Source organism: Aquarana catesbeiana, linkage group LG05 (genome assembly GCF_042186555.1).
Source record: "Aquarana catesbeiana isolate 2022-GZ linkage group LG05, ASM4218655v1, whole genome shotgun sequence".
Classification (NCBI taxonomy): domain Eukaryota; kingdom Metazoa; phylum Chordata; class Amphibia; order Anura; family Ranidae; genus Aquarana; species Aquarana catesbeiana.
Window position 1 is genome coordinate 42,665,506 of NC_133328.1, and position 1,153,433 is coordinate 43,818,938.

At 42.2% G+C, this 1,153,433-nt stretch overlaps 1 protein-coding gene across 1 annotated transcript; it reads left to right on the top strand.

Moving 5' to 3' along the window:
- The first annotated feature begins 406,411 nt into the window (after positions 1–406,411).
- On the top strand, positions 406,412–946,477 carry ZNF804B (zinc finger protein 804B). Its single transcript, XM_073629664.1, has 4 exons — positions 406,412–407,810; positions 888,305–888,448; positions 928,299–928,429; positions 942,775–946,477. Exons 1-4 carry the CDS (start codon positions 407,700–407,702, stop codon positions 946,184–946,186), a joined length of 3,798 nt encoding a protein of 1,265 aa, XP_073485765.1. The 5' UTR covers positions 406,412–407,699; the 3' UTR covers positions 946,187–946,477.
- The last annotated feature ends 206,956 nt before the right edge of the window (positions 946,478–1,153,433 follow it).

A 1,153,433-nucleotide genomic window follows, 5' to 3' on the forward strand; every position in this document is an offset into this window, starting at 1 on the left:
AGCAGCATGGTCAGGCTAGTATTGGATGTAATAGCAGATTTAGATAAACTAACACATTGAAGCCAAACTCGGCTAACACTTTATAAGCAGTTTCAGCAAACAGTTTTTTTTCTTTTATGATAAAGGTTTTGCATAACTAAATAAAACTGACCATTGTAAGCACCCTTCTCATTGGTAAATGGTTTGTAACCACGTGTCCCGGATCCAGGGCCAGTGCTACCACTGGGCAAACTAGGCAGCCGCCTAGGGCACACTGCTGCCTAGGGGCGCCCGGCCACTGGTGTTCCTTCCTACTCTCTTCTCTCTGCAACAAACAACTAAGTCTCAGCATCAGCAGGCATTCGCACATAGCATCAGAGGCGCAGTGGCAGCGGAGGACTGTGTCTGTGTCCCGACTCCCAAATGAATGGAAGCAAGCAAACATTCATTGATGGGCACTAGTAGGCTACATTGATGGGCGCTGGTGAGGCTGCATTCGATGGGCACTTCATTAAAAAGGTAGGGTATACATGGACAGGGCAAAGGGGGTGGATTCAGGGGTGGAGCCAAGGGGGGATGCGGCAAAATGAGGTTTCGCCTAGGGTGTCAAAAATCCTTGCACCAGCCCTGCCCGGATCCCCCGGGACAGTCCCGCATTTTGCAGGTCTGTACCCGGTTCCAGGTACCTTCATTCCAGGACAATACAGTGTCCCGGAATGAAACTGACTTAGCAACCCCACCCTCCCGGGCCAAGCTGATGCCCCCAAAGAAGGTCGCCACATCACATAGAATGCATTAAGGTGAAAAACCTCAAGGGTTTACAACCCCTTTAAGAGTTCCCTCACTGGAACTAAGGGGCCAAGCCCAGCCCCTGAAAAACAATCCCCACACCATAATCCCCCCTCCACCAAATGATTTGGACCAGTGAACAAAGCAAGGTCCATATAGACATGGATGAACGAGTTTGGGGTGGAGGAACTTGACTGACCTGCACAGTCCTGACCTCAACCCGATAGAACACCTTTGGAATGAATTAGAGTGGAGACTGGCCAGGCCTTCTCGCCCAACATCAGTGCCTGACCTCACAAATGCGCTTCTGGAAGAATGGTCAAACATTCCCATAGACACACTCCTCAACCTTGTGGACAGCCTTCCCAGAAGAGTTGAAGCTGTTATAGCTGCAAAGGGTGGGCCAACTCAATATTGAACCCTACGGACTAAGACTGGGATGAAGTTCACCTGCGTCAAAAGACAGGCGTCTCAATACTTTTGGTAATATAGTGTATATAGGAGGGTGCTACATATGATTGTGACAGAGACATTAGAATGTAAGCTCCTGCATCAGGGACTACTCTGAGTGTTCTATGTCCTCAGTAAAGGGCCCCAGATTTGGTCATTGCTTTTTAAACAAAAAGTACTTGGTGCACAAAATACCCGGGTATAAAATCTAGGTGCCCGCTGCATGTGGCCTGCACAGACAGTCATACACAGAACAAGGCATCATGTACCTAGCTTAATACCGACGCATACCAAAGTCAGACAAGAAAGACAAACAAATATGTTCTCATGAATTTCATTATCCAGCCGAAGTCTTGCCGTAATCAGATGACTGATGCAGAAAGGGCAGTATGATTATTTAACCGAAGGCTCAATTATGATAATGAGACTTATCACTGCCTTCCTTTCATTTACCACGGGGAAAAGCTTATTATTACTCTCTGCATTTTATAAGAATGCCGATGAATCTTTATAAGAATGTGCAGTAAAAATTTACTAGCAAAACACTAGACATGATTCCTAAAACATTAAAAACATGGAGATTGACTTGCTATAGGGGGTATTTTATTACATAGCTCACTGGACTTGTATTAGCTTCGAACATACAATAATGTTTTTTTTTTATTTTACTACCTGTGGTTGAGTGTGTGAACACCTTCATCTTGAGCCTCGTGCCATATGGACAAGCTGTATGCTGCATCTGCCAATATAAAAAAAATAAAAATGAATAAATAAAATTGAATGTATATAATTTTTAGATGTAAAAAAAAAAAAAAAAAAAAAGAAAAAGAACACATTGATGTGAATATTCTTTTTGATGTGTGATTACTGTTTTCGAAACCACATTTCTGTTAGTAGAATTAAATGTTTGCTTTGTTTTGCTTTGTTTGTCTTGAAATTATATACTTTGCTAAAAATATAAAACAGGGAAGGCCAAACTGAGGTTGGTTTTGGTGGTGTGAGAGTGCAATGGGTTTAAAGAGAGTGTAATGCCGTCACGGCGGACTTTTCGACCGAATTTGCCTGCCGGAACGAATCCGTCGGACAATCCGACCGTGTGTGGGCTTCATCGGACGTCCAATGGACTTTTTCAGTCAAAAATCAGATGGATTTTAGATTTGAAACATGTTTCAAATCTTTCTGACGGATTCGAGTCCAGTTGAAAAATCAGTTCGTCTGTATGCTAGTCCGCCAGATGAAAACCGACACTAGGGCAGCTATTGGCTACTGGCTATCAACTTCCTTATTTTAGTCCGGTGTACGTCATCACGTACGAATCCGTCGCACTTTGGTGTGATCGTGTGTAGGCAAGTCCGTTCGTTCGAAAGTCTGTCGGAAGTCCGTCAAAAGTCCGTTGAAAGTCCGTCGGACCTTTGATGCCGAAAAGTCTGCCCGTGTGTACACGGCATAAGCCTGTGTTCACACTCGATGAGGCGCAAATTCAAAGCAAATTTGCTGCGGATTTGGCACTGCACCTAAATCACAACACATCCATGAAAAATGAACGCGGAGTGTATGTAAAGTTGATGACACCCTGCAATCGATTTGCAAAATGCAGGGCTGTTTACAAACTGTAAGGCGGTGGAGCGCCTTTGGCGCAAGCAGAACTTTTTTTTTTCTTTTTTCGGCAGAGCCCCCCCTGCCCCAAAACACCCCCATGTTGAGGACATGTGGCCTGGTATGGTTTGGGGTGGGGGGGGCATGCTTGTCCCCCGCTTTTTCTGGCCTGCCAGACTGCATGCCCGGAAAAGAGTCTGGTATGGATTTGGAAGGGGGGGGGGGGATGCCGTTTTTTAAAATTTTATTTTGGCATGGTATTGAACAAAAGAAAATTCGCCCTAATAGACATAACAGCAGTAAATACAGTATAAAAATGTATTCAAGTAGCGCTAATACATGCATTAAAGTGGTTGTGAACCCTTTTGTCTTACTTTTACCTACAGGTAAGCCTAAAATAAGGCTTACTTATAGGTAGTGGAAATATCTCCTAAACGTGCGCCGTTTAGGAGATATTTCACTTGTAGTGAGCATGCGCTGTGAAGAAACGGATCACCGTGACGTTTCTTCCCCCAGCGTGTACCGTGACTGGCGGCTCCCGCGCGCATGAGTGACGTCACGTGGCTCTGGCCAGGGAGTGACGTCACGTGGCCCCGGCCAGTCACAGAGCCGGAGTCCACGGCCCCAGAAGGAAGAGGGGTGAAGATGGACGCGGCCTGCACAGGGGACATCGTGGGCTTCGTTTGCAGGTAAGTGTCATATAATGGGCTAGCGATGCATACTAGCCCATTTTGCTTTTAATTTGCAGTCCTCATGCACACTGGACGTTAAAATAACGTTATAAAAACGTCAGTAGCTTTGCAGTGAGTTTTTCAACTTTTCTCAACATTTTTGTAATAGCGTTTTTTAGTGTTTATTGGCGTTTTTTAGCGTTTTTCCACATTAGCGTTTTTTAGCGGTTTTTTTTTTTTCTTTATTTTTAAAAATTTTTTCCAATATCAAAAACGTTAAAAAACGCTCGTGAGTGACATTTTTGAGCGTTTATCAGCGTTAGAGCGTTTTTACAGCTGAAAAACGTCTCTCAGAACCCACTAGTTTTGTTTTTTTTTTTACTGCTCAAAAACGTTACTGCCCAAAACTGCTGAGAACAGCCTATGTGTGCATGGACACATAGGATAACATGATGGGGAGTTTAATGACTGTAGAAAAAAAAAATGTCTACTGCCAAATACAGCAGCTGTAAAAACGTCCAGTGTGCATGAGGCCTTAATGTCGCCAACAGATGCCAATTCATAAGGGATACATGTAAATGAAATAATGGTACATATATATATATATATATATATATATATATATATATATATATATATATAATAGAAAGCATATAACATACAGGCATCTAGTGTACCCGACACGTTTCGCAAGACCCAGCTCGCTTTTCAGGGGTGGCTGCGTGTAAAATGTACCTAAGATAAAAAAATACAAATTGGATGTATAGCGTAATGTAAATTGTATAGGCACAAGAGGGGCCTTGATACAAGGAACTCCATACTCACCACTAGACAAGACCAAAACAGCGGATGTTCAGCTCCCAGAGGGCGGCAGCAGATGTCTCGCCAGGGAGCTGAGGAGGCGGCGCCAGACAAGACCCCACCAAGGGCCAAACGGAGGGCAACCATGGCTGCAAAATGTGTATCCCTAGGGGCCTCACTTTGTCCATCGAAGATATTGGCTGTAAACATGAGTATGTATGTCAGACAATCTAAAGTGATGGAGTAAAGTCGGTATATAGTAACATATGTGTGTCTATTTATGAATAAAAGGCCTGAGCCAAAGATGGTAAGGACATGGAGACTGTAGGGGGAAGTGGTAAAGAAATACCAAAACCTGGTGACAGTGAGAAAAAGGCAGAAGAACAAAAGAGAAAAGGAAAATAAAAAGAAAGAGAAAGAAGAAAATAGAAAATAAAATAAAGTGAAAGTGTATAATGAAACCTGTAGTGTCAAAGACAGGCTTGAAATGGGTGCTCAGGGTGATCCATGTGGAAACACGTGAGTATACCTGAGTAGAGTGAATATGTAGATGTATGAGTGGTAAGTCACAACAGAGGACTTCCACAGCTTTGTGTATCCTCAGTGAGAAAGACAGAGAAATCCACACCATGCTAGACCTCCGATATATACCCCCCGGGAAGGGCTTGAGAGGCTCCGCCCCAACGCCATATGTGGATGACTGACACGCGAGCGCAGGAGGCGCCCACCGTCAGCAGGAGGTGCGCGTGTGCGGACACTCCCCTAGATCATCCAGATGACACAATACATCCCGCCACACTGACGCCTCATCAGCGTACATCCACGAAGGAGAAAAATTACCTGTTTGCAAAATTGTATAACAAAATATAAAAAAATATACAATTTTTTTTTAAAATTCAGTCTTTTTCAATTTTTTTAACAAAAAATAAAAACCGCAGAGGTGATCAAATACCACCAAAAGAAAGCTCTATTTGTGGGAAAAAAATGATAAAAATGTCATTTGAGTACAGTGTTGTATGACCGCGCAATTGTCATTCAAAGTGCTACAGTGCTAAAAGCTGAAAATTGGTCTGGACAGGAGGGGGGTTTAAGTGCCCAGTAAGCAAGTGGTTAAGATTACAATTAGTTTGCTAAAGCAAATCATAACAAATCAAGTGTTCTCCCCTTATGGACTGTTTTGATCATTTTTATATATTTTTTCCAATTCTGGTGCTGCTGATCTCCTGCAGTCATTTTCAGTTACTTCCTGTCTACATGCACTCTCTCCAGTGTCGATGGAACAACATTACTTTGCACCGGCTCCCTGATAGTGTCAATGATGGACCATGCCCTTGTAATATGTGCCAGGCATTTGTTTAGAGATCCATAGTTACAAGCGATAACCTGTTTAACTTAGTGAGTAAAGAGGTATGTGGCGCTAGCTAAAAATAAATAAGTAAACAAAAATAAGTGTGATAAACACACTTAACACTTCCAGGACCGTTCTAATGGTGATGTGCTAAATTAATCAGGTGCTAATAATCTGTAATATAATAGAGCAATAATAAACACAAATAAACGATGAAAACCTCCAAAAATGTGCTAAAAACTGATGTGCTGAATAGTCAAGTGCAGCAAATCTTCAACATGATTTATAATATTAAACTTTCATAATAACAAGTATTTCTAATAAAGTGCAAAAAAAGCAATAAAGTGCAATAGTGTTCTAAAAGTACTGGTAGTGTAATGAAAGTCCAAAAAAGAGACAGATCTCCAAGTGACAGTTCATATAAAAAGACCAAAGTGCATGTGCAGTATGATCGAAAGAAATCCACTTCATCCAATAGATATCACCATCCGTGGTGCGCCACTCATTTCCCCCAGCCCCTCACCTCATATAAAGACCCCTACAGGTCAAGTCAGGCCTTCGTATGAATATATCTAGTACCCTCAGCGATTGATCGATCTCCGCAGATGATCACAGCAATACCGATACCAAGTGGACTTCAAGCTCATCCGATGTTGTAGGGTCATGCAATAAAGAGGGGGGGGGGGACTCCATAGTGTAGTATAATCAATCAATTTATTAAAACAAAAAGTAGTAACTTACAATCTTAAAATCCTGAGTACAGCTAAGTAGGATACTTCCAGTCTCGGCTGCGACCGGAAGTGACGACACCTGGCTCCTCCCTGATGCGTTGCGTCACTGATCACATGACTTCATCAAAGGGTGATTGCGCTTTATTGCTTTATTTGCACTTTATTAGAAATACTTGTTATTATGAACATTTAATATTATATATCATGTTGAAGATTTGTTGCATTTGACTATTCAGCACATCAGTTTTTAGCACATTTTTGGAAGTATTCATTGTTTATTTGGGTTTATTATTGCTCTATTATACTGAAGATTATTAGCACCTGATTAATTTAGCACATCACCATTAGAACAGTCCTGGAAGTGTAAAGTGCGTTTATCACACTTATTTTTGTTTCCTTATTTATTTTTAGTTAGCGCCTCATACCTCTTTACTCATTTATTTTTCTGCATAGGAACACTTTTTTATATGTTGGCAGCTTCTTTATCCTTATTTTGTGTATTTGAGTGAGCCTAGGTTTTGTGCATTAGTATTTTTCATACATATAACCCATTTAACTTAAAATGTATCTAAAGCCAAAACTTTAGTTTTGAATAGAGTAGGGAAGAGTTAAAACCCCTGTCCAATTTTATTGCTGTTTGTGTCCCTGCTGGGAGACTCATTCTCTCTATTCGTCCAAGGACTGAAAATGAAGGAAAATCCAAAATTATTGAGCGACAGAGGAAATCTTCCAATGGGGACACTCATCCCCATAACATTGTGTAAGATGATCATTTTCTGTCACTTCGTAGAGATTTTCAATCACTTCCTGTTGTGTCCCCAGGATAGAAAGGGAAGTGAAGTGTCCCCAAAGGGACACACATAGTAAAAAAAAGCCTGACAAGAGTTTTAACCACCCCTAACGCTATCCAAAATAATAATACAACATTTTTTTGGCTATAAATAAGCTTGAGCTATTCAAAGCAACAAATGCCTTTCTTTTCAGTGAACAGCATTTGAAGAGAACAGAAGTCATTAACCTTGAAAGAATCTCAGTAAGTTCAGTAAATGTGCAATTTCTAGAAATACACAATATGAAAATGTAGTCTCAGCTGCTACAATGGATGCTACAATCCTGTGAAATTATGACTCACAGATGAAGGAAGCTAAAAATAATACAAAAAAGAAGATAATACAAATAGAAAAAAATGGGGGTGCCAGCGCAAAATTAGAAAATATATCGAATACTGTCTTGAAAACAGAAATGGACAAAGTTATTGGATAGTGGCATGGATTCACTTTTCTGGGCATTGATGCAACCTAGCTACCCAAAGCAACTATTAGATAGAAAATATAATGGCTTTAACCTAAAGAACAACTCCATTTTTAAAACCCAACCACAGGCTATTTTTTTTGTTTGTTTTTGTTTTAAATGTCCCCCAGGCGCTGGTAAACAAAAAATTCATGGCTGCAATACTCCAATTTTTCCATATAGGTCAACATCTCCAGATGCTTGGTTAGAGAGTGGACGATCATGTTCCTCCTGGATGAATTCCCAGCCTCCCTGTGAAGTATCAGCTACACACAGCTTTTCAGGACACCTTCAGCAGCAGAGTTCCTCTCTGGTATACTATTCTATCTTGGGACCAGCTTCTCTCCATATAGTGGAGGAGATCTCATATGGAGAGCTGATTGTTTGGCTTGACTTGGGGGGAATACCTTCCTCATCTGTTAAGCGCAATTGACCACTCATAGCCTGAGGGTGAGCATGCTCTGGTAATCTGTAGAGGTTTTTTTTTTTTAATTTGGGTGTACAGTACTGGATGCAAATTTCCTGGTTGAAGTCAAACCTTCTTTTTATTATTGGGAATAATATCTGGAAAATGTCATTTTCCTTGTGAAATCTGATGACAACTTTTGCTAGATTCTTCTCCCGGAGATTGGAGTGTTTCCACTTATTTGGACTACAATATTTAACTTCCTATTGTTTAGATCAGTAGCCTCCAAACTGCGGCCCTTTGCTAGCTTTTCTCCGGCCCTCAGGGCACTATTACTCCCAATGATATGAAGTACTATTTCTCCCACTAACACCAACAGTGGGGCATAAGTTCTGCCACTGACATTAATGATGGGGCGTTATTCCGCCCAGGGCTTTTTTTCTCAGAGAATAGGTGCAGGAACTCTCTCTCCCCAGCCAACTTCCCGCACCCAACCACACCCAAACCCACCCCCAACCACGCACACTCCCAGTTCTCCTCCTTGCAAAATCCCCCCCCTGCTATCTTCTCTGCTAAGATCCCCCCACCTCTCCTGTCTGCTAAAATCTCCCCCAAGCTCTCTTCCCTCCACCCCCCTAGCTCTCCTCTCTGCACAAATTACCCCCCCCCACATCTCCTTTCTAATAACCCCGCCACCGGTCCACTCTGCTAAAATCCCCCCCACCTCTCCTCTCTGCTAAAATTCCCCCACACCTCTCTGCTGAAATCCCCCCCACCTCTCCTCTCTGCTAAAATCCCCCCTCTACCTCTCCTCTGTGCTAAAATCCCCTCCACCTCTCTGCTAAAATCCCCCCCACCACCACTCTGCTGAAATCCCCCCCAATCTTTCTACTATAAAAACCCCACCTCTCCTCTCTACTAAAATCCCCCCACCTCTCTTCTCTACTAAAAACCCCCCACTTCTCTGCTAAAATCCCCCCACCTCTCTGCTAAAATCCCCCCACCTCTCCGCTAAAATTGCCCCCCACCTCTCCGCTAAAATCCCTCCACTTCTCCTCTCTTCTAAAATCCCTCTCCCCACCTCTCCGCTAAAATCCCTCCACCTCTCCTCTCTACTAAAATCCCTCTCCCCACCTCTCCGCTAACCCCCCCCCCAACTCTCTGCTAAAATCCCCCCACCTCTCCTCTCTGATAAAATCCCCCCCCACACATCTCTGCTAAAATCCTCCACAGCTCTCCTCTCTCCTAAACCCCCCCCCCCACCCCAGCTCTCCTGTCTGCCCTGGTCTAGGTGGTTAGTGCCCATATGTTTTTCACAGCGGCGGCTGGTGCTCCATTGGTCCGGGGGGCGAGAGATGGACCATACCCACACCCCCCCACTGGTCGCCAGCTCACTCATCCTATGCTGCCCCCGGACCGACATGAGGAGACGGCGGCGGCTCCCCCCTCAGTCTCCTCTGTTTCCCGGCTCTGTCGGTTGGGCTTCCTATGGATTAAGTGACACTTTTGTAATCATGTTCAGTGCTTCTTCCACCCTAACATGGGTGCCAAATGGGAAATATGCCCATGGTAACACCCACCCTGATCTTTTTCCCCACAAAAGCCACAAAACTCTTACTTTCCTGTGTACCGGCTCACAAAACTGGAACTTCTTAATTTTGGCTTTTGACTACAAACTTTATATAATGAGATGTCTCGGATAATTTTACTAGCTAAATTAAGAAATATTTTCACAACTCCTGCAGTAATATATAAACCAAAGGGTGTTTCATGTATCTGATCATGGCCTTTTTTAAAGGCTTTTTATATAAACCAACTGTATCTTTTCAGTCTCTTTATACTTGCCTTGAACGTCCATCTATTTACACATACTTTACTTGTGTTATCAATTTACTAACATGGAAAGGTTTAATTAGTACAGAACATTCCCAGCAGGTTTACATTTTCCATGCATCTGATGCAGAGCGGTAAGACGTATCTCCGCTTCAAGAGTATTACTGGATTCTCGAGCACATTGGTCTGCTGCAATGTTCCATTTTCTAATTAAGATTAATGACTGATTTAGAACAACAGAACACAGGTCATTGATTATCTGTCTTTAATGTTGCAGGATTAAAAGATTTTCTCAGAAGAGTCTATTGTTTGAGGTCTCAGGCAATAAGAAAGTGGCTACAGTAAGAAGGGAAAAAATAATATCCATATTGCTCGGTGACTACTGTATTGCACATTGCATAACAAAAAATAAAACATAGCTAGGGAATCTAGGATGGAAAAGGACCTGGGGGTCCTAGTAGATGATAGGCTCAGCAATGGCATGGAATACCAAGCTACTGCTAACAAAGCAAACAGAATATTGGCATTAAAAAGGGGATCAACTCCAGAGATAAAACGATAATTCTCCCGCTCTACAAGACTCTGGTCTGGCCGCACCTGGAGTATGCTGTCCAGTTCTGGTCACCAGTCCTCAGGAAGGATGTACTGGAAATGGAGCGAGTACAAAGAAGGGCAACAAAGCTAATAAAGGGTCTGGAGAATATTAGTTATGAGGAAAGGTTGCGAGTACTGAACTTATTCTCTCTGGAGAAGAGACGCTTGAGAGGGGATATGATCTCAATTTATAAATACCGTACTGGTGACCCCACAATAGGAATAAAACTTTTTCGCGGAAGGGACTATAACAAGACGCGTGGACACTCATTAAAATTAGAAGAAAAGAGGTTTAACCTTAAACTACATAGAGGGTTCTTTACTGGAATGCCCCGTACACACGGTCGGATTTTCCGACGGAAAATGTGTGATAGGACCTTGTTGTCGGAAATTCCGATCGTATGTACACAAATCCGACGGACAAAGTGCCACGCATGCTCAGAATAAATAAAGAGATGAAAGCTATTGGCCACTGCCCCGTTTATAGTCCCGACGTATGTGTTTTACGTCACCGCGTTTAGAACGATCGGATTTTCCGACAACTTTGTGTGACCGTGTGTATGCAAGACAAGTTTGAGCCAACATCCGTCGGAAAAAATCCTAGGATTTTGTTGTCGGAATGTCCGAACAAAGTCCGACCGTGTGTACGGGGCATAAGAGTTGCAAGGATGTGGAATTCCCTTCCACAGGCGGTGGTTTCAGCGGGGGGCATAGATAGTTTCAAAAACTATTAGATAAACATCTGAACAACCAAAACCTACAGGGATATACAATGTAATACTGACATATAATCACACACATAGGTTGGACTTGATGGACTTGTGTCTTTTTTCAACCTCACCTACTATGTAAGTATCTAACTATTGATGTTTTGCAAGTGATTTGACTTTTTGGCTCCTGTGTGGGCACTTTTTTTTTAGTTATGTTATGTAGATTGAGTGTCAGGAAGAACAATGCAGACCTCATACTCCAGTCACACATAAAATCTATGCATTGAAACTGGATTCTTCTTCTTCTCATACAGTGTCTTGAAAAAGTATTCATACCCCTTGAAATGTCCACATTTTGTCAGGTTACAAACAAAAACGTAAATGTATTTTATGTGATAGACCAATACAATGTGGCACATACAGTAATTGTTAAGTGGAAGGAAAATAACTGGTTTTCAAATCTTTTTACAAATAAATATTTGAAAAGTGTGGTGTGCATTTGTATTCAGCCCCCTTTACGCTGATGCCCCTAACTAAAATATAGTGGAACCAATCACCTTCAGAAGTTACCTAATTAGTAAATAGATTCCACCTGTGTGTAATTTAATCTCAGTATAAATACAGCTGCTCTGTGAAGCCCTCAGAGGTTTGTTAGAGAACCTTAGTGAACAAACAGCATCATGAAGGCCAAGGAACACACCAGACAGATCAGAGATAATGTTGTGGAGAAGTTTAAAGCAGGGTTAGATTATAAAAAAAAAAAAAAATATCCCAAGCTTTGAACATCTCTCGGAACACTGTTCAATCCATCATCCGAAAATGGAAAGAGTATGGCACAACTGCAAACCTACCAAGACATGGCCGTCCACCTAAACTGACAGGCTGGGCAAGGAGAGCATTAATCAGAGATGCAGCCAAGAAGCCCATGGTAACTCTGGAGGAGCTGCAGAGATCCAAAACTCAGGAGGGAGAATCTGTCCACAAGACAACTATTAGTCGTACACTCCATAAATATGGTCTTTATGAAAAAGTGGCCTTTGATGACATAGAATCTGCAAAGAAGTTTCTTTTGACACCAGGATCTCAGCAATGCAAGTTTTCAAAAATGCTCCCACTAATGCAGAGGATTCCATCTCAGAATAAGGTGATGTCATGCCAGCACTTTTTAAATCTTTCTCCACCATGACCACTAATGCCACGTACAGACGATCCGAATTTCCGACAACAAATGTTTGATGTGAGCTTGTTATTGGAAATTCCGACTGTGTGTAGGCTCCATCGAACATTTTCTGTCGGAATTTCCGACAACAAAAATTTGAGAGCTGGATCTCAAATTTTCCGACAACAAAATCCGTGTGTACACAATTCCGACCGACAAAATTCCACGCATGCTCGAATCAAGCAGAAGAGCTGCACTGGCTATTTAACTTCCTTTTTCTAGTGCCGTTGTACGTGTTGTACGTCACCGCGTTCTTGGCGATCGGAATTTCCGACAACATTTGTGCAACCGTGTGTATGCAAGACAAGTTTGATACAACATCCGTCGGAAATAAATCCAGGATTTTGTTGTCGGAATGTCTGATCGTGTGTACGCGGCATTACACTACCTCTACAATAACCTCTATTACCACTGCTCCTCCATATTCCAACACTTCCCCAGTTAAGGATGACAACAGCATTAACTGTTAAGCCGCGTACACACGAGTGGAATGTCCGACAGAAAAAGTCCGATGGAAGCTTTTCATCGTCTATTCCGATCGTGTGTATGCCTCATCGGACTTTCTTTTTCAAAAATTCTGATGGACCTAGAAATGGAACATTTTCTAAATATATCCGATGGCACCAATTCCTTTCGGGAAAACCGCTCGTCTGTATGCTGTTTCGACGGACCAAAAATGACGCATGCTCTGAAGCAAGGACGAGACGGAAGCTATTGGCTACTGCCTATTAAACTTCCTTTTTCTAGTCCCGTCGTACGTGTTGTACGTCACCGCGTTCTGGACGGTCGGACTTTGTTTTGACCGTGTGTAGGCAAGAACGCTTGAATGGAATTCCGTCGGAGTTCCATCGGAGAAACCTTTGGAGTTTATTCCGACGGCAAAACCAGTCTTGTGTACAGGGCATTAGAACTTCAGACTTCCATCCAGCCAGAGATGGACAAACGCACAAGCGACCAAGTTGACCTGCTCAGACAAGTAGCTGTGGTTGCATATCAAGATCTCAGGGCAGACTATGTTAAGGGATAACAAAGGTCAAGAGATCCAACTCATCTAATGCTTTGAGTACCAGCTATAGGATTACTAATTGTTATGGAGTTCACGCAACACCCTATATCTGGACACTTGGTGGGGCATGTTAGGCTCCTCTGGGATGTGGCAGTAGATCCAGATTTTGCACTCCCCAGTTTTAGTAAATCACCCCCTTTTTGTTGAGGGATGTGTTTATTACTCAGCTCTGGTAGTACAGAGTGCTACAATGTGAGGGCAGGAAACCTCATTTTTACTATGAAAAAAAAGGCATGTCCTCGGAGGCCAAATTCATTCACAAATCATACCATTCAGGTATACATGGCTTTAAAGACACACCTGTAAAATAGTGTGTGACTTTAATTGGGATTAAAGTGTTAAGGTGCAGGGTTTTTTTTAGTTTTGAATAGATTGGGAGATTGAAGACAACCTATTTCCGCCTATGAAATGAGGTAGGATGCAGGATTACATACTGTAGGTCAGTAAAACAAAAATAGTGGAGATGTTGGGTAAGAAGGGGGTGGGGAGGGGGGATTGAAGCCCCAGGGATCTGGCACTTGTGCTGGCTGTATGTAGTTTAGTACTTGCAATCAATCAAATTTTCCTTTACTGAAGCAGATCAGGGAAAGATTACAGTCAGGTCCATAAATATTGGGACATCAACACAATTCTAATCTTTTTGGCTCAATACACCACCACAATGGATTTGAAATGAAACAAACAAGATGTGCTTTAACTGCAGACTTTCAGCTTTAATTTGAGGGTATTTACATCCAAATCAGGTGAACGGTGTAGGAATTACAACAGTTTGTATATGTGCCTCACACTTTTTAAGGGACCAAAAGTAATGGGACAAATTAACAATCATCCATCAAACTTTCACTTTTTAATACTTGGTTGCAAATCCTTTGCAGTCAATTACAGCCTGAAGTCTGGAACACATAGACATCACCAGACGCTGGGTTTCATCCCTGGTGATGCTCTGCCAGGCCTCTACTGCAACGGTCTTCAGTTCCTGCTTGTTCTTGGGGCATTTTCCCTTCAGTTTTGTATTCAGCAAGTGAAATGCATGCTCAATCGGATTCAGGTCAGGTGATTGACTTGGCCATTGCATAACATTCCACTTCTTCCCCTTAAAAAACTCTTTGGTTGCTTTCGCAGTATGCTTCGGGTCATTGTCCATCTGCACTGTGAAGCACCGTCCAATGAGTTCTGAAGCATTTTGCTGAATATGAGCAGATAATATTGCCCGAAACACTTCAGAATTCATCCTGCTGCTTTTGTCAGCAGTCATCAATAAATACAAGAGAACCAGTTCCATTGGCAGCCATACATGCCCATGCCCATGCCATGACGCTACCACCACCATGCTTCACTGATGAGGTGCTATGCTTTGGATCATGAGCAGTTCCTTTCCTTTTCCATACTTATCTCTTCCCATCACTCTGGTACAAGTTAATCTTGGTCTCATCTGTCCATAGGATGTTGCTCCAGAACTGTGAAGGCTTTTTTAGATGTTTGGCAAACTCTAATCTGGCCTTCCTGTTTCTGAGGCTCACCAATGGTTTACATCTTGTGGCGAACCCTCTGTATTCACTCTGGTGAAGTCTTCTCTTGATTGTTGACTTTGACACACATACACCTACCTCCTGGAGAGTGTTCTCGTTCTGGCCAACTGTTGTGAAGGGTGTTTTCTTCACCAGGGAAAGAATTCTTCGGTCATCCACCACAGTTGTTTTCCGTGGTCTTCCGGGTCTTTTGGTGTTGCTGAGCTCACCGATGCCTTCTTTCTTTTTAAGGATGTTCCAAACAGTTGATTTGGCCACACCTAATGTTTTTGCTATCTCTCTGATGGGTTTGTTTGTTTTTTCAGCCTAATGATGGCTTGCTTCACTGATAGTGACAGCTCTTTGGATCTCATATTGAGAGTTGACAGCAACAGGTTCCAAATGCAAATAGCACACTTGAAATGAACTCTGGACCTTTTATCTGCTCCTTGTAAATGGGATAATGAGGGAATAACACACACCTGGGCATGGAACAGCTGAGCAGTCAATTGTCCCATTACTTTTGGTCCATTAAAAAGTGGGAGGCACATATACAAACTGTTGTAATTCCTACACCGTTAACCTGATTTGGATGTAAATACCCTCAAATTAAAGCTGAAAGTCTGCAGTTAAAGCACATCTTGTTCATTTCATTTTAAATCCATTGTGGTGGTGTATAGAGCCAAAAAGATTAGAATTGGGTTGATGTCCCAATATTTATGGACCTGACTGTACATCTGTTTGGTAGTAACCTTAGTTTTTCTCTTTGTACATCCCTGGTGTTTTATTTATGCTGTAACCCAGTTCGATAAGAAGGGCAGTGAGATTTAACTTGCGGGACGTGTCCTAAAATGTAGAACAAAAAATTCTTAATTTTCTTCCACTGATTTTGTGCCTTTGATAATTATCACTTGTAGAAAGTGCAAATAGGATTATATTTGTGACAAACAAAGCTGCAGTTTGTTAATGAGATTTGTCAACTTAAACTGATTTACAATTTCTAAATTAAGCACAGGATGTAAATAGATGTATACAAAACCCTTAAAGAAATATAATGCTGTTCAAACAAAGGTGACCTAGAATAATACTGGAAACCAAAACTTTAATTTAGGAAGTACACTGCAAACACAATTTTTAGGCAAGTTGTATTTTTGAGGATTCATTTAATTATTGAATGACTACAGTAATTTCGGTGAATCCGAAATGTTAATAAACCCCAAACCTGAATATTTAAGAAAGTAAAACTAAGGTTTTGGCTTTCTTAGAAGAATATCGATGTTTGCACAATTATTGGGCAACTATTATGCCCTGTACACACGATCGGACTTTCCGACGGAAAACGTGCGATCGAAGATTGTTGTCGGAAATTCCGACCGTGTGTAGGCTCCATCGGACTTTTTCCATCGGAATTTCTGACACATAAAGTTTGAGAGCTGGATCTAAAATTTTCCGACAACATAATCCGTTTGCGTAAATTCTGATTGTGTGTAGACAATTCCAATGCACAAAGTGCCACGCATGTTCGGAATCAAGCAGAAGAGCAGCACTGGTTATTGAACTTCATTGTTCTGGGCTCGTCATACATGTTGTACGTCACCGCGTTCTTGACGTTCAGAATTTCTGACCAACTTTGTGCGACCGTGTGTATGCAAGACAAGTTTGAGCCAACATCCATAGGAAAAAATCCAATGGATTTTGTTGTCGGAATGTGCGATGGTGTGTACGAGGCATTAGTGTGCAGAATTATTATGCAACCAAATGAAAAATGAAAATGTTCCCACGCCACTTGTTTATTTTCATCTGTTAACCGCTTAAGGACCGCGCGCCCCACGTACATTTACTGCGGCAGGGCAGCGCTTAAAGAGGAGTTCCACCCAGGGGCTCCATTAAAAAAAAAAAAAAAATTAAAAGTCAGCAGCTACAAATACTGCAGCTGCTGACTTTTAATTGGACACTTACCTGTCCCAGGGTCCAGCGATGCGGGGGATCGAAGCCCCGCTCGCCCCCCCCTCCGCTCGTCGGCGCCGGCATTTCAACTGTGGGCGCCGGGCTGTGGCTTCACAGCCTGGCACCCACTGCGCATGCGTGAGCGGCGCCGCGCCGTGATTGGCCGCTCAATCACCTGGGACCTGTAATGGGTCCCAGATGATTGACAGGAGGGAGGAAGCAGAGCCGAGCCCTTCCTGTGCCTGGGGGGGAAGTGATGTCACCAGCCCAGGCAAAGGAAGAGGCAGACTACGAGGGACCACCTAGCAACAGGCATTTAGAGGTAAGTAAAAAAAAAAAATATTCAAATGTTTTTTTATTTTTTTTTTTTTACAATTTTTCAGGTATTTTTGTTTTTTTGGGTGGAACCCCACTTTAAGCGCAAAATCATTTACCTGTACGTGATTGTTGTCCTCGGCACTGGGATGCCGCGCGCCCCGCCGCATTTCCACACAGCGGGAGCCAATCAGTGGGTCTGGTGTTCGCGATGCCCGCCGTAGGAGAGACTGAACGGTGGTCTGCCTATGTAAACAAGGCAGGCCATCATTCCGTCCCAGAGGGAGAGAGATCTGTGATTTCTGCCAATCAGAACACAGATGTGTCTCTTCCTTCAGTAAGTCCATCCCCCTCACAGTAAGAAAGCACTCCCAGGGAACACACTTAACCCTTTGATTACCCCTGGTGTTAATCCCTTCCCTGCCAGTGTCATTTATACCGTGTCAGTGCATTTTTTTTTAGCACTGGTATTGGTGTCACTGGTCCCCAAAAAGTGTCACTTAGTGTCCGATTTGTCCGACGTAATGTCATAGTCCCGCTAAAAATCTCTGACTGCCACCAGTACATGTAAAAACAATTAAAAATATAAAAAGACCATAAATCAATCTCATAGTTTGTAGACGCAATACATTTTGCGCAAACCAATCAATGTACGCTTTTTGGGATTTTTTTTTTTTTTTTACCAAAAATATGTAGCAGAATACATATTGGCCTATATTGATGAAGAAATTCAATTTTTACATTTTTTTTTTATTGGATGTTTAATAGCAGAAAGTAAAAAATATATATATTTTTTTAGAATTGTCAGTATTGTTTTGTTTATAGGGCAAAAAATAAAAACTGCAAAAAGAAAGCTCTATTTGTGGGAAAAAAGGACATCAACTTTTGTCAGTTAAAGTAACGCAGTATTGGAAAAAAAGGCCTGGTCATTAAAGCGGTGTTACACCCAAAAGTGGAACTTCCGCTTAATTGCTTCCTCCCCCCTCCGGTGTCACATTTGGCACCTTTGGCACAGGAACCTGACACCCGGAAGTTCAGCCCCCTGCTCCTTCCTCCGCCGCCAGGCCAGTCAGGAAGCGCAGTGAAGCCAAAAGGTTTCTTTACCTGGAATGGCGGTGGCGGCTGCACCTGACAGTCGATCCGAAGTTTGACAGGGGTGCTGACATCGCGGGCTCCCTGGACAGGTGTCCATATAGTAAAAGTCAGCAGCTACAGTATTTGTAGTTGCTGACTTTAAATTTTTTTTTCCCCAAGGCGGAACTCCGCTTTAAGGGTGTAAAACCTTCCAGGGCTAAAGTGGTTAAAGTGAGAAAAATAAACAAACAACTCAAAATGTACAAATAAACATTTCAGACATATAAAAAATAAATAAAAATCATTAAAAAAATCAGTGACCACTAGAGCCACACTTCTTTTTAATAACAGTCATGAGCCTTCTATTCATGGAGTCTGTCAGTTTCTTGATCTGTTGACAATCAACTTTTTGTGCAGCATCAGCCACAGCCTCCCAGACACTGTTCAGAGAGGTGTACTGTTTTCCTTCAACGTAAATCTCCAGTTTAAGAAGGGCCCACAAGTTCTCAATAAGGTTTAGGTCAGATGAGGAAGGGGGCCATGTCAATATTCTTTCATCTTTACTGGCTAGCCACACAGTGGAGTACTTTGATGCATGTGATGAAGAATTGTCCTGCACAAATATCATGGTCTTCTTGAAAGATGCAGACTTTTTCCTGTACCACTGCTTGAAGAAAGTGTCTTCTAAAAACTGGCAGTAGGTTTGGGAGTTGATTTTGAGTCCATCTCCAACCCAAAAAGGTCCAACTAGCTCATCTTTAATAATACCAGCCAATATCAGTACCCCATCTTTGCCTTTCTAGCGTCTGAGTCGAAGTGGAGCTCTGTGTCTGTTACTGATCCAGCCACAGGCCCATCCATCTGGTCCGCCAAGAGTCCCTCTCATCTCATTAGTCTATAAAACCTTTGAAAAATCTGTCTTCAGATATTACTTATCCCAGTCTTGACGTTTCAGCATATGTGTCTTGTTCAAGTGCTAGTTGGGTTTCAGCCTTCCATACCTTGGTCATGTCTCTGAGCACTGAACACCTTGTACTTCTGAGCACTCCAGGTAGGTTGCAGTTCTGGAATATGACAGCACTGGAGGCTAATGGGTTTCTGGTAGCTTCACGTTTGATTCTTCTCAAATCTTTGGCAGTTAATTTTCATCTTTTTTTTCTCAACACGTTTCTTGCGACCCTGTTGACTATTTGCGTGATCACAGAGCCATCAAACGTTTTTAAATCTCTTTTTTGGTCCATTTTGCCTGAGGAAAAGAAGCTGCCTAATAATTATGCACACTGTGATATAGGGTGTCTCCTTAGGCCACATACTCCCTCATTACACAAATACACTTCACCTGATATGTTTAAATCCAATAAGCATTCAAGTTTATACAGCTTGGAGTTGGACAATATGCATAAAATGATGATTTGGTCAAAAATTTGGTCAAAATACTCACTTTCCTAATAATTGTGCACACAGTGTACAAGCCGTTGCTGTCTTTGGCTTGTAACAGTCAAAAAAGCTTAGTAGTAGTTAGTCACATTCAACTGGACCTGTTCTGTAATGTTGAAGACATTCAACCACTCATCCAAGTGGTTTCCTCAATTTGAATAAGGCAGGCCATAGACGGTGCAAATTTCTTTCCTGCAGGAAAGAAATTAGCACGCACGATTCCCCCATCAATACAGACAGTGCTGGCAGGGGAATCCCTCCTGCCAAGACAGAGGTTGATTTAGGCAAATACTCTGTGCACTACAAGTGCACTTGGAAGTGCAGCTGCTCTAGATCTGAGGGGAAGATCTGAAATGAGAGGAAGCTCAGCTGATTTCTATCATCCAATCATGTGCAAGCAAAAATGCTGTTTTTTATTTTTCGTGCATGTCCCCCTCAGATCTACAGCGACTCTACTTCCAAATGCACTTGTAGTGGTGGATTACAGTGTATTTGCCTTTAGTAAATCAACCCCATCGCATTCTCCCGGGGATGGCTGAGAGTGATTATTGTTAGGGGCTATAGAAGCTGCTAGCGTTAATCACAAGTAAATCCAGCCGGATGGTTATACCCAAGTTGATCGATCAATCAACTTGGTATGTTCAGCTTGCCCACACACGGTTTGAATCTCAGCCCATTCCTGCCGGCCTAAGTGTCTGGAACATACCCCAGCATTTATAGCCAACCAAGAAAGTCAGTCTCCTTGATCCAGTCACCATGGAATCATGGAATGTGTCGAGGCAGATACTGATTGTCCAAAAACAAGATGGGAAATGTGAAAGTCAAAGTCTGGAAACCTCCACATGAGGATCTCAAACCAATACTTTGTTCTATTGTCTAAAATGTATAAGGATTTCTTTATGTTCCTTTTTTGTACTGAAAACTTTACAAAAGAAATTTGGAAACCCGCCATGTACTAGTTATATAATCTTCTCAGGGCAGGGCAGGTGCACATTGAGGTACATGACTGACACTTCCCAGTTTGTTCTTGGACAATCAACATCTTTCTTTATACATTGTATAATAATTGAACTAAAGTGACTGAATTACCTGTGTTGCTAAAAATGCTGGGGTGTGTTGTGGACAATGATTGGAAATGAGGAAAAAGCATACAGAACAAGCAATGTAGAACAAGCCAAATTGAATGTGAGTAACTGCCAGTAGGCATATCATGACCTGGATAAATGAGATTCTGCAAAGACTTTTATGGACACTTGTGAAGGAATTGCACACAGCCAAACAATTGGGTTTAATGAGTAGCATGAAGATGGATCCATTCAAGACTTATGTCTTTAGGGACTATCCCTTGCATTTGGAATATAGACCAGAATGCAAGCATGACAATAGTTAAGCCTATTTACCAACAGGATGACCCTGACATATTGTGAGGATCGTATTCTGTTCATAAGATTGCATAAACGGGATACTCACTCTTGGTGAAGTTGTCCTTTAAAAAAATTTGTTGAGCTTGACTGTCTGACACTGCACAGCCTTTGCAGCAGTTTTGAATTACCAGTCCTTTCCACCCAGAATCGCCACCGGCAGTAATTCAGTATAACATTGCTTCAGAAGATATTTAAGAAAAAATCACAGAATGGGTAAGAGGGTGCTGAAAGAAGGGGTTGGAAAGAGCTTAAAATGGTAGCAAACATTTTTATTTTTACCTACAGGTAAGCTTTTAATAAAGCTTACCTGTATTTTAAATGAATATCTCCTAAATGTGCATCATTTAGGAGATATTCTAGTGAGCAGCAGCCGGTGACAGCAAACCCGCGCAGTTCCTTCAGAGCTCTGTGCCACGGCTGTGACTCCTGTACGCATGCGCATGAGTGAAGTCATTGCAGCTCGGCCACTCGAGCAGCTTCAGCCTGCAAACCAGAAGGAAGACTGAGTGAAGATGGAAGCCTCTGCAGCAGTGACAATGCGTCACTAGAGGGCTTTGCTTCAAAGTAAGTCTTTCATGACCCTTTCATGCCTAAGCCTGTTTCTGACAGTTGTTACTTACAAGTTAAAATCCATATTTTTTGCTAGAAAATTACTTAGAACCCCCAAACATTATACATATATTTTTAGCAGAGACCCTAGAGAATAAAATGGCGATCACACAGTATTTGCGCAGTGGCCTTTCGAACGCAATCTTTGGGGAAAAAATACACTTTCATGAATTAAAAAAAACCTAAACAGTAAAGTTAGCCCAATTCTTTTGTATAACGTGAAAGATGATGTTAGGCCGAGTAAATAGATACCTAACACGTCATGCGTTGCTTTAAAAAAAATGTAACGGTTACCAGGTTAGAGTTATCGAGGAGGTCTTTTATTAGAATTATTGCTCTCACTCTGATCGCGGCAATACCTCACATGTGTGATTTGAATGTGGTTTGCATATGTGAGTGTGACTTATGCATGCGTTTTCTTTGCTGCGTAAGCATGCGGGGACGAGAGCGCTTTACATTTTTTTTTTTTTTTTTACATTGTCCCTTTAAAAAAAAAAATTCTGATCACTTTTATTGCTGTCACAAGGGATGTAAACATCCCTTGTCACAGTAATAGATGGTGACTGGTACTCTTTATGGAGGGATCGGGGGTCTAAAAGACCCCAAATCCCTCCTTTGCACTTAAAAGTATTCAGATCGCCAAAAACAGTGATTATGAATACTGTCATTTTTTTTTTAAATTGCCGCCATTGGCAGCCAAGTAAACCGGAAGCGTCGTCCCGACGTAACGTGTTTTTACATAGGAGACTAAATCAAAGCCATTTCCGGCTTCGCTCCAGCCTCAGCCTAGCCGGCAGAAGTGGGATGGGAGGCCCGGGAAGAACGGCGGAAGGGGAGAACATCCCCTCCCGCTCCTTTAGGATAACAGCCGAGCGGCTTTTAGCGGCATCGGTTGTTATCACTAAAAAGCCGACCGCCAGCTTTAAAAAATGTTACTGGGTTGATGCCTGTAGCTGCAGGTATCACCCCAGTATAAGCCTTTTAAGCCGAGGTCACATATGTGTGTAAGGTTGGCGCTAACGGGATAATGTACTAGTATGCAATGAATAGTAGCACATTATGCCTTTACTTTGCAGGGAGAGGTTTTTTTTCGCCAACATTTATTGCAGTGAAAACCCTAAAACGTTTATTTTCAAAAATTATCGGGCTTTTTTTAGAAAAAAATTAAAAACCCAGTGGTGATTAAACACCACCAAAAGAAAAGAAAGAAAGAACCCGCGCTATGGAAATAAGGAATATGTAATAATATAATAGGGCTGATGCTAAAGTGAAACGTGAAAGACCCCAATGAATGGATCCTTCCCATCTTACTCAGTGATCAGGCACCCATAAGGATGTATGGCAATGAAGGAAAAAGAGTATATATAGTGTAATACTGCAAGGTTTATTCCTAAAATCCCCAAAAAATTACACTTATATCAAAAAAACTTTAAAACATGCAGAGAAACGCCGCCTTGCCGTGCAAACAATGGTCACTAGGTCACCTCAGCTTGACGCATTTTGCCCCTTCCACTGGGCGTCATCAGAAGCTCCGATGACTCTGAAGGATCCAGGATGTCCATATGTTTAATCATACCAGTGGAAGATAGGAGTTATCCCTATGTAGTGTCCATACAATCCAGTTACCATTGACAGGAGATGCTGATCTGGAGATACTAACAGTGGTATTCACAGCCTTTTTTTGGTGAGTGGGGACCCAGGAGGGGAGCACAAATAGTCACCTGAGAACCATCACTACAACTGTTTACAAATTCAGCACACCATATTGGATGTACTTTATATGATTGCACTTTATTTATATTTTATTTTTTTGCACTGTATATTTGCACTGAGCACTTTATATCATGTCGTTAAGCCATATCATGATATTGTATGTGTTGATATAGGTTTGCCTAATACTATACTGGTTTGAGCTATAGGAGCAGCGCTGAGTTTAACGTTTAATTTTTTGAACCACCAAAAGAAAGCTCTATTTGGGCGAAATAAATTATAAAAATTCATTTGGGTACAGTGTTGCATGACCGCGCAATGGCCATTCAAAGTGTGACAGTGCTGAAAGCTGAAAATTGGCCTGGGCAGGTAGGGGGTAAAATTGCCCAGTATTGAAGCGGTTAAGCAAATTGTTTTTCATGAATCAGTGTCTGAAAGGAAATAGGTATTCTGGACTACCACCCTTCTATAGGTACACCAACAGGGCCCTCAGATATCTGGAGACACCAAATGAAACTAGAAGCAGGTTGTGCAGTCGTAAAATGTCTGCCTTTTTTAGGTGCGTTTACAGCTTCTATATGGTTCGACATACCATGAGAAAGAGGGGAGGGGGGATTGGTTAGTAAATGATGTATTGGTATAAAATATATGGTTATACAAGTCAATGACCCCTAAAATACATTTATCATGAGGTTACAAGAGTCAACAGGCCATCTGGTTATGAGTCATAAGTCATGCATCCTGTCCCATGGCCTACAGAACAGAGAACAGGAAAATACAAATGAAATCATTATGATATATATAACGTACAGTGCTGTGCAAGCCTTTTCCTGTGCATTCTTTCGTAATTACAAATTTAAGCTAAAATGGAGTCACAATGGTTTGGGCATATTATTACAATCCTCTCTTTTGTCATGAGCGTGACAATCACAAACCCTGTTGCCCCCCAATATGCCCCCGACATTCACCTGGACTACTTTCCCACAAATTTACCACTATCCTAAGCATGTAAAATAGAGAACAACAAACACATAATCTTAGCTGCATAGCAACTGTCCATGAAATACAAACGGGGAAGGGGCGTGACAGTGCATAAAAGCCAGTGGAAGGGGCATGACAGCCTTTAAGCCAAATAAAAAATAGTCCCAAAGAAAAGCACAAAAAAAGGTCTCTATGGCTTCTGAATGTCCATCAAATTCATAAAAAGGAAGGAAAATAAAATGTCCACATTATAATTCTCATTCTCCTAAACTTTTCCCAAAACATTTGGTTCGATTCCGTGCTCATTCATATTTTACAGAAATTCTCCACCCAAAAAACCCTGCCTCTCTTTGTAAGGATAGAACTCGATATCCACAGACAGACTGGACTGGAACTGATGCATTGGACTAGACTTGGGTCTTCAGGCTGGCGTATCTGGATCTCTCTCTTGTGATGCTCACTTGAATTCGTAGACCTTGGGTTTGTGTTATTTGGCTCCCCCTCAAATTATCTTTTCCAGGAACGTTTTCCAGCAATAGTCCGCCTTTACTCATCTCAGCACCTCCCATGGCATTTGAACAACAAAGATGAACAACGAAGATTTCCATGTAAAATCCGTAGTCATCTCTTCATCCGGATAGGGTATAGGGTAGGGTATGAATGGGGTATAGGGTATGAATGGGGTGGGCATTTCTTCATTTGCATGGGGCTAGGGGTGAATGCTGGCTGGGGCAGATACTCCTCATCCAACATGAATAATCACAGAATCTACCAGATCAATTCAGACCTTAACCATTGGAGGTATTAAAAATAATATTCCTCATTAACTCAAACAAGTAAAGCATGCAGAAATAAAAATGTCTCTCAGCAAGAGTTTTCATTATATAGATTCAATATATTCAACTAAACATATTTTTTTCCCCAAATCGATTATTACAGCAGGATTTCAACAAAACTTAAACACCTTCTATCCCCGGGACCCAAGTGGACCCGAGAGTCTCCGAACAGAACATTTTACCCAAACACATATTCTAACTCAGAAGTCAGCCTCCCAACTTTGCAAATATATCTGATCATCAGCAACAAACAAAACATTGATGGATAAATGACATTACATCATTAACACTTCAAGATTGACACTCTGGGAATCAAAAGGTACATATATCCAGAATAGTCACTCTGACTGTTATTCAAACAAACTTTACCCTCAATATTTTAGTATCTCATGGACTCAATACATGCAGCAATTTATTTTGGTCCTGGTTACTTAATTTCAATAACTCTTCAAACATTTATAGTTTCACCCTTTTATACTTTAAGGGAAATATATATCATCAGGAACATGGGCTTAATAACTTCTACTCCCAAAACAAGAAAACACAATATGAGACAACTCTTATGCCCTGTACACACGGTCAGACTTTCTGACGTAAAATGTGCGATTGAAGGTTGTTGTCAGAAATTCCGACCGTGTGTAGGCTCCATCAGACAGTTTCCATCGGAATTTCCTTTGCACAAAATTTGAGATCTGGTTCTCAAATTTTCCACAACAAAATCCGTTTGCGCAAATTCCAATCGTGTGTAAACAATTCCGACGCACAAAGTGCTACGCATGCTCTGAATTAAGCAGAAGAGCAACACTGGCTATTGAACTTCATTTTTCTCGGCTCGTCGTACGTGTTGTACGTCACCGCGTTCTTGACGTTCGAAATTTCCGACCAACTTTGTGTGACCGTGTGTATGCAAGACAAGTTTGAGCCAACATTTGTTGGAAAAAATCCATGGATTTTGTTGTCGGAATGTCCGATCAATGTCCGATCGTGTGTACGCGGCATTTGTGTACATTTTAAACAAACACTTAAGATAATAATACCCTGTGCATTCACTAAACACAATACAACCACTTTCTCATTCCACATTCATTTGGCCATTCCATTCATTCTTCATTTAGAACTGTTTTCCATATTTTCCCCTCAAACACCTTTGAACACCTTTTTCCCTATTTTTAAAATCCTTATCTCACCTGAAGTATATATTTTCCCTAGTGCATAGGATTACACAACACAGTTACTTCTCTTTTTCTTTACTAACCACAATTCCTCTGGCGTAGTGCCTGGAATACATAGCTTCCTCATTGTTTCCATAGCATAGATATATACTTCTTAATTATAATATTCTTAAACTTGTATTTAACCAAAAAAAGATAAAATCAAACATTTTAAAATCCCCAATCATTGTTAATACAGCTCAAACACAATTAAAACCATTTGCACAAATATAGCACATTTGCTGATATTGAAAAAAAAAACACATTTTAACTTCAATAATGTAAGGATAGGCAATTACAATTAAAACAGTCCTTAAAGTCAGACTCTAACTGAAATAATCAAAATACCATATACATAAATTGAAATGCTACGCTTAAAAATTTGTATCTGATCAGATTCCTCAAAAAAAGAAAAACATTTGGTACCAGCGCATACATGTATTTTACCAGTGACATGTCACATTCCCCTTTTAATGTTCCCAATTAACTATGCATTGGGCATAGGCTTAATATGTGCCCAACACATTTCATGAATAGACTGACAATAGTTGTAAAATTTTAACGATAAACATATATTTTTAATCTATATAACTTTTCTGAATCAAATCCTTCTTTAACATTCACTCTCCACCTCAGCAAGTCTCTCGGACTTGCAGAATATGTAATGCAAAAGCGGTGGCGAAGGAATGGTTGTCGCTTTGATCCCCTTTTTTCACTTGAAGCAACATAGCAGTTCTATGCGAGTGGATATGTACCTCTGTGTATTGTGCTAAACAATACTTTGGATAGGAGGAATCACTCAAATAGTAACTTGTCCTTGACCAAATCCGCCATTCAATCCTCTTAAAGCACCACACACAGACGAGTACCCTATTCTGTCCCTCTCACCTGCCCACTTTAGCAACGCTCTCCGTCTTGGCAGGATCACAGGACATATATCAACTACCTAGCAATCCATTTGCATTCAGAAGAAAAATCAACTTATACTCTAAATTGGAATTCTAAGACAAGACAAAAATTCACATGCATATAAAATTAAGCATTTCTCTTAAAAGAATTCCCTAAACTAACAACAACTTTCCCTTACCTAATAACTAGTAATTCACCAGTAGTTCACGAGCTTCAAAAAATGCCACCAGTGATACCACTTGTGTGTGCCCTGCACACATACACACTCCAAAGCTCTGCTATACAATACTACTCTTTCATTTAATTGCTATGTTCTATTGCTATGTTCGGGTTAACGTCTTAACTCTCACCTTTCTGTTCCAACCTTTATTATTGAATTAACAGAACAAAGATGGCAATGTTATATGTGTTAAAACACTTGGTCTGTATTTGGCTAATCATTTAAAATAAGTAACAATATTATGCTGAATGGCAAGTTCCCCCCCTTTTCTATTACACATATCTCGAAATTTCTCAATATCTACTGCGTAGATTTGAGACAGGCTGCAAAAAAATTAACTTCCTCATATTAAACCAGCTATTATCTATTCAATCTAGAAAGTCCTTGACAATCTCATGTAATTCCTGACCTTCCTTTGGTTCATATATTCTTCATAATCAATAAATACATGAAAATGAATTTTCCCGCGGTGCTACAGCCTACATGGACACTTTGCCAGGATTGGTACGCTTCGCCATTAATGTTTTCCAATGTTCCTTTAAACCTCTAAAAGCTCCGTAATGGTACTTCCTGTTTTTAAAACGAAATTTTACTCCTGCGTATCTTGTCTCTGAACTGTATGGCAGACATATAGGTAGCATACTAATTCACCTTCAATAATGGATTTAACTGCAGACACAGTGTTCCTAAGCTTCTAGATGTGAGCTCTACCTGGCCCTAGGAGTGGTAAGTTCTATTAACTTTTCCACTGCAATCCCTCTCTTTTTTTCCTAATTTAATTTAACTTTCATTCATAAATAACTCCTCTCTTCCTCTTCACCTTCAAAACTTAACTTGCTTTACTCTCTACAATGTAGGATGTTTTCATTAAAAACACCTTTAAACTCACTTACTTTATCCTCATCACAGTAGGGTTCTCAGAACATTTCCCTTTCCTTACACAAACCGCCAGCACACCTAACACATTCTTTTGCAACCTTCGAAATATTATTCTTTTCTTTTTTACCTTCAAAGAGTCATCAAAACATGTATTTAACATGTACTTCAAGCAAATTACACATCTTTCAAGCAAAATTAAGCACTATAATTTCTATAAACAAATATTAGTAAAGGGGGAGACCTACCTCACACACTACTGTAGTGTTACTGTACTGACTGGTCATTTGATATTCATTCTCTTTATATACTATATGTCTATTTTGTTCTCTTAAGATATTTGTTGACACTCAGCAAAAATATATGTAGCGCCCTGCTCCTGAAGAGCAGACGCTATTCTTTTGAAATTTAAGTTAGTTGAAGCTACAGTTTGGCTCAGCTTATTATTACCTAAATTTAATGGTTTCTGTACCAGTTTAGTTGGACTGTGCAGATTTCCATCTGACCATGGGTGGTGCTGTCACCATTGGTGGATGTTGCAAATACAGTCTGGTTGGACATATTGAATACTCTTTGCTCAGAAACAATTCGGTAGGAGTGGTTCATCCACTTTTTGGGCAGGGAAATTTAAGGGACTGTGTGGAAGTGGTTGGCGCTTCTTGACCTCATGGCCCTCCTGGCCTGGGGAACTGCTGTTGCTTAAAGTTCTGCCTTGAGGTTGGCGGACCCAAGGCATAGCTACAAGAAGAAGGATCAGAGTTTTAGTGGACTACTGGTCCGTAGGATGGTTTCTTTGCTGTCTGGCCTGTGGGAAGAAGCAAGGGATTGCAGTGACCAGGGAAGGACTCTTCAGGAGAGGACCGAGCATAAGGCTGGTATCTTGAGAAGAGCCTGGGAACTCAGTCGGAAACGCATCTGAGATTAAGCACAGCAATCAGTTCATTTAAGATTGTAAGGTCTGTGGCAGAGACCGTGTTCGAGCATCACATCGGCTGCTAGGTCGGTGAAAGAGACCTATACGGTGGTTGTTGAATACAGCTGTGGAAGTGCTATTCGCCGGACATAGAAATGACCTCAAACCGCAATATCCAAGGTACCGGAATCCCTTTTCACCCTCTACCTTACTATTGCATATTTTGTTTCTTTAATAAAACTTGGAAAAAGGACTAAGTGTTGGAGCCAGTGTTTCAATTGAGCAATTGATAAGTACCCCTATGACGAACACTGTGAAGATTGTAACGGTAAGCCCAAAGAAAATTATTAGCAGCTCCTTCGGGGGTAAGTTTTGTGTCTGCTACGTATAAATATCTGTTCTAAATTTAAATCGCATAGCCAAAACCCCTTTTTCCCATATGCACCACAGCAACAACATTTCTTAATTTCTTTTTAACACCTTAAGCAATGACAAAACCCTTTTGAAATTTTCTGCATACCTTCTTTCATTCTTTAAAGAAAAATTAGCAGATTTATATAAACATACATACAAATGTACTTACCACAATTACAATATTTGGATATAAGCAAGGGAGATTTCTAATTTACTTTGTCCCTATTTCTGACTAAAATTCCTACCTACCTGATCGATCACCTTTATTCCCACGAGCCCCAAGCTTCCAATGGGCGTGTACACTTTTCCACAGTGTTCCCAGAATGCTTAAAGCCAACCTGACATAACATTATAGAAACCCCAAGTTGCTACCACAAAAAAAGAATGCACGTAATCTACCAATACCAATCAGCAATCACAAGTTATCAGTGTAGTAATACTAATTTGCACAAATTTCCTACACTGAGGCACTTATCCTATAAGGATAAAGGATTTGGTGGAGGGATATCTTTCCCTTGTCTTTGACCCATAATGCAAAATACTGTAGACCACATTGACTGTCCTACCTTACAGTCAGTGTATGCACACAACAAATTATCTTATTACTTTTATGCAACAGAAAGAGAAGCAAAGATTAAGCGGGCAATGTTGGTTACTTAAATACCCTTCCCAAAAGGATACTGAACTGAAGTTTCTAATATATGGAGTCTTAAAGATTCAGTTCTCCCACAGACCCTACAATGTTACACAACCGTGAGTGTGTCTATTAAGGCATGGTCCATCCTTCCCTTCTCTTTAAATTTAAAAGGCTATGACTTTATTAGAGCCAGGGTAAGGAAGAATTCGTCAAAATAGACAAAGGTCTACCCACCATGGATGATTGTCTAAACCGGACACGAGCCCCCATTTGAAAGGAAATAACTTCTTAATAACTTCTTCTGAAAGGAAATAACTTCTTTAATAACTTCTTACCTATACCCAATTTAAAATTGATGCTTTATTACAAGATGTTACTGTCCATGTTCTCTGGCAATTATACTATGTTTGTCTTGTTTCTCTTTTTTGATTAAACAGTTGAAACCTATCTACAGAATCCCTCCTGATGAAGCGGATATGGTCCGCGAAACTAGTCGAGGATTATTAATTCTGTGATCAATCGCTCCACTGTATAATCCCCTTTAGGGGCTATATGATTTTAGTTTGATATTTGTACTGTCATCATGTTATATCGTGTAACTGTTGATTAAGGTCTGCATCAGTAAAATCAACTGTACTAATTTTATATTATTGTTGATTATCTATTTTTATGTACTATTTTTCTACTATACTGCAATAGTCCAAATGCCCTCATGTTCTTTTGGTGGCCTGATTGGGGACCAGGCTCCCAACTTCTCTAAAGAAAATAGTAGGTATTCTGGACGACCACCCTTCTATAGGTACACCAACAGGGCCCTCAGATATCTGGAGACACCGAATGAAATGAGAAGCAGGTTGTGCATTTGTAAAATGTCTGTATTTATTAGGTGCGTTACAGCTTATATATGGTTCAACGAAAGAGGGGAGGGGGGAGTGGTTAGTAAATGATGTATTGGTATAAAATACATGGTTATACAAGTCAATGACCCCTAAAATACATTTACCATGAGGTTACAAGAATCAACAGGCCATCTGGTTATGAGTCATAAGTCATGCATCCTGTCCCATGGCCTGCATAACAGAGAACAGGAAAAGACAAACTAAACCATAATGAGATATATATATATATATATATATATATATATATATATATATATATATATATATATATATATATATAGCGTACAGTGCTGTGAAAGCATTTTTCTGTGCATTCTTTTGTAATTTTAAATTTAAGCTAAAATGGAGTCACAGTGGTTTGGGCATATTATTACAGTGTCAAAGTTTCTTACCTGGAGATTCTGCCAATAACAGTTCCTGTTCAGGCCGATAGCCAAGTAAAGGCAAGCACACAGGCTGATGCAGCACTTACCCCTAAAGGAGCCACTGATGTTTGAGTTCCCCTGTTTCTGGTTTTACTGACCCTCTAGGCCAGGCATGTCCAAAGTCCGGTCCACAGGCCAATTGCAGCCCGCGTTCCAATTTCAAACGGCCCCCACTGGTATTTTGGATATATATATATCTTTTGTGGCCCCCAACGAATCCCTGAGCATCACGGGGGGCCACAAAAGATATAAACCCGTATCTATCGATGACTCAGAGGGGTGGGAGAATCTCCTGTTTGCTCGGCGGCCTCTAATAGGAAGTCCCATCTCCTGGGCTGGCATTGGACGAGTGTTCTGTCTATCATAAGAGGCGGGACTTTTTATTAAAGAGGCCGTTGAGTAAACAGGAGATTCTCCCGTATGTAATCTGTCTGCGGTCGTCCCATCCCCTCCCTGTCCCCTCTGAGGCTGCAGATAGGCATGGATCAGGCTTCACTGATGGCAATGGTGAGCCTGCATTCATGGCACTGATGAGGCTTCATTCATGGCACTTGTGAGGCTGCATTCATGGCAACGGTAAGGCTGCATTCATGGCAATGATCAGGCTGCATTCATGGCAATGGTGAGGCTGCATTCATGGCAATCGTGAGGCTGCATTCATGGCACTTGTGAAGCTGCATTCATGCCACTTGTGAGGCTGCATTCATGGCAATGGTGAGGCTGCATTCATGGCACTAGTGAGGCTGAATTCACGGAACTTGTGAGGCTGCATTCTGGCAATGGTGAGGCTACATTCATGACACTTGTGAGGCTGCATTCATGGCAATGGTGAGGCTACATTCATGACACTTGTGAGGCTGCATTCATGGCAATGGTGAGGCAGCATTAATGGCAATGGTGGGGCTGCATTCATGGCACTAGTGAGGCTGCATTCATGACAATGGTGAGGCTGCATTCATGGCACTAGTGAGGTTGCATTCATGACAATGGTGAGGCTACATTCATGGCACTTGTGAGACTGCAGATGGCCACTGATTAGGCTGCACTGATGGGCACTGACCATTTTTTTTGCTTCACAGTTCTTTCTTTAAAATGTAAATTTTTTCCTGAAACTTCCCTTTTAAAGTGAATGTGCGTGTTTTACGCCTGTGCGTGTTAAAGGCCGATAAATACGGTATATCCAAATAACACTCCCAAGCTCATCCTTAGTCCTGAGCGACGCTCGGGGATTCGTTGGGGACCACAAAAGATATATATATATACAAATAACATGCCCAAACTCATCTCTTTACCACACACAGCCACAAAGGCAAGAGAATTTTTGTTGGTCCAGTGTATTGGTGCTCGGACGAACACACTTTGACCGAATTTTAATGGTTCAAAGAATGTCAGGCAAAATGGTCGGCCCTCACACATGTTCACTTCATCAAACCTGGCCCTCTTTGAAAAAAGTTTGGACACCCCTGCTCTAGGCAGTACCACACTCCCTGATACACTAAGGATGGGAGAAAGGCTTTTTATTTGGGCAACATGCCCTATGGAGCAAATTATAACAACAATAATAATAAACAACAGCAAACATTGATGAATAACAGCTGCACCAGTACCACAAATGAGGTATTATCATAACCACTTATAAAGGGTACCTCATACCTGGTTCAAAGAGGCAAAGTCTATACCTCCTAGGCCCTGACTTATGGGGGTACCCTAAATACAGGGGATATTCAGTACATACAGAGGCTTTAAGTCACAGTTCCTCTTTATCGCCCTCCCACTGGCCAAGGGTCAATAACTGCTAGTGGGCAGCATTAGAGCCCAAGATTACGTTGGAGCACTGAAGAAAAGAGTTTTTGTAATTCCAATGCGAAAAGAGAATACTCCTAAGAGTGACTCCCTGGGGGTCCAAAAAAGAGGTAGCAAGAGCATTACCATAGACTTGAATGGGGGACATTGAAAGGTTTTTAAAAAGGTCCTGACTCGTCAGGAGGCTTCAATTTTGAAGCGACGCGACGCTAACGCTAAGTGTGAACAGCACATAACCCCAGTATCCTCTTCTTCAGCGGGTGATCCGCTTTCAGATAAACGTGGTCTCTGTGGTGGATTCACTGCAAGATCACTTTTATCGGGGGAGGGAGAGGGCCCCCGCCTCGCTCTGGTCGTCTCCGCTGCTTACCGGAGCTGTCGGGTGAGGGGAAGATGGCCCCCCGCTCAGCTCCATAGAGTCAGAGTGCGAAAGCGGCGTCAAACGTCACTTCTGCCCAATGCTCTTAAAGGGGAATTTTTTTTCATTTTTTATTCCACTTTAGTGTAAATGTGGGATTTGAAGTCTTCTTGACCCCAGATCTCATATTTAACCACTTGCCGACCGGCTCACGCCAATATATGTCGGCAAAGTGGCACGGGTACACAAAAGGACGTACCCGTACGTCACTGCGTCATCGGCGGCTAGCGTGAGCCTGCTCGCCGCATGCCGTGGGAGTGTGCCCACGGGTCCCGTGGACTCGATGCCCTGCCGGTGGCCCACGATCGTGGCACGGAGAGGCAAAGCGGGGAGATGCCTATGTGAACAAGGCATTTGACAGGGATCTACTGCTCCCAGTGAGCCCATCCCCCTACAGTTAGAACATGCTGAGGGAACACACTTAACCCCTTGATCTCCCCCTGGTGTTTAACCTTTCCCCAGCCAGTGACATTTACACAGTAATCAGTGCATTTTTATAGCACTGATCGTTGTATAAATGCCAATGGTCCCAAAATAGTGTCAAAAGTGTCCGATCCGTCCGCTGCAGTGTTGCAGTCACGATAAAAATCGCAGATCGCCGCCATTAGTAATAATAAAAAAATAATTATAATACAAATGCCATAAATCTATCCCCTATTTTGTAGACACAATAACTTTTTCGCAAAGCAATCCATATACGCTTATTGCGATTTTTTTTTTACCAAAAATATGTAGAAGAATACATATCGGCCTAAACTGAGGAAGAAATTTGTTGTTTTATATTTTTGGGGGGATATTTATTATAGGAAACATTTTTAAAAATTGCTTTTTCATCAAAATTGTCACTCTTTTTTTTTTTTTTAGAGCGCAAAAAATTCAAAACCGCAGAGGTGATCAAATACCATCAAAAGAAAGCTCTATTTGTGGGAAAAAAAGGACGTCAATTTTATTTGGGTAAAACATCGCACGACAATTGTCAGTTAAAACGATGCAGTGCCGTATTGCAAAAAGGGCTTGGTCAGGAAGGGTGTAAATCCTTCCAGGGTTGAAGTGGTTAAGCGGTCCTGTCACGCTTTTTTTCTATTACAAGGGATGTTTACATTCCTTGTAATAGGAATAAAAGTGACCCAAAACATTTTTAAAAGGACAGTGTCAAAATAAAAAATAAAAAGTTATATAAATAAATAAGAAAAAATAAATAGAATTAAAGCGCCCGTCCCGACGAGCTCGCACGCAGAAGTGAACACATACATAAGTCGCACCCGCATATTAAAACGGTGTTCAAACCACACATGTGAGGTATCACCGTGATCGCTAGAGTGAGAGCAATAATTCTAGCCCTATACCTCCTCTGTAACTCAAAACTGGTAACCTGTAGAAATGTTTAAATTCGCCTATGGAGATTTTTAAGGGTAAAACTTTGTCGCCATACCACGAGCGGGCACAATTTTGAAGCGTGACATGTTGGGTATCAATTTACTGGGCGAAACATTATCTTTCACAATATGAAAAAAATTGGGCTAACTTTACTGTAGTCTTATGCCCCGTACACACGGTCGGACTTTGTTCGGACATTCCGACAACAAAATCCTAGGATTTTTTCCGATGGATGTTGGCTCAAACTTGTCTTGCATACACATGATCACACAAAGTTGTCGGAAAATCCGATCATTCTGAACGCGGTGACGTAAAACACGTACGTTGGGACTATAAACGGGGCAGTGGCCAATAGCTTTCATCTCTTTATTTATTCTGAGCATGCGTGGCACTTTGTCCGTCGGATTTGTGTACACACGATCGGAAATTCCGACAACGGATTTTGTTGTCGGAAAATTTTATAGCCTGCTCTCAAACTTTGTGTGTCGGACAATCCGATGAAAAATGTGTGATGGAGCCCACACACGGTCGGAATTTCCGACAACAAGGTCCTATCACACATTTTCCGTCGGAAAATCCGACCGTGTGTATGGGGCATTATTTTTTAATTAAAAAAAGTGTATTTTTTTCCCAAAAAAAGTGTGCTTGTAAGACCACTGCGCAAATACGGTGTGACAGAAAGTATTGCAACAACCACAATTTTATTCTCTAGGGTGTCTGAAAAAAAAAAAAAATATATATATATATATATATATATACATATATATATATATATATATATATATACATATATATATATATATATATATATATATATATATACATATATATATATATATATATATATATATATATATATATATATATATATATATATAATGTTTGGGGGTTCTAAGTAGTTTTCTAGAAAAAAAAATTATTTTAACTGGTAAACACAGAGTCTAAAAAAATAGACCCGGTCCCTAAATGGTTAAAGTGTTACTAAACCCAGGACCCTGCATTCACTATATCGGATCTCTCACAGTACACAGAATATGGAAATGCAATTATTTTAATACATATAAGCATCAGCAGTATATAGAAGTCTTGTGACTTCTATCAGTGTTGGATTAAAACTTGGAGGAGTTTTCATTCTCTCCTGATTGTCCTATGAGGCTGATGGACCCCTGCCCCTCTGTCTAAACATGAATATAATAGAAAACACCTGTGGAAATCCCCAGAGGTGGTGAGCGGTTGGTGCACTGGCTTGTAGTCTCCTCCTAGCACTCGAGGAAACATGTAGATAAAAGAAAGCCGGCAGCTCGATCTTTTGCAATAAACAAATGTATTAATCCAGGTATGGTACAGAATAAAACACGGCTTACGTGGTTCGGTATGTAGCCTTAGTCATAGTCATGCTATGGCTAAGGCTACACGTGGAAACGCGTAAGCCTGTTTTTTTCTGTACCACATCTGGATTAATAAATGTGTTCATTGCGGAAGATTGTGCTTTATCTATCACTCTGGACAATGCTGATCGGCCCTGTGCTGATCACATGCACTCTCCCAAGAAAAGAAAAAAACTCTTGTGCAATACCCATCAAACTGAGCATGTGCAGCTTTCACCCCAAGGCTCTGTTCTATCACCAGATAGATTGGGGACTGAAAGAAGGGGAGGATCAGAGAAGACGGGATCAATAAGATTTTTTACACAATGCAGAGGATTAACCTCGTAGGTTCCCCCGTGAGTATACCAAGCATGGTTTACTGCATATACAGACTGATTTTACTGTTGTGGGTTTAGTAGCACTTTAAGAAAATCATTATCTTCTTACACTTCAAAAGATAGGAAAAAAAAACAGCTCTGTAAAGATAGCTGAAGTCAAATTGTGTTGGATTCAACCAGTGTCTTTTATTGAAGAGTTAAGCTGCCTGTGGATGGTGTCAAGTCAGCAAGTGACCATACTGTCCAGGCAGCCTGGGTCTGAGGCCTGATTCACACCTATGCATTTTTAGTGCTTTTTGCATTTTGCAGATTTGCACTACAGTCCATTTAACATGGTTTCCTATGGAACAGGCTCTGTAGTGCAAATCTGCAAAATGCAAAAAGCACTAAAAATGCATAGGTGGGAATCAGGCCTAAGGAGGTATGTCAATGCATAAAGCAGTATTTGAAACAGAAAAAGATTAAAATTTGGCCTCTGTCACCGGATGCAGAAATTCTGTGAATCAGTGAAAAAAATCCAGCTGTTTAAAATGCCGTAAACGTTCCCTTTTTATCGCTTCTTGCTGTGACTGTTCTTAAATGGTAAGCGATACGCCAGTTTAATGCACTTCAGGTGTTGAATGCTTTGCTGCCTTTGACAATCAGTAAAAGGCAAGCCAAGTGCCCCCGACCTAATATCATATAAGTATGCTGGTTATCTTTGTCCTAAGTAAAATGTATTTGTTGATCCTTGAGGCAAGGCTTATAAATTTCCATATCGCATCTTCAAAAGTGACCGTCCGGCTTACAGTGCATCTGCTTAATATTAAAACACCAAAATGAGATGTGGGAATCTAATGCTGATTACAGCAAGAGGTGACTGTATATGTTATCTCAGGGGGACGGTATCATGCTGGAAAAAACAAAAAAAGAAAACACAACAACAAAAAAATAAAAAAGAATCATTAAAAAAAAAGGACATTTCTTTAGGGTCAGATCATAAAACTTTATTCTCTGCAATCATTATAATTTATTATTCTTTACCAGAACTGCCATTGTAGTCAGTCAGCAGCAGCTGTCAAATTTTAATTCTGCTTGGAAAATCCCTTTAAAAAGACGACATCTCGGTTCATTTATTATGAGCCTCACAATATAAATGATTTCATTATTCCAATAGACGTGAGCCTCCTACTGTATGGAGATCCGGGCTTTTAGTCAAACCCCCCCAGGTTAGCATGTTCCTGATGATTAAATCCCCCAACTAAACAGATGCTTTCCAAGGCAAGTACTATTAAGCATATTGCATTGAAGAGAAATGCCCGGAAACAGCGTCTTTCACTACGTTTTAAATATATCCCTCCTGTGTTCTGAAAATCTTTCACAGGTCTAATAGCCCTGTCAATACCGAGCATTTGTTCACAGCTGCAGCTCAATCTATACGCCAGGTAAGGTGAGGAAATGTCTGAGCATTGTGCTACAATAGGAGCCGGCAACGGGAAAAATCATACAAAGACTTTATATTTACCCTTTTCTTCAAATTTAACCCTTTCATGACTAAGCCTATTCTTGATATTTGGTGTTTACAAGTTAAAATCCGTATTTTTTTGCTAGAAAATTACTTAGAGCCCCCAAACATTATATATATATATATATTTTTAGCAGAGAATCTAGAGAATAAAATGGAGATTGTTGCAATATTTTATGTCATACTGTATTTGTGCAGCGGTGTTTTAAACGCAACTTTTTGGGAAAAGGGACACTTTCATGAATTAAAAAAAAAAACAAACAGTAAAGTTACCCCATTTTTTTTTGTATAATGTGATAGATGATGTTACGCAGAGTAAATAGATACCAAACATGTCATGCTTTATAATTGCACGCACTAGTGGAACGGCGACAAACTACGGTACGTAAAAATCTCCATAGGGGATGCTTTAAATTTTTTTTACGGTTACCAGGTTAGAGTTACAGAGAAAGACTAGTGCTAGAATTATTGCTCTCGCTCTGACGATCGCGGCGATACCTCACATGTGTGATTTGAAAACCGTTTACATATGCAGGCGCGTCTTCCATATGCGTTTTCTTTGCTGCGCGAGCTCGCGGGGATGGGGGCGCTTTTAAAAAAAAATGTTTTTCTTATTTATTGTATTTATTTTTATATTAATAAATTGTGTTTAAAAAAAAAATTTTGATCGCTTTTATTGCTGTCACAAGGAATGTAAACATCCCTTGTGACAGTAATAGGTGGTGACAGGTACTCTTTATGGAGGGATCGGAGGTCTAAAAGACTCTAAAAAACAGTACCGGGATGATGCCTGCAGCTGTGGGCATCATCCCGGTATAACCCCCAAAAGCCAAGTACGCACATCTGCATACGCTCGTTTGGAAAGGGTTAAAGAGAATACAAATAACTACAAAAGGTTTTTTAGGCAGCAAAGAGGCTGTACATATAAGATAAAATAGACAAAAAAAAAGTCTAATGCCGCGTACACACGATCGGAATTTCGGCCCGCAAAAGACCGATAAGAGTTTTTCGTCGGAAAATGCGACCGTGTGTATGCTCCATCGGTCTTTTGCTGGCAGAATTCCATCCAGCAAAAGATTGAGAGCATGCTCTCAATTTTTCGGTCGGGAAAAGTTCCTATCCGAAAATGCGATCGTCTGTGCCAATTCCGACACGCAAAATCCCTACGCATGCTCGGAAAGAATTCAACGCATGCTCGGAAGCATTGAACGTCATTTTCTCGGCTCGTCGTAGTGTTGTACGTCACCGCATTCTTGACGGTCATAATTTCAGCGAACTTTTGCGTGACCGTGTGTATGCAAGGCAAACTTGAGAGGAATCTCGTTGGAAAAGCCATCATATCTTTTTCCGACGATAAATCCGATCGTGTGTACGCGGCATTAAAGTATATCTATACTGAAAAACATAAATTGTAATATATCGCACCTTACCAGTCCTTAAGGTGGCTGCATTAATTTTCTATGGAACCCCACACTTTCCTATTCTCTATAACATAGAGAGGCATGGTTATGTAGTTCTCAGAGAACAATGTCATTAAAATGTTACTAAACCCACAACAGTAAAATCAGTCTGTATATGCAGTAAAGCATGCTTGTTATACTCACTGTGGAACCTAAGGGGTTAATCCTACACATTGTGTAAAAAGCTGTTTGATCCTGTATTCTCTGCCCCCCCCCCCCTCTTCTTCTAATGTCCCCAAGCCATCTCCTGTTAGAACAGAGGCTGGGGACAAGCTGAATTAATGGAATAAAATTATACCAGTACTAAAAATGTGTTCAAATATAAACAGCTGCTGAACAAAAAACAGGCAATAATAGTATTGGATGCCTGCCTGACCCTCTATCTGGACCATGCTGATTGGCCCTGTGCTGATCACATGCACTCTGCCAAGAAAGAAAAAAAAACTCTCTAGCAATACATATCAAACTGAGCATGTGTAGCTTGTCCCCTAGTACAAAGAATAGTGCAGCACTAAATAGCACAATTAATACATCTCCTCATCCAATAAATCAATACATAAAAATTATAGTTATTGGAAAGGAAAGATCATAAAAAGTTCATGAAAGTTCATATAGAAATCAGGATTCCAAAAAGTGACAATGTGCATCAATGATGACTGAAAATCATCGGCTAAAATAACTCTACACTGGTACTACACCCCTGCAACGATATCCAAATTTAACCCCCAAATCTCTGATGCTTGTTGGAGATAATGTGGCATCCGAGGAGACCTTCTACACACACTATGGAGCTGTCCTAATCTTCTAACATACTGGACAAAAGTATTTCATGTCCTATCGGACATAGCCCAATTTCACATCCCAATGAACCCTGCACTAGCACTTCTGTCCCTGGGGATGAACCAACTTCCTATCACTCTACAAAGCACATTTACTCATATATTATTAGCAGCCAGATCACCAGAAAGTGGAAAAACCTCACTCCTCCTACAATCACTGAAGTAATAGACCTCACTAACCTTCACTGCACATACGAGCGCATGATAGCGTCCTCGAATGGACGTCTCCACATCTCACTCGACCACTGGTCACCTTGGCTCTCATGGTACTCACATACCGAACTCTTTGCTCCACCTTGAGCATGTATTCACATTCCCGAATCCATGAACGTGGATACAGAATGATCCCATAGGGGTGTCCAGGGAGAGCTTGGTCTCTGATCTACTATCCATCCTCATTGCCATCCACAGGATGGAACCTGGACTCATACTCAAAAACCTGACCCTTTAATTTTGCATATTTACTCGATGCATTGTTACCTTGTGTTATTTGTTGCACAGTCTGAAGCGTCAACAGCTAAAATGAACTTATAAGTAAATGATTTTGCGCAGAACACTTTTATAAAATAGAATAAAACTTAATGTTTATTTAGCTAAAATGAACTGAAATATTAATAAAAAATAATGAAACAAAAAAAAAAAAGATTGAAAAACGGTGCCAGAAGTGTGACCTCCACCATAAGACACTCTTTGCTGCTCACCTCAATGGTAGGACCCCTGAGTCAGCAAAGGGTTAAAAAGGCTTTCCCTTACGAATAAAATCCTGGAGAGTAGCGATAAATCTCTAAAGCACATGGATCACCACATCAGCTCCTATACAGGGGATCGCAGCATCAGATCATCAGTGTTCCAATATCCCAATATATGCAAATAAAACAGGAAAAATCAAGTGCTCTCTGCTGGCATGTATTTAACCACTTGTCGCCCGCCATATAACAAAATGACGGCGGCAAAAGTGGTTGTGTTATCCTGACCGGACGTCATATGATGTCTTTCAGGATAACAAGCCGCTGCGCGCCCCCCGGGGGCACGCATCACGGCGATCGTTGTTGCGGTGTGTCGATCTAGGTAAAGAGTCTCTGACAGAGACTCTTTACCACGTGATCAGCTGTGTCCAATCACGGCTGATCACAGTGTAAACAGGAAGAGCCGTTGATCGGCTTTTCCTCACTCACGTCTGTCAGACGCGAGTAGAGGAGAGCCGATCGGCAGCTCCTCTGACAGTGGGGGGTCTGTGTTGATTGATTATCAGTGCAGCCCCCCCGAGGATGACCACACTGGACCACCAGGGACACCACCAGGGATGTCCACCACTAGTCACCACCAGGTATGCCACCCATGGCCACCAGGGATAACAATCACTGCCCACAATGGATGCCTGCCAATCACTGATGCCCATCAGTACCATACATTAGTGTACATCAGTTCCACCTATCAATGCCCATCCATGCCCATCCGTGCCACCTATCAGTGCCCATCTGTGTCACCTATCAGTGTCCATCAGTGCCACCTTTCAGTGCCCATCAGTGCCGCCTATGTGTACCCATCAGTGCTGCATATCAGTGCCACCTATCAGTGTCGCATATTAGTGCCCATCAGTGCCACCTCATCAGTGCCACCCCATCGGTGCCCATAAGTGCTGCCTTATCAGTGCCCGTCAGTGCAGCCCCATCAGTGAAGGAGAAAACTTATTTGTAACAGAAACATTTATTTGTTTAGCAGAAAATAAAAAAAACGCAGAGGTGATCAAATACCACCAAAAGAAATCTCTGTTTATGGGATCAAAATGATAAAAATGTAGTTTGGGTACAGTGATGGATGACCGCGCAATTGTCATTCAAAGTGCGACAGCGCTGAAAGCTGAAAATTGGTCTGGGCAGGAAAGTGTATAAGTGCCCAGTATTGAAAAAAAAGTCTGACACATGTGGTATCCCTGTACTCAGGAGAAGCAGCAGAATGTATTTTGGGGTGTAATTCCAACATATGCCCATGGCATGTTTGAGAATTTAGTGACAACAACGTTTGTGATTTTCGTGAAACTTGTGGCAAAATATAAAATATTCCATGGACTCGACATGCCTCTAAGCAAATAGCTTGGGGTGTTTACTTTCCAAAAAGGGGTCATTTGGGGGGGTTTGAACTGTCCTGGTATTTTATGCACAACATTTAGAAGCTTATGTCACACATCACCCACTCTTCTAACCACTTGAAGACAAAGCCCTTTCTGATGCCCCGTACACACGGTCGGACTTTGTTCGGACATTCCGACAACAAAATCCTAGGATTTTTTCCGACGGATGTTGGCTCAAACTTGTCTTGCATACACACAGTCACACAAAGTTGTCGGAAAATCCGATCGTTCTAAACGCGGTGACGTAAAACACGTACGTTGGGACTATAAACGGGGCAGTGGCCAATAGCTTTCATCTCTTTATTTATTCTGAGCATGCGTGGCACTTTGTCTGTCGGATTTGTGTGCACACGATCGGAATTTCCGACAACGGATTTTGTTGTCGGAAAATTTTATATCCTGCTCTCAAACTTTGTGTGTCGGAAAATCCGATGGAAAATGTGTGATGGAGCCTACACACGGTCGGAATTTCCGACAACAAGGTCCTATCACACATTTTCCGTTGGAAAATCCGACCGTGTGTACGGGGCATAACACTTTTTGTTTACATGAAAAAATATTTTTTTTTTTTTTTGCGAGAAAATTACTTTGAACCCCCAAACATTATATATTTTTTTTTAAAGCAAAGGCCCTACAGATTAAAATGGTGGGTATTTCAATTTTTTTTTCACACAGTATTTGGGCAGCGATTTTTCAAACACAATTTTTTGGGAAAAAAAACACTTCGTTTAATTTTGATGCACTAAAACACACTATATTGCCCAAATGTTTGATGAAATAAATTATGGTTATGTAATATACCTAGAGGCCAATTTGTTTGATTGAGGCATAACTGTACATCCGAAGCTGATCTTCTTATGCAGTCACAAGAATTGGCATCCAGGTTCCAACAAAAAGGATATGAAGAGAATACCCTCAGCCAAGATAATAGAGAGAATTAGAGTAATGAATAGAAGCTCATTGGTTTCTGATCGAGTTGAGGATAGGTTATCAGGACAGGATCATTTTAATTGTAGATTTATTTTGGATTATAATGTTCATTATAAAAAGTTTAAAAGAATAGTCAAGAAAAATTGGCCAATATTGAAACAGGATAGTTTTGGGTTCAATGTTGCCAGCTGTTCCATAGTTCATATATAAAAAGCTCCCCCCTCCCTGCAAGATTTGGTAGCGCCAGGAGTCATTGATCCACCTTTACAGGCTGAGAGTAGGTTGTTTTCCTTTCTTAAAGGGTTTTATGCCTGTGGTCGCTGCTCAGCCTGTTGACATTCTAGAGTCAATGTTAAAAAGCGGAACAAATTTGTATCTTCAGTTACCACCAACAATATAAAATCAATGATTTGATCACATGCTCCACGACAGGAATTGTTTACATGCTGGAGTGTAGCTTTGGCCTCCGGTATGTTGGCAGGACCTCCAGAGAGTTTCGGGTTAGACATGTGCGATTCGGTTCGTAACGAATAGATTTTCGTATGTATTTGTTAGTATTCGTACATTCGGATCAATTCGAACATCCAAATAGCTGAAAGAACCAAAATACAAAAATTACGAATAAGCAAAATAGCGAACACGCGAAAATACGTACAGACAGACTTACGAAAATACGAAACTCCGAAACAGTAAAAGAAAGAAAATGACGTCTATAACGAATAATTTACAATTCGTATTTACAGTTACTAAATTACGAGTAGTGTACCGAATAAACAAAAATTATTATCTAACAAAATTACGAATCAAAGAAAATGGAATTACGAATCACTTCGTATCAAAGAAAATATAACTGTTACAAAAATATGAACGAGTCCGAATATGAAAGCTAGCGTCTTATGAAATTACAAATCGTTAGACTAATGGAATTACGAATCATTTTGTATCAACGAAAATATATCTGTTAGGAAAATATGAACGAGTCCGAATATAAAAAGTCTCGTCTTACGAAATTACGAATCGTTACGAATCAACGGAAACGTAAAGAAACGAAACAAATTTTTTTGCTGTGCACATGTCTACTTCGGGTTAGATTGAGGGAGCATGTTAACTATATTAAAAAAGGTCTAAAAACCCCATAATGTCTCTAGACACGTCAGGCTGTTTCATAACCGTGACCCCAGGGAGTTGAATTTCTGGGGTATAGAGAAGGTAAAAGGACATTGGAGGGATGGGAATTTTGTTTGACAGTTAAGCTGCAGCCGCAGGGAATCCTATTGGATATATGTCACGGATAGTACTTACCGAGGCCGAGATGTCAAGAGCGGCTCGCCCTTGCGACCACGCACACCCTGTCCCCCGAAGGTGATACAGGAAACAGGTGGCACGTGGAGGCACGGGCCACCAGCAGGTGTGAGTTCCTTGAAGAACCTGAGGAGCTGTATGAGAGATAGCGGAGATTCCGGAACTGGCTGAGGGTCCAATGCAGGACAGAGGGATCAGGTGCAAGAACAAGTAAACAAGTCCGTGAAACATGCCAGAGGTCAAATCCAGGTAAGGCAAGTAAGCAAAGTCCGTTAGGCAGGCCGAGGGTCAAACACTGGTAGGCAGATCAAGCAAAATCCGTTAGGCAGGCCGAAGGTCAAACACTGGTAGGCAGATCAAGTCCGTTAAAGCAAGCCGGGGGTCAGATCGAGGAGAGCAGCAGCGTAGTCAGGAATAGTCCGAGTCAAGGCAGGTGATCAGATATGGCAAACTGGAAACAGGCCCAAACAGGAAGCTGACGACAAACCAGCAACCCGTCTGGGCGCCAGAGCCGTCTGAAATAGCCCAGCCACAGCGTGCGCATCGGCGTGCTACCGTGCGCACTAGCGAGCTACTGCACGCACACAGAAACTGTTGTGCACACGCGCCACACCATTGAGCCGCACACATGTGTGCGCCGAAGTGCGCATGCGCACAGGAGCATGGCAAGTAAGGGTAGAAAAAGTCCTTCTCTGACAATATGTGAGACCAAGGTGGGCATCCCTGCTGGCTTAAATGTCGATTTTGATTTAAATTGCTTTACTTCTGATCATTAAATTGTTGTATATGATTTTAATTAATTTTAATTGTTTTTGGTTAACATTTAACATTTATTAGAGATGGCCGTGGTTGACGTTTTAAAGTATTTTAATTATGTATTAAAATTATGAGTTATTCGGTACCATATTTGTTTTTTATTACATTTTTTTTGGAGTCTCGATTGACTTCCTGTGGCTGATATTCCCTGTAAGGGGGCAACATTTTTAATTATTTATCAGCTGAGCTGTTTCAGCTCACTAGTCTCCCTCCTGTGGTCAGGATGCAAATTACTTAGGAGTTAATGATGGGTGTAACTTTGCCCCTCTGTTAATTATTCTTTGCATTTTAAGACGGGTGTATGACGTGCTTCCCTATATGCTGATGAAGTCCTGCTCCTTGGGACGATACGCGTGCGAGAGGGATTGACGTCACCCGCGGTCGTCTCCTCATGCTGACTCCAAGTGGTTTTATGTGACAGAACACTTTTTTGTTAGCACTTAATGGAAGTGCCTTCTATGTAAGTGTGATTCTTCATTTTTATCATATTAAATACATGCCAGCAGAGAGCACTAGATATTTCTTGTTTTATTTGCATATATTGGGATATTTGGACACTGATGATCTGATGCTGTGTAACTGTGGGGGGGATGGGACAGGCTGGGGGAGGACACCGATCAGTGTTCCTATATACTAGGAACACACGATCTTCTGTCTCCTCGCCCCTGACAGAACGGAGATCTCTCTAAGTACATTGACAGACCTTTGTTCATTCTGTCTCTCTCTGGAGCGATCGCGACCGCCGGACACACGCATCAGCTCCGTCTGCGCGCCCCCTATTGTTTTTAAAGCGGCCAATGTACAGCAGCGGCTGGTCTTTAAGTAGTTAAACCATAAGTAAAAGAAAAACATTTGTTTTTTTTTTTTTTTGTTTTTTGGATAGAATAACCGCTGCCAAACTTTATTTATACCATATGTGTCCCACAGCGGAGATTTCCTTTAATTTCCTGTTCCATACCCAAAACAGGAAGTGAGAGGAAATCACTCCAAATTGAAAGAACCCCTGGTTTACACCAGAGTCACCATAAAAAAAAAAAAAAAACATTTTTCTGCTGAAAACCCAAACATTGTGATTTTCTTTCACAGATAATGGTAAACAGGACAACTAAAGGGTGAATTTGCCTAATGGGGGGCACAGACAGCAATAAAATCCTAACAGGTGTTCTAATCTCTCTCCACTCTATGCAACACTAAAAAAAAAAGTTTTGCCTTTAGTGATCAAATAAGAGCAATTAATTTTTAGGGTTTGCATTTTGACTTTTTTTTTTTTTTTTTTTTTTTTTAGCAGAAGTGTCCATATATGGAGGAAGCCATCCCAGATAGCAAGCAATTGAGCTGCAAGTTTGAAAATGATTTGCTAAGCTATTGCAAGACTTGCCAGGCTTCACAGATTTGTTGCACAATTGCAGCAAGTCCACATTGTATGACTCCAGATCAACTTTCTTTGCAAACATTCTGCAAGTCTACTGCAAGTTCTGGTTCTGTTATGTTGTGCTATAGTCTTCCCACCACAGGGGTCACTGTGGCTGAATTTTCATGCTGTAGACTTGCAGTGCTCTTGCTGTAGACTCACCACTGCAACTTTGCTCTTGCTAGAGACTTACCATGCAAATTTGCTACATATTAGAAAAGTGTCAACTAGAACTTGTGCTTCAAGTGCTCTGCAAGTGTAGAACTTTCCAGTGAAAATGTGCAGCAAGTTAATAAAATGTTTTTCACATCGGTTTTAGATGCTTCTGAGATAATTCAGAATTCATTGCGGATGCAGTTCACCTACAATTGGCTGGCTTTACGTCTTTTAGCATTCCCATAGACTTGTATGGGGAGTAAAGCAGTTTTTAAGCTAACAAAATCCTAGCAACACTGGTCCTAAGTCTCTAATGGTCCAGTGCCTGAAGCAGCAGGGTTGGTTGTGCCTGCACCAAGCCTTAACGTGTACAAATGTGGTAACTTTTCCCTTATTTTTGTTTTCTCCATCTGTGAACATTTGTGGCTGAGTTCATCAAGCCAACTGCAGGGAGAAGGGGGTGCAGCGGGCGTTGAGAGGAGTCATGTAAACATTTCTCCTTAATTACTTATTTTGGTGGCCTGTACAGTGGGTAAGTAGTCCTGTATATAAAGCAGTCCCTATGCTGCCTCCAATAGCTCATTTTAGACTTTACACACACATGAACTTTAAAGGCATCCCAGTCTTAGTCTGTAGTGTTCAATACTGAGTTGGCCCACCTTTTGCAGCTATAACAGTTTTAACGCTTCTGGGAAGGCTGTCCACAAGGTTTAGGAGTGTGTCTATGGGAATGTTTGACCATTCTTCCAGAAGCACATTTGTGAGGTCAGGCACTGAAGTTAGACGAGAAGGCCTGGTTCACAGTCTCTGCTCTAATTCATCCCAAAGGTGTCCTATTGGGTTGAGGTCAGGACTCTGTGTCTATTCTAGCCACTCAGGTCCCAGATTACACTCAGCTCACTTTTCTATGCTGTGCAGTATGTAGCATAATATCCCTGCCTCGTCTTCTTGAGCTATAGAATGCTGTGTAAAATGTGTGCTTTGAGAGACTGTAGAGTAGAGAGCGCTGCAGACAAACCGGCACAACTTAGGATTTGTTTCATCTCTCTTTATCACCTGAGCCTAGTCACTTCAGTGGTTATATGCAATGGTTTACATCCACTTTAACAGATGGAGCCTGCCTCCTGCTTGTTTGTTCACAATGTCATGGGATCACTATGATTGGGCACAATGGTGGTACAATGGTGGTTGGTTCCTTATCCCTGGATATGACAGATACAGCCCTATAACAGAACTAGCAAATGGCACAGGTGCCAACAGATAGTCTAGAATGGGAATGCAAATAAATGTATCCAGAGTATGCAGCAGCGAGCTGAGAAATGTTTATGTACAGGTGGTGCGTGGGAAGGGGTTACCAACTACTGCAACTATAAGCATGCTTTCTAAACCTTCCAGTAAACCATTGTCTCTCTCATGTATATGTGGCAAGCATGCCATGTTTGCATATTGGCTGTGCTGTGTGAGTGAAGTAAACAGACAGTTAGATGTTGCTACTGCATTAAAGTAATTGTAAACGATCACCTTGTAAAACAACCCATTCAGTTTAAATTAGAAATGAAAGGTAAAACATTTGAGTATAGATTTAAAAAAAAAACATTATAAATACCTTTTTCTCCTTTTTTTCCAGAAATGATCACATTCCATCTGTTCTCTCTGCATAAGAGCTGAGGATAGGAAACACAGCAGCACACTGAGCTTCCCAGTGAGCTTGTGCAGGGAAGGAATGTCAGGACAAGTCTGATCATTGGAGGAGCACAAGCTGAGTTCCTAGCATAACTAGAGAACTGACCATGGTGAGCTCTCCTGCCTAGTGTGGTCAGTTTTTAGTAGGACAGCAAGGGGACTGGCAGGAACACCAAGGATTTTTTTACATAAAGGAAGCAATACAAAGAGAAGTGGAGACTTTTTCATACAAGTACATGGTACAGCAGACACATATCAGGAATATGAAGTGTTGGGATAACAAACACTTTAATGTCCTCTCTCTCTTGCGCACAACGACTTTGCATTCTTATTTAGGTCTTATTTATTTAAGTCGTTTCCAGCCTTTATGTCTGTTGTGTGTAAACACCCCGCTGCTGGGAAAATCGAATTCATAGATTTCAATACATAATTTAATAAAATAATTTATTGATTCACCAGTTTGGCTTTACATTTGCTATTATGTTCTTTTTCCATCCACTGCATGTGAAAAAAAAGGGAAAATCAATTTTTAACGTCTTGTGAAATTATTAAAACATTCATCAAACCATACTTTATACTTGGATTGACTAATGGAAGTCGTAAGAGCATTAAAAATTAAATATTAATTTATTAAAATAAACATGTAAAATAAAAAAATAAAAATTAAAAAGGGGAATATTTAAATTGTGACACCACATAAAGCGAACTTTGTAATTATGAATAAGTAATGCCTTGTGATGTTGAATGAACACATTAGACCTTTACATGCCTTTCAGAGTTTTGTGGTTTGAGAAATAAGTACATTTAATGTACATGAAGTCACACATCACAAAGTTTGTTCTGCTTTCATGGGGCTTACATTTCCAAAAGTGTACAGATGTAATAACGACCAATCAGTCCTGAAAAATTATATTTCAACACTTAATCAGTAGAACTGTACTGGAAACCTCGTTAACAATGATACTAATAACATAACAGTTTTGATTAAAACAAGTGTGAATGATTTTCTTTAAAAAGTGTGAACATGTTCAACAGCTTTATATAGGAAGAAGGTAAACATGCAGATATTTTCAGAAATACTGTAAATGCAACTGAAAAGTAGAAAAGTATGTTTCCTTCTTCTTCTTTCCTCCCCCCTATTTTTCCTTCCTTCCTTCCTTCCTTCCTTCCTTCCTTCCTTCCTTCCTTCCTTCCTTCCTTCCTTCCTTCCTTCCTTCCTTCCTTCCTTCCTTCCTTCCTTCCTTCCTTCCTTCCTTCCTTCCTTCCTTCCTTCCTTCCTTCCTTCCTTCCCTCCTTCCCCCCTGTGCCAGGACAAGGTCCTTACAGTCCAGGGTTGTTTTGCTTGCGTCTATCTAGCAAGGTTACTCTGTGGTATAAGCAAGGAAGCTGAGACTTCTGCAGTGTGTAAATGTGCTTTTACTATACAAAGATGCTGTACATACAAAACTATTACAATCTTAGGAATACAATACAAGACTGAAAGATATCTATAACAAGCAAAATGCCTAGCAAATGAACAGCCTATGGTCTATACCAGTACAAATACACTTAAAAGGTACTTATCTTCTGTTACTGTATGTTCGTGTTCTCCATTGGCAACGATTCTCCTGGAGCATTAGGCATCTTTCTTCTATCATGAGTGGCTTCTGATCTTACCGCATGATGGTGTGTGTGTGTCACAGTCACCCCTTTTATGTGTCAGGCTGTTTACCATAGTTACCAAACAACAGAAAACATACCTGTTTACTGTAGCTGTAGAAACAATGGACTGTTGAAAACTGTCAATTGAATACAAAAATGGTATCTACGTACCCATGGTCTACTCAAGCCAACATCTGACAGTAATCTAACAGTCATTCTTTCAGTTTGAGAGCTGAAAGAGCCTCAAACTAGTAAATCTCTTACTTGTGTACTGTAGCTATAGAGACAATAGCCTGTTGAAAACTGTTAATTGAATACAACAATACAAAGTACCCATTGTCTACTCAAGCCAGAACCTGACAGTATCTCTATGACCAACCACCTCTCTCAGCGCAAACCTCTGCCCCCTTTATCCCCCAAATCTCCCTAGCACAAATACGCCCACACAAAAAAAAAGCACCCCCTCCTAGCACAAATCCTCCACCCCCTCAAATTTCCCCCCTGAGTGCACATTCTCTCTCCCCCCACTCCAAATCCCCCTCGTAGCAAAAATACCCCCCCATCCCCCCTCCTAGCACAAACACCCCCAATCATCCCCATTAGCACTAACCCCCCCCAAAAAAAAATCTCCTCCTAGCAGAAATGCTCTTCCCCCTCTACCATATTACCTGTTCTAGCACAAACCCCCCAAATCGACCCTACTAGGACAAGTCCTCTTCTCTCATCCCCCTCCCCCTGAATCGCCACTCCTAGCACACACCCCCTAATTTCCCCACCTAGAACAATTCTTACCACCTACTGCCCCCAAAACTCCTACTCTCAACACAAATCCCCCCTCAATCTCCTTGTGGTGCCTCCCCCCCACCTCACTTGATACCGCAGTGCCAAGCAGTGTTGCCAACATACCAGATTGAAATTTACTGACAAGACACCCAAAATTTACTGGCACAGCCACGTTTTTACTGGCAGTTTCAAAAGTTACAAAATTACAGTTTTAAGTGCAAATTCCAGTATTTAGGCTACAAATAAGTACAATATGCAATTAGCAATGTGATTTAGGGTAGATATTAAGGCAAAAAGCATATTTCTCATTTTATTTTAAATATAGTAAGTAGCTCAGGGACAGGACTCTGGAGGACAATACATTAGAATGGGTGATGCACACATGAAATTGACTCTCACTGTGATACTGACAGCAGTGTGCAGCAGCACAGATCACCGTCAGGACACGCCCCCTCCTGAGTCACAGTGACATTCTCTCTCCATGCCAGGTGGTCCCTTCAGTCCCCTCCAGTCCAAACAGCACTGACAGTCGCGCTCCTGGCTTGCCTTAATCCCATCCTGCAGACCTGCACACGAGGCTCCGGCCGCTCCGCTCGGCTCCCTTGCACCATGAAATCACACAACACGCTCGGACACGGCCTCCACCTGACCTGCCCCCCCGGCACTGCCCAAACACACTGTAGCAGGCACTTGGATAGTCTCAGTCGCAGACATCCCAACCTGCAAAAACTCATTTCAGGGAGGTGGCAAACTCATTTCAGGGAGGTGGCGCTTCACGCCATCGCCAACCCCGTCGACTGGGCACACATTAGGGCACGGGGCACACGGCAGGGCATGGAGCACACATCAGAGCACATTATGGGGCACACAGCAGGGCAAGGAGCACACAGAGAGGCATGGGGCACACAGCAGGCATGAGGCACACAGCAGGACACATCATGGGGCACACATCAGGACATGGGGTACACAGCAGGGAACAGGGCACACAGGGGAACTGGGCACACATCAGGACATGGAGCACACAGCAAGGCATGGGGCACACAGTAGTGCACACATCATGGGGCACACAACAGGGCACAGATCGGGGCATGGGGCACACAGCGGGGCATGAGGCATACAGGAGGGCACACAGCAGGATACATCATGGGGCACACAGCACGGCACACAGGGACACTGTGCACACATTAGGACATAGGGCACACATCAGGGCACATCATGGGGCACACAACAGGGCACACAGCGGGCATGCTCCTCCCCACCGGCCCCTCCTTCCCTCCCGTCCACTCCAGAAGCACCTGGGGTGGACAGGAGGGAAGGAGGGGCCGTCGGGGAGGAGCCGTCGAGGAGGAGCGTGCCATGAGAGGTCTCAGCGCAGTATGGGGCACCAGCATGGGGTGTGTCTCCAGATCTCCCGGCTCTATCCCGCCCCCTCCCCTGGCCACAGACAGAAGACAGAGCAGCTTGAGCGGCTGCGGCGGCCATACTCCATACGGCCGATCAGGTTGCTCTGTCTGTGGCTGAGTGACAGTCCCAGCTGGGAGATTGTCCGGCGCTTGCGGGTGTCCGGGAGCCCGCAGTCAAGTGCGGGAGACTCCCGCGACTCGGGGGACACTTGAGAAGTCTGTGGTCGGCTCCAGGCCCGAGCTGTGCATGCGCAGTTCCGAGTCAAGCGTCACAGCCATATTTTTTACTGGCAACCTTTTCCTCTTACTGGCATTTACTGGCAGTAGAAGAGTACCCATTTTTTACTGACTGCCAGTAAAAATACTGACGGTTGGCAACACTGGTGCCAAGGGCAGTCGCCTCTCAGGACCTGTGTCTTTGCTTGGGTCACCTGCTGGTGGCACTGTTGTTTTTAGAACCAAAGGGTGTAGTTCTGGTGGCCTCCAGCGGGTGTCTCCCAGCAGATGGACCATACAGGTAATTAGACTGCACCTGATGGGAATACTCAGGGTATATAAGGTCCAGTGCGTCAGTATTTTCCCTGCAAGCCATGTCCCTGCCAGGAGCCTGATCTGTTTCTGTTCCTTGTACCCTGATCCGGATACCTGTCCCCTGGTACCTGCTCCCTGCTACCACTATCTGGCTTCCTGCTCCTCTTGTCCCTAGTCTTTGCCTGTCTTTCTCATGTGTGTTCCCCCCACTTGTATTTAGATAGTTAGGTATAGTTCGTTAGGCTATTTACTTAGGGTTTTCATTGTTACATTTATTTTCCACTTGCTTGTTTATGATTTACTGGTGTTGGTATTGGATGTGTGTGATTTTTCTTAATAAACATATTGTTTACTTATTCATCAGGTCCTGATTCCTTAAGGTGCAGCCAACTGATCTGATCACCCTTGCTGGATGCCTGCATGTGGTATTCCCTCCTGCCCACCCTTGTCCCGGCCCTGTTTCCTTCCTTCCCTCCTTCCTTTCCTTTGTTTTCTCCCATTCTCTACCAAATCCTCATCTTCCTTTTATTCATGCCTCCTTTCTGCTACTTAACTTTTCTCATTCGCTAGTCCCCATTTCTGAGATTGCTTATCGATTTGGTATTTCATTTGGGTTCTTTCCCTGGTTTGCTGCCATCTGCATTAGTGTGTCCGTGGTCCACAACCTGGGAGCTGTGCAGCAGCAAAGCCTACTAAATATTGCAGGGCGTGTTGGTGAAAAGTAGGGGGCTTCCTAGACTCTGTGCCTCTGCTTTTGGGCCCCAATTCATCAAAAACTCCAATTACTGCTGGTTTAAAGAAACCATAGTTGATTTCTCTGACGGGTTGGAGAATTTGACAGGACACCGGCTCGCTCCTGTTCCTGGACGTAGTGACGCGGCGTGCACTCCCTGGCTGTCCTGGTAACAGGTGGTTGTTTACTAGCCGTAGCTGGACGGAGTGATGGCAGCCGGCGGAGAGGTGAGAAACCCTCCTGGGAAATTGGGAAGGGGGTTGCAGGGGAATTGTATGCAATGTGAGATTGTGTGATGCAGGGAATTAATATTGAAAGTTGGGGGGATGCCAAGGAATTATAATTGTGTAGGGGAGGGTAATTATAATTGAAGGAGGGTGACATGTTTTAATGCATCAGGTGACACCAACCTTAGTGACTCCACTGCCTTAGAATCTGCTTTCCATTATTAATAAAAATATTATAAACAATATTATTATTTTGGCAGACATTTCTTATAGTTGTGTCACACTGAACAAGGAACATTCCTTCTAAATGCCATAAAATATGCAAAGAAAAAATGTTCAATGATTCGTACATATCTGCTGAAATATGTATCTGACCAAAACAGTTTTCTTTGCAATCCATGCAATTAATTTTTAACACACACAGACTTTGCTAAAATGATAAATGTTCTTTAATCCAGCTTAATTGTTGCGTAACCAGCTGTTGCACATTACACTGGAGAGTCTTCATCATAATAGGAATGGGTATATTTTGCATAAAAAATATGCATTTAAGAAATGTATTTGTCAATTTGCATTGAATTAAGTAAGCACAATATGCACTGTAACTCATTAAAGTTTCTTACTAGTCAGGCTTACGGAATCCTTTTATGCAAATCTATCCTGTTTTATGTTCCAGTTCTGTCGCAGTGATATGTTCGGGTTTCATTTCAAACACAAATATTTTGTATTTTTTTTGCGATGTAAAATTTATCTGAAAACAATTTTTTTGATGTTATTTTATATAAAAAAAAAAATGTAAGTATAGTTTCACTTTTCAGAAGCTCAAGTAATTTGGCATACACTTATTTTCACTGTAATGTTTTAATGTTTTATTTGCTTGTTTTTTTTTTGTTTGTTTTTTTTTGCTTGCCTTATTTTGCCTTATTGGTATTTGGCTTCTGAAAGGAGGCAAGGCCAATCAAACTAGTTATAGTGCCAGCATGTTCCACTGGGCAAACAGCTGACGGCTGTTCAGATGCACGCGGAATTTCATGGAGGCAACGACCATACAACGAGGGATCTCCCTCCCTGGTCGAATACAGCTACTGGCCAATGTGGAGTGGCGCTCCTGGCTACAGTCTTCTAGGGGTAGAGTAACATTATAGGAGGACGATGGATTCCATACAGCTGGTGAGAGTATCTATATCCCACTCAGTATATATATAGATGCGTTCTTACTGATTACAGCACTCCCCCTGTTGACATCTGTATGAATACCCACTTGTTGCCTCTGCCTCTGCTTTTCTTATCTGGTGATTATGAACACTTATAGCCAAGCTGCTCATTTCATCTGCTGCATTGCCTGATTTTGATCTGATCTATATAACTGTATAAAAAAAGCACTATTTATCTATAAAAAAATGTTTTTTAGGGCTAAATCTTTCATCCAGTTCTAAATTGCTGCGTTTGTAAATTTTAAAAGCTAGTATGAAGGATTAGTAGTGGTAAAAAAAAAAAAAAAAGCACTTGGGGATTTAACTAATAATGCTAAGGGCGTGATCTTATGGCGACCAGAAGTGACATAGTGACGCCTTGCGTTCCGAAGAACTGAGTGAGGAAACCGGAAGTGGTGCGGGACGGCGTGGAACGCTCAGCACACTACTGAACCATCGTATGTCCCCTCAGTAAAGGGTTTGACAATAACGAAAGACAACTGGTTATAAGATCAACCGAGGAGCAAGGAGTGTGAAAATTGTTCTTTAAAGAGCGTTTTTTATCAGGAGTGTTCAAATTAAGATTTCAAAATGGGACTAGACTATGTGGAGTTTCCTTCTCATATTTTGGGTACCTGAGAATTTTGTTTGAGATTCCGATCGAGGACATTGTGTGGAGGTAGCCCTGGATATTGGTTAAGGCTCGATTATTACAGAGGTTTGGTGAGTTCAAACCCCAGACGGGTGTGTGATACACGAGTGATGCCGTGTACACACGAGTGGACTTTTCAGCATCAAAGGTCTGATGGTCTTTCCGACAGACTTTCGACGGACAACGACCGGACTTGCCCACACACGAACGGAATAAAGTCTGTTCAAAAGTCTGTTGGTTTGAACGTGATGTCGTACGAAGGGACTAGAATAAGGAAGTTGATAGCCAGTAGCCAATAGCTGCCCTTGCGTCCTTTTTTGTCCATCGGACTAGCATACAGACGAATAGATTTTTTGACCGGACTCGAGTCTGTCCGAAAGATTTGAAACATGTTCCAAATCTAAAGTCCGTCTGATTTTCGACAGAAAGTCTGCTGAAGGTCCGATGAAGCCCACACACGGTCGAATTGTCCGACGGATTCGTTCAGTCGGACCAGTCCGGTCGAAAAGTCCGGTCGTGTATACACGGCTTTAGATGAATCTGGTGGAAGGTTCACATTTTACAGATAACACTAAGATTTCCAGCTGGGTGTGTTTTGGCTTTTTGTTCTCATCACGATCTGCTACCCCTGTTATTCTCTCTAAGTACACTTATGTTGCTGGACATTTGGAAGCTAGTCAATTTTAATTTTTGACAAGATCGCTGCTTTGGATGAATATTTCAATACAGTTCAGTATTGAGAATTTATCTGACGTTAGGAAATGTTTTTGTATAATTCTCCTTTTAGGGGGCATGGCAGGAGGTGTGTCCTATGCCTACATACTTTTTCTAATAGGTGTCCCTTGTTCCTATTTTAAAAAGTTGGGAGGTATGCTCATATGGCTTATGTTTGATGAACTTTACTATTAGGAGCTTCTTTACAGGAACTTTGTGTTGACAAAGAACTTCCATGTCCATTCCCGATCTTCAACTAGTCAATTTATTCTAGTATTAGTGTATGTACTGTAAGTGGTGAATATGTTGTGTGTGTGGGATGTGTAGCCGTGGCTCCCCATGTTTTGAACCATTTGACAATGCTGTCTTATTTTTAAACGGTCTGTGTCAGCCACTTACCTATGCCCTCTTTTTTTGTTTATTTAATCTGCTGTGGAATTTTTTTGTACTAATAAAGCTAGTTTGTATTCACCATAGTGTTCTGTCTTGGCCCTCTTAAGAGAACTTTGTTCTATTAGTCTTTTTTGTATGCTATTAGGGCAACCAGAACTGCATCCTCCGAGGTTCGTTTGGATGAAGGACACATACTCACTCGCTATTACTCTTTATATTTACTAGTACTCAACTTTGGTTGATCCAGGCAAACCCTTGTTAAATTTTGTTCCACTGGGCAGGCCATGAGAAAAGGATCATCCGGCCCAGAGCAATGCTCTCTGTTGTGATTGGTTCATGAGGGAATGAGAAGCCGTGATTCTGGGCTGAGAGTGGATGTGATGAAATTCAGATGGCCTCATGCCTGTTGGCCAATATTCCAGATAGCACGCAATTGTTCTGCAAGATTGAAAATTACTTGCTAAGCTATTGCTAGACTTGCCAGGCTTCACAAGTTTGTTTCATAATTGCAGAAAGTTCGCCTTGCATGACTCCAGATCAACTTTCTTTGCAAACATTCTGCAAGTATGCTGCAAGTTCTGGTTCGGTTATTTTGTGCAATAGTCCTCCCACCATAGGGGTCACTGTGGCTGAATTTTCGTGCTGTAGACTTGCAGAGCTCTTGCTGTAGACTCACCACTGCAACTTTGCTCTTGCTAGAGACTTGCCATACAAATTTGCTCCAGATTGGGAAAGTGTCAACTAGAACTTATGCTTTATGCTTGGTGCACGCAGTTCACCTAGCTGTGTTAGAAAAGCGAATGAATATTCGCTTTCCTGACACTGAATCGCCAATCAGGTTCTCAGGTCTGTTACCCGTCACCTGATTGGCTGAAACTATAGGCGCTGTGATTGGACACCTATCAGGCTTCCAATCATAGGAGAGGATACGAGGAGAGGACAGGAGAAGACACCGAGGACATGGAGGAGCATGGAGGACACCACCTGCCACCGTCACCCGCTGGCCTATCGACACAGGGTAAGTGCCGGGCAGACGGCAGGGGGGCCAGTGGCAGCATTCGATTGGCACAGTGGCAGCATTTGATGGGCACAGTAGGAGCATTTGATGGGCACAGTGGGAGCATTTGATGGCACAGTGGCAGCCTTTGATGGGCACAGTGGCAGCATTTGATGGCACGGTGGGAGCATTTGATGGCACAGTGGGAGCGTTTGATGGCAAAGTGGCTGTGTTTGATGGCACAGTGGCTGCGTTTGATAGCACAGGCTGATGGGTTTTTGTTTCAGAATTTTTAAGTTTGTTTGCTCCCCCCCAAAATTTTTGAGCACCAGCTCCACTGGTAGGTAGATTAAAGAGGTACTGCAGTCTGCTCACATAATTTGTAATAAAAACATCTTTGCCATTATGAAGTTTCCCTCCAACTACTATATATATTTATACTGTGATTCTGTACTTGCCAAATATGCTGCAGAAATCTCCCTCCACGGAGTCTGGCTGCAGCCATTTTAACTGTGGGCAGTTGAAGCTGCTGCCTGTTCACTTCCTGGATTTACACAGACACACAGAGGCACACCTCCAGCTCTGCAGCCCTGTAGCTCTCATTGGCCCTCTTATGACTCATCCCCCCTCCCTTCCTGGCAAACTCCCACAAGAGTGAGAAAGAGAGAGCTGTGCATGATGTCACAAGCCTAGGCTAATGACCAGACAAGAAACAGGAAGTGGGCTGTATAAGGTATTTACTAGCAGAAAAAAAAAGTTTTACTATCCAAACGTAAAACAACAAGGGCAGAAGATTTAATAGATGGAAAGTTGAAAAAATGACTGAAGGTCCGCTTTAAGGCCCCATTTACACTGTTGCAGAGTGCAAACACATGCACTTTGACGCTCTATGTGCAGCACAGATGTCTGTACCATTTCTGGCAGAGTACCGCAACATATTTGTCACGGTTCCGTGTACATTGATCCAGCTCCAGGTTCCAGGGATGGGTCCTGGAAGGTAGATATGGTTCCCCAATATTTGGGATGTGGTTTCTTTAAGGGGGACATAAAATATATTTTTGGAATACTCAGGGGTTCTCACCCATCCAGGGTGAGGGGTTTCGGAGTGGTCCAGTTGCAGAGGAGAAAACTGATTTACAGTTCTCTCAGGATTGGCAAGTCCCCATTTGGGACCTGGAATTTGGAGACTCCAAGAGACTTTGGATGGGAAAGCAAAGCCCGGAGCAAAAAAAAAAAAAAAAATAGCTAGGGCAGACATAACCAGGTTAATAGGGGAGACAAGTGAAGGAAAGGTTAATAGGTAGAGGTTTGTAGCAAGATAATAGTCTCCTTATGCCCCGTACACACGGTCGGTTTTTCCGACGGAAAATGTGTGATAGGACCTTGTTGTCGGAAATCCTGACCGTGTGTAGGCTCACACATCACACATTTCATCCATCGGATTTTCCGACACACAAAGTTTGAGAGCAGGATATAAAATTTTCCGACAACAAAATCCGTTGTCGGAAATTCCGATCGTGTGTACACAAATCCGACGGACAAAGTGCCACGCATGCTCAGAATAAATAAAGAGATGAAAGCTATTGGCCACTGCCCCGTTTATAGTCCCGACGTACGTGTTTTACATCACCGCGTTTAGAACGATCGGATTTTCCGACAACTTTGTGTGACCGTGTGTATGCAAAACAAGTCTGAGCCAACATCCGTCGGAAAAAATCCTAGGATTTTGTTGTCGGAATGTCCGATCAATGTCCGACCGTGTGTACAGGGCATAAGTGTAGCCACGCAGATCTGCCCATTCCTATTGCTTTTTTCATGCTTCTCTCTTTTATTATCACCTGGTGTTTCTGCCTGTAGCACACTCCCTGTCTTATGCTGACGACAGGAAAAGTCCCCAAAAAAGTGTCAAAAGTGTCAGTTAGTGTCCAATTTGACCGCCACAATATTGCAGTCCCACCATAAGTCGCTGATCCCCGCCATTACTAGTAAAATAAATAAATAAATATAAATTACATAAATCTATCCCATAGTTTGTAGACCGTATAAATTTTGTGCAAACCAATCAATATATGCTTATTGGAATTTTTTTTTTTACCAAAAATATGTAGCAGAATACATATTGGCCTACCTTGATGAAGAAATTAGAATTTTTTTTTTTTTTATTGGACATGTTTTATAGCAGAAAGTAAAAAATATTTTTTTTAATTATTATTCTTTTTTTGTTGGTGATCAAATGCCACCAAAAGAAAGCTCTATCGGTGGGAAAAAAAGGACAACAATTTTATTTGGGTACAGTGTCGCACAACTGCGCAATTGTCAGTTAAACTAACGTAGTGCCATATCGCAAAAATGGCCTGGTCAGGAAGGGGGTAAAACCTTCCGGAGCTGAAGTGGATATGGAGGAGCAGTGTTGTCACCCTAGGGTGCTCGATCCTACTTAGGGCTTAATGGGGGGGATTATTTCTCTAGTTGCAAAAGTGACACGGGCAGGGCTAATACTACTGCTTGGATTTCAGTGCAGCAGAGACACTGCAGTGTCGGCGCTCTAAAGAAAGTTACAAGCTCACAGGATTTCTGGAAGGATCAACAGATATTTTATGCACTTATTGAACAGATACTGCATAACAGAAAACGTCCAATGGCATGTTTAACAGGCCAAAAGGGAGCAAATAAGTGAAGTTTATTATTAGGGTTTACATATCCTTTAAGCCTATTACAAAAACGTATTTTCTGTTAATTTTTAGGTGAATAGTCACATTGTAGAGAACGTACAGCTATTATCATTTAACACTATGCACAGAGCAGCTTATTTCTTGCTAGATTGAGCAAGGCATCTCCATTCCAAGCTGCTGAAGTAATTACGGCGGCTGTGCCCTAAGATACAATGCCGAGATTTGACAAGGTGTGAAAGGATCTTTATTTTTATACGAAACTATAAAACCTTTTTTTCGCCCAATATTCTCATTCTTTCTCCAGGTTTCAGTTTTATATGTGTTCCTTTCATTATATTTACATATAAATTGTTCAGCCAGTAAATAGCATTACCGGCTGCTCACACAGAGGTAACTGCCGCAGTAATTGCTGACATTAGCTGGAGACTGGAAATATTTATCAGGGTCCCACAACAAGTTAGATAAATATATATGAGTGAATGTAGCAATTTAAAGGGAAACTGTAGTCCATTTACAGTTTGTTATATACAGTATCTCACAAAAGTGAGTACACCCCTCACATTTTTGTAAATAATTTTATTCTATGTTTTCATGTGACAACACTGAAGAAATGACACTTTGCTACAATGTAAAGTAGTGAGTGTACAGCTTGTATAACAGTGTAAATTTGCTGTCCCCTCAAAATAACTCAACACACAGCCATTAATGTCTAAACCGCTGGCAACAAAAGTGAGTACACCCCTAAGTGAAAATGTCCAAATTGGGCCCAAAGTGTCAATATTTTGTGTGGCCACCATTATTTTCCAGCACTGCCTTAACCCTCTTGGTCATGGAGTTCACCAGAGCTTCACAGGTTGCCACTGGAGTCCTCTTCCACTCCTCCATGACGACATCACAGAGCTGGTGGATGTTAGAGACCTTGCACTCATCCACCTTCCATTTGAGGATGCCCCACAGATGCTCAATAGGGTTTAGGTCTGGAGACATGCTTGGCCAGTCCATCACCTTTACCCTCAGCTTCTTTAGCAAGGCAGTGGTCATCTTGGAGGTGTGTTTGGGGTTGTTATGTTGGAATACTGCCCTGCGGCCCAGTCTCCGAAGGGAGGGGATCATGCTCTGCTTCAGTATGTCACAGTACATGTTGGCATTCATGGTTCCCTCAATGAACTGTAGCTCATACAGCCCCAGACCATGACACTCCCACCACCATGCTTGACTGTATGCAAGACACACTTGTCTTTGTACTCCTCACCTGATTGCCGCCACACACGCTTAACACCATCTGAACCAAATACGTTTTTTTTGGTCCCATTAGACCACAGGACTTGGTTCCAGTAATCCATGTCCTTAGTCTGCTTGTCTTCAGCAAACTGTTTGTGGACTTTCTTGTGCATCATATTTAGAAGAGGCTTCCTTCTGGGATGACAGCCATGCAGATCAATTTGATGCAGTGTGCGGCGTATGGTCTGAGCACTGACAGGCTGACCCCCCACCCTTTCAACCTCTGCAGCAATGCTGGCAGCACTCATACATCTATTTCCCAAAGAAAACCTCTGGATATGACGCTGAATACATGCACTCAATTTTTTTGGTCGACCATGGCGAGGCCTGTTCTGAGTGGAACCTGTCCTGTTAAACCGTTGTATGGTCTTGGCCACCGTGCTATAGCTCAGTTTCAGGGTCTTGGCAATCTTCCTATAGCCTAGGCCATCTTTATGTAAAGCAACAATTCTTTTTTTCAGATCCTCAGAGAGTTCTTTGACATGAGGTGCCATGTTCAACTTCCAGTGACCAGTATGAGAGAGTGAGAGCGATAACACCAAATTTAACACACCTGCTCCCCATTCACACCTGAGACCTTGTAACTGAGTCACATGACACCGAGAGGGAAAATGGCTAATTGGACCCATTTTGGACATTTTCACTTAGGGGTGTACTCACTTTTGTTGCCAGCGGTTTAGACATTAATGGCTGTGTGTTGAGTTATTTTGAGGGGACAGCAAATTTACACTGTTATACAAGCTGTACACTCACTACTTTACATTGTAGCAAAGTGTCAATTCTTCAGTGTTGTCACATAAAAAAAAAGATAATAAAATATTTACAAAAATGTGAGGGGTGTACTCACTTTTGTGAGATACTGTATGTTGGCGGCGCCATGTAAAGCAGCTGCACTTCTATGAGTGCAGGGATACGCCTACGAAGTGATCCCCCAGTCCTGTGGCATCCGGCGCCACAGCGCATGCATTGTGCGATGACGTCAGACGCTGCGGGGCCAGCGCCATGCAAGGTAGACGCCGAGTAATGGCAAGATGGCTGGAAAACAAACTGCTTATGCGTTGAGCTGAGAATTGGATCTAACCGCTCTGTGCAATAGGCAGTACACGGAGTCCAAGAAATACTGCCCCATGATGCCCCATAGGAGCACCAAAGGGCCCGCAAGTGCTGGGGAGCGACACTATAGCACCAGCCACCATCTAGTGGTTAAAAATTAGAATGCAGGAGGACACAAGCAGGCATCATCTGGCAAAGACAAAAAAACATCAATAACTACATGTACATATTTTAGCATTTAGAATACATGATGAATACAATTAATAGGAAGATTAGGGGGGGAAGAGGGGAGAGATAGGGGAAAATGTAATAGACATGGTCATTGAATTGTATATAAAATGTCAGGTAGTCATATACGAAAACCTTGATACTCTCTGTCACGTACCTGGATTGTGAGCCTTATGTGTAGAGGAGAGCTTCTCTTGCCGCACCGGCTTGTGGGCCCCTGAGGTTGAGACAGCAGCCACATAAACACGGTAACGCAGGAGTGCCTAGGATCAGTCCAGTATCGATATGGCTGGATGCTCGTGGCTGGAGATGCAGCAGGCAGACCGATAGAGCTGGGTAGACCAGAACTGTGGCAGACTGGATTGCAGAGGAAACAGGGACTGGTGTCATTCGCAGAGCAGAACTGCAGCAGGCTGGAGGAATAGATGCAGATTCAGGCAGGCCGGGTCGGTAACGTTCTGGTGGATCAGGCAGAGCAGCAGGCAGAAGAGAAGTCCAAAAAACAAGCCGGAGTCAGGGTATCAAGCAGACAGGGTTAGTAAGAGCAAGCTGGGTCAAAGATCAGAGGTCAGCACAGATAACAGGTTTCAGGACACACAGAAGCTGCAGACCAAACAGCAAAGTCTTTGGTGCACTCACTTTAAATAGCCCCTTTGGCGCCAATGTTGGTGACGGGCACTTACGCCGACGCGCCGTTAATGTGCGCGTCTGCTGTGTGATTCCTGCTGCACGCCCATGCCTTCCCTGACACTCTCATAGGTAATAGGGTCAAATATTCAACATAGAGAAAAAAGATTTGACATGAAGATTTGACGAAGCAGTCACTGTGAGCGGACATTTATGGTCAAATGCTCCGCCCATAGGCTATAGAAGAATTCTAATGTTGGTTGACTAGTAATAATAATGAATAAATATAATTATTACTAGTGTCATACAACATTAGAATTCTACCATAGCTTGTAGGTGGAACATTCGACCGGAAATGTACGATTGCGGCTTCGTACAATTTAGCTGCTCCGCTGAATCTTCTTAGAACATTCGACAGACACCATAAGCCTTCAATGACAGATTGGACCTTAATTATTTGGGATTTTTTTTTTATTTTCGGACAAATACATTTTTTAACAAAACGAAATAAATAAAAATGAATTTCGGGAGTAACTAAATAAATGTATTTTTCGTACGAAAGCGAAATTCCGAAACGAAATATTTCAGTTTGTCTACTTGCCGGTGAGGTGGAGGGGCGAATGAACCCTTTCCGCAGGTTTTCCTCAACATAGTCCTTCAGAACTTCCAGCTCACGTTCAGACAGAGGAAAGATGTGTCCGAAGGGAATCTCTGCCCCGGAAGAAGTTCTATGGGTCAGTCGTATGGCCTGTGTGGAGGAAGGGTATCTGCGCCCCGTTTACAGAATACATCCAGGAATTCATGATAGCACTTGGAAACTACCTGGCACAGTTCGGCATGCGACTCCAAGCAAAGTAAAGAGGCAGGAAGCTGAGGCAGTGCTGGATAGCACTGTTTTTGACAAAAGGATGAAAGAAACTCTATTCTTCTGGATTCCCAGTCTATATGCGGGTTGTGAGCCTGCAACCAAGGGAGGTCCAAGATAACGGCTAAGAGAAGTGAAGAGGTGAAGAAATCGCATCCAAGCGAAGTAGCTCTTGGTGATTGGTGTTGGTGAGAGAAGTGGGGGAGTCTCAAGTCCTGATTTAATGCAGGATCCATCTGCCAGAAACACGGAGAGCCCTTGGTCCTTGGGTCGCAGTAGAATGTGATGCTGGGCTGCAAATGACTGATCAATAAAACAACTGCAGGCACCCAAATTAATAATCACAGCTACTGGCACAGTTCTTCCCGGAAGCTGGAACGATATAGGTACAACTACATGGGCTGAATTGGCAAATATGTTGGGTTGTTTAGTTGGAGGAGGAAGAGAACATTTATGGCGTTTACCTGGGCAGTTGCATATGTAGTGCCCGGACTCCCCACATTAGAGAAAGAAGTTGTTCATCCACCGATGTTGGCATTCCTTGGAGGTCAAATTCCTTGGAGGATCAAACCCAACTGCCTTGGTTTGGGTGCATCTGGAACAGCGTGAGCAGGTTTTCCAGACATGGAATCATCAAACTTTGGAAATGTCCATGTTGGTCCAAACTGCTGGGAAGATTTCTCAGACCTTCGTTCACGTAATCAGCGATCGATTTGTATCGAAAGCGTGATCAAAGTCTCTAGTGTACTGGTTATTCCTACCCGGGCCAGCTCATCCTTAAGTCTTTCTGAAAAACCCAAACGGAACCGGTGATGCAGGGCTGCGTCGTTCCAGTTGACATTAGCACTCCAGCGTCTAAAATCTGTGACGTAGTCTTCGACTGGTCTGCGACCTTGCTGCTGTGTGTGTAGGGCGGATTCAGCAGTGGCGGTTCGTTGCGGGTCATTGTACAGCTGAGACATGGCCGTAAAGAATAGTTGCAGAGTATTTAGCTGTATGTTCTTTTCCTCCAATAGGCGATGAGCCCAGAACTGAGGTTCTCCTCGAAGCAAAGAAATGGTAAATCCCACCTTTGTGGTTTCCAGAGAGAATGTCCTTGGCTGCAGATAAAAGTAGAGCTGACAGGCATTCCGGAAGGCTCTGAACTGGATTTGATCACCGAAGAACCTCTCGGGGGCTTGAACTCGAGGTTTGGGGGGGTTCCAACATTATTGGAGGGCAAGCAGAGACCCTAGTGGATGTAGCAGGCACGGGTATGGTGGAAGAAGCAGCAGAAGTAGCCAGTCCCTGAACTTGATCCTCTAGCCAAGTGTAGTCCTCCTGCAGGGATGTCATTGATTGCGAGAGAGAAGCGAGATGCTGGTAGATTTCCCCCAATGGAGAGGATCCTCCTGCAGGCTCACTCATGGCTGTTTGGTACTATCACGTACCTGGATCGTGAGCCTGATGTGTAGAGGAGAGCCTCTCTTGCTGCACCGTCTTGTGGGCCCCTGAGGTTGGGACATCAGCCACAGAAGCACGGTGACACAGGAGTGCCTAGGATCAGTCCAGTATTGATATGGCTGGATGCTCGTGGCTGGAGATGCAGCAGGCAGACTGGTAGAGCTGGGTAGACCAGAACTGTGGCAGACTGGATCACAGAGGAAATAGGAACTGGTGCGATTTGCAGAGCAGAACTGCAGCAGCCTGGAGGAGTACATGTAGAGTCAGGCAGGCCGGGTCGGTAAAGTTCTGGTGGATCAGGCAGAGCAGCAGGCAGAAGTGAAGTCCTAAAAACAAGCCGGAGTCAGGGTATCAAGCAGACAGGGTTAGTAAGAGCAAGCCGGGTCAAAGATCAGAGGTCAGCACAGATAACAGGTTTCAGGACACACAGAAGCTGTAGACCAAACAGCAAAGTCTTTGGTGCACTCACTTTAAATAGCCCCTTTGACGCCAATGTTGGTGACGGGCGCACGTGTGCATGCGCTCACGCCGACGTGCCGTTAATGTGCGCTTCTGCTGTGCGATTCCTGCTGCACAGCCATGCCTTCCTTGACACTTTCATAGGTAATAGGGTCGAATATACACTAAAAATAAAGTGAGGTATACATTTACATGTCTCTCTCATCGCCCCCTGGATAAAAGCCCTGAAGAAAGGGTTTGAGGTTGAAAGCCTCATTAAGGCCTGGTGGTACTGTGGCATTTAAGTCCAATATCCACAGAGCTTGTTGAGATCTCCTCCTTGCCAGCTGGGGTGTACACGGTCCAACACTAAAATAGCTCTTTGGAAAAACAACCGTGGTATACATGTGCCACTTATCTTCCCAAATGGAGCTCAGGATCACTACATTTCATAGCAAGAATGTGACGATAAATCCATTGCCATCATTTTTGTTTTCCACCCCTGAAGTCTAACAATTAGCAAAATGTTTGGGGATAAATCTCCATTGTTAGGTAATCGTATATTCTTGCGAGTGTCCATATGCTCACAATAAGTACATGAACCACATGGAAAAGTACCCAGAAGCTTACATGGGTCACTCCGTTCGTGACCCCGAAACTCACTCTGGATCAACCGATCTCCCACAGATGGAGCTCGTCTGTAGGTAACCAGAGGAGAAGGGGGAACAAGGGGGCCTATAGTGGGGTCAGACGTGAGTAAATTCCAATATTTGGCAAGAATATTTTCGACCTTTTTATGTTCAGTGGAGTATATCCTCCCTTTTGATCTTTTTCTTGGCAAATAATAGATCCTGTCTGGTTGTGTTGGCTACACGTTTGAAAGCTTTTTTGAGGCATTTGTGACTATAGCCCCTTCCCCATATTCGTTGCCTGAGCAGGTTAGCCTTGTGAATATAGGCTTCCTCACTCAAGCAATTCCATTTAGCTCTGAAATATTGGCTATATGGGATAGATGTGACTAGCGGACGGGGATGAAAACTAGATGAATGTAGGATTGTGTTACCTGCTGTTGACTTTCTAAATAGTTTACACGATAACATGTTATCATGATTTTTGTAAATCTCAACATCTAGGAAGGTTACACTGGTGGTACTGTATGACAGTAAATTTTAAATGATACGTGCTTTTATTCAGGGCCACAAGATATTCCTTAAGTAGTTCCACTGGACCATCCCACAGTACGAAGACGTCATCTATGTATCTGTACCACATGGCAATGTGTTCCGTGTACATAGAGAGGTCTTCATCCTTGAAAATCGACCGCTCCCATTCCCCCAGGGACAGGTTGGCATAGGCTGGTGCACAGCATGTCCCCATAGCCACACCCTGCACCTGAAGGAAATGGGAACTGCCGAAGGAAAAAATATTGTGTTTCAATATGTATTCCAGTGATAGTAGTATGAATTCATTAAAGAATCATTCATGGTGACTGGTTTGGGACAAAACCTTTGTGTATGCTGGCAAGTCCCTTATCATGCCCTATAGATCTGTAAGCTTCCACGTCTATGGTGGCTAGAACAGAGTCACCAGACACATGGGTCCCATCAATTATCTGTATAGTTAATGGTGTCAAGAACGTAGGTGGTAAGCTTAGGACGAAAAGTCTTGAGTGCTCATTCACTACCCTGTATTCATTTTCAGTTATTGCCCCATTCCCAGAGTTGATAGGTCTGCTGGGAGGACCAATAGACATGTATGCAGCTGGAAAGAAATGTAAGCGCAGGACATTCATGATGGGGTGGAAGTAACTGCCAGACTGGAATAGGTTAAGTCAGGTGCTGGTCAGATAGAAAGAACTGGCTCTTACCAGATTGGAGGAGTCATGGGGAGATGGGGAGGAGCCGGGTAGATAGTAGTGTGGGGGTGGAGCAGAGACACATCAGTTGGTTAAAATCATGGTGGAACGTCCCTCCCTCCCACCCTAGTGGAAGTGGTTTGGCTGTGGTGAAGAAGATGGTCGTTTGCGGTTGGGTCCTTGACAATGGGTATACAACATGAGGTATTTGATGAAACGGTGGGACCCATCTCAGGTGTGGAGTCATCCAGGTTGGTTTGGATCAGTCTAGACTACCGGGTAGTAAGGTGGTAGGGGTCTGTGGTCAGTTAGTGAGTCCTCGAGACGGTGTTTGGTGGCTGGGGACAGAACCGAACTTAGAGTTACCACAGATTCCAAAGTGGGGGAGATGGGGTTGTCAGGGACCGGCAACCAGTTATTTGGATTTGAGCTGGAGTATTTAATAATGTTTATGTTTTAATATGGTTTTGAGTTAATAAAGGCCGAACTGGCCATTTAAATCCAATACAGTGTCAGTGTCCTCGTTTAAGTAAAAGGGGGAGTAGCAGGTACAATTTTGAGTTGGGGTAGTAAGTTATCTGAACTACCATAATCGTGCATTTTTGTGAACTTTTTGATATTCTTGGAAAGGTAGTTCTAAAAAAATCCCACATTTGTTTTGAAATGGCATTATTGTAATAGGCACTATCTACCAGTAGGTAGAACTCCCTGTTGAAGGTATCAATCACTGTTCTATCTATCGGTCGGTACCAGTTAGTGTTGTTTAAAATTTGAATACACATATGCATGTATTTCTCATTGTTCATCAATACAATGTTACCTCCTTTACCCAAAGGTTTTATGATAATTGAGTAGTTGTTGGACAATGTTTGTAATTCCATTTTTTCATTAAGCGTGAGATTACTTGTCTTATTTAGGGAAATCTGTAATGCTTTAATTTCCTTACTGGTTAGTTTCAAAAACATAGAAATGCCATGATTTGAACTGGGGGCAGGGTACATGTGTGATTTTTTTCTTGAGTTGAGAATTGTATGTGAATGGGTGGTAGTTGTGGAGGGATCATCCACTTGATGTAATAGGGACTCAATGTCAATGATGTCATCTAGGTCTCTAGGCTTGCTTTCCTCTAACAAGGTTACTAAATTCTGTAGAGCCTGACGTTCACTGAAACTCCTAGGTTCATCTGGGCCATATGTGTTTTTATCATACATGCTTCTTAATAGAAGCTTGCATGTATATAAGCGCAGGTCCTGGATGATCCCAAATGTATCCAATTTGTGATCGGGACAGAAAGTGAGTCCTTTGGACAGTACACTAATTTCATCTGGTGTGAGGGGGTGAGATGACAAATTGATCACATTGAGTTGGGGTGCATGTAACTCGTGTTCTAATGCGTGATTGTTTGGTTAAGTGGGGGGACAGAATTCCCCTGTTTTTTTTTTATGAAAATTGTAGGGATTTTTTGTGTTGAGAAAAGTGAAGAAACATTAGATCCACCACCAGAGGCGTAACTACAACCTTCAGGGCCCCGGTTCAAGAAACCGTGAAGGGCCCCTCCTGATCTTTGGTCCTAGGGCCCTTTAATCCCATCGTAGGGCCCTTTATTACAGTCCCACAGCGCCCCCGTACTGCCATCCTGGGGGCCCCCTACAGTGGTAGAGCACCAGGGTCCAGTAACAAGTGCAACCTGTGTGACCCTGGTAGTTCTGCCACGGTGTTCCACCTGTATTTAGGTACTGCCAGGTTCTTCCCCATCTCATCCTCCCCAGCACTAATTCTCTTTCCCCCATGCCACCATAAGTACTTTCCCCAGTTCTGACACAAATCCTACTACCCAATTCCCCTCCCCTAAAAACACAGATCCTCTCCCTTCTAATACAAATCTATACTTCCCAACTGTCCTTGTTTTGGTAGGACCTTTCTGAGATACGAAGGGAATCCTGTGTGTCCGGACATGTCAGAATGCCCATAAGCATACACAGCTCTTGGTGCAGACTGGCACAATTTCAGCCCATTGAAATGAAAAAGCTAAAATCGCGCAGCATCTGAAAGGCATGTGAATTGCACAGGAGCGCACAGCATGTTCCTTTGTGATTCGTGGTGTGAACCGGCCATGAGTCCTGGAGCCCAGTGCCGAAAAAAGTTTAGGCACTTGGCTCCACTGACTTGCCTGATGGGAGCACTAGCGTGGGCACCTAGGGCAGGGGTGTAGATAAGGGAGGGGGTCAGGGGTGTTCAACCCCCCCCAGGGCCAAAATGAAATGCATGGTGTCCCTGCTTTGCAGCTGCACATGGCACCAGCGACAGACAGCACTGTAGTCAGTGGCACACAGAGTGTAATAATGTCGCTGCAGCAAGTGTAATAGATCATTAGGCATACCCGCACGCATGTTGTGGTACACCACCAAGCCAGTCTATCACCAGACAGCACAGTGGGAGCTGGCAGTGTGTGTAGTCCTGCCCACAGCACACCATGTTTTCCCGTTGGCTTGTAGTGCCACTCCCACCTTAGGCTTGGGAGAGGAGCTTTGCCTGGGCCCTGGTGCGCAGAGTGCTTGTAAAGTGCTGCATGGATGAACTGCTGCTGTCCTGTCCAGGTATGTCCCTCTTTCTCTTCTCTCTCAGAGAGTCCCAGAGAGTGTCCTCAGACTTACCACTGCTCAGATAGCTGTGCTGATGCTGGCATTCTGTTGTTCATACTAGGTACTCATGAGTCAGTGAGAGACTGTCTGTGATTCTGTGTGGCAACTGGAAAAGTATGTGATTGAGGCTGGCTGGGCTAAATTTTGCATTGCTTGTGTTACTGACAGTTGACTGTGACTAAGCCGAGTTTTCTATTGCTTGTGTTACTGACAGTCCAGCTTGGCACTGGCAAGCTTGTTGTGGTGCTCACCGGATTCAGCAGTTGACACCACAGCATGTCTGCCAATGCCAGAGCCAGGCTGGACTTTCTGCTGCCCTCAGTGGCATGCCTTGGCCCTGTTTTACCCCTGGATCATACATATGTGGTACAGGAAACGCTGTAATCCCTGTGCGTTTCCTGCACTGCATTGCAATCACACTGTGTTTTTGATCTGCTGCAGGTGTCAATTCAAAGATACAACTCCCCAAAAGAAGGTCACAAACGCAGTGTTTGTCTGAACCAGATCGCATGGTTGGTTTTCAAAAAAAGATGCCTGCACTAATTTGGTGCGATTCAGCTCATTCAAAATGGGCTCAAATCACACCACTTAGAATCGCATGTGAATTGCACAGGAATTCGGTGCAGTTCCTGTGCGATTTACATGCAAACTATAGTGTGAAACCAGGCTTACTGTGTTGATTGTGGTGTAATCAAGGCCTATTCATTTTGAATGGGCTCAAATCGCACCAAAGTCATGCATGCACCAATTTTGAAACTGCACTGCAACCGGTTTGCATGGTGCACTGACACCCACTGCAGATTGCAAGGGGGTATGCGATTTGAATGAGGTACATAAAACGTGCGTGGATTGTCCGTGAAGTCCTAATAAAATTGACATAGAGAGGAGGAAGTGAGAAGACGAAGTGAGTGTGCAACCGTAACTGAAGGTTACCTTTTGAAAGCAGATCCAAGAGTGCTACGCAGTGTACCTAAGCTGTGCAACCCGATAGCCTGCGATGTTATAAATGGGGACGCCCGGATGCGCCCACCAATGAAGCAACAGATTCCCATGTGACGTCCTTGTTGGGCGCCGCTCAGATGTTGCGGTTTTTTCATCTTGGCTGATGTCTGTGGCGGGGGGCGTTTTGGCGCCAAATTTGCTGGCGGATGCCTCCCGCATCCTATCATGCCAGCGTGACGTTGGTGGGGATCTGTTGCTTCATTGGTGGGCTCATCCGGGCGCCCCCATTTATAACATCGCAGGTGATCGGGTTGCACTGCTTAGGTAGACCGCGTAGCACTCTTGGATCTGCTTTCGCAAAGTAACCTTCAGTTATGGTTGCAAACTCAGTTCGTCTTCTCACTTCCTCCTCTCTATGTCAATTTTTTCAGGACTTCACGGATATTACCTTGCATGTTTTCCATGCACATACTTTTTACTTTACTTAATTATACCTCATTCACTATATCATATCTTCTCTTATCACTTCACGATCTGGGATTCCTTGTACCCCTATTGGATATTGTTTTCCTTACACCTTTCTCAGCAGTGCCACTCGATTTGCTACATATAACAATTTTTTATTTACTTTACAGATCCATTGTAGCCAATTTTTGGCACAATTTCTACTATATCTCAATGACTTTTATCTTTTTGGTGTTTCTGAAGATCCCAAAACCTCAGCTCCCGGGAGATGCACATATGGCGACCCTCTCACACCAGTACCGCTCAGGCGGAAACTCTAATGGGAAGTCTTTTGGGTCAGATCAATTATTCTTCTTCGTATATATATTTTTCAACAACATGTATTTCCATCTAGACCATTATAGACAATTTCCTTATTCCTATTTTATATATTTTCTGTAGATTATACAGCATCCGCTCCTGATGAGTCGGCATTAGCTATGAAACACGTCAAGCTCTACAGGATGCAGCCTCTATTATATACATGGCAATACCCTATTTCATGTCCATCTACTATGGTTACCCTATTATATCTACCTATTTTACATGTGGTTTTTACATGTTATAAAATACTGTCTAATTATGGTCCTGTTTTATGTGTATTTGTTTTTTTTGCTATTTTGATGTGTTTTGCATGTCCAGGATTTTATTCTTTATGTACCGTATTTGTGCCATGGGTCATCATTGCCCATGTGAATAAACGTGTAATTTATCTTCTACTTCTGTCTTATTACCTGCCTCATCTTAGGTCCCAAACCTTTTAGCTTCTATCCAGATTAGGGATGGAGGTGCATCTCCCCTTATGCACCTCATTTAAAGTCCCAGTATATTGGTTAATTACATCCCCCCTTCTTTGTGAACTGAGGAGGAGGGGGAAAGGCTTCAGTCCATGTGTTAGTGTGAGACAGGAGGGAGGAGAAAGAGGGGAGAGAGGCTGCCATACAAAGTGATTGCAGTGTGTGAGACCCAAGACTCCCCCCATAAGCTGTGAGCAAGTCACTGGAGCCAAGTGCCGGAAGTGAGTACTAGCTGTGCTAGAGCTCACCCTCCTTGCGGTCGATACATCAGGCGCCGGACCAGTAATCATTCCTGCTGCCTTGGGGCCCCCTTACAATGGCGGAATGCCAGGGCCCAGTCGCAAGTGCAATTGTTGCAACCCTGGTAGTTCCGCCACTGTCCACCACCCATAGATGCCACAGAGTGTGAACTTGATACATCACCTCATGCCTCGAAAGATACACCTCCTGTGTTACTAGAAGGAGTGAAAGTAGAATGCTCAGAGGAATGTTTATTGGAAGCATTAGTGGGTGGATTCTTGCCATGCTGAAGTCGCTTAGGTTGTCTGGTAGGTCTGTACTGTTTGGAAGAGGAACAGGAAAAATTAGAGGACACAGATGACATGTCTGATATATTTGATTGAACAGGTAAATCTTTTGGACCCCATTGAGCACCTCTGCCAATGGGTTTTGTATTCCATTTGTACTCCCTCCCCTCTTGAAAGGCCTGTTTATCTCTAAGAAATTAGTTTTCTTTCTTAAAGGTATTCCTTTGTTGAAAGATTCCAAATGTGATTTCATTTTTTTATTTAGTTCTAAAAATGAGGAGTGGGTTTTGAGTGGTGTTAATTGTACATACATTTGGTCAATGTTTTTGTCAATTTCAACCAAGCGTTTTTGATATTCCTCAATGAGGAGATTCATCATTCAGTTTGAGTAATGTTTTAAATTATTTTCCTTACCACAACATGAGGCAACGTATGTTGCTGCAATGCAATTCCATTTTTTTATCTGAAAGCACTCTAATGCCCCGTACACACGGTCGGACATTGATCGGACATTCCGACAACAAAATCCTAGGATTTTTTCCGACGGATGTTGGCTCAAACTTGTCTTGCATACACACGGTCACACAAAGTTGTCGGAAAATCCGATCGTTCTGAACGCGGTGACGTAAAACACGTACGTCGGGACTATAAACGGGGCAGTGGCCAATAGCTTTCATCTCTTTATTTATTCTGAGCATGCCTGGCACTTTGTCCATCGGATTTGTGTACACACGATCGGAATTTCCGACAACGGATTTTGTTGTCGGAAAATTTTATCTCCTGCTCTCCAACTTTGTGTGTCGGAAAATCCGATGGAAAATGTCCGATGGAGCCCACACACGGTCGGAATTTCCGACAACACGCTCCGATCGGACATTTTCCATTGGAAAATCCGACCGTGTGTACGGAGCATAACACACCTTGGCGATGGATGTAAACTGCAGTGCACTGCCAAAAATGGTGTGTTATGGTGCGTTGGCAGCCCATTCATTTTGAATAAACTGCCTTAACGCAATGCACAACAACACATGATATAATGAGCAGCAACACACATGTATTAATGCATCACTATGATGTGAATGGGCCTTAAAGTGTCATTAAACCAAAACCATAAAAAACATCAATAAATGGTTTATTACATGCTGTTCATACACACTCAGTCACTATAAGATTCGTTTTCTGTATCCTGCAAATAACCTGGTTGATCTTGCTGTTCTCTATCTCCCCCTTCTGTCCAAGTCCCCAGTTCAGCTAGGAATTTTGCAGAGCAGTGTTGGCAACTCTGCACATGTTCATTTTTCAGTGAGTTTCTATGTTGAGCATTTCCTCCCTATCTGAGCAGCCCATGTGACTACAGAGACACACATGTGGACATATACACAGTGGTAAATGGTAGCCCACTCCCTCCATCCTCCTCCACTCCCACTAACCAGCTAAACACAATGGGGGCGGAATAGTACATGTAGATTCATGGAGGTTTCGCCTTCCTCATATTCTAGGACACAGGCTGGAGGGGTGTTGTACAGCCTGTGACTGGCAGAAATCCACCCATCCACCCACATCATGTTATTGCCAAAAAACATATATATATATATATATATATATATATATATATATATATATATATATATATATATATTTGTATGACAATTTAAAACAGTTTATTGATATTGAATATTTATTTTTACTCTGTATGCCAAAGGTTTTTTTTTTTTGAACATGTGACCAGCAGCAGAGGACTAGAAGCTCCTTCTGCTTATGTTTCCCTGCAGACAGGCTGGGAAAGATCTGGGTCATGTGACAACTGTATATCGATTAGGAAAAAGGTACTTAGATGTTTGTTTGTTTTTTTTAATTAAAATACAATGCCATCATCCATATACAGAAGAAATAGAAGGGACAATGTAAATTAAACAGTGCATGTTTAGTATCACTTTAATTTAAATAGGGGCTGCCTTTTTATTCACAATCACAGCATGAAAATCTCATTCTAAATTTCTTTGGACCATCACTTAAATGAAAAGTGTGTTCCCAAATAGTTTATAGATGGCATAAAATCTTTATGGATTAGAGAGACTTACTTTATGCTCAAGTCCCAAAGAAGAGGTGAATCCACAAAACGCGTCACCTTTATTGGGCCCTAATCTGTATATCTAATTGTACAAGGTCTTCTGACCATTTTTTAAAAGGCATATTTAAATGATTATATGTTCTCTCTGATGAGACGTTATACTATATCTGCACAATGATATTGGGGTTATTTACAAAAGGCAAATCCACTTTGTACTACAAGTGCACTGCAAGTGCACTTGGAAGTGCAGTCGCTGTAAATTCGAGGGGGACATGCAAGGAAAGTACAAAACAGCATTTTAGCTTGCACATGATTGGATGATAAAATCAACAGAGCTTCCCCTCATTTCAGATCTACCCCTCAGATCTACAGCGACTGTACTTCCAAGTGCACTTGTAGTGCAAAGTGGATTTGCCTTTTGTAAATAACCCTCATTGTGTCATTGTGTTGTCCTCAGTTACTTTATAGGTTTGGGCAAGTAGTTTGCCCCAATCTAACTGGAGCTCAGAAAGTGAGGGCAGGTGCCTTATGCTCCAGAATATGGGAGTCTACAGGTTTTTTGAGGTGCCAGTTCATCCCATCGAGAGGGTTAAATCAGTTTACCTTAACGGATTGGGGAACATCTGCAAAATGTCAGTTTGGCTGAACCTATTTGCTGAACTCAACATGTGATGGTTGGTTAGGTAAATAAAAATCTCTGAATGAATTTTGCTATAATGTAGCAGGTAGAAGAAAAGAAAACTCCATTATGGTATGGGTTATATTTGCTACCTTTGTTTTTATTGATGCATTTTATGATTCATGAGGGAAACCTTAGGAGTATGATGTATATTTCAATGAAACATTGCAATAAGACCATAACAAGATTTCCAGCCTTCCTGTGTAAGAAGTGAAAACTCATTCGCCTACCTCTCTCATGTAAATCCAATATTGAAAATGCAATTTTGCTTTTTTTGTTCCCATCTGCATTCCTAAGAAAAAATACTATAAATTTGGAACTGAATCAGGACAGGGTTGACGTGATTTTATTTGTTTTGCCAATATATTGTATGAAATTAATTTGGACAACTAATCGGACTACATCTTATGGCCCTGTCCTAAGGATAGACTTTATTTAATTTGATTCATTCTAAGTAGCTTTGCAGAAAAAGGGAAATCGCTTTGTATTTTGGTCAAATTCTATCTGGTCCATGTGTTCCTACACTGTTAACTGATAGTGGCAGTTTAGAGGATGCATAGAAACCCGGAAGAGCTTGGATCATGTGATGTCTTATCAACTGCCAGCATCAACATGCCTAATTTAAAGTACACTTTGTAAAACAGTCTTTATTTTTAACATTTTAAAACTAAAAGTCCACAGGTTGATTGCTGTCGCTGTAACTTTAAACCTGAAAACCCCTTTCAGTGCACTAGGTGCAACTCCGGAGATAAAATTCACCTCCCAAGAGCTGGGTAGAAGCTGTGGATATTGCAGGAAGTTCTGGTGGCTCAAACAGTGTACTGGTCCGGCGTAACCACTTGCCACCCAGGCCAATTTTGACACTTACATAGTAGGTGAGGTTGAAAAAAGACACAAGTCCATCAAGTCCAACCTATGTCTGTGATTATGTGTCAGTATTTCATTACATATCCCTGTATGTTGCGGTCATTCAGGTGATTATCTAATAGTTTCTTGAAGCTATCAATGCCCTCCGCTGAGACCACCGCCTGTGGAAGGGAATTCCACATCCTTGCCGCTCTTACAGTAAAGAACCCTCTACGTAGTTTAAGGTTAAACCTCTTTTCTTCTAATTGTAATGAGTGGCCACGAGTCTTATTAAACTCTCTTCTGCGAAAAAGTTTTATCCCTATTGTGGGGTCACCAGTACAGTATTTGTAAATTGAAATCATATCCCCTCTCAAGCGTCTCTTCTCCAGAGAGAATAAGTTCAGAGCTCGCAACCTTTCCTCATAACTAAGATCCTCCAGACCCTTTATTAGCTTTGTTGCCCTTCTTTGTACTCGCTCCATTTCCAGTACGTCCCTCCTGAGGACTGGTGCCCAGAACTGGACAGCATACTCCAGGTGCGGCCGGACCAGAGTCTTGTAGAGCGGGAGAATTATCGTTTTATCTCTGGAGTTGATCCCCCTTTTAATGCATGCCAATATTCTGTTTGCTTTATTAGCAGCAGCTTGGCATTGCATGCCATTGCTGAGCCTATCATCTACTAGGACCCCCAGGTCCTTTTCCATCCTAGATTCCCCCAGAGGTTCTCCCCCCAGTGTATAGATTGCATTCATATTTTTGCCACTCAAATGCATTATTTTACATTTTTCTACATTGAACCTCATTTGCCATGTAGTCGCCCACCCCATTAATTTGTTCAGGTCTTTTTGCAAGATTTCCACATCCTGAGGAGAAGTTATTGCCCTGCTTAGCTTAGTATCGTCTGCAAATACAGAGATTGAACTGTTTATCCCATCCTCCAGATCGTTTATGAACAAATTAAATAGGATTGGTCCCAGCACAGAACCCTGGGGAACCCCACTACCCACCCCTGACCATTCTGAGTACTCCCCATTTATCACCACCCTCTGAACACGCCCTTGTAGCCAGTTTTCAATCCATGTACTCACCCTATGGTCCATGCCAACGCACCTTATTGTGTACAGTAAACGTTTATGGGGAACTGTGTCAAATGCTTTTGCAAAATCCAGATACACCACGTCTACGGGCCTTCCTTTATCTAGATGGCAACTCACCTCCTCATAGAAGGTTAATAGATTGGTTTGGCAAGAACGATTCTTCATGAATCCATGCTGATTACTGCTAATGATATCATTCTTATTACTAAAATCTTGTATATAGTCCCTTATCATCCCCTCCAAGAGTTTACATACTATTACTGTTAGGCTAACTGGTCTGTAATTCCCAGGGATGTTTTTTGGGCCCTTTTTAAATATTGGTGCTACATTGGCTTTTCTCCAATCAGCTGGTACCATTCCAGTCAATAGACTGTCTGTAAAAATTAGGAACAACGGTCTGGCAATCACCTGACAGAGTTCCCTAAGTACCCTCGGATGCAAGCCATCTGGTCCCGGTGATTTATTAATGTTAAGTTTCTCAAGTCTAATTTTAATTCCGTCCTCTGTTAACCATGTAGGTGCTTCCTGTATTGTGTCATGAGGATAAACACTGCAGTTTTGGTTACTGAAGCCCCCCGATTCACTTGTGAATACTGAGGAGAAGAATAAATTCAATACCTTTGCCATCTCCCCATCCTTTGTAACCAGATGTCCTTCCTCATTCTTTATGGGGCCAATATGGTCTGTCCTCCCTTTTTTACTGTTTACATACTTAAAGAATTTCTTGGGATTTTTTTTGCTCTCCTCCGCTATGTGTCTTTCATGTTCTATCTTAGCCGTCCTAATTGCACCCTTGCATTTCTTATTGCATTCTTTATAAAGTCTGAATGCTGAGGACGATCCCTCAACCTTGTATTTTTTGAAGGCCTTCTCCTTTGCTTTTATATGCATTTTTACATTGGAGTTAAGCCATCCAGGATTTTTGTTCGCTCTTTTAAATTTATTACCCAATGGGATACATTGGCTAATGCCCTTATTTAATATGCTCTTAAAGCAAACCCATCTCTCCTCCGTATTCTTTGTTCCTAATATTTTATCCCAATTTATGCCTTTTAGCAAGGTTTGTAGTTTAGGGAAGTTGGCTCTTTTGAAATTCAGTGTCTTTGTGTTCCCTTCATGTTTCCTATTTGTGTGATTTATACTGAAACTAATTGACCTGTGATCGCTGTTACCTAAATTGCCCTGTATTTCCACATCTGTGATCAGGTCTGTATTGTTGGTAATCAGTGGATCCAGTAATGTTTTATTTCTAGTTGGTGCGTCTACCATCTGACCCATAAAATTGTCCTGCAAGACATTAAGGAACTGGCGAGCCTTAAATGAATGCGTGGTTCCCTCCACCCAGTCTATGTCTGGATAATTAAAATCCCCCATTACGATAACACTTCCCATCCTTGCTGCTAATCCAATTTGTGATAGGAGATCCGTCTCCACTTCCTCCCTCAGGTTAGGGGGCCTATAGCATACTCCCAGTATTATTTTCCCCTTAGCTTCATCCCTTTGGAGCTCTACCCATAAGGATTCCACCTCCTCCCTAGCTCCCTCAGTGATGTCATCTCTCACATTCACTTGTACATTATTCTTGATATATAGGCATACCCCTCCCCCTTTTTTACCCTCTCTATCCTTGCGGTATAGGGTATACCCTTGAATGTTTGCCAGCCAATCATGAGAGCTGTTGAACCAGGTCTCTGAAATTCCCACAAAATCCAAATCCTCCTTGTACAACAGTATCTCTAGTTCACCCATCTTGTCCGCCATGCTCCTGGCATTGGTGAACATGCCACATAGTTTAGACCGGTCGCATATTGTCCTCGTATTGGGTGTTTCAAGATTGCAACTAGGACTTGCTACTATACTCACCTTGTGTTTTTGTGCTTTGGTTAACCTACCACTAATGCCCCCAATACTACCCTCTGGAATATCTTCCGCGCTGGCTATCACTGTCTCTGGACCCTCCCCCCCATCGCCTAGTTTAAAAACCCCTCTAACTTTTTGGCCATCTTCATTCCCAGCAGATCTGCACCCTCCTCATTTAGGTGCAGTCCGTCCCTTCTATAGTACCGGTTACCGACTGAGAAGTCAGCCCAGTCCTCCAGGAACCCAAACCCCTCCTTACTACACCAGCTCTTCAGCCACTTGTTTACTTCCCTAATCTCCCTCTGCCTTTCTGGTGTGGCTCGATGTATCGGTAGTATTCCTGAGAATACTACCTTGGAGGTCCTTTTCCTCAATTTAGCACCTAAGTCCCTAAAATCGTTCTTTAGGACACTCCATCTGCCTCTGACTTTGTCATTGGTGCCAACGTGCACCATGACAGCCGGATCTTCCCCAGCCCCTCCCAGTAATCTGTCCACAAGATCCGTGATGTGCCAAACCCGGATCTTGTGGACAGATTACTGGGAGGGGCAGGGGAAGACCCGGCTGTCATGGTGCACGTTGGCACCATGAAAATGACACTTCTCTCCTACATGTAAAAATCATAATTTTTTTGCTAGAAAATTGCTCAGAACCCTCAAACATTTTATATATATATATATATATATATATATATATATATATATATATATATATACTTATTTATTAGCAGAGTCTCTATGGAATAAAATGGCGGTCGTTACAATTTTGTATGTAATGCGGTACTTTCAAACATGATTTTTTAAAAAAAAAAGAAACACTTCATGAATTTAAAAAAAACCCTCAAAACACAATATTTACCTAATTTTTTTTTGTATAATGTGAAAGATGATGTTATGCTGAGAAAATAGATACCTAACATGTTACGCTTTAAGATTTTTCACACACGTGGAATGGCGCCAAACATTGGTACTTAAAAATCTCCATAGGCAACGCTTTAAAATTTTTTTACAGGTTACCAGTTTAGAGTTACAGAGCAGGTCTTGTGCTGAATCATTGCTCTCGCTCTAACATTTGCGGTGATACCTCACATGTGTGGTTTGAACACCGTTTACATATACCGGCACAACCTACATATGCATTCACTTCTGTGTGTGAGCACGAGGGGATGGGGCGCTTTACTTTTCTTCTTTTTCTTTCTTTTTTTTTTTTTTTTTTATTGTTTCTTTTTTATTTTTATTTTTTTTTTTACACTTTTCCTTAATTTTTTTTTGTCACTTGTATTCCTCTTACAAGGAATGTAAATATCCCTTGTAATAGGAATAGGACATGACAGGTCCTCTTTATGGAGAGAACTGGGGTCAATAAGTCCCCAGCTCTCTCTATGCTGGGAAGCCTGAGATAAAAAAAAAAAATTATCTCAGGCTTTCCAGCTGAAAAAACGGCAGTGTTTACATCTGCTATCGCCGGAAGTGACGTCATAATGTCACTTCTGGCCTCCAAGGGTCATAGAGCTGGCCAGAGACCATCTGGTCTCTGGCCAGCTCTATGGTAAACTGCCACCGCCGGTGGATTCATTCTCCATCTCCCTGATCGCACAGGCAAGCCCGGGGGAGCACTGGAGGGTGGCGATCGTCCCCTTCTTCCGCCTGGAAAAGCAATCAAGTGGCTAAAAAGACACTATGGTGGCTTTTTACATTGCAGGGGATCGCCCCCTGAAGAAAAAGATATCTGGATGATGCCTGTAGTTCACCACTTCAAGTCCCTGACATCATATGACGTAAACCCAAGGGAAGTGCTTAAAGGTTCTTATGCTGTACTTACTATAAGTAAACCTACAGAATCTGCAATTCTGGCCATTTGAGTATCCTGGGCTTTAAAGGGTTAACTTGCCTTTATAAAAAACTACGAAATTACGAATTTATTCAAAATAACAAGTTTCGATCATAACGAATGACCCGAAAAATGAAAAAATAAAATAAAAACCGAACAAATTTTTTGGCAGTGCACATGTCTAAAAATTACACACCATGGAGGACACATCTGCATGTGAGGAAGAGCCACACACCGCTGAAGTGATATACAGCAGTGAATTGATCGGCGCTGTGCAATCCAGAGGAAGGAAATGGTTTGTCACTTTAAAATTAAATAATAAGCCTCAATCCTGCCAGCTTGACTCAGGAGCGACGTGTGATGTAATGTGCTTGAGAGACAAAATGGTGTTAGCACCTGAAACACGTCTAACACGTCCAAGTGACACCAAACTGAAGTTATAATCAGGTGAGATTATTAAATCTTTAGGACTCTTCAGGACTGAATGTGTCATTCATGGACTGACACACAAGCTAGAGTTTGAAATTGTGGAAGCTGCCAAAAGACACTGTTATCCAGCTCAACCTGCGAACGCATAAGGCTGATGCATTTCTCCATCCCCGCAGAGCTCCACATGATGGACAATCAATTCAAAGGGCCCTTGACAAAATGACAGCTATTACAGGAATTTAGTGATGTTTTTACTGGGCCTGTAGAATCTGTTCCAGGGAAAGTTCATTTCGACCTTGAAGTAAGTGTTCCTCCAGTCCAGTGTGCACCATGCAATGTACCAGTGGCCTTAAAACAGGCAGTAAAGGCACAGCTTGACCAGTATGAGGCTGATGGACATTTAACACCAGTGATTGAACCAACTGATTGGATAAGTAGCATGGTGATTGTAAAGAAGCCTGTTAAGCTAAGAATATGCATAGATCCCAAATTCTTGAATCAGGCACTGAGGTGATCTCATTACATAATGCCGACTCTTGAGGATGTTTTGTACAAGCTGCCAAAGGCATGACTGTTGACGCTTGTTGATGCCCGGAATGCATTTTTACAGAGTAAGTTGGATACTGCAAGTAGCTACATGACAACTTTCTGGACTCCCTGGAGCAAGAAATGGTGGCTCAAACTGCCCTTTGGAGTATCAGTTGCATCAGAGGTTTATCAACATAAACAGCATGAACTATTGGCTGGACTCAGTGGTATTGAACCAATTGCTGATGACATACTTGTGGTAGGCTGTGGGGATGGAGGAGCAGAGCAAGATCATGATGGCAAACTGCTGGAATTGATGAATCGTTGTAGGCAGGTGAAAGACTTGGCATGAAAAATCTGCAATTCAAGGTCAAAGAGGTCTGCTTCCATGGACATATACTATCTTTGGAGGGTTTAAAGGTTGACCCAGAAAAAATCAGGGCTATACTGGATATGCCACAGTCATTTAATGTGAAATCCCTGCAGCGCTTTATAGGATTTGTTACCGATTTAGCAAAATTCTTATCGCATCTCTCAGAAGTTTGTAAGCCATTGAGAAGGCTTCTGGACAAGAATGCGGTTTGGCTTCCTAAGCATGATAATGCAGTGCAGGAAATAAAATGTTTGGTCACAGATACACCTGTCCTAAACTACTATGTTACAAAACCTGTAACTATTCAAAGTGCTGCAAACAAAAGTGGGTGTTGCCTATTGCAAACTGACCAGCCTATCGCATTTGCTTCAAGGGCACTGACCCCTACTGAGCAAAACTACGCACAAATCGAAAAAGAATGTCTGACTATCATGTTTGCCTGCCAGCACTTCCATCACTACCTCTATGGTTGTGACAAGATCACAGCAGAAAATGATCCATAAGCCTCGGATATCATCTATTTTCAAGAAACCACTTTTGTGAGCACCCAAAAGCCTGCAGAGCGTGTTGCTCACGTTACAAAACTATTGCCTAAATGTTGTCTATAAACCTGGACCTAAAATGTACATTAGTGACACTCTTCTCAGAGCTACAGCAGCAGATGGCACACCTAAATGTGCACAACACACAGTTTGCAATGTTCAACAGGACCTGGATGTCCTGTCACAGATCAATTATTCAGACTAAACGTCACAGACCAGCGTTTGCTTCAGATAAAACAGCACACAAAAATTGATGAGAATTTGCAAGCACTTAAATCTGTTCTGAATGGTTAGCCAGATTCAAAGGTGAAAGTGCCATTACTTGTGAAGGAATATTGGACTTTCAGAGATGAAATCGGCATTTGGGATGGCATACTTTACAAGGGGCCAAGGGGTCGTCATTCTTAAATCTCTAAGGTCGGAGAGGAAGAAATTTTGGACAGCCGCACACCGATAAAATTTTCTTATGCCTTTATTTATGAACCAGGATCACAAAGTATACACGACACCAAAGCAGAGTGGTACAGAAAGACAGCTGACGCATTTCACACTTATGCCAAGTGCTTACTCATAACTGACAAATATAAAAATACAAACCACATATATACTCTATGTTATCAAACATGTGACCATATAATTATATAGGAACTCAGAGCAGCTGAGAACCGGCCGCCTGAGATCTCCGCACATGTTACTGAATGGTAAATTGTGAAGTGAGGAAATTCTCATGATAATATGACATATAAGTGACAGAATAAATGAGTGAAGAAGAAAAGAGATTAAATAAAATAAAATAGATAAATCAAGACAATCTAATCAAGACTATACATAAATTAAATTAAATAGAATGAACAGTAACTGCAATAACTGTTATAGTGAGTGCAAAGGTTGATATAATAATACTTGTGATCATAAGTGGAGAGTGAAGTAAATACCCTAAAACCCAAAAAATCAGGAGAAGGGAAATAAAAAGGTTGCTAAACAATTGGAAAAAGAACATAAAGGACACAAACTATGATAAAAGTGAGAATAAGTGTGTACCATAAATAAATTGTCAATAGTGTAACATTTTTCTGTGTGAATGTGCAAATATGAACACAAAATTAAAATTACCGAAAATGGAGCAATGAATTTCCATAAATAAGATGTTCAGACCAAGACATTGTTCCACGTGAATATATGTAATACATGAACATTGGGATGAGAGACAAAGCAAGATAGTGTCAATTAATATATATAGAACTGTCAAAAGTGACGATAGTATTATGGTAATGGTATAATATAGTTGCCTAAAAAAATTAAATCATATAAAATAGTATTTATTAATACGTTAATATGTATTGTAAATACAAGACAAACAATGTCATGCAACAAGTGCTGAGATCTCAGTGTCCAGGACATCGTAGGCAATTATACCTAAATGGATGATTTTGGTGTATAATGCTAAGTACTCATCATTCACAACGTTCTAGTCTATCATCAAAAAGAGAAAACAGACCAATGTGTCAAATAATCCTTTATTCAATATAGGGCACTCATCACCCAATTGATACGCAAATGAACAGAAAAACAAAATGAAGTATACATTACAACCAATAAGAACATAAGAGCAAAATGTTCTTATTGGTTGAAATGTATATTTCATTTTGTTTTTCTGTTCATTTGCATATCAATTGGGTGATGAGTGCCCTATATTGAATATAGGATTATTTGAGAATACAGTACATAGTAAATTAAATTTATTAATGGAAAAACAAAAGACATCCAAACACCAGCAAACAGGAAACAAGCAAATAAGAAAATTTGCATGAATTACAGCCATATAACCAAAATACCTAACTAAGTAACAGGAAGCCTAATTGCAAACTAACTATATACGTGTAGCGCTACCCCCGGAGGAGCCCCTTAAGTATGTTTGGTTCAATACTTTGCCTCTCAACCCTAAGAACCAGCCCCAGCCCCTCTGGCACGCCTGGCAATAGTGTAGGTGCAAGGACCAATGAGAAACACACCCGTTATGATAAAACACAGAAACTGTCTTTACTGCAAAATTTCTGTGGAAAAGAGTAACAAACAGTAACCATATATATTCAAGTAATACAATTGGAGAGCAATAACTGAGATTAAGAGCAATATAGCTCAATACCACATTTAGTCTGCTTTCGGGGGATCCAAAACCTGAGAATAACCCCAAGAGCAGAGGCAAACACTTCAATAACAATAAATCACATTATGGCAATCTGTACCAGATTGGTAACCTTTACTCAGGTCGGCTCTATGAGTCCAGGCAGGAGGTGAGCAGAGGAATGACCCTCTTATGTCAGGCCTCTCTCTTCTGTCTGAATATGTGTGTGTGGGTCTGTATGGCACTAGTAGCTTCTTATCTTTGAAGAAAAGATAAGACTTTGTGTCTTCAGCTAGCCACTTTCGATGGTGCACTTAAACTCCTGAACAGCAGGGCCAAACAACACAACTGGCCTGCAAGTGAAGAAGACAGGATCTTGCTCAGCAAGGTGAAAAGACAATGGTGTCTGTATACAGTGCCCCTGGGAATGGATGACCTTGCCCTTTAGCCCTGTGGCACTACAAGTGTCAGCAAGATGACTAACAGCAATGATGTCTGTATACAGTGTCCAATTAACTTCTTCTGTGGTGCAGTGTCCCTGTTTCCTGCCAATGGGCAAAAGCCCCCTCACCCAATCCTGCGGTCAAGGCCCAAACGAACGTCCTGGAACAAGCAGGCTTTCCTGGCGACACGACTGGTCACCTCACACTGGAATTCTTCACCGTCAGTGCACCTGGACGTGCACCTGGGATCCCCCTCTGGCGGCGAAGGCCTAAATTATGCAGTGAAATCACATAGGAGTCAGTACCTCTCCCTTAGGTCTGATCTCTGCCTCGTGCTGTCGGAATTCTCCTCAGGAAATAAAAATGGAGTCTCTCCTTTCCTGCTGGTCTTAGTAGTTCCTGCCTGTATAAAAGGCTATAGAGACATTTTGTGAGGGAACTGCATGTCCCAGAATCCATTGCAGCTGCTTCCTGCAGCTCAGTACAGTCCTTCTGATTGGCTCCTCTCCTCCTGCCAATAAGAGCACAGGGGAGGAAGCAGAGTGTGGGCGGATACCCTGTGCGAGCGCCACTCGCATTACTGTGAGTGTCGATGAGGAGAAGGAGGGGGGAAATATCTCCCTGCAGGGCTGACATGTGCGCTCTCCCTGTCAGGAGAGCCTGTGTATTCATGGCGGTCACTTGGCAAAGCCGCCGGAATAGCGTCTCACCCACTACATACAATATGTACCAAAACACAGATAAACAGGGTAGACTGGCGATGGTAAAGGGGAACCAGGACTGGGATCAGGTACAAGGGGAGAAGAAATAAGGCAACAGTGTACAAGATGCAGGGCAAGAGCTAAATGGCATGGCACACAGTATCTAGCAGCAAGCTAAGCAAAATACTGGAGCAATACTGGAGCAAGGTGTATCCATACATTATACAATTTTATTCTTCAATTTTCTTTAGATTTACCTTCGACTATGTAGTGAAAGGGCCTGCCTGGTTGCATACAAATTTAAAGTGTTTAGGTTTGACTTCATTATATGGATTTGGTGAATCTAAAGGAACATTGTACAAGAAGATTGTAAAATGTATGGCCAGTCTAAGTACCCTCCCAGCAGCCAGCAACAGGGGCAGATTGGTATCTGCTGGTGAACACTGGAACTACAACCAGCAGGTGACCCAGTTCCTGACACTGGAACATGTGGAATTTGGCTTTGCAAATACATGTATCGTGTTCTTGTGGTAGTCCCTTCAAGAACCTTGAACCCAACATGAACTTATTGTTAAATGTTATTTAATTGTTATTTATGATCTGCTTTGTGGTTTTATAATAAAGGCTGCTATGGCCATTTAACTCTATTCAGGTGTGGTTTATTTTTTGTTGGAACCGAAAGATTATGGTTTTGGTTAGGAAGATTAAGCAATGGGGTTAGGCTGGTCCCATTTGAATTACTCTAGTCATGGTTACATGTACTCTTTATGAGCCTTGTAAGAAATCTATGCTGTAAATATAGGAAATAAATGATAAATAATTAACTTGTTTTCCCTATATGATCCATATTTTTTGGAAATGTATCTTGGTAAATAACTATGTCGCCTTTTGCAGGCAAAGAAGAGCTAAAATGCACACTGTATGATATGTGTTTTTGAGTGGGCATAAAATAACTGCAAATCTGCCTATAGTTACAGTGTAGTGCCAAGCCATTGATGTATGTTGTTCATTAGTTGTCACTGAGTGTACACACATGCCCATAGAGATGTTACTAATGGTGTCTTAACACAACGGCAATCTTAGACTTACCATTTTCTGGCCAATAAACAATCTCGTTAATGACATTGCTGCTATTATGTGGCTAGTCCATGGTTTATTCATGGTTATATTAGTGCAGATGCTCTGCTAGGGAACACAACGGAATTTCTACTGGGACACAATGTTTACTTTTGGAATTTTAAAGAGGGAAGAGATAAAATCGACCAGCCAGCAAAGTCAATAGAAAGTAAGGTGAAAAGTTAACTTTTTGGAGAAATTAATTTTGTGAACTCATGACGTTATAATGTATAACTGTTCTGAAAAATTCTAACTATTCATTATTTACATTTTACTGATACTAAAGAAGCCCCAACCAAAAGTACTTATTTCATTTTGAATGGAGCAAAAAAAGACTGTTTAAGTTTTTTTAATCATATTGTTTTATTATTTAGTTCTAATGCAGTTTATTGATTGCACTGCACAGTGCCCTGCTGGATAAGACCAGATTTGGATATTTGTACCTTAAAGTCATAAAATGTTTTTGCAATTTGCAGCTTTCATTAAAAAAAAAAATACGTGGCAATTCGGCATTAAAGGTGTATGTTGTATGTTCAGGGTCTTCCTGTTATAGGGTGACAGCTCTCTTTTTCTGTCTCCCAGTTACTTTCCTGCATGGTCATCCTTTCATACTTATGGGGGCTGCAAGTGGCCATTTTAGCAAACATTATGCAAGAACGGTCAGCTGTTGTCACCATTTAGAAACCCGCCTTAGAAATGCCATACAGCTATCACTAGAGTAGTGCAGACAAGAGTCTGCAAGAAATCAACTGTACTAAGAAGCAACGGAAGTAAAAAAAGGTGAAAACAAGCATTTTAATAAAATAAAAAAATGTTTATATGACACACATCACTTCAGCAAACTTAATGTCATTGAGTTAAGGTTTACATCTTCTTCAATGAAAAGCTCCTAAGACCTATGTCATTGGGCTTTACATTTGTGTATGGCATCAGTTTGACATCAGTTTAAGACACTTCAGAAATCTTTTCCAATTCATTGACAAGTACATTTGACAGGACCTGAAGTTTTTTTTTTAAATACCTTTTATTGCAAAAGTAAGCAAACTACAGAAGTATGAATTGCTGTGTAGATTACAGGTTACAAGTTACAGTGCTTACAATCTTGTAAAAGAAGAAAACAATAGAACAATAAAAAGAAAAAACAAAAATAAGCAACTTCAGTCTCAGTCTGTATATGGAAAAGGTACACAATGACTTAATATGTAAAGGTAATTATACAGAATATAGCTATCTGTTCGTTCAAAGCCTTTAAATAACATACTTTTATTATTCAGTGGTAACGGTGAGATCCGAGGAGCACCATACATCCCATACTTTTTTATATTTTTGTGGGCATCCTTTAGGTTCATAAAAAAACGTTCATATAAGGTAATATTTGTTTAACTGCATGGAACCACTGCAAGACAGAAGGGGGAGAAGGCTGCCTCCATTTAATTGCAATTTGTTTACGAGACAAAAACAGGGACTTACGTGGCAGCATTCTAGAGTGTCGAGGCCATTGTTCTTTACCCAAAAATCCTTAAAACGTTATCACACCATTGCAAGTTTCTATTATCTTTCACATGTGTGATATATGAGGAAAGTGGCTTGTGATCAGGAGGAAAGAGTGATCTATGTAGCAGCATTTAAGCCATAATTAACCACTACAAGAAAGAGGAACCATAGAAGGATCTTTCCAAGCTGATAATATTATTTATCACAAGTTTTTTTAAAAAGCCCTTATGGTGAGGGTATACATGGTGGGGGGTGTGTGCACACCGCATGAAGAAATCACCATCATGGTTTATTATGTTTGGACTGTTGGAATATTAAGGATTTCCTGTGCAATACACGGAGCACGTGCACTCTCTCTCTCTCTCTCTCTCTCTCTCTCTCTCTCTCTCTATCTCTATCTTTATATATATATATATATGTTTTGGACATTGCATGCAGATTTTATCATTTTTTGTTCTAATGTTTATATTTGCATTATGGATTTTTTACATGATTGAGGATTTGTGTGCATCACACAGAGCACGTGCACTTTAAATACATTATTTAAGTTTGCTTTGTTTCACATTATAGGTTTTATGCATAAGTTATTAGTTAATTTTTCATTTTTAAATTTTATTTAATTTTTAGCGCCGCTCATTTGGTATATCAAAAATCCCAAAAGGCACACCTCCAGCGTGAGCGCCACCAGCACAGAGAGAAGTTGAGATAGGAAAGCTGTAACTTGAGTCCAATAGGTTACAATTGACAGGCATATCGGATGGTTAAATTCTGCCCCGGAAGGTACTGAAGTTGACCTACTGTACAACCGACCCAAAGCTAACCTGCTTAAAGAGGGTTTTGCATTCTCATAGACTTGACAAGGGTCCTTAACCATTGGGGTATATTTGGTGTATATTTGGTGCTCCGCTAAAAGTCTCTATATTGCTAACCTAATTAGGTTGCTAAAGAATGCCGCAGTGATCATAGACGATTTACTTTTTTTTTCCATAAAATACTGTTTTCACCTTTATTCATCTTTTTTTTTTTTTAAGTCCCAACTTCATTCCGCCACTTCCTGTCCAAAGGCATTCACTTTATCATTGTCACCCCTAGAGGCGTATGTGATTGCATGGCAACGCAAGAGCACAGTAGGAACTCTATAATAGGAAGAATCCCAAGATATTCTTTTAATGAAATCTGTTTGTTAAAAATGACTGAAAACAAATTTTAAAATGACAGTAACATTTTAAAGCTTGTATGAGATGTTAGTGGTTTGGTTGGTTAGTGGTTGCCTTAACTATTTTACTACTGGGTGTCAGAAACGATAAAGGATGGGAAAAAGCCAGAACCCTCTGAAGCAAGGGCCCCATTACAGCTGCAATTGCTCTGACCGGTATCACTACACCACTGGCAGTTGTATTATAGGCTTGTTCACTTTTAATGTTCTGTAAAAGTTCAAGTCTTTATCGCAAGATCTTGCTCCCCCTACTCCAAATAAAACCCATGGTGAGAATTGACATTATTAACCCATCACCATAAGACATCAGCTTTAACCATATAGTCACTATATTGGCCCTGGTTTCCATTGCAACTCCTATTATTCAGCTGTCCTTTGTTGAGTCTGCATGCAAAGAAGGTGTCTTTAGCTAGATAAATGTATAAATTGCAGCACCTAAACAGCTATATCCTTCATCGGCTAGATTAGAAGGGAACAGCTACATTATAGGTTCATGGATTGATTTATGTATTCGTGTGATGGAGCAGAACTGTTTCCAGGTACTTGGCTAATGGGAGGAACTCTATAGATAGAAGTGTCTTCACACCACCAAGTTGAAATATGGAAGATAAATGTTCATATTTTTAAGGTCATTCCCATAGATGTGAGAGTTAAATCTTCAGGAAAACAAAGCATCACTAAAGCATTATGAACAGAATTATTCTACAGAATTGTATCACTTTCATAGCAGTGATGTTCTTATCTAACCACACCGTCCTAGCTCCTTGGTCTTGATGTTCCTACCAGTTCTCTAAATAATATTGCTCACCAACCTTTCCTGATTTTTCAGTCCAGTCCAGGTTTTAAAGGTTCATCTCTAAATATGGATGTCCTTAGAAATATACCTGATTTCCTGAACTAACCTTTAGGAGAGACGTGCCACACATCTTACTCTGGGCATGGAATTGGGCCTAGATATCAAATATACATAACTATACTACAATAGTTGCCTAAAAAATTATGGTTTAGGCCTATGGCATAAATTCCCTGAGACCCCTTGGTCTTAGAGAGTTCATGACATGACAACAGGAAGATGTGAATGTTTTATGGCTATAACTATATGGTCAAAGGTTATTCTGTGCCTTGTTTTCTGTTTATCTGTAGTGTAAGACCCCATATTAGGAAATCTGCTGTCAAATACTTTTCAATGTCTTATGCCCCGTACACACGGTCGGATTTTCCGATGGACATTGTCCGATCGGAGCGTGTTGTCGGAAATTCCGACCGTGTGTGGGCGCCATCGGACATTTTCCATCGGATTTTCCGACACACAAAGTTGGACAGCAGGAGATAAAATTTTCCGACAACAAAATCCGATCGCGTCAATTCCGACCGTGTGTGGCCTGTTCCGACGCACAAAGTGCCACGCATGCTCAGAAGAAATTCCGACATGGGACAGCTCGTTCTGGTAAACTTAGCGTTCGCAATGGATACAGCACTTTCGTCACGCTGCAATGTAAAAAATGGTTTAATACAGCGCACTCTCTTCTTCTTTATAATGTGACAAGAATTAAGTAGTTTTGCTGCTCATATTCACACACACTTCTCACAAAGTTTTATTTGTGTTTTTTTAGTGGGATTCCCTCAATATATTGTTATTAGTTGTCACATCTGACAGTTTTATATTTTTTATGTTTTTTTTTTTTTTGTTTTTAAGCCTTTTTTTTTCTTTAATGTTTGGATTTTTTCCAAGGCTGATCTTTGTTCAATGTTATTTTTATTTTTACTCCAGAATATTTTTGTGTGTGTTTTGTGTGGCAAGTTACCCCAACACCATTGATATCTTTTATTATTTAATCTCCATGAGATTTTTTGTTGTTGGTGTCCCTTGTTCATTTCACATTGTATATTAGAAATGTACCTGAATCCTCACAAACAAACCATCATTTTTGAAGTAAAACACATAGGAGAGTATAATTCAAAACAAAAATCCTTTATTAAGGGCTCAGAACCAAACAAAGAGGAAGGCAACACTGGATCAACAGGAGAAATTAGTGAAGCCTGGGACCCCCACGGCAGACATCAATTCTTAAACCTCAAAATTGGTGGCCTGAGGAGTCCATATGTAAGGGAGGGCAGTCTGGTCCGGGATTCACAGAGATCCGGATAGCAGCAGATGACATCAGTGTCCCCAGGCTGTGGTACCACAAGAGGCTGCATCTTTTGGCCGACCAGACTGGATCCAGGGTCCTCACTGTCTGGTCTTCCTTTCACACTTCCTTCCGGGCTGTGGCTGTGCAGTTGGAGATGTGGCAGGAGGAGGAGTAGGACCTGGAGGAGGAGTAGGACCTGCAGGAGGAGGAGGAGGACCATCGCGAAGGTGTGTTTGAGGTGTAATTTGGCCCCTCATACCTTTCGCCAGAGCCTCTGATATGAGGGCCTCACACATGGCTTTTTGGCCCTCCTCCATCCTCTGCATTTTATAGGCTATGAATGCAGCAATGTTCTCCTGCCTGGTGTGGGGTGCTCCCAGGACCTCTGTAGCCCTACAAAAAAATCTGATAGCAGCCTCCTCTAGGGTACTCCTCCTACTGCCACTTTCTGTTTCCAGGGGGGGTGGAGGGACCTGCAGATCAGCCTGCCGGCTCGGCCCGGCCACCTCCTGGCTGAGACTTCCCTGTGTATGAAAAAGGGACATGGTTTTAGTTTTTGCATCATCAATCACAATCATAAATTAGTACTCCCAACTAACATCTAGTTAACATCATTGATTGGACAAGCAGAAATATTTAGAGGAATGCTATACCTGGCTCAATCTGGGCTCCTCCACATGTTGCTGCCTGGAAGGCCCAGGTTGGGCGTCAGAAGCCTCAGCCGGGGGGGAAGGAAGCGTGGAAGGAAGACTGGAGAGTGATGACCTGGGTTCAGTCTGGCCTGCCAGAAAGTGCAGCCTGTCGTAGTACAACATCCTGGGGACATAGATGTCATCTGCTGCTCCGGATCTCTGTGAATCCAGGACTTTCTTGCGCTCCCTCAGATATGTGCTCCTCAGGCCACCAATGAAAATCTTTAAAAAAGTGATGTCTGCCGTGGGGATCACCTGCTTCACAATTTCACACAATTGCTCCAGTGCTGCCTTCCTCTTTGCTTGGTTCTTGTAATGGGGGTGTTTAATCTCCCACAGACAGGGCAGCTCCCTTAGCATCTCTATGAAGACTGAAATGAAGTCCTGATCTTTCAGTACCATATCCATGTTCACTGCAAGACACAACACAAGACAAAGCCTAATGTCACACCAAACTCTCCTAATCTTGTTACAATATAGGCCTCAATCTATAGAAGCAGTATAGGCCCAAGTTTGTCTCTTACCTTCGTTCTTACGATCACCGCGTTCAATGCTCCTTCCTCCGCTCACAGATCAAACGTAATACGCACGCGTGTTACACTTTATATACACTGCGCATGCGTGTAACTCCGCCCGCCCCTGACGTTCTTTCTAGTGTATTCCCCGCCCCTTTTCGTTCGGCGCAGTGGGGGAAGAGCATGATGGCGGACATACAGCAGGTGCGGGCTAATTGTAGCAACGAGGAGGAGGAGGAGGAGGAAAGGGCGGATCCAGGCACGTCCCGATCCAGAAGGAGACGTTTTAAGGCCACAAATATGTCGTTTGGGGAGATGTTGGAGATGGTCGACATCATGAGGAAGTCCGACTATGACGGAAAATATGGGCCTTACCCCAACCCCAATATCCGAAAGGCCAAAATCATGGCGAAAGTGGTCAGGAGTCTAGAGCGGAATTTCGGGGTACGAAGGTCTAAAGATCAGCTCAGGAAGCGGTGGTCGGACCTGAAGTTGAGAGAGCCAGAGCAGTACCGAAAGATCCGGAGAGTGCTGCAAAAAAGTAAGTAGTTGTGCTGTGTTCCTATTCTTTCTGTCTTTATTGCGTTCGTTCTGCTCCATATGCTTTGATTAGTTGTAACGTTTCCAAAGGTCAACTTTAATGTTCATGGGCACATTATTCGTTCGTATCAAACATTTTTCTTTTTCGGCCTCTAGAACACCATTGTTTAGGCCATATGCATTTTCACACATTTTTGGGGGCCTACTTGGATGCCAAATATTTATTTGTGTAGATGGGTTTGTTACTAGAATGAAATGCAAACTAGATTGTGTGTAAGGAGAGGACACTGAGCAGCTGTTTTCACATCTGGACACTGGAGCACTAGTGTGGGACACAAGAACACCATTTTTATTAGGGGGCCACACAGGTGCTCCAGTGTATACTATAGGGGGGTCTCCATCTGTGAAGCTTGTACCAAACAGGTAAAGTATTGCAGCTTGACAAAGGGCAATAAAAAATATACATCTTGGAACTCGGCTAAAATAGACAATTGTACCCCACTTCCAAGCAATGTTTCCTATTTCTATAGTTCTGCCATCAAATATCTGTGTGCTAAGTATACCATTTTTGTTTTACATAGGGGAGAAAAGACTCAGACACCCCTCATCCCAGGAGACCAGAGACCCCCCCTCTCTGGAAGAAGGGGAAATACTAACCCAAGAAGCTGAGCAGGAGGAAGAAGAAGACGTGGTGGAGATTGGCACCACAACAGGTGAGTGTCTGCGACCACAGACTCAGGTAAAAGAGATGGCTGGTGGCAGATTTTTGAGACTTTTTTTTTTGTTCTTTATCTCTTTTTAGGTGATCGTGATGTGAGGGATCCAGAACGCTTTACATCTGAAAGTGCCCAGATACTCATCGGGGAGATCATGGGGTGTAATCTCAACAAATCAACAAATCAGTGATGTTATTAAAAAAAATAATAACATCATTGATGTTTTGGGGCGAATTTAAACCCCACAAAATCACCTGTTTTATCGTACCAAACTTTTTTCAATGTTTAGAAAAGCCAAATTTGGAGGATGCACACAGTGTGCCAACATGTGCTATCTGCCATCACGGGAGATCAATGGACGCGTTTTGGGGGGCAACCCCTTCCTCAATTATAAAGTAGCGTTGAGGAAGGGCTTGCTCCCCCCAAACACGTCCCTTGATCCCCCATGATGGCAGATAGCACATGTGGACATTTGTAAATTGGTGTGCATCTTCCAAGTTTGGCTTTTCCAGGGGTGATTTCTCCCCATCTGAACGCTATATCAAACCCAGTTCCTAAATACTGATGTCTGATATAGCCTTCAGGTTTTACCTAATGTGAACTTTGTAAGTTCAAGTTTTTTGGCTTTCTTGTTGGTTTTACACAGGCCTGTTTTATCTGAAATGGATATTTCGATTTTTCATAATGCTACTGCAAACATTGTTATACAACAAACATGTTGGTTTGTTTTAAAAACCTTTGGTAAATGCGCATGTGATTGTGCAGGTATAAAAAAGTGCCTTACTCAAGAATGTGTGGATTATTGTCTCAACACTACAACACTTTTGGGGTGATGTAATTGTTGTTTTATGCACAAATGGGGGTTATTTCCTAAGGGCAAATCCTCTTTGCACTACAAGTGCAGGTTCAGTGCAGTTGCAAGTGCACTTGTAGTGAAATGTGTTTTTGCATTTAGGAAGTACCAGCCAACACTGTTTTTTATAAGGTTACCCAATCACGACATTTTCTGCACTCAACACATTTCTGTCAGGGTCAGCTAAAACAAACACAAGCAGTAAATGTCCACCAAGAATTTCTTTTGGTTGTTTTTTATTTGAAAAAGGTGTCACATATTGTCTGGCATATTGATAGCCCCCCTACCCGCAAAGAACTCCAGGTATCGTAACCGGACATCACGGGCATTCAGGGAGGGCAAGCCAGGACGGCCGCTTTCAAGTGCCGTCATTGTTGATGTATTTGGGATTCCGGCCTCAGGCCCAACTGAGCCAGCATAGTTGGCTGAATGTTTTCGTAGAAAATTATGGAGAACACAGCAGGCAAGTATTATATGGTTCAGTTTATACTCCGCCATATGGATGGGTGTCATAAATAATCGGAACCGGCTGGCCAGGATTCCAAATGTGTTCTCCACCACTCTTCGGGCTCTGGCCAGCCGGTAATTAAAAACCCTCTGTTCCGGGGTGAGGGTCCTCATCGGGAATGGCCGCATCAGGTGGTCCCCCAGCGCAAATGCTTCATCAGCAACGAACACAAATGGGAGACCTTCAACATTGTCCTCTGGAGGTGGCAAATCCAAGCTGCCATTCTGGAGACGCCTGTAGAACTCCGTCTGGGCGATCACTCCATCATCGGAACATCCGGCCATTCTTCCCCACGTCCACATACAAGAAGTCGTAATTAGCCGACACCACCGCCAACATCACTATACTATTAAACCCCTTGTAATTATAATAGTACGACCCCGAGTTGGATGGTGGGACGATGTGGACGTGTTTCCCATCAATTGCCCCTCCGCAGTTAGGAAAGTCCCACCGCTGGGCAAAGTGGGAGGCCACAGTCTGCCATTCCTGTGGCGTGGAAGGAAACTGTTGAGGAAAAAACAATAAACATTACTATTTTTTCACAGAAACCTGGCAAGCAGATTAGACACAAACATTATGGGTCAACCTCCAGATAGCATTTATTAAGGGGAATTTAACAACAACAAAGTATAAGGTACACCTATCATATCCCCCCCCCCCCTCTCATGGGCCATTTCTAACATTATAGGGGGGGGGAACTCTTGGACAGGTAACCCTCTTCACTTCATTGAGAGATGAATGCCTAAATACAGGGTATTACTTGGAACAGCCCCTCCTTAGTTACACTATTGGCAGCCCACTGGACAGGTGTCATAATACAAAGATATAAATACACACTGTACACATTTGAGCACATTTGGACATTCTGCTATTACCTATCAAGATCATAATAGGATACAAGAACTTTAAACAGTACCATTGGAAAGTATACAGGCAGGCCCTTGCACTACATGCTTTGGGGAATTCATCCATAAATCTGAGCACTAAAGAGATGGGTATAGTGTGTATGGGTTTGGCAAAGTCAGCAGATAGATGATTGAGGATAGAGAATTGGGATCAGCTGACTTAGCAGTTGGGGGAGGGAGGGTTACAAAAAATTTGGGGACACCACAAAAAAAAGCCTCTGGCCCTCTGCCTGAATTTAAATCAAAAATAACATTTCAAAACATTTTAGGGGGTGTTTGGGGTAAAGCACTACTATGGAGCTGATAAAATACATTGTTAAGTAACTACATGAGGTGAATATAGGGCAGGAGACACCATGCTGGGGAGGTTATTGAAGGGCAAATATGTATGAAGGACCTAAAATAATAATTACATAAAAATCCAGCATGCATGAGGACAAAGGGGACATTCACAGCATAATACAATCATGGTAATTAGGGAATGAGGAAAGAAATACAATATATTATCAAACATTCAATACAATAAAATGTGATATAAAAGGATAAAAATCTTACCTTCATATACTCCTTCTGTAGGACCTGGATGATGGCAGAACAGGTCTCTGGGATAATGATCCCCAGAGCCTGGGGGGAGATGCCTGTCGAGAACTTGAGGTCCTGCAGGCTTCTCCCTGTGGCCAAATACCGCAAGGTAGCGACCAACCTCTGCTCCGGAGTGATGGCTTGCCTCATGCAGGTATCCTGCCTGCTGATATAGGGGGTCAGCAAAGCCAACAAACGGTGAAATACGGGGTCCGTCATCCTGAGAAAGTTCCTGAAATCATCAGGATTATTCTCACGGATCTCACGGAGCAAAGGCATATGACAGAACTGGTCACGCTGAAGCAACCAATTCTTGGTCCATGAACTCCTCCCCACCCTGTTCATGGACTGGACTTGTGTCAAGGTCAGGACCCCAACACCAAGCCCCCGCACAGCACGAACTCTACGAGGAGTACGCATACGCAACATGGCTAGAAAATGGTCGGCTGCTCAGAACGAAGTAACAGAACGCACTGAAGAACAGCAAGGCCTGTGAAGAGCGACCTGAAAAACAGCAACGAGCGGACAAGATCGCACAGAAAACTCCAATACGAACTGACTGCACGCACTGAAGAGCAGATACAAACCCACAAGCACAAACTGAACGGCAGAAAACGATCTGAAAGCCACGAGTCTGAAAAAGCGCGAATCGTCTCTCACCAAACTTTTACTAACACGAGATTAGCAAAAGGAGCCCAAAGGGTGCCTCGCTTGGTTCTGAACTGGCCTTTTCTAGTCTCGTCGTACGTGCTTGACGTCACCGCGTTCTTGGCGATCGGAAATTCCGACAACTTTGTGCGACCGTGTGTAGGCAAAACAAGTTTGAGCCAACATCCGTCGGAAAAAATCCGAGGATTTTGTTGTCGGAATGTCCGAACAAAGTCCGACCGTGTGTACGGGGCATAAATCTTGTTAAACCATTTATGTGCTTGCTCCACCATATAATAACTGCCGCCTGAAGTCAAGGAGTTAGCACTCTTTCTAATAGATAAGAGTATTCCACACGTGTATTCCACACGTGTGTCAGAATCCTTCTCTGTTCCACCATCAGACAAGTGGTCTTTGACTAAATTCCACAACAAGAACTATTGATGACTATTTATCGTTATGCAAGGGTGTGTGTTTATGGGTGCATATTTGCTGCTCACAATGATGCTAAACCAGCTAAATCCCAGGTAAGGTGCAATGCCGAATGATCTTGAGCAACTCACTCGCGACCTGTGATCTGAATCTCTGCTCAACTACATTGTCGACCCAGTTTCCTCCTTGACCTGTCTATGATTTTTCCACTTCCACTTATGCTTTGCATCTACAGTATAGCTGTCACCAACTCAGGCTTGTTTCTCCAACTATGATTCTGTCCACTATTCCGCTGACCCTGGCCTGTTCCTTGGTCACATTTCCATTTTTGACCTGTTGACTTTTGCCCACCTGTTGTCCCATCGGCAATGCCCTTAGTTTTCCCACATCAGCACTCTCAAGTTTTAGACAGTCAGTTGGTGTCACTCCCGAGTTCCAACCGATCAGAAAATGAATTGAAGACACTTGTGACACTCGAACGTCCCGGCACTTTTTTTTTTTCATTATCCAAGATTGCCTGGACTTGAGCAGTAAGAGGGGCCATCCAGTATCCTTTTGGGCTTACAATATAGAAACATGATACTAACTGTGCCAGAAAAAAAAACATTCAATTTTAAAAAAGAACTTATTAGGGCAAAATATAAATCTTATCTTGCTAATAGTTAACCAAAGATCAGTGTTTCACTCGCTAGTGTTAGATATTAATCCTAGTCTAGAATAAACAGATTTGGGATTTCCTGTGTATATTGTAAGACAGTCAGAGTATAATGAATACTTCGCAATATGGGAACATTTGAAACGTGCATGTGAGTACTCCCTTTGGGGTCTTGTCAGGTCAGAATTCATACAACTGAGGTTCATCCAGTCAGCATTTCAGAGAGGTGGACAGCTGGAGGAAGATATTGTAACAGAATGTTCAATTCTGCCTCGCCTGTGGCTAACCAACTTTCCCTGAAACAGACCAATACATCTGGGAGATACACTAAAAGCTGAGGTATGACAAAATCCCTAAGCATGTATGCTGCATGTATATATGTTTTTAATTCTGTTTAACTTTCAATTTACATCAGTTAAATACATTCCAGTGACATCAAAACAAAAGGTGTGCAATGTAGTTTTTTCCCTTTAACCACTTGCCTACGGGACACTTTTACCCCCTTCCTGCCCAGGCCAAGTTTCAGCTTTCAGCACTGTCACAATTTGAATGACGATTGCGTGGTCATGCAGCACTGTACCCATATGAAATGTTATAATTTTTTTCACATATATCGAGCTTTCTTTTGGTGGTATTTAATCACTACTGGGTTTTTTATTTTTTATTATATAAATGAAAAGAGACCAAACATTTTGAAAAAAAAAATATTTTTCTTAGTTTCTGTTATACAATTTAGCAAACAGGTAATTTTCCTCCTTCACTGATGTCTGCTGATGAGACAGCACTGATGGGCACTAATAGGCATCACTGATGGGCACTGATAAGCGGCACTGATGAGATGGCACTGAGGGGCACTGATAAGCAGCACTGGTAGGCACTGATGGGCACTGATGAGGAGCCACTGGTGGGCACTTATGAGGAGGCACTGATGGGCACTGACAGGTGGCACTGATTGGCAGCACTGAAGGGCACTGATAGACAAGCACTGAAGGGCACTGATAGGTGGCATTGATGGGCAAAGATTGGCATCACTGATGGGCACTGATTGGTGGCACTGATTGGCACTGTTAGGGCTGCACTGATAATCAGGACTTGAATGATGAGTACCCTGATTATCAGTGTATATGTCCCCTTTCACACTTGTCAGTTACCCACTCTCTCCTCTCCTCACGCTGTGACAACGTATGAAAAGGAATGCTGATAACCAGCAAGTGTGTTTACATCGTGATCAGCTGTGATTGGACACAGCTGATCACCCTGATCTGTAATCCCCGCAATGGGTGCACAGGGGGCACGGTTCTGGGAGGATGTCAAAAGACACCCTCCCAGAACTGGACAAACGTGCTGTAGCTGTCATTCGGCTATAGCATGGTCAACAAGTGGTTAAAAAGCAGTCACAGCTTAAAGCCAGTCATAGATGGACCAAAATTTGACCAGTTTAGCAGGAACCGACTCTGGGCAGGCTGGTTGTACTGAAGTCGATACATATATTGACTTCAGTACAACTAGCCTAAAAGCTTTTTCTGCGCCCGATCGCTGCCGGGGGCTATATCAGCCAGCAGTGATCATTGTATTCTGCTGGTGGAGATGGCTCCTCATGCTCCCCACTGGCATAACACAATAGCACTGTGGGAGAGATTCCCCCATCAACACTGACTGCATTGATCAGGGAATCAAGCAATTTTCTTTCCTTCAACCCGTGTTTGAAGGAAAGAAATTTGCATAATGTATGACCTGCCTTACAGGGCTTTGGAGAATTTTAGATGTGGCAGTATTGGGCTAGCAGTGGGAGGAACTTAGAGAGGTGCTTGGAACTTTTAGACTTGTATGTTTAGTCAGATGAAGAAAAACTTCAAACAAGCTCAATAATTCTGGTGTGACGGCTCATACATAGCAAGACTTTCCTTAGTGAGCACCCAAAAGTAGCTCTGAGGAAGAGGGTTTGCTCCTTAAAACCTGGCAGCCTGATTGAACTTATCACTTGTCATTGTGGTGTGCTGATGAGGTCTTGTTCATTGGTCATGGAATTGATAAGAAACCCTGGTATGATTTGACATTTTAACACTTTTGGAAGTATTTTAATTTATTTTTATAAAACATTAGTGTCTTAGATACTGCACTAGGCTGGTAAGCTCTTTTCACTTTTTGCACAGTAGCTGAAACCATAGAAATATAGAAATAGAGCCAGACCAAAACCTGATGATTGAAAGCATACAAGGTCATTTTAATTGTCGGTAATAAAATCATATAAAAAAACAGCCACCCTCACCAACTGATGCTAGATGGGAGGAAGACTTGAATGCCTATAAATCCCTCCCCGATAGGCAGGTCATTTGGTCCTCTACTACTTTCTGTACAATTAACATTACTATACTGAAATCGGCTTATAAAATTATGACCAGGTGGTACATGATCCCTGCCAGATTAGCTCACATGATCATTGGACACACAGGGCTTTGCTTTTTGAGGATGTCAAACCACTGGAGATGTTCTGCATATTTGGTGTACCTGTCCAATGCTGGGCCGCTTCTGGTCTAGGGTCTTTTCGCTACTATGTACATTACTTGGTGTTCAGCTTACCAAAGACCCATGGCTGGTCTTCCTGCCTTATAAGCCTCCTAACATCACTAAATTCCTTGTAAAATCACAATTGCTAAAGCGTGGAATAGGAAATTTACAAGTTTCTGTGAAGTTGAATCCCGCCTTTATGGTTTATCCATTAATAAACAACTAGCTAGCATCCTCACTAATAGTCATTACAAATGTCTTAAAATTTGGAGCCCATGGCTCACCTATTGACACTCAACAATCCTCTTGGTGAGTTTGGCTGTTGCCTAAGGGGCTTTCCTGTTGGTCAGACACCCCCTGCATCATACCCCTCTCTCCTCTCCTTCTTGCCTCCTTTTTCACTTCTTCTCCAACCATCTTCCTTCCCCTTTTTGTTTCCTCTTTCTTTTCTTCCTTTCCTCCTCCTCTCAACACTTAATTCCTTAATCATGGATTGATGCCATGTTGGTTACAAATGTTAACTCATTGGTTTGACTTCACGGCCCATATTTTCTCTCCTGCTTACCATATAGATTATATGTAAACATTACTGTACTGAAGTTTGTATTTTACCTGATGTAACTATTACTTTGTTGATTCCATATTTGGTCAGTTTATGGGCATCTGTCTGTATACTCCATTTGTATCTCTTTTTTTTACAAAAATCAATAAACATTCTGAAATACGTTTCAAGGGGAACATCACCCTCCCTTCATCAAGGCTCAACGTAGGAAAAAATGACCAGCAGTTTTATCAACAAATAAAATTACCTTGGCCTTTTATTTGGTTTTGGTCTGGTAGAAGTGCATCTAACAGACATGTATATACTCCTGGAGGGTATACTCCCAAGGAGGTGGCTAGGGGAAAATACATTTTTTTGTTATCATTTAAAACCTGATATGTTTTGGTGGATAGCAGAATCTCCTTTTCTCAGGGATTAGACATGCAGAAAGTATGAGTAAAGTATAGCTGCCATTGCACATCTAAGCCCCGAATATGGGGGATTCCCCCAAAATGCACTGGCTTTCAGTTGATCATAAAAGACAATTATTAGAACCTAGCCACCTCAGTCATTCATCTTTTTTGCAATACTTTTCTTCTTCACCTAACCCCTGCGGCAGCATATTCACCATATCTAGTGTAGAGCCACCAGCAAACACTAAAAAAGTTTATATCTATATTTATACAACTGAAAAGTTTATATTTATACATATGCTTCATATAAAGTTTCCTGTTCACACACGTTTACATGTATAAATATATAATCTTTGGGTTCAGGTCGACCATGAGTTCAACTCGAACCCAAGCTTCTCACAGTTCGCTTTACCGGCAAACTAAATAGACATGTTTGGCCAGTCTGCTTCACAGCTAAACCCTAGACTGCTGCAACTGCAAGCCTTTTGACAAAGGGGCCATTTGCGAGTCCCATGAAAGGTGTTGGCTTCATCCTTTATCCTAATTCATATTGGAATAAATACTGTATATACCTGGACAATTCCTTCCTAGTGAGACGCTTTAATCTCAGATTCATTTAGCCACAAGTCAAGGAAACTATGGAATTCTTTGGTATGAAAAAGTTGCCAGTGGAGAATCCAAATACTCTGTCCAAATGCCACCTCAAATTCCAAAATCAATAAGATAACTCTAGAGTCCCACTCTTCTTGCCTTTCCGCAATGAATAGTGTAGCACTGCCCCCTAGGGGACTGCTTGGCATTACCTGCTAATCTGCACTGCTATGACCTGATGAACATTCCAACCCACCTGGCACTCTGGGTTCAGACATCTTGGTACCTCTGCAAAGTAATAAAACCAACAACTCTGTGTATTTAGATTCTGATAGTATTTACTTGAATTCACTGGAAAGGGTGGTACACAACAAGGAGGGAATAAATCTGCTGAGCTTTGGGCTGACAGTGCCAGCTCAGCAAAAGTATTCCTCCGAAAGTCAAAACAAGGTAGTAACAAATATACAGCACGTTATAAACACTTCCTTTAAGAGGTAGTACTTTCCCCCTATCGATGAATAAAACTAGAAAGGACTAGGCTGGCTCACTAAAGGAGGTAACCTGGCGGAACTACAGCGACTCTTTTAACGAGAGCTCAGGTCTAGGTGTGATGGGATAAGGACCCTTGAGTAACTCTAGCATTAATGTCCTCATTGCAGATCTGATGTTGTTCACCGGTACGTCGGAGCTCGTTATTTGTAATCCGATTGGGTGCTGTGAGATATACTAAGTTCCTTGTAGAGAGTAAAGTTAAAGCGTTTAAGCACTGTGTTTAGCTAAATTCAGGAAAGTGTTCATAGAGTGGATGTGTCTGATGTAAAATGTCCCAGTGATGCCATGACAAAATTGCGGAGAAAAGATGGGTGATTGGCCCTCTCACCAACAACCAGGCAGATATGATGTCTTCCAAACAGCTTCTGGTGTAGCGATGCTTTTACAGCAAATCCGCAGCTGGGATCTTCCCTTTTGCAGCTTGACACACTGACTGGCTAGTCACTGTATTGGTGCGGTAAGGAAGTCCGATGGCAACCCGTGGAGCTAGGCCTTTCTGGCACGTGTGGGCAGATGTTAGACCGCATGGTAGGCCACGACCTCCCTCTCCCTGCATGGAGAGGTTCGTCTCGTGTCAGGCCCAGGAGGAAGAGAGCGAAGGACGCGTCTCTGGTTTATTTTATAGCTCCTCCCAGCAATCCCTCTGATGGTAGTAAAGATCTCTGTGATATGTGGTTCAGATGCATGAACAGGCAGAACAATTATCAGTCTGATAAACTACCCATCCCATAGTTCCTTTGACTGGACTCACAAATATGATGTCATTCAATAGTACTGAGGGACATGCAATGCATAAAGAGTAGGGATGAGCCAGATGTTTGAGTCGAACGCAAGTTCGACTCGAACATCGGGTGTTCGCCGAACAGTGAACAATATGCGGTGTTCACGGCAAATTCGAAAGCTGCCGGAACACCGTTAAAGTCTATGGGACACTAACATGAAAAATCAAAAGTGCTAATTTTAAAGGCTTATATGCAAGTTATTGTCATAAAAAGTGTTTGGGGACCTGGGTCCTGCCCCAAGGGACATGTATCAATGCAAATTTTTCTTTTAAAAATTGACTTTTTTTCGGGAGCAGTGATTTTTTTAATTCTTAAAGTGAAACAATAAAAATGAAATATTACTTTAAATATTGTGCCTGGAGGGTGTCTATAGTATGCCCGTAAAGTTGGGCATTTTTCCCGTGTTTAGAACAGTACCACAACAAAATGAAATTTCTAAAGGAAAAATTGTCATTTAAAACTGATCGCGGCTGTAATGAATTGTCGGGTTTCAGCAATATAGATAAAACTCATTTAAAAAAAGAGCATGGGATCCCCCCCAGTCCCTTATGGAAATTAAGGGGAACCCTGCGCCAAATTTAAAAAAAAAATGTATAATACATTATATTATACATATACATACAAGTCATATTAATTTTGTGACAGGCCAATAACAAGTCAGTGGCCCACCCAGCAGTGTCAGGGGGTGGATCAAGGTCATCCTTTACTAAAGGTTCAATAAAGGAGGCAAGTGCTTGACTGGAACGCAATAGGTATAAGCATAGTTGCCAACAGTCCCGATTTTCCCGGGACAATCCCGATTTTGGGACCCTCGTCCCGACTGGAGAGTGTCCCGAATCGGGATTTTCCATAATGGTGGCCGGCGCCGCCGCTCTCTCTTCCTCTAGTGTTCAGTGGAGAGGGGAAGGGGGCTCGATCCGTGCAGCCAATGAAGCGCCTTCTTTAGCTGCACGGCCCCTCCCCTCTCCACTGAAGCGAGCAGAAGACACGGCGTCGTCACCGTGTCTTGCTGAAAGCTCCCAGCCCCGTACTGCGCAAGCGCTGCGCCTGCGCAGTACAGGGGGTCCTCCATTGCCGAGTGGAACTTTCTCGGCAGAACACCGGCCGCTCCTGCACTGAGCGGGGGCCGGGCTGCATTGAGGGGGGGCTGCACTAACAGGGGGGGCTGCACTAACTGAGGGGGGGCTGCACTAACTGAGGGGGGCTGCACTGAGGAGGGCTGCACTAACTGAGGGGGGGCTGCACTAACTGAGGGGGGGCTGCACTGAGGGGGGCTGCACTAACTGAGGGGGGCTGCACTAACTGAGGGGGGCTGCACTGAGGGGGGAGCTGCACTAACTGAGGGGGGGCTGCACTGAGGGGGGGTCTGCACGAATAGAGGGGGTCTGCACTAATAGAGGGGGGGCTGCACTGAGGGGGGCTGCACTAATAGAGGGGGGGGCTGCACTAATAGAGGGGGGCTGCACTGAGGGGGGCTGCACTAATAGAGGGGGGGCTGCAATAATAGAGGGGGGGCTGCACTGAGGGGGGGTCTGCACTGATGGAGGGGATCTGCACTGATGGAGGGGGTCTGCACTGAGGAGGTCTATACAGACTCTGGCGGGGGCACCTGATGCAAGGACAGACTCTGGCGGGGGCACCTGATGCAAGGACGGACTCTGCTGGTGGCACCTGATGCAAGGACAGACTCTGCCGGGGGCACCTGATGCAAGGACAGACTCTGGCGGGGGCACCTGATGCAAGGACAGACTCTGCCGGTGGCACCTGATGCAAGGACAGACTCTGCCGGGGGCACCTGATGCAAGGACAGACTCTGCCGGGGGCACCTGATGCAAGGACAGACTCTGCCGGGGGCTACTGATGCAAGGACAGACTCTGCTGGTGGCAGGCGACGTGGCTAGTGACACGCTCAGGGATCCCACTGATTCGGCATTATGGTGAGTTGAATGATTTAATTTTTATATTACAATGTAATAATAGAAATAATGCGCTTCAATCATCCTGACACCATAACAACCATGGTGCCGGGATGATTGAAGCGTTAACACCAGGCGTTTGGAGTATCTTTATCTGCTGATTGTTAAACTTTCTAGAATACACATATTTCTATTGTGTAGGATCTGGGGCTGCTGTCCCGTCATTTCCCTCTCCCCCTTTCCTTTTCCCCCTTTCCCTCTCCATCCCTCATTCATCTCAGACTCTAACCACACCCTCTTGAGCCACGCCCATTTAAGCCACGTCCACTTTCACGTAAGCCACGCCCAGTTTTCACATAAACCACGCCCACTTTTCACGTAAGCCACACCCATTTTTCGCTGCGACGCACTTCGCGCGCCGCACTTATGGATTTTACTAAGCCACGCCTACAAACAAATGCCCCGCCCCTAATTATTGTACGGCTCCGCCTACAGCCAAAAAAGTGTCACACATATTTTTTTTTCAATGTTGGCAACTATGTATAAGTTCATCAGAGATTTCTCCCAGGGTATCATACGTCAGTCTTTTTGGAGGGCATATCTCACGTCTTAACCTGGAGTAGATATTTTCCAACGACTCCGGATTCAGTTCAGGCTCTAATTCAGGTTCAAGTTCTAGTTCAGGTTCAGGTTCTAGTTCCGGCTCTGGTTCAGGATCAGGTTCTGGTTCAGGTTCCACTTCCCTTTCTGCTGTATTGATGGGGAAGGAGGGAAGTCTCTGTCACACTGTGTGCTTCATCGGGTTCCATCTTGACCTCCTCATTACTCCATGATAAGTGATGATTCAATGTCTTAATTTCCTGTAAAGGGTGACGTGTCCTCCTCCTATGGGATGTCCTTTGACTGTTTTCTTCTCCAGCTACCAGGGTGGTGGGAGTGTCTTCCAAAGGAGAAACCACAACCAATCAAGATTCAATTCTTCACCATCTTCCACTTCAGGGAGTGTGGAGGAACAAGTTCTCCCGGCCCTGGGCCTCAACATAGGTGGCTGATATGCCTCTGAGCAAGGAGTTGAGGGCATTCGAACAGCCTCTGATATATGCAGTAGATGGTTTCGATGCCAAGTCTTTAGAGGACCAGTTTTCCCTTTAGGCCGAACCCGATCCACAGGGATTCCAGGGAGCCGTTCACAAACAATGTAGGGTTGAGAGAACCATCGGTCAGCCAGCTTGTGTTTTACTGGCACCCCTAGATTCCGTAAACAGCCCCCGTTGCCCCGGTTGTAGATCCTGAACACGCACTCTGAGATCAAAGTCTCTGATGGCCTCCTTGGCTTTCTCATAAGCCATTTTTAAATTGTTCTGTCAAAATAACCCCTATAAGAAACTTGGGAGGTATGATCTATTGATGTTCCAAAAGCCAGATCTACAGGTAAGCGGGCTTCTCTCCCGAACATTAAAGTAGGGTTCCACCCAAATAAACAAAAATACTTGAAAAATCCTAAAAAAAACCCCAAAAAAACATTTGGATATTTTTTTTTTTAACTTACCTCTAAATGCCTGTTGCTAGGGGGTCCCTCGTAGTCTGCCCCTTCCAGTGCCTGGGCTGGTGACATCACTTCCCCCTTGGCACAGGAAGGGCTCCGCTCTGCTCCCTCGCCGCTGTCAATCATCTGGGACCCATTACAGGTCCCAGGTGACTGAGCGGCCAATCACGCGCATGCGCAGTGGGTGCCAGGCTGTGAAGCCACAGCCCGGCGCCCACAGTTGCAATGCTGGCGCCGCTGAACGGAGGGGGAGACGAGCGGGGCTTCGATCCCCCGCATCGCTGGACCCAGGGACAGGTAAGTCAGCAGCTGCAGTATTTGTAGCTGCTGACTTTTAATTTTTTTTTTTTTTACCCAACCCCCTGGGTGGAACTCCTCTTTAATCGGTAGGGAGAGTAGACATGAATGCATTTTCATCCGAATTTCAGGTATTTTCGTTATTGTTTTAACAAACGATAACGAAAGTGCAGAATCCGAAAAACGAAAGATCCGACATAAACAAATGCTTTAATTTCGTTTCCGTTGCTGCAACAGTTCGATATATAGATAGGAGATTCGAAATGATGATCACAATAACAATCTGTGTCCATCAAGTCTGTGGTCGAATGTGCCTAACCTTAACTCTATTAGTCCAAGATTATTCTACATAGAGAGAAAAAATTTGATGTAGAGAGAAAAGATTTGACGTAGAGAGAAAGATTCGACGTAGAGAGAAAAGATTCGACATAGGGGTGAAAAGATCACTGCTGGAATTGGGTGGGGGCAGTAAAAAAAAAATAATGATGATGATGAATGTTATTGGCTGATTGTAACCAAAGAGGAGGAACAGTAAAATAGCTAGAACTAAGTACACACGTACTTTGGCTTATGGTGTCTGTTGAAAGTTCTAAGAAGATTTGACGGAGCAGGTAAACTATACGGCGTCGTACAGTTTAGCTGCTCTGTCAAATCTTCTTTGAACATTCGATAGACACCATAAGCCTTCAATGACATATTCGACCTTAATTAATTTGGATTTTCGGACGAATGCAATTTTTAACGAAAAACGAAATAAATAATTTCGGGAGTAACTAAATAAATGTATTTTTCGGACGAAAACGAAATTCCGAAACAAAATATTTCAGTGTGCACGTGTCTAAGGGAGAGTACCCAGTGTTGTCATTTGCAGTACTATTGCAGGCATGAACTACTGCAGCGATATGGTCTCCCCAATGCTGTTTCTTCTGTAGTGGAAGGGTCCCCAACGTATTCAACAGAGTACGATTGAAGCGCTCAGGTTGTGGGTCCCATTGCGCAGGGTAAGGAGTAGTCCTTTACTTCTTTATGTTTAAGAGCTCACATAGTCTTTTGACCAGTTTGCTCTCAAAATTCCGGCCTTGAGGTAACCCGTAATGAACGAAAATGTTTCCACCAGAGTCTTTTCCACCGTACTAGCTTGCTGATCCCTAGTGGGGAAAGCCTGAGCATAACGGGTAAAATGATCTGTCACAACCTGGACATTATTCCTTCCACTCAGATCGGGTTCCAAGCATAGGAAATCAATGCACAACCAGCTCCATTGGCCCTTGACTCTGTAGGTGGCCCATTGGGGCTGCTCTGCCTGGTAGGGTTTTTCTCTGAATGCACTTGACACAAGAGTGGCAGTAACTTTCCACCTCCATCCTCATAGAAGGCCGGTAAAATCGGTCCCTAACCAGCTTGAAAGTTCTGTCTGGGCCTAAGAGTCCATGATCATTGTGGAGAGCGTTTAGCACAGTTAGGCAATGTTTTTCAGGTAGGAATAACTGGCTCACGCCATCTGCACCTTCAGAGGGGCCTCTTCTTTATATGATCCCCTCTTCTAATTTAATTTGCTCCCATTCTCTATGAATCACCTTGGCCCCCTCTATGGGGTTAGTCATCAATATCTGAGGGTCTCGTGCAGACAATGATTTCCTTACTAGACATCCTAATGGGTCTTCTTGTTGTTCCCATCTCAGATCTTCCTTAGCCAACCGAGGAAGTTCTTGGCTGCTTAATTGGGTCAGGCTGCAGTAGTATTTCAGTACTCCCGCAGTGGCGACTCCCACAGCTTCGGTCCCTATAACTCTTCTGTGTTTATACTCCACTCCCTGGCACACAGCCTGTACTCCTTCGGGAGGTAAGTGGACCCAACTTTTCCGGTCAACCGAGAGAACGAGGCCTTCTGGAAAGAGCGTCAGCATCTCTATTTCCCCTTGTGAGACAGCTCCCACAAGTACAGGACCCTTGTCTTGAGGTTTTTTTGAAGGCTGCTTCTCAGGCTGTTCCCTTTCCATCTTGAATAGGAACACCCTGGCGGTCACTCCTTCAGTCAGCCGCACCTCTTCCCCCTGAAAGCACACAGGCACCTTGTCTTGCCATTCTAACAGTGCCCTGACTTGATCCAACTCTTCTGTGGCTTCTGTTTCCACAAGGTAAGCCCGATGCCTTGGTTCTAAAGCTCTCAGCCACCTTCTGATCTCTTTCTCGGTGTGCTCATTCCCCGAGATCTCCAGAATGGTGCTTTTGTTGGTATGGGCCCCCTGACTTCTGCCCCAAGTAACTGAGGCCATTGAGGCGGCTTCCCATGCAGATTGTGGCTCCAGTCTAGGTTGTCTAAGGACAGCTACAGATTTGATCCTGGACGAGCCCCCAAATGTAGCACTGCCCCTTAGGGGACTGCTTGGAATTACCTGCTTATCTGCACTGCCATGACCTGATGAACATTCCAACCCACCTGGCATTCTGGTTTCAGAAATCTTGGTACAGCTGCAAAGTAACGACTCTGTGTATTTAGATTCTAAAAGTATTTACTTGAATTACCTGGAAAGGGTGGTACATAACAAGGAGGGAATAAATCTGCTGTTTATTTGGGCTGACAGCGCCAGCTCAGCTAAAGTATTCCTCTGAAAGTCAAAACAAGGTAATAACAAATATACAGCACATTATAAACACTTCCTTTAAGGGGTAGTACTTTCCCCCTATCGATGAATAAAACTAGAACGGATTAGGCTGGCTCACGTAAGGAGGTAACCTGGAAGAACTACAGCAACTCTAGTAACGAGAGCTCAGGCCTAGGTGTGATGGGATAAGGACCCTTGAGTAACTCTAGCATTAATGTCCTCTTTGCAGATCTGATGTTCTTCACCAGTACGTCGGAGCTCATTATTTGTAATCCAATTGGGTGCAGTGAGATGTACTAAGTTCCTTGTAGAGAGTAAAGTTAAAGCGTTTAAGCACTGTGTTCAGGTAAATTCGGGAAAGTGCTCATGGAGTGGATGTGTCTGATGTAAAGTGTCCCACTGATACCGTGACAAGAGTGCGGAGAAAAGATGGGCGATTGGTCCTCTCACCAACAACCAGGCAGATGTGATGTCTTCCGACCAGCTTCTGGTGTAGCGATCCTTTTACAGTGAATCTGCTGCTTGGATCTTCTCTTTTGCAGCTTGAAACACCGACTGGCTGGTCACTATATATATGTAAAGCGCTGCATACATTGTCAACACTCTATAAGTACCTGTAATAAATAAATAATAAATATTGGCAATAAATATTAGTTCAGTTTGGGCGGCCAAGGGGTGGTAAAACCATTGCTCATCCACCTGATTTTACAGCCCCTTGGCTGCCATCTGAAACCCCAGTGCTGAAAACGAATGATCCTCCCTAAAGGCACATTATTAAGATTTATTTATTATTAAGATTTGTCTCACCTCTTGTTAACTTTGTTCTGAAATCTTCTCCTTCTATGTAATAATAACGTCCTGTTTACCTTTACTTTCCCAAGCACTGCTAGTTTGTATAATAGGCCAAAAAAATCTTCTGTGTTGTGCCAATATGCCATTTAGAATTTTAAAAGCAGTAAAGAACCCATTTTGGAGATTTATAGTGGCTGACTCTGACATTTTCTCAGATATACACACTTTTAAGTGAGTTTTAGTTTAGATATCAAATGGATTTCAGGGAAAAAATAGTTCAGAGGCTACATTTCTCCTACAGGAGACATACACAAGCTGATCGTCAAACAGCATTTTAAAAATATGTCCTTTTAATGACAGAAGAAAAGGAGTTCTAAAATCGATAAATCTGCTTAATGTGAGTTTAAAGCCTATGTAAGAAAGTTTAAAAAGTGAACGTGCCTGTGGAGTTTCTTGTGATTTAAATTCAAATGTCTGGAGCACACAGAAAGCCCGTTGGCAAAAAAAAAGTAGGACAAGATGGAGGAGAGGCTTATGGGACTGATTACACGAAATGCGGGGTTAAGGTATGTGGCCAAGAAAGTGATATGGATGACAAGCTGGAACATGAAAATAAAAAGGTGACACCTTTTTTTAAGTGTAACTCCAGCCAAAATGTTTTTTTTTTTTTTAAAGCGGTAGTAAGCTCCGATACTTCATTTCTAAATTTCATATAATTCAATGTAAATAGTTATTGTGAATCGTTGCGCCGCCATGTTAAAGCATATATATTGCGTCTTACATGAATAAACATTGCTTTTCTGAAAGCTTCTGCGCAGTACTTATCGATCCAAGTCTCGTTTTCATTACGGGGCTACCATGACAACCACGTTCCACCAATCTAATCTGCTGCGCTCGCCGCCTTATCAACCCCTGTGATGTAGAGAGTCACATGGGGTTAAAGTTCTTGTGGGATGTCAGGGCTGACACCAGGCAAAGGGAAGGACATAGCCCTGGCATGTAAACACAATTTTTCCGGCACAAAGAGCTTGTCGGAAAAATGGGACTAAATGCGCATGCGCCAATGATGTCATTAATCAATACAGGACCGATTGCACAGAAAGAAAGGAGATAGGAAGCGATTAAAACAGAGTAACTTGTTGACTATTTTGGAATGAATAATATGCGGGAAACATAATGGGTAACTCCACTTTCGTGGGGAAAAATGATAAATAAAGAAAAATAATATAGCGTGTACAATTGCTATACAAGTCATATTGTAATTGAATGTTATTAAAAATTATCTTTCCTTTTCAATCTGCAGCCGCTGTATTTCCTATAAATGCAATGCAATATTGCTACATGGAGTTGTTCTGTACACAGAATGTGTACTGACCTCTCCCTAGAAACATCATTTCCTGCTTGTGTGACTGACTCACCAATTTTCCCAGAAGTCTGCCTAAGATACAAGTCAGATTTCACAAATGTCATTTTTGGTGAGATATTTCCAATAGGAACGCATCTAAAGGCATGCAGGCCCCGCAGCTTTCCTCATTAGTATCCTGTGTCAGGTCACCTGAAGCCAGGTGACAGATGCACCCCGTTGGCACCGCTAAGGTAGTGGACCCTACGGCTGACTGCTGCGGATGGAGCTCTGGCTGGTTCAGGAAAGCAGGTCCTCTGGAGCATCAACAAGGATCACACTGGGATCACACTGCAGCAGACCAGGACAACAAGGGATAGTCAGGAAATAAGCCAAAAGGTTGGGGAAACAAGCAGGCAGGGATAGTCAAAGAACATGCCAAAGGTCGGGATATGAAGCAGACAGAGATAGTCAAGTACAAGCCAAGGTCGGTAAACAGGATCAGATGTAGAGTACATGGGAAGAAGCACACAGGAAGCCAAATGCACAATATTGATCAGCGAGGCTGGCTTGCATTGCACAAGTTAATATAGTGTTCCCAGTTAGGTGCTGAGGGGAGCCATGCTTAAGGGAAGATTACTTAAGCAGACAGGTGAACAGGCGGCCAGTCTCTTAAGCTGAACACAGAGGTAAGCAGACAGACATGAACATTACTGCAGATCCATTACACCTCGCAGCCGACACAGCTGACTAATAATTATGAAACCACTCCTATTAGACCCACTTAGCACAGAGGCACAGACAAACACACATGGATTTCTTCAGAATAACAAAAGGTAGGAATCTGCAACAAAGGTTGTTAAATTCCTTGCAATGTACATAGATCAAACAGGGGGGAATGTATTTTCTCAACAAAAGTGGACTTACGCTTTAACTGAATGGGTTTACTACCGCTTTAAGTATGGAAGGATTAGAACCTGTCATATTTCTCTGCATCTTTCCCTGCACTTCCTGCCTGCAGAGACACAACAGGAAGTACATGAAAATCTCTCCAAAATGTGAGCAAATGCTACCTCTTATGGTTGTCATCGAAAAATGGCCTTTATAATAGATAGTTATATATTGACAACAGTTTACGCAGTGCTTTGTATAATATTAATTCACATCAGTCCCTTTCTTCAAGGGGCTTAAAATATGCATATTTAGTCAGGAGCTAATTGACCCACCAGCATGTCTTTGGAGTGTAGGAGGAAACCCACACAAGCACAAGGAGAACATGCTAACTCAATGCAGATAGTTTGTCTGGGATTCAAAGTGATGACCCTGGTGCTGCAAAACAGATGTACCAACCATTAAGCCACTATGCTGTCCTCATGAAAGCTTTCCCTTCTATTCCAAGCTTGTGAAAGCCATTTCTCTTTGAGCCCTCACTATTTCCCAGAATTGATGTATCCTGCAATGGTAACCCTCTACTACCCATTGCCCTTCCCACCTTAAAGTCAGAGAAGATTTCCAAACTTAAAGTCATAAAAGATAATTGAACACTGGTCAATTTCTAGGCATTCAGCCACATAATCTTTGTAGAAGGGGAGGGTCGGAGCTCAGACTGGCCAATGCTGAGAAATCTCACTATTTGTTCCTCCAAGGGATATGAGGACTCCTTAAAGCTCAATTCCACCGTTCATTACATGTTTCGTGTTACACTCAAATTTGAAAATCCTTTAGGAATTTGACCCATGTATGACTGGCTTTAGCTCTGCTCACTGTATCCAGTGCATCTGATTAATTAGGTCAGTTCAGAGTTCTTAGCTGCTCTCAGTCTGATAGCTCCCTCTACTTTCCAGAGAGCTGTGAGAATTCTCTGGAACATAGGTGTGGAGCTATGCAGATGGCAGTATGAATATTTACACAGTCCTGACCAATCTCAGGGAACAGGGCCCCGAAGGCTGTATATACACTGCCTTGAAAAAGTATTCATACCCTTTGAAATTTTCCACATTTTGTCATGTTATAACCAAAAACGTAAATGTATTTTATGTGATAGACCAACACAAAGTGGCACATAATTGTGAAGTGGAAAGAAAATGATAAATGGTTTTCAAATTTTTTTACAAATAATTGTCTGAAAAGTGTGGCGTGCATTTGTAATCAGCCCCCCTGAGTCAATACTTTGTAGCAGTATTGCTGCAATTACAGCTGCAAGTCTTTTTGGGGATGTCTCTACCAGCTTTGAACATCTAGAGAGTGACATTTTTGCCCATTCTTCTTTGCAAAATAGCTCAAGCTCTGTCAGATTGGATGGTCAGCTTCTGTGAACAGCAATTTTCAAGTCTTGCCACAGATTCTCAATTGGATTTAGGTCTGGACTTTCACTGGACCATTCTAACACATGAATATGCTTTGATCTAAACCAGTGATGGCGAACCTTGGCACCCCAGATGTTTTGAAACTACATTTCCCATGATGCTCTACTATACTACAGAGTGTATGAGCATCATGGGAAATGTAGTTCCAAAACATCTGGGGTGCCAAGGTTCGCCATCACTGATCTAAACCATTCCATTGTAGCTCTAGCTGTATGTTTAGGGTCGTTGTTCTGCTGGAAGGTAAACATCCGCTCTAGTCTTAAGTCTTTTGCAGAAGCTAATGTTTTTTTTCTAAGATTGCCTTGTATTTGGCTCCATCCATCTTCCCATCAACTCTGACCAGCTTCCCTGTCCCTGCTGAAGAAAAGCATCCCCATAACATAATGCTGCCACCACCATGTTTCACGGTGGGGATGGTGTGTTCAGGGTGATGTGCAGTGTTAGTTTTCTGCCACACATGGCAATTTGCTTTTAGGCCAAAAAGTAAAATTTTTGTCTAATCTGGCCAGAGCACCTTCTTCCACATGTTTGCTGTGATCCCCACATGGCTTCTCGCAAACTGCAAGCAAGACCTCTTACGGCTTTCTTTCAACAATGGCTTTCTTCTTGCCACTCTTCCATAATGGGCAGATTTGTGGAGTGCACGACTAATAATTGTCCTGTGGACAGATTCTCCCACCTGAGCTGTGGATCTCTGCAGCTCTTACAGAGTTACCATGGACCTCTTGGCTCCTTCTCTAAATAATACTCTCCTTGCCCAGCCTGTCAGTTAGGTGGACAGTCATGTCTCGGTAGGTTTGTAGTTGTTCCATACTCTTTCCATTTTCAGATGACGGATTGAACAGTGTTCCGTGAGAAGTTCAAACCTTGGGAATTTTTTTTAGAACCTAACCCTGCTTTAAACTTCTCCACAACTTTATCCCTGACCTGTCTGGTGTGTTCTTTGGCCTTCATGATGCTGTTTGTTCGCCAAGGTTCTCTAACAAACCTCTGAGGGCTTCACAGACTGGCCGTATTTATACTGAGATTAAATTACACACAGGTGGACTCTATTTACTAATTAGGTGACGTCTGAAGGCAATTGGTTCCACTAGATTTTAGTTAGGGGTATCAGAGTAAAGGGGGCTGAATACAAATGCACACCACACTTTTCAGATATTTATTTGTAAAAAAAATGAAAACCATTTATCATTTTCCTTCCACTTCACAATTATTTGCTACTTTGTGTTGGTCTATCACATAAAATCCCAATAAAATACATTTACATTTTTGGTTGTAGCATGACAAAATGTGGAACATTTGAAGGGGTACAAATACTTTTTCAAGGCACTGTATTCTCTGGGACACTCAGCTCTGGGTTTTTTCCCTGCAGAGGATCAGTCCAGCCTGGAGGGCTGCTACCCTCCAGGGCAGTGCTCCCATGTGCTTGCTGTTCTTGAGGCCTCAGGTGGGTGACCTGAGGGCCTGGATGTTGAAGCTACAGAAAGCTGACTGAGGGGCTGCCTGCTAAAGATCTCGTCTGGTATCACTGGAGAAAGGTGTTGCTTGGAAGGAGGCAACCCACTTTCAGTGGACATTTTTGTGAGTACAGACAGCTGAGAGATCTTAGAGACTTTTGGGCTGCTGCCACACCTCTTGTGCTAGAGAGTCAGCTGTGTTTTCATCTAAAAGGGGATATCGGCTGGTGTTCCGAAGAGCTTAGTTTATCTAATTCTTTGTGAAGGCACTTTGCTTTTATTTTTTCATTTGAATTATCAGAGACTCGGGTCGGCGGTCTGTGTACGGATGGGGGAGCCATCTTATTCTATTCGCTGTGTGTGACGGAGCGAGTTCCGGGTCCCGGATGACAACAAGTGTCTGCTGTTCTAGATCCCTGGCTGGGGTTGCAGCCATCCGTTCCATAGGTCTCCTATAATCTAGAGACCAACTCTATTTGGTAAGAGGCAGTTGTTTTAAACGGTGGAGGTCTGCCCATGCACCTGTGTCACTTCAGCAAGTCTGTCTCTGCACTTCTCCTAGCACTGGGGGATATCTACTTGCCTGTTTTCCACAATATGCAAGAACTTCAATAATTACTGTTTTTCTGGACTTGGATTTTTTATGGACTTTTTTAGTTTGGTTATAATTTTTATTGCTTTATTTTTTGCTTTTCACAGGGTATATGCTCAGTATTTTCACAATATTTCTTTTTTATTGTTGCACGTGGTAATAGTGTTCTGGAAATTAATTTTTGTCGTTCACATTCAACTATGTTAATTTATTTCACTATTTATTTTTCACATAGAAAATAGTCCTTTTTGTATATCATTTATTCTATATCATTTATTCCATCTCATCGTGGAGTTTATATACATTGGGTATTGTTTCAATTATATTTTTTATTCATATTTACCTTTTATCACTTTAGGCACTAGATTGTTGCTATTCTCAAATAATCTTTTTTAGCGCGATTTTTTTTAATTACTTTGCTTTTATTGCTCTAAAGAAAGAAGCTTGTTCGCTTTAACTGTTTCTACTACTGTACAAAGGAGCTCAATTTATCTAGTTCTTTGTGAAGGGACTCTGCTCTTGGTGCTCTCAGGAAAAAAGCCTGCTTAGGCTCTGCATTTAACTGTTTCTACTCCAACCAAGTCCACAGTTTGCTATATCCAAGGACTTCTGCTTCAGCTTTACGGAAAGAAGCTCGCTGTCCTCACCCTGTACATAGTTTCTGTTTTTGTAGTATCCTACTCAATTCAATTCACTCATCCCTATCCAAGTTCTCCAAAAACAACACCCCTAGACTGGTTATTGAGGAAAAGCGTGGCAGAGATTGTGTGCCTGGCTGAGTGGAATCCACTTAGGAAGAATCTGGCCAAATTTCCAGCGGCTCCTATGGGAGTAAGCACTTCACCTGAATTTCTGCCCCCTGCGTCATCCATTTACAGATCCATTTACAAGGATCTGTTAATGCAACCCCAGCAGAGGGACTCATATTTTTCAGTGGAGCACAAATGCGGTGATATCAGTACACTCGTAGGCCATTGAATAGTTCCTCCAGCTCCATAATTGAAGGTCTGTACCTAGGTTCAGACCTGGGGCTGGAGGAATAGTCTCCAGGAGCTTTGGTATTGTACCCTCATAAGGAAACCCACTCTCATAAATGCCATGCAGTCATCACTGAAGTGCATATGGACAGGAAGAGGCTACATAAAATCAGCAGCACTGAGATGAAACAAAGGATGATGAAATGAGAAAACAAGTATTTTTTTAAATGAGTTTGTATCTTCTTTATTTTAGGTGGTGTGTTCTTTAAATTCTCTGCTAATTAAATGAATGCAATTCACAGGTGTAATCAGTACAATTGTCAATCCTGCAAAAAAAAAAAAAGAATAAATGAAAAACAGCTTCTGGAAAGGAGAGGAATCCTGGTCACGCTGTCATCAGTCCTCTGCTGAACACTCGTCACTCACTCGTGTCAGGCTGTCACATTTATTATGCTTTTATCACTTTGAGTGACACTAGAAATTAAACTTCACTGTGATTGGGATGTGAGGTCTGGTAAAAAAAAAAAATACGCTTAGCTTGTTGAATAAATGAATACATTACTCAGCCTGATCGTTCTAACAGGTTGTAATTATATTTTGCATTAAAAAAAAAAAAAAATCTTTACTGACATGCAAAGCAGTTGATGTGTTGAAGCCACAGTTCTATATTGTACTACAATTTTTGGCTGGTTTTTAAGTGACAAACTGGCTACAAAATAGACAAATGTGTTCTGTGAGGGCAGAAGGGTTACAGGTCAGCTCCATCTAAAACTGATATTACCGTTTAGGTTGCATGACTGTGTTTGATTTATCAAAGCAGACCTTGCACCTACAGTGCCTTGAAAAAGTATTCATACCCCTTGACATTTTACACATTTTGTCATATTACAACCAAAAACCTAAACATATTTTTTTTAGGATTTTAGGTGGTAGACCAATACAGAGTGGCACATAATTGTGAAGTGGAAGGAAAATGATAAATGGTTTTCAAAATTTTTTACAAATAAATACCGTATTTATCGGCGTATAACACGCACCTTAATTTCAGGAAAAAACTTCCATTTTAAATAAAGAATTTTGAAGCAAAATAAGGATCAGTGTCCAACAATGCAGCCTTATTAGTGCCCATCTGCAGCCTCACCATTGCCCATCAATGAAGCCTGATCAGTGCCCATCGTCATCCTCACAATCATAGGCATGCACACAGGGTGTGCCAGGTGTGCCTGGGCACACCCTAATCGCCTTGTGTGGTACATATTCCCCCCTGTTTAGACCACTGATATTTCATCTCCCAAAAAAAGTTACAAAATAAAATAATTTATTTAAAAATAAAATAAAACCAATGACACTGTCCACTGCCCTACTGACACCATCAGTACATATACACATGCATATGTATTTGAGCTTTGGGGTGCACACACTAATGCAAGAGGCTGCGCACACCTATGCTCACAATTGTCCATCATTGCAGTCTGATCAGTGCCCATCTGCAGCCTTGCCCATCCTTGCAGCCTGATCAGTGTCCATCTGCAGCCTTGCCCATCATTGCAGCCTGATCACTGCCCATCTGCAGCCTTGCCCATCGTTGCAGCCTAATCAGTGCCCATCTGCAGCCTTCCCCATCATTGTAGCCTAATCAGTACCCATCTACAGCCTTGCTATTGCCGTGCTGGAGCTCCTGTGTACTCGGCTCGGCTCGCAGTCAAGCCCAGTCCCGTCCCTTGGCCCGTCTCCTATCATGGACATAACACCGGGCCAATGCTGGGATGTCAATGCTAGGAGCTGTCCAGGAGGTGGGACTGAGCACGACTGCGAGCCAAGCTGAGTACACAGGAGATCCTGCTCTGTCTATTTCGGCGGCGCTCGTTCCCTCCTTCCCCTCCGAGGCAGCCCTATATTGGTGTATATTATGTACACACAATTTGCCCCCTATTTTAAGGGGGGAAAAGTGCGTGTTATAAGCTGATAAGCATGATATGCGAAAAGTGTGGTGTGCATTTGTATTCAGCCCCCTTTGTAGAACCTCCTTTTGCTGCAATTACCGCTGCAAATCTTTTTGGGGATGTCTCTACCAGCTTTGCGCATCTAGAGAGTGACATTTTTGCCCATTCTTCTTTGGAAAAATCTCTGTCAGACTGAATGGAGAGTGTCTGTGAATTTTCAAGTCTTGCCACAGATTCTCAATTGGATTTAGGTCTGGACTTTGACTGGGCCATTCTAACACATGAATATGCTTTGATCTAAATTATTCCATTGTAGCTCCTATCTGTATGTTTAGGGTCATTGTTCTGCTGGAAGGTGAACCTCCACCCCAGTCTCAAGTCTTTAGTAGACTCTTACAGGTTTTATTCTACAATTGCCCTGTATTTGGTGGCTCCATCCATCTTCCCATCAACTCTGACCAGCTTCCCTGTCCCTGCTGAAGAAAAGCATCCCCACAACATAATGTTGCCACCACCATGTTTCACAGTGGGGATGGTGTGTTCAGGGTGTGTAGTGTTTGTTTTCCACCACACATAGCGTTTTGCTTTTAGGCCAAAAAGTTACATTTTGGTCTAATCTGACCAGAGTACCTTCTTCCACATGCTTGCTGTCCCCCCCGCATGACTTCTTGCAAACTGCAAACGGAACTTCTTATGGCTTTCTTTCAACAATGGCTTTCTTCTTGCCACTTTTCCATAAAGGCCAGATTTGTGGAATGCACGACTACTAGTTGTGCTGTGGACAGATTCTCCCACCTGAGCTGTGGATCTCTGCAGCTCCTCCAGAGTTACCAGAGTTACCAGAGTTACCAGTTTGCCCGACCTGTCAGTTTTGGTCTTGGTAGGTTGGCAGTTGTGCCATACTCTTTCCATTTTCAGATGACAAGTTGAGCAGTGCTCCGTGAGATGTGAGATTTTTTTATAACCTAACCCTGCTTTAATCCTCTCCACAACTTTATGTCTGACCTGTCCGGTGTGTTCCTTGGCCTTCATAATGCTGTTTGTTCACTAAGGATCTCTAACAAACCTCTGAGGGCTTCACAGAACAGCTGTATTTATACTGAGGTTAAATTACACATAAGTGGACTCTATTTACTAATTAGGTGACTTTTGAAGGCAATTGGTTCCACTAGATTTTAGTTATGGGTATCAGAGTAAAGGGGGCTGAATACAAATGCACTTTTCACATCTTTATTTGTAAAAAATGTTGAAAAACATTTATCATTTTCCTTCCACTTCACAATTATGTGCCACTTTGTGTTGGTCTATCACATAAAATCTCAATGAAATACATTTACGTTTTTGGTTGTAACATGACAAAATGTGGAAAATTTCAAGGGGTATGAATATTTTTTTAAGGCACTGTATACAAAAAGTCCACTTATAAATTACTGGCCAACCTTACCCCTTCCCCATGTGATGTTGCTTAAAGTTGTAGATATAAAAAACAGTGAAGGTAGTTTAGAATTTATACTATGCTTACACCTGGTGGAGAGGATGATCTCTGACTCTCTGCGCACTGAAGACTGAATCAGCAGTCTTTGATCGCTCATCGCTCCAGCTAAAACTGGAGAGTGCAAAATCTAGTACATCTCTGCATAGAAACCAATAAGCGTCCAGGTTTTTTAGTCAAAACTTTATTGAAAGCTGATTGTCTACCATGCATGGATGCACCAGATTTTGCACTCTTCAGTTTTAGTAAATCAACTCCAATACCTCATTTACTTCTGTAGCCATAAGCATTGTGGAGAAATCCATTTTCAAAATCAACAACAGAGGCACAGAGATCTTTGCTTTTTTCTGAGAGCAGATCTTGGCAGCTAGCTGGCTATCTAGTGTAAACATACATCAGGTGGTTTTAAGCTGTTAGAAGCTGACTTCAGGGTTATTGTTGCAATCTTTGACATTCTGATCCTCCAATTTACCAAGCAAGCCCCATTTGGCCCCATGAGGCTCGGTAAGGCTTTATGTCATTTGAAAGAGATTATTTTATTAAATAATTCAATTATTGTTTTCATTGTGTTATATTTGGGAGATTGTCTTTCATTTTTTTTCCCTTGCAGGAAGTGAGATGACCTGTCTTTAAAATGAATGGAATCCCTCCCTAGGCAGGTGTCACCAGAACAGTTGTTCCCCATTCCCCTCATCTCTTGTTCTAGTGATAGCTGTAAAATGTAGGATTTCTCATGACTTTCTGTCCGTGGAGGACAAATAAAGATGGTGGGTGAATCTTTCCAAAAAGCGGCTTTTGCTTTCCTTTTACCAGTTCATAAGTTACTCTTTCTCACCCTGACACCAGTAGGCAGGGCTGCCATCAGGGGGGTACAGCCTATACACATGTAAGGAGCCTGGGCGTTCCGAGGGACCCGGCTCTAGGATGGGGTGGTACAAATGCCCATTCGCCTGTGTGCACCATCCCTGAGCCTGGACCATGTCAGCAGACAGCAGCTTGAAATCCCCGGCAGGAGACAAACTTCCCTATTGTTCCTCCCTAATCTCTGGACAGGCGACCCCTGCAGGATAATGGCAAAGCTCCAGATGGGAAACTGCAGGCAACAGGAGTGTGTGGGCTCTGCAATGTTAGGGGAGGGAGCCGGTACTGGTCACTCCGGGACGCCTGCTGCATGCTCAGCCCAGCAAAACGCTCTCGACCTCCCCTCAGCTCCTGTCAGCAGAGTGCAGAGCTGGGGTCCCGTGGGAGGATAACGAGCATGTGGGGGAGAAGCAGCTGGCTAAGTAGAGGATGTCGCTGAGAGAAGGATGCCTTGCTTCCCGATCATTCTGGTCAGTGCTGGCACCCAGGGCAGGCTGAACTTCTTCACCTATGGCATCCTGCTGGCTACTTTCAGCAGGATATGTGCTGGGCAGAGATTCTCCAGTGCTGACCCACAAGCAGGGAGTGATTGTTGCCTTCGAATGTCCAAATTATGTCCATATTATACATTATATTTAATATACTTTATAGACTGGAACTGAGGGGAAATCTCAGTATATTGTTGGCTATGCCCCCACTGAGATTTCCCCTCACTTCCTGTCTTGGTGTCATCAAGGGTGGGGGAGGAGGAGGTCATTGGATTGGGGGGGGTGTGACTGGAGGAGGAGGACATGGGATGGAGGAGGAGGAGGACATGGGATGGGACTGGAGGAGGAGGACATGGGATGGGACTGGAGGAGGAGGACATGGGATGGAGGAGTAGGAGAACATTGGATAGGACTGGAGGATGACATGGGGTGGAGGAGGACATGGAAAGAGACTGGAGGAGGAGGGCATGGGATGGGACTGAAGGAGGAGGACATAGGATGGAGGAGGTGGAGGACATGGGATGGAGGAGGGGGAGGACATGGGATGGAGGAGGAGGAGAACATGGGATGGGACTGGAGGAGGACATGGGATGGAGGAGATGTAGGACATGGGATGGGACTGGAGGAGAAGGACATGGGATGGGACTGGATAAGGTGGAAGACATGGGATGGAGGAGGAGGAGAACATGGGATGGGACTGGAGGAGGAGGAGGGCATGGGATTGGACTGGAGGAGGAGGACATGGGATCTAAGAGAACATGGGATGGGACTGGAAGAGGAGGACATGGGACGGAGGAGGAGGACATGGGATGGAGGAGGAGGATATGGGATGGGACTGGATGAGGAGGAGGACATGGGATGGAGGAGGAGGACATGGGATGGGGGGATGGGACAGGAGAAGGAGGAAGACATGGAATGGGGGATGGGACTAGAGGAGGAAGAGGACATGAGAATGAGGAGAAGAAGCACGTGGGATGGGGGGGAATGGGACATGAGGAATAGAAGACCATGGGATGGAGGAGGAGGAGGACATGGGATGGAGGAGGAGGAGGACGACAACATGGGATGGGGGGATGGGACTGAAGAAGGAGGAGGATATAGGATGAGATCTGGTGGGACGGCAAGTGGGTGGGCCCTGGGGAATGTTGGTGGTCAGGCCCAGGGGGGGCCCAGGCCTAAAACTGTGTAAGGGGCCCCAAAATTTCTGATGGCTGCCCTGCCAGTAGGGCACCATTCCTTGCACTGACACCCATGGTGGGCTTTTCTCCTCTTATCAATGGCAGTAATAGGGCACTATTCCTTTCGCTGATGCCAACATTGGTGCATTATTTCTTCCACTTACATCAATGATGGGGCATTATTCCTTCCACTGACACCAACAATGGAGTGTGACAGGATCATCCACAACAAAAGATTACAGCGCACACATACAAAAATGACATTTAACTCCTTCAAGGCTATTTAAAACACCTGAACATATTCAGAAAATATGGGGATTTAGTTACACCATATGGCCGTATAGTGCTAAGCCCACTACTACGTCAAAGTACCCCATTATCAGTGGGTCCTACGCTATCCATATAATGGAAGATCCTGCTTCTCTGAACCATGGGAGAAATAAACTCCTCTATATGGGAGAACTAAATTACTCCTCCTATAACACAGGTGTACACTAATAAGATGCAATGATTGGGGGGGGGGGGGTGCTCCAGCCCAAAGGGATTTGGTCAGAATCCATACAATAGACAAAGATTTGGGGGGCACACCCTAAAAAATGCACTAAAGATGGTGCATGGTCTTATGGCTGCACCATCTTTAATGCCTTTTTAGGGTGTGCCCCCCAAATCTTTGATTGTCTATTGTATGGATTCTGACCAAATCCCTTTGGGCTGGAGCACCCCCCCCCATCACTGCCTCTTAATAGTGTTTACCTGTGTTATAGGAGGAGTCCTTTGGTTCTCCCATATAGAGGAGTGTATTTCTCCCATGGTTCAGAGAAGCAGGATCTTCCATTTTATGGATATTGTAGGACCCACTGATAATGGGGAACTTTGGTGTAGTAGTAGGCTTAGCACTATATGGCCATATGGTGTAACTAAATGCCCATATTTTCTGAATATGTTCAGGTGTTTTAAATAGCCTTGCAGGAGTTAAATGTCATTTTTGTATGTGTGCATTACATCTTCATAGATCTCTTGAGGAATATTGTTGATAAATATTTCTATCCCAAGTGAAAGAGCCTCTCGGACCAAATCTGCAGGAGGGCCGCCATATTCCCTCTGACCATTAACCTGTATAGGATTAATATTAAACCTTTCCATCCACTCCAGAAGGAAAGCTTTATTGGCCTTATTCAGAGAAGTAATCCAAGCCTTGCTCAGCATTCATCACATTGTTGTCCATCATTAGAGAACCATCTGCTCTCTCCATGGGCCATAAACAGTGGGTAGGAGGCATGCCCCTAGTTCCCTCCAAAAGCCTCTGTCCCAGTTGGGTCTGTGACATGGAGCACTATTCTTTCCTCTGACACCAATAATGGGGCATAATTCCTTCCGCTGACGTCAACAATGGGGCATTTTTCCTTCTACTGACTCCAAACAGTGGGGCATTATTCCTTCCATTGATGACAATGATGGAGCATTATTCCTTCCCCTGACACCAACAATAGAGCATTATTCCTTATACTTATACTATAACTATAATCAATTGAGCACTATTCCTGCCAGAGATACCAACAAAGGGGCACTATTAATGCCACTAAAGCCAGCAAAGGTTCAGTATTTCTTCTACTGACACCCATGATGGGGCACTATTCCTCCCACTGACGTCAAAAATGGTTCACCATTCCGGCCAAGGATACCAATGATGGGGCATAATTCTCTTCACTGACACCAACGCTAGAGCATTATTACTCCTCTCACTAAGAAAAGGCATTAGGATTTTTTTTAATATCTCATTGCTCATTAACTCAGGGGCATTGTTTTTTTTTTTTGTTTTTTTTTTTATCTTGGGCATTGTTTACTTCCACTGATCAGGGACACTATGGCATTACCACTGGCAACAATCCAGCCCCTGTAAGGTCTAAAGGACAGTGAACTGGCCTATTGTTTAGAAATGTGACTACCGCAGTTCTAGTTCTACGTACTTTTCCAGTTCACTGACTTTATAAATGCTGAAGAAAGAGGACCAGCAATAAAGTCAGGCAACTAGCATTCAGAAGGGAGTCATCAATGACAACCAACCCACATATTTCTCTTATAAGAAGATTCCCTTATGATTTTTTTCAATTTAAATCTTAATATATATAGCTGATTTGTCTTCAGTCCTTCTACACAAAGTCATAACCTCAATATTCCTGGTACATGACAGAAAGAATATGACTCAGAGTTGCCCCCCATCACGTATTTTAAAGAACACAGCCATTGATGTATTATAATTAAAAGCCTTTCCGTTGTGTCATGTAAGCTTCTACTTCACAAGGATTAGAAAACAAATTATGCAACATCTTTTTTTTCTTCCTTAATATGTTTTGTGCTTCATCAAACTTCTTTGTCTCTGCGTATTACAGCTAATCTTGCATTCACAAATAGCTACAAGAAGGTGAAGTAGACCAAGTAATTATTCATTGGCTACTGTATAATTATAAATACATGTTGTGCTTCGTGTTATTGTTATAATAAAACACATTAAATTTGCCTTTTTCTCTCAGCTGCTGTTATTTTGTGAACTAATTCTCAGTGTTCCAGAATACAGGTATTGTTGTGTTCTGTTAAACCTTTTACCTGGTTAATCGTTGCCATATCTGGACCATGGCTCCCGAGGTATGGTGGCACCTCCAGAGGAAGGGATGGGCCAGCATTTCACGCTAGTCTATGGCTAAAATGGGGAACCGGAAAGAACACTGAGCGCCAGTAACTTTTGCTTTTTAAAGATGTATTGTAAAACAGTCAAGAAGGTAAGGCTTTGGGGTCCCAGATACCATACAGATCACTTATGGACTCTCCAGATCCATGTCCACCTTCACAGTGCCAGGACGTTTAAGCTGATCCAGTGACACTGTAGGCAGTACCTTAGCTAGTTCACAGAATTTATCTCCTTTTCTCAGGCTCAGTGCATCCTCCTCCGAGCAGCACACCAGGCCCTTGCAACAACCAGGGTTTTTTCATGATTCTCCTACTTGGCACAGATTCCTCCATCTACAGGCAGGACAGCTCCGGGACTATTTTAGGCCTAGGTCCATATTCAGCACGTGTTAAACTTCTAACAGGCTAATATCTCAGTAGCAGAGCTCAATCCAGCAGAACTTCACTAGGCCCCAGCCCAGGAGAAGAGAGAGATCATCAGGCCTGTCCCAAATATTTTTATCCTCCCCCAGCATGCACCACTAACCATGAACCTCCTACTAGGCTGGCTGAAAAAAATATAAATATTCATAGCTCGGTCTTGTTATGAAATCTCATACTATTGCCAGTGGCACCAGAGACACCCACTGGCAGCAATGAGAAATCACATCCCAACTGAGCATAGGGAAGGACCAAGCGAAAAACTATACAATCAGTCTTGGCTGACTATCACCTAGGCGAAAACAAAATTTAGGCAATAGCCCCTGTTTAAGACTGAGACAAATGGAGACAGAGTGCTACACAAATATTTTGTGTGTAATGTTTTATCTAGTTTGGGTCATATTTATCAAACCTGTGCATTTTTGGATCAATTTAAGTGGACCTCTCAGTAACTTTCCAAGTTTGCATGAACAAACTCCAGATATGCAATATATGGAAACTGTATAGCTTTTTTCTTAAATCTACTTTCCTTTTTTACATTCATTACTCTGTTCTGGTGACCAAGGTTTAAAGTGGAGGAGAATACGAAATTTTAAAACTGTCACCAGATCCAATAAAGGATTTTTTTAAGCCAGCTCTCTAAAATGAATACCCCCCAACTTTGGGGAGATTTCCCTTTCATTTCCTGTTGTGCAGGTACTTGGCATGGTGTACTGTAGTGTGGGTCCTTGCAATAGTGTAGTGTGGGTCATTAGTGTAGTGCAGCGTAGGTTCTTGGCATAGTGTAGTATTGTGTAGGTCCTTGGCATAGTGTAGTTTAGTTTGGGGCCTTCATGTAGTGTAGTGTAGGTCCTTGGCACAGTGTGATGTGAGTTCTTGACATAGTTTTTGCAGTGTAGTGTAGATTCTTGATGTAGTGTAGTGTAGGCCCTTGGCATAGTGTGGTATAGTGTAGATCCTTGGCATATTGTAGTGTAGTGTGGGCCCTTAATGTTTTGTAGTTGGGCCCTTGGTTTAGTGTAGCACAATGTAGGTCCTTATCATAGAGTAGTATAGTGTAGGTCTTTGGCATGGTGTAATATTGTGTAGGTCCTTTTTATTGTGTAGTATAGTGTAGGTCCTTGGCATAGTGTTGTGTAGTTTGGATCCTTGGCAAAGTGTAGTGTAGATTTTTGTTGTAGTGTAGTGTGGGTCTAGCCATAGTGTATTGTAGGTTGGTACCATACTGTAGTGTAGGTGCTTGGCATATTGTAGTGTACAGTATGTCCGTATTGTAGTATTGAGTAGGTTCTTAGCATGGTGTAAATGTAGGTCCTGTCTTGAATGCCAAAAAATGGGGAAACACGTGTTAGAGTCAGAAAGCTGCACACCCCAGAAAAATTGGAAAATGGGATGCTTCCCCCAAGGGTTTTTTTAGCGGTGTAATACATTAACCACTTCAGCCCCGGAAGGATTTACCCCCTTCCTGACCAGAGCACTTTTTACAATTTGGCACTGCGTCGCTTTAACTGCTAATTGCGCGGTCATGCAATGCTGTACCCAAACGAAATTTGCGTCCTTTTCTTCCCACAAATAGAGCTTTATTTTGATGGTATTTGATCACCTCTGCCGCTTTTATTTTTTGCGCTATAAACGGAAAAAGACCGAAAATTTTGAAAAAAAATGATATTTTCTACTTTTTGTTATAAAAAAAATCCATTAAAATCAATTTTAGTCATACATTTAGGCCAAAATGTATTCGGCCACATGTCTTTGGTAAAAAAAATGTCAATAAGCGTATATTTATTGGTTTGCGCAAAAGTTATAGCGCCTACAAACTAGGGTACATTTTCTGGAATTTACACAGCTTTTAGTTTATGACTGTCTATGTCATTTCATGAGGTGCTAAAATGGCAGGGCAGTACAAAACCCCCCCAAATGACCCCATTTTGGAAAGTAGACACCCCAAGGAAATTGCTGAGAGGCATGTTGAACCCATTGAATATTTTTTTTTTTTGTCCCAAGTGATTGAATAATGACAAAAAAAAAAAAAAATTACAAAAAGTTGTCACTAAATGATATATTGCTCACACAGGCCATGGGCATATGTGGAATTGCACCCCAAAATACATTCAGCTGCTTCTCCTGAGTACGGGGATACCAAATGTGTGGGACTTTTTGGGAGCCCAGCCGCGTACGGGGCCCCGAAAACCAAGCACCGCCTTCAGGATTTCAAAGGGCATACATTTTTGATTTTACTCCTCACTACCTATCACAGTTTTGAAGGCCATAAAATGCCAGGATGGCACAAACCCCCCCCAAATGACCCCATTTTGGAAAGTAGACACCCCAAGCTATTTGCTGAGAGGCATGTTAAGTCCATGGAATATTTTATATTTGGACACAAGTTGCGGGAAAGTGACAATTTTTTTTTTTTTTTCACAAAGTTGTCACTAAATGATATATTGCTCAAACATGCCATGGGCATATGTGGAATTACACCCCAAAATACATTCTGCTGCTTCTCCTGAGTACGGGGATACCACATGTGTGGGACTTTTTGGGAGCCTAGTCGCGTACGGGGCCCCGAAAACCAAGCACCGCCTTCAGGATTTCAAAGGGCATACATTTTTGATTTTACTCCCCACTACCTATCACAGTTTTGAAGGCCATAAAATGCCAAGATGGCACAAACCCCCCCCAAATGACCCCATTTTGGAAAGTAGACACCCCAAGCTATTTGCTGAGAGGCATGTTGAGTCCATGGAATATTTTATATTTGGACACAAGTTGCAGGAAAGTGACAATTTTTTTTTTTTTTTTTTTTGCACAAAGTTGTCACTAAATGATATACTGCTCAAACATGCCATGGGCATATGTGGAATTACACCCCAAAATACATTCTGCTGCTTCTCCTGAGTACGGGGATACCACATGTGTGGGACTTTTTGGGAGCCTAGCCGCGTACGGGGCCCCAAAAACCAAGCACCGCCTTCAGGATTTCTAAGGGCATAAATTTTTGATTTTACTCCTCACTACCTATCACAGTTTTGAAGGCCATAAAATGCCAAGATGGCACAAACCCCCCCCAAATGACCCCATTTTGGAAAGTAGACACCCCAAGCTATTTGCTGAGAGGCATGTTGAGTCCATGGAATATTTAATTTTTGACACAAGTTGCGGAAAAGTGACAATTTTTTTTTTTTTTTGCACAAAGTTGTCACTAAATGATATATTGCTCACACAGGCTATGGGCTTATGTGGAATTGCACCCCAAAATAAATTCTGCTGATTCTCCTGAGTATGGGGATACCACATGTGTGGGACTTTTTGGGAGCCTAGCCGCGTACGGGGCCCCGAAAACCCAGCACCGCCTTCAGGATTTCTAAGGGCGTAAAGTTGTGATTTCACTCCTCACTACCTATCACATTTTTGAAGGCCATAAAATGCCCAGATGGCACAAAACCCCCCCAAATGACCCCATTTTGGAAAGAAGACACCCCAAGCTATTTGCTGAGAGGCATGATGAGTACATGGAATATTTTATATTTTGACACAAGTTGCGGGAAAGTGACAATTTTTTTTTTTTTTTTTTGCACAAAGTTGTCACTAAATGATATATTGCTCAAACATGCCATGGGCATATGTGGAATTACACCCCAAAATACATTCTGCTGCTTCTCCTGAGTACGGGGATACCACATGAGTGGCACTTTTTGGGAGCCTAGCTTCATACGGGGCCCCGAAATCCAATCACCGCCTTCAGGATTTCTAAGAGCGTTAATTTTTGATTTCACTCCTTACTACCCATCACAGTTTTGAAGGCCATAAAATGCCAAGATAGCACAAAACCGCCCCAAAATGACCCCATTTTGGAAAGTAGACACCCCAAGCTATTTGCTGAGAGGCATGGTGAGTATTTTGCAGCTCTCATTTGTTTTTGAAAATGAAGAAAGACAAGAAAAACGTATTTTTTTTTTTTTCTTTTTTCAATTTTCAAAAGTTTGTGACAAAAAGTGAGGTCTGCAAAATACTCACTATACCTCTCAGCAAATAGCTTTGGGTGTCTATTTTCCAAAATGGGGTCATTTGGGGGGGGTTTGTGCCATCTGGGCATTACATGGCCTCCGAAACTGTGATAGGCAGTGAAGAGTGAAATCAAAAATTTACACCCTTAGAAAGCCTGAAGGCGGTGCTTGGTTTTCGGGGTCCCCTATGCGGATAGGCTCCCAAAAAGTCTCACACATGTGGTATCCCCGTACTCAGGAGAGGCAACAGAATGTATTTTGGGGTGTAATTTCACATATTCCCATGGCATGTTTGAGCAATATATCATTTAGTGACAACTTTGTGCAAAAAAAAAAAAAAAAAAAATAATAATTTGTCTTTTTCCCGCAACTTGTGTCACAATATAAAATATTCCATGGACTCGACATGCCTCTCAGCAAATAGCTTGGGGTGTCTACTTTCCAAAATGGGGTCATTTGGGGGGGTTTTGAACTGTCCTGGCATTTTATGCACAACATTTAGAAGCTTATGTCACACATCACCCACTCTTCTAACCACTGGAAGACAAAGCCCTTTCTGACACTTTTTGTTTACATGAAAAAATTATTTTTTTTTGCAAGAAAATTACTTTGAACCCCCAAACATTATATATTTTTTTAAAGCAAATGCCCTACAGATTAAAATGGTGGGTGTTTCATTTTTTTTTTTCACACAGTATTTCCGCAGCGATTTTTCAAACGCATTTTTTGGGGAAAAAACACACTTTTTTAAATTTTAATGCACTAAAACACACTATATTGCCCAAATGTTTGATGAAATAAAAAAGATGATCTTAGGCCGAGTACATGGATACCAAACATGACATGTTTTAAAATTGCGCACAAACGTGCAGTGGCGACAAACTAAATACATTTTTAAAAGCCTTTAAAAGCCTTTACAGGTTACCACTTTAGATTTACAGAGGAGGTCTACTGCTAAAATTACTGCCCTCGATCTGACCTTCGCGGTGATACCTCACATGCATGGTGCAATTGCTGTTTACATTTGACGCCAGACCAACGCTTGCGTTCGCCTTTGCGCGAGAGCAGGGGGGGACAGGGGTGCTTTTTTTTTTTTTTTTTTTTTTTTAATTAATTTTTTGATTTTTTATCTTATTTTTAAACTGTTCCTTTCATTTTTATTTTTTTTAAATCATTTTTATTGTTATCTCAGGGAATGTAAATATCCCCTATGATAGCAATAGGTAGTGACAGGTACTCTTTTTTGAAAAAATTGGGGTCTATTAGACCCTAGATCTCTCCTCTGCCCTCAAAGCATCTGACCACACCAAGATCGGTGTGATAAAATGCTTTCCCAATTTCCCAATGGCGCTGTTTACATCTGGCGAAATCTAAGTCATGAAATGCTCGTAGCTTCCGGATTCTTAGGCCATAGAGATGTTTGGAGCCATTCTGGTCTCTGATCAGCTCTATGGTCAGCTGGCCGAATCACTGGCTGCATTCTCAGGTTCCCTGTTGGGACAGGAGAGCCAGAGAAAAACATGGAAGACGGTGGGGGGGGGGGGCATTTCCTCCCACTGCTTGTAAAAGCAGTCTAGAGGCTAATTAGCCGCTAGGATTGCTTTTACATGAAAGCCGACCGCTGGCTGAAAAGAATGATACCAAGATGATACCTAAACCTGCAGGCATCATTCTGGTATAACCAAAGTCCAGCAACATACCAGTACGTTGCTGGTCCTTGTTGGGCATATATTGTAAACTTTTTTTTCATGCAGCCTGTGGGCTGAACGAAAAAAAGATATTAATCGGTGGGTATGCCCACCATTAGAATACCTCCCTTCATCCACCCACTTCTAATGATGGGCATACATGCACCATTTATATATGCCGAAGCATGAGGGCATCCTCCCGCAAAAGGCAGGAGCAAATTGCTCCTCCACCCACTGCCCCCACGCTTCGGCATATATGCTGAAGTATGTAACTGTGGTGGTGAAATCACCTCCGACAGCGCTGGAGTCACGGCTTTATGTATCGTGGGAGCAAACGCTGTTGCTGTCAAGATAAATAAATCCGCGCTGCAACTGAATGGCGTACCTGCTAAGCAAATGATGGTTAACAAAAAACAAAGTAACATTACAGTATAACAGTAATACTTACCATACCTGCAAAGCAAATACAAAAAAAAAACCATAGTAAAAAATAAAACATTTAACGCAACCTGTGCCTACCTAAAATATATATATGCCGAAGCATGGGGGCATCCTCCCGCAAAAGGCAGGAGCAAATCGCTCCTCCACCCACTTCTGCCCCCACGCTTCGGCATATATGCTGAAGTATGTAACTGTGGTGGTGAAATCACCTCCGACAGCGCTGGAGTCACGGCTTTATGTATCGTGGGAGCAAACGCTGTTGCTGTCAAGATAAATAAATCCGCGCTGCAACTGAATGGCGTACCTGCTAAGCAAATGATGGTTAACAAAAAACAAAGTAACATTAGAGTATAACAGTAATACTTACCATACCTGCAAAGCAAATACAAAAAAAAACCATAGTAAAAAATAAAACATTTAACGCAACCTGTGCCTACCTAAAATATATATATGCCGAAGCATGGGGGCATCCTCCCGCAAAAGGCAGGAGCAAATCGCTCCTCCACCCACTTCTGCCCCCACACTTCGGCATATATGCTGAAGTATGTAACTGTGGTGGTGAAATCACCTCCGACAGCGCTGGAGTCACGGCTTTATGTATCGTGGGAGCAAACGCTGTTGCTGTCAAGATAAATAAATCCGCGCTGCAGCTGAATGGCGTACCTGAAAACACAAAGGTGGTTAACAATAAAAAAAACAAAGTATAAAAAAATTACATACCTGAAAAGCAAACATGATAAAACATAACAATAAAACAATGCAGAATAGAATACAGTAAAAAAGAGCAGAACAATAGAGAGAAAATAGAGAGAGAGAGAACAATAAAACGACAACTATTTTTGGTTTTTTTATTTTATATTTTTTTTGTGTATTTTTTTTTTTTTTACTTTTTTTTTTTTTATAACTGTAACTTTTAAAACTGTAACGGTTCCAGGTTTGGGTCTCTCAAAATGCGATGGCATCTTGGGAGACCCTGTGGAAGTGTGTCCTAGTCTGTGCAGTGCTGTACCCTACGCTAATACTCAACTAGTGTATGGTAGCGTTCAAAACATTCACCAATGCAAAGACCAGGATTGCCAGGACAGGAGGGACAATAATACCGGGTGTCACGCCTAAATCCGCGCTTTCTGCAGACACGACATTTTCTTTGGGGGGCTCGTTGGGTAGGGGTACTCTCGTGGACATAAGGAAAATGCCTCTCATGCAGCCGGCCTACTGCATTTGGATTGGGAAGGTGAGGTGGAGCACCGTCTGGAAACAGAAGGGCTCTGACGATCTCTTCCTGGAATTTAAGGAAGGATCCAGTCTGTCCTGAAGCTCTGTATAGCACATGAGCGTTCAGCAAAGCCAATTGAAATAAATAAACAGACACTTTTTTGTACCAGCGTCTGGCCTTACGGGCAATTAGGTACGGCGCCAACAACTGGTCGTTGAGGTCCACCCCTCCCATATTAAGGTTGTATTCGTGGACACAGAGGGGTTTCTCCACAACACCAGTCGCCGTAGTAATTTGGGTCGTCGTGTCTGCATGAAGGGAGGTGAGAACGAAAACATTCTTCTTATCCCTCCACTTCATAGCGAGCAAATTATTATACTTCAAGCAGGCTCTCTCCCCCAGCCTAAGACGGGACTCTACAAGCCGCTGGGGAAAGCCCCGGCGATTAGGTCGCACGGTGCCACATGCTCCAATCTGCTGATCAAACAAGTGACTAAAAAGTGGCACGCTCGTATAATAATTGTCCACGTACAAGTGGTACCCCTTTCCGAATAAGGGTGACACCAAGTCCCACACTATCTTGCCAGCGCTTCCTATGTAGTCAGGGCAGTTGATCGGCTCTACGTGACTATCTTTGCCCTCGTAAACCATAAATCTACATGTATAGCCTGTGGCCCTGTCACAGAGCTTATACATCTTGACCCCGTATCTGGCACGCTTGCTGGGAAGGTACTGTTTGAAGGACAAGCGGCCAGAAAACTTAATCAGGGACTCATCAACGCAGACAACTTGATGGGGGGTAAACAAGTCTGCAAAACGTTGGTTGAAGTGGTTTACGAGGGGCCGAATTTTGTAGAGCCGATCGTATGCAGGGTCTCCACGAGGACGACAGAGTTCATTGTCGTTGAAGTGCATGAACCGCAAAATCTGCTCGTATCGTGCCCTGGTCATGGAGGCAGAGAACACGGCATATGGTGAATTGGGTCAGTGGACCAATATGACCGCAACTCACTCTTTTTGGTTATGCCCATGTTGAGGGAAAGGCCCAGAAAGATCTTAAATTCGGAGACCGTAATTGGTCTCCAATCTCTGGCAAGGGAGGACTGGGGATTAGCGGCGATGTGTTGACCAGTGTACAAATTGCTTTGGTCCACAATAGATCTATAGAGATCTTCGGTGAAAAACAGTGAATAAAAATCCAGTGGCATAAAGTCAACTGTTTCCACCTGAATTCCGGGTTGGCCAGTGAAAGGGGGAAGTACGGGTGCTGCAGAAGTGGTGGGTACCCAATTCGGATTGGCGAATGCAGCAGGAAGGGCACTATGGGCACGACGGGCCTGTCTTTGTCTTATTGGTGGCAGCGGGACACTAGTTGTGCTTGCCACCTCGCCAGCTTGAACTGCACTTATGGGACTCGCCACGTCACCACGTGATACTGCAGTGCTGGATGTACGACCAGGGTGTACTAGGCCGCTGGTGCTTGCCAGTTCACCAGAAGGAGTAGCGGCACTAGTACCTCTCTGCTCCCTACGAGAGCCCTGCGGTTCTTGCACTTCAAGGACAGAAGAAGAAGATCGGGGTCTGGTACGCCTGACCCTAGCAGGGACCACAACTCCGTCGTCAGAGCTATCTGTCATGAAGCCGCTGTCCTCTACAGGTTCGTATTCTGAGCCTGAACTTGACAGATGAGTGACTTCCTCTTCACTATCTGTCATACTCAGAAACGTGTAGGCCTCTTCACTAGTGTACCTTCGATTTGCCATTTTGGCCTCTAAATTTAGGGGTACACTAGTGAGACTCACAGGCAAAAAAGCTCCTGACTGTCAGCGACTGATTCAAACCGCTACCAAAAAACTGTTAGCGATCGCAGGGATCAGGCCTGACTCTGCGAACGCTACAGTTATGTGTGCTTAGTGTTTTGTGACAGTTATCGATCGATACTGCACTTGGGTGGGCTGGGCTGGGCTGGGCCGAGGAGCAAAACGCAGGTGCTAGCAGGTATCTGGGCTGATCCCGCTAACACTGCGTTTTTTTGGGGGACCCTAAACTGCTGGGGAGTATAGATCTGATCGGATCAGATATCGATCCGTTCAGATACTATAGCACTAAGGGAGGTGTATGCTGCGTGCGTGGGTTTTAGCGGTACTGGCGCTAACCTGACGCTGCCTGGGGCGACGCAGACCTTATCTGACCCTAAAAACTTAACTTCTATCACCGCCGGGCAATTAGGGGGTTAAACCTTTATAGGGTAATAAACGGCGGGTGCCCTAAAACTGTAATAAACTACAATAAACTACAAAAAACAAACCAACTAACCAGCGTCACCTGTAACAATTATATGGTGATCGCTGGTGAAAGGGTTAACTAGGGGGCAATCAAGGGGTTAAAACCTTTAGAAGGTAGTATATGGGGGTCCCTGTCGCTATAAAACACTGACAGCGAACCTATATACTTACCTCCCTAACTAGCGTCACCTGTGTCACTAATACAGCGATCAGAAAAACGATCGCTTAGTGACACTGGCGACAGGGGGTGATCACGGGGTTAAAACTTTATTAGGGGGGTTAGGGGGGTACCCTGGACCTAAAGGGGGGTACCCTAGACCTAAAGGGGGCTAACCTAACTGCCCTAACACTTGTAACTGACACAAACTGACACCAATGCAATAAATCAGAAAAAAAAAAAACCTGCTATTGGTGTCAGAGTGACAGGGGGTACAGGGGGGTGATCAGGGGGTGATCGGGGGGTGACAGGGGGGTGACAAGTGTGCCTGCGTGTTCTACTGTATGTGTAGTGTTGGTGCACTTACTTGGATGTCTTCTCTCCTCGGCGCCGGACGAAAAGACCGACTCGAGGAGAGATTACATCACTTCCTCTGCTTCTGTTTACATTCACAGAAGCCGAGGAAGCTTGTCATTGGCCAGGAGCGATCGCGAGGGGGGGGCCACGAATGAGTGGCCTCCCCCTCACCTTTGATCGACCCTGACCTCGATCCGACCGCCGCTGGCACCGGGGGGGGTCCGATCGGACCCCCCACCCGCGGGCAGGCAAGGACGTACCTGTAGGTCCTTTTGCCTGCCCGTGCCGCTCTGTTGACGTATATAGTCGTGCGGCGGTCGGCAACTGGTTAATCAAAAAAGATGGAAATATAGTAAAATCTTTTATTGTACAAAGAATGAGATACAGACTACTAATGGATTTTAAAAATATGAGCTCTGGTTACAGGCGTGTCTGGGAAATATTCCATCAATGCTAGAGAATGATAAACAGTAAAGTACATTGTATACATTATAAAATTGACATCCACATGAATACTCTGACTCGTTTCGACCTATGCTGGGGGATTTTCTTCAGGGGGATTTATATTTTGGTGAGAAATATCAGAAAGGTTCATGATTCTGACACTCTATAAAATCTATGTATATATAATAATGGTATATGTACTGCTCAAAAGGTGGAATTTAAAAACTGTGCCTCATAACCAGAGATTTAAAATTAAATGCAATGACCCAGGGATCTCCATATGCCATTCCCCACTCCTCCAGGCAAAAACCAACTCCAAAGGGCTTACAAGGAGCCACACACTTGGACCTTCAGAGAGGGTAGGGATGGATAGCACCTGTGATGTATTTCAATGAGTAAATCAGTAAAGATTATATGGAGTAATAATATGGTTTGTCAGCACTATGCTGGCACCAGATCAGCTAGTCCCCACCCGTATACATTAGTTTGTTTAAATATTAACCTCAACATATGTTAAGAAAAATAACCTGTATTATAATATATTATTATTGCTATATCTTAGAATCTTTTTATTAATATACCACACAATGAAATGTGTGATAGGTGAAGTTGGTAATGATATGTGATCAAATAACATATTGGGAAGTAAGGAGTAAATCATAAAACAATACATATTAAAATAGATGTGACTTTATGGTATGGTGCATATTTTGTGAGTGAAATATCAATCATGAAAAAATATATACTGTATATTAAATAACCTGTGTTATAGGTTCATATGTAAGTGTGTTGGGAATGTGTGTGTGAAATGAACAATGTGACAAAACAGTGTAAAAACTGAAAAAACTAAAGGGTGAAAATAAATAAGGTGATACATTCAAAAGAAATACAAATACCTGGACAAATGTAGTGAATTAATTGTGACCGGTGGTTGTAATCTTGGTGCCTTACTGGCATGAGTGTGCAGCCCAAATAGTGATACACAAAAAGTTTCTATATTGGATGTAAAGAGTAATGAACAGTAGTAAAGAAAAATACTGAGATGTTAAAAAGTATAGCCTGAATATATAATATGCATTGATGCACTGTTCGCTGCTGGAGAGGCTGGTCTGGAATATTCAATATGGTACTTACGTTTAACTCCAATCTCTTCTATGTGTGTATGTGGGGAGCTCTCCTGGGATCACATCGAGATCCACAGGGGGTTGGGTACTTAAATAGTATCTAAGCCAGTTACTCACAGGTGTCATCCAATCACCCCTCCCTCCCTGTCCTCGCCGACAATGATGCGGCCACTGTGTTTCATGTCTCCCCACCATGCCGGGAAGCCTAATGGCAGCCGGAACTCACCTGGGGGGGGGGCGAGCCAGGGACCATGCAAATTCATTCACTTATAGAGTATTCTAGTTCTTCATTAAAGTTGTAATAGATATCCTAATAAATTTGTTAAACCAAAATTTGTCTGTTTGGATTAATGTATTCAGACAAATCCTTTCGGAAGGGGAGCATACAAGATGGATCCGTTAAGGCCTGTCTTGAATGTCTACCTTGGGGTGGTGGCAGACTTACAGTCTGCTGTCAAAAATGTATGGTACCTATAACAGTAATAAAGTAAACTCCAACTACACTTACAGTCTCTCTGACAACTGTCACCTTGTATAATGACTGCCCATTTTACCCAATACCCTGAGTATCAATGTTAGTTCCACTTCTGACACATTTTGTCCACTATTTGCATTTTAAGGGTAGACTTTTCTCATAGCTGAAGTCCCCTAAGCACTATTATAATTTAGTTGCCATCCTCTGCAACTTTTTCAATTTGATGCAGTGTGTGGCATATGGTCTGGGCACTGACAGGCTGACCCCCCCCACCCCTTCAACCTCTGCAGCAATGCTGGCAGCACTCATACGTCTATTTCCCAAAGTCAACCTCTGGATACAATGCTAAGCACGTGCACTCTACCTGTTTGGTTGATCATGGTGAGGCCTGTTCTGAGTGGAACCTGTCCTGTTAAACTGCTTTATGGTCTTGGCCACCATGCTGCAGCTCAGTTTCAGGGTCTTGGCAATCTTCTTATAGCCTAGGCCATCTTTATGTAGAGCAACAATTCTTTTTTCAGATCCTAAGAGAGTTATTTGCCATGAGGTGCCATGTTGAACTTCCAGTGACCAGTATGAGAGAGTGAGAGCGATAACACCAAATTTAACACACCTGCTCCCCATAACACTAATGAGTCACATGACACCGGGGAGGGAAAATGGCTGATTTGGCCCAATTTGGACATTTTCACTTAGGGGTGTACTCACTTTTGTTGCCAGCAGTTTGAACATACATGGCTGTGTGTTGAGTTATTTTGAGGGGACAGCAAATTTACACTGTTATACAAGCTGTACACTCACTACTTTACATTGTAGCAAAGTGTAATTTTTTCAGTGTTGTCACATGAAAAGATATAATAAAATAGTTACAAAAATATATATATATGAGTGACATTATGAAAGATGAGGTGATTGATGGACGTTATGTTTCACCTTGCGTTCATTTGCAGGTGTTCATTTGCAGGGAACTAAGGTGGAATCCGATTCGGGTTTTACCAGCCACCTTAGCGAGTTGGTTCCAAACCAGATATTACGGTCCACTTTGTGTCTACCAGTAGGTGGTATAACCAAATGTTTACAAGTTAAAAACAGTTTTTTTTGCTAGAAAATTACTTAGAACCCCCAAACATTATACATTTTTTTCTAACACCCTAGAGAATAAAATGGCGGTCATTGCAATACTTTCTGTTACATCGTATTTGCGCAGCGGTCTTACAAGTGCACTTTTTTGGGAAGAAATACACTTTTTTGAACTAAAAAATAAGACAACGGTAAAGTTAGCCCATTTTTTTTTTTTTAATTTTGTGAAGGATAATGTTACGCCGAGTAAATTGATACCCAACATGTCACGCTTCAAAATTGCACCCGCTCGTGGAATGGCGACAAACTTTTACCCTTAAAAATCTCCATAGGCGACGTTTAAAAAATTCTACAGGTTGCATGCTTTGAATTACAGAGGAGATCTAAGATTAGAATTATTGCTCTTGCTCTACCGATTGCAGTGATACCTCACATGTGTGGTTTGAAAACCTTTTTCGTATGCGGGCGCTACTCACGTATGCGTTCACTTCTGCGCGCAAGTTTGGCGGGACGTGTGCGCGTTTAATTTTTTTTTCCTTATTTTTTTTTCCTTTTATTTTTACACTGCTCTTTTAAAAAAAATTGTGTCACTTTTATTCCTATTACAAGAAATGTAAACACCCCTTATAGAAAAAAAGCATGACAGGACCTCTTAAATATGAAATCTGGGGTCAAAAAGACCCCAGATCTCATATTTACACTAAAATGCAATTAAAAAAAAATAACAAAAATGTTGTCATTTGAAGAAAAGAAAAAAAAAATGGCCCTTTAAGAGCTATGGGCGAAAGTGACGTTTTAACGTTGCCTCCGCCCTGCAATGGTATGGAGTTGGGTTGGGGCCATCTTCCCCTCACTCGTCTCCATACTCAGGAAGGAGAAGGATCCGATCGCCTCTGCCACTACCAACGACACCGGTAAGCGGCAGAGGGCACTGGAGAGTGGCGGAGGGGCCCCTCTCCCGCTGCCGATAAAAGTGATCTCGCGGTGAATCTGCCGCTGAGACCACTATTTTCGGAAACCGGACTGCCCGCTGAAGAAGCTAGCTGCTGCCATAACAAAGATATCCCTCTTCAAACTCAAAAGCCCTTCACCTGTGAGTCAGGAGATCCTGATATGTTTAGTTAGTGCCTGGATGGCAAGGATTTATTTTCTGTTTTGTTTGTTTGAGTTTTCATGCAACCTTTAAAATAAAACTGGCTACAAATCAGCTTTTAAGAAAGACCTGCTGGACTAACTTTTTCCCAGGGAAGGTGATCCCCATTTCACATATGGTGAAGAATGCGGGCATCTTCCTGAACAATTGGAAAGATGGAGGATGTGTTAAGAGCCATGCTGCTGGCCACTGCAACCCAGCAGGAAACCAATTGCCAGCAGCAGGAAGCCAATCACCAGTTCGAAGAGGCCACTGCAGTGCAGCAGGAGCCGAATTGCCAGGCCACTGCAATCCAACAGAAAATCATCCACCAAGTCACTGGCAACATGCATAAGTCAAAGTATATTGTGAGTCATGCCCAGAGTGTCAGTATTCTGCACCATCACCCCATTTTCGTAATCCGTTGGTACTGTTACCAATAATTGAAGTACCTTTTGAAAGAATTGGCATGGATCTGGTGGGTCCAGTACTGAAATCTACCCAGGGCCATCAGCATATACTGGTAATACTGGAGTATGCCACACGGTATCCTGAAGAGATTCCCTTGCGTAAAACCTCAGCTAAGGCTGGTACCAAAGAGCTTGTCCAGGTATTTAGTATTCCATATTCCAAATGAAGTATTAATGGATCAAGGCACACCATTTATGTCCAGGGTCATAAAAGAATTGTGTAAGTTGTTCAAAATCTCCATCTCCGTACCTCTGCCTACCACCCCCAAACTGATGGTCTTGTGGAGAGATTTAACAAAATGCTGAAAACAAAAAGGTGGTGGACAAAGATAGGAGAAATTGGGATTTTTTGCTGCCGTACCACATGTTTGCTATACGAGAGGTACATCGGGCATCTACGAGTTATTCCCATTTTGAACTACTGTTTGGTAGACATCCAAGGGGATTGCTAGATGTCACAAAAGAATCGTGGGAGGGAGAGACCATGCCTTATAAAAGTGTCATTAGACATATCTCACTGATGCAAGATAGAATCGCAGCTGTTATCCAATTTGTACGGGAACATATGGAGCATGCCCAGGAGGCCCAGAGAAGGGCTTATAATCGGGGTGCCAAGACCTGGACCTTCAACCCTGGGGATAGAGTGCTGGTACTAGTCCCCACAATTGAGAGTAAATTCCTAGCAAAGTGGCAAGGTCCTTTTGAAACTATATAAAGAGTAGTAGTATAAAGTTTACCAGCCCGGGAAAAGGAAATCAGAGCAAATATATCATGTTAATCTCTTGAAACCTTGGAAGGACAGGGAAACTTTACTGGAAGTGCCAACCCCCAAAAAGAACATGGCCTTCGTGACACCTGAGGTACCCATAACTGGAACGTTGTCATTGGCCCAACAGAAGGACGTTAAAGAGTTTGTGAGTATTTCTCTCACCTGCCCGGGCTGACCACAGTTATACAGCAAAACATAATTATGGAACCAGGTGTCCACTTAAATGTAAAGCCCTATAGAATACCTGTGGCTAGATGGGAAGCAGTTGCAAATGAAATAAAGAACATGTTAGAGTTGGGTGTGATAGAGGAGTCCCGCAGTGACTGGTCAAGTCCCATAGTGTTGGTCCCAAAGCCAGATGGAACTATAAGGTTTTGTAATAATTGACACTGTCCATTGACACAGACAGGCCCCGATCCAGTGTCACTGGATTTGATTGACAGCAGCGGGGCTATCATTCTGTGCAATGATGAGAGAGACAGTGGCTGGAGCCGCTGGGCTTATGCTCATCGCTGGATTGTATCGAGCTCAGGTAAGTAAAGGGGGGGAGTCTGGGGGGAGCTGCAGCAAAGAAGGTTTTTCTTCTTAATACATAGAATGCATTAAGGTGAAAAACCTCCACTGCACACCTGCAAAAGAACTGTGTGTTTTTGTGCACTGCAGGATTACACGCAATTTTGCACACATTCTTGCAATGCACAAATGTCTACTTAGGGCAGGGATAATGAATTCAAATTGAAGGAGGTCCGGTCACTAAAATTTCCTTCCAGCTGAGGTCCAAATTGTTCTATTAAAACATAAAAGTAGGCTAATCACATTCATATATCAAGTAAAATAAAATAAAACCACCTTACATATGGTGTCCCCATTAAAGTACCCCCTTAGATCAGTTGCCCACATCAGAGTACCCCCTTACATCTGAGGTCCCCATCAGAGTGCCTTCTTACATTTGGTGTCCTCATCAGAGTGCCCCCTTACATCAGGTGTCTCCATCAGAGTGCCTCCTTACACCTGGTGTCCCCATCAGAGTGCCCCCTTACATATGGTGTCCACCTCAGAGTGCCACCTTACGTCAGGTGTCTCCATCAGAGCGCCCCCTTACATCTGGTGTCCACATGAGAGTGCCTCCTTACATCAGGTGTCTCCATCAGAGTGCCCCGTTACATCTGGTGTCCTCATCAGAGTGCCTCCTTACATCAGGTGTCTCCATCAGAGTGCTTTCTTACACCTGGTGTCCCCATCAGCGTGCCCCCTTACATATGGTGTCCACATCAGAGTGCCACCTTACATCAGGTGTCTCCATCAGAGTGCCCCCTTACATCTGGTGTCCACATGAGAGTGCCTCTTTACATCAGGTGTCTCCATCGGAGTGCCTCCTTACACCTGGTGTCCCCACCAGGGTGCGCCCTTATATCTGGTGTCCCCAGTATAGTGCCTCCCTACATCTGGTGTTCTCATCAGAGTTCCTCTTTACATCTGGTGTTCCCAGTAGAGTGACTTCTTACATCAGGTGTCCCCATTAGAGTGCCCCCATTAGAGTGCCCTCTTACATCAGGTGTCCTAATCAGAGTGCCCCCTTACATCAGAGTTGTCCTCCCCCCTTCCCTCTTGCACTCACAGATCACACGCTCCTCCTTCCGCTCTCCAGGCATGTGATAAGTCACATGACAAGGGGAGAGAGGAAGAAGGACAGTCTGTCTTCATTCCTTGGCAGTGCCGCGCTGAGACTGAGCTGAGCTCTCAATCTCAGTGCCAGCTCTCTTTATTGCCCCCTGCAGGCTGGAAGAAGGAGAACACATAATCCTCTCTCCAGCTATCTTACTGGGCCACAGTCTGGTCTGAATAATGTGTTCGGTTTTAACTGAAAACCGGACACATGATTTAAAACCCGGACTGCCGGGGGGAATCCCGGACAGGTGGCAACCCTAATAAGAAAACAAAGACAGTGTCCTTCTTCCCTCCGATCTCCTTTATAAATATAATGCTAAGTGCAATAACTACCTATCTATCTATCTATCTATCTATCTATCTATCTATCTATCTATCTATCTATCTATCTATCTATCTATCTATCTATCTATCTATCTATCTATTGCCGTAATGTATTTATTAGCCGTAAAAATGTTCCAGTCTTGTAAAACCCTGGTGCATAAGCAGCTGAACAGCTATGTAGATCTAAAGCCACCTGATTTCCTCTTCCCAGCTCTGCGCTGTGTTTATGTGGTTTCAGCTCCGGTGCCAGAATAACTTTGTTGATGTTCTGATGCAAGTCAAATCAGAGACAACTTTGATGATCAAAGTGTAAAGTTTTTCAATGTTGTCTGAAATAACATCACCTTAGTTTTATCAGAGTTTATGAACTCAAAATGCATTGCATGCATGCTATATTATTTAGTTCCCTCCAAGCAAAAAAGGCTAAATCCAGCCCTGATCTACTTATTACCACCTAGAACTGTCCAACTAATTACATATATTATGGTAAAAGCATTGTTTTTATAAAATGTACCCCATTTAGAAGACTTGGAACAAAATCAAATTACTTGTTGGAAGTTATTTAGAAGGTTTGGTTGCTGCATGCATTTAATGATTGAGTTAAAGTGTACCTGTGTCCACGTAATCCACCACATAATAAATGTATGTTGGAATAGAGGAGTAGGACCCCATTCACGCTATGACGGCCAACGTCAGGTCATTATAAAGAAATACAAATGTGTTTTCATACCGCGCTAAAATACATAAAGTAACAAGTGAGTAAATAATGAAAAAAGTTTAATAAACCACCACCAAAGCTTGAATTAAAACCCACACAAAGTGCTGATAAATCCTCTTAGAGTATCAAAAAATGATGATAAAGTTGTGAAGTACTAATTCCTCCAGTGCATTTCCTTCCACCAACCACTAGGTAGATGTCCTACTCACCTGACGGGGTTGACACCTATTACAGGTAGTCAAAAATGGCAATTCATATTGGTATCCAGAGACCGGCATCTCAGAAATTTTCATAAGTCATCGAATGAGAATGGCATATTTATTGGAAAGACAAGAAAAGAAGCTCCTCATAGTGCAATACCATCAATAAAAATTATTAAGAAAACACAGGTTGCACTTACATAGATAGGAGATAAAATCTTGTGTTAGCTTATGGCATGGATGCCGTTTGCGCTCCACCTGCATTCCAAAGGGTGGCGGAAGTGACGTGGCATGTATCACCGGACCCTCTGCGTTTCGTCAGCAACGTCTGACATCATCAGGGGTCATGTGATAGAACCCGTCCCTTCCTCCTATTTATACATCGCCACAGATAAGGATATCCAATCTGCTGCAATCCTCACAGCTAGCTGGAATTAAAGGCTGAGACTCAATCAATATCCAATAAGGATATCATATTCCAGCGGATCTGTTCATTATTGTTGGATTATTACATTTAAAAAACATATAAAACATTTTTCTCTAAAATATATGTGTTATACTCTGTAAATGGCAACTCAGAGGAAAACTTCCCCAGTAGAGGTTTAGTGAATTGCCATTAACTCATCAGATACATCCTATGGATAAACCACAAACTACATTGGATGTTGATGAAAAAAGGGGAAGAAATCCCCCCAGTGGAAGCTAAAGGAAATTACCTTAAGATACAGATCAATAAACCATCAGGTGCCATCTTGTGGACAAACCACAGACCGCATACCGATGTAAGAAAAAAGCAAACTGATAAAAATATAGCCAAACCGACAATAATATAAAGGATAAGAGAGGATTGGAACACCATCACAATTAGAGTTCAGTAATTAGCAATGAAACAATTGAGATCAATGTCAATATTCATACCTAAATTCCTAACAATCCTTTTGGTGTAAATGAATGCATTAAAATGGTCCAGACCTTTATCCGGAGCATATTTCAAACCATGCTCTAGAATTCTTAATTCATTATTTGTGAATACCTCATCACACAAATTAAAAATACCTTGTCCTAAAGATCTCTCTTTCTTTTGGTTCTTTAGCCCTCCCCTGTATCCTCTGGGGCATCTCTGGGTGGGTCATTCTGTTGCCAGTTTGGGGTTTCCCACTGGTGCCATTTGGGAGGTCCTAATGGTACCATGGGTCTTGTGGGCCACCTCCCTGCTGGGCTCAAGGCAGGTTCCAGTATTAACCCCCTCTGCCACCCCTCGGGCCTGAGTGTCCCTAATTGGTTTTCAGCCGTCCTCCTGGGAGGACCCGGAGGGTCCCCGTGACCTCTCCAGGGAAAACCCCTGGGTTGATGATTACCCCTATAGGTGGCATTGTTATACTGAAGGGGCTCAAATCAGTTATGGGTGGTTACTCCATAGATGGAGTCATCCTGATGATAATTATTCATTGGTGTTCCAGGATGGGATCTATTCTGGACAAAGGTTGCACCTCCCCTACCTGCCTTTTGCTTACATTGGTATGCAGTCTGTGGTTTGTCCACAAGATGGCACCTGATGGTTTATTGATCTTTATCTTAAGGCAATTTCCTTTAACTTCCACTGGGGGAGTTTCTTCCACTTTTTTTCATCAGCATCCAATGTAGTTTGTGGTTTATCCATAGGATGTATCTGATGATTTAATGGCAATTCACTAAACCTCCACTGGGGAAGTTTTCCTCTGAGTTGCCATTTACAGAATATAACACATGTATTTTAGAAAAAAAATTTTTATATATTTTTTAAATGTATTAATCCAACAATAATAATGCACAGATCTGCTAGAACAAGATATCCTTATTGGATATTGATTGACTCTCAGCCTTTAATTCCAGCTGGCTGTGAGGAATGCAGCAGATTGGATATCCTTATCTGTGGCGATTTATAAATAGGAGGAAGTGATGGGTTCTATCACATGACCCCTGATGACGTCAGACGTTGCTGACGAGACGAGTCTGGTCCACTGATACGTACCTCTTCCGCCACCATTTGGAACGCGGGTAGCACACAAACGGCGTCCCTGCCATACGCTAACACGCAATTTTATCTCCTTTATCTATGTAAGGGCAACCTGTATTTTCTTAATAAATTGTATTGATGGTACTGCACTATGAGGAGCTTCTGTTCTTGTCTTTCTGTTAAATATGCCATTTCCATTCGATGACTTGTGAAAATTATTGAGCTGCCGGTCTCTGGATATCCATATACATTGCCGTTTTTGACTACCTGTAATAGGTGTCAACCCCCTCCGGGGTGCGCAGGTTATAAGGGATTTTTAGGTTCTTTTTTATCACATTTTTTCTTCCCTTTCTTTTGGGAAGCACAACCTGCAGCAATAAACATATTTAAATTTATGAATAGTAGAACCTTCAATGCTGAGGAGGTTTTCACGTCTGCGCACAATTCTACACATAAAGATTCTACACATAATTTCAAACTTCTTAAAACCACTCTAGAGAAGAAAATACGCACAGGGTGGGATATAGCTACACTTGAGCAATATGAGAAAAATAAAATGACCCCTAGATGTTTGCACTGGGATCTTGGTCCCAATGATGGACTGGTAGATCTAGAAAACGAATGGTAAGTTTTTTTTTTTAACTTTAGTGAACAAAAGCGTTTAGATTTAATTATTGCAAGAAGGAAGTTCAAACTATTTAAACTAAAGGAAAAAATCACGGAATTAAAAGATTATCTTAGTCCCTTTAAGGATTCCCCTGAGTATAAAGAAAAATCCACACAAATCCTAAAATGTATAGAAAAAACTGCCAAGGATATGAAAACTAAGAAAATAGAGAAATATCAGATAGACCTACAAGACTATAGAGACAATATAGTGTATAAATGGCAAGAAGAGGCTAAGGAGGCAGCTGTCCTTTCAGCTGCATCATCACCAGCTCAGAATGAGGGAGTGGATGTTGACTTATCAACTTCTGCTCCCACTCCTGTCAATGCTAGAGGTTCCACTGGCCCATCGGCCACTCCCAGGGGTTGCTCAGGGCCTGCTTATGGAGGTAGGGGGAGTGCAACCTCAGTCCAGAATAGATCCCATCCTGGAACACCAAGAAATAATTATCATCAGGATGACTCACCCATAACCGATTTCAGCCCCTTCAGTATAACAATGCCACCTATAGGGGTAATCATCAACCCAGGGGTTTTCCCTGCAGAGGTCACGGGGACCCCCCAGGTCCTCCCAGGAGGGGGGGCTTGAACCCCAATCAGGAACCCTCAGGCCCGAGGGGTGGGAGAGGGGGTTAACACTGGAACCCGCCTTGGGCCCAGCAGGGAGGTGGCCCACAGGCCCCATGGTACCATCAGGACCCTCTGGAATGGCACCAGTGGGAAACAGGATGAGGATGCAGGGGAGGGCAAAAGAACCAAAAGAAAGAGAGATCATTAGGACAAGGTATTTTTAGTTTGAGTGATGAGGTGTTCACAAATAATAAATTAGGAGCTCTAGAACTTGGTTTGAAATATGCTCCGGATAAAGGTCTGGACCGTTTTCATGCGTTCATTGACACCGAGAGGTTTGTTAAGCATTTGAATATAAAAAAACACTTTTCTGAGAAGCCTATAGTGAATACTACTACCATGGAGCCCAATGAGTTTACTAACAGTGGTTTGAGGAACCACTCTACTTTTAACCCTAATGCCGAGTACACACGATCGCACATTCCAACAACAAAATCCATGTTTTTTTTCCGAGGGATGTTGGCTCAAACTTGTCTTGCATACACACGGTCACACAAATCTTGTCGGAAATTCCAAACGTCAACAATGCAGTGACGCACAACACGTACGACGAGCCGAGAAAAATTAAGTTCAATAGCATACGTGGAACTTTGTGCATCGGAATTGTGTACACATGATTGAAATTTACGACAACTGATTTTTTTGTCGGAAAATTTGAGATCCAGATCTCAAATTTTGTTTGTTGGAAATTCCGACAGAAAATATCCGATGGAGACTACACACGGTCGGAATTTCCGACAAGCTCCCATCGAACATTTCCCGTCGGAAAGTCCGACCGTGTGTACGTGGCATAAGAAGTCCTCAAATCACTTTCTAGAGGTATTCAAGTCCATGGTAGAACAGGACATAGAGACCTTGGAGAAAAAGAAAAATATAGTCATACTCATGGTTGACAAGGGGGGGGGGGGGGATTGTGGTTCTAAAAAAAGAAGACTACAATCTAGAACTAAATAGGCTAGTAGGGGATGAACAAACCTATAAGAAATTAAATGGTAACCCCATTGAAAAAATTAAGGACAAGTTAACTAAACACGTCAAGAAAGCTAAGCATAGGGAAATATTGACCAAAAAGGAAGCAAGGTACCTTGTTACTGAGGCCCCTAGACTGCCCATTATTTATCAGAAGATTTTAGATGATTTTTTGCAACCCATTGTCCAAAAGAGTCCCTCTTATTTTAAGGATAGCAAACACTTGATGAACCTGTTACAAAACACCCTCATTGGTGATAACACAATTCTCGTGATCGTTGACGTTGAGTCACTATATACCAGCTTAAAACACCAGGATGTGTTTTCTACTACTAAAAAAGCACTGGATACCCATACCACCTTAAAAACAGCACAAAATAAGTTTTTGGTTGAGATCTTAGATTTAGCCATGTCTAATAATTACTTTTGGCACAAGGGTGCTTATTATAATCAGATCAAAGGGGTGGCTATGGGTGCAAAGTATGCACCCAGTGTAGCAAACCTCCTTCTTAGTCAGTGGGAAGAGACTGCTATTTACCATCACCCAGAGATCACCTTATATAAATACTTCATTGATGACATTGTCATCTTTTGGGATGGCAGCCAAGAAAAACTCTCCAATTTTTTGGAGAGCTTGAACATCAATCCCTATGATGCACCTGTGAGCCGCACCAAATCAATTTTTTGGATTTGGTTCTGGTAAAAGGGGAGGGTAGTATCATTACGAAAACTTTCTTCAAAGAGACTGATCGTAATGGGTACATCCCCACAGCCATTTGTCATCGCCCGCAATGGTTGGGAGCTATCCCAAAAGGACAACTAATGCGCATTCGGCGCAATTGTGCCAACATAGAGGACTATTATCAACAGTCAGAATTGGTGGTGAATAGGTTCAGGGAAAAGGGATATCATGATAACACCTTACTCCCGATCCAGGCACTGGTTGGGAACATGGGCAGACAGACCCTGTTGATCGATAAACCTCAGATGTCTAATAAATTTAAGATCAATGTAGCTTTCTTGACGGATTTGTGGGCTCCAAATACGTGGGGCAAACCACGAGGAAATTAGAAGCAATGAACACTTAAACAATATAAAAAACGGTTTCCCAAAACACAGTCTGTCAAATCATTTCAGGCTTTACCACAATCTCACAATCTCCAAGATCATTCTTGGATCTCCAAGAATGAAACCCAATGGATTTATAAATTAAATACTCTCACTCCTTTAGGTATGAATATTGACATTGATCTCAATGGTTTCATTGCTAATTAGTGAATTCTAATTGTGATGGTGTTCCAATCCTCTCTTATCCTTAATATTATTGTCGGTTTGCCTATATTTTTATCGGTTTGCCTTTTTCTTACATCGGTATGAGGTCTGTGGTTTGTCCACAAGATGGCACCTGATGGTTTATTGATTATTATCTTAGGGTAATTTCCTTTAACTTAAACTAGGGGAAGTATTTACAATACAATTCCTATTTTTAAGGAATGCTTAGCCAAATTAAAAAGATAGCACTCTTTAAAAGATGCCCAGATATTGTCTTTAAATAATGGTTACAGAATGCCTTTGTCCGACTCTGCACATGATGGTACTCTCATGAGCATTCAAAAATAATAATTACAGGTCCATTCATTCATGTCTAAACACTGTATTAGCCTTTCCAATGAAATAGTATTGAAATGTGATCAGAATGTCTCTTTATTCTTTGCCTTTAGCTTCATTGCTTCTCCCCTGATAGAAGCCCAATTTGTTTTTATTACTGACATTGGGCTCAATTGACATTGCCCCCTCTTCAGTGAGCATGCCTGGGATATGTCAGCTAGAAAGCTTACACCCAGTTCCCCATTCCACCCCATGTCTTTTCATTGGTTGCTAGGATGCAGGTGGCCATACTGCAAAGCAATGTCGGCTAATAGGACACAGGAGGCTAAGCCACATAGTGTCACTGATTGCTAGAATGCAGGCTCCTGTGCCAGTGTCATTGGTTGTTATAATGCAAGCAGCCAGGCCACCTGCACCATGAAAGCACATGATGCTGTGTCTGGCTGCCTGTATCCTAGCAACCAATGACGATGTGCCTGGCCATCTTTCCCCTAGCAACCAATGACACTGTGTGTCCCGGACATCTCTGTCCTAGCAACCACTGACGCTGTACAGCCTGGCCAACTGCATACTAGCACCCAACAAAAGGACTGAATGGGTAGCGCAGGGGAACTGATGCACATCCTCCCCCTACATACTTAGTGATATAACTTGTCTCATGGAAGAGTTCCTAAGATGAGCGCTGTCAATCACAGCTGATTAAACATTTGTTTCCTTGTTAGATGCATATTTGCACAAAGGTAGGGAAATCGCTATCAGCCACGTTATGTTAGCAACAACGCATCCTTAAAAAATAGGGCAAAGTGCAACATGCTCTCTGTCTTCTGAGGGATGAACAACTGCAATACTTGGTGAGACTTCTTCTTTACTGCTGGAATGCCTGTTTCGTCTTTTGGGTCACAAAAAGTCCACTTAAATTGAACTTCAAAAATTTTTTTTTTTTTAATTGGAGACAAGAATGAACTTCCTGAAGAATAAAACTTTGCAACTTTTCTAGTTCAAAGCGGCACGGCATTATTTGCTGTGCTTTAATACAGCTTAGTCAATCTCAGCTTTTGTAGCTCATAAGCCAGTGTGTTGGTTTTATTTTCTTTCTTCCTTAAACTTGTTCTGTTTAGAAAGATAAAATTCCAGTTAAAGCAATCATTGTAAGCTCGGCATTGTCTTGCTAAAGTCTCAGAACACTGCAGCGTAGGCACAACCAGCCTGATTGCAGCATTTGTGAATTAAAGATAACTTTAATCTTCTGCATTGCAGATTTATGAAATATTACTGTTAATGTATGTTTCGGGCTGAAGAACAAATCGAGTTTGTGGAAACAAAGGCGGTGGAAAAAAACCTATAGATTACCGCGGCCCTCAGCGTGAAGTAAATTGGGTCTAATGCCATCGAGTTGGCAAGGGAGGTTGAAACGTTTAAGTAAAATGTGCTTTATTTTGCTACATTAGAGTATAATATGTTCTTCTCCGACAAAGCGCCTTAAAAGATTCTGCACTTTGTGTGGCCTATATTTTATATATCAAAGCGAATTACTTGTCATGGGCTTTTTGCTAAATGATTACTTAAATGATACGTCAGCTGAAAAGTAAAGGTTAACCTGTTTCAGGGTCAGTGTTCTTTGTCACATCCAAAGACAAGGGTGCTAACCTGTCAGGTATTTCATGTCTGTGCAAATAAAGAACATTTTCGAGGAAGTATTATAGTTTTGTACATAGTACTTACTATGCTCAGGACAATAAAAATGGAAAAAAACATATTTTTCTTTGTTTTCTTAGTTAAAGGGTATGTTCACCTTTTCATGAAAAACTCCAAATATCCTGGCCATCCTTCTGGACCCCACTGTGCATAGGTTCACCGGTGATGGGGTAGCGGTTTGTACACCATACACCGTAATACACAGCCCCAGAGTGAGTATCCATCATAATGCTCATAATGGCAAGCGCTCATTGGTTAGCACAGCCATGTGTCTATGCTGACCAATGAAAAGCGCATCCAAGGCTTCTTCTTCTGGTAAGGTGTCCGAGAAAGAAGTGCTTCTTATCGGTCAGCACGGTCATGTGGACACTCTGACCAGTGAGCTCTTGCCATTACAAGCATTTTGATGGATGCCCTTTAGGGGCTGTGTATTGTGGTGTACAGTGTATGGACCTCCACAGTGGCTGTACAGGGCATCACTGGGATGGGGGGATCTGACGGGGTGGCCTGAATATTTGGAGTTAGCTCAACTTTTTGCGCAAACCAATCAATGTACACTTATTGTGATTTTTTTTTTACCAAACTGAGGAAAAAAATAGTTTTTTTTATATATTTTTGGGTGATATTTATTATAGCAAAAAGTAAAAAATAATGTGTTTTTTTTCAAAATTGTCGCTCTTTTTTTGTTTATAGCGCAAAAAATAAAAAACGCAGAGGTGATCAAATACCACCAAAAGAAAGCTCTATTTGTGGGAAAAAAAGGACTTCAATTCTGTTTGGGTGCAATGTCGCCTGTCAGTTAAAGCGACGCAGTGCCGAATCGCAAAAAGTGCTCTGGTCAGGAAAAAGGTAAAATCTTCCGGGGCTGAAGCGGTTAAAGAAGAAGAGAATTGTGCGCTGCATTTGGAGATTTCATAATTTTCCACGTCACGAATGTTAATTCTCCATTACAAACACAAGTTTACAAGACCGACCGCTTCCACTTCTGCTTCCGAGTATGTGTGTTTGTACTTTGGACTTTTGTCCGTTGGACTTGTGTACACACGATCGGAAAGTCCGACAACAAACGTTTGTAGGCGGAAAATTTGAGAACATGCTAGCCAACATTTGTTGGCGGAAAGTCTGACAACAAATGTCCGATGGAGCATACACACGGTCGGATTGTCCGCCAATAACCTGACATGACACATTTCCCGTCGGAAAGTCCGATTGTTTGTACGCGGCATAAGATTTGAGATCTCCCCATATTTTCTGTCTTGGTGACAATGGTCACCAAGACAAATAGAGACTGTTCATCTAGCTAGTGATGACGCAGTAGCAATTTAAAAAAATGACATGGGTTCTAACCCTTTCTTATCCTAACCAAAACTAGAAAAAAAAGATTTTGCTATACAAACACTTTATTAGGAATTATTCAATTTATTTGATTCTAATTTTCAGACAGTAGGTGTCACTCTTAACCCTTCACGTGTTTTCCACTTTCTTTTTACCTCCTGTTGTAAAAAGTCTGTAGGATATCAATAGCTCAAGCTCAATTTTTACACATACAATTATATAAGTCAAATCAGTGAAAAAAAGCAGATATAATACATTAGTTTAAAAAAAAATAACAAAAAAGAAACTTAAAAAAAAAAAAAATTTACCTAAAACCATTACAGTTCTCCTTAGTGTTTAATGAGTGCGAGGCATCCTGGGTGACACACGCTCTAACTAGGTCAATTACCCTGTAGGAAGTATTGTAATTTGTAACAGCATTACTTTCCACTGAGTAATTAATTTAATCACAGCTTATTAAAGCTAAATAATGAAATCCTATTGGATGATTCAAGCTGAACTCCTGGCAGATATAAAAGTAAAAAATTAATGCAGCTCTGTTTTTTAATAAATCATTAAATATAATTTTTATGTAACCAGTGTAAGTACTGTACATGAATTTGACCTGGTATCAGCCTCTTGCAATCCTCTGTACAGCAGAGCTCAAATCAAGATGGGAAGGACAGGATTGAGAGCAAATCAGGTTTGTAGCAATCAAAAGTGCTGGTAAGGAAAATGCTAAAAAGAGGGGTAGTGAGCAGAAGGATAACCTCATTAGTCTACTGCTGTTCTTATACTGTCTAGGCTGGGGCTGGAGAGAAGACATCTTGATATTTCTTAAAGAGATTAAACAAATCCTCCTATATAAGTCATACCTGTTTATTTGCAGCCCTCTCTCCTCTACATCTGTTCAAAGTGTACAGTTTACTCAGAATTTCCGATCATCAGAAGGCAGTGGGCAGAGATCTGATATCTCACACTGCTCTCCAGATAGCAAAGATAACTTGCCACAAGTTCGTGGCAGTGCTGTCTTGTTAATTTACTGCACATTTTCATTGGCAGTTGTACACTTGCAGAGCACTTGAAGCACAAGTTCTGGTTGACACTTTTCCAGTTTGTAGCAAATTTGTGTGGCACGTCTCCAGCAAGAGCAAAGTTGCGGTGGTGAGTCTACAGCAAGAGCTCTACAAGTCTGCAGCACGAAAATTCAGTCGTAGTGACCCCTGTGGTGGGAGGACTATTGCACAACATAACTGAACCAGAACTTGAAGCAGACTTGCAGAATGTTTGCAAAGAAAGCTCTGAAGTCATGCAATGTGGACTTGCTGCAATTGTGAAACAAACTTGTGAAGCCTGGCAAGTCTAGCAATAGTTTAGCAAGTCATTTTCAAATTTGCAGCACAATTGCTTGCCAGCTGGGTCAGAATACCAGCATAAAGAGCAGAGCTGAGTGTAATCTGAGACCTGAGTGGAGGAAAAGAACACACACCTCTACACAGCACATAGGAAAACGAGAACAGCTGAGGCTGTCAATCACATGCTGTGTGCTGGCGCTCCTCTCCCCTCCCCTGGGATTTAGTGGCGTCGGCACCTGACTCAGAATTGACTGAGGCAAGTACACGCTACAGAAGAATATGCGTTGTTCAATTTTGATTTCAGAGGTTTACAACTACTTTACCTGTAAGTGGTTTTATTGACCTGGTTATGCTGTTTAAATCTCAGGACTGTATGGACAGAAATGCACATACTTTGGCAGATAAAACAGGCTTCTTATATGTATTTTATCTGTGTATTTAGTTGCGTTCCAGAATTTCAGTTTTGACTTTCTTACCATAGGTGATTGCTCTTTTAATGGAAGGTTAATTCTCAGGCAACATACTAAACCAGAAAATAATCATTTACCAGTTCACACAACTAGCACATTGAGTAGTATGGGGATTAGAAGATACTTGAGGATAAGGACTATTTGCACATTTGATCAGGTTGCGATCTGGTTTCAGTGAACCAATGGGCTCATTTCTTATCTGCACATACTGAGACAGATGTATGAAAATATTTGGTCGTATAACGTCAGGCAGCCCCCTCCAACATGCATACGTAGACAGTATAATGGGACATGCCATACAGTACTGTAGACATCACAGTCCCTGCACTGCTTCATGGATTTTCAGAAAGTTCTGAATAGAAGAAGTTTTATAAAATTAACTTTAAATTTCCTTGTGAATAATCTCTCATTATTTAAATTGCCTAAATGAATAGTTTTTAACCCTTTTGACAGACGTACCCAATAAAGGGTCAGCAATGAGCTCATTTATCTTCTATGTACTTATTCTATTACTTCAGTGTCAATGTATTCTTTTTTTTTTTATATTTCTAAATCTACAAAAATAGGCAATTAAAGTTGTGTTATTATCTATTTTTTTAAGGTAGAACTCTAGTCCAATTTTTAACAATATTTTTTAATATAAATGCCAATGTAAGTTTTAATGAGGAACTTTGGTTACAGGCTATTTGACTATCATCTCTATGTATACTTGCGTGTTATGAATTTAGATTGCCTCTTGTTCTCCGGAAGAAGCAAACAGTGAAATGCATTGAGACTGTTTGGCCATCATACATAAAACTTTTCTACATAAAATTAATTATAAATGAGGAAAAGCATTCTTCCTATTCAAGGAGTGTTTGATTGCAGCAATTTTTTTATCTCACCTATTTTCGGCTGAGCGCACCTTTTTGTATTGTTTAAAAGCATTTTTATGTACATGTTTTTTGGGGGGAAAGGGGTAGAAAGACGACTACTAATGCCGTGTACACACGATCGGACTTTTCGACAGCAAAGGTCCGACGGAACGAATCTGCCGGACAATTCGATCGTGTGTGGGCTTCATCCGACCTTTTCTGTCGAAAAATCAGACGGACTTTAGAAATGGATTATGTTTCAAATCTTTCCGACAGACTCGAGTCCTATCGAAAAATCCGTTCGTCTGTATGCTTTTCCGACGGACCAAAAACTACGCAAGGGCAGCTATTGGCTACTGGCTATGAACTTCCTTATTCGAATCCGGTCGTACGTCATCACATTCGAATCAGTCCGACTTTGGTGTGATCATGTGTAGGCAAGTACGTTTCGTTGGAACTCCGTCAGAACTCCGTCGAAAAGTCCTTCGGAGTTCAGTCCGTCAAAAAGTCCACTCGTGTGTACAGAGCATAAATTCTTAATTTTAATATCTTGCATATGTGTGATTTAATAAAGATTCCGACATATTTTATGTAATAATATGCGTGGCATGTGTTTTTGGCACCTAAAAAAACCCTCATCCGGTTAAAGGATGTTTTATAGTATGTGATTTATAAAGGCATGTGGTGCCCAATGACCATCACCTGTACCAATAAATATTTTTAATAGAGTGATAAAATGATAAAATGTTTGTCAGTTTTCTACTGCTGCTTCTTCCGCCATCAGTACCTGGTAAGAAGCTTCCTATGTGGTTAATATGACAGGTTATATGGGAAATTTTTTAGTGCCCATATCCAGGAGTGCAAAATATTCTGTATATCCCACCCTGAAGAATGGTTTTAACCACAACTTTTTTTTGTTTTTTAATAGGCCATCATCTTTGAAATCAATAAAAGCAGCTTGCCTTCTAAGCGACCCATACATGATTGTAGATCCTGTTTTCCTGTACAGTATTGACCTTCCATAACCAGCAGAACTGCAACCATAACAAATGGACGTGTATTTCTAAAATGTTTATTACATGGTTTCCATCTGTCAGCACCTGTCATTTATGGTCATTTACATTTTACATTGTATACAAGCACCGCACAGCTTGTATTGATTGTTTTTTTTTTCTTTATTAATGAATTAAACAATACAAGAAAATTAAATAATACAATTTATTAAAATGAAAAATAAAAAAGCAGATCTGGCTGTAATATGTACCTCCTCTCCAGCGCTGGCTCTCTAATTCAGCACTGCTTCTCATCCAACTTCTTGTCCAGGCAGGCCCGATGATTATGTCATTATTACGTAGCACCCCTATTCACAACATTCATGATTTGCTGACTGCAGGAGAAAGACGAGAAGGAAGAAGACCTCTGACATCATCTGGTGAAAAGTCTGTATATTGATCTTTTGTTAAAAAGCAGGGTTGACTGGGTACCTTGAAGGATTAATGGGTCTACTAAACAGGGGCAATCCAGCAGTGTTAGGCTTTAAATTCAAGGGTTGTGAATTTCAGGGATTTCTGGCTTTAAGCATGGAGAATATCCATTTTTTTGTTTGCCTTCATTAGCGCTCTTCCCGAAGGGGCTGCTGATTTCTCAGGTTCCCTGTCCCCCATGCCCACAACTCTACACAGAAGTACCACACTCCCCAAGTGTGCAAACAAACAAGTAGAACAACCAACAATAATACAACTCAACAGTATCTAAGCCACTGGCCAGTGAGTCAAAGTACTGTACAGTTTGCCAGCACTGGGGCTCTTGGTCTTCCGTTGGAGAGGTCAGCCTCTCACACGAGGGTATTTATAATCTGACAGGAAGAAAAATAAAGTAAAGGGTGAAAATTGACTCTCCACAGGCAGCAACTTTAAACATCAAAAACAGCTGCAGGGTCAAACAAATGGCTAAAGGCCTTCTCACCACTCCCAATTATCCAGATGCATCTTCTAGGGGCCTGGCGAGGGGTCACACTCAGGGCTTTCCCCCTCATGCCGATTTTGAATGAAACTGCAGCCTTCTCCCTGGAGTCCATAGCCGTAGCACCGCACAGTATCTTTAGTGGCACAGTTTGGCAGGCACAATGAAGCAAACAGGGCCTCTGATGACAGCAAAGCCACTTTACTCAGATCTCATGGCAGCCTTTCTGCACACAGGTCCTGGCAGCCAGCACTCCCAGACAATAATGGCAGCTCCTCAGTCCTTACACCAGTCAACACACAGCAGAATGGGGCAACAAATGTCTAAGTACTCACTGTTTACCCTCTCTGGGTCCTGTAGCAACACAAGCGTAAACAGGTTGGATAGCTGGTCTCCCTGTAGCAGTTCAGTCCACATAGGCAGGCATGTAGCCTGGAGCCCTATGTCTGGGTTCAGCTACCTCTCCTTCAGTAGCAGCCAGATAGAGATCCTTTCCTGCTTCTTGCCTCCATATACAGCACACTCCACAGCCTGTGCCAGCACCCTCTGTCTCCCCATGTGTTACTTTTCTCCACACAAGGGCTATCAGTTTTTGTTCCCATCCATCTTGCTCGTCCTCCTTTCCTTAAGCACCCTGGGTATTGTGGTTCATCCTTTCTTGCTACCCCTTTCCACTGGACTGTGTTACAGTGTTGGAACCACAACTATCATCAGCCCCAGTTCCTCCCAGCAAGCTTTTGTCATTCCCAGGAGGCACATCATTCCAATCCTCTACCTCGGTGTCCCCCCCGGGCAGTGGACTTAATCGGGCTGCCCACAGTCCTATAGTGATAGTGTTCTATTCCTCTTTCAGCAACCACTCCTGTCCCCCTGTCAGCTGTAGTGAAGGAGGGAAGGGAAAAAGGATAACAGAGACAATATAACCTGACATCTCAGTTCCGACAGGTGCTCCCCAGCTTCCTGCCAGCATTGTGGACCCGGCTACAAGTATACATTTTTTCTTGGTGAAATGGAGTTGAGAAATATCCTGGTCTGTGTTTTTCATTGTGAGAACTTTGCTGGCATTTGGAACTGGTAAGGGGTACTAAAAGAATCCTTTCACAACTTACTAAAGGAGGAGTTGACCTCATAAAACATACAGGATGCAGCCTCTTAGCGCCCTCTGTATATACTCCAGGGTACCTGAAGTGTATAAGAATTAAAGATGAATCCCAGGTATACATTTTTAAAACATAGCTACATTGGTCCAGCTTGGACCAATGTAACTACCTTATACATCATACCCGTCCAATGCCCCTGGAAACTGTAAATCCATGAAATAGACACTTCTACACCAGTGATTTCAACTTGCTTCAGGGTCATTTATTGAGCAGCTGCCTGCGGCATCGTGAACACAGGAGGTAGGCCACTTGGCATGGGCGCCATTCAGAGAATGCTTTACATTTTCTGAATGAACACAAAGCTTTCCCTGATTGGATGAGGTAGAGAGGGGACATCACGTTCTCCACCTTGTCCAATCGCAAAATGCTTTGCAATAATTGAGAACATGCAAAGTATTCTCTGAATAGCACAGTGACAAACAGCTGATCTTCTGTGTTTAGAGAGCAGCAGGGCAGCTACTTGGCACAGAACCCGAAAGCAAGTGGAGATCACTGGAGTAGCAGTGCCATTAACACTATATTACCAAAAGTATTGGGATGCATGTCTTTACATGCACAATAGCTTTATTGGCATCCCAGTCTTAGTCCGTAGGGTTCAATATTGAGTTGGCCCACCTTTTGCAGCTATAACAGCTTCGACTCTTCTGGGAAGGCTGTCCACAAGGTTTAGGAGAGTGTCTATGGGAATATTTGACCATTCTTCCAGAAGCGCATTTGTGAGGTCAGGCACTGATGTTGGAAGAGAAGGCCTGGCTTGCAGTCTCCACTCTAAATCATCCCAAAGGTGTTCAATGTGGTTGAGGTCAGGGCTCTGCAGGCCAGTCAGGTTCCTCCACCCCAAACTCACTCATCTATGTCTTTATAGGCCTTGCGTTGTGCACTGGTCCAAATCATTTGGTGGAGGGGGGATTATGGTGTGGGGTTGTTTTTCAGGGGTTGGGCTTGACCCCTTAGTTCCAGTGAAGGAAACTCTTAAGGTGTCAGCATACCAAGACATTTTGGGAAATTTTATGCTCCCAACTTTGTGGGAATAGTTTGGGGATGGTCCCATTCCTGTTCCAATATGACTGAGCACCAGTGCACGAAAGAAGGTCCATAAAGACATGGATGAGCGAGTTTGGGGTGGAGGAAGTTGACTGGCCTACACAGGGTCCTGACCTCAACGAGATAGAATACCTTTGGGATGAATTAGGATGGAGACTACGAGCCAGGCCTTCTCGTCCAACATCAGTGCCTGACCTCACAAATGCGCCACTGGAAGAATGGTCAAACATTCCCATAGACACACTCCTAAACCTTGTGGACAGCCTTCCCAGAAGAGTTGAAGCTGTTATAGCTGCAAAGGGTGGGCCAACTCAATATTGAACCCTATGGACTAAGACTGGGATGCCATTAATGTTCATGTGCGTGTAAAGGCAGACGTCTTAATACTTTTGGCTGTATGTCTATTGTGACACATCAAGGTTTCTTCGCTCAATGCCAAAACATATATTAAAATGCATATAATTTGCCACAGTTGAAATGCCTAATCACCTGTGTTTGCCAACTAGGGATGAGCCGAACACCCCCCGGTTCGGTTCGCACCAGAACCCGCGAACGGACCGAAAGTTCGCACGAACGTTAGAACCCCATTGACGTCTATGGGACTCGAACGTTCGAAATCAAAAGTGCTCATTTTAAAGGCTAATTTGCATGGTATTGTCCTAAAAAGGGTTTGGTGACCCGGGTCCTACCCCAGGGGACATGTATCAATGCAAAAAAAACTTTTAAAAACGGCCGTTTTTTCGGGAGCAGTGATTTTAATGATGCTTAAAGTAAAAAAAAAAAAGTGAAATATTCCTTTAAATATCGTACCTGGGGGGTGTCTATAGTATGCCTGTAAAGTGACGCGTGTTTCCCATGTTTAGAACAGTCCCTGCACCAAATGTCATTTTTAAAGGAAAAAATCTCATTTAAAACTGCTTGCGGGTTTAATGTCATGTCGGGTCATGGCAATATGGATGAAAATCAGTGAGACAAACGGCATGGGTACCCCCCAGTCCATTACCAGGCCCTTTGGGTCTTGTATGGATATTAAGGGGAACCCCGCACCCAAATTAAAATAAGGAAAGGTGTGGGGCCACCAGGCCCTATATACTCTGAACAGCAGTATACAGGCGGTGCAAACAAGACAGGGACTGTAGGTTTGTTGTTAAGTAGAATCTGTTTGTAATTTTGAACATTTTTAACGTGTTTAGCTCCAGCCAAAAAATCTTTTCTAAGCTTTTTGGAAAACATAGGGAAGGGTTATCACCCCTGTGACATTTGTTTTGCTGTCTTTCCTCCTCTTCAGAAGATTTCACCTCACTTTTTTGTCCCAATGAAAAATGTTTTTTGAAAATTTGGGTTTTTTTGTGGAACAAGGATTGGAAAGCATCAGTGGAAAGGAGAACTTGTTTTCCCATATTAACTCTTACAGGAGAGAATTTCCCTTCCTAGGGGTAGATTTCATCTCACTTCCTGTTGTCTCCTTCCGTTTGCAAGTAGGAGTCGTTTGTAAGTTAGATGTTTGAAAGTAGGGTCCTGCCCTATATACTCAGCAGAAATTTGGGCCTTAGGTGTTGCTGTGGCCACAACACTGTAAGCCCTCACAGGGCCCTGCTGTGAAATATTAGATCAAGAATTGTAATTACATGCCCCTGTTGAACAGGAGCTGAAAAATTAGGCCTTAGGCACTGGTGCTGGTGCCACAACACTGCAACCCCTCACAGACACTCTAGTTGGAACGCAGGAACGAGCCCTGCTGCAAAGTATTGCTTCAAAAATTGTAATTACACGCCCCTGTTAGACAGGGGCAGAAAAATTGGGCCTTAGGCACTGGTTCTGGTGCCACAACACTGCAACCCCTCACAGACACTCTAGTTGGAACGCAGGAACGAGCCCTGCTGCAAAGTATTGCATCAAAAATTGTAATTACACGCCCCTGTTAGACAGGGGCAGAAAAATTGGGCCTTAGGCACTGGTGCTGGTGCCACAACACTGCAACCCCTCACAGACACTCTAGTTGGAACGCAGGAACGAGCCCTGCTGCAAAGTATTGCATCAAAAATTGTAATTACACGCCCCTGTTAGACAGGGGCAGAAAAATTGGGCCTTAGGCACTGGTTCTGGTGCCACAACACTGCAACCCCTCACAGACACTCTAGTTGGAATGCAGGAACGAGCCCTGCTGCAAAGTATTACATCAAAAATTGTAATTACACGCCCCTGTTAAACAGGGGCTGAAAAATTGTGCCTTAGGCACTGGTGGTGGCGCCCAGAACCAAAAATGTTCTTACAAGCTATCAGCGTGATGATTGAGGAGGAAGAGGATAATTACTCAGGGATAGTCACTCAGCATCAGCATAGGCAGTCTTTGAAGGGATCTGAGATTTCAAAAAAAATTATTCGGTTACATCAGCATCAGGTGCTTGGTAGCTGGTGGTGATCCAAGACTCATTCATTTTTATGAAGGTCAGCCGATCGACCGAGTCGGTGGACAGACGCACCCTGTGATCGGTTACCACGCCTCCAGCAGCACTGAATGTGCGTTCCGAAAGAACGCTGGATGCAGGACAGGCCAGTAGCTCAATTGCATACTGTGCAAGCTCTGGCCAGTGATCCATCCTCAAGACCCAGTAACCCAGAGGATTTTCGGTGGGAAAGGTGTCCAAGTCTGATCTTGCCCCTAGGTATTCCTGCACCATGTAAAACAGACACTGGCGATGGTTGCTGGAACCGATCATACCTTGGGGCTGCGGACCAAAAAATTGTCTGAACGCATCGGTCAGACGGCCACCTTCTCCACCGCTCCTTCTTTGACTGACCGAAGCCTCAGCAACACGTTGTCCAGAAACAGGAGTTTGTAACCTCCCAGTCTCTGGGAACGTGTTGCACAGACCTTTCTGCAAGGCCTCCCGAAGATGTTTCATCCTCTGCTCCCTCTGCGATGGCAAGATAAGGTCCGCAACCTTACCCTTGTAACGTGGATCAAGGAGGGTTGCCAGCCAGTATTGGTCCTTCTCCTTCAACCACGAATACGAGGATCCTTACGCAGGCTTTGCAGGATCAGGGAGGCCATGCAGCGTAGGTTTGCTGAGGCATTCAGTCCGGAGTCCTCTGGGTCACTAAGAACGACATGGTCTGCAGCCACCTCCTCCCAGCCACGTACAAGTCCATGTGTTTCTTGGGACTGATCCCTTAAAGACTGCTGCTGATGCTGAGTGCCAGGCTCCACCTCCATACTGACACAATGTTCCTCCTCCTCCTCCTCCTCTTCCTCCTCGTCCTCTTCCTGTGTGATCGGCGGGCACGCAGGAACACTGTCTGGATAAAGGGGGCCTTGAGAGCTAAGGAAGTCCTCCTCTTCCTGCCTCTGTTCTGCCTCAAGTGCCCTGTCCATTATTCCACGCAGCGTGTGCTCCAACAGGTGGACAAGGGGGACAGTGTCACTGATGCATGCACTGTCACTGCTCACCATCCTCGTGGCCTCCTCGAATGGTGACAGGACAGTGCATGCATCCCTGATCATGGCCCACTGGCGTGGGGAAAAAAAACTCCCCTGACCCTGTCCTGGTGCCATAGTCGCACAGGTACTCATTGATGGCCCTCTGCTGCGTGTGCAGCCGCTGCAGCATGGCCAACGTTGAGTTCCACCTGGTGGGCATGTCACAGATTAGGCGGTTCTTGGGCAGGTTAAACTCCTTTTGGAGGTCCGTCAGCCGAGCACTGGCATTATATGACCGGCGGAAATGCACACAGACTTTCCTGGCCTGCCTCAGGACATCCTGTAAGCCCGGGTACCTGCCCAAGAACCGCTGCACCACCAAGTTAAGGACGTGAGCCAAACAGGGCACATGGGTCATTTGTCCCTGTCGGAGGGCAGAGAGGAGGTTGGTGCCATTGTCGCAAACCACCATTCCTGCCTTAAGTTGGCGTGGCGTCAACCACCTCTGAACCTGCCCCTGCAGAGCTGACAGAACCTCTGCCCCAGTGTGGCTCCTGTCCCCCAAGCACACCAGCTCAAGCACCGCATGACATCTTTTGGCCTGCGTACTTGCGTAGCCCCTTGAACGCCTACGGAGCACCGCTGGTTCCGAGGAAGAGGCCATGGAGGAAGAAGAAGAGGAGGGGGTGGAGGAGAGAGGTGTGTCACAATCAGCATTTTGGAGGCGTGGTGGCGGAACAACCTCCAACACTACTGCACCTTGTCCTGCATCCTTCCCAGCTGCCAGCAGAGTCACCCAATGCGCCGTGAAACTTAGGTAACGTCCCTGTCCATGCCTGCTGGACCATGAGTCAGCGGTAATATGCACCTTACCGCTGACCGCCCTGTCCAGCGAGGCATGGACATTGCCTTCCACATGCCGGTAGAGAGCCGGAATCGCCTTCCGTGAGAAAAAGTGGCGTTTGGGTACCTGCCACTGAGGAACCGCACATTCCACAAACTCACGGAAGGGGGCAGAGTCTACCAACTGAAAAGGCAGCAGTTGAAGTGCTAGCAATTTTGCCAAGCTAGCATTCAACCGCTGGGCATGTGGATGGCTGGGAGCAAACTTCTTTCGGCGGTGCAGCAGCTGGGGCAGGGAAATTTGCCTGGTACAATCTGACGTCGGTGTACCAAAAGCAGATTGCCCACAAGTACTTGGCTGTGACACACCTAATTCTACACCTTCATTCCTCTCACTGCAGGTCTCAGAGAGGACTGAAGGTCTAGTGGGGTTGGAAATCTCAGCTGATGAGGAGCAAGGAGAGATCCTCTTTGTTCTTTGGTGTGGGTCTTTTAGATACGCTTGCCAACGAACTGCATGGCAGGTCAACATATGTCTGGTCAAGCATGTGGTACCCAAGCGGGAGATGTTTTGGCCACGCGAGATACGCTTGAGACATATGTTGCAAATAGCAGCGGTGCGATCTGATGCACTCGTCTCAAAAAAGGCCCACACCAAAGAACTTTTTGAATAACGCGCAGAGACTGCAGCGCCCTGCACATGTGGAGCTTTGGGGTGTGATGCAGTCAATGTGCTGCCCTTAGGCTGGCCCCTGGAGGGCATCCTGCCTCGTTGGTGATGTGCCGCCGCCTCCTCCTCCTCCTCCTCCTCTCTCCTATCAGGCACCCACGTTGAGTCAGTGACCTCATCATCCCCTCCCTCCTCATCACTGGAGCAAACCTGGCAGTATGCTGCAGCAGGGGGAGCATGACTGCCAGATTGCTGTCCTTCTTGGGCACCCCCTCTGTCCGTGCTCATGTTACTGCCTTCATCGAGCTCAGTATCGTCATCAGAGCCTTCCAAACGCTGGGCATCCTCCTGGAGCATGTACCCAACACTGTGGTCAAACAGTTCGAGGGAATCCTCATGAGGACATGGTGGAGCTAGGGAAGGAGTCACTGATGACATTGAGCTGAGGGAAGAGGCCGCTGCTTTGCCAGACAAAGCACCCTGGGCATGGGTGAGAGAGGATGAGGAGGATGAGGACGGCTTGGTCATCCACTCGACCAAGTCTTCCGCATGTTGTGGCTCAACACGGCCAGCTGCCGAAAAAAAGGCCAAGCATGTCCCATGGCCACGTGCTGATGAGGATGCACCGTCTCCACGACCAGCACTAGACACAGAGCCTGCTTGCCCTCTCTTATTGGCTTGTGACTGTCTGCCTCTCCTTCTTGGCCTTCCAGACATACTAATGGCCTGTAGCTGCACTAAGCTGGGATAGAACACCTGTAATTTTCTTCAGGTAGCTTTATATACTGTAACCAGACAAGCCTGCCTGTCAGTAGGAAGATAACAGGAACGGATCTAGCTGAACACTGTGAGCAGGACGCACTGTACTAAATGTAAATAGTCTAGCTGCCTGACCGTGGTACTAATAGGATCAAATAGAACACCTGTAATTTTCTTCAGGTAGCTTTATATACTGTAACCAGACAAGCCTGCCTGTCAGTAGGAAGATAACAGGAACGGATCTAGCTGTACACTGTGAGCAGGACGCACTGTACTAAATGTAAATAGTCTAGCTGCCTGACCGTGGTACTAATAGGATCAAATAGAACACCTGTAATTTTCTTCAGGTAGCTTTATATACTGTAACCAGACAAGCCTGCCTGTCAGTAGGAAGATAACAGGAACGGATCTAGCTGAACACTGTGAGCAGGACGCACTGCACTAAATGTAAATAGTCTAGAAGATAACAGGAACGGATCTAGCTGAACACTGTAAGCAGGACGCACTGCACTAAATGTAAATAGCAGGAACGGCTCTAGCTGAACACTGTGAGCAGGACGCACTGCACTAAATGTAAATAGCAGGAACGGATCTAGCTGAACACTGTGAGCAGGACGCACTGCACTAAATGTAAATAACAGGAACGGATCTAGCTGAACACTGTGAGCAGGACGCACTGCACTAAATGTAAATAGTCTAGAAGATAACAGGAACGGATCTAGCTGAACACTGTGAGCAGGACGCACTGCACTAAATGTAAATAGCAGGAACGGCTCTAGCTGAACACTGTGAGCAGGACGCACTGCACTAAATGTAAATAGCAGGAACGGATCTAGCTGAACACTGTGAGCAGGACGCACTGCACTAAATGTAAATAGCAGGAACGGATCTAGCTGAACACTGTGAGCAGGACGCACTGCACTAAATGTAAATAGTCTAGAAGATAACAGGAACGGATCTAGCTGAACACTGTGAGCAGGACGCACTGCACTAAATGTAAATAGCAGGAACGGCTCTAGCTGAACACTGTGAGCATGACGCACTGCACTAAATGTAAATAGCAGGAACGGATCTAGCTGAACACTGTGAGCAGGACGCACTGCACTAAATGTAAATAACAGGAACGGATCTAGCTGAACACTGTGAGCAGGACGCACTGCACTAAATGTAAATAACAGGAACGGATCTAGCTGAACACTGTGAGCAGGACGCACTGCACTAAATGTAAATAACAGGAACGGATCTAGCTGAACACTGTGAGCAGGACGCACTGCACTAAATGTAAATAGTCTAGAAGATAACAGGAACGGATCTAGCTGAACACTGTGAGCGGGACGCACTGCACTAAATGTAAATAGCAGGAACGGATCTAGCTGAACACTGTGAGCAGGACGCACTGCACTAAATGTAAATAGCAGGAACGGATCTAGCTGAACACTGTGAGCAGGACGCACTGCACTAAATGTAAATAGTCTAGAAGATAACAGGAACGAATCTAGCTGAACACTGTGAGCAGGACGCACTGCACTAAATGTAAATAGCAGGAACGGCTCTAGCTGAACACTGTGAGCAGGACACACTGCACTAAATGTAAATAGCAGGAACGGATCTAGCTGAACACTGTGAGCAGGACGCACTGCACTAAATGTAAATAACAGGAACGGATCTAGCTGAACACTGTGAGCAGGACGCACTGCACTAAATGTAAATAGTCTAGAAGATAACAGGAACGGATCTAGCTGAACACTGTGAGCAGGACGCACTGCACTAAATGTAAATAGCAGGAACGGATCTAGCTGAACACTGTGTGCAGGACGCACTGCACTAAATGTAAATAACAGGAACGGATCTAGCTGAACACTGTGAGCAGGACGCACTGCACTAAATGTAAATAGTCTAGAAGATAACAGGAACGGATCTAGCTGAACACTGTGAGCAGGACGCACTGCACTAAATGTAAATAACAGGAACGGATCTAGCTGAACACTGTGAGCAGGACGCACTGCACTAAATGTAAATAACAGGAACGGATCTAGCTGAACACTGTGAGCAGGACGCACTGCACTAAATGTAAATAACAGGAACGGATCTAGCTGAACACTGTGAGCAGGACGCACTGCACTAAATGTAAATAGTCTAGAAGATAACAGGAACGGATCTAGCTGAACACTGTGAGCAGGACGCACTGCACTAAATGTAAATAGCAGGAACGGATCTAGCTGAACACTGTGAGCAGGACGCACTGCACTAAATATAAATAGCAGGAACGGATCTAGCTGAACACTGTGAGCAGGACGCACTGCACTAAATGTAAATAGCAGGAACGGATCTAGCTGAACACTGTGAGCAGGACGCACTGCACTAAATGTAAATAGCAGGAACGGATCTAGCTGAACACTGTGAGCAGGACGCACTGCACTAAATGTAAATAGCAGGAACGGATCTAGCTGAACACTGTGAGCAGGACGCACTGCACTAAATGTAAATAGCAGGAACGGATCTAGCTGAACACTGTGAGCAGGATGCACTGCACTAAATGTAAATAGCAGGAATGGATCTAGCTGAACACTGTGAGCAGGACGCACTGCACTAAATGTAAATAGCAGGAACGGATCTAGCTGAACACTGTGAGCAGGACGCACTGCACTAAATGTAAATAGCAGGAACGGATCTAGCTGAACACTGTAAGCAGGATGCACTGCACTAAATGTAAATAGCAGGAACGGATCTAGCTGAACACTGTGAGCAGGACGCACTGCACTAAATGTAAATTGCAGGAACGGATCTAGCTGAACACTGTGAGCAGGACGCACTGCACTAAATGTAAATAGTCTAGAAGATAACAGGAACGGATCTAGCTGAACACTGTGAGCAGGACGCACTGCACTAAATGTAAATAGCAGGAACGGATCTAGCTGAACACTGTGAGCAGGACGCACTGCATTAAATGTAAATATGTAAAAAAAGGAGACCCAAATTGGGTAAAAGCTGCGCTTAGATTAATAAAAAGAAAAAAGCTGCCAGCACCCTGAAAAAATCCTGTATCTGACTTCCAAAAGTATAATAAACAATAAAGTGCAGCGCTAATATGATATGTGAGAAAATACAATTGAGTTCCGCCAAGTGACATATAAAACAATTAATGACAAAACATATTGCAAATACAAATAAGAAGCAAAACTGAAATCACAAGTGTATGTGAGAAAAATCCAAAAGTTCTTAATAAGTCCACAAATATATAAATAAAGAACACCCATCCAAGAGAGGTTGTGACGAAAGGTGCCTAGATATGATCCACCAAAACGTGTATGAGTAGAGTCTGCTTACCAGACGGCGACGACTGCTATTATGGCAGTCTCGCCCAGCATAGGGATTATGGTCTCCCAAAACCCAAGGTACAATGCAGGATCAGTAGTTCTAATACTCCTTTTAGGAGTGCAAAACTGCAGTTTCAAATTCACTGTAATTTTGTGGGAATGTTGAAGGTTCCTCAGAGCGTGTGACACAGTACCTAAACTATGCCAAACCCCGCTTGGGAGCCACTCCTAGGCTCTAACGATATGCAGGTGATGAAATCCAACTTGCTCAATCAGCAGCATTCAAGATCATGGATAAATGATCTTGAATGCTGCTGATTGAGCAAGTTGGATTTCATCACCTGCATATCGTTAGAGCCTAGGAGTGGCTCCCAAGCGGGGTTTGGCATAGTTTAGGTACTGTGTCACACGCTCTGAGGAACCTTCAACATTCCCACAAAATTACAGTGAATTTGAAACTGCAGTTTTGCACTCCTAAAAGGAGTATTAGAACTACTGATCCTGCATTGTACCTTGGGTTTTGGGAGACCATAATCCCTATGCTGGGCGAGACTGCCATAATAGCAGTCGTCGCCGTCTGGTAAGCAGACTCTACTCATACACGTTTTGGTGGATCATATCTAGGCACCTTTCGTCACAACCTCTCTTGGATGGGTGTTCTTTATTTATATATTTGTGGACTTATTAAGAACTTTTGGATTTTTCTCACATACACTTGTGATTTCAGTTTTGCTTCTTATTTGTATTTGCAATATGTTTTGTCATTAATTGTTTTATATGTCACTTGGCGGAACTCAATTGTATTTTCTCACATATCATATTAGCGCTGCACTTTATTGTTTATTATTAAATGTAAATAGTCTAGATAGAAGATAACAGGAACGGATCTAGCTAAACTGAATACAGTGTATATATATATATGCAACACCTGGGATGCATATATATACACAATACACTGTAAGTGCAGCTAACTGACTGACTGTTCTGCCTAATCTATCTAACTCAAATCAAATGACACTGTCTCTCTCTCTCTCTATCTCTCAGCACACCGGAACACACACTACACAGGGCCGCCGTGCAGGCGGCCTTATATAGTGTGGGGTGTGTACTAAATCCCCTGAGCCATAATTGGCCAAAGCCACCCTGGCTTTGGCCAATTACAGCTCTCTCTACTGACGGCGCTGTGATTGGCCAAGCATGCGGGTCATAGTGCATGCTTGGCCAATCATCAGCCAGCAATGCACTGCGATGCCGCAGTGAATTATGGGCCGTGACGCGCCACACGAATTTGGCGCGAATGGCCCATATCGTTCGCAATTCGACGAACGATCGAACAGCCGATGTTCGAGTCGAACATGGGTTCGACTCGAACACGAAGCTCATCCCTACTCAGTATCACATGTAGCTGATATAGTATTTCTTAGCTCAATGGTGGCGTCAAAACCATGCGTTTGCGCCACACCAGATATTGTTTTCAGGGCTTTCCTGTCCACTTTTATTTAGAGGAACATCAAAATTCACACAGGTATGCATTTCCGCGCAGGGGGTTCTCACCATTACTGCAAAACATAACATTTAGCCTTCTGGCTCTCTTGTGACAGCTTTACTGCTCCTACTACATCTTCAGATTATCTCCTGAAAGTTAGTACCTTTGGTCCACTTGACCATGAAACATGTCCTAGTGTTTATGCACAGATGCTGCACCTCAGCTCTGCGTCTTCCTTACAGGTTCCTAGCTGTTTCTCTCAGGCTTTGTCCATCATGGACTTTCCCTACAGCTTCCATGCTGCTCCCGTCCCACATGGAATTCTTCTTAGGCTTGGGCCTTCCTCTGTCCCAACCTGGACACCATTAACCACTTGCCCGCCGGGCACATAAACCCCCTTCCTGCCCAGGCCAATTTTCAGCTTTCAGCGCTGTCGCATTTTGAATGACAATTGCACGATCATACAACACTATACCCAAATGAAATTTTTATCATTTTTTTTACACAAATAGAGCTTTATTTTGGTGGTATTCAATCACTACTGGGGTTTCTATTTTTTGCTAAATAAACAAAAAAACCCGGAAAAAGAAAAAAAAAACAGTTTTCATAGTTTGTTACAAAATTTTGAAACAGGTAATTTTTCTCATCCATTGATGTGCGCTTATGAGGCTGCACTGATGGGCACCGATAGGCTGCACTGATGGGCTGCACTGATAGGCACTGATAAGGCGGCACTGATGGGGACTGATAGGTGGCACTGATGGGCACTGATAAGGCGGCACTGATGGGCACTGATAGGTGGCACTGATGGGCACTGATAGCTGGCACTGATAGGCACTGATAAGGTGGCACTGATGGGCACTGATGGGCACTGATAGGTAGCACTGATGGGCACTGATAGACACTGATGAAGTGGCACTGGTGGGCACTGATCTGGAGGCACCAATGAGCCTGCACTGATAGGTGGCACTGATGGGCACTGATAGGTGGCATTGATGGGCACCTTTAAGAGGAGGATGATCTTAAACGGAAGTGCCTATATATCCGTTAAAAACTAAGATCTATATAGACTCTTAGTCTGATACAACTTAGATCTATTCATTTACTAATGAATTCCATAAGTACTTAAAAAGTAAAAAGTTTATTTCAACAATCCCTCATTTGTCGATCTATATAACTTTATAACCTTAAAAAAATAAGAAAAATTATTGGGAATTCCTCAGGTATGTTCTCACTGATGTTGTTGTTTGATGTTTGGATCGCAGGCGCTGCCAGTCCACGTGCCCCCTATCAACTGAGGGGGGGTTAATCCCAAGTGTAGACCATCGTAAGTCGCACAGGTGCTGCTCATGCCTTCCCCCTCTATGTGTTTGGGGGTTTACGGTTACTGATCGGGGGGTTCTGATGGTTGGACCTGATGGTGGAGGCTTCTCATAGAATTGCAAATCCAGAGGACACAGCTATACGTATATTTTTGGTAATTATGTCTAAAAATCCTTATCATGTACAATTGTATCTTCTTGTCACAACTATACGTAACCATATTGTTAGTGTTGTTTCATATATACAAAATTCTCCCACAGCGCATGCATTTCCTCTGAAGAAGACCCGATGGGGTCGAAACGCGTCAGGCCCATCCAAGCGCTTCTGTAACATATTATTTATGTATAGCCTGTTGTACACTTCTGTGCCCATTTCATAGTTCCATGTATACAGTTCATGTTTTTACTCTAATGTGCCATGAATAAATAAAGCTATTTTTATATCTACAACATTTATTGTTGTTTGCTGCCGCCAAAGCCCCGGTACCTTCACACACACTGACCTCCCTCAGGAGGACGGGGCTCTGAACTCTATCTCTGGCTCTACCATGAAGCCAGCACACACCTGAGCAATTAGTGTGCCAGCTTCTGACAAAACCTGGTGAAAACCACCATTTTACATAATTGCCTGGGGTCACCCTGCTACAATATAAATTATATGGCTACATTGGTCCAAGGTGGACTAATATAACTACATATAAAATAAACATACCTGGAATTCTTCATTAACATACCCCCATTTGAGAACCTCTGGCTTAAATAAGACTATAATACGCAACAATGAACAACGAAAAATGATAGCTGCAATGTGCATCTCCTGTTTTCTAATTATTTATTTTGAAATCATTGGCGGCCCTCCAGATTTTTCAAGCCATTTTTTAAAAGGCAGTGTTTTGACAACATGCCAAAATATTTTATGTAATTCTCTTGTTAAACCATCTGGTCCAGGAGCTCTGATCAATGTAAAGCATCTCGCTAAAATAAATGAAATTTCAGCAAACAGATTTCTGCACTTAATCTGGGTATACTTGTCAACGTGTATGAATATTTGTGCAGTGAAATTTTGAAAGGCCAGCATCTCCAAACACAACAAGGAAAATTGTCTGCAAATGTGACTCGCTCTGCTTTATAATATAACTGTAAAAAAGAGCAATGCCGTACTAAAAGAGAGTACTGACAGATATCACTTCCACGTAAATCTGAAAATCCTTGAGTTTTTTCAGATAATGGATGTGCGGAACGTTATCATGTGCATCGAGTACATTTGGCACAGCTATTTCTCAGCAATGTATTTCTCACTCATTTCTTAAAATATTCTACGCAGACAGCAGAATTTTTGTTGTATAATCAGATTGATTCCTAAAAACTAAGGCAGGTTTCACACTGAGGCGGTTTTCAAGCGTTTTATAAATAGCCTCTAAATAACACCTGAAAACCGCCTCCCATTAATTTCAGTGCGTCTTTTTGCACTGAGGCGGCGTGCTTGCGGGACGTTCTGAAAAGTCCTGCAAGCAGCATCTTTGGGGCGGTTTGGGAGCGTTGTATACAGCCCTGCCCATTGAAATGAATGGGCAGCGCTTCCAAAGCGCTGTTGCGGAAGCACCGCAACATGGGCGCTTTTAAACCCCTTCTTCGGCCACTAGTGGGGGTTAAAAGCTCCCCACTAGCGGGCGAAATGTGTCGCTAAAAAGCCGCAAAAACGAGCATCACTTTAGCGCTAAGGCCGGGCGCTGCAGTGTGAAAGCAGCCTGAAGAAAAGAAACCAAGCAAGAACTGAGGGTAGAGACAGCAAACAGCAATCAATTTTACCTTTCTTTAAAACAAATCTATCAATTTGTCCAAAAGAGAACCCCCTGGACCTTCCATCATTTTTTCATCTTCCATCTATTAAATCTTCTGCTCTTGTTGTTTTAACTTTGGATAGTAAAACATTTTTTTTTTTCTGCCAGTAAATACCTTATACAGCCCACTTCCTGTTTCTTGTCTGGTCATTAGCCTAGAATTATAACATCATGCACAGCTCTCACTCTCGTGAGAGTTTGCCAGTAAAAGTAGGGGGATGAGTCATAAGAGGGCCAATGAGAGCTGCAGGGCTGCAGAGCTGGAGGTGTGCCTCTGTGTGTCTGTGTAAATCCAGGAAGTGAACAGGCAGCAGCTTCAGCTGCCCACAGTTAAAATGGCTGCAGCCAGACTCAGTGGAGGGAGATTTCTGCAGCATATTTGGCAAGTATAGAATCACAGTATATATAAAATAATATGCAAAGTGGTTGGAGGGAAGCTTCAGAATGGCAAAGATGTTTTTATTACAAATTATGTGAGCAGACTGCAGTTCCTCTTTAAAGTGGAAAAAAATCCTAACGCTAATAAGCCCCCCCTCTTCCTACCTAGCCTGCATAACCTGTATAAAATTGTCCTGTATATTTACTTATGTTTATTCCATCCCAGTCACATGATCCAACAGCTCCAGCTCCCTTGTGTCAGAGCAGTGACATCACTAGGGTTGGTGTCTTCTGGTGTGGTTAAACATGGTGCCCCCCCCCAATAATTTCTGCTATTTAACACTGCATATAATGGCAATAGTAGTGCCGTTAAAGTGATTGTAAAGGTTCGTTATTTAAAAAAAAATAACAAACATGTTATACTTACCTCCTCTGTGCAAGGGTTTTGCACAGAGCGGCCCCGATCCTCCTCTTCTGGGGTCTCCTAGTGGCGGTCTTCCTATTCATGAAGTGCCCCTATGGAAACCCACTTTTCATGAGGGCACCCTGTTCGAGCACACTTCCGAGTCCTGCTGCTGCGTCCATTGACACAGACAGCAGGACTCAGCCCCGCCCTCGTTTCACATGTCATTAGATTTGATTGACAGTAGCGGGAGCCAATGGCTCCCGCTGCTATCAATCTATCCAATGAGGACCCGAAACAGCAGCTGGAGCTGCTGGGCTCGTGCTCGTCGCTGGATAGATCGGGTTCAGGTAAGAAAAGGGGGGTTCTGGGGGGCAGCTGCAGCACAGAAGGTTTTTCACCTTAATGCATATAATGCATTAAAGTGGATGTAAACCCGATTCATGAAATTTGAGCTGGGGCACATATATCTGTAGTGTTTACTTATCTCTCTCCAAAGCACTAAGTCCTGTGGCTTTCTCCTGTTCTGTTCTTCTGTTATCAGTATGATAACTTCTGACAAGTTCTCCATCACAGGAGATAAAAACAGCCTGAAAATTGTGTCGGGGAGGTTGCTATAAATAAATTATCAGACAGCTAAACTATTCACAAAACAGCTCTGTGAGTCTCTGCCTATGAGGAGAGGGGGTGTGTGCCTTTCCTCCAATCAGTTGTCTTGGCTGTGTGCCCAGACTTCACACTCAGTGCTGAACAGGAAGAGAACATCTGTAACAGCATGAGAACAGTCTAAACAGTATATAAAGCTGAAGACAGCAGATATACATATAAAATTTATGTAGGGAGATTTGTTTCATCATCTGAGGCTGTTCACTTCACTGGGTATATGTGAGGGTTTACATCGACTTTAAGGTGAAAAACCATGAGACTTTACAACTCCTTTAACAGCTGTCAAACAACTAGCGCATTTGAATAACAATATCATATGAGAATAATAGAACTCAAATTTTTAACTTTTAAAGAACTATGTTTATTTTAATGTTAACCACTTCAGCTCCGGGAAGGTTTTACTCCCTTAATGACAAGGCCATTTTTTTGCGATAGGGCACTGCAATATTTTAACTGACAATTACACAGTCGTGTGACGCTGTACCCAAATAAAATTGATGTCCTTTTTTCCCCACAAATAGAGTTTTCTTTTGGTGGTATTTGATCACCTCTGTGATTTTTATTTTTTTGTGCTAGAAACATAAAACGATCAACAATTTTGAAAAAAAAGCCCCATTATTTCTTACTTTGTGACATAAAACATATCCAATAAAACAAATGGATAAAAATGTCTTCCTCAGTTTAGGCCAATATGTATTCTGCTACATGTGTTTGGTAAAAAAAAATCCCAATCAGCATACTGTATATTTATTGTTTTGTGCAAACGTTATAGTGTCTACAAACTATGGGATTGTTTTACAGAATTTTTATTTATCTATTTTTTTTACTAGTAGTGGCGGCGATCAGCGACTTATAGCAGGACTGCGAAATGCGACGGACACATCGAACACCAAGTGACACTTTTGACACTTTTTTGGGGACTAGTGACACCAATACAGTGATCAGTGCTAAAAAATATGCACTGTCACTGTACTAATGACACTGGCAGGGAAGGAGTTAACATCAGGGGGGATCAAAGGGTTAAATTTGTCCCTAGGGGGTGCTTTCTAACTGTGTGGGGGATGGTTGCACTGTGGAAAGACAAAGATCCGTGTTCCTGCTTAACAGAAACACAGGATCTCTATCTTCCCTACTAGCAGAAAGGCGATCTGCCTTGTTTACATAGGCAGACCACCGTTCTGCATCTCTCGGGAACAATCGCCGGGTGCCGGCAGACATCGGGTCCATCGGGCCCGCTGATTGGCTCCCGTACGTACCTGTATGTGTCCAGGGCGGTCGGCAAGTGGTTAAACATTACTAAAATAATAAATAATTAAATAACAGAAAAATAAACAGTAGAGGAGTGACTCATCTCCTTCGTATTCTGTTCAGATGGTTCTGTAGCTGTACAGACTTTTAGTTAGTGACAGAGGGTGTGAAAGTAAACAGCTCCTGCTGTCCTATAATGTTCAGTGAACCCAGTGTCATGATTGTGCCCTGTGTTATGATATTGTTCTTTGTAACACAAAGATTTAATATAAATACTAACCCTGTCATAGACAAACATTTTTTGCAACTCTGCACCAGAACTGGTGCCAAAATCATCCATTCTCTTCAGCATAATCAAGTATGGCTCAGTTTTTGGCATGAAAACCCGCCGATTCATTCACTGGAGAAAAAAATGGCCCATATTATAGAAACAGTAATTAAAGAGCACTCACAATGGCAGCGATTGAGCTAAAAAATGGGCAATCATGCAAATATGCAGATGTATGTGTAGTGTAGTTTGTTCAGTCCGTTACTCTGCCTCTCAACCCCAGTAACAGTCTTAGCCCCCTCAGGCACACCTGGCAATAGTGTAAGTGCAATAACCAATGAGAACACACACATGTTATGATAAAACACAGAAATTGTCTTTACTGCAATATTTCCGTGGAAAAGTAACAAACCGTAACAATATATTTGTTCAAGGAATGGAATGGGGAGTAATAACTGAGGTTATGAGCAATATAGCTCAATGCTATATTCAGGCTGCTTTCAGGGGATTCAAAACCTAAGAATAACTCCAAAAGCAGAGTTACACTTACATGGCAAATCAATCACAACATGGCACTCTATATCAGATTGGTTACCTTTACTCAGGTTGGCTCTATGAGTCCAGGCAGGAGGAGAGCAGAGGAATGACCCTCTTTGTGTCAGGCCTCTCTCTTCTGTCCCCTGACACCACAGGCCCAACTTTAAACACTTTATTCAAATCAACATGTAATAGCTTAACTTCCTAGATAAACAGTCCCATACACCCAATGCATACACAGACCCCTGAATGTGTGTGTTTGAGGGTCCATATGTGGCACTAGTAGCTTCAGTCCTTTTGAAGAACAGATAAAACTTTGTGTCTTTTGTGTCTTCAGCTCACTTTCGTTGGTGCACTTAAACTCCTGAATAGCAGGGCCAACCAAGACAACTTGCCTGGCTTATCAAGTGAAGAAGGCAGGATCTTTCTCAGCAAGCTGAAAGGACAATGATGTCTGTTTACAGTGTCCCTGGAAATGGATGGCCTTATCCTTTAGCACTGTGGCACTACAAGTGTCAGCAAGATGACTACCAGCAATGATGTCTGTATACAGTGTCCATTCAACTTCTTCTGTGGTACAGTGCTCCTGTTTCCTGCAAATGGGCAAAAGCTCCCTCACCCAACCCTGCAGTCAAGGCCCAAACAAACATCCTGGAACAGCAGGCTCTCCTGGCGACCCAACTGGTCACCTCACACTGGAACACTTCACCGTGAGTGCAGGTGCGCCTGGACATGCACCTAGGATCCCCCTCTCTCAGGATGGATGTGCAGACTGGCGGCAGAGGCCTAAATTGTATACTGGGAGACAGCATCTTTCCCTCAGGTCTGATCTCTTCCTCTGCCTCGTGCTGTCTGAATTCTCCTCAAGAAATCAAAATTAAGTCAATTCCCTTCATGCTTTGCTCCCTGATGGTAATCACTCTGCTGACAGGATGTGATGACACAGAGTCTTAGCTGGCACTATAGCAGTGGATCTCAACCTGGGGGTCGAATAATGATTTGCCAGGGGTCACCGAATCCTGGGTTGTTCCTGAAGCCCGCACCGCTCTCCCAGCCATTTCGTGGCCACCCAGCAGGGCTATCCCTGGAGCCTGTGGCCGCCCAGATGTGCTGTTTCTGGACTCTGTGGCCATCCATTCAGCCTCTTCGCAGCTGGCCATTCAGTCCAGGGCATGACTGGAGGACAGAGACTGGAAGTCAGCTGACTGGTGAGGAATGTGCAGTGGGAGGTGCTGAATGAGACCCTATCTCCTGATTTCCACATAGGTGTCACTGCTACGAGACACCACAAAGTCGGAGACACAGTGAATAACACTACCTGTGATTATAGTTGCCATTAAAAGTCCCCACTACAGTTATCAGATCAGCAGATGACCTTGATCAAGAGCACCTAAGTTGGCTGATCAGAACTCCCCCCCAGCACTGCCACTGATCCCACCCCCCACCAGCACTGCCGCTCATCCCAACTCCCCGCCAAAAGTGCCACTCATCCCATTCCCCCCACCGAGTAAGAGAAGGAATAAAAATAGAGAATACTTGGAAGGGAGAGGAAAAGAGGGGGAGGAACAAAGAAAAAGGGAGAAAAAGAATATAAGAAAGAACAAGAAAGACGGCTAGAAACAGGGAATGGAGGGGGGGGGGGGGACAAGAAATTAGGTTAGAGAGAGATAAAAGGGAAAGAAAGAAGAATAAGGAGAGAGTAGTATATCCTAAAATGTACCATAAGGGGTTTTAATACTGTATGAGTGGAAGGGACTCAGGGGGAGCTAAATGTCCTTGTATTAGGGGTGCAAATTACTTCTCTTGCCTTGGGTTCTGACAACCCACGCTACGAAAACTTTACTGTTAGGGGTCCCCACAACTTGGGAAATTTTATCAAGGGGTCACGGCACTAGTAAGGTTGAGAACCACTGCACTAGAGGGAAACAGTGTCATTGCAACAATGTTGCAGAATGTCTTTTGATACTGCAGGTAAGATAGCCAGCTCCCTGCTACATATGCAGATACAAAATTCTGGTTTATTTATTCCAAGTCAACAACTCAAAGTATTGATAGCAGACAGGTCACTAGCATTGACAAGTCTATGTTTGCCAAATTTCTAATTATTGGCACAGAATATCTTTCCAAAAAAAGGTCACTACCCCCACGTATAACTGGTCTTCACAGTAAGGAGCACTGGAAGGTCAAACACATGTAAAATAAAACCAAAGAATTTCCAAGCTCAACTTACCAACCAGCCTGCGACCAACCAAATTAACCTGCCTAACAGTATGCTTTAAAAACAGGGGTTTAGTTGCACACATTTGCAAATACATTCATAAGCTGCAGGCCACGGCAAGGCACCCTGTATCCTGCAGACCCTAACTCTAACTTTAAAGAGTCTCCACAGTGGGAGCACATGTATTCTAATGGATAGATGAAGGGCAGATGACTGGAGGGAGCCCAACCCTCCTTAAAGGCGCAGGAGCACACTGAACACCCAGCACATTGCACAATGGCAGCAGAGGTGTCAGTGCGTTGCCTGACCAATATGTCAACAATACAAAAAAAGGTCACTGCCCCCACTTATAACTGGTCTTCACAGCAAAGAGCACTGGAAGGTCAAACGCATGTAAAATAAAACCAAAGAATTTCCAAGCTCAACTTACCAACCAGTCTTAGAGTTAGGGTCTGCAGGATACAGGGTGCCTTGCCATGGCCTGCAGCTTATGCATGTATTTGCAAATGTGTGCAACTAAACCCCTGTTTTTAACGCATACCGTTAGGCAGGTTAATTCGGTTGGTCGCAGGCTGGTTGGTAAGTTGAGCTTGGAAATTCTTTGGTTTTATTTTACATGTGTTTGACCTTCCAGTGCTCCTTACTGTGAAGACCAGTTATAGGTGGGGGCAGTGACCTTTTTTTGGAAAGATATTCTGTGCCAATAATTAGAAATTTGGCAAACATAGACTTGTCAATGCTAGTGACCTGTCTGCTATCAATACTTTGAGTTGTTGACTTGGAATAAATAGAACCAGAATTTTGTATCTGCATATGTAGCAGGGAACTGGCTATCTTACCTGCAGTATCAAAAGACATTCTGCAACATTGTTGCAATGACACTGTTTCCCTCTAGTGCAGTGGTTCTCAACCTTACTAGTGCCGTGACCCCTTGATAAAATTTCCCAAGTTGTGGGGACCCCTAACAGTAAAGTTTTTGTAGCGTGGGTTGTCAGAACCCAAGGCAAGAGAAGTAATTTGCACCCCTAATACAAGGACATTTAGTTCCCCCTGAGTCCCTTCCACTCATACAGTATTAAAACCCCTTATGGTACATTTTAGGATGTACTACTCTCTCCTTATTCTTCTTTCTTTCCCTTTTATGTCTCTCTAACCTAATTTCTTGTCCCCCCCCCCCCTCCAATCCCTGTTTCTAGCCGTCTTTCTTGTTCTTTCTTATATTCTTTTTCTCCCTTTTTCTTTGTTCCTCCCCCTCTTTTCCTCTCCCTTCCAAGTATTCTCTATTTTTATTCCTTCTCTTACTCGGTGGGGGGAATGGGATCCAACTGTGGAGACTCTTTAAAGTTAGAGTTAGGGTCTGCAGGATACAGGGTGCCTTGCCATGGCCTGCAGCTTATGCATGTATTTGCAAATGTGTGCAACTAAACCCGTTTTTAACACATATTGTTAGGCAGGTTAATTCGGTTGGTCGCAGGCTGGTTGGTAACTTGAGCTTGGAAATTCTTTGGTTTTATTTTACAGAATATCTTTCTTCAACATAATATAGTAGAAGAAACATCCACTTCCTTGCAACTCTCACCAGATCGGGGAAGCCTCAGAAATGAAACAAAGAGATTACTGACATAGTATAAGATCCTCAAAAAACTTACTTAGTTAAAATAAGTAAATTGTACTCACAAAAGTGATAAAAAGACACACTTTTCTTACTTGCATGAGGAATATTTAATTGACCAATGGATGCACTCATCTGTCCATTAGTGCTTTATTTGCAAACCAACCTCTAATATACTGAAGAACACATTTCTAGGCAGCACCTCTCCATTTAAAAGCCAACACAGAGTTGGTGCAGATGAAGAGATGCAGTCTCAAAAGGGAACTGGCCAATTTTAAAGCAAGAAACTGACACTCCCCTAAGCCAATTCTGGTTAGGAAGTGTGTATGTGAAGGCCTCAGTCAATACAACACCTCAGACCACGCCCTCCGACGTGTTTTGCCCTGCTCACAGGGGTCCAATCATCACCTCTATGATTAAGCCCCGGTGGGTGGCAGTTTCTTGCTTTAATTCTCACTGGATGAGTTACTATTCACGCCAGCACTCCCAATAATCCTGAGTACCAACTATGGCTTTATAGCTCAGCTTGGAGTGACACCACTAAGCACAAACTGGCTAATTTTAAAGTTTCATGTCAAGCATTTTTCAAATTGCTGCTCCCCGCCAAACGGTATTTACATTTTTTTTGCCATAGTCTGGGGAACTTCCTGCTAACTGAACCCTGGTACATTCAGCTCATCTCAAGTGACAACTGTAGACCATACTTGCATAATGTATGGCTACAGAGCTTGTTGTAATTTTGCATATAACAGGTTAACCACTCTGGAGCTTAATTGGGAGTTGTCCCCCTAAAACAGGGTTCTCCAAACTTTTCAAACAAAGGACCAGTCTACTGTCTTTAAGATTTAGGGGGGCCGGATTGTGGCCAGCCAGGTAGAAAATGTTTGGGCCCAGCATTAGTGAGAATAAATATGGCCTCAGGTTTGGTGGTCAGTAGGAGGAGTAGTGCCCCATCATTTGAATTAGTAGGAGGAATAGTATCCCATCATTGGTATCAGTGGAAAAATGTTTCTGGTGTCATTGGGAGGAATAGTGCCCCAAGGGCAAGATAAAGGCTAGCAAAGGGCCACATCTGGCCCTCGGGCCACAGTTTTAGGACCCCTGCCCTAGAACAAGAACTTTTATGGCAGGTTATCCTTTAAAGCCCAACTCAGGGCAACTATAAAATTATCCCTTGCAGTGGGGCTGCACCCACACTGCAAAGGTAAATTGCTTGTTCTGCCCTAGGGACAATAAAATGTACTTACTCAGTCCTACAGTCTAGATCCATTTCTGCAACCACCCTAACCCTATGCTCTAGCATTCTAGGACCCTGACGTCATCAAGACCAAGCAGCACCCATAGTTTTGCATTCGACCTGATGACTCCAAGAAACAGTCCACCGCTGGAGCATAAGGAGTGCCATCTGTCTGGGCATCAGCTTGGAGCAGTGGAGGATCAGGTAAGTAAACTGCTTCTCCTCTCCCCTAAACAAAACAAGCAATTAACCCTTGCAGTGTAAGCACAGCCTCACTGCAGGGGGTCATTTTTTAGTTGCCTGGAGTGGAGCGTTAATGAACTCTGCAAATGTAAAAAGAGGGAAAACAACTTTTGAAATAACGTCAGCATGGTAAATCTTATATGAGATTGTAGTGGGTTTAAATCTACTCAAAGATAGGTGTCCTTTAAATTTAATTATTTGCCATTAGAAACATTGCTCTTTCTTCTCTCCAGTTTTTTTTTTTTTTTTTTTTTTTTATAGATAACCACAACTTACAAATGTTATGCCATTTTCCCTCTACATTTCAAGAAGTACTGACATGCGAACAGAATTATTTTAAAAGTTTTCCAAATGACACAGTTATTAATCTACATCTGTACATCACAGCTTCTGGTACAAAAAAAAAAAAAAAAAAGAAACATGACTTTGTTTATAAAATATGATCCTCAAAGTGAAATGCTCTTTTATTTTCCCAGCATACCAATCAGGGGACCGCCATGATTTATGCACATTTAAATGTCAGATTTGCATTGCTGCTTTTTAGGCTCCTTCTGTAACATACATTGCTCTCCTCTTCTCTTCTGACTAATGCTCTATGATAAAGTCATTTTCATTGACTAATGCTACATTAAGATTAATACCTTAGCCGACAAACAACTTTCAACCAGGTCTATGGAGTTAAATGCAAATGAGAAAAAGTGATACAAGCGTTTGCCGTTATTTGATATATATCACTTGACTAATCTGTTCCCTGCTCTGTCTCATGTAAAATATGAATTATGCAAACTTGTTACAAGCATTCTTGAATTCAAATTGCTTTGCTTGCTGTTTTTGTTTTTTTTTTTCAAATTTTTTCACCATTTTTATGTAATGGAAGATAGGCAATCTTCTGGATCTATATTGGGAAATAAATTCAGAACAAATATTCAAAACAAGGTTTAATAAAAACATGCTTTTTCAGTGCCATTCAAATTTGTTTAATATTATGGTGTTTTGAAAAGAAAAGGATTTTTAAACAAAAGATCTGAGTATCAGCAAATATCATGAGAAAAAAGCTGGTGCAAGATAACTAGTCCATCTAAATTAGCGTTATTCCACAATAAGCATATACTAGGGACAGTCCCTTTGACACATTTCAGCCTGTAGAGGGACATAGCCATAATGGAATATAGCAAAAATGCCTGTAGCACACGCCCTAAAGGGCTGCTGATGAATTTGGTCCTATTTCCCCCTTTAGGGCACACACAGCCAGGAACACATCATTTTCTTCATTCCTCCACTGGCCCAGGAAACAGTCTAGGGGTTCTTTTTTAGGGTTTTTCTTGTAACAGGAATTTGGATAGATATAGGGAGCATGGGAAACCCTGATGAACTGTAACTGAAAAATGTAAGGACTCCTCAATGTCTGGCTGCACTTCACACACTGCTAGCTGCACTCCTGGCTACACTGAACACAATGAATGTCCCACAGGATTCCCAACGCTGCTGGTGACTTGTACTCCCTCGGGAGTTTAAAACCTACACACTGCCACTTCTCTTTATCATTGAGGGTCATTTATTCACTTAGCCACAGGATTCCCAGTTGCCTCCTGCCAATATCCACCAGGCTCTTCCAAGTAAGGGGGATATAGACTCAAACCACCTCAGGACAGTTGGACTCCTTCCCACCAACTTTATCCTGGCTTTCTCCAGGGAGCTTACTCCTGATGCAGCTTGGACCCTGGGCTATTGATCTTTGAATAAGCCCCCTAGCTGAGGCTAGCTGGGACCTTGGTGTCTTCATAAAGGCTTCTCTAGCACTCCTGCCCCAGGGGCTAAGTTCCTTGCACAGGGGTCCTCTCCTGCAGGACTTGACTTGCTGCTTAGGCCCCAACTATTTAGGAGCTCTTCCTCCACCTTCTGGGCACCCCACCCCAGGGATTGGTTGGAGTCCTACATGCAGGCTGTCTGTTCTGTTCTCCCTCCCACTATACGTCTAGCATCCTGCAGAACAGTGTTTCTCAACCTTCTTTCAGTTAAGGCACCCTTTAAAATTATGAACATCTCGAGGCACCCCATTCCAAAATGTAAAAAATGATTGTAATAGTTTTACATAATGCAGCAACATCCACACGTAGACATCCAACATTAGAGGTGATTTATTCGTCCAAAGCAAATACACTTTTGCACTTTTGGTACTATCTAGTATTTCAATGTTTCTCTCAATTTCTCTCCATCAGTCAGCTAATGTGACCCCAGTGCTGAGGGAGAGGATCACTGAAGGGTAAAACAAGGATGCTGTGGAGGCAACAGACATCCTCCTTATTACCTGATGATGTCATTGGTTGTTAGGATGCCAGAGTCCAGAAAATCGTAATGGTGCACAATGAAAACCAGTGGCTTTGTGTAACTAAAAGGCAGGCTTCATCCACCTGCTGGCTTGTATACAATTTTTGATCAGTTTGTAGGCATTTTCCTAAGGTACCCCTGAAGAAGCCTCAAGGCACCCCAGAGTGCTTGGGTATCCTGGTTGAAAAGGGCTGCTCTGGAAGACAGGGGAAAATAAAGAACCACTGCTAAGAGGTCCAGATACAACTTTATCCCAATAAAAGTCAGGAGGACCATCCAAAGAGTTACCAAAGTGTTTTGGGGGTCCTCAATGACACCTTCATCGAGGCTAGAAAAAAAAACAAAAAGACATCTCTATATCAACACATTATCAATACAATATCCCTTCCTCGTGGTCACAGTTAAAACCAAACACCCATTAGTAGTTGATTTTGGCTATTTGGTTTGAAGTGTGACCCTGAGGAGGGGATATTGTATTGATATTGTATATATTTATATGGAGATGTCCATGTGACTTTTACTGGAATGAAGTTGTATCTGGACCTCTTAGCAGATTTGTAGCCCTTCAATTTCCATTTTTGTTACTTTGCGCTACAAGCCAAGGACACAGCGGAGGTTCTCTGGGTTGTAGAAGCTGCCTGCCTGGGAACCAGATTGTTTGCATTAATATTTTAAAATAGAAATAACAATATTGCAATTACCAGTGCTATTTTTCCACATTCGATAGCTACAACTGAGGCCTTTTTGTATGGTGAAGTGGGAATAAAATTAGCTTCAGGGGACTAGCTCCTGTGTACCAAATTTTTGTCTCCACATGTACCAGTATATTCCTAAAGCCCTGAAAGTACTCAATGTCATGAACAGGAGTCCATACCCATTGAGGGACGAACATTTCAGGTAATATGATTGATTGTACCCAAATTGGAGTGGTAACACAGGAGTCATGGAAGCGTACAGAGGTGCACAGGAGGCTCAGGGGCATGCTGGAGGGTCTAGGCAGTCCAGGTTATAGCTGTTGCAAGCCTGAAGCTACGTGGCGACACAAGAGTCATTGAGGTACGCAGGTACATGCTGGAGGCACAGGGGCACACAGAGCTCATTATGGGGCATAAGGAGGCGTTGGCACACTGAGACACATGAGACACTGAGACACTTGATCAACACTGAGGCAAGAGCTACAGGAACACGAGGGGCAGAGGTACTCGCGAGCTCAGGCAGGTGGAAAAGTCCAGAGGGTGGTTTGAAGGACACAGGAGGATGGGGGAGATGGGCACTCACGATGCAGAGAAGAGACAGGAGGCTCAGTTAGGCAAAGCGATGCTCAGACACTAATCCATATTTTGCCTTATAAAAGCTGGTGCCAATCAGGAAGTCTGTATCCTGAATGGCCATGGTTCTGACTCTCAGAGGAAAACCAAGAAGTGTCAGCAGCTGTGTTCTGGTACAGACAGGGTACCTGTCCCTACTCTGTCAACTCATGAAATTGCAGCAAAACCCAGGATCCAGGGCCTTAAATAGGCTCTACCTGACTCAAGATGGCAGCATGCAATAGGATAGCTTCCCCAGTGACCCAGGAAACTATACAGGAACCTTGCTCCTCCTGGCGACCTCTCCAGCAACAGTGCCGCTATGGAAAAGTTCCACCTGCCGTGGAGAAAATAGACTGTACTTGCCTACAAGCCTGTTTATAACCTAAGTAGTTAAGGGTGCATATATACCTGAGACTACACACGAGTGGACATGATTAACTACAAGAACCGGCAACCTCCCATTGCCCATTCCTTTCAACAGGGCTGCTTACTCCCAGCTAATCATGGGAACCCCCACTTGGGTTCTCACAGCTGATCGCACTCAGGATGCATTCACAAATGAGAAAGCACCCTAAAGCATTTTGTTGAGGTTTTTTTTTTCCTGGCTAGCTTAAAAGTGTTAGGGAACGTTTGTATTATTTTGTATTTTTCCGCTTCCTATATGCACTTTCCCTTTTTTTTATAGATTCAAACAGATCAGAGTGGCTGCCATTGTTCCTTTTATATATTATTTATTTATTTCTAGAAATAAGATAAATATTTCTACCTATTTTACCTTATTTTTTATTTTTTTTGCTAGAAATATTACATCTTTTCTATTTGCGGCCTTGTCATATACCAGATAAGACCAGAACTGTGTGGACTGCAACAGAGTGAACCAGACATAAATGGGTGAAAGTAAGTTTATTAAGGTAAATGCATATACATGTGAACACACCACCAATACAAACAGAGTGAACAAACCAAACAACCAAACAGTGATAATAAACCAGCCAGCATATGTAGCAAAAGGGAGTACCAGAATCGTAGTCAAGCCAGGCCAGGGTCATAAATAGGAGATCAGCAGATGGGGGGGCCAGGAGTAAACAGACAGGGAACAAGATGGAAGGGATCAGGCTGCAGGGCAAAGATCCAGGGATACAGGAACAGATATAACAGGTACAGGATACGGAATACAGCTATCAGGATAACAGGTAAACAGGCTGCAGGTCAGGGCACAAGGACAATACCAGGGCAAGATGAGTGTGCACTTGCCGGGTATTTATACTGCGGCTGCTAATTAAGGTCAGGTGACACCTGTCTGCAGAGGGGAATACCTGCTCCATACTGCCAGGATTCCTCTGCTGGTGGACGCCAGTACTACGGCCCAAAGGTGACAGAATACCAGCAGGAAAAAGCTCTTCTGACAATTCCAAACTGACAGGTGACACCTGCTGGTGGACCTCAGTACTGCACGCCAAATGATCAATATTACCAGCAGAGGGGACCTTTCCTGACTGTACCCCCCCTCGAAGGAGCGACCTCCAGACGCTCCAACTAGCCGTTGCTGGGGAAAGTCCATTGTGTCCAGCCGGACAGCGGGCACCTCAAGCTGGGCAGCGGACAGGAACACACCAATCTGGGCAGCGGACAGGAACACACCAATCTGGGCAGTGGACAGGAACATACAAATCTGGGCAGCGGACAGGAACACACCAGGCTGGGCAGTGGACAGGAACACACCAGGCTGAGCAGTGGACAGGAACACATCAGGCTGAGCAGCAGACAGGAACACATCAGGCTGGGCAGCGGACAGGAACACATCAGGCTGGGCAGTGGACAGGGGCACTTCAAGCTGGGCAGCGGACAGGGGCGCTTCAAGCTGGGCAGCGGACAGAGACACTTCAAGTTGGGCAGCAGGCACGGGCACTTCAAGCTGGGCAGCAGGCACTTCAAGCTGGGCAGCAGGCACTTCAAGCTGGGCAGCGGACAGGGGCACTTCAAGCTGGGCAGCGGACAGGGGCACTTCAAGCTGGGCAGCAGACAGGGGCACTTCAAGCTGGGCAGCGGACAGGGGCACTTCAAGCTGGGCAGCAGGCATGGGCAATTCAAGCTGGGCAGCAGGTATTTCAAGCTGGGCAGCAGGCACGAACACTTTAAGCTGGGCAGTAGGCACTTCAAGCTGGGCAGCAGGCACAGGCACTTCAAGCTAGGCAGCAGGCATGGGCACTTCAAGCTGGGCAGTAGGCACATCAAGCTGGGCAGCAGGGACATCAAGCTGGGCAGCAGGCATGGGCACTTCAAGCTGGGCAGCAGCCACGGGCACTTTACACTGGGCAGCGGGCACATCAAGCAGGGCAGCAGGCATGGGTACATCAAGCAGGACAGCAGGCACATCAAGCGGGACAGCAGGCACATGCACTTCAAGCTGGGCAGTGAGCACTTCAAGCTGGGCAGCGGGCAGAGGCACAGGCACATCAAGCTGGGCAGCGGGCATGGGCACAGGCTGGGCAGCAAGCTCCCGGTCATCAGGCTGGCAGCAAGCTCTGGGTCATCAGGCTGGACAGCAAGCTCCGGGTCATCAGGCTGGGCAGCAGACAGTGGCACATCAGGCTGGAGAGCGGGCTCATCAGGCTGGAGAGCGGGCTCATCAGGCTGGAGAGCAGGCACATCAAGCTGGAGAGCGGGCTCATCAGGCTGGAGAGCGGGCACATCAGGCTGGAAGGCAGGCACATCAGGCTGGAGAGCGGGCACATCAGGCTGGAAGGTGGGCACATCAGGCTGGAAAGCGGGCACATCAGGCTGGAAGGTGGGCACATCAGGCTGGAAGGCAGGCACATCAGGCTGGAAAGCGGGCACATCAGACTGGAAAGCGGGCTCATCAGGCTGGAAAGAGGGCACATCAGGCTGGAGAGTGGGCACATCAGACTGGAAAGCGGGCACATCAGGCTGGAAGGTGGGCACATCAGGCTGGAAGGCGGGCCCATCAGGCTGGAAAGCGGGCTCATCTGACTGGAAAGCGGGCTCATCAGGCTAGAGAGCAGGCACATCAGGCTGGAGAGTGGGCTCATCAAGCTGGAAAGTAGGCACTGGCTCCTCTGGCTGGAACACTGGCCCTCCAGCTGGAACACTGACCCCTCAGGCTGGAACCCTGGCCCCTCCGGCTGGAACACTGGCCCCTCAGGCTGGAACCCTGGCCCCTCCGGCTGGAACACTGGCCCCTCCGGCTGGAACACTGGCCCCTCAGGCTGGAACACTGGCCCCTCAGGCTGGAAAGCGGACATCAGGACATCGGACTGGATAACAGGCACTGGGACGTCAGACTGGATAGCAAGCACTGGGACGTTAGACTGGGTATCAAGCACTGGGATGTCAGACTGGGTAGCAAGCACTGGGACGTCAGACTGGGTAGCAAGCACTGGGACGTCAGACTGGGTAGCAAGCACTGGGACGTCAGACTGGGTAGCAAGCACTGGGACGTCAGACTGGGTAGCAAGCATTGGAACGTCAGACTGGGTTGCAAGCACTGGGACGTCAGACTGGATAGCAAGCACTGGGACGTCAGACTAGATTGGAATAGCTGGTGTGGAAGCAGGTTGGGTTACTGGCAGGATCGTCTTGGTTGGAAAAAACTTTCATTTTTTCTTTGACTTAGCCACTGAAGCTCTGTAGGTGAGGGGTGCAGCAGACTGGAAAGGAGGATTGGGATATGGCAGAGAAGAGGTAACAGTAGCTGGGGAAAGTTCCTGTGGGTTTGTAGGCAGCTGGGAAGAGGCAGGTGGGTTGAATGCAGGATAGGTACAGGGAGCAGAGACCGGATATGAGTATTTGGTTGGGAGCAACGTATACTGAGCTGCAACTGAGGTTGACATGAGTGATGGGGAAACATACATTTGGATAGGCTGGTGTTTGGTGGCAGAGGTAGTTTGTTTGGCTGGAGCTGATTGCACCATGTCAGACCATGTTGAAAGTATAGGTTGTACAAACTGTGCTTTTAAATCTCCCTGTCTAACAAAAGACTGAGCAGACACAATGCACTCAGCAATCACCTGTGGGGAACAGGCTGAGTAGTGCTCACAAAAATCAGCAGGATCATCTTCAAAAAGACACACTAGGGATACAACCTGATTCATATCAAAAGGAGGAGTGAAATTACCACGGCCCTCTGGAATACAGGGCAGGGCCAGCTCAGTACAGATCTTGATCAAAACCTGCACCTCCCCAAACAATATATAACCCTGATCGACCAGGGAGTGAGCCAAACGTATAGTGGCAAACAACTGGTCACTAGACCATCCTTTCAAAGCATGGCAGCAATAATCACCACTTTCAGATGCCAACAGAGAAAAATAAATAACCTTATCGGCATTCATGTTTGCAACCAAACTGAATCAAAATGGTTCCCCTGTGCAGCCACTTCCAGTCAGGGATGGCCCTGGTATTCTGTTATATACCAGATAAGACCAGAACTGTGTGGACTGCAACAGAATGAAACAGACATAAATGGGTGAAAGTAAGTTTATTAAGGTAAATGCATATACACGTGAACACACCACCAATACAAACAGAGTGAACAAAGCAAACAACCAAACAGTGATAACAAACCAGCCAGCATATGTAGCAAAAGGGAGTACCAGAATCTTAGTCAAGCCAGGCCAGGGTCATAAACAGGAGATCAGTAGATGGGGGGGCCAGGAGTAAACAGACAGGGAACAAGATGGAAGGGATCAGGCTGCAGGGCAAAGATCCAGGGATACAGGAACAGATATAACAGGTACAGGATACGGAATACAGGCATCAGGCTAACAGGTAAACAGGTAAACAGGTAAACAGGCTGCAGGTCAGGGCACAAGGACAATACCAGGACAAGATGAGTGTGCACTTGCCGGGTATTTATACTGCAGCTGCTAATTAAGGTCAGGTAACACCTGTCTGCAGAGGGGAATACCTGCTCCGTACTGCCAGGATTCCTCTGCTGGTGGATGCCAGTACTGCGGCCCAAAGGTGACAGAATACCAGCAGGAAAAACAGTTCCAAACTGCCAGGAGACACCTGCTGGTGGACCTCAGTACTGCACGCCAAATGATTGATATTACCAGTGGAGGGGACCTTTCCTGACAGGCCTGCAGGTTTCTGGAGGTAATGTTAACAGCTGCTGTTTTTAAACAGATTTGAATAGCAGAGAGATCACATTACACATACTGTGAAATGACTCTGAAAGCTTAGCATGGTTTGAAAACAAAGTATCATAAATTCAAACTGTATTTAAGGTTTTGTTTGTCAAGCATATATTTTATATTAATAAATAACAATTATATCAAACTAATTTTTAGCTTGCAGACGCTCGAAAAAAATTATGTTAATTTACTAAAGAGGCCTGGGACACCTGACTTGCATACTTGCTTGCACCTCCTGTCAATCTTTACATTGGTTAATGCAATGGTCTCCAACTGTTTAGCACCGGGGAAGAAAACTTTGCCAAGGACCAGGGGTGGGTGAGGGGTGGGGGACGGAGGTTGGTGATCTTCATGATGGCGGGGCCGTGGTCACGCGTAATTTGTTGGAGCAATGGCTGGTGTTAGCTCTTCAGTCATCATGACACCATGGTTGATATGGTGTCAGGATAGTTGAAGTGCATTTCTATTACTACATTGTAATATAAAATGAAATAGTTCAACTTACCATAATGCAGAATCATTGGGAGCCCTGAGTGTGTCACTTGCTACAGTCACCTTCCACCAAATGCAGCTTGTCACTTGCCACCATTGCCTGCTACCAGATGCAGCTTCTCACTTGCCACTGTTGCCTGCCACCAGATACAGCTTGTCCCTTACCATCGTCGTCTGCTACCAGATGCATTTTGTCACTTGCCACCATCGCCTGACACCAGATACAGCTTGTTCCTTGCCATTGTCGTCTGCTACCAGATGCATCTTGTTACTTGCTACCATTGCCTGCCACCAAATGTAGCGTGTCACTTGCCATCATCACCTGCCACCAGATGCAGTGTGTCACTTGCTACCATTGCCTGCCTCCAAGATGCCTTCATGACTGCTGAGGTGCAATTGACCAAGGTACAAATCAAATGTAACATAAATGGATAGAACCTTCACCCTTACCCCCTCACCCCATTTAAATAAACACACTTACAACCATTAGGTTGGAAAGGGCAAGGCAACAGCTTTATTTAAACGCCTAACTCATAACATGTGAACACTTTAAACCAGTGCCAGTCACAGTTGTACTGTGAGCACGCAATTCCAAAAGGGGGGGCCTTTCCTTACCATAAGTGCTGGACAGACAGCCTACTTCCAACTTCCATCAAAGGCATAGCCCATTACAGCAACTTTTATGCTGGTAAGGTCAAGAAACTGCCACCCGCCCGTCAGTGGATAACTGGCGGGTGCCCCACCACAGCCAGCGCCTGCTCAACACCACATTGAAGGGCAAGGTTAAAGATATCTTTAAGGTGAACACCATCCGTTCTCAGCAGATCATCATTAGCACCCTTCAAATCCTTGTGCCTGATTACAAACCCCCTGATCTGCCGAACAAACTTGGCAACCTGGGCGTGAACTTTGCAACGGAAGCGTTCCAGGCGGGGGCCAGGTATTTCCTGGGCCCATAGCAAGCAAGGCACAATTTCAGACTATATGAGAACCAAGTTGGTATAGACTGCATAACAATGAGCGATGTCTCGCTTGATAGCGGAGATTAAGTCCACGGAACGTGTATACCCACGTCATTCCCTCCAGTGTGAAGAATCAAGATGATGGGGCCAGAAACATGAGCATGAAGACGCAAACACTCCAGAAGGACCTGAGGCCAGCGTAACCCATGGATTCCAAGCCAACGGATCCTGGCGAGATCATAGGTGAAACCCAAATTCTTCCTGTAGCTCCGAACTTCTGACCGACGAGCGGTCCAGTAAATGAAGAAATCTCCAACAATCCAGATTAGAGCCAGGTAACAATCTGAAGATTAAAACAACAGGTGTGGGCGGACATACAAAGAAAAACGAGATGATTCCCACCTACCCAGATGCTGGAGTTCTGTATCAGAGAAACCCATACCAGAAGCAGCGGTAGCAGCACAGATGCGAAAAGAGTGGGTCGCAAAATCACGCGAATGGAGGCCCAGTTTCTCAAGACAACAACGGAAAACCTGCAAAAATTGGAACCTGCTCAAGGAGGAGGAATCAGCATGGACAAAGAAGGTGGGGGATAGGGGGCGTGCGGACAAGAAGGGGGAGGCCAGTGAAACTGGGCAAAAGGGGCCCCCACAAGGATACAGAACAACCCTTTTTCCCTTGCCAAAGCTATCATTTTATGATGTATGTAACACAACCGACACGCAGTGCTCCGAGAAGGTCACATCCTCCGACAGGATGCCGCCCACCGAGGACGTGGATTTGGAAACCAATTCACTGATGCGAAAAGCACCAAAGAATGCCCAAGAGAAGGACAATTGAAAAAGTAGAGTCTCGAACATAGAGGAGCATGTGGACAGCAACAGGGAAAGGATACCGGAAACGATATGGGAAACCAAGCACCGGGAGAATGTGTAGCAGGTCTCCAACCCCACAGGACCCATCGGACAGGAAATGCTTTTGTGAAGTCTTCCCACTCAAGGAGCTGAAACCAAAAGGACAATGCAGACATAGACAATGAAACCATGAAACCTTTTCTGCAGTAAATAAACAAGGTAAGAAAAGAAAGCCATACGTCTGTCATGTTGAGACGAGATTAAAAACTCATCGCCCGACACTTGGACCCATTCGTTCCACACTCGACAGTATGACGCCAACGTACGTGGGGACATCGACGCCTGGAGGAGGTCTAGCAAACATTGGAAAAGAGATTCTACAAGTAGGCTGGACAGGGGAGGCCCTCCATGGAAGCCAGTGGAGAAAGGGAGCAAAAGCAATCGAAAAAGCAAGAAAAAAAAAAAGCAAAAAAAGCAAGCTGTAAACGAGAGAGAGCATCAGCGATATCGTTAGCAGTCCCAGGAACATGCCTAGCTCTAAAACATATGTTAAACTGCAGGCATTTTAGTACCAAAAAATGCAGTAACGATACGACCGGAGACTGATTGCTGATTGTGGAGTGATGGGAAGAGGTGCTGGAAGGACTGACACTGGAGCACAATGACTAGGACAAGCTGGAGATAACCTTCCTGGATTAGCCTGCTCTGCAATATATGGATACCAAGATTGAAGCAAAAGAAATCTGTGACTGGCTGCGAGCAGCTGGATTTCCTCAATATGCACAATTATACGAAGGTCCTTCCTGTTGATTATCCTTGTCTACTGGACGGAGCCTTTCCTGCCTTTCTCCTCTCCTTGGTGAGGTTGGACCAGGACGCCTCCATTGATCGGATATCTCAATTTATACAAGCTGTCTTGTAGCTTGCCTCTGGTAAGCGTGCATTGCTTTTGGTGGTGGATTTGTCACTTGGTGCCATTTGATGAGCTTCATTGCAAACAACGTTGGATACCATTTGGGTTCTTTGGGACTTTTTACACACGTCATTATTTTTTATTTTTCAATTTTTTTTTGTTACTCACCATTGACTATTCATGATTATTTACTTTCTACATCACTGTCAGTTATTTGCCTTTCTGATATATGGGATTTTATTTATATATGTCTCAATGCATATTATTTCAATTTTTGTTTAGCGCAATTCAGTTTTATTTTTTGGTTTCTATGTTTGTGTATGCCTCACAAATAGGGACTGCAACTTTTTATTTCACTTTGTTTTGGGTCTGTGAAGCGCGGTAATTTTTTTTTTTTTTGTATTCAGACTCAATGTCTACCTTAGCCAGCAAAGCCGACTGACCAGCAGTCCTGATCAAGTAAAGCGCCTTGTCAAAAGAGGCGTATCGGACCCTGGATTCCTCCTTATCAATGCCATCATTAACCGAGGAGCCAGAAGGATAGGACAGATGGTGGATAAGGCAGAATTTTCCCTCAGCCTTTTTCGGGACCACACCAAGGGGGGACACCCTTAAGTTGTGGAAAGGGGGAAGATCAAACGGGCCAGCCATACACCCCAAATCCAGCTCCTTCTGAAGCTTCTCGGCCAGGACAGACTCAAATTGAAAAGAGGATTTTAGATTAGATGCCATGGTAGGCACGCCGGAAGGAATGAGGGGTATCCAAAAACCATGGTCCAAACCGCCCCTCAAGAGCAAGGCCTCCCTATGAAGGGGGTACCGGTCTAGCCAGGGAAGCATCCCTAAGACATTCACTGGCGTTCTCCAGTTTAGAAAAGTCAGGCTTGGCTCCCGGCCTAGAAAGTGGTTGTTTTCCCTTCTGGAAATACCGGCTGGCGGGGTGAGCACCCACGCAAAGTAAGCATTTTTGCTTAAAACGGCAAGCGGTGTACCACTTGCAGTGGCTCTCTTTGAACAGCCAGCATAGACCTTTTTTGGGGGCATCCGACGCTCCGGAGAGCCCTGGCTGGGGACTGAAAGGACGAAAGCCTGTGGGGGCACATGGGCAATAACCACAAGATACTGTCTTGGCAATCAAAACAAAACTCCTTACGTGATGCCATGTTTTGGCGAAACTGGGTGTCGTAGTGAAACCAACACTGACCCCCGTAAACCTTATAGGCACCCCAAATAAGATCCAAGTAGCATAAGAGAGATGTGGCCAACTCCGGGAACCGCTCATAAAGCACTCCAGCGTAAGCACAGAACCCTTGCAGCCAGTTCCCGAACGACTGAGGAAGCTGTTTTGATTCCTTGCCCTGCGCTGCAACATCAACCCGACGAGATTTATCGATCGTCTCCTTGTCGGGAGGGACCAGCTCGAGAAAATCGATAAATTTGCGGCACCAGATCTTGTCCTTGACCTCCTCCGACAGGTGTGTGCCAGTTGGCGAAACCGCCCACAAAGCGCCACCCGCAAAAAAGACCGAACTAACCACTGGACCCGATACCCCCATGCGGGACAGGACCAATTTTATGACCGTAACTATGCATTCATCTGGCGCGCCCGATACGGCAGCGTCACTGGACCTACCCCAAATTAAATCACAGTCATACTCACTGATGTGCGGAGGCGGATCTGAAGAAGGGCGACCAGAAGCAGATCCAGGCTGAATGTTCGGTGCAGGATTGTCCCTGGGAGGGGCTGGCAGAGGCCCGCGACGTCCATCTCCGAGAGGAATGGTGGCGCCTGGCGAAGCAGGAGGGTGATGACGAAAGGAGAGGTCCAGGGGCGAAAGTCCGACCACTGACCCCAATGAACTTGGGTGGCCGATGGCAGCAGCCGAGCAGCAACAAGAGCAACCATAGCTTTCAGACAGAGAACCCATGGCAGATGCAGTTGACATCCTGGGAATAGAGTGGGAATCTCCCACCCTGCCGGGCGCAGGGAGACGAGGCCGTGCAGCAGACTGAGGCTGGGCTGTGGTGGCAGGCAGCCTGACTGAATCTCCCACCCAGCCAGGCGCAGGGAGTTGTGGATGTGCGGAAGTCAACAGCAAGGGGCGGGCGGCCGGTGCACATTGACCATCTCCCACCCAGCCAGGCGCAGGGAGATGCAGATAGGCAGGAGTCAGCTGGAAGGGGTGGGCGGCAGGTGTGGAGTGGCCATCTCCCACCCAGCCGGGCGCAAGGAAACCCAGGCAATCAGGAGACAGAGGCAAGGGGTGTGCAACATGTGAGGCTTTGTGAAAATTTGTACATTTGAATATTTGTAAATTTGAAAATTCGAAAATCCGAAAAAAAGAAAGAATATCCAAAAATGTTAAATAATAAGAAAGTAGTAGAAGAAATAGAATTTCCTTTCAAATTTGGCTGTTAGTGAACGAATACGAATTTATCCAAAGTTACCAATTATCCCAAATAACGAATGCCGCATCTAAACAAATGTAACGGAACAAAATTAATAAGAAATAATAATAATAATAATAAAACATTTTTATTATTATTGTTGTTATTTATTATTATTAATTTGTTACGTTCCATTCGTTTAGATACGGCATTCGTTATTTCGGATCATTCGTAACGTTGGATAAATTCGTATTCATTATGTTCAATAACAGACAAATTTTAAAGGAAATTCCAATACCTATAATTTAATAGTTCGGAATAGTGAGCAGAAACTAAAGGCTGTTAGGCCTAAAGAAAAATGGGGAGGGGGGGGATCTTCCCCAGGGACTTTTAAGGTGCTATTTAATAGACAGTATATTCAAAAAAATTTTTATACAATTATATAGAATAAAATTAATATTTATTAATATTGAATCACATTAAAATATTCATGTCATACTTCAGGAGTAAGACATGTAGATAAGAACACTAAGACATAAACAGTGTCACCCAAAGGAATTTCTCGGTTATATCACAATTGAACCGTGCAACAAAAAGCAACTATTCAAAAGATGCCAAAACAATCTGCCGTTCTCGACATGTTTCGCTCTGAATGTGAGCTTCTTCAGGAGTTTAAAGGCAATGATTGTGACGGACTCAGGCTGTAGCACATTAATCTGGCATAGACTATTTCAATGGATCGATAATACTGCTGCTAGTTTCAAACCGGAAAGTTCTCATATATGAGAGGTATCAAGTGCCATACTGTGACCACAGGGGAATACAAAGTCTACAAAGCGGCCCTGATACATAAAAGTATATCGGCAAATGATGTCATATAGATGGAAATAGGCATCATAAATGAATAAAATAGGTGAAAGAATTCCACTGATAACTGCAGGGATAAGCGATCGCCAGCAGAAATATTTTTTCACAGGTAGTGGTCCGGCATACAAGCTGAGGAGAGCATCCCGCTGCCTCTGTAGGCTCCGTCACCGGTGCGATCCTACAGAGGCAGCGGGATGCTCTCCTCAGCTTGTATGCCGGACCACTACCTGTGAAAAAATATTTCTGCTGGCGATCGCTTATCCCTGCAGTTATCAGTGGAATTCTTTCACCTATTTTATTCATTTATGATGCCTATTTCCATCTATATGACATCATTTGCCGATATACTTTTATGTATCAGGGCCGCTTTGTAGACTTTGTATTCCCCTGTGGTCACAGTATGGCACTTGATACCTCTCATATATGAGAACTTTCCGGTTTGAAACTAGCAGCAGTATTATCGATCCATTGAAATAGTCTATGCCAGATTAATGTGCTACAGCCTGAGTCCGTCACAATCATTGCCTTTAAACTCCTGAAGAAGCTCACATTCAGAGCGAAACATGTCGAGAACGGCAGATTGTTTTGGCATCTTTTGAATAGTTGCTTTTTGTTGCACGGTTCAATTGTGATATAACCGAGAAATTCCTTTGGGTGACACTGTTTATGTCTTAGTGTTCTTATCTACATGTCTTACTCCTGAAGTATGACATGAATATTTTAATGTGATTCAATATTAATAAATATTAATTTTATTCTATATAATTGTATAAAAATTTTTTTGAATATACTGTCTATTAAATAGCACCTTAAAAGTCCCTGGGGAAGATCCCCCCCCTCCCTATTTTTCTTTAGGCCTAACAGCCTTTAGTTTCTGCTCACCATTTAAATATGGGATGTGGTGCTTACAGTTGACTATCTCTGTCCTCCATCATATTTTACTAATAGTTCGGAATAGTTACATTTTTATTAGTTAGTTATTATTTCAGGTTTTAAAATTTTGGGGTTTTCGGATTTTTGAATTTCGAATTTCCGAATTTTGAAATTTTGGAATTTATGAATTTTCGAATATTCTAATTTACGAATATTCGGAGAAATGTGTTAAACTGCGAGCCAGGCCTTCTTGTCGAACGTCAGTGCCTGACCTCACAAATTCGCTTCTGGAAGAATGGTCAAACATTTCCATAGACACACTCCTAAACTTTGTGGACAGTCTTCCCAGAAGAGATGAAGCTGTTATAGCTGCAAAGGGTGGGCCAACTCAATATTGAACCCTACGGATGAAAACTGGGATGCCATTAAAGTTCATGTGTGTGTAAAGGCAGGCGTCCCAATACTTTTGGTAATGTAGTGTATGTTTCCTCCCAGAAACGCTAGACCCAAATTTATTATTCTACAGAAAAAAGTCCAGAAATGTAAAAATAAAAAAACTCCGGACAGCTTGTTTATATGCCCATCACTATAACATGACAGATCTGCCCAGTGGGCTAGGATGAGCTTATTTTTACCAATGCTATCTTTACTAATTATAGTAGAACGGTTGTGCGTGACAAGGTCGGGGCAGGTTGTCAGCACTCTATGGAGAGCTATGTAACATATAAACAAACATCTTCCTATTATTTGTCAGGCTACCACCACATAAACTTTATACTGAGTGTCAAGTTTGGATGTGAGATGAACATTGCCACTGGCTACAGATAAAATATTTTTACAAATATTTTTTCACAGGCAGCCATAAAACTGGACCTGAATTTAAAACGCAAACATTTGCTATGTTATAGAGGAAATCTAGAAATGTTAGCTGTGTCTAAGCAGTATACTAAATGAAAGGAAATCTATGGTCACAGCATACACTTTCATCTTATATTATTAGTATTATAACAACAATACAAAAAATAGTTATAGTTGACAATACAATAAAAAAAAAAGAAGAAAATACCCTTAATGTGAGTTCTGCCTGTCTGCTGACTGTCTGTTTCCACAATTTTCTGGATTACCGGCATACTTTATATTCAGCATCCCCTCTGCTCTAAAGGCCTCATGCACATTGAAGCTAATAAACTCATGTTTTTGTGAGTTTGGGCATTTTTTTTTAACAGCCCTTAAAGTGGAGTTCCACCCTGAAATTTTTTTTTGCATATTCACAGTCCTTTACTAGTACTAAGAACCATTTGGGGGGGAACATTTTTTTTTTTTTACTTACCAGAAACACCCTGTTGCTATGTAGTGGCTCCTAATCTGCCACTTCCCGCTCCGCGGTGCTCCTCGTCACTTCCGCCCTTGCCTGTGCTCCTGGGAAATGTGAGTCATCATTTCCCAGGAGTCAGTGGGCAGTACTGTTAGCTAAAACCGGTTTATTTCTCTACAGGAAATGACGCGATTTAAGACGGATCACATCTATGTTGCCATAACAACAGGGCGGGACCTTCCTCCGTCGCCACCCATTGTTATGGCAACTTTCTAAACAATTGGCGTTATGGCTGGCGGAGCATCGCGCATGCGCGAGATGCAAAGGTGCATCGCAAATCCAGGAAGAGGTTTGGGCTTCACATGCCCACAATCATCATGGCAACGGCCAGAAGAGGATTTTTTAAACAGTAAGTATATTTTTAAAAAATAGAATTCGTATCAACTAGCAAACATACATAAAGTATATTTGTGTTATTAATGCATTATGATGGGATGCGTGAGGGGATGTGGCTGGAACTCCACTTTAAACTCCCCCTTATGTTATCCTATGGACACATGGACGTTTTTTGAAGTTTATGGGTTTATTGCCTTCAAGAGCAGTTCTTCTGACCCCAAAAAACAGTCATAGATGCTCTTTTATCAGCATTTAGCATTTTTTATATTGCATTTTATTTTGTTTAAAAAACGCTGTTAAAAGCACGTTTTTAAAGCAGTGTTTCCTGACAGCAATCTGATATCCAGAAAGACCTTTTTGAACATCCTGTGTGCATGGAGCCTAACTTTCAATGTTTAAGGACTACATATTCCATGGTACCTTGCTGCCTGCAAGCAGAGATTCCTGTACTGACTAAGCCTTCTGAAACTACTCTTCTCAGCACCTCTGTAGTTCAGAAGGCAGGCTCTGTGAAATGTGTGAAACAGCAGTGCCTACTCACAGAACATAGTGATTACCTAGGAATTTAAGAAACTAAATATGTGGGGATCTACACAAAGTAAGTTTACAAACTTCAAGATTGTTCAGATTCATAGGGGTAGGCTAGAACTAATTTTACAAAATGTGAAAATAAGTTTAGGATTTTAAATTTTGACCAGAGATACACTTAAAGGTTTGTGTTGGGTTTGCTATCACTTGCTATTATTTTATGCAACAGATTTGAAGATATTATAGGAAAACCACATGTGACAAACCTGAAGACAGAAGCAGCTTAATTTACAACATACATACATTCCATATTAAAGAAGAAGTAAAGTCCCATGCATAGTTTAAACCTACAGTATAGGTAAGCCTATAATAATATAGAATTTCCAGTTATGCCCCTGTGATTTCCAGTTATGTCTCTGTAATTTCCAGTTATGCCCCTGTGATTTCCAGTTATGCCCCTGTAATTTCCAGTTATGTCCCTGTGATTTCCAGTTATGCCCCTGTGATTTCCAGTTATGCCCCTGTGATTTTCAGTTATGCCCCTGTGATTCCCAGTAATGCCCCTGTGATTTCCAGTTATGTTCCTGTGATTTCCAGTTATGTCCCTGTGATTTCCAGTTATGTCCCTGAGATTTACAGTTACGCCCCTGTGATTTTCAGTTACGTCCCTGTGATTTCGAGTTATGTCCCTGTGATTTCCAGTTATGTCCCTGTGATTTCCAGTTATGCCCCTGTGATTTCCAGTTATGTCCCTGTGATTTCCAGTTATGGCCCTGAGATTTTAAGTTATGCCCCTGTGATTTCCAGCTATGCCCCTGTGAGTTCCAACTATGCCCCTGTGATTTCCAGTTATGCCCCTGTGATTTCCAGTTACGCCCCTGTGATTTCCAGTTGTGTCTCTGTGATTTCCAGTTATGCCCCTGTGATTTCCAGTTGAGCCCCTGTGATTTCCAGTTGTGTCTCTGTGATTTGCAGTTATGCCCCTGTGATTTCCAGTTATGTCCCTGTGATTTCCAGTTCAGCCCCTGTGATTTCCAGTTGTGTCTCTGTGATTTGCAGTAATGCCCCTGTGATTTCCAGTTATGCCCCTGTGATTTCCAGTTATGTCCCTGTGATTTCCAGTTATGCCCCTGTGATTTCCAGTTATGTCCCTGTGATTTCCAGTTATGGCCCTGAGATTTCAAGTTATGCCCCTGTGATTTCCAGCTATGCCCCTGTGAGTTCCAACTATGCCCCTGTGATTTCCAGTTATGCCCCTGTGATTTCCAGTTACGCCCCTGTGATTTCCAGTTGTGTCTCTGTGATTTCCAGTTATGCCCCTGTGATTTCCAGTTGAGCCCCTGTGATTTCCAGTTGTGTCTCTGTGATTTGCAGTTATGCCCCTGTGATTTCCAGTTATGTCCCTGTGATTTCCAGTTCAGCCCCTGTGATTTCCAGTTGTGTCTCTGTGATTTGCAGTAATGCCCCTGTGATTTCCAGTTATGCCCCTGTGATTTCCAGTTATGTCCCTGTGATTTCCAGTTATGCCCCTGTGATTTCCAGTTATGCCCCTGTGATTTCCAGTTGTGTCTCTGTGATTTCCAGTTGAGCCCCTGCGATTTTCAGTTATGCCCCTGTGATTCCCAGTAATGCCCCTGCGATTTCCAGTTATGTCCCTTTGATTTCCAGTTATGTCCCTGTGATTTCCAGTTGTGTCTCTGTGATTTCCAGTTATGCCCCTGTGATTTCCAGTTATGCCCCTGTGATTTCCAGTTGAGCCCCTGTGATTTCCAGTTGTGTCTCTGTGATTTCCAGTTATGCCCCTGTGATTTCCAGTTGTGTCTCTGTGATTTCCAGTTATGCCCCTGTGATTTCCAGTTATGCCCCTGTGATTTCCAGTTGTGTCTCTGTGATTTCCAGTTATGCCCCTGTGATTTCCAGTTATGCCCCTGTGATTTCCAGTTGTGTCTCTGTGATTTCCAGTTATGCCCCTGTGATTTCCAGTTGAGCCCCTGTGATTTCCAGTTATGTCCCTGTGATTTCCAGTTGAGCCCCTGTGATTTCCAGTTATGTCCCTGTGATTTCCAGTTATGTCCCTGTGATTTCCAGTTATGCCCCTGTGATTTCCAGTTATGCCCCTGTGATTTCCAGTTATGTCCCTGTGATTTCCAGTTATGCCCCTGTGATTTCCAGTTACGTCCCTGTGATTTCCAGTTATGTCCCTGTGATTTCCAGTTATGCCCCTGTGATTTCCAGTTATACCCCTGTGATTTCCAGTTGTGTCTCTGTGATTTACAGTTATGTCCCTGTGATTTCCAGTTGAGCCCCTGTCATTTCCAGTTATGCCCCTGTAATTTCCAGTTGTGTCTCTGTGATTTCCAGTTATGCCCCTGTGATTTCCAGTTATGTCCCTGTGATTTCCAGTTATGTCCCTGTGATTTCCAGTTATGCCCCTGTGATTTCCAGTTATGTCCCTGTGATTTCCAGTTATGCCCCTGTGATTTCCAGTTATGTCCCTGTGATTTCCAGTTATGTCCCTGTGATTTCCAGTTATGTCCCTGTGATTTCCAGTTGAGCCCCTGTCATTTGCAGTTATGCCCCTGTAATTTCCAGTTGTGTCTCTGTGATTTCCAGTTATGCCCCTGTGATTTCCAGTTATGTCCCTGTGATTTCCAGTTATGCCCCTGTGATTTCCAGTTATGCCCCTGTGATTTCCAGTTATGTCCCTGTGATTTCCAGTTATGCCCCTGTGATTTCCAGTTATGCCCCTGTGATTTCCAGTTATGTCCCTGTGATTTCCAGTTATGTCCCTGTGATTTCCAGTTATGCCCCTGTGATTTCCAGTTATGTCCCTGTGATTTCCAGTTATGTCCCTGTGATTTCCAGTTATGCCCCTGTGATTTCCAGTTATGTCCCTGTGATTTCCAGTTATGCCCCTGTGATTTCCAGTTATGTCCCTGTGATTTCCAGTTATGTCCCTGTGATTTCCAGTTATGCCCCTGTGATTTCCAGTTATGCCCCTGTGATTTCCAGTTATGTCCCTGTGATTTCCAGTTATGTCCCTGTGATTTCCAGTTATGCCCCTGTGATTTCCAGTTATGTCCCTGTGATTTCCAGTTATGTCCCTGTGATTTCCAGTTATGCCCCTGTGATTTCCAGTTATGTCCCTGTGATTTCCAGTTATGCCCCTGTGATTTCCAGTTATGTCCCTGTGATTTCCAGTTGTGTCTCTGTGATTTCCAGTTATGTCCCTGTGATTTCCAGTTGAGCCCCTGTCATTTCCAGTTATGCCCCTGTAATTTCCAGTTGTGTCTCTGTGATTTCCAGTTATGCCCCTGTGATTTCCAGTTATGTCCCTGTGATTTCCAGTTATGTCCCTGTGATTTCCAGTTATGCCCCTGTCATTTCCAGTTATGTCCCTGTGATTTCCAGTTATGCCCCTGTGATTTCCAGTTATGTCCCTGTGATTTCCAGTTATGTCCCTGTGATTTCCAGTTATGCCCCTGTGATTTCCAGTTATGTCCTTGTGATTTCCAGTTGAGCCCCTGTGATTTCCAGTTATGTCCCTGTGATTTCCAGTTGAGCCCCTGTCATTTCCAGTTATGTCCCTGTGATTTCCAGTTGTGTCTCTGTGATTTCCAGTTATGCCCCTATGATTTCAGTTATGTCCCTGTGATTTCCAGTTATGCCCCTGTGATTTCCAGTTATGCCCCTGTGATTTCCAGTTATGTCCCTGTGATTTCCAGTTATGCCCCTGTGATTTCCAGTTATGTCCCTGTGATTTCCAGTTATGTCCCTGTGATTTCCAGTTATGCCCCTGTGATTTCCAGTTATGTCCCTGTGATTTCCAGTTATGTCCCTGTGATTTCCAGTTATGTCCCTGTGATTTCCAGTTATGCCCCTGCAATTTCCAGTTATGCCCCTGAGATTTCCAGTTATGCCCCTGTGATTTCCAGTTAAGTCCCTGTGATTTCCAGTTATGTCCCTGTGATTTCCAGTTATTCTCCTATGATTTCCAGTTATGTCCCTGCGATTTCCAGTTATGCCCCTGCGATTTCCAGTTATGCCCCTGCGATTTCCAGTTATGCCCCTGAGATTTCCAGTTATGTCCCTGTGATTTCCAGTTATGCCCCTATGATTTCAGTTATGTCCCTGTGATTTCCAGTTATACCCCTATGATTTCAGTTATGTCCCTGTGATTTCCAGTTATGCCCCTATGATTTCCAGTTATGTCCCTGTGATTTCCAGTTATGCCTCTATGATTTCCAGTTATGTCCCTGTGATTTCCAGTTATGCCCCTATGATTTCCAGTTATGTCCCTGTGATTTCCAGTTATGCCTCTATGATTTCCAGTTATGCCCCTGTGATTTCCAGTTATGCCCCTGTGATTTCCAATTATGCCCCTGTGATTTCCAGTTATGTCCCTGTGATTTCCAGTTATGCCCCTGTGATTTCCAGTTATGCCCCTGCAACGAGTAACAATTTAATTCATTTGATAAGTGTACTGAGAAATCCCCAACAAGTACCTATTGATTTTGCTAACATCTCAGTAGAGAACTAGCATTAGCATGAAATGATACATATTTGTAACTTCTCCCCTTATTTTTAATAATCGCGTCTTGTTTCGGCCTGTCATGCTTGTATCTCATGCCAGTGCATTAAATGTGGAATTTGCGGAAAGGTCAGCGAGTCTCCAGAGTTGTGATTACTTTTTCTTGTTGACATTTATTGATTTCATTACATTCATGCTCATATTTCAAGGATTTTTTTTATTTTCATTTTGTTACCATTTCATAGATGACAGAAAAAAAAAAAAAAAATGTCACCGTTTTCTGTGTTAGATGGGGATGTAATTAAAATTTGTGCCATGGTTCGCGTTTCATCACAGCGCCCTGTCAGAGACATTGGCATGTGTTCGCTACATATGCATCAAAGGAAGTGCGATTAGAGAAATGACTATTAGCAAGTTGGGATGGTCGGTAAGGTGTTCTTTTTAGTGTCTCTAGGACATCAGGCAGAAATGTCAAGGAGGCAGGACTGGATTGGTAACTTAGCAGTTAAAGTGATTGTAAAAGCAGAAGGTTTTTTTTTGTCCTCATGAATTCTATGCATGAAGATAAAAAACCTTCTGTGTGGATCACCCCTCCCCCCCAGCCCCCCTAATACTCACCTGAGCCCCATCTCTATCCAGCGATATGCGGCCATCTAGGACTCTCCCTCCTGATTGGCTGAGACACAGCAGCGGCGTCATTGGCTCCCGCTGCTGTCAATCAAGATCAGTTAGCCGATCAGGAGTGGGGGGGGGCCGAATCGCGACTCCATGTCTGAATGGACACAGAGCTGCAGCTCAGCTCGGGCGCCCCCAAAGCAAGCTGCTTGCTGTGGGGGGGCACTCGACAGGAGGGAGGGGCCAGGAGCTCAGAAGAGGGACCCGAGAAGAGGAGGATCGGGGCTGCTCTGTGCAAAACCAACTGCACAGAGGAGGTAAGTATAACATGTTAGTTATTTTTAAAGGAAAAAAAAAACAAAACTTTACAATCACTTTAAGACATTTACTTGCCCTATATTAAAAGAGAAGTATGGGTCTTGCTCTTTTTTTAATCATACTTACCTAGCTGGATACAGCATCTGTCCCCCATCGGCTCTAAAATTGAGAACCAAGTGATCAAACACCGCTAACCACTCAGTTCTCAGAGCTCCGTGAGCAGAGAGTCGGTGACTGTAAGTCACCGGCTCTCTGTTTTGCCCCCCCCCCCCCCCACGTGCACTCACTAGAGTGCTGGGCTGTGGAGGGGGTGGGAGCGGCCGGCTTAGACTCTCTGTGGTTTGCTGAGAGGCTGAGCTGGGTGTCGGTCCGGGCATGTGGGTGGAGCCCGACTCCATTGTCGCGATCTTGCCCAAGCCTGGACCAGTTCTGTGACGTCAACAGAAAACTGGTCACAGGAGTGCAGAACGCAGGAATGCACTATATTACCAAAAGTATTGGGACACCTGCCTTTACATGCACAGGAACTTTATAAGCATCCCAGTCTTAGTCCGTAGGGTTCAATATTGAGTTGGCCCACCCTTTGCAGCTATAACAGCTTCAACTCTTCTGGGAAGACTGTCCACAAGGTTTAGAAGTATGTATATGAAAATGTTTGACCATTCTTCCAGAAGCCCATTTTTTAGGTCAGGTACTGATGTTGGATGAGAAGGCCTGGCTCGCAGTCTCCGTTCTTATCCATCCCAAAAGGTGTTTTATTGGACTAAGGTCAGGGAGGCCAGTCAAGTTCCTCCACCCCAAACTCACTCATCCATGTCTTTATGGACCTTGCTTTGTGCACTGGTGTGCAATCATGTTGGAACAGGAAGGGGCCATCCACAAACTGTTCCCACAAAGTTGGGAGCATGAAATTGTCCAAAATGTTTTGGTATGCTGACGTCTTAAGAGATTTGGACCAGTGCACAAGGCAAGGTGCATAAAGACATGGATGAGCGAGTTTGGGTGGAGGAATTTGACTGGCCTGCACAGAGTCCTGACCTCAACACAATCAAACACATTTAGGATGAATTAGAGGCCTTCTCGTCCACATCAGTGCCTGACCTCACAAATGTGCTTCTGGAAGAATGGTCAAACATTCCCATAGACACACTCCTAAACCTTGTGGACAACCTTCCCAGAAGAGTTGAAACTGTTATAGCTGCAAAGGGTGGGCCAACTAAATATTGAACCCTATGGACTAAGAGTGCCATTAAAGTTAATGTGCGTGTAAAGGCAGGCGTCCCAATACTTTTGGCAATATAGTGTACTTCTGCTAAGATAAAGTCCAGGAAAACAACAAAATATTCAGATAAAAAACATACGGTATATGGGAGCTCTATTAACTGTCAAAGGATCTGTATTTTCATACATTCATTACTGAGATTTACACAGCTCTGCCGCACAGCGCAAGCCTGCCCTGTCTGGCAGGGAGAAGACCTGATTCTGCTCTGCTGAAGTTAAGTAACACTTACAGATCTTGTCCCACCCCCAGTCTGTGACTGAGCAGCGATAGTAGAAGCAGCAGGCTAATGAGCCTATCTCTATGTCACTCTGCTCTCTCCTCCTATCGGAAAGTTCCCTGCTAGCACATATGCACTGCAGCATAGCTGTTTGGCTCCTTGTACAGCGTCTCCCAGTCTTAGCTCGGCTGCACAGGGGATTTTGCAAAAGGATACCGAGTTAAATTCAGGTACTTACACTTGTTGAAAATAAATAATACACCTAAAGTAGTATTACATCCTCAGTGTTCTTTTAGCTTAAATTGTTACTAAACCTACAATAGTGAAATCAGTCTGTATATGCAGTAAAGCATGCTTGTTACACTCACTGTGGACCCTAAGGGGTTATTTCTCTGTATTGTGTAAAAAGGCTGTTTGATCCTGTCTTCTCTGATCCTCCCCTTCTTCCACTGTCCCCAGTCCATCTACTGATAGCATAGAGCCTAGGGCATACCTCCCAACTTTTTTAGATGGGAACTTGGGACACCAGTTAGCAAAAGTATGTAGGTATAGGACACACCCCCTGCCACGCCCCTTAAAAGAGAATTATTCAAAAAAAATAGTTAAACCCACAAGTGTTCTTTTTTTTACTACTACTATTGCATTATATGGGCTTGCAAAATTTACAAATGCAGCAATTTAGAAAATTGATGAAAGGTTTTGCACTGGGGAACACTTTTTGAAAGATAAAAAGTGCATTTTATATACAACTATATAGGTTAGAACATAATGAGGGACAAATGAGGAGGGATGAGGGACAGAGGGACATTGCTCCAAATCACGGATAGTCCCTTTTGATATAATGGACAGTTGGGAGCTATGGCCTAGGGGGCAAGCTGCACATGCTCAGTTTGGTGTGTATTGCTAGAGAGTTTTTTTTTCTTTGGAGGGTGCATGTGATCAGCACAGGGCCAATCAGCACTGTCCAGCTGTCCACTGTCCACAGCACTGTCTACTGTCTTCAGCCTTTTAGGCCGGTCAGAGGAGAATGAAAAATTCTCCTACAAGCGTTAACCAGACACTGATAGAAGTCACAAGACTTCTAAATACTGCTGATGAGAAAAGGTATTTATTATTTTATATTTACTAAAATAATTTCCATGTTCTGTGTACTTTGGGAGACCGGATATAGTGAATGCAAGGTCTTGGGTTTAGTAACACTTTAACATACAGTATTTAACACAATAAAATAAACATTCCCTAGTAAACCATTTGTTAAAATTCTTACTCCAGTACTTGCAGGTTAAAACTTCCAATGCTGCTGACTACCGCTTAGTGCTGCTTCCCTGAGCTTCTGGTTTTCACAGGAAAGATTTAACAGCAGACAGTGCAGTCTCAAACCAATCTGTTAGCTTTGACCAGTGTTGCCAACCCCCCCGAAATGAAATTTACTGGCAGAACGCCAAAATTTACAAATGGCACCAATTTTTTACTGCCAAAACATCATGAAATTTACTGACGTCGTCACATTCTTTACTGGCACTGCAAAAAGTACCTGAAATGACTGTTTTTAGTGCTAAACAGTGTAAATATCAATATTTGAACTATAAACACATAGCTAGTGCTATTAGCAATGTGTTTAAGTTAAACAAAAGTCAAAAACCATATTTCTCCATTGACATGAAGTTCAGGTTAATATAACCCAGCCAGCACAGAGTTCCCCCTTACATCAGAGTCTGCAGGACCCCCCCTTACAGTGCAAGGGAACTCTTATGTAAAGGGGAACGTTGCAGATCATGACATAAGGGGGAACTGTGATGTGGGGGGCTCTGGTGAATAGAGACCACTTTCCGCAGAGTGAATACACTACGGTAAGGGGGGTTACTAATATAGGGTGTTCACTCCCCTCCTTACATCAGTGACTCCCCTCAGACTGGCCTGGTGGTGCTGTCACTGACCTCCTCTCAGTAGCACCCTGCAGGGCTCAGTCAGATGGCTCCAGCTTGGACATACTACCTGAGGTTGGCAGAGGCTACAGTCATATTACAGGAGGTTGGCAGAGGCTGCAGACATACTACAGGAGGTTGGCAGAGGTTGCGGTCATACTACAGGAGGTTGGCAGAGGCTGAGGAAATACTACAGGAGGTTAAGAGAGGCTGCGGTCATACTACAGGAGGTTGGCAGAGGCTGTAAACACACTACAGGAGGTTGGCAGAGGCTGCGGACATACTACATGAGGTTGGCAGAGGCTGCGGACATAATACAGGAGGTTGGCAGAGGCTGCGGTCATACTACAGGAGGTTGGCAGAGGCTGCGGACATACTACAGGAGGTTGGCAGAGGCTGCGGACATACTACAGGAGGTGGGCAGAGGCTGCGGACATAATACAGGAGGTTGGCAGAGGCTGCGGTCATACTACAGGAGGTTGGCAGAGGCTGCGGTCATACTCTAGGAGGTTGGCAGAGGCTGCGGTCATACTACAGGAGGTTGGCAGAGGCTGCGGACATACTACAGGAGGTTGGCAGAGGCTGCGGACATACTACAGGAGGTTGGCAGAGGCTGCGGTCATACTACAGGAGGTTGGCAGAGGCTGCGGACATACTACAGGAGGTTGGCAGAGGCTGCGGACATACTACATGAGGTTGGCAGAGGCTGCGGACATACTACAGGAGGTTGGTGAAGGCTGCGGACATACTACATGAGGTTGTCAGAGGCTGCGGACATACTACAGGAGGTGGGCAGAGGCTGTGGACATGATAGTAGCCTCCTTCTCTGTCCACTATCATATTACTTCTCCAGTGTGCTGTGTCCTCCTCCTGTGCCCCTAAATTTGTTTGATTTACAAATAAAAATACATAAAATGTCCATATGCAACTCTAGAAACAAATAAATGGCAGTCTATCAATGATGATAAAAGGAAGAGATGAGACTCAAGTCCTGCACCAGCTTGAGTGTGAGATTACAGCACACAACACCACAGTGTCAAATTCAATCTACTTACCAGAAAAAAAGTAAAGCAGGCATATGATGAGGATTAAGCAGCACCAACATCAATCACCAAGTGGGTGGCCTCACACCGTGACAAAACCAATGGAAAGTCTTGCATCAATCACTTTTCACTAGATAGGACTCCAATTAGATCCAGGTGGATACGGGTTCAGAGTGTCATTAAACTGTTCCTTTTCAACAGGTGCTGCCTGAGCTGCCACTGGGGAGGATCAAAGGTGGATCCATCGGCTCTGGGATGGGAAGGCCCAGTATGGATGGAACGGCTCTGGCAGTATCACCCCTGCACCTCCTCCGGCCACTGTGGTCTCGATCGTCTATTCAAATATGGCGCCATTATGTTACTGTGCATGCGCCGCCCGGCCGAGCGCGTACAAGCTTTCCCGAGCCCGGCCGGCTTAGGAACAGCACATGCACAGCTGCATGGTTGGCTCGCAGCCATCTTTTTTACGGGCACCTTTGCCCGTAACGGACTTTAACGGGCAGCCCAAAAAAGTTGTTAAATTTACGGGCTGCCCGTAAATCTACGGGCGGTTGGCAACACTGGCTTTGAGAAGGGAGGGGGGAAGAGGAGGATGCTTTGCTATCTTAGGCTATGGGGCTGTGTTTCTATTGATGCACACAGTGTAGGGAAACACAACTCCAGTTTCTGCATGTAAGGGTAACTGCTGCAGGAGACACGAGCCATCCTGAAACAGGAAACTTAGAGCAGTAGTCTTGGCACCAGCTTAAACTGTAACATAGGCAAGGAGTAAAAGATAAAGAAGCTGCATATTCAGTAAATGTTAAATCAGCTGCTCAAAATGCTTACAAATTTCAGGTTTTAATATCACTTTAACCACTTCAGCCCCGGAAGGATTTAGCCAGCTCCTGACTGCGTCGCTTTAACTGACAATTGCGCGGACGTGCGACGTTATACCCAAACAAAATTGATGTCCTTTTTTTTCCCACAAAGTTTTATTTTGGTGGTATTTGATCACCTCTGCGTTTTTTATTTTTTGTGCTATAAACAAAAAAAGAGCGACAATATTGAAAAAAAAATATATTTTTACTTTTTGCTATAATAAATATCAAATAACCAAGAAAAAAAATGTCTTCATCAGTTTAGGCCAATATGTATTCTTCTACATGTTTTAGGTAAAAAAAAATTGCAATAAGTGTATATTTATTGGTTTGAGCAAAAGTTATAGTGTCAACAAAATAAGGGATATATTTATGGCATTTTTATTATTACTTTTTTTTTACTAGGCGGTCATCAGCAATTTTTAGTGGGACTGTGACATTGCAGTGGACAGATCGAACACTTTTGACACTTTTTTGGGACTATTGACATTTATACAGTGATCAGAGCTAAAAATAGCCACTGATTACTGTATAAATGTCACTGGCAGGGAAGGGCTAAACACTAGGGGGGCAATCAAGGGGTTAAGTGTGTCCTAGGGAGGTGTTTCTAACTGTGGGGGGAGGGGACTGACTGGGAGTACAGAGAGAGATTGCTGTTTCTGATCACTAGGAACAGCAGATCTCTCTACTTTCCTGACAGAATGGGGATCTGTCTGTTTACATTGACAGATCTCCGTTCTGGCTCCCTGAGGAGGAGGAGCGATCACGGGTCGCCGGCCATGTAGAAAGAAATGTGAACTGAGCGAGGGTGGGGGGGGGGTACTTTTTTGAGAATAGTTAGACTTTTTTCCACTTTAACCACTTCAATAGCAGACACTTTTACTCCCTTCTTGCCCAGGCCAATTGTGCGGTCATACAACACTGTACCCAAACTAAATTTTTAGCATTTTGTTCACACAAATAGAGCTTTATTTTGGTGGTATTTAATCACTGCTGTTTTTTTTATTTTATGATAAATAAATGAAAAAAAGCCTCAACATTTTGAAAAAAAACCCCACGTTTTTCTTTGTTTCTGTTACAAAATCTTGCAAATAAATAATCTTTCTTCACGAATTTAGGCCAAAATGTATTCTGCTACATTTCTTTGGTGAAAATAACCCAAATCAGTGTATATTTTATTATCTATAAGTCTGTAGGAGACTTATAGAAAACAGTACAGATATCCCCCAAATGACCCCTTTTTGAAAAGTAGTCAGTCTAAGGTAGTAAGAGGTATGGCAAGTTTTTTGAAGTTGTCATCTTTTGTCATTCAGTTTTTGGAAACTAAAGAATTTACTTTTTTTTTTAACATACTGTCACTAGTGCAGTACAACGTCATCATATAGCTGGTGTGGCGGTGATCAGGGACAATGACTAGCCGCTTCAATACCGGGCCAATTCTGACACTTTGCTCCTACATGTAAAAATCATAATTTTTTTGCTAGAAAATTACATAGAACCCCCAAACATTATATATGTGTTTTTAGCAAAGACCCTAGAGAATACAATGGCGGTTGTTGCAACTTTTTATCTCACTCAGTATTTGCGCAGGAATTTTTCGAACACGTTTTTTTTGGGAAAAAAACTGTTTTGTGTTTAAAAAAAAAACAAAACAGTAAAGTTAGCCCAATGTTTTTGCATTTTGTGAAAGATGAAGTTACGCCGAGTAAATAGATACCTAACATGTCACGCTTCAAAATTGCACACGCTCGTGGAATGGCGCCAATGTTCGGTATTTAAAAATTCCCATAGGCGACGCTTGAAATTTTTTTACTGGTTACATGTTTTGAGTTACAGAGGAGGTCTAGGGCCAAAATTATTGCTCACGCTCCAACGTTCGCGGCGATACCTCACATGTATGGTTTGAACACCGTTTTCATATGTGGGCGGGACTTACGTATGCGTTCGCTTCTGCGTGCGAGCACACGGGGACAGCGGCGCTTTAAAAAAAAAATTTTTATTGTTAATTATATATTTTTTTTTTATTTTGACACTTTTTTGAAAAAAAAAAAAATTGATCACTTTTTTTCCTATTACAAGGAATGTAAACATCCCTTGTAATAGCAATATGACATGACAGGTCCTCTTAATAGTGAGATATGGGGTCAATAAGACCCCATATCTCACCACTAGGCTGGGAAGCCTGAAATAAAAAAAATAAATAAAACGATTGCTGCTTCCAAGCCGAAGCGGCGCCGTTTTTTTGAATGGAGAGGCTGGGCGTGACGTCATAAAATCGCGCCCGGCCTCCGACGATCATAGAGACTCCGGGGACCATCTGGTCCGCCGGAAATCTCTATGATCTACATCCGGCGCCGGCGGATCCACTCTCCGCCTCACCGATCGTAACGGTGAGTCGGAGCAGGCACCGGAGGGCGGCGGGAGGGGGGGGACGTCCCCTCTCGCCTCCCATAGGAACGATCAAGCGGCGGAACGGCCGCTATGATCGTTCCTATGGTGTAGAGATTCGCCGGCTGAAACCGGCAATATCTGAATGATATCTGTAACTACAGGCATCATTCAGATATACCTGCTCAAAGCCAAGGACGTCATATGACGTCCTTGGTATTGAAGTGGCTAGTGACAGTACGAAAAAAAAAAAAAAATTATATTTTTTAAACTATTTTTTATTTATTTATTTTAAGGACACACTTTCACCAGAGCAATATAATGTTATCATAGTAGCATTGTACTACTCTGGGGAAGTGATCAGAATATATATATTTTTTATGATTGCATATAGCAGTGCATTACATTGCTATATGCAAGCATTTTACTGAATTAAATTGATTAATTCAGTTTGTTTTGTTGTGGTTAGCTGTGATTGGTCATAGCTCATCACATGGTACAGATGGGCTGTGATTTTCCCAGTCCGTACCATGTCATCAGACTAACTAATCACAGCTAGCAACACAATTGTACACAATGGATGGCTTGAAAGGAAGCCACCCATTGTTTACAACTGTCATGTGACCTGCTGTGATTGGTTACAGTGGTCACATGGTGCCGGTACAGTCATCGGCTGTGTTAGGTAGACGCAGTCGGTAATAGATCGCGCCACTGCGTGGCCACGCGTGGGGGGCATGACCTGGGAGGACATCATAGAGAGGTCCCTGCCAGCGTCATTATGCCATAGGCCAGGACAGAACCAGTTAAAAATGACAGAGCTGCATAAATGCGTGTCTTTTGCATCTGCCTGGGGTTCTCCTTTAAAGCTGACAGTCAAGCAGATATAAAAAAAAAAAAAAAAAACTGCAGTCAGGTGGTTTTATCTGTAAATCACTGAGAGCAAGAGCCCCACTCTACAGCATGCTGACAGTGGACTGGCTTTTTTATTCAGACTGTAACTACTTTTTTTTAAAGGAAACAAACTAAGGCACTGCACACCTTTTTTTCCACTTTGATAGGTCAATATCAAATGGCGGTGGGAAGCCCTGGTATAATAAGTGAAACTTGCTTTTTAGTGCAAGGTCTGCGTTAAATATGGTGCTGAAATAGGTCCCATGAAATTTCAATTGCGTGCCAATGTTGCGGTTTTCTGTCAAACTGGTGCAATGCCAGCTGAGACATTCCACTTTTCCACTTTTGCAAACATTCTGCAAAGACAAATTACTCAAGGACTACCCCTGTCTTAACTGATTTACCATCTACTGAAAAAGTAATTATGGAGCTTTTGGGCCACCGGTTTAATGGAACTTGTCCACGCTTAAGCTGCGCCCAGTGTGGCGGTGTCATTAAATCAGACATTTTTTTCTATCCTCATTCAGGATGGAGCGTTTTATTTCCAGGTTTTCACACTTGTCAGTATCCATTTGTTATTTATGGGCTCAAATGACATTTTCACTAAATAGATTGGCGAGACCACTAAGATATGAAGGATGAGCTCTCACAAGGAACATTAGGGATAATAGCATGATCTTCCACTATCCAAAAAATATTCAGTATAATGAAACATTACTTACTTTATAACCAGGATCTAAAGAGCTCTATAGAGAGTTGTATTTATCATACAGGCAAAGTAGCCACGTGTCTAGGGAACACTAAGGAGGGAAGAAAAGCAACATATAAAATGTACAATTTTTTTTGTCAATGTATCTATGAAAATTTTTAATATCTCTTTTAAAACAAACATAGTATTTTTTTTCCTCATGGCTGAACTGCAACATAAAAATAATAATTCCAGCCAATCAGGAAAGGAGGGATAATGTGACTGTATCTGGGCAGACTTGAAAAGGTAAAGTTTATTTTTACACAGAGTTTCACAGCTGCCGTCCAAGCATTCTTAGACCTCATGCACAGGGGCAGAAAAAAAAATGCTGCCTCTACAGACGTCTGGTATTTTTTTACACCTCTAAAAGCAGCTCTAGGTTATCTAATGTGCATATTCGAATTGGGGGAGATTTACTAACACTGGTGCACACAAAATCTGGTGCAGCTGTGCATAATAACCAATCAGCTTCTAACTTCAGCTTGTTCAATTAAGCTTTGACAATAATCCCTTGATCACATCAGCACGATTTGACCTGTCATTTGACAGGTCAAATGGCAGGTCAAATCGGAGCCTATTGCCGGCAATAGGAGAGTCCCGATCGGTGTGATGCCGACTTTGCCGAGTTCCTGCACTACTTTTGGTGACTTCGGGGGTGATTTTTAATAGACATCTGTGTCTTTCAAGTCGCCCCCGAGGTTGGACTGAAATGCAGCTTTGAAATCGTGCGAGTTCAGATGAACTCGCACGATTTCAAAGCCATGTTTAGTGTGAGCAAGGGCTAAAAACTAGAAGCTGATTGGTTACTATGGACAGCTGCACCAGATTTTGTGTGCACTAGTTTTAGTAAATTGTGTAATTTACAGGTGTACTTTAGAGCAAAAAAAGCCTCAAACTTATGTCCAGAGAGAAGAGTTTTTTTGCATAACTTACACTTGTATGTACATAAATGTGTCTAGATGTGCCTAAACACACACATGCACACGTAAATTTATTCCAGTGACTAGAATGAATTAATATTCTAGCAAATAGAATATGAGCCCTTTTCTCCCTTCACATACATATATTCACTTGTTCTATCTCCTTCTCTGCCCTGCTTTTCCCTTCTTTCTTTTATTTCCATTTTTGTGTATTCAATTAACTTCCTCTATGTTCTTTTCTGTCCCTTCCTTCCCCTTCTGTTCAGTTCCCTTTCTTTCTCTCCTTTCCTGACCCCTTTCTCTCTTTTTCAATACTTGTCTTTTTTTTTTCTTTTCTTGCCCCTTACTTCCGCTTCCGTTCACTTCTGTTTAGTTCCCTTCTCTTTTCTACTTTCTTGCCTTTTTCTCACATCTGTTCTGTTCACTCACCTTCCCTTTTCTCCTTTCCTGTCTCTTCCCTCCATTTGCTACCTTCTCTTTTGTTCACTTCTCTTCTTTCCTGTCCCATATGTTCTTTTCTCCGTTCCCCTCTTTTCACTTCTCTCTTTTTATTACTGCCCCTTCTTTCCCTTTTTTCCTTTCCATCTGTTCACTTTTCTTCCTTTAAAGGGGTTGTAAACCGTCCTGTTTTTTCACCTTAATGCATCTTATGCATTAAGGTGAAAAAACACCTGGCAGTCACCGGCCCCCCAGCCCACCCATTTTACTTACCTGAGCCTCTTCATCTCTTCGGCGGGGACGTGCTCTCCCTCTCTCCACGGGGTCCCGGCTCCTGATTGGATAGATTGATAGCAGCGCAGCCATTGGCTCAAGCTGCTGTCAATCAAATCCAATGGCATGGGCGCCGGGGGCAGGGCCGATTCCGGCATTCATGTCTGTGGACGCAAATGCTGGACTCTGGAGCGCGCCCACAAGGTAACCCCCTCGGGGAATCGCTTCTCCTAGGGGGTTATCTGATGCGGGGAGGAGCTGCGAGAGCCGCTGGGGGACCCCAGAAGAGGAGGATCGGGGTCACTCTGTGCAAAACGAGCTGCATAGTGGAGGTAAGTATGACATGTTTGTTATTTAAAAAAAAAAAAAAAAACGATCCTTTACAATCACTTTAACTTGCTTCCTGTCCCTTTTCTAACATTTTATCTGCTCTTATGTCAAATTAATTTCCATTCTCTCTTTTCCTGCCCCTTTCCTTCCTTTACATCTGTTTACTTCCTTTCCCTTTTCTCCTTTTTTTCTCATTACCCCTTTTTCCCTTTCCATCTCATCACCTGTCCTCTCTCTTCATCTGTCTTTTTTCTTTTCTGTCCCTTTCTATATATTTAGTTCACTTCCACTTTCTTCTTTTCTTTCATTTCCCTTATTTCACGTCCCTTCATTTCTCTCTTCCTTTCTCCCATTCTTCAGTTCATTTTATTTCTTTTCCTGGCCCCTCCTTCCTTCTTCCCCTTCACTTCTTTTCACTTCCCTTATCTTATCTTTCTTGTCTCTTTCCTCGTTCTTCTCCCATGTCTTTCATTCCCTTTTCTTTCTTCTGTCCCTTCCCTCCCTTTGCTCCCTTCCCCTCTTTTCACCTCTCTCTCTCTATTATTGCCTCTTCTTCCCCTTCCAGCTATTCACTTTTTTCCTTTACCTTGTTTCCTGTCCCTTTTCTAATATTTTCTCTATTTTTATGTCTAATTATTTTTCCTTCTCTTTTCCTGTCCTTTCCCTTCCCTTCCTTTTGTTCACTATTCTTCACTTTTCTTCTTTATTGCTCCTTTCCTTCCTTCTCTTTTGTTCATTTTCCTCCTCTTTTCTTCTGTACTGGCACTTCCTTTCCTTCTCCTCTGTTTGCTTCCCTTCCCCTTTCTTCTTTACTGCCCCTTCCCTTTCTTCCCCTTTTTTCTTTACTGCCCCTTTCCTTCCTTTTCCTTTGCTAACTTCCCATTTCTTCTTTATTGCCCCTTCCCTATCTTCTCCTCTGTTCACTTCCCCTTTCTTTTCTTCTTTACTGCCCTTTCCCTTCCTTCCCCGCTGTTCACTTCCCTTTTCTTCTTTACTGCCCCTTCCCTTCCTTCCCCTCTGTTCACTTCCCTTATTTTTTCTTGTTTACTGCTCATTCCCTTCCTTCCTCTCTCTTCACTTCCCCTTTATTTTCTTCTTTACTGCTCGTTCCGTTCCTTCCCCTCTCTTCAATTCCCTTTTCTTTTCTTCTTTACTGCCCCTTTCCTTCCTTCTCCTCTGTTCACTTCCCTTTTCTTCTTTATTGCCCCTTCCCTGTCTTCTCTGTTCACTCCCTTTTTCTTTTTTCTTTACTGCCCCTTCCCTTCCTTCCCCTCTCTTCACTTCCCCTTTCTTTTCTTCTTTACTGCCCCTTTCCTTCTTTCCCCTCTCTTCACTCCCCCATTCCTCTCTTTATTGCTGCCCCTTCCCTTCCTTCCCCTCTCTTCAATTCCCTTTTCATCTCTTCTTTACTGCCCCTTCCGTTCTTTCCTCTCTCGTCACTTCCCTTTTCTTTTCTTCTTTACTGCCCCTTCCCCTCCTTCCCATCTCTTTACTCCCCTTTTCTTTTTTTTTTACTGCCCCTTCCCTTCCTTCCCCTCTCTTCACTTCCCCTTTCATTTTCTTCTTTACTGCCCCCTCCCCTCCTTCTCTTCTGTCCACTTCCCTTCTCTTTTCTTCTTTACTGTCCCTTCCCTTCCTTCTCTTCTGTTTACTTCCCTTTTCTACCTTTTTGCCCCTTCTCTATCTGCTCCTCTGCTCACTCCCCTTCCCTTTTCTTTTTTACTGTCCCTTCCCTTCTTTTCTGCCTCTTCACTCCACTTTTCGTTTCTTCTTTACTGTCCCTTCTTTTCTTTCCCCTCTCTTCACTCCCTCTTTCATCACTTTTTTACTGCCCCTTCCCTTCCTTCCCTGCTTTTCACTTCCCTTCCCTTTTCTTCTTTACTGCCCCTTCCCTTCCTTCCCCTCTGTTCACTTCCTTTATCTTTTCTTCTTTACTGCTCGTTCCCTTCCTTCCCCTCTCTTCACTTCCCCTTTATTTTCTTCTTTACTGCCCGTTCCCTTCCTTCCCCTCTTTTCACTTCCCTTTTCTTTTCTTCTTTACTGCTCCTTTCCTTCCTTCTCCTCTGTTCACTTCCCTTTTCTTCTTTATTGCCCCTTCCCTGTCTTCTCCTCTGTTCACTCCCCTTTTCTTTTTTTCTTTACTGCCCCTTCCCTTCCTTCCCCTCACTTCACTTCCCTTTTCTTTTCTTCTTTACTGCCCCTTTCCCTTCTTTCCCCTCTCTTCACTCCCCCATGCCTCTCTTTATTACCGCCCCTTCCCTTCCTTTTCCTCTCTTCAATTCCCTTTTGATCTCTTCTTTACTGCCCCTTCCGTTCTTTCCCCTCTCGTCACTTCCCTTTTATTTTCTTCTTTACTATCCCCTCCCCTCCTTCTATTCTGTCCACTTCCCTTCTCTTTTCTTCTTTACTGTCCCTTCCCTTCCTTCTCTTCTGTTTACTTCCCTTTTCTACTTTTTTACCCCTTCTCTATCTGCTCCTCTGCTCACTCCCCTTCCCTTTTCTTTTTTACTGTCCCTTCCCTTCTTTTCTGCCTCTTCACTCCACTTTTCGTTTCTTCTTTACTGTCCCTTCCCTTCTTTCCCCTCATTTCACTCCCCCTTTCATCACTTTTTTACTGCCCCTTACCTTCCATCCCCTCTCTTCAATTCCCTTTTCTTCTCTTCTTTAATTCCCCTTCCCTTCTTTCCCCTCTCTTCTCTCCCCTTTTCTTTTCTTCTTTACTGCCCCTTCCCTTCCTTCCCCTCTCTTCACTTCCCATTCCATTTTCTTCTTTACTACCCATTCCCTTCATTCTTTTCTGTCCACTTCCCTTCTCTTTTCTTCTTTACTGTCCCATCTCTTCCTCCTCTTCTCTTCACTTCCCTTTTCTCCTTTACTGCCCCTTCCCTATATGCTCCTCTGCTCCTCTGTTCGCTCCTCTTCCCTTTTCTTCTTTAGTACTCTTCCCTTTCTACTGTTCTGTTCACTTCCCTTTTCTCCTTTTCTTCCCCTTACCTCCCATCCCTTTTGTTCACTTCCCTTTCCTTTTTTTTTTATCTCCTTCTTTTCTCTCCTTTCTGCATCCTCCCCCTCCCTTCTCACCCTTCCTCTACCTTACTGGTTTTCTATTTCAGCGTATTTCTGAATTTAAATTAACACTGGGAATTAATTCAGAATGATTTTATGAAATAGATAATGAGAGTGAAATTACACTTTCCCAAATATTATTTTTTTCCATCTGCTTATCTGTGTAAAATCTATGAATTTAAAATCTATTTATTTGTCTATATTTAGCACATTATCCGCAGCTAGCAATAAATCCATGAAGGAAATAGCAAGTACTCTAATTACCCACCAGACATAGTTCTTCCGAAGCCCAAATTAAATTATATATACTGTGTTATTAAACTTAATCTGCTTAAAATGTTAAAGGACCAACTCCTACATGATAGCGTGAAGGAAAAGGCTTATTAAAAAATGCGCACAAATTCACACACTACTTACACAAGACCTTGAACTAAAAATAAATTCAAAGAGTTCCAAAGCAGAGTCTGTTTACCAGATTAGCAATTCCTACTGCAAGCATGAAAGATGAAATTACAATTGTTTTGACTCTGAAGGACACCCAATCTGCGGTGGCCATTTAAGGAAAAACGGAATGGAGAAAATCAATGGCTTATTTTGTATATTCATATGGAGGCACAGAATGTGACCAGTAACTTTAATGTTGATGGGAATAGCTTTGTGCTACAAACTGTTCTCCTTGTGTCTTTATGACCTACAACATTTTCTTCTTTTGCTCTTGTACTATTCAAACCATTAGTAAGGGAAACAAATAACTATTCCAATCTAGAATCAGCATGGATTGCACAGATTAATCTATTTAAAGATAAATCTGTTTTAAAGCAGGCTTTCCTTCGTCCTTCTTCTTTGAAATGGGCACCATTAATCAAATGTAGGGATGAACTGAACACCCCCCCGGTTCCTTGCACGGCAGAACATGCAAACAGACCAAAAGTTTGCGTGAACATTCAAACACCGTTAAAGTCGGGTCCCAGCAATATGGATGAAAATTATTTAGAAAAACGGCATGGGTACCCCCCCAGCCCATTACCAGGCCCTTTGGGTCTTGTATAGATATTAGGGGAACCCTGCACCCAAAAAAAAAAAGAAAAGGCGCCCCCAGGCCCTATACACTCTGAACAGCAGTATACAGGCGGTCCAAACAAGACAGGGACTGTAGGTTTGGTCTTACGTTGAATCTGGTTGTATGTAGTAGTAGTATTTGGAACAGGTACATTTTGTAAGTGTAGCTCCAGCTTTTTGGATAACATAGGCAAGGGTTATCACCCGTGTAACATTTGTTTTGCTGTCTGTGCCCCTGTTCAGAATATTTCACCTCACTTTCTGTCCCAATGACAATTGAATTTTGAAAATTTGGGGTTATTAGGGAAACAAGGATTGGTGATAAAGCATCAGTGTAGTTACCTTTTTCCCATATTAACTCTTACAGGAGAGAATTTCCCTTCCTAGGGGTAGATTTCCTCTCACTTCCTGTTGTCTCCCTCCGTTTGTAAGTAGGAGTCGTTTGTAAGTCGGATGTTTGAAAGTAGGGGACCGCCTGTATATACTATACAGCCTGCCCTATATACTCTGCAGAAAATTGGGCCTTAGGTGTTGGTGGTACCAGAACACTGTAAGCCCTCACAGTTATGCCCCGTACACACAGTCGGACTTTGTTCGGACATTCCGACAACAAAATCCTAGGATTTTTTCCGACGGATGTTGGCTCAAACTTGTCTTGCATACACACGGTCACACAAAGTTGTCGGAAAATCCGATCGTTCTAAACGCGGTGACGTAAAACACGTACGTCGGGACTATAAACGGGGCAGTGGCCAATAGCTTTCATGTCTTAATTTATTCTGAGCATGCGTGGCACTTTGTTCGTCGGATTTGTGTACACACGATCGGAATTTCCGACAACGGATTTTGTTGTCGGAAAATTTTATAGCCTGCTCTTAAACTTTGTGTGTCGGAAAATCCGATGGAAAATGTGTGATGGAGCCTACACACGGTCGGAATTTCCAACAACAAGATCCTATCACACATTTTCCTTCCGAAAATCCGATCGTGTGTACGGGCATTACTCTTGGTGGGTGCTATAACGGGCCCTGCTGTCAAATATCATATCAATAATTATAATTACATGCCTCTGTTGAACAGGGGCAGAAAAATTGGGCCTTTGGTGGTGGTGGTGGTGGTGGTGCCACAACACTGTAAGCCCTCACAGTTACTCTTGGTGGGCACTGGCCCTGTGAAATATTAGATCAAGAATTGTAATTACACGCCCTTGTTGAACAGGGGCAGAAAAATTGGGTCTTAGGCAGTGGTGGTGGTGCCACAACACTGTAACCCCTCACAGATTCTGTTGTTGAGCGCAGAAATTAACCCTGCTGTGAAATATTAGAGCAAATATTGTAATTACATGCCCCTGATAAACAGGGGCAGAAAAATTGGGCCTTAGGCGGCGGTGGTGGTGGTGGCACAACACTGTAAAACCTCACAGATACTCTAGTTGAGCGCAGGAACGAGCCCTGCTGTGAAATATTACAGCAAACATTGTAATTACATGCTCCTGTTAAACAGGGGCAGAAAAATTGGACCTTAGGCACTGGTGGTGGTGCCATAACACTGCAACCCCTCACAGATTCTGTTGTTGAGTGCAGGAACGAGCCTTGCTGTGAAATATTACAGCAAAAATTGTAGTTACATGCCCCTGTTAAACACGGGCAGAAAAATTGGGCCTTATGCACTGGTAGTGGTGCCACAACACTGCAAACCCTCACAGATACTCTAGTTGAGCGCGCAGGAATGAGTCCAGCTGTGAAATATTACAGCAAAAATTGTAATGACATGCCCTTGATAAACAGGGGCAGAAAAATTGGGCCTTAGGCACTGGTGGTGGTGCCACAACACTGCAATCCCTCACAAATACTCTAGTTGAGCGCAGGAAAGAGCCCTGCTGTGAAATATTACAGCAAAAATTGTAATTACATGCCCCTATTAAACAGGGGCAGAAAAATTGGTCTTTATGCACTGGTAGTGGTGCCACAACACTGCAACCCCTCACAGATACTCTAGTTGAGCTCAGGAACTAGCCCAGCTGTGAAATATTACAGCAAAAATTGTAATTACATGCCCCTGTTAAACAGGGGCAGAAAAATTAGGCCTTAGGCACTGGTGGTGCTGCCCTGAAACAAAAATGTTCTTAGAAGCTATCAACATGAATATTGAGGAGGAATAGGATAGTCACTCAGTATAACAGGATAGTCACTCAGCATAGGCAGTCTTCAAGGGATCTCACATTCATAGAAAAATTATTCGGTTACATCAGCATCAGGTGCTTGGTAGCTGGTGATCCAAGACTGATTCATTTTTATGAAGGTAAGCCGATCAACTGAGTGGACAGGTGCACTCTGTGATTGGTTACAAAGCCTTCAGCAGCACTGAATGTGTGTTCAGAAAGAACGCTGGATGCAGGACAGGCCAGTAGCTCAATTGCATATTGTGCAAGCTCTGGCCAGTGATCCATCCTCAAGACCCAGTAACCCAGTGGATTTACGGTTGGAAAGGTCTCCAAGTCTCATCTTTCCCCTAGGTATTCCTGCACCATGTAAATCAGACGCTGCTGATGGTTGCTGGAACCGATCAGTCCTTGGGGCTGCGGACTAAAGAATTGTCTGAACGCATCGGTCAGACGGCCACCTTCTCCACCACTCCTTCTGTGACTGACCAAAGCCTCAGAAACACATTGTCCAGGAAGACCAGGAAATTGCAACCTCCCAGGCTCTGGAAACGCATTGCACAAACCTTTCTGTAAGGCCTCCCGAAAATGTTTCATCCGCTGCTCCCTCTGCAAAGGCTGGATAAATTCCGCAACCTTACCCTAGTAATGTGGATCAAGAAGGGTTGCCAGCCAGTAATGATCCCTCTCCTTGATACCACGAATCCGAGGGTCCTTTCGCAGGCTTTGCAGGATCAGGGAGCCCATGCAGTGAAGGTTTGCTGAGGCATTTGATCCGGAGTCCTCTGGGTCACTAAGGATGACGTGATCCACAGCCACCTCCTCCCAGCCACGTACAAGTCCATGGGTTTCTGGGGACTGAAAACGATCCCTTGAAGACTGATGCTGAGTGCCAGGCTCCACCTCCATGCTGACACAATCCTCATCCTCCTCTTCCTGTGTGATCGGCGGGCCCGCAGGAATACTGTCTGGATAAAGGGGGCCTTGAGAGGTAAGAAGGTCCTCCTCTTCCTCCCTCTGTTCTGCCCCAAGTGCCCTGTCCATTATTCCATGAAGCATGTGCTCCGACAGGAAGACAAGAGGGACTGTATCACTGATGCATGCACTGTTGCTGCTCACCATCCTTGTGGCCTCCTCAAATGGTGACAGGACAGTGCATGCATCCTTGATCAATAGCCACTGGCGTGGCAAAAAAAAGCCAAGCTCCCCTGACCCTGTCCTGGTGCCATACTCACACAGGTACTCATTGATGGCCCTCTGCTGTGTGTGCAGCCACTGCAGCATTGCCAATGTTGAGTTCCACCTGGTGGGCATGTCACAAATGAGGCGGTTCTTGTGCAGGTTGCATTCCTTTTGAAGAACAGCCAGCCGAGCACTGGCATTATATGACCTGCGGAAATGCCCAATGACTTTCCTGGCCTGCCTCAGGAGATCCTGTAAGCCCGGGTACCTGCACAAGAACCGCTGCACCACCAAATTAAGGAAGTGAGCCAAACAGGGAACATGGGTCAAGTGTCCCTGTCGGAGGGCGGAGAGGAGGTTGGTGCCATTGTTGCAAACCACCATTCCTGGCTGAAGCTGGCATGACGTCAACCACCTCTGAGTCTGCCCCTGCAGAGCTGACAGAATCTCTGCCCCAGTGTGGATCCTATCCCCTAAGCAGACCAACTTAAGCACCGCATGGTATCTTTTTGCTTGAGTGCTTGCGTAGCCCCTTGAACGCCTACGGAGCACCGCTGGTTCTGAGGAGAAATCTGCAGAGGAAGAGGCTATAGAGGAAGAAGAAGAGTAGGGGGTGGAGGAGAGAGGCGTGGCAGAATAACCACTACTAGCATTTTGGAGGCGGGGTGGCGGAACGAGCTCCAATAATAATGCACCCTGTCCTGCATCCTTCCCAGCTGCCAGCAGAGTTACCCAGTGCGCCGTGAAAGAAAGGTAACGTCCATGCCTGCTGGACCATGAATCAGCGGTAATATGCATCTAACCGCTGACCGCCCTGTCCAACGAGGCCAAGATATTGCCTTCCACATGCCGGTAGAGAGCCAGAATGGCCTTCCGTGAAAAGAAATGGCGTTTGGGAACCTGCCACTGAGGTACCACACATTTCACAAATTCACGAAATGGGGCAGAGTCTACCAGCTGAAAAGGCAGCAGTTGGAGTGCTAGCAATTTAGCCAAGCTAGCATTCAGCCGCTGAGCATGTGGATGACTGGGATCGAATTTCTTTCGACGGTTTAGCAACTTGGGTAGGGAAATTTGCCTGCTACAATCGGATGTTGGTGTAGAGATAGCAGATTGCCCGCAAGTACTTGGCACACCTAATTCTACACCTTCATTCCTCTTAGTGCAGGTTTCTGAGAGGACTGAAGGTATAGTGGGGTTGGAGATCCCAGCTGATGAGGAGCAAGGAGAGGTCCGCCTTGTTCTTTGGTGTGGGTCTTTTAAATACTGTTGCCAACGGACTGCATGGGAGGTCGACATATGTCTGGTCAAGCATGTGGTGCCTAAGCGGCTGATGTTTTGGCCACACTTGATACGCTTCAGACATATGTTGCAAACAGCAATGGTGTGATCTGCTGCAAACGTATCAAAAAAGGCCCACACCAAAGAACTTTTCAAAATACGCGGGGAATCAGCAGCGCCCTGCACAAGCGGAGCTCTGCGGTGTGATGCAGTCAGGTGGCTGCCCTTAAGCTGGACCCTGGAGGGCATCCTGCCTCGTTGGAGATGTGCCTCCTCCTCCTCCTCCTTCTGCTCCTCTCTTCTATCAGGCACCCACGTAGAGTCAGTGACCTCATCATCCCCTCCCTCCTCATCACTGGAGCAAACCTGGCAGTATGTTGCAGCTGGGGGAGCATGACTGTCAGTTTCTTGTCCTTCTTGGGCACCCCCTCTCTCTGGACTCACATTACTGCCTTCCTCTACCTGGGTACCATCATCGGAGACTTCAAAACGCTGCGCATCCTCCTGCAGCATGTACATGACACTGTGGTCGAACAGTTCGGGGGACTCCTCCGTGCATGATGGTGGGGCTAGGGAAGGAGTGACTGATGACATTGAGCTGATGGAATAGGCCACTTTGGCAGCTGCATTGGCAGGCAAACTACTCTGAGCCTGGGTGACAGAGGATGAGAACGGCTTAGTTATTCACTCTACCAACTCTTCTGCATGTTGTGGTTCAACACGGCCAGCTGCCGAAAAAAAGGTCAATCATGCCCCACGGCCACGTGCTGAGGATGCACCGTGTCCATGACCAGCACTGTTGGCTGTAGACACAGAGCCTGCATGCCCCCTTTTAGTGGCCTGTGAGCGTCTGCCTCTCCTTGGTGGCCTTCAAGACATGCTGTAAAATTTTATTAGCAAAACACCGCCTGTAGTTTACTAGAATAAGTACACCAGTAATGGCCTGCAGTCAGATATAGGCTTGGCTAGACTAGAATGCAGTGGATATATATATGTAGGAGACTGTATATATATTTAATGCACTGCAGATCACTGAATCACCTGCCTGCCTGCCTGAAAGTGTATTTGAAAATGTACACCAGGAATGGCCTGCAGTCAGATATAGGCTTGGCTAGACTGGAATGCAGTGGATATATATATGTAGGAGACTGTAAATATATTTAATGCACTGCAGATCACTGAATCACCTGCCTGCCTGAAAGTGTATTTGGAAACGTACACCAGGAATGGCCTGCAGTCAGATATAGGCTTGGCTAGACTGGAATGCAGTGGATATATATATGTAGGAGACTGTATATATATTCTATGCACTGCAGCTCACTGAATCACCTGCCTGCCTGACAGTATATTAGAAAAAGTACACCAGGAACAGCCTGCAGTCAGATCTAGCTACACTGGATACAGTGGATATATATATATATATATATATATGTATATATATATATATATATATATATATATATATATATATATATATATACGACACTGACTGTATATATATTATATATATATATATTAAATGCGCTTCAGCTAGCTGAATCACCTACCTGCCTGAAGTATATTAGAAACAGTACACCAGGAACGGACTGCAGTCAGATCTACCTAAACTGGATACAGTATATATATATATATATATATATATATATATATATATATATATATACACGAGACTGACTGTATATATATATATATATATATATATATATATATATATATATATATATAAAATACACTGCAGCTCCCTGGATCACCTGCCTGCCTGACAGTATATTAGAAAAAGTACACCAGGAACAGCCTGCAGTCAGATCTAGCTACACTGGGTACAGTGGATATATATATATATATATATATATATATATATATATATATATATATATATACACGAGTATATATATATATATATATATATATATATATATATATATATATATACACGAGAATGACTATATATATATATATATCTAGGATTGATCTAAGTCAGTGCCAAGGTTAGGGTTTTGGCCAAGGTCGGGGTCAAAGATGCACAACAGGACAAATGGCCCCTGCCCCACAAGTGGGCCAACTGCTGATAAAGCATAAACATCTATCTCTAAGAAACATCTCAAATAAAATGTGTCTCACCACCATATAGTCTACACTTATTCTGTATAAGCCTGGGGTTAGGTGGTATCCTACCTGTACCTTTAAATCTCTCCAACTGAGGGATAAGGTTTGTTTTCTTGTCTCTGGGACAGAAAGTGACAGGAAATCTCCCCAATGTGAACACAGAAAGCAAACAATTTATTACTAACGTTGTAACCCTTTTCCTACTCTAGCTAAGCATAATAAATGTTTTACTATGCATACACTTTAATCGATGGCTAACATGATAATATGTACAGTATGTATCTGGCATACTTAGTGGGGTTGATTTACTAAAGGCAAATAGACTGTGCACTCTGCAAGGGCATTTGTTCCAGAGAATAGTAAATGAAGCCCTTCACTTTGCAAAGAATACCCAATCACATGCAAGGGAAATAAAAAACAGCATTTTTGCTTGCACATGATTGGATGATGGAAGTCTCCAGAGCTTTCCCTCATTTATTAAGCTCTGGAGCAACTGCACTTGAAAAGTGCACAATCTATTTGCCTTTTGTAAATCAACCCCATTGAGTCATTTTGATTGATTTTTTTTTTTTTATTATTATAAGACAAATGTATTCCAAAAGCTTGTTGGCACCCTGTAAACAATGGATAAAGCCAGATAATCCCGTTTTTGCTAGAAGAGAGAAGTGGGGTATGTCCTTCCTTTTAGTCATCCAGATGTCTGTGCAACTTAATCTCCTTTTGTGTATTTTACAGAACAAGCATAATAAATGAGATAAAGGGAATCAAGAGAAATCTGTTGATCTTGCCTGGAGCAAATTAAAATATGAAATATTCAGATTTAATATTACCTAACTAAAAAGAAAAAAAGAATTGCAAAAAGCATAATGATAAATGAATATATTATAAATTCCCAAGGTAAATTTAAAACCCTGTGTAGAAAGTCTGTTTTTTTCTAAACTGTCATTTACCTTGCAGTCCAGTGTTTACGATGTCACCTTATACCCGTCGGGCAGATCAAAATTTGATTGGAAGCTTCCCATATTTCTGGAACAAAAGATAAGATTTCGCAGAGCTTAAAACAGTCATTTTATCTTTTAACTGCCTGCAATTAGCAGGAAATAGATGTGCTAATTTTTATGAATTATTTGCATTTTCTGAATTCATTTGTGTGAATTATAGGGATTGAGGATGCTGTTGGGAAGATGAGGAGCCATACATTTGCCTAAATGCAATTGTCTAGTCAACAGAAACAGTCCTCACAAAATGTTCTTATAATATTGTGGGAGACAAAAAGAACAAATATAGCTGGAGATACTCAGTGACAACCGTGATGAAGAAATGTTATATTAAGGAAGATACACTGAAAGAGATGAGGGTATGTTTAAAAAATAAGTTGCTTCTTAAGCTGGCCATAGACCATACAATCTTCTTAAATTTTCTTTAGATTTACCTTCCACTATGTCGTGCAAGGACGTGCCCGATTGCATACAAATTAAAATGAACAATGTCCTTAACAACTGATGACTCATTTAGCTGTCAGTGCGGTTCACCTTTGATAGCTTAAGTATATATGAAGTCCTGCAAATTGGAGCTGTCAAAAAAAAAGCAGCCGAGCAAAATTGCTCAGTCACTGAAACAGAAAGATAAAAAGAAACATTGTTTATTTTTGTATCTTTCTGTTTATTCATCTACAGATCAAAGGCATGAACTTTTATTTTTTACTAGTAATGTCGGTGATCAGCGACCTATAGCGGGACTGCGATATAGCAGCGGGCAATTTGGACACTAACTAACACTTTTGACAGTTTTTAAGGACCAGTGACACTAATACAGTGATCAGTGCTAAAAAATATGCACTGTCACTGTACTAATGTCACTGGCTGGGAAGGGGTTAACATCAGGGGCGATCAAAGGGTTAACTGTGTGCCTCACTGGTGATTTTGTGTACTGTGGGGGAGGTGCTTTTACTAAGAAAAGGCATAGATCCGTGACCCTGACCCTACTGTTTAAATTCTTTAAGTATATAAACAGTAAAAAAGGGAGGAAACACCATATTGGCCCCATAAAGAATGAGGAAGGAGATCTGGTTACAAAGGATGGGGAGATGGCAAAGGTATTGAATTTATTCTTCTCCTCAGTCTTCACGAGGGAATCGCGGGGCTTCAGTAACCAAAACTGCAGTGTTTATCCTCGTGACACATCACAGGAAGCACCTCCATGGTTAACAGAGGACAGAATTAAAAATAGACTTGGGAAACTTAACATTAATAAATCACCGGGATCAGGTGGCTTGCACCCGAGGGTACTTAGGGAACTCAGTCAAGTAATTGCCAGACCATTATTCCTAATTTTTGCTGACAGTCTACTGACTGGAATAGTACCAGCAGATTGGAAAAAAGCCAATGTAGCACCAATATTTAAAAAGGGCCCAAAATACATCCCTGGGAATTACAGACCAGTTAGCCTAACATCAATAGTATGCAAGCTATTGGAGGGGATGATAAGGGACTATATACAAGATTTTAATAATGAGAACGGTATCATTAGCAGTAATCAGCATGGATTCATGAAGAATCCTTCTTGCCAAACCAATCTATTAACCTTCTATGAGGAGGTGAGTTGCCATCTAGATAAAAGAAAGCTTGTAGATGTGGCGTATCTGGATTTTGCAAAAGCATTTGACACAGTTCCCCATAAACGTTTACTGTACAAAATAAGGTCCATTGGCATGGACCATAGGGTGAGGACATGGATTGAAAACTGGCTACAAAGGCGAGTTCAGATTCCTCTGGGGGAATCTAGGATGGAAAAGGACCTGGGGGTCCTAGTAGATGATAGGCTCAGCAATGGCATGCAATGCCAAGCTACTGCTAACAAAGCAAACAGAATATTGGCATGCATTAAAAAAGGGATTAACTCCAGGGATAAAATGATCATTCTCCCGCTCTACAAGACACTGGTCCGGTGGCACCTGGAGTATGCTGTCCAGTTTTCGGGCACCAGTCCTCAGGAAAGATGTACTGGAAATGGAACGAGTACAAAGAAGGGCAACAAAGCTAATAAGGGGTCTGGAGGATATTAGTTATGAAGAAAGGATGCGAGCACTGAACTTATTCTGTCTGGAGAAGAGATGCTTGAGAGGGGATATGATTTCAATTTACAAATACCATACTGGTGACCCCACAATAGGGATAAAACTTTTTCGCAGAAGGGAGTTTAACAAGACTCGTGGCCACTCATTAAAATTAGAAGAAAAGAAGTTTAACCTTAAACTATGTAGAGGGTTCTTTACTGTAAGAGCGGCAAGGATGTGGGATTCCCTTCCACAGGTGGTGGTCTCAGTGGGGAGCATCGATATTTTCAAAAAACTATTAGATAAGCAACTGTATAACCGCAACATACAGGGATATACAATGTAATACTGACACATAATCATACACATCGGTTGGACTTGATGGACTTGTGTCTTTTTTCAGCCTCGCCTACTGTAACTATTTTAAAAAATAATCATAATTAAAACAATTTTTTGTTTGCTTTGTACGTTAATATTTTTACACCTTTAACATATATTTACACGTTTGACATTGAAAAAAAAATGTATTTAATTTGTAAATAACTTTTCAGTGCTTTGTATCATTGCTGACAGCTGAAGTTTAAACAAAACAGTTGCGGTAGGTATCGATAATTGGTATCGGCGAGTACTAAAAAAAAGTATTGGTATGGTATCGGTGCATCCCTATAAAAAACCCTACAAAGGATGGTCCAATTGGCTCCAGTGGCTAAAAAACAGATTGTTTGTTTGTGTGTGTCGGAAGAGGGGGAGGGACCTGGCTAGAAAGAGGCCTTAGATCAGGGGGGCACAACCTTTTGAAGAGCGAGGGCCACTTAAGTGACTTAGGCTCGGTTTCCACTATTGCGGCCTCAAAGTCGCGCGATTTACAGTGAGACTTTGCAATGCGATTTTTCATGATTTGTTCTCCCATGGGAGAACGAGTTGCACCGAAGTTGGAACAAAGTCGTACAAAAACCTTTTTTGAAGTCGCTGCGACTTGAGTCGCACTAATTAGAACGGGGATCATTGAAATACATGTATTTTGACTTTTCACATGTGTCAAGTCGCACAACAACTCGCAGTAGTGGAAACAGAGGCTGAGTAACTGGTTGCCGGCAACAGTGAGCGGAACGGGCGGATAACAGGTCCGTGTCCACTTTGCATATGCAGAGCGGACATGCTCACAGCCCACTATACTCTATGGGCCCTCCAATCCGATCCACCCAGATGGAAGGGGATGGATCCCCTTCTGTTTTTTTTTAGTGCATCGGATTGGTAGGTCGGGTGTAAACAGACACAAGTCTATTTACATCTGCCGCTCCATAGAGGTGAATGGAGGGTCTGATTGGGTTGGACCGATTGTGTGAAAGGGGCCTAATGCTCTGTGATTTACCCACACCCAGTGGTGTATTTTGGTTTTGTGCTGCCCCAGGCAAGACTAAAATCGGGCGCCCCCCATCAAAATTTGTCCCACCCCTGCCACTGCATACTATTCTTATCTTAGGGTCTGATGGGGAAGCTGCAGCCTTTCACAATGAACAACTGCGGCTTCCTCATCAGGCCCTAAAATATGATTCGTCCAAGTGCCATATACAGAATTACTGCCCATGATCCGACGTTTGCATGTGTGGGACGATCGCTGTTTGTGTGTGTGCGGGACCGACACATGCGTTCGCCTTTGCGCTCGAGCATGGGAGAATAGGGGCATTTACATTTTTTATTTTTAATTATTCTTTTTTTTTTTTTTGACACTATTGCTTTATTTTAATGATGTAAACATCCTTATGATAGCAATAGGCAAGTGATGGGTACTCTTTATGGAGAGATCTGAGGGCTATAAGACCAGAAAATCCCTCCTCTGCACTTAAAAGCTTTCAAAACACCAAGATCAAAACTGGCACTGATATTATCCGAGTAAACCGGATGTGATGTTATATCATTGCTTCCTGTTTACTGTTAAGAACAGCCAATCAAAGCCGGTCCTGCCTTTGCTTGGCTGTCCGGTGGGGGGGGGGAGGCTTGAGAGAGCCGTGGAAGGTGACGGGGGAGGACATCAGGCATCATCCCAGTACAACCACCAAAAGGACAAGAAGTGGTTAAAGAGCCGCTTCTGCCCTTCTGCCTGGGGCGGTGCCACCCCCCTGAAAAATGCCGCCCAAGGCAATTGCCTTGTTTGACTTGCAATAGATACGCCCCTGCCCACACCGAGGGTGCAGCGCAGTGCATCTGTGGCTTTCCTGTGGATTTGCTTCACTTTGTCATAGACTTCTATTATATCCTGCAGGTGTGGTGCACTTTCAAAAAGCGATAATAACAGAAGTCTATGGCTCTATGTGCAGGATTGGTTCGAAAGCAGCCCAGTAACCACTTCAGAACAGTTATGCCCATATATACACTGTGATTTTAGTAATAAACTTTTCTTTAATAACAATCTTCTATTCAAGTAGCGCCGGCTATTGCTGTCCCAGGCAGAGTGCATTTGTTATCACTCTGCCTGTGACAGAAGTTGGCGCTATACCGGAAGCATTGGCTTATGTGGTTCTGCTCCGCAGCCGCTCGCTTCCTCTACCACCATTCAGAACACTGATGCTCTGGCATGGCGGGTCGGCAACCCGCAACCTGGGCTTGCCACATCAGGGGGCTCCACGGGCCACATGTGGCCCCCCGGGCCACTGCTTGGGAACCCCTAGTTTAGGCTGACCTATGCATAAAGCTATTTTAACGGATTCGCTGAAAAGAGAAAAAAAAGTGAAAGGGGTTGTAAAGGTTTGTGTGAAAAAACACCTGGCAGTCACTGGCCCCCTGTCTCTCTCTCCACGGCCTCCCGGATCTTGATTGGATAGATTGATAGCAGCGCAGCCACTGGCTCCCCCTACTGTCAATCAAATCCTATGACGCGGGCGCTAAGGGGCGCGGCCAAGTCCGGCATTCTGTGTCTATAGACACAAATGCTGGACTCGGGAGCGCACCCGCAAGGTAACCCTCTCGGGGAAGCGTATCTCCAAAGGGGTTATCTGATGTGGGGAGGAGCCGCGAGAGCCGCCGGGGGACCCCAGAAGAGGAGGATCGGGGCCACTCTGTGCAAAACGAGCTGCACAGTGGAGGTAAGTATGATATGTTTGTTATTAAAAAAAAATAATAATAATTACCCTTACAATCACTTTAATTGAGATTTTGAATGGCTGGCCCAGAGAAGGCCTTAAAAAAATAAAATAAGGTTATTAAAATAAAGTAAGTTTAAGAAAATAAAGAATAGTGCACATCCATACAAACACATCCACAGACTATCACTACATGCTATCACTGTATTTTTTGAGTCATGAATGAGATTCTGACTGTTGGAAAATGTACAATAGAAACAAAAGATATAATTTATGGACTAATATCAGCATCACCCTGACTTTCAATTTCCCTTCTCAAAATCTCATCTCATTGAGACAGTTCTATCATAACTAATTCTTTAGACGAAACAAAAACTATATTAGCCACAATCGAATTTACAGCTGTGCGTTGTCTTCTGCATGGAACTCAATCTAATTTATGGAGTGTTGTGAATACTGCTACTTGCACTATAAAGTATGAACTGCAAGGATTCAGTTTGGTCTGAAAGTAATTTATTAAGAGGTGTAGATTGGCTGGGGATGTTACAGCCATGCACAGACGAACTAAAGTTACTATTAGGTTTTAGAGTTACAAATACAGTCTATTTTCAACTGTGTGAGTTCAGGACTAAAGTCACCCACATTATTAAGGTCATTGCTTCTTGGTGTAATGAATCCCAGTCATTCACACCTACAAATAACCTTACAAAAGTGTGATAATCTGCACTGAATCACAATGAGCTGTGCTGAAAATGTGGGGGAGCATGTGACCTCCTTCGAGGATGTTGTGCTGGGGTCTGAGAGTCTCCAAACCGAGGAACGGAGAGACCATGAAGACCATGGAGCACAGAGATGGTGTCAGTGGGTGAAGAGTTATTATTACAAGAGAACTTTCCCCTAAATGGATAAAGTGACAGTCTCTTTACAAAATACAAAGATTATCATCTTTTTTATTAATTATTTCAAAGCGTTATTTTGCAAAGAAAAAAAATCATTATATGTTGCACTTTTGACTTGAGTTTTACAAATTAACACAAAGAAAGCTCGACCATCCTGATACAGGGTTGTCACCTGTCTGGGATTCAGTTCAGGTTTTGAATCCTGTGTCCAGGTTTCAGACCACCTGAAACCTGGACACATTATTCAAACTGGACTTTGGCTTTCCATCAGGGTTACTGGCTGCAGTTGTCCAAGCTGAGAGTGTCTGTTACACTCTCTTCTACACTGCCCAAAGACAGAACTAACAATACACCCCCCCCCCCCGCCCCCCACACTGACGGGAGAGGAGAAAGGGTTCTATCTGCTCCTCTTCCTCCCACCGCTCTGTATCAGCCCACACTCCAATCCCCGGCACTGTGCCTCAGTAAAGGAAACTGGGGGCTGGAAATTCCAGCAGCCTCAGATACATCTGGATGAGAGGTGCTGACTGCCAAGGTGTGAGTGAGCTCACCATCCGTCCCTGTCTGTGACTGGAGTCTCCCCCCTCCACCCTTCTCTCTCCTGCCTCTGAGTGAGTACACTAAGGTAAATCAGGGTTCTCTGAGCACCTCTTACATCAAGAGTTCCCCTACACCAGAGGCTGCAATGTTCCCCCTTACATCAGAGTCCTCTCTGTACATCAGAGCTCTCAGTGTTCCCCCTTAAAGCAGAGGTCTGCCAATTTTTTTTTTTAAAGTCAGCAGCTACAAATACTGCAACTGCTGACTTTTAAAATAAGGACACTTAGCTGTCCAGGGCGCCCGCGATGTCGGCACCCGAGGACGCACCGTCCCTCGGTCCTCGGATGCTGCCGCCGCCATCTTCGTGTGTCTCCCAGCAGACAGCGGGGGGGGGGGGGGGGAGGAGTGGCATAGGTCACTGCGATCATCGCGGTGATCTATGCCTGGAAGTGGGTGCAAATACCTGTATTATACAGGTATCTGCACCCCCTCCCCCCTGAAAGGTGCCAAATGTGACACCAGAGGGGGGGAGGGTTCTGAAAAGCGGAAGTTCCATTTTTGTGTGGACCTCCGCTTTAAATCAGGGTTCCCAGAGCATCCCTTATGTTAGAGTCCCCAAAGCTCTCCCTTACATCAGAGTCTGTAGAGTCCCCCCTTACAGATGTAAAGGGGAACTCTGTGGATTCAGATATAAAAGGGGAACCCTGTGGACTCTGATGTAAAGGGGGACTTTTGTGATTAACTTTATATGATTATAAATGTTATTTAATCACAAAATATATGTATAGTTTATACTATAAAAAAAATTTGGTGAGTTGAATAAAAGATGGCAACCCTATCCTGATAGGATCCTCGCACCACATCCCACACATATGCAGTGGGGACGGAAAGTATTCAGACCCCCTTAAATTTTTCACTCTTTGTTATATTGCAGCCATTTGCTAAAATCATTTAAGTTCATTTTTTTCCTCATTAATGTACACACAGCACCCCATATTGACAGAAAAACACAGAATTGTTGACATTTTTGCAGATTTATTAAAAAAGAAAAACTGAAATTTCACATGGTCCTAAGTATTCAGACCCTTTGCTGTGGCACTCATATATTTAACTCAGGTGCTGTCCATTTCTTCTGATCATCCTTGAGACGGTTCTACACCGTAATTTGAGTCCAGCTGTGTTTGATTATACTGATTGGACTTGATTAGGAAAGTCACACACCTGTCTATATAAGACTTTACAGCTTACAGTGCATGTCAGAGCAAATGAGAATCAGAGACAGAATTGTGGCAAGGCACAGATCTGGCCAAGGTTACAAAAAAAATTTCTGCTGCACTTAAGGTTCCTAAGAGCACAGTGGCCTCCATAATCCTTAAATGGAAGATGTTTGGGATGACCAGAACCCTTCCTAGAGCTGGCTGTCCGGCCAAACTGAGATATTGGGAGAGAAGAGCCTTGGTGAGAGAGGTAAAGAAGAACCCAAAAATCACTGTGGCTGAGCTCCAGAGATGCAGTCGGGAGATGGGAGAAAGTTGTGGAAAGTCAACCATCACTGCAGCCCTCCACCAGTCGGGGCTTTATGGCAGAGTGGCCCGACGGAAGCCTCTCCTCAGTGCAAGAAACATGAAAGCCCGCATGGAGTTTGCTAATAAACATCTGAAGGACTCTAAGATGGTGAGAAATAAGATTCTTTGGTCTGATGAGACCAAGATAGAACTTTTTGGCCTTAATTCTAAGCAGTATGTGTGGTGAAAACCAGGCACTGCTCATCACCTGTCCAATACAGTCCCAACAGTGAAGCATGGTGGTGGCAGCATCATGCTGTGGGGGTGTTTTTTAGCTGCAGGGACAGAATGACTGGTTGCAATCGAGGGAAAGATGAATGCGACCAAGTACAGGGATATCCTGGATGAAAACCTTCTCCAGAGTGCTCAGAACCTCAGACTGGGCTGAAGGTTTACCTTCCACAAGACAATGACCCTAAGCACACAGCTAAAATAACGAAGGAGTGGCTTCACAATAACTCGGTGACTGTTCTTGAATGGCCCAGCCAGAGCCCTGACTTAAACCCAATTGAGCATCTCTGGAGAGATCTAAAAATGGCTGTCCACCAAAGTTTACCATCCAACCTGACAGAACTGGAGAGGATCTGCAAGGAGGAATGGCAGAGGATCCCCAAATCCAGGTGTGAAAAACTTGTTGCATCTTTCCCAAAAAGACTCATGGCTGTATTAGATCAAAAGGGTGCTTCTACTAAATACTGAACAAAGGGTCTGAATACTTAGGACCATGTGATATTTCAGTTTTTCTTTTTTAACAAATGTCAACAATTCTGTGTTTTTCTGTCAATATGGGGTGCTGTGTGTACATTAATGAGGAAAAAAATGAACTTAAATGATTTTAGCAAATGGCTGCAATATAACAAAGAGTGAAAAATTTATGGGGGTCTGAAAACTTTCCGTCCCCACTGTACATGTTCTTTATTATATAATCCAAAGTAAAACATAAACTTATCCACAATATTACATACTGTAAATACAGTGCCTTGAAAAAGTATTCATACCCCTTGAAATTTTCCACATTTTGTGGAAAACCACAAACCCAAAATGTAAAATTTTATTGGGATTTTATGTGATAGACCAACACAAAGTGGCACATAATTGTGCAGTGGAAGGAAAATGATAAATGGTTTTCAAATTTTTTTTACAAATAAATATCTGAAAAGTGAGGCGTGCATTTGTATTCAGCCCCCCTGAGTCAATACTTTGTAGAAACGCCTTTCACTGCAATTACAGCTGCAAGTTACATAGTTACACAGTATGTGAGGTTGAAAAACGACACAAGTCCGTCAAGTCCAACCTATGAGTGTGATTATATGTCAGTATTACATTGTATATCCCTGTATGTTGTGGTCGTTCAGGTGCTTATTTAATAGTTTTTTTAAACTATTGATGCCCCCCGCTGAAACCACCGCATGTGGAAGGGAATTCCACATCCTTGCCACTCTTAGGCCCCTTTCACACTGGGGCGGTGGGGGCGTCGGCGGTAAAACATTGCTATTTTTAGCGCCACTTTACCGTCGTTTTAGCGGCAGTATTCGGCCTCTAGCGGTGCGGTTTTAACCCCCGCTGGCGGACGAAAAAGGGTTAAAAAGTCTCGCATAGCGCCGATGCAGTGGCGGTATAGCCGCGGTACAGCCGCGCTGTCCCATTGATTTCAATGGGCAGGAGAGGTGAAGGAGCGGTGAATACACCGCTCCTTCACCGCTCCAAAGATGCTGTTTACAAGAGTTTTTTATCTCTCATGCCAGCGCATCACTTCAGTGTGAAAGCCCTCAGGCTTTCACACTGAAGAAACAGCAGCGGCAGTTTTAGGTCAGTTTGCAGGCGATATTTTTAGCGCAATAACGCCTGCAAACCGCCCCAGTGTAAAAAGGGCCTTACAGTAAAGAACCCTCTACATAGTTTAAGGTTAAACCTCTTTTCTTCTAATTTTAATGAGTGGCCACGAGTCTTGTTAAACTCCCTTCCGCAAAAATGTTTTATCCCTATTGTGGGATCACCAGTATGGTATTTGTAAATTGAAATCATATCCCCTCTCAAGCATCTCTTCTTCAGAGAGAATAAGTTCAGTGCTCGCAACCTTTCCTCATAACTAATATCCTCCAGACCCTTTATTAGCTTTGTTGCCCTTCTTTGTACTCGCTCCATTTCCAGTACATCCTTCCTGAGGACTGGTGCCCAGAACTGGACAGCATACTCTAGGTGCGGCCGGACCAGAGTCTTGTAGAGCAGGAGAATTAATGTTTTATCTCTGGAGTTAATCCCCTTTTTAATGCATATATTTTCTGTTTGTGTATCGATTGCATTCATATTTTTGCCACCCAAATGCATTATTTAAAATTTTTATACATTAAACCTCATTTGCCATGTAGTTGCCCACCCCATTAATTTGTTCAGATCTTTTTGCAAGGTTTCCACATCCTGCAGAGAAGTTATTGCCCTGCTTACCTTAGTATCGTCCGCAAATACAGAGATTGAAATGTTTAAACCATCCTTCTCTTTTTGGGCAGGTCTCTACCAGCTTTGCGCCTCTATAAAGTGAAATTTTTGCCCGTTCTTCTTTGCAAAATAGCTCAAACTCTGTCAAATTGGATGGAGAGCGTCTGTGAACAGCAATGTTCTCTATTGGATTTAGATCTGGATATTGACTGGGCCATCCTAACACATGAATATGCTTTGATAAACCATTCCATTGTAGCTCTGGCTGTATGTTTAGGGTCGTTGTCCTCGGATGCTGCCGCCGCCATCTTCGTGTGTCTCCCAGCAGACAGCGGGGGGGGGGGGGGAGGAGTGGCATAGGTCACTGCGATCATCGCGGTGATCTATGCCTGGAAGTGGGTGCAAATACCTGTATTATACAGGTATCTGCACCCCCTCCCCCCTGAAAGGTGCCAAATGTGACACCAGAGGGGGGGAGGGTTCTGAAAAGCGGAAGTTCCATTTTTGTGTGGACCTCCGCTTTAAATCAGGGTTCCCAGAGCATCCCTTATGTTAGAGTCCCCAAAGCTCTCCCTTACATCAGAGTCTGTAGAGTCCCCCCTTACAGATGTAAAGGGGAACTCTGTGGATTCAGATATAAAAGGGGAACCCTGTGGACTCTGATGTAAAGGGGGACTTTTGTGATTAACTTTATATGATTATAAATGTTATTTAATCACAAAATATATGTATAGTTTATACTATAAAAAAAATTTGGTGAGTTGAATAAAAGATGGCAACCCTATCCTGATAGGATCCTCGCACCACATCCCACACATATGCAGTGGGGACGGAAAGTATTCAGACCCCCTTAAATTTTTCACTCTTTGTTATATTGCAGCCATTTGCTAAAATCATTTAAGTTCATTTTTTTCTCATTAATGTACACACAGCACCCCATATTGACAGAAAAACACAGAATTGTTGACATTTTTGCAGATTTATTAAAAAAGAAAAACTGAAATTTCACATGGTCCTAAGTATTCAGACCCTTTGCTGTGGCACTCATATATTTAACTCAGGTGCTGTCCATTTCTTCTGATCATCCTTGAGACGGTTCTACACCGTAATTTGAGTCCAGCTGTGTTTGATTATACTGATTGGACTTGATTAGGAAAGTCACACACCTGTCTATATAAGACTTTACAGCTTACAGTGCATGTCAGAGCAAATGAGAATCAGAGACAGAATTGTGGCAAGGCACAGATCTGGCCAAGGTTACAAAAAAAATTTCTGCTGCACTTAAGGTTCCTAAGAGCACAGTGGCCTCCATAATCCTTAAATGGAAGATGTTTGGGATGACCAGAACCCTTCCTAGAGCTGGCTGTCCGGCCAAACTGAGATATTGGGAGAGAAGAGCCTTGGTGAGAGAGGTAAAGAAGAACCCAAAAATCACTGTGGCTGAGCTCCAGAGAGCTCCAGAGATGCAGTCGGGAGATGGGAGAAAGTTGTGGAAAGTCAACCATCACTGCAGCCCTCCACCAGTCGGGGCTTTATGGCAGAGTGGCCCGACGGAAGCCTCTCCTCAGTGCAAGAAACATGAAAGCCCGCATGGAGTTTGCTAATAAACATCTGAAGGACTCTAAGATGGTGAGAAATAAGATTCTTTGGTCTGATGAGACCAAGATAGAACTTTTTGGCCTTAATTCTAAGCAGTATGTGTGGTGAAAACCAGGCACTGCTCATCACCTGTCCAATACAGTCCCAACAGTGAAGCATGGTGGTGGCAGCATCATGCTGTGGGGGTGTTTTTTAGCTGCAGGGACAGAATGACTGGTTGCAATCGAGGGAAAGATGAATGCGACCAAGTACAGGGATATCCTGGATGAAAACCTTCTCCAGAGTGCTCAGAACCTCAGACTGGGCTGAAGGTTTACCTTCCACAAGACAATGACCCTAAGCACACAGCTAAAATAACGAAGGAGTGGCTTCACAATAACTCGGTGACTGTTCTTGAATGGCCCAGCCAGAGCCCTGACTTAAACCCAATTGAGCATCTCTGGAGAGATCTAAAAATGGCTGTCCACCAAAGTTTACCATCCAACCTGACAGAACTGGAGAGGATCTGCAAGGAGGAATGGCAGAGGATCCCCAAATCCAGGTGTGAAAAACTTGTTGCATCTTTCCCAAAAAGACTCATGGCTGTATTAGATCAAAAGGGTGCTTCTACTAAATACTGAACAAAGGGTCTGAATACTTAGGACCATGTGATATTTCAGTTTTTCTTTTTTAACAAATGTCAACAATTCTGTGTTTTTCTGTCAATATGGGGTGCTGTGTGTACATTAATGAGGAAAAAAATGAACTTAAATGATTTTAGCAAATGGCTGCAATATAACAAAGAGTGAAAAATTTATGGGGGTCTGAAAACTTTCCGTCCCCACTGTACATGTTCTTTATTATATAATCCAAAGTAAAACATAAACTTATCCACAATATTACATACTGTAAATACAGTGCCTTGAAAAAGTATTCATACCCCTTGAAATTTTCCACATTTTGTGGAAAACCACAAACCCAAAATGTAAAATTTTATTGGGATTTTATGTGATAGACCAACACAAAGTGGCACATAATTGTGCAGTGGAAGGAAAATGATAAATGGTTTTCAAATTTTTTTTACAAATAAATATCTGAAAAGTGAGGCGTGCATTTGTATTCAGCCCCCCTGAGTCAATACTTTGTAGAAACGCCTTTCACTGCAATTACAGCTGCAAGTTACATAGTTACACAGTATGTGAGGTTGAAAAACGACACAAGTCCGTCAAGTCCAACCTATGAGTGTGATTATATGTCAGTATTACATTGTATATCCCTGTATGTTGTGGTCGTTCAGGTGCTTATTTAATAGTTTTTTTAAACTATTGATGCCCCCCGCTGAAACCACCGCATGTGGAAGGGAATTCCACATCCTTGCCACTCTTAGGCCCCTTTCACACTGGGGCGGTGGGGGCGTCGGCGGTAAAACATTGCTATTTTTAGCGCCACTTTACCGTCGTTTTAGCGGCAGTATTCGGCCTCTAGCGGTGCGGTTTTAACCCCCGCTGGCGGACGAAAAAGGGTTAAAAAGTCTCGCATAGCGCCGATGCAGTGGCGGTATAGCCGCGGTACAGCCGCGCTGTCCCATTGATTTCAATGGGCAGGAGAGGTGAAGGAGCGGTGAATACACCGCTCCTTCACCGCTCCAAAGATGCTGTTTACAAGAGTTTTTTATCTCTCATGCCAGCGCATCACTTCAGTGTGAAAGCCCTCAGGCTTTCACACTGAAGAAACAGCAGCGGCAGTTTTAGGTCAGTTTGCAGGCGATATTTTTAGCGCAATAACGCCTGCAAACCGCCCCAGTGTAAAAAGGGCCTTACAGTAAAGAACCCTCTACATAGTTTAAGGTTAAACCTCTTTTCTTCTAATTTTAATGAGTGGCCACGAGTCTTGTTAAACTCCCTTCCGCAAAAATGTTTTATCCCTATTGTGGGATCACCAGTATGGTATTTGTAAATTGAAATCATATCCCCTCTCAAGCATCTCTTCTTCAGAGAGAATAAGTTCAGTGCTCGCAACCTTTCCTCATAACTAATATCCTCCAGACCCTTTATTAGCTTTGTTGCCCTTCTTTGTACTCGCTCCATTTCCAGTACATCCTTCCTGAGGACTGGTGCCCAGAACTGGACAGCATACTCTAGGTGCGGCCGGACCAGAGTCTTGTAGAGCAGGAGAATTAATGTTTTATCTCTGGAGTTAATCCCCTTTTTAATGCATATATTTTCTGTTTGTGTATCGATTGCATTCATATTTTTGCCACCCAAATGCATTATTTAAAATTTTTATACATTAAACCTCATTTGCCATGTAGTTGCCCACCCCATTAATTTGTTCAGATCTTTTTGCAAGGTTTCCACATCCTGCAGAGAAGTTATTGCCCTGCTTACCTTAGTATCGTCCGCAAATACAGAGATTGAAATGTTTAAACCATCCTTCTCTTTTTGGGCAGGTCTCTACCAGCTTTGCGCCTCTATAAAGTGAAATTTTTGCCCGTTCTTCTTTGCAAAATAGCTCAAACTCTGTCAAATTGGATGGAGAGCGTCTGTGAACAGCAATGTTCTCTATTGGATTTAGATCTGGATATTGACTGGGCCATCCTAACACATGAATATGCTTTGATAAACCATTCCATTGTAGCTCTGGCTGTATGTTTAGGGTCGTTGTCCTGCTGGAAGGTGAACCTCCACCCCGTCTCAAGTCTTTTGTAGACTCTAATAGGTTTTCTTCTAAGATTGCCTTGTATTTGGCTCCATCCATCTTCCCATCAACTTTTACCAGCTTCCCTGTCCCTGCTGAAGAAAAGCACCCCCACAACATGATGCTGCCACCACCATGTTTTACAGTGGGGATGGTGTGTTCAGGGTGATGTGCAGTGTTAGTTTTCCGCCACACATAGCGTTTTGATTTTAGGCCAAAAAGTTCAATGTTGGTCTCATCTAACCAGAGCACCTTCTTCAACATGTTTGCTGTGTCCCTCACATGGCTTCTTGCAAACTGCAAATGGGACTTCTTATGGCTTTCTTTCAAAAATGGCTTTCTTCTTGCCACTCTTCCATAAAGGCCAGATTTGTGGAGTGCATGGCTAATAGTTGTCCTGTGGACAGATTCTCCCACCTGAAATGTGGATCTCTGCAGCTCCTCCAGAGTTACCATGGGCCTCTTGGCTGCTTCTCTGATTAATGCTCTCCCTGCCCAGCCTGTCAGTTTAGGTGGACGGCCATGTCTTGGTAGGTTTGCAGTTGTGCCATACTCTTTACATTTTCGGTTGATGGATTGAACAGTGCTCAATGAGATGTTCAAAGCTTGGGATATTTTTTTTATAACCTAACCTGCTTTAAACTTCTCCACAACATTATCCCTGACCTGTCTGGTGTGTTCCTTGACCTTTATGATGCTGTTTGTTCACTAAGGTTCTCTAACAAACCTCTGAGGGCTTCACAGAACAGCTGTATCTATATTGAGAATCAATTACACACAGGTGGACTCTGTTTACTAATTAGGTGACTTCTGAAGGCAATTGGTTCCACTAAATTTTAGTTAGGGGTATCAGAGTAAAGGGGGCTGAATACAAATGCATGCCACACTTTTCACATATTCATTTGTAAAAAAGTTTGAAAACCATTTATCATTTTCCTTCAACTTCACAATTATGTGCCACTTTGTGTTGGTCTATCACATAAAATCCCAATAAAATACATTTACGTTTTTGGTTGTAACATGACAAAATTTTGAAAATTTCAAGGGGTGTGAATACTTTTTCAAGGCACTGTATATATACAGTATCTCACAAAAGTGAGAACTCCCCTCACATTTTTGTAAATATTTTATTATATCTTTTCATGTGAAAAAATGTATAATGTTTGGGGGTTCTAAGTAATTTTCTAGCAAAAATAAACTGTGTTTAACTTGTAAACAACTGGTTATACCACCTACTGGTGGACACAAAGTGGACCGTAATATCTGGTTCGGAATCAACACTGCTAAGGTGGCTGGTAAAACCCGAACCGGATTCCACCTTAGTTCCCTGCAAATGAACGCATGCGAGGTGAAACTTAACGTCCATCAATCACCTCACCTTTCATAATGTCACTCATATGTATATTTTTGTAAATATTTTATTATATCTTTTCATGTGACAACACTGAAGAAATGACACTTTGCTACAATGTAAAGTAGTGAGTGTACAGCTTGTATAACAGTGTAAATTTGCTGTCCCCTCAAAATAACTCAACACACAGCCATTAATGTCTAAACCGCTGGCAACAAAAGTGAATACTTTTGAAAGGCATGTGTAATGGCCTGACTAAATTATACTACATTGTAACAGGATGTACAGGTTTAAGGCATCCCCTCAAGTATTTTATTGAAATGATTGTGTACTTTAAATGTTGCCCTAGGAAGATCCTCTCCCCACTGACCGGTAACATTGGTACATGTCCCCCATAGCTCTTTTAACAATATCTTGCTTTTTAGCCTTGAAAAGGCCAGAAAGAAATATCTAATTTATTTATGTGCTGAGTACTCAGACTTCCCACTCAGTTCAGCAAACCCATCTCAAACTGAACCTGGCCAGGTTCACTCATCCCTACCCAATGAGAACTAAGTACTTCTGGGTTTACTGCATCTTAAGAACCCACCTGCAGAGGGTTCTCCTGGTTAGGCACTCAGCTGCAGCTTACTTCCCCACCTGTGGTGCAGTCAACTGTTTAGTAGTTGAGTTGCATCTTGATATAGCGCAGTCCTTTACCCGTAGGGTCCCAACGCGCTTACAAACACAAACACACATACACATACTAGGGCCAATATTATAGACAGGATCTGATTAACCTACCAGCATGTCTTTGGAGTGTGGGAGGAAAGCAGAGTACCCGGAAGAAACCCACACAAGCACAGGGAGAACATGCAAACTCCAGGCAGATGGTGTTGTGGTTGTTATTTGAACCAGGGGTCCTATTGCTGCTAGGTGAGAATGCTAACCACTACACCACTGTGCTGTCCAGTTTTCTTCTATGATTGCCTTGTATTTGGCTCCATCCATTTTCCCATCAACTGTAGTGGATGTACCTAGTACCTAACTATTGGTTATCTCTGCACCCTGTGTTCTCCTGTTGATGCTTCAGTTTTGCTCCTCCTCCCGGTTGCTCCTCCTGTCCTCCTTGGGCCCTGGTGTCTATCTTTTGCTCCTTTGTTGTTCCTCCTGTCCTTCTTGTGTCCTAGTGTCCACATGTTGCTCCTGTCTGCCTATTACTGCTTCTCTAGTTGCTCCTGCAGTTTTATTCTTTTTTCTGCATGCCAGATCTATTTGCCAATTCAAGTGGGCTGTGTACATGCACAATATGTCCTCTTGCACTCCTGCTGATCAGTCCATGCTCCCCTAAAAGGACACCATATTTCAAACAGTTCAGATTGCTGTCCCTTGTGTGCTTCCATGTGATCCTGTTATCATTTCCTTGTTTCTTATTACTGTTCTGAACAGTCCTGTCCTCGGTGTTCATGACTACCCTCTATTTCCAAGTTCCTGTGCCTGAATTTTTGGCTCTGTCTCCGACTCATTTTAGTCTTTCTTTCTCTTGGTATGTCTAAATCCTGTAGACCTCCCTGAACATGCTAACCCCTACATCCAACTTGCTGGTGTCCCTGCATCAGGCTGCTTGCCTGTCCTGGTATCCTGCCTGCCCTGACCTTGGTTGTGTTCCTGACAGGTCTATGCCCCACAATTTGTTTTTTATCCTCGGGTCTGGTTATTGGTTAAAGTAATCATAGCCAACTATGCTCGATTATGCCATTTTTCAACATAGGGGAACTACCTTATTGCTAAGACCAGATAATCCAGCACTGAAGTTCATGGGAACACCAGAATACCAGCTCATGCATTCATACATATAACCATACTGGAAAGGTGGCTCCAAATAGTATGTTTAAAAAATGGCTTGCAAAGCTGAAGTGCACCACAGCAATGCTCATCCAGTCTTAACAGAAGCTTGACTGAATTACGCTATTATATAAAGCATAGGCATGTCAAACTGGTGTTCTATGGGTTGCATCTTTCTCTGAGACCCTCAGTAGTTTAAAGGCACTTCTGCCATCAAAAAGTTACATGTCCTTACATTATTTTGCAGAAAATACTTCAGTAAGTGTGTGTGATAACCCCTTTATTTTTAATTAAATGTAATAGCTTGCAATTTTTACTAAAAGTTCAATGTTTCAAGGTTTTTTGGGACTAAGTAGGTGCGGCCCTTGGGAAATATATTGTGGTCCACAGAAGACAAAATATAACCCCTTTTAAGATTTAGTCCTCTGTTTCCTTTGAATTAAAAGCTAAATCAACATAGGAGGTAGATAAGAGAAAACTTTTTTAGGCATGTTTACTTTAAATATAGATTGGTAGAGCTTTGTTATAGGTGATTGAAGCAGGTGTTTAGACCAGCACAGAAAGACTGTAGTAATATAACAGGAGGAGGGAACATTAAGTGCAGAAAAAACCTGCTGTCATTTTCCAAAATTCTTTACTTGTTTATCTCAATTTGACTTTTCTTCAAATGTAATTTTCCTGACAGGCTCCATGGCAGCATACGTGTGGGTTGGCCCCACCTCCATAACTACCCAATAGGACCCCTCTCCCATAAATTTCAGCTCTGGACTCCTAGCCATGTTCCTTTTTTGTCCTCCTCCGTAGGACCATATGTTTGGTTCTCCTACTTGAAGACGATTCTCCTACGATCAAGATCGGCCGCACAATTTGGTGTCACGTCCCTCCGATAAGCCTTGACTGTTAAGCAGGGTATGGAGTGTATTTGCAGAGTAGTGCTGAAGAGCCTGGAAGCATGTCTGCCATTGGAAAAACAAGCGTGCACAGGCCTGATTGCCTAGCAGTTTGCAGGTGCCTATTATCTGTCGTGAAGTCTGGTTTGCGTGTCTATGCGGTGTCCTTAGCCGAATCGATCGTAGGTGGTGGTAAGAAAGTATCGCCTTCATGGCAGCAGTAGTTGTATATGTTGATTTGTCTTATTTCATGTATTTCCTGCTTTTCTGATGTCCTGTGCATGGAGGCTGGTTCCCTGTGCGTTCCAGCTGCCACTCTATCTCACCTCCGGGTTCTGTCGTCCCTCTGCGCATGCGCGGTCCTGGAACAAAAGCGAGTCTCTCGGGCATGGCACTGTCGTGACGTCACACGGCGCCACATTTAAATCCGGGGGAGCCTGCAGAGCCTAGGAAATGACTGTGGGCTTATACGACAACTTCCCTGAACATCTGCAAAGTCTTCCCCAGGTAGGTACAAGTGCTAAAAGGGGTTTATGCTTTTCCTTTACTGGTATCTGATTTTGCTTTCCACCTGCAGTGACTAACTTAAAAGTTATGGATTCTTCACTGCCTCCTGGTGGCCAGCCCTCTTGCAGCAGGTAAGAATGTGGGACATTGTGTATTTTTCCTATGTTCTGCCTGCTGGGGGGGAGGAGAGTGGAGTATAGGGCATTATTGTGACATTGTGCCTCTCTATCTTCTCTATCCTTCTTTCTCTCTTTCCTCTTCTCAGCCCTTCTAGGTCTGATCAATGGCACAGTTCCCGCAGAAGGAGCGGGTCTTCCAAATCAAGCCACCGGCACTCCTCCTCTGGTTATAGACACCATGGATCCTCCTTTAAGTCCAGACACCACAGTAGAGGCTCTCCTCACCCTCCCTCATCTCACAGTAAGGGGCCGGAGAGATCATGTTGGGGATCCAGGCCCCGGTTCCTGCCAGCAAGTCTCTCTGTAACTGCTGTTTCTCTAAAGCAGCTAATGAGAGGGAAGAGGCAGATCAACACCTGGAAACATTAGACAAGTGGGTCGTGAAAGAGTCGCTGCAGGAGAAAGATGCTAGAAAGCCTTGTGATCCACTGATCTCCCTGTCAGGAGAGGGACAAGTTTCACGAGACATGGGAGTCTTCCCAACCTAGTCACCAGTCAGCTCCCCCTTCAGATAGTGGGTCGAATGTAGATGATCCCGGGATGGGCTTTGAATACGCCTTGGTTCCTTCTCTGGTGAAAGCTGTTAAAGAAGCTCTGAATTGGGAAGACCCAGTAATTTCTCCTCCTAAACAGAGGAAATTTTTCAAACAGCTTAGTAAGGAGCGTCAATATTTTCCTTTTCTCACTGAAGTAGGTGCTATAATTTCTGAAGAATGGGGCAAAATGGACAGAAAAAGCTTTATGCAATCAAAAATTTCAAATCTATATCCTTTCAAGGAAGAATAGGTTAAACACCATGAGTCAGCTCTCTTGGTGGATGCAGCACTAATGAGACTTGTTAGGTACGTGACTTTTCCTCTGGAAGATACGGTCTCATTTAAAGATCCTTTGGAGAGACGGATTGATTCTGACATGAAACGGATTTATTTGACAGCAGGTACATTTTGTAAGACTGTCCTAGCAGCAGTCTCAAAAGCCTTGGAGGCATGGTCAGACAATGTAGGCGAGTCTCTGAGAAGTATCTCTGAAGAGATAGCCAAGAGCTCCCCTATTCAGGAAATCAGGCTGGCATCCGCCTTTCTGGTTGAGGCCTCTATTGATGTTATTCGCCTAGTGGCCCGGGTGATTTTGTCAGCGGTCACCGCCCGTCGGGCCTTGTGGCTCCGTCCCTGGTTGGTGGATACAGCGTCTAAGCAAGCTTGGTGCCGTATTCCCTTTGAGGGCACGTCTCTCTTTGACAACAAGCTTGATAGTGCCATAACCCGGGCCACAGGTGGTAAGTAAGGATAGGCGTTTACAGAGCCAGAAACGCACCTTTCAGAGAACACAGAATACCGATTGTGCAAGGGAGGCACGCAGCTACAGGCCTGGCCGTGAGTTTACAAGGTCTTGGAAATCCAGGTAGTCCTCTTTTTAAAAGCCTACAAAAGGGGCTTCCTCTGGTAACCGAGATTCCACAAAGTCCTTTTGAAATTGGGCCCGCTCAAACCTGTTAGGTGGGGGCTTGTCTTCTCCACTTCTGGCATGTTTGGGCGGCCTCAATTCAGGACTTCTGGATCGTCAAGACGGTCTCCTCAGGCCACACCTGGGTTTTCAACAGCACCCCCAGGCTCAGATTTATGCCTACAAGTCTTCCATGTTCACAAGAAAAGAAACTTTTAACTTACGTAAGCTCTTTATAGGATCAAGGTGCAGCCATTACTGTTCCAGATGGCGAACGAGGCAAAGGCATGTATTCTCCTCTATTCTTGGTGCAGAAAAAGAATGGCACATGGAGGCCAGTCATAGACTTGACTCATCTCAACCAGTTTATTCAAAAGGAAAAATTCAAGATGGAGTCACTATTAATGATCCAGCAGTCGGTCCATCCAGGGGACTGGTTGGTGTCGATAGACCTGAAAGATGCCTACTTCACCGTTCCAGTGGCAGCAGACTTCCAAAAGTTCCTTCACTTTGCAGTAGGCGATCAACACTTACAGTTTACCTGCCTTCCCTTTGGTCTCACAACATCACCTCGGGTGTTCTCCAAGGCTCTGTTAGCTGTTGTTTGTCTTCATCATTGCCTAGACGATCTCCTCCTTCTAGCTCAGGACAGAGGTCAACTTCTAGAGCACAGGAGACTAGTAATTTCCACTCTCCAAGAGTTTGGGTGGCTCCTGAATCTAGAGAAAAGTCACCTGAATCCATCACAATCTCTTGTATTCCTTGGTGCCCACTTCAACATGTTGTAAGGCACCATCTCACTACCCGAGGAGAAGATTGTGGTGATCTGGGACAGGATCCACTCAACCCTTGCTTCATCTCATCGGTCCGCTCTTCTATGTCTGAAGGTGATTGGTAACATGGCAGCCACCATTCCCATGGTGAATTGGGCACAATGGCACACTCACCCATTTCAAAAGGGGTTCCTTCAACAATGGGATTCCCCCAGCAAGAGTAAGTGCATCATCCTCACTCCATCCATGAGAGTGTCTCTCCTTTGATGGCTTCAAGGTAAAAATCTTTGCAACTGTCACTCGATCCTTCCCATCACATGGGTTACAATAACCTCAGATGCCAGCAATCGGGGCTGGGGCGCTCATTGCCTATCGGAAATGGCTCAGGGCAGATGGAACTTACCGTCTCAACGGATTGTGTCCAATATACTGGAATTGCGGGCTGCCTTTCAGGTGCTGAAGTCTTTCCGACCATCTAATAGGAAACTCCTCAGTGATGCTCTGGTTGGACAATACAACCGCGGTGGCTTACATAAGGAAGCAGGGTGGAACTCGCAGCTGGTCTCTCCTACGAGAGATGGAGCCAATCATGAACTGAACTCAGAGGAATTTGTCCAACATTTCGGCAGTTTACATTCCAGGGGTTCAGAATGTACAGGCGGACTTTCTATCTCGTGTTCAAATGAACAACAACGAGTGGTCTCTACAGAAAGAGGTGTTCAAATGGCTCCTAACACTGGGAGTGTCTCCAGAAGTGGATCTCTTTGCGTCCCCATGCAATTACAAGCTGACCAAGTACTATTCGAGCTTCCGGGATCCCCAAGCTTATGGGATAGATGCCCTAACGGACCGGTGGAGGTTCAGCAGCGCGTATGCCTTCCCTCCGGTACCTGCGATACTCCAGTTTCTCCGCAGGCTCAGAACAGAGGTGGTGGAAGTCATAGCAATAATTCAGTTCTGGCCCAACAGGCCATGGTTTCCCCTCAACACTTCTCAGTTATCGAGAAGTCCTGCCTCTAAGGCCGGATCTTCTGTCCCAAGGCACAACCCTCCATCCATGTCCTGCTCATCTACACCTCAGGGTATGTTTTTGAGAGGGGAAGGCTTGAAGCCTTAGGTTGTCCTGAAGAAGCCATTCCGACTCTTCTTAATGCCAGAAGGAAAAGCACTAAACGAAATTACAGGCGTATCTGGTCCAAGTTCACAGAACACCTGGTCCCTATACCTAATCCTTGTAGTTCTCCAGAAGTCCGGGATATCCTTAGCTTTCTGCAAACAGGTTTGGATTTGTCTCTAGCAGTAAGTTCACTTTGTGTAAAAATATCAGCCATCTCGGCATTTACAGGAGTTTCATGGGCTAATCACTCCCTGGTTCGTCAGTTCTTCAAGGGTGCTATCGGACTTAGATCTCAAAGAAAACTGAGATTTCCCAAGTGGGATCTTCCTTTATTTCTAGATTTCCTTTCCATGCTTGGAACAGATCCTGACAAACCTCTATCAGTAAAAGACCTTACACTCAAGACCATCTTCCTGGTGGGCCAAAAGGTTGTCTGAAATTTAGAAACTCCTGACCTTTTTTCCAGATAGAGCAGTGTTAATTCCCATGCTGGGCTCAAATCCTAAAGTATCATCTATTTTTCACGAAAATCAAGAAATTGTGTTGCCTATATTTGGAAGTTATGGAATCTTTTATACAAACAGACTTTCTTTTCATTCTTCTACATGGAAAAAACAAAGGAAAACGGGCCTCAATTAGATCCATTTCTGCTTGGATAGTACAGACCATTCAAAGGGCTTATAACACAAAGGGCCTGGCTCCTCCAGAGGCAGTGACTGCACACTCAACTCTGAGTATCTCAACCTCCTGGGTGGCCTCTCGTCATGTCGTGCCTGAAGTTATATGTAGAATGGCCTCTTGGTCATCTATTCATTTTTTTGTGTCTCACTATTGTGTTGAACCAGCCGCCTTGTCATTTGTTAATTTTGGTTTGCAAGTGCTGTCAGTTGACGGTGTTAAATAAATGTATTTTCTTTGCTCAGCATTGTTCCCACCCGGGTGTGTTTGGCGAGTTATTTCCCACACGTATGCTGCATTGGAGCCTGTCAGGAAAACTGAAAATTTATATCAAATACTTACTGTGATTTTACTTTCCTGATAGGCTCCATGGCAGCAGGAGTCCCTCCCAATGCTTGGAGTAGGCTAGTAACAAAACACGGCTAGGAGTCCAGAGCTGAAATTTTTGGGAGAGGGGTCCTATTGGGTAGTTATGGAGGCGGGGCCAACCCACACGTATGCTGCCATGGAGCCTATCAGGAAAGGAAAATTAAGGTAAGTATTTGATATAAATTTTCAATTTTTTTCAAGCTTTCTTTCTCTTCTAGTCTAAAAAAAAATTAACACAATACTTAGGACAATTTTTTTATTTGGTTCTCAAAAAAAAAAAAAAATCTGAGACTTTATTTTACTATTCACAGAGCAATTTTCAAAAGGAAATTCATTTTTATAAGAACGCGTTATCACAGAACAATTTCTTTTATCTTATAGAATTCTTAAGCATAACCTAGCTGTTATCTCGCAGCTATTTGAGACTGCAATTAATTCCTTGTTTGGGCCCATTTAAGAGCTTTGATATCCAATACTACAAGGAATGAGTTCTCAAGGCCAGACTTAGGAAACGAGACACTGGTGTATTTAAAGGATTCCTGTCTAGTAGAAATGTATAATATGATTTAAATGTGTTTTTGAAAAGTTTTTCAATATATAAACTATAACATTTTTGACTTGTACCTCTGCAGGGATTCAGCTAAAATGTATAAAGGCAGAGTGCACATAGTTTATCACTGGGGCTTAGCAAGTTAGAGTAGGTGTAGGCTCTAATTAGAACTGTGGTCTGGTTTGAACATTCAAAAACAAGCCTTCAGTGATAGCTATTGCTGTGGACGCTGTTGAGCAAATCATTCTCAACTGCCTCCTGCAGTGACTTGGCAGTCATCCTGCCTTTTACTTTCTAATGTGGGGATAGCCAAGTGCTGGGACTTGAATTGAACAATTTGACTGCTTCTCTTTTAAATTTTGAGGACAAATCTTTCCACAAAGCCTTCAACTGTATAGGTCAGTGAGGGTGTTTTATTTAGAAAATACCTTTTCTAAATGCTTGTTAAGGGTATATAAAGAAAACATATTTGGTTGTCAAAATCTGACCACAGTTCTACTTAAAGGTCTTATTTTAAATATTTCCATAGATTTAGCTGAAAGTCCAAGCACAAATATACATCCCTGTAGCTCTGTTGTATGTTTCAGTAAACTCTAAGAAAAGCAATGTATAGGGCTTTTCCATCTCCTGTTTAGGCTGATCTAAACACAGCCAGTGGAAAGCAGAAATTGGGAGGTCACCAGCTGCATGTGTGCCTACTTGTGTACTGGGATGTGATTAAAGTCATTGTAAACCCTCACATATACCCAGTGAAGTGAACAGCCCCAGATGATACACAGAGATGAAACAAATCTCCCTACACAAGTTTTACATGAATATCTGCTGTCTTCAGCTTGCTATATTCTTTAGAAGGTGAATATTGTGTTAGAATTTTTTCTTCCTGTTCAACACTGGGAGTGAAGTCTTGGCATACACTGTGTGACAACTGATTGGAGGAAAGGCACACACCCCCACTCCACAAAGGCAGAGGAACGAAGGAATGTGCCGAGCTGTGCTGTGAATAGACCAGCTCTCTGCTAATCTATTTATAGCACCCGCCCCGACACAAATTTCAGGTTGGTTTTATCTCAGTTGTTGGAGAGCTTGTTAGAAGATATCATGCTGATAACAGAAGAACGGAGCAGCAGAAAGACACTGGACTTAGGGCTTTGGAGAGAGATAAGTAAACACTACAAATAAATGTGCTTAGGTTGAATTTCATGAATCAGGTTTACATCCACTTTAAGAAAAGCCGTTTCTATTGGATAATTGCAATAGTGTTGCAGCTTTAAGAGCTTACTCACATTTTTTGGTAAAATACTTCATAAGCAAAGTAGTACTTGCAACAGCAAGTGCACATGCTTAAAATTATCAAGGGCAGAAAATAATGCTGATGAGTAATTTATCCCCAAAAGAAATCTCTATTTGTGTGAAAAAAAAAAACAATATAAATTTAGTTTGGGTACAACGTTGTATGACCACACAATTACCAGTTAAAGTAGCACAGTGCTAAAGCAAAAAATGACCTGGTTTTGAAGGGGATAAAACCTTCTGGAGCTGAAGTGGTTAACATGTTAAAGCTTAGATAAAATATCAGCATTTTCATATGTTCTGTAAGGTTTTTAAATTTTCAGCAAAAACATCGGAAATCTATGTAATACACAGTATTTTTACCACCTATAAACACCTTCAACCCACCAGTAGCCATATAAGGGGTCACAGTACTCAGCACAACGGTCAGTGTCAGATGATGTTTTCTAAATATTTTATGCTAAACTTGTTTGCAGTGTAATTGGTGTTAATTACTGTGTTCTCTGTAAGACGTGTTGGTTGCTGCACATTAAACTGTACAGAAAAAAGTTGTAGCTAGTAAATACGTAAATAATTTTACTAATGAAAAATATATTCTTAGCTGTGTTATTACAGCTGTCCTTGTTATTATAACTCTTTATATATATATATATATATATATATATATATATATATATATATATATATATATATATATACAGTATCTCACAAAAAGGAGTATACCCCTTGCATTTCTGGAAAAATTTTATTATATCTTTCCATGTGACAACACTGAAGAAATGACACTTTGCTACAATGTAAAGTAGTGAGTGTACAGCTTGTATAACAGTGTAACTTTGCTGTCCCCTCAAAATAACTCAACACACAGCCATTAAAGTCTAAACCGCTGGCAACAAAAGTGAGTACATCCCTAAGTGAAAATGTCCAAATCGGGCCCCATTAGCCATTTTTCCCTCCCCGGTGTCATGTGACACGTTAGTGTTACAAGGTCTCAGGTGTGAATGGGGAGCAGGTGTGTTAAATTTAGTGTTATCGCTCTCACTCTCTCATACTGGTCACTGGAAGTTCAACATGGCACCTCATGGCAAAGAACTCTCTGAGGATCTGAAAAAAAGAATTGTTGCTCTACATAAAGATGGCCTAGGCTATAGGAAGATTGCCAAGACCCTGAAACTGAGCTGCAGCATGGTAGCCAAGACCATACAGCGGTTTAACAGGACAGGTTTCACTCAGAACAGGCCTCGTCATGGTTGACCAAAGAAGTTGAGTGCACGTGCTCAGCATCATATCCATGGCCAAATAGACATGTGAGTGCTGCCAGCATTGCTGCAGAGGTTCAAGGGGTAGGGGGTCAGCCTGTCAGTGCTCAGACCATCCGCCGCACATTGCATGAAATTGGTCTGCATGGTTGTCATCCCAGAAGGAAGCCTCTTCTAAAGATGATGCACAAGAAAGCCTACAAACAGTTTGCTGAAGACAAGCAGACTAAGGACATGGATTACTGGAACCATGTCCTGTGGTCTGATGAGACCAAGATAAACTTGTTTGGTTCAGATGGTGTCAAGCGTGTGGGGCAGCAACCAGGTGGGGAGTACAAAGACAAGTGTGTCTTGCATACAGTCAAGCATGGTGGTGGGAGTGTCATGGTCTGGGGCTGCATGAGTGCTGCCGGCACTGGGGAGCTACAGTTCATTGAGGGAACCATGAATGCCAATATGTACTGTGACATACTGAAGCAGAGCATGATCCCTCCCTTCAGAGACTGGGCTGCATGGCAGTATTCCAACATAACGATCCAAAAAACACCTCCAAGATGACCACTGCCCTGCTAAAGAAGCTGAGGGTAAAGGTGATGGACTGGCCAAGCATGTCTCCAGACCTAAACCCTATTGAGCATCTGTGGGACATGCTCCAATGGAAGGTGGAGTGTAAGGTCTCTAACATCCACCAGCTCTGTGATGTTGTCATGGAGGAGTGGAAGAGGACTCCAGTGGCAACCTGCGAAGCTCTGGTGAACTCCAAACCAAAGAGGGTTAAGGCAGTGCTGGAAAATAATGGTGGCCACACAAAATATTAACACTTTGAGCCCAATTTGGACATTTTCACTTAGGGGTGTACTCACCTTTGTTGCCAGCGGTTTAGACATTAATGGCTGTGTGTTGAGTTATTTTGAGGGGACAGCAAATTTACACTGTTATACAAGCTGTACACTCACTACTTTACATTGTAGCAAAGTGTCATTCCTTCAGTGTTGTCACATGAAAAGATAGAATAAAATATTTACAAAAATGTGAGGGGTGTACTCACTTTTGCGAGATACTATATATATATATATATATATATATATATATATAAACATATATATATATTATTTATTATATTGAAATTCAGTAAGGCCAGGATTTCACTGCATCCAATTCGCATGTGAGGAGATTGTGACTGGCTCTCTATGGAGCTGGTTCACACATCTCCGGAGCGGCTCTGGTGAGAATTGCACAGAGTCCTATGTGTCTTTTGGTCCATTTCAGGTCCGGATTCAGCCTAAAATTTGGACTGAAATCGGACCTGAAATGGTGAACAGGGACACACCGGACCCCTGCTGTGAGTTGCTCCATGCTGCGGTGTGAACCCGGCCTTATTCAATACAATTTGAATACCCTTCCTCTGGGGTGCAGTTAACTTTGCATTGCAATGCAAATCTTCAGTCCCATGTGGTAAAGTTTGTTATTATGTGGGTCATGGTACCATGCTGTGGTGTAAGGTGTCCTTATTAAGTAGAATGACGAAGGTTTGAAACTTCAAGTTTGTAAAGTTTGTAGCGCTTTCTCTGTCTTTTTTTTTCTCTCTAAGATATGCTCCAATCATCTTCCAAATAAAGGCACAGATACTGCCGGACCTTGGCTGAAGAAGAATCCCGCACACATGCGCAGGAGTGACGTAATCGCGGCTCCGGCCACTCACAGCGCCGGAGCCGTGAATCCGGAAGAAACGCAGAGGAAACATGTCAGCTCCCTGGCGCGGACCGGGATTAGATGCCGACGCCTCGTTCTAAGGTGAGTTTTTCATAATGAGCTAGTACGCACTGCATACTAGCTCATTATGCCTTTGCCTTACAGGTTTTTTTGTTTTTTAAAAAAAAATAAAAAATTATGTCCGGGTATTCAACCGCTTTAAAAAAAGAGAATTTACAAAAATAAGTGATAAATAATTGTGTCTTTCCAAAAGTTGTTTTATGTTCAGCATGTATATAGTTATGTCAGTGCTGCTGTACAAATTTCATATATATACTGTATACAGTATATATAGTGTCTTGAAAAAGTATTCATACCCCTTTAAATTTTCCACATTTTGTCATGTTACCAAAAACGTAAATGTTTTATTGGGATTTTATGTGATAGACCAACACAAAGTGGCACATAATTGTGAAGTGAAAGGAAAATGATAAATGGCTTTCAAAAATTTTTACAAATAAATATGTGAAAAGTGTGGTGTGCATTTGTATTTACTCTGAAACCCCTCACTAAAATCTAGTGGAACCAATTGCCTTCAGAAGTCACCTGTGTGTAATCTAATCTCAGTATAGATACAGCTGTTCTGTGAAGCCCATAGAGGTTTGTTAGAAAACCTTAGTCAACAAACAGCATCATGAAGACCAAGGAACATACCAGACAGGTCAGGGATAAAGTTATGGAGAACTTTAAAGCAGGGTTAGGTTATAAAAAAATTGAACATCTCACAGAGCACCGTTCAATCCACCATCCGAAAATGGAAAGACTATGGCACAACTGCAAACCTACCAAGACATGGCCGTCGAGCTCAGGTGGGAGAATCTGTCCACAGGACAACTATTAGTTGTGCACTCCACATATCTGGCCTTTATAGAAGAGTGGCAAGAAGAAAGCCATAAGAAGTCCCCATTGCATTTTGCGAGAAGCCATGTGGGGAACACAGCAAACGTGAAAGAAGGTGCTCTGGTCACATAAGACCAAGATTGAACTTTTTGGCCTAAAAGCAAAACGCTGTGTGGAGGAAAACTAACACTGCACATCACCCTGAACAGTGGCGTCTCCAGCTTTCATATTTAGGGGGGGCACATGGGGGGACAGGGACAAAAGTAGGGGGGCAACTATAAAATGCAATTATATATATATATATATCTATCCTGGGGCCCTTTACTACAATCCCACAACGGGCCCTTTCACATGTTCTGCAGTGAGCTCCCTTCCTACTGTATTGGGGCCCCCCAGGGTGGCAGAAAACAAGAGATACAGTATATGTCACCAGCATACCAAGAAAATATAAGGGTCCAAAGCAGTGGGAGAACTATCAGGGTTGCAAAGGTTGTCTTGTCACCGGGCCCTGGTATTCTGCCACTGTGGGGTTCCCCAGCCTCCTCTTGCTGTCTTGCCCCTGCTATTGACAGCGCTGGTCTGGCATCTCTTGGAATTTACAGGCTGGTTCTCCTGTCCTAAGGATGGGAGAAATCAGTCTGTTTTCTCAGTAACTGAGAGTCCTGGTGAAGTCCTTCCTGCAACTCGCTCTTCTCCCTCTTCTCCCTGCCAATGAGGATGCAGGGGAAGGAGCAGATCAGGCGGCTGTGGTTGTGTAAGCATTTGCATTATGCAGTGTCAGCGAGCAGAGGGAGGGGGGAGGAATCACCCACAGGAGTTCACTGGGGGCGCTCTCCCTCTCAATAGAGACTGTGTTACTCCAGCTGCGGCACGAGTAAGCTGCGGCGCATCTGCTACGAATGCAAACAAAAAGTCATTGCCTTTTTGTAAAAAAAAAATGTTGGGGGGGTCAGGGCCCCCTCTGGCCCTCCTAGGGATGCCATTGACCCTGAACACACCATGCCCACTGTACAGAATCATGTTGTGGGGATGCTTTTCTTCAGCAGGGACAGGGAAGCTGGTCAGAGTTGATGGGAAGATGGATGGAGTCAAATACAGGGCAATCTTAGAAGAAAACCTGTTAGAGTCTGCAAAAGGTTGAGACTGGGGCAGAGGTTCACCTTCCAGCAGGACAACGACCCTAAACATACAGCCAGAGCTACAATTGAATGGTTTAGATCAAAGCATATTCATGTGTTAGAATGGCCCAGTCAAAGTTTAGACCTAAATCCAATTGAGAATCTGTGGCAAGACTTGAAAATTGCTGTTCACAGATGCTCTCCATCCAATCTGACAGAACTTGAGCTATTTTTCAAAGAAGAATGGGCAAAAATGTCACTCTCTATATGTGCAAAGCTGGTAGAGACATCCCCAAAAAGACTTGCAGCTGTAATTGCAGTGGAAGGTGGTTCTACAAAGTATTGACTCAGGGGGGCTGAATACAAATGCACGCCACGCTTTTCACATATTTATTTGTAAAGAAATGTGAAAAACATTTATCATTTTCCTTCCACTTCACAATTATGTGCCACTTTGTGTTGGTCTATCAAATAAAATCCCAATAAAATACATTTACGGTTTTGGTTGTAACATGACAAAATGTGGAAAATTTCAAGGGGCATGAATACTTTTTCAAGACACTGTATATACTATATATACAGTATATATAAATATAATGAAATATTAGTACACACAAACAGGACACAGAGTTATCTTATAACAGAGGAAGGTCATAGCTAATCTCCGGAGGGTGTGATTGTACAAATCACATTCTGTCATACCAAATAACTGTAAGGCAATCCAGTAAGTGGGGGTATGAAGGGGGCCAGTTCATCCTTTTTTGAGAAAAAATAAATGCAAGGATATAGGAAGAAGATGAGAATAGAGAAAGCAGAGTGAGGTCGGGATGAAAAGGAAAAGGTGGGAGAAGTGGGAAGGAAGGAGGTTCATCCAAGGGGGGGCACACATGTCTGTAATCATATGGGAAGAGTTCATAGCTTCATATTATTGGGACAGTACCCGAAAATAATCCGTATCTCTGAATAGCAGCCACGATTTCCAAGTGATTGAGAAGTTTGCATAATTTTGATATAGTCTAGCCATCGGTTCCACCATACACATAAGATATTGCAGCTTCTCTATCCACTCTTTGATTGTTGAAGGGGTTTAGGATCTCCAGTTTGTAGTTAAAGTTACTTTAGCAGCAAAGAGGGAAAAAAGTAGACTTTTTAATGGTGGAGGCTATGGACCCAGGTAGGGCAGAGACTAATATGTTTGTTGAGGTGAGTGTTGTGCCTTGGAGGAGATTAAAAAATCATTGTTGTCAAAATCAGATGCCCAGAATTTAGTGATCTTTAGGCATGTCCACTATACAAGATATATAACATTGTGCCTGACTGAGTATTACATTTCCAGCAAGTGTCTGGGACATGTGAGATTATATGCAATTTATGAGGGCAATAATACTACCTAGTAGGGATTTTGAAAATCCTTTCCTGAAAATGTCTGACTATCGAGAGTGTGCGAGTCAAGATTATTGATTTTGAGGAATCTTCCTCTAAAATAGATATATACACCAATCAGCCTAACATTATGACCATTGACAAGGCAAGTGAATAACATTGATTATCTCATTACAATGGCATTTGAAAGTGGGTGGGATATAATAGACAGCAAGTAAACAAGTTGATGTGTTAAAAACAGAAAAAATGGGCAAGTGTAATACCCTGTACACACGATCGGACTTTCCGACAACAAAACCGTGGAATCTTGTTCGAAGGTTGTTGGCTCCAACTTGTCTTGCATACACACGGTCGCACAAATGTTGGCCAACAATTACAAATGCAGTGACATACAAGAGGTATGGCGAGCCGATAAAAAGAAAGTTCAATAGTCATGTGATATCTCCATTACGAACGCTAGTTTTACAAGACCGAGCGCTTCCGGCACCTACTTGATTCTGAGAATGCGTGGACTTTTTTGCAACGAACTTGTGTACACACGATCGGAAAGTCCGACAACAAAAATTTGTTGGCGGAAAAATTTGAGAACCTGCTAGCCAAGATTTGTTGGCGGAAAGTCTGACAAATGTTCAATGGAGCATACACACGATCGGACTTTCCGCCAACAAGCTCACATCCAACATTTGTCGGAAAATCCAATCGTGTGTATGGGGCATTAGGGTTTGAGCGATTTTGACAGGGGCCAAATTTAAATGGCTAGATGACTGGGTCAGAGTAACTCCAAAACTGCAGCTCTTGTGGGATATTTCTGGTCTGCAGCTGTCAGGACCTACCAAAGTGGTTTAAAGAAGGCAAACCAGTGATATGGACACAGTGCTATGGGCGGCCAAGGCTCATTTATGTATGTGGGCACCGAAGGCTGGCATGAGCTACTCTGATCCATTAGAATTGCAACTGTAGCTCAGATTGCTGAAAAAGTTAATGCTGGTCCCCACAGAAAGGTGTTGGACTGCGCAGCCCAAGACCTGTCATGGTCCCCGTGCTGACTCGTGTCCACAGCCAAATGTCAAGAATAGTTTCAGGAAAACAAAAACGGGTTTGAGGTGTTGACTTGACCTTCAAATTCTCCAGATCTCAATCCAATTGAGCATCTGTGGGATGTGCTGGAAAAACAAGTCAGAACCATGGAGGCCTCACCTTGCAACTTACAGGACATTAAGGATCTGCTCCTGAGGATACAGCTGTCAAGTTTATTAGTAAAATGCCTGAGGTCCTTCCGCCACTCTATTCTAGACTAGCAGCACCAGATGTAAATGACACCAGTGGCAAACGTTTTTTAAAGTTTTTAAATATTTTTTTAACAGTTTCTATTCTGGAAGTTTTTTTTATATTGATTATATGCTATCATCAATTATGAATACTACACTATGAGATTTATTTTTGTTGTTGGTGATTTGGCTTGATTGAAGTTGCCTGATCCTATGACACTGTGGATTCCTAAAGAGAAAAAGTCATTCTGGGCTTATGGTATTGGATACCAAGTGATGAGCTGATTGATTTCCTGAATGAGATGTTTCTCTTGTAATGAGAGTATTTAGTTGTTCCATTTCATAGACAGCAACAGTGTCTGGTGAGTTTATATTTCTACTAAGGTGGAGGTGACATGCTGTGGATCATTTTGGTGAATGATCGTCCCACGCATCCCTAGGATCACCAGATTAATGAACTTTCTTATTACTATTTGCTTTATTATTTATTAATTTGGACAATTTTACCTGCATGAGTGTTTATATATTTTAAGCGCTGCAATTTTTGGATTTTATGTTTACAGGTGTTTGTATATCTACACCTATTGCATGCGGCTTTGAATATTACCATTAAGCGCTTGCAGATTTCTTGTTTATTAAGGATCTGCTACTGACGGTTTGGTGCCAGATACCATTGCATACCTTCAGAGGCCAATTGGAGTCCATGCCTTGACGGGTTATGGTGGGCGGTTATTAACTAACATTTACAAAAATTATTCAGAAGCTGATGTGACACAAATAAAAGAGAGACAAAAATGTGCAAAATGTGCTTCTTAGCTGATTTGTGGCAGCTGTACAAAGAACTTTGTGCTGCAACAGTTACCAGTTCTAAGGTTACTAGGATGACGGACCTAGCACATCATTAGCAGTAGTTAAAGTAAAGATTTAACCACATGGTTTACACAACTAAGAACAAACTTTAGGAAAAAAACATGTCTGTAGCTTCAAAATCTAAACTTTCACTGGCAAGTTGAGAGAATGGCAATGCCATAACCAATAAGGCAGTGCAGTCAAAGGCTAAAAACAAGCTTACAGCCACCCATAATGGGAAAGCAGTGGCCCTTCAGCTCAGGACAGCTGCAGTGGAAAGCAGTATGTAGAGATTGGTAACCTCCCATTCACCAATCGTCTCTGTATGGAATGAACCCCCCCAACCTGATGCATACCTCCCAACTTTTTGAGATAGGAATGAGGGACACCTATCAGCAAATATATGCAGGCATAGGACACACCCCTGGCCACGCCCCCTTAAAGGAGAATTGTACAAAAAATTGTAAACCCACAAGTGCTTTTTTTTGCTACTACTGTTCCTTTATATTGGCTCTTGGAATTTACAAATGTAGCAGTTTAGAAATCAGATGAAAGGTTTAGTGCTGAAAAACACTTTTTGATAGATAAAAAGTGCATTTTATATACATCTATATAGATCAGATCAAAATGAGGGACAAATGAGGATGAAAGAGGGACAGAGGGACATTGCTCCAAATCAGGGACAGTTGGGAGCTATGCCTGATGTCAGGACACAGTCCCATAGAATGCTATAGGAAGCTACTAATGACTAGGGATGGGGTTCAAGTTCACATCTTCCATGGGTTATTTTTTTTTTTTACAAATTGGCTTATCCCCAATAGACTTTATTGGGGTTTTATTCAAAGTTTGTGAACTTCAAGCAAGATTTGTAAAACCAAACCCAGGCAGATTTGCTCATCCCTAATAATGATATGCAAGAGCCATTCAATGCAGTAGTACTGAGCATAGTGAAAGTCCAAGACAACCTAGGGTCAGAGGTAGCGGATTGTTGTTCAATCCAGATGACAGAGTATATCTAATGGCAGAAAAGAAATCCTCTGGGGGACATTTCCAAATTAAAGATGAACATTGCAACAAAAACATTTTGTTTGTCTTTGATAACGCCCTGTGGGAAGGGAGAAAAGCAGCGTCAGATGCAGCTTGCGGCACCGCGGTGACATCACGTCCGATGCCCGTTCAATTGCAGTTAGGTTGTGAGAGAACCTATTGATTAATGGACCGGTAATTGATTTTCATCCCTCCACCTTGGAACCTTGTAAAGATTGATTTTATGATTGGAACTTTGTAAAGATTGATTTTAATCAACGAAACAAGACGTACTTCACTATGTGGGCTCTTTCTCCATATGTTTGTGCCTGAAAACACCCCAGGAAGGATCGCACCCAGGAGTTGGCGTTTTCATCACCCCGTTCACCATACTAAGCCTACCTAACCTGCAACGCAGTACTGCTTGGGGGTCCATTGGATCTGGTGAGTTCAACCATAAGGGGGGTGTGGATCCCGTATGCACCTGTTTACAGCATCATATGTTTTTTTAGCACAGCAGCACTTTTGAAAGGAATTTGGGAAAGAACTTATCAACTGAGAACTGCTTTATGTTTATGTGCACGTCTTTTTTGGACTTTCACTGGTCACATGCCTAATATTGATTTGCACTATTTCTAGCACAGCAGCACCTGTGAAAGGAACCTTCCAACTAGAAGTTTATACATATTTACACGTGTTCTTTAGCCTTTCACTGGCTACATGCTTGATATATTTTTTGTTTGTTTGTTTTTTTTAAATTAATTTTGTATGCACTACAGTTGCACTTTATTGTATTTATTCAGGCTGTCAGCGCTGTGGTACTTATACCCTTTTTTCCAACAAAAAATTTAGTTTTCATTCATTTATTTTTTACAGTTAAAATTCTGCTTAGGCCCGTTACAGACAAAAGGTGGTGACAAGCTTTATCGAAATACAGAGAGATCTTTCACATGAAATGCACATTTGAATCAGTCAGAAAAGCATGGAATCTGGAGAAAAAGAAAAAAGGTCAGTGAGCTGATTTACAAATTAACTGACATTCAATTTGGTTCCGACCTACTTACCTACTTCATGATCGGCATACCTGCTTAATCTGGCCCCCAGGTCTTCCAAACAATATAAGTGTCCTCTCTCCCTTTATATGCTTAATACAGCAAAGGCCGGTATCCCTTTTTTTTTGGAGGCAAACGATATCAACCCTATGGGGGTTTTCGCTTCGCAAAATTCAGGAAATCTGTACAATGGACGATGCTATGGCTTCTGCCAACCACAAAGAACATTTTCACAAAACCTTGTTCTATTAGTTTGATTATACCTACTCTGCAACTCACTCTGTTAATCTGTCTCCTTAACTGCCTTCCAAGTTAAGAGGTCCTTGTGGGTTGGTGGATCTGGAGAGTTATTGTCTAGACACGTGCACTGCCAAAAAATTAGTTTTTTTTGGTTCTCATTTCAATTGTTTTCTTTTTTTTTTTGTTTTTGGGGTCATTCGTCATGATCACAATTCGTAAATTCGTAAATCCGAAAATTCGTAAATACCAAAATTCGTAAATTTGAAAATTCGTAAATTCGTAAATTTGAGAATTCGTAAATTCGAAAATCCAAAAATAAGAAAGAAAAACAGAAAATTCAAAAGAATAACTAACTACCGTATTTATCGGCGTATTACACGCACTTTTTTCCCCTTAAAACCAGGGGAAAATCGCAGGTGCGTGTTATACGCCGATCCCCTGCGATCCCGACCTGTCACATTTTCAAAATCGCCGACCGCGATTTGAAAATGGCGCCGCCGGCGCCGAAATACACAGAGCCGGTCCTCGGCTCTTTCCGGCGGCTCTCGTTCACTTTCGGCTCCACTCGTAGTCCCGAGCGGAGCTATCCGAACCTGCTCGGCTAGGTTCGGATAGCTCCGCTCGGGACTACGAGTGGAGCCGAAAGTGAACGAGAGCCGCCGGAAAGAGCCGAGGACCGGCTCTGTGTATTTCGGCGCCGGCGGCGCCATTTTCAAATCGCGATCGGCGATTTTGAAGCCCAGAATGGCTGGGATCACTGGAGCAAGGCTGCACTGGGGAAGGCTGCACTGACAAGGCTGCACTGGGGAAGGCTGCACTGGGGAAGGCTGCACTGGCAAGGCTGCACTGGGGAAGGCTGCACTGACATGGCTGCACTGACATGGCTGCACTGACAAGGCTGCACTGACAAGGCTGCACTGACAAGGCTGCACTGACATGGCTGCACTGAGAAGGCTGCAATGATGGGCATTTAAATGTAAGTTTTTTTTTCCCTTCAACTTCCCTCCTAAAAGTTTTTTTTTCCTTAAAATTCCCTCCTAAATTGGGGTGCGTGTTATACGCCGATAAATACGGTAATAATAATTACTAACTATTAAATTATAGGTATTGGAATTTCCTTTCAAATTTGGCTGTTAGTAAACGTAACAAATACGAATTTATCCAAAGTTAGGAATTATCCAAAATAACGAATGCCACATCTAAACAAATGGAACGGAATGAATTATTAATAAATAATAATAATAATTAAAAAAAGTTGTTATTATTATTATTGTTATTTATTATTATTAATAATTCGTTACATTCCATTCGTTTAGCTACGGCATTTGTTATTTCGGATTATTCGTAACTTCAGATAAATTCGTATTCGTTACGTTCACTAACAGCCAAATTTGAAAGGAAATTACAATACCTATAATTGCACGTCTATTATTGTCTGTCCTCACTACCTGCTCAGTGAAGGATGCTGGAGACCTATCTGGAGGGTCACTGCACCAGGATTCCCAACCTTCCATTCCCATTCCCTCACTTACAGTTCCTTGACTCCCATTCCTTCCCCTTCCCCCCCCCCCCCCCCCCCCCGACCTGCCTTCCTCTTTTTTTTCCTATTTGGAGGTAAGGGGTCAACTCCTCCCTTATGACCACCGTATGCTCTTTACCGCCATAAGTTTGTTTTTTGGATTCTTACTGGAGCATACCCCTCCACATACCTTATCTGCCCACTTAGCGTAGGTGTCGTGTCAATGATTATTACTTTTGCCATGGTCCTAGTTCTTCCTTTTTATGCTTGCACATGCAAATGTGTGATATATGACCCTGTGTGGCCCATTGCCTGTTTTTTTTTCTGGGTTTTATTGTGTTTTGTTTATTCCTGTTGGCCTTATTCCTGTTGTACCTTTGAAAACTTAAAGAAAAAAGGAACTCAGCTAAACACCCCTGGCCCTGGCTTATCTTGTGGGCAAGCAATACAGCTATTCCTGCACACACAAAATTAAATTTAAGTAATCTAAATCTAACATCTAGGATAATAACAGAGGTTTTAGTTGCATAAATGTGTAAATACTGTAGATAAAAATCCACACTGCTGTATCGAGGCACCACTGTAAGACGTGGGATCTAACTATTATCTATGTGAGCTTCAAACCTGTGACAAGGCACTTTTATGCAGCACTGTAGCTTCACGTGTATTAACAAATGTGTGCAACAAAACCCTCTGTTTATAACATACAACATCAGATCAAGTTGAATTAGGTCTTTTATGCTGACTAGCTGGTTTGAGTGCTAGCTGGCACCGTATTGTTCTGAGTATTGAACTACCCATGTTCGCCTCCTTTTTGTTTCTTAGAAATAGATCCAAGCAGCTACCATTTCTTTTGCTTTAATAACTAAGGAAATCTAATAGAGATAAATTAGGCAAAAAACACATTGTATTTGTAGGTAACTTTCCATAGAAATATTGGAATACTGGTCAAGTGTAGTTATTATTTTTTTTAATCATTCACAAGTTCAGCAGGAAGCCCAGCACTAGCTCTGCACTTGTTAGCATATATTTTTGTAAGCGGTAGCTTAGTAAACAAGGCATAGCCGTGTTCACTTTTAACACACAATAATGTGCAAAGGAAGCAAAGAAAAAGTTTTTTTTTTGCTTGCATATGATTGGATGACAGAACCTGATTAACCTGATAGAACACCTTTGGGATGAATTAAAGTGGAGACTGCAAGCCAGGCCTTCTTGTCCAACATCAGTGCCTGACCTCACAAATGCACTTCTGGTAGAATGGTCAAACATTCCCATAGCCACACTCCTAAACCTTGTGGACAGCCTTCCCAGAAGAGTTGAAGCTGTTATAGCTTTGAAGGATGGGACAACTCAATATTGAACCCTATGGACTAAGACTGGGATGGAAAAAAGTCACCCTAGATGATGTCTTATTAGACGAAACACGTCGGAACGGGCTCTGCTGATGCCACTGCCTCATTATCCATATTTTAGCACAAAAACGCATTTTATCTTCTTAAAATGTGAGTGTTCCTTTTTTTTTTTACATACAATAAACGTCTTTTATTGAAATGGAATCACACTATGTGGCCTATTCCTTCTTATAAACGTATCATTGGGAGAGAGTTTTCTGATCCATCTTCTGGTCACTATTCTCTGATGGCTATCCATTGGAAACAGCACTGTGACGGACCCTAGGAGTCTACACCCCCAACTGGATGCTGTGTGTGCTGATGTATAGTTCCCCTGGGTGTATTTCACCACAAGACTGACTCATTAGGCGTACGCCTATTTGGGTTCAACTTTTCTGGTAAGCTTTATACTTTTCGGTGGTGGATGTCGCAGTCACAATAAAAATCCTAGATCGCCGCCATTACTGATAAAAAAAAAAAATTATAATAAAAATGCCATAAATCTATCCCCTATTTTGTAGACAGGATAACTTTTGCGCAAATCAATCAATATACGCTTATTGCAATTTTTTTTTACCAAAAATATGTAGAAGAAAAAATATTGGCCTAAACTGAGGGAGAAATTCATTTTTTTTATATTTTTTGGGGGATATTTATTATAGCAAAAAGTAAAAAATATTGCTTTTCTTTCAAAATTGCCGCTCTTTTTTTGTTTATAGTGCAAACAATAAAAACCTCAGAGGTGATTAAATACCACCAAAAGAAAAGCTCTATTTGTGGGAAAAAAAGGACGTCAATTTTGTTTGGGTACAACAGTGCAACGACCGCGCAATTGTCAGTTAAACCGATGCAGTGCCATATCGCAAAAAAGGGCTTGAACAGGAAGGGGGTAAATCCTTCCTTAACTGTTTAAATAGTTAGTAAGGTTGAAAAAGACACAAGTCCAACTAGTTCAACCAAAAGAAAAAACTAATAGTAAACCTCCATATACACAATCCCATAGCTACAGTTGATCCAGAGATAGAAACAAACCAGAATAAAGCATAATCCTATTTGCTAAAGAGGGGGGAAAAATTTCTTCTCAATCCCCCAGAAAGCAATTGGATATTCCCTGGATCAACTACCCCTGATGTTATTACCTGTAAATGTTATATATTTGTTATATTTATATTTGTAAATGCATCTAGCTCTTTTTTTTTTTTTACAATGTAAAACAGTCTACTAAGCTAGTCAAAACCAGGGCGTCTGATCCATATTTTCACAGTTCTTACTGTGAAGAAGCCTTTCTGTATGTGGAGGTCAACTCTCTTTCACTCCAGCTGTAAAGAGTGCCCCCTTGTCCTCTGTAACGACCTGAAAGTGAATAACTCAACACCAAGTTCATATATGGACCACTTATATATTTGTACATGTTGATCATATCCCCCCTTAATCTCCTCTTCTCAAGAGAGAATAAATTCAGTTCCTCTAATCTTTCCTCATAGCTGAGCTCCTCCATGCCTCTTATCAGTTTGGTTGGCCTTCTCTGCACTTTCTCCAGTTCCCCGATATCCTTTTTGTGAACTGGCGCCCAAAACTGAACTACATATTCCAGATGAGGTCTTACTAATGATCTGTACAGGGGCAAAATGATATCTCTCTCTCTCAGGAGTCCATAACTCTCGTCATACAAGAAAGGATGTTGCTATTAATAAGCTTATGATCTACCAGAACACCCAGATCCTTCTCCATCATTGATTGCCCCAGCTGTACTCCCCCTAGTATGTATGATGTGTGCATGTTTTTTATCCCCCAAGTGCAGAATTTTACATTTATCAACATTAACAGAGACATCCTGTAAGGACCTTATTCCACTCCATAGCTTGGTGTCATCTGCAAAGACTGAAATGGTACTTTTAATCCCAGACACTATATCATTTATAAAGATATTAAAAAGTAAGGGTCCCAACACTGAACCTTAGACCATTCAGAGTAAGAATCATTAACCACTACGCTCTGAATTCTGTCTTTTAGCCAGTTTTCTATCCATTTACAAATGGGATTTTCCAAGCCTATAGACGTTAATTTATACATTAACCGTGTGTGGGGAACTGTGTCAAACACTTTTGCAAAATCCATGTATAGTAGGTCCACAGCCACTTCTTTTCATACGTTTTTGCTTACTTTCCCATAAAAACAACTTTGGTCTTTCATGAATCCATGATGACTATTGCTTAAAATATTATTTTTAGAAAAAAACTATTTTTTGTGGTCTTTTATTAAACTCTCAAATATATACAGTATATACACAAATGTTTTGCCTTTCATTTCTACTTTAAACTGAATGGGCTGTTTTACAAGGAGAGGGTTTACATATACTTTAATTTTAGACATGAGCCACATAGGTTTTATTTTAAAGTGTTTATTACCTCAACACTTCATATTCCTGATATGTGCCTGCTGCACCATATGCTGTACTTGTATGAGAAAGTATCCTGTTTTCTTTGTATTGCTTCCCTTATGTGAAATACCTGGTGTTCTTGCTAGTCCCTTTGCTTTCCAATTAAAAACTGACCACACTAGTCAGTTCTCTAGCTGTGCTCTCCTCCAATGATCATACTTGTCCTGACACTCCCCCGCTGCACAGCCATTCACTGGGAAGCTCAGTGTGCTGCTGCTTCTCATCCCCCAGCTCTTATGCGGCTGAGAACAGAGGGAATGTGATCACTTATAAAAAAAAAACAGTAAAAAGGTATTTATAGTGTTTTTTTTTTTTTTTTATATATCTATACAAAAATGTTTTGCCTAGGAACAAGGCAGGACAGGGGGATTCCGTCTCTAGGAGATTTTGAGCCTGACTTCAGGGAAGTACACAAATGACCTACACCTATAGCAAGGGCATTATTTAACTTCGGTCAAAATGCATGGTTTGTTTTTATCTACAGGCACCCCTTACGTGCCTAGTTTTTGGGTAAAAGGTGAACTAAGCCTTAAAGACTAAAAGGCTCAGTTCACAAAGCTTTACACAGGTGTGCCAACTTTGTAACCTGGGGACAGTGGCACAGACTTCCCAATCATGTTCAATATACTGTACAAGCAGCAAACAAGCAGTATATTTCGGGGGCTTATCCCACTTTCCCAAGCTTCAATATTACAAAATGTTCTCCTTTTGCTTTGCGTGGAGTTTTTCCGTAAGCTTTTCCCTCTCCCATTTCTGCCTTTAATTCACCAATTATTTATCAAGCTTATCTTATTAAAGCATAAAAATATCGTGCTATGAAGACGCGCTCCATCACTGTGACAGAGCAATTATAACATTGGATTGATTGATTATAAAGTGAAATATTAGTAGCAGACAGTGAAAAATTACTCATATTGGATCTTAAGAGAAACGTGAATGTGTTAATGAGGAGACAAGCTGCTTCCCCTACTATTTATATGCAGTTAAACATTCTGGAATAAAGTGTGTTTCTACCTCCTCATATGGTTCTTCTTCATTGAGCTTCTTAATAATAACTTAATATGAAGAGAGATAACAATATGATAATGTATTTTGTCATTTTCTAGGTTGCACTTATTTAGTCTGAAACAGTTGAAACGGTATGTAACGTTCAATGATCTTATGTCAGACAGCCATATAAACATTTCTTTGCATGCTTTCCTGTTACAGTCATCAGTAGTAAGATTTTAACCACTTCAGTCCTGGAGGATTTGGCTGCTCAATGACCAGAGCACTTTTTACAATTTGGCACTGCGCTGCTTTAACTAGTAATTGCGCGGTCATGCAACGCTGTACCCAAACAAAATTGTGTCCTTTTTTCCCCATTAATAGAGCTTTCTTTTGATGGTATTTGACTCTGCAATTTTTATTTTTTGTGATATAAACGGTAAAAATTTTAGTTATACATTTAGGCCAAAATGTATTCAGCCACATGTCTTTGGTAAAAAAAAATGTCAATAAGCATATATTTATTGGTTTGCGCAAAAGTTATAGTGTCTACAAATTAGGGTACATTTTCTGGAATTTACGCAACTTTTAGTTTATGACCACCTATCTCATTTCTTGAGGTGCTAAAATGACAGGGCAGTACAACACCCCCCCCCCAAAAAAAATGACCCCATTTTGGAAAGTAGACACCCCAAGCTATTTGCTGAGAGGCATGTTGAGTCCATGGAATATTTCATATTTTGCCACAAGTTTCGGGAAAATTACAATTTTTTTTTTTTTTGCACAAAGTTGTCACTAAATGATCTATTGCTCAAACATGCCATGAGCATATGTGAAATGACATATGCCCATGAAATGACAGATATCGATCCATTCAGACACTATACTACTAAGGGAGTTGTATGGTGCGTGGGTGGGTGTTAGCACTACTGGCACTAATATGATGCAGACCCTGACTGACGCTAAAACCTAACTGATATCACCTGTCGGGCGATCAGGGGGTTAAACCTTTATTGAGTAATATACGGCGGGTGCCCTGATGCTATAAAAAACAAACTACCTAACTAGCATCACCTGTAACACTAATACGGTGATCACTGGTGACAGGTGGTGAAAAGGTTAACTAGGGGGCAATCAGGGGGTTAAAACCTTTATTAGGTAGTATATATGGGGGTACCTGATGCTATAAAAACCTGATGGTGAAACTAATCACCTAACTGGCTAACTAGCGTCACCAGTGACACAAATACGGTGATCAAATAGTGACACTGGTGACAGGGGGTGAAAGGGTTAGCTGGGGGGCAATCAAGGGGTTAAACCTTTATTAGGGGGGTTTAGTGGGGTAACCTAGACCTAACGGGGGCTACGACTAACTGCCCTAACACTTATTTCAGTCACAAATGACACCAATGCAGTGATCAGTGAAAAATCTGAAAACTGCAATTGGTGACACAGTGACAGGGCATGAAGGGGTTAACTGAGGGGGCAATCGGGGGGTGGACCTATGTGTACTGGTGTTAGTGTACTGTTGGGGCAACTCACGGTTAGATGTTATCTCTCCTCTCACTGGAGTCAAAAAGACCCCACGAGGAGAGATGACATCACTTCCCCCTGTCTGTGTTTACACTTACACAGACAGGGGAAGGTTTCCATTCGTTAGGAGCGATCACCAGGTCCAGACCATAAATCATTGGTCTGGCCCTGGGGACTGATTGGTCCTCTAACGAATCCGACCGCCGCAGGCATGGGGGGGGGGGGACGTACAGGTACGCCCATTTGCCCACCCGTGCCATTCTGCCGACATATATCGGTGTGCGGCGGTCAGGAGCCGGTTAAAGAAGAATTCCTTGTATGGCATTTATTGCACACACATTTTCTCAATGAATGCAAAGCATTCTCTTATTGGACTAGGAGGAGAGCATTAGTCTTGCCGCTCCACCTTTACACCTCCTCCAATCAGAGAACACTTTGCATTCATTAAGGAAATGCAAAGCATTCTCTGAATGGTAGTTGTGCTGAGCTACCTCCTGTGTTTTAAATGCAGAAGGTCAGCTGCTTAGCGCAGGACCCAGAAACAAGTGGAGATCATTGGAGTAGCAGTATCTATTACAGTGATTTCCAGCTTCTAGAGCAGGGGTCTCCAAACTTTCTAAATTAAGGGCCAGTTCAGACTTTGGGGGGACCAGACTGTGGCTAAATGGAGTACAAAATGTCCCAGCATCAGTGGGAGTAAATAATCATCCATAATTGGTATCATTGGGAGGAATTGTGCCCCATCATTGGTGTCATTGAGAGGAATTGTGCCAAAAACATTGTTGTCATAGTTAGGAATTGTGCTCCATCATTGGTGTCATTGGGAGGAACTATGCCCTTCTTTGGTGTCAGTGTATAAAATAGTGCCACATGGGCCAGATAAAAGCAAGCAAAGGGCCGCATCCTGCCCCTGGGCCGCAGTTTGGTCACAATTAAAACCACAGTACTGGTGTTCATCATAAATCAGTCCATGTATAGAGTGGCGAGTGGTATAAGTCCGTAATGCTTTAGGTAGTTGCTGTCCTAGTGGCTGCTGGCTCAAAGAAACTAGAAGAAACTCTGGAATTGAGAAGGAAGACAGAGCAGCGCCATCTAAGTGTAGCCATATAAGAACTTTAATAGGATAAAAAAGAGACATTCACAGGATAGAAAATTGTAAGCATTTGAATATGGTTATCATCTTTTTCGGCTCCTGGATATGTGTCACGTTGCAAGTGATGCTAATGGTTCCAGTGGCGCTGGTGGCTGGAGTGGCTGGAGTTTGGAGACCACTGTTCTAGAGGGTTCCCAAGGGTATGCTATATGGTCCAAGCTGGCCCAATGTAAACATGTACAAATCTTCTTACCTGGAATTCTTTTTTAACCAATTGTCTAATGGGGCAATTTTTTTGCAAACGTTAAAAATCAACATTCGTTTTTTTTCTAGAAATTATTGCAAGAGAGTAAAATAGTGGTAAATTAAATTTTTATAAGTCGCTTGATATTTGCCCAGCTATTTAGAAAATGCATATTTACTGGAAAAATTACACTAAGATGAGTTTTATTGCAAAAAAACATAGTCTTTTGGGGTTGCATCGATTGGCTACCTAGCAACTACCATCCTGCTGTCCGTTGGCTCGTTTCTAATTGTAAACAAGCCAGGAGGCATGCCAGATGAAGTCATTGACTAGATACTAGTCATAATCATATTTAGTCAGTGATGACAGCCATCTCCCAGCCCCTTTGTTTATATGTAGCTCTGGGGCTGGGAACTGTAATTTCCAGAAAGACATGTTGTGGGCCCCCATTTTTTTCTAAAGGTCAGTGTGTGGTGGTATTTACTATTTAATCTTTTTTTGTGTGAATGAGTAACCAGGGGTGCTGTTTACCCCTTACTCATTCATATGGATGCTATAGGATCTGCGATGGCTTCCAGATTCTGATAAATCTCTCCCCTGCAGACCTCCACAACTGCCAGGTCTTGTGGGGAAGAGCTGTTTGTCCTCATTAACATGGAGAAAGGGTACTTTGCCTGAGGGACTCACTGGCAAGGTTTCCTACCCATGTTGGAGGCATGTGGCCTGATGTGGTTCAGCCTGGCCAGACAGGCTGCGTGCTTTGGTATAGATTTTGATGGGACCCCCACACTTGTCTCTCCCTCTTTCCTTCTTTGCAATCAGTGGTGCCAATGTACAGTCTGCCAACTCATGATTCACCCCCTCTCCTTACTTTGCAGTAAGTTTCAGCTACTGGAACATCATTGCCTTTTTCTGGTCCTTCCCTAATGTCCCCTCTCTCTATGGTCATGATGCTATCTCCCTCTCCCTCAATATCTAAAAGGAGAAATGCTTACTGAGATCATCCTCCTGATGGTGCCAATGTCCAATCTGCCAACTCATCATTCACCAGCACTCCTTACTTTGAAGTTCCACCTACTGGTATATCATTGCCTTTTGCTGCTCCCACTTTAATGTCAAATCACTCTATGGTCATGATGCTATCTTCCTCTCCTTCAATATCTGAAAGGGGAAATGAGTACGCATGACCAAGATCATCCTCCTGCAGAACGCCAGTGATTGTGTAATTCCAAAAACTCCTCATTGCCAGTTTGTGGGGTTATGGCAGGATAAACAGAAGATGAGGAGGAATAGGAGGAGGAGGAAGAAGTGGGTGCTTAAGCAGCAGTTGAAGACAACTCTGCGCCTGAGAAGAGGAAGAAGAAGTCTTTGTCAGCCACTCAACTACTTCCTTCATGTGCTATGACTGTATATCGCAGCCAGTGCCACTCATATCCTGCCTCCAGATGGTGTGGCCCAACCACCACTGTCTGCCCCTGTCCTGCAGACCCTGCTTGATCCCTAGTAGATCCCATGTGCAGAACTTCTGCCTCTCATGTTAGGTCTGCCTGACATTTTTTTAAAATAAAGGGGACTGCCTAAATCTCATGAAAGCTACTGCAATAAGGGAAATAAATATCTGGCTCACTTCTCTGGTGCTAACTACTCTACACCACAAGTATGCAGTGACATGCTGCAAGGAAAGGACAGCTTTGGCTGTGACAGCAACAAGAATATGCTGCACACCTCAAAATAAGGACCTAGTAAAATAAAATAAAATGTACCTTCTCAAAATATTTAATAAATTAAGCCTGAAACACTTAAAGTGATACTAAAGTTTCGTAATTAAAAAAAATAAAAATAAATAACAAACATGTCATACTTACCTCCACTGTGCAGCTTGTTTTGTACAAAGTGGCCCCAATCCACGTCTTCTGGGGTCCCCCGGCGGCTGTCTCACCTCCTAACTGCATCAGCTAACCCCCTCTGGGAAGCGCTTTGCCAAGGGGGTTACCTTGCGGGCGCACTCCCGAGTCCAGCATTTGAATCCATAGACACGAATGCCGGACTCCGCCCTGCCCCCCAGCGCCCGCGTCATTTGGATTTGATTGACAGCAGTGCGAGCCAATGGCTGAGCTTCTATCAATCTATACAATGAAGAGCTGAGAAGACCGGGCCGAGAAGAGCCGAGAAGCCAGCACGTTCTCAACGTGGGAATTTCAAGGGCTCAGGTAAGTGAACCGGGAGGCTGGGGGGCCTATAACTATCAGATATTTTTTCACCTTAATGCATAGGATGCATTAAGGTGAAAAAAACGGAAGGTTTACAACCCCTTTAGCCACCTAACTCCAACCCTTTTTTAACCTAGCAGAAAATAAAATAATAAACATAAAAAAATAAATAAATAACCCCCTAAAAAAAAAAAAAAGACTGGAAAGGAGCTCAGCAGTTCAACGTAACTACAGTTGTTGCTGACACCCAAAAGGTAGTCTTAAAAAGACTATTGGGTCTCCGAACTGTTGTGCCTTTGACTAATTTATATGACGTTGAGGGCTTTAGCTTTATTCTTTATAATGCCGCATACACACGACCGGTCTTTCCGACGGAGTTCCAACAGAGTTCCGCTGAAACGGACTTGCCTACACACGATCACACCAAAGTCCTTTCGTTTAGAACGTGATGACGTACAAGGGGACTAGAAAAAGGAAGTTCAATAGCCAGTAGCCAATAGCTGCCCTTGCGTCGTTTTTGGTCCGTCGGACTAGCATACAGACGAACGGTTTTCCCGATAGGAATTAAGTCCGTCGGAAAAATTTGAAACATGTTCTATTTCTAGGTCTGTCAGAATTTTAGAAAGAAAAAGTCTGATGAAGCCCACACGCGATCGGAACGTCCGACGGAATGATTCCGTCGGACCTTTTCTGCCGGAAAGTCCGGTCGTGTGTATGCAGCATAAGAGTAAACTTTTCTGTGGCTTTTAGATCAGTTGTGGTGGCTAGTTTCACCAGTCAATACAGGCCTTTAACCGCTTTATATAAAAAAATCAGGTTTTACAGCCAAAATTACCTTCTTTTCAAGTTGAAATTAATTGACATGGAGTGCTGTTCTATATTTAATCCAAAATAATGTTAAAGTTGAAAAATCATTTACACTTCCAAAATATGTGATGCTAGAGTTAGATTTAACGTTGTCTGTGAAAATTGCATTCCATAACACTACATACCGCTTAACCTCCTTAGCGGTAATCCTGAGTGTGGCTTGGGGTGAATTTTCAGTACCAAAAGTCAAATCCAGTCAAAGTTACTTACCTTGTCCCCAGGATCCTGCGATGTCTCCCCGCTCTGTGTGCGAGCCGTGTCCTCCACCGGGTCTATCACAGTGCCGGGCTCCGTTCCCTGTGAGCGTTGCAACGCATGGGGACGGAGCCCGGTGCCAAATTCAAAAAGTAAAAAACACATTACACATACGGCACACTGTAATCTTACAGATTACATTACTGTATCAAATTATTTCACATCTCTTTTGTCCCTAGTAGTTTGTCCAGTGCTCTGCATGCAGTTTTATATTATAAATACTGTTCTTTCTGCCTGGAAACTGGAGATTGTCCATAGCAACCAAACAGTGTCCCTTTACGTCAAAAGCCGTTTTAGACCAGCTAGAAAACAGCGATAACAAATTAGAATCACTTGCAGAATTGAGTGATAGTGATTTGTGGGGAAATCCGTCATCAAACACTGAAAGTAATGACAGCGACTATTCTGCAACTGAGCAAATTTCAGTGTTTTTGATTAGATTACATTATTGAATAAATTTTTTTTTATTATTATTTGTTATAATTATTTATAGTTATTTATTAGATTATAATTTATGATTTCGTGTTTCACACTTTATCATACCCTGGATTTCTACTAGACTTTTGTTTGGACAGATTTAAGTGCGTTATTGCTAAGAATTACAGGCCTACAATATAAAACTCCAAATTTCCATGCAAAACAATTGTACCGCTTTGAGCATCAAAAATCTGAAATAATCATACCGCCAGGGAGGCGAAAGGCATTTCTCAGGCAAGCATTGTCATTTTTTCCATGTCATCCTTGAAATTACAATAAAAGGATCGGGGCTTTTTTTCTCGGAGAATAGGTGCAGGAACTCCCCCCGTCTGAGTCACCCCTTGTCTCTGCCCCCTACCAACCTCTGACCACCGTCCCTTGATTCCACCCCCTACCAAAATACCAGTACTGCCCCTTTTAGAGACTACAGAACCAAGTATCATTTTGTGGTGCTAATCCATTTGTATGGAACATGTTAATGATTAAAAGAAAGCAGTAAAATAGATCCCCTGCAGCCAGCAACAATAGAATCCCAGCAATAGATCCCCACACAACAATAGATTCCCCCAACAACAATAGATTCCCTGCAGCAACAGCGAACTACCAACAAAAAAAATATCACACCCAGTAACAAAATATCCAGCAACATTAGACCTCCCCAGCAGCAACAACAGATCTCCCAGCAGCCAACATCAATAGATCCTCCATCAGCCAGTAAAAATAGACCTCTCCCTCAACAGTAGATCCCTTCCAGCAAAAAAAGACCCCTCCCAGCAACAATAGATTCCCCATCAGCAACAATAGACCCTCACACAAAGTCAGATCCCCACCAGTGACAATAGAACCCCCAGCAGCCAATATCAATAGACCCTCCAGCACACCCCATACCCCATTCTATTACATACATTCATTGCTGCAGGTGCCGGAACTGTGTTTCCCCATGTTCCCGCTGAAAAAAAGCCCTGAAAAGGATACTGTATAGTATTTGTTTTTTGTTTTTTTACTTTGACAAATGTCTCCTATGCCAGTGCCCAGCTCTCCAAGCCCTTTCTTGACAATAGCTTGCCTATTAGCCTTGAAAATGGCCAGCATTTAGTATCACGAGTCACTACCTTTAGACTTCAATGGGATTTGCTGCCAAATATGGGTTTCACTCATTTCAAACCCTTCATGAATTGAACCTGGGCAAATTCTCCCATCCCTCACAAAAATATTATTATTATTTGTGGTACTATTATTTAAGTAGAATTTATTAAATGATTTCTTTAAATATACAGTGGGGAAAATAATTATTTGATCCCCTGCAGATTTTGTAAGTTTTCCCACTTGCAAAGAAATGAAGGGTCTATAATTTTTATCATAGGTGTATTTTCAATCTCAATCTCAGTTTTATTGAATTTTTACAAGTAAACAAATATACATACCTTAATGGTATTATCATACCATCAAAACATCTTACAAATACATTATACAAACTATCATAACCAAAACATCAAACAAATGAGAAAGAAAAAAAAAAGGGGGGAAGGGGAAAAGATGGCAAAGGATTGCGACATATAGACATCCTTCACTGAAACCTTATTAAATCATATTTTAGATTCTATTCTAGTTCCAGTTACCCTCTAATTTCCTGTTGATTCCCTAAATGTCCTCTAGGGGCCCATATCTGATAACATTTTTCATATGTGTCCAATTCATGTGACAGGAACGTTACCATCTTCTCAATTAGGTCCATTTCCACTGTCCATTCATTCACTGAAGGAGGTTGTATTGATCGTCAATGTCACGGAATAACCAGTCTCGCCACTATTAATCAATGTCTGAACAAACCCTTTTTAATATTTTTATATGAGCCTGGTAAGATGGATAACAGGGTAATTTGAGGTGTGTTGGGGATTAACTCCCCTGTAACTATAGTATACAGCTGCATGATCCTGTCCAAGAATTGGCAAATTTGGGGGCATTCTCACCATATGTGTATCAACGAGCCCTTAGCAGAATGACATCGCCAACATTTGTCCGATGCGTCTGAGTATATTCGTTGCATGGTTGTTGGGCATCGGTACCAACGAGAGACAAGCTTTTAGCTTGTCCCTTGGGCTTTAGTTGCCAATGACAAGCAATATGTGAGGGTAAACGACTTCTCCCACTCTTCTACTCCAATTTGAACATTAAGATCACATGCCCATTTATTTGTAAATTCTGGGAGCTCAGGGTGATTTTTTGAGATAATAATCTTATATATTGCTGATAGAACGTGTTTTGGTCTAATACTTTGCAACAAGATGGACTCAAACAAATTTAGGTATCTATTAAAAGATTGGTTTAAAGGAATAGAAGATAGAAAAGACAGTAATTGCTGATATTCCATCCATTGCATAAATGAAGGCTGATGTGTAGGCATTAGATTCAGTATAGATGGAAGTTTACCCTGACAAAGAATCTGACTCACTCTTCGGTGAGATTCCTTGTTCCATGTAAGAAAATGTATCCGGTCTACTGCAGGTGGATATTGTGGATTGCCAAATAAAGGTGTCATTGGTCCTATTTGTGAGGAGAGTCCTAACCGCAGAATCATTTTAGACCAAATGCTCAATAAATGAGATGTAAGAAAATGTATAGAAAAGGACGTGTCTCAATGAATACCATGGAGGGGTAGGTCTAACCAAGGAAGTGCCTGGAGGTCAAACTGATTCAGCCCCTGTTCTATTGATACCCATTGTTTAGTATCCGAGTGATGGAACCAATTCACTAATCTAGTCAGGACTGCCGCAACATAATAAAAATAAAGATCCAGGCCACCCGGACCCTCCTTTCGTTTTAGGTAATGTTAAACGTTTTCCAATTTAATCTAGATCTCTTGTTCCCCCAGATAAACGTGACAAAAGCAGATTGTAAAATAGAGAAAAAGCATCTAGGGATAGAAGCAGGAATAGTTTGAAAAAGATACAGAAAACGCAATATTATGTCCATTTTCAATATGTTAATCCTCCCGAACAATGAATATATATTTGAGTCATATTTTTTTAGATCTTGTAAAGTACATTACATTAGAGGGATATAATTTGTTGAATATAAATGGGTTGGACCTGAAGGAATATTAATTCCTAAGTATTTTAATGCAGAGGAGCAAAATCTAAAAGCGAAATTATTCTTCAGCATCGTCACTTGGTGTGGTGGGAGTGACACATTAAGAATTTCCGATTTTGAGACATTTACCTTGAAATTACTCAGAGCTCCAAAGCGCTGGAATTCAAATAGAATAGAAGGCATTGAGATCTGTGGATTGGTAACATAAAGTAACAGATCATCAGCAAATAAGACAAGTTTTATTTCCTGTTGATCTAACCTAATGCCTGTGATAGAGGGTTTCTGTCTGATTGCTATCGCTAAATGTTCCATTACTAGACCATAAAGCAAGGCAGATAAAGGGCATCCCTGGCGGGTACCATTTTGTATAGGGAAGCTTGTAGTCAATGATCCATTGATCCTTATTCTGGCCTATGGTTTAGTATATAGCGCCAAGATCTTATTAAGTAAATTTGGGCCCATCCCTATTTGCCTTAATGAATGCTCAAGAAAAGGCCACCCAACCCGATCAAAAGTTCTTTCCGCATCAACCGAGAGAAGGCATGCTGGCATTTTAGCTGTTTGGGCATAGCCCATAAGTAGGAATGTTCTTATTGTGTTGTCGCGTTTTTCTCTACCTTGAACAAATCCGGCCTGGTCATTATGTACCAGGCTAGGAATAGGAGATTGAAGACGTAACGCAATCAATTTAGCATAAATTTTTATGTCTACTCCAATTAAAGATATTGGACGATAACTAGAGCATAATGTTAAATCCTTATCTGGTTTAGGAATCAAAGTAATATGGGCTTCCAATGTTTGGGTTGGAAATGTGTTAGTAGAAGAGATGGAATGAAACACCTTCAGCATAAATGGAGACAAATGTTCTTTATATGTTTTATAGAATTTTGGAATAAATCCATCTGGACCAGGGCTCTTACCTGATGGAATGCCTGTAATTACTCCCAGTAATTCTTCCATTGAGAAAGAATAGTCCAAAGATTCCCTATTGTCATCTTCTAGTTTTGGAATAGCAGTTTCCTGCACATAGTCTTCAATGCTACAAGTATTTGATCCCACCTCTTCCACAAAAGATGGTTGAGCCAGGTTGTAAAGAGCTGAAAAGTATTCCCTAAATGTTTGTTGAAGACTTTGCAGATCTGAGGTAATTTCCCCCAAAGACTTCCTTATACTAGCTATAAAAGTCTGAGGATGGGGATGTAATATACAAGCTAACTGTCTCCCACATTTATTTCCATATCTGTAACTACTTAAGGCACATTTCTGTTGATATGAACTATGAGATTCTTCCATAAGCTGCAATAAAGATGCCCTAGTAGACGTTATGTTAGCTAATATTTCTGTAGACTGTGAGACTTTGTGTAAAGTTTCTAATGAATAAAGCTTTGACAAAATATTTTGAATGGCCACCGATCTTTCTTTTTTAAGACGAGAACCATGTTATATAAACAACCCTCGTAAAACCGCTTTAAGAGCTTCCCATTTTAGTGGTAATGCAGTCTCATCCTGTTCATGGTCAGAAACAAAATTGCTAATTGCCTCTGCAATTGCCTTGTGGCACAGTGGATCAGACATAACCGTATCATTCAAACGCCAGGACCAACTTTTGCCTCGAGTCTGGGGGGTGTGTATATTGATAAAAATACAGGTGAATGGTCAGACCAAATAAATGACCCTATTTCCATCGAAGGATTCCACTCCAAAACCTTCGGACCTAATAAAAAAATAATCTAGCCTACTGTAAGATTTATGAGCTGATGAAAAATATGAATAATTACAATCTTTAGGATATAAAATCCACCATAAATCAAGTAGCCTGTGGTCAAACAGTTGTTTTTTAAGGGCCCTCAGCCGAGAGTGAGGAATATTGGAACGCTGGGCAGAGGTGTCTAACTGAGGCTCTAGGGCTAAATTAAGATCGCCTCCTAAAAGAATGACACCTTCATCAAAATCCGCTAAAAGATGAAGATAAAGAGAAATTGTCGTGGTTTGATCATGATTCCGAATATAAAAATTAGCAATTGTGAAAAGTTTATCCCATAACCGCAATTTAAGTAAAAGATATCTACCATTAATATCAGCTATATGTTCCAAATGCTGAGCCGTTAAATTTTTATGAAAAGCGATGGAGACCCCCCTGGCCTTCGAACCAGACATAGTGCTATGAAACCACTGAGAATAATGTTTACCAGAACATACAGGAATGCATACAGTACGAAAATGGGTCTCCTGGAGGAGTATAATATCTGCCTTAGCTTTATGCAAACTGTATAAAATCTCTCCTCTTTTTGACTCATTATTCAGGTCTTTGACATTATAGGCACAAAGTTTCAGTAGAGATGCCGAAGAAGACTATTTAACTACCTTAAAAAAAAAAAAAAGTTATAAAAAGAGAGGTTCCCTCTCTCAGGGCCCTGGACTACTCAGGGACCACGAATAAGACAAAATATGGGGAGAAAAAAAACCCCAAAAGGATATGGACTAAAAAAAAAAAATGTATAATATTTTTATTTATATAATTTTTTCCTACTGTGTACATATGCACATATATACATACACATTCCCACATACCTGTGCGTGCATTCACAGCCACACACACATGTATATGCATATATACACAAACATGTACATACAAACACCTTCATTCACCTACCCCATATATCTCATTGGGGGCCCTAATCTCATTGTTATGCTGCATAACCTATAGCATCCAACAAGGTATACCCCACATAACTCATCAACACCCCCCTCTGTGCCACCCCGACCACTGAGGGGACCAATACGGTAAGTGACACCAACTGACCTGTTCACATATCGCAGAGCAGGCCACCATTTCAATCATGAATCAGATAACATAGGTGTAAACACCCATATAACTGATTACTGTGAGGGTCTAGATGGATTTCCACAACCTTGATCCAAATTTGGTATAAACCATACCTCACAGTCAGTGTGGCATGTCCCATGGTGCATTATTGTCACAAGCATCCCGAACTACAACACAATTCGGACACATGCGACTAATGCAACCATTCCCCACCACATTCAACAACATGTAATGTCAGACCCTGCGACACAATGAAACATTCCACAATCTTAGAAACAGGTAGGTATCAACAACTAAATCTATTGTTTATAAATAGTATATAACACATGATGGCTGGCCTGATGGTAACATAATCCTCCAATAAAACAAGCTTATCAAGTTGCTCATCAATACTCCTCACACATAGCCCCCACATGCCACCATATATCACATACCATTTTAATAAATGCTAATTTATTTTGTATTATTTCCTTTACTGTTTAACCCCCCCCCCCACAAAAGTACCCTACTACATTTATAAGTTGTAGTACTCATCAAGCGATGCATTCTCCTTGTGGTATTCATAAAAATTAAAAATGAAATCATTAAATAGTTGATAGGCCTGGATTTGATCTCTTCCTAACTAGATTATGTAACAGAATTTCGCGCAATATTCAAGTGGATAGTGTGAAATAAATAAATTAAGATATTGTGCATCAAGCTTGAATATTGCGCAAAATTCTGTTACATTATCTACAATTTTTAGTGTTGTTGTGAACATCCACATTTTGCTGCAATATAACTTGTATATGTGTGTGATTTTTATACTTTTATGATTCAATATTTATGAGCTTTCACTTTATTTTTCACTTTTACCATCCGACGAGCGCGAAGGACACCTTCTATTGAATCCTAACTAGATTACTTATCAATATTTCTATACCACTATAGTGCGTACCCAAAATACTATGATAGTACTATTTTAGTTACTCATCTATTATTAAATTCATTGCTGATCAAACCCACGGCATACTACATAAGGTATTGCAAAAAAAAAAAAAAAACACAATCCCCCCCGACCACTGACCACTGTCAATTATACAATAAATTGTGTCTATAATGTAACTCTAAGATATAGAGAAAGAGAAAATAAAAAAACAATGATAATAATATATAAAGAAAACAAAAAATAAGGATAAAATAAGGAAAAAAAGGGAGGGGAAAAAAAATTGTAATTGATTTGTTATTTGTTATTGCTTGTAAAAAGAGTTCTCTTCCCTATTTTTTTATTTATTTTTTTAATAAATCTTTATTTATGAAAGACCGGGTATTACATTGCAAAATTATAAACCATAAAAAAAATGTAGTTACATCTACCACAAGTGATGACTTCAAGTAATACACCAACCATTCCTTTTTTTGTTATTTAAAGGAGAAAAATGAAAATGAAAATAAGGATGAAAATGAATAATAAAAATTCAAACCAGAAGTAATAAGTGAGAAACTTCCTTAATTATACCTGGTATAGCAGACAGTAGAAGAAACAATTTGGTCAGGTGACAGAATAATGAGGCAAGCATATCTAAGTAACCAGATAATAGAGAGTAGACTGGCATCCTATATGACTTTTCTGTTTAAAACAAAAAAAAAAAGACTATCGTATAAGCTGAAGGGATGGGGCGGGCAGGGGCACGCGGAGGTAGGGGGGCAACTAGTGCCTCCATCTGACCTCCCCCCACAGCCCCCCCCAGCCCCTCCCAGTGCTGGGTATCTGCACCATGGCGGCACAAAGGTGCCAATACCCCTTACAGATCAGGGCATCTCATAGCATCAGATCTCCAAAGCCTATCAAATCAGCCTGCCTGTCCGTTTCTGTCCGCCACTTAACTTCAAACATATTGGCTATCTTTAAGTAGACAACCATAACCAGTTAAAACTTAGTATTTTAATAAGTAGGAAAGGTAGAAGAAAAGAAAATAAGAAAAGTAGAGTGTAACATACCTGGGAATTCGCGTCCAGCTCCGCCTCCCCTCCAATCCCCCTCAACAGCACTATATGCACTGAGAAAGAAAAGATGTGTCTCTTCCCCATTCCCCCATTTGGGTATATGACAAAATTATATATTGGCACCTAATGCGTGGTTCCCATTTGTTTGTCCTTAAGGCGTCCCTTCAGGGTTGGGTCAGCTAACTCGAGGAGGGCTACATCTAAGCTAGAAGGTATGTGACCAGGATCTGAGGCATACGTTATCCAGGGCTGCCAAGTTGCTGTAAATTGGTCATGGACCACTCTACAAGTGGCAACCCATTCCTCTGCCTCTCGGATGTCACCTACCCTGCCACTCCACTCCTCTCTGGATGGAACTTGCGGGAGCTTCCAAAATATGGGAAATAGCTGCTTTGCTGCATTGAGCAAGTGAGGCAGAACACTTTTCTTGTAGTGACTTGTTGGCATGGGAGGAATGTGTAGCAGGAAGTGAACCAGAGAGAGAGGTATGTCAATGTCCACAATTTCCTTAATTTGGGATTTGATGTCTTCCCAGTAAGGTTTGGCCATAGGGCAATTCCACCAGATGTGCAAAAGAGTGCCTTTTTGACCGCACCCTCTCCAACACAGGTCTGATGTGGTTGGATATATTTTAGCTAGATCTGCTGGTACACGGTACCAGCGCATCAAAATTTTGTAATTCATTTCCTGCGTCTTGGAGTTTATTGAGCTGGTTCTAGTAAGTTGGTATAGGGAAGAGAGTTGGGCAGGAGTAAAAACAATTTCTAGGTCTCGTTCCCAGGCCCTAACGTATGAGGGCTTCACTACAGGAGAAGCCTAACTGAGCAATTGATACAGTTCCGAGATCATATGTGGAAGCGGTTCTTCTGCTACAAAGAGTCGCTCAAAAGGTGTGAGGGAAGAGATATCTGTTATTGAGTCTCCCTGTGCTTTGAAAAAATGATGGAGCTGCCTATAGCACCAAAAGTCCATAGGGTAGCTCCCTGACCGTTGTCTTAGGGTTTCTAGAGGGATTCATTTACCATCTTGCATTAGTTTGCCACAACTGGCGCTACCCTCATCCACCCAAGGACCAAAAAAAGCCACCTGCTCACCAGGGAGGAACCACAAGTAGCCTCCTAATGGGGCCAGCGGGGACACAGGGGGCGCTAGCAGTAAGTTGTCATTGAGTCGGTCCCAAGATTTCAAAAGTTGGGCCGTTAACGGTGAAGTAAAGGCAGACAGCCCCCTGTGCTCCCGGGCTAGCCACGGGGCGTAGGTCAGGTTTCTTCCTGCCATATATTTTTCTAGGGAAACCCATACTTTGGATTGAGTATGGAAGCGCCAGTTTAGTATCCTTTGAAGGACTATAGCCCTATAGTATCTCTGAGCATCTGGGAGGCTCAGTCCCCCTCTATCCCTGGAACGACTCAGCAACCTAAGTGCAATTCTCGGTTTCTTGTTATTCCAGACGAAAGTGGATATCAGATTGGATAATTGAGCAAAAAAGCTCTTAGGTAGAGCCACGGGTATCATTTGCATATAAAACAACACCCGTGGGAGAACATTCATTTTAATAATATTGAGTCTTCCTATCCAAGTAAAGGTTGTCTTAGTCCATTGGGTCAAGTCTTTTTTAATAGTGGTTATTAGGGAGGGGAAGTTAGTAATAAATAGGGTTTCAAACCTATCACTCTTCTCTATTTTCTTCCCCATTTTCTTCCCTATTCTCCTGGTCTGTTGTTATTGTTGCAGCTATTACAGCTGGCAGGTGGATCTCAGAACCTGATGAGGCCATTGCATCAGTCCTTACATCAGCCCCCCGATGTTCAACTCTCCTAAATGGTATATAGGTCTGGGGCCATGTTATAATTGGAAGATCTGTCAAACCAAAAATACTTTATATAGCAGGAATATCAAATGGATCACGTATATTAAACCAGTGGTCATCAACCCTGTCCTTAGGGCCCACTAACATGCCAGGTTTGCAAGATAACTGAAATACATCACAGGTGATATCATTTGCTGCTCATTGATTGCAGTATTCTAGTCTGCATCTCCCCAAGATAATACATAAAACCTGGCCTGTTAGTGGGCCCTGAGGACAGGGTTGATAACCACTGTATTAAACCACCTGCCATCTCTCTTGATTTGGAGTTGAAATGGGAAGTTCCAGCAATATGGAAGTTTGCGATCTTGCAACATTTTAAGGAATGGCCTTAAGGCTTTTCTTTTCTCCAGTGTAAACCGACACAGATCATGTAATAAATAAACAAATGTCCCATTGATGTTGACTTGACCTTTTTCTCTAGCCTTCCTCATAATCTCCTCCTTCTCTCTATAAAAATGTACACTCTCTTGGTCTAGTTGGATCTGTATTCTGAGGTCCTAGAGCCTGATTAACTCTATCAAGTTCTTTATTTGATGCCTCAGGCTTTTCCAACAAAGAATTGAATATTTTTTTAACTATTTATATAAGGTCCTCAGTACCTGATACCTCTGGTACCACCCTGATCCAGATATTGTTTCTCCTTTTGCGATTTTCCTGATCCTCCAATAGTCGAGACAATGTATGAATATGAACGTCATGGGTATCTATACGTTGCTCCTGGGATTGAAACGAGCCCGTCAGGGCATCTATGGACTACTCCAGCTCCATTGTCTTTGCCCCTGCTGCCCGTAACTTCATTTTAACAGATTGAAGCTCTTTGTGATCTCCCTGCTCCTTACGTTGCACAAAAGGCTCCATATCATTACGAGTAGGTAGCGCAAGGAGATATTCCCTCAGATCTCCTCCTCTAAATCCAGAACAGTTCTTGTCTCTGCCTCTGAACCACCAACCACTTTTGCATCACATTTAACCCCAGCTGAGGAGAGAGGGGGGAAGATGTTGGCGGTAGAGGGGTAAATAGGAGAGGGAGACTCCATCGAATCAATCACATTTACTGCACTTAATGCACTTACTGCACTTACCACACCTGACCCGGCTGAATTCAGTAGTTCTGGAGGTTCAGGGGGGCCCATAGATGAGGGCAGCGCACTCATAACAAAAGATGGAGAATGCAGGGGAACACAAGTGGGAACACGAGCGGGAACACAAGCGGCTTCTCTGCAGCTTTCCAACTTTAACTTTGATGTGCGGGAGCGAGTCCGACCGCCGACAGGGAAGAACTCTAGTATGCCTTGCTCACCGGACACACAGGTAGACACAGCGGCAATTGTAGGAAAATGGTTCAGTATACTAGATGCACGCTGCCTCCTTTTCCGTCCCATGGAACCCGGGGGGAAAGCCAATAGATAGCCAATAGGTCACCAGTAAATTGCTGTAGATTGCTGTAGAATACCGCGGAACACAGCCAAAAGGTAGCCAGAGGTAGCACAGAGCACGGAGCACGTGCACGGATTGCAGGGTCTGCAGATTTTCACCTGCCTCAGGTGAATCTCAGGTGTGATTTTGCGGATCAGTGAATCAGTAATCCCGGTCTCAGGTGGAGCACGTCTAGCACACTCCTTCCTCCATGGTCAACACTCATAGTTGTATTTTAAATCATAGAGACAGAATATCAACCAGAAATACAGAAAAAATACATGATACAAATGTTATAAATTGTGTTGCAGTTCAGTGAGTAAAATAAGTATTTGATCCCCTACCAACCAACAATAATTCTGGCTCCCACAGACTGGCTACAGTATGTGCCCATGTGGTACACAGATTAGTCCTGCCAGTTTAAGAAGGTGCTCCTTACGACAACTCATTATGTGTATTCAAACCTCACCATCATGGGCAAGATCAAAGAGCTGTCAAAGGACATCAGGGACAAGATTGTAGACATGCCCAAGGTTGAAATGGGCTACAAGACCATCTGCTAGAAGCTTGGCGAGAAGGAGACAGTTGTTGGAGAGATTATTTGCAAATGAAAGAAATACAAAATAACCATCAATCGCCCTCGGTTTGGAGCTTCATGCAAGATTTCGCCTCATGAGGTAAGGATGATCATGAGAAAAGTGAGGGATCAGCCCAGAACTACGCGGGAGGAGCTTTTGAATAATCTCAAGGCAGTTGGGACCGCAGTCACCAAACAAACCATTGGTAATACAATACGCTGCCATGGATTAAAATCCTGCAGCGCCCACAAGGTCCCCCTCCCCACGAAGGCACATGTACAAGCCCATCTGAAGTTTTCCAATGAACATCTAAATGATTCAGAGAAGGATTGGGAGAAAGTGCTGTGGTCAGATGACACCAACATTTAGCTCTTTGGCAATAACATAATCATAATGCTGACTATGACCCTAAGGCCATCATCCCTACTGTCAAGCATGGAGATGAAAAGGTACAGGCCGACTTTGCCGCATTGAGGATGAGGCTATGTGTTGTAAAATGTTGAATGAGGACCTTCTTTCCTCAGCCAGAACACCGAAGATGGGTCATGGATGGGTCTTCCAGCATGGCAATGACCCAAAACATACCACCAAGACAACAAAGGAGTGGCTCAAAATAAGCACGTTAAGGTCATCGAGTGGCCTAGCCAGTCTTCAGTACTTAATCCTATAGAAAATTTATGGAGGGAGCTGACATTTTGGGTTGCCAAGTGACAGCCATGAAACCTTAAAGTGGATGTAAACCCTCACATATACCCAGTCAAGTGAACAGCCTCAGATGATACACAGAGATGAAACAAATCTCCCTACATAAGTTGTACATGTATATCTGCTGTCTTCAGCTTTATATATTCTTTAGAAAGTTCACATCGTGTTAGGAATTTTTCTGTTCCTGTTCAGCACTGTGTGTGAAGTCTGGGCATACAGCCAGGACAGCTGATTGGAGGAAAGGCACACACCCCCCTCCACATAGGCAGAGACTCTCAGAGCTGTTTAGTGAATAGTTTAGCTGTCTGCTAATCTATTTATAGCAACCTCCCCGACACAATTTTCAGACTGGTTTTATCTCCTGTGTCAGAGAACTTGTCAGAAGTTATATTGCTGATAAGAGAAGAACTGAGCAGGAGAAAGCCAAGGGACTTAGTGCTTTGAAGCAAGATAAGAAAACACTGCAGATATATGTGCCCAGCTCAAATTTCATGAATCGGGTTTACATCCACTTTAAGGATTTAGAGAAGATCTGTAAAGAAGAGTGGACCAAATCTGGTATCAGCCAGAGACAGGCTGATTCAATTTAAATTCCTCCATAGGAGGTACTATACTCCAGCCAGGTTGACAAAGATTTTTGGGACAGCCTCAGTGGAATGCTGGAGATGTACATTTTCCCCAGCTGACGCTAGCCATATTTTCTGGCACTGCCCACACATCAGAAGATATTGGGAGGAGGTCCTATCTTGTGTTTCGGACCTTCTCACAACCCCCATTCTTCTAACTATAAGGGTATGTCTGTTGGGATTGGTGGAGGAGGTGGTTCAGACCAGGGCTTTGAGAACATTGCTCACTATTCTGCTGTTTTACGCTAAAAAGGCCATATTACTTAAATGGAAAGATCCGAGGGCTCCGGACGTCGTATTTTGGAAGACGTTGGTGAATAACATGATGCCCTTTTATAAAACTACATACCAGGCTAGGGGGGTGTGGAAGAAAATTTGATAAGGTATGGCAGGCCTGGTATGGATCGGACAATACGGTGGGATAGACAGTCAAGTGTAATGTTTAAGCCTTTTCAGGAGGTGTCACTACTTTATTGTGTGGGAATCTTATGGGAGGAGAGTAGTGGAGGGGAGACACGATAGCAGTTGATTGAAGGCCCACAAAGAGGTATATGTCTGCCTTACCTCAGCGGTGGGTCGGTTATCAATAAGAATGGCGAGTGAGAACTCAATTCTCATTTTTATCCAAGAACTGGGCTGTGACAGGGGGAAGGGGGAGGGGTTGGGTGGGTTTTCTTACTGGGTGGAGTTAGTGGACTATGTTAGGAACTTCTTTTCTTTTTTTGGGCCCTGCGAGGCCACACAGGTTACTGCCATGTTGGCAGCCCGGAGGTTGTTATATATACGATATAAAAGCTGAATAAACAAAATTTTCAAAAAAAAAAAAGATGAGTGGACCAAAATCCCTCCTGAGATGTGTTGCAAACCTGGTCACCAACTACAAGAAACGTCCTACCTCTGTACTTGCCAACAAGGGTTTCTCCACCAAGTACTAAGTGATGTTTTGCTTGGGGATAAAATACTTATTTTACTCACTGAACTGCAACTCAGTTTATAACATTTGTATGATGTGTTTTTTTTTCTGGATTTTGGGTTGTTATTCTGTCTCTATCATTGAAAACACACCTATGTTAAACAAATATAGACCCTTCGTTTCTTTGTAAGTGGGCAAACCTACAAAATCAGCAGGGGATCAAATAATTCTTTTCCCCACTGTGTGCTTGGAGATTGATCAACAAGCTGAAACTTTATAAATGGGTAATATGAGTTTCTGGAGACCCCAAAAAGTCCCCCCCCAAAAAAGTCTAAGTCTTGATTCAGCTCTCACTTATTATTTGCAATTGATTCACTCTCTTGAACTTTATACAAAACTTAAATTTTCTCCTGCTAAAGTTAATATTTCTCTTTTAGCAGACTTTCACTTATTTGATTTGCTCAGTGTCTTGCTCTGTTAATCTTTAATCTTTCTTCCTATTTATTTTACGTCTGTTTGTTTACTCTTCTCACTTTTTATCGGCTCTGTGTTTTGTTACGCTTTCCCCTCTCTTATACCGCACATTTTATATTCATTTATTTTCAGTTGGCACAGTGACATCTGTTGTTTAAGTTTTAGGTGTGAGTAATTGCTGGCAGGTGAACTGACTACAGGGGGGGAGCAGAGGTGTCACCGAGCGAAGATTCCTCTATGACAATATATAGGCTATATGAGTTTTATGCTCCGTTGCCTTATGTCATATGGCCATTTCAGTGTTACATTATCTATAAATACAGTCAGGGAATGCGGAGAGAAAACTGTGCTTACCGATGACAATGGCTGAGGCCAACCTGAACATACGGCACATGCATTTATGTGCTGCCAGTTTTTATTCCCTCAGTCATATTTAACCCTTTAGCATGCTTACCTGGCTACAGATGGGAAGATTTTTGCAATGTGACTTTTTTGCCGATTGCCAGTCACAGAGATATGTTCTTGCCCCCCTATGGACTTTTTTTGAAGTGACACATTTTAAATTTTGGAGTAGAACAAGGAACAAGAAAAAGTTAGATCACATGTCATTTATTTTTATTGCTGTCTGTCTACCATTGGATAATTTCCTTAAAGTGGAACTAAACTTTCTCAATCAACATTAAAGGGGTTGTAAAGTTGTTTTTTTTTTTTTTTTAAAATAACAAACATGTTATACTTACCTTCACTGTGCAGCTCGTTCTGCACAGAGTGGCCCCGAACCTGGTCTTCTGGGGTCCCTCGGCGGCTGTTTCAGCTCCTCCCCGCAAGCATTTACCACCTTCATGCGAGCTCCCTCGCACGGTGGTGAGTGCTTGCGGGCGCGCTCCCGTGATACAGCCGGCGGCTATAGCCGCTCGCTGTATCACTCGGCCCCGCCCCCCGGCGCGCCGCGTCATCGGATGTGATTGACAGCAGCGCGAGCCAATGGCTGCGCTGCTTTCAATCCATCCACTGCAGCCAATCAGCGACCAGGCTGAGCTGCAATGAAGCTGACGAGGACGAGGAGCGAAGATTCGAGGCGTCAGGTAAGTAAAACGGGGGGGCTGGGGGCGGCGGTACTGTCAAAAGTTTTTTCACCTTAATGCATAGAATGCATTAAGGTGAAAAAATTTTTACCTTTACAACCCCTTTAACTATTTTTGATCCTTATGATATTAGCCTTAGTAAATAGATAGGAAGGTATAATGTAATTACTTGTTTTAAACAATATTTTTACATGTATTCAGTTGTTTCCTGGTTTCTGGCCTAGGTCAAAATAAGGTCATACATCCCAGGAATCTTAAAGTGATTGAAAAGTCTAGTTTTAAAAAAAAAAAAAATAACGAACATTTTATACTTACCTGCACTGTGCAGTTGGTTTTGCACAGAGCAGCCCAGATCCCCCTCTTCTTGAGTCCCTCTTCTGTGCTCCTGGCCCCTCCCTCCTGCTAAGTCCCCCCCCCCCACAGAAGCAGCTTGCTATGGGGGCAACCGAGCCGAGTCACAGCTCCCTGTGTCCAGACATGGAGCCACAACCTGGCCCCGCCCCCTCTCTCTCCTGATTAGCTGATTGATTTTGATTGACTGCAGCGGGAGCCAATCGCGTCACGCTGCTGTCTCAGCCAAAGAGGAGGGGAGTTTTGTGCAGCTTAGACACTCCTGCAACATCACTGGCTAAAAAGTCGGGCTCAGGTAAGTATTGGGGGCTGAGAGAGGCTGCTGCACACAGATGTTTTTTTTTTTATCTTCATACATAGAATGCATGAAGATAAAAAAAACCTCCTGCCTTTGCAATCCCTTTAATGTGCATTTATTTTCCTTCATCTGGAGCAGGGACTTTCTCACCCTCCTGCCTCTCCTGCCTGCATGCCTGAGCTAGGGGGAAATAGATTCCAGGAAGTAAATGCTGCATGAATCATCTGCTCTCACTCAACACAGCCACGGCTAGAAAGGCTAGGGGGGAGTTTTTCAAACTGATGCCACAACAACATAAAGAATGGACACTAGAGTTGGGCAAATGGTTCAGGCCAAGCAAAAGTTTGGCCCAAACATCGCCTGTTCGGCAAACACCCGAATTTGCAGGACGCTCAGCGGGATGTTCGCCTGCCGAGCGCCCCAGAATGCACTGCGCGCTGCAAAGTGCATGCTAATGCCCCGTACACACGGTCGGACTTTTTTCGGACATTCCGACAACAAAATCCATGGATTTTTTCAGACGGATGTTGGCTCAAACTTGTCTTGCATACACACGGTCACACAAAGTTGTCGGAAAATCCGATCGTTCTAAACGCGGTGACGTAAAACACGTATGTCGGGACTATAAACGGGGCAGTGGCCAATAGCTTTCATCTCTTTATTTATTCTGAGCATGCGTGGCACTTTGTCGGTCGGATTTGTGTACACACGATCGGAATTTCCGACAACGGATTTTGTTGTCGGAGAATTTTATATCCTGCTCTCAAACGTTGTGTGTTGGAAAATCCGATGGAAAATGTGTGATGGAGCCTACACACAGTCGGAATTTCCGACAACAAGGTCCTATCACACATTTTCCGTCGGAAAATCCGACCGTGTGTATGGGGCATAAGTCCTTCAAAGCTATACCCAATTAGGGCATAGTGAACAGCTGGTTGTTAAAGACCTGCACACCGTTTATTTAAAATTTTTGTATTTCCGGCAATGGTATTGTATTGCCGAAAATTTAAATGTATTGTTTTCCTCTTTATAAAAGTCAGTTTTGCTGCAGCAGGTTCTATACACAGTAAAAATGTGCCACTTTACAGGCAGATGAAGGGGACCCCCCCCCCCCCCATGGGCACTAAAGTAATTTTTCATTTTTATTGTTTCACTTTAAGCATCATTAAAATAACTGCTCCTGTAAAAACATTTTTTTACATTGATACATGTCCCCCCGGGCAGTACCCAGGCCCCCATACACTTTTTATGGACAATAACTTGCATATAAGCCTTCAAAATGGGCACTTTTAATTTTTCAGATTCGGGTCCCATAGACTTCAATGAGGTTCGAGGTTTGTGTCCGAAGTTTTGCGATGTTCGAGAGTTCTGGCGTGAACCGGACCAGGGTGTATTTAGCCCACTTCGAATGGTGACATGGTTGGATGGGTGAATTTGCTTCAAATATTAAAATGAATTAAATAGCTTTTTCATTGCGGTGCACTTTAATTTCCTAGGACACTTTTTATAGTAAAAATTGACTTTAGCTTCCTGCCCCAATGACAGCTAGGGTGTTACCCTCTCTGCTTTGTATTATTTTTTGTTCATTGTAAAGGTAATGTTAAATGATTCTGCTGCTGGCAACAAAATTGTTCAGACCAGGGAACCTCTTCAATGTAAGGATTTGCTCCATTGACCAGAAATGTTGCAGAATATTAATCGCTAGTGAGGGAGCAGCGAGAAAGCGTCATCTCACTGGTCCAACTAGTGAGAGGTTGACTTCATAAGAAAAGGTAAGTGGTCTGTTAGCAATCATGCCCCTGGAATCTGGTGACATTGACTCTCTTACTTTATGTTTTATAAATAAGAGAAAAGTTCCATAGGAATTCTTTATAAATTGTGATGGGTATTCACACCATACTTGCTTCCAGCGAGGGCAGATATAACAAATGTTCTGAATAATAGATCCCTTGTATACCAAAAAATATATACTTTTTACTGTTAAGGACAATCTTGCACACACGCAGTCTCATCTTCTGTCATTTCCTCCATCACCTATAGGAGGCAGTGGTGCAATACTGTATCACTCAAGTTATTGCAGCCTTTTCTGCTGCATTGGCAAAACAGAATTGTTACATATCTTGGGGTTTTCCAACATCCAAGGAGGGCATATTTTTTCAACAAAATTTAGTATCATAGTTCATATTTGATTTTCAATAATTGTCTCATTGTCTCAATAATTGAATCTAAAGTTCACTATGTGAAAAATAATGGCCTGCCACACGATAATAATATTAAAACAATAAACATTATATAAATATATATATATATATACTGTATATATATATATATATATATATATATATATATTGTGAAAGTGAGAGCCCCTGTCTTAGTGAAAATGTGTGTATAAATGGACACAGGACTTTCAAAGAAGCAATTTGAGAAGTTCCATCAAAAGATCGGTGAGCAGAGAAAACTATGCTTTAAGTTTTCTCTGGATTTTGTAAGTCTGGATTGGGACTGGAAACTTGAAGACTTCAAAGAGCATTGGGGAGGGATGGAGTCTTCAGTCATGTGTCCAGGTTTTCCAGAAGCTCTGAAGGTTGTGTGTGTGTTCAGGTGCACACACCCGTTATAAGGCAGAGCTGAGCATAGCTCAGTGTGTATGGGAAAGGAGTTGGTGGAGCAGTTGCTACAGACAGGAAGGAGGTGTGCTACCGTTTAAGAACCCAGGCAACATCCTTGAGATGGTACTCCATGTGGGAGAGGTTCCAGGTCAATGGACTGAGAGAGTTGGGCCAGCTGAGAGAGTCGGGGAGACCATAGCTGAGACAACTGGGAGAGAGAGTCTTGGGGACCAGAGGGGACCGTGAGTCTTGGAGGAGTGTGGAAGCCTGGAGTGTCAGGAGAGCCCCTTCCTAGAGGCCAGGAGTGGGTCTGTACAGCAAGGAACTGCGCCCAAGGCTGAGCAACCCTTAGAGCCAGGTGGATTGGCATTTTTCAGTTGTTGTTTTTGGGAGAAGAACCCCTGTGTGGGAAACCAAACGCATGTGTGAACTTTCATCTTTTTGGTTACTTTCAATAAAAGTGGGCTACCATGCCCTTAAACCTTAGTTCCTGTCCCCATCCCCAATGTCACAAGATACATATATATATATAGATATAGATATATATAGATATACACGGTGTATATTTTACAAAAGTGCAATTGCAAAAAAATAAAACACTAAAACTTTCATTTCAAAAATCTGCATTCCTTTTAAAGAAATGTTTGAAGATTTATTTTCTTAGTAGACTGTATGCATCTAAATGCCATGAGTGCAAACTACAATACTGACTTCTATACATACCCATTTTATTGTTTGTATATGTAGCTTTCTTTTTTTGGGGGGTGTGAGAAATGGCCCTCCCCAAACAGGATATTGCGCTAAACCTGTAGGTAAGTAAGAGAGTCAGAATCTTCACCAAGTGTAATGCCCCGTACACACGGTCAGATTTTCCGACGGAAAATGTGTGGTAGGACCTTGTTGTCGGAAATTCCGATCGTGTGTGGGCTCCATCAAACATTTTCCATCGGAATTTCCGACACACAAAGTTTGAGAGCTTGCTATAAAATTTTCCGACAACAAAATCCGTTGTCGGAAATTCCGATCGTGTGTACTAAAATCTGACACACAAAGTGCCACGCATGCTCAGAATAAATAAAGAGATGAAAGCTATTGGCTACTGCCCCGTTTATAGTCCCAATGTACGTGTTTTACGTCACCGTGTTCAGAACCATCTGATTTTCCGACAACTTTGTGCAACCGTTTGTATGCAAGACAAGTTTGAGCCAACATCCGTTAGAAAAAATCTATGGATTTTGTTGTCGGAATGTCCGATCGTGTGTATGGGGCATAAGAGTGGGATTGCTAATACAGTTGGCAGTGCTATATCAGCTTCAACTCTTCTGGGAAGACTGTCCACAAGGTTTAGGAGTGTGTCTATGGGAATGTTTTGCCATTCTTCCAGAAGCACATTTTGTGAGGTCAGGACGGATGTGGACGAGAAGGCTTGGCTTGCAGTCTCCGCTCATCCCAAAGGTGTTCTATCGGGTTGAGGTCAGTCGAGTTTCTCCACCCCAAAAGTCATCAAAGGAAAGTTGATAATGGTCCAGGGGTATCGGTAGATCACAGCAATTAGACATATGCAGTGAGCTTGAAATGATGAGAGGGAGGAGAGTGAAGAACCTGGAAGGTGCTAACTGTTTCCATAAAGTTGGGAGCATGAAATTGTCCAAAATGTCTTGGTATGCTGACGCCTTAAGAGTTCCCTTCACTGGAACTAAGGGGCAAAGCCCAACCCCTGAAAAACAACCCCACATCATAATCCCCCCTCCACCAAATGATTTGGACCAGTGCACAAAGCAAGACATGGATAAGCTTGGGGTGGAGGAACTTGACTGGCCTGCATAGACCCTGACATCAACCGATAGAAAACCTTTGCGATGAATTAGAGCAGAGACTGTGAGCCAGGCCTTCTCGTCCAACATCAGTGCCTGACCTCACAAATGCGCTTCTGGAAGAATGTTTAAACATTCCCATAGACACACTCATAAACCTTGTGGACAGCTTTCCAAAAAGAGTTGAAGCTGTTATAGCTGCAAAGGGTGGGCCAACTCAATATTGAACCTTACGGACTAAGACTGGGATGCCATTAAAGGTTATGTGTGTAAAGGCAGGTGTACCAATACTTTTGGTAATATAGTGTATGTAATTGCTGGGCAGCTCTTATTCGAGGACCCAGTGTGTGATGCAGTGTGGGCTTACTCTCACAACTGTGTGTATACTGTCAACCAGCAGTATGTGGAAAACTCTATGCAAAGGTGCCTACAAAATAGCTGTTTTACCAGATTACTTAGAAATGTAAACGTGTTTGATGTTCCATATTTCAGTAACTTTATTCTATTTACAATCTTGCAGATTCACCCTCTAGTGGCCATCTGTCAGAAAGTACAGTTAGCACCTCTTCCAAATTAGGATTGTGACCATGCTTGAGTTTCCGGGTATGCACACTAGCTGTGGCAATTTTGAGGGGCTACCAATCTACTTGATTATTTATCTCATATTATGGAGAATGTAACAGTGGACACCAAAACACACAGGGAACACCCCAAAATGGACAGGATGTAGGAAAGAGTCAGGAACTATGGAAGGGAGATATTAGGGTATCCAAGACACATAGAGGCTTAGCCTACCAGGCTCCTCCTATAATTATAATATGACTTTTCAGTGGACTTTAAGGATTTTTTTGTGGGGGGGTGATGCTGGTTAAAGCTCATTGGTTATTTCCAACATTCTTCACGGTTTGAGTGGCTTGGCCTGGCCCTTGGGTATTTAACATTTTTTAAAAATGCACATTCCATACATCTACATACTATACCAAAAAACTTCAACTGGGCTTTTTAATTAACATTAAACCTTCAGAAATGTTAGTTTAACACACTGATCCCAATATAACAAACATTCCCCAAATAAACTATTTGCCCCACCACTTGCAGTTTACAGCTTGCCGTTCGTCACAGGCAAGATATAACAGTAGACAGTGCAGTGTCCAGTTGGTCTGTTGACTTGAAGAAGGCAAATTGTTCCAAGGGGGGGTGCGTATTCTGAGTAACTTAGCTGTGGAAGTGTACCCCAATGAGATTAATCCCTTAAGTGGACCTCCCTACATCCTCCCACATTGGAAGACTGGTGCACCCATGTTAACTCCACCCTCCTTAAGGAGCGTTTGATTTACTTTCACATGAATACCTTAAACAAATGTACTAAACCTTGGGAACTGTGGCTAGCTGTTCCTGGTCTGGCACCTCTGTCATTGGTAATTCAAATCCTTTTCCAGTGCTAAAAGTTTCCGTTATATTAGGTGTACATTGTCCACAAACGTCATGTAGAAAGAGACTATTGAAGATGGGAAACAAGAATGTTTGTGCCATTACCTTAAAGTGGAGTTCCACCCACTTTTACAACTCTTCAGCATCCCTCACTAAACTGTGCACTGTAAACAAATTGGATATTTTTTTCTTTTTTTTTCTCAGCACTTACTGTATATCTGCTGTATTCATTTTTCACTTCCTCCTCCCTGGCCGCGGCCCATCGCATCATTTCCTGTTTGCAATGCCTTCTGGGAAGGGGCGGCAACTTCCTCTGACACTGCCGTTTCTATGGAAACCTGACCTGAAACCTATTACACTGCTTGTGCTGCACTGAGCTTGTGCGAGATCTGCAAGGATGAGATCCAGGAAGAAATACAGTCTGGCTTTAGATGCCCACACTTAAGATGGCCACGGCCTGCTGTAAGTTTATAAAATAACAAACTACTGCTATAAACTAACAAAACAGACCTTAGTTTACAGACTAAGTTTACTAGAATACATTAAGCTTGTGTATTATAGGGGTATTTTTATTTAAAAAGTATAATTTCGGCCGGAACACCACTTTAACAAGAGTTAGTTCTTCCATCCTTTTTTTTCCAGCAACTAGAGACCCATGATGACAGTAATGACTGCTTTGATGAAGATTATTCAATTACAACAAATAGTAGCTCATACGTCAACCCACAATACCCGCAACTGTTATGAAAGGATTTCATTCAAAACAGCCGTGCTTAGCATTGTGATGCTGTGATTGGCCCACAGCTATCACATGGTACCTGGGCCAGTCACAGCACCCTGTACCATGTTATAGTTGTATGCCAATCACAGCACACAAAAGTAATCACAGCTGTTATGAATGTAACTCATTCATGAGAGTTCAAAACAGTGCAGTTAAAGTGGTCTTTGCTGAAACAGCAATCAAAGTATAAAAAAAAATCCCTCATCACCCGACACAGTTGTACAGTTACTATGGTGACACTAAACTATTCTGATGAAAGTATTAAAAAAAATAGAATTTTTTTTTTTTAAAAACTAAAAAAATTGAATAAAAAATTATTATTATTTTTTCTTTTTAGCATACTGTCACCAGTCTGTATCTCTGATCACCACCACACCAGTCATATGAAGTTGTTGTACTGCACTGGTGATAGTATGTAAACAAAAAAAAAAAAATTTTATTTAATTTAAATAATTGTGGCAAAACATTTTAACTTAAAAAAACTCACAATGCCTTTTACTAAACGCCTCAGACTGTCTACTTTCCAAAAGGGGGTCATTTTGGGGGTATTTGTACTGTCCTGGCATTTTAAGAGCTTCAAGAAATGAGATCATCAGGATTGATCAGTTTTGATATACAGTGCCTTGAAAAAGTATTCATACCCCTTGACATTTTCCACATTTTGTCATGTTACAACCAAAAACGTAAATGTATTTTATTGGGATTTTATGTGATAGACCAACACAAAGTGGCACATAATTGTGAAGTGGAAGGCAAATGATAAATGGTTTTCCAATTTTTTTTACAAATAAATATGTGAAAATTGTGGCGTGTATTTGTATTCAGCCCCCTGAGTCAATACTTTGTATTGTAATTTATTTTGGGGATGTCTCTACCAGCTTTACACATCTAGAGAGTGACATTTTTGCCCATTCTTCTTTGCAGAATAGCTCAAGCTCTATCAGATTGGATGGAGAGCGTCTGTAAACAGCAATTTTCAAGTCTTGCCACAGATTCTCAACTGGATTTAGTTCTGGCTTTGACTGGGCCATTCTAGCACATGTATATGCTTTGATCTAAACCAGTGTCCAAACTTTTTTCAAAGAGAGCCAGATTTGATGAAGTGCACATGCGTAAGGGCCAACCATTTTGCCTGACATTCTTTGAACCATTAAAATTCGGTCTAAGTTTGTCCGAGGACTAATACACTGCCCAACAAGAATTCTCTTGCCTTTGTGGCTGTGCGTGGTGAAGAGATGAGCTCGGACATGTTATTTGGATAGATATCTTTTGTGGCCCCAATGAATCCCAGAGAGCCGCTCAGGACTAAGGATGAGCTTGCGCGTGTTATTTGGATATACCATATTTATTGGCGTATAACACGTACCTTCACTTTAAGAGGGAAGTTTCAGGAAAAAACTTACATTTTAAATAAAGAACTGTGAAGCAAAATAAGGGTCAGTGTCCAACAATGCAACCTAATCAGTGCCCATCTGCAGCCTCACCATTGCCATGAATGCAGATTCACCATTGCCATGAATGCAGCCTCACCATTGCCCGAATGCAGCCTTACCATGTGCCATGATTGCAACCTTACGATTGCCATCAGTGTAGCCTGATCCATGCCCATGTGCAGCCTCAGAGGGGTCAGGGAGGGGGGCGTGGTGAATGGCAACAGATTACATACAGGAGAATCTCCTGCTTACTCGGCGACCTCTTTAAAACAAAGTCTCCTATGACAGACAGAACAGTCATCCAATGGCAGCCCAGGAGACGGGACTTCCTATTACAGATGCTGCCGAGTGAACAGGAGATTTTCCTGTATGCAATCTGACAGCGCTCCTCCCGCCCCCTCCCTCTCCCCTCTGAGGAAGTGCTGATATATACGGTATATCTATTTTGTGGCCCTTAGGGCCACAAAAGCTATATATATCCAAATTACCAGGGGGAAGCATTCAACCGGAATGCGGGCCGCAATTGGCCCGAGGGCTGGACTTTGGACATGCCTGATCTAAACCATTCTATTGTAGCTCTGGCTGTATGTTTAGGGCTGTTGTCCTGCTGGAAGGTGAACCTCCGCCCCAGTCTCAAGTCTTTTGCAGACTCTAACAGGTTTTCTTCTAAGATTGCCCTGTATTTGGCTCCATCCATCTTCCCATCAACTCTGACCAGCTTCCCTGTCCCTGCTGAAGAAAAGCATCCCAGCAACATGATGCTGCCACCACCATGTTTCACAGTGGGTATGGTGTTTTCAGGGTGATGTGCAGTGTTAGTTTTCCACCGCACATAGCATTTTTTGCTTTTAGGCCAAAAAGTTCAATTTTGGTCTCCTCTGACCAGAGCACCTTCTTCAACATGTTTGCTATGTCCCCCACATGGCTTCTTGCAAACTGCAAACGGGACTTCTTATGGCTTTCTTGCAGCAATGGCGTTCTTCTTGCCACTCTTCCATAAAGGCCAGATTTGTGGAGAGTACGACTAATATTTGTCCTGTGGACAGATTCTCCCACCTGAGCTCCTCCAGAGTTACCATGGGCCTCTTGGCTGCTTCTCTGATTAATGTTCTCCTTGCCTGGCCTGCCAGTTTAGGTGGACGGCCATGTCTTGGTAGGTTTGCAGTTGTGCCATACTCTTTCCATTTTCAGATGATGGATTGAACAGTGCTCCATGAGATGTTCAAAGCTTGGGATATTTCTTTATAATCTAACCCTGCTTTAAACTTCTCCACAACTTTATCCCTGACCTGTCTGATGTGTTCCCTGGCCTTCATGATGCTGTTTGTTCACGAAGGTTCTCTAATAAACCTCTGAGGGCTTCACAGAACAGCTGTATTTATACTGAGATTAAATTACACACAGGTGGACTCTATTTACTAATTAGGTGACTTCTGAAAGCAATTGGTTCCACTAGATTTTAGTTAGGGGTATCAAAGTAAAGGGGACTGAATACAAATGCATGCCACACTTTTCACATTTATTTGTAAAAAAAAATTGAAAACCATTTATCATTTTCCTTCCACTTCATAATTATGTGCCACTTTGTGTTGCTCTATCACATAAAATCCCAATGAAATACATTTACATGTTTTGTTGTAACATGACAAAAGGTTGAATATGGGGTATGAATACTTATTCAAGGCACTGTATATTGTATATACCATAATTTGTAGATGCTATATCTTTCACACAAATTAATATACACTTATTGGGATTTTTTTTATACCAAAGATATTTAGCAGAATAAATGTTGGCCTAAATCTATGAAGAGATGTGATTTTATTGGATATGTTTTATAACAGAAAGTAGAAAATATTGTAGGTTTTTTAAAAATGTTTGGTATTTTTTTGTTTAAATAGCAGAGGTGATCAAATATCACCAAAAGAAATCTCTATATGTGCGAAAATAAATTATATAGATATATTTAATATGGGTACAGTGTTGCATGACTGAGTAATTGCGAGTTAAAGTAGCACAGTGCTAAATAGCAAAAATTGCAAAAAATGCCTTGGTCATGAAGGGGGTAAAACCTTTCGAAGGTCAAGTGGTTAACGTACTCTGTGTTTATTATTTTTCAGTAGTTCTAGGATTCAATGGATGTATGTGATGGGTTGAATGCATCATTGCCTTGCAGCCTAAAGCCGACCATACATGGATCGAAATTTGGTCGGTTCAGCGTGGACCAGAGCAAATTTCAATCCATATTTTGGCACCCTGGTTGTGCACAAGTCAAACTAGCCTGTCAGTTTTTTTCCCAAACGATTAGTGCCACCGGCTTTAGCTGACAACACTAATCATTGTGTTGTGTCGGCAGGGAAGGCTCCCTGCTGGCAGAACACAATAGCACAGCGGAAGGGATTCCCTTATTAACACTAATGCCCCGTACACACGGTCGGACATTGATCGGACATTCTGACAACAAAATCCTAGGATTTTTTCCAACGGATGTTGGCTCAAACTTGTCTTGCATACACACGGTCACACAAAGTTGTCGGAAAATACGATCATTCTGAACGCGGTGACGTAAAACATGTACGTCGGGACTATAAACAGGACAGTAGCCAATAGCTTTCATCTCTTAATTTATTCTGAGCATGCATGGCATTTTGTGAGTCGGATTTGTGTACACACGATCGGAAATTCCGACAACGGATTTTGTTGTCGGAAAATTTTATAGCAAGCTCTCAAACTTTGTGTGTCGGAAAATCCGATGGAAAATGTGTGATGGAGCCCACATACGGTCGGAATTTCCGACAACAAGGTCCTATCACATATTTTCCGTCGGAAAATCCGACCGTGTGTACGGGGCATAAGGGGTTGATTTACTAAAGACAAATCCAATTTGCACTACAAGTGCACTTGGAAGTCGCTTTAGATCTAAGGGGAAGATCTGAAATAAGGGGAAGCTCTGCTGATTTTATCATCCAATCATGTGCAAGCAAAAATGCTGTTTTTTATTTTCCTTGCATGTCCCCCTCACATCTACAGTGACTGCACTTCCAATTGCACTTGTAGTGCAAAGTGGATTTGCCTTTAGTAAATAAACCCCTAATTATGTTGATTGGGGAATCAAGCAATTTTCTTTCCTTCCACCCATGAAAATGAGATAATCTATGGCCTGCTTAATTGATAGTGACCTGTATGAACCTTTAGTATTCTGCTATTCATGTCAGTTGTATGGACCCTCATTCCTTCAGGCATTCACAAGCCTCTGTCAGTTAATTTATGTTTGCTCTATGAGGTTGCTTGTATTATATTCTTACTTTGTTACTTTTGTTGCTGGTATGCTCCTGTCTTACCATATACATGCAGAAGGTCATTATAGAGCTGTGTATAATTTTTTTGTGTGACTTGTTTAATTGAAAAATGAAAAACTTCAATAAAAAATATTTTTAAAAAATGGTTGAGAAAGGCTTCTCTATACAGTAAGTTAGAACATACCTACATGTCCTATAAGGTAATTTGAGATTATCAATCCGTATCTCTGATTTCACTTTAACAGCTGAAAAGTTGTCAAAATGCTTCTGGTAAAAAAGTATTTATTTTATTTTTTTTTTTTATCGTTTTGCTCTTTGACTAGCCAAAAAAGGAAATTATAAAATGCAAATCAGTTACATTGCGCAAAAAAAGATTGATGAATCAAATATTTATGCAAACATTAAAATTGCTGGCGTATAAGAACGGCCGTTTCCATGTTTTATCTTTCTGACAAGAACTTAATTGCTGCAGAAATAGGATAGGACATTATTGCTGTATTTATGCAAGCTCTTCAATCTTTATAACAATGGTCACTTTGCTTTTGTCACAAAACTGCTGATTCTTTTCGTTGCAGAAGGGAAACTTACAATTACTTCATATTTTTTGGAGTGCTGACTTTCATATAAATAACTAGCACAAGTAAGGTAAGAAATCGTCAAACTGTTTAATAGGTCTGTGCAAATTATAGAGGGTATGCAGGTCAAGGGAGGCAAGTTGGGTTCCCTGCATGAAGTAACTGTAGGATGTGCAGGGTGTGCAGCTGTCCAAAGCTCGAATGGCCAGGGAGGGGTCAACAATAACTGCTCCTTTCAATTAATGTCAGTTCTCTTTACTGTATGTTCATTTTTCCCATCTACAAGCTGTGTCCTCTAGCCTCATCCCTGCTTAAAAGGAAAAAAAAACTAGACTACATACCATGAAAAGAACAGGTCATATGTAGAAACAGACTCTTAAAATTGGACGACAAGAAGAATGTTTTCTCCTCTCATTACCCTATCAAGAATTAGTCCTTCCTTCCTTTCTTCCAGCAACCAAAGACCCATGATGACAGTAATGGCTGCTTTGGTGCAGATTAGTCAGCTCAAGCAATGACAACAAACAGTAGCTCACAAGTAGAATTTGCAAACACATGGCTTACCAGCACTTCAACTATATAAAGCTTCCTGCTCTAGTCCCCATTTCACTGTAAATTTATTATTATTTTTTTTCTGCAACATCAACATATACTGTATCTAAATCAACTTTAGATAATAGTAAATGCTCAGTCTTTGCAAATTTGATTCACGCAGAAAGAAGTTGTAGACTTGTAGAAAGAATAAATTGCTCCCATGGTTGCTATGTCAAACTCTGTGGTGGGTGTTGAGGAGCGCCTAGTACAAAAGTTTATGACACTCAAAAGTCAAATTAAAATGTTATTAAAAAAAAGTATCAGAGGGATCGACAAAAAAAGGGCAAGTATCCTCAATGATACTCATGCTAAATTCCTTAAAGGGTGGACTCCATGGTGGTCTTATGCCCTTCCAACCTTGCGCCCAGCCAGCCTAGGCCTCTCAAACTAATCCTCCTCAACCCCCAGCCTAGGGCAACTCCCCCTCCCCTTCCTTTCCTCTGCTCCTCTCCTATGCTCTTCCTTCCCTCACTACCCCCTTCTCTTCTCTGGACTCCCTGCCCGCCACCCTGATTCTTCTTTCCCTCTTTTTGCCTCCGGCTTCAATTAGCAATCTCCCCCCCCCCCTTTTTTTCAGTTTGGTTTGTTTATCCCACTTTTAGCGGACGTGTCCGCTTCCTTTGCCTACCTTAGCCCATGAGTCTTAAGGCTCAGGCACTATGCATTGGTCCTCGACCTGGGTCAGTGGATCATTGTTTGTTAATAGTCTGTACTCTATGACACATTTTTTTCTGTGTTTTCATGAAAATCCTGTATTGTGTCTAATGTTCATATCCCCTGTGCAGGAATTTTATATCTGTTCTTTCTTTATACTCTAATGCCGCGTACACACGGTTGGAATTTCCAACAGAAAAAGTCAGATGGGCACCTTTTTGGTCAGATATTCCAACCGTGTGTATGTCCCATCAGACTTTTTCTGTCGGCATTTCTGATGGATTTAGATAGAGAACATGTTCTAAATCTTTCTGCGGAAATGCCGATGGAGGTTATCCCGTTGGCAAGTCCGACAGTGTATACGGGGCATAATAAAAATAATTGTACTATAAAAAAAAAGTATCAGAGGAAGCCAACCCATTTCCACAGTTTGCAATATGTCCTGGTCTGACAGATTGGATCAAGTTCTTACATAGAACTCCTAATTGTTTGTCATCGTGAGTCCAATCATATCTATGGTTTCAGCTCTGAGAAAGGGGGAAACATTTCCCCCAAAACATGTTGGCTTCATCTGATACTTTTATTCAACAAAAATTTTTCTTTGACCTTTGAGAGTGAGGAACTTTGAACTGGGTGCTTCTCAACATTCATGGCAGAGTTTGGCATCCATTGAGTGTTCTCTTATGCCGCGTACACACGATCGGGATTTTGGTCGGAAAAAGCTATGATGGCTTTTCCGACGGGATTCCGCTCAAGCTTGTCTTGCATACACACAGTCACACCAAATTCCGACCGTCAAGAACGCGGTGACCTACAACACGTATGACGGGACTAGAAAAAGGAAGTTCAATAGCCAGTGCGCCACCCTTTGGGCTCCTTCTGCTAATCTTGTGTTTATCTCATGTTAGTAGAAGTTTGGTGAGAGACGATTCGTGCTTTTCAGCTTTCGTGCTTTTCAGTTCGTTACTGCTCTTCAGTTTGTACTGTGGGTTTGTATCTGTTTTTCAGTGCGTGTAGTGAGTTCGTATCTGTTTTTCAGTGCGTTCGTTTCTGCTCTTCACAGGCCTTGCTGTTCTTAAGTGTGTTCTGTTAAGTTTGTTCTGACCAGCCGACCGTTTTGAAGCCATGTTGTTACGTACTTGTCGTAGAGTTCGTGCTGTGTGGGGGCTTGGTGTTGGGGTTCCTACTTTGACCCCAGCCCAGTCCATGAACAGGGTGTGGAGGAGTTCATGGACCAAGAATTGGTTGCTCCAGCATGACCAATTCTCTCACATGCCTTTGCTGCTTGAGATCCAGGAAAATAACCCTGATGATTTCAGGAGTTATCTCCGGATGATGGACCCCATTTTTCACCGTCTTTTGGCTTTGCTGACCCCTTATATTACGAAGCAGGACACCTGCATGCGGCAAGACATCACTCTGGAGCAGAAGCTAGTCGCCACGTTGTGGTACTTGGCGACAGGGAGAAGTCTGCAGGACCTCAGGTTCTCAACAGGTATCTCCTCCCAGGCTCTGGGAATCATTATTCCATATACCTATTCTGCGATCATTCAGGTCCTACAGAAGGACTTTTTTTAGGTAAGTTTTCTCCTTAAACATCACATTCTATGTATTTAATGTTTGCTAATGTATTGTATTTATTTCATCATTCCATAATTACCATGGTTGTAATATGCTGTGAATGTCCCCTTTGTCCTCATGCATGCTGGATTTTTTTAATGCTCCTTTTTTGTCCTTCATGCATATTTGCCTTCACTAACCTCCCCAGCATGCTACCCTGGGCCCACACACACCTAACCTAGTCACCTAACAATGTATTTTGTCAGCTCCATAGTACTGCTTTACCCTAAACACCCGCCAAAATGTGTACAAATTCAGGCAGAGTGCCAGAGGCTTTTTTTTGAGGTCCCAAAATCATTCGGAACCCTCCCTCCCCCCAACCACTAAGTCAACCGATAGCAATCCTCTATCTGCTGACTTGTCAAACCCATACACACTATACCTACCTCTTTTGTGGTCATATTTATGGATATTCAGGGCCTGCCTGAATACTTTCAAATGGTACTGTTTAAAGTTTTGTTCTCCTATTATTATCTTGATAGGTAATTGCATAATGTAAAAATGTGCTTCAATTTGTACAGTGTGTATTTTTATTTTAGTATTATGACACTTCTTACCTGTCCAGTGGGCTGCCAATAGTTTAAGTAAGGCTGGGCTGGACAAAGTAACACACATTATTTATGCATTCAGCTCTCGATGATGTGGAGAGGGTTACCTGTCCAAAACATCCCCCCCCCCCTAAAATTTTTTCAATGGGCCATCAGAGGGGGAGAAAAATCTGATATGTGAACCTTATACTTTTGCCTTTAAATACTCCTTGAAAATAAAAGTTATACTGATTTTGGCCAAGAATGTTTGTGTTTAATCTGCTTGCAATGTTATGTGCAAAATTACTAATTTTTTTGTTTTGTTTTTTTTGTTTTGACTCTACAGTTTCCTTCAACATCACAGGAATGGCAGACTGTGGCATCCCACTTTGCCGATCGTTGGGACTTTCCCAACTGTGGAGGGGAAATTGATGGGAAACACATCCACATAGTCCCACCACCCCATTCGGGGTCATACTATTTTAACTATAAGGGGTTTCATAGTGTCGTGTTGATGGTGTTGGTGTCAGCGACATATGAGTTCCTCTATGTGGACGTGGGGAAGAATGGCCAGATGCTGGATGGTGGAGTCTTTGCCCAGACGGAGTTCTACACACTTCTCCATAGTGGTGGCTTGGGATTGCCACCTGCGGAAGAGAACGTTGAAGGACTCCCATTTGTTTTTATTGCTGATGAAGCATTTGGTCTGGGCGATCACCTGATGAGGCCATTCCCCCAGAGGACCCTCACCCCGGAGAAGAGGGAGCCCGAAGAATCGTGGAGTATACCTTTGGGATAATGGCCGGCCGGTTCCGCCTATTTGTAACTGCTCTATAAATATGGCAGAGTACAAACTGAACCACATTGTATTATCCTGCTGCATACTGCACAACTTTTTAAAAAGAAATGCTCCAAATTATGTTGCATTTAAGAAAATGCAATGATGGCCCTGGAAGCTGTCCGTCCTGGCTTGCCCTCCCTAAGTGCCCGTGAAGTGCGGGAAAAATATGTTGAATATTTTACGGGTAGGGGGGCCATTGCTATGCCAGAAAATGTTTTAATATTTTCTAAATAAAAAAAAAATGATCTGATAAAATATTGATTTTGATTTACTGCTTGTGTTTGTTTAAGCTGTCTCCTAGGTTCTCCTAGTGCACTTGTAGTGCCAAGTGGTTTTTCCATTATTAAAAAACACCCATTGTCACTGTAAACACCAAGTTAATACAAAAAGTGGTATTGAGCATTGAAAGAAGAAGCCACACATTGTTGAGTATAAAACCTTTTACTCCGTGCACATTCACATGTGCTTTATAAAACATTTTGTGTTAAAAAAAAACCTTGTTTTTTAAAGTTTTACCTTGAAATTTTTAGAAAAGTACATAAACAGGCATGTTTGCAAACATAACATACACAACTCAGGAAATTACAAAGTTCAACATTGAAAAACTGAAGGCAATATCAGACATTATAGTGTCAAAATGTGTTGATCTTGCCTTCATCAGATGGGGTGATGCCACCCCTGTAAAAGCCAAATTTATAAGATGCACACAAGTTGGGATTAAAACTGGGGATTTCCTTACTGATCCCATACCTAATGTCAACATGTGCTATCTCCCATCATGGGGGATCAATGGACGTGTTTTGGGGGTGCAAACCCTTCCTCTCACCTACTAGTTGCGAGGAAGGGGTTGCACCCACAAAACGCGTACATTGATATCCCCTGATGGCAGATAGCACATGTTGACACACTGTGTGCATCTTCCAAATTTGGCTTTGAAAATGCGTCAAAAAATGTTAAAACTTGGTCCCCAAAAATATAAACTGGTGTCATTTGGTAGTTATTTAGATTCTTCCTAGTACATCAATCATGTTCTTCAGTTTTTGTTCAACCTCATTTGTCTTTTGCTTGATGATGTCTAAATCCTGACTACAATACATTATGTCCTGGATTAGCCTTTGTGCACTATCAGTGGTGAAAAGAGTATATTGTTCTTCCACAACATGCACATCACCTAAAAGAAAAAATACACACCACGTATTATAAATATGCAGGCATACATCTATTACCTGAATCTGTGGTGTCAGACACTCACCTGTTGTGGTGACTATTTCCACTACCTCTCCTTCCTCCACATCCTCTGGTTGTGTCATCTGTTCCCCTTCTTCAGGAGGTGGGGTGGGGGGGTTCCTGTTGTCCTCAGACGTCCCAAGTCTTTTCTCCCCTATGAGAATGAAGCAAAAGGTATACTTAGCACACAGATATTTGTGGCCAGAAATTTGAATGTGAAACATTGCTTGGAAGTGGGGTACAAGTGTCTGTTTGGGCAGAGTTCCAAGTTGAAGACATTATTTATTCCCTTAACAAAGCTGCAATACTTACCTTTTTTGGACAAGTTTCACACATGGAGACATCCCAAGTATTCACTGGAGTACCTGTATGGGACACCCTAAAAAGTTTGTTCTTGTGTCCCACACTAGTGCTCCTGAGTCCAGGTGTGTAAACAGCTGCTGAGTGTCCTCTCCTTACATTACACTGAATCAAGTTTGCAATTCATTCTAGTTACAAACACAGCTTCTTTTAATACAAATTAGCATGACCAAATGTAATTAACTCTGTATCTGCCAAAAACATCGTATTTAGTTGACAAACTAACGATGTTTCCTACGACCGATTACTGTGCCCACGAACATGAAAGTCACCATTTTAAACTGTACAACAGTAAAGAAAAGCACATGGCGCAGCATGCAAGTATAATAATGATCGGAACACACGACAACTACCTACTTTTTAGAAGCAGTTTCTTGATTCTTCTGTACTGATCCTGCTCCCTCAATTTAAGGTCTGACCAGCATTTCCTCAATTGCTCCTTGGATCGTCGTATCCCAAAATTCCTGTGCAGACTCTTCACGACTTTAGTCATGATCTTGGCCTTTCCCACATTTGGGTTTAGGTACGGTCCATACTTCCCATCATAGTCGGCTCTCTTCAAGATGTCCACCATCTCCACCATCTCTACAAAGGCCATATTTGAGGCCTTAAATCTTCTCCTCCGTGATCGGGACATTTCGGGCTCCGGGCTTTCCTCCTCCTCATTACTGCTATTACGCACCTGCTGTGTCTCCGCCATTTTCATCTCCCACTGCACAGAAAGAGAAGGGGTGGGGAATATTCTAGAAAGAATGTCAGGGGTGGGCGATGCAGGTGGAGTTTCAGGCCTGCACAGTGTATATAAAGTTAACACGCATGTGTTGTACGTACGTTCTGTGTGCGGAGGAAGGAGGACCAGATGCGACGAACGTTATAACAAAGGTAACATTTTAATTTGGAACATCAGTGGCCTATACTGATTATAGATTGAGGCCTATATTGGGATAAGATAGGAGTATTTAGCCTGATACTTAGTGTTTTTGTCTTGTGTTTGGTCTTTTAGCAAAGATGAAACAATTTAAAGACCTGGATTTCATAGGCCAGTTCATTGACAAATACAGGAACATGAGAAATTTGTGGGAGGTTAAAAACCCCATATATCTCAACAAACCAGCAAGGAAGGCATCGCTGGAGAAACTGCTACAATTTGTGAAGATGCAGGTCCCCGACGCAGACATCGATTTTGTGGAGAGGAAAATTGGTAGCTTGAGAAGCACGTATAGGAAGGAGCTTAATAAGGTCCAGGCTTCCATGAGATCAGGAGCAGCAGCAGAGGATGTGTATGTACCCAGTCTGTGGTACTACACCAGGATGCGGTTTCTGGAAGACCAGATGGAAATCAGGGAATCACTTTCCACACTTCCATCCAGCATTCCCTCAACCCTTCACTCAACCCCAGCTGAGGCTTCCGAGGACCAACCTGGGCCTTCCACCGTGGAAGAAGTGGAGGAGCCCAGCTGAAGCCAGGTATAGTATTTCTTAACATATTTATTGTCCAAAAATTATTGTTGTTAACTAGATGTTATTATTGATGACAAATGAATGACTGAACAAAAAGTGTTTGACATATCAATAGACAGTAGGGGCCAAAAATGATTGGGACAAGAATGAAAAATGCTGGGCTCAGAATGATAGTCTTTTCTATTTATTAACATTCAATTTGCAACAATCATGAGCTGAAAATTGTGTGTGATTGATGAACCAAAAACTAAAACTAAATGTCCCTTTTTCATACACAGGAAGACCTCAGCCAGGACGAGGCTCTGGAATGTGGCACACAGGAGGAGGCGTGGGTAAGTGTCAGCCAGGAGGTGGCCGGGCCCAGTAGCCTCACCCAATCCTAGGTGCTTCCCCTCCGCCTTCCAACAAAAAGGGCCAGGACGGGGAGTAACGTGGAGAAGGCAGCACTGGGCCTCATTAAGGAGGCTAATGCGGCCCTGAAAACACCCCCCCGATGCTGAAGAGGCCTACGGCTACTATATAGCTTCCAAATTGCTGCAGATGGAGGAGGGCCAACACCACAACTGTGAAAAACTTTTTGTTGAGGCCATTCACAAGGGGTTGAGGGGCCAAATGACCGATGACATACACGTATGTGCGCTCGCCCATCCTCCTCCTCCTCCTGCCACAAGTCCACCTCCAGAGCCACAGCCTCCAAGGAAGGCTGCAGGGAAGGCTGCAGGGAAGACAAGAAAGTGATGGCCTGGGTTTAGTCTCGTCTGACAGAAGACGCAGCCTGTTGTAGTACCACAGCCTGGGGACACATATGTCATCTGCTGCTGTTCGTGATCTCTGGGAGTCCTGGACCAGATTGTGCTCCCTATTATATGGACTTCTCAGGCTACCAATTTTAATTTACAAAGAGTTGATGTCTGCCCTGGGGGCCAAAGGCTTCGCTAATTCCAGCAGTTTCTCCAGTGTTGCCTTCCTCTTTATTTTGTTATTATGAGCCAGAATAAATGGAGATTTTTTTTATATCAAAATACTTGCCTATGTGTTTTTTTTCAAATAGGACAGTGTGTTTGTGAGTAGGCAGGTACATTTCAAAAATACAATGTCTAATTAACAAGGGACACCAACACTAACCTCCTTGAGCTTTAAAAATACAAGATAATAATGTTGTTGTGGAAACTTGACACACCAAAAAAAAAATTATGGAGATCACTAGAAAATAATTTAAAAATAATCCAAAAAAAAAGATGTTCTTGATTAAAGATCACGAGAAATAATAAAGAAATAAGTTTGTGAGAACTCTGCAAAACAACTTCATTCTTCTAGCATTATAAAGAACAAAAGAATGCGCTGCATTAAAAGATCCAAAAATTTACAGCGTGACGAATGTGCTAGCTCCATTACGAATGCTAGTTTTACCAGACCGAGTGCTTCCGTCTCGTACTTGATTCTGAGCATGCGTGATTTTTGGCGCGTCGGAATTGCATATAGATGATCGCATTTTCGGCTAGGAACTTTTTCCGACTGAAAAATTGAGAACCTACTCTCAATCTTTTGCTGGCTGGAATTCCGCCAGCAAAAGTCCGATGGAGCATACACACTGTCGCATTTTCTGACCAAAAGCTCTCATCTGAGTTTTGCTGGTGGCATTTCCGATCGTGTGTACTGGGCATTAGAGACTATCAGAGAAGCAGCAGCCTGAGATCAGAACAAGGTCTACCTATGCTGCACCTTCATGGCACATCAGTGCCTTTGTTGGAGTACTGAATTTTTATGGTATATTCAACAATATTAATACCTCGCTTCTATTAGTTCAAGCGCTATAACACCTGCACAAAACTTGCAATGTGGCCGCTAAGGTGAACGACATCCATTAAATACAGGATCTTACCTCCATGAAAAAGGACTTTCATGATAAATTTCAGAAAACATGGCACTATTGGCATTAGTTCTTCACCCCTTCAATCGTTGAATACAAAAACTTGGTAGAGGTCAATGCTTCGTAGGCAAAAAAACCTTCTGACCAAAAATAGGAGATGACTGGTCATCAATTTATTTAAGTGACAATGTATTCTTTCAGTACTGGATGTAACATGACGGCTATGTAGCCACTGTAATTTCTGTAATCAGTGTATGTGCTTTCTTTACAAACCAAGAATGGAGGCCCACAAAAATGTATTAGTGATGGAGACTCATGGATCTATATTCTGCCCAACTGTTTGCTCCTCTGCAAACCTTCAACCAAGCATCTCTCATTGATGACCTTGTATCTACTCATGCCACATGACCACGGCCAGTCAAATGGTGGTGGGGAGAACCTATCCTCTTGAACAAGCAGTGCTCAAAATCAAGAGGCAACTCCAGTACACTTTTGGATATAAGATATATAGGGGTTCTTGTTCAGATTATTCAGCAGGCCCTGCGGCTTATGGTTTTAGGTCTGCTTGCAACTCAAGATCAATGGTGATTAGGGTACCATATACATAGAATATCCTTAGGAGATACAGTGCCTTGAAAAAGTATTCATATCCCTTGAAATTTTCCACATTTTGTCATGTTACAAACAGAAACTTAAATGTATTTTATTAGGCTTTTATCTGATAAATAGACCAACATAAAGTGGCACATAATTTAGAAGTGGAAGGAAAATGATAAATGGTTTTTAAAAGTTTTTACAAATAAATATGTGAAAAGTGTGCCGTGCATTTGTATTCAGCCCATTTTACTCTGATACCCCTAACTAGAATCTAGTGGAACCAATTGCCTTCAGAACTCACCTAATAAGTAAATAGAGTTCACCTGTGTGTAATTCAATCCCAGTATAAATACAGCTGTTCTGTGAAGCCCTCAGAGGTTTGTTAAAGAACCTTAGCGAGGGGGGCGTGGCTTGGACATGGCGGAGTGAGGAAGCTTTCTGTTAGAGCTTCCAACTCCCAGCTCACTTATTTCAGTTGAAATGTACATTTCTCCTATGAAAACCAGCTTGAAGTGACTTATAAAAGAAGGGGGAAGACACGGAGATCGTCACAAGCTAACCCAGCGACATCGATCAAAAGGTATCTCAAACCCCCATCTCAAACAGCAATCTCCCCTGCAAAGCCAAGAGGCGAGAGAAGGCCGGAAAATCTGCCCTCCATATCCATTGCTACCTCACTCGCTGGTTTTACCTCGCACTCGCTGGAGGGGCTGCCCTCGCTTCTGTTGCCATCGCCGGGCAGTCCAGGCGGCTCTGAGGCATCCGCAGGATCCTCGCAGACGGACGCAGACATCAGAGCATTACTGTGGGCGCTTCCAACCAAAGCCGACATGGAAGCCCTAATGAGCAGGTTAGAGGAGCAACACCGCTGTGACTTCCATGAGCTCCGCTCTGAAGTCCACGCTCTGGATGAAAGGCTCGGGAAGGGGGAGACAGAGGTGAGCTCCTTGGAACTCTGGGTCTCCCAGCTGGAAAAAAGCCAGGCGGACTCCCAAGATAGGCTGGCAGAGGTCCAGCTACAAGCCAAGGACCTGGAGAACAGAAGCCAATGGAACAACCTCAGCATTTGGGGGTTGCCGGAGGCAACGGGACCGGAGAACTTACAAGAAACCATTTACATTTCTGTTTGTAACATGACAAAATGTGGAAAATTTTGTGGATGGATACTCCCTCCTATATTACAAAACTTTTAGAGATGTACTGATTCCGCATTTCCTATCCGCATATAATGCTGCAGGAGAGGGGACGATCCTTCCCAGGGACACATTGAGAGCCCACATTGCGGTATTACCCAAAGGAGGGAAGGATCCATTACACTGTCAATATTATAGACCGATTTCCCTATTAAATGTTGACTTTCACGAAAATCCTCTCTATGCGGGTGATTAATTTGATCCCATTACTGATTCATTCCGACCAAGTAGGATTTGTCCCGATGAGAGAGGCGCGGCATAACACAACGAAGTCGATCAATCTGATCCAGGCGGCAAGAACACGGAAGATCCCTCTGCTGCTCTTCTCGACGGACACCGAAAAGGTGTTCGACAGGGTGAGATGGCCTTTCCTATTTGAAACCCTAAGATGCATAGGATTGAAAGACCAAATGATGAGCTGGATATATGCCATATATTCCTGTCCTTCAGCTCAGGTCAAGGTCAATGGCTATCTCTCGTCAACGTTTAACATAATGAATGGGACGAGACAGGGGTGTCCTCTGCCACCACTAATTTTTTTTTTCTTTCAAATAACGTTTTTATTATTATTATCAATCGTATTTGCGGTACATTATGTAAAAGAAAATGTAAAGGCAATACACAGTGTAAATTATCATACATATTGCTGTTGCTAGACATCTATTCACAAATACTAAAACATTGCTAATTGCCAACGGTGATTTAGTATCTATCTTTTAGCGAATCTATTGGCATCACCACTAATTTTTATTCTCACCCTCGAACCTTTTTTGAGGACTATCAGAAATAACCCAGACATTGAAGGCCTATGCCTGGATGCCACCCTGTCCCCAAAAGTTGCTGCTTTCGTGGATGATCTCCTCTTATTCCTGACAAAACCCTTAGTGTCCATCCTGAACCTGCTTAAGGAACTAAAGACATATGAGGGACTATCACAATACCGCATTAACTATCAGAAATCAGAAGCACTCGATGTTAATTTGCCATTCTCTGTAATCACACTACTCCAATCAGACTTCCCTTTTAAATGGGCCACTTCACATATCAAACATTTGGGTATCCAGTTACCCAGCAAGACAGAGGATATTTTTCCTCTCAATTTCCCCCCTCTCCTGACAGTGATAAAAAAAGATCTGAAGGATTGGCTGCATGGTCTCTTTACTTGGTTCGGACGTTGTAGCATAGTGAAAATGAATATTATGCCCAGAATCCTATATCATTTTCAGGCACTTCCAACACAAATCCCTATCGCTTTCTTGAAAGCGGTAAACAGAGTTGTGACAAACTCACCCGGGACAGAGGCTATTGGAGGGGACTGAACGCAAGCCTCTTGCCCACCGATTATGGGCCCTAGCATTTGGGGGAATGGTGCTCTCTGTGAGCTGTATGCCTGGGGACCCTGGGGTTGGTGTTACTTTGGATTCAGCTCCATGTCCCCCCAAAACACACAGACTCTGGAACCCGTTATATGCCATATTAGAATGATAAGACTGAATTATACTGTTGGGACACATACTGTGAGGAGATGCTAATGTCATCAACTCCACTCACCTGTCTGATGTCAGCTATAATGTGTTTAATGTAAATAAGTTTAGTCTAATGGTAATGTGTGTAAATTGAATGAGCTGATCACATTGTCCTCTATACAATGTAGGAGACGGGACGACTCCTATTGGAGCTCATGTTAATTAGGTTAGCTTTGAGTCATCCTGGTGTATAAATGTGTGGGAGATCTCAAATAAAGAGTAGTTCTGATGTACTCCAAGACTGGTGTTGTCTAGTTCTTGGGGTTCCTATAGCTAGATCCATTGGACTCGTGTTCCAGAACTTAGGAAGCGGTATATGACGGAAGCACTCAAGCGGAGTGTGGGACGTTCCATGACATTGGTGGCAAGCAGCGGGAAAGCTTCCTGAAGTCTGGGACATCCAAACCTCCAACTGGATCCAAGATCAGCATAGCAGACTTCAGTCACCCCAGCGGAGATATGGACCTGGCATCAGAGTTCCCGGGGCTGCTGCAGATCATCCTTTCAACATACACCAGGACTATGTCTGAGGATGAATACCTGGAGCTTAGGCAGCAAATTCGGGTGGAGCTCTGGATTGCAGCCCTCCGTCTCGCTGGTATAAAACAGGGCAAGTGCTTTCCAACCCAAGAGCAACGGGCCAGTGACCAACGGGCATTGCGGATGGCATTCCTGGGAGAGCAGCCCCAGGAGCAATGGGTGACTGAGTTGGACAGGTTGGTCCAGCAGGAGATAGAGCTGGACAATCGTTATCGGGCTCTGCAATGGCACGCAGAGGAGGGATATTTAGGGGAGACAACAGAATGCTCTCCGGAGGGATATGACTTTGGCGGCCCTGGATTGCTGTGGGAGAGCCTTACAGATCTTTTTATGTTTGGCGATGAAGGGGAACCTGACCTTGAGGACCTGAGAGACTATAGAGAGTCTATGCTCGGTCTTGCAGGGGTCTCAGAGCTCAAACCTGATCTGGACCATTTGCTAAGGAAGGAACAGCATCTGGAAAGGGCATACAGGAAACTGCTAGAACAATTTCAGCAGCATGCCAGAGAATCGGCAGTGGAAAATCCGGAGATTGCCGTCCCCAAACCTGAAGTGCTGACAACAGGGCAGAGCTCTACTAACCTCTGCCCAGAAATGATAGCATCTTCTGGGTTCCATGGACAGGAGATGGTGAACCTCTATCCCCAGACATCAGTTGCAGAGACATGGGATTTGATAGACTTTTCTGCTGAGGAAAAACAACCTGATGAGCCTCCAGCAGAAGAGCTGATATCAGGGCCAAAGTTCACTGTGTTCTGCCCAGCACCAACAGTGGCTTCGGCCTTCTTGAGAGAAGAGGTAGTCAGCTTTTCTCCCACAACACTGACAGGGACATGTGATTTTCTGCCAGTAGCATCTATGGAGTTAAAACAAACTTCTCCAGCTGAAGATCTGGTAACTGAACAGAGGGTCCAAGACCTTTGTCCCACACTTTTACCAATTCCAGAGACTGGGGATTTAATAGACATTTCTGTAGAGGAGAAACCACCTAGCAAACCCCCAGCAGAAGTGCTGGCAACCGGACAGAGGGTCCAAGACCTCTGCCCCACACCTGTGGCAGTTTCGGAGGCTCAGGGTGAGAAGGTGGCAATCACTTCCCAGCAGCAGATACAGGGGGAGAAGGGAGAGGAGGTGTGTGTTGTCCCTCCCCAACAGTTGGCCAGGGTGGAGGAAGCGGCCTTCCCTCCCCAGCAAAGATCAGTGCACCTGGGAGACAGTACCATTGACATGTCGTCCCAGCAGCCAGATGAGGGAATGGAAAAGGAAGCAGCCAGCTCACCTCCCCAATGGCAGCTACACAGTTTGGGAGTGGAGGAAGCCAGCCTCCTGCCCCAACGGTTAGCCGGAGCAGAGGATGCGGAGTCCCCAGCAGAAGTGCTGGCAACAGGGCAGAGTGCTACCAACCTCTGCCCAGCACCGGCAACAACTGCAGAGTTCCAGGGAGGTGGGGCAGTCGGCCTCCCTCCCCAACAGTTAGCTGGAACAGATGGTGTGGGGTTTCCAGCAGAAGGGCTGGCAACAGGGCCGAGGACTGCTGGACTCTGCCCTCAACTAACAGAGGATGGATTTTCTGTGAAGGTGGATGGGACTTCAGTCTCCACCTGTATACCCCAGGGATGCTGGGCAGTGGGCCCAGATCCCCAACAGCATGACAGAGTGAGCCCAGTCACCCTGTCTTCTCTCCAGCGGCAGAAAGGACTCCAGGGAGAAGGGTCATTCCAGGCCTCTCCCCAGCGGCAGATATGTTCTCTGAGAGAGGCAGAGGATGGCTGGATGAGTAATACTCTGTTTGGAACAATTTGTTTGGGGTACTGTGTGGGTACAGGCATTAGAGGACTGGAGCTACTTACTAACTTCGGAGTCAACCCGTCTGGGGTCTCCTCCTTTGTTAGTCTCCTGCCGAAAGGGGAGAAATGTGACAAACTCACCCGGGACAGAGGCTATTGGAGGGGACTGAACGCAAGCCTCTTGCCCACCGATTATGGGCCCTAGCATTTGGGGGAATGGTGCTCTCTGTGAGCTGTATGCCTGGGGACCCTGGGGTTGGTGTTACTTTGGATTCAGCTCCATGTCCCCCCAAAACACACAGACTCTGGAACCCGTTATATGCCATATTAGAATGATAAGACTGAATTATACTGTTGGGACACATACTGTGAGGAGATGCTAATGTCATCAACTCCACTCACCTGTCTGATGTCAGCTATAATGTGTTTAATGTAAATAAGTTTAGTCTAGGTTCTAAGGGTATTCAACTCATTGTTGTTTGTTCTAATTAACCCTGTGTTGATGTTTATGGTAATGTGTGTAAATTGAATGAGCTGATCACATTGTCCTCTATACAATGTAGGAGACGGGACGACTCCTATTGGAGCTCATGTTAATTAGGTTAGCTTTGAGTCATCCTGGTGTATAAATGTGTGGGAGATCTCAAATAAAGAGTAGTTCTGATGTACTCCAAGACTGGTGTTGTCTAGTTCTTGGGGTTCCTATAGCCAGATCCATTGGACTCGTGTTCCAGAACTTAGGAAGCGGTATATGACGGAAGCACTCAAGCGGAGTGTGGGACGTTCCGTGACAAGAGTGATAACTCACTTTGTCTGGGCTGGTAAGCCTCCACGTTTGGCACAAACATTACTCCGAATTCCAAAATTGAGTGGTGGTATTGCCCTCCCTGACGCCATTCTCTACCACACAGCTTGCCATTTAACCAGTATATTAGACTGGAGCAGACACGCCACCTTGAAACAATGGGTACAAATAGAAAACTCCTTAGCGGGGGTCCATTTGGACCAAATGCCCTGGTGTCAACAACCTTTGCCAAAATGGGTACTATCTGACCCCACAATAGGGGTGACAATCCGGATGGCTTGGAAAGTTTTCTGAGACCTATCTCTCGCACCACTCCCTTCTCCACTCACCCCAGTAGTGGGCAACCCGGCCTTTACTCAGGAACTTAGGGTTCCCAGATTCCAAGATCTGAAACCAACTGAGAGATCACAAGCTAGGCATTATCTCATCAACGGACAATGGAAAAATAGACAACAAACCATAGATGACACAGCACTGAGGGGACTCTCCTTCTGGCAAAAGATCCAACTGTCCCATTATATTAGTTCATTACCCTCACCAGAGGCTTTTGATAGGCAACTAACTCCCTTTGAACTGCTCTGACTGGATCAGTCACCGCTGAGACACACGATTTCACTAACATACCAGCTTCTGATGTCCCCACAGCCGGACACCAGACCCCCCTACATTGACAAGTGGGAGCTCGATCTGGGGCTAAAACTCACAGTCAAACAGATTGAGTGGATCATACTTTTTTCTCACAAGACTTCCATATGTGCGAGACACCAAGAAACGGGATACAAATTGCTGTCCCCGTGGTATTACACGCCAGCAAGGATCCAAAGTTCCCCCAAAGCACAGACCTGTGTTAGAGATGTGGGGAAGAAGCTGGAACGCTCCTCCATGTTTTCTGGTCATGCAGTTTGGTGCAGCCCTTTTGGACTGAGGTCCACCGCATCGTCCAAAAGTTCACGGACCGGGTTTTGCCGGAGTCTCTTGAGTTCTTCCTTTTGCACCACCATTAGATCCCAACCAAGAGCTACAGGAAATCTATATTGCCTTTCTTGCTCACGGCAGCAAAAAGCTGCATCCCGCTGTATTGGAAACAGACCCAGCCTCCGACGGTGGTGACATGGTTGAAAAAAGTAGCAGACATACACGCAATGGAGGACTTGGTGGCCACGGAAAAAGGCTTAAATGAGAAATTCTCCAAAAAATGGTACTTTTGGCATGAGTTTATCTATTCCGAGGAATACGGACAGCTAGTGAACCAACCCCCTTGAGGGGAATAATTGAGAAATCTCCCTGAGGGATTGGATGTGACTGGACACCCCTCTCCTCCCTCCCCCTTCACTCCCCCCCTTTTTTTTTTTTTGTTTTGTTTTTTTGTTTCCCCCTTCTCTCCTCCTCTACTCTTCTACTCCCCCTTCTTTCCTCTACCCCCCCCCTTTTTCCCCCCATTCTCTCTTCCTCCCTTTTCCTTTTTTCCAACACTTCTCGTTTCTGTTTCTGATCCGCGTCCTACCACACCGGATAACGACTTCTAGGGGTCAGTGAAAACCGGCTTCATTCCCTTAACTACTCCCTTAAAATACGGCTCTTGCTGGGAAAATTAAAGGGACCATGTGGGACGCAGAGGTCCCCTACTCAGTAGATATACATCCTGCCTTTATTCCATTAGGAGACTTTGAGTAAAGTGCTCTCACACTTGTGTATAAACAGATAAAGTGATGTATAGCCTGAGCTGTCATTGACATTTAAAGCAGGGTTAGATTATAAAAAATATCCCAAGTTTTAAACATCATCACGGAGCACTGTTCAATCCATCATCCAAAAATGGAAAGAGTATGGCACAACTGCAAACCTACCAAGGCATGGCCGCCCACCTAAACTGACAGGCCGGGCAAGGATAGCATTAACTATTAGTCGTGCACTACACAAATCTGGCCTTTATGGAAGAGTGGCAAGAAGAAAGCCATTGTTGAAAGAAAGCCATAAGAAGTCCCGTTTGCAGTTTGCAAGAAGCCATGTGGGGGACACAGCAAACATGTGGAAGAAGGTGTTCTGGTTAGCTGAGACAAACATTGAACTTTTTGGCCTAAAATGTAAAACACTATGTGTGGTGGAAAACTAACAAGGCACATCAAACTGAACACATCATCCCCACTGTAAAACATGGTGGTGGCAGCATCATTTTGTGGGGATGCTTTTCTTCAGCAGGGACAGGGAAGCTGGTCAGAGTTGATGGGAAGATGAATGGAGCCAAATACAGGGCAAGCTTAGAAGAAAACTTTAAAAAGTTAGAGTCTGCAAAAGACGTGTTTTGGGAATACAAGTATTTTGCCCTTTGTCATGGCTGAAATATTGTATACGATAGGGAGGATTAAAAATGTCACAAACACCACAATTAATTATTTGGATTGTCCTCCTGGGTGTTTTCCATGTGTCATGTTCCAAATAGTTAATAGTGGTAAATTGTGAAATTTTTAATCTTCCCAAGCCTATACAAAATTTGAGCCCTGAAGAAGAGGGAGATCCCTGCATCCCCAAAACGTGTTGGATGTTTGAAGTGCAGTGAAATCTCTACAATAAGATACAGATGGCAAAGGAAAAAAAAACTGACAGGAGTTATAACCCCCCTTACGCTATACAAAATTTAAAAAAAACTTTGTCAATAGATCCACTTTAAAAGTAGCCTTGAATAGCAGGAAAAAACAGACAGGAAATTTGGTAACAAGTGTGGCAGATGGTTAGTGAGATCCTTACGTAAAAAACATAGCTTGTGTCATGTTCACAGACAGATGGTCCAGGACAGACTAGTCAAGGATATCCTTGACATTACTCAAGAATTTGGGGATTCCTGCAATTCCTTGAACAATCTAGAATCTCCACTTCCCCAGATGTAAGAGGGGAGGAAGAGGATACCATACAGAATTATTTACAAGAGGTAGAGTACCCTTCCTCCCAATGTCTATCTTAAAAGACTAATGCCACGTACACACGACCGGTTTTTCCGTCAGAATAAACTCTGACGGTTTTTCTGACGGACTTGCGTACACACGATCACACCAAAGTCCGATCATTTAGAACGCGGTGACGTACAACACGTACGACGGGACTAGAAAAAGGAAGTTAAATAGCCAGTAGCCAATAGCTGCCCTTGCGTCGTTTATGGTCCGTCGGAATAGCATACAGACGAACGGTTTTCTCGATAGGAATTGATTCCGTCGGAAAGATTTAAAACATGTTCTATTTCTAGGTCCGTCAGAATTTTCGAAAGTAAAAGTCCGATGTAGCCCACACATGATCGGAATATCTGATGAAATTATTCCGTCGGACCTTTTCTGCCGGAAAGTCCGGTCGTGTATACGCGGCATTAGACTGTCCTATTAGACAGCCCACAAATTGCCTACTATGGTCGCTGCTCTTCCTAAAAGGCAAAGCCCTGCACCTGACAGCTTCACTTATGCATACCCAAAAAAAAGACTTAATATTTTAACAGAACCATTTTGTAGATACGTCAACTCTACTAACCCAGATAACCCCCTCTTCAAAGAGATGTCGTTAACACACACAGTGGTGTGGAGCTAGGGAAGCTAGGGAAGGATCTGACGTTCTGTCAGAAGTATAGGCCCATTTCACTTGTAAATAACAATGTAAAAAATGTTTTCATACTTTTTACCTCCAAACTACAAGATCATATTCTTTCCACAGTCCACCGTGTTTAAACCGGCTTTACCTTAGTCAGAGAGGCCCAAGACAATACAATCCAAGCTTTTAATATCTTACACTGGACATGACATGACCTTCAGAAGAATCAAGAATCCCTTCTTGATCCTATCAACAAACATTAAGGAGGCCTCTGACAGGTTGGACTCACTATATCTGGAGGAAACACTATGGAGACTGGGCCTGGGGGGAAAAATACTAGGGTGGATCCTGTCTCATTAGAGCCACCACCTAGAGGTAAGAGTAAAAGGTAAGAGTAAAAGTTAACAGAACGCTCTCTTAATCATTTTCCATTCGTAAACGGCACCAGACAAGGGTGTTCATTATCCCCTTTGCTGTTTGCGTTGGTACTGGAATCCTTTTTGAGGAAGATTTGATTGTATGTGAATGTCTGGGGTATCCGTGTAGAACTAATGTCTAGAGAACATTAATTGTCTGCATGCGCAGATGATGTCCTTTTTTAGATTTCTCAGTCAAATACCACTCTGCCGATACTGATGTCAGAATTACAGCAATTCAGCAGCTTATCCAATTTTGGCATCGACTTCACTAAGTTGGAAACCCTCCCGTTGACCCACCTGGCCTGATATCTCAGTTGAAAAGAAACTTTCCCTTTGTTTGAAAGGAGCATACACTGCCTTAAATAAGCATATTTACTGTATCTCAGCAGACCTTAAACTCCTTTACACCAGCAATTATGAATTGCTTCTATGTAATATAGAGTAAGACCTTCAAAAACTGTGGAAAAAAAACTGTGGACCTTCTCTCACGTGGTTGGGCCACAAAAATGCCATTAAAACTGTCTTACCAAGAATCCTATACTTGCTGCAAACTGTGCCCATTGAACTGCCACTGGGTTCTTTAAACAATTTTGTAGATTAATAACAACTTTTGTCTGGCAAGGGAAACAACCTTGTCTGGCTTATTATATTTTATGATAAATGGAGGCCTGTGCCTTTCTGACATTACCCTTTATTACAAAGCAATAACAATGGTTCAAATTCTCAGCTACCATAACACAGCAGATAAATTCTGGATTCCCTTCGCATGACACAACTTAGCAGAATACATTCCAGAAACACAGCAGTGTCTGTCGAGCTGTACATCACCACTCATATTAGCCATGCTCACGATTTGGGACAGATTAAATGTACTTGGAGACTTGTCCCCACACCTCACCTTTGGCCCCTCTTGGGGGATATCCTTGGTTCCCCCCATGGAGGACATAGGATTTTTCTGAACCTTGGGGTAGAGAAGAGAATATGGGTTGCTTTCATTTGGCCCTTTAGACCAAATGATCTCTTTAGACCAGTTAGGTCAACAATTTGGGGGATTTCCAATCGACCATAGGTGCCCCCTGACAAATCTCAGACTCTCTAAACAGGCTGGCCCATAAATTGTAGCCAGCAACTTCTCTTACGAAATTAAAATCATAGGACATCCCAACACCTCCTGTCTCACATGTATAACATTCTGTTGTCTTGCTGTTCACAGCAAATCATGTAGTTTGTGAGAGAATGAGAGACAGGACTAGGTCTGGAATTTACTCCCGCTCAACTGCAAAACATGATTCAATTGTCACACGTACCTTGGAACAATTCCAAAACTCATAAAACGCAGGAGATGTGTTATACGTTTTTCTCACACTGGTATAGAATCCTAGTGAGGTTAGCAAAAATCCTTCTAGGCATAAGCTCCTCATGCAGGAGAGGATGCACGGACTCTTTTTTGCATCTCTGGTGGTCTTGCCCTAAGATACAGAAATGCTAGAAGGCGATAGCACCATGTATCACATACTACTCTCAAGTCTATACAATATACGCTTGTGTACAAGTGTACAATATATACTTTTGCATTATCTATTTTATAATGTCCCCTCATCTTTAAAAGCCTACAAATGCATTGAAAAGCCTGATATCCTAATATCCTGGTTCTGAAGACAGAGCCATTGTCCAGGACTGGAAAAAGGGAGTAGCCAAGATAATGGAATCTGAGAGATGAGTCTACTCAAAATTTTGAGACATCTGGTCAGGATAGATGTATTATTGCTTTTGAAATTGATAAATTTATGGAAGATGCTTCAACCTCCTAATTGCCCTGCAAACACGGAGCACAATCTAAATTTAATAGACAGAATTCAGCTATTTACTGTAACACACAAGTGAAACCTTTTGCGATAGCTGCACATTCTATGTTAATTGAAGTGACTGTATATGTCCATGACACCATTTTCTTCTGTTATTTTCCCTCTCTTACTGCTGAATTTATTTATATTTATGTGTCAATTAAATACTTTGATGCATTTAAGGCACTGCGTGATGCTTAGGGCTATCTCAACAAATTTACAGCCCTTGATGTACCTACTTGCTCTTCTGTCTACTACCGATGGCATCACAATGCATATAATGTACTGTATGTTATTGTTTTGCCCATAATATGACATTGTTGTGTACAATTCTGAAACACCTAACACATTCTTAGGTTCTGTAAAAAGTTTCTTTAATTAATATGTATAACATATAAATAAATTGAAAACAAATTATGAAAAAAAAAAAAAACAGAAAACAGACAGAAGTTCTAATCGGTCCACATGCTATCAATTTTTTTTTTTTTTTAATTTGCCTTTGCACTATTATTATGTATAAATACCTCCAACCTGTCAGGAATCAGCAGCAGTGTTGGCCAGATCTGCATGGCTACAGTCAGGAAACTTTAACCATGCTTTAAAGCAGGGATCTCAAACTGGTGGCCCTCCAGCTGTTGCGGAACTACAAGTCCCAACATGCCTCTGCTTTTGGGAGTCATGCTTGTAACTGTCAGCCTTGCAATGCCTCATGGGACTTGTAGTTTTGCAACAGCTGGAGGGCCGACAGTTTGAGACCCCTGCTTTAAAGTGTTACTAAACCCACAACAGTAAAATCAGTCTGTGTATAGGCAGTTTTGTGTAAAAAGGCTGTTTGATCCTGTCTCCTCTAATCCTCCCCTTCTTCCATCATCTCCTAATCATTTCCTGATAGTACAGGGGCTAGGAGACAAGCTGCCCATGCTCAGTTTGGTGTGTATTGCTAGAGAGTTTTTCTTGGGAGAGTGCATGTGATCAGCACAGAGCCAATCAGCACTGTCCAGACAGATGGACAGGAGACCTGCAGCTTGATAGGACAATCATGGGAGAATGAAAACTCATCCTACAAGCTTTAACCAGACACTGATAGAAGACAGAAGACTGCTCTAACTGCTGATAAGAAAAAGTAATTAGCAGTTTATATTTAGTAAAATAAATGCATTTCCTTGTTCTGTGTACTGCGAGAGACCAGATATAGTGAATGCAGGCTCCTGGGTTTAGTAACACTTTAGGTGAGCTTTATTTACAATTAAACAAAATTCAGCCAAACACCAGCACATAGCAAACAAAGTTATACCCAGTGGCATAATACTTGACTAATAAACCTAACAAACAGAAAGCCTAACTACAACTAAGTGTATACAATTAATACAAAAATGGAGAACATAGATAAACAGGGCAAACTGAAGATGATGGGGAAAAGATGGGAAGGGGGAACCAGGACTGGGATCAGAAACAAGGGGAGAAGGAAAGAGGCAGCAGGGTACAAGATGCAGAGTAGGAGCAAGGCCAGATCTGTGGCTAACAGAGTCAGGTAGTAGCAAAACACTGGAACAAGAGGCACCAGTAGGTGTGGAACCTAAATACCCTCCCAGCAGCCAGCATCAGCTGGAAGCTGGGAGACACCCGCTGGTGGACACTAGAACTACAACCCTTCGCCCAGGGAACCACAGTGCCACCAGCAGGTGATCCAAGTATGGAATACAACCCCTCCCATCTGCTCTGCTTTATAGCAAAACATTTTAAAGTAGTGGAGCATGGTGGGAGGCATTTTGAACTGCTGGTTAGATTTTTTTTTTTTTTTTAGCATAGCATGGCTGCCATTTTGTTTGAGCATACCCAGGATTGGCAAGTAAAAAAAAGCTGCTATACACTATATGTGCATAGTTATCTTCCTTGTTCTTCATTTTGGGGAGCTGGAACTCAATGTGATCTTTCCAGACAGAAAAACAGGTATACCTAGAGTACTTTATTCATTGACTATTGTATCTGGAAGAGCAAAGTATCAGACCCACTCACAAGATGAAGAACCGCTCTGTGTTATGCAATGCTAGTAGTCTTGCTATTGCTGGGTTTTTTTTTTCTATTATGGTCAGACTTCCACAATCAAAACTCAAAAGCAAATATCAATGTCTAGTGCTCCGGTGCACACAAGAGAGGCTTGATTAACCTTTATGCTATATGTAGATTGTTATACACAGGATGTACAGATCAGAACTACAAAACGCTTCAGAGGATTGTGTTTGCCAAGGGGCTTCATACACAGGTAACTGGGGGCAACTAAGAGACCATCGGGGGCCATCCAGCTTGCAGGAATGCATGTCAGAGCACAGAGTGTCAAGATGTGTCCCTGAAGTCCCCGATATAAAAGCCACGATAAACGATAAAACCGGTTGAATAGTTTGTGTCTGTGAGACTGCTGTAAAGGATGCTACATGTCAAGTTCTTCTGGGACAGGGACTGTGAACTGTTCTATGAGAGAAAGCAGCAAGCGGCCCCATCAACTTATAGCCATCAAAAAGGTACACAAAAAGAAACATTTTTAATGCAAGCTAAATAAACCCAATTTAAAGCTGAAGACAGATATATAAAAAAAAAAATTACTGGAGCTCTGAAATCATTAACCACTTCCCCTCTGGAAGTTTTACCCTCTTCGTGACCAGGCCATTTTTTGCGATATGGCACTGTGTTACTTTAACTGACTATTACGCGGCCGTGAGACACTGTACACAAGTAATGTCCTTTTGTTCCCCACAAATAGAGCTGTCTTTTAGTGATATTTAATCACCTCTACCTTTTTTATTTTCTGCTATAAAACATATCCAATAAAAGAAACTTAAAAAATGGAATGTCTTCATAAATTTAGGCCAATATGTATTTTGCTACAAATTTTTGGTAAAAACCCTAATAAGCGTATATTCAATGGTTTGCGCAAAAGTTGTAACATCTACAAACTGTGGGATACTTTTATTTATTTGTATTTATTTATTTATTTTACTAGTAATGGCGGTGATCAGCGACTTATAGTGGGACTGCGATATTGCGAGGCACATTCTGACACTTCTGACACTTCTGACACTTTCTGGGGACCAGTGACACTAATACAGTGATCAGTGTTAAAAAAAAATGCACTGTGACTGTACTAATGACACTGGCTGGGAAGGGGTTAATGGGCGGCACAGTGGTGTGGGCGGCACAGTGGTGTAGTGGGTAGCACTCTCGCCTAGCAGTAAGAAGGGTCGCTGGTTCGAATCCCAACCACGACACTACCTGCCTGGAGTTTGCATGTTCTCCCTGTGACTGTGTGGGTTTCCTCCGGGTACTCCGGTTTCCTCCCACACTCCAAAGACATGCTGGTAGGTTAATTGGATCCTGTTTAAATTGTCCCTAGTATGTATGAATGTGAGTTAGGGACCTTAGATTGTAAGCTCCTTGAGGGTGTAGGAACTGATGTGAATGTACAATGTATATATGTAAAGTGCTGCGTAAATTGACGGCGCTATATAAGTACCTGAAATAAATAAATAAATAAACATCAGGCTGATAGGAGTAGTGACAGCGGCATCACTACTACTGTGAGCCCAGGGCTGGAAGCGGCAAGGTGAGGAGGGGAGAGCCGGGAGGAGGTCTGGGCTGTACTCTCTCTACCATTCCTCCTCATAAGCTTGCACTTTGCACTAAGGCCCCTTTCACGTAGCGGCGCTTTACTGTCGTTTTAGCGGCGGTATTCTCCCACTAGCGGGGCGGTTTTACCCCCCACTAGCAGCCGAGAAAGGGTTAAAAACCACCGCAAAGCATCTCTGCAGAGGCGATTTGCTGGCGGTATTGCCACACTGCCCCATTGATTTTAATGGGCAGGAGCGGTAAAGGAGCGGTGTATGCACCGCTCCTTCACCGCTCCGAAGATGCTGCTAGCAGGACTTTTTTTCCCGTCCTGCTAGCGCACCGCTCCAGTGTGAAAGCCCTCGGGGCTTTCACACTGAAAGCACAGCAGCGGCTGTTTCGGGTCGGTTTGCAGGTGCTATTTTTAGCGCAATAGCACCTGCAAACCGCCCCAGTGTGAAAGGGGTCTTAATGTGGTGGGGGAGTACAATTTGGTATATGTGCAGTCCCCACTGTTAGTGGGCAGTAAAACCATGGCTCAGCCACATGTGTTTACTTCCCGCAGCGGCCTGTGTGAAAGAGCCCTCACTTAGTTTAGGAACGTTTGACTTGCTGAAGGGAAGCAAATTAAAGTCTAAAAAAAAATGTGAAACAAACCTAAGGCCCCGTTCACTTTAGGCAATTTTAAAATGCAGACAGAATTGTGGCAATTCTGCCCACGATTCCACATCACAGCAAAACATGTGACGTGCATTTGGGTGCCATTATTCTTAATGGCATCCCAAACATGGTGCAATTCTGCCGCGATTGTTGTGTTTCAGCAACAGGTGGCAACCGTGGAAAAACGCATGTTTAAAAATTGTGCTAAGCTAATGCCTCGTACACACGACCCGTTTTTCCGTCGGAATAAACTCTGAAGGTTTTTCATACGGAGTTCTGCTGAAACTGTCTTGCCTACACACGCTCACACCAAAGTCCGACTGTCTAGAACGCGGTGACGTACAACACATACGACGGGACTAGAAAAAGGAAGTTCAATAGCGAGTAGGCAATAGCTTCCGTCTTGTACTTGCTTCAGAGCATGCGTCGTTTTTGGTCCGTTGGAACAGCATACAGACGAGCGGTTTTCCCGATAGGAACTGATTCCATCAGAAAGCTTTAAAACATGTTCTATTTCTAGGTCCGTCAGAATTTTCAAAAAAATAAAGTCCGATGAGGCACACACACGATCGGAATGTCCGATGAAAAGATTCCGTCGGACTTTTACTGCCGGAAAGTCTGACCGCGTGTACGTGGCATAATAAGCAGGAGCTTCTTTAGGACAATAACCTTGCATAGGGTATTGAAGTGAATGGGCTGCCCTGTGGGTGGGATGCAGAAAAACACGTAAATCACAATTTTAAAATTGCAGTTGGGAGCACATATTCCCACATCCCCATATCTGAAAGGGACCTCAATGTATCAAAGTCTGTTCTTCCAACTTGGTTCCATGCTAGCCAAACATCTTTCTTGTGGTATTTTTATCTTGAGTAGTTTTTATTATATGTCATAAATTGTGCTTGCCTTGCCTTCCTTTCATGTTATCTATATAATGTAAGAAGCTGTATGGACAATTGCTGATAATGGCCATTCAGTTCTAGATGGGAAAACTGTCTGCAGCCCACAATTCATACAAGGAATCCCATTTAGATTTTCTTCAGAGGAGCCTTGTATACAATAGGGAGAAAAAATGGGATTTGCAAAAATGGCCACTTTCACTGTACGAGGAGATATTATGAATAGGAAAAATGTCTTGTTTAAATTATAAGTATACTACTTCTTCATCTATGGTGTGTAATTCTAGAGAGTGCAGCCATTTCTACAATATCCTTTGAAAGAGTATAACCATGTTTTTTTGTCAAGTTTACACTATAAAATAAAATTGAACTCAAGTAGATGAATTGTCTTTGCTGCACCAGGTAACCAACTAGCTTGACTCTGGTATTAACTATGACTTGTTACCTGCTGCACCAATAACCCCCCCCCCCCCCCCCCTCTAATAACCACACAACACTGAAATTGAGTAAATTGGCCATCACAACCGTTTTATTAACCAAATATAAATATCAAATAATTACCATAATAATTAACATAATAACCTTTTCAAACATAACATCCAGTTATTCCCTAAAATAGAGCACAAGGTCCCAATAGGCATCAAAACCAGAACCATACCTGCTAGTCACTTCTCAGGCCTCCAGTTGCAAAACCACCGACTCGGATACAACCCATATACCACCTGGGAGCCGTACCTCAGACGGGTCCCTACACCATACCTTTTGATGTGGCCATATGACATAAAAGGACCTTGCACCCCGCTAAATGACACAACCAACCCTTAGAGTCACTCAATACCCCACCATACAAAGTACCCACTAAATTGTAGGGCGGGCAGGGTACTCCCTGTGCCAAGCCCCATTATCCCCTGTCATGCCTGCCCTCTATTTATACCTCTGGTAACACTCCGGGCCTCTCTTTATTAAAAAAAATAGGAGAATAAAAATGGTGTATGTAAACCCTCACCTAAAACAACCAATTCAGTTAAAAATAGAAATGAAAGGCACACTTTGGGTCCTTATAAAACCCAAGTTTGGGTCCCTATAAGATTTAGCCATTGACATATGTACAGTACAAAAAAAAACCCTACATTGGGCCACATATACTATACAATAGTGTGCTGTATGAGGACACAAATATAGGCATACTTATCTGGTGCTGGATGCCCTTGGGTTGCCTCCCATGGGCCAGCAGGCACATTTAACCGACATAGACCACTTCATGTATTATGTTGCTTTGTTACAATATTGACTTTGGATGTATCTTTATGATTACTTATATATTCCTTTATGTAAAAATCCTTGTTGGTCCTGAAGAAGCGATTGAATCTGTGAAACACGTAGACCCTTTTTAGCATATATATTAATATATGTGATGAATTCCTCTGTAACCGTTCTTTTAAATGCGATGTTTGGATTTTAAATGTATATTTAAATATTTTAGTTTTTTCGTTTATACATGCTGGAGTTTACTGTGTAGAATGGTTACCACTGGTATATTTAAAGTCCCAATTAGTTTGGTTGGTCGTATCTACATTTCGAATATAAATACTTCTTGTGTATAATAACTTTTATCAATGTAAGTAAATTGACTTAAAAATAATACCAACCCCCCAACAAATGTAATTTTTAATGAATTATGGATTTGCTTTCTTCTTTTTTCGAGTAGCCACTATTTTGGTTTTGCAATTGCTTGATTGTGGGTTGTACCAAAATATTTATCTCCACAATTATTTCTATCCCAGAGGAATATTGTGTTTTTTTATACAACCAATTGGCTTTTCCCTTTCCTCTTTCTGGGGTAGATTAGAATAGGAAAGAAAAATTGACAGGTTGGTTTGGCAATGGAGCAGTTTCCAAGCCTTAAAGTGTTACTAAACCCACAACAGTAATATATCACTCTGTATATGCAGTAAAGCATGCTTGTTATACCCACTGTGGAATCTAAGGGGTTAATCCTCTGCATTGTGTAAAAATGCTGTTTGATCCTGTCTTCTCTGATCTTCCCCTTCTTCCACTGTCTCCAATCCATCTCTATCACTTTTATTTACTTGATCCTCCACTCCCAGGCTACTTCCAGGCTGTAAGACCAGTCTCTCCAACGTTTGTAGGTCCTCTGACTTCATTAAGACCATTGCAAAATCCAGAGCCCTGCAACGGGATAGGTAAAATTGCTTTTCCTGATCCCCTAGACGTAAATGAGCATTTAAGCCTTGCAATACGGGAACAGGCCCTTTGCAATGGATCTTTTTTTTTCTTTTCCCAGATATAAGCTTTAAAGTCACAAGGCTTACAGGATGAGCTTTACTCTAATTTAAAAAAAAATAAAATTTAGGTCCGGCCTAAGAACAGAAACTACAAGATGCCTCCTGATACTTAGTCCTTGCTTACCCTGACTTGAAGGCTAATCTCCACCAACTGCCAAACGCCTGTCCAATAGAAATGCTTTCATTGCCCACTAAAGCGGTATCATTGGGCAGTGGTATCACAGTGGGTAGGGCTTAGTTATGAAGTCAGAGGAAGTCAGGCCAAAGTAGTAGTGTGAAACAAAATCAGAGAGAGGCAGGGAAAAATCTGTACTGGGCAACAAAGGTATTGGCAGGAATATTGGGATATGTCCTCTTAGGCCCCATTTGCACTAGTTGCAGCTGGAATGCGTGTTCCCATCTGCATTTTTTCACTTGAATGGGCTTCCCTACATGCCACAAATACGCCAAAGAAGCTCCTGCACCTTTTTAGACAGCAAGCTTCACTCGTTTTTTTTTTTTTTACGCATGCATTTTTATGTCTGCTTTCTGCTTTTGGGATGCCACAAACTCTGCAGTAGGACCACTCTGTCCTATGTGGATCATTTGCTGTCAACATTTCCCTGGTCTGGCGTCTGTGCGCTGCTCTGACAGACATAGCTCTCTTTTCATTTTTGAGTTATTTCTTTCTGCACAGGTGGAGCATTACCATTTGGGATATAAGCTACAGATTTGGAACCTGCAAGCCCTCTGTCCCTGAAGAAGATCTGCATTTTGTTTTTTTTTAAACGCGTTGGACATCCTGTCTGTCCGACAAGTTCTGGGCTTTTTTTTGCATCTGTTTCCATTTCTGTTCCCAAAATATGTGGTTACTGCTTTATTCCCATGTCTTTGTTGTTGAGTAGCATCAATGCTAAATAAACTATATTTTTTGACTATATAACTGTTTATGGTCCGTTTAAAGTCCCAACCTGAGGAACCTATTTTTTCCTTCTTCCTATGTTATGCCTCACTATTGGTAACCTCTCCCATTTGAAGAGAAACTGCAGTCTGCTCACATAATTTGTAATAAAAACATCTTTGCCATCCTGAAGCTTCCCTCCAACCACTTTGCATATTATTTTATACATAGTGATCCTGTACTTGCCAACTATGCTGCAGAAGTCTCCCTCCACTAAGTCTGGCTGCATCCATTTTAACTGTGGGCAACTGAAGCTGCTGCCTGTTCACTTCCTGGATTTACACAGACACACAGAGGCACACCTCCAGCTCATTAGCCCTCTTATGACTCACCTCCTCCCTTCCTGGCAAACTCTCAGGAGAGTGAGAGAGAGAGCTGTGCATGATGTCATAAGCCTAGGCTTTTTACCAGACAAGAAACAGGAAGTGGGCTGTATAAGGTAATTACTGGCAGAAAAAAAATGTTTTACTATCCAAAGTTAAGACAACAAGGGCAGAAGATTTAATAGTTGGAAAGTTGGACAAAATGACTGAATTTTCACTTTAAGAGAAAAACTGATTCCTGGGAAACTCCACAATTTTAGTGAAATTCATTGGCATCTGTGGGGTAAAACGGGGTATTTGGTATTCTTTTGTGACGGGCTTAAAATGGCTCCAGAGGAAATACAACCTGTTCCTGAAAATTTGGACCCCATGGATAAATGACACACAACCCGATCATGGGGCATTACACTTCTGATTCTCATTTTACTTATAAGGTACAACAGGGCATCAAGTGTTAAGGGTAAAGAATCTACCCCTGCTACCACCTTCATATTACATCCCTAGGGCTCCCTCTGCCTCCTCCTCTTCTTTCCCCATTTTTAATTTGGTCTCCTCTTCTGCATCGCCCACCTCTCCCCTCTCTTTTATTTTCTTCCCCTAGCCACAGGGCCTTGGGACCCCACTTTTGTATACTCTCCTTCCACCCAGACACTCTGGCTGGTGCAGTGAACATATAATTCACTCTCATTGGTTCTACTACGTTAGGCTCCATTATTTATTTCTAACTCTTTTTCTTTATGCTCCATCCAATTGAAAACGTACCTTATAAATTTATCATATCTCGACTTCCTTGCTGTGAGGCTACCCAATTTACATTTCTTGCTATGTACAGTACGTGTTTGATTTCTTTGATGGGCCTTCACCACCTTGAATCCTTTCTCCAATATTATGGCCCTCTGAATTCTGTTGTTTTGTGGCCTTATTATGTACATGTACTTTTTCACAATTGTACTTTTGTATTGTTAAAAATTCAATAAAAAATTATTTAACAAGAAAGTAGCTCCAGAGGGCTACAGGAGATCTTTTCATCTACCCTGGACCTGTTCTTGTGTCAAAAACAATCTCTCATCAGTCTCATTATTTTACAATCTGTTCACAGAAAGAAAAAAAAAAAGAACATGAACATGTCAAAGGAGCAGGGAATACTTCATAAAAATAAAATAAAAATAAACTATCTCATATAAGAAAAGCAAAAACAAATAAAAAAAATGCTCTACAAAATACTCTAAATAAATAAAAAATGTAAAGCAAAATTGGAAGTTTCTGCTTCAGCTAATTTACACCAACATATAAAAAAAACCCTTTGCTCTTCCCTATTAGCAGCCATCGGTATGATACAAAAGATAGTTGGTGGTGAGCAAAGCACAGGTTTCTTACAATGAAGATGCTGTTTGCCTGATAGGGTGCAGTGGGTTAGGGGCTCTCAAGGTGCTACGGAAAACATCTAATTATATATACAGCAGCTGTGAGTGAGTATTATAAGGTCCAGCTGGTTGTTTATATTACTCAATCACTGCTTTTAAAAGAGCCTTACAGAATTCTTTTATATTGAAACACTGGGATCCTCATTTGACCTCTTCAATCCCGTCTTACACTACAGCTACACCCGTGATCTTAATCCTCGTCTTGACCCGAATCTTACGCAAGACCTTTGATCTTATCTTAACCTCTGAATTTTTTCAGTGACTGCCCTTGCTCTTCACTTTGCCTTCAGGGCCTGCTGATCTTTGCCTTAATCCATTATTTGTCATAACAAGTAAATACATTTAAAAAAAAAAGATAACAAAAAAAGAACTATTCAAGCACTTGTGTCTAGAAATATATATATATATAGAGATATATATATCTCTATATATATATATCTCTATATATATATATATATAGAGATATATATATATATATATATTGTATATTTTTTAATGTATTTATTTATGTTGTACCATATACATTACAATGATGATCGTCAGTCATTCTTGAAACTTGAACATAAGCAAGAGGTGAGTGGAAAATAAAAAAAAAGTGTTGTTTTTTTTTTTTTTATGTGTATAAAAAGTGTATGAACCCTAAAGGTTAGTGGTGGACAGGGGCGGACTGACAACTCATGGGGCCCCCGGACAATAGGAGATTATGGGGCCCCCGGGCAATAGGAGAAGATTATAGGGCCCCCCAGGCAATAGGAGATTATAGGGCCCCCAGGCAATAGGAGATTATAGGGCCCACAGGCAATAGATTATGGGGCCACACAGTATACACATACAGTATACACACACAGACACACAATGTACACACACAGTATACAAACAGAATACCCATACACACACTGAAAAGGTACTGGAGAAGCGGGGCAGCTATAATCTTGGGAGTTTAAAAAAACACAGATTTTTACATACTGTCCCTGGTTTTATTGAGGCTGGCAACCCTGATGGGGCCCCTTAGTGGCATGGGGCCCTCGGGCAGTGCCCGAGTGCCCGAATGGTCAGTCCGCCCCTGGTGGTGGAACACTTTTCAGAGGGTGGTAGAGCAACAGCTAGCTAGGATTCAAGAGGACCTTCTCCCTTGAATGGGAAGTTTGCATCTAAATGCCACAACTGCAAGCTAATATGGCTTGTGGGTTTGGCGCATCCCTATTCACTTGAATGGGTTGTGTTTCTAGTTCTGCCTACCAAACATGACAGGGGCTGTTATTTTTGCATGCATACTCTTTTATAGGTGGGTTCCCTACATGCAAGAAATGTACAAAAAAGGTCCCTGACCTTTTTTGTACAACTACAAGCTAATATGGCTTGTGGGGTTGGCGCATCCCTATTCACTTGAATGGGTTGTGTTTCTAGTTCTGCCTACCAAACATGACAGGGGCTGTTATTTTTGCATGCATACTCTTTTATAGGTGGGTTCCCTACATGCAAGAAATGTACAAAAAAGGTCCCTGACCCTTCTTAAAAATTGTGCCTTACCAGAACACATGGTACTTTGTTATGCACTCATGTTAGCAAGATGCACAGGGGTGCCATTAAGAATAGCCAGTACTGTAAAACTTGGTTGAAGTCAGAGTAAACTCCCATCTCTGGCTTTTACCTATAGGTAAGCCTGTAATAAGGCATTACCTTTAGGTAATGTAAATATCTCATAAATGTGTACTGTTAAGGAGAAAGTTACTGTACATACAGCCAGTGATGATACTGGCTAGGGATGAGCCGAACACCCCCCGGTTCGGTTCGCATCCAGAACACGCGAACGGACCAAAAGTTTCGAACATTCGAACACCGTTAAAGTCTATGGGACTCCTGCATGCTGGACCATGGTGACCTAATACACCTTCTGTGGTGGTGTCCCAAGCCACATGTTTATTGGACAGAGGTGTTGGAGCTCATTAACCAAGCTTTTCAGGTTCAAATTAAAAAGATCCCAAACCTTGCTTGTTAGGTATAATTGAGGGTGACGTGCTTGAGGAGAAGCCCACACAGGCGATAGCCAGGGCCCTTTTTCAGGCCCGGTTGCTGATTCTACAACACTGGAAGTCGACAGAACCACCCACTGTGAGGGTATGGATAAAACAAATGGGTAACACACTAAGGCTGGAAAGGCTTATCTACCAACATAGGAGTAGTATGGCAAAATTTGCTAAGCTCTGGGATCCATGGTTGAACGTACCAGGACTAGCACCGGTGGAGCTGATATTGGATCGAATAATGTAACTGTTGCTATATATACAACTGAATTTGTTTTATACGGAGGTTGCATAACCCACCGCGCACCTGTGTCATAGTTATTCTTTTTTTTTTTTTTTTTAAGGAATTTATTTATTTATTATTTATTTATTTCAGGTACTTATATAGCACCGTCAATTTACGCAGCGCTTTACATATATATATTATACATTCACATCAGTCCCTATACCCTCAAGGAGCTTACAATCTAAGGTCCCTAACTCACATTCATACCTATACTAGGGCCGTTTTAGACAGGATCCAGTTAACCTACCAGCATGTCTTTGGAGTGTGGGAGGAAACCGGAGTACCCGGAGGAAACCCACGCAGACACAGGGAGAACATGCAAACTCCAGGCAGGTAGTGTCGTGGTCGGGATTCGAACCAGCGACCCTTCTTACTGCTAGGCGAGAGTGCTACCCACTGCGCCACTGTGCCGCCCCAGAGTGAAGATGCAAACAGTTCACATGTACAAGATATACTTGTAATACCATGTATGGAAGAAAGACGTGTGATTGTATAACAACTTGTATTGCTCTGATGCAAATTATAGATGTATTGTACCTTTTTTCTTTTTCAATAAGACCTTGCTTTGAGATAAAAAAAAAAAAACAGTCTGTGGGACGCGAACGTGAGAAATCAAAAGTGCGAATTTTAAAGGCTAATATGCAAGTTATTGTCCTAAAAAGGGTTTGGGGACCCGGGTCCTGACCCAGGGGACATGTATCAATGCAAAAAAAAAATTTAAAAACGGCCGTTTTTTCGGGAGCAGTGATTTTAATGATGCTTAAAGTGAAAAAATAAAAGTGAAATATTGCTTTAAATATCGTACCTGGGGCGTGTCTATAGTATGCCTGTAAAGTGGCGTGTGTTTCCCGTGTTTAGAACAGTCCCTGCACAAAATTACATTTTTAAAGGAAAAAAAGTCATTTAAAACTGCTTGTGGCTGTAATGTAATGTCGGGTACTGGCAATATGGATGAAAATGATTGAGAAAAACGGCATGGGTAACCCTCCAGCCCATTACCAGGCCCTTTGGGTCTTATATAGATATTAAGGGGAACCCCGCACCCAAATTAAAAAAAGAAAAGGCGTGGGGCCCCCAGGCTCTATATACTTTGAACACCAGTATACAGGCGGTCCCAAGAAAGACGGGGACTGTAGGTTTGTTCTTAAGTTGAATCTGTTTGTAATTTGGAAAAGGTACATTTTGTAAGTTTAGCTCCAGCCAAAAAATCTATATTTAAGCTTTTTGGAAAACATAGGGAAGGGTTATCACCCCTGTAACATTTGTTTTGCTGTCTGTGCCCCTATTCAGAAGATTTCACCTCATTTTCTGTCCCAATGACAATTAAAGTTTGAAAATTTGGGGGTTTTAGGGAAACAAGGATTGGTGATAAAGCATCAGTGGAGGAGACACCTTTTTCCCATATTCACTCTTACAGGAGAGAATTTCCTTTCCTAGGGGTAGATTTTCTCTCATTTCTTGTTGTCTCCCTCCGTTTATAAGTAGGAGTCATTTGTAAGTGGGATGTTTGAAAGTAGGGGCCTGCCCTATATACTCTGCAGAAATTTGGGCCTTAGTTGTTGGTGGTACCAGAACACTGTAAGCCCTCACAGTTACTCTTGGTGGGCGCTGGAACGGGCCGTGCTGTGAAATATATCAAGAATTGTAATTACATGCCCCTGTTGAACAGGGTCAGAAAAATTGGGCCCTTGGTGGTGGTGTGGTGGTGTTGCCACAACAGTGTAAGCCCTCCCAGTTACTCTTGGTGGGCGCAGGACTGGACCCTGCTGTGAAATATTAGATCACAAATTGTAATTACACGCCCCTGTTGAACAGGGGCAGAAAAATTGGGCCTTAGGCACTGGTGGCGGTGCCACAACATTGCAACCCCTCACAGATACTCTAGTTGAGCGCAGGAACAAGCCTTGCTGAAAAATATTACAGCAAAAATTGTAATTACACGCCCCTGTTAAACAATAGGATAGTCACTCAGCATAACAGGATAGTCACTCAGCATCAGCATAGGCAGTCTTCAAGGTATCTCACATTCATAAAAAAATTAGTCGGTTACATCAGTATCAGGTGCTTGTTAGCTGGTGATCCAAGACTGATTCATTTTATGAAGGTGAGCCGATCAACCGAGTCAGTGGACAGGCGCACTCTGTGATCGGTTACAAAGCCTCCAGCAGCACTGAATGTGCGTTCCGAAAGAACGCTGGATGTAGGACAGGCCAGTAGCTCAATTGCATACTGTGCAAGCTCTGGCCTGTGATCCATCCTCAAGACCCAGTAACCCAGAGGATTTTCGGTTGGAAAGGTCTCCAAATCTGATCTTGCCCCTAGGTATTCCTGCACCCTGTAAATCAGACGTTGGCGTTGTTTGCTTGAACCGATCAGACTTTGGGGCTGTGGACTAAAAAATTGTCTGAACGCATCTGTCAGACGGCCACCTTCTCCACCGCTCTTTCTGTGACTAACCGAAGCCTCAGCAACACGTTGTCCAGAACCAGGAATTTGAGGAGGTTGGTGCCATTGTCGCAAACCACCATTCCTACCTGAAGCTGGCGTGGCATCAATCACCTCTGAGCCTGCCCCTTCAGAGCTGACAGAATCGCTGCCCCAGTATGGCTCCTGTCCCCTAAGCACACCAGCTCAAGCACCGCATGGCATCTTTTTGCCTGAGTGCTTGCGTAGCCCCTTGAACACCTATGGAGCACCTTTGGTTCCAAGGACAAATCTATAGAGGAAGAGGCCATGGAGGAAGAAGAAGAGGAGGGGGTGGAGGAGAGAAGTGTGTCAGAATCACCACTAGTAGCATTTTGGAGGTGTAGTGCGGAACCAGCTCCAACAATACTGCACCCTGTCCTGGATCCGTCCTAGCTGCCAGCAGGGTCACCCAGTGCGCCATGAAAGATAGGTAATATCCCTGTCTATGCCTGCTGGACCATGAGTCAGCAGTAATATGCACCTTACCGCTGACCGCCCTGTCCAGCGAGGCCAAGAAATTGCCTTCCACATGCCGGTAGAGAGCCGGAATCGCCTTCCGTGAAAAAAAAAGTGGCGTTTGGGAACCTGCCACTGAGGTACCGCACATTCCACAAATTCACGAAAGGGGGCAGAGTCTACCAGCTGAAAAGGCAGCAGTTGGAGTGCTAGCAGTTTAGCCAAGCTAGCATTCAGCTGCTGGGCATGTGGATGGCTGGGACCGAATTTCTTTCGCCAGTTTAACAACTGGGGTAGGGAAATTTGCCTGCTACAATCGGACGTTGGTGTAGCAATAGCAGATTGCCAGCAAGTACTTGGCACACCTAATTCTACACCTTAATTCCTCTCAGTGCAGGTTTCTGAGAGAACTGAAGGTACAGTGGGGTTGGAGATCCCAGCTGATGAGGAGCAAGGAGAGGTCCGCCTTGTTCTTTGGTGTGGGTCTTTTAGGTACGCTTGCCAAAGGACTGCATGGGAGTTCGACATGTCTGGGCAAGCATGTGGTGCCCAAGCGGCTGCTTGATACACTTCAGACATATGTTGCAAACAGCAACGGTGCGATCTGCTGCACATGTCTCAAAAAAGGCCCACACCAAAGAACTTTTGGAAAAACACACGGAGTCAGAAGCGCCCTGCACATGCGGAGCTCTGCAGTGTGATGCAATCGTTTGGCTGCCCTTATGCTGGCCCCTGGAGGGCATCCTGCCTTGTTGGAAATGTGCCTCCTCCTCCTCTCTCCTATCAGGCCCCCATGTAGAGTCAGTGACCTCATCATCCCCTCCCTCCTCATCACTGGAACAAACCTGGCAGTATGCTGCAGCTGGGGGAACATGACTACCAGTTTGTTGTCCTTCCTGGGCACCCCCTCCTCAGGGCATGATGGTGGGGCTAGGGAAGGAGTGACTGATGACATTGAGCCGATGGAAGAGGCCGCTTTGGCAGCTGCATTGGCAGCCAAAGTACTCTGAGCCTGGGTGACAGAGGGTGAGGAGGATGAGGACAGCTTGGTCATCCACTCTACCACGTCTCCACGTTTGCCTCTCCTTGTTGGCCTTCCAGACATACTGTATTTGATGTATTTGTAATGTATTTGAATAGGTACACCAGGAATGGCCCGCAGTGAGATGTAGCTGCACAAAGCTGGGATGTATATATATATATATATATATATATACTGAATATACTGCAGCTAACTGAATCAACTGCCTGCCTGTAGTATATTAGGAAGAGAACAAAAGGAATGGTCTGCAGTGAAATCTAGCTGCACAGGATACAGTACTGAATATACTGCAGCTAACTGAATGAACTGCCTGCCTGTAGTATATTAGGAAGAGAACAACAGGAACGGTCTGCAGCGAGATATAGCTGCACAGGATACAGTACTGAATATACTGCAGCTAACTGAATGAACTTCCTGCCCGTAGTATATTAGGAAGAGAACAACAGAAATGGTCTGCAGCGAGATCTAGCTGCACAGGATACAGTACTGAATATACTGCAGCTAACTGAATGAACTGCTTGCCTGTAGTATATTAGGAAGAGAACAAAAGGAACGGTCTGCAATGAGATCTAGCTGCACAGGATATAGCACTGAATATACTGCAGCTAACTGAATGAACTGCCTGCCTGTAGTATATTAGGAAGAGAACAACAGGAACGGTCTGCAGCAAGATCTAGCTGCACAGGATACAGTACTGAATATACTGCAGCTAACTAAATGAACTGCCTGCCTGTAGTATATTAGGAAGAGAGCAACGGGAACGGTCTGCAGCGAGATCTATCTGCACAGTATACAGTACTGAATATACTGCAGCTAACTGAATGAATTGCCTGCCTGTAGTATATTAGGAACAGAACAACAGGAATGGTCTGCAGGGAGATCTAGCTGCACAGGATACAGTACTGAATATACTGCAGCTAACTGAATGAACTGCCTGCCTGTAGTATATTCGGAACAGAACAACAATGAAAAGTGCAAAATGAAAAGCGCAAATTGACACTCACCAAACCTCTACTAACACAAAATTAGCAGAAGAAGCACAAAGGGTGCTCTTTTTTGGCTCGTAGTACGTCTAGTACGTCACTGCGTTCGTGTTTGTTGGCCGACAATTGTGTACCGTTTGTACGCAAGGCTTAAGATTGGGATGCCATTAAAGTTTATGCGGGTGTAAAGGCAGGGGTCCTAATACTTTTGGTAATATAGTGTATATGCTATTTTAAATAATGGTACTGCCACATGCCTGCTAAAGGGCTGCGCATTCTTGTGCATTACAGGGAAGTGAGGGCTTTCGTGATTTTGTTCCCGCAATGCACAAGACTGAATATAGCCTAACTCATTATCAGTGGCGGCCCGTGCAATGTGGGCGCACTGGTGCCGCCCCCCCATCCATGCGCCCGGACCCTTTCAGGACACCTATGGCGGGGGTGGGAGGGGGATGGTACTTTTTGAAGCACCTGATTAGAGCCAGAGGCTCTAATAGACTTCAAAATAGGGTGCGTTCGGGGCGCAGAGAATGCGCGCTGATCCCACCCAATTGTGTGATGATAGCGAATTAATTTTCACTATGTTCACACTAACCTTCCTCCCCGCCAATCAGAAGGCAGGGCGTCAGACCTGTTTCCTGATTGGCCAAAGCGCCAGGCCACCCTATTGGATGCCTGGCACTTAGGAAGAGGAGCGGAAAAGACACGCTGGAGGAGCTGCTGCGGTAGGTCCCCTCTGCCAGAGACACGCACGGGGGGGTGGGGGTGTGCTGCCAGAGCCATGCACGCGAGGGGTGTGTGCTGTTAGAGCCACGGGAGGACTGGGTTCGGTGCTGCCAGAGCCTCGCTCATGTGGGGGGGGGGTTTTTGCTGCCAGAGCCATGCTCGCGGGGGGCAGGTGCTGCCACCAGAGACGCGAGTGGGGGGGGTCAGTGGGCACATTGTCTGTATGTGATGGACACAAGTGGCTGCATATGATGGGCACAAGTGGCTGCATATGATGGGCACAAGTGGCTGCGTTTGATGGGCACATGTGGCTGCATATTATGGGCACAATGGCTGTATATGATGGGCACAGTGGCTGCATATGATGGGCACAGTGGGTGCGTTTGATGAGCACAATGGCTGCATATGATGGGCATAATGGCTGCATTTGATGGGCACAGTGAGGCTGCAATTGATGGGGGGGGGTTTCAGTATTTTTCAGTTTGTGTATGCCCCCCCAAAAATTTTGAGCACCAGCCTCCACTGCTCATTAATCTTAATATTATTCTTATTTTGAGGGCTCCTTTTTGCTTTTCTTTTTTTTTTTTTTTTTTTTTTACATTTTTGTTATTTTAAGGTTGTTTGCTGGTTCCCATGGTCATACAAAAGACGAAAAGCAATCCCCTGTCATGGCAAAGTTGATACAGCTCTGTGAGTGGGAGATGTTTGCAGACATCCATGTGACCCTACCCTGTGAAAAGTCACTTAATTCTGGAGAAAGACAATTCTTATGCTGCTCTATGTTCATGATACCTTCTCTGCGAGTGTGCAGTTAATAACACTACAATAAAAAAAAAAAAAAAATACACAACTGTTTCTTTCCATATATTCCTTTCCAAATTCAAAATTTAGGTTCCAGGTGGATTTATTTGATACTGAGCAAACCCGTAATGATAATGAACGCAATAAATATGTCATAAGGTCAGCTGCACTAAATAATTTCTATTTTAATTTTCCACTTTGTTAATTAAGCAGTCATTCAGCTGTTAAAAAGGAATTAGTGCCTGATCACATGAAAGGTCAATGAGAAATCTTAGAGCAGTATAAAAATATATATGCACATTCTTTATGGAGCTACTACAAAAACTGAACAAAAAAAATGTAAGTAGATGAGCTGGGATTAGATGCAGAATTACTCTTATGAACATATAGTTTATTTTTATAAATGATTGCATGTAAAAAAGTCATGAAGGTAGACTCCATAAAATAAAATGAATAAAGAAAAATATAATTTGAGGGCAGAGATGAATTAAGCCTGTGATGGTTTGAATTGGCTGGGATTTGAACCATGTGTGGGCAGGTTGAATGTACCCAAGTTGATTGATCAATCAGCTTGGGTACAACCAGTCTGCTGGATTTTATATGCGATTATTGCTCTTGGCTGTTATAGAAAAACATAATTTTTCAACCCATAATTTCTTACAGCCTTTGTTTGTAATACAAGTGGGATACCCAATGAATCCAAGTATATACTGTAAGTGAATGACAGCTCACCTGCCAGCATGTAGGGAGCCCACCAGGGGTACAATAAGGTGCTACAAACCAAGGAAAACACAATATGGCTATGAAGATCATGAAGATGAATCAGCTAGACTGTTTGCAAAACCTCAAAATCCTTATAATGCTTTTTTTTTATTTATTTCCTTAACTCATGTACAATTGCCTAGTTTGCAGGGAACCACATCATTGATGAATCACTATGATTATTATTAATAAATGTCTTGATTTTTTTCCAATCAGATCCACATAGAAATATTCAGTGGCCAATCACCACGTGCCAACCACAGTCACTTGGGAGGAAAAGGAGTCACATGACCTCCCCATTAAAAATCCTTTATTTGGGCATTAATATTCACTTTAAATTATGTCTAAATGCATGAACAAAAATGTAATATATTGCAGCTTACTAGTTCTTAGATATGGTGGCTGCATTTGTTTTCTCATTTCAGGCTTTTTTCATTTATCTTCCCCTGGTGAGCCTGCCAGTAACACACTTCCTGTCCCAGGGTGACAACGCTAATACCCTGTACTGTATCTATGAACGAGTTGTCACCTGCTCACTTCTGATTTGGACTACAGAACGTAAGAAGTTAGGAGTCTCTGGATTTCTGGCAGGATGAAAAGGTATTATTTTTTTCACTTACTAAACAGATATCACAAAACCACAGTAGAAAACACACTGGAAGGTATGGCCATCAAGCTGCTGGCAAGAAATAGTCAGACAAACTATATAGCAAAAATAATAATAAATGACTTGCAGCGCTAAATGTGATACTGTGCAAGCAAAAATAGTGAATCAATTACATAAAGTCCAAAATTGAGTCATAAAGTCCACATTATGTGTGTAATAAAAATATATGTAATTATGATCACAACTGAATGTCAAATCCCTGCTGTTTCGATTAACAAAATATTGTGTTCAATCAAATCTCTGCATGGACCATCACCAACCATGAGAAATGGACTCTTACCGGAACAGATAGACCCCACTACAGAGTCAAATCAGCCTGTAAATGGCAATCTCATCATCAAGAGGTCCAACCCACGCTGCTTGGCTGGTGTCCTGTGGTGTCTCCCACTCTCCAATATGTGTTAACATCAATGGCAACCATATATTTCATGTCCACCATATAACCAGAATGAGAAAATCTACATAGTGTAAATCCAAATAAAAACCTTTATTGCACTTCAAAGTGTATAAAACTACTCACAATTGTACAATGAACTTAAGTATAAAACATTCCCAAGCTGTGTAGCAAAAGCTCCAAACAATACTTCAAACAATTACCGGATCCAGAGAAGTATGGCGACGTCGGGTGCATTAGATCTACCCAAAGTGTTTCGTCATAACGTCATCGGGGGAATAAACGCCACGCGAGCCCTCACAGCTATATATATATCCATTCAAAAGGGGAGGTGACACCATAATTACAGGTCATTAAAGACTCATTATCCTTTCCTCTTCCTTTAAGATGGCCGACAGAACTGGCCAGGCCTCGTTTGCAAATAAAAGATGGTCGATCGGCCGGAAACTAATCCAGCCAAGCCTCACTTGCAGACAAAAATGTCCGACAGGCTGGAAAATTGCTGAATCAATTCTGAATCAAAATGGCCGACTGGCCACTAACCACGCCTCGATCTCAATCTAAAATAGACATCTCAAAAAGTGGCAACAGTTTATCACAGTAGGTGAGGTTGAAAAAAGACACAAGTCCATCAAGTCCAACCTATGTGTGTGATTTTAAGTCAGTATTACATTGTATATCCCTGTATGTTGCGGTCGTTCAGGTGCTTATCTAATAGTTTTTTGAAACTATCGGTGCCCCTCCTGCTGAGACCACTGCCTGTGGAAGGGAATTCCACATCCTTTCCGCTCTTACAGTAAAGAACCCTCTATGTAGTTTATGGTTAAACCTCTTTTCTTCTCATTTTCATGTGTCTCATTAAACTCCCTTCCGAGAAAAAGTTTTATCCCTATTGTGGGGTCACCAGTACGGTATTTGTAAATTGAAATCATATCCTCCCCTCTCAAGCATCTCTTCTCCAGAGAGAATAGGTTCAGTGCTCGCAACCTTTCTTCATAATTAATATCCTACAGACCCTTTATTAGCTTTGTTGCCCTTCTTTGTGCTCGCTCCATTTCCAGTACATCCTTCCTGAGGACTGGTACCCAGAACTGGACAGCATACTCTAGGTGCGGCTGGACCAGAGTCTTGCAGAGCGGGAGAATTATCGCTTTATCCCTGGAGTTAATCCCTTTTCTAATGCACGCCAATATTCTGTTTGCTTTGCTAGCAGGAGCTTGGCATTGCATGCCATTGCTGAGCCTATCATCTACTAGGACCCCCAGGTCCTTTTCCATCCTAGATTCCCCCAGAGGTTCTCCCCCCAGTGTATAAATTGCCTTCATATTTTTGCCACCCAAATGCATTATTTTACATTTTTCTACATTAAACCTCATTTGCCATATAGTTTCCCACCCCATTAATTTGTTCAGATCTTCTTGCAAGGTTTCCACATCCTGCGGAGAAGTTATTGCCCTGCTTAGCTTAGTATCGTCCGCAAATACAGAGATTGAACTGTTTTCCCCATCCTCCAGGTAGTTTATGAATAAGTTAAATAGGATTGGTCCCAGCACGGAACCCTGGGGAACCCCACTACCCACCCCTGACAATTCAGAGCACTCCCCATTTATCACCACCCTCTGAACTCGCCCTTGTAGCCAGTTTTCAATCTATGTACTCACCCTATGGTCCATGCCAACAGACCTTATTTTGTACAGTAAACGTTTATGGGGGACTGTGTCAAATGCTTTTGCAAAGTCCAGATACACCACGTCTACGAGCCTTCCTTTATCTAGATGGCAACTCACCTCCGTACAGAAAGTTAATAGATTGGTTTGGCAGGAACGATTCTTCATGAATCCATGCTGATTACTGCTAATAATACCATTTTCATTACTAAAATCATTCCCTCCAAGAGCTTGCATACAATTGATGTTAGGCTAACTGGTCTGTAATTCCCAGGGATGTATTTTGGACCCTTTTTAAATATTGGTGCTACATTGGCTTTTCTCCAATCCGCTGGTACCATCCCAGTCAGTAGACTGTCAGTAAAAATTAGGAACAATGGTCTGGCAATTACTTGACTGAGTTCCCTAAGTACCCTCGGGTGCAAGCCATCCAGTCTCTGTGATTTATTAAAGTTAAGTTTCCCAAGTCTAATTTTAATTCTGTCCTCTGTTAGCCATGTAGGTGCTTCCTGTGATGTGTCATTAGGATAAGCACTGCAGTTTTGGTTACTAAAGATTCCCTCGTGAAGACTGAGGAGAAGAATAAATTAAATACCTTTGCCATCTCCCCATCCTTTGTAACCAGATGTCCTTCCTCATACTTTATGAGGCAAATATGGTCTGTCCTGCTTTTTTTACTGTTTACATACTTAAAGAATTTCTTGGGATGGGATTTTTTTTGCTCTCCTCCGCTATGTGTCTTTCATGTTCTATCTTAGCCACCCTAATTGCACCCTTACATTTCTTGTTGTATTCTTTATAAAGTCTGAATGCTGATGATGATCCCTCAACCTTGTATTTTTTGAAGGCCTTCTCCTTTTCTTTTATATGCATTTTTACATTGGAGCTAAGCCATCCAGGACTTTTGTTCGCTCTTTTAAATTTATTACCCAATGGGATGCACTGGCTAATGCCCTTATCTAATATGCTCTTAAAGCAAAATCATCTCTCCTTCGTGTCTTTGTTTCTAAGATTTTATCCCAATTTATATCTTCTAGCAAGGTTCGTAGTTTAGGGAAGTTGGCTCTTTTGAAATTCAGTGTCTTTGTATTCCCCTTATGTTTCCTATTTGTGTGATTTATACTGAAGCCAATTGACCTGTGATTGCTGGTTCCTAAATTGCCCCGTATTTCCATATCCGTAATCAGGTCTGTATTGTTGGTAATCAGTAGATATAGTAACGCTTTATTTCTAGTTGGTGCATCCACCATCTGACTCATGAAATTGTCCTGCAAGACATTTAGAAACTGGCGAGCCTTAGATGAATGCGTGGTTCCCTCGGCCCAGTCTTTGTCTGGATAAGTAAGATCCCCCCTTATGATGACACTTCCCATCTTTGCTGCTAATCCAAATTGTGATAGGAGGTCCACCTCCACCTCCTCTCTCAGGTTAGGGGGCCTATAGCATACTCTCAGTAATATTTTCCCCTTAGCTTCATCCCTTTGGAGCTCTACCCATAAGGATTCCACCTCCTCCCTAGCTCCCTTATTGATGTCATCTCTTACATTCCCTTATATATTATTATTGATATATAGACATACCCCTACCCCTTTTTTACCCTCTCTATCCCTGCGATAAAGGGAATACCCTTGAATGGTTGCCAGCCAATCATGAGAGCTATTGAACCAGGTCTCTGAAATTCCCACAAAATCCAAATCCTCGTCGTACAACAGTATCTCTAGTTCACCCATCTTGTCTGCCATGTAAAACATGTAAAAACTCTCTGACCTTGTGATGGCACATGAACCGGTTGTGAGCTGCACCAATGTTTTTAACTTTTGCTGCTTTTTAAAATTTAAAGAGGTTCTAAAGGCTCAAAGTTTTTTGTTTTTTTTTCACCTAAATGCATTCTTTGCATTTAGGTAAAAAATCTTTGGGTGCAGCTTACCCCCCTTATACTTACCTGAGCCCTATCTCGATCCAGTGATGTGCACAAGAGCAGAGGCTCTCTCTCCTCATTGGCTCACACAGCAGTGGGAGCCATTGGCTCCCACTGCTGTCGATCACAGCCAGTGAGGCAATGAGGAGAGAACAGGAGCAGGGCTGAGCTATGCTCTGTGTGTGAATGGACACGCAGAGCGTGGCTCGGGAGCGAGCCTGCTGGAGCACCCCCATAGCAAGAGGTTTGCCACTGGGAGCACTCAGCAGAAGGGAAGAGTCCGGGGTGCTGGTAGGGGACCCAAAAAGGAGAGGCTCTGTGCAGAACAATTGCATCTTTGTTTTTTTTTTTTTGTTTAATTTTTTCGTTTAGAATCACTTTAATAAAGAGATTTGTATGCTGAGTGTCCTTGAAGTGTCCTATTATGGGTTAGATATAATAAAATATTTTTAATGCTATATTTAGGAGAACAAAAGGGAGAAAATAAGAGAAGCTAATTGTTAAGGTTGGAGTCAGGACCCAGCATCAAATTTTTCAATCATCTACAAAACAGCAGCAGGAAAGCATCTTCAGGAAAGTTTGTTAAGACCATTTCAGTGAGTGTAGATGACATGAATGTTTCCTCAACAAAACTGTCAAGTTAAAGTTATAGAAATAGGAGAGCTGGCAGTGTGTTTAAAGTTTACCAAAGAATCCAACCAGGTATGTCTGTCTATCCATCACTATCAATGTCCGCCCATCAGTCACAGTCTGCAGCCATCATTGTCAATCTATGTTGTCAGGGTTTGTATTTGCCAGTTGACATCTTTTTGGATCAATTCTCATCAGCCAGTGTTAGTTTTGTTATAGTTTAAGGAATTATAACACTAATATAACTAATAGTAGTACAGTTCTGTGAATTTTATACAGTATATGCGCCCAGTCTGCAATCACATAAAGGGTCACTGAACTTCTTGAAGAATCCTGATATCAGAGTGCAAGCAACTGCTGGAGCGCCCTAGAGAAGAGGTTGTCAGGGGACGGTTGCACACACACTGCAAGGGAGGATTTTTTCCCTCCCCTGGAGTTTGGCTTTAATGTTTTGACATCACTGCCTTATGCAATAGCATCACTTCTTAGTAAATTACATTGACTTTGTCCCGATTAAAAGCTCTTCATGTAATTAAGATAATATAAATACTTACCTCTCCCACTGCCTGTGCCACCAAACATCTGTCTAATCAAGAGACCTCAAAACCTTTTCAGAAAATGACACTTCTGTCAGATTCCAGATTCCCCCTTTGCTTAGTCTTTTTTCCTGCCAACCTCTATATCACTGCTGTTTCCTGCAGTGGCGCTGGGGTTAGCTACCCTCAAGAAGTGTGGGTTTCTGCAGAGTCTTTAGGCACTTAGTTACTTAGTTCTTTTGACTAGAGCAGTGTTCCAGAGAGGTTCTCTTGACTAAAGCAGTGTTCCATTGAGGTTCCCTTGATTAGAGCAGTGTTTCATAGAGGTTCTTTTGATTAGAGCAGTGTTCCAGATAGGTCCTTTTGATTAGAGCAGTGTTCCATAGAGGTTCTTTTGATCAGAGCAGTGTTCCAGAAATGATCTCCTGATTAGAGCAGTGTACCATAGAAGATCTTTTGATTAGAGCAGTTTTCCAGAGAGATTCTTTTGATTAGAGCAGTGTTTCAGAGAGGTTCTCTTGATTATATCAGAGTTCCAGAGAGGTTCTCTTGATTAGAACAGTGTTCCAGAAAGGTTCTCTTGATTAGAACAGTGTTCCAGAGAGGTTCTTTTGATTAGAGCAGTGTTCCATAGAGGTTATCTTGATTAGAGCAGTGTTCCAGAGAGGTTCTCTTGATTAGAGCAGTGCTCCAGAGAGGTTCTCTTGATTCGATCAGTGTTCCATAGAGGTTATTTTAATTATAGCAGTGTTCCATATGTGTACTTTTGATTAGACTAGTGTTCCAGAGAGGTTCTCTTGATTAGAGCAGTGTTCCAGAGAGGTTATTTTGATTAGAGCAGTGTTTCAGGGAGGTTCTCTTGATCAGATCAGAGTTCCAGAGAGGTTCTCTTGATTATAGCAGTGTTCCATAGAGGTTCTCTTGATTAGAGTAGTGTTCCAGAGAGGTTCTCTTGATTAGAGCAGTTTTCCAAAAAGGTTCTTTTGATTAGAGCAGTGTTTCAGAGAGGTTCTCTTGATAATATCACAATTTCAGGAAGGTTCTCTTGATTAGAGCAGTGTTCCAGAGAGGTTCTCTTGATTAGAGCAGTGTTCCAGAGAGGTTATCTTGATTAGAGCAGTGTTCCAGAGAGGTTATCTTGATTAGAGCAGTGTTCCAGAGAGGTTCTTTTGATTAGAGCAGTGTTAAGAGAGGTTTTCTTGATTTGATCACAGTTCCAGGAAGGTTATCTTGATTAGAGCAGTGTTCCAGAGAGGTTCTCTTGATTAGAGCAGTGTTCTCTAGCGGTTCTTTTGATTACAGTAGTGTTTCAGAGGGGTTTTCTTCTTGATTACAGCGGTGTTCCAGAGAGGTTCTTTTCATCAGAGCAGTGTTCCAGAGAGGTTATTTTGATTAGAGCAGTGTTTCAGAGAGGTTATCTTAATTAGAACAGTGTTCCAGAGAGGTTCTCTTGATTACAGCAGTGTTCCAGAGAGGTTCTTTTGATTAGACCAGTGTTCCAGAAAGGTTCTCTTGATTAGAGCAGTGTTCCAGAGAGGTTCTCATGATTAAAGCATTGTTCCAGAGAGGTAAGTATTTATAATCTTCTGTAAAGGAAGACCCTTTATTTAACGTTTCATTTTAGTGACAGATTTTCTTCAAAGGTTTCTTCTTTATGAGATTGATCTCACCTGATTACCGTATTTAATTGTTTGATAATAACAATGAACTTACAATGTTCTAATTTATTATCAGATTTTGAAGATTTTTTTTTTTTTATGAGTTTCATACTGCCGATAGAAACCACTCAAATGTTTTCTTTTTTTCTGATATCCCTATATCAGGAAGAAACTAAAGTCCTGCTCTTGTGCAAAACCACTTTTTTTCCTCCAGTTTTTATAATTCAACCTAGTAGTCCATCAGTCTAGATCAGGAGTAGGCAACCTTTTGAGTACAGTGTGCCGAAAACTGTTTCCAAATAAATTGAGCGTGCTGATTTTATAACAAAAAAATGTCAACTTCACACTCTCAATCACGAAAAGGATTTTTTATAAAGTAAATGCTGTAAACTACTTTAAAAATGAGAAATTAACATCCTCCACTCTCACGCCTCAGATCAATCCCAATTCCTGCAACTCCACACCTCAGATCAACCCCAATTCATGCACCTTCACACCTGAGATCACTGTTCCCCCTGAAAATCTGTTTTACCACTGTACCCCCCTGCTCATCTGTCCCACCACTGTACCCCCTGCACATCTGCCCCACCACTGTACTACCCTGCACATCTGCCCCACCACTGTAACCCCCTGCTCATCTGCCCCACCACTGTACCACCCTGCTCATCTGCCCCACCAATGTACCCCCTTTCTCATCTGCCCTACCAACGTACCCCCTTTCTCATCTGCCCCACCACTGTAACCCCCTGCAAATCTGCCCCACCATTGTAACAACCTGCACATCTGCCTCACCACTGTAACCACATGCACATCTGCCCACCACTGTACCACCCTGCTCTTCTGTCCCACCACTGTAACCCCCTGCTCACCTGCCCCACCACTGTACCTCCCTGCACATCTGTTCCACTGCCATTCCCCCATACTCTTCTGTCTCACTGCTGATCCATCTTCTTATCTGTCCTAACACTGAACTTAACTGCTCATCTGCCCTACCATTGTAACCCCCTTTCTCATCTACCTCACCACTGTACCTCCTGCTCTTCTGCCCCACCACTGTAACCTCTTGCTCATGTGTTCCACTGATGTACCTACTTTCTCCTCTGCACATCTGCCCCACCTCTGTACCCCCCTGCTCCTCTGCCCCACCGCTGTAACCCCTGCTCATCTGTCTCACCAATGTACCTTCTTTCTCCTCTGCCCCAACACTGAACCCCCCCTGCTCATTTTTTCCCACCGCTGTAACCCCCTTCTTATCTGGCCCAACACTGAACCCCCCCACTCATCTGTCCCACCACTGTAACCCCCTGCTCATCTGCCCCATCACTTTACCCCCTGCTTTTCTGTCCCACCACTGAACCCCCTTCTCATCCCTCCCACCACTGTACCTCCTGCACATCTGCCCCACCACTGTACCCACTTGCTCTTCAGTCCCACCACTGTAACCCCCCTGCTCATCTGCCCCATCAATGTGCCCCCTTTTCTCATCTGCCCCACCACTGTACCTCCCAGCACATCTGCTCCACCGCCGTATCCCCATGCTCTTCTGTCTCACTACTGGATCACCTTCTCATCTGTCCTAACACTGAACCCATCTGCTCATCTGCCCCACCACTGTAACCCGCTTTATCATTTGCCCTACCAATGTACCTCCTGCACATCTATCTCACCTCTGTACCCCCCTGCTCTTCTGCCCCACCTCTGTTCCCCCTGCTCTCCTGCCCCACCACTGTAACCTCCTGCTCATCTGTCCCACCAATACACCTCCATCACATCTGCCACACTGCTCTACCCCCTTGCTTTTCTGTCCCACCACTGAACCCCCCTGCTCATCTGGCCCAACACTGAACCCCCCTGCTCATCTGGCCCAACACTGAACCCCCCTACTCATCTGTTCCACCTCTGAACCCCTCCAGCTCCTTTTCCCCACCGCTGTACCCTCCTGCTCATCTGCTCCACTACTGTACCCTGTTCTCATCTATAATATGCGTGATATGCAGAGTGGAGAAAGGAAGCAGAGATGAGACACATCTACCTGTCCTGGCACACTCATCCTGCTGGTCCACCTCCCTCATCCAAACTACATGCTTGTATGTGATGTGTGTGTGATGTTTGTGATGTATGTGATGTATGGGATGTATGGGATATATGTGATGTATGGGATGTCACATACAAGCATATAGAATAGATGCGCAATGATGAGCTCAAATCAGGGGCATTTTCTGAAAGCAGTGGGCATGTGTGCAGGATCATAAGCTGGGCCCGCGCAGCTAAGAGAAAGTGCAGCTCTCTGCGCCACAGCAAACATTGGGTGTAATTTTCATTGCACTGAATACTGACTCTGGCTTAAAGGGACACATAGTGCAGAGGTTCAGTAGTAAGTGACACAAAAGTTCAGGAATAATTTCAACAAATTTCCTGAAGCTCAACAGTAATTCTACAAACTGTCACCTGATTGTGGTTTTCTCAATCACAGTGAAATCCCTTCTTTCTGAGATTGGTAGTGGCAACCAATCGAATCATCTTCTTCCAGATAGTGGGCGGGGCTAGTAGGACTGTGATTGGCTTTAGCAGTGGCCAATGACAGTCCTCCTCCTCCTGGAAACAGGGACCGCCCCCCAGCAGAACTGCACCCAATCTATTCCCCATCACAAAAGCTGACGATTGCAGCTACAGCAAAGTTAGAGAACCAAACAATGTTTCCCATCTTTTACAATGTGTGGGGGCACAGTGCATCCCCCTCAGTGCAGGTGCGGTGTGGGGAATTATGAAATTGGAATGCATTAGTGTCCAACTGACACTTCCCTGCACTGCTCTGCTGATGGGGAGGGAGTCAAATGCCGGCAAGAGGCTTTGTGTGCTGCTTGCAGCACCAGTGCCAGGGGTTGCCTACCCCTGGTCTAGATCCTTTCTGTAGGCAGCAGATGTCTCTATCTGGTAACTAGAGGAGCGAGGTTCTTGTAAGGCTTCTGTCATTACTATTTAAACACCCCTGCATAGTGAGAACCACCAGAGACATATTGTATTCCTGATATGTTTACACAGGATGCAAGTGTGGGATGCATCTGCAGAACATATGGGAGCTACAACTGATTATGGTTGTGACAGCTCGACATGATGTTTACTCCATCCTCCCAATTTGCTATGGTGCTTATGCTCAGATCCTCACAACAGAAAAAAAATGCACAGAAGACACTGGGAATATTATAACCCTTGTTTTCTTTAGTTTTTTTGCATTTTGATACATGAGCTTTGTGAAGCTGGCTGTACTTGTGTATGTCATATCTAGCTATCATAGGATCTACTATCCATCAAATTTTGTTCAATAAGCCTGCCGGGCTTTTTTTGTGTGATCACTGGCGGCGGCTGTTCTGATAGCAGGAGGAATTCCTCCATCAACACTGACTGTGTTGATGGGGGAATCTAGCAACTTTATTTCCTTCAATCTGTGGTTGAAAATCTATGGCCAACCTTAGTAAGGGAAAATCTCTCTAACGGAGACCCGCATAGCAGTCAAACGTCACAAAGGTTCTAATCCTTTCCTACTCTATCCAAAAGCTAAAAAAAAAAGTTTTGGCTAAAACCATAAGTACATTTAAAAATTTGGCCTAAGCTGCACAATGAGTGAAACTGGGAGCTTCCAACTGCTAACTGCTGCAAAATCAATTTTACCAAAATCACTCCATTCATCCTCAATGTTGACCCATCATCCAGCGTTCCAAGGTATCTGTTGCTCCAACAGCCACTGTTTCCTCTTGTAAAACTCGGAGTGCCTCTGTTTACGCATACATATTTTATGTCAGCACTCTCCAATCTCGCTTCCAGCATTCCTAGACAACATCCTGCTTCTGTAAATCCAAACCTCCCCTCCATTATCTTCCCTTAATTTTAAGCTCTTGCATTCAGCTGTTGTAAAGAGATCTTCAGTGTTCAGTGCAGGAACTTTTACAAATCGCAATTAGAAAAATACATTTTGGTTGCACATAATTTGATATCATGTTATTTTGCTAAATCTACTATAAATCCTAATCTGACATATTGTTTCATTTGTTTCCATGAATTGTAAAAATAAAGCATGCAGTTCTGTCTGCAATATTCTCACCTCTTCTCTAAAGCTGTTCTGCACAGACTCAGCTGCTCTGCATTCCATCACTGGTCCTCCTTTAGAGTGGGGATCATTCACAGCAGCGAGTCGCACTCAATGAATGATCACAGGCAGAGGCGTAACTAGAACCTTCAGGGCCCTGATGCAAGAAACCATGAAGGGCCCCTATCAGTCCCAGGGGCCCTTTCCTCTGGTCTGGATCTTTCATTTTGAGGACCCCCATATGGCAGGATGTAAGGGTCTAGTCCCAAGTGTGACCTTTGTGACCCTGGTAGTTCCGCCACTGGTTGCTGGTGTGCACTGTAAGACACAGTGTCAATGCATTAATTCTAGTGCATCATACAGTATACTTTTTTTTTTTTTTACAGAACTTTATTGAAACATTACAAGTGATATTGCAATAGACTGTTCACCACAGTGGGGTTCCGATGTGCTGGTTCACACTGCATACAAAAAGTTTGCACTTTTTTAGTGCATAACGTTCTCAGCAATGCACCATAGGAATTTTGCCTTGTCTATGCATTAGGGCTGTGCTGGAAATAGTGCTTCAGTCAAAACAACATTTTGTGTAGCTTTGAACAAAGTATAGAAGGGTTAGGTTCTTCCCATCTCCATACTGACCCGTATTTGTCAGTTGTCCAGAATATGTCTCTTGTAGGGAGATTACACCTCAGTTCCTGTTACATTTACAACTGTAAAAATGTTAATGCAGCACCCTCCTAGATTAGAGTAGGCTGCTAGGAAAATTAGTTTGGCTCCTCTGTAAACAGTGGAGCACGGGTTGATTGCTCAGGGCTGCTCAGTGTTTCACAGGTTGCTGTCCTGCGACACCCTCTGTCTTCTAGAGGCTTCTAAAAGCACAGGGAAGGAAAGAGCAGGACAGGCAGTCTGAATATTTATGGCACTCCAACCAATCCCTGGGGAGTTGTGACCAGAAGGTGGAGGGAGAATTCAAAAGTAGTCTGAGGTCTGGGCAGCAAGAACAGTGTTCCTGGGTCCAGTCCTGTGGGAGGAGACCCCTGTGCAGGGGCTCTGCTCCCCATGGTGCAGGATCCTTGAGAAAGCTTTGAGAAAGTCACCGAGGTCCCAGCTAGGGGAGCCTATTTGCAGATTAGTGTCCGAGAATCATGTTGAGTCAGGAGGAAGCTCATTGGAGAGGGCAAGGAGGAAGTTGGTGGGAAAGAGTCCAACTGTCCATGGTGGTGTGAGTCTCCATCACCCTCACTAGGAAGAGTCTGGGGATAGTCACAGGAGGCAACCAGTGATCCTGAAGCTAAGTGAGTAGATGAGCCCCAATGCTGAAGGGAAGTGACTGTGGGTAGCTTTTGACTGAGGGAGTACAAGTCACCAGCAGCATTAGAAATCCTGTGGGATATTCAGCCTTGTACAGTGCAGCCAGCAGCTTGTGAAGTGCATTCAGAAACAGAGGAGTCCTTAAATTGTTCCGTTTGCAGTTTATTGGGGTACCCCATGCCCCCTACCCCTATCCAAATTCATTGTTCCAATAAAACCCTAAACTGTTTTCTGAACCAGTAGATGAGTGAAGAAAACGCTGTGTGCCTGGCTGTGTGCACCCTAAAGGGGAAATATTCAAATTCACCAGTGGCTCCTTAGGGGGTGTGCTACATAAGCAACTGCCATTTTTTTTTTTAATATACCAAACATAAACCAAATGTAATTTTTGGGTGTTGCTACTTATATTAGGGAATTACTAACTTATCCAAAATAATATACCAGCCATTGACTAGAGGGCTTGGCTCAGGAGCACACGTAGCCTACTGACATATGGGGAGCCCTGGATGTTGCACGGAAGGTCCCTGAGAGGAGATAGATTGGATGTAACTTATGGAAATTCCTATTCATATTTCAAGTGCAGGAAGTGAGAGGATATTAAATTGTACAGTTGGAAGATATTAAAATGTGAATCATTGCATATTGATTGAGACTGGATGGAACCCTGAATGTGCATACTTAATGTGTAAGGTGGTCACCTCCATTAATAATGTACTGGAATTAAGGGTCTGGCGAACCATTAAGCATATGTTCAAAATGATGCTGTTTAAGAAAAAACAAGGAAGAGAGGTTGTCATAGCTTGGTATTATCTGAGGATGTTCTGTTTTAATTGCAAAAATAAAATGGATGGTTTTATTTATAGACAATGACTGATGGTTGGGATATTATTTTGAATGATATATTACTAGTGGTTCCCCAAAAGAAGTAGCAACATCCAAAAGTTACATAATAGGTGGTTTAATAGTAAATAGAAGTAAATTAAAAGTCTATTTATAGCAAATTTGCTGTCTCAAGCATTCACACAGCTGTCATGAATATTCCCCATAATTTTCCTAATAAGTTTATTTCCATTGATCGTCAGCACCATCCATTGGCCATAAAGTGATAATTTTATGAACTATCTCAAATATAAAAATACCCCATTACAGTTTTAATTGCAAAAAGTAAAATGGATGATTTTATTTATAGAGGATGACTGATGGTTGAGATATTATTTATAATGATATGTTGCTAGCGGTTCCCCAATAGAAGTAGCAACATCCAAAAGTTCCATTTGGTTAATAGTTGGTGTAATAGTGGATAGAAGTGTAGCGATGTAGTTGCCGCTAGTAACAAACAATCCACCAATTCACCCCGCTGCCACACTTCATACATCATTCCAGAGACAATGAACAGTCTTTTGCTGGTTTTGTTTTTGTTGTTTTATTGGGGGGTACAACTGGGATAGGTAATAGGAATATGGGATGGCCATAGAATACATCATTGCCATCACATTTTAAGATTTGAGTAAAACAGCACAAAGTTAGAGCCAGAAGATTAGATGTGCATTTAAACTGAGTGTGAATCTCCTCTTGCATTTACCTGCAGACTGTTGCTCCTCCTCTGTTCAACTCCCGCAGATTATTCCTTCTAAGGGTTCCCCATCCATCACCGTGTGATGAATGAAGACATCACTTTTGACCGTGTAAAAGTTATGGTCTTAGAACTGTAGCGCTGGTAGATTTGCGATCTACCATCTGATAGGTAAATTTAGTTACTCGTTAGGAAGGTTAGATTTGCCTCTGTTCCAGCTTGGCTGACGTTGCGTGTGTTTCCATACTGAGCCGTGGGTGTCGCTGTTACCGCTGGCTGGTGTTGGAAAGGCAACGTGTCTAAGCGTATGGATGCTCTTCTGTCCTGGAGACAACTCGGTGGAGGTGGTCCTCTGAGTTGCATTCTGGGCGAGGGTATTTATGGGACAGACGCCATATTTTGGGGTTCGTTTTACAGCCACCTGCTGGCCCTCCTGGCCGACAGGTATGCGTTAGAGAGCTATCTCGTGGTCCTCTGTTCCGGAGGCCCACGTTGCTGCGGCGCAGGGGTGGGCCCAGAAGCTTGTCTGGGGCCTACCACAGCGGCCGAGAAATGGTCCTGAGCTGTCTATCTAGAGGGAAGAAGCTGGACAACCAAGGAGGACCCGTCATGGAAGGATCATGCAACGTGCTGGTCTGGAGAGGGGCCTGGTGACTCGGTTGGAGGACGTATCCTAAAGTGATTTACAGCATAGTGTTGCCGGGTTGGCTTAAAGGTTCAAGCACTGTGACTGACATTCACCACAAAAAAAAACCAATACATCCTGTGGCAGAGGATTGTACGGGTTTACCCCAAATAAGTCTGTGGCAGAGACTTTTGTTCGTGCTATGTACCGGCTGCTAGGCTAGTGAGAGAAGCCTATCCAGGTGTGCAAGGAGTGTGTTCCACCAAGGGAGTGCATTCTACTGAAATATCCAACCCCAAGGACATTTGTCAAGAATCTTACTAACAAGGTATTTGAGTTTTCCTCTGCAGTTCCTCTTCCGCCTCTTTCCTGCTACTTCCTTCGTTGATGGTTTAATAAAGCATTGAAAACGTACTCAAGTGTTGGTGCATGTGTCGTCCAGAGGTAAACTCAACGGAACCCTAGACCCGGTGCCGGTGAAACAGAGGGAAGGAGAGTGAAGGTAACAAGCCCGCTTAAACCAGCAGCTCCACCGAGAGTTAGTGCTACAGAACTCTTTCTCCTCCAGCCCAAACTTGTTTCCTCCTACACAGACTTGTTACCTCCTGCACAAAGTTGTAATTACTGAGTTAGAGTCATGTCACATCTTCTTCTATGGAGTAATAGGGACCCACTCTGAATAAGCCCCTAGACAGGCTCTGGTTGCTCGCCGCTACTAGGCCTGAGGCCTGCAGTACCTCTCCCTGGAGGCCTAGTAGTTTAAAAGGATTTCTCTTGATGGTGGACTTCTGTTCCCAGCCAGCCCAACTTGCAAATCCTGTTCCCTCAGGCCACATCGACTTGACACAGTTCCCCACAAGTCTCTTTTCTGATCCAGGACTTCCCATCATTCCCCATGAAGACTCTGCTAATGACCATGTAGAAGCAGAGTTCCCTCACAGACTTCCTGGCACCTCCGGCCCTCCACTGTGGTAACACTCACCGACCTTCCACTGCCCTGAGTCCTTGATGAGGAACTTGACCGGTCCATGTGTTCTGACAGCTTCACCTGTCCCTCTGCTCCAGGAGTTCTCTACCACCAAGTGTAGTGGCAGAGACATTGTCAATGACCGTGCAGAGGCAAAGTTCCCTCACAGCTCTCCCTGGGCCTCCTCCTGTGATTGGTACACCCCCCCCCCCAGATGGGGGTGTCCTCCTGCGGCTGCCTAGCATTCCATTTCTCACTTCACTCAGCCGACATCTCCCCCCAGTGGCATATCACCTCAGCTTATATAGGAGGCCCGCCCCCTGCCAATACCGATTGGGGATTGGCCAGGGCTCACACATGAGCTGCCTGCCACTCCAGTTCTATGCCCAGCCCCTCTTCCAGAATCTTCTCGATGAAAGCAGGGGAGGCGCCGCAGAGCTAGAGCACAGGTGGTCACACCCACTGCTACTCTGACCACTCCCAGCCCCCAGATCAAAACAGACAGGCCTAGCTTGCAGCATAGGCCTGCCTAAATTTGCCTGTGCTGACTGATCCTAGTAAAAAAACTATACTAGCTCCTACCTATTGGTAGAGGGTGCTACAGAACTAACACTATTTTAGCAAATTCTCTGTGTGAATGTCTCAAACATTCACACAGCCATAATTTTCCCAATATGTTTATTTCTTGTGCTTGCCAGCACCATCTAGTGGCCAAAAAATTGTAATGTTCTGAATGATCCCAATCAGGATATTACCACATTATGGTCACTAGATGGAACTGGCGATCATAGGAAAAAAAAAATATTAGGCAATTTACAAGGATTATTCGTATTGACTGTGCAAAAGCTTTTGGACATTAACTTTTTATAAATAGACCACTTATTTTCTGCACTGTGGGGGACATACTTTTTATCCTTTCTCTTGGATCATTGGAGGCAGGTTTTCTGTTTTTTTGCCCTTGTTCTGCCTTGTTTGCATCTCAGTGCTGCTGTTCCCCTCCAGAGTCTCTCAGCCACATTTTGTCAAGATGCATTGACTGCACATAATTTTTTTGGACTGGCTTTACTTATACTGACAACAGTGAACCACAGTACTACAGTATGTGCAATGCCTCAATCTGCCTGCAGGAGCACACTTAAAGCGGGGTTCCACCCAAATTTTGAACAATATCTGTATGTATTCTCTTCCTTGCCTAGATGCTGACATGCCGTTTAAAAAAATTTAAATCGCTGTAATTACCTTTTATTTTTCTATTCTTCTTTGTACTTCCTGGTTCTCCTCCCGTTTCTAGCCTCTCCCAGACTCCTGGGAGCTAGTCTCAGACTTCCCAGGATGTCACTGAGCATGTGCGGGAACGAGCGGTGAATGCTGGGAGCACAGCATTCACCGCATCCAGGAAATAAATGCTTGTGGGCTTCAAATGCCCACAATGAAGATGGAAACCGCCTGCAGTGAATAATAGAAGTTATTCTTTCCGACGAAATCTGAGACAGGCGGACATATTACACACAATATGTGAGTATGTAATGCTGAGAAGAAAAGTTTGTGAATGAACTCAAAAAAAAAAAAAACAATAGATAGGTGGACCCCCGCTTTAAGCTCCTACACATGAGCCCAATGTCGGGAGATAAAGGCGGGTTAAAAAAAAAACAAAAAAAAAAACGGCCTACATTCGGCCTGTGTGTATATCAGTCTGTCCTGTCCGACGTTCCGACGTGCATGCTGGAAAACCGGCATCCAACCAACTCCCAATCAGCGCTCTCAGCCAATGGCAAAGAGCGCTGATCACAGTGCTCTTCCGGGCGGGGGGGGGGGGGGGTCATCCCCCTGTCAGAACACAACAGCTTAGCGGGGGATAGTGTGTATCCGGCTTTAGGAAACAGTTATAGAGCGTTGTCACTCTATGACAGGAAGTGTCTGAACAATGACTTTCATGGCAGGATCACTGAGTATTCTTTTAATGAACATTGCAGATTTAAAAAAAAATGTTTAAACTAAAAACTAATTAAAAACTTTTAAATTACATTTACACAGATCAAATGCAATATGTATGCTGGATTTTTTATAAATGCAAAATGAATAAAACATTCAACAGGGAAAATGAGATTCTGGTAGAAGCCATTGCAGAAAGACAAAGCTGGGAACCTGAAAGTCAACCATCCCATTAGTTTTGGCTGGATTGGTCTTTAAGATAGTCCTTGCTTTGCTACTTTCCATCCGCTCAGCCTGTTACATGTGTTAATGAAGCTTATTTCCTTTGTTGTCCCGGTATCATCCATCACTAACACTGTGACCTTGCTGGTTCATTGTCTCCTGTCCCTGTTCCCCCTTGTGGTTTCAGTGTCAGGCATATCTCCATGGCCAGAACTTGTCATCAGCCCCCTCCTGTCAGTCTCTCCTCTTAAATCATTTAGTAGAGGGGTCTAACCGGTCCTTTACTAATGGGGTCTGTACAGATAAATCACTGTCATATATTCTGTCATATATTCTTTCAATGATTCGACATTGGATATATCAGGTTTTGGATTTTTTAATAAACATATTAATTATCATTTGTTGATGGTACCATAAAGGTTTGTTCACAGTGCAATAATATGTGCAATGCAATACAGTACAATACTATATCATATACTAAAGTATATCATAACACATGTTATGTCGCTTGTTACAGTAATACATGGCAAAGCTCTGTATATGTCTGTCCCAGTGCGTTCCCACGCAACTGCACCGGCGGGGGGACCAGTTAAAAAGGAGGTTCTGGGCTTCTGTGCAAAACCATTGCACAAAGAAGGCAAGTATAACGTGTTTTTTATTTAACCACCTTTGGATGGTTTTCCCCCTTCATTACCAGGCCATTTTTTCGCTATTTAGCACTGCGCTATTTTAACTGGCAATTGAGCGATCATGCAACGCTGTACCCAATATAAAACGTATCCAATAAAAACATTTTAAAAATCTAATTTCTTCAGAAATTTAGGCCAAAATGTACTATTCTAATACACATCTTTAGCAAAACAAAAAATCCCAATAAGTGCATATTAAAGTGGGGTTCCACCCAAAAAAACAAAAATACCTGAAAAATTGTAAAAAAAAAAAAAAAAACCAAGAAAACATTTGAATATTTTTTTTTTTTTTTTTACTTACCTCTAAATGCCTGTTGCTAGGTGGTCCCTCGTAGTCTGCCTCTTCCTTTGCCTGGGCTGGTGACATCACTTCCCCCCAGGCACAGGAAGGGCCCGGCTCTGCTCCCTCCCTCCCTCCTGTCAATCATCTGGGACCCATTACAGGTCCCAGGTGATTGAGCGGCCAATCACGGCGCGCGGCGCCGCTCGCGCATGCGCAGTGGGTGCCAGGCTGTGAAGCCACAGCCCGGCGCCCACAGTTGAAATGCCGGCACCGACGAGCGGAGGGGGGGGGGACGAGCCGGGCTTCGATCCCCCGCATCGCTGGACCCTGGGACAGGTAAGTGTCCAATTAAAAGTCAGCAGCTGCAGTATTTGTAGCTGCTGACTTTTAATTTTTTTTTTTTTTTAATGGAGCCCCTGGGTGGAACTCCTCTTTAACCACTTGAAGACCAAGCATTTTCTGGCACTTTTTGTCTCCATGTTTAAGCCCTGGTTCACAAAGGTGCGATTTGAGATGCAATTTGACATATTTAACCCATTTTTTTTGTAAAAAAAAATGATGTCATGCTCAGTAAATAGATACCAAACATGTCACGTATTAAAATTGTGCACGCCCACGCAACGGCGACAAACAGTGTACATTTTATTATCCATAGGCAACGCTTGAAAAGCATTTACAGGCTTTATATCTGCAGAGGAGGTCTAGTGCTAGAATTACTGCCCATGACCCAACATTCGCGGCGATACCTCACATGTGTGGGATCGCTGTCTGTGTGTGTTTTTGTGCGCTAGCATGGGGGGATGGGGGCACTTAAAAAATTATTTTTAAATATAAATTTTTTTTTTTTATTTTTTTTTTTAGCACTTTTATTGCTGTCACAAGGAATGTTAACATCCTTGTGACAGCAATAGGCATGTGACAGGTACTCTTTATGAAGGGATCTGGGGTCAATAAGACCCCAAAGCCCTCCTTTGCACTTGAAAGCATTCAAAACGCCAAGAATAGCGATTTGAATACTTTCGATTTTTTTAAAAATGGCGCTGTTGACATCCAGGTAAACCAGAATTGATGCCATGTGACTCACGTCACTTTAGGGTTACCATAGCGGAGAGCCGATTAAAGTAGATTCCAGCTTCATATGGGTCTCCGACAAGCCGGCGGACGTGCCGGCTAGTAGCTTGGGTCTCCCGATGGGACGGGAGAGCCCGAGAGAGCCATGGAAAGGTGGCAGGAGATGAGTCGTCCCCTCCCGCTGCTTGTATTAGCAATCGAGTGGCTAGTTAGCTACTCCAGTTGCTATTACAAGAGAGCCAACTGTTGGCTCTAAAAAACGGTACTGGGGTGCAGCTGCAGGCATCATTCTAGTACAACCACTTGAAGTCAAATGATGTACCATGTACGTGATTTGGCGGCAAGTGGACCATTCACACTAGAAGCATTGGGACTGCAGTGAATTACTTTGCTCAGCGCAGTCCCAACACAAGGCAAGGCAAATGTCCTTGCTGCTCATCAGGTCAGGTCAAACCACCACACCGTGAATGGTGAATGCTGAAAAAAATATAGTATGCAGTACTTCTTTTCAGCACTAGGGTGCAACAAAGTCCACCACGTGCCTTTGAGCTGTGGCCAACAGAACCTAAAGAGGAAGTAAACTCTGATGGGTTTTTCTTCCTCTTTTTTCCACTGCTTTCCCCTGCAAAGTAAAAGCATAATGGGCTAGTATGCATCGCTTACTAGCCCATTATGTGGCACTAACCTGGAATCGAAGCCCACGTTGTCCCCGCTGGTGGCCGCATCCATCTTTGTCCCTCTTCCTTCCGGGGCTGTGGACTCCAGCTCTGTGACTGGCATGCACGTGGGAGCCGTCAGTCACGGCACTTGCTAGTGAGGAAACGACTCGGAGGGCCGTTTCTTCACAACGCATGCGCCGATGACATTGGCGCAAGCGTATATGGTAAATATCTCCTAAATCGTGCAGGTTTAGGAGATATTTACAGTACCTATAGGTAAGCCTTATTATATTCTTACCTATAGGTACACGTGGTGTAACTAGGTTTACAACCACGTTAATGAATGCCTAAGAAAAATTCCTCCTAGTGCACACCAGCCACGGATAGGGTATTTTCTGTCATAAAAACCCTGCCTTTTTTTAATTTGAGTTTAATACCACTTTGAAGCTTAACTCCAGGTATGGCAGTTTTTACATAGTTTACATCCAGCTTGGACCAATATCCTCTAAATGGGAGGGAGTGAGCTCCTGTGTTCAGTAAACAGAGGGGCAGCTGCTCGGCATGGGACCTTGAAGGTAGCGGTAATTATTGGAGTCTACTTCAGTGATTTCCAGCTTCCACGAGGATCCCACAAGTATGAAATATACATTGTTACAAGCTGGACCCGTGACTCTATGCAAAAATTTCCATACCTAAACTTCAGCTTTAAAGTCTTTGTCAGATTTTTATAGCTGTCTGTGTCTCTATTAGTTGAATGGGAAAAGCTTAGAGCTTCTGAAATTGTGTGCTTTCTTGACCCAGTATAGACAACTGTTTCCCCATTTCTTGCTGTTCATGTTTGGGAAATCAGTTTATTTGCCCTGAACAGCTCAGATTTGGATCTGAAAGCTAGAACCGGACATCTAGTCAATGTCACCATCCAGTATTTAGTGGAGTGTGACCTACACAGATAAGTGGCCAACTGGTCATCATGACTTACACTATGGTTAATGTGGATTACCTCTCTGGACTCCATAGTTGATGTGAATTACCTTGTTGGACACTATGGTTGATGTGGATTACCTTATTAGACATCATGGTTGATGTGGATTACCTCGTTGGACACCATGGTTGATGTGGATTACCTTATTGGACACCATGGTTGATGTGGATAACCTTGTTGGACACCATAGTTAATGTTAATTACCTTGCTAGATACCATGGTTGACGTGGGTTACCTTGTTGGACATCATGGTTGAAGTGGATTACCTCGCTGGACACCACGGTTGAAGTGGATGACCTCGTTGGACCCCATGGTTGATGTGGATTACCTCGATGGACACCATGGTTGATGTGGATTACCTCGTTGGACACCATGGTTGAAGTGGATTACCTCCCTAGACATTGTGGTTGAAATACATTACCTCATTGGACAGTATGGTTGATGTAGATTACCTCACTGGACACCATGGTTGAAGTAGATTACCTCTCTGAGACACCATAGTTGATGTGGATTACCTCATTTGACACAGTGGTTAATGTGGATTACCTCACTGGACACCATGGTTAAAGTGGATTACCTCACTGGACACCATGGTTGAAGAGGATTACCTCTTTGGACACCATGGTTGATGTGGACTACCTCATTGGACACAATGGTGGATGTGTACTACCTCATTGGACACCATGGTTAATGTGGATTACCATGTTTGACACCATGATAAATGTGGATTACCATGTTTGACACTATGCTTGATGTAGATGACCTTGTTGGACACAATGGTTGATGTGGTTTACCTTGTTGGACACCATAGTTGATGGGGATTACCTCACTGGACACCATGGTTGATGTAGATTACCTCGTCGGACACCATGATTGATGTGGATTTACTTTGGGAGACATTATGAAACTTTATTTTAGTGAGTTTGTGATTGTGTTTTATTGTATAAAGGAATATATCATGGTATGTATGTGTGTGTGTTTACTTTTAACTCTCTGTGGGAATATTTAAAGGGTATTAATGTACCCCTGTATTCATGCCTGTGGGAGGGGGCAGATATCTGGTCACCCACTTATCATAACTGGGGACTCCCAGATTCCACTAGAAGTCTCCCACAGTGGAGAACAGGCCCTTTCCCTCAACATTAAGACAAGGGTGCTTTGCAATGTGAGGGGGGAAGGCTCACCACAGCTGGCAATTAGCTATGGAAGTGTGGCATGTATAGCCCAACCTAATTTGGTAACCATTCGAGTACTGTTTTGCCAAACTGCCCTCAAAAAGAACCGATGCACATTCGAGCAACACCAGTACTGATGATGATTTTGACAGTCTGACGATGGGCATATGGAGACTTATTGCTCAATCCACTGGGGGTGTGTCATTGGAAAAAAAAGGTTAAGAACCCCTCTTTTAGTACATTATCCTGCTGTCTCTGAGCCCATACAGTGCCTTGAAAAAGTATTCATACCCCTTGAAATGTTCCACATTTTGTCATGTTACAACCAAAAACATCAATGTATTTTATTGGGATTTTATGTGATAGACCAACACAAAGTGGCACATAATTGTGACATGGAAAGAAAATGATAAATGGTTTTCAAAATTTTTACAAATAAATATCTGAAAAGTTTGGCGTGTGTTTGTATTCAGCCCCTCCTGAGTCAATACTTTGTAGAACCCCCTTTCACTGCAATTACAGCTGCAAATCTTTGCTTTTCACATCTAGAGTGTGAAATTTTTGCCCGTTCTTTGCAAAATAGCTCAAGCTCTGTCAGATTGGATGGAGAGCATCTGTGAACAGCAATTTTCAAGTCTTGCCACAGATTCTGCATTGGATTTAGGTCTGGACTTTGACTGGGCCATTCCAACACATGAATATGGTTTGATCTAAATCATTCCATTGTAGCTCTGGCTGTATGTTTAGAGTTGTTGTCCTGCTGGAAGATGAACCTCCGCCCCAGCCCCAAGACTTTTGCAGACTCTAACAGGTTTTCTTCTAAGATTGCCCTGTATTTGGCTCCATCCATCTTCCCATCAACTCTGACCAGCTTCTCTGTCATGACATGTCATGCTGCAACCGCCATGTTTCATGGTGGGGATGGTGTGTTCAGGGTGATGTACAGTGTCAGTTTTCCTCCACACATAGCATTTTGCTTTTAGGCCAAAAAGTTCAATTTTGGTCTCATCTGACCAGAGCACCTTCTTCCACATGTTTGTTGTGTCCCCCACATGGCTTCTCGCAAACTACAAATGGGACTTATGGCTTTCTTTTAACAATGGATTTCTTCTTGCCACTCTTCCATAAAGGCCAGGTTTGTGGAGTGCATGACTAATAGCTCTCCTGTGGACAGATTATCCCACCTGAGATGTGGATCTCTGCAGCTCCTCCAGAGTTACCATGGGCCTCTTGGCTGCTTCTCTGATTAATGCTCTCCTTGCCCAGCCTGCCATTTTAGGTGGACGGTCATGCCTTGGTAGGTTTGCAGTTGTGCCATACTCTTTCTATTTTCGGATGATGGATTGAAAAGTGCTCCGTGAGATGTTCAAAGCTTGGGATATTTGTATATAGCCTAACCCTGCTTTAACCTTCTCCACAACTTTATCCCTGACCTGTCCGGTGTGTTCCTTGGTCTTCATGATGCGGTTTGTTTCCTAAGGTTCTTTAACAAATCTCTGAGGGCAGAGAACAGAACAGCTGTATTTATACTGAGATTAAATTACACACCGGTGGACTATTAACTAATTTGATGACTTCTGAAGTCAATTGGTTCTACTAGATTTTAGTTTAGGGGTATCAGAATAAAAGGGGCTGAATTCAAATGCACACCCCACTTATCAGATATCTATTTGTAAAGAATTTGAAAAACCATTAATCATTTTCCCTCCACTTCACAATTATGTGCCACTTTGTGTTGGTCTATCAAATAAAATCCCAATAAAATACATTTACGTTTTTGGGTGTAATATGACAAAATGTGGAAAATTTCAAGGGGTATGAATAATTTTTCAAGGCACTGTATATACTGAAATACTTTTCCATGGGGTAGACCAAAGAACAGCTATAAATGAGCTATACCATGTGTCACCCATATCCCAAAGAGTAGGAACTATATTTGGTAGTGACTAGTGATTATTAGGGACATAGCGACTTTCAATATAAGCCAAAAATTCTAGAAGCTATATCATAAAAAATATATAATTTTCTTATCTGTATAATGCTACTTAAACAACATTGAACCAGAGACAAAATCGCTCCAAACCAGGCTTGGCATAATTGGGTCACATGCAAAGCTATGGAATGGTGTGCCTAAAATGCCATGGCTTCCCTGTGTAGGGGGTTTAGTATGAAGGTGTCTTGAGAAACCATATTTTATAGCAACTGACAAATTCACTGATTCACATTACAAATGTAAAAAAAAAAAACACAAAGTGCTATGCACTAAAATTATATAATCTCAACTGATACAAAATGTTACAAAGCTGCATGTGACAGCTGCCATCTTATTCACCGAGTGTTTTTTTTTTTTTTTTTTTTTTGGTTTTGTGGTTTCCCTGTGGTTGAATAAGCTGCCTGTTCACTCGGTTGCTATGTGAAAAATAATGACTTGTATTGATTAATTTAGAGAGAGAGCCTGAGATTCAGGATCGACAAAGAGGGTTGCATTTCAAACCTATCTGCTGTAACAATCTCCTTTCTTTCGGATTACTTGACCTCTCACTCAGCGATGGGAATATGAGTGCTAGATAACATTTGTTGCAAGGCATTCAGTGCCCCCCAATGCAATAGATCTTGTTTAACACAGGACAACTTGGCTTATGATTGTCTGAGGTAAAGAGACAGAACCAATTATATCACGAGCGGTGCCGTGCGGTCCATGGACGCAATCTAAGGTTTTCTGAATGACTCTCTGGCCGGAAGAACAGGTCCGAGAAGTGCCAGCTTCAACCAGGGCTGGAGCACTGCCATATTCTGGAATGTCTTGGTCCTGGTTGATCAGAGCTGATTTCATTTGTAATCCCCTGACTATTATTATTATTTCTATTATTATTGTTATTATTATTAATTCTATTATACTTATCATTATTAATAATACTACTAACAACAATAATAATAAAAATACTAATATAAATAATAATAACATAAAAAATATTATTAACCACTTGAAAACTTTTACTGACATTTGTTGCTTACAAGTTAAAATCTGTATTTTTTTGCTAGAAAATTAATTAGAACTCCCAAACATTATATATATATATATATATATATTTTTAGCAGAAACCCTAGAGAATAAAATGAAGGTCATTGCAATATTATATGTCACACTGTATTTGCGCAGCGGTCTTTGTAACGCAATTTTTTTTGGAAAAAATTCACTTCAATGAATTAAAATAAATTAAACAGTCAGCTCAATTTTTATATAATGTGAAAGATGATGTTATGCCGAGTAAATAGATACCTAACATGTCACGCTTTAAAATTGCGCATCCTCGTGTTACTACGTCCGCGACCCGATCAAAGCCAGTTCCAGCTTTGTTCGGGTCTCTGGCCAGCCGGCAAATGTGTCTCCCGTTGGGACCTGGGAGCCCAGGCGAGCACCGGAAGGCGGCGGGAAGGGGAGGACGTCCCTTCCCGCTGCTTGTGCGTCGAGCGTCAGCTCTAAAAAACGGTACAACCACTTGAAGCCAAATGACGCACAGGTACATGATTAGGCGGCAAGTGTTTAAAATGGCGATATACTGCGGCAGAGCGGCCCCACTGCGCTGGATCATGTACATGTAGGTGATCTGGCTCTTTCAGGTAGGGGGCACAAATGCATGCTTGCCGCCCCGGCTGTGCCGCCATTCACTCCAGCACAACCCGCCGATCAACGGAACCCACCGATCGGCTGAGCAAATGTGTTGGTAAACAACACAGGGCTCTCTACAGACAGCGGCGATGTGCCATTTTTTTCTGCCTGCAAAGAAGGGAGTAGAAACAGGCAAATAGCTTAATAAAAATAGCACACAGTACACACAAAAACACTGGCTACGCACACTTGTAACCCTTTGATGATGGCCCCTAAATGGTAACGCCTTCCCAGCCAGCATCATTAGTACAGTGACAGTGCATATTATTAGCACTGATCACTCATTATTAGCACTGATCACTGTATTAGTGTCACTGGTGATGTCATTGTCATTTGGTCAGTTCCCACCCAGCATCAGTAAGTGTCAAATCGTACTATTACAGCCCCACTATATGTCGCTGATCACCACCATTAGTACAGAAAAAAAAAATCCTGTATCTATACCATAGTTTGTAGACAATAAAGATACACTTATTGGGATTTTTATTATTTTTTTTTTTTTTTTTTACCAAAGACATGTAGCAGAAAACATTTTGGCCTAAATTTAGGCCAAAATTTGATTATTTTTTTTATAATTTATTGGATATGTTTTATACCAGAAAGTGAAAATATATTGGTTTTTTTCAACATTTTTGGGCCTGATTATATAATAACAAATTTAAAACCCAGTGGTGATCAAATACCACCAAAAGAAAGCTCTTTGTGTGAATTTTGAGTACGGCATTGCATGACTACGCAATTACCAGTTAAAGTAATGCAGTGCTAAATAGCAAAAAATGGCCTGGTCATGAAGGGGGTAAAATCTTCTGGAGGTCAAGTGGTTAATAATAATAATTTTACTACAAATAGAAATAATAATAACAACAACAATAATAATAATATAAATACTACTACTACTATTACGAATAATAATATTCAGGATATATGTGGCACCAACATAGCAGTTTACAAAGTAATGTGGTGGGATATCTTCGCGGCCATGCACCTCAACCACCATAAGGGCTCATGTGCATTTCTGCTTTGTAAACATGATATGCGGTTTTTGAAGACACATATCGCATTTTTAATGCATTGCGTTAAAATTTAATGCAACGCATAATGCATTTTGCAGACACTTTCTTCCCTGGTTCCCGGGGGGAAAAATTGACAAGTGACTTAAAAATGCACTTTAAAAAATAAATTCAGTGCTTTTTTGGTGCACTCCTATTGACTTCAGTGGGAGGTTCGTTTTTGGTGCGTTTTTCAAACAGGGCACTAAAGATGGTGCAAGCAGGACTTTTCTAAAGCTCACTGCAAGATGTGAACAGTTAAATAGGACTTAAAGGATTCCGGTTATACGGTGAATGGGGGGTGACTTGGCCACAGATCCAACCAGTATAATGACTGAATTTATTGACGTCTTCTCCTCTCTATGCACCCATTCCTTCATACAACCTGTCTGCCTTGGACTCTCTGATGGACCTTTCTCTCCCGGTGTTGTCTGATGCAGATAGGTATGCTCTGGATGCTAAGATTACAACTAAGGAGATAGAAGTGGTTATATTTGCATTTCCTCCCCATAAGGCCCCAGGTCCTGATGGGTTTGCCAGCAGGTTTTTACAAGTCCTATGTGGAACTGTTGGCCCCTAGACTTAGTGCGCTATTGGAACATTGCCTGGAACATCTCATGGCTCCCAAATTCCATGCTGGAAGCTTATATGATCCTTTTATTAAAGCCCAGCAAGGACCCTCTGGAGTGTTCCTCCTACCGTCCCATTGCTCTTCTAAATATGGACATCAAAATTTTAACTAAGGTTTTGGCGACCAGGCTGGCCAAGGTTATTTCATCTCTGGTTAATATTGACCAAGGATTTGGGCACCCATGTCGGAGCATGTCTTAAGAAATATAAAATGACTGGAAGGATTTTCATTTTAAGTAAGCTTATCCGTCCTATCAAGGACAAGGGCAACTTCTTCCAGGCCTGGACTTTCTATTTAAGAAGTGTCACTAATGGAAGTAGATTTTGAGGTATGTAATCTTGAACATTTGCAGTGATTTTCACTCTCAAACATGTAAGGGAAGCTGCACTCTTGGCACCCTCATCCAATGGCAATATAGACCAGGGACGTGCAGTCAGGGGAGGCAGGTGAGGCAGAGTTCTTCCATGAACATAAGAAAAAAAAGAAAAACCGAGCTTCGAGGGTCGTACCTCGGCGACCTGAGGTCACAGAGACCCCAAATTTGAAAACATTTGGGGCTCCTATGACCTATGGTTCCGGAGATACGGGGCTCCTTGTGCAGCCTGTCAGAAGCTAAATACAGATTGGCCAGTTTAAATACAAGCTGGCACACTCTGTTTGCAGCAGACTGAGAGGATGAGCTCACATTGCCTCTCCTCACTTCTTGTCAGAGGCACTGAAATCAATGAACAGCTTGGAGTCTTGGGCCAATGGTAAAGTACCATTGGCCCAAGCTGTCGTCTCACTGCAGTGTCATAGAAGGGGCATGTGTCTAAAAGACAAATGCTCCCTTCCATCCCAGCCCTCCCAACTACAAGGAAATACATGGGATTATGGGTATAAGATTTACCCACAATCCCATGTTTTTGTCACACAGTTAAGAGGGAGAATGAGAATCTACTGACTGTTGAAAAGATACTGTTATAATTAAGCCAAATCATATATTTATATAATATATGTTATAAGATCATTTATTTATTTATATTTATTTTATTATTTTTTATAATTTATTATTTATCTATTTACTGTGAAATTACTGGTTGGAAGTTATAACTTCCAACTTCAGTAATTTCTCCGCTAAGCCACCTGCTTGAATACAGTTTTTGAAAATATAGTAAATTACCTTAAAAACAATATATAATAATTATTTGTGTAGCAATAACTCTCGGTGGAGCTGCTGGTTTAAAGCGGGCTGTTACCTTCACTCTCGCCACCTCTGTTTCATCGGCACCGGGTCTAGGGTCCCGTTGAGTTTACCTCTGGATGATGTAGGCACCGGACACTTGAGTATGTTTTCAATGCTTTAATGAACAAGTAATAAAGGAAGTAGCAGGAAAGAGGCAGAAGGAAAGTTGCAGGGAAGCTCAAATACCTTTTCTTAGTTTTCTTCCGAACATCATTTGGAATTGAACACTTATAGTTGGATACGCTCCCCTTGTGGGATTCAATCTTTGCCCGCCTGGATAGGCCTCTCTCGCTTACCTAGCAGCCAGTACGCAGCACGAACAAAAATCTCTGCCACAGACTTGTTTGGAATGAAACCCGTACGATCCTCTGCCACAGGATGTATTGGTTTGCAATGAATGTCAGACACAGTACTTGAACATTTAAGCCAACCCGGCAGTACTATGCAGTAAGAATACTTCAGGATACGTCCTCCAACCGAGTCACCAGGCCCCTCTCCAGACCAGCACTCTGCATGATCCTTCCATGACGGGTCCTCCCCTGGGATCTTCTCAGTTGTCCAGCTTCTTCACTCAGGGTAGACAGCTCAGGACCATTCCTCGGCTGCTGTGGTAGGCCCCAGACAGACCTCTGGGCCCACCCACACGCCACAGCGACGCGGCCTCCGGAACGGAGGACCACGAGGTGGTATTCCTATCGCATACCTGACGGCCAGGAGGGCCAGCAGGTGGCTGAAAACGAACCCCTAAATATGGCGTCTGTCCCATAAATACCCTCTCCCAGAATGCCACCATCTCCACCGAGTCGTCTCCGCGACAGAGGAGCACTCATACGCTTCAACACGTTGCCTTTCCAACACCGGCCTATGGGGACAATGACACCCACCAGCACAGTGTGGAATCACACGCAACTCAGCCAAGCTGGAACTGAGGCAAACCTAACTTCACCTAACAAGTAACCCACTAGATTTACCTATCAACGGTAGATTAAAAAATCTACCAGTGCTACATTTGTATATTACTTATGGTAATTAACCACTTGCCACCGAGGCCAATTCTGACACTTCTCTCATACATGTAATAATCATAATTTTTTTGCTAGAAAATTACTCAGAACTACCAAACATTATATATATTATTTTAGCAGACACCCTAGGGAATAAAATGGTGGTCATTGCAACTTTTTATGTTACACTGTATTTGTGCAGCAATTTTTCAAACGCCTTTAAAAAAAAAAAAAAAAAAACTTTAATGAATATAAAAAAAAAAAAACACTAAAGATAACCCGATTTTTTAATATAATGTGAAAGATGATGTTACGCCAAGTAAACAGATACCTAACATGCTACGCTTTAAAAATGCGCACACTCGTGGAATGGTACCAAACTTCAGAACTTAAAAATTTTCCATAGGTGCCGCTTTAAATTTTTTTACAGGTTACATGTTTAGTGTTACAGAGGAGGTCTAGTACTAGAATGATTGCTCTCACTCTAACGTTCGCGGTGTAAGTAACTTGTGTGTATCTGGCTCTGATACTAGCCAGTGCCTCACCAGCCACTCACCGCACGTCCCTGGTATAGATGACTTGTTCCAATTTACCTTTAGGCCCGAGTATAATGTAAACTTGTTCAGAAGGTTCAATGCAGCTCGCAGGGAGCCTCCCGAGTCTTTAACAAACAAAATCAACTCTGCTGCATACAGTACAGTGCAAGACAATCTCTAATATTGCCTACTCTAATAGCCTCAACCTCCTGTGATGACCTCAGGGCAACCGCCAAGGGCTCCATGGTTAGGGCAAAAAGGAAGGGGGATAGTGGACACCCTCCAGACCTCGAAAAAGGGGTAGATGGAGAGCCCCAGACGTATTGCCACAGGGGGACATCGGTACAACATGGTTATCCATTTTCTAAACACTAGCCCGAAACCCATTAGTTCAAGAACCTTATGCATATAATGCCAATCGACTGAATCAAAAGCTTGTTCAATGTCGATAGACACTATAATTCTAGTAGGTGATTCCACGTTGGGAAGTTGTAAATGGGTAAAAAGTCTTCTGCAGAAGACTTTTGGTCAATATTAATTAACCATTTAATACATTCCTGCAAATAATCAAATTGATTGCTATGAGCAACTTCATGTACATTCCCTCAAATAATCTGATTGATTTCTATGAGCAACACTTCTGTATATTAACTTAAATAATCTAATTGATTGCTAAGAGCAACACCACAGTACATTCCTTCAAATAATCTGATTGGGTTATGGACAACACTACTGAATGTTTCCTTTAATAATCAAATTGGTTGCTATGAGCAACACCATCATACATTCCCTCAAATAATTTGATTGGTTGCTATGAGAAACATCACAGTGCATGCCCTCAAATAATCTGATTGGTTGCTATAAGCAACATCACTGTATATTAACTTAATTAATCTAATTGGTTGCTATGAGCAATACCATCATACATTCCCTCAAATAATTTGATTGGTTGCTATGAGCAACATTGCCATGCATTCCCTCAAATAATCAGATTGGTTGCTATGAACAACACCACTGTTTATTAACTTAAATAATTGAATTGGTTGCTATGAGCAACACCACTGCACAGTTCTTCAAATAATCTGATTGGTTGCTATAAGCAACACCACCATACATTCCGTTAAATAATCTGATAAGTTGCTACGAGCAACACCGACGTACATTCCATCAAATAATCTGATTGGTCACTATGAACGACACCACCATAAATTCACTCAATTAATCTGATTGGTTGCTAAGAGCAACAGGGACACTTGATAATCCGTCTATGGAGACATGTACAATCCATGCATGGATGATGGCAGAACCCCGCTGAGCGTCTATATATACATAAACCATGGCACTGAGTGTGCAGACTGCAGAGTTTGTATTCTAATAGAGCGGCAGATTATTTACACTCCTTGGATCAGTGTGCTGGGAGATTTACAGCACGCTCGCTGTGCTGGAAGGAGACGAGACATTTGTCTTCTTATGGAAAAAAAAAAAAAGTGTGATGATGACATTTTTATTATTGCATGTATACAGAGTGGTTTCCTATAGTACCCATCCCGTCCGTCTCCTAGCCGACCCACTGGATATACTGACAGTCCCAACAGCCAGAGGGCTGCAAGCTGCTCCCCGCCACTTCAACACAAGGACTTCGCTAAAGGCTACGCTCTTCTAAACTGACCGATTTATATATCGCACCACTATCATTTAAAGGATGGAGGTACATTTGGTGCAACTATCCTTTATTGATTCCTCCAAACTCCCCTGAGTACAGCCCACCTGCTCGAATATTTCATTCCCTCCTTGATCTGGCGACTTTTGCTGGGCTGTACAACAAAAACGTCCTTTTTAGTGCGCACCACCTCCCCATTCATTCCTGTGGGCTCGTTTACATGGGTGGCTGAGCTGCAGTCTTTCCTTCCCCTGACCACCCATCTGATAACAGACCTGCAGCCGCTTACCCCAGGTTCACATCTATGCGTTTCTCTGCATTTGCACAGGTGTGGCAGCCCATTCATTTCAATAGGCTGCTGTGCCTGCGTTTCATGCACCTTTTTCAAAACGCGCCCCGCAGAGAAATCGCATGTTCATTTTGACCATGCGATTTCCCTGCGGTTCCTGCACCCGCACCCCCGCTGCAATTTTTACAGGCCTGGGGGTGCCAGGACATTTTAATGGACTAAAATATACTAGAGATTTAGTCAACTACCGTATTTATCGGCGTATAACACGCACTTTTTTCCCCTTAAAATCAGGGGAAAATCGCGGGTGCGTGTTATACGCCGATCCCCTGCGATCCTGAGCTGCCAGATCTTCAAAATTGCCGACCGCGATTTGAAAATGGCGCCTCCGGCGCCAAAATACACAGAGCCGGTCCTCGGCTCTTCTCGGCCACTTTCGGCTTCACTCGAGCGCCGCCCGAACCTAGCCGAGTGTACTCGGCTAGGTTCAGATAGCTCCGCTCACAGTCACGCCCATCCCGGGCGGGACTACGAGTGGAGCCGAAAGTGAACGAGAGCCGCCGAGAAGAGCTGAGGATCGGCTCTGTGTATTTCGGCGCCGGCGGCGCCATTTTCAAATCGCGGTCGGCGATTTTGAAGCCCAGGGTGGCAGGGGATCACAGGATCGAAGGCTGCACTGGGGCAAGGCTGCACTAACAAGGCTGCACTGGGGCAAGGCTGCACTGGGGAAGGCTGCACTGACAAGGCTTCACTGACAAGGCTGCACTGGGGAAGGCTGCACTGACAAGGCTGCACTGACAAGGCTGCACTAACAAGGCTGCACTGACATGGCTGCACTGGGGCAAGGCTGCACTGAGAAGGCTGCAATGATGGGCATTTAACCACTTCAGCCCCGGAAGGATTTACCCCGTTCCTGACCAGAGCGTTTTTTGCGATTCGGCACTGCGTCGGTTTAACTGACAATTGCGCGGTCGTGCGACGTGGCTCCCAAACAAAATTGATGTCCTTTTTTTCCCACAAATAGAGCTTTCTTTTGGTGGTATTTGATCGCCTCTGCGATTTTTATTTTTTGCGCTATAAACAAAATAAGAGCGACAATTTTGAAAAAAACGCATTATTTTTTACATTTTGCTATAATAAATATCCCCCAAAAATATATTAAAAAAACATTTTTTTTCTTCAGTTTAGGCCGATCGTATTCTTCTACATATTTTTGGTAAAAAAAAAATCGCAATAAGCGTTTATTAATTGGTTTGCGCAAACGTTATAGTGTTTACTAAATAGGGGATAGTTTTATGGCATTTTTATTAATATTTTTTTTTTTTTACTAGTAATGGCGGCGATCAGCGATTTTTATTGTGACTGAGACGTTATGGCGGACATGTCGGACATTTTTGACACATTTTTGGGACCATTGTCATTTATACAGCGATCAGTGCGATTAAAAATGCACTGATTACTGTGTAAATGACACTGGCAGTGAAGGGGTTAACCACTAGGGGGCGGGGAGGGGTTAAGTGTGACCTAGGGAGTGATTACTAACTGTAGGGGGATGGGCTGTGTGGGTGACGTCACTGATCTCTGCTCCGATGACAGGGAGCAGAGATCGAGTGACACTGTCACTAGGCAGAACGGGGAGATGCTGTTTACAACGGCATCTCCCCGTTCATCCGCTCCGTGAGGCGATCGCGGGTATCCCCGCGGCGATCGAGTCCGCGGGACCCGCGACCCGACTCACGGAGCTCCCGGCCGACGCGCGTGCGCGCCGCCGGCGGCACGCACGGGCACGGCGGGAAATTCAAATGGACGTACAGGTACGCCCATTTGCCCAGCCGTGCCGCTCTGCCGACGTACATCGGCGTGCGCCGGTCGGCAAGCGGTTAAATGTAAGTTTTTTTTCCCTTCAACTTCCCTCCTAAAAGTTTTTTTCCTTAAAATTCCCTCCTAAACTTGGGGTGCGTGTTATACGCCGTACGGTAAATATGACTAAAACTAAAATAATTGCAGAAGACTAAAATGGGATCGAAACTAAAATGCCATTTTAGTCCTAAGACTAAAACTAAATCGAAATTTGCTGCCAAAATTAATACTGGACAGTACAAATAACCCCCAAATGACCTTTTTGGAAAGTAGACAGTATTATATAGTAAGTAGTAGTAGTAGTAGTATAGTAGTAGTATAGTAAGTAGTAGTATAGTAGTAGTATAATAAGTAGTAGTAGTAGTATAGTAGTAGTAGTATAGTAAGAGGCATGGCACGTTTTTGAATTTTTTTGGAAAATTAAGAAATTAAGAAAAAATAATTTTTTTTTCACCAACCAAAATAAATTTTAGTATTATTGTATTTTACTATTCCTTATATTATTCTTTGTCTATAAGGTTCTGCTCTGGTGCTATATAGAGATTCACTTTAAAAAAAAACTCTTCAGGCTACCCAGCATGCTGGAAAAGGAGCCTGGCAAGGGGACAGAAAAGTCATTGAATGTAAAAGAAGAAGAAGAATGCAGAGCTCTAATATTTTTTGATTCACTGTCCTGGGCTGGAACAAACATATTTCAAGGGATATCCTCCCCTCATTTTGGGATGCTCCATCTCAGTCCATGAGAACTGTCCAGCAAGTGACAAAAGCTGCCTAAAACTTGTAGTGCTGCTCCAAGCAGGATTGAAATGTATTTCCCCGCTAGCGCTCAGGAGTAGGGGTGCCAGCGTCAAGTATCACTTATCCAGTATTGTCAACAGAAGAGGTTTGAAATGTTGTTCGCCCAAAGCAATCCATGTGAGTGTGTGTGACGGCCTCAGCCAGCGCTGCTCCACTGCCCATACCAACTGATGCGTTTCGCCAGAAGCGGGGCCTAGTCATTAAGGTGGTCACTTTGGGTGGGCGGGGGAAACACATCAGAGGGCGTGGTCAGTGAAGCAGCGCTGGCTGAGGCTGTTACACTTGAATGGATTGGATTGGGCGAATAGCATTTTAAACCTCTTCTAGGTGACAAAAGCTGATATAAAGACAAATTCAGGTACTTATGCTAGTTGCATGTAAGAATATGTCTAATTACTTTTAAAGAAATATACAACTCTATTAAATGGTGTTTTTTGTATATCTGCCTGGGTTTTAGCGTTAATAGTAACCATGAGATCATACTTCCTTTTAGGCTTATTCCATTTTAAACCTAAGAACACCTAATTAAAACTCCTAGGAGGGTAATCCCTGCCATATTAAAGTAAATGGAGGCCATAATTACTGACCTCCTTCTAATAAAAGGTTAGCTGCCTGCATCGCCTTCTGATCCAACAGCTTTAATAATGTTTAAGCATGGCATGCATGCAGCAGGTGAAGTCCCTGTGAAGTCCGAAATTGTTGATGTTAATGGTTAAACTGAGGAGCCAGGCGAAAAGCATTTTTATACTTTTATTACTTCTCTTGGTATTTTTTTGTATATATATATATATATATTTATTTAAGCAAAACATTTCCTCCCTTTCCTGTTTTCAGGTGGAAGTCACATGTTGTGCCATAAAAATGCATGAGGCTTTGTGCATTATTAACACACGCTATAGCTTGCGATGTTCTGAATACGTCAATGTGCATTTCCCTTCATGATGTTACATATTGTTGTCCAATTAAAACTTAAAAAGTAACTCTTGTTCAGCGGTCATATGACATACCGCCTTAGAATGCACGATGTGCAAAAATGCTCATTGATACCGTTTGACTGACACAGGCTGCATTTTCCGTATCACCCTCCTTTGCTGCACAGAGACATGAATGATTGATTTGTATGCCCATCTTATGTTTGCTGCAATTTCCCTACAGTAGCTGACTGACTGCCTTATACCACCCGGGATTGTTTTGATATGAATTCAGCCCAACAGTTGCTGCAAAATACTTAAAGCAATGTAACTGACTTCATACGACTTTCCATATATACATTTCATATTTTACATAAATGTACAAATTACATTATATATATATATATATATATATATATATATATATATATATATATATATATATTGTACTGGATGTACTGTAAATAAAGCAAGTACAGAGAAGGGCAACAAAGCTAATAAAGGGTCTGGAGGATATTAGTTATGAAGAAAGGTTGCGAGCACTGAACTTATTCTCTCTGGAGAAGAGACACTTGAGAGGGGATATGATTTCAATATACAAATACCATACTGGTGACCCCACAATAGGGATAAAACATTTTCACAGAAGGGAGTTTAACAAGACTCGTGGCCACTCATTAAAATTAGAAGAAAAGAGGTTTAACCTTAAACTGTGTAGGGGGTTCTTTACTGTTATGCCCTGTACACACGATTGGACATTGATCGGACATTCCGACAACAAAATCCATGGATTTTTTGTTGGCTCAAACTTGTCTTGCATACACACGGTCGCACAAAGTTGTCGGAAAATCTGATTGTTCTTTTTTTTTTTTTTTGCCACTTCAGCGAAATTTTTCCGAGAGACTTATTTCAACTTTGCAGTTCATTCTCGTCCCTACTCTTCTTCACATCATTGTGGCATTTTATAGAATCTTCTTTCCTTATTAATTTTATCTGGATCATACATCATAATACCTTTAATGAACCCCCACTTCAATTGGTGCCCACCATTGGGACACATACAAAAAAGCAATTTCCACAAATTTTTCCCATTCCTCCAACCCCTCCCCCCCAAGAACCGCCCCCCACCCTCACTCATCCTACCCGTCTCCTCCTCACACCATACTCCTACTGTTTCTAATCTCCACTTTGCTCCTCATCTTGCATACCGTCCGACTGTCTAACTACTTTGGGGCTCATTTCTATTCTATGTTCCCATCACCTCGGCACACCTCATTGAGCGCTTATATTCTACCCATTCCCTCCATTTCTCTTCAAACTCTTCCATTCCCGTCCCCTCACTGAACCTTAAGTATTCTAGGCTTTGAATTTAATTTATTTTATTAAACCAGTTCTGCAACGTGGGTCTCCCCTTTTCTTGCCAGTATATAGGTATAAGGCTTTTAGCCGCATTCAGGAGTTGTGGTAGTAAAGTTTTCAGGTAACTCTTAGTAGGCATTCTAAACCCATGGAATAAACACCCCCACGGGTTGTCTGTGACTTCAATGTTGGTTATCTCACTGGTAATTTGCCTAATTTCCCCCCCAGTATTTTGTAATTTTCGGGCAATGCCACCAAATGTGCACCATCGTCCCAATCTCTTTACACCCCCGCCAACAATATTGCGGGGTATCGCTCTGATATTTATCTGCTCTATCAGAAGTAATATACCATCTCGCCAAACATTTATAATTTAACTCTAGCATCTTAGTATTGACCGACGTGAAGTTTATCCTCCTCAGTATTTGCCAAATCTCTGGCTCTTTAAGCTGTATATCTAATTCCTTCTCCCACTTCTTGATGTATGGTGGTATCTCCGCCCCCTTCATTTCCATTGACACTCTATAGATCTTAGAGATCCCCCTCCTCCCTGTTTTATCTACGCATAATTTCTCCAAGGGCCATACGTTTTTGGTTGATCTAATGGGCTGCGGGAGTGTTTTGATAAAGTGGATCAATTTATACCGCCATGGATCTATAACAATCAGTTCACCTTTATTTTTTAATTCCTGATATGTGCATATTTTGCCCTGTTCCATCACATCCTTTAATTGTGCATCTTTCTGTAAAATCCACTTCCCAAACAAATCCATCCCCGGTGAAAAGTATTCTGTATCCTTCAAGGGAATTAAGGGTGAATTATACTCCCATTTCTCCCTTTTCTGCAAATTATCCCAAGTTTTTAGTGCATGTTTGGTGATATTATGTGTATCCGTGCTAAGTTTTCTAAAATGTGGTGGTATCCATATTGTCTTACCCAAAGTGGCTTTGCTAATTGTGCTTTCCATTTTAACCCAACTCTTTATTATATTTTGCCCATTCTATTGTTCTTGATAAAATGATTGCCTCATAGTAATTTCTAATGTCAGGTGCCCCCACCCCCCCTTCACCTTATCTTTACGTAGCTGTAAATAACTTATACGTGTTGTTTTCCTCTCCAAATAAACCTTAACAACATAGTATGCAATGTTTTAAGATAAACCTGTGGCAGTGGGATTGGGAGCATTTGCATCTTATATAGAATTTTGGGTAGAAATGCCATCTTGTATATGTTAACCCCCCCCCCCCCCCCCCCCCCACGATAACTGTCCCCTTGCCCCTTGAAATTCTATTCAACTTATCTTTGATCATTTGATCATTGAGAAGTGGACCAAAATTAGCCTGGTATAATGTCTCTCTCGATGTAGTTATTTTAACTCCAAGGTACTTAAGTTCTTTTTTCCCCCACACGAATGGAAAGTCCTTTTGATAGGTGTATTCCCCTATTTTACCTTTATTAATATCTAATGTTTCAAATTTGGCCGGGTTTATCTTGAAATTATATCTCCATATTCTTTTAGGGCTGTAATCAAATTTGGGAGTGTAATTCTGGGCCGGGTTATACAAAATAAAATATCATCCACAAAGGCCGCAAGTTTGTGGACTTCTTCCCCGACTTTGATCCCTCTAATGTCCAGGTTCTGCCTTATCTTTATTAAAAGGGGTTCAAGCGCTAGCACAAACAATAAAGGGAATAAGGGGCATCCCTGTCTCGTGCCGTTGAACATTTCAAACGGCTCCGAAAGTATTCAATTTTCCTTCACCCTCGCTGTAGGTCGGGCGTATAATGCCTTTATCCATCTAGTCATGTTTTTCCCGCATCCTATCTCCTCCAATGTGCACTGCATAAAGCCCCAGTCTACCCTGTCAAAAGCTTTTTCAGCATCTATTGACAGGAGTAGTCCTGGGGCTCCACTATCTTTTATTTTCTGAACTGCCAAGAGCGTTCTAATACCATTATCCCTCCCCTCTCTTCCTGGTATGAACCCAGCTTGGTCTGGGTGTACTCATTCATTTATGTTTTTCATTCTTCAAGCTAATACTTTTGCGAATAGTTTCCTATCTGTATTTAAGAGTGATATGAGCCTGTAACTAGAACAGAGAGTGCTATCTTTACCTTCTTTCAGGATTATTGTGATATTAGCTTCCAGCGCCTCCTTCCTCATCTCCCATTTTACCCCAATCCCATTCATATAGGAGCACAATTTGGGGATTAATAGGGTTTGAAATTTTTTGTAGTATAGAATTGTCAGGCCATCGGGCCCAGGGCTTTTACCGTCTGATGTTTCTTTTAACATTTTTTTTATTTCTTCTTCTGTTATGGGGGCCTCTAAAGTGTGCAGTTTATTTTCTGCTATTTTATTGAATCCTATGTCTTTTAAGAAAGCTTTTATTTTCTCCTGTTTATTTTTGCTCTCTTCTATTGTATCATTGTTATTAATTGAGTATAGCCCCCCCATAATAGTCTTGGAAAATCTTGGCTATTTCTCTAGTTCTATATCTCATATCCCCTGTCATTGTCTTTATTTTCTCAATGTAATTTGCTGTTTTCTTTTTTTTTAATACCTTTGCCAAGAATTTCCCCGGTTTATTCCCACCTAGATACCTTTCTTTCTTAGTTAAATTATATGCCGTACGTGTTTCTTGTTCTACTAGGTCTCTTATGGCCTCCCTTTTACGGTAAAGTTTTAATAACACCTCCCCATCTCCAGTTATCTTGTGCTGCTGTTCTAAATTATAGATTTCTTTTGTTAAAGCTATTTTATCTTGCTTGACTCTTTTTTTTTTCTCCGACCCAGCCATTATAAAAAATACCCCTGATATAGGCTTTATGGGCCTCCCAAACTGTGGCTTCTGATATATCCCCTACATCATTTATTTTGAAGTACAGTTCTAGTTCTTCTTTTATCCGCTTTTCTATTTCTTTGTCTTGTAGTAGTCCTTCATTTAACCTCCATATATTACTCTTTTTTGTGTCTCCCCAGTTTTCAGTTGTAAACTTACAGGAAGGTCATTATTCCAATATTTGTGCTAGTCACTGCCTCCAGTAGTCTATGCTCAACCAGGAAAAAATCTAATCTAGAGTACGTCCCATGCACGGGGAAGTGGAACGTGTAGTCCCTTGCATTAATATGCTGCATCCCCCATACATCTACCAGTTGACACTGATGCAATTTTTTTTTTCACTTTATTCATCCATACCATTCCTGTCTCCCGTGCATGTGATGTATTGTCCTTTCCTGGTTCTAAACAAACATTAAAGTCACCCGCCCTTTCTTAAATTCCATAAACTCCGCCAAGACCCCCAGCAGGTACCGATTTGGATTCTTATTAGGGCCGTATACTTTTGCCAGTGAGCATTCAGTTCCATTTAGTTTTCCTCTCAAAAATAGATATCGTCCTTCAGAGTCAGTCTTTCTCTCCTCTAAATCGAACCTTACTCCCCTGGCAAACCCTATAGCGACCCCTTTCGCTAGACTAACAGGAGAGTCTCCATAGTACCATACTGGGAAGTCTTTTGAGAAAATTTTGTGACTCTTACCCAAAAAGAAGTGTGTCTCCTGCAACAATACCACCTCTGCTTTAAGATGTTTTCTCCCATTATATTAGCACACTTTATGGGGAAATTTAAACCACGTACATTATATGAAATTATATAAGGCATTGTTTCTTAGTTATAGGAGTTTTCTGTATCAAACCAGCCATAGGAGTAGGTATTTGTGTAATTTTGTTTCCTTCTTTGTGGATACCCTCTTTAACCCCCCTCCTACCTATCCCTCCATCCCCTTCCCCTTCCCCTCCCCAACCCCTCCCCCTCTCCCACCCCCGTGGGGGCAAAAGGCCTCCCCATGGCCCAATAAACCGTGGCCCCACTGACTCCTCCCGGCCCCTCGGTTTGCCCCCTAGAGGTTGAGCACGGGATGGTCGTCGCTGGAACCAATGCTCCCCCTAGAAATTTGGAGGGTCCCATACCCGTTCACCTCCCTCCCCCCCCCCCCCCACATTTTAACCACCCCCCCCAGCACCCAAGCCCCCTTCATGGTATCATTTTCCAATACATTTATAGATAATGTCTTGTTTTCTATTTCCTTTAAGCTTTATTTCTTCTTCGCTTCTGATCATTTCACTTTAAAGACTGGTTGCCAAGCTTGCTGTTACTCTGTATTTTCAATATTTTCTGTTCTTTCCCACCAACCCGGGATTTCTACTATTGGCACTTCTAAGCGGTTCCAAAATTTTGGTGTATCTTCAGGGAATCTTAAAGTTGCCAATCGACCTTCTTTGTGTCCAATTAGGCAGGCTGGAAAGCCCCATGAGCATTGAGCATTATGCGATTTAAGCAGGTCTAGTAGAGGTTTCAGAGTTCTTCTCCTGGCCAGCGTCTCAGCTGCCAGGTCTGGGAAGATCTGCAGGTTTGTCTCTCCATACTTCACTATTTTTCAGGCATGCTTTTATCCGTTCTTTGTCTTGGTAGTATGAGTGCTGCCAGCATTGCTGCAAAGGTTGAAGGGGTGGGGGGGGGGGGTCAGCCTGTCAGTGCTCAGACCATACGCCGCACCCTGCATCAAATTGGTCTGCATGGCTGTCGTCCCAGAAGGAAGCCTCTTCTAAAGATGATGCACAAGAAAGCCAACAAACAGTTTGCTGAAGACAAGCAGACTGAGGACATTGATTACTGGAACCATGTCCTGTGGTCTGATGAGACCAAGATAAACTTATTTGGTTCAGATGGTGTCAAGCGTGTGTGGCGGCAACCAGGTGAGGAGTACAAAGACAAGTGTGTCTTGCCTACAGTCAAGCATGGTGGTGGGAGTGTCATGATCTGGGGCTGTATGAGTGCTGCCGGCACTGGGGAGCTACAAATCATTGAGGGAACCATGAATGCCAACATGTACTGTGACATACTGAAGCAGAGCATGATCCCCTCCCTTCAGAGACTGGGCCGCAGGGCAGTATTCCAACATGATAACGACCTCAAACACTCCAAGATGACCACTGCCTTGCTGAAGTTTAGACATTAATGGCTGTGTGTTGAGTTATTTTGAGGGGACATCAAATTTACACTGTTATACATGCTGTACACTCACTACTTTACATTGTAGCAAATTGTCATTTCTTCAGTGTTAATTATAAGATGAAACAAACAGCGCCACAAGTAAAAAATATTGTGATGTTTAAATAAGATAACCTAATAATAAACATGCACAGCTGCTAAACATTCCAAGTGGTACACCACACTAATTTCAAAATAGTAAATAAATAAATGTAGAGCAATGTGTAAAAACATATATAAATATAAAGTGCAAATCTCTAAAATAATTAAATCCTACATATAAATGTATAGTCCATAAAATTAAAAAATGAAGAAATGAAACATGAAGATTGTTCGTCCTCTAAAAGGAGTGCACATCACCACCAGTAAAAATGCGCGCTCACCTCCCAGATGAGTCAAAACTCATATGCGGATCTCCCCATGAGCTCTTTGCTCTCACTTCCTCTTCCCAATCAATGGTGGGTAATCCAGATGGCTCTTTTCTTAATGGTAACTCAGCTCATTAACATCCAAAGAAATGAATCACCTCCCAGCTTGGCTCAAGATTCCATGAGTTCAGGACATGTAAATAAAAGGCCCCATTCATACCAAGGCGCTTCAAAAACGCCCTAAAACGCCTTAGCATTATTACCACGTTTTTACCATGTTTTAGGGGCGCTAGCGGTAAAATTAACGCAACGCTGCAGGCGTTTTAACAGCGTTTTTTAGGCGTAATTGAAGCATGTGTTATTGATGCTATCTTTCTGCTTGCATGTTTATCCTTTGTGAGATCATGTAAAACAAGCAGTGTCTTGTAAAGTAACAAGCAGTGTCTTGTAAAGTAACAAGCAGTGTCTTGCTTTGCTTCAAATCTTAATTTTTCTGGGATTAATTCTTTTTTTGGCACTTTTATATTTTTTTTCCCACTTTGATGGTCTGTTTAATCATTCTGACCTCACCACAATTTCTGTCCTGTTGTTGTAGATGCTCTCTTTTCTGCTTGCATGTTTACCTTTTTGTGAGATCATGTGACTTTTCTACAGCTCAGGGCGGATTATAGGCGCTATTCAGGCGTTTTTACAGCGTTTTCAATTCATTTCAATGGAGAGGGGCATTTTTGAAGTGCTTTTTTCAATGCCCAAAAGCTGCTCCAAAGATGCTGCTTGCAGGACTTTTCTCAACGCCCCGCCAGCGCAACGCCTCAGTGTGAAAGGGTCCATTGAGATGCATGGGGAGCGTTTTATGAGCGTTATTTTTAGCGCTAAAACGCCTTGGTGTGAAAGGGGTCTAAGTATAGAGATCAGAGTGCTCTCCGTATACAAATTTATTCAAAGCCCACAAACAGACAAGTTGCTACTTACAAGATAAAAACTTTTAAAATCACATAAAAACCTCCAGAGTAGCACCGCCGTGTCCACATACACAGTGCACTTACACAGCGCACCCTCTGCGACCCGAGCCCACCCTATATTGGTTTCAGGAAAGAGCATACTGAAACTGCTTGGGTTGAAGGAAGCTGGGAGAACTGGCTCTCATGCTCAATCACCTCAACTGGTTTTCAGAACTCGGAGGATGGCTTTCTGGCATATTAAACGGCATATTATATATAGTGGGATTTATTGTACTTATAATCCTTATAAATAATGTGCAAATGTTGTTTGAAAATGATTGCAAATGTTTGTACAAATACTCGCCCTTCTGAGCAGTCAAGGTCACGCATGTTGACTGCCTATGAGATGGTAGGTTGTATACCTGAAGGACGGCCTAGAGATACAGAGGAAGTTTAAAGACACAGAGGGAGCCTAATACCAAAGAGTTGGAACCACAGGAGGGACTGTTAAGATACAGAATATCTGGATTCCGGAGTTCCCCCTTATATTGAACTCTAATAATATGTTCTCAGGAGTCCGGAGTTCCCCCTTATATTGATCTCTAGTAATATGTTCTCAACGTCTTCGGTATTAAGCAATGTTGCGAAATGTGCTGCCAAATGATGTCTGGACTAGTTTGGTCCCATTTGGACGACCCCTCTTGTGTAATTATAAGATTGATGAAGTATGACAATATAATCTAGAGGTCAAGATGACCATATGTAATGTAGAAATAATTAGTTAAGGATGACTTGTGATTTGGGATCATGCTATATATAGACAAACATTCTGCAATTTCTGTATAAAAGCTAAAGTTATACAGTGGGGACGGAAGGTATTTAGACCCCCTTAAATTTTTCACTCTTTGTTATATTGCAGCCATTTGCTAAAATCATTTAAGTTCATTTTTTTCCTCATTAATGTACACACAGCACCCCATATTAACAGAAAAACACAGAATTGTTGACATTTTTGCAGATTTATTAAAAAAGAAAAACTGAAATATCACATGGTCCTAAGTATTCAGACCCTTTGCTGTGACAATCATATATTTAACTCAGGTGCTGTCCATTTCTTCTGATCATCCTTGAGATGGTTTTACACCTTCATTTGAGTCCAGCTGTGTTTGATTATACTGATTGAACTTGATTAGGAAAGCCACACACCTGTCTATATAAGACCTTACAGCTCACAGTGCATGTCAGAGCAAATGAGAATCATGAGGTCAAAGGAACTGCCTGAAGAATTGTGGCAAGGCACAGATCTGGCCAAGGTTACAAAAAAATTTCTGCTTAATGTTCCCAAGAGCACAGTGGCCTCCATAATCCTTAAATGGAAGACGTTTGGGACGACCAGAACCCTTCCTAGAGCTGGCCGTCCGGCCAAACTGAGCTATCGGGGGAGAAGAGCCTTGGTGAAAGAGGTAAAGAAGAACCCAAAGATCACTGCGGCTGAGCTCCAGAGGTGCAGTTGGGAGATGGGAGAAAGTTGTAGAAAGTCAACCATCACTGCAGCCCTCCACCAGTCGGGGCTTTATGGCAAAGTGGCCCGACGGAAGTCTCTTCTCAGTGCAAGACACATGAAAGCTCGCATGGAGTTTGCTAAAAAATACCCGAAGGACTCCAAGATGGTGAGAAATAAGATTCTCTGGTCTGATGAGACCAAGATAGAACTTTTTGGCCTTAATTCTAAGTGGTATGTGTGGAGAAAACCAGACACCGCTCATCACCTGTCCAATACAGTCCCAACAGTGAAGCATGGTGGTGGCAGCATCATGCTGTGGGGGTGTATTTCAGCTGCAGGGACAGGACGACTGGTTGCAATCGAGGGAAAGATGAATGCGGCCAAGTACAGGGATATCCTGGACGAAAACCTTCTCCAGAGTGCTCAGGACCTCAGACTGGGCCGAAGGTTTACCTTCTAACAAGACAATGACCCTAAGCACACAGCTAAAATAATGAAGGAGTGGCTTCACAACAACTCCGTGACTGTTCTTGAATGGCCCAGTCAGAGCCCTGACTTAAACCCAATTGAGCATCTCTGGAGAGACCTAAAAATGGCTGTCCACCAATGTTTACCATCCAACCTGACAGAACTGGAGAGGATCTGCAAGGAGGAATGGCAGAGGATCCCCAAATCCAGGTGTGAAAAACTTGTTGCATCTTTCCCAAAAAGACTCATGGCTGTATTAGATCAAAAGGGTGCTTCTACTAAATACTGAGCAAAGGGTCTGAATACTTAGGACCATGTGATATTTCAGTTTTTCTTTTTAATAAATCTGCAAAAATGTCAACAATTCTGTGTTTTTCTGTCAATATGGGGTGCTGTGTGTACATTAATGAGGAAAAAAAATGAACTTGATTGATGAATAATGATTTTAGAAAATGCTTGCAATATAACAAAGAGTGAAAAATTTAAGGGGGTCTGAATACTTTCCGCCCCCACTGTATTTGTATCAGGACCACACCCTATTGAACTGTTGGTCCGGCATTCGCTGTATTTGTTATCCGTATGTATCAATATTATTCTCAAGTAAACTCGTATTTGCAAAGAATGCTACTGGATCGTGGGTGTCCTTAATTTCAAAGGAAATCTTAACAAAGCCTATTAGATCCTCTGGCTCTAATCGGTGCTTCAAAAGAACTGCCCCCCCCCCCCCCCCCCCGCATTGGAATCCAATCCATACGCCAATGTCCTGAAGGGGGCCGGACACATGGAAGGGGGGGTGGTGCACGCGCGCCCTTAATAGACGGGCCGCCCCTGTTCCTTAGGATTCTGTTGTCTAAAATTTAGCTTTGCTCCTAAGACTTCACTGGGGTGTATTAATTTTTGAAACATGGTCTTGAAATAATTTGTTAGGAAAAATACTTTTTGTGTGTGCAAATTAACAAATCTTGGTTGGCCTGCATTTGTGGGAGTATTTTGTAATAGTGTCCCATAGAAAATGTTGATTCTGAAAGTAAAGTAAAGGATTTCTGACAAATCTGTTGGGTGTGCTCATTGTTTCTGAGCACTGTATATCACTGTATATACATTCATTTATGCTGATTTACTAAAATAGTTTAGAATGTTCAAGGCAAATGTTCCTATAGCTTAGTGTGCAAGGTTTAGCTAACATAAGTGGAAGTTCACCACCTTTTGTCTAACTCCCACTTTCAGTAGACAGTGGGGGGGATTTACTAACACTGGAGAATGCAAAATCTGGTGCATCTCTGCATAGAAACCAATCAGCTTCCAGGTTTTATTATCAAAGCTTAATCAAACAAGCTGAAGTTAGGGGATGATTGGCTATCTTGCACAGCTACATCAGATTCTGAGTGCTCCAGATTTAGTAAATCTACCTCACAGTTTCTTGCTGGGTAGGTATGATCATCCCATAGCAATGTGGAAGATTTATCCCCCTACTCTTAAAGTCCTATTGTTGTTCTGAATCTGGTGAAAGTGACAATTGTTCATAAACTGTGTAATTGACCCCTCGTCAGTCAATTCACAGAGGACTTTGAGTTTGAGTAGAGGTTTCCGTAGCCTCCCTGGCGGTATTCCCGAGTGTGGCTCGGGGTTAAAATTCAGTACCATTAGCGGTAACCCCGAGCCACACTCGGATCGCATTGCAGGATCCTGGGGCGGCTTTACTTACCTTGTCCCCGGGTTCCCGCGATGTCCCCCGCAGTGTCCGAGGGCTCTGTCCTCCTCCGAAGCCTCTCCGTGCCAGGCTCCGTTCCCTGCGAGCGGCGCGACGCACGGGGGCGGAGCCTGGCGGCAAATTCAAAAAAATTTCAAAATCATAACACATACAGTACTGTAATCTTACAGATTACAGTACTGTATGAAATGATTTCACATCCCTTTTGTCCCCAGTGCTCTGGCCCATGCCCTGCATGCAGTTTTACATGATATATACTGTTCTTTCTGCCTGGAAACTGGAGATTGTCCATAGCAACCAAAAAGTGTCCCTTTACGTCAAAAGTGGCTTTAGACCAGCTAGAAAACAGCGATAGTAAATTAGAACACTTGCAGAATTGAGCGATAGTGAATTGTGGGGAAATTTATTTTATTACTATTTTTTTTAATTTTTTTTAATTATTTATTTTTATTTATTATATTATAATTTATGTTTTTGTGTTTCAAACTTTATCATACCCGGGATATCTACTAGACTCTGGTTTGGACAGATTTAAGTGTGTTATTGTTAAGATTTACAGACCTACAATATAAAACGCCAAATTTCCATGCAAAATAATGGTACCGCTTTCAGCACCTAAAATCCGAAAGAATCATACCGCCAGGGAGGCTAAAGTGGTTGTAAACCTCAGACATGAAATACGAACAAAGCATATCCCTCTATAGTGTGTACTTGTCTCAGTCCAGAGCACTAAGTGTCATTTCTGTCCTGTATCTTTCCTCTGCTATGAGCGTGAGTCACGTCTGACAAGTTTTCCTGACACCAAGAGGAAAATGGTGACAGGGAGGGAGCTCCAGGTGATTGCCAGCCTCAGCTCAGTTTGTGTGTGCTGTGTTCCTTCCCTCCAATCAGCTCTCAGAGCTCTCCTCACTGATGTATCTTCAGCTCTCCACCTCCTGCTTTTTGAGCTGAGGGATTCTGTGTAAATTCTGCAATTGGAATGGGTGTAGGGGAGAGAGGGCTGCAGATAAACAAGTACAACTTATGTGGAGGATTTGTTTCATCTCTGTGTATCACCTGAGGCCAGTCACTTCACTGGATATATATAAGGGTTTACAACCACTTTAAAGCATTGCAAGATCTAGTTCCCCCAGGGCATTCATGCATAATACCACTGGGACTTCATGGGTCGGCAGAACCTTGGTTCCCACAACCCCCATATGGTCAATAGTCCGATCAAAAAACCAAATGGTCATCCAAGCGACCCCTACCAATGGAACAGGCAGATAATTGGTGGCTTTCAAGTTAAACCATGAGGAATAAAGCAGCAGAGACTGCTCATAATGCTGCTTATAAAAGGCATTGTCCATTATAGTAATTTTGGATCAGGTGTCTATCAAGCAGTGTGCAGGTTGATTGTTTAGAGCAGTGGTCATCAACCCAGTCCTCAGGGCCCACTAACAGGCCAGGCTTTATGTTTTACCTTGGGGAGATGCAGACTAGAATACTGCAATCACTGAGCAGCAAATTATATCACCTGTGATGTATTTCAGTTATCTTGCAAACCTGGCCTGTTGGTGGGCCCTGAGGACAGGGTTGATGACCACTGGTTTAGAGTATCTGTTGCCCTTCAGGTAAGGAAACATCCAATTTAAAGGCAGGTGGGAATGAGGCCTGGGCTTCCCTCATCCACCATTCCTGGTAACATGTTCCAATTGCATAATCTGCATTTCCATAATTTCTGGCTTGAGTTGGAATCCTTCTAAAGGGCATAGGTGTGCACAGCCCATTGCAATAGGGTGTACACACCAAAGCTCAAACTCACATGCATGTGTGTGAATTTATACTGTGTCAGTAGAGCACTGGTTTCAGTAGAGCAGTGGATGCGTCAGTAGGGCAGAGGTTGGAGTCAGTAGAACATTGGATGTTGTCAGTCATTAGAGCAGTGGACATGTCGGTAGTACAGTGGATGGTGTCAGTAGAGCAGAGGACAGTGTCAGTAGAGCAGAGGACAGTATTAGTATTTTTTATATATTTTTATGAGTTGTTCACAGTATTTATTTATTTTTGCGGGTTGGCAAGGAAGATTTGCAGTCTACCTGTCACCTGCCCATGATTGATGGGTAGTTGATCCCCAGATTAGGGTTTGCCCAGGCTTGCTATGAGGCCCGCAGAGCCCTTGCTTAACTACAGCCACTCCTTGCTTGAGGGAAGCTAAAGACTCAGTCAAGTCTTTCCCAGTTTTCTCCAGATTTGTCAGGGGAGTGGGTGTAACTGACAGCAGAGATGGTATGGCTACTTACTCCAGTGCATGATCCTCCGAGTGACCACCACCCAGGTCTATCTCCTTCTAGCCTCTTGGAGGATAGTAGAAAATGTCATCATGTTTTCTGCCTTCACTTGGTCCTTTAGGGTTCATTTTTAAACAGCCCGAACTAGGCTCCAAAAGTAAACTGATCCTGAATCACCTGATCCGGGACAAGTATGGCTGCTCAGTGAAATACATTTTTTAAGTTCTGGCAGTTACATAGTTCCTGTATGGCCACCACAGGACAGTCTCAGTCTCCTGTGGACTTCTGGTAAAGAAAATGTTGCCAAGTTCAGTTGCAGAGGTGATTTCCCCATACAAGTTCTCTAGTCATGCCACTTTGGCTGCTTTCGTATCCTCTTACTTAGACAGGACTATTATTTCCCAGAAAGCCCCACCTTCCAAGGAGTTGATGGCTATATTTTATTTATTTATTTATTTATTTCAGGTACTTATATAGCGCCATCAATTTACGCAGCACTTTACATATACATTGTACATTCACATCAGTCCCTACACCCTCAAGGAGCTTACAATCTAAGGTCCCTAACTCACATTCATATATACTAGGGACAATTTAGACAGGATCCAATTAACCTATCAGCATGTCTTTGGAGTGTGGGAGGAAACCGGAGTACCCGGAGGAAACCCACGCAGGCACAGGGAGAACATGCAAACTCCAGGCAGGTAGTGTCGTGGTTGGGATTCGAACCAGCGACCCTTCTTACTGCTAGGCGAGAGTGCTACCCACTACACCACTGTGCCGCCCTATATTGGGAAGATGTGTCACTGGGATCTAGAACAAATGTGCTGAGCTCTCCAGCCATTTTGTCAATCCACCAGGGGAATATTTGTGCACTTAAACTTTGGTATTAAGGCCAGTAAGGCAACATACCTTCCCTCTTGCCACACCTACCATTGAGGTTAATTGTGCTGTTATTCTGCTGACAAAGCCAAAATATGCCCTAGGCTTACTGGGTGGTGATAACCTAAAGAGACCAGGTGAGACAATGTCTTCCAGGAATTTTCTGGTTTGTGTAATGGATAGTAAACAATAGAAAAGTGTGGTGGGAATCCCAAAGTATATGTATGGGCAATGAGACACCTGTGTAGTTCCATCACATTACAATGTGTGTGTTTGTGTATGTATACTGTGTACATACTGTATATATATATATATATATATATATATATATATATATATGCTGGCCAAACATGACATTTTCACTTAGGGGTGTACTCACTTTTGTTGCCAACAGTTTCGACATTAATGGCTGTGTGTTGAGTTATTTTGAGGGGACAGCAAATTTACACTGTTATACAAGCTATACACTCACTACTTTACATTGTAGAAAGTGTCATTTCTTCAGTGTTGTCACATGAAAAGATAGAATAAAATATTTACAAAAATGTGAGGGGTGTACTCACTTTTGTGAGATACTGTAATACATATATTTTCAACTCTTCTTTTTCTCTTCAATATATCCCAGGGATGTGGATGTGATTTGTTGTCCCTAGAACAGGTCTAACAACCATATATGTATACTGTGTATAAATATATACAGTGCCTTGCAAAAGTATTCACCCCCCCTTGGCATTTTCCATGTTTTGTTGCCTCACAACCTGGAATTAACATGGATTGTTTGAGGATTTGCATCATTTATTTACAGAACATACCCACAACTTTGAAGATTTTTTTTTTTTTTATTGTGAAGCAAACAACAAATAGGACAAAATAACAGAAAAAGTCAATGTGCATAACTATTCACCCCCCTAAAGTCAATACTTTGTAGAGCCACTAACTGTGGCTATCACAGCTCCAAGGCGCTTTGGATAAGTCTCTATGAGCTTGCCACATCTTACCACTGGGATTTTTGCCCATTCCTCCTTGCAAAAATGCTCCAGCTCCTTCAGGTTGGATGGTTTGCACTTGTGAACAGCAATATTTAAGTCTGACCACAGATTTTCTGTTAGATTGAGGTCTGGGCTTTGACTAGGCCATTCCAACACATTTACATGTTTCCCCTTAAACCACTCAAGTGTTGCTTTAGCAGTGTGTTTGGGGTCATTGTCCTGCTGGAAGGTGAATCTCTGTCCTAGCCTCAAATCACACACAGAATGCTACAGGTTTTGCTCAAGCATATCCCTGTATTTAGCACCATCCATCTTTCCCTCAACTCTGACCAGTTTCCCAGTCCCGACTGCTGAAAAACATCCCCACAGCATGATGCTGCCACCACCATGTTTCACAGTGGGGATGGTGTTCTTTGGGTGATGTGATGTGTTGGGTTTGCGCCAGGCATAGCGTTTTCTTTGATGGACAAAAAGTTCAATTTTAGTCTCATCAGACCAGAGCACCTTCCTCCATACATTTTGGGAGTCTCCCACATGCCTTTTCACAAACTCAAAACGTGCCATTTTGTTTTTTTGCTGAAAGTAATGGCTTTCTTCTGGCCACTCTGCCATAAAGCCCAACTCTGTGGAGCGTATGGCTTATTGTCGTCCTATGTACAGATATTCCAGTCTCTGCTGTGGAACTCTGCAGCTCCTCCAGGGTTACCTTAGGTCTCTGTGCTGCCTCTCTGATTAATGCCCTCCTTGCCCGGTCCGTGAGTTTTGGTGTGCGGCCGTCTCTTGGCAGGTTTGCTGTTGTGCCATGTTCTTTCCATTTGGTTATGATAGATTTGATGGTGCTCCTAGGGATCATCAAAGATTTGGATATATTTTATAACCTAACCCGGATTGTACTTCTCAACAACATTGTCCCTTACTTGTTTGGAGAGTTCTTTGGTCTTCATGGCAGTGTTTGGTTTGTGGTGCCTCTTGCTTAGGTGTTGCAGCCTCTGGGGCCTTTCAAAAAAGTGTGTATATGTAATGACAGATCATGTGACACTTAGATTGCACACAGGTGGACATCATTTCACTAATTATGTGACTTCTGAAGGTAATTGGTTGCACCAGAGCTTTTTATGGGCTTCATAACAAAGGGGGTGAATACATACGCACATGCCAATTATCAGTTTTTTATTTCTGAAAAATAGTTTTATGTATATATTTTTCTATTTTTACTTCTTTACTTCACCAACTTAGACTATTGTGTTCTGATCCACCACATATAATTCAGATTTAAAAAAAAACATTGAACTAAAGGCTGTAATGTAACAAAATAGGTAAAAAAGCCAAGGGGGTTGAATACTTTTGCAAGGCACTGTAAGTATCTAGATAGATAGATAGATAGATAGATAGATAGATAGATAGATAGATAGATATAGATATAGATATAGATAGATAGATATATCTATATCTATCTATCTATATATATATGTATATATATATATACTTACAGTGCCTTGCAAAAGTATTCACCCCCCTTGGCTTTTTACCTATTTTGTTACATTACAGCCTTTAGTTCAATGTTTTTTTAATGTGAATTATATGTGATGGATCAGAACACAATTGTCTAAGTTGGTGAAGTGAAATTAGAAAAATATATACGTAAAACTATTTTTCAGATATGTAGATATATATAAACTGTATATACACATACACACATGCATGTGTGTTTGAATGATGGGGTGCATACCCTAATGCAGGGGTCTCAAACTGGCGGCCCTCCAGCTGTTGCGAAACTACAAGTCCCATCATGCCTCTGCCTGTGGGAGTCATGCTTGTAACTGTCAGCCTTGCAATGCCACATTAGACTTGCAGTTTTGCAACAGCTGGAAGGCAGCCAGTTTGAGACCCCCTGCCCTAATGCAATAGGCTGTGCACACCTATGAGTACATGGTTTGTCTCAACACTCTAATGCCCCGTACACACGGTCGGATTTTCCGATGGAAAATGTCCGATCGGAGCGTGTTGTCGGAAATTCCGACCAAGTGTGGGCTCCATCGGACATTTTCCATCGGATTTTCCGACACACAAAGTTGGAGAGCAGGAGATAAAATTTTCCGACAACAAAATCCGTTGTCGGAAATTCCGATCGCGTGTACACAAATCCGACGGACAAAGTGCCACGCATACTCAGAATAAATAAAGAGATGAAAGCTATTGGCCACTGCCCCGTTTATAGTCCCGACGTACGTGTTTTACGTCACCGCGTTTAAAACGATCGGATTTTCCGACAACTATGTGTGACTGTGTGTATGCAAGACAAGTTTGAGCCAACATCCGTCGGAAAAAATCCTAGGATTTTGTTGTCGGAATGTCCGAACAAAGTCCGACCGTGTGTACGGGGCATAAAAGTGCTACATTTGTAGGAGAATTTGATCTGTTGAAAAAACACAGACTTACTGGCCAGATCACCAAATGAAAATAAAGGAAAGAAAGCCAAAAATACAAAAAAATAAAAATAAAATGCAACTACCACATCTGATTAGTAAGCTATCAATAAATGACATTTTGGGTTTTGGGGTTTAGTGTCAGTGTATGTGTGTGAGTGTTGTGTGGGGTTGTAGGGGTTGTACATTGCACCAGGTGTGCCCCTTTGCCCTGTGCAGCCCATTGATCCCTTATTCCTTCTCTATGCTATTTAGGGCTGAATGGATCAATGCTCTGGCCAGCTGGGAGGCTGCTGCTGCCTCTCCTGCCTACTGCTTAATACTGAGCCAGAGCTGGAGCTGGCAGGTAGCAGAGAAGAGGAGAGAGAGGAGAGAGAGAGAGGAGAGAGGGAGAGGAGAAGGGAGAGAAGAGGAGAGAGGGAGAGAAGAGGAGAGAGGAGAGAGAGGGAGAGAAGAGGGGAATAGCTGGGGGTGGAGAATGCACGCCGCCTGCTCCCACAAAGCCTCGGCATAGCGACACACACGGATCATATGGAAGCACGCAGACACACACACGGAAAGTTCACCCAGCCGCCGATCACCGTTGAATGCCGGTAGGATGGTTGCGATGTCTCGGTGATGGATGCTCCCGGTGGGAAGGGACCGGCAGGCTGCTGATCGTTGTGGGGGATCGGTGTAGATTTGGAGGGATGATCTGTGTTCAGCACCGCGGAGAGCGGCCGGTCGGTGTGTCCCCGCCGGTGATGACAGCCCGGTGCTGAGCTGTCACTTCTATATTCTTATTTTTGGGGGGATCGTTCTTCCTGCAGGAGGATTACAGAGCTCGCTTCTCTTGCTAGCTGGAGAGACATTTGGGGGGGTGTGGGGGGCGGGAAAGCCTCAATATTACCCCCCATTCCTTCCCAGGGATCCTTGGAGGAAGAAGGTTTTCCATGGACTGCTGATCTGCCCATCGTATGCCCGATCTGCCCACCTATGGGAGACTGTGGACCGTATGGCGTGCTACTACCTTGTCATCAGCTCCACTCATCTCAGCAATGGGCACTTCCGTAGTATTAAAGGAGTTTTCAGGGGGCCCCTCCGCAAGACTGGCACCACCTTACCGGTAAGGACCACCATTCCCATGCCTAGGCTACTTCTGCTGCTGGGAGGAGGACTCGACTGCTGCTGCAGGCGGCATTGCACTCTAAAGCGGTGTTAAACTCCAAATCAAACCTTTATTATATTGCAGCTTTACCCATTCTTAGATGTGCTGGATGCATTCTTTATTTTTTAGCCTTGGAGACAAGCCACTTACCACTGACAGGGGTGCTTACAATGATCATTTATTTGTTTATTTGTTTAAAACCTTTATCCGTGAAGGAAAAATAAAATAAAAATGTTGCTGTAACTGCAGTGTGAGCCGGAGTTTGGCTTTAGTTTGTTAGTGTATAGTAGTTAGAGGGTCCAGACAAGCCATTTATCACTTCTTCCTTCCTTCCTTCCTTCCTTCCTTCCTTTCTTTCTTTCTTTCTTTCTTTCTTTCTTTCTTTCTTTCTTTCTTTCTTTCTTTCTTTCTTTCTTTCTTTCTTTCTTTCTTTCTTTTATTATATTGCAGCTTACCCATTCTTAGATGTTGTGGCTGCATTCTTTATTTTTTTAGGCTTTCTTTCCTTTTATTTTGGCCAGTAAGCCTGTAATTGTAGCAGTTAGAGACAAACCATGTATCACTGACAGGGGTGCTTTCAATGATCTTTTTTTTTTTAATGTATTTATATAAAACCTTTTTATATTTATCCATTCTTAGATGCAGTGTCTGCATTCTTTATTTTTTAGGCTTGGAGACAAGCCATTTACCACTGACAGGGGTGCTTACAATGATCATTTATTTGTTTATTTATATAATTCTAAAACCTTTATCTCGAAAGGAAAAAAAAAAATAAATAAAAATGTTGCTGCAACTGCAGTGTGAGCCGGAGTTTGGCTTTAGTTTGTTAGTGTATCTGAATCTGCTAGTACATCTAGCACTTTTCTTCCACCCACCTCAAAAGGAAAGACAAACTGTTACTGTCACTGCTTAAACCCAAAAAAGAAACCTTTATTATATTGCAGCTTACCAATTCTTAGATGCAGTGGCTGCATTCTTTATTTTTTAGGCTTTTTTTTTTCTTTTATTTTGGCCTGTTATTTTGTAATTTATATATATATAAAAAGTTGCTGTAACTCCAGTGTGAGCTTGAGTTTGGCTTTAGTTTGTTAGTGTGTCTAAATCTACTAGTTTGGCTAACACTTCCCTCCCACCCCCCTCAAAAGGAAAGAAAAAAATGTTGCTGTAACATTTGAAAAAGTGCAAGCTGGAGTTTAGCTTCCATTTGTTAGTGCATCTAAATCTGCTAGTACATCCTAACCCTCTGCTATCCCCCCCCCCCCCCAACACACACACCCTCACACAAAAGTAAAGAAAGACTGTTGCTGCAACTGATTAAACCCAAAAAGCAAACCTTTATTATATTGCAGCTTATCAATTCTTAGATGTGGTGGTTGCATTATTTATTTTTTAGGCTTTCTTTCCTTTTATTTTGGCCAGTAAGCCTGTTTTTCCTCAACAGGACAAAACTGTCCTGTAGATGTAGCAGTTAATGGGTTGAGACAAACCATTTACCACTGACAGGGGTGCTTACAATGATCATTTTATTTATTTATTTATTTATATAAAACCTTTATCTCAAAAGTAAAAAAAAACCTTGCTGTAACTGCTTTTTAACTGCATCACCAGCTTGAGTTTGGCTGTAGTTTGTGTATCCCAAATGTGCTAGTACATCTAACACACTGCTCCCCTAACCCCACACACACACACACACACACACACACACACACACACACACACACACACACACGGAATGAAAAACCGTTGCTGTAACTGCTCAAAAAGTGTAAGCTGGAGTTAGGCTTCCATTATGTTAGTGTATCTAAATCTGCTAGTACATCTAACATTCCACTCCCCCCCAAACGATAATAAAACTGTTACTGTAACTGCTTAAAAAGTGTGTGCTGGAGTTTGGCATCCAGTTGTTAGTGTATCTAAATATGCTAGTACATCTAACACTCCCCTCCCTCCAGAATAACAATGCTCCTTTCCAAATGTGCCCCCTGTGCTCCTTCATTCAGAGTAGGGACACTCTAATACAGGAGGTGTGTTGCTGGCCAGAACACCAAGTATAAATAGTTGGAAAAAGCCTAAAAAAAAGGAAAATGAATGCAGCCACCACATCTGATGATTGATAAGCTGCAATAATGTTCGATTTTGGTTTTGGGTTTAATACCGCTTTAAAGGGGTTCTATTTTGCAAGGCTAAAAAAGTTGTCCCCACCAGGGAGGCAAATAGGAATGCCTGGAAAGGCTGAGCAGCATGGCATTGATGGATATGCTCAGAATTTCAAGTGTTCCACTTCTGTATCCGGGTCCTATGGCCAGAATGTGGTGGGTAGAGTTTGCTATAATGTTGCAAAAAAATAAAAAATAAAAAAATACAATGGCATTGTGTAGATACATTGTAGAGATTCCTGGATATAGAGATCTCTGGATATAGATACATCTAATAGATCTCTGGATATAGATACATTATAGAGATCTCTGGATATAGATACATTGTAGAGATCTCTGGATATAGATACATTATAGAGATCTCTGGATATAGATACATTGTAGAGATCTCTGGATATAGATACATTATAGAGATCTCTGGATATAGATACATTGTAGAGATCTCTGGATATAGATACATTATAGAGATCTCTGGATATAGATACATTGTAGAGATCTCTGGATATAGATACATTATAGAGATCTCTGGATATAGATACATTGTAGAGATCTCTGGATATAGATACATTTTAGAGATCTCTGGATATAGCTACATTGCAGAGATCTCTGGATACATTGAAGAGATCTCTGGATCTAGATACATTATAGAGATCTCTGGATCTAGATACATTGTAGAGATCTCTGGATATAGATACATTGTAGAGATCTCTGGATATAGCTACATTGTAGAGATCTCTGGATATAGATACATTGTAGAGATCTCTGGATATAGATACATTGTAGAGATCTCTGGATATAGCTACATTGTAGAGATCTCTGGATATATCTACATTGTAGAGATCTCTGGATATAGATACATTGTAGAGATCTCTGGATATAGAGACATTGTAGAGATCTCTGGATATAGATACATTGTAGATATCTCTGGATGTAGATACATTGTAGAGATCTTTGGATATAGAGACATTGTAGAGATCTCTGGATATAGAGACATTGTAGAGCTCTCCTGATGAGGAAGGATGCTCTTTTTTCCTCTTTTAAAAATACCACAAAATCAATGCAAACTGATATTACAGCTGTATTGATTAGCATTGAAACTTGCCAGCTAGCTACCTGGATATCATTATTAATAGATACAGGCAAGAGCTGGCTTGATCAATCCTTGCATTCTGGCAATGCCTCTGATTTATAATGATCAGGTGTTGGGAACTGGGGAGCATATTTTAAGAAAATAAAAAAATAAATTCTTTTAAATAGGCAGATGACACCAAGTTTTGGCAGATTTAATTATTGTTTCATTATTTCCTGATCATCTGTTGAGTTTGCTGGGTATTTAAATGAATCCAACTAAACTTTTCTGGGATTGTTTAAAATGAACGTGTATATTAGGGTGCCATTACTGAAAATACTAATTGCTTGGCTGTCTCTGACTTCAGTACTTTATTAACCAGTGACTCAGGATAAGCATGCAGATGATAACAGAGCTTAAAATATATCTAATGCCAAGAACAAAAATGTATAGTATTGCAGTTTACCCGTCCTTAAGTTGGCCATACACAATGCATTCCGATTATATAATCTATATACAGTCTCCTTTAGCCTTTATCAAAACTATGTATTACGAAGAACCTAAATAATCCATTCAGTCATTATCAAATCGGGCAGGACCTTGTACTACATAGTTGATAGACCTAAAGGAGATTATACAGTGTATGGTTGGCCTTAGATGTGGTGGCTGCATTACTTTTTTCCCTTTATTTTAACCTGATAATTCTGCCATTAACTATGGTGACAACTCTACTGAGCAGTGTTGTCACCCTAGGACAGGGAGTGTGTTAGGACTGCAGGGAAGGTAGCAGGGAGCAATGCCAACTGTTAACAGCATAGAGGAGGGATCTCCAAATGTTTCAGTACAAGGGCCACATCGAAGATTTTACAAATATTCATGAGCCAAGTAAAAAAAAATTGCTGAGTAAGTTTTATTTGGAGTTTTTTTTTTCAGAAAATCAAAGAAAAAAAACTAAGAAATTCCAAATAGTCACCCCTTGCTTCACAGTCCCAATCAATGTCCCTCCTATATTGGAGTTCCCCTTACATTGGACTCCTCTCTTACATCCAGGTTTCCATCAAAGTTCCCCCTTACATCCAGGTCCCCAACAGAGCCCCCCTTACATCTGGGTCCACATCATAGTCTCTCCTTACATTCAGTGCCCAATCAGGGTCCCCCCTTACATCTGGGTCTTCATCATAGTCCCCCCTTACATCCTGGTCCCCATCAGAATCCCCCTTACATCCAGGTCCCCATCAGAGCCCCCCTTTCATCCAGATCCCCATCAGAGTTCCCCTTGCATTCAGTGCCCAATCAGGGCCCCCCCTTACATCTGGGTCTTCATCATAGTCCCCCTTACATCCTGGTCCCCATCAGAATCCCCCTTACATCCAGGTCCCCATCAGAGTCCCCCTTACATCGGGGTCCACATCATAGTCTCTCCTTACATCCTGGTCCCCATCAGAATCCCCCTTACATCCAGGTACCCATCAGAGCCCCCCTTTCATCCAGATCCCCATCAGCGTTCCCCTTGCATTCAGTGCCCAATCAGGGTCCCCCCTTACATCTGGGTCCTCATCATAGTCCCCCCTTACATCCTGGTCCCCATCAGAATCCCCCTCACATCCAGGTCCCCATCAGAATCCCCCTTACATCGGGGTCCTCATCATAGTCTCTCCTTACATCCAGGTCCCCATCAGAGCCCCCCTTTTCATCCAGGTCCCCATCAGAGTTCCCCCTTGCATCCAGTGCCCCATCAGGGTTTCCCCCTTACATCTGGATCCACATCATAGTCCCCCCCTTACATCCAGGTACCCATCAGAGCCCCCCTTTCATCCAGACCCCCATCAGCGTTCCCCTTGCATTCAGTGCCCAATCAGGGTCCCCCCTTACATCTGGGTCCTCATCATAGTCCCCCCTTACATCCTGGTCCCCATCAGAATCCCCCTCACATCCAGGTCCCCATCAGAGTCCCCCTTACATCGGGGTCCTCATCATAGTCTCTCCTTACATCCAGGTCCCCATCAGAGCCCCCCTTTTCATCCAGGTCCCCATCAGAGTTCCCCCTTGCATCCAGTGCCCCATCAGGGTTTCCCCCTTACATCTGGATCCACATCATAGTCCCCCCTTACATCCCAGTCCCCATCAGAATCCCCCTTACATCCAGGTGCCCATCACAGTCCCCCTTACATCTGGGTCCACATCATAGTCCCTCCTTAGATCCAGGTCCCCATCAGAGTTCCACCTTAAATCTGGGTCCACCTCATAGTTCCCCCTTACATCCAGGTCCCCATGAGAGTCCCCCCCTTTTACATTAGAGGGCTGCATAAAATCTTGCCGTGAGCTGTATTTGGCCCACGGGCCGTAGTTTGGAGACCCCTGGTCTAGAGTCATAGACTACAGGAAATTACCAGCTCACAAGATTTCTGGCTGGATGAACATCTTTTTTTTTTTGGACTTATACCCATTCAATTGTATATTTAAAAGACCAAAGGGAAGCAAATGAGAGAAATGTATTGTTAGAGTTATTAGAATTTGCATACTTGCTCCTGGTCAGGTCAATGTCTGATAAAATACTGTATCAGTATGGCAGCCAGGCAACTAGCATTTTTAGAAGTAGAGCAGTGGCAGCCTCTGTGCAGGTTTGCGTTGCTGAAGAAATCTAAAGGGCAACAGATGGGCAAACTGTAATCACCCATAGCATATTTGGCGAAAGCAAACTGGTTGCTACACCTTGCCCATAGTCCTTGCACTTGCACTGGCTTAGTGAATAAGCTGTGCTGCGCTTTGGTAAAGCTGCGATTGAAAGGACCGGGCACAGATTCTTCCAGATACACCAAGATTAACCTAAATTCACTGATGTGGACTGGTTATACAATAATCTGCTGCTGATGTTAAAAAAAAATGGCAGTTCTACAGCTGTCAAGGAATAAGAAGCCCTCATTAAGTTATGCTGAAACTTGTAGTTCACCAAGAGTTGGTCGGGGGGTGGACATTGTTCAGTCAAACTGCTCTGTTTTTGAAAAGTTTTTTCCTGCTGTTCTAACCTATGTAACCATGTTGGCAGTTAATGCACTTTTTTATGCTGTTGAATATGTAGAGCATTGATCTCGGCTTTGTGAATGGTGTTTTTCTTTGGAGTATTGCTGTTTGTTTTATGACATTTCTGTGTTTATTCAAGATGTTATTACTTGGTTAGTGCTATTTACCAATATATTTCTCCAAGCATCTGCTACTCATTCAGCAGAGGACTTTGTTTCACTATAATGTCTTTCCTACTGCCACTTCTTGCTGTAAAGTGAACCTGTCTAAATAAGTACATGGGAGCTGCTGTGTTGATTGTTTTTGGAGGTACAAGCGCCATGTCATCATCTGTATCCCCCCTTGGTGAGCCAGTGACCCAAAACATATAAGGGAATCCTCACCTCTGGCATATCCAATAAGCCTTTATTTATGCCATAGTGAGTTCTTGACCCAAAACAAGCATATTGGCCATCCCGACAGAAGATTTTGGCTTGCTTTTTCAGGGTCAGGGACTCACCAAGTTACGGAGGAGGGATAAAGATGATAACCTTGATCTTATACAGAATCTTCAAAAACAAGTCAGCAATGACGGCACCTAGACTTTTTTGTTTTATCGTGGCAGCGTCCTTCTAACTTGAGTTGGGCAATGTAAGTTAAAGGGGAACTCTGCCCTTCAGAAATGTAGAACAATGCATTAAAAAAAGCTTCATAATGAATACATGATTAATCTTGTACTTATGGTGTGTTTGGTACTTTGTGCTTGCCCGGTCTGTCTGTAAAGTAAGTGGGACATTATATAGTGGTCACCTAATGGCCCATGCAGGGTATGGCAGTGAGCGCATGTTTGCACATGCATGTAACATATGTGTGTACTCTAGGAACCGGGCCAACATGCTAAGTATGGAAAATTCACTGAGAAATGGGACTTAAATAATTCCTACCATATATAAATGTAGGGGTAGAGAAACGGAGCGCCCAGTATCCAAGTAGAAGCAAAATGGAGGTGAATATGTAGTTGTTTTATTAAAAGAAGCAAAAACTGATCAAGCCAATGCGTTTCGGGGGAACAAAGGCTCCCTCTTCTTCAGGGTTGCTGCTGTATGTTAATGGTGAGTGGGGCTATATCTCAAATTGGTCTGTCTGTGACACTGAAATCTGGCTAGTTGCTGGTTCATTTGGTGGTGGCTCATTCTTGGGCATAAATCTGATCAGCAATACTAAACTAATATTACCACCCTAAAAATGTTGCCTGGGAGTGCAAAGATGACAACTGCCACCTGAGGCTTCACACACAGGTTTGCTATTTCACAATCCACTCCTTTTTAAAGGGTTCTGTTATGTTAAGCTGCATTGTAATGCTGTAGGATGCTTAGGGTCATGGTCAGGGTTTATCCTGCTTGTGTTCTTGTATGCCTGTACACACACACAAACACACACACACACACACACACACACGAACATACATAAACACACATATAAACATACACACACACACATGAACATACATAAACACACATATAAACATACATACGCACACATGAACATACATAAACACACATATAAACATACACACGCACAAGTAAACATACATACACACAAACAAACATACCTACACACACATAAACATACACACACACAAATACACACACAAACAAACATACATACACGTGCAATCACATAAATGTACACACACACACAAAAACACACAAAACATACATACACACACACACATATAAACATACACACATACAAACATACATACACGTGCAAACACATAAAAATACACACACACACACATTAATATACACACACATACTAACATACATACACACACACACACACATTAACACACACACACACATTAACACACACACACACACACAAACAAACATACAAACAAAAACACATAAACACACACACTCATACAAACACATTCAAGTATATTGTAGAAGTACACCCATACAAATGTAGGCAAATATAGTCATACGCAGCGGACAATCTCTGGGCTGTAGCCTTTTTTGGAGGATCAGGTAATAAATATGTTGGTAAAGTTCTAAGTTTCCAAAAAGGCTTTATTACAGGAATAGAAAGATTGCGAAAACAGTTGTAGAATGTAAAAAAGATTCAAGATTAAATTTAATATAAAAATTCAAATTTATTTTTTTTATGTGCCATTTTTTTAATAACTATATTATATATAACCAGATATGGTAATAGAATAAATTGGAGCATTAAAAAAAAAAATATATATATATATATTTTTTTGATAATCAAGTTTATGTTAACTGCTTACAGAATTCATTTCTAAGATGCAAAGTACACATACGTATACTTAAAGAATATCTATACCCAAAAACAAAAAATGTAATATATTGCAGTTTACCAGTCCTTAGCTGTGATGGCTGCATTTGTTTTCTTTTTTTCAGGCTAAGTACATGTATATGTACTTTGTGTACATATGTACCTTGCTTTGCGCACTGGTCCCAATTATTTGGTGGAGGGGGGATTGTGGTGTGCGGTTGTATTTCAGGGGTTGGGCTTGGCCCCTTAGTTCCAGTGAAGGGAACTCTTGAGGCGTCATCAAGACATTTCATGCTCCCAAACTTTGCGGGAACAGTTTGGGGATGGCCCCTTCTTGTTCCAACATGACTGCACACCAGTGCACAAAGCAAGGTCCATAGGAGTGGAGGTTTGGGGTGGAGGAACCTGACTGCCTTGCACAGAGTCCTGACCTCAACCCAATAGAACACCTTTGGGATGAATTAGAGTGGAGACTGCGAGCCAGGCCTTTTCGTCCAACATCAGTGCCTGACCTCACAAATGCGCTTCTGGAAGAATGGGCAAACATTCCCATAGACACACTCCTAAACCTTGTGGACGGCCTTCCCAGAAGAGTTGAAGCTGTTATAGCTGCAAAGGGTGGGCCAACTCAATATTGAACCCTACGGGCTAAGACTGGGGTGCTAATAAAGTGTGCATGTAAAGGCAGGCGTCACAATACTTTTGACAATATAGTGTATTTTTATACAATAATTAAAGTAATGAAAAAAACTGGATTTGTTTATAAAGTAAATATACTTTTCCCTGGTTGCGTCATTTGAAGGGGCAACAGAATTCCCAGCATTTGAATATGTATAGATGACACACAGATCACATGCCGAGCGTCGTACAGCGCTGTGAAAACAGTTATAGCAAACACAGATCCGGTGTTGACTTTCTAAGTATGTAGAATGAAGGCAGGTCAATGTCACCGAGATCCAGTATTTCTTTATATCTCACACATAGTAATGACGCGTTTGAAAGCCTAAATAAAACAATTGAGAACAACATGCAAGTTTAAAAGAGCATTAAACTACTGCAAATATGAGATTCCGTTCTAGGAGGTTAATGAGCGCTCTGATATTATCTATTGTGACCAGCACAATGTGTGCCAGATGTGGAAGAATTTACTTGTATATAATCCACAGTCATGGCTCATTCACACACATTTGCATCACATTCATTTTTAGCAAGCTGTTCAAGGAGCCCCTGCTACATTGCTAGTGTATGGCCTTAGAAAACCAAGGTATTTAACCGCTTCAGCCCCGGAAGATTTTACCCCATTCCTGACCAGAGTACTTTTTGCGATTTGGCACTGCGTCACTTTAACTGACAATTGCACGGTCGTGCGACGTTGCATCCAAACAAAATTGACGTCCTTTTTTTCCCACAAATAGAGCTTTCTTTTGGTGGTATTTGATCACTGCTGCTGTTTTTATCTTTTGCGCTATAAATAAAAAAAGAGTGACAATTTTGAAAAAAAAAAAAACTAAATATTTTTTACTTTTTGCTATAATAAATATCCCCCAAAAATATATAAAAAAATGTTTTTTTCTCAGTTTAGGCTGATATGTATTCTTCTACATATTTTTCGTAAAAAAAAAGAACGCAATAAACTTATATTGATTGGTTTGCACAAAAGTTATAGCGTCTACAAAATAGGGGGATAGTTTTATGACATTTTTATTTATTTATTATTTTGTTTATTTTAGGTACTTATATAGCGCCGTCAATTTACGCAGTGCTTTACATATACATTGTACATTCACATCAGTCCCTACTCTCAAGGAGCTTACAATCTAAGGTCCCTAACTCACATTCATACATACTAGGGACAATTTAGACAGGATCCAATTAATCTACCAGCATGTCTTTGGAGTGTGGGAGGAAACCGGAGTACCCGGAGGAAACCCACGCAGGCACAGGGAGAACATGCAAACTCCACGCAGGTAGTGTCATGGTTGGGATTTGAACCAGCGACCCTTCTTACTGCTAGGCGAGAGTGACTGCGACATTATGGCGGACACATCGGACACTTTTGACACTATTTTGTGACCATTGTCATTTATACAGCGATCAGTGCTATAAAAATGCACTGATTACTGTGTAAATGACACTGGCAGGGAAGGGGATAAACACTAGGGGGGCGATGAAGGGGTTAAGTGTGTCCTAGGGAGTGATTCTAACTGTGGGGGGGATGGAGTTCCAGTCACATGACATGCCTTGTTTACATAGGCACTTTCCCGTTCGGTGGCTCTGGGACACGATCGCCGGGAGACCAGCGGACGTCGAGTACGCCGGTCCCACGGGCATTGTCACGCTGTACTCGGTGGGCGCGCGGGCCTGCTAGCCCCTCTAATTAAAGGGGACGTAGAGGTATGCCCATTTGCCCACCGCTGCCATTGTGCCGATGTATATCAGCGTGCAGCAGTCGGCAAGTGGTTAAAGCGGTATTAAACCACAACCAAAAATGTCATATACAGTAATGCAGCTTACTAATCATTAGATGTGGTGGCCGCATTCGTTTTCTTTTCTTTGGCTTTATCCTTCTGTTTTCACCTGATGATCTGGCCAGTAGCGCACCTCCTGTATTAGTGAGACAGAACTCTGGACGAATGAGCACAGGAGGCACAGCAGACAGCAGCATTGTCAGTCTGGGGGATGGTAGTGTTACATGCGTTAGCAGATTTAGATGCAGTAACAAATTGAAGCCAAGCTCCAGCTCACACTTTATAAACAGTTACAGCGACATTTTTGTTTCCTTCTGGGATAAAGGTTTTTACATGAATAAATAAAAGGTGATCATTGTAAGCGACCCCCTGCCAGTGGTGAATGGTTTCTCTCATCCCTGTAATCTGATACATTCTGCTGGAGAGCTTGTGCTTCAGAAAAAAAAAACAGACTTGCTGGCTGGATCACTAGATTAAAAAAAGGAGAAATAAAACCTAAACAAAAGGAAACTAATGCAGCCATCACATAAGAATTGGTGGGTTGCAATATAATACATGTTTGCTTTTGGGTTTTATACCACTTTAAAACAATGTAATAATTATGTTTTTTTTCTTGTGATAATCAGTGACAAATCAGCAATTCTGGCATCTATCTAAGGCAGAACTTTGCATTGGCTCACAATATTAACTATAGGACTGGACATAGTGAAGGATTTTTTTACAACTGCTGAACACACAGTGCTTGTAGCAGTAGAATATAAAATGAATGTAGAGGTGTGTTGTGTCATTTAGTTTTATTATTTATTTATTACACGTTATACAGCACCCTCAATTTATGCAGTGCTATATATTATATCTTTTCATGTGACAATACTGAAGAAATGACACTTTGCTACAATGTAAAGTAGTGAGTGTACAGCTTGTATAACAGTGTAAATTTGCTGTCCCCTCAAAATAACTCAACACACAGCCATTAATGTCTAAACCGCTGGCAACAAAAGTGAGTACACCCCTAAGTGAAAATGTCCAAATTGGGCCCAATTAGCCATTTTCCCTCCCCGGTGTCATGTGACTCGTTAGTGTTACAAGGTCTCAGGTGTAAATGGGGAACAGGAAATTTGGTGTTATCGCTCTCACTCTCTCATACTGGTCACTGGAAATTCAACATGGCACCTCATGGGAAAGAACTCTCTGAGGATCTGATAAAAATAATTGTTGCTCTACATAAAGATGGCCTAGGACAGTGATGGCGAACCTTGGCACCCCAGATGTTTTGGAACTACATTTCCCATGATGCTCAACTACAATGCAGAGTGTATAAGCATCATGGGAAAGTGTCATTTCTTCAGTGTTGTCACATGAAAAGATATAATAAAATATTTACAAAAATGTGAGGGGAGTACTCACTTTTGGGAGATACTGTATATATATATATATATATATATATATATATATATATATATATATATATATATATATATATATATATATATATATGTGTGTATATATATATGTATATATATATATATATATATATATATATATATATATATATATATATATATATATATATATATAATAAAATATATATATATATATATATATATATATATATATATATATATATATATATATATATATAATAAAATATATATATATATATATATATATATATATATATATATATATATATATATATATATATATATATACACATATGTATATATATATCACTGCATAAATTGAGGGTGCTGTATAACCTGTAATAAATAAACTAAATGACACAACATACTGCTACATTCATAAGAAAATATATAATAAAATATTTACAAAAATGTGAGGGGTGTACTCACTTATGTGAGATATTGTACATAATTCCTTTTTCTTCTTTTCATTCAACCAGTGGGTTGAATGAAAAAAAAAAAAGACCCAGTTCCCCCATCCACACTGAGCTATTGTATTCTGACAGCGAGGAGACTTCTCTGCCATCAGAATACACTGATCAGTGCTTCCAGGTATAGCCTGCAGCACTGATCGATCAGGAAAAACCCAACAGGCTGGTTGTACAGAAGTTGTTCAGTAGATTGACTTGTGTACAACCAGCCTGTCCAATACATGGACTGAAATTCGTCCAGCCCCTGCTGAACCGGTTGAATTTCGATCCATGTATGGCCTCATTAGGAAAGCTCTTTGTGCACCTATACAGATCATTCCATAGACTCACCTGTAACCGATGTCTACAGACTGTCCACCAACGCATTACATTTTATAGATAGCTCAGTGATGACTTCAATAGCCTTAATAGCCATACAGGGGAAGAGACATAATGAATGTTATGTACAACGTTGATGTTCCGTGGTGTCTTAAAATATCCATTTTGTCATAAATGTAGAATTGGACTTTAAATATTAACAATCCCAGACATGGAGCTGGCCTTTTTATTATAAGAACTGACTCCATTGCCAAACTTTAAAAGAATTATAGATAGTTATAGATATCCAAGAAGAAGATCCGACACCAATTATTTCATTATTTTTAGGATCAGACTTTTTATTTTCTTTTAGGTCAGACTCTGCGATGTACAGTACAGAGGGGGATATATGACATGTCAGCTATATGGGACATATTTATACAACATTCACTGGTTAATGTTTTATTGGATGTTCCCCTGGGAAATATCCCATGACATTCATCATGTTTATTTTATGTCAGATTTGCACTGGTTAGATGGCCAGTGGATGTCATGTATCTGGGATATTGACTAAAGGCTGAAAAATAAATCCCACAGAGGCTCTAACCCTTTCCTACCCCAAAAATGACAACAGAAAATTTTGGCTGGAGTTTCAGGTTAGTTTAAAAATATTTTATTTTAAAGCTGAAATCCAAGCAGGTATATTGTATAAGAGTGAAATGCAGCTCTGAATTCATTAAGGTAGAACTATAGGCAAAATGTATTTCTTTCTTCTTGTATAGAGTAAGGGGGGTTATAACTAGTGGTGCACCGAAATGAAAATTCAGGATGCGCTTGGTCGAAACCGAAAATGACAGTTTTTAAAAAATATCGATGTATTTCTTTATATAATTGTATTATATTTGACTTTTTAAATAATATCATACATTTAAATGAATATTAATTTATTGTCAGCTATTATCGACACCTTTGGCGCAAGAAATGTGAAATGCATTGAAAACGCAGCAAGAATACATCAATAATGCACCTGTATTACGTTCTTGAAGTGACCTATGAAAACCACACCAAGCATGGTAAAATTGTGGCAAAATCGCATGCGTTTTCGGCGCCATTACCGCCACCTTTTTCTCTATCGGCAAGATGCTGATAACCCTATTTTCAGACGATGATTTTCAGTGGCTGAAATTTCAGTGCATCACTAGTTAATAACCCCTGTGAGTTTTTTGCCATCTGTGTCCCATTGGGGAGATTTACCTTCACTTCCTGTCCCATAACCACAACAGGAAATGAGGGGAAATTCTTACAAATTAAAGTGTTACTAAACCCAGAACCCTGCATTCATTATATGTGGTCTCCCACAGTACATAGAACATGGAAATGCAATTATTTTTAGTAAACTGCTAAATACCTTTTCTATTCAGCAGTATATAGCAGTCTTGTGACTTCTATCAGAGTCTGGTTGAAGCTTGTAGGAGGAGTTTTCATTCTCCTCTGACTGTCCTATGAGGCTGCATGACCCCTGACCCTCTGCCTGAACAGTGCTGATTGGCCCTGTGCTCATCACATGCACCCTCCCAAAAAAAAAAAAAAAAAAAAACACTCTTGCAATACACACCAAACTGAGCATGCGCAGAGTGCCCTCAAGGCTCTGTTCTATCAGGAGATGGATTGGGGATTGTAGAAGAAGGGGAGGATCAGAAGACAGGATCAAACAGCCTTTTTACACAATGCAGAGGATTAACCCCTTAGATTCCACAGTGAGTATAACAAGCATGCTTTAGTGCAGGGATATGCAATTAGCGGCCCTCTGGCTGTTGCAAAACTACAAGTCCCATCATGCCTCTACCTCTGGGTGTCATGCTTATGGCTGTCAGAGTCTTGCTATACCTAATGGGACTTGTAGTTCTGCAACAGCTGGAGGTCCGCTATTTGCATATCCCTGCTTTACTGCATATACACACTGATTTTACTGTTAACAATTTTAAGGGAATCCACTGGGGGGCCCCAGGTCACCAGAACTAGTGTCTCCATTGGAAGATTTCCCCTCTATTACTGTTCTGGGAACAACCCAAAATTTGGGATTTTTTTTTTTTTTTTTTTACTTTTAGTGATAACAGTAAACAGAACAAATAGAGAGGGTCAATCTCCTTAAAGGGGTGATTCAGGTGTCCTAATCCATCTCCACTACAGTGGAACCTTGTATTACATGCATAATCCGTTCCAAGAGAATGCTTGTAATCCAAAGCACTCGCATATCAAAGCGAGTTTCCCCATAGAAGTCAATGGAAACGAAGATAATTCGTTCCGCATTGACTTCTATTGCATGCAATACCGCATGTGGCCAGAGTTGGGGGCGCGCCGGAGAGCCTCTGAAATACTCTGGTACAGCTCGGCTGAACTCAGAAAGCCTCGGAAAGGCTCAGAGACACTCGGGAACGTAGTATTTCGCAAAACCGAGTCATTATTGAAAAAAAAAAGTTGCTCGTCTTTCAAAACGCTCGTTAACTGCGTTACTCGTAAACCAAGGTTCCACTGTATGTCCAAAACTTTAAAAAAAAGGAAAATGGAGTCACCCCTCCACAGACATTTATTGAATTTTCATTATCAGTCTGGTGAATGTTAGATTTGAAACTGATGGGGAATGTGCAGGGAATGCAGAATTCATTTTGTCTGTTTTAGGAATCGTTACAAACAACCACCATTCCCCATCAAAGAACACGACAAATGTTGGGAAAAGTGACAATATCAGTAAATGTGCATCAATATGGTTAATGGTTTTTGGTGAATGACTGGAGGATGTGCTCTGGGGAATCCTTAAAAAAAAAAATGCCACCAAGCCTGTAATAAACATAAATGCAGACAATGACTGATGCTTCCTATTTAAAGACATTTTTAAGGGATGATGGCACCAGCTTGCATTTTATATCACATCATCTTCAAAACACAGATCAACATTTTTTGTAATATAAAAGAGAGCTAAGCTCAACAATTTTCATTCCGGCATATCTGATATCATAAGCCGGCGCTGTGAGATAATAAACTTTCTAAACGGCGATTATTATCTCTTTCTCCTTGTCATGCTTCTACAGACTTCTGAAATATCCATCACCCGTGGAAAATGTTCACACATTGTTGGCTGCATTGGGACTTTTCTATATAGTTTGGACATTGTGAAGCCCTAAACATGTGGTGGCACCCTATTGTACAAGCCCCTCCCCTTGTGTCATGTGATTACTTTAATAAAATGTAAGCGATATTAACCTCTTCAGCCCCGGAAGGATTTACCCCCTTAATGACCAGGTCATTTTTTGGGGGGATGCGGCATTGCGTCACTTTAACTGACAATTGTGCGGTCGTGCGACTTTGTATACCCAAACAAAATTGACGTCCTTTTGGTGGTATTTCATCACCTCTGCAGTTTTTATTTTCGTGAAGCCGGGCCGCCCAGTATATGTGCGGTGGGCGTTACGGAAGTGGTTAACCACTTCCTTACTGGGCACCTAAACCCCCCTCCTGCCCAGACCAATTTTCAGCTTTTAGCGCTGTCACTATTTAAATGACGCTGTACCCAAATTAAATGTTTATCATTTTTTTTTTAACACAAATAGAGCTTTCTTTTGATGGTATTTGATCACCTCTGGGATTTTTATTTTTTGTTAAAAAAATTTAAAAAGACCGAAATTTTTTTGAAAAAAAAAAAAAAAAAGTTTTAGATTTTGTTATTAATTTTGCAAACAGGTAATTTTTCTCCTTCACTGATGTACGCTGATGAGGCTGCACTGATGGGCACTGATAAGGCGGCACTGATGGGCACTAATATGTGACACTGATGGGCACTAATAGGCGGCACTGATGAGGTGGCACTTCACTTCAGTTACTCACTGTGGTGTGGACTCATAGCGTCTTCTTTAGGGGGTTCTGGTGGACAGAAAGAAATAGCAGTGAGTTAAGAATTCAACAGAAGATTGAGCATCTCTTAACACCACCGGTAGGTATCCAGGTGCCCGTGCATCAATGAATAGCTCAAGGGAAGAGAGTTCAATTAGAGATCAAGTGCCATAAAATGGCCAATGAATATAAGAGCAGTTTTGTTGTATACAGCTTAGCAGAGGTAAGTGTTTTTTGGGAAGAGATATTGAGGGTCATCTAGCCCAAAAATCAAATATCAGGGAGCAGTGGCAGCTGGCGGTAATTTTTTTCGGAGGGGGGGCAGCAAACAGTGCACCCACATCCACCCTGTCACCCCTCCCCCCCCCCCCGGTCTGGTCAATCGGATGCGGAACACTTACCCTATCTATGGCGGGCATCATGGGCGGCTTCCCCTTCTCTCCTCTGCCAGCATCACGGGCGGCGGGCATCATGGGCAGCTTCCCCTTCTCTCTTCTGCGGGCATCACAGGCAGCTTGCCCTTCTCTCCTCTGTGGGCATCATGGGCAACAGGCATCACAGGCTCAGCAGCTTCCCCTTCCCTTATTCGGCGGCCTCCTTCTGCTCCCTCCTCCTCGGCGGACAAATCGGAATGCTTCTCTTTTCGGATAATCAGGAAGCGGGTCAGACCTGCTTTCTGATTGGTGGGGAGGAGATTTAGTGAGAAAATAGCAAATATTCATTCGCTATTGTCACACAACTGGGTGGGCTCAGTCCGCAGTGCTCTGCACCCCGAGCCCACCCTATTGTGAAGCCTATTAGAGGCTCTGGCTCTAATCACGTGCTTCAAACCCCCCACCCCTTTGGAATTCATGCATCCGGCATCCTGCAAGGGGCCAGACGCATGAATGGGGGGGGGGGCGGTGCCCGTGCGCCCTCAACGGATGTCAAGGAGATATCCAAGGGAAAAACATGTAGGAGAAGAGGAAGAGACCCTTCCCTCAGACGGTAAAGCAGGTTACACCCCCCCCCCCCCAAGTCTGCATATGCTGTAGACCAGGGGTATTCAATTAGTGGACCTCCAGCTGTTGCAGAACTACAAGTCCCATGAGGCATAGCAAGATTCTGACAGCCACAGGCATGACACCCAGAGGCAGAGGCATGATGGGACTTGTAGTTTTGCAACAGCTGGAGGTCCGCTAATTGCATATCCCTGCTGTAGACAATTGCTCCAAGACATGGCCTCTGGTTGCTAGTTGAGCAAAAGACGTTGGGCAGGGCTGACACCACTCAGTTCACAAAAGTGAAGCGTGTTATCAGTTAACAACAAGGCTGAGGAGCGTAGTTGTGTATTTTTTGAACATCAGACATTTTCTCTACTTGTGGGGTTTTTTAAAGGGATTAAACATGGGGAAATGTGCATGTTTTGCAGAGATTAGATATTTTTTTATGTATTTTGCTTTTATTGTACGTTTTATTAGGAGAGCCACTGAGACCACTGCTTCAGTCAGTTCCTAATTATGCTTTGCACAATGTTCATGGCGGATAGATGGAGATCCTTTGGGATTTCCCTGTGTAATAGCTGATTATTACACAAATGAAGAGCACTATACCTACAGCGTGTAAAGAAATATGAATGCACAAGTGGGTCTGGCTATTAATTCAGCAATCAATAATTCTGCGTGTATGTACTCGGTGACATTAAAGTAAGCTGACGTTACGTCAAACATTTCCTGTTTGGGGAAAGGTTAATATAATACATTTCGCAGAGAGCAACCAATATGGCTTTAAGTGGAACGACTGTGACACATCAAGAGCAGGATCTGTTTTCTTCAAGTATAGGAGAGGCAAAGCTACCTTACTGCTTTCACAGGGCCCAAATTGGCTGTTGTTTTGTGATGTGGCATAATCCCGATGGAACAGTATGGCTGCCAGGTTAGTGATTTTTAGCAGGTATCATGGCGGTAAAATGAATCAGAGCTTTCTGTGAGTCAGATTGATCCAAGGCACTGGCCAGCTAATTGCACTGCAGTGTTCAACACATCCTTATAAACAATAAATAATAGTAAAAAAAAAAAAAATCATATTCTTACTGCGTCGTTTGTGTCTTCTGCTGGTAATGCTGTTTAATGCTGTAATGTAGTATTTGAAATGTTTCTATTTTATAATCATTTTAAAAAAGTATTATTAGTATGTGAATAGATAGAGCTGAGCCTATATCACTTTTGACCACTAGGTGGCAATAGAGAGCCCTCTGATTCTTTTTTTTTTTTTCTTTTTTTATGCTGACAGACAAAATGCAATAAATATGCTGGCAGCATTTAACCCTTTTAATGCCCTCCAGGCATAACACGATTAACTGTGAGTTTTTTTTTTTTTCACCCAGGCTGCCTGATATTATAGGATTATAGGGGGGTCTTTAGTAGGTTTTCTATTCGATAATGTTCACACTACATATAAAAAAAAAAAAAAAAAAAAAAAAGGGAAAATTGGTCTGGCTGCAAAAGGGTTAAATGCGTGCTACCAATATATTTATATACTTCCGTATTTCTTTCTTTATTTACTTCTTCTCTTCTTAGATTCAGTGCTGAACAATTAAAAACCGGACCAAGAGTATATCATTTAAAAAATATAGTGGTAAGTACAGAGTTTGGTGGTCAGGAGTATGTAATGTACGCTGTTTAATATCCTGACCACTGCAGTACGGATACTCTGCTGTAAAAACATACACAGAAGAGGGCGCCATCTAAGTGCAAAAATAAAGCATTGATTGCATGATAGAACAACTTGTCAACTTATACGAAGTGCTGTAACTTGCATACTCCTGACCACTGCACTCTGCATGCTGGTCTAGCTGTTATACGAAAGAGCCCACTTCACACTTTATGTTAGGCTGTATGTTGTACATTCCTGATTGCTGCATTTCCATCATACAGGTCGGGAGAATGTAATGTACAGTCCTGTATAAAGAGTGCAACCCCTGCACCTTTCATCCATCACTGCACACCTATAAATCTCTCCCACAAATGCTTACCTTTGCACCTCCTGCACTCTTCTTTCATAACTGCTCTCCTCTGCACCTCCTGAACCCCTATCATCTCTGCAACCTTAATTCCCATTCTGCCTTTTCTCTGCATCCTCTGCACCCTTCTTCCATAACTGATCTCTCCACTTCCTGCACACTTTTTTGTAATTGTTCTTCTCTGCACCTCCTGCACCCTCTTCTCTGCAGCCCCTGCACACCTCTTCCATACACGCTCTCCCCTGCTCTCCTCCTTTTCACTTCCTGTACCCCTGTTCATATTTGCTCTCCTCTGCACCTCCTCCACCCCTCATTCATACCTGCTCTCCTCTGTACCTCCTACATCCATCTTCCACAACTGCTCTTCTCTGCAGCCCCTGCACACCTTTTCCATACTTGCATAGTTGCCAACATTGAAAAAAAAATATGTGGGACACTTTTTTGGCTGTAGGCGGAGTCGTACAGTAATTAGGGGGCAGGGCATTCGTTTGTAGGCGTGGTTCAGAAAAAATTATAAGTGCGGCGCGCGAAGCGTGTTGCGGCAAAAAATGGGCGCGGCTTATACAAAAAATGGGCGTGGCTTGTGTGAAAATGGGCGTGGCTTGTGTGAAAAGTGGACGTGGCTTATGTGAAAAGTGGACGTGGCTTAAATGGGTGTGGCTCAAGAGGGTGTGGTTAGAGTCTGAGATGAATGAGGGATGGAGAGGGAAAGGGGGAGAGGGGAATGACGGGACAGCAGGCCCAGATCCTACACAATAGAAATGTGTATTCTAGAAAGTTTTAACAATCAGCAGATAAAGATACTCCAAACGCCTGGTGTTAACGCTTCAATCAGCCTGGCACCATGGTTGTTATGGTGTCAGGATGATTGAAGCGCATTATTTCTATTATTACATTGTAATATAAAATTAAATCATTCAACTCACCATAATGCCGAATCAGTGGGATCCCTGAGCGTGTCACTAGCCACGTCGCCTGCCACCAGCAGAGTCTCTCCTTGCATCAGGTGCCCCCACCAGAGTCTGTCCTTGCATCAGGTGCCCCCGCCAGAGTCTGTCCTTGCATCAGGTGCCCCCGCCAGAGTCTGTCCTTGCATCAGGTGCCCCCGTCAGAGTCTGTATAGACCCCCTCAGTGCAGACCCCCTCCATCAGTGCAGATCCCCCTCTATTATTGCAGCCCCCCCTCAGTGCAGCCCCCCTCGATTAGTGCAACCCCCCTCAGTGCAGCCCCCCTCTATTAGTGCAGACCCCCCCTCAGTGCACCCCCCCTCAGTTAGTGCAGCCCCCCGCTCAGTGCAGCCCCCCGCTCAGTGCAGCCCCCCTCAGTTAGTGCAGCCCCCCTCAGTTAGTGCAGCCCCCCTCAGTTAGTGCAGCCCCCCCCTCAGTGCAGCCCCTTCTCAGTGCAGTGCAGCCCCCCCTCAGTGCAGTGCAGCCCCCTCTTAGTGCAGTGCAGCCCCCCCTCAGTGCAGCCCCCCCTCAGTTAGTGCAGCCCCCCTCAGTTAGTGCAGCCCCCCCTCAGTTAGTGCAGCCCCCCTCAGTGCAGCCCCCCCCTCTCAGTGCAGCCCCCTCTCAGTGCAGCCCCCCTCAGTTAGTGCAGCCCCCCCTCAGTTAGTGCAGCCCCCTCTCAGTGCAGTGCAGCCCCCCCTCAGTGCAGTGCAGCCCCCCTCAGTTAGTGCAGCCCCCCTCAGTTAGTGCAGCCCCCCCTCAGTTAGTGCAGCCCCCCTCAGTTAGTGCAGCCCCCCCTCAGTTAGTGCAGCCCCCCCTCAGTTAGTGCAGCCCCCCCTCAGTGCAGCCCCCTCTCAGTGCAGCCCCCCTCAGTTAGTGCAGCCCCCCCCTCAGTTAGTGCAGCCCCCCCCTCAGTGCAGCCCCCTCTCAGTGCAGTGCAGCCCCCCCTCAGTGCAGTGCAGCCCCCCCTCAGTTAGTGCAGCCCCCCCCTCAGTGCAGCCCCCTCTCAGTTAGTGCAGCCCCCCCTGTTAGTGCAGCCCCCCCCTCAATGCAGCCCGGCCCCCGCTCAGTGCAGGAGCGGCTGGTGTTCTGCCGAGAATGTTCCACTCGGCAATGGAGGACCCCCTGTACTGCGCAGGCGCAGCGCTTGCGCAGTACGGGGCTGGGAGCTTTCAGCAAGACATGGCGACGACGCCGTGTCTTCTGCTCGCTTCAGTGGAGAGGGGAGGGGCCGTGCAGCTAAAGAAGGCGCTTCATTGGCTGCACGGAACGAGCCCCCTTCCCCTCTCCACTGAACACTAGAGGAAGAGAGAGCGGCGGCGCCGGCCGCCATTTTGCTGGAGCCCACTGCTCCAAAAAAAACAAAAAAAACCAACATTCCCGATTTTCCTCATGGGAAATCCCGAATTCGGGACACTCTCCAATCGGGACGAGGGTCCCAAAATCGGGATTGTCCCGGGAAAATCGGGACTGTTGGCAACTATGTACTTGCGCTCCCCCACACATCTTTCTATAACTGATCTTCTCTCCACTTCCTGCACCACTTTTTCTTAATTGCTCTCCTCTGCATTTCCTCCACACCTCTTCCATATCTGTTTCTCCCCTGCACCCCTTGCATACCTGTTCTCTCCACTTCCTGTATTTCTTTTTCCTACCTGCTCTTCTCTGCACCTCCAACACCCCTCTTCCATAACGGCTCTTCTGTGCACCAACAAGGTCCTTCTTCCTTTACTGCTCTTCTCTGCACCTCCAACACCCCTCTTCCTTAACTTCTTTGCAACTTTTGCACACTTCCCTGCTCTCCCCTGCCCCTTCCTCCATACCTGCTCTCCCCTGCACCCCTTTCTGTAACTGATCAACTCTCCACTTCCTGTACCTCTTTTTTATACCTGCTCTCTTCTGCTTCTCCTACACCCCTCTTCTGTAACTGCTCTTCTCTGCACCTCCAAAACCCCTCTTCCGTAACTGCTCTTCTCTGTACCTCCAAAACACCTCGCCTTAACTGCTCTTCTCTGCACCTTCAAAATTGCTTTTCCGTAACTGCTCTTCTCTGCACCTCCACCACCCCTCTTCCGTAATTGCTCTTCTCTGGACCTCCAACACCCCTCCTCCATAACTGCTCTTCTCTACACCTCCAACACCCCTTTTCTATAACTGCGCTTCTCTGAAGTATCTGCACACTTCCCTGCTTTCCCCTGTTCCCCTCCTCCATACCTGCTCTCCCCTGCACCCCTTTCTGTAACTGATCAACTCTCCACTTCCTGTACCTCTTTTTTATTCCTGCTCTCTTCTGCTTCTCCTACACCCCTCTTCTGTAACTCCTCTTCTCTGCACCTCCAACACCCCTCTTCTGTAACTGCTCTTCTCTGCACCTCCAACACCCCTCTTCTGTAACTGCTCTTCTCTGCACCTCCAAAACCCCTCACCTTAACTGCTCTTCTCTGCACCTCCAACACCCCTCTTCTGTAACTGCTCTTCTCTGCACCTCCAAAATCCCTCACCTTAACTGCTCTTCTCTGGACCTCCAACACCCCTCTTCCATAACTGCTCTTCTCTACACCTCCAACACCCCTTTTCCATAACTGCTCTTCTCTGAAGTACCTGCACACTTCCCTGCTTTCCCCTGTTCCCCTCCTCCATACCTGCTCTCCCTTGCACCCCTTTCTGTAACTGATCATCTCTCCACTTCCGGTACCTCTTTTTCATACCTGTCTCTTCTGCTACTCCAACGCCCCTGTTACATAATTGCTCTTCTCTGCAGCTCCTGCACATCTCTCCCATACCCGCTGTCCTCTGCTTCCCCCCTCCATACATGCTCTCATCTGCACCTCTTGCACCCCTTTTCCACAATTACTCTCCCTTGCAGCCCCTGCACCCTTTATCCATAACTGCTCTCCTCTGCAGCCTATACCTGCCACTCTCTGCGTCTGTTTTCCATAACTGCTTTTCTCTACACCTCCTGCACCCCTTTCTTATACCTGCACATTTTCTTCCAAACTGCAGGCAGGGGGTGCAAAAGGTCGACTTTTTATTTTTTTTGGAGAGACCCGGCAGTTATGAGACTCTAATGCCCCGTACACATGGTCGGATTTTCCGATGGAAAATGTCCGATCGGAGCGTGTTGTCGGAAATTCCGACCGTGTGTGGGCTCCATCGGACATTTTTCCATCGGATTTTCCGACACACAAAGTTTGAGAGCAGGATATAAAATTTTCCGACAACAAAATCCGTTGTCGGAAATTCCGATCGTGTGTACACAAATCCGACGGACAAAGTGCCACGCATGCTCAGAATTAGGGATGAGCTTCGTGTTCGAGTCGAACCCATGTTCGACTCGAACATCGGCTGTTCGATCGTTCGCCGAATTGCGAACGTTATGGGCCGTTCGCGCTAAATTCGTGTGGCGCGTCACGGCCCATAATTCACTGCGGCATCGCAGTGCATTGCTGGCTGATGATTGGCCAAGCATGCACTATGACCCGCATGCTTGGCCAATCACAGCGCTGTCAGTAGAGAGAGCTGTAATTGGCCAAAGCCAGGGTGGCTTTGGCCAATTATGGCTCAGGGGATTTAGTACACACCCCACACTATATAAGGCCGCCTGCACGGCGGCCCTGTGTAGTGTGTGTTCCGGTGTGCTGAGAGATAGAGAGAGAGAGAGACAGTGTCATTTGATTTGAGTTAGATAGATTAGGCAGAACAGTCAGTCAGTTAGCTGCACTTACAGTGTATTGTGTATATATATGCATCCCAGGTGTTGCATATATATATATACACTGTATTCAGTTTAGCTAGATCCGTTCCTGTTATCTTCTATCTAGACTATTTACATTTAATGCAGTGCGTCCTGCTCACAGTGTTCAGCTAGATCCGTTCCTGCTATTTACATTTAGTGCAGTGCGTCCTGCTCACAGTGTTCAGCTAGATCCGTTCCTGTTATCTTCTAGACTATTTACATTTAGTGCAGTGCGTCCTGCTCACAGTGTTCAGCTAGATCCGTTCCTGCAATTTACATTTAGTGCAGTGCGTCCTGCTCACAGTGTTCAGCTAGATCCGTTCCTGCTATTTACATTTAGTGCAGTGCGTCCTGCTCACATTGTTCAGCCAGATCTGTTCCTGCTATTTACATTTAGTGCAGTGCGTCCTGCTCACAGTGTTCAGCTAGATCCGTTCCTGCTATTTACATTTAGTGCAGTGCGTCCTGCTCACAGTGTTCAGCTAGATCCGTTCCTGCTATTTACATTTAGTGCAGTGCGTCCTGCTCACAGTGTTCAGCTAGATCCGTTCCTGCTATTTACATTTAGTGCAGTGCGTCCTGCTCACAGTGTTCAGCTAGATCCGTTCCTGCTATTTACATTTAGTGCAGTGCGTCCTGCTCACAGTGTTCAGCTAGATCCGTTCCTGCTATTTACATTTAGTGCAGTGCGTCCTGCTCACAGTGTTCAGCTAGATCCGTTCCTGTTATCTTCTAGACTATTTACATTTAGTGCAGTGCGTCCTGCTCACAGTGTTCAGCTAGATCCGTTCCTGCAATTTACATTTAGTGCAGTGCGTCCTGCTCACAGTGTTCAGCTAGATCCGTTCCTGCTATTTACATTTAGTTCAGTGCGTCCTGCTCACAGTGTTCAGCTAGATCCGTTCCTGCTATTTATATTTAGTGCAGTGCGTCCTGCTCACAGTGTTCAGCTAGATCCGTTCCTGCTATTTACATTTAGTGCAGTGCGTCCTGCTCACAGTGTTCAGCTAGATCCGTTCCTGCTATTTACATTTAGTGCAGTGCGTCCTGCTCACAGTGTTCAGCTAGATCCGTTCCTGTTATCTTCTAGACTATTTACATTTAGTGCAGTGCGTCCTGCTCACAGTGTTCAGCTAGATCCGTTCCTGCAATTTACATTTAGTGCAGTGCGTCCTGCTCACAGTGTTCAGCTAGATCCGTTCCTGCTATTTACATTTAGTGCAGTGCGTCCTGCTCACAGTGTTCAGCTAGATCCGTTCCTGCTATTTACATTTAGTGCAGTGCGTCCTGCTCACAGTGTTCAGCTAGATCCGTTCCTGCTATTTACATTTAGTGCAGTGCGTCCTGCTCACAGTGTTCAGCTAGATCCGTTCCTGCTATTTACATTTAGTGCAGTGCGTCCTGCGCACAGTGTTCAGCTAGAGCCGTTCCTGCTATTTACATTTAGTGCAGTGCGTCCTGCTCACAGTGTTCAGCTAGATCCGTTCCTGTTATCTTCTAGACTATTTACATTTAGTGCAGTGCGTCCTGCTCACAGTGTTCAGCTAGATCCGTTCCTGCTATTTACATTTAGTGCAGTGCGTCCTGCTCACAGTGTTCAGCTAGATCCGTTCCTGTTATCTTCTAGACTATTTACATTTAGTGCAGTGCGTCCTGCTCACAGTGTTCAGCTAGATCCGTTCCTGTTATCTTCTAGACTATTTACATTTAGTGCAGTGCGTCCTGCTCACAGTGTTCAGCTAGATCCGTTCCTGCTATTTACATTTAGTGCAGTGCGTCCTGCTCACAGTGTTCAGCTAGATCCGTTCCTGTTAAATTCCTACTGACCGGCAGGCTTGTCTGGTTACAGTATATAAAGCTACCTGAAGAAAATTACAGGTGTTCTATTTGATCCTATTAGTACCACGGTCAGGCAGCTAGACTATTTACATTTAGTACAGTGCGTCCTGCTCACAGTGTTCAGCTAGATCCGTTCCTGTTATCTTCCTACTGACAGGCAGGCTTGTCTGGTTACAGTATATAAAGCTACCTGAAGAAAATTACAGGTGTTCTATTTGATCCTATTAGTACCACGGTCAGGCAGCTAGACTATTTACATTTAGTACAGTGCATCCTGCTCACAGTGTACAGCTAGATCCGTTCCTGTTATCTTCCTACTGACAGGCAGGCTTGTCTGGTTACAGTATATAAAGCTACCTGAAGAAAATTACAGGTGTTCTATTTGATCCTATTAGTACCACGGTCAGGCAGCTAGACTATTTACATTTAGTACAGTGCGTCCTGCTCACAGTGTTCAGCTAGATCCGTTCCTGTTATCTTCCTACTGACAGGCAGGCTTGTCTGGTTACAGTATATAAAGCTACTTGAAGAAAATTACAGGTGTTCTATCCCAGCTTAGTGCAGCTACAGGCCATTAGTATGTCTGGAAGGCCAAGAAGGAGAGGCAGACAGTCACAAGCCAATAAGAGAGGGCAAGCAGGCTCTGTGTCTAGTGCTGGTCGTGGAGACGGTGCATCCTCATCAGCACGTGGCCATGGGACACGCTCGGCCTTTTTTTCGGCAGCTGGCCATGTTGAGCCGCAACATGCGGAAGACTTGGTCGAGTGGATGACCAAGCCGTCCTCATCCTCCTCATCCTCTCTCACCCATGCCCAGGGTGCTTTGTCTGGCAAAGCAGCGGCCTCTTCCCTCAGCTCAATGTCATCAGTGACTCCTTCCCTAGCTCCACCATGTCCTCATGAGGATTCCCTCGAACTGTTTGACCACAGTGTTGGGTACATGCTCCAGGAGGATGCCCAACGTTTGGAAGGCTCTGATGACGATACTGAGCTCGATGAAGGCAGTAACATGAGCGCGGACAGAGGGGGTGCCCAAGAAGGACAGCAATCTGGCAGTCATGCTCCCCCTGCTGCAGCATACTGCCAGGTTTGCTCCAGTGATGAGGAGGGAGGGGATGATGAGGTCACTGACTCAACGTGGGTGCCTGATAGGAGAGAGGAGGAGGAGGAGGAGGAGGAGGAGGAGGCGGCAGCACATCACCAACGAGGCAGGATGCCCTCCAGGGGCCAGCCTAAGGGCAGCACATTGACTGCATCACACCCCAAAGCTCCACATGTGCAGGGCGCTGCAGTCTCTGCGCGTTATTCAAAAAGTTCTTTGGTGTGGGCCTTTTTTGAGACGAGTGCATCAGATCGCACCGCTGCTATTTGCAACATATGTCTCAAGCGTATCTCGCGTGGCCAAAATATCTCCCGCTTGGGTACCACATGCTTGACCAGACATATGTTGACCTGCCATGCAGTTCGTTGGCAAGCGTATCTAAAAGACCCACACCAAAGAACAAAGAGGATCTCTCCTTGCTCCTCATCAGCTGAGATTTCCAACCCCACTAGACCTTCAGTCCTCTCTGAGACCTGCAGTGAGAGGAATGAAGGTGTAGAATTAGGTGTGTCACAGCCAAGTACTTGTGGGCAATCTGCTTTTGGTACACCGACGTCAGATTGTACCAGGCAAATTTCCCTGCCCCAGCTGCTGCACCGCCGAAAGAAGTTTGCTCCCAGCCATCCACATGCCCAGCGGTTGAATGCTAGCTTGGCAAAATTGCTAGCACTTCAACTGCTGCCTTTTCAGTTGGTAGACTCTGCCCCCTTCCGTGAGTTTGTGGAATGTGCGGTTCCTCAGTGGCAGGTACCCAAACGCCACTTTTTCTCACGGAAGGCGATTCCGGCTCTCTACCGGCATGTGGAAGGCAATGTCCATGCCTCGCTGGACAGGGCGGTCAGCGGTAAGGTGCATATTACCGCTGACTCATGGTCCAGCAGGCATGGACAGGGACGTTACCTAAGTTTCACGGCGCATTGGGTGACTCTGCTGGCAGCTGGGAAGGATGCAGGACAAGGTGCAGTAGTGTTGGAGGTTGTTCCGCCACCACGCCTCCAAAATGCTGATTGTGACACACCTCTCTCCTCCACCCCCTCCTCTTCTTCTTCCTCCATGGCCTCTTCCTCGGAACCAGCGGTGCTCCGTAGGCGTTCAAGGGGCTACGCAAGTACGCAGGCCAAAAGATGCCATGCGGTGCTTGAGCTGGTGTGCTTGGGGGACAGGAGCCACACTGGGGCAGAGGTTCTGTCAGCTCTGCAGGGGCAGGTTCAGAGGTGGTTGACGCCACGCCAACTTAAGGCAGGAATGGTGGTTTGCGACAATGGCACCAACCTCCTCTCTGCCCTCCGACAGGGACAAATGACCCATGTGCCCTGTTTGGCTCACGTCCTTAACTTGGTGGTGCAGCGGTTCTTGGGCAGGTACCCGGGCTTACAGGATGTCCTGAGGCAGGCCAGGAAAGTCTGTGTGCATTTCCGCCGGTCATATAATGCCAGTGCTCGGCTGACGGACCTCCAAAAGGAGTTTAACCTGCCCAAGAACCGCCTAATCTGTGACATGCCCACCAGGTGGAACTCAACGTTGGCCATGCTGCAGCGGCTGCACACGCAGCAGAGGGCCATCAATGAGTACCTGTGCGACTATGGCACCAGGACAGGGTCAGGGGAGCTTGGTTTTTTTTCCCCACGCCAGTGGGCCATGATCAGGGATGCATGCACTGTCCTGTCACCATTCGAGGAGGCCACGAGGATGGTGAGCAGTGACAGTGCATGCATCAGTGACACTGTCCCCCTTGTCCACCTGTTGGAGCACACGCTGCGTGGAATAATGGACAGGGCACTTGAGGCAGAACAGAGGCAGGAAGAGGAGGACTTCCTTAGCTCTCAAGGCCCCCTTTATCCAGACAGTGTTCCTGCGTGCCCGCCGATCACACAGGAAGAGGACGAGGAGGAAGAGGAGGAGGAGGAAGATTGTGTCAGTATGGAGGTGGAGCCTGGCACTCAGCATCAGCAGCAGTCTTTAAGGGATCAGTCCCAAGAAACACATGGACTTGTACGTGGCTGGGAGGAGGTGGCTGCGGACCATGTCGTTCTTAGTGACCCAGAGGACTCCGGACCGAATGCCTCAGCAAACCTACGCTGCATGGCCTCCCTGATCCTGCAAAGCCTGCGTAAGGATCCTCGTATTCGTGGTATCAAGGAGAAGGACCAATACTGGCTGGCAACCCTCCTTGATCCACGTTACAAGGGTAAGGTTGCGGACCTTATCTTGCCATCGCAGAGGGAGCAGAGGATGAAACATCTTCGGGAGGCCTTGCAGAAAGGTCTGTGCAACGCGTTCCCAGAGACTGGGAGGTTACAAACTCCTGTTTCTGGACAACGTGTTGCTGAGGCTTCGGTCAGTCAAAGAAGGAGCGGTGGAGAAGGTGGCCGTCTGACCGATGCGTTCAGACAATTTTTTGGTCCGCAGCCCCAAGGTATGATCGGTTCCAGCAACCATCGCCAGCGTCTGTTTTACATGGTGCAGGAATACCTAGGGGCAAGATCAGACTTGGACACCTTTCCCACCGAAAATCCTCTGGGTTACTGGGTCTTGAGGATGGATCACTGGCCAGAGCTTGCACAGTATGCAATTGAGCTACTGGCCTGTCCTGCATCCAGCGTTCTTTCGGAACGCACATTCAGTGCTGCTGGAGGCGTGGTAACCGATCACAGGGTGCGTCTGTCCACCGACTCGGTCGATCGGCTGACCTTCATAAAAATGAATGAGTCTTGGATCACCACCAGCTACCAAGCACCTGATGCTGATGTAACCGAATAATTTTTTTTGAAATCTCAGATCCCTTCAAAGACTGCCTATGCTGATGCTGAGTGACTATCCCTGAGTAATTATCCTCTTCCTCCTCAATCATCACGCTGATAGCTTGTAAGAACATTTTTGGTTCTGGGCGCCACCACCAGTGCCTAAGGCACAATTTTTCAGCCCCTGTTTAACAGGGGCGTGTAATTACAATTTTTGATGTAATACTTTGCAGCAGGGCTCGTTCCTGCATTCCAACTAGAGTGTCTGTGAGGGGTTGCAGTGTTGTGGCACCAGCACCAGTGCCTAGGGCCCAATTTTTCTGCCCCTGTCTAACAGGGGCGTGTAATTACAATTTTTGATGCAATACTTTGCAGCAGGGCTCGTTCCTGCGTTCCAACTAGAGTGTCTGTGAGGGGTTGCAGTGTTGTGGCACCAGCACCAGTGCCTAAGGCCCAATTTTTCTGCCCCTGTCTAACAGGGGCGTGTAATTACAATTTTTGATGCAATACTTTGCAGCAGGGCTCGTTCCTGCGTTCCAACTAGAGTGTCTGTGAGGGGTTGCAGTGTTGTGGCACCAGCACCAGTGCCTAAGGCCCAATTTTTCTGCCCCTGTCTAACAGGGGCGTGTAATTACAATTTTTGAAGCAATAATTTGCAGCAGGGCTCGTTCCTGCGTTCCAACTAGAGTGTCTGTGAGGGGTTGCAGTGTTGTGGCACCAGCACCAGTGCCTAAGGCCTAATTTTTCAGCTCCTGTTCAACAGGGGCATGTAATTACAATTCTTGATCTAATATTTCACAGCAGGGCCCTGTGAGGGCTTACAGTGTTGTGGCCACAGCAACACCTAAGGCCCAAATTTCTGCTGAGTATATAGGGCAGGACCCTACTTTCAAACATCTAACTTACAAACGACTCCTACTTGCAAACGGAAGGAGACAACAGGAAGTGAGATGAAATCTACCCCTAGGAAGGGAAATTCTCTCCTGTAAGAGTTAATATGGGAAAACAAGTTCTCCTTTCCACTGATGCTTTCCAATCCTTGTTCCACAAAAAAACCCAAATTTTCAAAAAACATTTTTCATTGGGACAAAAAAGTGAGGTGAAATCTTCTGAAGAGGAGGAAAGACAGCAAAACAAATGTCACAGGGGTGATAACCCTTCCCTATGTTTTCCAAAAAGCTTAGAAAAGATTTTTTGGCTGGAGCTAAACACGTTAAAAATGTTCAAAATTACAAACAGATTCTACTTAACAACAAACCTACAGTCCCTGTCTTGTTTGCACCGCCTGTATACTGCTGTTCAGAGTATATAGGGCCTGGTGGCCCCACACCTTTCCTTATTTTAATTTGGGTGCGGGGTTCCCCTTAATATCCATACAAGACCCAAAGGGACTGGTAATGGACTGGGGGGTACCCATGCCGTTTGTCTCACTGATTTTCATCCATATTGCCATGACCCGACATGACATTAAACCCGCAAGCAGTTTTAAATGAGATTTTTTCCTTTAAAAATGACATTTGGTGCAGGGACTGTTCTAAACATGGGAAACACGCGTCACTTTACAGGCATACTATAGACACCCCCCAGGTACGATATTTAAAGGAATATTTCACTTTTTTTTTTTTACTTTAAGCATCATTAAAATCACTGCTCCCGAAAAAACGGCCGTTTTTAAAAGTTTTTTTTGCATTGATACATGTCCCCTGGGGTAGGACCCGGGTCCCCAAACCCTTTTTAGGACAATACCATGCAAATTAGCCTTTAAAATGAGCACTTTTGATTTCGAACGTTCGAGTCCCATAGACGTCAATGGGGTTCTAACGTTCGTGCGAACTTTCGGTCCGTTCGCGGGTTCTGGTGCGAACCGAACCGGGGGGTGTTCGGCTCATCCCTACTCAGAATAAATAAAGAGATGAAAGCTATTGGCCACTGCCCCGTTTATAGTCCCGACGTACATGTTTTACGTCACCGCGTTCAGAACGATCAGATTTTCCGACAACTTTGTGTGACCGTGTGTATGCAAGACAAGTTTGAGCCAACATCCGTCGGAAAAAATCCATGGATTTTGTTGTCGGAATGTCCGAACAAAGTCCGACCGTGTGTACGGGGCATTAGTATCAGAATCATGTACTCTCACCGGATTTTTGAAACCTCAGCAGATCTTGGACTTGGCTCACTGCGCCGATACAGCCAAGAGCTGGATAAAAAACTTGCGTGCAACTTTTAGACACAGAAGACTTGTTAGGCTTCTGAGAAATTTCATGTTTCTCCTGAGTTATCTGGGTGACTTGGCAGCAGTGCTCCTGTCAGGTTTTTGTTTCTGTCTGGGACCCCACTGAGGAGCTTTTCTTGTCCCTGTGACACCTCTACTGGAAATAAGCGCTATGGTCATCAACTGGAGAGGCAGACACATACAGCTAGAAAAAGATTGTCGGCTCTTCTTACCATTCCCAGCACCACTAAAATTGTGTTTTTATCAATATCCCCATTGGAAAGATTCTTTCTTATTTCCTTTCTTGTTGGTAAGTAAAGGGAACATTCCTCCAAAAGAGACAGATACCAATAAAATTTGACAAAGGCTCCAACCCTTCATCATGCTATGATTAAGACCACTCGCCAAAACGCATATGTTTCTATTTAATGTCACTGCCATGTAGCAAATAAAGATCTGAACACGGATGTCTGAGTTGCCGGCTCTCCATATCTGTTTGCATCCTCCAGAGGTTTCTAGGGGGTTTCTTGAGCAATGAGCAACTTCTACCTCTTAGATAAGGGGCCACTGACAACAATGGACTTTTTTTGCTATTTGTTAGCGTAGAATTCCTCCAAATGACCACATATGTAAGGAACATTCTTCCCACAGATCATCACACTAATGTACCAATAGCTGTAAATATAATAATTATTGGCAGGGGTTCCCTGAGCCCAAAAAAGTTATTATTATCCATATTAAAAAGGTTGAAAAAGACAGGTCTATTTAAAGTTTAAAATGTTTTGGCTTTAAGTATCTTTGGGTTTCAGTGGCCCCTTTTCTTTGACAGTTATCACATACTTCAAATATCGCTGGTTTTCGTAAAGCTTACTGACCAGATTGCCAGGTGAAAATAAAGGAAAATAATGTAAAAAGGTAAGAAAAACCCACAAAATTTGTGCTTAAAAATAACATAAAAATCCAGACGCTCTGGAAGATGTCCCTTTGATGACAAAACACGTCGGGCGGAGCCTCCCACTGACATCATCGCACATGCTGAGTAAACCGGAAGTAAATGCTACATGTTGGCCCGGGGATTATATTCAATACACACTGAATTTTTTTTTTATGTAAGTGTGAATTTAAAGTTTAATAAAATTATGTTTGGATATACTACATTATGAGGAGTGTTTATATGTTTGCTCCTGCATGAATATATGCTGCGGGAATAGCTAATAGGCAGATCAGACAGCGACCCTTATGAGATGTCCTAGGATTTGTGTGGACATTGGCTAATGGTGATAGAGCCTGTTATTATACAGTAACTCTGAATAAGGGCATCATAATGATCTGGTAAGCCTGCATCTTAACTTGACTTTTTGGTGGTGGTGGTGGATATTTCTGGCTCTGTTTGAATTGTAGAAGGAAGAAATTCTGCATTCAGCTTTGGGCACTATACTTGGACTGGATGGAAAGTAATTACTTCCCTTTTGGATTCATTGTATTTGTATTGATTTTTGCACATTATCATTTTTTTTTTATGTATTAGAAAATATTATTATGTCCACTCACATTTTTTGTGCTGTGCAACACATATAGTCTGATTGTGAATTTTTTATGTTTACAATTGGTCCAACTATACATTAGTATATGTTTTTAGCGCAACAAAAGGGCAAATAAAGTCTAAAAAAAAATAAAACTAATGTTGCCACCGCCTCTAAAGCTATGTACACACAATAGGATTTTCCAACAAAAACCGTGGATTTTTTTTTCCGAAGGATGTTGGTTCAAACTTGTCTTGCATACACACGGTCACACAAATGTTGTCGGAAATTCTGATCGCCAAGAACGCGGTGACGTACAACACGTACGAAGAGCCGAGAAAAATGAAGTTGAATAGCCAGTGCGGCTCTTCTGCTTGATTCCGAGCATGCGTGGAACTTTTGTGCGTCTGAATTGTGTACACACGCTCGGAATTTCCCACAACAAGTCTTGTTGTCGGAAAATTTGAGAACCCGCTCTCAAACATTTGTTGGCGGAACAAATGTTCTATGGAGCATACACGTGGTCGGGCTTTCCGACAACAAGCTCAAATCCAACATTTGTTGTCGGAAAATCCTATCGTGTGTACGGCCCATAGGGATTGGTGGGTTGTAAAATAATAAATGGTTGCTTTTGGGTTTAATACCACTTTAATAAATGGGTTTCTGTAATTATATTATGTGTTCAGTTTAGAAGTCCTCATCGGAGTTGCATTCAGAGAAACATCATTATGTCATTCTTGGCTCGCTCAGCCAGTGTCGTCATCTAAATCCAAGAAACTTTAGACACCTTAAATTCACGGATCGAAGGCTCGCATCAAAGAGCCTTTTAAGAATTTATTTAAAGACATCAATCTTGTGTACTTTAGTTTAATTTGTCCAACAAGTCTACTGCGCTATTATGGCAGAGCGGGCTTTTTAGAGAATAAGTGCCACATTTCTGCCCGTTAAAGCAATAATAAGACCCGGTAATAATAAGGTATTATTTTTCTATCCAGCAGATTGGAGGCATTGCTCCAATGCACACGCTGCTGAACGGGCAGATAAATAGATCCTGAGCACAGCGCTGTGAACTCTGTGACCTCTGAAATGACGATCATTAATTGACTACTTGTCACTCAATCTCCTTCTTTTTCTCGGCTGGTAGAAGAAGGGGTAGTCCTAAACACTCATTGGAATTAAAAAGAAAGACTGTTCACAAATCACTTTATATGACAACCCAAGATGTTTTACGTTGAGCAGTTGCTGCTCCATTTTCACTATCATTGCAAATGATTTGAGCATCATTGGGATGTAGAATAGCTAGAAAGCCTGCCATAGGCTAGCACAGTAGCTTAAAGCGTATCCAAACCCAAAAAACAAAATGTAATATATTGCGGTTTTCCAGTAATTAGATGTAGTTGGTGCATTTGTTTCCTTTAGACTTTTTTAACCTGGGGATCTGGCGAGTAACACACTTCTTGTCTTATGGCGGTTACTCTCACTCCTCCACTGTTTCTATGGAGAAGCAATGTATTCATCCTTGGATAGCAGCATTATCAGCCTTGAAGAAGTGTTTTAGATGGACTAGTGGATTTAGAAGGACTTTACATACGTGACTAATGAATTAAAGTGGTATTAAACCCAATAGCAAACATTTATTAAACAGAGGACACGGGGCATAAATCTGGTGCCTATTGGACTACAGTCGTATTTAGACACTGGCACAACTGCTGCAGTGAGACTCAGGGGCGTAACTACAGGGGTTGCAGGAGTCACAATTAGTACCCGGCCCCGTGCTACTGGGGGCCCCTGTACATCTGAATAGGAGGGGCAGGGAAAGCATGTTGAAAAATCGATCCCTCCTGCAGCCGCTTAAAGCCCGTTTCTCCTCCTCTCCCTCCCTCAAGCATTCAGAGGCTGCAGGAGGAAAACTGAGGATCTGTTTCTCTGCATGCTCCCCCTCCTATCCAGGTCCTGCTGTCCTGCTGTGTGCTCTCTCTTGCCCCGCTGTCTGTGGGCTGTCCTGCCCCGCTGTCTGTGGGCTCTCCTCCCCCTCTGTCTGTGGGCTCTCCTGCCCCTCTGTCTGTGGGCTCTCCTGCCCCTCTGTCTGCGGGCTCTTCTGCTCCGCTGTCTGTGGGCTCTCCTGCCCCTCTGTCTGTGGGCTCTCCTGCCCCTCTGTCTGTGGGCTCTTCTGCCCCTCTGTCTGTGAGCTCTCCTGCTTCGCTGTCTGTGGGCTCTCTTGCCCCTCTGTCTGTGGGCTCTCCTGCAGTGCTGTCTGTGGGCTCTCCTGCCCCGCTGTTTGTGGGCTCTCCTGCCCCTCTGTTTGTGGGCTCTACTGCCCTGCTGTCTGTGAGCTCTCCTGCCCCGCTGTCTGTGGGCTCTCCTGCCCCTCTGTCTGTGAGCTCTCTTGCCCCTCTGTCTGTGGGCTCTCCTGCAGTGCTGTCTGTGGGCTCTCCTGCCCCACTGTTTGTGGGCTCTACTGCCCCGCTGTTTGTGGGCTCTACTGCCCCGCTGTCTGTGAGCTCTCCTGCCCCACTGTCTGTGGGCTCTCTTGCCATGCTGTCTGTGGGATCTCCTGCCCCTCTGTCTGTGGGCTCTCCTGCCCCGCTGTCTGTGGGCTCTCCTGCCCCACTGTCTGTGGGCTCTCCTGCCCCGCTGTCTGTGGGCTCTCTTGCCATGCTGTCTCTGGGATCTCCTGCCCCTCTGTCTGTGGGCTCTCCTGCCCCGCTGTCTGTGGGCTCTCCTGCCCCGCTGTCTGTGGGCTCTCCTGCCCCGCTGTCTGTGGGCTCTCCTGCCCCACTGTCTGTGGGCTCTCCTGCCCCGCTGTCTGTGGAATCTCCTGCCCCGCTGTCTGTGGGCTCTCCTGCCCCGCTGTCTGTGGAATCTCCTGCCCCGCTGTCCGTGGGTTCTCCTGCCCCGCTGTCTGTGGGCTCTCCTGCCCTGCTGTCTGTGGGCTGTCCTGCCATGCTGATGGCTCTCCTGCCTTGCTGTCTGTGGGCTTTCCTGCCCCGCTGTCTGTGGGTTCTCCTGCCCCGCTGTGTGGTCTTCTGGCTCCCCCTTAGCTATGCTGCCTTCCCCCCTCCCCTCTCCCACCAGCTGCTGCGGGGGATCTGTCAGGATGGAGGGCAGGAAAGGAGACAGTAAAAGTATATTACTGGCCCCTTCTTTGTCTTAATGAATAGAGTCAGTGATCCTTACCAATCAAACTCTTCTTACTATGCTTCAGTTTGTGAATGAACAGGAAGCTCTATACAGAACTTCTATGCACTTCTATGGGCAACATACACATGCTATGAATTCCAGTCTGCCCAACTGGCTGATATTACTCTGTTAAAGATTAGCAGTGGGTTCCAGTGTACTAATTCTGTCACATGTACTCCTAAAGAAGAATTCCTGAAATGCGTCGAGTCCACATGTGAATTGTAATCTTAATCTTTGCATTTTGTTAACCCCTGATGTAATTTTTAAAGTTGTGTATTAGATTTGTAATGGTATATACAGTAATAATAATAATTTGAAAATATTAACAATGTATAAAAATATAATAATTAGTTTTTATGGTGCTCAGTTTCTTTTCTATATGTCCACACAAAGTCCATAAGAGATTAATTAGTTAAGATATCGCCAAAGGCAATATCCAAAACAAGGGCCCAGAATACTGTCCACTAACTCAGCAATTTAGATGTGGATTAATGCACCTATAGAACACTGAAAATTTAACTGAAGGGGATAAAGTCCCCTAAAAAAGCCGGTGATTAATTGAATCCAAGAAGTTTGACAGGCTGCTTGGTTTCAGTTAAGCACCTGCTTTTTAGGGGACTTTATCCCCTTTAGTTATATTTTCCACCCAAAGTCCATGACTACATATTCTGTTCATAGTTGTATAGGGTTTTAAAGGAAATGCACTGAGAAAAACACAAATGCTGAAATTGCTGAGCCGTGTTAAACTATTAACTGATTTGCTGTCTCTGGTTTTCAGTAGATTTTGTTGCCAGTAGATGTCCTCAGTCTGATGGCCAGCATCATTCAACCCACAGCCTGGACACACTCCCTGCTTGTGACTGTACAGTGAAAGGAGAAGCAGCACAGTGCTTATCTCTCTGCCATTATGATTTCTCCTCCTATCAGCATGCTTGCTGACAGCACATGAACTGATGGATTCCTTGTGTTGTTGCTTCCTCTCACACTGTAGCCCTGCTGTACAGGGTATGCAGGAGGCTAATACCAGGTCGCCTTCAGGTACACTATTGTCAAAGTATTGGGACGCCTGCCTTTACACGCACATGAACTTTAATGGCATCCCAATCTTAGCCAGTAGGGTTCAATATTGAGTTGGCCCACCCTTTGCTGCTATAACAGTTTCAACTCTTCTGGGAAGGCTGTCCACAAGGTTTAGGAGTGTGTCTATGGGAATGTTTGACCATTCTTCTAGAAGCGCATTTGTGAGGTCAGGCACTGATGTTGGACGAGCAGACCTGGCTCTCAGTCTCCACTCTAAGTCATCCCAAAGGTGGTCTGTCGGGTTGAGGTCAGGACTTCCTTCATCCCAAACTCGCTCATCCATGTCTTTATGGACTTTGCTTTATGCACTGGTGCGCAGTCATGTTGGAACAGGAAGGGACCATTCCTAAACTAAGTTGGGAGCATGAAATTGTCCAAAATGTTTTAGGTATAGGGCAGTGAATGGTGTCAGTAGTTTTTTTTTATGTATTTATTCTTTTTGAGGGAAGGGGGTTGGGGCAGTGGACATTGTCGTTAGGGCAAGGGGGGGGGGGGGGGGAGGAGTGGTGTCAGTAGCTTATTATTTTATATATTTTTTTACAATTTTATTTTTAGAATTTTTTTAGAATTTTTTAATATTGATTGCAATTTTTTTTTCCATGAGCCCTGTTGGTGTGCTTTGGTAAGATATCAGGGGTCTAAATAGACCCCTGACATCTCCCCTTTGAGACAGAGAAAGGAACTGAGGACACAGATTCCCGGGTCCCTTTCTCTGCTGTCTCATCTTTGAAGATGAATGGACAGGAGACAGCGGCTCTTGTTCATTCATAAACTGATGCAGAGTTTACTCTGCTCAGCTATCAAAAGGCACAGGAGCGATCGCTCACTGTGTCCAATTGAGAAAAGGAAGGGGCCGGTAATATACATATTTTCCGACCTCTTCCTCCGCTCTGCATCCTGTCACATCACCCCCCCCCCCCCCCAGCAGTCAGCGGGATAGGAGGGAAGCCAGCTGCGGGAGACGAAGGGGGGGCGGAGGAGGAGGACAGAGGACCAGAGGAGCGGCCGGAGCACAGGGGGGCGGAGATGGAGGACAAGGAAGAGGAGGTGACAGGGAACAACCGGGGATGATTGGCGGAGTGGAAGACGCACAGCCATTACTTTGACAGGCTCAGGCTGTCATTGAAACCGACCCAATAAGCCATTGGCCCACCGGGAAACTCCTGGTAGTCCCAGTGGCCAGTACATGCCTGCACCTCCACAAAATGATTTGGACCAGTACACAAAGCAAGGTCCATAAAGACATGTAGTAAAAAGTGTACTAAAGCACTGATATGAACTAGTAAATAAATAAATATGTGACAAATACTAGAAGATGACCAAATAATATAGCTACAATTATTGTGTATGTGAACTGATATCACACAAAAAGTGTTGTATATATGTCACACCGTGTTATATTGAGAGGTTAATATTAGCGCATTATACATTCTGAATATATCCATAAAGACATGGATGAGCGCGTTTGGGGTGGGGGAACTTTACTGGTCTGCACAGAGTCCTGACCCCAACCCAATAGAAACACCTTTGGGATGAATTAGAGAGGAGACTGCGAGCCAGGCCTTCTTGTCCACATCAGTGCCTGACCTCACAAATGTGCTTTTGGAAGAATGGTCAAACATTCCCATAGACACACTCCTAAACCTTGTGGACAGCCTTCCCATAAGAGTTGAAGCTGTTATAGCTGCAAAAGGTGGGCCAACTCAATATTGAACGCTACAGACTAAGACTGGGATGCTATTAAATTTCATGTGCATGTAAAGGCAGGCATGCCAATACTTTTGGTAATATAGTGTATATATTAATATAAGACTTCATAAACTAAGTTGTCAGGATTTAATGAACGGTCAGATAAGTTTATCAAATCTTATAAGTACAATCTGGTTCAGCTTTCATCCGTTTGTGTCTATTATATCTATCTGGAGTTCAGCTTTCATATAATTCAGAAAAAAAAATGTGAACGGAAGCTTCAAATTCTTAATCTCAGGTACTTCATCTCCACACTAAATATTGAGAGCAGAAAAAAGAGCTAAATGTATAAATGTCAAAGGGCCTGGTTTAGCAGTCTTGTAATTGTCGATATCCATTCAGGTAATGCACTGGTCACTGGGATTCGTGCTCAGCGCAGTCTCAGCTCCAGCCACTAATACTAATTAAGCCGGTTCCATTAATTTTTGACAAGTGACAGTGTGAGATAATAATCACTGAATTGTGCAATGCTAAATACAAAGGCGAGGACGGCGATATAATTAGACCGATCGTGAGTTTAATAAGAAAGCCAAAAATATTGACCGAACCATTATTGAAATTCCAGGATAAAAGCAGCCTTGTTAGGATAGAGAAAGGAGCAAATAAGCCATTTTATTGACTATAGCTTCTGCTAGGAGGAAAAAAAGAAAACTAACTGGATAGATTATGTCGTCCTTTGTTTTGTTTTTTTTCTTTTTTGTTTAGATTTAATAAATACCAAATTCACGAAAGCCTTAAGCTTTGTACACACGATTGGATTTTCTGCAGACAAAACCTCTGACTTTTGTGCCTGGATTTTGTCGGCCAACAAACACGAACGTAGTGACGTACTAAGTGGTTTTTCAGCTCTTTAGCGCCACCCTTTGGGCTCCTTCTGCTAATTTCGTGTTAGTAGAAGTTTGGTGAGTGTTGATTCGCGCTTTTCATTTTGCGCTTTTATTTAGCACTTTTCAGTTCGCGCTTTTCATTTAGCGCTTTTCATTTTGGGCTTTTCATTTCGCGCTTTTCATTTCGTGCTTTTCAGTTCGTTTCTGAACGGCCGTTCGTCAACCAGGCATGTTGCGGAATCGGAGGAGATAATGTGTTATTTATTATTGGCCTTGGAGTTATTGCTTTGACCCAAGTACAGTCCAGGAACAGGAGGGGGAGGATTTCTTGGACTAAAAACTGGTTGCTTTATTAATCGTGACCAATCATGTCATATGCCTTTGCTGCGGGAGCTCCAGGAGAATAATACGGATGATTTTCGGAATTATCTCCGGATGACGGACCCCTGCTTTCACCAACTCTTGGCATTGTTGACCCCCTATATTAAGAAGCAGGACACATGCATGAGGCTTATATTTTTTTTTTTGATTGAATAATAATGATTTGATTGGGTATATTTTCTATATTTTTGGATGCATAGAATACACTTTTTGGTTAAGTTCTATTGGCAGATAGCATGTCTAATTTTATTTGTTTTCTTTTTTTAATGCACAATAAAAAAATGGTGTAGAATAATACTTGGCTATGTTTTTTACTTCAAATGACAGTTTGGGAGTAGGCAGTTCCGTTTTAAAATATACAATGTAAAATTAACAAGGGACACCAACATAGTTGTATCTCTGATCCTAAAAACTACGGGATAATGGTGTTGTGGTAACTTGCCCAAAAAAAAAAAAAAAAGCATAATAATATTATTCTTGATATCACTAGAAAAAAAAAGCCTTTGACAATTCATTTGCAATAACTCCATCAGTATCACCAGCAAAGCAGCTTCATTATTTTCCCATTAAAGAAGAAGAGAATTGTGCGCTGCATTTCGAGATTTCATAATTTGCCACGTCACAAATGTTAATTCTCCATTACGAACGCTAGTTTACAAGACCGACCGCTTCTGGCTCGTCCTTGCTTCCGATCATGCTTGTTTTTACTTTGGACTTTTGTCCGACAGACTTGTGTACACACGATCGGAAAGTCCGACAACAGACATTTGTCTGCGGAAAATTTGAAAACCTGCTATCCAACATTTGTCCGCAAGAAAATCCGACAACAATTGTCCGATGGAGCGTACAAACGGTCGGATTTTCCGCCAACAGCCTGTCATCACACATTTCCCATCGGAAAATCCGATCGTGTGTACACGGCTTTAGATTAAGCCTCGGATCACACTGCTGCGACCCCATTGTCCATATACAGAGTGACTATGCAGTGTGACTTGCTTGCGACTTTCATGCAAAATTAAAGTTTATGGGGTTGATTTACTAAAGACAGTGCAGTTGCTCCTGAGCTTTGTGATTGAGGTAAAGCTTCACTTTGCAAAGATTGCCCAATCACATGCAAGGAAAATAAAAAAATGCATTTTTGCTTGTACATGATTGGATGATGAAAGCTCTGGAGCAACTGCACTTGGACTTGCACTTGCACTTTGCAAAGTGCACAGACTTTTTCCGTTTAATAAATCAACCCATTTGGGTCGCATTGAAGTCACATCAAAGTAATGTAAGAACATTTTTAAGGCTCGGTTTTCACTACTTCAATGATGCCATTTACAGTGCAATTATGTGGTGCGGCTTTGCATATTTTGTGGGGCCAAGTCACACTGTAAATTCCAGCAAAGTAGTGCAGGACTTTTTTCCAATATTGCACCATTCTGAGTTGCATTGATTAAAACAGGTACCATTGAAAACAATGAGATTTCCCTTGTCATGTGATTCTGTGTGACTCAAGTTGCATCAGAAGTCTTACTAGTGCCAGGCCTGAAGGTTGTTATTTTTAATTCCTATACTAAAAAGTGGAAGAAAGATCAGTATACTTACCTATTTTCAGGCTGCTCCAGTCTGATTACATGATTGACTGAGTCAGCTAGCACTGGCTGCAGGGGAGAGGATAAAGCACTCAACAACGGCTGGAATGCCTGCGTGGTGACGTCACGCAAATGTTTACTGTGATCCATTCCTTGTGCTCCTTCCTCTCCCTTGAAGCTGCCACTTGCTGACACAGGGAAGCCAATCCCCTGACTGGAGCAGCCTTAGAATAGGTAGGCATATACATATTTATTTTTTATTTTTTTCAAACTTGTTGTTTAAAAGTTAAAATCTGTTTTTTTTTTAGCTAGAAATTTAATCAGAACCCCCAAACATTATATAGAGAAGAAAATGGCGGTCGTTGAAATACTTTTTTGCGCAGTGGTCTTACAAGCACATTTTTTGGGGAAAAAATACACTTTTTTGAATAAAAAAATTAAACAACAGTAAAGTTATCCAATTTTTTTTATATTGTGAAAGATAATGTTACGCTGAGTAAATTGATACCCAACATGTAACGCTTGAAAATTTTACCCGCTCGTGGAATGGTGACAAACTTTGACCCTTAAAAATCTCCATAGGCTACATTTAAACATTTCCACAGGTTACCAGTTTTGATTTACAGAGGAGGCATTTTGCTAGAATTGTTGTTCTCACTCTAACGATCGTGGCGATACCTCACATGTGTGGTTTGAACACCGTTTTCATATGCGGGCCTGACTTACGTATGCGTTCGCTTCTGCGCGCGAGCTCACCGGGACGGGGCGCTTTAAATTTTTTTTTCTTATTTATTTAACTTTTTATTTTTTATTTTTAAACTGTCTGTTTAAAAAAAAAAAATTGGGTCACTTTTATTCCTATTACAAGGGATGTAAACATCCCTTGTAATAGAAAAAAGCATGACAGGACCTCTTTAATGTGAGATCTGGGGTCAAAAAGACCTCAGATCTCATATTTACACTTAAAAGCAATAAAAATAAATAAATAAATGTCTTTTATTTTTTTTCAATAAATTTGTTTTTCCCCTTTAAGACCATTGGGCAGACGTGACGTTTGACATCGCTTCCGTCATTCAATGGTATGGAGCCAAGTGTCTCCATGTCTCGCAGGGGAAAGGACCCGGTCGTCTCCGCCGCTACCGACAGCTTCTGCAAGCGGCGGAGACCACCGGGGAGCAGCGGGGGGGGGCGCCTCTCCCAACGTCAATAAAAGTGATCTTGCGGCGAATCCACCACAGAGACCACTTTTATCTGAAAGCAGACTGCCTTTTATTTAAAAAGATACCGGGGGTTATGCCAGTTATCTGCTGTCATAACCCCAGTATTCAACATCAAATGGTCGCCGTACAACAAAGGCGTGCCGTCCGTAAGTTGTTAATTATTTTAAAAAAATAAAAATAGAGAGGTTTTGCCCCGAGTTACACTTTGATGTGCAAATGCTTTGAGTGTTCTCAAACTTGTCATGAATAATCAGCGTAATGTGTCTAATATGTATATTTTTTCATATGATCGTCAGCTCTATCAAGTGGCAATATTGTAGCATAGACATATGCAATTCGCTGTGTTGTGAATAGAAATTCAGACAATTTTTTCATTATTCGGAAATTTGGATGTAAAAGAAATCCGAATCACAATAGTAACGAATGTAAACAAATCCTCTGAAAATAACGAAACTAAATTTGCCCAAAATAACAAAATTTAAATGGAATTTGATTAGAATTCGGAAATGAATCTGAAATGTAAACATATTGCAATTCTTAGATGTGAAAAATTCAGCCGCCGCATTCGAATAGAAAAAAATTGGAATTAAAATGTGATTCGAGCTCCCAGAATTCGGTCAAATTGAATTCAATTTCAGGAAAATGCTGCCATAGACATGTGCAGAACGAGAAAATGTTTTCATTTTGATTTGTTAATTAACTTATTTTGTTTATTTAAATTTGTTAAATTCCTTTTTGGAATGTTTATTCGTTTTCAAATTTGATTCAAATTTTCTGATTTCAGAAAATTAAAATCGAATTTGAAAATGAATAAACAAAACTAAATGAATTCCAAAAATTTACTAAATTTAACTAAACAAAATTAGTTAATTAACAAATCAAAATTAAATACATTTTCTCGTTCTGCACATGTCTATTGCAGCCTTTTCCTGAGTTACCTATATTAGAAAAATAATGCATTATGGCCACTAGATAGAGCTAACAAGACATTGGGGGGGGGGGGGGGGGGGTTGGATTTACTAAAATTGGGAGGTGCACAGAAACCAATCAGCTTCTAGGTTTTATTGTCAAAGCTTAATTGAACAAGCTATAGTTAGGAGCTGATTGGCTACCATGGACAGCTGCACCAGATTCTGAGTGCTCCAGTTTTAGTAAATCTCCCCAATTGTATTGATAGTTTGTGATGGCTTGACGCACTTGCACAACCTTTTTTTATTTAAAAATAGACTTTAGGTTGTGGGTGAAGCCTGGTAGGCTGAATCAAACCCTGCTTGCCTGTATGTGTTTGATACTCCAACTGTAAAGATCTCCCTGACATAATTCCATATTTCCTGTCTACCTGGAAGTGTTCCCACCAACCTTCATGTGTCTTATGAACTCCTATTCCATATTTCAAATAAATGATATATTAAGAACAGCAGGGAGTTTGGGAACCCTTCATAATGGCCACAGCAGGTTTGCCAATCCAGGCTCTCATCATTTGAATCACCGATGGACCTTTGGAGGTTTAGCTCTCCAGTATGCTTTAAAATATGATTAATCAGTTTTGAGTTGACAGACCCTTCAAAGCGAGCCTGCAAACATATGAGAATGGGGGTTGAGGGGAGCACTGTTGCATGTCATGCAGTGCTAGTAAGGATGATTGAAACTGGGCATTTTCAAGACCCCAAAATGTTGTCAAAAATCAGATTTCAACAAAAATCCACCATTTTGACAACATTTTTTGGTGCCAAAGAGGAATAATAAATTCAAGTGGCACTAACCTACTCACAAAGTTTGAGACCCAGAAGAGCGTTTGCCTCAATGTGCAACCATACTCAACACAATATGGAAAGATTACCTTCTTCAAAGGTGCTTCACCCGCAATCTCCTTCAGATTCAGAATACTATAATTGGGATATAAATCCCAAAGGGAAGTTATTTCATTTGCTTTCATTAGTGCTCTGCGGCTGCCACAGCTGACTGATAATTATGAAACCACTCCCATTAGACTCACTCGGCCAAGAGACACAGACAAACACATATGGATTTCTTCAGAATAACGAAAGGAATAGGAATCTGCAACAAAGGTTGTTAGAATCCTTGCAATGTACATAGATCACCCAGGGGGGAATGTTTTTTTCTCAACACAAGTGGAGTTACACTTTAAATGAAATTTCTGGCATCTGAGGTTCAGCTTTATAGTTTTAGGACCATCTTTCAGGGTATACCCCCTTATTCTAATGTCCAGGTATCACAGATAGTATTCTTTAATTTGCTGAAATAGTTTCCTTCCCCTGCGCATAAAAAAAAAACATCTGCTAGGTAATTTCATACCTGGTAAATATTCTGTATTCCTTCCATTTTAATCTGCCTTGCACATCTTAAATTCTATTTCTGCTTTCCGGAATCAGGCTGCACCTTTTCTGGCAGAGTTCTTAATAGCCTGCAATGTGTATAATTTCTGGCAGATCCCTTCCAAAGTTTTCTCCAATCGCCTGCAACCAAAAAAAAAAATGATTCACGCATTTTTAACAGTAGCTCAATTTCCTCGAATGTAAGTGGTTTGAGGTGAAAGGCGCTGATGATGAATTGGAGAAGATAGATTACGGCGCTGCAATGAAGCTTCACCCAGTCCCATGCATTTCATTTACAGAACGACTCCAGAATGCCACTAGGCAAATTAATGGCATATCACGTGGCTAGGAGCTTGGGGCTTTTTTTATATTTCCACACATTTCACTGCACATTACCCTGTGCTGGTAGAATAAAAAATTCTCACATTATTCACTAAGGTTCTCTTATATTAAAGCAACCTCTCTAAATTTCAAATGCCAGTTCCCTCCAGTAGAAGAGCTACTCAACTTATCTCTTCAGCAGCTCACAGTTCCTACCTTTACTTTTCCGGTGCTAAAGTCTTCACCACTATCTTCAGCATTTGCCATTCCAGGAGCGTCGTTTTCCTGTGCCCCCACCACATGCTGTGGTTCCTTCCTGTACATCACAACCAAACACAGCAATGATGCAGGGGTTGGAGGATTGGACCACAGCGCACAGCAGGGTACAAAGGTATTCAACGTTTCTGGGAGTGTTGAATGCTAAAAAGTCTTAAATAGGCTGCATCAAGGTATTTTATTTAATTTTATTTTATTTTTATTTATTTTGTATTTATTTTTATTTTATTTATTTTTATCTATTTATTACAGGTACATGTGTATCAGCATCAATTGTATGCTGCGCTTACAATACACATATATTGTACATTCACATCAGTCCCTGCCCTCAAGGAGCTTTTAATCTAAGGTCCCTAACTCACATTCATACATACACATACTAGGTCCAATTTAGACAGGAGCCAATTAACCTACCAGCATGTCTTTGAAGTGTGGGAGGAATTACAATTCTTTTATTACCTAACTGTAGCTAACGGAAAATACTTGAGAAGAAGGGTAAGAAAAAAAAAAAATAATAATTTAATGTGGATCTAAACCAGCCATTCTAAACCAGGTCCCATGGAACCCTACAATTCCTCCAGGGGTGGCTAGAGGTTTCTTGAGCTGTGGCTAACTGAACCTCTAATCTGATGATGCCTGAATAGTTCTGGGTCCAACATCACTTGGCAGAGCCAGCGGCATGACTGCAAGGGTCGTCACCCCTATAAGGCGACCATTATTCCCACATACCGCCACCAATGTAAGAGGCATTTTTTCAATGACCCCCAATGGACTAATCTTACCAGGGGTTCCCTGAGATCAGAAAACGATTTCAAGGGTTCCTCTGGGTTAAAAAGTTTAAGAAAGACTGCTCTTTAAACTGGTTGACATCTAGTTTGTGGAAGTGTTTCAAATCCAGTTTTCAGGCAGCACAGTGGCTTAGAGGTTAGCACTTATGGCGTGTAGTACTGGGGACCCTTGGTTTGAATTGCAGCCAGGACACTATCTGGATTGAGTTTGCATGTTTCCTTGTGCTTGCTCTCCAACACTGTAAACACATGCTGGAAGATTAATTGTTATTGTTATATAGCAGGGTTTCTCAACCAGGGATCCATGGAACCCTAGGGTTGCTCTAAAGTTTGCTAGAGGTTCCTTGAGTAATGAGCAACTTCTACCTCTTAGATAAGTTTCAACTGACACCGTTGATCTTTTTAGCTATCTGTAAGGGGATAATTCTTCCCAATGACCAAACGTGTATTTGTGTCTTTTATATCTGCCTGGGGTTCATCATTAAGGAAGCAGACAGTCTAGACATGCCAATCTTCAGCCAGGAATCTGTGAGAACAGGTATCTCTGAAAACAGACATTTTTGGCAGCTCAATCACATTAAAAAAATCTAAGTTCAGCTGATTGATGAAAACGTATTTCAAAAGGGACAGCTTTCTACTTGTGCCCAGGAACACTTCTGTCAGAGATATCACTTTTTCCTGTTGAAGTGATGCGTCTTGGAGACACAGGTACGGCCCCCAACATGGCGTCTCTTTCCTTTTCAGTCATAATTCTCAGTTCGGTTCCTGAAAATACTAGCCGACCAAAAGCATACTAAAACAGATAAATTGAAACATAAAATTTATACTGCGGTTGCTTGAATTTATACGGCTTATAGCTTTGGATAAATGGGTCAGTTGGCATCGCCCAGGAATATTGGCAGCTGTAAGTGACGGAACGGTTTTCCTCTAAATCGCTGTTGAAATACAATGTGTAAAATCCAATTACAGAAATAAGAGATTTTTTTTTTTTTTTAATTCTGCTGCTGCACTTATTCTAATTGAAGCAGCATAATTTTTTGCTGACGCAGAGGATTGTGTAATATTACTAGAAAAATATAAAAAGATTACAGCAAAAGTGTTAAAGGAGAACTTCGATTGAATTAATAAAACAAGAGTTGGTTTTATGGGAAAGACATGCTGAAATCGCTAAATACAAAACCACTTAACCAGTTCACACCAGCCATACCCATATAGGCGGTAGCAGGGTAAGTGGGCCTTAACGCAGAACTGCTGCATCCAACATTCACTGACTGTACTGTATCCCCTTTATCTCTATATGTCGGGGAGGGAAGGGGGGTGGTAGTCCACATAAGTGTTCTACTATGATGATATAGGGTTTTGAGGGTTCCACTGGGGTCACCTGCGACTCTTTAAACTAAGCATTTTGCCAGGAAGAACCTGTAATGCCATGTACACGTGAATGTTGCATGGTAAATGGTTGGTGCCTGACCCAATGGCATCCAGCGAAATTTTAAGATTCCTGACTGGACATAGTAAAAACTTGGAGACCTCATCTCTACTTTTCGTAATGGACCGTTTGGCACACCGCTTGGGTGCTTCCGCCAAACAGTGCCCCCTGCCCTCTAAACTCTTCCAGCAGACCAAGAGCTAATACCAGCCCTAACCCCAAGCATCATACACAGACAAGATGTGGAGGTAAAACCAAAGGAATACATGTTTATTGAACAGAAATACAGGTTTTTATACACTTCAAAAGTAGGGCAGTCTCTACATGAACAATAAAAACAAATATTGCCCAAAACATCACACAATGGTTATATAATGAGGTAAAGTTGACACAAGACTAATCCCATCATGTAGAAACCTACAAGAGAATTAGCCAACAGACAGAAACAACAGGTGACTCAATTAACTCAACAATGGAAATGCACACCTAGGAGGCAAACAATGGGAGAGACACATTTAACAATAAATACATAACACCTTCATAAATAGATTATAGCAGGAGACCCCAGCATCAGCTTGTTTTGCGCTGATTATATTAACATCTACTCTGATTCTAGCAGAGGGGTGAAGCAGTCATTGCTGGTTTGGGCACATAGGCCCCTAATCTGTATCCAGGTCCTAGATTCTCAGAGTGTGCGTGTTTCGGGGAGACATGGACTTGAATCCAAAGTAAAACTATTCCAAATGGGTCCCCCAGGCACACCCCTCCCAAAGAATAGAGCCCCCTCAAATGCTAGGGCCCATAGTCAGCAGGCGAGGGGTTAGCCTGCAGTGTATAAAGGTGTATAAAAACCTGTATTTCTGTTCAATAAACATGTATTGGTTTTACCTCAACATCTTGTCTGTGTACAATGCTTAGGGTAAAGGGCTGGTAATAATGGGTTAAACAGAGAAACTGTTTCATAAAAAAACAATATATATATATATATATATATATATATATATATATATATATATATATATATATATATATATATATATATATATATATATATATATATATATTATTTTTTTCTTTTTACTTGACAGGTTGCTTTAACCTCCATGTCAGATTTTTGATGCTCAAAGCGGTAGAATGTTTTGCACGGAAATTTGGCATTTTATATTGTAGGCCTGTAATTCTTAGGAATAACTCACTTAAATCTGTCCAAACAAGAGTCTAGTGGACATCCCGGGTATGATAAAGTTTGAAACACGAAATCGTAAATTATAATATAATAACTTTAAATAATCATAACAAATAATAATATAATGTATTCAATAGTGTAATCAAATCAAAAACACAGAAATTTGCTAAGTTGCAGAATTGTCTCTGTCGTTACTTTCAGTGTTTGATGACTAATATCCCCACAAATCACTATCGCTCAATTCTACGAGTGATTCTAATTTGCTATCACTGTTTTCTAGCTCTAAAACCACTTTTGACTTAAATGGGCACTTTTAGGTTGCTATGGACAATCTCCAGTTTCCAGGCAGAAAGAACAGTATATATGATATAAAAGTGCATGCAGGGCACTGGAGAAAGCATTAAGGACAAAAGGGAGGTGAAATAATTTGATACAGTAATGTAAGATTACAGTGTACTGTATGTGTTATGTGTTTTTTTCTTTTTGAATTTGGCGCCAGGCTCCGCCCCGTGCGTCGCAACGCTCGCAGGGAAAGGAGCCTGGCACAGGGATAGATCGAGCGGAGGATACAGCCCACGGACTCAGTGGGGAGACATCGCAGGATCCTGGGGACAAGGTAAGTAACTTTGCCTGGATCCTGCGATGCGATCCCGAGTGTAGCTCGGGGTTACCGCTTTTGGTAATGAAAATTCACCCCGAGCCACACTCGGGAATACCGCCAGAGAGGTTAAATTGACTTCATCTGCAGACTGAAGTTCATCCCTTTGATCTGTAAATGAATAAACAGAAAGATACAAAAGGAAACAAAGTTTCTTTTTAGTTATCTGTTTCAGTGGCTGAGCAATGTTGTTGATAAATATTGCCCGGCTGTTTTTTGATTACACTTCAGCTGTCAATAGGGGACCCCCACTGACAGTTAAATGAATCGGTTGTTAAGGACCCAGCAGCCCTTAACAACTGATAATTCCCAGCTTTTTTTTTTTTTTTTTTTTTTTTTTTACATTTCAGCTGTCAGTGGAGGAGTCCAAATAAAAGGAGATTGGGGATAGGACCCAAGGTGTCCTTACCTTCAGTGAAGGAAAAGGAACAAACTGCGGTTTAACCTGATATAACTTTATTAGAACAATTAGTAGAAAAACATTTTAATCATTGAAAGGAAAGCATAAACAATAGGAGATTGCATAAGGTAAAAACTGACAACGTTGTCACTTAAAAACGCATGCCCATGAGCTCAGCCATATCCAAGTCATCCACACGTGTCAATCATCTCAAGTCATTAAGTGTGACTTAATATATAATGCTTACATATGTTTAGGCGAGGTGAGTTCCGGGAAACCTTGGTAGCACAAGTCGGTACCCGTATTGTGCTTAACCATGGACCTCCAGACTCCCTATATGCCTATAGAGTTGCTGCATTGAGTCTTTACAGTGTTAAAGCACTATCAATGTTTTCCAGTTTGGAAACATGGTGCTGAATGACTAACAAGCTTGTTGTGGATCTATTGTTTCTCCTGGACTCAAGTCGCATGCCTGCATCACAGCGTGCTGCATTTTTTTTTTTTTTTTTTATTATATATATATTATCTCTATGATTGATAGTGCTACATCCAGAAATCAAACCTGTCCTGTTCACTAACTATCAGGAATACTTTCTAGCCAGAATTGCATTTATTTGTCTGAGATAACTAATGCTTTCTTTAACACTGTAAAGACTCAATGCAGCAACTCTATAGGCATATAGGGAGTCTGGAGGTCCATGGTTAAGCGCCCCTCAACCTGCGTGCAATGCATGCTGTTTTGAAACGCAATGCAGCAATCAAGGGGTTAAAGCAGGTGGTGAGGAACGCCTCCTTGCCCCCTGGCAAATGCTCTCTGAAGATCGATCCCATTGCTTGACCAAAGCTTGTGTGAATGAGCCCTTATCAAAAACACATCAGTAACACATCAGTAACACAATGTGCACATTAATGGGTGTCCATGGGTGTCCATGGTGTCTAAAATTTCAAGGCAAGTTGAAATGAACCTCAAGTTAGGGAGGGGGGACGATAGCACTTGGGACATTTTAGGCACTCCTTTTTCCCCGACAACAGGCAACGCCAACACCAACTGTCTATTCATGTCGGCGGGTACTGTTAGGAGTGATAAAACCTGAAATCATTGTGAAACGAGGTGTATAAGTAAACCCAAATGCGTGAGCACTTAGGAAGCATCTTTGTGTTTTTCCAGGCGCCGAGGTAAAAAGGTCGTTTATAACATTCATTTATTTTTTGGATGCCAGGAACGCGGAATGATGGGAGGGCGAGGGATGTGAAAGGGCTCCCGTCTCCCGTGCTTACATATTTGTGGCTGCCAATGCTGGTCTCATACATTTGGAAGTCTGATCATGAAATGTAATTAAACCTACAGTAATCCTCCTATCTTAAATTGCTTGGCAGATGGCAATTTGGTAGCCAGATGGACCCGGCTGAATCCTCGTTCACTGCGCGCGTGTAACTGATACGCGATAAGGGCATCAGGAATTTTCAAGCCTGTCAATACAATTTTAATTCCAAATTGAAATGAAACAGAAAAAAAAAAAATGGAAGATGGGACAGTTTTATTGATCAGATTTTCTAAAAAAATTCCAGACGGGCTCTAGGCCAGGGAAAGTGCACCTGAGCTTTGGTTAGGCAGCAGGTTAAACGTTAAAGTTGCCCCCTCAGTTTAGTTAAAGTTGAACTTTAGTCTTCCCTTCAGTCTTGCACAGTTGTACAGGTTCCTCACCTGAACTGAAACTGCTTACTCAGATTTCGCTGCACACTGTGAGCTTTTCACAATGTGTTAGTGTAGCCCCCTTCTCCTAAACAGGGTCAATTTAGTTTTTGGCTGAGCTGTAGTTAGCTCAGACTGATTGTCTAGTTTTTCGCCTGGTTTCTCCCTAAGCTTAAGTGGACTTGTAATTTCTCACTGTCACCAGTAGATGTCACTGATATCAATGGTCATAGTATGAGCTTTCACAAACAAAACTAAGCTGTGAATCTTTATTTTTCTTCAGCCAATCCAGTAGGAGGTATAGGTCACTGTTGCATGCTGGGTGGGGGATATAAATATCCGGGACAAGGATCTGTATGTATTCTCTTCCTTGCCTAGATGCTGACACGCCGTTTAAAAAAATTTAAATCGCCGTAATTACCTTTTATTTTTCTATTCTTCTTTGCACTTCCTGGTTCTCCTCCCGTGGGAGTAGGAGTGTTTCTAGCCTCTCCCAGACTCCTGGGAGCTAGTCTCAGGCTTCCCAGGATGCCACTGAGCATGTGCGGGAACGAGCGGTGAATGCTGGGAGCACAGCATTCACCACATCCAGGAAATAAATGCTTGTGGGCTTCAAATGCCCACAATGAAGATGGAAACCGCCTGCAGTGAATAATATAAGTTATTCTTTCCGACGAAATCTGACACAGGCGGACATATTACACACAATATGTGAGTATGTAATGCTGAGAAGAAAAGTTTGTGAATTAACTCAAAAAAAAAAAAACGATAGATAGGTGGACCCCCGCTTTAAGGGGGAAAACCTTCCGGAGCTGAAGTGGTTAATGGGTTCTTCCTGTGTGGGACCACATGCTAGCCATTACTGCTACTGGTAAACTCTTGTGACCTAACTGTCCAGGATATTAAGAAAAATACATTACAGGATATTTTATATACATGGAGCAGAAGAGCCAGAGACTCAGACCTGATACACGCCATAACAGACTCCGTGCCAAGAATGCTTTCATACTATCCTCAAAAAGACACATCATTTTTCTTTATTTGACATCACACTGGAGATGCTACAAAGTGGGACAGGTTTAAGTAAACTATTAAATCAAATCTCAATTAAGTAATTAAACTGAATATTTAATCCATAAAAAGCTTCTTTAGGTGACAGCTTGCACTGAAGGGGATCAAGTTATGTTTCAAGATGATAAAATTCACTTAATAACGCCGAGCCATCATTTCAGCTGCTAATTATTCTGCGTCTGCAGATTCTGAGGCATCCTAAAGAATCTCTGCCTGCACGCTCGCTCTTTTAATAAGGCGAAGAGCCATGGCCTAAATTCTGTAGCTCCTAGCAGCCAATCAGCATTTATCTTTTATTGTTAAAAACGTCTGCTGAAGCTGGCTATAGGCTTGGGATAACCATCATGCTCAGCAGGGTGGCCAGGATTGTCTTTAGACGATCGCTGTTGTATCCCCAGACATAAGGCAACACCAGAGCGGTCGATCCATAACTTCCCCTTCAACTCCCCACTATAGTAAATGGGAGTCCTCATTTGAATCATTAAGATGCACACATAACAGGGTTGATTTACTAAAGGCAAATAGACATTGCACTTTGCAGCTTAGTAAATGAGTAAGACCCCTTTCACTCCGGGGCGCTTTGCAGGCGCTACATCGCTAGAAATAGGGCCTGCAACGCGCCCTGAAGGAGCCGCTCCTGTCTCTCCAATGTGAAAGCCAGAGGGCTTTCACACTGGAGCGGTGCGCTGGCAGGACGGTAAAAAAAAGTCCTGTTAGCAGCATCTTTGGAGCGGTGAAGGAGCGGTGCGGTGCAGCAGCGCTTTGCGGGTGGTTTTAATGCTTTTTCGGCCGCTAGCGGGGGTTAAAAGCGTCCTGCTAGCGGCCGAATACCCCCGCAAATACGACGGTAAAGCGCCGCTAAAAACAGCGGCACTTTACCGCCGACGCCCCAGTGTGAAAGGGGCCGTAAAGATTCACTTGGCGAAGAATAACCAATCACATGCAAGGAAAGAAAAAACCCAGCCTTTTTGCTTGCACATGATTGGATGATGGAAGTCAACAGAGCTTCCCCTCATTTACTAAGCTCTGGAGCAACTGCACTTGCAGAGTGCAACCACGCTTTGCAAAGGGCACAGTCTATTTGCCTTTAGTAAATCAACCCCAGTGTTGGTTTAGAATCTGGCTTGAGGGTGGACAGTGGGGATGTGCAAAATTTGGAGAAAGTTTGATGAAAATCTGAATATTTCAGTGATAGTTTGGCCATTTAGGTCAATGCATTGGAGTCATTGAGAAAATTGAGAAAGTCATCGGGTGTTTGGTTTCGTGTTTGGTGGTTTTTAACTACTTGCAGACCTGTACTGGTACATCGCTGATTGTTTCTGGGTTTCGGATGCTCACCCCCCACCACCACCACCACCACCAACACCCGCTGTGACAGCAGGTCCCAGCCAATGATTCATGGCAGGGACCTGGTAATCAGCTCTGTCTAATCACAGCCCAGGGCCCTGTGTTGACAATCAGCACAGGGCACTGTACAGTGGGAACAATCTCCCTGTTTCTTATCCCTGCAGGGATAAGAAACAAAGAGATTATTAGTAAAAAGCAGCACATATTAAACACATTACACATTGTGAGGCACACAGTTACCCATTTTGATCGCCCTTGATGTTATCCCCTTCCCAGCTGGTGTCATTAGTACAGTGACAGTGTATAGTATAATTGCTGATCACTGATAATGTCAGTGGCAGCTAGTCAGTTCCCACCTAGTGTAGCTTACTGTAAGATTGACCGCCGCACCATCATAGTCCCACTATAAGGCACTGACCACTGCCATTAGTAGTATAATTGTTTTTTTAATTCAGAATACCTCAATAATTTATCTTTGGGATTATTAAAGAATTCTAAATCTGAATAAAAAAAGAATAAAATTCTTGTGTATATACCATAGTTTGTAGACACTGTAACTATCATGCAAACCAATCACTATACTCTTATTGGAATTTTCTTTTTATCAAAGACATGTAGCAGAATACATTTTGGCCTAAATTTGTGAAGAAATCTTTTTTTTTTTTTTTATTGTTTATGTTTTATAGCAGAAAGTAAATAATATTGTTTTTGTCAATATTTTCTGTCTTTTTTAGTTTATATAATAAAAAATAAGAAACCCAGTGGTGATCAAATACCACCAAAAGAAAGCTCTATTTGTGTAAAAAAATTAAATAAGTTTTCTTTGTGTACAGTGTTGCATGACCACGCAATTGCCACTTAAAGTAGCACAGTGCTGCATAGCAAAAAATGGCCTGGCCCTGAAGGGGGTAAAACCTTCTGGAGCTGAGGTGGTTAAGGGTGCAATGGAATTGAAGGGTTTCTGACAGTTTAGGAAGTTCCATAGGCATAGGATAAATAAATAAATAAATAAATAAATAAATAATAATAATAATAATAAATGAGCATCTTAATGAGACACAATGTACAGGGATAGGGACAATTGTAGGCACGCACCCTCACTCACTCAAGTTGAACTGGATGGACTGGTGTCTTTATTCAACCTTACTAACTATGTAACTATGTAACTATGGGATAAACATCATGCTGGGTGATTTAACTATGGGATAAACTATGACTATGTAACTATGGGATAAACATCATGCTGAACAGGGTGGCCAGCATTATCTCATGGAATACTTTGTACGATCGCTGTTGTATCCCCAGACATAAGGTGGCACCAGAGTGGTCTATCCACAACTTCCCCTTCAACCCCCCCACTATGGTAAACTGGAGTTCTCATCTGAACCAAGTGTTCACATTAAGATGCACACATAATCTTGAATTAGAATCTGCTTTGCCAAGGCGTGGAAGTCCCAAAATCTAATTCTTGCTGAAGCTAAACACAGAATGAACAGAGCACTTTTATACGCCAAGATGACAGCTATTGAAGAAAATAAAATAAATACATTTCGCAAAATTTCGCAAAACTACCTCCCTACAGATTTTGACCAATCTCTGTTGTTACCACACTAAGATATATATGATATTATTACTGAAATATATATTATATTTGTATACCTAATGAGAGCTGGATCATCATCCCGGGAAACTCTCTTTTTTTTTTCTCTTCTTTCCTTCTTTCCATCTCCTTTTCTTTTATTATTTCCTAAAATATTCCTATGGATACTTAGTCTAATAACTTGATTTATTTCTCTAATCTTACATCTAGAATCCCAACTAGTATATAGTAAATATGGTTGTAAGATATCTCTAAAATTACTTTATTTTATTAACTTATTTATTTATCTTTTTTATCATACTGCAAAGATCTTCTGATGATTGATATGTATCCATGTATTGAATCATTTTATTTCTTCTTCTGTGAAAACTCAATAAATATATTTAACAAGAATTAGAATCTGCTTTGAGTGGTCAGTGGGGATGGAAAAGTTTAATGAAAATCGAAATATTTCAGTGACAGTATGGACAAAATTTGGAGCGTATCTATGGGAATTTATACCCAGTCAGCTAAAAGAGCATTTGTAAGGTCAGGTACTGACGTTAGAAGAGAAAACCTGGCTCACAATCAATGTTCCGATTCCCCCCCAAGGTGCTCAGTAGGGTTGAAGCCTTGTTCCTTCACACCAAACCCATCAAACTCATTAGGACACTAAAAATGGTCTCCCCCAAACTGTTGCCACAATTGTCACTCCAAAATGTCCTTGTTTTCTATATAATGAACAGTACCTTTCATTGGAAACAGCTGAACTCAATAATTTGGCGTACTTTTGGCAATATAGTGTATATTTGGTTTCCTTAAAATATTATAAAGAGAAATTCTCCATGTAGAGCGCACTGTCTGTCACTGGAAGACAACAAATTAGCCGTGGACACCTCTGCAACCTGCCTGCATGAATCTTCATGCCACCTCTTTTGTGGGACTTGTTTTGCACATCTCCTTTAGTGAGTAATCCAGTGCTGAATGCCGGATTAGATCACCTCATTTTCCTTCGTGTTCTGCTCACGTTGGGAAAGTAATCCAGCATTACATGGGGATTAGTTTCCCGTTTTCTTCACATAGACTGTTTGGAGCAAGGACTTATCTCCTCCTAAGTAAAGAATCACTAGTGAAATTGATTCTCTGTCTCCAAACTAGTGTTTATCCTTCTCTTTAAAGATAAGAGGAAACTCGGCCCGAAAATACCACCTTAACATTATATTTGTGTTTCTAATCTGTGCATCACACAAAGAGAACTATAAGGATTATTTAGAAAAACCTGATAAGTGTTTTCTTTTTTTTTTTGCCAACTAATCTGACCATATAACCCAAAATGCAAGTTCAGAAAATCAATAAACCTTTCTGTGAAAAGCATTTACTTGTCTGTGGACTACCCGTTGATTGAAAATTGATAGCGTACTGTACGTGGGAGAATTCTATGTATTTATTTTACACATTTTGAAAGCAATTTTATAGGGAAAGTGTTAACAAATTAAATTGTAAGCCTAATGTAAGGCTCTGTGAAACGTTATACACAAAGAACCCTATGGCCATTGGGAATTTAAAATGCCCCAGCATCAGTGAACCAAATCCATCCCCCTAGCTTGTTGGTAAGAGGGAGAAAATAATTACTTAGTGCCTGTGGTCAGTGGAAGGAGGAATAATGCCCCATCTTTAATGTTACTGGAAAGAATAGTGCCCCATCACAGGTAGTCATAGGAGGAACAGTGCCCCATTGTTGGTATGAATAGGAGGAATAGTGCCCCATTGTGGATATCAGTAGGAGGGGTAAATCTAAAGTTGATTGCACAGTCACATTTTAACCTGTATTGTGATACCTAAATGAACAGTGCCCCATCATTGGTATTAGTAGTAGAAATTGTGCCTATCAGTGCTGTCAGTGGTAGGAATTGTGCCAATTGTTGGTATCAGTGGAAGAAATAGCACCCAGGAAAATGTGTCAGTAGGGGGAATAGTTTCCTATTGTCGTTGTCAGTAGGAGGAATACTGCCAATCTTTGGGACCGGTGGGAGGAATATTGACCAAAGCGCTGGTTGAAGGCAAGTAAAGTGCTGTGTGATGGACCGTCTGGCACCCAGGCTGGGTGCTTCTTCCAAGAAACAGCTTCCTACACTCTGGAACCAAGAACCAGGTATTATAGCTGAGAATTGCACCCGAGAACTAGACGACACTAGCTTAGGTGCAAACCGAAACCCTTTATTGTAAGTTCACACAACATTTATATCACACAAAATCAGATAAGAGCTTGATCACATTATCACATTAAACAATGCAAACTGTAAACAGTAAGGCCCCTTTCACACAGATGTTCCAATCAGGTCCGTCTGTCTGTTTTTCAGGCGAACCAGATTGGAACCTTCATTATCCTCTATGGAGCGGCAGGTTCCAACAGACATGTGTCTGTTTACACCATCCTACATACATAGTTACATAGTAGGTGAGGTTGAAAAAAGACACAAGTCCATCAAGTCCAACCTATGTGTGTGATTATATGTTAGTATTACATTGTATAACCCTGTATGTTGTGGTCATTCAGGTGCTTATCTAATAGTTTTTTAAATTATCAATGCTCCCCGCTGAAACCACCGCCTGTGGAAGAGAATTCCATATCCTTGCCGCTCTTACAGTAAAGAACCCTCTACGTAGTTTAAGGTTAAACCTCTTTTCTTCTCATTTTAATGAGAGACCACGTGTCTTATTAAACACCCTTCTGTGGAAAAGTTTTATCCCTATTGTGGGGTCACCAGTACAGTATTTGTATATTGAAATCATATCCCCTCTCAAGTGTCTCTTCTCCAGAGAGAATAAGTCCAGTGCTCGCAACCTTTCTTCATAACTAATATCCTCCAGACCCTTTATTAGCTTTGTTGCCCTTCTCTGTACTCGCTCTATTTCCAGTACATCCTTCCTGAGGACTGGTACCCAGAACTGGACAGCATACTCTAGGTGCAGCCGGACCAGAGTCTTGTAGAGTAGGAAAATTATCGCTTTATCTCTGGAGTTGATCCCCTTTTTAATGCATGCAATATTCTGTTTGCTTTGTTAGAAGCAGCTTGGTATTCCATGCCATTGCTGAGCCTATCATTTACTAGGACCCCCAGGGCCTTTTCCATCCTAGATTCCCCCAGAGGTTCTCCCCCCATTGAGTAGATTACATTCATATTTTTGCCACCCAAATGCATTATTTTACACTTTTCCACATTAAACCTCATTTGCCCTGTAGTTGCCCACCCCATTAATTTGTTTAGCTCTTCTTGCAAGGTTTCCACATCCAATTCGATCCGCCAAAAAGAGACAGATGGGAATTCGTTCCCCTTTCGTCCAGCTGATCAAATCAGTTGGCAGTCAGGTGTAAACAGACGCATAGTCTGTTTACATCCGACCGCCCATAGAGGACAGCGGCTGTGTCAGTGTCCCTCCCCTTTCCCCCCCCTCCCTCCCCCCCCCCTTTCTCCCCTTTCCCTCCCCCCCACTTCCCTATCCTCACACACACCCCCCGTGGCCTTCTCCTTTCTTGCACACTGTTTGATTTTAGAGACACATCACTGGCACCCCCCCACCCTACTCTTCCCCTTGATTGATCCCTCATTTTTTTGATTTACTCTACCTCATTACACAATTTATCTATCCAGGGTCTGTTTAGTCATCCCCTGTGTTCGCCGCGGGGGGAATCACTTGGGGCCATGCGTACCCACAGGCAACCATAGAACGGGTGAGCCCATCCTTTTTCTATCTATATTGTATATATTGTGCAATGTATCATTTAATGTTTTTGCTGCCTTTTTATGTTTTTGTATAATCTCTGTATGATTGTATTTACTACAATTACTGTATGTTGTACCACAGATATTGCTCTCCTGAGGAAGCGGTAAAACCGCAAAACCGGTCGAGAATCCAAGCTCTATTTGTGTCTACCTCACTACAAGTTGTAATCTAAGTGGTTGTATTTTTTGCTCCCGTTTCCAATTGCAACTGTATGTGACATTGTTACAATCTTTTAATCATGTTTTCTATTAAAATGGAAATTTTATACTTTATTATTGTTTTTGTCGCTATTACCTCTTATTATTAATATTGATTACACCTGGTACCGGAATAGTCCCCCCGTTTTTTCCCCCCCTCTTTAGGGGTTATTGCCTTTAGTGCATGCGGTATTGAGATATTGGCCGACAGTGGCAGCTACCTGCGACCTCTCCCTACCTCATGCCTCCTGCTCTTGTATAGGTGGAGCGGACACGGACCTGTCATCTGCCTGCTCAGGGGGGATCAGTGGATAGATCCCCTGCTGAGCAAGTGAATCGCAGCCGTAGTCTGCCCCGAGTGAAAGGGGCCTAATATCATCAGTACATCTAACAGTACAAATGTACAGCTAACATTAACATAAACACATAAACATCCCACAATAGTTTGGTAACGAGGTGAAGTGGACACAATACTAGCAAACAGACAGAAACAATAGGTAAATCAATTAACAATGGGAATTCACACCTAGGAGGCACACAATGGATAATTATACAATAAGAGAAAGACACCTTAATAAACAGATTACTCATAACAGCAGGGGACACCAGTATCAGGTTGTCTGAAGCTGATTATAATCTTCTGCTCTGAGCCTCTGAATTTAGGAGGGGGTTGAAGCAGTCATTGCTAGTTTGGGCACAGAAGCCCCAAATCTGTATATTACCAGAGTCTGTGTGTTTCGGGGAGACATGAACTCGAATCCGAAACAAAACCACTCCAAGAGTGCCCCTGACACACACCTCTCAAATAATAGAGCCCCCTCAAAAGCCAGCACACTATTCCCAACACACACATTCCTGTAGAGATGGCTGTATTTGTAAGTGTGTGCTGAAGCGACCACCAGCTGGAACCGTGAGTAGTCAGAGAGAGTGATGTCACCAGCACACCAAGATTCCCAAAATGGGCCCAAAGCTTTATTCAATGATTGCATTATTATAGCAGATAGCAACATTGTGGTGCTACGCAGGACCCCTTCATCAGGAATGAGGCACGTCACATGCATGAATGGGTCCTGTGTGGCTCCAGAATGTTATCTGCTGTAACAATGTGATCATTGGTTAAAGCTTTGGACCCATTTTGGAAATCTTGGTGTGCTGGTGACATCACTCTCCCGGCTCAAAAGCCAGGGCCCATAATCAGTAGGCAAGAGGCTACCCTGCAGTTCCCTACAAAAGCCCATGTCCCGGTTGGGTCTGTCACATGTTGCATCTAGCCTGTTGGCTGCATTTTTTTGGGACCACTGTTCTAATGTCACAATCAGGCAGCAGGCACAAATTAGGAGGAATTTGGAAGGGAGCCTATGGGGGAGATTTACTAAAACTGGAGAGTGCAAAATCTGGTGCAACTCTGCATAGAAACCAATCAGCTTCCAGGCTTTATCGTCAAAGCTTAATTGAAGAAGCTGAAGTTAGAAGCTGATTGGCTACCATGCACAGCTGCACCAGATTCTGAGTGGTCCATCTTTAGTAAATCAACCCCTATATGCTAATATGTTTTTGCGTTATGGGAGGAAACCGGAGTATCAAAAGAACAACCACACAAGCATGGATAGATCTTACATACTCTTACAGGAGATGACAGGCCTAACACATTTCAACCAAGCAGATTTTGGTTTCAGCTCCTAGGCTGTCCAAAGTTTAAAACAACCCCCAACAAATTTGCCATACAATTTCTGTCTTCATCCTTTTTTATTAAAACTGCCCATTTCCTTCAAGCTAGCATCGGATATTTATGTGCGCTCAGCCAAAGAGTTAGTTCACCAAATATATTTTAGTTATAAGTAGATGTTGGTATGGTAAATCACAAACTGAATGTGATTGTGCACACCTATGGAACTGCCCCTCAAAGTAGATCAATCTTGTACCAAAATATTTTAGAAGACTTTTTCAGGAAGCATTTTCACCTAATAAGGACTTTCTCTAGTGCACTATGCTGCTTGTTAAACTTTTCTCCATTTAAAACAGAAGCATCTTCCTTCCTTTTTACTTTTTTGCTTAATAAAAATAGCAGCGACACCATCTAACTACAGGGTAGGAGTAAATCAGTCCCACAGAGCCTTAGCAGAAGGTAGAAAATCCAGATTTCTATAAATAAAAAGCATATGTTGATTTTTCACAGAGAATACACTGGGTGTCTTTGTTTGATTCATCGTAGTACGGGGATGTTGGTGATGTTCTTTATGTACTGCTCGCCTTTCTGGAGTGGATTGATTGCTCTGATCCTCAATCAATATATGGACTTATTAGCATGCACAAGCAGTTGTAGGCGTTAGATAGCAGCGTGCACATTTAAAAGTCTTCCCTGCATATCTCACAATTTCAGAGCTGCTTCAGTATAATCACATAAAAAGTTCCACACCGCTAGCATTTTCTGTGTACTGTTGTTTATATTTTCTCAGTGGGCCAAATAGCACCAAGAGAGCATAAACAACCTGTCAGAATAGAAATATAAAAACTACAATCGCTTAACTGCTTTTGAAAATGCCAGTTGACCGGCTGTTATGCCCCTGGCTTCAATTTTTAAGTCACTGATCTTGATCAAGTTTGCAGATGCAGAAGGTCAGAGTCAAATCAGAATTCCTTATCTATATGCTTGCCCAAGGTCATTGACTCGAAGTACTGAAGTAGGAGGGTTAACATGGCAGCCACTCAAGATGATGTCGACCTTATGGAGAGAAAGATAGATAAAGGCATTGTCCGGAGTTAACACATACTTGTAATTGTTATACGCGAAGCATACATACACGTAACGTGGACTTGAATTTAAATATGGAAGATTTTCTATCCTTCAGGAAACATCCATGATAGTTAATTGTGCCTATACATGACTAGGGCACAACAGATGTTATCAACCACTCACTATACTCACTACTCAATCTATCTAAAATGATCAGGCCAACGCCACTTTGGAGTAAAAATTTGGCCAAAGCAGCCATTTATTTTGAAAACATCCAAAATATAAAACATTTCTTAAAACAGAAACAGTAATGATAACAATAACATAAAGGTTGCCAGCCTTTGGAAGCACAGAAGAACCAACATTGGGTTTTCATTTGCATGTCCTCACTGCACCACACTGGCTCGGGGACAATCCCAACTCCCCAGTTAACCCACCATTAACTGGGATTCAGCAGAGGACACCATACCTTAGATGGGTCCCTAATATGAGCTATTACTGTAAATTATTAAACGTCTCTCAAGGCCCCAACTGCCAGGCCACTATGAGCACCAATAGATCTGATCCTAACGCAGGTCGGGAGGGTGTGAATTTTTTTCTTGTCCATTGCTTCCAACTCACCAGCCTTTCCTCTATCCAGAAAAAAGCCAGTCCCAGTACCTAACCTTATATATCCTGATATTTAAACCTAACCCTTTATCTCCTTAATCCTCTTGTACCCTAGTCATGTTTGCCTATTTTTTTTTTTGCTTCCGGCCTATCTGTACCCTAAGAAAAATCAACATTTTGTCTTGAATTCTCTTAAAGTGGAAGTAAACCCTCCTATCGTTTTCAGCCAAGGAAGCTGCCATCTTTACCTCTGTTTAATCTTCGACTGCCATGGTGCTGCACATGTAAGACATTATGATACCAGCCATTGGATGGTTTGACAGTTTGGTTTAGCGCACCTGTTTTTTGAAACTGTTAAATCGATGGGTTTACTTGTGCTTTAAAAATCAGTGTACATGCTGTGCTTAGGCACTCCTATGCTTATGTCTTTAAAGCTGTATATCTGTAGCGTGAATCTAAGGTGTACCATGCCTGTGTCAGCTAGTCTTACCAGAATTCTAGTGAGATTAGTGATGTCACTACACTGTGCTGCTCACTGTTCTCCTTGCTGGAAAGGAAGCTGTACCTGAGGTCTTGCTGTGCAAGGATCTCCCTGCTTTTGCTTCATTCATTTTATGGAGACATTGGAAGTTAATAATGGGGAAAAAATCAGCTGTAGGTTGACCATAGATACTGGTGGCTAGTCTTCTGCCCGCTAACCTTTTCTGGGCATAGCTTCCAGACTTCAGTTCCTCCTCTCTAACAACAAAAATATGTTTGATGTTAAGTCTCTATTAACCTTTGTGTCTGGGGATGATATTACAATATCCCTGGGCAATGCTAGGATTTTTGAATATTTTATATGGTATTGGTAGGCTCTTTACTTTTCTTATTTTTTTTCCTTCACTGTAGGGTTGAAATAAAAGAAGTTTACACTTAAAGGATTAGTCCACCATAGTGACACTCTGGCAGGTTCAATGAACCACAGATTCCTTTTATCTATCAAGGACAACAACAAGATATCTATAATCGAGTTTCCTAATTCAACTCATTACTGTGATCATTACAAGGGATTTAGATCCTTCTTTTTGGCAGTCAGTGAACACAAGAGGGATCTTACTGATGCTAATTGGTGATTTAGTCCATTGGTGCTCAACCATAAATGAGCTATACCATTTTTGCCCTGACTTACTCTTAAACCCTGCCCTTTTTTGGTTAAAGAGTTAGCTGGCACAAACGTTATATCTCAGGTATAGGTGTAGCCTTGGGGAACAAGTTAATTTGGGCTTTTTATATGTGTTAGGGATTCCAGTAGCAAGGCATGCTTGCCAAATTTTCTCCCCCATTTTATGCTGGCCTTGAAGATTCAGGTGTACCACCCACCTTAGGCTGTCCCCAGTATTGCATAATGTAACTAGTTAATAGGGAAATTGGGGCCCTGTAGTATTGACCTTGGTAAGTATTTGAACCTGAGAGATCAAACACTTATGTCTCACCACCAAGGTCCTCTGGAGAGAAAAAAGTTGGTATAACTCTCCAAAAATCAGTCTTTCATGGGAATACCCTTTAATATGAATAAATATATTGACTATGGAAGACATTGCCTGGCCAAACAAGCCACATGTAACCCAATATTTAGATGTCAACAGGCGGCCAATTTCAGAGGAATCACTTCATATTGAGCTGACTTTGGGGCTCAAATCTCATTTGGATACAGCCTGGAGGGGAGTGACTGGTGATATCACACATCCATTAAAAGGCATAACTAGAAGTCTTTGCTGTCATCTCATCAGTTTAGCATTGCTTTAATGCCATGTTGCTGTCAACGACATGCAATGGGTGAGGTCAAGTTTTTGCTTGCTTCACTTACTTTACAAAAATACAATGAGGGAATTTATCAAAATTGGAGCAGCTAGAATCTGCAGTATCTTTGCATGGCAACCAATCAGCTTCTGATTGGTTGTCATGCACAGCTGCTCCAGATTCTGGCTGTTCCAGTTATGATAAATTCCCCTTAATGTATTTCATATTGTTAGAATTTGTTGTTTTTTAAAGTTTTTGTTTTAATTAGTTCTTACAGTTGGGAACTTCTCAGGCTGAAAAATGTCCCAATTCTGCACAATATTTTTCAAACCCTTTTTTATTTGCAATGAGCAACTACACTCATTTCACTATTTTATTGGGTAGTACTTGGCTAGTTTGTCTTCATTTGTAGTAAATCCTAGAGATCACCCAGTTAGACTGAGCAGGTTTCACATGTGCAGAGTACATATGGTGGAAATTGATTTTTAAATTGATCTGTCCCTGGTATACAAACATGATGAAAATTAAGGTTCAGCCATAAAAAAAAAAAGGATTTAAAGTGACAGAATGCTTATCTGACTCTGCATTGTGGTAGCCATATTGATGATAAAGGCCCTTTCTTTCAAAGTATTGACATTATTTCATTGACATGATTGATTAAAATAAAATGTATTACCTGCTGCTTCCAAATATGCTATGAAATAAGTACCCTTTAACCTTTAAATGTTTAAAGTCAAGTAAAATTAAATTGGAAATGTAACTACATCATCCCTCCTGGGCTTAGTCACAGAGATATAGATAACAATGATGGGAATGTAAGAATCCCTAAAAATACTAATTGATGAAAAACATGGCAACTCAAGTTTTTTTATTGTTTCTTTCCTTTGCTGGTTTTATTTGCCCAGCCCAATTTATAGAATGACCATGGCAGCGCACAGAAACCTGTTACTGCAGCATGTGATGCACTAATGCCTAATAACTTAAAGCCCAACTCCCAACGGGCTGTGCCCGTACTGCACAGGTCAACTGTTCATTTTTGTCTAGGGGATTGGAGAACAGAGATATGCTGATCTAATCCTCTGATCTTTCACGCGCAAGACCGGTCCCTATGGTTCCTGCCCCCCTGCGGTCTAGCAGTCTTCTGTGATTGACTGTTCCTGATATCATCACACCTGTAGACCTGCTCTAGACGTGAGGATGTCAGGAACAGTCGACCACTAGATCGTGTGGGAGTGCTATTGGAAGATGGAAAGGAGGATCGGGTGAGTATAAGCTTTCTCTAATCCCCTAGACAAGAGCGTGCATTTGACCTGTGTAGTGCGGGCACAGCCCCACTGCATGGCAAAACTTTTGTTTGCCCAGGGTTGGGCTTTAAGGCACCACACTACGAAGAATAACAGGTTATTTAGGTGGCTTGGAAAAGTAGATTTAGTTACCCAATCCTCTTGTCCTCCATGCTGCTAGACCCATCTCTGCAGTATCTTCTCCCCTGTGCTCCATCAGTCTAAAGACCTGATGCCATCAAGATCAATGCAGGAACAACAGCTCTTTACTGGGCATGAAGTCGCCAAAGGACAGTCTACCACTGGAGCATGGGTGAGCACCATCTACCGAGGAAGCAGAGGATCAGGTAAGAAAAATACTTTTATTCTCAGCTAGACCTAAATGAGCAGTCATCCCATGCAGTGCGGATCCAGCCCCACTGAAAGGAGGAAGTTTCTGATTTCCCAGAGTTGGGCTTTGAAGCTATTACATTTCCCTGAACAGTAAATATCAGGGATTCGAGGGGGGGGGGGGGGGTCACAATATAGACAGTTTACAATTTACTAAAGAAGTGAAAACATTTTCACTCAAAGTGAATATTTACTTTGGAAAGTGAAAGATAAAATCAGGGTTCACTTTAAAGAGGAAGTAAACCCTGATGCAAACCCTGCAAAGTAAAAGCATAATGGGCTAGTATGCATTAGTGGCCGCATCCATCTTCTGCCCTCTTCCTTTCCGCGGCCGCAAACTCTGGTTCTGTGACTGGCCGGAGCCGCATGACGTCACTCCCCCGCATGCACGCAGGAGGCCATCAGTCACGGCACGGAGGTCCGTTTCTTCACAGTGCATGCACCAATGACATCATCGGCGCAGTGTACAGGAAATATCTCCTAAATGGCACACGTTTAGGAGATATTTCCACTACCTATAGGTAAGCCTTATTAAAAGCATGCCTATAGGTAAAACTTACAAATGAGGGTTTACAACCACTTTAAATACCCAATCATGTATGAGTAAAATTAAGAAAACAGATCTTTGTCAGCACCTTACTGGAGAATTTAAGTGAGCACAGCTTTGCCCTATTAACTAAGCATGGCAAAAATGCACTTCTTTGTATAGTCAATATACACTTTCTGGATTAGTGAACAGTCTCTACTCCTTTATAAAATCAACCACAGGACGTATATTTAAAAAAGCCAATGAGAAATTATGGGATTATTTGCCATGCATTCTGTAAAACCCAACAAAAGTGAATCTTACTATTTATGACAAACCTATAACTTACAAAAAATTGCCTTTATCACCCCATCTAAGGATATGTTGTAATTATTGGTAGAGACGCAGATTGTGAGTTTTTGTGCTCACCGTTTGCACAAAAATTCTTAAATATCAAGTTATTTCACTGTTGCAACTTTCGTGTTCCCGCTGTGATGAGGCTGCATACTGCCAGTGAAGGTTATCTCAGCATGATCCCGTGTAAACTGTCATTCAATCCATGGCAGCTAATGCTAGATCAGGGACAGATAGATACCCCTCAGGAGTAGGTAATCCTGCCTCCGCTTTTGTGTTCCTCTATAGTCAGATTTCAAGTAATGGAATTTAGAGATAAGCAGCAAAGAGCTCAGAATACTCCTGAGTCGGACTCCTTTCTCTTTTGGAAGGAATTAAGCATTACAATTATAAAATCTTTTAGAACAAAGATAAGGATGGTTTCATTCTTTAACAATACAGCCGTATCTGAAGAAAACCAACAACTCTTGCCATATCCAAATCTGCCCGCATACTGGTTAGATTCTCCTTAGAATTCATCTTTTGGATCAGCAACAGTTCCCAATACCAGTTCAAGGGGAATGTTTGTGGTTGGGGGGGGGGGTCATAGCAGCATATGTAATGTCCAAAGATAGTAGACTTGCCCATTACAGAAAAATTGCAACCAATTGCACACAGGACACCGATTCACTGTAAACAAAACTAAACCATGTATTGTAAGATAACTTCAGCTTTGCTCTCCACCCACACTAGAGGTCCCTCAGACACATTTTGCCCACTAGTGGGCTTTTTTATTGAGACTTACTTTGTGTTTGCCCCCCTCAGCTTCATGATCCCCGTTGGCACCACTGTCATCTTCTCTACTGCTTCTTTCGCATCCAAGGTTATTTTATTTTACCATTCAACAGCCACTGATGCCCACAGGAGATGATTTGTCCAAGCACACAGCTCCTACTTTTCTTAAAGATGCCAAGAGTGTAGACTGCACCACCATTGGGCATAGAAAAAGGCTAGTGACCTGGTTAAAGGAATTTTTTTGGCAAAAGAGACATCGGGGTTGACTGGAGAGTGCAAAATCTGGTGCAGTTCTGCATAGAAACCAATCAACTTCTATTTTTTTTTTTTTTCAAAACTTAATGGAACAAGCTGAAGTTAGATGCTGATTGGCTACCATGCATATCTGCACCAAATTTTGCACTTTCCAATTTTAGTAAATCAACCCCACTGAGGTTGATTTGCTAAAGGGAAATAGGCTTCACTTTGCAAGGGAAGTTGCACTTTGCAAGAGTTTTTTTTCCAGAGCTTTGTGAATGCGGTGAAATTTCACTTTGCAAAGAATGCCCAATCACTTGCAGGGAAAAAAAAACACAACATTACTAGATGTCGGCAAACTTTGTGGCGAACCCTATTGACGTTTCTAGGGGGTGGGGTGATGTTTTATTCAGTATTGGCAATTTGCATGACTAATAAGCAAGGTATTGCCAAATAAAAGGCATGGGAAGCTGATCACTGCCTAGGGAAAAATACCAACAGCAAAATTAAAATACTCAAACTCAATACAAATAGATTAAAAAATACATAAAAGTAATTAAATATAAAAAATCAGGGCTGCGGAAATTAACGATTAATTCCTCGATTAATCGTTAACTTTTTTGATCGATCAAAATTCTTTTGATTGGTACTCACCTCACCGCCGGCTTCCGGGTCTTCAGGGAGTTCCGTCGGACATCCGGTGACGTCATGGACATCGACGTCACCGGACTCCTCCCCCCTTCCCCAAGTGCCTCCGTCTGCTAACAAAGGCCTGACAATGGTTTGTCAGTACTTGAGGCAGGTGTCCTACCTGGAGAAACAGTTGAAGTCACGAGCCGTGGTTCTACATTCTGCAGGGAGAGCGATCCAGAGCTCCGGGTGGAGTGTGGACAAGGAGATGAAGGTCCAAGTCCAGGAGGTGGAGGAGAGGTGAGCAAGGTCTAACGTTGTACGGTGCTGAAAATGATTCAGGGATCTTTTCCATGTACAGTTATCCTAATGCAGCAAAATTTGACCCTTCAATAATCCCATGGTCATCTTAAAGTGTATCTAAAGGCCAAATAGTTGGATCCTCTTGGTGGGGAAATCAACAAAGAAAAAGGAGGAGATGGCTAAATACTTTTAAAAAGGAGACATAATCTTTTTTAGGTTTATCAGTGATGGATGGAAAAAATACCATGGCATCACTAACATGAAAACTGGGTACAACACTTGTGGGGCGGTGCAGCGCCAGTAAACACTTAGATTCCAGTTACAGTAACACAACTGTATTGACGTTGATTGAAGTTCAATAAAACACAACTACCCAATGAAACTAACTAGTGTTGGGTGATTGTATATAGTGTTTACCACTGACTAATGCAGAGTTGCAATGCAAGGAGATCAGCTAAAAGTAGTTGGATCTGTATCTGCGTTATAATTAATCGAAATCAGTCGATTAATCGATTTAAAAAAAAAATAGATTAATCGAACACGAAAATTTTAATCAGTAACAGCCCTATAAAAAATGTGTATCTCTTCATAAACAGAATGGTCAACTCTCTCTAACCAATCCAAAACACATTGTCAGTAATGGCTGCTGCAAACCTAGACTTACTTATAAATGGGGCTGGGCCTTTCATTCCTTCAAGTGATTGGCTCTGGTGACTCAGCTGACCAGGTAAAAGGCTATGTACTGCATTAGAGGCAGATCCTTATTTCTGGCAGCCAGAGCCCTCCAAAGCTTTTGGCCACAAATTCATGATTCACAAACTTTGGGAATCCACAGCAAACCCATAGTAGCTTTGAACCTAAACCTCTTCCCTATTTGTTACTAATGCTCCCCTTCTCTCTCCTTCATACTAAAGCTGCATGCGATAATACATACAATACGACTTTAAGTCTCAGAATTCTGACTTTAAGGCTTCATGCACACTGGGCATTTGCCCGGCTCTTCTGAATGTCTTTTCACCAGGCAGGTGAAAAACAGCATTAAAAATTAACCTAAAGCCATGTTTTGCAAATGCATTTAAAGGTGTTTAGGTGCATTCAGGCACATCAGGCATTTAGGTGTTCTTTCATTTCATTGGCCAGAATATTAATTTAACTTAGTTCAACTGCTAAACAGGCTTAGCGCTTAATGTCAGGGGAAAAGGTCCATAAGCCGCACATCATGAAGCAGACCCATGGTGCATGAAGTGAGATGAATGGCAGCCTCAGCCCGGACTTCAACCGGGCCATGCCCCCAACTCGTATCGCTCAGCCCCTTGGAGCTTAATTGACGTGATTAAGCTCTAATCGGTGGAGTGAAACGCGTTGGGGGCGTGGCCTGGTTGGAGTCTGGGCTGAGGCTGCCATTCATCTCACTTCTTGCACTATGGGTCTCCTTCATGATGTGCAGCTTATGGATCTTTTCCTTTGACATTGCTGCAGCTTGGAGCTAGGACAAGCTCTCTGTCCCTGTCTACACTCACAGCAGTCTAGTTGGACTTTACCTCTCTACCTGAGCGGCACCTAAATTTTACCATTTTAGGCATAGCACTTAGGTGCGTTTAGATGCGTTTACACGTGTTTATGCATGTTCTGCTTTTTCTTGTGCTGGAATGCTCTTCTCCTGAACGTGCAAGTGATTCTTTTTTTCTGCCTCTAAACTCCTATGTGTACAAGGAGTACACATAGGCTAACACAGAGGGGCGTTAAGAGGCAGAAAAAAAGTCAAACGCCCTTCAAAGTGGTGTTTTTGACACCCAGTGTCCATGAGGCCTACATCTCTAAATTCTGATTTTGAAAGTCAGAGTTCTGGCTTTTAAGCTCAGAATGCTGACTGTAGAAGTGGTTGTAAACCTCAGACATGAAATATGAACAAAGCATATCCCTCTATAGTGTGTACTTGTCCCACTCTAAAGCACTAAGTGTCATTTCTGTCCGCTATCAGAATCAGTCACTTCTGACAAGTTTTTCTGACACCATGAGAAAAATTTGTGACAGGGGAGGGACCTCCAGTTTGGCCAACTTTTTTTAAGAGGGGAGCCCTATGATTTAAAAAAAAATGATGAAACACTTCAAAAAGGAACTTTATGCACACTGCATTTCACTTAAAGTGGTTGTGAACCTCAAACATGAAATATGAACAAAGCTTATCCCCCTATAATGTCCACTTGTCTCAATTAAGAGCACTGAGTATCATTTTTGTCTGCGACTTTGTTCCTCTGCTATCAGCATGAGTCACTTCTAAAATTTTTTCCTGACACCAAGAGAAAAAAGGTGGCAGGGGTTGGAGCTCCAGGACACAGCCTATGATGGGCAGCCTCAGCTCTGTTCCTGTGTGCTGTGTGAAGGGGGTGTGTCGCTTCCTTCCAATCAGCTCTCAGAGCTCTCCTCACTGGTCTCTGCAGAGTGTAACTTCAGCTCTCCATCCCTTTTTTTCTGACAGCTCAGATAAGCTTCAAAAATTCTGGATTTTGAACAGCAGTAGAGAAGAGACAACTGGAGATAAACAGGTCCAACATATGTAGGAGGATCTGTTTCATCTCTGTGTATCACCCGAGGCCAGTCATTTCACTAGGTATATGTGAGGGTTTACAACCACTTTAAAAACATTTTATGATGACCCCAGGGCTCTTCTGTTTAAACAAAAGTGAAATCCTTTAAATTGGCCACATGGGGTAAGCTGTATGTCAAATATAGTCCATTAATCACGGCTGCGTTCACACATGTAGACATACATGTGAATAGAAGTTAGTGCCATTAATGGGAACACAGTTTGGTCTTTAGTAAATCTGCGCCGTAGCATCACTCTTTGTTAGGATCTAATTAGCTGCTAACAAAGACGGCTGTATTCTCTTCCCCATTATACAGTAAGTTGTTATTTTCTGTCTGGAATTAGCCTAGACTAGCAGGATTTAATGAAATCGCTTCTTCTCTCACGCCTGGATTTTAATGTGCCCTCTTTTCGCAATAATTTGTTGTTTAAAATATCCTCTGCCACTGAAACAATAGGTGTACATTTATAGTAACAGAGCAATGTATTATAATTAATTCAAAGTCATAAAGCTTGTTCGGTAAAGCGCATTGGCTTTTGTTACCCAGAGTACAAAAGTGCAAAGGTGCGTGTTCAATATAATCCAAATGTGACAGCTCAAAAACCCGGGGTAATTAGGAGAATTTGTATGATTTTCCATCTATTCTCCTAATAAAATGTACATGGGTTACTTCATTGGAATCATTTTTGGTAGCAACAGAAGAAAATAAAAGAAAAAGATTAATGTGACAATAAATGATAACCTTATTCTCCCAAAATAATTAATAATAATTTTGTTGAGAAAAAAAAAACATTCCCCTCTGAGTGATCTATGTACATTGCAGGGATTTTAATAAACTTTGTTGCAGATTCCTACCTTTTTGTTATTTTGAAAAAAAAATGCTGTTTGTTGTGTTCAGGTGCAGAGTGAATATAATGGGAGTGATTTTATAAATATCAGTCAGCTGCTGCACCTGCAGGGATTCAATGAGGAAAGTGACAGGGTCTGCATCCCTTTGTAAGTATTTTCACTTTTGGAGTATCTCACCAAATATGATATATTTGCTGCAGGGGATGCTCAAAATCTGACTTGTATCTTAGTGTAGACTTTTGGGAAAATCAGCCAATCACACAAGGAGGAATTTACATTCCTCTTGGGGGTTTGGGGGTGCACCGTCTGTATACAGAACAACTCCAGGTAGCCATAATATATTGCATTTTACAGAAAATTACAGAGCTGCAGATTGAAAATTAAAGTGTAACTCCACTTTTGTTGCGGAAAAAATATTCCCCTCTGGGTGATCTATGTACATTACAAGGATTTTAACAAACTTTGTTGTAGATTCCTACGTTTTGTTATTCTGAAGAAAATAATACCTGTTCCTCTGTGCCTCTGTGCTGAGTGAGTCTTATGGGAGTGGTTTCATAATTATCAATCAGCTGTGCGGCTGCAGGACAGTAATGAGGAAAGCTGCTGGGCCTGCATCCCTTTAGATGTGTTCCTATTGGGAGTATCTCACCAAAAATGACATTTTTGTTGGAGGAGATGCCTGAAATCTGACTTGTATCTTAGTGCAGACGTCTGGGAAAATTGGTGAGCCAATCACGCAAGCAGGAAATTATGTTTCTGGGGGGCGTTCTGTAGACATTCTATGTACAGAACACCTCCAGGTAGCCATATTGCATTTTCAGAAAATTACAGCAGCTGCAGATTGAAAAAGAAATATATTTTTTATAACATTCACAATACATTATGATTTGTGTCGCAATTGTATACGCTATATTAGTTTTTCTTTACTTGCAATTTTTTTTCCCCACAGAAGTGGAGTTACCCTTTAACCACTTGACATCCGCGCTATGGCCGAATGACGGCCACAGCGCGGACCTGAATTCCCGGGAGGCCATCATATGACGGCCTCCCCTGTGCACGCGCCCTGCGCTCACCCTACAGGGCGCGCACTGAGCGCGCTGTGATCACCGAGTCATTGAGACTCGGCCCCGGCTCCTTACCATGTGATCAGCTGTCAGCCAATGACAGCTGATCACATGATGTAAACAAAAGATTGGTAATCGGCTTTTTTTTCTACTCATGCTGGCAGCGTGAGTAGAAAAAAAAGCCGATCACCGGCTCGGATGCGAGGGACATCGGTCCCGAAGTGGAAGAGGCACATCTGCCTCATCTGTGCCCAAATAACAGTGCTCACAGTGCCACCTAACAATGCCCACAGTGCCACCTATCAATGCCCACAAGTGCCACCTATCAATGCCCACAAGTGCCACCTATCAGTGCCCACAAGTGTCACCCATCAGTGCCCACAAGTGCCAGCTATCAATGCCCACCAGTAGTGCCAATCAGTGCCAACTAGCAGTGCTGCCTATCAGTGTAAGCAATCAGTGCCCATTATTACCACCCATCAGTGCCCATCACTGCCACCCATCAGTGCCCATCACTGCTGCCTATCGGTGCCCATCAGTGCCGCCTCATCAGCGTACATCAATGAAGGAGAAAAATTACCTGTTTTAAATTTTTTATAACAAAATATAAAAATTTTTTTTTTTTTAAATTCAGTTTTTTTACATTTTTTTTAACAAAAAATAAAAACCGCAGAGGTGATCAAATACCCCCAGAAGAAAGCTCTATTTGTGGGGAAAAAATGATAAAAATTTTATTTGGGTATAGTGTTGTATGACCGCGCAATTGTCATTCAAAGTGTGTCAGCGCTGAAAGCTGAAAATTGGTCTGGATAGGAGGGGGGTTAGCCCAGTAAGCAAGTGGTTAAAGGTCATTTTTATAACATTCAATTACAATATGACTTGTGTAGCAATTGTATATACTTTATTAATTTGTTGTTCTTTGCTTTTTTGTGCCACAAAAGTGGAGTTGCTCTTACCTTGGCAGTATGTTTTGAGGTCATTGTCCTGTTGGAAGACCCATCCACGATCCATCTTCAGTGTTCTGGCTGAGGGAAGAAGGTTCTCATCCAAGATTTTATAATACATGGCCCCGTCTATTGGCCCCTCAATGCGGCAAAGTCAACCCTGTACCTTTAGCAGAGAAACAGCCCAGAAGCATCATGTTTCCACCTCCATGCTTGACTGTAGGGATGGTGTTCTTAGGGTCATAGTCAGCATTTTTCTTCCTCCAAACATGATGAGTCAAGTTAATGCCAAAGAGCTCAATTTTGGTCTCCTCTGACCACAGCCCTTTCTCTCAATCCTTCTCTGAATCATTTAGATGTTCATTGGCATGACTGTACATGTGCCTTGTTGAGGAGCGGGACTCACTGTGTTTTGAGGGAAAAAAATGCTGACCATGACTCTAAGAACATCATCCCTACAGTCAAGCATGAAGGTGGAAACATGATACTTTGGGGCTGTTTCTCTGCTAAAGAACACTGAAGATGGGTCATGAATAAGTCTTTCAGCATGACTATGACCCAAAACATACCACCAAGGCAACAAAGGAGTGTCTAAAGAAGAAGCACATTAAGGTCACGGAGTGGCCTAGTTAGGCTCCAGACATTAATCCTATAGAAAATTTATGGAGAGAGCTGAAACTTCGAGTTGCCAAGTGACAGCCAAGAAACCTTAAAGATTTAGAGAAGATCTGTAAAGAAGACTGGACCACAATTCCTCCTGAGATGTGTGCAAACCTGGTAACCAACTATAAGAAACGTCTTACCTCTGTGCTTGCCAACAAGGGTTTCTCCACCAAGTCATTATTTGCTTGGGCATCAAATACTTCTTTTACTCACTGAACTGCAACTCAATTGATAACATTTGTATCATGTGTTTTTTTTTGGATTTTTGGGTGATATTCAGTTTCTATCATTTAAAATACACCTATGATAAAACTTATAGACCCTTCATTCCTTTGTAAGTGGGCCAACTTATCTGCAGGGGATCAAATTATAATTTTCCCTACTGTAAACACCACCATCGGCAAAACACACACACAAAAAATGTCCCTGTCTTTGTATTTTGCCCATTAAAACTCTTGTTTCTTTTCCAATATTAGAAAGGCCATAGTCATTTTTGTTAATGCCAGTTTTTGTTTTCCACATAATAAGTTAGTAATTCCACTGCAATTTTTTTTTTTTGCGTGATTACCGCTATAGACTAAGAGATGCACGCTGTGCTGGGTATACGACCAGGTAATTTTACAATTAGGGTTCTGTGCGGCGAGTTAATAAAACTGATAATGCGATTTAATTACCATCATACAGAGCAACTCGGGATAAATATGTTTGAAGAATACATGTAGAAGATTAGAAGATTAGTTTGCATGAATAAGCAGTCAAAATAGCAAAATGCATAATTACCAGACGCAGAACATTCTCCATCAGCCTTTTATTAGCCTATAGAAAAACATCCTCGTTAGCTTTTCCCCTAAAAAGAAAAAAGAAAAAAAAAAAAAAAATCATTACTGCACAATGTGTCCCTTTCCCCGTATTGTAATCTCCTTTTCATTTCGCGAAAGTTTCTTTAAAGAATTAATTTTGACTTTAATTACATAAACTTATTCTCTTTGTGATGAGCGGAATCTTTGGGCTAGAATCAGTGACAATAGAAAAAGAGAGGAAGAATGGGAAACTTTTGTGATGAGACACGAGTGTGAACATTGGGAAAGGTGTTTTTAATTTGAGGCGTGTAAGTCTTTGTATTGTTAGCATTTTGGGAATTGAGGCGATAGGAAAGACGGTGGTTATATGATTAGAACAGAATAGGAGACAATAGCTCAATTTGTCCTAAAATTCAATAAAATATTGCAGAGCTTTATAGCTCCAATAGCTAAAAATACAGATAAAAAAAGAAAAAAAAAATTAAAAAAAATTATATATATAAAAAATATATAAATGTATATACAGTATGTACATTTTTTTCTTTTCTTATCTTTATTTTTAGATATATATATATATATATATATATATATATATATATATATATATATACACAGTGGGTAAAATAAGCATTGAACACGACACCATTTTTCTAGGTAAATACAGTATTTATTTCTGTCTATTTCTTTATGTCTAAGGGCTCTTTCACATGGGGCAGATCAGTGATGATCCGCCCCGTGAACATCCGATTGCTCAGCGGGGATCGCTCCGCCGATCCCCGCTGAGCAGGAAAATGACAGGTCCGTCGCTGCACGCTGTGCAGCAACAGACCTTTCAGAGCGCCGCTCTCCCCTATGGGGGATCGGGTGATGATGGACCGTAGAGTCCGTCGTCACCCAATCCAATCCGAAAACGAATGGAAAAGTAGGGTTTTCCTCCGGTACACTTTTTCGGATCAGAGCGGGTCGGATGTCAGCGGACATGTCACCGCTGGCATCCAACGCTCCATAGATGTCTATGGAGGGTCTGTTCAGGTCCGCCTAAAAAACTGACAGGCGGACCTGAATGGACAGTCTGTGTGAAAGGGGCTTTAAGGGGCTATTAACATGAAATGTTCACCACATGTCGGCAACAAGCCGTGCAATCCATACATACAAAGAAACCGAAACAAATAAGTTCAGAAATTAAGTTTTGTGTAATAAAATGGAAGTTGCATTTTTCAAGGGAATTTTCCCCAGATTGTGTGGTGAAATTTCGCTTTGCAAAGAATATCTAATCACATGCGATGGAAATTAACAGCATTTTTGCTGCACATGATTGCATATTCAGAGTCAGCTGAGCATCATTTCATTCACTGGGGAAAATTGCCTTGCAAAGTGAACAGTCTCTTTGCCTTTAGCAAATCTACCCGAAAGTCTCTACTATACAGGAATTTTTTGTTTATTCACCTTATAATTTAATGACGGTGCTGCTTTATCCCACAGCTGCTCCAAGGTTGAGGGCTCGGGCACACAGGACATTTTTACAGCTGCTGTTAGGGGCATCTGACGTTTTTTTTAACTGCCTCTAAATCACATAATAGACACATAAAGTATGAGTTTAAAGTGATACTTTATGTGGCTATTTTGCGATTTTCTATCATTAACATTATGAATGCTTTGTTCCATTGATATACCCCTGAAGAAGGAAGTAATCTCTGAAACGCGTTGGGTGTGGAATCTACACTCCATGTGGTGTCTTCTGACCCCCTACAGCATCTAACAAGTGTATCATATTGATCTGTAACTGTATCAACCACGTCTTTGTTCATGAATTTCTTCACTGTTTATTGTTCATTTATGAGCTAAAATTGATAACTGTATATACTACAATACATTTCTATTTTTCTATATTTATCATTTATATTAGTTTTTGGTGTTATATCACCACTAGGGCCTTCAAAATCCCACAAGGGGGAATCTTGCTCTCTGTATATTGTCGGTGTCATTGGGAGTTATTGTGTCCTATCATTGGTGTCATTGGGAGGAATTGTGCCCCATTGTTGGTGTCATTGGGAGGAATTGTGCCTGATTGTTGGTGTCATTGGGAGGAATTGTGCCCCATTGTTGGTGTCATTGGGAGGAATTGTGCCCCATTGTTGGTGTCATTGGGAGGAATTGTGCCCCATTGTTGGTTGCATTGGGAGTTATTGTGTCCTATCATTGATGTCATTGGGAGGTATTGTGCCCCATTGTTGGTGTAATTGGGAGGAATTGTGCCCCATTGTTGGTGTCATTGGGAGGAATTGTGCCCCATTGTTGGTTGCATTGGGAGTTATTGTGTCCTATCATTGGTGTCATTGGGAGGAATTGTGCCCCATTGTTGGTGTCATTGGGAGGAATTGTGCCCCATTGTTGGTGTCATTGGGAGTTATTCTGTCCTATCATTGGTGTCACTGGGAGGAATTGTGCCCCATTGTTGGTGTCACTGGGAGGATTTGTGTCCCATTGTTGGTGTCATTGGGAGCAATTGTGCCCTATCTTAGGTGTCATTGGGAGGAATTGTGCCCCATTGTTGGTGTCATTGGGAGGAATTGTGCCCCATTGTTGGTGTCATTGGGAGGAATTGTGCCCCATTGTTGGTGTCATTGGGAGGAATTGTGCCCTATCATTGGTGTCAATGGGAGGAATTGTGCCCCATTGTTGGTGTCATTGGGAGGAATTGTGTCCTATCATTGGTGTCATTGGGAGGAATTGTGCCCCATTGTTGGTGTCATTGGGAGGAATTGTGCCCTATCATTGGTGTCAATGGGCCCCATTGTTGGTGTCATTTGGGAGGAATTCTGCCCCCTTCATTGGTGTCAGTGGGGGAATTATGTCTCATTGTTGTATCAGTGGATGAAAACAGTGCCCCAAGGGCCAGAAAAAAAACAAGCAAAGGGCCTCATCTGGCCCCCGAGCTGCAGTTTGGAGACCACTGCTCCAGAGCTTAGTAAATGAGGCAAAGCTTCACTTTGCAAATAATACCCAATCACATGTAAAAAAAACCCAAAACAACAGCATTTTTAGCTTGTACTTGATTGGATGATGGAAGTCAGCAGAGCTTCCCCTCATTTACTAACCTCTGAAGCAACTATTTGCCTTTAGTAAATCATCCCATCTCTTTCTAGTGCCTGAAAGATGTTAGTACAATAGCCCTGTGCAGTTACGTGACATCTGATTGGCTGAATACACAAGCTCTGACAGTCTGCGGGAAAGCTCTGGGAAAGCATTAGATTGATCTCAGATGGTCGCCCGGTGAAGGAGGAGTTGGCTATTACCTGTAATGTCAGATTTTTGGCTTCCTTACAGCGCCGGCTCCTCTCCGTCATCTAAATGGTGTAATAAAGCACATGGTGGTGTAACAGACAGTGATTGTAAACAAGGTTTATTTAGCCGGATCTCCATATATCTGTCAGGACACAGAACTGAAATGTCATTGTGTGGCATCGGGCTTCGCTAAATGGATTTCTGTTAACATAGGTCAGCGGTAATAATGAAATCAGGGATTGTGATTGAAATGTAAATGCTTCAACCAGTGATCATCTTTTGGTGAGTGATTTATTAAAAGAACACACTGGACTGCCAATCAATACCCTTCATCTCCCCTCACTAGATGTCTCTGAAGATATCCGAGATGACAACATGACATCAGATCAGGAGGAAAATCACACCGCTGACTATTCTCTCTCTTCTTCTACATTATATATACTGCAAAACCCACCTACATATACAGCGGGTATAGAATAGAATAACCCCCGCCCCCTTTAAATAATCACATTTTGTTGCCTGAAATGAAGACAGACACAGTTTTTGTTTTATCCAGCTGTATTTACTAGTGCAACTTATACTATCCAAGTGAAAGATATAACACCAACGTGTCAGAAAAAAAAAATAATAATCAAAAACAGAATCACTGAGTTGGAAAAAGGATCACCCCCCCCCCCCCCCCAAAAAAATGACTTGTAAACTCAATCAGGTGTAGCTAATCACCTTCTCAATGGCACACAAAGCCATTTGACTGGGATCACTTGTGGTCATTTTGATTAGCTCAGCATGAAAAGAGCTTTCCTGGAGCATTTCAGTCCCTAGTAGTGCAGTAGTGCAACTGAAGCAATCACCTATGGGTAACAAAGCACTGAAGCCGGGGTTTTCATTATTATACAGGTTTTATATACCGCCAATAGTTTGTGCAGCGATTTACAACATGAGGGCAGACAGTACAGTTTCAATGCAATTCAATACAGCGTGCATTTATACTGCAGTTAGCAGAAGTAAAATTGCACTGGATTCAATATCTATGTCTTATTGAAGAGTTATAAAGTGTTACTAAACCCAGTAATATGAAAATAGTTCATCCGCCCCTCCACAGTGCCCACAACTTATAAATCTTCTTTTTAAGGGTGTGCCCGAGTGCTGAGTGTTCAGGTCAGTGGCTGCTGGTGCTCCAAATTTTTGGGGGGGCGCAAACAAACTAAAAAAATTCTGAAAAATACTGAAACCAAAAACATCAATTGCAGCCACTCTGCCCATCGTATGCAACCCACTATGCCTATCATATGCAGCCAACTGTGCCCATCATATGCAGCCCACTATACCCATCATATGCAGCCAACTGTGCCCATCATATGCAGCCCACTATACCCATCATATGCAGCCAACTGTGCCCATCATATGCAGCCCACTATACCCATCATATGCAGCCAACTGTGCCCATCATATGCAGCCCACTATACCCATCATATGCAGCCAACTGTGCCCATCATATGCAGCCAACTGTGCCCCATCAATTGCAGCCTCTGTGCCCATAATATGCAGCCACTGGGCACCCCCGCCTGCCCGCTGTCTGCCCGGCACTTACCCCATCATGGTGGTGGGTCAGACAGCAGGTGAGGCGGCGAGCTGTGGGATGTGTAGCGCGGATGCAGGAGTCCTCCGTGAGCGTGTTCTTCCTGTTCTGCACGGCGGCCAATGGGATCGCCTCTACCTTCAGCCAATCAGGTGCCGGTATTACATCCGGGCCTCCTAATTGGCTGAGAGGCGGTTCTGTGTTAGCAAAACAAATATTAATTTGCTTTGCTAACATACCTGTGTGCACTGCGAGCGCAATGGTTTGTGCAGTGCAGTGCAGGTGCACCTTTTTTGAAGCCTATTAGAGCCTATGGCATTCACTATATCTGCTCTCCCACGGTACACAGAACATGGAATTATTTTGATAAATATAAATGGCTAAATACCTTTTCTCATCAGCAGTATATAGCAGTCTTGTGGCTTTTATCAGTGTCTGGTTAAAGCTTGTAGGAGGAGATTTCATTCTACTCTGACTGTTCTATGAGCCTGCAGAACCCCCGACCCTCTGTCTGGACAGTGCTGATTGGCCTGTGCTGATCACATGCACCCTCTCAAGAAAAAAAAACACTCTCTAGCAATACACACCAAACTGAGCATGTGCAGAGTGACTCCAAAGACTCTGTCTTATCAGTATATGGTTTGGGGACAGTGGAAGAAGGGGAGGATCAGAGAAGACAGGATCAAACAGCCTTTTTACACAATGCAGAGGATTAACCCCTTAGGTTCCACAGTTACTGCATATACAGACTGATTTTACTGCTGTGGATTTAGTAACACTTTAAGTTTGGCCAGACATGCACTTCTCTGAGTAGCCAGAGGCAGGTTTTATTCTGTTGCAGTGTTATTTCAATGCAGCTGGGGGAGGAATATATGAACTTATGTTTTTATTGTTTATTTATTATAAAAAAAAAAAAAAACTTTCTAATGTATTGTCTCATTGGTCGTGTTCAGCACTGCCTTGTTAAGTGGGAGAATTGATCCCCTCCCCCGGCTGCACTCTCTTCATTAGTATTGTACAAATTGGACTTTTCTGTGTGGATTTGGGTACAGACATGATTTTTATCTGTGTGCTGCTGTTTTCTTTATGCAAATATTTATTCCTGATTAGAATACACACCCACACTGTCATTTTGCCCACATTGAGATTCGCAGTATGGTAAATGGTGTGTGGAGTAACAGCAATCTGTAAGAAACTCTCACGCAGATGCCGTATTATTTCCATAGTGCAATGTGACTGTTTCATATCCTCATTTCATGGAATTACTGGGTTTTATCAGGCAGCACATAGATTGTTAGATTTGGTGACATGTTTTTTCCAGATGCTGGTAAATGACAATTACTAGACCCTCTGACAGGTTTTTATTGTCAAGTGGTTGTAAACCTCAGACATGAAATATGAACAAAGTATATCCCTCTATAGTGTGTACGGGTCTCAATCCAGAACACAAAAGCCGCGTACACACAAGCGGAATGTCCGACAGAAAAAGTCAGACGGAAGTTTTTCATCGTCTATTCCGAACGTGTGTATGCCTCATCAGACTTTTTTTTTCAAAAATTCTGATGGACCTAAAAATGGAACATGTTCTAAATATTTCCGACGGAACCAATTCCTATCGGGAAAACCGCTCGTCTGTATGCTTGTCCGAGAGACCAAGAAGGACGCATGCGCTAAAGCAAGTACGAGACGGAAGCTATTGGCTACTGGCTATCGAACTTCCTGTTTCTAGTCCTGTCATACGTGCTGTACATCACCACGTTCTTGACGGTCGGACTTTGGGTTGACCACGTGTAGGCAAGACAGCTTGAAGGGAATTCCGTCTGAGTTCCGTCGGAGAAATCTTCGGAGTTTATTCCGACAGCAAAACCGGCCGTGTGTACGCGGCATAAGTGTTATTTCTGTCTGCTTCCTCTGCTATCAGCATGAGTCACTTCTTACAAGTTTTCCTGACACCAAGAGAAAAAAGGTGACATGGGAGGGAGCGCCAACACACAGCCTGTGATTGACAGCCTCCGCTCTGTTCCTGTGTGCTGTGTAAAGGGGTGTGTGTCACGGAGGGTGTCAGGAGTATGTATTGTACAGAGTGCAGGTTCAGGAGTATATAACATACAAAGAGCAGGTGTCAGGAGAATGTATTGTACAGATTGCAGGTTCAGGAGTATATAACATACAGAGAGCAGGTGTCAGGAGTATGTATTGTACAGAGTGCAGGTTCAGGAGTATATAACATACAGAGTGCAGGTGTCAGGAGTATGTATTGTACAGAGTGCAGGTTCAGGAGTATATAACATATAGAGAGCAGGTGTCAGGAGTATGTATTGTACAGAGTGCAAGTTTTAGAGTATATAACATACAGAAAGCAGATGTCAGGAGTATGTATTGTACAGATTGCAGGTTCAGGAGTATATAGGTAGGCATCTCAGGCATCATACCCGCCGGATGCTGGGATACGTGGCCGGACAAACACAATTACTCTTTATTTGAAGGACTGTCCTCCTTCGCTCCAGTATACCGCCTTGGCCAGTACGCATCCAGGACGGGCAGGGTAGGTGAAATGCCAGATACCCCCAGTTGGGGAAATACTATACAGTACTAGAGTATGTAAAGTACAGCATTTCGCATATACAAATTATACCCAACTGCCATTCTATTCCCAAGCAACCTTTGCTTCTCCATCTTGGTTTTTATCTGTTATTCAAAAGAAAGCAACGATAACATAAAAGATGAGTTCCTCTTTTCAACTATATCCCTGATGAAGGACTGACATATAAGGTATTCCGAAATGCGTTGGGCTTGACTAGAAGCCCATCCTACAAGTGTCATCTCCTATTGGAACACACCCTTTTTCCAAAAAACTCTTCTGAATTGTGTACAATATACAATGTATTCGTTGCTTGTAATACTTTGAATGTTTTTAATACATGAGAATCTTTAAATAAAATACTGTTTTTACTCTTTATATGAGTTTGTACCTTTCCACTATATATATTCTGATGTGCAAGTTCCGGAAAAATCCGCTTAGGGGAACCCCTTTCTTTTTTTGAATGTATTGTACAGAGTGCAGGTTCAGGAGTATATAACATATAGAGAGCAGGTGTCAGGAGTATGTATTGTACAGAGTGCAGGTTCAGTAGTATATAACATACAGAAAGCAGGTGTCAGGTGTATGTATTGTACAGAGTGCAGGTTCAGGAGTATATAACATACAAAGAGTAGGTGTCAGGAGTATGTATTGTACAGATTGCAGGTTAAGGAGTATATAACATACAGAAAGCAGGTGTCAGGAGTATGTATTGTACAGAGTGCAGGTTCAGGAGTATATAACATACAAAGAGCAGGTGTCAGGAGTATGTATTGTACAGAGTGCAGGTTCAGTAGTATATAACATACAGAAAACAGGTGTCAGGTGTATGTATTGTACAGAGTGCAAGTTTTAGAGTATATAACATACCGAAAGCAGGTGTCAGGAGTATGTATTGTACAGAGTGCAGGTTCAGGAGTATATAACATATAGAGAGCAGGTGTCAGGAGTATGTATTGTGCAGATTGCAGGTTCAGGAGTATATAACATACAGAGAGCAGGTGTCAGGTGTATGTATTGTACAGAGTGCAAGTTTTAGAGTATATAACATACAGAAAACAGGTGTCAGGAGTATGTATTGTACAGAGTGCAGGTTCAGGAGTATATAACATATAGAGAGCAGGTGTCAGGAGTATGTATTGTACAGAGTGCTGGTTCAGGAGTATATAACATACAGAGAGCAGGTGTCAGGAGTATGTATTGTACAGAGTGCAAGTTTTAGAGTATATAACATACAGAAAGCAGATGTCAGGAGTATGTATTGTACAGATTGCAGGTTCAGGAGTATATAACATACAGAGAGCAGGTGTCAGGAGTATGTATTGTACAGAGTGCAGGTTCAGGAGTATATAACATATAGACAGCAGGTGTCAGGAGTATGTATTGTACAGAGTGCTGGTTCAGGAGTATATAACATACAGAGAGCAGGTGTCAGGAGTATGTATTGTACAGAGTGCAAGTTTTAGAGTATATAACATACAGAAAGCAGGTGTCAGGAGTATGTATTGTACAGAGTGCAGGTTCAGGAGTATATAACACATAGAGAGCAGGTGTCAGGAGTATGGAGTAGTGGTAGAAAGACGCACACAGAAACCAGCAGGATAAACACATGAGCAGGTCCACCTAGCAAGTGACATGTGCTCACTTGAGGCACTATGTTTAAGCACTAACTGAGCTTCACCAGAGCTCCTGATGGTGGAGATGAGTTTTGCTGTACCAGGTTGCGGTTCTCAGGATTGCCCCACCAGGAGATGAGCAAGCCTGTGTATGATAGCAGATGTAGCTGGTAGGGATTAAGGAGAAGTGTAGTCAGTAAACAAGCCAAAGGTCGGTAACATGTGGTTGCAGGGTAGGATCAAGTGGAAGCATAGTCGAGGAACAAGCTAAAGGTCAGTAACGAGTGCTAGTAAAGGTACGAACGGAAGCAGGAGCTCAAAGAGCTAGATATTGGCTAGAGAAGAGCACAATAATCAGGCAAACAGGAAGTGCAGAGACATGGCTTAAATAGGAAGTTCATGGGAGGAGCAAAGGGTTCAAGGTTCAGGAGAAACAAGACACAGGGCAAGATTGTCTAAGGCAGGGGTAGACAACCTCGGCCCTCCAGCTGAGGTAAAACTACAAATCCCATCATGCCTCTGCCTCTAGAGTCATGCCTGTGATTGTCAGGGTCCTGCAATGTCTCAAAACAGCTGGAGGGTCGAGGTTGCCTACCCCTGGTCTAAGAATCGGAAAGGGAGCTGTCCAGCATCTCAAGTGGCTGTGCAAAAAAGAGATACTATCAGACACAGCAGAGATTGCAGGTTTGGACCCAGGGCCTGACAACTGGTGACCATTATCACTAAGACAGAAAGTAATTGGAAATGCAAAATTGTTCTCCCTAAAGCAAGAGGTGAGAGAAAAGTGAGAGACTCATTCCGAGGAGCACTGTCTTAGAGGGGAACTCCCTTCCCTTAGGCAAGACTTCCACATTAGCTCATTTTCAGATGAAAACTGGTGTCATCTCTTCCATCTTATTAAGAACTTTTTTTTGTTGTTTTTTAACAATGTTTGGGAATATTTCAATACCACAATTAATCAATAACTGTATCAAAAAAGTATAAAAAAACACCATTTATTAATAAAAGTACTTGTTATTAGAGAAAAAAGTAATGGACCATATACCATACATCATAACACCCTATATCAAAACCCTAAAAGCACTTCTACCAAACAGCCCCATAGAGTTGTATTGTTAATATCACATGATAGTGTTTGCTTTGTCTCTGCTTAATAGGATAGAACTTCTGTACAAAAGAAAATTGCCTAACACCTTACATCAGTGGCAGAACAAGTGCTATTACATTTGCTTTTATTCATTCATATTAAGCCTTTATCCTAAAAGGAAAAACTAAAAGTAACTACGTATGTGTTAGCTGGAGTTTGGCTTCAATTTGTTAGTGTAGTTAAATCTCTTAGTCCATCTAACACTCCCTTCCCCCCAGGCGGATAATGCTGCTATCCTATGGTGCCACTTGTGCTCCTTCATCCAGAGCAGGGGCACGCTAATACATGAGGTATGTTACTGGCCAGATCACCAGGTGAAAACAGAGGAGGGGGGAAAAGCCTCTGTTTTGCAGTCACCACATCTAAGGATTGGTAAGCTGCAATATTTTAGAATCAAAGTTATATAATCAGCACAAACAGACCTAAAATAAGTATGTAAAAAATGCAAGCTGCCAGAGATTGTTTATTTAAAGAGGAACTGCAGTCTGCTCACATAATTTGTAATAAAAACATCTTTGCCATTCTGGAGATTCCCTCCAACCACTTTGCAAATATTTTTATATATACTGTGATTCTGTACTTGCCAATTTCTCCCTCCACTGAGTCTGGCTGCATCCATTTTAACTGTGAGCAGCTGAATCTGCTGCCTGTTCACTTCCTGAATATACACAGACACACCTCCAGCCCTGCAGCTCTCATTGGCCCTCTTATGACTAATACCCCCTCCCTTCCTGACAAACTCTCACGAGAGAGAGAGAGAGAGAGAGAGAGAGAGAGAGAGAGAGAGAGAGAGAGAGAGAGAGGGAGAGAGAGAGAGAGAGAGAGAGAGAGAGCTGTGCATGATGTCATAGGCCTAGGCTTTTTACCAGACAAGAAACAGGAAGTGGGCTGTATAAGGTATTTACTGGCAAAAAAAAAGTTAAAACAACAAGGGCAGAAGATATAATAGATGGAAAGATGAAAACATGACTGAAGTTCCGCTTTAATCACGGGTTGAGTACGTGGCTTAGTTCCCGCTGATGAAGTCGCACCCAGGATGTAACGCGTACGGGGGAGGAGCCACACATGACGTCACCCGCGGCCATCTTTCTGGTTCTACATGCAGTCATGTGAGCGATCGATATATGCACTTATTACAAGTGCTGGATTTTTAAGTTTTATAGTTTTTCTTAAATACACAATTGATTTAGCAGAGAGCACTATATGTTGTTCTGTTTATTTTTATATATACTACAGAGGAACCGCCATCTTTGAAATTGACTAACCACCGATTGATCTTTACTTCCCTACTGGGGAAAGCGCATATCAACCATCCTAAATTTAGGGGTCATACAGATAAAGTGAGCGGCCATTAATGTCCTTGGCAGAGATGTTACACTCAGTTTGGCACTTGCCTGCTTAATTTGGATGCACATCTTCACAGTGGCTTACGTTCCTCGGTTTCTCTATTGATCAAATTCATATGGACTTTGGGGATATGGACTTTTAAACATATTTATTATTTGCTGTTTGTGCGGCACTAATGTATTTGATTGTAGCTGCATTATATTACATTTTTGGTTTTGGATTTAACACCGCATTAGGTTATATTATAACTAATGGGAATATGTACCAGTTATAAAGTAGTTGTTATCCCAATTTGGCTGCAAAGGTGAAAATACACTTTAACCCTAATCTGCTCCATCCAAGAGGAGAAAATATTTTTTTTTACTAAATTTTTATTTAAATTCATGGATTGCTTTTCACATACCAACAAATCAGGGATGTGCAGTTAGGGGAGGCGGGTGAGGCAAAGCCTCACCTGCCATGAACATTAAAAAACAAAACAAAAAAAAAAAACATCGAGCTTCAAGGGTCGTAGCTTGGTGACACAAATTTGGGGGGTAGGTAGCTGAAGTCCTACCCAACCACCAAATTGGGGCTCCTACGACCTATGCTTCCGGAGATACGGGGCTCCTTGCGCAGCCTGTCAGAAGCTACATACAGAGCAGCCAGTTTAAATACAAGCTGGCACACTCTGCAACAGACTGAGAGGATGAGCTCACAGTGCCTCTCCTCACTTCTTGTCAGAGGCACTGAGATCAATGGACAGCTTAGAGTCTTGGACCAATGGTAAAGTACCATTGGCCCAAGCTGTCCAATATAAATGCTGCAGTGGAGGCACACCTCTCACTGCAGTGTCATAGAAAGGGGCATGTGTCTAAAAGACAAATACTCCCTTCCAGCCCAGCTCTCTTATCTCGAAGGAAAAAGCATGTGTTTATGGGTATAAGGTTTGCCCATAATCCAATGTTTCTCTCACAGTTAAGAGGGAGAATGAGAATCTGCTGCTGATGAAAAGTTAATGTTTTAATCAAGCTAACTCATATATTATTATGCTATACAGTATGTTATAACATAATAATTTATTATTTATCTACTTACTGTGAAATTACTGGCTTGAGTTATAACTTCAAACTTCAGTAATTTGTCCGTTAAGCCACCTGCTTGAGTACAGTTTTTGAAAATATATTAAATTACCTTAACCTCCCTGGTGGTATGATTATGTCAGATTTTTGATGCTCAAAGCGGTACAATTATTTTGCATGGAAATTTGGCGTTTTATATTGTAGGCCTGTAATTCTTAGGAATAACTCACTTAAATCTGTCCAAACAAGAGTCTAGTAGACATCCCGGGTATGATAAAGTTTGAAACACAAAATCATAAATTATAATATAACAAATAACTATAAATAATTATAACAAATAATATTATAATAATAACATTTATTCAATAATGTAATCAAATCAAAAACACTGAAATTTGCTCAGTCGCAGAATTGCCGCTGTCATTACTTTCAGTGTTTGATGACGGATTTCCCCACAAATCACTAGCGCTCAATTCTGCAAGTGATTCTAATTTATTATCGCTGTTTTCTAGCTGCTCTAAAGCCACTTTTGATATAAAAGGACACTTTTTGGTTGCTATGGACAATCTCAAGTTTCCAGGCAGAAAGAACAGTATATATAATATAAAACTACATTAAATAATTATATACAGTAATGTAATCTGTTAGATTAAAGTGTACTGTATGTGTTTTGTGTTTTTCACTTTTTAAATTTGGCGCCGGGCTCCGTCCCTGTGCATTGCGAGGTCGCAGGGAATGGAGCCCGGCACAGTGATAGATCGGGCGGAGTACACAGCCCGCGGACACAGCTGGAGGACACAGCGGGGAGACATCGCAGGATCCTGGGGACAAGGTAAGTAACTTTGCCTGGATCCTGCGATGCGATCCCGAGTGTGGCTCGGGGTTACCGCTTTTGGTAATGAAAATTCACCCCGAGGCACACTAGCTCGGGAGGTTAAAAACAATATATAATAATTATTTGTATATTGCTTCTTATGGTAATTAACCCCTTGCCACCCAGGCCAATTCTGATACCCCACACCAGGCTTTGTACCTTTGGTAGTTTGCAAAGTTTGTATTTCATTTTGGTGTTGGGATTCATTCACTTATGGACTTTATGCTTGCTTATTTTTTCATTCATTAATGTGCACATTTAAGTTTAATGCAGTGTTTTTGTTGTGCCAGTTTTTTTATATAAACATGTATAGCTTTTTTTTTTTTTTTTTGCTAGAAAATTTATCAGAACTCTCAAACATTATATATTTTTTTTTTCTAGCAGACACCCTAGAGAATATAATAGTGGCTCGTTGCAACTTTTTTTGTCACACTGTATTTGCGCAGCAATTTTTCAAACGTGTATTTTTTAGAAAGAAACTGTTTCATGAATACAACAAAAACAAAAAAAAAAAACACTAAAGTTAGCCCAATTTTTTTGTATAATGTGAAAGATGATGTTGTGCCGAGTAAATAGATAACTAACATGTCATGCTTTAAAATTGTGCACACTTGTGGAATGGTGCCAAACTTCACTACTTAAAAATCTCCATAGGAAACGCTGTAAAAATGTTTACAGGTTACATGTTTAGAATTACAGAGGAGGTCTAGTGCTGGAATTATTGCTCTCGCTCTAACGTTTGCAGTGTAAGTAACTTGTGTGTATTTGGCACTGATACTAGCCAGTTCCTCACCAGTACACTGACCTGCAACAAATGCTGATATTGATATATTTTCTGCCAGTACAGTTCTCAGAGACCCAGCTAGAGAATCGCTAGTGGATACAATATGACATCTGATCTCTGGAGCACCCCAACCTCTTGGAGGAACATCACATTATATCTCTATATTGGTAATATTACTTCTCCTTCTCATACTAGACACTGAAATTGCTTGTTACATATTTTCCTTGCTAGAGCATCGGTGGCTGTGAACTCTCAGCAGTCCTCTGCGGCTTCTCAGCCAGACGGCACTCTAACTATCGCTCAGACCTCGTTGAAGAGAATTGTGCCTCAAGTAACACGTTGACGAGAAAGGTTAATCATGAATTGTGTAGAGGATTCTGTTGCAAGGGCCTGGCTGGTTCATTTTTTTATTTCTGTACACACAATGTAAACAGCAATAAATATCAGAGACTAATGCAGGGGAAAAAACAATGAACTCCAGGCAGATAGAAAAGAGACAAATTAAGGCAGCTCTGGGTTCATTATTACAACATTTTTTTAATGAAACATTGTAAGTACTTTAATTTAACCACCAGCGACGCACCGGTACTGTTTTTTTAGAGCCAGCGGTCAGATCTCTTGTAAAAGCAATCCTAGCGGCTAACTAGCCACTGGATTGCTTTAACAAGCACCGAGAGGCTACATCTTCCCCCGCCACCTTCCATGGTTTTCTCAGGCTTTCCCATCCCACTGGATATGCTTTCATCAGCTCTCATTCAAAAACACTGATCTTGGTGTTTTGAACGCTTTTAAGAGCAGAGGAGGGATTTGAAGTCTAATAGACCCCTAGATCTCTCCGTGAAGAGTGCGTGCCACCAGTAGTGTATTTAGGTTTTGTGCTGCCCTAGGCCTGACTAAACTCGTGCACCCTCTAATTTAAATATGACCCACCCCTTCCTGTCAAGGCCACACCCCTTGCTGTTTAAGACCCGCCCTGAAATAATTTTCAAGTGGGGACACTAGTTCTGAGGGCCTGGGGGGGCAATGGATTGTCTTAGTTTGCATAGATTTCCTCTTACTTCCTGTTTGGCTATGGGGCAGCAAGTGAAGGGAAATCTCTGCAATGGGACAGGGCTAGTAAAAAATAAACTGACAGGGGCTATAACCCTCCCTTACTCTATCCAAAATGAAAAAAAAAAAGCATTGCCTATAGTTCTACTTTAAGAACAAATTTCTGATAATTTTATGGAGAGAACTAAGAAGATATAACCATGCCAATGGTGCAGCAGAAAACATATAGTACAGTGAGGAAGGTGTGTGGTCCAGGATGAGAGGACAGTCAAAATTAGAAGTGACAACCCCTCCTCCCAGTTGCGAAATGCCGGCCGCCCGCATACCGGAAGCAGTGCGGCTGCTTTATGGGGGCGCTAGACTTATTTGCCTCTCAGCCCTGTCCGCCCCATAAGACTGGCGCTACACTAACAGTGTAACGCAAGCTGACGTGGACTCTTTCCGTGCTTCCCCCCCTGCAAATTGCCGCCCTAGGCCTGGGCCTTGTCGGCCTAGGCCAGGATACAGCGTTGCCTGTCACTGCCTATTCCTGTCACAAGGATGTTTACATGCCTTGTGACAGCAATAAAAGTAATGAAAAAATTAAATAAAAAGTAAAGCAACAGTGTAAAAATCAAATTTTTAAATAAGAAAATAAATTAATAATTGAAAAAAAAAATAAAAGTAAAGTAAAGTGACCCCCCCCGTCCCCCACATGCTCGTGCACAAAGGTAAATGTGCGTGTCGGTCCCGCATGCACGAAAACAGCGATTGTCCCACACATGTGAGATACCATTGTTCACATCAGATTATGGGCAGTAATTCTAGCACTAGACCCCCTCTGTAAAGCTAAAGTGGTAATCTGTAAAGGCTTTTAAATGCCACCTATGGATAGTAAAATGTATGTGTTTGTTGCCATTGCACAGGCATGCACAATCATGCACAGTTTTAAAGCGTGACATATTTGGTATCTATTTATTTGACATAACGTCATCTTTTATATTTTACAAAAAATTAGGTAGTGTATTGTGTTTTTTTGCATATTAAAGTGTGACATGTTTGGTAGCTATTTATTCAGCGTAACATCATCTTTTATATTTTACAAAAAGAAAAAAAAATATGTTATGTATTGTGTTTGTGCATTAAAATTCCAAATAATGTATTTTTTCCATTAAAATTTATTTGAAAAACCGCGGCACAAATACCACATGACAAAAAATTGCAACACCCACCAATTTATTCTCTAGGGCCTCTACTTTAAAAAAAACGATATAATGTTTGGGGGTTTTAGGTAATTTTCTAGCAAAAAATACTGATTGTTACATGTAAACAAAAAGTGCTAGAAAAGGCCTGAACTGGGAGTGTTTAATTTGGTATCAGCATCTTGTGGTCCCTGTACAGCAGAGCTTAGAGGTGGAGCGGGAGAAGCAGCACAAGGAGACAGTTGTGCTACAGTGCAAGGAGCATGCTGATAAGATGAGAGAGTAGAGTGACAGAAAGATGTCACTTCTCCTTTCACTGTCCAGTCACAGGCTGGGGGAAGAACAAAACCTGTAATTTATCCTTCTAACCATATCCTTATTCTCCCAAAATAATCTATACACATCCAGTACTTAATGGGCCTGTAATTAATTTTTTATGAAATTGTTTCCTACTGTGGTTTTTCTGCCTCTTTGTGACATTCTTAGTGAGCTCCCAAACCTCTCCTTTTTCTCAGCACTTCCCTTTGTTTGGAACGAGCAGTGCATGTTAGTTGTGGCCATGCACACTGCACCATGTTGCGTAAACCTTGTAGGTTACATCCAATTCTTGGCAACAGAACAATATGACCAATAGCTATGCATTAAAAACCACAGAAGTAAGTGCATTCAATGGAGAAACCCCCCAAGGAGGCAGTGGGGAGGAACCCAGCGTCCATACATATACAAAGATCCTCTAGGATGCTTGAATGTAATCAAACAATAGTATGGTCAACCGCTGCCACCACCACCCAGGTCTGGATGTATTGGATGTAACTTACAGATTTTACTCAACATGTTAAAGTCCATCTTATTTATCCCTGAAGAAGAGCAAGTGTCAAAACGCGTCAGACATGTGGGGAAAAGTGTTCTGATCCTACAGAGTTTATCCTAATTTGGGAGAATTTAAAAAACTAAAATATAGCGCATTAAGTACTACAAGTATTGTCTAAATGTGTATATGTTATATAGGGAACATGTTCTATTTTATGGCCGTACTGTGAATTTTTAGCTGTTGTTTTATTAAAGTTGTATGGATTTGAATTTTTTTTTTGTCTTTTGTTCATTTATGTCCCCCAAAAATCCCCACCACCCACATTTAATAATTTGTATACAAGTTCTTTTTTGGGGATGGGCACAGAGACAGTCTCCAAACAGACCCTTCTATAGTCGATCCGATCACGTGACCACACTGTGATTTCACTGGTCACATAATCTAAAGCTCCCGATTGAAAATAATGCATAGAATGCTGCACATGACAGCTTAGTTACTGTGATGAGAGCACCGTTCCCCGAGAATACAAATGTGGGGCGGGTCAGGGTTAAAACACACTTATCCAACAGCCGTATATGTGTGTATTTTCGGTGGGAACAGGTTAAAGTGAATCTTTAGTCATTTTAATTATTTGAGACATATACCTATAAAAGTAATCTGTTTGTGATCCGCTTGGTACACCTAGACTTAAAAATTTAACAAAAATAAAAAATGTGTTTCGGTGTGCAGTTTGTAATGTGATTTTCTATGTAGAAGAAGGCAGCCATAATTGCTAATCACATATGCAGAGTCTGTTTCTTGCCTTGCGGTGCTCCACAGTGGTTATTCTTTTATTTTATTATTTGTAACATTTAATTGTGATCAGCTTGATACACCTAATCCTATCACTGTTAAAAATAAAAAATAAAAATTTCTGTGTACAGTTTTCAAAGTAATTTTTACTAGATATGTACATGAAGGTAGCCATATTTTCTCATGACATACGCAGACTCTGCTTATATTTGAGGTTTATTGCACATCATCGCACTTTGCGCTGCTTTTAACAAGACCAGCAGAGCGAAGCAGTGTGTAATTTTCTTAGCAGAACGCTGTCAATAAAAATAAAAGTAATGTATGTATTATTCTCTTCTAACGTGCTCTATGTTTGCCACGCACATTATTGTAACACAATAGAATATCATCAGCTATATTTCCTACTTAACCCTGACAATGTGCACAGGCTTTCATATCAGAAACAGATATGAATTCAGTTAGCATCATTGATCATTGTCCTTGATCAATAAAGAAAAGAGAAAAAAATATATAGGGAGAGGGAGAGAAAGAGACAGAGGGGGAAATGTATACAAATGAAATGAAATAATATATAATGTTTTTATTTATATAAAAAATATATATAAAAACATCCCCCATATCACAAGTGGTAGAGGATGTGGGCAGGAGGAACACCCAGCTCTCCTGACAGGTCTCTGTCTCCAAATGGCAGCAACTGCCCTAAGCTATCCTCAGATCTGGCTTATAATGATCCTGACTACCTGTGCACTCACACAGGCTGTAGGCAACTAACAAAGCCTGGACACCAGGTTAAAAGTTCTGTCCCGCCCAAGACACTTTGAAACCTTCAAGCTGCTCTCCCCAATCTGGAACTACCAAATCTGGAGAAAACATACAGCACAGCTTTCTCTGCTCACTATAAACATGCCTGAGCATTTCAAATTGCACATTTGAGAATGTGGTGTTCTTCATACACAATTTTGGTAAATTCTCACCATGGCAGATGGCAGGGTCTTGCACTATAACGATATTCACACACATATAAATATATATACAATTAAAAAAAAAAAAAAAAAAATATATATATATATATATATATACAGTACATTTATATATGAAATCTCAAGGACTATGATTGCGATTGTATGTGAAATACAATACAAAACCTCAGGTATGTTTGATATGTTTCAAAAAAATTTATAAAAATGAATTGTACAAAAAAAAAAAAAAAAAAAAATATATATATATATATATATATATATATATATATATATATATATATATATACCGTATTTATCGGCGTATAACACGCACAGGTGTATGACACGCACATTAATTTTAAGAGGGAAGTTTCAGGAAAAAAACTTAAATTTTAAATAAGGAACTTTGAAACAAAATAAGGGTCAGTGCATTCACACAGGCTGCAGTCTCACCATTGCCATCAATACAGCCTGCCATCTGCAGTCTCACCATTGCCATCAATACAGACTGATCAATGCCCATCTGCAGCCTCACAAGTGCCATCAATGCAACCTCATCAGTCCACATCAATGCAGCAGCCTCACCATTGCCATCAATGCAGCAGCCTCACCATTGCCATCAGTGCAGCCTGATCGATGCCCATCTGCAGCCTAGGGGGGACAGGGAGGGGGGCGGGACGAGCGCAGACAGATTATATACAATGAGAATCTGCTATGATAGACAGAACAGTGGTCCAATGGCGGCCCAGGAGACAGGACTTCCTATTACAGAGGCTGCCAAGTAAACAGGAGATTATCACTGTATGTAATCTGACAGCGCTCGTCCTGCCCCCCTCCCTGTCCCCTCCGAGGCAGCTAAAATTGAAGCATTGGCGTATAGCACGCACTTGCTATTTGCACCCGAGTTTTAGGGTGAAAAAGTGAGTGTTATACGCCAATAAATACAGTATATATATATATATAATATATATATATATATATATTATATATATATATATATATATATATATATATATATATATATATATATATATAATATATATATATATATATATATATATATATATATATATATATATATATATATATATATATATATATATATATATATATATAGTATTGTATAAGGTACAGCAAGGTCACTTAAGCCAATGGAAGTATATAGGGCATGGACGGAAATACAAATTTCAGGAAGAGTTAATTTCTTTATTGCTGTGTGATAGTAACTCTCCTAGACGGTAGGCTTCTTTTTCCTGAATTGCATTGAATTACAGAGAAGCCATGCCACTAGCTTCACATTTAACTTGTCCCAGGGGAACAGAGGGGCCAGCACAGTATGCGGATAAATGCAATCATTTTTTCTGTTGTGTAAGGGAAAAAAAAAGGACAGCCATATCCCCGTTTTCCTCCCTTTCAATATAATTATGCCCTGGCCTTCTATATTGGAAGTAAAGGTTGATATAAACCTCAGAGATTGCAGAGAGGGCCTATATGGATTGGTTCAATATATGCATACATTGATATTTTTATTTTGCAGTGGTTTGCACTTTTTTTTATACGGCATCAGTTATATTTATTTGAAAGCATAATTTTACCTTTTGGGGAAAAACAAAACAACAACATAGAATTACAGCTTGAGGGTTTTTGTGCTATTCCAAGCCAAGTTTCCTGACATCCTTATAGCAGCTTTAATAAAAGTGCTTATCAGTGTATTCACACTTACAAGAGAAAAAATCTTACTGTGCATTCTCAGCAGAGACATCTCTTTGCCCATGGTGGAGCAGCTATTGCTGGGGGTAGCGTCCATTTGGTTGCTTTGCATAAATGATTGACAAGCTCTGCACTGGCTTCATTCTCCCTGCAGACCACAACACTTCCACCACCATGCTTGACTGTAGGCAAGACACACTTGTCTTTGTACTCCTCACCTGGTTGGCACCACACACGCTTGATACCATCTGAACAAAATAATTTTATCTTGGTCTCATCAGACCACAGCACATGGTTCCAGTAATCCATGTCCTTAGTCTGCTTGTCTTCAGCAAACTGCTTGTGGGCTTTCTTGTGCATCATCTTTAGAAGAGGCTTCCTTCTGGGATGACAGCCATGCAGACCAATTTGATGCAGTGTTTCAGCGTATGGTCTGAGCACTGACAGGCTGACCCCCTCCACCCCTTCAATCTCTGCAGCAATGCTGGCAGCACTCATACGTCTATTTCCCAAAGACAACCTCTGGATATGACGCTGAGCACGGGCACTCAACTTCTTTGGCCGACCATGGCGAGGCCTGTTCTGAGTGGAACCTGTCTTGTTAAACCGCTGTATGGTCTTGGCCAAAGTGCTGCAGCTCAGTTTCTGGGTCTTGGCAATCTTCTTATAGACTAGGCCATCTTTATGTAGAGCAACAATTCTTTTTTTCAAATCCTCAGAGAGTTCTTTGCCATGAGGTGCCATGTTGAACTTCCAGTGACCAGTATGAGAGAGTGAGAGCGATAACACCAAATTTAACACACCTGCTCCCCATTCACACCTGAGACCTTGTAACACTAATGAGTCACATGACACCGGAGAGGGAAAATGGCTAATCGGGCCACTTTTTTTCATTTTCAGGGGTGTACTCACTTTTGTTGCCAGCAGTTTAGACATTAATGGCTGTGTGTTGAGTTATTGAGGGGTATACTCACTTTTGTGAGATACTGTATATATATATATATATATATATATATATATATATATATACAGTATCTCACAAAAGTGAGTACACCCCTCAATAACTCAACACACAGCCATTAATGTCTAAACTGTTGGCAACAAAAGTGAGTACACCTCTAAGTGAAAATGTCCAAATTGGGCCCGATTAGCCATGGACAGCAATAAACAATGATTGAGGTTATAACCCCTCCATACTCCACATTAACTAAAAAAGCTGTGGCTGAAGTTGGGGGTTTAAATGGCAAGGGCATTTCATTTTTAAAGGAACCAAAACATCATATAATTAATTATAAGGAAAAAAAAAAAAAAAAAAAAAAAAAATATATATATATATATATATATATATATATATATATATATATATATATATATATTTTTTTTTTTTTTCCTTATAATTAATTATATGATGTTTTGGTTCCTTTAAAAATGAAATGCCCTTGCCATTTAAACCCCCAACTTCAGCCACAGCTTTTTTAGTTTATGTGGAGTATGGAAGGGTTATAACCTCAATCATGTTTTTATTGCTGTCCATGATTCTGTTAAGGGATTTTCCTGAGATCCCCTGGAAAAAAAATCAGAGAATGGGGCCATGGATGGTTTTAAAAACCTTACAAAGGTTCTAATCCTTCCCCCGTGTACCAAACAAAAATTGTTTTGATGTTGCCTTTGTGCCCATGGTGGAGATACCCTGGCTCTATGACGCACCGTCTATGAGATAACCCATCTCCACTCTACCCAAAACAATACAAAAAGTTTGGAGTTGGCTGGAACGTTAACATCACAATGCTTCTTTATTGCTCCAAAACGAAATCTAAAAATAAGGCAAAATAACAGTGAATGTTCTCAGCCTGCATAATGCAGATTACAGCACCGGGAAGACATTCTATTCTGAAGCTAAATGAAACTCTTGCAGCCTGTTGTACAACTTGTGAGCAGAACAGTCCCAGATATCACAGACACCAAATGGAAAATAGTAATCACAGCATTATTTAAAAAAAAAAAATGCCTCCATTCTCTTTATATTAATCATTTTTTTCACGTGTGGGCAGATGACAGGCTGTGATGAGTTGCCAGACATTTCATATTCATGCAGCTGATTAAACAGGGAAAAATTTTAATGCCGGTGGAGCCATAATAACGTGCTCCCAGGCGTTGTTTATTCAACACATTTTACATTCATTATTAATTTAATTTCTTCACTCCCTCTGCTGACTTAGCGCAAATATAGTCACAGCCGAATATAGGGACTGATAACGGAGAGGGAGAATTTACTCAAAGGCAGCAGGTGGTTTGCTTTGTGGTTGCTGCAAAGTAATAGCCAGAAATAAATTCTATCTGCCAAACTAGAGATTATGGCTGTAAATACGGGTGGTGAAAAAGAGAAAGACAAAATGTATTTAGGGGCATTAAACAGTTTTTGTTTTTTTATCATTGTTAAATGGGCCCCCAGCTAGTTTATTGAATAATTTGCTAGTATACACTGCATATCAGCATATTATAATAGACTTACCTGTCAATGGAAGCCCTCCAGCATTGCGCTGTAAGCGCTCGGGTGCTTCCATCTTCCTTCCGCGTAATGTCTGTTCAGCCACTTGAATGGCCAGCCCACGATGACGTCACTCCCACATTGCACAAGAGCCACATCATTATGGCACAGAGGGGTGCCACAAATGTTATACAAAAGTGGCATAACTTTTTTATTAACTTACATATGTTAATTCAAATTTCACATGTTTGTAGAGTAACTCTTCTTCTGTAGTAACTCTTCTTCTTTGTCATTGCAGGTAAATAATGGATTCCAAGCAGAAGTAATATGCCATGATTGAGTTCTTGATAAAGGAAGGCTGTCCGATATCCAGAGGAGGCTACAGAATGTTTATGGAGAAGACATCATTGACAAGAGCAATGTCTTGTCTTTGGTGACTCCTGTGAATAGTGTCATCTCCATAAACATTCTGTAGCCTTCCATGGATGTTGGACAGACTGCAGTCCTCCTTCATCAAGAACTCAATGATGGCACATTTCTTCTGCTTGGAATCCATTATCTACTTGAAATGAAAAAGAAGAAGGGTTACTATTAAGGAAGGTGTGCCCACTTTGGCATTTCTTTTGGTACAGCCTTTATTAACCTCATGAAATCAGTGGGCAGGTTTGGTAGCTGGGAGAGGAGCAAATTCCATCTCATCTCTGTTTTCATTACACAAGTCCCGGTATCTGTGTGCCCACCTCTGAGTCCAAATATGAGTTCACATAAATGATCAGTTCACATTGGCAGTAGGTTTACTTGTAGCTGAATCTATCATGTTCTAAATACCCCACTGAGAGTGCACACTGTGTACAATCTGAAATTTAATGTTACCGTCACACCTGCTTTTCCTGAGAAATGGCAACTTTGTAAAGCTGTACATCTCTGTGAAGATTTTGTCATTATATTTTACACCACATCCGGCAAAGCCAAAAAAGTTGGGATGGTCTTGCAAGAATGGCTTACTCAAAGGATGTGTCATGCAGAAAACTTGTAACCTGTTCGGGGAGCTGTAAAGGTCAGGCGGGTCAAAACTTAAAACATTTAATTTTGAGAAATGTCTGTTGCGGGAGATGTAAATAATGCAAAAATGGGCATAACTTTTTTAACTTGCATAGGTCGTTCAAATGTCAAATGTTGGTAGAGTAACTCTTCCTCTCTAGTAACTCTTCTTCTTTTTTCATTGCATGTAACAAACAATCTGCCAAATCACCCCACTGCCAGACTTCATACATCACTTCCAGAGACAATGAACAGTCTTTTGCGAGTTTTGTTTTTGTTGTTTTATTGGGGGGGGGGGTACAACTTGAATAGGGATTGGAATATGGGATGCCCATAGGATTTATCATTGCCATCATATTTATAATTTAAGCACAAAAATGCAATGTTAGAGCCAGAAGATTAGGTGTTTATGAACATTAAATGTAAATCTCCTTCTGAATCTCCATGCAGACTGTTGCTCCTCCTCTGCTCTCCTCCCACAGACTATTTGCTTCCAAGGATTCCTCATTCAATACCGTGTTAGAGAATGAAGACACCACTTCTGACCGTGTAGAAATGATGTTCCCAGAAACTTCTTCCCTCCTGCACAAAGCTTGGTTATTTCTACTCACATACGCTGGTTTCCTCCTGCACACACTTGTAGTTACTGAAATGAAGTATGTCACATCTTCTTCTATCGGGTAATAGGGGCCCACTCTGAATAAGTCCCTTTACTGGCTCTGGTTGCTCGCTGCTACTAGGCCTGAGGCCTGCAGAACCTCTCCCCGGAGGCCTAGTAGGTTAAAAGCATGACTAGGAAACGGACTAATGGCTCCCAGCCAGCCCAACTTGCAAATCATGTGCCCTCAGGCCACATCGACTTGACACAGATCCCCACAGTCTCTTTTCTGATCCAGGATTCCCCATCATCCACCGTATGTTTGATGAAGACTCAAGCAAGCAGAAAAGCAGAAAGCAGAGTTCCCTCACAGACTTCCTGGCTCCTCCAGTCCTCCACTGTGGTAACACTCACCGACCTTCCACAGCCCTGAGTCCTTGATGAGGAACTTGACTGGACCATGCATTCCAACAGCTTCACCTGCCCCTCTGCTCCAGGAGTCTTCTACCATCTGACCGTGTGGTGGCAGAGACATTGCCAATGACCGTGTAGAGGCAATGTTCCCTCACAGTTCTCCCCGGGTCTCCTCCTGCGATTGGCACACCCCCCCCAGATGGGGATGGCCCCCTGCTGCTGCCTAACATTCCATTCCTCACTTCACTCAGCCGACTTCTCCCCCCCCAGTGGCATATCACCTCAGCTTATGTATGAGGCCCACCCCCTGCCAATACCGATTGGGGATTGGTCAGGGCTCACACACAAGCTGCCTACTACTTCAGTTCCAGGCCCAGCCCCTATTCCAGAATCTTCTCCCTGGAAGCAGGGGAGGTGCCTCAGAACTGAAGTGCAGGTGGTCACACTCACTGCTATTCTGACCACTCCCAGCCCCCAGATCAAAACAGACAGGCCTAGCTTGCAGCATAGGCCTGCCTAAATTTGCCTGTGCTGACTGTCACCAGTAAAATAACCCTTACTATCACCTACCTACTGGTAGAGGGTGCTACATGTAAATAATTGATTTCAAGCAGAAGCAACGCGCTATCATTGAGTTCTTGATGAAGGCGGGGTTCATGCTAACTGACATCCACAGAAGGCTACTGAATGTTTATGGAGATAACCCCATTGACAAACGTCACCAATGGCAAGATTTTTCTCATGTGTTAATGGCGTCATCTCATTCTGTAGCCTTTTGTGGATGTTGGACAGCCTGCACTTTTCCTTGTATATAAAACACATATTTTTATTACATAAAAAATATTTAAAAGTCACACAGTTGTTTAAACCAGAGTTACAGTAAAATAATTACCATTCTCTTTGTTGTCACGCATAGACCTATCACGGGACACAGGACAACAAAGAGAATGTTCAATTTTTACTGTAACTCTGGTTTAATCAATTGTGTGACTTAAATATTGAATTTAAATATTTTTATGTAATAAAACATGTGTTTTATATACAACAAAGCTGGTTTTCTGTGTTGACTACCAATGGTATATTCAAAGACCCATTTTTTGCACTGTACCTAGATCTGCTTGCGTTCCGATGTCTGAACCCATGCCAGGGCAGTTGGGAGGGCTCCCACTTTTACTGCTGGAGTTTTAGTTTATATTACAGTGAAATTGGCAGAATGAGGTGAAGTATCCTTGATGAAAAGATATGTGGGGACAGAAATGGTAGAAGGATCTCAGCCAGATTCCACCTATAGCTGAAAAAACTCTTTGGAATAGACTGACATAAGGATTGAACTCAAGATAGATATAAAGCTCCATTCACACAGACATTTAGCAGCACTGGCTCACAAGGAGCCGCATGTGTTGTGCATGCTGCCGTCTATGCAAGTGAATATCTGTACACAGCCATGCTCAGGTAAACCCTGTTTACCTGCACATACCACACTTGGGGAGAAGTACAGTACATGCATGTATGGGTAAATGTATGGTAAAAATGTAGAGCTTAAGAATAAACATATATCCGTATGTAAATGTGAATAATACAGAAATCAAGCATACAAAAATAATGGAAATGTGAGAAAGTCCAATGCATGTGGAGATCCTAAAAAGGACCAATATGATTCCGCCAGCAAATAGTGACTAATCAAAGATGGAATATACTGTCACTGTCCGGCAGTGAGGGCATCAAAGGTGGTGCATCTTCAACCAAAACACAGGAGAAGTATATCTACTCTTACTGGAACAGGTGGACTCGAATGTCAATGACAACGAGTCATAAAGGCAAGGATGCAGAGGATCGGCAGGTCAACGAAACTCCAAGGAACCCAGGACCTCAAAACACGACTCCAAAGGGTGTTGTAGACAGCCACCAAACCGGACCTCAGATGTTGGGAACACCAAGGCTGGAACTTAGGCACAGAAGGTCGAACTGGGAGTTTATGCAAAGAAGAAATGCCTCCATATGGTGTAGGTTTGCCAGTGCGTACAGCTGATAAGCTGCCAGTTTGCACTGCTCCTTGTTTGTGAATGGGGCACCTTCTCTGAAGGCGGTAGAAGCCAGTGAAGGAGAGCTGCTGCCTGAGTGACAGAGCTGCAGCAGGCAGATTAGATAGTGGCCTATTTCAGCAGGACCATCCATTTGGAGAAAGGGAGAGGGAGGCACAGGAGTATCACAGACCCAATAAATATAAATAAATAAAAAAACTCACTTTTTTGACCTACACCATATGGAGGCATTTTTTCTTCGCATAAACTCCCAGACGAGAGTTCCTTCGTGGTTCAGTTCGACCTTCTGCGCCTAAGTTCCAGCCCTGGTGTTCACAACATCTGAGGTCCGGTTTGGTGGATGTCTACAGCATCCTTTGGTGTCGTGTTTGGAGGTCCTGGGTTCCTTGGAGTTCCGTTGACCTGCCGATCCTCAGCATCCTTGCCTTTATGAGTCGACTCGTGTTGACATTCGAGTCCATCTGTTCCGGTAAGAGTAGATATACTTCACCTGTTTTTTGGTTGAAGATGCACCACCTTTGATGCCCTTACTGCCGAATAGTGCCAGTGTATTCCATCTTTAATTAGTCACTATTTGGTGGAGGACTCATATTGGTCCTTTTTAGGACCTCCCCATGCATTGGACTTTCTCACATTTCCATTATTTTTGTATGGTGGATTTCTGTATTATTCACTTACATACAGATATATGTTTATTCTTAAGCACTACATTTTTACCATACATTCAGCATTCTTGTCACATTGTTTATGTAGCAGCTTTTTCACTTTGTCTTATGCCCCGTACACACAAGCAGAATTTCCGTCGGAAAAATCTTGGATGGTTTTTCCGATGGAATTCCGCTGAAGCTTGGCTTGCATACACACGGTCACACAAAAGTTCTCTGAACTATCGACCGTCAAGAACGCGGTGACGTACAACACTACGACGAGCCGAGAAAATGAAGTTCAGTGCTTCCGAGCATGCGTCGAATTGTTTCCGTATTTTTTTGCACGTCGGAATTGCATACATACGAACGGAATTTCCGTCAAGAACTTTTTCCAGCCAGCTCTCAATCTTTTGCTGGCGGAAATTCAGACAGAAAAAGTTGGATGGAGCATACACACGGTCGGAATATCCGACCAAAAGCTCCCATCACACTTTTTTTGACGGAAATTTCGCTCGTGTGTACGGGGCATTAGAGTTAGCGCAGTAATATTTCTATTCACATGTATGGGTAAATGCTGCTGCAGTTTGAGTACTTGAATGTGAGATACCTGCCTCCTGCAATTCCACAATTCCCTGCACAGCAGAGCTTAGACTGAATAAGGGTTCGGCAGCAGAAGGATCCAGTCAATTGCAAAGCATAATTTATGTGCTCAGGAACATGCTCATAAGAGGAGAGAGCAGAGTGACAGAGAGATGAGCTTTTTACTCTGCTGCTACTACTTTCACTGTCCAACCACAGGCCGGGGGGAGGGACAAGACCTTTAAATGTCTTGGAATCGCAGCAGAGAAAAATCAGGTCTTTTGCCCTACTAGACAGTGCGGGCTCTGCTGTGTGTAAGAGCTGTGTTTATCTCAGGACTGGATAGACAAAAATACATCCTCCATATATATATATATTAGATCTGTGGGGGTTGATTTACCAAAATATGAGAGTGCAAAATCTGGTGCAGCCAATCAGCTTCTAAACGTCAGCTTGTTCAATTAAGCTTTGACAAAAGAAAACCTGGAAGCTGATTGGTTTCTATGCAGAGCTGCACCGGATTTTGCACTCTCCAGTTTTAGTAAATCAACCCCAGTGGGTTTAGCTGTTTGCCTGGATTTCAGAATTAACTCCTGTGCTGCCTCATGGGCAATATAAAGATGCCCAAGGGAGGAATAGACATGCCATTGATGGTTAGCAATTGGGAGACTGCAGTGCATGCTGGGAAATCACTAATATGCCAACCCTTAGCTGCCTCTGTGTCTGCAGAATTACCTTCAGAATTCTTCAGTGTTCACAGGCCTATATGATGGCTGCTTCATACAAATGTGTTACTCAGCAAAAGAAAGAAAGAAAGGTACACAGCTATAACAAACATGGGGTTAGGGTAACTCTGTGAGTTTGGACAACTGTAAAATGCGCTCTTAGCATCCTGTGACAGGTCCACTTTAAATGATTTCAAGGAACAAACCCATTAGGTGTTGGTGTAAAGCTGTGGTCCAGCAGTGCTCTTTGCAAAGGTGTTAAATCCATTTAAAACATTTGAATATATTCATTCTAAAGCAGCGTAATGGCGGAAATCCCCGGGAGGTTAATCTTGCAGGGAAAATTGGCAAACCAAAGAAAAAAAGCTCCATATAATTGATTACATAGCCAAACACGTTATAAAAAAGGATAAGCCTAATATAATAATAATAATAAAAAAACTAAACAGGATGTTAATTTAAAGCATAAATAAAGGTATTAATGCTCACCTGTGAAATGGTCCGTTGCAGGTCTTCAGGCCTCTTCATTGGCTGGCATGTGCAGGAGCCAATCGCTCTGCCACTCAGAGACTGGCATGGCATTCTAAGCTGAGCTCAGTTTACAGTGCAGAAAAAGACAACAAGCAATCGGGTAGGGGCATTTTATTATAGTTCTGCTTTAAATAAAATGTGTAATAACCCAAATATAGTGGCTACCATTGGAGACCCCTGCTTGAAAATGCTAGTTGTCTGGCTGCCCCTGGCTTTAGCACACTGTGCCTGGAATAGACCGTGTAGAAGGGGGTTGTGCCCATTCCCTCCACTCAGATTACACTCATGGAAAGGAGAAGCTGCGCTGTTTAAAGGTTCAAGCCAAACAATTGCTTGTAGGTGTCAGGTTGTAATAAAATGAAAGTTCAATTCAGATCCAAACAAACACCCAAGTGAGCATGATTAACAAAATTGTGCCACCACCTTACAGAAAACGTGCTTACCAGATGGCAAGCAAAACCAGGCAGATAGCTATAGCCCAGCCAAGGCCTTTGCTTGTATGGGAAGATCGTCTGGACAAGTTTACGTTGGATGGCTGCATAGGTTCTCCAAACACCCCTGGCGCTGTGGGGCTCAGATATAAAGGCTCAGTGCCTCAGCCGTGCATAAGGAGAGAAGACCAACCATAGCATAATATTGCTTCAAACAAGATTTATTATAAAATTCAGTATTGCACTTTTAAACTTTTAAAACGTTAAAATCGCGCATATTCAGCAGAGCCGGCCGGCTACAAACAAATCCTGTCCTCCTAGCGAGACAGCGTGGTGACATCAGCACGTATCCTCCTCCAGACACGTTTCGTCATAAAATGACTTTGTCAATTGGGAACTCAGCTCCTTGCTTTATGCTGTGCAATTTGTGACATCAGATCCCTGCCCCCTGCCTTCTGGAGCAAAGGAATATGGTGTAAAATGTGTGATTTACGAAGCTGTAGAGGAGAGAGGGCTGCAGATAAATAAATAAGGCTCCATGCACATTAGCATTTTTTTTCTGCTCCTAGAAGCTAAATAGTGTTATCCTATGTGTCCATGCACTTAACTTTAGGCTATTAGCATTTTTTGAGCTTTAGTGTCTACGAGCAGAAAAAATATTGTTTTTGAGTTTTTTTCTGGAGCATTTTTCCAGCAGAAAAAAATGTTGAATACTCCTAAACACTCTTAAATTCTCCTGACTGCTTTTATATGCTACAAAAATGCTTCTAACAGCTTTTTTGTTAGCCTTTTTTTTATTTTATGCTAATGCTCCTAAGACCCCTATCACACTTGGGCGGTGCGGGCATTAGCAGTAAAGTGCCGCTAGTTTTAGCAACGCTTTACTGCTGTTATATCAGCGCTTTTTGGTCGCTAGTGGGGCTCTTTTAACCCCCGTTAGTGGCTAAAGAAGGGGTTAATAGTGCCTGTATTGCAACGCTGCCAAAGCGCTTTGCAGGGGCTTTGGCAGCACTGCCTATTCATTTCAATGGGCAGGGGCAGTGGAGGAGAGGTGTATACACCGCTCCCGCACCGCCCCAAAGATGCTGCTTGCAGGACTTTTTTTTCCCGTCCTGCAGGCGTACCGTCCCAGTGTGAAAGCACTCGGGCTTTCGCACTGGGGTGGCTTGAGAGGCGCTTTACCGGCGCTATTTTTAGCGCTAAAACGCCTGAAAAGCGCCTCAGTGGAAAAGGAGTCTAAATGCTCCTAAAAGTTTCTAAATGCTTCTAAAAGCTACTAGAAGCTGGCACAAAAATGCTATTATTAGCATTTTTCATCCAACCTTTTTTATCTAGCTTTGTTTGAGCTTATGCATGGAGCCTTAACCGCTTCAGCCCCGGAAGATTTTACCCCCTTCCTGACCAAAAGCACTTTTTACAATTTGGCACTGCGTCGCTTTAACTGAAAATTGCGCAGTCGTTCGACACTGTACCCAAACAAAATTTGCGTCCTTTTTTTCCCACAAATAGAGCTTTCTTTTGATCCATCTCTGCGGTTTTTATTTTTTTGTGCTATAAGCAAAAAAAGAGCGACAATTTTGAAAAAAACATTATTTTTTACTTTTTGCTATAATAAATATCCCCAAATTTTAAAAAAAAACAAACAAATCTCTTCATCAGTATAGGCTAATAGATATTCTTCTACAGTAGGTGACCGCGATATTGTGTCAATCTCGCCGCTGTTATCGACGAGATTTGGCACCTGCAAGCCCCGTCGCGGGAGCCAGCACCAAGCTGGCACGCTCATCGGGAAAGGAAAACTGTGTTTTTTCCTTTCGCAATGAGCGACAAGCATTACTGACAGGTGTCTGGTATGAATCATGAGGGGGAACGCCGCGCCAAATTTTAAATAAAAAAACGGCATGGGTTCCCCTCCACATCCATAGCAGACCCTTATCCGAGCACGCAGCCCGGTTGGTCAGGAAAGGGGGTGGGGACGAGCGAGCACCCCCCCTCCTGCACCATACCAGGCCGCATGCCCTCAACATGGTGGGCGCTTTGGGGCAGGGGGGCGCCCTGCGCCCCCCCACCCCAAAGCAACCTTGTTCCCATGTTGATGAGGACAAGGGCCTCTTCCCGACAACCCTGGCCGTTGGTTGTCAGGGTTTGTGGGCGGAGGGCTTATCGGAATCCGGGAGCCCCCTTTAATAAGGGGGCCCCCATATCCCGGCCCCCCACCCTATGTGAATGAGTATGGGGTACATCGTACTCCTACCCATTCAACTGGGGGAAAAATGTTACAAAAAAAACACACTACACAAGTTTTTAAAGTAATTTATTAGGCAGCTCTGGGGGTCTTCCGACTTTGGGGGGTCTTCTTCCAACTTCTCCACTCTCTCCGGCCTCTTCTCCCGGTGTCCCGTTCTTCTCCTTTTTACACAATGCAGAGGATTAACCTCTTAGGTTCCACAGTGAGTATAACAAGCACGTCTTACTGCATATACCAACTGATTTTACTGTTGTGACTTTAGTAACACTTTAAGTAATAGTTTGTCTACTATGATTGCAAGCTCTTGCGCTGCCACTGGCTTCTCGAGTATTACATGACTATGACACGGCACTGTTCTGTTAAAATCTGACAAAGAAAAGAACAAACAGAGTTGGCAGATAATAGCATTTCCAGAAGCCCAAGAGCTACATAGCAAAATGATGAACCACACTGATCAGACAGGACAATTTCTTGGTCCTCCATCCCTCTGCCTCTTCATATTACCGTTATTTGCTTACTTCTCGCTTTTCCAACATCCTTTGCTTTCTAATTAAAGGTGAATTATCCATGCCAATAGGCAAGTACACAAATGCAAGCTACCTTTAATTTTCCCTGACAGTTGGCGTGCCATTCAACAGCCTGTACAAAGTCGGCTCTCCCTCCAAATGGATTTTTAGACCTTTTGTAACTTTTTTTTTTTTTCTGCTATTGTAGAACTGAATGGCAGACTGATTATGGTGTAGATCAAATGCCTATTCATAGAGCTCTAAGAAAAGTGCGTTTGCTGCCTTGCAGGCTCCTTTGACATAAAATCCTTACATTCTGTTCTGTGCATTACATGTGGCTAATAAAAGGGCACAAAGAACAATCAAAGTTTCATTTGTCTTGTTTGTATATAAAAGTTTTAGAAAAAGTGGTCACCTACAGGTGGTCTGCCGAGAAGATGCCTATGGGCCTGTGCCTAGGGCAACAAAGTAAGATGGGACAACACCAGACCATAACTAGTGACGGGGGAATCTCAGCAAAAACATACAGCTGGTTATTTAGGCTGTAAGCGCTTTCCCCGACTTGTTCATTCCCTGACTTAGTTGGGGTAGGCGGAACACTTTGGTGGGGGTGGGTCAGCCACACCTCTTGACCATTGACCTCTGGAGACATGCCTGCGGACCTTTGACCTTTGGAGGAGGTCCCTATTCCAATCCATGAGTCTTAACCTTGTTCCCCAAGGGGAAACCTTAACCATAAACCAAACCCTGCTGGATGTTGTGAACCAGTAAACTGCGCTTACCTTCATTAAAACTGAGGTTCAGGTATGGCCGCTTTTGCACAGCTATATTGGTCTAGCTTGGACTAATGTAAGTATGGATATGCCATACCTGTAGGACCCTGTGGAAGGTGACAATCACTGTACTAGTCACAGCTACTACACTAATCTTCCACTATCTTCCGGGTCTTGTGCAAAGCGGCTGCCATGCTGACATGGGGATCGCTCACTTGGCGTGGGTGCCATTACTAGAATGCCTTGCATTGATCTCAATTAATTCAAGGCGTTCTCTAAAAGGATGAGGTGGAGAGGTGGAGCAGTGAGGTCAGGATCTCCACTTTGTCCAATACTGAACCATTTATATCAGTCACTGCCAACCTAAGACCTTGCAGTCTAACACCCCCTACCACAGTCATACAAACTCATGTCAATCATTTATATGCAACCTAACAAAGACGTAGTATTCTTTTTATTGGGAAAATAACATCCTCCCGCAAGGTCAGTGCTGAGTACAAGTTTGGAGAAGACAACAAATATAAAACAGTGAAATACTCAAAGACTTATTCTATCTACTGTCCTCAGCAAAATGCCACCTGGGTCAGTTTTCAGTCATTAGTACTTCCTGATATTGGGTAAGGACACTCTGTCCCTGTCCCCTACTGGTGTGTGCATTGTCACCTTATTTATGATACGTTGTACTTTATGAACTAAAAGTCAATTGGTTAGGGTTTGGATCTACTTTAACTTAAAATAACTTAAAAAATAAGTTCTGAATCATCACAGGTTCACTTTAAAAGTTCCACTCTTGTTCTGGATTCTTTTAACTCACGGGTCTCCAAACTTTTCTGTACGAGGACCACATTGTATATTGTACAAATTTGTGCTGGACGAAAAATGAAAAATAAAATTTAAATGACTGAATAAGTTTCACTTGGATTCTTTTTGTAATTAGCATGATTTGATTCAGAACTCACCAAAGTCCCCCTTACATCATGGTCCCCATTAGAGTCCCCTTTTCATCAGGGTCCCTGTCAAAGTACCTCTTACATCAGAGTCACTTCTTACATCAGGGTCCTCATCAGATTCCCTCCTTGCATCAGGGTCACCATCTGAGTCCAACTCTACATCAGTGTTCCCATCTGAGCCCCCCCTTACATCGCTATCCCCATCTGAGTTGCCTCCTACATCAAGGTCTCTATCAAAGTATCCTTTACATCAGAATCCCTCATTACATCAAGGCCCCCATTAGAGTCTCCCAATACATCAGGGTTTCCATCGTAGTCCCCTTTTTATATCAGGTTCCCCATTTGAGTCCCCACTACATCAGGGTCCCCATCAAATTACCCCTTACATCAAAGTCCCTCCTTACATCAGGGTCTCCATCAGAGTCCCCCCTTACATCAGGGTCCTCACCTGAGTACACCCTTACATCAGGGTCTCCATCAGAGTCCCCCTTACATCAGGGTCTCCATCAGAGTCCCCCCTTACATCAGGGTCCTCACCTGAGTACACCCTTACAACAGGGTGTGCAACAGAGTACACCTTACATCAGAGTCCCACCTTACATTAGGGTCCCCATGAGTCCCTCTTTGCCACTGTAATGCCGCGTACACACGATCAGACTTTCAAAATGTTGGATGTGAGTATGCTCCATCGAACATTTGTTGTCGGACTTTCCGCCAACAAATGTTGGCTAGCAGGTTCTCAAATTTTCCGCCAACAAAACTTTGTTGTCGGACTTTCCGATCGTGTGTACACAAGTCCGTCGCACAAAAGTTCACGCATGCTCAGCAGCAAGTACAAGCCGGAAGCGATCAGTCTTGTAAAACTAGCGTTCGTAATGGATATATCACGTGACTATTGAACTTCCTTTTTATCGTCTCATGTCGTACGTCTTGTACGTCACCATGTTCCCACATTCGTAATTGTTGGCCAACATTTGTGTGACCGTGTGTATGCAAGACAAGTTTGAGCCAACACCCTTCGGACAAAATTCCACGGTTCTGTTGTTGGAAAGTCCGATCGTGTGTACGAGGCATAAGGCTTACAATGTGGACTGCATCAGCAAGGAGTCGGAGACTAGGGGGTAGATAAAATCTTGTAGTGGGCCAGATATGGCCCTCAGTCCATCGCTTGGAAACTTCTGCTTTACATGCATTCATTTCATTAGCAATATAGTAGCATAACATTAAAAAAAGATAAAAAATACAACTTACTTTTTAAACACTGAGCGGTATAAATATTGCACAGTTTTATGGAGATAAATATAGATATAATAGACATAATTTTACAGGCTGACACTGAACAGCTTGCTAACGGATGCATTATGCTCCTCTGCTGATGTAATAGTAATGAGAATATACCCGATGGCACTGGGAACATGTTTTGAAAGCAGATCGCACTGGAAACAATGACATTTTCAGTGCTTCTGTTGTCTAAGATGCAAAAAGACAGAATAAAGTTTACATATACAAACTGGGATCGTTCAAGGTAAGGGCTGTGTTCACATGGACGCTGGATGCTCCATGTTACTTGGTTATCATTTCACATGCGTCTGCTTTCTAGCGAGAGTGATGCCACAATTAGTCTTCCACCTCTGTACAGTTACTAATTTCTCTGCTGCTGCTTAATGCTGATGTAGTCAAGTTGTTACAAGGTGTCCCTAGACTGATAACCTGCATCTTAGACTCCCAAAGCACCCGCGGGACAATAAAAGTAATGGTACCTGAATTTACATGACCGTGTCATCTCTAAACCAGCATCCCAGACCAAGAAGCAGGTACTGACTTTGCAAGATGCCTGAGCAAAGATGGCTCAGTATTCAGATAAACTATGCAAATCTTGGGAATTCCCTGCAAACCAATGGTAGTCCCGTCATCTAAAATGAAAAAAAAAAGTTTTGTCTACTTTAAAGAAGACAGCGCCCAAGAAGTACATAAATACACTATATTACTAAAAGTATTTGGATGCTTGCCTTTACATGCACGTGAACTTTAATGCCATTCCAGTCTGTAGGGTTCAATATTGAGTTGGCCCACCCTTTGCAGCTATAACAGCTTCAACTCTTCTGGGAAGGCTGTCCACAAGGTTTAGGAGTGTGTCTATGGGAATGTTTGACCATTCTTCCAGAAGAGCATTTGTGAGGTCAGGCACTGTTGTGACGAGAAGGCCTGGCTCACAGTCTCTAATTCATTCCAAAGGTGTTCTATCGGTTTGAGGTCAGGACAAGCTAAGCTCCTCCACCCAAAACTTGCTTCTCCATGTCTTTATGGACCTTGCTTTGTGCCCTGGTCCAAATCATTTTGTGGAGGGGGATTATGGTGTGGGGTTGTTTTTCAGGGGTTGGACTTGACCCATTAGTTCCAGTGAAGGGAACTCTTAAGGCGTCAGCATACCAAGACATTTTGGAAAATTTCATGCTCCCAAATTTGTGGGAACAGTTTGAGGATGGCCTCTTCCCGTTCCAACATGACTGCACATCAGTGCACAAAGCAAGGTCCATAAAGACATGGATGAGCCAGTTTGGGGTGGAGGAACTTGACTGGCCTGCACAAAGTCCTGACCCCAACCCGATAGAAGACCTTTGGGATAAATTATAGTGAAGACTGCAAGCCAGGCCTTCTTGTCCACATCAGTCTCTGACCTCACAGATGCGCTTCTGGAAGAATGGTCAAACATTCCCATAGACACACTCCTAAACCTTGTGGACAACCTTCCTAGAAGAGTTGAAGCTGTTATAGCTGCAAAGGGTGGGTCAACTCAATATTGAACCCTACGGACTAAGACTGGGATGCCATTAAAGTTCATGTGCATGTAAAGGCAGGTGTCCCAATACTTTTGGTAATATAGTGTATATATTAATATAAGACTTCATAAACGAAGTTGTCAGGATTTAATGAACGGTCAGATAAGTTTATCAAATCTTATAAGTACAATCTGGTATATTTTTATACCCTGTTGAAGGACCTTTTGAATACCTAAAATGGGTTGGAATTTTTCTATGAGCTTTGTCACCAATAAACACTTTCTGGACTAAAAAAATATTTTGGCTCTCCCTTCTGTGCAACCTCAATATCTAACCTCATGGTCTCATGAGAGCATTTTTTGGCTGAAGAACAGGTCCAGCAAAGTTGAAAGAAGTTTCTGTAACCTTTAGGATCCATTCAACCCATTGTACCCTTAAAAATCACCTAAAGGCACCTCAGTGTTGTCCTGCCCCATTGACTCCAATGAATTTTGTTGAAATTGGGACATTTTGTCAAAATGTACCAATTTTTCATCAAAATTTTGGCAAATTACTCATCCCTAGTTATAGAATTAAACAGCTACTCCACTGTAGCCAAGCCTCATTTACCCCAGAGTTCTTCTCAATCAAAGTTTTAAGAGGAACAAATATGTATGTAGGATTACGTATCCTGCAAGTAAGACACATATACAAGCCATGCTTCATTTAACCACTATTGGACATGATGGCCTCTGTGCTTCTATTGATAAATCACGCTTTCCCTGTGTGATCTCCGATCCATTTGTCTCTATGACATAGCTGTGTCATGAGCTCCTCTTATCCAGCTCCTCTATTCCTCATATAATGTTACACTTGTCCCCTAAGGTCCATCCACTGTGCTTCTTTATTGGCCCCCTTCATTATCAGATATCTTCATTAGTTTTCTGTGACAACTGTATGCACTCACATCTACTGCACTGTGTCTTTCCATCCATCTCAATACACATTAACCTGCTATATGGCAGGGCTGGAGATCTAGCTGGATCAATTAGATGTGCATATACAAATATCATTAGATTAATAGGCGGATAGACATACAAATAGAGATGATAGATTGAACAGACGGATAAATCTTTCTTCTCTGCCCCAGCCGCCAACTAAGCAACCAAAGCAACTGGTTTATGGTGATAATATACAATAGTCTAACTATGGAGCTGTTTGTATAGCATGAATGCTGTATTGTGAGCTTGTTAGATTTTTTTTTTGCAAGAGATGAAATATAAAAGCAGGGAATTAAGGATTAGAATTGATTATAGATGATTGAGAGATAGATAGATAGATAGATAGATAGATAGATAGATAGATAGATAGATAGATAGATAGATAGATAGATAGATAGATAGATAGATAAATAGATTGACCAAGTGGTGCACCAAATCTGCCATTTTTTATCTTTTTTTTACTTTGTTAATTTTTTTTTTTAACCATTTTTTTCTATTTTAATGATTTTTTTTTTCTTCAGTTTTGTCTATTTTGATTATGTATTTTCGATAATTAGATACATAGACAAAACATGCATAGAAATGGCTTGTGTCTTGGGGTTGATTTACTAAAGGGTCCCCAACAGCGTACTTTGCAAGTGCAGTTGCAAACCTTAGTAAATGAGGTAAAGCTTCACTTTACAAAGAACACCAAATTACATGCAAGGAAAATAAAAAATAAATAAATAAATAAATAGCATTTTTGCTTGCTCATGATTGGATGATGGAAGTTAGCAGATCTTTCCCCCATTTACTACTGGAGCAACTGTACTTGCAAAATGCACAGTTTATTTGTCTTTAGGAAATCAACTCCATTGAGTTATTCCTATATCTATTATCTAGATAGATAGATAGATAGATAGATAGATAGATAGATAGATAGATAGATAGATAGATCAGAAAAGTGACAAATAGACCAAGTGGTCCACCGAGTCTGCCCTTTTTTTACCATTTAGTCTATTTTGATAATTTTATTTATTAAGTTTTTTTCATTTCCTCTGTTTTGTTGATCTACAGTGATAATCGGACAGACAAAACATATATAGAAATGGCTTGTATACTGTGTAATGTGCTATTCAGATAGACAGATAGAAAAATAGGAGAGCAGGAAAAGACCAAGTGGTCCAATAAAGCGGAAGTAAACCCATCCATAAAAGAGTTTCATTTCCGACACGTGCCAAAAATGTAACACTACCATTGGTTGTGCTCTCAATCAAACTGTCAAACCATCCAATAGCTGGTGTCTAAACTGATCACATGCGCAGCATCATGGCAGTTGTAGATTAAACAGAGGCTACCTTGGCTGAAAACGATAGGGGGGTTTATTTACACTTTAAGTCCGCCCATTTTGATATTTTTTTTCCAGTTAGATTGCAACAATTGTGTTATTATTACATTCAGAGAGAGAGATAGAAAGAAAGATAGATTGATCAGAATAGTCTGCCCCTTTTTATGATTTTCTTTTTTTTTTACATTTTTTTTAACCATATTGTTTGAGGATAGATAGATAGATAGATAGATAGATAGATAGATAGATAGATAGATAGATAGATAGATAGATAGATAGATAGATAGATAGATAGATAGATAGATAGATAGATCAGAAGCGCAATGAGTAGACCAAGTGGAACACAGAGTCTGCCCTTTTTCTTAATGTTTTTTTTTCATCATTTTGTCTATTTTGATGATTTTATTTAATCATTTTTTATTTTTTTTTCATTTTCTCTGTTTTGTTGATCTATTTTGATAATTGGAAGATAGATAGATAGATAGATAGATAGATAGATAGATAGATAGATAGATAGATAGATAGATAGATAGATAGATAGATAGATAGATAGATAGATAGATAGATAGATAGATAGAAACATAGAAGAGCAAGAAGAAAAAGAAGTGGTCCATTAAGTCTGCCCCTTTTGATCATTTTTTTAGATTACAACAATTGTGTTATTCTTATATTCTTAGCGATAGATAGATTAGATAGGTCAGAAGAGTGACAAAAAGACCAAGTGGTCCACTGAGTTTGCCACTTTTTTGCTCATTATTTTTTATTATATTTTATTTTTTTGCCATCCTGTCTATTATGATATTCTTTTTTTTTTCTTTTTTTCCTTTTGGTCTATTTTAACTATTTTGATAATTAGATAGCTAATGCATGTATAGAAATGGCTTGTATGTTGTGTTATCCATATAGATAGATAGATAGATAGATAGACAGACAGATAGATAGATAGATAGATAGATAGATAGATAGATAGATAGATAGATAGATAGATAGATAGATAGATAGATAGATAGATAATCGTCTGCAGTTAGGAATCCATGGGATACCAATTTGTGTATATTTTGATACATCTAATTATCAAAATAGAGAGAAAGATAGTGAGATTATATTTTTATGAATTATTACATACTGTATGTATCAGTGGCGGCTGGGGCTCAATATTTTGGGGGTGGGGGGTGGCAAACCAACGCCAAACTCAGACTCCCTGGCCAATCGGGTCTCAGGAACTGTTTCCTGATTGGCCGGGAGGAGAATCAGGAAGACAATAGCAAATAATAATTTGCTATTGTTACACAAGTGGGTGGGCTCAGGGGGCAGTGCTCTGCGCCCCCACCCCCTGAGCCCACCCTTTTTTGGAGCCAATTAGAGCCTCAGGCCCCATTGAAATCCATGCGTTTGCCACCCTGCATGTAGATTAGGATGGATGAGGGGGCGGCGCCTGTGCGCCCCATATAGAACGGCCGCCACTGGTATGCGTAAATGCAAATTTTGGCAGCACCAGTGGCAGTGGAGGTGTTTTACCACACTAATTTACTGGTTGTTCTTTTTTTGCTGGAGGGCTTGAGAGGGATGGAATAACACTTTTAAAAGGTAAGAAGTTTAAGGGAGGGCTGAATAAGTCCATAGTTAAAAAAAAAAAAAAAACAGATCTAAAGTAATTTGTATAAAAAAAGAAAAAGAAAACTTCAGCACATTTTGGTATCCATCAGTAAAACTATTTACAAAGGCTGACGCTGATTCTGCCATTTTGTGCCACTTGAGCGTCTACCTGTACAGCGATATGATGGCACATTAATGAGAATTCCGCAGCTTCTCTCTGTTAAGCAGTTAATCCAGTTATGATTCTTCTCTATCCCACAAACGGCTTTAAAAATGTATGCAAGCTGCCATGGCACATTGATATTAATATTCCCTTCTAAAAAAGAACGACTTTAATTTCAAATCAAAACGTTGGCGTTGGAAGTTGGCCCAAAGTGTTCCCTTCCTGATGTAATAAGAGGTGAAGCTAATGCAATAAGGAGAAGCGGAGTTCTTAATTTTTAAAAAGAAGCACCTGCAGCAAATTTTCTTCACTTTATCACACTTGTTATAATAAATTTCGCTGTCTCTTTTTTTTTTTTTCGCTTACAATATGAAATATGCAAATTGGCTTATTACAGGGCTGCGCTAGAAGGTGCGGAAGGTCAATTTACTTGGTAACTCTCTATGCGATGGTGTTGATGGCGGGAAAGCACTATTTGTATTATCAGGAAATCTCTTAAGCACTTATACAAAGTCACTTTACAGTCAGTGACTCAGATAAAGCCAATTTAGACCACATGAACTCAACACAGATGATAAGCAAAGGAAGTGTTTATAGAGACGGTTCCTCCTGTAAAGGTGAATTAGGCCTGGTACACATGTCAAGCTTTTTGGGGCTGTCACCATATTAACTATGCGATGTTAGTGCAGTGACCTCCCCCGCTGAGCTATTGTGTTCTGACAGGGGGGGCTGTCCCCCCCCCCCCCCTCCAGAACACGGTGATCAGCGCTCGCAGCCATTGGGCTCTGAAATAAAAAATGAACAAAGCATATTCTTCTGTAGTGTGTACTTGCGTTAATCTAAAGCATCTAGTGTGATTCTTATCTACTCCCTCCTCCCTCTGCTATCTGCATGAGTCACTGACAGTCTATGCTGACATCATAAAATCCCAGGGGATGCCCCTCCTGTTTCCCTATGAGGGGGGTATAGAGCGGGTTGTGTCCATTCCCTTCACTCAGGTCTCAGATTACACTCAGCTCCCAGCTCTATGCTGTTCAGTGTAAGACATCAGATTCCCATGCCCTGCCTTCTGGAGCTCAGAAATGCTGTGTGAAATGTGTGTTTTAAAGTGTATAGAGGGAAGAGGGCTGCAGATAAACAGGTACACCTTATGTAGGAGGATTTGTTTCATCTTTGTCTATCACCTGAGGCCAGTCACTTCACTGGGTATGTGTAAGGCCCGTTTCAGACAGAGCAGAATCTGTCCAAGTGGATCCGCCTGCTCAGCAGGGGTGCTTTCCACTGATCACCGCTGAGCAGGCGGATGACAGGTAATTCCCCGCTCCGCGATGCAGAGCGGATACGGACACAGCCCGCTCCATGGGGCGGACTGATGGAAACGTTTTATATATCTGTTTCTATCGCACTGTCATTCGATACGATCTGCTGGACTGATGGTGACTGGATCCTCATCCGTCTGTTTTTAGCTGACCAGATCAGATGCTGGCAGGTGACAGTGGACTCGTGTCCGCTGACATCCGCCACCCTATAGAGAACAATGGGTTGTCCGATCAGATCCGCCTGTCCATTTTGAGGCAGACCTGATCAGTCCTCTGGTGTAAAAGGGGCCTGAGGGTTTACAACCACCTTAAAGCGGACATTCAGTCATTTTTTCGTCTTTCCGTCTATTAAATCTTCTTCCCTTGTTGTTTTACCTTTGGATAGTAAAACATTTTTTTTTCTGCTGGTAAATACCTTATACAGCCCACTTCCTTTTTCTTACATGGTCATTAGCCTAGGCTTACAACATCATGCACAGCTCTCTCTTTCACTCTTGTGAGAGTTTGCCAGGAAGGGAGGGGGGATGAGTCATAAGAGGGCCAATGAGAGCTGCAGAGCTGGTGGTGTGCCTCTCTGTGTCTGTGTAAATCCAGGAAGTGAACAGGCAGCAGCTTCAGCTGCCCACAGTTAAAATGGCTGCAGCCAGACTCAGTGGGGGGAGATTTCTGCAGCATATTTGGCAAGTACAGAATCAAAGTATGTATAAAATAATATGCAAAGTGGTTGGAGGGAAGCTTCAGAATGGCAAAGATGTTTTTATTACAAATGATGTGAGCAGACTGCAGTTCCTCTTTAACCCCCTGACTTCTGCCAAACACTGAATTGGGAAAGGGCTGGCTCTTTAAAGCAATAAACTTTAAAAACTGACCTGGCTTGACAGCTGTACACATTTTACCTTAAATTCCTCCTGTGATCCGGTGAATGGGCACAGCAGACGGCATATTATGTTATCTGAAAATATCTCTGCACAGATTTTAATTCTCTTGGCACCGAATCCTTTGGAGCCCAGGTATGCCCACTGGTAGCAGTCAAGATAATTAATTGATTGCCTTCAGGTGCCTCTGAATTATTCAGCAGAATGACTTAGGATTTAAGACATAGTATTCATTGTTGCCTGAGATTCTGCGCTCTACCTGTCTGCAGAAAAGTGGCAAGGGAAGACTCGAGTCGACATTTTAGACCACTCAAGTCTTACTTCGCAATCTACTGTTGATTTATAATTACCCCGAGTCCCTCTCTCTCCTAATCAATATGCCATTTTCAGGCATGATGGAGAATGGCTTTTGCTGAGCTCAGGAGGCTGGCTGTGTCAATCATATGTAGATCTCCTGAAGGCCAAGGGGACCTTCCTGTTTTTAATTGCAAATTTGAAGCTGAAAAAAAAAAGATGAACATTTTGGAGTTTTTTGCTGAAAGCAGAGACCCGTATGAGTACTGATATTTCTGTTTGGAAGAGAGTTAAGGAGACCCTGTCCTCTGGTGGTCTACTGTACCAATTGTTTTTCCTCATGCATGTTTTTTGGGGCTTTAAATCAAGGCTTGCCCCCTAAAAGCCTCATTTGCTCCAAGTATGAAAATTGGTACTGTCTGTTCCTGGTCAACATAATCCTGTGGACACAGAAGGCTTGATTTACTAAAGGCAAATTGGCTGTTCACGTTGCAAGAGAATTTTCCCTTAGCTTGGTACATGTGTTAAACCTTTACTCAATTATGTGCAAGGAAAATAAAAACGTATTTTTTTGCTTGCACATGTTTAGATGATGGAACTTTGTAGAGCTTCACCTTTCAGTAAGCTAGGGGACCATTCCCCTATCTCATACTGTAGATAGGTGGATATCTATATAGATAGACATATGTTTAGGAGGGTATGAGGTCATAAATACTCATAGATAGGTAAATGGATAGATGTTTGTTGAGCGATGTTATAGGAACACATGGGTATGGAGATGTAGACTATATTGGCAAAAGTATTGTGACGCCTGCCTTTACACGCACATGAACTTTAAGGACATCCCAGTCTTAGTCCAGAGGGTTCAATATTGAGTTGGCCCACCCTTTGCAGCTATACCAGCTTAAACTCTTCTGGGAAGGCTGTCCACAAGGTTTAGGAGTGTGTCTATGGGAATATTTGACCATTCTTCCAGAAGCACATTTGTGAGGTCAGGCACTGATGTTGGATGAGCAGGCTTGGTTTGCAGTCTCCGCTCTAATTCATCCCAAAGGTGTTCTATCGGGTTGAGGTCAGGACTCTGTGCAGGCCAGTCAAGTTCCTCCACCCCAAACTCGCTCATCCACACTATATTGCCAAAAGTATTGGGCCACCCCTTCAAATAATTTTGTGGAGGGGGGATTATGGTGTGGGGTTGTTTTTCAGGGGTTGGGCTTGGCCCCTTAGTTCCAGTGAAGGGAACTCTTAAGGCGTCAGCAAACCAAGACATTTTGGACAATTTCATGCTTCCAACTTTGTGGGAACAGTTTGGGGATGGTCCCTTCCTGTTCCAACATGACTGCAAACCAGTTACAAAGCAAGGTCCATTATGTCACGGATGAGCGGGTTTGGGGTGGAGGAACTTGACTGGCCTGAACAGAGTCCTGACCTCAACTCAATAGAACACCTTTGGGATGAATTAGAGTGGAGACTGCAAGCCAGGCCTTCTTGTCCAACATCAGTGCCTGACCTCACAAATGTGCTTCTGGAAGAATGGTCAACCATTCCCTTGGACACACTCCTAAACTTTGTGGACAGCCTTCCCAAAAGAGTTGAAGCTGTTATAGCTGCAATGGGGGGCAACTCAATATTGAACCCTACGGACTAAGACTAGGATGGCATTAAAGTTCATGTATGTGTAAAGGCAGACATCCCAATACTTTTGGCAATATAGTGCATATTAGGAGATAATTATAGGTAGGTAGAAAGATACATGTTAGAAAGGGTTGTCTTGTCAGAGATCTTTAGGTGGCTTCATAGATGTTAGGGAATACATATACTGTACATATGGTTATGTAGATACAGTGTATATTAGGGGATATTTAGAGGTAAGTAGAAGGATACATATTAGAAAGGGTCCTATTGTCAGAGATGTTTAGGTGGCTACATAGATGTTAGGGAATAATGTCATAGATACATAGACAGGTGCATAGATAGATATTTCAGGGGCTTATGTCATAAATACTAATATACAGGTAGATGGATGTTTAGTGCTGAAATGTCATAAATAAGCATAGATAGGTGGTTAGAGAGATACACTATTTACGGGTGTGCTGTCATAAATGCACATAGAGATGCCTCCTGCACACAGGATATTTCCTTTTCTCCCCTGGACGCTTTTGCTTACAAAAACATGCCTAAAGCCTCATTTTGCATGCACATTTATGCATGTTCATGGACATTTGGCATCAATGCAGTTTATTGGCTAGAATATTAAAGTTAGTTTTATTAATTTTGGCCATTTGAATGCATTAATCACACAATGGTGCCTAAACACGTCTAGCTTTAATGCGCATTTATGCACGTTTGCCATTTTTTTCAACCCAAACACTCCTCTTATGAGCGCGTAAGTAATGGGGTTTTGTTTTCTGCTTATAAACACTACTGCCTGTAAAGGCCTGTAAAAGCCTATGTGTGCTTGGACACATAGGCTAACATAAAGGGTGTTTAGAGGCAGAAAAAAAATGTCAAACGCATGTAAAAGCCGCAATTTTAACGTCCTGTGTGCATGAGACCATAGGTGGATAGATGTTAAGTGGAGTGATATTATAATTAATCATAGATTGGTGGATAGAAGCTTATGGAGGTGGTGACACAAATAGATGGCTATACAGATGTCGGTGAGGATGATGTCATAAATACTCATGGATTTGTGGATAGATGTTTATGGGGGGGGGGGGTGTGATGTAATAAACACTCATAGATTGGTGGATAGATGTTTATGGGGGGTGGTGATGCAAAAGATGAATATAAAGATGTTGGTGAGGATGATGTCATAAATATCCATAGTTTAGTGAATAGATGTTTATGGGAGGTGGTGACAAAAATAGATGGCTATGCTGATGTCGTAGATGATGATGTCATAAATACTCATAGATTGGTGGATAAAAGCTTATGGGGGATGGTGACAAAAATAGATGGCTATACAGATGTCGTAGATGATGATGTCATAAATACTCATAGATTGGTGGATAGATGTTTATGGGGGATGGTGACACAAATACAGATGTCGGAGATGATGATATCTTAGATACTTTTAGATTGGTGGATAGATGCTTATGGGGGTGGTGACGCAAATTGATGGATATACAGGTTGGTTAGGATTTTGTCATAAATAGTCATAGATTAGTGGATAGATGTTTATGGGGGAGGGGGTGATGTCATGCATACTCGTAGATTGGTGAATAGATGTTTATGGGGGAGTGGTGACAAAAATAGATAAAATAGATGGCTATAAAGATGTCATAGATGATGATGTCATAAATACTTATAGATTGGTGGATAGAAGCTTATGGGGGTGGTGACGCAAATAGATGGGTATACAGATGTCGGTGAGGATGATGTCATAAATACTAGTGGATTGGTGGATAGATGTTTATGGGGGGGTGGTGATGCAAAAGATGAATATAAAGATGTTGGTGAGGATGATGTCATAAATATCCATAGATAAGTGAATAGATGTTTATGGGGGTAGTGACAAAAATAGATGGTTATGCTGATGTCGTAGATGATGATGTCATAAATACTCATAGATTGGTGGATAGATGTTTATGGGGGATGGTGACGCAAATATATGGGTATACAGATGTCGGTGAGGATGATGTCATAAATACTCGTGGATTAGTGGATAGATGTTTATGGGGGGTGGTGATGCAAAAAGATGAATATAATGATGTTGGTGACAATGATGTCATAAATATCCATAGATTAGTGAATAGATGTTTATGGGGGGTGGTGACAAAAATAGATGGCTATACAGATGTCGTAGATGATGATGTCATAAATACTCATGGATTGGTGGATAGATGCATATTGGGGTAGTGAAGCACATAGAGTCATAGATGGATATATAGATGTCGGTGAGGATGATGTCATAAATACTCATAGATTGATGAATAGATGGTTATGAGGGTGGTGACACAAATAGATGGATATACAGATGTCGGTGAGGGTGATGTCATAAATACTCATAGATTGATGAATAGATGCTTATGGGGGTGGTGACGCAGAGAGATGGATATACAGATGTTGATGAAGATGATGTTATAAATATTTCCAGCTAGGAGGATAGATGTTTGGGGGGGGGGGGTTGATAAATACTCATAGATTGATGGATAGAAAGGGGGTGATGATGCAAATTACTGGATATACAGATGTTGATGAAGGTGATGTTAGAAATGCTCATAGATTTTTAGTGAAGGCAGACAGGAAAGCATACAGCACATTGCGGCTTTCTGTAAAATAGGCAAATAAACAGAGAGAATGAGAGGCAGGCGGTGGAGTAATTATTGGAGCTGATGGAGGCCAGTGCAGACGCACAGCAGTGCACAACACGCAGTGACAGGCACAGCAGCTCCACCACAATTCATACGAGCCATTGCTTTCCAAAGACTTTAAATCCGATTTAATTCTCCTCTTAACTTGGCAGCCTCCACTGTTACTCATGCACCTTGTCTCCGAGCAATCCCTTCTTTTTCTCATCCACTTTACATTTAGCTGTGTACAGAATGAAAATCCATATAGCCTTTCAATTTGCAAGCGTTTTCTCTGGCTCCCCAACTGAAATCTTGCTGACAGAGCAACACGACACAATTGCCATAAACGCGCTTTGTTGTAGTGGGCGTTTTTTTTCTTTCTTTTAGGCAAAAAATATGTGAAATATAAAAGGGTAATCAAACAAGAAGCACCAACACACAGACATATGATACACCTTGTAGGATGATGTTTGCTGTCTGTCCTTATCATCACAATGGCTCTGTGTCATATGAGTAGATGTGGTTTACCGTATTTATCGGTGTATAACATGCACTTTTTTCCCCTTAAAATCAGGGGGAAATCTTGGGTGCGTGTTATACACCGATCCCTGCTGTCTCTGAGGGAAGAGGAGCGAACGCCGCTGAATTATATAGAGCCGCGATCTCCTGTGTACCCGGTGCTCCGTCACGCACAGCCACACCTCCTGGCCCCGCATTGGGCCACTGTTCTGTCTATCATATGAGCAGGGCCAGGAGGCGTGGCTGTGAGTGACGGAGCGCCGGTTACACAGGAGATCGCGGCTCTGTGTAATTCAGCGGTGCGCGCTCCTCCTCTTCACTCGGCGACATCAGTGATAATCCAACACTGGCGAGGCCTCAATGACAGGAAAGGTGAGGCTGCAGATGGGCACTGAACAGGCTGCATTGTTGGGCAATTTAATGGCTGCAGATGGGCACTGAGCAGGGTGCATTGATGGGCAATTTAGAGGCTGCAGATGGGCACTGAGCAGGGTGCATTGATGGGCAATTTAGAGGCTGCAGATGGGCACTGATCAGGGTGCATTGATGGGCAATTTAGAGGCTGAAGATGGGCACTGAGCAGTGTGCATTGATGGGCAATTTAGAGGCTGCAGATGGGCACTGAGCAGGGTGCATTGATGGGCAATTTAGAGGCTGCAGATGGGCACTGAGCAGGGTGCATTGATGGGCAATTTAGAGGCTGCAGATGGGCACTGAGCAGGGTGCATTGATGGGCAATTTAGAGGCTGTAGATGGGCACTGAGCAGGGTGCATTGATGGGCAATTTAAAGGCTGCAGAAGGGCACTGATCAGGGTGAATTGATGGGCAATTTAGAGGCTGCAGATGGGCACTGAGCAGGGTGCATTGACAGGCAATTTAGAGGCTGCAGATGGGAACTGAGAAGTGTGCATTGATGGTTAATTAGAGGCTGCAGATGGGCACTGAGCAGGGTGCATTGATGGGCAATTTAGAGGCTGAAGATGGGCACTGAGCAGTGTGCATTGATGGGCAATTTAGAGGCTGCAGATGGACACTGAGCAGGGTGCATTGATGGGCAATTTAGAGGCTGCAGATGGGCACTGATCAGGGTGCATTGATGGGCAATTTAGAGGCTGCAGATGGGCACTGAGCAGGGTGCATTGACAGGCAATTTAGAGGCTGCAGATGGGCACTGAGCAGTGTGCATTGATGGGCAATTTAGAGGCTGCAGATGGGCACTGAGCAGTGTGCATTGATGGGCAATTTAGAGGCTGAAGATGGGCACTGAGCAGTGTGCATTGATGGGCAATTTAGAGGCTGCAAATGGGCACTGAGCAGGGTGCATTGATGGGCAATTTAGAGGCTGCAGATGGGCACTGAGCAGGGTGCATTGATGGGCAATTTAGAGGCTGTAGATGGGCACTGAGCAGGGTGCATTGATGGGCAATTTAGAGGCTGCAGATGGGCACTGAGCAGGGTGCATTGATGGGCAATTTAGAGGCTGCAGATGGGCACTGAGCAGGGTGCATTGATGGGCAATTTAGAGGCTGTAGATGGGCACTGAGCAGGGTGCATTGATGGGCAATTTAGAGGCTGCAGAAGGGCACTGATCAGGGTGAATTGATGGGCAATTTAGAGGCTGCAGATGGGCACTGAGCAGGGTGCATTGACAGGCAATTTAGAGGCTGCAGATGGGCACTGAGCAGTGTGCATTGATGGGTAATTTAGAGGCTGCAGATGGGCACTGAGCAGGGTGCATTGATAGGCAATTTAGAGGCTGTAGATGGGCACTGAGCAGTGTGCATTGATGGGCAATTTAGAGGCTGCAGATGGGCACTGAGCAGTGTGCATTGATGGGCAATTTAGAGGCTGCAGATGGGCACTGAGCAGGGTGCATTGATGGGCAATTTAGAGGCTGCAGATGGGCACTGAGCAGGGTGCATCGATGGGCAATTTAGAGGCTGCAGATGGGCACTGAGCAGTGTGCATTGGTGGGCAATTTAGAGGCTGCATTGATGAGCTGTGATTCTAATTTTACTTCAAAGTTCTTTATTTAAAGTGTAAGTTTTTTTTCCCTCAAACTTCCCTCCTAAAATTGGGATGCGTGTTATATGCCTGTGCGTGTTATACACGATAAATACGGTAGTTCTTTTTGAGGACAATTTATTTGTGGAAACTACCAGTTTGCTTGGTGGGCCAGGAAGCCAATTCATTCTTCTAAAGCAGACAAAAGTATGCACAAAAAAAAACCAACGTGAAATGCCATATAAAATTAATTTTTTGATATTTAAATTATTTCTATTTATTCCTCAGTCTCATGCTCCTTAAAGGACAACTTTAAGTTGTCCTTTAAAGCCTAACTCCATAATTTAGTGAACAACTTGGACCAAGCCGATCCTACTAGAACCCAGTTTTGCAACTTTGGCATGTGTTAGTAAAACTATACATATCATCGCAACTACTTATTGTATCCAGATGGTTTATACTTTTTTTTTATGACATGGATGGTCCATGCTTATGGTGGCCCCAACACCCAGAGTCTGGACTGTCTAATATGGTCCAGTGAAAATTAAAACCTAAACCTGGACATATGTTAGTAAAACTGAACATAACATTGCAACTACAGGCATACCCCACTTTTAAGTACACAATGGGGTTTATTTACTAAAGCTGGAAAGTGCTAAATCAGCTCACTTCTGCATAGAAACCAATGAGCTTCCAGGTTTTATTACAAAAGCTTAATTGAACAAGCTGGGGTTAGAAGCTCATTGGTTTGTATGCGGAAGTGAGCCTGATTTTGCACTTTACCAGCTTTAGTAAATAACCCCCATTGCATACCTCCCAACATTTTGAGATGGAAATGAGGGACACCTACTGGCAAACGTATGTAGGCATAGGACATGCCCACTGCCACTGGTTAATTTTCCCTTAAAGGAAAATTAACCAAAATAAAAGGTTAATTAAATCTACAATGTTTTTTTTTTACCACCATTATTCCTTTATATTGGCTTTTAAAATGTAAAAATGCAGCCATTTAGAATTTGGATTAAAGGTTTAGCACTGGGGAAACACTTTTTGAAAGATAAAAAGTGCATTTTATATACAACTGTATATATGAGACCAAAATGAGGGACAAATGAGGGGGGGAGAGGGACAAAGGGACATTGCTCCAAATCAGGGACAGTACCTCAAAATCAGGGACAGTTGGGAGATATGCCATTGTGTACTTAAAAGTGGGGTATGCCTGTACTTGTATCCAACTGAATTATACTTTTTTTTTTAAGGACATGTATAGTCTATAGGAGCGGGAGCTGGGTCTGATTTGACAGCCTTTCTCAACCGTAAGTTGTCAGGGGTTCCACGGCATCCTGGGTGAGAAAGGCTGTCAGATCAAATGCAGCTCCCTTACAGGGTAAAACCCGACAGTGCCGTACCCAGTGCTAGCGCAGCTGTGTGTGTGTGTGTGTAAATTGCCAGTACTAAGAACCTTCCTGCAGCTTTGATGTTATACAGTGTGTTATTACATGACTCTAAGATTAAAGACTATAGAATTTTAAAAAGTAAACTATAATGTTTTTGAGTCAATTGAACTTAAAGAGGAGGTCCACCTTAAAAAAAATTATTAAAAGCCAGCAGCTACAAATACTGCAGCTGCTGACTTTTAATAAATGGACACTTACCTGTCCAGGGTGCCCGCGATGTCGGCAGCAGATGACGAGTAATCGCTCGGTTCTCAGCTGCCCCCCGCCACCATCCTCGGTCAGGGAATCAGGAAGTGAAGCGATGCGGCTTCACTGCCCGGTTCCCTACTGCACATGCGCGAGTCGCGCTGCACGTCTACACTGGTCCCCATTGTGTTGTGGGAACTGTGTGTTTCCCAGAAAACAACGGGGGGGGGGGGGGGGGTGGGCGGGGATCTTCGGCTATCTGTGGCTAGCTATTCCCCGAAGTGGGTGCAAATACTTGTATTATACAGGTATCTGCACCTCCCCTCCCCCCTGAATGTGCCAATTGGAAGGAATCCGATGAGCTTTTAGGGTGGAGCTCCGCTTTAATTTTTTTTATTATATATACTGTAAACCAACTTTTCTCAGTCTTAACGTGGAGGAACCTTGAAATAATCTTCTGGTCTTAGGGAACCCCTGCTAATAATTACTGTATTAACAGCATACAATAAATTGGTGTGATGGTCAGTGGGAAGAATGCTCCTTACATTGGTGGTCAGTGGGAAGAATCCTCTTACAGATAGCTAAAAAGAACATTGGTGTCAGTGGTCAGTTATCTGAAAGGCAGAAATTGCTTATTGCTCAAGACACCCCTAATAATCCTTGGATGAACCCTAGGGTTCCACAGAACCTTGGTTTAGAAAGGTTGCCGTAAACCCTCTCTCCCCCCTCTCTCAGGACTCACATAACAGTATAGGTTTTCTATAGAAAGAGCGGTAGCTGTTTTCTTTCAGATACTCTGTCTTTGGTTAAATCTTCTTTATAGAGCTGACTTAGATGAGGGAAGGAGGAGCCATTCATTCACTTCCACATATAAACCCAGCCTGAGCTGTTGATCTCTGTAAACAGTAGGCTTTTTTCTATAGAGGAGCTAAGGATATCTTAGAGAACATGTAAAGATATTATATATTTATATATATAGATATAGATCTATCTATCTATCTATCTATCTATCTATCTATCTATCTATCTATCTATCTATCTATCTATCTATAGATATATACATCTATCTTAATCTATATCTATATCTATATATCTATATCTATATATAGATATATAGATATAGATATATATATATAACTACATATATCTACATATATATACTGTATAGTATAAACACCGTTTAATTTTTTAGTACTTATTTTACATTCCCTTCCTAAGGTTTTTGGTATGTTTACTGTGGCAGCGATCTTGTCTGGTGAGTCAATGACCCAGAACAAGCATGCAAACATTGAAGTCTGAAAAGTCTGAACTCTTGTCCAACATACTTGTTCCAAGTCAGTGTCCCTAAAGATGAGGGGAAGTGAGAAAAAAATCCCACCTTGATGACAGTTGTCAACAGCAATGGAAAGTTCCCCCTTATAGCCTTTTGCACTGACAAATATTGAATTCTTGCTATCTTTACTATCAGTCTTATTGATTATCAATGGCAGCTGGTGCTCGATAATTCAGGGTGTGGCGGCAAACCAATGCCACAACCCCCCCCCCCCGGCGGAAGAAGAGCCCCCCCCCCACGGGAGACGGATATAAATATGGGGAATGGGGGGGGGACACTCGTTCCCTGTCCGAGCCAGGGAGTGCTGGATGGCTGAGCCGGATGCTGGATGGTGAGCTATCCCTGGAGTCTGACTGTAGCGGCTGGTGGGTCGGTCTATCTTCCCCTGCTTCTCCCCCAGCCATGCGTCTTCTGTGGCAGTGCATCTCCTCCCTCCTCCAGCCCCCCTCCGTGTCCTTCTACCGTGTTCTTCTACAGCCCCCCTCCGTGTCCTTCTACCGTGTTCTTCTACAGCCCCCCTCCGTGTCCTTCTACCGTGTTCTTCTACAGCTCCCCTCCATGTCCTTCACCCCCCCTTCTTATCCGGCTTCCTGTCCTCCTCCTACACCCCCCCTTGTCCCACACAGCCGGATTCTCTCCTCTCCTCCGCCAGCTGTGGGGATCTGTCAGGATGGGGAGCGGAGGAAAGGACCAGTCATTTACCGGCCCCTGCCTTTTCTGAATTGGAAACAGTGAGCGAGATCGCTCCTGTGTCCTGTGAAAACTGAGCAGAGTAACCTATGTATTACTCTGCTCAGTTTATGAATGGACAGGAGCCGCTGTCTTCTGTCCATTCATCTTCTATGCTGAGAAAGGGAGTGGGGAATCAATGTCCTCAGGCCCTTTTCCTGTCTCAAAGAGGAGATGTTGGGGTCAGTTTAGACCCCTGATATCTCACCAAAGCCCCCCCCCCAACAGGGTTGATAAAAAAATGCAAAAAATATTTAGAAAAAATTAAATTGTAAACAAAAATTATAAAAAATGTAATTATAAAAAAATATATAAAATAAAAAACTACTGACACCAACCCCCTGCCCTATCAACACTGTCCTCTGCCCCAACACCCTCCCCCAAAAAGCATTGTGAACAAAAAAAAAAAAATTCAATTGTAAAAAAAATATGTAAAAATAAAAACTACTGACACCATCCACTGCCCCACTGACACCATCACCGCCACATACTCTCCACCCCTTCCCTAGAAGCAATTGAAAAAAATATTTAAAAAAATGATTTAATAAAACAACAAAATTGTAAAAAATAAAGAAAATAATAAAAACAAAAAACTACTGACACACTCCTCTACTGACACTGTCCACTACCCCCACTCCCAATCATTGTGAAAAACAAAAAAAATAAAAAATAAAAATTGTAAAATAATTTTAAAAAATACAATTGTAAAAAAAAAATAATAAAAATAATGAACTACTGACACTGTCCACTGCCCTACTGACACCATTCTGCACATACTACCCACCGTTGTACACTCCACACTCCTCACATGCACATACTACCCACCGCCATACACTCCGCACTGTATACAGGCATACCCCACTTTAAAGTACACAATGGGGTTTATTTACTAAAGCTGGGAAGTGCAAAATCAGGCTCACTTCTGCATAGAAACCAATGAGCTTCCAGGTTTTATTACCAAAGCTTAATTGAACAAGCTGGGGTCAGAAGCTCATTGGTTTCTATGCAGAATGGAGCCTGATTTTGCACTTCCCAGCTTTAGTAAATAAACCCCATTGTGTACTTTAAAGTGGGGTATGCCTGTATTCCCTATTTCACATTACTGCATTCTGCACTATGTAAGTCATCTCAGACTCTATTAAACCACACCCATTTAAGCCACGCCCAATATGTAGCACGGTTTAAACCACGCCCACCTCCCTGAAATGAGTTTTTGCAGGTTGGGATGTCTGATTATTATCTCCAAAACAGGATGCAAAAGTAAATCTCCCCGGCGGGAGCACAGACATCAATAAAAACAAGAAAAAAAAATCTTCTAATGTTTCCCAGCTCTAACCAAAACTGAAAAAGGGAAATATTTTCCCGGAGTCCCACCTTAAGCTGCCAGTTAGCACTGCTTCCAGGAGACACATTTATTATGTTCTTTCTGGATTCAGCTCACAGAGGCAGTGGGAGTACAGGTAATTACACAAGGTACGGTTTATAATATGTTTAAGATTTTTTACGCCTAAAAAATACATTCAAAAATGAATTTATATAGAGACTTAACTGGGTTTTTTTTTTTTTTTTTCATTTATCAGAAACTTCTTAAAAATCCCTGTGCGTTCTATTTCTAAAACCTTTCCAGAGACACTCTATGAAAACTCGTATGAGTAATTTGTAAGGAGATGAAACACAAAGCCAGAATATCGGAAATTAGCCGATGAATAAAAGGCAGTGTAATTTTCCAGGGATTCAAAGGGAAAATAAGTAATATTATGGAGGGGAATTGGTTTATTGAAGAAGACGAGATGTAATAAGAAATGGAATGTACAGAAGAGATATCACACTAATGTTTTATTACAGGAAAGTTCTGATGCTCCTTCAGTGTGTTGGTGGAATGTAATGCCAGCGATGGCTCTGAATTATTGAAGTCATCTGAGAGTGAATGAGGGAGCTTAGATAATTAGACAAGATGCAGTCTCTACAATGAGATTAAGTAGATGGAGAGTGTTTAATAGGTTTCCAAAGGGAAGACAGCCACACAGCCTCCATGCACAAAGCAAAGCGCCAAATAAAAGGGTTGAAAAACAAAACCTTACCAATGTAATACGAGTGATGTAATGGGACAATTAACATCAAGGCTGGGAGATATTGTATTAATGGATAACTAAACCCAAGAACAAAAATGTATTATATTGCAGCTTGCCAGCCCTTAGATGTGATGACTAGATTTGACTTACCTTTTGGGCTTTTTTCCCTTTATTAACCACTTAAGGACCGAGCCTCTTTCTGACATTTGTTGTTTACAAGTTAAAAGCAGTTTTTTTTGCTAGAAAATTACTTAGAACCCCCAAACATTATACATTTTTTTTCTAACACCCTAGAGAATAAAATGGCAGTCGTTGCAATACTTTCTATCACACCGTATTGGCGCAGCGGTCTTACAAGAGTACTTTATTTGGAAAAAATGCACTTTTTTAAATTAAAAAATAAGACAACAGTAAAGTTGGTCCAATTTTTTTTATATTGTGAAAGATAACGTTACGCTGAATAAATTGATACCTAACATATCAGGCTTCAAAATTGCGCCCGCTCGTGGAATGGCGACAAACTCTTACACTTAAAAATCTCCATAGGTGACGTTTAAAAAATTCTACAGGTTGCATGTTTTGAGTTACAGAGGAGGTCTAGGGCTAGAATTATTTGCTCTCGCTCTACCGATCGCAGCGATACCTCACATGTGTGGTTTGAACACACCGTTTTCATATGCGGGCGCTACTCATGTATGCGTTCGCTTCTGCACATGAGCTCGTCGGGATGGGACGCATTTAAAAAAAAATGTTCTTATATATTTTACCTTTTATTTTTTATTTTTACACAGTTTAAAAAAATGTAAACATCCCTTGTAATAGAAAAAAAAGCATGACAGGACCTCTTAAATATGAGATCTGGGGTCAAAAAGACCTCAGATCTCATATTTACACTAAAATGCAAAAAAAAAAAAAAAAAAAAAAAAAAAAAAACATTTGTCATTTAAAATCATTTTAAAAAATGTCCCTTTAAGAGCTGTGGGCAGAAGTGACGTTTTGACGTCGCTTCCGCCCTGCATTGTTATGGAAACGGGTGGGGGCCATTTTCCCCTCACATGTCTCCATACCTAACCTTACAGGAGACTGGATGCGATCGCCTCCGCCACTGCCGACGGCTCCGGAGGGCACCAGATCACGGCAGGAGGGTGGAGCCTTCTCCCGCCGCCGATAAAAGTGATCTTGCGGTGACGGTGAATCTGCCGCAGAGACCACTTTTATCTTGTAGCGGACCGCCTGCTGAAGAAGAGGATACCAGGGTTATGGCAGGTAGCTGCAGCCATAACAACGATATCCTCCTTCAAACAGCCGGCGTAAAACAGCGGCAGGCTTTCCGTAAGTGGTTAACACCTGGTGATCCTGCCAGTAACACACTTCCTGTCTTATGACGACAGCCTACCTGACAGGTCTGCCTTGAATACCCAGAGGACAATAATGAGGCAGCAGGCCATGGGAAATTGTGGGTATGGCAAAATTGCATTAACAGTGGGAGTGCCTTAAAACTTGAGCCTACATACAGAGTGCAGGTGTCAGGAGTATGTAGTGTACAGAGTGCAGGTGTCAGGAGTATGTAGTGTACAGAGTGCAGGTGTGGGAGTATATAACGCTAATGCCCCGTACACACGGTCGGACTTTGTTCGGACATTCCGACAACAAAATCCTAGGATTTTTTCCGACGGATGTTGGCTCAAACTTGTCTTGCATACACACGGTCACACAAAGTTGTCGGAAAATCCGATCGTTCTGAACGCGGTGACGTAAAACACGTACGTCGGGACTATAAACGGGGCAGTGGCCAATAGCTTTCATCTCTTTATTTATTCTGAGCATGCGTGACACTTTGTCCGTCGGATTTGTGTACACACGATCGGAATTTCCGACAACGGATTTTGTTGTCGGAAAATTTTATATCCTGCTCTCAAACTTTGTGTGTTGGAAAATCCGATGGAAAATGTGTGATGGAGCCCACACACGGTTGGAATTTCCGAAAACAAGGTCCTATCACACATTTTCCGTCGGAAAATCCGACCGTGTGTACGGAGCAATAGAGTGCAAGGGTTAGAAGTGTTAGTTAGCATTTTAGCGCTAAAAAAAGCACCTGTAAAGTGCCTGAAAAGCGCCTCTCATACCTCCCCAGCCTAAGTGCTTTCACACTGGGGCGGCGTGCTTGCAGGACGGGAAAAAAAGTTCTGCAAGCCACATCTTTGCCATTGAAATCAATGGGCAGCGCTGCAGAAGCGCCTGCAAAGCACTTCGGCAGCGCTGCTTTTAGCCCTTTATTTGGCCGCTAGCGGGGGTTAAAAGCACCCCGCTAGCAGCCAAAAAGCTACGCTTTTACACGCTTTTACACAGTGGTAAACGCCCCCGCCCCACTGTGAAAGTAGCCTTAATTTTGCTCCGCCTGCTCACAAAACCAGAGCCAGATTGGATAAATCTGGGATGCACTGGGCCCTCTTGTGGGGGCCCCACATCCTAATATTAGAAATCCTTATGTTTAATACCCACAGTGGACTTTTGAGGTGCACTAGGAAAGAGTCACACCAATTCAGTGTTAAAAATTTGGGGGAAAAACATTCCCCTTTACAATTTATTGATACAAATGATTAAAACTAGACATAAGCCAGACTACAAATTCGTAACATAAAAGAAAAGAAATTACTTAAATGGCATTGTGGGGATAGAAGACTAAAACCCCAAACCAAAAAAAAAGTCCCTTCTGTGACCTGGACCCTTCTGTTGAACTAATGGGGCCCCCGGGAACTTTACTTTAAGTACTGGGAACTATGGCTATACTCCATGAAAAATAAAAAGTCCCCTCTCTGCCCCTGGGTGCCCCTACTTGACTACTAGCGTCTGGGCCTAGTACAAAAGGGCCAAATCGACCCCCCTTTTGACAGTCCTGGGGACGGATCCAGGTAGAGCTATGATATTGTTAAGTACAATCTTTTTATGTTACAGATGAGAATATAACTTCTATCGTTCCTAATGAAGCAGGCCTTGATCTGTAGGTTTAAGTCAGGGCTCTGGCTGGGCCATTCAGGAACAGTCACGGAGTTGTTGTGAAGCCACTCCTTCGTTATTTTAGCTGTGTGCTTAGGATCATTTTCTTGTTGGAAGGTAAACCTTCAGCCCAGTCTGAGGCCCTGAGCACTCTGGAGAAGGTTTTCGTCGAGGATATCCCTGTACTTGGCCGCATTCATCTTTCTCTCAATTGCAACCAGTCGTCCTGTCCCTGCAGCTGAACAACACCCCCACAGCATGATGCTGCCACCACCATGCTTCAGTGTTGGGACTGTATTGAACAGGTGATGAGCAGTGCCTGGTTTTCTCCACACATACCGCTTAGAATTAAGGCCAAAAAGTTCTATCTTGGTCTCATCAGACCAGAGAATCTTATTTGTCACCATCTTGGAGTCCTTCAGGTGTTTTTTTAGCAAATTCCGCTTTCATGTGTCTTGCACTGAGGAGAGGCTTACATCGGTCCACTCTGCCATAAGGCCCCAACTGGTGGAGGGCTGCAGTGATGGTTGACTTTCTACAACTTTCTCCCATCTCCCGACTGCATCTCTGGCGCTCAGCCACAGTGACCTCTGGGTTCTTCTTTACCTCTCTAACCAAGGCTCTTCTCCCCCGATAGCTCAGTTTGGCCAGACGGCCAGCTCTAGGAAGGGTTCTGGTCGTCCCAAACGTCTTCCATTTAAGGATTATGGAGGCCACTGTGCTCTTAGGAACCTTAAGTGCAGCAGAAATGTTTTTGTAACCTTGGCCAGATCTGTGCCTTGCCACAAATCTCTGAGCTCTTCAGGTGGTTCCTTTGACCTCATGATTCTTATTTGCTCTGACATGCACTGTGAGCTGTAAGGTCTTATATAGACAGGTGTGTGGCTTTCCTAATCAAGTCCAATCAGTATAATCAAACACAGCTGGACTCAAACGAAGGTGTAGAACCATCTCAAGGATGATCAGAAGAAATGGACAGCACCTGAGTTAAATATATGAGTGTCACAGCAAAGGGTCTGAATACTTAGGACCATGTGATATTTCAGTTTTTCTTTTTTAATAAATCTGCAAAAATGTCAACAATTCTGTGTTTTTCTGTCAATATGGGGTTCTGTGTGTACATTAATGAGGAAAAAAATGAACTTAAATGATTTTAGCAAATGGCTGCAATATAACAAAGAGTGAAAAATTCAAGGGGGTCTGAATACTTTCCGTCCCCACTGTACACTTTGGGTGATATTCTCTTATGAGAGATGTTAGTGTCAACAACATGTGCAAATGGACATTGTTTTTTTTTTTATGTCTGATTTGAATTGATTGAATAACATTGGGACATTTTTATTCAAAAGATATTTAGTGTGGTACCATTAAAGTCCTACTAGTTTTGTTTGAAGGGAATTAATTATGCTGTTTAAGATGTGAGGATGTGTAAAGGACGTCTCTCCTTTTGTTTTTCTGACATTACATTGGATCACTTTTTGTGGACAGTTGCTTTGCAAATTGAGTTTTTCTTTTACCACTAACAAACTATTCTGTCCGTCATCCTGGATAATGGAAGGTTTCAATTGTAAGGAGAATCATTTAGAATTGTTAAAAAAGAACTGTATAAAAGTATTTTTTTTTTTACCTTTTATCTTCAAACTTTTTAAACTTTTATTGAGAAACCCATTAGCTGTATCACAGTGTTTGTGCTGATATCTGTCACATATCCCTTTTGCTTCTATAATCTAATCTTTTCGCTTTTTCACAACTATTCGAGTCTGTCACTCAAATGTATTGAGAAAAGCCATTATCTGTCGACAGAATATCTAATATAATGGCAGTGCAAATGGACTTTCTTTCCCCACCAATTGATTGAGGAATGTTCCATGAATGGTTGATCCGCTGTTATGGCAAGTGCTCAAAATGCATGCTAACATTTTCCGGTATGATGACTTTCCTATCAGTGATTGGAAGTTTATTTTAATGTAATTGGAGGATCTGCATCTACTTGAATGTTAAAGGGCTTTTCCATTTTCTTATGAGATGTAGTCTTTCCCCTTTGAGCATCTTGTCAGATAAAGTGGTTGTAAAAGGGCCTCAGGCAATACACAGAGAAGAAAGAATAGTTGAGTACTGTCCATGATACTTTTTTTCTTTGCACTAACATCCAAATTTTCCGGACAAGCTTTCAGGGTTTGTCCCCTTCTTCAAGGTCCAAGCAGTGCTAAATTATTATTTTTGCAAGTGCACTAATATGGCTGTGATTACCTCAGAGATTAAACAAATCATCTACATAAGTTGTACCTGTTTATCTACAGCCCTCTCTTCTGTGCATCCAGTCAAAGTGCAGAATTTACACAGCTTGTCTGATCTTTCAGAAAGCAGGGGGCGGGTAGCTGAAGTTACAATCTACAGAGCTCAGTGAGAGCATTTTGAATGAAAGGGACACACCCCGTTCACACAGCACCAGAGCTGAGGCTGACAACCAAAGTCTGTGTGCTGGAGCTCCCTTCCCTGTTACCTTTGTATCTCTTACATAGTTAGTAAGGTTGAATTAAGACACCAGTCCATCCAGTTCAACCTGAGTGAGTGTGTAAGAGTATTTAAGGTACCAATATAGCGCCATCAATTTACACAGTGCTCCACACATACATAGCACACTCACATCGGTCCCTACTCTCAAGGAGCCCGCAATCCAAGGTCCCCAACTCACATTCATATACTAGGGCCAATTGTGGACAGAAGCCAATTAACTTACCAGCATGTCTTTGGAGTGTGGGAGGAAACCGGAGTACCCGGAGGAAACCCACGCAGTCACAGGGAGAACATGCAAACTCCAGGCAGGTAGTTCGTGGTTGGGGATTTGAACCAGCGACCCTTCTTACTGCTAGGCGAGAGTGCTACCCACTACACCACTGCGCCGCCCACAGGAAACTTGTTCGAAGGAACTAATGCAGTTAGCAGAGGAACAAAGCCGCAGACAGAAATTACACTTAGCGCTCTGGATTGAGACAAGCACACACAATAGAGGCATGTGCTTTGATCATATTCCATGTCAAAGGTTTTCAAATACTTTAAGGTTCCTTTCCCATGGCCACCCTCTGTTCTGTCTCAGTAGGGGATCCTAGATTGACCATCTGTTGAGTTGGATCAGAACATAAACGGATCTTACATATGTGACATTCTGATTTTACCTCCAGCTTGTGATGGAGGAAAAATTGATCTATGTAATCCCAATGTTTGGCCGGATGAAGGAGAACATGTGTCTGCCTATATCTGTCCCCATCCATTCAAGTCAGTAAAAGTGGAACCGGACACAAACCTTTCCCATTCAGTTGTCTGACCAACCTGAACAGACCTGGATGTAGGCAGATACAGTGGAACCTTAGATTACGAGCATAATCCATTACAGGAGAATGCTTGTAATCCAAAGCACTTGCTTATCAAAGCAAGTTTCCACATAGAAGTCAATGGAAACGAATATAATTTGTTCCGCATTGACTTCAATTGCATGCAATACTGCATGTGACCAGAGGTGGGGGGGCATCAGAAAGCCTCGGAAATACTCGGGGACAGCTCGGCTGAACTCTGAATCCCTCGGAAACACTCGGCGCCCCCGCACCTCTGGCCAAATGCGGTACTGCACACCCCATTAGCTTGAATCCTGCTCGTTTTGTGAGATAACACTCGCAAACCGAGTCAGGAAAAAAAAAAACGTTGCTCGTCTTTCAAAACGCTCATTAACAGCGTTACTCGTAAACCAAGGTTCCACTGTATAGGCAAGCTTACAGCCAGCCACTCATAGGGATACATTGCATATCGTTTTTGGTCTGTAATCACACCCATGTGAAATTAGGTTTTTTTAACATGGGTGTGATTACAGACCAAAAATGATATGCAATGTTTCCCTATGAGTGGCTGGCTGTAAGCTTGCCTATACAGTGGAACCTTGGTTTACGAGTAACGCGGTTAAGGAGTATTTTGAAAGACAAGCAACTTTTTTGTTTTTATGTACTTAGTCTACATAATCTGACCCTTCTCCCTTTCAAAATGTCTGCCTGCCCTTTTCACTTTTCTTGGATAGATATTTCTCAGCTATCATGGAGAGGCATCACATGTCCAGGCAATCCCCTTACATTATTTTCTTTGCTCCTGTGAGCTACTGTTTATCAGCAATACTTTCTCTTTATATCATGGTACTTCTTAATTCCATTCCTCATCAGAGCGTTTCTGGATTTATTACTTCCCTGACATTTATTGGAAGGTCACAGGAGAAAGACATGATTAGGGATGAATGGGGTGATTTTGTCATTTTGTCACAAAATTACAGATTTTTTTTTCCACTGAAATGAAGATAATGAGGAGATTTTTTTTTGCCCAAGAACAAGCCTAGGGTAGTTAAAATGAGCTTCCTTAACCCTTAGGAGTCATAAAAATCACCTTAAAGAGGGGGGGGGGGGGAACCTGTGAGGCCGGGTTCACACTAAAGATTGCAGCGGCTCACAGCAGGGGTCCGGTGCATCTCCATTCACCGTTTCAGGTCCCATTTCAGCTCAAATTTTGTGCTGATTTCGGACCTGAAATGGACCAGAAGACGCACAGGACTCCTATGCAATTTGCACCGGACCCACTGCGGAGATGTGTGAACCGGCTCCATAGAGAGCCGGTCACAATCTCCTGCTATGCGAATTGGATGCTTTCTCAGAGTTCTTCCAGTTGAACACGCCAAAGAAATGGGCAGATTTGAAACACAAGCCCCAATGCAAAAAGAAAGATAGTGTCAAGCCCAAATGGACTTGCAGCTTATTAAAAAATTTAAAACTAGATCTCTTTTTTTTCATTCTTGGATAGAGAGAAGAAGGCTGAGAATCCTATTTTGGTTTCCATTGCTGTCCATTCCACCTATGGACATAAAGTGAGATTTTGCCTCATTTTATGTCCCGGTGACACCCACCATTGGGCCAGGAAGTGAATGAAACTTTCCACGATGGAAATGCAGGTAGTGATAAAAACTGAACAGAAGTTCTAATCCATTGCGAGTCCACTCAATGTATTGTTATAGCAGTTTATGTTCCCATTGGAGAGATGTCTCCTTGTTTCCTGTGGAGTTGATACCTGTCATTGTGATAGGAAATAAGCCTTTTTCAGTGGGCTAAAAGATACTAAAGAAAATATGAAAAGAAAAGTTTTCAGCAGCACCTATATTTGTGAGCAACTATTTCCAAGAATGAAACACATGAAGGGAAAAATTAGAACCAAAATATCTGATGAGCACCTTGAGAATTCATTGGAAAATTGCTTCTACGTCCATCCAACCAGATATTGATGCATTAGTTTATCAAAAACAGTGTCAGATATCGCACTAGTTTTATGTTGTCCTCTTTTACTTTAATAATAAAAAATATTATAAAAAAATGAAGTTTATGAAGTTATATCAGTGATCATTAACTCGTGACCTGCCTAACTTTTTCTGCTCATCAGCTCTCCTTATTGTTAGTGCATTTTATGTGTGGATCAAGACAATTCCTCTCCTTCCAATGTGGCCGGGAAGGTCAAAAGGTTGGACACCCCTGTTCTAAGCCTTCCCTGGTTATATTAAAGAAAAAAAATCTATCTCTTTTTGTGTACCCACCTGAGAGACTTCTCCTAAATTCCTATTCATGTGACACTAGTTATTGGGACAGGAGGTAAATGGAAATCTCCCCACTAAGGATGCAGATAGCAATAATAACCACCCAAAAGTTCTAAGGTTTTTTATAAAAGAGAAGAAGATTCTTGTGCTCAGCTCAAAAAAATAGAGAGAGAGAAAATATAGTGGACAATTCATACAACCAAGACACTGGGTCAATAACGAATCTCAAATACAAAAAATGTGTTTGAGGAGTTCTAAGGTTGCCACCTTTTCTGAGAAAATACCAGCCTTGTGATCTGTTTCCTATTATTAACATTGGCAATAAGTTTTGTTTTTATTCACCGGGCCAGTTAAATATCACCTAGGGGATGTCACTAGTTTTACTCTACTACTTTGTGCTGTCTGATGCCCTATATATTTCTTACTTCTCTTTCCTTATGGCCGCACAGAAGGTGAGGTTCTTGGCTAAGGGGATATAATCACCAATTAAAACTTCACAAAAGTTCTAAGTGTACGTAAACCTACAAAAGAAAATATGTCCTAAGCTCCAATTCAGCTGTACACTTCCTCTCTGCCAACAGCCACCAATAATAATAATAATTAAAAAAAACTTATTAAAAAATGATTCATTATTCACCAGTTAAAAAATATGCTTTTTATTGCAGAAGAAACAAAATTGAAAAGAGAACTACTACAAGCAGCATTTCAAGTGGTGTTTTTCCTACCCTGACAAACTGTCACTGGAATATGGATGTTCAAAACACTGTAACCTTCCTGATATATTTGCCATAATTTGTTTTTGATTTATATATCTCTGGGTCTTTCAATTTGTGCCGAATGTTTTACTCAATAGCTGGCCAAGATGCCTGCCGCAGATAAATCTTTCGAAATAAGAGTAATCTTGAGGTCTACATAACTGTATCTCACAAAATGTGGCCTTTTTTTATTTCATATCTAGATAATGGAGGAGAATTTCATCTATGCCTTCTAAAGTTTAAGTCTAAAATACAGGTTAGGTAAGGCGGTATTTACCAAAGCATTGACAAACCTCTCTTTAATGTAGCATCACAATTTATTCAGTTTTTTATTTTGCCTTGCATGACTGTTTCTCAACACAGGTAAAACCAGCTTTGGAACTGAAAGGGACAAAAGGTGTAGGGGCAGTTTGTGGTGGTTGGGGGTCACAGGAATCTTTCATGATAACGACTTATCTATAGCAGTGTCTTTACTCCCTTTCCGTCTTTGTGGTAGTGCCCTCAGCTGATGGGTAGTGACCCATAAAGAAGCTATGAGCTGTATTGGAAGCATAGACAATGTCCAGCACTGGAGTGTATTGGGCAAGGTGTGCCATGATGCCAAAGTGATTGGTGCGTATAATGAAAGCTGGGTGTTCCTAAAGTGCATAGTTTATTGTGACACAATTTTTCACACCTTCCAGCATCAGCTTTCTTTGCAAGCCCTTGCGATTCAGTTAAATGACATATCAGAGCAGCCTAAAGCTTTTCAGCAACCTTTTTATGGTCTCAGGGAACCCCTGCTAAAAATGACCATATCTACAACTCATGATACAATAGTGTGATGGACAGTGGGAAGCATTCTCCCTATACTTGTGGTTTATTGGAAAGAATTAACCCCTTATGAATAGCTAAATAAGATCAATGGTGTCCATGGGAGCTTATCTGAGAGGCAGAAATTGCTCATTGCTCAAGTAACCCCTGGCAACCTCTGGAGAAAGCCTAGCTGAGAAACCCAGTCTCAGAGCCACAAAGAAAATTGGTGTTGGAACCCGTTGTGATCAATATTTAATGGTAACATATCTTCACTTAGAGTTTCCAGCCAAAGAAATCTTATTAATACTGGCCTGGGGTGCAAATGCCCCCCCCCAGCCCACTAATCCCTGAATGCAGGGCCTACTGTTGCTTGCAGCATACACACAGAAGTAGAAGCACAGGATGCTCTGGTTGCACAACATTAGACATTCTCCCAGCATACATCGTAGGATATCCATGGCATATTGAGCAAGGATTGAAAGCTTTCCGCGTCAGTCACATGGCTGTGTCAGTTAGAGTGTCATGGCCCAGTTGATCAAATGAACACTGACAAACATCTGCCATGACAGTGAGGGATTGCACGGACAATTACTGTTGTGCAATGTTTTTTTATCACCTGCTTCACAATCTGCACGTTGTTAAACCAATATCCAGTCCTTTATTCTGCTTTCTTAAGTAAACCTCTTGCCTTTAAAGCCACCCTCGGCTTTGTGAGTGTTCACAGATACTACTGCCAACTATAAACTATTAACCTTATATACAGCTTATTGAGGATCAATCAAAAAAACAAATCTTGAATCAAATCTCTCTCCAAAGACCCAGTTATTTCCCTCATTTTCAGATCAGTAGAAAAGAGGCAGTTGTCTCCACCCTTGTTGTTCTTGTTGAGACATATGCCCATGGAAGGGGTTGGTGAGTGTAATACTGAAGACTTTTGCGGTATCTCCCTATAAGAGTTACTGCATAGGAACAACCAGTGTCAGAGAAGATTTAGGACCAGAGAAGGCTGCATAAATAAATAATATAAAGGATGTAGTTCCTATTCATTCTAGTGGGAATGTCATTGGAAGTAATACTCACCCTACACCTTGGACCCACACCGACTTCTATGATGTCATCATGTACTATGCAGTTTCTGTTTTATGCAATGACATTGGGGCATCAAGTGGGCACCCAATCAGAGAACAGGAGTAGGATCAAGGGATCGAGTCTGTTGGAGAGAAAGCCTGCATAATCATGTACGGTAAGTCACACACTCTATTGGAGCCCCCCTTTAGACCAAATGACAAGTAAATCCTGTAAATGGGGGTCTGCCAGTATTTACTTATTCGGTCAGCTCAGAGCTTAACCTTAAAGTATAACTAACCTGTATCTGAGCACCAGAAACTGAAAACACTGGTTAGTTCATTTTTGATATTTAAAGCAAAGTCACTCATCCATCCATATCTGCATGCTTAATTTTGTTGAGAAATCACTTTGAAAAACTCCTTTTTAGCATTTTTAGATGAGGCCATCTTAAGTAAGGGCAGATGATTCATGTGTCATTTACTTTCTGGAATCCATCTGCCCTTAGTTCAGGAATGCAGGCAAGAAGGTGTGCTTGTCTGAGAAAACCCCTCCTCCCCTCTTCCAGATGAAAGAAAAAAATCTAAACCTATCTTTTTAATAATTTACTAATGCTAGCAGGTTAGGAGGGTAGCAGCAAGCTGATGAGTTTTTATATAAACATAGAGTTGTCCTTTAATTTTACTTTTCGTATAGGTTGCAGTGTAAGTCTCCATATGACAAAGGGGTTAGGGCTGACCTTTATCACCTGAACATTTCCAGGTACACTATGTGTGTGAATATTTTTTCTCAGAATGTGTAAGAAAGCCAATAGCGTGATCCACCTCGAGGCTGCATACAAATAATTCTAGTGTATAATGGAATCAGGAACAGAGAACAATATAACAATACCTCTGTAGCCATGAATCAGAGCTCATCTATTGTTTTTCTCAGTCTCTATGAATTGTCTCCCACCGAAGTCTGGAATTTAATCATCAGGAGTTTATTACATTTTAGTTCACCGTTTCAGCTCCTGAAGCTGGTTTCCATACAGAACACTTTGTTCTGGGAAAGAAAGGTTATGTGTTATGGTATAGCTATGAATATATTACAGACCTGCCAGGAGTCGCCACAGAGTTCGTAGGTCAGCCCGACGCAGTATCCATGATTTTTACTTTGATGTATGAGAAAGGCAACATTCGGAATTATTGTTAAAGGTTTATGTCAGTCAAAATGAAATTTTCAGCTCTGGAAGGAACAGCCTACCTTCTCAAGGCATCCATGGTTAATCCAGATATAAATGTAAGTCACAGACAGGGCCACAACACTGTTTAAAGTGAACCTGCCCCATTCAAGATGGTCTACTCAACCTCCTGTTGGTACTTATCTTTCCTGTGCTACCCTGCTGACCTTTTCAGTTACCCTTCGGGAGAGGAAGAAAAGGTCATATGCTACCCCCATATCTGAAAACAGAACTAGGACAGTGGGGTACTCCAAAACCAAAACACCTGCGCACAAAGTTACAAAGGACACTTCTCTAGATGAAAGCAACACAGTCTTTTACTCCCAGCTGTGGATCAGGAGAATAGTAGGCACAGAATGTGCAGAGGCACCTCACCACTAGGTAGTAGCAACAGTCTTTCATTCCCAGCTGTAGACCAGAAGAATGTAAAGCATGGGTAGGACATGAAAGTAGACTGGAACGGTCTATGTTTCCTGCAGCTTATGACACAATATAGTCTTGGGCAGTTATTAGGAGCAAACTGGGCTCTTGCAGCTAAAGACCACAAGATAGAGTAGCATACTAGGCACAATGGAGCAATTTTTAACATTTACAGCTGGGGACCATAGATAAATTGCAGCTCAGGAGATTGGGCTCTACTCACAAATCCCAGTAGAAGTAAGGCCATGGGCTCAATCCAGGGGAGGGAGTAGCCCAGCAGCCAGTCAGGAAGGCTTCACAGCTTCAAGCACATGGTCCCCCGTCCTCCAGGGGAACCATGGGCTTGACCATGTGCAGCGGCGCCGTCTCCTGGAAAGTGGGGAAAGGTACCTGTCAGAAACAGGAACGCGTTCCCCCCTCCCCCCCTGAAAGGTGCCAAATGTGACACCAGAGGGGGAGAGGAGGCAGATAAGCGGAAGTTCCACTTTTGGGTGGAACTCTGCTTTAAAGATAGAAATTTGTAGATTAGCCACTAGAGGGAGCAAACACTCACTTTTCAGTCACTCTACCCTCTTTATTAACAGCTGTTGAGATGAGTCACACAAGGAGTGCATTGTTTTTTTTATTTGACATTTGACTCTAATGCCCCGTACACACGATCGGACTTTCCAATCAATCCAATCAATGGATTTTTTTGTTCGAAGGGTGTTGGCTCCAACTTGTCTTGCATAGACACAAATGTTGGCCAACAATTACGAACGTAGTGACGTACAAGACGTACGTGTTATCTCCATTACAAACGCTAGTTTTACAAGACCGAGCGCTTCCGGCTCGTACTTGATTCCGAGCATGCGTGGACTTTTGTCCAACGGACTTGTGTACACACAATCGGAAAGTCCGACAACAAACATTCGGTGGCGGAAAATTTGAGAACCTGCTAGCCAACATTTGTTGGCGGAAAGTCCAACAAATGTTCGATGGAGCATACACGCGGTCGGACTTTCCCCCAACAAGCTCACATCCAACATTTGTTGTCGGAAAATCCGATCGTGTGTACGGGGCATTAGGCTGGCCATACATTATACAATTTTCTTGTTCAATTTTCTATTTTTCTTCTATTCTATTTTCTTTTTTTTAGATTTACCTTCAACTGCTTAGTGCAAGGGCCTGCCTGATTGCCTACAAATTGAAAGTGTTTAGGTCTGACCTCATATTATATGGTTTTAGTAAATACAATGGAAAATTATACAAAAAATTGTATCATGTATGGCCAGCCTTAGGCATACATCTCAAGAAAGATTATTATAGATAACCATTGCGCAGGAAAAGCCTGCACATGTAATCATTAAATATGGCCATCCTATGTGCATATATATTTATAAGTGTCAATTTTTGACCAATCTTTTTAATATTTATACGACTCTGCAAGGCCACCCTACTACCGTCATTGGGAGAGATATGCAGCTCATTTCTCAGTAACTTTCTACTTAGTTAGCTGCACCTTACATGCATGATCGTGCATTTGTGCGTGGGTGTCTGTTCAAACGGCAGTTTTCATCATTTTTTTATACTTTTCAGGCCAGCCGGCAAATAAGCTTCTTATGGAACTTTCCTCTGTGTGTGCCGATACATTGTTACTATAAAATAATCAGATTAAGGCCCTGTTCTGTCAAAAGGTTTTTGTGTATTCAAATTAGTTTTTTTTTTTTTTTTCTGATTTCAGCTGTTCTGAATTTTTTTTGTTCCAAAGAGAATTGAGAATTCATTTGTGCCAGCTAATCCTTTAACACCAAATATCATCAGTTGGCTTTCATAAGTAGGAGGATTCCTGCTGTTAGACTGATAGGGTGATTTTTCCTTGCTGTACAGAAGCAAGTTCAATCGGTCTTATTTGGTAAAATGTGATTATAAGAGGAGGAGAAATCTTATTCTCTGTAAGAAAAGCAATGAAATTAGTTTGACTGAAAAGGGGGAACATGTTCCATTCCGTACGACAGGGGCATTGTGTATTTTTGATGTATGATTTTATCAGCCTGTGGTATACAGGTACGATACCGGGTATATACAGAAATTTGTTCATAGTGTAATTCTTAACTCCAGGCAGATATAAAAGACACATAGTACTGCAGCTCTTTAAATATTCTTCATTTAATGTATTTAGTTAAATACAAGCCATGAAATTACATGAATTTGAAGTTTACTGTGCAGCAGGGCTCAGAGAAGTGGAGGTCAAAGCAGCACAAGGAGCCAATAAAGTGTGCTGCAGTGCAAAGAGTGTGCTGATAGGAGGAGAGAGCAGAGTGACAGAGAGATGAGCTCATCAGTCTTATGCTTCTCCTTGAACTGTCCAGTCACAAGCTGAGGTGGGACAAGACCTGTAAATGTTATTTAGTCGCAGAAGAAAATAATCTGGTTTTCTGCCCTGCCAGACAAGGCTGTGTAGATCTCAGAAGTGGATGAACAGAAATACAAATTCTTTGGCGGGTAAAACAACTCTCATATATCCAGTGGCGGCCTGTCCATAAGTGGCGCAGGGGTGCTGCCCCCCCCCCCCCCCAAAAGCTCCTCCTCATAGAATAATTTATTTTTAAATAAATGATAATATGAATAACATTTTTGTACCATCTTAAAGTTAAAAAATGTTTGTCATATTATCATTTATTTAAAAATAATTTGTTCCTCTGTGCGGGGCGCCGGACTGTCTATTAACTGTCTATTAACTCTGTCATTTTTTAACAAGCACATGATTAGAGCCTACGGCTCTAATTGGCTTGTTTAATGTTGTCCTTGGGGCGCACAGGACTGCGCCCGAACCCTCCCACTTTTGGCTTTAGTAAATGAAAATTTGCCATCGCATCACTTCCAATTTCTCACCCCAGAAGATTTGGAACACGGAACACAGATCCGCAGCCCACCGGGTATTAGGGGAGCCATGACAGGCCAGGCTGGAGGTTGCAGGTAAGAAGCTGGACTGGAGGGGTTTGTTTGCCCCCCCCCCAAAAAAAAAGTATCACCAGCGGTCAAGGCATATGTTCCTCTTCCTATTATGCCTATGCATAGGCATAACCAATCACATACACTATATTGCCAAAGGTATTGGAACACCTGCCTTTACACGCACATGAACTTTATTGGCATCCCATTCTTAGTCCGTAGGGTTCAATATTGAGTTGGCCCACCCTTTGCAGCTATAACAGCTTCAACTCTTCTGGGAACGCTGTCCACAAGGTTTAGGAGTGTGTCTATGGGAATGTTTGACCATTCTTCCAGAAGAGCATTTGTGAGGTCAGACACTGATGTTGGACGCAAGGCCTGGCTCTCAGTCTCCGCTCTAATTCAATAAGTATTAATAAGTATTCTATCGGGTTGAGGACTCTGTGCAGGCCAGTCAGGTTCCTCAACCCCAAACTCGCTCATCCACACTATATTGCCAAAAGTACTGGGCCACCTTTCCAAATCATTTGGTGGAGGGGGGATTATGGTGTGGGGTTGTTTTTCAGGGGTTGGGCTTGGCCTCTTAGTTGTGAAGTGAAGGGAACTCTTAAAGTGTCAGCATACCAAGACATTTTGGACAATTTCATGCTCCCTACTTTGTGGGAACAGTTTGGGGATGGCCCCTTCCTGTTCAAACGTGACTGCACACCAGTGCACAAAGCAAGGTCCATAAAGACATGGATGAGCGAGAAAAAAATCTCTCTTTTGCAATACACACTAAACTGAGTATGCACAAAGTGCCCCCAAGGCTCTTTTCTATCAGGAGATGGATTAGGGACAGTGGAAGAAGGGGAGGATCAGAGAAGACAGGATCAAACAGCCTTTTTACACAGTATGAAGGATTAACTCCTTAGGTTCTACAGTGAGTGTAACAATCATTCTTTACTGCATATACAGACTGATTTTCCTTTTGTGGGTTTAGTAACAATAAGGTCCCAATTACCACCACTTTAAGAGGATTTAATTACTTACCCTTAGGTATATTTAAGTACTTGGGGCCAGTATGTCACCCCATGCCAATCTTCTATTAGCAAAGGCTCCCTTTCACTATACCTCAAATGTCCCTCGTGTAAATTATATGAAACAAACCTGGCTCAATCATTGCCCCTTGCTCCCATATCAAATGGGCCTAACTGGACATGGTGCCCTTATCAACCAGTCAAATCCCACCTGACATTTATTCAGTTCAAGTCAGGGAAAGCTACAAAAAAAATCTAAGAATTAACAAATTTGAGAGGTTCCACTTTGCTGAAATGTCTGCAACAATCAAGAGAGTTTGGCAAAGTTTGGCATTTTGGTGAAATTCAGTGGACTCAAAGTTAAAACTGTTTTTTTTTTTTTTGCGTTGGTTCTTTAATGTGGTTTTTAAGGGTGTGTAAGTAAGAGGCTGCAAATGGCTCCTGAAAAAGCTATTTTCTTATTTTGTATTATAAAACCTTTTTTATTTATTATTATTATTTTTTACAACCTTTTAGTATTTTATTCTAGCTGCATTTCAAATGCATCTGGTGAACATTAGTACAGAGGTAAGTGTAATAGATAGGTCACTAGCCTGTTTGGGCCTGGCACAAATTCTCAATCTTCCCTGTCTGGTAGAGAAGGGTAGAGTACCCAAGGCGGAGAGCCAAGGGATAAAGTCCTGCTAGAGGGGAATGGAGTCAGCCCTCCTGGTACTTCAGAGGATCCTGATACTTCCTTGGATGGAGGACGCATGGAGATGCCCACTGCCTAACTGTGCAGCTCTACTGCTGGTGCTTGCCTGATGGTCCTTATTTTTTGAAATACACCATAGTCCATGTTCTCTTTATGCACTGTGACTACAAGAGTGTGGTCAGAGTCTGGAAAATGTGTTGCTAGAGGTATCTGAAGCCTTATCCCTATCTCCATGTGAGCCTGGAGCAAATAAACATCTGGAATAGACAAAAAAATTACTGGTGCCCATCATCATTTTAATCCTCCACTATGGCCATGGATCCACCCTGGGGTAATGTCAGGCCACCCCTGCACTGGGGGGTATTTCTTTCCCAGCCAGGGGGTCAGCACACATGTCTTAGTTGGAAATTTTCAAGAACATCTAAGCCAGGGTTTCTCAACCAGGGTTCCCAAGAATCCTAGGGTTCCTCCAGAGGTTGTTAGGGGTTCCTTGAGCAATGAGTAATTTCTGCCTCTGAGATAAATTCCCACTCACACCATTGAAACTTTTAGCTATCTGTAGGGGGATAATTCTTCCCAATGGCCACAAGTGTACGGAGCATTCTTCCCACTGACCATCACACTAATGAATTATGAGTTGTAGATTTGGTCATTTTTAGCTGGAGTTCCCTGAGACCAGAAAGTTATTTCAATGGTCCCTTTGAGTTTAAGCAGTGCGCATGACAAAGTTTGGGCCCAATTTCAAAAGCAAAATCTGTGATTTGACTCTAAAATCAACTTCAGTAAAATCCACTCCTTGGATCTAACTGGTGGCTAGGAGAAACACAACACTTTCCATTTTCTTTTGCTTTTTTTATGTGAGACCATTGTCTACTCTGCAGTGCAGAGGTTATTTTATAAAACAGCTAAGATGGGAACATTATAAGACAGAGTGAGAATTTTATTTCCGACACATGTAATAACGTTCTCACATTGCTTCATGGCCTCTTAGCTGCCTCCAGCTCCTATGAGAAATATTGATTTGTACTGTGTTAGCCAATAGTTACTCAAATTTTTTTATCTTACATTGAAAAAAGTCTTTAATTTATTTATCTGGGGCCCGGGAAGAAGAGAAAAATACCAGTTCTAACACCCTCCTTTTCACTTTTTTAACCTTCACTTGCAATAAAAGCCTTCTTTATATTTTAGCACCCTCTCTTCTCTCTTCACTCCTGGCCTTTTTCTTCTCCAAGCTTCGGTCACAAGATCCGTGCACTATTTATAGAGCTCGCCAATACATGGCTGGAATTAACACTTGCCCTGTTCTTCAGTGGGCACTGTGTCTCATTGACAGATTTGACTGGTAGTGTCTAATGCCCACAAAAAAAGCAAAAACAAACCCTACATGGGTAATAGAACATAGAAATGGAAACTGTCAGAAACTGCTTGCATAAAAAAATTTCAGCGTGTTGAAAAATGTATGTATTAAAGGCCTCTTGCACTAAAAAAAACTAAAAACGCCGTGTTTTTTTTTTAGGCATTCAGTTTTTTAATTTTTTTACTAATCTAAATGCGGCCCATTGTTTTTAATAGGGTTTAGACAGTAAAGTATCAGTAAAAAAAAAAAAAAATTACAAAAATTTGCATTCCTGGACAATATTTTAAGTATGTATGTGTGCGAATACACACATTTTACACATGTATGCATGTACAACACAAACCAAGAAAAGCTAGAAGGGTTTTATTTGCCCATTTATTACAAAGCCCATCCTCGTGTTTCTATGCCAGAAGGGAGGCTGCCTTTGATAGTTAGTAGAAGGGATGAACATAGTGATTGGGGTAAAAGTGAGTTTGCCTCAAAAATTAAATTTTTCCGAAATTCTCAGTTTTGCCATCTAAACTGCCTAAAAAAAATTTGCTTGAAAGAGCATTTTTTAAATTTATTTTAGTGTAAAATAATTTATTTTTTATTGTTAATTGTATTTGTGTTTTTTTTTCCTTTTTTTTGTGTATATATTTAATCTTTATTGTATACTGTCGCTTTTTTAACACCATCCGACACTCTCCCGGTGGCTTTTTAAATGGGTCTTAAAGAGGAAGTAAACCCTGCAATCCCTATGGTACTTTTCATCTATTTTGTTCTAATCACTTGTTAGTAAACATCACATAACCTAATCCAGCCACAATCACCTATTACTTACTTTTTTTTTAAGTTTGAATTTTTTTTTCTTCCTGGATAAGGCGGCGCCATCTTCAGTACTGTTATCTGAGTCCAATTTCCGCCCTTTCATGTTTCTCCTTCGCCGCAATCTTGCTCATGCGCAATCGTGTTACAGCCAAGCCTCGTTCTCAATCCGATGTTCCCATGACAACCGCCGCTCATTGCCGAGTTTGCTGAATTACTTATAATAGCTAAGCACGATTGCATGTGTATGCCTGTCAGTCCTGCTGCAGCTGATCGCCGCTCTAGAATGCAGCATGATTGCCAAGGTTTATCCCCCCCATGTGACATCACACGATCACATGGAGAGTACCAGAAACTAGAAAGCACCGCAGTCTCGCGAGCTCAAATGGCTGTGCCGCTGGGAGAGGAAATCCCATTCACGGCACCATGTCAGTGGATGGACTGTACACAGAGCGTGCCGTAAATCAAGGAAAGGAAAGCGCATGCGCTGGTGACGTCATTAATCAAAATGAGACAGATTACAGCAAAACAAAACAAGTAAGGAGACAGTTATTAGCAGCAATCATGAGTGTTTTTTTATGAGGATTACAATGCGATAAAGTTGTGAGAGAGAGTTTACAACCACTTTAATGCTGGAAGGTGTAATGGATTGTGCAATCATGCGCTCACTGTGACTGGCTGTCACAATGGTCACATGATTGAGGAACCCATCTCCCTATCATAAACAGAGACTGGGAGCTGTCTGTGACCGTGGTGGGAGTGCACAGTCAGCTGTCATGGAAGCATTTGTGCAACGTGTGGGCATTAGAGCCAGTCCCTTGCTGCTGCTGTACATATGCATAATGTGGTCAGTAGGGATGGGGAACGATCCGGGCTGAGCATAAGTTTGGCTTGAACATCGCCCGTTCACCTGAATTTTCTCTGCGCTCGGTGGGATGTTCGCCTGCCAAGCGCATAGACAATGGGTTGTAAAGGAGTGGGGTTGGGAATCCAGCCGCCACATGCTTAACAATGGATGAGTCATCAGCTGTCAGCGGGCTTCCCCGCTGACAGCTGGATGAAAAAAACATTGCTGAATCGGCAATAGAAAATTGTAAAAAAATGCTTGGGGTCCCCCCCAAATCCATACCAGACCCTTATCCGAGCATGCAGCCTGGCACGCCAGGAAAGAGGGGGAGCAAGCGAGTACACCCTCGAACCATAGCAGGCCTCATGCCCTCAACATGCCCTGCCCCAAAGCAACTTGGCCCCTATGTTGATGAGGACAAGGGCCTCTTCCCCACATATCCTCGGTGGTGGTTGTGGGGGTCTGTGGGCAGGGGAGCTTATCAGAATCTGGAAGGCCCCCAGATCCAAGCCCCCCCCCCCTCCATATGTGAATGAGAATGGGGTACAATGTACCCCTACTTATTCCCCCAAAAAAGTGCCAAAAATAAATAAAGACAGGAGGCAGTTTTTGACAATTCCTTTATTCCTTTAAAAATTTAAAAAGTCCCCCAATGTAGACCCTTCGTCAATCACGACACCTGCCGCACATCCGGACCCGAAAAAACCCCACGAGGAAGGCTAACCGCTGAATGCCTGCTACAAATGTCAGTTTTGCGGCAGCAGATTCTATACATGGTACAGATGGTAAAGAGACCTCCCAGGCACTATATTTAAAGGAATTTTTCATTTTTATTGTTTCACTTTAAGCATTAAAATCACTGCTCCTATAAAAACAATATTTAAAAAAAAAATTTTGCATTGATACATGTCCCCCCGGGCAGTACCCGGGCCCCCATACCCTTTTTATGGGCAATAACTTGCATATAAGCCTTCAAAATGGGGCTTTTGATATTTCATGTTCAGGTCCCATAAACTTCAATGGGGTTCGCAACTCGGGTCTGAACTTTTTCTCTGTTTGGGAGTTCTTGTGTTGTGTTCTTGTGGGGGGGGAGGGGGGGGTTGTTTGGTCCATTACTAGTGGTCAGCAAGAAGTTAAAGTGGAACTAAAAGCTTTCAAACAACAATAACTATTTTAAATCCTTATGCTGCTAGCATTAGTGAATAAACCAAAAGTTATATTATATTTACTTGTTTTAAACTATTTTACGTTTGCTACAGAAAGTCTTCAGTGCGCTTCACTTTTTCCAAATTTTATGTTACAGCCTTATTTCAAAATGGATTAAATTCATTATTTTACTCAAAATTCTACAAACAATCCCCCATAATGACAACGCAAAAGAAGTTTGTTTCCAATCTTTGCTATTTTTTTTTTTAAATAATAAATGAAAATAATACCATGTACATAAGTAGTCACAGCTTTTGCCAGCTTTTGTGTTTTTCAAAGTGATTTCTCAACAAAATAAAGCATGGAGACATGGATGGGTAAACTTTAAATATTAAAAATGAATTAAATACGCTTTCGGTTTTTGGTGATCAGATACAGTTTATTTCTACTTTAATGTAACTCCTCTGGCTGTTTTTCTTTTTCTTCTATAAAACTGTAAAATAGCGATAATGAAGGGTCATCTGTTAGCACCAGAACAGGTTCAGGTTAGTTTAAAGGACGTCTATAACTGTCAAGAGCCATTTACTGCTTGGGCCTTGAAGACCCCAAGAGCTTGTCCTGAAAATTTGGTTGTTAGTGCAAATAAAAAAAAAAAATCACAGACAGTACTCAATTGTTGTTGTTGCAAGTGCACAAATACGGCTACATTCACCTCAAGCATGGAAAACAGAGAAGCACAAAATGTGCGTAAAAGATGTAGACATAATCAATATGCAAATATACTTGTCAATGTATAGATTTCTCAAGGGAACATTAGATACCAGGATCTGTCTACATTGCAGAGGAACACCACCCCAGAGAGTGTAAAAAAATTGATGACAGATGCACTAAATGCACTTATGGATAGAGCAGGCTGTGGAGGATGGAGTGTGTGGATGGATCTGTAGAAAGACAGATCTCCAGAGATTATCTTTCTGGCCTGATCAGCTGCTGTGTTTAGATTTTAGTTTGTTAAGATATGAGGTAAAAATAAAATAAAAAGTAATAACAATAACAATATACACTTTACTATTATTACCATCATCGTTATCTTCTATTTTATCATCCCTAAAGTGTGTGCATAAACTAGACTGGGAAGGCTTAAAATCCCTGTAGCTTGATAGTTTTAGTTTTATTTTATTATTTCATTTTAGTTTATCATCCCATGACATTGTATTGATTGGGTTTAGATCTACTTTAGGTATGCCTCAGAATTCTCTCTGCAGTAGGCGGAAATCCCTTTTTTTAGGCAGTACTCACCAGAACTGGTCTTCGATTTGAGACATTATTCCTCTATTCCTGCTCTAATTTTTGGATTTCCTAGCATCATCTTTTGATTTTTGGACCCTTATGCCCTGTACACACGAGCGGAATGTCAGACGGAAGCTTTTCATCGTGTATACTGATCGTGTGTATGCCTCATCGGACTTTGTATTTTGAAAAATCTGACGGACCTAGAAATGAAACATGTTCTAAATATTTCTGATATTTTCCTATCAGGAAAACCGATCGTCTGTATGCTGGTCCGACGGACCAAAAACGACGCATGCTCTGAAGTAAGTACGAGACGGAAGCTATTGGCTACTGGCTATTGAACTTCCTTTTTCTAGTCCCATCGTAAGTGTTGTACGTCACCGCGTTCTGGACGGTCGGACTTTGGTCAGACTTTGGGTTGACCGTGTGTAGGCAAGACCGCTTGAATGGAATTCCGTCGGAGAAACCGTGGGAGTCTATTCCGACGGCTAAACCGGTCGTGTGTACGCGGCATTACCCTTTTTGGCTGGAGTTACAATTTAAATAAAACGAATACTACATTAGGCATTCTGGAGGAGAACGTGCTTACCCAAGAATCAAAAATAATTCCTATTGCATGGAAAAATATTTATTTCAAAATAATAGTTAAAATCTTCAATTATGTGCAGTATGTCATTTATAATAATTTTCATTACATAGTCACAATATTGGGTGTATTGAGACAGTACAAATAATTTTTCATGGAAGCTGTTTCCCAATAGGCAGGGTGACAATTCTGTTACTTCTAAGGGGCCTTGGTTAACAAGATTCTTGTTAATATGGATACATTTGTCCATAGGGTATTCTGTGTCCATAGTGATTACAGCGACTGTAATGCCAGGGGGCAGACAATAGTGTAAGTGGTGGTGTTCCAAGGCATATGGGGGGCATCATACAAGGGCTTACTCACGCGTTAACTAAAGAGTGGAACACACCTGTTTGAATGTCCTGTATATCGACTATATGGCATTACACTTAGTAATCTTTATTGGTTACATTTTTGTATTATCAATTTTACATCATTAGTAATCGTAGTATTGCGTGATACTATATCAACATATTTTGCAGCACCAGGCAAAGTGAAGGCATAACAGTAACAAAAAAACAACAGGTACAATTCAAAACACATTTTTATTGGAATTATTCTGAGTTGCTCTACCATAGTGGCTTTTAAAAGTGATGATAAAGCCCTGCCCACCCCCAAGGGGCAGTGGAAAAATGCAGGGAGTGGTAAGAAAAATGATATGTTGTTGGGCACAATGACAGAAACATTCCACTGTAAACTATTTGTTAAAATTCCTAACCTAGCACTTACAGTTTATAACTTCCAATTCTGAGGGTCCTGCTCTTGTGCTGCTTCCCTGAACTTCTGGTCTTCACAGGAAAGTGTTAACAGTAAACAGTGCAGTCTCTAGCCAGTCTATAAGCTGGCTAGAGACTGAGGAGGAGGGAAGAGCATGGGGGGGAGGGCTTCTATTGAGCAGGAGGGAGGAGGAGGAGGGAGGAGCAGCAGGGAGGAGCAGGGGTGTGCCCTCCTATTGAGGAGGAGGGAGGAGGAGGGACTGAGGAGGAGGGAGGAGCAGGGGTGTGTCCTCCTATTGAGAAGGAGGGAGGAGGAGGGACTGTGCCCTTCTATTCTATACTACAGTGTAGAGAGGCACAACTCTAGTCTCTGCATGCAAGGGTGACTCCATAGGATGCTGCAAGAGAAAGGAGACACCCTGAAACCGGAAACCTAGGTCACCGGCCATGGAGCCATTTAATTCATTAATTAACTGCTGAAAATATTTTAAAAAACTAGGGGTTTAGTATCACTTTACGTTAAAAAAAATAAATAAAAATCAGCAGAGTTATTCATGAAAACATGTTCTTTTTTGTTTCGAAGTTAAAGTCCAAATGTTTGTATTAATCGTAATGTGTTCTGGACAGGATGCATTGCCAGCTAGACCAGAGAGCAAGCATCTGCATGTGCCGAGGTTCCACGTTTTTCAGTCTTTCATATACAGTGAGGGAAAAAAGTATTTGATCCCCCGCTGATTTTGTACGTTTGCCCACTGACAAAGAAATGATCAGTCTATAATTTTAATGGTAGGTTTATTTTAACAGTGACAGAATAAAAACTAAAAAATCTAGAAAAACGCATTTCAAAAAAGTTATAAATTGATTTGCATTTTAATGAGTGAAGTAAGTATTTGACCCCTTCGCAAAACATGACTTAGCTCTTGGTGACAAAACCCTTGTTGGCAATCACAGAGGTCAGATGTTTCTTGTAGTTGGCTACCAGGTTTGCACACATCTCAGGAGGGATTTTGTCCCACTCCTCTATGCAGATCCTCTCCAAGTCATTAAGGTTTCGAGGCTGACGTTTGGTAACTGGAACCAGCTCTCTCCACATATTTTCAATGGGATTAAGGTCTGGAGACTGGCTAGGCTAGTGCTTCTTCTTCAGCCACTCCTTTGTCACCTTGGCCGTGTGTTTTGGGTCATTGCCATGCTGGAATATCCATCCACAACCCATTTTTAATGCCCTGGTTAAGAGAAGGAGGTTCTCACCCAAGATTTGACGGTACATGGCCCCGTCCATCATCCCTTTGATGCGGTGAAGTTGTCCTGTCCCCTTAGCAGAAAAACACCCGCCAAAGCATAATGTTTCCACCTCCATGTTTGTTGGTGGGGATGGTGTTCTTGGGGTCATAGGCAGTATTCCTCCTCCTCCAAACACAGTGCGTTGAGTTGATGCCAAAGAGCTTGATTTTGGTCTCATGTGACCACAACACTTTCACCCAGTTCTCCTCTAAATCGTTCAGTTCATTTTGCAAACTTCAGGCCTGTACATGTGCTTTCGTGACAAGGGGGACTTTGCAGGTTCTGCAGGATTTCAGTCCTTCACGACGTAGTGTGTTACCAATTGTTTTCTTGATGACTATGGTCCCAGCTGCCTTGAGATCATTGGCAAGATTCTCCCATGTAGTTCTGGGCTTATTCCTCACCATTCTCATGACCATTGAAACTCCACTAGGTGAGATCTTGCATGGAGCCCCAGACTGAGGGAGATTGATAGTTATTTTTGTGTTTCTTTCATTTGCCAATAATCACCCCAACTGTTATTACCCTCTCACCAAGCTGCTTGGTCTTATAGCCCATTCCAGCCTTGTGTAGGTCTACAATCTTGTCCCTGACATCCTTGCACAGCTCTTTGGTCTTGGCCATGGTGGAGAGATTGGAATCTGATTGATTGATTGCTTCTGTGGCCAGGTGTCTCTTCTACAGGTAACAAGCTGAGGTTAGGAGCACTCCCTTTAAGAGAGTGCTCCTAATCTCAGCTTGTTACCTGTATAGAAGACACCTGGGAGCCATACATTTTGCTAATTGATAGGGGATCAAATACTTATTTCACTCATTAAAATGCAAATCAATTTATAACTTTTTTGAAATGTGTTCTTCTGGATATTTTTGTTGTTATTCTGTCTCTCACGGTTAAAATAAACCTACCAATAAAATTATAGATTAATCATTTCTTTGCCAGTGGGCAAACATACAAAATCAGCAGGGGATCAGATACTTTTTTCCCTCACTGTAATGCATTAAAGATATTATTGTGGTATTGGTGGATAGGTGTGAAAAGAGTTGCTGTGCTATGGCTATGATCAATATGTTTTTTTTGGGTTAGTTATAACCTTCACTGTAATATAAGAGGTCCCCACGAGCATGGGACCAGGTCTATCCTGAATTAGCATTAAGAGTTGCCATGATGTAAGCAGGCGGGTCATCAGCACCATAACAACCAATGATGCTCTAGGGACAGAACGCATGGGGGTTGATTTACTAAAGCCAAATAGACTGTGCACCTTGCAAAGTGCAGTTGCTCCAGAGCTTAAACCTTCACTTGGCAAAGAATACCCAATTATGTGCTAGGAAAATAAAATAAATAGCACTATTGCTTGGTTGTGGGGGGCTTATCAGAATCTGGAAGCCCCCTTTAACAAGGGGACCCCCCGGTGACATAAACGAGTGACCCTGCCCCCTCTGACGCCACGTGACATCAGAGGAAGGCAGGGTCACACGTTTACGTCCGCGGGTGGCCCCGCTCTCAGCTATATGACAGCGGGAGCCTCCCATGGAGGCGAAGTTGTTGCAGATTTTTTTTTTCTTTTTTCGGTGCGTTGGGCGCTGTCATCAAAGATGGATTTACTATTTTTGACACTTTTTTTTGGTGAATTGGTAGGGGTACAATGTACCTGATACCCATTCACATGGGGGGGGGGGTGGGATCTGGGTGACCCCTCGTTAAAAGGGGCTTCCAGATTCTGATAAGCCCCCTGCCCACAGACCCTTACAACCACCAGGCAAGGGTTGTGGGGACGAGGCCCTTGTTCCCATCAACATGGGGACAAGATGTTTTGGGGGGACACCAAAACATCCTCCCCATGTTGAGGGCATCTGGCCTGGTACGGTTCAGGAGGCGGGAGGCGCTCTCTAAAAATGTGGACATTCTTCTGGTCTAGGTCCCTAGTTTGAGCCACTCACCTGGGCCACTGAAATACATGACCTCTTATTGTCACGCAGATATTGCCTGCTGTTCTTGTTCTTCATAGCACTGTATGTGTAGTCTATGATGCTCACTGGTTATCCCAAGCTAAAACTCAGTCAATAATCCTTGAATGCTGCACAGTTTTGGCCACAATTACGCTGCACAAAGTGTTCATTGACACCAGATGTGCTGGGGTGCATTTGTGAACGAATAGTAAGAAAAAAAATAATGGTTCCCGCTGAATGCAGTTCACACCAATGTGTTGTGTTGTATTTGCCCAGCGCTGAAAAAAAAGTACAGCATGCACTACCTGTTTCCTGTACAGCTCAATGCAATGTGTTCAAATGCACACAAACGTGCACAATTGCGCATAAACACAACACATTTCAAGGCAGATCAAGGTAAGCAAAAAAAACAAAAAATGAACAAATGCAATACGTGTAAAATGCACTTCAATGCATTACAGAAAACACAACACACCACAATGCACATTTGTTAACCCATGCGGTGTGGAATGAATGAGCCCTTACTGCACATTCTTTTCAGCTCTAGCTTCCCAATTCGACTTCTTCACTTCAATGCAAATGTTCTTGTTCTACAGCTTCCACCTCTGAATCAAGTTTATCTTCCCCTTGAAGAACAATAACTCACCGTTATGCCTGTACAGCTTCATTAAATCCCAGGCCCTTGAAGAAGTCATGCAAATGCCGGCAAACAAAGTGCCTGGACCGTGCCTGTTTTCATTTACAAAGAACACCGCCTAGTTTTAATCTCTCCAGTAATGTATGGCGGAGACATAGGCAGCGCTGTCAAGTGAAAAGGTATATTTAAAAGCCTTTCCGATGCACGAGTAATTTTTTTTGTCAGGCAATTATCTTATGAACAACTCGCATTAAACACAACATAAATTGATTGACTCCAGGGTGGACCTAATCCAAGAAACACTTTAATATATGACAATTCAATCAGTGTTTCCCTCCGCAGAAGGAGCTCTGATACAGTTGTACAAGAAATGGAAGAGCCGGGCATTTGCAATCATGTAACTGTCACAGCATCCGAAGGATGTTGAAGCGGTGCTGCATTATAACATAATCGAGTGTGTTGTTTTGCTTGGAGGTTAAGCAAAGTATGAAATAGTCTCTACTCTTATGAGGCTGATAAATGTATCCATTGCATGTCAGGTCCTGGCATTGCACATTAATGTCTCCACTTTGCTCAGCAGACCGTTGTTGATGAGACGTTATTTGGGGAAAAAAAAAAAATAAAAGATTATTGCTTTACACCTCTGAAAGAGTGCTCGCGTTTTCCGTATACACGACATTATCTCTAAACACAGAATAAATTAAATGCAGGTGTTTGTTTGCAACCTTTAATTATCTTGTTGCTAAATCCACACCTATCCACCCAAGATGGTTGGTCTTAGGTGAACAGCGAGATTTAATTAATCGCATGACTACAAAATGTTTGTTCATTTGAGAAGTTTATAGAAACTTCAGCTCTGTTAAAAAAAAAATAAACTCAAAAGGTAAGCATGTGGGTGGATCGGTGGTTAAGTACATCGCTCACAGAGCTGTAATTTGAGGCGAAGCTGAAATATTGTGGGAGAATGCAGGATAAAATTAGAAACCGGCATACTATGCTGTCATTAGTGTACACCTAATGCATTGTTTGTAATAGGCAGCAATGTGATTAGAAAATATTGAAAAAACTAGAACTTATTTTTTCACATGATAGCATAGTGGCATGAAGGGCACCATTATTTGTCCTGGTGGTTGGTTTGGTGAGGTTCTGTAGGGAGCCTACTATGTGTCTCCACATCCCATGGTGCTATTGTTAGTCCCCCCTCTATAAGGTTTCTATTAGAGATGGTTCCTTCCTGTAGCTGCTGGGCAGCAGATCCTACCACTCCCGTCATAGGGATATATAAGGCTTTGGGTCAAAGGATCCTTCCAGTGTCCTGACAATGTTAAGAACTCCTTTTCTTGTGAGCCTAGCAATGGACTGCCATGTAGGGACAAAGAACCCTATTCTTTGGCCTAGTGGTTGGTTTGGTGAGGTTATGTAGGCAGCCCACTGTGTGTCCCCATACAGCATGGTGCTGTTGTTATTACCCCAGTGTAAGGTATTTTTCTAGGGATGGCTCCTTCTTATAGCCGTGGAGCTGTAGCTCCTGCCACTTCTGTGCTAGGGATATACTGCATAAGGCTTTGGGTAGCTCTCCAGTGTCGTGGAGGGTATTAAGAACTTCTTTTCTTGAAAGCTTAGCAATGGACTGCTATGTTGGGATGAAGGACCTCATTCTTTGGCCCACTGTTTGGTTTGATGTAGTTCTGAAGGGAGCCTTCTGTGTGTCTCCAAACTTGATGGTGCTATTGTTAGTCCCTCAGTGTAGGGTTTTTTCTAGGGATGGCAACTTTTTGTAGCTGCCGGGTTGTAGGTTCTGTCACTCATGTGCTAGGGATATCTAAGGCTTTGGGCAGCAGGATTCATTCAGTGTCCTGGATGGTATTAGGAACTCCTTTTCTTGACAGCCTGGACTGCTATGTAGGGATGAAGAATCCCATTCTTGGCTCAGTGGTTGTTTTGGTGTTGTTCTATAGGGAGCCCACTGTGTGTCCCCACATCCCATGGTGCTATTGTTGGGCCCCCAGGATAAGGTCCCTTTAGGGATGGCTCCTTCTTATAGCTGCTGGGCAGTAAATCCGGGCACTCTAGTGCTAGGGTTATATAAGGCTTTGGGTTACGTGAATCCTCCAGTGTCAAGGAGGTATTGACAACTTTTCTTGTGAGCCTCCCAGGGGACAGCCTTAAAAACAGATCAGATTCACATTTTAATACAAACACATATTCTGACTCAAACATTTGGACCAGTTATAGCAGCCTCAGATTAACCTAAAACTGTTTTTTTTTTTTGGGGGGGGGGATTGTGGGATGAGATAATTGTATCCAACCCATGCTTTCTAAGCTTTCTCCCTTGTGGAGCTGAGACCCAGTGCAGCTAGACATCAGCGCTAACCACTAGGCTACCGTGATATCCAGTTGAATGGTTTGTACATCCTGAGCACTCTCTCAAACTAAATGGAAATCCTCAACATTTCTACAATGATCATTTCAATTACCAGCTCTGCTATTTTTACCAAAATATTTTCCCATTTATTTTTTTATTTTTTTTTATTATTTAGGATATATCATTATATTTTAATGAGAGATAGTTAGAGCTAATTCCAGATGATGTCTCGTTATAATCATTGTTAAATGCTTTATGTTTTCTCCCAATGATGCAAGACGTACACTAAAGATTAGTACTAATGGACGGACAACAGGTTTCTACGGCATCAACAAATTGAGGCGCATATTAAAATGTCCACAGAGCGCCTCATTCCATTAGAGTTAATTCCCTGGCGTTAAGTGAGCATAGTTGTGCTGCTTAAATAGAATCAATAAAAGCAATAAAGATGGTTTTGTGATATGATCATTCTTCTGGAACTTAGAAACTATGTTCACTGATGGAACAGTGCTAGAGTAGATTTTTTTTTATTCCACAAGATTAACTTTCATGTTCCATTATGTTGCATATTATGCAAAAAATAAAAAATTAAATTATTACAGGAAAGAGTCTGACTTTACGATAATCACAAGTGGTTGTAATGCTGCAGGTGAGGGTACTACAACGTAGGGCACAACTGGTTCCTTTCAATGTCATCCTCACCATCTGATGGCACTGACATTCTATTTGCTGATCCCCCATCACTCAATTCTTTCGGGAACATAAAATGACATACACAGTATCTCAGTACATGGCGTTCTATGACTGGAGGAGGGAGATCGTGACTAGTCATGAGCTTGGGTTCTGTCCAAACTAGGAAATAAGCCGTCATTGCTGGGACATGGAGTGCAGGCAGGAAATTACATTGTCCTAATATTGCCATGTACCAATATTAGGTCAATAATATCACAAATATCTCCACTCCTTTGTGTACCTCATCGTTGGGGTGGAGATGCTTGTGACATCAGTTACCTAATATGGCCATTATTAGGTCAATGATGAGATTCCTCAACCCTTTTGTATATGTACAGCTGTGGGGCAGAGGGGTGCAGAGATAGAACTCAAGCTCTTCCCTTTTTTATGATGTTCATTTGTACCTCCTCCATTCACAGAATGCATTGCATTCAGTGAAAAGGATGCATGGCCTTTTGCGAATGGAGGAGGTGCTGAGCGAGTGAATGACCTCCTGTGATATCTGCACTACAGCCAGGATTACAAGTCTCAGCATTGGATGTTCAGTGCCGACAGGTGTCATGCTCTGATGCGGCCACTCAATGAATTTGTAGAAGAAGCAGTTTAAGTTTAAACTGTTCTTTACTGTTAGAGTGGTAAGGATGTTGAACACCCATAAAGGGATATGGGAAATGGTTTTAACATAAACACACCCACACAGGTTGAACTGGATGGACAGGTGTCTTTATTCAAGCTACAATGCAACTATTAGCTTTAAAGTAGTTGTAAATGTTGAAGGTTTTTTACCTTCATGCAACCATGCAGCTATGCAAAAGTGATCACCCCGTGATTAGGTGCTCGCTTACCAGACTACTATGACCTCTTTATAACAAGAAGGTTACAGTGAGCTTTGGGTTTAGGCTGGAGCTTCTCCTCCTCTTCTGCTCCACAAATGTCTGGTCCCCCAGGAACACCAAGAGAATCTTGTGGGATGCATTCACCTCTCCCCCATGTCCTATACCTATACTCACATTTAAAAGTGTCTATTATGGGCACTAACACAGACAGCCTTGATAATTAACGTTGGGACACCGGAGCCAGCATGCTTTCCCATTACCAGATGTAGCACCCGGAAATAATGTCCCCGGAACTGGAAATGATGGCTGAAGACTCCGCCAACCAGTCATCCTCAGGTAGTTTTTACTAGTTCTGGTGACCCTGGTGTCTACCAGGGATTTCCACGTTTTGGAAGGATTTCCTCTCACTTCCTGTTTTGGCTATGGAATTGGAAGTGAAGTGAAATGGAACACAGATGACAAAAGCCATGCTTGATCTACAGCCCAACCTTTTGAAGAGCGAGGGCCACTTAAGCGACTTGGTAACCGGTCCCAGGCCACAATGAGCGGAGGGGGAGGATGACAGGTCCATGTCCACTCTGCATATGCAGAGTGGACACAGACACAGCCCACTCTACTCTATGGGCCACCCGATCTGATCCACCCAGATGGAAGGGAACGGATTCTCTTATGTTTTTATATTAGAGGATCGTATCTGAGTTAGGCGGGTATAAACGGACACAAGTCCGTTTACATCTGCCACTCCATAGAGATGAATGGAGGGTCTGATTGGGTTGGACCAATTGTTGAAAGGGGCCTAGGACTGTTTTCACACTGATGCGCTGCGGTTTACCCACACCGAGGGGTGCAGCGCAGTACACCTGTGGCTTTCCTGTGGGTTTTTTCATTTGCATGTGGATTTTCTACTTTAAGGCTGGGTTTACATCTCCGACCGATGTGGCTCGCAGTAGGGGGTCTGGTGTGTCCCTGTTCTCCATTTCAGGGATCAATCAGGGCCGAATTTTTGCATGAATTTGGCCCTGAAACAAAGCAAAATGGAGCCAAACAGAGCCAAATACGCACAGCACTCCTGTGCAATCCGCTTTGCAGCTGCAACAGAGATATGTGAACCGGCTCAATCTCCTGTCATGCGAATTGGATGCGGGGAAACCCTCATCTAGCACTAGTGTAAACCCAGCCTTAAGGGGCAGCTACATTTATTTGATGGTTTTCACATAGATCATATGAAGCGCCATACACTGGTATATTTTTTTAATATTTCCTGTGGGTTAGCTGTACTTTGCCATAGACTTCTATTATTTCCTGGAGGTGTACACTTTCTGAAAGCACACCAAACCCGAAGGTAATAACAGTAGTCTTTGGCTCAGTGCAGATAACCCTGCAGGTGCATTGCACTGTATCAGTTTGATAGCAGCCCAGTAACCACCGCAGAACAGATATGCCCATACCATATATACACTGTGATTTTAGTAATAAACTTACCATTAATAACAGTTTTCCTTTCCGGTATCGCTGACTGCTTTTGTCCCAGGCAGAGTGCATTTGGTATCACTCCAGATGTGACCAGAGGTGGCGCTATACAAGCAGCATCAGCTTAGGCGGCTTTGCTCCGCACCCGCTTCCTACTCTACCGCCAGCTTCATTCACATCACTGATGTTCTGGGATGGCGGCAACCTGCGATCTGGGCTTGCCAACCTGCCATCCCAGAGTAGAAGGTGGCGGGCCACATCAGATTGCTCCATGGGCCACTGGTTGGGCACCCCTGGTCTACAGGTATGCATACTTCCCAACTTTTTGAGATGGGAATGAGGAACACCTATCAGCAAAAGTATGCAGGTATAGGACACACCCCCTTGCCACGCCCCCTTAAAGGAGAATTGTACAAAAAAACAAAATTGGTTAAACACACAAGTGTTTTTTTCTACCACTACTATTCCTTTATATTGGCTTCTAAATGCAGCAATTTAGAAATCGGATGAAAGGTTTAGCACTGGGAAACACTTTTTGATAGATAAAAAGTGCATTTTATATACATCTATATGGTTTAGATCAAAATGAGGGACAAATGAGGAGGAATGAGGGACAGAGGGACATTGCACCAAATCAGGAACAGTCCCTTGAAATCAGGGACAGTCCCTCGAAATCAGGGACAATTGGGAGCTATGGGTATGCAATTAAAATGAAGCTCAGTCTATCTACAATGCTACGTAAATTACGAAGGCCCCCCTGTGACTGCACTGTAAATTTTATTACAAAGGTGAGCCAACTGTTTCATAGACAGTACCAATGGCAAATATATCTGTAGCCCGGTCAATTCTATCAGTGTGGCAGAAGGATATTGCATACCTCCCAACATTTTGAGATGGGAATGAGGGGCACCTACTAACAAATGTATTTGGGCATAGGACACGCCCCCTGCCACACCCCCTTAAAGGAGAATTAACCCCCAAAAAAGGTTAATTAAATCCACAAGGACTTTTTTTTTACCACTACTATTCTTTTATATTGTCTTTTAAAAAGTACAAATGCAGCAATTTAGAAATTGGATGAAAGGTTTAGCACTGGGAAACACTTTTTGAAAGATAAAAAGTGCATTTTATATACAACTATATAGATCAGACCAAAATGAGAGACAAATGAGGAGGAAAGAGGGACAGAGGGACATTGCTCCAAATCAGGGACAGCTGGGAGCTATGATATTGCTATTTTTCTTTTTAATCCACTGTATACAGGTGAATGCACAAGACTGTTTGTGCGTGTATTGTACATTTCCTGCAGAACCTTGGCGCTGTACCTGGTGTACATTACTGATAACTCATGCAGGGACATTCATAATGAATATTGCTGGTCATTTCCGCTCCCTCTGTGCCTTACCTTTGACCTCCTTCATGGTTTATGTCCGACTGGTGCAGACGGTGCTTTTGTTTGCGGCTTAATGACATCTTGGTGTCACCGTCCCTAAAAATAGGTCAGAATAAGAGGCTATCTCACATGAATGATGGCAGACAGGTGGCAAAGGAAAAGACTAGATAACCCTTCAGGGCAAAGAGGCATCAATCACACAACATAACAATTCAGTTTTCTGTCAGGAAATCTGCAGGATAGGATTATATACACTTCACCTTAAATGGCAGAAGCTCTACAGAAAATGAAATGAGGAAGAAAAAAAAAATGGTGCAGAACTAAACTCAGAAACACATTCGAAATAAAAATAGAGCTGGTAAAGTAGATCTAAACTGGGTGATATGTTGTTTGCTATCATAAACAATTGCATACCTCCCAACATTTTGAGATGGGAATGAGGGACACCTACTAACAAACGTATGTAGGCATAGGACACGCCCCCTGACACACCCCCTTAAAGGAGAATTAACCAAAAAAAGTTAATGAAATCCACAAGTGCTTTTTTTTTTCTTTTTACCACTACTATTCCTTTATATTGGCTTTTAAAATTTACAAATGCAACAATTTAGAAATTGAATGAAAGGTTTAGCTCTGGGGAACACTTTTTGAAAGATAAAAAGTGAATTTTATATACAACTATATAGATCAGACCAAAATGAGCGACAAATGAGGAGGAATGAGGGACAGAGGGACATTGCTCCAAATCAGGGAGAGTCCCTCGAAATCAGGCACAGTTGGGAGCTGTGCAATTGTCTTTATTTTTTTTAATAAAATTGTCATTTTATCCTTTTTTATATGTCAGTGCTGCTGATCTCCCCCAGCCACTTTCTGTCTATATGCATCTGCTGCAGCAATGGCTGCCCATCATTGCATTGGGCCAACTGTATCATATAGATAATGGCACACCAAATGTCCTTTTTGATGTTGAAGCTGAATGGGAGGGTCTGGTTCATTATAATTACTTGGTGCACTTTGGGCATTCTAATGAGAAAGGCTGCAGTGTCTGCATCCCTTTAGAAGTATTTTAAAGTGGTTGTAAAGTCAGAAGGTTTTTTTTGAATTGTATGCATTAAGATAAAAAGCCTTCTTTGTGCAGCAGCCCCCTCAGCCCCATTAATACTTACCTGAGCCCCATCTCTGTCCAGCGATGTCCGCGAGTGCCTTAACTGTCCAGGACTATCCCTCCTAATTGGTTAAGACACCGCAGCGACGCCATTGGCTCCCGCTGCTGTCAATCAAAGGCAGTCAGCTAATCAGGAGAGAGAGGAGGTGGGGCCGAACCGGCGCTCCGTGTCTGAATGGACACACGGTGCTGCAGCTCAACTTGGGTGCCCCCATAGCAAGCTGCTTGCTGTGGGGGCACTAGGCAGGAGGGAGGGGCCTAGGAGAGCCAAAGAGGGACCCGAGAAGAGGAGGATCTGTGCTGCTCTATGCAAAACTATTACACAAAGCAGGTAAGTATAACATATTTATTATTTAAAAAAAAAAAAAAAACTAGACTTTACAATCACTTTAAGTCTTAGAGAATATTTCACCAAAACTGAAAGTTCTGTTGTAAGGGATGCCTAAAACCTGATTTGCATCTTAGTGCAGACTTCTGAGATAATCAGAATTACACAAGCGGGAAATGACATTCCGAGGGGTGTTTTGTACAGCAAGGTTGTACAGAATGCCTCCAGGTTGCCATATTGCATTGGGTTTTACAGACAATTACAGTGGCTGCAGATTAAAAGAAAGGTTATGTTTTTAAAAGGTGGTTGTAAACCTCAGACATGAAATATGAACAAAGCATCTCCCTCTATACTGTGTATTTGTTTCACTTAAGAGCACTAAGCATAAATTCTGTCTGCTGCTTTGTTCCTCTACTATCTGCTTAAATCACGTCATTCCTGACACCAAGAGAAAAAAGGTGACAGGAGAGGAAGCTCCAGCACACAGCCTGTGATTGACAACCACAGCTCAGCTCCTGTGTGAAGGGGGGGGGGGGGGGCGCGGTGTGTTCCTTCCCTTCAATCAGCTCTCAGAGCTCTCCTCACTGAGCTCTGCAGTGTGTAAATTCGGCTCTCTGCCCCCTGTTTTCTGATAGCTCAGACAAGCTTTATAAATTGTGGACTTTGAAAGGATATAGAGAAGAGAAGACTGCAGATAAACAGGCACAACTTATGTAGGAGGATTTGTTTCATCTCTGTGTATCACCTGTGGCCAGTCACTTCACTAGGTGTATGTAAGGGTTTATAAACACTTCAACATTAAATTATCTTGTGTAGTAATTATATATTATTATTTATTATTTATTATTTATAATAATAATCTATTATTATTTATTATTATAAATATATATTTTAGATTATTTTTTTTTATATGCTATATATTTTTCCACAAACACAGAGTTACCTTTTAAAGAATGAGTATATTTCTTGCTGGCGGTATTAGCAAGGGAGCTCTGACCCAGGTCTCAATCCTTCTGTTTTCCAGTGGTGCACTGCAGCCCCCTGGAGCCTTCAGGGAAGCAGCCTTCGACATGCACTAAAAGAAGGTTCTGCTGTTACTTTGTTATTTTGCTTGTAGTAGAAATATCACAACTGCATTTTGATTGATTGCTGTTGATGACAAACCCGAAGTTTCCTGAAAAATATTTTTTTTTTCCCTTTTTTGTACGCCAGGACTAATATTTCTGCCTCCCAGAAATATTATTTGTCCTGCAAAGTTATAGAGATATCATTTTGCAGTTGTTTTTCTTTTCCTTTACCCTGAGTGCTAGAGTTATTTTTGTGTCACAAGCAATCATTTTCGCTATTAGTTTTGTCTTTATTGTGCCTCGGCGCTGGTGGAAGGAATGCGGGAGAACTCTATTGTCATGCTCTTGGATGTCTTTCAAGCAACCTGAGGATAAATGTTGGTACACCTCCTCCTCCTGTATCGATTGCCGCCAGGAGCCACACAAGTCTCTCTAAAAGAGCCATCCTCAACTAGAGTTTACTAGAGTTCCTCTACAGCAGGGGTCTCCAAACTTTCAAAATAAAGGTCCGGTTTACTGTCCTTTGGACTTTAGGGGGGCCAGACTGTGGCCAATGAGAGTAGAAAATGGCCAGCATCAGTGGGAGTAAAAAATGTCTTAGACTTGGTGGTCAGTGGGAGTAAAAAAATAAATAAAATAGTGATTGTGGTCAGTAGGAGGAACAGTGCCCCATTATAGTTGTCATTGGGTGGAATAATGCCCCATTATTGTTGTCAGTGGAAGGAATAGTGCCTCGTTATTGTCAGTGGGAGGAATAATGCCCCATTATTGGTGTCAGTGGGAGGAATAGTGCCCCATTATTGGTGTCAGTGGAAGGAATAGTGCCCCATTATTGCTGTCAGTGGGAGGAATAGTGTCCCATTATTGTTGTCAGTGGGAGGAATAATGCCCCATTATTGGTGTCAGTGGGAGGAATAGTGCCCATCTTTTATATCAGTGGGGTGAATTGTTCCCCATTATTGGTGTCAGTGGAAGGAATAGTGCCTCGTTATTGTCAGTGGGAGGAATAATGCCCCATTATTGGTGTCAGTGGGAGGAATAATGCCCCATTATTGGTGTCAGTGGAAGGAATAGTGCCCCATTATTGCTGTCAGTGGGAGGAATAGTGCCCATCTTTTATATCAGTGGGGTGAATTGTTCCCCATTATTGGTGTCAGTGGAAAAATGGTGCCTCTTGCCAAGGCAGCAGTATGACATTGATTATCTTTTTTAACTTTTCGTAATGGTGGCATTGTGACCACCAATGTCAGGGTTTGCATTCTTCCTACTGACCACCATTGTAAGAGGCATTTTTGCCATTGACCGCCCCAAAAACTTTATTTTAGAAAGTGTTCTGTTTCAAATGCTGCTTTATGACTGACATACAGGTGCAGCTCATGAAATTAAAATATCATCAAAAAGGTAATTTATTTCACTAATTCAATTCAAAAAGTGAAACTCATATATTTTATATAGATGCATTACACACAGAGTGATATATTTCAAGCATTTATTTCTTTTAATTTTGATGATTATGGCTTACAGCTAGTGAAAACCCAAAATTCAGTATCTCAGAAAATTAGAACATTACATAAGACCAATTAAAAAAAAAATGGATTTTTAAAACAGAAAAGCATGTCCATGTACAGTACAGTATGCACTCAATACTTGGTCGGGGCTTCTTTTGCATGAATTACGGCATCAATGCGGCTCGGCATGGAGGTGATCAGCCTGTGGCACTTCTGAGGTGTTATGGAAGTCCAGGTTGCTTTGATAGTGGCCTTCAGCTCGTCTGCATTGTTGGGTCTGGCGTGTCTCACCTTCCACTTGACAATACCCCACAGATTATCTATGGGGTTTTAGGTCAGGCAAGTTTGTTGGCCAATCAAGCACAGCGATACTATGATCACTAAACCAGGTATTAGTACTTTTGGAAGTGTGGGCAGGTGCCAAGTCCTGCTGGAAAATGAAATCAGCATCTACATAAAGCGGGTCTGCAGAGCGAAGCATGAAGTGCTCTACGATTTCCTGGTAGAGGGCTGCGCTGACTTTGGATTTGATCAAATACAGTGGACCAACACCAGCAGGTGACATGGCTCCCCAACTCATCACTGACTGTGGAAACTTCACACTGGACCTCATGCAACTTGGATTCTGTGCCTCTGCACTCTTCCTCCAGACTCCGGGACCTGGATTTCCAAATGAAAGGCAACATTTTCCACAGTCAGTGATGATTTGGGGAGCCATGTCATCTGCTGGTGTTGGTCCACTGTGTTTTAACAAGTCCAAAGTCAGAGCAGCCCTCTACCAGGAAATTCTACAGCACTTCATGCTTCCCTCTGCTGACCCACTTTATGGAGATTCTGATTTCATTTTCTGGCAGGACTTGGCACCTGCCCACACTGCCAAAAGTACCAATGCCTGGTTTAATGATCATAGTATCACTGTGCTTGATTGGCCAGCAAACTCGCCTGACCTAAACCCCATAGAGAATCTGTGGGGTATTGTCAAGAGGAAGATTAGAGACACCAGACCCAACAATGCAGATGAGCTGAAGGCCGCTATCAAAGCAACCTGGACTTCCATAACACCTCAGCAGTGCTACAGGCTGATCCCCTCCATACCACGCCGCATTGATGCAGTAATTCATGCAAAAGGAGCCCCAACCAAGTATTGAGTGCATACTATACTGTCCATGGACATACTTTTCCGTAAGCCAACATTTCTGTATTAAAAATCCTTTTTTTATTGTTCTTATGTAACATTCTATTGTTCTGGGATACTGAATTTTGGGTTTTCACTAGCTGTCTAGCCATAATCATCAAACTTAAGAGAAAGAAATGCTTGAAATATATCACTCTGTGTGTAATGCATCTATATAAAATATATGAGTTTCACTTTTTGAATTGAATTACTGAAATAAATTAACGTTTTGATGATAATCTAATTGCACTCATATCTCCTAGTCCCTGTGGGGTTGATTTACTAAAACTGGAGACTGCAAAATATGGTACAGCTGTGCATGGTAGCCAATCAGCTTCTAGCTTCAGCTTGTTCAATTAAGTTTTGACAATAAATCCTGGAAGCTGATTGGTTTCTATGCAGAGCTGCACTAGATTTTTGCACCAGATTTTGTACTCTCCAGTTTTACTAAATCAACCCCAGTCTGGCTGGCCAGTATGGTCATCTGCTAACTTGGCATCATCTGCAGGCAGCTCAACTCTTCAATAACACATAGAAATTGAATCCAATCAGAAGATAGAAGGTGGAAATGCCGCACACCCGAGCCCAGCCACTATACAGAAAGATAAAAATATGGCTTCAGCCTAAGCCCCACCTGATGACACTCCTCTGATATGTTACACCCCACCCATGGGGCTTAATCATTCTCAATGATTAAGCCCCATGTGTGGGGCAAAATATGTCAGAGGAGTGTCATCAGAAGGAGCTTAGGCTAAAGCTGTATCTTCACCATTCTGTATGGGCTTGGATGTGCCGTGTTTCCACCTTCTGTCTTCAGATTTGCTTCTTCTAGCCTGGTTGAGCATTGGGGTTGATTTAATAAAACTGGAGAGTCTGGTGCAGCTCTGCATAGAAACCAATCAGCATCCAGTTTTTTTTTTTGTCAAAGCTTAATTGAACAAGCTGAAACTGGCAGGCTACCATGCACAACTGCACCAGATTTTGCATGCTCCAGTTTTAGTAAATCAACCCCATTGACTTTCCTAAGCCCTTGTCTCTGCAGAGTACTAACACTGACTGAGAGAACATGGAAGAAACAAGGAGGATCTAGCTCGGATTGAACTAACTAGTCCTAAAAAGGAGGGGAGGACAGTGGGAGAAACAAAATCACACAATAAACAAGTTGTAGTGGCACAAAACCACCACTAGATGTCAGTGCACTAATGAACAATAATTACTGTATTTTATTATTAGTTTATTTGTAGTTCAATACAAAACAGAAAAAAATAGCTGAAAGTGGAACAGAATAGTAAGGGTCCCTGAGAAAATTATTTTGGGGATTCCTTTGGGGTAAAAAAGGCTGAGAAAGGCTGCTCTAGAACCTTTGCCTCTATTACCACACCTAGCACAGGTTTGGGTGGGCAATGAATGACACATCAGAAGTGGAGGCTTTGCCTGAAACTCTTCAGCACTCAGAACTACAAATTCATTGATTCCTGAACAACGGGGGCAGCTCACCAAAGAAGACTAATTTATGGCTTTCTCTGAGCGTGTTTTATTATCAAGCCCGCTGTGATTTATGAAAAAATGACATCCCCTTTTCAAAACATAACATTTATTACAGCCAGCGATAGTACATCAAAGACTCTAGTCTAAATGGGGATTTCACAACACAAAAGCTCAAGCTTTTTTTTTTTTTTTTTGTTTTGCGTTTTTGCTGTTTTGAGAAACATATACTTATGTGTGGCAATCAATGGCTGCTGCTGCTTGGAATTGATTTGTTTTCACTTTGCCGAGATCCATAAAAATGATACATTATATTTCCCCGGTGACATGATAATAGTGATACATGGCATTCCGTTTGGGAGACCATTATTGAGAAGGTGCGAGTGTCTCCCAATTTTCCGCTGTGAAGAGGGGGTTTTAGCTTTGACATTTTCAGACAACTTCTTAAGATTGCCAGACATTATTTTGCACATATATTTATTGTTGCAGAGGAACAAAATCTAAAAGGCAGCCAAAGGATCACTTATGGATTCCAGTTCATTTTATATCAGGCTTTCTCAATCTTTTAACCCTAGAGGATCCCCAAAAATAATTTTCAGGTCTCGAGGAACCCTTACTAAAACCAATTCTTTAGGGGCAATAGGAACAATTCCCCTTATACTGGTGGTCAATAGGAATAATGTTCCCCTTATACTGGTGGTCAATAGGAATAATGTTCCCCTTATACTGGTGGTCAATAGGAATAATGTTTCCCTTAAAGTGGTGCTCAGAATGCCACCCTTAAAGACAGCTAAAAATATATTTTGTGTCATGCTGCTGGCTTTGCTAAGTGATGCTGAACCTTGAACCCTGTAGGCACCATCAAAAAGGTGGTTCATCAGCCACAGCTCAAGGAACCCCTAGCAACCTTTGGAGGAACCCCAGGGTTCCACAGAAGCCTGGTTAAGAATGGCTGTTTTATATATATAGAGAGAGAGAGAAAAAAATTGGGTTGAGGTCAGGACTCTATGAGGGTCAGTCAAGTTCCTCCACCCTCAACTCGCTCATCCATGTCTTTATATACCTTGCTTTGTGCACTGGTTCAAATCATTTGGTGGAGGGGGATTATGGTGTGGGATTGTATGTCGGGGGTTGGGCTTGACCCCTTAGTTTCAGTGAAGGGAACTCTTAAGGCGTCAGCTGGGAAGGCTGACCACAAGGTTTAGGAGTGTGTCTATGGGAATGTTTGACCATTCTTCCAGAAGCACATTTGTGAGGTCAGGCACTGATGTGGACGAAAAAACAGTGCTGCGCTAAGTATAACAAAAAACAGTGAGTCCATGAGTCACCAAAGTGACATAAATGTTAACAGGTGTCTTGATCGTTGATACACCTTAAACTCCTCCACCTTGTGATGAACCACCACCAATAAAGGATGTGCTCTTGCCAGAGAGCATTCACCACCTGGGGGATCGAAAGAAGCTCTTGTATCCCAAATGCTCCATCACCATTTATAGGTCAGCATACAGAAGATGGGGAAGATAATTCCAGGCAGCCAATCAAGAAGTCACAGGTCCTTTTATTCCAAGTGGACGCATCAAATGGCATACCCCAAAAAGATAAAACACCATGATAGTGTAAAATCTTAACAACAGGGCTTTTTTTAAAGTAATGCACTTACATGCCAGCAGATAAAAACAGCGTGTATATTTGGGCACAGTAGCACCCGTGTGCTCTCTTCCAAAGCGCGGTCTCTGAAATCCAGAAACGCGACCAGATGCTGACCTATAAATCAGGGGCGTTGCTAGGGGGTGGCTTTTGGGGCTATAGCCCCGAATCTGGTGCCAATAGCCCCGAGTCTGTGCAGGGGTCCCCAAAGGGGAGGGGAGGCTCTCTGGGGACCCTTATGTAAGTGGGGGGCTCTCTGGGGACCCTGATGCAAGGGAGAGGCTCTCTGGGGACCCTGATTTTAAGGCAGAGGCTCTCTAAGGACCCAAATTTAAGGGGGAGGCTCTCTGGGGACCCTAATGTAAGGGTGGGCCCTCTGGGTACCCTGATGAAAGGGGGAGGCTCTATGAGGACTCTGATGTAAGGAGGAGGCTCTCTGAGGACCCTGATGTAAGGGGACTCTCTGGGGACCCTGATGTAAGTGGGGGGCTCTCTGGGGATATATATACACACGCACGTATATTATTGTATACATGTGTATGCCCACCCAAGTGCATGACTTTCTTTACTACGCTGCTATGGGCTCTAGCCCCAGATCTTTTGTAGACCTAGCAACGCCCCTGCTATAAATGATGATGGAGCATTTGGGATACAAGAGCTTCTTTTTACCCCCCCCGTAACAGGTGGTGAATGCTCTCTGGTAAGAGCACATCCTTTATTGGTGGTGGTTCATCACAAGGTGGAGGATTTTTTGGTGTATCAACGATCAGGACACTTGTTCACATTTATGTCACTTTGGTGACTCATGGACTCACTGTTTTTTGTTATACTTAGCGCAGCACTGTTTTTTCGTCAACATCAGTGCCTGACCTCACAAATGTGCTTCTGGAAGAATGGTCAAACATTCCCATAGACACACTCCTAAACCTTGTGGACAGCCTTCCCAGAAGAGTTGAAGCTGTTATAGCTGCAAAGGGTGGGCCAACTCAATATTGAACCCTATGGACTAAGACTGGGATGCCATTAAAGTTCATGTGCGTGTAAAGGCAGGTGTCCCAATACTTTTGGTAATATAGTGAATGTAAAAAATTTAAAATGTAGAAGGGTAGTGGCCGGTGTCAGTAGAGCAGTGGACGTTTCAATATGGCAGAGGTTGGTGTCAGTAAGGCAGTGGATGGTGTTAGTAGTTTTTTTTTCCTTTATTATATAATTTTTATACAATTTTTTATGAACTTTGGTGAAATATCAGCAGGGGAAATCTGTGCCGTACCAGGTGATTAGGGTGTGCCCAGGCACATCTGGCACACCTATGCTAACAGACTGTTCAGACATACTGTGTCGCCCCCCCCATTCCTAAGGACTTGCTATAAGGTCTGTGGCTGCTACTCATGGATGGCAGCATTTTCAGCCCAGCATTGCCCACCCTTCTGTGATTGACATGTCAGAGGCGGGGCTACAATGCTCCAGTGTGGGAGCTGATGGAGTGAGTGCTGTGTATGGAACACCTACTGGCACAGTATAATGAACTGTTGCTTATTTACAGTATGGGCTCTGTAGCCCAGTCATTGCTGCCCATCACTACCCTAAGCAATGCCCACATCAGGCATTGGGAGGTCAAAGGATGCTGGGTGTAGTTCAACATTGCTAGTCTACATAACATTGCACGATGCAAAGACCCTTAACAATAGTACAGGAAGGTGAGAATTTCTGTTAACAGAGAAGATATATAAAAGGCATTTCCAAGGGAAACTTAGATAAAATGAACACAGGGCTTTAAAGAGAAAAAAAAGGGTGAGACTTCAATTGGGTTTTTAATTTAATGAGAAAGAAAATGCTTTCACGGCGATAGTTATGTTTGTGAAATGAGCATTTGATGCAAAAATTATCATGCGCTAAAATAATGAGCTTAAAATATTGCATACATCTCAGTAAATTGAGCTTTAAGAATCTTATTAAAAAACAAAACAATTTGCAGAGTGTTCAAGAATAATCAGATCCCCCAACAACCCTGAGAAATGTTGCTATACACAAGAACAACACATCTCCCTTCCTTGCAAGGTGTGGTTTGCAGGTCTCACTATAGTGTTACCATAGGACATGTGGTAAAATGAGAATAATGCATACTATTTTCCTTTTTTTATTATTCATTTAGTGTGTTTAGCAAATGGAAAAGATATATATATATATATATATATATATATATATATATATATATATATATATATATATATATATATATATATATATTGTATTTACGTTTATGTATCAGCATCACTTGTTAATTCATATTAATTCATGTAGGAGGATGTAGGTGGTGCTCAACAGCAGTGGCAATTCAGAGGGAGCCATGAAGAACATAGTTCCTCTATAGTTTCCTAAGTCAGGGGCAGCAATACGATTGGATGCTGGATGCCCATGTGACTCAGGAGGACATTTCAGGTGTGGCAGAGTCTATATAAGACCCTGGCCGCTGGGTTTGATGTGTATTCACGTATGGGTAGTGTAAGGACAAGTCACCCGTCTGTCAGGGACAGTATTAGTGGCAGGGAAAGGTTCCAGTCAAGTAGGGACTGGAGGCACTAATTTTACTTGGATACCTCCCCATTTGGGCTGGGAACGGCCAGGCCCCATTCCACCCCTCCAGACAGACACTGTCAGTTTGAATGAAGGCTACTTCGCTACAAGGAGAAAGGCTGGGACATCTTTTGCGTGTAGTCTGTGAAAGCCCAGCTTTACCTCCTCTATAATGTCCATGAAGCAATAAGGTGGCACCCAAGCAGGGCACTGGTTCTTTGAGAACAGTCTGCAGCAGAGTTTTCATTCACTGATTATCCCCCCCCGAAATGTATTTATAAACTGTATAATTAATATTTTTGCATAATCGTCAAAGGAAAGGTTTCTTCAAGCTGTTTGGCCATACATGACCTTTAAAGTAAGTCTCACTAAAACTGACCCTGTCACCCCAAAACAAAAATACATGCCCCTTCAGGGTTTCTCAAATGACCAAATATCTTGGCATTGCTCATGTGACCTCAGTCGAAGGAGAGGATCCTTATGAAGACAGGACCATAAATTGGCTAGCTTTGCCTAGTTGACTCTTCCCTACCTTCGTTTTCTGAGAACAAATGACCAAATTACTTGGCACTTGGTCAAATGGCCAGCACCAGAGGGATTCCAGGGCAGGAGTTCAGAGACTTAAGGGCTTCAGCTGATCATTTACTATATGCAAGTACACTGGCAGCAGATCAGAGGTATTAGAACCATTCACATTGTTCTATGCATAATGACATGCGCTTTTTCAGTGCTTTGTCGCGTGTTACAGTTCATTGGATCAGCATGTTCATTTCTCATGGACCCCTAATGAGCTTCAATGCACAAACAACATTTGTGATCCACATCTGTGCATTGTGGTGAGTTGAAGAGTGAGATGACTTGCTTACAGCATTGCCTTACACTGGGGGCCCATTAGAAACGAAAAGGATGCCCCCAAGTACAATACGTATTTCCAGTGCATTTCTGCACTCTTGAAACTATGCATGCATAGGTTTTTCATCACAGTATAACGTTTCTCTGTTTTAATCTGTGATTTTTTACATTTCCAAAAAGCAAGGTGATACAAACTTTTTTCTCCTCATACTATATTTTCCCCTATTCCTGTGATTTACATTATATTTTTTACCAAAATCCCGACAGATTTTCTTCAATCTCTACCAAAGGTAATACTTAACACAGACATATCTTGCTCAGGTTTCTCAACTGCATATTCCTCTTTTCTCAGATATCCTTGGCTGTGATCTCAATATATTTATATCTAAGCCCAAATGAAAGAAAAAAAAAAAAAAAGTCTTCTTGGCGCAACGCAGATTTATTAATACTGAATGTAATGTTATGGATCTTTGTGTCGGGAGTGAGAAACTTACGCATGCCTTCTGATCTCTTGTAGTCTGGCGAGCACACTGCGACCCAACATCGTTTTCTTCATATCTTCAAACTGACCAGCAAACCCAAGGAGACAAAAAAAGTGTTTTCATCCTCCACATTTCCTTAAAGTTTGACATGTATCCTCACACAACTCTGGGTTATGTTTTAAATATCCATTCCTATATTTCCCAGACAATTAGAAAGTGATTCAAAGCCAATTCAATCCTAAAACTAACACTGTTGAATCACCCAACAGATTGTTAGATTTCCAGGGGTATTATTCCCAGGAAGGAAGCCAACTCAACACTAAAAATAACATTGTTGAATCGCTCAAAAGATTGTTAGATTTGCAGTGGGATGATTCCCAGGAAGCCAACTCAACCCTAAGGCCCCTTTCACACGGGGTGGAAATCATCCAAGTGGATCCGCCTGCTCAATGGGGGACACAGTCCATTTCCATTCAATTGTCATCTAATCCGTTCCGCTGGACGGATGGCGAACATATCCCCATTCATCTGTTTTTAGCGGACCTGACAGGATTGGATTGAAGGCTGGCGGGTGACAGCGGACACATGTTCACTGACATAGAGAACAATGGGTGGTCCAATTGGATTCGCCTGAAAAACGGACAGGCGGACCCGATCGGTCCACTGCTGTGAAAGAGGCCTAAAATCCAACGGATTGTTAGATTTCCAGTGGTATGATTTCCAGGAAGCCAGCTCAATCCTAAAACTAACATTGTTGAATCGTTCAATAGATTATTAGATTTCCAGTGGTGAGATCCCTAGGAAGATGAGTCTCCTTTGTCTTCTACAAGGAGGTGTCCCTCCACAACCTGGCTTCCCAATTATTTGGTGTTCCTTCATGGTAGAGAAACCATTGGAAGAACATGGCACCATTGCCACAACAGCCTTTTAGTCAAACCAACCGAAACCTAAGTGTTAAGATGGCCGTACAAATGCAAAACAAAATTCCTCCATCCACTATACACAGTGCAGATGGCCGAATCTCCCACGCCTCTATTGTATTCTGACAGTCAACCACGGCAGCTGTCAACCCCCCCCCCCCCCCAAAAAAAAAAAAAAAAAACAGTGCCCTCATCAAGCACTGTTCTATCAACAGTTTTCTTCCTGGATCCTTTGTTTTTTCAGTTGAGGGATGTTGAGCAGGAGGTGATTGACAGGGCCACCCTTTGAGTGACATTTGGCTGGTTTACCAGGTACTGGCCAAAATTCAAGCACTTTATGGCCAGCTTAAGTCTGAAATGAAGTTGGTCTTTTAAAAAAAATATATTTGAAAAGTTCCCTTGTGAAAAGAAAATAAATGGCACCCTAAATTGTACGCATGGACAGGATAGAAAAAAACACACACATTTTTCAGTACACCTTTGAAATGAATGCACATTTCTGCATGTTTTGTGTCTAAAATCCTTTAAATAAGAAAAATCCATGTTGACCCCCCCAAGACATCCAGGGCTATACTGTGTCCTGTGCACTCTACATTGTTCTCTCAAATAGCATTATCAGCTCTGCCTACTTTTTCACTCCATTTGTGGAGGCTGGTGATCCGCTGCTGCAGCCCGCTTGGGTCCATTGACCGTTCTTGCTGCCACCCTTCGAGGTTTGATGTCATGAAGCCACCACTTGAAGTCTTCAGGCCCTTGTGAGGACACTACAGCCAGTAGGAAGCGACCACATCACCAGGCTCTTGAAGAAGTGCCACACCACAGATTTTCCTGGAGATCAGGTTTAAAGTGCACTATAAGTTACACTAGCCCCACTCCCTAGCTCTCCAGACCTAAAGTACAGAAAAAAAACCTCATTACAACTGCTTGCTAGCTTTAGTAAAACAGCTGCGGCCTGCTCCCTACTCTTCATCCAAACCTTCTTCCTTACCATTTACCTTATAGACTTGTATAGGGCATTCTTCATATCTTATAGTGTTTCTACATCTCTCTAACCTTAAACCTTTGGGGCTCCCCCCCCTCTCCAGAAACTACCTGTGTTCTAATTTACTGTTGAACAAGACCAGAGAGAGGGAGAGGGCAACAGGTGAAAAGGCTTCAGAGCATACAGAAAAAGGATTAAAAAGGTTTAAGTGAAAACATGACAGCAGAGGAATTGGAAATTGGTATTTCAATAAAGTATTTGCCCCCTGCTTGAAGTCAGCATATCAGATTAATTTCAGTAATCTCAGGCACAATTTTTTCATCATTGTTAATCTGGTTTCCTGTTGCTTGGCCTATTTTCTTGATTGCTACCGCGTTGATTGATTTATGATTCTGCAAAGTGCTGAAAAAAGATGAAAGCTGAATGAATATCTCAAGAGCGATACTTCTGGCAGGTTTTCATAGGAAAGCACTGTGCAAATATTTACGGATGCAATGAACTGTTCATTCTTTTTCCAGAATTATAGATGTGACCAAAATAAGACATAGGGCCGATGCGCCGATGACTTGTGTTCATTGCATCCAGTACTCTTTAAAGAATGTTTAAAATAATAGTAGGGTAACCTTTTGCTGCCCCCCGTAACACCTGTGTGTGGAGAGGTATGCTTTAACACCAACATATGCTATATTGTCAAAAGTATTGGGACACCTGCCTTTACACGCACATGAACTTTAACTGCATTTGGCAGACGACAGTCTTAGTCCATAGGGTTCAATATTGAGTTGGCCCAACCAACAGCTTTAACTTTTCTGGGAAGGCTGTCCACAAGGTTTAGGAGTGTGGCTATGGGAATGTTTGACCATTCTTCCAGAAGAGCATTTGTAAGATCAGGCACTGATGTTGGACGAGAAGGCCTGGCTCGCAGCTTCCGCTCTAATTCATCCCAAAGGTGTTCTATCGGGTTGAGGTCAGGACTCCGTGCAGGCCAGCCAAGTTCCGCCACCCCAAACGCGCTCATCTGTGTCATTAAGGACTTTACTTTGTGCACTGGTCCAAATCATTTGGTGGAGGGGGGATTATGGTGTGGGGTTGTTTCTCAGGGGTTGGTTTTGGCCCCTTAGTTTCAGTGAAGGGAACTCTTAAGCCGTCAGCATACCAAGAAATTTTGGACAATGCTCCTAGGTGCGAAGGGCTTAAAGCTCAACTCAAGTAGAGCTCAAGACAAAACTTTTTTTCATTCTCGATAGAATAAGGGAGGGTTACAACTTCTGTCAGTTTTGTTTGCCATCTGTGTCCCAATCGTGTAGATTTCTTTTCACTTCTAGTCCCATAGACAAAACAGGGTCACATTGGAAGGTTTCCCCTCTATTTATGTTCTGGTGTTAACCAAAAATTTGGGATTCTTTTTTTACTTTCACCATCAGTGATAATGGTGAACTGAACAAATAAAGAAGGTGCAAGAGGGGCACAAAGAGCAAAAAAAGCCTGACAGATGTTCTATTATCTACTCTCTTTATCAAAAAATAAAAGGCAAAGTAAAGTTTTAAACTGTGGGAATATAGCCTCCCATGTCCTCTGTGCGCTCTGCAAAGCCGTCATCGGGGGCTCCAATTCACGGGTAGCGCGGGCCCCCCAACAAAGATTGGGCTCAGGGCAAGTGCCCCGTTTGCCCTGCGCTAAAGACGGCCCTGAATATACCATAAATGAATAAGTGTCATGGCCCTGCCCAATTGGAGGGTATCACCAAGGCATCCCTCATTCAATGGGGTTGACTTACTAAAGGCAAATAGATTGTGCACTATGCAAGTGCAGTTGTATTCTGAAAGAGCATTTGCTGCAGTGCTTAGTAAATGAAGGAGAGCTCTGCCCCATAGTGTATTGAGTCAATAAGAAGCAACAATGCTGCGCTGAAGAAAAGGTGCAAAGAAGAAGAAGGCCCAGCACTTCCTATGAAGACATGCCTGACGACATCTGAACCAGGTGCCTGTAGGACAGGAGGTGGGGGTGATTTGGGTGTCAGAGAGTTGAGCCTGGAGTTGGACCTTAAAAGTGATATAAAAGTTGTGTTTTTTTTGTTCAGAAATAATAAACAATTTATACTTACCTCCTCTGTGTAGTGGTCTTGCACAGAGCAGCCCAGATCCTCCTCTTCTCGGGTCCCACACCTGCGCTCCTGAACCCTTCCTCCTGCCGAGTACCCCACAGCAAGCAGCTTGGGCCTCTCCCCTCTCTCTCTCCTCATTGGATCACTGACTTTGATTGACAGCAGAGGGAGTCAATGGCGCCCGCTGCGGTGTCTCAGCCAATCAGGAGGTAGAGTCCCGGACAGCCAAAGCTCTCGTGCAACATTGCTGGATTGAGTTCAGGCTCAGGTAAGTATTAGGGGGGCTGCTGCACACAGATTTTTTTTTAATCTAAATTCATAGAATGCATTAACGTGTTACTATACCCACTGAGCATGTGCAACCTGACCACTAGCTCTGTAAATATCAGGTTATTTTTTGGAGACAGTGGAAGAAGGGGGGGATCAGAGGAGACAGGATCAAACAGCCTTTATACACAATGCAAATGATTAACCCATTAGGTTCCACAATGAGTATAACAAGCAAGCTTTACTGCATATACAGACTGATTTTACTGTTGTGGGTTTAGCAACGATTTAAGATAAAAAAAAAAAAAAAAACCTTCTGCCTTTAGAACCACTTTAAAATAGAACTAAAGGCAAAGCTTTTATTTATTTTTTTTTGGAAGGTTATGACCTCTGTCAAGTTTGATTTGATTTTTTTCCATCAGTGTTCTAATGGGGAGATTTCCCTTCACTTCCTGTCCAATAATCAAAACAGGAAGTGGGAGGAAAACCCTTGAACGTGCGGAAATCCCTATTTTTCACCAGGATCGCCAGATCTAGTGTACCCATTGGAAGATTTCCCATCTCTTACTCTGCTGGGACCAAATGTGGGATTTTTTTATTATTATTTTGGTGATAACGAAAAGCAGAACAAATAGAGAGAACAATAAAAACCTGACAAGTATTCTATACTCTCCACTCTATCCAAAACTAAAAAAAAAAGTTTTGCCTTTAGTTACACTTTAAACAAAAACTAATTCTAATTCTAATGGCAGAGGTTTTTTTTTGTTTTTTTTTTAGATATATCTATCTAATTTAACATTTTGTTTTTAGCTTTTGTACTGGCAAAGTTTATCTTTTAACCCAGCAAAATATATTGTCTGTACCGGACTTGCTTTACTTCATTGTCGCTGACAAAACTGGCCGAGAGTAGAAACTATCCAAAATGAATGCTTCACCTCGGTGCCATGAATCCAATTTCCTAATGACAAAACAAGAACAATCACGACAACGGTCCAAGATAATAAAAACACGGAAAGCAGATGTACTGTGGCGGTGACAGGGCGGCTGCAGAACCCCCGAGGGGGAAAAATTGCGGAGGTGAAATTTCATTAAAAATATGAACCCTGCAGATATTTACACCAAATGCAATGCGTTATCTTTTTGGCAGTCGGGAGGCCTTGTCTGTGATTAGGCCCAATGCTCGCCGCTGTTTTTTTACTTGTCGATTTGTTATAGAAATTGGAAATGCACACAGCATGATGGGAAGAGCTTATAATAAAGTTCTGATGTGTTTTCCAACTGGCTGACTTTTGTGGCTTGCCCACACACACACACTACAAGTTTAAAGGGTCTGTACAGGCAAAACGTATAATATGGGCATGACACACTTATGGCCCCTTTCACACGGGCTGTCCGATAAGGTCCAATTGTCAGTTTTTCAGTCGGACCTGATCAAATCCTCCAGTCTCCCCTAAGGAGCAGTGGAGACATGTCCGCTGACATTCGCCGCTATCAGATGCGGTCCTGTCTGTTGTATCCAGAAGGATGGTGGTCCTATTTTTCATCTGCCTGTTGGATCAGATATAATTGGATGAAAACAGACAGGTGGTCCGTTTTGACCTGGTTTCCCCATAGAGGAGAGCTGGACTGGGTCTGTCTACCCTCTGCACAGTGAAAGGAGACATGCCTGTTATCTGCCTGCTCAGCGGGGATCACATTGTAAAACAACCCATTCAGTCTAAAATAGAAATGAAAGGGTTGCTCCTCACAAATGTACTTGCCTGGAGTAGTTATCTTGGTCAAGTTATGGGTATATGGTGTATCTAAGCTAATGGGTAGGGGTTTTCTTGGATCCCTTGGCCTGCTAATGGGTAGGGGTTTTCTTGGATACCTTGGCCTGCAGAGTTGGAAATGCGGTTTGCAGTCCAACCAAAATTGACAGTTTTGCTGGTCGGAGAACCTGTTGTGGTCAGAGGTAGAGGGGAAGCTATCGCTAGTAAGGGACTATCCGCCTAATTACCAGGGACCACAGTGAGTAACTGAAGCAAGTACCGGAGCAGCATTCTCACCAGATGGGGACGGTGAAGAATCAGGAAACTTCAATGGGAATCAAGCCAGGCACCCAACCAGTGGAGGTGACGCTTGCAGAGCAGCCTTGTGTGTCAAGCTAGGGACCGAGCAGGCCAGCGTGGGTGAAACTTGAGAGGTATCTTGAGTGCCAAGCTAGGAACCCAGCAAAGAAGCAGGATTGACGCTTGAGGAAGATACCACCGTGAAGATTGGAGGAGCTCAAGGGATTCAGTGGCAGTGAATCAGCGAGTCTAGTGAGAGACCAGAAGCTCAGTGGCCTGCAGACAGGGGGCTTTGCGGAATGTGGAAAACTCCTTTAAACTAGTGGATACAAGGTATTGGGCTGAGCCCAACATGTCCCAAAGGCAGCCAGCCATGTTGAGTGCATGTGGCCTTGTATGGTTAAGGAGGGGTTTGGGCGATCTCTCTTCTCACCCCTTTCCTAGCTGGCCCTGTTTTATGCTCTGAAAAAGGACGTGGTTGGAATTGGTGAAGGCAGCTCACAACCTTTGGAGAATAGAGTGGAGTGTGGGGTTCCCCTTTAAAAGCAAAAGTTAGCCCATAGAAATCCAAGGGAATAGAGGGGGGAGACAAGAGCATTGAAGAATGGAGTGTGGAGTTCCCCTTTAAAAGCAAAAGCTAGCCCAAGGAAACCATATGCATTAGAGGGGAAAGGTTAAATGCCCTTTTAGGAGGAGCTAGAGGAGCGAGAGTCTTTTTACATAATTTTAACAAGGTGCATGTCACATGTTGGCAACGTAACGTGCTAACATGACCTGTGTGCAAATATCATTAAAAAAATACATATGGGTGAACCAGTGTAAAAAAAAAAAATGTGTCAAGTTTAGAGGTGCACCTGTTCAACCCATGCAATTGCATGTACGTTGCTTAACATTTACTAAGATTTTAGCCGCGCAATGAACAAACGCATGTGAACGAGTGCAACAGCCGCTTGTGCATGCGCAGTGCTTACATTGATCTCACGCAGTTCTAAACGTACTTATGGGCACAGCAGGCTTTCTCTGAAAAAGTTACTATCTCATTCTATTTTGGGCATATTTATTACTTGGGCAGTTGTTACTAAACTTCCTCACTACACCCCAGATCACCCCATAATATTGGCACCTCCATCTTCTGTCAATATTGATTTGGAGAGGCCGTGCGCCATGTCCATAGTGGCGCACAGATTGCATTCTCCCATGCGCCAAGATCGCTATAGTAAATGGGAGATTCGCGATCTGTTACCGGCGCATCAATTTGTAAATATGTAAATGTGCGTTGTGCCTCTACTGATGGCGCGAGGCTTTTGGAAATCACCCCCTATAACTTTTGCGAAAACCAATCATTATGCGCTTATTGGGATTTTTTTTACCAAAAACATGTAGCAGAATACATATTGGCCTAAATTGATGAAGAAATTTGATTTTTTTTCCCCATTTTTTATTGGGTATGTTTTATAGCAGAAAGTAAAAAATATAGTTTTTTTTTTTAAACTGTCGATCTATTTTTTGTTTTTTGTTACAAAAAATAAAAACCGCAGAGGTGATGAAATATCACCAAAAGAAAGCTCTATTGGTGGGAAAGAAAGGACCCGCATTTTATTTTGGTACAGCGTCGCACGACCGCGCAGTTATCAGTTAAAGTAACTCAGTGCCGTATCTCAAAAAATGGCCTGGTCGTAAAACCTTCCAGAGGACAAGTGCTAAACATATCCAAGAATTGCTAATTCCAGCGTTTGTACTTGGCCCTGCAACTTTTTTTTCCTGAAAACTTTCTTCAAGAGGGTTTCAGGTGGAGAATGTAGGCGTTTGTAATTACTTTTGAAAGAAAAGAAAAAGTAAATGTTGTAGGAAATTTTAAAATGTTTGCCCAAGTCCCTTTTTCTTTTATTCTTCAGTCAAATCTCACCTACTGTTCCTGCTTGTTCTCTTTCGCTATTATCTCTGCAGTGGTGTCAGAGCCAACACAGAAAGGATGTGTTTGTAATGCATAATTCTAAGGCCAGAAAGCAAAGCTTATTGCATTAAAGATACCAACACTGCAATATTTAAATTACATTCCTTTTGATTTTGTTTCCTAAGCCTTTTTCTTTTGGACGACAATTCCCAGCATATTATTTGATAAGACTTTGTTTGCAGTACATCAAAAAATAAATTGCATTTATTTGAAATAAAAAAAGGACAGGAAAAAAAATGATATTCATTTTTTTTTTTTTGTTATATTTTTTTGCAGTTGGCTTTGCTTTTGCTTGTGTGAATATATTTGCTTTCTGGGCTCATTCTAAAGTAAGTTTAATTATTGTGTTTAAGAAAAAGAAGAGAACATTTGGATCGTGCTAGTTATTTGTTTCTTCATTTATGCCAGGGAAGAGAAGAGTAATGATATTCTGTGTAGAAATTGTATTACATTTAAAGTGGAAATATATCATCTGAAAACACTTCTTCGCAGCCAAATGTTATTAATACAATATAACGAGATTACTTTTTCTTTTTTTTTACTGGAAAAAAAGGAAGGCTTCTGGTAAGTCATACTGCAATGTTCCTTTTAAAAGGAACTTTATACAGCTTTATGTCTGGTCCATAGAGATTTTTCATTCTATGGAGCGACTGAGGATTCAGCCAAAAGTTCAAGATTCATTAGCAAGCATGCTGTTAATAATTCTAAATATGTTGTACTATTTTTTTTGTAACTGGTGAGATCTGTCTAAAGCCAGCCATAGATGGATTGAATCTTGGCTGGTTCAGCAGGGATCGGCAGGGATTTGATCCATCTATGGCCAGGCTGGTTGTACTGAAGGCGATCCATTGATCGCCTTCAGTACAACCAACCTGCCAGATTTTTTATTGCCACCAGCAGTGATCATGGGGGTTGATTTACTAAAGGCAAATAGACTGTCCACTTTGCAAATTGCAATTGCACTCTGCAAGTGCAGTTGCTCCAGAGCTTAGTAAATGAGGTAAAGCTTCACTTTACAAAGAATACCCAATCAAATGCAAGGAAAATAAAAAATAAAAAAAATGCATTTTTTTTTTCTTGCACATGATTGGATGGTGGAAGTCAGCAGGGCTTCTGCTCATTTACTAAGCTCTGGAGCAACTGCACTTGCAAAGTGTAATTGCACTTTGCAAAGTCCACAGTCTATTGGCCTTTAGTAAATCCACCCCATTGTGTTCTGCCGGCAGGGAAGGCTCCCTAGTGCTGTAGGAAAGATTCCCCCATCAACACTGACTGTATTGATGGGGTAATCAAGCAATTTTTTTCAAGCAATTTTCTTTCCTTCCATCCATGGTGGAAGGAAAGAACATTCCATAATCTATGGGCTGCTTAAGTCATGAATATGCAAATTAGTTGTCCAAATAATGCAGCATTTATAATTATTAGTTGGTATGTGATACACTTCGGTCCATCAAGACAGCAAGAGACCCTCCTTAGCATCTCTGTTTTAAGGTCTTCTCATATTGGTTCTTTTTGATCATCTGCTTGCTTATGCACAGCAGCATGTAGTGGTGGAAAGAAAAAAGAAAAGCACACACATTGGACAGGTAGCAAGGGATGCAGGGTTTCATTTTGGATAATTTACAATAACTGGCAGAGGATGAGAAGAAACCGCATGCCATATTTATTAAATTATGCTGCATCACAATGGACCCCCAAATACTATGTGAAGTATGGTTCTTAAGGGGCAGTTAAGATATAAATACAGCTTCCTTGAATTATTCTATAAAATGACTCTGGGTGTGTCCAATGTTTGGCCCATTACTATGTTCTTTTGATGACCTCCACGTCACATTATGTCCTGTAGTGAAGGAAAGAAGTGAGAACCACAGAGCCGGAGCGACTGTCTCAGGCTCTCAGCAACGCGCTGAGAGGCTGAGCCAGCTGCCAGTCTAGGCATCTGGGAGGATCCCAACATTAAAGTCAGGATCACTACAGAGCCTGGACCGACTGATGTCAGCCGACAGCAGACTTTAGCCCGCTGTCATGTGAATACGGGTCTCAGGAGTGCAAAACGAAGAGCACTCCTTGACACACAGGAGAAGTTGGGCCAAAAGACCTCGCTTAACCCTTTTCCTTAGGAAGCCTTTCTTGTAAAAAAAAATAATTTTAAGAAACAGTAGAGTCACTTTAATAAAACAGCTTTTTGAATATGCAGTATAGGGAGGTAGATAAATCCTGCTCCCAAAGTTATAGTGGAATATAATCAACAGTCACTCTGCTATCCCCACTCCCTTAAAGTCATTAATGTACAAGAACCCCCAAAACATTCACATTTCCTGCAGAAACCACTGTTCTCGGCCCAGAGGGGCCTTAGCATATGGCAACGCAAGTTCTGCTGAAAAAGTATGTGTATGAACCCTGATTCTCTTCTGCAGGAGTAATCATATGGTTAATGCCTAGATGTTTCATCAACTGACCATCCGTTAGGGCAGCCTTTTTCAACCAGGGTGCCCAGGCACCCTGGGATGCCTTGAGTTTTTTTCAGGGGTGCCTTGGCAAAATGCCTAAACATTGCCCCAAAATTTTATACAAGCCAACAGATGGATGAAGCCTGACGTTTAGTTACACAAAGCCACAGGTTTTCATTGTGCACAAATTATGGTCTTCTAGCCGTTGGTGTCCTAACAACCAATGACCCTTCCCTGCCCCTCTCTGTCTGTCTGGGGTAACATTAGCTGAGTGATGGAGAAAAACTGAAGGAGAAAAGAAACAATGGAATACTAGTCAGTACCAGTGTGCAAAAGTGTATTGGATTTGGAAGAATAAATCAAAAAGAATAGAATCAATAAATGATTTATTCTAATCAATAAATAAATAAGTCCTAAGTGTGTGGATGTTGATATATTATGTAAAAGGATTAGAATAGCTTTTTACATTTTAGAATGGAGTGCCTTGAGGCTGTCCATAATTTTAGAGGGTGCCTTGACTGAGAAAAGGTTGCAAAACACTGTGTTAGGGTATCTAATGGCACGTACACACGGTCGGACTTTTCGACCGGACTGGTCTGACGGACACCGACGAACCAAATCCGGCGGACAATCCGAACGTGTGTGGGCTTCACCGGACCTTCGGCTGACTTTTCCAGTCGTAAATCTGATGGACTTTAGATTTGGAACATGCTTCAAAATCTTTATGTCGTAACTCCGCCGAACCCAGAAATCCGCTCGTCTGTATGCTAGTCCGACGGACAAAAAACGACGCTAGGGCAGCTATTGGCTACTGGCTATCAACTTCCTTATTTTAGTCCGGTGTACTTCATCACGTATGAATCAGTCGGACTTTGGTGTGATCATGTCATGTGTAGGCAAGTCCGTTCGTTAGAAAGTCCGTCGGAAGTCCGTCAAAAGTCAGTTGAAAGTCCGCTGGAAAATTTGTCGGACCGGTCCATCGAAAAGTCCGCCCGTGTGTACGCGGCATTAGAGTATGGGAAGCCCTTGTTGGTATTCCCAGTCGGGTTCGGGGAAAAAAAGAAAAAAAAAAAGAATTAAGCTTAAGTTAAAAAAATTGAAATTTTCCCCTAACCCCACAGGGCATTTCAAGAAAACGACAACGGGGGGGGCGACAATGATGCCTTTATTTTCCATAAAGGGGTTTGTTTTTAAAATGACACTGAGATTACGTTATTTGAGCAGTTTTAATGTAAACTATGGAAGCTTACTGGCAATTGTAGCCCCAGGTGGAGTTTGATTTGCATTCTCTGTGGCATTGTTGATAAATGAACAGCTCCCAGAATGCATTGCTGTCCAATATTCTCCTATACATCGGGGCTATTAAGGCCACTGGTAATTTATAGAACTGTACATTAAATCCTTCTGAATATAAAACACAATTCCTCTTTATAGGTTGAGAAGTAAACAAACTGTTCCAAAAGCCCTGTTGCTAATGTTGTTACACAGTGTCAAAATAAATAAATTTCGTTTAACAATGGCAATCTGTTGTTTGCATAGGGGATTTGCAGAATTATGAGTGCTGGGACTGTGAATATTCCTCTAGTTGTAAATTGATAAAACAGCACACAACCCTAACCTGATTATGGAGAGATGGAGACGGAAAATGCCACAACTGCCGTTTTCTTTTTGTCTGTTTATTAGGGGAACTGAACTGGGAGTCGAGAAATTGTTTCTGTGGGCGTTCTACCCTTGTTTAACCTCAGGTCTGTAGATCATTTACAGAGAAGTCAGCTTTGGAATCGATACGCTAGTCATCAATTTTGGGCAAAGCTAACAAAGGTTCAAAAGTTCCCTGTGCAAGGCCAATTTTTGCACCTCCCCAATCATCTGCCCAAGTACAAACTCTAATATACTATATATATATATATATCTATATATACATAGATATATAGATATATATAGAGAGAGAAAGAGATAGATAGATAGATAGATAGATAGATAGATAGATAGATAGATAGATAGATAGATAGATAGATAGATAGATAGATAGATAGATAGATAGATAGATAGATAGATAGATAGATAGATAGATAGATAGATATTCTTTGCTCATCATCTCTTGGATATTACAATGCAGGAGAGAAATTTAGGCATCTCGAAGAATGTCTTTCACTTCTCGCTTGCCCTGGAGGTGAGCAGTATCCAGGTTGAAGAGACACGAGGTCTCCACACCCAACTGACTCACATTTGTTGTATTGGGCCACCAGGTCTCAGAGAGCCCTTCCACAGCTGCGCAGTCAGGCACAAATTATTCAATCCCAGAACCTTTGCCAGACTTTTATTACTTTTATGGAGAGAACAGATGAGACCTCCAAGCCATGAGATTGGTCAAGACATTGTTTTTTATTTTTCACATTAAAAGGGTCGATGAAAAGTCAACTTTCAATAGAGTGTTGTAGTGTGGAAAAATAAAAAAATTCTTCTCTGGATTCCTGCGCCAATTCCTATCATTTGATGATCTCATCCTTTCTCCGCATGTATGTTGACTTTCCCAGGAAAACAATTGGGTCTTCATTGGGCAGTAGAGGGCTGGTAAACTATAATTCATTAAATACGGTCGGAAATTACCAAGTTTTTAACCCAGCACTTCATCACCCCATCCCAGAAGGGTTTTTATTGCTGTCCAGGAAACCACTGGAGTTATTCTTTGCTCTCTTACTTAGACAACAGATATTTAGACAGTAAGTGGTAACGTTTTTTTTCCAAAGTAGGACAGAGACAGCTACGTTAGCAGTGGGGGGAAACCTCTCCCAGGTTTATCTTGCTGTCTGTGCCCTCCTGTTCTGGTATCTCCTTTCACGCCTTTCTTTATGGTCAGAGAAAGAAAAAATGAGTGGAAATTTCTCCAACAAGAACAAAACTCAATGTTCCCTATGTACACATTCAAGAAAACCGGCTGTTCAGTGATGCTGTGTGCTGTAATGACCATAGGCTGAAAACCGTGGATAATCAAAGCGAAGAAATGTCATCAACACACCAAGGATTCCTCACTTGCCTGATGAAGGGGTCCTGCCTGGCTCCGAAATGTTGCTGTATATTTATCATGTGACCACGGAAAATAAAGCTTTGGACCCTTTTGAGGAATCCCGGGTGTGCTGATGACATTTCTACAACAACAAGGACACATATATCAATAGAAACCTGTCAAATGTCCTAACCATTGCAAATCCTATTCAAAATTAAAAAGAAAAGGTTTAATTTTAAAATTGATCCCCCCCCCCCAATTATTGAAATTATTGAGGCAAACCTATGGATTTATGACATTTGCCTGCCCTCCCGGCCATTCATCCATTCAGGCCCTTTAAATGAAATGTCTGGTCATGTTATTGATCATCATGGGAGTTCAGAGCAGCAAATTGTGCAAGACAGGTTAAGTGTTTCAGTAATCTGTTAATTAAAGGGAATTGAATAGGTGGCAGGGCAAAGGGGACATTATTTAGCAATAGATTTGTCACTGACCATTTTATCTGAGTGCATTGATATGTTTGCAGTGGCAGCTTCCATTTTCCAGGCATGACATGTTCAATGAGTGTAGAAACATTAGCCATCCTTTTAGAAAATCCAAAACTAATATTGCATATTTAATGGAAGACTGTAATACTCATATGGAAGTTTAAGCCTCTAACTTCCTCAACAGACACAGACTCTTAATTCTATCATGACGTTCTGCATCCGGGTCTTCTTCTACTAGATCCCTACTCTTGCTTTTGCCACCATCTTTTCAATGGGTATAGAACTATGCCTTTAAAAATGCAGAGCACTGTGTTCTCTGGTCCTAGGTCTGCTCTATCTCCTCCTGCAGCCTTAGCCACACACAATGAATTTGAGGGGGGACTTGTACAGTGTAGATTCATGTGACAGGAGACTGCAGTCCTGCTCAGACCTTCTGACTGTATCTTAACAAAAAAAATATATATATATATTTATACAGTATATAGACTGTATGAGCTGAGAATATGCAGGGTTTTTTTTTTACTGACTCTTTACCTTTTTTTTGTTTTGCTTCCCATCACATATCACCTTTGAATATGTACGGGTCTTGAACAGATTCGTAGTACTAAATTGTAATAATGATCTGTGTGATCTAATGCTTTCTGTGCTTCTGTGTTTCAGTTTTTGGTAGCTTTATATGCTTCAAAAAACAGCTTGTAAAACTGAAAATTGAATACTTCCCTTTCCGTAATTTTCCTTTCCTGGTGCCTATCCATGGCAAAAGACACATGGTTATGGGCGGAGCAACCAACCATGTGTATGCTGCCATGGAGGCACCAGGAAAAACTCTTATAAAAGTGTAATTTTTTTTAAATTTAAAATACAGTCTGTTTCTTTGTATAGGTTACAATTATTTACGGTATGTGTACAGTACGTACGTGTGTGCCCTTCTGAGCCCTCAAGGTCACGCATGATGACTGCCTATGGGATGGTAGCTTGTATACCTGAAGGACGGCCTAGAGATACAGAGGAAGTTTAAAGACACAGAGGGAGACTAATACCAAAGAGTTGGAACCACAGGAGGGACTGTTAAGATACAGAATATCTGGAGCCCAGAGTTCCCCCTTATATTGAACTGTAGTAATATGTTCTGAACGTCTTCGGTATTAGGCAATGTTGCGAAATGTGCTGTCTGGACTAGTTTGGCTGTACATTGGCCCTTTTCTGGGAAAAAGCTATCATAACAAAAAGTCCAGTTTGGACGACCCCTCTTGTGTAACTATAAGATTGACGAAGTATGACAATATAATCTAGAGGTCAAGATGACCATATGTAATGTTGACTTGTGCTTTTGTATCATGCCATACATAGACAAACATTCTGCAATTTCTGTATAAAAGCTGAAGTTATATTTGTATCGGTACCACTCCCAGGGTTACCAACCGCCAGTAAATTTATTGACAGTTGGTAAAAATCTGTGATTTTTTTACAACTGCCGGTAAATATCAGGGTCTGATAATTTCATGCTGTGTTGACTTTTTAAGTGGAAATCAAGCAAATTACTTTGTTATAGGTATTGTCAGTGTTTCCATATCATGTTTATACTGTTTAAATATTCTCTGTGTTGATTTTCAATAGGTATTCTGTAATTTCTCAGGTTGCCAGTAAAAAATGTGCTCCGCCAGTAAAGTTTCCATGTTTTGTCAGTAAAAAATGCTGCGGGAGGTTGGCATCCCTGACCACACCCTATTGAGCTGTTGGTCCGGCGTACGCTGTATTTGTTATCCGTATGTATCATTACTATTCTCAAGTAAACTCGTACTGCAAAGAATGCTACTGGATCGTGGGTGACCTTGATTTCAAAGGCAATCTTAACAGCTTCCTACACGTTCAACAGAACTGGGTTCAGATCAAGCTCAGATGGAACCTAGCTCATCACTGTTCCTGACCTCTCCTCTTGAAAATGTTTCACAGGTGATCGTGCTAACAATACTTTCATACAGGACCAGCCGGTCCATAAGGGGTCCTCCCTAGTTTGCATGCAGAGATGCATGCGGGGCGCCGGACTCCAAGGTTTTTATGAGTTTTTTTTTTCAAGCCACATGATTAGAGCCCAAGGCTCTAATTGGCTTGAAAAAAGTTTGGGCTTGGGGCGCAGAGCGCTTCGGCCCAAATCCACCCAGTTGTGACACTAGCGAATCAATATTCGCTAATGTCTTCCGGCTTCTCCTCCCGGTCAATCAGGACAGGAGGCAGATCGGGTTGGCCAGGAGGAGAAGCCAAGGAAGCTGTGGAGGGGTGAGTGAGGACCTGAGGGGGGGGGGTTGTTTGCCACCCCAACCCCCCCCCCCCCCCCCCCAAAAAAGTGGCTTTCTGAGCCACTGAACTGAAACTTTACATTATTCTTACTCTGGATCAGTGATTCTAAAGTATTGAGCAAGGACACAGCTGGGTAGCTAGTATTTTCAAAAGGCAGCTAGCAGTGGCAGCCCCTCCTCTTCTTTCATGACAGTGGGAGGTTAAATGAGGGACAGAGCTCCCTCTACTGGTTAACTTGTAAATCTCTGTAATTAAAACAGTAACAGCATATGGATGATTCAAAATGTAAAGGTCACAAAAAATTACTTAAAGTGGATGTAAACCCTCACATATACCCAGTGAAGTGAACAGCCTCAGATGATACACAGAGATGAAACAAATCTCCCTACATAAGTTTTACATGTATATCTGCTGTCTTCAGCTTGCTATATTCTTTAGTGTTGAAAATATATTTATTAACATTTTCATATAAAACACAGTGAACAATTCACAAACCAGGGACAGTCATAAACAAACATGTATAGGGAGTCAGCCCAATGGCTATTGCTCACAGCTTGACTCCTGTTTTCTAGTAGTGCTGAGCTAGAGTGGGGGACTGTCCTCTGGCACAAAAAAAAATGATTCTGGCTAAAAAGCCTTGGCGTTCATAATATGTAATAACCTATGTGGATTGTAGAAAGTAAAAGAGAAAAAAAGATCAGGTCGGGGAAAGAAAAGAAAAAGGGGTAGAAGAGGAAAAAACGGAGGGGGGAGAGAATCAGAGAGGAACAGGAAGTAATCTAGGGAAAGGGGAAAGTAGAGCTAAAGAGCTGCTAAGGAGACAGTTTCATGGAAGAGTAATGCCCTGTACACACGTAAAAAGTGTGATCGGGTTGTGTTCTCGGAAATTCTGATCGTGTGTGGGCTCCATCGGACTTTTTCCGTCGGAATTTCCGACACACAAAGTTTGAGAGCAGGCTATAAAATTATCCGACAGCAAAATCCGATCAGTTAAATTCCGATCGTGTGTACACAAATATGACGCACAAAGTGCCACGCATGCTCAGAATAAATTAAGAGACAAAAGCTATTGGCTACTGCCCCATTTATAGTCCTGACGTACGTGTTTTACGTCACCGCGTTCAGAACGATCGGATTTTCCGACAACTTTGTGCGACCGTGTGTATGCAAGACAAGTTTGAGCCAACATCCGTCGGAAAAAATCCATGGATTTTGATGTCGGAATATCCCATCAATGTCTGACCGTGTGTACGGGACATAAGAGAGTAGAAGGTAGCGGATCAGTGGCTCCATGGGCCAGTGAGCCTCAGGGGTAGGGTTCCTGTTAGGATATTCTCAGCTGATTACCGTATATAGCATATTCATGAGGGTTTCTGAGGTGGAGAAGCGGAGTTGCTATATTCTTTAGAAAATGCACATCATGTTAGAAATGTTCTCTTCCTGTTCAGCACTGCGAGTGAAGTCTTTGCATACACTGTGTGACCACTGATTGGAGGAAAGGCACACACCCCCCACTCCATATAGGCAGAGGAAGGAAGGAATGTGCAGAGCTGTGAACAGACTAGCTCTCTGCTAATCTATTTATAGAAACCTCCCCAACACAAATTTCAGGCTGGTTTTATCTTGGTTGTAGGAGAACTTGTCAGAAGTTGTCTTGCTGATAACAGAGGAACGGAGCAGCAGAAAGACACGGGACTCAGGGCTTTAGAGAGAGATAAGTAAACACTCAGATTTCATGAATCAGGTACAATACACAGTACACATACACAGGAACACAGAGTGCAATAATGAAATATACAGTATGGGTTTACTGAAAACGCCCTATACTTTCCATTTATAGCTCATTAAAGTGGACTGACTTTACACAATTGCAATGTGTTCTGGAAAGAATTACACTTGCAATGATTGGCTTTGCTTATAGCGTGCAAATGCTTCTAAATTTCTGCATCCAGTACAGTCCATATTTGTCCATTTACATGAGTTACATTCCGGCATCTTAAAAATAAATAACTGGTATAAAAATGACTGTTAACATTGATCGGCTTCCGCCGAGGCCTGTGGCTTGGATCACTAGACTTATTGCACAGCAGTGCCCTGAGGGCTGACCTAAAGATGGGGATCAGTTTAAGCTGTATTGCTCATAGTTCACAGTTACATGAATACACTGGCTCAGAACACTCTGGCAATTCCCACAAGACCTCCATACTACAGTGCGGAAGGCCGTTACCGATTCATAAATTCTAATCGTGGCGATTGATTTTTTTTTAGGAAATTCAAGGATGTGTTTAAGGTCATTATCCCCCTAAATACCTATTAACTTTAATAGGGCCTTGCTGCAGCTAATGGCCCACACAACTCATTCAACTCTTTGCCTTTATTTATTTTACAATAAAGTCGATCGGGTGCATTGCTGATGAAGGGTATATGTTATTTCTTCGCTGTTGTTCTTTTCATAAAATAAAACATTTATTGGCAACGATGTGACATATTTGCCAGATGTAACCTATTTGCTGTGCATTTATTCATGAATGTAATTGCCTCCTGTGTAGTCAAAAGCAGGATCGTTACTGGATCCCTATGGGTTTGGGTGGGCATGCTTTACTCCTCTTGAGCACAGACCTCCCGTTTGGGGTGTGGCTCGCCACTCTTGCAGCTGTTAAGTGGTTCTTTTGCGTGTGTTTTTTTTTTACATTTTTTTTTCAAACAGATTTTTATTGGAATAAAAATGGGGTATACAGAAAGTAAAGGTAATAATAATATGGTTTTAAACAAAACAAGAGAAGCGCAAATAATATAATCACAATGTGTAAAAATTGTGTACCATAAATATATATGTACAATAAATAAATCAGTACAATAGGTGAATCCAGATGAAAAAAAATCACTAAAAAGTGGTTAAATGAGAATAAATAGACATCCCAAATAAATTCTAAAAGGATTGTGAAAAAAAAAAAAATATCGTAAAAAAAGTGTTCATAAAAAATATTTGTGTATAAGTATCAAAAAAAAAGTTTGTTTTTTGTCAACACTTTTTTAACAGTATTTTTTTTTCACAATCCTTTTAGAATATATTTGGGATGTTTATTTATTCTCGTTTAACCACTTTTTAGTGATTTTTTTTCATCTGGATTCACCTATTGTACCGATTTATTTATTGTACATATATATTTATGGTAATTACATAATTTTTACACATTGTGATTATATTATTTGTACTTCTCTTGTTGTGTTTAAAATCTATGTTAAAATTAAGTATTTAATTTTTTTAGGAGTTAGCAACATTCATTTATGCCTATAAGTGTTTGGTCTTATATACACAATTTCCCCCTTTTTTTAGGTATTTTTCAAGAGTTGTTGGGTGAGCGCAAATTGATTCACATACAAATAATCATATGGTAAAGTACAAAAAAACCATTGGAGAAATGACATTTGGGGTATAGGTTGGCCCTTCTTATGCCCCGTACACACGGTCGGACTTTGTTCGGACATTCCGACAACAAAATCCTAGGATTTTTTTCGACGGATGTAGATGTTGGCTCAAACTTGTCTTGCATACACACGGTCACACAAAGTTGTCGGAAAATCCGATCGTTCTAAACGCGGTGACGTTAAACACGTACATCGGGACTATAAACGGGGCAGTAGCCAATAGCTTTCATCTCTTTATTTATTCTGAGCATGCGTGGCACTTTGTCCGTCGGATTTGTGTACACACGATCGGAATTTCCGACAACGGATTTTGTTGTCGGAAAATTTTATAGCCTGCTCTCAAACTTTGTATGTCGGAAAATCCGATGGAAAATGTGTGATGGAGCCTACACACGGTCGGAATTTCCGACAACAAGGTCCTATCACATATTTTCCTTCGGAAAATCCAAACGTGTGTACGAGGCATTGGAGTGTTACAGTAATAGGTAAATACATCTTCATCAGTGATAGTACAGAGTCCGAGTCTAACATGATCACATGTACATAAGACAAGATAAGATTTATTGTCATTGTAAAACAAATCACAATGAAATTACATTTCTACTCCACACATTATTCATTCATCACAATTTTCAACCATGCATTTACCACCAAGGATTTAATTATACCAAAAAGTGTATAATATATATAAATATATAAAAGTATCCCCATATTATAAAGGTATAAAAAGTACCCTCATATAAAAAAAAAACCCAAAAACATTCTATCAATGGTGGTAGGCATATAAGGGCTCGGGTCACTTGTAGGCACGTTCCTGTTTATGTGATAATGTATGATATTTTGTAGGTCTCGGAAAGCTTATGTATCTTTAAAGGGTGGGGGGTGGAGATGTGTCCGGTCTGTATGTCCTAGATATCTCATGAATGTTTATGAACTGAGAAGGACATTATTTGTTGTACATGCGTGTATCGGCCATTCGGAGATAGATTATTAAATGGTAGTGAGGATAAGGGGGAAAGGGAGAAGAGAAGGAGGGAAAAAAAAAAAAAAATAAATAAAAATATATATATATATATATATATATATATATATATATATATAAATATATAATTGTATGAAGGGGGGTGGGAGGAAAAGGGCATTAACCGAAGGTGTAGGGGAAAAAAAAGGGGGAACGGGGAAAGGGAGTGGCGGGGTGCCGTCTCTTGCTCCCCTTTTATAATTTTTTTAGTGATGATTTCAACAGGGCCCTAATTAGGCTTTTGGGGGGAGACAGCCTATAGGAGTAAAGGGGATTATAAGTAGGGTTAGTTATGTGTAATATCTGTCAGTTGGGGAAAGAGCATATTGTTATGTAGCCTCTTTTTAAGCTTGCCTTTTGTGCGCTTTTTATCAGTTCCCTATTATGCTGGGTACAGTAGTGGAATAACAATAGCCATAGGAGGCCATGTGACTGCTATGGGGCCTGGGGCTGGAGGGGGCCCCACTGGGGAGTCTGTTATAGGGCGTACACACGGTCAGACTTTGTTCGGACATTCCGACAACAAAATCCTAGGATTTTTTCCGACGGATGCTGGCTCAAACTTGTCTTGCATACACATGATCACACAAAGTTGTCGGAAAATCCGATCGTTCTAAACGCGGTGACGTAGAACACATACGTCGGGGCTATAAACGGGGCAGTGGCCAATAGCTTTCATCTCTTTATTTATTCTGAGCATGCGTGGCACTTTGTCTGTCGGATTTGTGTACACACGATCGGAATTTCCGACAACGGATTTTGTTGTCGGAAAATTTTATATCCTGCTCTCAAACTTTGTGTGTCGGAAAATCTGATGGAAAATGTGTGATGGAGCCTACACACGGTCGGAATTTCCGACAACAAGGTCCTATCACACATTTTCCGTCGGAAAATCCGACCGTGTGGACGGGGCATTACACTGTGAAGTTTTTTTCAGTCTTTAAGGGCTTGTAGGTAAGTGCAGTCTGTACTCCCCTTTGTAGGTGAAACTTGACTTCAGCTGCAATACAGAAGGAAAAGAAGTTGAGAAGAACTCGATTCCGGGGTCATTGGCATAGCAGTTGCCTGACTGGACAGCCATCTTGGGTGAGGGCAGTGCTTATTTAGGATACGGTCCCTCTGACTTGGCACGCATTCTGCGAGTGGTTTTTATAGGGACAGGTCTCCCAATCTGTCAGGGACAGTATATAGTGTTATGCCGCGTACACAGGGCCGAACTTCCCGACAGAAAAAGTCCGATTTCGGTCAGACATTCCAACCTTGTGTATGCCCCATCGGACTTTTTTTGTCGGCATTTCCGACGGACTCAGGTATAGAACATGTTCTAAATCTTTCCATCGGAAATGCCGATGGAGCTTAGACCATTCACTAGTCCGGCCGTGTGTACGCGGCATTAGGGAGAGGTTCTGGAGGAGTAGGGACAGTGTAGGGACTATGCTTCTCTCCGCATGGGAAGCCTTGCTGTTGGGTTGGACTGGCAAGGCCGCATTCCAGCTCCTTGTTGCAGAAGCTGTCGGCATCAGTAAACTTTTCAGACCTTGGTTCCTTTCATCCAAGGTCAGCACCATGAAATATATATGATGGCAGAATCTTTGTTTTCGATAAAGTAATTATAAGTTGTTAGGTGTTGATAATTGCTACCGTTTCTGAGCATTATTTATGTATACAGTATAGGTTATGTCATCGATCATATATAGAAAAAGCCTCTGTCATCAGCAAAGTCAACATGCCTAAGTGCTCAGGCATTTGGATTTACTTCCTCTAAATGTGATCTATCATCTATAAAACTTTTTTTAAATGTTGTATATGCCTGGAGGAAAAAAGAATAGTATAATGCTAGAAATCTCACTCAAATGTAAAAGTTTAAAGTGATATTAAATCCAGAAGCAAACATTTATTATATTGCAGTTTACCAATCCTTAGATGTGATGGCTGTATTCGTTTTCTCTTTTAGGCTTTCTTTCCTTTATTTTAACCTTATTATTTTTTCAACAGAACAAGCTGTCTTGCATATGTAGAAGTTTGGAGTTTTGAGACAACCCATTTTCCCCTGACAGGGGGAAACAATGGTCAGCTTTTATTTATTTATGTAAAACCTTTATCCCAAAAGGAAAAATAAAACTGCTGTAACTATTGTGTGACTGCAGGGTAAGCTGGAGGTTGGCTTGAATTTGTTGGTGTATCTAAATCTGCTAGTACATATCACACTCCCCTCCAGACAGTAGCATTGTCAGTCTGGGGGGGGGGTTAAATATATTAGCAGATTTAAATATAGTAAACAAATTGAAGCCAAACTTCAGCTCACACTTTATAATCCATTATATAATGAATCTGCTTGAAAGAAAAGACCATCCAGTTCAACCCAAAAAAGGGAAAAAAAAAAACAGAAAACATTTTTTCAAAAGCACAAGTTCTCCAGCAGGATGTATACGTTTACATGGATGGGACAAACCACCTAACACTGACAGGGGTGATCAACCACTTGAAGACCAGGCCTTTTTCTGACATTTGTTACTTTTAATCAGTATTTTTTGCTAGAAAATAACTTAGAACCCCCAAACATCATATATATTTTTTAGCAGAGACCACAGAGAATAAAACGCCCTTCGTTGCAATATTTTATGTCACAGTGTATTTGCGCAGTGGTCTTTCAAACACAATTCTTTTGGAAAAAATACACTTTAATGAATTAAAAAAAATAACGAAACAGTAAAGTCAGCCCAATTATTTTGTATAATATGAAATATGATGTTGCGAATAAATAAATAAATAAATAGATACCTAACATGTCATGCTTTAAAATTGCGCACACTCACGGAATGGCGACAAACTACAGTACTTAAAAATCTCCACAGGTGACGCTTTAAAAATGTTTACAGGTTACCAGTTTAGCGTTACAGAGGAGGTCTAGTGCTAGAATTATTGCTCTTGCTATAACAATCACAGCGATACCTCACATGTGTAGTTGAAAACTGTTAACATTTGCGGGCGTATGCTTCTGCGCGCGAGCACAGAGGGATGGGGTGCTTTACTTTTTTTTTTTTATTGTCCCTTTAAAAAAAAAATGTGATCACTTTTATTGCTATCACAAGGAATGTAAACATCCCTTGTGACACTGATAGGCAGTGAAAGGTACTCTTTATGGAGGGATCTGGAGTCTAAAAAAAAATGTATAAATCTCATATGGGTACAGTGTTGTATGACCGCGCAATTGTCATTCAAAGGGTGACAGCGCTGAAAGCTGAAAATTGGTCTGGGCAGGAAGGGAGTGAAAGTGCCCTGTAGGCAAGCGGTTAACTAATCATTTTTTGTATAATTCTCCTTTAAGAGGGCATGGCAGGGGATGTGTTGTATGCCTGCATATTTTTGCTAATCGGTGTCCCTCGTTCCTATAGCAAAAAATTGGGGGCCGGGGGGGGGGGTATGCTTTTGCAGAAGTGCAGCGGTACCATCATAGGTGTGCGCAGCCTATTGCATACCTCCCAACTTTTTGAGATGGGAATGAGGGACACCTATCAGCAAAAGTATGCAGGCATAGGACACACCCCTTTCCATGCCCCCTTAAAGGAGAATTGTACAAAAAAACAAGATTGGTTAAACCCACAAGTGCTTTTTTTTTTACCACTACTATTCCTTTATATTGGCTTTTAGAATTTGCAAATGCAGCAATTTAGAAATCAGATGAAAGGTTTAGCGCTGGAAAATACTTTTTAATAAATAAAAAGTGCATTTTTTATACATCTATAGAGATCAGACCAAAATGAGGGACAAATGAGGAGGAATGAGGGACAGAGGGACATTGCTCCAAATCAGAGACAGTCCCTCAAAATCAGAGACAGTTGGGAGTGATGTTATTGCATTAGGATGTGCACCCCAAATGTTTTAAAACACAGGCAGTGTTAGTAGAGCAGTGGACTTGTCAGTAGCGCAGTGGGTGGTGTCAATAGTTTTTTTATTTTTATTATTTTATTTTTTTATAATTTTTTTACAATATTGTTTAGGAGCCCTGTTGGGGGGCTTTGGTAGAATATCAGCAGGGGGATCTGCGACGCACAGAGCGATTAGGGTGTGCCCAGGCACAGCTGGTACCCCCCCCTGCGCACGCCTATGGGTACCATGATTTCTTAATATTACATCTTGCTAATGCATGCACATTCATACGTGCTAAAATGCATGTATCATGTAACATTGTACCGTGGGCATTTGTACATCACAGTTTTTAAAAAGGGCGGGGCCCTTCTTTAGTACGCATGTTGATGCATGTAAACGTGAAAAAAATGTTTGCACGCTCTGTTGCACCTGCATAGGTGAGAATGGAGCCTAATTTGTATCATTTATATCTGCTCGGAGTTCAGCCTGCACATAATAAAAGCCTCTTCTGTTCTCTTTAAACCATTTTAACAAAAAACTGTCATGCCTGAATATGAAGATATACATCCCGTGCCCTTCAAGCGAGTCCCTCTGTTGAAGTGTCATAGGTGATATGCATGGGTCATTTGTTACTATGATTTATTAGATTGTATTTGGCCCCGGCTCACATCCACACTGACATTTTTAAGAAAAATTTCTGCTAACCACTGAAATACCATCTCGCCAGAGCCAATCAATGGACATAGGGGTTCATTTACAAAGCGCTGGAATCCAGTTCTTTATGGTCTGCTGGCTCTGAGCGCCGTAAATCTTGGAAACGGTACAGACTGGTATAATGGATGTAACCCATCTAATATCGTGAATGAATGCAATCATTCCCATCATTACAGTTGATCATTTTTGCTCTAATGCTTTGCTACGTAAAAGCCGCGAGAGGTTTGGATGGTAAAGGTCACCGCCATGTATAGTGTATTGGAACACAGACCGCGGGAGGCTTGTAGGTGTTGCCTGCTGGAATTGCGTATTACGGCGCGTTTTAGAGGAACGGTTGTTGGACGTAGAAATTATCTGCTTGTTCTCCGCTCGTAAAACCACAAATCTGTTGTGTCACCGAAATGCCACCTTTTAAAGGTCGAAGCAAGTAGGTGGTTTCCTGGCTTGAATCTATGCTTCCATCTGTAATAAGCTTTTCATGCATACCTATAATGCCTTATGCCGCGTACACACGAGCGGACTTTACAGCAGACTTGGTCCGGCGGACTTTTCGACAGAGTTATCGACGGACTTTCCGAATGAACGGGCTTGCCTATACATGATCACACCAAAGTCCGACGGATTCGTACGTGATGACGTACGACCGGACTAAAACAAGGAAGTTCATAGCCAGTAGCCAATAGCTGCCCTAGCGTGGGTTTTTGTCCGTTGGACTAGCATACAGACGAGCGGGCTTTTCGACTGGATTTGAAACATGTTTCATTTCTAGGTCCGTCGAACTTTTGGGAAAAAAAAGTTCGCTGGGGCCCACACACGATCGAATTCTGCCGTAAAGTCCGCCGTAAAGTCCGCCGTAAAGTCCGCTCGTGTGTACGCGGCATTAGTCAGGATAAAAACCACCAGTATGCTTGTGCAATGTCCTGTTGTGTTAGGGTGGTGCCTGCACTGAAGATCACTAGTTAATCGGCAAAAAAAAAAAAAAAGGAGCACATATGAAGTTGAAAACTTATATGCAATACTTTATACCTTATATAATATATCAAATTATTTTTTTAGTAGGTAGGTAATTTATTATTGCATATACTCTTAAATATCTCTCTTTTTATCTGTTCATGATTCTTCATTAATTATTATTTATTATAAATATATATATTTTTGTATTTTTTGTATTTTTTTTTTTTGTAGGAAATGCATTATTGCATATGCTCTTAAATATCTCTGGTTTTATCTTTTCATGATTCTTCATTAATTACTATTTATTATAAATATATAATTTTTTTCTATTTATTTTTTGTAGGAAATGTATTATTGCATATACTCTTAAATATCTCTCTTTTTATCTGTTCATGATTCTTTATTAATTATTATTTATTATAAATATATATAGATATATATATTATTTTTTTTTGTAGGAAATGTATTATTGCATATGCTCTTAAATATCTTTCTTTTCATCTATTCATGAATCGTCACTCAAACATGTTTTTCTGGCCCCAACAATGTATGAAAAATGTACTGGCTGCCATAGATGAGCTGTACACCATGGCCACTGGAGTCATTCTAGCCTTTATTCTGATTGCTAGCTGTGCATAATGTGTCGTAATGCAGGGAAATATAAAGCCTTTTTAAATTTAAAAGGTTTGGCCCCACCAAATGTAACACCTGTGCATCCATCCATCCACCCTTCGATCTCCAACCAGTTTCTGTGGCCAGAGCTGCTGATAAGTCAGAACAACCAGTCCTGTTGTAGTGGGCCCAGGCCCTATCAGCTAAACAGGGGGGCTCAGAGCACCTTTATTGTCCATTTCTTCCTAAATGAATTTTACTGGATCACACCCCCGCTCCTACTTGCTTACCAGGGCTTAAGTTACCTGGACTCCATCAGGTCAACAGAGATGCCCAGAAAGTAGGAGTAGAGGAGCGACTTTTTTTTTTCCATTTTTGGGGCACAGGTGGATAAAGTCTGTGCCGCTGTTCTGCTGCACCTTTTGTAGGTGAGGTTTTGGGGGGGGGGGCTCATCAGGATGGCTATACCGGGGCCCCATGATTTCTGACACTGGCCTTGTCTGTGGCCACCATGGGCATAGTAGTGTTTTTAAAGAGAAACTCCAGCTTCCCTGCCAACCTAGACCTCCTCACCCCCTCTATTTCCATTCAGATCTTTTTCTTCAAGTCATTCTGATGATGTCACGGGTCTTCCTTTTTATCCTAGTCAATAGCTATTTTTCCTTCTGGACCTCATTACTTGATTATCACTCAGTCCAGGAGTACTATAAACCCAGGATGCGTGATGACATTCTGACATGCTGTTCATGACAGCCTGGGCTCACAGGAAGTGGATTGATTGATGGTTGAAGGCATTCAGTCCAAAGGAGACTGGTGGCGCAGGACAGAGGAGAAAGTGGGGACAGTAGTGGAACATGAAAAGGTTTAGTAGAGCTTGGAAACCTTTTTTAAGAGGGGAGCCCTATGATTTAAAAAAATGATATAACACTTCAAAAAGGAACTTTATACATACTGCATTTCACTTAAAGTGGTTGTGAACCTCAAACATGAAATATGAACAAAGCTTATCCCCCTAGAATGTGCTCTTGTCTCAATTAAGAGCACTAGGTGTAATTTTTGTCTGAGACTTTGTTCCTCTGCTATCAGCATGAGTCACTTCTAAAACGTTTTGCTGACACCAAGATAAAAAAGGTGTCAGGGGTTGGAGCTTCAGCACACAGCCTATGATGGGCAGCCTCAGCTCTGTTCCTGTGTGAAGGGGGTGAGTCCCTTCCCTCCAATCAGCTGTCAGAGCTCTCCTCATTGAGCTCTGCAGAGTGTGATTTCAGCTCTCTATCCCTTTTTTTCTGAAGCCTCAAACATGCTTTCTAAATTCTGGACTTTGAATGGATGTAGAGAAGAGAAAAGAGCAGATAAACAGGTACAACTTATGTATGTTTCATCTCGGTCTATCAACAGAGGTCAGTCACTTCACTGGGTATATGTAAGGGTTTACAACCTTTTCAATATACTAAACATACACCGTTTTGTATGTCTTTGTATACCAGCATTTGAGTGTGTTTATTTAATTGTATTAATAAAAACGTATTGAAAATACAAATGTTTAAAAGTCTGTGTTTTGAATCTGGTGGGAAGTGAAGGTGGGATGAGAACAATGCTACAAATTTTATTTTCTGGGTGAATCTTACCAATAGAACCCCTATACAAAATATGACTGGATAGAGATTGCAGTCCTGCTCATAGGCTCCCTAAAAAAGTCTCTGATTTTGGCACCATCATGGACAATATTGGCAAATTGCTGTTGCCTCTTCTGTAGTTACTTATGTGTGCATTTAACCTTTTTTTCTTTTTGCTGTTGGCCAATTAAGGCACCGAGGCTCAGAATTGAAACTTTCTGACCTAAACTCAGTGACTGCCGCTCGCATAAAGCAAGGAACCCGCTAGGGAAATTATGTGCTTCTCAAATCGCGTGCTTTCTTCATTGGCCATGTACACTGGAAAGACCCACCAGAGAGTCTTATTCAACGTGCAATGAGTCCTTGGTGTAAAGAAAGGAATTTGGTTCAGCTCCGACATCTGCTTTAAAAGTCTCTTTTTTTTTTGTTGTTTATTTTAATTACAAAAATCGGTCCAAGAATGCAATAATGAACATCACATTAAGTGCGAGGAAGGAGTGAAAATGATAAATAAACCTTGACTTAAAGATAATTATTGGATAAACATTATGGCCCGAGTGTGATATAGCAAAATGGTAATAATCTAATGTATCTGGTCTTGGATGCCATTCTAATGTATCTGGTCTTGGATGCCACTTGGATGCCACTCTAATGTATCTGGTCTTGGATGCTACTTCTAAAAGATAAGTTGTTTTTAAAAAAATAAGTGGAGCAATGTGATGGTATCACCCATAGCATCCAATAAAGTATGCTGTAATTTTCTAGCCTTTAGTAAAGTCAGAATGAGCTGGATGGATATCAATAAGAGGACAACATACTATATCAGTCACTTTTCTGATCATTTTTTGTGGCTGATTGTTGCTTGTATTCCTTAAAGCAGGCATGTCAAACTGGTCATTTTTGGGCCCCTCACTCCTTCCTTCTGGCCCTCAGCCAGATTAGGAAATGTGCTAAAGACCAAAATCTCAATCAGGACCTAAAACAGTCCATCAATATGATATAACTCTAGTTGTTTTCAGACAGCGTTCTCAATTCTGCAGTGGCCGAAGGCCACAGGATAACTTCTCCAAGAGAAGCATCAATCGGACAGGTTAGAATAACTGTTGCTATTCTTCTGCCGCAAAGAAACTGGCACCAAAGGCCTGCTTCACACAGTCTTCAGATTGTATAAGAGCAGTGTGAACAGCAAGCGTTGACGAAACATTTGCAGAGCTTTCAAAAAGCTTTGTTGAAGCTTTTAAAGTACCATTCAACTCCAGATCCTACTGAGAGTGTTGATTGCCACTTTAAACAGGCTGATAGTAGGCTTCAGCAAGCTTTTTACAAGCTTCAAGAAGTGCTGAAGCCTACTAGCAGCTTGATTAAAGTTGCAGTTCACACTCCCATTAAGATCTGTGTTCAACATTTACAATTTGGAGTTGAATGGTACTTTAAAGTGGCTGTAAACCCTGTGTAACCACTTTTACCTACAGGTAAGTCTATAATAAGGCATACCTGTAGGTACCATGAATTTATCCTAAACTTGCACAGTTTAGGAGATATTCACTGCATCCACTTGTGTCGTTTCTTCAGCTGCTTTATAATAATAGTAATTGAAGTGCTTCACTCAGTGATCAGTAAACTATACTATATAAACTATTATGTGCTCCACTGTGCATCCCACACATGAATATCCACACCAATGTGGGATTATATAAAAGTATACTAACAAATATTACAAGTGTTTCAAAACCTCCAAACCATTTAAAAAAACTATATCAAGATAAAAGTGATATTACACGTATATAAATATATAAATAAATGGATAAGTTGTATACAGTGTACAAACAGGGATAATCATCCATCAAAAATAAAAGTGTTGATGTATAAATAGTGAATACAATAAATAAACAATTATTGTTAATTAAATCATATTGTGGTTTAGCAAAGGGAGAGATGTTGGAAAAAAAAACTACTACTATTATAGTGGAAATTTAAAAGTAGTCCCAGTGGTTGTGGTTCTTTAATTGCTTAATTAGGGAATTCACTTGTCATTCCTGAGCGATAATGCCATCCACCTCCAATTTCATAAGATAAAATTCTCAACACCGTTGATTATATGTAAAGAAAACAAGGAAAAACTTCATTGCGCAATGAACTACATGTAGTACACCAGCAAAACACTATGAGATACACTCACGTGCGCCCCGTAATAAGAAATCATATGGCTATACAAGTAGCAGTCAGCCGCTGTGGACGAGATAAGGGATCGCTGCAGTGCACCGCCAAGTGTCAGACTGCAGAGTGCGTCCTAGGCACCTCCCATGCGTTGCGTCACCGTCACGTGACTTTCTCATGTGTGGGATGCACAGTGGTGCACATAATAGTTTATAATGTATCGTTTACTGATCATTGAGTGAAGCGTTTCAATTACTATTATTATATATGTTCTGTGTATGGGGACCTTGAGCACCTTATATTGATAGCAGCCTTACTCATATATGTGATTAGTTCAATTTTGGATTTCTTTTCCTTTTAATAACCATCACAGCGCTTTGTTTTTTCACATGCATCTTCAGCTGCTTTGCCGTTACCATTGGCTTCCGTGCGCATGCGCGGGAGTGACGTCATCGCGGCTCTGGCCAATCACAACGCCAGAGCCCCCGAACTCAGAAATGACTCCGGGATGACATTTGGCCAGTCACAGCGGTGTGCTGGTACCCCTGCAACAGCATCGTTCTAAGGTAAGTATTGCATAATGAGCTAGTATGCAGTGCATACTAGCGCATTATGCCTTTGTCTTGCAGTTTTTGTTTTTTTTTTTTATCTGGGTTTACAACCACTTTAAAGTGGTTGTAAACCCTTTTAAAAAAATTACAAAAAAAAAACCTACAAGACAAAGGTATAATGAGCTAGTATGCACAGTATACTAGTTCATTATGCATGACTTACCTGAGATCGAAGCCCCCCGCAGTGGTCCTCGTTCACCGCTCTGGCGCCGGACATCTCTCCGGGGGGGTTACTGTGATTGGCCGGAGCCGTGATGACGTTACTTCGTGCGCATGCGCACAGGAGCCGCCGGTAATGGCACAGTACAACTGAAGCAACGGCACGTAGGTGATGTTGCTTCAGTTTGCTTAAGTGTGTATGTGCCAATGACGTCGGCACATGCAAATACAGGGATATCTCCTAAACTAGTTTAGGAACTATCCAGTGTAGCTACAGGTAAGCCTAATTATAGGCTTGCCTGTAGTATAAAGTGGTTGTAAAGGGTTTACAACCACTTTAAAAGCTTCAGCAAGCTACCATTTAACTCCAGTTTGTAAATGTATAATATTGTTATTTTTAAACAAAAAAATCCAAAGTTTTACTAGCCCTTGAAGTCTGCATCCCTCACCACCTTCCTCTCTCCATTAACAAAAATTTGCTGGACTATATAACTTTATGAAGTGGAGTTGTATCACCCCAGAGCACCCTCCATTATCTATGGTCAACCTTATAGTCTATATCAAGCCCAAACTGTTTTTTTTGCTGGTCATTTTTGTTTCATGTATAAAGAAAGGTGACAGATTTTCTAACTCATCATGCTATCCAAAAAAAAATAAAAAATTGGCTCGTGCCGCGTACACACAACCGGTTTTGCCGTCGGAATAAACTCCAAAGGTTTCTCCAACGGAATTCTGCTCAAGCGGTCTTGCATACACACGGTCACACCAAAGTCTGACCGCCCAGAACGTGGTGACGTACAACACGGGACTAGAAAAGGGAAGTTCAATAGCCAGTAGCCAATAGCTTCCGTCTCGTACTTGCTTCAGAGCATGCGTCATTTTTGGTCCCTCGGAACAGAATACAGATGAGTGGTTTTCCTGATAGGAATTGGTTCCGTTGGAAATATTTAGAACATGTTCCATTTCTAGGTCCGTCAGAATTAAAAAAAAAAAAGTCCCATGAGGCAAACATACGATCGGAATAGACGATGAAAAGCTTCCGTCTGACTTTTCCTGTAGGACATTCCGCTCGTGTGTACGCGGCTTAAGTCATAAGCTGGGTATACAATGACTAGTTACTACTACTACATTACTATCACAGACCCCTCCCCATCACAGACCCCTTTCCATCACAGACCCCTTCCCATCACAGACCCCACTCCATTATAGACTCCCTCCATCACAGACCCCTCCCCATCACAGACCCCTCCCCATCACAGACCCCTCCCCATCACAGACCCCACTTCAATCACAGACCCCTCCCCATCACAGACCCCTTCCCATCACAGACCCCACTCCATTACAGACTCCCTCCATCACAGCCCCTCCCCAACACAGACCCCACTCCAACACAGACCCCTCCCCATCACAGACCCCTCCCCATCACAGACCCCACTTCAATCACAGACCCCTCCCCATCACAGACCCCACTCCATCACAGACCCCTCCCCATCACAGACCCCTCCCCATCACAGAACCCACTCCATCACAGACCCCACTCCATCACAGACCCCACTCCATCACAGACCCCACTCCATCACAGACCCCACCCCAACACAAACCCCACTCCATCACAGACCCCACTCCAGTACAGACCCCACCCCATCACAGACTCCTCCCCATCACAGACCCCACTCCATCACAGACCCCACCCCATCACAGACCCCTCCCCATTACAGACCCCACTCCAGTACAGACTCCCTCCATCACAGACCCCACTCCATCACAGACTCCTTCCATCACAGACCCCACTCCATCACAGACTCCCTCCCTTGATATTAAATAGTCAGACTGTCCCTTTTATCAACGCAGAATTCCCCCTTCCTCCCCTCCCCCCACTGCCTACCTTAGTCACACAATCCGGGAAGCACGCATGGCAGGTCCAGACAAAGGGCGGGACTTTTCAAGTTAAAGGCAGGTGATTGGTTGCTGGGACCGCCCCAATGTCTAGCAACCAATCACCTGTTTTGTAACTTGAAAAGTTCTGCCCTTTGTCCGGACCTGCAGCACTTCCAGGCTTGTGGGAATAGGGTAGAGCAGTGTGGGGAGGGGGGGAAGGGGGAGTGATGCGATGATGTGAAGGAGCTGCCGCGCCTCCCATGTAATCAATGATGTTAGTGGCAGCGGCGGGCAGCCAGGCAGGCAAGCCAGCAGAGGGGAGAGAACACTCAGGCAACTATTTGGCGAGGCTGCGGGCCGCATAGGGCTGCTACTGGGTCTGGATTTGGCCCGCTGTCCGCCATTTAGTGATGCCTGGACTAGTAGATTTCCATTTGAAATTTTTCATTTTAATCATTAGTAGGGTCAAATCAACGGTGGTTTTCGAATGAAGTGATGAAAAAATTTGAAGGAGTAGGATAGAAAATTTTACTCAAATTTTTAACAGTGAATGTGTTTTTTGTTCACTCATTCCTCAATTTGGAGCTAAAAGCAAAAATAATTTTGAACTATTTTCGAATGGCATTCACCAAACCATTGACTGTACTGAGAATTTTTTCACAAACATTCATATGAACATTTGTTAAAAAATCTACTAGGTTATACCCAGATTTACACTTTAAGGTAAAAATGATTTGAGAGAGCTGGAGAGCATGAAGAATAGAACGGGGTATTTTCCCCAATACATCTTCTTGATCATGACCGATAGTGACACCTAATATTGACGTTCTTTTCTCCCAAGCTCCGTGGTGAAATATTCAGAGTGACGCTGTGCTAACACGTCTGTTATTAATTATTAGAATTATGTATACTCCAGCGACTAATTGCCTCACATTTTACCATACCAACCAAGTACCCTTTTTGTAATGGTTTTGTTTTGTCTTGTGTTTATTGCTGTTCAGCATGTAATCCTCTTAATTCTGTTTGCAATGTATTGTCAGCACTTACAAATTCTAAACTAGTTAGAGCTGCAGATTAAATGAGGCTGCAGATGGCAAGTTCTTTTGTTGCACTTAAATCACATTAGAACGTTTTGATAGACGCTTCTGGAAATTAGAGGTGGTTTACCAAAACAAATTTTCGTCAAGCAAAAAAATGTTGGAGCATAAATATGGAACAAATATATGCAGGGACCTTGTGTTACTCATCAATAGATAATTAGCATTATACATACAATATTATAGATTTTATAAACTGCTTTTTGTACTTAAAGGGGTCTGTGCATGAAAATATTTGCCGTATAAATGTGACAAAAGGCCACATTGAAAAATCACCATATTTTATGTGAATATTCCCTATGATCATAAACACCATCTATTGGTCATAATGTAGTATTATTATTGAATTTCTCAATCAGGAAAAATACTGCATTATAGCCACTGGATGGTGCTTATGATTGTAGGAAATAATCATATTACACAAAGCAGTGATTTTTCATTGTGGACGTTGCATTCGTACAACAAAGTTTTTTTTTTTTTTATAAGTAGACAACTAACTGTATCTAAAGCCTCTAGGCTTCGTCAGCCTTATAGTATAGGTAAGCCCTCACCTTGAAAAACAACCCATTCAGTTTAAAATAGAAAGGAAAGGCAAAACATTTCTGCAACGATATAAAAACATTATAAATACATTTTTTCCTCTTTTTTTATAAGTGATCACATTCCCTCTGTTCTCAGCTGCAGAAGGAACTTAGAGAACAAGGGGTGGAGAAGCATAAGCACACTGGTCTTCACAGCGAATGGCTGTGCAGAGGGGGGCATGTCAGCACCAGACTGACCATTGGAGGAGAGCAGGCTCAGTTCTCAGCACAGCTAAAGAACTGACCATGCTGTGGTCTCATGCCTAGTATTGTCAGCTTCTAAAAAGGAAAGCAGAGGGAATGGCAAGAACACCAGGGATTTCACTCAAAGGAAGCAATACATAGATAACAGGAGATGTATTCATACAAGTACATGGTACAGCAGGCACATAATTGGAACATGACATTCTTGGTTGACATATTATTTAAAAAGGAGCTCCAGGCTCCCCCATAAAAAACAAATACTGTAGCTACTGACTTTAATATAAGAAAACTCAACTGTCCAGGGATCCAGTGATGTCCTCTTCTAAATCAATTCTTTAATTGACTTTGGGTGCAGGCACCAGCATCTCAAGTAAGGGAAACAGGAAGTGAAGGCTTGCGGCTTCACAGCCGGTTTTATACTGTGCATTCCTGAGCCACGCTGCACCTTGTGAATGGTCCCATAGTCTTCTGGGACCTGTGATGTGTCCCAGAAGACTGCAGGGGAAGGAGGGGGGGCTGAACGTCCGGACAGGTACCTGCTCTCACTTCTGGCTCAGAGCGTTGTGGCGTTCTGAGCCGGAAGTGAGAGCGGGTACCTGTCAAAACCCACTTCCCCCTCCCCCCAAAAAGTTTGGAAGTGGAAGGGGGGAGGATGCAAACAAGTGGCTCTTCCCCTTTTGGGTAAGGTACTGCTTTAAGGACCAGGTTTCATGTTACACCCATATTAGGGTTATGGTAAGGGATAGTGTGAGGACAAATGTCAGGATTATAGGTAAAGGTTAGTATGAAAGAGGTCAAAGCCATCACTCTCTATACTGAGCTGTGCCCAAAAAGTTACAGGTCCAAAGGAGTACCGACCTCCCATCAAAACCAATCTGCATTAACTTTGTTGAGACAGTACATGATGGGTTCTGATTGATCACCGTGGTTTACTGCACTTAAGAATAAAAAAGTTTATTAAGTAAGACCACAGCTCCATAAGCACACTACAACATCTGTAGGAGATTGCATTGGTAACACATTCTGTACAAACAGGTCCCACTGCAGTTTGTCACCTTGAGAATGGGCATCATCTCCTATCAGCAGGCTTGGAATTGTTAAATTAATGGAACCAGATAAAACTTTTTATCTTCAACTTTAAAACAGAAAGCTGGTAAGAACTTAGCATATTAAGAGCAAAGATAAACCGTCTGAGTGCCTGAGGATGTACTTTAGCTCAGTCCTGGCCTAAACATCGCTGTTTTCTTCCTGTCACTCAAAGTGGTAAAATCCTTGTTTGAAAAGTAATTTGCAATTCGTCCAGATAAGGTCTGAAATCTCTCTTAATATTCCTGACATAAAACGAGGGCAAAGCTCTTTGTGTACTGGAAGAAGAGAACATGTTTTCATAGTTCAATATGTACTGTTTCCATTTTATCCAGCTCGGGGAAAATGCACAATGCTTGTACTCTGATTTGTATAATAAACAGGGGCGCACCTTACAGGGAGCACACTGGTGCAACCATAATATCATTTGTGAGAGCTACCATAAACTCTATGTGCTTGCTTCCAATCAGTAGGCCAGGTGGTCACCTTTTTGGAAACCTGTGTGCTTGCTTCCAATCAGTAGGCCAGGTGGTCACCTCTTTGGAACTCTATGTGCATGCTTCCAATCAGGAGGCCAGGTGGTCACCTGTTTTCATGGAGGCCAGGTGACCACCTCTTTGGAACTCTATGTGCATGCTTCCTATCAGAAGGCCAGGTGATCAACTCTTTGGAACTCTATGTGCATGCTTCCAATCAGGAGGCCAGGTGGTCACCTGTTTGCATTGAGGCCGGGTAGCCACCTGTTTGGAACTAGAGATGTGCATGATGGAAACATTTGTTTCATTTCAGATTGGTTAGTTAAGTAAATACTTTTGTTTCGTCATATCCCTTATGTTAGAAAGATTCGTTTTTGGAAATTTGTTTTGCATATTCGTTATTTTCAAATTAAAGTTTGGAAGATGACTATATTCATTGAATTTTATTTTTTTCTATTCTAATCTTCTCTATTTTATTCTGTTCTATTCTATTCTTTTCTATTCTATTCTGTTGTATGCCATTGTTTTTTATCTATTCTATTCTGTTTTATTTTACTCTATTCTATTATGATCTTTTCTATTCTGTTCTATTTCTTTCAATTCAGTTCTATTCTGTTCTATTTTTTTCTATTATATTTTATAAAGCTAACTAAGTAGGAGTCAGCATCTGTTTTCACTTTTTTACCTTATTTTATTTATTGCAATATGTTTAAATTTCGAATTTGAATTAAATTTTAATTCAAATTTATTTTCAAATTCATTTTAAAATTTGAATTCGGATAATTTGTTATTTCATTACATTATTTTGTATAATTTATTTCTGACTCGTTGAATTCATTACTATTGTGTTTTGGAAATTCAAATACATCCGAATCTCTAAATAATGAAAATTTTGTCAGAATTTTGATTGTAACAAAACAAATTGCCCATGTTCATTTGGAACCCCACATGCATGCTTCCATTTAGGAGGCCAGGTGGTAACCTGTTTCACAGTTGACCATCGTAGAAGTGGTTAGCTTGCGAACCATGATTTGAAGTTAATTTTACAGATGCATCTCCATCTGCTTCCTCTGCTTAGGATTTCTCTGGTACCCTTCCTGTATCTCACTGCTCTTCTGTTCAAAGTGGTTGTAAACCCTTACATATACTTAGTGAAGTGACTGGCCTCAGGTGATCCACAGAGATGAAAAAAATCCTCCTACATAAGGTTACTTGTTTATCTGGAGTCTTCTCTTCTCTACATCCGTTCAAAGTGCAGAATTTATAAGGCTTGTCTGAGCTTTTAGAAAACAGGGGGCGGAGAGCAAAAAGGGAATAGGGTTCTAATGAACTAATTGACCTGTCTAACTGTATGAAACTCATCTTGTGCCTTGTCACAGAGCAGCCCCCAGTCCCTGCTGGACCCAGTCCTGTTTCTACACCCCTATGTCTGTAGTGGGAGCAAAATGGGAGCCTAGAGTCACAGAGTAGCTCTCCCCTGAGTCACTGGCCCAGTCTTGATTCTACATTCCTGTGTCTATAATAAGAGTGGTTAAGTTACTTGGTGTCACAGAGAAGGCTGCCAGTCCCGCTCGTCCCCCCCTTCGCTCGTCGGCGCCGGCATTTCAACTGTGGGCGCCGGGCTGTGGCTTCGCAGCCTGGCACCCATTGCGCATGCGCGAGCGGCGCCGCGCGCTGTGATTGGCCGCTCAATCACCTGGGACCTGTAATGGGTCCCAGATGATTGACAGGAGGGAGGGAGCAGAGCGGAGCCCTTCCTGTGCCTGGGGGGAAGTGATGTCACCAGCCCAGGCAGAGGAACAGGCAGACTACGAGGGACCACCTAGCAACAGGCATTTAGAGGTAAGTAAAAAAAAAAAAATATCCAAATGTTTTTTTGTTTTTTTTTAAAGAATTTTTCCAGGTATTTTTGTTTTTTGGGTGGAACCCCACTTTAAGACAGATTAAGGAGCCTGCCATCACAGAGCAGGCTACCAGTCCCTTATGGGCCAGTTCCAGTTCCTACACCCCTATGTCTGTAGTAGGAGTGGTATAGGAGCCTGGCATCATGCATGCCGCCAGTCCCTTCTAGGCCCAGTCCTGTTGGCTCACCCTTGGATAAGGAACCTGCCATCACAGAGCAGGCTACCAGTCCCTGCTGGTCCAAGTTCAGTTCCTATACCCCTAAGTCTGTAGTAGGAGCGATATAGGAGCCTGGTGTCACAGAGTAGGCCTCCCAATATCTTCTGGGCTCTTTTCTGTTCCTACACCCCTGTGTCTTTATTATAATTGATTAAGGAGCTGCCATCACATTGCAGGCCTCCAGTCTCTTCTGGGTCAAGTCCAGTTACTACCTTAGCTTGTTCAAACATATCTTGAGCCAGCTTCATAGGCTTCATTTTGTATAGCCAATTGCACTTTTCACATGTATGATTTTGGATTTAGCCTGCAATTATTCACTTCGGCCTCACATTATTATTATGTGAATAACAAATGTTAACATTCCACTCGTCTGAACAATACCTGAACTGAGTGCTGAAAGGTAAATTGTAGACAAATTACAGTGCTCAGGGAATTCGTTCTGTCCTTTTTACTACTCTTCAAACGGAACTGAGATAAATCTCATGCATTTAGCCTTCTTTCATCCCTTTCAGCAAATCTCGTGGAGAGAAGAATGGCGTTCTTATAGCCATCTTTCTCTGTTATTGTCTATGTGAAAGGTTGCTTGCTGAAATTATAGGGTATATGGTATGTATAGCGTGTCTCCCGAACAGCTTACTGGATTACTCCTCTTACAGAGCTGTGGCAGGTTATACACTGTATATTTTATAGGATTTTATTTGTATAGATATAGGTGTACAGCCAGATATTGCTGTAAAAAACAAGTCACGCCTTGTAATTTACTAAAATCAAATTGTATAGTATGGTCAGCTTACTGTGCTCAAAATCTACTAAGCTTTAATACTTGAACCCTACTAGTGATAGAGCTGTCGATTTGCAGAATTGGGATAAAGGAATTCATTTTCCAACAGAGCTGTTATCTTCATGTCATCAGAGGCGCGTTGGGTGATTTAGGCAGATTTTATATTTCGATAAATTTTAATTTATTTCTATTGCCTAAAATTTTTATGAATGCAAAAATAATGCAGCTTTGTAATAATTAATACTTATTAAAAGCATATCTTTATTGTATAGTTAGTACATTGTAACCACTTGCTGCCAGCTCACAGTACATTTACTGCAAGCGGGCGGCAGCTGCAGGCTAGGCGACGTACCCTACGCCACGTCTTACTTCCTGGTTTTCAGGCGCGCATGTGCGCATTCCCCTGTTAACCTGTGCAAGTTTGTCAGCAGGTTACAGCCAATCATTTTGTTTGTATACCTGCTGATTGGCTGTGACCAATCACAGCACAGATCCCTGTGTTTGTAAACACAGACTCTGGCTGGATTTCTCTCTGCTGTTCAGAACTGAAAGCAACAGAAGAAACTCAACCAGATCTGTAATGCCGCGCACACACGATTGGAATTTAAGCCGCAAAAGACCGATGAGAGTTTTTTCGGCGGAAAATGCGACCGTGTGTATGCTCCATCGGACTTTTGCTGACCGGAATCCAGCCAGCAAAAGACTGAGAGCATGCTCTCAATTTTTCGGTCGGAAAGAGTTCCTATCTGAAAATGCAAACGTCTGTGGCAATTCTGACGCGCAAAATTCTTACGCATGCTCGGAAGCATTGAGCTTCATTTTCTCGGCTCGTCGTAGTGTTGTACGTCACTGCGTTCTTGACGGTCGGAAGTTCAGCGAACTTTTGCGTGACTGTGTGTATGCAAGCCAAGCTTGAGCGGAATCCCGTCGGAAAAGCCGTCATATCTTTTTCTGACGAGAAGTCGGATCGTGTGTATGCGGCATAAGTAAAAGCAGCACACATACACATACACTTGCATATACTTGTTAGGCACACAGCTGACCCCTTGATTGCCCTCCTGATCACTTCTGTCACCCAGCCAGTGCCATTAGTACAGTGTCAGTGTACAGTATTATTATTGATCACTGTATTAGTGTCACTAGCGATGTCAGTGTACAGTATTATTATTGATCACTGTATAAGTGTCACTAGCGATGTCAGTGTACAGTATTATTATAAATTCAATTGAGATAGAAAAACCGAACTAAAAGAAAAGCATATTTGATATCTAAGATAATTATCTTTATCATAGAATTTCCAGCATGTGGGTTGATAATCCAGATTTGTATTGTAACTGTACTGTGTGCCCTCATGTTGTAAAGCGCTGTGCAAACTGTTGGCGCTATATAAACCATGTATAATTATAATAATTAGCTTTTTAACAATGTTTTGTACATGTTATATGTTTGATGTTTTCTAGTATAAGGCTAGGTTCACACTGCTGCAGTGCGAATTTAGCGCGATTTTGATCCGATTGCGTTGCAAATTTGCATTGCGAATTCTTTGTGTGTTCTTGCGATTCTACTGCAAATTTTGCAATCTATGGAGCTGAATTCGCATTGCACACGGATCAAACTCGGACAGGACCCTTTTTTTACGCAGGTTAAATTCGCAACGCATTGATGTGAACAGCACTCATGGAAAACAATGTTATTAAAATGACTTGCGAATTTGAGCGATCGCAGCGGCTCAAATTCGCAATAAAATTCGCAGCAGTGTGAACCTAGCCTGATACAGATTTCAATGAATAAATTATTCGAATCAAACTGCTTTGTTTATGGTGCTTTTCTTTTTGATAGTGCAGTTTCACTATCTCAATTTAATTTATGCTAACCATTAAAAGCACAACCACACCACACAGGTGAGTCAGTGGATTCTCTACCTCTCTACAAACGGTGTTCCGTTTTTTTCTTTTTCTTTACTTACAGTATTATTATTAATTACTGTATTAGTGTCACTAGCGAAGTCAATGTCAGTTAGTGTCCCTCCCAGCCAGTGTCAGTTAGCAGCAGATTGTCCGCCACACAATCACAGTCGTACTATAAGTCGCTGATCACCGCCATTGCTAAAAATCGTTTCTGTACAGCTCAGTATATTGATCACAATCAGACCCAGATAGCAAGGTTAACTTGCCACACACTTGTGTCAGTGTTGAATTGTAAGTCTGTTAACTTGCTGCACATTTTCACTGGCAACTTGCACACTTGCAGAGTACTTGAAGCACAAGTTCTAGTTGACACTTTTCCAATTTGTAGCAAATTGGCGTGGCAGGTCTCTAGCAAGAGCAAAGTTGTAGTGGTGAGTCTACAGCAAGAGCTCTGCAAGTCTACAGCATGAAAATTCAGCCACAGTGACCCCTGTGGTGGGAGGACTATTGCACAACATAACTGAACCAGAACTTGCAGCAGACTTGCAGATTGTTTGCAAAGAAATTTGATCTGGAGCCATTCAATGCAGACTTGCCGCAATTGTGTGACAAATTTGTGAAGCCTGGCAAGTCTAGCAATAGCTTAGCAAGTCGTTTTCAAACTTGCAGCTCAATTGCTTGCTATCTGGGGAACTACACTAGTGTCCCCGATAGCAGGATCAGCCCCCGATCACTGCCAGCACTTGTGACTTGTAGCAGAATACAGTTTGGCTTAAATTTTTGGAGAAGTTTGATTTTATTGGATATGTTTTATAACTTTCTGTATTTTTTTTGTTTATATAAAAAAAAAAAATCCAGTGGTGATCAAATACCACCAAAAGAAAAGATAATTTGTGTGAAATAAATTATTAAAATTTAATTTGGGTACAGTGTTGCATGACAGAGCAATTGCCAGTTAAAATAGCGCAGTTCTGAATAGCAAAAAAAAAATATTCTGGGCATGAAAGGGGTAAAAGCTTCCGGTGGTTTAGTGGTTAAAATGCAAACAGTGTGAGTACCTAAATTTGACCTCGTATCAGCCTCTTGCAGTCCTTGTACAGAGTGGCTGGCATGCATAGGCAGGAAGCTTTACAAGCAACCAGTCAGTCGACTCATCTACATGCTGATAGAAGGAGAAAGCAGAGTGATTTAAATCACTAGTAAAAACGCTTGATTTAAATCAACTCGATTTAAATCATAATTTTTAAAGCGCAACTGTTATCTCTGTCCACAGCGGCTCCTCCTCTGACCCGCTGTTGACTCACCGACAGTCCCATTCACTTTAATGGGACGGCTGGTGATGCGGCAGTGACACAACAAGGTGGGGGACATGGCGGCAGCAGGAAAGTGGATGCCGCTAACAGGCGCTACCAAGATGGATCTGAAATAACAGGTGCTCTTTAACCACTTCAATACAGGGCATTTTCACCCCCTTCCTGCCCAGGCCGATTTTCAGTTTTCAGTGCTGTAACGTTTTGAATGAGAATTGCGCGGTCATACAACACTGTACCCAAATGAAATTTTATCATTTTTTCCCACAAATAGAGCTTTCTTTTTTGGTGGTATTTGATCATCTCTGCGGTTTTTATTTTTTGCGCTATAAACAAAAGAAGAGCGACAAGTTTGAAAAAAAACACAATATTTTGTACTTTTTGCTATAATAAATATCCCAAATTTAAAAAAAATATTTTTTTTTCCTCAGTTTAGGCTGATATATATTCTTCTACATATTTTAGTTAAAAAAAAATTTCAATAAGCGTATATTGATTGGTTTGCGCAAAAGTTATAGCGCCTACAAAATAGGGGATAGATTTATGGCATTTTTATTATTATTTTTTTTTTTTACTAGTAATGGCGGCGATCTGCGATTTTTATCATGACTGTGACATTGCGGCAGACATATCGGACACTTTTGACACTATTTTGGGACCACTGACAGTTATACAGCGATCAGTGCTATAAAAATGCACTGATTACTGTATAAATGTCACTGGCAGAGAAGGTGTTGACACTAGGGGGCGATCAAGGGGTTAAATGCGTTACCTAGGGAGTGATTCTAACTATAGGGGGAGGGGACTGACTAGGGGAGGAGACCAATCGGTGTTCATACTTAGTATGAACACACGATTGGTCTCCTCTCCCCGACAGGACGTGGATCTGTGTGTGTAAACACACAGATCCATGGTGCTGCTCTGTAACGAGCAATCGCGGGTGCCCGGCGGACATTGCGGCCGCCGGGCACGCGCAGCGGCTCCTCGGTGATGCGGCGTGTGCCCCCTATACCACCAGCAAGCTGAGGACGTCATATGATACCCACTCAGGATGGGACGTCATATGAGAATGGGCGAGTAGGGAAGCGGTTAAATGTAAGGACTCATTCTTGCTGGTAGTTAGAATCTTTAATCTTTGCAAACAAAATGAAGTTTTCCTATTTAGAATAATAAGCTGTCAGGTTAGTAAAACAGCGATATCAGAACCGATTCAATCATACAGTTTGTAGTGTACATAGATTTGCAAAAAAAAAAAATGGGATAAAGGAATATTCCTGAAATTTGTCTTATCTCATGGTTACTGTGAAATTGTGTGAATGCATCAATGCAGTGCATGTTCTCTCTGCTTGCAGAGCTTGGATTTATTGAATGAGTTTACCAAAAATTTAAATATTGCAGAATATACTGCCTCATGCTACATAACTAAGCTCCATTTCATGCTGAATAAACAAAATTATTAATGTAACTTAAATAGAAAACTAGCTTTAGATAGATTTTTTACCCCAAAAGCATTATATTATAGTAAAGTTGATAGAAATCAAAAAAATCTGATTTAAATTTAAAAAAATCTAATTTTTTAATTTTTTTTTTTAAAAAGCACTGATTTTTAATTATTAATATAACTTAAATAGAAAACTATCTTTAGATCGATTTTTACTCCAAAAGCATTATATTATAATAAATTTGATAAAAATAAATAAAATAATAAGGTTTAAATTTAAAAAAATCTGATTTGTTGGATTTATTTTTAAAGCATTGATTTTTATCCACCCTGCTGATGATTTTATTATATATATGTATATATATATATATATATATATATATATATATATATATATATATATATATATATATATATATATATATATATATAATATATATATATATATAATATATATATATATATATATATATATATATATTTTTTTTTATATATATATATATATATATATATATATATATATATATATTTATATATTATAATATGGTGATTATTTTATCATTGGTATTTTAGCACATACAGATTTTACAGTATCGCAGCACTTTTTGTCACTATTGATGCTTATCACTGTGCTGCTTCTCCTTCACTGTCCAGTCACAGACTGGAGGCGGGTCTGAGATGACCTGGGGCTCAGAGGAAGCTGGTTAAACAATGTTGGCTTTCAGACTGAGGACATCTAGTGGCAGAAAAGAGTACTGTGTGGGAAATCTCTTGGTTGAAAGTAAATACTGAAGAAAAATGCTTTTTTTTGTGTGTTATCTTTTAATGGGCTATTCATTTTTATTTGGCTATTTTTAGCATAAAATATGTAGTGAAAAATGAAAACAACCTTTACAGGGAAACAAAACGATATGGATATTGTGCATACTGTATAAACGCCTCGGGAGTTTTCTTATCAGCCAGCGGATGACTCACTTTGAGAAAAATAAGCTTCTAGGTATTCCGCGCAGACCTTGACTGCTGTGTTAGTCTAGTCATCCCACCCTATATTTACTGAGGTGGAAAAGGCAGGATAACCTTCTTACTGCCATTCAAATAAATGACCATTAATCACTAATAGCGGTGACAATTTATTGAGCCAACCCATTAATCATCGACTTTCTGACATAATTGTTTCCTTCCATCCTGCTGGGAAAGCTCTTAAAATGTTAGCTTTGTCAGGCTGTCTTTAAAAGAAAAAAAAATGAAATTATTTTGGGGGAACTTTAATGACTTTCCAAAAAAAAAAAAAGAAGTATTTTCCAGAGACAGGAGTTGGTACAACTTAGAAGTGGCTCTTTTACTGAGCCCAGGGAGGATTCCATCACAGAATAAAGAAAGTTAAATGTTTGCGGATGTTTACCTCGGCAGAAATTGATCGGAACTGTACAAAACTCTCCCCATGTCTAGGCACAGAAAGATCACAGCGGATAAGTATTGATTTCAGGATATTGATTAACAGGTTGGAATATCATCAGGCAGTTTCTGTTGCTTAATTTGGATTTAGTAACATAAGAAATTATTGGAAAGGCTCAGTCCAATGGATTAAATGTTGGCTGGTGAAAAAAAAAAAAAAAAGTTGTTTGGTGTTTTCTTCATTCTTTATGGTCTGCATTCAGCATCAGCATCCACTCCCCCTAGTACAACTGTCCTAATTCAGAGTGTATGATGTACAAAATCTATAAGCAGAGTCTACCTTCAATGAAAACCGCATTCCAAAAATGATTAGTAGATCCAATAATATTGGCAGTTGAAGTTACTGTATATGAAAATTAGAGCTTACACTAAGGGTCTACAAACCTTTTAAACAAAAGGGCAATTTGCTGTCCCTCAGACTTTAGGGGGGCCTGGACTGGGGCTAGTAGATAATGCTCCAGCATTAGTGGGAGTAAATAATGCCTTTAGATTGGTGGTCATTGGGAGTGAAAAAATTACATGATGAATAGTGTCCCATCATTAGTATTATTTAAAGGAACAGTGACCCATTGTTTATATCATTGGCGTGCCCTATTACTGGTGTCAGTGGGATGGGTAGTGCCCCATCACTGGTGTCAGTGGAAGGAATAGTGCCCCATCATTGGAATCAGTGGGAGGAGTACTGCTCCATCACTGGTGTCAGTAAAATAAATACTAGTGTTGGTGGGAAGAATAGTGCCCTATCACTGGTATCAGTAAAAGGAACATTGCCCTATCACTGGTGTCACTGGGAGGAATAGTGCCCCATTATTAGTGTCAGTGGGGGGAATAGTGCTCCATCTCTGGTGTTAATTGAAAGAATAGTGCCCCATCACTGGTGTCAGTTAAAGGAATATTGCCCCATCAAGGGTGTCACTGGGAGGAATAGTGCTTTATCATTTGTGCCAGTGGGGAAAATAGTGCTCCACCATTAGTGTCAGTGGAAGGAATAGTGCTCTATCATTGGTGTCAGTGGAAGGAATAGTGGTCCATCATTGGTGTCAGTGGGGAAAATAGTGCTCTATCATTGGTGTCAGTGGGGGAATAGTGCTCTATCATTGGTGTCAGTGGGAAGAATAGTGCTCTATCATTGGTGTCAGTGGGGGAATAGCGGTACCTCATTGGTGTCAGTGGGATGAATAGTGCTCCGTGGGAGGAATAGTGCTCTATCATTGGTGTCAGTGAGATGAATAGTGCTCCATCATTGGTGCCAGTGGGGAAAATTCTGCTCTATCATTGGTGACAGTGAGAGGAATAGTGCTCCCTCATTGGTGTCAGTGGGGGAATAGTGCTCCCTCATTGGTGTCAGTGGGGGAATAGTGCTCCCTCATTGGTGTCAGTGGGAAGAATAGTGCTCCATCATTGGTGTCAGTGGGAAGAATAGTGCTCCATCATTGGTGTCAGTGGGGGGAATAGTGCTCTATCATTGGTGTCAGTGGGGGAATAGTGCTCTATCATTGGTGTCAGTGGGAAGAATAGTGCTCCCTCATTGGTGTCAGTGGGAAGCATAGTGCTCCCTCATTGGTGTCAGTGGGAAGAATAGTGCTCCCTCATTGGTGTCAGTGGGGGAATAGTGCTCCCTCATTGGTGTCAGTGGGAAGCATAGTGCTCCCTCATTGGTGTCAGTGGGAAGAATAGTGCTCCCTCATTGGTGTCAGTGGGGGAATAGTGCTCCATCATTGGTGTCAGTGGGGGGAATAGTGCTCTATCATTGGTGTCAGTGGGGGAACAGTGCTCCCTCATTGGTGTCAGTGGGAAGAATAGTGCTCCCTCATTGGTGTCAGTGGGAAGAATAGTGCTCTATCATTGGTGTCAGTGGGGGGAATAGTGCTCCCTCATTGGTGTAGGTGGGGGGAATAGTACTCCCTCATTGGTGTCAGTGGGATGAATAGTGCTCTATCATTGGTGTCAGTGGGATGAATAGTGCTCCCTCATTGGTGTCAGTGGGGGAATAGTACTCCCTCATTGGTGTCAGTGGGGGAATAGTGCTCTATCATTGGTGTCAGTGGGATGAATAGTGCTCCCTCATTGGTGTCAGTGGGGGAATAGTACTCCCTCATTGGTGTCAGTGGGATGAATAGTGCTCTATCATTGGTGTCAGTGGGATGAATAGTGCTCCCTCATTGGTGTCAGTGGGGGAATAGTACTCCCTCATTGGTGTCAGTGGGATGAATAGTGCTCTATCATTGGTGTCAGTGAGGGGAATAGTGCTCTATCATTGGTGTCAGTGGGGGGAATAGTGCTCCCTCATTGGTGTCAGTGGGATGAATAGTGCTCCCTCATTGGTGTCAGTGGGGGGAATAGTGCTCCATCATTGGTGTCAGTGGGGGGAATAGTGCTCCCTCATTGGTGTCAGTGGGATGAATAGTGCTCCCTCATTGGTGTCAGTGGGATGAATAGTGCTCCCTCATTGGTGTCAGTGGGGGGAATAGTGCTCCCTCATTGGTGTCAGTGGGGGGAATAGTGCTCCCTCATTGGTGTCAGTGGGGGGAATAGTGCTCTATCATTGGTGTCATTGGGGGAATAGTACCCCATCCTTGTTGTACCTTATACAGTACTTTATGTCAGTGGGAGAAAAAGTGCTCCAAGGGCGGCATACAGGCAAGCAAAGACCTGCGGGCCGCAGTTTGGAGACCACTGGTTTTAACAACACCCAGACCAAATTCATAAAGGAATCTAAAAGTAATTTACCTTATTATTATTATCTGTAATATTGTCCTGAGGGCTACAGAGGACAGTATGAAAGGGCAGTCCTGTCCTGTTCCTATCATACTGATATAATACGGTGAGTAAGCATTGTCATACTAGAGCAGGAAGTTGTTACTAACAGTATCTCAAGGTGAAAATTAACAAAAGCTTTAAAAAATAAAACTAATGCAGGGACTACACTCAAGGACTGGTAAGCTTTTAAATATAACATTTTTGTCTTTGGGTTGGGTTTCAATACACTTTATATCTCTGTAAAGACGCACTTTTGATTTTGCAATCCTGATAGGTCTGTGTTTCACAACTTAAGTATTCAACTATTTTAAAATGTGCTTTTCTTTACTTCCTCAAATCAAATCCTTGCTGACCATGGCATATTGCAATATATCGTTAGATCATATTGTACACATTGTTGTTGCCTTCTGTCGTACATAGCCTATATCCATTCTTCACTGTGGTAATTCTGATTACTGTGCTTCTTGGGGAGTAGTTTAATAAAGTTCCGAGTAGCCGTTTGTTCTGCAGAATGATGAAAACCTCCAGTAATGGTCTATAGCGGACGCTGAGCACTTATAGAATTACAGCCCAGGTCTCGTGTTTTGTGGCCATCTTTTATTTTCTCAACCATTTTGATCCTGTCGGTCGATGATCATGAATATTACAGGACCTAATGAAAATAGCTTAAAGGGATTAGTGACCTACACAGCATTTACATTTATTGGCGACTATTTCATCTTCATGAAAATAAAAATGTTCAGTGGAATTTCTCACTCTAGTTCATGTATGTATGTAACCTCTGGAGTATGAGCCGAGCGTGTAACAAGTCTCCTAGCAATCTAATCCATTCCTGGCAGTGGGCTTCAGAAGTGATGAACATAAATATTGCAGAAGGCCTCTACTCAAACATGTGGGACCTTCATCTTTTGTTGCCCTGCATGCCCTCTTGGTATGATGCCACAAAGCCCAAGTGTACCTTAGTCAGGAGTTCATGCAAAGCCTATTAAATATACACTGTGTTACCAAAAATATTGGGACACCTGCCTTTACACGCACATGTACTTTAATGGCATCCCAGTCTTAGTCTGTAGGGTTCAATATTGGGTTGGCCCACCCTTTACAGCTATAACAGCTTCAACTCTTCTGGGAAGGCTGTCCACAAGGTTTAGGAGTGTGTCTATGGGAATTTTTGACCATTCTTCCAGAAGCGCATTTGTGAGGTCAGACACTGATATGGATGAGAAGGTCTGGCTCCCAGTCTCTGCTCTAATTCCTCCCAAAGGTGTTCTATCGGGTTGAGGTCAGGACTCTGCTGGCCAGTCAAGTTCCTCCACCCCAAACTCGCTCATCCATGTCTTTATAGATCTTGCTTTGTGCACTGGTCCAAACCATTTGGTGGAGGGGGGATTATGGTGTGGGGTTGTTTTTCAGGGGTTGGGCTTGGCCCCTTAGTTCCAGTGAAGGGAACTCTTAAGGCGTCAGCATACCAAGACATTTTGGACAATTTCATGCTCCCAAATTTGTGGGAACAGTTTCAGGATGGCCCCTTCCTGTTCCAACATGACTGAGCACCAGTGTACAAAGCAAGGTCCATAAAGACATGGATGAGTGAGTTTGGGGTGGAGGAACTTGACTGGCCTACACAGAGTCCTGACCTCAACCCGATAGAATTAGGGATTGACCCGATAGAATTTAGGATAACTCATCCCTTTGGGATGAATTAGAGCGGAGGCTGCGAGCCAGGCCTTCTTGTCTACATCAGTGCTTGACCTCAAACATGTGCTTCAAACATTCCCATAGACACACTCCTAGCTGCAAAGGGTGGGCCAACTCAATATTGAACCTTACATACTAGGACTGGGATGCCAATATTCATGTGCGTGTAAAGGCAGGTGTCCCAATACTTTTAGTAACATAGTGTATGTCTGCATATCCATGGCCTGTTTTGGCTTAGTCCCCTGCCACAATAACTGCCCAATCACACAGGTGAGCCACCTTCATTTTCAGGGTGTAGATCAATCATAAATAAAATGTACTCCCCTATACCAGAATCAACTAACATTTTTATTTAATTGTAATTCTTTATACCTAAAATGAGTTTAATTTTCCTCCAGGCTGAGAGAACGGCCCCTCAAAGGACCTTTTTAAAGCCAATTTTAGAGTGGGACAGTTTCCCCTATTGTTTGACTGGTAGACGGATATGCACATGTTTTTTATCCACATAGAACGCTATGTGGTCATGTCCTAATGGAATCATTTTCATATACCGGTACTGATCTTACTATACTGATATTGATATTAGCATTAACTTTATGAAACATTATGTTGTTTTGTCTGAATTTCCTTTGTCTTGACCCGAGAAATGTGTAGACATATGGGACACCTTACTGTAATTATGCACAATAAATGTTTATTCTTGATCTATGTGATATCCTTGTTATATCTTATCTTATATGTTATCTTATACTTGATGTACAGGTATAACTGCTGATGGACCTGTTTCTGAAACAACTTTAAAAAAACTTGTGTTATTGTTTTTTACTATATATAAGGTACTAGATGTATTCCCTGTTTTTTTCAAGGATTTAGATATTTGGATAATAAATGTAATTTATTTTTCTATATTTTTTTAGTTATTTGTGATTTTCTTGAATGCATGTGTTAATGCTCTTAACAACCTCAACTGTAGATAAAAGAATTAGCAATTTTCATGATTATTTTCTGGGCACTTTCCTCCAGCCTGGTGGGAGAGTAATGGCGCCAGTACATCACACTACTACATTTCCCTTTCAGATTTGTTCCTGCAGTGGGTGGGAATAGGGAAGTGCGTATGGGCATTGCCAGGGAAGTTTATATATCTATGAGACTGAAGCCCAAACACAGACAATGCCACTGCCATGATGACGAAGGCTCTGTAGTGCTGAGAAGTTCAGGGAGCCGTGTACTTGACAGCCTGGCTCCTAAGGAATGGCCTAGGTCTTGCAGATAATGATAGCAAACAGCAGTAGGGTGACGTCCAGTGCTGCAGCCTCCAGCCAATTCTTTAGCACAGTAATTTTCTTGCAAAAATCCTATATGCCCCAAAAGTAAAGAATACAGCCTATACTCACACAATAAAAGAATGGGGGTTTAAAACATGTATTGAAATGTGGAAAGGCACTGAATGGGTCTAAGAGTCATTGTGGGGGGATGGGGATTGTGGAGTGAGTTGGGGGGACTCTGCTGCTGATTTAGTGGCCCTGTAGGGGATAAGGATTCTGGAGGAGACTGGGGAGCATATTGAGGCCAGTGGGAGTAGAAAATGTCACGGCATCACTGGAAGTAACTAATGCCTCAAACTTGGTGGTCAGTGGGAGTAAGGCAATTATATAGTGGCTGTTTATAGGAGGAGGAAGAGTGTCCCATCATTGGTATCAGTTGGAGCAATTGGGCCCCATCATTGGTGTTAGTGGGAAGAATAATGTCTCATCGTTGGTATTAGCAGGAAGAAGAGTGTATTAGTTGGAGGAATATTGCCCCATCATTGGTATAAGTAGGAGGAATATTACCCCATCATTGGTGTTAGTTGGAGAAATATTACCACATCATTGGTATTAGTAGAAGGAATAGTGCCCCATCATTGGTATTAGTTGGAGGAATAGTGACCATCATTGGCATTTAGTAAAAGGAATAGTTTCCCATCATTTGTATTAGTGAGAGGAATATTACCCCATCATTGGTATTAGTTGGAGAAATATTACCCCATTATTGGTATTAGTTGGAGAAATATTACCCCATCATCGGTATTAGTTGGAGAAACATTACCCCATCATTGGTATTAGTAGGAGGAATAGTGACCATCATTGGCATTAGTAAAAGGAATAGTTTCCCATCATTTGTATTAGTTGGAGGAATAGTGCCCCATCATTGGTATTAGTTGGAGGAATAGTGCCCCATCATTGGTATTAGTTGGAGGAATAGTGCCCCATCATTGGTATTAGTTGGAGGAATAGTGACCATCATTGGTTTTTGTTCGGTGGAATAGTGCTCTACCATTGGTATCAATGGAGGGATAGTGCACCATCGTTTTTAGTGACAGAAATGATGCCCCACTGTTGGTGTGCAAAGGGAGGAATAGTGCCCCAGTGGCAAGATAAAGGCAAGAAAATGGTTGCATCCAGCTTGTGGGCCACAGTTTTGAGACCATCGATCTAGCACAATCTGTATATAAATACAATCTGCCTAGTGATATCCACTCCTCCAAACTGACTCCCAACTATCAAGGCATTTTGATATTTGCATAACTGCTCTCAAGAACCAACCCACAGCTTGCAGGTTGATGGTACAGGTCTAAAATAAGGTTGTATTTAAACATTTTATAAAAGCGGTTGTATACCCACACATCTAAAAAAAAAAGAAAAAAAAAACCCTGTAAGGCAAAGGCATAATGAACTAGTATGCTCCATATACTAGCTCATTATGAAATACTTACCTTAGATCGAAGCCCCCATATCGAAGCCCGGTCCACGCCGAGGGAGCTGACATTTTGCCCTTGGCGTTTCTTTTCCGGGCTCTGGCGCTGGCAGTGGCTGGAGCCATGGCGAATTCACTCCCGCACATTTGCACGGGAGTCTTCTTCCCGGCAAGGTCCGGCAGACGCTTCAGCCTGGAATTCAGAGCGCATGCGCTGCTGACGTTAGTGGCTGCATGCAAAGTGCATGTACAGTTTAGGAGATATTAATTTAACCTACAGGTAAGCCCTTATTATAGGCTTACCTGTAGGTAAAAATTACAAATGAGGGTATACAACCACTTTAACCTTTTGATAAGGGGGGAGGTGAGGAACCAAAGAGGATAAAATATAAGCAGATTGAACTGGGGTCCTTGGGGCAGTCACCTAAAAGAACATGTACATGTTAAAATTACAGGTTGTCGAGGGCAGAGAAGGGTCTTTGACAGCCGAGGCAGTCTCAGTTTCTATCATGGATGCTCCTTTTATGAGTAATATTCCAGTTTGCCCGCTCACAAAGAGCACCATAAGTGGCCTCCCTGACCCTTTTTACATCCTCTCTTGATCTTTCTTACTGCAGTAGAGAATATTAATAAGTTGGTGACCCAACATAATTTTCAACAGCAAAACCGATCCTTTTTTAAAATTCTCCTGTCTGCAGTTTTGCACTCCGGGATTGACTAGAGGAACCTGTAATGTGAAATAGTTTCCTACACATCTATGCTGCAACAGAACATAAAGAGCCCTCTGATAAATGCTGCAAACCTGGCCAAAGATATACAAAGTCATAAAAGTCAACGTTTAACCCACGGGGATCTTTATCTGCCGAAAGAAGGGCAAACCGGCAGACTTATTCTTCCAGTTCTTCAAGACGAAAAAATACGGAACTAGGAACACAAAGTTGTAAAATTCTCCTTACGCAGCAATTAAAATCCCTTTTAATGATATAAACACTTTTAATCCACGTATTATCCCACAGCGGTGACTTTCCTACTCTTATTTAGAAAATAGTGCTAATGATTGCTCCAATCATTCTAGTTAATGGCAATTAAAGGGAGCTGACATTAACACTGGATGTGTGACCTGTCAGATTAACACTATTTACACTTGCAGTGTTTCTATTACCATACATTTTTATGTACGTGCCGTACTTTACTTATGTATATGTTGAAAGCTTGTGAATATAAGAGAGACAGTCAATGTCACATTGTTGTTTTTCACATGTTCCTCAGCTTCCCGCTCTAGGATGACGCTTCGTTGCTCATATCTGTAGTTATATAACGACTTTAGAAAAGGATTGGCGCAGCCTGTTTGAGAAATGGTGGTTCTGGAATCCCAAACAGGACAAAGAAAGTTGGGGTCTAAATGCTGTGACTGTCAATGACTGGACATCCAGTTACCAAAAGACAACCTTTGTATGTGTTCAGAACAAGTTGATATCAACGCAAAGTATAAATCCAAAACTGGAATAGAGGCACTCTCAGGTCTTGCAGAGGAGATAGATCAAAACAGCAGCGTTTTTATTGTCGATGTTTTGATGAAACTCAGTTCATCTTTCTCAAGACCAAAGTATACGTACACTATATTACCAAAAGTATTGGGACACCTGCCTTTACATGCATATGAACTTTAATGACATCCCAGTCTTAGTCCGTAGGGTTCAATATTGAGTTGGCCCACCCTTTGCAGCTATAACAGCTTCAACTCTTATGGGAAGGCTGTCCACAAGGTTTAGGAGTGTGTCTATGGGGATGTTTGACCATTCTTCCATAAGAACATTTGTGAGGTCAGGCACTATTTTTGGATTAGAAGGCCTGGTTCGCAGTCTCCATTCTAATTCATCCCAAAGGTGTTCCATTGGGTTGAGGTCAGGACTCTGTACAGGCCAGTCAATTTCCTCCACCCCAAACTCACTCATCCATGTCTTTATGGACTTTGCTTTGTGCACTGGTGCGCAGTCATGTTGGAACAAGAAGGGGACATCCCCAAACTTTTCCCACAAAGTTGGGAGCATGAAATTGTCTGAAATGACACCTTAAGAGGTCCCTTCACTGGAACTAAGGGGCCAAGCTCAACCCTTGAAATACAGCCCCACACCATAATCCCCCCTCCACCAAATGATTTGGACCAGTGCACAAAGCGAGGTCCATAAAAAAACATGGATGAGCAAGTTTGGGGTGGAGGAACTTGACTGGCCTGCACATGAGTCCTGACCTCAACCTGATAGAACACCTTTGGGATGAATTAGAGCGGAGAATGCGAGCCAGGCCTTCTCGTCCACCTCAGTGCCTGACCTCACAAATGCGCTTCTGGAAGAATGGTCAAATATTCCCATAGACACACTACTAAACCTTGTGGGCAGCCTTCCCAGAAAAGTTGAAGCTGTTCTAGCTGCAAAGGGTGGGCCAACTCAATATTGAAACCTACAGACTAATGCCCCGTACACACGGTCGGACATTGATCGGACATTCCGACAACAAAATCCTAGGATTTTTTCCAACAGATGTTGGCTCGAACTTGTCTTGCATACACACGGTCACACAAAGTTGTCAGAAAATCTGATCGTTCTGAACGCGGTGACGTAAAACACGTACGTCGGGACTATAAACGGGGCAGTAGCCAATAGCTTTCGTTTCTTAATTTATTCTGAGCATGCGTGGCACTTTGTGCGTCGGATTTGTGTACACACGATCGGAATTTCCGACAACGGATTTTGTTGTCGGAAAATTTTATAGCCTGCTCTCAAACTTTGTGTGTCGGAAATTCCTATGGGAAATGTGTGATGGAGCCTACACACGGTCGGAATTTCCGACAACAAGGTCCTATCACACATTTTCCATTGGAAAATCCGACCGTGTGTACGGGGCATTAGACTGGGATGTCATTAAAGTTCATGTGTGTGTAAAGGCAGATGTCACAATATGTTTGGTAATATAGTGTATGTCTGATTAAAAAAAAAAAAAAAAATTGAAAAATTTTTAAGCTTAATAAAGCATCACTAGAACAGTGTCTATCGTCTAATGGGCTCAAATCGCACCGCACTGAACTGCATGTGAATCACACAGGAAGGCGCAGCATGTTCCTGTGCAATTCATAGTGTGAATTGGCTCTAAAGTGAGAGAAGTGTTAATTGGCGCATTTCACATGATCTCTCCCTGTTTTTGGCATCTGCAGGGAAAGTTCTTTGAGAGGAGCTTCTATTACTCTGCTGATGTATTCTCTTTACAGTGTGAGTCTGTGTCTGTCCAGCCCTGATTGGTGCTGTGCTGGTCACAAGACTAAAAAGAATTGTTTCGGAAGAGCAATGCAAATTGAATTATAAATATGGAAAAACTGTTTTACAGCTCCCAATAAATCTTTATTGAACATCATATGTGTATTTTTTGTGCATTGATATGGTGTAGGCGGAGTCAAAGATGATTGACACTAGCTTTCATTTTTTTAGATGGCATCTGCATCCAAGGTGCTTTTTTATCTTATAGGTATTAGCAATTGTGATAGATATATTTAATACTGATTTATATTAAAACTAAGCTTTTTCGTGAGTTTCTTAGTGCATGTATTCAATCAGAATACTATATCCCACCCCCATAGTGTTTAGAACTAGGAGGACATGGAACATGGAGAGGGGGAGTGTAGTTTAGCCCTGTCTATACGCCAACATAGGTGATTTCATAGTCATGTGGGCTGCACAGATAAGAAAAAGTAGGAAATGAAGAGCGCAGAAGGGAACTGAAACATGAGCATGCTCATTAGAGGACACCAGCTGGTCTATACAATCTCAGCCTGTAATGGGGAGGAACAGATGGGAGGGACAGCTGAAGGCAGAATCAACCAGGTACATTTTTACTCAAGCTAATGCTTTAGTGGCTTTATGAGTATGCACACTCTGATATATCCTATACAGCATGTAATGAGAGTTTTTCACAATCTGGATTTAATGACATTTTAAGCAGTTACAGACAGTTTTTTTTTCTTCTTTTAGAACACTGAATTCTTTTTTATTCTATTCTATTTTTTTTTCTATTCTATTCTTATCTATTATATTCTATTCTAATTTGAGTTTATTCTATTCGAATTTTGAATTTCGAAAGATAGATAGATAAAATTGTAATATGCATTCTGTTCTGTTTTTTCTATTCTATTTTTTTCTTTTCTATTTTACTATTTTATTTTCTATTGTTTTGAATTCTATTCTATTCAAATTCGAAATTTGAATTTCAGAAGATGTTATATGTTATATTCTTACTACTTTATTATATTCTAGTGTTCTATTCTATTCTATGCTACTCTATTATTTCTATTCTATTCTAATTTATTCATTTCTATTTTATTCCAATTTTGGGAAGTGGTTATACTCAGTCTAGTCTAATCTTTTCTATTCCATTGTTTTTTTTCTATTCTTTTCTGTTGTATTATTTTCTTTTCTGTTCTTTTCTTTTCTACTTTATTGTTTTTTCTATTCTATTATTATCTATTCCATTCTATTCTTTTCTATTCTAATCTAATTCTAATTAATTCTATTCCAAATTCCCCCTTTTTGAAGAAGGTTATAGTCTTTTTTAATTCTATTCTACTCTTTTCTATACCATTCTTTAATTCTATTCCTATATTTTCTTTCTATTGTATTCTGCTCTCTTATTTTCTATTCTATTTTATTATTTTATTTTCAATTCTATTCCTTTTTTTTCTATTCTATATTTTCTTATTCTGATTGAAAATCGAATTTCAGAAGATGGTTATATCCTTTCTATTTTATTCTATTCTATTTTTGTATTTTATTCTTTTTTTTCTTCCTTTATTTTCTTTTTATTTTATTCTGTTCTTTTATTTTCTATTCTATATTTTCTATTCTTTTATTTTCTATTCTGTTCTGTTTTACTCTAATATATCCTGTTCTTTTATTTTCTATTCATTTCTTTTCTTTTCTATGTTATTCTCTTCTGAAATTCAAATTTGATTTGAAAACTATTCGAATTACGTCTGAAATTTTGTTTGGTTATTTCAGATTTGTTTAATTTCATTACTATTGTCCCTCAGAAACTCAGATACATCTGAATTTCCAAATAAGGAACCATTTCTCCGAATTTTCGATTCGGAACAAAACGAACCACACGTCTACACATTAGACAAGCAGGAGGGACTATTTAGGAGGAAAGACGGACGAAGGGATTTGATCCTGAATGAGGGACAGTTGTTAAAGCGGGGGTTCACCCACACCGCCAAAAAAAAAAAATATTAAAAGCCAGCAGCTACAAATACTGCAGCTGTTGACTTTTAATACATGGCCACTTACCTGTCCCAGGGTCCAGCGATGTCGGCAGGGGACGCCGAGAACCCGCTCGGTTCTCGGCAGCTGCCGCCGCCATCCTAGGTGAGGGAATCAGGAAGTGAAGCGTTGCGGCTTCACTTCCCGGTTCCCTACTGCGCATGCGAGAGTCGCGCTGCGCGTCCCTAGTGGTCCCCGCTCTCTCCTGGGAGCTGTGTGTTCCCAGCAGACAGCGCGGTGGGGACGGGAAGAGGCATAGACTCCCATGGGAGTCTATGCCGGAAGTGGGTGCAAATACCTGTCTTAGACAGGTATCTGCACCCCCCTCCCCCCTGAAAGGTGCCAAATGTGACACCGGAGGAGGGGAGGGTTCCAAAAAGCGGAAGTTCCATTTTTGTGTGGAACTTCGCTTTAAATAACAATATACCAGCTATCATTCCCGATTACATTTTTGTTTACTGCGGCAGAATAAAAAAAAAAAAAAAAACAAGCGTGGGGTAGAAATGTTTTTCCATCCCGTCAGATGCAGGCCATATCTTGGTTTGTGTATAATTAATGTTAGAGAACTGCGATCCTAGCACAACATAAGCTGCATTACCAGGAGCAGAAGGTAAAGAGAGAAACGCTGATTGCTCAGCAATTTACTCCGGAGAATGAGACGGAAAGTCATTGTAAATTAATGCTTAGGAGTCCTTGATGTTGTCTGCTACATTTCATAAATCTTTTCTGGAATATGAAAGGGGGACTTCAGGCTCACCGGGGGAATACCAGACTGTACATTTTTTTAAATACTTTTTTTTAAAACTCAGCATCCTCATACATGCTGATGAGCGGCGGGGGGAGGCTCTTTTCTTTAATTGAACGAGGCGCTCTCCTGTGTGTCTTCTCAGAAATGTGAACATGGCGTGGGGCCCAAGCGTCACGTATGGCATATGGAAGAGAAATGCGTGTCATCATTTCACTGAATATGATATGTTAACCCAAGACTGAACTCCCTATACCCTACAATTATTAAACATTTATTTCTGTATCAACTCCAGGTGAAATCAATCTGTAAACTGATTGTGTTAAAGTTTGCCCCCCCCTCCCTTCCCCCGCCGCCGGGCCACTCACAAAGCACAGAGCGCTTCATGCATGCGCAGTAGGGAACCGACGGTGATCACTGCTGCTTTCCCTTACCCGAGATGATGACAGCTGCACCAGAGAGCCGAATGAAAATTTGCTGGGGTGAGGACACCACTGGATTCCTGGACAGGTGAGTGTCCTAATATTAAAAGTCAGCAGCTACAGTATTTGTAGCTGCTCACTTTTAATTTTTTCTCAAGGCGCCTGGAGCTCGGCTTTAACCGCTTCCGGACCGTACACATACTGCGGCAGGCAGGGGCGGATCCAGAGTCTAGTCTCGGGAGGGGCACAGCCAGAAAATACTTTTTTTGGGGGGCAATTTATAGGGGAAGTGGCTGGTGTTAGCGCTTCAATCATCACAGCACCATGGTTGTTATGGTGTCAGGATGATTGAAGTGCATTATTTCTATTATTACATTGTTATATAAAATGAAATAGTTCAACTCACCATAATGCAAAATCAGTGGGAGCCCTGAGCGTGTCACTTGCCACGTCGCCTGTCACCAGATGCAGCTTGTCACTTGCCAGGTTGCCTGTCACCAGATGTGGATTGTCACTTGCCACGTCACCTGCCACATGTTGCGGAATGTCACTTGCCACGTCACCTGCTACACGTTGCGGATTGTCACTTGCCATGTCACTTTCCTGCTAAGGTGGTCTTTTGCTGTGTCCCAAAGTCAGGCAGCAGATTACCAGTCAGGCAGCAGAGAGATGATGTCATCTCTCTGCTTCCTGCGGCTGCCTGCACAGTGAGGGCGGAACTGCACTGCAGGGATGCAGGGCGGGCGCTGGGCGGTGAGAGATGATGTCATCTCTCTGCTCCGCTGCCCGCTGGTTCCCTGATTTGCCAGCTGTCCACTCACCCACCAAGCCGCCCAGCTGCTCGCCCGCACTCTCACCTGCCTGCTCACCAACTGGGCTGGCTGAAAGCCTGGCCCGCCCGTGCAGCCACCCCGCCCACGGAGCCACCCCCTCTCTCACCCGCGGAGCAGCCCGCCCACTCACTCACCCGAATTCTCGGGGGGCAATTGTCCCATTGCCCCCCCTGGATCCGCCGTTGGCGGCAGGGCGGCCTGGCTGCGCGGAACAACGTAACTGTATGTTGTTTCCTCCTCCTGGGTCTGGGACATGCGCTGCCGGAGACCCAATTCCGCTGTGGTTGGACACAGCGGGAGCCAATCAGCAGGTCGCCTTGATGGCCACCCATGATCATTCGTAGGAGAGGCAGAATGGCGGTCTGCCTATGTAAACAAGGCAGACCATCATTCTGTCACAGAGGAAGAGAGAGGTCTGTGATATGGAAAAGTTCCCCCCAAGGGTTTTTTAGCAACAAAAAGGGGTTAAATTAATCCAAAAACAAAGGAGGTAACTGTTTGTAAAATTATTTTCATTGCCATATGAAATTCCAATAGCATTAATGAATTAAAATATGAACTCTGGTTATACAATACAAAACACATTTCATTATGAATAGCGATGTTGATACAGTGGAGCAAAACATTACATTACAGAATGCCAGCCACATAGATATTTTCCATATTGCAATTTTTTCGGGGTGTGCAGCCTCTTCTTATCTAAATGTGTGATTTCTCTATTTCGAGAGAGATCTGTGATTCCTGCTAATCAGGAACACAGGAGTCTCTTCTTCCTCCAGTCAGTCCATCCCCCACCACCCACAGTAAAGCCTCGTACACACAGTACGATTGTTGGCAGGGGATTGTCTGTTGACAGATTGTTGTCCTAAAATCTGACCTTTAGTACACTCCTTTTGTTGTCCAACTTTCGGCCAACAAATGTTGGATGACAGGCTAGTAAATTTTCGGCGGTTTGACGTCTGATTTTTGTTTGGTCAGTACACAAATCCGTCACACAAAAGTATAAACACGCATTCGCGGAATCAGTGCTCACCAAACACGACATTAGCAGAAGGGGCCCAAAGGGTGGCGCTCAAGAGCTGAAATTCCTCGTAGTACGTCTCTACGTTCGTGTTTGTGGCACGACAATTGTGTACCGTTAGTATGCAAGACAAGTTCCTGGCACATGCCCTTGTGGCAAAAATCAGACGTTCGGTTGGCCAACAATCGTACCGTGTGTATGAGGCTTTAGAAAGCACTCCCTAGGAGCACACTTAAGCTTTTGATCACCTCTGGTGTTAACCCCTTCCCTGCCAGTGTCATTTATACAGTAATAGTCTGTTTTTTTTAGCACTGATCACTGTTTTGGTGTTACTGGTCCCCAAAAAAAGTGTCACTTAAGACTCATTTACACTTGCTTAGGCTTCAACAAACATTAAAGACTAGTTAAATATTTAAAACAAAACACAAAACCCTAAATATATACAAAAATAAATATCGAATTTCAACTAATACGAAAGAAATTATAGCAGATATAATGAATGAATTCGACATGATTCGAGATTCAGTATACACTCTGACACTCTACAGAAATAATGAATTATCCGAAAACAAATTAACGTAACATAACGAATATAACAGAACGAAATTATGTATTTTATGAATGACAATGAACTGAAACTAAACTAAATTTTCTGTTGTGCACAAGTCTAAACTCTAAACTCCCACTGAAGCCCCACCTAAATGCTCATCTAAGCCCCATCGAAGCTCCACCAAAGCCTCATCGAAGCACCAAGCAAAAGCAAGGTGTAAACAGGACTGTAAGCTAACCATTTTATTTAGTGACAGGAGCTTTGACTGGCCTTCAGAGAGCTTTACCAAAGTGTGTCCGAAGCCATGTTTTGAATGCCCCATTATTGGTATTAGTAGAAGGAATATTGCCCCATCATTGGTATTAGTAGAAAGAATAATCCCCCATCATTGGTATTAGTAGAAGGAATGATGCCCCATCATTGGTATTAGTAGAAGGAATAATGCCCCATTGTTAGTGTCATTGGAAGGAATGGTGCCTTGTATCAGTGGGTGGAATAGTGCCCCAAGGTTTGAATAAAGGCAAACAAAGGGCCGTATCTGCTCCATGGGCCTTGGTGACCACTGCTTTAGAGAAAAGCCAATGTGATCTTGATTTTAAGGATAGATTTTCTTGCAAAGAGGTGATTGAGTGCCGGTTCACACTAGACGCGGCACGACTTGCAGGTCGCCTCACCGAGGCGACCTGCACACGACTGCCGGGGCGACTTGCAAGACGATTTCTGTATAGAAGTCTATGCAAGTCGCCCCCAAAGTAGTACAGGAACCTTTCTTCTAAGTCGGAGCGACTTGCGTCGCTCCGATTAGAACGGTTCCATTGTACAGAACGGGAGGCGACTTGTCAGGCGGCTAGGTCGCCTGACAAGTCGCCCCCGTGTGAACCGGCCCTAAATGAAATATGGAGCAGTGGAAACAAAAGGACTTGAGGTATGGCCTTGAATATAGGCTTAATAACACTTTGAGTAGACCAGCACTGGATCATAAGGACATTGTGGAACAGGGTCCAAAATCTTTGGGACATTTGCCAACTAACTATGCATTGGGGGTTATTTACTTGGAAGTGCAGTCACTCTAAATCTAAGGGGTAGATCTGAAATGAGGGGAAGCTCTGCTGATTTTATCATCCAATCATGTGCAAGCTAAAATTCTGTTTTTTATTTTTCTTGCATGTCCCCCTCGGATCTACAGCGACTGCACTTTCAGTGCAAAGTGGATTTGCCAGTAAATAACCCCCATAGTGTTATTGATTTTTTTTTTTTACGCTTTTTTTATTCCATTCTTTATTTTGATGATCCATCTCACAGTCTGACAATGAGGATGCACCTTTTGCTACAACTTCTTAGTATTCCTACTGCTTCTATCCCCTTTGTCTACCTGGCAGTCTCTCTCTGCTGTAAATTTTTTATAAAAAGCAGCTGATCAATCTCAGCAATCATGACTCTACCTAGGCACATCCCCATCTAGTACGATCAAATATAAAAAAGCAGCAGATCCGCTCTGCCAGCTGTTCTGCTATCTCAGCAGTGCAAGCCATCATTATGTATTGATTTTCAGTTTTATATATTACACATATACTATATACAGTATATATATATATATATATATATATATATATATATATATATATAGAAGAGAAGTGATTGGAGAAGAGCATCTGCACCTCTTCCTCATCAGTGCCTGTTCCCAGTACATTGTACATTTTATGAGACTGCCTAAGGCTCAGTGCAAACTGCTCAGTTCCAGCTCTCCCAGCTCTGTGTCATAGATGTACATCAGCTAATGTGCACAGCTGAGACTCCCACACAGACACACAACGTGGCAGACGTGTCCTGCGAGAGACATTATCACACTTATGTGTCTCTACCCATGGCTGGGACAGCAGGAATAAATATGTGCCACTATGTGACATTGGTATATGTCAACAGCTGTGCGTTTTTAAAGGCAAATTCCAGGAGAAGAGATAACTGCACAGCTGACTGATGAATATATATATATATATATACCCTATATTACCAAAAGTATTGGGACACCCTTTACAAATACATAAACTTTAATGGTTGGCCCACCCTTTTCAGCTATAACAGCTTCAACTCTTCTGGGAAGGCTGTCCACAAGGTTTAGGATTCTGTCTATGGGAATGTTTGGCCATTCTTCCAGAAGAGCATTTGTGAGGTCAGGCACTGATGTTGAATGAGAAGGTCTGGAACACAGTCTCTGATCTAATTCATCCCAAAGGTGTTCTGTTGGGTTGAGGTCAGGACTCTGTGAAGGCCAGTCAAGTTCCTCTACCCCAAACTCGCTCATCCATGTCTTTATGGGCCTCGCTTTATGCACTGGTGTGCAGTCATGTTGGAACAGGAAGGGGCCATCCCCAAACTGTTCCCACAAAGTTGGGAGCATGAAATTGTGCCTGACCTCACCAATACGCTTCTGGAAGAATGGTCAAACATTCCCATAGACACACTCCTAAACCTTGTGGACATCCTTCCCAGAAGAGTTGAAGCTGTTATAACTGCAAAGGGTGGGCCAACTCAATATTCAACCCTACGGACTAAGACCGGGATGCCATTAAAGTACATGTGTCCCAATACTTACGGTAATATAGCGTGTATGTATATATATATATATGGTTTATCTGCCAAAGGGTTTGACATTTTTCATTTTGTTCAGCCGGTCTTGTGATCCAGGCAGCCCCACCACCCCCTACATACACACTACACTGAGCTAAGCAATACAGCTTGATCCAGGACCCACCCTTGCTTATGAATAACCAATGAAGAAGTGGGACTGGCATCCTCCTGTAAAAAGAGCGTTGATTGGCTCAGCAAAACGTGTCCCTCCCTGGCAGAGACCTGCTGTACAGTGGATCCCAGGATATCATAAAAGATTTAGGATTTTATACTATCTATACACATACTTTTTTTTTTCTTAATGCATTTAATTTTTTATGAAAATGCAACTAAATTAAAGCAGAACTCCAGCAATCAAACAACATAAAAAGGAGTAGCTCAATAAAAGAAATGAACAGAACCAGCTTTTGCTGTAATATTTAGGTTTAGTTCAGAGATTTCCCCTCTGTACTTTTTCCCATCACTAGACGTTCTCAGTCTGAGGGCCAGCCCTATTCAACCCACTTCCTCTGAACCTGGGTCTTCCTGGTCCTGCCCTCAGCCTGTGATTGGACAGTGAAAGGAGAAGAAGGCACAGTGATGAGCTCATCTCTCTGTTACTCCTGCTCTCTTCTCCTATCAGCATGCTTCTTGTCATGCAGTACTTACACTGCTTGCATTTAACAAATACAACATTGTATATTTATTGGGGCCTTTATAAAAACAGAGCTGCATTCATTTCTGTCTTTCATATCTGTCTAGAGTTCAACTGTAAAGAAGAGATACAAATTATTGAAGCTCTTTGGTGGGTAATCCATAACATAAGTCCTTGATTTCACTTGTTATACGCCTTTTGCTATCACTGCACAACAGAAGTCAGACTGGGAGAGGGAGGGGGAGCAGCCTAAGGGGCCAGTTAGTTGTACCACAGCGCAAGGACCATGTGGATAGGAGGAGGTTAAAAGTTATGCTCACTGCAGAGCTCAGGTTTGTCTCAGTAGGGGTATGTTGGACCTCTGTGGAGAGACCACTGCTTCCGCACAAAGAGCAAGGGTCTTTTTCTGCAGCTACAGGCAGGTGACAGGCTTTTCCATTCAAGGCTGTGGTTGGTTTGGAAAGACAACTTTAAGACTTTGAACACGTAACACCTTTTGATTGGATGCACCTGGATTGTATGATTTAAACTAAGGCTGGCCATACATGTTCAATTTTCTTGTACAATTTTCCTTTAGATTTACCTTAAACTATGTAGTGCAAGGGTCTGCCTAATTGGATACAATTGAAAGTTGTTTAGTTTTGGCCTCATATTATATGTTTTTTGGTAAATCTAAAGGGAAATTGTACAAGGGAATTGAACACGTATGGCTAGCCTAAGGGTTCCGTTTGTCTTTAACCGCTTCAGCCCCGGAAGATTTGGCTGCTGAACGACCAGGCCATTTTTTGTGATTCGGCACTGCGTCGCTTTAACTGACAATTGCGCGGTCGTGCGGCGCTGCACCCAAACAAAATTGAGGTCCTTTTTTTCCCACAAATAGATCTTTCTTTTGGTGCTATTTGATCGCCTCTGCGGTTTTTATTTTTTGCGCTATAAAAGAGCGACAATTTTGAAAAAAAAACACAATATTTTGTACTTTTTGCTATAATAAATATCCCCATTTTTTTTTTTTTTTTTTAAAAGCTAGTTTTCCTCAGTTTAGGCCGATATGTATTCTTCTACATATTTCTGGTAATAAAAAAAAGCGTATATTGATTGGTTTGCGCAAAAGTTATAGCGTCTATAAAATAGGGGATAGATTTATAGCATTTTTGTTATTTTTTTTTACTTGTAATTGCAGCGATCTGCGATTTTTATCGGGACTGCGACATTATGGCGGACCCATCGGACACCTTTGGGACATTTTTAGGACCATTGGCATTTATACAGCGATCAGTGCTATAAAAATGCACTGATTACTGTAAAAATGTCACTGGCAGGGAAGAGGGTTAACACTAGGGGGCGATCAAGGGGTTAAATGTGTTCCCTCACTGTGTTCTAACTGAAGGAGGGAGGGGACTGTCTAGGGGAGATGACAGATCGCTGTTCATACTTTGTATGAACAGACGATCTGTCTCTTCATCCCTCAGAGATCCGGGATCTGTGCGTTTACAATCCCGGGAGCCCGGCGGTCATCGTGTCTGCCGGGCACTTGCATCGGCTCCAGGGGCGAGCAGAGGGTGCGCACTTGCGCCCCTAGTGGCCACAGGGCGAAGCGTTGTAACATAACGTCGTTTCGCCCAGCCGTGTCATTCTGCCACAGTAAAACTGCGGCGGCTGGTCGGCAAGTGGTTAAAGGAGGACAAATATGAAGAAGGGACAAATGGGATTCAGGTCAAACAAGAGATAGCTGGGAGCTAAACCCACATAGGCAAATGTAGAATCTATAAACTCCATGAAGAATAGTCCTCCCCGCACTTTGTACTCCCTTGTAGAAGAAGCTCGAGAACGTAGTCAGAACCGGTGACCATGGTCTGATCCGTATCTGAGGATTTCCTCATCGCCCTTTGGACCTGCAAAATCTCTGATTGGTTTACCTTGATGGATTGGAGCCATTTTTTTTTAGGCCTCACCAAAGGCATAACTGGATGCCGCGGAGTGTATTAATAAAATAACACTAAATTCTCTGGCAGGGATAAATACGGTTATAGCACTTTGCATTGCAGGGAAATGGAGCAGCTCCTGTATGTGACATTAATGGATGGCCTATGTGACATGACTGATAAGTTGTCTCTGCTAGAGAAATAAACTCAATTTAGTTGCAAATCTGTATAAAATTGGTTGGCACATGTAGGAGACCATATTTTTTTTTCCTTAAATGTAATCTTATGTAAAATACCTATTCAATAATACTGTAAGTTAGGAAAGGAGATCCCTTTTTAAAATACGTTTTATTCTTAAAAGGTAACTGCACTTTTGTAATAAAAATGTTACAAGCATTCCTTTAGTGAAGATTTGGAAAGGATTCAATTCCTAATATTAATTTGTCTTAATTCATTCACAATCCATTTGAGTTTTTAATCCTATTCCCAATGCATGTTATGGCTAAAATCAATGTGCCTATTTTAATTTAATTTAAAAAATGTTTAATCACATTTTATGTTGGGATTTTTTTTGTTATGTGATCTGTGGGTCTTATCATCATCACCTGTCATACTATAGGTCTCTATGACCATGATTGGTGATATCTGAACATTTCTATAAGCCGTTTCTGTTTCCAATTGATTTTGTTTTGTGGTTTTTTACATCTATTTATGTATGAATTAAATACAATAAAGTATAGGTGAAGCAAAAACATTCCTTTATTTTTGGATTGAGTGGAGAAGGGTTAGAACACTTGCCAGGTTTTAATTACTGTCTGTATCCCTACTAGGAGATGAACCCTCTCTATTTGTCATGTTTACCATTATTATTAAGGGTGAAGAAAATTCCAAATTTTTTGTGGTCACCAGAAAAGTAATAGAGGGAAAATCTTCCAATGGGGACACTAGTTCTGGTGACAACAAGGGATTCCCTCACTCTGGAGGCATTTACTCTCATTTCCTTTTTTTGGCTATAGGACAAAAAGTGAAGGGAAATCTCTCCAATGTGACACAGATGGAAAAAAAAAACTGACAGGGTTATAATTCTCTCTTAAGCCTCGTACACACGATCGGACTTTCCGCCAACAAAACTGTGGAATTCTGTCTGAAGGGTGTTTGCTCAAACTTGTCTTGTATGCACACGGTCACACAAATGTTGGCCAACAATTACGAACGTAGTGACGTACTAGACGTACTACGTGGTTTTTCAGCTCTTTAGCGCCACCCTTCGGGCTCCTTCTGCTAATTTCTTGTTAGTAGAAGTTTGGTGAGTGTTGATTCGCGCTTTTCTTTTCATTTCGTGCTTTTCAGTTTGTTTCTGAACGGCCGTTCGCCAACCAGATATGTTGTGTAATCGGAGGAGATAACGTGTTATTTATTATTGGCCTTGGTGTTATTGCTTTGACATTATTTTTTGGGTTGAATAATGATTTGATTTGGTATATTTTCTATATTTTTGGATGCATAGAATGCACTTTTTGGTTAAGTTCTATTGGCAGATAGCATGTCTAATTTTATTTTTTTAATGCACAATAAAAAAATTGTGGAGAATAATACTTGGCTATGTGTTTTACTTCAAATGACAGTTTGGGAGTAGGCAGTTACATTTTTTAAAATACAATGTAAAATTCACAAGGGACACCAACGTAGTTGTATCTTTGATCTTAAAATCTATGAGATAATAGTGTTGTGGTAACTTGCACAAATTAAAAAAAAAATATATATATATAATAATATTATTCTTGATATCACTGGAAAAAAAAAACCTTTGAAAATTTGTTTGCAATAACTCCCTCAGTATCACCAGCAAAGCAGCTTCATTATTATCCAATTAAAGAAGAAGAGAATTGTGCGCTGCATTTGGAGATTTCATAATTTGCCACGTGACGAATGTTAATTCTCCATTACAAGACCGACCGCTTCTGCTTCCGAGCATGCGTGTTTGTACTTTGGACTTTTGTCCGACGGACTTGTGTACACACGATCGGAAAATCCGACAACACACATTTGAAGACATGCTAGCCAACATTTGTTGGCGGAAAGTCCAACAACAATTGTCTAATGGAGCGTACACACGGTCAGATTTTCCGCCAACAGCCTGACATCCAACATTTCCCGTCGGAAAGTCCGATCGTGTGTACAGGGTTTTACTCTATGCAAAATGCAAAAAAGAAAAAAAAAAGTTGTGTCTTTAGTTCCACTTTAATTTGATTCTGCTGCAACCTTTTCTATTTTTTGTCTCTGGTGGGCTACACAATAATTAGCCTCCATAATTTCTCCATCCCCTGGTCCTCCCCAGAGGCTTCTGTGTGCTGCACTGTCCATGCCTGCCATCTACTGGCCGTGGTAATAAAGTTAGGGTGTTAGGGGTGTTTCCTGAAGAGGTTTCATTTTGTACACATCAGGGCTTCAGGGCTGGAAGACCACATCCGGCAGTCAACAAATTTTGAAAAAAGTGTGTAGGGCACAATAGATTGAGCAATGTGAAGTGGAAACTAAGGTGATAAAATGAAAATGAGAAACGCGTGGCACATATGTGACAAATGAATACAACACTAAAGGAATACCTGAAAAGAAAATATCATGTAATGTTTAAATGGCATACGACACAGAGCAGATGGCAGATCATCTATATCCGCAGATTGCCACAAAATATATACATTGCTGGGATTATTTGTGATTCAGTGTTTCCTCTGCACTCCTATGAGGAGCCGACTTGGGGAATAGCTTTGCATATATCTTATAAATAATTGCATTACTTTTGCCCAAGACATGAATACGATTACACGCCAGGGCAAACTCCAGGGGCTCGGGTCTTCCCGGAAACTATACATCATATTATGGCTTTATAAGACATTTTAGACAAGGCAGAGGAAAGTCATTGATTCTGGGCTCAAGAGAACTTATAAAATTGTAACACTCACTTTACAGCGCCGCGGATCTTTTGAAGGCCGCTGTGCATTTAAATGTTTGTACGGGAATTACAGTGATGCGCCGGAGACAGCTTGGTGCTGGGGACTCGGCTTTAAAGCGCTCGCTGAGCCAGTTCAGTGATTTATTTCCTCGTCAAAGGCGGGAGAAATTGGCTTGATAATTTTGTGTGCATCAGATAAATCATCCCAAAAGGGTATTTCAGTTGTAAGAAAATGCGATGTGTCTGTCACTGTCTCACTAATACTAGAGATTGGCTTCACCATGGGGCTCAAATTTACCAAATCGAGGCAAAGATTTAATGTGGAACTGTATGTTCTTTGTAAATATTAAATTGATGGATCCTTCGCCGACTGTTCACCATGGGGATTCCAATCTGGCTGCCCTGTTCCAAAATGATCAGAGTCTGCAGAGGTAATTGAATAATATGTAATTAGCTAAACTTTTTTTTTACAAAATCACCAGCAATCATTCCTTATCAGCTATGATGGCATACTTTATTTGCTGACATATACCTATTATCTGCCCACCGCATTGTTGAAGAGGTACTAATACAAGAAAGTAACATTATACATCAATCAGCCATAATTTTCTGACTGCCCACCTAATATTGAGTAGGTCCCCTTTTTCCGCCAAAACTGCCCTGACCCATTGAGGCATGGACTCCACTAGACCTCTGAAAGTATGCTGTGGTATCTGTCACCAAGCCATCAGTAGCAGATCCTTTAAAGGGGAAGTAAACCCTGGTGGGTTTTACTTCCTCTTTATTTCCCTGCAAAGATAAAGCACAATGGGCTACTATGCATCGCATAGTAGTCTATTATATGTCACTTACCTGACACCAAAGCCCGCGATGTCGCCGTTATACCCACAAGCAGGGAGCGTCCATCTTCCCCCCTCTTCCTTCTGGGGCTGCGAACTCCGGCTCTGTGACTGGCCCGGAGACGCGTGACGTCACTCCTGTGCATGCGCGCGGGAGCCGCCAGTCACGGCATGGCCCTTATTAGAAACGGCACGTTGTGCCCTTTCTAAACTCATTGGCGCTCGTCTTTTTAGTAAATGTCTCGTGGAGGTTTAGGAGATATTTCAAGCACCTACAGGTAATCCTTCTTAGGTCTATTTCACACTTATACGACTTCAAAGTCGCGCGATTTTACCGCGATTCCGCAGGCGCTATTTTGCCGCAATTTTACAGCAATTTTGCCACGATTTTGCTGCGATTTGGGAGCAGTACTACTTTGTACGACTTTGCCACAACTGCTTGTGCTTACAGCTTGTGCTTACAAAGTTGTACTGAAATCGTGTCTATATTATTCAGGTACGATTTGCATGCTACTTGAGGGTTTAACATTGAGGTCTATGGAGTACAACTCGCATGGAAGTTGGACCAAAATAGTGCAGGGACTACTTTGAAGTCGGCACGACTTAAAGTCGTGCCAATATGAATGGTAGTCATTGAAAATCATGGAGAATGACTTGTCATACGATTTTGCAGTTCAAAATCGTGGGACAAGTCGTATAAGTGTGAAAGGGGCCATAGGCTTACCTGTAGTTAAAAGTGGTTGTACAGGGTGTACAACCACTTTAAGTGCTGTGTAATTTGCAGGTGGCCCCCATAAATTGGACTTGTTTTTCCAACACATCCCACAGATGCTTGATTGGATTAAGGGCTGGAGAGTTCAATGCCTTGAACTCGTTGTTGTGCTCCTCAAACTGTTCTTCAACCAGGGAGCATTATCCTGCTGAAAGAGAAGAGAATACCATTTCCATGAAGGGATGTATTTGGTCAGCAACAATGTTTAGGTAGGTGGTATGTGTCAAGTAACATCCACATGAATGGCAGGACCCAAGGTTTCCCAGCAGAACATTGCCCAAAGCATCACATTGCTTCTTCCCATAGTGTATCCTGATCTCTTCTCCGTGTGACGCACACATACACCTGGGGCCCGTGGCCATCCTCATGATGTAAAAGAAAGAATCCTCAGACCAGGCCACCTTCTTCCATTGCTCTGCAGGCCAGTTCTGATGCTCACATACCCATTGTAGGCACTTTTGGCGGTGTACACATGATGTAAAAGAAAGAATCCTCAGACCAGGCCACCTTCTTCCATTGCTCTGCAGGCCAGTTCTGATGCTCACATACCCATTGTAGGCACTTTTGGCGGTGTACACGGGTCAGCATGGGCACCCTGACTGGTCGGTGGCTATGCAGCTCCATACACAACAAACTGCAAAGCCGATTTGTTCTGCTTTCAACACACCAACTTCAGGAAAAACAGGCTTACTTGCTGCCTAATATATCCCACCAACTTTCAGATGCCGTTACGTTACCGGAGATCGGAGTCCTCATTTCAGAAATATCCACAGGCAAACATAGGCTACTGTAACCATAACTGGCTGGTAATTGGAAGCATTTTTTTCCCAATTGGAGAATGTAAAGGGTTGCTTTAAAGTCCAAATTTAGCTTTTCACAAATTTAACCTAGAAGGGATTTGCTTTATTCTTCTCTTTCCTCGTTTAAATTAACGACCTTTCTATTCCTTATTATAATTCTACACTTTTCTAGGTCCTGACCCTCCACTATTGTTATGTGCAAAATGGAAAATGCTCAAATCCTATTTCAAACAATGATAGATTTATAGTCTATGTCCCTATTGGAGAGATTTGCCCTTCTATCCAATATCTGTTCTGTCCTTACTCAACTCTACATGAAACTTAAAGCTTAACTTTACCTATAACAACTTGATCAAAAATAATGTTTGTCAACAAGGAACATACATTTCACATTAATAAATATGCTACCAAAAGTAAAGTGTTGTGTAAATTACTTCCAGCATTTCTCCTATTTCTTCTTGCCAGAGCATGCCATTTTGCTGAAGCCCAGAGCTCCTGAGCAGCAGTAAATATTTAGGCAGTCAGCAGATTGGCCTGATTTGTGGCACAATGACAAAAATGGAGGGCAACTGAGCATGTGCAGAGCAGGGTACGACCGTGCACTACAGAATTTTAAAGTATAGGCCCCCCTTTTTTAATGTTTTACACAGCTATACTTGCAAAGGGGACCAGCCTGAAGTGATCTTGGAGGACTTCATTTTCTGTCTGTGAAAAAATAAATGACAGATAGAAAGATAGATAGATAGATAGATAGATAGATAGATAGATAGATAGATAGATAGATAGATAGATAGATAGATAGATAGATAGATAGAGAAATAGATAGAGAAATAGATAGATAGATAGATAGATAGATAGATAGATAGATAGATAGATAGATAGATAGATAGATAGATAGATAGATAGATAGATAGATAGATAGATAGATAGATAGATAGATAGAGAAATAGATAGATAGAAACATAGAGAAATAGATAGAGAGATAGATAGATAGATAGATAGATAGATAGATAGATAGATAGATAGATAGATAGATAGATAGATAGATAGATAGATAGATAGATAGATAGATAGATAGATAGATAGATAGAGAAATAGATAGATAGATAGATAGATAGATAGATAGATAGATAGATAGATAGATAGATAGATAGATAGATAGATAGATAGATAGATAGATAGATAGATAGATAGAGAAATAGATAGAGAGATAGATAGATAGATAGATAGATAGATAGATAGATAGATAGATAGATAGATAGATAGATAGATAGATAGATAGATAGATAGATAGATAGATAGATAGATAGATAGATAGATAGATAGATAGATAGATAGATAGATAGATAAATAGATAGATAGATAGATAGATAGATAGATAGATAGATAGATAGATAGACTGCCTATATTAGACAGGCCTTCTTGTCCAACATCAGTGCCTGACCTCACAAATTGCGCTTCTGGAAGAATGGTCAAACATTCCCATAGACACATTCCTAAACCTTGTGGACAGCCTTCCCAGAAGAGTTGAAGCTGTTATAGCTGTAAAGGGTGGGCCAACTCAATATTGAACCCTACAGACTAAGACTGGAATGCCATTAAAGTTCATGTGCGTGTAAAGGCAGGTGTCCCAATACTTTTTGTAATATAGTGTAGATAGATAGATAGATAGATAGATAGATAGATAGATAGATAGATAGATAGATAGATAGATAGATAGATAGATAGATAGATAGATAGATAGATATGAATAAAGAGTGCAGAAGTGTTCACACCACTAAAAGATGAAAACACTATTTACTAGAGCTTCATTATCCTTAAGTGAACCTAGGTAGGAACCTGGGGCCTGCTAAATGTCCTGGGTGCCCAGGTACAACCTTCATTCTCCTTGCTAACAAGGGCAACACAATTGGTCAAAGCTGTTCACCTACCTGTCACATTAAAAGGGAGGGTGCACTTGTAGGCAGTTGGTTTCTGTTGCGATCATCCCAGTACGGACATTGTCCCAGTACAGACAATGGAAATGGGGCTCCACTGTGTCTTTATCAATCCTTATCAATTTCAGTTGAAATGATGGGATGGGCAAATCCATCTCTGTTGTTTGTTAAATGTCCCTATGACTTATTATGTCAATTTAGGAAGGTGGAGTGTAAACCAAGGAAGGGCCTTGGAAGGAAGCCACCAATCAGATTTAGACCTCATGCGCACTGGACGTTTTTGCAGCTGCTGGGCGTCTGGTGTTTTTTTTCTTCCTGCCTCTAAACACCTAATCACCTCTGCATGTTAACCTATGTGTTCATGCGCACATAGGCTTTTAGCAGCATTTAGTGGCGGGTTTAGAGATGGAAAAAAAAACACTACCAGTCTGTACATGATCAGCAGAGTTTTGGCAGAAAAAAATCCTTGAAGCATTTCAGTGTTTTTTTTTTCATTTCAATAAGCAGAATAAATGAGAAATTCTGGCCAATTAAATAAATAAGCACCCAATGCTGCTAAACTCTGCTAAACTGGATTGAAAAAAATCAGCTTAGGTGAGTTTTTAACACTGATTTTCCCACTAGAAGAAACAGCTTTTACAATAAACCAGTATGCATTATGCCTCAGAGGGAAAATTATAAGCTCTTTAGGGTGCAGTGGCGGCTGGTGCTCAAAAGTTTTGGGGGAGTGCAAACAAACTGAAAGATTCTGAAAAAAAACCCCATCAATTGCAGCCACTGTACCATCAATTGCAGCCACTGTGCCATCAATTGCAGTCTCTGTGCCATCAAACGCAGCCACTGTGCCCATCAGTTGCCCCCACTGTGCCATCAATTGCCGCCACTGTGCCATCAATTGCCGCCACTGTGCCATCAAAAGCAGCCACTGTGCCCATCAAACGCTGCCACTGTGCCCATCAAACGCAGCCACTGTGCCCATCAAATGCAGCCACTGTGCCATCAAACGCAGCCACTGTGCCCATCAAACACAGCCACTGTGCCCATCAAACGCAGCCACTGTACCATCAAACACAGCCACTGTACCATCAAAGGCAGCCAATGTGCCATCAATTGCCGCCACTGTGCCCATCAATGACCACCACTGTGCCATCAAACGCAGCCACTGTGCCATCAAACGCAGCCACTGTGCCATCAATTGCCGCCACAGTACCATCAAACGCAGCCACTGTGCCACCAAATGCAGCCACTGTGCCATCAAACGCAGCCATTGTGCCATATCAAATGTTCCCACTGTGCCATCAAATGCTCCCACTGTACCATATCAAATGCTCCTACTGTGCCATCAAATGCTCCCACTGTTCCCCATCCAATGCTCCCTCCCTTGCCCCATCAAATGCTCCCACTGTGCCATATCAAATGCTCCCACTGTGCCATCAAATGCTCCCATTGTGCCCCATCAAATGCTCCCATGGCGCCAGAGTTTCATAAGAAGCATAGGGGTGCGATCATAATAATAATAAATAATAAACATAAAATACATAACCTTTCCCAAACATGGCATGAAATCATGCAAAAGTAATCTTCTAACAGGGAGGTCAGCAACCTGTAGATCGCGATCTACCAGTAGATCGTGGACAGGTGGCTGGTAGATCTCTGCCATTCCAGAGCATCAGAGTGTAATCCAGAGGAACTACTTGTAAGGTTAGAGCCACATAAGCCGATGCCTCCTCTGTAGTGCTGACTCCTGTCCCATGAGGAAGGATACCAACTCCAGCGGTCTCCAGGGTGGTGCCAGCAGCAGTAAAAAAGAGATCTTCAGTGTGTGTTGATGGCGGTGGTGAGGAGGTGATATGTTGCCTTCCCAACACCTGATTTAAACCCATGATTGCCATGCAATGCACGCATTTGCGACACGGTAATCCTGCAATTAGAGGTTTAAATCAGGTGTGAGGAGGCAGCTCTGTGACTGGTAATCCTTGAATTCTCCTGTGTTGTTTTGGTAGATCTCCACCTCTCTAAGGTTGCCTACCCCTGTTCTAACATAAAAATAATCATATAGAACTTGTGCTGGTTACATTTGTAATGTGAGCAAATGCAAACCAAAACATGAATGTAGCCTAAACACCTGTCCTTACCATTAGTGCCAGATAGCATCTGACTACTTCAAAACCACTAAAACCACCAATAAAGGTGTGATGACCAACATCTCAGATAAGAGGAGGTCAGGCAAACAACTCTTTAGATGAGTGGCAATTGTACAAGGTCAGTGTTCTAACCTCCGAACAGCACTAAGTAGTGCTCATGCCCAACCCCAACTCCACATGCCACATCTGGTTCATTATAGACATCTTTTAATATGGGTGGTACAGCAACACCCCTGATTAGGACCATGCATAAATTAGCCAAGGCTCCCTTTTACAGTAACCAGTCGGATTAATGCTTTCAGAACAGGTTTGGTTTTGGTAGCCCTAGTTCTTATATTCTTAATAAAAAACAGATTGCAGGTTCTTGTTGTTTGTAATAACTGTATTACTAAAATCTGTCAATTGTGCTTCTTTACCCTGTCATGTCATCCCGACTTCTGATGGAGACTTCAAGCGGCCATGTCAACACACTTTTCACAAACATGGTCCACTGTTGTCACCAACAGGGCACATGCCCTGTGAAATGCCACGCAACCGTTGGTAGGGAACAAACAATTAGCAAATGGCTGCAATGTGACTGGGGATGATCAGCAGCACTGAGATGCAACAAAGTATCATATAGCAGGTGCAAAGAATTTATTGAAAAAGACATGAGAACATTTTTAGGACATATAGGGGTTTATTTATTAAAGGCAAATAGAAAATGATGTGAAGCTCTGTTGACTTCCATCATCCAGTCATGTGCAAGGAAAAATACAGTTTTTTATTTTTATTTTCCTTTTACATGATTGGGGATTCTTTTGCAAAGCAACATTTTTCAACATTTACAAAGCTCTGGGGGAAACTCCTTTGCAAATTCAACAGGCTATTTGCCTTTGGTAAATCAAACCTTATAATATTTTATCAAACGAAATGTCATTCAGTTTATATCTGCTTTTGTTGGAGCACAATCATTCCATTTGCTCTAATTTTATCCTAATCTCTCTTTTTCTTCACTCGTGCCCTTTCTCTGATGTTCTTGCTAAGAACTAAATTGATGTCATTACTGCGACCATTGAGATTTACACTTTTATGATAGGTTTGGATTTTGTTTGGAAAGCCAGTTCTTCAGTAAAAATACATTGATACATCACTCATGGTGGTGGAAGATAAGAATCTACTTATTGCAGTTGTGGTTTTTCCTGATTGGAACATAACAGCCTTCAAAGAGCGTGACCCCATGCAGTTCTGTAGTTTTCCGTATCCGTGCATTTTGCAAACAATGACCTTCTGTATTAACTAGACATGTGCAAGTCGTTTCGTTTCAAATTGAAATTAGGATGAATTTTTCATTATTCGGAAATTCAGATGCATCTGAATTTCCAAATTACAATAGTAACAAATTTAAACAAATCCGAAATAATGAATCAAAATTTTGGACGAAATTCAAATATTTTATGTACTTATATAGCACCATCAATTTACATATACATTGTACATTTACATCAGTCCCTACCCTCAAGGAGCTTACACTCTAAGGTCCCTAACTCACATTCATACATACTAGGGACAATTTAGACAGGATCCAATTAACCTACCCGCATGTCTTTGGAGTGTGGGAGGAAACCGGAGTACCCGGAGGAAACCCACGCAGGCACAGGGAGAACATGCAAACTCCAGGCAAGTAGTGTCGTGGATGGGATTTGAACCAGCAACCCTTCTTCCTGCTAGGCGAGAGTGCTACCCACTACACCACTGTGCCGCCAAATTGTCTTTGAATTTAATTTGAATACAATAGGAAAGAATAGAATAGAAAAGAAAAGAATAGAATAGAAAAAAGCAATAGAATAGAATAGAATTCTAAGGTTCGCTTTGGAGATTAACAATCAAGACTGTGGTTAATAGAACATCATTATTACAGATTGTGATTATCTACCTCTAAAACATAAGAGGCAAGTTGTCTCAGGGAGCATGGCCTATCACCATGTGGAGTGTGGTAATATGTTCTTCACATTGTAAAGTCTACAGGCTTGGAAAGATCAATTTGTAAATGGATAGAAAACTGGCTAAAAGACAAAATTCAGAGAGTAGTGGTTAATGACTCGTTCTCAGAATGGTCTAAGGTTATCAGCGGTGTACCCCAAGGTTCAGTGTTGGGACCCTTACTTATTAATACCTTTATAAATGATATTGGGTCTGGGATTAAAAGTAAAATTTCTGTCTTTACAGATGACACTAAGCTATGCAGTGGAATAACGTCCTTGCAGGATGTCTCCAATTTACAAGACAACCTCAATGCACTGTCTAATTGGGCAACTAATGCCGTGTACACACGACTGGACTTTACGGCAGACTTTGCCCGGTGGACTTTTCGACGGACTTTACGACGGACTTTCCGAATGAACGAACTTGCCTACACACGATCAACCAAAGTCCGACAGATTCGTACGTGACGACATACGCCCGGACTAAAACAAGGAAGTTCATAGCCAGTAGCCAATAGCTGTCCTAGCGTCGGTTTTTGTCCGTCGGACTAGCATACAAACGAGCGGACTTTTCTACCGGACTCGAGTCCGTCGGATAGATTTGAGACATGTTTCAAATCTAAGTCTGTCAAACTTTTGAGAAAACAAAGTCCGCTGGAGCCCACACACGATCGAATTGTCCAATGAAATCCAGTACGCCGGACCAAGTCTGCCGTAAAGTCCGATCGTGTGTACGCGGCATAAGTGGCAGATGAGGTTTAATGTTGATAAATGTAAAGTTATGCACTTGGGGGCTATGAATATGCATGCATCATACATACTAGGGGGAGAACGACTGGGGGAATCCATAGTGGAGAAGGATCTGGGGGTTTTGGTAGATCATAAGCTCAATAATAGCATGCAATGCCAAGCTGCGGTTTCCAAAGCGAGCAAAGTCCTTTCTTGTATAAAGAGAGGTATGGACTCCAGAGAGAGAGATATCATTTTGCACCTGTACAAATCATTAGTAAGACCTCATCTGGAATATGCAGTTCAGTTTTGGGCACCAGTTCACAAAAAGGATATCGGGGAACTGGAGAAAGTGCAAAGAAGGGCAACCAAACTGATAAGAGGCATAGAGGAGCTCAGCTATGAGGAAAGATTAGAGGAACTGAATTTATTCCCTTTAGAAGAGCTTAAGGGGCGATATGATCAACATGTACAAATACAAAAGTGGTCCATATCCTGAACTTGGTGTTGAGTTATTCACTTTAAGGTCATCACAGAGGACAAGGGGGCACTCTTTACATCTAGAGGAAAAAAGATTTAATCTCCAAATACGGAAAGGTTTCTTTACAGTAAGACCTGTGAAAATGAGGAATAGACTCAATCCAGTGGTGGTTCTGGCCAGCTCAGTAGATTGCTTTAAGAAAGGCCTGGGTTCTTTCCTAAATGTACATAATATACTGTAACTGGGTACTGACATTTATATGTAAAGTTGATCCAGGGAAAATCCAATTGCCTCTCGGGGGATCAGGAAGGAGTTTTTTCCCCTGCTGTAGCAAATTGGATCATGCTCTACTGGGGTTTTCTGCCTACCTTTGGATGTAGGTTGGTGTATATGGGATTGTATTTTTTTTTGGTTGAACTTGATGTCTTTTTTCAACCTGACTAACTATGTAACTATGTAACATTGTACTTATGCAATTATAAAGTTTGACTTCCCATTTTTGTACTGTATGATATCCAGATTTTGGAAGCACTGTATTGTTCAGAATCAATGCTGAAATCTCTTTAATTTTGTTCCCTCAAAAACTTTTGAAACAGAATAGAATAGAAAGAATATATCCATTTACCAAAATTTGAATAAAATAAATTTGAATTTGAATAGAATAGAAAAGAATAGATTTGAATAGAAAATAAAAGAATATAATTGACTAGAATAGAAAAGAATAGAATAGAAAATAACAATAGAATAGAATAGAGTAGAAAAAATATAACCATCTTCTGAAATTTGAATTTCGAATAGAATAGAAAATTTAATTAAATAAAAGAATAGAATAGATTAAACAATAGAAAAAAAATAGAATAGATTATAAAGAATATAACAATACAGCCGTTTTCCGAAATATGAATTTCGAATAGAATAAATTTCAAATTTGAATGGAATAAAAAAGAATAGAATGTAATATAAAAGAAGAGAAGAGAATAGAAAGTAAAAGAGTAGAATAGAACAAAACTATAGAATAGAATGGAATAGAAAGAATATAACCATCTTCCAAAATTCAAATTTCATACAGAATAAATTTGATTTAGCATGGAATTTGAGTCTAATGCAAATCGAATGGAATTCATATGTTTAGAATTTGAATGCAATTTTAAAAATTTGAATTGATTCGAATTTGATTAAAGGAAACAAGTTCCGAAAACAAATTAAACTAAATTAATTTATGTAAATAACAATTGAAACAAAACAAAATGATTTTTTCGTTCTGCACATAACTAGTATTAACAATGCTGTACTCAGCTGACTGATAGACTTTATGAAACAAGGACCAGTTCACCTGGACTTTGATTTCATGTAGAGTAAATCCAATACGGTATGAGAGTCACCGGCACTCGAAAATGACTTTTATTATTCCTTTATAGTTTTGATGGTAAGCGAGCTACAAATGCAGCCATCTTTTCAGGTCCCTGAAGAGGACGTTTTCAGACATAACAGCCAATCAAAAAGTTTGAAGGGTGTGCTAAAGGGGTGTTGAAATGTTTTATTAAGCTCCAGCAGACATCCCCTCAATGCCTTTTTTTTAAAATATAACCATATTTCCAGGCGAAGTGGTTCCATAATCCAACAACCAACATATTATTGCACAGAATGAACTTATGAATTTTTAGAGACCAATTAGGATATAAATCAGATATATATATTGCTTAGGAGTTCCCAGGTGTTCCATTAGCCTTCTGCTAATATAGGTGTGTTTGATCTCTAAATAATTATTTTCTTCTTTCTTCTTTCATTCGTGTAACCACATTCTATGACGATAACTCCATTACAACAGGAATTATGGAATATGAATGGATTTTGACTCTGATAGTTATGGTATCTGAAAGAAAGCGACTTCTTATTAGAACCAATCAGAATTTGGCTCTAGTTTTCCAGGTTGGAATATAACAGCTTTCAGAGATCGAGGCCTCATGCAATCTGTAGTTTTCTGTTTCCACGCATTTAGCAAACAAGGACCTTCTGTATTAACAATGCTGTACTCAGCTGGCTGACAGACTCTATGTAACAAGGGCCAACAGTAGCATCTGGATGTTTCTGTGACCACGGCCTCATGTACACACTAGATGCAGAATCTGCCAACTGTCTCTTCTACAACCGAGGTGCTTACAATATTTATGTCAAAAATCACAAGTGATATATGCAACAAATGTCAAATAAACATAGGAACAGCTGCATGCACGTAGCATGTGATAATAATGGCTCTTGTGAGACGCAAAATAGCCTGCAATTATACTTGCATTAAACTCCTGCTTTTGTATGTAATGAGGAATGAAGAATAGATAATGACTGGTATGTTTCATAAATCGGAACAATGCTAGCGGTATAACGATGTATCATTAATGTAAAACTAGAGGAACTCTAGAGAAGAAGTTAAATATGAATTTGAAATACATATACTCTATGTGACTACTTTTATCTTCCAAATGATTTCAAATCCTGACTAGCCATGGCAGGGGCTGCTTGACTTCACGTTCATCCAAAGGGTGCATTAACCAACTTTGGCCGATTCTTATGATTCTATGATTACGTTTTGGTGAAACACATTAGAATGGAGCAGCTTCAAGATGGGATTTTTGGCAGTTTTGTTTGACCGCAGTAAAGATGTGTTTCCTTCAGTGATGCCATTCTTCTGATACTTGCTGCATTGAGTAAGGATGCGCTTGCAGGCAAGTACCCTAGACACCATGGACTGCACAGAGCATAATGGCGCCTGGAGAAGTGTTGTCCATGTAGTGGCAGCTGGTGCTCAATGTTTTGGGGGATGGGAAAAAAAACTCCCCCCACTCGCACCCGCACCACCCTCACCAACCCCCCCCCACACGTGGGAGATGGAAAGGAAGGCGGCCTTACCTTAGGAGATCATGAGGATCGAGGACAAGCAGTAGGGCTGCTGCTCCTCGCTCCAGCTGAGGGAAGAGCCGGGGCTTCTCCTCCCAGCCGAAAAGATGTTGCTTCTCTTCCCGGCCGGACAGGAAGTGGGTCCTGATTGACCAGGAAGAAAATCAGGAGACAATAGCGACTATTAGTTCGCTATTTGACACACAACTTGGTGGGCTTAGGGCGCAGTGCTATGTGCCCCGAGCCCACCCTTTTTTAAGCCAATTAGAGCTTCAGGCTCTAATAATGTGCTTCCTAAAAAAAAAAAAAAACCCCATTGGAATCCATGCGTCTGGTGCCTGCATGTAGATTAGGGGCCAGGCACATGGGGGGGGGGGTGCCCCTTTGCTATTTATGGACAGGCCACCACTGCTTCGCTGTCTTCTGTCCAGTCTTATGATTTATACACTTCTATCGCACTGCGCAACCAGGAAATATCAGATTTACTGTTTTCTTAGGTCACTTCCATACTTACTAAATGGTGGTGATAATGTGGATTCACTGAGCAATCAGCAGGCTGGATATGGAAAGCTGACACAGAAAGATTCATAGCTGGACCAGGAAATAGTGTTGTCTCCGGTCTGGCTGTGTGACGTGGCAGAGATCAGTCACATGATTGGCTTTATAGAGTTTAACATTTTTGCGGATGGAAATGTAAACAAATTTATTTCTACTGAGAATTTAATAAGCTAGAGTTGGGTATTTAAGTCATTATCTAAGAATGAACTTCAGTAAACCCATAGGGGTCTATTTATAAATGTTTTTACACAAGATTTATTCAACTTTCACCCAGGATTCACACATTTTTCCAATTAATCCCAAGAAAAAAGTATCTTGCAAAAAAAAAAAAAAAAAAAAAGCTATTATTAGGCTGGAAATTTAGAGTAGTATGTTTCTATTTTTAAAAAGAACAAACGTGATGTTAGGCTTTTTTCCCTTTTCCATTATTTTCTCATCCCTTTCCCTTATGCTTTCCTTTAGCTTTTTCTCGCCATTTTTTTTCCTTCTTATTTTCTTTACCTTTCTGTTTTCTTTTCCTTTCACTTGCCTTTAACTTATGCTTGCCTTTCACTTTCCTTTCACTTCCCTTTTTGCCTTCCTCTCCCTTTGCCTTTTCTTTCTATTTTACTTTCCTTTTCTCTTTCCCTTCACCGTTCCTGCTAATTTGCTTTCCTTTCCCTTTAATTTTCCTCTTTCTTTCCCTTCTCTTTCACTTTCCTGTCCCCTTTAGCTTTTTTTTTTACTTTCTTTTCCTTTGCCTTTTTCCTGTATTTCTCTTTATTTTCCTATTCACGTTTCTTTCCCTTCTCTTTCACTTTCATTTGAAATGGCCTTTGTCTTTGCTTTCGCTCTTTTCCATTCCTTTTCAATTTCCCTTTAATTTCACTTTAACTTTTCTTTTGTTTCCATTTACTTTCCAGTTCCTAACTGTAGCCAGGTGCTTGGCTAAAGACAGAGAGTGATTTAGAACCCTGTGCTGCAGTGCTTTTTTTGTCTCCATTGGACTTTAGGCAGAATGGGTTAACACTACCCCACGTCCATCCACCAGGGGGAGCTGAGAAGTAGAAGGAGCCCAATAGACTTGATGGTTGGCAGCATTGAATTATTCAGGAAAGAAACTTTAATATGGCAGTTAATGTATACCTCCCAACTTTTTGAGCTGGGAATGAGGACACCTATTAGCAAACGTATGTAGGCATAGGGCACACCCCCTGTCACACCCTCTTAAGAAAGGATTATACAAAAAAATATTATTAGTTTAACCCACAAGTGCTTTTTTTACCACTACTATTCCTTTATATTGGCTTTTGAAGTTCACAAATGCAGAAATTTAGAAATTGGATTAAAGGTTAAGCACTGGGGAACACTTTTTGAAAGATAAAAAGTCAATTTTATATACTAGACCAAAATGAGGGACAAATGAGGAAGAGAGAAGTGTTCTAAATCAGGGACAATTCCTTCAAATTAGGGACAGTTGGGAGCTATGGTTAATGGACTAATAGACTACCATTCCCAATGCAAACCAGGTATAATGAAAGAGAGCTGTATACAGAGGAATCTTCTCTTTGCTGTAAGGAGATTGAGGTGTGCACATTGCTGCTCCTGTGTGCAAATCAACCTGCTACAAGCCTGCAGTTATATGCTCAAAACCAGAATCATTCCAGGCAGATCCAAAAGCTAAATAACATCTGAACAGTGGGACACCTCTTGCTGTATCACTGGGACAGGTGAGAGGACACTGCTGCCATTAACCTGTTGCAGCTTGCTGCATGCAGACTTTACTGGGAATGTACTTATGTGTACCACCGTAAAGACTGGGCCCCAATGCTCGGCGACTGAAGAACTAGGGTTGATGACTACTCATTCAGATAGCTGCTTCAGAAGAACTTTGCCTGTTGTCATAGTAAGAGGTACCTCTTTATGGAGTTGCTAACATCCATATTTAGAGTGCACTCTAAAGTGGATATAATATTTTTTTAAAGAGGTGATATTGCAGTATTATTGCTGTTTTCTAATGCAATTACTTATTGCTGTTTTTGTGGATTACCAGGGTTACTCTAATTTAGCACTGCAGCATATAACTCCATTCTATACTGATATAGTCTAGGGTACATATTGTCTCGTGAACTGGGATTGACCGAAGCCTTTACTTACTTATTTATTTATATACTGCTATTTACAGCAATCTGTGGCAAAATATTGGGTTCATTTACCACTAAAAATAGCGCCTGTCAAACGTCTGAAAAGCGCCTCTCAAGCCACCTTAGTGTGAAAGCCCAAGTGCTTTCACACTGGGGCGGTGCACTTGCAGGACAGGAAAAAAAGTCCTGCAAGCAGCATTTTATGGCGGGTGGGAGCGGTGTATACACCGCTCCTCCGCCACCCCTGCCCATTGAAATGAATGGGCAGCACTGCTGAAGCACCTGCAAAGAGATTTAACAGCGCTACAAAACGGGCGCTATTAACCCTTTCTTCGGCCGCTAGCGGGGGTTAAAAGCGCCCAGCTAGCAGTGGAAAAGCACCGCTGTAACAGCAGTAAAACGCTAACAAGTACCGCTAACAGACGGCCGCCCCAGTGTGAAAGGGGTCTAAAGAAACTGAATCCGGAAACGGAAAACGGAATGAGTTATCATGCAACTCATGTGGGGTAACGCTACATAACCCTTTTATTTCCCCTCCATTTTCACTTTCCTTTCACTTTCTTTTCGTTTTACTTTCACTTTGGGGATTTACTAAAATTGGATCGGGCAAAATCTGGTGCAGCTCTGCATAGGAACCTATCAGCTTCCCAGTTTTATTGCCACAGCTTAATTGAACAAACTGACGTTAGAAGCTAATTGGCTACCATGCACAGCTGCATCAGATTCTGAGTGCTCTGGTATTAGCAAATTGCCCCCTTTGTGTCTTTTTTTGCTATCCTTTCACTTTTTATCTTTTATTCTCTTCTATCCATTTTTAGAAGTTTATATTTAGCTATACATAAATCGGAGTGATTGACCCGAATGTGAAATGAATTTTTGCTCACAGATAAATGTAACAGCAATCTTAAAGTAGACTGTCATATCCCACCATTGCCCAGTTGGACAATCCTGCAGAACAACACTGCCTGACCCAAATATTCCCTGGATGCTAAACTACAAAATACAGTAATTATGTATTTTCATAGTAATTCCTACACCATATGTCTACTATTTCTGCTCGGATGCCCCTTATTGCCATTTCATTTTTAACATCTGTGACATCAACCATTGCCATGGAAATGATTGGAATGTCAACAAAGATTAAAGAAAGCCTTTGCCAGCCGGTATAAACCCACAATTTAAAGTTGCATTAAACTGCATGCTTATTAATTAACAATTTAATTGCAAAGGAGGGGGGTGGATGACAGTTATGTTAAGCAGCACACATATCTCTATGGAGTGGGAAGTGAGAGCAAACATGTTTGATCTGCAGCATGGAGACTGTCAGCTTTGACAATGCAACGTTGAAGAGATGCGCTCCCTTTCATTAATTGTTTGCTGAGGCGCTAAGCTTGACATTAGGGGGGCACAGTGTTTGTGAAGAAAGATACAGAATTATCTTTTTCTTACCCTGAGGGGGTTTACATAGGCAGGTGTGGGAAGAGACAGCATGAAACTGGTGTGATGTGTTCTAAGATAAGATTGCTGCATCCTCGCTGTTTTTTGGGGGTATTTTACCGCTAGTTGTAATAAGCAGAACACCATGAACATAAAACTGGTCTGTACCTGGTGTACAGCATATATGTATAATGCCCTGTACACATGGTCGGGTTTTCCGACGGAAAATGTGTGATACGACCCTGTTGTCGGAAATTCCGACCGTGTGTAGGCTCCATCACGCATTTTCCATCGGATTTTCCGACACACAAAGTTTGAAAGCAGGCTATAAAATTTTCCGGCAACAAAATCCGTTGTCGGAATTTCCGATCGTGTGTACACAAATCCGACGCACAAAGTGCCATGCATCCTCAGAATAAAAAAAAGAGATGAAAGCTATTGGCTACTGCCCCGTTTATAGTCCTGACGTACGTGTTTTACGTCACCGCGTTCAGAATGATCGGATTTTCCGACAACTTTGTGTGACCGTGTGTATGCAAGACAAGTTTGAGCCAACATCCGTCGGAAAAGTAACACATTTCACGTGCATGCACTTTCTCAAGTCACGTGACACTCTTCACGAACACAGATTATAAGGGCCATTAACTGGAAAGGGAAGGGAAGTGTATAATTATGCAAATTGCCTAAGGAATATTAGCACCTCCTAGATCCCCTTACAGGCCTTTATCGAACACATCCACGTCATTGATAATCTAAATCTGCCTTCCATTGAAATATCATATATAAAAAATTACCAATCTGGCACCTGATCCTTTTTGGTGTGAAGTTTCTATCATTGCCTGTGTTTAGGAATATTTATTGCTGTCTGTACCTAAAGCCTAAAGAAAGGAGTGTAACGTATGATACCCTCAGCCTAACTCTGCACAGAAATGTTCCAGCTTGAGGTGCAAAAATCTAAGCAGCAGCAGACTGAGAGTGATCCTCACTGCAGAGGTTTAACTCAGCAGTAAACCCATTACACGCATGCAAATGGTAGCTGCTACTGTGTGTTTACTTTAAACTTTTCACCATTCACAGCATCCTCTGTTGCATGTCTAACCTTTAAGTAATGTCTTTGACTTCTGCTGGCACAGCCAAACAGGAATGTAACAGAGTTTTAAAATGCGATAGCCCCCACAGAGGCAAAGGTTCTAATTAAAGGATTATGAAACTTTGCTGAACAATTTTAAAATATCATTTTATTGAAAAGAAAAACAGTGCAAGGAAATATTTACAGAAAAGATATTACTACAATACAGATAATATGCAACAGTAAAATAAATGGGATTAAAAGTAAAGAGTACTTTGCAAAGTTTACCTGGTGTTTGGTTTCATGTAGAGTAAATCCAATCTGATATATTCTATCTGAGTCACTGGCTTTCATAAATTACCTTCAAAAATGGTGAGCCAGAGCTGCTGAGCTTCAAATGCACCTATCTTTTCAGTTTCATGAAGAGGGAGTGTACAGACACACCAGAACAAATCAAAAGGTCTGAAAGGTGTGCTAAAGGGGTGATGAAATGTTTTATTGTGCTCCAGCGGACACTCTCTGAGTGCCAATTATTTTAAATATATAATATTTCCAGATGACAAAGTTCCACAATTCAACAACCAACATATTGCACAGAATGAATTTATGATTTATTAGAAACCAAACAGGATATAAATCAGATGCACATGCAGTTTAGGAGTTTGTAAGTGTTCCATAAGCCTTCTGTTCCTCATGATAAAGTTGTGTTTGATGTCTGACTGATAATTGTTTTCTTATAAAGTAGTACGTTAGTGTAATTATATTCTATAAAGATCACTTCATCATAGCAGGAATTATGGAATATGAATGAATTTTGACTCTGGCAGTTAAAAAAATCTAAATATGTATTGCTTTAAATTGTTCTACCAGACTATTTTATTTCAGGGCTTATTAAGGATCTTTTGGATGTTCTGGTTAATGGAGGTTTATGATATCCTGCTCTGCTTCTAGCTTGGACTCTTTTAATGGGATTTATGATGTCTCTGCTTTCCATCTAACTTTATCTGCTTTGTGTCTTATACTGAACTGTGTTCTAATGGGGAGTTTTATTAAGTGTGTCACCATCTCTAGCTGCCCAACGCAGACATAAGATTTAAAACTGTCAACAATTTGCAGAAATGTGGGTGTCCACACAGTTTGGGGTCTTATCCTCACAGGGAGACTTCCCCACACTTAGGGATTTATTTATACATGTTTTCATCCAAGATGTACGCAATTTTCATCCAAGATTTACAATTTTTTTTTTTAAATTCAGTTAAAAAAAGTATGAATCCAGCATGAAAGTCATATGAAACATTTATAAATAGACCCCTCACTATCCACAGAACTGAGCAAAAGCTCTTCAATGGGAACACAAACAAAAAATCTAATAGAGGTTCTAATCTTTCCTAACTGTATACAAAGCATAAAGTCCCAAGTCAAAAGCGTTATTTCTAGTTATAAATGGAGTCGGTGTCAGATTAAAACCTCTGCATGATGCACCGTGCTGTGCTGCTGGTGTAGCTTTCCATACACCTCATACAATACACAGTTTCAGAGTGAGTGTTTATTATAATACTACCAATGGCAAGCACTCATTGCTTGGCATGACCATGATCAATGACCTACTTGCCATTGGGTGCATTATGCTGGATAATTAATTACATTGTGGATGTGTATTGCAGTATATGGTGTATGGACCATGAGTCATTGGGACCACTATGTGCAGCGGTGGTCAAGATATTTAATGTATTGAACTTACCCTCTAAACAGTGGTTTCCTCCTGCTTGTAGCTCACATGTGTGGAACACAGGTAATCACTTACCGTTTCCTGAGGGCTCAGCTTTAAATATTGAGTAAACATGGTAATTTTATACTACTAATAAAGAATTCTTTAGGATGGGATTTTATAGGTGCAAGACTCTGAAGTATGCAAACAACTGTTAAAATAAGCAAAGTTTATTTACATCAGTTGCTAAAAGCAATGGTACATTGGTTTACTGGTGTACTGCACAAACAAATAAAAATGAGATCCCTTTACATTAATTCTTCAACATGTTTCACCAATCTGGCCTCTTCAGGAAGTACATGTAAGGGCTGCTACTAAAATAGAAGAAAATGAAAATTATACAAAAATTCAGAGCTCCATAGCTTCATGACATGAATAACAATATAAACATAAAATCAAATAGAGTTTTAAACAGTCAAACCTACCAGGTAAGCACAGGTCCCATAGGATCTTGACCCCCAGTCAGATGTCAGGCAGGTCAGGGTTATATAGTATACAATTGTACAAATGGTGACCTCCAGAGTTAGGGAGAGCTGACATCCTTCTGTGTAGAGTGGGTTGCAAGGTATGGTGGGTGTAATGCAAGATGAAATGGTGGGCACCAGACACTTTTTGAATGCAAAGAGATTTAATGTCTCTTGAACAGAACTGTGGGAGAGAGGGTTAGGGCCAGGATACCCTTAAGTAGATGCAATGATAATTAGCAGACTCTGAGACTTCTATAGGAAGACAGCTATACAGGTGAAGGCCTCCAGCAGAACACCACTTCTGTATAGATAGGACCGCTTTCTCCTATGGCAACAGTCTTGTAGTAGTTACTAATGGTCAACACAAACAGTTCTCTGTTTACTCCACAATCACTCACTGTGGATCTTCGCTCAACGAACTCCCAGTCTTTCATTAGACTTCGGATCCAATAGCTAATGGATCCCCTGAGCTCTTCTACTTTTAGCACTCAGTATCTTCCTCAAGCATCACCCCCTTCCCTCCTGGGTTCCTGGCTTGGCACTCACAGATACTCTTCAAGCGTCACCCCTGCTGTCCCGCTGGGTCCCTAGCTTGGCACTCACTGAAGCTTTCCCACTTTTTCACCAACTGCTCTGGTACTGACTTCAGCTTACTCACGGTGGGTCCGGTAACAAGGTGGATGTCCCTTAGTGGTGACAGCTTCCCCTTCTACCTCTGACCACAGCTGGTTCCCCATTCAGCTGAATCGCTACTTTTGGTTGGACTGTAAGCCAGCAGTCCCAACCCTACGCTGCTCTCCTGCCTCTGGATGGGCCTCAGATAGCATAGCAGTCAGATGTCCCCGGGATAGGCCTTGGGCTTCCGGCCTAGCAGCCCGGGGCAGTACAACACACATCCACCCAGACAGCCATCCAGGTGGCACAGAACCATGATCACCTGACTCCACCCAAATAAATAGGCTCTTCCAGCAGGCCAAGGGACTAAAGAAATCCCTGTCCATTGGCTGAGACACCCCATCCATTCATGTCTGAGCTTACAAAGTCCCTGTCTTATTTAATGTCACTAGCATAGTGCCATCTAGTGACAGAAGAGAAAGGGTGCAACAAGTCCACAGAGAGGCATCAATTGATCTCCGAACAATTGGCCAAGGCAACTATCACCTGGCAACTAAATTTGATAGCAACCCTGCCTAAACATCAGGGTGCTACACAAGAAACCATTTTAACTGCACCATAGAAAGCCCCTAAATGGGAAAGCGAGACCAGCGCTGGACCAACCAGACCATGAAGTGCTAATTATACAAACAGAAACCATACAGTTACTCTCAAAATATGTATTAACTTATATTTGGTAATTTGGTAATGGTAATTTTATAGGTAATCTTTATAAATCAGAGATGTTAAATCTGCGACTGATGGAACTCACTAGTCCTCTCAGAATCTGCAACTCACTCTTTGGCTTTCGCCACCTCCAATCTTCTGTCTACATCCACACTTGCCATGCCATCAGAAACAGAATGTAAAACCAGACAGGATTGGAATCATTGAGTTTACAGAGACCAGATGGTTGTATTCCTAATACGGCGTGGCACACAAACTAAAACCAGAAGGGACGCAAAAGACTTAATTAGAAATTAGAAATATAATGATAAACATAGTTAAAGTGAACCTGTGGGGAAAATAAAACTCCAAAACTAACTGCAGCAGCAGGTAGCTGACAGCTTCGGCTATCAGCACATACTTCTTACTGCTGAATCGCACACTCCGGACCCCTCCCAAGTGAGCTATGAAAACAGTGACTAACAGGCATTTTATAGGCATGATTCCCCACTCATGACAAAAATCGGGCTTGCAAAAAAAAAAGTGTGTCGGGCCCGTACAAAGCATTCTCGGATGGGGGGAAGGAGGTGTGCCTAGTCTCTACAATGTGGGGGTTTGTACTGACAACTGTCTGCTTCTCTTCTTAGTTTTGTAGATTTACTTCCCTCCTTTCAAGCTGGTCAGTTTTGTTTATATTTGTTTTACGTTTATAAAATGATTTTTTAAATTACAGATACTCCTCGTTTAACGACTTCCATGTTTAACAACCACTCTGACTTAATTTCAGAAGTTTCACTGAATCTTTTTAAATCATCAGTTTTCACTAAAACTATATAACGTTATTCTGCCATAGATGTCCTTGTTCTAGCACTTCCTGTTATGGAATGACTAATGTCTCCAAATTATACCCCTGTGTTATCACCCTGTAACATGCACCCCTAGTGGAGACTTCAGAAGGCAGTGCAGCCAATCCCCTCTTTACACAGCTGTACTTTGTTCCTACATAGAACACTCACACTGTGAACATGGCAGCCACAAGACGTCTGGCTAATACAGTGGCTGTGATCACCATCAACCACCCTCCTGTCAATGCTCTCAGCTCATCAGTCCGCCATACTTTGGTTGAAGAATTTAGCGAAGCCAGCAAAGATCCCAAAGTGGGGGCCATTGTGTTGAACAGATCCAATGGAAAGTTCAGTGCTGGTGCAGACATACAGGAGTTTGGCACCGCTGCTGTTAAAATTGTCCCTTTAGAAGATATAAATAGCACAATGGAAGTCAATCGGAAGCCTGTAGTGGCAGCTATTGAAAGTATAGCACTTGGTGGAGGGCTTAAGCTGGCCCAGGCATGTCACTACAAAGTAGCAGACATACAGTCCCGGGTTGGTCTTCCTGAAGTGCTGATTGGCATTCTACCAGCAGCTGGAGGAACTCAGCGTCTGCCTAGGCTAATATTCATTCGTGCTCCTCTAGATGTGATTGTTCAAGGAAGGCATATTCCTGCCACAGAAGCTTTAAATCTGGCTATTGTTGATGAAGTTGTGAAGGGGAACGATGTGGATGCAGCTATATAATTGGCCCGAAAGGTTATTGATATTCTCTGTGCTTCTCCTGCGGAAGCGAGGTTTTGAACTTGCGAAATGCATTGAGAATACGAGCAAAGATTTTCCAGTCTGATGGCGGTGTTCAATACAGACCATATAGGTTCTATGCATAAGTTTCAGTAATTGAACTGTACAGTATTTAGAATGTACTTCTATCTTTGCTATACATGTATGACTTGCTGTTTTTAAATGAATGTAAATACATTTTTGTATATTTTGCCTGTGTTTGAGGTGTGGCTCAAAAGGTCCCGTGGGCTTTAAATAAGTTGTTGTTCAATACTTTTTGGGACTGAGACACTACCTCTCATACCCATCTCATACCAGCCTCCTCTTTTTGTTTATCCTAATATTAAAAGTCAGCAGCTGCAGTATTTGTGGCTGCTGACTCAAAACTTTTCGTGGGGGGCTGGACCTCCTCTTTAAGCCATTGGGCGATTTAATAGGCAAAATAGCCAAATGGATACTCACATAACATAAGAGATAAAAGAGTGATATTAAGGGTCCTGGGTCATTGTGATAATAAGGGTCCAGGGTCACTGCGGGAGCTCCGTGGTGAGTCGCTGAAGGTTCAGCATCAGAAGGATAGATGTGACAACTGGCCAGGTCTCTGCCTCGTGGTGAATGGAACCAGCAAGAACTTTGAGTGTGTTCCACGCTGGTTCCATCCACAGCAAGGCAGAGACCTGGCCAGATGTCACATCTATCCTGACGATGCCGAATCTTTAGCGACTCACCATGGAGCTCCCGCAGTGACCCTGGACCCTTATTATCACAATCTTTTATCTCTCATGTGAGTAACTCATTGGCTGTTTTGCCTATTAAATCTTACAATGGCTTAATTTCTACAATTAGTTTGGCACACCTTGTTCTTCTTTTGCTTCCATTTCAGATATAATTATATGCTTGGATGGTTATACACAGTAGATTATTGTAGCGCTGCATATTTGTCTTTATCATTTTTTCTTTATTTCTTTATTATACTGTCTCCAAATTGTACTCCTGTGTTGTCACCCTGTCATATACACCCATAGTGGAGACTTCAGAAGGCAGTGCTGACATACATGGAGTAGATACTGTCAGGGACGTTGCTAGGTGGCAAAAAGACCAGGGGCTTCAGCCCGAAGTCCAAGGCCGGCACAGGGGGGGGGGTGTGGGGGGTAAGCTCACTTGCTGGTTGCTGCCTGGCTTACCAGTGCCCATCAATGCTGATCAGTAAACTCACCTGCCTGAGACACTGACCATTGCACTGACCTACCTGATATACATACACTGATGGTAGTGACATACATACACTGACTTACATGACATGCATATACTGACCTACCTGACATACACTGACCTACCTGACGTAAATACACTGCCCTACCTACCTGACATACACTGACCTACCTGACATACATACACTGATGGTAGTGACATACATACACTGACCTACCTACCTGACATACATACACTGACGGTAGTGACATACATACACTGACCTACCTGACCAGGAGACAGACCTCATGTGTCCTGCAGCAGCCTAGCCATGGTGTGTGGTGCGCCCATGATCATCACAGCAGGCAGCCAGAGGAGGAGAGCTGCCCGCCCGAGCGCCGAGCGGGGATCGGGAATCTCACAGTGACGCGGCGCAACGACCGCATTGTAATGCTCACCTTTTGGAGCCTGCAGCGCCTATGATGACCATCACACATCCCGCGGTCCCGACATTGGACCAGTGGGATGTCCATCATAGGCGCTGCAGGCTCCAGAAAGCGGGACCTGCTATGTCACTCGGCCGCACTCAGTGGCGCTCGGGCTCAGATCGGTCCCTGTTGGACGGCGGCGCTCGGGGCTAACAATAGAATGGTGCATGCCTGAGACCCGGGGCTTTACAGGGACCCATTTGGGTCTCCAGCCCCCCCTCCCAACTCCACTGGATACTGTCCACCATTGTCACCATAAGAAAGCTGGTTCAGAACAATGACTTGCAGCTGATGTTGAAGTGTGTGCAATTAGTCAGGAAATATGCAAAAGATGATGCAAAAAAGATGAATAAAAGTGAAATCTGTATTTTATGAAAATCTAATTGTTTATGCCATTGTCGTAGTAAACTTGGGTTTACATCTACTTTACAACAGAAGGAAGAAGAACAGAATTTCCTTATCTATAGTCTTTTTAGGGATAGGGTTCTGGCAAAATCTTGGATCTTACATCAAACAATACAAAAAAAAAATTAACAAATTCCAAAAAAATGATTGGTCATTTTGCTCCTCTATCATCCTGGCCGCAGCCTCTGCCAATGATCCATGGATGACGCAGGCTCCTCTTCTCATTGTTCTAACGATGAGACTTCAGGGCCTCTAGAAAATGCAATCATCCCATCCACAGAATCCCGCAGAAGAGCTGATGCAGCAGATTGTGATATATGACAACATAACTCGCTTAAAAGAGGACAAAGGAGACGTAATTTAATTGAGGCGCTGTCAAGCTCTGTAAACGAATGACCCTCATAAAAGCCATCCGGACGCACTCATTGTGTACTGTTTTTAAATGGAGAATTAAAGGGGGTACAACAAATGTCTTTATCCAGGACATGTTTGAATACTGACGAGGTCTGGTGTTTGGAGTGGTTTGTATTCCTTCTTGAAAAATGATTTGCTAGCAGAAGCCTTAAAAGGGAAAGCTGGAATTCGGCGGCTATGTCAATTAGCTCGCTCGTGTGCCAACGTTAGAGGGAATCGCTGCCAAGCGCCTCAACATGTTCATTCACAAGGCTGAGCTAATTAAACGACAGGGGGAAAAAATAAAAAATATAATTTTTTTCCAGCTGTATAGAAATAAAATAAATACCATTAATAATTCAAATAGTAATTTCATTTGCGATCTATTACAAGGTAAATGGATAATTATACAATTACATGTTTGTAATGAGAGATGAATGGGGTCAGAAAATACCATGCCATATTTTTATTAGGCAAACAAAGCCCGCGGGGGATACAAAAGAACTGTGCAGAAATTAGCAAAAAATAAGTAATCTTGCAGACTGACAGTAAAACATAATGTTTTATATACTCATACATCACAACTTTTTGAGATGGGAATGAGGGACACCTATCAGCAAAAGTATGCAGGCATAGGACACACCCCCTGCCACACCCCCTTGTACAAAAAAACAAGAGTGGTTAAACCCACAAGTGTTTTTTTTTACCACTACTATTCCTTTATATTGGCTTTTGGAATTTACAAATGCAGCAATTTAGAAATCGGATGAAAGGTTCAGCACTGGGAAACACCTTTTGATAGATAAAAAGTGCATTTTATATACATCTATAGAGATCAGACCAAAATGAGGGACAAATGAGGAGGAAAGAGGGACAGAGGGACATTGCTCCAAATCAGGGACAGTTGGTAACTATGTATACTGTATATTTTTAGTTATTTTATTTCTTATAAATTACAGGTACTTATACCCAGTGGCGGCCAACCATAAGGGGTGCAGGGGCACCGCCCCCAAAGCTTTGACCAATAGGAAAGTGATTCATAGAACAATTTATTTTTAAATAAATGATAATATGACTAACATTTTTAACATCTTAAAGTAATTTAAAAATAAATTGTTCTATGTGTGTGCAGTGCACTGCGGGGTCGCTGGACTAATAGAAGTCTATTAGGTCCATCAATGTTCAACAAGCACATGATTAGAATCTGAGGCTCTAGTTGGCTTGTTTAACATTGTGCTCTGCGCCCCCGAACCGTTCCACTTTTGATTTTAGTGAATCAAAACTCGCTACGCGTCACTTCCTGTTTCTCGTCCCGGACAATAAGGAGACTAAAGATGTGGAACACGGAAGCCGCCGGGTATCAGGGGAGCCGTGACAGCCCAGGATGGAGGCTCTATTTTCAGGTAAGGACCTGGAGGGGTTTCCCCCCCAAATATTTTTATAACCAGCCACCACTGCTTATACCGTCAATTTTATGAGCTTTACACATTTATATATATATATATATATATAGTACATTCACATCAGTCCCTGCCCTCAAGAAGCTTACATTCTAAGGTCTATATATAGAATACATATAGTATATTTACCAGGGGCGGACTGACCATTCGGGCACTCGGGCACTGCCCGAGGGCCCCATGCCACTAAGGGGCCCCATCAGGATTGCCAGCCTCAATAAAACCAGGGACAGTATGTAAAAATCTGTGTTTTTTTAAAAAATCCCAAGATTATAGCTGCCTTGCCTCTCCAGTACTTTTTCAATGTGTGTATGTGTATTCTGTGTGGATACTGTGTGTGTATATTGTGTGTCTGTGTGTGTATACTGTATGTGTGTGTTTATGTGTGTATACTGTGTGGCCCCATAATCTATTGCCTGGGGGCCCCATAATCTCCTATTGCCTGGGGCCCCATAATCTCCTATTGCCCGGGGGCCCTATAATTTTCTCCTATTGCCAGGGGCCCCATAATCCCCTATTGTCCGGGGGCCCCATGAGTCGTCAGTCCGCCCCTGATATTTACTATGTATAATATACTATATATAATATAGTATTATAATATATAATATAGAAAATAAATAAAATATATATATATACATATATTTTTTTTCATTTAACAAAGTTGACGCTGTACTTAGTGGTTCGGGTGATGGAGGTTTGGATGTGCTTTGAATGCACGGTGTGTAAGGCCTACTTTAGTCCTCTATGTCGCTGTTAACCTGTTACCATGGCAACTCTAGCAGATTAGCCCGTGTCGTGTCAGTTAGGTCTGTCAGGTTTAGGTGTCATTCTGTTCTTTAGAACAATCGTTTTCAACCTTGGTTAGACCAGAGCCCAGTACATTCTTGCATGGCCTTTAATTACTATTATTATTATTGTACAGGATATTTGTAGAGCCAACAGTAGAAAATAAAGTTTACATTGTGAAAAATATGGAAATGCTTAAAGGAGAAGTCCAGCCTGAGCTCGTTTGGCTGGGCTTCTCCTCTGGGTCACAGGAGTGCAATTAGTTTTGCTCTCCTGTGACCCGTTTTCAGTAGAGATCGGACTGAAGTCTGCTCTCTGCTGACGTCACAGGAATCAGTCGAGGCTCCGTGTCATCCCGACAATAAAGTCTGGATCCGCCAGGTGCCTGGACTGATGGCCGTCTCAGCCTCTCCCCGCCCCTCCACAGCTCAGCGCTCCAATGAGCTGTGGAGGAGCAGAGAGGAGAGCTGCTAAATGACAGTCAGCAGCTCTCCGCTCGGGGAGCCGAGAGAGACGAGCCATCGGCGGTGTTCGATCGCTCGGTTCTCAGTGCAGAGGCAGCGGGGGGACCGATGCTGCATCCACCTAGGTAAGTATGAATATGGGATACAAAAAAATCCCATACTTCTCTTTTAAAGCAGTGTTGAACCCAAAAGAAAACATTTATTATATTGCAGCGTACCAATTCTTAGATGTGGTGGCCGCATTAGTTTTCTTTTTTAGGCTTTTGTTCCTTTATTTTCTCCCGGTGATCCAGCCAATATGTCTTTTGTTTTTCAACAGAATAAGCTCTTTTGCAAATGCAGCAGTTAGAGTGTTGAGACATACCATTTAACCAGGGGTGGCCCGTCCATTAAAAGCGCACGGGGGGGCGTTGCCCCCCCTATCCACGCATCCGGCCCCCATGCAGAACGATGCATGGATTATAAAAGAGGGGTGGTTTGAAGCACGTGATTAGGGCCAGAGGCTCTGATAGGCTTGGGTGGACTCGGGGAGCAGAGCACTGCGAATCAAACCCTCCCAGTTGTGTGACAATAGCAAATGGATATTCACTATTTTCACACTGATTCTCCTCCCGGCCAATCAGGAAGCGGATCTGAGACCCGTTTCCCGAATGTCCTAAAGGAGAAGCGTTCCAATTGGCCGCCGAGGAGGAAGGAGGAGACGGAAGCCACTGTGATGCCCGCGGAGGAGAACAGGAAGCCACGCCGCCTTTCGCCCAAGTGAAGTGCTGCCTGCTATATATGCTCTATAGTGCTCCAGACCCGACCAACTGACTGGACTGGGGGGGGGGGGTGATTGTTGCGGGTTACCTGACCGACAGGGGGGGGGTGTACTGTTTGCCACCCCCCCCCAAAATGACCACCAGCTGCCACTGCATTTATCACTGACAGGGGCGCTTACAATGATCAGCTTTTATTTATTAATGTAAAACAATAACAAATATGTTGCTGTAACTGCAGTGTGAACTGGAGTTTGGCTTCAATTTATTAGTGTATCTATATCTGCTAGTACATCTAATACTCCCCTCCCATGAGAGTGACAATGCTGCTGTCTGCTGTGCCCCCTGTGCTCCTTCATCCAGAGTGGAGGAACTCTAATACAGGAGGTGTGTTATTGGCCAGATCACCAGGTAAAAACAGAGGGGAAAAAAGTCTAGAAAATGAAAACGAACGCAGCCACCACATCCAATAAGTGGAAAGCTGCAATATATTACAGTTTTGATTTTGGGTGTAATACCGTTTTAAAACAATGACTAACATAAGATTTTTGATTGGAGGCAGAGGCAGCACAACCCATATGTGTGTAAGAATGACTTCATTCATGTGTCCCTCAATGGATGAAAATGAAATATGAACAAAGCAGATCCCTCTATAGTGTGTACTTGTCTCAATTAAGAGCACTAAGTGTCATTTCTGTCTGCTGCTTCATTCCTCTGCTATCATCATCAGTCACTTCTGACAAGTTTTCCTGACACCAACAGAAAAAAAGGTGACAAGGAAGGGAGGGACCTCCAGCACACAGCCTGTGATTGACAGCCTTAGCTCTGTTCCTGTGTGCTGTTCGCTCCAATCAGGTGTCAGAGCTCTCCTCATTGAGCTTTGCAGAGTGTGACTTCAGCTCTCTGCCCCTTTTTTCTGAACACTCAAACAAGCTGTACAAATTCTGCACTTTGAACAGATGTACAGAAGAGAAGACTGCAGATAAACAGGTACAACGTATGTAGAAGGATTTGTTTCATCTCTGTGTATCACCTGAGGCCAGTCACTTCATTGAGTATATGTAAGTGATCCTATAGCAAGATGCTTGTTATGGTGGATACTTGGTGGTGGTGGTGGTGGGGTAGAGCCAGGAGCATCGGTGGGGGATCCAAGAAAAGAAGGATCGGGGGCTGCTCTGTGCAAAACCATTACAGAGCAGGTAAGTAAAACACATTTGTTATAATACCAACCAATCGTTCTCCTTAGTCCTCCCAAGTCCCCTGCTCTCTAGTTTCCTTGTCGCCTCCTCCCATGTTCGTCTCCAGGACTTCTCCAGAGCCTCTCCCATTCTTTGGAATTCCCTACCCCAATCTGTCCTACTATCTCCAACTCTATCCACTTTTAGGCGATCCCTGAAAACTTTTCTCTTTAGAGAAGCCTATCCCCCAAACAACTGTACTTTTATTTTCTCCATCAGCTCTAATGAGCAGAACCCTCCGATTCCTCCTGTATTGATTTGTATTGTAACCGTACTGTGTGCCCTCATGTTGTAAAGCACTGCACAAACTGTTGGTGCTATATAAACCGGTGTAATAATAATATTAATATATATATGTTTTTTTGAGGTGTACAATTAATTGAATTGGCCACAGAACCAACGTGATTCTTATGTATCCAGTTTTGAAGGGAAGAGGTGGCAACTCTAGGAGCGCCCCCTAGAGGTTAGATAAATACAACCACTGGAGGGATTCTTCCATCCACTGCATCAGGAATTCTGCTTTCTTCCTTGAATATAAAATAGAAAATGTTGAAGAATTTAAAGTGGAACTTCAGTCATTTTTTCATCTTTCCATCTATTAAATCTTCTGCCCTTGTTTTAACTTTGGATAGTAAAACATTTTTTTCTGCCAGTAAATACCTTATACAGCCGACTTCTTGTTACTTGTCTGGTCATTAGCCTAGGCTTATGACATCATGCACAGCTCTCTCTCTCACACACTGGTGAGAGTTTGCCAGGAAGGGAGGGGGGAAGAGTCATAAGAGGGTCAATGAGAGCTGCAGAGCTGGAGGTGTGTGTCTATGTAAATCCAGGAAGTGAACAGGCAGCAACTTCAGCTGCCCACAGTTAAAATGGATGCAGCCAGACTCAGTGGAGAGAAATTTCTGCAGCATATTTGGCAAGTACAGAATCACAGTATATATAAAATAAGATGCAAAGTTGTTGGGGGGGGGGGGGGGAAGCTTCAGAATGGCAAAGATGTTTTTATTACAAATGATGTGAGCAGACCGCAGTTCCTCTTTAATAAAAACTTGCTGGCCGGAACTGGAAGGAACAGAAGATCAGAATATATTAATGACTCATGGTGAGTGATTATTGAATTCTGAGCTGGTCTAGTGAATATTCCAGGTATGAACAGGTGTGCTCAGTAAGTGCCCACTGGCTGATTAATCTGTCATTAGCTCGGCTTGGTAAAGTATCAGATTCTGCCTTCGTAAATTAAATTTAAAAAAGAAATCCACTTGTATTACACCAGGTTGCTGGCACCTGCAAATACTTTGCGGCCTCTTCATTCTGCATTTTTTGGTACTGAATTAGTCATCTCATAGAGAGCTTATTAAACAAGAACTGTTCCAGATCCAGAGGGTGAAATGTGATTTTTAGGCTGCCTTGTCTTTCTTTAAAGCTGAACTCCAGGCAAACAATTAAATACACTGAAGCAATACACATAAAAGAGCCATTTCATCTGTCAAACGATTTGTATATCAGTACATCCATTATGCCTATGCCATTATTCTCAGTTCGCTCTCTTTGGACTACAAAACACCTCACCCATATGTTATAGGAAAAAGGAGAGGTGAAGGTGTTCTGTGTGTGTGCGTTTTTTTGTTTTTTGTTTTTATTAAAGTGGTTCTAAAGGCAGAAGGCTTTTCTTTTTATCTTAACCGCTTGCCGACTGCGCTATACCCGAATGATGGCTGCAGCGTGGTCGGATAACTCTGGGAGGGCGTACATTGACGTCAATGTACGCCCTCCCAGAGTTATCCGACCACGCTGCAGAATCGCGCTCCTGAATCGCCGGCTCCTGCTTTACGGATCACGGTAAATGGCTGCTGACAGTGGGCGTTTACCACATGATCGCTCCGTCAAATGACAGAGCGATCACTTGTAAAAAAACTTGTAAACAAACACGTCCGGTTCCTCTCTCCCCTCTGTATCGATTGGTACAGAGAGGAGAGAGATCAGAGGCAACAGAGCTGTGGGCTGGATGTTCAGTGCCCACAGCGCTGATATGTGATAACTCCAGCCATCCATCGATCCATGCTCAGCCATCCATCCATCCTCATCAATACACAGCCATCCATCCTCATCAATATTCAGCCATCCATCCTCATCAATACTCAGCCATCCATCCTCGTTAATACTCAACCATCCATCCTCATCAATACTCAGCCATCCATCCTCATTAATACTCAACCATCCATCCTCATCAATACTCAGCCATCCATCCTCATTAATACTCAGCCATCCATCCTCATCAATACTCAGCCATCCATCCTCATTAATATTCAGCCATCCATCCTCATCAATACTCAGCCATCCATCCTCATTAATACTCAGCCATCCATCCTCATCAATACTCAGCCATCCATCCTCATTAATATTCAGCCATCCATCCTCATTAATATTCAGCCATCCATCCTCATCAATACTCAGCCATCCATCCTCATTAATACTCAGCAATCCATCCTCATCAATATTCAGCCATCCATCCTCATCAATACTCAGCCATCCATCCTCATCAATACTCAGCCATCCATCCTCATCAATACTCAGCCATCCATCCATCCATCCTCAGCAATACTCATCCATCCATCCATACTCATCCATGCTCAGCCATTCATACTCAGCAGTACTCATCCATCCATCCATGCTCAGCCATCCCATCCATACCCAGCCGTATCCAGCCGCACCCAGCCGAAACGTATGCCCCTAGAACACCTGATAGTGTTCCCTGCATGTTGGGCCTCCTTATGTAGCCAGACTGTGTAAAAGTCTCACACATGTGGTATCGCCATACTCAGGAGGAGTAGGAGAATCTATTTTGGGGTGTAATTTTTGGTATGTACATGCTATTTGTTAGAAATATTGCATATATGGACAACTTTGTGTAAAAAAAAAAAAAAAATGCATTTTCATTTTCTTTACACATTTTCCAAAAACTTGTAGGAAAAAATTACATGTTCAAAAGACTCGATATGCCTCATAGATTATACGTTGTGTTGTTTTATTTTCAAAATGGGGTCATTTTTGGGGTGTTTCCATTGTCCTGGTGCTCCAGGGCCTTCAAAAGTGTAATGCCGCGTACACACGAGTGGACTTTTCGACCAGACTAGTCCGACGGACTTTCGACGGACTTCCAATGGACTTTCCCATTGAACAGACTTGCCTACACACAATCACACCAAAGTCCGAGGGATTCGTACGTGATGACGTACACCGGACTAAAATAAGGAAGTTGATAGCCAGTAGCCAATAGCTGTCCTAGCGTTGGACTAGCATACAGACGAGTGGACTGGGAGTTCCGACGTAAAGATTTGAAACATGTTCCAAATCTAAAGTCCGTCAAATTTTCAACTGAAAAAGTCCACTGCAGGTCCAATGAAGCCCACACATGGTCGAATTGTCCGCCAGACTTGGTCTGTCTCGTGTGTACGCGGCATAAGAGGTAGTCAGGAAATTATATGTATAATTTATGCTCCAAGAACACCTGACAGTGCTCCCTGCATGTTGGGCCTCTGTGTGTGGCCACGGTGTGTGTAAAAGTCTCACACATGTGGTATCGCTGTACTCAGGAGGAGTAGCAGAATGTGATTTGTGGTGTAATTTGTGATATGCATTTGCTGTGTATGAGAAATAACCTGCTAATATAACAATGTTGTGAAAAAAAAAAATTTAAAAATTTGATTTTGCAAAGAATTGTGGGAAAAAATTACAACTTCAAAAAACTCACCATGCCTCTTACTAAATACCTTGCAATGTCTACTTTCCAAAAAGGGGTCATTTGGGGGGTATTTGTACTTTCCTGGCTTGTTAGGGTCTCAAGAAATGAGATAGGCCGTCAGTACATCAGGTGTGATCAATTTTCAGATTGGCACCATAGCTTGTAGACTCTATAACTTTCACAAAGACCAAATAATATACACTAATTTGGGTTATTTTTACCTTTAAGATATGTAGAAATATACATTTTGGCCAAAATTTATGAAAAAAGTTTACTAATTTTCAACATTTTATGACAGAAACCAAGAAAAATTCATTTTTTTACAGAATTTTCGGTCTTTTTTCTTTTATAGCGCAAAAAAAAACAAAAAAAAAAAAACAGCGGTGATTAACCTCCCTGGCGGTATGATTATTTCGGATTTTAGGTGCTGAAAGCGGTACAATTATTTTGCATGGAAATTTGGCGTTTTATATTGTAGGTCTGTAAATCTTAACAATAACACACTTAAATCTGTCCAAACCAGAGTCTAGTAGATATCCCGGGTATGATAAAGTTTGAAACACAAAAACATAAATTATAATATAATAAATAAAAATAAATAATTAAAAAAAAAAAAAAAAAAGTAATAAAATAAATTTCCCCACAATTCACTATCGCTCAATTCTGCAAGTGTTCTAATTTACTATCGCTGTTTTCTAGCTGGTCTAAAGCCACTTTTGACGTAAAGGGACACTTTTTGGTTGCTATGGATAATCTCCAGTTTCCAGGCAGAAAGAACAGTGTATATCATGTAAAACTGCATGCAGGGCATGGGCCAGAGCACTGGGGACAAAAGGGATGTGAAATCATTTCATACAGTACTGTAATCTGTAAGATTACAGTACTGTATGTGTTATGATTTTTACTTTTTTTTTAATTTGCCGCCAGGCTCCGCCCCCGTGCGTCGCACCGCTCGCAGGGAACGGAGCCTGGCACGGAGAGGCTTCGGAGGAGGACGGAGCCCTCGGACACTGCGGGTGACATCGCAGGATCCCGGGGACAAGGTAAGTAAAGCCGCCCTAGGATCCTGCAATGCGATCCCGAGTGTGGCTCGGGGTTACCGCTAATGGTACTGAATTTTAACCCCGAGCCACACTCGGGAATACCGCCAGGGAGGTTAAATACCACCAAAAGAAAGCTCTATATGTGTGGAAAAAAAGGACAAAAATTTCATATAGGTACAGTGTTGCATGACTGAGTAATTGTCATTCAAAATGTGAGAGCACCGAAAACTGAAAATTGGTCTGGTTAGGAAGAGGGATTAAGTGCCCAGTGGGTACGTGGTTAAAGCGGTTGTAAACCTCCATGGGGAAGTTGTACCTATAAGGAAGCCTAGAATAAGTAAATAAGCCAGTGATAATCAGTAGCGGCTATAGCAGCCACTTGCAATGATCCGAAGCGAATCCGGCAGGCTGGTTGTACCCAAGTTGATCGATCGACCAACTTGGTACATTCAGCCTGCCCAATAAGGGTTCGAATTTCAGCCGGTTACGGCTGAACTGGCCGAGATTCGAACTGTGTATGGCCGGCCTTATAATAATTAAACCATATTTACATATATACAAAGTGAATGAAAATAAATCTATATACAAAAATAAATAAAAATATTATAAAAACAAATAAATGCATACATACATATAAAATAATATATAATATTTTTTTTTTTGAAAAAAAAAAAATCAGCATAGCATTTCAATAACAAAAAAGGAAAATAAAATGGCCTTAGTCTCCTCCCAGGTTGCAATGCTGGCTCTTCATAGATAAAGTACGATTAGTAAATGCCGGCTCCATAGTATGGAAATGTGTTACTGGCAGGATCACCAGGAGAAAAGGAAAAAGAGCCTAAAAATAAACGAATGCAGCCGCTACATCTATGCTGCAGTTTATTACAGTTTTGTTCTTGGGTTTAGATACACTTTAAGGGCCATGTCACACTAGCAACTTTGCAGCAGAGATGGATAGCTTCTACGTACCTGTGGATTTTCTCTGCTGATTTGTAGTTGGCTACAATGTTGCTGCTGTAACTGTCTACAAATGTCTGCGCAGCTACAAATCAGCGGAGTGCCGTGGTCACAAGCAGTTGTGTTGGATATCATGGTGATTCTATAGCTACCTCCAAATGTTACAATAAGTCAACCACTCCGACTGATCTACAAATCACTGAAGTCACCGTGACTCTGATCCTTCACTCACTGGAATTCATTTATTCTTAATTGAAAAAAACAATAGCTGCTACAAATCCCCAGAATTGCTTATGTGTCTGATAGATAAGTGAAAAGCTTGTGAGGTTGTAGCAATTTTTTAGAATGTCTTTAAAAAAAGGTAAAGTATTAAATCCACATCTTTGTTTTACCTTTGGATAGAGTTTGGAATGGTTAAAGTGATTGTAAAGGATCATTTTTTTTTTTGTTTTTTTTTAATAACAAACATGTAATACTTACTTCCACTGTGCAGCTCGTTTTGCACAGAGTGGCTCCGATCCTCCTCTTCTGGGGTCCCCCAGACGGCTCTCGCGGCTCCTCCCCACATCAGATAACTACCTAGGAGAAGCGCTCTCCCAAGGGGGGTTACCTTGCGGGCGCGCTCCCGAGTCCAGCTTTTGCGTCCATAGACACGAATGCCGGACTCGGCCCCACCCCCCGGAACCTGCGTCATTGGATTTGATTGACAGCAGCGGGAGCCAATGGCTGAGAGCCGGGAGCCTGTAGAGCGGGACTGCCCGTCCACGCCGAGGAGCTGAAGGGGCTCAGGTAAGTAAAACAGGGGGCTGGGGGGCCGGTCCCTGCCAGGTGTTTTTTCTCCTTAATGCATAGGATGAAAACACGAGGGTTTACAACCCCTTTAAGGTCCCATTTTAACATATGCATTTGCCCATTTTTTATGCATTTAAAGTGGTTGTAAACTCCATCGCATGGTGTTGAGTGCTTGCGGGCGCGCTCCTATGATACAGCCGGCGGCGCACTGTGTCATTGGATGTGATTGACAGCAGCGCAAGCCAATGGCTGCTCTGCTTTCAATCCATCCTCTCTAGCCAATCAACGACCAGGCTGAGCGGCGAAGAGGATGTCGAGGAGTCAGGTAAGTAAAACAGGGGGGCTGGGGGGGGGGGGGGGCGGTATTGTCGGATGTTTTTCACCTTAATGCATGGAATGCATTAAGGTGAAAAAACTTTTACCTTTTTACCTTTACAACTCCTTTAATGCTATCTGAGTCCCCATTAGGGAGATTCACCCTCTCTGTTCGTCCTGTTCACCATTAGCATTGAAAGTGAAAGCAAAAGAAAATCCCAAATTTTGGGTTGTCCGCAGAAAAGTAATAGAGGGGAAATCTTACAATGTGGACACTAGTTCTGATGGATTCCTTTCATTTGCAGGGATTTTCTCTAATTTCCTCAAACACCCCCCCTAACATTTCTAGCCACAACCATCTTGAGTAAGGGCAGATGATGCATGTAGCATTCACTTCTTGGAATCCATCTGCCCTTAGCTCAGGCATCCAGACCGGAGGTTTAGTTGAGAATGCCCCTCCTCCCCATCTTTGGCTGAAAGAAAAAGAAAATGTCATGTAGACTCCTGAGATGTATGACATCATTTTGGCCTAGGACAAAAACCAGGAAGCAACTGAAAGGATTAAAAATAGTTAAAGTGTTACTAAACCCACAATAGTAAAATCAGTCTGTATATGCAGTAAAGCATGCTTGTTATACTCACTGCATTGTGTAAAAAGGCTGTTTGACCCTGTCTTCTCTGATCCTCCCCTTATTCTACAGTCCCCAAACCATCTCTTGTTAGAACAGAGGCTAAGGGACAAGCTGCACATGCTCAGTTTGTGTGTATTGATAGAGAGTTTTTTTTTTTTCCTTGAGAGAGTGAATGTGATCAGCACAGGGCCAATCAGCACTGTCCAGACAGAGGGTCAGGGGTCATGCATCTTGATAGGATGGTCGGACAGTACAAGCTTTAACCAGACACTGATAGAAGTCACAAGACTGCTATATAGTGATGAGAAAAGGTATTTAGCAGTTTATATTTACTGAAATAATTGCATTTCCATATTCTGTGTACTGTGGGAGATCAGATATAGTGAATGCAGAGTCCTGGGTTTAGTAACACGTTAATGTTGATTGAGAGATTCCTCTTTAATTCTGTTTCAACATGAAGTTAAATGAATTATGTTCAAAGGAAGGAAAACACATAAACCTTGCTTGGCAACTACCAACACAGGAAGTTGTTCAGCTTTGAGCAAAATGTCCTCCTAAATGTCAAAGTATTTACTTTGTACAGTCCTCAACATTGACATCTGACATTGCCATACTGCCCTCTCCAGTCCAGTATGAATGCCATGTCCTAAATAGGAGACATCTTTAGGTGGGGTAGATCAGGGGTGTCCAACCTGTGGCCCAAAGTACAAACACACATGCTCGGAAGCGAGGACGAGCTGGAAGCGGTCTTGTAATCTAGCGTTCGTAATGGAGAATTAACATTGGTGACGTGGCAAATTATTAAATCTCCAAATGCAGCGCACAATTCTCTTCTTCTTTAATGGGATAATAATGAAGCTGCTTTGCTGGTGATACTGATGGAGTTATTGCAAACATATTTTCAAAGGCTTTTTTTTCCTAGTGATATCAATAATAATATTATTATTCTTTTTTTTTGTTTTATTTGGGCAAGTTACCGCAACAACATTATCCTGTAGTTTTTAAGATCAAAGATAAAACTATGTTGGTGTCCCTTGTCAATTTTACATTGTATTTTTTTAAATGTTACTGCCTACTCCCAAATTGTCATTTGAAGTAAAACACATAGCCAAGTATTATTCTCCACAATTTTTTTTATTGTGCATTAAAAAAGAAAACAAATAAAATTAGACATGCTATCTGCCAATAGAACTTAACCAAAAAGTGCCTTCTATGCATCCAAAAATATAGAAAATATACCAAATCAAATCATTATTCAACCAAAAAATAATGTCAAAGCAATTACCCAAAGGCCAATAATAAAAAACACGTTATCTCCTCCGATTCCGCAACATGTCTGGTTGACGAACGGCCGTTCAGAAAAAAACTAAAAAGCACCAAATGAAAAGCGTGAAATGAAAAGCGCAAAATGAAAAACGTGAATCAGCACTCATGAAACTTCTACTAACACAAAATTAGCAGAAGGAGCCCAAAGGGTGGTGCTAAAGAACTGAAAAACCACGTAGTACGTCACTACGTTCATGATTGTTTGCCAACAATTGTGTGCCGTGTGTGCGCAAGACAAGTTTGGGCCAACCCCCATCGACAAAAGTCCACGGTTTTGTTGGTTGAAAAATCCGATCGTGTGTACAAGGCTTTAGGTTACATAAAACTGTCAAATATGGCACTATTTTATGTTGCACTCTTTTAATTTTATAGTAGAAAATATAACAAAAAAATAATAATTTTTATTACTTAGAGAGGTACATTATCTATATCAGTGATCATTAACTTGTGATCTTCCCAACTTTTTCTGTTCATCATCAGCTATCCTTAAAATTAGTATATTTTATGTGTGGCCCTCATCTTCTTCCAATGTGGCCCAGGAAGAACAAAAGTTTGGACACCCCCCGGAAGTAGACAATATTTATCCGCCAACACCCAGCATCTAATTTCCATCAGGACCTTCCATCATTCTTCCTCTGTCAAATGTTTATTGTAAACCCCGTATGTCATTGTATGTCATTAATTTCCATGATCTCATCTGAGCAGATAATTAGTAAGTTATCTTTAAACATGGTTCCATAATGGTGTAAATTATACCATCATTACTTATTTATAAACTACATTGCTGACTACAGGGCAATTATCATAATGATAAAATAATCATAATACCGATAATGAGAGCAGATGAGCAGATATTTACAATATGCTGAGTTTCATTAACTAATAGTAATGTTTATTTAGCACTGATTAAAGGAACATTAATCCTTGCTGACTAGACATGTATGTGTGGATCATCTTTAATTTATTTTACCCGGGAACGTTTTTCTGGGGATGTGTACACGATTGCAGAAAGCAGAAAAAACTCGCATAAGATGCAGCTGTTTGTGCATCATTCACGTTGGGTTAATGGCGTTATGAAATATATGCTTTTGGAATAAAGTTACACTTCACTCCAGGGACGCAACCGTCTGAGTGGGTTTAATCTTCATGTTGGCTTTCATCTTGAAAAGCTAATTGGCCAGCTAGTTATGTAAATCCCTAGGGTTGCTAGTAGCCTCATCGTATCAATGACCTTAAAACCTGAGTCTGTGAAAATGGGGGGCAGTGGGTTCCCTGGTTCCAGTACCTCCCTCTCATTGAGTCCATTGCAGCATGGTTGGTGGCTAGCTTGAAGAGGGAGGTTGCACAACTTAGGAGGCTGCAGTACCTTGTGGTGCTCTGAGTGAAATTTCATTAATATGGCGACAGTAAATCAGAAAGAAAGCAGATTAAAGGAAATGAAGATGAATTCTTATGCGGCGTACACACGAGCGGAATTTCTGACAGAATGAGTCTGATGGGAGCTTTTCATCGTATATTCCGACCATCTGTATGCCCCATCGGACTTTTTTCCGTCGAAAATTCAGACGGACTTAGAGAACATGTTCTATATTTTTCCGACGGAACAAGTCGGAAAAAACACTCATCTGTATGCTGTTCCGATGCACCAAAAACAACACAAAAACGACGCATGCTCTGAAGCAAGTACGAGACGGAAGCTATTGGCTACTGGCTATTGAACGTCCGTTTTCTAGCCCCGTCGTAGGTGTTGTACGTCACCGCGTTCTGGACAGTCAGAATTTGGTGTGACCGTGTCTATGCAAGACAGCTTGAGCGGAATTCCGTCGAAAAAACCTTCAGAGTTTATTTTGATGGCGAAACCGGTCGTGTGTACAGGGCATGAGTTTATCACGGCTTCAATATCCTCTGCACAAAATTAGCAGTAAGTTTAAAATTTTATCTGTAATGGAAAAAGGAACTGTTTCGGCTTCTCCTCTGCACACTGACCACAAGGGGGTCGCTACCTCGCCATTCAGAGAACTCCTTGTACTTTTTCAATGAATACAAGGCGTTCTGTGTTTGGAAGGTGGAGATTGTGACATCACCACCCCTTCTCTCCACCTCGTCCTATCAGAGAATGTCTTGTATTAAACTGAACAAAAACTTCACCCACGCTCAACTGGTTTATTTCCACATGAATTTGCTGAGGGCTGGTGCTCTTGGCTGGAGTGTGTACTCCAAAACAGGGTGCTGATAAGACAGTACAGCCAGCTCTCCTGTACCGGGCCTAGGCCCCATCAGTTCAAAAAGGGGGGCCCAGGCACCTGTTGAGCAGGAGGGCCGGCTGTACCACCTTACTGCAATTCCCTTCTGCCTGTCCCTGCAGTGCTGACAGTTTCTCTTCACCTCCCTCCCTCCAGCTGTGCTGCAGTGGGATCAGTTCTAACCTCTGCTTTCGAGACCCTCCTGTACACCCCTTTTCCCCACAGCTTGGCCAGCTTCCCTCCTTTCCTGTGGGCACACAAGCGGATGTTCCAGGATAGAAAGTGGAGGAGGGGGGCCTGTAAACATGTCATATAATAGTGATTTTAGTGTATTTTTAGCAAAAAAATATAATTTTATATTTTCGGGGGGGGGGGCCTGTCGGGTAGACAGTATAGGGTCCCATGATCTCTAAATGCAGCCCTGCTCCAAAGACATCAATCCATGAAGAAAATCAGTCGGCAACCCAGTACATTCCAAGTTCCAAATACTTTATTAGGCTACATTTAAAAGTGGCTCAATACAGCTAACATGTTTCGGCCATATGGCCTCCTTCAAATCAATGTCTTGTATTCATTGAAAAAATGAGAAGGTATTCTTTGAATGGTGGAGGTGCCAAGCAAGCCATCCCGTGTGGTCAGTGTGCAGAGGGGAAACCGCATGCACAGAACCAGGACGATTGCCTCTATAACTGTATGTTGCATGGACTACTACAGTGATTTACAGCATCCCCAGCAGCTCTCCAGATGTATATATGGATACGTATATCGAGCCAAGCTGGCCCAATGTAAAGTATGCAAAAAATAGGATTCCTAGTGTCCAGCTTTAATCTGTGCATTTATCAATGTATACTAAGCAACATGATTGTTTTACATCAAAGGGAGTCCATGCTTTTGAAATGCAGGGCTATGCAACAGGTCAAGTTTGATCTAGCCCCCTTGTGTGGGTGTGTGGCAATTACCACCTTTAGTAACTGGAGGGAGCTCAACTTAGTGCATATTGAAGAGATTGGAGATCCCACAATTCTGACCCCTGTGAAATCACAGCAGCTGGTCTTGGTTTCCCTAGTATGTTAGTAGCCAAATACAGCAAACCAAGAAAACGAAATCATTCCTACTTACATTATATAACACTAGAGGATATCATCCTCACATAATCATGCATGCAAAAGTAGGACTCAACCTTTTATAATGTACTTTCAAGTGTCCTAAACCCAGGAGCCTGTATTCACTATATCTGGTCTCCCACTGTACACAGACCATCGAAATGCAATAGTTTTAATAAATATAAACTGCTAAATACCTTTTTCTCATCAGCAGTATATAGCAGTCTTGTGACTTCTATCAGTGTCTGGTTAAAGCTTGTAGGAGGAGTTTTCGTTCTCCCCTGATTGTCCTATGAGGCTGCAGGACCCCTCTCTGTGTGGACAGTCCTGATTGGCCCTGTGCTGATCACATGCACTCTTCCAAGAAAGAAAAAATCTCTCTAGAAATACACACCAAACTGAGCATGTGCAGCTTGTCCCCAAAGCTCTGTTCCATCAGGAGATGGTTTGGTGACAGTGGAAGAAGGGGAGGATCAGAAAAGACAGGATCAAACAGCCTTTTTACACAATGCAAATGATTAACCTCTTCGATTCCACAGTGAGTATAACAAGCATGTGTTACTGCATATACAGACTGATTTTACTGTTGTGGGTTTAGTAACACTTTCAATATGTCCAACTGGTATTATGTGATCTTACCATAAAATAGAGAGCTGATACTGATAAAAAGAAAAGTAAATATATCACACAAAGTAGAAAATCATAAATTCCTTCCCCATTAAAAAAAAAAGAAATAAAAAGAAAAGAAGACTTAGGTAAATCCTGTTGTCAGAGTATTGAAACAATGTGCTGGAAGCTTCTTGTATACAGCAATACACTTTACTTTCATGGATAATTGCAGAACACGTCTTTACAGCATGGAAACAGGAACTGAATAATAAAATAATAAAGTCCAAATAACACATTAAGGAAGGTACTTCCTCTGATTACATTACCATAGAATACACACTATAACACTACAGTGCCACCTGCTGGATAGATAGGTATAATGCATACAGTATATAGTCACATCATATAAAAGCAACTATGCTGTTGTATTTCCAACAAATCCAAGTTTATTAGTCTACGTGTTTCACGGAGTTACCACAACTTCAGGACCGTTAAGTTAAGCAGAAATTATCATAATTCATCTAGAAAAAATACAACTCTTCTTTATTTAGGAAAAAATTTGAATGATAAAAGTAATTAAAACACATCCAGCAAAGCACACACTTTCTCAAGGCACTTGGATCTAACAAAACACTCACTGGTTGGATATGTTTTTTTTTTTTTTTTTCTCTTTAGCCTTTGGAAATTTTTGACTAATTAAAGGAGAGTGGTGTGGGTGCCCTGGACTGTGTTGTCTTGGATTGCATCTGCTGTCAGCTTCATGGATATTTATTTCCGCTTGTGTGCAGAAGATGGAAAAAAATGCATTACAAACATTTGCTTGTGTTATAATTGATAAGAAATGGTTATTACAAAAAAAAGAAATCAAAATTTTCTGTGACAATTTAATACTGTTCAACAGCTCACAGATACTCTGAACTACTGACAAATAGGAATACAAAGGCCATTCCGGAAAGTGTTTGTGTTGCCAGGTTGATTGTCTGGGTCTGCATTCTCCAAGCACCCAGGTCTTGCTTTGCCTTACTACGTTTTTTTTTTTTCTTTTCTTTTCTTTTCCTTTCTTTTATTTTCTTTTCTTTTCTTTTCTTCATGCATGAATAGTGTCTTTGCTGCTTGTTCTTCTGTACTCTATACCAGCTTTTCTATGTTGTTATTTTTTCCCTTCATATATTCCCCATGGTTTTTAAAGACTTTTCACGTTTCCATCAAGTAAAGAAAAATACATTTACAAACTTCCCCTGAGAACAAAAAACATGACAACTGGGGAAAATGTGTGAAATTCAGGGGAAAATTGAACCTATTCTGAAGCTTGCTTCTTGTAAATGCATTTGATATGCTTTTTCGAAAATGTTAGCCTCTAACAGGCTCTCTCCTCCAGTCTGAAAGAGCACTTGAGCGATCCCCTTTATGTCTGCCTGCATCTTGCTTATCTCGCTGCAAACTTATCAGGGTTTGTTTCAGACATTTGAGAAGAGAAAAAAATCTATATATATATGCTTGCATATCAAAGATCAGATCACTTCCGCTATCTTGTCTGCAGTAGATTAAAGATGGACATGTATAATTGTAGGTCTCACTATCAAATTTACGAGCAAGTTAAAGTAGATCAAAACCCAATCACTAAAATCTCATATAAGCTTTAACATGGTAATGTATTTCCAAATGTTGTGCTCAGTTTTTTTAAATCTGCATTTTTTTTCTTAAAATAATACACGGTGACCCTGCCAAGACAAGAGAATTTTATATGGGATGGGACGTAGACACCTTCACACCAAGAACTGAGACCACACTGAGGTTGGGTTTTGATGGCCAATTAATTTCAATTCCAGATAACATAAAACAACCATAATAAGAAGAAATCTGAATTGGGATTAAGGTATCTGAAGGACTTCTCCAGAACAAACTTGTATCTGCAAAATAGGCCTCCAGCCACATGCCACCACCTTGGTGACATTTACTATAACTTCGCCTGTTGACAAATGCTCGCCATGTCATGCCATGACTTCTGTATATGCAGGGATTTTCTTTCTTATGCCCCGTACACACGGTCGGATTTTCCGATGGAAAATGTCCGATCGGAGCGTGTTGTCAGAAATTCCGACCGTGTGTGGGCTCCATCGGACATTTTCCATCGGATTTTCCGACACACAAAGTTGGAGAGCAGGAGATAAAATTTTCCGACAACAAAATCCGTTGTCGGAAATTCCGATCGTGTGTACACAAATCCGACGGACAAAGTGCCACGCATGCTCAGAATAAATAAAGAGATGAAAGCTATTGGCCACTGCCCCGTTTATAGTCCCGACGTACGTGTTTTACGTCACCGCATTCAGAACGATCTGATTTTCCGACAACTTTGTGTGACCGTGTGTATGCAAGACAAGTTTGAGCCAACATCCGTTGGAAAAAATCCTAGGATTTTGTTGTCGGAATGTCCGAACAAAGTCCGACCGTGTGTACGCCCTATTAGAGAATAGGTGCAGGAACTCCCCTCTCCCAAGTCACCACTTGTCTCTGCCCCCTCCCCACCTCCAAGCACAGTCCCTCCCATACCCACCTCCCAGTACCACCTCTTTTAGAGAAAACAGAACATATTTTGTGGTGCTAAATAATCTGAATGGAATTTGGTAAAAGAAAAGTAGCAAAATGAATCCCATGCAACCAGCAACAATAGCCCCCCCCCCAAGCAAAAATAGACCCCCCCTCCACAATAATAGACGCCCCCAAAACAAACAGATCTCCCCAGCAACAATAGACCGCTTGCAAAAAAGTACCGCCTCGCAACGACAGACCCTACAAGCAACAATAGACCCCTCCCAGCATTAATAGACCCTCTTGCAGCCAGCAACAATAGACCCCTGCTCAACAGTAGATCGCTCCCAACAACAATTGACCACCATCAACATAAGACCCAATCAGCAACAATAGACCCAGAAACAATAGATCCCCCAGCAGCTGGCATCATTGGACCCTTCAGCACACCCTTGCATAAGTGGTGGAAATACCCTCGCCATTGAATTCATTCAGTGCTGGAGGTGCTGGAACTGCGTTTCCCCATGTTCCCACTGAAAAAAAGCCCTGCGTATATAAAATAAACATTGACTACAGATTTTGTCTTTCAAAGACCTTGAGAACCTGCTCAGTTGCAGTGACATACACAAGAAATTATCTTTCAAAGATAAACTTCAAAATAAGCACTGGCAACAATTGCAATACTCATCCAATGACGAAGCCTACTTTATCTGTAGATGGGACTTCCTCTATCCTTTCTTTTTCACCCCCCACCCCCCCACCCTGAGATGACATCACATCCAGTCTGCTCTGCATCCCACAGAAGCCCTCCACCATCTTGTGGGTTTCTACTTCCTCATCTAAGCTGTCATCCAGCCTGACGTCCGGTCTTTCAGGCTGCAAATTTTGGGAAGAGGCTCCCCATCTCAGATGCATTAGCCAACTGCTCACGGATTGCATGCAAAAAGTGTAATTTCTTCTTTTCATGTGAGTTGCCAATTTACTAGTGTTTCTCAGTACATTTATTGCTGCACTTAGTTCGGCAACCCCCTTGGTGTGTTCTCTTGGTCCTACAGGTGTATCCATTCACCTTTAGAGGATAAAAAAAAAAATCCATTTAGAGTTTAGATCAATTTTAATGGAGCTTAGTTGATTTTTTATGGTTTCTTGCAAATTTGCTTGTCCAATAGTTTGCCTAAAATGTAGCGTTAGCAGGACTTGGTATTTTTATTTGCTTCTCTTGTAAAAACAGACCTTCAGTCTTGTGTAATAGCTTCTGCTTGTAGCCAGACTGTTTTTAGCTAGTCATTGGTTCTACCTTGGTTCTACCTTGGTTCTGAATGCTGTGCTTGTTGGCGTGGAAAGGAAGGAGATGCTGGAAAACACGGCTGGTCCCACTTTTCACAGGGAAGAACAATTCAAGAACAGGCTGATTTTCTACCTTTCACAAATTATTGATCCGTCCTAGAGTTGTCTTGTGGTGGCCTTTTGCGGTTCCAAAAGAACAAAATTGTCGCTTTGGGCAGTAAACATGATAGTAATTTGATGACAGCCCATCATTCTTCAGTGAGCCATGGAAATATTTCTTGATGTCAGAGACAAAATTATTTGTAGTCGCTATAAGGACAGTACTTGGGTGGTTAGATGTTAATGGGGGCTATAATACTAATAGCCTAGTTATCAGTATGAGCTTCAAGTTTGCCGCTACCATGGTTTCAAAGCAAACCCAAGAGTTGCAAAATCTGTAAATTACACACTTTTAGAAGAAAACTTTACAGGTTTGCCACCAGAATTAAGAAACACAAATGCAGTGCATAGCCTTTACCCTTGGTCAGCTGAGTAACAAAAGCCAATAGTATGAGGGAATGGATAACCCAGCCCCCTTTCTATAAAAGGGTGGGCATACACATGTATTTTTTATCATTTTGGCAGTGGTACCTGTCCCCTATCTCAGTGCCTGGATTTCCATGCTTTTTGTTTCGCCATAGCTTGCTTATTAGCCCTGTAAATTACTAGAATTTAATAACAAGGTTCCACTCCCCGGACATAAATGGGGTTTGCCACAAAGTTTTTTTTTTTTTATTACTTATTCTTTATTCATTTTTTCCAACACAAAATTCGAATGATTGAGTAAACAATACAATCAACATACAAAGAAAAAAGAGAAAATGTATCGGTTATATTTTCCTATTCTGATGTTGTAGAAATATAACAATCCTCATTTTTCCCCCTCCCTCTCCTCCCTCCCCATTAGTGGCCAACTAATCTCAGTGTATATATATATATATATATTCCTTAACTATTTCACTCACTGATTTCTTTCAGTTCACATATTTTCTCTTAACTTTAAATTTCAACAGGGTATATTAAGACGTTCCCATACTAAGTTGTCTAGTATATGGGATCCATGTTTTACACTTTACTTTGAGTGGTTCTCCGGTTTTACTTTATCCTCTCTCCTCTAAGGGGGAGATTCCATTTTTCCAACCAGGGCCTCCACATCCTATTATATTCCTTAAGATTTCCTCTTTTTATATAAACTACTTTTTCCTTACATATAGTTTCATTTATTACACTAATCCAGTCCCTCAAAGCCGGAGGTGTCTTCGACTGCCATCTCATCGCAATAATTTTTCTGGCTTGGAATAAGCATCTTCATGGTTCACCACAAAGTTCACCTACTTTGTGACCTTAAAGCAATATTTGAAAAACCCTTTGTGAACCGAGCCCAAGCAGATTTGCTCATTCATAGTAATCAGTATGGCCACCTATATCAGAAAGGTCACCACGCAGAATGGTACACCTTGGTCCCTTAGGTTGTGGGTTAGGTGTGGGGCTACCAACCCCTGTTTAAATGATCTTGGAGAAAATAGCAGTTGACTATGTGGGTATTTTCAGAAGGTCACTATTGTTCTCCTCGTGAAAAAAACACCAGCAAAACTTTTTGATTTGGATATGGAGAACCAGAACCCCTGTCACGTTTTTACTGCTATGACCCCCTCATTAGGAGATTTTTGGGTATGACAGGTATCAAGAGTTGGGAATTTAAAGCTTATATATGATTTTAGTAATTGGGTTTAGAACTGCTTTATGCCAGGTCCAGAAGTATCTGGCTGCATTCTCCTCCCTGCCTTGGTTCCCATTTCATTTTTGTGCCGGCTTGTGCATAAAATAAAAAAAGATCTTCCAGTCACTGCACTCTCCTTTCTGTACTCTCTGAGGTCTCTGGTCAGCTTTACAGTAAACCTTAGGAACCTGTAATTTTCTTTCCCTATATAAGAAAATCAGCACCATGCTAAATTTAATCATTGATTGATTGCATCGGGCTTCTTCACAGCTGCTCATAATGAACTTCTATTCAGAATCAGCAAGTTACCATTATACGGTGATTGTAATACTGCGCATGGAAAATTGCTTGCAAAGAGAAGGTTTACAATATTGAATGGTTACATTAATTTACCGATGACTTTAAGGTGATAAAATATAAATTGACCTTCAAGTTCCTAGAACAATGAAGGTGTGTTCCTTATGTTAAAATGTGCATGTTGTCAGTCTCTGTTTTACGTCATGAGTAAGGCCGGTTCACACTGGTGTGCTACAGTTTGGCTTGCAAAAATCTACAACCCATTAGAAGTCAATGGGACCATGGCTAAAAATGTGAGTAAAACGCACATAAACCATGCATAAACCTGTTCAAACTGCAGCCCACCCATGTGAACCCAGCCTTAGTGAATCATGGTGACCTGGAACCAGCATGTAGCCAATGTAATTACGATTTCAGGCCTGCATACTTGTTATGGGTCAGTTCTTCTCCAAGCCGTGAGAAAGGATGAGGATGACGGGGGTATTGGGGTATTCACTCACTCCCTCCCAAACTGATCACTGTGTTCGTTTTAAAAGAGATTCATGCAGCATCACAAACTTCTGAGGTGAATGCCCAGAAGACTTGGAAACAGCTTCGAAACTCATCCTCTTAGGGTCTTATCCTTGGTGGCCTTTCCTGGCTGAAATGCGTTAGCACTGTTCTTTTTGTGGCTTTTGTCCTATGATTCAATAAAGAAGATTGTACAGCCCAAAAACGAGTGCCAGCTTTTGCATATATATCTTTTGGAAGGTTTACAGGAGCCTTAGCTGCAGCACCATCATTCACACACCTATATCAGTCTCCAACCTGGGTAGAGCTAGGTTAGTTCTCTTTCCTGTGGCTTATCCAAGGAGAGGCCAACCTCATGTCATAGAGTGTCCAACATATTTAACACCCCACCAGCTTACATCACCAAGTTGTTAAACATTCATAACACAAATATTCACCGACTGCTGGAGCATGCTCAATAGCATTTGACAGAGGAGCTAACACTCAGTGCTTGTAGAGATACTAGGGTTGATTGACGTTTCACTTTGCAAAAAATTACCCAGTCATGTGCAGGAAAAAAAAAAAAAATAATTGTATGTGCTCATGATTGGATGATGGAAGTCAGCAAAGCTTCACCTAATTCACTAAACTCTGGGGCAGATTCCCTTGCAAAGTGCAACGTCCTTTGCAAAGTGAATAGCCTATTTGCCTTTAGTAAATCAACCTCATGCAGAGTAAAATGACAGCATCCCTACAAAGCCTCGACCCATTTATACTCACCTAAGCTGCACTCGCTCTCTTCCTCTTCATCAGCTGGTGAGACAACCGGAACTTCTGAGTATAGGGGCCCAGATAGCAAGGATAACTTGCGTGGCAGTGTTGAATTGTATATCTGTTAACTTGCCACACATTTTCACTGGCAAGTTCTACACTTGGAGAGCACTTGAAGCAGAAGTTCTAGTTGACACTTTTCCAATTTTTAGCAAATTTGTAGCAAATTTGCATGGCAAAGTTGCAGTGGTGAGTCTACAGCAGGAGCTCTGCAACACTACAGCACGAAAAATCAGCCACAGCGACCCTGTGGTGGGATGACTATTGCACAACATAACTGAACCAGAACTTGCGTCAGACTTGCAGAATATTTGCAAAGAAAGTTGATCTGGAGTCATGCAATGTGGACACACTTGTGAAGCCTGGCAAGTCTAGCAATGGCTTAGCAAGTCATTTTCATACTTGCAGCTCAATTGCTTGCTCTCTGGGGGAGCATGTGGCATGCTCCCCTGCAATGGTGTCCAGTCCTAGAGACCAATTGCTAGTCTTGGGCACTGACAGATGATTAGGAGAGTGATGCCTCCCCTCGCTCGAGTTGCTGTCACAGCCAATATTACCGGCTGAGGGGCAGCAAGGAACTGCGAGGGAATGCAGGTAAGGTGAGTATCTAGGAGTCAGGTGATGCCCTTTGAAGAGACATTGGGGTTTGTTTACTAAAGCTGGAGAGTGCAAAATCAGGCTCATTTTTGTATAGAAACCAATCAGCTTTCAGGTTTTATTGTGTAAGATGTCGGGGTGATTAGGTTCAAGTGGTGCATGTGGTTTTCCAGAAACATACCACTCCAGACTGTGTTTTAAGGGCAAGACAGCCCACTTTTATTTAAGGGTAACGAAAAAGTTCAAAAAAACAGTAATCTTCCCTCACAAGGGGGTTCCACCATTATTGTATAAATGCACTCTTCCTGGTTATTCAGCCTCCTGACTTACTTACTGTCGATATAGCTGCTTCAGGCCTCACACCTAGGCATAGATCTGTTCCTCAGACCTGTATGCTTGGCCAAAGCTCTCCCCTAGATTACCCGGGGTTCAAACTGCCATCTGCAGTCTCCACTGTCAGCTTTCAGCTCTTTTGCGCCACCCTTTGGACCCTTCGGGCTCCTTCTGCTAATTTCGTGTTAGTAGAAGTTTGGTGAGTGTTGATTTGCGCTTTTCTTTTTGCGTTTTTCATTTTGCACTTTTCAGTTCACGCTTTTCAGTTCGTTTCTGAACGGCCGTTCGTCAACCAGACATGTTGCAGAATCGGAGGAGATAACGTGTTATTTATTATTGACCTTGGAGTTATTGCTTTGACATTATTTTTTGGGTTGAATAATAATGATTTGGTATATTTTCTATATTTTTGGATGTATAGAATACACTTTTTGGTTAAGTTCTATTGGCAGATAGCATGTCTAATTTTATTTTTTTTAATGCACAATAACAAAATTGTGGAGAATAATACTTGGCTATGTGTTTTTCTTCAAATGACAGTTTGGGAGTAGGCGGTTACATTTTATAAAATACAATGTAAAATTGACAAGGGACACCAACACAGTTGTATCTTTGATCTTAAAAACCATGGATAATGGTGTTGTGGTAATTTGCACCAATTTAAAAACATAAAACAAAAAACATAATAATATTATTCTTGATATCACTAAAAAAAAAAAGCCTTTGAAAATTTGTTTGCAATAACTCCATCAGTATCACCAGCAAAGCAGCTTCATTATTATCCCATTAAAGAAGAAGAGAATTGTGCGCTGCATTTCGAGATTTCATAATTTGCCACGTCATGAATGTTAATTCTCCATTACGAACGCTAGTTTACAAGACAGACCGCTTCTGGCTCGTCCTTGCTTCTGAGCATGCGGGTTTGTACTTTGGACTTTTGTTCGACGGACTTGTGTACACATGATCGGACAATCCAACAACAAACAATTGTGGGCGGAAAATTTGAGAACATGCCAGCCAACATTTGTTGGAGGAAAGTCCGACAACAATTGTCCAATGGAGCATACACACGGTCGGACTTTCCGCCACCAAGCTCACATCCAACATTTCCCGTCGGAAAGTCAGATCGTATGTACAAGGCATTAGACTCCGAGGCCTCCTACCTCTTTCTCCTGGATCCGTCTCCTACTGGGACCCTCCTGACCTCCTAGGCCAGACTTCCTGTCTGCCGGGCAGAGCTGTCTCCAAGTCTGAGCCCTGAGCTCTCTTCCTTACGAAGCCAACCCACAGGTGTGCAATTAGCATGCCTGCCGAAATCAGGCATACACTGCTCATATACACCGTGGCACAGGGCCGCCTCTCCACAATTGCCAAAGCTTAATTGAACAAGCTGAGATTAGAAGCTAATTGGTTTCTATGCAGAAGTGAACCTGATTTTGCACTCTCCAGCTTTAGTAAATAAACCCCAATGTCAATTTTCCCTGTATGGTCACGGTGACCGTGTCTCCTTAAGAAGAACACTTACCAAAGAGAAAAAGCCAAGCTGGCTACCTGCGGATCACATTAAAAAATGTAAAAAATGACTCACCAATAGAGAAAGAAGAAACCGCCAGATGGTTTCATTCTCTATCATCTACCAAACATTCAAAAATCAGCTTTGGGTGGAGAGTCCCTTTAAGCTCATTACATTGTCATATACAGTAAAACCTTGGATTGTGAGCATAATTCGTTCCAGAAACATGCTTGTTATCTAAAGCACTTGTATATCAAAGCAAATTTCCCCATAAGAAATCATGGAAACTCAAATGATTCGTTCCACAACCATTTATTCATAAGTCCTTCAGTTTATAGTCTATATAAAAAGATTATAGCAATGTGACAGGTTGTGTAACCATAAAATGTCCATCCACAAATGGAAGCCTCCACAAGGGGATTAGAAGCAAAATCCAGCAGGAGCTACAGAGTATAAAAGAGAAGAGAGGAGCCTCTAAGTGTAGCAATATGTTGCTAAATGTTGGACCTTCATTAAATGTAACCATATTGCTACACTTAGAGGCTCCTCTCTTCTCTTTTATACTCAGTTGTGACATGACGCTACTCTTATATCAAGACATCGCTTGTATATCAAGTCAAAATTTATTTAAAAATGTTGCTTGTCTTGCAAAACGCTCTCAAACCAAGTTACTCTCAAACCAAGGTTTTACTGTACAGTATATATCTAATAAAACGGAGAAAATACAATCGTTTCCCTTAATGACAGTTCTGCTTTTGAGATAAAACCAAAATTATTCTCATCATCACTCGTTAATATTACTTTGCTTTTTTTTCCCGTTCGCTACTTCGCGGGAACCCATTTCCTTCTCGTTCCCTCCGCTTGCTGCAAGTTTTTTTTATTTCTTTTCATTGGTGTAAAAAAAAAGGCTTCATTCTCTAGGTAGAATTTATATTTGTTATGCCATATGGCCAGCAGTGTTATTATGAAAATAAAATCATGCATTAGATTTTTTGCTTGCTTCACACATTTTATTGACAAGGTATACAAATAGCGGTATGTAAAGTGCTCTTCTTCTTTGGATGCAGACATCAGTCGGCGGCTTTAAAATCACAGCACTCTTTATACTTCATAGGTAAAGTTTAATTTGATATATCATAGCACAGCGTGAGCCGGCCGTGAACGGCAAACATACGGAGGGGGCCATTAACAGTTCGGTCAGGTACACCACTTCCACCAGCAATCAGAAATGGGAAGATTTCAAATAGGAATGACTTAAAATGCATCACATCCTTATACCTAGAGGGAGTTTAACACGGGAAGTTAACTTGAAATGTTTAGAGAAAAGCAAAAGTTAATACTAATACTCTGGGCAGGTATAAAAAAAAAAGACAATTTAATGCAGCTCTGCATCATTAAAGCATCATTAAATGTATTTATTTAATTGCAGGCTTGACTTTTAACTGTTATCAGCCTCTTATAGTTCCTGTACAGCAGGGCTGGAGGGTGAGAGCGCAAGTGCAACACAAGAAGCCAATCAGTTCACGTGCTGACATAGAAGCAAGCTGATAGGAGGAGAGAGCAGAGTGACAGGGAGATGAGCTCATCACTGTGCTGCTTCTCTTTTCACTGTCTAGTCAAAATCTGAAGGTGGGTTTAGGATGACTTGGGGACATCTAGTGGCAGAAAAAAAGTACTGTCCAAAAATCATCCTGTTATCTATCCATTAAAAGACAGATTATATGTATTCAAAACTACTGAGTGTGATTGAAACTTCAATAATCACAGCTTCCCTGTCAATCAGTTTGCTAAGAGCTGTTAGATAACTACTTGGCTTTCAAATACTTTATGGGCCTATTTGTGTGTTTTTTTGTTTTTTGTTTTTTTTACCTTTTAAGTTTATTTTGATTATACTAGTTCCTGAGACTAATAAATTAAGATTTTTTTAAAATTCCAAATTGAACAGTTTTTGTGTGGTTATATCATTCATCCATGCTTGTAAATTGACAATTAGCGTATATTTCAAGCTTAATATTTTCTGTAAATGAAGGGTTAATACCCTAAAATTAACCAATCCTGATATTTTAACTAATGGAGACAACCCACATTATATTGTCTATATACAGTCTCATGTAACGTGACGTACTAAAGCAGTGTAAAGTAACTGTAAACCTTTTATTTTTCTTTCTTTTATTATTTTCCTTTGCTATTATTGTTATTATCGTTATATTATATTATATTATATATATATATTATTAATATTATACAGGATTTATATAGCTCCAAAAGTTTGTACAGCGCCTTACAACATAAGTTTAGACAGTACATATGTCATTTTTATTATTTTCTGTTATTATTATTTTTGTATTATTACTATTTTGTGTTTGTTTTTTTCAGAAAATAGTTAAAATGTAGTTTAAAAAAAAGTGTAACAATCTGAAAAGTACCTTTCCACAGCTCTATGCTCCGCAGAAACATCTGTCAGGTTCTAGTTGGTGTCATTAGGAAATTTCCTCTCACTTCCTGTTCCAGTGACAACGTTGTTGGTAGAGTAGTGAAAAGTTGGCTGGGGTTCAAGCTTTACTAATCTGGTGGAAAAAAAAGTTGCCCGTTCCTGTCCTAGTGACAACATTGCCACCAGAACACGATGTGAGGGGAAGTCCCCCCCCCCTCCCCCCCCAAAAAAATTGTCTGGACTCTTACAATGTTTTTTTAACCTCTTGACCTCTGGAAGATTTACCCCCCTTCATGACCAGGCCTTTTTTTTTGTGATACAGCACTGCATTTCTTTAAATGGCAATTGCGCTGTCGTGCGACGCTGTACCCAAATAAAATTGATGTCCTTTTTTTTCCCCACAAATAGAGATTTCTTTTGGTGGCATTTGATCACCTCTGTAGTTTTTATTTTTTTGCGCTATAAACAAAAAAAAAGACCAACAATTTTGAAAAAAAAAAAAAAACCAATATGTATTCTGCTGCATATTTTTGGTACAAAAATCCCAATAAGCGTATATTGATTGGTTTATGCAAAAGTTATAGCGTCTACAAACTATGGGATATTTGTATTTATTTATTTTTTTACTAGCAATGGCGGTGATCAGCGACTTATAGCAGGACTGTGATATCGCGCCAGAAAAATCGGACACTAACTGACACTTTTCACACTTTTTGGGGTCCAGTGACACCAATACAGTGATCGATGCTAAAAATATGCACTGTCACTGTACTAAAGACACTGGCTGGAAAGAGGTTAACATGTAACTATGTAACATCAGGGGCAATCAAAGGGTTAACTGTGTGCCTAGCCTGTGTTTCTGTGTGCTGTGGGGGAGGTGCTTTTACTAGGGGAAGGCATAGATCCGTGTCCGTGCTTTGCAGGAACACAGGATCAATACCTTCCCTACTGACAGAACGGCGATCTTCCTTGTTTGCATTGCTGTTCTGCCTGTGTACTGTATAATTGGCGGGTGCCGGCAGACATCGAGTCCGCGGTACCCAACCATGGGCTACCGTTGTGTGTGATCACAGCAGGAGTGGGTCGCCAGCTGCGCGAGCCTCAGACCCAGAAGAGTCAGATCACATACTAGGTACATGATCTGGCACAGAGCGGCCTCCTTGCCACAGTATATGTATGGTGGGCGATCCGCAAGTGGTTAATATCCTTTATTGCTGGCTACTCAGGTCAAGACAACAAAGGCGGTAATTTTACCAACCACATACCGAAGGATCGCCTAATTAGCACCTTTTATTAAGTACTTTTTGTTGATGAGCTCATCTCTCGGTCATTCTGCTCTCTCCTCCTATCAGCAAGTACCTTGTTAGCACATGAACACTGCAGCACAGCTGCCTGTCTCCGTGTGCTGCTTCTTCCACCACGGTCTTAGGTCTGCTGTACAGGGCATTGTGAGAAGCTTATACCCGCCAAATTCAGGTTCTTAGACTGTTTGCATTAAATTAAAAAAGTAAGTGGTTGTAAACCTCAGACATAAAATAGGAACAAAGCATAACTCTATATAGTGGATACTTGTCTCAGTCCAGAGCACTAAGTGTAATTTCGATCGTCTGCCTCATTCCTCAGCTATCAGCATTAATAACTTCTGACATGTTTCCGTGGCCTCAGGAAAAAAAAGGTGACAGGGGAGGGATCTCCAGAACACAGCCTGGGATTGACAGCCTCAGCTCCGTTCCTGTGTGCTATGTGAAAGGGGGCGTGTCCCGTCCCTCCAATCAGCTCTCACTAAGCTCTGCAGGGTGTCACTTCAGCTCTCTGCCCCCTGCTTTCTGAAAGCTCAGGAAAAGCTATAGGAATTCTGGACTTTAAACGGATGTAGAGATAAGAGAGCTGCAGATAAACAGGTACAACTTATGTAGGAGGAGTCTGTGTATCACCTGAGGCCAGTCACTTCACTGGGTATATGTACGGGTTTACAACCACTTTAATATAATAATAAAAACCGAGCTGCATTAATTGATGCTTAATTGCCCAGAGTTCAGCTTTAACCACTTTTTAACCACAGTTTTTTTTGCTATAAAATTACTTAGAACCCCAAACATTATATATTGTTTTTTTTCTAATACCCTAGAGAATAAAATGGCGGTCATTGCAATACTTTTTTTCACACTGTATTTGAATTATTATTTATTATTTAAATTGATACCCAACATGTCACGCTTCAAAATTGCGCCCGCTCGTGGAATGGCGTGAAACTTTTACCCTCAAAAATCTCCATAGGCAACGTTTAAAAAATTCTACAGGTTGAATGTTTCGGGTTACAGAGGAGGTCTAGGGCTAGAATCATTGCTCTCGCTCTAATGATCGCGGCGATACCTCACATGTGTGGTTTGACCACCGTTTTCATATGCGGGCGCAACTCACGTATTTTTCTTATTTATTTTATTTAATTTTATTTATTTTTACACTGTTTTTTTTATAAAAAATTTTTGGGTCACTTTTATTCCTATTACATGACAGGTCCTCTTAAATATGAGATCTGGGGTCAAAAAGTCCTCAGATCTCATATTTTGACTTGCAAAAAAAAAAAAATGACATTTTGACGTCGCTTCCGCCCTGCAGTGTCATGGAGACGGGTGGGGGCCATCTTCCCCTCACTCGTCTCCATGCACAGCTAGGGAACGGACGCGATCGCCTCCGCCGCTGCCGATGGCTGCGGTAAGCGGCGGAGGGCACTGGATCGCGGCGGGAGGGGGGCCCTCTCCCGCCACGGATAAAAGTGATCTTGTGGCGAATCCGCCGCAGAGACCACTTTTATCTTGTAGCCGACCCCTGGCCAAAAACGGGGATACCGGGGTTATGGCAGCTAGCTGTTGCAATAACAACGATATCAGTCCTCAAAAAAGGGACGTACATCAGCGTGCGGCGGTCGGCAAGTGGTTAATATACACATTTATTAAACTGTATGCAAAAACAGACATTTGCATTGTTTTGAGCCAAAAAAAAGTAATAAGATACAAAAAAGTTTCTGTAAGTATCAGTGATGAGGCAAAGTGATTGTGACTCCAGTAACCTCGGCGCACTTTAGGACTCAGCGATCGTTTCCCTGCTGAAATGATTGTATACTTACAGACTGTAAGATCATAGAGAATGCTCAGCTAGAATTGATTGGCACGGCTGCCATCCCATCACAAAATGTGATCTCTCCAAATCTGATCCCAGCCGGGGATAATAAAGTGTAATAAATGGCGGTGTTACACATCCATCTGCATCATCCTCCTTTGTAAAGTCAACCCGCTGCCAAAAGGAAGCTGCAGCTTATTTTATTACCCAGAGAAGCTTCTTCTGTGCACCTCTCTGGTTTAGTTTCACATGAAGGCAAAATGCTTTTCCAGTGTCCAATGATCTCATTGGTCATTAGGGGGACTCTCATTGGAGAGGAAAAATCAAATCAAGAAAAATGTATCTAAAATTGAAGCACCTCACAGTGTTATATCCAAGGCCAGATACAAGTTTATTCCAGCAACCCACTGTTTACCAGGTCGACGCGTTTTGGGGGCTGCGACTTTGCCCCTAGATCAGAGCTAGACTGCATATCATTTTTTTAGACCCCAATACCAGGCACTTTCGCCCCTTCCTGCCCAGGACAATTTTGAGCTTTCAGCGCTGTCACACTTTGAATGACAATTGCGCGGTCATACAACACTGTACTCAAACTAAATTTTTATCATTTTCTTCCCACAAATAGAGCTTTCTTTGTGGTATTTGATCACCTCTGCGATTTTTATTGTTTGCTAAACAAACTAAAAAAGACCGACATTTTTGAAAAAAAAAAGTTTTTCTTTGTTTCTGTTATAAAATTTTGTTTTCTCCTTCACTGACATGCACTGATAAGTCGGCACTGATGAGTCAGCACTGATGGGCACTGATGAGGCGGCACTAATAAGGTGGCACTGATGGGCACTGATGAGGTGGCATTGATATGTAGAATTGATGGGCACTGATAGGCGGCACTGATATGCAGCACTGATGGGCACTGATGAGGCGGCACTGATAAGGTGGCACTGATGGGCACTGATGAGGCAGCACTGATAAGGTGGCACTGATGGGCACTGATGAGGAGGCATTGATATGTAGAATTGATGGGCACTGATAGGCGGCACTGATATGCAGCACTGATGGGCACTGATGAGGCGGCACTGATAAGGTGGCACTGATGGGCACTGATGAGGCAGCACTGATAAGGTGGCACTGATGGGCACTGATGAGGAGGCATTGATATGTAGAATTGATGGGCACTGATAGGCGGCACTGATATGCAGCACTGATGGGCACTGATGTGCGGCACTGATGGGCACTGACAGGCGGCATTGATGGGCACGGACCGGTGGCACTGATTGGCACTGATAGGTGGCACTGATTAGCACTGACAGGTGGCATTGATGGACACTAATAGATGGCACTGATGGGCAGCACTGATTGGGCAGGTACTGACAGGTATTAATGCTGGGCACTGATTGGCACTGTGATGGACACTGATTGGTACTGTGGTGGGCTCTGATTGGCACTGTGGTGGGCTCTGATTGGCACTGTGTTGGGCACTGGCAGACTTTATTATTGGGGAACTGCTGGGCACTGATTGGCAGCTGATTGGCACATCTGATGGGGCTGTGCTGATAATCAATGTGCTAATTATCAGCACAGACCCCCCTCTGACAGGGAGAGCCGCCGATCGGCTCTCCCCGTCAGCGCGAACCGAGGAATGCTGTTTACCGGCACTTCTTGGTGCTCGCGATGATCAGCTGTGATTGGTCACAGCTGATCACGTGGTAAGAAGCCTCTGTCAGAGGCTTCTTATTACAATCGGAGATGCGGCGTGTCAGACTGATACGCTGCGCTCGCGGGTGCGCGCCGGCATGTTATACTGCTGGACGTCATATGATGCCAGTCAGGATAACAGAACCATTTCCCAGCCGTCATTCTGTTATAGGCCGGGCGGGAAGTGGTTAACCACTTCAGCCCCGGAAGGATTTACCCCCTTCCTGACTAGATCACTTTTTGCGATACGGCACTGCGTCGCTTTAACTGACAATTGCGCAGTCGTGCGACGTTGCACCCAAACAAAATTGACATCCTTTTTTCCCCACAAATAGAGCTTTCTTTTGGTGGTATTTGATACCTCTGCAGTTTTTATTTTTTGCGCTATAAACAAAAAAAGAGCGACAATTTTGAAAAGAAAGCAATATTTTTTACTTTTTGCTATAATAAATTTCCCCAAAAAAATATATAAAAAAACGAATTTCTTTCTCAGTTTAGGCCGATATGTATTCTTCTACATATTTTTGGTAAAAAAAAATCGCAATAAGTGTATATTGATTGGCTTGCACAAAAGTTATAGCGTCTAAAAAATAGGGGATAGATTTATGGCATTTTTATTAATATTTTTTTATTAGTCCCATTTTTGTCCCAGGCAGAGTGCATTTGGTATCACTCCGCCTGTGACAGGAGCCGGCACTGTACATGAACCATCGGCTTATGCGTCTCTGCTCCACATCCGCTTCCTTCCTCTACCGCCAGCTTCATTCACAACACTGATGCTCTAGGATGGAGGGTTGGCAAGCCGTGTTCTGGACTTGCTGACATGCCATCCCAGAGCAGGAGGTCGAGGGTCACATCCGAGGGCTCCGCAGGCCACATGTGGCCCCTGGGCCACTGCTTGGGCACCGATGACATACACATTAAAGAGATTGTAACGGTAAATAAAAAAATAAATTACAACAGCTCTATATTTACCTGCTCCTGGCCCCTCTTCTTTGTCCAGTGCCCCCATGGGAAGCGGCTTCCAATGGGGCACTTGTGCATGCTTGCTCCCGAGCCCCGCTGCTATATCCTTTAACACAGACAGTGGGACCTGGCCCCGCCCCCCCCTTGTTACTCGCCTTGATTGACAGCAGCGCTAGCCAATGGCTCCCAGTGCCCCAGCTAAGCAAGCAAGACCTGGAAATGAGGGAAGAGAAGAGCTGCAGATGTGCACAGCACTGGATCAAATGGATCCATTCATACAGACAGCGGGGCTCGGTCCCTCCCCCCACTCCCTCATCACTGGCTCTGACTGACAGCAGTGCTAGCCAATGGCTCCCAGTGCCCCAACAAAGCCAGCGAGACCCGTAAGTGAGAGGAGAGAAGAGCCAAAGGCTCCCAGTGCCCCAGCGAGACCCGTAAATGAGGGGAGAAAAGAGTTGCAGATGTGCACAGCACTGGATCAAATGAGAGCTCCGGTAAATAAAAGGAGGGGGGTGATGGGGGGGGTGCTGATGCAAAAACATTTTTTACCCTAATGCAAGGAATGCTTTAGGGTAAAAATGTGTTTTGACTTTAGATCCACTTCAACAACAGTAGAGCCATTTCCAAACAGTACTCCAGACTAGAGGAGCTTCTACTGTAGAGCTGAACATTCGATTTGAAGATGCCAAAGACTCCGATTATCCACTATTTACTTCTCAGCGTGGATATGAAAATGTAAAGTGACATGATATAGTTGATTCTTTTTTGCAATCTGCTCTATAACTCTGTTGTCTTGCTTCATGTGTGTCAGACGAACTTTTAATTGCGTTCTTATCATATTTTAATGTTCTCATGTTGTTTTACATTAATATTTATAGAACAACAGCATTAAAATGACAAGTATAAAAAAATAAAAGCAGCATTTAAAATGCAAAAAGTGTATTTCGGTTTAATGACTTTACCATAATTAGGTGTATAGTGATTCGTGGCGGTTGCATGACGCGCTCAGCCGAGCAGAAGATTGTCTCTGGATATTGTTTTCAAATTTTGACAACTGCCTCCTGTATTCAATGAGAGCTTGTACAGTGATGTTGGAAGATTCAGGATGTGAGCGCCGGAATCCAGGATTCATTCTCCAACCATTACCCAATCTCCAGCTGACTTAGTGAATAGAACGCCTACAAGAAGTTGCCATGTAATAACCGAACGTTTAAGGCTGAACTCCAGGCTGAATACACTAAAGTATCCACTGTATATGGGATCTGTTTTACCTGCAAAAGGATTTTAATTTTTGTATGTTTAGTACAGAGATTTAAGAGAAATTAACACCGGGCTGGAAATAAATACTCTTGCAGTGGGTCCCCCAACACTGCAAGGGTTTAATGTTCATTAAATCTAAAGGATACAAGAATAAGGAGCAATACATTATTCCTGGCCCCAGCCGGTCTCCTCTGTCCATACAACTAGTCCAGCACTGCCGTTCTAAGTCGCTCTCAGCCGTAGCTGCATCCTCACCCCCTCCACATACAGGATGCAAATGAGCACTTAATCATTTTTTTAATAATTTTTTACAATTTTAGTTTTTTATTTTTACTCGCTCATCCATATATTTATGGACCTTGCTTTGTACACTGGTGCGCAGTCATGTTGCAAGAGGAAGGGGCCATCCCCAAACTGTTCCCACAATGGATCTTGCTTTGTACACTCTTAAGGTGTCAGCATACCAAGACATTTTGGACAATTTCATGCTTCCAACTTTGTGGGAACAGGTTTGGGATGGCCCCTTCCTGTTCCAACATGACTGCACACCAGTGCACAGAGCAAGGTCCATAAAGACATGGATGAGCGAGTTTTGGGTGGAGGAACTTGACTGGCCTGTGCCTCTGGAAGAATGATCAAACATTCCCATAGACACACTCCTAAACCTTGTGGACGGCCTTCCCAGAAGAGTGGAAGCTGTTATAGCTACAAAGGGTGGGCCAACTCAATATTGAACCCTACGGACTAAGACTGGGATGCCATTAAAATACATGTGCGTGTAAAGGCAGGCGTCCCAATACATTTGTAATATTACACATACAGGATGCAAATGAGCACTTAATCATTTTTATAGTAATTTTTTACTATTTTATTTCTTTATTTTTACTCGCTCATCCACTCGCTCTTTATGGACCTTGCTTTGTGCACTGGTGCGCAGTCATGTTGGAACAGGAAGGGGCCATCCCAACTAAAGTAAGTTGGGAGCATGAAATTGTCCAAAATGTCGTGGTACACTGACACCTTAAGAGTTCCCTTCACTGAAATTTGAGGGGCCAAGCCCAACCCCTGAAAAACAACCCCACATCCTAATCCCCCCTCCACCAAATGATTTGGACCAATGCACATAGCAAGGTCCATAAAGATATGGATGAGCATGTTTGGGGTGGAGGAACAGCTTCAGCTCTTCTACGAAGGCTGTCCAGAAGGTTTAGGAGTGTGTCTATGGGAATGTTTGACCATTCTTCCAGAAGTGCATTTCTGAGGTCAGGCACTAATGTGGACGAGAAGGCCTGGCTTGCAGTCTGCACTCCACCATAATCCCCCCTCCATCAGATGATTTGGACCAGTGCACAAAGCCATGTCCATAAAGACATGGATGAGCGAGCTTGGGGTGGAGAAACTTGACTGGTCTGCAAAGAGTCCTGATCTCAAACCAATAGAACACCTTTGGGATAAATTAGCGGAGACTGCGAGCCAGGCCTTCTCGTCCACATCAGTGCCTGACCTCACAATTGCGCTTCTGGAAGAATGGTCAAACATTCCCATAGACACACTCCTAAACCTTGTGGACAGAATTCCCAGAAGAGTTGAAGCTGTTATAGCTGCAAAGGGTGTGTCAATATTGAACCCTACGGACTAAGGCTGGAATGCCATTAAGGTTTATGTGTGTAAAGGCAGGTGTCCCAATACTTTTGGTAATATAGTGTATTTTTCTGTATGGTCTGTAAATAGGTAAAACTTGGGGAAATGTACTTGTATTGCAGAGATGTACTGTATATGTCTTTTATTGTACCTTGGCATATGCTTTAAATATATATTTACAGTACAGATATTTACACAGATATTTGCCAGACTGGTGACTTGCCTTTTCTCTGCGCTAGTTAAATAATAAAGTTAGGTCACCTTCCCACCCCAAGCCTATGATTGGATAGTGGAGGAGCAGTAACAGGCAGAAGATTATATCATCTAAACTGATTGGCTCAGAGTGCCCCTTGCTGTCCCAATATACTGAAGCTGTACAGGGGATTACAAGAGGCTGATACCAAGTTAAATTCATTTTAAAATACATTATATTATTTGTAACCACTTGCGGATTGCTGCACGCTGATATATATGTGGGCACAATGGCAGCGGTGGGCAAATTGGCGTACCTGTACGTCCCCTTTAAGAGGCGGGGATAGCAGGCGCACGCACCGGTGCGTACAGCGTGACCGTGCCCGCGGGACCAGCGGGCTCGATGTTCGCTGGTCTACTGGTGATCGTGTCACGGAGCTGCAGAACGGGGAAGTGCCTATGTAAACAAGGCATTTCCCCGTTCTGCCTTGTGTTATGACAGAGATCACTCCTCTCTGTCATCGGGAGCAGTGATCGCTGTCATGTGAGCTGAAGCCCATCCCCCCCACAGTTAGAATCACTCCCTAGGACACACTTAACCCCTTCATCGCCCCCCCTAGTGGTTAACCCCTTCCCTGCCAGTGTCATTTACACAGTAATCAGTGCATTTTTATAGCACTGATCGCTATATAAATGACAATGGTCCCAAAATAGTGTCAAAAGTGTCCGATGTGTCTGCCACAATGTCGCAGTCCTGATAAAAAACGCAGATCACCACCATTACTAATAAAAAAAAATAATAATAAAAATGCCATAAAACTATCCCCTATTTTGAAGACGCTATAACTTTTGTGCAAACCAATCAATATGCGCTCATTGAGATTTTTTTTACCAAAAATATGTAGAAGAATACACATTGGCCTAAACTGAGGGAAAAAACATTTTTATATATTTTTGGGGGAAATTTATTATAGCAAAAAGTAAAAAAATATTGCGTTTTTTTCAAAATTGTCGCCCTTTTTTTGTTTATAGCGCAAAAAATAAAAACCGCAGAGGTGATCAAATACCACCAAAAGAAAGCTCTATTTGTGGGAAAAAAGGACGTCAGTTTTGTTTGGGAGCAACGTCGCACGACCGCGCAATTGTCAGTTAAAGAGACGCAGTCCCGAATCGCAAAAAGTGCTCTGGACAGGAAAGGGATAAAATCTTCCGGGGCTGAAGTGGTTAATAACATATAACTGCAATTATTGGTGTTTTTATATCTGTATGAACTCCAGCCCTAAAGTTGAACTTCAGTTTTACTGAAAAAAAAAAACTACTCCTTCAGCTGAATTATCTATACAAGGACTTTATTGCTCTGGGGACAACTCAAAATCTTAGATTTTCCCTCACTTGACACAAGGACAAAGAGAGAGTACATCCTCCTAATGGGGGCATAGACAGCAATAAGAAAAAACTGACAGGGGATTTCATCCTTCACAACACTCTATCCAAAGCTAAGAAGTTTTGCATTCAGAGGAAAAAAAAAATAAAAAAATTATACAGAGTATATAAAAACCAATCACATTTTGAAATGGTGTAAACTCTTATAATTGACTAAGAAGTTCCCCTTACTGTTTAACTGTTTCATTTTTTTAAATTCAATATTTAAATTTCCTAACAATCTCAGAATATTGCCTATTAAAATTGGTCAAAAAGTGTTTACCTTTAATGAGATGTGGCTTTTTAAATTAGCATCTCTAAAAATATCCCCTGACAGATGAAGTCTATTTTCGAGATGCTAGCGCTGGTATTTTGCAAATGCCAAGAAGAGGGAGCACACTGTGCGTGATGTCATCCAGGAATGGCGCCAGTTACTAGGGAATGCTGTGCCATGCTCAAAGTCCTGCCCAAAACTGCACACAGACTTGTAGGACTTTGGAGACAGAATATCATCAATTATTCTGCCAGTAACCTTTTGAAAAGTTCTGTTAACTGCATGTAATTTAAAAAAAAAAAAGTAACATATAAAACCCAAACTTTTTGTTTTCATTTTGAATAGAACAGGGAATATTTAAAATCACTATCAGTTTTTTCTATCTTTTTAAATGTCTGTGTCCCATTCAATAGTATTCCCTTCGCTTCTCTTCCAATTTGACATCCGTGTGGGTGCATGGCCCCAAAGGCAGACAATGTGCGCTGGGGGCTGTGCACCCAAATTAGGAGCAGGGGTACTGTCTGTTAGGCTTGTGCAATTCGTTTCGTAACTAATTGAAATTCGGCCGAATTTTTGCATCTTTCGGACATTCGGATGCATCCGAATGTCCGATTAAAAAAAATAACGAATTTCAACGAATACAAAAGCGGATATAACGAATTAATTCGACATGATTCGGTAATTCGTTAAAGGTCTAATGAAACAAAAGGTCAACTCAAAGTAAATCTCACAGTCCAACCAGCTGATTCATTTTGTGCTGGAGGTTGGTTTACAGGCAAAGTGCATTCCTGAGAACTGAGTGAGAAGGGTGTTGTATTGTATTGTATTTGAGCAGAGGAGAAGAGATATTGTCATTGTGTGTGTTAATAGATTCAATAAATAAACGACTTTCCAAACTACGAATCATTATCACGAATATATATACATACATAAATATCGAATTTCAACGAATACAAACGAAATTATAGCGCATATAACGAATTGATTCGACATGATTCGAGATTCAGTATAACGAATAGCGAAACTCTACGAATAATAACGAATTATCCGAAAACGTATTAACGTAACAAATATGACAGAATGAAATTATTTATTTTACGAATGACAACGAACCGAAACTAAACTAAATTTTCCGTTGTGCACAAGTCTACTGTCTGTGCTGTCACTACATCCCAATTTAATGAAATAGGACTGCTTGCATGGGTATGCTTGTAACACCTGAGAGTCCCTTGTGCGGATAAACACGGCCCTCACATGGGCGTGTAAATGTGGCCCTTGTAAAATTCATTGTATACCTCACTACCTCACTATTATACAAAGCCATCCCATAGCAGCTCCCAACAGTCCCTGATTTAGAGCAATGTCCCTCTGTCCCTCATTCCTCCTCATTTGTCCCTCATTTTGGTCTGATCTATATAGATATATATAAAATGCACTTTTTATCTATCAAAAAGTGTTTTCCAGCGCTAAACCTCTTATCTGATTTCTAAATTGCTGCATTTGTAAATGCCAAAAGCCAATATAAAGGAATAGTAGTGGTAAAAAAAGCACTTGTGGGTTTAACCAATCTTGTTTTTTGGTACAATTCTCCTTTAAGGGGGCGTGGCAAGGGGTGTGTCCTATGCCTGCATACTTTTGCTGATAGGTGTTCCTCATTCCCATCTTAAAAAGTTGGGAGGTATGCCATCCACAACTCGACCTCCAGCTACGTTACTAACCTAGCCTCAAAATACCAACCAAATCATTCTCTTCATTCCTCCCAAGACCTCCTGCTCTCTACCTCCTTTGTCACCACCTCCCATGCTCACCTCCAGGACTTCTTCTGAGCATCTTCCATCCTTTGGAACTTACAATCTGCCCGACTATCTCCTACTCTGTCCACGTTTAGACGATCCCTGAAAACCCTTCTCCTCAGAAAAGCCTATCCTGCCTCCACCTAACAACTGTACTTTCACTTTCTCTATCAGCTCATAGCACACAGTTATTACCTTCTTTATCCCTTGAACCTCCCTTTTAGATTGTAAGCTCTAGCGAGCGGGACCCTCTGATTCCTCCTGTATTGAGTTATATTGTAACTGTACTGTCCGCCCTCATGTTGTAAAGCGCTGTGCAAACTGTTGGTGCTATATATATCCTGTATAATTAAATAGTTACATAGTAGGTGAGGTTGAAAAAAGTCCATCAAGTCCAACCTATGTGTGTGATTATATGTTAGTATTACATTGTATATCCCTGTATGTTGTGGTTTTTCAGGTGCTTATCTAATCGTTTCTAGAAACTATTGATGCTTCCCGCTGATACCACCGCCTGTGGAAGGGAATTCCACATCCTTGCTGCTCTTACAGTAAAGAACCCTCTACGTAGTTTATGGTTATACCTCTTTTCATCTAATTTTAATGAGTGGCCACGAGTCTTGTTAAACTCCCTTCAGCAAAAATGTTTTATCCCTATTGTGGGTTCACCAGTACGGTATTTGTATATTGAAATCATGTGCCCTCTCAAGCGTCTCTTCTCCAGAGAGAATAAGTTCAGTGCTCACAACCTTTCTTCATAACTAATATCCTCCAGACCCTTTATTAGCTTTGTTAAATTTGTTAAATCAGACTTTACTCATAATTTCTGGTGGCCTTGCAGGCTTTTATCACATGATCCTTTGCATTTCCCGTCTGATATTCATGGTTGTGGTTGCAGTAGACTGCAAAAGGTTTGAAGTGCTGGAACCAGGGAACACACTGCATTCAGAAAACACCAGAACTACATGGATCTTGCTAATAAATGAGTCCAAACAAAAGTCTTTAAAGTTTGCTGCAGTGAACTCCATAATGGCCAAACTTGGTCAGTTATTTACATTTCTTTGTCACCTTCTCCCAGACTTCTGTTTGGACAATAGTTATCAACAATGATATGGTTCTTCCTCTGAGCATCCCTTCAACAAATAGGCTCCCCTGTTTGACAGCACTGTGCAATATGAATTGTCTTAAGGGCTAAGTCAAGGAATGTTGGAAGGACGAGAGTGCCACACAGCTTAGATAAGTCTAGTAATGCCGCGTACACACGAGCGGTTTTCTCATCGGAAAAAGATATGACGGCTTTTCCGACGGGATTCCGCTCAAGTTTGCCTTGCATACACACGGCCACGCAAAAGTTTGCTGAAATTACGACCGTCAAGAACGCGGTGACGTACAACACTACGACAAGCCAAGAAAATGACATTCAATGCTTCCAAGCATGCGTCGAATTGTTTCCGCACTTTCGCATTTTCGGATAGGAACTTTTCCCGACCGAAAAATTGACAGCATGCTCTCAATCTTTTGCTGGCTGGAATTTCGCCAGCAAAAGACTGATGGAGCATACACACGGTCGCATTTTCCGACGAAAAAAATCTCATCGGTCTTTTGCGGGCCGAAATTCCGACCGTATGTACGCGGCATAAGAGTTTTATTTATCTGCCTGACCTTCAGTCTGGTGTCCCAATTTTTACACTAGCAAAAGAGCGACCAACTCTCCTAGGAGGAAAAAGAAGCCGTGCCACATCCAATAACGCATCAACAACAGAAAAATGGGGTTCCCCTAAATGGATTTTCCCGAAACACTTGCACATAAATAGTATGTAGTAGAGGAGTACAAACTAATATAGAGGATAAAAAATATATTTTTATTTAATAAAGAATTTCATTTTTTAAAAACATTGTGGACATCGTAGGCAACAAAAACATATTACATGATTGACATAGTACGTAAAAATCAGTCAACAGTGATGTTGTATACAGAAAAAATCTCTTTTTCAAGCCCGACGCATTTCGGGGTACATAATATTTCAGTCCTTCTTCAGGGGCATAATTGAAAAGAGGGGTTCATCTGAGAATGTTTCGTTGGTTACTCTGAGGAAAGGTTTAAAAGCCAAAAACCACTCTACCTGCCGGATGCTGGGATGTGTGGTCAGCCGAATCCATACACTACTTAATTAAGGGTTGCCTCTTTTATCCCCAGTATATCGCTCTGGCCTGTATGCATCCGAGAGGGACAGGGGTAGGTGAAACCTTGTACCTCCTTGTGGAAACTTGTTATCCGTCAACACCTAGTTAAAATTAAAATTACAGTATTTAAGGAACAGCATCTGTATCCACAAAAATACATCCTTTTACCATCTTTCTTAGCACGCCTTGCTTTTTCATGTGGCTTTTAAACCTTTTTTACCACTACTATCCCTTTATATTGGTTTTTAAAATTGACAAACGCAGCAATTTAGAATTCGGATGAAAGGTTTAGCACTGGGAAACACTTTTTAAAGATAAAAAGTGCATTTTATATACAACTATATAGATCAGACCAAAATGAGGGACAAATAAGGAGGAAAGAGGGACAGAGGGACATTGCTCCAAATCGGGGACAGTCCCTCGAAATCAGGGACAGTTGGGAAGTATGGCACTGGTGTGCAGAGGAATAAGGGAAGCTAACATAAATACAGACTTATGCCCCGTACACACGGTCGGACTTTGTTCGGACATTCCGACAACAAAATCCATGGATTTTTTCCGACGGATGTTGGCTCAAACTTGTCTTGCATACACACGGTCACACAAAGTTGTCGGAAAATCCGATCGTTCTAAACGCGGTGACGTAAAACACGTACGTCGGGACTATAAACGGGGCAGTGGCCAATAGCGTTCATCTCTTTATTTATTCTGAGCATGCGTGGCACTTTGTCCGTCGGATTTGTGTACACACGATCGGAATTTCCGTCAACGGATTTTGTTGTCGGAAAATTTTATCTCCTGCTCTCCAACTTTGTGTGTCGGAAAATCCGATGGAAAATGTCCGATGGAGCCCACACACGGTCGGAATTTCTGACAACACGCTCCGATCGGACATTTTCCATCGGAAAATCCGACTGTGTGTACGGGGCATTAGGTGCTCATGCTAACAGCGTTGCCCTATATTTTATGGCCTTTAACTGATTGGATCATTTTAAATAATATTGATCCCAAACCAATTGTAATTAAGATCAGAGTGCAGGGCATAAGCATCTCATGATAGGGGATTTTTTTTAAGCAAAATGGACATTAAAAGAATGCTCAATTGCAGCTGACATTTCTTCTGCGTAATGCCAGCGCTCACTGACGAATGATAATGGGATAAACAAAGTACAAATTGAATTTACAAACTGCAATCAGACATGCCTTAGTGAAATGAACAGGAAAAGGCTGAAAGGCCGAAAAGCATATTTTTGCATCTGGTACTTTCCTTACAACTTGCTGAAAATACATTCTTACTTAGAACACCTTCTACAGTATGCTCAGTTTTTTATTATAACAATTTTTATCAACAGTTTGCAAAAATGTGATATCTGCTTTGAAGTTCCTGTTTGACTTTGATCAAGTCAGTATAATTCTGTTGAATGTTTGCATTATTGAGATGCTGTCTGCTCTGGTACGTCCTCTTCTTTTATATTCTTTTTTGGTATATATGATAGTTCTAAATTTAACAGATTTTCAGTTTATTTCTAAAATAAGTTCGCATTTAAACTCAAGAATAAAAATGTAATATATTACATCTTACCAAACCTCAAATGTGGTGGCTGCATTATAACATTATAGTCTTTTTTTAACTACTTCAGCCCCAGAAGGATTTTCCCCCTTCCTGACCAAGCCATTTTTTGCGATACGGCACTGCGCCGCTTTAACTGACAATTGCGCGGTCATGTGATGCTGCACCCAAAATTTATGTCCTTTTTCCCATACAAATAGAGCTTTCTTTTGGTGGTATTTGCTCACCTCTGTGGTTTTTATTTTTTGCCCCAACAACAAAAAAAGGGCAACATTTTTTGAAAAAAAAACACAATATTTTGTAGTTTTTGCTATAATATTCCAAATTAAAAAAAAAAAAAAAAAAAAAGTTTTCCTCATTTTAGGCCAATATGTATTCTTCTACATATTTTTGGTAAAAAAAAAATCACAATAAGCGTATATTGATTGGTTTGCGCAAAAGTTATAGCGTCTACAAAATAGGGGATAGATTTATGTCATTTTTATAATTTTTTTTTTTTTTACTAGTAATGGCGGCGATCTTCGATTTTTATCAGGACTGCGACATTGCAGCAGTCAGATCGGACACTTTTGACACTATTTTGGGACCATTGACATTTATACAGCGCTCAGAGCTAAAAATAGCCATAGATTGCTGTATAAATGTCACTGGCAGGGAAGGGGTTAACACTAGGGGGCGATCAAGGGGTAAACTGTGTCCCCTAGGTGTGTTCTAACTGTAGGTGGGATGGGACTTACTAGGGGAGGAGAGAGATCGATGTTCATACTTACTTTACACACACAGATCCAGGTTCTCGCTCTGTCACGAGCGATCGCGGGTGCCCGGTGTCATTACGCCCGCCGAGCACGCGCATCGGCTCCGGGGACACGCGCGCCTGCTGTGACGTCTTGAAGAAGCGACGTACAGCTACGCCGATTTGCGCAGCCGTGTCAACCTGCTGCAGTATAACTGCGGCGGCTGGTCGGCTAGCGGTTAAGCTTTATTTTACAGACAGATCACTAAGAACCGGGACTTTAAAGCTGTCACAAAATCATAACTAGACAGAATAAACCTCACATCATATACATAAAAGCATCACTTTTATTTTACAAAAATATAAAAATACGAAAAGACAGTGTCAGCCTCCCTCACCCCAAGCGGAGTCTGACAGCCAGCTGTGTAAACAGCACAGTGTGAGTGCCAACCAAGTGCCGAATGATGCACTGCAGGGACACCATGCTGTTGATTTTTGAAAGGAGGCTCTGAAGGGGGGGTTTGAACCCCCATTACCCCCCCCTTTATCTACGTCCCTGCTAGTACCTGATCACCTTGCTTACAGTAACCAGACACTATTCTGGTACAGAGCCACCTAGTGGCAAAGTAGCTAAGTGTACCTGCCTATACACCCTGCCCACACTTTTGCCACTGTATAAATAATAATATAATAACAACAACAACAGTGCAACAGGAGTAGAGGTCACAGGAAGTTAGCTCACAAGATTTCTGGCAGGATCAACAGTTTTCTTTTTACTTATCAAGCTAATATAAAAAAAAAACACTTTCAATATTTTACAGACTAAAATTAAGCAAATAAGAGACATTCAATATTTGGGTTTTGGTAGACTTCAAGCGGGAATTCCTAAGTGCAGGACCAATTAATATTCACTTTGCTGAAGTTGGACCCATACAGGATGGATTGCGATTGGTTACTGTGGATTGCAGCACATAATTAGCACTTAAGAAAAAGACTGCATATGCTCGATATCATCCCTTATGAACACACATAATAGTCACAATTGCTATAGATTTTCCTAGTATGCACTTGCTAAACTTGAAAAAAAGAAGTGATAGAATGTTCTAAGAATACTCCAAGAATGAGATCTATACTTAGACACTCGCATTTGCCTTTCGCTGATGTTAATATAAAAGAAACATACTGTCAATTTAAACTAATGACTTCTCACCTCGCTTTTAAATAAGTCAATATTTATAGGATTTGTCTCCGGCATGTTGTTTTCCATACTCACATATGTTAGAAGACGAAAAAGATAAAATGATACTTCCACAGGTTTGGGAGGAGTCTGGTGTGTGAATACAAACATCATTGCTCATTAAACATTTTGCAGTTGGTCTTAAGATGGAACCATGGCCTTTCCCCTTAGCTAAAAGGACTTAAAGCGGTATTAACCTCCTGGTACCGGCGCCTCCCGGCCCTTTAAGAGGATTATGATGCTGGAAAAAGGGGGGCGGCTTAAGATCACGTGACCGCCATGATTGGCTGTAAGACTGTTATTTTTTAACCTCTTTTAACAGACCAAGCTGTCCAGCAAAAGTTGCAGTGAAAGGGTTGGGACAAACCATTTAAAGGGGTGTTCCAGCCGTAAAATTTTTTTAAAAAAAGTCAGCAGCTACAAACACTGTAGCTGCTGACTTTTGATAAGGACACTTGCCTGTCCAGGGCGCCCGCGATGTTGGTCCCCCGAGGCCGATCCGCCAGCGCCGCCATCCTCACTAAGAGAAACAGGCCGTGGAGCCTTGCGGCTTCACTGCTCGTTTCCTACTGCGCACGCACGAGTCCCCCAGCGATTTCTGAATGGGCGGCTGTCTTCTGTGACACACACAAGTCCCAGAAGACACTGCGCCCAAATTTCCCAGAAATCAACGCGACGAGAAGACTGACGATCACCACGGAATAGGAAGTGGCAGATTAGGACGATCTGCATAGCAACAGGCATTTCTGATAGGTAAAAATTTTATTTTTTTCAAATGTTTTTTTAATGTATTTAAAGGATCGTTTTTATGTATTTTTCTTTTTTTTTTTTTTACGGTGGACCTTCGCTTTAACAGAGATTGAGATGCTCACAATGGTCAGCTTCAAGTCCAGGTTCATAGTGAATGTGGCTTTGAAATCGTGCGACTTCACTTGGCTGTACACAGCGCTCCCAAAACGCTCCTACCAATTGCAATGAATGGGCAGCACTTCCGAAGCGCCTGAAAAGCGATTCGGAAGCGCAGCAACACGGGAGTTTTTAATTTCTTTTTTTGGGGTTAAAAGCGCCCTGCTAGCAGCCGAAAAGTGCCGCTTAAACAGCGGTAAAGCACTACTAAAACGAGCGATGCTTTACTGCGAACGTTCGGGCAGCCCCAGTGTGAAAAGGGTCTAACTCTCCCTGTAACTCTTTCTGTAACCCCCTCTTGTTACCCCTAACCCGCTAATGGAAGCAGCTCTCCAGCATCATCAATAACTCCAATATCAATCTTAACGGGACCTTTTAATGAGGGTATCTTCCCTGACGCTCTTTGCACTATGGAGGAAAAAGGAATTTTCATACATGTATTTATAATCATAGCTTCATATCTTTCTTGCTGTTTTTGCCAATATTGTTCTAAAGTGCCTGAAGCTTTCCCGGCGCATACGAGATCAATTGCATACTCAGCGCCTATTCCCCAAGGAAATTCCTCTTATAGTTGTTTATACTGTTTTATTATTAGTGTTTTATTTATATAAGAGTGCAACGCACATAATCTTTATATTGATACCAAATGGGACAAATGCTTGAGGCTTTTGAGCAGCAGCACTTTTCTTAGTAATTCCATGCCTAACTACTGCGCAGTAATGAAAATGGTGCTATATATGTGTTGCCTCTAATATTTATGCATTAGATTCACACAATAGTGTGGAATAAAGCTGTGGTTGTTGTAATTGTGACTTCCTAATGCAGTCTAATGGGATTTGTCTTATGGCAAATTGTAGGGTTTTAATTTGTATTAAAGCACACAAAAAAAGATGGTCTCCAAACGCTTCTGGTTCAATACAGTATCTACACAAAATCTAAACAAAATACGGTAAATTGTCTGCGAAGATTGCAGAGCTAACTGATCCGAACAGAAAATACCAATGAAATAAACAAAAATAAAGCTGCTCTATTGGTGTAAAATATGTGCAGATACTGTAGCTGCTGTGACACATGATATTATAAAAAATGTATGTGTACGTGCCCCTGATGACGTCATATGTGACGAAACGCATAAGGGAAAATTACACACACGCTACTATTCATGCACAATCAATTGTCGTCCATTTTGGTCTCTGGAGGAAGTTCAGTTTTTGGCATTTTACATGCTTTCATGGGATTTATCTATGTATGTGTATTCCTATTAATTATATTGATTTTATCATATGGTATCACACTATGTGGAGTATGCTTTCATTTTATGCCACACATTACGGATTCTAACCCTGGATTATAGAGAGTTTATATCAGCTATTGTGGCTGCAGTGTGCCATATTCCCTATGGTGTTTGTTACCTGGAGATTGGAGAGGATGGTTCCATAACCCAGGATGCCGGCTTTGATTTTGTAATAAAGTGTACATACAGTAGGCCACACCTATTAAGGGGGTTACACAAGTTCCGGTAGGAGCAACATGAGTTTGGTGGGTGACACCTTGACTACGCTGTAATTTCTAGCTTCCGGTACATGTGGGACTATTATCCTGACTCATTTACAACCTTCCTATTTTTGGACTTTTTCATTGTTTTCTTCTCCATCCCTGGAGTCACATATTTATTTTCTTTTTCACTTCTTAACTAATTCACTTAAAGGGGTTGTAGCTGGGACAGCTCGGCTGAACTCGGAAACCCTCGGAACGGTGTTTTTCTGAGTCTTTCCGAGTATTTCCGAGTGATTCCAAGTACTTACGAACGGCTCTGAACCATTCCGAGTGCCACCGGCGCCCCCGAACCTCTGCCCAAATCCAGTACTGCACACCACATTAGCTTGAATTCTGCTCGTTTTGCAAGACATCACTCGCAAACCGAGTCGGGATTTAAAAAAAGTTGCTTGTCATTCAAAACCCTCGTTAACCGCATTACTCATTAACCAAGGTTCCACTGTACTTGCAATGAATCTTTTTTTACTTTCCCATGTCTTCAGTCCTTCCTATGATAGGCATATGATATGTATTACGATAACAAAGGGTGCTCCTGGGCCAATCCCCGACCGGACACCCTCCTCTTCTCTCCCCCTCTTTTCTTTCTCTCCTTTTCTGTGCACTCCTTTATTCCCTGCCGACTTGACGAATCTTCACCCCTACTTTAAATTGAGATCACATGACCCAAATATACATTATATTGCCAAAAGTATTGGGACGCCTGCCTTTACACACACAGGAACTTTAATAGCATCCCAGTCTTAGTCTGTAGGGTTCAATATTGAGTTGGCCCACCCTTTTCAGCTATAACACCTTCAACTCTTCTGGGAAGTCTGTCCACAAGGTTTAGGAGTGTGTCTATGGGAATGTTTGACCATTCTTCCAGAAGCACATTTGTGAGGTCAGGCACTGATGTTGGATGAGAAGGCCTGGCTCGCAGTCTCCGTTCTAATTCATCCCAAAATCAGAAACGGCTGCACCTCACATGGGCTCCAAGTAAAGTTTATTGGAATTTGAAAATATCCAAAATGACACCAGTAATGATTAAGCACAATTCTGTTGTGTGAAACGCGTCTACCTTGACCACTGCTGATGTCCTCTGGTGTCATTTTGGATATTTTCCTATTCCAATAAACTTTACTTGGAGCCCATGTGAGGTGTGGCTGTTTCTTATTTTGACAATTGACCACGGAGGCGAGCCGGGGCTAGAACTCAGGTGTGTGTTCCAGTGGGCGTATCAGTTACACCTGGAGCGGTGAGTTCTTTTGGGACTAGTTCATCCCAAAGGCGTTCTATCGGGTTGAGGTCAGGACTCTGTGCAGGCCACTCAAGTTCCTCCACCCCAAACTCGCTCATCCATGTCTTTATGGACGTGAATATAGTTTACACTATAGAAGGATACGCTTTGTTCAGTTTTTCATTTCAGAAGTTTATAACCACTTTAACAAACTGCTAAATGTATTCTTACACTGAATCCACGGTGGCCGCTCCATAAGGGGCGCAGGGGCACCACCCCCCTAATCTCCATGTGGGGTGCCAGGCCCATGGACTTCAATTAGGTTTTTTTTTTTTTTTAGAAGCACATGATTAGAACCTGAGGCTCTAATTGGCTTCAAAAAAGTTGCGCCCCCAGCCCACCCACTTGTGCGACATTAGCAAATCAACATTCACAATTGTCTTCTTGCTTCTCCTCCCAGCCAATCAGGAAGCAGGTCTTAAGACCGGATTGGCTGGGAGGAAAAGCCACTGAAGCTGCCCATGACCTGGATGGGGTAAGTGCGGAGCTGGCAGGCGGGCGAGCGAGCAACCCAGCGGGGGTGGTAGCACCAGCCAACAGTGCATTGAACCACCCAAAGTGCTTGAACCGGTCCTGGCATCATGTATATAATACTTTTCTGAATTGGATAACAGTGGTCCAATCACTGAACTGATGAACTACTATAAGAATCATCTATATTCACACACACACTTTTTCTTGCTCTCTCCTTCCGCAGTACACAATCTTTAGACAGAATTTGGGCAAAGGTTGTTTGATTTTCGAGCAGATGTTTACAGTGTATATAAATTCATTCAGGAAACGTAAACTTGGTCTGCATTGCAATCCTGTGCCAGCTGTAATCCGGCGTGCCAATTGGCATATGACTTGAACTTGACATTTCCACATGAAAGGAATGTTTAAATCAGCAATTATAATTGGATTTATTAAAGATATACTAAAGAGAATTCAGTCATTAATATCAAGCTGAGCGTCTCATAGCACTGGGGAACTGTAATGCCGCTGTGCAGATCTGTGCTGAAAAGACAGCCAGGAATCCCTCATTTTAATACACAAATATTAGAAAAAAAAAAAAAACTTGATTTAATTTTGTTGATAAAAATTAAAGAGTAGCTGCAGGTACCAAGTCCAATCACACGGCGGACTGACAGTGCTGTGCAGAGGACATTGCAGTGCAAACACTGCAGACAAGTTTTAATTCTAGAAGGGATTAAAACCCCCTGGTCTAGACATGTGCAATTTGTTTCATTCCGAATTTCGACAGTTTAACACATTTTTCAGAATATTTGAAAACTCAAATATTCAAAAAATTCAAAAATATCGTAAATTCGAATGTTTGAAAATTCGTAAATTCAAAATTCGAAAATCCAATATTCAGAAATTCAGAAATGAGAAAATCCGAAAATGAGAAAATCCGAAAATAAGAGCGAAAATTCAAAAGAACGAAAATCCGAAAACAAGAAAGAAAATCTGAAAATTCGAAAACCCAAAAATGTGCAAATCTGAAATAATAACTAACTAATAATAACTTAACTATTACTAACTATTAAATTATAGGTATTGGAATTTCCTTTCAAATTTGGCTTTTAGTGAACATAATGAAGTTATCCGAAGTTACGAATTATCCGAAATAACGAATGCCGTATCTAAACAAATGGAACGTAACACACATAGGTTGGACTTGATGGACTTGTGTCTTTTTTTGACCTCACCTACTATGTAACGAATTAATAATAGTAAATAACAATAATAATAAAAACATTTTATTATTATTATTAATTCATTCAGTTCAATTTGTTTAGATGCGGCATTCGTTATTTCGGAAAATTTGTAACCTCGGATAAATTCGTATTTGTAAATTTTGTAGATTGTCCCTTCAGGAATTTTCATAGGAAAAGTCTGAATCGGCTGTCGAAAGTTGTGCACACACTATGCGAAAATCGTATGAAAATTCTTTTATGAAAAAAATACTTCTGAGAATATAGTGTATGTTAGTTCTGTTTTTTTTTTTTAAAGTGAATACATTAACTGAAGTTTTTACAAGGTGCAACTTTGAATTTCTGTTAGCCGATCTCCAGCCAGCGAAGGAGTATTTGATTGGTTGCTGTGGATCACTGCACTTTGCAGATTGCTCTTTGCCTTGATAAATAAACTCGTCTGAGTGGTTTAAAAGCAGAATATTTACATTCTGATCACATAGGAATGTAACATAAAAATGGAATCTTCTCTCCGTCAGCATTTTTCTTCTTCCAGGAGTTCCATCCTCCAGGGCACCGCCAACTGAAACACGCCACTGCCAAGATCGGCACTGTGCCAAACATGTGCATCCCATTAAGAATTTATTACTACAATATTAAGCCGTCTTTATACATGTGCATATTTTCCCTTTGATTTTCTATAACGCTCTGCGTTCTTGATTAATATTACCAGTAAAATTCATGCTGTAATAGCTTCAACATGAAGATGCTATAGAATAGTGAAAAGAATTCCTTTTTTTTTTCTTTTTGTAGTTAAGTATTAGGGGTGAAAGAATTAACCTTTGATAGGGGTGGTTTGCACTCAATCAATTATTAAATGCCACCGGAGTCAATAATTCTCTATTAAAGGACTTCTTTATATGATAATTCAGCAGAATAGGCACATACATGAATGAACTCAGGCTTTCGCTGCAGGCAAGTCACTGCGGACAACCAAGCAATACTTATTACTTTTATTAAAATGGATAAGGGTGATTGGAAAGGGTTAATGAAAGACAAACGTGACGTGAACCGTGACTGGGGCAATCAAGATGAGACTGAGCATAAATCTATTATTTTCTGACTTCTACAGAGGAGAAGGTGAAGGAGTCGGACCTTGTCTAAGTTAAATTAAACCTTTAAGTAACCTGGGCAATTCACATTGAGCTTATGATAAAAAAATATGTATAGGCTAAGGCTACCAACAGCGAAAACTAGATGTGAGCCGATCCAAAGGAACGAGCAGCTGGGGTCATAGACAGGCCATTACTTTTCCTGTAAAGTGGTGGTCTCCAAACTGTGGCCCTTTGCTTGAGTTTATCTGGCATTTGGGCTAATTATTCTTCCTACTGACACCAACAATGAGCCACAGTTACCCTTACTGGCACTAATAGAGGGTCATTATTCCTCCCATTGTCACCAACGATGGGACATAATTCCTTCCACTGACACTAATGATGGGGCACCATTCCTTTTGCTGACACCAACAGTTGGTAATTTTTTTCTCCCACTGACACCAATGATGTGCCACCATTCCTCCCACTGACACCAATTATGGAGCACCATTTCTTTGCTGAAACCAACAGTTCGACATTTTTTTCCTCCCAATGGCACCAATGATGTTGCATACTTCCTCCCACTGACACCAATGATGGAGCACTATTCCTCCCACTGACAACGGGGCACTATTCCTCCCACTGACTCCAATGATGGGGCACTATTACTCCCACTAACACCAGTGATGAGGCACTATTCCTCCCACTGACACCAATGATGGTGCACTATTGCTCCCCCTTACACGAATGATGGAGCACTATTCTTCCCACTGACACCAAGGATGGAGCACTATTTATCCTACTAACACCAACAATGAAGCACTATTCCTCCCACTGATACTGACATTGGGGCATTATTCCTCCCACTGACTCCAATGATGGGGCACTATTCATCTCACTGATACTGACATTGGGGCACTATTCCTCCCACTGACTCCATTGATGGGGCACTATTCCTCCCACTGACTCCAATGATGGGGCACTATTGCTCCCACTAACACCAGTGATGGGGCACTATTCCTCCCACTGAGACCAACAATGAGCCACAATTCCTTTTACTAGAACTAAGAGTGGGTCATTATTAGCTTTGCACCAATATCTATCGGTATTGGTATCAGTGGCAATACTAAGCATTTGCATGAATACTTGTACTTGTACAAATGCTCCGATACTAAAACCGATACCTTCAGGTACCAATTCAGGTTTTTCCAATGAAAATTGTACTGTAGATTAGAATTACACTTGAACCAGACTGAAATTGCACATGGACTCATACTCAGTCTTAAAAAAATGCAGGTGCATTCCTAGTCATTATTCCTCCCATTTATACCAACGATTAGATTAGTAGAATTCCTTCCACTGACACCAATGACGGGGCACCATTCCTTTCACTGATACCAACAATTTGTCATTTTTTCCTCCCAATGACACCAACGATGGAGCATAATTCGTCCCACTGACACCAATGATGGGGCACTATTCCTCCCACTGACACCAACCATGAGCCACAATCATTTTTACTAACGATAATAGAGGGTCATTATTCTTCCAATTTACAGCAACGATTGGACATAATCCTCCCACTGACACCAATGATGGAGTACCATTCCTTTTGCTGATACCAACAGTTCGACATTTTTTCCTCCCAATGGCACCAACGATGGAGCATACTTCTTCCCACTGACCCCAACAATGAGGCACAATTTCTTTCACTGACATCCAAACTGGCCCTTTATTTAGAAAGTTTGGAGACCCCTGCTGTAAAGGATAAGTTGACCCGTTGGCCATTCTCTGAATATTGTTACTGAAAAAATATTTTTTTTATATACAATATATGACACAGAGCCTTGACCTCAACCCTATTACCAGTTTATGGGCCTTGGGAATGCTACACATGCCCCAAAAAATGTCATCAAAGAACAAAGGACCTATGTAGCACATCCTATCCTTCTGCTCCACTGTTGACCCCCTTCTCACATTTGCTGGCAATTCCGGGCTGTGAAAATGACTGGGGTTGCTGTGTGCATGCTACAGCCATTACAGCTGTAAAATAAAAAAAAAAAAAAAAAGAGAGACCTTCTGATAGAGTGTTTATAAACACTGATCAGGCATGAAGAAGAAGAAGAAGAAGATGAAGATAGAGAAATACAAAGTAACATTGTTACTTTTGGAATTACTCTGTTTCATTCATCTGCTGATCAAAGGTTTGAGCTTCGATCTGCATATCATGTGAATCAAAGCAGCCTGACAAGTACAAAGGGCATGTGTAGTACATCCTATCCATTTACATGCTACAGCCAATTTTAGCAGCTGTAGTAAAAATTAAAAAAAAAAAAAAGAGAGAGAGAGATCTTCTGATAGAGTGTCTATAAATACTGTCCAGGCATGAGATAGAGAAATACAAAGTAACATTGTTACTTTTGGATTTACTCTGTTCTATTTATCTGATGATCAAAGGTTTAAGCTTCAAACTGAATATCCCGATAAAAAGGTAAAAAGGTTTTTTTTGTGTTTTTTTTTTTTTTACTCACGTTTGTACTTTTTTAACTACTTTTTGAATTCTTTTTATCTACTGCTATTTAATTACTTAGATTGAGAGATACAAAGTAAAAATGTTACGTTTGTATATACTCTATTTTATTCATCTGCTGATCAAAAGGATAAGCTTTGATCAGCATATTTTTTAAAATAAAATTTGTTCTCATTTAACATCTTTTTAACCTTTATTTTTCATTCTTAAGGAGACACAGTCACAAACTGCATACCTACTGTAGTGCTTGGCTTTCTTCTGGGAAAGTCCAGTATCTTCAGGAAAATGTATTGGAAGCACCCTGTATTAAAGTGATTGTAAAGTTATACTTACACTGCTCTGTGCAGTGTTTTTGCACAGAGCAGCCCCGATCTTCCTCTTCTCAGGTCCCTCTTTGGCTCTCCTTCCCTCCCTCCTGTCGAGTGCCCCCCACAGCAAGCAGCTTGCTCTGGGGGCACCCGAGCTGAGTCACAGCTCTGTGTGTCCATTCAGACATGAAGCCCCGGTTCGGCCAGCCCCCTTTCTCTCCTGATTGGCTTTGATTGACATCAGGGGAGCCAATGGCAACGCTGCTGTGTCTCAGCCAATCAGGAGGAGAGTCCAAGATGGCTGAGGAACTCGTGGACATCGCTGGAGAGAGATGGGGCTCAGGTAAGTATTAGGGGGGCTGGGGGGGGCTTCTTCACACAGAAGGTTTTTTATCTTAATGCATAGAATACATTAAGATGAAAAAAAAAAAAAAAAAAAAACTGACTTTACAACCCCTTTCAACATTTTTTTGTAAATTAAGTTTTTCTTTATAACAGGAATAACAATTTGTACACAAGTGTCACTGAACTGCCACAGAGAAAAATTGCATCTCCTTCCCGGCCAGCCAGGATTGTGGTGTGTGGCAGAGCTGTGTAAATTTCAGAACTGGATTGAGAAAAATACAAATTCTTTAGCAGGTAAAACTGCTCCCTTGTCAGTATTATATCTGTGTATTTATCTGCTTGCCTGCTATAGGCAAAGCAAAGCATTTCTCTTCTATGTACTTTTAATGTTAGGCCCAGTACTGCGCCTCTTTTACATATTAGCATGTAAATGATCTAAATATAATTCTATTTGACATTTGAAAAGATGATTTCTATTTATACAACAAATAACCTGACATGAAACATATGTTGGTTTTATTTGATCCATCTGTCCGTATTCACTCAGGGCCGAGCGTTCTGTACAGCACTCATCCGCAATGAGTCTAGATCAGCATCAACATCCTTGCCTGAAGGTTACCCCCCATGAAAATACGAATTCAGGCCTCTGCGTCGGCCCACGCGAGGAAGGACAGGGTCACTTTTGCTTGCTGAAAAAAACAACAAAGCAAATGAGGATAAATTATGTGTGATGCCTGGCTACTGTTTGTTTTGCTGCCTATTGATGTTGGGTAATTTGTGGTTTGTGCAATAAGATCTGACCTGTAAAAACCTCACAACATTAAAAACCGGAGAGAGTTACTATTTATTCCCACAATGCACTAGACAAAGGGCTAGAATAAAAGACAGACGCTCAAAAAATGAAAAGGCTGGCAGACTGCCAACTCACTGCTGGGATGGGGTGGGGAGGCAGAGGTACAGAAAAAGAAAGTAAAGTAGAGAATCTTCCTTAATTTCTTCCTTTCTTCCTCCCTCTCTTCCTTTCTTCCTCCCTCTCTTCCTTTCTTCCTCCCTCTCTTCCTTTCTTCCTCGCTTCCTATCTCTTCTTTTCTCCATTTCTTCCCTTTCCTTTCTTCCTTCTTCCCTCCCTTCCTATCTTTTTCCTTTCCGCCTCATTTTTCTTCCTTCTTTCCCTCCTTTCCTTTCCTTTCCTTTCCTTTCCTTTCCTTTCCTTTCCTTTCCTTTCCTTTCCTTTCCTTTCCTTTCCTTTCCTTTCCTTCCTTCCTTCCTTCCTTCCTTCCTTCCTTCCTTCCTTCCTTTCCTCCCTCCCTCCCTTCCTTCCCTCCCTCCCTTCAATCCCTGCTTCCTTCCCTCCCTTCCTTCCCTTTATTCCCTCCTTTCCTCCTTCCTTCCTCCCCCCTTACTTCCATCCTCCCTCCCTCCCTTCCTTCCTAGTTTCTACTTCCTTTCCCCTTCTCTTTTTCTTCCTTCATTTCCTTTCATCTGGTCCCTGCTGAACCGGACAAATTTCGATCCATGTTTGGCTCTACTTTCCTTATTGCCTTCCTTCCTTTCTATTTTCTGTATTGTCTTCCTCCTTTTCTCCCTTCCTCCCTCCCTCACTTCCCTCCCTCCCTTCCATCCTTGCTTCCTTCCCTCCCTTCCTTCCCTTTATTCCCTCCTTTCCTCCTTCCTTCCTCCCCCCTTTCTTCCATCCTCCCTCCCTCCCTTCCTTCCTAGTTTCTGCTTCCTTTCCCCTTCTTTTTTCTTCCTTCCTTCCTTCCCCTTTCCCCCCTCCCTTTCTTCCAGCCCACACTATGATATAACAGGTAGAATTTGGTTAAGGCAGGCCATGCTTGATTCACATTTTTTTTTGTTCAACCAGCATGTTGAACGACAAAAATTAACCGATTCCTCCATTCGCACATTTGATGTGGATGGGGGAATCACTCCCGTTTAGCTATTGTAGGCTTCCTGCTGGCAGATTACAATGATCAGTGTTGCTGGCGATAGTCACCAGCACTGATCATTTGGGAAATACCCAACAGGCTACCAGTGATGGCAAACCTTGGCACCGCAGATGTTTTGGAACTACACTTCCCAAGATGCTGAACTACACTGCAGGGTGCATGAGCATCATGGGAAATGTAGTTCCAAAACAGCTGAGGTGCCAAGGTTCGCCATCACTGGGCTAGACTATACATGGATTGAAATTCATCTGGTCCCTGCTGAACTGGCCAAATTTCGACCCATGTTTGGCCCTACTTTCCTTTTGCCTTCCTTACTTTTTATTTTCTGTATTGCCTTGCTCCTTTGCTTCCTTCCTTCTTTCCTTCCTTCCATCCCTCTTTCCTTTCTTCCTCTCTACCTTCCTTCCTTCCCATACCATGATATTACAGGCAGTATTTGGTTTAGGCATGCCATACATGATTCACTTACTTTTGTTCAACCAGTGAGTTGAACAGAAACAAATAAAAGATTCCTCCATGCATACATTTGATGTGGATGGGGGGATCACTCCCACTGAGCTAGGTCATATATGGATTCAAAGTTGGACGTTCCCGGCTGAACTGGCCCAATTTCCATCCATGATTCGGCTATAGAAAGGCCTCCTTCTTTTTGCCTTGATTTCCGTATTGCCCTTCTTCCTTCCTATTTTCTGAATTGCTCTCCTTCTTTTCTTCTTTCGGTCCTTCCTTCCTTCTTTCTTTCCTTCCTTCTTTCTTTCCTTCCTTCCGTCCTTCCTTCTTTCTTTCCATCCTTCCTTCTTTCTTTCCTTCCTTCCTTCCTTCCTTCCTTCTTTCTTTCCATCCTTCCTTCCTTCTTTCTTTCCTTCCTTCCTTCTGTCCTTCCTTCTTTCTTTTCTCCTTCCTTCCATCCTTCCTTCTTTCTTTCATTCCGTCCTTCCTTCCTTCTTTCTTTCCTTCCTTCCTGCTTTTCCTTTCCTTCCTTACTCCCTTCCTTCCCCCCTGCCTTTCTTCCAGCCTCCACCATGATATAACAGGTAGAATTTGGTTAAGAGAGGCCATCCTGGAATATTCTCCTGTGCAGCAGCTTTATTATAAGAAGTTCAGTGTTCTGTAATGTGATATGTGACACAATAAAACTTCTGTCTGGAGAAAATCATATGTTATCCGCACCTGACCACGATCGCGGTGTCTGAAAGAAAATGAGTCTGACATTTCAGCGTATTAGGATGGGAAGGTTACTCCTAATGGGAAAAGGGATCACTTTTAAGCTTTTACAATAAACACCAAAAATACCAGCAGTCAACCCCTTTTAACCCCGACTTCAGAAAAAAACATGTACAGTTCAGCAAAGCCCAGGCTTAAAATCTCACAAAACCAAATCTTGGAGTTGTTTTTGATTTTTGTTCTACTGGAAATGCAGATTTAAAAGAATGGTTATACATACAAAGGACTAAACCCAATGCGTTCAGCCTGCACAGGCTATGTATTACGTCTTTGGTGATTTGTTACAATATTGCATTTGCTGTCTTTTTGCTCTCATTACCTTATAGGGTTCTTACACACAGACACTTAAGGCGTTTTTTTTTTTTTTTACTAATCTAAATATATCCCATTGTTTGCAAGCACTTAGTAATAAAAAAAAATCACTAAAAATAAATAAATAAAGATATTCCACAGTTTGGAACTTTTGTGTAACTTTTGAACTCCCGAAGATCCCCCCCCCCCTTCTGACCAGGCCATTTTTTTCAATACGGCGCTGCGCTACTTTAACTGACAATTGCGCGGCTGTGCGACGCTTTACCCAAATAAAGTTTATGTCCTTTTTTACAAAAAATAGAGCTTTCTTTTGGTGGTATTTGATCACCTCTGCTGTTTTTATTTTTTGCGCTATAAACAAAAAAGACTGATAATTTTGAAAAAACAAGCAATATTTTTTACTTTCTGCAATAAAACATATCCAAAAAAAAGGGAAAAAAATAAATAAAATTTCTTCATCAATTTAGGCCAATATGTATTCTGCTACATATTTTTGGTAGAAGCGTATATTGATTGGTTTGCATAAAAGTTACAAACTGTGGAATATCTTTATTTATTTATTTTGAGTGATTTTTTTATTACTAATAATGGCGGCGATCAGCGACTTATAGCGGTACTGCGATATTGCGGTGGACAGCCGTACACTAACTGAAACTTTTGACACTTTTTGCGAACCAGTGACATTAATACAGCGATCAATGCTAAAAAATATGCACTGTCACTGTACTAATGACACTGGCTGGGAAGGGGTTAAACATCAGGGGCGATCAAAGAGTTAACTGTGTTCTTAGCCAGTGTTTGTGTACTGTGGGAGGTGTTTTTACTAGGGGAAGACGTGTATCCTAGTCCCTGTGTCAGGGAAGGTTCCATCCGCTGATGACACTGCCTGATATTTGTCGTGCAGTACTGTGGTCCACCAGCAGGTGTCTGTTGGCAGTCTGGAACTGCCAGGGGAGCTTTCCCCTGTTGGTAGTATTATGTGATCTTTGGACCGCAGTACAGGTGTCCACCAGTGGCTGGTTCCAGGCAGTGTGGGGCCGACATAATTTCCTGCAATCAGGCATCACCTGAGTCTGATTGAGATGAGTATAAATACCCGGCAAGTGCACACACACCTTGCCCTGGTATTGCCCTTTTGCCCTGACCTGTTTATCTGTTATCCAGATCCTGATCCTGAACCTGAACCCTGATTCCTGTATCCTGTATCCTGAACCTGTTTGTATCTGTTCCTGTATCCCTGGTTCCTTGCCCTGCAGCCTGATCCCTTCCATCTTGTTTCCTGTCTGTTTACTCCTGGCCCCCCCATCTGCTGATCTCCTGTTTATGACCCTGGCCTGGCTTGATACGATTCTGGTACTCCCTTTTGCTATATATGCTGGTTGGTTTATGATCACTGTTTGGTTGTTTGGTTTGTTCACTCTGTTTGTATTGGTGGTGTGTTCACATTTATATGCATTTACTTTAATAAACTTACTTACTTTCACCTATTTATGTTTGGTTCACTCTGTCGCAGTCACACAGTTCTGGTTACATCTGGTTTATGACACCCTGCTTTGCAGAGACACAGGATCCATGCCTTCCCTCCTGTCAGAACGGTGATCTGCCTTGTTTACATAGGCAGACCGCCGCTCTGCCTCTCTGTCTAATGATCGGCGGGTGCATGCGCACCCCCTACCTGGAAGTGTTAGATCACGTACTAGGCACTTGATCCAGCGCAGCAGAGCCACCTTGACACTGTATATGCAAATTATACTGTATGGTTGGCAAGTGGAAAATAGGCCTGTACACATAGGTACAAAAACTTCCGCTGCATATAGATCATTAAAAAAAAAATTTAAAAATCTGTGTTGCTGATCAGCATTTTATGCATGTGTGCATATATGCTAATATACCATATCCCATGACTATCTCATGACAGAGAGTTGAGCTCATCACTGTGCTGCTTCTCCTTTCGCTGTCCAGTCACAGGCTGGGTTACGAGTCCAGGAAGACCTGGGCTCAGATGAAGTGGGTTGAATGATGCTGGCCATCAGATTGTGGAAATCTGACAGAAAAAAGTACCACAGCGTAAATCTCTGGACTGAAAATGAATAAGGCAACAAAAGCTATTTCATTTAATCTTTTAATGCGCTATTAATTTTTATCTTGGTATTTTTGGCTTGAGTTTTGCTTTATGTATGTCTTTAGCCAAAAATATCTCAGGTCTTTCTTTTGCTGTCTACGCCCCCTTGGAGAGATTTCCCATCACTTCCTGTCTGTGAAGCACAACAGGATGCAAGAGGAATTTGTGCCAAAGGAAGAACATTTTGCCTTATACACAGTCATCCCAGCAGTAAGTGTCCCCTTTGGAAGACTTCCTCTCACCTCCTGTTTTGGTGACAACCGCAACATTTTAGAGTTTCTTTTGCCTCAGTGGTAATGATCCCCAGAACAAATGGAAAGCATGGATCTTTATCAGGGATATTAAGAGAAATTAAATCCCGACAAGGGTTTTAACCCTTCCCCCACTCTACCCAAAACTAAAAAATAAATAAATAAAGTTGTGGCTGAATATAGAAAACCTGACCTTACCTAAAACATTTCTATGGTGACAGCAGTGCTGAAGTAAAGGCACTGTGGGATCTTAGTCTTATGGTCCTTTTATATCTTTCTTTTCGGTAACTTTACAGGCACTGCTGTGCTATTCATCTTGATTGGTACCCCAAAAGCCATGCACATTAAGGGGTATTAATGCACCACAAAAATGTAAATGGAACCTAAATGTTGTTTATAGCTCCCAATTGTCTTTCCTTAGGAGGGGCTGTTCCTCTTTATAAACCAAATCCTTCTGCACGTCTTTTCTATTTCAGATATCCTTTATTTTGGTCTGATGTATATATCTGTATTTAAAAAAAATCTAATATTTAAAGTTAGCTCACCTTTACAGAAAAAAAAATATAAGGTGAACTAACACCATACACCCTCCCCAGTCAGTGCCTACACAGCCGGTCCAGTGGTTCCGAGGATTTGAAATCCACACTCTTCTCCCCTTTCTCGGTGCAGCACTTTTGGGATAGACCAGAATGATTCTGATTGGTCCACACCATCACAGTGAGTCGATCTGGTCCATCCGGGAAGCGCTGCACAGAGAAGAGGGTGAAGAGTGAAATTCAACTCCCTAGGCCACTGGACCGGCTGCAGGAGCCCGGATAGGTCAGGATTGCTGGAGGTAGGTACAGCGGGGATCGGAATAAGGGGGAGTCGGGGTGGGATAGGATGTACAGTTCATCTTTACTTTTTTTTCTGTAACGATTATCTAACCTTTTAACTACTAAAAGTGTTATACCACTCGTAACTTCATCCTACTTCTAAATATTGAATTTGACATTTTTAACAGCCACTAAAAAAGAAAAAAAAAAGGTGAAAAAGAGTACTATTGCATTTAACCAAACATTTTATGCATATTAATTCTTAATGGTCCATGTAACTGGGGGTAGTGCTCGGGTTGTATCATTTTCCTACACTGTGATTTGTTCCAAAACGTCAAGTGGCATGTCCTTGTGATCTTCTTAGATCTTCTAATGCTTTTAGCATTCCATCCAAACTTTAAAGAAGGTTTAGCCTAAACCTTTACGTTGCTGAGCGGTATTGATCTGATTATGAAACTTGTATTTGTATTGTAGCTAGATCATTGCACTGCGTTAAACCCCTTACTGGCTTAGTCATTAGATTGAAGTGTGCCCTAAGCAGGAGGGTCTTCGGCTTAAATTTTGAGATGCTGCTAGGCTGTAGTCAGCCTGCTCTCTGAATTGGTATAGTTTTGCTTTCATTGGGTTTTCCCAATGTTCAATTGATTGCTACCCTATGCCTACTTTTGGGAAGTTTCCATGGCAAAACAGCAAGAAGATAAAAAATGCTGAGTTATAAATTTATATGTCCCGTATATGTATGTATGATGTGAAAGGAATAAAATATTTGGGGTGACCTTCAAGAACGGTCTTTTGTACTTAGGCTGCTGCCAAGAGAGGAGGCTCTGTTGGAGGCAACTGCCTCTCAGGCCTGCTGCCTGGGGATGGGTGAAGCCAAGAGTGAGCCTGAGTCTGGGACATGAAGGGCTTGTACTGCTTTGCTTGAGGGTACATCCAGGAGAAGTGAAGCTGGAGAATTGTTGGAGCTCCTTGGAAGGAGCTTCTCTGCTGAAGAGTGTCCTCGAGAGCTGTGTACAAGCTGTTGCTGGAGAGCATTTTTAGAAAGTCTGTTGGCTCAACTGGAATGATATTTGTGTTGCCTGACTCTGGAGTAATTTTTTTGGGTATCCTGTGCTGTATCTTTCTCTTTTTTTAGCGCCTAATAAACTCTGATAAACTTCCTAAAGTGACTAGTACTCAGTTTCATCCACCCAGGTTTGCTAGCCCACTAAGCTACCTGGAGGTCCCTGACTGCTTACTTGGGGTAAGGAGGTGCTACATCAGCTTCTAAAAATGAAAGTTGGTAGACGTATTCCCGACTTCATATGTCACACCCGACAAAGGAACCTAAAGGTTTTGGAAAATCATATTCACAATCAATTGGCTAACCCATGATGCTGCTTTGACCTAACTTTCCATTGCAACTCTCTAAAATCATTTTGGTGGGGACAACACTGTTTTTGCCCCAAATAACCTTATTTCCACCCCTCTTATGATATAGCATGTGTATTATTAAGCCAAAGAGGCTTCACGTTCTGTTCCATAATTTATGAGTCTCTTTGCAGTGGAAGTAATTTTCAATCTTTTCCTGTTCTTTAAACTTTTCTACAGAGAAAAGTCCGCTGAGCTTGACTTGTTAACAGGTCTTCTGTCCTTTGTTTAATGATCTGTTTCACATCTATGATTGCTTCTTAAGCTGAATAATTTTACTTTTAAAAACTCTTCAACTACTCCTTCTAATGTCTCTGAATATTCATGAAAAGTCCAGGAAGCATAAAATGACTTGGATATTGCAGATGAGTAATACGATGTGAGGCTTTCAGAGAACTAGGTCTGTTCAGTCTATTATTATGGGACACAATGAAGAATGTGTTCTGTAGCATAGGTTCATGTCCCTGACTTATCAGAGTGCTATGTAAGTGCAACAGGATCACCAATACTGTGCTCTGGTACTGCATTAGGGCCTTGTCACACCTAGGTATATGCAAGCTCCATTCCTGTGTATTTAATATTTACTTCACTGCAATCGAAAATATACAGCTTAAAGATGGTGGTTTTGTGTATATTATGTTTACTTATTTAATATGATCAGGACTGACCATAATATATCTATACCCATATATATAGAAATATCTATATCTATATCTATAGATATATAGATATAGATATATCTATAGATATATACATATATCTATTTATATATTTTATATATATATTTTTTATGTGTGTATATATATATATATATATATATATATATATATATATATATATTTTTTTTTTTTTAATATATATATATACATTATATTGATAAGGAGGAATATATATATATATATATATATATATATATATATATATATACACACTTTATATTTATATATTTTTTTGCCAATTAAATTCTAATGAAAGGGATGGTAATGTAATAACTGTGATAATAACAGGGTGGATTTGATTTAAATCAAGTCAATTTAAATCATAATTTAAATCACTAGTAGAATTGCTGGATTTAAATCATAATTTTTAAAAAGCAACTGTCATCTTTGTCCCGCAGTGGCTCCTCCTCTGACCCGCTGTTGACTCACCGACAGTCCCATTCACTTTAATGGGACGGCTGGTGAAGCGGCAGTGACACAACAAGGTGAGGGACATGGCGGCAGCAGGGGAGCGGATGACCCCTAACAGGCACTGCCAAGATAGATCTGAAATGACAGGTGCTCTTTAAATGTCAGGACTCATTCTTGCTGGTAGTTAGAATCTTTAATATTTGCAAACAAAATGAAGTTTTCCTATTTAGAATAATAAGCTGTCAGGTTAGTAAAACAGCGATATCAGAACCGATTTATTCATACAGTTTGTAGTGTACATAGATTTGCAAAACAATGGGATACAGGAATATTCCTGAACTTTGTTTTATCTCATGGTTACTGTGAAATTGTGTGAATGCATCAATGCAGTGCATGTTATCTCAGCTTGCAGAGCTTGGATTCATTGAATGAGTTTACTAAAAATGTAAATATTGCAGAATATACAGCCTCATGCTACATAACTAAGCTCCATTTCATGCTGAATAAACAAAATTATTAATGCATCTTAAATAGAAAACTATCTTTAGATAGATTTTTACTCCAAAAGCATTTTATTAAAATACATTTAATAAAAATAAAAAAGATAGATTTAAAAAAAAATCAGATTTAAAAAAAAAAAAAAAAATCATTGATTTACCGTATATCCACCCTGGATATTAAATGACTTTGTTGAAATAATTGCTCAAAATTGGTACCTTGAAAACGTAATATAAATCAGTGTTACAAGTTAGCTATTTATTTATTTGTTTGTTTATTTATTTATTTTGGAGTTTTATTGGGCTTTGAGTGGTAAGGCTTGAAAAATAAAAAGCATTTCCAGTGTCCCAGATACTTATATAGGGTACTATGTTTACCTTGATTTTATATAATCCCTGTATTTATTGTGTATTTAATATGTGAAGAAATAATACAAAATAAAAAAATAAATAGAAAGAATTGCATATGAATAGTTAGTATTGTATTTTTTTATTTAGCCAACAGATAGATTTTTTCTTTCCACCTGTTTTCCGGGGTTGGTGAGAAAAACCTGAAGTTAACAGAGCTCAATAGCTCAAGCAAAATTAATTCCTTTTAATGAATGAGTCTGAATATGGACTCCTCCCCCTATTCCCTTCCAATAGCTCTGGAAATTGTATGCCATGGATGCATTATTAAATGTTTATTTGTAAAATGACATTCTCCCTTTTCTATAGTTTCACTAATTGTTGGGTATTCTGCTTTAATTTACCATCTCGAATCCCCCGCAGGACAATTTCCTGCAACCTCCAGCATACTCACTCTATTTCCCAGCACAGGGAGCTCTACTGTACAACAGTGTGACTCTGTCAGGCATTTCCTATTTACTCTGTAATATGGTAACAAGCTGTCAAATGCTTTTCCATCAAAACTCCGTGGGAGAAGAATTTCTCGAGTGAAATCTGACTTCCTGGTAGATATATTGAAAAAACAAGAGCCGTCATTGTAGACCTATACTCCAATGTTCACATAAAGATTTGTTTACATTTTTTTTTTGGGATAAATTAATAAAGACAGAAATGCCTTTTTGGAAAAAATGCTATTTCAGTTCACTTCAGTACTGTTCATACTCTATAAATAGTATCCAGACTATGCAGTCACTGTAATCAAAATTTGAAGGTGTATTTTGGGATTTCTAGGATGCACAATTATAACAAAATCATTTATAAAAAAGTAGAAATTTGTTAGAACATTGTTAAAAACAAACATCCAAAACGGTAAGTATTGATATTACCGTACTAATACAAGTGCAAACTGATTTCATCGCTACATGTTTCACCTTGGTAATTGGCTTCTTCAGGAGAATTTATTGATATCAGGCACAGTAAGCACTAAAAATAGAAAGCATTTTTAGAAGAATAGGACAATAAACAGTCACAGAACATCAAAAGTATTTAACAACATTTTTGGAGATATTTTTGGAGATATTCATGAATTGGCAAAATGCATAGTGCCAAAATCACAATTAGTCATACTGATTACCTGTATGTTTTTAAACATACCCTTTATTGACCCCGCATCTCTCCATAAAGAGGATCTGTCATGAACGATTCCTATTACAAGGGATGTTTACATTCCCTGTAATAGGAATAAAAGTGATCAAAAAAATTGTAAAAGAAAGTGTAAAAATAAAAAAATAAAGTAAAAAAAAAAAAAAATGTAAAACGCTCCCCTGTCCCCGGGAGCTCACGCTCAGAAGCGAACGCACACATAAGTCCCGCCCACGTATGCTGTTCAAATCACACATGTGAGGTATCACCGCGTGCGTTAGAGCGCGAGCAACAATTCTAGCACTAGACCTCCTCTGTAACTCTAAACATGTAACCTGTAAAAAAATTTTAAGTGTCGCCTATGGAGATTTTTAAGTACCGAAGTTTGGTGTCATTCCATGAGTGTGTGCAATTTCAAAGCGTGACATGTTGGGTATCTATTTACTCGGCGTAACATCTTCTTTCACATTATACAAAAAAATTGGGCTAACTTTACTGTTTTATTATTTTTTAAATCATTAAACTGTTTTTTTTTTAAAAAAACGCGTTTAAAAAATTGTTGCGCAAATACCATGCAAGATAAAAAGTTGCAACAACCGCCATTTTATTCCCTAGGCTGTCTGCTAAAAAAAAAAATATAATGTTTGGGGGTTCTGAGTAATTTTCTAGCAAAAAAATGATGATTTTTACATGTAGGAGAGGAGTGCCAGAATAGGCCCAGTATGGAAGTGGTTAAATCCCCTTTCTTCCCTATCCTAATGCTCTGTTTGAACTTCAGCAAGTTGTCTTCACCATGTCTAGATGCCTAAATGCATTGAGTAGCTGCCATGTGATTGGCTGATTAGCAATATGTGTTACCAAGCAATTGGACAGGTGTACCTAATAAAGTGGCCGGTGGGTGTATATGTATTTCATAGCTCAGCTTTAAGGAATGCAAAGCCATTACACGATGATACATTACTTTTTGTAGCCAGGCGAGGCTGAGTCTCTTGAAAAAACGACATCATTAGAACTGATTTACTCTCTGAACAATATTTATTTCGCATTTTGCTTACATACCATCTTTGCGTCTTGCAGCATTTTCCTAACAAGGAGCCAGAGTAAAGTAATGATGACTAGTCAGTCCATTTGAGAGGCACTGAAGAATAATTAGGACCCTGACAATTTATTATGCACAGCCAAAAAGAGACACTCTTATGACACACAATTTAGTGCATTATAAAAATAGGAACATGGCTATTAATCGACAATGGAAGTAATAATCCTTTGATTACAGTGGCTAAAGGCCATCCTTTAATGGATTTTACTTGTCACTTTTAATTCCTCCTAATCTTAGTCTGCCTTCATTATATGGCTTTGTCATCCTGATAGCTTCTCTATCATCAGCTAAATGGGTTCTCTTCTCCAACGGCAAAAACAAAAAAACAAAACAAAAAAAAAAACCTAAAAAGAAAATAAATAACGGTAGGCATTTTTGATTTTTTTTTTTCAAGGACAGTACAGATTCTTCCTTTTCCACCTGTCACCTCTCTTTACCAAAGTGCTATACATAATGGGGCTTTTATTTTCCGCCGTTCCGTATAACCGACTAGCAAAGCTTTGTTTTAATCTCCCGTGATTTAATCCAACTAGTCAAGGCAACAAACATTTGGCTCATCAGGTTACACAAGTGTGACCTCTCTGTGTACACTTCTTCAGCAGAGATTTTCCCTTCGACACAACCCAAGCTGTGACTAATGACAAAGGTACCCACATTTATTTATTACTGAGGATGGTTGTTTCACATTAGCTATAAAAAAGGGCAAAAGGGGCAAAAACGGCAGGGCAAAAAGGGGCAGCTGCCGCGGGCCCAGTCATTGTTGTGGGGACCAAAACAGCTGCCTCTTGAGACCTCCACTGCCCCCAAATAGTTGATAAGTGGATTCGGGAGGGCCTGGGAATATGTTTGCCCGGGGTCCAGTCAATGTTAAAGACGGCCCTGAAAAGAGGGAGACCTAGGGTTTTATTTATAACAAAGAAGTACTGTAAGGAGCAATTATGGTTTGAAGATTTGTTTTGTAGCAAAAGCTCTTAATTTTAATAGGCTGTTAAATCTTGTATTTTAAGATATGTAGAAAACAGTAAGGGCATCATGAGTCCAGAGTGATTACGATTGTTGTGACGGTCACCAATGTTGTGGCACCCTTTCTTTTTTGCTTCACATCTGGATTCTTCTTAGGACCCCTTCTTATGCATTGGGAGCCTTGTTGTGAAGTGGCCTCACCAAACGCATTAAGATGAACACTAGCAATGGACATTGATAAAGTGTCCCCTGATTTTTTTATTTTTTATTTTTTGCTGGAGTTTTGGGCGGGTGGGCTGTGTTTCCTGTATTCATCTCATGGATTTGTTTTCAGGTCTAAGAGGATGGTGCCTTTAAGGAAACATGAGATAGTGAAGTATTTGGAGCACTGAACCGAAGTCATTACATTTGCTGAATGTGCTCTGCCAGGATGGCTGTGGATCCTCTAGTGACAGATGTGATCATACCGGCAGAGAAAGGTGTCTGATGCACATTTGGAGATGTGTTGTGCTATAATTAAGCTTTCCGACTTTAGTAGTAATACGGGAGACGCAGAGCGCACAGTCGTCCTAAGATTTACCGTGTTGTGTGCAATTTCACATCTAAGGCAGAAACAATTTCGCCCACTATAAAAATGTAATTTGTTTTCTCCTTCAAGAAGCAAAGTAATAGCACCTGGATGGGAATTGTCAAGCTTCCTTTTTGTCATCGTTGTGTGGAATGTAAATCCAAAAATACTTTTTATCTTTTTTTTTTTGTGCAGCGACCAAAAAGCGAGTCATGGAATAGAAAACTTGAAGAGCCGGACTTAGAGGCCCTTTTGATATGATCGAATAGCAGGGATGAGCGTTCCCGCTATGCAGTTTTGTGGAGCGATCTGCACGTGATTTCGCATGTCGCATATGGCCAGCCCATTCACTTAAAAGGGCTGCCCTATGCGCCTTTGTCGCTCTAAAAGAAGCTGCTGCTTCTTTTTCGGGTGACAAGCTTCACGCAATTTTGAAAGGTGTGGATTGCTGAACAATTCTGTTGCACAACAATTGTGCCAAAGTCTCAATAAATGTAGGGTGCCATTAAGAGATATTGGCACCCAAATGCGCATTGTGTGTTGTGCAGCGACATGTGAAAAAAACATTTTCCTGCCCAGTTTTTAGTGCAGGAGAGCTAATCCCAAACACAGCCACTCAAAATGTCTCTCTCTCCCCTCTTTCTTTCTTTCTTTCTTTCTTTCTTTCTTTCTTTCTTTCTTTCTTTCTTTCTTTCTTTCTTTCTTTCTTTCTTTCTTTCTTTTCTCTCTCTTTCCTTTATTCTTTCTTTCTTTCTTTCTTTCTTTCTTTCTTTCTTTCTTTCTTTCTTTCTTTCTTTCTTTCTTTCTTTCTTTCTTTCTCTCTCGCTCTCTTTCCTTTATTTATTACTTCCTTCTTTCTTTCTCTCTCTCTTTCCTTTCTTTCTTTTTTTCTTTCTTTTTTTCTTTCTTTCTTTCTTTCTTTCTTTCTTTCTTTCTTTCTTTCTTTCTTTCTTTCTCTCTTTCCTTTATTCTGTCTTTCTTTCTTTCTTTCTTTTCTTTCCTTTCTCTCTTTCCTTTATTCATTCATTCTTTCTTTCTTTCTTTCTTTCTTTCTTTCTTTCTTTCTTTCTTTCTTTCTTTCTTTCTTTCTTTCTTTCTTTCTTTCTTTCTTTCTTTCTGTCTTTCCTTCCCTCCTTTCTCTCTCTTCCTCACTCTCTCCAGGAAGCAAAGAGGAAAGAAGTTACAAACTACAGGCTTCAGGAAGTACACTCCCAGAGACCCTGTGAGATGGTCTCTTAAATTCTGGCTTTAGGAATCACAGAGAATTCAGGTTAGGATAAATTATATATAAAAAAAAAAAAAAAAACCTTCCCAATTGTGTATTCAAAAGCCACTTTGGACATTGGAAGGCAGTGGACCCTCCAACGGTGAAAGAATGGATTGCTCAGGTGGGGGACACTCTACGGTTGGAGAAGTATATTCGATAAACTTTTATTTTTCTGCCTGCTCTGGTCTGATTACAACTTCAGACAAACTAAAAAAAAAATGCAGAAAATAAAAATAGCTTAATATATACATTTAGCTTGAGTTCAGCTTCCTATGATCCCCTGTACAGCATAACTCAGACTGGGAACTTGGAGAGGAGGAAATGGGACTAGGAACCAATCAGGTGCCCTGCATGGACACATAGCTGATAAGTAACATGTTGTCAGGAGGAGAGAGCAGAGGGATGACCTCATCAGACACCCAATTCCAGGCTGGGGGTAGGCAGGTGATCAAGCTGTGTTACTTAACTGCAGGAGAGAAAAATCACCGTGTTAAAATATATGTAACCCCTCACCTTGTAAAACAACCCATTCAGTTTAAAATAGAAATAAAAGGCAAAACATTTGTGTATAAGTATTAAAGAAAACATAAATTCCTTTTTTCCCATCTTTTTATTAGTGATCATATACCTTTTGTTCTCAGCTGAATAAGTAGCTGAGAGAGCTGGGGGAGGAGAAACAGCAGCACAGGGGGTTGGGGGCATGTAAGCACAAGTCTGATCATTAGAGGAGAACAGGTTGAGTTCCCTGCACAGCTAGAAAATGGATCACGTTGTGCTTTCATGCTTAGTGTGGTCAGTTTTTAATAGGAAAGCAGAGGGACTGGCAGGAACACAAGGGATTTTTTACACAAAGGAAGCAATACAAAGAGAACATGATAATTGTTCATATAAGTACATGGAACAGCAGCCACATATCAGGAATATGAAATTTTGAGTTGACATATTGTTTAACTGCAGTAGAGAAAAATCAAGTCAAAGGGCTGCCTGTGCTACATTGCAGGGCTGTGTTAATCTCAGGACTGGGCGGACAGAAATGTAATTTGTTGGGTATTTCCATTATTGCAACTGTGTTTTTGTTTGCCTGGAGTTGAGTTCAAAATCAGTAGCCTTCATTTTCATAAAATCTGGTAATTCTGCCATGAGAGTTCAGGCACTTCCTGTTATCAGGTGACAACGCTCTGTCCCTGTCTCCCAAATGTGCTCCTGCGTTGTCACCCTGTCACATGGGCTGCGTATAATGAAGACATTAAACAGTCTGTAGAAGATCAGCAGCACTTAGAGTCCATTCACACTTGCACTCTTAGGAGTGCAACTTTGACGCAACTTTGGATGGGTGCAACTTGGATATGGCTTTACCAGTCATAATGGACAACTCTTGCATTGTATAACATTCAGGTACGACTTTCATGCAACTTTTGAGGGTTAACATTGAAGTCTATGGCCTTCAAGTTGCATAAAAGTAGGAACAAAGTAGTGCATGGACTACTTTGAAGTCGCTGCAACTTGAAAGAGGAGCTCCAGTATGGAAAAAAAAAGCAGCTACAAATACTGTAGCTGCTGACTTTTAATATACTGTAAGGACAATTACCTGTCCAGGGATCCCATGATGTTGGCACCCCGAGCCGATTCATCAATCAGCTTCGGGTACAGGCACCAGCATTGTAAGAGAAACCTACAGTGAAGCCTCCAGGCTTCATAGCCGGTTTCTTACTGTGCGAGTTGCACTGCGCTTCCTGAATGGTCCCACTGTCTTCTGGAACCTGTGTGTGTCCCAGAAGGCAGCGGGGAAAGGAGGAGGGGCCATAAATGCTGTAGATCACCAATCAGCAATCCTACCCGGAAGTGGGAGTGGGTACCTGTCAAAACCAGGTATCCACTACCCCCCCCAAAAGTGACAAATGTGGCAGGGGGGGGGGGGTGCGAACAAGCAGGGCTTCCCCTTTTGGGTAGAGGTCTACTTTATGTCACACACACATAATGTTACAAATGTATTGGGACACCTGCCTTTACACGCATATGAACTTTAATGGCATCCCAGTCTTAGTCCGTAGGGTTTGAATATGGAGTTGGCCCACACTTTGCAGCTATAACAGCTTCAACTCTTCTGGGAAGTCTGTCCACAAGGTTTAGGAGTGTGTCCATGGGAATGTTTGACCATTCTTCCAGAAGCACAGGCCAGCCAAGTTTCTCCACCCCAAACTTGCTCATCCATGTCTTTATGGGCCTCGCTTTGTACACTGTCATGTTGGAACAGGAAGGGGCCATCCCCAAACTGCTCCCACAAAGTTGGGAGCATGAAATTATCCAAAATGTCTTGGTATGCTGACGCCTTAGGAGTTCCCTTCACTGGAACTAAGGGGTCAAGCCCAACCCCTGAAAAACAACCCCACACCATAATCCCCCCTACACCAAATGATTTGGACCAGTGCACAAAGCAAGGTACATTGTGGGAACAGTTTGGGGATGGCCCCTTCCTCTTGCAACATGACTGCGCACCAGTGTACAAAGCAAGGTCCATAAAGACATGGATGAGCGAGTTTGGGGTGGAGGAACTTGAAAGTCCTGACCTAAACCAGATAGAACACCTTTGGGATGAACTGGAGCGGAGACTGCAAGCCAGGCCTTCTCGTCCAACATCAGTGCCTGACCTCACAAATGCGCTTCTGGAAGAATGGTCAAACATTCCCATAGACACACTCCTAAACCTTGTGGACAGCCTTCCCAGAAGAGTTGAAGCCGTTATAGCAGTGAAGGGTGGGCCAACTCAATATTGAACCCTACGGACTAAGACTGGGATGTCATTAAAGTTCATGTGTAAAGGCAGGCGCCCCAATACTTTTAGTAAGATATATAAATGGTTAACATTGGAAAACATGGGGAACGACTTTTCATGCGACTTTGATGCCCATGGTTACATGACAAGTGTGAATGGAGCTTTAGATGCAGCTAGGAATGAACAAAAAATTAAAAGTATTTTATAACAAAAATAAACTGTCAACTGTTTATGATACATAGTGCTTTAACAAACTGGATGTCATTCAGTTAGGATTTATATCTACTTTAATCCCGCATGTTATTTCATAATGTGCAACTGGTACAAAATACATGAAAGAGACCCAGAGAAGTGTATCTGGTTTTCCAGATTGAATTTCCCGGACACATACAGTACATTGCAGGCCATGGCATACAAAGAAGTATTGATGTGCCATCAGGGATTACCAGTCTCTCCTATTAGCTTTGCAGTAACAAGCTATTTGGCGTGGAATGCTTCCTCTCGTTTTACAACTTCACCCCCTTTCCCCATTTTGTTTACCCAGACGATGACATACGTTTGTTCCCTGTGCTTTCAGTAAGTGGGAAATGCAGAGTGTTTATATCTGGTCCTCTAATTAAAGCGGCTTCTATTCCCCTGCTCTGTGTTGATGGCGGATTTCTGCTGAGACATTCAGTCATAAAGCTAGGCTGACATGATAAATAATGTATGTCTTCTTATTGCTGGGTGTTCACAACACCCTCTATGGCTCCCCAGCCCATTCACAACAGCCAGTCGTAGCGCCAGGCTTTAAAAATAGTAATTGGTTTTCGGAATGTACATGTGTTACTTACAGGAGGTCGGCATCAGGCCGGAGCACAGCTGTTATTGCTGCCGCTCCATCATCAGCCTTCAGAGGAGCAAATTATGCAGCTGCTTTTTGCTAATGTAGTACACGGAACAGGGGTTTGATGTATCCTGCAGCAGCCAATGAAACGGCAGATTTTAAAATGTAGTTGTGTAGACAAACAAATGAAAGCCAGCCTGTGAATGGCTGATGTTAGTGACTGCATAGCAAAGATAGATCGATAGATAAATACAGTAGATACATACATTTTGTTGTTCTGTATGCAATGTATGATGAATTTCTTAACTATTTTATATTTGTTATTTCTATAAAATGTCTTCTATGGCCATTCAACTCCAAGATCAAAGTTGACATTTGGATGTTTGTGTGGGGTGGGAAAAATTGTTGTTTTGGGGTTTTGGTAAATTTGCAGCCTCAGTGTCTGCAATCCCTAATGTCGTGTACACACGACCGGATTTTTCGCCGGACTGAACTCCGAAGGACTTTTCGACGGAGTTCCAACGAAACGGACTGGCCTACACACGATCACACCAAAGTCCGATCATTCCGAACGTGATAACGTATCGTAGCCAGTAGCCAATAGCTGCCCTTGCGTCCTTTTTTGTCCGTCGGACTAGCATACAGACGAATTGATTTTTCGATCGGACTCAAGTCCGTCGGAAAGATTTGAAACATGTTTTATTTCTAAAGTCCGACTGATTTTTCAACAGAAAAGGTCCGATGAAGCCCACACACGATCGAATTGTCCGACGGATTCATTCCGTCGGACCAGTTCGGTCGAAAAGTCCGGTCGTGTGTACACGGCATTAGTCATGATGTCTGATGGAAAGAGAGTGGGTCACTGTCTTGTAGAGAGATGGTGCTGAAATAGTCAGAGAGCCTGAACAGGCCAAGCCGGGCATCTTCATAGACCTCCACAGATCCAAAATGTTCTATTCTGTGTGGACTGAGTTTCTAACTCTCCATTAGATAGATAGATAGATACATACATTGGATAAATAAGTCTGTCTTACTTTATATACTTGAGCAGAACACTCTGACAGAAGGAACATCTCCCGTAACACACACCGTTAATCTGTTGCAGATGCCTTAATTGAATATCAATACACAATAAAGTATTTTCTAAATCTCACTGCCTGCATACAGGATTTGCTAGTAAAAATGGCTGGTGCAGTCTAGACCTTAACGATGCAGGCGCCACAGAAGGTCAGAATTCAAATGAACAACAGTAAAATGTCGTACTGCTGAAAAAAAAAGCACCATTAACATAAGTAAAATATTGATTGGTAGCGTTACATAGTATCTCTAGAGCTAGCATATACATGAACGTGTGAAACCTTCAAAACACAGGAAACAGAAGGTGATGTTCACTGTCATTATCACTTTTGTCTGAAGCAAAGCTTAAGGTGTGTTATTTTTACCGTAGAGTGCAATCCCACCTTTGAGTATTTTCTTTTTTATAATTTTGTTGGGTTAGAATTTGTACATCTTTGGAATTACAAGAAATTCAAAAAATTATTAGGAAGAGTTACTCGTATTACATTAATATCTAAGATCTACAATATACATATGAACATCCAAAATCAACAACACAACCTTCTTATGAAATGGGATTTGGATTTAGATGTTTCTCTAGTCAAAGGAGCAAGAAGAGAGATTTTAATATCTCACAAAATTTCCAATTTAACGAAATGCCAACTGATTGGATAAAGGCAAGGTTAAAGCACTATTACATTCATTTTATTTTGAAGGTTCAAATTTCAAGTAAAGTAGCACCCTATAAAGAAAAATGTATATACATACCTTTCCCGCTGGTTGCAAAATATGCTGGCAATATCAGCACTACCATAAATGTGGATCTCCTGGTCCTCTGCAGCACTCAGTGGTTCCTGTCATAAACCTGCCACATCACTACTATGTCCCGAAGTGATGTGGGGCCAGCAGGAGCAACCACTGAGAGCAACGGGAGACACGGGAGATCAGCACTCTTGGAACAACAAATTGAAAGACGATTCATCTTCATCAGGCAACATAGACAGCAGAAAAAGTATTTACATTCTCCTTTTCAGGAAGATGCTTTGGTTGCCGAAGTTAGATTTGGGCAAACGTAGGTGCCTGCTGCACAGGAATATAAGCCTTTTCATAATGTTCATGTCACTACAGCTCTGTAGACCGGACATTCTCAAGCAGGGTTCAGTGGAATTCTAAGGTTCCTCGAGAAATGTTTAGGATTCTTGGAGCTGTGGCTCATTGACCTCCCATTTGGTGGTGCTTGCATAGTTCCAGGGTCAACACCACTTGGTAGAACCATTAGCATGACACCAATGAACTTTTGGCTTTAGTAAAGGTTTTTTTTATTGAGACCTAAAAAATATTTTAAGGGTTCCTTTGGAATAAAAAAGATGAGGAAGGCTGATATACATGCTGCATGGAGATGAGAACTCTTGATACTGCACTGTGCCTGGTTGATGACCAGAAATATTCAACATGTCTGCACTCCAACCATTTTTGTACAGGCTTTATTTAAGAGACATTGTTGCCTTGCCACCCCTGCCGTTCCTTTCTCTAACACAGCTGGCATGCTGACACTTAGGGGGAGTGGTGATGTCACTCCCTCTGTCGTGTGACAATGCTGTGGTCTAGCACATGGCTGGTAGACCAAAGCTCTGTCATATAGGAGGAGGTCACATGCTCTCCATACCTGAAAGCACTGGGTATTGTCGCCCATTGCAAAAAATACATATATGCTTCTTCAAAGTCAGGACCTCACTAAGGCAGGCCATAGATTATGTAATTTTCTTTTTTGCAACTATGGGTTGCAGGAAAGAAAATTGCTAAATTTCCCCATCAACACAGTTTCATGGGGGATGCCCTCTTGCAAATCTATTGTGTTATTCCGACGGGAAGTGGGGGGGCATGGGAGCCGTCTCTGCTGGGAGAACACCACGATTATTGTTAGTGGCTATAGTGGCAATAATCTTATGCTAGAAATCATACATGCTGGTCGTACCCAAAATGATCAATGGACTTGGGTACAATCAGCCTGCCCATAGATTGATCGATTCTCTGCCAGTTCAGCAGGGATTCAAACCATCTATGGCTGGCTTAAACAGTAAAGAAAAGATTCCAATGACTAATCCAGTTCCCACAGCTTAAAAAATAGGTCAGCAGTGGTAACTCCCATATGTCTATCCTGACGGGTCCCTTTTAAATATTTAAAATAACTCCAAACGAATCCTGAAATACTACAGATAGGAACAAACAGAGTGGCAGCTGCTTTGGAAATTTGATCAGAAATAAATCCATTTATTTTCCTGTGGGGTTATCTTAATGTTATCTTGATGTTACAGAGGGTTTCTTTTATCGTTTTTTAAAGATCCCATAACCAGTATTGATGATTTTTATGTTTTAGCTTCCACCCAATATTGAAATAAAATCACTTTCATGACAAAAGATAAAATGTAAAAAGCTAGGATGTAAAAATAATAAATTCCGCTTTCAGTGATTCTACGAGAGGGTGACTGTATAAAACACTGCATCAATCCACAGAACTCTGAATATTTTCAGTAAGTACTGCTTGAGAAATACAACGTTATATGATCTAGATGGTCATGATTTATGAAAATCGGACCTATGTCCTCTGCAACCAATCATATTTCTCATTTTGGTTTAGAATTTTTATCTTATAATGTGAACAGCAAATTCTTGTTTATGTTTTCTATCTGCGCATTACTGGGTATTCAAAATGAACACAGCTACAATAGTGAAGACTACAGCAGTGCAAATAAAAAAGTATCTCGGATAGTACTTAATTATTTTTGTTGCAAATGTACAGTACCAATATAGCTACAGTCATCTTAACCACTAAGACCTAAAACCGTGTTGACTGTGACTCATGCTGGGGAACATAGAGAAACGCACAATAATGAGCTTTCAATACAATTGTTAGTTACCTGGCTGTCAGTGAGAGGTTCCTCCAGAGGTTTCTAGGGGTTCCTTGAGCTGTGGCTGATTGACCTCATATTTGATGATGCTTCCATAGCTCCAAGGCCATTGTCACTTGTCAGAGTCTACCCACTGACCACCAACATAAGGAGCATTTCCCCATTGACTTCTATTAAATTGGTTTTAGCATGAGTTCCTCAAGACCTATAAATGATTTCCTGGGTTCCTCGCGGTAAAAAGGTTGAGAAAGGCCAATATAGAAATTGGATGAAATGTTTAGTGTAATATAATTAAATAATACACATATATAGAGGTCTATATATTTGACCAAAAAGTGGGACAACTGAAGAGGAAAGAGGGGCAGAGGGATTTGGTTTCAAAAGAGGCACAATCCCTCAAAATTCGGAATAGTCAGGAGCTCTGGGTGACCTTTGACAGCCTCCATTTGTCTCTAAGCACAGCTTCCTTTTCCTCAAACTCAAATGTGTACATTAATGAGAAAATAAGCAAGCATAAAGTCCATACATGAATAAATCCCAACACCAAAAAGGAATACACTGAGGTAAAACGTCTAGATCTTCCACCACGAGTGCTTAGTATGAAGATGGCCACTCACCAGAGCTGTTTGACCCATTTTACAGGATGGTCAAAAAACATTTTGGGAACACCAGATTGTTTCCACTAATGGCATGAATTCACTCCAATGGCCACCCAATGGAACACAATTTCCGGGTCCATATTTGATACCCCACACCAGGCTTTGCACCTTCGGAGCGAGACGTGGAACATACGCTACCCCCAGGGATCAGGTGACTCACACACGCTGTTTACACCTAGTGCCAGGCCAAGCACTATCACATGTTTTTACTTTATTAAAAATTACTACACTATGAGAGTTTTATCCGTGTCTCCTGTGGAGTCATTTTTTACATTCTAGCTCCGTCCTGAGTGGCCATTGGAGTGGATTCATGCCATTAGTGGAACCAATCTGGTGTTCCCAAAGTGTTTTTTGACCATCCTGTTAACCTCCCTGGCTGTATTCCCGAGTCTGGCTCGGGGTGGAGTTTCAGAACCAAAAGCAGTAACCCTGAGCCAGACTTGGGATCGAATCGCAGGATCCAGGAAGAGCTTACTTACCTTGTCCCCTGGATCCTGCGATGTATCCCCGCAGTGTGAGCAACTCGTCCTCCGCTCGATTCATCACGGAGCCAAGCTCCATTCCCTGCGAGCGTTGCGACGCACGGGGACGGAGAACGGCGCCAAATTCAAAAAGTGAAACACACACTATACATACAGTACACTGTAATCTTACAGATTACAATACTGTATGAAATAATTTCACATCCCTTGTGTCCCTAGTGGTTTCTCCAGTGCCCTGCATGCAGTTTTATATTATATATACTGTTCTTTCTGCCTGGAGACTGGAGATTGTCCATAGCAACCAAAACCGACTATTTACATCAAAAGTGGTTTTAGACCAGCTAGAAAACAGCGATAATAAATTAGAATCACACGCAGAATTGAGCAATAGTGATTTGTGGGGAAATCCGTCATCGAACAGTGAAAAGTAATGACAGCAACAATTCTGCAACTGAGCAAATTTTAGATTTGATTACATTATTAAGTAATTTTTATTATTATTATATTATTATTTGGTATAATCATTTATAGTTATTTATTATATTATAATTTATGATTTTGTGTTTCAAAATTTATCATACCCGGGATGTCTACTAGACTCTTGTTTGGACAGATTTAAGTGAGTTATTCCTAAGAATTACAGGCCTACAATATTAAACGCCAAATTTCCATGCAAAATAATGGTACCGCTTTCAGCAATCAAAAATATGAAATAATCATACCACCAGGGAGGTTAAAAAGGGGTCAAACAGCTCTGGTGAGTGGCCATCTTCATACTGAGCACTCGTGGTGGAAGATCTAGAAGTTTTATCCCAGAGTATTCCATTTTGGTGTTGGGATTTATTCACTTATGGACTTTATACTTGCTTATTTTCTCCTTAATGTGCACATTTGAGTCTGATGCAGTGTTTTCTTTGTGCCAGTTTTTTTATAAGACCATGTACAGTGCCTTATTCTTTATTTTATAATTTCGCACAGTTCCAGTGATTCGTTCACTTTAAAGGGGGCAGCTGTTTATTTATATGTTCTCAACCCCACAAGGCGCAATTTATTTGGTACACATTTTTTTCACAGGTTACCTTTAACCAAAAACTCAATTCACTAACTAGAATTGTCCACACTGTATACGGAAAAGGGCTTTGCGTCACTGAAGTAACCAGCTGCATTGTGTAGCCAAGGCTTTAAAAGGACGGGATTTTCATGTGAGCGGTGACATAATTGTGGATAATTCCATGCCCACAGAGAACATCTATTCAACAAGCCCCATGTACAAAACCAAAGAGCAGCTGTATAAGGAGCCATGTTTATTACCTTATTACATTTTAACTTTAATTTGTTCCTCCCACATTGTATTTTTCTACTTCTTCTTCGTATATTTTCATGTGGACCTCACGCAATGGGAAAGGAAAAGAAAAAAAAAGAACATTTTATAATTTGTTGTGTAATGCCTGTTGCAAATTTACAAAGCGAGATAAAGTATTTTTTCATAAATGTTTTTTTTTCGTTTCTAGGTGTTTTTTTAAATATCAGTTCGAAGCCAGGGAAGGCCGAGCAACACCAAGGGGGGGATTTACTAAAACTGGTGCACCCAGAATCTGGTGCAGCTGTGCATGGTAACCAATCAGCTTCCAGGTTTTATTGTCAAAAATTGAACAAGTTATAAGCTGATTGCATAGGTGTGTGCAGCCTATTGCATTAGGGTATGCACCCCAAAGCTCAAACACACATGCCATTCTCTGCAGGCTCGGCTGCACTTGACAGTGAATGAATGGGAAGTGCTCTGTGCTGAGCGGCTTCCTGTTCATTCACAAACTGAAACACTGTTTAATATGCTTCATTTATGAATGAAGACAGTAAGTGAGTGTGTTCACTGTGTTCATTTAGAAAAGGAAGGCACTGGTAAATGACATATTTACTAGCCCCATCCCCCACTCTCCACCCTGAAACATCCCCTGCAGCAGTCGGGGGGGGGGGGAGAGGAGAGAAGTGAAGCCAGCAGCAATGTGCCTAGGCACACCAGGCACACCCCCTGTGCACACCTATGACTGGGATAGAGGTTTGGAGTAGCAGGGTGAGGGTTCAGCCCTTGAGCGGTGCACAAATCTTTATGGCTGATTGGCTACTGTGCACAGCTGCACCAGATTCTGTGTGCACCAGTTTTAGTAAATCTGCCCCCAAGTAGTAATCATCCCCTGGATTTATTACGATCAGAGAATAGAGGTGATCAAACTGCTGTATGAAACGGAAGCATGTAATATGCATAAACCTAATGACTGGTTGCAAATATTGCAAAAGGTGGCTGTTAGAGAGGAAAAATTAGCAAACTCAGATACAGGGCCGGCCAAAGACATTGTGCCGCATGGGTCCAAGAATGAAATTCTGCCCCCCCCCCTCCTAAAAAAAATCATGCCCACCAAAAGGCCCCCACAACCATTATTTTATATAATGAGATATTAAAAATAAAATGTAATTTATCAGGAAGTCAGATTTACATACAACAGCACCTTGTCTATATGAAAATTTTATGACGTACCATTATGTTCAATTCCAAGGGATGGGCTAGGGTAGTATAGGAGTGGGCTAGGGTAGTATAGGGGCAGGCAGAGCGGCCCGGGGGGCAGTTGTCTTCATGACACACAAAACTGCTGTAAAAAAAAAAATCTTGGTCATCAATTTGCTGGGTAAATAGAAGAGAAGGAGAGGTGGCCGTGGTTCAATTTGCTGCCCCTCTCAAAGTGCTAACTGGGTCCAGTGGACCCGCTGGGACCCATGGTAGGGCCGGCCCTGCTCAGATAGAAGATAGAACAAGCTTGGATACAGTAGGGAATGATAAGAACCCCCATCATACTTTTGTTTAGCCTAAAACACTTCCTGCCCCAGGGTGACAACTTCATAGATACAGTACAGTGAGCTTGGTCACCATGGGACAGGAAGTGTGTAACTGGAAGGATCAACATGTGATCTAAGGACTGGTAAGGTGCAATGTACTACATTTTTTCTGGGGTTTAGATACACTTCAAATATAATAATTTAAAGTACAAGTAAACCTTCATTACTGAAGAAGGGAGTACAGGGGTTGATTTACTAAAACTGGAGAGTGCAAAATCTGGTGCAGCTGTGCATGGTAGCCAATCAGCTTCCAGGTTTTATTGTCAAAGCTAAATTGAACAAGCTGAAGTTAGAAGCTGATTGGCTACCATACACAGCTGCACTCTGCAGTTTAGGTAAATCAACCCCACACTATCTAATTTTTCTACCGGTCTTCTGTACAACAGTGTGACGGTCATTAAAGTACAGGTGCTCTTTAATATCAGATTTTTAAAATTCTAGACCAGCCTATACTAGGGTTACCACCTGTCCGGGATTCACCCGGACAGTTCGGGTTGGGAATGATGCGTCCTGGTTTCAGACTGCCTGAAACCCCGGACACATTATTCAGACTGCACTATGGCTTCCCAGCAGGGTTGTTGGCTGCAGTTGTCTAAGCTGAGAGTGTCTGTTACACTCTCTTTCACATTGCCCAAAGCCAGCACTAACAACCCCCCCAAACACACACACCGACGGGAGAGGAGAGAGGGCTCAATCTGCACCTCTTCCCCCCTACCCCTCGGTGTCTTCCCACACTCCAATCCCCAGTGCTGTGCCTCAGAAAAGGAAAGTGGGGGCAGGAAATTTGAAGTCCAGCAGCCTCAGATACATCTGGATGAGAGGTGCTGACTGCGAAGGGGTGAGTGAGCTCACCATCCATCCCTGTCTGTGACTGAAGTCTCCCCCGTCCTCTCTCCTGCCTCTTAGTGAGTACACTAAGGTAAATCAGGGTCCTCAGAGCACCCCTTACATCAGCGTTCCCCTTTACACCGGAGGCCACAGTGTTCCCCCTTACATCAGAGTCCTCTCTATACATCAGAGTTCTCAGTGTTCCCCTTAAATCCGGGTTCCCAGAGCATCCCTTATGTCAGAGTCCCCAGAGTTCACCCTTACATCAGAGTCTGCAGAGTCCCCCCTTACAGCGAACGGGAACTCTGGACTCTTGTTATTAACATCCTATGATTAGAAATGTTATTTAATAGCAAAATATATATATAGTTTATACTATAAAAAAAATTGCTGTGCGCCGCTAAAGTGGGTTTGACTTGAAGAAAAGGTGGCAACCCTAGCCTATACTGTAAAGTATGTGTAGAAGATGTGTCTGTATAGCTTGCTCTTGAAAATCAGAACATTTCCATCCTATAATAATAGAAATCCTCGTCATGTCACGTCATAATGTGAGAGAAGCCATTATTTCACACTGTGGATAATTCAGATAGAATGTGTCAAAATCAGATAGTCACCTACAGCGGTCTGCCATCCTGTTATTGCCGAGCCAGTCAGGCAGATTAAGCTGTGTGTTCCTCTGGATGGAAAATGAATTGGAAAAAGTCTACACTGTGACATATCTTCATTGCATAGTTTATATATTGCGGTGTAGTAGTCTGCAGCTTCACAGACGAGGAGAGGAAGCACAGCAAAGGTGATTAATTTAAAGCAGTTTTATAAGTTAACAAAACATAAACTGCATCATTTTTATGAACTTTTTGCCATAACACAAAAATGTTTTTGAGGACAGCCACAGCTAGGCACCTAAAACAATTGTACAGAAATTGGTAGAATAATGCCCCGTACACACGATCGGAAATTCCGCCAGCAAAAGTCCGATGAGAGCTTTTGGTTGGAAAATGCGACCGTGTGTATGCTCCATCGGACTTTTGCTGGTGGAATTTCGGCCAGCAAAAGATTGAGAGCAGGTTTTCAATTTTTCGTTTGGAAAAAGTTCCGATCAGAAATTCCAATCGTCTGTACAAATTCCTACGCATGCTTGGAAACAATTCGACGCGTGCTCTGAAGCATTGAACTTCATTTTCTCGGCTCGTCGTAGTGTTGTACGTCACCGCGTTCTTGACGGTCGAAAGTTCAGCGAACTTTTGTGTGACCGTGTGTATGCAAGGCAAGCTTGAGCGGAATTCTGTCGGAAAAACCATCCAAGTTTTTTCCGACTGAAAATCCGCTCGCGTGTATGGGGAAGAAGAGCTTTGCTTCCTCATGTCACTGCCTCCAGCAAAGAGAACAGTCAACAAGCATACTAGTGACAGCATCAAATCCCACTCCAAATCTTCTGAGACCAGCAGTCAGAGACAGCAGTGCCTTAGATCTCATGCTGCAGATACACAATATTGTCAAAAGTATTGGGACACCTGCCTTTATACACACATGAAATTTTGTAAGCTTCAGCGTCTAGGAACAGAAACAAAGAAATGTTTCTGAGTTTCAGGGCGTTTTGTTTTTTTCTTGAATCGTTTTTTCAGCAGAAATGCTCCTAAACGCTACGTGCACACTAGTTTTTTTTTTAAGCTGGAAAAAACGCTGGTTAAAAAAAACACTGGCAGTAGTGGTTTAAGAGCATTTAGGACCGTTAGCAATTTATTAGCATTTTTGCAGTTTCTTTAGGAAAAAAAAGCTTTAAAACATTATTAGCAGCCAGGGGCGTTGCTAGGTTTACAAAAGATCTGGGGCTAGAGCCCATAGCAGCGTAGTAAAGAAAGTAATGAAAGTCATACGCTTGGGCGAGCATACACATGTATATACAGTAATATACGTGTGTGTGTATATATATATCCCCAAAGAGCCCCCTTACATCAGGGTCCCCAGAGAGCCCGCCACTTACATCAGGGTTCCCAGAGAGTCCGCCACTTACATCAGGGTTCCCAGAGAGCCTCCCCTCCCCTTGGGGACCCCTGCAGAGACTCGGGGCTATTGGCCCCAGATTCAGGGCTATAGCCCCAAAAGCCACCCCCTAGCGACGCCCCTGTTAGCAGCATTTATGAGCGTTATTGCTGGAAAAACGCTCCAAGAAAATGATGACTGGCCTACACTTTTGGCCTACAGTTGCCATCATTAGTTCTAAGATTTTATTTGTTTTTTTTTTTTTTTTTTATAGAAAGGGTTTTTCTTTTGTTTTCTTTCTATATTGTGACTGTGAGTATTACCAAGAGTTGTGTTGCACATGGTGCTTAGTTATTTTTGGACATTTCCTTTCATACAGATTTAGAACCAGGAACATCAGCTGTGCAATATAACTGCAAGATGCAGTATTGTAGATGGGAATAGTGGTACATTAGTATCTCAGCAGCTATCTGCATTAACCTAAACCATGCTGTGAAACTAGAATCGCTGTGTTTACTTGGTTATTTGACTTTGAATAATTGGCTGATCCCATCAGTAAAGTTCAGAGGAGTCGAAACGGAACCTTTGTTCATCCAATTAACGCACAGAGCAATAACGCATAGGGCGATGCATAGGATAACACAGCCTTTTTAAACAAAGATTAAACTTCATTTTAATGATGCACTGTTACCCGAAGCTTGGCTTTTACTTTATTCCTTTTCTTGACTGGTAAATTAGTGAAAAAAAAAAAATATTGCAACAATCATCATAAACAATATGAGGATTTATGAGTCTAAAAAAAAAGTGAATCTGTTTAATATCAATGAACATGACACTACTCTACAGTAAAAAAACAGAACAGTAACAATAGAATAGAAAGAACTGTGATGAAAGAACTCTGGGGGGTTACCCCTTAAAAACATATAGAATTTTTATAGAACATACCAAAACAGAACATTTAAAAGTTAAATATATCTCCAGCCAAATTATTTTTTGATATGGATAGGGAGCATTTTTAGAGGTTTTTATTGCTGTCTATCAGTGAGCCCAAAGCCCCCTATTCACACTTAACCATTGCTTAGGTAGGCAATTATGAGGGGTTTTTTTTAAGCATGAAATGAATACAGGGTTCTTTGGGGGAGTATGGCACGTTTTTTGGCCCATAGACTTTTATTGTGGGAGTGTTTTAAAAAAAAAAAACGAGCATGAAATGCAAAATTATTGGGGCCAAAAACGCCCCATCCTGATGGCTGGCGCATTCCACAAAAGGCTACAGAATGTTTATGAAGACGGCACCATAGACAAGAAGTTTTGAAACTGGTGACTCTTGTCAATGGTGTCATTTCCATAGACATTCGGTAGCCTTCTGAGGATGTCGGACAGCCTGCACCCCTCTTTCGCCAATAACTTGGAATCTATTAATTACCTGAAATGAAAAAGAGTTATAAAACAGAAATGGGTTACTCTACTAACGTGAGATTTGAACAACGTTTGTTAGTTAAAGCGTGGCTTCAAGCTCCTTCAGACTTATTGACCCCATATCTCACTGTAAAGAGGACCTGTCATGCTTATTGCTATTACAAGTGATGTTTACATAAAAGTGCTAAAAAAAAAAAGTGAAAAAAAAAAAGTGTCAAACTAGAAAAATAAAAGTAAAATTAACAATAAAAAAAAAAAAATTAAAGTGCCCCGTCCCTGTGTGCTCGCATACGTAAGTCACGCCCACATATGTAAACGGTGTTCAAATCACACATGTGAGGTATCACTGTGAACGTTAGAGTGAGAGCAATAATTCTAGCCCTAGTCCTCCTCTGTAACTCAAAACATGTAACCAGTAAAAAAATTTAAAGCGTCGCCTTTGGTGATTTTTAAGTACTGAAGTTTGGCGCCATTTCACGAGCGTGTGCAATTTTGAAGCGTGACATGTTAGGTATCTATTTACTCAGCGTAACATCATCTTTCACATTATGTAAAAAAATTGGGCTAACTTTACTGTTTTGTTTTTTTTTAAAACACGTTTAAAAAAATTGCTGCGCAAATACCGTGCAAGATAAAAAGTTGAAGCAGCTTCCATTTTTTTCTCTAGGGTCTCTGCTAAAAAAAAAAAAAACATATATAATGTTTGGGGGTTCTATGTAATTTTCTAGCAAAAAAATTATGAATTTTACATGTAGGAGAGAAATGTCAGAATTGGCCTGGAAGGCAAGTGGTTAAAGTTAAGAAAAAAGAGGGGGAAAAATGCACTGGATTGCATCAAAAACACATCAAAAACGCACATGCATAAAATCATCTGGAACGCATCAGGACTGCATTTCTATGGTGTGAACTGGCCCTAAAAGAGAAGTTATGCCAACTTATGCATTACGTTCGATGTAGCCTTAGTAGCTCCTGTTACCATTTTGAGCTTTAGGCATTGAGCTACAGGCACACGAAGGCTTAAACATGAACAGGGAAAGTTGAAACCATTGGATTGGGCTTGTTGAGCGTTTTGGAGCTACAATACACTCAGGTGTGAATTGGGACTTCAGTCGGGGTAGGGGGCAGCCTTGTGAGTAGGTGTAGAAGGGGCTCTGTGATGATCTTTAGTGCATACCTGTCCTATGCCTTTCCATGCTTCTTATGGTTTAGATTACCTCCACACACATATAGAAAATCACTGTCCTGGGAGCATGCATACAAAATTAAATATCACAAATTGGTCTAGAGGCACATTCAAGTCTTTCAAGGAGAATCACATTGGTATTGCAGATGCAGAAAATGTATTAGCTGATCGATGTTTCAGTCAAACTTTATTAAGGCAACCATAAAGGTGATTCTGAAAAGATGACTCTCCATGAAAGACCTGCTTGTGTCTCTGTGTTGATGGCAATATCCTCAGGAGGAAATAAAGAAAAAAATAAAACCATGAAAAACAATGCAGTTGCCACATGTAAAGACTGGAGAATTCTGTAATACTGTATATGACATTCTTGTTTTTGGGTTAAGTTACACAATGCAATGTAAAATATACATAGCTCCCAACTGTCCCTGATTTGCAGCAATGTCCCTCTGTCCCTCTTTCCTCCTCATTTGTCCCTCATTTTGGTCTGATCCATATAGTTGTATATAAAATGCATTTTTTATCTTTCAAAAAGTGTTTCCCAGTGCTAAACTTTTCATCTAAACTCTAAATTGCTGCATTTGTAAATTTTAAAAGCCAATATAAAGGAATAGCAGTGGTAAAAAAAGCCCTTGTGAATTTAATTAACCTTTTGTTTTTGGTTAATTCTCCTTTAAGGGGGTGTGGCAGGGGCGTGTCCTATACCTACATACGTTTGCTAGTAGGTGTCCCTCATTCCCATCTCAAAATGTTGAGAGGTATGAAATATACCGTATTTATCGGCGTATAACACGCACTTTTTTCCCCTTAAAATCAGGGGAAAATCATGGGTGCGTGTTATACGCCGATCCCCTGCGATCCTGAGCTGCAAAATGGCGCCGCCGGCACCGAAATACACAGAGCCGGTCCTCGGATCTTCTCGCCCACTTTCGGCTTCACTCGAGCGCCGCCCGAACCTAGCCGAGTGTACTCGGCTAGGTTTGGATAGCTCCACTCACAGTCACGTCCATCCCGGGCGGGACTACGAGTGGAGCCAAAAGGGAACGAGAGCCGCCGAGAAGAGCCGAGGACCGGCTCTGTGTATTTCGGCGCCGGCGGCGCCATTTTCAAATCACGGTCGGCGATTTTGAAGCTCAGGATCACAGGGGATCACAGGATCGCAGGGGAGCGGCGCCATTTTCAAACTGCGAGCTGCAAGGCTGCACTGGGATAAGGCTGCAATGGACACTGGGGAAGGCTGCACTGACAAGGCTGCACTGACAAGGCTGCACTAGGGCAAGGCTGCACTGAGAAGGCTGCAATGATGGACATTTAAATGTAAGTTTTTTTCCCTTAAACTTCCCTCCTAAAAGTTTTTTTTTCCTTAAAATTCCCTCCTAAACTTGGGGTGCGTGTTATACGCCGATAAATACGGTATGTATTGTAACCTAAAATTAAATATGTATATATATATATATATATATATATATATATATATATATATATATATATATATATGGTATATACAGTGGGGACGGAAAGTATTCAGACCCCCTTAAATTTTTCACTCTTTGTTATATTGCAGCCATTTGCTAAAATCATTTAAGTTCATTTTTTTTTTCATAAATGTACACACAGCACCCCATATTGACAGAAAAACACATAATTGTTGACATCTTTACAGATTTAGTAAAAAAGAAAAACTGAAATATCACATGGTCCTAAGTATTCAGACCATTTGCTGTGACACTCATATATTTAACTCAGGTGCTGTCAATTTCTTCTGATCATCCTTGAGATGGTTCTACACCTTCATTTGAGTCCAGCTGTGTTTGAATATACTGATTGGACTTGATTAGGAAAGCCACACACCTGTCTATATAAGACCTTACAGCTCACAGTGCATGTCAGAGCAAATGAGAATCATGAGGTCAAAGGAACTGCCTGAAGAGCTCAGAGACAGAATTGTGGCAAGGCACAGATATGGCCAAGGTTACAAAAAAAATTTCTGCTGCACTTAAGGTTCCTAAGAGCACAGTGGCCTCCATAATCCTTAAATGGAAGACGTTTGGGACGACCAGAACCCTTCCTAGAGTTGGCCGTCCGGCCAAACTGAGCTATCGGGGGAGAAGAGCCTTGGTGAGAGAGGTAAAGAAGAACCCAAAGATCACTGTGGCTGAGCTCCAGAGATGCAGTCGGGAGATGGGAGAAAGTTGTAGAAAGTCAACTATCACTGCAGCCCTCCACCAGTCGGGGCTATATGGCAGAGTGACCCGACGCAAGCCTCTCCTCAGTGCAGGACACATGAAAGCCCGCATGGAGTTTGAAGGACTCTAAGATGGTGAGAAATAAGATTCTCTGGTCTGATGAGACCAAGATAGAACTTTTTGGCCTTAATTCTAAGTGGTATGTGTGGAGAAAACCAGGCACTGCTCATCACCTGTCCAATACAGTCCCAACAGTGAAGCATGGTGGTGGCAGCATCATGCTGTGGGGGTGTCTTTCAGCTACAGGGACAGGATGACTGGTTGCAATCAAGGGAAAGATGAATGCGGCCAAGTACAGGGATATCCTGGACGAAAACCTTCTCCAGAGTGCTCAGGACCTCAGACTGGGCCGAAGGTTTACCTTCCAACAAGACAATGACCCTAAGCACACAGCTAAAATAACGAAGGAGTGGCTTCAACAACTCTGTGACTGTTCTTGAATGGCCCAGCCGGAGCCCTGAATTAAACCCAATTGAGCATCTCTGGAGAGACCTAAAAATGGCTGTCCACCAACGTTTACCATCCAACCTGACAGAACTGGAGAGGATCTGCAAGGAGGAATGGCAGAGGATCCCCAAATCCAGGTGTGAAAAACTTGTTGCATCTTTCCCAAAAAGACTCATGGCTGTATAAGATCAAAAGGGGGCTTCTACTAAATACTGAGCAAAGGGTCTGAATACTTAGGACCATGTGATATTTCAGTTTTTCTTTTTTAATAAATCTGCAAAAATGTCAACAATTCTGTGTTTTTCTGTCAATATGGGGTGCTGTGTGTACATTAATGAGGAAAAAAATGAACTTAAATGATTTTAGCAAATGGCTGTAATATAACAAAGAGTGAAAAATGTAAGGGGGTCTGAATACTTTCCGTCCCCACTGTATATATATATATATATATATATATATATATATATATATATATATATATATATATATTTTTTTTTTTGTTTTTTTGTTTTTTTTGTTACTGAACATTGGGTAAAAATGGAAACACGAACCTTTGGGTGGACTGGAACCTACTGCATATTGTGAATACCGGTCAGATCAATCACGAGGCATTCTTTGATATTTCATTCTATGTGAAGGAGAATAAAACATTGTGCACAAAGAACACAAGCAGATAAAATAGCAGTAATATCTGTAATCATTTTTGCAATTTCACAGACTAAAAGTAGACTTTGAGTCAGGCCAGCTAATGGTTGGAAAACGAGTGTTTTCAGTTCAGCGGATGCATTTTTTTGTACCTTTCCAGCAATCTACATAAACTGTTTCATTAAAGTGCGACCTGCTGATCGCTTTCTCTACAGCATATGTTGCAAATATGAATTCCCAAATATGGATCAGATGAGGCTTCTTTACAGCAGCTCAGAACTTTTCAAGGCCTAAATCGCAGATGTTACAATAAAAAATATGTTTGTTTATCGCCCTTGCTCCAGGTCTTTTTTTTGGTTTTAATGACTATGCTCAGCTCTGAACTTTAGATGTTTAATAATGATAAACTAAAGGGCAGGCACAGCTAAGCAGCTAAACACAAGTTGAATGGATATAGAAGAACTGTGCTACTTGCCAGGAGATTTGGAAAATAATGTCTATACTATTATAATTCTTCTACCCCTGCTGTGCCGTATCTCTGCATAGCATACGTTGACTGATGAGGCTTTTTAAAGCCTGAGGATCTTTTAAATTCTAAAGGCGTATAATCTTTGGTGCTAAAAAAAACATGCCTTTCCTTGGAATGAAAAGGGTTTCTGATAAAGAAAACTGTAGAGGGTGTGCCACATCCCCAATGTACCAAGAAAGAGGAAAATACCCCCTAGGGTGGGACTTTAAAGGCACTACCACATGAACGATAAGAAGTAGTAGAAAAATAATGAACATTTATTAGAAAACATATATAAAATATTGCACATGACTGTGGATACAGTGTATACAAATATGCAAAAAAACATATAACTTCCTGAACCCGACGCGTTTCAGAGATGAATGCTGTCTCCTTCATCAGGGGATTTCCCATGTGCTGATGAAGGAGACAGCATTCATCTCTGAAACGCGTTGGGTTCAGAAAGTTATATCTTTCTTTGCATTTTTTGTATATACTGTATCCATGGTCATGTGCATTATTTTATATATGTTTTCTAATAAATGTTCAATAATTTTCTACTGCTTCTTATCGTTCATGTGGTAGTGCCTTTAAAGTCCTACCTTAGGGGGTATTTTCCTCTTTCTTGCCTCTTCTTGGAACACCTTTTAGGATCTCTCTTGCATGGGCAGTGGTAAAAACATGTGGTCGAGCTGCGGGTTTATTGCCCCCCAAGCACCTAAAGTGCACAATGCAACCAGAGAGAGCTGTTCATGTGCCACAGCTATGAAGCTTTGCACAGCAGCCATGGGATATTTAACATGGCATGTCAAGCTGACAGATGGCACCACCATTTAGGCATTCAAGTCAATAAGGCTGCTGTCATTGTAGTGTTATTGCATATTATACAGCAAAAAAAAAAAAAAAATCAGGCATTCAGGAGATGGCAGAATCACCTCCTGAACACCTGACAGTGGCTGCTTAGCTTCTGTTAGTGGTACGTACCCACTCTAAGTTAGTAGTAATCCTGCAGTGACTACTGGTGAGTAGTTGGTTGCAGACTTTGCCACATATAACCAAGACTGAGCACCTGTCACGTACTAAGCGCCCTGCAGTGGTCCAGAATTTGAGGTAATGAGCGTCAAGGATGTCATAGGAGAACACTGCCAGCCTGCCAAGTGTCTGTAGCCCTTTGTTATTTCTTATAATTTATCTTTTTGGCAATCATTTCGGTGAAGCTTGTGACACTGTTGTCTGTTGTATATTTTCTGAAGATGGCAGCAGGAATAGTTGGCAGAAGCTGTGCCCTTCGCCTCAATGCCTGAAATGTCTGAACTTGGAAAAACATCTACAGTATATTGTTTTGTGTCCCATTCCCTACCCCACCCACCAGACATAAAGCAAATCTGTCATGGCATCTCAAACCTGTGACGGTAAAAAAATCCTCAAAGTAACTTTTGTAACTTTACAAGTCCAGGTGAATACATTCCTGACATACCATAATATACAATAAAACTATCATTTTTCAAAAGAGCTGCACATTTTATTATCACTAAGGTGTTTCTGAGCTTTGCTTAGGCTGATATGATGTCATCAATCTGCTGCAGGCAAACTGAAGCATTTCCTCAGTCTTCTCTCTCCCAATGATCAGGCTACAACATTGTCATTTTGTACTGTATCTAGTCACAAGGTGATAGGCTGCAGCAAGGGCTACTCTGCACAGGCAAAAGGAATACATACTGTAATTGTGTCATCTCTCAGCATTTCAATCCAGGAAGAACATACTGACCCTGGATGATGCCTGAATAAAGGTGGTGCTATCCTTTTGAAGAACAATGTAGACAAAGTCATTATTGGGGGAGTACTGTGACCTCATTAAGAGGTAACATATTTCTGGAAGTGTTGCACATTGCTTAGCATGCATGGGCATAACATGAAATGCTATATCTACGTTTTATGGAGAGTTCATCATCAGTGAAACTTCTTAGTGTAGCACTGACCCCTTCATAACATAATTATTGGGTTCTCCTGGCCTTCCTAGTGGTGACTCGCCTATACCTGGACCCTACAACTCACTGACACACCCTTATTTTTTCAGCTTTATTTAAGCTGGAACAAGCCCTAAAAGGGAAGTGCTGGTTGAACAGATTCCACAATGGTAAAATTAATGTGGTTGCAAACCTCTGAAATGAAAAATGAGCAAAGCATATCTTTCTTTAGTGTGTACTTGCCTATATCCAAAGCACCTAATGTGATTTCTGTCTGCTCCCTCATTCCCCCGCTATCTGCAAGAGTCACTTCTGACAGTCTATGCTGACCCCAGACAATCCCAGGAGACACCCCCACCCCAGCACACAGCAGGTAATTGACTGCCCCTCAGCTGTGTTCGTCTTCCTATAAAACTGTGTATGGGGGGTGTCCATTTCCTCCACTCAGGTCTCAGATTATACTCAACTCTCTGCTCTATGCTATGCAGTGTGTGACAGTAGATCCCTGCCCACTGCCTTCTGAAGCTCAGAAATGCTGTGTAAATTCAAACATAGGAGAGAGAGGGCAGCACAAGTGCAACAAGTACAACTTATGCATATGATATGTTTCTTCTCTGTGTATCACCTGAAGCCATTCACTTCATTGGGTATACATCCACTTTAACCAGGTATCAAATAGTGGATCAATCATAAGTACAGCAAAGTGCCATTAATTCCCTAAGCTACCTGTAAAATAGCCCTGCCAGAACGCACTAGGACAGAAAAGGACTTTATCACAATGATAACAACTGTAAATGAAGTAATCCCCTTAAAACACAAGATGGTGTAAGTAACCATGCAAATAATGGTGCAAATGACAGTGTGGTTCAACCACTATGTAGAGATCCTGTAAAATCACTGCCCAGTGGAATAACAAACAAATCAGCCAGTGGTGGAGTCCTTGAACTCATATTGATGTGCTCACACTCAAAGTGAGTGTATTTGTAATTCAACAGAAATGGAACAGTGGTGTAGTCTTCATGGGTAGAACTCTATTGGTGGCAACAAATCCCTGTGACATCAACACATTCACAACAGTGGTCAAAAGGTCCCTCACCACACCAATGTGTGTAAATGTTCTTGTGATCACAGTCTGCCCTCTGATGAGTGTTCTAGAAAAAGCCGTGCATGCATGGAAGGAGCATCACACCAAAAAAAAAAAAAAAAAGTTCCATTTAATGTATAATGTATTGGTACTTTGCTTACGGGAGTCAAAGGAACTCCCCCTTCATCAGGTCTTCGATTAAAAAATAAGAACCTCGATTGGACGTAAAGTAAGGCTTTCCTGTGTGAATCCGTGCAGGGAAGCTAATTGCTGGATTAGAAGAGTTATAGCATCTGCATGAGCATTCTTGAGTGCACGTTTTTTTTCTGGTAACCTGTTAGGTACCCACTGGAGGGTAGCCTTGTCTGTCATGAGCAGCCCAATTTGAGCTAGTGGGCTTTTCAGATGTTTTTGCCCTCTCACTACTTTGTATAAACTTATATTAAAGTCCCAGCTCTGTCTAAAATCCACGGTCAGATTTTCCAAAGGGAAATGTTGGATGTGAGCTTGTTCTCTGACTTTCTGCCAACAAATGTTGGCTAGCAGGTTGTCAAATTTTCCACCAACAATGTTTTGTTAACAGACTTTCAGATCGTGTGTACACAAGTCCATCGCACAAAAGTTCACGCATGTTCGGAATCAAGTATGAGCCGGAAGCGCTCAGTCTTGTAAAACTAGCATTCGGAATGGAGATATCAGGTACGTCTTGTACGTCACTACGTTCGTAATTGTTGGCCAACATTTGTGTGACCGTGTGTATGCAAGACAAGTTGGAGCCAACAACCTTCGAACAAAATTCCCCGCTTTTGTTGTCAGAAAGTCCAATCGTGTGTGTGGGGCATTAGATGCTTTTTTTTTCTTCCATTTGACTCTAAATGTTCTGGCAGGGTGGATGAAGACAGAAGAACCAAAGGCTGTACTGTCCTGGCTGGATGGGTGGAAGGCAGGCCAAACTCTCTTTGGCTACGAATGTCTTTCTGGTGGCAAGAGTAAGCCTGCAGTGCCCTGGGCTTCCCTTCTCCAGCCTGCACCTCGATCCCTGGTGGTTTTGTTGTCCTGTCTGGCTCCTTCAGGGTTCTTTCTTCTTGCTCTGGGTTCCTCATCTTGGTTTTCATAAGCTAGGTTCCCCTCAGACTGGCAGCCTGCAGATCTCACAGCCTGACTGTCCCTCCACTCCTGACTCATGCCCAAGGGTTCTCTGCTCTCCTCCCACATGGACCAGCCACAGTTGGTCCCTTTCCCAGGTTTCCCAGGCACTGGTTCTGTGGGTGGGATCATCTTCTGGCATTGGAAGCAGTCAGTCATGGTACTGCCTCCTCTTCACCCTCTGCCTCTTGTCAGACACTGAAGGGAGAAGGAACAGTGCTGGGCATCCAACAAAATGATAGAGCGGCTCCTGCTGGTCAGCCAGGGCTACACGGCAGATAAAGCAATTTGTAGAGCTCAACTTTTTGGGGGATTACCATAAGCATTATCTTGAATCTGTCAAATTTTGTTCAGCATATGCTCAGTTTGAATTATGCCGTTTTGTGACAGATTTACTTTGGACGTAAAAAAATAGTTCATGTAAACGTTCTCTGCCTGAGACAGATCCTTGCAGTATAGCTACCAGTCACCTCTGCTCCACCAATGCAAAGATCCTTCCCATCTACCATACTGGTGTATTGGGTCACCCGGAGAGGGGGGAAGGGGGGGGTTCATGTGGCCATCAATAAAAACCCCAACCCAACAGTGGCAATAGATCCTGAGCAGAGCTGACAGTCTGCCTGTATAGGGGCATTAAGTAATTGTCTGAAAGAGCAAAGGAAAGTGCATCGTATGAAAAACAGGACTAATAAAGACAGAAGCTTTCTGGTATATTATTCTGCTTTGCAGCAGCTTATGCAGTATTGTATCATCTTCCTAATTTGTTATCTAGAATTTCGGTGCATCATTTATTTGGAAGGTACAGTGATCTGTATTGCAGAAATGCATTGGCAAAAATTAAAATTGACATCAGCTTTCTGTTTACCTTTCAAACTTGAGCGTGTGAAATATTAATCCCTTTGTGGCCACCAATGCAATTAACTTGGGGGAAGAAGCCCAAATGTCTGGCTACATTAATCAAATGAATTAAAAGCACCGATCAAGTATGAAAGAGGGACTATGCTCAGGCAATTAGACAGCAATCATATTTTTTATGGAACCCTCGGCATCGCTGCTCTTTAGACCGTAATGATCAAGGCCAAGTTGTTAGTTTGGGCCAAATGACTGAAAGGCAGGAGTCACCTTTCTGTTTATTGTGCTGGTAATTAAATTGTCAGATAGCATATTCACTTGGAAATGGAATTAGCATAGACTAATTAGTATGTGTAATTCAATTATCATGTTAGGTTATATGGGCCTGTCTCTAGAATTGTGCTTGGACCACTCCAGAAGAATTTCAATCATTGTGCAGTTCTTCCTTTTTTTTATTTCTCAACTTTTTTTTAATCTTATCATCTTTACAAATTGCTTAATTGTTGGATTCTCTCATTCTGATTCCATTATTTCTTATGTCATGCTAATAATAAAGTAATGTTAACTAGCTTCTTTGGTTAACAAATATTAAGGAATTGTTGGTTTCTTTCATTCCTATTTCATTCTTTCTTAAAGTGTTACTTAACCCACAACAGTAAAATCAGTCTGTATATGCAGTAAAGCATGCTTGATATACTCTAAACTAAAGGGTTAATCCTCTGCATTGTGTAAAAAGGCTGTTTGATCCTGTCTTCTCTGATCCTCCCATTCTTTCACAGTCCCCAATCCATCTGTTGATAGTACAGACTCTTGAGGGGTACTCTGCACATGCTCAGTTTGGTGTGTATTGCTAGAGATTTTGTTTGTTTGTTTGGGAGGGTGCATGTGATCGGCACAGAGCGATGAGCACTCTCTAGACAGAAGGTCAGGGGTCATGCAGCCTCACAGGACAGTCAACGGAGAGTGAAAACTCCTCCTACAAGCTTTAACAAGTGATAAAAGTCACAAGACTGCTATATACTACTGATGGGAAAAGGTGTTTAGCAGTTTATATTTACTAAAATAATTGCACTTCCATGTTCTGTATACTGTGGGAGATCAGAAATAGTGAATGCAGAGTCCCGGGTTTAGTAACACTTTAAGTCATGCTAATAATAAAGTAATGGTACGTTAAGTACAGGCATACCCCACTTTTAAGTAGGCAATAGTGTTTATTTACTAAAGCTGGAAAGTGCAAAATCAGGCTCACTTCTGCATAGAAACCAATGAGCTTCTAACCCCAGCTTTTTTAATTAAGCTTTGGTACTAAAACCTGGAAGCTCATTGGTTTCTATGCAGAAGTGAGCCTGATTTTGCACTTTCCAGCTTTAGTAAATAAATCCCATTGTGTACTTAAAAGTGGGGTATGCCTGTACTGTACTTCCTTTACTTTCCCCTCCTTTCCTTTCCTTTCCTTTCCTTTCCTTTCCTTTCCTTTCCTTTCCTTTCCTTTCTTTCATTTCTTTTCCTTTCCTTTCCTTTCTTTTGCTTTCCTTTCCCACTTTTCCTTTTTTTTCCTTTCCTTTCCCTTCCTTTCCTTTCCTTTCCTTTCCTTTCCTTTCCTTTCCTTTCCTTTCCTTTCCTTTCCTTTCCTTCCCCACTTTTCCTTTCCTTTCCTTTCCTTTCCTTTCCTTTCCTTTCCTTTCCTTTCTTTTTTCCTTTTCCTTTCCTTTGGTTTCCCTTTCCATTTTTCCTTTTCATTTACTTATTTTGCCACTCATAACTTGACAGCTGAGTTATCCTTAACCTGTTGCCACCTGCATAACACATACATGCATCGGCAAAAGGGTGGGCTTTATGCATCACTGGGCAAAATACATTTCTGTGCTGAGAGCACGCTTATTGTGTGCTACCAGCAGACACTGAGCTATCAAAGACAGTGGTCATGTGACCACTGTGACAGCCAATCACAGTGGTCTTATGATCGCCGATCCTTCGTACCGCCGAGGCGCTCAGAACCTTTTTAATGGATGCCGGTGGAGGCGGGAAGATGTCAAAGGGTAACTAAACACAAGTACAAAATATGATGTATGTAGCAGATTACAGTTCTTAGATATGGTGGCCACATTATATATTTTTTTTAAGCTAAAAAAAAATTTCAGCAAATGCAGAAACTACCTGTTGATCCTGCCAATAATGCATAGTCCTTGTCTCTTCTTGTCAGCTGCACAGAATAATATCTACTTTCCTAGCTATGTTCCGTAAACTACCAATTGCCCTGCCCCCCCATTTAATGTAAATGAAGAGATATGGACAGGTTTGTAGTCCATATCAAAAAAGCAGCCTAGGTGACAACAATGGCTCCCTATATACACTGAAAATTATAAATGCAACACTTTTGTGTTTGCCCCTATTTTTTATGAGTTGAACTCAAAGATCTACGACTTTTTCTATGTACACTAAAGGCCTATTTCTCTCAAATATTGTTCACAAATCTGTCTAAATCTGTGTTAGTGAGCACTTCTCCTTTGCCAAGATAATCCATCAACCTCACAGGTGTGGCATATCAAGATGCTGATTAGACAGCATAATTTTTGCACAGGTATGCCTTAGGCTGGCCACAATAAAAGGCCACTCTAAAATGTGCAGTTTGATCACTCAGCACAATGGCACAGATGTCGCAAGTTTTGAGGGTGCGTGCAATTGGCATGCTGACTGCAGGAATGCCCACCAGAGCTGTTATCCTTGAATTAAATGTTCATTTCTCTACCATAAGTCGTCTTCAAAGGCATGTCAGAGAATTTAGCAGAATTAGAATTTTAGAATTTTTTTAGAATTTTTTATGGACATCCACCCAGCCTCACAAACGTAGACCACGTGTAACCACACCAGCTCAGGACCTCCACATCCAGCATCTTCACCTTCAAGATCGTCTGAGACCAGCCACCCGGACAGCTGCTGCAACAATCGGTTTGCATAACCAAAGAATTTCTGCAAAAACTGTCAGAAACCGTCTCAGGGAAGCTCATCGTCCTCATCGGGGTCTCAACCTGACTGCAGTTCATCATCGTAACCGACTTGAGTGGGCAAATGATCACGTTCAATGGCATCTGGCACTTTGGAGAGGTGTTCTTTTCATGGATGAATCCTGTTTTTCACTGTAGGGCAGATGACAGACAGCGTGTCTTGGGTTGTGGCTGTGAGCGGTTTGCTGATGTCAACGTTGTGGATGGAGTGGCCCATGGTGACGGTGGGGTTATAGTATGGGCAGGCGTATGCTATGGACAACGAACACAGGTGCATTTTATTGATGGTATTTTGAATGCACAGAGATACCGTGATGAGATCCTGAGGCCCATTGTTGTGCCATTCATCCACGACCATCACCTCATATTGCAAAATGATAATGCACGACCCCATGGTGCAAGGATCTGTACACAATTCCTGGAAGCTGAAAACATCCCAGTTCTTGCATGGCCAGCATACTCATCGGACATGTCACCCATTGAGCATGTTTGGGATGCTCTGAATCGGCATATACAACAGCGTGTTTCAGTTCCTGCCAATATCTAGCAACTTCGCACAGCCATTGAAAAGGAATGGACCAACATTCCACAGGCCACAATCAACAACCTCATCAACTCTATGCAAAGGAGATGTGCTGCACTGTGTGAGGCAAATGGTGGTCATACCAGATACTGACTTGTTTTCGCCCCCCCCCCCCCCCCCCCCATACAGTAAAACTGCACATTTTAGAGTGGCCTTTTATGTGGCCAGCCTAAGGCATGCTGTCTAATCAGCATCTTGATATGCCACACCTGTGAGGTGTATGGATTATCTCGGCAAAGGAGAAGTGCTCACTAACACAGATTTAGACGGATTTGTGAACAATATTTGAGAGAAATAGGCTTTTTGTGTACATAGAAAAAGTCATAGATCTTTGCGTTCAGCTCATGATGAATAGGGGCAAACACAAAAGTGTCGCGTTTATAATTTTGCTCAGTGTAGATACAGTGGAGCGGTGACGTAGCCACCCAACTTGCAGGACGGGTGTTATTTGCAGGATTGAGAATAAAGCAAAAGAAACTTGAAAAAAGAAAACAAATGCAGCCACTACACCAAGGACTGATAAGCTGCAATATATTACATTTTTGGTTTTGGGTTTTGATACACTTTAAAAAACATACTTGCCAGCCCAGCTGGTGCTAACCACTGCTCTTCTTCAGCACCCCAGTTCTGGGCCACCATCTTCCCTTCTAACATAATTAGGAGTCCATATGTCTTTTGTCTACAGTCAGCTGCTCCTCTATCTTAGCACTGTAGGTCCTGCGCCACTATTCTAACTTCTGAAGTCATCAGGAGGCCGGCTGTCTTTCCTGGGTTCTTTGAGCCAGCCCCCTGATGAGTGATGGTGCATGTGCAGTGCGGCTAAAGCCTCGTACACACGATCGGATTGTTGGCCAACAAAACCGTGGACTTTTGTCCGAAGGGCGTTGGCCCAATTTTGTCTTGCATACACACAGCACACAATTGTTGGCCAACAATCACGAATGTAGTGACGTACTACATGGTTTTTCAGCTCTTTAGCGCCACCCTTTGGGCTCCTTCTGCTAATTTCGTGTTAGTAGAAGTTTGGTGAGTGTTGATTCGTGCTTTTCATTTTGCGCTTTTCATTTCGTGCTTTTCAGTTAGTTTCTGAACCTCCGTTCGTCAACCAGCCATGTTGCGGAATCGGAGGAGATAACGTGTTATTTATTATTGGCCTTGGAGTTATTGCTTTGAAATTTTTTTTTTAGTTGAATAATAATTTGATTTGGTATATTTTCTATATTTTTGGATGCTTAGAATGCACTTTTTGGTTAAGTTCTATTGGCAACTTCATTATTATCCCATTAAAGAAGAGAATTGTGCGCTGCATTTGGAGATTTCATAATTTGCCACGTCACGAATGTTAATTCTCCATAACGAACGCTAGTTTACAAGACCGACCGCTTCCGGCTCGTCCTTGCTTCCGAGCATGCGTGTTTGTACTTTGGACTTTTGTCTGACGGACTTGTGTACACACACTCGGAAAATCCGACAACAGACATTTGTCCGCAGAAAATTTTAAAACCTGCCATCCAACATTTGTCCGCGGAAAATCCAACAATTGTCCGATGGAGCGTACACACGGTCGGATTTTCCACCAACAGCCTGTCATCACACATTTCCCGTCGGAAAATCCGATCGTGTGTATGAGGTTTAGGATTGGCTTGGACATGTGCAGTGCAGTGAAAACTGACCCTAAGTCTCTTAGGAAGAATGTCATTCTTGCCTAGACGAAAAAACCTATAAGTGTGGGGTCGGGACCCACTGGAAAAAATTAACCCCACCCCTCCCCAAAAAAAAAAATTATCTTTTGTGTAAGGGTGTGGGGGGGGGGGGGGGGGTTGCGGGGCAAATCATGGATGAAGAATCCTAGATGGGAGTGATGGTCCGCTTTAGGGTATTTCATGAAAATAGAAAAATGTAATTGAAGGGGGACGGAGGAAGGGGAGAAGGCAAAATAGAAGCAGATTAATCTTCCGCTTTAGCTGATCAACATTGTTATATATTGTCATATTTCTACTCTTCCTTCTACCCAATGGATTGTTATGACCTCATGCAGTAACACTCCATTAAACCATTCATGAATTAAGGAAAAACCTGTGGAAAAAAAAATCAGCATTTTCTATTTTATTTTATCAGAGCACTTTGTTGTGATGGATACAAGCTGTATCACTGTATAGGGAGAGTGTTGGTAAAAGGATCAAGGCTTTCCCATCTACATATTGGCAGCATCAAAGCAATCTCTTTTAAAGTTCCAGCGATGTCTAAGTTCAAGGAAAATTCTTTGTCAGCTTGCTCTAATGCTTTCTGTTTGCATGGGGTCCACTGAAGGCCAAGGGAAGATGATAAAAATTAGTGAACGCTTTGCAGCATCGGCAAAATACCTTACAATTGTTGTTGACTTGAAATTCATAAAGGGAACAAAAGCCAAAGAGAAATGTATGTTTGTCATTGGCTAAAGGTACAAACACATTGATGTTTGTCCTCCCCCAGTGATCATATAGAAACGTGGAGTTTATGCTTATACTTTACGGGTGGAAGTGTAAATGGGCCCTAAAGGGTTAGTCTTCCCAAAACTCTTATTTTAAATTTTGATTGCCAGAGAATTAACCATTTTTCTGGCTTCTCTCAGTGACTCTCAAGGTAATGTCTTTACCTGTGACCATTTAATATGGGACTTCACTCAAAAATTGTCCCAAAGGTTTTTTGCTGATAGGAGAGAGCAGAGAAGTACAGAGATGAGCTCGTCACTGTGCTGCTTTTTTTTTGCACTGTCCATTCACAGGCTTGATCTGGGACAACCTGGGCTTAGATGATGTGGGTTGAATAATGCTGACAAGCAGATTGGGGACACCTAATGGCAGAAAAATGCACCGTGGGGGAAATTACTGGTGAACATTGCAGCAAAGATAAGTTGCTTATTTTATCTCATATTGGGCTATTGATTTCTGCTTTAGGAGATTTATTTTTAGGTATTACAGGTACTTATATAGCACCATCAATTTACAAAGCACTTTACATTTATATTGTACATTCACTTCAGTTCCTGGCTTCAAGGAGCTTACAATCTAATGTCCCTAACTCACATATATACTAGGCAGGGCTGTCTTTAATATTAATTGGACCCTGGGCAAACATTTTCTTGGGCCCCCAGAATCCACTTATCAACTATTTGCAGACTATAGGGGCAGATGCTCTGGGCCCCACAACAATGACTGGGTCCACGGCAGCTGCCCTTTTTGCCCTGTGTTAAAGATGGCTCTCATACTAGGGCCAATTTAGATGGAGCCAATCAACCCACCAGGAAGTCTTTGGAGTGTGGGAGGAAACCCAAGTAGTCACAGTGTTGTGGAAATTTTATGAAGATGTATTTTAATATGTAATGTCATAGTGTGTCCCAGTGTTAGTTCTCCCGCAGCCCACTCTAAAGAGCTGACTGGGGCAGACTGATGCTGGTTGAGATCCGTTTGGTAGTGAAAAACTCCTTGGGGATGTAGAGAAGTGTTTGCAGAGTGGGGATATGTCTGCCAGCGAAGGGCCTTGTGCGATGCACAGAACGATCGTCTGGAGGGGATGTGTTCGCTCTGCAAAGACATTATCGGTTTAGCGGATGTACGCTTGTGTTACCCCTGTGTGCCTGATCAACATATTGGGGGTGCCTTGGCGTACACCTGCAGATAATCTCCCATCCACACTGGATGGTAGTATAGTCCGGGTGTGCTGGTTCTCTGAACAACGCAGAATAAGGATTAACGCCAAAGGTAAAAACGGGAATCTTTGGGTCATGGTAGTCGGGAGCAGCGTTCATGATCTCTAGCTTCCTGTCTGTAGCTGAAGATATCTTACAGAGACAGGGGGCAGGAGATTGTGCACGCTGCCCCCGCCCAGACACGCCCATATGACTCCCCTAGTCATTATTCATTGGTTGTTGTATGAACTCATCCTGTTGGAAGGATTTCCTGTGTTGACATTCATATCCTGTGAGGTCATATCCTGCGAGGTCATTTCCCATGGAGGAAGCGATTGGCTGTTGGGGCGATCCCTTCCTGCCTTTGTTGTCTTTGAATAAAAGACCCAGTGCGGTGCTCGGTGGGGGGGAGTCGTGCTGAGATGGGGACGTAAGCTGTGGTCATGTCTGTTTACTTGGAGATATGCGGGAAATAGAAATATAGGTAAGATGCATAATACCATTAGACGAAATGGGCGCTTATTAGCGCAAAAGAGTATGGTGGGTTTTTTCCACGACAGTTCATTGGCGAGAACATGCAAAATCCAAAATGAAAGATAGCGCCATGGTTTGGATTTGAACCAACAACCCTAGTGCTGCTAGGCGGACATGCTAACCCCTTACCCACTGTGCTGCCCAAATGACATGTAAGAAACCAAGGGGTTCACCCATTTCAACAATCTTTACCTCTAAGTAAAATATCACCTCTGGGAGGATGGACCCTTTAGATCACTTGTGGGAACGGGAGGACGTTACAGAACATGTTAGTATACAGTATGTTTGGATGGATGTATTAAGCCTTGCTGAGGTTAAACCTTAGTCTTCCAAAGTTCCCTCTGGAAACTGTTGATATGCAGTTGTTGTAAAATATGCAAGACTATAGAGAGAAACGGGTCATGTGGTTTTTTGAAAAAAAGGCACTTGGATCGAGCATGTGATCTTTCAAACTTACATAATGAGTTAACGAAGTTCTAATCAGCAATTTGCCAAAATTCTCCATTCACTAATAATCTATAATTGCCCAGAGAATCATTTACTGAATATGGAAACCTCAACTGTAGAATTAGCAAACATGCAGAGAGTGAGCGTACTACATACTCTCCAGATACAAACACAGATGTTAGCCAGGTGGAAAAAGTTTGCAAATCAGTAACAAAATTTGCTATCGGAGACAGTTGCTGAAGACGGGAAGATCCATCTTGCTCTGGGATTAAGGCATTTGCAAATTATTAGTGACCAATTAAAAGAGGACTAAAACATTCTATTTTTTTTTTTTTTTAAATCTAGCAGCTGATCTTTATGAGCGGGAGTGATACACATAATGCGATTGGATGTGAGGCTGGCGAGGGCTTCTTAGAGTACCAAATGAACAAGACAGATATACATAAAAAATATATTTTGCCTAAAACTTGTCTATCAGGCCTTCTGATTTGATCCATATTGCATCTCTAAAAACATACACTATATTACCAAAAAGTATTGGGACACCTGCCTTTTACACGCCTGTGAACTTTATTGGCATCCCAGTCTCTTAGTCCGTAGGGTTCAATATTGAGTTGTCCCACCCTTTGCAGCTATAACAGCTTCAACTCTTCTGGGAAGGCTGTCCACAAGGTTTAGGAGTGTGTCCATGGGAATGTTTGACCATTCTTCCAGAAGCGCATTTGTGAGCTCAGGCACTGATGTTGGACGAGAAGGCCTGGCTCACAGTCTCTGCTCTAATTCATCCCAATGGTGTTCTATCGGTTGAAGTCAGGACTCTGTGCAGACCAGTCAAGTTCCTCCACCCGAAACTCACTCATTCATGTCTTTAAGGATTCAATACTTAACCGTACGGACTAAGACTATAGGCTTATGCCCTGTACACACGGTCGGATTTTCCGACGGAAAATGTGTGATAGGACCTTGTTGTCGGAAATTCCGACCGTGTGTAGGCTCCATCACACATTTTCCATCGGATTTTCCGACACACAAAGTTTGAGAGCAGGCTATAAAATTTTCAGACAACAAAATCCGTTGTCGGAATTTCTGATCGTGTGTACACAAATCCGACGCACAAAGTGCCACGCATGCTCAGAATAAATAAAGAGATGAAAGCTATTGGCTACTGCCCCGTTTATAGTCCCGACGTACGTGTTTTACGTCACCGCGTTCAGAACGATCGGATTTTCCGACAACTTTGTGTGACCGTGTGTATGCAAGACAAATTTGAGCCAACATCCGTCAGAAAAAATCCTAGGATTTTGTTGTCAGAATGTCTGATCAATGTCCGACCGTGTGTACGGGGCATTAGTCCGAATATAGTGTATTTATAGCAATGTGCTAAACCCTTATCATGGGTTGTATTTGGCCCCAATCCAGGGAGTAATTTTGAAGCTGTTAATAACCCGGAATCAATTGGAGCCAAAGCCTGACATGCTTGAAGACTTGCTTTTCCTCAGGAGCTATTTCTTGGACCATTTAGAAGAACAAGACACAACAAGCAAAGTGATATCAAGACTCAATACCTGCCCGAGGGCAATGTAAAATTGACATATTACATTACATTGCTTACATTACACCAAAGTCACATGATCACCAGTGACCTGTGTAAAAGAGGCTAAAATCACATGGTATGTGCGCAGAGCGACCCAGTACAGTAGGTAGGCAAAAAGGAGAGCCCGGCAGCCACAGGGATCCCATAAAAGCACTGCTTGGATACAGAAAAACAAAAAAAATTTTACCCCCCCCCAAAAAAAAAAAAAAAAAGAAAAGAAAACATGAGCAGGAGTGCACCCGAGCTTGTCTATGCTTGGAGCAGAGGATGTCATGGAAATGAAGATGATTATACCATCATACAGTACCTATAATAGCAAATATCTACCTATATACACATGTGGTTTTATGTTTAAAAATCCTTACTTCTGATTTTCTTTCATTTTTTAGTACATTATTTGTACATAATTTACATTTTTGATGTTTTCATAAAATTAGATTTGTTGCCATATCTTTTTATTCAGGTCAGCTTGTTCTTTAGCATTGTTAGTCTATTGAAGAGGATCGTTACCAAGCAGTACATTTAAAGCTGAAATCCAGGCTAAACAAACATTTTCTTAACACAAGAGCCTTGCGTGTTATTATTTAAATGTTGATGTCCTTTGTGTATTTCTTCCAGTTGTGTTCAGTAAATAAACATGAAAAAAAAATCTGCATTTTGCCTCTGTAACACAGACCAGTGATTGCTGTTCTCTTTCTTTGTGCAGGATGAGTGGTCTTGTCTCCGCCCCCTCCTGTAGTTTTCTGCAGGTAGCCTGTAGTGGGTGGGGCCTTCTGAGTCCCTCCCACAGCTCTGCTTTCTGCACAGACTATGTACAGCACGGTGATCATGTCACAGCTATTTTTACACTGTAATATCTGGGTTTGCTAAGGCATTCTGTGCCTACGAAGTGGATTTATGTCCTTTTTCGTTATTACTGAATATATTTAGATGAAAGATTTTTGTTCCTGGAGTTCAGCTTCAAGTATCTAAAATGGGTACAAAACAGAACCTCTTTGAGGGGAAAATCAATTTCTTTCCCACGCTGTCCACACCTATTGCGGTGTGCAAAATATGCAGATTTTCACATTTGCTTATAATCATGGCAAAAGACTTCTCTGGCCTTTTCTTGACTGGTTTGAAGTTTTTATATCATGGGAAAATATTGCGTTTTCCGTTCAAATTTATTTATTTTTTTGTTATGTATACATTTTTAAATTAATTTTTCAGATTTTTTTTTTATATTTTTCTAAAAATATTTGTTAAAAAAATATCCATTCTGAGTGTTTACCTATAATGATGATCTCAGAGCATTTTGAGTTATGTGAAGACGGAGCACAGCAAACGGCTTTCAGATTGTGTCTCTCTATTTGAAACTTTGTATAGAAGCCATCTGCACTCAACAGACATGAGTGGAGGGAAAGACTTATTTAATTCTTTGTGTTATTTTCCCAATGAGTTGTTGAGCTCTGTAAAAAAAACAAGATTTTGTATTTGCCCATATTTGAAGGGGATAGTCATAGAAACATGTAGAAAAGGGGGTCTGCGGCTCCATGTGCTTGATTGAAAAAGGCAATTCAAAAATATATAAATCCATTTTTTATCTTTAAATGGATATATATATATATATATATATATATATATATATATATATATATATATTTTTTTTTTGTCATGTACTGGTATGTTTTATGATAAAAGTATGAAAACCGCTATGCAGTCATGTTAAAGCAACGCATGTCTGGTTTGTAAAAAATCCAGATTAAATGTCTCTGTAAGAGTGTTTATGGCAGCCCACGTCTCCTACTCCCTTTGTTCCACAGCTTCATCCTCCTATAGAGTCCTCAGTATTTGATACTTCCAGCAGTATTGGATGCCTTTGTTTCCATCCTCCGACCCTGACGTCACTGCTGAATTCAGTATTGATTTAATGGTCAAAGGATGGATCCATGGCTTATAGTAGAAATATGCAGGCATCCCACACTGCCTTAAGGGCACAGACCTTCTGGAGAATTGAGTATCTCACCAAAACTGAAATTCCTATTTTCCAGAGTGCCTACAATTTGACCTGTATCTTAGGAAACACTTAAAAAAGTTTATATATGTATCTTCTAAATACTCTTCTATTGCAGGTGCATTTAATTTGGATGGATTTTCCGTAGACCTGACAGGGTTGCTTTAAAGAGTAACTCTACATCTGTTAAGAAAAAAACAATACAATAAAAACAATCCTCTATGGGTGATTAATGTACAATTTAGGAGTTCTAACAAACTTTGTCAGAGATTCCAATCGTTTGTTGCTCTAAAGAAATAGCTGTTTGTTTCACCATGTCCTTTGCAGACTGATTCTAAATGGGTGGGGCTAGTTCATTATAATAACCTGGTTCACGCTCTGTGTTCTAATGAGAAAAGCTGCTGTGTCTGCACCCCATTAGACGTATTTAACCCTTGGGCAGTATCTCACCAGAAATGGAAGAGGAAGCAAAGCACCATTTTTATTTATTTTTTTCTGACCTGCAAAAGTAAGGGCATAATGTGCTAGTATGCATCACATACTAACACATTATGTGAAAATTACCTGCAAACGAAGCACTCGTCGTCACTGCTGGAGGCCACATCCATCTTCGTCCGTCTTCCTTCCGGGTCCGTGGACTCCAGCTGCGTGGCTGACCGGAGCCAGGTAACGTCACTCCTGCACATGCGCGCGGGAGCTGCCAGTCACGCCACATGCGCGATGACATCATCGGTTGCATACAGCGGAGAAAATAATTATTTGGTCCCCTGCAGATTTTGAATTTGCCAGCTTACAAAGAAATGAAGGCTCTATAATTTTTTTATCATAGGTGTACTTTTTTAATTGATAGAGACAGACTATCAACCAAAAATCCAGAAAAACACACATGATTCAAATGTTATAAATTGAGTTGCAGTTCAGTGAGTAAAATAAGTATTTGATCCTCAAGCAAAACATGACTTAGTACTTGGTGGAGAAACCCTTGTTGGCAAGCACAGAGTTAAGATGTTTCTTGTAGCTGGTTTCCAGGTTTGCACACATCTCAGGAGGGATTTTGGTCCACTCTTCTTTACAGATCTTCTCTAAATACTTTAGGTTTCTTGGCTGTCGCTTGACAACTCGAACTTTCAGCTCCCTCCATATATTTTCTATAGGATTAAGGTCTGGAGACTGGCTAGGCCACTCAATGACCCTAATGTGCTTCTTCTTGAGCCACTCCTTTGTTGCCTTGGCGGTATGTTTTGGGTCATTGTCATGCTGGAAGACCCATCCATGACCCATCTTCAATGTTCCTGCTGAGGGACGAAGGTTTTCATCCAAGATTTTATAATACATAGCCCCGTCCATTGGCCCTTCAATGCGGAAAAGTCAGCCTGTACCTTTAGCAGAGAAACAGCCCAAAGCATAATGTTTCCACCTCTGTGCTTGACTGTAGGGATGGTGTTCTTAGGGTCATAGTCAGCACTTTTCTTCCTCCAACCATGGCGAGTCGAGTTCATGCCAAAGAGATCAATTTTGGTCTCATCTGACCACAGCACTTTCTCACAATCCTTCTATGAATCATTTAGATGTTCATTGGAAAACTTCAGATGGGCCTGTACATGTGCCTTCTTGAGGAGGGGGACCTTGCAGGCGCTACAGGATTTCAATCCATGGTGGCGTATTATGTTGCCAATGGTTTGTTTGGTGACTGTGACCCCAACTGCCTTGAGACCATTCACAATGGTAGTCTGGGGCTGATCCCTCACTTTTCTCATGGTCATCTTTACCCCATGAGGCAAAAACTTGCATGGAGCTCCAGACCAAGGGCAAATGATGGTTGTTTTGTATTACTTCCATTTGCGAATAATTACTCCAACAGTTGTCTCCTTCTCACCAAGCTTTTTGCCGATGGTCTTTTAGCCCATTCCAACCTTGTGCAGGTCTACAATCTTGTCCCTGAGGTCCTTTGACAACTCTTTGGTCTTGCCCATGATGGTGAGGTTTGAATGAAAGAAAGAGATTCTGTGGATAGGTGTCTTTTATACACATAACCAGTTGTCGTTAGGAGCACCTTCTTAAATATACAGGACTAATCTGTGTACCACATGAGCAAATACTGTAGCCAGTCTGTGGGAGCCAGAATTATTGTTAGTTGGTAGGGGATCAAATACTTATTTTACTCACTGAACTGCAACTCAATTTATAACATTTGTATCATGTGTTTTTTCTGGATTTCTGCTTGATATTCTGTCTCTATCATTTAAAATACACCTATGATAACAATTATAGACCCTTCATTTCTTTGTAATGCCGTGTACACACGGGCGGACTTTTCGGCATCAAAGGTCCGACGGTCTTTCCGACAGACTTTTGACGGACTTCCGACGGACTTTCGAACGAACGGACTTGCCTACACACGGTCACACAAAAGTCCAACGGATTCGTACGTGATGATGTACGCCTGGACTAAAATAAGGAAGTTGATAGCCAATAGCTGCCCTAGCGTCGCTTTTCGTCCGTCGGACTAGCATACAGACAAGCGGATTTTTCGACTGGACTCAAGTCGGCTGGAATGATTTGAAACATGTTCCAAATCTAAAGTCCGTCTGATTTTGCGACCGAAAAAATCCGCTGCAGGTCCGATGAAGTCCACGCACGGTCGGATTGTCCGACGGATTCGTTCCGTCGGACCAGTCTGGTTGAAAAGTCCTCCTGTGTGTACACGGCATAAGTGGGCAAACTTACAAAATCTGCAGGGGCTCAAATAATTATTTTCCCCACTGTATACAGTAAATATCTCCTAAATGGTGACCGTTTAGGAGATATTTACACTACCTATAGGTAAGCCTTATTATAAACTTACCTATACATACAAACAATACATGGAAGTTTACTTCCGCTTTAAAATTCCTAGTGCAGGGAATGCCTAAAAATGTGACTTTGTGCAGACTTCTGGGAAAATCAGTGAGCCAATCAAATGTCCTTTCTGGGGTTATTGTGTACAGACACTGTATACAGAATACCTCCAGGTTTAAATATTGCATTGAATTTTTCAGAAAATTGCATTGGCTGCAGGTTGGAAACGAGAGGAATTTTTTAATAATCAATTAAAATAGGCATGTGTAGAAATCGTATATATTATTTTTTTTTTTTTCTGACAAATTTTTTTCCAAGAAATTAGACTTACCCTTTAAGTATACTTCGACATATAAAAGCAAAATTCACTTTAACATCTTTGCTCATGAAAATGATGAATCAGAAATTGCCTGGATTAAATAATGAGTGGTGTTTGTTTAGAAATGTCAGTCTGATTATATATCAGTATGAAATATTCAGGGAAGTTTGCATTAACACGTCCAAACTTCCAATCCTTTTGGGATTTAGGAAGTGTCACATTTTGATTTATTCATAAAAAAAACACAAACAAATGCCAACCATTCTAAATATAGCTCTTCGCATTTATTATTAACAGGTATCTATCGCAGAGTTTTTTTTTCTAACGATTGTTTGCACCGAGCGGTTGGAAGTAGCCAACTGTATGCAGACAAAAGAATATCTTTGGTGTTATAATGTTCTTATGCATACATATTTTAAATGGAACCTGCATGTATCAAAGAACTATTTGCTCAGCATGCCAAGATTGTGTCTCCATTATGCTTTTGTAATTTTAGACTGTCTATAATCATTTCCCACTGCTGAAAATTGAAATACAATTGCATAACTGTGAGGTCCATCAGCTCCTGTGGCTGATAAATCTCAGTGTAAAGTAATAATAAAATAAGTACTAAAGCATATTTGCACAGATTACCATTTTTAACATTATGACTTAGTAGGGGGTCTTACTTAAAGAGGAACTTCAAGCGGGTTTTACAAAAACTGTAGCTGCTGACTTAGAAAACAGATACCTGCCAGTCCAAGAAGTTCAGCATTGTCTTCCTACAACTCAAAGTCTTCAGTGCTGTCTTCAGACTCCTACCAACATCTTGCTGCTCAGAAGAGTTTAAAGTGGAATTAAAGGGAGCTTTACTTACATTTCCTCCAACGGTCTCCATCCCTCAACGGCATTTTCTATTGCATTGCAATGGGAGAAAGGTTTCGGACTTTAACCACTTCAGCCCCGGAAGGATTTACCCCCTTCCTGACCAAGCCATTTTTTGCGATGCGGCACTGCGTCGCTTTAACTGACAATTGCGCGGACGTGCGACGTTGTACCCCAAACAATTTATGTCCCTTTTCCCCCACAAATAGAACTTTCTTTTGGCGGTATTTGATCACCTCTGCTGTTTTTATATTTTGCGCTATAATCAAAAAAAGAGTGACAATTTTGAAAAAAAAAAAACACAATATTTTGTGCTTTTTACTATAATAAATATCCAAAAAAAAGAAAAAAAACAAACTTCTTCAGGCCAACATGTATTCTTCTACATATTTTTGGTGAAAAAATCGCAATAAGTGTATATTGATTGATTTGCGCAAAATCTATAGCGTCTATGTCATTTTTATTATTTTTTTTTTACTAGTAATGGCGGCGATCTGCAATTTTTATCAGGAATGAGACATTGCAGCAGACAGATCGGACACTTTTGACACTTTTTTGGGACCATTGACATACATCGATCAGAGCTAAAAATAGCCACTGATTACTGTATAAATGTCACTGGCAGGGAAGGGGTTAACACTGGTGATCGAGGGGTTAAATGTGTTCCCTCACTGTGTGTTCTAACTGTGGGGGGGGGGGGTGGGATTGACTAGAAGAGGAGACAGATCATTGTTCCTATCTAGTAGGAACACACGATCTGTCTCCTCTCCCCTGACAGAACCGGGATTTGTGTGTTTACACACAAACATCCCCGTCATCTTTCTGTCGCGAGCAATCGCGTGTGCCCGGCAAAAATAGCGCCCGCCGTCTTAAAGAGCCGACATATACCTACAGGGATTTGCGCAGCCGTGCCAACCTGCCGCAGTATAACTGCGGCGGCTGGTCGGCTAGCGGTTAAGGGCTCATTTACACTTGCACATTAAAAGTGAAAATAGAAGTGATATATGTCTATATGTATCCAAACCGTCCCAGTCATGTAGGCAGGATGGGTGCACTAAGAAACAGTGATTATATTAGGTAAATGAACCTCAAAAAAATGTGATATTAAGAATCATACACAAAAGGGAACTAAGAGAAATGTCCACAACTATAGTGTCCAATAGTGAGGGGACTTGCTCTTCAATCTTCAACCGAAATAGAAGATGCACCAATAGGCAGGATGAGCAGGGATAAACATTCAGGTAGAAGAATGGATACTCTTACTGGATCTGTTGGACGCACCTACCGTACGGCAGTGCATCTATAAGGCTTTGGGATACTGGATTCCCAGTAGTAACGCCAAACTGGATGGCTTACTGTAGGTCTCAGGCTCCAGTCGGCACGGGGTTAGGTGTAGGTTAAAAACTGAGGTTCCCAAGGCTTGAACAGCCGCCAGACAGGTCCAGAAATGAATATGGTCTAAAGGTGGTCATAAAAACTCCAGCATAGGGAAACAAGAAAAAAAGTGGCTCCACATGGCGTAGGTTAACAAAGGTAGGTTTATTTGAAGATAAAATACCATATAAAAAAGTGATCACAAAAGAAAATAAAATGGCAATGTGGGAAGTGCTGGCCTACATGACGGACGGTTTGGATACATATAGCGCTACACTTACTGTTTGCACTTGTACTAGACTTGGTTTGTTTGTGTGTTTGTTTATTATTTATTGTGTTTAGCGCAGTATTTTCACCCTTTCTACACACCTCATTTACACTTGCTTCGGCTTCAACACACATTAGGGCTAGTTTACACTTGCTTCAAAACAAGACTTTGGACACGCTTTGTTAAAGCGCTCCAAACGCCAGTCAAAGCTTCTGTCACTAAATAAAATAGTTAGCTTTCAGTCCTGTTTACACCTTGCTTTAGCTTTGCTTAGGCTTCGCTTTAAAAATGATACCCCATGTCGCTTTAGTTGTACTTCAAAGCATCTTCAATGCCACCATGGAAGTCTATGGCAAAGCTCGCTTGAAGCCCAACTGAAGCCTCACCAAAGCCTCATCGAAGCTCCACCAAAGCCCCGCCTAAGGCTCATCGAAGCCCACCGAAGCAGCAAGTAAAAGCAAGGTGTAAACAGGACTGTAAGCTAACCATTTTATTTAGTGACAGGGGCTTTGACTGGTGTTCAGAGAGCTTTAACAAAGCCTGTCCGAAGCCATGTTTTGAAGCAAGTGTAAACAAGCCCTTAGTGTTACTATATCATATACATGGATAAAATGCTGACATAATCAAGTATAAAAGATGGTAATGTTGAGAGCAGATTTGTTAAAGAAACCTCATCAACACAAATAGTTTACATAATTAGAATCTTTATCCCAGATAAAATATATACATGGAGTACAGCTAAATCATAGCTTGCTTGGCGTATGTATATCAGTAAACAATAACATGACAAACAAAATTACATAAATGCAATAGTGTATAGAAACGCATAGTGATGTAATAAATTAGCATCAACAGGCTCAGCACGTTTCGTGGATTAGGCTTCACTTCCTCAGGAGAAAATTCATGCGTCTCTTTAAGAAACATATAAAAACAACAATAAAATCTAATAACAAACAACTATACAAATCAGGGGAAAAAAAGGAAAACCACCAAATAAATGGGATATCCTACCCTAATATTTCTAATAGCCTGCTCAACAATAAACTTGTGGTACTGTCGGCTGGGGGTAGCATGGGAATGTCTGTACCGGAAGCTGGGGGATTACTGCCCATGGATGTGAAGCATCACATACGAGGGCCTCAAGGTATATGTGAATCTCCATTGTGAAATGAGTGCTAGTATATCTAGCAATTCCAATTGGATTCTGTAAAAAAAAAAAAAAAATTCTACTGCATGCTGATCTTTGGACATCTTCTTTGGCTGGTGCAGGATGACGTCACTCCCAGCAGACAGGAATCGGGCCTGTGCTGTAGGTTTGGTTTATCTGCCATAGAGCTCTGAGAACAGGCAGGTAGGTGTAGCTCAATAAAGAACCTGCCTGTTTCTACTCCCAGTCCTGGTGCTGGGACAAGGTCATCTAGAGCCCACGGTGAAGATGCCAAACGACGCTCCCCCCCTCCAAAAAAAATACGTATGAGATTTATGTGTCAGCAAAAATCCCCCCCCCCCAAAAAAAAACATCTACCCCTATTCTTCACATTTTACCCCTTAAGCATAAATTCCCATTGCAAACCAAAATTTTCCCAAACAAAAGTCCTCCCCTCTTCCAATACAAATCCTGCCTCCCAGCTCAAATCCTCTCCCTCCCCAAATCCCCCCTCCTAGCACAAATCCTATACCCCCTAATTTCCCCTCTCAGAATAAATCCCCCCATCCCAATCCTCCCCTCCCAGCACAAATCTCCCCCCAAATTTCCTCTGCTACAACGCATACATCTCCCCACCCTAATCCTCCTCTCCTAATACCAATCCCCCTCTACCAAAACATATTTCCCCCTAAATCCCCTCTGCTATCATGCAAAAAACCCCACCCCCAGTCCCCCTTTCCCAGCGCAAATTTCCCCAGATCCCCACTGCTAGCACTCATCCTCCACCCAAATTTCCCCTCCTAGCACAAGTCTCCCCAATCATCCCTACTAGCATAAATCCCCCCCCCCCCCCCCCCACACACACACACACAAATCCTTCTTCCTAACACAAATCCACCTTCCTAGTTCAAATCCCCCCCCCCCCTTCCTAGCACAACCCCCCAAATCTCCAGGTCTTGTACTATTAATTGGGAACTGGGGTTTCTGATCACCTGATCACTCTGATAACCCCTGATCGACCTTCACATTGATCAGTCACTGTACAGCTTGCCCCTGTGTTATATTCCCCTCTTGAGTAGAGAAAAAGATACTGTGACAGACCCCCGTACTCAAGATGTCCACCGTAAATGCTTCCTCTGTCCGGTACCACACAATCCAAGACCCCTTAGCTTTCCCATTCACTAGTCGTAGCTCGGTGTAGGGTAAAACATCAGACCACACCAGTCTTGGAGTACATCAGGAATAGCCTTTTATTTGAGATCTCACACAAATATATACAGCCTGTTGACAATACAGATTGTAACCAGAAACCCAATTAACATGAGCTAATTATCTAATCCTTTAGACAGCCTAGGTGACTAAGAGACATGACCTTTAGGACAGACTTGCCATCTTTTAGCTCAGAAGACACAATCAACATTATCATAAATCAACACAGAACTCCTCTATACAATAGCAAGGTTAATTAGCACAAACAACAATGGGTGAAATACTCTTAGAAGTAGACAGCAGGAGACCCAGAGCTTTCCAGATCTCATTAATCAGCATTCTTTTCACATACATCTGCTATATGAGTCCCAAGCATGCAGAGAGACCATCATGGTCTCCTTAATAATATCCTTTTGCATTACATAACAGAGTATCTTCCTAAATGCTTGTAGCTTCCTCAAATGCCAGGGCCCAAAGTCGGTAAGCAAGAGGCTTGCATTCAGTCCTCTCCAAAAGCCTCTGTCCCGGCTAGGTCTGTCACAGATACATTATGCTTTTTTCTTCTTTCTGGAGAGGAGAAAATGGCAAGCAAAAAAGTGTGTGGGAAAAAATTAGGAATAAAGACAAAATAACTAGATCAGGGTTTGATCTAGGTCAGTGTCAGGGTCAGTGTCAGACAGTCAGTGTTGATGGGGGAATGCCTCATGCAGCACTATTGTGTTCTGCCAGTGGGGGGGGGGGGAGGTGGTGCAGGAGCCTTCCTGAGCAGCAGAGTACAATGATTACTGCTAGTGGCTATAGCTTCCTGCAGAAATTGAATGTAAACAGGCTGGTTGTACTGATTGATGGATCGACTTGGGTACAATTAGCCTGCCCATACATGGATTGAATCTTAGCTGGTCCCTGCTGACCCAGCAGAATTTCGATCCGACGTTATTTCTCTTTTTAGTTGATAACATTATAGCTTTATCTAAAATGAATATGTTATTGTTATCTCATCATTTCATGTGCTATTCAAGAAGGAAGGAAGGAAGGAAGGAAGGAAGGAAGGAAGGAAGGATATATTATTTAAAAACCGGAGGCTTTTTAACCATTACAAAACCATTACATCTAACCAGTGTATATCATGGCCCTTCCCCATCGTCTTTGTTAGTGATTGACAGGTTTATAGCTTATTTGTAGGGTCTAGCAGGTTTATGTGTATTGTCTGTCAGGCTTGTGACACATCAAGACAAGCTGGAAATGTCCAAACAGCAGTCCTTGGCTACCCGGCTGTGATGTGCTGAATGGAGTGTGGTCTAGAAAGGAAAACAATGAAAATTTGCATATGTAGTAAACTGCTGTAGTGATATAGACACATAAACAACAAAAAAATAAAAAAAAATAAAAGCTATATGGTTTCTCTAAAATGATAATAATAGTAGAGTGTTGTACTATGTTAGCCATCAATGAATGCAGTATTGCAGGGGTAGACAAACTTAAAGAGGTGGAGATCTACCTGAACGACATGGGAGAAGTCAAAGATCACCGGGCACAGTGCCGCCTCCTCGCACCTGATTTAAACCTCTAATTACTGTATTACCATGTCGCATACCTCTCAACATTTTCAGATGGGAATGAGGGACACCTACCAGCAAAAGTATGCAGGCATAGGACACACCCCTGGCCACGCCTCCTTAAAGGAGAATTGTACAAAAAAAACAAGATTGGTTAAACCCACAAGTGCTTTTTTAACACTACTATTCCTTTATATTGCCTTTTGGAATTTACAAATGCAGCAATTTAGAAATCAGATGAAAGATTCAGCGCTGGAAAACACTTTTTGAAAGATAAAAAGTGCATTTTATATATATCTATATAAATCAGACCAAAATGAGGGACAAATGAGGAGGAATGAGGGACAGATGGACATTGCACCAAATCAGGGACAGTCCCTCGGAATCAGGGAGAGTTGGAAACTATGATGTCGCAATCACATGCATTGCATGGCAATCATGAGTTTAAATCAAGTGGTGAGGAGGCAACATATCGCCTCCTCAGCACCTGTCAACACACACTCTGCTTTTCAGAGGAGTGGCAGTGCCTGCTGCACTTGTGAATGAGCCCTTAGTTGCATTCGGCAGCGATACCTTTAGGGCTCATTCACATGTAAAGTTGGGGAATGGTAAAACAGCAGGATTTAATAGATGTCTATGGCTAAGCGCAGCAAATCCGCAGGAAAGCTGCAGGTACACTGCACTGCACTGGCAGTGTGGGTAAACCGCAGTACATCAGTGTAAAAGCAGGCCTATACTATTATTCCCAGTGTATTGCTTTACACTGACCTGAAGATCTTATCTTTCCTGATTCTGGCACCACTCTGGAGACCCTAGCAGGGATAAGAGGTGGAGTACAGTTGGTATCACTCACGCATGTGACAGAAGCCGCCACCTCACAGGAGGCATCGACTTATGTGGCTTTTGCTCTACTACAACTCCAACTTTACAAGTAGTCCCTCTGCATTGCAGTCTGTTTGATGCTCTGGGATGGCAGGTCAGCAAGTCCAGACCGCGATCTACCAGTCATCCGGCCGAGATCTACTGGTAGATCGCGATCTACAGTTTGCTGACACCCGAAGATAGCCCTTTACTTCCTGTCCTATAGACTTTTGTAGAGGATCATTTTTTTTAATGTGAGATATATCCCCTCTTAGCCTAGGTTCACACCAGTGCTTTTTTGCACATTTTTGCACGCATTTTTGATGCATTTTAATGCTTCATGTTTTTTTTTTGGGGGGGGGGTTTGTAGGAGGCAAAGACTGCTTGTTAAACACAAAACCCTACCAAAAATGCACTAAAATGCACTCCCATTATAGTCTGTGGGCCAAAAATGTACTATTCTGCACTGCAACCTTCAAAAATTGCACTGTGTCATGCTGCATTGATGGGAACAGACACCAAAGAGCAGGCTTTCTCAACCTTTTCAACAGAGAGGAACTCTTAAATTAACTTTTTGATCTCAGGAAACCCCTGATAAAAATTTACTATATCTACAACTCATGATAAATTAGTGTGATGGTCAGTGGGAAGAATGCTGCTTACACTTGTGGTCATTGGGAAGAGTTACCCCCTTACAAATGGCTAAAAAGATCAATGGTGTCAGTGGGAACTTATCGAAGAGGCAGAAATTGCTCATTGCTCAAGGAACCCCTAACAACCTCTGAAGGAACCCTGGTTGAGAAACCCTGCCATGGAGGAAAATGGGATTTCAATTGTCATGCATTGCTGCGCAACGGTAGACAGAGAAGAAATCGCACTGGTGTGAATGGGGCCATAGACGGTTATCCCTTTGTTCCTGCTCTGATGGCAGCTCAAAGTTTTGGATTTACCTTTTTTTTCATTCTCAGAAACATTGATGATTGGACATTTAGAGAGAGAGAATCTCTCCAGTAGGGACACAGACAGCAATAAAAACCAGGCCATGGTCATACCTCCCAACATTTTGAGATGGGAATGAGGGACACCTACTAGCAAATGTATGTAGGCATAGGACACGCCCCCTGTCATGCCCCCTTAAAGGAGAATTAACCAAAAAAAAGGTTAATTAAATCCACAAGGGACTTTTTTTACCACTGCTATTCCTTTATATTGGCTTTTAAAATTTACAAATGCAGCAATTTATAATTTGGATGAAAGGTTTAGTACTGGGAAATACTTTTTGAAAGATAAAAAGTGCATTTTATATACAACTATATAGATCAGACCAAAATGAGGGTCAAATGAGGAGGAATGAGGGACAGAGGGACATTGCTCCAAATCAGGGACAGTCCCTCCAAATCAGGGACAGTTGGGAGCTATGCATGGTAACATCTTTAATTATACTTTAAACTATAAATATTATAATTACATTCTTGTGTTTGGCCACTTTAGATACTATCAGTATTAGTGTGGATTTCTTAAAAAAGAAAAAGAAAACTTAGAGAAAGAAAAACCATGGACATAGATAAGCAATTAAATAGTCATTATACTAACAACTTCATTTTTATAGTCTTGCCGTCACTTTCCTGTTACAAAAGTTGTACATGGTCCAGTCCAATGGGCACCAGAGCTACACTCAGTGCTCTCAGTAATTAGCACTCTGTAACAGACCTGGTCAGACACACCCCCTTTCCCTCTCTGTAATACAAGCCTAAATATATTTGTAATGAGAGGTGTAGCCATTACTCAGCTCCGCCAGCATATGACACTGCAATGTGTGGCCAGAATGCAGCATTTTCCCTAAGACAAAAGGGTATTTGAAAGCATTTCCAAGCAAAAAATCATTCACAAATTATAACACAGAATACAGCACTGTAAAGACACAGAACTGTGATACTTCAAATGGTCAATTATACAAAATGTCCAGGATGTAAAAAAAAATCTGTTGAAACATCGCCTCTTCTCTGCTCCCCAGTCACTGTATGTATTCCATACATCAATTTATTTATTTTTTGTAATGGCATGACAGGGTCATTGGGTTTAGCACAAACTTGCTAACTCCACTCATACACCTACTATGGCTTCTGGAATCACTCTGGTGTTTCATGATAAATGCAAGGAAATATGTTAAAATGCAGCACAGACATTTCCCCCATCCTGCTCAAACTAAACCCCATCAAATACTTAATGGCTGCCCTCTTAAAGGGTATTTCAAAATTACCAATTTGGGATCATCCCTGTTTTTATATTTGTTACATGTCCCCATTCACATAACATTAAAAAAATAATTAAAAATTGCATTTGACCCTTTGTTTAGATGTTCTCTTCTAGAGACTCCAGCATGGAAAAATTCTACTTAGCTCTCTTTGTTAGGAGGGCGCTGGAAAGCTGAGTTTGCCATAATTAATTGTAGTGCAAAGTGGATAACTTGTAGTGCAAAGTGGATTTGCCTTTCGTAAATAACCCCCTTAGTCGCTGATCGTCGCCATTACTAGTGATAAATAAATAAATAAATAAATAAAAATTCCATAAATCTATCCCATAGTTTGTAGATATAACTTTTGCACAAACCAATTATCATACGCTTACTAGGATTTTTTTTACCAAAAATATGTAGCAGAATACATATTGGCCTAAATTGATGAAGAAATTTGTTTTTTTTATTGTTTTTTTGGATTGGATTTTACAGCAGAAAGTAAAAAATATTGGGTTTTTTTTTGTATTTTTATAGCGCAAAAAATAAAAAACACAGAGATGATCAAATACCACCAAAAGAAAGCTCTTTTTTTGTGGGGAAAAAAAAGACATACATTTTATTTGAGTACAGCGTCGCACGGTCGCGCAGTTGTCAGTTAAAGTAACTCAGTGCCGTATCGCAAAATATGGCCTGGTCACGAAGGGGGATTAAGAGTGAAAATAGACTTTAAAGACACCTTTGTGTGCTGGGCCCCATAGTAGTTCTACAAGCTGTAACCCCATAATACTTTTCTAACAGTGAAAAACATCATGTGAACACAAGTTGCAAAAGTTCACATATACATTCTTAAATCACCATTGCGCTGTGTTGGTGCCTCTGGGCTTTTCGTTTGAGTTTCCTATTTGCTTTTTTTTTATAGCGCCTGTCAAAGCCTACACGGCTGGGACAAACACCTTCACATATGCTTGTAAATTTGCTTCTACGGTGCATATAAAATCTATCTTTAATAACCAAAAGGCACTAGAGGTAATACCTCTAGCCGGCTGCATCGATAATCTATGCTCGCTTGACCGAAAGCAAATTAGGACCAATGGAACGCGCCTGTTAAATTTAACAGCGGCTCATATCTCCATCACGGCTGAGGCTTTATAACCGGTGAGAATTTTCTTGGCAGCCATGACAACAAATTAAGGGCAGTGTCTTAAAAGTGGAAAACTATAACTGGGCCATCAAAGTACGCAATTAATCGTCTTACTGTCTAAGAGAATTGAGGGATCTCTTGGTGTTAATCATCAGTGGGTTTATTAGCACTAAAAGAGTAATTTAAAGGTGTTGTTAATAAGAAAACTGCCTGTCCAATAAAAGATTTATAAGGATCAGATTAGCTTAGCTCATCGTAATAATCAGAAATTGACGCATGAAGAATGTATTGGCAAACGGCCTCTGGTTTTCAGAAGAATGAGAAGAAAAACGTTCTATATTTATCATTTATCCGGTATGTTAGAGAACAGAAGACAGTAAAGGGATTGCAACAATGCTAAAGTCTGAATGACCCTTCCCTTACCAAAAGATGTTGATACCCAAATTTAACATGTGGGAATTCTCCAGATGGAGACCAGGACTATATAGAGAAGGAAGACCCCTTGGCCTTAAAGTGTTACTATACACACACTGTTTAATTTACACATTGTTCTTTCTAGTACCTTTTCCTAATCGAAACCCAGCTGTCACATGACCCAGTTCTCTCCCAGCCTGTCTGCAGGAAAACATAAGCAGGAGGATCGTCTAGTCCTTTGCTGCTGGGCACATGTTCAAAATAAATTTTTTAAAAAAAAAACAGCCTTTGGAATAAAGAGTAAAAATAAATAATATCAATAAACTGTAATAAATTGTCATACAATGATATATTTATAATCAAATCGTTATTATTTTTTGGCAATAATATGGTCTGGGCCGATTTCTGCCAGTCACTCACCTCCAGCCTGTGTCTTAGAATAAGAGAGAGGTGAAGCCTCCATTATGAGCATAATCCGTTCCAGGAGTATGCTCGTAATCCAAAGTACTCGCATATCAAAGCGAGTTTTCCCATTGAAGTCAATGGAAACGAAAATAATTTGTTCCGCATTGACTTCAATGGGATGCAATACTGCATGCGGCCAGAGGCGGCGGGGGCGCCAGAGAGCCTCGGAAACGGCCGAAAAGGCCTGAGGACACTTTGGCTGACCTTGGCAAACCTCGGAAAGACTTCCTACCCGAGATTTGCCGAGGTCAGCCGTGCTGTACTCGGGCCTTTCCGTGCATTTCCGAACGTGAAGTTCGGCTCCGGCGCCCCCCACCTCAGGCCAAAAGCGGTACTGCACACCGCTTTGGCCTGAATCGTGCTCGTTTTCCTAGACAACACTCGCAAACCGAGTTACGATTTTTAAAAATACAGTGCTCGTATTGTGAAACGCTTGTTAACCGCGTTACTCGCAATCCAAGGTTCCACTGTAGTTTCCCCCGAATTGTGTTTAGCTAGTTAGAGGGCATGAAGGAGAAGGGAGTGGGCTGCCATTTACCACTGTGTATATGCCCACATGTGTGACTCTATAGTCACATGGGCTGCTCAGATGTGATAGGGAGGAAATGCACAGCATAGAAACTCACAGAAAACTGAGCATGTGCAGAGTTGCCACCACAGCTGCAAAACCCTTAGCTGAATTGGGGACATGGACAGAAGATAGAGATAGAGAACAGCAGGATCAACCATTTTTTTTTGCCGAATAATGAAAACAACAGCATGTTATATACCATTTGTTGATAGATTTTTACAATGTGGGTTTAGTGACACAACCAAGGAAGTCTTGGTTGCTGGAAACATATGAAAAATTTAAGAAGATAAATATTCTTCCCCTGGTATTGCCCTAACTAAGGGAGGCAAATGATTAAGGTTGGACAAAGCCAAATGGGGTGTGCAAATCTCAAGAAACTTTGAAAGGGGTGAAGGGTGGGGTCACTGTTCTCTTTGGAGACAGCCATCCTTCAAGCAAAATCCTGCCCCGTACAGCAGGACCGGAGCCGTTGGTTGTAATTCCAGACCACCTCTTTCACTTTGGCGCATTGCCGCCACTCTAAGCTTCTTCTGGGTTCACAGGCCGGATTTATTTTATTTATCTTTGACTGATAAGTATTGAACTCTCATAAGCTACATATGAACGTCCTCTTGCCTCTGATGAAGATCTTTTTATGAAATGTGTTAGGCTTGATTATCTAAACATTGTTGATGACTGAGTACCCCCCTCCATGGGTAACGGTTTTCCCTGATGGCAGTGGCCTCTTTCAGCAGGATAATGTGCTCTGCCGCATTGCAAAAATGGTTCAAGAACAGTTTGAGGAACACAAAAATGAGTTTGAGATGTAGACTTGGCCTCTAAATTCTCCAGATCTCCATCCAATCAAGCATCTGTGGGATGTGCTGCAAAAACAGGTCTGATCTATGGAGGCCTCACCTTGTAACTTACAGAACTTAAAGGATCTGCTACTGACAGCTTGGTGTCAGATACCACAGAATATCTTCACAGGTTAAATGGCGTCTATGGGTCAAGGCAGGGATGTGAAAAATGTTTTTCAGCATGGATTTGTTTATTAAAGACTTGTTTCTATATACAATTTTTTTATAAATGTAGACTATACTTCGTTATGCGATATGCAGGCTTTGTGCTACGGTCCTTAATGACATGAAGCAACTACAATGTTTCTAAAAGCCAGAGATCATGTGATTGTGGGTCAAAATAATATTTCTATCTGGTAATGCTTGGATGTCCCTCATTGAATCATGCGAAGTGTGAATTAGAATAGTACACCCACTTTTACAATTTGGGAGCACTCTGTTTTCTAATATCTAAAATAATTTTGTTACATTCAACGTGCCACCTCCATTTAACTTTAGTTGGAACATCTAATATTGCATACTCCATAGCATTGCACAATATTTACAGTATTTATTGGATCAGGCACAGAGTTGTCAATTTCTGACATCCGGCATGTGTATCTGCAGACTTCCAAGTGTTCAGGGGAGACCGAGCTTTAAAGCTGTAGTCCATGTAGACAGAGAAACAAACGAATGCCGTTCTGTTTTTATACTTTCATCCCTAAATGTATTTTCTAAATGCAAGCAGTGTAAGTACCTGGTATCAGCCTATTGCTGTCTCTGTACAACACAGCTAAGACTGGAAGAAACAGAAGCAGTACAAGCAGCCTATCAGTGCCGTAGAGCAAGGCCAGGAGCATGCTGATAGGAGGGGGGAGCAGAGTGACAGAGAGATGAACTCCTAAATGTGCTGCTTCTCCTTTCACTATCCAGTTACAGGGTGGGGAAGGAACAAGACCTGTGAGTGTTATGAACTGCAAGAGAGAAAAGTCAGGTTTCCTCCACTGACAGACAGGATTGTACTCTATGACCAAGCTGTGTAAATCACAGTACTGAATGGGCAGTAATGCAAATCTATTAGAAGGCAAACCAGCTGCCTTATATGTATTCCATCTGTTTTTTTTGCTGGGTGACTTGAGTCCAGTTTTATCTAAACCAGCAATTTGGACGTAGTACATCCAAAGAGTGAAGGGTCAAGCACAAGCTGATGGCTCTGTACTATACACCAGCCATTCTGGATGTGCATCTGGAGGTTACGGTATAAAGCAATGGTTTGCATGGTTCTGCCACTTTCCTAAAAAGCAGAATACTCCTCCTATTTTTGGAGTTTTTTATGGAATGAGACACACGAATACCATATGTTCTAAGAAGGCTTTACTGTGCTATGCACTGAATCAGTTGGAGGGCTTTGTGATTCTTTTAGGCCCTTCTCACCATAACCTGTCTTGTTGGGTCCAAAGCCCTACTCCAAAGAAGCCATGGCTTCCATACACTTCACAGATGAAGACCAAATAACCTGAATTTGTTTCAATTTATAAAACCGAAGCACTTATTGCCCCTTGGACTTGCCCTGAAAGTCTTGAGGGGGTGAGAGCACGTGGCCTTTTGGTGAGGTTCTCCCTCTCCCATGGGGTCTCCCTTAGGGGGAGCACCACCTAGTACTTGGACTGGCCTTGCTTTGGCAGGCCTCTCAAAGAAAGGGATCTGCCTGGTTTTGGCTGGGTGGACCACGAGAAACCCAGTCCCTGTCAGCAGCCTTGTGCCCCGGGTGATTAGGTCTATGGTCCTTGCTCTTTGGAGGAGGACCATGTGTACCCCCTGTGCACTTGTGTGCTTTACGTTAGTGTGCTCACTTTTGTTTTGCACCAGGGTTTCGATTGTGCTCACTGCTCCATTGAGCTTCAGAAAAATGTTTTTTACGCAATTTGAAATAATTGGCACTGTTCTATACGTCGCTGATGTTTTTGGGATATTTTATGGAACAAAACGTGTGAATATCTTCTGTTCTAAAAAGGCTTTACTGTACTGTTGGAGGGATTTTTTTATTCTTTTAGTCCCTTCTCACCACGACCTGTATAATAACACAGACATAGAAATGAAGTAAAAAATTAAAAGTAAGCTTAGCAATCCACAGAGTCAGTGTATCCCACATTACCTTAGCAATCCACCAATCGTTTTTTCCTTGCCTTCCTAAAAGCTGTTTATGCTTTCTGTAATGTCGATGTCCATTAAAACCACCAACCTGCAAGTAGCCTTGGTACCAGTAAAATGGTTTAATTTATTCTCAATATAATAATCAAAACCAATAACACCTAGCAGAGCTAAGCACTTGGTTTAGTGACTGACATGCAATATATCCTATAAACAGTTCTCCGCTCAGTGATTTATTGTCAAAACAGTTGTTTATAATTATGAGGAAGCCACTTGTTATGGAGAATGAAGAGATATTTGATGGATATGTTTGATGGGATTGATTTGCAGAGAAACCCCTTGGAGTGTATATCATGGAACACTGATGAATTAATGATTTATTTTGCCTTGAGCTACCAGCTTGTGCTGTTCTACTAATGATCCGGCTTCCAGCTCTTGTAGACATATAATTGAGGTGCAAATCTTTACGTGGTTGTTGTGCTTTAGTTTAAGTGAGTTCAGTTTTATCCTTGAAGCTGCTGAGAAACCCTGACATCGCTGTACTTTCAAATGAGAGAGCTGCCCACATCTGAGTTTACTATACTTGGCTGGCTCGTGAACCGCTTACTAGTTATAAAAAAGTTTTGCAGAGTATGAAATAAACAGCAGGCACAATTTTTTATTATCGTTATATAAAAAAAAAAGCTTCTTTTTTTGTTTTTATTCTGCATTTTAACTTTTTTTTTTTTTAAAACAATAGAATGCAAAGCAAAGTGCTAAAGCACAATTATGTTGTTGGCCATTGAATGGCATAAAAAAAAAAAATGCGCAAAGTATATATAATTATAAAACATAACACTTTTTTTCTTTTCTTATACATTATCATAAATTTTAAAAAATAAAAATAAGATAGTCATTTTTTTTGCTTTACGCAAAACCTGAGATTGCATGCAATATATCCTATAAACAGTTCTCCGCTCTGTGATTTCTTGTCAAAATAGTTGTTTATAATTATGAGGAAGCCACTTGTTATGCAGAATGAAGAGATCATGTTGTTGGCCATTGAATGACATTAATAAATAAATAAGAAAAAAAATTTAGCTTATAAATTATATAATTATAAATCATAACCACAACACTTTCTTTCTTTTCTTATACATTATCTTAAATTTAAAAAAAAAAAAAAAATAGTATTTTTTTTTGGTTTGAGGAAATCCAGAGATTAACTGAAACAAGACAAGAAAATATTTTTTATGGTGAGGAAAAAAGAAAAAAAGTGTGTTGGCTGTACTCTACATAACCCTGTAGTTAAAACGGTGTAAAAAAAAAGACCTCCCAGCAAGTTAATAGTTAATATTTTCCGCTCCCTGCTCTGCTGGTGATGAAGGTGGTAATTAAGAAAAACTGCATGATAAAGAAACTTCTGAATCGGTCATTCGTGAAACTTTTAGGTTCAAGTTTCCCTGCTGCCCTCTGTGGTTCGATCCCCCAGCCACTATGTCACCACTATGTTCTGTAGTCATTTAGGGGCAGCGGGAGGAACCACAGAGTGTAGAGGGGGAAGCAGGAATCCAGCTCTCCCAGAAGTTTCCAATTCTGAAAGTTTTCCAATCCTCTCTTCTACAGAAAGTTTGGAGTTTAAAGGCATTGTACACTTTCCATACCGCCCAAGGAGGGACAGCAAACATATGTAGGTATAGGACACGTCCCCTGTCATGCCCCCCCCTTAAAGGAGGATTGTAAAAAAAAAATATTAGTTAACCGGTTCAATACAGGGCATTTTCACCCCCTTCCTTCCCAGACCAATTTTTAGTTTTCAGCGCTGTCGCACTTTAAACAACAATTGCGCGGTCGTGCGGCGCTGTACCCAAACAAATAGAGCTTTCTTTTGGTGGTATTTGATCACCTCTGCGGTTTTTATTTTTTGCGCTATAAACAAAAGAAGAGCAACAATTTTGAAAAAAACACAATATTTTTTATTGTTTGCTATAATAAATATCCCAATTTTAAAAAAAAACAAACACATTCTTTCCTCAGTTTAGGCCGATACGTATTCTTCTACATATTTTTGGTAAAAAAAAAATCGCAATAAGCGTATATTGATTGGTTTGCGCAAAAGTTATAGCATCTACAAAATACGGGATAGATTTATGGCATTTTTAAAAATTTTTTATTTATTTATTTTTTTTTACTAGTAATAGCAGCGATCTGCGACTTTTTTTTCATGACTGCGACATTATGGTGGACACATCGGACACTTTTGCCACATTTTTGGGACCATTGGCATTTATACAGCGATCATTGCTATAAAACTGCATTGATTACTGTATAAATGTGACAGGCAGTGAAGGGGTTAACCACTAGGGGGACACGAGGGGTTAAATGTGTTTCCTAGGGAAGTGATTCTAACTGTAGGGGGAGGGGACTCACAAGGGGAGGAGACCGATCAGTGTTCCTCTGTACTGGGAACACAGATCGGTCTCCTCTCACCTGACAGGAAGTGGATCTGTTTGTTTACACACACAGATCCACGGTCCTGCTCGGTTAACGGGCAATCGCGGCCGCCGGGCACCGGGTCCTGAGCAAAGTGGCGGGCTCATGCGCACGCCCCCGGCAGCGCGTGCCCCCTACATGGCCGGGAAGCCCAGGACGTCATATGACGGCCACCCAGGATGGGAGATCCCATCTGTGGCCGTCATATTACTATACGCGAGTATTGAAGTGGTTAAACCTACAAGTGCTTTTTTTACCACTAATATACCTTTACACTGGCTTTTGAAATTTGCAAATGCAGCAATTTAGAAAGTGTATGTTTTTAAAGACAAAAAAGTGTAATTTATGTACAACTATATAGATCAGACCAAAATAAGGAACAAATGAGGAGGAAAGAGAGGCAGAGGGACTTTATTCCAAATCAGGGACAGTCCCTCAAAATCAGGGACAGTTGGGAGCTATGAACTTTCTAATGTTTTTGTTGTTTTAACTCGGTATTAGTGTAGTTATATTCTGTGTGTTGCTTGTTTGCTTTACCTTGTACATGTTGTGGCATGGTTTGTAGTGTCATTGCTGACCAATTCCCCTGTGCCTATGTATTCATTCATCTAGTTATGCTCTATTCCCTAAAGGGACAAGGCAAGGCCTTGTTCTGGGTCACACAGCACCCAATCCATGCCACATCAATCCCTCTGTGTTGCATCACAAATGTGGGTGTGATAATATGATGAAACACATCTCCTCCCTTCATTGCTCTGCCTGACTGTGTCTGTATCAGATCTAATTACTGTTTAGCTTTCACCTGCAGAGCACTAGACCCAGAGACCCAGGGATTTTTGGGATATGTAACTTCTTCATAGGAAGTATGATTGAGATCATGTATTAATATATGAAGGGCCATGCCAGGCATGTTTTAATACAAAAGAAACTGTTGTCGCCAGGATGTGAAGATTTACTCTACAATAGGCTGTGCTTATTGGGCAACAAATGTCATCATGCAACTACATAAGCAATGCATATTATATGCAGGTGAAAAACCCAAGTAGTAAAAGGTTTATAATGCCTTTAAGTGAAACATTTTATTGGCTAACCTAAGTTATTAAAGATGCAAACTTTTGGAATTTGTTTAGATCCCTTAAATTCCAAACTTTCTGATCGATGGCTCACCCAGTGCAATACTCTACCACTCCTCTATAATATTTTTGTTGTTTTGTTTCTTATTGATGTTATGATTTGTGGTACATATTTCTCTTTTTTTCCCCCCTCCCCACCGTTTGGACAATTCAACGGACTTTTCACTTTAATTGTATTATCGCCCATCCGGTGGGGGGAGGGTTTTTTTTTTTTCCCCCTTTTTGTATTCTCTCTCTCTCTCTCTCTCTCTCTCCCTCTATATATATATATAGTATGTTTCTCATTTTAATTGTGTGCAGTGATCAAGGCGGTGTGCCGAAACGCGTCTGCTTTTGTATTTTTAACACGTGCCAATAAAAGTATTTACATTTGATATGGACATGGAGTTGCCGGCCCTTCTCTCTTTACCCATTGTAATACTTTACCACTCCTCTATAAAAATTTCCTTTCTAGCACAATATTGCTTTTTTTTTTTGAATTAATAAAACATTTGAAAATGGCTTCCTTGTATGTAGTTTGTCTTTGTTGGTGGACAAAACTCTTATTTCCTGCAGTTTTTCACTTATTCCAACACTGAGACATAATACGATCATGGTAGTAACCCCTTTGCACTCACCACTTAGAGAACGAGAATTAGCTGCAGATAGTAGGAAATTAGTGGGATCCATTGATGTGTTTTAGTACAAATGGCAGCAGGTAGAAATCAACAATACATGTTGCTAAAATCCTTGAAGTTTATGTAACTGACTAGGATCATTTTATTTTCTAATTAAAAGCTGAGTTTCACTTAAAAAGTAATTGTTTTGAAAATTACACTTTAAGAATAAAATTTGGAATCAATTACATTTTCCAAGTTGGGAAGTCTTATAAGGCTTTATGCTTATGGAAAACATATAAATCATCAATTCAGACAGGGAGGTGCAGATACCATGCTGAGGGGATGCCTGGAGGAGTATCAGATGGATTTGAGAGATGCATGAGATGCACACATTAATGGTTGTAGACCACTGGTCTATATCAAGACCCTCCAGCTTCCCCCAGACTCCAGAGATTAATTCTCTAACATCATTAAACAGTTTAAAGCTAAGAATACAAATTTATATTTTAATATATATTAATATATTGTAGCAGATTTGTTTTCTATTTTAGATTTTCTTTTCCTTTATTTTCATCTGGTGGTCTTGCCATTAAATTCCTGTCTGCGGGTGACAACACTCAATTACCGTACTGTGTATATTGAGGAGCAGTGTTGGCACCCTAGGCTGCTCTCCTGATTTGGACTACAAACTCCTACCCCTCTCCATGTCATCATGGTGTACTTAGCATGAAAAATTAAAACCAATGCAGTTGTCAGATCTAAACACTGGTAAGCTGTAATGTATTACATTTTTGGTCTTGAGTTTAGCTTTGTACCAATAAAAAACTCCAGTTAGGACAACCATTCATCAGCCAAACGAAACCTTATAAGGTACAATCAGGTGTTTAACGCTGCATTCCAGATATGTTTTTTTTTTTGCATACTTACATTAGACCAGTGTAAGTATGCATGTCCCATACCTGACTGTTCTCTGTGGAGGCACATAGTTGGTGTAGAAGCCAATGCTACTACAGAGATCTTCAATGTCTTCTAGATCCCAACCTAATGCCCTGTACACACGATTGGATATTCCGACAACAAAATCCATGGATTTTTTCCGACAGATGTTGGCTCAAACTTGTCTTGCATACACACGGTCACACAAATCTTGTCGGAAATTCCGAACGTCAAGAACGCGGTGACGTACAACACGTACAACGAGCTGAGAAAAAGGAGGTTCAATAGCCAGTGCTGCTCTTCTGCCTTATTCCAAGCATGTGTGGAACTTTGCGTGTCGGAATTGTGTACACATGATCGGAATTTACGACAACAGATTTTGTTGCCGCAAAATTTGAGATCCAGATCTCAAATTTTGTGTGACGCAAATTCCAATGGAAAATGTCCGATGGAGCCTACACACGGTCGGAATTTCCGCTCCCGTCGAACATTTTCCGTCGGAAAATCCAACCGTGTGTACAGGGCATAAGCAGCTGCCCTGTTGCATAATAAACAGAGGGTTGTTCGCTCTGCGCTCTTCATGGAATGACTTGCATTTTTCTTTATGAATGCAAAGCATTCTCTGATTGGACAAGATGGAGAGGTGGGGCAGTGACACCACATACTCTGCCTTGTCCAATCAGAGTACGGTTTTTATTAATTTAGAAAAATATAAGAAGATTTATAATTGTGGCCTAGCCGTTATGAGATTCAGGAATATCATTGTAGTAGAGGCGGCCGGTCCAAGCTGGACCAATGTAACCATGGAAAAAAAGAAAAAAAAACCCATACCTTTAATAAGCTAAATGGTATACAGTCACTATGTAGTACTATATAGCAACTAACAGAGCACCGATAGATGATTTCTGGTGGTTGATCTGGGATACAGTAAGTTTTCCCCATACCAGACCTGTAAACAATACCAACAGGTTTCCAACCCCTGCAGATTTGTTTGCACTGACACTGCCACCTCCCAATCCTCTCCATCCACGACATTAAAAAGTGCACTCTTTTAATGTTTTTAATTACTTTTTTTAAACATTTTTTGGTTAACTTTTTTTTTATGGTAGTCCCCACACAGCATTCTTCTTGCCCAGGCAAGAACAACATGAAGCCTCCACCTTAAGCAACCTGGGATACTGACATCACTTATCCGAGGAGGCTGCAGGAGACTTCCCCACAGCACCACATAAATTATCATTCTTCTGGCACCACATCATCAGGGGACTGGCTTGCAAGATCGTGGACAGACAGCCGGCTCCTGATGACAAAGTAAACAAAAGGCGGGGTATGGGGTGGGACATGCAGTAGAAGAACAGTAGAGGAGAAAAGGTCATCAGAGGATCCACTGGCTTTGTGACTATGTTGTTTCCTGGATAAAAGGTTATCATAATAAATTGGCATATTGTGGAATACATTTCATGAGAATGGGTACAATTTTTCTTTAAATCCCAAATATCAGCAAGCCTATGAAGTGTGATGTGAGCAGCCTCCCTTGACTTTAATTGTGTTCTGGTGTCGAACGTCGCACCAGACTTCAGAGGGAGTCTCTCTGAGCTGATATTGAGATATGGTAGTTCCAGAATACACTCCTAAACAGAAAATACAAGAAATGATTGGAGTATACACAGTCACTAATGACTATGATACATTAATTACACTTTTTGATTTGTCTTCCTGTACCTGATGTTAATCGTTATACCACCTGCTGTTTATTTGCATGAAAATAAGGTCTACAGCACCTCTTTTCCTTCTTACCCAACAGCAGCGTATTCTAAGCTGCGACAAAAAGCCTGTAAATGTCATCGACCCATATATTACACAGAAGAAATTTTACAAGGAAGAATTACAAAGTTTAATACCAGTAACCTTGTTTTAATAGCTGCACAAATATATTATTGTTAATTGATGGTGGAGCCATAAACACCTTTTAGGCAGACAAGGGAGCGCGAGATCGTCTTACGGGGACTAAAAGCTCTCAGATTGCCATTTATTACAGGCCCTTTTGGTAAATAAGTGTGGGATAGGATGAGTTCACAGGATTAATTGATGCCCCAGGAGAGCTCATGAAACAGCATCAAACTGTAATCAGCTATTTGAATTGTTGTTTCAGGAAGTCTTATGTCTCTGAGGCACCGTGAGGAGTGCTCATTACTGTCTGGATAATGTATTCCCAACAAGTATTTGTAATAGAATTAGCCATACATTTTATACTTGATTCATTTGAGGTTAGCAGTAGATGGAACAGGCTTTCTTTTAATAAAATGTGTTGCTTGTCTTTGCAGGTAAGCGTGTAAACAGAGGAGATAGTTTAAAGAAGGGCAAAGCTAAGCCTCATTTGCAGCATCTCTAGCGGTAAAGTAAAATACTTCGGTCCTTTGTGTGATAACGAGCCGCAATCTTCTGTAGCAATTGATGGGTTCATAGATGGCATTCAACTCACCTCTAGTCTTATGCAATGGCTTGGCAGTGGCGGAGTTTAAAATTAACATTGGGGCCAGTGTGGTTAGATGACAATATAAGCATGTTTACTAACCCTTGAAATAACTTACTGTATTTCTCAATCATTTTTATATTAATAATTATTGTATCTACAGCTCAAGGTACATTAGCATTGTGGTCAGTGGGAAGAATGCCTCTTATATTGACCAGTGAGAAGTTTCCTCTGAATTAAGCAAACCCCCTGGAGCTCCATCAATCTGCCTGGTTGAGAATCCTGGGTTACAGCCTCTATATAGACCCAGGCAGGTTACTGCACTACAACAGTGGTCAGTGGGAAGAATGATTTTTTACATTAGAGGTCAATTGGAAGAATGCTCCTTACATTGGTGGTCAGTGGGAGGAATGATTTTTACATTAGTGGTCAATTGGAAGAATGCTCCTTACATTGGTGATCAGTGGGAAGAATATTTTTTACATTAGTGGTCAATTAGAAGAATGCCCCTTGCACTGGTGGTCAATGGGGAGAATGCTCCTTGCATTGAAAGTAAGTGGGAAGAAGGCCCCTTTTATAGATTGTTAACAAAGAATGCTTCTTACATTGGTGATCAGTGGGAAGAATGCCCATTAAATTGGAGGTCAGTGAGAAGAATGTTCCTCACAATGGTGGTCTCCGGAAAGAATGACCCTTACATTGGTGATCAGTGGGAAGAACGCCCCTTACATTGGAGGTCAGTGGGAAGAATGTTCCTTACATTGGTGGTCTCCGGAAAGAATGATCCTTACATTGGTGGTCAGTGGGAAGAATGTTCCTTACATTGGTGATCAGTGGGAAGAATGCCCCTTACATTGGTGGTCAGTGGGAAGAATGCCCCTTACATTGGAGGTCAGTGGGAAGAATGACCCTTACATTGGTGATCAGTGGGAAGAATACTCCCCCTAGATTGGTGGTCAATGGGAAGAATGCTCTTTACATCAGTGGTCATTGGGAAGAATGCCCTTTACGTTGATGGTCAGTGGGAAGAATGTCTCTTATGCCCTGTACACACGATCGGAAATTGATCGGACATTCCGACAACAAAATCCAACCATTTGCATACACACGGTCCCACAAAGTTGTCGGAAAATCCGAGCGCTCTGAACGCGGTGATGTAAAACATGTACATTGGGACTATAACCGGGGCAGTAGTCAATAGCTTTCGTCTCTTAATTTATTCTGAGCATGCGTGGCATTTTGTGCGTCGGAATTGTCCACACGCGGTCGGAATTTACGCGAACGGATTTTGTTGTCGGAAAGTTTTATAGCCTGCTCTCAAACTTTGTGTGCCGGAAATTCCAATGGAAAAAGTCTGATGGAGCCCACACACAGTCGGAATTTCCGACAACAAGCTCCGATCGCACATATTCGTGTGTAAAGGGCATAACACTGGTGATCAGTGGGAAAATGCCCCTTACATTGGTGCTTAGTGGAAAAGCTAACTAGTACCAATGGTTACTTTTCTGAGAGATAAAAATTGCTAAGAAGCCTTAGCAACTTCTTGAAGTTCTTCTTGAAGAAACATGGAACCCTGCTTGAGAAAAGCTACCTAGCACAACAGGACAGCTGCAGCAGGAGCTGGAGTAAGACAGGATAAACAGTTGGCCTGCTAAAATAGGCAGCAATAGTTTTTGTTTCATTCAGAGCTGCAAATACTCTGGCATACCGATTGCTTTTGCCCCAGAAGCCTTTGAAACTGCAAGTGGAAGAGGCTATACAAGTATAGGTAACTGTTGTACCAAGTGAGGTACTATGGAGGCAATTTAGTTGCCCTGGCTAAGGAATTATATCACATCGCTGTAAGCAATTTAGTGCGTCTTTGAATTTTTCCTTCCGGCTAGCCATTCATTAACTGTGTACTTAAATAATTAGGGTTTGGCAACTTCCAGTTAATCAGCTGCCTGTCTGAAGGCATTGTTGCTTGTTCTATGACTGGGTAGCTGATTTACTGAAGGAATGAAACCTGTTCACTTTGCAAGGTGGATTTTTACATTGCAAGGGAATTTACACTTTCTTGCACATGACTGGGTATTCTATGCATTTTTGACCACATTCAAAGTGAAAAATACCCTGCAGAGTCAGCAGGCTTTACTATGTATCAACATGCTGAAAGGTTTGGTTGACGGATTTAGAAATATTATTTCAGAGGTTTTAAGAGTAGAATTATGGAAAAGAGTTTTAACCATTTCAGTCCCGGAAGAATTGGCTGCTCAATGACCAGGCCATTTTTTGCGATTTGGCACTCATTTTAACTGACAATTGCGCGGTGGTCGCGCGACGTTGTACCCAAACAAAATTGACGTCCTTTTTTTCCCACAAATAGAGATTTCTTTTGGTGGTATTTGATCATCTCTGCGGTTTTTATTTTTTTGCGCTATAAACAAAAAAAGAGCGACAATTTTGAAAAAAAGACAATATTTTGTACTTTTTGCTGTAATAAATATCCCCATTTAAAAAAAACAAAAAAAAACTAATTTTTTTCCTCAGTTTAGGCCGATATGTATTCTTCTACATATTTTTGGTAATAAAAATCGCAAAAAGCGTATATTGGTTGGTTTGCACAAAAGTTATAGCGTCTACAAAATAGGGGATAGATTTATGACATTAAAGCGCGCCTGCTATCCCCCTTAAAGGGACCGACTTACAGCTATGACGGTTCGCGTGATCGTGCCGACCTGCCGCAGAATAATGACGGCGGCTGGTCGGCAAGCAGTTAGAGTTTGCCTAAAGTGTATTCAAAGCCAAAATGTCCTTTTAGTTTTGCATAGAATTGGTTGTCCAATTAAACTTTTATTTTTAAATGAGTTAAATCCATTCCAGGTGCATCAAAAAGAATCGTTCCAATGTCTAACAGTTCAGTTTTGTTCTAAAACATTCACAATCTGAGAAGAAAAGCCTGTCCTATGCCAGAAGGCTACAGCATGAGACCCTTGTTCTCTGGATGGAAGCAGCAGTCTCATTGCAGAGGTCCGACCTGTCCCTGTTGAGTCAGACCTCACGCCTCCTGCTAATTGGAGTGCTCTAGCTCTGACTCAGCAGGGCGTCTTGGACCTCTGCAGAGAGAGCACTGCTTACCCCCAGAGAGCAAGGGTCCTTCTCTACAGCATGATAGGAATAGGCAGTTTTATCTACTCAGACTGTGGCTGCTTTAGTAGGAAAATGAAAGACATTGATCACCTCTATTGTTTTGAGTCACCTAGAATGTATTCAGCTAAAGGTTAACTGAATGTTCGGTTGGGGAGGTTTCCCTTTATTTCCTGTTCCAGAGGCACAGGAAGAAGTAAAAGGACTCAACCATTTTGGATTTTCCATAATTTTCTGCAACAAAGAGCGAGGTCACCTGAACCAAAACAGAGAAAGCAAATCTCTCTATCAGGGACACAGGCGGCAAAAAAAAAAAAAAGACCTGACAGAGGTTCTAAATCTTTTGCATGCGATCCGAAACTAAAAAAAGTTTTGGCTGTTACTCTTTAATCTTGAACACAACAAAGAGAAAGACTAGTAAATAAATGTAATGGGGATGATAATGGTGAATGTGCAGCAAATCTGAAAAATGTGATTGTGGCATTTAGCTTCAATTTATCACTCATTAGTTATTACAGACACGTACATTGTACATTATATTTGTGCCTTCCCCTTTATTTATTGGCAATTTTCTGAGATTTTACACTGGCTCTAATTAATTAAAATTGCAATGATGCACTGGTAGTCGGCTGCTACTGTGAATTATTTCAGCATTGCTAATAAATTAAGTAATTATTCTTAATTATAGCCATTTAAGTAACCTAATGCATTGTAAATTGATTGCAGACATTGCTGCATGCGTTCTCTGTAATGAAGGGACGGGAGAGTCTAATGCTACTGTTGTGTACGATATGGTGTCTACATTTGTTCTAATTGATTAGCATCCTCAGCTGTCCCTAGGTATTAAAATACAGAGTAGGCAAAATGCAGAGACTACAGCCTGGCATGGATTTACCGAAAACCGCTAAAAAGACAAAGAATTAAAATGATTTATAATTATAACACCACCTTCCATAATGTAACCCAAAGACCTCATGCACACTCAAAAATGACTGTTTTACAAGCTTTTGAAATAAAAATAAAATTGCAGCCTGTAAACACTCCACCATGTTAGCTTATGGGTCCATGCACACATAGGTGTTTGCAGGAGTTTAGAGGCAGCAATGTAAAAAAAATAAAAAATAAATAAAAAGCGCTATGGGGATTTAGAGCTTGAGCAGTTTTTCATTTGAATGGCCAGAATAATTTATTATTCTGGCAAACGACATGAATAAACACCCAAGTGCTTGACACGCCTAACCCTGTTTGCAAAAATGCTGCTGGGATTTCTTCTGATGGGGATGAGGCCAAAACCATATGGTGTGTTGTAAATGTTATGTTCTTTCTTCAACATATCTCGTATTTATTTAATCTGTCTATATGTATATCTTTTGTATCCACATTTATTGAGCTATCTAAGCATTTATCTATCTATAGTATCTCTATCTATCTAGTTTATTGTATTTATCTATCTACCATGTATATCTATCTACTTTTCTATTTATTGTCTATCTATCTATCTATCTATCTATCTATCTATCTATCTATCTATCTATCTATCTATCTATCTATCTATCTATCTATCTATCTATCTATCTATCTATCTATCTATCTATCTATCTATCTATACACTCAGTCATATGTTCTTCTCAGATGTCTCCAGTGAAGGGGCCCAGTTATGGAAAGATGCACCGACAACTGGGCCCTTACGTAACTGCTTATTACAGACAAGAGGAGGCAATTAGCAGATTAAATAAATGAAAGAAGTAGAGAAAGTATGATATTGGTAAAAAGCCAGTGTATTCCATGGTCATCATTGTATTCCATGGTCATCATTGTATTCCATGGTCATCATTGCATTTCATGGTCATCATTGTATTCCATGGTCATCATTGTATTTCATGGTCATGGTCATCGTTGTATTCTATGGTCATCATTGTATTTCACGGTCATCATTGTATTTCATGGTCATCATTGTATTTCATGGTCATCATTGTATTTCATGGTTATCATTGTATTTCATGGTTATCATTGTATTCTATGGTCATCATTGTATTCCATGGTCATCATTGTATTCCATGGTCATCATTGCATTTCATGGTTATCATTGTATTCTATGGTCATCATTGTATTCCATGGTCATCATTGTATTTCATGGTCATGGTCATCATTGTATTCTATGGTCATCATTGTATTTCATGGTCATCATTGTATTCCATGGTCATCATTGTATTCCATGGTCATCATTGCATTTCATGGTTATCATTGTATTTCATGGTCATCATTGTATTTCATGGTTATCATTGTATTTCATGGTTATCATTGTATTCTATGGTCATCATTGTATTCCATGGTCATCATTGTATTCCATGGTCATCATTGTATTCCATGGTCATCATTGTATTCCATGGTCATCATTGCATTTCATGGTTATCATTGTATTCTATGGTCATCATTGTATTCCATGGTCATCATTGTATTTCATGGTCATGGTCATCATTGTATTCTATGGTCATCATTGTATTTCATGGTCATCATTGTATTCCATGGTCATCATTGTATTCCATGGTCATCATTGCATTTCATGGTTATCATTGTATTCTATGGTCATCATTGTATTCCATGGTCATCATTGTATTTCATGGTCATGGTCATCATTGTATTCTATGGTCATCATTGTATTCCATGGTCATCATTGTATTTCATGGTCATGGTCATCATTGTATTCTATGGTCATCATTGTATTCCATGGTCATCGTTGTATTCCATGGTCATCATTGTATTTCATGGTCATGGTCATCATTGTATTCTATGGTCATCATTGTATTTCATGGTCATCATTGTATTTCATGGTCATCATTGTATTTCATGGTCATCATTGTATTTCATTGTTATCATTGTATTCTATGGTCATCATTTTATTCCATGGTCATCATTGTATTTCACAGTCATGGTCATCATTGTATTCTATGGTCATCATTGTATTTCATGGTCATCATTGTATTCCATGGTCATCATTGTATTCCATGGTCATCATTGTATTCCATGGTCATCATTGTATTCTATGGTTATCATTGTATTCTATAGTTAACATTGTATTCCATGGTTAACATTTTATTCTACAGTTGTCATTGTATTCCATGGTCATCATTGTATTTTATAGTTATTATTATTATTATAATACAGGATTTATATAGCGCAGTATAGACAGTTTACGCAGCTCTTTACAACTTGAGGGTAGACAGTACAAACTACAATACACTTTAATAAAGTAGGAATCAGAGAGCCCTGCTTGTTAGAGCTTACAATCTAAGAGAATCATTGTATTCCATGGTTATCATGTTATTCTACAGTTATCATTGTATTCCATGGTATCATTGTATTCTATGGTTACCATTGTATTCCATGGTATAATTCTATTCTATGGTTACCATTGTTACAAAGTTACATAATTACATAGTAGGTGAGGTTGAAAAAAGACACAAGTCCATCAAGTCCAACCTATGTGTGTGATTATATGTCAGTATTACATTGTATATCCCTGTGTGCTGCGGTCGTTCAGGTGCTTATCTAAGTTTCTTGAAACTATTGATGCCCCCTCGCTGAGACCACCGCCTGTGGAGGGGGATTCCACATCCTTGCCGCTCTTACAGTAAAGAACCCTCTACGTAGTTTAAGGTTAAACAGCTTTTCTTCTAATTTTGGTGAGTGGCCACGTGTCTTGTTAAACTCCCTTCCGCTATAAAGTTTTATCCCTATTGTAAGGTGTTTATAAATTGAGATCATATCCCCTCTCAAGCGTCTCTTCTCCAGAGAGAATAAGTTCAGTGCTCGCAACCTTTCTTCATAACTAATATCCTCCAGTCCATTTATTAGCTTTGTTGCCCTTCTCTGTACTCGCTCCATTTCCAGTACATCCTTCCTGAGGACTGGTACCCAGAACTGGACAGCATACTCCAGGTGCGGCCGGACCAGAGTCTTGTAGAGCAGGAGAATTATCGTTTTATCTCTGGAGTTGATCCCCTTTTTAATGCCAATATTCTGTTTGCTTTGTTAGCAGCAGCTTGGCATTGCATGCCATTGCTGAGCCTATCATCTACTAGGACCCTCAGGTCCTTTTCCATCCTAGATTCCCCCAGAGGTTCTCCCCCCAGTGTATAGATTGCATTCATATTTTTTCCACCCAAATGCATTATTTTACTCCATAGTATAATTGTATTATATGGTTATCTTTGTATTCATGGTACCATTGTATTCTATGGTTATCATTGTATTCCATGGTTATCATAGTGTTTATGTTTATCACTACAAAGTCATTGGAAGGTAGACCTACATGTGCTTTATAAATGGCATTCAAAAAGTGCAGTTTGTTGTTCTCTAATCACTTCAGTCAAAATCTTTCATTACAGCAATACAATCCATTAATATCCCGGCAATACATTGAATAATTTATCCTTTAGGCTGCACTTGTTATTGATACTTTTGGAGCTTGTTTGTTTCAGACCCACATAGATCAATAAATGTATGTCTAGCAAGCTGACCGACCATTCACCTCCAACCACACTTATAAAAGTGCTACCTGATCCATTTCTTGGCTGGCTACAGTCAGCTGAAAAATACTGCTGAGGTTGGCAATGAGTCATTTAATGATTAGGTGTTCGCTCGACTGTACGTCTCCTGCAGAGGAAATTTCAAGAAAGATTGCAAACTTTTTATTTCAAATAATCATTCAAAATACCCGTCAGAGCAAAAAAATACCCAACCCATCTGGCACCTTCTTGTGCCTTTACCAAAGGTGGATAAAGGGCAGAATAGGGCTCTAGGCAATTTTTAGCTCTGTACCTTTGACTCTGTTTCTGGCAGGACACTGGGAACAGTGCCATTTATTCTCAATCTCTTTTAATGTAATACTCTCGCATTATCAGATACATTCCTATAGTGGACAGCATAAGCCAGGCTAGGATCCATGCATCCTGTTCATTCAACGTTTATCCTATTTTCAGTACCTCAACAAAATCAAGTATACTTTTGCATAAAGAAAGCATCTAAAATGTGGATTCTCCCAAGGCTTTGAGAGCCTTGCCATTTATTCAGTTCAAGTGTAATATTCTATCATTATGTGATACATTCCCATAGTGGGCAGCAGTACACCATGCTAGGATCCATGCATTCTGTTCATTCTAAGTTTATCCTATTTTCAGTACCTCAACAAAATCAAGTATAATTTTGCATAAGGAAAGCATCTAAAATGTTGTTTCTCCCGGGGCTCTGACATCCTTGCCATTTATTTATTTATTCAGTTTAAGTGTAATATTCCATCATTAGCTGATAAATTCCCAAAGGGGGCAGCAGTGAGCTATGCTATGATCACATGCATCCTTTTTATTCTAAGTTTGTGCTTTTTTTCAGTACTTCAGCAAATAAAGTAAAATTCTACATAAAGACAATAATTTTAAATTCTGTTTCCGGCAGGGCTCTGACAGTAGTACCATCTATTCACTTCTACCCTTTCATTTTAAGATAGATTCACATAGAGGGCAGCAGTGAGCTGTGCTAGGATCACAAGCATCCTATTTACTCTAATGCTGCGTACATGCGATCAGAATTTCCGTCAGAAAAAACTTCCGCTCAAGCTTGCCTTGCATACACATGATCACACAAAAGTTCTCTGAACTTTCGACCGTCAAGAACGCGGTGACGTACAACACTACGATGAGCCAAGAAAATAAAGTTCAGTGATTCCGGGCATGCGTCAAATTGTTTCTGAGCATGCGTGATTTTTTGCGCGTCCGAATTGCATACAGACAACATGATGCTGCCGCCACCATGTTTCACTGTGAGGATGGTATGTTCAGAGTGATGTGCAATGTTATTTTTACTCTACAAATAGCGTTTTCCTTTTAGGCCAAAAAGTTCAAGTTTGGTCTCATCTGACCAGAGAACCTTCTTACGCGTATTTGCTGTGTCCCCCCCACATGGATTCTCGCAAACTGCAAATGGGACTTCTCATGGCTTTCTTTCAACAATGGCTTTCTTCTTGCCACTCTTCCATAAAGACCAGATTTGTGGAGAGCACGACTGATAGTTGTCTTGTGGACAGATTCTCCCACCTGAGCTGTGGATTTCTGCAGCTCCTCCAGAGTTACCATGGGCCTCTTGGCTGCTTCTCTGATTAATGCTCTCCTTGCCCGGCCTGTCAGTTTAGGTGGACGGCCATGTCTTGGTAGGTTTGCAGTTGTGCCATACTCTTTCCATTTTCTGATGATGGATTGAACAGTGCTCTGTAAGATGTTCAAAGCTTCGATTATGTTTTTATAACCTAACCCTGCTTTAATCTTCTCCACAACTTTATCCCTGACCTGTCTGGTGTGTTCCTTGGCCTTCAGGATGCTTTTTGTTCTCTAGGGTTCTCTGACAAACCTCTGAGGGCTTCACAGAACAGCTGTATTTATACTGAGATTAAATTACACACAGTTGGACTCTATTTACTAATTAGGTGACTTCAAAAGACAATTGGTTCCACTAGATTTTGGTTAGTGGTATCAAATTAAAAGGGGGCTGAATACAAATGCATGCCACACTTTTCAGATATTTATTTGTAAAAAATGTTGAAAACCATTTACCATTTTCCTTCATCTTCCCAATTATGTGCCACTTTGTTTTGGTCTATCACATAAAATCCCAATAGAATACATTCATGTTTTTGGTTGTAACATGAAAAAATGTGGAAAATTCCAAGGGGTATGAATACTTTTCAAGGCACTGTATGCTATTTGAGTGTAATACTCTTTCCTTATCTGATAAATTCACACAAAGCACATCCCCTTTCAGTTGATAGCTGCACATATACTAATGACACTGCAAAAAGCAGTGGAAATGGCAAAAAAGGTTTCTTTAAAGCAGCATTTTTTTATCTGGTGTATGGAAACAGAATCCCGCACTTTTTACTTCTTCACTTTTATCCGAACATTAAAATCGACAAACCGTCAGTTGCAGTTAGAGAGAATTATTGAAGAAATTTCCAAACTGTTTCTCGAATGTAAAATATGTCTGTATGAATTGACAGAAAATAAACACATGGAACCATCCCTCGGTGAAGGCAAGGCTAAATTATACGAGTTTGTTCACCTTTTATCTGCAGAAATATTTCAGAGGAATAAAGAACGTCTAAAGCCTCGTACACACGATCGGACTTTATACAAACTTTCCCGTGGATTTCTGTACAAAGGGCGTTGGCCGTGAACTTGTATTGCATACACATGGCAGGACTTTTTAGGCAACAAACACAAACGTAGTGACGTTTCAACGTACTGACGACACTTCAAAAGAGGACGTTCAATTCTCTGGCGCCACCCTTTGTCAACTTCTGTATTGTTGTCTGATCTTTTGCATTGGTTCTGAGCATGCCTGTTGGTACTTTGTACTAATGTCCGATGGTTTTGTGTACACACGATTGAACTTGCCGACGTCAGACTTTTGTTGCCGCCAAGTTTGTCTGTTCACACAGCCAACATTTGTCAGATGAAAACCGAAAAAGTTTGTCCGATAGAGCGTACACACGGTCGGACGTTGCCTTAAAACAGCTAATTTGCATGTTTGTTGTCAAAAAGTCAGATCGTGTGTACGGGCCTTTACAGTCAATGTGAACTCCTCAAAACAGTTCAGGATTACAGAGGACCAATCATCAGAAATATTTTTTAAGTGTAGGCGTGTTAAAGCGGTATGAAGCCCAAAAAGGAAATGTATTATATTTCAGCTTACTAATTCTTAGATGTGAAGGCTGCATTAGTTTTCTTTTTCCCTTCATTTAGTAGGTCTGTTATTTTTTTAACTTCCCTTAAAGGAAAAGTACAGCCAAAGGTTGTTCGTTCTGCACTCATGTGACCCATTTTCAGCAGACAGCGGGCTGAAGGCTGCTGTCTACAGACGTCATAGAGCTGGTCCAGGCTTGGGAAAGATTGCAACCATATGGGTGGGATCTGCCCACCTAGCTCAGCCTCTCAGTGAGCCACTGAGAGCCTGAGCCGGCCACTCCCACCCACTCCACAGCCCAGCATTTCAGTGAGTGTGGGGGGGGGCAGAGCAGACAGCGGTGCCTGACACTCACCAGCTATCTGACCATGGAGCTGAAAACAGAGCAAACGATGGTGTTTGATCACTCAGTTCTCAGTCTTAAAGCCAAGCTGGGGACAGATGCAGCATCCACCTAGCTAAGTATGATTCAAGAAAAAAAATAATTCCAATACTTTTCTTTTAACAGACCAAACTGTCCAGCAAAAATGCCAGTTAGAAGATTGAGACAAAGCATTTACCACTGACAGGGGTGCTTACAATGGTCATAGTGGGTAAAGGGGGGTTTGGGACTTTAAATGAAGCCCATGACAGGCCAGATGATGCACCTCCATCCCTATATGCAAAATTGAAAAGGAAGGAGATGGGACTTTAAATGAAGCACGTGGCACACAACTGGTAAAATGATCAATACATGATGGCATATTTATTATTTCATATATATATATATATATATATATATATATATCAGCATAGCACATTACAATATGTAGATAGTATTAATATAAGCGGATTTGTACTCCATATCATCAAAATACAGTACATTAAAATTCGGGAATACAAAAAAATCCATATATAAGATCTAAATGTAAACGCATGATTGTAGCATAACTGTATCCAAAAAGCTTGCCACGTTTCATGGAATACACTCCACTTCCTCAAGAGCAGAAGCAAGGTGCGTATCTGCAAGAAACATGATCAGCTTTTATTTATTTATGTAATATCTTTATCCCAAAAGGAAAAGAAAAACTTGTAACTGCTTAAAAAGTGTTAGCTGAAGTTCAGGTTTAAATTGTTAGCCTAATATAAATTTGCTAATCTGAAGCCGGCCATACGTGGTTTGAATCTTGGCTGGTTCAACAGGAACCGCCCGAGATTTGAGTGGTTAATGGGCATTCTGAATGTACAGTACCATATTAATCAATCGATAAAAGTGGGTACAATCAACCTGCCGAATCCTCTTGCAATTATAGCTCACACTTTAAAATAAATTACTGCAAACTGTTTTTTTTTTTTCGACTTTTGGGGTAAAGGTTTTGCATGTATAACTAAAAGCTGATCATTTTAATCACCCCTCATAGTGTTAAGTGGTTTGTCTCATCCCTGTATACTGATACATTCTGCTGGAGAGCTTGAGCATGTGAAAATCAATAGTCTTTTGGTTGTATCACCAGATATATATAGAATAAAGAACGCCTATAAAAAAAAAAAAAAAAGAAACAAATGCAGCCATTACATCTAAGAGTTGGTAAGCTTCAATATAATAAATGTTTGCTTTTGGGTTTAATACCGCTTTAAGGACTGGTAAGCTGCAACATATTCATATATTTGTTTGGGGGCTAAAGTAGAGCTAAGGCTGCATTCACACCTAAGTGTAGCGTCTTTGAGCGTTCTTCCGGTGTTTTTTTGCGCAATCTTGGCACCTTTTAATGCACGACTTTGAACTTTGTCTTTTTTTTTATTAGCCAATAGAGAAAACTCATCTATTGCATTATTTGTTGCTAGGTACTTTTGCTTTTTTTAGCTTTTCCATCAGCTTGTATTTCTTTTTAATTATTATTTATTATATATTTTTATTATATATATTTATTATACATATTATATATATTATATATATATATATATATATATATATATATATTATTTATTATTTTTTAAATTATTATTATTCATTGATTATTATTTTTTATTCGTTAGGGTAAGGGGAGGGAGTTAAGGTTAGATTTAGGATTAGGAGTTGGGGTTAGGGTTAGTCCACAGTCCATATTCCCATCACCCACGTTCCTGGAATGAGCTCTTTAAGGTGCTGGGTGCTTCAGCGACCGCCAGCTGGATACTGGAAAATGAGCAATAAGTAGATATTCACCAGCACACCAAGGATCGTCAATCTCATCCAAACGGTTTTTATTCGGGAAAGATCACATCACAAGAAAGTATAGTGCAACGTTTTGGAGCCTCGCAGGACCCCTTCATCAGGCATGTGATAAGTGCATACTGTTGCGCAAGAGCATCCACCAATCAGACTCCCAGCCCATAGCATCATATGACGTCATCAGTCCCACCAAAAAAGTAGCGAAAAAATGTCACACACACACACACACACACACACACACACACACACACACACACACACACACACACACACACACACACACACACACACACACACACACACATATATATATATATACCCCTGTATATGCTGAGCATTTTTACATATTTTCATTTGAGCAGAAAATTGCGCAAAAAACGTGCAACAAAACACGCCAATGGCACATTTACATTTATTTCTACGGGAATAAAAAGCTTCAGGCGTCTTGGAGTGTTGGAGTGGAGATGTGAACCATCTCCATAGAGAATAATTGATTTTCTCTCCTCCCAGTGTTTTGGAGCTTCGAGCTACTAAACAGTGAAGTGTGAATGGGGCCTAAAGGGAAACTATTTTCATTTATGGTAAAGGAGGGTGTTTTTTTTTCTTTCTTTTTTTTTTTGCCATTTGTGTCCTATTGGAGAGATTTCCCTTCACATCCTGTCCCATAGCCAAAATAGGAAATGCGAGGAAATTCTTTGAAAAGGAGGGAATTAGGATAGCCACCTGTCCAGGATTCACCCGGACAGTTCGGGTTTGGAATCAGGCGTCCGGGTTTCAGACTGCCTGAAACCCGGACACATTATTTAGACTGGACTATGGCTTCCCAGCAGGGTTGCTGGCTGCAGTTGTCTAAGCTGAGAGTGTCTGTTACACTCTTTCACACTGCCCAAAGCCATCACTAACAACCCCCCCCAAATACACACACAGGCAGGAGAGGAGAGAGGGCGCGATCTGCACCTCTTCCCCCCTACCCCTACCCCTCTGTGTCTGCCCACACTCCAATACCCGGTGCTGTGCCTCAGAATAGGAAAGTAAGTTGGTGCCGGAAATTTAAAGTCCAGCAGCCTCAGATACATCTGGATGAGAGGTGCTGACTGCCAAGGGGTGAGTGAGCTCACCATCCATCCCTGTCTGTAACTGAAGTCTCCCCCTTCTCTCTCCTGCCTCTGAGTGAGTACACTAAGGCAAATCAGGGTTCTCAGAGCACCCCTTACATCAGATTTCCCCTTTACACCAGAGACCACAGTGTTTCCCCTTACATCAGAGTCTTCTCCATACATCAGAGTTCTCAGTGTTCCCCCTTAGATCAGGGTTCCCAGAGGATCCATTATGTTAGAGTCCCCAGTGTTCTCCCTTACATCAGAGTCTGCAGAGTCCCCCCTTACAGTGAAAGGGAACTCTGACAGTTCAGATGTAAAAGGGGAACTCTGTGGACTCTGATGTAAAGGGGGACTCTTGTTCTTAACTTCATATGATTAGAAATGTTATTTAACAGCAAAATATATGTATAGTTCTTACTATAAGAAAAAAAAATTGCCGTGCGCCGCTAAAGTGTTCAGGTTTGACGTGAAGAAAAGGTGGCAACCCTACTGACCATTCTCTTTGGATTGGACTCACAGGCCACCATAGCTGGTTTCCATAGTAACTCTAACCACTCTCACTGGATTGGATTCACAGGCACCTTTGCTGGTCTCCATAGAAACACTACCCACTCACTGGATTGGACTCACAGCCACTATAGCTGGTCTCCATAGAAACACTACCCACTCTCACTGGATCGGCCACCATAGCTAGACTCCATGGAAACCCTGACTATTCTCCTTGGACTCACAGGCACCATAGCTAGTCTCCATGGAAACCCTGACTGTTCTCCTTGGACTGGACTCACAGACCACTGCAGCTGGTCTCCATGGAAACCTTGCTCACTTACCCTGGTTTGGCCTCACTGGTCACCATAGCTAGTCTCCATGGTAACACTGCCCCCTCTCCCTGAATTATCCTCACATAGCTGGTCTCAATGGAAACCCCCACCACTATCCTTGGGTTGGACTCACAGGCCGCCATAGCTGGCCTCCATGGAAATACTGCCCACCCTCCCTGGCTTGAAATCACAGACTGCCATGGCTGGTCTCTATGGAAACCTGTCCTTGGATTATCCTCACAGGCCACCATAGCTGGTATCCATGGAAACACTGCTCACTCTTCCTGGGTTGGAGTCTCAAGCCACCATAGCGTGTCTCTATGGAAACCCTAACTACTCTCCTTGGATTGGACATATAGAGAGCCATAGATGGTCTCCATAGAAACCTTGACCACTCTCCCTGAATTAGACTTATAGGCCACCATAGCTGGTCTCTATGAAGATGGGATCCCCAGAGATACAGAAGAATGGCTCCTCTTTGTGTACAGTAAGTCTGAGACAGTTTGGTGGAGGGACATCTCTCAGAACACAATGACAACAGCTGTACCTTTAACAAGTCAGCAATGGCGGAGCCAATGTTTCCATCCTCACAGGTTAAAATATAATATGAGAGAAATACACAGCTTGTCAGTGCTCACCAGCTTCTGAAAATGCTGATTACCTGGCTGTGACCCAGAACAAGCATGGGGCCAATGAAAGCAGATCTCCTAATCTGTGTACTTGTTCTGGGTCAGTGCAAGAGAAAGGCTCAGAGCCAGAGGATCAGCATGACAGATGTTTATTGACAACAGAAAAATTGTATATGTATAATATCGATACAATGCATTAAGACTGTCTTTACAAGAATGACAACTACCTGTATTGTAGTTTGTATTAAAGTTTCATCCAAAAACAGTATACAGTACAAGACAACTACCCCCCTGATTTTTTTTATAACTGCAGTTTTTGTTAAAGTTTTGTGTAAAAACAGTATACAAAACAGGACAACTACCAAAGTTTTTTTTTATAAATTGTAGTTTATAGTAAAGCTTTATTTAAAAACAGTATACAAAACAGGACAAGTACCAGAGTTTTTTTTATAAATTGTAGTTTTTATTAAAGCTTTTCTTAAAAACAGTATACAAAACCAGACAACTAACCAAGTTTTTGTTTTATACATGTAGTTTATATTAAAGTTGTATCCAAAAACAGTGTACAAAGCAGGGCAGCTACAGCAGTTTATAATTAGCTTTTGAAGTAAGGTGCACATGGAAGGGCTTTGCACAGCACAAAAGCAAAAGATTTCCCAGCACACTTACCAGCTAGCCTGCAAATAAATCAAAAAGGCACAATCTAACACTTGACATTAAAAACAGAGGTCTTAGTTGCACACATTTGCAAATGGGGAAGCTACACTACTTTGCCAAGGCTGCTCTGTAAAGTGCGGTCCTAAGGCCTCGTTCACACAAGACGTATGAATCCGTACCCTGTGTGAGGGCGGTGGGTACAGGCACTTCGTGCATCCCCATGCAGGCAGTCACATTGCACACATTTGCAAATGTATGTGGAAGCTGCACTGCCTCGTCAAGGCTCCTCTGTACAGTGCAGTTTTTTTTTTGTTTTTTTTTTTGTATTATTCAGACCCCACAGTTGATGTAGAGGAAGGCGAAAAAACCCTAATGAAGCATGGTGTAGGGAAAAAATTCCTTCCTGACCCCCGAAGGGGATCGGATTACTCCATAGAGATTATACATCTGTGGGTGAACATCACAATATCTTTTGATGGTTTTCAGTTTAAAACTGCTTGTTTGATGAATATCAAGAAGTAATGTCCGAAAATAAGGAATCTTTCTTCATCTGGATCTTCTGAAGAAGATATCAATGTCTTTACAGATGAACTGTCCTCTCCAAATTTCTCATGAATATATCAGTATATAGGTCAAATCCGGGTATTATTTCACATCAAGAACTATTGTCCAAATATGAGGAATCTTCATCATCATGTCCATCTATCCCTTTAGGGGATGCAGCGGCTGGACAAACACAGCCCTAATTTGACAGGTGGGCAGGAGTGGGTGAGTGGCCCTGAATGCACACAAGTTAGGACCTGTGTTCCCCGGCTGCCAGGCTGCTTTGTCCCTATAGCGTAACATAGGCTGAGTTTGCACCCCGATGTGGGTGGGCTTTCTGTCTGGCACCCTGCTGTGGGTGGGCTTGCTGGCTGGCACCCTGATGTGGGTGGCTTGCTGGCTGGCACCCTGATGTGGGTGGGCTTGCTGGCTGGCACCCTGATGTGGGTGGGCTTGCTGGCTGGCACCCTGATGTGGGTGGGCTTGCTGGCTGGCACCCTGATGTGGGTGGCTTGCTGGCTGGCACCCTGATGTGGGTGGGCTTGCTGGCTGGCACCCTGCTGTGGGTGGACTTGCTGGCTGGCACCGTGATGTGGGGGGGTTTGCTGGCTGGCACCCTGCTGTGGGTGGGCTTGCTGGCTGGCACCCTGCTGTGGCTGGCTTGCACCATGGTGTGCATGGGCTTGCTGGCTGGCACCCTGATGTGGGTGGGCTTGCTGGCTGGCACCCTAATGTAGGTGGCTTGCTGGCTGGCATGCTCTGTCCCCATAGCGTAACATAGGCTGACAGCACCCTGCTGGGTGTGGGCTTGCTGGTTGGCATCCTGCTGTGGGTGGCTTGCTGGTTTGCATCCCGATGTGGGTGGGCTATCTGGCTGGCACCCTGCTGTGGGTGGGCTTGCTGGCTAGCACCCTGATGTGGGTGGCTTGCTGGCTGGCACCCTGATGTGGGTGGGCTTGCTGGCTGGCACCCTGCTGTGGGTGGACTTGCTGGCTGGCACCGTGATGCGGGGGGGGTTTGCTGGCTGGCACCCTGCTGTAGGTGGGCTTGCTGGCTGGCACCCTGCTGTGGCTGGCTTGCACCACTCAGGTTCCTTTCTTTCTTTCCTTCCATCTTTCTGGGTGGGCTTTTTGGCTGACACCCTGCTGTGGGTGGGCTTGCTGGCTGGCACCCTGCTGTGAGTGGCTTGCTGGGTGGCACCCTGCTGTGGGTGGGCGTTTTATGGCTGGCACTCTACTGTGGCTGGCTTGCTGGCTGGCACCCTGCTGCAGGTGGGCTTGCTGGCTGGCTCTCTGCTGTGGGTGGCTCCTCTATACAGTATAGTTTTTTTTTTGTTTGATTTTGAATCTTTGTTCATCTGGATCTTCTAAAGATGATATCAATGTCTTTACAGATGAACTGTCCTCTCCAAATTTCTCACAAATATATCGGTATATAGGTCCAATCCAGGTATTTTGCCACATCAAGAACTATTGTCCAAATATGAGGAATCTTCATCATCATGTCCATCCACCCCTTTAAGGGGACGCAGCGCCTGGACAAACACAGCCCTAATTTGACAGGTATGCAGGAGTGGGTGAGTGGCCCTGAATGCACACAAATTAGGACCTGTGTTCCCTGGCTGCCCGGCTGCTCCGTCCCCATAGCGTAACATAGGCTGATAGCACCCTGCTGTTGGTGGGCTTGCTGGTTGGCATCCTGCTTTGGGTGGCTTGCACACCTCCCACATCCACCCCTTTAAGGGGACGCAGCAGCTGGACAAACACAGCCCTAATTTGACAGGTGTGCAGGAGTGGGTGAGTGGCCCTGAATGCACACAAATTAGGATCTGTGTTCCCCGGCTGCCCGGCTGCTCCGTCCCCATAGAGTAACATAGGCTGAAAGAAGCCTGCTGTTGGTGGGCTTGCTGGTTGGCATCCTGCTGTGGGTGGCACCCTGCTGTGGGTGGGCGTTTTATGGCTGGCACTCTACTGTGGCTGGCTTGCTGGCTGGCACCCTGCTGCAGGTGGGCTTGCTGGCTAGCACTCTGCTGTGGGTGGCTCCTCTGTACAGTGCAGTTTTTTTTGTTTGATTTTGAATCTTTGTTCATCTGGATCTTCTGAAGATGATATCAATATCTTTACAGATGAACTGTCCTCTCCAAATTTCTCATGAATATATCGGTATATATAGGTCAAATCCGGGTATTATGTCACATCAAGAACTATTGTTCAAATATGTGGAATCTTCATCATCATGTCCATCCACCCCTTTAAGAGGACGTAGCAGCTGGACAAACACAGCCCTAATTTGACAGGTATGCAGGAGTGGGTGAGTGGCCCTGAATGCACACAAATTAGGACCTGTGTTCCCCGGCTGCCCGGCTGCTCCATCCCCATAGCGTAACATAGGCTGACAGCACCCTGCTGTTGGTGGGCTTGCTGGTTGGCATCCTGCTGTGGGTGGCTTGCTGTTTGGGACACTGATGTGGGTGGGCTTTTTGGCTGGCACCCTGCTGTGGGTGGGCTTGCTGGCTGGCACCCTGATGTGGGTGACTTGATGGCTGGCACCCTAATGTGGGTGGCTTGCTGGCTGGCACCTTGCTGGCATTGCTGGCACACACTGTCAACTAAACACTAAAGACAACACACTAAACACTACACACAACACACAACACACTACACACTACACACAACACACCACACACTACATGTTGACAGGCGTCCTCACGACATGTCGATGTTTAGGAATCCAGGCAAGAATAATTTCTTTCCTGGAATGTCCAATGCCTTGACATCTATCGCTGATGGAGTAAGGCGACAGGTTGTTTCCATGTCCATGTCCAAGCCCTGCAAAATGAAAAAAACAAATATGAGATTCTGTATTCATAGATCTCTGACCTGAGTAAATATCAGAATATTGCTTAAAGCCCAATTCCAGAAACAAGTATAAATTACCCTTGCAGTATTTGCGTGGGGGGGGGGGGGGGGGATTTTTTGCCTAGGGGTAGAGGAATAAGGCGTAATAATTTATTCCTTGCTTTGGACAGCCTTCTATCTATGCAACCGATCCCTCACAGACCCTCTCTAAAGCTTTCCCTGCCATGGCCACATTCTTACCCCCTCACATACAATGTAGGACTGATAGGCCTGTATTGTACTTGATGATGCAGAGAGGTTAGGGCTAGGTCCCTCTTTCTCTGCCCCTAGAGTTTACAAGCAATAAAGCATTAGAGTGCAGGGTGGGGTGGGGGTGGTGGTTGCCTACTGCGCAATTTATTTATTTTTTAAGTTGGGCTTTAACATCGAACAACTTCTTTAATATAACCTAGAACCTTCTTCCTCTTTCCATGCAGTGGAGGAGCAGATAGGATACCAATCTAGAAGCAAACTACATGTCTGGTCCCATGCCTTCCACCACATCATGATGGTCGAAGCCAAATGTCCTAGACACCCCAGACATTGTATTATCAACCATTGCACCTTCTCACTTCAACTATCACTCCCAGCTGTGCACCAATGGGGTTTATTTACTAAAACTGGAGAGTGCAAAACCTGGTGCAGCTCTGCATGGTAATCAATCAGCTGACTTTTTTTTTGTCAAAGCTTTATTGAACAAGCGGAAAGTTAGAAGCTGATTGGCTACCATACACAGCTGCATCAGATTTTTCACTCTTCAGTTTTAGTAAATCATCCTCATTGCGTCTGATGCATAGAAAGTTTCAATCTTATTTACTTCTCCCGTAGAGAATGAAATATTGACTGATTAGTCTGTGAGGTTTTCCTACAGGCTGGGATATGTCTGTACCCCCCTACATTAGCTGTAAGGACACAGCAATGCTCCTTACAGTGTGTAACAATCTTCTTTTTGAATATTCATCCTATAAAGATTTGTGTACTTACAGGGCATACTGAGAAAGGGGGCTGTCCTTTCCCTTGTTCCAGCGACTTCCAATCGATAAGCCTCATGAATGAATGCTGTCTTATTTTTCTGCCGTCTCCAAGCCTCTTGTCCGGACATTTGCATAGCAGCTATAAAAGAGAAATTAAGTTATTTTGAGTTAATTTTGCACTTTTTAGAAAAGAAAAAAAAAACTTTGATTACACTGCGTCTCCTCCTGGGCGGTCCTTTCACCCATTGGAGGATCATAGCATGTGAAGACACACATATAGCCAAATACAGGTGCTGGATGTCTACTGACATGGATGGAATTCATATTATATTCCAGTACAACAAATGAGTACACATTATGATGTGCCGCCATTAGATCGCTTCTAACTTCCTGAGCTCTTTAGATTGGCAGTGACACTTAAAGTAGAATTACAGCCACAAGAAAAGGGAGGAGATTGGAAATTTTTAAAGATCTTTTTTTCTTCTCATTAACATAATTTATCAGCACAGGGCGATAAAAGTAGTTTGATGAATGGAGTTGGAAAGGGTTAGAACCTCTCTGTTAGGTTGTGGTTGCTTTCTGTGTCCCTCCTTGGTGAGACTTCCGTGTCCCCAGGACAGGATATGAAACAAAATGTCCACAACAGGGACACAGACAAGTCTAAAATGACGGCAGGTGATCTAATCCTCCCCACTATATTCAAAACAATAATACATGGGGAGGAGTTCTGCTTTGATAACCTCATACAATGTGCACATCAGTGATTGACCCCATGTGGCATCATCTTCGGAGCCCTCAGCCCCAGGATGAAGTATTCCCATTGGATCTTCACAATGGGATGAAGAAGCCAAACTACCCAACAATCCAGCTGACAACCAGAATTGGCAACACCCCTACATTATACCCTTAAAGCAGCAGTAGTAGGCCTAGAAACCTTCCCTGTGCCTCTTCAAAATTAAAAAATGTCTTGTACTTACTCCGTCTATGAAGATCTTCAGGTGTGGATCCATGTCTGCGGGGTAAACAGGATCTTCGTAATTCACAACCTTCCTATATGCCTGCATGTTGGGGGCAGGGAATGGCACAGTTCCGGTAGCCATCTCGTATATGAGAACCCCCAATGAAAACCAGTCGGGTTTAAACTGGTAGAAGTCGCCATTGATAACCTGCCAATCAGAGAAGAGAAATCAGTTACTTAGTTCCTACAAACTTACCATCCTTTTATAGGGGAAATAATAATATGTATTCATTGAACATGTATTCTAAGGGAGGCATTTACAAAGCACCAGCATGTCCTTACTGTGGCAATAGCGCTACTTTAATAAAAATTACATTTATGAAGCACATTGGTGGAATTGGGACTTGAGCGAGAGCCTAGTCATGTGACTCACCCTAATCAAATCAGAGTTCTCTTTGTTATGCTAAGTATATAGAACTTCATAGGATACCACAGGCTCTACACAGTGGCATGCATTTAATGAATGGGCCATAATTCTGCAGAGTGTAACAGAGAGCAGGTAGTGATATCTGCTCTCCAGTAGAAATCATCGCAACATTAACCTTGTAGTACCTTTTTAAATTTTTATGTTTCCTATCTCATATGTCCATTATTATAGATATTGTAGCTAGGCTTGCTTTAAGCAAGAGAAATGGCAAAGAACAACCACTGTGCCCAACAGCTAAACCAGGAGGCAGAGCCGGCATACGCAATGGCTGCCCCCCATGGACATATATTAACCACTTAAGCCCCGGACCATTTGGCTGGCCAAAGACCAGAGCACTTTTTGCGATTCGGCACTGCGTCGCTTTAACTGACTGTTGTGCGACGTGGCTCCCAAACAAAATTGACGTCCTTTTTTCCCAACAAATAGAGCTTTCTTTTGGTGGTATTTGATCACCTCTGCGGTTTTTATTTTTTGCGCTGTAAACAAAAAAAGACCGACAATTTTGAAAAAAAAAAAGCAATATTTTTACTTTTTGCTTTGATAAATATCCCCCAAAAATATATAAAAAACCTAATTTTTTCCTCAGTTTAGGCAAATACGTATTCTTCTACATATTTTTGGTAAAAAAAAACCGCAATAAGCGTTTATTGATTGGTTTGCGCAAAAGTTATAGCGTCTACAAAATAGGGGATAGTTTTTTGGCATTTTTATTAATAATTTTGCGACATTATGGCGGACACATCGGACACTTTTGGCGCTGTTTTGGGAACATTCACATTTATTCAGCGATCAGTGCTATAAAAATGCACAGGTTACTGTGTAAATGTGACTGGCAGTGAAGGGGTTGACCTCTAGGGGGCTAGGAAGGGGTTAAGTGTGTCCTAGGATAGTGTTCTAACTGTTAGGGGGCGTGGCTACAAGAGACATGTCACTGATCGCTGCTCCCGATGAGAGGGAGCAGACGAACAGTGACATGTCACTAGGAAGAACAGGGAGATGTTGTGTTTACATTGACATCTCCTCGTTCTTCAGCTCCGTGACACGATCGCGGGACACCGGCGGACATTGAGTTTGCGGGTCCCACGGGCACGATCACAGAGCTCGCGCGCGACCACACGGCGGCAAATTTAAAGGGACGTACCTGTACGCCCATTTGCCTGACCGTGTCATTGTGTCGACGTATATGTTCGTGCGGCGGTCGGCAAGTGGTTAACAAATTATTAAAAAGATTTTAAGAGCTTAATGATTACCAATCAGGTGATTTACATTGCAGTGTTCTGTATGCAGTCTAAAATGTTCATATTACAAGTATCAGAGGGATAGTGATTGGATTGTGATCTACTGAATAGATGAGGCCTAGAGATGGGTAAACAGAGCGTGACTTACTTCTGGCGCCATGTATCCAATTGTTCCGGCTTCACCCATCACCTTCTTATTACCGAACAGATCCATTACTGCCAATCCATAGTCTGCAATACGGACATGACCATTCTTGTCCATTAGGATGTTGCCTAACTTGATGTCTCTATGAACAATGCCACGCTTGTGAAGGAACTCCAATCCACAGCATATTTCCGCCGCAATAAATCTATAAAAGAGAAAAAAAATTAGATTATGAAGGAATTACATTTTACAGTCATTGAACTTAGGTAAAAACATTATCCATGGGCAGGGGGAGGGAGTACCTGGCTCTATCCCATTACTGGTCCCACCTTTGAGGTTATTTAGGTGACAGTACAGTCAGAGTTCTGGGTATGGCACCTGCTCACCATTTCTGGTTTTACCAGATCCCAGATTCTGGAGTCTCCTGGGAGAACCCATTGGTAGGATCCAGGCCGTAAACATGCTTGTCATAGCAATAGGCATGTGACCGGTACTATAAGACCCCAAGTCTCTCCTCTGCCCTTCACAACACCGAGATCTGTATTTTTCAATGATTTTGATTCCTTAAAAATGTCAGGTCACAATGTCATCACATCCGGGTTACCATAGCGGAGAGCCGATCAAAGCCGATCACAGCTTTGTTCAGCTGTCTGACCAGCCAGTAAACGTGCCGGCTGGTCGTCTGGGTCTCCCGGTAGGATGAGAGAGCCTGAGAAAGCTGTGGTAGGTGCCGGGAGTGGAGGAAGTCCCCTCCTGCTGCATATAAAATGAATCCAGCGGTTAGTTAGACCGCCACCTCTAAAAAACAGTACCAGGGTAATGAGGTACCGGTACATCACTGGTCCAGAAGTGTTCACCCCTTCATGCTGGTGGTATGCATATATGTGGCCTCTAGGTGGGTGGGTCTTAATGCTGAGAGGCCACATATATGGGTACCAGAATGTAAACAGAGCTGTCCTGAGAATGCACTCCTGGCACAGTTACCCATGGCTAAAGGAAAGCTCCCAATCGCTACATGCGATTAGGAGCTCTCTGATCATGTGACCAGTGTGACCGCCAATCATGGTGATCACATGGTCAGAAACCACCTCCTGGCATCAGAAAACTCTTAAAGAACGTTACTAGGTGACTCTGTACTGTCTCCATCTCCTTCCCCACATGGTGCAATCACTGCCCGCTTTGGGGAAACTGGGATTGCAGAATGCCATGTGTATGAACAGTCTATTTGGAACCCCAACCGTACTATGATAATATAGAGTATCTAAGCTTGGGAGAGGTGCGTTGTCCCCAATTTATGGGGGATGGAGTGACATTACTCTAAAGTATCTACGTCAGATCTGGGTGGACTGATGTAGCTACACATTCTAATGGAGTCCAATGTCATTCTAAACTCCTAAAAGCCTGGATTGTAAAACGACATATCTTATAAAGATTGCTTTCTATTCTATTATCATTGTGGTGATGAGACTTACCTTATGACGGAAATATTAAGAGGGAAATTGTTTACGGTGAAATCAAACAGATCCCCTCCAGAGACGTATTCCATAGCGAAACAGGCAGAATGGCGGGTCTGAAAAGTGGTGTAAAGCTGGATATGGAATGGACACCCTGCCACCATCTGCATGACCTTCTGCTCTGTTTCAATGGCGCCACGTTGATCTGAAGTCTTCACAACTGACTTGATGGCCATGATCTTCTTGGTTGCAGAATGAGTTGCCAGAAAGACCTGAAAGAGAGAAAAGACAAAAATCATTTGTGTTATAGGAAAGAACGGTTCTTCATTATTGGGAAAGGATGTAACTAGCATTGGGGAGGAATCAGAAGTAGTTATTGATGAAGGCTACGAGGCTCGATGACGGACTGCCTTCTGATATCTATGACAGGGAGAGCTTTAAAGCTGCACAATTAATCGTCAAGAATCGTTATCGCGATCTTTACTAAAGTGTTTCACAATTCTTTCTATGCAAAGAATTCTCTCTGCTCTTCTTAAGCCACAGCCTTCAAAAGAAAGGAAGAGAAAAACTGGGCAGTCTGCCAGGAATCAAAACATTCTTTATCAGTTGAACTAAGTATAAACATTGTAACAATTTGTCAATGGAATAGACTGTGTGTGTAAGTGAAAAAAGTTTAACCACTTAAACACTAAGGCCCGGTTCACACTGATGCGAGTTCATAACGAATGTGATGCGTCAAAAGCACTTTAAATTCACATGTCATCCCTAAAGTCATTGTTTTCAATGACGGCCGTTCACATACATGCGTTGCGATTCCTCTACGAATGCGATGCGATAAAAAAAAAGGGTGCGAGTTTACTGCGTTGCGTTGCGAATTTAGTCTCCATAGACATCAATGTAAATCGTTCTTGAATTGCATTGATGGTTCACATATGTGCGAATTCCACCATACTAGTCTCCACAAAAACCAGGAAGTAGACAGGAAGTTAACACCTTTTTTTTTTACATTATGATTCCATTGGCTAGAATATCAATCGCAGCTATGTCCAACTCCTGAAATTCGCAGTAAAATCGCTGTAAATTCGCACCTCCCAAAAAAACTGAACAAATTCACAACGCGGCAGTGTGAACCGAGCCTCAACCTTTTTCTGACATTTGTTGGTTTCAAGTTAAAATCATTTTTTTTTTTTGCTAGAAAATTACTTAGAAAAAATATATATATATATATTTTTTAGTAGACACCCTAGAGCAGTGATGGCGAACCTTGGCACTCCAGATGTTTTGGAACTACATTTCCCATGATGCTCCACTACACTGCAGAGTGCATGAGCATCATGGGAAATGTAGTTCCAAAACATCTGGGGTGCCAAGGTATGCCATCACTGCCCTAGAGAATAAAATGGTGGTTGTTGTAATATTTTATGTCACACTGTATTTGCGCAGCGATCTTTTAAATGCAATGAATTAAAAAAAAAAAAAAAAAAGAAACAGTAAAGTTAGCCCATTTTCTTGTATAATGTGAAAGATTTTACATCGCGAGAATCGTGAGAGAATTGTGATCTTTTTATTCTAAGCAAAAAAATCATGATTCTCATTTTGGCCAGAATCGTGCAGCTCTAGAGAGCTTTCTTCATTTTGTTTTCCCGGCTCCTCCCCTCCATAAGGCAGAGTGACATCATTAAGTCTACCAGTAGCTCAATCAGTTTTGGGTGGCTAGTTACTGGGGAGGGATTTGTTTTGTGGGTGGAGCTACTAATCTAGTTATAGATGAGAAAATGAGAACTTACCTGTCCGTATCCGCCTTCTCCAAGCAGACGGTGTAATATGAAGGTTGACTGGCTGTCACAGCGTAGAGATCCTGCAGTGACAAGTTCCAGGCTCTTTCTAGTGTCACAGCTCGGGGGTGTGACAAGAGGTGGAACTTCTGCCGCTGCATTTCTCATAGGCTTTCTAGCTGGTGCGGCATTTTTCATGATCTTTCTAATAGCTGCAACATTTCCCAGGCTCTTTTTAGTGTCACAGCTCGGGGGTGTGACAAGAGGTGGGAAATCTGCTGCTATATTTCTCAGAGGCTTTCTAGCTGGAGCGGCATTTTTCATGATGTTTCTAATCGCTGCAACATTTTTCATGCTCTTTCTATTGTCACAGCTTGGGGGAGTCACGATGGGTGGGACTTCCACTACAGCATTCTTCATGGGCTTTCTTGCCGGTACGGCATTTTTCATGATGTTTCTAATAGCTGCAACATTCATGGTGTTTTTAGTGTCACAGCTTGGGGGAGTCCCTACAGATGATATTGTGGGGACTGCATCCCTATTTTTCATAAAGCCATTAAATGGCTCAGGTCTTATTTTTGGAATCATATTTTCCATCATCACTTTTCTCATTTCACTGGTTAAAAACACAGAGAAAATCGCAGAAAAGGTCACAGAAGAAGAAATCTCAAGAGCTCAGAAAAACAGATCTTCACTCCAAGAGAAGTCAGACTCTTCTGTGCTCCTCACAGGTGTGACTGATCAGTTTATAGCTCACCAACTGCCGATGACATCATAGTGATATTCAAACTGGCCAATCACATCACAGGGCTGGTCACCATGACAACTCCCCTAAGTTGGAAACGAGCCAGGATGCTATTTATAGCTGCACTGCCCAATCACATCACAGTGCTAGTTACATGACTCCTCCCCTAATTTGTAAACAAGTCAGGCTGTATATTCTCATGTCAGAGATGTGAGGCTGCTGGGGGGGTCACATGACCTCAGCCAGTACATTTGTGGATTTCAACCGTCAAATTTCAAATATTCTCTATTCTGTGGGGGGAGGGGAGGGGAGGATGAGATGACTGTTGAGATTTCCATTTCTGGAATAAACCAGTTCATTCCTGTTTTACTTCCCATTGATAAATGTCAAATTCAGATGTGTGGCAAATTACAAGAAACACGACCCCATCCATGAAATGTGCCGTCCTCATATTGACACATTTCACAAAGATAACACACCAGGATAAGGATCCTTTTTCTTCTTTTATTTTACCATGTCAGCTCCAGAAGGTTTTAACCCTTTCATGGCCAGACCATTTTTGCTATTTAGCACTGTGCTACTTCAATTGGCAATTGCATCATCATGAAACACTGTATACAAATGGCATTTACAGGTTTTTTTCCCCACAAATAAAGCTTTCTTTTGGTGGTATTTGATCTCCACTGGGATTTTTTATTTTGTATTATATAAATAAAAAAACAGATGATTCAAATAAATGTAAAAAAGACCAAATACATTTTTTTTTTTCAGTTATAAAACATATCTAATAAAATAGTTTAAAAAAAAAAAAGTCTTCATAAATTTAGACCAAAATGTATTCTGCTACATGTCTTTGATTTAAAAAAAAAGTATATATTATTTGTTTTCTAAGTTATAGCATTTACAATCTTTTTGTTTAAAATAAATAAATAAAGACCAAACATGAAAAAAAAAAATATTTTTTATTTTCAGTTATAAAACATATCCAATAAAATAATTTAAAAAATCTAATTTCTACATAAATTTAGGCCAAATTGTATTCTGGTACATGTCTTTGATAAAAAAAAAAGAAAAAAAAAGTTTATATTATTATTTTTCTTTGTTATAGCGTCTAAAATCTTTTTGGTAAAAAAAAAAAATTAAAAATCAATGAAAAAACACCGAAAATTAAAAAAAAAGGAATATTTTTTATTTTCAGTTAGAAAACATATCTAATAAAATAGTTAAAAAAAATATTCTTTATAAATTTAGACCAAAATGCATTCTGCTACATGGCTTCCATTAAAAAAAAGTGTATATTGTTTTCTTACAATCTTTTTGTTTAACAAAAATAAAATAAATTAAAAAAGACCAAAAATGAAAAAAAAAAACAATATTTTTTTATTTTCAGTTATAAAACTTATCCAATAAAATAATTAAAAAATCTAATTTCTACCTAAATTTAGGCCAAAATGTATTCTGATACATGTCTTTGGTAAAAAAAAAAAAAAAAAAAGTTTATATTATTAGGTTTCTTTGTTATAGCGTCTAAAATCTTTTTGGTAAAAAAAAAAAAAATAAAACTTAATGAAAAAAACAGAAAATTAAAAAAAAGGAATATTTTTTATTTTCAGTTAGAAAACATATCTAATAAAATAGTTTTAAAAAAAATCTTTATAAATTTAGACCAAAATGCATTTTGCTACATGGCTTCCATAAAAAAAGACCAAAAATGAAAAAAAAAAAAAACAATATTTTTTATTTTCAGTTGTAAAACATATCCAATAAAATAATTTAAAAAAATCTAATTTCTACATAAATTTTAGGCCAAAATGTATTCTGCTACATGTCTATGGTAAAAAAAAAAAAAAAAAAAAAAAAGTTTATATTATTTGGTTTCTTTGTTATAGCATCTACAATCTTTTTGGTAAAAAAAATAAAAATTAATGAAAAAACACTGAAAATTAAAAAAAAGGAATATTTTTTATTTTCAGTTAGAAAACATATCCAATAAAATAATTTAAAAAATTGAATGTCTTCATCAATTTAGGTCAATATGTATTCTGCTACATATTTTTGGTAATAAAATAATCCCAATAAGCGTATATTAATTGATAATTAAAACAATTTAATTTCTTCAAATTAATTTGGGGCAAAATGTATTCTGCTACATGTCTTTGGTAAATAAAAAAAAGTATTTTGGTTTCTTAGTTATAGCATCTGCAATCTATGGTATACACTCTATATATTTGAAAATTGATCAGTACTAACAGCCTATTTTATTTATTGAGGCCCTTAACCACTTGACCTCTGGAAGATTTAACCCCCCTAATGACCAGGCCTTTTTTGCTATAGGGCACTGTGTTACTTTAACTGACTATTGGTCGTTGTGCGATGCTGTACCCAAATAAAATTGATGTCTTTGTTTTCCCCACAAATACAGCTTTCTTTTGGTGGTATTTGATCACATCTGTGGTTTTTATTTTTTGGACTATAAGCCCTCATGCACACAGGCTGTTAAAAAAAACGTTATGAAAATGCCAGTATCTTTGCAGTGATTTTTTTAAACTTTTTTCAGCTTTTTTCAGCGTTTTTGCAATAGCGGTTTTTAGCGTTTTTGAGCGTTTTTTTTTTTTTTTCAAATTTTTTTTTTTCAATGGATCAAAAATGCTAAAAAACGTTGGTGAATGACGTTTTTCAGCGTTTTTCAGCGTTAGAGCATTTTTACAGCTGAAAAATGTCTCTCAGAACCCACTGGTCCTGGGTTTTTTTTACAGCTTAAAAACGCCTATGCCACTTGCAGCTCAAAAACGCATGGTGGGCATGAAGCCATAGACTAACATAGACAGGCCTTTTTAAGCTGCAAAAAAAGCTCAAAAAAGCAGCTGTAAAAACGTCCGTGTGTATGACTCATGACGTTTTTACAGCTGCTTTTTTGAGCTTTTTTTGCAGCTTAAAAAGGCCTGTCTATGTTAGTCTATGGCTTCATGCCCACCTAGGCCTTTTTGAGCTGCAAGTGGCATAGGCGTTTTTAAGCTGTAAAAAAAACCCAGGACCAGTGGGTTCTGAGAGACGTTTTTCAGCTGTAAAAACGCTCTAACACTGAAAAACGCTCAAAAACGCTCAAAAACGTCATTCACCAACGTTTTTTAGCGTTTTTGATCCATTGAAAAAAAATAAAAATAAAAAAATAAAACGCTCAAAAACGCTAACGCAGAAAAACGCTCAAAAACGCTATTGCAAAAACGCTGAAAAAAAGTAAAAAAAAATCACTGCAAAGATACTGGCGTTTTCATAACGTTTTTTTAACAGCCTGTGTGCATGAGGGCTAAAGATAAAAATAACGACAATTTTGGTCACAATATAGAATTACATTTACATAATATACAAGTCACAATACACAATATACAAAACAATATTTTTTTACTTTCTGCTATAAATCATATCCAAAAAAAAATGACAATAACAAATTGCTTCATTAATTTAGGCCAATATGTTTTCTGCTATATATTTTTGGTAAAAAAAAAATGTATGAAAAAAGACAAAAAATTTGAAAAACAATATTTTTTATTTATGTTTATAAAAGAAATCCAATAAAATTATTTAAAAAATCAAATTTCTTCATCAATTTAGGCCAATATGTATTCTGTTACATATTTTTGGTAAAAAAAATCCCAAAATGGCGTATATTGATTGGTTCACGCAAAAGTTATAGCTTCTACAAACTATGGGATATTTTTATTTAATAATTTATTTTTACTAGTAATGGCGGCGATCCGCGACTTATAGCGGCACTGCGATATTGCGGCAGACATTTGGGACATCTAACTGACACTTTTTGGGGACTAATGAGACTAATACAGTGATCAGTGCCAGAAAATATGCACTGTCACTGTACTAATGCCACTGGCTTAGAGGGGGTTAAACATCAGTGGTGGATCAAAGGGTTAAATGTGTGCCTGACCAGAGTTTTACTACTGTGGGGGAGGTGCTTGTACTAGGGGAAGGCATGGGTCGGCGCCCCTGCTTAGCAGAGACACAGGATCCATGTCTACTGTACTGACAGACCGCAGTTCTGCCTGTGTACAGAATCATCACAGCAGGAGCGGGCCGGCAGCGCTGCCCACGCACAACACACCCGGAAGTGCAGAATCACGTATTAGGTATGCATACCTCCCAACATTTTGAGATGGGAATGAGGGACACCTACTAGCTTACATATGTAGGCATAGGACACGCCCCTCTGCCACACCCCCTTAAAGGAGAATTAACACAAAAAAATATTAATTAAATCCACAAGTGCTTTTTTTTTACCACTACTATTCCTTTATATTGGCTTTTAAAATGTACAAATGCAGTAATTTAGAAATTGGATGAAATGTTTAGCACTGGGAAACACTTTTTGAAAGATAAAATGGGCATTTTATATACATCTATATAGATGAGACCAAAATGAGGGACAAATGAGGAGGAATGAGGGACAGAGGGACATTGCTCCAAATCAGGGACAGTCCCTCCAAATCAGGGACAGTTGGGAGGTATGAACTGTGGAAGGGAGTTCACAGTTTGAAATGAAACCTCTTCTCAACCAACCTCACTGAGTGGCCACGTGTCTTCTTAAAGAGGAAGTAAACCCTCCTGACAAAATAAAACTAAAAACACACCCTACAAGATAAAGGCATAATGAGCTAGTATGCATAGCACACTAGCTCATTATGAAGTACGTACCCGAGAACGAAGCCCCCACAGCCGTCCTCGTTTCCCCCTCAGGCCGCCGACATGTCGCCCGGGGCTTGCTTCCGGGTATCACGGCTCTGGCGCTGTGATTGGCCGGAGCCGCGATGGCGTCACTCATGTGCGGGAGCCGCCGCGAACGGCACAGTGCAACTGAAGCAACAGCACGTACGTGCCAACCAATGAGACCCATCCAAATAAATGGGGCAGCGCACCACCCGCAACCATGTGCAATGCAGTTGCAGCACAGTGGTCTGGGCTTTACAGGGTGATAAGGAGGTGACATATTGCCTTCCAGCCCCCTAAGAACTGCCCTGAACCATAGATCACTTTTCAGAGGGGCAACAAGGGCTACAGTCCATGTGAATGAGCCCTAAAGCAGACCTGTCAATAACTTTATTAAAGCGTATGTAAACCCTCACCTTGTAAAACAACCCATTTAGTCTAAAATGGAAGGTAAAATATTTGTGTTTACATAAGAAAAACATTATAAATACTTTTTTCCCCCTTTTTCATAAGTGATCACTTTCCCTCTCAGCTGCATAAGAGCTGGGAGAGGAGAAAAAGCAGTACACTGATCTTCCCAATGAAAGGCTGTGCAGGCGGGGGCAGGACAAATCTGATCATCGGAGGAGAGCAAGCTGAGTTCCCAGCACAGCCAAAGAACTGACCACACTCTGCTCTCATGCCTAGTGTGGTCAGTTTAGGAAAGCTGAGGGACTGGCAGGAACACCAGATAATTCAGACAAAGGAAACTATACAAAGAGAACAGGAGACTTAGTCTTACAAGTACATGGTACAACAGGCACATATCAAGAATATGAAATGTTGGGCTTACATTTTCTTTAAGTCTTAAAGAAAAAATTCACAATACATCACAACATAATGTTTTATAAAAGCTTCATATTTTATCATTCTAAAGTTGTCCCTGAGCTCCAGTCAGGGACTTTGCCTAGGCTGAGATGATGTAACCAGTCTGCTGCAGGCAGGAGGAAGCATATCCTCAGTCTCCCCTCCCCCAGTGATCAGACTGTACATTGTTACTTTGGGAAGAGGCTGCAAGAGGAGGGGCTGATCTGTGACAGACATTTGTGAACACAGCCAAGAAATGCATGGGCACCAAGGTTTACATGACTGTGTCAACTCTGAGCCGGCATATCGGCCCAGGAAATAGTTGATGACCCTGGATCAGTGTTTCTCAACTCCAGTCCTCAAGGCACCCCAACAGGTCGTGTTTTCAGGCTTACCATTATTTTGCACAGGTGATTTGACAAGTTTCACTGCCTTAGTAATTACCACAGCCATTTCATCTGAGGGAAATCCTGAAAATATGACCTGTTGGGGCACCTTGAGGACTGGAGTTGAAAAACATTGCCCTGGATGATGCCTGAACAAAGATGGCGCTGCCCTTCTGGAGAGAAAAGCAGGTGAAGACATTGTCGGGGGAGTACTGTGATCTCTACAAGAAAGAATAACTACCTGGAAGGGTTACACTGACACAAAGCTGACCAGAAATGGGCTTGAAAAGATCTATCTAATGACAGGTCCACTTTACACTGAATTGTGCTCTGTAAACATTGGTGTCCCCATCCATCTATTTCAGACTCCGGACTTCCTGTCTTCTTTTATGAATAGCGGCACCGCCCGTCCTTGTTTGATGGTATTAAGCCGGACTTTGTGAAGGCGGACCGCGGAGATGAGCTCATCTATGTGTTTGGAGGTCTCTTCTTAAGAGATGGCGTTGTCTTTGGTTTTCACTCCTCCCTCCAATAAAAATGACGTGCCAAATGTGTCATGTCAGGGGGTCACCTTCCCTTAGGCTCTCTTTCCACTACTGCGAGTTGTTGTGCGACTTGACACATGTCAAGTCACATGACAAGTCAAAACACATGTATTTCAATGGCCCCCCGTTCTAATTGGTGCGACTCCAAAAAAAAGGTTCTTGCACTACTTTGTTCCTAATTCGGTGCGACTTGTTCTAGCAAAGCGTCATTTCTTCAGTGTTGTCACATGAAAAGATAGAATAAAATAGTTACAAAAATGTGAGGGGTGTACTTACTTTTGTGAGATACTGTAGATGGTGCTCTACCTACAGTGTTTTTAGCCTTGGATAACAGGGGATGACTGTAAATGGATTCCCTTTGGGCAACCTGTAGATGGCAGACAGGTGTCTGGTAGATGGCGGTCTGGGTTTGCTGACTCCCCATTCCAGAGCATCAAACAGAGAGCAATGCAGAGGGACTGCTTGTAAAGTTGGATCTGTAGTAGGGAGCAGGAGATGTATAATCCCATGTCTCCTCTGTAGTGCCGGCTCCTGTCCCATGCAGAGTGATACCAACTGCACTCCACCTCTTATCCTGACTAGCGGTCTCCAGAGTGGTGCCAGCAGCAGGAAAGAAGAAATCTTCAGGTCAGTGTGGGGCAATACACTGGGCATAATAGTCTAGGGCTGATTTCACACTGATGTGCTGCGGTTCACCCCACACCGCTGGTGCAGGGCAGTGTACCTGCAGCCTTCCTCCGGGTTTGCTGCACTTAGCCAAAGACTTCTATTATATCTTGCGGGTTTGGTGCACTTTCTGAAACCAAAACTCCTGAATGCAGGATTTAATGTCGGGGGTGGGCGGGACCCAGCAGCTATCAAACACCAGTCATTTAATGGGCTGCTTAAGAAAAGGGGCGGGGCCACATACACATAGTGGCCTGCCCAGATCCCATCCCATTGGCTGGTGTTTGATAGCTGCTGGGTCCCGCCCACCCCGGCCGGGTCCCGCCCACCCCCGACATCAATCTCAATTCTGACAGATCACACACTCAGCGGCTCTGGCAAGCCCAAGCGCCGCGCTGAGTGTGGAGAACCGAGGAGGAACGGCGGTCAATGTTAACTATCGGCCTAATTTTGATAATAATCGGCCGATGCCGATTTATCAAAAATGGCCAAATATCCGATATATCGGTTGACCTCTACCGGGGACAGTAGTATGGGCTGCCCCGCCCTCTGACTCAGCTCGCAGCACCTTACATCCGCCTGTCACTCAGCCACAGACAGAGCGGTCGTACTCCATTCGGCCGTTCGGGCTGCTCTGTCTGTCTGTCCAGCCGGGAGATCGCTCTGCACTCGCGGGAGACTTGAGATGTCTGTAACCCTGATGGGGTTCTGACTTTTCTCCACTCTGCCTAAACTAACATTTCTTGGATTTTATTCTAGAATCTTGCCTTGCTGTTCATTTTAATTCTGTTCCTTGTGTCCTTTTAATGAAGAATTCCAGCTATGGACATATTTAAATAACCATTGGATCCCTTTAGACCAGGGGTCTTCAAACTTTCTAAACAAAGGGACAGTTTGCTCTCCTTCAGACCTTTGGGGGAGGCAGACTGTGATCATTGGGAGTAGAAAGTGTCCCGGTATCAGTGCCCTTTCTTTGGTATTTTTGAATTGCTTTAAAAAGGGACTGGATTCTTTCCTAAATGTACATAGTATAACTGGATACTGACATTTATAGGTAAAGTAGATCCAGGGAAAATCCAATTGCCTCTCGGGGGGATCGGGAAGGATTTTTTTCCCCTGCTGGAGCAAATTGGATCATACTTTGCTGGGTTTTTTGCCTTCCTCTGGATCAACTGTGGGTATAGGATTGTGTATATGGGATTGTAATGTTTTTTTTTTCTCTTTTATTGGTTGAACTAGATGGACTTGTGTCTTTTTTTAACCACTAAGCCACCGCCCACCGTCATATGACGGCTGGACGAGGCTTCTGTTATTCTGGGAGGACGTCATATGACGTCCTCGCCTTCCCGAGCCACTAGGGGGCGCGCGCCGTGTCACTCGGGACCCGGTGCGCGTGCCCGGCGGCCGCGATGTCCGCCGGGCACCCGCGATTGCCGGGTAACACAGCAGGAGCGTGGATCTGTGCATGTAAACACAGATCCACGTCCTGTCAGAGAGGAGAGGAGACCGATGGCGTGTCCCTTGTACATAGGGACAGCGATCGGTCACCTCCCCCAGTCAGTCCCCTCCCCCCACAGTTAGAATCACCTCCTTAGGTAATACATTAACCCCTCGAGCGCCCCCTAGTGTTAACCCCTTCCCTGCCAGTCACATTTACACAGTAATCAATGCAATTTTATAGCATTGATCACTGTATAAATGTGAATGGTCCCAAAAATGTGTCAAAAGTGTCCGATGTGTCCGCCGCAATATCGCAGTCACAATAAAAATTGCAGATCGCCGCCATTACTAGTAAAAAATAAATAAATAATAAAAATATCCCGTATTTTGTAGACGCTATAACTTTTGCGCAAACCAATCAATATACGCTTATCGCAATTTTTTTTTACCAAAAATATGTAGAAGAATACGTATCGGCCTAAACTGAGGAAAAAATTTGTTAAAAAAAAAAAAAAAATTGGATATTTATTATAGCAAAAAGTAAAAAATATTGTGTTTTTTCAAAATTGTCCCTCTTCTTTTGTTTATAGCGCAAGAAATAAAAACCACAGAGGTGATCAAATACCACCAAAAGAAAGCTCTATTTGTGGGGAAAAAATGATAAAAATTTAATTAAGGTGCAGTGTAACACGACCGCGCAATTGTCATTCAAAGTGCGACAGCGCTGAAAACTGAAAAATGGCTTGGGCAGGAAGGGGGTGTACGTGCCCTGTATTGAGGTGGTTAACCTGACTAACTATGTGTAATTGGGAGGAATTGTGCCCAATGGTTGTTGTCAGTAGATGAAATAGGGCCCAAAGGGCCAGATAAAAGCATGCAAAGGGCCGCATCTGGCCAACAGTTTGGAGACCAGTGCTCTAGAAGCTAGAAATAGAGGCCACTACTTCAGTGATCTCCAGTAGCTTCTGGGTTGCAGGTCCAGCCACTGCCCTGCTGCACTGTGAACACGGGAGGTTGGCCTCTCAGCATTGGTGCCATTCAGAGATCTCTTGTATTTTCTCAATAAATGCAAAGCATCTCTGATTGTACAAATATGGCGTCCATGCTCAGTGGGCGACCTCCTGTGTTCACAAAGCAGAGGGGCAAGACCTGGAAGCAAGTGAAGATGACTGGAGTAGTGGTGTGCACTGTAGTCATTTCCAGGGGGATCTTACAGGTATGCTGGTCCATTGTAACTAAGTAAAAATGTTTATACCCGGAACTCTTCTTTAACCCCTTCCCGCCGACCGTACGCAGATATGCGTACTCGGCTTTCCGGGGTTATACCGGGATGATGCCCGCAGCTGCAGGCATCATCCCGGTACCGTTGTTTACAGCGGGCGATCGGCTACCTGTGTATAACAACCGATGCGGCTAAAAGCCGCTCGGCTGTTATACCAGAGGAGCGGGAGGGGACATCCCCCCCCTCCCGCCGCCTCCCGCCGCTGTTACCGGGCCTCCCATGCGATCAGGAGGCCCGGTGTCCGTTCGGCTGCCTTCGGCGGCTGGGGGCGGGCTGGAACGAAGCTGTGAGCGGCTTCGTTCCAGCCTTCTTGTTGTAAACGCGGAAGCGACGTCATGACGTCACTTCCCGTTTACTCGGCTGCCAATGGCGCCGAATTTAAAAAAGTACACAGTATTCAGAATCGCCGTTTTCGGCGATCTGAATACTTTGAAGTGTAAAGGAGGGATGGGGGGGTCTTTTAGACCCCCGATCCCTCCATAAAGAGTACCTGTCACCACCTATTACTGCCACAAGGGATGTTTACATTGCTTGTGACAGCAATAAAAGTAAAATTTTAAACACAATTTATAAAGTACAAAAATAAATAAAATAAATAAAAAAAAAAAAAAATTTTTAAAGTGCCCCTGTCCCCGCGAGCACGCGCAGCGAAGAAAACGCATACGGAAGTCGCGCCCGCATATGTAAACGGTGTTCAAACCACACATGTGAGGTATCGCCACGATCGTCAGAGCGAGAGCAATAATTCTAGCCCTAGACCTCCTCTGTAGCTCAAACCTGGTAACCGTAAAAAAATTTTAAAACCTCGCCTATGGAAATTCAAAGGTACCGTAGTTCGTCGCCATTCCACGAGTGCGTGCAATTATAAAGGGTGACATGTTTGGTATCTATTTACTCGGCGTAACATCATCTTTCACATTATACAAAAAAATTGGGGTAACTTTACTGTTTGAATTTTTTAAAATTCATGAAAGTGTCACTTTTCCAAAAATTTGCGTTTAAAACACTGCTGCACAAATACCGTGTGATAAAAAATATTGCAACAATCGCCATTTTATTCTCTAGATTCTCTGCTAAAAAAATATATATAATGTTTGGGGGGTCATTTTCTAGCAAAAAATACGGATTTTAACTTGTAAACACCAAATTTCAAAAATAGGCTTAGTCATGAAAGGGTCAAAACTGAGATGACATAATACATCTTCCTGACAGACGCCATGGCAGCCTACGTGTGGGTTAACCCCGCCACCTCTCCAATGCTATAAGACCCCACTACCATAAATTTGAGCTTACTGCTAGAGACTGCGTTCCTTTTTTGTCCTCATTTGGACCTACAATCAGTACACTTTTGTTTATGGACCTCCAATCGATCGAGGTTGATGCCGGACGTACCTTTAACCGGTTCCCAACCGGCGCACGTCGGCAGAATGGCACGGCTGGGCAAATGGGCGTACCTGTACGTCCATTTGAATTCCCCGCTGTGCCATTGCGTGCGCGCTGGCCGGAAGCTCCATGAGTCGGGTCGCGGATCCCGCGGACTCGATCGCCGCGGGGATACCCACGATCGCCTCACGGAGAGGACGAACGGGGAGATGCTGATGTAAACAGCATCTCCCCGTTCTGCCTAGTGACAAGTGTCACTGATCTCTGCTCCCTGTCATCGGGAGCTGTGATCAGAGTAATGACACTGCTAGCCCATCCCCCCTACAGTTAGTAATCACTCCCCTAGGACACACTTAACCCCTCCCCGCCCCCTAGTGGTTAACCCCTTCACTGTCAGTGTCATTTACACAGTAATCAGTGCATTTATAATCACACTGATCGCTGTATAAATGACAATGGTCCCAAAAATGTCCGACATGTGCGCCATAACGTCGCAGTCACAATAAAAATCGCTGATCGCCGCCATTACTAGTAAAAAAAAAAATTATTAATAAAAATGCCATAAAACTATCCCCTATTTAGTAATAACTTTTGCGCAAACCAATCAATAAACGCTTACTGCGATTTTTTAAAAATATGTAGAAGAATACGATCGGCCTAAACTGAGGAAAAAAAATGTTTTTTTTATATATTTTTGGGGGATATTTATTATAGCACAATGTAAAAAATAATGCGTTTTTTTCAAAATTGTCGCTCTTATTTTGTTTATAGCGCAAAAAATAAAAAATCGCAGAGGCGATCAAATACCACCAAAAGAAAGTTCTATTTGTGGGGAAAAAAAGGACGTCAATTTTCTTTGAGTGCCACGTCGCACGACCGCGCAATTGTCAGTTAAAGCGACGCAGTGCCGAATCGCAAAAAACACTCTGGTCAGGAAGGGGGTAAAATCTTCCGGGGCTGAAGCGGTTAACGGTGTAAAGATAGCCCAGGGCCCAGCCATGTGTCCGGTGGTGGGGACGGCCTCTCTATGCCCAGGCGCGGATCGGCTGGCAGGTCTAAAGAATTATTTTTCCATGGCAGCTAGTTTGTGTTTGTACATTTGTCCTGTTTGCCCTTCCTCCCTTCCCCTCTCTATCCTCTATGGTGCCTGGACCGCAGGTGCGTTCCAGGACACTGCTTCCTCTTCCGGGTCGCGGCTCCGCCACGCTTCTGCTCATGCGCGATGCTCGGAGGAAACCGAGGCTTGATTGCGTGCATGCGCAGTACGACAGGAGCCTCTGCGGTTACGCAGGTGCGCTAGACATGGTGGTGACGTCATTACGGTGGGATATTGAAATCCGTGTGAGCCCCTGTCACACTGGGGATCACTGTGGGCAGGGCCAGATTAAGAGCAACATGGGCCTGGTGCTAAGGATTTTGGTGGGCCTTTTTATGAAAATAAATAAAATGAAAACGCAAACAATTTTTTGTTGAATTAAATTAAAGAGAGAGAGGGGTGTGAGAGAGAGGGGGGGGGGGGGTGATAGATAGATAGGGGGCTGAAAGAGAGGGGATGAGAGGGAGGGGAAAAGAGAGAGAAAGGCATTGAATGAGAGAGATGGGGACGAGAGAGAGGGGGTGAGAAAAAGGGGAATACAGAGAGGGTGAAAGAGAGAGAGAGGGTGGTAGGAAAGAGGGGGTTGAAGGGGGCGAGAGAGAGAACAGGGTGAAAGAGAGGGGATGAGAGAGAGAGGGGGGCGAGAGTGAGGGGGGCACAGCATAGTACATTACACGGGGGGGGGGTAGCACATTACATTACATGGTTGGCACTACACATTACATGGTGGATACATGGATACAGCACATTTAATGGTGGGCAAAGCACAGCACATTACATGGCGGGCACAGCAAATTACACTGTTGGCACTGCCCAATACAGCACATTACAAGGTAGGCACAGTTCATTATATGGTGGGCACAGCACATGACATGGTTGGTACTGCACAACACAGCACATTGCATGGTGGGCACAACACAGCACATGCACACGGTGGGCACAGGACCTTATATGGTGAGCACAGCACATGACATGGCGGGCACAGCTGAGCACATTACATGGTGGGCAGTGCCCATTACAAGTGGGCACTGCACAGCACATTATATGGTGGGCACAGCATATTATATGGTGGGTACTGCACACGGCATGGTGGGCACTGCACAGCACATGACAAGGTGGGCATTGCATGACACCACATGATATGGTGGGCACTGCATGACACAGCACAGCACATTACATTGTGAGCACAGCACATTAAGGCCTCATGCACACGGACGTTTTTACAGCTGCTTTTTTGAGCTTTTTTTCAGCTTAAAAAGGCCCGTCTATGTTAGTCTATGGCTTCATGTCCACCTAGGCCTTTTTGAGCTGCAAATGGCATAGGTGTTTTTAAGCTGTAAAAAAAAACCCAGGACCAGTGGGTTCTGAGAGACGTTTTTCAGCTGTAAAAACGCTCTAACGCTGATAAACGCTCAAAAACGCTCAAAAAACGTCATTCACCAACGTTTTTTGAAGTTTTTGGTCCATTGAAAAAAAAAAAAAACGCTCAAAAACGCTAACGCGGAAAAACACTCAAAAACGCTATTGCAAAAACGTTGAAAAAAGCTGAAAAAAGTTTAAAAAAAATCACTGCAAAGATACTGGCGTTTTCATAACGTTATTTTAACAGCCTGTGTGCATGAGGCCTAATTGGTGGACACTGCACATGACATGGTGAGCCCTGCATACCGCATTCCATTGTGGGTACTGCACGGCACATGCCATGGTGGACAATGTACAGCACATTACATGGTAAGCACTGCATGGCGCAGCACATGACATGGTGGGTACAACACAGCACAACAGGGTGGGCACTGCACAGTAATTTACATGGTGGGCACTGCACATGACACGGTTGGCACTGCATGGCACAGCACATTACATGGTGGGTACAGCGCATTACATGGTGGGCACTGCATGGCACAGCACATTACGTGGTGGGCAAAGCGCATTACATGGTGGGCACTGAATGGCACAACACATTACATGGTGGGCACTGCATGGCATAGCACATTTCATGGTGGGCAATGCAACTGCACATTACATGTTAGGAACTGCACATGACATGGTGGGCAATGCTGAACAGCCCAGCACATTGCACAGTGGGCACAACACACTAATTGCTGGGCACAACACATGGCAGGGTGGGCACAGCACATGACATGGTGGGAACTGCACATGACATGGTGGGCACTGCATGGCACATCACATTGCATGGTGGGCACTGTACATTACTTGGTGGGATCACTGCATAGCACAGCACATTAAATGGTGGGCACTGCACATTACATGGTGGGCACTGCAATGTACAGCACATGACATGGTGGGCACTGCAATGTACAGCACATGACATGGGGGGCACTGCACTGCACAGCACATGACATAGTGGGCACAGCACATTACATGGGCACTGCAATGCACATGACATGGTGGGCACAGCACATTGCATGGGGCCACTGCAATGCACATGACATGACATAGTGGGCACAGCACATTACATGGGGGCACTGCAATGCACATGACATGGTGGGCACAGCACATTACATGGGGGGCACTGCAATGCACATGACATACTGGGCACAGCACATTACATGGGGGGCACTGCAATGCACATGACATGACATGGTGGGCACAGCACATTACATGGGGGCACTGCAATGCACATGACATGACATACTGGGCACAGCACATTACATGGGGGCACTGCAATGCACATGACATGACATAGTGGGCACAGCACATTACATGGGGGCACTGCAATGCACATGACATGACATAGTGGGCACAGCACATTACATGGGGGCACTGCAATGCACATGACATGACATGGTGGGCACAGCACATGGGGGGCACTGCAATGAACATGACATGACATGGTGGGCACAGCACATTACATGGGGGGCACTGCAATGCACATGACATGGTGGGCACAGCACATTACATGGGGGCACTGCAATGCACATGACATGACATGACGGGCACAGCACATTACATGGGGGGCACTGCAATGCACATGAAATGACATGGTGGGCACAGCACATTACATGGGGGCACTGCAATGCACATGACATAGTGGGCACAGCACATTACATGGGGGCACTGCAATGCACATGACATGACATGGTGGGCACAGCACATTACATGGGGGGCACTGCAATGCACATGACATGACATGGTGGGCACAGCACATTACATGGGGGCACTGCAATGCACATGACATAGTGGGCACAGCACATTACATGGGGGCACTGCAATGCACATGACATGACATGGTGGGCACAGCACATTACATGGGGGGCACTGCAATGCACATGAAATGACATGGTGGGCACAGCACATTACATGGGGGCACTGCAATGCACATGAAATGACATGGTGGGCACAGCACATTACATGGGGGCACTGCAATGCACATGACATGACATAGTGGGCACAGCACATTACATGGGGGGGGGGGGCACTGCAATTCACATGACATGGTGGGCACAGCACATTACATGGGGGGCACTGCAATGCACATGACATGGTGGGCACAGCACATTACATGGGGGCACTGCAATGCACATGACATGGTGGGCACAGCACATTACATGGGGGGCACTGCAATGCACATGACATGGTGGGCACAGCACATTACATGGGGGGCACTGCAATGCACATGACATGACATGGTGGGCACAGCACATTACATGGGGGGCACTGCAATGCACATGACATGACATGGTGGGCACAGCACATTACATGGGGGGGGCACTGCAATGCACATGACATGACATGGTGGGCACAGCACATTACATGGGGGGGGCACTGCAATTCACATGACATGGTGGGCACAGCACATTACATGGGGGGCACTGCAATGCACATGACATGGTGGGCACAGCACATTACATGGGGGGCACTGCAATGCACATGACATGACATGGTGGGCACAGCACATTACTTGGGGGGCACTGCAGTGCACATGACATGGTGGGCACTGGGCACAAGAGAGCACATTACATGGGGGAAGCAGCAGTTTTTCCCCTAGCACAATAAAACACCTCCCTAACAAATGTACTAACCTTATCTCAACAACAGTATGGGAGATGTCTTCCTCCCGGGCTCCTGCTGGTTAGGAGAACATCAGCGCCCCTCCCCCAGACACTGAGGATCTGTGTGAGTGGAAGAGATCATGTGATAGGAGTCAGGAGGCATCGGCAGAGACAGGACTCGGCTGCACTGACTAACACTTGTGTCCTCCATGTGTGCACAGAGGGCTCCTCTTCCTTCAGGAAGGCACACAGATATTCACTGCCATGGGCCTATATTGAGGGAGGGGCCTGGAGCTGCAGCTCCACCAGCCCCTATGTTAATCCGGCCCTGACTGTGGGCACCTTGCGACAGCTCCTCAATGCACCAGGGTACCCAGGTTAAGGTGAGCTGGCCTAGGGGTTTATGGTGCAGGGTAAGGGGGGGGGGGGGCGGAGATGGCTCTTAAAGGGCAAGCTACATGCTATTGGCTCTCCTTCTCCAGGACGTTCGTTTGTTCCTACAAGCTGTGGGATCGTTCGCCAGGGTGCCATAGACAAGTCACTGTCTCCGTGCGGGCAGCCCTCGCGCTCTTGGTACGTGGAATGTTTGAGGGGAGGGGGCCAGATTCACGTTGGATGATTGTATCCCCTAACGTGATGTGTTTTCTGCCCTTCTCCAGATTATTATCCAAGACAACAGGGACCTTGCCAGGCCACAACATCAACCTTCCTCATCTAGGTCCAGATGTGACTCTCCGTCTAGGACCCATCAGCAGAGGAGATATTCCCATTACTCCTCCAGACACCACACCCACCGCCACAACAGCCGCTCTGATCGCAGAGCCTGCTGGGGATGTGGGACACGAGTCCCAGGGGGCAAATCACTGTGATCCATGGTATGCCTGGGCAGTTGGGGAGAAAAAGACGGAAAACCAAAAGATGGAGTCTCTTGTTTAATCAAAAGTTGTGTTTATTGAGCATGTAAAGTATAATAACATTCGGGTGTAGAAGAAAAAAAAGAAACAAAAAAAGTGCAACGGGCACTACATACAGAGTGATCTTGTTAACATACATTGCATCTTGACAAATTGCAGAAGAGAATTCTAGCATGTTACAATCTGTTGGATAATATGGCTGTACAAGCCCAATGGGGGGAGGTATGAGAGTAGCAGGGAGAGCCGGGGGGGGTGATCGAGGGAGGGTGTCCTTAATCTTCCAGCCATCTATCCCATATTTTGTGATACTTATTCGGGCAACCCCTGTGGATATACAACACTTTATTGTATGGGAGAGTGCTGTTGACAGCTCTGATCCATTGTTGCAACGTGGGAGGAGTCTCCCTCATCAACAATCTGGCTATCTGCAGTCTGGCCAAAAATAGTGTTTCTTGCAGAAATATGTTTAAGTATTTCTCACTTTCAGGTAGTGAGAGGAGTCCCAACACACACTGTCGGGGGCATACAGTCAGTGGGGAGCCCATGCGGTCGTGGAGGAACCAGACCACCTGAGTCCAGTATTCCCGTATGGGCGGGCAGGTCCAGAGCAAGTGGTAAAAGGAGCTGATAGTATAATCGCATCTGGGGCAGTTGGGATTTTGCCCCGGGTTGTATTTGGAGATGTGGTGGGGTGTTAGGTAGGACCTATGCAAGATGTAAAGATGGGTGAGGCGGTCAGACAGTTTAGGGGACACAGTCCTGCAGGTGGCGAGTGCTTCCTCCCAGTCCTCATCTGAGATGGTGCCGAGGTCGGGTTCCCAATGGGATTTCAGTTGAAGGGCTGTGGTATGTGCCAGCATGAGGTAGCTATAGATTTGGGAGATGAGTTTTTTGGGGTCTTTCCCTGAGATTATGTCCACTAATAATATAGTTTCAAGAACTGGGATAGAGTCCTTGAATTGGGTGTTGAGTGCATGGCGGAGTTGAATGTATCGAAAAACATGTTATTGGGTAGAACGAAGTTGTCCTTAAGAGTTTGGAAGGACTTAACCGTCCCGTTGGCTACTACTTGCGATAGGTATAGGACCCCCTAGCAATCCACAGACCGTAGTCGGGGATAGATGTTAGTTTGGGCATATGTGGGTTGTTCCATAAGGGTGTGTGTGAGTGGGGGGCGGGTGCCTCGCTGAGATGCATGGCCAGTTGCCAAATTTTACAGTGGTGAAAGAGTATATGCTTCCTGTCAATAGTACGGGGCAAACTGCGGGGGCCGCAGAACAAAATCTGTAAAGGATGAGCCATTGAGCCGGGAGCCTGGGAGCAAACTAGGATGGAATATCTTTCCCTGTCAATTTGGTTGATGTAGAAGAAATGGGAGAGTTGGGATGCTATATAGTATGTGGAGAGGTCAGGTAATGCGGTGCCGCCGAGGTCAATCGGGCACTTGAGGACCCGCCACGGCAACTTGTGGCGGGAGGGGCCCCAAATGAACGTGTTTAGAATTGATTCCATGGATTTAAATATTCGTGGTGGAATGTAGAGCAGAGCCTGCCAGAAGACATAGAGCAGCTTGGGAAGTAGTATCATCTTAACTAGATTTATTCGACCCATAACACCGAATGGGAAACGGGACCATGTTTGTGTTTTGATTTTGAGGATAGCAAATAGGGGTTCAATATTGAGGGTGATGTAATCTTGGAGGGATCCAGAGACACGAACACCCAGGTATTTAATATTGCTTGCTCTAACTAAAGGGAGTGCAGCTTGGTCGGCGGTGGGGGCATCCAAGTCTAGAGGGAGAATTTGGGACTTGACCCAGTTGATTTGCAAGCCGGAAAATGCTCCAAAGTCTGTGATAAGATGTAGGGACGTCTAGAGTGAGGGGCCGGCGTCAGCAAGGTATAGGAGCATGTCATCTACGCAAAGACTAACTACCGCTGTCAGCTGTCCGCGTCTGAGGCCGTTAATGCCGGGGTGATTTCTAATTGCAATGGCCTGGGGCTCTACAGCCAGGGCATACAGTAGGGGTGAGATGGGCAGCCCTGGCGTGTACCACGGGAAAGTGGGAAGGAGGAGGAAATTCTACTGTACACCTGGATGCGTGCTGTGGGGGCTTGGTATAGAAGTTGGAGCCATTTAATGAATTTCGGACCAAAACTGAATTTACGGAGGCATTCCCATAAATACCTCCACTCCACAGAGTCAAATGCCTTAGCGGCGTTGAGACTGACCACTACTCTGGAGCCTACGTTGTCGTGTTGGGATTGAAGGTTCATATGGAGCCGCCCAAGGTTGAAGGCTGTATTTTTGTTGGGCATGAATCCAGTCTGGTCGGGGTGGATGAGGCTGAGAATGACCTTGTTGAGGCGTAGGGCTAGGATTTTGGCAAGTATTTTAACATCTAACTGGAGGAGGGAACTGGGCCTGTATGATTCAGGGAACAAGTGGTCTTTGCCAGGTTTGGATATCAGGACAATGAGAGCTTCACCCATAGAAGTAGGGAGTGTGTCTGTGTCAAAGATATGGGTATATAACTTACATAATTTAGGGATAAGGGTCTCTCCAAATTGGTTGTAGAATTCTAGGGGGAGTCCGTCTGAGCCTGGTGCCTTGGACATTGGAAGTTGGGCTAGAGCTTCCGCTATACAGTCTGTGGTGATGGGGGCATCTAGTTGAGCAATTTTCAAACGGATAAGTGTGGGAAAATCTATGTCTTATAGGAAAGCCAGTAGCTCCTCCTGGGGGTAACGGGCAGTAACGGGCAGTAGAGGAATATAGGTTGGAGTAAAAGTAAAAGAACTCCTCAGCCACCAGGTCCGGATCTGTTATCCTGACCTCTGATGCTGACTGGAGGAAGACCACCACTGGGGGTTTGTGTTCTAAGTGTGCCATGTATGCGAGGAGCTTGACAGCTCGCTCTACATGCTCAAAGATACGTTGTTTACTGAAAAATATGCCTTGTTTGGCTTTCTCAAAGTGCAATTGGTCAGTTAGCCTGGTTTGCACGCATACAAGGGAGGCATTGGCGGCTGTCATTTTGAAGACTTGTTCGAGTGTGTTTAAGCGGTCTTCTGACTGGCGGAGCAGCAATTTAGAGGTGGCCTTGTGTCTATTGGTGCGTGTAGATATCATACGGGCATGTATTTGGAATGTCTCCCAGACGGTCCCGACCGGGGCGGAGCCATCATTGGTGCGGAAGTAGTGTTCCCATTCAGATTGAACAGTGTCTAGGTTGGTTAAGGTGGATAGCCAAAATAGATTCAGCCTCCATATAGAGAGGAATTGAGGACACATTGAAATTTTTTTTGGAATTGGAATACATAAATAACAATGAGTTGGTGTTCCCTGGTAATTGGGATAAGCTGTCTATCAATTTTTTAGATCTGGTTCTTTTCAAACAGGATGACCATGTATACACCAAAACCTTCTTAAGGGAAACCGATAGAAACCGTTACATCCCAGCTTTCACCACCCAAAGTGGTTAGGGGGTATCCCCAAAGGGCAATTAATGAGCATTAGGCAGCAATTGTAACAGAATAGATGATTATTTACATCAGCTGCCCTAATTTAAAGGTTTATTAATAAAGGGTATAACAGGGAAATACTAAAATCAACACAAAAGCAGGTTAAAGAAATGACTAGAGATCTACTACTAGAAGATAAATCAAGAAATACAAAATTTTAAAAATTTAGTATGAAACGACTTTTCTAATGGATTACACTACAGATTACAAATCTATTGAAAATATCATAAAAAAATACTGGCCTATAATATTAAGAGTGGTTCCCCCCCCCCCCCCAAAAAATGAAATTTATAGACCAATGAAAAGCCCACCCACAGCAGGGTGCCAGCCAAAAAGCCCACCCACAGCAGGGTGCTGTCAGCCTGATCCTGCAAAGCCTGCAGAAGGATCCTCGTATTCGTGGTATCAAGGAGAGGGATCAATACTGGCTGGCAACCCTCCTTGATCCACGTTACAAGGGTAAGGTTGCGGACCTTATCTTGCCATCGCAGAAGGAGCAGAGGAGGAAACATCTTCGGGGGGCCTTGCAGAAAGGTCTGTGCAACGCGTTCCCAGAGACTGGGAGGCTACAAACTCCTGTTCCTGGACAATGTGTTGCTGAGGCATCAGTCAGTCAAAAAAGGAGCGGTGGAGAAGGTGGCCGTCTGACCAATGTGTTCAGACAATTTTTTAGTCCGCAGCCCCAAGGTATGATCGGTTCCACTAACCATCGCCAGTGTCTGTTTTACATGGTGCAGGAATACCTAGGGGCAAGATCTGACTTGGACACCTTTCCCACCGAAAATCCTCTGGGTTACTGGGTCTTGAGGATGGATCACTGGCCAGAGCTTGCACAGTATGCAATTGAGCTACTGGCCTGTCCTGCATCCAGCGTTCTTTTAGAATGCACATTCAGTGCTGCTGGAGGCTTTGTAACCGATCACAGGGTGCGCCTGTCCACCGACTCGGTTGATCAACTGACCTTCAGAAAAATGAATCAGTCTTGGATCACCACCAGCTACCAAGCACCTGATGCTGATGTAACCAAATAATTTTTGAAATGTCAGATCCCTTCAAGACTGCCTATGCTGATGCTGAGTGACTATCCTGTTATGCTGAGTGACTATCCTCTTCCTCCTCAATGATTATGCTGATAGCTTGTAAGAATATTTTTGGTTCTGGACGCCACTACCAGTGGCTAAGGCCCAATTTTTCAGCCCCTGTTTAACAGGGGTGTGTAATTACAATTAATTTTTGATGCAATATTTTGCAGGGGGGCTCATTCCTGCGCTCCAACTAGAGTATCTATGAGGGGTTGCAGTGTTGTGGCACCAGTGCCTAAGGCCCAATTTTTCTGCCCCGTTCAACAGGGACATGTAATTACAATTCTTAATCTAATATTTCACAGCAGGGCCCATTTCTGCGCCCACCAAGAGTAACTGTGAGTACTTACAGTGTTGTGGCACCACCACCACCAAAGGCCCAATTTTTCTGCCCCTGTTCAACAGGTGCATGTAATTACAATTCTTGATCTAATATTTCACAGCAGAGCCCATTCCTGCGCCCAACAAGAGTAACTGTGAGGGCTTACAGTGTTGTGGCAACACCAACACCTAAGGCCGCAATTTCTGCAGAGTATATAGGGCAGGCCCCTACTTTCAAACATCCATCCAACTTACAAGTGACTCTTACTTGCAAACGGAAGGAGACAACAGGAAGTGAGATGAAATCTACCCCTAGGAAGGGAAATTCTCTCCTGTAAGAGTTAATATAGGAAAAACGTGTCTCCTCTCCACTGATGCTTTATCACCAATCCTTGTTTCACTAAAAACCCCAAATTGTCAAAAAACATTTGTCATTGGGACAGAAAGTGAGGTGAAATCTTCTGAAGAGGTGCACAGACACCAAAACAAATGTCACAGGGGTGATAACCCTTCCCTATGTTTTCCAAAAAGCTTAAAAATAGATTTTTTGGCTGGAGCTACACTTTAAAAATGTACCAGTTCAAAATTACAAACAGATTCTACTTAACAACAAACCTACAGTCCCTGTCTTGTTTGCACCGCCTGTATACTGCTGTTCAGAGTATATAGAGCCTGGGGGCCCCACACCTTTCCTTTTTCGCAGGTTCTGGTGCGAACCGAACTGGGGGGTGTTCGGCTCATCCCTACTTTCCACCAACACCAATGATGAGACACTATTCCTCCCACTGACACCAATGATGGAACACTATTCCTCCCACTGACACCAATGATGGGGCACTATTTCTTCTACTGATACTAATGATGAAGAACTATTCCTCCCACTAAAACCAATGATGGGACACTATCCCTCCCACAGATACCAATGATGGGGCATTATTCATCCCACTGATACCAATGATGGGGCATTATTCCTCCCACTGATACCAATGATGGGGACTATTCTTCCTTCTAATACCAATGATGGGGCACTATTCCTCCCACTAATACCAATGATGGGACACTATTCCTCTCACTGATACCAATGAAGGGACACTATTCCTCCCACTAATGCCAATGATGAGACACTATTCCTTCCACTGACACCAGAGATGTAGAACTAATTCTCCCATTGACATCAATTATGGGGCACTATTCCTCCCACTGACATCAATGATGGGGTAATATATTCCATCCACTGACACCAATGATGGGGCAAATGTCCTCCCACTGACACCAATGATGTCATTTTTTTACTCCCACTGACAAGCAAGCCTATGGCAGTGTTTACTCCCACTGATGCTAAGGCATTTTCTACTCCCTCTGGTCACAGTCTGACCTCCTGATATGTATCTTGGAGTTGAGCCTGGTGTGCAGAGTGAGACCTCTTGTACAGCCCTGGCTCCGGAGTGACTGGGGTGCAGACAGTGCCCATAGGAGCACAGTGAGGTATGAGTGCCTGCAGGGTTCTCTTGGCTGGAGATGATGGCAGCTGAACAAGAGCCATCTTAGGTTCTGTGAATGCAGGATGCAGGTGCGCTTGCGGATGCAGGTCAGCGGATACAGGAGCGCTGAGGGGCAGCAAATGCAGATGCACTAAGATGCAAGACAGCAGGCAGGAGAAAAGTCAGACAAGCCAGGTCATACACAGCAGATCAGTCAGCAGAGACGGCAAGGGATAGTCAGAGTTCAGTAACAGAGGATCAGGCAGGCAAATAAACAGAGCAAGGTTAAGGGAGCCAAGGATCAGGACTAGAGAAAGCAGCGAGGTCAGGAAGCCGGGTCAGTATTCGATCAGATGCAGGCTCAGGATCAGGTCACAGGGTAAAGCTGCAGATAAGACAGCACTGCACTAGTGCAGCTGCTGTCTTTATATAGGCCATTTGGTAGCAGTACTGAAGTCGTGCCAAGGTCGCGCTGGAATGTTGGCTTCAAAGTCACGCGGAAGCTTCGGCAGTGTGAACCGGGCCTAATGCTGGGGAAAAGCATTTGGACTCTGCAGATTTTGTAGAAGCAGTGATGAGTTGTCTGACGAACCTTGTAAAGAACTTGTTTATTTCCAAGCAGCCATGAGTTGTGTGTAAACCTTTTTCTTTTAGTTTCACTTCATAACTTCCTACTTCTTGTCCCCCCACCCAGGTCCTCACACCTGTGTAAATCTGCAACACATACATATTCTACATCTTTCCCCTTTTAAAGAAAAGATATAAATTAAGTGTTATAATATAACCAACAAGGAGTGCAGCATAGCAAGGAGCAATAATAAAATACAATATAAAACGCAAAATGCTGAGTAAGAGTCAGTGTGTGTGATAAAGTCTTGGAGCTTTGGATTGGGTTTACACACTCTTCTAGCTCGAGTAACAACTTGTGGGGTTTGCGAATCTGAAACTTCTTGTCTGTCGCCATCAGAATTTTGTTGTGGTTGTGTGTTACTTCCATTTTTGAAGTGTCATTTGGCACAGCAGCAGATGGCTGTGCTTGTGGTCCTGAAGTGATCATAGGCACATGGGCAGCAGCAGTACAGTATGATTCAGGTACCTGTTGGAGGTGCCGGCAGTTCCTTATAGGTCTTACCATCAGAATGGACAGCATAGCTGTTTGGTTGGTAGGCTTTTCCATGAACTTGGGCCAGTTTGTCAAACCCACGGGTTGTCTCAATCCTTACCACCTGCCCAGGCTTTAGAGGGGAAAGGCGTCTGGCCAATTTGTCATGGCCTATCTTTTGGACCAAGAGTAACCAATTTTTGGTCCATGAACTCCTCCTCACCCTGTTCATGGACTGGGCTTGGGTCAAAGTAAGAACCCCAACACCAAGCCCCCACACAGCACGAACTCTACGATGAGTACGTATACGCAACATGACTTCAAAACAGTTGGCTGCTCAGAGCGAACTAACAGAACGCACTGAAGAACAGCAAGGCCTTTGAAGAGCGAGCTGAAAATCAGAAACGAGCGGACAAGAACGCACTGAAAAACAGATACGAACTGACTACACGCACTGAAGAACAGATACAAACCCACAAGCACAAACTGAACAGCAGTAAAACGATCTGAAAAGCATGAGTCTGAAAAGCGCGAATCGTCTGTCACCAAACTTCTGCTAGCACGAGATAAACAGGAGATTAGCAGAAGGAGCCCAAAGGGTGCCGCACTGGCTATTGAACTTCCTTTTTCTAGGCCTGTCATACGCATTGTACGTAACCACGTTCTGGACGGTCGGAATTTGGTGTGACGTGTGTTTGCAAGACAGCTTGAGCGGAATTCCGTCGGAAAAACCTTCAGAGTTTATTCCGACGGGAAAACCGGTCGTGTGTACGCGGCATTAGCCTTCATGTTAAATGCATGTCTGTCTATTATCACATTACGTTGTGGTAAGCATACCTCATTAAATTTCTTGATTAAGACATCAGGATCCTCTTTGTCCTCATTGTCTTGAAAATGAAATGACTCATATTTATCTAGTGCATCTGAACCAGCAAAATTGAGAAGAGTGTAAGCTTGTACCTTTATACAGCGATCAGAGCTAAAAATAGCCACTGATTACTGTATAAATGTCACTGGCAGGGAAGGGGTTGACACTAGGGGGAGTTAAGGGGCTAATTGTGTTCCCTAGGTGTGTTCTAACTGTATGGGGGCTGGGACTGACTGGGGAGGAGACCGATCTGTCTTCCTACTTAGTAGGAACACACGATCTGTCTCTACTCCCCTCACAAAACTGGGATTTGTGTGTTTACACACACACATCCCCGTTCTCGTTCTGTCACAGGCGATCGTAAACTTTCCCATAGACACACTCCTAAACCTCGCGGACAGCCTTCCCAGAAGAGTTGAAGCTGTTATAGCTGCAAAGGGTGGGCCAACTCAATAATGAACCCCACGGACTAAGACTGGGATGCCATTAAAGATCATGGGCTTGTAAAGGCAGGTGTCCCAATACTTTTGACAATATAGTATATGTGTCCATCCCTGAGATCAGTTTGGGGGTGACTGTGAGTACCCACCTAAACAGGAATGAGAGAAGTTGGTCCCTTGCATGCATCATGCAACTATGGTAGAGGATTGCTGTTGAGTTACTGTCACAGTTGGTGGTCAGACTCAGAGACCAGTAGCTATAGCAGTAACATGGCATGCACTGACCAGCTGGATAAGTACAGAAGCAGGTCATCCTGGCAGATGACATGGGCTCATCTGAGGTGTGGGGTCTAAACACTAATTGGTGTTTGCCAGAACTCCTGATGGTGGAGATGGATTTTGCTGCATGTTAGTATCAGGTCAGGGTCCTCAGGATAGCCCCACCAGGAGGTGAGCAAGCTGGGCTCCAGTAGCAGATATAGCAGGTTGGGATCAAGCAGAAGCGTAGTCAGTAAACAAGCCAAAGGGGGGTAACAAGTGGTCACAGATTGGGATAAAGGTAGGCCCGGAGTAAAGGAGAGAAAAGACATGGACGGAGGGCTGGCATGACAGGGGTTAAAGGGTTTGGGGTCAAGTAGGGGTTTCAGCCTAGGCTGACAGGAGCTATAAGTGGTGGGAATCATTTGATTGGTGTATAGGACAGGAACAGGTAGAGGTTTTAAGGGGTGTATCCAGGCCAGGGGTCCTAGGAGGGCTTCAGTCAGAGGAAAGCTGCATTGGAAACAGTTTCCCACCCTCCCTCCCTTTTTTAAATTTTTCTGGTTTTTGGTTCTGGGTTCCCCCCTCTCCTTTTTTCGGGAAGTTTTTTCGTTTTATCTGCCATGGCAGCCAGCGGGGTAGGAGGTACTAATAAGTTAATAGGGGGCAAGCATATACTTGGTAGGGACCTGTCTGAGGTATAGCTCCCAGTATTTTGTATGTTGGTATCTGCCCCTGGTTGTCTCCGAGTCAGTGCTCTGGCGGCTGGAGGCCTAATTGAATTGGATGCAGGTGCTTTTTCTTTGATGCCGCGCTGGAGTGGCGGGGTCTTGGTAGGTTAGTATGGGGGCAAACATATACTTGATAGGAACCCGTCTGAGGTACGACTCCCAGTACTTGGTATGTTGGTATCTGCGACTGATTGTCTCAGAGCAGGTGCGGTGGCAGCTGGAAGCCTAATTAATTTGAACACAGGTGCTTTCTTCTTTGATGCTTATCAGGTGTGGCGGGGTGCAAAGTCCTGGTAGGTTAATATGGGGCAAACATATACTTGGCAGGGACCCATCTGAGGTACGGCTCCAACTATTTTGGTATGTTGGTATCTGCGACTGGTTGTCTCCGAGTCGGTGCTGTGGTGGCTGGAGGCCTAATTAGGTTGGATGCAGGTATTTTCTTCTTTGATGCCTACCAGGACCTTTGAGGTTCCAGTAAAACTGGGTTTTAATGTGTTATTTACCTGTTATATATACAGTTTGTTAATAAAAGGCTGCTATGGCCATGTAACTCCAACTTGTCATGTGGTTATTTATAAGTGATGAAGGGAGTTATGGTCTGAGCAGAATTGAGACAAATCATCTTTAATACCCCAGTCAAAGAGAAGTGTAATCGAGGAACAAGCCAAAAATTGGTAATCAGTGGTAGTGAAGATATAGACAGCAGCAAGTATACAAAGGAGCAAGATATCAGCTGAAGAGAGCACATTATTCTGGCAAAGAGGAAGTGCAAAGGCATGGCTAAAATAGGAAGTTCATAGGAGGAACAAAGAGAAACAAGGTTCAAGGCAAGATCATTCAAAGATAGGGTTACCACCTGTCCAGGATTCACCCGGACAGTTTGGGTTTGGAATCAGGTGTCCGGGTTTCAGACTGCCTGAAACCCGGACACATTATTTAGACTGGACTATGGCTTCCCAGCAGGGTTGCTGGCTGCAGTTGTCTAAGCTGAGAGTGTCTGTTACACTCTTTCACACTGCCCAAAGCCAGCACTAACAACCCCCCCCAAACACACACACAGACAGGAGAGGAGAGAGGGCGCGATCTGCACCTCTTCCCCCCCACCCCTACCCCTCTGTGTCTGCCCACACTCCAATCCCCGGCGCTGTGCCTCAGAATAGGAAAGTAAGTTGGTGCCGGAAATTTAAAGTCAAGCAGGATAAGAGGTGCTGACTGCCAAGGGGTGAGTGAGCTCACCATCCATCCCTATCTGTAACTGAAGTCTCCCCCTTCTCTCTCCTGCCTCTGAGTGAGTACACTAAGGCAAATCAGGGTTCTCAGAGCACCCCTTACATCAGATTTCCCCTTTACACCAGAGACCACAGTGTTTCCCCTTACATCAGAGTCTTCTCCATACATCAGAGTTCTCAGTGTTCACCCTTAAATCCGGGTTCCCAGAGGATCCCTTATGTTAGAGTCCCCAGTGTTCTCCCTTACATCAGAGTCTGCAGAGTCCCCCCTTACAGTGAAAGGGAACTCTGCCAGTTCAGATGTAAAAGGGGAACTCTGTGGACTCTGATGTAAAGGGGGACTCTTGTTCTTAACTTCATATGATTAGAAATGTTATTTAACAGCAAAATATATGTATAGTTCTTAATATAAGAAAAAAAAATTGCTGTGCGCCGCTAAAGTGTTCGGGTTTGACGTGAAGAAAAGGTGGCAACCCTAGAGGGAATCCCTGATGGTCAGCAGAACTAGTGAACTAGTGTCCATATTGGAAGATTTCCCCTCTATTCCTGTTCTGGAAATGACCCAAATGTGGGATTTTCTTTTACGTTGGCTGTGATAACAGTGACCAGGACAAATAAAGAGGTTGAATCTTCCTTAGGGGTGCACAGACAGCAATAAATGCCAGTGTTCTAATTCTTCTTCAGTCTTTCCAAATCTAAAAGAAGATTGTTGCCTTTAGCTATACTTTAATACTGCAATAAAGAGGTTCTAAAGTCAGAAGGTTTGTTTTATCCTAATGCATTCTGTGCATTAACCACTTCAGCCCCAGAAGATTTGGCTGCTCAATGACCAGGCCATTTTTTGCGATACGGCACTGCGTTGCTTTAACTGACAATTGTGCGGTCGTGTGATGTTGTACCCAAACAAAATTGATGTCCTTTTTTTCCCACAAATAGAGCTTTCTTTTGGTGGTATTTGATCATCTCTCCGATTTTTAGTTTTTGTGCTATAAACAAAAAAAGAGCGACAATTTTGAAAAAACACAATATTTTGTACTTTTTTGCTGTAATAAATATCCCCAATTTTTTTTTTAAAAAGCTAATTTTTTCCTCAGTTTAGGCTGATATGTATTCTTCTACATATTTTTGGTAATAAAAATCGCAAAAAGCGTATATTGATTGGTTTGTGCAAAAGTTATAGCGTCTACAAAATAGGGGATAGATTTATGGCATTTTTATTATTTTTTTTTTTTTACTAGTAATGGCGGTGATCTCCGATTTTTATCAGGACTGCGACATTATGGCGGACATATCGGACACTTTTGACACATTTTTGGGACCATTGGCATTATTCAGCGATCAGTGCTATAAAAATGCACTAATTACTGTGTAAATGTCACGAGCAGGGAAGGGGTTAACACTAGGGGGCGATCAAGGGGTTAATGTGTTTCCTATGTGTGTGTTCTAACTGTAGGGGGATGGGAGTGACTATAGGAGATGACAGATTGTGGTTCCCAGCTCTTAGTAACTCACAATCTCTCTCATCTTCTCACAGTACTGGGATGTGTGTGTTTACACACACACGTCCCTGTTCTGCCTCTCGTGCCCGCGATCGCTCATGGCCGGCGGTCTTCACAACTGCCAGTCACGAGCATCGGCACCCCGCTGTACTGTGGGTGTGTGCGCGCCTGCTATCCCGCTTAAAGGGACCGACGTACAGCTACGACGGTTCGCGGGATCGTGCCGACCTGCCGCAGTATAATGATGGCGGCTTGTCGGCAAGTGGTTAAGATAAAAAACCTTCTGTGTTCAGCAGCCCCCTCAATACTAACCTGAGCCCCATCTCGATCCAGCAATGTGCACGAGAGTCTCGGCTGTCCGGGACTCTCCCTTCTTATTGGCAGAGGCAGCAGCGGGTGCCATTGTCTCCCGCTGCTGTCAATCAAAGTAAGTGAGCCAATGGGGAGAGAGGGGGGGCGGGGCCGAGCCACCGCTCCTTGTCTGAATGGACACACAGAGCAGCAGCTCGACTCGGTCTCCCCCATATCAAGCTGCTTGATGTGGAGACACTCAGCAGAAGGGAGGAGCCAGAAGCGCCGGACCGAGAAGAAGAGGATCAGGGCTGCTCTGTGCAAAACTATTACAGAGCAGGTAAGTATAACAAATTTGTTATTTATAAACGAAAAAAAACAAAACTTTAGTATCACTTTAAAGTGTTATTAAAACCCACATCAGTAAAATCAGTCTGTATATGCAGAATAGCATGCCTGCTATATATACTCACTATGGAACTTAAGGGGTTAATCCTCTACATTGCGTAAAAAGGCTGTTTGATCCTGTATGCACAGATGCTTCCCTCCTATCTGGGGAAAGCCAGCTAACACAGGCAGGGTAGCCAACCTGCACATGCTCAGTCGTGTTTTTTATGCTGGAGAGAACAGTTTCTTGTTTTCAGAGATAGTCAGGTCACATGATAGTGACATCACACATGTGGGCGTGTATACAGGCTGCAGTGGAAATCTCCTTCTACCTGAACTCTCAGCACTGAAGAAACTGTACAGTTTATGATGTAACCATGGTATACAGATCATCCAAAAAGGCAGTATTTTAATGTAAAAAGAACATTAATAAGCTGTGGGCACTGCGGGGATGAACTATTTCCATATTTCTGAGTTTAGAACAGCACCATCTTTGTTTAGACATTCTCCAGGGTCAGCTTCTTCTTCGTGAAAAGAAATGCTGTCCTAGCTATGGCAAGATCATATTACTCCACGAATGTGTGCATGTGTAATGCCGCATACACACGATCGGGATTTTGGCCCACATTAGACCAATGAGAGTTTTTCGTCGGAAAATGCGACCGTGTGTATGCTCCATCGATCTTTAGCTGGCGGAACTCCAGCCAGCAAAAGATTGAGAGCATGCTCTCAATTTTTCGGTCGGGAAAAGTTCCGATCCGAAAATGCGATTGTCCGTGGCAATTCTGATGCGCAAAATCCCTACGCATGCTCGGAAGCCCTGAACTTAATTTTCTTGGCTCGTTGTAGAGCTGTACGTCACCGCGTTCTTGACGGTCATAATGTCAGCGAACTTTTGCGTGACCGTGTGTATGCAAGGCAAACTTGAGCGGAATCCTGTTGGAAAAGCCGTCATATTTTTTTCCGACGAGAAATCTGATCGTGTGTACGCGGCATTACTCTCACCTTGTACAAAGTTTCAAGGCCCGTTCACAAGCTAATGTATGTTTTCACAATACGTGGCAGTTCATCTGCTGTGTGTTTGGTGTCATTCATTGTGTATGGCAACCCAACGCATTGTACAGCAACAAAACACTGCAGCACAGCACATATACCGTGCACGGTGGCACATTGCATTGGCAAAAAAGGGTCATGCACATCTTTCCATCCATTGTGCTGCATTGTTAACCCAATCCTAATGAACAGGTCTGCCCTACAGCAACAGATGTTTATGTATGCCATAACTCACAATACCACGTGCATTACTGCACCACAACAGAATGCTTAACCAATTGACCTCCGGAAGATTTACCCTCCCACCCCCTTGATGACCAGGCCATTTTCCACTTTTTGCGATACGGCACTGCGTTACTTCAACTGTCAATTGCGCGGTCATGCGACACTGTACCCAAATAAAATTAATGTACCTTTTTCCCCAGAAATAGAGTTTTTCCTTTGGTGGTATTTGATCACCTCTGTGTTTTTTTGTATTTTTTGCGCTATAAACAAAAAAGACCAACATTTTGAAAAAAAACAAACAATGTTTTTTTCTTTCTGCAATAAAACATATCCAATAAAAAAGATGTAAAAAATCTAATTTCTTCATAAACTTAGGTCAATATGTAATCTAATAAGCATATATTGATTGGTTTGCGCAAAACTTATAGTGTCCACAAATTATGGGATATTTGTATTTTTTTACTAGTAATGGCAGTGATCAGCGACTTATAGCAGGACTGCAATATTGCGGCGGTCTATCGGACACTAACTGATACTTTTGACACTTTTTGGGAACCAGTGACACCAATACAGTGATCAGTGCTAAAAAATATGCACTGTCACTGTACTAATGACACTGGCTGGAAAGGGGTTAACATCAGGGGTGAGCAAAGGGTTAACTGTGTGCCTAGCTGGTGCTTTATTACTGTGGGGGAGGTGCTTTTACTAGTGGAAAGCATGGATTCATGTCCTTGCTTTGCAGGAACACAGGATCAAATGTCTTCAGTGCCACCTGTGCCACTACAGTGCCAAATCAGTGCCATCTGTGCCACTACAGTGCCATACTAGTGCGACTACAGTGCCACATCAGTGCTACCAGTGCCACTACAGTGCTCATCAGTGCCATATCAGTGCCACCAGTGTCCACCAGTGCCACTACAGTGTTTATCTGTGCCATCAGTGCCATATCAGTGCCACTACAGTGCCCATTAGTGCCACCAGTGCTACTACAGTGCCCATCAGTGCCACTTGCGCCTACTGACAGAACGGCAATCTGCCTTGTTTACATAATCACTGCAGGAGCGAGCCACTGTGATATATACATGATCCGGTGCACAGCGACCGCCCTGCAGCAGTAAAACTGCTATATGGCGGTCGCTAAGTGGTTAAAGTGGCATTAAACTCTCTCAATCAAGTTGTAAGTTGTAATCCTTATGCTGCTAGCTTTAGTAAATAGATACAGTAGGAAGGAATATTATATTTACTTGTTTTCATTTTTTTTTTTTACATTTCTTCAGTTGTTTCCTGGTTTCTGGCCTAGGCCAAAATGATGTCATATATCCCAGGAGTCTTCATGGCCATAGGGGTGGAGGGGCTTTCTCAGTTCAGCACTGCCTCCTACCTGCATGCCTGATCTAAGGACGGACAGATTCCAGGAAGTAAATGCTACATGTCAAGCTAAACATGTTCCATAGACAATTGAATGTTGGATACTTTATATCAGAATCAGTGATTTGTTGAATATTATTATATCAGGATATACTGTTCATGCTGTAACATACATATGCTTGTGTAATTTTTCCTATCTGTTATTACTGCATCTAAATAATAGCCGCATAAACCGATAAAAATAAAGACAGAAACAAAACACCTCTACAAAAATTAATGTGCTGTATAATTATGCATAATTATTATGTACGAAGCTTCTGTAAAAATTATTGTTTGATATAGACCATTACTGCCGAATTTACAGCACATCGGTTTCCTAATGGTGACAATAAGGCAAGGATCATATTCTGTGCTAATGGATTAATCAAATAATTTCTCTCTCACTAATTTCCACCTCACTGAAAAGCACAAACACCCTGTGGAAGAACTGAAGAACTTTAAAAAAAACACCAATATGCTGATATGTTTTTCTTTGCAGACATATGTTTGAAACGCTTAAAAAGCAATCTGTAGCATCCTATTAACATATGCATATCCCCTACTGCGTCTATATATTTTAACACAGTACGCCTTCCTATAGAGAGGCAGAGAGTATAAATAGTCATCGCTAAAAATATGAAAAAATGAAACATTCAAGAAACACTTACAATATGTGGTACACATTCAACCCCTTAGATGCCAGTGCTGTTTTGGGGGGTGCCCTGTCTCAAGTGCCCCATCCATGGCCAGTGTTATGCAGAATATTTCACATTATTTAAAAAATCACTCAAAAAATAATTTTCCAGTTATGAGTAGATGCCAACCGGCCTGCCTCCTGTTTGTACACCAAGTAGTCTTACTCCAGATGACCAAATATAAATTGGACGTTTAAGGTGCCCTCACCTATTGTATATAACACACACACGATTATTAAAACTTTATATACTTTTATTCATATTCATCTACAAGCTGATCATTAGGTCCATGAAGTGCATACAATTCTGGCCACCAATGGCCCATACGCTATCACAAAACAGTCACTTTTGCAACAAATAAAATTATTATTTCAGTTTGCCATCCTCTCCCACACCCTTCAGCGTATTACTTATATATTTATCAATTATGCAAAGGGTATTTCTGAAAATCTTGCATGCTGATAGAGTAAATAATATACAGACCCCCTTCTCCCAGCTATTAGCTACAGAATGATCCTTATAAATAGACAAGTCCTCTTGGCATAGCTATTTGGTACAAAATGATCCAAGAAAATAGGCAAGTCCTTTTCCCATGGATATTGGCTACAAAATGATTCTAGTAAACAGAAGAGTTTCTTCCCTTGGGCTATGGGCTATAAAATTCTCCCACTAAATAGACTTAGCTGTTGGATGCTAGTTAATTGTCAGGTCTTTTTCCCATAGTTATTAGCTACAAATGATCCACGTAAATAGAAAGCTGCTCTTCTCACAGTCGTTGCCTGTTGGATGCTAGTAAATACACAGGTCCTCCTCCCATAGCTATTGGCTACAAAATATTCCCAGTAAATAGACACTTCCTCTTCTCACAGCTATTGGCTGTTGGATGCTAGAAAATAGACAAGTTCTCTTCTCAAAGCTGTTGGCCGTTGGATGCTAATAGGTAGAGAGGTCCTCCTCTCATAGTTGTAGGCTGTTGGATGCTAGTAGGTAGACAGGTCCTCTTCTCATAGTTGTTGGTTGTTGGATGCTGGTAAATAGACAGGTGCTTTATTCATAGTTGTTGGATGCTAGTAGGCAGACAGGTCCCCTTCTCATAGTTGGTGGTTGTTGGATGCCAGTAAATAGACAGGCCCTCTTCTCATAGTTAGTGGTTGCTGGATGCTAGTAAATACACAGGTCCTCTTCCTATAGCTATTGGCTACAAAATATTCCCACTAAATAGACAGGTCTTCTCATAGCTATTGGCTGTTGGATGCTAGTAGGTAGACAGGTTCTCTTCTCATGGCTGGTGGCTGTTGGATGCTGATAAATAGGCAGGTCATCTTCTCAAAGCTGTTGGCTGTTGGATGCTAGTAGATAGACAGGTCCTCTTCTCATAGTTGCTGGTTGTTGGGTGCCGGTACATAGACAGGTGCTGTTTTCATAACTGTTGGCTGTTGTATGCTAGTAGGTAGACAGGTCCCCTTCTCAAAGTTGGTGGGTGTTGGATGCTGGTAAATGGACAGGTCCTCTTTTCATAGCTGTTGGATGTTGGCTGCTAGTAGGTAGACAGGTCCTCTTCTCATAGTTGATGGTTGTTGGATGCTGGTAAATAGACAGGTCCTCTTCTCATAGCTGTAGTATTCTAGTAGGTGTTGGATGCTAGTGGGTAAACAGGTCCCCTTCTCTTAACTTTTGGCTGTTGGATCCTAGTAAATAGACAGGTCCTCTTCTCATAGCTGTTGGCTGCTAGTATGTAGACAGGTCCTCTTCTCATAGCTGTTGGCTACAAATCCTCCTAGTAAATAGACAGGTCCACTTCTAATAACTATTGAATACAAAATGATCCTGGTATATAGACAAGTCGTCTCCCCATAGTTATTGGCTATAAAATAATCCTAACAAAAAGACAGCTCTCTTCTTATAGCTGTTGGATGTTGGATGCTGGTAAATAGAGAGGTCCTCTTCCCATCGCTGTTGGCTGTTGGATCCAAGTAAATAGACAGGTCTTCTTTTCATAACTATTGCTTACAAAATGGTTATTTCTATAGACAGGTCCACTTTAAGTGTTCGTATTGCTCCATAACATGCTGTGTAAGCTGTGTTGGGTTCCTGTCGGAGGGGGCTCATGTATATTTCATGCAGCGTATTCCCAGACCAGGCACTGTCACATTCTTCTATCCTTTTAGTTGACCACAAACTGCCCACAGAATACTTTCATGAACAATCGATGCCCATCAGCCACAGCTACCAGGAGTCTGATGGAGGAAAGGAAACAAGATCTGAAATTTAAACAAATATAATGGAGGCCACAAGCAGATGTTCTTCCTTTAAAGCTGAACTCTGGGCAAATATAACAGACACAAATAAAAGCAGCTCTGTAATCCTTAATACATCAATAGATGTATTTTTTTTGTTAATGCAGGCAGTGCAATTACCTGAATATCACCTTGTATCAGCCTCTTGCAGTTCCTGTACAGCAAACCTGGAGTGTGAACAGAAGAAGCAGCAGAAGGAGCCAATAATTTTATGCTGATGAGACACATGCTAAGAGTAACAAGCAGAGTGACAAAAAGATAAGCTCATTGCTGGGCCTCTTCTGCTTTCACTATCCAGTCACAGGTTGTGGGCTGGTCCAGGATAACCTGGGCTCAGAGGAAGTGGGATAAATGATGCTAGTCATCAGACTGAGGCCATCTAGTGGCAAAAAAAAGTACTGAGAGCAAAATCTCTTAAATTAGGCTGAATATTGCAAAAGATATTTTAGCTTTTAACGGCTTATTCATTTTTATATTGTCATTTTTGACTGGAGTTCTGCTTTAAATCACTATGATGGGGAGGGGGTAATAGTGCTCTGAATAAGTTTTTTTTTTTAATGCATAATAAAGAGATCCTCTTGATGTATTAATCTATTCCATTCATGTTATGTTTTAATATTGCTTGTGTGTATGATTTGTATATATATATATATATATATATATATATATATATATGTATATATATAGGGGCAGCCGTATTTGGTCATTACATATACAGGTTCTGCTTGGTGCTTTGCAGTTTTACACAATAATTGTGCTTTAGGCCCCTTTCACATCAGTGGACCGATCTGGTCCGCCTGTCCGTTCTTCAGGTGGACCCAATCAGACCACCCATTCCTCTCTATGGGGCGGTGGATGTGTCCACTTACATCCACCGGCATCCAATCCGATAAAATCCACGAATACGTCTGCCATCCGTCCAGCAGATTGTATCAGATGACAATTGGATGGAAACGGACATGCAGTCCATTTCCATCCAAATGCCCCATAGAGAGCAGCGGTCTGTTTGTCTATGCAGAGCAGACACGGACCTGTCATCTGCCTGCCCAACAGAGAGATCCCCCACTGAGCAGTGTGAAAGGGGCCTTACAGCTCCTTCTCCCCAGCGGTGGCCCGTCCATAAGCCACCCCCATAAACTCTATGCGGGGCGCCGGACGCATAGAGTTTTACAAGGGTTTTATCTTTTTTTTTTTGTGAAGCACATGATTAGAGCGAGAGGCTCTAATTGGCTTCAATTTGTGACATTAGCGAATCAATGTTCACTATTGTCTTCCTGCTTCTTCTCTAGGGTTGCCACCTTTTCTTCAAGTCAAACCCAAACACTTTAGCGGCGCACAGCAATTTTTTTTATAGTATAACCTATACATATATTTTGCTATTAAATAACATTTCTAATCATATGAAGTTAATAACAAGAGTTCCCCTTTACATCAGAGGCCACAGAGTTCCCCTTTTACATCTGAACTCGCAGAGTTCCCTTTCACTGTAAGGGGGGACTCTGCAGACTCTGATGTAAGGGAGAACTCTGGGGACTCTGACATAAGGGATGCTCTGGGAACCCGGATTTAAGGGGGAACACTGAGAACTCTGATGTACGGGGAGGACTCTGATTGAAGGGGGAACACTGTGGCCTCTGGTGTAAAGGGGGACTTTGATGTAAGGGGTGCTCTGAGAACCCTGATGTACCTTTAGTGTACTCACTCAGAGGCAGGAGATAGAAGTGGGGAGACTTCAGTCATAGACAGGGATGGATGGTGAGCTCACTCACCCCTTGCCAGTCAGCACCTCTCATCCAGATGTATCTGAGGCTGCTGGACTTCAAATTTCCAGCCCCCACTTTCCTTTTCTAAGGAGTGTGGGCAGATACAGAGGGGTAGGTCCAGGAGGAAGAGGTGCAGATCAAGCCCTCTCTCCTCTTCTGTCTGTATGTGTGTTTGGCAGGGGATTGTTAGTATTATTAGTGCTGGCTTTGGGCAGCATGAAAGAGAGTGTAACAGACACTTTCAACTTAGACAACTGCAGCCAGCAACCCTGCTTGGAAGCCATAGTGCAGTCTGAATAATGTGTCTGGGTTTCAGGCAGTATATACAGTCAATGATAAAGCAAGACCAATTCCGGAAAAAAAACAGAAAAGATCCCCTTTTAGCAGAATTATCGGCATACATATGCCACCATCCGGAATAGTCTGATGTTTAACCTAGTCAATAATAGCAGTGAATAAACTTAGGCCTTCTGAGGTTATTATGGTTTTTTTTTTTTGTTTCTTTTTATTTGTTTTTTTTTTGTTTTTTTAATAAAAACAATGTTATACTTACATGCTCTGTGCTACACAATTGCACAAAAAGGTCCCTTACCTCCTCTTCTGGTAGCCCCCACTGGCGCTGTCCACTGCTCCCCTCTTTGAGTGCCCCCTTTAGCAAGCTGCATCCTAAAGAGGTACCCGTGCGTGCACCCTCCCGAGCCTGACTGTGTGTGTCCATAGACACACAAAGCACTGGTAATCCATGCCCCTACTCCCTCCTCACAGGAGTTTGACTGATGGCATCAGGAGCCTATGGCTTTATGACCTTCAGTTTCTCCTCTGAACACAGGAAGTTAAGGGGATGGCGCTTGACCCGGAGACATTGCTGGAGCAAGGGCATGGCGCATATACTTACCTATTCTCAGGGCGCTCCAGTCCGATCACATGACCTCCCCAGTGGCTGGCTACATGGGAGAGCACTGACAATGGCTGAAATGCCTGGGCGGTGATGTCACCCATAGACTTACTAATGGGGCATCCATTGTTGGTTGTCCCTCCTCTCCCTTGAAGCTGCCACTGGGAGCTGATCACATGAGTGGACTGGAGCACTCTGAGAACAGGTAAGTATAAGTATTTTCCTTCTACAGAGTAGTGAGAATAGGAGTGAGCAGAAAAATTGAAACAGATTTAAGATTAACTAGTATTAGCCTAGAATTCCACTTAAAATCATGCAAATGTAAGTTGGCAATTAAAGTGCTACCACTGTTTAACTGTGGGCAGCTGAAGCTGCTGCCTGTTCACTTCCTGGATTTACACAGACACACAGAGGCACACCTCCAGCTCTACAGCTCTCATTGGCCCTCTTATGACTCACCCCCCTCCCTTCCTGGCAAACTCTCACTAGAGTTAGAGAGAAAGCTGTGCATGATGTCATAAGCCTAGGCTAATGACCGGACAAGAAACAGGAAGTGGGCTGTATAAGGTATTTACTGGAAGAAAAAAAAATCTTTTACTATCCAAAGTTAAAACAACAAGGGCAGAAGATTTAATAGATGGAAAGATGAAAAAAATGACTGAAGGTCCGCTTTAATAATAATAATAAAAAAAATGTTTTCTAATGATCTTTCTCTTTATTTGTTTGCAAAGCTGAAGCTGGCAATGAACATGCAGCGAGCTTCCCATTAAAAATGTTTCCCTTCTCTTTTGTTTTCAGGGCTACACAGAGAAAGGAAAAAGCATAGCGAATGCTCTGGAGGACCTGAAGGCTAATTTCTATTGTGAATTATGTGACAAGCAATACCACAAGCACCAGGAGTTTGACAACCATATTAATTCTTATGACCACGCTCACAAACAGGTAAGCCTAAAATTGCATGCGTTGATGGCAAATTAATATCGCTCCTGAAATACGGCACTGAAGTGTCCTGCTGGGATAGGTCAGAGCGCCACCGCTGGAATTCATTTTTTGTTTTAATTAATCATCGTTCAGAATACTTCAGCAACTCCAGACTCATCTATTCAACCTGCCAAAATCAGATTCACTAGAAAGAAAGAAAAAAAAAAGTCTTTTTATTAAAAGAAATAAAAAAAGCAAGCCTTCGGCTTTCTGCAGAAACATGAACTTTGGAGCGGTGTGTGAGTATAATTAGACGCACTCTCTCATAGATAAACTGTTAAATTGCAAATATCAATCGCTGGGAGAAAAAACGGTTGCCTTAAAATTACTTGGAAAGTGAACTAAATGTATGAGCTCCCCAAGTACAATCAGTGGCCGCTCCAGAATATTAATTTTGGATTATTACATTCTGAATTTTTAAAAGACAAGAGATGTGCATGCAGGAGAATGCAGATTAGTAATAGAGGATGGATCGGATTAATACAGGGAACGATCCTCAGTTGAGACAGGAAAAAAAAGCATTCAAATTATTTCTAATTTTGACACCACGTTCCTTAGTGTGACCCAAACCTGCGTGGCACTTTGCCTTTTTTTTAAATCAAATAATTTTTGTTGTTGTTGTTGTAATACATATAATCAAAATATATCAGATTAATCCATAAGATATTTGTGGTGTAATATATATATATATATATATATATATATATATATATATATATATATATATATATATATATATATATATATATAAACAAACAATATATCAAATTGGCAAATTAGTCCATAATATATTCTTATTGTGATACATATAATAATAAATAATATATCAAGTTAATCCATAAAGTATCATAAAGTAGGAAAACACACAAAACAAACAAACCTTGCACCTCTCTGACTATAATAGCATAACATATGAAAAGGGAAACCTAGTAGAAACATAGATACACTCTGTACAACAGGGATATGCAGTTAGTGGACCTTCAGCTGTTGCAAAACTACAAGTCCCATCATGCCTCTGCCTCTGGGTGTCATGCTTGTGGCTGTCAGAGTCTTGCTATGCCTCATGGGACTTGTAGTTCTGCAACAGCTGGAGGTCCACTAATTGCATATCCCTGCTGTACAACATCTTAAACTCCGCCAATGTCAATCATCAGCCTATGGCTACTACCACCAAGTGGGTTCAGTTTATCTTTTCCCATCATTCTTCTACTCCTCACCCTTCATACCCAGGTCTGGTATGGATTTTAAGGGGAACCCCGTGACAAAATTAAAAAAAAAATGGCGTGGGCCCCCCCCAAAAATCCATACCAGACCCTTAACCGAGCACGCAACCTGGCAGGCCGCAGGAAAAGAGGGTGGACGAGAGAGCGCCCCCCTCCTGAACCGTACCAGGCCACATGCCCTCAACATCAGGAGGGTGCTTCGAGGTAGCCCCCCAAAGCACCTTGCCCCCATGTTGATGAGGACAAGGGCCTCATCCCCACAACCCTTGGCCGGTGGTTGTGGGGGTCTGCTGGTGGGGGGCTTATCGGAATCTGGAAGCCCCCTTTAACAAGGGGACCCCCAGATCCCGCCCCCCCATCTGTGTTAAATGGTAATGTGGTACAAAAGTACCCCTACTATTTCACAAAAAAAGTGTCAAAAATGTTAAAAACGACAAGAGACAGTTTTTGACAATTCCTTTATTTAAAGTCTTCTTCTTTCCATCTTCTTCGGGTCTTCTTCCTTCCTTCTTCCTTCGGTTTCTTCCTCCATCTTCTTCTTCCACTGCTTTTTCCTCCGATCCTCTGCTTCTTGCTCCGGTGTTCTTGTCCGGCATCTTCCTCCGCGGCGTCTTCTTCCCCGCTTCATTCTTGGGCCGCTCCGCATGCATGGGAGGCTCCCGCTGTGTGACGCTTTTCTTCTTCTGACACTTCTTATATAACGGAGGGCGGGGCCACCCAGTGACCCCGCCCTCCTCTGACGCACGGGGACTTGACGTCAGAGGGGGCGGGTTCACTTGGTTACGTAACTGGTGACCCCGCCCCCTCTGACGTCACGGAGAAAGACATAGGGAAGTCCCCGTCAAGTCCCCATGCGTTGGAGGGGGGGCGGGGTCACCGGGTGGCACCGCCCTCCGTTATATAAGAAGTGTCAGAAGAAGAGAAGTGTCGCACAGTGGGAGCCTCCCATGGATGCGGAGCAGCCCAAGAACGAAGCTGGGAAGAAGACACCGCGGAGGAAGATCCTGGACGAGAACACCGGAGCAAGAAGCAGAGGATCGGAGGAAGAACCAGAGGAAGAAGAAGATAGAGGAAGAAACCGAAGGAAGAAGGAAGGAAGAAGACCCGAAGAAGATGTAAAGAAGAAGACTTTAAATAAAGGAATTGTCAAAAACTGTCTCTTGTCATTTATAACATTTTTGACACTTTTTTTATGAAATGGTAGGGGTACTTTTGTACCCCATTACCATTTCACATGGGGGGGTGTTATCTGGGGGTCCCCTTGTTAAAGGGGGCTTCCAGATTCCGATAAGCCCCCCGCCCGCAGACCCCCACAACCACCGGCCAAGGGTTGTGAGGATGAGGCCCTTGTCCTCATCAACATGGAGACAAGGTGCATTGGGGGGCTACCTCGAAGCACCCTCCCAATGTTGAGGGCATGTGGCCTGGTACAGTTCAGGAGGCTGCTCTCTCGTCCCCCCCTCTTTTTCTGCGGCCTGCCAGGTTGCGTGCTCAGATTAGGGTCTGGTATGGATTTTTGGGGGGACCCCACGCCATTTTTTTTTAAATTTTGGTGCGGGGTTCCCCTTAAAATCAGGTCTGGATTTTGAGGGGGACCCCCACGCCATTTTTTAAAAAATTTTGGCGCGGGTTCCCCTTAATATCCATACCAGACCTGAAGGGCCTGGTATGGAATTTAGGGGGACCTCCACGCCATTTTGTTTTTTTAATTTTGGTTCGGGGTTCCCCTGTGGGGAAATCCCATGCCGTTTTTATCAATGAACTTTTATGTGTATTGTCGGACCGACAATTCATTAATAGCCGCGAGTAGTTTTAAATGACTTTTTTTCCTTTGAAATGTCATTTTGCTGTCAGACTGTTCTAAACACAGGAAACATACGCCCCTTTACAGGCATACTATAGACACCCGCCAGGTACGAGATTTAAAGGAATATTACAATCTATACACTGGGGGGAGAACCTCTGGGGGAATCTAGGATGGAAAAGGACCTGGGGGTCCTAGTAGATGATAGGCTCAGCAATGGCATGCAATGCCAAGCTGCTGCTCATAAAGCAAACAGAATATTGGCATGCATTAAAAGGGGGATCAACTCCAGAGATAAAACGATAATTCTCCCGCTCTACAAGACTCTGGTCCGGCCGCACCTGGAGTATGCTGTCCAGTTCTGGGCACCAGTCCTCAGGAGGGACGTACTGGAAATGGAGCGAGTACAAAGAGGGGCAACAAAGCTAATAAAGGGTCTGGAGGATCTTAGTTATGAGGAAAGGTTGCGAGCACTGAACTTATTCTCTCTGGAGAAGAGACGCTTGAGAGGGGATATGATTTCAATTTACAAATACTGTACTGGTGACCCCACAATAGGGATAAAACTTTTTCGCAGAAGAGAGTTTAATAAGACTCGTGGCCACTCATTACAATTAGAAGAAAAAAGGTTTAACCTTAAACTACGTAGAGGGTTCTTTACTGTAAGAGCGGCAAGGATGTGGAATTCCCTTCCACAGGCGGTGGTCTCAGCGGGGAGCATTGATAGCTTCAAGAAACTATTAGATAATCACCTGAATGACCGCAACATACAGGGATATACAATGTAATACTGACACATAATCACACACATAGGTTGGACTTGATGGACTTGTGTCTTTTTTCAACCTCACCTACTATGTAACTATGTAACTATATTACACTTTAATTGTTTCACTTTAAGCATTATTAAAATCACTGCTTCCGAAAAAACGGCCGTTTTTAAAAAATTTTTTTGCATTGAAACATGTCCCCTGGAGCAGGACCTGGGTCCCCAAACACTTTTTATGACAATAACTTGCATATAAGCCTTTAAAATTAGCACTTTTGATTATTCATGTTTGAGTCCCATAGACTTTAACGGTGTTCGCGTGTTCGAACAACATTTTTTGCCTGTTCCCATGTTCTGGTGAACCGAACAGGGGGGTGTTCAGCTCATCCCTAGTAGGGAACATTTTTTTATTATGGAAATGGTGAGCTACTATTAGTTGGACTAAAGGGTATTTTTTAAATTGACGAGTTTGTAACTTGTGTCCTTTCTTGCAACATATCTGAAAGGCAGATTGGAAATTTGGATTATCCAGTCATTTTCTGTGGAACACTTTGAGATGAGGGCAAAAGCTCTGCATTGTAGATCTATCTATCCATCTATCTATCTACACTATATTACCAAAAGTATTGGGACGCCTGCCTTTACACGCACATAAACTTTAATGGCATTCCAGTCTTAGTCCGTAGGGTTCAATATTGGGTTGGCCCACCCTTTGTAGCTATAACAGCTTCAACTCTTCTGGGAAGGCTGTCCACCAGGTTTAGGAGTGTGTCTATGGGAATGTTCGACCATTCTTCCAGAAGCACATTCGTGAGGGTCAGGCACTGATGTGGAAGTTTTATATATAATATAAGTCGCGCTACCACAATATAATTAATTGGTGAAATTCATAAAGTGAGATTCATAGTAAAATGTCCACATGAGCCGAACACCCCCCGGTTCGGTTTGCACCAGAACCTGCGAATGGACCGAAAATTTGCACGAACTTTAGAACCTCACTAACTTGTATCAGAGGTCTGTGCAGAGGTCTCACTACACTAACTTGTAGTTTTAGCTGAACACTGTAAGGAGGACACACTACACCAAGTTGTAGCTTTAGCTGAACACTGTGCAGAGGTCGCACTACACTAACTTGTAGTTTTCGCTGAACACTGTGAGGAGGACACACTACACCAAGTTGTAGCTTTAGCTGAACACTGTGCAGAGGTCGCACTACACTAACTTGTAGTTTTAGCTGAACACTGTGAGGAGGACGCACTACACTAACTTGTAGCTTTAGTTGAACACTGTGCAGAGGTTGCACTACACTAACTTGTAGTTTTAGCTGAACACTGTGAGCAGGATGCACTACACTAACTGTAAATAGTCTAGCTGCCTGACTGTGGTACAAATAGGATCAAAAGAACACCAGCAATTTTCTTCAGGTAGCTGTAAATACTGTAACAAGACAAGCCTGCCTGTCAGTAGGAAGATAACAGCACCGGATCTAGCTAAACTGAATACAGTGTGTATATATATATATATATATATATATATATATATATATATGCAACACCTGGGATGCATATATATACATAATACACTGTAAGTGCAGCTAACTCACTGACTGTCCTGCCTAATCTAGCTAACTCAAATGAAATGACACTGTCTCTCTATCTCTCAGCATGCCGGAACACACTACACAGGGCCGCCGTGCAGGCGGCCTTATATAGTGTGGGGCGTGTTCTAAACCCCCTCAGCCATAATTGGCCAAAGCCACCCTGGCTTCGGTCAATTACAGCTCTCTCTACTGACGGCGCTGTGATTGGCCAAGCATGCGGGTCATAGTGCATGCTTGGCCAATCATCAGCCAGCAATGCACTGCAATGGCGCAGTGAATTATGTGCCATGACGCGCAACACGAATTCGGCGAACGATCGAACAGCCAATGTTCGAGTCGAACATGGGTTCGACTCAAACGCGAAGCTCATCCCTAGTCAACAGTATCCACCACCATAGCTGGAAAAAATCCTCATGTGATATCACCATCACCAAGTGTCAAAATGCCTGCTTACCAGCTGTTGCGAAATTCATATTACATGAGGTGAACCACGCTTATGGCTAAATACCCAGCCAGGGCCTTTGCATGCCTGTGGATCCTCTCGGGTGCCTATCTTCATCCTCCCGATAATGGTGTTACACAAGCATCAGAGAAAGGCTTCTGCTGGAGGGGTGGCAAACAGGAGTATAAAATAGCTGAACCCTTATGTTGCTGAAGAGAATCTTCACTTTGCTGCCCTGGGTACTGGAATATCTGTGAAGAACAAGTGCCGTTCCTGCTCTGACCCTACTCGATCAGGAACTTTTCAATGCGTTAATATATCTCCTTGAGAAACGGGGTCTCTGTCCCTTTATTCACTCCAGGAGAGGAGGAGGGAGGAGACGCACAGCAAAAGCCCCTGTGATGCTGAGGAGTAGGAAACGCAGGGGAAGCCATTAGCCACGACCTAGATGGGGTAAGTGTGGGGCTAGTGACCGTCCAACCGACCCTCCACTGGGGGGGGGGGTTGTGGGTGACGGGTGACCCAACTGACCGACCGCGTTGGCTGTGGGTAGTGGCGGCCCATCTGTAGGGGGGCACATGGACCCCCCTCCCCCCAGGCAGTCACAAAAAAAAAGAAAAAATAAATTTTTTTTTTAAAAAAAAAGGCCCTTTAAAAAAAATATAGAAAAAAAGGTTCTTTAAGTGTACTGTGTTCGAGGGCCGGACACAGTGCACTATGGGAAACATGACGTCTATGCAATCACGAGATTGCAGACAAGACGCTTAATTTGCAGGGTTTTGACCTGCCTTGTGGCGCAATGGATTGCGCCGGAATACTTCTGCCCGTAGTATCACTATGGGTGCTTTGTTGTACCTTGGCACCTCCCTAGGACATGGGCGGTGCTTTCCCTCCGAGTTACGTCGTCACTTCCAGTTTCCCTGCCCCAGTGATAAACCAGAAGTGACGTCAGCAGCTCCGGGGGGAACGTGCGGCCTGAGCGGAGCTATTTTGGTAAGCAATGTGTCTGCAGTGCACTCTAATGCCCCATACACACAGTCGGATTTTCCGACGGAAAATGTGTGATAGGACCTTGTTGTCTGAAATTCCGACCGTGTGTAGGCTCCATCACACATTTTCCATCGAATTTTCCGACACACAAAGTTTGAGAGCAGGATATAAAATTTTCCGACAACAAAATCCGTTGACGGAAATTCTGATCGTGTGTACACAAAACCGACGGACAAAGTGCCACGCATGCTCAGAATAAATAAAGAGATGAAAGCTATTGGCCACTGCCCCGTTTATAGTCCCGACGTACGTGTTTTACGTCACCGCATTTAGAACGATCGGATTTTCCGACAACTTTGTGTGACCGTGTGTATGCAAGACAAGTTTGAGCCAACATCCGTCGGAAAAAATCCTAGGATTTTGTTGTCGGAATGTCCGAACAAAGTCCGACCATGTGTACGGGGCATTAGTGTGTAGTATGAGTAGGCAACCGATACCTACACTCTATAGTATAATTGTGTGACCAGACCTTAGTCCTATAGTATCAGTCTGTGACCAGAACCTCAGTTCTATAGTTTTATTCTGTGACCAGTACAACAACCTTATAGAATTAATGTGAGACAAGTACCTCAGTCCTATAGGATAAGAGGGGGACGGCACAGCAGCCCCGCCCCATAGCATCAGTCTTACCAGCACAGAAGCCCTATAGCATGTGTCTATGACCAGTCCAGCCGCCCCATATGAGAGCCTTACACCCAGCAGGCAGGAATGTCAGTAGCGGAGTATAGCTGTGCTCTATAGGTTAGAAGACTTGCTGTATGCAGATAACATTTCCCATAGAATAGTGTGAGCTCTCCCTTGGTATGTCATGTTCAGAGGTTTGCTGTAGATGCTGGAACTAATTGCCTTTCATGAAGTGTGACTGTGGATTTTTGCTGGGATTGTAATGTGGTTAATGCTGATGTGTGTTCAGGTATGGGTACAGTCCTGCAGTTTTTAGAAAGGCTTTATATATTAACTGTATATGTGTATGTATAGATAGGGTTTCCACCTTTTTTCAAGGCAAACCCGAACACTTTAGCAGCTTGGGACACCTGTGAGTGCCCCAAGGAGAGTAGTAATGCAGTGCACAAAGCGTGCAGCAGCAAAATGTGGGTGTGGCCAAATTGCTCTTGCTGACTTCATCCCCCTGCCCCCCAAGTGATGCAGAACCTGCCCACAGACACCCCAAACCCCCCCCCCCCCCGCAGCTCCTAGTCGGAAACAGATTTGTGTGTGACTATCTTGGTTATTTGGGGAGCCACAGCCCGGTCTGAATAATGTGTCCAGTTTTCAGTCCACACATGATTCAAAACCCGGACTGTCTGGATGAATGCTGGACAGGTGGCAACCCTATATATAGATGCGTGTGCATGTATGTACAGTCAGGTCCATAAATATTGGGACATCGACACAATTCTAATCTTTTTGGCTCTATACACCACCACAATGGATTTGAAAGGAACAACATGTGCTTTAACTGCAGACTTTCAGCTTTAATTTGAGGGTATTTACATCCAAATCAGGTGAACGGTGTAGGAATTACAACAGTTTGTATATGTGCCTCCCACTTTTTAAGGGACCAAAAGTAATGGGACAGATTAACAATCATCCATCAAACTTTCACTTTTTAATACTTGGTTGCAAATCCTTTGCAATCAATTACAGCCTGAAGTCTGGAACACATAGACATCACCAGATGCTGGGTTTCATCCCTGGTGATGCTCTGCCAGGCCTCTACTGCAACTGTCTTCCGATCCTGCTTGTTCTTGGGGTATTTTCCCTTCAGTTTTGTCTTCAGCAAGTGAAATGCATGCTCAATCGGATTCAGGTCAGGTTATTGACTTGGCCATTGCATAACATTCCACTTCTTTCCCTTAAAAAACTCTTTGGTTGCTTTCGCAGTATGCTTCGGTTCATTGTCCATCTGCACTGTGAAGTGCCGTCCAATGAGTTCTGAAGCATTTTGCTGAATATGACCAGATAATATTGCCTGAAACACTTCAGAATTCATCCAGCTGCTTTTGTCAGCAGTCACATCATCAATAAATACAAGAGAACCAGTTCCACTGGCAGCCATACATGCCCACGCCATGACACTACCACCACCATGCTTCACTGATGAGGTGCTATGCTTTGGATCATGAGCAGTTCCTTTCCTTCTCCATACTCTTCTCTTCCCATCACTCTGGTACAAGTTGATCTTGGTCTCATCTGTCCATAGGATGTTGTTCCAGAACTGTGAAGGCTTTTTTAGATGTTGTTGGGAAACTCTAATCTGGCCTTCCTGTTTTTGAGGCTCACCAATGGTTTACATCTTGTGGTGAACCCTCTGTATTCACTCTGGTGAAGTCTTCTCTTGATTGTTGACTTTGACACACCTACACCTACCTCCTGGAGAGTGTTCTTGATCTGGCCAACTGTTGTGAAGGGTGTTTTCTTCACCAGGGAAAGAATTCTTCGGTCATCCATGTTGTTTTCTGTGGTCTTCCGGGTCTTTTGGTGTCACTGAGCTCACTGGTGCGTTCTTTCTCTTGAAGGATGTTCCAAACAGTTGATTTGGCCACACCTAATGTTTTTGCTATCTCTCTGATGGGTTTGTTTTGTTTTTTCAGCCTAATGATGGCTTGCTTCACTGATAGTGACAGCTCTTTGGATCTCATATTGAGAGTTGACAGCAACAGATTCCAAATGCAAATAGCACACTTGAAATGAACTCTGGACCTTTTATCTGCTCCTTGTAAATAGGATAATGAGAGAATAACACATACCTGCCCATGGAACAGCTGAGCAGCCAATTGTCCCATTACTTTTGGTCCCTTAAAAAGTGGGAGGCACATATACAAACTGTTGTAATTCCTACGCCGTTCACCTGATTTGGATGTAAATACCCTCAAATTAAAGCTGAAAGTCTGCAGTTAAAGCACATCTTGTTCGTTTCATTTCAAATCCATTGTGGTGGTGTATAGAGCTAAAAAGATTATAATTGTGTCGATGTCCCAATATTTATGGACCTGACTATATGTATGTATGTGAGTTTATATATGTGTGAGTATGTATTCATGTATGTATGTGTGAGTATGTATGTATGTAAATATGTGTATGTGAGCTTATGTGTGTATGCGTGTGTATTTGTATGTATGTAAATATGTGTGCGTATGTATGTGACCTTATGAATGATTGTGTGTGTATATACTGTATGTGTGTATGTAAGTCTATGTGCGTATATGAAAGTTTGTGAGTTTATGTATGTGCCTATGTATGTATATGTATGTGACAGGGTTTATTTCCTGCTGTGACTGAAGCATGTGTATGACCTCAGACGCTGCTTCTGCAGCTAAAGGCGGTGCAGCTGGAGGTGGTAAAAACATAGCTCAACCGCATGGTTTCACTGTCCCCAAACCTCATGTGTGAATGAGCCCCTAGGCTTGGATCACATCTGTGTATCTGTGTGCTGGTTGTAGGGCTGTCCTACCCAAAGAAACACAGGAAAGAAGTCCCTGACACTTAAAAAAATCTCAGCACATCAACTTCAGGGACAACATGTTCACTTGCTGCCTCATATATCCCACCGACTTTCAGATGCCATTGTAATCAGATAAACAGTATTATTCACAGATGGTTGATCAGTGGTCATAATGTTATGGCTGATTGGTGTATGTGACTTGTGTGTATATACATTGTACATATATGACTTTTGTGTACATACAGTAATTGACTTGTGTGTTCATTGTATACAGGTCGTATTGTATACAATATACATATGCAGTATATGACCTGTGGAGTATACATTGTACATATGTATATATATATATATATATATATATATATATATATATATATAGATCTATCTATCTATCTATCTATCTATCTATCTATCTATCTATCTATCTATCTATCTATCTATCTATCTATCTATCTAGATATATATATATATAAATATATATATATATATATATATATATATATATATATATATGACCTGATATACCATGATCTGTGAGACTGTGCTATATACCATGATCTGTAAGCTATATACTCTGTCCTGTGATGCTGAGAAGTGGGAGGGGTCAAAAAGGAAAAGCGGGGTCTGGCGCCCACCATCCTAAAACTTCACCAGCCGCCACTGGCTGTGGGTGCATTGTTTGCCACCCCCCCCCCCAATAAAATATACCACCAGCCGCCACTGTTTAGATGTGATGGCTGCATTCATTTTATTTTTTAGGCTTTTTTGTTTCATTTTCACCAGTAAGTCTGTTATTTTTCAGCTTCCTTTAACAAACTAAGCTGACAAGCAAATGTAGCAGTTAGAGGGATACGCCAAATCATTTACCACTGACGGGGGCTTACAATGATCAGTTTTTATTTATTTATGTAAAACCTTTATCCCAAAAGAACAAAAAAAAATCTCTTTTGTAACTATTAGCTGAATTTCAACTTTAAATTTGTAGTCAAGTGCACCTAAATCTGCTAATCTACAGTATCTAACACTACCCTCTTCACAGTTTAACAATGCTGCTGTCCAAAGATGTCTCTATTGCTCCTCCATTCAGAATGGAGACACCCCAAGACAGGAGGTGTGTTACTGGCCGGATCACCAGGTAAAAAATGAGGGGAAAAAAAATAAAAAATAAAATCAATACAGTCATCACATCTAGGGATTGGTAAACTGCAATATATTTCATTTTTGGTTTTGGGTTTAGACATGCTTTAAGGCATTGTATAAAAAATAGAAGTGGAAGTTTCCTGACAGTCTCTTTGACAGTATTCTGAAGTGTTCTATAATTCAAAGCTTCTGTAATAGTCACAATGCAGAATGATGCACTATTCCCATCTGGGCACATGTTACACAGTTGATGCTATCTACAAATGCATCCAGTCTGTGTTAACGCTCAATGCCTGGAAGGCAAGTGGAAAGGACAATGTAAAATATGGTGCGCTGATCTGTAAAATCCCCCAGGTGAAAAGAAAGCAGGTGTGGCCCCTCATTTCTCCTTTTCTAAAGGAATGTTATATTACATGCAGTAAAGAACATGGCTAGATAGATAGATAGATAGATAGATAGATAGATAGATAGATAGATAGATAGATAGATAGATAGATAGATAGATAGATAGATAGATAGATAGACAAATTCATTCAACTGTATAAGTTCTCTTACTGCATTAGATATTCTTTTTATAATATAGTCAATTGGCACATGTAAACTGACAATACAGTTTTTATTTGCATAGAGAGTTTTAACCCATGAAAGTCACTAGGAAGAATGCCCCTTACATTGGTGGTCAGTGAGAAGAATGCTTCTTGCATTGGAGAACACTGGGAAGAATGCTCCTTACGTTGGTTGTCAATGGGAAGAATGCTCCTTACGTTGGTTGTCAGTGGGGGGAATGCTCCTTACGTTGGTTGTCAATGGGAAGAATGCTCCTTACATTAGTGGCTAGTGGGAAGAATGCTCCTTACATTGGTGGTCAGTAAGAAGAATGACCCTTACTATGGTGGTCAGTGGGAAGAATGCTTCTTGCATTGGAGGTCACTGGGAAGAATGCTCCTTACATTGGTTGTTAGTGGGGGGAATGCTCCTTACATTGGTTGTCAAGGGGAACAATGCTCCTTACATTGGTGGCTAGTGGGAAAAATGCTCCTTACATTGGTGGCCAGTGAGAAGAATGCTCCTTACAACAGTGGTCAGTGGGAAGAATGCTCCTTACAACAGTGGTCAGTGGGAAGAATGCTCCTTACAACAGTGGTCAGTGGGAAGAATGCTCCTTACATTGGTTGTCATTCGGAAGAATGCTCTTTATATTGGTGGTCAGTGGGATGAATGCTCCTTACATTGGTGGTCATTGTGAAGAATTCCCCTTACATTGGTGGTCAGTGAGAAGAATGGCTTCTTACATTGGAGGTCACTGGGAAGAATGCTCCTTACATTGGCGGCCAGTCAGAAGAATGCTCCTTATATTGGTGAACAGTGGGAAGAATGCTCCCTACATTGGTGGTCATTGTGTAGAATTCTCCTTACATTAGTGGTCAGTGTGTAGAATGCTCCATACATTGGTGGTCAGTGAGAAGAATTTCCTTAACATTGGGGGACAGTATGAAGAATGCTCCTTACATTGGTGGTTTGTGGGATGAATGCTCCTTACATTGGTGGTTAGTGGGAAGAACGCTCCTTATGTTGGTGGTCAGTGGGAAGAATGCCCATTACATTTGTGTTGTTTAGTAGGAAGAACTTTGCCCTCTTTTTAAAGATAGCTTATTTATCTGAGAGAAAAATATTGCACATAGTTCAAGGAAGCCCTCGCAAACTCTGGAGGAACCCTTGTTTAGAAGGCTGCATCACATTATATGACCTCCAAACCAAAGGTAGGTCATATCAATCATGAATCAGTAATCTTCTCAGGATGTCTAATTCGAACTCAGCAATACTTCCCAAGATGTCCTATAGCTTTTACCAGTTTTTTCTTTCAAAAACCTCCTTTCGTCTTTGGATGGATTTATCAATATTTCGAAAAAGCAAGGCATCGTTCTCCTCCGTAACCTTTTCTGTAACTTTCACACTAACATATTCCATGTGTTAGAACAGTAACAAATACATTAATTATTTTCCTGTTGTCCATGCTCGGTCTCACCTCATCATCTGCCTACCAGTGGTTTTATATTAGCAGCTCTCTGAACGCATGCATAAATTATGGAGCATAGCGAACAACAGTTTTACAACCAATTATTCCCGAGCAGCATCATTTGCAAACCTTACAACAGGGAGCAATGATACACACACAACTGATGCCAGGTTACAAAAAAAAATCTAGACAGTCAAATGCCACTGAACACAGCTTGGTGACTGTGTGTGTCTTCAGGCTGAAAATTCCAGATTTAAATGTCAATTGATACAACTATTTATATTCAGCCCAATAGTCTACTGGGTCTAACCTGCTTTGCTGGAAAGCACCTACATCCCTGCATGAAAATTAACAGCAATGCCGGGCAGCAGGGCAAGTCAGTCTGTCCAGGAAATAACACAGCTGCTTAAATAAAATCTGTACAGAGAAAAATATGAAGGCTGCCATTGCTGAGACTACCTCCTTCTTTAAATGTTAGTGGTATGGCTATCTCTGATATTTTCAAGTCATTTACTCGAAGTGACGCCAGTGCTCAATAAGAATACTTCTTCTGAGGAAATCTGGACTCCAGGAACTGAAATCCAGGGGGTCACTTGCTCAGCACTGCCACCATTTAAAGAACACATTATATTTTTTAATAAATACAAGGTTTTCTCTGTTTGGACGAGATGGAGATCATGGCATAATTTGTCCTCCTCTCCACCTTATTCAATTAGAGATTGCCCTGAATTCATCAAAAAAAAAATGCAATGGGGTTGATTTACAAAAACTGGTAGGTGCAAAATCTGGTGAAGCTCTGCAAAAAAAATCAGCTTCCAGGTTTTTTTGGCAACACTTAATTGAATAACCTGAAGTTAGAAATGGATTGGCTACCATGCAGAGCTGCACCAGATTTTGCACTCTCCAGCTTTAGTAAAAAAAACAAAACAAGGTGTTCTCTGAATGGTGGCTGTGCCAAACAAGCAATGCCCTGTGGTCAGTGTGCAGAGGATAAACCCCTCGAGCAGCACCTGGAAGATCTGAGTGCTGCGCCAACTACTGCCGTGATTTTCAGCATCACCAGCGGCAGATATGGATACTTACATCAAGCCAAGCTGAAACAATACCAGTATGGAAAAAAGATAATTCCTGGAGTTCAGTTTGAAGGCATAGGGGTTCAGTATGATGATCAAGTAGCTACCACTTCCAGAGGGAATAGTTAGAAATGGTGGACTCCCACCATTGGTCAACACAAAGTTGACAAAAGCACCTATATACTGCCAACCCTTACCTAATTTATGCATTACAGTAGACCATTGGATTGGGCATCTAGCTAGCCAGGCCATTAGATGTGTTAGTTAAATGTCAGGATTAAAGTCAGCCACTTATCAGGAGGACTATGTGACCACCGGAGACCTCTTGACCTACAATTGTTTGAAAGTACAATTAGATAGATAGATAGATAGATAGATAGATAGATAGATAGATAGATAGATAGATAGATAGATAGATAGATAGATAGATAGGCAAAGACTTAAAGTAATTTTAAAAGTTAAGTTTTTTTTAACAAACATGTTATATTTACCTGCTCTGTGCAATTTTCTTCTTTTTGGGTCTCCCGCCAGCGGTTCTGGCTCCTCCCCCCTGCTGAGTGTCCTCAATAGCAAGCTCCCGAGCCATGTGTCCATTCACACACAGAGCATGGCTCAGTCCCACCCCCTGCTCTTGTCTCGTTCGCTCACTGGCTGTGATTGACAGCAGCAGGAGCCAATGACTCTCCCTGCTGTGTGAGCCAATGAGGAGAGAGAGACCCAGGAGAGCTGCTGCTCCCACGCACATTGCTGAATCGAGATTGGGCATGCAGAAGGTTTTTTTACCCTAATGCATAGAATGCAATAAAGTGGAACTTCACTCTCTCAATCAATATTGACTCATTTTAATCTTAAATTCTTTTCTACAATTATTTAGTTACTTCCTGGTTTCCATGCCTAGGCAAATTATGTCATACATCCCAGGAGTCTTCAGGGTGGTAGGAGGGGTTTTCACAGCTAAGCACCCTCCTGCTTGCATGCCTGATCTTACTGCATGCCCTTAGTCAAGATGGCCATAGCCAGAAATAAATAAAGCATGGAGACGTGGATGGATGGGGGAGTTTACTTTGATTATTAAAAATGAATGAAATAGTGTTTATGGTTTGTGGTGCTCAGATACAGTGTAGATCTGCTTTAAAGTAAAAAAAAGAAACCCTCTACCTTAGGCCCCTTTCACACTGGGGCGGTGGTGGTACAACAGCCCTATTTTTAGCGCTGCTGTACCGTCGTTCTTGCAGCGGTATTCGGCCGCTAGCGGTGCGGTTTTAACCCCCGCTGGTGGCCGAAAAAGGGTTAAAATCCCTCGTACAGCGCGGCTATAGCCGCGGTATTGCCGCGGTATAGCCGCGCTGTCCCATTGATTTCAATGGGCAGGAGCGGTGAAGGAGCAGTGAATACACCGCTCCTTCACCGCTCCAAAAAAGCGGTTTGCAGGACTTTTTTCACCGCCCTGCCTGCGCACCGCTTCAGTGTGAAAGCCCTCGGGCTTTCACACTGAACAAACAGCGGAGGCTGTTTAGGGGCGGTTTGCAGGCGGTATTTTTAGCGCAATACCGCCTGCAAACCGCCCCAGTGTGAAAGGGGTCTTAGAACCACTTTAAGCTGGCTATGCACATAACAAATATTGGGAAGTATAAATCTATTCATAGGTTTAGACTGCAAGATTGACCCAAGGGAAGAAAGAAAGAAAGAAAGAAAGAAAGAAAGAAAGAAAGAAAGAAAGAAAGAAAGAAAGAAAGAAAGAAAGAAAGAAAGAAAGAAAGAAAGAAAAAGAAAGAAAGAGAGAAAGAAAGAAAGAAAGACATTGGCAGTTGAGCTAGCATGGGGTAAGGAAAGATGAAATGGAAGTAGGGTGGAAGAATGAACAGGAGGAAGGTAGGAATAAACTAATAGAGGGAGGAAGGGAGCAAAGGAAAAAGAAGGAAGGAAGGAAGGAAGGAAGGAAGGAAGGAAGGAGAAGGAATCAGCAATCTTATTCAGTACTGCATCTTTTTATTTTTGACTAGAATATACTGTTGAGTGACAGCTGCTACTAGAAGGAGAAAGAGTGCACTCTATATATGTGAATTTTGTAAAAACCAGGGTGCCCACTAGGGGGGGGGGGGGGTGTTGTTGCGGGCAGGCTATGCCCTAAGGAAAATAGAGGGGAAAAGGAGCACCGTTTTAAAAGCTGAGCAATGTTATGTAATGAGCTGAGGATGCTGGAATGCATGGTGAACTTACCCTTTAAGTTTTGAGCAAACCAGCTGCCCTCATTGGGAAGAGTGTGTGACACACAATAATGACATTCCTTTTATCACCACCACTTATAAAGGCTGTAACAAATAACAGAGAGAACTTCTCTTAAATGAAACAGCGAGATAAGCCAAATTTGCCATTAACTGTTAAACACTATGAAATTGCATTCACCACTCTAAGACTTAAGGCTAATTAATATGTAAATGGACTATTTAACCTCTTTTAAATTGAAACCCAAGGGACTCTTAATTTCATAGTTGTTAATGCCGGGCCAGTGTTTTCCAGGCAATTGTTTCACATTGCAATAGGCGAGGATTTTAAGATGCTTTATCAAACATTTGTAATTAGGTGTTAAAAAATTGTTCAGACAGAAAGGAAGAGGAGAGGATAAAGAGGATACTCCACTGCATTGTGTGGAATGCTCTTTTGATCCCTTAAAAACTGTACCTTGGTTTGCTTGAAAGAAATAAAAAATATTCTACAATACGCAGCATTGTCTATTCATCAGATAGGAATTGTATGCTATCCCATATCTAATCCTGTCTATCTATTACATATCTATCTACCTATATTTATTTTTTATCCAATATCTATCAATATCTGTCTGTATGTCTCTTGCTATTTCTTAGATATGAATATAATCTCACTCTATTTCTCTTATATGAATTATCTACAGTATCTATCTATCTATCTATCTATCTATCTATCTATCTATCTATCTATCTATCTATCTATCTATCTATCTATCTATCTATCTATCTATCTATCTATCTATCTATCTATTTCATACCTATTTATTTCTCTCTCTATATTTTTCACATATTGATTATCTATCCCACATCTATCTACTATCTATCTATCTATGCTCCATATGTATTTATCAATGTTAATTCTTGAATCTATCTATCCAATATCTATCTATTCCTACATATGTACAGTAAAACAACATTACAATACAAGGACATTTTCATGTTTTCCAGTCTATACACATTGATAGAATACAAGCACAAATATGAATGTGTACTGAAAGACCTTTTGTGGGTTAGGTTCTTTCTTGATCATTGTCAACCTTTTTAATTACTGACAGGTACCTTTAAGCCTCGTATACACGATCAAATTTTCAGACGGGAAATGTGTGATGACAGACTGTTGTCGGATTTTCCGATCGTATGTACACAAGTCCGTCAGACAAAAGTCCAAAGTACAAACACGCATGCTCGGAAGCAAGGACGAACCGGAAGCGGTCGGTCTTGTAAACTAGCGTTCGTAATGGAGAATTAACATTCGTGACGCGGCAAATTATGCAGCGCACAATTCTCTTCTTCTTTAATGGGATAATAATGAAGCTGCTTTGCTGGTGATACTGATGGAGTTATTGCAAACGAATTTTCAAAGGATTTTTTTCTAGTGATATCAAGAATAATATTATTATGCTTGTTATTTTTTTTTTGGCCAAGTTACCACAACACCATTATCCCGTAGTTTTTAAGATCAAAGATACAACTATGTTGGTGTCCTTTGTTAAGTTTACATAGTATTTTTTAAAATGTAACTGCCTACTCCCAAACTGTCTTTTGAAGTAAAACACATAGCCAAGTATTATTCTCCACAATTTTTTTATTGTGCATTAAAAAAAGAAAACAAATAAAATTAGACATGCTATCTGCCAATAGAACTTAACCAAAAAGTGTATTCTAAGCATCCAAAAATATAGAAAATATACCAAATCAAATCATTATTCAACCAAAAAAATAAAATAAAAGCCTCATGCATGTGTCCTGCTTCTTAATATAAGGGGTCAACAATGCCAAGAGTTGGTGAAAGCAGGGGTCTGTCATCCGGAGATAATTCCGAAAATCATCCGGATTATTCTCCTGGAGCTCCCGCAGCAAAGGGATATTACATAATTGGTCACGATTAATAAAGCACCATTTTTGGTCCAAGAAATCCTCCTCCTACTGTACCTAGACTGGACTTGGGTCAAAGCAATAACTCCAAGGCCAATAATAAATAACACATTATGTCCTCCGATTCCGCAACATGGCTGGTTGACGAACGGTCGTTCAGAAAAAGCGTGAATCAACACTCACCAAACTTCTACTAACACGAAATTAGCAGAAGGAGCCCAAAGGGTGGCGCATGACAATTGAACTTCCTCTTTATCGGCTTGTAGTACGTCTAGTACATCACTACGTTCGTGTTTGTTGGCCAACAATTGCTTGCCGTTTGTATGCAAGACAAGTTTTGGGCCAACGCCCTTCGGACAAAAGTCACAGGCTTTGTCTGCGGAAAATCCGATCGTGTGTGCGAGGCTTTAGTTCCCAAAAGTCAAGACGTCTGCAAGGCATTAATCTACATCTGTATGATGAACTGTTTTTAAGTGGCTAATATGATCCAAAAGTAACAATTCCCTAAAAAGTTAAAAATAAAAAAAAATAACTGAAGGCAAAACTTGTTTTAGTTTTGGATAGAGTGGAGAGGGATTAGAACAGCTGTCAGGTTTGTATTAGGGTCCATGCCCCCCTTAGGGAAACCCACCCTCTCTATTTGTCCTGTTTATTATCACTGAGAAAGTAAAAGAAAATCCCACATTTTTGGTTGTCCCCACAACATGAACGAATGGGAACATTTCTAATTGAGACACTTGTACTGGTGACCCCTGTGACAACCAGGGATTCCCTCACTTTGGAGGGATTTCATCTCACTTCCTGCTTTGGCTATGGGACAGGAAGTGAAAGGAAATCTCTCCAACGGGATAGCAAAAAAACTGACAGGGGTTATAACTCTGACTTTTTGTCTATAGTTCTACTTTAAGTGTACATTCATTTTCTGCTTGAAAGTGGTTGAAATTTCCTTGAAGCCTAAGTGCAGCCAAAATAAAAAAAAAACTAAAAAAAAAAGGAGCACAAGGGGCATATCTTACAGCAGCCTTTTTAACAACTTCGGCCCCGGAAGATTTGGCTGCTGAATGACCAGGCCATTTTTTGCGATTCGGCACTGCATCGCTTTAACTTACAATTGCACGGTCGTGCGACGCTGCACCTAAACAAAATTGACATCCTTTTTTTCCCACAAATAGAGCTTTCTTTTGGTGGTATTTGATCATTTGATCTTTAAGCGCGCCTGCTATCCCGCTTAAAGGAGCCGAAGTATAGCTACGACGGCTAGCGGGATCGTGCCGACCTGCCGGTATATAATGACGGTGGCTGGTTGGCAAGCGGGTAACCAGGGTGCCTTGAGGTTTCTTTAGGGGTGCCTTGGCAAAATGCCTAAAAATTGCCCAAAAATTGTATACAAGCCGGTGTGTGGATGAAGCCTGCCTTTTTAGTTACACAAAGCCACAAGTTTTCATTGTGCACCATTACAACTTTCTAGCTGTCGGTGTCCTAACGACCAATGGCATCATCAGTTGATAAGGACAATCTCTGTTGCCTGCATATCATCCTTGTTTGACCCTCCCTGCCCCTCTCCATCAGCTTTGGGGTCTCGTTAGCTGGGTGATGGAGAAAAACTGAGAGAAAAGAGAAACATTGGAATACTAGTCAGTACCAGTGTGCAAAAATGTATTTGCTTTGGAAGAATAAATCACTTCTACCATTGGGTGTCCTACGTGTGGATGTTGCCGCATTCATCATTTTTACATTTTAGAATAGATTGCCTCAAGACTGTCCACAAAGGGTGCCTTGACTGAAAAAAAGTTTGATAGTCAGTAGAATGTGTCCCTCGTGTTGATGCCTCTTCTATTAGGTGAAATCCTCCCCCATTCATGCCTCCTACCCTTACCACTATCATCTTCTGGTGTGGGAGGAGTTTATAGAACTGTAGGCGCTATGATAGGCTCTCAAGATTGTCTGACTATACTCATCGGTTCTGCCCAGTTCCTCCATTCATAGCAGCTGTACTAGAGCTTCAAAAATGAAATGTCATCTATGAATGGAGGGGGGCAGATCTTTCATTCATCCACCGGTCCTTCATTCACAGGTCCTGTGGATCCATGGAATATGGTTGCCACATTTGTTTCATTTAAGTCTTTTTATGGTATAACTGTCATTCTGATCTGCTGATCGCGTATTTTATACAGTATGAAGCTGACATATACGGAATGGAGTCTTGTCAGCAGGTGTGTTATTTTAAGACCTAATTATCACATTAGATGGAGAACAATGTATGAAAGTGCACCTTGTCTGGAAGTGAATGCACCTCAGCCAGTATATAGAGCTAAAAGGAAGGAGACAAACAGCTGGAGGACAAAGGGAAGAATATCAGTAGCATGTAGTGTGAGAGAAATACTGTGAGCATATTTTAAGTAAAAATTATCACATGAAAAAATGATTCATGCCGAGATAAAAATCCAAAAATTGACTTGAAGCAGCACTTGCAAGCTCCATTGTTTATATTTTAGCTGAAGTCAGAGTTTTGAAATGCAAACCTCCCATTACCTTGCATTATTTTTTTTATTTCATTTACACAGAAACATTTGGGTTGAGCTCACAAAAAAACAACAACAAAGAAAAATTCCCAGCTAAACTTACCAGCCAGCCTGCAACAAACCAAATTGTCCTGTCTAAAAGGCCGTGACAAGACACCCGAGTATTATCTGCAGTCCTAATTCTATACATTTTGAGAGCCCCCGTAGTTGGAGCTCATACAGTATATCTTAATGGATAGATTGAGGGCAGGTATGCCTGGAGGGAGCCCATCCCTCCTTGAGGCTGGGTTCACACTATTCCAAATTATGGAGCCGGTTCACATATCTCCGCAGCGGCTCCAGTGCGGCTCCTGTGCGTCTTTTGGTCTGTTTCAGGTCCAAATTCAGCCAAAAATTCAGGCTGAATTCGGACCTGAAATGGTGAACGAGGGCGCACTGACCCCCTGCTGTGAGCCGCTGTGTGCTCATATACGACTGGACATCCAGCAATAGCACAATGGCAGCGAGGGTGTCCAGTGTGTCCCCTCACCAAATACCCAACAATACCAACAAACGGCAACTGCTCCAACCTATAACTGGCCTTTATAGCAAGGAGCACATGGAAGGGCCACGTATGTCAAACAACAATGAAAAATTCCCAGCTCAATTTACCAGCCAGCCTGCAACAAACCGAATTATCCTGTCTAACAGTCCACGTTACAAACAGGGGTTTCATTTGCACACATTTGCAAATACATGCATAAGCTGCAGTGCCCACATCTCAGTGCCCCATTATTATCTGCAATCCTAAAGCTATAAATTTTGAGAGCCTCCATAGTGGGAGCACATACAGTATATAATAATGGATAGAATGAGGGCAGGTATGCCTGGAGGGAGCCCATCCCTCCTTAAAGGCACAGGTGTGCACTGGACACCCAGAAATAGCACAATTGCAGCAAAGGTGTCCTAACCCTCACCAAATTACCTACAATACAAACAAACGGCAACTGCCCCAACCTATAACTAGCTTTTACAGCAAGGAGCACATGGAAGGGCGACGCATGTCAAACAACAACAAGGACAATTCCTGTAATAATATGCCCAAACCATTGTGACTGATACTCTTTGATATGCTTTAATATGCTCTGCCATTTCAGTATACAAGATAGCCTAAATCTTCAACTATAGAAGAATGCTTAGAAGGATGCTTGCACAAGCATTTTTCTCTCTATATATCATTGTGGGTTGGTTTGTCTTTTCCTGTTCTGTAGGCCATGGGACAGGATGCATGACTTTTGATTCATAATCAGATGGCCTGTTGACCCGTATTAACTCATGATAATGTGTCTTAAAGGGTCACTGACTTGTATAACCATAAAACTATATATTTCTATACAAATACATCATTTACTAACCACTCCCCCCTCCCCTCTTTCTATTAGTATGCTGAACCATATATAAGCTGTAACTCACCTAATAAAGGCAGACATTTTACGAATGTACAACCTGCTTCTCATTTTATGGCGTCTCCAGATATCTGAGGGCCCTGTTGGTGTACCTAATAGATGGGTGGTCATCCGGAATACCTACTATTTCCTTTTTATTCCCAGCTCAACTTACCAGCCAGCCTGCAACAAACCGAATTGTCCTGTCTAACAGTTCACATTAAAAAGAGGGGTTTAGTTTGCATACATTTTCAAATACATGTGTAAGCTGCAGAGGTCACATCACGGCACCCTGGTATTCTATGAAATAAAACCACATACGCTGTGCCAGGGTGTACATTCCACAGGGGATTGCAAATTGACAGGTGAATGTACTTTATTGAAGAAGTGACACTGTGGGGTTGATTTACTAAAGCTGGAGAGTGCAAAATCTGGTGCAACTCTGCATAGAAACCAATCAGCTTCCAGATTTTATTGTCAAAGCTTAAAAGAACAAGCTGAGGTTAGAAGCTGATTGGCTACCATGCACAGCTGCACCAGATTTTGCACTCTCCAGTTTTAGTAAATCAACCCCAGTGTATCTCTTATGCAATAAAAAGCCTGCCTGTTTGCAACTTTGTATTTTGTACATTTAGTTTCACTTTAACCTTTTCCCAACCACCCCACAACGATATACTGCGTCAGGGCAGCCGCTCTGCGCCAGATCACGTACTAGGTACGTGATCTGGCCCTTCCGGGTCTGGGGTAAGCACATGTAGGACCAGGACTATATAGAGAAGGAAGACTCCTTGATTTTAAAATTATACTATACAGGCACACCCCACTTTTAAGTACACAATGGGGTTAATTTACTAAAGCTGGAAAGTGCAAAATCAGCTCACTTCTGCAGAGAAACCAATGAGCTTCCAGGTTTTATTACCAAAGCTTAATTGAACAGGCTGGGGTCAGAAGCTCATTGGTTTCTATGCAGAAGTGAGCCTGATTTTGCACTTTCCAGCTTTAGTAAATAAATCCCATTGTGTACTTAAAAGTGGGGTATACCTGTACACACTGTTTAATTTACATTGTCCCTTCTATTTCTGTATGAGAATGATGGCACTGTAACAATTTTAACTTCTTGCCGACTATATACTGTGTAATTATGGCGGCAAGGCGGCTCTCCTGAGTAGGATCTCGTACCTCTACGTGATCCTGCACTTCCGGGTCTGAGGTGCGCACACATGCCACCATTGATTGGACACAGCAGGAGCCAATCAGCGGGTCCGGCAGACGTGATGTCTGCCAGGACCCGCCGATCGTTCGGGAGAGGCAGACCACCATTCTGTGACAAGGGAAGGTAGTGATCTTGTGCTTCTGCTAAGCAGAAACACTGATCTCTGCCTTCCCACAGTGCATCCACCCCCCACACAGTTAGAACGCACTCCCTAGGAACACATTTAACTCTTTGATCACCCCTGATGTTAACCCCTTCTCTGCCAGTGTCATTAGTACAGTGACAGTGCATCTTTTTAAGCACTGATCACTGTATTAGTGTCACTGGTCCACAAAAAGTGTCAGTAAGGTGTCCGATTTTTTTGCCACAATATCGCAGTCCTGCTATATGTCGCTGATAGCTGCCATTACTAGTAAAAAAAATTATGAAAAAAACGAATACATAAAAATATCCCACAGATTGTAGACACTATGGAGGTTATTTACTAAAACTGGAAAGTGCAAAATCTGGTGCAGCAGTGCATAGAAACCAATCAGCTTCCAGGTTTTATTGTCAAAGCTAAATTGAACATGCTGAAATTAGAAGCTGATTGGCTACCAATCACAGCTGCACCAGATTCTGAGTTCTCTAAATGTAGTAAAGCTTCCCCTATAACTTTTGCGCAAACCAATCAAAATATATGCTTATTGGGACTTTTTTTTAACAAAAACAGGTAGCAGAATATTATTGGGCTAAATTGATGAAGAAATTCGATTTTTTTAAAACATTTTTGTATTGGATATGTTTTATAGCAGAAAGTAAAAAATGTTTTTTTGTTCCAAATTATCGGTCTTTTTTTGTTTATAGCACAAGAAATAAAAAACGCACAGATGATCAAATACTACCAAAAGAAAGCTTTATTTGTGGGGAAAAAAGGCCAAACATTTTATTTGGGTACAGCGTTGCACGTCCAAAGTAACGCCGTATCGCAAAAAAATGGCCTGGTCATGAAGGGGGGGAAACCTTCCAGAGCTGAAGTGGTTAAAGTCCACAGCACAGGTTCTAGGCCCGAGGATCAAATAATATACTTTTTCCATAACTCTCAGATTCATACTCAGTCAGTGGCAGTTTGAGGAAAGCCAAAGTGGGAAGAAACTTGTGGTCACATATATTCTTAATTAACAAACCATTTTAAGGCTACTTTAACAAGTTTAGCTCTTTGTTAAATCCCAGAATAGTCTGCAGTGTACCAAAATTAGTTCAAACTGAGGGTCACAATTGGATTTACAAAGCATTGATAGATTGCTATCGATTGCAGGTAGCTGGGATTGGTGGCTATGGTGCTACAGTACAGCAAAACACCCCCAACGTAAAAAACAACTCAATATGTTATCCCAGCGGAACAGATTTATCAAACACATGTATTATGTGGCATGAACACATTTCTTAAAGCCAAGAGACATTTGATCCATAACACTCCGATTAGATGTTCAACTTGCATTCTGCAGAACAATATTATAATCCATTCAACCGTACTCATTTTCAAGGTCTGCATAACAAAGTCATTCAACGTTCACTGTAATATAGAAACATTTGACTTATATAGCTAAAACTAATAAAAACACAGTGCATTTTATTTTTTATATATATATATATATATATATATATATATATATATATATATATATATATATATATCTATATCTTTTGCTTATTATGACTCATAATGATTAAAAACAAATAGGTAATTCATTCATTTTCCATACTGCTACACCTACCATAGCCGTCACAGCAGAGAACTTCTCCTGAAGCTTAATTATTGACTGTTGTCACCAGCCTGAGCTCTCCATCGAGAATCCGACACAGATAGTAGAGCACAAAAATCTTTCATAATTTATCCATCTTTTTTCTTTTTAGCTTTTGAAACATTAATAGCAGAATTGTCTTCCAGAACAATTCCGTGTATTTTATGGGGTTGTGGCAGAAACATATAGAGTTTTAAATGCGGTTTATTTTCCAGCCACAATAACGTATCGAATAGAGGGCACCATTAAGCATACCGGCATTGTTAGCCAACCCCTTCCTACCGAAAAGTCTTAAGCCTCCTGAAAAAAACAGTTTGGACATTTATAAAAAGTTGATAGGGCTTTAAATCTTCTCCAATCTATCAGAAAAAGTTTTGATCAGATAAAAGGGTCAGGCATTGATTGATCCCTGGCAGCCAATATAGGTCTTGCATCAGGTTAGGATCAGAGAATTTTGGATCTTGTGATCAGGGACACATCCGTTTCAACTAGGGTTAACGGGCTGGAGGCATTTGAGCCTGTTTAGGAAGGCATTGTCAGTGGGGTAAGTCAGTGATGTAACTATGGCAAGGCAGTCTACTCCAGTGTTGCTGGCAATAACAGGGTGCATTGTTTGCATGCAGAATGTTTGATAGGTTGATCTCTCGCCTGCATAGTTCTGGCATCAGCAGTACTCTGCAGAGCCAGCAGCACAGGACCAGAGGTACGTCTCTCCTCCCGTCTCTTAGTTAAGTAGGCGAGTGACACAAAGATTATTTTACTTGTCTGTAATATATGGTCTTTCCATTGACCCCCTATATACAAAGGATGGGGAGATGGCGAAGGACTGAATTTATTCTTCTCCTCAGTCTTCACAAGGGAATCGGGGGGCTTCTGTAACCAAAACTGCAGTGTTTATCCTCATGACACATCACAGGAAGCACCTCCATAGTTAACAGAGGACAGAATTAAAATTAGACTTGGGAAACTTAACATTAATAAATCACCGGGACCAGATGGCTTGTACCTGAGGGTACTTAGGGAACTCAGTCAAGTAATTGCCAGACCGTTGTTCCTAATTTTTACTGTCAGTGTACTGACTGGAATGGTACCGGCTGATTGGAGAAAAGCCAATGTATCACCAATATTTAAAAAGGGCCCAAAATACATCCCTGGGAATTACAGACCAGTTAGCCTAACATCAATAGTATGCAAGCTCTTGGAGGGGATGATAAGGGACTATATACAAGATTTTAGTAATGAGAACGGTATCATTAGCAGTAATCAACATGGATTCATGAAGAATCATTCTTGCCAAACCAATCTATTAACCTTCTATGAGGAGGTGAGTTGCCATCTAGATAAAGGAAGGCCCGTAGACGTGGTGTATCTGGATTTTGCAACAGCATTTGATACAGTTCCCCATAAACATTTACTGTACAAAATAAGGTCCATTGGCACGAACCATAGGGTGAGTACATGGATTGAAAACTGGCTACAAGGGCGAGTTCAGAGGGTGGTGATAAATGGGGAGTACTCGGAATGGTCAGGGGTGGGTAGTGGGGTCCCCCAGGGTTCTGTGCTGAGACCAATCCTATTTAATTTGTTCATAAACGACCTGGAGGATGGGATAAACAGTTCAATCTCTGTATTTGCGGACGATACTAAGCTAAGCAGGGCAATAACTTCTACGCAGGATGTGGAAACCTTGCAAAAAGATCTGAAAAAATTAATGGGGTTGGCAACTACATGGCAAATGAGGTTTAATGTAGAAAAATGTAAAATAATCATTTGGGTGGCAAAAATATGAATGCAATCTATACACTGGGGGGAGAACCTATGCTGTCAAGTTCTGGGAACCAGTCCCCAAGAAGGATGTACTGGAAATGGAGTGAGTACAAAGAAGGGCAACAAAGCTAATAAAGGGTCTGGAGGATCTTAGTTATGAGGAAAGGTTGCGAGCACTGAACTTATTCTCTCTGGAGAAGAGACGCTTGAGAGGGGATATGATTTAAATTTACAAATACCATACTGGTGACCCCACAATAGGGATAAAACTTTTTTGCGGAAGGGAGTTTAACAAGACACGTGGCCACTCATTAAAATGAAAAGAAACAAGGTTTAACCTTAGCCTACGTAGAGGGTTCTTTACTGTAAGAGCGTCAAGGATATGGAATTCCCTTCCACAGGCGGTGGTCTCAGCGGGGAGCATCGATAGTTTCAAAAAACTATTAGATAAACACCTGACAGACCACAACACACAGGGATATACAATGTAATACTGACATAAAATCACACACATAGGTTGGACTTGATGGACTTGTGTCTTTTTTCAACCTCACCTACTATGTAACTATTAAAGGGTATTCTTTCCACTAGCCACGTGTTTAATACTCATTTATGTCACTGATTCCCAGTGTAAAGGGCATTCTTCCCACAGACCTCCAATGTATGGAGCATTCTTTCCATTGACCAGCAATGTAAGGGGTATTCCTCCCACTGGCCACCAATGTAAAGAGCATTCTTCCCACAGACCCCCAATGTAAGAGGCATTCTTCATATTGATCAGCAATGTAATAGTCATTCTTCCCACAGACCTCCAATGTAAGGAGCATTTTTCCCACAGACCCCCAATGTATGGAGCATTCTTTCCATTCACAAGGAATGTAAGGGGCATTCTTTCCACTGGCCACCAATGTAAGGAGCATTCTTCCCACTGACCACTGACGTAACGGGCATTCTTCTCACTGACTGCCAATGTAAGGGACATTCTTCCCACAAACCACCAATGTAAGGGTCATTCTTCCCACAGACCACCAATGTACTGGGACCACTCATTCTTGTAAGGGTCATTCTTCCCACTGACCACCATTGTAAGGCGCATTCTTTCCACTGAACACCAATGGTAGGGACAGTCTTCCCATTATCCCCATTATTCTTTCAACTGACTACTAATGTGACACTCATTCCTCCCACCAATTCCCAATGTAAGGGACATTCTTCCCACTGACTCCCAATGTAGTGGGCATTCTTCTCACTATCCATTAATATTACATGCCTCCCAATGACCAACAGTACTTTCTGTTCTTAGGACATCTTTAGATCACCCCCCCACATAAACTTTCTATTCCCCTTTCTCCTATGTAAAAATAACCACTGGAGGAGCATTTTCAAATCTTTATATAAAGTAGAATAAACAAAATATGAAACAGCAAGAAAATTAAAACCATCAGTCTATATAAAACGGTCTTTAGCTAAATGCGTTGATATTTGAAATTGTGTTATGCTGAGACTACACTATAATTTCCTTTTACAAATGTCCAATAATCTATTATTTCTGTATGGATTGCACAGTTTTACATTACATTTTTTTAAGTTTTATAAAATGAAAAGAAAAATCTCTGTATCTGTAAATAGCCACACTTGTGGATTCCGTAACACAAGAAGCTGACCTTAAAATGGTTTGATAATGATTATACTGTATGTTTATGATGTTGGACACATTTCATAGCAGCGTTCTGCAGGTCTGTTAAAAAACTCTCTTCAAATTGATTATATTACAGAAATGTTGCTGCGGGCTGCCCAAGCCTGGCATGCAGAATTATATATAATTTAGTCTTAATTGACATGCCTGAACAAAACGTCACAGAGCAAATTGCCTCAAAACATGAATCTCTGCGCTGCTGTGTTAAATCAATTTTTTATTGGATAACATTTACTCCTCTGCATTTGCATGCAGCTAAAGTGGAATTCCTGCATTATGAATTGTATGGAAATAATTATAGAAGAACTATGGCCTAATTAAAGGGAAACTGTTTTTTAGGCCTATAAGTTAGTGATCTTAGGGGGAGATTTACTAAAACTGGAGCACTTAGAATCTGGTGCATCTGTGCATGGTAGCCAATCAGCTTCTAACTTCAGCTTGATCAATTAATCTCTTGACACCAGCTGTACCCTTAGGGCCCTTTCACGCTGGGGCGGGGGCGGAGTCGGCGGTAAAGCGCCGCTATTGTAAGCGGCGCTTTACCGTCGGTGTTCGTTCGCTAGCGGGGCGGTTTTACCCCCCGCTAGCGGCCGGGAAAGGGTTAAAACCCGCCGCAAAACGCCTCTGCAGAGGCGCTTTGCCGCCGGTATAGCCGCGCTGTCCCATTGATTTCAATGAACAGGAGCGGTGAAGGAGCGGTATACACTTCGCTCCTTCACTGCTCTGAAGATGCTGCTAGCAGGACTTTTTTTCCCGTCCTGCTAGCGCACCGCTCCAGTGTGAAAGCCCTCGGGGGTTTCACACTGGAATCAAAGCAGCGACATTATTTCGTTGGTTTGCAGGCGCTATTATTAGCGCAATAGCGCCTGCAAACCGCCCCAGTGTGAAAGGGCCCTTATATGCGGCCATTCAGAGGGTGGGCCTTAACACCAAGCAGCCACATATATGCGGCCCTGTTAAAACTACTTACCATGCTGAGAGCACGCTCCATACATGGTAGCCAGCAGAGATCGGTAAGCTCCCGATGCATACTTGCGTTCCGGCCCTTTCCAATCATGTGACCGCTATGACAGCCAATCACAGAGGTCACATGACCCAAATGCCTCCCAGCTTTTAGAACCCCGAAAGGGCCGGGAGGCAGATGGGGCGAAAGGGTTAGGCTTTGACAATAAAACCTGGAAGCCAATTGGTTTCTATATAGATCCCCATAAGCTCCGATGGGGGGAAAGAAATGCATTGGAGGTGTGGCCTGGCGGGGGTCCAGGCTGAGACTGCCATTCACTATTTCACAGCAGGCTTTGACTTGATGTGTGGCTTCTGGGACACATATAACTCTTTACCATTGCCTGGAACATAGACAAGCTCCCTTCCCGGCTAGCACTCACAGTGGTGGGCATAGGAATTTATTCCTATACAGCCTGAGTTGCTCACACATATATCTTGGTTTGCAGTGGTTTCTGCACCAGAATTTGCTTCAGGTTTAGAAAATCCCCCCCCCCCCCCCCATTAGAGTCTATGTCAGGGCACAAAAAATATTAATTATATCTCTCCAATACATGCATATTTCTCAGTTTAATGCCTTTAAAAGCTGCAAGGATAGGAAAATACCTGTTGATCTGACAGAAATTCTGTTTGGGTTGACAACAGAGGCCCTCTTCTGAAATCCCAACCAATGTTGTGAGCCCTGCTTGATAGACTACAGAACCTCACAAGTCCCCCTCCCCATATGCATAAACTGATTTATTTTCCAGCAAATGAATGCTGCCGCCTTGACTCCCAAGAATCTGTCAACACACTGGGGTTGATTTATTAAATGCAAATAGATTGTTCACTTTGCAAGGGAAGTTGCACTTTGCAGAGGAATTATCCCCAGAGCTTAGTAATGAGGTGGAGCTCTGCTTGCTTCCATCATCCAATCATGTGCAAGCAAAATGCTTTTTTTTATTTTCCTTGCACTCAGTTGGGCATTCTTTGCAAAGTGAAATTTCACCACATTCACTAAGTTTTGGGGCATATTCTCTTGCAAATGGAACCACTTTTTTGCCTTTGGTAAATTAACCCCACTATGTATTGGTAAAGGTCTCAGAGAGATGTAGTTCTGGGGGTGTGCTTACATCAAAGGAACTGAGCTACCAGCAGCTGCCCCTTCAAGATTTTTACAAGCCTGGTTATGAGGTCACAGGAACAAGGTAACATAATAAAATAATGCTGGAAGGGTTTTCATTGTTAAAAAGAAAAAGACACAGTCTCCTCCTCTCTGTTTAAAAATACCATTTTTATAAACCTTTAAACCCTGGTTTAAAAAAATGAAAATTCTATTCAAGTATAGTCCCTTCTATTGCTTTCAGCATCCCTTCAAATCTCCAAATTCCATTTTTTGGGCTACTGCGATCTGACTTTCTGTTAGAAGGTGGCTATGTTTGTTCACCATGGTTGCACTGTATGTAGGAAAGTAGCCCTCCTCTCTTGCTTTCTCCTGAGATGGACTATTGGATTTGTAGTGTGTATAGAGCAGTGCACCTGTTAGCTGTTTTTTATGGTTGAATTGTAAACTATTAAAAAATCTTCTTGGACTCTCACCTTATGGTCTGGTGCCCATTTCTGTATGTTTACTTTCAGAGTCATTCTCTGGCACCCATTGAGGGGCCCATTTGCTTTGGGAACTGCCTCACCAAGCCAGTGAGCTTATCTGAAAGCTTCCAAGATTTGATCCCTTGAAAAAACCTAGGAATCCCAGTGCCTGTCAAGCATATCTTCCTACAAAGTCTTGTAGGGCTGTGCAAATCTTAATCTCAAATCTTAAAATTCCATGTATGGCAATTTTTATATAGTTACAGTGGCCCAGCTTGGACTAATGTAAGTATTTCTATATCATACCTGTGGAATCCCTCTAGAAGATGGAAATATCTGTAGTAGACACCATTACTCCTGTGATCTCCACTAACTTCCAGGTCCCATGCTGAGCCGCTACCCTGCTGCTTACTGATCACAAGAGGTCACTTACTCAGCACAGGCACCATTAATTCAATGCTTTCACAAATTGGATGAGATGGAGAGGCTGGGTGGTGACGTTGCAACCTCTACCTTGTTGCAGTCAGAGAACACTTTGCATTTATTGAGAAAATGGAAAGTGTTCTCTGAATGGAACCCATGCCAACCAAACATCTTTCCTGTGTTCAGTAAGGAGCAGTGCATCGGCACAAGAGCCAGTGGCAATCACTGTAGTAGCAGTTCCAACTACAGTGATTTCCAGCTTCCACAGGGATCAATCAGGTATGACGCAAACAAACATTGGTCCAAGTTGGAACAATGTGTTTTACAACTTGCCATACCTGAAATTCATCTTTAACCTTCCTAGCGGTAATCCCAAGTGTGGCTCGGGGTGAATTTTCATTACCAAAAGCGGTAACCCCGAGCCACACTCGGGATTGAATCGCAGGATCCAGGCAAAGTTACTTACCTTGTCCCCAGGATCCTGTGATGTCTCCCCACTGTGTCCGCGGGCTGTGTCCTCCGCCCGATCTATCACTGTGCCGTGCTCCATTCCCTGCGAGCTTCGCGACGTACGGGGACGGGGCCCGGCGCCAAATTCAAAAAGTGCAAAAAGCATAATACATACAGTACACTGTAATCTTACAGATTACATTACTGTATCAAATAATTTCACCTCCCTTTTGTCCCTAGTGCTTTGTCCAGTGACCTGCATGCAGTTTTATATTATATATACTGTTCTTTCTGCCTGGAATCTGGAGATTGTCCATAGCAACCAAAAAGTGTCCCTTTACGTCAAAAGCGGTTTTAGACCAGCTAGAAAACAGCGATAGTAAATTAGAATCACTTGCAGAATTGAGCGATAGTGATTTGTGCGGAAATTTGTCATCAAACACTGAAAGTAATGATAGCGACAATTCTGCAACTGAGCAAATTTCAGTGTTTTTGATTTTATTACATTATTGAATACATTTTATTATTATTATATTATTATTTGTTATAATTATTTATAGTCATTTATTATATTATAGTTTATGATTTTGTGTTGGAAACTTTATCATACCTGGGATGTCTTGTAGACTCTTGTTTGGACAGATTTAAGTGAGTTATTTCTAAGAATTACAGGCCTACAATTCCATGCAAAACATTCAGCATCAAAAATCAGACATAATCATACCATCAGGGAGGTTAAGACTTGATAAAGAGAAATAATAATTCTCTGGTGGGCAAAACAGATCTCTTGCGGCTGTTCTGGAATTGCCATTGAACATCTGAGGGGTGATTTGAAGCGGGCTGTCCTTGGTCGGCAACCATCAAACCTAACTGAACTGGAGATGTTTTGTAAGGAGGAATGGTCCAAAATACATTCATCCAGAATCCAGATACTCATTACAGGCTATAGGAAGCATCTAGAGGCTGTTATTTCTGCTAAAGGAGGCTCTACTAAATATTGATGTGATTTTTCTGTTGGGGTGCCCAAATTTATGCACCTGTCTAATTTCGTTTTGATGCATATTGCGCATTTTCTATTAATCCAATAAACCTCATTTCACTACTGAAATATTACTGTGTCCTTCAGTTATTTGATAGATCAAAATGAAATTGATGATCCAAACACCCAAATATTTATAAATGACAATCATGGAAATTGTCAGGGGTTTTAAACTTTTGCATACAACTGTAAGTGTACCACCACCTCATAGAAAACACGCTTACCAGATAGCAAGTAAATTTGGGCAGATGGCTTTAACCCAGCCCTGGCCTTTGCTTTCCACGATTTATCAGGATTCTGCATACAAGTTGATATTCAAATAGATACCATGAGATCCGTAGCTCCGTAGGAGATGATCAATCAGCCCAAAAAAGAAAACGTAATATAGACCATAGCATGATACTGCATTGTATACGGAACACCCCAATGATTTTTAACACAAACAAGTGCAACGCCACCTGACACGCTTACCAGATGACACGCAGAAATAGACTTACAGCTTTTACCCAGCCCAGGTCTTTTATCAACAGTGGATCCCAAAGATGATATGAGAAATAAGGTTCTCAGGCAGGTACCGTATGCTCCATGGCTCCATGAACAGTACATCAACAATCAGCCCAAAAAGAGATAAAGTGGACCATAGCGTGATATTGTCTCTATCCTGATTTATTTAGGTCAATTAAAAAGTTACACTTACATTTATAATGTCTTTAAAAACACATAGGAAAATGAAGCTGGCCAGCTACAATTCAAACTCCTGTCCTTCTCAACGAGATGGCATAGTGACGTCAGCACGTTACCTCCTCATACGCGTTTCGTCACATATGACATTCTCAATAGGGAACGGAGCTACGGATCTCATGGTATCTATTTGGGTATCAACTTGTATGTGGAATCCTGATGAATCATGGAAAGCAAAGGCCTGGGCTGGGTTAAAGCCATCTGCCCAAATTTGCTTTGTATCTGGTAAGCGTGTTTTCTATGAGGTGGTGGTAGACTTATTTGTGATTATACTACTGGGGTGTCCTTCTTTGAAGTTTTTCAGCCACATACAACTATTGAAACTGTCATGCCCTGCAATTTGATTTAAGGACTATAATTAGCGCAATTTGTCTCCTTTCCATTCTTCTGGGACTCCCTTGCTTTCTCCATGATCCAGCGAATGTTGGCAGTTTGATCTCTAGTTCCTCTGCCTCTTCAAAATCCAGCGTATACTTGTGGTAGCTCTTGGTTCACATGCTGCTGAAGCCTAGCTTGTAGAATTTTCAGCATAACCTTGCTAGCATGTGAGATGAGTGCGATCGTACGGTAGTTTGAACATTCTTTGGCACTGCCCTTCTTTGGTGTCGGCATGTAAACGGACCTCTTCCAGTTCTGTGGCCATTGTTGAGTTTTCCAAATTTGTTGGCATATTGAGTGCAGCACTTTAATGGCATCATCTTTTAGGATTTTAAATAACTCAGCTGGGATACTATCACTTCCGCTAGCTTTGTTATTAGCAATAAGGTTAAGTCAAAGTCAGATTTATCAATAGGAACAGTAGGTGGCTTATCGCTGAAGATACATATTTATTGGGAAAACAGAGTCACATAAGCCATAAAAAAGCGACGTTTCGGGGCCTCAAGGGGTCACTTTATTAAGGTGATATTGTGACCCTTGGGCGCCCCAAAACTATTTCCCCCTGAGGAAGTAATCCTGTTAGACCCAAAAATATCATTTTCTTATGACTTAAGTGACTCTGCCTTTCCTATAAACATGTGAAACACATTTAGTTGAGTGCTGGTGACTTCTTCGCATCTGATTTTGGCATAGCACCATCCATAGCAATCACTTTGAGCACCCACCAATTATTTGAAGGTCAAGTACTGTGAGGAGTAAAGCTTGTCTTTGGTCTTTTATTGATTTTTTTGCTATATGACTATCAGCTACACATTTTCCCCATCATCAGTAAAAGTACAGTCCTCTCATGTAAGCTTATTTACACATGGTCACAATATACTAAGCCCAGGTAGGACCAATCAAGAAAATGTTCTGTGAAAATGAGGCACACTAAATTCTGGTTCTATAGCCTAGATATTCCTGACTCCAATTCCACTAGATTGTCTCTAATACTCCATACCTATGATCATTTAGAATATTATTCACACTACTTCTCTTCCTCATGGCGGTCCACCGGGACCAAAACATAGTGAGAAATATAATTCTTAGGCAAGGAGGTTGCAGAGTGCAGAATAATCGACAAAAGGCTGCAGTCCTGAATCAAAGAACTGTGAAATATCTGTTTAATCTCAGATAAAGGGGTTATTAGGTATTTATTTAAAACAGATGTACCACCTTTAGCATGCAGTGTTTTTGGGTGGCATTTGCTAATTATTATGTGATTGTACTTTTTGCCCTTATTTGCCATTTAAAGTAGACCAAAACCAAAACAGTTACATTCTCATATAATATTTAACATGGCAACATCATTTTTAGAACTGCAGCTTACATTAAAGCAGTACCTGGTAATTCTGTTATGAGCTTCCTTGTTCAGGCACTTCCTGTTATAGAGTGACAACGCTCTGTCCTTGTCTCCCTGGTAGAGTCCACTAATGTCACCATTAGGGAACCTGCCCTAGGGAAATGTCATGCAGCAGTTGCTGAAGTGCATGTAGACAGTAGTGGCTGCAAATAGGATTCAGGAGATCAGCAGTGCTTATATGCAACAAAAGTGATGAAAACAAGTGTTTTATTTAAAAGAAATGGTATGCTTACCAGTATAGCGGAAATGGGCACAACTTTGTTCAACCCAGGCACCGAATTGTACAATTTGGTGACTATTCCTCTGATGTTATTTTTACTTTACTGTTTTGCAAGTTCACATCTGTACTGTTATACCCTTTTGCAAACTCACTAACAAGACGTATTGAACCAAATAATAAAAAATTGCCAATTGTTTATTATATACAGTATTTTAGCAAACTAAATGTGATCCAGTTAAGGCTTACATCTGCTTTCAAGTATAGCTGCATATTTGGTCCCATTACACTTAGATCATAGTCCCCCCTACCGGTATTATACTAACCTGTCCCCAGTCCAGTGAGATATTACTGGATTGCAGAAGTCGCTTATTGTTCCCATGTGTGCTCAATAGGGTTGATTTACTAAAGGCAAATAGACTGTGCACTTTGCAAAGTGCAATTGCTCCAGAGCTTGGAAAATGACATAAGTTCTGCTGACATCCATCATCCAATCATGTGCAAGCAAAAATGCAGCAATTTCCCTTGCATGTGATTGGGTACTATTTGCAAAGTGAAGCTTTACCTCATTTACTAAGCTCTGGAGCAACTGCACTTGCAGAGTGCAAATGCACTTTGGAAAGTGCACAGTCTATTTGCCTTTAGTAAATCAACCCCAAAAGATCTATAGGAATGAATAAAAGTGCAAAGGGCATGTGTAGGCCTAGATAGGAAGATTCTGACAAGCGGCTTGTGAGATTCAGTCAGTGATAGCTCCCTGGATGAGGGTCATGTAAGTATAATGGCCAATTGCCAGCAAGATTCTGCATAAAAAGTCATCTGTATGAATCACAACTCATATGGACATACACACCCTTATGTCAATATAAGTTCAGATGCGTGCTGTGTCATTCTGCACCTGCGCTACCACTGCTGCCTACACATTGTTGATGGTTGCATGAGTTATTCATTAGGCAGCAGTGACGGCACCTTGGCCTTCAATCATTCTGTATAACATAAGGCCTAGTTCATTCTGTGTCTGTGCCACCATCCTGTGAATGACTCATTCAGGGGGGAAATGTAATCACCAGTAACATGGAAATGGTGGCGGGGCAGATTGACCTAGTTGCCTACACGCTGTTGTTGTTTAAAACTTCCCGGCCTGAATTCACTAGGCAGTCGTGGCAGAAAATATGGTTATGTCCATTTAAGCTGCCTGCATGTTAACATTTACACAAACATTTACATAGTATAGTATAAAATATGGTCAAAATTGGACCGTGGATGCAGATCTCTTGTTTTTGGTTAATGCAGCTAAAGACTACATGCATGCGGGTGGCTTGACCCATGTGCAATGAATGCCAGATTTATTGGGCACCCAAGAGGCATAGGTGCAATGTCCAGCCCTGCTGCCATCAGCGTGTCAAAATCTATGACAGCTTGAAATACTCAGCAGCTCAACATAGCTGTTCTCTGCATTGGTCCATGTGCGTCAAATCCTGGTGTTTCGGGTGCTCAGGAAGCACAGGTTCAACATCCAACTCCTGACTGTTAGCAGTCGATTAAATTCTATAACAGGCTGGAATTCATGGTGGATGGACGCTGTGCCAAACAATACTCGCGTTTAGGGCTGAATGCATTCAGAAGTGTAGGTCCTGAACTCAAGATTCCTGTGTTTCAGGCATAAGACCCTGAACACATATGGCCCTGTAGCACCCCCTGTGTACAGTAGGTGAATTTAGATGGGCTCCTGTTTTAGCCAGAGAAGCCAGGGTTAATTTGTTTAGAGTTAGTTTAGCAGAGCTCGAAGGGCTGAGTCTCTCTCTCCTCTCCCTGGCTTCTAGAACTTAGAGGGCGGAGGGGCAGAGATGAGGCCTGAATATTTATGGAGTCTCCTCCAATCCCTGGGTGAGGACAGCCCAGAAGGTGGAGACATAGCCCATAAGTATTCTGGAGCCTGGCCATGTGGAAGTAGAGTCCAGGTTCTGGTTGCCCGGAGGGGGTCCCTATGCTGGGGGGTTTTGCCCCTGGGCAGAAGGAGGGAGCCAAAGAGCAAGAGAGAGTGCAGCAGAGGAAGCCTCACACCCTTTCAGTGTCAGCTAGGCTTAGCTGAAGTCATCCTGGGAGCCATTGGGACCTATCCAGCAGCAGGCCTGTTCAGCAATCACATGTGCCACAGGATTTACCAAAGGGTCTGAGTAGCTTCAACCATTACCCCCTCAGAGCCTATAGAGGAGAAGCAGCCAGGTGCAATACCAAGCTAGCCTTCTACAAAGGAACAGCTTAGAGCCAGTCAAAGCCAGTATAGTTACCCTGCACCTCTTGCTTAGGGAACCTAAAGAGCAGATAGATGTTTTGGCATCTTCTAAGGAGAGAAAGCACCTGCAGTCAGAGTTTTGAAATCCTTTCATCAGTTGAGCTGATCTGTTTATTCCACGAAAAGACAGCCATGTGATTTTTGGTGGCACAGACAGTTTCAAGTCCTCAAGTTGCCTTTAAGCTACGTTCTGGGCATCCCATACCTTCCCATCCCTATCCAAGTGTATCCCTTTGTAAACCAAAAACAAAACAAAGCACCCTGGACTGGTTTTTGACTACTGAGTGAATGCCGTAAAATTCCTGTTGCCTTGCTGTACATGTGAGGGAGACCCTAAAAATCCAGCCTCCCTTAGGGGGGTAGTGCTACAGCCCTAATCATCCAGCCACTATGTATTTAAGCCAACCATAGATTTTGAAAGGCTGATGACAGCAGAGGGACTCCTGGGCATCCAAAAACTCCAGGAGTTGACACACAGGGGTTGATTTACTAAAGGCAAATTGACTGTGCACTTTGCAAAGTGCAGTTGCACTCTACAAGAGCAGTTGCTCCAGAGCTTAGTAAATGAGCAGAAGCTCTGCTGACTTCCATCATCCAATCACGTGCAAGCAAACATGCTGTTTTTTTATTTTCCTTTGCATGTTATTGGGTGTTCTTTGCAAAGTGAAGCTTTACCTCATTTACTAAGCTCTGGAGCAATTGCACCTGCAGAGTGCAACTGCACTTTGCAAAGTGCACAGCCTAGTTGCCTTTAGTAAATCAACCCCACATTGTCCAAACTACCCTTGTGCATGAGGCCAAACACTACGGACCAAAATGGAGCTGTGTGAATGGGCCCATATTATAAAATAATTCTGTGTTCAGGTCTGTATACATTACGGATCCAAATACAGCCTATTGTACATTGGACCAGCCAATACTGGGAGGGAGACTAGAGAAGAGGGTACCATGATATAATTGGACCAAAGATGTGGTTACATTAAAAGGAACCTGCCATAAAGAAATATCTGTGCTATTCCCCTGACTGTCATGCTCATCCTCCGGTGATGCGCGGCAATCTGTCACCGCTGTCACCTACCAACTGCAGGATCAACATATCAGTCAGGCAGCCAGCATGAATGAACCAGCAACACCCTACAACATACAAACCTACCTTACATGTACATATGTTTTCCTTCCTTAGAGATTAAAAGAACTGAAACAAAGAGAATTCGCTCGCAATGTGGCTTCCAAGTCGTGGAAAGATGAGAAGAAACAGGAGAAAGCGCTTAAACGCCTCCATCAGCTCGCGGAGCTACGCAAGCAAACCAACTGGTAAGAATATCACATGAAAGGTCTTTGAAATGGGAACAGCTCAAACCTCATCAGACAATGGAGCCTGATTGCAGTGTTTTCCTATTTCAGTTATGGAATAATTAAGTTATGTCTAAAGTATTTCTCACGCTGTGTGACATAACATGATTTAGCTCAATATATTCTCTGCAATTAAAACTGCATTCACTGCTACAAAGAAAAATAATGACATCAGGAGGTGGGGACAGAGGAGAAGATATGGCAGGGCAAAATAATGTTTATAGTATGCTGCTAGCATGACAATGATTTACAGTGATAGTGTTGTTACCAAAAAACCTATAATGGTGGCCATACACACTTCTATAGATGATTGATTTATTTTCTGATTGGTCTTTCCCGATAGGATTAATCGATCTATGATTGGCGACGTAACACATTTGATCGATAGAGCACACCGGGAAGTGGTTTTCGATAGATAGTTGGATGATATGATAGTGGGTTATCGATGGCATCTCTGTTTTCACCATGCAATGTCATAAGCTGATCAATCAAAATACAATCAATTAAATTCATAAACAAAGTATTTCAGTAATGCAACATGACTGATAATTTTCCACTCTGGCCAATCAACTCAGTTTGAGTGAATCTGATTTAGTCCTGGTTCACATTGGTGCAATTTGACTTGATAAATCGGTGGCAATTGCCGGCAATGGCACCATCCTTTTTTTTTTTTTTTTATAAATCTCTTTATTCGTTTTCTAATAGAAAAATATTAACAACATATACTTTATCTTCAACTTATCCACTCTTGCAGGAGCTTTCACATAATTCCATTAATAATAATTACAATAACAAAAACATTAATTCTTCCCCTTGAACCCTTATATTGATGGTGTGGTTTGTAATATCTCTACGTTTTTCCTATCAGATGTCTCACTACTTTTCTTCTTACTGTTCCAGCTGTTTCTTTTGGTTTGCCCAGAGGCCATTCTGGGTTCTGCTATCCAACTTGCCCACACTTTCTCATATTTTCCCCCACATCCTCTGTTACAATATGTTTCCCTATATAATGGCAAATTATCATTCACTAGATACTTCCAAAAAGGCTAATGAGGGAGCTTCTGCTTTTTTCCAACTCAGTACTATTGCCTTCCTCGCATAGAAAAGCAACAGACTTACTTGTGTTCTCTTTGCTACCGAGATGTCATTCCCCACCAGTCCCAGAAGACAGATTTCTACTTCTAGTTCCAGAACGATTGATGTAACTGTAGCAATTATCTCTACAATCTCCCTCCAAAATACCACTTGGGCAGGACCAAAATATATGAATGAAATCTCCTGGAGCATACCCACACCTCCAACAACTCTGGGGGTTCAATATGGACATTCTGTGTAGTCTATAGGGTATATAATAGGTTCTATGTGTTATCTTGAATTGTATACGTTTATCTCGGAGTGACACTAATATCTGAAATGGAAATCACCATATCTCCTCCTCTAATTTTGGAACGTCCCTCATCCAACATGCTCGTAACTCATTTATGTCTGATAATGCAGTTTTCACTAAGTAGGTATATAAAGTTGAAATTGGTTTTCTTTCCAGTCTCTTTCTAACTATTTGTTCTAATCGTAATTCTACCAATTGTGGGAGGCCCTGAGGTAATTGGGAAGACAGTGCATGGGTCAGCTGCATATGTCTAAAGGCATAACTTCCTGGAATATTCCATCATTCCTGCAAATGATATAATTGTTTCTCCCTGTACTACCTGAGATATCTCAGGTAGTACAGCTCTTATCTACAAAGAAGGGTAGCTAGCAAGATAACATGCTTAAATACCCTTATGAGGTCAAAGCTCTGAAAATCCTGGCAAGAATTTTTCGAGCACCATTAGAAGTACTAGAAGAGATTCTACAGATGCCATTGGAAGTAGTGGCAGAGATTCTGCACTTGCCTTTGGAAGTACTGTAAAGGATTCTGGAAGTGCTGGCATTGATTCTGGGAGTGCTACTGGAACTACTGATTCCAGAAGTCCTGGCAGAGGTCCTAGTGGACTTTGAGGTACCTCAAAGCACTCACTATACAGATTTTTAATTCAGTACCTAATGAGGAAAAGAACAAATGGGCAAAGCAAAGTTATGATGCATCCCTGACTTCATCCTCGCTGTGCACAATCATACTGCCCTAAATGCCATGCTTTATTAAATCTAGCAACATTACCAAGAACACCACACCAAGCAATGTGTGGTCAAAGCAATAGTAGACACAAGTGAACACTGGCCTATATGATTCAATCCAAAATGAAAAAGGCTGCATTCCATATTCTTTTCGAAATATACATAAGATAAAACCTAAATGCCTGTGTACACAAACCCTTGTTTTACAACCATAACATGTTATTGCCCACAACTTAAAGTGGTTGTAAAGGCACAAGGTTTTTTACCTTCATGCATCCCCACAGACCCCTCTAATACTTTCTTGAGCCCCCTCTCAATCCAGCAAGGTCCATGAGAGCCTTGCTTCTCTGGGGACTCACACTCCTGATTGGCTCCCGCTGCTGTCAATCACAGCCAGTGAGCCAATCAGAAGACGGAGGAGGAGGGAGCGAGCTGCGGCTCCGCGTGTCGGGAGCGCACCTGCTTTGGGGCACCCAGCAGGAGGGAGGAGGCAGGAGGGAGGAGCCAGGAGCACCGGCGGGGGACTCGAGAAGAGGAGGATCTTGGTTGTTCTGTGCAAAACCATTGCACAGAGCAGGAAAGTATAACATGTTTTAAAAAGAGGCTTTATTATCACTTTAACATTGGGATGAACTGGCAGCACCTTCAGGGCCCACTTGCATCTTAATGTAATGTTCTGCAATGCACCTGTTTTTGTGCATGGGAGGTGGGGCGTATTAGGCAGATAATTTATTTAGAATAGGCTGTCAAAGCAACTGTGAATCTTTAAAAATAGGTCCCGCACAATTTTTGCTGGTGTATTATAGTGCGCTATTGCAGAGATCCTTTGCATACACCGTAGATGTGCGTTGGGTTGCAGCTAAAATAAGATGTATTATAACGTTTGTCATGACGACTGGGACCATTAACTAAACCTGGAGAGTGCAAAATCTGGTGCAGCTCTGCATAGAAACCAATCAGCTTCCAGTTTCTTTTGTCAAAGCTTAATGCCGCGTACACACGAGCGGACTTTTTCCGACGGACTAGGTCCGACGGGATTAGTCCGGCGGACAATCCGATAGTGTGTGGGCTAGTCCGATAGCTTTTCGGGATAAAAATCCGACGGAACTAGAAATAGAACATGTTTCAAATCTGTCCGACGAACTCAAAGTCCGACAGGCTAAAATTGGGAAAACTGTTCGTCTGTGTGCTGGTCAGACGGACCAAATACAACGCGAGGGAAGCTATTGGCTACTAGCTATTGAACTTCCTTTTTTAGTCTTGTTTGCGTCATCACGTTCAAACCGAACGGATTGAAGAATGGACTTAGTCCTATCGTGTGGCGCCAAGTCCGTTGGTTCAGAAAGACCGTCAGACCTATTCAGAAAGTCCATCGGAAAGACCGTCGGACCTAGTCCGCTGGAAAATCCGCTCGTGTGTACGCGGCATTAATGAACAAACTGAAGTTAGAAGCTGATTGGCTACCATGCACAGTTGCACCAGATTCTGAGTGCTCCAGTTTTAGTAAATCCCCCCCATTGCGTTTTGTTTTCAGCCAGATGGTGTCTAGAAACAGTTGTATGTCATCCCTTAACTACCATTCGCTAAGTACATTGGTCATAAGTCTTTTACTTGAAGGCATACCAATGGTGACTGTCTGTCTCAGGAATAGCGAATAACACAAGACTAGTTGTGAAAAGTTTTTGAATAATGTAAACTTGGAGATGGTTTTAAAGGGAGGATTTACAGCTGTTCTCAAGCTCTCAAATCTCAAGATGGCTAGAAAATTTCAATAATGCAAATCAAGGCAGATGACACCTTTATTGCTCAGTGTTCTGTGCACACATATGCAGACTGTAATACTGTAGAAAATAATATACAGCAGAGAAGACAGGTGGGGAAGATGAAGAATGCCCTTTTTTTCAGTTATAAAACTTTTCGTGTATTTTTGAAGAGTGATTGTAAGTCCGGACTCCTGTATGGATTTGACTAAGCCCTGCGTCTGTCCAGTTTGCATGCGTCATCTATAAAAAGTTTAGGACGTGGAAGTGTTTGACATCACACACAATAATGCTGTGAGGTTGTGAATGAAAGTTTGGTGCTTTTCTTGCTAGCGCAGATAATACTGTCATACAAACTATTAATATCAGAGGGAAGAAGTGGAGTCTGCTAGCAGAGGAAGTGCAGTTTGCTATGGAAAAGTGGGTGAAATGGGCCAGCTAAAAGTATGAGGAAGATAAAAAAAAATGTTAAGGTCTCAGATTTAAGGTGATAATAAAGCTTTGTTTTTTGTTTTTTTTAAATAACAAACATTTCATACTTACCTGCTCTGTGCAGTGGTTTTGCACAGAGCAGCGCTGCTCGTCTTCTTTTTGGTTCCCCCGCCGCTGCTCCTGGCTCCTCCCCCTCGAGCAGTGCCCCCACAGAAAGCTGCTTGCCCTGGGGGCACTGTTGCATGTTCGCTCCCGAGCCGCTGGTCTCTATGCATCCAAAAGACATATAGAGCCATGGCTTGCCCCCCCCCCATGCACTCTCCTCGGTGGCTCACTGGCTGTGATTGACGGCAATGGGAACAGCCAAAGGGCTCCCGTTGTTGTCTCAGCCAATGTGGAGAGAGAGTCCCTGTACAACCAAGGCTATCATTAACATCACTGGATCAGATGGGGCTCAGGTAAGGATTGTGGGGGGGGGGGGGGGGTGTGCTGCCTACAGAAGGTTTTTTACCTTCATGCATAGAAGGTAAGAAAAACCTTCACCCTTTAGAACTACTTTAAACTTGCACTACAGTACAGATCAGTGCAATGCATTGTATAAAAACAAACAGAAAATAATGTTCTTGTACAATTCCTGTTTGCCCTTGGTTATCTATTAATTTATGTATTGTAAGGGTGAAAAGCTAAACTGGTATTGGTAGTGCTAAACCTTACACAATAGAGGCAAACCCAAGAACAGTCTAAGCAGTTTTTTTTTTTTCAGCAAGCAGTAAACAAACATAGTTTTGGTGCTGGGGGGGCCTTTGTACATAAAGCAACCAAAACATCTGCTTGTCTGTCATATCTAACCAAACTCAGGTCAGTTCCTGACTCACAGGGTACAATCATTTCAGGTTCCTTAAAACCTACAGGAAGCACTTTTACCTTTTTAGTGTTATGTCAGCGGTCAGTCTCTTCACCCAGCTGCAGACTCCTGGATGAGCAGTCAGCTAAGATGTATAAAAGAGAGAGAGAAAACCCTGATCATCAGTCAGATCACATATATAAGGGAGAGAGAGATCTCTGAGCATCAGTCAGATCACATATATAAAGGAGGCAGAGAGCTATGAGCATCAGTCAGATCACATATATAAAGGAGAGAGAGGAGAGCTCTGAGCAGTGGCGTCACTAGGGGGTGGCTTTTGGGGCTATAGCCCCGAGTCTCTGCAGGGGTCCCCAAGGGGAGGGGAGGCTCTCTGGGGACCCTGATTTAAGGGGGAGGCTCTCTGGGGACCCTGATTTAAGGGGGGGCTCTCTGGGGACCCTGATTTAAGGGGGGGCTCTCTGGGGACCCTAATGCAAGGGGGAGGCTCTCTGGGGACCCTGATGCAAGGGGAGGGCTCTCTGGGGACCCTGATGTAAGGGGGAGGGGGCTCTCTGGGGACCCTGATGTAAGGGGGGCTCTCTGGGGACCCTGATGTAAGGTGGGGGCTCTCTGGGGATATATATATTCACACACACACACGTATGTTATATACATGTGTATGCCCCCCCTGCGTATAACTTTCTTTACTACGCTGCTATAGGCTCTAGCCCCAGATCTTTTGTAGACCTAGCAACGCCCCTGGCTCTGAGCATCAGTCGGATCACACATATAAAGGAGAGAGCTCTGAGCATCAGTCAGATCACATATATAAAGGAGAGAGAGAGACCTGAGCATCACTCATATCACATATATAAAGGAGACAGAGAGCTCTGAGCATCAGTCATATCACATATATAAAGGAGAGAGAGAGCTCTGAGCATCAGTCATATCACATATATAAAGGAGAGAGAGCTCTGAGCATCAGTCAGATCACATATATAAAGGAGAGAGAGCTCTGAGCATCAGTCAGATCACATATATAAAGGAGAGAGAGAGCTCTGAGCATCAGTCAGATCACATATATAAAGGAGAGAGAGAGCTCTGAGCATCAGTCAGATCACATATATAAATGTGTGTGTACAGCTGAGACTAATACTGAGGTCTGGCTACCAGGTACAATGTTGGCTGAAGAAAGGAAGCTTTATCTCACCTAAAGCTTTACAAAGCCTCTGGGCTCCAGGGCCCTAAATTAAAATTCTAATAAAACAGCACATCACGGATCTTCAATTAAGTCCAAGAGGTTTTTCATTGAAGAACAATCACATTGCAAACATAGTAGTGCAATGTTTCGGGGGGGGGGCAGGCATGTAATGATGTGATCACATATCTGACGAAGGGGGTCCTGCGTGGCTCCAAAACAATGAACTATCACATCACAATTGCTGTTTGTGATGTGACCTTTTTTTAATAAAAAAACTTCTTGGACTTAATTGAAGATCCGTGGTGTGCTTGTGAGTATTTAAATAGTGACGTGCATGCTCCAGTATCCAGCTGCTGGTCGCTACAGCCCCCAGTACTTTTGAGAGCACATTCCAGGAACGTGTGTGATCAGAATATGGACTGTTACATATACACCATCCACACAATCTTGGCAATCAGTGTCTTACGATATATATATATTTATATACCAGCACTCAATCCAAAAGACATGCCTTGCTGCACCACAGGAATATAATCATATATTATAAGGGAAGGTAGATACTCAGAGGTCTTCTACAGAAGTATACTGATCAAAAAGTTGGTTTATTACACCAGTGGGCGTGAGAAACGCAGGCTGTGGCCCACTGAAAGCATACACATACATGTAGACACACAAATATATGTACATTATACAGTTCAACCCCTTTAAGAGGGGGATTTTTTATTATTTATAGATAAATAATTGCTTTTCTTCAATAGAGTCATAATTAAAATTTTCCTTTGAACTGTCAAGAATATCCTTCTGGAGATGAAGTGTGATTGTCTATATTAAACAAATACTTTATGACACTTGTAGCTAATAACACTGATGGGTTGTCCTTACCAATAATTAGAATTACTCATAGAGGAGCCACTTATAATGGTGACCCTTGTAATGACACTAATTACCTGCCTGTATTCATCCATGTCTTGACAGATGTTCTGATCACACAACAACATTTGTTTTTCAGCATTCTCAGATGTATTTATAATTACATGTCAAGTTTAACAATGATTGACACAGAATTCCTGTTCCTAATAATTGCTTTATAATTACTTGACTCTTTGAACTAGCATGAAGTACAAACCCAAGCTACACCTGTGTGTACATTCAGCTTGAAACCCAACTTCATACAAAACTTTTTTTTTTTTCATTTTAGTTTTGAAAGATTGCAAACGGGTTGGAAACTTTTTACCTTTATTTTCTGATTGTGTCCCTGCTTGGGAGTAGGAATGCTGGTTTGAACCCACCTCCTACCAGGAAGCTGCCACTGTTCTTGGCCAATCATAAGATGCAGAGGCAATCCCTGGCGCTCAGCCGCACGTATACATAAGGCCCACTTATGACTGGCCAAGGACATTGACAGCTTCCTGGTGGGATTGCTCAGGTGGGTTCGGACTAGGACCCAAACATACCTGAGCTCATCCCTACTTGGGAGGTTTGTCATCATATCCTATCTACTTGACTGGGAAGAACAGAAAATGATGACAAACTTCTCTACTACCTGTCTATTTGATGATGTCAGACAGAACAGGAAATGAGAAGAAATCTTTCAATTTTCTGTCTATTTGAGGACAGAACAGGAAACGAGGGGAATATTATCCGCTGCCTGTATTTTTGATGGATATCAGACAGATAGGTAAATGAGGGGAAGTCCTTCCACTTCCTGTATATTTAATGGATGTCAGACAGAACAGAAAATGATGGGCAATCTCTCCACTTCCTGTCTATCTGAGGACAGAACAGGAAATAGGAGGAACTCTCCTCAGTGGTAACACAGACAAGCAATAAAAATAAATTTCCAACTGGAAAAGAAGGTTGACAACCTCTGTCAGGGTTGTATTGCTGTTTGTGTTCCCAGATGACAATACAATGTTTGAATGACAGATTAGGAAATGAGGGGAGCTCACCTCAATGGGGACACAGATGTTTTTGTATGACAGAAAAATCTTAGCAGTGCATAGACAGCATTTAAAAGCTAACAGGGCTTGTAACCCTTACCAGCTTATCCAAAACTTAAAAAAAATATATTTTCACTGGAGTTAAGCTTTATTTACTTCTAATGCCGCGTACACACGGGCAGACTATTCAACCGGACTGGTCCGACGGACTTTCCGACGGACTTTTGACGGACTTCCAACGGACTTTTGAATGAACGAACTTGCCTACGCATGATCACACCAAAGTCCGGCGGATTTGTACGTGATGACGTACACCGGACTAAAATAAGGAAGTTGATAGCCAGTAGCCAATAGCTGCCCTAGCGTGGGTTTTCGTCCGTCGGACTAGCATACAGACGAGCAGATTTTTCGACCGGACTCGAGTCTGTTGGATAAATTTGAAACATGTTCCAAATCTGAAGTTCGTCAGATTTTTGACCGAAAAAGTCCGCTGCAGTTCCGACGGAGCCCACACACGGTTGGATTGTCCACTGGATTCAGTCCGTCGGACCAGTCCGGTCAAAAAGTCCGCCCGTGTGTACACGGCATAAATGTTCCTTTTAGACAACACCTACTTTAGCACCAACTATGTTCATTATGGGGAAGTTCAAACTGGTGAGAGTAGATTGCTAGGCTCCCTTGTAATCCAGTTACTTATTCCCAGGAAGAACATTGCCCTTCATTCTGGTTGTAATTCATTGATTACCAGTCAGTCTGAGATATTTTGCTCCCTATCAACACCCTACTATAGCACAAAATGGCCACAGCTCAGTCAACAAGACCTTTGTGTTACTCCCTTAATTTATGGGAGTACTGTATATTTTTACACTCACTGTATATTTTGCTCTTTGCCATTTTAAAGGAAAACTGTGGACGAACCATACAATCACATACTGTATGTTATATAAGCTGCTAATTCTAGTAAGACAGGTCTCTTTGTTTTATCCCCTGAGATACACTATTTTGTCAAAAGTATTTGCCTTTACATGCACATGAACTTCAGTGGCATCCCAATCTTAGTCCGTAGGGTTCAATATTGAGTTGGCCCACCCTTTGCAGCTATAACAGCTTCAACTCTTCTGGGAAGGCTGTCCACAAGATTTAGGAGTGTGTCTATGGGAAGCACATTTGTGAGATCAGGCACTGATTTTGGATGAGAAGGCCTGGCTCGCAGTCTCCGCTCTAATTCATCCCAAAGGTGTTCTAGCGGATTGAGTGCAGGACGCTGTGCAGGCCAGTCAAGTTCCTCCACCCCAAACTCGCTCATCCATGTCTTAATGGACCTTGTTTTGTGCATTGGTGCGCAGTCATGTTGAAACAGGAAGAGGCCATCCCCAACCTGTTCCCAGAAAGTTGGGAGCATGAAGTTTTCCAAAATGTCTTGGTATGCTGACGCCTTAAGAGTTCCCTTCACTGGAACTAAGGGGCCAAGCCCAACTCCTGAGAAACAACCCCACACCAAAATGATTTGGACCAATATAGTGTATTTTGCAAATCCTCATTGATCCTGCCAGTAGAATAGTTGAACAAGCACCTTACATAGGGTGACAGAACTCTTTCTTGTTTGGTGAAATCATTTCAGCATTGTTACTCTTGCTTCTTCTGTCTCTGCTTAGAGATTGGCATCACTGATCACCATGTCACTGAATAGTAACACCAACACAGCCCTTTAGATTGACAGACCATTGCTCTATCTGCAAAAGCGTGCATGTCTTAAAGCGGAGTTCCACCCAAAAATGGAACTTCCACTTTAAGGGAAAGTAACCCCCTGACATGCCAGATTTGGCATGTCATTTTTTTTGGGGGGGGGGGAACCCTCTTTTTAGAGGGTTCCAGTTCCCACTTCCTCCCGGGGCACCGCGGTGCCGGAAGGAAGATCACCTCTCCCCCCTCCCTCTCGGCAATCATCTGGGACACAGATGATTGCCCGGCCAGTCACAGCACGCCACACGGCTCCCGCATGCGCTGGCGCCGCAGAGAGGAGGGGAAGACTAGCGGGGCTTCGTTCCCCTGCAACGCTGGACCCTGGGACAGGTAAGTGTCCGACTATTTAAAGTCAGCATCTGCAGTATTTGTAGCTGCTGACTTTTATTTGTTTTTTTAAGCGGAACTCCGCTTTGATGAAATGATGTAAAATCCCTGCTCAGTCCCTCCCACCCCCTCCAACACTATTTAGCAGGGTGCAGGAGAAATTGAGCTTACCAGCCTCAAATATTTTTCAAGCTGAACTCTGATATAAGCAAATATTGTCTAAATACAAGCAGCATGTGTACTAATAAATCTTGGTGTGCTTTGTGTATTTCTTCCAGATCTGTGCACTTATGCAGTGTAAAACTTTGCCTCAGTACAAACATTTCCTGTAATAAAGACCGGTTACTGCTGCGGTCTCTCCTTGTGCAAGGTGACCAGTCTTGTATCCGCCCCCTCCTGTAATTTCCTGTAGTGGGTGTGGACTGTTGGTTCCTCCCAAAGCTCTGATCTCTGCACAGGCTATGTACAGCGCAGTGATGATGTCACCACTGATTTTATAATTAATGTCTGTGGTCGTAAAAGTATTTGGTGCACACATAGTGAATATACAGTATCTCACAAAAGTGAGTACACCTCTCACATTTTTGTCAATATTTTACTATATCTTTTCACATGAAAACACTGAAGAAATGACATGTAACGAAATGTCCCACCATTCCGCTTGAGTGCTTTTGTCATATACCGCTTCCACACAGTCTGGATATAGATATCAGATATTCCAACTGCTCACAAGCACAAAACAAGGCGATACTTGTTTAGTTGCTGAACATGGACTCTTTTATTAGTACCAAAATACAAGTCTTATATGCAGTAAAAGAGGCGATTCTTCCCTTCTGCTCATATTACTCTAACAATACAACTGTAACCAGAAACAGAATTAACAAGAGCTAATTAATCCCTTAAAGCAGCCAATGTGACTTAATCAGGATTTCACTATAGGTCAGACTTGTTGTCACCGAGCTTCACACAGTAGATTATACATTATCATAAACATCAACACAGAACTCCTTCATACAATTGCAAGGTTAATTAGCACAAACAACAATAGGTGAAATACTCTTAGAAGCTGTGGCAAGCCAGACTAGACTCATTTACATTATAGAAGACATACATTATAGAAGGCAACAGACAGGTGGCTGGAGTTGATGACATTAGCATCTAACAGTATGTGTCCCAACAGTATGAATCAGTCACTATTTCTAATATGGCATATACAGGGTTCCCAGAGTCTGTGTGTCTTGGGGGATATGGACCTGAATCTAAGTAACACCACCACAAGGGTCCCCAGGCATACAGATCACAAAGAGCACCTTTCCCCCAAATGCCAGGGCCCATAATCGGTAGGCAAGAGGCTAGCATTCAGTCCCATGCAAAAGCCTCTGTCACAGGTGAGTCTGTCACATGACACTTTGCTACAATGTAAATTAGTGAGTGTACAGCTTGTATAACAGTGTAAATTTGCTGTCCCCTCAAAATAACGCAACACACAGCCATTAATGTCTAAACAGCTGGCAACAAAAGTGAGTACACCCCTAAGTGAGAATGTCCAAATTGGGCCCAAAGTGTCAATATTTTGTGTGGCCACCATTATTTTCCAGCATTGCCTTAACCCTCTTGGGCATGGAGTTCACCAGAGCTTCACAGGTTTGCCACTGGAGTCCTCTTCCACTCCTCCATGACGACATCACGGAGCTGGTGGATGTTAGAGACCTTGCTCTCCTCCACCTTCCGTTTGAGGATGCCCCACAGATGCTCAATAGGGTTTAGGTCTAAAGACATGCTTGGCCAGTCCATCACTTTTACCCTCAGCTTCTTTAGCAAGGCAGTGGTTTCTTGGAGCTGTGTTTGGGGTCGTTATCATGTTGGAATACTGCTCTGCGGCCCAGTCCCCAAAGGGAAGGGATCATGCTCTACTTCAGTATGTCATAGTACATGTTGACATTCATGGTTCCCTCAATGAACTGTAGTTCCCCAGTGCTGGCAGGACTCATGCAGCCCCAGACCATGACACTCCCACCACCATGTTTGACTGTAGGCAAGACACACTTGTCTTTGTACTCCTCACCTTGTTGCCGCCACACATTGACACCATCTGAACCAAATAAGTTTATCTTGGTCTCATCAGACCATAGGACATGGTTCCAGTAATCCATGTCCTTAGTCTGCTTGTCTTCAGAAAACTGTTTGCGGGCTTTCTTGTGCATCATCTTTAGAAGAGGCTTCCTTCTGGGACAACAGTCATGCAGACCAATTTGATGCAGTTTGTGGCGTATGGTCTGAGCACTGACAGGCTGACCCCCTATCCCTTCAAGCTCTGCAGCAATTCTGGCAGCACTCATACGTCTATTTCCCAAAGACAACCTCTGGATATGACGCTGAGCGCGTGCACTCAACTTCTTTTATCGACCATGGTGAGGCCTGTTCTGAGTGGGACCTGTGCTGTTAAACCGCTGTATGGTCTTGGCCACCATGCTGCAGCTCAGTTTCAGGGTCTTGGCAATCTTCTTATAGCCTAGGCCATCTTTATGTAGAGAAACAATTATTTTTTTCAGATCCTAAGAGAGTTCTTTGCCATGAGATGCCATGTTGAACTTCCAGTGAGCAGTATGAGTGAGTGAGAGCGATAACACCAAATTAAACACACCTGCTCCCCATTCACACCTGAGACCTTGTAATACTAACGAGTCACATGACACCGGGGAGGGAAAAGGGCTAATTGGGCCCAGTTTGGACATTTTCACTTAGGGGTGTACTCACTTTTGTTGCCGGCAGTTTAGACATTAATGGCTGTGTGTTGAGTTACTTTGAGGGGACAGCAAATTTACACAGTTATACTAGCTGTACACTCACTACTTTACATTGTAGCAAAGTGTAATTTCTTCAGTGTTGTCACATGAAAAGATATAATAAAATATTTACAAAAATGTGAGGAGTGTACTCACTTTTGTGAGATACTGTATATCTTTTGCACCTATTTGGCAATATATTTCATTTAGTTTTTTTGTTATTTTTAATAAGACATTTAACATGTCACCTTGCCTTGAAATACTTGTTTATCACTCTGAGATTAAAAAACTAGAGGCTTAGAAAGACTTTAATTTCACAAGCTTTTATTTGATTCACAGTGTACAGAAAATTTTATGTCAAAGGGTATGAATACAAATGGAAATACTGAGAACTCGGTACTATGACACAAAGCCAAACATATTTTAGACATGCGATAACAAGGATATTAGGTCAAGAGCCAGGGTAGGCGAATGGTCACATTCCAAATTCTAAGCAACAACAATTTAAAAAAGTAAAGAGGACATCAGTTGGGTAAACATCTTTTTCATTCCATCAAAGTATATTTTGTCAGACAAAACCATTTTACCTTTCCTTAGGCTTAGAGAATAGAAAATGTATTCTGCTCATATATTTTTAGTTTATCTAAAGTCAAAACTTTTTTCTTTTGGTTTTGGATACATTGGTGGTTAGAGCCCCTATCAGATTTTTATTTTTGTCTGTGTCCCAGCCGGTTAGATTCAATCCTCTTTTGTTCCCAGCGTGAGTCAGGAAGGTCTTGTCTTGCAAGTCCGCACCCAGAACACAGTGCTGTATACTGTATGTAACATCAGCTACAAACAGTTTATACAGGACTCCCAGCAGCCCGCACATGTTAGTCAGGGAAATAGGAAAATAGTTTGTTTGGGCCAGCTTGGCCCGAATGAACAATTTAAACTGGAACTAAAGCTGGAGTTCAGCTTTAAATTATAACAGTTTATCAGTGCAGCACCTGACATTTTTTATATAATTTGGTATGCAAAATGTGTAATTAACTTTATTATTCAACTGTAATTTAAGTAACATAACAAAATCCTTTCTTTCTTCTCTTTGTGATGAACTTTATTATTCAACTGTAATTTAAGTAACATAACAAAATCCTTTCTTTCTTCTCTTTTCAGTGTTGCAGATGAGGGGCCGATATTCAAAGCACCCAGATTAAAAGGACCACAGGAAGATATTGGTTCAAACAGAGATGATAGAACAGCAAGCTCAAGATGTGTAGTCATGTGCAGCAGAGACGCTATCACCAGCAATGTTGAGGAGCCTAAGCAAGACATCTTAAATGACCGAGAGGTGCTGAAAAACAGCAGCTGCTGCTACACGGGGAATCAAACCCAGCAGCCTCCCTCAAACAGCAGCAATGTCAACAGCAGAGCAGGAGTCTCTTTCTGCTTCTCGAAGAAAGCGTTACTTAAACTGGATTCATCAGCCTCTGTTTTCAATGAGAGCACTGAAGAAGCAAATGAATGCAGCCAATTTTTCCACCACAAAGAGAAGCAAATGTCTGTAAGCTTTAGACACTATGCACATGTCAGTGAGACGGCAGTGGAAAACAGCTCTTCTTCTCAGCAAGATGAAACGGGCACGTCCCTGGCAGACAACGCGGCTGAAAATGCAGAGAAGTTTAAGGATGACAAAGCCAGTCAGGAAAACACAAAGGAACAGAGCGAGATTGCTCAATCAAACATAACAGCTGAAATGCAATCTCCAGACACCACTTGCACAGATCAACCGAGTCCAAAAGAAGTTAATGTGACTTCAGAGACTGAGATCACTTCCAAAACTCCAACTGAGGTCCATTGCCAAGCTGAGAGCTCAGAACAAGAGACTTGTTCCAACAAGCACACAGTCGCGGATGCAATATTACTCGAGCATTTGTCCAATTTGCTTTCTCAAAAACATGGCGAGACAGAAGGAGGTTGCAATGAGGGAAACTCAATGGCATCTAACGATGCTGCTCCAAACTCCACTGAATGCCCAACGCACTCATTAGATGAATCTTTAAATACTAATACTCAAGCCAAAGCACTATCTTTTCTTAGTGTTTTGAGCAAAGATGGCAATACAATCCTCCAATGGCCCACAGAACTTGTTTTGTTTACAAAAACTCAGCCTTCAATATCTTATGCTTGCAACCCCTTATATTTTGATTTTAAATGCTCTCAAAAAAATAAAAGCAGGACATCACAAGAAAGCATGGCACAGAGTAATGAGCAAAATAATGAGTGTAAAAATGACTGTAACAGCAGCAGCAGCAGAACCTCAGGAACCAACACAGAAAAAGGAACGGAAAATGATGACTGGATGCCAAAGAGACAAAAAGTTCACTTGGAGGATAGGTCAGAAAAACAAATGGGATTTTCAGAAAATTATGAAATGGCAGCAGATGTTACACACAAAGCCAAGTTCAGTAACTTACAAGATTGTAGACCTCAAATGTCTACTGATTTCAGTCATCCACAAAACGGTTTAGTTAGAGAAAGCCACCATTCGAGAAGACGGAGAAGACAGTCAGATTATAGCAGTTCTTCAAAAAACATGTCTTCAAAAATGGAGTTGAAAAGAAAGAGGTTTGTGCATGAAGACCAGTTGGACTTTAAAAACAAATGGAACACCTTGGATAAAACGAGGAAAAGAAAACAGCACAGTCGGTATGAAAGTGACCTTAGTTGGGAAAGCAGTGATAATAAAGATTCTGATAGCGATATAAGTTCCAGCGTATCTGCAAAGTCATCCCTTTCCCGCATGTCTTCTTCTAGTTCTTCCATGAGCAGTAGTTTAACATGTAGGCATGAAGGAGTTGTGGGCAGAACTTCAACTTATGTAGCTGCTTTAGAGAGAGAAAGCTATACAGACATAAAGCACAACAGTGATATGTCTTCAGAAAGTGACTGTAATTCTGAAGTTGGAGGGCAATTGAAATGTAGATGCAAAAATGAAAAGCACAAAACATCTGGTGAGACATCCAGGCGTGGAAATGTGGAGTACCATGTTTGTTCTAAGCCTTGCAAGAGTAGAAATCGGTCTTGGAAAACATTGGATGATGTAGGAAAAGAGTCTAGGGTGAACAGATCACATTCTGTACAAGATGTTAGCAATGAAAGTTCCAACATTGTAGACTCAAGAACCAATACTCCTAGTGCTTCCCTAAAAGAAACAATTTCTCCATCACATTTCCTCAAACGTCCACATAATACAGAAAATGATAATAATAGTGATATAAATGAGTGCTTGTATAACAGTTATTTTCCAGATATACCTCTTTCCTTGAACTGTAGGAATAGTACTTCAGAAAACACAGTACAACATACAATAGCGAAAAAGACATTAATTTCAGAATTTCTTTCAGAGGACGACCAATCTTCAAAGCAAACAGTGGATGATAATTTCAATCATGGTATAGGATTGAATAACCCCTCTCATAATTTTTTTGATGTAAGCTTTCCTCCAGAGGATCCCAGTAATATACCCCTCCCTTTGCATGATGCTATAACCACTTACACCAACAATGGTACAGATCCCGTACTGGAAATTTTGGTAGACAATACTGAATCCAAAGGCTCACAAACTTATAACGTCACTTTAACGGCAAATACTGATAATTCCCCTTTGGATGATATAAATCTCATGGAAACAGAATGCAGAATGGACGTTCCTGTTGAGGAACCCCAAGGACAATTGATTAGCCAAGTGCAAACTTTTATGCAAAGCCCTGACCCAGTTCACCTTAACTTCTCTTGTGGGTTGCCCTCTGTACGATATACTGCTGAAACTGGTTCACTCAACACCAAAGAAGAACAAAAGAGACCGGGACCTCCAGACATACCTATGAGGCTGGGTCCTGTAGAAGGCAATTTTAAATGCTGTTATGAGAGCACTATGCAGGATTATAGAAAAATAGATCATAATCGAAGGTTTCACCCTAAGTTATCGCCTCCTTCTTCAGCACAACAACCCATAACATTTTCACCTGATGAGGTTGACAAATATAAACTATTGCAACTCCAGGCACAACAGCATATGCAGAAACAGCTGCTGACAAAGCATTTTAAAGCTCTGCCAGCCAATGGATCTCCTGCTTTTTCAAATGCACAAACTGTTCAGCCAGTCCCCGTCCAACCCCACCCATCCATCACCACCATCCACCATGCCTTTATGCAGCGCTATGCTGTCACAGCCTCCATGCATTCCCATGTCAGCCACTTTCCAATGCCACATCTGAATCCTTTGCCTCAGTCACAGTTTACCCCCATGCATATTTCTTCCTTAACACCAACCATTATTCCCACACATCCGCCGCTTATAGCCGGACATCCTTTGGCCCATCCACTTCATCTGGTATCATCAGCTGCTATCCACCCTGCTCATTTGACTATTCAAGCAATTCCGCATGCCACCCTCATCCCAACCCTCCTTACACCCCATCCTAACACAGGAATGCACCCTTCATTACAACTGCACCCTTTAATCCATCCATTTTTCCAAGGGCAAGACTTTCACCATCATTCTGGACCTAGTTACCCGCATTAATATTTGCTACAATTAAATATACTGGTAACCTAGAGTATATTACATTAGGGATTAATTTCTGTTTGGTTGTTTTTTTTTTCTTCTATTATTTCACCCAATCACCCAATAACTTTCTTTTTTATATTACTCATTATTTTTTAGAACATTTTTAACAATGACTGTTTTAAGTTGAATTCATACCAACCTAGTTTCAAGAGTTACAGAATTTATGTTTATTGTACTGCTTGATTGTCCATTTGATATGGTATATGATGTGAATTTACTATGATGAAAATGCAATTATTTTTAATAAAACATAAAAAAAATTATTGAGATGTCTACAGGACAACACAGAAAAGTAAAAATTATTTCTCAACCAAATTTGTCTCTGTAGTTTTACTTCACTGACATTTATTTATTTGATTTATTTAACTGATCTCTGTCTGAAAATGCTAGTTGCCAGGCAGCCAGAAGTTTTATCGAAGCCACATGATTAAATATGACAGGTAGAAAAAGAACATTTTTAGAGGCCACTACACATTTCTTTAAAGATGAACTCGGGGAAAACAACTAAATACAAAGTTGATTTAAAGATAAGGTGACAGTTTTACCGGCCAAAGAATTTGTATTTCTATCCATCCAATCAATTCTGAGATATACAGAGCTCTGCCTCACAGCACATTCCTGTCTGATCTTAATTTTTTTCTGTTGAAGTCAGGGTCACCAGCCCTACGCTTACCCCATCTAAGTGGTGGCAGCGCTTCCTCCGGGGCAGAGTCTCCTCCTCCTGGTGCTTCACGGCAGCTTCCCCTGCGTCTCCTCCCGCCTCCTCCTCGGCGGCCAACAGGATCGCTTCTTCTCTTGGCCAATCGGGTGACGGGTCTTGGGACCCGCTTCCTGATTGGCCGGCAGGAGAATCAGGAAGACAATAGCGAATATTAATTTGCTATTGTCGCACAACTAGCTGGGCCCTGAGCCCATCCTTTTTTTTAAGCTATTAGAGCCTCTGGCTCTAATCACGTGCTTCTAAAAAAAAAAAACCCATTGGAATCCATGCTTTCCTGCGCCCCGCATGTAGATTTAGGGGGCCAGACGCATGGATTAGGGGGGCGGCGCCCCTGCAATCTGCATTATGGGCCACCACTGCTTACAGGTCTCCTCCCTGCCCCAGCCTGTGACTGGACAGCAGGGCAGCCATTAGCAATCATGGGCCCCTGTACAGACAACCTGGCAAGACCCCCACCCATTGGGGCAATGAGCAGTGTATGGGGGCAGTGTGCAATATATGGGGGGGCAGAGAGCCGTGTATAGGGCAATAAACAGTGTACAGGTATAAGTACCCATATTGGAATTTTCCTCACTTCTCATACTGTTGGTATGGTGGGTCAAAATGGTAAGGGACGTGGTCTTGGGGGCCCGTCTAGCTCACAATCTACTAACAGTTCTGAGGTGACTTGCAGTGTCTCTCCTACAGGTCCTGACCCCGATAGCCCTGATAACCCTGCTAAAGTCTACATCCTCCTTGGAGCCTTTCCTAACTCTGCAAAGAATTTTTGAGCATAGCTGATTCAAAAAGCTAATGACGCAAGCATTTTATCCCCTCCCTCTCAGAGTCTCTATCTTTTGCCTTTAGCCCTGGCTACTTTGGCACTCTAAGTTGTTGAGGACTGTACCTTTGTGGGTGCCTTTTGTTTCTATTAATACATTTTCTACTGTTTGTACATACTAAACTGTACGGCCTTTTTGAGCTGTTCCTCTGTTCTGTGCATAGTTGGCGTTGCACCTCCTGGACTCTGGGCAGCAAACACTGCTATGCCCTGTACACACGATCGGACATTGATCGGACATTCTGACAACAAAATCTATCGGATTTTTTCCAACGGATGTTGGCTCAAACTTGTCTTGCATACATACAAGAAAGGAAGGGGTTTTTAGGGACTTTGGGGAAATCATGACATGGTAAGGTCACCCATTTCCATCCCTAGGGACTTTAAATGAAACCATGACCTGGTAAGTTCATGCAAGACAACATCACAAACAAGGGGGATTGCTAAGAGGATTGCTAAGAGGGAGGGTGGAACTTTATATGAAGCATGTGACAGCAAGAGGGTAATAGGATGAACATAGAGGAATTTATTGACATAATACTAAAGCATACACATTGTAACCGTAAAATGCATACAGTCAAACAATTCATGCATAATTAAATAAGTAAAAACAGATAAATGAATAAAATATAACATACATTGTAATGTTCATACAATTGATGGATATGTAACAAGGTACAAAATTAAAGAATTAAATAATGATGACTCAGGATACCACAATAACAAATTCCCTAGTGCACCACAAACAGAGTTGGGTAAAATTAATTTTAAAAACAGTAATGCCTGCTGGACCTAAGGCCTCACTGGACATGTAGGGGGGATTAGGATATGATACAGCTGATGGGGACTGATTAGACAGTTGGACACGACAAATGATGGCTCAACGCGTTTCGTGGCTTCCATGCCACTCGTCAGGAGCAAGCACGTGTATATCTGAAAATATATAGGGATGAAATAAACAAAAGGAAAACAAAAGAAAAAATAATAATAGGGGAGCGTGGTGTGTGAGCCCCCACGGCTGGTATAAAAATATACTCACTAGGAAACTGGGCACTGATGGTATGACGGCGGGACCCCGCAAACCATCCAGGTTACCCCCAACCGGGAGCCAAGGCGGGGAGCCCCGCGGGGACGAAAGCAGGCGCCAACCAGGGAAGGCATGGGGACTGAGGGTTATCTAGGGAAGTGAAAGATAGTAAGGTGAGTGAAGGCAAAATAGAGGGAGAGGAGAGAGAACCCCACAGACATTGTGTGAGAAGAAGAACAGTGAAGGACATAGGAAGGAAAAACAATTAAACCAGACAGTGGGTTAAAGAGTGGGTAAAAAGTGAGGAAACGTCAATGGTGAACCAGTGCAGTGACCAACCATAAAAGAAGGTGATAATTACTTATTTAATTATGCATGAATTGTTTGACTGTATGCATTTTACGGTTACAATGTGTATGCTTTAGTATTATGTCAATAAATTCCTCTATGTTCATCCTATTACCCTCTTGCTGTCACATGCTTCATATAAAGTCCCACCCTCCCTCTTAGCAATCCCCCTTGTTTGTGATGTTGTCTTGCATACACACGGTCGCATAAAGTTGTCGTCGGGACTATAAACGGGGCAATAGCCAATAGCTTTCATCTCTTAATTTATTCTGAGCATGCGTGGCACTTTGTGCATCGGATTTGTCTACACACGATCGGAATTTAAAGGATCAGATTTTGTTGTCGGAAAATTTTAGATCCTGCTCTCAAACTTTGTGTGGCGGAAATTCCTGCGGAAAGTCCAATGGAGCCCACACACGATCAGAATTTCCCACAGCACAATCCGATCTCACTTTCTCCGTCGGAAAATCCGACCGTGTGTACAGGGCATTAGTGTAGCTAATTTTTTTTATATTCAATTTTAGACTACCCGCGCATTTTTTATTTAATCATTTTTATGAATCACTTTTATGCTAAGCTATATGTCTTTACAGATGATGGGTATTCAAGTGCCGTTGACTCCATGCAATTCATTTGCACAGGTTCACTGTTCATTACCCTCCTTTTTGAGTATAGCCGATTTAGAAAACAAGGGATGCAAGCAGTTTGCTATGCCTTTTCCCTGTCTCTGTTGTGCCTGCAACTGTGGATATTTTGGCACCCTCAATTTCAGAGGAGAAGGACAATAACCCATCCTTTTTGGAGGAATTTATGCTCAAAGAGGTTCAGTCCATTTATATAACTCCAAAGCTTAAGGATACTTTTTTGGTCTCTATTGACACAGTGTGTATATGGCTTGACCTGTAGCAGCCTCTGTCCACATTATCTAAGATTGCCAGTTTGTGTTCCCTCAAGAGTCACCAACCTGTAAAATCCTTCCTGGTACACTCCTTTCTACTACCCAATTTGTACACTGGCTGGCCTAACCCTGAACAGCTATTTACTCCTCCTTAGTATGTTCATGCAGAAATACTCTGTTGAGAAGAAGTTCAATAATAAGTGGGTCATTCCTATTGTGGATCTGGCCATTTCTTGCCTTAACAAGATATTGATGGTTACTGTCAAGGACATCCAAGTGTTTGAAGACCCTGTGGATAAGAGACTGGAGGCCCTTTCTCAGGCCTTGTTCTCCCTGTTGGGCCCTCATCTGCAGTCTTTGATTATTGTCATGCCCATCTGCCAGACCCTATGTGTATGGTCCAAAGACATGGCTAAAGATCACAATCACTCCTTATTGACACCTCATTCTCAACAATTGGACCTTATGCCTGTTGCCTATGTTGATGGGCTTGCGGATATAATAAGCTTGATATTTTTAATTGGTCTTCCATGCGTATACTTGCAGAGGGCCCTTTGACTCACATGCTGGTCTGTGAAACATCTGTGCAAAAAGCACCTGTTACATATGCCCCTTGGCACCTCCTTAAACAACTTTATAAAGGTTGTCACAGGGAAGCAAAGCATTCTTTTGCCTAAACAAATGACAGTTAAGCTTCAGGGTAATAAAACCTCTGCTCCAATGCTAAGAAGAGCTGCTTTTGTTTCTTCCCATCCTCCAAATTAAAGCCCAAATTTAGAGCCCAGTTCCTTTGCAAACCTTGTACTTCAGAAACCTTCACACCAGTGGGCAAGTCTTCCATCCAATGAGGGGATCTCCCACTTTTCAAAGTAGTGGGGCATCTGTTAGCCTTTGGGGCCACTTAGACTGAAACATCGTGGATGCATAGGTACAGGATGTGATGTCCAGGGGCTGCAAGCTAGAATTCCAGTCACTGCCACAATTCATGTTTTCAAACTTGCCTCAACTACAGCTAACAGACTTATATGCCACTTTGGCTCAATTGCTTTTGCAGGGGGTCATTACCATAGCCCCAGAACAGGAAAGGTCTTAAGGTTTATACTCAAACCTATTCATTGTTCACAAAGTAGAGAGGGCATATGCCCCAAAATGGATACAAAGGCATTGAATATCTTAGTTTGCATGCAAAATTACATAGGATCTATCAGGTCAGTTACTGCTTCCCTCCATCTGGTTGATTTTCAGTCCTTTGTGTTCATAAAGGATGCTTACTTGCATGTCCTTATCTTTTTGGCGCATCATCTATACCAGTATTTTACAGTGGGCTCACAACAACTCTAGTTTATTCCTCTCCTTTTGGCCTGCCCACTACACATCGTGTATTCTCCAAGGCGCTAGCCTTTGTGCTCGCTCTTCTGTGCTTAATAGGCATTCACACTCTGGGATACCTGGGTGACCTGTTGCTGAGAATATAGTTGGTTCAAGCCTTGTCTGACAATATGCAAAAGACCGATTAGACCACTCAGTGGTTCTGTCAGATCTTGCGTTCATTGTCTAGAGTATCTACAGTAGGGAGCTAGGGAGGAGGTGGAATCCTTATGGGTAGAGCTCCAAAGGGATGAAGCTAAGGGGAAAATAATACTGGGAGTATGCTATAGGCCCCCTAACCTGAGGGAGGAAGTGGAGACAGATCTACTATCACAATTTGGATTAGCAGCAAGGATGGGAAGTGTTATCATAATGGGGGATTTTAATTATCCAGACATAGACTGGGTGGAGGGAACCGCGCATTCATTTAAGGCTTGCCAGTTCCTTAATGTCTTGCAGGACAATTTTATGGGTCAGATGGTAGACGCACCAACTAGAAATATAACATTACTGGATCTACTGACTACCAACAATACAGACCTGATCACGGATGTGAAAATACAGGGCAATTTAGGTAACAGCGATCACAGGTCAATTAGTTTCAGTATAAATCACACAAATAGGAAACATAAAGGGAATACAAAGACACTGAATTTCAAAAGAGCCAACTTCCCTAAACTACAAACCTTGCTAAAAGGCATAAATTGGGATAAAATATTAGGAACAAAGAATACGGAGGAGAGATGGGTTTGCTTTAAGAGCATATTAAATAAGGGAATTAGCCAATGTATCCCATTGGGTAATAAATTTAAAAGAGCGAACAAAAGCCCTGGATGGCTTAACTCCAATGTAAAAATGCATATAAAAGCAAAGGAGAAGGCCTTCAAAAAATACAAGGTTGAGGGATCATCCTCAGCATTCAGACTTTATAAAGAATGCAACAAAAAATGTAAGGGTGCAATTAGGACGGCTAAGATAGAACATGAAAGACACATAGCGGAGGAGAGCAAAAAAATCCCAAGAAATTCTTTAAGTATGTAAACAGTAAAAAAGGGAGGACAGACCATATTGGCCCCATAAAGAATGAGGAAGGACATCTGGTTACAAAGGATGGGGAGATTGTGAAGGTATTGAATTTATTCTTCTCCTCAGTCTTCACAAGTGAATCGGGGGGCTTCAGTAACCAAAACTGCAGTGTTTATCCTCATGACACAACACAGGAAGCACCTCCATGGTTAACAGAGGACAGAATTAAAATTAAACTTGAGAAACTTAACATTAATAAATCACCGGGACCAGATGGCTTGCATCCGAGGGTACTTAGGGAACTCGGCCAAGTGATTGCCAGACCATTGTTCCTAATTTTTTACAGACAGTCTACTGACTGGAATGGTACCAGCTGATTGGAAAAAAGCCAATGTAGCACCGATATTTAAAAAGGGCCCAAAATACATCCCTGGGAATTACAGACCAGTTAGCCTAACATCAATAGTATGTAAACTCTTGGAGGGGATGATAGGGGACTATATACAAGATTTTAGTAATAAGAACGGTATCATTAGCAGTATTCAGCATGGATTCATGAAGAATCGTTCTTAGCAAACCAATCTACTAACCTTCTATGAGGAGGTGAGTTGCCATCTAGATAAAGGAAGGCCTGTAGACGTGGTGTATCCGGATTTTGCAAAAGCATTTGACACAGTTCCCCATAAACGTTTACTGTACAAAATAAGGTCCGTTGGCATGAACCATAGGGTGAGTACATGGATTGAAAACTGACTACAAGGGCAAGTTCCGAGGGTGGTGATAAATGGGGAGTACTTGGAATGGTCAGGGGTGGGTAGTGGGGTTCCCCAGGGTTCTGTGCTGGGACCAATCCTATTTAATTTGTTCATAAACGACCTGGAGGATGGGATAAACAGTTCAATCTCTGTATTTGCAGACGATACTAAGCTAAGCAGGGCAATAACTTCTCCGCAGGATGTGGAAATCTTGCAAAAAGATCTGAACAAATTAATGGGGTGGGCGACTACATGGCAAATGAGTTTCAATGTAGAAAAATGTAAAATAATGCATTTGGGTGGCAAAAATATGAATGTAATCTATACACTGGGGGGAGAACCTCTGGGGGAATCTAGGATGGAAAAGGACCTGGGGGTCCTAGTAGATGATAGGCTCAGCAATGGCATGCAATGCCAAGCTGCTGCTAACAAAGCAAACAGAATATTGGCATGCATTAAAAAGGGGATCAACTCCAGAGATAAAACGATATAATATAATTTTCCCACTCTACAGACTCTGGTCCGGCCGCACCTAGAGTATGCTGTCCAGTTCTGGGCAACAGTCCTCAGGAAGGATGTACTGAAAATGGAGCGAGTGCAAAGAAGGGCAACAAAGCTAATAAAGGGTCTGGAGGATCTTAGTTATGAGGAAAGGATGCAAGCTCATCTCAGATTTCTTTCTGATCCTACACCCAAGAAGAACTCAATCTAAATCTGACCATCAAATATCAAACCAAAAACCTTTTTATTTCTGTCTGTGCTGCTGTTGCAGATTTTCCTTCACATGCTGTCTGGTAAAATATTAGCAGGACAGGGAGTGAGGGTGAATCTTTCCAATGGCGGACCTGATCAGAAAGCCTGTGTGAAACCAGCCTAAGAAAAATAACTTTTGGCTGGACATACACTTTAGTAAGACCCTATTGTATGTTAAAGAAAACCTGTCACTGACCCAGAACAAATCTTTTCCTGATCTGCACACTTGTTCCAGGTCAGTCTCTCAGATAGCACTAAAGCCACTGGATTGACATAACAACCAGCACTGCATGGCAACAACTATCATTTTCGTGACCCCTTTTTTAATGCAAGGCACCACCATGAATGACCTACTGTTGTAATAGTGGCATTGGAGAGCCATTCAAAATTAAATGGAACTGCAATGCACCAAGGTTCATGCACTAATGTGCACTGCAGTAATTAAGAATACCACAATGCATCAGTGTGAATAGGCCCCAAAGCTAGCATAGATAGGTTGCAAAGGGCATTGAGATATTTTGTGTAAAGAGTACTTGTGTGATGCTATGTATAAAATAACAAAAAGCTGATCTGGAAAAATATGGGTGGCCTCTAGGAACAGTGTCGATAAGTATGTGATTTAAAAATCCAGCAAAACTAGTTGAAACACTGTCTATGACCAAGTCACCTATGTTTTTAATTTACTACTGTCATGTACTATGTATCAATAAACTTCTCAAAATGTTATATGACTGTTTACATACTCCACTGTATCCCTTCTTGTATTGTACCAAGATAGTCCACTTGCTTCCCTTCTTCTCCTTGGTGAGCCTTGGTTGGGGACCAGGCTCCCAAACCCCCTTATTTCAAAAAGCTGATTTGAAAAAATAAAAATAAAGAACAGTTGCAACCATTAGATAGTGATCTCACACTAGAAACTATATAGATAAATCAAAAAATGGTGTGCTTATTCCATCCATGAATCCACTAATGAATAACTTTATAATAGTGAGCAGTAAAAAAATACTTGCTACTGTAAAACTCAAAAAAAAAAAAAAAAGTGAAAACGTAAGGCCAGGATTACTAGAAATCAGTACCCAAGGATTGATCTGACCCGATGGGTCTTCCCTTAAGGTGAGCAGGCAGTTCACCCAGAGGTGGTGGTGGAGGTTATTGAATCACGTATCACAGATTATTAAATGGCACAGATTGCAGTCGGTTTATGGTGCAGATAGAAAGGAGAAATTTAGTGGGACTTTAAATGAGGGTACGCCATGTAAAGAGAAAATGACAACATAAAAATTAAAATACAGTGCATGGTTTATTTATTGTATTGTATATGTATTTATTAAAGTCTAGAATACATAACAGGTATTTTGTATCAAATAGATAGGTAGTCACCAGACTTACACTAAATATGCTGCTCATAGCATGCAATACAAAAAAGTATACATGGCAATTATACATGGTTTAATAAATCGATTGAAAGACGAATGTAATAAAAACAAGTAACTGTTGGCATCTAGTGGAACTCTACGCGTTTCCTGGCATTACAGTCATTCATCAGGAGTGTTATGAAGTAGTATACTGAGAAAGAAAGAACAGGGGTTAATGATAATGCCCTTAGAATAAGGAAGGACAGGGGAATTATGTCCCAACAAGGTAGAGATGGATTGGGATACTTACTAACAAGGCCAAGTCCGGTATCAGCCAAGGAAGACGGGGGTAAGAGGCATGATGTTTCCCCCGGGGTTGAAATGGGGGAACCCTCCAAGGACGGAGAACAGCACCCGGAGCCCAACATGGTGGTCACAACATGATCCAGTAGACTAAGTGTATACCAAAAGTGCATGGTGTTCCTAGAAAAAAATGTGTCAAAAAGGGGATTAGTTAAATGTGTAAAAGTGTAGAGGTAATGGGGAAAAATGTCTATGTGTTCCCATAAGGGGACTACATGAGGGGGTGTATGTGAAATAAAACACAAAGAAGGGGAGAAAAAACAAAACGAAACACATACCAAGAGAGGATGGCTGATCTCCCAGCAAAGAGGATAGCCTGTGTGTGGGATCAAGATGTGCTTCCTTGTGATTGAATCAAGCAAATGAACCACAAGCTGCCTCAAGGCTACTATATACTCCCATTCCCGGGGAAGGGCCCTGTTAACGTCATGCCTGATTGGCCAGTCCACACTAGAGAGGTGGGGAGGGAAATCCCAGCCGTGTGGAGGAGCCATCAGCGGTGGGTTTCCACCCGTCTCGTGCGTGGCTAAGGATGGATTAAAAAAAAAAAGACGTTACATCAACGTCAATGACACCACTGGTAGCAGCGTTGAAGCATGATGCCAATGAGCAGGAGGCCAAACCCCGCCCCCGCCCCCCAAAACCCAAACTGAACCGGACATGGGGTTGGGAATTGATCTGGAGAGGCATACCCTCATTTAAAGTCCCCCTAAATTCCTCCTTTCTATCTACTAAATCAGGGATGGAGGCCGCCATGTGTTCCATATAGTGTGTGTGTCAGGTCACGTCCATTTACAGTGCAGATGAGATTCTAGACCTGTTTACAATAGCACCCACTAAGGACTTTATTACTTGGACTTTCTTTATACAATTGTGTGATGTAATATTTTTTTCCATGTTTTCTTTTTAGTATTGGGCTTATGTTTTCACTTTTTTTTTGGAGTTTTACAGTAGCAAGTATTTTCCTATTGCTCACTATTATAACATTTTTTATTAGTGTATTCAAGAGTGGAATAAGCTCACCATTTTTTGATTTATCTATTGAGAAATTTCCCAGTCCTTCAGCAAATCAAAGAACATCAAATTGCCAACACAGAGAGAAAATCTATAAGTCTATACATTTCTAAATACAATAATAGAAATATGGTACATTAAGTATGTAAAATCTGTATAAGAATACATTAAAGTAATATCTCAGGATACATGTTCACTGAAAACACACAAAAATGCCAAATAACGAATGAAAAAAAAATCACAGAAAACTGTATTTGCCTTTTCTTAGAAAAGTCTAAAGAGGCTTCATGACTGACTTAGAATCCTTTTGACGCCTCTTTATAGAGCTGGCTCTTCATTTATCATATTTTCAGCATAACTGTATCTCAGGGCCACTGCAAATTTTAATCACCTTTTGTACTGGTCTTTAAATAATAAATTCATCTTATTTTCTCTCTTTCTTTTTTTTGCAGAAGGCCCAGGCTAAAAATATATTGGCAAAATTACATTTTCACCTCTCATCTGAAAGACGGCTGCTTGTGTCTGTCACTGAGGCATGACTTCAAGGCAGAATGAGCCTTTGCTGGCCAATAACCGGCTCTCCCAGGTTATAAACTGCTCAACATTCACTGGCAGCACATGACCACTTAATTATGCTCTGAAGCAGCCTGGGAAAGTAAATTGATAGCAGCTCACTATCAGAGAAGGAACACTGAGATGTGCAGCCCCTGTATTTAACTCATCTGGTAGGAGGCCACTAATTAAATAAGAAGAGTTCATTAATTAATAGCAAAATGTTTTTGTAACAGCCGTGTGAATTGGCAAAATTCAGATCTGATTCAAAACGCTCGGCGTAATTTCAGATTTAATCACCACGGCTGCTTAAAGGAAACCTGTAATAAGACAGTATGGAGGTTTCCATTGTTGACCTTTACTTCTCAGAACACTCATTCCCTGACTGTTCTGCTGAACAGTGACTTACGTATGTTCTTTATTACTGACCTGCTACAAGAAAATACAAGGCAATGTATTCAAATGAAAAATGTAGCAAAAGGCCAAGTCTGACCTGCTTTGCAATGGATATGCTTCTTAAAGTGGTTGTAAACCCTTACAATCCACTTTTTGTTATGCCCTGTACACATGATAGGATTTTCCAACAACAAAATGCATGTTTTTTTTTCCGACGGATGTTGGCTCAAACTTGTCTTGCATACACACGGTCACACAAAGTTGGTCGGAAATTTTCGAGTGTCAAGAACGCGGTGATGTACAACACGTATGACGAGCCGAGAAAAATGACGTTCAATAGCCAGTGCTGCTTGATTCCGAGCATGCGTGGAACTTTGTGCGTCGGAATTGTGTACACACGATCGGAATTTACGACAACGGATTTTGTTGTCGGAAAATTTGAGAACCAGCTCTCAAATTTTGTGTAACGGAAATTCCGATGGAAAATGTCCGATGGAGCCTACACACGGTCGGAATTTCCGACAACAAGCTCCCATCGAACATTTTCCATCGGAAAATCCTATCGTGTGTACGGGGCATTAGGCTTACCTGAAGCTACCCCGGATATCTCCTAAACCTGCACGGATTAGGAGATATCCCCTGTATCTGCATGTGCCGACATCATTGGCACATGCGCACTGAAGCAAAGGCACGTACATGCCGTTTGCTTCAGTGAGTGTGCCGTTACCAGCGGCTCCCGCGCACATGCCTCATTACTTTGGGGTATCGCAGCTCTGGCGCTGTAATTGACCGGAGCCGTGATACCCTGAAGTAACTCCGGGGAGAAATGTCACCGGCTGGTGCTGTGTACGGGCACCGCAGCAGGGGCTTCGATCTCAGGTGATTATTACATAATGCCTTTGTCTTGCAGGTCTTTTTTTTTTCATGTGGGTTTACAACCACTTTACTAGGATCTGTTTGGTCCAAAGAAGCACAGTGCAAAGAAGTAGCGGTTTGTTCCGTTCCGAATCGAAATTCAGACACATTTTTCATTAAATACAGTACATCTGAATTTCCAAATTACAATAGTAGTAACACATTTAAGCGAAAGGAAAATGTTGGATGAGATTCAAATGCAAATAGTTTTCTAATTGAATTAGCATAGTTTTCGAATCAAGTTTCAGAAAAGAATAAAATAGAATAGAAAATAAAGGAATGGAATAGAAGAGAATATACTAGAATAGGAAAAAATAGAATAGAAAATAAAAGAATAGAATAGAGTAAAACAGAACAGAATAGAAAATAAAAGAATAGAACAAATAGAATAGAAAATAAAGGGATAGAATAGAAAATAATAGAATACAAGAATAAAACAGAATAGAATAGAATAGAAAAATCTAACGTAAAACAGAACAAAATAGAATAGAAAATAAAAGAATAGAATAGAAAAAAAAGAATATAACCACCTTCTGAAATTCAAATTTCAAATAGAATAAATTTGAATTCAAATATAATAGAAAAGAATATAATAGAAAAAAAGAATAGAATAAAAAAGAATAGAATAGAAAAAAAAACAATAGAATAGAGTAAAGCATAGGGGGACTGGGGGAAAAATTAGGGCAATGGGGACTTTATATGAAACACATCACTAAGGCAAGCTGAGTCATCAGATGTAAAAAATATATAAATTTAATTTTTTTACATCTGATGACTCAGCTTGCCTTAGTGATGTGTTTCATATAAAGTCCCCATTGCCCTAATTTTTCCCCCAGTCCCCCTATGCTTTGCTTAGATATAATTGGATGGAGACCTGTGTACTGGATGGTCATGGTCTCATATAAAGTCCTAACTTTTTCTGCTTGTTTTAATAGAATAGAGTAGAATAAAATAGAAAGAATATAACCTTCTTCCGAAATTAGAATTTTGAATAGAATAGAAAAGAATAAATTAATTGAATTGAGTTCAATTTGACTGAAATCGGAAAACTTGAATCAATTGGAACTAGAGTAAGCGAAGCGGAGTCCGATAACGAATTAAACAAATTTAACTAAAGGAATTTATGTAAATAATGAATCGAAATGAAACAAAACACATTTTTTCGTTCTGCACATGTCCACAAAGAAGGTCAAATATAGCCACATAAATGGAATTTAAAGCACCACTCCATTGCTATGAGATCCAGATACAACATTATTTTAATAAAACTCAGGGGGACAATACAAAAAGTAGCCAACACATTTTGAGGGCCCAAGAGCACCCCTTTGTTTATTAGGGCTTGATTGACAACAATGTACCAAACCACTGCTGACAAGGCTTGTGCTTATGTACTGACTTTCAATTAAAGAGAGAAAGCCTGAAAGAAAACAGCTACTACTATGTTTTCACTGTAGAAATCACATAATGTTTCACAACACTAGTTCTATCCTGTAATACATGTTTATTTGTTAAAAAAAAACAAAAAAACAATTGTTGAAAAAAGAAAAAATTGTTTAAAAATGTAGAAAATGTAAATATAATTGACACAAAACCATTGCCCTTTCCTTTATTATTACCAGGCAGGGGAGGATAAGCAAAGCTGAACAGTAGCTTCAGGGCTAAGCATCATAGGAAATGTTAATCTTGTGCTACTGGCAGTTTAACCAATTGCTGGCAGTCACCTCATTTAATTATTTTCAGTGTTATATTAAAAATGAAATGCATATGGTTAACCACCTCAATACTAGGCACTTTCACTCCCTTTCTGTACCGGACAATTTTCAGTTTTCAGTGCTGTCACACTTTGAATGATAATTACTCAATTACTACAATGATAACACTGTATCCATATTACATTTTTACCCATATTACATTTTTATAATTTTTTTTTCACACAAATAGAGCTTTCTTTTAGTGGTATTTAATCACCACTTGGGTTTTTTTTTTTGTGCTAGAAATGAAAACATTTTGAAAAAAAAAAGCGTTTTTTCTGTTTTTCTGTTATAAAATTTTGCAATTAAGTAATTTTTCTTCAAACATTTTAACCAAAATTTATACTGTTACATTTCTTTGGTACAAATAACCCAATCACAGTGCCCACGTCCTGATCTGTGACAGGCTGTGTCCGTAGGACACAACTATTGCAGGATCGCGCCACATGGGCACCTGTTTTGAGGGACGTACGGGTACGTCCACTTACAGCAGCGAAGCTCCAACCCAGCCATTTATGTGCATTGGCCTGGTGGGAAGCAGATAAACTCTGTAAACTGTAAGGTATGTTATATACTTCACTGTACACACTCTAATCATAACCCGCTATCTGTTGTTTCTCCTCAGTCCTACCAGACAGTAGATTACATTCATAGTCGTGGACTGTTTTTGGCTTTGCTAGTGTTGTGAGAGACACCATTTTCGTAGACTGTGCAGAAGCACATGGGCCCACTGGGATTTAGGGGCCCATTTTATAAGATGTGGGTCAGGCAGGTGCTGTGACCTCAGAATTTACAATACAATGTACAGAGAGAAATAGAGTGCACTATCATATGTAAAAAAGTTTACAGAGTGCAGTGGAATGGCCAAGGCAAAACATTTTAAAACGAGAGATTTAGGCCTTGTTCACATGGGTGTATGCTGTAGTACAGCCATGTGAACGAGGCCTTATGCCGCATCCACACGAGCAGACTGTCCGATAGAAAAAGTCCAACGGAAGCTTTTCATCGTATATACCGATCGCGTGTAGGCCTCATCGGACTTTTTTTTTTCGAAAAATCTGACGGACCTAGAAATAGAACATGTTCTAAATCTTTCCGACGGACCCAATTACTATCGGGAAAACCGATCGTCTGTATGCTGGTCTGACGGACCAAAAAAGATGCATGCTCTGAAGCAAGTACAAGACAGAAGCTATTGGCTACTGGCTTTTGAACTTCCTTTTTCTTGTCCGGACGTAAGTGTTGTACGTCACCGCATTGTGGACAGTTGGACTTTGGTTGGACTTTGGGTTGACCGTGTGTAGGCAAAACCGCTTGAATGGAATTCTGTCGGAGTTACGTCGGAGAAACCGTTGGAGTTAATTACAACGGCTAAACCGGTCATGTGTACGCGGCATAAATCTCTAATTTTAAAATATTTGTATGTGTGAGGGCTGCATGGGGCTTTACAGCTGACCCGTGCATCGCCGCACAGGCAGTCCATATCATGTCGATTGCACCGATACTGCTTCCAGTTTGAGAGCTGTGCGGGCGTGGGTGCACAGCTATGAATGCACAGTATCTGCATTCGGGGCCATGTCTGTTTGTTGCTTGATGCAAATTTACATGTTTGTAGAAATATTTCTTCAAAAAGAGATCTTTTTGCAGCCAGCTGGACTGGTTAGCTGCTACCTACAGTAATGTCTGTAGCCAACTACTACAGAGAAACCATATAGGGTTTGGAGACAACTTCATACATTTATAACAGCACCTTTGTGTCTTTTTTCCAATCTTTGATTTACAAATAACCAATTAATACAGGACAAATGTTTCCCAGCACACTGTTCGCCAACTAACGAGACACAGTGGACACTAGTTTTGCAGCTCCTGTCTTCTGATTAAAACCTCTAAGTCTTCTGATAAGGGATCAGTTTCTGCTCTCAGTATGACCTGTAAACAATGGGCTTCTTTCAGGCTTTACATCAAAGAAACAGTTCAATTTATATCAAAGATGGATTTTTCTAGTGTCAAGACAACATAGACCGAATGAAAATTTTAATTTTTTATTATAATGTTTGAAACTTAAAGTCATTTTAAAAGTTCATTTATTTTAGTTTTAAAATAAGAAAACATGTTATACTTATCTGCTCTGTGTAATGGTTTTGCACAGAGCAGCCCCAATCCTCCTCTTTTTTGGTCTCCCGCCGGCGCTCCTGGCTCCTCTCCCCCACCGAGTGCCTCCATAGCAAGCCACTTCACTTACTATGGGAGCGGTCAGGACCTGTATTTGAACCAATGTCTGTTCTTGCTGAGCTACCTGGAATGCTGTACAGGTCCCCGAAGGATCCTGTCTTGAACCTTGTTTATCTTGAAACGTGAACTCTTTGCTCCTCCCATGAACTACCTGATTTAAGCCATGTCTCTGCACTTCCTGTTTGCCAGATTATTGTGCTCTCTTAAGCCAGTATCTCACTCTTGTCTTCCCTTCTGCCGTCCATATTTTACTACCACTCGTTATCGACCCTTGGCTTGTTCCTGACTAGGCTTCTGCCTAATCCCAACCTACAATTACTTATTACTGACATTTTGGCCTGTCTACTGACTATGTTTCTGTTTAATACTTATCTGCTTAATCCGCTACTGGACTCCAGCTTGGTCACCTCCTGGTGGGGTGGTCCTGAGGACCGCAACCTGAGCTAACACACAGCAAAACCCATCTCCACCATCAGGAGCTCTGGTGAACACTGGTTAGTACTTAGACTCTGCACCTCAGGTGAGCCCGCGTCATCCGACAGGGTGACCTGCCTGTGCACCTATCCTGCTGGTTTCTGTATGAGCTTCCCACTGCTATATCAACTGGTCTTCGAGCCTGACCCCCAATAGTGATGGGATTCTCGTGCTTGCTCACTCCTGAGCCCTGCTCTGTGTGTTCATAAGGTACACAGATCAGGGCTCGGCCCCGCACCCTGCTCCTTCATCATTGGTTTCTTATTGACAGCAGCGGGAGCCAATTACCAAAGGCACATAGCCTGCGCACTGCAAGTGCAGTTGCTCTAGATCTGAGGGGAATATGCAAGGAAAATAAAAAAAACTAAATTTTTGCTTGCACACGATCAGATGATAGAAATCAGCAGAGCACAGTAGTCATTTGCCTTTAGTTAATCAACCCCAATGTGTTCTATTTGCATATAGCCTACGTTAGAAAAAATCCCCATCAGTCTACTAGAGGTACAAAGGTTCTACAATATCATCCATAGGTGACAATATTCTTGCTGGGGGTGCTTCTATTATTAGGTTATTAGCCTCAACGCATTTTTAAAGGGAGCACTTTAAAATTATAAACAATAATAAATCGGTTCCAAAACACATAACAAAATAACACAAATAAATGATGAAATGATATCACAAAACATCCCATCTAAGCTCACCATACCCTTTGGGAGTCCACACAACAGAGAAAGAATAAGGAGTCAAGGACACCAAACCCACAATGCCTCCCCCTGAGCAGGTGTGGTGGCAGACAAAAAAAAAAGCAACCTGCGGAAAGGTAATACAGGGATCACAAAAACAAATAACCTTATATATACTTGGTGTTACACAATCAAAAAAATGGGACTGCTATACCCACCTATTTAAGAGGAGACTGCACCTGCTTCCATATCTATCCATGCATGACAAGGGAATGGTAATAACTATGGGAGGATTCCTGTTCTTAAGTGCAATCTCAGATAGTTGCAAATGAGCCCATGAATCCTGAGATGCCAAAGTAAGCCAGAGTTTACTCTAATTTTGGCATATTATAGAGCTACAAAACTGTATATAACACTGCTGATCATTAGAAAAGGCTACGAAAAGCGCAAAATGAAAAGCGCAAAATGAAAATCAACACTCACCAAACTTCTACTAGCATGAAATTAGCAGAAATTAGCAGAAGGGGCCCAAAAGTTGGGGCTTGAGAAATGAACTTCCTCTTTATACTCTCATAGTACGTCACTACGTTCATGTTTGTCAAGCGACAATTTGCACATCGTTAGTATGCTAGACAAAATCCTGCACACGCCCTTTTGACAAAAATCAGACGCTCATACACACTTTTAGATTTTCTGCAGATTTTTGTCTTCAGATTTACCAAATAATAATAATATGAGGTCAAACCTTAAGAGTTCCAACTTGTATGCAATCAGGCAGGCCCTTGCACTACATGGTTTTGGTAAATCTGAAGACAAAAATCTGCAGAAAATCTAATAGTGTGTATGGGGTCTAAAGGCTCGTACACATGCTTTGATTTTCAGACGTCAATTGTGTTACGACGACCGATCGTCCGCAAATCTTACCGTTAGTACGGTGCTTTCGACAGCCGATTTCACTTTTTCGTCAGACAAAAGCTGGATGTGCAGACTATAAAATTTTCGGATGTGAACTCAATGTCTGATTTTCGTTTCATTAGTATGGTTTTCATACGAAAAAAAATCGTAAGAGCAAGACTACACATGTTCAAAAACGAAAGAATACATACCATACATGTCCATGCAAGTGAAACATGCCATTGTTAGGCTTCAAAAACTAAACAAATCCATCAAAGAGATAGCAGCAACATTAGGAGTGGCCAAATCAACAGTTTGGTACATTCTGAGGAAAGAAGAACGCACTGGTGAGCTCAGCAAAATAAAGAGGCCTGGACGTCCACGGAAGACAACAGTGGTGGATGATCGCAGTATCCTTTCTATGGTAAAGAAAAACCCATTCACAACATCCAGACAAATGAAGGACACTCTCCAGGAGGTGGGCGTATCATTGTCAAAGTCTACAATCAAGAGAAGACTTCACGAGAGCAAATACAGAGGGTTCACCACAAGGTGCAATCCATTCATAACCATGAAGAATAGAAATGTCAGATTAGAGTTTGCCAAAAAACATCTAAAAAAGCCAGACCAGTTCTGGAAAAGCATTCTTTGAACGGATGAAACTAAGATTAATCTGTATCAGAATGATGGGAAGGTAAAAGTGTGGGGAAGGCTTGGAACAGTTCAAGATCCAAAGCACACAACTTTATCTGTAAAACATGGTGGAGGCAGTGTGATGGCATGAGCATGCATGGCTTCCAGTGGCACTGGGTTATTTGTGTATATTGATGATGTGACAGAAGACAGAAGCAGCCGGATGAATTCTGCAGTGTTTAGAGATATACTGTCAGTGCAGATTCAGCCAAATGCAGCAAAGTTGTTTGGACGGCGCTTCACAGTACAGATGGACAATGATCCAAAACACACTGCAAAAGCAACCCAGGAACTCTTGAAGGAAAAGAAGCGGAAAATTCTGCATTTGCCGAGTCAATCACCTGTCAACCCAATTGAGCATGCATTTCACTTGTTGAAGCCAAAACTAAAGGCATAAAGACCCACAAACAAAGAACAACTGAAAATTGCTATAGTTAGAGCCTGGCAAAGCATCAGAAAGGAGGAAACCCAGTCTTTGGTAATGTCCCTGGGTTTCAGACTTTTGGCAGTCATTGCCAGTAAAAGATTCTTAACGAAATATTAAAATTTAACATTTTATTTATGATTATATTCATTTATCCAATTACATTTGAGCCCCTGAAAATGGGGGGACTGTGTTTTGTTTGAATTTTATTCTGGTGGCATACAGTGCCAAAAGTATGAAAATTGTGCCTGTGTCCAAATATATATGGACATAACTGTATTTCAAGCATTGCTTTCTTTTAATTTTGATGATTATGGCATGCAGCTAGTGAAAACACAAAATTCAGTATCTCAGAAAATTAGAATATTGCATAAAATCAATAAAAAAAGGATTTTTAATACAGAAATGTTGGTTTACTGAAAAGCATGTCCATGTACATTATATACGCATTCAATACTTGGTCGGGGCTCCTTTTGCATGAATTACTGCATCAGTGCAGCATGGCATGGAGGCGATCACCCTGTAGTACTGCAGAGGTGCTATTGAAGCTCAGGTTGCTTTGCATTGTTGGGTCTGGTGTCTCTCATCTTCCTCCTGACAATACCCCACAGATTCTCTATGGGGTTTAGGTCAGGCGAGTTTGCTGGTCAATCAAGTACAGTGATACTATGATCATTAAACCAAGCATTGGTACTTTTGGCAGTGTGGGAGGGTGCCAAGTCCTGCTGGAAAATGAAATCAGTATTTCCATAAAGTGGGTCAGCAGAGGGAAGCATGAAGTACTCTAGAATTTCCTGGTAGAGGGCTGCGCTGACTTTGTACTTGATAAAACACAGTGGTCCAAAACCAGCAGATGACATGGGTCCACAAATCATCACTAACTGTGGAAAATTTTGCATTTCATATGGAAATCCAGGTCCCGGAGTCTGGAGGAAGAGTGGAGAGGCACAGAATCCAAGTTGCATGAGGTCCAGTGTGAAGTTTCCACAGTCAGTGATGATTTGGGGAGCCGTGTCATCTGCTGGTGTTGGTGCACTGTATTTGATCAAATCTAAAGTCAGCGCAGTCCTCTACCAGGAAATTCTAGAGTACTTCATGCTTTCCTCTTTAGACCAGATATATGGAGATGCCGATTTCATTTTCCAGCAGGACTTGGCACCTGCCCACACTGCCAAAAGAACCAATACCTGGTTTAATGATCATAGTATCACTGTGCTTGATTGGTCAGCAAACTCGCCTGACCTAAACCCCATAGAGAATCTGTGGGGTATTGTAAAGAGGAAAATTAAAGATACCAGACTCAACCATGCAGATGAGCTGAAAGTCGCTATCAAAGCAACCTGGACTTCCATAACACCTCAGCAGTGCCACAGGCTGATCCCCTCCATGCCACGCCATATTGATTCAGTAATTAATACAAAAGGAGCCCTGACCAAGTATCCTGTTTCTACTATACTGTACATGGAAATACTTTTCAGTGAGCCGACATTTCTGTGTTAAAAATCCTTTTTTTATTGGTCTTCTGTAATATTCTATATTCTGAGAAACTGAATTTGGGGTTTTCACTAGCTGTAAGCCATAATCATCAAAATTAAAAGAAAGAAATGCTTGAATTATATCACTCTGTGTGAACTGAATTACTGAAATAAATGACTTGTTGATGATATTCTAATTTTATGAGATGCACCTGTATTTACTGCATGATTGCAAGGTCTGCTTTAAGCCACAAGATAAAAAGTCTACTGGAATGTTTTCTCATTTAGAGATAATCCTCTTTTCCCCAATCATTAGACAATATTGAATACCCGACCCTTCATTTTCAGGTAGTTACAGTAGAAAAGCCATTGACTCTCAGGAATCTGTTATCATTATTACAGTTCAATGTGAGCCATGGTAATCCTTGCATCACACAAACCCTTACTTTTGGCCACCAACATACTAAACCCACGACATGTACTAAGCCATCACAATCAAACAAGTGTGGGCAATCATGAAGCACTTTTCTCCATTTTTATTGTAATAACGGACTATTATGGAGCGCCATTCGCACAGCATGGCTCATTACAAAAGGAACATTCTCTGTGTATAATACATGTGGATTAATCCATATAATTTGTATCATTACACAAAATAAAATATGCTGGAATATAAAGCATGAGGGTTGAGGCTGGAGGCAGAAAAGGTGCTTGATGTGGCAAATATATTGTTTCAAGTGACACTTAAAGTATTGGTAAAGTCAGAGAAAGCAAAGGACAGTATATTATTCAAAAAAACTTTCTAAAGCTGCAAAAAACTTCGTTTTTTTTAAATAGTTTACCTTATTTTTTTTTATTTTTGCATTTTTTTTTATTTTTGCTTTTTTTTTCAATGGTCACGTGACCAGACTGCCTCCATTCCTTACACTTTTTTATAAGTGCAGGGGGCATTTCTGCATTGCCTGAGGATGGGCAGTAGAATGACATGTAGGTAAGTCACTGTCAATCAGGTAGAGCAAGGCTAACTAGGGGGTGTGAGGAACAAAGCTGACTACAGGCATGTCATGTATCATCATAGAGTGCTGTAGCTCCAATCAGCAAGCTCAAGGTTGCAGGCTGCCCACACCATCGCAGATTTCTTCTGTGTTTGATGTGATCAGATTGTAACAGGAAAAGAGGGGGACTGGCAGGACTATCATCTGCCAGGTGGCTGGGAGGCGATATGATGCCTCCTCAGCACCAGTTTTAACCCTAAAAAACCCACACCACTGCCTTGCAAGGGCAGTTTGCGATGTGGTCCCATTCACTTGAATGAATTGCAATTGGAGATGGTACTGACTGACGAATGCAACAGGGAGTATGATTGTTGTTTTGGCTGCTAGGCAAAGCATTGTGGCTGCTGCATGTATACAACCCCCTCTGGCCACCATGTTGGTTTAGGGAAGCATTCAAAAAATGACTCAGCGACTATTTTTACCACCCCCTGGTGTTAAGCCTTGTACACACCACTAGTTTTATTGTTTTTTTTCATTCAACCCAGTGGGTCGAATGAAAAAATCTGACAGCTCAGGTCTGAGCTGCTGTACTAACAATCCGATTAGGGGCTGGTCGACACCTTTTTTTGGTCATGAGCCTTCCACAGAAGCTAGCAGACATTCTGTCGGACTGACTGCCATACACATGGGCCGGTTTCAATTGAACCGCCGATGCTGGCCCCTGGAGGACCACTTGGGAAGAGGAGACAAAGGAAACCTTAATTCGACCTGCAGCAAATTGAGGATATTCTCCCAAGATTACCTCTCAGTTTAGACAAATCCATTGGTCCAGAGCTCAAAGACTTATTAAAAGGTGACATGTCAGGAATTTTGTTAATGAAAAAAATGTAAAATTACTAATACATCCACTTTAAAGTGTTACTAAACCCAGGACTCTGCATTCACTATATCTAGACTCCCACAGTACACAGGAGATGCAAGTATTTTAGTAAATATAAACTGCTAAATACCTTTTATCATCAACAGTATATATATAGCAGTCTTGTGACTTTAACCAGTGTCTGGTTAAAACTTGTGGGAGGAGTTTTCATTCTACTCTGACTGTCCTATGAGGCTGCAGGCCCCCTGACCCTCTGTCAGGACAGTGCTGATTGGCTCTGTGCTGATCACATATAAACTCCCAAGCAAAAAAAAACTCTCTAGAAATACACACTAATACTATACGCTATAAGCTTGTTTCTCGTTAGTATCGATATCCAGCATCCCTGCAGCGTATATACACAGATGCATCTGACATATGTTGGCGGTGTCATTCTGCTAAGGGTTCGTTGATACTCCTTTGATGGGAATGCCCCCAAATTCATAGTTTTTGGGACAGGATCATGCAGCTGCACACTACAGTTACAGGAGAGCTAGTCCCCAATACACCACAAATTACTCTGCTATCCATTCTCCCAGGCTACTATAAAAATATTAAAAAGGGTCTACTTAGACACTGGTTCACAGCGGCAAGATTGGTTATCCCGCGACATTGGCGATCAATGCAATCACCATCAGTGAAGGAATAGATAATGGAAATGGACTAAATTCAGAGGATGGAGACCATCCTGGCACACGGATTGGATACATATGGAAAATGCCATCAGGTATGGGCTCCCTGGAGGACTTATAGGGAGTCATCAGGAAATTAGAATGATTTATGGGAATTTAAGCAGAATCTAAATAAGACATAATAATCTTTTAAAACATGATCTTTATGTGTTGCCATCATTTTCCCCCATTTTGTTTTGTTTTGTTGTTGTTTTTTTTTTGTTATGTAAGCTTGTATAATGTATTTGTAAATTGACTGATGCTATGATTATGCCATTAATGTATGCATATTTGTATAATAATTTTCTAATAAAATTAAGATTGGGAATATAGAAATACACACCAAACTGAGCATGTACAGAGTGCCCCCAAGGCTCTGTACTATCAGGAGATGGATTGGGGACAGTGGAAGAAAGGGAGGATCAGAGAAGACAGGATTAAGCAACCTTTTTACACAATGCAGAGGATTAACCCCTTAGGTTCCACAGTGAGTATAACAAGCATGCTTTACTGCATTTACAGACTGATTTTACTGCTGTGGGTTTAGTAACACTTTAAGAATGAAAATGGCGTCTAGCTGGAGAACTGTAGACTTTTACATTGTTGTCTTTTCTAGCAGCTGCGGTGAGGGTAGGCTTAACTTGACGCTACAGAATAATGTAATGGTTTTCAAGATAAGCCTACATCACCAGCCGGATACTGCTAATTACACTTACGTGAACGTATGCCTGCCTCCCTTAGGAACTCAGGCAAGTTTCAAATACTGTAGAGACCAAAGTCACAAGTTTGTGTGTGAAATTACTTGTTTCAGATACGGATTCCTTGTTCTTCTCCAAAGTTCCCACATTTCTAAATGCAGTCTAAAAGATCAGAGACAAAAATACAAAGAGAAAAGGGAATGGACAGCACAGTGGTACCTGAACCAGCAGAACCAAAGCTCATCAAAGTGAAGACAAAATATTCATTACACTGGCTTCTGCTAGTTATATATATACTGTTTTCAAATATCAAGCCGCGCTGTAAACTAAAAAATGACAAATAATGCTGTGACTTTATACAGATGAAAAAGTGAATAAAATGAACCTAATCAAGTAATAAAAACTTATAAAAAATTAATAGTCCATTTCAATTGATAGTCGATCTCCTCTGTGCACTTAACACACACAACACCCAAGAATGGTGATAAGAGAAAAAGGGTCTGCCTTCCACCTCCACTCAAACTGCTGCTTACCGGCTCCTATGAATCTCTAATTGCATGTACACAGGACCGCACTTTTCGACCGGACTGGTACGACGGAACGAATCCGTCCGACAATCCATGTGTGGGCTTCATCGGACCTTCAGCTGACTTTTTCTGTCGAAAATCAGACAGACTTTAGATTTGGAACATGTTTCAGATATTTCCGACGGACTCGAGTCCGGTTGAAAAATCCGTTCGTCTGTATGCTAGTCCGACGGACAAAAAGGATGCTAGGGCAGCTATAGGCTACTGGCTATGAACTTCCTTATTCTAGTCCCTTCGTACGTCATAACGTTCAAACCAACGGACTTTCGAGCGGACTTTAGTGTGTGGGCAAGTCCGGTCGTCCGAAAGTCCATCATAACTCCGTCGAAAGTCCGTCGGAAAGACCTTTGATGCTGAAAAGTCCACTCGTGTGTACGCGGCATTAGTTATAGGAGATCATACACGCCTGTGGCTTGATACCCAGCCAGGGCCTTTGATTGTACACGGTCAGGATCACAGCGCCTTTGCAGGAGTATGTGACTCAATCAGGAGGTTATAACAGATGTTTCCCAGAAAAGAATGATATAAGAGCTTCCATAGTGTAAAAATGTAAAATATTTATTTTATAATGAAAAATAAGACGTATTGCACTTACATTTATGTAAAAACATTGTATGCAGAGTAAAAGTTATGCCAGCCGGCTCTCTGTAACACTGTAACAGCCCATGATTCCGGGACTTCTGTGTGTCGCGGTGACGTCAGCTCCTCCCTATGTGTTTCGTCACACCTGACGTTGTCCTGGGGCACGGGCGGCGTGCTGATTCACCGCCTGATATATCCATCTAACAACAGGCCAGACCTCGCTCTGGGCTTTAGAAGACACTAATCCAAATCAGCCATTTTGGAAGTGGGCATATGCCCACAATGAATGGGTCAAGATTAAAAATAAAATAAAAGACAAAACTAAAAAAAAAAAAAAAAAAAAAAGAAAAAAGGAGAGTAAGAATTGTATATCCTCCAACCAAGTATATGATGCTTAGGTTAAGAAAAAATGACATCAGCAAATCACGATTTACTATAGGAATCAGATAGTGGCTAGCTGACGATACACTTGGAAAACGGCACACTCGTAGATGAAAAATGTTTATAATAAATCTTAGATGGCAATATTAGTGATAAGGTGGCCTATCTTTACTAAGACAAATCGCCCTAGGGAGCACATGCATTAGGGAGTTGCAATGACAGATTTTTACATATAAAATCCAACGATATACCGTGTAACATGGAAATGGATAACATTCACAACCCGGGGACACCGACACTCAAGCAAGACAGCGGCCCCTAATGGTAGGAAAATGTATGTACATAAAGTGTGAAAATCAATGAACAGAGTAGTGTCGGTGATCACCCACCCGTCGTGAAAAGCGGGCATGTGACCCTACATGGAGCTCCACTAGATAAGTGATATGACCCTTGTTTAAACCCAGCAATCAATAGGAACTGCATAGCATTGAAGCAATATTAGTCCCTGTGCCGGAAGCTAGAAAAATCTTACTCATGGGGACACTCATAGGTAAGATACAGCGGCACCTAGTGGTGATAGAAATTGATACATATATATTGAAACTAAATCAAACAGTGTCTTAATAAATGTAATTTAGGTGTGATATCCAAAACAGTAGAAAAAAATATCATAAATAAATAAATAAAAAGTCCACAATATTATTAATATCAGGTCTTAAAAATATAATCCACTAGGTGTTGATATTTAATTCAACCTAATCCCACCAGGCTCAGTCGAGTTAACAAAACCATATATTGGAATTGAATTAAAGTGGATCATAGACTAATTGCAATTATTTATAAAAAGGAATTAGTGATCACACATACGTTACATTCCCATAGGTCATAGACCAATGGCGATTAATGAAAAACAAATGATGATAATAAAAATGTATGCTTAATAGTGATAATTGCACGTGCAATATTTTCCCCTAAAGGATCCTTCACCCCAGAGCTGGAAATGGGAGAGGAAACAACAATCCCGTATCAAAAGACAAAAAGGAAAAAATTAAGGGAAAAATGTAAACCAGGGATAATTGGTTATATTCATGCACAATTTCCAATTCATTGTCATCTAAAACCCAGATCGAGTTTACAATATCCATGTGTATCAAGAATAGTCTATAAAAGCATTCACATCAACATCGATATTAAGGCCAAAAGGGGTATAACACCATATTCTATGAATCCATGCCATTTCTAACCTAGACAGCCCTCTAATATAGGCACTCCCCCTCCAATATGCACTGAATTTATCAATACCAATGAATAGGGTGTTGGCAGGATCCCTATTATGATGTGTGGTGTAGTGCTTGGAAACTAAATGATGTTTGAAACCATTTCTAATATTGGTGATGTGTTCTCCAAAGCGTATCTGCATAGTGCGTTTGGTCCTGCCAACGTATTGCAGTTTACAAGGGCACTGTAACAGATATACTACTCCCACCCTGGAGCAAGTAATAAATGGTTCAATACAATGCTCCGCCGATGTGCTAGTTGATATAAATTGATCTGTTTTCCTTTTTTTACCTTTATTTAAAATGCATATTTATAATTTCCTACATTGATGGTACCCTGTCAAATTTTGGAAATTGTGATCACCCCCTGAGGAAGATACGAAATTCCCTTGTATCGACACATGTAGGGGAAGGGGACAGGACGGCAAGCTTAGCAGATCAGCTGTTAGAAACGATCAGCTTACCATCCTGTTGCCGGCCGTTTTCAACCATTCGTTTTTTGCTTGATGTAGAATGGCGCACTGAAGCGCCTGGATATTGTGAGGTCCCTGTGTGGGACCTGTTTATTTTTGTTTCAATAAATTGCATAAACATACTACACTATGAGATCCTTTTTTCATTGATTTACTGAGGCACATTGGCGAGTGATCCAAGATTCCGGACGCACTGCTGAACCCTGTAGTGGTTCCAAAGCGTGTATTGACCAAGCTTAACGGCAAGGTCACACACTTTAAGGTGAGCCTTCATTACATGGGGGGGGGGGGGCACCTGAGTGAGAACACAGCGTCTGATTATCGCATCACTTTCACAGCATACTGAATCGCATGGAGTGTGGAGCACCTGTAAATTTAAGCACTTTTTTATAATTCCAGTATTTGGATCTATTTAGATTTCCACAAACTTATTTGCTTTAATATTTTTCATCACTATATGAAAGCACATTGTCACTTTATTATTTGGCTATTAAGTGCTTGTTATTTTATATATTTTTTATCATATATTTTATACATTATTAGTATCACGGTGTAGAGGATATAATTTTACCAGTTCAGAGGCTTTATGCTTATACCTTTGATAGTGCAGCATTTTTAATGCGATTTTAGTATTTTTACATGGTTTATGAGACATGTTTATCACTTGAAGCTGATTCAAAGAGGATTTATTGGTTTATTATTGTTAGAGGAGGCACACAGGACGTTCTATATAAACATACACTATATTGTCAAAAGTATTGGGACACCTGCCTTTACACGCACATAAACTTTAATGGCATCCCAGTCTTAGTCCGTAAGATTCAATATTGAGTATTGAGGTATATCTTTTTTAACTCTTCTAGTAAGGCTGTCCACAAGGTTTAGGAATGTGTCTATGGGAATGTTTGACCATTCTTTCAGAAGCGCATTTGTGAGGTCAGGCACTGATGTTGGAGGAGAAGGCTTGCCGTCTTCGCTCTAATTCATTCCAAAGGTGTTCTATTGGGTTGAGGTCAGGACTCTGTGCAGGCCAATCAAGTCCCTCCACCCCAAATTCACTCATCCATTTATGGACCTTGCTTTGTGCACTGGTGTGCAGTAATGTTGGAACAGGAAGGGGCCATCCCCAAACTGTTCCCACAAATTTGGGAGCATGAAATTGTGCAAAACATCTTAGTATGCTGACACCTTAAGATTTCCCTTCACTGGAACTAGTGGGCCAAGCCCAACCCCTAAAAAACAACCCCACACTATAATCACACCTCCACCAAAAAATTTGGACCAGTGCACAAAGCAAGGTCCATAAAGGATGAGCACGTTTGGGGTGGAGGAACTTGACTGGCCTGCACAGAATCCTGACCTTAACCCGATAGAACACCTTTGGGATGAATTAGTGCGGAGACTGCGAGCCAGACCTTCTCGTCCAATATCAGTGCCTGACCTCACAAATGTGCTTCTGGAAGAATGGTCAAACATTCCCATAGACACACTTCTAAACCTTGGGGACAGCCTTCCCAGAAAAGTTGAAGCTGTTATAGCTGCAAAGGGTGGGACAACTCAATATTGAACCCTACAGACTAAGACTGAGATGCTATTAAAGTACATGTGCGTGTAAAGGCAGGCGTCCAAATCAGTGGCGGCCCATCCATTAAGGGCACACAGGCGCTGCCTCCTCTATCACGCCACCCCCCTATATGTATCATGGATAGATTCATGCATAGCATGAATCTATCCATGGCCACCGCGGTCACCCACTATTCAAGCATCCGGCCCCTTTTAGGACACCGGGCACCTGAATTACAGCGGCGTGGGTGTTCTTTTAAAGCACCTGATTAGAGCCATAGGCTCTAATAGGCTTCAAATTAGGGTGGACTCGGAGTGCAGAGCATTGCACTTGGAGCACATCCAGGTATGTTAGAGAAGCAAATTAATATTCGCTTTTCTAACACTGAACCGCCTCTCCGCCAATCAGGAAGCGCGGGTCTAATACCTGTCGCCTGATTGGCTGAAAGGACAGGCGCTCCTATTGGATGCCTAGCAGGAAGAAAGAAGAGATGCATGGAGGACACAGCTCACCTCTGCCTGACCCTCTGCCCGTCCCACAGCTTGCCGTCGTCACCCGCTGCCTGACCCACCACCAAGATGGGGTAAGTGCCGGTCAGACAGCGAGCAGACGTGTGTGGGGGGGGTCACAGTGGCTGCATTTGATGGGCATAGTGGCTGCATTTGATGGGCACAGTGGTTGCATTGGCTGTAACTCCCTGAAAGGCAAGTTCGTAGTTTTCCTACTGCAAAATAAATTTAACATTTCGCACTCATGACTTTGGCTTTAATATTAGTTGTTTTTTTACATGGATTGATGAATCCTCTTTATTGAAGTATAACTGAAGGCAAAAACAAAATCTTCAATACAAACTGTGTCAACACAACAACAACAAAAAAACTCTGTATAAATAATATCAATATAAACCCAGCAGCCGGTACACTCTGTGTATCACCTCACAGAAATAACATGTATCATAATAAACCTTCAATATAGTGCAACACCAGTGACCAAAACAAATTAAATTGAACTTACACATTTGAAATTGCTTTTGTGTGTATATATATTTGATGTTTATGTGAAAATATTGATTTGAATTATTTTATTCGTTGTGATCACTAGTGCTCACATTGGAGGTTTATTATGATAACTGAAGGCATTTTTTATTTTTGGATAGAGTGGAGAGAGATTAGAACACCTATAAGGTTTTTATTGCTGTCTGTGCTCCCTTTCTATTTGCCTTCTACCATTATTATCCTGAAAAAGAATCTCAAATTTTGGGTTGTCACCAGAACAGGAATAGAAGGGAAATCTTCCAAAGTAGGACACTAGTTCTGGTGACTATCAGGGGTTCCCTCACTTTGGAGTAGACATGTGCAATTTGTTTCGTTACGAATTTGTTTGCGGATGAAATTCTGCATATTTGTTCATTCTGGAGCATCAGAATGACTCTTTTGACGAATGTGTACGAAAAAAATATGTCAGAAAGAATGACAGAATGAAAACCTGAATAATGAAAATGCGAAAATACAAAAATCCAATATAATGAAAAAACGATTCAACCTACGAGTTTAACTAATCAATTACATTCGGATAATTTCTTTTTTCATATTTTTGTTCTTTCCGACTATTCGTTATAGCTGAATATAAATAAATAATTGATGAATGCATTTGTGTTCATATTTCTTTTGAATATATTCGGATTCATTCGATTTTCGGATGGGCAGTGTGTTATCTCTGGCCAATGGGCTTGTCACTTATTCCCTTATGTATTTTTCTGTATCAGACTGCATTCCGTCCAGAGTCCAGACGGGGTGTGGTGAGCCGATTATGAATACAACCACCAATGCCCGAATAAACGAAGGGTCCGAGCCCAAAGTAACGAATGCCGTATCTAAGTGAATGGAAGTTAAAGAATACGAATGCATCCGAATTTACTAATTATCCAAAGTAATGAATGCTGCATCTAAACGAACAGAATGGAACGAATAAAAATGCATCCAAAGTTATGAATAATCTGAAGTAATGAATGCCAATCATAACGAGTGATCCGATAAACGAAAAAAAAAAACAGAAACGAATGAAACGAAAACTAAACAAATTTTTCGGTAGTGCACATGTATACTTTGGAGAGGTTTCTTACCACTCCTTGTTTTGACCACAGGACAGAAAGTAAAGGGAGATCTCCCGAATGGGACACAGATGACTAAAACCTGTAGAATGTAGAACTACTGTTCTACATTTAAAGGGTAACTCCACTTTAGTGGGGAAAAAGAATAGCAAATAAAGCAAAAACTACTGCAACAGAGCAGGTGAGTATAACGTGTTTGTTATTTTTATAGGAAAAAAAAAAACAAGACTTTACAATCACTTTAAGGTTGGTACAGGTGCGTGTGTGTGTGTGGGGGGGGCAATGGGGAAGAGGTGTGTTGGGGTGCGTGGGGGGGCAGTGGGGAACAGGTGCGTTGGGGTGCGTGGGGGGGCAGTGGGGAACAGGTGTGCAGTAGGCATGTGCATTTCGTTTCGTTCCGAATCGAAATTCGGACGAATTTTTCATTATTCGGAAATTCGGATGCATCCGAATTTCCGAATGACAAAAGTAAAGAATTTAAACGAATCCGAAAAAAAACGAACGAATTCGAATCGAATTCGAAAACATATTCGAATCGAATTCGAAAACATATTCGAATCGAATTCGAAAACATAATCAAATTAAAAAAAAATAGAAAACGTTTTTCTAAAAAAAACAATAAGGTAGAATATAAAATAATAAAGCAATAGAATATGTATATATATATATATATATATATATATATATATATATATATATATATATATATATATATATGTTTTTTTATGCTTTTCTTTTCTATTATTTTATATTATATAATAGTATTTTCAATTCAAATTCAAATTCATTCTATACGAAATTCGAATTTCGGAACATGGCTTCTGAAGTTTGAATTTCGTATAGAATGAATTCGAATTTGAATAGAAAAGATTAGAACAGAAAATAATAGAAAAGTATAGACTATAAAAACAATAGAACAGAATAGAAGAAAATATAATATATATAATTTATTCTATTCTGTTCTATTGTTTTTCTAGTCTTTTCTCTTCTACTCTATTCTAATCTTTTCTATTCAAATTCGAATTCATATTATAAGAAATTCAAATTTCGGAAGATGGTTTTATATATATATATATATATATATATATATATATATATATATATATATATAGAGAGAGAGAGAGAGATATATATATACATATATGTGTGTGTGTGTGTATATGTATAATATATATATATATGTATATGTATAATATATATATATATATATATATATATATATATATACATATATATATATATATATATATAAAACCATCTTCCGAAATTTGAATTTCTTATAAAATGAATTCGAATTTGAATAGAAAAGATTAGAACAGAGTAGAAGAGAAAAGACTAGAAAAACAATAGAACAGAATACAAAAAATTATATATATTATATTTTATTCTGTTCTATTGTTTGTCTAGTCTATTATTTTCTATTCTAATCTTTTCTATTCAAATTCGAATTTATTCTATATGAAATTCCACTTTCAGAAGCCATCTTCCGAAATTCGAATTTCGTATAGAATGAATTCAAATTCGAATAGAAAAGTTTAGAATAGAATAGAAAAGAATAGCATAGAAAAATAATGAAACAGAGTAGAAAATTATATATATATATATATATATATATATATATATATATATATATATATATATATATATATAAAACATCTTCCAAAATTCGAATTTCATATAGACCAAAATCAAATTTGAATATAAAAGATTAGAATAGAACAGAAAATAATAGAAAAGAATAGACTAGAAAAACAATAGAACAGAATAGAAGAAAATATAATATATAATATATATATATATATATATATATATATATATATATATATATATATATATATATATATATATATATATATATATATATATATATATATATATATATATATATATATATATATATATATTATATTTTCTTCTATTCTGTTCTATTGTTTTTCTAGTCTATTCTTTTCTATTATTTTCTGTTCTAATTCGAATTCATTCTATAAGAAATTCAAACTTCAGAAGCCATGTTCCGAAATTCGAATTTCGTATAGAATGAATTTGAATTGAAAAGACTATTATGGAATATAAAATAATAGAAAAGAAAAGCATAAAAAAACAATAGAAGAGAATAATACAAAAAAATTACTGTATTTATCGGCGTATAACACGTACTGGCGTATAACACGCACCCCAAGTTTAGGAGGGAATTTTAAGGAAAAAAAAACTTTTAGGAGGGAAGTTTAAGGGAAAAAAACTTACATTTAAATGCCCATCATTGCAGCCTTCTCAGTGCAGCCTTGCCCCAGTGCAGCCTTGCCCCAGTGCAGCCATGTCAGTGCAGCCTTGTCAGTGCAGCCTTGTCAGTGCAGCCTTCCCAGTGTCCATTGCAGCCTTATCCCAGTGCAGCCTTGCCCCAGTGCAGCCTTGCCCCAGTGCAGCCTTGCCCCAGTGCAGCCTTGTAGCTCGCAGTTTGAAAATCCTGTGATCCCCTGCGATCCTGAGCTTCAAAATCGCCGACCGCGATTTGAAAATGGTGCCGCCGGCGCCAAAATACACAGAGCCAGTCCTCGGCTCTTCTCGGCGGCTCTCGTTCACTTTCGGCTCCACTCGTAGTCCCGCCCGGACTACGAGTGGAGGGAAGCCGAAAGTGGCCGAGAAGAGCCGAGGACCGGCTCTGTGTATTTCGGCGCCATTTTCAAATCGCGGTCGGCGATTTTGAAGATCTGTCAGCTCAGGATCGCAAGGGATCGACGTATAACACGCACCCATGATTTTCCCCTGATTTTAAGGGGAAAAAAGTGCGTGTTATATGCCGATAAATACGGTATATATATTTATATATTTTTTTTTTTTTCTATGCTGGTCTATTGTTTTTCTATTCTTTTCTATTCTTTTCTATTTTATTCTAATCTTTTCTATTTGAATGCAAAATCTTTCTATACGAAATTTGAATTTCCGAAAATGGTTATACAGAAACAGAATGAAATAGAATGAAATTGAATTCTAATAGAAAAGACTAGAACAGAAAAACAATAGAACAGAATAGAAAAAAAAAATATATATATATATATATATATACACACACATCTTCCGAAATTGGAATTTGGTACAGAATGAATTCAAATAGAAAAGATTAGAATAGAACAGAAAAAATTATAAAAGAATAGCATAGAAAAACAATAGAACAGAATAGAAAAAAATATAAAATATTCTATTCTAATCTTTTCTATTCAAATTCATTCTGTACCAAATTCCAATTTCGGAAGATGGTTTTATTTATTTTTTTATATATATATAAAATATTTCTTTCTATTCTGTTCTATTGTTTTTCTATTCTATTCTTTTCTATTAGAATTTGATTTCATTCTATTTCTATATAACTATTTTCTGAAATTCGAATTTTGTATAGAATGAATTTGAATTCAAATAGAAAAGATCAGAATATAAAAGAAAATAATAGAAAAACAATAGAACAGAATAGAAAAAATATTTTATATATATATATATATATATATATATATATATAAAATTCGAATTTCGTATAAAATTAATTTGAATAGAAAAGATTAAAATAGAGTAGAAAGAATAGACTAGAAAAACAATAGAACAGAAGAGAATAAGATATAATATATATATTATATTTTATTCTCTTCTGTTCTATTGTTTTTCTAGTCTATTCTTTTCTATTCAAATTCAAATTCATTCTATACGAAATTCGAATTTCAGAAGCCATCTTCCGAAATTCGAATTTCGTATAGAATGAATTCAAATTCGAATAGAAATGTTTAGAATAGAATAAAAAAGAATAGCATAGAAAAACAATGAAACAGAATAGAAAAAAATATATATATTATATTTTATTCTCTTCTGTTCTATTGTTTTTCTAGTCTATTCTATTTCTATTCTAATCTTTTCTATTCAAATTCAAATTCATTCTATACGAAATTCTAATTTTAGAAGCCATCTTCCGAAATTCGAATTTCGCATAGAATTAATTCAAATTCGAATAGAAAAGTTTAGAATAGAATAGAAAAGAATAGCATAGAAAAACAATGGAACAGAATAGAAAAAAAATATAATATATATATTTAACCATCTTCCAAAATTGAAATTTGGTACAGAATGAATTCGAATTCAAATAGAAAAGCTTAGAATACAATATATTATATTTTTTTCTATTCTGATCTATTGTTTTTCTATGCTATTCTTTTATACTTTCTATTCTATCCTAATCTTTTCTATTGGAATTCGATTTCATTCTATACGAATTTCAAATTTCGCAAAATGGTTACCGTATTTATCGGCGTATAACTCGCACCGGCGTATAACACGCACCCCAATTTAGAAGGGAATTTTAAGGAAAAAAAAACTTTTAGGAGGGAAGTTGAAGGGAAAAAAACTTACATTTAAATGCCGATCATTGCAGCCTTCTCAGTGCAGCCTTGCCCCAGTGCAGCCATGTCAGTGCAGCCATGTCAGTGCAGCCATGTCAGTGCAGCCTTCCCCAGTGCAGCCTTGTCAGTGCAGCCATGTCAGTGCAGCCTTCCCCAGTGCAGCCTTGTCAGTGCAGCCATGTCAGTGCAGCCTTCCCCAGTGCAGCCTTGTCAGTGCAGCCATGTCAGTGCAGCCTTCTCAGTGCAGCCTTCTCAGTGCAGCCTTCCCCAGTGCAGCCTTCCCCAGTGCAGCCTTGCCCCAGTGCAGCCTTGTCCCCAGTGCAGGCTTCGATCCCCTGTCCCTGCTTTGTGGGCTTCAAAATCGCCGACCGCGATTTGAAAATGGCGCCGCCGGCGCCAAAATACACAGAGCCGGTCCTCGGCTCTTTCCGGCGGCTCTCGTTCACTTTCGGTTCCACTCGTAGTCCCGAGCGGAGCTATCCGAGTAGGTTCGGATAGCTCCGCTCGGGACTACGAGTGGAGCCGAAAGTAAACGAGAGCCGCCGGAAAGAGCCGAGGACCGGCTCTGTGTATTTCGGCGCCGGCGGCGCCATTTTCAAATCGCGGTCGGCGATTTTGACACTTTGACAGCTCGGGATCGCAGGGGATCGGCGTATAACACGCACCTGCAACTTTCCCCTGATTTTAAGGGGAAAAAAGTGCGTGTTATACGCCGATAAATACGGTATATATAGTTTACTTTTTCAAATTCAGTTATTGTTTTTTTCGAATTTTATAGTTTTTTTCGAATGTGGTAGAAATTTTTCGAATTTGACAGTTTTTTTCGAATGTGGTAGAATTTTTTCGAATTTAATATTTTTTTCAAATGTAGTAACATTTTTTTTGAATTTGATAGTTTTTTTCGAATGTGGTAGAATTTTTTCGAATTTGACAGTTTTTTTCGAATGTGGTAGAATTTTTTCGAATTTGATAGATTTTTTCGAATTTGACAGTTTTTTTCGAATGTGGTAGAATTTTTTCGAATTTGATAGTTTTTTTCGAATGTGGTAGAATTTTTTCGAATTTGATAGTTTTTTTCAAATGTGGTAGAATTTTTTCGAATTTGATAGTTTTTTTTTCGAATGCGGTCGAATTTTTTCGAATGCGGTCGAATTTTTTCGAATGCGGTCGAATTTTTTCGAATTCGAATACGAAACGAAACGAATTCCGAAAACGAATGTAATGAATGCAACGAATTTAACTAAACGAATTAAGTTAAATAACGAATCGAAACGAAACTAAACTAAACGAATTTTTTCATCCTGCACATGTCTAGCTGTGCAGGAAGGGGGAAGACAGGCATTCAGGGTGGTACAGTGGAGAACAGGAGTGCAGGGGGCACAGTGTTGACCTGGGAAATAGGTATCGGTAATTGGTATTACTTAAAAAAAAGTATTGGTATTTGTACTCGTTGCTAAAAAAGTGGTATCAAAGCATCCCTAGATTTAAAAAAAAAAATGGCAATACATACACAATTATTCTAATTATTAAGTGTTTTCTTTTTGCAATGTACATGGTTACGCATTTGTGTCAGCTCTGTTAACTAGGTCTTTTTTGCATTTTTCTTTTTTTTAATTCAGCACTTATGTTCTCATTCTTTCAAATGCCTTTTTAACCATTATTCTAGTTCATTTTTTGTTTTTATTAGCAACTGAGCAAATTCATGCAAAAAAATGATTAAATCGTAAAGTTGCATACTTTATTCAGTTTGAAAAGCTATTGAGCACTTAAAAGCTTCTAATTTACCTATTTACTCCAAAGTATCTCTTGTATTTGTTACAAAGAAAGTAGACAAAAAGTGAAAAAACTGAAGTTTAATCTGCTTATATTTTTCCCTGGTTCTTTCATTTCCCCTCATCAGCATTCTGAAGACATATTTAAAATAAAACCTTTCTATTTTATTTACTTTCCTTATTTTAGACCCCATGACACAATCACTAGCATTTAGTGCCAAGGAGTGTGGCGAGGATGTATATTGTCACCTTACTAATTTAACTTATATGCAGAGTACAGCATGCGAAATGCCAGGATCAGCGAATTACAAGCCGGAATTAAGATCGCCGGAAGAAATATCAACAACCTGAGATATGCAGACGATATCACACTAATGACAGAAAGTGAAGAAGAACTAAAGAGTCTCTTAATGAAGGTGAAAGAGGAGAGAGCAAAAGCTGGCCTGAAATTGAACATTAAGAAAACTAAGATCATGGCAGTGGCGTAACTTGAACCTTCAGGGCCCCGATGCAAGAAGCCCATGAAGGGCCCCCTGACCCCCGGACAGGGCCCTTTCCTCCGAGCCCGGTGGTAGAACAACAGGGCCCGATCGCAAGTGGGTGGCTGCATATAAAGGAACCGATTTCTCCCTTTCCCCCTGCTTCTCCTCCTCTCTCTCCCGCAGGCATTCAGCAGCTGCAAGAGGAAAATGGAGAGATGGGTTACTCTATGCCACTGTTTCTCAATCTTTTTCCAGTCAGGGAACCCTTGAAGTAAACCCCTAGGGGAATGGGGCTGCACTGCAACCACCCTGCAACTGTGCGCATTGCATGCAGCTGCAGCATAGTGATGATACATTTAAGGGGTTAAAACAGGCGTTCAGGAGGCAACATAATGCAAGAAAAAGCAAGAAAAAAAAATCAGGGGGTGAGGATTAAACACACATACATAAAACGCATACAGGATTAAACACGTAAAAATGTGCATACATACATGTAAATACACACGCACACACATACATAGACATATATAAACACACACATAATACATACACATATAAATACACACACATATATAAACACACACACATATATACATGCACATATGCACACACATATAAACACATGCACACACACACACACCTACATACATACATGTACAATACATGCACACATACATACATGCGCATACATGCATGCACACACATACATGCACACACATACATGGACATACACACACGTGCATACAGATAGCCTTTTAAAAAATGGCAGTGCTTTACCTTACCTCTTCCTGCTGGGTACTGCACTGTAGGGGGAGACAAAGAGTGACTCACTGTGCTTTCACTTTAGGTCAAATCAGTGTGACGAGCTCCCTGCAGTGCCAATTACAGTTTCGCTGAGGATTGGGGAGATCGGTCCTTGTTGCTCCTCCTATCGAGGTATACAGGGGGGCCCCCTGCAGCATGGGGCCCGGTCGAACCTCAGCGACACCTATACTTCCGCCACTGGATCATGGCAACTGGTCCCATCACTCCTTGGCAAATAGAAGGAGCAGAAATGGAAACAGTAACAGATTTTATCTTCTTAGGCTCCAAGATCGTGGCAGACGGTGACTGTAGCCATGACATTAAGAGACGCTTGCTTCTTGGGAGGAAAGCAATGTCAAAACTAGACAACAAAATTTTAAAAAGCAGAGACATCACCCTACCGACAAAGTGCCGTATAGTCAAAGCTATTGTATTCCTAGTACGCCGAAGAATTGATGCTTTTGAACTATGGTGTTGGAGAAGACTCTTGAAAGTCCCTTGGAGAGCAAGAAGATCAAACCAGTCGATCTTGAAGGAAAGGACCCTGATGCTGGGATACATGGAAGGAAAAAGATGAAGAGGGCAACAGAAAACAAAATGGATAGATAGCATCATCAAAACAACGAACATGAAGTTAAGCAAGCTCCAGGAGGCAGTGGAGGACAGAAAAGCCTGGTGTGCTATGATCCATGAGGTCACAAAGAGTCGGACACAACTAAACGACTGAACAACAACAACAATGCAATGCAGGCACATCATGGCTAGTGGGAGGAGCCAGCAGGGTGCTGTACATGGATTCCTTAAAACATTGCATCACCCTGCCTCAGTATTCCTCTCAAGAGCCCTCAGGTCTGATTCAAGCAGTGGGCCAGCTCTTGGGAGGAGTTATGCAAATATTAAAAATTTTCAATGCACGAGTGTCAGTTTGGAGGATTGAACGTTCCTACGCAGGCTGCATTGCATGCAGTTCACTTAAGTTAACACCCACATATGATGCTGAGCCTTCATGATTAAAACAACTGAAAGGGATGGGCCAGGGAAAACTAGACTGGGGAGGAAAGCATAGTGACATCGCTATAGGGGTGCGCCCCGCAGAGGAGTGATACCATCACGAGGGTGGTGAGGGGGCCCAGAGGCAGGGCTCTTTTCAGCTGGAACATACCGGTGTCATGCTAGCCCTGAGAGAGGCTTCTCAGTCTCACTCTTGCTGCTGCCTCCTGTCACAAGCCTGCTGCCCGGAGAGTGACAGTCTGAGCATGCAATATATATATTTAAAGTTGTTGGACCAGTTCTAGGGACAGACTGTCATATCCACATCCCTGAAAATTAGATTAGAAAAAGATTTGAGAGAACACCACTCTCCCATAAGGTGATGGGACTTTCACGGATATGTCACTGTCACTGAGGTAAGCACGTACACAGTGAATAATACAGTGAATAATAATAAAATATAACTTTATTACAAAATATACAGAGCATAAAATTTGACAGTAGCATTAGGCCATATAGAACAATGACCAAAAATGATACTTATTCCATGTAAAAACTTGAAAGATGCTTGTGTATACAGTAAGTCGACGCGTTTCACAGAATCCTTATCTGCTTCTTCTGGGCAGCTCAACATGCATCTAAATCATCAGTCAAATTATAAAGACATCATAACAGTAGCATTAGTATCATTTACAATTAATTTATAAAATAGAGTTCATCATATAAATGTACAGTTTAATAGAGTTGATATAAGTGCTCACCAAATTATATGATATTGATTCCATGCAACCTGCAGCATCACAAAAAAAGGACGGACCCTCATCCAGTAAATTGATCAATGATGTCAGAGTCACCAATCTGGTCTGGTGGGCATCGGATCATATCCAGGGCAATATAGTCATCAACCAATAATTATCTACAATACCAAAAACATATATATTCAGATGCAAAAATCCTTTACATCATCATATATGCAAAAGTATCAAGACAAACTACATCTGCACTAGATAAAATGTGATAAAGAAGTTGGAGATGGGGGAGGGAAAAGGGGGAAAAGAGGGGAGAGGGGGGGAGAAAGAAAACGGGGCTACACACCGGCAAGTGCACATATCTATATACACATCCAGTGTGTCCCCATTAAACCTCCCTAAACCACCCTAGTTTACAACTAGGAGACTAACCAGACATGTATATCCCCAACTATCCTCAGGCATGACAAAAATGAATAGATCGAACAAGCATCACCCATGTCTAGCCCAGAGTATCGCTTGGCCAAACCCAACATAAAATGCATCTAAACATAGACCAGCTACATCAATGCAGCAACACAGTGAATACTATGCCATCCACTAAAAAACAACTGGATCCAAAAATAATTATTTAGGGTCAGTCCAGTCCGTAACTACTTACCTGGATACAGCAGAGACAGCCTGCGGGATGTACGTATGTCTGAATAGCAGGTCCTCCACTGTGGTATGCGTCCCACTAACTAAAACTGTCACTTCCACCTTTATGGATACGATCCCACCGGAAATGACTGAGCCGAACACAGCTCACCAACGTCATATCTGGTGTGGGTGCCCCTGTCAGAGCGCATGCGCCCAGCCCCCAACCAAGTCATAGACTGCAATAGAGAGGCTGCACTCACAGCGCCTCTTGTCCACCAAAGGAACTAAGGCAGACAGATACCGAGGAGAAAAAAGCCTCCCCATCCACCACGGGCCCCAGAATGCCTCACCACCTAACCGCACCAGACAAGGGTCAGATCATCCCCAATGATGCTGGAAGATCGCAGAAAATCAACAACTGTACAACAAACTGAAACACATATCTTTCAAAGCAAAAATAAATTTACAACAATTATATTCATAATTATTTATTCATAAACCTGGGAATTCCCATGTCGTTTGATCTAAAGTGCAGCAAAAGCAGATCTTAGAAATCCCTCTAGGGATTAGTACACCTCTACAGGAATGGTTTGAAAGTAAGTGCCGTGTTCATTCCTGGGGAAATAGATGCCTTTTGATTATAGATCCATTTAGCCTCCTGTTGTAGGATCTTTTTGTCAAAATCATCTCCCCGTACTTGCTGGGGAATTACTTCTAAAGCAAAGAATTAAATAACTGAGGGGTCATAACTATGATTGAGACCTACATGTTTACATATTGGTGTGTATAGGAGGCCAACATCGAGATAGTACAGATGGTCCTGTATTCGTCTAGCGAAAGTACGTTTAGTCTTCCCGATGTAAAATGCACCACATATGCAAGTAGCGAGGTATACCACTCCTATAGTCTGCATATGTCCTGGATTTGAGATATCCACTTCTAGGTAGTGGGTAGTGGCCCTTCCCTAATTCAAGGACATTGATTCAAACAAGGAAGATGCCCCTCCAGGCGAGCAGTCACTACAGTCCGAATGCACTGGGTGCAAGCCACAGCCCACCACCGATGATCAATAGGAAGAAAATAACAGCTGCACACCACAGGAACGTTCCAACGATTTTATTCCAAAAAATAGCAAAAAAAGCCAACAAAGACAGAGTGTCCAAACCCAGGAGGTGACGTGTGCGTTTCACACTGACCTCAGTGCTTCTTCAAACCAGGACATTGACCACAGCTGCCACATCTGTAAGTGCCCCTACAGCCCACTGCTCCCTCCAGTGATTCTGGTGGTGAGTTATGGCTATATACCAGGCTATCCTTAACAGAGCAGGATCTCCTATAAACTATCTCTGGACGACTTGATACATATTTAGAGACTACAGCGTCCTCTGCAAGGAAGTGCCAGTTGTGGGCAAGTAATGCACGAAATTGATCCTGTTGGGCACTAAAGGTGGTTATTAGTTTAGTTGTGGTATTGTTACTATGGGTCCTAGATTTGAAAATTAGTTGTTTTCCTTGATTTCATTTGGCCCTCTGGTACGCCTTTTTTAGAAAAATTTTTCTGTAACCCCTAGTTAGAAGTCGCCCAAAAAGGGCTTTGGCTTTCGAAATCCTCCTCTCTGGCACAGTTTCGATGAAGCTTGAGGTATTGACTGAATAAAATGCTACGAGGGTGGGCACTGGAGTAGTGTAGCATGGTGTTATGGGCAGTATAGAGTGCTGTGTATAGAGCCATCAGGGTTGAGAAACAATCTCAAATCCAAAAAGGGAATGTTATATGCATCCGACTGCATGGTAAATTTTAAATTAAACTTGTTGGCAGAGATCAACTTTATAAATTCAGAGAGATCATTAATAGTACCTATCCAGATGACCAGCACGTTGTTGATATACCTCCGCCATAAAATTTTTCATTTCATGTGCTGCAATATCGCATTGATGGCTGTGGTTTTCCATACCGCCAGGGCTTTTTTTCAGCGGGAACGCGGGGGAATGCAGTTCCGGCACCTCCAGCACTGAATGTGTTCTATGGCAAGGTGTGCTGGAGGGTCAATTGATGCTGACTGCTGGGGGATCTATTGTCACTGGGGATCTATTTTTTTGTGGGGGTCTATTGTTGCTGGGGTGGTATTTTTTTGCGGGGGGTTCATTGTTGCTGGGGGGAGGTTTGTCGTGTGTTGGGGGGGGTCTATTGTTGCTGTGGTGGGGTCTGTAGCTGCTTGGGTGGGGTTCTGTCAAATTCCATACAATTTAGTAGCACAAAATGATACTTGGTTCTGTACTCTCTAAAAGGAGTGGTACTGGGAGGTGGGTAGGGGGGTGGAGCCAAGAGACAGTGTTTAGAGGTGGGTAGGGGGGCAGAGACGAAGGGTGACTCATAAGGGGGGAGTTCCTGCACCTTCTTTGAGAAAAAAAGCCCTGCATACCGCTGTTACCCATGCGCGTCATATGTGAATATTTAGGGCAGGATATCTATGTATATCTTGTGTATACCGCATATACATTAACACATGTATCTGTATAGTCTCAAACACCGCCTGTCTACCTATTAAGATTCCTTTATCTTTTTCATGTGATATTCGCATTGACATGCACGGACGACTGTGTTTTTCTACACTGCTGTTGTCCATGCATGTCATATGTGTGTTTGGGAGGGGATATCTATGTGTATCTTGTGTTATGCTGTATATACATTGACAAGTGTCTGCATGGCTTTCAAGCAGCGCCTGTATGCCTTTTGGCCTAGTCACATGACATTGACTGTATTTACTTCTCATCCTTTTGTCTTCTGTTTCTTAGCATTCTTCTCCTTCTCTTTTGCAAATGTTTCTTTATTATGGGGCTTTTCTCTTTACCACAGACGTAGCAGATGGGAGAACGATCGCATGTTTTTATGACATTATATATCATTCTATTTAATTGTTGATGAAACGTTTGGCACAAATGTGTCTGATATATTAATGATCATTACGTGAACTTTCATAAGCATGCAAAACACAATAATGAACTTAGGGTCATCTGTAGTGATCGTCTCTCTCTGTCACTGTCTGCGGTATGTTTGATTGCGCTCAGCTTTACAGATAGATTTAAATGCATTGTTCAGTGCTTTGTTATGTTTTTATGTTGTATATTGAGTCTATACTAGAACATTTTACAGCAATGTCATCTGCTAAAGTACAGCACGCTAGTACAGTGAATCAGTTCTATTGACCTAAATGAACAAATTTATTATCATTATTATGTCATATTTTCAGAGTTTGATACTCTGAGTTTCTCTGTTTTTACGTGCTGTCCATTTCTCTGCACACTAGGTTCCCATTATAGCCTGATTAGATATGGGAGGAGTTTTGGGGAGTGTTTGTTTCCTCAATTGGTTTTATCTCACTATATATATTTCTAGTCTGATTATAGTTACTAGCTATGATTAAGCATCTAATATGATGTGAAACGCGTTAGTCTTTTCTTCTGTACCAACTACAACCATGATGTGATAGTTTTGGATTTTTTAACACCGTTTTGCCACAAATAAAAGGTGTGTATTCGGAGTGCATTCAGCTACTTTCTTGCCTACACATCTCCTCCCTTGTTGGCCGGTTTAACTGGTTACCGCCTACGTCAAATGATGGCAGAGCGGTGCGGCTCTCGTTCTGGGACGCCGTCATATGACGGCGTCCCAGAACAGCCGCTCTCGCACGCCCGCAGGGGCGCGCAGATCGGCGATCGCGGCCACTCTGTGTTGCTCGGACACGGCACGACCCTGATCTTTGTAAAGAGCACGTCCGCGGCTCTTTAACTATTTGATCGGCTGTGTCCAATCACAGCCAGTCACATGTAAACAAGGAAGTGCCATAATCGGTGCTCCTCGCCTCACATTGACAGAGTGTGTGGTGAGGAGAGCCTATCAGCGGCATGTCCACGCAGGGGGACATGTAGGAATGTAATCAGGGCACTGATCATCAGTGCCCTGATTACAGTATAGTAAAACAGTGTCACCATACAGTGCCCACCAATGCCAGAAATCAGTGCCCACCAGTAGCAGCAATCGGTGCCCACAAGTGCCACCAATCAGTGCCCATTAGCGATGCCAGTAAGTGCTGGCAATCAGTGCTGCCTATAAGTGCTGCCCATCAATGCCCATCACTGCTGTCAATCAATGCCCATCAGTGTCGCCCATTGGTGCCACCCATCAATGCCCATTGGTGCCTGTCTGTGCTGCATATCCATGCTGCCTATCTGTGCCGCCTATCAGTGCCCACCAGTGCCAATTATCAGTGCCCACCAGTGCCACCTATCAGTGCCCATCAGTGCCCACCAGTGCCGCCTATTAGTGCCCATCAGTGCCCATCAGTGCCACCTAACAGTGCCCATCAGTGCCGCCTATCAGTGCTCATCAGTGCCACCTATCAGTGCCCATAAGTGCGGCATATTAATGCCTCCTTATCAGTGCCACCTCATCAGTGCCCATAAGTGCCGCCTCATCAGTGCACATAAGCGATAAAGAATGATGTGGTCCAAGGGACCAAAAGTAATTGGCCTCCATCCCAAATTTTAGACAAAGAAAAGGGAAAGTAGTCAGCGGGACTTTAAATGAGGCCAATCACTATATAAAATAAACATGTGGGATATAAAACACAGTGTTGCTTTTATGGGTTCCAACAAAAAGGGGGAGTTTTTGAATGAGAGATGTATACCAAAAAGCAGTCTTGGCAAGGAACATTTTATCATACCGTGTGAGATCATGTATAACATACTGAATAACACAAAAATGCATACACAGAATCGCATACACGCAGGGCATGCTGAAAACCACATATAAATATTGACGCCATGGTACTTGGCATATCATGAAGTAAAAACAAGTCCTGCACAACATGGGCCACTGGAAGGGCTGAATAATGTTGGAAAGTCTAGAGTAAAACAAAATAAGAGACATAAAATAATCTGTATGGACATCCTGCATGTAAGTCCGACGCGTTTTGTTGGGGTATACCAACTCTTCAGGGGCGAATGCAATGGTGATCTATAAAGAAACATAACCATATGGTATAATGTTGTAACTGAATAATAGGAATACATAATGTGTAAGGGACAGGCTGGACATCCCTATAGATACCCACGTCAACTGCATAGATGTGAACAGAGGATCAGAGCCACTAAAAAGGTCTGGCATGGGAGCTGAGGTAGAGACACGTGGATAAGCAGGGAGCACTGTAGATTCACCAGGGTAAATTAATGCCCACCAGTTCAGCCTATCAGTGCCCATCAGTGCTGCCTCATCAGCGCACGTCAGTAAAGGCAAAAAATTACTTAGTTACAAAATTTACTGACAGAAAAAGTTTTTTTTTTTCAAAACTTTTGGTCTTTTTTTTTGTAAAAAATAAAAAACCCAGCAGTGATTAAATACCACCAAAAGAAAGCTCTATTTGTGTGAAGAAAATGATAAAAAATTTGTTTGGGTACAGTGTAACATGACTGCGCAACTGTCATTCAAAGTGCGACAGCTGAAAGCTGAAAAATGGCTTGGGCAGAAAGGGGGTGTAAGTGCCTTGTAGGCAAGTGGTTAATGATGATTTGGTCATTCTGGACCAGGCTTGTTAAGGCCTGTTGTTGCATCTGTGTGAGGTTACTGGTAGATTGGCATGTGAGCATTGGAGTCTGAGCATGCAACTCCCTGGGCGGCAGCTGCACACTGTATCCTCCCCCGCCCACCACCCAGGTGCATAAAGGGAGGGGGGATCTATACTGATGGAGGGGCCTGTACTAAGGGGGGTCTGTACTGATGGAAGGGGGCTCTGTACTGATGGAAGGGGGGTCTGTACTGAGGGAAGGGTGGTCTATACTGATAGGGGGGGTCTGTACTGAGGGAGGGGGGGCTCTGTACTGATGAAAGGGGGGCTCTGTACTGATGGAAGGGGGGTCTATACTGAGGGAAGGGTGGTCTATACTGCTGGGGGGTCTGTACTGAGGGAGGGGGGTCTATACTGATTGAGGAGGTCTATATTGATTGAGGGGGTTTATACTGAGGGAGAGGGGACTGTACTGAGGGAGGGGGTCTATACTGAGGGTGGTCTATACTGAAGGGGGTCTGTACTAAGGGATGAGGGTCTGTACTGAGGGAGGAGGGGTCTGTACAGAGGGAGGGGGGTCTGTACTTAGTGTAGAGGGGGGTCTGTACTAAGGGGGGTCTATACTGAGGGTGGGGGTCTGTCCTGAGGGAGGGTGGTCTGTACTGAGGGGGTCTGTATTATGTCGTGGGGGTCTGTACTTAGTGTAGAAGGGGGTCTGTACTGAGGGAGGGGGGAGTCTGTACTAATGGAGGGGGGTCTGTACTGAGGGAGGGGGGTCTATACTGAGGAAGGGGGTTTTGTACTGACAGAGGAGGGTCTGTACTAAGGGGGGTCTGTACTGAGGGAGGGTGGTCTATACTGATGGAGGGGGGTAAGTACTGAGGGAAGGGGGTCTGTACTGAGGGAGGGGGCCTATACTAAGGGAGGGGGTCTGTACTGAGGGAGGGGGGTCTGTACTTAGTGTAGAGGGGGGTCTGTACTGACGGAGGGAGGTTAATACTTAGTGGAGAGTAGGGTCTATACTGAGGGAGGGGGTCCTGTACTGAGGGGCGACTATAGCTGGTGGAGGGGGGGTGACACCATGTTTTACTGTACTACATCGGGGGGACACCAACCCTAGAGACGCCACTAGGAAAGCACTAGATGATGCTGGGTGTCCTCTAGCCAGGAAATGCTTTTTAACTTGCTGCAGCTTCTAATGCACACTGTCAGAAGCACACAGTGTGCAGTGAAATCAGAGTAAGCTATTTCAGTACAGGAGAAGAGCCGGTACAACTGTGCAAGACTGAAGGTTTGGAGTTCAGCTTTAATAGTTTGCGTTTAGTGATTCTCAACCCTTTCCTTTTGTAAAATGATTGCTTATTTTTTAATTATGCTGAAGTTCTTTAATTTTAACATCTAATGTGTTTTACCTTGGGTATATTAATTCGTGATCCACAGACCCTGTTTTTTATTTATGGCAACAATTTTAGCAAGGATGTAATTATAGGAGCACCGAGCCATAACTTGTTATTAATTGTTATCATAGAGTACTCTTGTGACATGCAACCTTCAGTTTGCAGCTACAAAGGTGAAGAATAACCTTTAGTATATCACCCATGTGCAGTACAACTATCTGCAAGGAGAAATGAAAATTGCAATATAGTTTATGTATTAAAGTGTACCTTTCACTAAAAAGCCACACTCAATATGAATAGGTAGGACACGATGCCAAAAAAAAACAAAAAAAACCCCACTTTTCTTGCCATAAATATAATTTTATTTTAATTTAATTTTAATTTTGAGTTTAAATATTTAAAGTAGAACTATAGGCAAAACTTTTTTTTTTAAATTTTGGATAGAGTAATAGAGGATTTTAACCCCTGTCAGATTTTTTTTTTCACCATTTATGTCCTATTGCAGAGATTTCTGTTCACTTTCTGTCCCATAGCCAAACAGGAAGTGAGAGGAAATCCCTGAAAAATCAGGAAATTCCTTGGGGACCTCCCCAGGTAACAAAAACTAATGTCCCCATTAGGAAAATTTCCCCTCTATTATTTTTCTGAGGACAATCCAAAAATTGTGATTTTCTTTTACTTTCACTCCCTAATGGGGACACAGACAGCAATAAAAACTCCCATCCTGGAGGCAACTGTGTCAAGCAAAATAGTAAGAGCAAGTGAAAGAAAAAAAACGCGGTGGTTCACTAAAGAGGTAAGTAGGATAGTAAATGAGAAAAAAATCAGCATATAGGAGATTCAAGACAACAGGAGGTGTAGCTGGTAGAGAAGTGTATAGAAATTAAACCTGCGATTTGTTTCAATACAGATCAAATTTCGAATAACATGTTTGTTATTCGGAGATTTGTAGGTATCAGAATCTCCGAATCACAATAGTATTGAATTTTAACAAATCAGAAATAAATTATAACGAAAAAAAATTTGATTAGTTCCAGATTGATTTGTTAAGTTAAATATTTTGTTTCATCATATCCGTTATGTTAGAATGTTTCGTTTTCAGAATTTTGTACATCTGAATCTTCATCTTCAAATCAAAATAGTAATGAATTTCAAAGAATTCGAAAAAAAATTATAAGGAAAACAACAAATTATTTATATTCAATGGTTTCATTTGTTTGCGACTTCAGAGGGTTTTATAAATTCAATAATATGTGTCACACTCTACATTGTTATGATTGGCCAAAGCTAAAGTTGCAAAACTTCAATGTTTCAAGCAAGTCGTATTATAGTTGCAAGCAAGTTGCAATGCAATACTGTAATAAGAATCCACGCTTAGGAAAAGAGTTGCAGCCTCCCCTAATTGGTTCCCAAGGGGACCTATAAGAGTATGTATAGAAAAGTGGGGAAATGGCGCTACCCTATTGGTAATACATGGTAATTTAATTTATAGTATTAAAGTTATACCTTTAGTTTAGCAAGCAAAGTAAAAAAAAAATAAAAATGGACAAATCAACGATTAGAGGCGGCTACGACTATGCCGGCCCCGGGATGGTATCTGACTACAAGGACGGAGCCGCTTGTCTATATGTATTAACAGACAGAGGAAAAATCTGACACAGCAGATAACATACCTTTGCGTGTATATATATAAAAACATGATGACAAGTATATATAATCATCCCTTGATATCAAACCATATGAACAGACCTGCTAAAGATATAGGTTATTATGAATACACAACTATGAGGTTATGTGTGCCCAGAATAAATATAAAATAAAAATCTAAAAAAGAACAACAAAACGGAATATTGTATCAATCCAAACCTAATGATGAAACTGGAAACACAAGGAAAAAAATCCTAATCTTCTAGAATAACTTCTGAAAATATGAATCGATCCGGATCAACGAATATATAAAACAAATCTGAATATATGAAACTAATTCTGAAAATTAATTTTTCCAACATAGCATACGATATATTACAAAAAGTATTGGGACGCTTGCCTTTAAACGCACGTGAACTTTAATGGCATCCCAGTCTTACGCCACGTACACACAATCACAACATTCCGACCATAAAATCCATGTTTTTTTTCCGACGGATGTTGACTCAAACTTGTCTTGCATACACACGGTCACTCAAATGTTGTCGGAAATTCCGAACGTCAAGAACGTGGTAACGCACAACATGTACGATGGCACTATAAAAAGGAAATTCAATACCCAGTGCGCAACCCTTTGGGCTCCTTCTGCTAATCTCCTTTTTATCTCGTGTTAGTAGAAGTTTGGTGAGAGACGATTCGAGCTTTTCAGCCTCGTGCTTTTTAGATCGTTACCGCTCTTCAGTTTGTGCTTGTGGGTTTGTGTCTGGTTTTCAGTGCATGCTATTTATAGTATGTATTTGATTTTCAGTGCGTTGTTGTCTGCTCATTTCTGATTTTCAGCTCGCTCTTCTCAGGCCTTTCTGTTTTTCAGTGCTTTTTGTTCGTTCGTTCTGACCAGCCGACAGTTTTGAAGCCATGTTGCGGGTACGTACTCGTCGTAGAGTTCGTGCTATGCAGGGGCTTGGTGTTGGGGTTCTTATTACTTTGACCCAAGCCCAGTCCATGAACAGGACGGGGAGGAGTTCATGGACCAAGAATTGGTTACTCCAGTGTTACCAATTCTCTCACATGCCTTTGTTGCGGGAGATCCATGAGAATAATCCTGATGATTTCAGGAATTATCTCTGGATGACTGACCCCGTTTTTCACTGTTTGTTGGCTTTGCTGTCCCCTTATATTATGAAGCAGGACACCTGCTTGCGGCAAGCCATTACTCCCGAACAGAGGCTAGTCGCCACGTTGCTGCCCTGCCACAGTAAGTATGCGGTGGGCAGGCTGGTAGCGGTTAAGCTGTTTTCTCTCCATGTCTAGATTGAGCTGACAATCATAGTAAATACATATTTATTTACTCTAATCATCAGCTTAATCTAGCGGCCATAATGTGGTAGTTTCCTAATTTACATATTCGACTGCAGAAAAATAGCCTAATAACATCTGACTTTGCCCCCATTCCCACAGAACAAATGTACATGCAGTTTCACAGGACTAATATCTCTGCTAATTTATTTTTGGTAAGTATTTGATTATTATTTGTGTACTGTTGCATTAAATTTTTTATTTTACTTTTTCACGTTTTTTTTTTTTATAGCTCTATGAAAGAAGTAAAATAATGCGGCTCAAAAGGGACACAGATGATAACAGCAATCTCTGAGAAACCCCCATCCTTCTAATTTAGATGTGGCAGGTGTGATTTATCTTGACAACTTTTTTTTTTTTTAAAAAGAGATTTATTTTATATTACATTTTGTATCGCCGAATCCACTTCCAGAGACAAAAGCTTCCAGGAACACAAAAATAAAACTTGGAAACTCTTCCTTGAAATTCAGGAGATTTGGGTGATGATAATAGCATCCTCCAAGAACCCCCCATCCTTGTTTGATTTCAATCATACCAACTTTCTTTTACAAACAGAGATTAATTTTATATTATATTTTGTATTGCTGAATTTATTCCAGAGACAAAAACTTCCAGGAACATGGCAATAAAATTAATCTTCCAAGGTTTGGTTATCTTCCTTGAATTTGGGGACATGTAGATGAGGATAACAGTCCTCCCCTTGTTTGGTTTGAATGTAGTAGGTAGAAGCTATCATGAAAAATGTTTTTTTATAAGCAGGGATTCATTTTATTTTATATTGCTAAATCCCAGTGGCTCATACGTTTTTTTTTTGTGTGAAGCACATGATTAGAGCCTGAGGATCTAATTGGCTTAAAAAAAGGTGGCCTCGGGGCACAAAGCACTGCGCCCTGAGCCCACCCAGTTGTGTGACATTAGCAAATTAATATTCGTGAACGTCTTCCTGTTTCTCCTCCCGGTCAATCAGGAAGCGGATTCTGAGACCCGATTGGTCGGGACTCCTAAGACCTGATTGGTCGCAAGTCCTAAGTCCTGATTGGCTGGGAGGAGAAGCAACCGCCGGGTCTAAGGAGGAGGCGCGGGGGGGGGGAAGCAGCCAAAGCCGCGACTTGGATGGGGTAAGTGTGGGACTGGCGGGGTCCTGGCGGGCGACGTGCGAGCGAAGCTGGCAATCACTTAAACGACGGGAGGGGGGAGAGGTGATCAATCGAGTGACCAAGGGCCAGGGGGAGGTGGGTTGTTTGGCTGGCTGGGCGGGGGGCGGGGGGGGATGAGCACCAGCCTCCACTGCTAAATCAACTTAAAGACCCAAAAGTTTCAAAGAAAATGAAAATAAAACTTGGGGCTCTTACTTGAGATTGGGGATATTTGGTGATCACAGCCCTCTCCAAGAAACCCTCATCTTTATTTGGTTTCACTGTGGTTTATCAAGACACATTTCTTTTAGCAACATAGATTAATTTTATATTACATTTTGTATTGCTAAATTTACTCCCAAAGACAAAAACTCCCAGGAACATGGAAATAAAAATTGTGACTCTTTCTGGAAGTTGGGACATTGGATGATGATAGTAGACCTCTCCAAAAGTGTCCATTATTGTTTGGTTTGAATGTGACAGGTAGGAGCTATTCTGACACATTTCTTTTGGAAACAGATATTCAATTTTTATTGTTACATTTTTGTATAGCTGAATCCACTTCCAGAGACAAAGGTTTCCAGAAAAATAAAAATAAAACGTGGGGCTCTTACTTGAATATGGGGACATTTGGGTGATGATAACAGTCCTCTACGATGCAGCAGGTAGAAGTTATCATGAAAACTTTCTTTTATAAAGAGAAATTTATTTTATTTTACATTTAGAATTGCGGAATCCACTTTCAGAGGCAAAAGCTTCCAAGAACAAAAATCGAGGACTTTTCCTAGAAATTGGGGACATTTGACAATGATAAAAGCCTCACCGAGAACCCCCTATCCTTGTTTGATTTGTGATGAGGACATACCCTAACCATTTTCCATCTATTCTTCCACATTTTTTCTTTTCTTTTCGGCAGTGATACGCCATGGTGTGAAATCGCACTGTCTGCTTTCTGTTTAGAAGTGCATAGATTGTCACCCTGCCGGGAAGATGAAGACGAGGGAATGAAAGATGTGAAAGAAGTTCCTTTCTCCTCTCCTCTATGGCATTTCAGTCTTGTGCTGACAACGCGTTTCGTTCTTTCGCGGGAGGCTCCAGCTGCTCAACTTATCTCCGTCCAACAGCAGGGAAGGAAAACACAGTGTAAAATCATCTGATAGAAAGCAGATTTTCCTCAGAGTTTCTATGGCTACATCCCCAGCAACAACACATGTCTCGGGAAGGCAAGAAATTACGTTGGCTTCTTAGCAGGCTTCCAGAGAAATGCCATGAAATAAAGATCTGAATATTTACGATTCGGTATGGGAGCCGAAAGTCACACCTTTTGTATATCATATACATTTGTTATCTTTAAAGATTATTTCTTATTTCTTTTCTATGAAGAAAAAAATGAAAGTAAATTTGCCCCTTTATTAGAAGCCCAGAATGCTGTGACAGCTGAGTGTCATGGATGCTCCCTGTGTTAAAGGAAATAGATAGCCATTTTCTACATATTTTTGCTTTTTTATTTTTGCCACATCTAAAATACATAACATTTTTTATAATATTTTTCTTTTTTTTAGCCAGGTAAAACATTTTAAACCACTTCTGTTTTTTTAACCACTTAAGGACCGGAAGGATTTACCTCCTTAATGACCAGGCCATTTTTTGCGATACGGCAATAAGTCGCTTTAACGCTTTGACAATTGCGCGGTCGTGCGATGTTGTACCTATACAAAATTGAAGTCCTTTTTTTTCCCACAAATAGAGCTTTCTTTTGGTGGCATTTGATCACCTCTGCAGTTTTTATTTTTTGCACTATAAACAAAAAAAGAGCAACAATTTTGAAAAAAAAATCAATATTTTTTACTTTTTGCTATAATAAATATCCCCCAAAAAATATAAAAAAAAGTTTTCCTCAGTTTAGGCCAATTTGTATTCTTCTACATATTTTTGGTAAAAAAAATTGCAATAAGCGTATATTAATTGGTTTGTGCAAAAGTTATAGCGTCTACAAAATAGGGGATAGATTTATGGCATTTTTATTAATATTATCTGTTTTTACTATTAATGGCCTTGATCAGCGATTTTTAGCGGGACTGCGAGATCACAGCTGACAGATCGGACACTTTTGACACTTTTTTTGGGACCAGTGACATTTATACGGCGATCAGTGCTAAAACATGCACTGATTACTGTATAAATGACACTGGCAGGGAAGCGGTTAAAACTAGTGGTGATCAAGGGGTTAAATGTGTTCCCTAGGGAGGTATTTCTAACTATGGGGGGGGGAGTGTACTGAATGGAGGAGGAGAGAGATCGCTGTTCCTAACCCGTCACAGGTCCCAGAAGATTGCCCGGCCATTCACGACGTGTAGCGCGACTCGCGAATGCGCAGTGTGCACCCAGCTGTGAAGCAGCAAGCTGTCACCATGGACACAGCCAATGGGTATCAATTTTTTGGATTCTATAACTTTCCTACAGACTAAATAATATACACGGATTTGGGTTATTTTCACCAAAGAAATGTAGCAGAATACACGTTGGGCTAAATTTTTGAAGAACAATTATTCATTTGCAAAATTTTATAACAGAAACAAAGAAAAACATGTATTTTTTTTTCAAAATGTTGTTTATTTCACAAAAAATAAAAAACCCAGTGGTGAATAAATACCACCAAAATAAAGATATAGTTGTATGAACAAAATGATAAAAATTTAACAATTGTCATTTAAAGTGTGACAGCGCTGAAACTTGCCTGGGCAGGAAGGGGGTAAAAAAGCCCGGTATTGAAGTGGTTAATTGAACAAGCTGAAGTTAAAAGCTGATTGGCTACCATGCACAGTTGCACCAGATTTTGCACTCTGCAGGTTTTGTAAATCAACCCCACTGGCAACAGTTGACCATGTCTGTGTTGCTGTTGGAGAGTTCCCTTTAATTCCTGTCTGGTAGATGTAGACAGGACAGGAAATGAGAGGAGATCTCAAAGTTGTTCTGTAAAATGTGACATTTCAGGTCTAAGAGTCTTTTTTAAGGTAGAGTCACAGCTTCAAAGTTATTATTATTATACAAGATTTATATACAGTTTGTGAGGCACTGTACATATAAAGGGAGACAATAACATGACAATAAAATACAAGATGGTTAGGAAGTCCCTGCTCATAAGAGCTTACAGTCTAATAGGGAGGGGCAAGTGGTACAAAAGATAAACAATAAATGTGGGGAATGAGCTGATGGTAGAAGTAAAACTTCTGTCAGGCCTGGCCCAAGACATTGTGCTGCCTAGGTTCAAGCATGAAATGCTGCCCCCCCCCCCCCCCAAAAAAAAAGCACACTCACCAAAATGCCCCCACATGAGACAGAGAGGTGGGGTTGAGAAAGAGAGAGGGGGGTGAGAGAGGGAGGAGGGGTGAGAGAGAGGGGGGCTGAGAGGAGGGCTGAGGGAAAGGGGATAAGGGGTGGGTGAGAGAGAGTGGGGGTTAGTGTAAGAGAGTGAGTGAGGGGGTGAGAGAGGGGAGGAGGGTGAGAGACAGAGGGGGGCTGAGAGGCAGAGGGGGGCTGAGAGGGGTGGAGTGTGAGAGAGCGGCTGAGAGATAGAGGGGGTGGGTGAGAGAGAGGGGGTGAGTGTAAGAGAGAGGGAGTGAGTGAGAGAGCAGGGGAGAGAAGGGGCCAAGAGAGACGGGGGAGTGAGAGAGAGAGGGGTGGAGTGTGAGAGAGGGGGGTGAGAGAGAGAGGGGGTGGAGCGTGAGAGAGGGGGTGGGAGAAAGAGGTGGCTAAGAGAAGGTGTGGGAGAGAGAGGGGGGGGTGAGTGTAAGAAAGAGGGAGTGAGTGAGAGAGAGGTGGGTGAGAGAGAGATGGTGTGAGAGGGAGAGGGGTGGAGTGTGAGAGAGGGGGGTGAGAGAGAGAGGGGTGGGGCATGAGAGAGGGGGTGGGAGAAAGGTGGCTGAGAGAAGGTTGGGAGAGAGAGGGGGGTGAGTGTAAGAAAGAGGGAGTGAGTGAGAGAGAGGGGGGTGAGAGAGAGTTGGCGTGAGAGAGAGGGGGGCTGAGAGACAGGGGGCTGAGAGACTGTAGGGCTGAGAGAGACAAGGGTGGAGTATGAGCGAGGGGGTGAGAGAATGAGTGATGGAGTGTGAGAGAGAGGGGGGTTGAGAGAGGGGGGGGTGAGTGTAAGAGAGAAGGAGCGAGTGAGATGGGGGGGGCTAAGAGACAGAGGGGGCTGAGAGAAGGGGGAGTGAGAAAGAGAGGGGGGTTGAGAGGGGGGGAGTGAGTGTAAGAGAGAAGGAGTGAGTGAGATGGGGGGCTGAGAGAAAGAGGGGGCTGAGAGAAGGGGGAGTGAGAAAGAGAGGGGTAGAGTGTAAGAGAGAGGGGAGGGCTGAGAGAGACCACATAACCCTGTCCCTATGCACAGAACTCCACGAGCGACAAGCTCTTCTGCCAGCGTCAATACATGTGCCGTTCGGTCCCTACATGTGGCGTCACGGTCAGGGGATGAAGTCACGTGACCGTGATGCCACATACAGGGACAGAAAGGTACCTGTATTGACGCTGGCAGAAGAGCTTGTCGCTCGTGGAGTTCTGTGCATTATCCTATGATTGCATGTGAGTACCCTCATTGTTGTTATCAGTAAAAGCTACGTTTATTTAAAATACTACACAATCCGGACCCCCTCTCTTTTCTGATATCTCCCTTGCATCCACTGAGAGACAAAGACATTTCTAGATCTACAGTGGCCCAGCACTATGGTAGAAGGAAGAAGTGAATTTTACAGATTTGTATACACATGCGGTTACCTCATTACCGTAAGGTAAGAGGCCATTGCTACCAGTGTGTGTTTTTGCACGAAGAGGAGTTTACTATTCCTTGGCACCTTGTGTTTGCACCTTGACGTCCTTTGCACATAGAAGAAAGGACTGTATTGCCGTTTTGCACTAATTTACTTGCACTCTGCGCTGAGAGACTGTCTGCTGGTTTTTGCACAGTTCATTTTGCATTTTGCACATTTATATTTGCACTCATCGTATTTACAGAAGAAATATTCTAGTGTATCATCATTTATTTTGCACTTTGTAATCAGTCACTTTACAACCCATTGTGGATATTGTTTACACTATTGATCTATTTTTGTTCATTTATTTATTCATTTGCATGTGCACTGCTACCTTTAGCAGTACACTTTTTTTTTCTACAGAAGAATTATTGTTGTGTTTTCACATTATCTATTTTGCACTTTGTTACCAGTCATTTTACCACACACTGTGGTTATTATTTACACTGTTGATTTATTTGTACTGCTACCTTTAGCAATATTTTTTCTCTGATTACTTGGTTCTCTTTTAAACAGCGCAGCACCAACCCCCGTTTGTTTTAATATTCTTACGGGTATGGTTTGACCCTTATTCGGTGCTTGCAGCAGTTTTTTTATATACCTTTCATTTTCAACATAATAGCGCAGGAATATATATACACTCTATTACCTCTTCTCCCTCCTGGGCTCTCACATCTAACTGTCCTCCTCGCTGGCCTCCTTCCCCGAATCCCTGTGGCCTCATTGCTAATTGCTGCCATGCTGCCGCTGAACTCTGCATAAAAAAAAAGGGGCTCAAAGGGGCAGGACAGTGTGTTAGGCACTCTGCCGCCTCTCTCAAAATTTTTCCTGCATCCAATGTAAGGGCCAGCCCTGACTTCAGTTGTTAGTTGGAGGCAAGATAGGCTTCCCTGAAGAGATGAGTTTTCAGGAATCATGTAAATGTGGCCAGAGCAGGAGATAGCCGGAAAGATTGAGGTAGAGAGTTCCAGAAATTAGAAGAGGCTCTAAAGAAGTCTTTGAGAACAGTATTGGAGGAGGAGACAAGATTGGTGATGTAGCTCGGGGCAGAGTTATGAATGGCTTTGTATAATGTTGTTATTATTTTGAACTTAATTCCCCGGGCAATTGGAAGTCAGTGGAGGGACTGGCAGAGAGGGGTGGCAGATACTGAGCGGTTGATAATGTAGATGAGCCTAGCAGCAACATTCATGATAAACTGAAGAGGAGAAAAGGGAGTTGCAAAAAGGGATATAAGACCACAAGCCCAAGCTTTTTGTATTGCTGAATGCCCACTACCACCCTGGTATTTCCAGGTATGGGTCACACGTGCACAAATGCAGTGCTTGGTCACCGAGCAGTCTATCACCAGGATAAAGTGATGTCACGTGGTGCTGGGGAGTGTCTAGTATGGTGCAAGAACTGGTCATTGGGTATGGTTGACATTTGCATGGGTAGCAGCCAAGATTGGAGCTAGGACTGAAGTGCTAATAGTATGTTGAGCAACCATTTGCCTAGTATGGGAATGAGGGGAAATACTCACTATGTCTGTGAGGGGTACATCTTATTATTCAATTTTGTCCATTTGTGGGGCTAATAAGCAAGCTATTGTGAAGCAACAGATATAGGAAGTCAGACACTCCATTGGGGGACCATTACCAATGTCAGAACAAAAAAAAAAGTATCGCTCCCTACACAAAGATATTGGCTCTCTTGAATTGCTCCAATGCACGCCGACAATATGGTTGCTGTGACAAAAATGAGCTTGGTTTTCCATTCCTTAAAGTTATTTGCTCTTGTTGACCAGACAAAAGGCTATGCACTGCATTATTGGTTGTTCCTTATTTCTGGCAATGAATCTGAAATTCTCCAAATGTTTCTGATTCGCAAACTTTTCAAATGCCAGGGATCTGCAGCAAGCCCATGAAAGTGAGAAACAGGAACCTCATCCCCCACCTTTTTACATCTATCTCCCCACACAAAAATTGATTTATTTTCCAACAAATCAATGCCTTTGCGTTGACTCTCAAGTGCATGCCCCCACTCTGTATGTAGGAAGAGGGTTCTTGGGAGATGTAGATGTCCGGACCTTCTCTACCTCTCATCCTCTGCCACACTGCTGCAGCCAAAAGGAAGGACTCTGATGTAAAGAGGGAACTGTGTGATTGGGGGTTCTCTATTGTGGGGACCTGCGCAACTGGGGGGGGGGAATCATGTATAGGGGGCCTCTGATGTAAAGGAGTAACTCTGATGTGATGGGGACCTCTGACGTGAAGGGGGGCCTCTGGTGTGAAGGAAGGCCTTTGAAGGGAAGAGGGGGGGGGCTTCTGATGTGATGGAGGAACCTTTGATGTGATGGGGAGCTTTTTACGTGAAGGAAGGCCTCTGATGTAAATGGGGACTTCTGATGTGATGGGGAACCTCTTATGTGAAGCGGGGCTTCTAATGCAATTGGGCATCTGACGTGATGGGGAAGACTCTGAAGTGAAAGAAGACCTCTGATGTAAATGAGGGCTTCTGATATGAATGGGGGGACCTCTGAAGTGAAGGAGGGCTTCTGATGTGAAAGAAATGTAATGAGTGCGGTTGTATGCATTGTCCCAGGATCAAGTTAAAGTGGTTGTTAACCCACCTTTCATAGTTTATACAATCCTCCTTGACTCCTAAGGATATGTTCCCCTGTGTGTGTTTTAATAAAATAAGCTGTCCTTTCCTTACCTGGAGGGGAGGAGGAAAGGAGGAGAGCCGGCGGGTCACCTGAGTGGCGCTCTGAGGTAGGGTAAAGGACGGCTTATTTTAATAAAACACACACACACAGGGGGACATATCCTTAGGAGACAAGGAGGATTGTATAAACTATGAAATGTTTTTTCAGCAGCAGGAGGGAAAGGGACGGTCCCTGACACAGGAACCAACAGCCAGGGAGGGGGAGAGGAGGACAGGAGAGACAGGAGAACTGTGGATGACGGAGGCATGTAAACTGACCACGGTGTCAGGTCTCAGCATCCATGATATACCGTGGTCAGCTTACAGTGCGGAGAGTAGAAACTGTCAGGATCAGACAGGTTTTTAGGTGTACAGGGGGCCAAATTACACAGCACAAGCACTGTGCTGTGTAACATGCTTTAAGGGAACAGGATCCAATTCTTTTTTTTTTTAGGTTAACAAACGCTTACATTTACATTTTAAACTGGGGTGCCTTATGAGTTTGCATACTTTAAAAGGGTGGTGAAACTTTAAAAAAAAGGTTGAGAAAAACTATAGTAACCACTCAGAATCCATCTTGTACTGTGTTGGCTATCAAATGATGAATTCTGGTTGGTTCCTATGGAATCCTGCACATAGCAATTTACACTACTGTCATTACTCTGTTTTTTTTAAATAATAGAGCGATATATTGCTATTTCTAAGCCTGTAGCCTGCTTGTATATAAATATTACTTAGCATAATTCTTCCCTAAAGAAAGGATGGGGAAAACAGAAATACATTAAGAAGAACAATGTCTTACTGTAAAATAATTGCTGTGTAGATATATGTATAATAAATGCTGTTAAAACAACAGGACACAGCTAAGAACAATAGATAAAGCAATTTACTTTGTTTTGTTTATGCTTCGTGAACATCAAGATATTAAAAGAGCCAGGGAGTTTGCAAAAAATGTAATTTCAATCATAAATAAAACATGGCGTATTTGAATTCAAGCAGCAATCAACTAGCAATGTATGTATGAATGTTAAGCAAACAGTGACAGCGGGTCCCTACTTGACCTTTCCCTAACTTAACAAAACGGCTAAGAAGTGTCTCAAGTGCCATAAAAGAGTCGTTATTACAGTCATCAGGGCTTGTTGAGTTATAAGGACATGCACCAGTTTTCCTATCTTCGCACAATTATTAGAAGCTTTTTCTAAGATGTAAATATATGAAATGCACATATGTACTTTTCTTTGTTAGGAAATAAAATGCTCACTTATAAATACATGAAGGAAAGGTAATAGGACGTGTTTCCATGGGGACAGAATCCGAGAATGTATCCAAGACATGAATTGGCTTGATTGAAGCATAAATACGACTATTTACAAAATCAGAGAGATGGGGAAATTTGAAATAAAATGACAGTTTTGCATAGTGTGGAATCCTTCAATTTGTTTTTTTTTTTTGTTATTATTATTAAAATGATTTTTTTTACTGTTTTTTTTTTTTGTAGCAGTGTTTATTGAATGTGATTAAGATTAATGTTGTTCTAGAATCTGGAAACAGAGTGCTCCCTTTAAGTGCAGACCAATAAAGTTACCCTTGAAGGCAGGATCTACCCTGCAGCTCTAGGGTCCTCGGTTCGATTCAGGATCAAGGCAGGATCTGCCCGGAGTTTAATCCCAAAACATGTTGGTAGGTCAATTGACTTCCTTCCAAATTGGCCCTTATGTGTGTAGGTATGCATGTGAGACAGGGACCGATGTGAGTTAAAAGCTCTGAAATGTAAGGGGGCTATAAATATTGTTTTAAAGAATGCGAGGAAAAGGGATTTTAATGGTGCCATAACACATGAATTTTATTAAAGTTAGATTCAATCCAAAATTGATAAAAAATTGGGCATACAGTTATTTCCAAATATTTTATTAAAAAATAACTTTTACATATATAACACACACCTATACAGATATTTATGCTATTCACAATGCTTGTTGCTCGACATGTTTCGCTTTTCTGCTTCTTCAGGAGCTGTAAAGCATGTAGGTACTGTCATAACTATAGAGAAACAAACAACAACAATATTAGAACAAACATTTTGTTTTATTTTATATTATAAATTTAGTATATACTATATATTATATGTGTTTTACTGTGGGGCAATACCTCTATATGTAAATATATCTATGCAGAAAATGTTTGCTCTTAAAATGTTGTTGTTTGTATCTCTATAGTTATGACAGTAAATACATGCTTTACAGCTCCTGAAGAAATAGAAAAGGGAAACATGTCGAGCAACAAGAATTGTGAATAGCATACATACCTGTATATGTGTGTTATATATGTAAAAGTTATTTTTTAACAAAATATTTGGGAGCAACTGTATGCCCCAATTTTGATCAAATTTGAATTAAATAAAAAATCTAACTTTTATAAAATTCATGTGTTATGGCACCATTAAAACCCCTTTTCCTTGCTATCTTTAAAACAGTATTTTTCTGGGATGAAGGTGCCTTTGAACTTCAGGTGTAGTTGGCGCATTCAAAGTTGTGGGGCTATAAATACATCTAATAGTAAATAAATTGAAAGCTACAAGAAAACCCATGGCACTTTCCGGTAATTGAAGAGTTATTAAAGTGATTGTAAACGATCACCTTGTAAAACAACCCATCCAGTTTAAAATAGAAATGAAAGACAAAATATTTTTGTATAGATATAAGAAGATATTATAAATACCTGTGTTCCCTTTTTTATAAGTGATTACTTTCCCTCTGTTCTCAGCTATATAAGAGCTGGAGGAGGAGAAATAGCAGCACACTGAGCTTCCAGTAAATTGCTGTGCAGTGGGGGGCGTGTCAGGACAAGTCTGATCATTGGAAGAGAGCAGGCTGAGTTCCCAGCATAGCTGTAGAACTGACCACAGTGCATATTCTTGCTTAGTGTGGTCAATTTTTAATTGGAAAGTAAGGGGACTGGCAGGGACACCAGGTATTTTACACAAAGGAAGCAATACAAAGAGAACAGGATACTTTTTCATAGTACGTTTTTCAAGTACATGGTACAGCAAGCACATATTGAATATGAAGTGTTGGGGTAACAAATGCTTTAAACTAGCACTCTCCTACCTCTTACCATTTCACTTAACTCTGTGCATTTGACACTTTTGGAAATGTCAGATGGTTGTGTTCCTCGCAACACTCTGTGGTCCAATCCTCCGAAACCCAATGCCATTTCAATATACAGCAGTGACATAGGAGCTACTAGATAAAGCCATTATGCAGGGCGAGGCAGAGTGACATTTCACACTCCGAGAAGTAGCTAATGCTGAAGTGTCCTACAGAGGTTTCAATCCTGGAACAGAGGTAAGGTTAGAAGGAGGCATGGGCCTGTGGGTGGAGCTAACTGGGAGATGAGATGAGATAATGTCCTCTGAGACACTGAATATGAATTGAAGTTACTGCATACTGGGCACTAAGTACAGTCTGAAGAAGCTGCATAAGTGTAGCCATGCTAGAAAAAAGTTCATGTGCTCATATACACAGTTGGAGCATCTTCTTGCAAGATTTTGGATTCCAAGTATTGCACTATCCCCATAGGAGCTGCTAGATAGGGTGGACTACACCCATAGGAGTTGCTAGATAGCATGGGTACTCTGTTCTTTGTCTAGACCTTCTCAAGAACCTCAGTCACTATGACATACCAGGTTGAATGTACAAACATACAATATCACAGGAAATCACTGAAAGTAATACTTTGTACCCAAAAGTAGTGCTATATCAAGGCACCAAACCAGGTAGTAAAGGCAAACTTAATATATTGTCATCCAGTATGATTGGTAACTAGGCAAACATAAAATGGATTAACAATGGTAATAACACAAGTTAGCATACAAAGTGATTAACAGTATGGACTGGCAAAAGATGACATTTGGCATCCAGATCAACATAAATAGTAACAAGGCCACCTCAAGTGCAGCAGTGAGCAATAGTAAAGTTGAATCTACCAATTGCTGGAACAATACTGCCTGAGATAGCAAAAAACTAGTGCGCAAAACCACACTCTCAAAGACCATGGATGATAGTACCAGATAGAACAGCTGCCAACATAAAAGGTGTCCTCACACACCCTGCTGAATGCGTATAAATAATAAAAAGGGTATGTGGCGCTAATCTATCTAAATGTACAACTCACAATAATGGAAAGAACATCTCAAAGTAGCATGAATCTAAATCCTTCCTTAATTCACAATGCACGTAATGCCTATAATTAGTATAAACAACCAATAAGTACCTACAAATAATTACCATAGACCAGTGCACATGTTTTTCCGATATGAACACTGTACTTCAGTATTGACTACTACCTTCTCCTGTTTAAAAACAGCCAAACTATATTAAAGTGCTAAGTGCTGGTTGCCATTCATAGTGAGAATATATAAATAAATCAAACAGTGTGCATAATGTTTCTAAAACCACACTGTGTGAAAATATGACCAGAAAATTAGAATGGGTATTAATAGTGAATAAAAAAATAAATAAAATACCGTTCCTCAAAATATATAAATAAATCATACAATGTGCATAATATTCCTAAACCGAACATGTGAAAATATCGCCAGAAAATGAAATGAAATAAATATTACTGGTGAATAAATGAAATCCAGTTCCTCATAATATAAGCATAAAAACTGCAATACAATGCTTGATTAAAGGATGCGATTCTATACCCCACATCTATACATAAGTGATCAAGTGAAAAACAAAGTGACAATTGTGCAAAAAACATGCATATATAAATGCGACTCCAATAATGGCTCAAAATCAACCCCCCTCCCACCTGCAAAATTTTTTTTTAAAAAAATATAAAAAAAACTGTGACAAATATTGTGATTAAGTCCAATAAATGTTGCTTCATGCAATGTGACTCTTAATGTCCAAAAAAAGTCAATTGTAACGTGCCAGTAAAGGTGACTTAGTGCTGAATTCTTTCACTTAAAAACTGGTGCAGCACACAGGTGTTTCCCCCAGCCTCTCACCTCAAATGGCGGCCCCCAATGGGCCAAGTCAAGTAGATGGTTAATGCTGAGGATGAAGGTCCAGAGGCTGTCCCCCTCCTCCGGAGGGTGTGCGTGGGTCAAGCTTTCTATAGTAGTCACCACCGCTCACACAAACCCCAGAATGATAATAAGGAAGAAGAGGATGCTCTCATAGTGTAGTAATTCAATCAAGGTTTAATGTAACATAAGTAGCAACTTACATTTAAAAACGAAAATAGCAGCAGGAACAATAAGGCTTCCGGGTTCGGCCGTCCCCGGGAAGCGTCGGCACCTGGCTCCTCCTACCCTGACGCGTTGCGTCACACCACGTGACTTTATCAAAGGCATCCCTTTGATAAAGTCACGTGGTGTGACGCAACGCGTCAGGGTAGGAGGAGCCAGGTGCCGACGCTTCCCGGGGACGGCCGAACCCGGAAGCCTTATTGTTCCTGCTGCTATTTTTGTTTTTAAATGTAAGTTGCTACTTATGTTACATTAAACCTTGATTGAATTACTACACTATGAGAGCATCCTCTTCTTCCTTATTATCATTCTGGGGTTTGTGTGAGCGGTGGTGACTACTATAGAAAGCTTGACCAACGCACACCCTCCGGAGGAGGGGGACAGCCTCTGGACCTTCATCCTCAGCATTAACCATCTGCTTGACTTGGCCCATTGGGGGCCGCCATTTGAGGTGAGAGGCTGGGGGAAACACCTGTGTGCTGCACCAGTTTTTAAGTGAAAGAATTCAGCACTAAGTCACCTTTACTGGCACGTTACGATTGACTTTTTTTGGACACTAAGAGTCACATTGCATGAAGCAACATTTATTGGACTTAATCACAATATTTGTCACAGTTTTTTTATATTTTTAAAAAAAAATTTTTTGCAGGTGGGAGGGGGGTTGATTTTGAGCCATTACTGGAGTCGCATTTATATATGCATGTTTTTTTGCACAATTGTCACTTTGTTTTTCACTTGATCACTTATGTATAGATGTGGGGTATAGAATCGCATCCTTTAATCAAGCATTGTATTGCAGTTTTTATGCTTATATTATGAGGAACTGGATTTCATTTATTCACCAGTAATATTTATTTCATTTCATTTTCTGGCGATATTTTCACATGTTCGGTTTAGGAATATTATGCACATTGTATGATTTATTTATATATTTTGAGGAACGGTATTTTATTTATTTTTTTATTCACTATTAATACCCATTCTAATTTTCTGGTCATATTTTCACACGGTGTGGTTTTAGGAACATTATGCACACTGTTTGATTTATTTATATTTTCTCACTATGAATGGCAACCAGCACTTAGCACTTTAATATAGTTTGGCTGTTTTTAAACAGGAGAAGGTAGTATTCAATACTGAAGTACAGTGTTCATATCGGAAAAACATGTGCACTGGTCTATGGTAATTATTTGTAGGTACTTATTGGTTGTTTATACTAATTATAGGCATTACATGCATTGTGAATTAAGGAAGGATTTAGATTCATGCTACTTTGAGATGTTCTTTCCATTATTGTGAGTGGTACATTTAGATAGATTAGCGCTACATACCCTTTTTACCATTAATACTGCCTGAGAGCATTTGTGGCGGCAATGTTAGCCCTAGGCCCATTGGGTATGCATTTCCCAAAAGAAAAGGAGGATGGTAGCAGAGGCAAGAGAACAAAGGGGGGCTTGCAGAATAATTATTATGGGAGAGGCGGTCTTTGAGTTGTTCTTTTGCCAGCTATTGTTGGGGCCCTTTAGGAGCGTCAGTTCACTTAATGACAGTCACCGCTAACCTGCATGCAGTATAGGTACAGTATGGATACTGTATAGTCGCGGCAAAGGTGCAAGGTAGATGTGGTTCAGATGCCTTAATAGTTTGGTATAGTGTGATATAGGTGCAGTATAGATTTGGACTAAATGCAGTATAGAGTGAAGTATGGGTGCGGTATGAATTAGGTACACTTGTCGTGCTCTAGGTGGCTCAGTGCCTGCTAGAGTATCAAAAACAAGCCCTCTCACCAGTCCCTAGAATGCTGTGATGACGTCTCATGTGTGAAAGTGGTGGCCCCCTTGGTCTCTCCTTGAAAGTCTCTGATGACCAGTGGGAAGGAGAGGGTGAGTGGATGCTCCAGTCTCCCAGTGGCAGTGGTGCAGGTGCTGTGATGTGGGCAATGCTGGGTTGCCCTTAGGTGTCCTCACGCCCAGACTCAGACTTGAATCTCCGCTGGTATGGTCTCCATCTGGCGGGCGAATATTCAAACAGAGGGGCTCTTTCTCTAGCTTCCTTGGTGTCAAAAGGCAGTTTAATAAAAAATCATTGCTCCCATCCTATTACTACACAGTACCTAGGATCTGTAAAAAAAAAAAAATAATTATAGTGTAGCAATTATATGGCTGCTATCTCAAACTACAACTCTCGGTTCTCAGAACTATGCATAGAAGTCTATGGGCTTGCTTGGCTTTAGCTCTCCCCCTGCCGACCAGAGGAGGATGGTGCAGCATAACATCAGTATCTCATTAGAGGGAGAGAAGAATAAAGGGCAATGCCTCCATGTCCATATTGCTGTTGATTAGCACCTGGCTACACATGGATACCAGGATAAGGTCCGGTGGTTTCACTTTCATCTACATGAGCTCACTGGAAGTTAAGGTGTAGGATGAGTATTTTTTTTTTCTTCCAGTGTTTCACTTTGCTATTTTTTCTTAAATATATAATTTAAGGGGTAGGAGGATGCAAGAATACCGGACTACTCTTTTTCAAGGCCGCTTTGAATAATATCTGTTATCACCTATCATTGCTAGAGATGGGGGATATTCTAAAAAGTTTGATCATTTGTGTTTGGGCCACACTTTTTAAAAATTCACTAACTTGCGAAGTTAGAAGTCTAAAATAGATGGGTGGGACCTGGTGGCAATGGTAGTCAAGCTAAGGATGTCCAGGCAATAGCAGAAGCAAATACATAGTAAGGCAGAAACTGAACCGCAATAAAATAACACTGAAATTCTGATTCAGATTTGGCCATCCGAATCTGTGAAATTCAGACTGAATTAAACATTATCTGAAATTTAGGACCAACTCTACACTACCCTACCAGGGTAGTCTACACCATAGCTCCCAACTGTCCCTGATTTGGAAGGACTGTCCCTGATTTGGGGCAATATCCCTCTTTCCTCCTCATTTGTCCCTCATTTTGGTCTGATCTATATAGTCGTATATAAAATGCACTTTTTATCTTTCCAAAAGTGTTTCCCAGTGCTAAACCTTTCATCCAATTTCTAAATTGCTGCATTTGTAAATTTTAAAAAGCCAATATAAAGGAATAGTAGTGGTAAAAAAAAACCTTGTGGATTTAATTAACCTTTATTTTGGTAATTCTCCTTTAAGGGGGTGTGGCAGGAGGTGTGTCCTATGCTTACATATGTTTTCTAGTAGGTTTCTCTCATTCCCATCTCAAAATGTTGGGAGGTATGGTCTACACTACCAGGCCAAGGGCAAACCTTGTAGCGCGTCTTAGGCATCCTTGTACATGACAAGTTTACTTTAGGACTAAAACTCCTTTTCTGACATGTAATGTTTTCTATTTACCATCTTTATCAACATCTTAATTGTTATGACAAAACAGAACTTTAACATAATTTAGTACTACATTTTTATTACTGTTGCTGTGTTTTTTCGTTATGGCTGTAATATCATTAATCTCCGCTTTATTGTAATTAGCACTTCACCGCAGGTAGATCTTTATTTTTTTTATATAAACCTGCGCTAAGCTCTAACGGCAAGTAATGATATTATTATAATGGTAATTGGGTTTTCTAAAACTCCTCTTGATAAACCCTCGGCGAGGGGTAATTTGATAATATGCTTTCTTAATTCTGTCACTCTGAATCAAAGAGGTGTAACTTAATTCGCAAACACAATATAAAGAACAGCATGCGATGGCTCCCCATGGGAAATTGGATTACCTCAATCTTTTGCCTGTTAAACGAAAAGGAAGATGCCCCCTTATTTTAATTTTTCTTGGTGCTGTGGTATATTTCATTTAGGGATGAGCTTCGAGTTCGACTCGAACATCGGGTGTTCGCCCATTTGCTGAACAGCGAATTTTATGGGGCGTTCGCAGTAAATTTGAGCGCCCCATAATGCACTGCAAGATCGCAGTGCATTGCTGTATGATGATTGGCCAAAGCATACACCTGACCTGCATGCTTTGGCAAATCACAGCATGTTCCTCAGCGAGAGCCATAATTGGCCAAAGGCAGGGTGCCTTTGGCCAATCATGGCTCGTGGGGACTAAGTCCGCGCCCCACACTATATAAGGCTGCTTACACTGCGCCCGTATAGTATGTTATAGTGGACGGAGATAGAGAGATTGAGCTAGATTAGGCAGGCAGATTAGTTAGTGGCAGTGTATTTGATATATATATATATATATATATATATATATATACAGTCAGACTAGTATATATATATATATATATATATATATATATATATATATATACTCTGCATTCAGTGTAGCCTATATATACAGTGCATTCGGCAGTGTACAGTTTCTAATACAGTGCAGGCGGTGTACACAGTATACAATACAGTGTAGTGCGGTGTTAAAAAAAAAATACCCATCATGTGCAGAAGGCCTCCAAGGAGAGACAGACGCTCAAAGGCCAGTAAAAGAGGGCAAGCAGCCTCTGAAATAATATTCAACAGCAGGGGCCGTTCCTCTACCTAACAGGAGTAACTGTGTGGGGTTACAGGGTTCTGGCACCACCAACAACTAAGGCCCAATGTTTGGCATGTAATTACAATTTTTGAAAAAATATTTAACAGCAGGGACCGTTCCTGCGCCCAACAAGAGTAACTGTGAGGGGTTACCGTGTTCTGCCACCACCAACACCTAAGGCCCAATTTTTCAGCAGAGTATAAGTGCAGTCCGTATAGTATATATACTGCAGTTCAGAGTATATAGTGCAGTCCGTATAGTATATATACTGCAGTTCAGAGTATATAGTGCAGTCCGTATAGTATATATACTGCAGTTCTGAGTATATAGTGCAGTCCATATAGTATATATACTGCAGTTCAGAGTATATAGTGCACTCAGTGTTAATACAGTGCAGGGTATATAGTGCAGTGTACAATATATAATATACTGTATTGAAGTGGTTAAGGGAAGCCCTATGACAGAATTAAGAAAAAAAGGCATGGTTTCCCCCCCGTCCATACCAGGCCCTTTGGGTCCGGTATGGATTTTTGGGGGGAACCCCCACCCCATTTAAAAAAAATGTTGGCATGGAGTTCACCCTAATATCCATACCAGACCCGAAGGGCCTAGTATGGACTGGGGGGGAAACCCATGTCGTTTTTTAAATGATTTTTTATGTACATTGTCGGGATGTGGCAATACATTACAGCCGTGAGCAATTTTAAATGACATTTTTCCTTTAGAAATGTCATTTTGCTGCGGTACTTTTCTAAACATGGGAAAAATGCCCTACTTTACAGGCAGACTAAGGGGACCCCCAGGCACGATATTTAAAGGAATATTTCATTTTTATTGTTTCACTTTAAGCATGCTTAAAATCACTGCTCCTGAAAAAACGGCCATTTTAAAAACTTTTTTTTGCATTGATACATGTCCCCTAGGGCAGGACCCGGGTCCCCAAACACTTTTTATGGCAATAACTTGCATATAAGCCTTTAAAATGAGCACTTTTGATTGTTCACGTTCGTGTCCCACAGACTTTAAGGGTGTTCGCATGTTTACACACATTTTTTGTCTATTTGCAAGTTCTGGTGCGAACCAAACGGGGGGGGGGGGGGGGGGGGTGTTCGGCTCATCCCTAATTTCATTCAGTCATGCATTTGTAGATTGAATATAGGAACATTAAATTTTTTTTTAAATAGTAATTATATAGAGTTTCTATAATTTTTTTGCTTGAAGCTTTTAAAAAATGGTTTCAAATTGATCTTTAATATCACTATTTTTCGTTATTGTGTCAAACATATAGATTTGTAAACTAAAACTCATAGGGGTGTATTTATTGATGACTCAACAAGAAATTCACGCAATATTTGCCTGAAATGCACCCAATTTTCAATCAATCTTCAGTTTTTTTACCTTTTTTCCATTAATCACAGTCTTTTTTTTCTTATTTTCAAACAAGATTTGCCCATCGAAAACAGCATCAAACAAGAGTCGCCCATATCAAAATTTCATAAAGCAGAATGTTTGTCCAACATCTTCTTCAATGGATAAATTCTTTACTGCGCCATTTGTTCTTCTTTCCCTTGAATGTAGATCTGTCCTGAAATTCACCTCACATTAGTCCATTTTTTGCTCTGCATAATAATAAAACTATTCCCTGGTTTAAAGTGGGGAATGTGCATTTTAAAGTGCTTTTCTTTGGAGCTGTGGATTTTAGCTTATGGCTCATACTGATGCTGTGTTTTTAATACAGGTTCAATAGTCCCATGGTTTATTTATTTATTTATTTATTTATTTATTTATTTATTTATTTATTTTATCTCTAAAGTTAAAGCTTTACAATTATGCATTTTGCTTTGGTTTTATAGGGAAGCCCTTAAAGAAACCCTTTAAGGGTCCAAAAATACCTGCAAAAAGAGATGGTAACCTCTCCTGCTGCCCATAATGTGTTCCTTATGCTGCGTACACGCGGTCGGACTTTCCGGCAGGAAAAGACAGACGTAATCTTTTCATTGGATATTCCGATTGTGTGTGGGCCTCATTGGACTTTCTTTTTCGAAAATTCTGACGGACCTAGAAATAGAACATGTTTTAAATCTTTCCGACGGAATCAGTTCCTATCGGGAAAACCGCTCGTCTGTATGCTGTACCAAAAACGACGCTTGCTCTGAAGCAAGTACAAGACAGCAGCTATTGGCTACTCGCTATTGAACTTCCTTTTTCTAGTCCCGTCGTACGTGTTGTACGTTCTAGACGGTCGGACTTTGGTGTGATCGTGTGTAGGCAAGACAGTTTCAGCGGAACTCCTTCGGTACTCCGTCGGAAAAACCTTTATGCCGCGTACACACGAGCGGACTTTACGGCAGACTTTGCCCGGCGGACTTTTCGACAGACTTTATGACGGACTTTCTGAATGAACGGACTTGCCTACACACAATCCACCAAAGTCCATCGAATTCATACGTGATGACGTACGACCGGACTAAAACAAGGAAGTTCATAGCCAGTAGCCAATAGCTGCCCTAGCGTGGCTTTTTGTCCGTCGAACTAGCATACAGACGAGCTGACTTTTCGACCGGACTCGAGTTTGACGGATAGATTTAAAACATGTTTCAAATCTAAGTCCGTCCAACTTTTGAGAAAACAAAGTCCGCTGGAGCCCACACGCGATCGAATTGTCCGACGAAATCCCGTCCACTGGGCAAAGTCTGCCGTAAAGTCAGCTCGTGTGTACGCGGCATTAGAGTTTATTCCGATGGAGAAACCGGTCGTGTGTACGCAGCATTAGTGATAAAGAGGTTGTTGGGCGTAACCACTGAGCTTATTGGAATACCAAGGAGATCAACACTCCTGGAAGTGTTGGTTTCTTAGCTGACTTCAATATTTCTCATGTAATGGAGCAGCATTTGGTGGCATAGGTAGCTTTAAAGCAGACAGGGTTGCTTTAGAATATAATTGAAATTATTTTTTTGCCTTGCACAATAATCAAACTGTTTCCTGGTTTAAAGTAGGGAACGTGTATTTAAATGTATTTTAATGTTTCTTTTCTTTGGAGCTGTGAATTTTTAACTTATGGATCATCCTGACCCTGTGTTTTTAATATAGGTTCAATAGTCCCACGGTTCATTTTTTAAATTTTAAATTTTTTTTTGTAAAATTATAACTTACAATTATGTAGTTACCGGTATCAGTGCAGATACTAAGCAAACAAGTACTCGTGCAATTGCATCCATATTAAAACTGATACCTTCAGACTCGGTTCACATATGTGCAGGCCGGTTTGCAATGCGGTATAAAAGCCCGGTCCTGTGCGATTTCATTCAGCGGTTCAGGAGCGATTTCAATGCGAATTGTGGTGTAAGAGATAAGAAATTGCACCTCAATCAGACTAAAATGGCACAGGACTCTTTTTTTAAATTACACTGGGCCTGCACACTTGTGAACAGTCTGTAAAAGCTCACTGAAATGCACATGAAAAACTGATGTGAAACTGATGTCTCTGCAAGTGAAATCTATGCGGTTTTTCTATCAGTTTTAATGCATGTATGGTGTGAACAAGCCCTAAAAAACTATCACATGGCAGTAAAAGTAGGTATTGATAATTGGTATTGGTGAGTAAGGATGAGCTCAGGCATGTTCGCAACCGGTACGTGTAGAGCCCGCCAGGAAGTTGGCACTGCACAGCTCTAATCACAGGCAGTGAGACATTTCTTGGTCTCCGCGGATTGGGTAAATGTCTCATTGTCTGTGATTAGCGCTGTGCAGTGCCGACTTCCTGGCAAGCTCTACACGTGCGGGTTGCGAACACACGTGAGCTTATCCTTATTAGTGAGTACTTGAGAAAAAGAATCGATACCCGTACTCAGTCTTAAAAAACTGGTATCGGTGCACCCCTACAATTATACTGTCACGGAACGTCCCACACTCCGCTTGAGTGCTTCCGTCAGTATACCACTTCCTAAGTTCTGGAACACGAGTCCAATGGATCTGGCTATAGGAACCCCCAAGAACTAGACAACACCAGTCTTGGAGTACATCAGGACTTACTCTTTATTTGAGATCTCACACACATTTATACAGCAGGATGACTCAAAGCTAACCTAATTAACATGAGCTAATTTACTAAAAAATTTACCCAGACCAGATGACTCAGAGACATGACCTGTAGGACACAGTGGGCACCCAGCTTCACACAGTAGTATAAACACAATAGTAGGAGCTAATTACAATTAACAATACAAACAACAATCTCCCCCCCTCCTCAGCCTAGTCATCAACAGTTCGTCTCCTAGCCAGTCCTGGAGGCTAATGTGATCAGCTCACTCAATTAACAGGTTGAGTTCAGAATCAAACAAACCAAGAATAGTCTCTACATACATCCTGGGAGATACTGTGGACAAATATTACTGTCCCATTTTAAGTAGTCCGAGATATATTTTCTCACTCACCCTGTGCCAGGATAGCACAGAGTGACTTAGACATAAGAGGTATATGGGGAGCTGAAACAAGGACATCCCCTACTTTCCAAGGGATTCTGAGTTCCACGGGCCCTCCCGTCACATATACATTTGCGTTTTCAGTGGTAGTTGGGAAGCCCTTAAAGAGACCCTTAAAGGGTCCAAAAAATAGCTGCAAAACAAGATAGTAACCTCTTCTGCGGCACATAATGCCTTCTCAATTGATAAAGAGGTTGTTGGGAGTAACCACTGAGCTCATTGGGATACCAAGGTGATCAACGCTCCTGGAAGTGTCAGTTTCTTTGCTGACTTCAATAGTTTTCTGTCATGGAGCAGCATTCGGTGGCATGGGTAGCTAGAGACAGGGTTGCTTTAAAATATCATTTACATGATTTACTGCAGGAAAAAGCAGACCACGTGTGAAGAGACCCTGACCTATTTTTTGAAATTTTAGCTAATTTTGTTTTTTGAGCAGGGAAGCATTTTTAAACAATTTTGCAATAGCTACCCAGAAGGGCTAACAGACTGATGCCTGTAGTTCATCCTTAAAAAACATTCTCTTTTATCATTTTTTTTTCATAAAGTAGAAGCATTTCAAAAATAAAGGGCATCGTTTTGTGTTCAATCCACCCACATGCTGCTTGTTGACATTTACTACTATACTAATATTTGTTTGGAGGAAGACTGAATATCTACAGATGGATTTACAAGCTTAGACTTGTAACTCAAATTTAGACGGACAATATGTGTTATAGCTAAGATAATATGCCAAAACGGTCTGAAAACCGGGTACATTGACAGAATGCAATTTTTAAAATGATACTTGCATGGGGGTAGTCCAGTCTATGCAGAATCACACAATTTATGATTACCTGGGATGCATCACTCTTTCCAGATTAGACAGATACATGGAGATGTCCAGGAGAATAAAAAAAAAGGTAATGATTTGGCACTACCCATGATTTGGCTGGCAAAAAAGGCTTTATTCTTTTGTCGTTTGACTGGACACAAGAAAAGGCCAACAGGACTGCATGCAGAGTGGGAATCCGCAGGAAATTGTCAGTCTTCCAACAAATTAGAGCTGCAGCCCTCAAATATTTTGATGATGCCACGCCTATCCCTAGCGTAGATGGTCAGGCACTATAGCTGGCTGTGTGTGTCACCTATAGCAACCCCCTTTTCTATAAGGCAAGCAGGTCTACCAGCACTCAGTTGCCGCAAGGTCTTATACACAATGCTATAGTACCTGACCACCACGTTGGGGCAAGCGCAAGCTAAGCACAGCAAACATGTACTTGCGGTTGGCCAACAGGCAGAGTGGTCAGTGCAGGCAATCTTCAAAGAGTAGTCAGGGTCCAATCTGTGGTCAAAAGTCAGGCAGAGTTCAGAGAGTAGTTCAACGTTTAATCCGAGGTCAATAACAAGTTAATCCAACCTAGCTGGCAAGGCTTGGATGGATGAAGGTAAAGTTCAAGGCACGAGAACAAGGCAGGTAAACAGGGAGCTTGAAGCACATGTTTTAAATACAATCACAAGCATGTCACTAAAGGCTTGGCAGGCTTAAAACTGGTTTGAATTCCACCCAGAGGCTGTGTCTACATCAATCACCCTGCAGGTGGATAGTCAGACAGGAAGCCAAAACCAGGATGCTGGAATGAGAGCAGCAGCTGGCATGGAACTGGGGCGTTAAACACCACTGACAGATGATAGGGCCAAGAGGCCTAAATGTTGAGACACTAGCCAAAGGGAGGTGTCTGTCTCCCATAAAATTAGAATAACAGCACTTTGGAATGATATGGGCAGATAACATATTGACCTACGGCAGCACAGTAAAAAGGGTAAAGAGACCAGGTCAAAGACTGTGAAGCGTAGGATGTAACCTCAGCCCACCTTCTCCAGCAGCAACCATAAAAAAAAATAAAAGCTTCCCACCAGCCACACCCATGTCCAGCATCTAAACATGGGTGTGGCCATGTTTCTCTTGCTGTAACTCCTCCCATACCATCTAGTGCTGGGTTTCTCAACCAGGGTTCCTCGAATGGTTGCTAGGGGTTCCTTGAGCAAAAAACAATTTCTGCCTCCCAGGTAAGTTCCCACCATTGATCTTTTTAGCGGTAAAGGGGATCATTCGTTTTGATTCGTTAAATCTAGTTATTTGTTTAGTTCAATTCGGTGAATTTGTTCAATTTGTATTCCGAATTCGTATTCGGACTTCGTATTCGTAATTTTCAAATTTTCTTTAAAATTCACAGATTTTTTCGATTTGAAACGTTCAAATAGATAAATTTTCGAATTGGTCGAAACGAAAATGCTATATTGTTTTCAATTTGAATGCAGCAAAGTGAAGAAACAAAAGAAAAATCTTCATCAAATGATTACAATGACTCTTTAAAGAGGAAGTAAACCCTGATGGGTTTTACTACCTCTTTATTTCCCTGCAAAGGTAAAGCATAATGGGCTACTATGCCATTATCCATCTTCATCTTAACAAGCACTTTTACCTACAGGTAAGCCTTGATATAGGCTTACCTGTAGGTAAAAGTGGTTGTGTAGAGTTTACAACCACTTTAAGTCACCTTTGGCTTAACAAAAACAGCACTATTTCCAAATGGTACTCTAATAACACACACAGTCTTTGATTTCAGCAATATGTTTAGTTAGAATTCGACTGGAGTTCAATGTAAAATTCGATTTGAATTTCAATCCAAATTTCCAAAATTCGGACGAATTTCATTTACATTATTCGGAGCATTCGGTAAAATTTGTTTATATTGTAATTTGGGTATTCGGATATATCAGAATCTCAGAATAACCAAATTTGTCTGAATATTAATTCAGAACTAAACGAACCGCACATGTCTAAGATATACAGGCAGTCCCTGGGTTACAAACAAGATAGGGTCTGTCTGTAGGTTTGTTTTTAAGTTGAATTTGTTTGTAAGTCGGAACAGGTACATTTTTTTAAGTGAGCTTCAGCCCAAAAAATAACTTTTACGTTTTTCCGATAGCATAGGGAAGGGTTAATACCCCTACAATATTTATTTTGCTGTCTGTGCCCCTGTTCAGAGGATTTCACTTTCTGTCACTATGACAATTGGATTTGGAAAAATTTTGGTTGTTGTGGATACAAGGATTGGTTATAAAGCTTCAGTGGAGACATCTTTTTCTCTTGATAACTCTTACAGGAATGAATTTCCCTTCCTAGGGGTAGATTTCCTCTCACTTCCTGTTGTCTCCCTCCATTTATAAGTAGGAGTCATTTGTAAGTTGGATGTTTGTAATCTGGGGGCTGCCTGTAGTAACTTTTAGCAGGGGTTCCCTGAGAGGGAAAGGTAATTTCAAGGGCCCCTCTGTGTTGAAAAGGTTGAGAAAAGGCTGATCTAGTGGAAACAATTCCCTTCCACCAGTTTCTGGTCTATGTGGTCTCACAGTGGCAGATACCCAACCACCATTATTTTATTTCGTTTTTAAGCTTTCATTATTTGCATTTTTTTTTTTATAACTGCATGAATTTATTTTTTTCTTAAGAAGGCTGTCCCTGCCTTCCTGTAAGGAAAGTTCCATTTGTTTAAGTGCAAGTGCACCAATGCAGACACATGTGCATGAGCACACTAGCCAAAGGGAGGTGTCTGTCTCCCATAAAATTAGAGTGACAGCACTTTGGAATTATATGGGTGGGTAACATATTGACCTATGGCAGCACAGTAAACAGGGTAAGGAGGCAAGGTCTAAGTCTGTGAAGTGTAGGCTGGAACCTTAGCCCACCTTCTCCAGCAGCAACCATGCTTCCTACCCCAGTTACAGGGGTAGAAATAAAGGCTTCCCTCCAGGCACACCCATGTCTAGTATCTAAACATGGGTGCTGCCACGTTTCTGTTATTAGGACTCCTCCCATACCATCTAGTACCAGATTTCGGAAGTTGGGTTCCTCCAATGGTTGCTAGGGGTTCCTTGAGCAATGAGCAATTTCTGCCTCCCAGATAAGTTCCCACCATTAATCTTTATATCTGTAAGGGGTTTATTCTTCCCAATGACCACAAGCCTAAGAAACATTCTTTCCTGACCAACACACAATGATCATGAGTTGTATCATGAGTTGTAGATATAGTGACTTTTAGCAGGGGTTCACTGAGAGGGGAAGGTATTTTTAAGGGTTCCTCTATGTTGAAAAGATTGAGAAAGGTTGATCTAGTGGAAATAGTTCCCATCCACTAGTTTCTGGCCTATGTGGTCTCGCAGGGGCAGATACCTAACCACCATTATTTTATTTTATTTCTTTTTTAAGCTTTCATTGTTTGCATTTTTTTTTTAATAATTGCATGAATTCATATTTTCCTTAGAAGGCTGTCCCTGCCTTCCTGTAAGGAAAGTTCAATTTGTTTGGATGCAAGAACACCAATGACACCCTTGGAATATATCTGCTACAAAAGACCCCCAGTACTTAAATCAACCTCTCTTGTATACCCTTGGTTAACCCAATCAACCCTCAAAGAAAACAATAATTATAAAGAAAGATGGGAACTAGGCCTGGGAATCAAAATTAGCGAAGCTTAATGGGAAAAAGCCTGTATTTTAGCCCACAAGTGTTCACTAAGCACAAAGACTAAAGAAATATCCTACCAAAATTCTAACCCAATGGTATGTGAGAAGCCACAAAAGGCCAGGAAGTGGTTCCCTACAACCTCCGATACCCATTGGAGATGTGGCACAGATATAGACACGTTTTTACACATCAGGTGGTCCCCTGATCCTGGACTATTGAAGAAAAATCATATTCTGGATAAAACACATAACTGAGACCAATTTAAATCTAAATGCTGCAGCCTGCTTGATTCATGTTAACTCATACACACTTAGTAAATACAAAAAGACCCTCACCAGGTACCTCTAAAACAAGCTAAAACCATGATTCCCTTACAATGGAAATCCACCCACACTCCAAGAGTCAAGGATTGGTTTGACAAAGTTCAATACACCTATAAAATGGAAGAAATTCTAGCAATGAAAAAAGAAAATAATGCCAAATTCAATAAGATGTGGCAGCCCTGGTATCTTCACACTATAAGACGAGTTTAAATCAGCAACCATTTCGACCCAATAAACTCCTGGTATTATCAGATAAGAGCCATAACAATATAGTCTCTAAACTATTCCCATTCATTATATATTCCTAAATATTATAATCACCTGTAGCACTGTAGTAATGCCCCATACACACGATCAGAAATTCTGCCAGCAAAAGTCGGATGTGAGCATTTGGTCAGAAATTCCGACCGTGTGTATGCTCCATAGGACTTTTGCTGGCAGAATTCCAGCCAGCAAAAGATTGAGAGCAGGTTCTTTATTTTTCGGTCGGAAAAAGTTCCTATCCAACAATGCGTTCCTCTGTATGCAATTCGGACGCGCAAAAAATCACGCATGCTTGGAAACAATTCGACGCATGCTCAGAAGCATTGACCTTTTCTTGGCTCGTCATAGTGTTGTACGTCAAGGCGTTTCAGAGCCATTGCAGCTTCTTCACCTGTTAAAGGGTTCGCTAAATCTTGGGCCAGGGTGTTAGAGATTGGGGCAGGGCTGTACTGAGTCAGGAAGTCAGTGATTAGTTGGCTTCTAGATGTCGTGTTGGTTATGGGGTCTTCGTGGGTTAGATTGTAGAGTTTTGAATGGTATTCAACAAACTGTTTGGCGATGTCAGGGGTTGAGTTTAGTTTATGTCCCGAAGCGTTTGTCAAGGAATGTATTGTTGAGCCAGCTCTCTTAGCTTGAAGGGCCCTAGCCAGTGATTTCCCAGCTTTTTTGCCATATTCATTGTAGACTTTTTGCGATAGGATAAATCTGCGTCGTATTTGTTTACCTGGGACTTCCAGGAGTTCTGTTCTAGTATGAACAAGGGTTTGTAAGGTATCTAAGGCTTGTGTGCGTTTATGTGCTCGTTCCAGCTTTTGTATCTGGGTTGTGAGTGTGGTAATATGTCTTAGTCTTTCTCTCTTTTGTCTAGCTGCTGCTGTGATCAGAATACCTGTGATCACACATTTGTGGGCTTCCCAAGTAGTGATTGGGGAAGTGTCTTTGGGTTTATTTTCTATAAAGAACTGTTTAATACTGTGTTTAACCTCTTCTGCAACAGAGAGGTCTGAGAGGAGTGAGGGGTCTAATCTCCAGGACTGTGGGCAGGTGTGCATCTCTGGGATATCGGGTGGTGGTCGGAAAGAATCATGGGGTCTATGGATGTGCGTTGAAGGAGGGGTAAGTCAGTTTGTGAGATGAATAAGTAATCAATTCTCGTATATCTGTTGTGTGGGTTTGGTAAGAAGGTGAAATCTCTGCCGTTAGGATTTAATGTGCGCCGTCACCGCGTTCTTGACAGTCAAAAGTTCAGAGAACCTTTGTGTGACCGTGTGTATGCAAGGTAAGCTTGAGTGGAATTCCGTCGAAAAAACCATCCAAGTTTTTTCTGACGGAAATTCCGCTTGTGTGTACGTGGCATAAATGTGGCAAAACTTGATTTGTAATATTATGTATTTCCCTTACCCCCCCCTTTTTTTTACCCCCCCCACCCCCCACCCTTCTCCCAACAAAACAAACTACTACAATTAATGCTTTATTAGTTCATTATCTTTTGCAAATTGTGCAATGTTACACGTCACTGACATAGATTTCTATAGGTATAAATTGACGATTGTTATTAGTCACTTGTATGCTAAGTATGCTTTCAATAAACTTTGATTGTGATTAAAAAAAGAACACCAATGCAGGCACATGTGCATATTACAAAATACAAAGTCTGCAACAAAAAACTGTGTTTACATCAGGGCTCATTTCAGCTTTGAGATATTCCCCTGGCATGGAGGGGGGGGGGGGTCATGCTTAAGCACACATCTGAGGGGACAATATTATCCTAATAACAGACATACATTAAATGTAAATATATCCCCTCGCTGGTCACAAATTATAGATTTCATCACCGAATATTATTACTTATTATAGATTTCCATTTACCGTTCTATTATTAAATGTATTTAAAATCTCTGTGGAAACTTTATGACCAAAAAAAAAAAAAAATACAGATTTTCTATACAAATCTATTTCAATGAGATCTCTATTATCGAAATCTAGAAGCATTTCAAGCTTAAAACATCATTCATTTACTTTCATTGGATGGATTTTCAATTATTGTTCCATCCTGGGTGCATTGTTGGAGCGCACATTCCATATGGAAATGAAAAAATGTCACAGTGTGTCTTTTCTTCCTTTCCTGAATGTAAGACCACCTCTGGAGTAACTGCAGTCAGGTGTTACAGAAAAGGGTACTTCATCTCAGGAAGAGAAAGCCTTGCAATGGAACAGAACAGAGCCATGCTGTGCATTATGGAAGTCACAGCAAATCATGCAGTATTCTATCAGAACGGAGGCAGTGGGGTAAAACCCACATTTTATGGACTATAAAAAATTAAAAAAAAAAAATCTAAAATCAATTTAAACTATATTAGTATCAGGTCAGTTGTATGCTAATTTAATTTTTAAGTTTATACATTTTTAAACCTTTATTTTATGTCTTTTTTTTCTACATTTTGTATTAAACATTTTAAAGTGAAACTAAACGAATCCGTCAGCATGACCTATTTTTATCCGTATGCTGCTAGCATGAGTAAATAGATAAGAATTAACATGATATTTACTTATTTTAAACTTTTTTTTTTTTTTAAATTTCTTCAGTTCCTTCCTAATTTTTGGCTTAGGTCAAAATTATGTGTTATATCCCAGGAATCCTCACAAACATCCTTTCATCTGGAGGAGGGGAGGAGGGGCTTTCTCAACTAAGCAAACCCTTCTGCCTGCATGCCTGAGCTAAGGGCAGATGGATTTCAGGAAGTAAATGCTACATGAATCACCTGCCTTTACTTAAGATGGCCACAACTAGAAATGCTAGGAGGGGTGTTTTTCAAAGTGATTTCTCAACAAAATAATCCATGGAAATTTGAATGTATGGGGGAGTTTACTTTAACCACCATCCACCCTCCGTATAGGAAAATGACAGCAGGAGGGTAGCTCTCTCATTCTGGAACGGCGTCATATGACGTCGTCCCATGGGCGCATGCAGCACGATGAACGGCGGCGCGATGTGTTTCTGGGACATGGCGCATCCCCGATCTCGGTAAAGAGCCTATAACAAAGCTTTTTACCCATGTGATCAGCTGTGTCCAATCACAGATGATCACATATAAACCAGGAAATGCCGGTTATCGGTATACAGTGTGTACACAGTGTGTAAAGAGAGAAGAGCCAATCAGCAGCATTTTCTCATAGGGGTGACCTGCACAGATAATCAGGACACTGATCATCAGGGCCCTAATTATCAGTGCAGCCCCAACAGTGTACAGCAGTGATGCCGGTCAATGTGCAGCAGTAATTCCAGTCAGTGTGGCCTTTCAGTGCTCATCAGTGCCACCCATCAGTGCTGCCAATCAGTGTCCATAAGTGCCGCCTTTCCCTGCTGCCTGTCAGTACCCATAAGTGGCGCCTAACAGTGCCCATCAGCGCCACCTATCAGCGCTCATCAGTGCTGCATATCAGTGCCCATCAGTGCTGCATATTAGTGCCACCTCATCAATGCCCGTTAGTGAAGCCTATCAGTGCCCATCAGTGCAGCCTCATCAATGCATATCAGCGAAGGAGAAAAATTACTTATTTACAACATTTTCTAACAGAAACTAAGAAACACCTTTTTTTTTCTAAATTTTCGGTCTTTTTTAGATTTTTAGCAAACAATTAAAAACCCAGTGGAGATTGAATACCACCAAAAGAAAGCTCTATTTGTCTAAAAAATGATAAAAGTTTCAAATGAGTACAGTGTTGCATGACGGTGCAATTGTCATTTAATTGACAGCGCTGAAAGCTAAAAATTGGCTTGGGCACGAAGAGGGTGAAAGTGTCCGGTATTGAAGTTAAGTTTTGCTTTAGGTTCACCTTTCTACCATTGCTAGCCTTCTTCTGAATATGCTAATCGCATTGGCTTTGTACATCCTGGAATAGGAGCAGTGATATCAGGATCATGGCTGCATCCAGGTATCCTGTGTACAATGATATTGTCACTTTAAATGACCTCTCCCTCTCCCCCCCTCCCTGACCAGCCATGCTGCATATTTGATTTAAGAGTCTGGTAAGGATTTTTAGGGGGACCTCACACTTTTTTTTTTGATTTTTAAAATCAATATCAGACTCAAACCTCAAACAATCTGGTATCAATTTCCTGGGAGACCAGCGCATAGACCCCTCAAAAGGTCCCCCAAAATACATAGCAGACCTTTGGAGGGGTCTGTGTGTATTTCCTTAAAAAAAAAAATCAAATGAAATGTAATTTTCTGTCAATTTTAAATACTTTTTTCCCTTTAATTGTCAGTGCCGCTGCAGCACTTTCTGTATATCACAGAGATGTGCCCCTTCACAAGCAGGATTAGGGCACCCCCCCCCCCCCGGCAGGTTTTTCAGGTTATTTAACCACTTCAGCCCCGGAAGGTTTACCCCCCTTCATGACCAGGCCATTTTTTGTGATACGGCACTGCGTCGCTTTAACTGACAACTGCATGGTCGTGCGTACCCAAACAAAACTGATGTACTTTTTTTTCCCACAAATAGAGCTTTCTTATGGTGGTATTTGATCACCTCTGTGGTTTTTATTTTTTGCACTATCAACAAAAAAAGAGCGACGATTTTGAAAAAAAAAAATATATATATTTTTTACATTCTGCTATAAAATATATCCAATAAAAAAAATGTAAAAAATCTAATTTCTTTCTCTATTTAGCCCAATATGTGTTCTGCTACTTTTTTGGTAAAAAAAATCCCAATAAGTGTATATTGATTGGTTTGCGCAAAAGTTATTTTTATGGCATTTTTTTTTTTCTTTTTAGTAATGGCGGCAATCACTGGCAGGGAAGGGGTTAACATCAGGGGCAATCAAAGGGTTAAGTGTGAATGATTTATAAATGTGTGGGGGATGGCTTAACTGGAGGAAGAGATCTGTGTTCCTGATTAGCAGGAAGACAAAATCTCTCTCTTCCTCTCTGACGGAATAGCGGTCTGCCTTGTTTACACTGCTGATGCTAGGCTCCCAGAGGAATACAAGCCTCAGGTTTTACCTAAACAACACTTCTGGGATGTCTTAATGCAGTATTATCCCTTGTTCACATTGGAGCAATTTGACATGCGATTTGACATGTCAAATCGCATGCCAAATGGCAGCCCATTGCCGGCAACGGCACTGGCCCAATCGGTGTGACGTCGACTTTGTGGTGCTGCACTGATTTCCAAAAGTAGTTGCTGCACTACTTTTGGCAACTTCCGGGGCAATTTTAATAGACATATGTGCATGAACGTGCACCGATGTCTTTCAAATCGCCCCTGAACTTGCACTGAACTGCGGGTTTGAAAGTTCAGTGTGAACGAGGGCTAAAACCCAAAAGCAAACATTTATCCATTGCATCTTACCAATTCTTAGATGTGATGGTTGCATTAGTTTTCTTTTTTATGCTTTCTTTCTTCTATTTTCATCTGGTGATCCATCCATCAAGTTTGTTGTTTTTCAAAAGCACAAGCTCTCCAATGTTAAAAAACATTGAATAGGAGAACACGGATGTGTATGTATGCATTGATAATTAGACAATATTGAATAAATATATATGTAGCGCTGGCAGATTTTTAATCTACTTCTGATAGGTAAATTTAGTGGGTTATCTGTTCATACATAGTCAGATTTGCCTCTGTTCCAGCTCGGCTGAGTTGCATGTAATTTCACACTGTGCCTGTGGGTGTCGTTGTTACTATGGGCCAGTGTTGGAAAGGCAAAACATTGAAGTGTATAAGTGCTCCTCTGTCCCGGAGATAACTCAGTGGAGGTGGTCCTCCGAGTTGCATTCTGTGAGAGGGTATTTATGGGACAGACGCCATGTTTCAGGGGTTTTTTTCCATCCACCTGCTGGCCTTCCTGGCCGACAGGTATGCGCTAGGAGTACTACCTCGTGGTCCTCCGATCAGGAGGTCCATGGTGCTGCGGCATGTGGGTGGGCCCAGAGGCTTGTCTGGGGCCTACTACAGCGGCAGAGGAATGGTCCTGGGCTGTCTATCCTGTGTGAAGAAGCTGGACAACTGAGAAGATCCCAGGGAAGGACCCGTCATGGAAGGATCATGCAGAGTGCTGGTCTGCAGAAGGGCCTGGTGACTCAGTTGGAGGACGTATCCAAAGTAATCCTACCGCATAGTACTGCCGGGTTGGCTTAAAGGTCCTAGTGCTGTGTTCGTTGTTCATCGGTGAACCAATACATCCTGTGGCAGAGGATCATACGGGTTTTGTTTCAATCAAGTCTGTGGCAGAGACTTTTGTTCGTGCTGCGTACTGTCTGCTAGGTTAGTGAGAGAAACCTATCCAGGCGGGCAAAGATTCAACTCTACAGAGAGAGTATATTCAGCTACAAGTTTTCAATCTCTAATGTTACACAAAGAACATTAAGAAAAGGTATTTGAGCTTCCCTGCAACTTTCCTTCTACCTCTTTCCTGCTACTTCCTTCAATTTATGTTTATTAAAGCATTGGAAAAAATACTCAAGTGTCCGGTGCCTACATTGTATATGGTAAACTCAACGGAACCCTAGACCCGGTTCTGGTGAAATAGAGGTAACGAAGGTGACGGTAACAGCCCGCTTAAACCAGCAGCTCCACGAGAGTTATTGCTACATGTGGGGGTGTCGTCCGGGATTTGTTAGCCATCAACCTCCCGCAGCCCTGAGAAGTATTTCACCGGGAGTTTACGTTGGAATAAATTACTGGACTTTGTCATTTTTCAGGAGAAGAAGGGGTTAAAGTTGCAGGACTTTATTTCTGACTGCTTAGGCTGTGGGTGAGAAGTAAAAGCCCGGGAGCTACATGATCAGAGGAACAAGTGGGAGGAGCCTAACCTACTTGTTACCACGTGGGACACGTGTGTGTTGGCGCCAGAGAAGAAAAGAGGCCTCGTGATCGTGCTGAAAAGATCAGAGTGCGGCCATGTCTTTTTCGTTGATACAGCCAACTGTGGGACCTAAGATGTTCCCTATGAGTACCACTGCGGGTGCTATGCTGACCGAAACCTTGCTGACAGATACCGGTATTCGTCTGAAACCGCAGGGGAGGTTTGTTCTCTACACAGTCGGAGATATTGAAGGGCTGGGCATGCTTTGCCACAAGTGTGAAGGACTGTCCATACATCTCTGTCCATTTGGTCGTTGTTTGCAGTGCGGAGAATATTTGTTCATAATCGAGCAACCTACTATGTCGCCCCGTGCTTATCGGGTGGATTGGGCTACAGGTATTGCCACAGTAGAAGCTGCTACTATTGCTTCTGGAGAACGACAGGCTGTGATTTCGTCTGTTGCCACCGAGAGTGTTCCTGAGGGAGATACCGCTGTCACTACATCATCAGCAGACATTACTTTGATCTCTGCATCCACTACACCTATCCCCGTTGCACCTGTCCAGAGGAAGGTGGGATATGTGAAGGCTTCCCGCGGCCGTGGTCGAGGCCTACCCCAGAGACTAACCGAACCAGAGCCGGAGAAATATATGGATCCGGAGAAGTCCACGTCAGGAACGGGTGAGAGATCATAGGATAACATATCTGGGACTCTGTGTAAATATTTGCCAGCAGAGGAGTTGAGAGATTCGGAGATAGATTACATGTCGGATCTCTCCGGTGATGATGATTTATTTGAGACTATGTCACAGGAACTGTTATGGGCCCAGGGTGAAGATGTTGCTTCTGCCTTGATTTTCTCAGAGTGGACAGCCCTAGATTCTGGGAAGACATCACCTTGTGTGGAGCCACACAGTACTATCAAGGAGACATTGCCTAAAGTTGCTACTTTGCTTCCGACACCTGTCGGGTCTATGGTGAGCAAATCACTGAACTCTTGTGTGCCTCCTGGTTTGGGGAAAAATAGATCTTTGCCTAAACTTGCACGTTTGCAGAGAGTGCTTAACAAACGTGTTGCTACGGAATATGGTCTGGAGGCCAACCGGGAGCTCTGGTGCAGTGAAGCTGTTTGGGACTATTTGTCTGTGCCTAAGCCTTTCCAGAAAACTGGATATTCTGTTGCCATGGACGACCGCTTCAGTGGATGTTTCTTACACTGGAACTATGGTCGACACATCTATGCTGACAAAGTGGTTATTTGCAGGCCCGGAAATGATGATATTGTGTACTTTATCACTACAGTGGATAAACTGGGAAAGAAACCGACATTGCCAGATCCCCGGTTTTATTGGTGATTATGAACAAAGAACTTTGGGGTGTATAGTTAGATAGTGTCAGTGTCTAGAGATCTTCGTGGTCAAGAGATAATGTTTATCCCAGCGTTTCTAAGTCCAAAGACTCTTTGCTAGCTGGATTTTCTTTATTGAAAGGAGGTGATTTGCCTAAAAACAGGGATGGACTTCTAAAGTTACTTTAGTTTGTTTCATTAAAAGATATACGGGAAGAGAGTGTCATTCTTCTTTTGGAATTAGACTTTGCTCCTAAAACTGTTTAATTTAGTGTGTGTCTAACTTTGTTTTTTTTTCAGGAACAATTGGATCCCTTATTAAGCTGTTAGGCTTTTCAGCTAGATAGATAGTGGGGGTTGTGACAATTATAATGTGATTTTGTTTGCGGATGTGAACATACTGTTATATAAATGTTGAAACTGTAATATCTCTATACTGTCTTTCCTTCTTCTTTGCCCTTATCCAAAATACCTACTCTCAGGCTTGGGAGCTATTTTGACAGACGTTGGGGACAATGTCTATTGTAGTGGGGGGAGTATGTAGCGCTGGTGGATTTTTAATCTACTGCTGATAGGTAAATTTAGTGGGTTATCTGTTCAGACATAGTCAGATTTGCCTCTGTTCCAGCTCGGCTGAGTTGCATGTAATTTCACACTGTGCCTGTGGGTGTCGTTGTTACTATGGGCCAGTGTTGGAAAGGCAACACGTTGAAGTGTATAAGTGCTCCTCTGGGTATTTATGGGACAGATGCCATGTTTCAGAGGTTTTTTTCCGTCCACCTGCTGGCCCTCCTGGCCGACAGGTATGCGCTAAGAGTACTACCTCTTGGTCCTCTGCGTGGGTGGGCCCAGAGGCTTGTCTGGGGCCTACTACAGCGGCAGAGGAATGGTCCTGGGCTGTCTATCCTGTGTGAAGAAGCTGGACGACTGAGAAGATCCCAGGGGAGGACCCGTCATGGAAGGATCATGCAGAGTGCTGGTCCGGAGAGGGGCCTGGTGACTCAGTTGGAGGACGCAGTCTAAAGTAATCCTACCGCATAGTACTGCCGGGTTGGCTTAAAGGTCCTAGTGCTGTGTTCATTGTTTATCGAGAACCAATACACCCATGGTATGGGTTTTGTTTCAATCAAGACTGTGTCAGAGACTTTTGTTCGTGCTGCGTACTGGCTGCTAGGTTAGTGAGAGAAACCTATCCAGGCGGGCAAAGATTCAACTGTACAGAGAGAGTATATTCAGCTACAAGTTTTCAATCTCTAATGTTACACAAAGAACATTAAGAAAAGGTATTTGAGCTTCCCTGCAACTTTTCTTCTACCTCTTTCCTGCTACTTCCTTCAATTTACGTTTATTAAAGCATTTGAAAAGATACTCAAGTGTCCGGTGCCTACATTATATATGGTAAACTCAACGGGACCCTAGACCCAGTTCTGGTGAAATAGAGGTAACGAAGGTGACGGTAACAGCCCGCTTAAACCAGCAGCTCCACCAAGAGTTATAGCTACATATAAATATATTTATATTATGTAAATAATACAGTACCTTTTTGTGAAGCCAATATATGAATACATACATATAGGATTGTATAGTGAAAAACAATAAGACATATAACATATAAAGGTGGGGTTGTTGCAAGTTCATTTTCCCAAAGTCGTAAATCTGTATCCTTCAGTTGCTGAAGTCTTATCAGGACAAGGAGGGTTTGATTTAACATGACTGGGTGCCATACTGTCTCTATATAAGTATTTTAATGGATAAAACTATAGACAAAACCAGTTATAAATAATTTTAATAAATATATATGAATTCTGGGAATGAATAAGTTTGTCTGGTTGTATGACAGGTGTCAGATTTATGGTTAGTTACATTAACGTAAATCTTAGCAACCAATCATGTTGTACCTAATATGCTTGCATTGTAAGAAAATGTATAAATTAGACCTGCATCTTGTAATACTTTGAACATAAACCTGTATGTTCCCGGCTGTTGTTAGTAAACCTAGGAGAATATAGGTGCACCTGCATGGACTGCCATTTATTCATCTCCACGGAGCCTTTTGGAGCACAGCGCCCTTGTAAATAATATTGTTTTGCCATCATTAGCATTCACTGGAAACAGAATACAGTGAAGGTGACACAACACTACGGTAGTGTCTGATGATCTTTACACAGGACCCGGAAGTGGTAACGTACCTGATCACCTTCAGTTTTGCTGTTTGCCAATAGCATGCAAGATCCTGCTTTATTGACTCCATCAGTTTCCATCAGGATATATGCACAGTATCATTGTGCATATTGATGTACCTTGCCACACACACTGTTGAATTTTTGCTTCCTTTTGGCTGCTCAGCACTGTCTATGGACATTACATCCTTTGTTCACCACAGTTCAGAGTGAACTATTTGTGCTCCATTGAGTGCCCTTCTCCACGGCCCCCATCCCTCCTCCTACCCATCCATTCCCGTTCCCCCCCCCCTTCCATTACCCTCCCTTTCTCCTCCCTTCCCCCCGATATCCCAGGCTCGAGCCGCCTCCTGGGTGATTGATGTCAGTTTGCAACCACATTCAGCAATTGCTGAACATTCCACATTGCAGTTGGTTGAGCAGACATCAATTTTGTTGACGTCCGGACGTCTTTTGTTTGTCCTTTGTTACATGTTGTAGTGTCCCCCCAGTCTGTGTCTGCATTGACCGACCCCGTGAGGCCAGTCAATTTTTTATACCCAGGGCAGTATACTTATTGGTCTATACTCTTTTATCTACATGTAACATATTTTTGTACCACAATAAATATTTTTTGATATCACATTTACACTACGTGTTGCCTTTCAATGAGCCCCATCTTTTCTTGGTCCCCTCTCTGTTTGGGACAACGTTTTGATTTTGTAGGTTTTTAGGGGCTGAAAAGCAATCACGTCTTTATGGTACATTATTACATATATAATTACATGTTAAATCAAGCCTCTCTGAACCCAATTTGTTTTGTTAAGTGTATGTTTTGTTAAGTGTATGTTTCCCAAAAGAAAGCCTGATGTTAAATACATACACCATAGCTGTATAATTATATAAAATGAAACTGTTTGGGGTACAGAAGATTTACCGTATTTATCGGCGAATAACACGTACTTTTTTCCCTTTAAAAGCAGGGGAAAATCGCGGGTGCGTGTTATACGACGATCCCCGCTGATCCCCTGCTGACTGTGAGTGACGGTCGCTAATATACATAGATAGCCGAGTGTACTCGGCTAGGTTCGGCTAGCTCCGCTCACAGTCACGCCCAGTCCCGCCCAGTCCCGCCCTATGATGGACACAGGGACTGGGCGTGACTGTGAGCAGAGCTAGCCGAACCTAGCTGAGGCTATCTATGTATATGGGCGGCGCTCAGCTCCACTCACAGTCACGCCCATCCCGGGCAGGACTACGAGAGGAGCGGAAAGCGGCCGAGAGCCGCCGAGATACACAGGACCGGCTCTGTGTACTCGGCCGAGCCATTTTCAAACTGCAAATGGACACTGACAAAGCTGCAGATGGGCACTGACAAGGCTGCAAATGACTGCAAGGCTGCAAATGACACCAAGGCTGCAAATGTCACCAAGGCTGCAAGACTGCAAATGACACCAAGGCTGCAAATGACACCAAGGCTGCAAAGGCTGCAAATGACACTGGACAAGCATGCAGATGGACGCTGTGCAAGGCTGCAGATGGACACTGATAAGGCTGAATTGATTTAATGCATTTAATGTAAGTTTTTTCCTTAAAACATTTTTTTCCTTAAAATTCCCTCCTAAATTTGAGGTGCGTGTTATACACCGGCGCGTATTATATGCCGATAAATACGGTAGTTCCAATCTGAAAAAACCTGAGATGGTTGAAGGGTAAATGTTATTGCAAGCTCCTGTACTGGAGAAAAACTGTAATTAAGGAGAAGCCCTCCAGTAAGGAGAGTACTCATAAAGTATGATTAAATAATGTTCTTCTAACCCCTTGCTAAAATTTTGTGAACTTGACTTTGCCAGTTTTTAGAGACTATGTTAGAGAAACATCTTGAAGAATAGTTCCGCAGCCAGAATTTGTTCAGAGTTGGCTACGCAGTGTGAAACTAGAAAAATTACCAAGAAGAAATGTTAATATATATTTGCTGATAATGCTCTTCTTAGAAATATTGTCACCCGAAACACAGGTAGAAGTTAGATGACGTCCAGTAATCAATGCATTTTTAATCACACTGATCGCTGTATTAATGCCAATGGTTTCAAAAATGTGTCAAAATTGTCCGATGTGTCCACCATAATGTCGCAGTCACGATAAAAATCGCAGATCGCCGCCATTACTAGTAAAAAAAAAAAATAATACTAAAAATGCTATAAATCTATCCCCTATTTTGTAGACGCTATAACGTTTGCGCAAACCAATCAATATACACTTATTGCGATTTTTTTTACCAAAAATATGTAGAAGAATACATATCGGCCTAAACTGAGGAAAAAAATGTTTTTTTATATATTTTTTGGGGATATTTATTATAGCAAAATGTAAAAAATAATGCATTTTTTTCAGAATTGTTGCTCTTTTTTTGATTATAGCACAAAAAAGAAAAACTGCGATCAAATACCACCGAAAAAAAGCTCTATTTGTGGGGGAAAAAAGGACGTCAATTTTGCTTGGGTACAACGTCGCACGACCACGCAGTTGTCAGTTAAAGTGACGCAGTGTCGAATCACAAAAAGTGGTCTGGTCAGGAAGGGGGTAAATTCTTCCGGGGCTGAAGTGGTTAAAAGGTATGTATCATCTTTGTAATATAGGTGTATATATTTATATGTACCTGTTATAATGGTCTGTGTTGTCTGTGTACTAACTGAGTTAAGATTAGGTTGAGACATCCCTGATCACCGTGGCAAGCAGAGCTTGGCGGTTTTTCATGTCTTGAAACAAGTGTTTTTGTAAGGAGACGTATGTGCATACGGTGCCTATTGGCTTTACTCTGAGCACTGCTGTCCATAAGTAATTACTAACTAACCTGTCAATTTGAATCATTCTGTGAATATTGGTATATTTATATATATAGTCAGGAATTTGTGTTCATATGTATGAATACTTTTCTAGGTGGAGTGACTGTGTATTGCTATATAGAAAACAGAAGATAATGACATTTTGTTAATGAATTTTCACAAATGTAAGTGAATTTCTTTGTATTCTTTGTAGACTGGTAGGGAATATTGTATGTGTGATAAATGGAGAAAGACTGATCATCTCCAAAATGAGGTTAGTCTGTAGTGGTTGTAAAGACGTTGGTGTGGAAGGATCCTGTGTGTTGGTTCTATGAGTGAATTGTAAGAAGTATGCAACTGATGCTGAATTCTGCATAGCGTATGATGAATATGGAAATGGTATGTATCTGCCATACAAATATAATTAGAACTCTCTGTTTCATATCTTTGATTTAGTGACACTTGTTATTAGTATTTGATAGGAGGATTTATATTTCTATGAGTTAGTTAAATGTATTGTTGTGTGTGTGTGTGTTTTGTGTATGAGGTGTAAAATAATCCCTATGTGAATGATTTATGTGACTTTCGTGGAGAGGCTAGGGATTGATACATCTATGGTGACTGATTGACTTTAGCGTCAAAGTTCAAAATGTTATTGGCAGTGAGTGACTGTGTGTGTGTGCAAGGCACGATTCATTCATCTTTTTTATATTCTTTTGAATATGTTTCTCAGCTAGATAGGACCTTGAATTGGCTAAGGGACTTAGAAGTTATTTAAACTGTAGAAAAAAGAAAGTTGTTTGTTTTAGGTAATTTACGACACAAAGTTCACCCATATTTTTTTTGTATTTAGCATACTGCTTCGGGAAGGAAAATGTATGTAGGTAATCATAGGATCTTAAACTGAAAAGATGGTTTGTTTTGTTTTATTTATTATTATTATTATACAGGATTTATATAGCGCTGACAGTTTACACAGCGCTTCACAACATTAGGGCAGACAGTACAATTACAATACAATTCAATACAGGAGGAATCAGAGAGCCCTGCTCGTTAGAGCTTACAATCTAGGAGGGAGGGAATTTATACAAAAGGGTAATAGCTGTGGGGGATGAGTTAATGGAGAAAATAGTGCAGTTAGATAGAGGCAGGATAGGCTTCTCTGAAGAGGAAAGTTTTCAGGGATCGCCTAAAAGTGGATAAATTTGGAAACAGTCTGACAGATTGTGGTAGTGAATTTCATAGGATGGGCGAGGCTCGGGAGAAGTCCTGGATATGGAAGGAGGTGATGAGGGAGCTAGAGAGCAGGAGGTCTTGGGAAGAACGAAGAGGAGGATTAGGTTGGTATTTTGAGACTAGGCTAGTGATGTAGGTGGGGGCAGAGTTTTGGATGGCTTTGTAACTTATTGTTAGTATTTTGAATTTAATTACTTGGGCGAGTGGCAGCCAATGGAGGGATTGGCAGAGACGGGTAGCAGACACTGAGCAGTTTGTAAGGTGGATGAGTCTGGCAGCAGCATTCATGATTGACTGAAGGGGGATGGTCTATTTAAAGTTAAGCCAATGAATAGTAGCGTTAAAATAAATAAAAGAAATAAAAAATGAAAAAATAAAAATAAAAATGAAAAATACAAATAAAAAGGTGCTAATGAAAGCAATGATCAATCTAAATGAACAGTAAAGGTATATATGTGTGAATATTGACAATAATACCCTCATTGAAAATCAGTCACAATGTGAATGTGATCTGACAAAAAAGTTATTGGTGAACACTGTGAGCAAACACATCTTATCACATAAAGTTCAAAGCAACACACCCTGTGGCAGATGTGAAAATAAGAAATGAAGTCTTAACATAAAGTTCATATCATGTGAATATATTCTAACATAAAAAGTTATTGGTGAACACTGTGAGCAAACACATCCTATCACATAATGTCTCAAGCCTCCACCATTCGATGCAGCGTGTCACGTCACAACATCCTGCGTCACGCTTCAGATGCTTGCCGTATAGCCACGCAGTGAGTAGAAGCCAGTACCCATTGCATCAACTCATATGAAGAGGGATTATCAGGGATGAAATCAACGAAAAGGATTGTGGGAATTTCCGAAGAGAGAAATGTGCTCTGGGGGGATAGGAGGAATTATTATTATTATTATACAGTATTTATATAGCGCCAACAGTTTACGTAGCGCTTTACAACTTGAGGGTAGACAGTACAAATACAATACAATTTGATACAGCAGGAATCAGAGGGCCCTGCTCCTTAGAGCTTACAATCTAAGAGGGAAGGTCAAGAGATACAAGAGGTAATAACTATGGGTGATGTGCTGATTGAGAAGATAAATGTACAGTTGTTAGGTGGGGGCCAGATAGGCTTCTCTGAAGAGATGTGTTTTCAGGGATCGTCTGAAAGTGGATAAAGTAGGAGAAAATCGGACGGATTGGGGTAGAGCATTCTAGAGGATGGGGGAGGCTCTGGAGAAGTCCTGAAGGCGAGCATGGGTTGAGGTGACAAGGGAGTTTGAGAGCAGGAGGTCTTGGGAGGAGCGAAGAGAACGATTTGGTTGGTATTTTGTGACTAGGTTAGAGATGTAGCTGGGGGCCAGGTTGTGGATGGCTTTGAATTTAATTCGGTGACTGAGTGGCAGCCAATGGAGGGATTGGCAGGGGGGTGTGGCAGACGCTGAGCGGTTTGTGTGGTGGATGAGCCTGGCAGCAGCGTTCATGACGGATTGAAGTGGGGATAGCCTATTTAGAGGTAAACCAATGAGGAGGGAGTTGCAGTAGTCGAGGCGGGAGATGACCAGGGAGTGGATTAGAAGCTTTGTGGTGTCATTGGTTAGGAACGGGCGTATCTTGGAGATGTTGCGAAGATTGAGGCGGCAAGCTTTGGATAGTGATAGAATGTGGGGTCGAAAGGTTAGTTCAGAGTCCAGGATTACACCTAGGACCTTGGCGTGGGGAGATGGGTTGATAGTTGAGCCGTTGATCTTGACAGGGAAATCAGGGGAAGTGGCACCTGAGGGAGGAAATATCATGAGCTCGGTTTTGGATAGGTTGAGTTTGAGAAAGTGATGTGACATCCAGGCTGATATGTCTGCTAGTAAGTTGGTAATGCGTGAGGAGACAGATGGAGAGAGCTGGGGGGGTGGAGAGATAGATTTGGGTGTCATCAGCGTAGAGATGATATTTAAAGCCGTGGGAGGCAATCAACTGACCCAAGGAGGTGGTGTAGATTGAGAAAAGGAGAGGTCCAAGAACAGAACCTTGGGGGGCCCCAACGGAAAAAGGAAGAGGAGAGGAGGAAGTAGAGTTGTAAGTGACACTGAAGGAGCGGTGGGATAGGTAGGATGAGAACCAGCGAAGAGTACAGTCACAGAGACCAAAGGAGTGGAGTTTTTTGAGGAGGAGGGGGTGGTCCACTGTGTCAAAGGAATCCCACTCCACCTCCCTTGCGTCCATTAGGCCTAGGGGAGTGAGTCCAGTGAAGGCCACCCTGGGAGAGGGAAGCAGGAGAAGGGGTATCAGATTCGTGGAGCAAGGTTTGGGTGACAGCAAGTAGATTATAGGAATTAGTGACAAAGTGGTCATGAACAGCGGTGAGTTTGTTTGCAGTCAGGGTGTTCCAGAGGGCACAGGAGAGGGGCAGGCTGGCATTAGGAAGAAGAGGAATGGAGACTAAATTGCGTAGATTGCAACTACTGCCAGAGGGTGTAGGGTGATGGTGATGGATGTGTTGGGTACAGTTAAATAAGGGAGTCTCAGGTTTTGGGGAAATATTTCCAGTGGTTTGAAGAAGCAGAAGAGTAAGGTAGGTAATATGAGAATACGATTTGTATGAGGGGACATGCTTCAGTATCCAGGGGGGTTTGTTAGCAAGTGGGCTGAGTTAGAAAGAGGTGATGAGTGCAGTAAAAGGGGAAGGGGAGAAGTGAGGGTGATATGTACAGATTGTGGGGTGGGGAAGAGGGGTGAAAAAAAGTGAGTTTGAGTAGAGAGGCTGCAATTGTGAAAAGGAGGAGAGGTAAAGAGTGCATGTTTCAGAGAGGAAGGTGAGATAATTGGGAAATGAGGTCACCTGCAGTCTGCTGTGGTTTGCTTTATAGTCATTAGCCCCTTTTTCTTGCTGAAATACTGCAATAGGCAGATGGTTCAATGTGACATAAATAATACTGAAGTTTATAGTCATAAGACTATTAGACGTTTTGATGGTGCAGATGACTGTAATGATCTCTCCCCTGATTGGATGCGGAGATACAATTTATGTATATATCTCATTGTTCTAGCTGCTCTCTGAGTACTATCCGTTGTAGAACCACAAGTCCCAGCATAGCTTGAATCTGTAGATAAACTCAATGCTGCTAATGTAATTAACGGCATGTTTAAAAAAGATTTTTACAGTTGTAAGTTTTACATGTTAGACAAGATAATGTATTTCTTTCAATATGTGTGTAGGAGAATAGAAGGTATAACCACCATTTTAGAAATAGCTGTCTGTACATATGTGCAAAAACAACATTAAATCACTTTTGTGACAGTTCATTTCAGTACCCTGTATCTCTCTAAGAGGCACATTTAGGGAGTTAGGTCTGGTGACTTTAGACAGAAACTTGATGAGCTGAGCAGAAAATCTCAGAATAATTTCTTATTCTTAAACATTTGTTATTATTATTATTTTGCTTTTTGTTTCTAAAAGGGGAACGGTCTATCATGGGGATATGTCTCTATTTTATTAGAATATACATTGTAGATTATAATAGGTATTCTGTCTTTTATATTATGGATTACAGTAGTAAAAGGTGCATTTTATATTTAGCGTATCACTCTTGTAGGGAGGGTCCTTATTCTCCCTTGTAGCTTTTGTTGTTTATTTTGTCATGTCCCTATCTTATTGTACACTATTATGTATACTGTCATTTTTATATAGTTGTCTACTTCATAATATTAACAAATATAGCAGTAGGGTTTATTTATATTTGTTTCTTATTCTCTAAAAAGAATAGTGAAGAGTGATGCATGGTAAAAACATGCATGGTAAAAACAGTGCTACCATCTTAATTTATGTGCTATATGTAGTACATACAGGAGGGGCGGGGGTTGAGTTAGATAATTAGAGTCCCAATTTTTAATATTAGCTTGTAAGCTGTTGTGAGCAAGGTCCCTTATTGGTATTGGCTATAACTTATTTTGTCCTACCTGATTATATTATGTAGTAATCATCAGGCTGATTATTAGTTTGACTAAAGTAATAATTTGTTTCTTTATTCCAGGAGCAGCCAGCCCGTTTTCATAAGTAAAGTTATACTTTGTAAAATTTCACTCCTTTTGATTTTTTATTATTCAAGTCAGTTTTTGAATTAGGGTCACTCTTGCATTACTATGATATAATTAACAATAAAATGTGTATATAATTATTCTTAAGGAAACTCTAGTTAACTAATACATTTTTTAAAGACCTGGAAGCTATGTTCTTGTGTGCAATATACATGAGACATATTTTAGGAGGGGCTCTCCTAAATAACATTATATTAAAATAGGGATTTTTGGGGATCATATACAGTAATAGCATGCAATGTAAATCTGCAACCAACCAATTACTTTATATATATGTAGCATGGGATCAACCTATAGTTTTGTTACTTTATTAAACATTGGGTTAGCCTTATCCCAGAAATGTGGATTGTTTTTGGTCACCAATTATAAGTGTTACATTTATTGATGTGGGGGAAAATGTTTTATGGAGACATGAGCACAATGTGCTAATGTGTCAAATGTAATTAAATAAAGTGTAATGTCATTCTATTTACTTATGGCCCCTGTAAAGGACATGTGATACATTTTAATCTTAAATTTAGAAAGTTTTACTGACAACAGAAACTGTGTCTTATAAAAATGTGAAGCTTTCTTTCGCTCATAAAAAGTGGTATTTGTTGCTAGTGATGGTATACTCAAATATTTAGATGATATCTTAAGTTTGTAGGATGTTGATCTAGGCATTGTTTCATCATTGATAATAACACTGATTAATGTTTTCAGGTTTTATTGTCTTCTTTCAGATAAGAAGGAACATAGTAATACACATTTTCTTAACCTCTTTGGATTTAACAGACTGCAAGTGACTGTGTAATTTTATTTGATTTCTTTTTAATTATGAACATTATCACAATGTAGTTTCATAAAATGTAGTTCTACAAAGTCTATTTTGTGTGCCTGCATTTAGACTATATTGAAGGGCAGACTGACAACTCATGGGGCCCCCGGGCAATAGAAGATCATGGGGCCCTCTGTGTCCCCACCCACACGCAAGCCACACCTATACAAAGCCCCCCCTACATAAATCATGGGGCACACAGTAAGGCACATCACATGGCACACAGCAGAGCACAGGACACATCACAGGGCACACAGCAGGGCACATCATGGGGCACACAGGAGGGCACTGAGCACATCAAAGGGCACGGAGCACACAGGAGGACACATAATGGGGCACACAGCAGGGAACTGAGCACATCACAGGGCACACAGCAGGGTTTATTATGCTGTACACAGCAGGGCACATTGAGCACAGCATGGAGCATCACAGGGGGTACAGGGCACATCAGGAGATACACAGCAGGGCACATCACAGGGTACATCAGGAGGTACACAACAGGGCATGCCACACATCACAGGGCATGTGGCACATAGTAGGGCACACAGCAGAGCACACAGTAGAGCACAGCAGGGCACATCATTGGGAACAGGGCACATTAGGCAGTACACAGCAGGGCACATCAAAGGGCATGAGGCACACATCCCAGGGCATGGGGCACATCAGGGAGTACACAGCACATCACAGGGCATGGGGCACACAGTAGAGCACATCAAAGGGCACATAGTAGAGTGCAACAGGTGGAACACAGCAGGGCATGGGGCACATAGCAGGGCACAGGACACATCACAGGGCAAGGGGCACACAGTAGGGCACATCAGGGGGTACACAGCAGGGCACATCACAGGCCATGGGGCATGCAGTAGGGCAAATACCACACAGTAGATCACTGGGATCCTCCAGACTCAGCACAGTGTCTCTCAGGATGGCACAGGGGGGACACTGTGGGTGGAGGGCACGGGGGGACACTGTGGGAGGGATGGGGGTGGATGACATAAGGGGACATGAGGTGGAAGGCACAAGGGGACACTGAGGGTGGGTGGAGGGCACAAGGGGACACTGGGAGAGTGGTGAAGTGCACAGGAGGACACTGGGGGGTGGAGGGCACAGGGGGACACTGTGGGGGGGGTGGAGGGCACAGGGGGACACTGGGTGGGTGGCAGGAACAGGAGGGACACTGTGGGTGAAGGGCAAAGGGGAACACTGTGGGTGGAGGGCACAGGGGGGACACTGTGGGTGCAGGGCACAGGGGGGACACTGTGGGGGGTGTCATAAGGGGACACTGGGTGGAGGGCACTGTGAGTGGGTGGATGGCACAGGGGGGACACTGTGGGTGGGTGGATGGCACAGGGGGGACACTAGTGGGTGGGTGGAGGGCATAGGGGGAACACTGTGGGTAAGTGGAGGGCACAGGGGGACACTGTGGGTGGGTGGAGGGTACAGGGGGGACACTGTGGGTGGGTGGCATAGGGGGGACACTGTGGGTGGGTGGGGGGCACAGGGGGACACTGTGTGTGGGTGGAAGGCACAGGGGGGACACTGTGGGCTGGTGGATGGCACAGGGGGGACACTGTGGGTGGGTGGAGGGCACAGGGGGGACACTGTGGGTGGGTGGAGGGCACAGGGGGGACACTGTGGGTGGGTGGAGGGCACACTGTGGGTGGGTGGATGGCATCGGGGACACTGTGGATGGGTGGAGGGCACAGGGGGGACACTGTGGGTAGGTGGAGGGCACACTGTGGGTGGATGGCCCAGGGGGGACACTGTGGGTGGGTGGGTGGAAGGCAGGGGGGGACACTGTGGGGGGTGGCATAAGGGGACACTGGGTGAAGGGCACAAGGGGACACTGTGGGGGGTGGAGGGCACAGGGGGACACTGTGGGAGGGTGGAGGGCACAGGGGGACACTGGGTGGGTGGCGGGCACAGGGGGGACACTGTGGGTGAAGGATACAGGGGGGACACTGTGGGTGAAGGATACAGGGGGGACACTGTGGGTGGAGGGCACGGGGGGACACTGTGGGGGGGTGTTATAAGGGGACACTGGGTGGAGGGCACAAGGGGACACTGCAGGTGGTTGGAGGGCACAAGGGGACACTGGGGGGTGGAGGGCACAGGGGGACACTGTGGGGGAGGTGGAGGGCACAGGGGAACAATTTGGGGGGTGTAGGACACAGGGGGGGCACTGTGGGCGGGTTGGAGGGTACACAGGGACATTGTGGGGGTGGAGGGCACAGGGGGACACTGTGGGTGGAGGGCACAGGGGGGACACTGTGGGTGGGTGGGTGGAGGGCACAGGGGGGGACACTGTGTGTGGGTGGATGGCACTGGGGGGACACTGTGGGTGGGTGGATGGCACAGGGGGGACACTGTGGGTGGGTGGAGGTCACAGGGGGGACACTGTGGGTGGGTGGATGGCACAGGGGGACACTAGTGGGTGGGTGGAGGGCATAGGGGGAACACTGTGGGTGGGTGGCATAGGGGGGACACTGTGGTGGGTGGAGGGCACAGGGGGGGACACTGTGGGTGGGTGGAAGGCACAGGGGGGACACTGTGGGCTGGTGGATGGCACAGGGGGGACACTGTGGTTGGGTGGAGGGCACAGGGGGGACACTGTGGTTGGGTGGAGGGCACACTGTGGGTGGGTGGATGGCATCGGGGACACTGGGTGGGTGGAGGGCACAGGGGGGACACTGTGGGTAGGTGGAGGGCACACTGTGGGTGGGTGGATGGCACAGGGGGGACACTGTGGGTGGGTAGAGGGCAGAGGGGGACATTGTGGGGGGGTGGCATAAGTGGACACTGGGTAAAGGGCACAAGGGGACACAGTGGGTGGAGGGCACAGGAGGAGACCATGCAGGGGAGAAGACCATGGGAGTTACATGGGGTCTCCTGCGGTCCTGTTGGGGCCCAGACCCCCTACCCCTATACTGGCTGCCGTGCTGCCCGCTCCTGCAACGGTACTCCAATAAAAAAACACCCGATGCCTATAATACCGCTCACAGCGTGCTGCTCCCCACCGGCCCCTCCTCTTTTCGTCTGTCTCAGGTGATGTCATGAACAGTACAAGCACCTGGGATGGAGGGGAGGGAAGGAGGGGCTGGCAGTGCGCTGTGAGCGATATTACAGCCGCTTCCTGAATCCCTTGCTGCTAGACATATTGTGGAGCCTCTCGTGGGCCCCCAACGGCCGAGCCCTCGAGCGGTGCCCAAGTGCCCGATGGGTCAGTCCGCCTCTAACTATATTGCAACGAAAGAACAAAACTGTAGATATAATTTAATAAATGTCTGCTCCTTTTTAACCACTTAAGGACCAAGCTTCTTTCTGAGATTTGTTGTTTACAAGTTAAAAACATTTTTTTTGCTAGAAAAATTACTTAGAACCCCCAAACATTATACATTTTTTTTACTAACACCTTAGAGAATAAAATGGCAGTCGTTGCAATACTTTCTGTCACATCGTATTTGTGCAGCGGTCTTACAAGCACACTTTTTTTGGAAAAAATACACTTTTTTGAATTAAAAAATAAGACAACAGTAAAGTTAGCCCAATTTGTTTTTATATTGGGAAAGATAATGTTAGCAGAGTTAAGTAATACCCAAAATGTCATGCTTAAAAATTACGCCCACTCGTGAAAGGGCGACAAACTTTTACCCTTAAACTCCATAGGCGACGTTTAAAAAATTCTACAGGTTGCATGTTTTGAGTTACAGAGGAGGTCTAGGGCTAGAATTATTGTTCTCACTCTATCGATCGGGGCAATTCTTTACATGTGTGGTTTGAACACCGTTTTCATATGCGGGTGCTGCTCAGCGGGACGGGGCGCATTTAAAAAATTTTTCTTTCTTATTTATTTTGCCTTTTATTTTTGATTTTTACACTGTTCCTTAAAAAAAATGTGTCACTTTTATTCCTATTACAAGGGATATAAACATCCCTTGTAATAGAAAAAAAAGCATGACAGGACCTCTTATATATGAGATCTGGGGTCAAAAAGACCTCAGATCTAATATTTACACTAAAATGCAATAAAAAAAAAATTGTCATTTGAAAATCTATGGGCGGAAGAGACGTTTTGACGTCGCTTCTGCCCTGCAATGGTATGGAGATGGGTGGGTGGCAATCTTCCCCTCACTTGTCTCCATACCGAGCCAGCAGAACTATCTCATCGTCTCCGCCACTGCCGACGACTCCGGTAAGCAGCGGAGGGCACCAGAGCACGGCAGGAGGGGGGCCCCTCTCCCACTGCCAATAAAAGTGATCTTGCGGCGAATCCGCGGCAGAGACCACTAGTATCGGAAACCGGACCGCTGGCCGAAGAAGAAGATACCAGGGTTATGGCAGCTAGCTGCTGCCATAACAAAGATCTCCCTCTTCAAATTTAGGACGTATATCGGCGTGCGTCGGTCCGGAAGTGGTTAAAGTAAATCAAATTTTTTCATATGGTCATGCAAATGTACGAGACAACAGCTAAGTGTCTGATGTGGGAAGTTTTTTCCCAGGATTGGGGTGTACACAGCACTGATATCAGATAATGGTACCCAGTTTATGAAAAATTCATTCTATTCTGTTCTATGCTTGGCATAGATGATAGAACCTTGTGTCCACACTCATATTCATTGGTGGACCGGATGTATGGGCTGTTGTAGACCAAATGAAATATAATTTACTGGGCCATATGAAACTTTGGATAGATTTTACTAATTTTAGGAGTTCTAGAGGCAAATGATAGTTGCTTAGACCTAATGCTGTACAGTGGGAGATAAAATGTTTACGTGTTTAAAAGAATTAACTAAATTGGTGTAGTTTTGTTTCTAAACAGATCCTTGTTTTAGATGTGATCTCTTGTTCCAATCAAAGCCAATAAAGGAATGTATGTCAGTAACTCTTGATGACTGCAAGTACATTAAAGTGGATGTAAACCCAATGTCATCCTTTCTAAACTACTGCCATAGGGGTTATCTATAAGGATATAAATGCCTCCTACATGTATCTTTACCTGTCAAATGTCTCCCCTCTGTCTGTTATGAGACCACTCAAAAACTGCAGATTCTGTGGGCGGGTCTGTTGTCTGGAGCTCGGTGGGTGGAGTCGTGATGTCAGTAGACTCCCCGCCCACCTCTCCACTCCCCTTGTCAATATGCATTTTCTCCTGTGTATTTCTAACACTGAACTTCTGCTATGATCTCTAACATCCAGTGAAAAGACAGGAAAGTAACCACATGACCTCAGCATGCCAAATCATGCTGAGGTGTTGAACAGCCAATCCTTGCAGAGCTGCTGAAGAAAGGAGTGGGGGTGGGAATTAAAAAATAATGCATGTCTTAGGCTAGTGCACGAGATGTAAATCACCTGTCACTCATAACAAGGGGGAGGATTTGACAAAGTTTTTCTCTCTTTGTCAAGTTTTATCTCACTGAACAATAAAAGAGGATTGCTCAGAGCTGGATTAACTCTTTGTGGCAAGACTGGGCTCAAATGATAGGAAAACTTATACTCTACATTATGACATAAAAAAATAAAAAATTCAGGTTTACATCCATCATAAAAAGAATTGGAAGAATTCACAATTCTAGTGTCCATTTAAATCCACATTTGTGACAGTGACATTTTCAGTTTCTATAGTAGTCACAGTCTGGGTGAAATTAAAGGGAGTGTTATTCACATAAGTGCAAGTGGAATGCATACAAGAGACTGTTGCAGAAAAAGACATTAGAACTATTTCAGTAATGGACAATTCTAAATAACTGTATGTGATACTCTGTATGTTGAGAATTACCTTTGTTTTGATTGTTATATTTGTCATAAGTATTATTATTGTGAACACCTTAAATTGGAACTTTGGTCAGAAAATTAAGTCCTGCTGTATCACTTGAGGCTGACCCCTTTTGCAGGTATAGCTATGAAACACAGTAAAAATAAATGCCTATAATATTTAAAATCCATTGTCTCACCCTGTTCTGCACATGCTCAGTTGTGCTCTATTGTTTTGCACTGATTAAACTCTAGAGGCCAGTCTGCTGACAGCCTGAAATTCTACTGCTGCTCATAGGTTCTGGGCTTCAGTACAATGGTAGCATAATAATTAATTTGGAATGTATTTTTTTTTGCTAATGAACATTATTTTTTATCACATCTTTGTGAGTAGAGTTCCACTTTGAGAAAATGTTCAGTCGTTATAAACAAACAAAAGTTTTATCATTTTTTTGAGGGAAAAAAAAAGTGGGGAGGTGTAAGGAGTATGACATTTCACTAAGAATGTATGGTATTGATGCTTTATAAGATACGTTATGTTATTATATCTTGATATTTGCATGCTGTGGGCCAAGAACTCTCATTTATATGTTGGGGGATACTTATAAACAAAAAGCAAGATGTGTGTGTACAGATTTATTTAATATGATGTTTTATTATTCATGTTTTAAGACATAGGAGAGGTAAAAAATAAACCATAGTAATTAAAATTAGGCTACTGACTAATGCCGCATACACATGATCGGAAATTCGGTCAGCAAAAGACCGATGAGAGCTTTTGGTCGGAAAATGTGACCGTGTGTACACTCCATCGGACTTTTGCTGGCGGAATTCCCGCCAGCAAAAGATTGAGAGCAGGTTCTCAATTTTTCGGTCGGAAAAAGTTCCTATCCGAAAATGCGTTCGTCTGTATGCAATTCGGACGCGCAAAAAATCATGCATGCTCAGAAACAATTTGACGCATGCTCGGAATCAGTGAACTTCATTTTCTCGGCTCGTCGTAGTGTCGTACGTCACCACCTTCCTTGACGGTCGAAAGTTCAGAGAACTTTTGTGTGACCGTTTGTATGCAAGGCAAGCTTGAGCAGAATTCCGTCGGAAAAACCATCCAAGTTTTTTTGGACGGAAATTTGGATCGTGTGTACGCGGCATTAGACAGTATAGCAGTGACTGACAGAAGAGACCCATGCTGACTGCTATAGCATTAATGAGCTACAGTATAGTATGTGCAGGGATGGACAAAAAGTGAAATGGTTTTGGGTTTAGCAAACTTTGAGGGAAGACTACAGAATTAAAACGAATAAAATATCTGAACTGACTATATTGACGGTATGACATGACCAGGATAATAGTGACTGATAGGTGGAGTCAAGGTTAAGAAATTCTAAGAATTTTACATTTATTGTATGGGAAATAGTATAGGTTGGGAAATGTAAAAGAATAGTCTATATAAAATACTTTGTAATGAAAACATGTACTTCAAGGGATTTATACTGATAACGTGGAGGAATATTCTAAGAGTATTGTATTATGATAAAACTATATAAATATATGTATACTATGTTAGTGGATGTTGTAGAAGTAAGAGCCCTTGCACACTGGGGCAGTTTGCAGGCGCTATTGCGCTAATAATAGCGCCTGCAAACCGCCCTGAAAGTGCCGCTGCTGTCATCCCAGTGTGAAAGCCCCGAGGGCTTGCACACTGGGGCGATGCGCTGGCAGGACGGTAAAAAAAGTCCTGCCAGCAGCATCTTCGGAGCGGTGAAGGAGCGGTGTGTATACCGCTCCTTTACCGCTCCTGCCCATTGAAATCAATGGGACGGCGCGGCTATACCGCCGGCAATGCGCCTCTGCAGAGGCGCTTTGCGGTGGTATTTAACCCTTTCTCGGCCGCTAGCGGGGGGTAAAACCGCCCCGCTAGCGGCCGCATATCGACAGTAAAACGCTGCTAATAATAGCGGCGTTTTACCGCTGACGCCGCCCCCCGCCCCAGTGTGCAAGGGCTCTTAAAGGAACACACTAAATTATGTTATTAGATAAAATGATAGTGTAAAGCCATGTACACACGGGTGGACTTTTCAGCATCAAATGTCTGACGGTCTTTCGACGAAGTTACGACAGACTTTTGGACGACCGGACTTGCCCACACACGAACGGACTAAAGTCCAATGGTATGAACGTGATGACGTACGAAGGGACTAGAATAAGGAAGTTCATAGCCAGTAGCCAATAGCTGGACTAGCATACAGACGAACTGACTTTTTGACCGGACTCGAGTCCGTCGGAAAGATTTGAAACATGTTCCAAATCTAAAGTCCGTCTGATTTTCGACAGAAAAAGTCAGCTGAAGGTCCGATAAAGCCCACACATGGTCGGATTGTCCGACGGATTTGTTCCATCGGACCAGTCCAGTCGAAAAGTCCGCCCGTGTGTACACGGCATAAGAGCCATTGCTTTGTAGGTTGCCCTAAAATGCTTGCCAGAGGCCTATTGTATTGTGACACTGACTATTTTTTTTTACAACTATAATTTTGAAGTTTATTTTATATCCAGACAAATATCGAGTAATCGCAGAAGACATGATGCAACTTGTTACAAATGTTAATTGCTACAAAGGAAGGATTTCATGCAATAAAGGAGGAACTGGAAAATCTGAGACTTGTATCTTTGCAGAACAGGTATGCACTGAACTTATGTCTTACAGCATCCAAAGCAGCTTGTGCTATGATACTGGACCAGAAAATGATGATGAAGACGGAGATCTCTCCAGAAACATCAAGCACTTGGCTAAGCTGAAAAGACCTTTGCAGGAAAAGGCAGGAGCCTTATGGGACTGAGTCTGCTGAATGGTCCCTGGAACCACATACTTGGCTTTTATTTACTAGCTAAATTGATTGTTCCTTTTCCCTGTTATCATTGATATGATGTTGCTGAGTAACTGTTGTCTGTTGCAAGAAGTTTGTGGCAAGGATGATCGCGATGCTACTGAGACTGACAACTATATCTTCCGTGCCACATATGGAGAAGACTTTGCATCTACAGAAGAAGATGTAGTATGTTTTTGATTGGACTGATTTTTTTTGACTATGTGATAAATGTCGGGTACATGGGGTCTCTGAAGGGCATGATGGGTGATCTGTATTGCTTTGAGGCTTATGCCTCAACAGGGGGGAAACGTAGTAGAATGTCATATTAACCAATATATTTTATATTATTCATATTAATTTGCATATGTTTTATTGATAATATAATTATTATTCATATTATTATTCATATTATTATTATAAATAATATATAACATTATTTGTTTTTTGAATTTGTTGAATTTTTTGGAATTCTTTGAAATTTTTGAATTTTTTTGAATAGTTGCTTTCACTTGACTTTGAATTTAGCTGAAAGCTATTCATGATTGTCACTATTGACACAGCATTTCCATTTCATATATTGTGTGTGATTATTATTTTTCACCTATTTTGCAATTTTTTATATTATTTGAACTTGCACTTTAAAGGGAGCATGGTTTGTAATTAATTTGTTAATTATTGTCTTTTCACTTATCCTTATAACGTGCTGCTTCTAAATCAATTTAAAATTACCAGCTTCCATTTGCACGGGTTGGTAGTCTCTACTACTTACAATAAGCCAGCTCCTTAGCCTTGGCCTATATGGAAGGGCAGGCAGACAAGCTCCTTTCTCCCCCACAGCTCCCTGCATGGAGTGACCCCCAGGATCCCCAGATGCAGCCCTGGGCGCTAGCACAGAACTCGGCCCCCCTTCACCCGCAGCAGGGACCCTCTCTACTGCACCTTTCACAGCATCAACTGGGGACAGATCCCCGCTACCTGCAGAACCCCCCCTGGCAGGCTTACCTCCAAGCCATGCCAACTAAAGGGGACTTTAAGCTGCTTATTGAGGAGGTTAAGTCCGCCTGCCGACCCGAAATCCAAGTACTTCATGCTAATTTTAAACATCTCTCAGATAGAGTGGAGATGGCGGAGGAGGAAATACAAGAAACCAAGCTGGCAGTACACTGCACTCAACTACAAGGAGCTGACCACCGTCTGATGCTCAGGGACATGCAGCGCCATCTGGAGGATCTGGACAATAGGGGGCAGAGAAACAACATTCATGTGAGAGGCCTGCCTGAATCGGAGGGACCTGAAGACTTACACGACACCCTGCAAACCCTATTCAACGACCTCCTTGGTGAACCCCCGAATAAACCCATTGAGATGGATCGGGCACACCAAGCCCTACGTCCCAAGGGACCTGCTTCCAGACCCCTTGATGTCATCTGCAGGGTCCAATCCTACCCCCTAAAAGAGGACATCATGCGTAAAGCCCGCACTATTAGGAAGGTGGTCTTTGGCAATGCACAGATACAGCTGTACCCGGACCCCTCTTGGATCACCTTACAGAAATGTAGACTCCTCCAACCTCTACTCCTTTCGCTACAGGAAAACGACATAGCCTACCGTTGGGGTTTCCCCTTCAGCCTTTCAGCTGGCCGGCAAGGAAAATCAGCGGCATTACGCTACCCTGAGGACTTGGACATTTTCTGTGACACCATGAAGATCCCTGTCCCCCGCCTCCAATAATGGGACTTAGTGGCCACACCACCGCCACCTCCTTCGGTTTGGCAGAAGGTCCCCCTGACCAAACGCCCCCGGGGCCAGGACTCTCCCTGCAGACCTGCTAAATCTAAACATGGCTGATGGCCGTAGGTCCCTTCTTCCCTGACAGCCATGGTTATGGTGTGTACACTTATTTTCTTGACTCGCCTGACCCACCCATCAGCCTTATTTTCAATCCCCTTAGGCCTCCTGCCCATTATCTGTTTTGTTCATTGTGCACTTCCTACTGAAGACTTGAGAGTGGTAACCTTCCCGATCACTAGTTCCCCCATAGGTTTACCCTACTAGAGTTCCTTTATTACTCTACTGTGGAATCTGATTATCGATCACTACAGTTCTCTATGTCCCCCCGGCCTGGTTCCTTCTTTTGGTCCCTGGTCGGGAGGACTTATTGGAACTCAATGAGCCCTGTGCGGTACGGACTGCTTGGGGCATCATTGCACTGTTAATTTTTGACTACTATGTATCTAATTATTATGTTTTTCTCTTCTTTTCCTGTTTCTGCTTCCCTCCCCTCTCCCCCCACTTCCCTGGCTCACCATCTGCTCCTGGCGGACATTCCATTCAGACCTATTCTGAGAACGGGCATCCTCCCCTCCTGGGCACTGAGGCATCTTCGTGGCTGGATCAGATGAGTGTTTCTAAGTTTGCACATACCCCCGACCATGGCTAAGATTATGTCACTTAATGTCCACGGCTTAAACTCTAATAGGAAAAGACATCTGGTGTTAAGGGAGCTTAGGCATTCTGGGGCGGACATTGTCCTGCTTCAGGAAACGCACTTTAACAAAGGAGACTCCTTCAATTTTGCTTCCAGACAATATTCTCAGGTTTACCAGGCATTTAACCCCCATAAGCGGACGGGAGTGGCCATTCTTTTTAAACGTGGTTCCCCTTTCACATGCTCTGAGTCGTTTGTGGATCCACGGGGACACTACATTATCTTATGAGGTCAATGGCAAACACAGGCTGTCACTTTCTGTACCCTATATGCCCTTAACACCCACCAAATTAACTTTCTAACCAAACTGTTCCGGACGCCTAATGAATATCTGATTGTTGGTGGGGATTTTAACTTGCCCACTCGGTGGTGCTGGATCACCATGTACTGAATGCTACGGACCCACAAACCCGAGCCACTAGGGACTCGAAACTATTTCACCATATCACCAGACGTTATGCCCTATTTGACGCCTGGCGGGCCCTACATCCCGGGGATAGGCAGTTCACATTCTTTTCCGCACCTCACCGCATGCACTCACGCATTAACTATTTTTTCGTCAATAATGCCACCCTCCCCGTTACCAGGGATGCCCAGATCCTACCGATCTCCTGGTCCGACCACGCCCCTGTATTAATGACCCTGAAAATAGGCACCCCTAATCGCAAACCGTGCCACTGGCAGTTGAATAATTTCCTCCTCCAATACATCCCCTCCAAAATGGAGCTAGAGTCCACATTACAACACTACTTCCTTGAAAATGATACCCCAATATCTCCCCTTCCACTCTCTGGGAGGCCCACAAAGTGGTTCTCAGAGGGCGCTGTATGGCGATCTCCTTGGCCATGAAAAAAGATGCAAAAGCCTCTAAACTGCAAGCTGAAAGGGACCTCAGGGCCCTGGAGCTTCAACTACAAACCTCACCGTCCCTATCCCTTCTAAAAAAAATTGTCTGCTTGCAAACAACACTTTGAGACCTTGCAATAGGCCAAGTGAAGGCACTCTTTAGACTGAAACAAATTTACTATGACAAGGGAAACAAAGCTCACTCCCTGCTAGCACGCAAACTGTCAGAACGGTCCCACACGACTACCCCTCACCAAATAAAAAATAGGATGGGCTGCCTTCTCTCTCACCCTCAAGACATAGCTCATGCCTTCGAGGAGTTCTACACGGCCCTATACAGCGACCCTGAGATCCCGCATGACCCCCTCTCCCCTGACCTGACCGACCGCTTGCACCAGTATCTGGAACACAGTGGAATCCCCAGACTTCAGGCGTCTGACCTTTTTTCCCTCAATGCATCTATCACAGTAGAGGAACTGACGGCCACCATCAAAACCCTGCCCACAGATAAATCCCCCCCTTATGAATATTACAAAACATTCCTCCCCATTCTCTTGCCACATATGTATAAACTGTTCAATGCCTTACTTCAGCTAACCCCTATTCCCTCAGACATGCAAAGGTCGTTTCTCACGTTGATCCCCAAACCCGACAAAGATTCTTCCTTATGCGCTAGTTACAGGCCAATTGAACTCATAAACTCTGACCTAAAAATCTTCACTAAGCTCCTCTTAATGTGTCTAAACCTGATTCTTCCCTCCTTGATACATAAGGATCAGATGGGCTTTGTCCCCCTCCGTCAAGCAGGGGACAACACGAGACTGGTTATTGACCTAATAGATGTGGCGAACAGAGATGGCCTAGAATCTTTAGCTCTTGGACTGGACATGTAAAAGGCCTTTGACTGCCTTAGCTGGCCTTTCCTGTTCGCCACGTTGAAATACACGGGGTTTCAGGGTCCCTTCCTGCAGGCCATCGAGCACCTATACGCTAATCCCACATCCCAGGTTAACTAAGCTCCTCTCAATGCGTCTAAACCTGATTCTGCCCTCCTTGATACATAAGGATCAGGTGGGCTTGTTTGTCCCCCTCCGTCAAGCAGGGGACAACACGAGACGGGTTATTGACCTAATAGATGTGGCAAACAGGGACAGCCTAGAATCTTTAGCTCTCGGACTGGACGCGGAAAAGGCCTTTGACCTCCTTAGCTGGCCTTTTCTGTTTGCCACGTTGAAATACACGGGGTTTTGGGGTCCCTTCCTGCAGGCCATCCAGCACCTATATGCTAATCCCACGTCCCAGGTTAAGACCCCTTTTGCCCTGTCCCCCACCTTCCCGATAAGAAATGGGACTCACCAGGGGTTCCCACTCTCACCATTACTGTTTGCACTGTGTGTTGAGCCCCCCGGCGGCCTCCATTCGTAGAAATCTGGATATCCATGGGGTCCCGGTGCGGAGAAGGGAGTTTAAAACAGTACTTTTCACAGACGACATCATTCTCACCCTGACCCAGCCTAGAACTTCACTGCCCAACCTACACGCTGAACTCGATCTCTGGCTATAAAATAAACGTGACTAAATCGGAGGCTCTCCCTATTAACATACCAGCAGCAGAAGTACAACATCTGCAGCAGTGCTTCCCTTATCACTGGAAGACGACAGCCCTGAAATATTTGGGGGTTCAGATTACTCCATCTTTTGCCACTCTATACTGAGCCAATTTTCCACCCCTGTTCCGGTCCATAAGGGACCTTCTACAGAAATGGAAGGTCCACCATATTTCTCTCCTGGGGAGGGTGGCCTCTGTAAAGATGACCATCCTCCCCAAACTCCTTTATCTCCTCCAGACACTGCCCATTCCAATTCCATATGCAGACTTGAGAAAACTCCAGGCGGATTTGGTGCGCTTTGTCTGGAACTATAGCAGACATAGAATACCTCGCTCAGTCCTGACGGCGTCCCGCTCTGACGGAGGGTTGGCTTTCCCTGACTTAATTAAATACTACCAAGCTACTCAGCTGCGTGCCTTGACCTTGTGGTTTCCCCAACGATCCTACAACAAGTGGACAGAAATTGAAAATATATGGCTTGCACCCACGCACTCAAACAGCCTGCTCTGGAATGCAAACGCGGAGGTGGACTTGGCCCGGCTTTTGGGACCTATGCTTCATCTCAGGTCGTTCTGGCACAGACTAACTCGAGCACATAACCTGTGTTCAGAAAGGTCTCTTTTGACCTCCTTTCTTTATAACCCTAGGATGCCTGCAGGTCTCACACACCAGATGTCTTCGCCCTGGGCAACACTGAATTTATTCCACTTTGGCCACTAGATGCACCCTTGCTCACGCAAGATGCTCTCATTCACTGAACTCCCAAAAAAATTTGATCTAGCTCGCCAGGTGTTTTATGGGTACTTGCAAATAAGACATTATGCCCAATCTTTTGCCCCGAATCTCCAATTTTCGGCGCCAATCCCCTTTGAGAGTGCTGGATCCACACGCCGAGGTTTAATTTCAGATATATATCGGCTGCTAAACTATTACTCCATCCCCACCCAGGGTAAACACGCAAATGTGCTTCGCTGGGAAAAGGCACTGGGAGAGGAGATCCCAGAGGCGACATGGCAGACGATCTGGTCTCAGGCAGCAAAAAGCTCTTTTTGCACGCTCTACAAGGAGAACGCCTATAAAATCCTCTATTTTTGGTACCTGACACCAGATGTTCTCCACGCTATCTATCCCTCCAGCTCGGATAGGTGTTGGCGCTGTCAGGGAGCCAAGGGGACCCTATATCACATTTACTGGACCTGCCCCAAGATAGTGCCTTTCTGGACGGAAACACAGCTTTTATTGTCCCACCTTCTGGGAGTACAGGTTCCCAGGACCCCAAAATCATTCCTCTTAGGAGTTTCACCCCTGCAGATTCCCAAACGTTCCAAAAAACTGTTTAGACATGTCCTGACGGCTGCGAGATGCCTGGTTGCCCTTCATTGGAAACGTCATTCCCCACCCTCCCAGGCAAATTTGTATACTAGAATAAAAGACATAGAGCTGATGGAAAAAATGACAGCCGGATTACAGAATAGACTGAAAATGCATGAGGAATGGCAGACGAGAGGATCTGCCCTGAACTGATGGTCGAGCCTTCCTATCTTGCCCCCCCCATCTTTCTCTTTTTTGCTGTTTCCTTTCTTTTTTCTCTTCTTTGGGTTTTGCTGTGGTCTATAGCAGACCCTATTTGATAACTAACCATTTTTATATGGAGCCAGCAACGACCCCCTATTGTCTGTTTTATTGTTTACTGTTACTCGATATACACTGGTCCTATTGTTGTTATGCTGAAGTCTGTGTATTACAGTGTCAACTTCTTGTCTATTTACCCGCTCTTATGATTAATAAAAATTGTTATTTGAAAAAAAAATAATCCTGCATCACTGAGGTCCTGTCTGGTTCAATATGTTATTATTCTACTTCACTCACTAATACAAGAAGTGTGTTACTGTCCAGATCACCAGGTTAAAGCAGAGGTGAAAAAGCTTAAAAAAAAGCAAAACTAATGCAGCCACTACATCTAATAATTGGTAAGCTGCAATATATTACATTTTTGGTTTTGGGTTTAATACCTTTTTAAGTGTAGGATAAGGGTTGAATCCTAATGAAGGCTTGATGAGACATAAGGTGGGACATAAGGTGGTAGTCAAACAAAATTTCTTAAGTGTATGTTTCCCAAAAGACAGCCTGGTGTTAAATACATACACCATAGCTGTATAATTATATAAAAGTAAACTGTTTGGGGTACAGAAGATTTAGTTCCAATCTGAAAAAAACTGAGATGGTTGAAGGGTAAATGTTATTGCAAGCTCCTGTACTGAAGAAAAACTGTAATTAAGGAGAAGCCCTCCAGTAAGGAGAGTACTCATAAAGTAAGTGATTAAATAATGTTCTTCTAACCCCTTGCTAAAATTTTGTGAACTTGACTTTGCCAGTTTTTAGAGACTATGTTAGAGAAACATCTTGAAGAATAGTTCCGCAGCCAGAATTTGTTCAGAGTTGGTTACACAGTGTGAAACTAGAAATGTTACTGAGAAGAAATGTTAATATATATTTGCTGATAATGCTCTTCTTAGAAATATTGTCACCCGAGACACAGGTAGAAGTTAGATGACGTCCACTCTTACACTTGTCACGCTCTTCAAGCACACTGCAGACTTTTTGTGTGTAATGCCAGCAGTGTGGTAATAGACTTGGCTGTGCCTCCGTTAATATATATAATATATTTATATATGTGTACACCCCTCACATTTTTGTAAATATTTTGTTATATCTTTTCATGTGACGACACTGAAGAAATGACACTTTGCTACAATGTAAAGTAGTGAGTCTACAGCTTGTATAACAGTGTAAATTTGCTGCCCCCTCAAAATAACTCAACACACAGCCATTAATGTCTAAACCGCTGGCAACAAAAGTGAGTACACCCCTAAGTGAAAATGTCCAAATTGGGCCCAAAGTTTCAATATTTTGTGTGGTCATCATTATTTTCCAGCACTGCCTTAACCCTCTTGGTCATGGAGTTCACCAGAGCTTCACAGGTTGCCACTGGAGTCCTCTTCCACTCCTCCATGACGACATCATGGAGCTGGTGGATGTTAGAGATCTTGCGCTCCTCCACCTTCCTTTTGAAGATTCCCCACAGATGCTCAATAGGGTTTAGGTCTGGAGACATGCTTGGCCAGTCCATCACCTTTACCCTCAGCTTCTTTAGCAAGGCAGTGGTCATCTTGGAGGTGTGTTTGGGGTCGTTATGTTGGAATACTGCCCTGCGGCCCAGTCTCTGAAGGGAGGGGATCATGCTCTGCTTCAGTATGTCACAGTACATGTTGGCATTCATGGTTCCCTCAATGAACTGTAGCTCCCCAGTGCCGGCAGCACTCATGCAGCTTCAGACCATCACACTCCCACCACCATGCTTGACTGTAGGCAAGACACACTTGTCTTTGTACTCCTCACCTGGTTGCTGCCACACACGCTTGACACCATCTGAACCAAATAAGTTTATCTTGGTCTCATCAGACCACAGGACATAGTTCCAGTAATCCATGTCCTTACTCTGCTTGTCTTCCTCAAACTGTTTGCGGGCTTTCTTGTGCATAATCTTTAGAAGAGGCTTCCTTCTCGAACGACAGCCATGCAGACCAATTTGATGCAGTGTGCGGCGTATGGTCTGAGCACTGACAGGCTGACCCCCTACCCCTTCAACCACTGCAGCAATGCTGGCAGCACTCATACGTCTATTTCCTAAAGACAACCTCTGGATATGATGCTGAGCACGTGCGCTCAACTTCTTTGGTCAACCATGGTGAGGCCTGTTCTGAGTGGAACCTGTCCTGTTAAACCGCTGTATGGTCTTGGCCACCGTGCTGCAGCTCAGTTTCAGGATCTTGGCATTCTTCTTATAGTCTAGGCCAGTGATGGCGAACCTTGGCACCCCAGATGTTTTGGAACTACATTTCTCATGATGCTCATGCACTCTGCAGTGTAGTTGAGCATCGTGGGAAATGTAGTTCCAAAACATCTGGGGTGCCAAGGTTCGCCATCACTGATCTAGGCCATCTTTATATAGAGCAACATTTCTCTTTTTCAGATCTTCAGAGAGTTCTTTGCCATGAGGCGCCATGCTGATGAGAGAGTGAGGGTGATAACACTAAATTGAAAACACCTGTTCCCCATTCACACCTGAGACCTTGTAACACTAAAGAGTCACGTGACACTGGGGAGGGAAAATGGCTAATTGGGCCCAATTTGGAAATTTTCACTTAGGGGTGTACTCACTTTTGTTGCCAGCAGTTTAGACATTAATGGCTGTGTGTTGAGTTATTTTTAATGGACAGCAAATTTACACTGTTATACAAGCTGTACACTCACTACTTTACATTGTAGTAAAGTGTCATTTCTTCAGCATTGTCACATGAAAAGATAGAATAAAATATTTACAAAAATGTGAGAGGTGTACTCACTTTTGTGAGATACTGTATCTATAATACATAGATATAAATAATACAGTACCTTTTTGTGAAGCCAATATATGAATACATACATATAGGATTGTATAGTGAAAAACAATAAGACATATAACACATAAAGGTGGGGTTGTTGCAAGTTCATTTTCCCAAAGCCGTAAATCTGTATTTTTGAGTTGGTGAAGTCTTATCAGGACAAGGAGGGTTTGATTTAACATGAATGGATGCCATACTGTCTGTACACAAGTATTTTAATGGGTAAAATTATAGACAAAATCAGTTATAAATAATTTTAATAAACATATAGGAATTCTGGGAATGAATACATTTGCGGGTCTCAGATATATAGTTAGTTACATTGATGTATATTTTAGCAACCGATCATGTTGAACCTAATAGGCTTGCATTGTAAGAAACTGTATAAATTAGACCTACATCTTGTAATACTTTGAACATAAACCTGTATGTTCCTGGCTGTTGTTAATAACCCTGCATCACTGAGGTCCTGCCTGGTTCGATATGTTATTATGCTACTTCGCTCACTAATACAGGAAGTGTGTTACTGTCCAGATCACCAGGTTAAAGCAGAGGGGAAAAAGCTTAAAAAAAGAAAAACTAATGCAGCCACCACATCTAATAATTGGTAAGCTGCAATATATTACATTTTTAGTTTTGGGTTTAATACCTTTTTAAGTGTAGGATAAGGGCTGAATCCTAATGAAAGCTTGATGAGACATAAGGTGGAAAATGGGTAATTGGTCCCAATTTGGACATTTTCACTTAGGGGTGTACTCACTTTTGTTACCAGCAGGTTAGACATCAATGGCTGTGTGTTTAGTTATATTGAGGGGACAGCAAATGTACACTGTTATACAAGTTGTACACTCACTACTTTACATTGTAGCAAAGTGTCATTTCTTCAGTGTTGTCACATGAAAAGAAAGAATAAAATATTTACAAAAATGTGAGGGGTGTACTCACTTTTGTGAGATACTGTATATCTATATATATCTATATATATATATAGATATATATAGATATACATATACAGTAAAGCCTTGGATTGCAAGCATAATTCGTTACGGAAACATGCTTGTAATCCAAAGCACTTGTAAATCAAAGCAAATTTCCCCATAACAAATAATGTAAACTCAGATGATTCGTTCCACAACCATTTATTCATATGTCCTTCAGTTTATAGTCCATATAGAAAGATTATAGTAATGTGATTGGTTGTATAACCATAAAATGTCCATCCACAAATAGAAGCCTCCACAGGGGATTAGAAGCAAAATCCAGCAGGAGCTCCAGAGTATAAAAGAGAAGAGAGGTGCCTCTAAGTGTAGCAATATGGTTACATTTAATGAAGTTACAACATTTGGCAACCCACATGGTTAATGATTAAAAGAGGCACATCTAAGTATGCAGGCATCCGGGGTAAAGCTATCCACATAGACCATCCCCCGCACCACCAGCTCTCACTGCTGTCAGTCTGCAATCGTGACCAGGAAGACTACCCTGCAGTAGAGCGATCTGAAAGCAAAGTGTGCAGCGTGGAAGGGACGATGTCAATGGGAGAGTCTATTTGGATAGCTTTACCGCGGATCCCTGCATACTTAGATGTGTCTGTTTTAATCATCAACCATGTGACTTGCTAAATGTTGTATCTTCATTAAATGTAACCATATTGCTACACTTAGAGGGGCCTCTCTTCTCTTTTATACTCAGTTGTGACATGACGCTACTTGTATATCAAGACATCACTTGTATATCAAGTCGAAATTGATTTAAAAATTTTGCTTGTCTTGCAAAACCAAGTTACTCTCAAACCAAGGTTTTACAATATATATATAATACATATATATGTATATATGTGTATATATATATATATATATATATATATATATATATATGTAAATATATATATAATTATATTTTATAGTGGGTAAAATAAGTATTGAACACGTCACTAGTTTTCTAGGTAAATATATTTCTAAAGGTGCGATTAACATGACATTCACCACATGTCAGTAACAATCCATGCAACCCATACTAACACAAAGAAACCGAAACAAAAATGTTCAGAAATTAAGTTATGTGTAATAAAATGGAATGACACAGGAAAAAGTATTGAACACATGAAGAAAGGGAGGTGCAAAAAGGCATAGAAATCAATCCTGCCCCTTGTCAGTGCAAATTAATATCAGCTGCTTCAGTCTCAACTGATGGTCTATAAAAGGGAGTCTCATTACCAAGGTGTCACACAAGAAACACTTCATGATGTGTAAAAGCAAAGAGCTCTCTCAAGACCTTAGCAACCTTACTGTTGCAAAACATACTGATGACATTGAAAATGAAGAGGAGGATGGGACTTTTAAATGAATCAATCACACGGCAACAATGTTTGATCAATTGTTTGTTTTGCTTCTAGCTCCCAATACCTTACCCACTATACCCTTAGTATACAGCTGCTTTGTAAGTAGAATACAAAGGAGGTCCCTCAGCCTATTTTTATTCTTCTTTAACTTCTTTTGATCTAGTTAAACCTTATGGAAATCTATGCATTCTTTTCAGACCCACATCATGTGCTTGCTCCTGAAGAGTGGATTAATCCACAAATGGATTCTCCATACAACAAAGAATTTTGTACGAAGTATTAAAGAGGAGCTGCACCTTTAAAAAAAAATATTAAAAGCCAGCAGCTACAAATACTGCAGCTGCTGACTTTTAATAAATGGACACTTACCTGTCCCAGGGTCCAGCGATGTCGGCAGCCGAAGCCGATCAATCGCTCGGCTCTCGGCTGCCCCCGCCGCCATCCTCGGTCAGGGAATAGGGAAGTGAAGCACTGCGGCTTCACTGCCCAGTTCCCTACTGCGCATGCGCGAGTTGCGCTGCGCCTCTGCACTGGTCCCCGTTTCCCAGCACACAACGGGGGGGGGCGGGCTTCTGCGGATATTCTGCGGCTGTCTAAGCCCGGAAGTGGCTGCAGATACCTGTATTAGACAGGTATCTGCACCCCCTCCCCCCTGAAAGGTGCCAATTGTGGCACCGGAGGGGGGGAGGAATCCGATGAGCGGAAGTTCCACTTTAGGGTGGAACTCCGCTTTAAATACATTTCAGTTAGCGTCTTCGATACTTTTTCCCTGTGTCATTCCATTTTATTACACATAACTTCATTTCTTAACTTATTTGTCTAGGTTTCTTTGTATGTATGGATTGCATGGATTGTTAGCGACGTGTGGTGAAAATTTCATGTCAATAGCACTTTTGGAAATATATTTAGCTATAAAAATAAAGACGTGTTCAATACTTATTTTACCCGCTGTATGTAGTTTTTGGCCTCCTTGTAATCAGGGAGAGCAGTTATTGTTCGTTAGTGTCTGTTGTAGGTTCTGCTGGTGCAGGCTCAGCTACTTTCCCCTGAATCCCACTGAACTCTGGGATATAGTGGGCGGAAAAACTTTGACCCTGGTTTGCATGCCTCTTCAACCAATTCTTGGTCAGGAAAGTGAGTGACCAGTAGGGGGCTGAGAGGGGTATAAATAGGCTGGAGCCTGGAACAGCTTCCCCTTGTTCCTGTGGGCTGAGGCATCCCTGTGAGACTACCTGCGGCTTCAAATAATTCGTTTTGGGGTCCAAGCTCCTGCTTTGGCTCGGGCACCTCTGGTCTAGCTTCCTGAAAGCATGCAGAAAGCTCAGCTGAGGATCCAGGGCACTGGCAACAAGTACAGAAGCTGACTGGTACTGCAGGTGGCAACACAATATACAGGGCACAGTGAGTACCTTCCATGTGGATTCCAGAGACTTTTCTCTGCCCGTTTTGGGAGACCTTACAGAAGTACATCCAGAATTATACTCCTGTTGAGGAGTTCCTGTTTGGTATCTATTTACCCTTCACATTCAAGAGGTTGTTCTCACACTGAAGGAGCAGATCAGATTTAGAGATTTAGAGTCCTCCATCACAGTTTTGTTACAAGTTTTTGGTGTATCCCAAGGCTCACCCTCACCCTTTACACTACATTTTTCTCTTCAACTCCACAATTCCTTTTTGTAACGCTTCAGTCCCTGAGAAGCCATCATTTTAATTTTCAGGATCAATGTTCCCTCATTTACCGCTCAGTTAGTTACTCCACTTAGGGGTCATTTATTAAACATTCTTAACATTCTGTTAAAAGATACGCTCACTGGCCACTTTATTAGTTACACCTGTTCAATTGTTTGGTAACACAAATTGCTAATCAGCCAATCACTTGTCAGCAACAAAATGCATTTAGGCATCTAGATGCGGTGAAGACGATTTGCTGAAGATCAAAACGAGCATCAGAATAGGGAAAAAGCAGGATTTAAGTGACTTTGAACGTGGCATGGTTGTCAGACAGGTTGGTCTGAGTATTTCAAAAACTGCTGATCTACTGGGATTTTCACACACAACCATCTCTAGGGTTTACAGAGAATGATCCAAAAAAGAGAAAATATCCAGTTAGCGGCAGTTGTGTGGACAAAAATGTCTTGTTGATGTCAGAGGTCATAGAAGAATGGGCAGACTGGTTTGAGATGATAGAAATGCAACAGTAATTCAAAAAACCATTTGTTACAACCAAGGTATGCAGAATACCATCTCCTAATGCACAACACATTGAACCTTAATGCAGATAGACTACAGCATCAGAATACCACACCGGGTGCTACTCCTGTCAGCTAAGAACAGGAAACTGAGGCTACAATTTGCACAGGCTCACCAAAATTGGATAATATAAGATTGGAAAAAGGTTGCCTTGTCTGATGAGTCTTAATTTCAGCTGAGACATTCAGATGGTGGGGTCAGAATTTGGTGTAAACAACATAAAAGGCTGGATCCATCCTGCCTTGTATCACCGGTTCAGGCTGGTGGTGTAATGGTGTGGGGGATATTTTCTTGCCACATTTTGGGCCCCTTAGTACCAACTGAGCATCGTTTAAACGCGATGGCCTACCTGAGTATTGTTGCTGACCATGTCCATCCTTTTATGACTACAGTGTACCCATCTTCTGATTGCTCCTTCCAGCAGGATCATTTTCCAACAGCTCAAATCATCTCACCACTGGTTTCTTGAACATGACAATGAGGTCACTGTACTCCAATGGCCTCCACAGTCACCAGATCTCATCCAATAGAGCACCTTTGGGATGTGGTGGAATGAGAGATTCACATCATGGATGTACAGCTGACAAATCTACAGAAATTGCATGATGCTATCATATTAATATGGACCAAAATCTCTGAAGAATGTTTCCAAACCCTTGTTGAATCTATGCCATGAAGAATGAAGGCAGTTCTGAAGGCAAAAGGGGGTCCAACCCGGTACTAGCAAGGTGTACCTAATAAAGTGGCCAGTGAGTGTAAATCTCTGTAACCCAGTCAATATGGGAGAAATACATTTTTTTATCTGTCAACCCTGTGCAGTTTTATCCCAAATTTACAATGCTATCAGTATCTGAAAAACCCTTTCTGCTAAATTCAAATAAAAACCTTTGAAGGAAACTGATTTTTCAGATTTTATTATCATAATAAAGCTTATATGAAATTTTAATGATTGGGATTACATATACCCCAAGTCCCTAACACTCGACTATCCCTCAGAATGCCAAATATAACCATAAAAGTAAAATTAAAGCCTTTACTTCTCAATTTAAGCTGATCACCTATATTTTGGCTGAAGCCAAAAGAACGATAGCTAGGACCTGGAAGTCCCCTGCATTACCCTTTGCAGGAGTCAAGGAATGTGTCTCTCAGGTGATGTTTTATGAGAAAACTCATGACCATACAGAGTGACACCATGATAAAAGTTCTGAACTTTCTATCTTCCTCCTACTTTCTGTGGGGGGCTCCTTGACTTGTAAGGTAAGCAAAGTTCTCTACTTTGCTACTAGGTGGCTCTGTACCAGAATAGTGTCTGGTTACAGTAAGGTCTTCAGGTGGTTGGCCCTTTTAGGTAGAGCCCTCCTGCAATGATGTCAGGGGTGAGTCAGCTGACCCAAATGTATGTCAGGTACAGAGGGACACAAACTGTCTTGGGACATGGGAGCCAAACACCCCACACCTATAAGGATACAAAAAAAGCACACATAGGCCCTTGGACAGAGCAGTAGGACAGGTGGGGTGGACTTGTACATAGGAGGAGACAGCTGTAGTAATTCTATCCCTTATGGAGGTGGGGGCTAGGGACAGATTGCAAAAGGCCTAAGACTGCTTCAAGGACTTCAAAGAAGACAACACAACCCTTTTGGATTGTAAGCTCTCACAAGCTGTGCCATCCTAACCCTTTTTTATTCTATTGCATTTTATTGCAACTGTATTGTGTCCCTTAAATCCTGTATAATAATAATAATAATAATACTAGAAGGCTTAGATTCTCAGTCGCTTATATGTTTACCCCATAAGAGCTATGTCTGGTTTACTCAGAAGGGGAACTTCTGCTCGAATATTAAATTTAATTTATCAAAACATTTTAGAATTTTTGTAGGTAATAAATATTCAGTGAAAATTAGATTTTATTTCATTCCTAAAAGGATGTTTTGCTGTTTTATGACAAGTGCTAAATAGATGCAAATTCTTACTTTTCATTTGACATTTTTTCAGCTAAAATAATTTGAACGCTCTTATGTTTTAAAGACAATTCATTAACATTTAAAAAAAATAAGTACCACTTAGCAGTAAATATGATGGCGTTTAGTAGTCTAAAGCAATAGTTGCTTGCTATTAAAAAAAAAAAAATTGTGGTTATTTAAAACCACAAATACCGTTTGTCAGTTTGGAGTATTAACTTTTAAATATGTGCTGTAGGTCGTTTAACCTTTATTAATAAATAAACCTTGCAATAAACGTACTCCTTGTTAATTTGCTATGTTATAGAAATGCATTTTCATTGACTGATTCCTGTGCTTTCGAATCCGCTAGGATAATTCACATGTCAAATCCTCCTCAGATTGGCAGCACAGGACTCCTCTCCAGATCTCCTCTGAACATAATGTACTCTGTGACATGTCCTTATCACAGTAAGCAAGGGCTCTCCAAAGGGAAGTCGGCACAGGTGTGACTTTGACTGCATTATTATAGTAAACTCAGCCTCCTTAGGGCCATGGCATGAGTGTTGAGCAGGACCCAGTACAAAAGACACTTCAAGCCAAATTTTTGTTGGTATAGAGCACTAGTCTCCAAACTGTGGCCCGTAGGCTGAATGTGGGCCTTTGCTTGCCCTTTTCTGGCTCATGAGGCACTATTTCTTCCACTGACACCAGTGTTGGGGCACCATTCCTCCCACAGACACCAACACTGGGGAATTATTCCTCCCCTGAATACCAACATAGGGGCACCAGTCCTCCCACTGATAACACCAATGGGGCACAATTTCTCCCACTAAAGCCAATGATGGGGCATTGTTTACTCCCACTGATGCTGGGACGTTTTCTAATCCCACTGGCCCCAGTCTGGCCCCCCTAAAGCCTGAAGGACAGTTAACTGGCCCTTTACTTAGAAAGTTTGGAGACCCCTGGTATAGAGTTACATTCTAAACAAAGGGCTAGTTAACTGTCCTTCAGGCTTTAGGGGGGCCAGGCTGTGGCCACTGAGAGTAAACCATGCCCCATTACTGGTTTTAGTGTGGGGAATGGTATACTTATACTATTGTTGGTGTCAGTGTGGGAGGAATAGTGCCCCACCATTGGTGTCAGTGGGAGGAATATTGCCCCATCATTGGTGTCATTGGCAGGAATAATGCCCCACTGTTGGAGTCAGTGGTAGGAATGATGCACCATCATTGGTGTCAGTGTGGGAGGAATAGTGCCCCATCATTGGTGTCAGTGGGAGGAATATTACCCTATCATTGGTGTCATTGGCAGGGATAATGCCCCACTGTTGGAGTCAGTGGGAGGAATGATGCACCATCATTGGTGTTAGTGTGGGAGGAATAGTGTCCCATCATTGGAAGGAATATTGCCCCATTATTGGTGTCATTTCTGGTATAATGCCCCACTGTTGGTGTTAGTTGGAAGAATGGTGTCCCATCATTGGTGTCAGTGTGGGAGCAATAGTGCCCCATAATTGGTGTCATTGGCAGGAAAAATGCCCCAATGTTGGTGTCAGTATAAGGAATCGTGCCCCGAGGGCCGACTAAAGACAAGCAAAGGCCCACATCCACTCCTCTGGCATCAGTTTGGAGACCACTGACATAAAGTTTCAAGTTTCGGTGGAACAGCTTCTCCCCTCCCCAAGGCTAATGCACAGAAAAACAAAACAAGCAGAAAAACATAGATCTTATTTTAGTAAACAAGAATTATATAAATGATCAATCCCACGCTACCTATTCAGCCAATATTTTGTGAAAAATTGTCTGTGTTAATAAATGAGTATTAATGAGTGTGTAGGTGGCTGCAAACAGTAAATTGTGTTCCCACAACCTGTATAAGCAAATATAAATCCAATACGCCTACCTCATAACCAACTATTACCTCATCAATACTATAATGCTAATGAAAAAATATGTGGACAACATAGAAAAGTGAATCTTAAATATTGTATAAAGTGTACAAAATATCACAATATACAGTAAATATCGCTATATGTAGTGCTTTAATGCCCCTTTTTGTACATCTCTTGATAATAAACAAATGATGGTAATAAACTCTTTGCATCCCATTTTTCTTCTTATCTTCCACCTCTTGTGTTCAATTAATTTATATACGCTGTGATTCCCACCACCATTCACTTGTGAACTCAGCTTAGATAGTAGACCTGCCCAGTGCCAGGTCAAATAACGCTTTCCCCACCAGGGCGCTGCTATAGAACTGCACTTAGTTATGGTCACGCTTGGATTTCCTCCTCCTGCGGCTACTTTTGATACTATATGACACTTCTAACATTTGTGGGTGTATGGCCCTTTAAAAGATTGTGATTTTTCCCTGCAATGGGCTCATATAGTGTAGTGTGTCTTTAAAACCATTTTATTATTAAAAATTGCACTTACATTGGATATTAGATTTTATTGATATCTTTCATTCATTTAGACCCCTTTCACACTGGGGCGCTTTTCAGGTGTTTTAGCACTACAAATAGCGCCTCTCAAGCCACCCCAGTGTGAAAGCCCGAGTGCTTTCACACTGGGGCGGTGCGCTTGCAGGATGGGAAAAAAAGTCCTGCAAGCAGCATCTTTGGGGCGGTGTGGGAGCGGTGTAAAAAACGCTCTTCCACCGCCCCTGCCTATTGAAATTAATGGGCAGAGTTTCAGCAGCGCTGCAACACGGGCGATATGAACCCCTTCTTCAGCTGCTAGCGGGGGGGTTAAATGCGTTCCGCTAGCATCCGAAAAGCGCCGCTATAACGGTGGTAAAGAGCCACTAAAACTAGCGTCGCTTTACCGCTAACGCCCGCACCACCCCAGTGTGAAAGGGGTCTAAGTGTCATCATTTTCTGTTAATTTAACTGTACAACCAGGTTAGGGTGATTCCCTCTGCCGTTGTATTTTGTACACATAGGTGAACAGGTCAGCTTTATTAACCAGTAATATTTGTAAAGGTAGGCACAGCACTTACATTCCAATCCCTGGATGAAGTCGTGTTCCCCCTCTCTGTCCCTTCCCTCTTTTTCCCTTTGTTGTAAATCTCTGCTTTTTCTGGTATTCTTCTTTTCTATTCCTCTCTCCCTTCCCTGATCCATGGTCCCTGCCAACCATTTATTCCTAATTGGGTGCCCAATCCATCATGTTGACAATGGTTCTGTTTCAAATGCTGCTTTATGCAATGACACACCTCCTTAAAGTGGATATTCTGTCATTTTTTTCATCTTTCCATCTAATAAATCTTCTGCCCTTGTTGTTTTAACTTTGAAAAGTAAAACATTTTTTTTTTTTGCCAGTAAATTCCTTATACAGTGAAGTAGTGAGAAAAAGTCCTGGACAGCCGCACTCAGAAACATTTTTGTTTATCCTTTATTGAATGAAGATCATCAGAAATACATATCACAGCAGAAAAATGCAGGAAAACTGACGCGTTTCACACTGTAGTCTGTGCTTAATCATAGCTGATTCCTTATACAGCCCACTTCCTGTTTCTTGTCTGGTAAAAAGCCTAGGCTTATGACATCATGCACAGCTCTCTCTCTAACTCTTATGAGAATTTGCCAAGGAGGGAGGGGGGAGTCATAAAAGGGCCAATGGGAGCTGCAGGGCTGGAGTTGTGCCTCTGTGTGTCTGTGTAAATCCAGGAAGTGAACAGGCAGCAGCTTCCCACAGTTGAAGTGATTGCAGCCAGACTCAGTGGAGGGAGATTTCTGCAGCATATTTGGCAAGTACAGAATCTCAGTATATATATGTAGCACCCTGGAGTTTAGGCAGGGTTGCTCCTCACAAATTTACTTGCCTGGAGTTGTTATCCTGGTTGATTGTTAGAGAGCTATTGATTTCTTCCTAAGTTTGGGCTTGTTGCACTTTTCTCTTCTACCACTAGGTGGTACTTGGTGGTACTAGACATGAGAAGGGCAACCCAAGGTCAGGTTATGGGTATATGGGGTATCTCAGCCAATGGGTAGGGGTTTTCTTGAATCCCTTGGCCTGCTAGGAGAGCCTATATATTCGGGTGAGGTCAGGTGATCTATGGTCTGTGCCACCTGGACGGCTGTCTGGGTGGACATGTGTTGTGTTGCTCCGGGCTGCTAGGCTGGAGATTGGGCCTATCCTGGGGCATCTGACTGCTAGGCTGTCTGAGGGCCTATCCAGAAGCAAGAGAGCAGCGAAGGGTTGGGCTTGTAGTCCAACCAGAAGTGACAGTTCTGCCGGCCGGAGAACCTGTCAGTGGTCAGAGGTAGAAGGGAAGCTGTCGCAACTAACGGACTAACCACCATATTACCAGGGACCACAGTGAGTAACTGAAGCAAGTACTGGAGCAGTATTCTCACTGAACGGCACAGTGGAGAATCGGGAAACTTCAGGCGGTGATCAAGTCAGGGACCCAGCCAGCGGAGGTGACGCTTGCAGAGCAGCCTTGTGTGCCAAGCTAGGGACTGAGCAGGGCAGTGGGGTGAAGCTTGAGAAGTATTTTGAGTGCCAAGCTAGGGACCCAGCAGAGAGGCGGGGGTGACGCTTGAGGAAGACACCACCGTGAAGATTGGAGGAGCTCAAGGGATTCAGTGGCAGTGAATCAGAGGGTCTAGTTAGAGACTGGGAGCTAAATGTATGGAAGAACTACAAGGAGAAGTTGTAGTGAAGGTGAAAGAACTTTTACGCTTTGTGTTAGGAACTGTTAAAGACTGTTACCATAGGAGACATCATTCCTGCACGTGCAGACGTGGCTTCCTGCTGGAGGCCTTTCCCTGCACGGCTGTCCTCCTACTGAAGTCTCGGAGTCTGCTAATTAAACTTGCAACTACTTAGGGGTGTCATGGCTCTAACCTTCTTTCCTCCATAACAGTTTGTAAGAGAAATAAACATATTTTTGCATTCAAGAAGTGTCTGGCGCTCAATAACTTCTACCTTGCACCCACCATGCTTCACAACCCACAGCTATCTCTGGCCCTGGAGGATCTCATTAGACTGAAGGATGCCAGAGAACTTGCTACATATAAAATAATATGCAAAGTGGTTGGAGAGAAGCTTCAGAATGGCAAAGATGTTTTATTACAAAATATGTGAGCAGACTGCAGTTTCACTTTAAACCCAGTCAGTCTGAACAGTATGCTGACTTGGCACTATCCACAGGCAGCTTAACTCATCAATAAGACACAGAAGTTGAATCAAACACAGTTTTACTTCAGATAATTGCAGTACAGAAGATGGTTTTCCAGTCTTTTGAAGTGGACAAAAAAGGACTTTCGCAAGCCCTGTCTCTATGAAGAAAAAACACTGGCTGAGGGAACATGGATGAAACAGGAAGGGTCTAGCTAGGACTGCACAAACTAGCACTATGCAAAAGGGCTGGACAGAGGGAGAAACCAATTAGGTAAACAAGATGTGGTAGCTCAAAACAGCCTCTACATGTCAGCATTCATCAAAGCAATAGTAACCTGATACAGTTCAATATAACACAAGAAATATACATATAAGTAAGACAGAAAAACCATGGTAGTCGGACACTTTGCTTGGGCTCCTTACTCATTTTTTAATGCATCTTGACAACCCATTGTTTACCTGTACAACCCCTTTTTTTTTAATCAGGTAATGTTTATTAAAGTTTTTTCAGTCAGTGGCGGAACTACCAGGGTTGCAAAGGTTGCACTTGCGACTGGGCCCTGGTGTTCCGTGACTGATGGGGGGCCCTAGCGGGTTTGCTTGCTGCAGGGCTCTAAACTGAGAGCGTCCCTCTCATACCACCTAGAGCCTGCACTGACAGTCCCCCCACTCTTCCCTCGCATGGATGGGTGAGGAGAAAGCCGATCTGCTCCTTCTCCTCCCACCCCTCCCTCCTGTGTGTGCACCATGGGAAGTTAAGCAGCTGAATTTAATCATTCAGCTCCTGTCTTTCACACATCCCACGGTGCACACACATGAGGAGGGGCGGGAGGAAAAGGTGCAGATCGGCTCTCTCCTCACCCATCCATGCGAGGGAGGGAGGGGGGGGACTGTCAGTGCAGGCTCTGTGCTGTATGAGAGAGACGTTCTCAGCTCAGAGTCCTGTTAAGGAGGCACTGGTAGGAAGCAATGTTAGGCAACACTGATAGGCAGCATTGAAGTGCACTGATAGACTGCACTGATGGGCACTGATAGGCAAAACTCATAGGCAGCATTGATGAACACTGATAGGTGGCACTAAAAGGCAGCATTGATGCGCACTGATAGGCAGCATTGATAGGTGGCACTGATGGGCACCGATAGGCAGCATTTATGAGCACTGATAGGCGGCACTGATAGGCAGTATTGATGGGCACTGATAGGCAGCATTGATGAGCATGAATAAATGGCACTGATAAACAGCACTGATAAACAACACTGATGGGCACCGATAGGTGGCACTGATGGACACTGATAGACGGCACTGATAGGCATCACTGATAGGCGGCACTGATAGGCAGCACTGATGATCAGTGCCCTTATTATCAGTGTAAACAATGTATTGACAGTCTTGCCGGATAACGGCTCTTCTTCCCTCACACAGACACAACGTGGGAGGAAAGGACTGCCGCTAACTGGCGAGTCTGTTTACATGTGATCAGCTGATCACATGGTAAAGGGCCGCTGTGATTGGCCCTTTACTGTGATCTGTGATCCGATATGTCCAAAGGAACCCTTCATGGTTTCTTGCACTGGGGCCCTGAAGGTTCTAGTTACGCCTCTGGGGACAGTACAATTACAGTACAGTTCAATACAGAAGGAATATAGTGTAATGGATGACTGAACAGCGCCCTCAGGGATGATGTTCAGAAGCGACACTATAAGATCAAACAATAGTGGCAAATAGCATAATTCCTGAATAGTTTGAAAGATAAGATGCTAGACTAATATCTATATAATTTTTTTTTTTTTTTTCAAAAAAGTTTTTATTTTAAAAGAAGAATAGATTGTACAGGTTATATAACATTACATATTACAACTTTTACAAGAACGTTTTTAAATCGTATAGTGAGCAAAGAAAATTAGCACTAAAAAGGATAATGTCATCCATAGTATATATATGTAAATAGTGGAAACATCATAGCTTATTTGTATCTAAGCAATAATAATATCTATTATTGAGCACGTACAGAAATTCTAGTAGCCTTTAGCTACATTAGCCCTAAAAATTCTCAACAAGGTAAGAGGCGTTTGATGGATCTTTTCATCATTATGCAATAATCATCCAAGAGATAGCTAGTAATTAATACCGCCAGGTGAGTCAAGGATAAAACTCTCTTTACCTACGCACCCCTAATGGGAGCAGTCTGTGCGAGGGGGGAGGGATAAGATTGTCACTTGTGTGACATTATCAGTGTTGGTTCACCTGGCGGTCCTGGGGAATGGCGGACACTCGGACTGTATCCTGAATTAGTTAGTTTGGATCAATAAGAAGTGTCTGAAATTCCGGGTAGTCCCGAAAGTGTATCCAGCAAGCCCAAGTATTATGGAATTTTGTAGGATTATCTTTCGCTTGATGTATTAGGTCCTCCATCTCAGCTATCTTATTAACACATTTCAGCCAATCAGATATTTTAGGTGGGGTCCTATTTCTCCAATACAATGGTATACACTGTTTAGCTGCATTGACTAGGTGCAACATAAGGGACTTCCTGTAAGTAGATTGTGGTACAGAGGTGTGGTGTAGTAAATATTGGGCAGCAGTCATGTCTAATGTGTATGTGGTGATTCGAGCCACTAAGTCATGTACCTTTTTCCAGAATGGTATAATATGTGTGCAGCCCCACCATATATGTATAAGAGAGCCCATTTCAGAGTTACATCTCCAGCATTTTGGTGATACATGCGGTTGGAAAATGTGGAGTCGTTCTGGGTTGTGGTACCATCTTGAGTATAGTTTGTAATTGTTTTCTTGCGCGGAGATATTAATTGATCCTTTGTGTGTATGTTCATATATATTTCCCCAGTCTTCTGGGGATAGGTCCATGTTAAGTTCTCTCTCCCATTTTTGGTTGATTGGGTAAGATTTGATGTTAATTTCCCCAAACAGTAGAGGGTAGATAGTGGAGATTAGATGATTTTGAGGAGTATACGTGGAACATAGTTTTTCGATAGGGTGAAGTTCTCTATACCATTGAGAAATGGGTTTACTGCTATTTAAGAAGTGTCTTATTTGTAGGAAATGAAACAATGATATTTTGTTATCCGGGATGAGTGAAGACAGAGCATGGAAGGGTATGATAGAACCGTTGTCAAAAAAGTGATGGACTCTCAACGTGTTTGTTGGGTCAGTGTTTGTTACTTTGTTTCTCAGGAAACCGGGCTGAAAGTCGGGGTTGGCAGTTAAAGGGGTCAATGGACCCAGGGAGGGAGTTATTTTGAGGGAGGTACATGTGCTTCTGAAGCTGTTTAGAGTAGGTCCTGTGAGTGGGTGAGAAGAGTATTCCTTAGGTGTGGTTTTGCTGTCAATCCATGGAACGTGTGATAGAGGGATAGTGTCGCAAGAATCTTCAAGTGCAATCCAATCTTTTGTATGAGTATGTACGTGCCAGTCTATTATTCTGGCGATATGACACGCCGTATAGTACTTCTGTATATCTGGTAGGCCTAATCCCCCTTTAAGTTTCAGAAGGAACATTCTAACCCAGCTAATTCTTGGAGATTTGTGGGCCCAGATAAAGTTGCTACAGAGTCTCTTATAGGTCTTAAAAAATGTTGGAGGCAGTTTTATCGGAACTGATTGTAGAATGTATAGTATACGGGGTAGTACATTCATTTTAAAGATGGCAATTTGGCCAAACCAGGAGAACTGCCCAGCGGACCATTTTGTTAGGTCTTTTCTGATAGTTTGGAGTATTGGGGTGTAGTTTTTGTCATATAGTTCAGTTAGTTTTGAGGGTAATTGGATACCTAAATGTGTTAGGGAGTGAGGGGCCCAACAGAAGGGGAAGTTAGTCTGACATTGGGAGACAATCGTTTTTGGGAGAGAGATGTTGAGAGCTTTGGATTTCGAGAAATTTATTTTTAAATTGGATAATTTGTGGAAGAGGGTGAAGTCTTGTAGTAAGTTAGGGATCGTGATTAAGGGATTGGAGAGGAAGAGGAGAATGTCATCGGCATATGCTGCCAGTTTATATTGTTTGTGGTGTATCTCTATGCCAGTTATATTTGGGTTGGTCCTAATCTTGTGTAGTAGAGGTTCTAGGGAAAGTACGAAGATGATTGGGGACAGTGGGCATCCCTGCCTCGTGCCGTTTGATATGGAGAAGGCGTCCGACAGGTGGCCGTTGACTCTTATTCTGGCTGTGGGGGAAGTGTATAGGGTTAGAATCATTTGAAGAAAATGTGCCGGGAACCCCATAGCTTGAAGAACTACTATCATGTAGTTTCAATCCACCCTGTCAAACGCTTTTCTCCGCATCGAGGGACAGGAAGAAACCCTGTTTAGTGGACATTGATAACCAATGATGTATGTTGATAGCTTTGATAGTGTTATCCCTAGCTTCTCTGCCAGGGATAAATCCAACCTGGTCTAGAGATATCAGAGTGGGGAGTAGAGGGAGGATTCGGTTAGCGAGAATTTTGGCATAAATTTTCATATCGACATTTAGGAGGGAGATAGGTCTGTAGTTGGTTACCAACGTCTCGACTTTACCTGGCTTCGGTATGAGAGTAATGTGTGCTTCTAGTAGGTCTTTGTTTACTTGTGGGGTAGAGGAAATGTCATTGAATGTCTTTCCGAGCTGAGGAATCAGTATGTCTTGGAAAGTTTTATAATAACTCACAGTCAGACCGTCTGGACCTGGGCTTTTGCCTGGTTTGAGTTGCTTTAGCACTGTAGTGATTGCGTCTGTGCTGATAGGGCAGTCTAGGCCCTCCGTGTCCTCGGGTTTAAGAGAAGTCGGACAGTATTGTCATAGAAAGTCCTGTATTGTTGCTTGTTTGTCCCTAGATGAAGGAAGGTTATATAGATCAGAAAAATAGCGTACGATTTGATTAGCTATATCAGCAGGAGCTACAAAAGGGGAGCCTGAGGGATCTCTAATGGTATGTATCATATTCGCGGCCTTCTTGGATTGTAACGCTCTGGCCAATAATTTCCCAGATTTATTTCTAAATTCATAGAACAGTTTTTGTGTCAAGATATATTTGCGTTTTAAAGATTTATCTAGTTCTTCGAGTAATTCTTCCCTAGCTTTGATTAAGTCAACAAGGGATTTGGTAGCAAGAGAAAGTTTATGTGTTCTTTCCAAAGAATGAATTTTTGCATATAGGGCCTTTATACGCTCTCGTTTGAGTTTGTATTGATTAGCGGTGAGAGAGATAATTTCCCCACGGATCACGCATTTGTGTGCAGCCCATATGCTAGATTGTTTTGTTTCCCCCGGCGTATTTTCCGTAAAGTATTGTTGGAGGTGTGTAGTAAGTTTTTGAGTAAGTTCTATGTCTGTGAGGGTTGCGTTATTCAAACGCCAGATCTTTTTTCGAGGGAAGTCTAGAGTAATGGATACAGGATGGTGGTCGGAAAGAAACAACGGTTCAATGGAGGCTTTTGATAGTAGTGGTATATCGGATTGAGATATGAAAAAGTGGTAAATTCTTGTATATTTGTTGTGTGGTGCAGAATAGAATGTGAAGTCTCTTTCATTTGGGTGTAGAGTTCTCCAAGTGTCGTGTAGGGTCAGTTCTTGGAGGTGTTTTTTGATGGACTTAAGTGCTCTGTAGGGCATCGTAGATGTCCCTGTGGAGGTATCCTGAGATGGGGAGAGAGCCACATTGAAATCCCCTCCGACAAGGATGATACCCAAGTAAAATTCTGTTAGTAACTGAAGTGTTTCACGAAAGAATAAAACCTGCTTTTTGTTGGGTACATATAAGTTTGCTAAGGTAATGGGCTTGTTATGGAGAGTTCCTTTGATGAACAGGTATCTGCCGCCTGTATCTCTTTTAACCTCTGTTAATTGGAAGGGGCAATTTTTGGCTATCAGAGTCGAGACCCCTTTTGTCTTGGCTTCCTTATTGGAGGCATGGTAAACCGTAGGGTAGTGGTGATCGGATAGTTTTGGGATGTTGGAGCGAAAGTGTGTTTCCTGAATGAAGGCTATTTGTGTTTTGCTTTTTCTTAATGCGTGTAGTAGTTGGGACCTTTTCTCGGGTATATTAAGTCCGCGTATATTTATTGAGCTTAATTTCACTTTAGCGATTGACGATTGTTTAACGTGAGCTTGGATGATAGGAGTCCGAGTGTCCACCAAGATAGAATGGAGGGGGTGTCTCTATAAGCTTATAAGTAAGTTGGTGGTAAGCCAAATAAATATGATGGCACAAAAGATGATATTTTCGTCTGTAAAAACGAGTATAAGTAAGGAGATATTTACTTAAACTCTCTCTACTTTGTAGAGAAGGTATTGGTTTACGGTGTGCCGAGTATGAAATTTAACCCGCAACCGGGACTAACTTATATTGTTGCACCGTTTGGGGGTTGGTAACTACCGAACACTAAAGATCTGCCCAAGAGCGAGCAAACCCGCCGTTGCCATTTCTCTAGGCTTATAAATGGAGGGTAGTGAGAAAAAAAAAAGGGGGGGGTACCGTACAAGTAAGTGATTTCTAATGGGATGCAAAAGAAATCCTTCCAGACCCGCACCCCATGTTCCATGGCTGCGTGCTGCAAGTAAATCAAAGGTTCAATGCCCTACGGGTGATTAGTATTTAGAACCAGTAAGGTAGTTTGAAAACGCCAAAGAGGATGTATACAAGTGCACACCTATGCTATTAATATGTTAGGAGAGAAAGAAATTGAATGCTGTTCCCTATTAGCATTAAGTTTCATACATCGGTCAAGCATGTAAAAAACAGTAAAACTTGAAACCTGTGAAATACGACATTCAGATTAATCTATTCCAAATCATCAATAATGAACAAATTAAAAAATGAGTGTGGAAACAGTGAGGACTGAGAAAAATGAAACTTAACCTGGAACCGTGATCTATGCGATCGTCCTTCATTGTGTACTTATGGTTTACGAGCATCATTGGCTGAGATTGTGGTAATATGTCAGTTCCCCTCAGTCTGCCTCTAGGATTGTTAGTGGACCAACTATGTGTGTCCGCAGTACTAAACCATTGTTCTCCTCTAATGAGGGTCAGGTCTACATAAGAAAGTATAGTAAATCGTTACATCTAGATAAGTGAGTATCTGTGTAGTTATGTTGATTCGTCCCCTGTGATCTGAACCTTGGGCTACAATAAATCGGTGAGTACCTGGGGAGATCATTGAGTTAACACTTCCTGATATGGAAGGCAGAATTAGTCTCGCCTCTGAGAGCCATTCTGTGCTATAGATGGGATATATGGGATATCGGCCTGCTGGAGTGACCTTTTATCGAACGTAACATAAGTGCTGTCCACCTCTAGAAAATAAGTGTACACTGTGTAATTATGAGGAGGCAATGGTACATGAGTAGCTAGAATCCCATAAGCCCCGCCCTTGAGTTCACGCGTCTACAGTATGTTCGAAGTGAGCTTAAAAGGATCTAATCTATGGAGGAGTTGTGTTTGTAGTGAAGAGGATCTAATGACAAATCCTCTTCACAAATGCCCTTTTAAAGGTTCTGTCCGAGATGTGTAGAAAAGTGTATTATTATGATCTGGATCATAGTTGACACCAAACAAGGGGGCGATAGTTATCTATGTAGGAAAGGTGATAATAAAGCTGACTGACCACCCGTGTTGAACACGGAATAATAAGATATAGTACATTGTGAGTGGTTGTATAAAGAGGATTTCTGTATAACTGATTTTAAGTTGTCATCCATTAGCTTAACAGGGCTTAAAAAGTTTTCAGAGGTAACATGTGTACGATTCGTTTGTATCTGAAGCAGTGTAGTTGAAGTTTCTCCTATATGAGTACATTTAGAACCTTTTTGAGTAGTAAGCTCAATATAAGCTCTAGAATAAACCGATCTGAGTAAAGACAAAGAGAGTTCAACTGGTTAAGTGTCAGTCTGGCAATGTCTTGGAAGGGCTGAGGATAGACGATCCAGGCAGTCTTCACTTGTCTCGGGGTGGGGGAGTCTATCCCAGATGATGAGTCAGATTCAGGCCGACATTAAAGACACAGATGGACGGGTCTGACAGGCATAGTTCATGCAACTTGTGTGTGGTGAGTGGTTATCCGCATAACAAGTGAGGAGGGGGGTAGGTACCGTCTAGGTAAATACCGATCCGCAGTGTCCTACGACAAAATCGTTCAGGAAGTTCATGAGCTTTGATATAGGCAAGTTGTCATCCGTGGTGTCGGGTAGATGGAGTTCACATTCTGTGTGGTCTCGATGCAGATTCCGGGAGCCTGTGTACTGTGACAGACAGGCTGAGAGGAAAGAAGTCAAAAGATGTCAGCCATGAGCTTGTAGTCCTGACGTGCATTGCTTATTGGAGGTGTGTCCCCGCAGTCTCTTCAGGCATGTCCTCACTAGCTGTTTAGAACTAAGGCTTCTGCGACGATAAGCACAGCAGTTGTAGTCCTCAGTGTCAACCTAATGTGAAATAAAGTTCCTGAGACATTCTATAGTATTGCATGAGAAAAATAATCCCTAGACCTTTAAGGTATAAGCTGGGGAACCATAAGAACGGAAAAACAAGAGTTCAACAACAAATATAACCTTTGATTACTCCGGTGGCACTCACGAACAAGTGAGTGCCACCGGAGCAGATCTGGAGATATGCATGTGGTGCTGAGAACAGTTAATGATCTCTTCTGGCTCTTCGAGACCTCGGGGAGTCAGACGGGCTGTGACCGCGGTGAGTATCTCGTAGCCAAGTATGGGATCTGGTGCCCAACAGTGATCTTCTTCTCCTATAATGTGTCCCCTGAGATTCCATCGGCTCCTCTGGTTACTGGTGCCGTTTGGGATTGTCGAAATTCAGCGTACCAATTAGGTACTTCCATCACAGGGATGTCTAGGCTGTGGCAGAATTGAGGCAGGTCTTCTGGTACTTTCAGCAGCGCTGTTCGGGCCCAGATGTGTGGCAGAGTATTTCCATCTATAACGAATCCCGTTAGTGCGCAATACCTCAAGAAGAGGTTTTAGATCCCTTCTATGCTGTAGAGTGATACCAGATAAATCCTGGAAGATCTGGATGCGGTGACCCTCGTGGTGGAGTTGAGATTTGTCTCTTGCCTGATGCAGTATTTCTTCTTTCAATCTATAATCCACAATACAGCATATAATGTCCCTGGGAGGGTCTGTTTCTCTTCCTTTCGAATGAAGCGCCCTGTGTATTCTCTCCATTTCTATTTGCTGGCGGGGTCTGTTTAACAACCCATTGAAGAGGTCAGTCACGGCGGGAAGAATATGTTCAGCATCAATGGTCTCAGGCATACCTCTGATCCTGAGGTTGTGACGGCGACCGCGATTGTCAAGGTCTTCTACGTGTCTTTGTATTTCTCTCAACTGCAGGGTGTGTGAGTCAATTTTCCTTGTTACCTTACGAAGTACTGTATCGTGTTGTGTTGCTGTTCTCTCCACTTCGAGTACCCTATCATTTAGGGAGTGGATGTCCAGGCGTAATTCTGCAATGGCCGCCGATAGGGTGTCTTTTATATCGGCGGCAATTGTTCTTAGATCCTGGATGCTAAGGTGGGTGTGCGGAGGGCCATCCTGGGTTCCTGTTGTCACAGATTGAGGCAGGAGAGGTGCTTGTGTCGGTCCCGGTGGTTGCGGTGATTGTGATCCGGATGTCTGTGAGGGGCTATGGCGAGACAACACCATATTGCTTCTTTGCGTTCTGAACATCTCTGGGATGTTCTGGCTTAAGTGCCCGGTGTGCTCTCGGGGAGAACGGGACCTTGAGGTGGATGAGTGTCGGGAAGCCGTCCCCATCCTCCGGAATGTTGTTTTAGCTTGATTCAGCGAGTTTTCCTCCTGTATAGTTGAAAAATGGCTGGCAACGGCGGGAGCTATGCAGTTAAGCAGCCATCTTCCTGCGCGGCCAGACCACGCCCCCCATATCTATATAATTTAGGACAGCGCTATCACAAGAAAAATTGAGGTGCTGTCAGCGTTAGAGCATCTAGGGCAACATGGGGATTAGATTCTACCCCAAGTATACAATTTATGTGCAATATAAATATTTATGTCCGTTTTTGAGAGGGAAAGATTGATGCAAGAGGAACTGCTTCCAATGCATTGGTCCTCATCCATATTGCTCATACCTTGCCTCCATCCTTCACCACGTTGTACATGCACCTTGGAGAGGACCGCCAGCGGGACAGCAGAGTAAGGGTCACCTATCAACCTTTCATTTAGTAGTGTTTGAGGGGGCTACCTTGTGCTCTTTACTATTTCCATATACCCACAAATGTCTTGACTATGTGAGTGATACTGCTGTTCATTCTTCTCTTGAAAAAATAATTTGAAACAGAAAAAAGTTGGGACAGTAAAGGGAAATGTCATGAAAAAGAAAAAAAGTAGAAAAGACTAAAAAAAAAAAACCCTAAAGCTAATGAAACGTTTTAGCCAAGTTCAAATTTCACTTGGTCTTTTACCTTCACCCAACCTCCTTCCTCTATTCTCTTTGTTCAGGTAAAAATAGCATTTATGGTGATAAATAATACATCTCTTAAGAGGAAAAGGCTGTATAAATTTCCAGATCCTCCCGCCGGAATCGAGAAGCTTCCCTGGGTCGCATTAGGCCTCCACGCAAGTTTCACTTTTCTTCATGTTTCATGGGAAAATAAAAACTGGCAGCTATGAACTGCTGTAATCCTTTCTGATTAAGAAATTTGCTTCAGACGCATGAAATGTGACAAACAGAATTGGACACAGACGATAAAGGATAGCCCGGCTCTCCCTGGCTCTCCGCTCTTTGTTAATAAAGTCAGCCCAATGAATTTAAATATATTCTTTCAACGTTCACCTTTCTGAGAATTTCGCAAGAGGAAATATCACAGAATGTAATTGTTTATGGCTAAAGGACTGGGAATGTTGGAAAGAAGGTAGGGTCACTGTTACAGCACTGTCAAAATTACTTGTTCTACTGTCAAAAATAATTAAAATCTAAGTGCATATAATCACTTGAAGAACCTTCTTTTCCCAGAATCCTTTGGGCCAGGAAAGAACCAGCAAGTATGTTTAAATAGACCATTAATGTGTATGTAAACCCAAAATCTACTGTATTTTTCAGTATGTTTGGCATTGTGTCTTGCTGTATACCGTTTTTTTAAAGAAGAATTTCAGGTATGGCATTTTTTTACATAGTTGCATTGGTTCAGCTTGGACCAATGTAACTATGCATATACCATACCTGATGGATCCCTCTAGAACAGTGGTTCTCAACCTGGGAGTTGATGATTTGCCAGGGGTCACCAAATCCTTGGCTGTTTCTGAAGCCCGCACCGCTCTCCCAGCCTTTTTGTGGCCACCCAGCAGGGCTATCCCTGGAGCCTGCAGCTGCCCATTCAGTTCACGGCATGACTGGGGGGCAGAAACTAGAGGTCAGCTGACTGGTGAGGAATGTGAAGTGGAAGGGGTTGGAGGAGACCTTATCTCCTGATTTTGACATAGGTGTCACTGCTACGAGACACCACAAAGTCGGAGACACAGTGAGTAACACTACCTGTGATTATAGGTGCCATTAAAATTCCCCACTACAGTTCTCAGATCAGCAGATGACCTTGATCAAGAGCACCTAAGTTGGCTGATCAGAACTCCCCGCCAACGTTGTCACTCATCCCAATCCCCCCCCACCACCACCAAGGAGTAAGAGAAGGAATAAAAATAGAGAATACATGGAAGGGAGAGGAAAAGAGGGGGAGGAACAAAGAAAAAGTGAGAGAAAGAATAAGAGAAAAAACAAGAAAGATGGCTAGAAAGAGGGATGGGGGGAAAAAAACAAGAAATTAGGATAGAGAGAGAGATAAAAGGGAAAGAAAGGAGAACAAAGAGAAAGAGTGGTACATCCTAAAATGTACTATAAGGGGTTTTAATACTGTACAACTCAGGGACTCAGGGAGCACTAAATATCCTTGGGTTAGGGGCCCAAATTACTTGTCTTGCCTTGGGTGCTGACAACCAAATTTTACAGTTGAGGGTCTACACAATTTTATCAAGGGGTCACGGCACTAGAGAGGTTGAGAACCACTGCTATAGAAGCTGGAAATCATTGAAGTAAATGCTGCTACTCCAGTGATCTCCACTAACTTCCAGGTCCCATGCCAAGTGGCTGGCCTGCTGTATTGTGAACACAGGAGATCGGCTGCTCAGAATGGGTGCCATTCAGAGAATAAAACAAAACAGAAGAGGGCACCACCACCTACATATAAACCATTTATTAAGAGTGATAAAATGTGTAAAAATGTAGTCACTGGCAAAATCTTGAAATATACATATCACAAAACCGAGATGGAAGCCTGCTGTGGACTGGCCATGGTGTGCAGAGATCGGCAAGGAAGCTGCTTGCTTTGACAAAGAGGTGTGCCAGTCCTGAAACGCGTAACCACGCCCCCTGCTGATGTAGTGATATCATCATCAGAGAGCCAAGTGGAGCCAATCCAGGCCGAGCCGCCAAGGTGATCCTGGAAGTCGCCCAGCAGCACCAACAGGAGCTTGCGTTCCAGCACTGACAGCTGGCACCCCACCCACTCCAGCAGCTTCCAGGTGCAGCTCTGCTTTTACCAGCAGCTTCCTTGCTGATCTCCGCACACCAGGGCCATTCCACAGCAGGCATCCATCTGGGTTTTGTGATATGCCTATTTCAACATTTTGGCAGTGAGTGTATTTTTACACATTTTATTGATAATTCATGAATGGTTCACACTTAGGTGGCGGTGCCCTCTTTTGTTTTGATTTGCATATGTGCATTAAGGTATTCAAGACCTGGTTAAAGTGGTTGTATACCCCTGTAGGTGATTTTTACCTACAGGTAAGCCTATAATAAGGCTTACCTGTAGGTAAAATGAATATCTCCTAAACATGTACGGTTTAGGAGATATTCATCTCGAATGCAGCCGCTGAAGTCAGTGGTGCATACGCAGTGAAGGTCCGGCGTAGGTCTGGTGTATTGTGCCGGACCTTGCCAGAACTGAGTACTCCCGTGCACATTATTATTATTATTATACAGGATTTATATAGTTTACGCAGCGCTTTACAATATAAAAGGGGGGCAATACAGTTATAATAGAATAAAATACAAGAGGATTAAGGGGGCCGCGCTCAGAAGAGCTTACAATCTAATAGGGTGGGGCAGGTGGTACAAAAGGTTGTAGCCTGTGGGGAATGAGCTGATGGAAGTGGTAAAAGATTCGTTGGAGATGTGATAAACTTCCCTGAAGAGGTGAGTTTTCAGGGATCGACTGAAGGTAGCAAGAGTAGGGGATAGCCGGACAAGTTGAGGTAGCGAGTTCCAGAGGATGGGAGAGGCTCTGGAGAAATCCTGGAGACGAGCATGGGAGGAGGAGACGAGAGAGCTTGAGAGTAGGAGGTCTTGAGAAGAGCGGAGAGGACGATTTGGGTGATATTTGGAGACAAGGTTGGTGATGTAGCTCGGGGAAGAGTTGTGAATGGCTTTGTATGTTGTTGTTACTATTTTGAATTTAATTCGCTGGGTGATTGGGAGCCAGTGTAGGGATTGGAGGAAAGGGTTGGCAGACACTGAGCGGTTGGTAAGGTGGATAAGTCTGGCAGCAGCATTCATGATAGACTGAAGAGGGGATAGCCTACGGAGAGGCAGGCCAATGAGAAGGGAGTTGCAATAGTCAAGGCGAGAGATAACAAGGGAGTGAATGAGGAGCTTGGTGGTTTCATTTGTTAAAAAGGGGCGAATTTTAGAGATGTTACGGAGGTGAATTCTACAGACTTTTGACAATGATTGGACTTGAGGCTGAAATGACAAGTCAGAGTCTAGGATTACACCGAGTACCCTGGTGTGAGGGAAGGGACTGATGGTTGCATTGTTGATTTTGATGTAAAAGTCATGGAGGGGGGCACGGGTGGGGGGGGGGGGAATATTAATAGCTCAGTTTTAGAGAGATTTAGTTTAAGGAAGTAGTCTGACATCCATGCTGATATGTCAGTTAGTAAGTTAGTAATGCGAGAGGAGACTGAAGGAGTGAGGTGAGGAGTAGACAGATAGATTTGGGTGTCATCAGCGTATAAGTGGTATTGGAAGCCGTGGGAAGTTGTGAAGTGACCAAGGGAGGAAGTGATATGCGCGGGAGTGATGTCATCATGGCTCTGGCCACTCACAGCACTGGAGCCACAAACCCGGAAAAAACACAGAGGGGAAAATGTCAGCTCTCTCGGTGTTGACCGGGATGCGATGCGGGGACCTCGTTCTATGGTAAGTATTTCATAATGAGCTAGTATGTGGTGCATACTAGCTCATTGTGCCTTTGCCTTACAGGTTTTTATTTTGATTTATTTATTTATTTATTTTTGTGCTGGTATACAACCGCTTTAAGAGGAGCAGCAACCACTCCAGTATCTTTCATTTCTATCCAACATTGGATGTATTACATTGCCTTCCCCTTTTCTTTCAAATTGACTTTTATGTACTGTCCTGTCCCTTTGTGCCCATTATTTTTTTAGCTTTTTTTTACGTATATAAGGGTCTAGATAGCGCTGTAGCCTATTCTTTATGGACATTCAGAGAATGTTTTACAACAGCATTCTGTGATTGAATGAGGTGGAAAGTTTGACACCACCGTCCCACCTCTCTATCTTGTTCAATTACATGTCTGTGTGTGGCACAGTGTTAATTTTGATGTCAAATTTAAAGTGGTTGTAAACCCACAAACAAAACAAACAAAAAACCCTACAAGACAAAGGTATAATGAGCTAGTATGCATAGCATACTAGCTCATTATGTATTACTTACCTTAGATCGAAGCCCCCACAGCGGTCCTTGTTCACCGCTCCGGCTGGCGACATCTCTCCCGGAGTTACCTCCAGGTATTGTGGGCTCCGGCCCTGTGATTGGCCGCAGCAGCGATGACATCACTCCCGTGCATACGCGCGTATGTGCCATTGCTTCAGTGCGCATGCGCTGATGACGTCGGCACATGCAGATACAGGGGATATCTCCTAAACTGTGCAGGTTTAGAAGATATCCGGGGTACCTACAGGTAAGCCTTATTACCTGTAGTAAAAAGTGGTTGTAAAGGGTTTACAACCGTTTTAAATTTAGTTCTAGTCATAGTCTTTTGACTAAAATGCCACTTTAGTTTTATTTGTATTTTTGATCATCTGAATTGTTTTGTTTTTTGTCGTTTTAGTTGACTAAAATCTCCATTACATTTAAGTCGACTAAAATCTAATGAGTTTAGTTAAATTGTAATGCATTATATAAGCATTTCTCTAGAATTTCAAAACTCTTTATATACTCCCGGAGTAAAAATCTAATAACATGTTATTATTTATGGTATTAAGGCTTGAACCTTGCTGTGAGGGAAAACACTCAGCACGTCACATCCAGACACAAATCTGACAGAGAAGCTCCTCTTCTGTGGTTTGCAGGGCATTGTTCCAGAACTCCCGGGGAGCAGACAGACAGATAGAGGAAGCCAATACAGCTTGCCAATGGAATCTAGGGGCGGGGATTTAACAGAAAGGCGGAGCTCTGAGGAAAGCGGAAGCTCAGGTGGGTAAACATTCCTCGCTCACATTTTCGATCTGTTTTCGTTCTTTGGCGAAAATTTTAATTGACCTTCGTCATAGGATTCATCAATTGCCGAAAATTCAAATTTTCTTTTTGTTTAGTTTTCTTCACTGAAAACATGCAGCCGATAGAAAACTATGATGAAAATATTTTTGTCAACGAAATCAACACTGGTGTGGCAAGGTGGCACATTTAGATAGATATTTATTTTATCCAAGCTTTTCTGCACCCTTTCACCTCCCCCGTATTCTTATTGTCCATTATAACAACCCATCACAGTAAACTGTATCTGAGCACTACAAACTGAAAATGCTGTTTAATTATTTTTTTTTCTATTTTTAAGAAAACTCACCCATTTATCCATGTCTCCATGCTTTCCTTGGTTGAGAAATAACACCCCCTGGCATTTCTAGCCATGACCATCTTTAGTAATAGCAGATGATTCATGTAGAATTTACTTTTCTGGAATCCATCTTCCCTTAGCTCAGGCATACAGGCAGGCGCGTGTGCTTAGCTGAGAAAACCCCTCCTCCCCTTTAAATGAAAGAAAAAAATGCCCATGAAGACTCTTAGGCACTTAGGATGTATGACATCATTTTGGCCTAGACCAGAAACCAGAAAGCAACGCAGTGACGTCACCACGTGAATGAGGAAGGAGGACGAGCTCCGCTCCATGATTGTTATGCCGGCCGGCGTTTTATCTATTCCATGCGATATCTGATTGTCTGTTTGTAAGTGTACTACTTTATTCATTAAAGGGTTATTTGAATGTATTACACTATGGTCTATTTATCTCATTTTTGGGTCGTATACTGTGGATAAGGATTTCCCGATACAGCCATCAATCTCCCAGTGATATAGAGCCCAATGAATATTAAGTCTGAGAGTTGGTAAGCACACTCTACAGCTGTGGTGGTGGGTTATCACCTTTGTTCCAAATGCACACTAGGGTGTTGGTTTCAGGTGCATGCTCATATTTGGTTGCAAAACAATATTATACTATGGCAAGCATTTTTGTTTCTCTTTCGGTAATCAACTGAGGGAACTACGCCTGAACTCTGACAGAGCTGATCGGTCCTTATCCCAAAAGGCCCCGGCTGGGTTTTAAGCCATCCGCTTATTATATTTGGCATTCTGGTAAGGGCAATTCATGGTAGTGATCTCTGGATTGTGAATCATTTCTATGCATGTTGTACCATTTGGATGATCCGGAGTGCTTTTTCTTACTCAAAGCGATATTTGGACTATACCATTGTACATTCACTTCAAATATTTATGTCAATATCAACTAAAGGACACTTAGCGCAGTTTATTTTTATTATTGATATTTGTGTGGTCACACTGTTCACTGCTGCTTTATTTTATTGCTCCAGCGTGGCATTTTTTACTATAAACTGAAAAAAAAGGTTTAAAACCAGTAAATATAATATACCTTCCTATCTATTTACTAATTCTAGCAGCATAAGGATTAGAAATAGTTCATCTTGACTGAGAAAGTTTGGCCCCACTTTAACCACTTGCTGACCAGCCACTGTATAGATACAGAGGCAGGTCGGCTCTCCTGTGCAAACTGACGTACCTGTACGTCGGGCGGTGCAAGTCTAACTGCGGGCGCGCAAGAAGCCACCGACGGCACGCCGCGGGTCCCCGCGGACTTGATGCCTTCTGGCGACCCATGATCACGGTACACAGAGGCAGAATGGGGATCTGCCTGTGTAAACAAGGCGGATCCCCGTTCTCACAGGAGACATCATGGAGATCTGCTGTTCCCAGTGATCAGGAACAGCAATCTCTGTGGTGTTCCAGTGAGCCCACCCCCCACACAGTTAGAACACACCCAGGGAACACAGTTAACCCCTTGATCGCCCCCTAGTGTTAACCCCTTCCCTGCCAGTGTCATTTATACATTGATCAGTGCATTTTTTAGCACTGATCAATGTAGTATTGTCACTGGTCCCCAAAAAGTGTCACTTAGGGTCAGATTTGTCCATCGTAGATCGCCATTACCAATAAAAACATTAAAAAAAGAAAGTACTTAAATATTTTCCATAGTTTGTAGACGCAATAACTTTTGCGCAAACCAATCAATATACACATATTGCAATTTTTTTTACCAAGATATGTAGAAGAATATATATTGGCCTAAACTGATGAATAAATTTGTTTTTTTTATATTTTTATTTGGGATATGTATTATAGCAGAAAGTAAAAAATATTGTTTTCTTTTTCAAAATTGTCGCTCTTTTTTTGTTTATAGCGCAAAAAATAAGAACCGCAGAGGTGATCAAATACCACCAAAAGAAAGCTCTATTTGTAGGGAAAAAAAAATCAATTTTGTTTAGGTACAATGCCGCACGACTGCGCAATTGTCAGTTAAAGCGACACAGTGTCGTATCGCAAAAAATGGCCTGGTCATTAAGGGGGTAAAACCTTCCGGGGCTGAAGTGGTTAATTTGAAAATTGGGTGGCTGGAACAAATGCTCCTGCCACTTTAGCCCAAGTGGTCCTGCAATGGTCAAGGAGACTCCTCCTCCTCCTGACCGCTTCCTACTACCCTAACTCCTCCCCCACCTTCTCTCTGTTCCATCCCACACGCTCATATCCCTTTGTTTATTGCTCTCTAGCTCAGGGTAGTCTAGTTTTGTTTATTTCAGGTAAATATGGAGTATCAAATGCTCTGTTTATTATTTCAGACAGTAAAAAGGTAATGGGATTAGTGTATCCATTTTTTTTTTTTCAAATATATGTATTTTAACTTTCATGAGATTCTGCCTTCAGCATAGAACACCAAAAAGAAAGACATTGTAATTTCTAGAATGGTTTTTCTAAACTGTTTTTAAGTCTAATTAGTCTTTATGTAAGCTAATGCGTTATCTTTACATGCTTTCTTCAATCATGGGAATTTAGCTTTTCAAGCTTGTAGGGATAGTCCATAAAAAAAAACTATAATTGTTTTCACTCTCTCTCTCCTCCATTAAGCCGCTGCACAGATTATAATAGAGCATTTCTAGACAAAAATATATTCACAATTCACAATACAGAAAAAAAGTAATGCGGGGTGATAACTTATCTATATGAGTTGCTTACCTTGGGCTATTAATCATTCCACTAAAACGTGCCCACAATACAATAATTAAACTGGTTGCATAACAGCAACTAAAACAAGAAAGGAAATGATGAAAGGAAGGAGAAGGGAAGGAAAAGAAAAAAGGAAACTGAAAAGAAAGGGAAAGGGAAATGGAAAGGAAAGGAAAGGCAAGGAAACGCAAGGAAAGGCGAGGAAAGGCAAAGCATAGAAAGGGAAAGGAAATTACGGAAAGGGAAAAGAAAAAAGGAAAGAAGAGAAGAGAAGAGAAGAGAAGAGGAGATGAGAGAAGAGAAGAGAAGAGAAGAGAAGAGAAGAGAAGAGAAGAGAAGAGAAGAGAAGAGAAGAGAAGAGAAGAGAAGAGAAGAGGAGAGGAGAGGAGAGAAGAGGAGAGGAGAGGAGAGGAGAGGAGAGGAGAGGAAAGGGAAAGAAAGGAAGAGGCAGGAAGGGTTGAGGGATGGAGAGTTGAAAGGAAGGAGAAAAGAAAGGAGGGGATGAAGGAAGGAAGAATTAGACGGAAGGAAGGAAGGCAGGAAGAAAGGAGATGCGGGAAAGAAGGAATAGAGGTAGAAAGAACAAAGAAGGATGGAAAAGGGAGCTGAAAGAAGGACTAGAACGAAAGAGGGGATGGAGAGCTTGAAAAAAGAAGGAAAGACAGAGAGCAAGAAAGAAAGCAAGAAAAGAAAAGAAGGAGGACAAGAGGGATAGGAAGGGAAAAAGAATAGAAGGCTGGAAGAAAAACAAAGGAGGAAGGGTTAGAGAAAAAGAAAATAGAAAAAGAAGGAAGGTAACCTGAAAAGCTTCCTGGCTTCTACAGTGACCACGCATGTAGAAGCTTCTGATTAAAATATCGAATGAGAAATATGTAGACTGCCTATGTTTGCCTTTTTGATTGACAGCCATTCCAAATCTCTTGCATTGATACTTTCTGATTCACGGAGTCAGAACAAGTATGCAGATCAAGAAGTGCTGACCTTGCTCAGATTTAACTGGCTGTCTGCTAATACTTGGTCAGTGACTCAAACACTATGAATGCCAGAGACAAAAAGGCAGCTAGCATTTCTAGAAGGAGTTCAGGAAAAGCAGCCATCATAATTCTTTCACTAAGGGTTTCCATTAGGTGGACCTTTTTCGTGCTTATTCAAGACAAAGTAAGGTCTTGAAGTGCTACACCGTCAGGAGCCACTGGATTTTGAGTCCTCCTATGCCAGGCAATAAACATTTTCAACTCTCATTTAGAGACAAGTCCATGGGCTTATTTTTGTTGTTTTATTGGGGAAAACAAGTTGGGTAGGGTATAGGCATAATGGGATGCCCAACTTGACTTGAAGAACAACAGATGAGTACAAATTCCTTTTCTATGTACACAAAAATGAAGATCCTGTACTCTACTCCCTCTGGAATAATAGCAGTCTTTATGGATCAGTGGCAAGGATATGTACGAACCAGGAGCTCTCATTCCTCTTTAGTGAAAAAGCACAAAGTCCCAAACTGTATGCAGGAGTATCGTATCTCCTCAGTAGAAGCTCACACAGTTCAGACACTTGCAGATACTAGCCCACCTGGCTGATTTGACTACCAGCCCACCTGGCATCCCCAGGGCAAGGCATTAGGATTTAGCACAACGCTGTCCCTTTGAAAGTATGCTACGTCTGACAGTCTTTCCCCTTGTATACCCCTGGGTGTGCTGAGGTACTCACATTGTCTCTTGATTCCTGCTGCACTGGGCAAGACTTCTGTTCAGGCCTCCTACTGTCCAGATATTCCGATGACAACCAGGATGTCTTTTGCACAAGACGCAAAGGTAATGGAGATCCCTCTCTTAGGCTTCCTCTCCTTCCTTTCCTCAGCTTCAGCCTGGAGGCAGAGCCCTCCACCCCCAGGGTCCCCTCCCAGGCCTCAGGACAGCAACCTCAGCAATCCATCTTCCACCGCAACTTCCCTGCTGGCCAGGCTCCACGATTTAAAGCTGATCCAGCCACCCTGCCAGTGGTTTCTGCCTGGGGATTGGCCAGATTCCCCCAGTTTGAAGATCAGGACCTCCTAGCCTTCACCCGCTAACTTCCAGAAGCGTCTCCATGCTTCTAGAACCAGGGGGAGGTAGAGACCTGCCCTGTAGAGCCCTCCAGCCTGACCAAGAGTAATCCAAACCTGTACAGACTCACACAACTACCATGAAAGACAAAATAAATTTACCTACACTAGTTGCACACTAGAGCTGCACGATTATTCGTTAAGAATCTAGATTGCGATTCTTTCCCCCTTGCGATCTTAACAAGATTATTTCCTGATTCTATGCAGAGTTCTCTGTTCAAGCTGACAGCTGTCAAAAAAAAACAAAAACAAAAAAACAAAACAGGCAGTCTGCCAAGTTTAACAACATTCCTCAGCCATTGAGCTAACTAAAAACATTGTAATGTTTTGTTCTTTAGATCAAAGGAATGAACTTCGGTCTGCAAATGAGGGAAGTTTAACCACTTAAAGACCAAACCTTTTTCTGACACTTGTTAACCACTTCCTGACCGGTGCACGCTGATGTACGTCGGCAGAATGGCACGGCTGGGCAAATGGGCGTACAGATAAGTCCCATTGAATTTCCCGCGTCGCCGGCCGGGAGCTCTGTGAGTCAGGTCACGGGTCCCGCGGACTCGATCGCCGCGGGGATACCTGCGATCACCTCATGGAGAGGACGAATGGGGAGATGCTGATGTAAACATCTCCCCGTTCTGTCTAGTGACACTGTCACTGATCTCTGCTCCCTGTCATTGGGAGCAGAGATCAGTGACCTGTCACAGCTAGCCCATCCCCCATACAGTTAAACAACACTCCCTAGTACTGACTTAACCCCTCCCCGCCCCCTAGTGGTTATATCCTTTACTGCCAGTGTCATTTACACAGGAATCAGTGCATTTTTATAGCACTGATTGCTGTATAAATGACAATGGTCCCAAAAATGTGTCAAAAATGTCCGATGTGTCCGCCAAAATGTCGCAGTCACAATAAAAATCGCTGATCGCCGCCATTACTAGTAAAAAAAAAATTATTAATAAAAATGCCATAAAACTATCCCCTATTTTGTAAACGTTATAACTTTTGCGCAAACCAATCAATAAATGCTTATTGCGATTTTTTTTTTTACCAAAAATATGTAGAAGAATACGGATATGCCTAAACTGAGGAAAAAAATGTTTTTTTTTATAATTTTTGGGGGATATTTATTATAGCAAAAAGTACAAAATAATGCGTTTTTTTCAAAATTGTTTTTTTGTTTATAGCACAAAAAATAAAAACCGCAGAAGTGATCAAATACCACCAAAAGAAAGCTCTATTTGTGGGAAAAAAAGGACGTCAATTTTGTTTGGGAGCCATGTCGCATGACTGCGCAATTGTCAGTTAAAGCGACGCAGTGCCGAATCGCAAAAAAACGCACTGGTCAGGAAGGGGGTAAATTCTTCTGGGGCTGAAGTGGTTAATTTAAGTTAAAATCATTATTTTTTTCTAGAAAATTACTTAGAACCCCTAAACATTATATATATATATATATTTTTAGCAGAGACCCTAGAGAATAAAATGGTGGTTGTTGCAATATTTTATGTCACACTGTATTTGCGCAGCGGTCTTTCAAATGCAATTTTTTTTGGGAAAAAAAAACACTTTAATGAATTAAAAAAAAAAACGAAACAGTAAAGTTTGCCCAATTTTTTGTATAATGTGAAAGATGATGTTACGCCGTGAGAATCGTGATCTTTATTCTAAGCAAAAAAAAAATTGTGATTCTCATTTTTCCTAAAATCTTGCATCTCTATAGCACACTAAAGGATGCTACATCTACATTTGTGGTTTCCTTTAGGCATTGGATGCCAGCTGCACAGCGATGGAACCACATGTATTACAAGCAGGTTGCAGCACTGCCTTATTTACTTGAATGGATCACACTTGATGGTGGTACTGTCTGACAAATGTGATGTGTGGTATAATTTTTGCCATTCCTGTGAAGCACTGCTGCCATGGCATGTGTTCCAGCTATCACATTAGGTTCATGCAGGCAGTTGGGGTGGCTGTAAAACCACCTATTTTTACCCCCACCCTCCAGTCACCAGTGTAGTTTAGACTTTAAAGGTTCACTTAACTTCTCCCCTCACTCCCATCAATCCATTCAGCAAAAGAGACCTAGATAAGAAAGCCCTTTGTAAGACTTCATAATGACTGGTTGGAGTTTACACAGGGCAATGAGTATCTCCACATAGTACTGGCACAATCACAAGGCACTATCCTTGTTATATGGTAGATGGGGATCAAGTCACATTCTTAAACATATCTGCGAGTTTATCACTTTGCTCCTAGTGCCTAAAAATGAGTGGACGTTAAAGAACATGTTACCCCAATATTTCATATTCCTGATATGTGTCTGTTTTACCATGTACTTGTGTTGTAAAGTATCCTGTTCTCTTTGTATTGCTTCCATTGTGTCTTTTCCATTTCCCCTGCTTTCTTATTTCAAACTGACAGCGCTAGACATAAAAGCACATCCTTTCCAGAGTGGTCAGTTTTCTGGCTGTGCTGGGGGAACAGCCTGCCTGTTCTACAATGACGAGGACTTGTGCTGATACCCCCCCTGCACAGCTATTCACTGGGAAGATCAGTACATTTCTGTTTCTCCACCCCTACCTCTCCGAGCTCCTTATGCAGCTGAGAACAGTAATTACATGATCACTTATAAAAAAAGAGGAAAAAAAAGGTATTTATATACAGTGGGGACGGAAAGTATTCAGACCCCCTTAAATTTTTCATTCTTTGTTATATTGCAGCCATTTGCTAAAATCATTTAAGTTCATTTTTTTCCCTCATTAATGTACACACAGCACCCCATATTGACAGAAAAACACAGAATTGCTGACATTTTTGCAGATTTATTAAAAAAGAAAAACTGAAATATCACATGGTCCTAAGTATTCAGACCCTTTGCTGTGACACTCATATATTTAACTCAGGTGCTGTCCATTTCTTCTGATCATCCTTGAGCTGGTTCTACACCTTCATTTGAGTCCAGCTGTGTTTGATTATACTGATTGGACTTGATTAGGAAAGCCACACACCTGTCTATATAAGAACTTGCAGCTCACAGTGCATGTCAGAGAAAATTAGAATCATGAGGTCAAAGGAACTGCCTGAAGAGCTCAGAGACAGAATTGTGGCAAGGCACAGATCTGGCCAAGGTTACAAAAAAATGTTGCTGCACTTAAGGTTCCTAAGAGCACAGTGGCCTCCATAATCCTTAAATGGAAGACATTTGGGATGACCAGAACCCTTCCTAGAGCTGGCCATCCGGCCAATCTCAGCTATCGGGGGAGAAGAGCCTTGGTGAGAGAGGTAAAGAAGAACCCAAAGATCACTGTGGCTGAGCTCCAGAGATGCAGTCGGGAGATGGGAGAAAGTTGTAGAAAGTCAACCATCTTTGCAGCCCTCCACCAGTCGGGGCTTTATGGCAGAGTGGCCCGACGGAAGCCTTTCCTCAGTGCAAGACACATGAAAGCCCGCATGGAGTTTGCCTAAAAACACCTGAAGGACTCCAAGATGGTGAGAAATAAGATTCTCTGGTCTGATGAGACCAAGAAAGAACTTTTGGCCTTAATTCTAAGCGGTATGTGTGGAGAAAACCAGGCACTGCTCATCACCTGTCCAATACAGTCCCAACAGTGAAGCATGGTGGTGGCAGCATCATGCTGTGGGGGTGTTTTTCAGCTGCAGTGACAAGACGACTGGTTGCAATCGAGGGAAAGATGAATGCGGCCAAGTACAGGGATATCCTGGACGAAAACCTTCTCCAGAGTGCTCAGAACCTCAGACTGGGCCGAAGGTTTACCTTCCAACAAGACAATGACCCTAAGCCACAGCTAAAATAACGAAGGAGTGGCTTCACAACAACTCCGTGACTGTTCTTGAATGGCCCAGCCAGAGCCCTGACTTAAACCCAATTGAGCATCTCTGGAGAGACCTAAAAATGGCTGTCCACCAATGTTTACCATCCAACCTGACAGAACTGGAGAGGATCTGCAAGGAGGAATGGCAGAGGATCCCCAAATCCAGGTGTGAAAAACTTGTTGCATCTTTCCCAAAAAGACTCATGGCTGTATTAGATCAAAAGGAGCTTCTACTAAATACTGAGCAAAGGGTCTGAATACTTAGGACCATGTGATATTTCAGTTTTTCTTTTTTAATTAATCTGCAAAAAATGTCAACAATTCTGTGTTTTTCTGTCAATATGGGGTGCTGTGTGTACATTAATGAGGGAAAAAAATGAACTTAAATGATAATACTAATAATGAATAATAATGAATACTTTCCGTCCCCACTGTATATATATATATATATATATATATATATTCCCCCATTTTTAGGGTGGAACATGTAACATGTTCCCACTGCTGCAGTCCTGCATTTAACATGTGATCTCCTGATCGTGGATTCAATGCACATTTTTTTAATTGCAAAAAGATGTGCATTTATTATACAAAGATGAACTTATCCTTTAAACTGAATGCATTGTTTTACAGAGTAACGGTTCACATATTGTTTAATTGGTTAATGAAAGGATCACTTTAAAATATGTACACATATCCAAAGCCAAACTTGTAAAATAGAATATTAGAAGCACAAGACATGAATTCCATGGGGGAGATTCAGTGGTGACACAACGTTACATTTGACTCTGCTATCATTTAGGGTCACACAGCACAGACCGCGTAGGCAGAACACACAGATAGCTGCCGGTTATAGTCAAGTTACTAAGTCTCTAATTCAGATGTTTTTTTCCAAGGTCGTGCTGAAGCTCTGGCAGAAAAAATAAGAATGACTGCCTGAACTACATAGAAATTGGGGGTTAGCACCTGTGAAGTTTCCTTAAGAATCACATTTCACCATGCCACCAGTTTAAGATAAAGAGAATGAGTAAGCCAGTGCTGGCTTCATTGTTCCTGTGACTTTTAAAATAGACTTCACTAAAAGCTATTCTTCTGGAAAATACCTCTAACCGTTGTTAAACAAGAAACATCCATTCTTTTTTTAAATTCAACTTTCCAGAGCTTATACTGCAGTTGAAATACTGAGAACTTTGTGACACAACCATTAACTAGTAGGATAATCTCAGAGAGTCACAAATGACCCAATAACAGCAATCAACGCTCACATTTTCTAGAATTCCTTCCATAATCTGGGCTGTTCCTGACTTCCTCATCTAACAATCATAAATGGCTACTCCCAGCTTTACCTGGAAACAGTTTTCTCTTTATGAGAAAAGGTAGCCAGTTCTTGGTTATGCCAATGACCTCTATTCAGTGTGGCTACCCCTGAAGACTTCCATTTTCTAATCTTGATATTATTTTAAGTTACTGTAGGTTGCTAGGCAAATGTAGTTTAGCTCCACTGTAATCAGTGGTGCAGGGGTTGATTGTTTTAACATGGTCAGTTTCACAGGCTGGTGGTCTAATTGCTTGTCCCTGCATTCTAGAGGAATAGGAGAGCAACTTGAATATTTTTGGGGTCTCAAAAAATATGGCCAATCCCTGGAGAGGCGTGTCCAGTAGGTGACTGGAGAGCCCATAAATAGTCTGGAGCCTGTGTGTTGGATCCTGGGTTCAGCCCTGCCCAAAGAGATCCCTTTCTGAGGGGCTCTGCCTCTTCAGGCAGTCTGCTGGAGATGCAGTTTGGAGGTCATCGAGGTCCCAGCTATAGTCTAAGTTGGGGGTCCTATTTTCTAACGTCTGCAATTTCTCTCTTATGATCTGGAGAAGCTCCCTGGAGGATACTCTGTGGAGGCTGGAGGGAAGAGTGTCCAGTAGTCCATTGGTATCATGAGTCTGTGTCTCCCTCACTGCAGAGTGCTCGGTGGATATCAGAAGGAGGCACCTGATGAGACTGTGTGAAGTTTTCAGTTCTGCAATGCAACACTTTCTACGCATCCTTCCAGCAAGTTGTCTTGTCTCTGTCAGACTAGTGAAAAGAGAAGTTTCCTCAGTCAATTCAGTTCTTTTGGGGTATCCCTTGTCTTCCTCACACCCATTCCGAGTTATACACAGCAATGAAAGAAGAAAATACTGTGCGCCTGGTTGTGTGTGCACTAATTTGGGGAAAACGGGACCATCAAAGCTAGCAGCTCCTTTGGGGTGCGCTACATATATCTCTGAAAAAACATACTCGGTTTTTATTTTCGTTTAAACACCTGATCCTTTTTTTTAAGAAACAATGTTTTTTGTATTAATCTCCACTTTTTAATATGTTCGCATGTTTTACAGTCTTTTCTTTGCTGCTGTGCTAAAAAATGCCTATTGAGCTCAGTATAGTTGAGCAAAGACATGAAGTTTCGATTCACATTTTGTCAATTTTTTTCTTGAAATCTGCAAAGTCCAAACTTAACTGAAGTCTCTGAGGAGGACAAATCTTGATACTAAATTCTGATCATTTACAAAGGCTAATGCACAAACTACTGTCAACCTGGAGGCATGAGGACCTGGGCGCTGCCATGGGGGACATTTAACAAAGCAAACCTTCACCGTCATGGGGAACATATTGTGTTTGTGTTGATGGACCATGCTGTCAGTTGCAGTGTACAAATAACCAAGAACACATGGTCTAGTAAACATAGGCTGGTACACTTCATATCCTTCATGGCACACTGAGCCAATCTTCTGGTGATTAGGAAGGATGTTGGATGATGTACACTACTGGAGCTGGTGGTACAGTCACATGTCTTGTCCAGCACAGACAATTGTACCCCTCCTCCACAATGGCCTCTTCTTTGGACTCTTTTGAACCAACAGTCTACCTCCTCATCAATGTGATTATGACATGGGGAGTTGGGGAGCTGGGGATACATGGGGATATTAGAGCTTACTGAATCATATATGATGAAGAATTGGTAAAAAATAGCCCCCATCCTTCAGTTAATGGTCTAGGCCATTCTACATATTTCTATCAGCTAATTTTTGTTTATTTTAAATTTTGTTCAAAGTAATCACAGATTTACTTTTATTTATATTATTATATTGGTATTCTTTTTCCTTGAAAGGTCATACCTGACTTTTTTTTTTTTGCTTGACTAGTGCAAATTAAGTAAAAATACTGGCATGCAAGCTAACTTTGTTGGGCCACCAAATTTGGTGGGAGCCTTCGTCCTCCGGTTGAAGGGCAGGCAGCAGCAAATACTAAGCACACAATCGATCCTATGGCCACAGGCTTCCCTTCCTTAGAGTGAAGCCTTGAAACTCAAGACAGCACCCCCCAAAACCTACCCCACCTAATTCACTATCTTCAGTAACAACCTTCCCATGCCAGGTTTTTGCTGGAGCAGAATAAATCAATTGTTCCCAAACCCCCTACCCAGCACCTATATGTTAGATTGGCCCTTCAATTGCTTCCATACCAGTTGGTGAAAACAGTCACCTTACTTTAGTTTGACCAGATGCTTTTGAGGTCTGAGGAGAGATCTGGGATCTAATAAGCCCCAGATCTCTGAGTAAAGAGTACCTCTCAATGCTCATGCTATCATAAAGGATGTTGTTCATCCCTTGGGATAGCAATACAGTAGATCCAAAAAATAAAAAATAAATAAAGGGACAATTTTAAAAAATTGAATATAAACAAAATGAAAAATACAATAAAAAAATATTTACTTTAAAGCACCCTTGTCTCCCCGTGCTCACGCACAAATGCAAAAATGCATGTAGGTCATGCACCGTGCACACATATGTAAACAGTGATCACACCACACATGTAGAATATCACTGTGAATGTCAGAGTGAGAGCAATAATTCTAGCACCAGACCTCCTGTTTAACTCTAAACTAATAACATGTAAAGGCTTTTAAATTGTCTCCTATGAATAATTTTATGTACTGTAGTTTGTCATCATTCTACGGATGTGTGTAATTTTAAATCGTGACATGTTAGGTATCTGTTTACTCAGTGTACCATTATCTTTAATATTTTACCAAAAATGTGGGTATTGAATTGTGTAATGCCCCGTACACACGGTCGGACTTTGTTCGGACATTCCAACAACAAAATCCTAGGATTTTTTCCGACGGATGTTGGCTCAAACTTGTCTTGCATACACACGGTCACACAAAGTTGTCGGAAAATCCGATCGTTCTGAACGCGGTGACGTAAAACACGTACGTCGGGACTATAAATGGGGCAGTGGCCAATAGCTTTCATCTCTTTATTTATTCTGAGCATGCGTGGCACTTTGTCCGTCGGATTTGTATACACACGATCGGAATTTCCGACAACGGATTTTGTTGTCGGAAAATTTTATATCCTGCTCTCAAACTTTGTGTGTCGGAAAATCCAATGGAAAATGTGTGATGGAGCCTACACACGGTCGGAATTTCCGACAACAAGGTCCTATCACACATTTTCCTTCGGAAAATCTGACCGTGTGTACGGGGCATTAGTGTGCAATAAAATTAATTCACCTGTATTTTTTTCTGAAAGTTTGTGTTTTAAAAATGGCTGAGAAAATACCGTGATGTATAAAATTGCAACAATCACTATTTTATTCTCCAGGGCCTCTGCCTAAAAATAGTTATAATATATAATGTTTTGAGGTTCTAAGTAATGTTCTAGCTAAAAAAATCCGTAGGAAATATCAGAATAGGCCCAATTTTGAAGTGGTTAAAACCATCCTGTGTAAAAAAATTAAATATTTGATGTGTTAAGAATAGTTAACATGAGACCGAATAAAACAATAACAAAACCAATGGTATCAAAGACAGAGAGTCTATAATGGTATCAAGCAAACATCTGTGTGCATGAGCAGTGCAGTAACCCTCCTAAGATCCATGACATTGGTGTCCTAGGAGACTATGGGTCCTTGCAGGTCCGGGCCTACTTAGCCTGCCCCTATACTACCCTAGTCTGTCTATATACTACCCTAGCCTGTCTATATACTACCCTAGCCTGTCTATATACTGCCCTAGCCTGTCTATATACTGCCCTAGCCTGTCTATATACTGCCCTAGCCCGCCCCTTGGAATTGAACATAATGGTGTGTCATATAATTTTGCATATAGACAAGGTGCTGTTGCATGTAAACTTGACTTCCTGATAAATGTAATTTTAGTTTTAATTATGATATAAAATAGTGAATGTGGGGACCTATGGTGGGCGTAATTTTTGTTGGGGGGAGCATTTTATTCTTGGACTCAGGCAGCGCAACGTCTTGGAACAGCCCTGTGTTCTTGATATGTCATTCTCACCTACATGAGAATCCTGGAAGTGCCAGGAGATGTAACTCCAAAGAAAGGCATTAGGGCAAAAAAAGAATTAGACATCAAAGAAATCTTGGACAGCTATGACTAAGCACTCTGTGTAGTGCGAAACGCGTAAACTTTGTTCCACTCTGCTGTGACCTGTATTTTGGATGACACTTTATTGAATAAAGGCAAATATTTCTGGAGTGCGGCTATCCAGGATTTCTTTGATGTCTAACTGCTACAGCATTGCCAACACCTGGATTCTAGACTGAAGGAGATGCCTTTTACTTTGATCTGACCTACCTAGAGCGGTGATACTCTCTCTCTACTTGGATTTCTGGACTTGGCAAAAAAAAGAATGATGTCTAATTGTAAAGGGGGGGGGGGGGGGCGGAAATTGCATGTGGATGGGAAGGGTGAAGGTCCACTTTAAATTAACTTAGAGAAAAATCAAAGAGAAAAAGCAAAAAGGATGTGCTGTGCAGCAGGACGTAACGGAGAACAACATATGTATTGTGTGTATAATCATTATGACTCTGTGGTAGAGTATATCGATGGATTAATAAATACATTTATATCAAATCTTGTTTGAGTTTTTATGAGCAAAGTGGTACCATAAAATAAACACAATGTGTCATTGGATATAAAATGGGAAAACATCAATGAACCTTAACAAGGCTTAGATATGAAAAATCAGATAGATCTGTTTTGGATAATAATGAGAAAAGAATGTTTCAGAAAGTATAATAAAAACAGTTGTGAATATAACAGATGGCAGTAGAAAGTTGTCAGGACATTTACCTTTAATTTGCTGGTAAATCACTAGAACAATTTTGCAGCATATGTCAGTTAAGGCAAAGACTGCAAAAGGCTGTCTGTGCTGTTTATGGCTGTTTAAATGCAATAAACGGCACCAGATTGCCTCAAACCCAGTCTTGAAACCTTTTTTGCATTTAGGCAGCCAGGGGCAGCACTACAACCTGCCACCCATCACTAATGTGGGGGGGGGGGTGTTAATGTATTGGCCAACCACTGACCACCAGTGCTGGGGAGGTATTTTTACAGCCAGTCATTTTCCACCAATGTCGGTGTTCTAATTTTTACTTCCAGCCACTACTGACCACCAATGGTCACTGATTATATTATGAAGTTCTTCTTTAACATAGGCTTTAAAGGATATGTAAGGGTAGGGTATCATTTAAAAAAAAAAAAAACAAACAAAAAAAATGAGTACTTGTACTTGTCTGTAGGACTTTTTAGGTAGGTTTTTTCCTTTAATATCCTCCCACTGTTAGCGCCGCCTAGCCACACCCAGCATTTAAAGTAAGTAAAAAAAAAAACATCCACTCTTTTTTAAGCATGAAAATTATAATATCACTTGGAAAACCTATTTTATTTTAATCACTAGCTTTCATGAAGTTAACAGCTGGTGATACTGATAGGAAGGTCCTTGTTTGGGCACTTTGTGTTTTGCAAATAGCAATGCTCAGCCCCTGTAAATCACCCAATTACAGGATGTCCCAAAGGCTACTATAGGCTGCTGTGTTGATATACAGAGCCAAGGCATTTTCCAGTGCTTTTAAAAAATGCCTGTGAATAAATTAACTGAACCAGCAACACTTAGGAAATATGCCCTGTGAAAAAACACATGCAGCCTGTTATCACCTTGGTGCAAGTGAACAGGGATAGGCTATAAAGGGGCTGCAACACAGACGCATTAAAGCTGAACTACAAAAAATGTCTTTTTTAAAAAAAAAATATTTACATTGGTCCAGCTTGGTTAAATCTAATCCTCCATATCTCATATCTGGAGTGGAGGGCTACTAGGGATGCATAAATTCAGTGTAGTAGCCTGTGCTGCATACAGTCAGTGCTGGTATCTTTTAGGTGACTTGCCTTCTGTATACTGAGCACAAGGGGTCATCCACTTGGCACCTCTGCAACCCAAAGAATGTCTTGTATTTTTTTAAATAAATACAAGGCCTTTTCTCATTGGATGAAGCAGAAAGGAGGGCTGTATGATGTCACCATTAGTGGCTTTAGCTTCCAATGTTTCAAAATTTGTCTACTTGCATCAAGAACATAGTTATGATGTCGGAGCCAGGGAAGGAGAAAGATGCAAGTCAGAGGATCTGATACTCCAGGAAGTGTTGATTCTTTGCCAGAATAACAGAGCTGATAACTCTTCTAAGGATAAATAACCTTCAGAGAAAACAAGGGCTACTGTAGCTTTATACTTTACAGATTGAAAAGTTTGCTCAGTGTGGTGACAGGGTCTCTTAATTATATTATTTAGGCAACCTCCAATACATAATGTACTTTGCGTTAGAAGTCAATAGCTGTGTTTGTTTGGATTGGCTGTATGGTTCAGTATTTCATAAGAGCGCCTGAATTCTATCAGGTGATCGATCCATAATTTCATCAATAGTTACTATTTATTATATGGAACGTAATTAATAGTGAAAGTTGATCTACAATGTAGCAGCATCATTGATTGGAGACAGAAAACAAATCATTTGGTCTTTGATCTAGCATAATTGCTGATCTTGCTCCAAGTCTCCCCGGTCTGTTATTGACCAGCATGAACTTTAATAGTAATTGTGCTTTTTTTTTAATGAGTTGCACGGTGGCATGCCTCCAGATATTATGCAGAATTCAACCCAATCCCATTTGCTCCTCCAAGTATTTCTGAACCTGTTCGATATTGCTGCTTATTTCCCTTATTACATAGCATGATATGGATCATTTTCCCTGTTTTTTTTTTTTTTCTTATATTTATGAAGATGGCAAATAAAATAGTTATTGGCGATCAGCAATATGTACCACAATATACACTGTGCAACCAGTTGAAAACTTAAAAGTAGCTGTTCACTCTAAACAACTCACCATAAAAGAGCAGCGCTCAAATTATTATCCAAAAAGTGATGTGATTGCTATTCAAATATATAATCCAACAATATAAATCATACTGTAATATGAAACAACTATCCCAGTCCATATACAGTACGTATGTGATTAATCCTCTTCATTAATGACATCCTGTGCTAGTCACCATGTGGTCCTCCATCAATCTAAACCAAACTTATCCACAATTGTGACCCCTAGATTATAGGCAGGTCAGATAAGCAAGAAGTTTTATATCCATACCCTGAAAGACTTGCCATTTCCCCAACAACACATGGTCTTTACGAAGGTACTAAAAAATTTAAAAAAAGCCTTATATAGCATAATATTGTTTATGTGTATAAAAATTGTTAAAAACAACCAATTGGAAGGCCTGGCTCGCTGTCTCCACTCGAATGCCCTGCACACACGACCGGTTTTGCCATCGAAATAAACTCTGAAGGTTTTTCCGACGGAATTCCGACGGAATTCCACTCAAGCTGTCTTGCATACACACGGTCACACCAAATTCTGACCGTCAAGAACGCGGTGACGTACAACACGTACAACGGGACAACATGTACGATGTCTTGTACTTGCTTCAGAGCATGCGTCATTTTTGGTACGTCGGAACAGCATACAGATGAGCGATTTACCTGATAGGAATTTGTTCCGTCAGAAAAATAAAGAGCATGTTCTCTATCTAACTCATCTGAATTTTTGACGTAAAAAGTCCGATGGGGCATACACACGGTCGGAATATACGGAATATATGATGAAAAGCTCCCACCGGACTTTTTCTGTTGGAAATTCCGACCGTGTGTACGGGGCATAATATTCATCCCAAAGGTGTTCTATTGGTTGAGGTCAGGACTCTGTGCAGTCCAGTCAAGTTCCTCCTTGCAGCCTCCACTCTAATTCATCCCAAAGGTGTTCTATCGGGTTGAGGTCAGGCCAGTCAAGTTCCTTCATCCCAAACTCACTCATCCATGTCTTTATGGACCTTGTTTGTACACTGGTGCGCAGTCATGTTGGAACAGACTGTTCCCACAAGGTTGTAAGGTATGCTGACACCTTAAGAGTTCCCTCCACTGGAACTAAGGGGCCAAGCCCTGAAAAAAAAAACCCTACACCATAATCCCTCCTCCACCAAATGATTCAGACCAGTGTACAAAGCAAGGTCCATAAAGACATGGACCTTGAACATGGAGCGAGTTTGGGGTGGAGGAACTTGACTGGCCTGCACAGAGTCCTGAACTCAACACGATAGAACACCTTTGGGATGAATTAGAGCAGAGACTGCGAGCCAGGCCTTCTCGTCCACATTAGTACCTGACCTCACAAACCTTGTGGACAGCCTTCCCAGAAGAGTTGAAGCTGTTATAGCTGAAAAGGATGGGCCAACTCATTATTAAACCCTACAGACTAAGACTGGGGTGCCATTAAAGTTCATGTGCGTGTAAAGGAAGGCGTCCCAATACTTTAATTAATATAGTGTATATATATATATATATATGGCATGTCACATGGGGATTGCAATATGGCTGTCATAAATGGATAACGTAAAGCCCCAAGCCACAGGGAGATCACTATCCTCCTCACCTTCTCAATGACTTGCAGGGTGCCAACGGAAGATCCACGACATGCCTCATGTAGTGTGTGTGTACAGCAAATTGTGCTGCAAATCAGTGACTTGTTCGTTAGAAAGGTAAGGTTCACACATAGGTTTCTACTGGGTTTTCCAACACACCAAGAAAGATCACAAATGCCGGTGGCTCTCGTTTCTACTTTGTCAGAGTTTTCGCAAACTTGCAGATGGAGTGCAGCGTGATGCAGAGACAATAATTCACACAGGCAGGTGCAATAAAACTTGTATTGAAGGAATGCAACCACAGGCTACAAAAAGCCCGGAGGAACAACCACCCAGCCACGTACACTCACAGTTCAGTAGTGTGACAGAGTAGATTCCAGCCGGAATAACAGCGTCTGTTGAGAGGGGACTGAATGCGGCCTGGCTGTCTAGTCCCAATCAGGAGTCGATCAGAGAGATGAGGAACATATCCCTAGTGCTGTTATGCCCTGTACACACGGTCGGACATTGATCGGACATTCCGACAACAAAATCCATCGTTTTTTTCCGACGGATGTTGCCTCAAACTTGTCTTGCATACACACGGTCACACAAAGTTGGTCGGAAATTCCGAACGTCAAGAACGCGGTGACATACAACACGTACGACGAGCCGAGAAAAAATGAAATTCAATAGCCAGTGCTGCTCTTCTATTTGATTCCGAGCATGCGTGGCACTTGGTGCGTCGGAATTGTGTACACACAATTGGAATTTCCGACAACGGATTTTGTTGTCGGAAAATTTTATAGCCTGCTCTCAAACTTTGTGTGTCGGAAATTCCTATGGAAAATGTGTGGTGGAGCCTACATACGGTCGGAATTTCCGACAACAAGGTCCTATCACACATTTTCCATCGGAAAATCCTATCGTGTGTACAGGGCATTACTGTTCCACACAGGCGGGGTACCTGTCCCTACTCTGTCCATTTGCCAAAGCGCACCCAGGGCTGCACTGGGGCAAAAATTTGGCCCTGGACTTCATCCAGACTGGCCCACTTTACTCCAAACACCTGGTGTTGGCGCTTCAATCATCACGGCACCATGGTTGATATGGTGTCAGGATGATTGAAGTGCATTATTTCTATTATTACTTTGAAAAAATAAAATGAAATAGTTCAACTCACCATAATGCAGAATCAGTGGGAGCCCTGAGCATGTCACTTGCCACCGTCGCCTGCCACCAGAGGCAGTGTGTCACTTGCCACCATTGCCTGCCACCAAATGCAGAGTGTCACTTGCCACAGCACTTGTCAGCAGATGCAGCGTGTCACTTGCCACCGTCGCCTGCCACCAGAGGCAGTGTGTCACTTGCCACCATTGCCTGCCACTAGATGCAGCATGTCACTTGCCACCGTCGCCTGCCACCAGATGCAGAGTGTCACTTGCCACAGCACTTGTCAGCAGACGCAGCGTGTCACTTGCCACCGTCGCCTGCCACCAGAGGCAGCGTGTCACTTGCCACATCACTTGTCAGCAGATGCAGCGTGTCACTTGCCACATCACTTGTCAGCAGATGCAGCGTGTCACTTGCCACTGTCACCAGATGCAGCGTTTCACTTGCCACATCACTTGTCAGCAGATACAGCATTTCACTTGCCATCGTCACCTGCCACCAGATGCAGTGTGTCACTTGCCACCGTCGCCTGCCACCAGATGCAGAGTGTCACTTGCCACAGCACTTGTCAGCAGATGCAGCGTGTCACTTGCCACCGTCACCTGCCACCAGAGGCAGCGTGTCACTTGCCACATCACTTGTCAGCAGATGCAGAGTGTCACTTGCCACAGCACTTGTCAGCAGATGCAGCGTGTCACTTGCCACCATCGCCTGCCACCAGATGCAGAGTGTCACTTGCCACAGCACTTGTCAGCAGATGCAGCGTGTCACTTGCCACCGTCACCTGCCACCAGAGGCAGCGTGTCACTTGCCACATCACTTGTCAGCAGATGCAGCATGTCACTTGCCACATCACTTGTCAGCAGATGCAGCGTGTCACTTGCCACTGTCACCAGATGCAGCGTTTCACTTGCCACATCACTTGTCAGCAGATACAACATTTCACTTGCCATCGTCACCTGCCACCAGATGCAGTGTGTCACTTGCCACCACTGCCTGCCACCAGAGGCAGCGTGTCACTTGCCACATCACTTGTCAGCAGATGCAGCATGTCACTTGCCACCTTTGCCTGCCACCAGATGCATTGTGTCACTTGCCACGTCAATTGTCAGCAGATGTAGCAGGTCACTTGCCACGTCGCCTGCCACCAAATGTGGATTGTCATTTGTCATGTCGCCTGCCATGGAGATGATGCCCACTGTAGTAGCTGCCGTATCCGGAGCAAGAAATGACTCTGTGGACAGGGAAGGAGAGAGAGATACACAGCGGCAACTAAGTGTAGCATTAAAACAACTTTTATTCCACTAAAAAAACGTTACTGACAAAGGGAGTAGGGTGAAAGGCATTAAGACACTGTGCAAGAGTCCAGGCTTATCATCAATCTGAATTAGGAGCTGTCAGTGGGAACCGATCGGGCCAGTAGATGCAGAGTTGGCACTGTGTATCTCTCTCTCCTCCCCTGTCACTAAAACTGGCCCAGTAGTCCCGATGGCCAGGACATGCCTGAGCGCACCTAAACCCGGGAGCCAGGGCTCTACTTGATACAAGATGGCTGCTTGAGTCACTTGGGGCAGCAGCATCAAATTGGATAGCTTCCCCAGTGATACAGGAAACCATAGAGGAACCTTGTTCCTCCTGATTCCATCCAGCAACATTGCCACTATGGCTGAGCGCCACGTGCTGTGAAGAAAATAGACTGCACCTGCCTACAAACTGGTGCACAGATATAGCAACCAATCACAATTTATGTGTACTTGTATCTGCTTTTCTCTGGTGTGAATTATAAAAGAAGTCATACTTTCTAAAGAGATGATAAAACCCAACTGTCAGGAATCAGCAGCAGAGCTGGCCAGATCTGTGTGGCACTCAGGAAAGTGAGAGCATATACTGTATATATTTAAAGTAAGATTTATTTAACGTGAAATCAAAATCCATCCAAACATCAGTAAACAGAAAACATGAAGATACAAGTAAACCTAAACTAAATGATGAAATGGCAAAGTAATGGCTAACAAATAAACAATATACAGTATATACAAAATAGGGAACACAGAAAAACAGGGTAAAAATGGAGTTGCAAGGATGGGGGATCAGGATTAAAGGGGAGTAGGTAAGGAAGTAGGGGAAGAAGCAAGATCAGGATCTAGGTACAGGATAAATCAGCACACAAATTCAGGCAAAACACTGAAGCGAATTGCAATAGTAGTAAAGGGGCTAAATACCCTCCAAGCATCAGGTGGAGACTGATTACTGGAATCTACTGGCTGCTGGGGACACCTGTTTGTGGACACCAGAACTACAACCTCCCCCCTTGGAACCACAGTGGCACCAGCAGGTGATCCAGGTCCTGACACCAACATCATGTTTTTATGAAAAATATTAACATAATTTGCTCAGTAGAAAAAAAAATCTGGACAGCTTGTATTTATTAAGAATGCACTTGAGTCTTGGGCTTCTCAACTCCCATTGGTACTGGTTGTTTTGGTTTCTCAGGTGGATCTAATTTATGTGGGTGCCTTAGGGAGCACATCAAGTAAAAAGATGTACAAAAGCGTGGTTTGATTCTAGACTATAAATATAATACAGCCAACGCATTTTGGAGTATTAGATTCTTCCTTGTACAGAACCTTTTCATTTCATCTGACGAATGCTGTTGAGCCATGTAGGTGTCTGTTCTGGGTTTATGATTTCTGTATGAACATTTTGAATTTCAAGCGTCTATTCTCTTTCAAATGTCTTTGGCTCCAAGGTTTGTATTCTTGATTCTGGTCTGGATTTTGTGCAGATGAAATACATCAACAAATTATTTTGTCTTCTGTTCTATACCCACAAGGCAAAAGGGTTACACTGGAGTTATGTACTGGCCAATAAACTAATCCTGCTTTACCATGTGAGAGCAGTCATTTCAATCAAATTCACCAAAACTGGGGCTGTGTCCAATCCAGTCAGCAGGTGATCAGTGAACAGTTCAGAGCAGAACGGAACAGACGTCGCTTTTGTGAAATTCATTTTCATTTTTTGCTGCATGTAAATAACGGAGCTTTCTAGACCCATCTTAAAGTGGAACTAAATGTAGTGTAGGGCTTTGCTGGATCTTGGGTCCCCCTTTGCATGCAACAGGTATTTTCAGAAGGCACACGGGTGTCAGAAACCAGTCCAAGGGCTTTGTTTTGTTTTTAGTTCATTAGGGGAATCAACTTGGATGGGGTTAGTGTGATATGGAATGCCCAGAACTTTGGTAGAGTAGACCTTGAGGACATGCAGCGAACTGTCTCTAAATTCCAAGAAATGTTACATGGCTGGGTTCCCGTGGGACAGACTATAAAGCCAACAGGCAAAGTTAAACTCCACTTCTAATCTCAGGTACTTTATACCCACAAGAAATGCCAAAGCGTCTGGCTCCAACTTATGATCCCCAATCAGAGTTGTAGTGTAGCTGTAATAGGCTAAATAGCTTTAAGCAGTCCCATGTAGAAAGCTAGCTGGGTATTGCACCTGGCTGCTTCTCCTCTATAGGCTACGGGGTGTAGGAAATTTGAGGTTACTTACTCAGTTCCTTGTAAAGGTCCTGCAGCACATATGGTGACTACTGAACAGGCCTTCTGCTGGACAGGTCCCAATGGCTCCCAGGGTCACTCAGCTAAGCCTAGCTGAGGGTGAAGGGCGTGAGGCTTCCTCCACCACTAGTACAACATGTTTGTCATTTTTATAGAAAAAAACCCCAAAAAACGAGACTTTACAATCACTTTAATATAAAAAAATCTTCTGATTTTACAACAACTTTAAACGCCTATAGGGCTCTTTCACATGTGCTTTGCTCTTGGAAAAGCAATGCACGTTCTGATCGCTCTTCAGAGAGCATTTGACAGATGGTGAGAAAGCATTATATTGCATGTTACTGCATGCTTTGTTACTGCTGCATGTTTTAATCCCCTAAATACCGGATTACTGTGCCGCATCTGCATACACATTAAAGCGACAGGGGGTATATTTCCTGCCATGAAGCAAAGCGTTGTGGCTGCAGCATGTGTACAGGCTCTGCAGCCCCAGCCCCTGCAACTAAAGGGTGTAGTGCTGGGCAGAACTGCAGGGTTTTACCGCCTCTCGATCACTCACATGAATGAGCCCTAAAAGTCTAAACTAGAGAATTATGTACAGAGACTGTTAGTAGGGATGTGGTGTGGTAGACTATAGGAATGGTCTTCTCATCTATTTATACTTGCTATACAGGGACGGTACAGTTTACTGTTTTACATATGTTTTCTATACATTTATTAACAAACTTAGCCGATTATGCGTGCTTGGGCTCGCTATAACTATGAACTAATTAGCATAATGTTTACATTGTTTTCATAGACTTGATTAAAAAAAAATCACAGCAATTGAAAAATGATTTTTATTTAGAATGAAATACATTATCACCTTTTCCAACAAGCAATGTTTTATCGGTGAAGGTGTGATTTTATTATGTTATATAAATATTATATAAATATGACAATTGTGTTATAAGTAGTGTTGTAAATAGCTCAGTATCCAGTCATGTTTTAGCCCATTCATAAAGACGGTCGTAGAACCTGTTTTGTTTTATCAACTTGAGCATGTTATTGAGCATGTTATTCAGTAATAAAAAGATAAGACCACCAATACTCTAAAAAAATGGTTATAATGGAACAGGACCTCCCCAAAATCTTTAAGGCTGGGTTCACATATGAGCCACATACGGCTCCCAGCAGGGGTCCGGTGCGTCCCCGTTCACTGTTTCAGGTCCGATTTCAGCCCGAATTTCGGGCTGAATTCGGACCTGAAACGAACCAAAAGACGCACAGCGTTTTTGGGCAAAACACACCGGTCCTGCCACGGAGATATGTGAACCGGGTCCATGGAAAATCTCCTGCTATTGCGAATTGGATGCAGGATCCCCGCATCCAATTCGCAATGGTGTGAACCCAGCCTAAAAATGAAAGTGTATGCAAGCGCTCATTCACATTTGCTTTGGTCTCCGAAAAGCATTGTATCGCCTCCTCACTGCCCGCATAAACCTCTTGAACCCCACACGAGTGCGCTGCAACTGTGTGCATTACATGTGCAGATCACAGAGCAGTCCTGACCCCCACCAGTGATCTTGGCTCCTCCTCTTCTCCCTGTGCTCCCCATAGCCTCCCTCCATAGACCAGTGATGGCAAGCCTTGCCACTCCAGATGTTTTGGAACTACATTTTGCATGACGCTCATGCACTCTGGAGTGTAGTTGAGCATTATGGGAAATGTAGTTCCAAAACATCTGGGGTGCCAAGGTTCGCCATCACTGGCATAGACAAACACAGCACAGCTTGACCCCGCCCCATGCTTCCTCATAGCATTTGATTGGCAACAGCAGAAGCCAATGGCCAAAGGCTTGGGAGGACAAACTTCTCACTAATTTTCTGTATAGCAGCTTTTTTCTGGAGGTAACAGGGAATGGCCAGTATATCTAGGACCCTACAGTAGCAGCAGCAACCTAAGGCAATTAGTTATCTTTTGGTGCTGGCATAAATAACAGTCCCCAGCAAGCTCATTTCTCACAGTGTCCCAGGAGCCTAGGTGAATTCTCAGTGAGGAAGATAACAAGAGCCTTCTCCAGACCAGGACTTCAGTGCAGTGCCCTCCAGAAAACATCCATTGTTAATCTTTTCTCTGCTCATGCTTCCTACACGTTTATCACCTCCCCAGCCACCTTCCGCATGGCCCCTTCCAGGGATTGGCTGTGGCATGATAAATATTCAACTTACTATTTTAATCTCTCTGCCCTATGCTCTGGAAACTTCTTTCAGAGGCAGGTGGGAATAACCAAACTCTAAGCCCAGGAAACTCTGAAAAGAGAAAACTACTATTCACCACAGTGGAACCACAAACTAAATTTAACCTAGCAGCCTAACCAAAGGGTGGGCCAACTCAATATTGAACCCTACAGACTTATGTCCCGTACACATGGTCGGACATTGATCGGACATTCCGACAACAAAATCCTAGGATTTTTTCCCATGGATGTTGGCTCAAACTTGTTTTGCGTACACACGGTCGCACAAAGTTGTCGGAATTTCCGATCGCCAACAACGCGGTGACGTCAACCACGTACGACGAGACTAGAAAAGGCCAGTTCAGAACCAAGCGCGGCACCCTTTGGGCTCCTTTTGCTAATCTCGTGTTAGTAAAAGTTTGGTGAGAGACGATTCGCGCTTTTTCAGACTCGTGGCTTTCAGATCGTTTTCTGCGGTTCAGTTTGTGCTTGTGGGTTTGTATCTGCTCTTCAGTGCGTGCAAGCAAGCTACACGTGACTTGGATTAGTCATTGTGTTCTTGTTCGTTCGTTGCTGTTTTTCAGGTCGCTCTTCACAGGCCTTGCTGTTCTTCAGTGCGTTCTGTTACTTCATTCTGAGCAGCCGACCGTTTTCTAGCCATGTTGCGTATACGTACTCCTCGTAGAGTTCGTGCTGTGCAGGGGCTTGCTGTTGGGGTCCTGACCTTGACACAAGTCCAGTCCATGAACAGGGTGGGGAGGAGTTCATGGACCAAGAATTGGTTGCTTCAGCGTGACCAGTTCTCTCATATGCCTTTGCTCCGTGAGATCCGTGAGAATAATCCTGATGATTTCAGGAACTTTATCAGGATGACGGACCCCGTATTTCACTGTTTGTTGGCTTTGCTGACCCCCTATATCAGCAGGCAGGATACCTGCATGAGGCAAGCCATCATTCCGGAGCAGAGGCTGGTCGCTACCCTGCGGTACTTGGCGACAGGGAGAAGCCTGCAGGACTTGAAGTTCTCAACAGGCATCTCCCCCCAGGCTCTGGGGATCATTATCCCAGAGACCTGTTCTGCCATCATCCAGGTCCTGCAGAAGGAGTATATGAAGGTAAGATTTTTATCCTTTAATATCACATTTTATTGTATTGAATGTTTGCTAATATATTGCATTTCTTTCCTCATTCCCTAATTACCATGATTGTAATATGCTGTGAATGTCCCCTTTGTCCTCATGCATGCTGGAATTTTATGGGGTTTTTTTAGTCCTTCATACATATTTGCCTTCACTTACCTCCCCAGCATGCTCTCCTGGCCCTATATTCACCTCATGTAGTCACTTAACAATGTATTTGATCAGCTCCATAGTAGTGCTTTACCCCAAACACCCCCTAAAATGTTTAGAAATGTGATTTGTGCTTTAAATTCAGGCAGAGTGCCAGAGGCTTTTTTTGTAGTGTCCCCAAATCATTTTTATTAACCCTCCCTCCCCCCAACTGCTAAGTCAGCTGATCCCAATTCTCTATCTATCCTCAATCATCTATCTGCTGACTTTGCCAAACCCATACACACTATACCCATCTCTTTTGTGGTCAGATTTATGGATGAATTCCCCAAAGCATGTAGTGCAAGGGCCTGCCTGTATACTTTCAAATGGTACTGTTTGAAGTTTTTGTATCCTATTATTATCTTGCTAGGTAATAGCAGAATGTCTAAATGTGCTCAAATGTGTACAATGTGTATTTATATATTTGTATTATGACACTTCTTACCTGTCCAGTGGTCTGCCAATAGTGTAACTAAGGAGGGGCTGTTCCAAGTAATACCCATTATTGAGGCATTCATCTCTCAATGAAGTGGAGAGGGTTACCTGTCCAAGATTCCCCCACCCCCTATAATGTTAGAAATGGCCCATGAGAGGGGGGGGGGGGATATGATAGGTGTACCTTATACTTTGGTGTTGTAAAATTCCCCTTAATAAATGTTATCTGGATGTTGGCCAAGAATGTTTGTGTCTAATCTGCTTTCCATGTTTATGTGCAAAAATACTAATTTATTTTTGTTTTCCTCAACAGTTTCCTTCCACGCCACAGGAATGGCAGACTGTGGCCTCCCACTTTGCCCAGCGGTGGGACTTTCCTAACTGCGGAGGGGCAATTGATGGGAAACACGTCCACATCATCCCACCCCCCAACTCGGGGTCGTACTATTATAATTACAAGGAGTTCAATAGTATTGTGATGTTGGCGGTGGTGTCGGCTAATTACTAGTTCCTGTATGTGGACGTGGGGAAGAATGGCCGGATGTCCGATGGTGGAGTCATCGCCCAGACGGAGTTTTACAGGTGTCTCCAGAATGGCAGCTTGGACTTGCCACTCGTCTTCGTTGCGGATGAAGCATTTGCGCTGGGGGACCATCTTATGCGGCCATTCCCGATGAGGACCCTCACCCCGGAACAGAGGGTTTTTAATTACCGGCTGGCCAGAGCCAGAAGAGTGGTGGAGAACACATTTGGAATCATGGCCAGCCGGTTCCACCTATTTCTTACACCCATCCATATGGCGGAGTATAGACTGAATCATATAATCCTGGCGTGCTGTGTTCTACATAACTTTTTACGGCAACATTCTGCCAACTATGCTGGCTCAGGTGGGCCTGAGGCCGGAATTCTAAATGAAACAACCCTGACGGCGCTTGAAAGTGGCCGTCCTGGCTTGCCCTCCCTGAGTGCCCGCGATGTCCGGTTAAGATACCTTGAGTTCTTTGCGGGTAGGGGGGCCATCAATATGCCAGACAATTTGTGAAACCTTGATCCAATTAAAAAAAAAAAAAATTGCAAATCTTTGGTGACATTTACTGCTTGTGTTTGTTTTAGCTGAAATGTGGTGAGTCCAGAAAATGGCGTGATTGTGTAACCTTACAAAGCACTGTTGGTTGTTATTTACTAAAGGCAAAGACACTTTGCACTACAAGTGCACCTGAAACTGCACTGAAACTGCACTGGTAGTGCAAAGAGGATTTGCCCTTAGGAAATAATCCCCATTGTCACAGAATTACATCACCACAAAAGTGTTGTAGCGTTCAGACAATAATCAACACATTCTTGATTAAAACAATCTTTTTAATACCTGCACAATCACATGTGCATTTAGAAAAGGTTTTTAAAACAAACCAACATGTTTGTTGTATAACAATTTTTGGGGTGGCATTATCACAAATAGAAATGTCCATTTAAGATAAAACAGGCATGTGTAAAACCAACAAGAAAGACACAAATCTTTGAACTTACAAAGTTCACATTTGGTGGAACTTGAAGGCAATATCAGACATGAGTATTTAGGAACTGTGTTTGATATTGCGTTCAGATGGGGTGAAGTCACCCCAGGAAAAGCCAAATTTGGAAGATGCACACAAATTTCCGAATGTCAACATGTGCGACCTGCTATCACGGGGGATCAAGGGACGTGTTTTGGGGGAGAAACCCCTTCCTCTCAGCTACTTTATTATTGAGGAAGGGGTTGCACCCCCAAAATGCATCCATTGATCTCCCGTGATGGCAGATAGCACATGTTGGCACACTGTGTGCATCCTCCAAATTTGGCTTTTCTAAAAATCCCTAAAACATTTAGAACATTGTAGCACACAAATAAAGAAAGTGATTTGGAGGGGTTTTAAACTCTACCCAAAACATCAATGATGTTCTTATTTTTTTGAATAACATCATTGATGTTTTTATTGAGGTTTTCCAATGCTAAATTACACCCCATGATCTCCCCGATCAGGATCTGTGCACTTTCCAAGGTGAAAGGATCTGGATCCACAACATCACGATCACCTAAAAAGAAAGAAACCAAACAAAAACAGGTATAAAAAATATGCCGGCATCCATCTCTTACCTGAGCGTGTGGTCGCAGACACTCACCTGTTGTGGTGACTAGTTCCACCACGTCTTCTTCCTCCTGCTCTTCTTGTGTTGGGAGGATTTCCCCTTCTTCCAGAGGGGGGGGGCTCTGGTCTCCTCGGATGAGGGGTGTCCTCCGAGTCTTTTCTCCCCTATGTAAAAAAAAATGGTATACTTAGCACACAGATATTTGATGGCAGAACTATAAATAGGAAACATTGCTTGGAAGTGGGGTACAATTGTCTGTTTTGGCAGAGTTCCAAGATGTAGAATTTTCAGTGTCGTTTGTCAAGCTTCAATACTTTACCTTAAGCTTCACAGATGGAGACCCCCCTATAGTATACACTGGAGCACCTGTGTGGCCCCCCTAATAAAAATGGTGTTCTGGTGTCCCACACTAGTGCTCCAGTGTCCAGATGTGAAAACAGCTGCTCAGTGTCCTCTCCTTACACAGAATCTAGTTGGCATTTCATTCTAGTAACAAAGCCATCTACAGAACCAAATTAGTTTCATACAAGTAGGGCGTCAAAAATGTGGCCAAATGCATATGGCCAAAACAATGGTGTTTTATAGGCCGGAAGAAAAATGTTTGATACGAACGAATAATATGCCCATGAACATGAAAGTTGCCATTTTAAAATGTACACTTTTAAGAAAAGCACATTGAGCAGCACGAACGTAATAAAGCCAAAAAGAATAGGAACACAGCACAACTACTTAGTTTTTTGCAGCACTCTCCGGATCTTTCTGTACTGCTCATGTTCTCGTAATTTGAGGTCCGACCACCGTTTCCTGAGCTGATCTTTCGATCGTCGTACCCCGAAATTCCGGTGCAGACTTTTGACCACTTTCGCCATGATCTTGGCCTTTCGGACAAGTCGGCCTTCTTCAGGATGTCCACCATCTCCAACATCTCCCCAAAGGACATATTTGAGGCCTTAAATCGTCTCCTTCTGGATCGGGACGTCTCCAGGTCCGGGCTTTCCTCCTCCTCCTCTTCATTGCTGTAATTAGCACGCACCTGTCTCCGCCATGTGCTCTTCCCCCACTGCGCTGAACGAAAGGGGGCGGGGAATAAACTAGAAAGAACGTCAGGGGCGGGCGGAGTTACACGCATGCGCAGTGTGTATAAAGCGTAACACGCATGCGTATTACGTACGATCTGTGAGCGGAGGAAGGAGCATCGGAGGCGCCGATCGTGATAACCAAGGTAAGATCTAAACTTGGGCCTATACTGCTTCAAAATTGAAGCCTATATTGTAACAAGATTAAGAGAGTTTGGCCTGACCTTAGGGTTTTTCTTGTGTTGTGTCTTGCAGAGAAAATGGATGGCTTCAACAAGCACAATTTCCTCCCCCTGTTCATAGACAAGTACAGGGAGCTGCCCTGTCTGTGGCAGGTGAGACATCCCCATTACAACAATAAACAAAAGAGGGAGGCAGCGCTGGAGAAACTGCTTGAGTTGGTGAAGCCAGTAGTCCCCACAGCAACCATCCCTTATTTAAAAACCAAAATTGGTGGCCTGAGGAGCACTTATCTTAGGGAGCGCAAGAAGGTCACGGATTCCCAGAGGTCCGGAGCTGCAGCAGATGACGTTTATGTCCCCAGACTGTGGTACTATGAGAGACTGCGATTTCTGTCAGACCACACTGAAGTCAGGGAATCCCTCTCCACTCTTCCTTCCACTCTTCCTTCCACCCCAACTGAGGCTTCCGATGTCCAACCTGGGCCTTACATCCAGGAAGAAGTGGAGGAGCCCAGCTGGAGTCAGGTATAGCATTCCTCTACAGATTGGTCAATAAAGAAATGATGTTTACTAGATGTTATTATTGATCACTAATTGCTGATTGCAAAAAGTGTTTTACATATCAATAGACAGTAGTGGTCACCCAAAATTGGGACAAGAATGAAAAATGCTGGGCTCAGAAGGATAGTCTGTTATATTTGTTAACATTCAATTTGCAACAGTCAGGAGGTGAAAATTGTGTGTGATTGATGAAACAAATACTAAAACAATGTCCCTTTTTCATACACAGGAAGACCTCAGCCAGGAGGAGGCTCTGGAATGTGGCAGCCAGGAGGAGGTGGGGCTAAGTTGCAGCCAGGAGGAGGCGGGGCTAAGTGTCAGCCAGGAGAAGTCTGGGACAAGTCGAAGCCTGACCGAATCGCAGGTTCCTCCCCTCCGCCTTCCATACAGAAGAGCGAGGAAGGCGACTTACATGCAGGATTCTGCACTCAGGCTAATTCAGGAGGCTTCTGTGTCCCTCCGAGCCTTACCCACTCCTGAAGAGGCCTTTGCCTGCATGGCTGCCACAAAACTGCAGGGCATGCAGGAGGGTCAACGCAAAATATGTGAGGACCTTCTATATAAAGTCCTAAATAAGGGGGTGAGTGGCGAACTAACACCCAATACCCACCTGAGTGAGTTGGCCCCTCCTCCTCCTCCTGCTGCCACAACTCCACCACCAGAGCCACAGCGTGGAAGGAGGCGTGGGAGGAAGACCAGAGAGTGATGGACCTGGGTTCAGTCTGGTCTGGCAAAAGATGCAGTCTCTTGTGTGAACACAGCCTGGGGACACAGATGTCATCTGCTGCTTTCCGGATCTCTGGGACTTCTGGACCAGACTGCACTCCCTTTTAGATAAGGACTCCTCAGGCCACCAATTTTGCTTGAAAATAGTTGATGTGTGCCCTGGGGGTCCAAGGCTTCACCCATTTCTGCTGTTTCTCCATCGTTGTCTCCCTCTCTGTTTAGTTGTGAGCCCTTAATAAATCTTTTTTTTTTCTATTATACTCTCCTATGTGTGTTTTCATTCAAAAAGGACAGTTTGTTGGTGACGATTCAGGTACATTTCTAAAGTACAATGTGAAATTAACAAGAGACACCAACACCAAACAATCTCCTACAGATTAAATATAACAACATATCAATGGTGTTGTGGTAACTTGCCACACAAAACACACACAAAAATATTCTGGAGTAAAAGCCTTGAAAAAAATACAGACCAAAAAAAAATTCTGCCTTAAAACAATAAAAAAAAACCAAAATACAACACCAAAAAAATGTTGTCAGATGTGACAAATCAAAATATATTGAGGGAATCCCGATAAATAGTAAAGAAATAAGTTTGTGAGAAGTCTGTGTGAATATGAGCAGCAAAACTACTTCATTCTTCTCACATTCTAAAGAAGAAGAGAGCTGTATTAAACCATTTTTAACATTGCAGCGTGACGAAAGTGCTGTATCCATTGCGAACGCTCATTTTACCAGACCGAGCTGTTCCGTCTTGGAATTTCTTCTGAGCATGCGTGGCACTTTGTGCATCGGAACAGGCCACACACGGTCGGAATTGACGCCATCGGATTTTGTTGTTGGAAAATTTTATAGCCTGCTCTCAAACTTTGTTTGTCGGAAAATCCGATGGAAAATGTCCGATGGAGCCCACACATGGTCGGAATTTCCGACAACACACTCCGATCGGACATTTTCCATCGGAAAATCCGACCGTGTGTACGGGGCATAAGACTGGAATGCTATTAAAGTTCATGTGTGTGTAAAAGCAGGTGTCCCAATACTTTTGGCAATATAGTGTATATATTTTTTATGTGTTCATTTCTTCTGTTAAGCAGCACCATTCTTGTGTTAACAATATTCAGCATTAGTGTATAGAGTAAGTACATTTCTTTTTGCATAATAGCGGGCCTCCAGTCCCAGAAAGCCGTTCTCAGTGTAGCAGAAAGCTTGCCTACTCGCACACATATCACTTCAATAGCGCAGGAAGCCTGAACGCTCACCTGTGGGCACACTCCCACTGAGGTGTTTCAGATGAAGCGAACGGCACTGCGGTTATCGACAGCTCCAGAATAAGAAAGCCTTTTCAGCCGAATCAAATGGCGTTTAACGGTAGATAAGGATAGAGAGGAAAAAAAGAAAAAGAATCACTCAAAATAATTTCACTTCACAGCGCCGGTCTCCATGATGTGCGAGATATAAGATGCCTCTACCACCAGCTGATAAAAACATGGAATTTTAAAATTCTCAGATGTGAACGTTTTGAAGATGGTTGATTTAAAAGGGTAACTCCACTTTCATGGGGAAAAAAAAAAAAAATAGCAAATAAAGAAAAAATAATATAGCGTATACAATTGCGATACAAGTCATATTGTAATTGAATGTTATTAAAAATGACCTTTCCTTTTTTTAATCTGCAGCTGCTGTCATTTTCTGTAAATTCAGTGCCATATGGCAACCTGGGGGTGTTCTGTCCATAGAATGTGTACTGACCACCCACCAGAAAAGATAGAAGGGTATTGCCACAAAGGTTGACTAGAGATATTAAATTACCAAGTACCATCATCCTACATTGATATATTGAAGGGTTACCTTCATCAATCAATTTATCATGTCCTATTCTCTCCTCCCTCCAGACTTATGGTGTGTGGTCACTAGTTGGGTTCCACTTTCAGTGGGCTCCACTCCTGCAGCACGCCTCGGACGGATTGAGGGAATTTTATAGACATCATTCATATGATATAATCTATCTTATGATTTCCTTCCTTTTTTTATTTTCCAGACCTCTCTACATCATTGCTGGATTTAGTTGTCCACTCCCGGATGCCATTATTAATATTCAACTTTGCCCTCTGAATCAGTGGGTTTTGCATTGTACAAATTTTTTGTTTACACACTGCCCCCTTGGTGCTTTGTAGTGGGTTTTCACTTCTGATTTTCTCTACCTACATGTTCATTCCCCCTCTATTCTCTTCCCTTTTCTCTGCAATTTTCTTCCTCTCCCCCCTAACTCCCAGTTTTTCCCTCCTTTGGCAACCTTTTCCCTCTCCCACCCCCCCTTTTTTCCCCCCACCCTTTTCTTTCCTGTCCCTGTCTCCCTCCTCCCCTTTCCTCTTCCTGTCCCCCCGTCCCTTTTCCCCCCTTCCCCCCCCTCTCTTCCCTCTTTCTTTTCCTCCTTTTTCTTTGTCTCTTTCTTTCCTTCCCCTATTCCCCTTCTTTCCCCCCCCTCATTTTCTCTTCCCCAGCCCTCTCTATCCCCATGCACTAAGGTGGTGTATGTCTAAATACAATTCACATCCCGAACTGATATACGTTATTCTCTTCATTTACTAGCCCGTCTCATTCAGCCCCCCATGTCCGCCCCCAGGTGGAACGCCCGACCTGGGTGTCTCATAACTGACGTTCTTTGCCTGGTGGGGCAGTTGTTGGTGAGTGTGTTTATACAACATGTAATCACTCCAATATTACGCTGCATTACAATGTATTACTATATTCTGTTTTCTTTGAATATAATTGTGATTATTTATCTTCTTAGATGTTATATTTGGACGCCTCCTGAAGAAGCGGCAATGGCCGCGAAACTGTTGAGGTCAAACGTCCTTTAGTACATCAATGTGCCTACATTTATAACATGTACTCACTGTTACTTTAATGTATGTCTCTTTTTGCAACAACTCCTAAGTTGTTTTGTTGTACATTGTCTATATTTTACTATTTTGTAACTTAATATATTGAAATTTTATTTACGTTTCATGTCTGAATTGGGTACCGCTATAGTCCAATAATTTATGGGGAGGTAGGGCTCGGTTGGAGTAGCCCTTGCTTTTTTCCTCCCATTTCCCCTTCAATACACCCCCCAGAAAAGTCATTTCCTGCTTGTGTGATTGGCTCACCAATTTTCCCAGAAGTCTGCACCAAGATACAAGTCAGATTTCAGGCATCCCCTGCAACAAAAATTTAATTTTTGGTGAGATACTTCCTGTAGGAACACGTCTAAAGGGATGCAGGCCCAGCAGATTTTCTCATTACTTCTGTGCAAGTGCACACCTAATAGATAATTGTAGCACCCTGATCTTTAGGCAGGGTTGCTCCTAAATTTTCCTGCCAGGTGTATTTGCCTTGTCCATTGTTCAGGATTAATTGAGTTCACCCTAAGTCTGGAATTGCTGCACTTCTCCCTTCTGCCACTGGGTGGCCGGGTACCCAGTGGCATTAGATAAGACAAGGGTAAAGCAAGAACAGATTAGGAGTATATGGGGTATCTCAGCCAATGGGCAGGGGTTTTCTTTAATCCCTTGGCCTGCTGAGAGAACCTATATATTTGGATGGAGTCAGGTGATCGGGGTTCTGTGCCACCTGGACGGCTGTCTGGGTGGACGTGTGTTGTGTTACCCAGGCTGCTAGGCCGGAGTTTGGGCCTATCCCGGGCACATCTGGCTGCTAGGCTGTCTGAGGGACTATCCAGAAGTAAGAAGGAGCAGCATAGGGTTGGCATTTTGGCTTGCAGTCCAACCAGAAGTGATGGTTCTGCCGGCCGTGGAACCTGTCATGGTCGGAGGTAGAGGGGAAGCTGTCGCCACTAAGGGACCAACCACCTTATTACCAGGGACCACCGTGAGTAGCTGATGCAAGTGCCAGAACAGATTTCTCACCAACCGGGGACAGTGAAAAATTGGGAAACTTCAGCAAGTGCCAAGCCAGGGACCCAGGCAGTGGGGTGACACTTGAGGAGTATCTGGAGTGCCAAGCCAGGGACCAGCAGGGAAGCGGGGGTGACACTTGAGGAAGATACTAAAGTAAGAAGATTGGAAGAACTCATGGGATTCAGTGGCAGTGAATCAGCAAGTCTAGTGAGAGAGACTGGGAGCTTGGTGGGTTGAGAGTCTATAAGAAGTGATTGTATAAAAGTAAAGAAGTTCATTACAGTTTGTGTTAGGAACTGTTCTAAGACTGTTGCCATAGGAGACAGCGTTCCTTTACATGCAGATGTGGTGTCTTGTTGGATGCCTTACCCTGCATGGCTGTCTACCTGTAGAAGTCTCAGAGTCTGCTAATTTACATTGCATCTACCTAAGGGTCTCCTGGCCCTAAACCTTAGCGCAAAATATACTCTTTTGATACTCTCCTGGCCCTAAACCTTCTCTCCAACTGTTCTGTTCAAGAGAAAATAAATCTCTTTGCCTTCAAGAAGTGTCTGGCGCCCATGAATCTACCTTACATTACACCCACTATGCCTTGCAACCCACTCTATACAGAAGGGTGTCAGCTGTCCTTGGCTCTGGAGGTTCTCATTAGACTAAAGGAGGCTCGGGACCTTGCTACATAATTATGAAACCACTCCCATTAGACCCACTGATCACAGAGGCACAGAGGAACACACAGGGATTTCTTCAGAATAACAAAAAGGTAGGAATCTGCAACAAAGGTTATTATAATCCTTGCAATGTATATAGATCACCCAGAGGGGAATGTTTTTTTCTCAACAAAAGTGGAGTTACTCTTTAAAGGCAACCTGTCATGAATCAAACCACCTGTGTGAGAAGCATCAGAAGGAAGCTGCTCCCTCATTCCCAGGTCACATACTTCTTCTGTTGCCATGATGTTATGATCAGTAAAGCTAATTAAAGTGTTACTAAACTCAGGACCCTGCATTCACTATATCTGGTCTCCCACAGTACACAGAACACGGAAATGCAATTATTTTAGTAAATATAAACTGCTAAATACCTTTTCTCCTCAGCTGTATATAGCAGTCTTGTGACTTCTATCAGTGTCTGGTTAAAGCTTGTAGGAGGAGTTTTTCATTCTACTCCGACTGTCCTGTGAGGCTGCAGGACCCCCGACCCTCTGTCTGCACAGTGCTGATCACATGCACCCTCCCCCATGAAAAAAAAAACTAACAATAAACACAAAACTGAGCATGTGCAGAATGACTCCAAAGGCTCTGTCTTATCAGAAGATGGATTGGGGAATGTGGAAGAAGGGGAGGATCAGAGAAGACAGAATCAAACTGTCTTTTTACCCAATGGAGAGATTAAGTCCTTAGGTTTCAAAGTGAGTATAACAAGCATGCTATACTGCATATACATTATGTGTGTGAAGAAGTGCAGTGCTGATGTGATATCAATGGAATGAACAACAAACTAATATAACTACATACTCAGTACAATGACCTCATGTGCATATTAAACAAGTGTTAATAGAAAATAAATTTATGTTCTATGATGGAAAGATCATAAAGTCCCCATATATTCTTATAGACAGAAGTGAACAAACAACGTGCAATAGTGAAAAAACAGTAATGTGAAGCAAAAAATTTAATATATATAAATTCGTGAAAAAATATCAAGGTCCATAAACAGATATATATGACGACATGGTGACTTGAAATAAATGCTTGGTGCAGATACTTTGTTGGTAGATAATCCACAACCGATATATATAAAGCTTACCAGAAAAGTTGAACCCAAATATTCGTAAGCCTAATGAGTCAGTAAAGCTTGTGGTATAATACACCCAGGGGAATGTTTCATCATATTGATATTGATCTTGATATTTATTCAAGAATGTATAAATATTACATTTTCTGCTTCACATTACTGTTTTTTTCACTATTGCAAGTTAATGTTTGTTCACTTCCGTCTATGAGACTATATGGGGACCATATGATCTTTCCATTATTGAACATAGATTTATTTGCTATTATTATGAGGTCATTGTACTGAGTATGTAGTTATACCAGTTTGTTGTTCATTCTATTGATATCACATCAGCGCTGCACTTCTTTACACATAGTATTTTACATTTTGCAAATTGATCTTTTGCTGTGTCAGCTGCTAATATTATTATTTTGTCGAAATTCGTTAAAAAACGAATTCTGAACGAAACGAATTGCACATGCCTAGTTTTCACACAGGTATTTTGTTTTGTGGCAGGTTTTCCAAACTCTTTTATACCAGCAGGATCCGGCGCTTGAAATGGGCTGACAAAGGGGTCCTGCGTGACTCCGAAACGTTGCACTACCTGTTCTGTGATCATGCTTCAATAAAAAATCGTTTGGATGTTACTTGTTCATCCGTGGTGTGCTGGCAAATATCCTCATTGTGGCTTTCTGATCCAGTATCCAGCTGGTGGCTGCTGCAGCACCCAAATCTTCTAGAACTTTATCCAGGAAGGTGTGGGATGGGAATATGGAGTATTAAATGGGCTGTGATGCCTGAGGCAAGGAGTTCATTGTGATTGGCTGCACAATGCTGACCTGTGTTACTGGCTCCCAATCGCCGGCGGTTGATCACGAGCTTTAGGTGACTTTCATAAAAGGGTTAAAAGCAAACCTGGCATGACTAGTTCTCTGGCTGTCAGGCTCATCCAATAGTGTGTTTGGCTTAAAGTGGTTATAAAAGCAGAATGTTTTATAGCCTTCTGCATTTAGAATTACTGCATTCTATGCATAGTTGCCAACAGTCCCGATTTTCCCGGGACAATCCCGATTTTGGGACCCTCGTCCCGATTGGAGGCTGTCCCGAATCGGGATTTTCCATAAGGAAAATCAGGAATGTTGTTTTTTTTGTTTTTGGAGCAGCGGGGTCCAGCAAAATGGCGGCCGGCGCTGCCGCTCTATCTTCCCCTAGTGTTGAGTGGAGAGAGGAAGGGGGCTCGATCCGTGCAGCCAATGAAGCGGCTTCTTTAGCTGCACGGCCCCTCCCCTCTCCACTGAAGCAAGCAGAAGACACGGCGCCGTCGCCGTGTCTTGCTGAAAGTTCCCCAGCCCCGTACTGCGCAAGCGCTGCGCCTGCGCAGTACAGGGGGTCCTCCATTGCTGAGGGGAACTTTCTCGGCAGAACACCGGCCGCTCCTGCACTGAGCGGGGGCCGGGCTGCATTGAGGGGGGGCTGCACTAACTGAGGGGGGGCTGCACTGAGGGGCGGGTCTGCACTAATAGAGGGGGGCTGCACTGAGGGGGGGTCTGCACTAATAGAGGGGGGGTCTGCACTAATAGAGGGGGGGCTGCACTGAGGGGGGTCTGCACTAATAGAGGGGGGCTGCACTGAGGGGGGGCTGCACTAATAGAGGGGGGCTGCACTAATAGAGGGGGGCTGCACTGAGGGGGCTGCACTGAGGGGGGGTCTGCACTAATAGAGGGGGGGCTGCACTAATAGAGGGGGGCTGCACTAATAGAGGGGGGGCTGCACTGAGGGGGGGTCTGCACTAATAGAGGGGGGCTGCACTGAGGGGGCTGCACTAATAGAGGGGGGCTGCACTAATAGAGGGGGGCTGCACTAATAGAGGGGGGGCTGCACTGAGGGGGGTCTGCACTAATAGAGGGGGGGCTGCAATAATAGAGGGGGGGCTGCACTGAGGGGGGTCTGCACTAATAGAGGGGGGTCTGCACTGATGGAGGGGGTCTGCACTGATGGAGGGGGTCTGCACTGATGGAGAGGGTCTGCACTGAGGGGGTCTATACAGACTCTGGCGGGGGCACCTGATGCAAGGACAGACTCTGGCGGGGGCACCTGATGCAAGGACAGACTCTGGCGGGGGGACCTTATGCAAGGACAGACTCTGCTGGTGGCAGGTGACGTGGCTCAGGGATCCCACTGATTCGGCATTATGGTGAGTTGAATGATTTAATTTTATATTACAATGTAATAATAGAAATAATGTGCTTCAATCATCCTGACACCATAACAACCATGGTGCCGGGATGACTGAAGCGTTAACACCAGGCGTTTGGAGTATCTTTATCTGCTGATTGTTAAAATTTCTAGAATACACATATTTCTATTGTGTAGGATCTGGGACTGCTGTCCCGTCATTCCCCTCTCCCCCTTTCCTTCTCCCCCTTTCCCTCTCCATCCCTCATTCATCTCAGACTCTAACCACACCCTATTGAGCCACGCCTGTTTAAGCCACGCCCACTTTCACGTAAACCACGTCCGGTTTCATGTAAGCCACGCCCACTTTTCACGTAGGCCACGCCCATTTATCGCCACTGCGCGCTTCGCGCGCTGCACTTGTACATTTTTCGCTAAGCCACGCCTACAAACGAATGCCCAGCCCCCTAATTATTGTACGGCTCCGCCTACAAACAAAGAAGTGTCCCACATTTTTTTTTTCAATGTTGGCAACTATGTCTATGCAGTAAGGTAAAAGAAAAAAAAAAACCTTCTTCATGCAGCTCTTCTAAATACATATCTGAGCCCAATCTCATTTCGGCAATGTGCAAGAAAAACTCTCTCGGCTCTCTCTCTCCTCATTGGCTCAGATACAGCAGCAGGAGCCATTGGCTCTTGCTGCTGTCAATGAGAGCCAGGGACAAGGGAGCGGGCGACAGAGCATGCATGTGTGCCCCCATAGCAAGCAGCTTCCTATGGGGGCACTCTTGGAGGGGAGGAGCCAGGAGCGCTGGTAGGGGCCCAGAGAGAAAAGGATTGGAGCTGCTCTGTACAAAATCATTTCACAGAGCAGGTTAGTATAACATGTTTATTATTTTATTTAAACAAAAAAAAAAGAAGCTTTACAAACACTTTAACATAACTAGAAAACATGGGTAGGTAAGACAGGACCAGTAAGTATTGCAAATGTGTGTTTAGCCATTTGGCTAAAGTTCTACCTTAAAGAGGAGTTCCGCCTGGGGAAAAAAAAATAAAAGTCAGGAGCTACAGATACTGCAGCTGCTGAATTTTAATATATAGACACTTACCTGTCCCAGGGTTCAGCGATGTCGGCACCCGAGCCAATTTTCAGATCGGCTGTCGGGTGCTGCCTCCGCCTTCTCCGCTAAGGGAAACTGGCTCCCTACTGCGCATGCGCGAAGCTCGCTGCGCTTTCTAATTGGCCTAGTGGCAGAGGAAGGAGGAGGGGGGCCGAACTTCTGAACTCCCGGAAGTGGGTACCTCCCAACTTTTGAACTTGACAATGAGGGAAATTTAAGGCCTGTACACACGATACGAAAATTGGAAGAAAAATTTTGTCCGACGAACGATCTGCCGGTGTTCAGATCGTTAATACGGTGCTTTCAACAGCCAATTATTTTTTTTACAAAAGCTGGATGTGCAGACTATAAAATTTTTGTCTGATGTGAACTCAACATCTGATTTTCCTTTAATTAGTAGACATGTGCATTTGTTTTCGTCCGAATGCATTTTCGCCTGAATTTCAGGTATTTTCGTTATCGTTTTAACAAACGATAACGAAAGTGCAGAGTCCGAAAAACGAAAGATCCGACATAAACAAATGCTTTATTTTCGTTTTCGTTGCTACAACAGTTCGATATAGATAGGAGATTCGACATGATGATGACAATAACAATCTGTGTCCATCAAACCTGTGGTTGAATGTGCCTAACCTTAGCTCTATTAGTCCAAGATTTTTCTACATAGAGAGAAAAGATTCGACGTAGGGGAGGAAAGATAAATAAAAATAATGATGATGATTGTTATTGGCTGATTGTAACCAAAGAGGTGGAGCAGTAAAATAGCTAGAATTAAGTACACACATACTTTGGCTTATGGTGTCTGTTGAAAGTTCTAAGAAGATTCGACGGAGCAGGTAAACTATATGGCATTGTACAGTTTAGCTGCTCCGTCGAATCTTCTTTGAACATTCGACAGACACCATAAGCCTTCAATGACAGATTCGACCTTAATTTGGATTTTCGGACAAATGCAATTTTTAACGAATAACGAAATAAATAAAAACGAATTTCGGGAGTAACTAAATAAATTTATTTTTCAGACGAAAACGAAATTCCGAAACGAAATATTTCAGTGTGCACATGTCTATTAGTACGGTTTTCGTCCCAAAAAAATCGTAAGAGCAAGGCTACGCATGCTCAGAAACAAAAGAATACATACAAAACAATTCAACACATGACGTCACTTCTGAAGTTATATTCTGTCATACGAAAATTTTCGTATGGCGAGTAACCTCTTCACTTTCGACATGAGACTAGTATGCAAAAAAAATGGACGAGCGGTCGTCCGAAAATCTGATCATGTGTACGAGGCTTTAGATCACAGGATGGGACGGGGAATTGGCAGGATGGGACGTGGAGATCACAGGATTGGACGGGGGGGGGGGGGGTGTGTGGCAGGATGGGGAGATGGCAGGATTGGACGGGGAGATCACAGGATGGGACGGGGAGATCACAGGATGGGACAGGGAGATCGCAGGATGGGACGGGAAGATCGGAGGATGGGACGGGGAAGTGGTAGGATGGGACTGGGAAATCGCAGGATGGGACAGGGACATTGCAGGATTGGACGGGGAGATTGCAGGATGGGACGGGGAGATTGCAGGATGGGACGGGGAGATTGCAGGATTGGACGGGGAGATTGCAGGATTGGACGGGGAGATTGCAGGATGGGACGAGAAGATCAGAGGATGGGATGGGAAAATCGCAGGATGGGACGGGGAGATCACAGGATTGGACGGGGAGATTGCAGGATGGGACGGGGAGATTGCAGGATGGGACGGGGAGATTGCAGGATGGGACGAGAAGATCGGAGGATGGGATGGGGAAATCGCAGGATGGGACGGGGAGATCACAGGATTGGACGGGGAGATTGCAGGATGGGACGGGGAGATTGCAGGATGGGACGAGAAGATCGGAGGATGGAATGGGGAAATCGCAGGATGGGACGGAGAGGTGGCAGGATGGGACGAGAAGATCGGAGGATGGGATGGGGAAATCGCAGGATGGGACGGGGAGATGGCAGGATGGGACGGAGAGATGGCAGGATGGGACAGGGAAATCGCAGGATTGGACAGGAAGATTGCAGGATTGGACGGGTAGATTGCAGGATGGGACGGGAAGATCGGAGGATGGGACGGGGAAGTGGCAGGATGGGATGGGGAGATCACAGGATTGGACGGGGAGATCACAGGATTGGACGGGGAGATCACAGGATGGGACGGAGAGATGGCAGGATAGGACAGGGAAATCGCAGGATTGGACAGGAAGATTGCAGGATTGGATGGGGAGATTACAGGATTGGATGGGGAGATTACAGGATTGGACGGGGAGATCACAGGATTGGATGGGGAGATCACAGGATTGGACGGTGAGATCACAGGATGGGACGAGGAGATGGCAGGATGGGACAGGGAAATCGCAGGATTGGACAGGAAGATTGCAGGATGGGACGGGAAGATCGGAGGATGGGACGGAGAGGTGGCAGGATGGGATGGGGAGATCACAGGATTGGATGGGGAGATCACAGGATTGGATGGGGAGATCACAGGATGGGATGGGGAGATCACAGGATGGGACGGAGAGATGGCAGGATGGGACAGAGAGATGGCAGGATGGGACAGAGAGATGGCAGGATGGGACAGGGAAATCGCAGGATTGGACAGGAAGATTGCAGGATTGGATGGGGAGATTACAGGATGGTACGAGAAGATCAGAGGATGTGATGGGGAAGTGGCAGGATGGGATGGGGAGATGGCAGGATGGGACTGGGAAATCGCAGAATGGGACGGGGAGATCACAGGATTGGACGGGGAGATTGCAGGATGGGACGGGGAGATTGCAGGATGGGACGAGAAGATCGGAGGATGGAATGGGGAAATCGCAGGATGGGACGGAGAGGTGGCAGGATGGGACGAGAAGATCGGAGGATGGGATGGGGAAATCGCAGGATGGGACGGGGAGATGGCAGGATGGGACGGAGAGATGGCAGGATGGGACAGGGAAATCGCAGGATTGGACAGGAAGATTGCAGGATTGGACGGGTAGATTGCAGGATGGGACGGGAAGATCGGAGGATGGGACGGGGAAGTGGCAGGATGGGATGGGGAGATCACAGGATTGGACGGGGAGATCACAGGATTGGACGGGGAGATCACAGGATGGGACGGAGAGATGGCAGGATAGGACAGGGAAATCGCAGGATTGGACAGGAAGATTGCAGGATTGGATGGGGAGATTACAGGATTGGATGGGGAGATTACAGGATTGGACGGGGAGATCACAGGATTGGATGGGGAGATCACAGGATTGGACGGTGAGATCACAGGATGGGACGAGGAGATGGCAGGATGGGACAGGGAAATCGCAGGATTGGACAGGAAGATTGCAGGATGGGACGGGAAGATCGGAGGATGGGACGGAGAGGTGGCAGGATGGGATGGGGAGATCACAGGATTGGATGGGGAGATCACAGGATTGGATGGGGAGATCACAGGATGGGATGGGGAGATCACAGGATGGGACGGAGAGATGGCAGGATGGGACAGAGAGATGGCAGGATGGGACAGGGAAATCGCAGGATTGGACAGGAAGATTGCAGGATTGGATGGGGAGATTACAGGATGGTACGAGAAGATCAGAGGATGTGATGGGGAAGTGGCAGGATGGGATGGGGAGATGGCAGGATGGGACTGGGAAATCGCAGAATGGGACGGGGACATTGCAGGATTGGACAGGGACATCGCAGGATTGGACGTGGAGATTGCAGGATTGGACGGGGAGATTGCAGGATGGGACGGGGAGATTGCAGGATGGGACGGGGAGATTGCAGGATGGGACGGAGAGGTGGCAGGATGGGATGGGGAGATGGCAGGATGGGACGAGAAGATTGGAGGATGGGATGGGGAAATCGCAGGATGGGACGGGGAGATGGCAGGATGGGATGGGGAGATGGCAGGATGGGATGGGGAGATGGCAGGATGGGACGGGGAGATTGCAGGATTGGACAGAGAGGTGGCAGGATGGGACGGGGAGATGGCAGGATGGGACAGGGAGATCACAGGAGGGAACGGCGAGATGGCAGGATTGGACGGGGAGATCACAGGATTGGACGGGGAGGTTGCAGGATGGGATGGGGAGATGGCAGGATGGGACGAGAAGATCGGAGGATGGGATGGGAAAATCGCAGGATTGGACGGAGAGATCGCAGGATTGGACGGAGAGATCACATGATTGGACGGGGAGATCGCAGGATGGGATGGGGGGGTGGACAGGAAGACCTCAGGATTCAAGATGAATGGGGGTGGACAGAGGAGAGAAAGCATAAAACAATGCAATTCAGATTCAATTTAGATTGAGACACAGATCACTTCCCTCTTCTCAGCACACTCACTGTCCTTATCTCCTGAGCAGAGTCCTGTACAGAGGAAGCAGACAGAAGAGTGGTGCACTCACTGTGTCTGCAGCATGAGCCCCGCTTCTGTCTTCCAATGACCTGATAAGATTCTGGGCACGGGCTTCACCAAAAATCTGTCTGCCATCTGCCAGGACACTGCAACAGCTTAACTGCATCAACTTTTCTATAAGGCACACACACTGACCTGCTCGCCTCCATTGGAAAGTGCCTCATCGTCTTCAGCACAGATCGGCAACTGACCCCGCCCCCACAGAACAGAGTGAGTGGCCAGTACAGGATAATTGCTATGAGCTGGAGCTAATCACCATATGAAAAGCACCCAGGAGGTCCAATCAAAGAAGGTTTTCACACACAGTGAGAAAACCAGTCTCAGCATGCGGTATTCTGCCTTCATATGCGGGATAGCGGGACAGCCTTCCCTTTGCGGGACAATCCCGCCCATTCAGGGACGGTTGGGAGGTATATGTAAACCAGTGGCCAGTGGTATAATTTTGGGGGGGCAAGCAATGCACCCACAACCACCCCCCAATCAGGTCACCCCCCCCCCCCCCGGGTCGGTCAGTCAGGTCACTGTAAACGAGAGTCCTGTACTTACCCCATCTATGGCGCTAGCCTCTGGGCGGCGGGTTCCCCTCCTCAGCATGGCTCCGGGGGGGTTTGTGGGTATGGTGTGTGGTGGCGGACTGGAGCGACAGGGGGGTAGGGTTAGTGTGGGGTGGCGGGCTGGAGCGACAGGGGGGGATGTCTGTGGTCAGGTCTGCCAGCCAACTCCCCCCCCCCCCCCGACCATCAGAGCACCAGCCGCCACTGTCTACAGGTTAACCCAAGAGCATTTTTCTCCAGCATCCACAATCCCAAATTCCCCCCGGAAACAACGTCTGAAAACAATTTCTGAAATAACATTAACATGTCAAATCATATATGAGATGTAAGCGGTTTAAGTTAGATCCACTCTAACTTGGACTTCCAGATAGCAAAGAGTGTTTTTTTGTGCCATATAAATATTCTGTTGTATATATTCACTTTTTGGATAATAGCATCATTTACATATGTAGTCTCTGAACAGGAGGAAATCTTCCATTTCCAGCTTCTCTCAGGCAAGTTTAATATTTCAGTTCACGCTGTAATCTACCGCTACCAGGAAGAGCCCTCGAATAACAATCTAGCCGGCAAGACTTAGCCAACATCCTCATTACAGCAAGAAGGTCAGCTACAAATAAGGGTGGCAGACCCCACAGGAAATGTTTTATGTATTATTTCATAAATGGCACACTGTTACCTTCCAGAGATCTCCATGTTTTAATGATCATCCATCTTTAAAGAACAAAAAGATAAACTTCAATGCAATAAAAGTAGGACAGACTCCTAAATGTTACTAAAGGACTTACATTAAAGATGTTCATCCTTTTTTAGCATTATCTCCCCAATAAATATTTGCTGTGCATTCTTTATTTGCATGATTGCCTTACTCTTTCCCATCTTGATACAACCAGGCAGATATAGTGAGGTGGGATAAAACAAACAGAAAAGCTCCCAAGCTTAAAGGGACCCTATCGCCGGATTATTCATTTCAGTAAAAAAAAAGCATTTATCATATTTTATGCATGTTATTTACCTGTAAAAACCTCCCTTGTGTAGACATCTGAAAACACTGAGACGGCTGCTGGGCACCTCCATCTTGAATGTGATGCCAGCAGTTCCAGAAGACCCAGAGCTGTCACTGAAGTGATACTCTAGAGCAGCATTTCTCAACCTTTTTACCCCGCTCCCCTGAAATAATTCAAGTCTAGGGGAACCCCATGCTAAACCAATTCACGGGAACAACAGGAAAAATACCCCTTACATTGGTGGCTAGTGGAAAGAATGCCTTTCTTACAATAGAGGTCAGAATGCCACCCTTACAGACAGCTACAAAGATCTCTGGTGTCATGCTATTGGCAAGTGACAAGTAGCTTTGGACCTGGAACCATGCAGGCAGCATCAAATGGGAGGTCAGTCAACCAGAAGTCAAGGAACCCTTAGCCTCCTCTGGAGGAACCCTAGGGTTGCAGAAAACCCAGGTTGAGAAAGGCTGCTCTAAAGTATTCCTTTTGCTCCTTCTCTGGCTGGCATATAAAAGTTTATGAGCGAAGAAGAGGAGAAATTGGGCCAGCACAAAGTGGAATTAGACCAGAAGAGGAGATAGTTATGACATGGGAAGAGGGAAGACGCTGTGCTAGGAAACTGACTTTTCAAACTTTAAATATAATATAATAGTAATAATAGTGAGCTCACAGCACCGGTCCCCCTTTGATCGGACGGCGCATCCTTATGCTTTCTCTCAACTACTATAGGCAGTATAACTATAAAGCCTCTGCTTTCCTACTCATGGACACCGGACGCTACATTTCTCTGAGAGATTCCAGGTTGTGGCCATTTGCTGTCTCTATTATATTTCAGACAATTGTTACTTTTGATCGAATCGCGATTGTCTGCACTTAATCATCTTTGGCAGTTTTTAATCTTACCATTTCTAGATGAATCTCTAGCTCCTGAGGAAGCGTTCTGCGAAACGCGAAACATGTAGAGCAATCAGAGAGCACCCCACCGTGGATCACCAAACCTGCAGCACCCTGTTTGTTATAGCTTTATGACTGTCTACTGTTTAAGGCTTGGGGAAGTATCTCTCCTCCACTTTAATTAAGTGATCTGTTTATACACTTATAATCTTTTCAAATGCTATACAAGCTTTCAGGATAGGTTCCATACGGTGTACCAACATTAGATTTCATGCCTAGTCTGATGTGTTTTTAAATATTCATGTCTGTCCATTGTCTTTTTATACTTTATAAATAAAAAACCCCTAACAAACTCACCTTTTAGTAGTTCAATACTGTTGTGCCTTCAAAGTCCCATCCCTAGACTCCATGTATTCACAATTATAATGTTGGGGACGCTGGCACAATTTTTTATCTAGTACCTGCAGAGTCACCCTGTATTTTGAGGTACTTCAGCACTAGGCCCTTTGTTTGATGTACAAAGTATTGCAATAAATAATAAAAAAAAAAATTATTGTAAAAAATAATACAAATTTAAATAAAAAAAACACACAGACAGCGTCCACCCCCTCCCCCCCCTAAAAAAAAAAAAAAAAAAAAGCATTGTAAAAAAAAAAAAAATTGTAAAAAAAAAAAAACAAAAAACACTGCCACGTGACATTAAAAATAAAAGTATTGGTAATCGATATTGGCGAGTACTTGAAAAAAGTATCGGTACTTGTACTCGGTCTTAAAAAAGTGGTATCGGGACATCCCTAATTATTGCTCTTACTCTCAGGCTTGCAGCAATACCTCACATGTGTTGCTGTTTACAAACAACCTTTACGTGTGGGACTTTACGTGTGCGATTGCATTTATGTGTATGTGTGGGAAAGATGGAGGGTGCTTTAAATGAAGCATGTCAATTGAAAGTATAATAATAATGAATACATGTGAGTAGGTAAAATGATTGGATTTAATTTATAGTCAAGTCCATGATTTTGATGCATACAGTACCAATAAAGTAGTATAGATACAGACATAGTCGCATGAATTAATATATAAGCATATTAGCAGTAACAATCATTGAAGACTCAGTAGTGTAAAACAAATCAATGGACATACATATATGCAATTCATAACAGAAATACATGAATTAAAATCGCCAATCAAAATCACAAAATCGCATGAAATGAGAAAACTCGATAAAAAATTGATAAATGTCAGGGATATGATTTAGGCTTGATAGGGCATCCTTAGTTTGCGAACCCGACGCGTTTCTTGGCTTCTTGCCAGTCATCAGGGGTGGGATGCATAATTTAACTGAGAAAAACAAAGGAATATCATAAATATTGATACATGTGGAACCTCCAGCTAATAGAGAAAATCGTATCAGAAATGTCCATTGTCTACTTTGAATAAAGAAGCTACTTACAAAATAGCCCAAAAGTCAAGGAGAGTCGCCAGCAATGGGATCTGTTAGGGTGTGAGATATAACCGTCTCAACCGGGGTTGAGGCAGGGCACCGACCATCCTCCCAAAGTGATTGGAGGGTGGGCCAGGAGAAACCACAGCCAACTGATTCCTGAGCCCTCAATATACTGGTCAATGAGTTGTAAATGGGAAAATCTGCAGAAAATTGAAGAAAATGGAATGTGTCAAAGAAAGTAAATCTAGAGTAGAACGTGTTGGATGAATAGAATGACTGAAAGAAATGTGTACTAGGTACATCTGAAAGAGTAAATGTGTGAAAAATGAGATGATAAGGGGGAATAGAAATAAAGTAGATGCATAAAATGCACGTGAAAAGAGATAGAAAAAGAAATCCCTAGGAAATGTGTGAAAATAGAGAGTGTCGTGCGCCAGGTAAATGGGTGAGAGGATGGGAATGTGTGTACTGTAAGCAGAAAAAAAGATATATAAAAAAAATATATATAAAAATATATATTAATTACCCATGTGTTGAATAGTGGCTGCTTAACAGAGCGGTCCCTTCCTAGCGAAGCACAGTGAGGGAGTGAACCGTCAGTCTGTCGGTCCCAGCTGATATACTCTGGCCCTGGGCGGGTCCCTGCCAGCGTCATGCATGACGTCATTGGCAGCTGAGAGACGAGAGAGCAATCACAGCTGAGAGTAACTCAGTGGATGTCTACTCATCACAGCTGTAGGCGTCAGATGGAGAGAAAAAAAAAAAAAAAGAATGCATGGCGCCGATGCGTTGAGATCGGGCCCCAGCCGCCCCGAAATAAATGAGGGGAGGTGGGGAGGGAGCTGAGCGCATCGCAACCCCGGACATAGAGACTGCAAAATATCAAAACACCCCAGCCCATATGCTGGATTTAAATCAATAAGTGGATTCCAGGGAATAAAAACCTTGGAATTAGTACAAAATGGTTCTCAATAAACTCAAGGAAACACATGTAAAAATATATTATATAGTCACGGACTGTTACTGTGTTGGAAAATTGGTAACGAAGTTGGGATAAAAATACAAAAAAATATTTGAACTAAGGATGAACAAAAATTAATGATGGTGCGACTTGGTCACCGAGGGAGCGGGTGTCTTCCACCCAAATATAAATATAGACAAAAGAAAGTGACCAGTCGCATAAATAAATATCAATGGCATGCTTCCATCCCGGGTTCATATATAAAAGAAAAAGAGAGGGGCAAGTGGGACTTTAAATGAAGCATGTCAATTGAAAGTATAATAATAATGAATACATGTGAGTAGGTAAAATGATTGGATTTAATTTATAGTCAAGTCCATGATTTTGATGCATACAGTACCAATAAAGTAGTATAGATACAGACATTATTATTATACTTTCAATTGACATGCTTCATTTAAAGTCCCACTTGCCCCTCTCTTTTTTCTTTTATATATGAACCCGGGATGGAAGCATGCCATTGATATTTATTTATGCGACTGGTCACTTTCTTTTGTCTAGATGGAGGGTGCTTTTACTTAAAAAAACAAAATGTATTTATTTTTTTACAATTTAATTAAAAAAAAAAAAAAATTTCATTTAACTTTATTGCTATGACAAGAAGGCTGATTTGTGCACTGGAGCTTCTGGGTATTCTGAACTGGACAACTAAATCACTCTATCCTAAACTATTACTGGGAGTACATATTACAAGAGTGTTCACAGTTCACCACCTGCAGGGTCTGCATCCCTTTAGATGTTATTTCCTATAGTAACTCAACAAAAATGACATTTTTGTTGCAGGAAATGCCTGAAATCTGACTTATCTTAGTGCAGGCTTATGGGAAAATCAGTGAGCCAATCACACAAGTAGAAAATTATATATCTGGGGGGCGTTTTGTACACATTCTGTGTATGGAACACCTCCAGGTAGACATATTGCATTGCATTTCACAGAAAATTACTGAGCTGCAGATTGAAAAGGAAAGATACATTTTTCAATTACAATATGACTTGTGTCACAATTATATCCCTTATATTATTCTATTATTATTTGCTATTTTCTTTTCCAGAAAAGTGGAGTTACCCTTTAACCACTTGCCAACCAGCCGCCGTCATTATACGGCGGCAGGTCGTCACGATCCCGCGAACTGTCGTAGCTATATGTCGGCCGCTTTTAACGGGATAGCAGGCGTGCGTGCCCGCTGCACAGCGGGGGTGCTGATGCTTGTGACCAGCAGTCTCCATGACCACTGGTCACGGGTGATCGTGGGAACGAGAGGCAGAACAAGGACATGTGTGTGTAAACACACACATCCCAGTTCTGTGAGGAGAGGAGAGACAGATCGTGAGTTCCTACGAGCTGGGAACTACGATCTCTCATCTCCTATAGTCAGTCCCATCCCCTACAGTTAGAACACACACATAGGAAACACAGTTAACCCCTTGAGCTCCCCCCTAGTGTTAACCCCTTCCCTGCCAGTGACATTTATACAGTAATCAGTGCATTTTTATAGCACTGATCGCTGTATAATTGTCAATCGACCCAAAAATGTGTCAAAAGTGTCAGATGTGTCCGTTATAATGTCGCAGTCTCGATAAAAATCGTACATCATTGCCATTACTAGTAAAAAAAAATAATAATAATAAAAATGCCATAAATCCAGCCCCTATTTTGTAGACGCTATAACTTTTGCGCAAACCAATCAATATACGCTTTTTGCGATTTGTATTACCAAAAATATGTAGAAGAATATATATCGGTCTAAACTGAGGAAAAAAATAGCTTTTTTAAAAAAAAATTGGGGCTATTTATTACAGCAAAAATGACAAAATATTGTGTTTTTTTCAAAATTGTCGCAATTTTTTTTGTTTATTACGCAAAAAATAAAAAACGCAGAGATGATCAAATACCACCAAAAGAAATCTCTATTTGTGGGAAAAAAGGACGTTAATTTTTTTTTGGGTACAGCGTCGCACTTCTGCGCAATTGTCAGTTAAAGTGACACAGTGCTGTATCGCAAAAATGGCCTGGTCATTGAGCAGCCAATTCTTCTGGGGCTGAAGTGGTTAAATCTGCAGCTTTCATTAAAATGGTGCCTGGTGATCCTAAGTAGGGATGAGCTTGGGTTTGGTCAGAACCTGGAAGTTAGCTGTGGTACATGCAAGTATACAAAGGGGCAGGTATGTTCATTACATCATTGATCAATATTGCCACAGGGCCATATTAGCTCAATGATGTCAGGAACATTTCCACCCCTTTGTGTATGTCTGCTGCAGGGTGGGGAATCTCCTGCCTACATGCTCATTGCCCCAGCAAAGAAAGCTAACTTCTTGGTTTGGACTGAACTCCCAAACCCAAAGTTCATCACAAATCCTGAGAGGAAGGTCCTTTCTCAAGCACTTCCTGTTATTGGATGACAATTGTCTCCCTTTTGTGGTCCTGCATTGTCACCCTGTCACTTGTTCCCCTGGTAGGGTCTACAAACAGCCATACCAACATACATTGTGCAGGCATGGTCCACCATTGTCATTATCAATAATCCGATCCACGTCAGTGATGTGCAGCCAATGTACAGTAGGAACAGCACTCCATTGATTTTTTATTGTTTTTGTCTTTAGGAGAACTTAGTGTCCCTACTAATGGGCCCCCAATACCATCCAGCATGTGAATGAGTAAAGGGTACATAGTACCTCTACTAATGGGCTCTAAATACTGCCCCACCATGTGAATGAGTAAGGGATACATAGTTCTCCCACTCCCCAATACCACCCCTCATGTGCATGATTGAGGGGTACATAGTACTCCTACTACTGGGCCCACAGTACCTCCCCCCATGTGAATAAGTAAGAGGTATATGGTACCCCTACTCATGGGTCTCCAATATCGCCTCCCATGTGAATGAGTAAAGGGTAGTACACCTATATTTGGGCCACAAATACCCATCCCACCTAAATGAGTAACTGTAAAAGCAGCCTACTTATGTGCCCCCTATACCTCCCCCCAATGCGAATGAGTGAGGGACACCTAGTACCCCTGCTCAGAAGCACCCCCAATGTGAATAAGTAAGGGGTATATAAAACATATTGGCCCCCGATAACACCCCCTATGTAAATGACAAATTGACACATTTATTTAAAAAAGATAACCAGGAATTTAAAAAATAGAAATATATACAGTATATAGTTCTTCCTGAAAATGCTTACCTTGTCTCCTGTCCTGTCCTTCCCAGAAACGTTTCTCCACCTCTATTGTCAAGGACACCCCCGATCAGCTTTGTCAATTTGTCCACCCAGTCACCCACGGATTTCGTATATTCGATCATCTCCAGACTAAGTATCACAATCCTAAACATATGGGGGTTTTTTTTATCTTCAAAATAAACATTATCTCTCCACACTCTCACCTTCTCATATATTATCTAAACCCACTGCCTTTGAACTTATAAATTATTTGAACTTTTAACTTTTAAATTGTAACTTATAAATTACTTATAAATTTATAAACTTTATAATAATAATAAATGTATAAATTACTTCACGATGCCACCCCAATCTCTGCAGACCTTCATGCCTATATGCGTTAATGGTCTTCTATTCTACATCACTCTCCCCTGTTGGAACAAAATATGGTCATCTACCTCCAAAATATCTAGATGTGTGGCGCAGAGAGAGAGACAGCATACAAAATCCTTATGTTCTGGTACAGAACACCTGAAGTTTTGCATTGTCAAGATCGTACCCTTTCCCCTTTATGTTGGCGTTGTGGTAAAACTAGAGGTACCCATTTCCACATTTTTGGCAATGAGATGTTATTGTGCCTTTTTTGTCTTTGGTAATGTCCCTCTGAATAGGCTTGCTTCTTTTATTTTGTTAGCAGCCAAGAGAACTATTCCATTACACCGGTTATCCCCCCCCCCCCCCTCAGGTTCAGCTCCTGAAGGTGCTTCCAGAAATACGCAGATTGGAATATATATAACCCAGTTTTATAAGATATGGGATGTCTGGGATTCCTCTGAGTTTGGTGCCCCTCCCGGTCTCGGCTGAATGAGATAGGCGGTGGATAAAAGTCCTAAGCTTTTTTTTGTCCCTTCATCTCATATCTCTGCTCTCTTTACCCTGACCCCTGGTGTAATTCTCTTAAAGGTTATAGACACATGTTCCTATTGTACTTATATTTTTTGTTTTTGAAAATGATACATTTTTTAGTTATTAACGATCTGTAATCCATCTTACTCATTGCCCTCAACTTTTGATTATGTTTCCATCTGTGGTGTTTTCTCTGTATGATTTATTTTTGTAATTTTGTAAAACTTTAATAAAAATACAATTAAAAAAAGGACACCCCCGAAGAAGGGGGCAGTTGATATTGTATAAAGCTCCCTTAACTTCTGCAGTGTTAAAGACCACCCATTGCTGTCACAGGGAGTAGAGGAAGAAGACCCAAAGACATCAATAAACTAACCAAAAAAACACTGGAAAAAAAAAGACATGTATGAAGCAGTGTTGCCAACCTACCAGATTGAAATTTACTGACACGACACCCAAAATTTCCTGGCACAGCCAAGTTTTTACTGGCATTGCCAAAAGTTACAAAATGACAGTTTTAAGTGCAAATTTTAGCATTTAGGCTACAAACAAGTACAATATATAATTATCAATGTGATTTAAGGTAGATATTAGGGCAAACAACATATTTCTTATTTTATTTTCAATATAGTAAGTAAGTAGCTCAGGGACAGGACTCAGGAGGGCAAGAAATTAGAATAGGAAGGCACACACACACATGAAGTTGGTCCCTTCAGTCCACTCCAGTCTAAACAGCACTGACAGTCCCGCTCCCGACCTGCCCTGCTCCTGTCCTGCAGACCTGCACACGAGGCTCTGGCCACTTTGCTTGGCTCCCTTGCACCATGTCATCACATGATACGTTCGGACACCGCCTCTACCAGAGCTGCTGAACGCACTGTAGCAGGGGCTCAGATGGTCTCGGCCAGTTCTGGACTGAGCCGAACATCACAACCATATTTTTTACTGCCAACTTTTTCCTTTTAATGGCATTTACTGGTAGGAGAAAATTGCCTGTTTTTTACTGGCTGCTAGTAAAAATACTGACGGTTGGCAACAATGGTATGAAGGCAATTGAAAAACATGTGTGGGGAGGCCTGGGGGTAATTTAAAAAATAAATAACTGGAGTTCTGCTTTAAATATGAGCTCCTAGAGAATAAAATGGTGGCGGTTGCGATGTTTTATGTTGCACAATATTTGAGCACCTATTTATCAAACGCTTATTTTTTTGGAAAAATACAAAATATAGAATTTTAGCTCAAACAAACACATTTTATACCCAATTTCTTGGTAAAGTGGAAAAGATGACACTTTAAACGCTTTTACAGTTAGTTTAAAGTTAGCCATGAATTTGGCCCTATAGTTATTGCTGTCACTCTAACATTTCCAATGATAGCTCAAATGTGTTGTTCAATCTATCTTTACATACACACACTTGCCCTCAGTGCTGGATTTAGACCTTAGGGGGCCCGGGGCACTTTAGGTTTGGGGGGCCATCAACATAAAAATTAAATTATATGACAAATAAAAAATAATTTATTAAGGTATTATTATTAATTATTAATTATTAATGCTTATAAATATGCATTAAGGTGAAAAACTTTTTGTAGTGCAGAAGCCCCCCAGAGCCCCTCCACCCTTTTACTTACCTGAACCTGATCGTTCCAGTGACCGGAGACGAGCACAGCAGCTCCAGCTGCGGTCTCGGGTCCTCTTTGGCTGTATTGATAGCAGCAGGAGAAATGGCTCCCACTGCTGTCAATCAAAGCAAGTGACATGGGAGCTGGGGCCGAGTCTCTGAGTCTGTGTCAATGGAAGCAGCAGCAGGACTCGGGAGCACACCCGCTTGAGTGCCCCCAGGGAATGCGGGTCTCCATGGGGGCACTCAAGAGGAGGAGGAGCCAGGAGCGCCGCTGGGGGACCCCAGAAGAGGAGGATCGGAGTCATTCTGTGCAAAACCAACTGCACAGAGGAGTTAAGTATGACATGTTTGTTATTTAAAAAAAAAAAAACCTTTACAACCCCTTTAAAACAAATATCTCAGAGAGTAAAATAATATGAGAAGTTCGTAACTTTTCCATATCCTGACAACCATACATACTTTGTTAATTTTTTTAAATTATGAAACAAATACTATAATTATTACATGTTTTATAAAGGAAGTCTGAGCCCCCCTCTTGTTGGGGGGCCAGAGTTAAGTGCCTCTTGTGCCAGGTTTGTCAGAGGGGCTGAGGGTGTTCTTGGAGTGGAGGCACAGACCAGAGAACCTAGCAGCTCCTTCTGGGATAGTGCTACTTCAGTATCACAAGGGGGCTAACAAGCCCCCATGTGATAGCATTGGGCAGGTAACAGGTCCTCTTTATAAGACAGCAGGGGTCTATGTGACCCCCAATGTCCCCATGCCCCTCCACTCCAGCTAATCAAGCACAAATTGTGCTTGATTAGCTGCATCCTTGGCTGCAATAGCGGATAATGACAGCTGTGAACCCACAAGTGAAATAGTACAAGTTGCTTCCACAGTTCATCAGTCCCAGGGAGGATGGAGGAACAGATGGGGGGCTGAGCATGCTTTAACCCCTTGTTTGCCATTCTATTTATAGATAAGGAGTTAATCTCCAGGGGTTCATTAAAAATCCCATGAAGCTGATTTTAATTAAAATACCTGATGCTTTTTGCTTCTGTGAGTTGTCCATAATGTCTCTGGAAACTGTCATACGCAGCCACATAACACATCATGACCATAAAGACACATAATACTTTACTGTGAAATAGTTTCTCATCTGTGCTTCTATGTTCTTAGCTGATTAGCTGGAGTTACACTTTAATGTCGCCGGCTTTGCATGAAAAACACAATCTAAAATAGAACTGTATGAAATCTACAAAAAAATGATAATACAAGCATAAATTGGTCTAATACTTCAAGACAAGCCATGAATAAGCTGTCATCAGATATTATTTCAGAGCAAACAGCGGCAAAAGAAAAGTGTCCAAGTGCAAACTGAGAACATGTAAATGTATCCTTTAAATAGAATGATACTTTTCAGACTGCCGCCTTGTCTTATTCCAGCAAGAGTCCAGATCTGACAGGCAGTAAATACACTGATTTTTTTTTCTGTGTGGTAAGGATCAAGAAAATGTTCTATAAAGAAGACAGACACGTTTAAAAAAAAAAAACAACACATAAGGGGTCATTCAGGCCAAGCTAACCATATATGTGCGATAGCGGCATGACTTGGGGGATCTGTTCACAGTAGCCAGATTTAAAAAAAATAGTCAATGAGAGCAGCTATGAGTAAAACATCAATGAATGTATTTTTAAATGCAGCTCATTTGCTTGAAACTTACTTGGCATAGGTCCCCTGTGCACAGCAGCACTCAGACTGCAAGAGGGAGGGGCAGTACTAAGGAAATACGGCTCTGCCGCATGTATATGTACTGACTACTGATAAGCAGGGATGAGCCCAACTGCCCATAGTTCATTATGAGCAGAGATCAGCGAACTTCAAAGAATGTCTGTCGAATTAAAAATGCCCATTTTGTTGGCTAATAGGCGGTGTAAAAAATAGCATAGGGGATGGGGGGGGGGGGGGGGGGTGGATACTTCCTTGGGGAACTTTCAGTGATGATAGGGGCAAGGTTACAGGTAGGGTTACCACCTTTTCTTTAAGTCAAACCCGAACACTTTAGCGGCACACAGCTAAAAAAAAATGTATAGTATAAACTATACATATATTTTGCTATTGAATAATATTTCTAATCATATGAAGTTAATAACAAGCATCCCCCTTTACATCAAAGTCCACAGAGTTCCCCTTTTACATCTGAACTTGCAGAGTTCACTTATACTGTAAAGGGGACTCTGCAGACTCTGATGTAAGGGAGAACTCTGGGGACTGTAACATAAGGGATGCTCTGGGAACCCTGATTTAAGGGGGAACACTGAGAACTCTGATGTATGGAGAGGACTCTGATGTAAGGGGAACACTGTGGCCTCTGGTGTAAAGGGGAACTCTGATGTAAGGGGTTCTCTGAGAACCCTGATTTACCTTAATGTACTCAGAGGCAGAAGAGAGAAGGGGGGAGACCTAAGTCACAGACAGGGATGGATGGTGAGCTCCCTCACCCCTTGGTGAGATCCAGATGTATCTGAGGCTGCTGGGCTTCAGATTTCCCAACCCACTTTGCTTTTCTGAGGCACAGCGCCAGGGATTGGAGTGTGGGCAGACACAGGGGGGGTTGGGGGGGTAGAGGTCGAGCAGATCGAGCCCTCTCTCCTCTCCCGTCTGTGTGTTTGGGGGGGGATTGTTAGTGCTGGCTTTGGGCAGCATGAAAGAGAGTGTAACAGACACTCTCAGCTTAGACAACTACAGCCAGCAACCCTGCTGGGAGACCATAGTTCAATCTGAGTCATGTGCCCAGGTTTCAGGCAGTCTGAAACCCGGACGCTTGATTCCAAACCCGAACTGTCCGGGGGAATCCTGGACAGGTGGCAACCCTAGTTACAGGAAAGGATAGGCAGATACTGGTGGTAGGGGGCTCGGTTGTTAGAAGGACAGACAGGGCATTCTGTCACAGTATGTTGTTTACTGGGCGCTCGGGTTCGGCACATCGTGGATTGGAGGAAAATTAAAGCCAGGGTTCAAAAAAGACTGGGAAATCTAAATGTGAATAAATCACCAAGACCAGATGGCTTACACCCAAGAGTCCTAAAGGAACTTAGCTTGGTTATTGCTAGACTGTAATTCCTTTTAACCACTTCCATACAAATTCTGACACTTCTCTCCTACATGTAAAAATCATATTTTTTTTGCTAGAAAATTACTCAGAACCCCCAAACATTATATATATATTTTTAGCAGACACCCTAGGGAATAAAATGGCGGTCATTGCAACTTTTTATGTCACGCGGTATTTTTCAAATGCAATTTTTTTGGAAAGTTATGCCGCGTACACACGGTCGGACTTTTCATCTACAAAAGTCCAACGGACGCTGACGGACTAAAGCTGGCTGGTAATCCGATCGTGTGTGGGCTTCTCCGGACTTTCAGCAGACTTTTTCAGCCTCAAATCCGACGGACTTTAGATTTGAAACATGCTTCAAATCTTTACGTCGTAACTACGACGGACCCCGAAATCCGCTCGTCTGTGTGCTAGTCCGACGGACAAAAACCCATGCTAGGGCAGCTATTGGCTACTGGCTATGAACTTCCTTATTTTAGTCCGGTGTACGTCATCACGTACGAATCCGTCGGACTTTTGTGTGGTCGTGTGTAGGCAAGTCCGTTCGTTAGAAAGTCTGCTGCAAGTCCGCCGAAAGTCCGCCGGAAGTCCGCCGGAAGTCTGTCGGACAGGCTGTCGGACTTTTGTAGACGAAAAGTCCGACCGTGTGTACGCGGCATTAGCCTATTTTTTTGTATAATGTGACAGATGATGTTACGCTGAGTAAATAGCACACGAGTCACGCTTTTTAAATCTCCATAGGCGACTGTTTAAATTTTTTTACAGGTTACCTGTTTAGAGTTACAGAGGAGGTCTAGTGCTGAAATTATTGCTCTCGCTCTAACGTTCGCGGTGATACCTCACATGTGTGGTTTGGACGTCATTTACAGGTGTGGGCATGACTTACGTATGCATTTGCTTCTGCATGCAAGCTCACGGGAAGGGGGCACTTACATTTTTTTTTAAATTGTTTATTTATTTATTTATTTTTTTATACTTTCCCTTTAACAAATTATTGTTTTGATCACTTTTGATTCTATTACAAGGAATGTAAACATCCCTTGTAATAGGAATGGTGCGTGACAGATCCTCTTTATAGAAAGATGTGGGGTCTATAAGACCCCCACATCTCTCCTCCAGGCTGGAAAGCATCAGCTCAAATAAAAACTGATGATCTGATGCTTTTCTAGCCCAAATCTCGGCTTTGTTTACTTGTGCAGCCCGGATGTGACGTCATAATGTCGCGCCTGGGCCTCCCAGGATCATAGAGATTGCCTGGAACCATCTGCCCCTCAGAAATCACTATGCCTCTCTTCTGGTTCTGGCCGATTCGTTCTCTGGGTCCCCGATCGCACGGGAGAGCCTGGAGAAGCACTGGAGAGGCACCGGAGGGTGGAGGGAGGGGGGATGTCCTCTCCCCTCGCCACTAAGAACGATCAAGCGGCTGAACAGCCGATATGATCATTCTTATTGTGCTCAGAATCCCGGGGTCTAAAAAATGATATCTGAATGATGCCTATAGCTGCAGGCATCATTCAGATATCTCCACTGAAAGCCAAGGACGTCATATAATGGCCTGCGGCATGGAAGTGGTTAGAGGGGTTATAAAGGTAAAGGTTTTTTCACCTTAATGCAGTGGTTCTCAACCTTTCTAGTGCCGTGACCCCTTGATAAAATTTCCCAAGTTGTGGGGACCCCTAACAGTAAAATTTTTTTCGTTGGTCGCGTTTGCTGGCACAGTGGCGGCGTTTGCTGGCACAGTGCTGACAATTGATGGGCACAGTGGCTGCACAGTGGGACGTTTGCTGGCACAGTGGCGACAATTGATGGGCACAGTGGCTGCGTTTGGCACAGTGGCAACAATTAAAGGGCACAGTGGCTGCGTTTGCTGGCACAGGTGGCGACGTTTGCTGGCACAGTGGCGACAATTTATGGGCACAGTGGTTGCGTTTGGCACAGTGGCAACAATTAAAGGGCACAGTGGCTGCATTTGATGGCACAGTGGCTGCGTTTGATGGCACAGTGGCTGCGTTTGATGGCACAGTGGTGACAATTGACGAGCACAGTGGCTGCATTTGATGGCACAGTGGCGGCGTTTGCTGGCACAGTGGTGACAATTGATGGGCACAATGGCTGCATTTGATAGCACAGTGGCGGTGTTGCTGGCAGTGGTGACAATTGATGGGCACAATGGCTGCATTTGATGGCACAGTGGCGGTGTTGCTGGCAGTGGTGACAATTGATGGGCACAGTGGCTGTGTTTGATGGCACAGTGGCGACAATTGATGGGCACAGTGGCTGCACAGCGGCAACGTTTGCTGGCACAGTGGCGACAATTGATGGGCACAGTGGCTGCGTTTGGCACAGTGGCAACAATTAAAGGGCACAGTTCCTGCGTTTAATGGCACAGTGGCGACAATTGATGAGCACAGTGGCTGCATTTGATGGCACAGTGGCGGCGTTTGCTGGCAGAGTGGCGACAATTGATGGGCCCAGTGGCGACAATTGATGGGCACAGTGGCTGCACAGTGGCGACGTTTGCTGGCACAGTAGCGACAATTGATGGGCACAGTGGCTGCATTTGATGGCACAGTGGCGGCGTTTGCTGGCACAGTGGCGACAATTGATGGGCACAGTGGCGACAATTGATGGGCACAGTGGCTGCGTTTGCTGGCATAGTGGCGACAATTGATGAGTACAGTGGCTGCATTTGATGGCACAGTGGCGGCGTTTGCTGGCACAGTGGCGACAATTGATGGGCACAGTGGCGACAATTGATGGGCACAGTGGCTGCACAGTGGCGATGTTTGCTGGCACAGTGGCGACAATTGATGGCACAGTGGCGACAATGGGCACAGTGGCTGCACAGTGGCGACGTTTGCTGGCACAGTGGCAACAATTGATGGGCACAGTGGCTTTGTTTGGCACAGTGGCAACAATTAAAGGGCACAGTGGCTGCGTTTGATGGCACAGTGGCGACAATTGATGGGCACAGTGGCTGCATTTAAAGGCACAGTTGCAGCGTTTTAATGGGGGTTTTTATTTTCAGATTTTTTCAGTTTGTTTGCGCCCCCACCACTTATTTATATATAAACGTCCCGGTTGGTTCCTCAAAAGTGGTTATTCCGTGCCAGTGCTAGATACACAAAGTGTATAGCACCCAAACATGTATCTAGCACTGGCACGGAATAAACACTTTTGAGGAACCAACTGGGACATTTATATATATATATATATATATATATATATATATATATATACGTTTATATATATATAAATGTTAAGTAACATAATGAAAAAAATGTTATCTTGTCAGCTTCTCCTGTGTGTCTGACTTACCAGATGTCACAGTGACACAGGTGTTCTTCTTCAGGTGTGTCGTTGCCTCCCTCTTGGTACACTCATCCACAGCAAGCGGACTTCGGTGGGTGTAACAAGATGTCCGCTTGCCGACTTCTAAGTCTAAGCATTACTGTGGACGAGAGTACCAAGATGGCGGCGACGGAATGTTACTTCCGTGCAGTCTCTCCTGTGCAGGAAGTGACATCTCGCTGGCCGAGACGGACGGACTCCAGCAGTAACTTCGGGTCCGTCTCGGCCAGCATCTCAGGCAGCATCTCGGCCAGCATCCGCGACCCCCTGGAGAATCGGCAATCGACCCCCCAGGGGGTCGCGACCCCCAGGTTGAGAACCGATGCCTTAATGCATTAAGGTGAAAAAACATGTGACAATGTCGCCCCCCCCACCCCCACCACCCCGTTTTACTTACCTGACCCCTCGAAAGTCCCGCACTTGCCCCCGACATCCTCTTCGCTGCTCAGCTTGGCCATTGATTGGCTAGAGTGGATAAATTGAAAGCAGCGCAGCCAATGGCTCGCACTGCTGTCAATCACATCCAATGACGCGGCGCGCCGGGGGGGCTAGAGTGGATAGATTGAAAGCAGCGCAGCCATTTGCTTGCGCTGCTGTCAATCACATCCAATGACGCGGCGCGCCAGGGGGGTCAGCAGGGGCGGACTGACAACTCATGGGGCCCCCGGGCAGTATAAGGTCATGGGGCCCCCTGTGTCTCCGCCCACATGCAAGCCACACCTACACAAAGCCCCACTTACATAAATCATGGGGCACACAGTAAGGCACATCACATGGCACACAGCAGAGCACGGGGCACATCATGGGGCACAGGGCATGGGGCACACAGTAGGGCACATCACAGGACACATAATGGGGCACCCAGCAGGGTTTATTATGCTGTACACATCAGGGCACATTATTGAGCACAGCATGGTGCATCACAGGGGGTACAGGGCACATCAGTGGGTACACAGCGGAGAACATCACAGAGCACATCAGGAGATACACAGCAGGGAGCGGGCCGCACATCACAGGGCATGTGGCAAATAGTAGGGCACACAGCAGGGCACACAGTAGGGCACATCCTTGGGAACAGGACACAGGCGGTACACATCAGGGCACACATCCCAGGGCATGGGGCAC

Coding starts and splice junctions, on each gene's coding strand:
- ZNF804B (XM_073629664.1), top strand. CDS start 407,700: ATGGCGTGCTACTACCTTGTCATCAGCTCCACTCATCTCAGCAATGGG. Junction 407,811..888,304: donor AGACTGGCACCACCTTACCG/GTAAGGACCACC, acceptor TTTTGTTTTCAG/GGCTACACAGAGAAAGGAAA. Junction 888,449..928,298: donor ATGACCACGCTCACAAACAG/GTAAGCCTAAAA, acceptor TTCCTTCCTTAG/AGATTAAAAGAACTGAAACA.